Source organism: Camelus bactrianus, chromosome 11 (assembly GCF_048773025.1).
Source record: "Camelus bactrianus isolate YW-2024 breed Bactrian camel chromosome 11, ASM4877302v1, whole genome shotgun sequence".
NCBI classification, from domain to species: Eukaryota; Metazoa; Chordata; class Mammalia; order Artiodactyla; family Camelidae; genus Camelus; species Camelus bactrianus.
Window position 1 is genome coordinate 68,200,698 of NC_133549.1, and position 888,062 is coordinate 69,088,759.

At 38.2% G+C, this 888,062-nt stretch overlaps 22 protein-coding genes, 3 long non-coding RNA genes and 4 pseudogenes across 129 annotated transcripts; 14 read left to right on the forward strand and 15 right to left on the reverse strand.

The window, feature by feature from the left end:
- The first annotated feature begins 3,617 nt into the window (after positions 1-3,617).
- On the forward strand, positions 3,618-202,766 carry MCU (mitochondrial calcium uniporter). Of its 5 annotated transcripts, none has more exons than XM_045522785.2 (10): positions 3,618-3,683; positions 35,012-35,098; positions 38,450-38,542; positions 168,675-168,744; positions 185,109-185,279; positions 186,433-186,537; positions 194,339-194,499; positions 195,962-196,165; positions 199,320-199,436; positions 200,790-202,766. In XM_045522785.2, the coding sequence occupies exons 3-10, from the start codon at positions 38,453-38,455 to the stop codon at positions 200,865-200,867; spliced, it is 996 nt and encodes a 331-aa protein (XP_045378741.1). In that variant the 5' UTR covers positions 3,618-3,683; positions 35,012-35,098; positions 38,450-38,452; the 3' UTR covers positions 200,868-202,766. The 5 variants fall into 5 exon arrangements, with proteins under 5 accessions (XP_045378741.1, XP_074230278.1, XP_074230277.1 ...); XM_074374178.1 differs by lacking the exons at positions 3,618-3,683; positions 35,012-35,098; positions 38,450-38,542 and adding exons at positions 49,611-49,749; positions 63,269-63,384; positions 64,033-64,081; XM_074374177.1 differs by lacking the exons at positions 3,618-3,683; positions 35,012-35,098; positions 38,450-38,542 and adding an exon at positions 49,585-49,749 and having other exon boundaries at positions 200,794-202,766.
- LOC123619197 (U6 spliceosomal RNA) lies at positions 13,350-13,443 on the forward strand (annotated as a pseudogene).
- A 136-nt stretch (positions 202,767-202,902) lies between the features above and the next one.
- On the forward strand, positions 202,903-231,898 carry OIT3 (oncoprotein induced transcript 3). The gene is made up of 9 exons (XM_074374173.1): positions 202,903-206,968; positions 210,836-211,210; positions 212,013-212,120; positions 215,947-216,069; positions 219,533-219,655; positions 221,273-221,433; positions 223,012-223,427; positions 229,662-229,761; positions 231,154-231,898. The coding sequence occupies exons 1-9, from the start codon at positions 206,908-206,910 to the stop codon at positions 231,322-231,324; spliced, it is 1,638 nt and encodes a 545-aa protein (XP_074230274.1). The 5' UTR covers positions 202,903-206,907; the 3' UTR covers positions 231,325-231,898.
- Positions 231,899-233,133: 1,235 nt separating this feature from the next.
- On the reverse strand, positions 233,134-253,998 carry PLA2G12B (phospholipase A2 group XIIB). 4 transcript variants are annotated; one of them, XM_045522787.2, is made up of 4 exons: positions 253,157-253,998; positions 243,487-243,563; positions 240,694-240,859; positions 233,134-233,555 (listed from the first exon to the last, which is right to left on the reverse strand). In XM_045522787.2, exons 1-4 carry the CDS (start codon positions 253,365-253,367, stop codon positions 233,434-233,436), a joined length of 576 nt encoding a protein of 191 aa, XP_045378743.1. In that variant the 5' UTR covers positions 253,368-253,998; the 3' UTR covers positions 233,134-233,433. The 4 variants fall into 4 exon arrangements, with proteins under 4 accessions (XP_045378743.1, XP_010961491.1, XP_010961490.1 ...); XM_010963189.3 differs by having other exon boundaries at positions 233,134-233,552; positions 243,475-243,563; positions 253,157-253,843; XM_010963188.3 differs by having other exon boundaries at positions 243,475-243,563; positions 253,157-253,838.
- LOC141579156 (uncharacterized) lies at positions 233,449-251,899 on the forward strand. The gene is made up of 3 exons (XR_012510298.1): positions 233,449-233,583; positions 233,909-234,074; positions 250,668-251,899. It is a non-coding gene; the product is annotated as an uncharacterized LOC141579156 (long non-coding RNA).
- Positions 234,068-236,599, reverse strand: LOC141579226 (vesicle transport protein SFT2A pseudogene; annotated as a pseudogene).
- Positions 253,999-268,227: 14,229 nt separating the features above from the next.
- Positions 268,228-268,338, forward strand: LOC123619200 (small nucleolar RNA SNORA18; annotated as a pseudogene).
- Positions 268,339-285,685: 17,347 nt separating this feature from the next.
- On the reverse strand, positions 285,686-353,758 carry P4HA1 (prolyl 4-hydroxylase subunit alpha 1). 3 transcript variants are annotated; one of them, XM_010963183.3, is made up of 15 exons: positions 353,609-353,758; positions 339,407-339,514; positions 338,388-338,484; positions 337,196-337,347; positions 334,201-334,338; positions 319,553-319,792; positions 316,677-316,873; positions 314,228-314,404; positions 311,024-311,094; positions 298,453-298,552; positions 294,510-294,563; positions 291,682-291,747; positions 288,818-288,886; positions 288,231-288,327; positions 285,686-286,764 (listed from the first exon to the last, which is right to left on the reverse strand). In XM_010963183.3, exons 2-15 carry the CDS (start codon positions 339,480-339,482, stop codon positions 286,694-286,696), a joined length of 1,605 nt encoding a protein of 534 aa, XP_010961485.1. In that variant the 5' UTR covers positions 339,483-339,514; positions 353,609-353,758; the 3' UTR covers positions 285,686-286,693. The 3 variants fall into 3 exon arrangements, with proteins under 3 accessions (XP_010961485.1, XP_074230276.1, XP_074230275.1); XM_074374175.1 differs by having other exon boundaries at positions 294,510-294,559; positions 298,449-298,552; positions 353,609-353,757; XM_074374174.1 differs by lacking the exon at positions 311,024-311,094 and adding an exon at positions 312,114-312,184 and having other exon boundaries at positions 294,510-294,559; positions 298,449-298,552; positions 353,609-353,757.
- On the forward strand, positions 352,960-355,191 carry LOC141579155 (uncharacterized). Its single transcript, XR_012510297.1, has 2 exons — positions 352,960-353,363; positions 353,750-355,191. It is a non-coding gene; the product is annotated as an uncharacterized LOC141579155 (long non-coding RNA).
- A 14,044-nt stretch (positions 355,192-369,235) lies between these two features.
- Positions 369,236-386,543, forward strand: NUDT13 (nudix hydrolase 13). Of its 6 annotated transcripts, XM_010963186.3 has the most exons (9): positions 369,236-369,372; positions 374,506-374,597; positions 377,384-377,523; positions 379,297-379,431; positions 380,268-380,374; positions 381,145-381,270; positions 381,435-381,546; positions 382,279-382,433; positions 385,416-386,543. In XM_010963186.3, exons 2-9 carry the CDS (start codon positions 374,515-374,517, stop codon positions 385,614-385,616), a joined length of 1,059 nt encoding a protein of 352 aa, XP_010961488.1. In that variant the 5' UTR covers positions 369,236-369,372; positions 374,506-374,514; the 3' UTR covers positions 385,617-386,543. The 6 variants fall into 6 exon arrangements, with proteins under 6 accessions (XP_010961488.1, XP_045378680.1, XP_010961489.1 ...); XM_045522724.2 differs by lacking the exon at positions 377,384-377,523; XM_010963187.3 differs by lacking the exon at positions 385,416-386,543 and having other exon boundaries at positions 382,248-382,396.
- Positions 386,544-388,054: 1,511 nt separating this feature from the next.
- ECD (ecdysoneless cell cycle regulator) lies at positions 388,055-408,176 on the reverse strand. 2 transcript variants are annotated; one of them, XM_074374189.1, is made up of 14 exons: positions 407,973-408,176; positions 406,408-406,625; positions 403,472-403,589; positions 401,238-401,325; positions 400,943-401,121; positions 399,770-399,962; positions 399,079-399,207; positions 397,286-397,414; positions 395,257-395,342; positions 392,631-392,737; positions 392,318-392,501; positions 391,282-391,349; positions 389,799-390,013; positions 388,055-388,344 (listed from the first exon to the last, which is right to left on the reverse strand). In XM_074374189.1, exons 1-14 carry the CDS (start codon positions 408,131-408,133, stop codon positions 388,114-388,116), a joined length of 2,106 nt encoding a protein of 701 aa, XP_074230290.1. In that variant the 5' UTR covers positions 408,134-408,176; the 3' UTR covers positions 388,055-388,113. The 2 variants fall into 2 exon arrangements, with proteins under 2 accessions (XP_074230290.1, XP_074230291.1); XM_074374190.1 differs by having other exon boundaries at positions 407,839-408,112.
- Positions 408,177-408,280: 104 nt separating this feature from the next.
- Positions 408,281-460,961, forward strand: FAM149B1 (family with sequence similarity 149 member B1). Of its 7 annotated transcripts, XM_045522718.2 has the most exons (15): positions 408,281-408,412; positions 412,328-412,432; positions 413,385-413,514; positions 429,851-429,993; positions 430,784-430,900; positions 438,729-438,896; positions 442,487-442,674; positions 450,675-450,796; positions 452,401-452,507; positions 454,902-455,126; positions 456,459-456,582; positions 456,821-456,946; positions 457,804-457,865; positions 459,410-459,488; positions 460,603-460,961. In XM_045522718.2, exons 1-15 carry the CDS (start codon positions 408,366-408,368, stop codon positions 460,942-460,944), a joined length of 2,085 nt encoding a protein of 694 aa, XP_045378674.1. In that variant the 5' UTR covers positions 408,281-408,365; the 3' UTR covers positions 460,945-460,961. The 7 variants fall into 7 exon arrangements, with proteins under 7 accessions (XP_045378674.1, XP_074230293.1, XP_010961478.1 ...); XM_074374192.1 differs by lacking the exon at positions 454,902-455,126; XM_010963176.3 differs by lacking the exon at positions 457,804-457,865 and having other exon boundaries at positions 460,603-460,738.
- On the reverse strand, positions 427,981-468,860 carry DNAJC9 (DnaJ heat shock protein family (Hsp40) member C9). Of its 3 annotated transcripts, XR_012510299.1 has the most exons (6): positions 466,529-468,860; positions 466,226-466,366; positions 465,400-465,654; positions 463,516-463,602; positions 437,610-437,696; positions 427,981-428,377 (listed from the first exon to the last, which is right to left on the reverse strand). XR_012510299.1 is itself a non-coding variant. In XM_010963179.3 (5 exons), the coding sequence occupies exons 1-5, from the start codon at positions 466,706-466,708 to the stop codon at positions 443,818-443,820; spliced, it is 681 nt and encodes a 226-aa protein (XP_010961481.1). In that variant the 5' UTR covers positions 466,709-468,860; the 3' UTR covers positions 442,930-443,817. The 3 variants fall into 3 exon arrangements, 2 of the variants coding, with proteins under 2 accessions (XP_010961481.1, XP_010961480.1); XM_010963179.3 differs by lacking the exons at positions 427,981-428,377; positions 437,610-437,696 and adding an exon at positions 442,930-443,835; XM_010963178.3 differs by lacking the exons at positions 427,981-428,377; positions 437,610-437,696 and adding an exon at positions 457,772-463,154.
- Positions 468,861-469,006: 146 nt separating this feature from the next.
- MRPS16 (mitochondrial ribosomal protein S16) lies at positions 469,007-470,615 on the reverse strand. Of its 2 annotated transcripts, XM_045522728.2 has the most exons (4): positions 470,422-470,615; positions 470,061-470,254; positions 469,719-469,979; positions 469,007-469,250 (listed from the first exon to the last, which is right to left on the reverse strand). In XM_045522728.2, exons 2-4 carry the CDS (start codon positions 470,140-470,142, stop codon positions 469,117-469,119), a joined length of 477 nt encoding a protein of 158 aa, XP_045378684.1. In that variant the 5' UTR covers positions 470,143-470,254; positions 470,422-470,615; the 3' UTR covers positions 469,007-469,116. The 2 variants fall into 2 exon arrangements, with proteins under 2 accessions (XP_045378684.1, XP_010961476.1); XM_010963174.3 differs by lacking the exon at positions 470,061-470,254 and having other exon boundaries at positions 470,422-470,610.
- Positions 470,616-470,664: 49 nt separating this feature from the next.
- Positions 470,665-472,309, forward strand: LOC123619181 (uncharacterized). The gene is made up of 2 exons (XR_006727720.2): positions 470,665-470,952; positions 471,864-472,309. It is a non-coding gene; the product is annotated as an uncharacterized LOC123619181 (long non-coding RNA).
- On the reverse strand, positions 471,690-543,478 carry CFAP70 (cilia and flagella associated protein 70). 8 transcript variants are annotated; one of them, XM_074374182.1, is made up of 29 exons: positions 543,421-543,466; positions 543,185-543,321; positions 541,823-541,923; positions 540,673-540,859; positions 534,051-534,149; positions 533,812-533,891; positions 531,383-531,562; positions 528,905-529,087; positions 527,751-527,845; positions 524,276-524,375; positions 519,233-519,367; positions 512,957-513,127; positions 512,691-512,771; positions 511,041-511,132; positions 506,780-506,844; positions 506,274-506,464; positions 503,812-503,943; positions 501,179-501,304; positions 498,677-498,810; positions 498,440-498,555; positions 498,018-498,242; positions 493,337-493,495; positions 492,659-492,780; positions 491,018-491,170; positions 490,353-490,514; positions 486,666-486,755; positions 478,832-478,933; positions 473,323-473,370; positions 471,690-472,035 (listed from the first exon to the last, which is right to left on the reverse strand). In XM_074374182.1, the coding sequence occupies exons 3-29, from the start codon at positions 541,883-541,885 to the stop codon at positions 471,955-471,957; spliced, it is 3,372 nt and encodes a 1,123-aa protein (XP_074230283.1). In that variant the 5' UTR covers positions 541,886-541,923; positions 543,185-543,321; positions 543,421-543,466; the 3' UTR covers positions 471,690-471,954. The 8 variants fall into 8 exon arrangements, with proteins under 8 accessions (XP_074230283.1, XP_074230285.1, XP_074230282.1 ...); XM_074374184.1 differs by lacking the exon at positions 543,185-543,321 and having other exon boundaries at positions 531,383-531,559; positions 543,421-543,478; XM_074374181.1 differs by lacking the exon at positions 543,185-543,321 and having other exon boundaries at positions 543,421-543,478.
- Positions 543,479-543,959: 481 nt separating this feature from the next.
- Positions 543,960-569,230, reverse strand: ANXA7 (annexin A7). 3 transcript variants are annotated; one of them, XM_010963170.3, is made up of 14 exons: positions 568,781-568,883; positions 565,800-565,854; positions 563,899-564,103; positions 563,238-563,339; positions 562,563-562,627; positions 561,780-561,845; positions 558,146-558,230; positions 557,833-557,927; positions 555,204-555,317; positions 554,796-554,966; positions 552,620-552,790; positions 552,465-552,540; positions 551,266-551,378; positions 543,960-548,314 (listed from the first exon to the last, which is right to left on the reverse strand). In XM_010963170.3, the coding sequence occupies exons 2-14, from the start codon at positions 565,851-565,853 to the stop codon at positions 548,192-548,194; spliced, it is 1,440 nt and encodes a 479-aa protein (XP_010961472.1). In that variant the 5' UTR covers position 565,854; positions 568,781-568,883; the 3' UTR covers positions 543,960-548,191. The 3 variants fall into 3 exon arrangements, with proteins under 3 accessions (XP_010961472.1, XP_045378734.2, XP_074230360.1); XM_045522778.2 differs by lacking the exon at positions 563,899-564,103 and having other exon boundaries at positions 568,781-569,230; XM_074374259.1 differs by lacking the exons at positions 561,780-561,845; positions 563,899-564,103 and having other exon boundaries at positions 568,781-569,230.
- Positions 569,231-572,853: 3,623 nt separating this feature from the next.
- Positions 572,854-584,742, reverse strand: MSS51 (MSS51 mitochondrial translational activator). The gene is made up of 7 exons (XM_010963169.3): positions 582,195-584,742; positions 577,095-577,339; positions 576,673-576,828; positions 575,985-576,109; positions 575,208-575,774; positions 574,804-574,897; positions 572,854-574,471 (listed from the first exon to the last, which is right to left on the reverse strand). Exons 2-7 carry the CDS (start codon positions 577,313-577,315, stop codon positions 574,252-574,254), a joined length of 1,383 nt encoding a protein of 460 aa, XP_010961471.2. The 5' UTR covers positions 577,316-577,339; positions 582,195-584,742; the 3' UTR covers positions 572,854-574,251.
- Positions 584,743-584,886: 144 nt separating this feature from the next.
- On the reverse strand, positions 584,887-628,128 carry PPP3CB (protein phosphatase 3 catalytic subunit beta). Of its 7 annotated transcripts, none has more exons than XM_074374261.1 (15): positions 627,974-628,128; positions 616,641-616,841; positions 615,814-615,938; positions 613,192-613,303; positions 611,296-611,441; positions 610,892-611,031; positions 610,710-610,787; positions 610,511-610,605; positions 607,655-607,780; positions 600,379-600,456; positions 595,826-595,852; positions 593,660-593,741; positions 592,815-592,912; positions 587,997-588,026; positions 584,887-586,506 (listed from the first exon to the last, which is right to left on the reverse strand). In XM_074374261.1, exons 1-15 carry the CDS (start codon positions 628,056-628,058, stop codon positions 586,328-586,330), a joined length of 1,602 nt encoding a protein of 533 aa, XP_074230362.1. In that variant the 5' UTR covers positions 628,059-628,128; the 3' UTR covers positions 584,887-586,327. The 7 variants fall into 7 exon arrangements, with proteins under 7 accessions (XP_074230362.1, XP_074230361.1, XP_074230364.1 ...); XM_074374260.1 differs by having other exon boundaries at positions 593,660-593,744; XM_074374263.1 differs by lacking the exon at positions 595,826-595,852.
- A 1,760-nt stretch (positions 628,129-629,888) lies between these two features.
- Positions 629,889-749,976, reverse strand: USP54 (ubiquitin specific peptidase 54). 21 transcript variants are annotated; one of them, XM_074374203.1, is made up of 24 exons: positions 749,843-749,954; positions 705,564-705,660; positions 683,255-683,828; positions 679,814-679,906; positions 664,716-664,850; positions 663,028-663,141; positions 662,809-662,891; positions 662,262-662,367; positions 662,003-662,149; positions 660,166-660,315; positions 658,432-658,600; positions 656,925-657,092; positions 654,235-654,366; positions 653,677-654,060; positions 653,194-653,425; positions 652,134-652,267; positions 649,471-649,638; positions 647,014-647,133; positions 645,889-646,084; positions 642,696-644,080; positions 637,028-637,146; positions 636,568-636,708; positions 633,152-633,338; positions 629,889-631,204 (listed from the first exon to the last, which is right to left on the reverse strand). In XM_074374203.1, the coding sequence occupies exons 3-24, from the start codon at positions 683,399-683,401 to the stop codon at positions 630,645-630,647; spliced, it is 5,070 nt and encodes a 1,689-aa protein (XP_074230304.1). In that variant the 5' UTR covers positions 683,402-683,828; positions 705,564-705,660; positions 749,843-749,954; the 3' UTR covers positions 629,889-630,644. The 21 variants fall into 21 exon arrangements, 16 of the variants coding, with proteins under 16 accessions (XP_074230304.1, XP_074230301.1, XP_074230306.1 ...); XM_074374200.1 differs by having other exon boundaries at positions 683,255-684,109; XR_012510300.1 differs by lacking the exon at positions 629,889-631,204 and adding an exon at positions 634,459-634,590 and having other exon boundaries at positions 633,201-633,338; positions 683,255-684,109; positions 749,843-749,951.
- On the forward strand, positions 705,358-706,088 carry LOC105075413 (small ribosomal subunit protein eS4-like; annotated as a pseudogene).
- SEC24C (SEC24 homolog C, COPII coat complex component) lies at positions 749,933-801,369 on the forward strand. 5 transcript variants are annotated; one of them, XM_074374218.1, is made up of 27 exons: positions 749,933-750,068; positions 752,775-752,932; positions 754,901-755,101; positions 777,845-777,976; positions 779,759-779,958; positions 781,903-782,038; positions 789,629-789,804; positions 790,013-790,366; positions 790,670-790,806; positions 792,042-792,110; positions 793,398-793,509; positions 793,929-794,056; positions 795,220-795,358; positions 795,566-795,681; positions 795,855-795,979; positions 796,139-796,330; positions 796,540-796,633; positions 796,849-796,965; positions 797,305-797,475; positions 797,960-798,056; positions 798,164-798,309; positions 798,536-798,674; positions 798,826-798,944; positions 799,042-799,221; positions 799,466-799,657; positions 799,894-799,983; positions 800,129-801,369. In XM_074374218.1, exons 5-27 carry the CDS (start codon positions 779,787-779,789, stop codon positions 800,267-800,269), a joined length of 3,342 nt encoding a protein of 1,113 aa, XP_074230319.1. In that variant the 5' UTR covers positions 749,933-750,068; positions 752,775-752,932; positions 754,901-755,101; positions 777,845-777,976; positions 779,759-779,786; the 3' UTR covers positions 800,270-801,369. The 5 variants fall into 5 exon arrangements, with proteins under 5 accessions (XP_074230319.1, XP_074230320.1, XP_074230318.1 ...); XM_074374219.1 differs by adding an exon at positions 778,167-778,420 and having other exon boundaries at positions 750,022-752,932; XM_074374217.1 differs by having other exon boundaries at positions 750,022-752,932.
- On the reverse strand, positions 756,368-763,051 carry MYOZ1 (myozenin 1). Its single transcript, XM_074374267.1, has 6 exons — positions 762,900-763,051; positions 761,639-761,729; positions 760,578-760,756; positions 758,482-758,734; positions 757,951-758,116; positions 756,368-756,884 (listed from the first exon to the last, which is right to left on the reverse strand). Exons 2-6 carry the CDS (start codon positions 761,709-761,711, stop codon positions 756,653-756,655), a joined length of 903 nt encoding a protein of 300 aa, XP_074230368.1. The 5' UTR covers positions 761,712-761,729; positions 762,900-763,051; the 3' UTR covers positions 756,368-756,652.
- SYNPO2L (synaptopodin 2 like) lies at positions 764,867-774,446 on the reverse strand. 2 transcript variants are annotated; one of them, XM_010963161.3, is made up of 4 exons: positions 774,196-774,446; positions 772,780-772,931; positions 771,815-772,329; positions 764,867-768,575 (listed from the first exon to the last, which is right to left on the reverse strand). In XM_010963161.3, exons 1-4 carry the CDS (start codon positions 774,298-774,300, stop codon positions 766,402-766,404), a joined length of 2,946 nt encoding a protein of 981 aa, XP_010961463.3. In that variant the 5' UTR covers positions 774,301-774,446; the 3' UTR covers positions 764,867-766,401. The 2 variants fall into 2 exon arrangements, with proteins under 2 accessions (XP_010961463.3, XP_074230323.1); XM_074374222.1 differs by lacking the exons at positions 771,815-772,329; positions 772,780-772,931; positions 774,196-774,446 and adding an exon at positions 770,541-770,742.
- A 71-nt stretch (positions 801,370-801,440) lies between the features above and the next one.
- POFUT4 (protein O-fucosyltransferase 4) lies at positions 801,441-807,305 on the forward strand. Its single transcript, XM_010963230.3, has 3 exons — positions 801,441-802,264; positions 802,392-803,017; positions 804,381-807,305. Exons 1-3 carry the CDS (start codon positions 801,557-801,559, stop codon positions 804,526-804,528), a joined length of 1,482 nt encoding a protein of 493 aa, XP_010961532.3. The 5' UTR covers positions 801,441-801,556; the 3' UTR covers positions 804,529-807,305.
- Positions 807,306-808,410: 1,105 nt separating this feature from the next.
- CHCHD1 (coiled-coil-helix-coiled-coil-helix domain containing 1) lies at positions 808,411-810,785 on the forward strand. Of its 2 annotated transcripts, none has more exons than XM_010963158.3 (3): positions 808,411-808,580; positions 808,706-808,843; positions 810,515-810,785. In XM_010963158.3, exons 1-3 carry the CDS (start codon positions 808,457-808,459, stop codon positions 810,589-810,591), a joined length of 339 nt encoding a protein of 112 aa, XP_010961460.1. In that variant the 5' UTR covers positions 808,411-808,456; the 3' UTR covers positions 810,592-810,785. The 2 variants fall into 2 exon arrangements, with proteins under 2 accessions (XP_010961460.1, XP_010961459.1); XM_010963157.3 differs by lacking the exon at positions 810,515-810,785 and adding an exon at positions 809,406-809,697 and having other exon boundaries at positions 808,416-808,580; positions 808,706-808,824.
- A 748-nt stretch (positions 810,786-811,533) lies between these two features.
- ZSWIM8 (zinc finger SWIM-type containing 8) lies at positions 811,534-825,775 on the forward strand. 5 transcript variants are annotated; one of them, XM_074374197.1, is made up of 26 exons: positions 811,534-812,030; positions 814,206-814,359; positions 814,612-814,706; positions 814,883-815,055; positions 815,229-815,336; positions 815,451-815,532; positions 815,648-815,768; positions 816,174-816,375; positions 816,532-816,707; positions 817,047-818,040; positions 818,813-818,944; positions 819,080-819,259; positions 819,362-819,545; positions 819,769-819,867; positions 820,442-820,566; positions 821,025-821,265; positions 821,364-821,522; positions 821,628-821,856; positions 822,051-822,340; positions 822,497-822,720; positions 823,261-823,746; positions 823,990-824,173; positions 824,277-824,453; positions 824,617-824,736; positions 825,060-825,170; positions 825,296-825,775. In XM_074374197.1, the coding sequence occupies exons 1-26, from the start codon at positions 811,823-811,825 to the stop codon at positions 825,754-825,756; spliced, it is 5,715 nt and encodes a 1,904-aa protein (XP_074230298.1). In that variant the 5' UTR covers positions 811,534-811,822; the 3' UTR covers positions 825,757-825,775. The 5 variants fall into 5 exon arrangements, with proteins under 5 accessions (XP_074230298.1, XP_074230300.1, XP_010961458.2 ...); XM_074374199.1 differs by having other exon boundaries at positions 823,990-824,149; positions 824,992-825,170; positions 825,296-825,631; XM_010963156.2 differs by having other exon boundaries at positions 811,687-812,030; positions 823,990-824,149.
- A 122-nt stretch (positions 825,776-825,897) lies between these two features.
- Positions 825,898-834,059, reverse strand: NDST2 (N-deacetylase and N-sulfotransferase 2). Of its 3 annotated transcripts, none has more exons than XM_074374224.1 (16): positions 833,921-834,059; positions 833,145-833,244; positions 831,737-831,776; positions 830,313-831,657; positions 830,023-830,110; positions 829,550-829,704; positions 829,185-829,370; positions 828,799-828,927; positions 828,485-828,667; positions 828,296-828,392; positions 827,806-827,929; positions 827,496-827,670; positions 827,130-827,300; positions 826,952-827,024; positions 826,614-826,716; positions 825,898-826,518 (listed from the first exon to the last, which is right to left on the reverse strand). In XM_074374224.1, the coding sequence occupies exons 4-16, from the start codon at positions 831,315-831,317 to the stop codon at positions 826,458-826,460; spliced, it is 2,550 nt and encodes an 849-aa protein (XP_074230325.1). In that variant the 5' UTR covers positions 831,318-831,657; positions 831,737-831,776; positions 833,145-833,244; positions 833,921-834,059; the 3' UTR covers positions 825,898-826,457. The 3 variants fall into 3 exon arrangements, with proteins under 3 accessions (XP_074230325.1, XP_010961455.1, XP_074230324.1); XM_010963153.3 differs by having other exon boundaries at positions 826,915-827,024; XM_074374223.1 differs by having other exon boundaries at positions 826,915-827,024; positions 831,737-833,244.
- A 599-nt stretch (positions 834,060-834,658) lies between these two features.
- Positions 834,659-887,619, reverse strand: CAMK2G (calcium/calmodulin dependent protein kinase II gamma). 34 transcript variants are annotated; one of them, XM_074374258.1, is made up of 23 exons: positions 887,415-887,616; positions 885,964-886,058; positions 874,931-874,990; positions 867,462-867,516; positions 866,635-866,700; positions 864,351-864,423; positions 864,102-864,204; positions 863,590-863,673; positions 863,057-863,151; positions 862,306-862,428; positions 859,035-859,118; positions 858,776-858,818; positions 856,215-856,277; positions 854,429-854,472; positions 847,555-847,587; positions 845,402-845,470; positions 844,157-844,201; positions 842,707-842,755; positions 841,371-841,484; positions 839,266-839,341; positions 838,851-838,945; positions 837,157-837,401; positions 834,659-836,685 (listed from the first exon to the last, which is right to left on the reverse strand). In XM_074374258.1, the coding sequence occupies exons 1-22, from the start codon at positions 887,477-887,479 to the stop codon at positions 837,169-837,171; spliced, it is 1,767 nt and encodes a 588-aa protein (XP_074230359.1). In that variant the 5' UTR covers positions 887,480-887,616; the 3' UTR covers positions 834,659-836,685; positions 837,157-837,168. The 34 variants fall into 34 exon arrangements, with proteins under 34 accessions (XP_074230359.1, XP_074230330.1, XP_074230328.1 ...); XM_074374229.1 differs by lacking the exon at positions 847,555-847,587 and having other exon boundaries at positions 837,228-837,401; positions 845,444-845,470; positions 887,415-887,618; XM_074374227.1 differs by lacking the exon at positions 845,402-845,470 and having other exon boundaries at positions 837,228-837,401; positions 887,415-887,618.
- Positions 887,620-888,062: the final 443 nt, after the last annotated feature.

An 888,062-nucleotide genomic window follows, 5' to 3' on the forward strand; every position in this document is an offset into this window, starting at 1 on the left:
AAATTCATCAAATTGTACATCTGAAATACGTGTAGTTTACTGTACAGGAATCATACCACAATAAAGGTGTTAAAAAAAAAATCTCCCTTCCACCTCTGTCCCTGAGGCACCCAAATCTACTCTGAGTAACAAATGACATTAGTTTTTATACATCCTTCATGCATATACAAACACACACACACTTTGTTTTTTTTTTTTTTCCACACACACTTTGAATACCTTTTCTAACATTATATAAAGGTCTTCCTCAGTTTTATATGTAGCTATGTGGTATTCCATTGTATAAACATGCCTTTATTGAATCACTTGGTTTATTTAGTCAGACGTTTAGAATGTTTCTAATTTTTGCCCTTACAAATAATATGCTATGATAACCTTGAATATACATCATTTTGCCTATGTGTAGGTAATCTACAGAATAAATTCCTAGAAGTGGAGTTGTGGGTCAAAATTTTCACAGGTTAGGTTTTCCAGGAAGCAGATTCTATGATAGAAATTTAGAGTTCATTATGTTTATTAAGGAGCGCCCTTGGGTTCAACAACTGCGGAAGGGAAAAGGAGGAAGTGGGATTGAGCAGGAGAAGCTGAGCTTTCAAGGTGACCAGCAGCCTCAGCCAACCCCACAGGGAAGGCATGGAGCTGAATGACCTATCAAAATTGGGCCACCTGGGGTGGAAATGGCCTTTGTACACTCTCCTACATCAGCCACTGGATGTGGGGTGCCCCAGGAAGGCACTGACCTTTGATGAGGCAACTCTTTGCAGCTGAGGCAAAATATGCAGGGCCTGACAGTTGAAGATGATCTGCTGACAGATCTTCCAGCAGCTGGGACAACAAGACCTTCCTTTAAGGGAGAATATCTGGGTGGCCCATCTCCATGTCCAACTTAGAAGGGTTGACTTTGATAGATTTTGCCAAATGGCTGTACCAATTTTTATTCCCACCAGGAATGTATGAAAATGCCTGTTTAGTCATATCCTCCCCAACATAGAGTGTTATCATACTTCTGGATCTTTGCCAATCTGATTAGGTGAAAAGTGACATCTCGATGTAGTTTTAACTTTCCTTTCTTTTATTTTGAGGGAAGTTAAACTTCTTTTTATAAGTTTAAGACCCATTTGTCCGTTTTCTTTTTTCTTTAAACTGTTTGTTCGTATCTTTTGCATGTTTTCCTACTCATTTTTTTTAAAGTAATGTATAGGAATTCTGAATGTTAAAGAAATTAGCCATACTCTCACCACATACTCTCCCAATATAACCATACAATAATATTTGGTTAAATTAACGTTTTGTGTTTCCATGGTTATGAGTGTAGAAATGTTATTCACAACTGAGTCATGTAAACTACTACAATTACCTTTACTTTCTTATATCATTTCTGTTTTTCCTATAGTTAGTACTTGACGCATTTCTTAACTTTGCTTAGTTTTCTATGTGTCCATCACTAATCATTCTTTCAGCCCTTCAACAGATACACCACTGTCGTCTATGCTACCAACGTCTCTTGCTTGAATTACTAGGATAATTGCTTCTTTATAAGGCAATCCAGTTGCCTCCTTATTATCTCCCTATTTCCACCCTTATCTGCCGATAGTCTGTTCTCACATAGCAGAATAGTGATCCTTCTAAAGTATGAGCCAGTCCTTTCACCCCTACAATGGATCTCCATTTCCCTCAGAGAAAAGCCAGTTATTACTGTGATCTACAGAGCCATGCATGACACATCCCCCACCACGAACCTCTCTGACCTCATGTCCTACTGCTGCTCTGGCATCTTTCCTTCTCACATCTCTCCACCCCTACTGGCAGTTCTCTCTGCCTAGAAAGTTCTTCTGCCAGGTAGCCACATGACTAACTCCTTAATTCCAGTTCTTTCCAGCCCAATTCTCAGGTTTTAGCTGAAGTGTCAATAAGGTCTCTCCTCACCATCCTATTTTAAATTGTAATACACACTCTACCCCCTCTCCACATAGAGCAATTTTAATCCTCCTTACTTTGCTTTGTTTTTTTCATAACTTTTATTACCTTCTAATATAGAATTTACTGATTATGTTTATCATCTTATTCCTTCTGCTAGAATTAAAGCTCTATGAGAGTAATATTTGTGGCTCAAGGTAGTCACTCAATAAATATTGTTGTGAATGAATATTTTTATTAATATGTTCAAACTCATTAGAAAGGCTGTCATTTCCAATTTTTGTGCCTCTTGGAACCCCCATCTCTGTCTTTTGTTTTGTTGGTCTCCTGTACAGCTGTTATCCATGAACTTGCCTTCATTATCAATTTGAGAATTCCCTCCATCTCTCTCCTAAGATGGATTGCCTAGTACCTGGATCCTTTGTCTTCTTTCTTGCTTTTCTCCCTCTTTTTCAATGAGCATTTCCTTTTTTTTTTTTTAAGTTTATTCTTTGTGGTGGTAACAAAGTTTTTGAGATTTTATATGTCTGAAATTGTCTTTAGTCTGGCTGTATGCTTGCTTAACTGATAGCATGACTAGGTGTAGAACTCTAGATTAGAAATAATTTTCCTTGAAGATTTTTGAGACATTATACCACTGTCTCCTAGCTTCCAGTATTGGTCTCAAGAAGTAAGATAAAATTTTAATTCTTGATCTGTTATGTTTTTCTCTGAAAGTTCTTAGCATCTTCACTTTTTTCCCCAGAGCATATGTGCCATTCTGTGGGCTTTTTTCTTATTTAATCTGCTGGCCACTCAGTAAGTTTTTTATCAGAGTACTGTGTGCTTTAGCTCTGTTAAATCTTCTTGATTTATTTCTTTGATAATTTCTTCCTCGTTGTTTTCTCTGTTCTCCCTAGAATTTCTTCAGATGTGGCATCTCTTCAAAAAACAGCAGATTGGTATCTAGATTGCTATTTATCAGACATAAATTGCACAATACTACAGAAAGAGAACTGAAAGAAACTACATAATCCAGGATTTAATAATACATAAAATCCCCATCAAGAGACAAACTTAGTAGGCCATCACTAAGAATAGCTGAGCTAAGTGTGTCTCTAGGGCCAAATAGGGAGTCATCTTCCCTTTTAAGGATCTCCAGATATCCTAAAACCTAGAACAATACCTAGCCCATTGTGGTAAATTGGTAAATATTAATTGAAGGAACAAATGTCCTTTGCAAGTATTTGCACTTAAATACATTCACTAGATAATAGAAAATAAAACACTGCATGTACACCCCAAGCAGCATTATCTGGAGAGTCCCTAATTTTTATCCCTTAAAACATTTAAAATAACAAACTCTAATATTTACATTTTTTGTCACGTTTATTTCTTTATCAACCTGGAGTCACAATTCACAGTCACTCCAGAGAAAAGGGAGCAGTTCTGTGATGATACAAAAGTATCATTTTTGATATTTCAACATTTCAATACCATTTTGATGTTTGATATTGATTGTCAACAATGTAGTATAGATAAAGTTTTTTTTTGTTAAGGGCTGGATATTTTCTGAGGTCAGGGGTTAAAAGTAAGTCAAGAAAGTATGATACTGCTCCTTCTTTCCCCAAATCAAACTTCCTTTCATTGTTCTTGATGGGTATCATATGATTTTATCCAAAGCCACGTAACTTTGACTTTATTTTTTCTGGTAGGAAATCGAAAGAAAACATTCAAGGGATCCACAGCTTTCCCAGCATGGTGCAGAACAGTATTCAAGATGCAAGGTAGGTAAATTAGGCCCAGTATCAGTTGGCTTTGAGGATGCCTAGGGTTTCTTATTTCCATTTATGTCTGCTTTGCACTATAAAAAAAAAAGCAAACTAAAGCTATAGTATTACTGCTGGTAGGAGAAAAAATATTAATAAACCATGAACTATGATTGACCTCTTCCTCCTTTTACTTCCTGATTCTACTTCTGCTGATATGATTTACTTAATATCTCACAGCCACTCTTAAAAGCTAAGAACAAGTGAAAAAGTAGAATTTGAATTCTGAATTGCTTTTACTATAACATTTATGAAGAGTTTTGGAAGGAAATTTCTGTTATACATAATCACACCTTCTCAAAACTAGAGAATAGTACTTACATAGTGGATAGGTGCACCTTCTAAGACCAAAAACCCAAGAGATGTTCTGATCACTAATTAAGAGCTTAGAACCATTCAACTATTTACATGAAAATTTTCATTACTATTATTTTAAAGTTAAAGTAATTCTAATCTTAAGCCATCTATTGATCTATATACTTTTCCAAGAAATTGTTTGTGCTTGCTATAAACAGTTGTGTGTAAACCCAGAGGGCTAAACTCTTACGTAAAGTATGTCAATTTGAATCCATGGAGAAGCAGACACCAAGATGAAATTTGATGAAAGACAAAGGGGAAAGGGGAAGGAGTATATAGGGAGACTGATGCAGGTCTAACACTTGTGACAGGAGAGAGGGAAGGAAGGATTGTGTGGATTGTGTGGGAAGAGCCTCAGACCCAGAACAGTTCTGAGAAAATCTCACCCAGGCCAGTGGGAAATCCCTGAGCTGAAGTTGCCAGTTAAAGGAATCCTGCTCTGTATAGGAATGGACTGGTTCTTACACCTGCTGTGCTCAGTCATTGACTGTGAATAGCCTAGGGGAAGCATGGCCTGACCCAAAAGCTTTAGACCCAAAAGTGTGTTAGCTGTCAATCAGCTATGCTCCCTGCAGCAGAATCTCTTAAAGGGAAATCTGAGTTGGGCACCTCCATGACTACCACAGTCCACCTCTTGTTCTGCACAAATCCATTTCTTCATGTATGTTCGGGAAGTAGATTTGCTATGGTTCCTGTGGGCTTCTTTTCTTAAGAGGAAACTTAGAAGAGGAAGATTAGTGAGACAAGCAATGGTCTCCCATAACTGCAGTTAGTCTCAGACCACAACTAGGATACATCATTTCACTCTTTCAGTATCCATTCTAAGTTTCTCTGATCCTCAGCTATTACCTCCACAGTTCATCAGCACAAATTAGCTAAGCCTAGCATATTCAGTTGAGTATATATCCCAGTTTTAGAAACATACTTTCTGGTAATACGTTCATAAGGTGGACAAATGTGAAAAGTTCTTTCAAGAACTAATCAAGGAACCCATCTTACATGGGATCTGTTTAAAAATTTGGATCACGCCACCTTAATTTGTAGATAATTGTGGTATTGATGTTTGTGAGCAAAATAAAGTAAATAGTGAATATGGGGACTATTTTGTTAATTAGATCCCAAGAGGCAACTGTATTTTATTAGAAACACTTATTGACTGATTACTATGTACTTACTCTTTTTCTACTGTTCTAATATTATGTAATATATTTTACTATTAGAAAGTTAAATTTGCTCTACACAAGTAGATTGTATTGGGTAGAAGGGAAACAAATGACATGTCATACCTTTGTAGACGGGTTATACCCTTTTATATTTTTATTATTAATTCTCTTTATTATTCTGTGTATTTAAATTAGTGAATTCCCTCAGACCACTTTCTTTAATTCTCTAGGTCTCAGTTCCTTCAGCTATAAACTATTATGGTATTTGTCACTACGTCATGCAAATTAATTAGGAATAGTATTTATTATAACTAAATTTAAAAAAAAAATCTTTGAGGACTAATTATTAATACCAGTTAAGTGCCTGGAAATTTTTGGCTCAAACAAATACACTATAATTGTTTCTTTTAAAGCAACTTAATGATTAGCCTTTCAACATGTTTTAGAGCAGTCTGCATAAGTGGCAGAAATTATTTAGAGGAAGATAAAAGCCACAGCTTTTGACTAGCAGTATAAAATATTTTCTTTGTACTTTTGTGCAAATAATTTAAAAGTTAAAAGTAACTGGAATTTCTCACACATATCACATAGGTATATTAGAATCATTAACATTTATAACCATTAAAATCTATGCAAGGTAAATTGTACAGTAACCAAATAGCTGAAAAGGGAAGTTCTTTATAGGAGAATTCTAGCTAACAATTACAGATGAAATCACAGAATTTTAAAAACCCACAATTTTGCAACTCCTAATGAAATAATGGACCTAGGCAATGATTACCAACAGATACTAAAACCATTAAGAGGAAGATTGAATGGAGAACTTTACTGTGGATCCATCTACCTGAAAATACTTGAACCTACTGGTCAAAATTAACATGATTAAAAGTGAGACAGCCTTGCTATCCTGGTTGGGATCCCGGAATAGAAAAAAGACAATTACTAAAACCTAAGGAAATCTGAATGTTACCAAAACTTGAATGTACTTGCCCACCGCACAGCAAGGCCAATCTGTTGACACTAGGCTGTGGTGAAAGAAAGTATAACTTTCTTTATATGCAGGGTGTAAAGCAAGGAAGACAGGCAGCTAATGCTCAAAAGACCCAAACTCCCTGATGGCTTTCAGGGAAGAGTTTTTAAAGGCAGCATTTGAGGTGAGGGTTGCTGCTTATGGACTTTCTTCTGATTGGTTGGTGGTGAGGTAACAGGGTGAAGTTTTGGGAATCTTAATCATCAAATTTCTGGTACCAACCAGTCTGGGGTCTACTTATTTGTGGTCAGCATGTAGTCACCATCTTCCACTTGGGCCAGGGTCATAGTTTCTGCAGAACAATTCAAAGATATGAGTTAGATTGTTATGTATATCCCATGAAGAGGAACTAGGACTTTGTTTTATCACTGAACTACTGTTCAAGCTATGTTGCTTAACTGCTCTTCCTTTGTTTCTGCATTCCATAACTCCTCTAATTAGTAACTACTTGAGTCTACTCTTTGGAACTCAGGGAAAGTTTAAGAAAGTAAAACCTTTTTCTATAAACAAGAAATGGGGACACAGAAGGGCTTTTGTACCTGGGAGGGCCCCACAGGGTCCCGCTCAGTTACATGAATAAACGATGAACTTTAGTTTATAATAAGGTATCAATATTAGTTCATTAATTGCAGCAATATATCATATTAATGCAAGATGTAAGTAATGGGGAAACTGCAGGAGTGAAGGTAGGGTAAATCCAGAAACTCTACTATATGCTCAGTTTTTCTGTAAATCTAAAACTGTTCTAAAAAATTAAAGCATATTGATTCAAAAAATTGGACAATCAGATATTATGTTTCTCCTGCTGTAATGAAATAGGAAGTACATAGAACCACCTACGAAGTGTCCTTGCCAAAAGGACTGAACTGGAATCTAGTCAGGCATTTAGGTCAAATTACTAGCTTACAGGAAATGTGTTGGATAGATTGTGGGGCCAACTGGCATCCTTCGAAGTTCAGCAACCCCCATTCCTGGGCTCTCAGATGTCTGCCTGCGATCCTTCAAAAGATAAAGTACATTCTTTACTAGGCATGTTTGCCCTAACAGATTAATAGCCCTAGGTGATGCCTAATTTCACAACAGCTCTGGTTGGTTTGTTTCAGCCCACATCTCTACCTTATCAGAGTCATAAGTCCCACTGCCCCTTCACAGACCCTAAACTTCTTACCTCACCTACAACCAATCAGAGACTTGTGCATAAGCCGATTAGGTGCCTTGTGACCCCTTGGGACCTTATGTAACCCTCCCTAATAAAAGACCTCAGTAACAGACCCTCGGTGCTCACACAGGCATCTCTCATCTGTGTGGCCTGCTGTTGTCTATGGCAGAGCACCTGATAAACTCCTTTTCTATTTTCATCCTTTGTCTTTGGTAAATTCTTTTACCACCAGTGCAACAGCCCACTTAACCCCACAACATAGATGACTATGTTAAACAATACCACAAGAATGCAATCAATCTAGAATGTGGAATTTTTACAAAAGACCCTGTTTCTTAAATAAATAAATGGCAAAAAAATTGGGAGAGGAGGAGGTGTAATAGACTAAAGACTTAAGAGATGTGTCAACCAAATACAATGTGTTGCCTTTATTTGAATTCTGATTCAAAGAAATCAACTGTGAAAAGGTACCTGGGGAAATTTCAAAATGGATGAGAGATTAAATAATGTTAGGGAATTATTGTTAATTTTTTAGGTGTGATAATAACATTGTGATTGTTTTCTTAAGTTTTTATCTGAGAGATACATATCTGAAATATTTCAGTTTAATGTGAAAAGAGGAAAAATTTTAATATTTTTTCCATATGGAAAAGGATAAAGTTAGGTCCCTACCTCACAGTATACACAAAAATAAATCCCAATTAAGACCTAAAAGTAAAAACTTGTACCTTGCAAAAGTTCTTATAAACCACCTGAAGAGAGAAGCAATTTCTATGCAGATATCCTATAAAAACTGAGCACATGTGTATTGCAGCATTTTTTATAATAGCAAAAATTGGAAAAAACTGATATCCACTAGAAGAATGCAATCAAAGTGATTTATGTATATAATAGCAATCTATACAGTGTAAATATAACAACAAAGATAAATCTCTAAAATATGATGTGTCAAAAAAAGTAAATTTCAAAAGGTAATATAAAATATTATGCCAGTTATTTAAAGTTTTAAACACACAAAAAGTACTGTGTTGTTCATGGATACACATAAGGCAGAAATATAAAAACAAACATGGAAAGAATACATACCACCTTGAAGATAGTCATTATCATGAGAAAAAAGAGGAAGAGAAAGAGATGAAATGGCAGGGCTTTAACTTATCTAGTGCTTTTTGCTTATTTTTTTAAATGAAGCAAATAAAGTAAAATTTGCATGTGAATACTATTTTTGTATGTTTGATATATTTCACAACGTAACAAAATAATGAGATGCTTGAAGTAAAAAAATGAAATAATACATAGTCAAATATTTTGCTATAAATCTGATTGACATACTTATCCAGATGACCCTGAAATGTGATCCAAAATTACAAATTATCTAGAATAATTCTCCTGGAATGGGGTCCGCTGCCCCAATTTTTTTTTCCAGGTTGGCTTCTCAATTCAAATGACTTTGTATTAATGGGGATGGGCCCAGTATTAGTATCTATCATTATATATCATTATGCATTCCTCTCTCAATTCAACAGAAAATACTAAATGCTCACTGGGTGCAAAATACTGAGCTAGTAGGGTTCCAGCCTTTCAAAACCTAATTTCTTTCTAAGCTAAATAATAGTAATCAGTAAATCAGTATCAACTACAGATGGTGAGCTAAACGGGTGTGAATCTCACTCAGCAAGCTTGGATGCACAAGATAGAATACATTAGTTTTTAAAAATAAAGTCAGAGCTCCATTTGAAATCTGACAGGAAATTTAGTCTTATTTTCTGGTGCCCCTTTCATATTTCCTCAGTAGCTGCCTAGATAATAATTTACCCTTTATTGACTGCCCTCATTTGATTTACTTCCCCATTCCCCCAACCTGATTTACTTCCTCATTCCCCTACCCTCCAAAATAAACTACTTGTATTTGAATCTTCTTGTTGGGTGTGCTTATAGGGGAACCCAGACAAAAGCAGTTAAGCAACAGGGCATCCTCACCTCAACTGAATCTCTTAGTTCATAAATATAAGAGTTGTGTAATCATGATGGACTCAACTACCGTATTTTTTAGCATAGTAAGCATCTTAAATTCCTTCCATACAGCTGTTTACTCTAAAATAAGAATGCTTTAACCTCCTTTACAAGTAATTAATTGTACTGAAATTTTAATGACATGTTTTCAAGAGTGCACATAGTATAAATACATAACAGAACACACACCAACAAGATGTTACAGTAATGATTCATGGGTCATAGATAGTCATGGAGTGCTTTATGGGTGTGTCATACTTCACTAGGTTTAAGCTTCCGTTTAGACCCTTGAGACATATATTTACTGGGCAGCCACAGTGCTAGTCAGAATATATCAGAAGGAATTTTCATAAAAATAAGAGAAATAATAAACATTAGACGCTCCAGGCACCTTACATGTTAAAGGGTTCTCCTCCCAATCCAACAAGTGGTGTGGCTCCCTGCACCATCCTTTTTTTTTCCAGGATGGCTTCTCAGTTCAAATGACTTTGGATTCATAGGGATGGGCCCAGTATTAGTATTGTTATAGTTCATTATACATTCCTCTCTTAATTCAATAGAAAATTACTAAATGCAAACTACTGTGCCAAGGTTCCAGCCTCTTCAAAATTTAATTTCTTTCTAAGCTAAAGCATTTAGTCAGAAATACTAACTATATTCAGATTGTGACTCCAATTATTGTTTGTCCTATTTCTCCATGAGCACATTCAATATTTCTATTCTAAGGGACTATTAATTCTTGACCAGGGGCTAGCAAATCATCTTTTTCTTTACCTCTGCTTACCATCATTATGCCCTAGGTAGGAACAGCCCACTTACTTTAGTTTCTCAATGAGGAGTAATGAACACAAGTCCACAACCTAGATAAGGCTTTATTCTGAGTAGCAATTAAAGTACAGCCATCCCTTGGGAAACTGCTTCCTGTCTCCTGAATTAGTTTAGGGCTGGGAAATTGAAGCTCAAAATACTTACTGTAGCTAAGTCACATTAAAAAAAAAAACAGTACTTTGCTGTGTTTTAATTTTTTAATTATGAAAGTGATATATGCACATGACCATAAAAAGTTAAGCCATGTTGTAAGGTATAAAATAAAAATAAAGACATTTCCATTTCTTGATTTATCAACTTTCAGCAATATCTACTGATTGCTAATTAGGAAAGATACAAAATTTACCACTCTTAAATTACTTCTCACTTTTCCTTATCTTCTCTCCTTTCAGTTTTTTTTCCCTAGTAGTTGCCTTTATAACTTTAAATTGTATACTTGGGTCTTTCTTTCTTAATCTTTCAATTTTAGTTTGATAAATTTTAAATTTCATCAGGCTAAAGTATTGTAGGATTGCTATCAATTTCTAGAACAAGACAGGTGCATTATCTGTGCATTTAAAATATAGCCAATAATTCTGTGGAGTTGAAAACTATTAGCATTCTTCAGTTATTGAAGCATTTAGTATCAAACTAATAAAAAATTAGCAATAGGTTTATAGAATTTCTAGATTTTGAGAAAACTTAATATTTTACAAGCCTTATTATAAATTCAGACTATAAAATATGAAATTTCATTTATATGAAAATGAATTTAAAAATATTTACCTAAGTCTTTATGACTTTTTAAAATATGTCTTTAACAATTCACTTTTATTAGAGAAGGATCTAGAATTATTGTAATCCAGCCTAGGTTAAATTCTTCTTTATAAATAAATAGTTCTAATTATATTTTTCAAAACAAGGACTTACAGTAATAATATCAACAACTTTAATTATGAATAGTACATAGTACAGCTTATCCCATATCAGGGTGCATTTGCAAGCTCTTTGTCATGTGATAACCATAAAAAGCACCAATTTAGATCCTATGAGATAACATCTAATTTAAGAAGGAGCAATAGAAATAGAAGTGATTATCTAAGAAGAATCCCCAACCACTTCTTGTTCTTTTATCTACAGGAAAAAAAAATGCTCTTGCAGGAGAGTTAGGGGAAGATTAACCCAAAAGAAAATGAAAACCCTGAACTTTTTTACACAGATAAAAATGCAAAGTAGATGTATATGTGCTATCAATTATTATACCTTTGCAATAGGTCAAAAAACTGTTTTAAGTAAGATTAGATAAAAAGAGAAAAGACAAAGTGGGAAATGATCCTGTGGCAATGTTTATATACTGTTTAAATCAGAAACAATATTCTAGAAAAAAAAATACTTTTAACTGGCATGGAGTACTTTATAGAACAAATTCTTACTTTGCTCAGAATTGTATTTAGGATGAAGGAGAATAATAATTATATCCACCTCAAATTTTGCAAAATGTTTACAGTCCTAATACTATATCCTGAACATTTCAGATCTCCTTTGTTTCCCTGTAAAAGCAGTGAAAACATCAAAATGCCACCAACTGTCAGTTTTCTAAAAATAAAGTTTGGTTTTTTTCTCTTGCAAAGATTTTACGTATTGGTTTTAAGTAGAGGCTAAAGTACCCACCTGAATCCTGTCAAGAATATTGGTAGGCAGTGTGCCAAGGGGAAAGGCACTCTAAACTGGCATTTGAAGCAGAGCTAGGTTATTCTCTCAGCAAGTTTTTTAACCTCTCCAAGCCTTAGTTTCCTCATCAGATGGTGAGGATGATATTATCTACCATCTAACTTCCCAGAGGAGTCTTGAGAATCAGAATGAAATCATGTATCTGAAAATACATTGTCATCTATAAGACACTATAGAAGTACTTATTATTACTTCAGTAAATATTCATGGGTAACTTAATATAAGAATAACATATTGAGTAATATGAAACCAGAGGAAAAGAAATCGATCTTGACCTCAAGAAGAGTCACCCAGCAACAATAACAAACAGAAGGAGGGAGAAGGGAAGAGCAGGAGAAAGGAAGAGGGAAGAGGAGGTAGAGGATGAAGGAGTCATTAACCAATATATTTTATCATTTTGCTCAGAGCCATATTTGATAGCATCTTTTGGTTTGCAATACAGGGGTCCTCAAAGAGGCCTAGAAAAATAAAATGGGTTGTTCCCTAACTTCTCAATGTTCTTTCCCTACTTTTATAGGGATCAAAGTTAATATTTTAAAGAAAGATTAAATGTATTAATTATTTTATTTAATCCTCACAAAACCCCTCAAGGCAGGTATTATTGATCTTCTTTTACAAATGAAGGAATCAAAGCTCAGCAAGTTTAAATTTGTTGGTCCCAAGACCCACAGCCAATAAATAACTGACCAAGATCTTCTGACTCCCGATCTAGTACTTTGAATTTCCATTTACTGAAACACTTGCTTCTAACATCTCTGGGTCTTCCAGAAAAATATTATTCCTATTCCTGCCTTTAAATTGACAGTTGTGTAATATCCAATGGAAACAACACAAATATTCATCACTGCTTGAATGGACAATCACAAAAGACCCTGAATAACCAAAGCAATCTTGAGAAAGAAGAACAAATCTGGAGGCATCACGCTCCCTGATTTTAAACTGTATTACAAAGATATACTAGTCAAAACAGATGATACTGGCATAAAGCAGACACAAAGATCAATGGAACAGAATAGAGAGCCCAGAAATAAACCCAAACATATATGGCCAATTAATTTATGACAAAGGAGCCAAGAATATACAATGGAGAAAGACTATCTCTTCAATAAATAATGTTGGGAAAACTCATTGGCTATAACACAAAAGAATAAAATTGGACCACTAGCTTACTTCATAAAAACTAATTCAAAATGGATCAGAGACTTAAATGTTAAGACCTAAAACCATAAAAATCCTAGAAGAAAACAGGTGAAAAGGCCCTTGACATCAGTTTTGGTAATGATTTTAATGGACTTGACACCAAAAGCAAATGTAGCAAAAGTAAAAATAAACAAGAGACTACCTCAAACTAAAAAGCTTCTACAGTGCTCACTTTGGCAGTACATACACTAAAATTGAAACAATACAGAGAAGATTAGTAATGCCCTTGTGCATATTCGTGAAGGTCCTACTGTATAGCACAGGGAACTATATTCAATATCTTATAGTAACCTATAATGAAAAAGAATATGAAAAAATATATGTGTATGTAAAACAATCATTATGCTGTACACCAGAGACTAACAACATTGTAAATTGTCTATACTTCAATTAAAAAAAAAGTCTTTTGTTTAACAAAGAAAATCATCAACAAAATGAAAAGGCAACCTACTGAATGGGAGAAGATATTTGAAAATTGTTTATCTGACAAGGGGTTAATATTCAAAATATATAAAGAACTCATACAACTCAAAAGCAAAAAAAAAAAAATCCAATTAATAAATGGGTAGAAGATCTGAATAGATAGTTTTCCAAAGAAGGTCAGATAAATGGCCAAAAGGCACATGAAAAGATGTTCAATATCGCTGATCATTAGAGAAATGCAAACAAAATCACAATAAGATATCACCTCATACTTGTTAGAATGGTTGTTTTCAAAAGGACAAATAACAAGTGCTGATGGTCATATGGAGAAAAGGGAAGCCTTGGGCACTGTTGGTGGTAATGTAAATTGGTGAAGCTACTATGGAAAACAGTATGGAGTTTCCTCAGAAGATTAAAAATAGAACTACCATTCGATCCAGCAATTCCACTTCTGGGTATTTATCCAAAGAAAGCAAAAACACTAATTTGAAAAGATAAATGCACCCCCATGTTCATTGCAGCATTATTTACAATAGCCAAGATATGGAAGCAACCTAAGTGTCCATTGATGGATGAATGGATAAAAAAAATGTGAGATGGATATATACATATACGTACACACACACACACACAGAGGAGTATTTTTCAGCCATAAAAAAGTGAAATCATGCCATTTGCAACAACATGGATGGACCTTGAGAGCATTATACTAAGTGAAATAAGTCAGGCAGAGAAAGACAAATACCATATGATCTTGGTTATATGTGGACTCTTAAAAATAAAAACCAAGCTCACAGATACAGAGAACAATTGGAGATTGCCAGAGGCAGGGAGTGAGGGCACAAAATGGGTGAAGGGAGTCAAAAGGTACAATCTTCCACTTATAAAATAAGTAAGTCATGGGGCTGTAATATACAGCATGGCAACTATAGTTAATAATACTATATTGTATATTTGAAAGTTGCTAACAGTAAATCTTGAAAGTCCTCATCACCAGAAAAAAAATCTGTAACCATGTATAGTGGTGTTAAACTTTTTGTGGTGATAATTTCACAATATGTACAAATATCAAATTATTATGTTGTACACCTGAAACTAATATAATGTATGTCAATTATACCTCAATAAAAAAAATACATGAATGGACAAATTGAGGCATAGCCATACAAGGAAAACTATTCAGCAATAAAAAGAAAGAACTATTGATATGCACAACAACATAGTTGAATCTCAGAATGATTATGCAGAGCAAAAAAAAGCAGGCAAAAAAGAATATATACAGTTTGATCCATTTATATAAAATTTTAGAAACTGCAAACTAATCTGTAGTGACAAAGTAGATTTGTGGTTGCTTAGGGATGTGCGTAGAGGGAGGCTGGGATTACAAAGAGGACAAAGATGATTTTGTAGTGGATGGAAATGTTTGAACTGTGGTGATGAATACATGTATCAAAACTGATCAAGTTGTACACTTTAAATATGAGCAGTTTAATATATCAATAAATCAGTAAAGCTGGGGGGAGGCAATTAAAGAAAAATGTATTGTTTTAATTTCCTGCAGAATCATCTGTGATTCTTCCAAAGAGCAGCCTATGTTTTCCATAATTCGAGAGTTCATTTAATTAGGTCAGTTTAATAATTTCTTAATTTTGATGGTAAGTGGTTTTCACAACACTGACACCTTTATGTTTAAATCTGGGCACTTTACAAAAAGCTGAGGAGGGTGTTATGATTCTTTCTCAGTAAGTGGCCTACGTTTCTCCAATGTCTGCAAAATTTTTAAGAGGAATAAACTTTTCCCTTACCCATTATTTTATTAGGCTTTGGAATTACAAGAAATGGAGAATTAACCATAGACTATTTTAATGGAAGAGAGCCTATTGTAAAGCTACACTTAGACTAAAATTGGAACTGGATTTCAAACTGAGAAGTCATCAGGGTCTGAGGCAACTCTAGGAATTAGCTGTCCTTTCAGAGCATGCTCTGTCTTTTATAGCACCTTTTCTCTCTACTTCTCTACTCTATTCTCCTCCCTCTACTCATTGCTTTATTCTCTCCTTTTATCTTGCTGTGCCTAAAATATCTTTAGTTTGCCCCTCCAGATCCACCCTTCACCCTTCTCCACAGTGCTGTCTTTCCTGGAAGCCTGGCCTATATAGATTATAGCAACAGAGTAAGGTCAGTGTAGTTATTCTCTTGGCTCCCTCCCTGCAAGGTCATGTTAGGCAGACTGTATCCCTCATCCACAGATCACTGCTCCTCTCAGGATGACTCACTCTTCACAACTCTTCCCTTGCAATCTCTTCTTTCCCTCATTCCTTCAGGTCTGTGAGTGCTAATAGCTCCCTCGATACCTAGATTGGGTACTTCCACTATCACTGTGGTTCTCCTGCCCACACATTTGTAATTAGTTTCTTTGGAGATAAACTCTCCTCAACTTATCGTCACTTGCACATGCCATCTGTTTCTTGTTAGGACCCTGAGTTACATACTTGTTTATCTGGTTGTTTTTTGTTTTTTGTTTTTTTGGTTTTTTTCCTGTCTTTTATCTCACAGCTTCTGCTTCAGTTTGCCATAATCCACCACAGCTCCAATTCTACCCTTACCGGCCATTCTCTGTATTTTCCAACTCTAGTATTTGAATGAGAAAATTTGAGCCAATTGACTCATTTTGATTTTTCATGCCAGGCTCTATAGGAAGACACAGGCTAGCCTAAGGACTGGCAGCTCTTAGGACAGGTGTTTGTCGCCAGGCCACATTACCTGGGGAGGGAAAGTATGAAACAGAAAAGTAGCATCAGGGACCATGGGTGAGATGATTTCTCTTAGAAAGTAATTTGAGTATGTTAAGTATAATAATCAACATGAAAAGTATTAAGGATGGATAAAATATTCTGGTTACTCTTAACTGTGCCAATATTTGGTAATGTACTAATATCCATTCTCCTATGGCCTCATCACATTAAACTTCCTTGTTCTCATCATTTGTGATGACCCTGAGGAATCCAAGACTTGAAGTTGATTGAAGTCATGGTCTCAACAAGATTGCATAGGCAGCTGAAGTACCAGAAATAATACAGGCTTTAAAGCCAAAGAAACTTGGATCAGAACCCTAAAGCTGCTACTTATTTGCTTTATTACTGCTTTAAACTTCCATTTCCTCATCTGTAAAATAAATATACTTATATCTACCTTATAGAGTTGTTATGCAGATTAATGAAGGCATATGTAAAGCATAAAACATAGTACTAGATACTAAGTAAATGGTAATTATTATAATCTCATATACTTGTTTTAATTAAGCATTCACAGCAAAAGCTTTTGGCTTAATTTAGGAAAAAAACTAAAGGGATGGGAAAGGAGAAAAGAAAGCCATTTATTACTCCTTTCCCTATCTTGCCCCACTTAGCTGCAGGTACCTAAGATCTTCTAACTTTGTGAGCTCAGTTGCACCAAATTTGAGTCAATCCACATCAAGCCTAATAGTATATTAGAAATATAACTTCCACCAGCAAATGAGTCTGAAATCAATCTTGCTTTGACAAACATATCCTATATACCTACCATATGCCTTTAGCTCAACTCTCATTGTTTTGACTGATCTGTAGCATATTCACTTTGATTGTTGACTTGCATTATTTCTTCCCTTAGGACCAGTATCCTAACATGAACCCTAGCCTGGCTCTCTGGGGCTCATGAAAAAGAGATGCTTATTCTAGCACTTGGCAGTCCCTTCTCTCTGGAGCTGACCCAACCTCTGTGTCCCCAGCTGATGGCTAAGAACCTCCTTCAAACTGAAAAGACCCTACTAATCCTACTTATATCCTTATTTGTCCAAAGCCAGTTTGGCAAATAGGTTTTATACCAGGTAACAGCAATTTACTGGTAGTTGCTTCCTGGAGCACTGTGTTGAGAAGTAGTAGAGGCCTTTTCTGGCTGAGTAGGCAATAGAACCATAACTGACAGAGAAAGTGGTCGACATGAAATCAATTCCCCAACCTGGAAGGGAAGGGTGGTGGTGCCACACATTGACGTTGGCTCAGAGATTCCTGCTGCAGGCAGGAATCTGTGCTAGATTTAGACTCCTTATGTATTAATTCCAGCCGTTGAGCCTGAGTTTTTCCACATGCATTTGTGCTATGATTTGGACTGAGGTTACCTTCATAGTGGTGACCATTCCAGGCAGCAGGGGGCCGTGGCTGACAGTCATTGTTCTTCTCAAGGCAGGGTAGCCCACTCTACCCTTTAGGCTTAGGGTGGTGGTAACAGCTTCTCACTGTTAGAAACTCTGTGTTACTTCACTGTCATCTGTGGTTCCCCTATACTCCACCTATACTTTTATAAATGATCTCTCCTCAAATTATCCCATTTTGAGCTTGCCTGCCACCTGTTTCCTGTAGGTACCCTAACTAACTATGCACCGGGCACTGAAGATATAACAATAAACAAAGATTAAAATTCCTACTTTCTGGTAGTTACATTCTAGCCAGTTTTAAAATGGCTTATGGTCAGGCCTGCATTAGCTATAGTCTTGCCTGTCCAAAATTTATGTGCCTGTCTTGTCATTAGTCACAATTAAGGAAGTCCACACATGTGCCTACAAGTATATTTTTTGTGTAAACATGTATAATTAGGACCTAAGGAAATCCTCAGGGTAGGAACTCTCAGACTCCCTCAAATCTCTCATGTGTTGCCTTCATTTAGTCAACAAATATTTATTAAGAGCCCTGGGCTCAATACACGTAAGTTGCTTGTTACCATGTTGTAGGTGTGCTACAGGCCAAGGGGTGAAGGGTGGGTAGGGAAAAGGAGGGTACACAGATGAGTAGGAAAGGTTGTGTGAGAAATAGACCCATAAACAATCACTGCACAATGTAAAAAGACCATAATAGAGGTTTGTGAGAAGTGCTATGAGAGTATAGAGGAGATAATGACTTAATTCATTTTGGGGATTGGGAAAGTCTTCTTGGAGGTGTTGTTTAAGCTGAGCTTGGATGGGTGAGTATTACTCTGCCAGAAAGAGGAAAAGGGAAGGGTGTTTAGGGAGAGGAAAGGAGTTTTGGAAAGTCTTAAAGGTGTGTCAGAAAATGACAAATAGTTTGCTTTGCAATGTGGAGTACCACATTGGGGATAGTGGCAAGGAAGGAGACTGGAAAAGGAATGCAGGGTCCAGATGTTGAAGGGGAGTTGTGTGTGAAGTGTTTGGAATTATTCTAGTAAGTAACAAGAAACTCTTAAAATAACTTTAAATAGAGAAGTAAAATAATCAGATTTATGTTTTAGAAAGAAAATTTGGGGAGTAGTGGATATGGAAAAAGATTAAAAACACATAGGATATGTAGATTTTTATTGCAACAGTGTAGGAGAAAAGTGATGAGGGCCTGAACTAAAACAATGACAATGGAAATGGAGACATAAGGGGTGGTGAATTTCACTGATGTTTAGAAGGTAGAATCAAAAGGTTCTGACTTATTGGATATGGATAGAGATGGAAAGGGAGGAAATCGAGATGGTGCAAAACAGATGGACAACTAGTCACTAATTTGGTTAAACAGAGAAAGAGAAACTGAAATCTATTTTGCCAAAGGAGAAGCCAACAAGCAAGCTGATTATGTTGCAACAGCTGAAAAAGTTCAGTAATAGGAGGTATCAGGTTTATCAGAGGCTGAGGAGTGAGTGAACACAGGTGAGTAGGCTGACAGTCTGATGTACAAAGAGTGTCAGACTCACAGATTCTCTGTTCCCCTGGCAAGTATCCCTTCACTCTAGCAATATCTTTTTTCTTTTTTTGAATTTTGAAGGATTTAGAAACATCATAGTAACTTGACATATTGTATAGCTTTACATTACTGTGTTTCACTAGGTATTTAGAGGACATTTTAACATATTCAGACTAGCAATATCTTCTTGAACTCAACTAGAAAGGCCTTGAGACAGAGATATTAGGCAAAGTAGAGGGCCTGAATGAGACATAAAACTTAAAAAGAGGATTAAGTGAGTCTCCCAAATCCTGAGACTACACCCTCCCCGCTTAATTCCTAGAATGTTAGTACCCAGTCAGTGCTCCCAAGCAGCAGCCTCTGACCAGCCTCTCCCCCTACAGGAATGCCCACTAGGCAATAAGCCTCACTCATACACAATAAACTTGCAATCAGGTCTTTCAGTCCCTGACTCTTAAATATGAATGGACACTCAAGAATCACTAGAAAGTGAAGAGACTCTGTTAACAAGTGAGCCAGAGATAGATGCAGAGAAAAGGGCCTTGGAGTAAACAGAGTGAGTACAGGGAGCTGAAGAAAAAATATTTCTAAAAATTAGTTTCCTCAGATAAAAGAAGAGATTTCATTCATGAAATAGGAACAGTTTGCTTTTAAAAAAACATTTAGAGAACAATAAATAACTCTGGTAAATTAGACACATGATATAATTAAAGATATACAGGAACTTCCTAGAAGTTAACACAAGAAGTCAGAGATGAAGAATAGGAGAGAAGAGATAAGAAAATGAAAAAATCAATCCAGGAGGTCCCACATACAACTGTGAAAGAACAGAGAAAATGGAGTGGAAGAAATGATCAAATAAACAACACAACAAAATCATCAAAACTATCCATCAAGTGTAACAGTAATGACATTTCAGACTGCAAGGACTAAAAAAAAAATATCTCCTATATACTCTTTCTCAGGAGGCTACTGGAGGATACCCAAATGCAAAACTAAACCAAAAAAAGAAGAAAAGAGATTCAGGAAACACATTTAATACAGCAGGAAGGTGAAGAGAATCCCAAGGAAAACCGTGAAGGTGCATCTCAGGATGACAGCAGCCATAGAGACAACACCAAATCCAAACTGGAACAGGGCACAGGGTTCTAGAAGAAATTACTCCAGGAGGGAAAAACAACAACAACCAGATACAGTGAGCACACTGAAAAGATAAAAATGGCACTTTACCATTTTGGTTTTTCTCCCAAAAACATATAACCTCGATCTAACCACGAGAAGAGTATCAGACAAATCCCAATTCAGCGACATTCTACAAAATACTTGAGCAGTGCTCAAAACTGTCAAGGTCATCAGAAACGAGGAAGCCTGAAAAACTGTCAGATGTAGGTCCAAGAGGAACCTGAGGAAGCATGACTGCAAAGCATAATGTGGTACCCTGGAACAGAAAAGGGAGAGTAGGTAAAAACTAAGAAAATCTGAATAAGTTATGAAGTATAGTTAATAATGTATCAATAGTGGTTCATAAATTATAACAATTAGCTAATTGTAACAATAATGTACCATACTAATGTAAGATGTTAATAATAAGAGAAACTGATTATAGTTTAGGAGACACCTCTGTACTTTACAATTTTTCTGTAAATCTAAAACCATTCTAAGTTTGTTTTTTAAAGAGCTAACTGGGGAAAGTGGGAGACAATCATAAAGTTCAGAAAAGCTAAGAAATTATATAAAAATGCTTTCATAGTATATCTCATGGCTCAGCACTGCATAGTATTTATGTAATCCTAATAATGTAAACACTAATTATCAACTTCATGAAACATCATGATATAATTGAATTTAGAAAGAGAAGTAAATATGTAGGTGTAGGTGTAAGATTTTCAAACCCTCATCTTCTTTAGAAGGAAGTCAGTAAATAATGTCTAAAATAGAAAACTCAAGAAATAACAGCATACATATATTATTTAGAAACATGGATGAAGGCAAGTGCCAGTAGAAATTGTTTTTAAAGTTGAAAGTGGCCACCTCTGGGTAGCTAGTTGCTGGGAAAGTTTTGGAGAGGAGGGGCAGTGTTTCACCATTTTTGTTATAATCATTTTAGCATTATTAACCTTTAAATCTATGTTATATATTACCTTAATTTGATAAAAAAATAAAATTTTAAAAAGAATGGAAGATATTTAGATTGAAATGGGGAGAGAACGATATTTCTTTGATGGTAATGGTCTAACAGTTAAACCTATGGTAGTTAATAAAAGGGAGCAAATGAGATGTCCCATTTGTTTTGAACTACTTTGAACTTCCTTACCTAGGTATGAAGGGATATTTTAATACTGTGACACAAGACAGAAATCATTGTTCTAGAACTAAATGATCTTAGTCTTTTATTTTTCCAATCCTGGCATTAAGTCAGGTAGATGATAAAAGACAACAACCTCCTGCTGGGTTGTCATGAATGCACTAGTCTACATATCTTTTGAGAATCAGTGCCTACACACATCCACGTAGGTTGACAGTTTGAACCCCATAGCTACTGGCAATGATATTAAGGACAACTCACTGTCCACTACATCTGGGCAGGATAATACCACTAGTCTAGTTGCAGTTTCTTCTAAAGTTCACTATCGTAAAGAGGGGTAGATTCACGACAGGGAGAGGCACCAAGTTCGCTGTTACCTTCTTGCCCTTGTTATGGCTTAGGGCTTGCCATTAGAAGGGTAATACATGAATTAGCAGCATTAGAAACACTTGGAAGCTTGTTAGAAATGCAGAATTTCAAGCCCCATCCCAGTCTAACTGGTTTAGAATTTGTGTTATAACAAGATCTCTAGGTGATTCAGACGTACTGTAAAGTTTGAAAACCACTGATCCAGGGCATGTTTTTCCAGCCGCAGTTGCAGCCCATTAGTGGGTCATGAAATCAATTTAGTGGTTCTGCCACAAGCATTTTTTAAATAAATAAAACAGAAAGTATCAGAGTGCATTGCAATTATAAGAGTATTATTTTGTGAAACTCTTGCTTTAGTTAATAAACATGTTTATATTTACTGAATCCTGATGTAATATGTGGGTCCTGGTCAAAAAAGTTTAAAAGCCTCTGTTCAGGGCACTGTTTCTTCAAATGTTGTCTGTGTGGGAATTCCCAAAATTTAAATTTAAATTAAACTAAAATTAAATTAAAATAAAAAATTTAAGCTCACAGTGAGGAAGGAACAAGAACTTGTATTTTAAACAAGTACTCCAGGTAATTCTGGTTCTGATGCACACGAAATTTGAGAACCACTAGTCTGGCAGTGATTCTCAGACTTTAGTACACATTAGAATCACCTGGAGGGCTTGTTACACCACAGGCTTCCAGACTTTCTAATTGAGTAAATTTGGGGTGTGGCCCAAGGATTTCAGTTCTAATAACTTCCCAGGTGATGCTGATGCTGCGAATCTAGCCACCACAGGTCCAGAAACATCAAAATACAGCCCTGAAGGGCTTGATGTCAGGATATTTGCTTCAAGCTGAATTATTTCTCTAATTTATGGCTAAACTCATCAACTCAACAAATACTCCCATTAATTTTATACATCATCCCAGTATCATCATATAGCAAAAGGCCCTTTCTTAATTGTTTCAAGGAGGATCTCAAATGAATATGTACAGCTTTTTACTATTCTAAGAATCATGTTTCTATCCAGGCAAGAAATATACACCTTTTGCCAGTTTCTCTGTTCTCCTAGTGCACCTTCTACAGTCATCAGATTTGCACTCAAACAGGAATGTGATTAAAATTCAGAATTTGTGGACTTTTTTATTCACAGATTCTTTTAGATGAGTACTACTCAGTGCATGGTCCTGGGATAGGCAGCTTCCCTCTCACCTAAGTGTGCATCAGAAATGCAAAATTTCTCACAACACCCAGACCTACTGAATCAGAATCTCTGGGGTGGGGACTAGTCATCTGCTTTGACAAGCTCTCCAGGCTGTTCTTATGCACCGTAAAGTGCAAGAAGCACTGCACTAGGTCACTTATAGTTGCTAGAGGCCCCTGTTAAACTGAGATATCTCTGTATCACCACACTTAGATTCATCTACGCTACTGGGGAGCCCAGAAGCAATATTTACTTTGAGGGTGTGACCCTGGATTTTCTGATGCAATGGCCAACACAGTGTACACAGCCTGTAACTATTAGTCAAACGTTGCCTATATTTATTGGAAATGTTCATGTATATACATGTCAAGAGTTTACCAAAGCAAGTTACACATCTGCATATTTTTATCTCCTGAAGCTTATTATCAGAAATTGTTTTCCTCCTTTGGCTGATACAGTGATTTGTTTTTTAACCTTCCAATATATACATGGAGGTTAAGTATGATGGAAATGTGTTAAGCTGAAGGTTATGGTGGTGGGTTTTAAAATAGAAGAATAATTTTTAAATCAGAGATTGAATAGAAACCTACATTGGATGTGTGTAGGCTGTTCAAGCATATGGACATTTATATCGTGGGCCAAAACCTGTCCTTAGCAACTCATGATCAACTCCTAATGAAGTCAGCTCATTACATTTGGTGCAATATAAAAGAGTTGGTGTTGCCAAAGAAACTTCATTTTTAAAAAAATTCCCTGAAAATCAATCACTTTCCTATCACATTGCTAGTGTAATTTCCCCCAATAAAGGCTGAAGCTGCTACTTTATATTTTTTTAATTGAAGTGTAGTTGGTTTACAATGTTGTGTTAATTTATGGTGTACAGCATAGTGATTCAATTATAGGTATATATATATTCCTTTTCATATTCTTTTTCATTATAAGCTATTACAAGATATTGAATATAGTTCCCTGTTCTAAACAGTAGGAGGTTGTTGTTTATCTGTGTTTTGTATAGTAGTGTGTATCTGCAAATCCTGAACTCCCGATTTATCCCTATCCTCTCTTTCCCTGTTGATAACCATACGTTTGTTTTCTATGTCTGTGAGTCTGTCTCTGTTTTGTAAATAAGTTCGTTTGTACCATTTTTAAAAAGATTCCACATATAAGTGATATCATAAGGTATTTTTCTTTCTCTTTCTGGCTTACTTCACTTAGTGTGACAATCTCCAGGTCCATCCATGTTGCTGCAAATGGCATTATTTCTTTTTATGGCTGAGTAGTATTCCATTGTATGTATATGCCACAACTTCCTTATCCAATCATCTGTCAGTGGACATTTAGGTTGCTTCCATGTGTTGGCTATTGTAAATAGTGCTGTTATGAACATTGGGATGCATGCAACATTTCAAATTAGAGTTTTCTCCAGATATATGCCCTGGAGTGGGATTGCTGGATCATATGGTAAGTCTATTTTGTTTTTTAAGTAATCTCCATACTGTTTTCCATCACGGCTACACCAGACTACACACCCACCAACAGTGTAGGAGGGTTCCCTTTTCTCCACACCATCTTCAGCGTTTATCATTTGTGAACTTTTTAATGATAGCTATTCTGACTGGTGTGAAGTGATACCTCATTGTAGTTTTGATTTGCATTTCTCTGATAATTAGTGACATTGAGCATTTTTTTATGTGCCTATTGGCCATTTGTATGTCTTCATTGGAGGAATGTTTGTTTAAGTCTTCTGCCCGTTTTTGGATTGGATTTTTTTTTGTTATTAATTTGTATGAGCTGTGTATATATTCTGGAAACTAAGCCCTTGTCAGTTGTGAAGCTGCTACTTTAGCACAACACACCGAATATCCCCATTAAGCTAACAACGTCCAAGACAATCTGGAGATTGTGTAGTGTGTGTGTGTGTGTGTGTGTGTGTGTGTGTGTGTGTATTTACTACATTTCAATGCAAAGTGAGAACAAATAGTTTTTTTAAACCTATAACTTTTAGCTCCTTTTTTTACTTCAAAGAGTAGCAATTAGTCTTAGCAATATTCTTTCTAGTAATTGGTTACCACAATATATAGATGGGTTTTGCTTTCTGCTTCACATTGGTACCCAATTTGTTGCAACCTCTAACTTTGTGCAATGTACACTAAGCAGCTTGCTTCCTATTTCCAACTACCTGCCAGAGCACTGTATCACCATTAGATATTTGTCTATTACTGGTGACAGATACATTGCAAAAGGCCCAGAGTAGCTGCAAAAAGTGCAGAAGTCTTAAAAGTACTGTAAGCCCCTGTGAGCCAGATGGCTTAGCTATACAGTCTCTAGTTGTAAATTAGGACAGTGAGTTGTGTAATGGTTAAGAGCATGGGTTTTGGAATCAGATAGGTCTAGATTTCAAATCAAAGCTTGCATATTTACAAGCTGTGTTACCTTAAGCAAGTTACATAAATTCTCAGAGCTTCATTGTTCTCATCTGGAAAATGGGAATAATCATAAATAAGGTTTTCATGAGGATTAAATGATATAATACATCTAAAACACTAGCAATGCCTGGCATGAAGTAAGTGCTCAGTAATTGTTAGTTATTATTACCATTGTTAGTAACTATGTTATAATTTCTTAGGTCACAATGATTTATTAATGGAGAATCCTGGATGGTTATGTACCTCAAAATGTAAACCTGTCTGCCCCGAGATATAGAATTAGTTTATTGTCTTCATGTTGATTCACCTTTTTCTGCTTTGATTGTATTTTTCCTCTTGTGAGCAAAGTCATGCTTTATAATAATTATATAATTGTATGGTAGCATCTATATCAAATATCTGGTTACAGGGAACCTCATGCCATGGATGAGGCTTGCTCTCTTGGAGCACATTAGCTTTGAATCTGTTCTTGGCAGGAAGATTGTTCTCTCTTCATACCCTGCACTATTTTCCTACTGATGTTGATTTTGATTCAAAATATTTCTCTTTCGTCTTTTGGTGTTAAGTGGGTGCACTACTGCATCAGAAATGATTGTGGTCTTCTATGGGTCAGTGAGCCTGAATGTGTTCTTAGCTTTAAATATGTGTCAGCAACTACTTCAATTGTATAATGTCCAACTTCCCAGGAGGGATCTGGCAGTCCTAGTCTTGGAGTTGGCTATGGTAGTGGGTTTTTGACCAGCTTCTCTGCTGCAGTGTACAACTTAAAAATGGGGGGAATGGCATGAACAATCCAGAAGAAAGTGTGTGCTTACCTTTACGTATTCAGGAATCCACCTTCATCTACAAAGTAATTTGATTTTGGAATTGGCTGTGAACCAAAGAGCAGGCTACATTGCTGGCCTCTGGGTGGGATTTGGTATATCAGCAGTAACAAAACCTCACAAAGTATTTCAAAAACATCTGAAGAGTCTTAAATTAGAATAATTCCTAATTAAAGTTGATAGTATCTCTAAATCTTGTCTTATGTAGAACCTAATGAATTATAGGCATTTGTATCCTTTCATTCAATATATGAAAGATTTAAAATTACACTGTGGCAGATGGATAGCTTATTATATGACTCATTGGAAGCACAATAGGTCAGGAATGTTTATATTTGCCTAATACAACTCAAGCTTCAATATGAGCTTCTGCAAAGTAAAGCAAGCAGGGGATAGATTGGTGTATATTTTTTACAACTGCTTTTTTAAAAATTGAACTTTACTTGAGAATCTTAAGATGACTAATTTATATGTGCTACCTTATTAATGAAACTACTACTTGAATATAAGTGTGAATTCAGTATCTGTATCCTTAGTACATAGCACAGTACTTACCCTATTAAATGCTGGTTTCATGAATCACTGACTGAATGAATACACGAATGAGAAGGAGAAAAGGAGAAAAAGAAAGAAAAAGAATAAAAGGAAGGAAGATGCTTGGATGAATGGATGTGGGGTCATTTATCCCTGTTTTGAAGGTAGATAAATGATGAGTTAAAGTGACCCACTGATCAAAGTCAGAGTGACAATAAAATGAACATACTTAAGTGTTCTAGACTAAACATACTCACCCTTCCCCCCTTCTAGTGGGTATGTCTTATTCTTCAGGTAGTCCTCAATCTTAGCTGCATATTAAAATCACTGACAGTACTTTTTAAAAGATTTCAGTGCCCAATCCCCACCCTCCACCCCCATCCCAGTATTTTTTAAAGGGTGATTCCAATGTGTAGCCAAACTTGAGACTCAATGTGTTAGGGAATTATAATTGCTGTATTTTTCAAGGTTTAAAAAAAAAGAGAGAGGAAAAAAGATACATTTGCCATACTTGCTTTTGTTTTTAATTCCAACAATTAATTTTGTTTTAAAATTCAGTGTTAGGTATTTGCTATTCCAAAAATAATGTCTTAGTTTGTTTGGTCTGCTATAGTGGAATATCATAGACAGGGTGGCTTAAACAACAAAACCTTATTTCTCACAGTTTTGGTGGCTAGGAAGTCCAAGATCAAGGCACCAGCAGAATAGGCGTCTGGTGAGGGCCACTCCGTGGTTCATCAATGGCCATCTTTCTTGCTGTGTCCTCACATGGCAGAAGGGACAAGGGAGCTCTCTGCAGTTTCTTTTATAAAGACACTAATCCACTCTCATGACCTAATCACCTCCCAAAGTCCTCACCTCCAAATACCGTCACATTGGAGATCAGGTTTCAGCATATAAATTTGGTAAGGAGGGGTTGCAGAAACATTCAGTCTGTAACAGATGAACACTAACAAGACACACAATAGAACAAGACATTCTTGTTCTGGTCTACATAACAACCTGTTGACCAGCAAAAGGGAGTTTGCTCATTGCTACAGGAGTCAACAGTAAAAAGATTTTTTTACCTGAAATTAAATATGCACCACAAGATTGGTTTGCCCAGTGTCACTGTAAGGGCAGGTTAGGTAACACGAAAGTTAAATCTTAAGGATGTTATAGAACATATTGGGAGGTGTCTAGATAATACAATATTCTGTTAGAACAGATGCATATAAGCCAGTACTGTTCTCTCTTGCTTATAAATATCATGACTCATCTCAGCTTGGTTTCTTTTAAGAATAGGATCTTACTATGGTGTTCACAGACAAGTGAAAAAAAATTATTACATGAAAGTCAACTTACATTTTCTTTTATCTCAACTACTGCAATAAAATTTCCAGCCAGAGGCCAATTTCAGATTCCATTTTTTAGAGTTGTTAATGATGTCTGCAAGTGTAAGATCCATGAGGGCAGGGACATTTTGTTTGTTTTTTTGTTTACTGCTCATCCCAGTAAGATATAGACTACTATGCACATAGTAGATACTTGTTGAGGATTTATTGAATGAATAAGTATTGTATTTAAGGTGTTAAATGGTGATTTCCATTTCCCAAGTAGTGAATAACTCTGTGGGAACTCCTTTAAGAACTTCATTATTGTTATTATTATTATGAGAGTCTAGAATGAATGTTGTAATGGATATCTATCATTTTAGTCCCTCCCACATCACTTCCTTCTCCTTCCTTCAGATGGTAAAACCCCTTTTTCCCGATGGGAACCAACTCATTGTAGACTCCTTCTCTTCACTGGCCATAGTGGGTGTGCAGTGACCGAGACCTGTCCCATCAGAAAATGATTACATCCCTTATTCGCTCCCACTCACTACCGTCCACATTTTGGTTCCTATTCCAAGACAAGTCACTCAGTCTGTCCTATGATTTTCTGCTGGAGCTAATAAGGAAGATCTGCTGGAATTAATTGTGGATACATTTTTGGAGTCTGGAGCCAATGACAGTCATCTTTCCCACTTTGGGACTAGAACCACCTTTCCCACTTTGGGACTAGAATCTAGAACAGTAGTGAACCTGTATGTAGTAATAAGCCAATTAGAGGCAAGCAGAATTGAAAGATGGAGAGAGTGAGAGAACTTGTTTTCTCATCACCAAAAACTCACACTATTTTTTAAACAGAAATATTCTTCTTGTTTTTTCTGATTATGAAAGTAATAAATGCTCATTGTAAAAAAATTCAGAAAATGCAAAAAATATGAAGAGAAGTAAAGTTATATTGAGATCAACATCTGCAAACTATCTTTTTTATATTATTTGCAAACATATTTAAAATTACATTTTAAAAATTTTAAACAAAAGTATGATCTTGTTTTTTAAAAGTTCCTTTCATCAATTTATGTATCTTAAATATCTCTCCATGTCAGTAAATACAAATTTACATCTTTATTTTTAAAGACTATATAATATTCCATTGTGCAAACTAATTGTAATTTAGTTATCCACCTCTGTTGTTGCAGATAACTCTTAAAAGCTTTTGGTTGTTTTCTGAAAAAGTACTAAATCTTACATTGACTGATTCCTCATCACTTCCCCTTATTCTAAAAATTTCCCAGCATAATTCAAATAGTTGCAGGTTATTGGTTGGGGTGGGTGAGGTGGAAGCAGGCTATTTGAGCTGTAAAAACATAAAAAGTAGTGCTTTTGTAACCATGGGATCTTTCTTACCAAATTTTAAGCTTACCAATTTCATAGAAATGAAGAATAGGCATCATGTCCCTAGTGTTCAGTGCATCTCTTGGCTAGTTTCCAGATTCATTCAAAAACAGTGTTTACATAATGCCTGTGGCATAATATTTTGGTGCTGACTGTACCACTCTCTGATGACTACCAAATCTCTAATTATAAGGGTGTGGTTATTCAACAGCATGAGTAAACCCAATTCCACAGCATTTATGCTTTATTAAGATAACAAAGTAAGGCTTAGGAACTGGAAATCAAGTAATTACAGAGATCTAGAAAATGTATAAATATTCAGTGTAGAGAAACTTGACAAATCAAAAGCAGAAGATAACATGTTTCATAAGTAAGAGCTTATGAAAGCAAGGTGAGAAAATGAAATCATATCTCAAAGACTTTTAAAGTGACAAAAGGAAACATATAAATTAATAACTCTTGGACACGCTTGACATTCTTTTCCAATGTGGCTGGCTCCTTTTGAAATGGGAGCCAATTATGACAGAAACCAATATTATAATGAAATACCTTTGATAGAATCATTTTGAAAAAGAAACGTAGGGCACACAAAGCTGCTCTTTGCGAGTTCCCACTCACGCCTTATGCTTTCCTTTTACAAAGAGTGGCCTTGTTACTGTTGGGCAAGTCCAGTTTCCTGGTTATTTTTGGAGAACTAATGCCTTTGTCACTTAAAGAAACTTAGACACTGTTAGGAAAAACTGTGGGTAAGATTCTAAAGCATTACCATAGACTCCTAGGAAAATACTTCAAATTGAATATTTCTATTACCTTTTATCTGAGTTATACTTATCTATAGATAAGTTATACTTATCTATACTTATGACATAGTGGAGCCCTGTGGAGACTCATCTAAAAGCATGAAAGCTGACTAAGTCGTTCGTGTTAGGACAATGGAATTTAATTTTCACTTTTCCTCCCAGCTTTATGGACATATAATTGACAATGTAAAAATTATATATATTTAAAGTATACAACTTGATGTTTTGATATACATATACATTATGAAATAATTACTACAATCAAGATAATTAACATTTCCATCACCTCAATTAATTACCTTTGTGTGTGTGTTTGTGGTGACAATAAAGACCTACACTCAGTAAATTTCAAATATACAATATAATATTGTTAACTATAGTTACATTCTCATACATTAAATCTTGCATAACTAGAACTTTGTATCCCTTGACCAACATCTCTCCATTTCCTCCCCTCCCCCAATCCCTAGCAACCACCACCCTACTTTCTGTTTCTATGAGTCTATTTTAAATTTCACATATGAGACTCATGGTACATGGGAGTACAATTTTCACTTTTTTAAGTACCAAGAAATGTGTATCATAATTAGAGTCTTACAGAGTCTCTCAACTTTTCTCAATTTCTATATGGTATCTAAGAATTTTATTATTTTCAAGAAAGAAATAAAATTGAGAGAGAAAATCTTTCTTTTGTTAACTTCTAGGAGGCTCAAATGATACTTAGGCAAATTAATGTATGTTGAAAATAACTTGAATTAGGACAATGAGTACACGTAGCTCTACTGTTAAATTGTTCACAATGCTTAGGCTTAAGTTTCGGGAGTATTGTGAAAGGTTTATTGCAAGATACGTAATGTACTCAAAAGCATGTAAATTTATATTTTCAATCACTTTGAGTTTCATGTTCTTTGTATTTATTTGCTTCAAAGAGAAATATTTCCTCCAAATCATAAAATAGCTTCCCAGGGAAAACTTTGCGTAGACATTTTTGTCCCTTTTAAGTCTTAAAAAATCTTTTTCTGTCATACTTCTGAGACATTGAAGTGTGTCAGACAATACTGTACAATTCAGTAGCATGAGTTAACTTTATATATATATCTTTCCTTGTGGTTAATCTAATTAATAATTGTTAATATAATTAGTAATATTGCAGAAATAACTACTGTTCTATTAAAAAAAAAAGGACTATTATTTCTATCCAAGTCTTTGTAATAGGTACAATGATTCTAAAACTCGATCTGGGAGAATAATAATGCAAATAATAGAATGGAAAAACATTTTTTAATTATGAAAAAGGACTAAATCAATTGAATAGAATAATATACCCAAACTAATATATTAAGACAGGGAAGTACAAGTTAAAAAAAAAAGCCTACTACAGAAATAGTCCCATTACATATTGGAACTTACTGTGTGATACAGGGGATTTCATAAATCAATCCAGAAAGGAAGGACCATTTTGGAATGATGATCAATTTAGAAAAAAATTATTTAGATCATTCTCTTATACTATATATCAAAATAAATTACAGATGAATTAAAGAGTAGGTATAAAATATTAAACAATGGAATAACCAGGAGAAAATGGAATGGAATGTATAATAAGCCTCTGGAAGGTAATTATTTTTATAGTTAGCAATTTTTTAAAAAATCAAACGAAAATATAAACTGATTTGTTTTAAGTAACTGAAATGCATAGGCAACAACAGAATGGAAAAACCTGTAAAAACTATTAAATGTAAAGGCTATTAACTTTTTATGTAAAGAGCTCATATAAATTGATAAAAGTACACTAGACCTCAAAGAAATGGATAACAAATGACAATATTAGTGAACAAACATGTAGAAAAAAATACTCAACTTCACTAGTAATCAAAGAAATGTGAAGTAAAACAATAACAAAGTATCCGTTTTCACTTAGGAACTTAGTAAATATTGAAGCAATCATATCAAATAAACAAAGGTAAGATGAACAGGTACTTTCATACATCACTGAAGTGTTGATAAACCCTTAAACCATTAAAATGTTCCTGTCCTTTGACCCAGTAATTCCACGTCCTCATATCCATAAATATGTCTGGGGAAATAAGACTAATGCTCAAACCAAGTGATTCTGCTAAATTTGAAGTTTCTCTGAGCTATGGAAAACAATTTATAAAGACGTTTTAAATAAATAAGATTAAAGCTTTGAATAAAGAGCCAGTAGGGGAGAATGGGAAATGGAGAATTAATATATTTAAGGAAGGGGGGGGGACCAGTTTTGTAAACATTTAGAATCAGTGAAGTGGAAAGATTTGGGGAAACTGGGGATCAAACATGTATTTTTTAATAGTTCCCCTTGTCTTTTTAAAGTTTTTGTTGTTTTAACTGCCACATTTATAGTTAATATACATATTTTTATTCCTGCTTTTAAAAAATGAATCACTAAATTCTGTGCTTTTTCATTGTTGTCCATATGTATACTATATGTATGTATACAGTAAAATTAAACTGTATTATTTTTCTAGCTGTCTCACAGGAATAGTGTCTTTAATACCTTCGATGTTTCTTTTTTATAAGGCCTAACAATATAATATAAGATCCTAGATACAGGAAGTTCTCACAAATATGTAGTCACTGCTTATGGCATTGACTAGTCCCCATTTTCTCCTTATCCCTTACAATATCAGATATACAAATAGGCAATCCAAAGCTGTTAATCTTCCCTGTTAACAGTTTCTAATTTGTCCCAGGTTTAATTCTGTTGAGGCTGTGATTGAATATAGATGCTAATCTCTTTTAGCTATTCTGAGTTTGGTCAGTAATTAAGGCCTTTTTCTTCCCCTATGTGGAATTCACTTATAAGCGAAATCTTGAAAAAATGACACAAATGAACTTATTTACACAACAGAAACAGAATCACGGACATAGAAAACAAACTTATGTTACCAAAGAGGAAAGTAGGGGTGAGGGATAAATTAGAAGTTTGGGATTAGCAAATGCACACTACTATATATAAAACAGATAAACAACAAGTTCCTACTATATAGCACAGGGAACTATATTCAATATCTTGTAATAAACTATAATGGAAAAGAATATATCTATGTATCTATCTATATCTATATATCTCTATATATAGATTATATATATCTGTATATGTATAACTGAAGCACTTTGCTGTACACCAGGAACTAACACAATATTATAAATCAACTATAAGTCAATAATTTAAAAAATATATAGCTGTGTTTAACACCTGGCTTGCAATATTATCCCGAAAATTTAGCAGTTGGCTCTTGCTAGCTAGTACAACTTAGCTGTAGCATACCAGTGGTTTTAACTTTGCTCCAGACTCTAGACCGAGCCCTCGTGTAGTAACTCAAATGAGTCTGTCTTTTATTTAGACCAACTCTGATCTCAAATACATGGAAACTAGATTCAAATTAGATTATTGGTATACACTGAACATTCCCATGTAGTTGCCATTGTGTTAGACTATGAGGATGCAAAGGTTAAAAGACTCCTCCCACAATCTTTCCTGTGTCAATAAACAGCAACTCTATTTTCAAGTTTTTCAGACCAAAAATCTTGATGTCATCTTTGACTCCTCTTTCTCTTCTGATCTTATTTCAAGTCCTTTAGCAAATTCTGATCCCTATACATTCAGAATATAACCAGAATAATATAACGTCTCACTCCTCTATCACACAAGCCTCTCTGATCTACTATCCTTTCTTACCTGGGTTACTGAAATAGTATCCTAAATGGTCTTGCTTCCATCTTGCCCCTTTGTGAACAATAGTCAGACTGATACTTTTAGACTGTTAAGTCACGTTGTGTTTTTGCTCTGCTCAGTACTCCCCTCTAACTTCTCATCCTACTCAGAGTAAAAGCCAGAGTCTTCATGATGATCTTTGGGGCTCAACTTAATTGGTGTCTCTCTCCTTATATCTCTGACATCATTTACTATTCTTCCCCTTTGTCGCTCTGCTCCAACTATGATTGCCTCCTTACTTTTCCTCAAATGTGCTGGGCAGGATCCTGCCTCAAGATGCGTGCATTTGCTGTGTTCTCTGCTTAGAACACTCTTCCTTAGACAGCTGCATGACTTTTCTTCCCTCTTGTCTTCTGCAAGTCTTTGCTTATAAGCCGTCTTCTCAGTGAGGACTTCTCTACCACCCTGTTTAAAACTGCAACGCCACTTCCCACCCCCAGCATTCCCCACTTAAATTTTCTCCATAGACTTATTTCTATTGACATACCATCTGTTTCACTTATTTATTTGTTTATTGTCTGCTCCCCCCTTAACTAAAATATAAGCTGCACAAGATCAGTGAACTTTGTTCTGCTCACTGCTGAGCTCCCAGTGTCTAGAGTAGTGTCTGGCATATACAGGTGCTTAATACAAATTTATTGATTGACTGAGTGAAGATCTATGCTCAAGGAGTTTAATAGATTTCCTATGTGTATTTTTTGTAATGAAAGTAACTAGATCTCCTACCTTTGGTTTCCAGTTTCCTAATGATTAATCCCCCTTGTTACCAGGCATCTACAGTTCTGACCTGCCTGCAAGGATCTCTGTCAGTTTTAAGCCAACCGTACATCTTGGGTTTTCCTTGGCTGGGATTTGTGGTACGTATGTTTCTCTCTTTCTTTTATAAAGGAAGAGAGAGATTTATCTTCTGGTTTCAGACCTGTCTTTGAATTAATATGATTTCATGTCTCAGTCTGAGAATTTTTTTCTTTGTCTGAGTTTTGGATCTGATAGCACTCTTAGGTGACAAAGAGATTATATAACAAAATACATTATCATCACAATCTTTAAAAATTAAAATGTGCTTTGTAAGAATAATACTTCTTTTAGTAATTAGATAGGATATTACTTGTTATCTATCAACCCTCCTATTATTTACATGAGATAGGTGAATATCCCTATAAAATTCTTAGGTTTGACACACACAAAACTAAATAGATTAGAAGCTATCTGTCAACTATTCTTAGATTTTAAGATCCCTCACTACCTACACACTTTTCTCAGGCATTTTACAAAAATCCTAGAATAACCAGGATCAACTGAATAGTATCCTCATTTGTTAGCTGGTATTTGCTAGTGAGATAAGATGGCTATAGACAACTCTGAATTAACAAGCAGTCTCTCATAAGTTAAGATGGTTGGGGGTGATAATGTGAATCAGAATTGTTAACTGCCAATAATAAAAAATTTTGTGAAGTAATTTTGGGTTTTTTGGGGGTAAACATTCTCCATAGCCTATTTTATTTCTGCAAACATTCTGCAAGAATGGCAGTATAAGTAGTAATCTTTCCCAGGTATAATTGATATGGCTGAAACTCAGGAAGCACCAAGTACCTAAAAATACCAGTAGAAATAATAAAAAGGACACTTGTCTTCATGTAGCAACAGCCTAGAAAGGTCAAAAATCTTTTGTATAATTGATACTGTTTCCATCACTGTATTTCTATGAAGAAACTGGAGGGAAAGAGGAGCAAATAATTTATTATGTTTTTATAGGTAAAGAAACTGAGGCACCAAGACAGACTATTTCTTGCCTGAGACCACAATGGTACATCATTTGCAGAAATGGGACTGCTGCATCCTCTTAGTTGTTAGCTTACAGAGTAGTTTTTCCATATTGCTCTGCACTGCTAATATAATTGAGGTTCCAAGTAATAATAGAAGATGGTCAGGGCAAAGTAATGGTAATGAGCCAGAGCTAGAAATGAAAATAGAGTCCAAGTCCTCTTAACTCCCTGCCCATTGATCCTGCCGTTAAACTGCAGGACTAAATTACTGGACTTCATCAAAAAGTGACAGCCTAATGCTATTAGAGACTAGCCAGTGTCAGTTCAGCTAACTTTTCATTATAGACGGACAGAATAATTCATATTTTGACTTACCTAAGGGAAAACCATCTCAAATTGGAATTCCTTTTGGACATTGTCATTTCTTCTGCTATTTAAGTGTTTACTTGTGTGGTGTAAAAAGGATCTTGGTTAACTGAATCTCATTAGGAGTCAGAAAAAAACACATTACAAGTTAAAAATAATTACCTCTTTGCTTAAAAAAAGATGTGAATCAGCAAGCTAGAGAGCTCAAGTTTTCAATGGGTTGGCTCGTCCATTGTGTCAGTGTGAGGGGTAATGTGGTCCATTCCAACTTCTGAGAACAGGCCGGGTAGGAGAGTTTAAAAATAGAAAAGAAGGAGGAAAGTCATCTTTTGTCCTATGTTTAAGATATCTGTTGCTTAGCTTGGTAGGTTCAGATGACTGAGACCAGTCATAAATCAGAAATCAAGAAACTTTTCACCAGACCCTGAATAACCAAAGCAATCTCGAGAAAGAAGAACAGAGCTTGAGGTATCATGCTTCCTAATTTCAGACTATACTACAAACCTACATTAATCAACCCAGTATGGTACTGGCACAGAAACTGACACATAGATGAAAGGAACAGAATAGATAGCCCAGAAATAAACTCATGCACTTGTGGTCAAATAATCAATGACAAAGCAGCCAAGAATATACAATGGGGAGAAAACAGTCTCTTCAATAAGTGGTGCTGGGAAAACTGGACAGCTACATGTAAAAGAATGAAATTGGAACATTTTCTCACACGATATGCAAAAATAAACTCAAAATCAATTAAAGACCGAAATATGAAACAGGAAACCGTGAAACTCCTAGAAGAAAACATAGGCAGAACACTCTCTGACATAAATCATAGCAACATTTTTTTGGACCTGTCTCCTAAGGCAAAACAAACAAATGGGACCTAGTTAAACTTAAAAGCTTTCCACAGAGAATGAAAGCGTCAACAAAATGAAAAGACAACGTATATATAATGGGGTAAAATATTTGTAAATGATATGGCCAATAAGGGGTTAATATCCTAAAAATATAAACAGCTCATACAACTCAATATCAAAAAAACCAACAACCCGATTAAAAAATGGGCAGAAGACTTAAACAGACATTTTTTGAAAGAAGACAGACAGCTGGCCAATAGACACATGAAAAGGTGCTCAGCATTGCTAATCATCAGAGAAATGCAGATCAAACTATAAGTGAGTTATCACCTTACATGTGTCAAATTGGCTATCATCAAAAATACCACAAATAACAAATGTTGGCGAGGATGTGGAGAAAAGGGAATTCTTGTTCACTGTTGGTGGCAACCAATGTGGAAAACAGTATGGAGATTCCTCCAAAAACTAAAAATAGAACTACAGTGATCCAGAAGTTCCACTCTTGGGTATATCTGCAGAAAATGAAAACACTAATTCCAAAAGATACATGCACCCCAATGTTCATAGCAGAATTACTTACAATGGCCAAGATGTGACAGCAATCTAAGTGTCCATCAACAGATGAATGGATAAAGAAAATGTGGTATATGTATAATATATATGTAATATATATAATGTAATATTAGTCATAAAAAAGAATGAAATTTTGTCATTTACAACATGGAGGGACCTAGAGGGTATTATGTTTAGTGAAATGTCAGAGAAAGATAAATACTGTATGTTATCTTTATATCTACAATCTAAAAAATAAAACAAATGAATGACTATAACAAAACAGAAACAGACTCACAGAAATAGAGAACAAATGAGTGGTTACCAGTGGGGAGAAAGAGGGGTAAGCGGTAGGGGAAGAGGGGGAGGGGAGGTAAGGGACTAAAAGGTACAAACTACTTTGGATAAAATAAATAAGCTACAAGGATATATTGTACAGCATAGAGAATATAGCCAGTATTTTATAATAACTTTAAATGGAATATCATTTATAAAATTTTTGAATCACTTTGTTGTATATCTGAAACTAATATTGTAAATCAACTATATCTCAATTTTTAAAAAAGAAACTTTTCACCAATAAAAAAGTTTCTAAGAAATACAATACAGTGAGGTGAGTTTTCATTGTGTAAGCTGACACATGGTACTCTTCTCTTGTGTTTTCAAGGGCATGGGCACTTTGACCTGCTGGAAAGAATATAAAGCTCATGTAGACATCCTCAGTGGTGAAACTCTTCATATGAATCAGAACTCCAGAAAGGTAGGGGCCAATGAACAAAGGTTTTATTATCTTCATAATTCTTTTCCTAGTTTTTTACAACAAATTAGCATACGAAGAAACATCTTTGGGGTTACTTAGTTTCCCTGGGTATCTCCCAGGTATATAGGCCATCTACATCTATTAAACTTCTGTTTTGTTTTTTTCCTGTTGAAAAAAAGAAGAAAAAAGAAACATCTTTAACGTAATACTTCTGGTTTTAATTAAACTGACTATTTTAGGGTTCCATGTAGCTTTATGTACATCATTATTTTTAACCTTTGCAACAACCCAGAGAGAATATTGTTCTACAGATGAGGAAGCAGATGTTGTTTCGCCCCTGGTCATACGGATTGCATAGTAGTTAGATCTGGATTTAGAATGTAGGTCTCCAATATCACTTCTAATATTCTTTCCACCATGTTATAGAAGGGCTACGGCAATGTTTAAATTTTTACCTTTAAGTCAATTTCTAGCTAAATTTTTGGCTACTTGATGGCTTTTTGAGAAATAGAGGCAAGAATATTTGTTTTGCCTCCCTATTTTTCTTGCTGTGTAGACATTAGACATCAGATTGTGGGGTTTTTTTGTTGCAATAAGGTAGAAATGCATTTCCTCAAAAGTGTCTGGGCACCAGATGCCTATTTGTTTTGAGTTCACCAAGGGTACCATAAGTCAAACTTGATGGTTGCAGGCAGAGTCCTGAAGTGAGAACTGTGAGTTGACATGCTATAAATAAAGGATTTCCTATAGTTTCTAAAACAAGATAGAAGACACTGGTGGATAAACTGAGCTACAAACTTTTGATATTACTGCAGCCTATATGAGATATTAGAGAGCCTTTAAATTTTTAGAGAAAAAGCAAGCAAGTATTATTTTCATTGAGCATCTGCTACTACCAGTTCACAAGTTGTAACACCAAAAACAGATTCCAACTCAGCCTCCACCCAGTGAAATATTGTTTTAGTGATTTGGTCATGAAATTATCAAAACCAATAATGATTTTTTTAACATTTTTTATTGATTTATAATCATTTTACAATGTTGTGTCAAATTCCAGTGTAGAGCACAATTTTTCAGTTATACATGAACATGTATATATTCATTGTCACATTTTTTTCTCTGTGAGCTACCATAAGATCTTGTATATATTTCCCTGTGCTATACAGTATAATCTTGTTTATCTATTCTACAATTTTGAAATCCCAGTCTATCTCTACCCACCCCCCCCACCCCCTTGGCAACCACAAGTTTATTTATTTATTTATTATTTATTATTTATTTATTCTATGTCTGTGAGTCTATTTCTGTTTTGTATTTATGCTTTAAAACCAATAATGATTAATTTCTATGGGACTGCATCTAGAGGACTTCAAGCAAAGCCTCTGTCTTCTGTAACCAATCATTCAACCAAATAAATATGTGAATATTCTCCTTCATGCACCTAGTTCTATGTTAGGTACTGTGGTGCCTCCTCCATAGTAAAAGCTTAATGTCATTCAATAATGATTGAGTCAGTGAAGGAAACAGAAAAAGTCAAAGACATGCATTTGCCCAAAAGGTGCTGACTTCCTAGTAAAACTGAAACATACCAAAGAAATTAGTGTAGCAAAGAAATTATTTTAAAAACACCAAATCTCATTTTTATTTGTATTTTTTTAATCATGATGCTACTCCCTATGGGCTCAGAGTGATTACTTTTGAGGAAATAATCTAAGTTTCTATAGGATCTACTCTGAGATCATGTCCTGAACTATTCCATACCAGGGGAGGTAGTAGAGAGGAAAAAGCTAAGTGTGTGGACTCTGGTGTCAGATAGCCTAGATTCATACTTGGCCTCACTACTTACCAGGCAAGAGATCTTTTAGCAAGTTACTTTTCAATATCACATTTTTCTCATTTGAAAAATGGGGGCCAGTATAGCATTTTCCTCATAGAGATATTGTGAGGATTAAACAAGATATTATTGTGTAATATGTTGGGGTTTTTTGTCTGAAAACAACGTAAATTAATTTTTTCATAATTCCAGAGGTTAGAAGTCTGAAATGGTGTTGGCAAGGCCATACCCCCTCTGAAGTTTCTGGGGAAGAATTCCATTTTGCCTCTTCCTAATTTCTGTTAGCTTCCAGCAATTCTTGGTGTTCCTTGGTTTGTAAAGCATCACTCCAATCTCTGCACTTGGCCTTCCTCCCTGAATGTGTATCTCTGTGTGTCCTTCCCTCCTTCTCATAAAGACAGCAGTCATTAGATTTAGGGCCAACACTTACCCCATATGACCTCATCTTTTTTTTTTTAAATTAAGTATAGTTGATTTACAATGTAGTGTTAGTTTCAGGTGTACAGTGAAGTGATTCAGTTTTATATATATATATTCTTCTTCAGATTCTTTTTCATTATAGGTTTCATTATAAGATATTGTATCATGTGATGTTTATATAGAATATAGCCCAACACCTTGCTAATAGCTATTACTCAGTATTATCACTAACAATATTTCTTTCAGATTAGAAAAAAGACTTTAAAATCTAGACTTAATTAACCTTCTTATGACCTTGCCAAATTGTCTGCTTCCATATGCTGCCTGCCAGATTGCTCACTTACAGATGAGGAACCTATGTGCTTACCTGTGATAAATAAGACCACTGAAGCTCAATACTATGTAGTAAAGAACAGGGTGGGTGTAACTGAAAATGTACAACTACACAAACCCTAGGAAAGCAGTTTTCTGTGCAGGGGCATGTTATAGTGAGACAAAGATAACCATGAGTCAGCCAGACCTCACTTTGATTCGGCTCAATACTAAGCCTCTTTGAATGATTCCTTAGTTATGTGCCTTTGAGGAGTTACTTAAATTCTTTGGGCTATTATTTTTCTTATCTGTAAAGTTGGGAAAATAATATCTAAATCACTGAGGTTTTTGTGAAGACAGTGACTACAGAGAGTAGGGGCTCAGTAAATTTGTTGAGGGCTGCGACCAGCCCTGTGAATGTTCTCTTTTTCCTGCAGCTATCTTGGGAAAAGAGTAGCAACAGGAGGGGTGGCGGGCAGGGCAGCCCCTCAGCAACATTTTGATGGATGTGATTTACACGTCTGTCACAAATGGTTGGCCAGTGTACAAGAGGGCCAGTGAAGGTAGAAATCTAGTCTGGGCTCCATTCTCCAAAATGTGCAAGGGGACTCTTACTAATTTGTACAAAGTGCTCTATTCTCCACCCTGTTTCTGTACCACTTCCTGGCTTTCAGTTCCTTCCCACCTTCTGAAGGTTCTCAGTAACTTCATGGGGCCATGACCGGTCACTGCTGTTCCCACTATAACCTACCTCACACTTCTCAGGTCATCCTCTACCATTTGATCCTGCTATGAAAATCCTAATTTTCCAGAGTCCCACTCCACCAGTGCTCTTCTAAGAGTCAAGTGCTAGTTGCATAAATGAATTCCAGCTAAGGAAGACCTTCCTTTAGTTATACTGTCTCTTGGCATTTTAACAAAGGTTTCCAGTGTTTCAACCCAAAGGAGCAAACAATGTGAGGGTTTGAAATATCAAGGTGAAGCTAATGTAGACAAGCAGTTTGAAAACAGAGGGGACTTTTCAGCACAGCACATAGCAGCTGTCCACTCTGGCCATGTATAAAACTGGAGATGGCATTGAGCATGGACCAGGAAGTAGAAGCTGTGTACACTTAATGAACAACCCTGCCTGTCGCACATTGGCCAGTCCATTTAAAGAGTCAGAAAGAACTTTGGACCCTACACCAATACCAACCTCTGAAAGACAAGAATGTGGGAGGGGAAGATTTTGTGGTATAGTAAAAAGAGAACTGCCTTGAGAATTAGGAAACTTGGATTATAGCTCTGCCTTCACCACTAAGTAGCTTTGGCCTTAGGAAAGTCAACTGCATGCTTACACTTCAATGACTTCACTGTGGACTGAGAGACTGAATTAGAGAAACTTTTTTCAGGTCTAACCTTCTGTGTTGCTTTTTTTTTTTTTTTTTCCATTGCAAACTGATTAGCCTGAGGCTGGGGAGAAGAGGGAAACAATGCTGAATTGTAGCTTAAAAGGTATTATACTGAACTTCAAATCAAGAGTGCTGGCTTCCAGAGAGGCAGAATACATTAATGGTTAAGAATATAGTCCTTTATTCCTGGGCCTGGGGACTGAATTTGGACAAATCACTTAACCTCAGTTTCCTCATCTGTAAAAGAGGAATACTAATACCTATGTCATAATGTTAATGAGAAGATTAAATCAGCTAATACTAACAAAAGGACCCAGCGCAGTTCCTGATACCTAGTAAGTTCCCAGTACTTGGTGATGATATGTTGCATCCTATCTCTGCTACTAAATTAATTCTTGATTGGCCAGTCATTCACCTCTCTGGGTCTCCTTAAAAAAAATTTTTTTGGTCCATTCAGAGAATAGGTTATTTTTAAGGTGCTTTCTATTTCCATATTTCAGTGTCTATCTTTTTGTTTGTAATAGAAAATTTTGTTTTAGGAATTTGGCCAGTTTTGAAATTTGAATTTTGAAATCCTCCCATGTACACAAAATAGTTTCCCCAAAAGATCTCCAAGTCTGAACTACTCCCATTGTATGCAGGAGGATCATTGCTAGCTACCAGGATATGAGCATTGTACAATTTTAATCCTAAAACTCTTGCTTCTGTACCTCCAATCCCAGTAATGTAAGGACGTACATCTTCACATGTCTCGGTCTCCTCTTTTGTGAATTATCTGTTCAAGTCTTTTGCCCATTTTTCTATTGAGTTGCTGCCTTTTTATTATTGATTTGTGAGAGTTCTTTATATATTTTGGACATAAGTTCTTTGTTGGATGCTCTCTGTCAATATGCCCAGGCATCCTCACTAGTTCAGATGTGCTTCCTTTGATTAAATCGCCCTAGAGACTGAATTACTATGTTGTCCTTATAGTAGTACCTCAGCAAATGTGGAAGTAGTGGAGTGGAGATACTATATTTTGAGAAGATAGGAATACATATTTTATTCATTTGTTTATTCATTCCACAAATCTTTGAGCACATGTTTATTGAGCATTAATTATGTGCAAGGAACTGTGCCAAAAATGTAGGTTTGCTTCCTTCTGAAGTATTAGAACTCAGTTTGGGAATTTTACTTACACATTGTCATTGGTATAAAATAAGAATCTTACAGTAAATTTAAACATTTTTTAGGAACCCAGAACATTCCTGAAAACTGAACAACTGATAGCCACTACCTAAATGAATATCAATTACCTGTAAAAGTCCTGTGCAAATGTTAAAAATGCCTTCTAGATTAAGACACATATTTTCATTCATTCATTCATTTATTTACCCAAATCAAATATTTGTTAAGCACATATTATGGAAGCATGTTAAATGGAAAACTAATTTCCTATATCATTCATTTCTCAGCATCATTTCTGGGAGAAGGACCCATGTTGGCAAACAGGCAGTTATTTGTCTACATTTATATTTTTCCCCCTTCCAAAATACAAAATTGATAAGAAAGCAGCAAAGGCCATTTTAAAAGAACCATCAAATCTTTACCATCTTCTCCAAATTCTCTTAAGTGATTTCTACATCATGGGAATTAATGAAAATGGCATTTCCCAATTAACTTGGGATTCTGAGTTAGGGTCCTATCACATGTTATCCTGGGTTTATAATCTTGTGGTATTTGTGAAATTTGCCTCTTCTTGATAATAATCATGTTTTTGATTGAATAGATAATAGGTCTAATTGCTTCAGGGCCTTAAAGTAGCAGCATATATAGATGCTATAAGCTTTGCTTAAATTTTAACAAGTCTATTACATGAGTTACTCCCTCTGATGCTGGATAAGCCAAAGGGCCCTGTTTCAACCTAATATATACATCTTAGCAAAGCAAGACATGAAGAAAGGAATGCAATGCTTTCTTATAATACTGAGACTTAATTTTGTTTATACTCTAGGCAATGAAACAGTTAGAAACTAAGTAGAATTGAACCCTACTACACATAGACAGCAAAAAACTACAATTTCTCCATATGTCTTCTTAGGGACATAAGACATAATGTTGCTGGGTGGGGTTAGTTATTACATTAGTAGTATGTTTTAAATTTGTGTTATATTGATGCTCTGAGATAACTCAAGGGACCTTTCAGTAATTCTGTGTGATATATAAATGTTATGGGAAGAACTGATCTCATTTCAAGATTAGGGTGAATAAAAGAGCATTATAGAAAAAGAAAAACATGATGCAGAAAATGTAAGTTTTGTAAAATTTCTCCTAGCATATATTGCTTGGCATATAATAGTAATTCAGTATATTTTTCTTGATTGACTGATTGAATGAATGAATACATATATTTTACTCGTTCAGGTCTTGTCCCTTACTCTTATCCAATTCTCAATTAATAGTAATTACTTCCTGAGCCTCTAGACAAATTTTAGATAATTTGGCTCCCAAGTCTTGGGAGATAGAATGGCTTTTAAAGTGCCTAATTAAGAACAATTTGTTAATAATTATATCTCTTAGAATAATATCCTTCCTCTTTTCACTCTTTTAAGCTGTCTTTACACTTTCCAAGTCTCATGCTGCTTCTTATTCCTTAGGCTAGTTTTTATTAAATAAAACAACAAAACTCTGTTTCTCCCTGCTTTTTAATAAATGTGACCCTTTCTGTCATCCTTTCCTTGACCCTTCCAAGTCAGTAGTGGTTGCCGCAACTGACTGCTGACAGACAAGATGCCAAGTGCAATGGCTAAATTTAAAGAGCAGCATTCACACCTGTTGTTAACTGGCAGTGACCAGTCTCACGCCCACAGTTTCCTCCACCCTCTGCCCTCTAACCAAGTGCAACCCATAGCCCATCCTCTATGTGTTCACATAAAATAAGTACGGATGAAGATTATATACATTACATCAAAATGGAGAATGAATATAGCATTTGACACTAAATCAGTCCAGTTTCAGAGAAGCTGAAATTTGGGCAACACCCAGCATAATATAAAGATGTATCTGACCTTGAAATAGGCAGTCGGAAGCGGCTAGGTATTTGTTGAATCTCTGAAGACTACTGATGGACTTATCTCTATATTTTTAGACCTGCCATGCTTTGTGAAATTAGTTTGGCTATCAGCATTAGAGGGCCCTGTAAATGTAAATGTGTGTAAAAGAGGCAACCCAAGAAGTACATTATCATCTAAGGAGTCAGTTTAAATTAATTTACCAGATTGGCAACTCTAACAAGGAAGAGCTGTGTAGGAAAAAGATAGTAATGTAAATAATTCTGATAGAAAATACACATAGAAGGTGAGAGAAGGGGGCTGTGGCCCAGCCAGGCAGATTACGCTAATCAAATAGGCCTGATAATCAAGGGTGTGGCAGACCTCATTGTCAGACCAGCTCACATCAGGTATCAAAGTACTATGATAGAAAGTCCAACAACAAATTCTGAGAGTTTAATTTCACCTGGGCATTTCCTCTCAGAGGAAGCCAAGCTGGTCTTCCAAAGGGCAGAACAGGTGCCTTGTAGGTATAGTAGGAGCAAAGAATTGGAGGTTAGAAGGTCAGAGCATGCTCAGGGTATGGGTAGTAAATACCTGGACAGTAGAGAGAGAGAACGGAGCCTTTTATTGATTTGGAATTTTGTTATAATTCAGCCTTATTAGAGAATGATCTTAGGATTTGCAGTGGGCCCTTTTGAATACTCTGGAGTGGATGATGTTGGGTTCCATAAAAATGTGTGCTGAATTCCTATGCACTTAGGAGGTGTGGTTTATTTGAGTGTAGAATTAGTGTCTTGCCCCTTTGAACCATTTCAGATAGAGACAAAAGACTTCCTGACTCCAAAGTTCTAGTAAATAGCAACGGTTATAGGCCACAAACCAATTCACACAAAAAGGGCAGTGTTAAAGTTAGCCGCCAACCTCTCAGATCCTGAGAAACATGAACAAAGGCAGTCCTATTTGAACAAGTCCTGCCCTTCTCAACTCAGTGTTTCCCTGGTGTTATTATGCTCTTGACAGACAGGGAAAACAAAAAACAAAAAACAAAAAAACTTGAAGATTGGATATTTCTGAACTAAAAGAATGTTAGATTAGGGTCACTGAGTTATAAAATGAATATGGAGTCAGCCATACTTTGGAGGCCGGGCCATGAAACCTTGCTACACAAAACTGTTAAGAGGAAGCATGTAAATAAAATCTGTGTAAATTATGTACGTAAGGTATGTCAATGATCCAGTGTGAGGCTGCAGTCTCTACTAGAGTAATGGAGTGGGAGTATTGGGGGATGAAAAGAAGAGAAACAAAAATAAGGGAGGAAAGAAAAAGCGTGTGTGTGTGTATGTGTGTGTGTGTGTTTGATGAAGTCAGACTAGAGACAGATATTGACAGGAAAAGATATGTGGTGGGGTTTAAGAGTCGTTGAGCCCTTCTGCAGATGGGTTGGGGTAGAAAAATAGGAATAACAACAACTGAAAAAATAGTGAATCCCAATAGTCAGAAAACAGATCTAGGCTGTGATTCATGATACATATTTGAAGGCTAAAAAACCCTTTTCTCTCACTCTCCTTCATATACTTTTACCTGATCTTTAAATATTGCAGATCTCACTTGAATAATTATTCACATTATCAGTAAACCATGAAACATAGACCCCAGATCTCTAAGCAGATCCCTTTCATATTTTCTTGCTCATGTCAGTATACTGTGTGCATTACCTACCCTAGCTATTCTGGAATGCTTAGACAAATACTCTATTGAGTTGAGTCATACTTTGGAGCTGACTTTAGTGTACATTTTTGTAGGAAACCTAGTTAGGGTTTCATGCTCCAGGAAATCTGTTCTGATTAGTTTCAGCTAAAAAAAAGATCAACCTGTTTTAAGGATTGGCACAGAAAACAATTCTGCAGCCATGTAGGTTTCAGTGACCATATTTTTGTAATTATAAAAATAACATGCAGCTGGGAAAAAGTTAACCATTTAAAAGAATAGCTACCCCTTAAAGCTTCCCAGCGGTAACATGTTTTCTTGTTTATTCTTCCAGAAATCACTGTCAATCTAGAGGATGACTTTCTCGTGAGCTATCTACACTTTCTCCTTAATCGGCCTAGCCAACTAGTTAATGTGAGATATGGCCTTTGCAGTTAGGGACAGGTTTTCCCTGTGAAGAGATAATTGACATTTGTTTAATTTCTAGCCCTGGATTATTAGAACTCAGTTTAGTCAGTGGATCCTCAAAATACACAGCCTACCTGTGGTTCATCAATGATATCATCTTGATAGATAAAAGATGGTAAAGAGATAAAAAGAAAGCTTTTTGAAACCTCCAGTTTCAGGTTTGTGTACTTAAAAAACCCTCTTTATTATGCTTCTTTTGCAAATCCACAGAACTAAATCTCAGTACTGCAGGATGCATGTCTAATTTTCATACTTAGAAAAATAGGGGAGGGCAATTCCAGTAGAACTTTTCAAAGTGTAAGATGTATGGAGGACACAATACCGATTCATAGCCAGATTTGCAAAGACACAGAAAATAAAAACAAAACTAAAATCTGTGGTAATCCTAGTAAAAAGTTGTGAAGAGGCAAGAGAGATAAGGGGAAATCACACTGTATGAGTAGATACATAAAATGCAAAAGGGATAAATATAGATGGGTGGAAAATGATTGTAAGTGAAGTTGCTCCAGGAATGTCATAGATTTCCAACTAGAGGGATTAGTGTGTGCAGCTGTTGAATGGGGGGCTTATCTCATTCCTGAGCTCTCATGTTCCACAGTTGAGCAACAAATGCCTTTTGGGTGAATGGTATGAGTGTCTCACCTGGAAAAGCCAATCATCTTACTGTCCTGGGGCAGGGTGGAAGGATGAAACAAACCAAAAGTGCCACTTCATTATTTAGCTATTCTTGGCCCAAAAAAGTACCATTTCAATAACTTTAAAGAATACTATTAGAAAAAGTGTTACAATAAAATTGTGTGCGTGTTGTGTTGTTTTGTTTTAAATTTATCACCTTAGGCTACACTACAAAAATGTTTCCCAAAATTTAGGATAATACTTTTTTTTTGCTTACCAAATTTTTCCTGCTCCAGATTTTAAAAGGAGGTGGGAGAATTAACTAGCTCATAATAATAAACAGCAAGGAAATCCTCTTCTGAGGAAATTCAGGAAACTCAAATCTCCCTTCTTTCAGTCCTAAATGAGCTATCATTATAAGCCTGTTTCTGTGGAAAGAAGTATTTTTCAAGACAGAGTTATTCCAAAGTGTATTCTAATGGCTAGTTTAGCTAAATTATGAAAATTCATTGAAATAACCTTTACATGAGTTTTATAATCTACCAGCGTGTTCTGTTTCTATAGTTTAGTAAGTTCACGTAAAGTCAAAGAGATAAGAAAATAGAGTGTTGTTTATGGAGAGTGTAAGAATATCAGTATAAAGGTGCTATAAAAATGAATTGAGTATTTTAAATGCGTACAGGTCTGTTAATTCATTCTGATAACGTGTACTCATACGGGGACTGGTATACTCATTCCACCCCTCACATACTATGCTACATATCACGGTCATTAAATCGGCCCATCATGTGCGTTTAATTTCAGCATATCCAAATACCATCAGTTATGAATGATAATTCTGGGTGTGTTGTTGAGAGTTCCAGCATACCTAGCTAATGATTACTAATTGGTGCCAATTTTGCCAACTTAAACACTCAACGAAGTACACATCTTTGCACGAATAGCCATTTCCCCAGTTACCCTTGTCATAGCTGTATCCTTGGTGAAGATTAGCCGAATCAAACGTGCCATCTCTCTTGCTGATATTCTGAGGGGTTCGGTGCCAATTACCGGTTCCCTAGAATTTGCCCGTAATTGACTATGTCCCACAATAGGTAACTCTGGAAGTGACAGGCAGTCTCTAGTGTGGTTCTCCCGCCTGTCGATTGGGTCTTGCAAGAAGCCCCGCCTCATCAACTCAGTCAAGGGCAGCAGTTGGTCCGGCGCCAGTGAGTGGCGGGTGTTAGCTCCGCCTCGGCCGTCCGCTGCGCTGCCTGGGTCGGCGCCGTTTCCAGTTGAGAGATGGCGGCCGCCGCAGGTAGATCGCTACTGCTGCTTCTCTTCTCCCGGGGCGGCGGCGGGCGCGCCGGCGGCTGCGGAGCGCTGACTGCCGGCTGCTTCCCGGCTCTGGGCGTCAGCCGCCACCGGCAGCAGCAGCACCACCGGACGGTGAGCGAGCGCGCCCGGCGGCTCCGGGGAGGGCGGGGCGGCGCTGGCGTGTGGGAGCCGCCGGCAGGCAGGCCGCCGGGGCAGCGGGCGAGTTGCCTCAACTCGCGGCCGCTCCCGAGGTTGCCGGGCACCGAGGAGCCGCGGTGCCCTTCAGGCGCCTGCGGCGGCAACCAGGAAAAGAGGGAGGGCGGAGGAAGCCGACGGGAGGAGGAGGGGCGGCGGCGGGGATGTTCCCGCAGGACCGGGGACACCAGGGCGGGGAAGGGACGGGACTTGAACCTCTCCCTGACCCACCCCCGATCTCGGTCCCTCCCTCCTTTTTCCTTAACAGCTCTGCCCGGTTGCTCCCGAACTGAGCCTCGTGCAAGTTGTTCTTTTTCCTCCTCCTCCGGGCGGGTTGGAGTGCCCGAGTTGCCGCGGCTGCCTTGTGTATGTGTCAGGAGAGTGGCAGTGCCATGCTGCTGGGAACTGTTCCCGGAGGGCGACCCAGGACCCCAGTGGGGCCGCTCCCTCGTGCTCTCTCGGCCCTCTGGGAACGGGCTAGACGGAAAATCAAACTTTATCACCCTCTGTGACTTACTGCGTGTGGGCATGGGGAACAGCACCCTTGCGATGGATGCTGCATTGCTTCAGGAGGCAAGCTCCATACTCTCAGGTCCTTAAAGGTCCTCGGTGGTCCTTTTAGAGGGCCGCTTTATTAGCTTGTTCACGCGTGCCTGAAGAAGGAGGGGTGGACAGCAGGCAGAAGGGAAGTGAATATGACAAGTTGTTAACAGAGGCAGGGATTTGGTGGCTATATTAACTAGTTACTGCTGGATTTCATTGGTTGGCAACAAGCAGGAGTTTCTACTTGAACAGCCTTGGAGTGAGTGTGTGTGTGTCTGTGTGTATATATTTCTTTTTCACTTGCAAGAGATCAACTTGGCATGGAGTTCTTGACCTAACAAATTCTTTTGGTTCTCTCCCCTTGGACATTCTAGACCCATAGTGTTGGTCTCAGGCCAACTCCAAGAGAAAGTGTGTAGGTTTTACTTCCTAGGGCTAAGTTGTATAGTGGGGTAATAAAATCACTGCAGACAGCGTGAAAGGAGAAACTGGTACTTTCAGTCCTCAACAAATACATCCACCTGTCTTGTACTGATCACATAGCTCTTGAACTGGAGCTTATCAGAGGATACCCCAAGATTGATGACAGCATAAAATTGTGCCTGAAAGAGCTATGAAAAGAACTAATGCTCTATGAATGCAAGATGGTATTGTTATTATTAGTCGTATGTATGGGCCCTATCCTCATTCTTGTGAGAAAATTGTACTTCTTCATTTTGGCATACTGACATATTGCTTTGCTGAAGCTTTTGGGTGAGAGCCGAGCTTTCCACAGTTCAATTTAGATTTGCATGTTTCATAGCCTCCAGTTACGTGTTTTGTTCTCTTAAAAACATAAGGCCATCCGAAAATCTGATTGTGTTCCCTTCCCCCTCAAACTATTTAAAGACTTTCCAAGTTGTCTTTATCTCTATATTTTGATAGTACATCTTCTGACTTTGCAGTTTGTTTTTAAGACTATTTGGGTGTGGTATTCACTTAGCATTTTAAAATTTGTGCCTTGTACATTTTCTACCATGTGAATCTGTCAGGCTATGAGTGCCTTCCTTGTGTGAGTACTTGATGAAAGTGTTTTTATGTGCTATTCTAGGATGGGTAAAAGTGATGTGCTGAATTTGTAGCTGAAAGCACAACTAAAATGAAGTGTTATTTCCGAAGGGCAGAAGTGTTATGAGAATGGTGACTTATAAATAAACTTAGAATTGTAAGATTTTGAAAAAAGTTTACCTGATTATTTAAAAATATGTAAACAGTTTTTTTTCTTATTCTACGATTGCTCTGAAGCCATCATGTATACAGATGTCTCCATCTGAGTATTCTGTGATTCCTCACTAGACTCAATTTGAAAGGTATCTCTTAGAGATTTTATGCTTGAAATTGAGACAAGAAAGGGGAGAATTTTGGCCAAGATTACACAGCTAGTATGCAACAGTTTTAGAACTCCCACCCACCCCAGATATTCTGACCCCCTTATCGTGTTCTTTTTATTATAAATTGCAGTTGCTCCTTCGCATCTTTCTCCTCCTTCATAAACCTATTGTTTGTTAGGAAAGTATTGATATTTCGAAACCCTGTGAATGAGAATTCTCCTGTGTTGGTTTAAAGCACATGTATTAGGCAACATGAGAGCTAACAACTTGCTCTTATAAAGGTCCCTGAGAGACAGTAAGGTTGAATCTTGCATAGGTGACATCCTGTGTATGTGCAGCAGATGGCACTCTGCGTTGGACTAGATCACAAGTCCTGCTTGTGCCACTTTTGTTCTGCTGTGGTAGGTGTGGTAAATTAGAGCTGGGGGACATAACCAATTAAAGTACTGGTTAATTTTTTACTCTAGAGGCATGTTTTTTGAAATCCATCTTTTCCAGGTGTGATGATCTAGTCCAAACCAATACAGTTTGGCTAATAGGTAATTGTGGTTGTGAAGTCATAAAAACATAACTTGTGCAACCCACTTCCCTCCCATTAAAATAACGTTCAGCTGAGTAATAGGAGAAAAGGTGCAGGGGCTTATTCACTATTTGTAGCACCATCTCATGTAATTTTTCCTTTCCCAACTTGTGACTGTAACTAAGACTGATGTAAAATATTTGTTGCATGCCTTTCTATGTGGTTAATGAAGGTGGCTGCCATTTTCAAGGATGATTCTCTGAAGGGAACTGCCTTTCACTGTGAGCCGTGTAGTTCCTTTGCTAAATCAAACTGTTTCATCTCTGATTATGACAGCCTGACTGCTGGTATCAGTGGTTTCCTAGTGGTTAGCAGCTCTGCTGAATTACTAAATCTCTTGCTTAAGTTTGTCATTATACTGTTAATAGTTTTTGGCTGTCTTTTACACATTGTAGTTCTTTAGCTGTGATATCATTTTGGTTTAACCTGGACGTTTTAACAGGTTACATTGCCTGACACGGAGGTGAGTCCCAGTTGTTTATTTGGGTTCCTCCTGATCTGGCCCTATCTTACTTTGCCACATCCACCCCAGATAAATACTCCACTGTACTTAAGCACATGTCTCATATATCCATACTAAATGTTTGTGCAGTTTTTGTAGCTGAATTTCAGTCTTAAACATTCCTCTAACTTCCAAACGTCCATTTTAGGTGAGAAATGTGACCTATGACTCCTCTATGAATCTAATATCCTCACTTTACAGATGAGGAAGGAGATCTAATGGGAACTGAAGGAACTAATTTGTTCTGTTCTGTTTGTGGTTAATGACTTCTAGGTTAAAAAGTCTCTTAAATGGTGGTGGATTCAAGGAGAAATCCTAGTCTGAATCTTAACTTGTGTGATGCCTCGCTCTTATTCCCTTTTCATTGTTCTATTCTGTCCTCTCTGAATTCTAATAGGATTTATTATTTTCAGGACACAGATTGACACTGGCTTGTTCTCTAAATGTTTCATTTGTGGGTGCCTTATTACTGGGCAAAAATAGTGTATCCCTTGATACCTTTTTGTCTCATAGAGGTGCATAGATGACACTCAAGACAAGCATTAGTTGTATATACACCCTTTTGTCTGTTTGCCAGTGAAAAAGAGTGCTCCGCACCCCCCCCCCCCCGACTTGTTTAATGACCTATTGCTTAGGGAGCCACATTTGGGTGATTGCTTTAAGTTTTGTATTGCCAGTGATGTCTTTGGTTGTATATTACACTTCTTTATGGTAGACCAATGCAGAGTTGGTACCATTGGATCAGTGGTACAGACTTTCTGTCTAAAGCAGCAAAAGTATGATAAATAGCCAGATTATTAGGAATCTGTTTGAATTAGAATCTAGATTTATTTGTTGTTTTAGTTGATTATAATATTAAGATTTTGAGGGTTCTGGATAAGTATGTTTAGAACAGCCTTATTTTTAAGGAAATTATATTTATCTTAAAATCTTGTTTATTTTGAACCCCATAAAATATTCGAATGAGTAAATGTGGATTTAGTCAACAAATTCTGAATATTTGAACTTTTCTAAGTCCCAGGAAGCTCTATTTTATGCTTTATCAGACCACTCCCAGAGGAAATCTGAGTAGAAAACGTGGTATTAAGAATGGTATATGTCAAAGACAGCAAATTGAATGTGAGTCTTTTTTGGTTTGGGGGTTGCCTAATGTTTGAAGGTGAAATCAAGCAGCGGTCATGGTCTTCTGCAATAACACTTTATTGATAACATTGTCTGATTAACTACTGAAATGTTGCCTTTATTTCTTTTTATATTCTAGCTCTGTGCCCCTGTGGGTTTTCTTAAAAATTACCGTTTGTTTTCCTCTGATTAAGGACAAGATTACCTTTTAAAGATCTCAAGATAGCCACTCAATATAGAGAAGTCCTCTATTCTTTATTTGACTGATTAATACCATACTGGAACAACATGTTGCTAGGAAAATTAAGATGTTACCATGGAAGACATGTACTTAAGAGTCCTGGAATTTGGAGCTTGAAAATACTCTAGGTTAAGGAAATAAGAGTTCAAGAACAGTAAAATGGGTTTTTCCTTCGTAGTCCAGCAAGTTACTACAGAGTTGAGAATGGCTCACACATCTGCTGGTTTTCCCATTCAGTTCTTTTCCTACAAAATTACATAATTCTTTGTTTCATTCTAAAAAGGTTTAAACTGAGACTGGTTTTTTAAAGTGATTTGCGGTCAAATTCCTCCAGTAAGTGAGTACCTAGCCTGAAACTCAGTCTTGACTGGTTACTCCCTGATTTGGATCAAACTTGATGACATCTGATAAAAAAAAACCTGTCCTCTGCAGGTTGAGCACAAAAGGGATCCATTTATTTATTTCACTGCACTTTGTTAAATGCTTGTAGTGAGACAGCCTGTATGAAAATGAAAGTTGACTTCAAGCAAAGTAATCTTAATAAGTTTGGTAAATTCTTGACGCATAAGCTGTTTACAGGCTTCAATCTTTTATATTAGTAAAAGCATAACTTGGTAAATTACATCACCAACTGGGTCTAATAGCATGCTAAAACTCAGCTTTTTCTCATACAGTTCTGAAATAATTGGATAATATGACATTGCATTTTGATATCTCTCTTTCCCAAAGGTTCTGAAATGACATTAGTAATATTTATTAATCCAGAAGAGTTAGATGTTTACTTTTTATGCTTCATTTCTAAAGTTTTCAGTTTTTACATATTTTTTCTTACTATTTGTTGTTCACTTTACTGTTAGGGGAGCACTTGCAATAATCACCAGAAAGTTGTGAGGTGCCCCTTAGATATATGACACTATCTAGAGGACAGTCTTAAATGTACAGTCCTGAGCTTTACTGCTTTATAGGCAAGATCCTTTAAACTCCTATTTCACATTCTGAGGCAGGTCCTCTTTGTACTTTTTACTATTTATAGTAAATGGTGTTACAAGATGTTTGAGTATTAATGTCTGCTTAAAACTTACAAGAAACTTAATGCAACTGATAGTTTATAAAATAACAGGAGAGCAAATAGGGTAGCTGAACTACCTGACCTCTAAAGACAAAGGAGTGGATATAGAAGAAAGCATCTAAGAGCTGAGGGCATTGTGTCACCATGTTTAATTCTCACCATAACCCTGTGAGAGGTATTATTGTCCTGGTTTTATAGATGAGGAAATTGAGGATGAGATACGTTCACTTCTTCTTATGTGTCATAAATTGTTTTAATGGTGGGGTGCAAAGATGGACAACGTTTTCAGAGCTGGGATTTTAAGCCTAGGTCTGGCTAGAAATTAGAGCTGTACACACATGCAATTGTCAGGGTGGGCCTTCCTTCCTTTTCAGCTTTTGCTCCTTCAGCTTTGTTCCTTTCTCAGGTGTCTACTGCAGTTTCTTCCAAGAGATCTCACTATCCCTCCCACTGACTACATTTCTTAAATCTCTTTCTCCACCCTCCCCTCCGGGTATTATCTGATAAGGGTCTAATGTATTGCCCCCTAGAGATCTTTGAAATTTTAAGATTCTAGAAAGTCCCACCCAGTAAATTTGGTAATTACTGAGTATTGCTTCTATATCAAACACTTTTATAACATTGTATAGTGTACTTCATAACAACCCTTTAGGCAAAATACTCTCCCCATTGTACAAATGAGAAAATAAGGGCCTAGAAAGGTTAAATAACATGAAGTCATTCAGAAAATATCTGTGGAACTGCTATTCTGTGTGAGACTATGCTGGGAAACAGAGATGTTTCTGTTCCGGTCCTGAGAGTTCACAGTCTGGCCAGGAGACATTCATAAACAAGACCGTAACTGGCTATGTGTGTGTGTGTGTTTTTTTTCCCCTTCCCCCCATATGGAGGTTCAGTAGGAGCACTTAGACCTACCTGAGAATGGTGGTGAATGCTTCACTGGGGAGGCCTTGCTTGAGCTGCAGTATGAGGAACTGTAATGTACGGGGACTAGAAAGTTTGGTTCACATTCCAGGCAGCACCATGATCTGAAATGACGATATGAGGGAGTAAGATGTTTTTGAGAAACAGCCTATAATTTGTTACAACTGGAGTATGGACAGGAATAGCCAGAGATTAGGCTGGGCAGTAGTAGTGATAACCAATAATAATTAAATTTATCAAGTGTACCATGTGCCAGGCACTGTATATAGTCTCATTTAATTCTTGTGACACCCTGTGAATAGTACTGTTATTATCCTCATTTTACAGGTAGTGAAACTGACTTACCTCAGATTGGGTTAAGTGATTTACACACAGGATCACAGCTGGTTAGTGACATACAGCTAGTAAATTGACTTGCCCAGGTTAGCGAGTGGCATTCCTGGCATGTAAACCCAAGTAGTCTGGCTCCAGAGCCTGTCTCTTAACTGCTTGCTGTGGTGAGGGATCAGATTGTGAAAGGACTTGTGAAGGACTTGAAATTTTATTATGTAAGTCAGTGGGGTTTTTTTGGTTTTGGGGTTTTTTTTAACTGAACCCATAGTAGAAATACATTTTAAGATAAACAAGAAGGACCTACTGTATAGCACAGGGAACTATAATCAGTATCTTGTAGTGACCTATAATAAAAATGAATATGAAAAAGAATATATATGTATGTATATAACTGAATCATTTTGCTCTACAGTAGAGACTAACACAGCATTGTAAATTGACTATACTTCAATCAAAAAAAAAGAAATACATTTTATATTACAATCCAGCACATGCATGTGTGCGTAAAACTACGAAAAGTCTCATGAAAGAGTATTTTTACTATGTATGAGGCATGCCTAGTTTCTATTCTCTTTTCTTAAGGAAGTACTGGTTGAGATCCATTCTACAATTTAAGCCAGTTTGGAAAAATACTACTTGTCAATAAGTGATCGTCAGAAGAATGTCAAATAGGGGAACCACATGATTAGGTTTGTGGTTTTAGGTAGTAGGTCACGCAGGCTGCAGTGTGAAGGCTTCACTAGAGAGGATGGCACTGGGAAGACAGACAGCAGTAAGGAGCATCTTAATGGACTGGGCAAAAGTTGCCTGAACTAGGACAGTAGCATTGAGGATAGAGAGAAGGGAGATTTAGGAAGTAGAGTTGATAGAACTTGGATGCTGGCTGTGGACTACTGCTCAGCTAGTACCAGGTAGAAAGACAGTTCAATTCAAGGCCTGTCTGACCGTTACTCAGGCACTGAAACTTTATTTCTTGACCTTTTTTGTGTTTCTTTTTATAATCATGTTAAATATGCTTCTTTGTTGTTTTTTCTACACTTCTACTCTTGTACTTTAAAAAAATTGGTTTAATTATTTTAAAATGATTTCAATGTATATATCAAATCAGATACCTAACTTAATCCCTTATTTCTGCCTCCCCAGCCCTACCCCATACTATCAGAATCTGGAAGATTTGTGTAGCAGTATAAAAAAGTTTACATAGCATGATGAGCACTCAGCAAATCTTTGCTGAAAGAGTGTGTTCTGTGCATTATACTCTCCCAAAGCAGAAACTCTTAACATTATGTTCATTAATTAGAGGAATACTTCTGAGTAATTTTCTTCAACTTTGTTCTCTTTACCTTTCCATTTTTGTAATATCCGATTCCCTTTAGGGAGTATTAAGCATTATGTGTGCGATGGTCTTGTCTTTGAACAAACAAAAAAAACTTGGAAATCTTTTCTTAGTAAAATTTTAGCAGTCTGCCTTTCCTCGTTATAAATGTAGATAAACACGATTCCTACTGCTTCTGTCACCCCAGTTTCTCAAGGGAGGTTAAAAAATATATGTGTGTGTGTGTGTGTATGTATTAATATATATATATACACATATGTATATATGTATATATACATACACATAATTGAGAAAAAGTTATTTGTAGTGATTCTCTAGCATTTTAATTGACTAGGACCTTACTGGATTGCTTTATTTGCCCATATTCTTTGGTCTTCTAGGTAAGTATTTATTTGATAAATATGACAGTTTTTTAGAGACAGTACAGTATCTGCTCTACCAGAAGATATTGTATTTGCAATGTAGTTGATGAACCTTTTGAAATCTTATGAGGCAAAGAATAGCTGTAACATCACAGAATTTTTTTTAAGTTTTCTGAGATAAATAAATGAAAAGATGGAAATGGTAAGAGTTGTGCGTGTATGTGTATGTGTGTTTTCAAGTCACCAAAATAAAAAGTAAGTGAAGAGAATTAGGTGCCAAGTGGTATAATAGAGTTAAAGTCTGGGTTCTGCTCCTTTCTCTTGCATTAACTTACTATTTGACCTTGGGCAAGTGATACAACCTCTTTGATCCTAGTATTTTTGTCAGTTAACTGAGGATGCTTGATTAGGTGAGCCTAAAGGGCTTCTTTAAGATATGTATCATTTTTATATAACAGTTGACAAGTAATTTTTATGTTATTTCATTGGGTAGCTTGTATAAAATTGTAAACCGGCGTATATTTGATTATTCTCAAAAGGATCAAGGGCTTGAAGTGAAGAAAATTAGCCTTCTAATTCCCTTTCAGGGCAGTCTGCATGATTATTTCTGACATCCGGATGAACAATTTACCCTGCATTCCTCTTAAATAGTTGATTATGCCTTTAGTCCCATCTTTCTCCTTTTTCTTCTTTACCAATCCAAACTGCTGAGGGAGTTGGGGAAGAGGTGAAGATGTGGTGGGAAATTCAGAGAGTTGGAGCGGGGAGAAGGAAAAACGCAGTTAATGCTGGAATGTCGAGGTAAGATGGGACTGTTCTAATAATTTGTTCATTCTGAGTTGTGACCTGCCAGCCTGAAACAGAAAATGTTTCTTTGTATTTACACTGTAGGAATCCCCAGAGTGAAAACCTTAACAAGTGATTAGTTGCCTGTAGTAGTCTGTTCTTTCAGACTCTGTAAACTAAGTCTGATACAGTGTTAGGAACGTACATAGTCAGTCAGTGTTGGGCAAATGAGAGTCAGTGAGTTAGAAAGTCCTAGGGACCCTTGTCTAAATCCTCCAACTCTTTGACTAATGCAGCTGTATATCATTTTGTTCTTTGTGCCTAGATACTACAGTGGTGGGCATCATAGAACTATCAAGAAGGATTTTTTTTTTAAATTCAGGCAGCAGTAATGGCCAAAGATTGTAGTGCTGTTATGCTATAAGTAATTTAAGAAATTGACACAGTGATACCTACCTGGCAGGTATATGGAGCAAGTGGGGGAGAAGGAGGATGAGTGAAAGGACTGGGTACTGCAGAAGAGAGAAAGGAACTATTTGAAAGAGGTGCTGCCAACTCTATATTTCCTACAGATACACATTTCCAAAGATGACAGATTTTTGGAGGTGTTTATTTTGGAATTAATCTTCTGTATTTCCATCCTACCCCACTGTATCCTGTATCTTGCTCTGCCAGAATTCTGCTAGCTGCTGTGAAGCAAGGCAATGGCAAGTGGCCAAGTGTGATAAAAACCTATTTTTCATTTTAAAACTGAGTATAGATGTCAGAATACTTTAAAGAAGTATTTGAAGATAGATTGAATGGAGTGAAGGAAGTAGTAAACACCTAATGAGAAGATTGAAAGTTTTTGATTTGGTCTTGATGGAATTACATTTCTTTTGTAAACAGAAGAATACCAGCTTATGTCTGTCTCTGTGGGTTTCTTTTTCTTGCCTCTCTTTCCCTGATCTTTGAGTGCTGGTTCTGGAAGCTGCTGAATGGACAGGAAAAATGAGTTTTCTGATCTCAAAGAGGTGGTAGTGATCTTTTTATTTTTATTTTTGAGGGGACCCCAGGGGTATACTCTGCGTGAATGTCTCATTATCTATACGATGTTAATAATTGGTTTTGTTTCCTTATTTTATTCTTGTTTTAACCTCAAGGAAAATGAAATATTTTTTTCCCATTTCTAGCCCTGACTTAAGCTTTAAAACAAAATGTTGACTAAGCACAGTTGAGATGGTAGAACAGAATTGTAGTATACTATATTACAGAATTTTGGAATATTCATTTATTAAATGGAGAATTTAACTCCAGTCAGTATTTTAATTTTAATATCTCATCCTGCAGTTGTGTTTGATTCAGAATGAAATCAAGTTCATAGCTTGGCCAAGTGCCACAAAGTCTGGTGGTATTTAAATATATAATGGCTTTCTTTTTTAATGGTTGCTGGAACTTTTAGCAGTAAAAGGGGGAAAATGAAAGGAAACTATATGTAATAGATTTTGTGCCTAAAACAAGTATTCTTGGTAAGATTAAAAGTAGGGAGACAAGCTTAGGCTCTGAGTTAGGGGTCTGAAGGGCACATCACAGCCAGCATCAGAAAGTAGCAACACTAGTGGAAGAAACACAAGATAACTGATGAGGAGCAGGCTCTCAAAGCAGCTTATTTGGAAAGGCCATTCGAACCAGAGAGGGTTGTATTTTGCGTATGTGTGTTGTGGGGTTGGATGTCCTTCATCAGGAGAATACCTTCAGTCAAACGTGCAAGGGGAAGTCTTTTCTTTTAAAATTATGAAGTATGTCATGTCTACAGAAACAAGTAGAATAATGTATTTCCTTTAGCTTGAGAAATTAAACAGCACAACTATAATTGCTACCCCAGTTTCCTTCCTCAATCCTGTTTCCTGTCCTCTCTCCCAAAAGTAGCATTCTCTCCAGTTTGGTGTTTATCATTCCCATGCATATGTTTATGCCATATTTTTTATATATACACATATATATATACACATATATACACACCTCATACAATATTGTAAACATGTTTTAAACATTACTTAGAAGATATTACACTGTATATATCCTTATGCAACTTGTTCTTTTTTGCTTAATACTTTAAAAAATATTTATATAGTTGATACATGTGGTTCTGCTTCATTCATTTTTAGCTATGTGGTGTTTCATTCTCTATTTCACATATTTATTCTCCTGTTGACTGAAAGCCTTGTTAGCTGAATATTTTGGGGGGACAAGGAAGAGAAATATGTCATTTAAAAAGTTAAATTAGAAATGTTGTTTTGACTTTCTGTAAAGCCAGTTTCCTTTTTTGGTGTGGAATGTCCTCGTTTATCATTTTCCTGGGAAAACCCATTATACTTCTCGAGAGAAGAGTAATGTTTCATCACACAGATGAACATATCTTGTACAAAATGCAGAGCAGCATCTGCTATAATAGAGCAAGCTCATGAGGGACTGAGCTGCAGCAATAGCTTGGTTTACTCTATTAAAATTCTCAGATTTCTCAAGTGCAGACAAGCTGTGGATGGAAACTTGTTGGCATTTAGTCATTATTTCTTTTCTGTATATTTGTAATAATTTGCAATTTGGAGCAGTCTGCTTTATTTTGTAAAAGGATATGTGCCTTATATGGTTAAAAAAAACTTTTTGAATTGTGTCATGGTTTTGATGAAGTAAAGGAAAAACAAGGTGAGGGACTGAGTGGGGAGGTACTTCTTTTTGAGGCAGGTAGTTGGTGTGAAATAAGCATTTGTTAATAATAAATCTTATATGTATATGTCACTGTATATTGTTTCTTTGTAGTTATTGATTAAAAAGCTAATCTCTGATAAATGTTTTTTCTTCCTAGTTTCACGCTGTCTTTCATTTAAAATATCTTTGATAATGCTTTGAACAATTTTGCAGAATACACAATATAGAACTTCATTCATCTTGTCCTTCCAAACGATTTGCTATAATACATTAACCAGAAATGCTGATGCAGCGAGGGAAACACTAACAAGTGGGATGCTTTCCAGGGACTGTAGCTAAGGCAAAGCAAACACAAGCCAAAATTAAGAAGAAAACAGTTACGCACCCAAGATGTAGTCTGGCCAGATATGCTATTAACAGTGAATATCCCATTCTAATTAAAGTAATTGAGGCCTGGGCAGTTTGAATCACCAGACTATCTATTTAAAAAGTGACCCAACTTTAAGCATATTAGAATTAGGGGATGGTGCAAGAATAGTCTTTTGGCTAAAATTTATTTAGAATTAAATTTATTTAGAAAACTTAAATTATTTGCTTTTTCTTACTGGCTAGATTCTGGTGCATCAAGAATGATTGAACTCAACTGCCTGTTTGTTTCTTCTATTGTGGTTCTGAGGGAAAGGGTGCTGAATGGACCTGCAAGTAAAAGAAGAGTGTTTTTTGTTTGTTTTGTTTTGGTAGGAATGATTAGATGGAAGGAAGAAAGAGGGTATTGCTAATTAGGAATGATTTTTATGTTTTTCACTTTTGTTATTTTTCTTGCAAATCGTACTTTTTTTTTTCCCACAAATTATTTCACCCATGAGTAGTGTAGGTATGGAGAGAGGAGGTAGTTATGTAAACAGGCTTTTAAAAATTGCTGTTCTTGCTTTTGAATAATCTCTGATTCAACTGGCCAAGTCAAACATTTTAAATCAGAATTCCTAAAGCAAAGAGTTGTGTGGTGAGGCAAATGAATCAAAATTTTTTTTTTTTAGTGTGCCAATATTTCTAAGTTTTGTAAACTTGGTTCTGAAACTTATGAAAGTTCCTGAATGAACCTGGGTAGCCTAAAACTTCTATTGCCAAGGTCTCCTTAAGTTTAAAAAAAAATTCTTATTTCTTTTTAGTTTATTAGGGTTCTGTTTCTTTAAATGCTAGAAGAGCAGAGATGGGGTGAAAAAAATTTCCCTTTAATACTGTTTCTAAAAGTATTAATTTATGAGTTGTTGCTTCAGAGTCTCTGTTTTTATATCTCTATGAGTTTACCATGCAGTTATCTAAGATTTGGTACTTCCTTTCTCTGGAAGAAAATGTATATTCCAGAGCTTCTCATGACCAGTTTGGATTTTTTTCTAGGTTATAACTCATATTCTTTTAAGAGCGCCCTCTTGTTCTAAGAGTCACTTGTAATAATCAGCTGCCAAGAATGACCTAAGTGAGATCTTTCCAGATTTTCTTTTCTTTTCTTTTCTGGCATTGTAGGCTGAGGTATCCATGGCAGCAGGCTCAGGAGGGCCTTTACCTTTGACATTGACTTTACTTTTTTCTATTCTTTTAGGTCTTTCGCTACCATTCCTACAGTGGTTTGCAAGATATCGTTTCCACCTCACTCTCCATGTACCATGCCAGTGACATCTTAGCTGCTAGAGTGTGGAGCTGGCCTGTGGGAGTCAAGTAAGTGCCTTTTTTACTATTTGGCATGGTTTTTGCTTACTTTGCAAAGCCATGGAGAGGAACTCCTTAAGATTAGTTTTTAAAAAGGCACTTGCTTGACCCTTGTGGGCCGGCTCTTTGCTCCAGCCTATTGTTGAACACTCGGTAGCTAACACAGGACTGCATTTAGCAAGATGACTATCACAGAATGGACCATCTTTACTAAGATAGACCCTAAGGGACAATAGATCTGATCTTGGCTTGATAAGACCATTTACATTGATTAACAACCCCTGTGCCATCCCAGAATGAATCAGAGCTTCTGTGTTAGCTCAAACAGTTAGTTACTCTGGCCTCCTGGAAATTTAACAGGTTATGGATGACCAAGGGTCTGTTGGTCTAAATCAGCTGGGTTACACAGAAACAGAACAGCTCTCCCAGGAAAGATAATGACTTTGGCATTTTTCTGAATTAATCGAGCTTATTATAAGGAAGAAGTGATTGTTGCTGTTAATGAGGTTTGGGTTTCTGTATTAATTACTAAAGTTGCTAAAACCTGGTATTTTACTTTTGCAGGTCACCTTGTAAATTTTACCTATATAAATTAACACATCCCCTGTTATGTCATAACAACCATGTAAGGGAGAGTGTTTTCCTGCTCTCTCTTAGGTATTGGTGATATGACCTGTTCATGCAGGGGAAACTTGAACATTCTCAGGTATGTGAAGATCCTGATTCATAAGTATTTTCTCCCTGCAAACAAAACAGTTTATTTCAGTGTGAACACATGATGTGGTTTTACAGAAACAACTTGCCAGTTGTTTTCTTGCCCCTGATATTATAGAACAGGGATTGGCAAACTACAGCCGAGAGCACTGCTTATTTTTGTAAATAAAGTTTTATTGGAACACAGATACATTTGTCACTCACATTTTGTCTATGACTGCTTTTGTACTGCAACAGAGTTGAGTTATGACAGAGACCATATGGCCTGCAAAGCCTAAAATATCTGTCTCTTTAAGAAAAAGTTTGCTGACTTCTGCTATAGTAGAACCAAACTTCAGGTTGTGTTTAGATATAAACTTGCTAGAATCTCAGTTGAATTCATGAGGTTAGCAGTTTAGCAACAGAATTGAAGTTAGAAGCTAGGTCTCCTGCCTCCTTGCCCAGGGTTCCTTCTCCTAGGCCTCTTACTATATTAGGGCCACTTGTTTTCCCTACTAGCTGCAAGGCACAATCTTTTTACTTTATTTTTCCCTGAAATAAAAGCAGACTCAATGATTTAAACCACAGAGATATGACTTATTAGAGAATTGACCCTTTTTGGAGTTTGGATGCCTTTATTGTTTGAAGATAACTGGGGAATTGTTTCTTAATGAATCATTAAGTGCTTATAGCGTATACTCAAAAAATGTTAAGTTAGTTGGAATAGAAAGAAGTCTGAGCCTTGTTTAATTTTTTATCTAGGAGCAAAACCAAAATTGGCACAGAGAGATGTTTACCTCATAGATGGCAAGATTGTATGTGTATGTGTGTGTGCATGTTTAGGTGTCTAACAGTTCTCAAAGTGCATTTGGACTGCATTCTGAGAAGAGTTCAGCAGGTGTATTACAATCTGCAGATTATGTTGCAGAGTTTTAAATGGATTTTTAAAAATAAATTTTATTTTAAAACAGTTTTGGGTTTACAGGATAATGGCTATCATAGTACACAGAATTCCCATATATACCCCTCATTCCCTCTATTATTAACGTCTTACATTAGTATGGTATATTTGTTACAATTAGTGAACCAGTATTGATACATTATTATTAACTGAAGTCCATGCTTTATTCAGATTCCCTTAGTTTTTGTGTAATATTCCTTTTCTGTTCCAGGATTAAGTGAATTTTTATTACCATGCTCACTGATGTAGAAGGCATTTATGTGACCACCTGAGAGTTAAACTAGTTTTGAAGTTCCTTTCAATTTCCTGGAGTGTGATTAAATGCTTACAGGCTTAACTGCTGCAGAGTTCCGACTTGTGAGGTTTATATTCTATAACCTGTCAAGAAAGTGGTTACTTTACCTTATTGATAGTAATGGCTCTTCAGCTGTTCCTAAATTTTTAGCATCCTCAGTTCCAGAAAGGACAAGACAAACTTGATCACTTCTGCTATTGTCATATGTGAAATTGCTGGTAAAAATATTTTAAAGTAAATTGCTTTCTTTGGAAGTGATGTGGATCAATCAGCTGTCATACTTCGATATGTTTACCCTCCTGAAAGTAGTTTTTGAAGTTGGCACTTTCTGATGAATCATTAATCATTCAAATTTTCCTGTAAAGACCTTAAAACTGTTTCTTCCTTAAAAGTTCTTAGTTATTTACCAAAACTAAACACATGCATGCTCTATGACTCAGCAGTTCCACTCCTAGAATTATATACACCAGAATTGTGTGTGGACAATAATGTTCATAGCAGGACTAATTATAATAGTCCAAACTGGAATTTTCCAAGTCCCTGTCAATAGCAGAATGGGTAGATACATTTCTGGCATAATCACACAATGAATGTTAAACACTGATGATGGCGAGCAAACTGCCGCTGTGTATAATAACGTGTAACTCACAAATAGAATGTTGAGCAAAAGAAGCTGGACACTAAAGAGTGAATACTATGTGATTCCAATTACATAAATTTCAGAACAGGTAAAACTATCTGTGGTGTCAGAAGACTGATTACCCTTGTTGGGTTTTGGGGGAAGTGTTTGGATTGGGGTATGAAGGGGCTTCTTGGGGTGCTAGCAATGTTCTGTTTCTTGTTTTGAGTACTGGTTACATGGGTGTATTCACTTTGTGAAAATTCACCAAGCTTACATATTTTTCTGTATTCATGTTATTCTTCAAAGAAATAAGTATATAAAAAAGTATTAGCAATTCTGGAAAATACACGCAGAATTCACTGTTAACATTTGAGGGTTATATGGAGAACAAACTGAACAAATTAACCTTATATCTTAGAATATGTAGTATCTGAATTACAGGATTATCAAGGTGCCATTCTGACTGGAGCTATTACAGTCCTATTTGTATAATGGGATGAAATAAAGTAGGTGGTGTTAATGGCTGCTCTTTATTGTAACCAGGTTTGGGGGATGCCTCAGAAAAGACATCTTTTCTTTTTAGTCTATATTAGATAGAGAAACCAAGTTACAATGTCCATCCATTTTTATATTTCAGTAAAGACTTATAAACCAAGTAGCTGTGACTTGAGTATTTTGGTGTGTTTATACATGCTGGAATTTCTCCTTCCCTCTGATTGTTGTTAGATCAGTGAGTGAGCTTTTAAACGTAACCAGAATGTAGAGTCCTTTTCCCAATGGAGCTTCCTGTCCTGACTTTTTTTTTTCTTATCGGTACCTTTGGTTCTTCCAGTTACTTAAATTAGAATTACTTTGTAGCTCTTTCTGTTTCCTTTGCAGTCTTTTCCTACTCTTAAAAAAAATTAAATTTACCATCTTAACCATTTCTTAAGTGTGCAGTTTAGTACGTGCATACCTTGTTTCATTGTTCGTTGCTGTATGTTGTACAACAAAGCACGATAAAGCTTCAGATACTGCATTTTTTACAAATAGGAGGTTTGTGGCAACCCTGCATTGAGCAAGTCTGCCAGCACCAGTTTCCTGACGTTTTGCTCACTGTGTGTCTCTGTGTCACGTTTTGGTAATTCTTACAATACTTCAAACTTTCATTATATTTGTTACGGTGGTCAGTAATCTTGGATGTTACTGCTGTGACTGACTGAAGGCTCGGATGATGGTTAGCATTTTTCAGCAATAAAGCAGTTCTAAATTAAGGTATGTACATTGCTTTTTTAGACATAATGCTATTGCGCACTTAACAATCTACAGTATAGTGTAAGGAGAACGTTTAGATGCACTGGGAAACCAGAAAATTCATGAGTATTTTCATTTTATTGCAATATTTGCTATGTTGTGATCTGGAACCAAACCTGTCATATCTACGAAGTGTACCTGTATCCCAAGCTTTTATTTAATAACTAAATCCTAGTTGGAGTCTACCTTTCTCATCTAATTTGTCTTGTACTTTGTGTTCCTATTATCACCATCCTTACTTGTGTTTAAATTCTTACTGTGTGTCTGGACTTCTGTCTTAAGCATCTCAATTTTCAGTGTTCCCTCTGTAATCAGTCCATTCTGTATCTTCCTGTCAGATTTATCTTTCTAAAATCTCGTTTACCTAAGCATTTCCTCCCACAAAACTGCTTGCCACCACCTACAGAATTTAATACAAATTCCTTAGTCTGATATTCAAGACCTTCTAAAATTGAGTCCCAGTCTTTCTTTCCACATTCAACGATAATATTGTTTGACAACCAGTGATTGCTTGTCTGCTTTCAGGTTGTGTGACACACCACACATACACGGTTTTATTTAATTTATTCCTATAAAGTAGGTACTGTAAATACCACTGCTGAGGAAATAGAGGCTGGTGGGTTCTAAATAATATGCTAAGTTGGTAAGTGATTGAACTGGGAGTTCAAATATATGTCTCCATCCTCCACAGTTGTAACTTCTGTCTCCCAGTGCTCCTGAATGCCTTGAGTAGGCCAGTCCCTAACCATCAAGTACATTCCCACCTTTATCCCAGCTCTTTCACTTCGCAGATCCACTGCCTAGAAGGCCCTTGCTTGTTCCTTTCTTCCTTTTGTCACAGTCTCATTCTGCCCATCCTCCAAGGCCTAGCTGAAGATCCATCTGTTCAGTGATTTTTTTTCCCTCCCTCCCTCCTTCCCAGCAGTTTATAGAATACTCATTAGCCTGACCACACGTTTTGTCCTTTCATTGCCTTGAATCCGTATTTTTAAATATATGTATGATTTAGCTTTGTCTGTAGATTATAACCTCCTTGAGGTTGAGCGCTTGGATTGTAGGTTTTTTAATATCCCTTGCAGTGCTTTATATATAACAGATGCTCAGTAAGTGTGTGTGTTGATCATTTGAAATGATAACGGAACTGTTAATAGCTGAAGATAAATAGTGTGCATCTAAGACTGTTTCTTGGCTCTGTGTGCTTCTTGAATCTCTTTATAAATCCCACTAGTAGTCTTAATCAGAACCAGGAATGATGTAGATAGCATTGACTTGTAAGCAGGAAGCTTAGTAACTATTGCCACATACTGATTCAAATCAGAACAGTTCTTCATATCAAGTGTGTGACTTTTTTTTAATTGAAGTATAGTTGACTTTCAATATTATATAAGTCTCAGGTGTACAACACAGTGATATTCAGTATTGTTAAAGATTATACTTCATGTGAAGTTATTATAAAATATGGGCTGTATTTCCTGTCCTGTACATTATAGCCTTATGACTACTTATTTTATAGCTAGTAATTTGTACCTGTTAACCCCCTACTGCACCTTACTCCTTACCCTCCCCTGTCCCCACAGGTTTGTTCTCTGTGATGTTTGTCTATTTCTATTTTGTTATATTTGTTCATTTGTTTTATTTTTAAAATTCCACATGTAAGTGATAACACACAGTGTTTGTCTTTCTCTGTCTGACTTATTTCACTAAGCATAATAGCCTCCAGATCTATCTATGTTGTTGCAAATGGCAAAGTTTCATTCTTTTTTATGCCTGAGTAATGTTCCATTGTGTATATATGTATGTATGTATGTATGTGGTATATGTGTGTGTATATATATATATATACACACACATATACACACCACATCATCTTTATCCGTTCATTTGTTGATGGACACTTTGGTTGGCTTCTTCTCACTTTCTCACCAGTGGCACTTTGTTTGAGGCCACCAACATATCTCACCTAGATTATAACAACAGCTCCAAATTGGTCTACCTGCTTTTGCTTTTTGTTTTCTATGGTTAGAACTCAAGCGGTGGGAGTGATGATGTCAGGCAGAAGATGACTATTTCAGAAGTTTCACATCTCACTCAGAGTAAAAGACAAAGTATGTAAAGTGGCCTACAGAGAGCAATATGTTGATAAACTGAATCTCTGGAGGAGGAAAAGCTGATTTGTAGCGTTTGCCTATTTCTGACATAATTATTTCCACTATGGAATTCAAAGTTCTAGAAAGTATAACAGTCCGCTCTTCAGCTGGTACCAGCCAGCTCCCACTTACCATTGCTGAACATTTGGCTCCCTTTCTCACCCCCAACTATGGCTACTTTCCCCCTTGCCCATTTCATTCTTGTGATACTGCCCTCTTTGCTATTCCTCCAACATGTCAGACATGCACCCAACTCACACGATCTTTGCATTTACAGTTTTCTATAATTAGAATAGTCTTCTCCTGAATATATGCAAGTTTGCTTATTTCTTTTTTCTCACAAGTATGCTCAAATACCTTCCAAGACTCCCTGTATAAATTGCAGTCTTTCCTCTACGTTTACTCAATATTCTCTTTCTCCATTACTCTGCTTTATATTTTCCCTAGCTCTTCCAACATGTTATATGTTTATGTATTACTTGCTTTCCTTTCCTGTACCCTTCACTAGAGCAGGCACATTTTCTTCACTACAGAATCCTCAGCAAAAGGATGCCTAACACATGGATACTCAAAAAGTTATTGAATGAATTAATACGTAATTATTTTAAAGATGTAAATTTAAGTGTATTTCCCCAGCTGGGAACATCCTTTGTATGAAAGGAATTTTTAATTTTTATTTTATTGGTTGTCCTGAGATAATTTCTAAAAAAACACCACAGTGATTTTTTCACCTGATGCCTTATGTAGTGATGCATTATTGCTGTTTGTAGGCAGTGTTTTCTGTTGGTGGGATAATGGTTATATTTGCTGTTGAGACTGAAAAAGAAGCATTTCATTTTTGGTTGAAGTGAAAATATCTGCAATATATGTAAACAAATCAGTTTGGGCCTGTCACTGATGATTGCACCTTGAAATTACTATTCACTTAAACTCCTTATGAGGAACTCAACAATATTTATGGTAAAGTGTATATTTGATAATGTGTTAATCTCACAATAACATCATTGTGAGTTTGAAGACCTGTGATAAATAATAAGAAAATGTAATTTGTACATTTTATTTGAAGATTAAAATGGATTTATGGGGACATTTTTCTGTATAAATATTAAAATTTATAGACCAGTTTAGCATGCTGGTTTATTATAATTAAAAAGGTATATGACTTCTCAAGAACTGGATGCTGTCTTTTCCCCTTGATCTCAGTTGCTGCCTTTTTTTTTTTCCTGAAGCAGAATTCAGCCTTCCACATGACTTAGTCTAGGCACAGACAAATATTATAATGAGATAACAAGATTGAGCTGTAGTTACTAACCAGAGTTTTCTTTTCTCTTTCTCTCTTTGTTTTCCTTAAATATTTTTACAAGTAAAATTTCAGTACAGTAAGAGTTGAAAACATGACAGCCAGAGTTACTTTTTCCAAATTAATCTTTTGGGGGTAGCTGTAACAACCCATTTTTATTTCAGGGTTTGATTCAGGTCAAACCTTCTCTGAGGTCAGAGAAGAGAGTAGCTTGTACTGAAAGCTGTTGCTTCTTTTTGGCAGACAGTTAAGAAATGGAGAAAAAGTCTCTCTTTTTTTATGAATGTGTGTTACTTTCTTAAGTGAGATTTTAACTAAAATTTGCTGTATTTCTTTCCTACAGACTTTTGAACATTGGAGGAAAAGCCCATTTTCTCTTATGAAAGCTTAATTTACTTTGTTCTGTCACCTTTTGGTTTTTAGAAAGTGTTTATCTTCTAGATTTTTTTTAAAAATTAAGACTTATGTTTCTAAAGCAGTTTAAGATTCATAGCAAAATTTAGAGGAAGGTACAGAGATATATATATATTTTGACAACATTCTTAATGATTACCAAATTTGTCAGGAAGAATAGAGATAAAGTTAGTTTTCTGTTCATGTGTATGATGCTGTGATTCTTATTAATTCTAACATTTAGAGTTATTACCCATTTTAAAAGCTTTTAGCTATGGTAAAAGTACTTAATCTTTATCATAGAAAAATTGAGATATACAGAAAAATGGAAGGAAGAAGAAAATGCTAAGAGACAACTGTTGCTAACATTTTTATATATTTCTTAATAGACGTTTTTTATGGCGTTCATCTTGCCTCTGATAAAAGAATCGTTGATCTTTGTATATAACATAAAACTATATAACTACATTTTGCTTCCTTTACTTAGCATTTTATCAAATATTTAACAAACTTGTCATGAACATTTAATGACAGCATAATATTCCAAACAGTGGTTGTATCATTGTTTATGTTTATAATACAATTTTCAAAGTAGATTTTGTTGGTGGCACATTTGAGAATTTTAAAGAATAAACATTCTTTTCCCTTGAAACAAGTTTCAGGAAAATTGACAACAAAAACAAAAACAACAAAACCCCTGTGATGATCCTTCTGTAGCCTGTTACTTTGAGAGTTGGTTACTGCCCTGACCATGTTCTTGTACACTCACAAGTAACAGGCACAAATTACAATAAAGTTATTTAAAGCATGTTTAAAAGTCCATCTGTTTTAGATGTGGTCTTCTAAAAACCTTTTGCCATTTTAGTGAAGACTGTCAGATTCTTCTAAGGGTTTTGGAAGGCCCATCCTTCCGTCTGTAGATTTGGTAATCAAGAGTACTTAGAAATAAATTCTCATCAAAGTGGGCATAGAGGGAACATATCTCAACATAAAGGCCACTATGACAGACCCACAGTCAATATAATACTCAATGGTGAAAAGCTGAAAACCTTCCCACTAAATTCAGGAACAAAACAAGGATGCCCACTCTCATTGCTTCTGTTTAACATAGTTTTAGTCTTTGCCACACTGGTCAGACAAGAAAAAGAAATCAGAGGTATCCAAATTGGAAGGAAGACGTAAAACTGTCACTATTTGCAGATGACCTGATACTCTATCTAGAGAACCCTGAATTCTCCACACAAAAATTATTAGAACTAATAAATGATTTCAGCAAGGTAGCAGCATATGAAATTAATATATGGAACTCTGTTTTGTTCCTATACTTCTAATAATGAAATATCAGAAAGAAAATGTAAAAAAAAAGTCCCCTTTAAAATCTCATTAAAAATACCTAGGAATAAACTTAACTAAGGAGGTGAAAGACATATATATGAAAACTAGAAAACATTGTTAAGTGAAATTGAAGATGATTCAAAGAAATGGAAATCCTGTTTTCCTGGATTGGAAGAAAAAATATTGTTAAAATAGCCATACTACCCAAAATAACCTACATATTTAACGCAACTCCTGTGAAAATTCCCGTGATACTTTTCACAGAACTAGAACAAATAATCCTAAAACGTGGAACCACAAAAGACCCAGAATTGCCAAAGCAATCCTGAGAAAAAAGAACACAGCGGGAGATATAACTTTCAGACTTCAGACTTCAAAGCTGCAGTAATCAAAGCAGTGTGGTACTGGCACAAAAGCAAATAGATCAATGGTACAGAATAGAGAGCCCAGAAATAAACCTCCACAGTTACTGTCAATTCATCCATGACAAAGGAGGCAGATATATACAATGGGGAAGAGACAGTCTCTTTAGCGAGTGGCACTGGAAACACTGGAGAGCTACATGTGAAACAATGAGATAACATTCCCTCACACCATATACAAGGCAGCCACGTGTATTTATCCTTCCTTATTTTTCTCCATACTTGACTCATCCTGTCTCTTTGTTGTCTGCCTGTCAGTACACATACACTCTTGTAAACACATACGTGTACTTTTTTGTTTTATAAAATTGGATGATATTATGCCTTCTTTTCTGCATCTTGTTTTTCTCAGTAATAATTAGTAGAACTTCCTCTAAGTCAACTAGTATAGCTCATTTATAATGGTTGTATAAAAATATAGTATTATATATGAGATTATTCACTGATACAGCTGGTACCATTGTTTAGTTAGTTAGTTCCTTGTCAGTGGACATTTACTTTGTTTCCCATTTTTTGTCTCTGTGAACATTATAGTAAACATCTTGTGCTGGCACATTTATTCTGTGAGAGAATCAGGAGTGGGATTGCTAGTTCAAAGGATGTGTACATGTGATATATGTATATTTAGTAATTAATGATTACTGTCAGATTGTTTTCCAAAACCAACAACATAAGCAAATCTTCCTAAGATCTTGTCTGATTCAAGGAAGACCATAGAATATTATTATGTAGCTTTTCTACAGTTGTTAGTTACAGGATTTGCTGGATTCCTAAAGGAGTTTATCTGAAGAGTTATCTTTATAAAATTGTTTGTCGTTCTGTGTTCTGGGTGGCTGTGTTACTTTAATACAAAATGAAACGAGATTCTTTCCTCAAAGCCCTAGTTCATGCCTAGTGTCAATGTGATACTCTGATACACTAGATAGTAAACAGAAATGAGACAAATTCTGAAATCTGACTTTGGAGATGAGACTGGAAAGTAAAGGCCATTTTGGTAATAGATTTTTATCTTTAAATTGGGTATTTGCTTGGTTACAAGAGAATTAATTAAAGAATCTCTCTAGTAGTCTCTCAGCATGAACAGATAAATATAGAGCACCAATGTTCAGGGAGGGAATGCTGTAGAAAATGTGTGGGTAGCTGTTCTAGTTTTACACAGTGGGTAACATCTAGAATAAAGAATAGATAAAAATGCTCATTAAGGATTAGTGTTCTTGAAACGTCATCAAATACAATATTCCCCCAGCCTACCATTCATAATCTTGCCCATTTTACATATCTAAGATATGTTTTCCACCAGTTCAACACACTTTTCCTTAATCCCTTATTTCTGTGTTTGCCACACTCATTCCCAGTGCTATTCATTTGCTCTCCTCCTTTAGATGTCATGTATCTCTCCTTCTGCACTTCTATAGAAAGACGAATTACAGTCCCTCTTTTCAATACTCAAGTGCCTTCTTCATAAAGCCTCTGACCTCTTCGGTCCACAGTAATTCTTTTTAGCTCTGAGCTCCAATAGCACTTCTTGGTTCCCAAGTACTATACATTTATGTAGCAGTAAAAAGGTTTTTGTTTTGTTTTGGTTTTACTTTTTATTGAGTGCCTCTTGTATGTGCAGCACTATTCTAAATACTAGATATACAGGGGTGAACAAGACAGACAATGGAGTTTATATTCTTGTCCTCATGGAGTTTTATATTCTTGTAGGGAGAGACAGCCAATAAATAAAATAGTTAAGAATATATCAGACAGTAAGAATCTGATGAAAACATTTATGAAGAATGTATCAGATATCTTAGTTGCAAATGGCAGAATCCACTCTTGTTAAATTAGAAAAAAAAATTTTTTTAAAGGACATCACGTAGCTCACAGAATCTTTGGAGGAAGCCAGAGAATCAGTCTTGGAGTCTACTTAGCTAGGAACAGTGCCCAAATTGTATCACTGGGCTACATAATTGGAGACTCTACTGCTTTTACCACTGGAAACAGGTATTTGAATTTGCACTGTCGATGCTGAGTAGGAGCTGCAACTGCTAGGACCTTTGCCATTTCTGCGTCTGAAAGAGAGCTGATGTTTCACTGAAATGTTCTTCAGAATGGATTCCAAAACATGGTGTCTCTGTTATATCACGTGCTTCCAAATTGAAAATGTCATGTAGATATTTGATTGGCAGAACCTAGGTCACATACCTGCTTCCTGTTTGCAAGAGAGGCTGCAGAGTGAATTTCTGACTTCTGTTTTGGGGAGGAAGGATTTATGAGATGAGAAATTCTCCAAACGAGGAAGGCTGTTTGATTTCCCATGAACCATGGGAAATCTGGTATGATAGAGTGGTCGCAAAGTTAATTTAGATTTGAGTAGTCAGAGAATGCCCCTCTGGGATCAAAGTACTTAAACTGAGACCTAAATGACAAGAAGAAATCCATGAAATGACAAGGGTGAAGAGTATTTTGGTAGAGGGAACTGTGAAAAGGCCCTGGTTTGGGATCAAGGTGAGGGTTTGGGGCACAAGATGGTGAATGAGTTTGGCCTGTTGGAGGAACAGAGGCATGGCCAATATTGCTTCAGTGTGGTGAGTGAGATTACAAAGGAGAGTAGGTTTTTGTTTTGTTTTGTTTTGTCTTAATGGAAGTTTGAAGACTCTTATTTCCTTTTTCTTCCCCTGAGATATCCTGTTGAGAGTAGGGCTGTAATTATAGGTGTGGAGAAAAGAAAGATATTTCTGTGTTATTAAACCCCATGAGCTGTTGGATATCATGGAGTGACTAAAATTATTTTTACACTGTTGAGGGGGAGAACAGCATGAGGCTTCTAGCAAAGATAAGAAATACTAGAAAGACTACGTGTCCAGTGAGTAGTGGGATGAAGCCTTCTGTTTTCATTCCAGTACCCCAACCTGGTGGGCCTTGAAAGAAATTGCTTCTTTATTCCTTTTACAGAAATTCCTATACAGAAATAGTGTTTTACGGTTACAGTTAACTTATAATGCACTAGGTCTGGTGACTGCCTCAAAGTAGCAAGTCCCTAACCCCAGATAGCACTGATCTTTCCTGTTAAAGAATCACGTTATGTAATGAAATGATAGAAACCTGCTTTTTAGACTCCTTTTTAAAAAGAAATCAACCCCACAAACAAGTGAGATAAATTTGCCTTTGGCGTGCAGAACAGTTACCACTTGGAATAAAGTGGACTGAGCTTTTTGCTCACTCTCTTTTCCACTTTCCACTTGGAATTCAGCCTGGGACAGGTAGTCTATATGTATCTAATATTCTCATACTGCAGAGTGGTTTTTAGACTTTAGATGAACTAAAAGGGGTGGTGATATTCTAACTCAGAGTTTCTCAACCTTGGCACTGTTGGTATTTTGCACCAGATAGTTCTTTGCGATTAGGGGACTGTCCTGTGCATTGTAAGATGTTTAGCAGCATTCCTGGCTTCTAACCACTAGGTACCAGTATCCATCCCCTCCCCAATTCTGATAACCAAAAAAATGTCTTTACACATTACCAAATATCAACCCTGGCTGAGAACCACTGCTCTAACAGTATCTTTTCTGCCTTCTTTTAAAACTTACCATTCTAATTGTCCTTTCTAATATGTGATGGCCATACCCTGTAGATATGCATCGTTCCAGAGAATGCATCCTTGTGAACAGTTTCTGACTATGACCTCCTTATCCTAAGTATGCAGAAAGTTTTAACATAGTTTCAAAATGAAAAGATAAAACCTCTTTTCCTTGTGTGCATATCCTTTGGATTTTTCTAGTACTACTTTTGTAAGATCATACAAGATAAATGCATGTGAAAGTACACTGTGGGCAATGTTAATTGATGTAATGGCTGATGCCACAATAATTATTTCACCTTTTCCCCATTGTGCAGTAGCAGATGGTTTTTCAATTTGACCATAGTTTCACATGTGAGCTCTGATTAGCCCAAGCCAGTGGTTTTTGAAACTATTAGACATGACCTATTAAAGGGTCATAAAATCAATTTAGTAGAGGAACAACTAACTTAAAAAAAAATAAGTGTAATACGAAAAAATAAATCAAAGTGCATTGTACGTAGTAATGATAAGTATTATTTCACAGAATGATTGTTAACTTGCTGTGTATGTGTGTATGTATATATATATGTGTGTATACTGAACTTTGATATAAAATATATTTCTTATTGTGGCTTGCAGTTGAAAAAGTTAAAAAACCCACTGGTCTCAGCCAGTCATAAAAGTTCCATCCCCCTGGCCAGTGATTGATTTGGGAGCCCAGATCTATACCGGTCTGTACATGGAGATCCTCTGGTGACAGTAATTGATTCTGGTATGGGCACATGATCTGACTTGTCCCAGTCAGCCTGAAGGAAATGACTTTGGATAAGGGAAGCTTTTTTCTTTTATTTCATGAGCATAGAAAGCCTGCAAATTCAGTTGTGACTGTCTGCCATCTTAAAACCACAGAACCAGCCAATGAGGTTGAAGATGGACACAGCCTAGGTTCTTGAAGACATTTTGGAACTGCCGTATTAATTGGCCTTAGAGCCCCCTTCCACTTTGGTCCTTCATGTATGGATAATACATTTCCATAATGTATAAGCCACTTTAAGTTTGTTTTGCTCTGTAACTGAAAGAGTGCCTACTGATGGGTGTAGATGATCTTAGTGGTGTTTTGGAATAATTGCTGGGAATTTATATTATTTTTCTATTTTTAGAATCTAGATGGAAATTTGGGGTGGGGGATATAGCTCAGTTGGTAGAGCACATGCTAAACATGCACCAGGTCCAATCCCTAGTACCTCCATTAACAAAAAAAAATGAATAAATAAATAAATAAAAATTCAAAAAAGAATCATACTGAACCCCTTTTCTCATCCAGGAAATGGAATTGAGTCTAAATTACTTCAGGTCTCATATAGACAGATTGTTTTATTTAAATACAGTATTTAATATTTTAGTATGTTACTTTATGAATATGTAAATATTAAACATACTAAAAGATATCATTTTAAGAGTTCTAGTAACCATCCAGTTTTAGGTTTTTATTTTCATTTATTGAGTTTGAAGCTTATTTTATTTCAAAAACTTTCTTTTTGTCTATTCTCAGAGATCTTTTGTTCTCTGAGCTCAAAAAACAGCTATGATTTTTTTCTTTTACCAGTGTGTTGGGTTGTATTTATTTCTCTCAGAGTATTTAAAAGCAAAAAAAAAAAAAATCATTTGTCTCATCTTTTTTAAATGGCCAAAAATGTTAATGATCAACGGTGTGCAGAGAATAATCCTGTGTGAAAATAAAGATTAGTATCTCGTTCAGACTTAGAGCCTTTTATTTTAGGTATTCTTGCCAATGAGCACCCGTGGAATGAATGTTGGAAGGCTATAACTGTCCTTAACTTCAGCATTAAAGGATGAGAATCTCTGTCTCTTTTTTCTCTTTTTTAAATAACAGCTTTTTTGAGATATAATTTACATATTATAGCATTCACCCTTTTAAAGTATACAATTCAGTGGTTTTAAGTATATTTACAGAGTTCTGCACTATCTAATTCCAGAACATTTTCATCATCACAGAAAGAAATCTTGTATGCATTAACCATCATTCACCATTCCCTCCTATATCCATCCTCTGGCAATCACTAATTTACTTTCTTATTTCTATGAATTTTCCTAATATGAAGATTTAACTTAAATGAAATCATTTAATGCATGGCCTTTTGTGACTGGTTTCTTTCACTTAGCATAATGTTTTTAAAGTTCATTCATGTTATAAGTTGATTCGATATTTCATCCTTTTTATTGCATAAAATAATCCATAATATTTCATTATATGGATAAACATATTTATCCATTTATCAGTTGAATGATGTTTGGGTTGTTTCTGTTTTTGACTAGCATGAATGATGCTGCTATGAACCTTCTTATACAGGTTTTTTGTGGACATACATTTTCATTTCTCTTGGGTATATACCTAGGAGTAGAATTGCAGAATCATAAGATAATTTTATGTTTAACTTTTTGAGGAACTGCCAGACTATTTTCTAAAGAGGCTGCACCATTTTACAATCCTATTAGCAATTTATGAAGGTTCCAATTTCCCTGCATCCTCAACAACACTCATTATTGTCTTTTATATTTCAGTCATTGTAGTGGGTGTGAAGTGATATTTCTTTGTGGTTTTGATCTACATTTCCCTAATAACTAATGATGTTGAACATACTTTCAAGTGCTTATTAGCCATTTGTATATCTTCTTTGGAGAAATGTCTATCCAATCCTTAGCCCATTTTTAAATTAGGTTGTCTGTCTTTCTATTATTGAGTTGTAAGAGTAGGGATGCCTTTTTTAAGCTTTTCTTTATGTCATTATGAATCTATCATCCATTCATTTTTCAAACTGATAACTCAGAATCTTTTTCTATAGAAGGCATTTAATGTGTCATTTTCAGTGTCTTTCAGTTTTTTAAAGTGTTGGTCATAAAGAGAGTAAGTCATGTTTTTAAAAAATTGAAATGGAGATTGTTGATGTACTGACAGATAAATAGAAGAAATTATAAGGCACTGTTTTGATCAAATGTGATAGGATCTGGTGAACTGAATTAAATCCCTTTCATTGCTATGGAAATCTGACTGAGCAGGGAAGCCATGACTGCTAAATGTGTCAAACAAATGCCGTCAGTTTCTGGCACACTCCTTCAGCACATTCCCTCACCAGGAATATAAGAAACATTTGTACCTAGTATTGCAAGGTTTTGTATGTAACATTTAGATTATATGTTTGCTTTACCCTCCCTCAAAAGGAATTTAGGTATTCAAAGAATTCATAACTGGTTTAACTGAACCATGAGAATAATTTACATTGCTATCATATGTACCCTCTTTTCTAATAGCAAATGGAAGCTATTGAGTATATTCTTTTTTTAAATTCAGTATATTCTTAGCTTGATTAAATTACAAGAGAAAGCATCCATGAGACCAGAAATGCCCTTTTGATTTTTTTTCCTACATTTAGTGGGTTTTATGAGTATAATCTTTTAGTGAGAGCACTTATGCCTGATTAGTATTAAGTGAAAAAAATAAACAGAATATATGTAAGCAATGCTTAAAGAAAGGTAGGGAGGGTCGGAAAGAGCACTAGGTTTCAGAATCCACCGGCTTTTCCTTGGGAGACCTTGCACAAGCACCCTTATCTCTCTAAACATTGGTCTTCTCATCTATAAAATGGGATGGATAAAAATCTACCTTGTAAGGTTGTTGTAAAGATAAAATGAGGCAATGAGGGGGAATGGTATAGCTCAAGTGGTAGAGTGCATGCTTAGCACTCACAAGGTCTGAGTTTAATCCCCAGTGCCTCCTCTAAAAATAAATAAACCTAATTACTGCCCCCCGCCAAAATAAAATAATTAAATACTACAATAATAGATAAAATATTTTTTAAAATGGGGCAGTATATGAAATGCATATAAGCTAGTACTCAATTGATGGTACCCACTATGTATTGTTTCTTTTTTAATTGAAGTATAGTCAGTTTACAGTGTTGTGCCAATTTGTTACGTTTCAATTTAGTCTTATTTAGCTTAAATTGGAGTATCTACTCAGTCTTGACAAGACTTTCTGATAATTTAATTTCACAGAGGGTAGACAAAGCAAATCTGGGTTTTTTTTTTTTTTAAAGAATTAACTTCTTATAATGGTAAAATATGCTTGTTGAAGCAATCTTTGAAAATTATTTTGAAAGTTATATTTTAAAAACTCAAAAACAGGAATCTGTGAACAGAAGCTTAAAATGAGAATGTGGCCCAAGAAGGAGAGAAAAATCCCTCAAAAGTAAATAATAGCAATGTCAGTTGGAAATTATGAGTAAGAACTGGAGGAGGAGTCTTTAAAGACTGGTGTATACTACAAAAGAAATTCCTTGCTTTATTCATATCTGAAATATGCATTTGTAAAAGACCAGTAGAGAGGGTATATAATCAGGAGTGATTTTAGAGTATTTACCAGAATGAGCTCAAATGAGATGACTCTTCTAAAGAAACAAAAACAACAAAAAAATTAAAAAACTGTGGAAATACAGGAATAAGTAAGGATAGGATTGCTATTTATATTTAAGGATGTTAAAACAGATGACAGTGAAGGCATAATTCCTTGCCTTTTATTCACATTTCAGATACAGAACCTCTTGATTGGAAGGATGAAAATGACACTGATAAAAGAAGGTCTAGGAATAGTTAAGAGCCTGTAAGAGAGCATAGAGTTCCCCTGAGGGCAGGAGGCATGGGGGTTGGGGAAACTACATAGTACTCTGAGCTTACATATGAAATTATCTGTGGTTTTTTGAAATATCTTAAAACTGAGAGAAATACTGGAAAGCTGAAGATGGGTCTTCTGAAAAAGAGAGGAAAGTAGATTTGCAGGCCAAAGAGAGACTAGTGACAAAGGTAGGACTCTAGAGTAGATGATTTAAAGTGGATTTTAAATATTGTAATTATTTTAAACAAGGAAGCGATAGTTGCAGAGTACCCTAATTTTATTTCCAAATAAGATTTTGAAATTAGTAGTTGAGTGAAGTGCTATATGCATGCTGTCCAATATGGTAGTAACTAGCCACAGGTTACTTGAAATGTGCATAGACCACATTGAGATGTACTGTCAGTATAAAATACACATCAGATTATTTATAGGTTGAAATAATATTTGGACATACTGTGTTAAATCAAATGTTTTGTTAAAATTAATTAATGTAACTACTAGACTATCTAAAATTATATATGTGACTCACATATTTCTGTTGGAAATAGATTAGATAACACTGTGCCTTAGCTATCATAATGGTTACTAACTTATTTTTGAAAAATGTAAAGTTAAGATATTGGATATTGGACCAAGGTTATAATAATTTCCTTATAAACAAGATGGGAAAAAATGAGGACTTTACATTCTTATAATTAAGTGGACTTATAACTAGTTAAACCCGAAGAATTCTAATAAAAAGAGTGCATGTGTCTAATGGTGGGATAGTTGTACTGACTGTGATAAAAGCAGACAGTGGGAACATGGTAGCATTAGGCAGACACTATGCTTTGTCACCATTTGTTCAGCATTTAAAATTTTACTTTTGTTAAGTTAAACTTTTAATTTTGAAATAATTATAGATTCACATGCAATTGTAAGAAATACTGCAGAGATATCCAGTGTGCCTTTTACCCAGTTCCCCACAGTGGTAACATTTTGCAAAACTGTAGTACTGTATTCCAAGCAGGATATTAACATACATATAATCCAGAGATCTTATTAGATTTTCTGTTTTGCTACTACTCATTTGTGTGTGTGGGCTTTAGTTCTACAGTATTTTATAACCTGTGTAGGCTTCTGTATTCACCACCACAGTCAAGATAAGAAAAGTTCCATCACCACAGGGATTCTTCCTCTTTTACTTTTAAAATCATACCTTTCTTTTTCCTCGCTGCTCCCTCACCCTTGGCAATGACCAGTCTGTTTTCCATTTCTATAGGGTTGTCATTTCAGGAATATTATATAAATGGACTCATGCAGTTTGTATCCTTTGAGATGGGCTTTTTTTCACTCAGCATGTATCAGTAATTCATTCCTTTTTTTCTTTATTGTGGTAAAATATGCATAATATAGTATTTATTTTAACCATTTGTAAGTGTACAATTCAGAAACATTAAACATGTCATCACTATACCTAAAACTTTTTCACCATCCCTCCAAATACTCTGTACCAATTAAACTAACTTTCCCTTCCCCTAGTGCCTAGTAATCTCTGCTTTCTGTCTCTATGAATTTGCCTATTCTAGGTACCTCATATAAGTGTAATCATACAATATTTGTCCTTCTATGGCTTACTTCACTAAGCATAACCTTCTCATTGTCCATCCATATTGTAGTATATATCAAGATTTCAGTCCTTTTTAATAGCTGAATAGTATTTTAGCATTTAACATTTTTATTAATAACATGGATGAACTACTGATGACTTGCTTTTTTGCAGATCCATATAGCTAGCAATGATAAGTTGTATAGTTAATGTGCTGAGTTTTTTTTTCTTTCAAAATAGAGATTGAAAATAGTTATTAGACTGAAAGAATGGACTAAACAGATCAAGATGTATTAAATGTTGGTAAGTATAAAATTCCACATATAATTCAAAAAATTAGTGTTACTATAGCTAGATGTGATGTGGTTTAACAGCAGATAACATGAAAAATACCCCAGGGGGTTTCATTTGACAGAATGTTCAATGTGAATCCACAGTGTGATCTGGGCTCTGTTAATAGAAGCAAGATGTCCAGAATAAGGATTGTTTCAGAGTATTGTGTTTGTTTCTGGGTACCCTATTTTATGGGTGCACATTTAACAACGGGGACCTATTCAAGAGAGAAACCAGAATGGTCTGACAGGAAGGTAACAGCCATTCAGTATTGGAATAAAAACTGTTGTGAATGGAGCGAACTGCCTTGGGAGGTAGTCAAGTCCAACTAAAACAATTTATTGAAGCAGAGGCAAGCTGCACATTTGGCTGGGACATTGTAAAGAATATTTTAGTATCTCTAGTTGGAGGTAGAAAAGGTGCTCCATTATACATACTACCTTTGTGGATCCTCAACCTTGAGATTTGTAATTATGGAACACTATAGGGTCCTGGGGTTTAAACTGTTAATAGTGGTTGTCTATGGGGGTGAGTTGCAGGGGACTGTCACTTCCAATGTTATGTATTTCTGTATTTAATTTTCATTTTTACAATTTGAACGTGTTACTCTATTTTAGATAAAGCAAGGAAGCTCATAAATATTCTTGTTTTGCAGATAAACACGATTTAATCCTTTAATTTTTAAAATTAAAAAAATAAACCCAGTAAATTAATAAAGCAGTTTTAGTGTTTAAAACCCTTTGCATGTATTGAGAGCCTTTGAATACACAGAGTTTGGGTATATGGTTTTTTTTTTTAACACCTTTAGAAGAGTGCTTTGCTAAATGTTTGCTGTTGTTCCTTTCAGTAGTTCTCTGGATGGTGACAGTAAAGTTGGTTGGGCTTTGGCAGATCATTCTGCATGTTCAGATTTACCTCCAGCCTTAGGTTTGGATTATTAGATAACTAAATAGTAAAATTCTGACTAATTTCTGTGATTCATTTTCTCCCCTATTGACTGTCTAGTAGCGCTGTACTTGTAAAGGCTGTTAGTTCTAAAAAGGAGTGAGAGAGAAAAAAACTGTTGCATTCTCTTAGGAAAATATCTCCTTCTAACCCAGCCATCTTTTGTTTTCCCTCACATGGTTCTATTTTATCCCCTAGAGACCAAGGTTTAGCCCTTATGCTTATTGGGAGAGGATTATGACCAACATTTGCTTCCTGGAGGTGTTAGGAGAAATGTTGCTAAGCTGCCTTAGTAAATAGGTTGTAAACAAAAACTCTGAGTCACACTTCCTCTGTCTATTATTATCTTAGTAAATTTTAACTTTAGATTCTAATAATTTTCATGCTGCAGTTCTCTCATGTACTTTTAAAATCTGTAACATTTGAGAATAGACTTATTACTACACTTCCTTTGCCTTAGCTTAGCAGTACCCTTTTGATGGTTTTAGGCCAAGCATTTAGCAATCTTAAGTGGACAATTTTGGACGTTGTTGCTTGATGTCATCATGAAGTTGTTTGATGTTAGAAACGGTAGTACAAGAAGAAATGGTTCTGTTAGCATTTGCTCAAAGTGCTCTCACAGATGGGCTACCTTCAGTGTTTATAAAAAGTTTCTATAAAAACTTGTTTATAATTCACCACAGTGTTACCTAAAGCTTCTTGATCTTGTCAGTGAAGCATACAGGGCATGTGACTTGTGGCTTAAACTCTAAATGACCACAGACATTTTTCTTGCAAATAACTTGCTTTCTCCAAACTTCAGGAATTCTTCAGTTGGTACCATAGTAGTGAAAAGTCCAAAGGAAAAGTCCAACTTTCCAGTCATGATTTGCATTCTTGGAGATGTTAAGGAGTAACTGTTTTGCAAGTAAGAAAATAAATAAAGAAGGGTGATCACTAATGTCATACTAGAAACTTTCTGTTAGAGCAGGATAGGAACCAAAGTGGTAAAACAGATGAGCGGAAACCTCAATTCAATTGGAGATTCTTATTTTCTAAAAAACAACTGACTCTGTATCTTCCATGTAAAAGGTCCACATTGCTAGGCATTGGCCCCAGACCTTAAACAGTACATAACCTAATTGTAAGAGGTTTACAATTTAACACTTAAAGGGAGTGGATAAAAGAAGCATCGCTTTATGAATTCCTTAAGAGAAAGCCGGCAGTGTTTCCCTCTTTTCTGCTTCTTAACTTTTGACCTGAATTTCAAAAGTGGCTGGAGCAAGTAATTGATTACATCCCTAACAACTCCTTATCGTTCTCCTACTTTTTAGCTGGCGTGGGAGTGTGGATAAGCTGTGGTAGAGATGGGGCCTATCTTTAGGTACAGTTGTTGCTATAGAAGTCATTAGGACTTGCAGGCTGCTGGGTGTCAGTACAGCTGGAGAAATCCTGTAATAATTTAAAAGTGTGAGAAAGCTTAGACTAGAACTGGGGACAGAGTTACAGTGTATTATAAATAAAACCAGTGGAAAGCTTTCTAGCTGTGTTAGTGGAATAAAGCCTTTGATTATAGTAATCAAAAAGAATATTTTTAAGGAAGAAAGAGAGGGGGAAAGGAGTAAATATGAATAAGTACCCTGAGGTTCTGGGCTCTGAGAAATTCCTCCCACTCATCCCTCCCTTAGTTATATGTTCAGCAAATCAAAAATAGCCTCATGGAGTGAGGAATAGAGCCAGTCATATATAATAATAAAGTAGTGTGTACCCTGTGTACCAGGTTTAGCTTTCAAATTGAGCAAACATTAGAAAAGACTCCAGTGTCACAAGTATAACTCAGTGTTAGAGCACATGCCTAGTACCTACAAAGTTCTGGGTTTGATCCCCAGTACCCCCATAAAAAATAGAAAAGACTCTACTTTTTCCTCTTGTTTGTGCTGTTTGTTCCAGATAAAATGGGTCAAAAAGACAAAGCCTTTCTAGAAAGTTTATGCTAAGCAAGGAAATGTGGATTCTTAATTGACTTGCAGAAGGAAATGTTGAATACTGATAGCTAGAGTGTTGACATTCTTGCCTCATATTTCAGTAGTTAACGTTTCTAAATAACAGAACATAAGGAAATGTTATGTGAAACTTGTAATTTCTTATCTGTGGCAATTCTGTATTGGCACACAATTTTTAATGGTTACCGTTCTGCTCAAACTCCTTTGCTGCCTGTTGCCTGGAGGGTAAAGCTTAACATTTTTGAGCTTTGGTATTGAAAGTCCTTCGGAGTTTGAACCCAGTCTAACTTTCCAGGCTCTTCTTTTTTCTTCTCTCCTTTTTGCAACCTAGGCTTTTGCTGTGCTAGATTCCTGGGACATGCCTCATGGTTCTTCCTTTGTTCGTGGCCTCTTTGGATGTCCTCCTGACCCTTTCTGCTGGTCAAAATGCTGTTCATTCTTCAAGGCCTCAGCTCTTTTATTTATACTATTATTAGAACACCCCCTCATTATTATATTTAGTTAGAGCCAAAAGTATATTTGGATGTGTATTAGAAGGCAAGTAATGTGCACGTAGTATAAATACATAGGCTTAAATGTCATGCCACAGTGATATGCTGCATAGTAGATGCACAGGAAATTGTTTAAATTACTGAAATCGTAACTATAAATTGGAGTGTCTGGGAGTAGTTTACCTTTTTTTTTTTTTTTTTTTTTTTTGACTACTAGTGACTGGTTGCCAAAAAAGAAATGGCTGAAACAACTGGTATACATTGTGAAGTTCACATTCAGATCTGAGATAAACCATTCCTTTTTATACACGTTAAAAATAACATTTCAGATTATGCTTAGCATAATTTGAATCTTGTTAAATTATATTGTGTCAAATAGGGTTTTTAAAAATCTGAAGTGTTGGGAATTGGAAAGGTGATAAAGTCAGACTATATATATTCCTGTTTTCTTTAAATTCTAGGTAAAAAGTGTTAATTTCAGTTCTAGCCAAATTTAGCATTTTAATAGCTTTCCTGTCAGCAGCAGTCCTTCAGACAGCTCTGTTTATGAAATAGAGGAAACTTTTCCATTTTAAAGAAAGCCAACTTTCTATGCTCCTGTAGTCTGACTTTTTTGTGGAAGCAGGGTTTGGGGGTGTATGGTTATTCAGCCTCTTTCCTCTTAAAGTAGGCTTAGTATATGAAGTTAACCAGTGAAGAAAATTAAGATTTTTATTGTTACTGTACTTTAAACCTGTAAGTCAGCGGTTTTCCACCTTGCTCTGTTTGATTAATAACAGCTCTCTTGCTTACTGTTCCATAGCCGGCTGGAGAAGAGTGCTTTCTGTCCTCATGATTTTTTCCCTTCTAATATGACGCTCCATAGTTCATGGCTATGACATGACAAAAATATCCTATTAGGAATGGTTTTCCCAAAACAAAACTTATTTACCAGTCTTCTTGGAATTTCTTAAACAATCAAGCTTCAGAATTGTGATTTTTTTAGTTCAGCATTTCTTTCTGACTTCCAGCTCCTTTCTGTATGTGTATCTTACATGTTGTTTGTTTTCTTCATTCCTAACTTTGATTCCAGTGAGGCCATAAAAGTGAGGTCATGAAAGCTAGTGTAGTACAGGGGTGAGTTCAAACCAACAGGTACTGTGAGTCATTTGCTTCTTTCCTTGGCATCCAGTGTGCTGCTCTTAGGTGTGTTTGTATCTCTTAATGAATCTGTCAGGACAGATCCTTTAATCTGGTTGTGGCAGTAGGGAGATGAGAGCATGTTCTGAGAGAGATGTTTTCTGTGTCTGATAGGCAAAGACTTACTGGGTATGTAAAAAGTTTCTAGCTGTATTTGTCATAATGTGGGCTGTTGCAGCATATTTCAATAGTTGTTAATAAAATATTAATGCATTATTTATATATTTAATTGTAAACACAATTAACCATCTTTTTTCCCCTCAGATACAGCAGTTAATGAGTTTAATAATTGAGCTCTTGAGAGAGCAGCATTTAATTGAGTATGATTAAACTTAAGTTTCAATAGGCATAAGCACATTATGTCAAAAATATGCTCCTATAATTTATAGACAGTCACTGAAAAGGATAAACATATAGAAACAGTCTTCTTTTCAAAGTGGAAGATATTTTCATACCAAGTGGAATGAAAGGCATCTTTACTGTGAGAAGAGTGTCCATGTTCCCTGTGGTCAGTGGTCACCGCTGTTGACATTTCCTGTTCCATGCTTCCCAGTTGACTGTGGCTTGTGGATTATTTGAATCTACTTCTGTTTGATTAGTCTTCTTGTTTCCAGTTGTTTCTATTTTTTCTGTGTACTCTGTCCATCTTTGTCATCATAGGGGTTTCTGCAGACTTGGAATTCTATTTAACTTAATAGAATTCAGTTAATTTTAATTTTAATTATAATTTACTCTATTGCATTACCATTTTCCCTAAAGGTCTTTGGCATTTTTACATACATTTCAGCCATTTTTTAGACTTCTAGGACTTTGAAGGAAATAGTGCTCAGAAATTAATACAGTGCTTACAGTCACAACTTACGAGTCACCACTGGTCAGGGTTTTTATTTATAAATTAATGGCCATCGTTTTCATGTGTACATTGAGTGCTTGCCTCTTCATTGACTAAAGTCACTGTGTGAAAACTGTACCTAGTAGGGTTCATATAGGACACAGTGGAAGATAAGGCAGACATGTGTCTTGCCCAGCAACTCCCACGTATATGGCTATGCCTAATAACGGAGAGCCATTAATTATAAAAGAATTGATTGCCCATGTCAGGACTATGGATAATTTGCAGGGAATGATTTTACCCACTGGAGGAGTTAGAAAGCAGCAGAGAAGCCAAGTTAGGAAAGGTCTTTCTCTAGAAAATGTAGCTAGAATGGCCACTTGCTCTTTGGGCAACTCCTGAGCTGATTTTTAGGGGGTGCAAAGCTGTAAATACTACTAAGGATTTTATTCAAGACAGGAAGTCAGGGAAAGGGAGGAAACAAGCACTCTGTATATTTGGCTTTGGTATCCAATGTGTGTGTAGGAGTGGCAGGGCAGTGTAGGGGAGAGGGAGAGTGTGAGTGTGAGTGTGAGAGTCTGCCACTTAATCACCACATTGTGTTTTATGGCCTTGCCTGGAGATTAGCTGTCTGAAGAAAGGTTTCTAGAGCCTCTTTAATATAGGCATCTTTATGAGGGGAAATGGTAAACTTACCTATAATTTATTCCTTTATTCATTCAGCAAATATTTATACTTAGTACCTTCTGTGTATCAGGCATTTCTTCTATCATTGGCAGCTTTTCTCTTTTTTTTGTACTTGTTCATTTAAAATGCTACATAACTCATGTTTCTACTTGTAGAAGCTTGCAGTATAAACCTTATGATCTAAATTAGTTTATTATGAACTGAAACGGAAATGAAAGAAACTTTAACAACAACAAAAAGATTCATTTTGCATTATCACCTAGAAGGATAGATGTTCTTGTTAGAAAGTAGCTATGAAGAAACCATGAAAGATTTAATATATGCACGATAGAATTTGAGACCAACTAGTTAGACTTGACAATAACCTTTGTTCTATACACTAGCTTTACTTCTACTTGAAGTTCTCATGGTGCCTGATGGCAGCTGATTCTGAGAAGCTGAGTAAGATACTGTTTTTCAATGTAATTAAACTCTGTGACTCTTGAAAATAATCCAGCCATTTGATTTTTGTAAGTTATGCTGTAACTCATTTCTTGCACTTCTTCCCTCTGACAGTTTTATGTATATTATTTTAAAATTTTGTTATATGAAAATTATTTTACCCAGTTCCTTTTTAATCTACTCTTCATATAGGAAGTATTTCCTGTATATTTTATAAATTTCTTCTATGTATTATATAATAACTGTATCTTTTGGCTTCATCTTTCCTATCATAGATCTAAAGCAGGTTTTTTTTTGGATGGTTAATATTAGCAGTAATATGATGTTCCTACTTAGTAGGAGACCAAGTGCAGACTTGATCAATTTACTGACTTCATTTTGCCTACTAGCTCCATAAATCCAGAAGAGTTTGGTGAGGAGGAGAAAATGCTAGAATTTTTGGCTGAGTGGTCAAAAGCTTTGAGACAACATAAAACTGCAAGTCTGGTGGTTGTTCAAAGCCACAGGCCCCCTCTCCTTTCTTAAAAACATCTGGTTCATGCTAGATTTCTTTGAGCTGCAGGGCAGGCTTCTTTCTCCCAGACCTGCTCCTGAGTTTTGTTGGAAAATATTGCAGAAATGTTCAGATAGACTCTGGGTCAGCAGATAGTCCCCATATCACCAGTTGAGATTTCATATTTTCTTTTAGCCTTTGGGTATTTAGTGTAAGAGTTTTTTCTCCTTAAAGTGATCTGCCCCTCTTCTTTTAGATTTGTGTAATAGGATCTGCAAATAAGTATTCATATTAATATTATAAAGTTGTTTATGTAGTCTACCTGAGTTAAAAAAAACTGTATAAAATTGAAAGGCTTATGAACAACTTAAAGTTTAATTCAGTTTTTTTAAGCAAGCAGGTTTATTTCTAAAGGCTCAAATTCTATTTGCCTAAAGTTATTCTTAGCTTTTCTTCCAATGGAGCAAATACTATTTAGTGTTTTATATGTAAACAGCTACCATAGTATGTTACTTTTGTCATAAGGACTTGGCAGACAGATATTTTATAAAATAGAGTATCCTCACAGTACTTCTTTCTCACAGTACAATGAGAGCCTTTTGCTTGCTTTAAAGTTTCTTACTGTACCATGTACCATAATACTTTACATGGCCAGAAATTCTCACCGTGGTCTCAGTATCTTCCTGGGAAAGTTTGTAGTCACACTTGGCTGAGTAGCTACTGATTTTTTTATTATTGTGGCACAATATACATAATATAAAATTTACCATTTTAACCATTTTTGATTGTATAGTTCAGTGACATTAAGTACATTTACATTGTTGTGAACCATCACCACTAACCATCTACAGAACTTTTTCATCAATCCATACTGAGTAGCTATTTTTAAATGTTTCTAGTGAAAGAGCATCCTACTTGGTTCTGCCTATAATTAGTTTCCTTGCATCAGGTTTTTCTTTGCAGTCTGACACTATGGATATATCCTCTCTTCTTGTTTATTCACCCAACAAATATTTGTTGAGCACCTTCTGTGTACTGAGTAGGGCATGGAACCTAGTGGTGTAACTGTTAGCTATAATTCTCAAATGCCAGGACTGATACCAGCCACACTAGTGTTGCTGTAGTTTTTCAACAATCAAAAAGAAGCCTCCCTAGAATATTTGAATTATGACCAGAGTTAAAAGAAAAAAATACTTAAAAGGAAAAAACACTTGAGCAGAAGCTCCAAGTCATATCACATACCTGGAGAATCCAAAAGATTTTTTGTGATTGTAAAAAAAACTTTTGCACAGTGCATTTTTAGTTAACTTTAAGTATCCAAATATCACCTATTATCTATATAAATATTATGTCTGTTTTAAATTGGATAAATCTGGCTCTAGAGAGAGATCTCATTTGAATCATATTTATTGAAGCAGTGTCTGTCCTAAGCAGTAAGTCTAAAGTCATTATTTTTAGGTCTCCTACTCATTCTAGGATATGTAATATTTTAGTGTTTGAAATATCTGTAATTGCCTCCAAACAGAACTTATATTAGCTGCTATGTGTTTGGAGATTTTATGCTATTTCTGCTTGGCTACATGTACAAGGCTTTCTCTGTGGTTTGCCTCTATTAGGATTGCAAGGATATAGGGTTTGCATATTTTTCTTGAGAGATGCTGCCCAAAGTGGTCATACCAATGTACCTTTCCACCACCAGTGTGTAAGACTTTATGTTGTTCCATGTCCTTTTCAACACTTGTTGTCAGGCATTTATTTTTCACCTGTGTGATGGATATGAAATGGAATCTTACAGTCTTTTCCTGATTTAAGCTGAGTGTTTTAAAAAATATTTATCAAATAATAAGTGCACATTACCAATAGCCTTTCAGTATTACACTTGATGTTTGGCAGCCATGTTCATCTGCCTGTTCATGATGCAGGGAGATCTGTCCTCTGACAGATTATTTTGCCAGATGTCCTGTGTTTCCTTCCCAAATGGAGCAGCCTGAATCACATCAGTCTGGCCTTGATCTTAATGGAAGTCAGTTTATATACAGTTTGTAGAGCTGCCAAGTAGAAACCAAAGATTTCATGAAGTGAATCCCTTGTAGTGCCTTATGGGACAAACTTTTTTTGCTTCTTGTGCTCTGTTGTGCAAGTTTCTCAGACAGGTAGTCAAAAAGCCTGGGAGAAAGAACAGGGAGGTTTTTATTGTTGTTGTTTCCAGTTTGGAGGTTTGTCCTGCCCCAAGGAAGGCAGTGTATTCTAGGAAAAACAACGGTGAACTTAACCTATTTATTGCCCCAGTTCTGGTTTCATTTTTTATTTCGTATGTTTAGGTGATTGCCCAGACTTTCCTCATTTATTACATGGAGGTAATATCACTTGCCCTGAGTAACCCTGAGGATAGGCAGACTTGAGGCTTTCCTTTTCCTGCCCTTGTAGGAATAGCACATGCTGCATAAAATGCTACTAAACAAACCAAAAGAATGCAAGTATTGCTAAACAGATAATAGTGCTGATGAAGCTGATTATCCCAACTGTCAATACTTATGCTTCCAGAATTTTCCAAATTATGGTTACCTTTTGAATCAGTCATTTCTGTGTCGTACCTCTAGCAGGTGCTATAAGATTCCAAAGAGTTAAAAGGTGATGTAATTCAGACTGCATTAGTGAAATGTTCTACTCTTGAAAAACACTTTCACAACTTTCCTTTACAGTGCATTGAAATAACTAAAACAAGGGTTTTTATATCTATTTGTATGACATAGTTTGGCAGAAATAATTATTTCCATACGTATATCACTTTATGATTAAAAAAATCTATATCATACATTATCTCAGGAGACCTACAGAGGTTAAATGATTTATTGAAGACATAACACTATTTAGTGAGAGATTTGGGTTTGAATACAGAGCTTCTTGGTGTCCATCCCATGAAAAGTATCTTGGTGGAGGGAATAATCCACAGGAAATATGTAAGGCGCTTTATGTTCGAGTGCCAAAAAGATACAGGCATAAAGTGGAGAAAACATTCTTTTCTTCCTTTAGTACTATATCAGTAAATGTGTAGCTAGCATTCTGGTGGTGGTAATAACCGTGAATAGCCACAAAATAGCTCACAAAACTTGTGAGCCCAGTTGGAAGATAGAGAAACAGGAAGGTAGTGTAAGATCTGGTAGCAAACATAGGTCTTGGTTTTATTTCAAGTTTTGCTTGCTGTGTGGGTCACAGTAATCATTCAGATGCATCATTGGGGTCCTGTTAAATCCTCTAGTTTGCAGGCCTGTGGTTTGTGTTCCTTGTAACTGAATTAAGGCCGCTGTCAGACTATAAGCTTGGAATTTATGGTAATAGAAGCTTTAAATGTACCAAACATTGCAGTAGGGGTGGAAGGAGTTCTTTTCTTAAGGGAGTAGGATCAAATATCTAATTTGAGGTTGAAATGAATCAACAGATACTTTCTGCGGAACACTATTTCCAAGTTCAGAGAAACTGCAGTTATGCCCCTCTGTGTAAATCTGGTGATTTATGGGTGTCACGTGGCTATAAAACAGACTTTCCTATTGAGAGGCTCTAAAGCAAGAAAGTTTAGTGTTCTCTGAGGTGATTTTTCCTTTTTTTTTTTTTTAAAGTTAGCTCAAACTTGATAGCTTATAAAATTTTTTTTTTCCATCTGGATACCACTTAGTCTCAGACCCCTTATATTTGTATTGTTTTCAGAGCTCTCTAATGAGGTAATTTTCCTCTCACAATTTAAAATGAACTATGAGTATGATTATTCTCCCTAAAATAAGTAATACCCAAAACATGAATGTATGGTGTAAAAAATGTTAAATAAATCATTAACACTGACAGCAACAATACTTTTAACATCTATCATACATTTACTAAGAACTAGGTACCAAGAACTTTTTGTATTTGCTAATTCTTTATATAAAAATTATAAATGAACAAGCAATAGTTTATGAAATGCTGTCTCATGATCACAGTTCAACATTCATAGAAATGTCTTATGAAGTAGATGGTGTTCATTTTAACAGATGAGAGATCTGAGGCTCAGAGAAGTTGTGATACTATACATGGTTGTTACAAATTTTTGGTTACGATTTCTTGAGCAGTTATTCAGTGCCTGTCACTGTGTTAAGCACTTGCATCATTTTCTGTAATCCTCAAATCTGCACCATGAGGCAAGTACTATTTTCAAACTCTTTTTCCAAACAAGTTGACTGAGGTTTAGAGATTAAGTAACTTGCACAAGATTACATAACTAGTAGTAAGTTCTAGAGTAGGCCGTCACCACTCACTTATGAGACACCTTTGTTTGAAATAGAAAAGAGGCACCCCCTGTGGTGAACCTGTTAAACAACAGAAACTTCTGGATTGCCACACCACTTTAGGCAGTAGCTGGGGGTCTGTGTTAGGTGCCTCTTCTTCCAGAAAATGTAGCCCCTGTTCCAGGGTGGATGGCTTGGTGAGCTGAACATGGGCAGAATTTCATCCCCATTTGCTTCCTTGGCCAGGTACCTTTGTTCTGTGCCTGAACTTTGTCACCCTACACTGTGGTCTCAAAGTCGGCATTTCTGTCTACATCTATTTGACTCCAGAGCCTGTAGTTTATTTAGTAGTATATTGCCAATTAATTGCAAAGTTACCTTCAACCCAATTTTTCTGACTATAAACACTTTACTCTTTTTGTCGTGCACCATGCAGGTTTGTTGACTTATAAATGACACTCAAGTTTCCATACTGTGCAATGCCCATCGCCCAACTCCATAGGCACTGTTTGTTGGTCATGGTAAAGACTTCTGAGGCTTTAGAAAGGAAGGACTGAAGAGTTATAACCCACATGTCTCATAACTGAATGTGTTTTTGGTTCAATGTAGCTCAAGACTTGCACTGAATTCCTGGCTTCATCACCTAGTATGACTTTGACCGAGTTAGGGAGAGAATATAGTATAATGTTGAAGAACATGGACTCTGCTACCTGGAATCAGATTCTAGCAGTTACTTAATATGTGAAATTGGGAAATTTACTTTATGTCTTTAAGCCTTGTCTATAATTTTAGAGGTGGAGTCGGGGACAATAGTTCCCACCCCAGTGAGTTGTGAAAATTACTGTATGAGTTAAATATATAAAGTACTTAGAACAGTGTCTGGCATGTAAATGTAGTAAATACTATTTAATTGCTAGCTGAGAGTTTTCTTGTTGTCATTGTTGTTAGTATTACATCATTATTGAGTTTGTGCCTATAAGTCAAAACAGTTTGATTTGATGAAATATAAATGATCATCTAAATACGATCTCTTGGGACTTTTTCCTGCCAGTTTTTGAAGATTGTGTCAAAGTATTTGCTTTAGGGACACTAGGCCATTTAAAACCAATTCCTAAAAGAGGTTTGCACAGCCATGTAGTATTCTCCATTCATTTTTCCTGAAAAAATGCTTCTACTGTGTTGTGATATCAATCTATGTTTGGATTGTTAGCATTTAAGAATTGCCTTTCTAATAGATTGTACTAGATTATAGCTACCAACAATTATTCATACATAAAAAATTTCTTTTGGATCATTAGACAATTTGGGGAGCCTCTCTGAAGAAACAGTAAGTCAGTGGAGGTTCTTGGAGGTACCATTATTATTGCTTGCTATATTCATTGTCAGTATACTTACTGACCTGTTTTTAATTGTACTTTTGCTGTATTCAAAGAGTAGCTCAATCAGAGACCCCCTGGTGGACATTACTTTGTACACCCAGTGTATTACCTGAATAACTTTTGCCGTCCATTTTGTTCACTGACCTTCCCTGTCTACTTTTTCTCCCCTCCCCACTTGCCATCCTTATTTCAGCATGTGCCCTGAGACATTTTTATCTTAGAATCCATGAATTCAAGCTTAAGATTTTTTACTTGAGGAACCTTATTAAAGCACACAGTATATGGAAAAAGCTAATTAACATTTCAAAAAGCAATAAATAAATGATAAAAATTGCCAATAGGTGATTTTAGCAGGCAAATGTCTCACTAGCAGAACAGAAACCATCTCAGGTATTTACAACAGAAGGAATTTTATGCAGAAAAATGGTAACACATGTAATGAAGGAGCTGAGAACCAAATAAGAGATGGTGAAATAATCTAGAGATTAGCAGCAGGAAGTCACCACCACCCCTTCCAGCTGAAGAAACGGGGAGGTGCAACAACGGCATGAGAGTACAAACATTATTGTTTCTGAAGAAAAAAATAGAATATTTAATTTGGCTAAGTAAAGACAAGTACAATGTGATTCAACTCTTTCTCCACCACCACCCCTCTCCACCAAAAGAAAGCACAGAAAGCCCCGTAAAAATTGCTATTTTTGAGTAAGAAACTTCTCACGTTTTCTAGGAGGTGCCAGCCTGCATGTCAATCCTAAAGGATAAAAGTATTTTTTAAAATCCATAAAAATTGGAATAACATCACCTAGTTTTGTGTTTTTTAATCTATAAAAGGAGGAAAAGAATTTAACGTTTAGCCAGAGTGGTCTGAGGAGTAATACCTACCAAACATAAGCCAGTGTTTTTCCCCAGTAAGGAATTCTGTCCCACCATCCCCTGAGAATGTTCTTTGAAGTAACCCTTCATGCTATATCATGCCCACAGTATAGTTACATACTAGTATTTGGTACCCAAAGAGATGGTATATAAAATCTGCCACTTGGAGAAAGTGAAATATAGTTAGTAAAGCAGTATGTTCCTCTTTTCTGCAAGCATGAATAGGCAACTTTCAGTTTCTGGAAATAATTATCTAACTCCAACTTGCCCGTGGGTGGATTAGCCTCATTGATGAATGTTGGTCAAGAAAGAAGCCAATGACTTTGCTGACTGTGCCAGTTTCTTGGCTTTCTCTAAAAGCAGAAATCACAAAACCAGAAGGCTAATTAAACTCTGGTTTTCATGGCTCTGTTTAACCTATTTCCTTGGCTTTGAGAACTTCATTCATTTTTTTAAACTCTTCCTTTCTATAATATTATTTAAATTTTATATTGAAAGACTTTAAAGGCAGATTTGAGAAGTAACATAAGAGAGGATAACGATAATACATTTAGAAATAGAAGTTTGAAAAATGCAATATTATTTAATGGGATGAGCTTCCAAGTTAAAAGGCTCAAATTCTGTTTGTAAGTCTGCCTGTGTTCAGTTTTTATCATTAAGGTTATGTTCCTTAACCTTTCCATGTCTGTTCCTCAAGTCTCCATATAGGATAATAGTACTTTTATTCATCTTAGAAACTTGGCATGAGGTTTGAATGAGGTCTATAAAATTTACTTTAAAATAAAAAACTCTAAGTACAAAAATAAAGTAATTCTCTTTGTTATGGACTGAATGTTTGTGTACTCCCAAAATTCATATGTTGGGGCTCTAACCTCCAATATGACTGTATTTGGAGACAGGGCCTCTAGGGAGATGATAAAGGTTAAATGAAGTCATAAGCGTCGGGCCCCCATCCAGCAGAGCTGGTGCCGTTGTAAGAAGTGGAAGAGGAATAGTCCTCAAAAAGTTAAAAGCACAACCAAATCATTAATAAGAATACTACTCAGCAACTGTGAACTCTTATCCTTTGAATTATATTTATTATTTTAATAATATTAAATTTTAAATTATCTTTCCGCAGTACATCAGGAGTAGTCATGTAATTCAAGGAAGAGGTCGAACAACTAATAGAACAAACAAAACTTATCTGCAGGGGATAGTCACTGTATAAATCAATGTCTATTGTAAGATTTAAAACACACACAAAATTCAAGAATAGTTGAAGTGGGGGTGGTGTAAAAAGAGGCATCCTAATATTAGCAGTTGTGTTTGGTTTTAATCATGTGGTTAACTCCTTAACATAATATAAGAAATTTATAATGGTATTTACCATCCTAATAAACTCAACAACTGATGGAGAAAATTCAAAGAAAAAGTTTATCACCATGTTATTTAAGAGAAAACACCTGGAAAGAATTGAAGTGTACAGCAATATGGGAGACAAAATAGTAATAAAAGTATATGTATTCAATCATGCAGCAAATAAAAATTATAGGCTCAAATTTCTACCAATAAAATTAGTATATGTAAAAATGTTAAAAGTGAAAAAAAAAAAAAAAAGAAGTGGAAGAAACACTAGATCTCACAGCACAAAGACAGCTGTCTACAGACCAACGCTCCCACCAGAAAACAACCCTGTCAGACCTTCATCTAGGACTTGTAGCCCCCAGAACTGTGAAAAAATAAATAAATGTCTTTTGTTTAAGCCACCCAGTCTATAGTATTTTGTTACGGCAGTGCAAGTAGATTAAGACACCCATGACACTACTGTCTCTTTAAATCCTGCAAAACTTTCAAATCTTGATTCAAAAAATGGCTCCCTGGAAAAACCTGGTTTTAATACTTAAAAGTCACACTTTAAGAGAAAGGAATATTTAGTGAGTACTTACCTAGCATCAGGCATTGCTTTGGTGCATTTTAAAAATGTATTTAATAATTTAATTCTCAAAAGAACTGTAGGTGGTAGATATTTTTGTTCTTATTTTATAAATAAGGCAACTAAGACTTACCCAAGGTTGTATAGTTAGTAAGTGATAGGAATGAGGTTCAAACATAGTCCCTCTGAAGCTTTTAAATTACACTCTAATTCCTTCTGTGTTTCTAGTACCTCTGCTGAGCTCAGTAGAATGCCAGGCAGCGTGTAAAGGTTAATGCTATTCTAGGATGTTAAAATTGGGAAAAGATTTTAGACTATCTAATCCAACTTTCTTGTTTTATAGATGAGAGAACGAAGGACCACAGAGTTAGAGAAGTGATTTAAGATTGCAGAGCTAGTTAGAGAAGTGAAGATCAATACTGCTAATGTTTTGCAGTCCATTTTTAAGCCTGTGTAAATGCTAACCATTAGTAATGAGAAGCATTAGAAAATGTTGAACAAAGTGAGTTGCATATAGAACCAATATTAAACCACAAAATGAGCCTGAAATTTTAAATCTTGCTACTTTTCATCTCCTGAAGAATGAAAGTAGCAGTTGATAAAAAAGATGCACAGGACTGATATATAATTTACTGATCAATCTTCATCTTAGAAAATGGATTCTAAGGTACAAAGAATGAATTTATCTTATGGACAGATACCATTTCTCACTTTCACATGATGGTACTTTTGGTATTTTATGACAGCCACTGCCATACCTTTGTGGGTGCCAGTCATGCTGAAAACTCTTTGTCAAGTGTGAAGGTTGACTTTTCCCAAATTCCATCTTTGATTAGTAGAATAGGCTATCTAAGTGTTGATCTAAGAAGTTTACTTCTTTTTACTCTTTAATTGACTTTGGATTTGAATTCCCAACTCCATTACTTTTGAGTAGTATAATTAATCTTGGCAAGGTACTTAACCTCTCTGAGTTCCCCATCCCCACCCCACTGGGGTAATAGAATCACACCATCTAGGGTCATTGTAAAGATTAAGAACGCTTGTGAAACACTTAATTACCACAGAGATGAGCACATATTATGGCCTCAAAAGTGATAGCTGATATCACTGTGAACTATAGCATTGACCATGCCTCTGAAGAGGGGAAAGTAATGTCAGTTTTAGAGCATTATGAAATGGCACTTTGTACCTTCTGAATGTTTCTAAAACCTTGATTCATGAGAGAACTTCCAGTTTGAACTGACTAATTAATTTTGTCAGTTACTCAGGAGACCTAAATTTAAAAAAACTATGGATAAATAAAATACAGTTGACCCTTGAACAAGCAGGGGTTAGGAGTGCCGATCCTACGTGCAGCCAAAATTCCCGTATGACCTGTAGTCAGCCTTCCATATACGCAATTCTATATCTGCAGTTCTGCACCCTCAGATTCAAATAACTGTGGATAATGTAGTACTATAGTATTTATTATTGAAAAAAGTCCGTATATATGTGGACCTGTGCAGTTCAGTCCTATGTTGTCTTAAAGGTCAGCTGTGGTTCTTAATGGGTCTTGGGATTGGTAGAACTAAAAATATGTTCCTAATGTCAATATATATGATTAAATACATATATCTGATATGTCAAAGAAACAGGATAAAAAAAGCTACATATGTGCATGGGAAGACTGCATCATACTAAGTGAGTACTTATCCTGTCAGTAGGAGACAAGTCAGAAGAAGTAAACAAGTATTAATAAACCTCTGTGCCTGGAATGACTGATGAGGAATGAAAGCAATTCATATTGCCAATCAAGATTCTGAATTGAAGACAAATGTTTTAATTATAATAATAGGCTCTTTGGAATTAAATTATGAATATGTATCAGTTCTAAAATACTATTGAGCATCTCTATAGACAGGAGCTGTGCTAGGTACTGAGATTACAATTTTGAGTAAGATAGAGTTCCCACCCTTAAGCAGATACAGACAGTAATAGAAGAAGTCTTCAAGTGTATTAATTTTTTATTGCTGTGGTAACAAATTACCATAAACTTAGTGGCTTAAAAGAATAAAAATAAATTTATTAGCTTGCAGTGCTGTAGGTCAGAAATCTGATATGGATCTCACTGTGCTGAAATCAGGATGTCAGTAGAGCTATGTTCCTTTCTGGACACTTTACGGGAGAATTCATTTCCTTGCCTTTTCTAGTTTTTAGAATCCACCCATATTCTTTGCACATAATCTCTTGCTCCATCTTCAAAGCCAGCAGCAACGGGAACCTGGTTCTTCTTATACTGCCATCTCTGAGTCTCTGGAGCTGGATTTTAAGGACTCGTAATTAGATTGAGCCCACCTGGATAATTCTGGATGATGATTTTAAATCCTTATCTCAAAAGTCCTTAACCACATCTATAAGGTCCTTTTTGCCACATATTCATGGATTTATCAGGATTAAAGTGTGAACATATATGGGGGACATTATTTTGCCTACTACACCAAGGAACTATGAAAGAATAGAAGTTGAGCACCTAACACTCAGTTTAGGGGTCCAGGGAAAACTTCCAGGAGGCAAGCAGCTGAGTCTTGAATTGGGTGAAGGAGACATGGAGAGGTGACTGCTTGATAGGGCTCAGTGGGGCATAAGCATTTGAGTTAAGGGGAGCTTTATGAGTATACTGTATATGGAAGTGTGAAATAGCATGGGTAATTTGTTTATTATTTATTTTTAAGGAACCAGAAGTTCACGATACAGTATGTGGTGGTGGAATGGGGGGGGGACAGAAATGAGGAGAGACTTCACATACTATGCTTCAGAGCTTGGGTTTATCCTATAGGCAGTTGCATGACATTGAAGAATTTGAAACTGAGTCAGGGTGGGGGTGGTGACATGATCAGATTTCACTTTAGATAGACCATTCTTAGCTATCTTGAGGGAGAATAAGACTGGAGGTAGAGACAGTGAAAAGGCTGTTACTTTTGTTTAGGTATCTTTATATATAATTCAGGTGATAAAGTTTTTGGTTTAGATAACTGGGTCATAACATTCTGAGATAGAAGAATACAGAAAGTCTTGAGAGAGGTAAGGTAATACTAATAATACTTTCTGCCTCATACATACACAAAATAAAAGAACCTTGTAGACAGTTAACCTAAAATCTTAATTTCCTTCCCTGAAAGTAACCATTTACCATCAGTATGATGAGGTTAAACTGTTGTATTTTTCTGTTTTTAAGAGCAATCTTGTTTCCCTTTGGCATCCATTCCACATATACATAATGTTGACTGGCCATGTATTTTTGCCTTTCCCTGCCTTGTGGCTTTCACTTCCACTAAATGATTTAAGGAATCAGGGAATTGTAGAAGTCTATTGAAGTTTACTTTCTCTTCCTTTGTTACGTTGTAGTGACTGAGCCAGTTTTTGGCTTGCCAAATAGTCCATTATTCATTTTAATGGACAGTATAAGTGTGGCCACGGAAGGAACTTGTTACTGCAGCATATTAAAACAATCCAAGGGAGAAGGTTGCTGATTAAGAGTGGAATTTACATGTAGACATGGTTTTTTTTCCTTGTGGTAATACAGCAATTTAATGTATTACGTAGCTAGGAATTCTAGTTATTTTGAAAGATGAGTCTGCTTGGTCTGGTAGCTGAAAGGTAGCATAACATGCTATAGCGCATATGTCCAAATATTTTCTGTTCACCAGCTGGACTAAGAGTTCTTACATACACTGCTTAAACTATAAAATGTTTAAGCAGGAAATTATACTTTTTCATGAGGAAGAGTATGCAGTAGGTAGGGAATGATTGTAAGTTGAATTTAAGTGGTTTGCATTCCCCTAAGTAGATTTGGGGTTAGATTTTTAATATTTCTAATTGAAAAATGGAGCACAGTCTACTCAGAGTAACTAAGAAATATAATTGCCATGAAGTTCAAAGTTGATTTATGTTACTTTTTGGCTATCTGAAGAGAAAGGGGTTTATCTGGGTTGTCTGAATTTCTGTATAGCACAAGTTCACTAGAAATACTTTGACTAGTAACCACAATATAGATTAGTTAATGACCACAAAGCTGTAGAATGGGATAAACGTGAGACTTATATTGATGTGATTTTTGCCTTTAGGAACAATTAGCTATTAGGGCATAGAGGACAAAGGTCTTAATGAAAATATTGTGCTTTGCCCAAGTAAAATCAGTCTATAAAATTTCAGTTGTTGATAATATAGTATAGTTGGCTATCTGATAGTTTATAAATGTATTAACTAAAACAATTTATCTATAAAATGTTGCAAGAGACTGCAAATGGTTTCATTAGAGGTACGGTAAAAGATGAGAGATGATTGGAGAGGGTATTGAGTAGGAGGGAGGGAAAAGTTTATTACCCTGTGGTTTGTTTTATGCCAGCTCCTCCTGGAAAGTTATTTTTCCCTGGGACATGTCTTATGTTTCAAGGATTTTTTTTTTAAACTTTTTTTTTTATTGAGTTACAGTCATTTCACAATGTTGTGTCAAATTCCAGTGTAGAGCACAATTTTTCAGTTATACATGAACATACATATATCCATTGTCACATTTTTTTTTGCTGTGAGCTACCACAAGATCTTGTATATATTTCCCTGTGCTATACAGTATAATCTTGTTTATCTATTCTACATATGACTGTCAGTATCTACAAATTTTGAACTCCCAGTCTATCCCTTCCAACCCCAAAGATTATTTTAATAACCTAGTGTAGGGCTTTCTATTGCAGATATCAGAGGCAAATATCTCCAAGAATAAGTAATCTTTTTTTCTCATTAGTGAGTTATAGAAGCTCTAAAACTTCCCAGCATAAAAGCAATCTAATATATTATTTTTCATTTCTTGGAATAAAATTAAGAGAAGGTACTTTTGAAATTAAAAGTACCTTTTGTGTGGTTCTTTTCCCTTTAAAAAATTTTTATATTTAATAGGAAAAGTACAATAAGACTATATTTTCTTGGATGTCAGATAGATTAAACCCAGTCTCAGCCATTAATTAGCATTACTAATTTATGGTACAGTCAAAGCTTACCACAGCCTCTGAAGTTCAAATATGAGTTGTTTTTTTTAAAATAATCTTTCTGTTTTGCTAGGTACAAAATATGCAAGAAGCAGAAGACTTGCATTAATCATGACTTTTAGATAACTGAAGTCATAAACTAGAAATCTGTAGCATAGGGCTGCTTGGACTCCTAAAACTCTTGAGTACTTTTCAATCTTAAATAATTTAAAAAATAATTATCTTTTTGCAAATGTACTTTTAGAAGATTTCAGAATTTTGTGCCTAGGGCATTAAAAACGGAAATTCAGAATTATAATCCATTTCCCAGTACTTTTGATTCTCTCTCTGTAAAATTGGTAGGACACTTCTTCATGGCCTTCTCATATATTTATGACACTTGTTTATCAATTATGATTGAAAATCAAGTTGTTTAACATTCTGTGGTTCTTCAAAATGAACTTCTATGATTAATAATTCTTTAGTCATTTTTATTTAATATGCTCCTCAAGCATTTTTGCGAAGACCAGTAGATGTGAAAGTGATACTCAAGAGATTGTTCTTGTGGGAGGAACTGTTGTAAAAGGCCTGGCCTTGATTCGATGTCTTCTATTCCTTTTTAAATCAGTTTTATTGAGGTATAATTTACCACGCAATGAACTAAGTTTACAATTACTGAGTCTTGACAAGAATATACATCCATGTAACCATTCCCACAATCACATAGAATATTTTCATCATTCCAAAAGTTCCCTTGTGCCTCTTTGCAGTTAATTTCTTTCCTTCAACTTCTGACCTTAGGCTACCATTAACCTGCTTCTGTCATTACAGATTAGTTTTAGATTTTGTATTAAAAAGTATTTATTTGAAATTCAGATTATTTTATATTTTTTAAAACTATTTTAATGGCTTACTTTGGTTTAGACCTTCAGGGGTTTCCAAATTAAACAATTTTCCTTCTGTATTCTATATCTATATATGTTAAAAACCTAATGGTGTTATAATAATTACTTTATATAAATTTGTGCCTTTTAAAGAAACAGAAGAATGGAGAGCAAGTATATTTTTATAAAGTTTCTTATATTAAACTTAAAAAAAAGTTTATTTTAGCATTTAGGGGGTTAATTTAGGTTTATTTACTTATTTATTTTAATGGAGCTACGGGGGATTGAACCCAGGACCTTATGTATGGTAAGCATGTACTCTACCACAGAGTTATACCTTCCCCCAAACCTTCCTATTTACTATTGTTGTCTTCGTTTGTTTCTGTGAATCCAGGTAACTTTTTGGTGCCATTTTCTTACTCCAGTACAAGTTTGCTCCTATTTACTTATTTTATGCTGTAATTGTCACATATATTACATTCCTAAATGTTACAGGTTCAACAATACAATTATATACATTTTGGGTTTTTTGGTGTGTGTTCCAATAAAACTAAATTTATGGACACTGAAATTTGAATTTCATATATTTTTCATGAGTCACAAAATGTTATCCTTGTTTTGATTTTTCTCCAGCCATTTAAAAATATAAAAACGATTCTTTGCTCTCAAGGACTGCAAAAACAAGAGGTAGGCTGTATTTGACCTGTGAGCTGTAGACCTTTGGAAGAGGCCGGTGGCGAAAGAGATGAGAAATGCATGAAACCACAGAATTTTGCAGGATTGTACTATGACTGTTGACTCAGGTCTTTATCTGGTCATTAGTACTGACACAGATTTTTGTTTTATGCCTTTTCCTTGAGCCTCTAACTGCAAATTAGCTTCATTGCAAACATATTTCTTCGCACGATGGTTCTTTTGGAATTGGGGAGTCTCTTCAGGCATAACTTGATCAGCCCTATTTTCTCACTTCACTCAGCCTATTTTTCTCTCCTTTTTGTAATTCTGTAGTGAAGCCTGAACCTTCACTTCAAGCCATTTCTCTAGGCACCTGAGCACCATTTTAATTCTGGTTCTTGTATCAGAAGCAATCTGTTTGTTAAGGATGATACAATCTCACTTCTTCCAGAGTCATGAGATACCAACAGGAGAAGCCAAAGTTCCTCATCCTCTTCTCATTCTTCATTCAAAATCACTATTTTTGGTTTTGTTCTTCTTGGTTTCCAACCAAGTGTGAGAATTTTTGTACATTCTGCCTTTCACCTCCTATTCATTTCTTTGTGTAATTACATCTTATTTGTTTGAATGCCAATTCTTAATATAACTTGAGTGCCTCTCTTCCTCTTTTTAAAAAATTTTTATTGACGTGTAGTTGATTTACAATGTTAGTTTCAGGTTATATACATTTTGTTTTATACAGTTGCTTTTTAAATAGTTAAGAGAGGTGAAGAAATACACACACTATATTTTATAACTACAAAATTATGTTTACTGAAGCTCTTTGATTTTTTTTTTTAATGTGGATTTGAATTATTTCGGGGATCATGTGCTTTCAGCCTGAATAATTTCCTTTACTATTTCTTGTAAGGCAGATCTGCTAGCAGTGAATTTTTTCAGTTTTTGTTTATCTGGGAATATCTTTATCTTTCTTATTTTGGAAGATGGATTTACTGAATATAAGATTCTTGGTTGACAGGTTTTTTTGGGTTTCAGCACTTTGCAAATGTCCTCCTACTGCCTTCTAACCTTCTTTATTTCTGATGAGAATTCTATTGTTAATCTTTTGGGGATTTCTTTGTGAGTGAGAAGTTGTTTTTCTCTTTTTGCTTTGAACATTTTTACTATGCTATGTCTCGTATATGTATGATACCTCTTTGTGTTTTCCTGCATGGAGTTTGTTGAGCTTCTTGGAAATGTAGATTGTTTTAATCAAATTTGGGAAGTTTCTAACCATTATTTATTTGAATATCTTTTCTCTTCCTTTCTCTACTTCTATGAATAAGGTTTTCTTCCCTACTCTCATTATACACGTTGCTGTGCTTTATGGCTTTCCACTTTTCTCTGAGACTCTTCATATGTGTTCAATCTTTTTTCTCACTGTTTCTCAAATTGCATACTGTTTATCCATCTTTAAGTTTCCTGATTCTTCTGCTAATTCATATTTACTGTACAGTCCCTGTAATGAATTTTTCTTCTCAGTTATTGTACTTCTCAACTCCTGAATTTCCACTCTTTAAAATAATTTCTATATCTTACATCTCTATTTGATGAGAAATTATCATAACTTCCTTTACTTTCTAAAGCGTTGTTTTCTTTCTTTGAACATATTTGCAGTGGTTGTTTTGAAGTCTTTGCCTGCTAAGTCCAACAATTGAACTCTTTCAAAGGCAATTTCTGTTGCTTGCTCTTTTTCCTGTGTAAGGATCATGCTTTTATGTTTCTTTGAGTGTCTCATAATTTTTTTTTTGTCAAAAACTGAACGTTTTAGATAACATTGTAATAACTGAGGATGTTGATTCCACCCCCACTTCCCACACACTCATCGACTTGGATGTTATTTGCTTGTTTAGTGACTTGGCTGGACCATTTTAGTGAAGTGTATTTTCCCTGTAGTGAGTAGCTTCTGATATTGTTCCTCAGAAGTCAGAGTCTTTGGCGTGCACAGAATCATCCTAGGAAGACGGTGGTTTTAGCAGGGCTCTGTGGCTGTCTCTTTTCTCTGTTAAGCTGTCTGCCTCTGTAGCTTTGGGCCTCATTGCAGGGGTAGTTTTGCAGCCAGCCTTTGTTTTGAACCCAGGAGGACTCTTCCTAGCTATCTCTTTCTTTGGTTCTCCCTGGTAAAATTCTAGCTATTCTATGGCTGTCTTGTTACTCTCAGAGAGCTACCAATTTCTTAATTGCTTACTACCACATCTCTCTTATCTTCTATAGTGCCCTCAGGCTTGAACTTTCCCACACTGTGTTTCAAATAAAATCATTTCCCTTGGGGATCACTTTAGCACTTTCTCTCCTATGTCCTCTGCCTGGACTAAGCCTCTGCCACTGCCCTGGAGCTGGGAGTGAGAGTAGTGGCCCTTTCTCTTGGAATGACACTACTGCTTAGTTTTCTGGGCTTCTTCTGTTGTGGAAACTTCACCTTATGAGCAAGCTGGGGCAAGGGCATTTAGGATCTCAGTGTTCTTAGCTTGTCTGCTGTGGGAGAATTTCTGTCCTATGAGAAGAGGGCAGTGGGGGGTGGGGAGCGGCCGGGGTGGAAGCAGGGAAACCCGGACCTCTGAGCTGTTCTTGTCTGTTACAGAGCTTCTGCAACACAGATGTGGAAGTATAAGAAATGCAGGTGGACTCCCTATCCTAGGCAGATATCATGGCCCTTAACTGGGAGTTGGGAGTAGAGGAAGCCCTGCATTCTTGGTTGCTCTCACATGGAGTAGAACTTCATCATGCTGAACTTAGGGAGGGGTGGGAGGTTGTGGCTCAAATGCCAGACTTCTGCTATTCTTACAGACATCTAGTAGGTTTTCTTGAATAAATGTCTCTTCATTTGCTAAGTATCTTTAAGATACTTAGGATATCTTTCTCATTTCCAGAGATTTTAAATGGTGGTGGTGGTGGTTTTAATTTTCACCAGTTATAGTCGTTTTGCTGGGAAGATGGTCCATAGAACTCTACTTGGCATTCTAGAAGTTGTCTCCATTTGTATTTATTTTGTGCTTTCTAATTACCCTACTTTTTCTATGATTTTTTCTTCTTTCTTGCTTTTTCTTCTGAAAATGCCTTCTTTATGTTTGTTTTCCCCTCCATGGGCTTAGAAGGTGTACATTATTTACATATTCTGTTAACATTTACCCTTACAATTTTAACATGCATTCCTGACTTAAAGTCTAAAGCTAATCAATATCTCTACCTTTCGTTCATATAGTCCAGAAACCTTAGTATACTTTTACTCCCACAATTCCCTATTATACAAAATGTTCTTTTTATCTAGTTTTAATCCCACTTTTTATTCTTACATATTAATTGTTATTATTACTAGTTTTTAATGTAATCCTGTTTTAGATTTACCCTGATCTTTGCCAGTATCTTTGTTCACCATTCCCTTCCTTTTGGTTCAATCTTCTTTTTTTTTTTTTTTTTTAAGGTGGGGGCAAGTAATTAAGTTTATTCATTTATTTCAAATGCAGGTACTGAGGATTGAACCCTGGACCTTGTGCATGCTAGGCATGCCCTCTACCACTGAGATGTACCCACCCCCTTCAATCTTCTTTTTTTTAAGTGCATCCTTTAGTAGTTTTTTCTCTTAGGGTATGTTTATAGTAAGCTCTCTTATTCTTTGTTTTTGTGAAAATGTTTTCGTTGTCCTTTATCCTTTAATGATCAGTTGCATAGAGAATTTTAGATTGATTACTAGATTACTTCAGCTCAGCCTTTTGATGATATTCCATTTTGTTAAGACATGTAGTGTTAGTCACATTAGTCTTACATATTTTCCCCCAGGGTTTCTTTTTATTGTGGTAAAATACACATAGCAAAATGTACCATTTTTAAGTAGTTCAGTGGCATTAAACACTTTCACATAGTTATGCAGCCATCACCACTATCTCCAGAACTTTTTCATTACCCCAAACGGGAACTCGGTAACCATCTGATAGTAACTTCCCATTGCTCTTACCCCAGCCCCTGGTAACTACCATTCTGCTTGCTTTCTGCTGCATCACGGATGATTTTTCTATACTTGACTTCTGATTTACTGATTTTTTTTCCATCTTTATGGCTTGCGGGCTATTTGAAACTTGAATTTTAAATTTTAGTTACTACTTTTCATTTCTAGAGATTGTATTAAGTACTTGTTCCAATATGCCTATAATTTTTACAGACTTCAAGTTTTTCAAATTCTTTTTTTGGTCTTTATCTTAAACAACTATGCTTTATAGATCTTAGTTGTAACCGTATCTTTTAATAGCTCAAATTTGTATCTCCAGCCCCCTGGTGGGTGGTTTTTTTTTTTTTTTTTTTTTTTTGGTCATTATTGTGATATACACATAAAAGAAAATTTATCATCTTTATATTTTTACATGTACAACTCACTAGTGTTAAGTATATTTACATCATTGTGCAACCAATATCCAAAATTCTTTAAATTTTTCGTCTTGCAAAACTGAAACTTTATACCTATTAAACAAATTCGTATTCCTCCCTCCTGCTGGCCCCCACCAACCATCATTCTACTTTCTATACATATGAATTTGACTTCTTTACATACTGCATTTAAGTGGAATAATACAGTATTTGTCTTTTGTTGACTGGCTTATTTTACTCAGATTCATGTCCTCCAGATTCATCCATGTTGTAGCATATGTTAGAATTTCTTTCCTTTTTAAGACTGAACAATATTCCATTGTACGTATGTACTACTTTCTTTGTTTATCCATTTATCTGTGACAGAAACTTAGGTTGTTTCCATCTTTTGACTGTTGCGATTAATTCTACTATGAAAATGGGTGTACAAATATCTCTTTGAGTTTTTATTTCTTTTGGATATATACCCAGAAGTGGGATTGCTGGATCACATGGTAGTTCTGTTTTTTGAGGAACCATATGATGTTTGCCATAGCAACTGCACCATTTTACAGTCCCATCAACAATACACAAGGGTTCTAATTTCTTCCCATCCTTGCCAATGTTTATTATTTCTGTTTTGTTAATAGAAGCCATCCTAATGGGTGTGAGGTGATATTGTGGCTTTGATTTGCGTTTCCCTAACGATTAGTGAAATTCAGCATCTTTTCATCTGCTTTTTGGGCATTTGTATATCTTCTTCAGCAAAATGTTCAAGTCCTTTGCCTGTTTTTTAATTGACTTGTTTGTTTTGTTGTTGCTGTGGTTGTTATTGAGTGTAGGAGTTCTGGATATTAACCCCTTATCAGATATATGATTTGCAAATATTTTCTTCAACTCCATAGGCTGCCTTTTTACTTTGTTGATTTTGTCCTTTGATGCAGTTTTTAATTTGATGTAGTCCAGCCTGGTACATGTCACAACTCAAGCTTGTAGATTACTCAGACCAGGGAACTTCCCCCAGGTTTCCTGTTTTCATTTCTCAATTCATTTTTAGACCCATGGGGATGATTCTTATTTTCTTGTGTGCTCAACTATGCATTTTAAAGGACATTTGTTATATTCTTATCCAGCATTTCTCCATGTTTTGTGGTAAGAATTTTTTGGTGTACCTGGTGTAAGTTATCAGTTAAGAACAGAAGTAAATTCTCCCTAATTTAATTTAGGAAAGTTTGCATATTGCTGAGAGCCTTTTAAAATCCTAGGATTAAAGAAGTCTTATTCAATTCATAGTATCCCCTTCTCTGGATAGCAGGTAGTTGCCACAGGGGTGCCACAGAGGATTCACGTTCAGTTTAAGCCATGTCTTAGCACTAATTCAACTGTAGCTAGCTTAAGGGAAGATGGATTGAAAGTAAAGTTTCTTATAACATATTTACAAATTTAGATAATAAAACCTATATGTAAGGTGTATAATAATGCTCTATTAATTTCTTTATCTAACACTCATACAAAAGTGTAGTAATATTGGGATAGTTTAAAATAGGAAAAGTTGCAATAATTTTTTTAAAATAGGGTTTTTATGCTATATATGTTACAAGCTAGTGAAGAACATGCAGCAAACACAGAGGGTGTATTGTTCACTGTTTCCCATTATGCCTATTCAGCTGAAAATATATCACTGTTTGTGCTTGGGCCTTATTGGATGTGGAATGCAATGCAGTATTTTTGGGATCCAGGGTATGTGTGATTAGCTCATAACATTAGCCCATGAGGTTGCATTTTATTGCTGTTTCTTTTTATCAAATAGGAAAAGACTTTAGGCCATGATCTAGAAGAAAGTGAAGTACTTAGTTTCATTAGTTCCGGAGACTTGATAGTGATGTAGTTAACATACCTCACTGCTGAGTCACACATCTTTGCTACTCTTGAACTCTTTGGGGAGATTATTTTTTATATATAGTTGGATCTGATATAATCTCCAGGGTCCTTCTAATAGGGAAAGAGGAGATGGAAGTTAATATTAGGAGATGTGATGACGGAAGCAAGAGCTTGGAGTGATGTGAGGAAGGGGTCATGAGCCAAGGAAGGCAGGAGGCCTCCAGAAGCAAAAAAGGTAAGGATGCATTCTTATCTCAACGCCTCTAGAGGGAACTACCTCTGCTGAAGCCTTGACTTTGTTTAGCCCAGCAAGACTTGTTCTCAGTTACATCCAGAACTGTGAGAGAATAAATATGTGTTGTTTTAAATCACTAAATGTGTAGATTTGTTACAGAGACAATAGGAAACTAGTAAAGCAAGGAAGACCTGATTTATTGTAACTGTGTGGTGAAGGCACTCTAGTGCTAATATTTGTATTTTCTGAGTAACTTTGATTTTTGTTTCAGGGAAAACTTGGCTGACTTTTAAGTTTTAGGCATCTGCGTAGTTTTATATCCTAGCAGTTAGACAGTGCTAACATTGTCTAATAGCAGCTTTTTTCTGTTTCTAAAAGTGAAATGAAAAGTAGATCAGAGCAGAAAGGTTTAATTAAATTCACACAATAATCCTGTAGCTATTTTACATGACCTAATCATTGCCTATCTTTTTGTCCTCTGTTATCAGTATGATTGCTTACCTAGCTGCCTCAAAACCAAGACTTAAAATTAACTATTGAAGGGTAATTATTTCTATCATCACAGGTTTATCTAAGACTCTTCTGTTTTGAAGAAACATAGGCTTCTTTTGGAAGTAAACAGATTTTAAAAGCACAGTGAAAGGAATATTCCCTTTACATGATTAGCTAATAAGTTTTACAAATACAGTATTTTTTGGAAACTGATTACTGTTTAATGTGGTTGTTAAATTTCCTGCTAATTCTCGAATTATGTCATTGGAAAGCTTGATGAAAACTACCATGTATTCAAAAACTATCACATGAAATATGTTCAACATTGATATGAGAAAAAGTTTATAAAATGACTTACACTTTTCTTCTTTTTGCTTACTTATAAGTAAATCCTTGCTGAGACTACCCAATGTAAGAAACAGGGAGAAGAACATTTTTTATTTTTAAGCTCTTTGGAGCCTAAGTGCTTATAACTACAGCATGGGGGACTTGTTGCTAAGACTGCCCTGAATGACTAGATTGCCCAGCCTGTCTGTAGCTTGTTTGATTTTTATCATTAAGAATTCTGTTTGTTGTTTAGCAAATGATGTTTATTCACTGCAGATAAATTAGAAAATAGAAATATGTGAAAATAAGATCTAGTAATATATTCACCTTTAACAGTTTGGTATAGACCTTCCCGACTTTTCCTGTATATGTTACTTCTAAACTGTTTTATCACATAGCATTACATTATCTTTTCATGTGACACACCAGAATCTTAATACATAGCAGTTTTTCATGAAGCTTAAGTTCAGAATTTGGAATCACACTTTTTTGTTTGTTTTTTGGGCTTTTTAAAAATTTCAGTTATTTAGTTAGTTGAAGTACAGTCAGTTTACAGTGTTGTGTCAATTTCTGGCAGACTTTTGATTTGGAACTTTTTGGCTTAACATTTACATGACTTGGCAGATAAACCTTTTTTGTAAAATGGAGAAAGATTATAGGATTGTTGTGAAGATGCAATTAGGTCATATAAAACATTTAACACAAAGTTTGACATATGTATCGCTGAATAAATATATCAAACTTTGTGTTAAATGCTTTATATGACCTAATTTACTCAAGTATTCTCTTATATGAACATACTATTGGTAATGTAACGAATTCCTTACTGCTAGAAAACTTGTTTTAAATGTTTCACAGTCATACCAAAAAATGCAACATTTAAGCAACTTCTTAAGTGTCACGAAGACTTAGGAGGTGTGGGATTGGAGAGTTGAATCTTGGGGCCTCTCATGATCAAGAGCAACTATTTTCTATGTTTTAATAGAATGATTAGCCCAGTCTTATTTTGTGGGCAGACACATGTAAAACAATGTACTGCTCCGCTGTTACACTGTATCTCTAATACTGAGTTATTTCACTGTTTATAAGTTCAATTTAGAATATGGTATGTGAAAAGAAAAAACTTCCAATTGTATTTACTTAAGTATGGTGTTTATACGAGATGCAAGAAATAAACAATAACAGCTGGTACATGAGATGGCCTGAAGTTGTAATGCTTTCTTTGCCATTGATTAAGTGTGTGATTTTGGACAAGTTACTCATACCACTGGACTATAGTTTCTTCTGAGTAATGAAGGCATTGGACTAGATTAGTTTCAAATTTGAGTACTGTGCAGATCCTTTAAAAGGAACAAATATTCCAGCTGTTGATTTAAACTATATTGTGGTTTTTAATTATATACTCAACTTTACTGCGGGCAGACATAAAGCTAAATAGAAGTTCCCTCTGCTACATTCATGTAGAGCTACAAAACCAAAACAAGTGAAGTGCAAACAAGACCAAAACCAACATATTAACAACATCAACATAATGAATGACAGTTGGTTTGCTGAAACTGAAATACTGCTTCCAATGTGAATATGTTATTCCTTGCTACCCTGCATGTTCTTTTGCATTAAGCTAACTAGACTACAGTGTATAAGATGATAATTTAATTCTCCTAACATGTTGTTTTTATTAAAACTGTTATAAATCTTTGATTTAGTGCATCATGGTATCATTTTTCCTTCACTGGCTCAACTGTATTGCCTGCCTCTCTGCTTTTCCCATTAGCCTAGGATAGTGATGGATGACTTCCTGTGTTGATAAACACAAATGTGGGCTCACAAATATCCTGACAATGCTTAATGACAAAGTGTTCATTCAGATGATCCACATTTTCAAAGATTATCAGTGGTAAGGGCAGAAAATTTAAAACTTCTTATAGAGAATTCCTCAACTCTTGAATATACAGCCACAGATCTGGGCTGTGGTCCATGTTGAGAACGTCAAACTAGATCATTAAGATGCTTCTATGATTCTGCGACTAGGAAGCCGTTCCTGTAAGTAATGATAGCAATATATACACACATTCCAGGGTATCTCATTGTCTTAGATTAGGAAAGTACATTTATGAAGCCAAGGTATTTTTAAAATAAGCAACTAAAAAAATCATACTAATTGCTGTAGGGCAGTGGTTCTCAGTAAGAGGTGATTTTGCCTCCCCCACACCAAGAGATACTTGACAATGTTTGGAGACATTATTTTTGGTTATCAAAAACTGGTTGGGGGTGGCAGAGCTACTGGCATCAGTGGCTAGAGGCCAGAGATGCTTTTGAACATACAGCACAGGATAGCCCCCGACAACAAAGAATTATCTGGCCCAAAATGTCAGTAGTGCCAAAGTTAAGAAACCTTGATCTGGGGCATTATAACCAATGCCAAGGGTAGTTTTAGAGATAAAAAGAACAGCATGATCCCATTATAAAAACGTCATTATTGTAAGTACAAAATGCCCTACAGTCTATCCTATAATATTGACTAGGACTATTTCAGTTCAAGTATTTGTGAAATAGGTACTAACTTTAAGAAATTTTTTCTATTTTATATTATTATATTAAAGGAATGGAAGTATGGTGCTACTCAAGTTCTCTTAAAGCAAGTATGGTTTCTATATCTCAGTTGCAAAATCTCTTATCTAAGAAAATAAACTTTATTTGATACTTGTCTTATACTTTCTCTGATTTTTGGTATAAGTCTTTACACAATTGAATTTGAAAAAATAACTTTTCCAGTTGTGGTTCAAAATCATATCAGAGCGATGCCTGAAATATGGAAGTCTACCTACCTATCCTGTATGAAACATTTCAAATAAAAAAAAAGCATGTTTCAGCAGTAGGGTCACTCTTGCTTATTATTTTTCTTTTTTGGTTTGTTTTACTCCTTATTATAGAAAATTTTCACAATTACACAGAGTAAGGAGAGTAGTATAATTAACCAATGAATCCCAGTGTACCTATTAGTCAGCTTCAGCCTATGAGTATTTTGCCAGTCTTGTTACAACTTTCCCTTCCCTCGCTAGCTCCCTTCTCATAATTATTTTGAATTCATCTCAGACATCATATTATTCCATCCATAAATACTTTGTAACTATTTTTAAATGAAGTCAGAAAAGATACCGTCTTGTGGGTGGGCTCTGGGGGAATTGTAACAAGTCTTTGGAATGGAGGCTTATTGGAAATAAGTGGATAATCCAGTCTTCCGTTTAGTAGTAACTCTGTTAAATATTTATTGAATTGAAAAATCTAGTATAAGTTATTGTGTGAAGTAATATTTTAAATTTAATGTGCCACAGTGAAGTTTACTCATTTTTTTGAAGTTTTTAATGCCATCTTTAGTTTTTTCTTACATAAGTTAAAAAAAATTTTTTTTGTTACAATTTTGATTTACAATGTTGTGTTAGTTTCAGATGTACAGCAAAGTAATTCAGAGATATATACATATATTTTTTCTTTTTCAAACTCTTTTTCATTATAGGTTATTACAAGGTATTGAATATAGATTCCCATGCTATATAGTAGGTCGTTGTTGTTTATCTGTTTTATACATAGTAGTGTGTTTCTGTTAATCCCGAACTCCTACTTTATCCCTCCCTACCACACTTTCCCCTTTGGTAAACATAAGTTTGTTTTCTATGTTTGTGAGTCTATAAGTTCATTTGTATCATTTTTTAGATTCCGCATACAAGTGATATCATATAATATTTGTCTTCCTTTGTCTGACTTACTTCACTTAGTATAATAATCTCTGGGCCCATCCATGTTGCTGCAAATGGCATTACTTCATTCTTTTTTATGGGTGAATAATATTCCACTGTGTGTACAGGTGTGTGTGTGTGTGTATACCACACATATATATACCACATGTGTTTTATCCATTCATCTGTCAGTGGGCATTTAGGTTGCTTCCATGTCTTGGATATTGTAAATAGTGCTGCTATGAACATTGTGGTGCATATACACATATCTTTTTGAATTAGACTTTTTGTCTTTTCCAAATATATGCCCAAGAGTGGGATTGCTGGATGATATGGTAATTCTATTGTCAGTTTTTTAAGGAACTTTCATACTGTTCTCCATAGTGGCTACACCAATTTATATCCCAGCAGTGTAGGAAGGTTCCCTTTCTCCACACCCTCTCCAGCATTTATTATTTGTAGACTTTTTGATGATGGCCATTCTGACTGGTGTGAGGTGATATCTCATTGTAGTTTTGATTTGCATTTCTCTAATAATTAGTGATGTTGAGCATTTTTTTATGTGCCTGTTGGCCATCTTTATGTCTTTTGAGAAAGGTCTGTTTAGGTCTTCTACCCATTTTTCATTGGGTTGTTTATTTTTTGATATTGAGCTATATAAGCTGTTTTGTATTTTTTGACAATTAATCCCTTGTCTATGCCACTTTTAATTTTATAATTGGTTTTAATCACAGCCTGGCTCCACTGCTGTTCAATCTATATGTTTTCTTTTGGCCTTTTCCCAAGTATATACTCATGACACCTGACTCTTGGAAATTTGTTATTGCTTTTGTTTCTATCCTTAAGTATTTACATTTTTAAAAATTCTTAAAGCTAATGTAACGGGTTTTAAGCAAGAGAGTGACATGAAAAGATTAGCATTTTAGGAAGACAATTTTGGTTATATTGTGGAGGATAGAAAGGAGAACAAGGAGAACTGGATTGGTGCAGTCCAGACTTGGAGATATAGGAACAGATGGGTTTAACAGCTATTTAAGAGCTAGAACCCACAGATTTTGGTGGCTGAAGGAAGGAAGGTGGGAGGAAAGAGTTAAGAATGATGGCCAAGTTTGTAGTGCCTGATAGTACCATTTTCTGAGAGAAGGAATACAAGAGAGAGAGAGCAGGTTTGTGGGGAAAATATTCTTCTCTATGAATTCCTAATTTGGTGAGTGGCGCAGGGGAAGAATTTTCTCTTGCCTCTCAGTATGGTGTTCTAGTGAAACAAGAATTGTTTTACTTGAGCAATACTGTGATTTTATTCATGCTTTCAAACTTGTTTATGAGAAGAAAATCTGTTGGGCTGCTTGTACTCCCAGTTCTTCATGGCATGCAAGTTTTGTGTAGTCAGTATGTAGACCAGCATGTGTTACCTGACAGTCACATGCCAGATGTGGTAGACAAGGTGCTTTGAGAGAAGTAACAGTCAAAGTTGGGCACATGTTATAAGGGAGTCCTGTAATCCTCCCTCCATTCTTTACTCATTTGTCTTTTATAACTTTGAGGCTAGATGTTTGATTTATGTTAGAGATAGAAGCCCAAGTCCTGAGGGAAAATGACCCCAGATTTTCCTTGTTCCATGCACTCCTAGGTTTACTTTCTTAGAAATAATACTGTTCCAGCATGGAATTGTCCATGCGTGGTGAAGAGTCACTGTAGTATAGGTATTAAGAAATTTTCAAAAGTGATATATTATGGTTTTACTTATTCACTAGTTAAAATAGATTCCTTCCTTCTGTCCTTCCTCCCTTTCTTTCTTCCTGAGGAGCAGTTTATTTTTTTAACTACTTATAGATACTTAAATTCACATGGTTATTTAACAGCACTTTGACACGTAAGAAATTTAGTGTGTAAGTCTTCACTACCTTGTGTATTATCTTCACAAAAGAACATTTCATTCCTTTCTTTTCTGCTTCAGATTATATTTATGAGCTTTATCCAAAATAGTTGGTACTAAATCATCAGTAGGTTCATCATTAACATTATTTGAATCAGGTAGGTACCAAGATAGGCTAGTACTAGTACACTAATTGAAGCTAAGTGCATTTATTTCATGTGAATTTCTATGACAGAAGGACCCTGAGAGCCTTTTTAGAGTAAAAGATGAAGCTAGTCTCATCTGGGGGACTGGGTCTCCTGGCTATTCTAGGGTCCCAAAGCTCCAAGACTAGATGGTTCCATCAAATTGTGGACTTCTGTACCAACTGTAATAAAATACATATAACTAATTCAGAGGTGGCAGTTCTTCCAGGTAAGGTTCAGAGGCTTTAGATGGTTTCATATCGATCTCAACGCTTTTAAAATTCTTGGTATTTGTTTCACTGTTGATTTTGTCATTCTTTTGAGAGTCAAAATTTTCTCCCAAATGAATAATTCATCAGCAGAGTTCTAGAAGAAGATCAAGTCCGTAAGGACCTCCAAAAGTAGAAAATACTTATTTTTTTTTTAATATTTCATATATCTTTATATATTTACTTGGTATTCACATTTTAAAACCTATCATCAGAGAGAAAATAAATAGAATAGACAGTGACAAAATGATGCAAGTCTATTTTTGAAACGTCAGTGATGACATACTTTAAACTCCAAAATAATAAATGTTTATTTAGCTGCTTATTTCTGGGAAGGACCAACTCATACAGTCCTTCAAGCTCTGAGCTGCACAGCTCCAGGGAGTAAAATTCCTATATATGGAATGTAGCAGTCCAGGGTCTGGGAATCTGGCCACCAGCAAGGACTCTGCCAGCAGAGTCATTGAGACCAGGAATAAAGCAAAAGCCAGCAGCCTCAGCACAATGGAGAACCAACAAGCCCTGCCTCCAAAAAGCACCTGAGGGGTGGGACAAAATAGATTTTCTTGATGGAAGTTAAAGGACAGTAAAGAAATGGTACCCAGTGGGAAACATTTAGAAAAATAATTTTTGAATAGAAATGATTTGCTTCTCCTCAAGTCCATCCCTATGGCTCCGCACCTCCATTACTCTTAGCATTCTTTAAAACAACAACAAAAGTACAAACATCAGAAAATCTTGAAGTTCACCTTCCAGCTGCCATTGGCCATCAACACCTGATGGTTTTTAGAATATTGTACTTTTTCCTTTTGGCCTTGTGAAAAATTTTAAAGGCTACGGGAAAGTATAGTAGATAGTGTAACTTAACTTTGTTTCTTTTATCACTGAGACAGCTTTTTGGAATTCTGGAGCTTGATCTGCCTCTTGATCTTAGTACTGTATTTCGAATATGGTTTAAATAAATGTGAGTGCTTTCAGTTAACAATGGTAGATTTTTTTTCTAGTTTTATTGAGAAATAATTGACATGCATCACTGTGTAAATCTGAGGTGTACAGTATGATGTACAGTTTGATTTACATTTATTGTGAAGTGATTACCAAAATAGGTTCAGTTAACATCCATCATTTCATTTAGATACAATAAAAAGAAAAGGAGAAAAAAATTTCTCTTTGTGATGAGAACTCTTAGAATCTACTTTCTTAACTTTCTTTTACAGCAGCCTCCCTTATCTGCAGTTTTGCTTTCTGAAATTTCAGTTACCCTGGTCAACTGTCGTTGGAATAAATTAAAGGGAGATTCCAGAAATAAACAATTCATAAGTTTTAAACTGCAGCTGTTCTGAGTAGTGTGCTTGCCATCATGCTCTGTCCCACCCCAAACGTAAATCATCCCTTTGTCCAGTATATCTCACCTATTAGTCGTTTAGTAGCCATATAGGTTATCAGATGGACTGTCTCAGTACCACAGAGCTTGTGTTCAAGTAACCATTATTTTACTTAATAATGGCCCTAAAACACAAGAGTAGTGATGCTGGCAATTCAGATATTCTCTTACTGTGCCTAACTTATAAATTAAACTTTATCATAGGTATGTATGTATAGGAAAAACTGTAGTATAATTGGATTTAGTCCTGTCCCCAGTTTTAGGCATCCACTGGACATCTTGGAACACATACTCTGCAGATAAGGGAGGACTACTGTGTTAAGTATAGTCAGATGGTACATTGAATATGGATTTACCTTCCCTCTTTCTCAAAACTCCACTAAAATGACAAAAGGTTTTGGTTTTTTAGGCATGAATCCACAAGGGGAGCAAAGGACAAAGGAAAGGGGAGGGAAATGGAAGAGACTGAAAATTTTAGATTTAGGAATCTGAAGAGAAGATGAATGAGTACTTCTTTAAAAAAGCTGAATCCTAAATTAGTAGTGGTATAAATTGAGAACATGGCTTACCCTAAAACATCCTCCAAAACTTTTGTGAAATGAGAATGAGCAGGAGAAATTAGTTGAACGGTTCATTGAAAATCCCTTTACGTGATACTTAGTCTCCCAGATTCCCTTCCCCTACCTTGGAAGAAAATTGAAAAATAGTCCCTAAAAAGAATGAAACAGGTTTTTCTGGAATGAGGGACCCTAAATACCGAGGGCAGGGATACTGTACTGAAAGAGGAGGATTAAGTGGAAATTGACATATTGACTATTGATATTTCTAACCTTCTTCCCTCATTTGTCTCTGAGAACATTGGCAGACAATCTTTTACCGTCAAAGTACGAGATTGGTATTATTCTCTGGAGAACCTGGCATAATCTGAAAGAAAAGATTTAAAGATACTGATCATTTGGGTTTCCCCAGGAAAATAACACAACCAGATCACTTTTGCAGTGAAGACCACTATTTGCATAAAGCTTCCAATCAGCTTTTTGGCCACCACTCCCCACTCCTAAATATGAGTAATCAGTTAGAGATCACTAGACATTTGAGGAACAGTTTTAATATGAACAGAACTGAAGCATATAGGAAACAGTGACTTCAAGGGAACAGAGTTTATGTAGGGAGAAAGAAAAATTTTTAAATGTATCAGTAATAATCCTCAGAGAGAAAAGAGTAATGAATCTAATATATGGTGCTCCAAAAAAGGAACTTTCAGAAAATCAAAACGATTTTAGAAATTAAAACCATGATAACAGAGTATTCCATAAAAGGTTTGAAGTGACCAAGAACTTGGGAGACAAGAATAAGAAAATTGGAGGACCAGTCCAAGAGATTCAATGGTCAAGATGTTCAAGTAATAGGAGTTCCAGAAAGAGAACTGAAAAAATAGAGGAAATATCATTAAAGAAAGAAATTCAAGAAAACTTCCCATATGAAAAAGAATATGTATATATAATATATATGACTGAATCACTTTGCTGTACACTGAAAACTAACACAACATTGTAAATCAACTATACTTCAATTTAAAAAAAGAGATAACTCCCCATAACTGAAATACAAGTTTCTATATTGAAGTAATCCATCAGTTGCCAAGCATAGTGACATCCATATCAAGGGACTTCTTTTTGAAATTTCATAATAATGATTAAAAAAAGAAAATAATACAGAATCAAGGGAAAAACAGGTTTCATACAAAGGATCAGAAATCAAAGCTCAAGCTTCTCAACAGTGAAGTCTACTAAAAAATGGAGAAATGACCTCTAAATTTTGAAGGAAAACAATTTTTAATCTAGGATTCTGTGCTTAGCCAAACTTTGAAATAAGGGTAAGGGAAACTAAAGACATTTTCAGGCATGTTAAGGTCTCCCATTTTTCCTTCCAAGCACAATTTCTCAGGAAGCTACTGGGACTGTGCTGTACCAAAATAAGGGAGTATCCCTAAAAGCAGGTGATGTGCAGGAAGTGTGATCTTAAGAGATGAAAGAAATCTTCAGGATGGTGATAGATGTACATCTTGAGATGACAGCTATTCAGCAGGCCTAGAGAGCAACCAATTCAGAGTACAGTGGTTCAGAAAGGTCCAGGAGAGATTTCTTCAAGAAACAGAAGAAATAGAGTACCTAATATATTTTAATGTATCTAGAAGCGATTTGTGTAATGGTAGAAAATTTAGGATAGAATTAATAATTTAAATACATAGAAAACTAAGCCAAAAAAAGTTATAAACTTGGGAAGCTGAAGTTGTGCAGGAAAGAAAAAGTAATCATAGTATGTACATGACTGAGCTGTAACTGCATTTACACAGTCAACATAATGAAAACAAAATCCTGACATAACTATCCGGAGAGGACAAGTTGAGTGGGGGCAATGGGATGTGTGTATGTGAAAGAAAGCTAAACTTTATTTTCCTTAGTAGGAAGTCAGTAGATGATGCATGAAGCTGAAAATTCAAGAAGTTAAGAATAAGTGTTATTTAGGGATATGATAGAAAATGCCAAAAACATCAGTTCAAAGTGATTACTTAAAGGGATTGGGAAGAGGTGAGGTATGAGAGTGTTGGGGTGAAGGAGTGGAGGTTAGAGGTCATGGATTGCTGTTTATTTACAAGAAAAGCCTCCAATTATATGGATGTATAATGGAGAAAAAATAAAAATTAAAGAGAAGAAAATTGTATGTGAGCACCCATAGCAAATAGAGTGAGGGCCATTAAATAAACATCAGTTCAACTGTATCTCTGCAATCAAAATAACTATGGAATTAATGAAGGAAGTGCAAGATTTATATACTGAAAACTTAATGAAAGTAAAGAAAACCTAAACAAATGGGAAAATATCCCATGTTCATGGATCAGAAGATAATATTAAGATGGCAATACTCTCAAATTGATCTACAGTTTCATCACAGTCTTTATCAAAATTTCTGCTGCTTTTTTCCCCTGCATAAATTGACAAACTAACCCTAAAATTCATATGGGAATTCAAGTAAGCCAGGTTAGCTGAAAGAATCCTGAAAGAGAAAACAGAGTTGAAAGACTCACTTCTTGATTTCAAAACTTACTGCAAAGCAGCAGTAATGGAAACAGTGTGGAACTGGCATAAGAATAGCCAATGTGATAGAATTGAGAATCCAGAAATAAATCCTTACCTTTGTGGTTAACTGGTTTTTTTTTTATAAGGATGCCAAGACAATTCAGTGGGGCAAATAATAGTCTGTTCAACAAATGGTACTAGGGTAACTGGATATATAATGGAAAAGAATGAAGTTGGACCCTCACATCACAGAGAAAAATTAACTCAAAGTGGATCATAGCCCTAAATTTATGAGTTAAAACAGTAAAGTTTAGAAGCATAGATCTAAATCTTCATGATCTTGAATTAAACTATCTTAGATATGACAGCAAAAGCACAAATGACAAAAGAAAAAATAGATAATTGGACTTAAAATGTAAAACTTCTGTGCTGCAAAATTATATCATCAAGAAAGTGAAAAAACAGCCCATAGAATGGAAGAAAATATTTGCAAATCATATTTTGATAAAGGATTTGCATCTAGAATATATTAAAGATAAACTCTTATAATTTAATAATTTAAAAAAAAACCTTATTAAAAAATGGGCAAAGGACTTGAGTAGACGTTTCTGCAAAGGAGATGTATGGAGGCCAATAAACTCATGAAAAGATGCTCAACTTCATTAGTTTATTAGAGAAATACAAATTAAAACCATAATGAGATGCCATCTCACACCCACTACTTTGGCTATAATAATAATAATAAAAGAAAATATCAAATGTTAGGATATGGAGAAATTGGAACCTTCATATATTGCTGGTGGGGATGTAAAATGTTGCAGCTACTATGGAAAATAGCTTGGCAGTTCTTAAAAATGTTTTAAGGTATATTGATGATAGTTCAATTAACAAACAACTTAAGAAGAAAAAAGAAATTTTATTGAAGCCAAACTGAGGATTATAACCTGGGAGATGGACTTTCAAAAGCTCTGAGAATTTTTCTGCCTGTTAGAAGTCAAAGGCACAGTCATACACATTTTCGAGACAAAGAATTGTACATCAAAATGACATACTGACATTTTATATAAAGTTCACCAAAGATTCATAGTCCAGGTAAGCACTTACAAAGTAATCAGCGAGTCTCCATGACTGCCCTACAGAGTTGGGAAAGAATGCTAATATTTTAAGAAGTTACATTGCTAGCACCAGAAGAAAGGGGAAAATTTTTATCTTAACAGTTGAGCAGGCATTCCCATCTTTGAGGTGGTCTGATTAATGTGTAATGCAGATGCACACTGCACACTAAAGGGGGAGGGAGGAGACCGAACAGAAAAATTTATGCTTAAATTTTCTTGTCTTGCCTTAAAAATATAAATTTTATTTCATCACATATATTTCCCATATGACCCAGCAATTCCACTTCGAGGTATATACCCAAGAGGAATGAAAGCATATGTCCACACAAAAACTTGTACAAAAGCTTGTACAATATTCGTAGCAGCATTATTCATAATAGCAAAAAATTGATGAATGGATTAAACAGAATGTGGTATATCTGTACAATGGAATATTATTTGGTGACAGAAAGGAATGAAGTACCGATACATGCTGTAATATGGATGAACCTTGCAAATACGCTAAATGAAAGAAGCCAGTCACAAAAGACCTCATGTTGCCTTGACACCATTTGTATGAAATGTCCAGAATAGGCAGTCCATAGAGATAGAAGGGAGATTAGTTGTTGCCAGGGGTTGGGTGAAGGGCAGTGCAGAGAGACTACTAATGGGCATGAGGTTTCTTTTTGGAGACAAATGTTTGAGAATTAGATAGTGATGATGGTTGTATAACTTTGCGAGTATATTGAAGACCACTGAATTGTACACTTTAAAAGCATGAATTTTTATGGTATGTAAATTGTATCTCAAAAGTATTTTAAAAATTAACTGTGGGAGAAGGAAATGGAAAATAAAGGCTGCCAATTCTTTTAAATTAAGAAATTGCTTGGCTAATAGTGTGTGTGTGCATGTTTGGAATGACTTGGGAAGGAGGAGGAAAGAAACTTTTGTCATCACTTGTTAAAACAAATTTATCATAATCTCTTTTGATAGCAGGAGCATGATACCTACTTGATTTAGATGGAAAGCCACGAAGAGCTTTATTCCCACTCCTTCCAATCTTCCCATCATCTGGAAAGGATTACCCAAAAAAAAAAAAAAAAAGAAAGGATCTGTAATAGTGATACCTGAGTTTCACCATGTCAGCTGCACCTTTGATTTTTTTTCTTGTTAGTACCTTCTTCACACTCAGCTTACTGTGAGAATCAAATGAGGTTTTAGACAAGAAAGAGGTCTTTTTTTTTTTAACATTTTTTATTGATTTATAATAATTTTACAATGTTGTGTCAAATTCCAGTGTACAGCACAATTTTTAAGTTATACATGAACATATATATATTCATTGTCAACATTTTTTTCTCTGTGAGGTACCACAAGATCCTGTATATATTTCCCTATGCTATACAGTATAATCCTGTTTATCTATTCTACATTTTGAAATCCCAGTCTATCCCTTCCCACCCCCCACCCCCTTGGCAACCACAAGTTTGTATTCTATGTCTATGAGTCTGTTTCTGTTTTGTATTTATGTGGTTGTTTTTTGTTGTTTGTTTGTCTTTTTAGATTCCACATATAAGCGATCTCATATGGTATTTTTCTTTCTCTTTCTGGCTTACTTCACTTAGAATGACATTCTCCAGGAGCATCCATGTTGCTACTAATGACATTATGTTGTTGGTTTTTATGGCTGAATAGTATTCCATTGTATAAATATACCACATCTTTATCCAGTCATCTGTTGATGGACATTTAGGCTGTCTCCATGTCTTGGCTATTGTAAATAGTGCTGCTGTGAATACTGGGGTGCAGGTGTCATTTTGGAGTAGGGTTCCTTCTGGATATATGCCCAGGAGCAGGATTCCTGGGTCATATGGTAGGTCTATTCCTAGTCTTTTGAGAAATCTCCATTCTGTTTTCCACAGTGATTGCACCAAACTGCATTCCCACCAGCAGTGTAGGAGGGTTCCCTTTTCTCCACAGCCTCTCCAGCATTTGTCATTTGTGGATTTTTGAATGGTGGCCATTCTGACTGGTGTGAGGTAATACCTCATTGTAGTTTTGATTTGCATTTCTCTGATAATTAGTGATATTGAGCATTTTTTCATGTGCCTGTTGATCATTTGTATGTCTTCCCTGGAGAATTGCTTGTTTAGGTCTTCTGCCCATTTTTGGATTGGGTGGTTTGTTTTTTTCTTATTAAGTCGTATGAGCTGCTTATATATTCTGGAGATCGAGCCTTTGTCGGTTTCATTTGCAAAAATTTTCTCCCATTCCATAGGTTGTCTTTTTGTAGAAAGAGCTCTTAAAGAATTAAGAACATTCTACAAATGTAATGCAACACAAACATAATGAAACAATTTTTTTTAAATTTTGGTATTGCCCATTTAATTGGTCTGACTGACATGTAGAGACAGTAATTCAATGAATAGTGTATTCATTTATTTCTGGGTATTTTTGTCATCTTAATTTAAGAATTGGAATGCTGGAGTGGAATGAAAGGAAATGGTACTATGGAGGGAATGTTAGGAAGCTTTTTGATGTAGAGTTTGGTATCTTGTTACTGGTTATCAGGAAAGATTTGATGATTTGAATTTGTCAGGCAAGGAATTTGGGGATAAGAATTTGTTGAGGCTGAGGCTGTTTGGAGCCAGTAAGGCCCTCTTTGTTTACATGTATAAACTGATCACATCCTTAGTCTGGGCTGCAAGCTTTTAGAATTTTCCCCCATGGATTACTTTGCTGCTGACAATTTGCTTTCTGATACAGTCTCTTCAGCTTCTTAGATTTGATAATTTTAGATGAATCGTGGAGTTAAATTCAATTTAAGGCTTAGACAGGTTTTAGGTTGTGAGAATTCCCAAAGACAAAATAAGCACAAAGTATACTGTGTGAAGCATCATCCATTCATTCCATTTTTGATTAAACCAAGGCTTTGGGAATTTGGGTGTTTGTCTCTTTTCAGAAACAGATAGTTGTGTGGTTGTACACGGGCAGATGTTTTATTTTTCTAGGAATTGGTTGAGACTTATGTGTGAGAGCTTAACCTGAGCTAATTCCTAGGGACGAATGAGAAAGACAAGTTGCTTAGTTCCCAGACATACTTCAGAAGAATAGATACCTGCTTTCATGTCACTTACTTTCATTTTTTCCCCTTCCCTTGGTTGCTGTGATATAGTTAATGTCTTTGTGGCTTGGCCAAAGGGATAATGATCCTGGAACTCATTCTAGTGCCAGGATCTGTAGATGATCCACATGGTCAATTCTAACAGAATGAGGATACTGATTTGTGGTCATGTGTAGGCCACAAAAAGGGGAAACTCATTTTTACTCTCATCAGGTTTGGGGGGATCACTTCCATGTGGGAAACCAGTGGGTATTGCCAGGACTGCAGACTCCTCTCTGTAGGCCTTGGATCACCATTCTCCCTACTCCATCCTGGAACCTCTCTTCAAAATTGCTGATTCCATAAAATATACCCTAATCACACATTCAGTGGAGGAATTCAATAATTGGCAATATAAAAGAATGACATATATCCCTTTTCAGTCCACCCCAAAATCTCCTTTGTGAAGTGTTGTAAAAGTGTGGCAGTACTTGAACTGGTCCATTTCCATCTGAAATGTGCCTGGTACATTCTTACCTTCAAACCATGTGTATTCCTTCACTCATGCACTCCCAAATGTTCTTTTATTCTTTATCTAAAGCCTGCCTATTTGAAGTCTAATGGAATTTCTACCTCTTCTGAGAAACCCAATTTTAACTTTTGTTTTCTTATTTAACTTTATAAGGATGTGTGTCTAGTTTCTCTTACTGGTTTGTAAATTCCTTGTATATATGGCTTATATGTTATTAGAGTCTTGGCTGGTAGTGAGCAAGGCCAGAAACAACAGAGGTATTGTGACTCTAGTGTCGCTGTCTAACCATGAGCTAGCATCCTACTGTAGCATGGAAGGGACTATCCCTCGAACTTTTAAAGGAAATAAGATAAATAAGCAAGAATTTGGGGCATTTAGAAATAGTTGTGACTGGTGGTGTCTCTCACTGGACCCTCCTTCCACTAAGGCAAACCTGAGCAATTTGTAGCCCACAATTCTACAGCAAAGTGTGAAGGGAATTCCCAGCCATAAAAAAAGAAACAGTAACTCAGTTGGTTTGAATTTTCTACTGAAAGCACTTTAAGCATAATCAATATCCACCCTAAGTACTTCATTGAATAGTTTAAATGAAACCACTACATCGCACATGCTCCACTTTGGCTAGGGAATGTCAATGTGTAGATTGTTTTCAAGCTGGGTTTTATTACCTGACATAGGTACACCATCTGGTTGCATGCTATTTTAGACTTACAGATATTGCGAAGGATTAGATTATGTTTTTAATTTCCTCTTATTCCTTCATCCCTGTCTATGTCCAAAACAGTGTGATGCTATTCATTTTAGAATATTATTTAGGACAAAAGATACGATAAATTCAAACTAGTGGCTCCTTGGAGGGTTGTTTTGGAGTCAGATTTGGAATTGCCACATGCCACTCATTTGGGTCTGTCTTTGGCATCGGAGAGGCTTTTGCATGTACCATGAGAATGCTCTCTTCCTAGGAGAGCTTGCTTAGTGGGACGGTGTTGGGATATCTAGCCCATTTCCTTCTGAGGGAAAAATATGTCAAGTTAAACATTGCAGGATGAAGAGAGGCTTTTGGGGGGAGGGGAGCTGTTGTATCCAAAGTGTTACTGTAGAGCAAATACTTTATTTTCTCAAAGGAAGGGAGAGGGCAGAGATCATGCCAAGAAAAACAGAGTGGAGTGAGATGGAGGAGAAAATGTAAGTCTCTAAAATCAGATGTATGTGGGAAGGATCTTCGTGTTTAACTACAAGTGTGTGTGTGTGTGTATGTGTGTGTGTTTTAAATAGTATTGCTTCTTTCTTTCTTCTTTTCTTTTTTGAAAAGTTCTTTTACTTGATCCTTGACTTTTTAGTTTCAAAAGTAGGTTAAAGAGAAACTTATTATAAAGTGTAGAGCCATAAGCATTATTGAAATTTACCAGCCCCCAAAAGTCAATGTCTAATCACTGTACCTTTTTTACTGTTCCACATAATTAACCTTGCTGCTTGATCCTAGGGAAGCCAGGGAAAGACCAGGCAACTGTTGGATGCTTTAGCTCCTTGCTTACCCCTGTGTATTGTGCTGCATGTTTGAAAAGCCCATTTACTTGAATCTGTGAGGGGTTTGCATTTTCTAAGATTTCTTTCCACTCCCTCTTGAGAACCAATGAAAAGAGTATGCTTAATTCAGAGAGAGGAGAGAAAGAGATTGCTTGCTCTAAATTTGACTAAAAGGAAAGTACATAGGCTTTTGTTTATTTATTTCTTTTTCAGATCTTATCAAATTAATACTGTCACGTTTGGGGAAATGTGGCTCTGTTTTCTTAATAGATCTCTTAGAAGCTAATGTGTGTAATTTATTTACTTAAAATCGAGCCATCTTGGAGCCATGCATAATTTTCCTGAGCATTTTGTTGAAGCTAAGTGCACTTTTTAACTGGCTGCATATGGTTGTAGGAGAGGTTAAAGAATAGATTTAAGTAAAGCTGGCTGCCTGCTGGCAAATCTAAGAAGGGCTGAAAGTCCTGCAAAGCAATTGTCCTCAGGGATTAGATCTCTGGATGTCCTTGTCTGTCCGGAAAAAACCCTCTGTGCACCCAGCAGCTCCCATAAATGTTAATGTGGCACTGTGTAGGGAGATGGTGCTGGGGAAAGCCTGTCCCTGGGTGAGCGTGGGTGTTGTGAGAGGGCTGCTGGACGATCTGTTTCTCTGGCTGAAGTAGTTTGCAGAGCAGTTTGCCTTTCATGGCACCAGTGTGGGGAATTCCTGCTACCCAGCCAATTTGGGGGAATTCCTAAATGTGGATATATTTTCAACTCCAAAATGATAATGCCCTTGTTGGAGTGACGAGCAAAAAGCGCATGGAGAATGATTTTAAAACATGAATCAACCAATTGCTAGTGTATGTCTTTTATTTGCTTGATACAGCTGTTCAAGCAGAATCTTGTTGTCAAGGGAGTTGGGATTCCACATAGTTGGGGGATTGCTCTTCTTTTCCTTTCCCCGGGGCTCCTCCTGCCTTTAGATATTTAGCATGCAGATGCAGTTTTCTGATCTAGCAAGAGAATCCCCACAATTTCCACATATATCACACAGTCAGCGGAGCAAATGGTAGTGGTGGCTGCTCCACACAAACCTGGCAGTGCTGCTGCCAGCAGTTTTCCAATAACCTTGGTGTCTCTGCAGCAAGGTTAGTGGTTGGGTGTTTACTGAAGCTATAACTTTCTTTTTCTCTTCTCTCTCTGCCTCCACCCATCTCCCCACCTCCCCTCCTGCCGCCCCCACCACTTAGGTTTATAAACTTGCGAATGGTATGCAGGGACTAGATGTGCATTTCAAAAACACATTTTAGAGTTTTTAAAGAAGTGCATTATAGAAATATATCCCAGTGTCCAAAACATTCTCTGTCCCAGTTAGTGGCAGATTAAGGAAACAATATGAAATAGCCAAATTATATTCTAGGAAGTCATGCTTGTTAAGAAGGCATTTATCTGACAAATTGAAATGAGCTTCTTTTTGTGTGTTGGCATATATTCCAGAATTGCAATTGTATTCACGTTTTAGTGTTTATGTAATGTTGGCTTATTTCATGGAAATGAGGGCTTACTATATCTCTGAGCCTTGTCTTACTACAAGTCTTACTACAAGGGCAGCAATTTTCACCTTAGTCTAATTTGTAAAAAATATATGTGTGTGTGTGTGTGTGTGTGTGTGTGTGTAGCCACTTATTTTATTTAGTATTAGTTATCTAATAGCAAAGTGGTTGAAGGAATCCTTTTGGAAAGGAGTTTTTTTCCCCTAGAAATCAAAGGAGTGTTGCTCAGCAACTCTTAATTAATATGTGTTTACTGAATATATACTATGAGAATAAATCAGACACTTATAGATTCTAATGGAGAATAATATACCCTTGTCTGCAAGGTGTTTCTTACCAATTTCAGGAGATGAAAGTTGCCCGTGCAACGTAAGTGAACAAGACTGTATTAAATAAGGTATTAAGTTATGCAGTAGAAGTTCAAGAATAGAATGATACATAGTGGACTGATTTGCCATAAAAATATTTTCATTAGACATGAGATTAGTGTTCAGAGATGTCATCCAGTTTAGTTATTGTAGTTCAGGATAGCTGTTTGTGGAATTCTTGCTAGTTTTATATACATACATATATTTACACATACATACATGCAGCTGTCTTATGTTGCATTTGAACATATCAGCACTGAGTGAGCAGTTGCTGTTTTTGCTACCTAAAAACAAGTTACATGTAGTAGAAAGAGATGAGTTTATAGAATCAGATACATCTGATTTCGAATCCTAGCTGTTCTGATTCTTAGCTGTATAATCTCCCTCCGCCTCAGTTTTCTCATTGGAAGGATTAGGATAAGAGTTACTAATTCACAGCTTCGTTGGGATTAAATTATTTTGAAACACATAAACATTGTTTCTCTAGTTTTCTCACTAAATTCAATCCTGGAAACATGCCAACAGTGGAAGAAAATGTGAGTTTGAAGTTTTAGATATTTCCTATAGCACTTGTTCTTAGGTGAACCACCAAATTAGTGCTCTCCTGCCCTCTCTTATAAATCTATACATCCTGAACTTCAGATAGCAAAATAACCAAGAAAATGTATATATGGAAAGGGAAAGATTTTTCAAGGACCATATTTTAATCTCAAGCTTAAAAAAATAAACTTTCCATCAGCTTAATGATGTAATATAAAGTGATTTTTTAATATTAAGCCAAACAAAACAACTTGAAAGACAACCTGCTGCCCTTGCACTTTATAAAATAACATATCTTGCTGGACCTGGCTGAGGGCCCACTTCCAAGAAGCCACCTCTGGCCACTCCTGCTCACTATAATCTTGACTCACTGAAAATTCATTTTCTCCTGGTTATTTAAATTTCATAGAATTTCCTCTTAGTTGGCACTTAAGCATTGTTGTAAACCCGTCTATGTCCAATTTTATGATTATATCAAGACCTGCTAATTAGATTGTAACCTCTTAGCAATAACAGACCTTGTCTTATTTTTGTTTTCTTCACAGCACCTCAGTGTTGCTCTGTACATAATAGGTACTGAATTGATACCTTTTACTTGAGGAAAGTGATAATTGTTGTCAGGAAACAAGGACAGATTCTATTCTGTATTCCAGTCTGTGGAGGGAATTCTGGCCTATTCACTCAATAAGTATCCAGGCCATAACCTAAACCAATAGTTGTTGACTTTGTGTTTGTGACTCCAGCTGGTTAAACAACTCAGTGACTGCCTTCCACTGTAGCACTGAAATAATGGGATTGTAGTGAAAACACAGAGATCGTAGGCTGTATAAATGGTTGCATATATAAACTAGTGATGAGTAAAGTTTATCCAGTACATTGTATTTGGAAACTTCACACCACACCATTGCTAAGGGATGGGTAAAGAAGATGTGTTTAAAAAATAATTTTATATTTTGCATTGTCATCTAGTAGCACATCATGGGTAGTTGACCCCACAAGAGTGCTCTCTTGCCAGTCTATAACATCCCGATTTTAAAAGCTACTGCAGCAGGTAGTTTATTGGAATAAACCTCACATTTGCTAAGGAAGGATTCAAGAGAGTAAGGGTTAGGTGTGTCTGAATTCCTTCTTCTGACAGTAGTCTGCAATGGGGTGTGATGTTTTGGAGCCAGTTTGCTGTTTTCCTGAATTTTTTTTGTGTCTTGTTATCTCCTTCCCTGAGTGGAAAAATAAAGACCATACTTAGAGCCCTTGAGTCCTGTAACTGGTTAATTTATCTACAGTGATTACTTACTCTGTCTACTTACTCCTTGAGGCTTGTAAGGGATGAGTTGGGGTTATTAGATGAGTGAAAATGAAAGGGCAGGCTTAACGTCTCACTTCTTTTCTTTGGATCCTCCCATTGACTGTCTCTGAGCTCACATATGTTCACATACACTCTAGGGACCTTACTAGGGACCTACTACCATCAAGTGAGCAGAATTGACACATTGGGTAACTCGACCAGTTTCGAAAATGTAATTGAATGGCTAGAAATTCTGTCAATAGTTAGGGTACTTAGGAATGTAATCTTAGCTCAATAAGTAGTAAGATGTTTTAGGTTTAAATAGTACTTTGTAATTCAAGTTCTGTCATTGGTAGTTAATATCTAACAGTCACATGGCTGAAATTTGAGTGATTGCTGGTGCATATTAGCTATAATACAGCATTTCTCAAATGTCTATAGCTTCTGTGATGTATTTAGAACTACATTAGCTTTAGCTTGATGTCAAGTAAGTATAGAAACTTTCAGAATTTATAATGTTAGCTTTATATCATTTTATAGTCTAATCATCTTGTTTTGCATTCTCTCGATTTTATTTCAAGGAGGAATTGCTCCATTTTCATACTACATCCAGATAAAGTGAGGTTAAACCATATTTGACACATAGGATTACCTCTTCCTCTTATACCCCTCTTTCAAACACAAGATTGGTGAAGTCCATCTTCAGGATTTCAAGCTTTCCCTTTCTGTTCCCATTAAGTCCTATTGAGTCCTGTTCCCTCATAATTCTCCATCAGATTTCCATCCAAGAGAAAGATGGAGTATCAATACATTAATCTTTGTAACCCTCCTGGGCTCCTGAAATTAGATTCATATTTCCAATCATGGCATTAAAGCAGTTATCCCCTTTTAGAGGCATTTCAGACTTCATCGAGCTACCAGAATCACACAAAAAGTATGTAGCACTAGAAAAGAAAATTGAAAACCAGCGAGCACGATCAGAAATTCTCAGAAGGATGTCAGTTCCCCTTCTCACTACATGGCCTACGAGCTATTTCTGATTACACACTTCTGATATATTTTTGGCTTTTGCTCTGGTTTGAGCAGTGACTCAGTGTAGGAGACTTTGTGGGAACCTGTTCTGTGCCATGCATTGCCATAGACCACTTATACATCAGAATTCTGTGGGTCTTTCTTACCCCTACAGCACTGCAGTCCTGATACCAGCATTTTGATCTTGTTCCAGTGTGTTTCTTTAATGTTGCAAAATTCAGCAAAGGAAGGGGGTTGAAAAACATTCTCTGAATCTGTTTCAGGTGAATGTTGGCTTTTTCAATAGAATGAGAAGGGTAATAACTTCTAGGCTAATTCTAGAATTTTCTGTTTTCACTACTTTCTGTCCTTCCATCCCCATTTGGGTGTTAGGGGAGGGTTAAGATACACGGGATGTTGTACGTGTTATATACGTCCTTAGCAGCCTAAACAAACATATGAAGATTGGTAACTGAATGAGATTTAAAGTGAATCATTTGTACTCTTCTTAGAAATTGTGGTATTAAAAAGAAAACTCTGCAGGATAATTCTGATGTGTTTTGTTTTTGAATTCTAATATTTTGTAAGATGAATGGAGATGAAGTATAATAAGTGTAGAGTTGAAGTATATACATGTATTAAATGGAATCTCTTTTTGCTTGATGAAATAACTCTAGTTATTCCTGGGATTCCCTGGTAATTATTTATTTATAAGTTTCTATCTAAGGAAGGCTATGGCTACACAACAAAAGCTACTAGGCATGCTGTATGCCACTATGCTCAGAAAGCTTTGATTGCAGAAGTACTTTTGTAAACAATAGCACTTCAGTTGAAATGTAATCTCTTAGGATCTCAACTCCAGTATATAATTTAAATCATAATAGTGCTTTTCATTTTGATTATAGAGAAGTAGGAATCAAAGAAATATATTGTGGCCTGACAAAGATAGGCAGATCAGATATTTTGGAGGCATTTCAAAATCTTGAAAGCCTTGCTTCATTTGTATATACCTAGTGGATATTCTTCGGAGTGATTGTCCCCGAAAGGAATATGTTCTGTGATATACTCTCGATAGTCTTTGTAGATGGGAGGAGAGGTTGAAAGAGTATTTTAAGAGTTTAAGTGAAATTGTTGAGGGGTAAGAAGTGGTGGGTGGCACATTTTGTCTTTGTTACCCTACCTTGTTCCCAACAATTTAAAACTGGTGTTTGTTCTTATGTCTTGAGTTCCTTTATGTTATGAAATGACTTTAATGTTTTAAAATCAAATTTAAGTCTGTAAAGCTCAGCTGCTTGCCGGCTATCTCTTAAAGTTATACAGAATGGACAAAAGAGAATTTTAATGTCATGTATGGACTGCAAACTGTAATCATCAGTACTTATTATTTTCACTCCTTTCCTGTTTTGTTACTCTCTTCACCATCCCCTCTATACACCTGGTCCAGGAGAAAGGGGTGTCAAAGTTTTTTATAGTAGTTCTTGAATGGATCCTCTTTCGATAATGTTTTTCTTTTTAAAAACAATACTGGGAAAGCTTTCTTTTTTCTTTCTCTTTCTTTGAAGTTTCTGCTTAACTGTATTGCCTATTTAGATACAAGAGAAATTACTTTTGTTTTTATCAGGAAGCCTCTCAGCCAACTTGCTTTCTCATAGTTATTAAAATGCCGTGAATCACCAAGTACAGCTAATCTAAATTATTACTATTTAAGTGCGGGTATATCAGTTGTAAGATGATCTCTGTACATTTATGTGAGAATGTGGAATTATATTAATTTATTTTTAGTTTTTCCCCCTCTGAACATGTTTTGTTTTGTGTGGGAAATTCTTTCTAAATGCCAAAAAGCAATAAACATTTTTAAATGACTCTATCCAGAAGAGATTGCTACCTCAGTTCCTTTTATCAGAAGTAACCATATGTAAAGAGGGAGCCTTTGAAGTCAGGTTTGAATCCTGGCTCTGCCACTTCCTAGCTGTGTGACCTTGGATAAAATCACTTAGTATCTCCATGTGAATACAGTAATAATGATAATACCACCTCAGGAGTTTCTTTTGAAAATTAAATGACATCAGTGCATGTGAGGTATGGTGTGTTATACCAGTAGTGCCCAATTGATGCTGGTGGCAGTGATTTTCACGGCTTACTGCAGTAATATAGCTAGGAACCTAAAAAAAAAGCATTGTCACAAAGGTGAGGCAGAGCCTGCCTGAGAACCTCACTTGGTCAAAATAAAGCATCAGATAGGAAGACAGATGTTGAAACCACCCAAAAAGAGAGCAACCAGCAAAAGGAACAACTATCAGAAAATTTTTGTAGAAGCTCAGTAGTCTTGAACCAATTGATACATAGGCAGACAATCCTGTATCCCTATTTGGCCATGAGAATTTAATTTATTAAACAGGGATATACTGGGTTGATGTTGTCTGTTACTTTGCAAATCACCTTAAAATTTAGTAACCTAAAACAACAACAGTTTCTGTATTATTATCTCTCATGGTTTTGTGGGTTGACTGAGCTCAGTGAGATAGTTCTTGCTTGGGGTATCTCATGTGGTTACAATCAGATGATGATGTCCCCATCATCTTCTCACACTTGCCTGGCTGAGTCTGGCTGTTAGCTTATACCTCAACTGGGGCTGTAGTGTAGAATATCTTTATGTGGCCTCTCTGTGTGACCTAGATTCCCTAAGCACTTGGTGGCTGGGTTCCAAGAGTGAATATGTCAAAAGAACCAGGTGGATGCTGTGTTGCTTTTTATGATTTAGTTTCAGAAATCATCTGTTGAGGGGAGGGTCTCAGTGGTAGAGTACATGCCTAGCATGCACAAGGTCCTGGGTTCAATCCCCAGTACCTCCATTTAAAAAAAAATTTAAATAAATAAATAAATACAATAAAAATCTAGTTACCCCTCCCCCCCCAAAAAAGAAAAGAAAGTAATCATCTGTCATTACTTCTTCCGTATTCACTGGCCTACCCAGATGCAAAGAATCATAAACCCACCTCTTAATGGGAAGAATTATTGGCTTCATTGTGCTGTGAGAAGAACATGTGGGATAAAATGTATTGTGGTAGCCATCTTTAGTACACAATTTTCCAGTCTGCTCTCTGGCTATAAGAATTCATATCCCACATGCAAAATGCATGCAGCTCCTCTACCAAGATCCCCAATTAACATGCCATAACAGCATCAACTCTAAATCCAGGATCTTACCTATATCAAGTCCTGGGGTAAATGAGGCTCTTCAGGTACAATTCCCTGTATACAGCTCCTTGAGAACCATTCCTGTTGATTCCTGTGACTGAAGAGAGAAGTTATCTGCCCCACTTACATGCAACGTACAATGGTAGGACAGGTATAGAATAACCACAACAGACTCTCCCATTCTATAGACTCTCCCATTGAAAACGGGTTTAAAAAGAGATACATGGCAGTTATTAATTTATAGCAGTTCTGGAATCCAGCCGAACACATATTGCCAGTTCCTTGATTAGGTTCAGTCTTTCTGTCTGTGGGATTGTTTGCTAAAATTCTTGGCCTTGCCCTCTGGGCTGTTGATTCTGCTGAGTCATCCTGGCTTTTGCATAAGAATTAGCCTTTTATTTTTATTCTGCTGAGTAGCCTATAGAAATTTGGGAGGTCCGAAGCCTCCCTTCATTTTGTTTTATTTCTGACCTTTTTTGTCCAAGTTGATACAGTTTCTCTTAAGTCTTTGTGGGCTTCTTATTAAATCAGTTTATAAATTCATTCCATTAGACAAACCCACACCAAAAATCTCTTCAAGATGATCCCTTCTCAACCTCGAGTTCCCTGTGAGACTATAGTGGACCAAGACCCTTAAGATTCTTAGAAACTCTGTTGTTTAATGGAGAGTGTCTGTGAGACATGCCATTATTGATAGCACTTTTGTTTCTGCTTGAAAGGGTCTGTAAGGCATCACCTTTAATATCGTCAAGGTCTTAGTGAAGGGTCTTAAATGTTCATTCTCAATTTGATGTTTGCCCAGACCTATTTCTTAATTTGAGAATAGTTTGCCTTCTTCAGAGATAAGGAAATGAGAAGAGATTTTATTTTCAAATCCAGCAAATTGTAGGTTATTTATAGTTCCTCTGAATTTTCCTTGAAAAAATTATAGGCTTCTTTTAAATAGCTTATCTCTTTCAGCTACAAGAAGATAGCTAGCACCTTTAAAACTGCTTAGAAATCTCCTTAGCTAGAACATTGAGTCCATTAAGTACATTTCCTATTTTCCAGATTACTTTAGGTGACACACAGTATTGCCAAAATTTCTATCACTACTTATATTTCCTCTAGCTTCCAATAAAATTTACCTCATTTTCCTCTAAGCTCCATCAGCAGCCTCCTTGAGACCCATCGGTAGGCTCCTGGAGGCCCATTCTGCCTCCACCTGCCACCCCATTTCAGAGTCAGCACCACATGTTTTAGGTTTTTGATATGGCAGCACCCCACTTCCAGGAATATTGACTCTGGATTGTCAAATAAAAATTGTTCCACAACCCATATTTTTTAAGGAAAATTAGTACATTTTGGAAATATTTACATTAAAACTGCTTAAAAATTGAAAGTATATGTATGATACTTATGATTATATTCTAAAATAATGATATTTTTTAGAGATATTGAAATATTAGTGTGTAGCATGATATAGTTTCTGAGAATTGCTTCAAAATAATATGTAAGTGGGGAAAATGGGGTGTGGGGCAGACAAAATAAGATCAGACAGAAGTTAGCAATTGTTGAATCTGGGTGATAGGTACATGGGGATTCATTGTACAATATATTTGCATATATTTACATTTTTCCACAATAAATCAAGTGAAAAATACTTTGAGAGTTCTTCAGAGGAAAGTTAAAACTTAAAAACTTAAAGGGTAGGCTTTAATTTCATGGAAAACTCACTTACATGGAATACTCAATTTTCTGATAGTGCCAAGCAAATAAGGCATTATGTGGTCCTTTTGGTCACTTACAGTTGCGTACTGAAACTTGTTTTCAATTTTTTCCTTTCTTTTTTTTTTTTTAACTTTATGATGATTTTGTCTATCCACAAAGGCACCTCATGGCCTATTTTACTGGATCTCACCTGGCATCATAACAAAAAAAGTCACTATGCCAGGTGATTTTCAAGCTATTCTCCTAAAATATTCCCAATGACAGAGAGTGAGAGGTATACGCCCTCAGAACCCTAGGGCGAAGTTTCTATGAAATCTCATGTTTTACATGTGAAACTTGCATACTTTTTTTTATTCTACTGTGTACTAAGTGTGTATATATTTTTACATTTTAAGGTTTCCCCAGTATCCAAAAGTAGAGCATTCCTATGAAACTCTGTAAGCCCAAATGGCATAAAACAAAGAAGCAATTATCTTAGGACACCTCTTATTAATGGATGCACAAAATAAATCAAGATAAAGCACAGATGCTCACAGACACAGTTCAAAATTCTTGATACTGAGTGTAGTTCCCAGGATAGGGGCTTGGCAGCACCACTCACTGCTCAGAGTGTGTGTTGTCTCTATTATGGATCACTGAAAAACAAACACTGAACACTATTTTCACTTTTTGTCTTTTTTCATGAAAGTGAAAATCCTCTTTGGCTTTCTTTCAGTTAGTGAAAACACTACTAATGTAGGTCTTTCGTAAAAGTTAAGTGGGTAAAGTGAGCTTTCAGAAAGTGGGAGAATATTCTTTAGTATCAAAATGCTTTTTACCATAACTTAAAGAAAAATGCACTCTAGGGACTTGTGCCAAATTTCCCTCTAACACCAAATAACACCTGGGCACACTGTTACTTATTCATCCCTCAGTTTGATCACAGATCCTGATGACTGGAAATGCTAGCTTCTGATAAGTCACCTATGATGTGGTCTCTGTTACTTGGCACAAATGAACAGTTTGATTTAAAATAATGCCTCTTTGTAATTGTTAGTGCTCATTGACCCACCACAGAGTTTCTCACAAAATGCCAGGAAACCCAGGTCCATGCTCTGAGAATCTTTGCTTTAACTACATGCAATACTTTCACATTTCTTAAACAGGAGCATTTAAAATAATTATAGAGATATCGCATCTCATACAAGGCAAGGCCAAAGCCTTAAGAGAAATTTAAACAATCCTTATTTTCTCTTTGACCAAGAATTATTTAACAAAGAGTTTTAAAACTTCCAGTAGAAGGACTTTTTAGAATTTCTGATTTTCTTACAAATTTCTAGTTTTATTACACTATGATTACAGAATGTTTTCGTTATTTTTGCTACTCTTTGGAATTTATTGAGATTTTCATTGGGACTTAATGTGGTCAGTTTTCATAAATGTTCCATGGGTATTTGATAGGTACAGAATATGCCCATATCCTATATAGATATATATTTTAGCTTATTAACTAGTAGCCTTTTCCCTATTTTTGTCTACCTGATCTGTGATAGACTAAGTGAAAGTCCCCTGTTACCAGTATGTTCCCTGTGTGTTTCACATTGTATCTCCTGCTGTTTCTACTTTATGCTAGATAGCAGTTGTGCTATTTGATTCATAGATGTTCATAATTGTTATATCTTTCTTGTGAATTATAACTCTTAAGGAACTGCCTTAGATATCTCTTTCTTACTGTTGACTTTGTACATGTTATCTAACCTCAATGAGCGTCAGTTTGATGGCAAAATAGTATTAACATAATTAAATACATTGAAGGTTTGAGTTTTTTGTTGTTATTTTCCCCTAACTACAAAAATAATCTGTATTTGTTGATGTATACAATTTGATTAATACAGAAATGCATAAAGGGGAAAGAAAACTACTGAGGGTGGTGTTATTTTTTACTCAACTAAATACATAAAGGGGAAAAATATCCATTATCCCAGCATCCAAAGAAAACCACTGTGTTTTTATTGTGCCCTTCCAAAGCTTTTTTCTACATACATTTAAATTTTTTTAATTTTTAGTTATCTTTTCTTATTAGAGCAATGTGTGATATGTGTAAGTTGAACAGTACAGAAGGGTTATAGAGTAAAAAGTAAAAGTCATCTTTCTTTAGAGGTAAAACCGTTAACAGTTTGATGTAGACTTTCCAGACTTTTCTCTATGTATATACAAATGTGTGGATATATTTTAAGTGCAAATACTGAGTTGTACTACATAGTTTAGCACAAATATAAAATCATACTGTTCTTAATTTTATAACTTAATTTTTGTACATAAATCTCCATTATAGATTCTTTTCAGATGTGTATGTGGGCCAACCTCATTCTTTTGAACAGTTATGTAGTATTTCGTTGTATTGATATATTGTAATTTATTTAGAGTATTTCCAAATATTCACTATAACAAACTGTGCTACAGTGAACATTCATTCATTCAGTAAATATTTAATGAGCACCCTCTATGTGTAAAGCACTATTTTAGGTTTTGAAATCATGATGGTAAACAAAACTAAGTTTGGAGCCTTCATGAAACTATTCTCCAGGAAATACTCATATCAGCACTATTTTTGGTTTTGAAAACATGATGGTAAACAAAAGTAAGTTTGAAGCCTTCATGAAGCTATTCTCAGTGAACAGTCATATCTTTGTGTACTTGTGACAAGTTAAGTACAAAAAATTTGTGAAAGCAGAGCTATTGAGGCAAGGAACACATGTTAGATACTACTCAATCTAAATCTATTCTAAAGAAAAGCCAAACTCATTGCATTGTTTTTAATAACTGTCATTGTTAAGACTGAACATTTTTTCTGGTTATTTGCCATTTGTATTTCTTATTTTAGGAACTGTCTATTCATTTCTTTTTTTTTTTTTAAGGTGCCTGTTCATTTCTTAAGAATTGTAAATAACGTATGATAAGTATATAACAAATTACTTTTGAAATATACTGGACATCTAACGTTTGGTTGGATCATTAGAGTTTCTATTATTATTATAATCAATCTGACAAATAATGCAAAAAAATGGAAAATCCTCTTGCTCATGTGTCAGCAAGTCAAGATTTATTTACTGAATGACTTAATGAATCCATATATCTATCCTGTCTAAAAATTATATTCTCTGAGTTATTCTCTTCATTTGAAAGCCTGAAAAATCACTGGTGATAAAAGCAAACATTCTCTAACAGAATAAAAGGGAAGTTGCACTTTCTTAAAGAAATATTTGAATTGAATTGTTTGGATGGTTTTTTTAACCTTGCCAGCATGGATTAAAAAATTTTTTTAATTGAAATATAATTTGCATCTAATTAAGTACACAAATTTTACATGTTGGATTACTTTTAAAACTGTTTCAGAGAAAGTAGAAATCAAAAAGTTAGGATATTATCATTCACTTGGGGAGTGGAATGCGTAGAGACCATATCCATAGTGCTTTGAAGACGATCCTCTAGAAAATTTATAGTACCTTTAGTGCTATAGTACAATATTGTCTGTTAAACTAGGTAACTATTAATGTGGGATAGAAATTTAAAACGCTTTAGAAATAGAGGTGATGAAGGGCCCAAACTGATTAAATAATTTCTACATAATTAGTATTAACTTTTAACAATTTTTCTACTTTTTGCTGAAAGTATTTTCTGTTCTATTGATTTTATAGATATAGTGTGTTAATATGACTCTTTTAAAAATTAAAAAATATAAAAATAATTTTTAAAGGTTACACTCCATTTACAGTTATTACAAAATACTGGCTGTATTCCCCATGTTGTACAGTATATCCCCATAGCCTGTCTTACACCCAGTGGTTTGTAGCTCCCACTCCCCCACCCCTATCTTGCCCCTTCCTCTGCTCTCCCACTGGTAACCACGAGTTTGTTCTCTATATCTGTGAGAATATGACTTTTTGAATGATTATAATGCCACATAACTTCAGGGACCTTATTTTGAATGTAAACTGATTTTCTGTCTTCTAGGATTATAGTATAGAAGCTGTAGGATCAAAATGATTTGATAAATTTTTTTTAGTCAGGACTTAAAGATCATCTAATCATGTAATCAAAAATCCATCATGTCACAGATGGAGAAACCAAAGTTCAGAGAGAGGTGAGTGACTTGAGAGAGGTCATAGCCTCAGCCAGTACTGGAGCTAACATGAGAACTCCGACCTCCTAACTGTAGTCACTTGTTCTTCCCTTATGCCCTACTTCCTTTGGAGAGGCTTGGACTGACTGTGGTCCACAGACTTCTTAGAAGATTATCTTTGATAATTTTTTGCCAGTTTGTTTTCTTGAAAACTTCCAATTTATTTTAAAAGAAAATAGGAAACATCTTGTTTCGTGAGGGTTCTAGGTAATTAATTCAAGGTAACTCTTAATTAAGCATGTTTTCCTCATTTATGTAAGATTTCCTTTAAGAATACGTATGTGGCCTTTGAGGAATGGTGATAGCAACTGGTCAACTAAAAGATGGACACTCCCATAATTGAGAGGTCTGTTCATTCTATCCTGAAAGCCATAAGGCATTTCTGGAAGCAAATGATTCTAAGGCAGGCTCTTAGTATATTACTGAGTATTTTCCTTGGCTCCTTTGGGACAGTCATCTATCCTTGCTTCATTAACTTCAGCATCTTTAATGAGTCTAGCAGGCATAAAAGATAAACAAGACAAAGAAATTTTGTTAGCCCCATTTCCATTTTAAATAATTTTGTATTTAATTGAAATACAAATTAAGCCGGTTTGAATTTTCTTTAAAAAGAAAAATAAAAGTTTGAGTGACTCAAGCTAATAACTCTGATCAGGGCTTCCGAATGATGTCTTAAAAGTCCTTTAGTGAAACTGGCAGGGACCTATAAATGAGGCCTACAAATTTATAATTTCATCAGAAACTGAGTGAAAAGGAAAAATTATGATAAAGATAAATAACTGTGCTAGGCTGTTAGCCACTGGTCTCAGAGTCTGCCTTGCTCAACTATATTCAGTGTGTATGTATCTTCAGAATATTCAGCCTTTGTTTCTAAAAGCAAACAAAACATTGATTTCTTTGCATAATCCTTAAAGCTTCAATTTCTGTTTTGTGTTTTATACCTTACTTGAATATTAGAATATTTATTTGTGTATTTATTATTCTGTATATGCCTATAAAAAGTGAGCTGGTAAATCTGTCCAATCCTTTACAAAAACATCACCACTCAAACTTATTTTAAAATATTTGTAACTCTCAACTAATTGCATTGAATAGCTTTTCACTACAGCTTAATCAACTTGGTTTCATTCCCTGTACATTCTTCAGGTCGTGTACCAAAAGAATTGTATTTTATGTCATTTGTGTTATTCATGACTCATTGTTTCTGTATTTCTCTTAGAATAATATTCCACCCCCATTTTTCTTTGTGAGTTTTATTGTCAGAGAAGATAGATTTAAAATAATAGTTTTTAGGAGCAAAATTAGTGGGTTTTTCCATCTGGGTAATCTATTTTGTCTTATGTCATTGTGAAGGAGAATATAGCTCACAGAGGAGATGGTTTGTTGTTTTTTCCCCCGCTCGTGTATTTGTTTTAGAAACCATTTCTTCACAAAATCAGCAGCAGTTCTAAGTTTTCCTGTATTTTTTCATCCAGTTGGCTCTCATTTTCCCCTACCTTCTGCTTGCCTGTTGTAATAAAGACTCAGTGAGCCTAAGAAAGCTGCAAAACTTTCATTTAATAATGCAGTAGTGGAAAGAATGAACATACTTGCCATAAACAACACTCCAAACATATAAATCTGGATTGTTAACTTTCTTCCTAAATAGCATCTCTGCTATTAGTTTATCTGTGCACACTGAAAACTGTGGAAAAGGGGCTTGCGTTTGAAGTCCTTTCTTAGAGAATCCCCCAAATCTAGTCAATGCCTATCCTCCTACTTTTTCCTTTGTGATAAATAACCTGAAGCTTCTGTTTTATATTCTTAGTATTTTATTGTGAAAATTTTAAACTTTTATGATAGTTGGAAGAATAGCTTAATGAATCCCATGTATCCATTACCTAATGTCATCAGTTTTCAACCACATGGCCAATATTTCATCTTTACCCTCACCTATTTCCTTACACACGCACACGCACACACACACATACACAAATACTGGATTTTTCAAATTTTCCTAATTATCCCGTACATGATTTCTTATACTTGATTCATTTGAAGCAGAATCCAGACAAGGACCATACATTATATTCTCTTTTAATCTATAGATTCCTATTCCCTTAGTTTTTTTTTTTTAAGCAATGTTAAGTGACTAACAATTTACATGTTAAGCGGTCTAACAATTTACATGTTTCAAAAGCCAACAAATACATATTCCAGAATAATAACCAAACATTTTTACTTATTACCTGAAACACTTCTGTGGTACTTTTTATGCCTACTTTTTTGTCTTTCTGCTCTTTGATTACTTCTTCACATGACAACAGTTTTTTAAGGTAATTTTCTATAGAGAGCAAAAAACTAATTCAGCCTTTTCTCTAGCATGGTTGATTGAAATTTGTTTTTTATTGTTGATAGTCTGGATGTTAAAAAAAAGAGCAAATTGACACACAGATGCACTTATTGTTTGTAGTATTACTATAAACAGGAGTATTGATTAATTCTATTTTGTATTATTTCCAACAAAACTGAAAAAAGGTATGGTGCATTAAAATTGTACGCATGTGTTATCAACTATATTGCTGAGAAAGAAAACTTCATTTTGGCTAGGTGTGAATGAGGACTGAATCTTTCACTTAAATTTTTTTTCCCCTGCTGTTTATTTGTTGAGACAAACCAGATCATTTGTGCTGTAGAAATTCTCTATAAAATTTGCTAATCCTTGTGACATCTTTTAACATATTTTGCTGTCTCCTGTATTCCTGCACATTGTTAATTAAATCTAGAGGTATAATCTGATTCTATTACAGTTTTTTGACAAAACTACATCACAGGTGATTCTGTGTGCTTCCTGTTGCATCACATTACAGGGGTCAATGTTTGTATGTCTCTCCTTTTGTTAAGATATATTAGCACTACCCCCAATTTTCAGTTTAATTTTTTTAAGAGCCTAAAAACCTGATGTTGAAACTTTGCTTTAAATGTATCAATTTGGAACTTTTAACATCCCAAAACAAATTTGTTTTTCTTTTATAATGTTAGACATGTAATGCTTTCTTTAAAAAAAAAGACTCAAAGAACAATTCTAATTCTCAGAATAGACCTTAAATGAGAACTGTATAGTGAAAAAATCTACTTAGTTAAATTAAGGTAGATTCTCTTAAGCTTTGTTTTCTTTTTTCATTTCACAGATATTTAAACATATAATAAACACTTATTGAGAGGCCATTATGTGCTAGGCACTGTAAAGGTAACATAGTTCCTGCTTTCATGGAGCTGTTGTCTAGTAAAGGAAAAGATATTAAACAAATAATCTCACAATTAAATATAAAAATTATAATGTTTAAATGCTTACAAGAGAGATATGAAGAACTCTTAAGAGCATTTATTAAGGGGATTTGACCCTGGTTTTATTATTCATAAAATAACATATTCTGTTAATGTATTATTAGCAAGATAAACTAATGGAATGGAAAAAAACTTGAGAAAGAGAATCATTGATTTCTGTCTAGATTCTGTTTACTTACTTAAACATCTAATTAATTAATTAATTAATTTTCCAAATAGAAACAGTCACTTAGTCAATCTAGTCAATAAGCAACATGAAATAGGAAACTTTGTAATAATCTTTAGACATACTTATTTTGTTTTACTTGATGATAAAAGATTTCTGTGAGAAATACTTAGGAAAAGAATAATACGAATTTAAAGAATAGTTATATTTTACAATGACATACTATCATCACTAATGAATATTAGGTTTCTTTTGTCCTTATATTTAGCAGTTGGCTTACATTTTCTTCCACCTGCTATCTCTGAAACTCAGCCAGATTCTCTTGTTTTGGCTGTGATGCAGATCTCATTACCACCCAAATGAGAAAGAATTCAAGTAAATGTTTGCCCTGAAATTAGATGAGTCTACTATAGAAAATTTTTGTGATATAGGAACAGTCATGGGCATTTGAAATACTAACTTTAAAAAACATATAGAATCCCTAGCAAATATTTTACAATTTCACTCAAGAACAAAGTTCCCTTCAAAATTTGTTAAATTTTCAGATGAATACCCTATATTCATGGGATAGACAACTGTTAGATAAAGGGAATGATAAGACTCTAATAACACACATTTTTTAAGGTCATGTTTTAGAAGAAAAGTATCCTTCTAGTACCTTGAGGAAGAGTTGGGATTGGTTTATTTTGTGGAACACATTGAAAATTATAAATTTTAGCTTTATCCTTTCAGCAAAGAGAAACCAAAGAAAATGTTTTGAACAGGGGATGGTATCATCCAGTCTTTATTTGGGGGGTGGTTCGTGTGCACTGTGCACTCTGATGAATATTCAGAGCCTGTTGCAGGAGTAGTTAACAATAGTATTTTTTTTTAGTGTTTCTGAGTGTAACTACTTTTATATATTAGCCCTTTGATACCTCACATCTGGATTTATATACACAAAAACTAAGGCTCAAGGTAGTTTAAAAAAAAAACTTGCTTAAAAATCACAAAGCTGGTAAATGGGGGAGCTGAGATTCAAATCCATTTCTTACTTCATTTCTACTTGTGCTCTTAACCTCTGAATTATGCCAATGTTAGTAAAAACAAATAAATAAATAAATGGGAGTGAAAAGGAGCAAAAAGGGTGGTGGTGGACTTGCTAAGATATGGATTTGGCTGGGAGTAGGAAGTGAAGGCTCTAAGATGGCTATGAGGCTTAAAGCCTGAGAGACTGACCAGAAGATTGGAATTAGAATTAATCAAAATAGGAAACACAAGAGTAGAACAGGTTTGGAAACATATTCGTTCAAGAAACTGTAGATATATTTGATAGAGGTATCTAGCAGTTGAAAATTTGGATCTGAAAGTCAATACAGAAAGGACTCAAATTATTATTTTTATTGTGATAATTATTTGAAGTTCTAAGAAAGGTTGAGCTCTCCAGACATAATGAAGTGTGATAAGACAAAGGCAAAGAACAAGCCTTAGTAAGGGATATTTTGGAGACAGCTGAAAGAGCAGTAGTCAATGAAGAAGACAGAAATAGTCAAAGACACAGTAGGGCAAGAAGTAAATTCAGAAATTCTTACAGCATCATAAAATTCATAGAAGAGAATTTCAACAGGGAGGAGGTAGTCAGCAGTGTCAGATGTTTCCAAAAGGTATTAATACATGAAAAAAGAGAAAAGGGCAATGGAAAATTTGATAGTGAAACTAGTTTGGGTAGAAAGTAGAATCATTGAAGGTAGAGTTTGTAAAGTGGCTAAATAGATGTAGTATACAAATAGACGTGTTTAAGATTGGGGAAAAGAGCCATTGAAGTTGAAGACATTAAAGATGTAAGAGAGAACTAACTGAAGTAATAAAGGGATTAATTAACTTTGCAAGGGAATACAAATGCCTCCTCCCCTGATATAGAAAAAAAGAAGAGAGATACTAACATTGTAATTCAACTATACAATAGTTGTATAGTATAGGAAGGAAGGGAGGGAGGGTGGGAGAAAGGGAGGAAGGAAGGAAGGAAAAGAAAATTGGAAACTTTTCAATGGAAAAGAGAGAAGTTATGGGAGTGAATTTCAGAAGATCTTGACCTCTAATGTAGGAGGTAAAGTCATTTACTGTAGGGAAAAAGTTGATTGACTACTAGAAATATATGAAGGCATTTAGTGAGCAAACCTCATCATCTAGCTAAAGTTGGATAATGTGAATTTGTAGCAACATCAGTTAAGACAATTTTTGAAGGTTTATTTTAATAGTCCTTGCCTCATCCTATGACAGGAATTGATAAAGTGGATTTATTAGAAGTAAGGGTTGGCGGTGTGGGTCTAGGATGTCAAGGAAGGTGAGACGCTAGATGACGTAATTAAAATAAGGCAATACTAAGGGAAAAATAAGGACGATAGGCCTGGATATGCTGAGGGAGAATATTGAAAAAGGCTTGGTAACTTCTTTTGGTTACAATCAGTAAGAGATCAAAGCTGTTCAGCACTTGCTTTTAGCAACAGCATTTCAGTTTTCACTATTTGTTTACTTCATGAGGTCACACTTTGAACCAAGATACTTTAAACTCAGATCTTTCACTGCCAGTTTCTTTAAGTGAAAATGCATAATTTATAATGTAGGAAAGATAGGCTATAAAATAGTAGATGATCAGTTTTAAGTACACACTTTTCAATTTTTTTTGTGGTGGTGGTGGGTTTGAGAAAAAGGTTACTGATGTTAAAGGGAACTTGCATTGCAACGTTGATGAGCCAAAATAACATTTGTTGAGATCTTGTTGATGTGTTCATGTATGTTTTTTGTTGAACTGAATTGGCGTTTTTATGAGATAAGCATTTTCTTGTGCCTGTTGAAGTTATTTGGATAGTAGAGATCCAATGTAACCAATAGACTTGGTCTTCTATAAATCTGTGTAATAAGATTTATGCTATAGGATCAGTGGGGCTCATTTGGATTATTCTTACGGTTGGATTTTCTTTTCCTGATTAGGCAGCCACCAGTCCTTGTTTGTTTTTCTCTCAACCAATCCCTTCGAATTTCAAGGAGGAGAGGAATCTTTCAAATTTTTAGTTTGATCGAAAGACACACTGTTAATAAAAATGCATAAATTGTCTTTGAGTTTATCGTTTAATGATTTCCTCTTATCTCTGTATTCAGAGACTGAGTAATGAGACTATCTAAATATTTGAAAAATAAATTTCATATTAACCAACTTATCTTTGAAGACGAGTCATAGTTTCTCAAGATAGCATAAATGTTTTTTGAAAATAATTTTACCAAAAGACCCTACTGACTTTTTCAGTCTAATTTTGGTACCTGTGAAATTCTAAATGATGTCTTTTCCTTCAATACCAGTACAGCCTAAAACATTCTTCTGTGTCTAACTTTTCAGGAGAAAAATAAATTTCATTCAGCCACATCTGTGTTCTTATCATTTATGTGCTAGATATGCTATATAGAACATATTTCAGGAAATGATATTATCTCTATTCATTTTGGATATGTATAGTGCTTTTTTAAATATGGAAAGTGTAATACTTTTAATGTGTGTTTTCAAGGTTTCTTATACTTGATTATTGATGTGAGGTGGAGACAGTGGGCAGAACAAGAGTCAGAACAAAAGGAAGAAAAGGGACCTGTGATCCAGTGACCAGAGAGACTAGAATTCTGTAAAGAGATTTAGAGGTTGAATACAGGATGTGAAGGGGTAAGGGAACTTGGGATGGTCTCTAAGTGAGTAATCTTAAGTGTTCATTATTGAAGATACACTCTAAAATAGCATTTGAAGTGAAGGACTGTTTTCTGACAATAGCTAATATAAACGTATCATTATTGCAATATGAAGCAAATTTTTGCAAAGCAACATAAAGAGGAAGTAAGCTTTCTTCTCATTACTGCTTTAAATAATGTTTTATCAAATACTTAGATTTTCTGTTGTCTGTTTGTTAGTGTCCTGCAGGAGATTGGTGGAGCGGGACATCTAGTCCTTGAGGAAACATAAGACCTACAGGTTGACAATTTAGTCATCTCTGTGGCTTGGAGATTGAAATGTGCTTCAACTGTCACATCTTATTCCTGGATCACTTTCATCAATGTCCTTTCTAAGCTGTACTAAACATTAAATAGCATGAGGACACACTGCTGCCAGCACTTGGAACACAGTCTAGTTTTTAGTTCAGTAGCCAGCCCAGTTCTGGAATTTTATATACTGAGGATGACTCATGTCATCCAAACAGATTCCCAAAAGGAAGCTGAAATGAGACAGCATTTAGTAAGATGAATAGAACCTACTGGAACACAAATTCAAATGATATAGCCAGCCATAGACTGCTAGTGAGAGTCACTAACCAGCCAACTTGGAAATTAACACTTAGAGACAGAGGATCTTTTTATGAGCAAAGGCATCAACTAGCAATGTGATGTAAGATCCAAAGCTGTAAACAACTCTGAAGACTGTAGAAACCCAAACCTTTAATTATAGAAGGTGATTTTTAAAAAATCAGGCAAAATTGGGGAAAGAATGTAAGAGGGTTTGTTAATTTGAATACCATATCTTTTGATATTTGCACTAAGGATAGCATATTATTGTGATTTTTTTTTCTGATTGTGAAATAATACATGATTACTCTAAATATTTTGGAAACTATACAGACATAATCACCTAAAATCTGTTTGGTACATGTCCTCCTAATCTAAACATAGATTTTTAAAAACATAATTCAGCTTCATATGGCACAATGTGTATTAAAACTAACAGCAAGATGTTTTAATACCTAGACCCAAAGAGTTTTAAGCGTTAAGAATCACCTAATCTAATCTCCTAAAATTGGAGATTTTTGAACCAGACTGGCACATGATGGAAAAAGGCAGTTATACACATAGATATTAACAAATGAGGGCCAAATCTAATAGAAGAGTTTAGTGATGGTCAGGTGAAACTGCTAATTCTAATCCTAAACCTAATTGTAAGCATGCTATGGAAGTCTTTTATAGTACAGCACTCTGCAGCTACTTTTAATCCAAGTGATACAACTGATTTGGCACGGCTGCTCGAACAGATCTCCAAACAAATGTTGTTCCTGGCACAGGCGTCTTCTAAGCAGTTCTTTCACACTGCTGATGTTGGATTTTTATCTTTCACTCCCCTATGCATTAAAACCTATCAAGCCTATAATTTATTGCTTTTAAAGATTAGCTCATCTTAAAGTATAATGTGTGAGGAGGAGACTAAAGATAAAGGTAGCAGAGTGAAGAAAGTTTTACTCTTCCCTTTCTCCTTAGAAACTCACTAAAAATAAGAAGACAGGCAACTAGAAAAGTCTATCATTAGTGAAACGAGGCACAAGGTTAAACCCAAAAATACAAACGATGAAGCATAATTTGCTAAATACTGCAAAATCTAGACCACGTGCAGAAGGATGCTGAACCCCTCCTGAGAATCCAAAGCAATATACTGATTTCTCTAAAAGTAAGTGTTATATTACTTTAAAGGTCTAACCAGTGAGCCTTTATTGGAACTGTGATGTGCATTGTTCATAGACTCAAAAAATTATAGACATGATTTGTTACAGAAAATAACAGTAACAGTTTTTTAAAACCTCACCAGCACAAGTATTAAGAAGAGGTAACAAGGCAATAGGAGGAGGTGAAATGTCAGTGGGCAAACCTGAGGAAAGAAGTGTAAGAGAAAAGGGAAAAGCATTAGAATAATGAAAACCACATTAGAAATTTTTTAAAGAGAGAGTAAACCAGAGACATGGCTGAGAGTCTTGAAGAAATTGCATAACATTAAATAAGAAAATATAAGATATAATATGGAGAAGATGGTAAGAGAAACAAAGGAGATCTAACATATATACCGGGGCAGCAAACTTCTTCTGTAAAGGGCCAGATAGTAAATATTTTAGGCCTTGTAGTCAGTACAGTTTGTAGTGCAGTCATTCAGCTCTGCCTCTTACAGTGCAGAAGCAGCCATAGATGCTGTGTGTGGCTGTATTCCAGTAAACGTGTATACAAAAACAGGTCTGTCCAATAATGCAGAAGATCCCTGCTTTGCCCTTATTTCCCACTAAGCAGTCTGGGTTTTTCCTGCCCTATTTGCTGAACTCTGTTCTTAATGAAAACAACAAATGGAACTGAAAATATATTTGGAGCTATAACAAGAAAAAAATTTTTCCTGAAACAATTACAAATTAAAATCAAAATGACTACCCTGTGACCTGGGAATAACTAATATAGATAAATTAATATTAAGGTATGTCTTGGCCAAATTACTGAACTTGAAGAATAAAGAAAGAATTATGTGGACATCTAGGTAGTGGGGTATGGGACAGAACTCGGACTTACTTTAGCTTTTTCCTCAACTTTAGCTTTTTCCTCAATGAGAAACAATGGAGGAATGTCTACCATGCCCTGAGGTTTACCTAGGATTTTTTAACCAGCCAAGTACTTTAAGCGTGAATACAACACATAAATGTACTCTAGCATGGAAAAGCTCAACAAACATAAGACTCATAAAACCTTCTAAAAACAAATTACATCATGATAAAATATACCTAATCTGAAGATAAATCAAAATAAAGAATTCAGAAATAAATTGATTAAAATGGTGTAATAATGAGAAATTAAATTCATTTCATTACAGAACCTACATACCTCAGTGGAAATTATACTTTTAGAATAGATTGTAAATTTGTAAACCATGATATTATAAAAATAACATAACTAACAAATCAGGTGGAGAAGAGGGATAGAAGGAAGTTATAAATGTATTCCTTTCTTCATCTTTCATAGCAAGGAATCAATAATTACTCCTTAAAGTTGAACATAGCAAAATTTTTTTTTCATAGTTTTTTTCTTAACTCTAGAGGGGTCTTTTAGGAAGCAGTATGTTGTACGATGTAGCACTCACTAGCAGTTCTTCCATTTTACATCAGCTTCTCTTCAGATCATTCATGAAAACTTTTAAATACTCTAAGAATAACATGTAAGAATGTGCTGGAAGGGGTAAAAAAATAAGAATTTATTTGGTTGTACAGAAGAATTTTTAGTAGTCGTTTAAGTACAAGGAAATTTCCTCTGGCCTCCTACACTTTAGTAACTGAAAAGTATTTTCTTCCAGTCAGTTGACGTGTGCTTTTTAAGTAGCTAATACAATATGTAATCATCTTAAACTAAGGCATAACCTGGTTATTGAGTTATTGAGCTTCATTATAAAAAATCTTCTGGGAAACTAGGCAAACAAGCAAGCCCATTTAAACAGGATGAGTTGGTAGCATAATGTCGTAATTTTAATAGTTACATTTATCAGTTTAATTAATGAAAAGTGTTATGCAGCAAACTTATTGCCAGTTTTTTTTTAAATTTCTTTTCATTGATGAGAATTTATAATTACCTATTGGAGTTGGTTTCCTTCCTATTCCTGCCGTGGCATACACTCTAAAATCAGTTTAACCCAGGATCCAGAGAATGGTCTTTGGTTGATTGTCTCCCTACAACCTCTTTTACCTCCAGGCAAAGCAAACACCTTGTATATATACATCCCAAATAAAGTCATACAGTAACTAAGCTTGTTCTTGGGAGTAGACTCTCCTCAGGTACGTTTGTTTCTTACCCTTCTACCCGGCACCTTTTACACAATACAGTAATAGGGCACTTTAGGTCCCACCAGGTTCCATCTCATCACATATCCTGCAGAGTGCCAATATTACTTGGTTTTATTGACCTAACCACCTTCTTAATAGCAGCCTGAGGTGTGCTGGCTTGCTAATACTTTATAAGGAAACCCAATATTATTTTGGGTAAGTATATTAATCTGTTTGTTAGGTGTTGCTTGCAGTGGCCACTGGCCTTGGGTATTAGAATTATTGTCTTTAACATGACAGTTATTAAGTGGTTATTATAAATGAGCAGTAAAAGAAATACGTGACACTGTTTCTGTTTTCAAAGGGTTTGCAGTCTATTTGGGAAAAGTATTATAAATGTCAGTAAAAGCTGTAAGTATCTTATTTTGTATTAGTAAAGTGATAGAGGGAGAGTAATAGAGACTTTAATGGACTTGAGTGACCCAGAGGGCTCTGAAATTTTATCCCAAAGACAATTAACGTTTGAGTGCCTTGCATGTACTAAGTACTTTAAAAATTCAATCAAGTACTAACTCTAACCTCTAAAGGTGGGTAATATTTTGACTTGCTTAATTCTTTTAGAATTTTATAAAATGGAAAATAACTGTTTGAAAATAGGCAAAATCAGCAGTGTTCAACTTCCCTCTTGGAAAGGAATTAAATGATACGGCAATAATAGAGTAGAAAATTTAAAAGACTTAAACAGCTTATAATTGATCAACCATTCTGGCTATATTATAGGATTGAAAAAAATGTGATTTTGGATGTAAAGCTCCACTTGGTAATCTAGGTCATTGTCTTCTTTTGTGACTTTCAGTTTTTCATGTGCTCCAAATATAGAATGATTATGGGGAGGAGATAGACTAAGTGTGAGCAAACCATGATTGTTCTGTTGTGGTAATAATGATATTCACAATGTTTTGCTAACTTACTCAATAAAAATAAGAAAGAAAGTACTGTTCTGAGAAGCCACTTAAGTTCTCCTTTGGCCTTACTTCTATGAGTATTTCTATTTTAGAACCTTGAAATCCTTTAACACACTCTGATTGTAGAATTGACCAGCTTCTATTTATTGCACTTGTTAGTGAAGATCAATTATTGAATTATTTAGTAGTGTTTAATCAAAAGAGGGAAAGTGTGATATTTTGGCCATCCTCAAAGAGCTTCTGTTGTCAAGGCATGTAAGACAGCATTGACTCGGAGCATTGTTTTAATGAGGCTATTCAATGACATTAAACATATTGGCACTGAGTGTTCTTACACACTGGAAATAAAAGTAACTTTTAACTCTTAATGCTCTTACTCCTCCTTTTATAAGAACATTAATTCAATATTTAAACAGATGCCAGTTTTGACTCTGTCGTATCTCGAAAATACTTTTTTCCTGCTGGGCAGGATAGGAAAAGATTTGAAATGTTTTACTGAGTGCCATTTGAAAATTTGATGAAAGAACCTCATGAAGAATGTTATCTGGATCCTAAGAAAATAAATAATAAATATACAATATTGTATACAATACAATAAATTTAATGCTACCTTTGCTCCCATCCCCAGTTGCAAAGCTCTTTCTCCCCAGAGAATACTACTGTAAAAATGATATCTTTCTCATACATTTTAATTATTATTGTATATACTATACATAAATACATGTGAAAAGGAAAACAATAACGTGTGTATATATTTGTTTCTTTTATACTTACATATGGAGTACTACAGTTTACTTATCCTTCTATAATTTACTTTTTAAATCTTGAGATTTATCAACTTATAGACCTATTAATAGCTTTTAATTCTAAATTAACTTTGTTAGAATTATTATACTTAATTGACAAAAATATTTATTCTGTTCTAAGTTATAATCTTTTGAAATCAAGCTGACTCTGCCCCCCCAAAAAAGAACTTGGTTTGTATTATTTTGCCCTCTCAAAGATTGAGTTTACTCAGTTGTATTTTAAGACGATAAAGATACTGTCTTTTGTCAAATAATGATGTAAGAAACAATTTTGTGAAATTTCTTATTTAATCTAATATCCAGAATGTTGAGGGAACCCTGTATTCACTTTTATTTAGAGCCTCCTGTATAAAGCACTGCATCAGAAATTTCTTTTAGAACTTTGTGCTAAAAAAATATTTTGCCTTTCTTGATAAATTGTTATGCTTCCTCCCTTCAGTTAATGGGAATTATTGCTGATCGTGTTGTCGTTTTGTCTTGGGGGCTGGGAGACCATAATAGTTCCTCTATTGTTCCTCTAACAAATTACAACAAACTTTGTGGCTTAAAACAACATAAATTTATTGTCTTCTAGTTAAGTAGGTTAGAAGACCAATACAAGTCTCACTGGTGTTCGCAAGTCTGTGTTCCTTTCTGGAGGCTCTAGGGAGAATCTGTTTCCTTGCCTTTTCCATATTCCAGAGGCTACCCCGTTGCCTTCACCCCTTCCTCAAATGACAATGGGGAGAGTCTTTCTTGGTCTTTGTCACACTGGCATCTCTCTGGTTCTCTATAGCCATGTCTTCCTCTAACTGTTTGAAGTCCCCGTGGTAACATTGGTCCTATCCAGATAATCCAGGATAACCTCCCTATTTTAAACTTAGTTTATTGGCAACCTTAATTCCACCTGCAACCTTAATTTCCTTTGCCAAGCAACATGCCTACAAATTCTGAGACTGAGAGATGGACATCTTGGGGAGAGACATTTTTCTGGCTACCACAGAGGTTTAGAGCTAAATATGGAACTTAATTTAACCACTTTAATGGCCCACATCAAAACTTCTTTTTATCCCCATCTTTATTTGCTAATATTTCTATTTTTCTTGGTCCTGGTTTTTTAAATTTCAGTTTCAGAATTAAAAAAATTACCACCATTTTTATGGTGTGTTTGTGGTGGTGTTGCCTCGAATTCTTTGTAGAAAAAACCAAGGATAAATAAAATAATTTGAAAATTTAGACCTTGTGCATGCTTAGAAAATGAAGAGGATGGTAGTGATAGTGGTAATGGAGAGATATATGTGTACACACACACACACAAAAGGATCAGCCAGCTTTGAATTATATATAAAAATCAGCTTAACTATTAGATTTGGTCTTGCCCTTTGTACTGCACTAAGACCTTTATTTACTGTTATTCTTTTGTATTAATTTTAAGTAATGTGTTTATTATCCAAAGTTAAACTCTGAGACAGCTTTATTAAGAATATTTTTAAAAATCAAGCAAATTAAAATAAATCCCCATCACCAAAGACATTTAAAGGAGGAAAGTTTACCTAAATCTGTGTATCTATATGAGGCCAGAGCATTAAAGACACATAATACTTATGAAGGTTTTTAAACTCCAGTTAACTGATGGTGGATTTGTTATTCTTCTGATATTCCTGTTGGGTGAAATCTTGAAGGACTGTGAAGGAACATTGTCAGCTAGTACATGGTTCTATTATGTTCGTATTCCAGATTGAGATTTACAATTACACAGGACAGTTATGTTAGAAATGCAGGCAGCATGTTTATTTTGTTTTTAACTAGGTACAATAACAGCTAATAAAGGAAAAAGGAATTAAAAAACAAAATCAACTACTTCGCTATTACTTTCTCGTTTTATATATCAGTTCTCGTGGTATATCTATTACACTTACACAACACGTGGGAGGGTGGAGAGTAATTTTTATAGCAGCTGTTGTGTCCCTCTCATCAACAGAGGAATAAAAAGGGCCTCTGGTTATTTATATTTGTGAGTGGTGGCTACATTCTTTTTTATTATTAGCTGAAGCTGGAGTGAAAATGAACATCACAGAAGGCTTGCTTTTGATTGGAAATCATTTACTTCATTAATATAAGGAAGATGTGACAAGACTTCGCAGTACCACTTCTTTCCTTACCCCTTTATATTTTATCCTTAGCTAAGAAAAAATTAAAGCAAGTCTGTAACCAACGGATGAAATATAGAAACAAATGGGAGTATAAGTAACTGAAATCTTACATATAATGATTTTTCCTTTTCTGTCCTAGCTTTTCTCTTGCATTTTAAAGGTTTCAGAAAAATAAATAAATTCACTATATTTTACTTTAAAAAGGAGAGAAGACTATAACAGGATATTTAGAGGTCAGTAGATATACTTATGTTAATTCTTTTTCTTTCTCAACTTTTATTTGGAAAAAAATTCAAACCTACAGGAAAATTGCAGAAAGATTATGATATACAATCTTACACCCTTTACCTAGAGTCATCAGTTTATTAATATTTTGCCACATTTGTTTTATTTCTGTCTATATCACACACATACATGAACACATGCATACTATTATTTATTATTTTCTGATTTATTTGACATTGTCAGACATAATCCTTCACCTCTAAATGCTTCAGCCATGTTTTTCTGAGAATAATAACATTCTCCTACTCTTGTTCAAAATACAGAATCTGATTTTACTTTTTCCCAATTCTTGTCTATTACCTGAGTTTTATCAGCATTCAAGAACAAAGGAAGCAGTAAGGGGGATTATTAATAGCAGCCACCCACTTTCTACGTTATTCACCACTACGCATCTTTCAGAAACCAAGCGTGAAAAGGAAAAACGGAGGTTGATTTTCAAATCTAAATAAAATTGATGGACGAGACCCCTATAGCATTAAAAGTAAGTGCAGTTTCTTGAGCTATCACATACAGTTGAATCATTCCCCAAATACCTGTTGGTATTTATTTTTATAAATTTATTGACTTTCAGAGTTGGAAGGACCTTACAATGTATGTTGTATAACTCTTTCATTTTACAGATGAAAAGAACTAAAGTTCAAGGTCACACAACTAGAGATGAGACTGGAATTTAGCTTTTCAGAGTCTTAATGCAGTATTCTTTCGGTTATGTCATAATTGCCTCCCCACAAGCCCTTGTTGCTTATGCCGGGGTCTTGATAAATGAGAAAAGTAAAATGTCTGAGACTACTCCATCTAACTAATGTAACCCCCTTGAATCTCATCTGAACGAACTACAGCAGTGCGTCTCAAGTTCTAATGTGCCTGTGAATTTCCTAGTCATATTGTTAAAATGCAAATTGTGATTCAGTAAGTCTGAGGCGGGGCCTGAGAATCTGCATTTCTAACACGTTCACCAATGCTGCTGCTGCAGATCCGTGGACTACATTTTGAGTAGCAGTTATCTAGACCCAGCACAGAAATCTCATAGTCCCTGGGCACCAGCAAAGTAGAAAAAAACTACAAAATATTTCAGTTATATAAAGTATAGAGAATAATATAACACCTGTTTACTCATCATCAAGCCAAAATGAAATACTTTTAAAAGTTGTTATTTTCCTAACTTTTATGCCACTTCAGAACAGGGATTTTTATCCCAATACATTAATTTATAGATGGAACTATATATTTACCCAATATTGTTATAGCAGCAAATACTGAGATTCCACAGAATTTAATGGTAATATGGAAGGAAATATTAATTCAGGTGATGAAAATAACTGTAGCCAAATTGAACTGTCAGTCAAAAAGGGCAACCAATGAAGTTCCACTGTTACTCTCAATAAAAAACATCTTTCAAACCAGTTACATTTATTCATTTAGCAAATACTTTTTTTTAACATTTTTTATTGATTTATAATCATTTTACAATGTTGTGTCAAATTCCAGTGTTCAGCACAATTTTTCAGTTATACATGAACATATATATATTCATTGTCACATTTTTTTCTCTGTGAACTACCATAAGATCTTGTGTAGATTTCCCTGTGCTATACAGTATAATCTTGTTTATCTATTCTACAATTCTGAAATCCCGTCTATCCCTTCCCACCCTCTGCCCCCTTGGCAACCACAAGTTTGTATTCAATGTCTGAGTCTATTTCTGTTTTGTATTTATGCTTTGTTTTTTTGTTTGTTTGTTTTTGTTTTTTAGATTCCACATATGAGCGATCTCATATAGTATTTTTCTTTCTCTTTCTGGCTTACTTCACTTAGAATGACATTCTCCAGGAGCATCCATGTTGCTGCAAATGGCATTATGTTATCGGTTTTTATGGCTGAGTAGTATTCCATTGTATAAATATACCACATCTTCTTTATCCAGTCACCTGTTGATGGACATTTAGGCTGTTTCCATGTTTTGGCTATTGTAAATAGTGCTGCTATGAACATTGGGGTGCAGGTGTCATCCTGAAGTAGGATTCCTTCTGGATATATGCCCAGGAGCAGGATTCCTGGGTCATATGGTAAGTCTATTCCTAGCCTTTTGAGGAATCTCCACAGTTTTCCATAGTGGCTGCACCAAACTGCATTCCCACCAGCAGTGTAGGAGGGTTCCCTTTTCTCCACAGCCTCTCCAGCATTTGTCATTTGTGGACTTTTGAATGATGGCCATTCTGACTGGTGTGAGGTGATACCTCATTGTAGTTTTGATTTGCATTTCTCTGATAATTAGTGATATTGAGCATTTTTTCATGTACCTTTTGATCATTTGTATGTCTTCCTTGGAGAATTGCTTGTTTAGGTCTTCTGCCCATTTTTGGATTGGGTTGTTTGGTTGTTTCTTATTAAGTTGTATGAGCTGCTTATATATTCTGGAGATCGAGCCTTTGTCGGTTTCATTTGCAAAAATTTTCTCCCATTCCATAGGTTGTCTTTTTGTTTTACTTCTGGTTTCCTTTGCTGTGCAGAAGCTTGTACGTTTCATTAGGTCCCATTTGTTTATTCTTGCTTTTATTTCTTCTAGGAGAAAATTTTTGAGATGTATGTCAGGTAATGTTTTGCCTATATTAGCAAATACTTATTGAGTACTCTCCCATGTAGTTTACATTCTGATTTCTTTCCCTTATTCTAAATTTATATGCTTCTTTGAACTGTCTAAATGATTATTTAAAGGTACAAACGCTAGATTTTATGGGACAGTGAGTTCTTTAAGTATTTCGCGTTTTGTTTCTTTGTTGTTTAAAAGTAGTAACTAGCAGTATACTTAATGGCCATTTTAATACAACATGGAATACATTTGAACCTACAGCAGCTAAAAATAAAATAGAGATATAATATATATGAAGAAATTTGCGCTCTGAATATCTCCCAAAATGCTTATAGAAATAATAGTCACTTCCTTATTACTCAGGGTAGTTTAGCAGTAAAATAGCAAAGCAAAGTTATAAGACTTGTCAAAGATATTGAGGTATAAGGAAGAAGACAACTCAATTAGATATTTATTAAGCTTCTACTTTCTCCTAGTGTAGGGGTTAGGGTACCAATATATGAGGAAATGAAGGCAGTCTTCAGAGTGATCATTACTCTGAAGTGGAAACAGGCATCTAAACAGATAATTAGAATACAGTGTGACAAATGAAAACAGGTATGGCCAAAATCTAGGAGCAGTGCAGGAAAGTTGTAAAGGAAATGGAGTTAGAGAATTTAATACATTTAAAAATGATTCTCATAGCAAGAGACTATGAGAATTAAGAATTTCTGTAAAATAGAGAGATGGATAGATAACATGATAATGTACAATTTAGGCAAAGAATATAAAAAGGTGTTCATTGTATAATTCAACTTTGCTGTATATTTGAAAAGTTTTATACTAAAATAAAGTAATAGTTGTAAAAAAAAAAAGCAGGTAGGATAATAGAGGGGCCACAACTTTCACTTTACTTATAAATGTAGGTTCTTAATAAACAGCAAGGAAAGAACAAAATAGAAAAGGACTTTGCAGTTTACTGTGAGAAAGGCAGTCTGTCACTTTAAAAAAGCAGAAATGCCTTACACTGATATCATTAACATATCTGTTATGAGAATCAAGAGAGTAAAAATGCATCCTTTAAGGAAAATGTCGCAACTATCAGGGTATAAACACATTCCAAATGTATGTGTAGAATTGCCTCAGATACTAGGGACCCAGACTGTCTACACAATGAAAATTTAGTAGATATTGGACTCTGGTTCTTATCCAGTATAAACCATAGGTTGTAATTTGGGGATGATGCCAAAATCTAAAATAGAATCCTTTTTTATTGATGAAGTTAATATATACTAACAAAAAGTTCTTCATATTGCTTTGTTTTATAGATGTGAAATTCTCTTGGAAATCAAAGATATATAAATTGAATTATGACTTCCATTATGAAATAACAATGTATTACAATGGGAGAAATGTTGCTGATGTTATAATAAAATGTAGGAACTGTTTTAAATAACATATTCAAGGAGAAAATAATTTTCTGATATTAAACTGTAATGTATAATTTAACTCACGAAATAGAAATACCAGTTTCACTTAACCTGTATCAGTAATTTTGTTTCCTTGGTGAGTTATTGAAAGGAGAATGAAATATGCCCTGTAGTTAGTCTAACTCTTTAAATGTTTTTATGGTACTATTTGAAGATATTCTCCTTTAAACCTTCAGGTTTCTACCTGTAACATCATCAGGTGTTTATATTGTATAAGCTCTTTATTTAGAGATAGTTGTGGCTTTTGAAATGCATTAAATTTATTAAACTCTTTTCAATAAGAATTTGATTAAAGAGATTGATTTGTTCTGAGTTTATATTTCTGAGTATCTTAAATTTTGGTAGAATGTTAGTCATTCAAATGTTGTCACATTTATATTGTCACTTATCCTTAAGTGAAATCAGCCTTATGAAGTAGTCAGTTTTGTTGTCATTGCAGTTTTTAATTTAAAAGATGGGGAAACAGACTTCAGGGTTGAAATTCAAGATAGTCAAGTTGGAACTAGCCCCAACTCTTCTAACTACAGTGTTTTCTCCTATATCAGATCATGAGGGTTTGAAGCCATGGTGCTTATTTTAGTATATTGGTAGAATTGAAGTAGTGCAGAATTATTGTTGATGTAATGCTTCAATAGGTTTATTATATCGATAAATATGTGGACAAAACTGATGCGAAATTGTAGAAGCTATTATAGGTACGTTTTGCTTTAGAACAAGTGAAATAGTTTTACACTGTAAGTCCTAGTTTGCTCATAAGCACTGGATTCTAGAGATAGGTTTGGCAAAATTGTTGACACGTGGGTACTCTGGTCTTAAAGAAATGAAACTTTTGGAACATGAATTGAGAGGATCCATTCTCATAACCATTCCTTGTTATACTAGGGGAAATTAACAATGGAATATCATTTGACATCTAAACTCGTGGTATAGTGAGGCTATTTATAACAAGGTTTTAGCCATGGACAAATATATTTATAAATATATATGGTTATTCCATCTGAAGCTGTTTGACATAATTAAATAGTATTTATATATAGCTTGACATAAGTAATAGTTACTTGTTTCCTAATGAAATTAGGTTTCGGATTTTTGTAAAATAAAGGAAACTGGGTCAATAAGGAACTACCCTTTTCCTCTTTCTTTCTTTCTTTTCTCTCTTTCTCTTTTCTGTTTCCCCTCTCTGGTCTAATGTCTAACTGGCTGTGAGTATTTGGGAGTATTGACAGCTTATTTAGATTTGACAGTCTTCCCAAGTTACTTGCAGGAATATATTGCTGAGTTTGCTCTTCTGAACAATGAAAGGTGAGTGTAGGGGAAATTGCATAATTTATGATAGAATTTTAAAGTAAGTTTTGACTTGAATTTAATAATTCACTCTAGGGACATGGAATGTCTTTTTATAATACTAAAGCTTGATTTTTTAATTATCTTGGATCTTATGACTTGGGAAAATAAAGTTATAGTGTTTTATAGTCAGATTCTGACCTGATAATTTTTCTTTTTTCTTCTCCTGAGGTTAAGATTTAAAGGAAATGGTTGTAATACCAGGGCAGATGTTATATTTTACTTTCACTAGAAGCACCCCCCCCCATTTTTCCTAGAAGTTCTCAAGTTACTTACCAAGGATGTGGACTATCTCAAACTAAAAATATAAACTTACATTTTCTTTTCAAGGGACCGTGTCGACACCCATTCACCTTGTTCATTTGGCATTGATTGCCCAGAGATTTACTCTTTCTCTGATGATTTCTGCACATTCTGAATATTTACTTTCTTAACTCTAATCTTGTTCTCTACCTATAAAATATAAATATATGGATAATACATGCCATTTGCCTGAATGCTTTTCTTTTTTTAACTTCTTGACATATTTTTTAAATGTTCAACATCAGTTAAGTATTTATTAAAATCTCTTTTCTTGTGATTTATTAAGAATATACAATTTAAAAAATATATTAAATCTAAGGGAGTCATGGAGTACAGTTTATAGAATACCCGTGTGTCTTTGGTCTCAAGCACTTATGTTCTTTTCCTCTTTTTTTCTTTTGTCTTTGTTTTGCTTTTGTTTGTTGTTATTATTGTTGCCATATTTCAAAGAAAAAAAGCAAAAACAAAATCATTTTTGTTTCTTTTGGCCTTATTATATTATAGGCTATTAGAAGGTTTAAAGAAAGCAAAGGACTTATGTGTGTGTTTGTGAACACTTAAGTAATATTTTGTCATTGCCAGTGTCATTATAGAAGTGACTGGGAAGGACTTTGGGAAAGTGAAATATCTCAAAACTACAGAGGTGGGGTTCTACAGCAAAGCTCAACAAACATTTTCTTAAAGGGCCATATGGTAAATATTTCAGGTTTTGTGGGCCACATGGTCTCTGTTGCAACTACTCACCTCTCCTGCAACTACACAACTACTCAATTCTGTTGTTGTAATATGAAAGTGGATAAATGAGCTGTAGATAATAAATAAATAAATGAGCTTGGTTGTGTTCTAGTAAAACTTCATTTACAAAAACAGGTACCTGCCCTGCCAACTGTGTTCTATAACATTCTAACAAATAATATTCATAAGCAGCCATGTATTTATGCATTTCTCTGCCCCACAAGACATCTTTTATTATTGTTGAGGATAATGTGTAAAAATCATAGAGGATAGAGGATTTCCTGTTTGAAAATGGCTTAGTAGATGTATACCAAAATATTCTCAGGTAAAGCAATATGATGATTGGAATTTCCTTTAAGATACTCTGGAAAAAACCTGGGTGGATATAGATGAACCATGTTAGACAAAATGTTGGTAAATACAGAAGCAGGTGATGGGTACGTGGAAGAAATTCATCACACTGTGCTCTCCCCTTCTGTCTATATTTTTAAAGTCCATATGAAAAAGCTGCTACTTAAATAAATAATGGCCCAGTAAAGGCAACACTTCCTCCCTTCTCTTGGAATCACTTTAAAATAGGTAAGAGAAGAAGAAACAGAAGTACAGGCTCCATTTTCAGCACAACCAGAGATCTCTGCAGTCCCAAAGCACAATATATGAGGAATGGCTGCCAGATCTCAGGAAGGTCAGATGAGGGTGTGAGATGACCCTGAGAGAGGACGCCTGTGATACGCTTGTCAATCTCCAACAAAGCTGAGAGAACTCAGTTCTCCAAAATAAGTAGCTGGCCTCACTTCTCCAAAGCAGCATTCTACCCTAACACTACGTACAAAGTCCTCAAGGAAAGATTAACTTAGGAATCTTGTGCCAATCTGAATAATCGTTCAATACGAAGGCAAAGAAGATTTTTTAACATGCCAAGCTTCAGGGAATTTAGCTCTCATGAGCCCTACCTCTGTAGGATGAAGTTAAGCCACCAAGAAATGAAAAGAAAAATGATAGTTAAAGTATTGGTAGTAAGCATGGAGTCCATTGATCTAGAAAATTAAGACTAAAACAAATGTGAAAATTAGGCTTTGCAGAGCAGAGTATGAATGTTTAAAACCTTGACAATGTAGTAATGATATAACTAACAAAAGTTGGAAGAGTGTGGGACAAAAATGATGTAAAGTGGTAGAAACCTCATGTTTTATAACAAGCTGTCAAAATATGTCATTTAAAACCAATGAATTCAGATAAAGAAGTATGTGGGGTTGAGGGGAGATATATAAATAGGTAGATGATAGATAGACAGACACTAAGAAAAATTATATAGTAAATAAATAAATACAGTAAATGAAAATGGATAGTAGAAGGGAGGGGAAATGACATAAATTCATCATTGCCCATAATAGAGATAGAAAATATATACAAATATATGTAAAAAAAATATATATATACACATATAAATACATATAGAGAGAGAACACCAGTTGACAGAATTGCCACTTTAAATTGGGTTGGCCAGAGCAGGCCTCATTCTGAAATGTGAGCAAAGATGTGAAGAAAGTGAGGGAGCCTGGTAGTTATCTGGAGAAACAGTATTCAAAGCAGAGGTGATAGCTGTCGCAAAGGTCCTGGAACAAGAGTATAGATCGTGCATACAAGAAGCAGCAAAGAGACTAGGGGCTAAAGCAGAATGACTGAGAAGCAGAGTGGTAGGAGGTGAAGTCAGAGAGGTAATAGGGTATCAGATAATATTGGGCCTTAAAGGCAGTTAAAAGAGCTTAGACTTTTTCTGAAATAACTACTAAAACAAAAAAATAAACTTCTGTATTATTATTAGAAGTACATGCATAACTAAAACAAAGCAAGCACAAGCCACTTAGTAAGCTATTTTTTAAGAAGAAAGAGCAGCGATAAAAGCAAAAAGCATAAAAATTTTGTAACAAAATTTGATAAATGAAAGGAGATCAAATATATGTTATATTAATAAGTATAAATAGCCTAAACTTTCCTATTAAAAGAATCCCAGATTAAATCCCAGAGAAAACTAGAGTCATTCCTTAAACAAAAAAACCAGGAAGAATAACAAAGTAAAGGATGGTCAAAAACAAAACAGGCACTTGCAAACTAAAAGAAAAAAATTGCAGGGGTCATGATCTTAATATTGGACAAAACTTAGTACAAAAAGCATTACATTAGGGAAGAGGACATAGAAGATCTGAATAAAGAAGACCTTAAAATGCTTCTCAGGAACACAGACTTAAATGGAAAGGCATAAAAGATTCTTTGGTAAAAAGATTAAAAAATCACATAGATATGATTTTCCTTATATTAATCCATGGAGTTGATAAGACACCAACTTCAAACAAAGCAAACAAAAAACTAGCTAACATTCATTGAGCACTTACTATATGCCAGGCACTGTTATAAATGCTTTATATGTATTAATCATTTAGACCTCACAGCAACTTTATGTGGTAGGTGCTACTATTATGCTTTGTCCATTCTTTGGTGAAGAAACTGAGACCCAAAGAGACTAATGAACTTGAAAAAGTTGCAGTTAGAGTAAAGTACTGAATCAGAATCTGAACTCAGGGGTGATTATATATTCTTGCTTTTAATCACTGTGTTATGTTGCTTTTAAAAGTAATGGGAGTGTGTGTGGGGGAGGGTATGTGTGTGTGTGTGTGTGTAACTAGATACACTGATTCTAAAGTTCACACTGAGAAACAAATAAGCAAGAATAGCCGGGAAATTCTTAAAGGACAGTAATAAGGGGGTAATAGCCCACCTTGCCAGATATAAAAATATAAAGCTAGAATGTTAAAACAATGTAATTACTAGGTCATGAGCAGATAGATCATTGGACAGAATAGAAATTCAGAAAAAGATCCAAATTCATAGAGGTATTTGGAAAATTATAAAGGAAGCATTTCAAATAAGAAGGAAATGAATTATTCAGTGTATGGGATAGCTGTGTTATAGGTAGAGGTAAGTTGGATTTCTACTTCTTAACTTTGACTAAAATTACTCCTAAATCTCATGTTCTGCATGCTCTCTCAAGTTTGTAGGAGGTGGAAATTAACAATACTCACAGGAATGATGTAAAAATCTGTTACACACCTTAGTCGTGTTAAGGTATGCATTGTCATAGAGTCCTAAATGATTTTTCTTTGGGCTGATGGAGTACCTGGCTCTGAGGCTAATTTTTCCTTCCTCCCCTCCCTCCCTCCCTCCCTCCCTCTCTTCCTTCCTCCCTTCCTTCCTTCGTCCCCTCCCTCCCCTCCCTTCCTTCCTTTCTTCCTTCCTTCCTTCCTTATTCTCTTTCCTTCTTGTCAGTTAATACCTTCTTTTCTTCCTCCTTTAACACTCTTTGTGGCTAGGAAAGTAAAATGTACAAAGGGATAATAAATTAAACATTTGGCAAGTCAGAAAATATCCAGCATTCTTTCTGAAACGTAGTTTAATTGTGAGAACCTAAATTCCAAACCTAAATCCACAATGACACTACTCTTTGAGGAGGTAGTAAAGGCAGAGGTTAGTGTGAGTTCCTTCTAACATGCAGAAAATAGTAGTGATTGATTACTTAAGGAGTGAAGTTGCCTGACCAAGTTTAAAAAAAAAAGACTAGATGTCTACCCAGTAACAGTAAACTTGTGATATAACTACTTAATAACTGTGTCATACCTAGTAAAGGACATGAAGGAAGTGCAGGTCTAAAAGCTAGCAAGAGGACCAAGAAGCAAGAAAGCTTAGTTTAGACTTGATAGCACTTAAACCCAGTATTTTGTACATAAAGAACTAGATGAAACAGCAGTTCGTGTGATATGTGTGTATGTAAATGTATTTGTATGAAATTTTGAAAACAAACCAAAATGTTCATCACTGTCATCTTAGGATGATAGGAGTTTGAGAGACTTCTTTTATCTGTATTTTTAAACTCTTCTCCAAAAATAAATATTATTTAAATAATTACAAAGCTGTTATTTGTTATATACATGCACATATGCATATAACATTTGTTGTTGTGTCCTGACAATGGATGTGTCTTTTTGTATTTTCTAGGTGCACCAGAGACTCTCTTCTTGGCAGAATTTGGGAGTTGTTTATTGCAGTACTGTTGTGCCCTCTGATGGTGAGTTTTGGCAAATCCATTTTTTATGTCTAATGCTTTTCTTTTCTTCTTTAACTCTTTGTAAGGTGGGCTTGGAGTCAGAAAGAGAACGGCAAGGAGGGGTATTAAAGAAGAAAGTTTGAATGAGGATCTAGTGAATTCAGAGGACAAATCAGGGAATAAAAGTTATAGACCCAACAGGTTTTCAGAGGTCACAGAATAATATTATCTACTCTTTTCATTTATGTTCTAAAATTGGCGAACCTGTTAATGCAAAGAGCACAGAAGCACCATCTTTGGCAGTTCCAGCCATTGAATTGTCATATTATGGATAATGATCAAACACTCCATCTCCTTCATGGCATCAGAGCCTAGAGAAGAAGCAATTCAAAGTCTGAAACCTGCTTCCTTTTCTTTTTCTGCTGCCTTTTTTCTTCCCTTAGACTCAGGGCTGTAATACTCTTCTTTGATGTGGGACAAAATGAACAGATGCTTAGGGACCATATACAGTTCTATGTAAAATTCTATGATGCTGCAAATTGGCAACAGGATCTAAGCTTTAGTTTTGTTTACAGTAGTGGAGGAGATATGTTTACAACTCTTCTTGTCAGTTCTTTTACCCAGCATTGTACATTTACAGTTTAGATTGTTTGCTTAGGGTTGACTGTTAAACATATTTTCTCTGTGTAAAGTTTAGTTTGATAGAGCTCTAACTTCAACCTTATAAACATTAATTCATAGGCATAGCAACCATTGAAAGAGCATCCTGAAAATTCACAGACACCTGAAATTGAAGAAGCTTCAGATGAGCCATTTGAAAGTCATAGGATCCCCTATTTTTAATCAGTATATGTATTTGCAGCATTATCAGAACCTCTCCCAAAGCTATTTAGTTATCTGAATATGCAGACAATATGTTCATATTTGCTAAATCCTCTAAACTTGGAGGAAATATCCATTTGTGATTACTCATTTGCCGTATGGTAAGGTTGAAAGGAAAAATAGTCCAGAATCAAAACAGTGAAAATAGCACCTGGCTTTCTTTTTCCTCTCTTAGAGACATAAAGAATTGATAAAGTGAAATCAGTATATAAATTTAAAAAAGCATTCCGCACTTGATTGTAGCTGAGGATAGTAGGTATGTCGTCTGCAGTCAGAATTCAGTATGTATACAGATGCCGGTACTTCCCATGTGACTGAGAGCCAGAGGACCATACCACCTTCCCATGGCACCTACTCTGCCTCCATAGGCCCCTCCAAAGCAGTAGGTGGGTATCACTCTTGCTCATAGCGCTGTCTTGGCCCATTAAACATCCAAAAGGGGCTGTTCACTTCTGTGCTAGCACCACTCCCAGGTCCAATTACCATCCTCCATTACCACTGCAGGGTGACATCATTGGATAGTTTCAATAAAGAGAGAATTTCTCTCAATATAAAAAATATTGCTCATAGTGCTGAATCCTCTCAGCTTTTGCTGAACTAGCAGCATTTCATTTAAAAAATTACTGCTTTTCTAATATTGTCTGAAATTTTCATATATTCAGTGTCAGTATGTATGTATTAAAATATTCAGTGGCAACTAAATCACACTGCAGCAGCACACTGGTGCCCTCAGTGGTTGTTATGATATTCAGTGGCATCTAATTTGAACTAATAAATTCATATTGAAATCTATATAATTAATTTTACCACATAATACAGTTACTATTATCTTACATACTAATCTGTATGGAAGTATTTCAGTAATGTAACGGGGGTACAGTTGTCCTGAGGTATCTGGCTGAATGATCATAAATGCTAGCATTTAGCCCCTATGTTGCAAGAGGGGTTGAAGGCAATATTTTTACAAAGGTAAAAGGATACACACTTAAAAAAAAAGTGGCTCCCAAAATTCCTACCATTACTGTTGCCTTTCTTAAGTAAACTAACTCATATTAGCTATCAAGAAATAGAAGCAGAAATCTGTTTCATTTGATGCAACTCAGTGTCCTTATTACCTGCAAAATATATACCTTTCTTATTTTGTACTTCTAAATTAATTTTACCTTAGGCTGGTATAGCATGTAAGAAAATTCTGCTTAATACACAGCCACTTAAGTAGAGTTTAGCCACCAGTAGTAAACATCTCTATCATCATTCATTGTTCCTTGTCATGACTGCTGGATCATATTCTACATCAAATGAGGACTTGACCCTCTTTTTTCTTAAGTGCAAAATCTAAAATACCACATTATGTAATTGTGATATTTATATCCCTAGTATATAATAGATATACCTAATACATACTGCCTCCAGTAATTGCTTGTTAATTGTATTATTTGACAAATCTTCTAGTTATGACTATGATAGCTGATATAAAATATACAGATTATCTGAAATGTTTAACATCCCTACCAAAGCAAACTAAAAGGTTCTTAATTTTTCTTGTGTTGTAAATAATTTTAAGGATCTGGTGAAAGCTCTAGATTCATTCTCTAGAAGAAAATTTATATATACATATAGGAAATTTTACCTATACTTTCTTAGTGATGTAGACTCTCAAACCAACTCATGGAATCCCTAGTCTCATGGACCTTAATCAAGAACTGCTTTGGCTACACTGTACACAGGTGCACTTGAACATCCCCGTACTCATGCCTATGTTCCCTTTCATGAGAGGCATTGTACTTAGAGGTTAAGGGACAAGCTTTGAAGTCAAGATTTGCATCCCAGTTCCACCACTTAACCACCTTTTAGCCTTAGGCAAAGTAATCAACTTCTTAAAACCTCCTTCCTTATCTGTAAAATGAAGATAGTAATAATTATCACCTCCAAGAGAAAAAAATTGTACTTATCCAACAGAAATAGTACTTATTCCTCAGAAACTTATTTTATAAAGAGTGTTTGTGGTAGTGTTAATGGCCCCTAATCTAAAATAATGTGGTTTGGGGCTTCTCATTTTAATTTCTCTGTGCTCCAGATCTTCAACTGTAAAGTGACTAATGAAATTTTTATAATTGTATGTTTTATACCTGTTTAAAGGCCTTCAAAGCCTTCGGGGGTTCCCCTTCATATTAATAAAGTTAAGGATGAGAATAATTCTTCTATAGACAGGGTGACTGTATACTTTATCATCCAACCCATGAAACTTTGCAGAATGAGAAGGGGATGGCCAGAGTTGTCCTGGCAACTTTAAATAGCATAAGGATACATGTCCACTATAGGTGAGCTACAGTAAGAGCAAGGAAGATAGTCTCTTTTGACTGCTTTCATTTCTCTATCCAGAAATGTAATGCTACTCAGATTAGCCCTGTATTAAGAATTGTAGAAAGTTGTGTTTATTTTGTAGTTAACAAAAGATGTAAGATTCCCCTTCAAAAATTGTTTGAGTTCAGATAATTTTAGTAAGGAACAGTTATTGAAAATTCTTGTTTAATAATAAATAATCATATGTTTAACTAACCCAAATATAGATACTATATATAAATTCTTAACCTAAGTAAGGTCTATGGATGGTTTGGGGAACTGGATATATGCCCCAATTTTTTCCTTTGGTTTTTGTCCTGTTACTTTTTTAAAAACTTTATTGATATATATTTTTTATATACCATAAAATTCATTTATCATCGTGCAAGCATCATAACAATCCAGCTTATCCAGCTTTTGACAACTTCCTTCACCCTAAAAATTCTCTTGTTCCTGTTTTGCAGTCAATTGCTGCTACCACCCTAAGCCCCAGGCAAACACTGATCTACTTTCTGTCTCTATAGTTAAACCTTTTCTAAAAATGTCATATAAATGGATTCATACACTATGTAGTCTTTTGCATCTAGCTTCTTTTACATATCCTGATGCCTTGAGGTTTATACATATTGTAGTATATATTGTAGTTTTTCATTTTTATTGCTGAGTGGTATTCTAGTATGTGGAAATAAACAAAATACACGTTTTGTTTATTCATTCCCCAAACGAAAGACATTTGGATTGTTTTCCATCTTGGACTATTAAGAGTAATGCCACTGTCAACATTTGCTTGTAAGTCTTTGTATGGACATATGTTTTCATTTCTCTTGGGAAGATACTTAGGAGTGAAATGACTGGGTCATATGTTAAATGTGTGCATAACTTTTTAAGCAACTGCAGAACTATTTTCCAAAGTGATTGTACCACTTTGCATTCCTACCATAAATTTGTAAGTGTTCCAGTTTCCCCACATCCTCCCCAATACTTGGTGTGGTCCAATCTTCTTGATTATAAACATTCTCGTGGATTTGTAGTATTATTTCATTGAGGTTTTAATTTGCATTTCACTGATGACTGAGATGTTGAGCATCTTTTAATGTGCTTGTTAACCATTCAGATATTTTCTTTAATGAAGTACCCAAACTTTTCGCCCATTTAAAAAAAGTGATTGTCTTCTTAATATTGACATGTAAAGGTTCTTTTATGTAGAGTTTTTCCTATTACTTTTAAAATAGTTTTGGGGAAAGGGAAGATTTTTTTTTTAAATCATGTTTTGTTATTAATGGCCATTCTTACACACAGTTGAAAATTCTGTAATTATTGTCATCATCATATTGAGGGCACAAACATCCCACCACTATGTTTAATTCCAACTTTTCAAAACTTGACAGCAAAAAAAAAAAAAAAAAAAAAAAAGAACGTAATGAAACTACTTAATCACCAAAAATGATAGAACAAAAAGCCTGTATTTTAATGTGGGCAGAGTTCTCACCAACCTAAATGTGAAGTTAGGGAAAACAGAAACACTCTTTTATTTTCCCATTTTAAAAATATGTCCTACAGTTTGAATTATTTTTGGAAGTAGAAGTTTCAGTTTGAAAATACGAAAATATGGTTGAACTTGTTTCACCACAAAAGCCTTTTTTTGAAAGAGTCTGTATGCTTGACTTTCACATTGCCAAGAAAAGCAGCCATGTGAACTTGGAAAGACGTTTAAGCTTGGTGTACTAACAGTATTTAAACTGTCTTAGCGTGGTGCAGAAGTAAATTTATGTCAAATCTCAGATGATGTCATCCATTTTAGGTTTGCTATCATTCATTTCAATATTTTGAAGTAGGTTTTGAGGGAATGGAAACTCTCCCATTTCCCTCCAGAACACAACTTGCTAAAGCTACTGATACTGCTCTAAAGAATTAGTTTCTAGTTTTTATCTCTTAATATGCATATTAACACAAAGAAAAATCCTGAATATGTGATCTCCTGTGGAAATTATAAAAACTGTTAACATGAGTGGCTATCACCATCTTTGAAAGAGTGTTAAATATCTTTTCCAAAATAACTATCAGAAGAAATTTTTTTTTACTCTAAAGAAGATTTTGGTACTCTGTGAACAGATGGCATATCTTCCAAACTTAGCAACATGCATGCTTGTACTGCCTCAGAGAAGAAAGGAGCTCTACCCATTGCAATTATGCATTGGTTTTTTTTCATCAGCACGTAATGGCATTGAAGACTTCCAAAAGCCCTAAAAGAAGCCTTGGCTGCTACCACAGAAATAGTCACTATTCTGAGAACAAGATTTTATGAGAAAAAGAATCACAATAGAAATTTTTCCTTTGCTAGGTTAAACTCTGGACAGGAGTTTTGCTTTTTAAGAGAAGAGAGTTTATTACAAGGAAGAGTTTAGTTATGACTTGATTTACTTGGGGATATTTGGGCCTTTATGAGTGAACATAACTATTCCAATTCAAGACTGAACAGTCATTATTATGGATTTGGTAGAAAAATCATGAGCCCTTTTTAACCAAGCTGTAGCTCTGAAGTAGGCAAAAGTAGACAACCTTGTGAATTTTCTAGCTGCTGGAGGAAGTTGTTCTGTAGGCTAGTCATGAATGGAAAGCCTTGTCAGTTCCTCTGGAGTTTTCTCTTTAGAAAAACCTTAGAGCTCTTGCAGATTATCTCCACCCAGAAACCTTAAAATTGTAATTTGGATTTGTAATCCTTTTACTTGTGATATTGTATCAAAACAGTGAGTGATAAGAATTCAATTTTAAGAGTCTTAGAGAAATCTTAGGTTCCTTGCACACACCTAGCATCGTCTGGCAAAGTAAGCTATGGGAGCTGTGATTATATTTGTTACCACATACCTTTCCCGAGTCTCAGAGTTTTCACAACTTCTTTTCATTAAAACAGAAAGGCATAACCTTCTTAGATACTAAAGATGATATTCAAGTCACCATATCCAAAAACCAGGCCATCATGTGACTTCTTTATTCAAGCCAAACAGTAGCAGCCTTGTAATTGAAATGTTCTTTTGTATAGAATTAAATTTTAGTTTCTGTTTTAGTTTGTAAAATTTTAAAATTTATTTTAAACAACAGAAAATGGCCATTGATTTTGGTTTAAAATGAGGGAAAATGCTTCGGTTTTTATAAATACTGATTTTTTTTTTAAATATGGCAATGTAGTAGTCTGCTCAGGCTGCCATAACAAGAAACTATAGACTAGGTGGCTTAAACAAAAAATATACATACATTTTCTCATAGTTTTGGAGGCTAGAAATCCAAGATCAGAGTGCTAGCATGGTTAAGTTCTGGCAAGACCTCTATTTCTAGCTGGCAGATGGCTACCTTCTCATTGTTCTCACATGATGGGGAGATCACTTACTCTTCTTATAAAGCCACAGCCCAATCAGATTAGGGCCCAACCCTTATCTTCTCCTTTAACCTTAATTAGCTCCTAAAGACCCTATCTCCATATAGTCACATTGGGAATTAGAGCTTCAACATACAAATTTTGAGAGATTGCAGTTCAGTCCGTAGCAGGTAATATGAAAGAAATCATTTTCCAATGCAATAAAATTAATTGTATCTAAAATTTTTTGTATATAAATTATTTGAATTTTTACAAGAAATAGTCTAAGGGGGAAATCCATACCTTCTTCAGATTCTCAAAGAGGTCAATTATCCAAAAATACCAAGGAACATGGAATTGATTTGTATAACTTATACTCTTTTTCCCCTTGTTGTTCTCAGTGGAACAAGTCATTTTTGTTCTCTTGAGGTTTAAAGACATGATTGGAAATTTTCTGATGGGAATTTATATGATTTTAGACTTTGGGTTTTAAGACTTTAAATTTTAGAAAGCAAAAGAAATTATTGAAGCAGGCATTTTCATATACTCTCATTGAATCTTCTCAGCAGCCTTGTGAAATACTAGAATTGCTACATTATAGGGGAGGAAACTGAGACACAGGCATATTCAGTAACTTACACTTGCATTCAAGGTGTCTTCTGTGGTAGAACTTGAGTTTTGAAATCTGTCCATCATTTTTCTGCTACACTTTGCTGTCTGTACTTTAGAATTGTAGTCTGCTTTTCACCACTCAGAAATTAACGTAGGCCAAGGATCAAGGTTTAATGAAGTTATCTTTATAGCAGTACCATCAAAATCATTATTCTTAAAAAGAAAAAATGTAGAACACTATATTAGGACAGAATCTCATTTTTACAAAAACAAAGTAAAATAGCTACTTCTTAGTGGGATAAGTAGATGTATGAAAGGAAGCAGATGACCTTTTACTTAGCACAAATGCTTTTGGTATTTATGAGAAATTATTTTTTTGAAAGTCAGATAAGCTTTTTGTTATTCCAAATATACAAAGATATATACCTCACAGACCTGATGAGGAGGAAGTCACGATTAGTTTTGGTGTCGAAAAGTGAGGAGTCGGCAGATCCACAAGAAAGATGATAACTGAGACAGTTGGGGAGGTTGGACAGGAGTGAACAGGTGGATATAGGTAAAATCATCCCAAGCAGAGAGAAGAACACATGTAAAAGTCCTGAAATGTGACATGAGCTACAAGTAGTTCAGATATTTCTTGAGCATCAAATGCAGGAAAGTGGAGAGTTTAACCTGAAGAGTTAGACAGGGGTCACATGATGCAAAGCCTTACTGTGTTGTGCCAGAGAGTTTGAACATTATTCTCTAGGCAATGGGGAAGCTCTGGAGGATTTACATTAGATCTAGTGACAATGTAGAGAGTATAATGGTTGGAGGAGAGCTGGAGAAGCTGTTCAGAGGGTGTGGCTTCTAAGGTGTCCAAGAAAGATGATAGACTTGTATCAAGTGTTGGTAACAGGGCTGAAGAGTCAAAAGAGATCTAAGAGGTAGAATCAAAAGGATTTGGAGAGGGAGGGAAAAGGAGTAGTTAAGATGATTTCCCAGGTTTCTGGTTGAAGCACCTGGTTAAAGAATGGTGAAAGAGTAAAAGATTTGCAGGGAAATAACAAATTCAATGGGGACTATTTAGGTTTGAGGTTTCTATCGAACATCCAAGTAGAGATATTGAGTAGACTCCTAGGCATACAAGTCAGGAAATCATAAAAGAGGTCCAAGCTGGAGATGGAAGGGTAGGAGTCTTCATCCTATAACTGAAGCCCTGACAGTGGAAGAGAAGGAAGCTGAGAGTGAGAGGTAGGAGGATGAAAAGCAGGCCTGAGGCCTTGACATTTACTAATTAGGAGAAGGAAGAGGACAAGCTGATGAAAGAGGCCAAAAAGAAATGGCCAGAAAGGGGACTGTCTGATCTAGAAAACTGAGTAATAATTGATAGTGAAAGTGAGAGAAAATCACTTAGAAGTTAAATTGATGAAGTTTCCTAACTGGATTCTTGAAAGGGAAGAGAGAGGATGGAGTCAATAATTACTTCAGAGTTTCTGGTTTGAGTACTGTCATCAACTGATGTGAGGAATACTGGATGCAAAGCAGGTATGAGGGTGAGAAATTAATTATTTTCATAAACAGATTTTAAAGAACCAGAATTAATGAAAGGTACGTAGGTTGTACTGCTATTTAACATAAGACTAATCATACCATATGTTAAAATATTTATAACTTTAAGGATTTTCACAACTTTTATCATTTAAGCCTTGTAATAACTTCACAAAAATGTGTTTACATAGTTCCACAGAGAGAGATTCAGTTGTACAAATGCTAATTCACCTTAGGTTCACAATGAAATATATAGTTAATTTCATTAAATTAATTTACACTACAGGTTAGAAAGACGCAAACACAAACTACTAAAGTTATGATTCTCTAATTGGGCTTTCTTATATTGAAATGAAAAGGTATTATCTACATAAATATTTATGTGTTTTTCAAAAGGAGTATTCTTCAAATGATAATACATGAGAGATTTAACATTTTTAATATATCATGAATAATTTAAAGAAATTTTAAATTGTCTATTTTACATATTTAAGTAAACTCCCAGGATATTTTTGCCATAATGTATAAGCAAGGGCCTTACTATCACCAAAATAATATTTAATTTATTCTATTAAAATGATAATCTTATATTTTATCTAATACATCATAATTTAATGAAAAAGGATATGGACTTTTGGAATTAAATGAATACAGAAGTGAGTATCAAAAATAGATTTTTTGAAGGTATCTATGAATGAAACTAATAAAATCTGTAAGGCATCTATTGAGAGGAATAAACTTTATTGAAGGACATGAAAAAAGATAGGGATAAATGCAGAATTATAATATGTTAATGAACATGAAGACAACATTATAACAATTTTCAGTTTCCTCCACGTGAATTTGTAAACTCAGTGCAATGCTAATGTAAACCTCAACAGGAACTAATAAACTTATTCAAAAATTTATATGAAAGAATAAAACTATACAGGTACCTAAGATAAATTTGGAGTAGAAGGGGAAAAGAGATTTATCTAAACTACATATTAAGATGCATTTTTAAAACCGTAATAATCAAAACAGTGAAGTATTGGTACAGGGAAGATTGTAGGATCAGACTAGAGAAACCTTGCATATATGGAAATTTGACATATGATAGGATTAGCATTGTAAATCAGGAGAAAGGGCAGAGTATTCAATCCATCGTGCTGTTATGATTGATTTCTTTCCTCGCAAAAGTAAGCTCCAGGTGGCATAAGGAGTAAAGTGTGAAACAACTCTAAAAGGAAAAAAAAAGTTTGGCCAAATTTACATCAGAAACTAAAATGTGCCTCAAAAAAAAAAACTGTTAGAAATAATAAATGAGTTCAGTAAAGTTGCAGGATACAAAATTAATATATAGAAATCTGTATCTGTTGAATTTCTGTACACTAACAATGAACTATCAGAAAAAGAAATTAAGAAAATGATCTCATTTACAGTTGCATCAAAAAGAATAAAATACCTAGGAATAAATCTAACCAAGGAGATAAATACTTGTACTCAGAAAATTATAAGACATTAATGAAAGGAATTCAAGATGACATGAACAAATGGAAAGATATACCATGCTCATGGATTAGAAGAATAAATCTTGTTAAAATTATCATACTCCCCAAGGTAATCTACAAATTCAAGGCAATCCCTATCAAAATACCAATGGCATTTTTCATAGAACTAGAACAAATAATTCTAAACTTTGTATGGAAACACAAAAGGCCCTAAATAGCCAAACAATCTTGAGAAAGAAGAACAAAGCTGGAGGTATCACAGTTCCTGATTTCAGATGATACTACAAAGCTACAGTAATCAAGACAGTGTAGTCCTGGCACAAAAACAGACACATAGATCAGTGGAACAGAATAGCAGAAATAAGCCCATACTTACATGGTCAATTCATCTATAACACAGGAGGCAAAAAAATATAGTGGGGAAAAGACAGCCTCTTCTATAAATGATGTTGGGGAAACTGCAAAGCTATGTGTCAGAGAATCAAAATGGACTACTTTCTCACAATATATGTATAAAATAAACTCAAAATGGGTTAAAGACATAAATGTAAGACCCAAAACCACAAAACTCGTAAAAGAAAACATAGGCAGTATACTCTTTGACATCAGTCTTAGGAATAATTTTTTTTTGGATGTCTCCTCAGGCAAGGGAAACAAAAGCAAAAATAAACAAATAGGACCAAATCAAACTCAAAAGTTTTTGCACAGCAAAGGAAAACTATCAACAAACTGAAAAGACACCCTTCTGAATAGAAGATACCTGCATATCTTGATATATCTGATAAGAGATTTGTATCCAAATTTGTCTTATACAACTCAACATAAAAAAAAAAAAGAAGAAAACCTGATTTTAAAAATGAGCAAAGGACCTGAACAGACATTTTTTCCAAAGAAGACATACAGATGGCCAACAGACACATGAAAAGATGCTCAATATCACTCATCATCAGGGGAATGCAAATCAAAACTACCGTGAGATATCACTCACACTTGTCAGAATGGCTATTATCAAAAAGACAAGAAATAACAAGTATCGGTGAGGATGTTGAGGAGAGGGAGCCCTCGTGCACTATTGGTGGGAATATAAATTGATATGGCCCCTGTGGAAATCAGTATGGAGGTTCCTCAAAAAATTAAAAACACAATCACCATATGATTAAGCAATTCTACTTTCAGGTATTTTTCCAAAGAAAACAAAAACACTAATTTGAGAAGATATATGCATCCCTATGTTCATTTTAGCAGTATTTATAATAGCCAAGAAAATGGCAACCTAAGTGTCCATCCATAGGTGAATGAATAAAGAAGAGGTGATGTATATACAATAGCATATTACACAGCCATACAAAAGAATGCCATTTTGCCATTTGGGACAACATGGATGGAGCTTAGGAACATCATCTAACTTTGCTGGACTTCGTTGCTCTGACTGTAGAAGATGGGCATTAGTCTGTATGATTTCTCTGGCCCTTCCACCACTAAAATTCTGTTATTATATTTTACATTCTTGATGCAGAATATTACAGAGAAAGGGAAGAAGAGAAATATATGATGGCCAGATCATAAGCCACTGGGATCATCTATCATGTAATGTAAAATTCAGCAATAAGTATCTCTGCAGAAAATACCCTAAAAATGCTTCTTTATTGTACCAGTTCTCTTTCATAAGTTCTTAAGATATATACAGTCATGTTCATTAAATGATATATTTTGGAAGTGATTTTGCTTATTATTTTGAACACCAACTAAATTTCCTACTATGCATTTTATAAGCTTCTTTTTAAATAATTAGCTAAATAACAAGCATTTGTATTATATGACTTTTTCTGTACCTGATGCTTCAAAGGCAGAGTCTTTTTTAAATTTATTACATCTTCAACCCCAAATGTCTGTTGTCCTTGCACTTCTCTTCTTACTCTGGAAAATTCCTTGCCTTTTTATTTTTATGCCTAAGTCAATTGTTATGTTCTGTCTCTCACTATTTATATCGGATGCCCCATAATCTCTAGGTTTCTTTAAAGCACACTGCTGTGGAACATACTTAGATTGTTTCTTATTTATTGAAATAGAAATCAAAGCAAAAGATTTTTTTAAACCAACCAAAAAAATCACTTGATGCAATTTACACTTTAAAAGAATATGTGTCTTTAGAGAATAGTAGCTGACAGCTGTCATTAGTTTGTAAATCCCATTGTGACTTCACTACCACCAGAAGCTATTTTGTATACTGTTAAACTTGAGGAACTTTGATAAATTGTTATTCTTTGGTTGCAAACAAGAAGTCTGACATTTACATTACAATCTAGTATGTGGGAAAGAAGGAGACCTGGGAATTTATTTCAAAAGCAGTATTATAATAAAAGTTTGTCAGTTCTGAAATGTTCTATCCATGCAGAATTTCTCAAAGCTTTCATATTTAATTCCTTTTAAAGGCTTCATGATCTCTAAAGGAAAAGGTTAAACTGGGTGATAAAGCCCTTAATTTGCTCTCTTGACTTTGTCTCAGTTATTTCAAAACAGTAACTCCTAAGCACTTACCTGTGAAACTGATCTATTAGTGCAGTCTTCCATATTTGGTGTGTTTAAGATTAACAGATTTCTGTCTTTTACTTAAATTCAACTCTGCCTACTTCTTGAAATCTGTGGTTGAATCTTTTTTTTTTTTTTCACATATAGAAAGAGGACTGGATTGGGAAAACAACAAGTAGACAAGTTTTGTTTTGTTTTTGTTTTCTGGGGGTTTGGGGGTGGGGGGGTTAATATTTATTTATTTATTTATTTTTAGTGGAGGTACCAGGGATTGAACCCAGGACCTCATGCATGCTAAGCATGTGCTTCACAACTTGAGCTATACCCTCCCCGCAGTTAGACAACTTAATCACCTCATTTTATGACCCCATTATCATTACTGCCTTTAGAAAAGGTAGGAATGTTTATGTCACTGTCTCTGACTTTAAGGAAACACTGGATTACCAAGGATTCTTTTAAAAATGAAAAAAGAAAATGACAAAAAATTTCAAGTATATTTAGATATTGATAACTTTAGAAAGTACATGCTTTGTATTAAGTTCATAATACTATTTTTGGCCTTTTATTCCTTAGGAAACTCAAACTACTCTTTTAGAAGAAATAAATAAGTAGAGATTCCTGACTTTGCTTCTTTTTAGTTTTTATATAACAATTCAAATCATGTATCCACAAAGGATTAGCTGCTATGGGAATTGCTGCCCTGATGACAACAACTAGAACACCAGACAAAAATATGTGAAAATACTGTTTTTAGACATTGGACATTAGGCAAGATGGGACTGTGATCTCTGAGAGAAGAGAAGTAAATGAGACTGATTAACCTTACATTGCCTCAGCTTGCAGCCTGAGGCTTTGGCTAAATTCTAAACTGTAAGACCAGGCTATAACAACTTCCAAGGAATAGGAATTACCAGAAGCTATAAAATGATTAACTTGTAGAAATCATTTGACTCCCTCCAGCTAAAGGGAGAGACATCACTGAATACATGAACATTCAGTAGAGACTCCCAGAAGAATCGTAACTTGGAAATGGGGCCAAATTGGCCCTAGAATAAAGCATTCTCTAGCTCTGTCCTAAAAGACTTGAAAGAATCAAGCTAATATGCAAGTAATTTAACTATACAACAAGATCCAGCATTTAACAATGTAAAAGTCACAATGTCTAACCTCCCATCAAAAATTACTAGACATATGAAGAAGCTAGAGAAAAGGGGGGAAGAAAAATCAGCCAATAGAACCAGACCTAGAAATGAAAGAGATGATGGGATTAACAGGGAAGGATTTTAAGTTAAAGATGTATATTGTAAACCCTTGAGTATAGTTCAGCAAACCCAATAGTCTAAATCCAGCATATTCCTTATATTTGTAAATAAAGTTTGTTGGAAAACAACCATGCTCATTTGTTTACATATTGCCTATAGCTGCTTTTGCACCACAGTGCAGAGTCTGAAGTTGCAACAGAGATCCTATGACCCACAAAGCCTAAAGTATTTAATATCTACCCCTTTACAGAAAAAGTTTGCCAATACTTGCTGTAGAGTAACCCCTAAAAACATGAAAAGGTATAGTTAATAAGCCAATAGTAGAGATTAAATGTAATCATAAAATACTCAATTAATCTAAAAGAGGGTAAGAATAGAAGAAAAGTAAAAGAAAAAAAAGAGTTGGGTCAAGAAAAGTAGCAAGATTGCAGACTTATACACAACAATATTTATAAGTTATTAAATGTAAGTTATATACACACTTTAAAAGGTAGAGATTGTCAGATTGGATAGAATAGCAAGACTCAGCTATATGTTGTCTATAGGAAACCCACTTGAAAGACATGGATAGGTTAAAATTAAAAGGATGAGGAAAAGTATACCACAAAAACAAATGTCCATACAAAAAATTGTATGTAAATAATCATAAAAAGTTTATTCATAGTAGTCCAGAACTGGAAAGAATCAACATGTCAATCAGCATGTGAATGGATGGACATATTGTGGTATATCCATATGCTGTGAAATACTACTCAGCAATAAAAACAAATTAATAAAAACAAAGCATGCAACAGCATGGATGAATCTCAAAATCATGATGCTGAGAGAAAGAAGCCAGATACAAAAGAGTACATGCTATATGAATAATTCCAGTAATATAAACTCTAGAAAAACTAAATGTAACCTGTGGTGACAAAAATCCAGTCAGTGGTTTTCCAGAGATTAACTGCAGTGGAGATCAAGAGAATTGTAGGGTGGGGGGTGGGGTGGTAAATGTTCTTTGTCTTGATAATTATGTCAAAATTCATCAAATGTTTTATTTACAATAAGAGTGTATTTTGTTATTTATAAACGGTGCCTCAGTAAGGGTTACTTTTAAGTTTTAAATCATGAAAGAATGTAGTGTGAAGCTTTTGTATTCATTGTAGTCCCCTTTAATTAGACAAGGAAATAAGATGTGTATTACTACAACCATGGAAAGTTTGATGCATTTGGAATCTTGAGAACCTTCATCTAAGTATATTTCCTCTCAACTCTTCAATTTTGAGGGGTATGAATCCTTAGAAACATTATAGAATGTATCTTTTGACTCTTAAAAAATAAAAAAGCAGTGTGCTAAGTGTTTCAAATGGTTTATTTTATTTATTCCTTACAACAACTCTATAGTTAGGGATTAAATCTATTTTATAAATGAAAAAAGGGAGGCTCAGAGAAATTATATAATATGCCCAAAGTTATAGAGTCAGGATTTCATCCTAGATTTAACTCCAGAGCCTGTTTTCCTTTCACAGGCTAGTGCTAACTTACCATCTTTAAATGCTTGGTTGCTTATGTAAAAAATTCTGGTTCAAAATTAAATAAAAAATTCTTTGAAAGTGATTTTGAAAGAGTTGTTCTGACATTTGTTTTAGTGACTAAGGCTCTGTAAATCAAGACTGTTGAGGAGCAAAATAAGGTAATAAGGATTCTGTGCTGAAATGTTGCAGAAAATCCTTTCAGTTGTGTAGCTTATGGTAATAACCTTCTGTTAGAAAATCCCGAAAGTTGAGCTTTGGCTTCTAGCTAACCTCAGGAAAGTGTTTAAAAGAACTTAAAAGGTATTGATTTTGATTATTTCCTAATATGTCTATATGTCCATATAAAAGCATGCTTACTTATTAAGCACCTTAGATGTAATAGTTTACTACAAATATGAGTTGACTGTCCCTGAGTAAGAGCCTCACTTATTAGTGTACTTTCAGATGTCATTCCCCAAGGATTCTTGAAAGCTCTGGCTCCCAAGAGCCACCTCCTACAGGGTATGGAATCTGGCCCAGCAATCTCTGGCTACTTAATAAAATCTTACTAAATGGACCAGGATTTATATTCACCAATACCGAGAACTTTACCTCAGATTCCTGGGAAAGCCGCTCCTTGACCCACTTAGAAAATAACCTTTTGCATCTTTTCTTTTTTCTGAAAAGTGAATTGTATGAGCAATATTATCTTTCATAAGCCAGTTCCCAGAATAGCTTTCAGCTAAAGCTAAAGGGCATGTTCTTGAACCTTTGAAAACATTTTAAATCACACTAATGATAACAGACCCCCATTTAAGAAGAGTAATAATATAGCTTTAACTTGGAGTGAAATCTAATTATCATATGATTATGGGTCTTTTTCATTCAGATGTGACAGTGGTGTATCAAAATGGGTTACCTGTGATATCCGTGAGGCTACCGTCCCGGCGGGAACGCTGCCAGTTCACTCTCAAACCTATCTCAGACTCCGTTGGTGTGTTTTTACGACAACTGCAAGAAGAGGATCGGGGAATTGATAGAGTTGCAATCTATTCACCAGGTATAGTCACCTTCGTTGTTAATTCCCACTCACTCCTCCCACCCACTCCCCTCAAACTGCTTCTATACACACACAAAAACACACACACCCCTGCAAATCCCATGCTCTTCACTTTGGACACTTTTTTTCTTTTTAGCAAATGTCAGGGGAGAGTGATTTCTCTCCCAGTTTTCAGAATGATTGTTCGGGTTTAGCAAATGTATAGAATACAAGGAGTCTCATTCAAAAGCACCTCACATATAATGCCGTGGGCAAAGATGAACAATAAATCACATTTTATATTTTTGAGACCTTTTGTCATTACCTTAGGCATAGAATAAACTTTTCTAGTAGTTGAGCTATCACTCTGAAAATAAGAAACATTTGGACTTCTTTTTAGATTTTAGATCTTTTTATGTCTTTCACATAACCATTTATGAAATAAAGACATATATGATTTGAAAATAAAATAAGGCACTAAGAATTCCCATTTGACGTGACATCTATTTCATTTATTTATTTTTTAAGCACCTTACGTTTTTCCCACTTTCACTTTGAAAAATTTTAAACCTACAGAAAACATAAAAGTCTAGTACAGTAAGTACGTATTTACTCTTGGATTTATCAGTTGTTACTAATCTGCCACATTTCTGTAGTTTAACTGTTAAATATGCTTACTTCTCAACTCATCTTGTAATATAAGTGGGAGACCAGCTTGGCGTACTTTGCCAACCCTAGCATCTGCCCCTACTGAATTATGGACAACTAAATAGGAACTATACTGCAAAGTACCATATATTAGAAAACGTTTTTTTTTTTTTAACTCAACCAACTTCCATCATAGACAAATAGACATCCATGCACCTCTCCCAGTGACCCTAGATTTCCAACTGACACCCATACATCTGTATAATTATTTCACTTGTTCATAAAGTTCTGCCAGAAAAGCATGTTGTTAAATCTTCACAGATTGAGGCCATTAAAACAAAAAGCTTCAGATAATATGAGCTTTGTTTAGCATAGAACTTGGGGATAAAGCAAAAAATTAACTGAAATTTAAAAGAGAAGATGTAATTTTAAAATCTATTTTGAGGATTGCTTTTCTTCCTGACCATTCTTGAATAATTATGGACATATGACAGATTAAAAATTTTCACATTTAAATTTTTCACAGATGGTGTTCGAGTTGCTGCTTCAACAGGAATAGACCTCCTCCTCCTTGACGACTTTAAGCTGGTCATTAATGACTTAACATATCATGTACGCCCACCAAAGAGAGGTAAAAAAATAACCTTCATAAGGCCAGAAGTGTGGGAAGGGCTTTTGGAAAGAACTTTGTTTTTCCCTGGATAAACTTGAGAAACAGATAATATTCAAAGAACACTCCAAGTTTTACATACAGGTAGCACTTGGCTAGTACATTGACTGAAACTTAAGACACCAGAATGCTTTATAATTGGCTATTGTCACTCTGATTCACATAAATGAATGTGCTACATAATTCAAGCTCCTTCTCTCCATGTAAACTAAAAATCATACTATTTTAATAACATTATTGGGGGGAATCTTTTTAAAACAAATTATGGACTTTTCTGTCCTCTTAAACATTTATAATAGGAATTTTAAAAGGAATTAATTCTTTCTTTTTTTTAGATGGTTCAAAGTCAGCAGTCTGAAAGCCAATTATTGTACAATAATAGTCCTTGGGAACTCTATATGAAGACATGTATATGCTTTTGTGTGAAAAAATGAGGTGTTTGCCTGAGGTGCAAATTCTAAGAGGATGCCAAAAACTTAGTAATCAAGATAAATAATATTTTTAATGAACTATTTTTAAAAATCAAAGCTAATTTTAAAAATCCATGATGAACAAAATATCAAAAATTTAAATAAAGACAGAATCTGTACTACAGATTTTTTTTTTCACCCCAGGCTCCAATATGGCTTTGCACAGTACTGATGCTATTAAATAACCTTCTAAAATAGCATTTTGAACTATGTCTTTTTTTGGTCATTTTTCTCTCTTTGCTCTTGATCTTCATTATCACTTGCTGCTGTTGTTAATTCTCCTACAACCACCACTTCCTCCGTCAGCCTCCTAGGACATTCGTTCTTTTCCATTCTGTTTTTGAGAATTGTGTCTATCTAATGTAGATAAAGTTCTAAGTAAAAGCCTAAGTATTGAATGCCTCCAAAATCTGGTCCACATCTACCTTTAAAATGTTTCTCTTTCCTTATGAAACGATGCTTACTTTTCCTCCATCCTGTATTCTTTTCTCTTTCAAGAGCTATGCCCCATTCTTTGCCATCTCAGTGTTTGCTCACCTTTCCTCTGACTAAGATGCCTTTTTCCTTTCTTCCTAATGTCCTGTTTCCTCCTGTCAAAATCATCAGTGTCATCTCTTCCATGAAGCCTTTCATGATCCTCTTCTTTCTTTCTCTGATTCCCAGCCAACCAGACATGACTACTCTCTTCTCTGAATTCTTGTTTCTTTTCAAAGGCTCAGAGGAAGGCACTGTGACTTTGTATACCCCATTGTCTTAGGTAGTCATTCTACACTGAGTGAATTAAATGAGTTAAAGTATCTTTTAAATAATAAGACATTGCTTACTCAGATTTTATTAAGTTAGAATAATTGATCTTGTAGACCAGTGATTGTTAACTATACATTAGCTATGGTAATATGCTTTTCTCCTGTTCTGTGATTCTTGGACCAGAAGTTCTCTTTAAAGTTACCGATGTACAGGCCTTATTTTACTCAATTTTTTGTTGTTCTTTAAATTTGCTCTTTAGTTTTTTCCAGGTTTATTGACATATAATTGACATGTAACATTGTGTAAGTTTAAGCTGTACAGTGTGATGTTTTGATGCATTAATATGTTGAGAAGTGACTACCACAACAGAATTTAAGGTTAACACCTCCATCACTTTGCACAAGTGCCATTTCTTTTTGATAACTACTGTCTTAGCCACTTTAAAGTATATATTAGTTTTGTTAACTGTAGTCACCATGCTGTACCTTAGATTACCAGGACTTACTCATCTTTTAATTGGAAAATTGGTACTCACTCTTCTACCAACATAGAACTACCACATGATCCAGTAATCCTACTTCAGAGTATATATCCACAGAAAATGAAATTAGGATCTCAAAGAGATATCTACACTCCCATGTTCTTGGCAGCTTTACTCACAGTAGCCAAGACTGGAAACAACCTAGGTGTTTATCTACAGATGAATGGATAAAGAAGATGTAGTATACAATGGAATATTATTCACTCATGAGAAAGAAGAAAATCCAGCCACCTGCAACAACATGGATAAACCTTGAGAGGATTATACTCAGGGTTTTTTTGTGTGTGTGAATTACCAACAGAGTTCATTCTATTTAGATTTTCTGTTGTTTTAATAAAATAATAAAAGTGGACTAATACATTTTTATATAAAGTACAACAATCAGGAAAGTAAAGATTGGAGCTTTCATCTATTATGTTGTCAAAAACTACAGATATTTTAACCAATGAGTAATTCCAGCCATCTTGTCTAATACTATGTTTTTAAAACAAATGAATGTTTAAGTTTTTTAAATAGGATTATTCTCAAGTTGAATAAAGAAAGCAAAGATAGAAACTGGAAAGGGGAGAAATTATATTTGATTCTCTAGTAGTCAGTTCGGCAGCCTAACAGCTCTTTGCTTTATCTGTATCTCAGAACTGTAAAACACCTATCTACTTTCCCTATAGGTCAATTAGAATGTGACGTTTTCAAGGGTCAAAAGCCTAATTCAAGGAATAATTGTAAATTGAAGTGTGAAATTTGGTAACTTCAATAACAGCATTAGTTTAGAATTTTAAAAGACTATTTTAATATTTAAATTCACACATCAAAACTCTCTCAGCTCTGTTATTATTAGCCAATGAAAGATTGTGTCATATACCATTTTTCACAGAAGCTCAAATAATGTTTTAAACTTCTTCCTCAACTTTTAAAACATAGTAAAGAAAACCTTCTTCTTTTGATAAAATGTAAAATAGGTTTTAATTTTGTTTCCATCATATTATCCTCCTCTCCCTGTCTGAGGAAGATACTGCTGGCATGCAAGTCACCACTCCTTTTCAGCTGCACTGAGTAAGAGAGCAGTTTGAATTTCTGTGTTTGAAAGGCATGCCGATCATGAGATGAGTAAGCATATTCCTCTTCCCCACACTGGAACTGTTTTTAGTGAAAAAGCTAAATGGAGAAAAGAAATTGAAGGCACTAGGTTTGTGTGTTAGATAATGAGAAGAACACTAGGATTTTATATATACATGGAGCAGATGAAACAAGTCTGTTTTATCTAATAAAAGTTAAAATTGTTAATGAAGGGAAACTTTTCCAGAATAGTTTAAGTTTTGACACAATTTTTTCTACTCATCCCTTACCCACCCCCCTTTAATTTTCACTTCTCCCCCCTATTTTTCTCTTCCCTGTTTATGGATAGCACTTTAGAACTAAAAATGCCCTATGAATATTGTGCACCAGAAAACCGTAACTTCACACCCTTCTCCCAGGCACTGAGGATAGAAGGCTTATTCATATAGGGTCTAATTTAGCCACATTTGATGTTTATGTGAGATTGGCAGTCACAGGTATTATGGATCCCTAAGTGCTGGCAACCCTTTTACCTAACCCCAAAATTGGAGGGAAGAGGCAGGAAAAAAACTGAAATGGAACAGATGAGCAGGTCATGGCAGTAAGGCTAGTTGTAAGTTCCCTTGCATTCTTGTGGCCACCACAGCAATGTTGTAGTCCATGTTGAAGCTGTAATTAACTGACTTCCTCTTAGTCTTGGGAAAAGAATATATGGTGTATCACTGGTTGTTGAAAGTTTTGGAGAATCATTTTGATTGGCACCACTAATCTCCTTTCCCTGTTTATCCATCCAGAGGATATTAGAGACCTTGCATCTCTCTTAATGTTGTAAATAATTGAGAGAAAAGGTTGACTGGGCAAACCAAATACCAACAATAATGAATATCTTACCAGAGACTCAAATAGCCAAAGTCCTTCCCGAACCATTGTAGTAGCTGAAAAGACTTTTAAATCTCCATTATTTTGCACATCTCCCTGTCTTTGTGTACGTTAATTATCCTGACACTGATGACATGTGCAGAAATGTTAATAAACATCTTAATTGCATTTCTAGTGAAGTATACACAAATCATCCAGAAGTGTTTTTGTTGAGGCGTTAGCAGATTTATCTTCTCTCTGTAATTTAATCTCCAAAGATGTAGGCAGATTTTTCAGGGTCAAGGGTTTGAGGTGGTTGTTTTCCTCCACCATGACAATACCTTGTAACCGTATTCTTACTATCAAGAAAATCTAACAAAATAAAGCTGACTCCCTTGAGTTTGCTAGGGCTTTACTGAAGCCTGATCAGAAAGGTAACAACTCTGTGTTCAACCAGATCTAGAATTGAACATCTGTGAGAATAATCTCCTGGGAATTATCATTTTACAGTCTTTTCATTGCTTTTTGAAGGTATGCTGTTGCACATTAAATTTTATTTGTTTTGAATAGATAATACATTCAAAAGTTTCAACTCCCGATGTTAAAGAAGGTATGTGAAAAAGTTTTTTCATCCCTATTCCACAGCCACCCTTTCTCCTCTTACCAAGTTCTCAGTTTTTTATGTTTCTTACCAGAGATCGTCAGTGCATTCATAAGCAGATATGAATACATAATCTTTTTTCCTTGTTTATGCAAATAATAGCATATCATACATATTGTTTATATCATTCAGGATTCAACTGGGGATGCAGAACCACATGAATAATGCAGAGGAAGAGATTTATTATAGGAATGCAATTTTGTACAGTTGTATATGAAGCTGAAGAAGTGAGAGTCTGAAAGGGGAAGCTTGGACGATCAGAGAACAGTTAAGAGTTTTGAAGTGGACAAATCAAAGCTTGCGGGGAACCTGGAAATTAAGGGGTGTTCAACTATTAGGATAAGGAGAATTAGCAAAAGCGGGCTGGTAGAGAAATCTCTAGGACAGTGTTATCAAATAGAACTTTCTGTGATAATGAAAATGTTCCATTTATGCACTGTCCAGTATGGTAGCCATCAGTCACATGTGCCTGTTGAGTTCTTGAAATATAGCTAGTGTGACTGAGAAACTGAATTTTAAATTTTATTTCACTTTATTTCATTTAAATTTAAATAGTCATGCACGGCAAGCTGTTACTGGTTTGGATAGCACCACTCTAAAAGGCTGTATCTGGCTGTGGGCGTGGATTTGCTGTTTGCTGTTAATCATCAGAGGTGGCAGTTAGAGAAAAGAGCTGGGTGCAGAGCAGAGGAGAGCAGGCACATGCCGGCCTCTGCAGGCACGTCTGCATCTGGCTCTCACTGCTCACAACAGTCTTCAGAGCGTAATGGCTTCTGCTTCACTTCTTCTACCTGCCAAAATCTCACTTGATTTTCACTTTTGGTCAACTATAATTCAGAACCATTCTCTAATTCAGAACCATCCAGGGAATTTGGGTATTTTGGGAAACATAATTCCAATGTAGCTAGATGACAAGATGTAAAACCACCAAACTCCTTTTCTTACCTAACATTGTATTCTGAGAATCTTAACATAACCAGTACATCAAGAATTCCTCATTCCTAACTCAGTAAAAAAAAAAAAGTTAAAAAAATAAAAAAGAATTCCTTTCTTTTTCACAGCTTCTATGTATTACATTGTATGACTGTGCATCATCATTCAACTGCATATTTTATAATTTATCATGGATTTTTATGTTTTAATTTTGGGTTATATATTGCAGCATTGAATCATATTGAATGTGTATCACTTAGGAAGTATATGAGTGTATATGTGGGAAAAAAAAATACCTAGAAGTGGAAATGCTGTGTGTCACAGGGTGTGTGGATCAAAAACTTAAATTTTAAAGAAGAAAAAGAAATACTTAAAGCAATAAAAAAAAAAAAGTAAAAGAAGTATTTTTACAACCTTGGAGTGACAAATAGCTTTATAACTATAACATAAAAAAGAAGCCATAAAAGAAAAGATTGATATAAAACATAAATTTCCTTCACAGCAGAATCCATAATATGAATATTAATTTTTAAACTAACAAGTCTTCAGTGATTGCTGTTCTAATAGAAACTTACTTTTTTGTAAAACAAATGCCAAGCCTGATTTCAGATTTTATAGATTTTCAGGTTACGATTGTCCATACATTGTTTTGGTTTTTTTTTTTTTGTCCATACATATTTGATCATTAACATGGGCATGCTTCATTAGGAAAAGGAAGAGGAGAGAGTCTATTTAGTTTGCTTGCTTGCTAGCTTGTTTCCTTCCTTCTTTCCTCCTTCCCTTTCTCCCTCCTTGGACGTCTAAGCAAAACAGTATAACTACGGTATTGAAAGTGAAATTGGAAAAAGAAAGAGCATAAAATGGGAAAGTCGTTGGGCTACCAGTCGGAGATCTTTTCCCACTTTCTCCTAGCACTGCAACTTTGTGAATATCATTATTAGCCCTTATTAAAGAGAGGAACCATCTCATATTTGATATATTTTCCCCTCTGTGGTGACTAGATCAGTACCTAGTACAAAAATGTTTGTTAATCTTCTCTCTCTAGGACTCAAATTCCTCATTTCTAAATTGTGAGCACCAAGCTTACTCATGATGTCATGGAATAATATATGTGAGAGGATTTTCTTAACCATAAATGATTTATACCTACCTTAAAAAAATGTCTTTTTGAAAGGGGATTGAGCTTATAGGAGAAATATTAATTTTGGTATGATAGAAGAATCATAACTCAGTTGTAGGCCTGGGGGTCAGGAGGCATGGACTCAACCACTTCCCTGTGACATTCTAGAGCACAGTTTTCTCTTTTTGTAACCTCAGAAAGTGTAGAACTGCAGGTGAGTGTAAGCTGCAACTTCAGGTCAAAGCAGACCCTGTTGACATAGGTGGCTTCTAGAACCCAAAGCATTCTTGCTTTTATCTGTTCCCATTAATGCAGCACACGTTCACTGAAGCGTACCAGACACTACGCCAGGTGTTATAGCCCATTTTACTATATCAGCTCTTCTCTAATCCAATTTGCTACCCTCATTTGAATTTTTTTATTGATTGAATTTCCGTGATAGTTGTGCTAAAGGACATCCTTGAAGAATATTTGAAATACATGCATGACTAATTCTGACTGGCTTATTTCAGTTTAGACAAAGGCTGACCTTCTGCTATAACTAACAAAATGTCACATTTAAGGCTAATAAGATTCTGAAACAAAAGCTTTCCTTCTGGTTCGTTTTTTTTTTTTTAATTCTTTGACAGCTGAGATCAGCTGACTTTTTATTAAATTCTTGAAATATAATTTTAAGATTTCTGGAAACACGTGCTACTCACAGAAGAAGATATTGAATCAAAGAATTATTTAATCTTTTACGTTTTCATTATCATAACTTCATGCCCTTTAGAGCTTGAGATTGAGACCCATACATTATTTCATGTCTTTCCCCAACAATAATAAAAGTTGTTTGCTAGGGGGAAGGTGTATGGGGGCTAAGATTATTAGGATAGTGATATTTTTATTTATACCTTTGTATTTACAAATTTGAAACACTGTATTTTTCCCCTCAGGTGTTAGTTACTGAAGGGAAAATAACAACCAATTAAAATGATAAGACCATAGGTAAAGTATAGATCAGCATTTTAATAAGCATCGTAATCAGATTGATTCTGAACCTCTCTACTGGTTTTTAACCTACCACCTTAAAATTTTTTGTCTCTATCTAATGAAGATTATTATTTGTAGCCTCGTTTGTAACATTTAGACTTCCAAGAATATAATGGTGGATGTTGGCTTCAAATTTTTCAAGTTGTCCAAATATGAATTTACTGTCTAGGATTTATAGACTCCTTTTTAAAAAAGAACTATCCCTTTCCTTCATTTTAACACTGAAAGTGAAATCCCTTTAGTGGATGAACCTGCCTTGTTCTTATCACTGTATAATAGCCCTAGGAATAACAACTCTTCATTTAAGCATGCATTTTTTTAAAAAAATAACCCCTTTCTTTCAGACCTCTTAAGCCATGAAAATGCAGCAACTCTGAATGATGTAAAAACACTGGTCCAGCAGCTATACACCACCTTGTGCATTGAGCAGCACCAGTTAAACAAGGAAAGGGAGCTTATCGAAAGATTAGAAGATCTCAAAGGACAACTGGCGCCCCTGGAAAAGGTGCAGATTCAGATTTCATGCTTTTCTATTCACTGGTATTTTTTTCCAGAGCATATATGTTAGCTTTTTTTCCCCTCCAAGTTTTATGTGATTGAGTTGTTATCAATCAAGCTAGTCCACTAGTTTTGGGAACGGAATCATAAAAAAGTCCCGATTAAAGCTAAGAAAGGACTTAAAAAAGAATTGTCTGAAGCCTTGAGATCTACATGTACTGCCCTTAACCAGACTTACCACCTTTACAACAAAATTGGAATTGCTGATCAAGAATGGTTTTGAGTGTAGTGGATAATGATTTTAGCCAAGTTAAGAATTGATATTATATGTAATATTATGCACCTGTTAAAAACAATCATGTAGATCTAGTATGCTGTAGAAAGCTCTTCATGATATTTTATGAAAAATAACTTATAAAACTGCATATTAGTGCGTCCTGTGATCCAGTTTTTAAATGTATTATGCATATGGCCATACACACACACACACATACATATATATATATTCAAAGAAAAAAAATCTTAAGGAACATATTCCAAAATGCTAGTAGAGTGGTAGGAGTATGATTGATTTTTTTCATCACACTTTTCTGAATGTTTTACAGTGAACATGTGTCATCCTTATTTTTTAATGATAATACAAGTATTTCCATTTTAGGAAACTAGATTGTATTAAAGATCAAAGAGGGAAACAAATACTCTTACTATTGTGCTTTTTCTGATTTCTTTAAAAGTAATGAACATGTATCTCACAGTTGTTCTCATTAAATTTAAAACCATTAGAAATGTGATAAATTTGAGGAGCTGTTGTGAAGGTGGATGAGATTTAAATATGGTGTTTTCAAAAGGTGAAGCCTCTCTTAATGTACCAGCTATAGCAAAATAATTACCATCCTTTATTGAATATTTACTGTGGGCCAGGAATTGTCCTAAGTATTTTACCTGTATTCTCTTATCTAATCCTCAGAACAACTCACTAATGATGTTACGGTGATGTGGGTCAGGGCCTGAACTGAGCAGTTCTTAACCCAGATTCCGTGTTCTGATTCACTGTGCTGTTTTGCCTCCAGTAGACCCTTTAAGTAAAAACTGATAATAGATTAAATCTTGTATGCTACACCGAGAGAACGTTGGCATGTTTTCATTTCCCTCTTTCAAAGAAAATAATCTTGTACTTGGACAGAGAAGTGTTGAAACTAATGTATTCACTCCCATAATTTCACCATATTTTTAGCCACTTAGAGGGTGAAACAAAAAACATACAAAAAGTGTTATTCCTATAAAATATTATTCAGTGAAAACTACAGATACTATTTAGGAAGACAACTATATTTACCAGAATTGAGACTAACTTGCATCTTGATTATGAGCCCTGCTCCTTTAGTGAACATAGAACAGTTCAGATCAGAGTTTAAAATTGGCTCTGTGTCAAAATGCCTTACCATTGACCAATCATATGTGCCCTATAGGTACGAATTGAGATTAGCAGGAAAGCTGAGAAGAGGACCACTTTGGTGCTATGGGGTGGACTTGCCTACATGGCCACACAGTTTGGCATTTTGGCCCGGCTTACCTGGTGGGAATATTCTTGGGACATCATGGAGCCAGTCACCTACTTCATCACATATGGAAGTGCCATGGCAATGTATGCATATTTTGTAATGACACGCCAGGTAAGAGTTCCTCTTCAAGTAACTTTTCATGAGGTGGAAGTGAAATGTTGGTTATCAAAGTAGTTCTCTTTTCTCTCGTATTCTTTCGACGGCCAGTCCCCTTTAAGTTATTCATTTGTCCTTTATACACACACACATATACACGTGTGTGTGTGCACATGGATGTGAATGCCGATTATGTATCAGGCATTATTCTAGGTGTTAGAGACAGAGAAATAAGATATAAGACATGACTTTGGCCCCCATGGAGCAAACAGACTGTTAGGAAATCCATATAAACCATTAAATTCATAAAAATATTACCATAAGATGTTAAGGATAAGAAGGCAAAGGAGAAGAGTGGTCAGCTGTGGGATAACTTGTTCAGCTCAGTTGGCTTGGCTTGTTATGTGCTGTGTAATTAATTGAGCAGTCAGATGGGGTAGTCCCAACCTTTTTATTTTTATTGAATATTTGGAATGGAGAATTGGTGATAACTAATCAAATAGTTAAACTAAACTCTGGGCTACTTCTAAATACGTTAAGAGTATAGGTGTTTGTTGTTGCTGTTTTTACTTTGTGAAAGAGAGGTAAAAATTAGATACCTAGTCACTGTTCTGTTCTTTATCAACCAAGGCTCAGATATTAAGTATCAGCACCTAGACCTAACCTTTATTGCTAGTGCTTTTTTTTTTCAGTATCTTGGAAATCTATAGTGTCACTTTCGAAAGTATGAGGGATTTATTATCTCTTATTTATTATCGTGATAACAGCCACAGATCGAGGCTCCCTTGAATAAAAAACATTTGAAATAGCTGAGACATATGAGAAGGCTTTCCTATTTTCTTAGGTTATCAGAAGAAAGCTGGGAGTTGCTTCTCTTATATTTTCATATAGCTGCTGTTGAATAGGCATTTTGTTTCTGTTGTTAGACCAGTGGTCATAGGCCTATTTTTGTGTGGGAAAATGAAAGCCCAAGGATATTATTGAACCTTTCTGGGCCCCCCAAATACGTCTGGTGGAGAAGAGACAGTAAACTGTCCGTGTCCAGCTATTGTTTGCCCAGAGTCTCCAGCACCTAATCCCGTGTCTGCCTCATATTCGTCACTCCTTGTAAACAGAGCTGAGAGCCAGATCAATCTTATCTAATCACAGCTGTGGACATGGCTTGCATATGTCTGTCTGTCTGTGTTTCTTTCTCTCTTCCTCTACCCTCTCCTTCATATACCCCTTTAATAGGTTCTTTTTATCTATTAATTGAAGTCCAGACTCCTTGGCCTGACACTCATTACTGGTTGCCGTCTTTTCCAAATGTCTCTCAGCTCCCCTGTGTTTTAAACACATCAAATTGCAACTGACCCTTGAACAGTAGGGATTAGGGGAGTCAACCCTCTTCAAAGTCAAAAATCCACATGTGATTTATAGTCGGCCCTCTGTATCTGTGATTCCTCTGTATCTGGGGTTTGTCTATATCCTCAGTTCGGCATCCGGAGATTCATCCAGTTGTGGATCACGTAGTGCTGTAGTGTCTGCTGTTGGAAAAAACCTGCATATAAATGGACTTGTTCAGTTCAAAACTGTATCGTTCAAGGGTCGACTGTATACTCTTTACTTCCCCAAAATATCCTGAGTTTTCCACTACTTTGTTCCTTACTTTACATCACCCTATTAACTGGGGAGGTTTTTCCCTGTTGACCTCTACCTATCATATTTCAAGGTTTACTTAAATGCTTATTTTTTATGAACCTTTGATCAGTTCCCTACAGCCAACTTTGATCTCTCCCTCTTCTGAATTCCTATAGCACATTGTGCCTCTCATTTTCGCTCATCCTATGTTATCTTGTATTATAATTGTTCATGTTCAGTGTTTTTTTTTTCCCACTCTACTAGATTATGGTATCTTTTGAGACAAGGCATTGAGGATTTTTTTCAATTTTTATTCTCATGTATAACTGAAAAATTGTACTCTGCACTGGAATTTGACACAACATTGTAAAATGACTATAACTCAATAAAAAATGTTTTAGAAAAAAAGCTTTTGAATTAAAAAGAAAAAAGAAAGAAGCAAAATGGATGATATACCTGATACAATTTGATTTTGAGCAGCTGCTTTTTTAAAAGAGGTGATTATTAATGTTGCCATGAGATTAAACATTCCTCTTGAAATAATTTGAATCTAAAAAAAATATTTTCTTACCATTCTTAATACAGTACCTTATATCTTTAATAACCTATCTGTCCCACTATTTAAATATTGTACTTCTATGATTCCAAAACATTTTTGCTGCCCCCAAGCGACAGGTTGGAAAATAGCAGTAGTAAACAGTTTAGTCATTTATGAATAGGAAAAAATGGACCAAATAAAATGTAAATAGCAAGTTTCTCATGTTAAATATTCTTTCCCATAGCAGTATCCATAATTAACACCCATGAAGCAAAATGCCTGTTCAACAGCATTTAAAATCTTCTAAACTGTTGTTACAATGAGATGCTGCGTTTGTTAGCAGCCTAAATATATTCTAATAGTATATTAAGTTCCAAAGAATTTTTATGACAAATTCCTTAACATCATAAAATCAAGTGGAATATTGAATTTTACTGACTAGTAATTCAGTAAGACCTGAATACCAGTTTCTATCATATGAAAAAAGAGCCTGACAATAAGAATTGCCATTCAGAATTCCTTCAGCAGGCATGGAAACCACCACTCAACACCCTAGCCCAGGCATTTTCAACGAAGAGGATGTCACCCCCAAGAGGGCGAAAATTGGTTCTTGGGGAGTAAAACATCTTAGATATTACAGGAGATAAACAGATATACAGTCTATCTGTGGTATTAAACCTTCTTTTGGGAGGAGGGGCAATTAGGGTAAAGTATCTAAAAAGGCAACTTAGGGGGACAGTAATGAAAAAAGGTTAAGAAACACTGATCTGGCCTTTAATACCCTTTGTATCTCAATTCCAGTGTTCATCATTTATATTCTGCTCCAGCAAGCTACTTCAATGGCCATTCAGTGCCTACTTATAATAAAAGTTAATATACTAATTTAGTATGCCTAAACCTTTAGGCTCCTGACAGCTCTTTTAACTTTTTACTATCACCTTCCGTAAATGCTTATTTGGGGAAGTTAATGTGCTAAGGACTAATCATTTAATTTCTCCTTTATTTTTGTAGGAATACGTTTATCCAGAAGCCAGAGACAGACAATACTTATTATTTTTCCATAAAGGAGCCAAAAAGTCACGTTTTGACCTAGAGAAATACAATCAACTCAAAGATGCAATTGCTCAGGTAGGTTTTCCAAAACTGAAAATAAATTCCAGCCCCATCTTCTGTGGCATTATTATCATTGTCATCATCATCATTTATAATCAACTTACTTAAATGGGTAAACTCTGAAAGAATGATCCAACCCTCTTCTTCCTACGTAAATTATTCCTCAGTTGATAAAAATGACTATTTTAGCATGGACAACTCTCTAGAGAGTTTTATAACACAAGCAGGTGAAAAGATGATGGGTCCTATCTATCCCGTTAACACTATCATGTTGAAATTTTTAGACCTATTTTTATTTTTTTCATTTTGTTTCTTTAGAGTGGTCTATTTTTACTTTTCTCTCTTTTTTAAATCTTTCTACAATAGCTGACCCAAAGATCTCTCACCTAAAATGTCACCTAAAATGTGTGGTAGCAATGGCAAAAATAAAATCCAGGTAAGAGAGAGACTACTAGAAATCTTTGCCAGGTGCAGTTCAGAGATTATTGAACTAGAAGATGCTTTTTTAAAGGATTGATATTTGATTTTTTGTAATAGTAAACTCTTTCAGATTCCTGAGTGTGCCTCTCCTCTTGCTCTGATATCTTTGATTTGGGTGAAGAAATCCTCATTCCTCTTCTCTGCAGTCTTTTATGACTTCAGAGATTTTTTTTTAATCTCTGGAAGCCCTTCCATCATGTTTAGTCGCTGTTCTCTGCCCCTTATTAGTGATGAGGTTGTGCTTTAAATAGGCTTAATCCATCTTCCTGCCTCAGCCTAAGTGAATTCTTGTCTTCTGTTGCTCTGTGGTGGTTCTCAACTGGAGGGTAAGCATCAGAATCATCTCTGGAGCTATTAAAAATACCGATGCTTCCACCTAAGCCAATAGATCCAGCTTCTCAGGGGTGAGGCCCAAGCATGTATGAGTTTTGAAAATATTGACTGCACATTTTCTTTCATGTTAAAAATTACTGATTATTGAAAACTTTAAGCAACTACTAGGTAAATAATTAAAGTCTTGAACCACATAAATTAGAGTTCTGGCCCCAGGCAAAAGTTGGTGAGTGCTTCTCCCTGGAGAAATGCCATCAAAGTACATCGGATGCTCCCCACATTGTTGAGCCCCTGAGTCCTGCCCTGTTGACCGCACAGCCTTTTCTGGAGGCCCTGTTGACAGCTGAAACTGCCAGGACACACTTCTGTTTCCCTCTTTGTAGTCCTCTGCCCTTAAAGCCCTTTGCCTCTGAGGCACTCTTATTTTGAGAGTGATGGAGATGATTTCTCTGACTCATAGTGATGGGGGAAAGACAATTTCCTTTTTTTCAGGAGACAGTAATATCATTGAAAGCTTGAATAGCCAGTTTTTCTTAACTTTTGTTTCTATTTTAGGCAGAAATGGACCTTAAGAGACTGAGAGACCCATTACAAGTACATCTGCCCCTCCGACAAATTGGTGAAAAAGATTGATCTGCAGAGAGCCTCTGAACCCCGGCAGAAAGAACACCTGTTTATAACTATTGCCTTTTTAATTAAAGCATTGCAGGTGGAAGCTGGGAGCCATGTCGGGGTAGAGGGTTTTTACCTTTAATTAAAAAACAAAAGCAAAAAGGATCTTAGGGAAGAAAGGGATGTTAAAATCTGAGGATCAGGCTTTGTGGAACATAATCTGAAAGGGCTTCGTGAATATTGTCTTAATCAAGCATCTCAGTTTCTGGATGAAAATGATGCATTATATAGTTGAGAGATTCACAAAGAGAAAATGACGCTGGGCGTGTTTGTTTCTTGCATCTACTTTGCAGGGTCAGCAAAACAGTAACACACCAGCACCCTACTCAGCTCTAATTTTTTTTTAATTTAACTTTTCTTATTTTTGACATAGGAGTAAATAAATAGTCCAGAAAAGCAAATCCTCAAGATAATGTGGGTGGCAAACAGAGTCTGAGCCCACGTCATTAGCATTTATTTTAGATTGGGCCCGGTCTCTGCAAAAAGTTATCGGGCATCTCTCCCATTTGTGCCTGTTTTTTTGACCACACACACCTTTCATTACACTAATTTTATCTATATGATAATTGGAACCACCTTATGACTCTTTGATATTTGACACTTTGGATTATCCCTTAATGCCTTCTTCAATGTCTATTTATTCTAGTGCTCTGGATCAATATCTAGAAATCACTGGCAACACTGCATGAGGTTTTTTTGTTTTGTTTTTTTACTAATTAGTCTTTAAGAGGAGGACAAACTTCCCTCCTTTATTTAACTATCCTGTTGATATTCCCCTCTCCCTCCACAGTTCAAGTCAGAGGGAGAGTGTTCAGCTGTATTAGCAAATCAGGAAGATGTAAGGTTTACAAATTGGCTAAAAATCATGGCTCTGTAGCCATTTCAGAACCAGAATAATGTCACTGCTGTTAATCTGCTTGTGTGACAGCATTCCAGGCCCCCCAGATGGTACTGCCTGGTCTGGAGGCTTTGTTAATCTCGAAGGACACACACTTCCCACACTGTTTGTGAGCCCTCCCACCTCCACCACTTCAGTCATTGTAAATCAAGTGTGTGGATCTCAAAGGGTGCAATTTATCTTTATACAGGAATACATTTCTATGGCTTCTTTCAACCTACTTTCTTCACCCTATTTTTTTCTTAAATTGAGAGAAAGAGGAATTAATCTTATACTCTATCAAAATATTTTCTACCATATTTCCAGATGACATCTGCACTTGAAGAGTCAAAGGAATCTGTGTTTAATATCCTGTTTTTAACAACTGTGGGGCAGGATGAAAAGGATGATGGGGCTTGCCATGCAGCTGATTGATTGGCTTTTTTTCTTTGACATGATTCATCCCTCCTCATTGTGGCAAGGGGTTTCTTTTTTTTTTTTCCTCCTTTGGGATCATTGTGTACTAAGAGAATACGTTAAATGACAAACCCAGATTCCAGGTGCCTTTCAGAGGTTGAAGGCCAGCCAGGATTGCTGCTGCTGCTGCTGCTCCTGCCACCACCCCTTCCACTGGCATGACGGAATGAAAGGATGCATGTCTCCACTTCCCATCCCTCCTCCCACTTCCTTCCCCTCCCACCCCCTCCCCAGGTCATTCAACCCCCTTCCCTCATTTTTTTCTGTTAAGTTGTGTGAATTATTTTTAAACCATTTATCCTGTTTGTATGCAGGGTTTTTAAGAAGAAACAGCACAGTGCAATGAGCAAATCCTTTCAGGGAGGTAAGGGAGGGGAGGACGTGGAGAAAAGTCCTTTAAACAAATAGCAAAATACTGAACATGTGTAAAATCCTGTATCATTTATGAAATATGTATAAAAAGCAATGTACCTTCTGGAACAATAAATACCTATTCAATTTTTGAACTATAGCAGCTCATTCTTTAAGGCAAAACAAAAAGCAGAAACAAAAACAAGGTTATTTTCCTGATTCAAGGTAGGAAGGTTTTGACATCTAAAATTATTTTTATAAAAAATACCTTTTTGAAATTAAGTTTTGTACCTAGAGCATATATAATTAGGGAAGGTGGAATTAGTTTATTTATTTATTTTAACAGAGGTACTGGGAATTGAACCCAGGACCTTGTGCGTGCTAAGCAAGTACTCTACTGCTGAGCTGTACCCTCCCCCTCAAATTTTTTAAACAGCCATTTCATTAATTATTCCTCAACTTAATATAGTCAATATTTCCGAGTCTTCCAGAGCTACCAGAGGTTAAGTGACCTCTACAACCATAATAGAGCTAAGGACAGCACTAAGACTAATATCCTTATCTCCTGATTAACAGGAAATATCTCCATTCTATCAGACCACCAGATTGGCCAGTGTGGTCTCCCTGGACTCCAGAAAGTTGTTCAAGAATGAACCAAGATCAGATATTCATTATTTTAAGACTTTGTATCAAATTTATAATGATCACCAAATAGGAAGCTATCACATGCTGCCTAGTCCATCAAAGGTGTATCGAAAAGCATGTGTTAAATGTCTGCATTAAGTGTGTTGTGTGATGTACTAAGAGCCTCCACAGCTGCGGTCTTGCCTCCTGGTAGCTCACAGCAGCCTAATACAGACATCCCAGGAACTTAAGGTTTAAGAAGGTAAGATTGAAAATGGTAAGCCATTGTTTGCATTCAACAAATAATAACTATGTATTCTACAACATTCTGTTAGGCTTTGGTTAGTAATGGAGGGTGTTAAATCCATTAGTGAAGTGTTGGTAATGCAGTTTTGCTAAGGGATCATAGACTTCTAGAGCTGGAAAGAGTGAAGGGCTCTCAGAGGATGGTTTCTGGAGCAGCACCTTGCATCTCCAGAGATGCATGTTCTCTGGTTCCTACTGAATCAGAAACTATGAGTGGGGCCAGCAATCCATTTAACAAGCCCTCCTGATGATTCTGATGTGAACCACTGATCCGGTGAAACCATGGCTTTAAAGGGAGGGAAACTGAGGCACAGGGAGGACATCTGTGTCACAACTCATCAGTGAATCCTATAATCAACCGGATGGAGTAAGGATCGGTGAGTGTGGTGACTATGGTAAATGGAAAGGTAGAGATCATGTCCAATGTATGTACTGTTGTATCTTGCTTGTCAGGGTGTAGTGGTAATAAGCAAGTGGATACTTATAAAAATAAATACAATAGTTTGAATTTTTTAAATCTATCTGAAAAGATTTCACAGAAAAGTGGAACTTCTTAGATTTTGGAACTCAGTTTCACCAAAACTGTTAAGGGTTGTAATTCATATTTATCACTGCCAACAACCTTTAATTCATTGCTCTCCCAAACAAGTCCAAACTTTTTGTCGTCCAAAATGTAGTATGTGGTTGTCCTTAGGATAAATATATAGGTTAATTTGAACAAATCCTACTGAATATAAAGTGATCCACTGTATAAATTTTCATTTATGATGTTTTATAAATGCATCACCCACTGGACAATCCCTGCACCCTGAAACTGACCTCAGCTCCTGTGACGACTATTCTGTAAATCTCTGACTGCTGTTTTGCAGCATCCTTTCCTCTGCCCACATCTTTGATATTAGGCTTCTCCAAAGTTCCATCTTGGACCCCATTTTCCATGAATGATCTCATCTACTCCTCTCCCCCAATTTCAGTTACCATTTATATGCTGGTTGCTCTCAAAATGTTATTCTAGCTCAGATCTCTCCTGAACAGCAGACTGGTTTATCCACCTCCTCACATCTATTTCCAGCACTCCCGCCTATGCATTAAATTTGTTCAATGTCACCAAAGTATTTTTGTTTTTAATTTATAATAGCACATCCTTTAGAAAAATAAGAAAATATGAACAAGAGTTAACATTAAATATGGGAGAAGGGACATTCTATAGGACAAAGAAATGGATTTCTTCAACAAATAGCATGGCAGGTGGGGATAGAGGGAACATTATAGATTAGAAGAATTTATGAGACCCAACCACAAGCAATGTATGGGTCTTTCTTTGAATCCTGACTCAAACTAGCAATACAAAGAAATTTTTGAAACAACTGGAGAAATGTAAATGTGGAATGAGAATTAGATGACATTAAAGAATTACTACTAGTTTCTATAATTGTAATAATGACATTACAATTATGTAGAAAAGAAAGGCCATTTGTTAGACATGCATATTGCTGTGTAAATGAAATAAGATCGACAAAATGCTAGTAATAATTGCAGCTAGGTGCTCATTTTTGCTTTTTCTACTTTATATATATTTGAAATTTTTAACCACAGAAAGTATACATGGAAGGGCAGGTCAACTGAAAAAGGAAAAAATAGGAATAAGAAAAAAAAATCCTACCATCCTGAGAATGCTTGTTTACAGAACCAAAGGGCTATCTGGTAAAAGTCCTTGACTCTGGCAATCAGTCCTGGCAGCAAATCTGGGTTTATCTCATGCACACGTCCCCTATTTCCCTGCAACACACATGAAGCATTCAGATGGCTTCTCAGGGACAGGAAATTGCGAGCTTTTGTTTTTTCTGTTAAGAGCACTGCCACTTAGCAGCGCTAACCCTGCATTGAGCAAGTTCCTCAGGCCCAGAGTCATCCGTTGCTGCCATCAGATTGCAGCTTAATAAACTAATGGTCAAATCGCCTGTGTTCTAGCATCAGTGATAACATAACTACCTGCAAATTTAGATCAGTGGAAACGTCTTGCTAGACTGTAAAGTCTGCTTGTGGGAACCACTTCTACCTTAATCACTGTCAAATACTAGTGACCAGCATGTTACCTGGCCTCTAGTAAGTACTAATGTTTAATTGAACTGAAACTCTAGGGGAAAGGGGCCACACTAATTTGAATGCTACTTAGTATAATAAGAAAATGTGCTAAGAGATTATGAAGACAAGTTTAGGGAGTACTTCCTGAAGATAATATTTCTTTCCGAGTCACTAGAAAGTCAGTTATTGGGCAAGAAAACAAAGATGAGGTAAGTTTAGGAATAGTAGAAGCCCAAAGCATCAGGTCAAAATAAGAGTAGGAGAGAAAAAATTTAACAACAACCAAAAACCTTCTCTCTATCATTCTTTTTATCCTTCTCTTCACATTATCTTCTGTAATAGTTCTTGCCAGTCCTCATTCTACACACTAGAATGTCAGGAAGCTGGCAAACTCCAAACCTGTAATTACTAAGGTTATGTCTGGTGACATGTAATATACAGAACCTTACAATTTCCCTCTTTTGTCTAAAAATGAAACCTTTTCAGTGTTTAATGAGTAGTTCCTAATTTGAAGCCCCTACACCTATCTTAGTGTGAGAATTAGTAAAATAAATAATACTAAACCATTTTCAACTTGGGGAAGAAAGGCACTATGAAAACATGAGATACTGCTGCTCAAATTGGTAGAAACACAACTTAAGCCTTGTTTCTTTAGGAAGTTTTGATACCAAAGACCATTATAAAATAGACTTAGAAGCTTGCTTCAAGAGAATATTGTCCTCATTCCACACCTGTCCTTACTACTCTTTTGTGTGCTATTGTGAACTCCTTGACCACCTAACCTAGGTATTTCTTAATGACCAGTTCCAAAAATTAGGCTTTATCCCAGCCTCATTTAGTATGCAATGCTATGGCTGCAACATCATGAAATCAATTGCTAGAAGTCACAGAACAAGATTCTGACGTGAGTGGATGTCCCTCTTTTAGAGTTCCCTTCTGGATAAGATACTGGAGGCCTCATTGCAGGGAAGTCTTGAGAAAAAAACAATAGGAGGATGAGGGATTGTGAAATGTTTTTTTTTTTTTTTCCTAAAGAAAACTATCAATAAAATAACTTTGTTGACAGTGTAAAGCCATGCTTCTATCTGGGGTCAAGGCCAGAGCAATGGACACCTTATCCCCCTCATCCTCTTCCTCTGATAAAGTCCCAGCCCGTACTGAAAAGTCTTTCTTCGTAAGAGCTTAAAGGCCTTTTTAGAAAGTGCTTGAAAAAGAAGGAAGCAAAGGGAAACTGAAATTAAGAGGATTTTCCAGTCTGTCTCTGGTGGCCGATCCAGAAGGATGTCTCAGTTCCTGCTTCTCACCTGCTTCTTCATCACAATAACACCTGCATCACCAATGGGTGAGTCTTGTGTCAAGTACTTGGCACAATGCACTTTTTGTTGTGGGGATTTGCTGTTATGAACAGGTTATTAAGGGCAAGATTCCAGTGTCTTAAATACTAGTTCTACAATAATATGAGAAAAGTCATTGATAACCTATGAAGATACATTTTCATAAAATTTCTATTTCATGTTTCCTTTAGCCTCTTGCCTGAGCATCCAAAATTTTCGTGGATTTGCCATATCCAACAACTTTCCACTAGCTAAATATTTCTTGGACTATGTGTCAAAGGAATTCTAACCTCTTTATATACTAGACACTTTTCTAGTTCCAACTTTAAAGGAAAAAAAGATTTTTAGAGTAGAGGATAGAATTTTTTCTTTAATGAATACAAGGGACTGACTGTGCCCATGAAAGCCACAGACCTGGATAAATTAGACCTCTTAGTGTTGATGTCTGGAAATATGACTTTTTGCAGAGACTCAGTGAATCTTAAACTGTCTCCCCCCTAAGGCTTGGCACAAAACTGGCCAGCACGGCAAAGAAAAGTTTCAATTTCAGTTACTAACAAATTGCTCTCTCCTTTTCCTAGTAGAATTTAAGTTCTAACTAGAAGAGAGAGTGAGAGGAGGTCGAGAGAGAAGGCTGAGGAAACCATCCTTCTCAGCACTTTTGAGAAGCTCAGTGCTTAATTGCCCCTGATTTATTTCTTCGGGGTAACTCAGGCCTTGCTCTAGCACCTTTAAGAATACACATTTAAAAAAAGACTTGAGACCCTAAGGAGTCAGGGAAAACTAAATGTGGCAACTTGGATGGGATCCTGGAACAGAGAAGACATAGGCAAAAACTGAAGAAATCTAAATAGACTAAGAATTAAGTTAATAATAATGTATTGACACTGGTTCATTAATTGTGGCAAAGGTACCATACTAACCTACGATTTTTCCCTAATAGGGGAAACTGGGTTCCAGTAGATGGGAACTCTTTGTACTATCTTCTCAATGATTCTCTAAATCTACAATTGGTTTTAAAAAAATAGTCTTTTTTTTTTCTTCTTTCTTTTTTATTGAGTTATAGTCAGTTTACAATGTTATGTCAATTTCCAGTGTAGAGCACAATTTTTCAGTTATACTAAAAAAATAGTCTTAAAGATAGGCTTGAGCCAAGTTTAACCACCATCTACTACCAGGAACTAACCAAGAATTGCTTAAGCCAAAGTCATCCTCCGTCAGCTTCCTCTCCCCTTTCTCCCCACACTCTCTCCAGGCTTACTCTCCCTCCAGTACCTCCTGTACCCTCACATCACACACCTTCTCCTGTCCCAGATCTTTTTTATTTTATTGATTTATTTTCTTGCAGCCCTTCTACGATGTTTGACTCAATGCCATAAGCAAGATGAAGGGGGAACTCAGAGGCTGGGGATTAGAGTCGGGGTGAGGGTTGCCCAGGGTGTAGAGAGGAAGTGAGAGAAAAGGATGAGAGGAGAGGGAGAGGAGAAGAGGACGGAGAGGAGAGAAGGTGGGAGAGCGGGAAGAGAAGATGAGGAGGGGGGCTTCAGTCTGAGCTCATAATCACAACTACTGGAGGGGCTGGATCCAGGGTTCCGAACCTGGGTTCCTGGTCTGCTGGATGAAGGGGCGGGGACGATGACATTTGTTCTCTGGGCTCAGCAGCCACGAGATGCCCAGACCTGGGGGGACCTGGGAGGGGCAGCCAGCAGGGCAGCTGACCCGTGGGCATTGTAGAAAAGGCCAACCAGCTCCCATATATAGATATATAGAGAAATATAGGTATCTATTTATACAGATATCTCTCTATATATCAGCAATTCAGGATGCAACAATGCAACATACATAATACCAAATTCTGGGCTTCACGCTGAAAGACTGAAAACAGGAATTAATACCAGCAGCCAGATTATTAAAGGATTGAATTACTGCCTTAAAAGGGGGTGGAGTGGAATGGGTATATTTAACGTTAGAAATTGCATGGGTAACTTTAAAAATATATGTTTATTTTACAAAAGATAGTAAATTTCTCCTATTTGTGTCACCTACTCTCTAGAGCAAGAAAGGAAGTGAACTTTTTAACAAATAGCACAAGAAAAGTTAGTTAAATTCAAGGAAAAACTTTATAAATCATGAAATAGTTATTGAGGGAGGTTTACGCATTTCTGTAAAAGCTATTAAAAGTTGAGTACCTAACCATTTCCTATAAAATTAGAGCCAAGGAGATGAACCAAATATTTCTATGAATTTATAATCACCTGTGAAATTGCCCTGGAAACCTTTCTTCATAAGAAAACCACAGCCAGGAGTGCAGATGAGGGAATTTTTTCCTTTTGAGAGGGTAGAGAGTCCCAAGGGACATGGTCTGGGGCACAGCTGGGATACCTCAGGGACATTTTAAAGAGACGGTTGCTCCTGCCACGTGTAACTTCGCCAATGTGTTATTTCCAGAATAGGTGAAATCCTAGTTATTTCTCGTCCCAAACTGTTACATTCTCAGTGGGGTCGTTAGCACTAGGCAACACCGTTCTCTACATGTGACTGAAGCTTTGACAGTAAACTTGAGTTTGAATGCAGACTGGGGAAATCCAAAATATTTTGTAGACAAGTTAGATTGTATGATCATGGCCCATCCATATTTAATTACTGCACAGTGTATGCTAAGGCTGAATTTCCTGCCCACAAAGAGTATCGTCCTTGATACGAATTCTCTGCCTACAGTGTCAGTTAAGTCATCTTCGATGCGTTAAGAAGTATAATACTCTCTAGCTAGTGGTCCTTTCTAGAATTTCTTGGTTTTATAGATTCTTTGTAAGGATAATTTGCCTATGTTAATTCAGTGTTTTCCTGAAATTGAGAGACGCAGTGAAAATGCTGGGGTCTTCAGTCATTCAAATGTTTTTGACGAAATATTTGTCCATGTTATTCATGCACTGAGAAAAAGCATGCTTGAAATTTTGCTGAAGTCTGGACAGTGATGCCATGGCTAATTGTGAAGACACAAAGTTCATGATATTTTCAATAAGCTGATGGAACATATACCAACACTCATGTGGAGAATATCTTTGGTAGTTACTTGCCAGTAAACTGTGTATTTCAAAGCAGCTGACATGTGCCAGAAGCCTTTTCCTTCTCAGTGGAATGAGCTTTACACATTCATTATCAAGCCGAACTTCCCACTAGTGCAAAATTCCATCCATAATCTTGCTTACAAATGACCATCCAACTACTTTTTGAAAGTTGCCAAAGATGAAGGGCTTTGATACAGCCTCTCCATTACTGGATAGCTGAACCGAAATGCACTTCCCTGTAACAGTTTGTTCTTGTCCTTGTAACAGAATATCTAATTCTTCTTTCACAAACCTGTTCCAGATTTTTGAAAGCTGATGCATATTCAGTTTTTTTTTTTTTCCCTCTAAACTGTAGTTCTCAGCTTCTTCCCCAGTAAATAACTGTTAGGCTCCCTTCTAAATCTGGTCACCTTCCTCTGGACACCAGGTTTGTCCTTTACTTTCATAAAATATAGCCTCCAGGTGTGAACACAGTACTCAAAATATAGTCTGACCAGTGCAGCGTTCAATAACCTCCCTTGATCTGAACAGCTAGCTTTTTATCAGATAATTACTCTGGATAAAAGGTTTAGTCCAGTGCGAACACAGAATCTTACATAGATTTGAAATAACTTTGTAAAACGCATTTATGAAATATATTTATGTCAACTTGAGAAATCTTGAACAGCTGCTGTTGGGGACTTTAGATAATTTCTTTCTTGAACCCCCAAAAAGTGGAAATGTAAGAACAAAGAAGGTGGACTCAAGCTATGACACCGTGATCTGAAACATCACAAGGTTCCTCTGAGGTGCCCTTTTCATCCCCAGCCCTAGATCCTTGCTCTGCTTACATCAGTCTGAATGAGCCGTGGAGGAACACGGACCACGAATTTGATGAGTCTCAGGGTTCCCCTCTGTGTGACAACAATGTGGATGGGGAGTGGTACCGCTTCACAGGCATGGCAGGGGATGCCATGCCAACCTTCTGCATCCCGGAAAATCACTGTGGAACCCATGCACCTGTCTGGCTCAACGGCAGCCACCCTCTGGAAGGTGACGGCATTGTGCAACGCCAGGCCTGTGCGAGCTTCAGTGGGAACTGCTGCCTCTGGAACACCACAGTAGAGGTCAAGGCTTGCCCTGGAGGCTACTACGTGTATCGTCTGACCAAGCCCAGCGTCTGCTTTCATGTCTACTGTGGTCGTGAGTACCATCCCTGGGCTCCTTTTCCTCCCCAACGAGGCTACAGATGGCGTCAAAGAGAAAAGTGCCATCTGAAATTCAGTTATGGTAGAATCTCACAGGCTGAAGAACATTGATTTAGGGCCACAGACACCTCCAAATGGAGATTTCTGAGGTCTGTTCTTAGATTTCTGAAAAATTCCTGAAGAATAGGAAGGGAAGGGAGCTATGACTTTGATTACTTTTATTTTGTCGTCATTTCATTCAAACAAAACATTAGAAAGTGAAATGATGATTTACGTTATCTAAATAATAGATTTCTAACTTTTTTGAGGATGGAGGACCCATTCTTAAGATTTATTTCAGACATCTACATGGTAGCATTGTGCTTAGTGTCCATTGTTTTTTTAAAATGATACATAGTGGGAAGAAGCTACTTGAGATCAGTAATACTTCTAAATGAATTTTTGTGCTATTAATCCCATCAAAGTCCATATACATTTTTAAAGTAAACTGCAGAGAAGTGTAGGACATAATGCTTATTTATTCTACAGCTCATGGCTGGTGAGGTTTTAGATTTGAAGAATCTCCGTGGTCACCAAGGGCCTGTGGATCTGAAGTTGAGAATCACTGATCTCAATGACAGAACAAGTCCCTGGGCGGTATCTCTTGCCTTTGGGTTGTGTAAACCCTGAACAATGAGAATGCTCTCGCTGTTGGCTAGGAACTCATACCCCATGATTGAACCCACGAGGCTTTCTCAGGGATGAGAGCATCTCCTGGTCCTCGCCCCTCAGGAAAGGTCATCTTTATCCTTCCACAGACTTTTATGACATCTGTGATGAGGACTGCCACGGCAGCTGCCTGGACACCAGTGAGTGCACGTGCTCTCCAGGAACCGTGTTAGGCCCTGACAGACAGACGTGCTTTGGTAAGAAACTGATCTTGCAGTAGAAACAGGGTATTAGGAGCAAAAGGACAAATCAAAAACTCTTTCTGACTCAGAGCTCCATCATTTTTCCAGTGTGTGTCTCTGAACATTTAGAATGTTGTTTGCCTTTTTAACTAAAGCCTCAAGCCAAATTTATATCATATGTTGGGACAGTCTAAGATTACACTGTCCAGTACAGTAGCCACTAGCCATGTGTGGCTATGAAGCTCTGTAAATATGGCTTGTGTGACTGAAAAACTGAATTGTAATATGATTAATTTTAATTTAAAAGTTGAAATTTGATTCAGTCATTCGAAGACTGAAAATGAGTGGGTCAACTTGAGTAAACTGCACATTTTATGATTCCAAAATATAGATCAGGTATTTCTGATGAAAATTTAGCATCCAAATTGAGACATGCTCTAAAGTATAAAATGCATACCACGTTTTGAAGACCAGTTCAAAGAAGAATTTAAAAACTCAGTAATTTTAATATGGATTATATATTGAAATGAAATATTTTGAATATCCTGTATTAAATGATATATATTGTTAAAAGTAATTTTACCAATGTATTTTAACAGATTTTTTATGTGACCCCTGGGAAGTTTTAAATTACTTATGTGGCTTTCTTTGTATATCTGTGGGCTAGCTTTGGTCTAGAATTATCTAAGGACATACTCCTATAGCTTCACTGATGTAACTTTGGTTTCTCTGAGTAGCAAGAAAGGGGAGTCAGCTCATCTGTAGGAAATTCAGTGTTGTCCAGTTATATATGCTCTGTTGTCTACAACTGGAAGAAAATAGAGATTTAAAAAAAAAAGAAAGAAAATAGAGGTGAGAAACCCAAGACTGAAGACCATCTATTTTCCCTTTAATGTTATAAAGCTTTTTGTATTTAGACTCAAATAGATTTAAAACAAGTCTAGGGAGAAAGGGGAGGACTGACCCACACCCACCTCCTCAAGAAGAGCTGTAAAAAAGTCCACATGGGATGAGGATTCAGGGTGACAGGGACATAAAAGGATTCTTATTTTAGAGGAGCTTTTGTTCCTCAGTCTCCTTAATGAGCCCCACTGGCCATCCTGTGGAGCATGGCGAGGCCCTCCCATAACAGCTGTTAGGGCTCTTGAATGGTTGATTTTGACTGTGATTTCAAGCAAAAAGTTTTGCATTACAGGAGACAATGGTTCCTGTAACCCACCCCACCACCCACCCCAAAGCCTCAGACTGCACAACACGTACACAGCAGGAGATTTTCATTCACTTCACTGCTTTCATTTTAGTATAACTTTTGAATAGGTAATATACTTAAATGGTTCCCAAATGAAACAGCATGAAAGGTATACAGTGAAATGTTGAACTGTCTGCCCCCCATATGTTCCATTTCCCCCTCCTCCAACTCGGTCCCAAGTAACCTCTTACATTATTTATATATGTATCCTTCCAGGGCTCCTTCAGGCAAATGTAAAAATACAAATATATATATTGCCCTTTTTTAAACCAAAAGTCACATATCATACACACCATACACATCACTCTTAACAGTTTATCTTGGGTCTCCCTGCCTATTGGGACATAGGGAAAAGCCCCCAGTTTCTACCTGGGGTCTGTCTATTGGTTTCAGGGAGATCATGAATTCCCAAAAATTAGCGCCAAAGTTTTGTGTTTATGTGCATGTGTCAATGTTACTTTAGGGTTTTTTTTAAGGTAACAATTTCAATTATTCATTTTAAATTATGTATTTTTTTTCAGGCAGAGAGAAAAGTATAGGAAAATAATATAACAGGCACTCATGTACCCAGATTTATAGCTAAAATTTTCTTCCTTTTTTTTAAAAATAAAAGTTTACAGATAAGAGTAAAGCCATCTCACTCCATCTCATTTACCTCTCTCACCCTCTAGTGTTAATACTGTTTTGAAGTTAGTATGTGTCCTGGTCCCTGTTTTCATGCTTCCGTTATTTATTTATGTATGCAACCATAACAATATGTAGCATTGTTTCATGTGTTCTTAAAATTAACATATAAATGACACCTTACCCCATGTGTAAGATTTCCTCTAGAGCATACCTATAAAAGTGGAATTGCTGGAGCACAGGGTATCTAAGTTAGGCTGTAAACGACAATAAACTCCCAATAACGATGGCTTAAATGAGTAAAAGTGTACTTCTCCCTCATGTAAAAAAAAAAAAATCAGTCACAAGGTAAGCAGTCCAGGCCTTGGACAGAAGCTGGACCCAAGCACCAGTGTGGCCATGCCCAGGAAGGCTGCTCAGGCCTCTGACCATCCACTGTCCAGGCAGTAGGGGCCCTGGATGAAGATGAAGATTCTAATCTCACCCACTGTACTTTCCATTTCTACAAGTTCTGTATGTTTGGTTTCGATTCTGCCTTATCTTTTTACACACTTCTTATATTTTGGTTACCATCCTTTGTTCTATCTGTTTGGTTATTTTTTAAATCCTTGTATTATGGATTTTTCTGGATTATTCTGTTCTCTCCAGTTCCAAGCCTCCCACGCACTATCTTGTCAGCTCCTTCTCACAGTGGACCGTCTTCTCATGTGTAGTGTTGATGGCAAACCATCTTCTGTTATCACTGTTTTTCTGTGGAACTCCATTCATTACCAGGTTTCAGAAACAATTTACAGAACTGTTTTTCAAATGTTTTTGTCACAGAAGCTTCCCCAGTCCAGGCCAAATCTTACATCACTTTCTCAGCTTCAAGATTCCCATACCACGTGGAAATTATGAGTTCATACTACAGTCATGGCAGGGCCTATCCGACTTGAGGTTTCTGTTGTTTATGAAGGCTTTTGTCTCTCCTGGAGCCCCTGGAAGAGAGCTCCTTACTGCTTCCCTGGCCTTAGAGCAGGGTCCTTCTACTCCCCCTCATGTGGGGATTCCTTTTCTGGGGTCCTGAAATCAAGCAGGGTTTCAATTCCAGCTCATCTCCTCTCCTGCACCCAAGGCCATGCCTTCTGTCACCTTGTGGATATTTAAACCCCAGTCACTGGTTGATGTCCTAGATCCAAACCAGGACAAGTGTAGCTCCTCAAACTCCCCTTTCTTTGTAGAAGGAAGGGGATCGACATTTGTTGCCAATTGTGCATTTTTTTATAGCAAGAGTCCATAGTTTTTAATCAGATTTTTTAAAAGGTTAACAATCGCTGCTTAAGTACAATATTCCAATATTTAAAATAGATTTTGAGGACTGTCATTCATTTAAAACAGAAGACAGGCTCACAAAAAAAACTTTATCAGACATTTCCTTCTGTAATGTAAATTCTTTTAATGCATTTAAAACACAGTTTGATTTATTTTTTTATTTTAAAGTTAAAAAAAAATTTATTGGGGGAGGTAGTTATGTTTGTTTGTTTTGATGGAATTACTGAGGATTGAACCCAGAACCTCGTACCTCCTAAACACACACCTTACCACTGAGCTATATCCTCCCCTCAACACTTTGATTTATAAGTTTTATTTATTTAACAAATCTTCAGGAACTGGAGAAAATGAGACTCACCACCACAAACAAATAGGTGACCCCTGGTAACACAGGGAACTTCATTTCCCCAACAGTTTTGCCCTTACGAGGGAACTGGCCAGTAACCAGTGGCCTGCTGCTCCAAGAGGGCAGATGGACAAATAACTCAGTTGAGGAGACCTGGTCGATAGAAGTGATTACACTGGATCCCAGCAAGGGAGTTGGGTTGTAGAAAGTCTACGGACAGGATCTCAAAAGATGCAGAGATCCTGCTAAGGGGCTTGGGGAAAGACCGAGTTGTTCAGCAGTATGTAAATGGTGTGGTTTCTCTTCTACAGATGAAAATGAATGTGAGCAAAACAATGGTGGCTGCAGTGAGATCTGTGTAAACCTCAAAAATTCATATCGATGTGAGTGTGGGGTTGGCCGTGTGCTAAGAAGTGATGGCAAGACTTGTGAAGGTGAGATGGGTAAGAGGGCTTCACATCAATAGCCCCATCTAAGCCACTGGTTTATTCTTTGATGTTCATGAAACTGCCCAACGTTAGAAGAGAGAGCAGTTTGGCTGTGTAGAGGATCAACACAGGGGTTCATCGCTACTGAGGATGCTCCTGTTGCAGACAGAGTGCAGTGTAGATTTTGTCTGCAAGCTTTAGCAGGAGGGAGTTGTTGCATTTTGCAAGAGGCAGAGAGCCACACTGGGAAATAAAAATAGGGTATTCTGTGTTTCTCAAACTTTAGTGTGACCGTGAATCATCTGGGATCTTGTTAAAATGCAGATTCTTATTCAGTAAGTCTGGGGTCAGGTGAAGAGACTGCATTTCTAAAAATCTTCTAGGTAAAGCCTATGCTGTGGATCCAAGGAGCACACTTGTACTAGCAAGGCAGTAGTAGAGGCAGGTGGAAGAACAAATTATTTACAGCAGTGTTTCTCCAACTTCCCTGCTGAGGAGAATCACCCGGGTGCTTTTAAAGCTGGCCCTTCCCAGGCCTGTCTCCTGGTGCCTCCGGTCAGTGGGGTGGGAGAAGCCTTACAGTTTGTGTTTTTACCAAGTTCCACAGGTGAGTCTTACCATCTTGGAAGTTTGGGAAACTGGTTTACATGAAGCCATTTTTTTTAACTTGTATGCTTTGGATTTATTGGGAGTAATCCATTTTTGGAGATAAGTAAACTTATCTATTTTTGATACTAGAAATGCTGTATACAATTTATATAATTAAGTAATAAAAAGTAATTTGTAATGTATGTCAAATAATTGAAGCAGAAATTATCTATTATTATGATATAAAACTTAGATAATATCCTTCTCTAAGGCACATTTGCCCTTGCATATTATCCCAAAACTTCATCACTTCCACTTTAGTGAGTCTGAATCTGATGACATTGGGAGTTGAGGGATCCTCCCAAAATATCCTCCACTCTTTGCAGATTATATGATAAGATAAATGTACTTGAAATTTTATTGAATAAGGGTAATGTCCTGGATCCTCCTTAAATTTTATTTTATGCAATAATCTTCCCATATTTGCATATTAATGAAATGTTCCATGAGGAACATTTGTAATTATCCATGAGTATTTTATTGGAAATATTGTAGTTAATCCTCATATAATTTTAAAACCTAATAATCATAACTGAAAAGTATTTTAGCAGACGATTACATTCAAATATTAATTATACTTTAAGATTAAGATTTGTATTTGAAACCCTTAAATTTTATGTATAGTCCAAACATATTTGTTTCTTTAGCTAGTCGTTGGATGAGCATATCTTTTTTAAAACAAAAAGCTCTTTTTAATTTTTAAGTAGTTTTTATTGTTTTGTTTTATTATGAAAGAGTTATGTTCATAGAAGAAAATACAGAGGAGTAAAAGAAAGATAAATAAATGACCCACAATCCCACATGCCAGATATATCCATTCTAAACATTTTGGTATATTCTCGTAAGAGACTTAAAATCCTTCAGGCCAACTAAGAATTTCAGTTTATTTTGTGCTTTGCAGTTTTAGACCTGGAAATATCCTCAGTGAACATTTGGTCCAACCCCTTCCTTTTACATATATTGAAATTGAGACCCAGAGAAATTAAATGACTTAAAGAAGATCATTTTTAAGGAAAAAAATCCTATTAATGTTGATTTTAACATCCTATAGCATATTTTTATGCTTTCTTCTACACCATCATATATCATTTTCAGCTATTTCAAAAACCTATAGGTTAATGAAAAAGAATGAAAATGAACATATGTATGTATATGCATGATTGTGACATTGTGCTGTACACCAGAAACTGACACATTGTAACTGACTGTACTTCATTTTTTTAAATTTTTAATTAAAAAATAAAGTTTATCCAATATATTATCCAAAATAAATAAATAAATAGCACACCAAAAAAACCCTATAGGAATCCTTTTATCCATTTTAACTATACAGACTTATTAACAAGTGATAGCCTAATCTCTTAAATTTTGCAAAGATTAATTCATTGCAAATTTAACCTCTCTCTGTGCTTCACAAAAATTGATTCATCCCCAGTTAACTTACTAATGTTCCAAAAAAAAATATTTTTTACTATTATTGAACTGAGAGTTATAGCTATAACTGGAAATTGGCTCACATCTTTCCATGAGCATCTTAAATGACTTGAAACCATTCCCTTTTATTATCTTACCCCTACTGCAGGGACCAGTAAACTTTTTCTGCATAGATCAAACAGTAGATATTTTAGGCTTTGTGGACCATATAGAATCTGTTGAAACTGCTCAACTCTGCCTTTGTAGTGAGAAAGCAACCATAGATAATAGGTAAATAAATGGGTGTGACTATGTGCCAATAAAACTTTGTTTACAACATGTAGCAGGCCACCATTTGATGACCCATGATCGAGAAGATAATATCCAGAGTCCACAAAGGTCATTATTTTTCCTCTGTTCACTATGATATTATGTGGTAGTTTCTTCATTTTTCAATGGAATATTTTTTTCTTTTTGTCCATTTGATTGAGTATGCTTTTTGAAAATGCAAAACTTTAAAAAAGAAAGCTTAAAAAAAAAACTACCTCATAAAAGGATTGTCACAAAGAGATCAGTAGAATGAAATCTCTTAGTGTTTTGTCCAGGTCTCATTTTTACAGTGATCTGTCAGCCCAAGAAATGTATTTCCAGTGCTGTTAGTCCTAGAGATTTGAGGAGAGGGGCTGGTGATCCAAACAGTTGGCAATAACTCTGATTAACTCTGATCCATTTAGGTGCTCCGGTTGAATTTATGTTCTGTCAGTCCCTTTTACATCAGTAATACTCTATAAAATTTCATACTGGGTGGATTAAATGTTACATCAATTAAGAAATGACTTTCAAAATTTGTAGATACTGACAGGCATATGCAGAATAGATAAACAAGATTACACTGTATAGCACAGGGAAATACATACAAGATCTTGTGGTAGCTCACAGCAAAAAAAAAAATGTGACAATGAATATATGTATGTTCATGTATAACTGAAAAATTGTGCTCTACACTGGAATTTGACACAACATTGTAAAATGACTCTAACTCAATAAAAAAAAATGAAAAAAAAAGAAAGAAAGAAAGAAAGAAAGAAAAAGAAATGACTTTCAGGTCTTCCTTCCCACAATTGTGGTCTAACCATGAGAAAAACAGACCAGTCCAGAGGGAAGGGCATTCTGCAAAATGACCAGCTTCAGTGGTTATAGCTGTGCCTGTTGGAAGATTGCTCTTTGTAGCTATAACATTTAATAAGCTTTGGTCTGGCCTTACCCACCTGTCTCAGTGACGGAGTGGGGCTCCAGTGATACTGTGATGAGTCAAGTATAATGGCTGATGCACAGGACCATCCAAGAAACAGAATTCTTGGGGAAGAGGGCTGCCAGTTCATCCCTTCTCTTCTGTTTTTTATTGCAGACATTGAAGGATGCCACAACAACAACGGCGGCTGCAGCCATTCTTGTCTGATGTCTGAGACGGGCTATCAGTGTGAATGTCCCCGGGGCCTGGTGCTGTCTGAAGATAACCACACTTGCCAAGGTAGTACATGGACTGGCTCAACTTCAGCTCTGACCCCCCGAATCTCCCTGCCTTCCTCACCCAAGTGTGTCAGGATTCTCATCTTTTAGAAAACCAGCTCTTTCAGCAGTGTGTATTCACCCTGAAATCATTTAAAAATTGTGGTTAAAAATATATGTATATAAAATGTATCATCTAAACCAATTTTAAGTGTGTATTTCAGCAGTGTTAAGTATATTCACATTGTTGTGCAACAGATCTCTGGAACTTTTTCATCTTGTAAGACTGAAACTCTATACCCATCAAAACAGCTACTCCTCGTTCCCCCTTCCCCGCCCAGCCCCTGGCAACCACCATTCTACTTTCTGATTCTATGACGTCAACTGCTTTAGATACTTCATATCAGTGGACTCCTACAGCATTTGTCTTTTTGTGACTTAACATATTTTACCTAACAGATTATCTACGGGGTTCATCCACTTGATAGTACATGACAGGATTTCCCTTTCTAAAGCTATTCCACTGTGCGTATTTACCCCATTTTGTTTATCCATTCATCCATTGATGGCCAGGGTTGCTTCCACCTCTTGGCTATTGTCAGCAATGCTCCTATGAACATAGGTGTGCAAATATCTCTTTGAGATCCTGCTTTCAATTCTTTTGAATCTATACCCAGAAACAGGATTGCTGAATCATATGTCTTCCTTAGCTTTTTATCTTTTTTTCCCCCTCTAATTTCTAGTATTAGTTGTATAACAAATACTTCATTTAGATGCAATTCTTCTCTTTTCTAACAGATAATTGGGTTATGAAAAGTTGAAAGCCCTAAGGACTTCCCCTTACATTTACAATGTGATCATCAACAATCCTCTGAGAACTAATTTCTGGAAAACTAGTTATCTATGTCCAGAAAATTCATTCTTTCATCCAGCAAATATTTAATGAGCGCCTGTCTCTGATTTCTTTATACTATGCCATACTAATGATATGCCCTCACATGTTGATATTGTCCTCACAGATGGTCTGACAGTACCCAGAAGTACTCCTTTTAGGGTACTGGTAGAGTCTGGAGAAGTGAACGCTAGAAAAGCAATCTTTTTATATTAAATTAAAGTAAAATTTATAGTCAGAGTTTATGGTTTACTGAGCAATGCAAGGACAATTTGGAACTCTTCGCCAAGTGCACTAACACTGTTTTTATTACCTCTGTTTTATGAGGCAGTAATTAATGGTAAAGTCAAAGCAGTAGCATTCTGTAATTTAAGCCTATATCAAAGCAATCCTTTTTATGTATTGCCAATAAATTGTGTTTGTGCTAAAAGTGCATCCTTTAGGTGTTTCAGTGCATGGAGTTTTGCCAGCCATGCTTTGAAGTAAATGTTTGTTGAATTGAAACCTGAACACAATATTTTTTCACTCGGGAAACAGTATAGTATTTGAGGAGCATTATTTGACCCCAGCCTTGGGAGTTAGGAGTCCAGGTTTTATTCACCAATTTGTTTTGAGTCTCAGAGATTCCCTTGAGGTTAGAGCAAAAAGCTCAAGTTGCGAGAGGATGAAGTTTTTTCTCCTAGAAGCCTCCTTCCCGTTCTCCCAATTTTGCTCTCCTGGCTCTAACAGCAGCCCCTCTTCCCACAGTCCCTGTGATGTGCAAGTCGAACACCATAGAAGTGAGCATCCCCAGGGACCTGGTCGGCGGCCTGGAGCTCTTCCTGACCAACACCTCCTGCAGGGGAGTGTCCAATGGCACCCATGTCAACATCCTCTTCTCCCTCAAGACGTGTGGCACAGTGGTTGATGTAGGTTCTTCCTGGAGGACCCTTCGGGAATGACTGAATCCAGTTATTTGGGAGGTTGTTGACAGAGGTGTGCAGTGTGGCTTGTGTCATCGGTGAAATATTTCCACGTGAAAGAACAGAGCTCAAAAAATCCCATACTGTACATTTAATAAATGTATTATTGAGTATCTGTTGTGGTCCCGGCACTGTGAGGACACCAAGTTAAGAAAAATTCTGCTATTTCCGCTCTCAAATAGTACCATCTCTCCATACATGTAGACATTTTCCTGAGTGCAGCAGCACTGGTACCAGGGGGCTGGCTGTGTCTCTGACCAAGTATTTTACTCAGAGAAAGCGACTGATGTAGATGATGGTTCATTTATGAGGTAGCAAAGAAGTTCAAGGAGTTTCTGAGTTCAGGGGGTAGTAAAAGGTTTGTACCTTCATCCAAGAATCTGTGTACAGCCCTGTGTTAGGGAGTCTGCAGGATATGTGAAATAGGATTCCTGACTTTAAAAAGGAACGTACACAGTAGTATTGAGATGACAACATACGCAAAATATAAATGAGAGTGATACAGTTGACAGGTGGTACAGGAGTTCAGAAAGGGGCAAACACTGGAGCAGTCAAGATGACTGGGACCTGAACTGGGGCAGAGTGTGGTTATACAGGCAGAGAGGAAAAGAAAGGGCATTTCACATGGAAAACAAGTGAGCAAGTCTCAGAGATGGGAATTTTTGAGGCTTATGCTGAGTGAATGGGCAATGCAGCCTGACTGGGAAAGGATTCACAGTGGGAAAGGAAACTGGAAAAGTAGATGGAGGGAGATCATGTTTCCAAAGATCTGCCTTATGTGCTCGGATGAGACATTTGGGCTTTATCCCATAGTAATGGGATTCAGCAGGCACTGTCAGAATGAAATCAGAATAGGCAAGTTGGATAGAGAAAAAGAGGACTTGGACCCAGGAGATCAGTGCAGAGGCCCTTGCAACCAAATAAATGTTTATTTATTGAATCCAACTTAGAGAAAATCAGAGAGCTAAGTAGACTTGGGGTGAGACATGCAGAAGATAGTCAAGGACAAGGCATCACTTTAGGCATATTGTTTATCCTATCTGTGGATAATCAAATGGAAACGCCCAATGAGTTTCCAGTACACAGGAGGCGTACATGCGATAGCTGAAGTCTGTGTGTGGATGAGTTCAGCACAAGGTCATGCTGCAGCACGATCACCAGGTCTAGGATTCCAGAAAAAAAATGATCTACAGGAGCTGTTCTTTTGTAAAATATCAGAGCTTTGAATGTGCTGATTCTGCATAGCTCCGGTTTTATGACTAATCCTCCAAAGGAATGTGTGGGTTGACCATGAAGTGGTATGTAAAACTCTTAACAGTCAAAACATCTTACTGAAAAGAGGAGAAGCAATTTAAAAAAAAAAAAAAAAAGAGCCTCCAGATTCAGCAACCCAATCTCTAATGTATTTTAATATAAAGAGAAATTTAGAGAATGTTTCTATCAAAAAAAGGGGCGGGGGGGGGCGGCAATTCTGCAGAAATAAACTGGGACTCTTTTTCCTCTCCTGGCCCTGGCCTTGATCAGGTAGTGAATGACAAGATCGTGGCTAGCAACCTCGTGACAGGTCTACCCAAGCCGACCCCAGGGAGCAGCGGCGACATCATCATCCGAACCAGCAAACTGCTGATCCCAGTGACCTGCGAGTTCCCGCGCCTCTACACGATTTCCGAGGGCTATGTGCCTAATCTTCGCAACACCCCGCTGGAAATCATGAGCCGCAATCACGGCATCTTTCCGTTCACTCTGGAGATCTTCAAGGACAATGAGTTCGAAGAGCCTTACCGGGAAGCTCTGCCCACCCTCAAGCTTCGTGACTCGCTCTACTTCGGCATTGAGCCTCTGGTGCACGTGAATGGCTTGGAAAGCCTAGTGGAGAGCTGCTTTGCCACCCCCACGTCCAAGATCGACGAGATCCTGAAGTACTACCTCATCCGGGATGGGTAAGTAGGCTGCTTGACCCATCGTCCCTAGTTCACAGCCAACGTCTAGGCGCGCATGCGTCCTCAGTCCTTTCCTGAACCCACATCGCACTCACTCTTAAGCGCTCTTGATTGGTTCCGAAACCCTTTATTGACTTTTGGTGGTAAAAACTGGTGAGGGAAAGGGGAGTCGAAAATGACTCCAAGGGGTCTATCTCGTATGAATGACTAGATGCCCTTAGCTAAGACAAAAGGACATAGAGAAGCAGATTCGTTATGAAAATATTGAATATTATCATTCCCAATAGTAATGTATTGTAAATGCCCGCAGGAGACATAGGAAGAGAAGTTCAGTGGGCGGTTGGAAATGCATATCAGACCCAGGAACGAGATCGACTGGAGACAAAAGGCGAAGAATCACCCCGTTTATAGTAGAAACTATAGACTTGATTAACCTGCCCAGAGAGAGGGTGAGAAATGGGTGCCGAGTAGGGGCTGAGAAATGCAAGAGGATGAGGAAGTGGAAGCAGCAAATGTAGACCCATCTTGGAAGAAGTTTGGTGGTGAAGGAAAGTACAAATACTTTAGTAGTTTTAGGAGAGGAAAGACCTAGTGAAGTTTGTTTTTGCTGGCTTGTTTTATCCAGAGGAGGTTTCCTGATTTCCTGAGGATGCTTTGCGTGTCTCTGTGTATCATTGGACGCCTAGCAGTTACCACACCCACTGCTTACATTCCCAGGAAAATTATACTCACACCCCAAACTCATAGCAGTATCTCATCAGCTTCTTCCTCACTCTCAGCATCACATGGGACATATCTCAGGCAGGGTCAGGACCTGCGGCTTAAGGGAAATGGTCTACTAAGAGTGCCCCAGCTGTGCCCCAGTTTCATGCCCTTTGCTGATTGGCCCAATAGACTCTGCTTTGCTTTTAGCACCCGGGATCTCTCACCACAGGCAGCCTTCACCTGCTGCTATCAAACCTCCTGCACAATGATCTTCAACCCTTGATGCCACAGTAGGATGAACTGAGAAGCTTTTTGAAAAGTAGCAATATCCCAGCCTCATTCTCTCTAGTCCACTCTTACTGTCGTAATTCATTATCTTTCACCTGGACAGATAAAATGCTTCTTAACACAGCCCCCTAAATCCCAGCTTTCAAGTCTCAGCTCCACAGAGCCCTGGGTACCTGGTCAAAAGGGGGCGGGGAGGAAAGATATATATAGTCAGATCCCTGCTGAAAGTCTTTTGATGGCTCTTGATTTCCTTTGGTTAGTAAATTTAACTGTTTACCAGCAGGAATACTTCTAGCCTCAGATTCCTGTAGCCTCCTTAGCTTGTTTTCAGGGTCTGGAAAGTGCATCATTCTCAACTGCTTTGGGTGGCCAAGAGTAGGTCTCATGGGGGCTGTAGCCTTTCGGATTTCTTGCCGTCTTAAAGTGATCCCCACAAAGATTTAAGATTAAAAGTAGAAACATCAGTTTTGGTTTGTTTTGTTTTTAGTCACATAATTAGTGCTAAGAAGATTAGGGAATGGATTTTTTTTTTTGGTGGGGGAATGGATTTTGTTTTCTTCCTTTTTTTTTTTTTACAGCTTGATTGGAGTCCTATTTGCATACAGTAAGTATACATATTTAAAGTGTACAGTTTGGTAAGTTCTGACGTATACACTTGTGAAGCCATCACTACAATCAAGATAGTGAATATTTCTCTTACCCCGAGAGTTTTCTCTTGCCCCTCGTATTTACTTTTTTTTTAAACATTTTTTTTGAGTTATAGTCATTTTACAATGTTGTATCAAATTCCAGTGTAGAGCACAATTTTTCAGTTATACATGAACATACATATATTCATTATCACATTTTTTTTCACTGTGAGCTACCACAAGATCTTGTATATATTTCCCTATGCTATACAGTATAATCTTGTTTATCTATTCTACATTTTGAAATCCCAGTCTGTCCCTTCCCACTCCCCACCCTCCTGGCAACCACAAGTTTGTATTCTATGTCTATGAGTCTGTTTCTGTTTTGTATTTATGGTTTTTTTTGTTTTTTTTTTTTTTTGTTTTTAGATTCCACATGTGAGTGATCTCATATGGTATTTTTCTTTCTCTTTCTGGCTTACTTCAGTTAGAATGACATTCTCCAGGAACATCCATGTTGCTGTAAATGGAGTTATGTTGTCAGTTTTTATGGCTGAATAGTATTCCATTGTATAAATATACCACATCTTCTTTATCCAGTCATCTGTTGATGGACACATATTTACTTTTTGCAAAAGTAAATGTATAGTCTCAACTTTAACTGGGAAAACATGTAACCTGCAATCTGAGTAAAACTTGTGAAGCTTATTTATATATTCATTATTCAGATCCTCAGGACTATATATACTTTTATTTTAAGCAGTTCTAAGAAGCTGTGCCATTTAATTTTCTAGCCCTTATCCATACAAAACAGAAAAGAAAGATTCTATGGAAGATATTAAAATGGTTGAAAAGCATAGGCAGAACTCAAAAACACAGCTGTGTAGACCTGTGTACACTACTCAAGGCAAATACTCCCATCTCTCATGCAATATTGGCTAGTACAGTATTGGCTAGTACAATAATAGTGCATTTAAGATAATCCCTCAAGATAGAATCTAACTCTCAGCTTGGCTCACTGTACCTCACCCTCTGACCTCTACCTTCTCCAGTTGCTGCTCCTGCCAGAGGGAACTATGGGCAATCCCCAAATCCTATAGTTCCCTACCCCCTCCTGACTCTGCACCTACTGTTTCTTCCACTGCCTGAAATCTTCTCCTTTTCCTCCTGTCTGATTCTTACTGGTCCTTCAAGATTCAGTGGGGTTTATTTCCTCCACAAACCCTTCCCTGATTCCTTCTGACCTGAACTAGAAACCTTCCTTCCTTCTTCCTCATCAATGCCTAGCCTACAGTAAAGGTCATTAAATAGTTGTCAAATGAATAGTTACCATAATACTAATTTGGAGCTAGCTCAGAGCCCTAAAATAGTATAACTAGTAAAATACTATATACTAATATTTTACTATTGTAATACTAGTATACTTATACTAGTAAAGTACTAGTCTAAATAGTAAAGCAGTTTACTTATATTTATAAATTGTTTGATTATTCATTGTCCTCAACTTAAACTTAAATCAGATTGGCTTCCCCTGACATTTAACATATCTGATTCACCTCCCTCTAGTTTTAGTCAGCATATGCTCTGAGAATTAAAATAATTTAATGAAAACCTAATAAGCAAAATAGAGTTAGAAAGTTTATATCTACAAAAAGAAGCATATTACATTCCAAAATCCAACAGTGGATGACTTTGGGTAATCAGTTATTTTGAATTATCCTGTACCATTGTTACTTTAATTTTTTTAATTAATTTTTTTCTTTCCCCATTTTTTAAATTGAAATATAGTTGATTTACAATGTTGTATTAGTTTCTGATGTACAGCATAGTGATTCAGTTATACATATATATACACATATTCTTTTTCATATTCTTTTTTATTGCAGATTACTACAAGCCATTGAATATAGTTCCCTGTACTATACAGTAGGACCTTGTTGTTTATCTATTCTGTACATAGTAGCTTGTATCTGCTAATCCCAAACTCCCAATTTATCCCTCCTTCCCCCTTTCCTGCCCCACATCCCCCTGCACCATAACCATAAGTTTGTTTTCTATGCCTGTGTGAGTCTCCTTGAATTTTGTAAATAAGTTGGTTTGTGTCGGGTTTTCTTTTTTTTTTTAGATTTCACATATAAGTGATATCATACGCTATTTGTCTTTCTCTGATTGATTTACTTCACTTAGTATGATAATCTCTAGGTCCATCCATGTTGCTGCTACTGACATTATTTTATTCTTTTTCATGACTGAGTAGTATTCCTTTGTGTGTGTGTATGTGTGAATGTGTGTGTGTATATATATATATCTCTCACAACTTCTTTATCCAGTCGTCTGTTGATGGACATTTAGGTTGCTTCCATGTCTTGGCTATTATAAAAAGTGCTGCTATGAACATTGGGGTGCATGTATCTTTTCGAATTAGGATTTTCTCTAGATAAATGCCCAAGAGTGGGATTACTGGATCATATGGTATCTCTATTTTTAGTTTTTTAAGGAACCTCCGTACTGTTCTCCATGGTAGCCGCACCAAACTACATTCCTATTAATAATGCAAGAGGGTTCCTTTTTTTCCACACCCTCTCCAGCATTTGTTATCTGTAGACTTTTTGAGGATGGCCATTCTGACCAGTGTGAGGTGATACCTTATTCTCTAACACCGTATACAAAAATAAACTCAAAATGGATTAAAGACCTAAATGTAAGACCGGATACTATAAAACTCCTAGAGGAAAACATAGTCAGAACACTCTTTGACATAAATCACAGCAATATTTTTTTGGATCCATCTCCTAGAGTAATGGAAATAAAAACAAAAAATAAACAAATGAGATCTAATTAAACCTAAAAGCTTTTACACAACAAAGAAAACCATAAACAAAACAAAAAGACAACCTATAGAATGGGAAAATATATCTGCAAACAATGCAACTGACAAGGGATTAATTTAGAAAATATACAAGCAGCTCACATAGCTCAATATCAAAAACACAAACAACCCAATCAAAAAATGAGCGGAAGATCAAAATAGACATTTCTCCAAAGAAGACATACAGATGGCCAACAGATACATGAAAAGTGCTCAACATCGGTAAATATTTGAGAAATGCATTGTTACTTTCTTTTAGCGCATGAATGTGGAGTTGACAAACTAGCATTGTCTACTTGCAGCAAACACCAAATCAAGAGCCAGAATTTGTCTTGGATTCTACTCTGTAATGTGTTACCCTGCAACAACTCTTTCTGCCACATTTTCTCTTGAAAAAAGAAAATTGTATTTTTAGAGGAATTGAAAATGCTGAGGCACTTAGATGAAAAGGGTTAATTTAATATCGTGTTACAATCGTTATCGTAGGTACTGGACTGTAAACTTGACGTCACAGAGTGTTCACCTCTATCATCTCTGCTGCACCCAACAGAGTGTGTCACCCAGATTAGATGTGCAGTGGGTATTTATCAGAGAACATACACAGAAGATGGTATACACTCATTTAACCTCAGGAAAATGAAAATGTGTACATAAATACAAGACATAACAGAAGCAGTGCTACATGTTGATATCCTCTTCAGTTCAGGGAAAAATGTACCAGTGGCAATACAAGCCAAGATGGCTTATTTTGAAACAATATTATTTGCTTTTTCAACTGCACTGCAACAGCAATTAGCAATGAACCAGAAAGTGGTCTGTAAGCATGTGGAGCAAGTATCCAGTTTTATAGGCTTTTATATCTGATCCCCACTTTTTTACTGGCCTGGTAGATGGAAACTGTTAGGTTATCCATAATAAAGAAATACAGTCAGGGAAAAAAGTTCCTTTAGAACTCAAAATGGAAACGATAATACATGGGTGAGCCCTGACCTTTAGCAGAAATGGTTCATCAATACTAAACCGTGGCCTCAGAATGGAGAATCCGTAACAGTTCTTTCCCCCAGCTAACCCTGAGGTGAACCTAGGAAGTTCACTTTAAGCAATAGACCTGAGATTAAAACCCCAAAGCCCTATCAAACTACAATGTAGCATTAAATTTGAGGAAAGAGGAATTAAAATATTCTCGAAGGACATGACTTTTTCCCAGTAGATCCAGTTATTCTCTAAGAAACAGATCTTTGATGTACAAACTGGGACCTGCTCACCTTTGGAGCTTCTTCAGGGCTGAATGCCTATTAGGTGTCTGATAAATACTATGAAATCTATTTAAAGGAAAGCCTTCTCAAATCAATAATAAGGTATAGGAATGTAGAATTCCTGTAATATTATTACAAGTGAAAATACAGCCTTACAAAGATACCTTTATTTCAAAAGATATCTTTGAAACAAATGTTTTCACTGTTGCTAACACTTCAATACATTGCCTTAACAGGAGGTCCTTGAGCCCAGTTTGTGGGTACAGCCAATGAGAGACGGGACAGACAGCGTTAATGAGCAGGGCTATGTCTGAGGATGCCTTCACAGAGAGGGAATTTCATTTTTCCTTCATTCTCAAAAATCTTGAGTGCAACTCAGTCTCCTCCACCCAGATTGCCTCTCCTTGGACTGACATGTTGGACTGGATTGTTTTTCCACCTCTGTTTAAACAATCAAGTCTTACGTACTATCCTGTCCCACTTCCAGCTGTGTTTCAGATGACTCAGTAAAGCAGTACACATCACGAGATCACCTAGCAAAGCACTTCCAGGTCCCCGTCTTCAAGTTTGTGGGCAAAGACCACAAGGTGAGCTGAACACCTTTACCTTGGAATCCCTCCCCTCCCCAGCCCCCCATCAACCTGAGCCTTCCTTCTTGGTGTCGCAATTTGTTGACATTCTACGAGCCCACAGTTAAGATCTGCATCACCTCTATGAGAAATACTATAAAACTGGCCATCTGGAAGCTTAACACCTTCATGAATGTCGCAGTTATCTGCCCCCCTGCCAAAAAAAAAAAACTATATTTGTTCAAAGAAAGTGATTATATGTAAAATATATGATTTTATTTATTATAATGTAAAATCCTTGTGAGCAGATGAGGTTGAAAAAACCTTTGTAGTGGTCATGTGGCAAAGGATATGGAAAGAGAATTCACAGAAAAGACAAACAGTGAAATGTTCAGTGAAAATAGTCTAAGATGCCAATTAAAACAATTATAAGACTATTTTATATGTATCAGATGTGCAAAACTATGAATCCCAACACTTGCAAGGCTCTAAAGAGAAGTAGATAGTGGCAGATAAATTGGTACACTTTCTGGAATGTTGTCTAACAATACGTAACAACCATAAAATCATTATAGTCTTTTATCTAAAAATTCCAATTCTGACAGCTTCTCAAAAACAAACAAAAGAAAAACAAGCTTTGTTGACCGTGTTTATGGAGCACTGTTATGAGAGAGGTGCAAACAGTATAGCAATTAATGCAGTATTAAGGAGTTCATATAGAATGAAATATAGAAAAAGGAGAGATGAAAAAACTATTGTCATGAAAGTTGAATATGATACATTTTTAATAGATATACATGGATAGAGGCTATAAGAGGCTACATGTAGTATGTTACAGTGGAAGTTTTTTTGCCTTAGTAGCCTTGTTGAACCACTTAACAAAAGGAAGCATAAGAAACCAACAATCTTTTCCACACTTTCATGTCCTGTCCAGCTACATCACTGTTCCAGAACAGCTGCTAACCATGATGGCTAACTGTGAGCTCCATCCTCAACTAGGCAAAAGAACTTGTTATTTTCCACAGAAGTGCATGGGAGCCCACATCATGCCCAAACCTTGCTGTGCAGAACAAAGATATTAACATTACTAGATGTTGTCTTCACAAAGGTCTCTCCTGCCCCCATGCAAAGGCAGTGCTTATGGATGAAGGGTTTTAAATCACCCCTGTGATTCAGTGTGTTTGCCACATTACTAAATGCGTGAATTGGGGCAAGTTCCTTAACCTCCCTAAGTCTCACTTTTCTCATCTGTGGAATGAAGATGGTAACATCTACCTCAAAGGATGGTTGTCTAGATGAAATGAGATAATGCTTGTGAAGTGTTGGGTACAATGTCTGGCTTCTCGGAAACGCCCCACATGTGGCAGCTGTTAGCACCGTTTTTGCCCGTTATCATTATGCTCTTTCCAGGAAGTGTTCCTGCACTGCCGGGTCCTTGTCTGCGGGATGCTGGACGAGCGTTCCCGCTGTGCCCAGGGATGCCACCGGCGAGTGCGTCGTGAGGCAGTAGGAGAGGATGCCGCAGGTTCACAGAGCCAAATACTGACAGGTGGCCCCATCAGCATCGACTGGGAGGACTAGGACCACCCAACACCGGAGTCCTGCTTCAGGCTGCCCACCTCTTTGGATTTCTCTCCACGCCCTCTGAGAACATTGGTTGACACCCTAAAACATTGTGCTGCTTTAAACCTCATACTGTGGGTTTAGACAAACTCCCAGAACCAACTCTGACTCCGGCCCACTGGGATGGGAAAGGTCACTGCTGACTGACCTGTCCTGGGTGGGGCTTTCATCCTCAAAAGCTGTGCTGTGTACCCAGAAAGCAGCTCGCCCATATCCCCCCGATTTCTTCCGTGCAATAAAACACCTAGTATAGGATGCACTAAAATCAGAACTTGGGTATAATATTTCAAATTAGGAACTTAAAAAAATTAAACAGTTGCTTGAAATTATGACTTAAATACCCTCCAACTCCTTAAATATGTAAACAATCGTTATACCCTGAAATTTCCATTCAAATACAGAATAGTCATAGGGGATTTGGAAGTTTATCAATATAAGTGTGTACTATTTGGTTTTTCTCTTGCACAGTATTTTCTTCTGGTGTTTTTATATTAAGTGAACTATTTTCAATTAATAAATGTTATTAAATTTATTAACATGCATTTAAGTGCTTCAATGGCTGAACTGTAGACAAAATGAAAATGTGGTACTACATGCCCTGCTGTTTGGCATTCTGTGCCCTCAGATTGATAAGACAATAGAAAAGGGTATAAAATTATACCATCCTCTATTTTGTAGGTGCTTAATAAATTTTATTGAAATAAATATCCTAAACCACAGAGATAAACATTATCCGCCGTTAACTCCAATTTCTTAATATGCCAATTTATTTTATGGCTTTACATAAGATCAGAAAACAGTTTCTCTTCTTTTTCTTTCTAGAAAGGGTGACAATGAACAATTCGTAATGGAACCAGTGAAATTAACAAAAGGAAGGTAAAGGAGAAAATAAATGATCTAAATCAGAGGTTGGCAGACTTTTTCTGTCAAGGGCCAAATGGTAAATAGCTTAGTCTTCCTGGGCTTAAACTATTTACCAGTCTCTGTCACAGCTGCGCAGCACTGGAGCCACAATAAACAAATGTGAGCCTGGCTGCATTCCAGTAAAACTTAAAAACAGGTGCTAGGCCTGATTTGGCCCACAGGCCTTCGTTTGTCAGTCCCTGACCTTAGTGGCCCACAAGGCCTCACAGTGCATCAGAATCATTGGGGGGTGTTTTAAAAAATACCCATACGTATGTATCACCCCCCAAGATTCTTTGGGGTTTTTTAATGCTCCACAGGTGATTCTTATCCACAATCAGGGCTGAGAACCACCACGCAGGGAATGGCTATCTGTCTCTCACGCTCTGCAGATTTCAGGGACTTTTCCTCGCTGTTCTCAGTGGCAGTTTTTACCAAGCTCTTCTCAGGTCTTTACCTGACCCTGACACCACTTAGTAATCAGGAATGTCAACAGGACAAGTTCAATGAAGGGAAAAATGGAACTGCAGAGACCTAACTCCATCTGGCCTTCACCTCCGTTGGCTCTAGTCAGGTAAGCCTCTGACTTTGCCCACCGGGTCTTATCTCTTCAGGACCAGAAGAAATAATTGTTATCATTGGTGGAACTTACCAGGCTGGGTTCTGTCCTCTTCTAAGTGAAATGTTAGCATATTGGTGATAATGGAATTCATTCATCTCTTTTCAAATTTTCTAAAAAGTACACTTTATTAAATGTGAGGTGCTTACTGGCAACTGAAACATGGATCAGAGGAAAGTCACTGCCTCCCAAATGGTTGGATTCTCCAAAATTTCACTTATGAATATAATTATCATTTCCAGGAATACCAGTATTTTAGTCTTTATTTTAGTCTTTAAACTAAGAATTGAATTTCCAGGCAAATATGTCTTGGTTGGGGTCACCAGTGTTAAAGCAAAGAGTAGCCTTCAAATCATTCCATGTCTTTTTTTCCAGTTCTCCTCAAAGGACGAGGCTTACTTTTCAGCTGTAGAATAATGTTTCCTTTCTCCTGCTTTGTGGTATCCAAAACTTTTGGAAGAAAGGATGAGCTACATCTTCCATCCTACCACCTCTGAGATGGCAGCTGTGGTGTCACTAGAAACCAGAAAGGCATCACCTCCTCCTCATAACTCTTCTTTCTCCTCCTCCACACAGATGCAGGCTGCCCGTTGGCTGTTCATAAACGGTCGGCACCCCAAGGTCCATACAGTGTTGAACACAGTATCAGCCAGAGAATCACAGGCTACTTGAAAAAAATGAGGAGAAATAGCAAGGTTAGTATACAGGACTACCCCCAAGTAGTGTGAGTAATGTTGAAGAGGCCACATATTTCCCAGGGTGACATGCTATCCAGAGAAAAGTAAAGGCAGTGATCCAAATACAGAATTATAAGGAAAAAAATCGATTTAAGAGAAGCTTTTTTCAGAGAAGCTTCCATCCAACCTTATAAAGCAGAACACACTTTGGGATGCCCTCTTCTTATGGGCAAAGCCATGATTAGCAAGTGACGTCTCCCATGTCACTATGCTTAGTCCATGGAAAATTGACCTTTTTTTTTCCAGAATACTCCCTCAGATAACACTGCTTTATTTCCTCTAGCTTTCCCTGGTCGAGTGAGATGAATAACCATTTATTCTTTGAAAAAGCATGTGTGCCTCTTGGATATGTTGGTCAGCCACTCTCTGAGGCATCAGGGATGCAGAGACCAAAGAGAGCCCAACTCAAGGACTCGCAGTTTGGATAAAGAGATGAACAGGATGGACAGGTAAACAGAGTTATACTACACCATAATGGAATAACCCCAAAGTCGTACAGGAGCCACAGAAAAGGTTTCTATCCCTTTGTGCTAAGGTTTATTATGGAAGACATTTCAGAATGCCTTCCACTGTAATTCCGATAGGGATTGTGTTGAATCTGTAGAATGCTTTGAATAATATGGACATTTAACAACATGAATTCTTCCAATCACGAGCACAGAATATCTTCCCACTTATTTATCATCTTCAGTTTCTTCCACCAACGTCTTTTTTTTTTTCTTAAATTGAAGTACAGTCAGTTACAATGTGTCAATTTCTGGTGTAGAGCACAATGTCCCAGTCATGTATATACATACATATATTCGTTTTCATATTTTTTCATTAAAGGTTATTTAAGATATTGAACATAGTTCCCTGTGCTATACAGAAGAAACTTGTTTTTTTTAATCTATTTTTATATATAGTAGCTAACATTTGCAAATCTCAAACTCTCAAATTTATGCCTTCTCACCCCCTTTCCCTGGCAGTAACCAAAAGATTGTTTACTATGTCTGCAAATCTGCTTCTGTTTTATGGATGAGTTCATTGGTGTTCTTTTTTTTAGAGTCCACATGTGAGTGATATCATATGGTATTGTTCTCTCTCTTTCTGGCTTACTTCACTTAGAATGACAATCTCTTGGTCCATCCATGTTGCTGCAAATGGCATTATTTTATTCTTTTTTATGGTGTAGTAGTATTCCATTGTATAAATATATCACAACTTCTTTATCCGGTCTTCTGCTGATGGGCATTTAGATTGCTTCCATGTATTGGCTATTGTAAACAGTGCTGCTATGAACATTTGGGTGCATGTATCTTTTCAAATTAGAGTTCCCTCCAGATATACGATGCCCAGGAGTGGTATTGCTGGATTATATGTTAAGTCTATTTTCAGTTTTTTGAAGAATCCCCATGCTGTTTTCCATAATGACTGCACCAAACTACATTCCCACCAGCAGTGTAGGAGGGTTCCCTTTTCTCCACATCCTCTCCAGCATTTATCATTCGTGGACTTTTGAAAGATGGCCATTCTGACCGGTGTGAGGTGACACCTCAATGTCTTTTAGGTTTCAGTGTGTAGGTCTTTCACTGCCTTAGTTAAATTATTCCTAGGTATTTTATTCTTTTTGATGCAGTTGCAAATGAGATTGTTTTCTTAATTTTTCTTTCTGATAGTATATAGAAATGTAACAGATTTCTGTATATTGATTTTGTATTTTGTAAATTTACTGAATTTGTTTTTTGTTTTAACAGTTTTTTTTGGTGGCGTCTTCAGGGTTTTCCATATATGATACCATGTCATCTGCAAATAGTGTACATTTTCCATTCTGATTTGGGTGCCCTTTTTTTTTTATAATGTCACAAGCATTTAAGAGTTTAATCAGCATGTAGTTTTTATCAGTATACAAAATGGTCTTAAATGGTCAGTGAGGTTGTTTCTGGAGTGACTATTATATCAGGAAAAGTATACTTCACCAAAAATAGAATCTCAACTTTCAAATGGTCTTTTCAGAGTTTCTGATTTTCAACTCAGTAGAGAAGAACAGCATTTAATTACTGCATCCCTTGCATATGGGATGTATGATAGACTATACCAGGTCATCGACTAGAACTTCAATATACAAAATAACAAGGCCAGTCCCTTCTTATACCACCAAAGAGCAGCATACAGGGTAAGTACAAAACACAAAAGCATAATGATAGTTGCAAGCAATCGTGTTGTTTCAAACATTTTCTTCAGCTGCTTCATGGGTCCCATTACAAAGCATGTACTGGCTAAGGCAGCAATATTTCCAAGGGTATAAAACACTACAAAAAGCTTTATGCCACCAGGAAGCCACAGCAATCCAGTTTCAAGGATGGAGAAGAAGATGCCACTTACGAATTATATGGCAAACCACTTCAGCCCAGTGTTGAAGCTGAGGGACGAGGCAGCCAGGACCTGCACAGTCAGGCCCTGCTCCTCTTCACCCTGGCCATGCCGCAGCTTCTCCTTGGCCGTACTCCTGGGCTGCAGGGATGGCCACTCACTTGCCTGCCCCGCCTGCCTGGATGCTTTTTATTTCCTTTTATTAGTGAATTGCTCTGACTAGGACTTCTAATACTATGTTAAATAAAAGTGACAATATTGGGCATCCTTGTCTTGTTCCTGATCTTTTCACTGTACAGTATGATGTTAGCTGTGGGCTTGTCATATATGGCCTTTTTTATGTTGAAGTATGTTCCCTTTATACCCACTTTGTTGAGAGTTTTTATCATAAGTAGGTGTTGAATTTTGTCAAATGCTTTTTCTGTATCTATTGAAATGATGTGATTTTTATCCTTCATTTTGTTAATGTGGATCACATTAACACACTGAGTGATTTGTGGATGTTGAAGCATCCTTGCATTCCTGGAATAAATGCTGCTTGATCATGATGTATGATCTTTTTAATGAATTGTTGGATTCAGGCTGCTAATATTTTATGGAGGATTTTTGCACCTATGTTCATCGGGGATTTTGGTCTGTAATTTTCTTTTCTTGTGGTGTCCTTGTCTGGTTTTGGTATCAGGGTAATGCTGGCTTCATAAAATGTGTTTGGAAGTATTCCTTCCTCTCCTACTTTTTGAAAGGTTTTTAGAAGGGTTAGTATTAATTCTTCTTTAATGTTGAAGCCATTTAAGTGGCTGATAAATTCTCCTTTGAATGTTGAAGCCACTTTAAAAATAAAGCCATCTAATCCTGAATTTTTGTTTGAGAGGTTTTTGATTACTGATTCAATCTCCTTACTAGTAATAGTTTTGTTTAGATTTTCTATTTCCTCATGATTCATTCTTGGTAGATTGTATGTTTCTAGGCATTTATCCATTTCTTCTAGGTTGTCTAATTTGTTGATGTATAATTGTTCATAGCAGTCTCTTATGGTTCTTTGTATTTCTGTGGTATCAGTTCTGTTTCCTCTTTCCTTTCTGATTTCATTTATTTGCATCCTCTCTTTTTTTTCTTGGGAAGTCTAGCTAAAGCTTGTCTATTTTGTTTATCTTTTTTAAAAAACAGATCTTAGTTTCATTAATCTTTTGTATTGCCCTCTTAGTCTCTGTTTCATTCATTTCTGCTCTGATCTTTGTTATTTCCTTCCTTCTACTAACTTTGGGCTTCATTTGCTTTTCTTTTTCTAGTTCCTTGAGGTGTAAAGTTAGGTTGTTTATTTGAGGTCTTTCTTGTTTTTTGATGCTGACATTTATTGCTGTGAACTTCCTTCTTACAACTGCTTTTCCTGCATCTCATAAGTTTTGGTATGTTATATTTCCATTTTCACTTGTCTCGAGGTATTTTTTATTTCTCTTTTGATTTCTTCTTTGACACATTGGTTGTTCAGTAGCATATTATGTAATCGCCACATTGTTCTTACTACTTCTATTCAATATTGTACTGAAAGTTCTAGTCAGGGCAATTAGCAGGAAAAGAAATAAAAGGCATCCAAAGTGAAAAGGAAGATAATATTCTGATGACTATCTTGTGTACAGAAAAGCCTAAGGAATCTACTAAAATTTTGTTAGAACTAATAAATGAGTTCAGCAAATTTGCAGGATAAAAGATCAATATAAAAAATCAATTGTATTTATATACATTATCAATGAATAATCTGAAAATAAAATTAAGAAAAAATTCCATTTACAGTAGCATCAAAAAGAATAAAATACTTAGGAATAAATTAAACAAAAGACTTGGCTCCGAAAACTATGAAACATTGTTGAAAGAAAGAAGACCCAAATAAGTGGAATAAGTGGAAAGACATTCATGCTCATTGATCAGAAAATTTTAAACTTAATTTTGTTGAGATGGCAATACTCCTAAAATTAATTCACAGAGTCAACAAAAGTCTTAGCAAAATTCCACATACCATTTCTTGAAGAAATTGACAAAATGAACCTAAAATTCATATGGAAATACAAGAGATCCAGAATATTTGAAAAGATCTTGAAAAAGAACAAAGTTGAAGGATATTCAAAATTTACCATAAAACTATAGTAATAAAAACAGTGTGTTACTAGCATAGTTCAATGGAATAGAATTGATAGTCTAGAAATAAACACTGCAATTATGGCCAACCGATTTTTGACAAGGGTGCAAAGATGATTTAATGTAGGAAAGAATAGTCTTTTTCAACAAATGGTGTATATCCACGTACCAAATGGACCCCTTTCTTATACCATACACAAAAATTAACTAAAAATGGATCATAGATCTAAACATATGAGCTAAGACAAAACTCTTAGAAGAATATATAGGAGTAAATTTTTGTGACCTTGGGTTAAGCAAAGCCTTTTTACATATAATTTCAAAAGTACAAGCAATAAAAGGAAAAAGTAGATAAAATGGACTTAGTCAAAATGTAGAACTTCTGGGCTACAAATTGTATCATCAAGAAAGTAAAAAATCAACCCACAAAATGAGAGAAAATGTTTACAAATCATATGTCTGATAAAGGATTTGCATCCAGAATACACAAAGACATCTTATGACTGAATAATAAAAAGACAAATACCCAATTTAAAAGGGGACAAAGGATTTGAATAAACATTTCTCCAGAGCAATTATTTAATGGCCAATAAGCACATAAAAGATGCTCAACATCATTAGCCATCAGGGAAATGCAAATCGAAACCACAATGAGATACCACTTCACACCCACTAGAGTCAATAATCAAACAGATAATGACAAGTCTCGACAAGGACGTGGAGAAATTGAAACCTTAATACACTGCTGGTGGGAATGTGAAATAGTGTAGCTGTTTTGGAAATCAGTTTGCCATAAAATTGCTATGTAACCTAGGAATTCCTCTTCTAGATTTATATTCAAGAGAAATGAAAACATATTGCCACAAAAACTTGTACATAAGTGTTCATACCAGAATTATTCATAATAGCCAAAAAGTGTAAACAACCCAAATGGTCATCAGTTAACAACTGGATAAAGAAAATATATGATATCCACACAATGGAATATTATTCAGCAATAAAAAGGAATGAAATACATATGCATGCTACAAATGGATAAACATTAATAAGTGCAATCCAGTCATAGAAGAACTCATGTCATATGATTCCATTTATATGAATTGTCCAGAATAGGCAAATCTATAGAAATAGAAAGCAGACTGATGGTTGCCTAGAGCTGCAGGGGAAGGATGTGGGATTGCTAGTGGCTATGGGGTTTCTTTTTGGAGTGATGAAAATGTTCTAAAATTGATTTTGGGGCTGACTGCAGAACTCTGAACGTATTTTTAAGTGTTTAAATGGTTGAATTGTATACTATGTGAATTATATCTCGATAAAACTGTTTCAACAAGAACAACAGAATGAATGATCAGAGTATTTCAAGCAGAGGGATCTGAAGAGGCAGAAAGATACGGGCCATCAACCCACGTAGTTTGGAATGGCAGAAGTCACGAAAGAAATCAGAAATAAACAAGATGATGCTGGAGAGATGGGCTAGGGCTAAGTCCGAAAGGGCTATGAATGTCACCCTCAGGTTTTGGATTTAATCCTAAGGAAGAGGAACCTGTTGAAGGACTTACACGGAGAACAGAGATAACCAGATTTGTCTGGTATAAAAATATATCTGGTCTCTCTGGAGAGAATAGGTTGGATGGGGCCCGGAGACTGGGTTATTTTGGAGTAACCAGGCAAGTGTATATCAGAGAGACATTTAGGAGAAAGAATCAATAGGACATTTCTTAGAAGTAACTTGACCTGACCCCAGATTAGCAGCAGGCACTTTTTCACATTCTGTAGTACAGATAGAGTGACACTACTTTTATAGGGCCTAATTAATTATTCACATTTTCATGCCCTCACACATTCACTTTAGAATGACACTCTAGACATTGATCTGTGAACAAGATCCAAGGTTCTTTCTACTGCTGACTTTCTTGGTGGCATGAGGCCAGCTCTTAATATGCCTGAATTTCAAACTTCACCATCTAGAAATATATAATGCTAATACCTGGATGTAATGTCCGGGCTTCTGAAACTAAAAGATTACAATTTTTCCTAAGGTGAATTAGGAAAAAGAAATGACAGAATCAGTGCTAGAAATTAGGTAGCTAAGCAGTCATTTAAAAATAATTATCCTCAAGTATATAGAGACCTTTACACAAAAAAAGATGGGCTTTTCAAAATTCTTACCCTGAGAACAAAATAAGAAGAAGAAGAAAAAAAGGCTTAAACCCAACCACGTAGTCCTATATAGAATAACTCCTGTTATGGAAGATTATTTAACAGTGGAATGGATAACCAAAGCCAGTTGGGCAACTCTTGCTCTGGTCTTTGAGGATAGTTTTTTATGTCTCTGGGAAGGCTTTGCTAAGGCCCTGTCCATCAGGAGTGGCGCCAGCAGCTCCTGGCAAGGACAGGAGAGAACTTTAGTGAAGGAATGCCCAGAATCTTCCTTTCCCCTTGCTTTCATTGGTCACAGTGTTCTCTAAAGAAAGTTCAGTGAGTTCTGACGGTCCCTTTAAGTAAAGAGGCTCTGGCTACATTTCTGTGTGTAAACAGGCACCAAACTCTGTGCTCACAAGTAGATGCCCTTAAGATACCTACCTTCCACGTTGGAGACAAAGCCCAGACTCCTCTTAAGATCAGAGCAGATTGAGTGGAGACACCATCGGAATTTTGCATCACAGCGATACTTGTTGGCACCACAAGTGTCATAACAGACATCCAGCTGGTTGCAGCACTTGGTCATTGCTGGAATGCCCAAGTCCATCTGGGGAAAAGAGAAGGAAGAAAATGCCACGTTTAGACCAAGGGCCTTAGGCAACCTTGCCCACCTTGTTCTCAAATTCCTGTTAACAGATTCAGATCAATTCAGTAGCACAAAAGTGACTGGAAAGAATATATCAGGTTGACAGTGACAGGACACTAAGTTTCAGTCATGATCTAGTTACTAGATTAATAACCTTGCATAGCCTTTTTTTTCTTTCAGATTTTAGTGATTTTCACATTCACAGGCCACTACGGTGCTAAAAATAGAAATCAGAAAGTTAGTCAAGAGGGCAGAGCTTCAAGACTTCCAAATTCAATTCAAACCTATGCTATGTGAGATTTTGTTTGAGCAAAGGATTCCAAGGCTCAGAAGTATGAAAAATTAAGCCCTAGTTCACAAAGAGGTCACCAGCAATTATCAGGGAACCATCCCGTGCAGCACCTTTTTAAGGAGCAGAGAAGGGTACAGAATGTAGTTCCTGACCACAAGTGACAGTATCTAACACACACACGCGCGCACACACACATTTATTAAGTGTCCTATAAACAATTATGTATGTGTCACAAACTAAGTTCATAGAATGCCACACATAGAGTTATCAAACAGGACTTTTTTGAGAGGATTATTAAAGATGATGGTAGACTTAGGATACAGCAAGTAAAGAAAGAAAATAATGAGCAAATCATATGTGAGCAAGTCAATTGGTTTAGTCTTCCAAGAGTCTTAGCAGGGTAATATATTGTATATGTATTTTATTATGTAAGTATTTACATATGTATATATATATTTTTAAGTTAGAAAGGCAAGTTGATAGATGACCTTGACTTCCAAAATAACAAGTTAATTTGACAAACTCTTCAGCAAGAAAGGAAAAAGATACAGCCAGTGATTAAAGAAGAGAAATCAATCTATGGTTTGTAAATAGATGTCAACAGGGTGAGTCTAGATGTGAATCTCTTGCAAGTTCTTCTGATAACATAGACTTGGACTTAGATGGAAGCTGGTGTCAGGGTATGGGTGGGGATTGATTACTGAGCTATCTAGACCCTTTCCTCTTGGGTCTCCTTAAGTGTTCTCTTATTTGAACTTTTACTCCAAGGCCACCTAAAGCAGAATGTGGACTTTTGCAGTTTAAAATGCCCTTTTAAGCAAAACCCCAAACAAAACATTATTATATTAAGAGATAATCTAACTCATTAGACCAGGCAAAGGCCTAGACTCAGTAGTTCTGGGTAAATTTTCATCATCTGATGCCAGAAGCAAGCCACTTTGCTTGTACTTCAGCCTGAAAACTAAAACTATATCACAATAGAGGCAACGGAATGAGATGAGTATAGTGGCTATCATTCAACTAAATTGGAAATTCTTGAAGTAGTTCTAAATACTATTTGTACCAGTAAACAAAATGGCATGACTCTCAAAATAAGAGTGCAGACCTATTCCATAGCTACTGAATTGATAACAAGTAAACAATTTTAGCCAAAAATACGTAGTTTCTCTAATATAAATACATATTTGAAAGTACTGTCTTCTGTGTCCATACACATCCTGATGATTGTGGACAAGGCTGGATGTTCAGCTGTGCAGGTTGTCCAGTAAACAAGAGCGTCCCATCTATGGGGGCACCTTCCCACAAGACATCATAGATTTACACATTTATTAAGAAAAATGTCTAGCCAATGGCAGTCAAGTTTCCTTTTCTTGCAAAATCAGGATACTAAGCTTAGTTTCTGACAGATGGAAGAAAACTGTCTTGCAGAAAGGGAACTTTTTTCCAATTTGCACAAGCACGCCACATGGGTGAGCAGCATTTTATTGAGAAGAATAAATTAAACATGATGCTGCTTGGGAAATTATTACAAAAATCTTTTGAATCAGCAGAAAGGTGAAGTTTAGCCTGATTAAGACACAAGCTAAAAGACAGATCTAAACTACAGTTCTCATTTAGATATGAAATCCTTCTACCTACATTTTATATGAAACCTCTTTTCTAAAGTGAAAAAGGTAAAAGGGCTTCCAAGGGGTCTTAAAAGAAAGTAATTATTATTCCTTGTTTTTAGAGGAGGCCAACAGTTTGAGACATGGTCAGTGACATATGATAAATGTCTAGCCAGCAGCTAGTTGTCTATGGTGGGGGTGTGAGCTGGCGGGTGGGTTTTTGCAGATTTCTATGCTGTTAACACTGCTGACATAGTCGATTTGACGGTTCCGACATGAAGTCTGCCTCTTGCAAAAGTCCTGACTATAGAATAACCGGCTCTCACTGGTCAGTTCCAGCTTTGCTCCAGCACATCACTGAACAGTCTCAGCAATTTAAATGTCACACTTGTCAGAACTACTTCAAATCAAGTTAGGTCTGACCCCCTCAGGCTCAGCTGATATTGGCAGTGGTGACTTCAAAGTTGACTATGCATTGGCTTATCTGAGGGAGAGCTGCCTCTGAGAAAGGGAAATCAGAGACTTTGAAAATTACCTCCCTTTCTCTGTAGCCAATTAAAAATACTAGTTGTATTGCTCAAATATTCCATAAGTGATGACTTCCACCATCAGTGATAACTCTTGGGTTAGTCTTTGTTAACACCAATCAAGTAAGAAAATAATGGCAGTGTACATACACTTCCTGGTACCTTGAGACCCAGGAAATAGGAGCTGCAGCCGTTGGGTTCCTGAGGCTTGTAGCCAGGTCTGGGCATTGGTGCCTTTCCTAGCAGGAGACAGAGAGGAAAGAAGCAGGAAGAAATGTTTAGAAATTAAGCATTTGGAAACATTAATCAAATAAAAATGATCTAAAAGCATCTTCAATTTTTCCTTTAAAAGTCGTTGTTCCTTGCGGGGAGGGAATAGCCCAGTGGTAGAACACATGCTTAGCATGTATGAGGTCCTGGGTTCAATCCCCAGTACCTCCATTTAAAAAAATAATAATAAAATAAATAAATAAGCCTAATTACCTCCCCCCAAGTCATTGTTCCTTGCTAGCTATTCACATCCAAATTAGATGGTGGTGGTGATGATGATGTCATCAAAGAGTAATAACCTTCAGACCAGGTTGGTGTTTTTCTCCTCATCTTGAAGAATTTTATGGGCATTTATTTACTGACAGTTCTAACATTTCTTAAGTGCATGACCTTGAAGATCCATGGCAAAACCAGACGAAACCCAAGGTTTCTTCCTCCTCCATCCACTGTAAGACCACATACTGTGCACAGGAAAATAACACCAGCTGATCATATACTTAAGGAGTCAGAATTTAAATGGCACCACAAGCTTTTTCCAGAATAACTGGAAGGAAATTTTGCAAGATTCCACAAATGTAGACAAAGCATTATTTACCAAAGGGCAAAGAAAACACCCCTCTGCAATATTTTAAGCATTTGTGTTATAGAACTAAGCCAAAACTATCTGAAAAGCTTTGGATTTCTTGGTTTCTCCTACATGGCTTTGAGTTATTTTATAATCTTACCACTAAGTACAGAGAAGCTTTGTCAGTGTATCAAGGGTAGTCGTTGTACGTAAAGATAACCTTGACCTGAGATGATCTCAGGACAGCCTTCCTTAGTGAGGATTTTTTATCCCATTATCCAGATAAGGAAAACGGGGCTCAAAGGTTTCATGACGTGCCTGACTCATATAGAAAGGAGGGGAATTCAGATATAAATCCAGATTTCTTCGTCTCCGATGCCTGTGTTCTTTCCCCATGTTCCTCTGCCTCTTGTAAGAGATGCAAGACATAGAAAAAGACTGACGAGATAAGCTAAGAATGAATCCTCTGAGTGAAACACATGGCATTTCTTCTTTCTTTTCTTTAATCTCCTCCTGCCAAGTATGTTATTTTTAATTATTTTATATTATGAAATATTTCAAAACTGATGTCAGAAAAACACCCATGTGCCCACTACACAAACATAATAACGTTGCCAAACTTGCTGTCAATATTTTTTCTGTTTAATTAAATGTTACAAGTACAGTTGAAGCCCCTTTGCATCCCATCTTTCTCTTTTAATTTTTAGATACTAAGTCTATGCTTTAAAGCCCCCGCTCCTTGTTATTCCTAAACTTGTCTTGATTATTCTTATGTCTGTTACTCTTGCATGTGTATTTTAGAATCAATTTAGTACATTCTACAAGGGATATCACTAGGATTTTTATTGAAAATACGTTGAATTTATAGATTCATTTGGAGACAACTGAATTTCTTAGACTGAATTCCCAAACATGAGCATAGTATAGCTTTCCATTTATTTAGGTCTTCCTTTATGTCCTTCAATAGAGTGTTATAATTTTCTCTGTATATAATATCTCATACATACTGTATTATTCACATGCTTAAACAAGATAGGATATCTCATCAAGATCCAGAATTAAGGCTCGTAAGGTTAGAATGATAAATTTGCCCTTTTCTAGAACCCAGGCTGCTTCTGGCTTTCTGCTCTACCAGTGCTAGAATAGTAGCCCTGGCTCTCATGGTCTAAGATGGAGTTTCAGCCAATACATCCATATTACAAGCAGCAGGATGGAAGAAGGAGGTAGCACGATCAGAGCTCCTCTCTTTAATAAATACACTTCAGAATGTTACAGACATCACTCCCTCTCACTTCCCTTGGCCAGACCTTAATAAACAACACCACCAATGGCAAAGATGGGCTTGGGAATGAAGCTTTTCTTCAATGGAGGCAGCCATGAGCCCAGCTTGAAGTTGGGAGGAGGGTTTATTAATGTAGAAAGTGGAAGGATACTAGGAGACAATACGCAGTCTCCACCATAGTCTGTTTGGGCTGTGATACAACATGTGTATAAGATGGTAGTTCAAGATGGCCCCCAGGGTTGCCCATCTCCGGGTTTTAATACCCAAGTGTATTGTCCCAGGGTTGGTCTATGTGGCCAACAGAATAAGGCAGAATTGGAGGTATGCTGCTTCCAAGATTGTTATAAAAGACTAGAACTTGTGTCATGGAAAAGCCCATGTCGTAAGGAGCTAAAGACTCCTGCTAACAGCCACATGAGTTTGGAAGGAGATCTCCAGCTTCAGACAAATCTTCAGAGACTGTGGTATCAACAGGCAGCATAACTACAACCTTATGAGAAACTTAGAGCTGGAAGTCCCCAGCAGAGCTGCTCAAGGGTTCCTGCCCCTCAGACACTGTGTGATACAATACATGTTTGTTATTGTCAGCTGATAAGTGTGAGGGGTCACTTGTTACTCAACAATACATAATAATTGCAGTTGCCGTGATGATTTGGATCTCTTTTTCATACATTTTTTTTTCTATGACAGCTTCATTGAGATATTCACATATTATACAGTAACTTATTTAATGTGTGTTATTCAGTGTGCTATATAGCATATTCATAGAGTTGTGAGACCACCACACAATCTAATCATAGAACAATTTTATCATCCCAAAAAGAAACCCCAGACCCATTAGCAGTCACTCTCCATTTTTCAGGGTTCATCTACGTTGTAGCAGGTATCAGTACTTCATTCCTTTTTATGGCTGAATAACATTCCATTCTCTGGATTCACCACAGTTTGTTTATTCATCCACGGTAGTTGGACATTGTAGTTGTTTCCATCTTTTGGCTATTGTGAAGAGTGCTTCTATGAACAACTGTGTACAAGTATTTGAATATTTTCAGTTCTTTGGAGCGTATATACATAAGGAGTGGAATTACTGGGTCATATAGTAATTCTGTTTAACTTTTGGAGGAACTATCAGCCTGCTTTCTTGAGCAGCTGAATTATTTTGCATTACCACCAGCAATGCACAGGATTCCAATTTCTTCAATGCTCACAGTTTCACCACAATGTATCTAGATGTGGTCTGTATATTCATATCCCACCTGGAACAATCTGAAGACTTGGGTGTCTTTTACCTCTGGAGAATTCACAGCCCTTGCCTAATTTTTTAATATTCCTCATTCTCTGTAATTTCTCCTTCTGGGACTCTTGTTACTGAATGTTGAATCTTTTAAATCCTGTCCTTCATAGATCTTAATCTCTTTTATATTTTCTCTTTTTCTCTCTTTGTACTGAATTTTTACTAGCTTCATCAAAGCTGTTTTTCAATTTACTAGCTATCTCTAGGTTGACTGACTGCTAGGTTATCTGCTATGTAACTCGTCCATTGAGTTTTTTCTTTTGATGACTATAATTTTCATTTCTTGGATTTCTATTTAAATCGTGTTTTTAATCTGTGTATTCATTTTCATTGAGTTCTGGGTTTGTTTGTTTGTTTTTAATGTTTTCTATTCCTTCCTTTCTTTAATACCTTCAAATGCTGTTGTTGTATTATTTTATTATCTCTAGTCCTTGGGATGCCCTTTCATTTTTTTAACGTCTACTGGCTCTCCCTCAGGGTGGATTATTTTCCACATGATATGTAATTGTTTGTAGAAGGGCTTGTTTATTTCCTGTGCCCTGGGTCACATACTATAGAATAGTCCCTAACTGCTTTTGCTGAGGCTCTAGGAGTCCCAAGATAACTGAGACACGGGTATTTCTGTTAATTTCTGAGCTTGGGTTCCTCACACCAAGCTGGCTGTATAGATTCAGATTCTTCATCTGTGCATAGAATATGCTTCAGGTAGTGATATTTTTAGTGGGTGTTCTTTATTCTTCCCCCAAGCTCCAGCTCTAGCCCTAGCGGGAGAGAAAGCATCCTTGCTACGTCTTGAAATACTGGATTTTCTATTCCCGTTTAGATGGCTCCTCAGGCTCTAAGCTTCATGCAGACTGTTCTGTTCCAACTTCCCAATTTTTACAGGTAAAAGTTAAGTCTCCTCTCTGTGTGTGAGCATTAAAACCCATTCTTCAGCCCCTGAAGTCTATATATGTTCTAGACCAAGGCCCCCAACTTCTGCTACCACTTTGGCTCTGTGCTTCCTCTTCACTTCTGGAACTTGAAGGTTTCCCTTTACTTCATTCTGGCTTGAGTGTGTGGTTTTTGTTTTACATTTTACTTCCACTCAACCTTTCCTTTCTTTTCTCTTTTAAAATATTTTAATCTCTTATGTGTGTGGGGGGGTGTAATTAGGTTCATTAATTTAATTATTTATATAATAATGTAGGTACTGGGGATTGAACCCAGGACCTCAGGCATGCCAAGCACGCGCTTTACCACTTGAGCTATACCCGCCCTCCCACTCAGCCTTTCTTGTTATTTGTAATGGAGAAGTACTGTACTTGACAGAGTCTGCCAGCCCACCAGTAATCCCTGCATTACTTTTCAAGAGTCTTGGAAATATAACTTAGCATTGCTACTCTACCAACCTGTTGTGTGTGTGTAGACCTGGGAGTAGGGGAATAAGTAAAGTGTGTTATGTAATATTAGTAATCAAATTGCACATACGAAAATAATCACACTTTGCCATACAATTAAATGTGTATGGTCTCTTGGAGGTGAGATTATGGTGATTTTATTTACTTTTTTTTTTTGGATTTTTCTTTTACAAGTGTTCTATCTATATTAGCTTTATAGAAATCAGGGGGAAATTTTTCAATGAAGAAACGAATGTCTAAATTTGATGGTGAAGCTTAACTCTTTAAGAACTCTCCTGATAAAGCACTTTTGCTGCAGACTGACTGCAGTTTCCTGAGTCAGCCTCTGCCTTTCTTGTACTTGATAACTCACAGAAGATAAAACTGATATCCCAGCTTGAAAAATAACGGAACACCAGCTACAGACACATTCTACCTGGCCAGCTATAGATACGGGCTATTTTAATAGTATTTAATATTTTAGGATAGCTGCGGAAATTCTTTTTAGCAATGAAGCTCGAAGTAAAAGTTCTAAGGAAAAAAGTGATGGTTTGAGTCTAGGCAGAAATCATGTGTTATATCCTCACATTACAGTTTGAGTCGTTTTGAGTTATGTTGAGTCTTTTCAGTCTGATGTTTCGAGTCTCGGCATCAATAATGTCCGATGTCCACAAATTAATTTTATTTTTTGGTTTTGGCTGTCTATACGAGCTGGTTCAGGGCTTGGCAAACACTGGCCCAAGTCCAGCCCATCTGTCTGTTCTTGGATAACCTGCTGGAGAAAAATGTTTTTTATGCTTTTAAATGGTTGGGGAGTGGGGGGAAGTCAAGGCAAGAATAATATTTTGTACATGTGAAAATTATATGAAATTAAAATTTTAGTGCTCATAAGAAATAAGAAAGGCTTTTATTTTTAGCACAGCAATGCTCATTCATTATGTATTAGCTGTGATTGCTTTCACGGAAAAAAAGAGCTAAAGAATGTTGTTACCATCTTGATGTGAGGATGGTTTTTCAAGCAGGACCAAAAAATTCAGAAGCCATAGAATAGGTTTCTATGAATAGCAATAGAGTGGAATAGCCTTCATAGAAAAGAACTGACAGATTTGCTCTTATGAAAATTTAAACCTTCTGAATAAAGTGAAACATCATAAAACACTTAAAGGCAAATAAGGGAGATTTAGGAGGAAAGTTAGACGTGAAACCCGAGTTCTACCTGCAGGCATGTCCACTGCCCCCGAGCCCAGCCTTTTTTCTTTCTGTTTTGTCACCAGAAAAGAACAGTAAAAATCATCTGAGACTTCATTACTGAGGCCAAGGGTGAAGTCTTCGGGAGGGTGTGTCCCTTCTCCCCTCCCACCGACGCCCGCAGAGGACACTGTGCTCCTCGAGAGGTTGACCCAGGGGTCAGAGTGCTGTATTTGAGGTGTATATCCTGCTTACTGGCAGAAACACTCAAATACAGCCTGAGGGACACACCAAGGGAAAAAAACAGAACTGTGACAATTTAACTGACGCAATAAACTCTATTTCAGTTGCTAAAACAGATTAAATTACTGCATGAGGTTAAGGTGACTGAATTGTCCTGGTTTGCCTGGGACTGTCCCTCTTACAGTATTAAAAGTCCCCCCGTCCCAGGAACCTCCTCCCCTTCCCTCCGTCCCAGGCAAACCCAGACATCTCATCACCCTTCTCGAGAACAATCTTTGGCTCTAAGCCAGCAGCTGTTTTCTTTTTGGGGCTATGGATCTCCTAGGACTCTGGTGAAGGCTGTAAATTCTTTCCCTGGAAAAATACGCAAACTCACAGGTTCATAAAATTTTGCTCTAAGATTTCAGAAGATAAAAAGTTCTCTTGAAAATAAGAAGACTTATATTTTAGGATACCTTTTTTCCTAGAACTAAACCCAAGAAGAAATTTGTCATGAGGTCTTTTTATCAAAGTGTGACAGTGTGGCTGGTATCTTAAATCATGATTTACAAGACAGAAACTCTGCTCCGGAGACCTTCATGAAGGCACAGAACACCTAAATCGTCATTTGATGACTTCTTCCAGAAGCTGAGAGGGTGTTGTCCAGCCACTGGGATTTCTGTGTTTGTAAATTTTATATTGAAAGAGAATCTGAAGAATCTGAATGCATATTAACCTGTTTACCAGACTGTCTTTCTCATAACATTTATAAAATCTGTTTGGTATCTGCCATGCTCCATAATTCTTTATATATATTATCTTTAATTCTTACAACAACCTTGCTAGGTCGGTGTTATTAACATTAGTTATAAACATGAGGAAACAAAGATTGAGAGACTTAGGTAACTGGCCCAAGGTCATCGGCAATGGGACTCCCCAGCAAACCCTAGTTCAAACCCCTGATTTTTCCATTACTAGTATTTCTCAAAGTCTGGTTCAAGGACCACATATGCAGTTCCTACTGAAGACCTACTGCATCAGAATCCCTGAGCTGGGAGAGGAAATCTTGTTTACATTAGTACAGACCCCTTATACCTGTTGTACCACGTATGCTATTAACCCAGCATCTTGTTATATTTACAGCTGGATCCTTTGGCAAGTCCAGATTTATGTGTGTTGACATGAAAATGAATTGTCGATACAAGAAGTGTGGGAAGCAATGCTGACAGTATTGTAGACTACCAGGACACAAACACATCTTTGTCTCCAAGAATGAGCCCTTAAATCGTGCTCCACACCTTGGCTGCACTTTGCAATCACCTGGGAAATGCTAACATTCCTGGCGCCTGAATTCAACCCACGGAGATTCTCATTTAATTGATTTGGGCGTCAGGAGTTTTTGAAGACCCCTAGGTGATTCTAAGTGCAGGGCGAGGTAGGAACCACTGTTTGGAGTAGAGGTAAGTACCTACCAAATGGAAATTTTTTTTCTTGTACACTAATGTTGCTAAATTGTTCCTTCTGGCAAAAAAAAAAGAAATGCAGTTTTTAAAGCAGTTTTCTCCTTCAAGTATGGTCCTAGGACCAGCAGAATCAGGATCACCTGGGAACCCTTAGAAATGCAAATTTTCTGGCCCCACCCAAGACCTGCCAGGGCGAGGGGGCGGGGCCCAGCGGTCTTTAAATAAGCCCTTCAGGGCCCTCGCAGCACCCAGCCCCAGCGAGTTGGAGAGCTACTGCCTTAGAGAGAGAAGAGGAGCACTGTGTCCAAGGAGTGTTATCGCAAAGTAAACTGAAAGAGAACCGAGACCCAGTTACTTATTAGGTGTTCTCTCTTCAAAACCCCGCTTGATTCACAGTCAACTTGAGAAGACACCCTGTGCAAACAGCCTCCAGGTTCTCAGCTCCGCTCAGTTCCAAAGGTAACAAGGCCTAACCCCCTGTTTCCTACGTGTTTTTCAGGCCCCTCCTTGGACTGGTTCTGTTTTGCAGAGTGTGTGGAGCTATTTGCATCCCTGCAGTCTCTCTGTTGACTATTCCCGTCCCCCACCCGTGGCTGTTGCATCGACCCGCCCAGGTGGAGGCTTGCAACCAAAATTTGATGAAATCGTTCAGTGCTCTGGCTAGAGAAGGAGGTTTGATTCTTGTTCCCCTTAAGAAAAAAAGTCTTGCTGTTATCTGTTTGCTAAACCATAGACCCAAGTCTTGTGTTGCCTCTAGGGAGGAAAACAGCACCTGTGTTGATCAAAGAGCTGAAGTGAGTTAACTCTTTACTGCCCCATCCATGCAAACTAGGTGAGCACAGTCCCCGAGACTAGGCATCTCTGCATCTGTCCAACACACTTTGCACAAAGACATGGCTAGCAATCCGGGTGGGTCCTAGCACAGATTGACCCTATAATCTTCAGCTTTTTTCGCCATATCCCTCTGTGGTTAAAATTTCGATGCTGCAAAACTTTTGGTTCTGAAGCAATGGTTAACCATTGTCTCCTCACTGTCTTTTATAAAGGGGCTGACTTCCCCTGCTCAAAGGTAAAAAGGGAGTGAGAGACTGGCTGAATCTAGCAAGTATGTAGCTCTTTTGAGTCTCTCTCCAAGCTGAGTTTTATCTGTTGAGTGTCTGGAGGAAATATTTCTCAAGTGTTTTTCTGCTAGGCTAAACTGACTCACCATTTTCATCTCTAATCCTCTTATGAAACATTTGATAAACTAAATAATGATACTAATGCTATAGGAGACTGTGTTTGCTTTGGAAAACATTTCCAACTGTGTTTGAAGTCACTGCCCCTTGCCTCCCAGCTGCAAGGTCCAGGGCTCGGCTTCTGCTCCCACTACTCTGACGTCCTGCGCAGAGTGAAGGAAGAGTGGGCCCCAGGGTCCGTTCTTTTGCAGCCAGGCGGGCACCCTGGCTCCCAGGTACCCTCTTACAGCTCAGGCACCGAGGTGCTCCTGCCCACCAACGGTGCTACATCCAACTCCAACACCCTCCGACACCACGCAGAGGCGGCTGCAGACGCCCAGCCTACCCCTCAAGGCCAGCTGTTGCTGATTGAGGCCCCGCAGGCACTCTCTGGGAAGTCAGGCAAATTGATCAGAGCTGGAAGGAAGGTGTGAACAGCATTAGGGAAAAAGGAGAATCCACTCTGAGCTAGGCACTGAGGGACGGAGGAAGCTCAGAATTTCCACTGAACGTTCAGCTTCAGTGTTCAGCCCTGGGATCACCTCACAAAGACATCTCAAATTCTTTCTCCCCACCCTGGCCACCTGTATCCTCAGTACCTGTCTCACAGCAAACCCATTAAAATGGCCCCAGGGGACAAGTCCTCCAAAGCTCTTTGGAGGAGCTTTGCCAGGTAAAATACAGGAAGTTCAGTGACATTTACATTTCAGATAAGCAACCAGTAATTTATCACCATAAGTGTGTCCCGAATATCTCAAATATTTTTAACATAGGGTTGGTCGTTGATTTGAAATTCAGATTTCACTGGGCATCCTATATTTTTATTTGGTGAATCTGGCACCCCTCTCTGTGGCAGATAACAAGAAAAAGTACGTGACCGATTGTGGCCCTGCTCCAGCTGATCACAGGTCCACCAGTGATAGTTTTACAGGCAGAGAAACCATGTACTCACCATATCGGCATCTGTACTGACAGACTCCATTTTTCCCTCCCAGCAGTTCCAGAAAGGAATCGAAGTAGCTGTTGACAGATTCAAAGCTGCCCCGGATGTGCCGAAGGCCCCAGTCTGAATAGGACTCCTCTGCGTCAGGGCTGCTGTCACTCTGCGCCAGGCCACCCCCCAGGCTGAGCCACAAAATCAAGAAGCTGATGGCCCGCGTCATCCTGGAACCAGGTAGGCACCGAGGTCTCTCCTCAAACGCCAGCCAGTGTCCCGGGAAGTCTGGGTACACAGCCCACTGGGCCAGATGCCAAGCAGGACTGGGGAAGGGATATCTGGAACATTCAATCTGTGTGCTCCCCAGAGGTGGACTTTAAACATAGCTCTGGAGGTTGGGATGAGATCAGGGCAATTAGAAAGGGCAAAGGTTAGGCAATAGGAGGGCCTGTCGTCGGATGGCCAGTGAGAGAGAAGACTGCAGAGTGGATTCCACAGCCTTGGAGGAAGAAGATGTTAGCCAGCTTCTAGGAGGCTTGGGCTGTGGAACAATTAGAATTCCACCCCCAACCAGCGGGTTAACCTATGGATTAGTTACAAGTTTGTTCCTCCAGGACCAGCCTCGACACAAAGGACCTAGCCTCACTCCTAAACCAGTCCTACACCTGGTCTCTGGAAGATTCAGGCAGATACATAAAGGGCTCAGGAAAACCCCAGTGATGGAGGGTCAGCAGTGATACCTGTACCAATGGTCTGGGTATTACTGAGTGTGCTCAGTGTATTCCAAGTGTGTGTGAAGGTGGTGTTCAGATTTGGGACCCCAGCTTCTGCCTTGGGTCCCTACTTGGCTCTCAGACTCAGTTCTAATCTGGCAGAGCTCCTAATTGTAGCCATCCTAGTGCTGGGGGATTTTTGCCTCTGTATTTACAGCAGTATTTTTATTTCCTCTCAGCAGCATCTGTTATCTACAGATTGCCCTGGAATAGTCCTGGGGGAGCTCAGCTCTCCTAGTGTTTTTCTTGCATTGATTTGCTTAAAAGTCAGAGAGTTTATCAGAAACACTATTTGAAACTTTAGGTTTTAAGACTGTTGCCTGAAGTCTAGCGTTTTGGCATCACCTTCAGTTTATACTTTGTTTTTAGTCATATAAAGAAATAAATTCCATCCATGAAATCACTAGTCCACAAAATTGATACTTTTATGAACCAAATGAGTCCTTTAGCTTCTGTCTCAAAAGTCTGGAAAGCCCGTAGAAAAGAATGAATTAAATGTCTTCATATTAGATAAGAAATGCATTTGTCTAAAGATTCAGACTCCAGGAAGGGGAGTGGTTAACAATATTTCATATGAACAGCAACACTGCCACCAATATTTAAAAGTACATATAATTATTCAAACCACTGTTGTGTGTGTGTGTGTAGTTTTAATTTCACATCAATTTTACGAAGGAGGATAATTGTCATTCCCATTTGAGAGGTGAGAAAACCAAGATACAAAGGTTAAATTACTCGGTCCAACAAACTATTCAGTGGTAAAAGCTGGGGCTCAGGACCAGCTACATAACTGGGGGGGGGGGGGGGGGCGGCAATTAAAATGAAAATGCAGAGGTCCTTTGCAAAAAAGCAGGGAAAAACATGTTATTAAAGGACCTAAAATATAAAGCTTTTCCTTTAAAAATGTTTTAGTGTGTTATAAATGTCATAAAATATAGTTGGGTACTAGTTACAACCGAGTAACAATATACACTTAAAAATTACAAAAATATTTTTGGTGTCATACTTGTATATAATATATAATACTTTCATTTTCACTTCATACAGTTGAAAGTGATGTGAATGGCTCTTGGCAAATGCTAAGTGGGCAGTGCAGTGTCTTTAAGTACATTAGGTACAATCATAATGTTGTTCAGCTGTCATCACTGTCCATCTTCCAAACCGTTTCATCATCCCAAGTTGAAACGCTGCACATTAAACAATACCCTAGTCCCCTCTTCCTTCAACCTCTGGCAACCACTATTCTCTCTGTCCTTATGAGTTTGTCTGTACTGGGTACCTCCTAGAAGTGAACTCATACAATATTTGTCCTTTTGTGTCTGGTTTGTTTCACTGAGCGGAATGTTTTCAAGATTCATCCATGTGTCAGTGATCACTATTGTGACTAATGCTGCTGTGAATATTGGTACACAAATACCTGCTCAAGTCCCTGATTTCAGTTTTTGGGGGTTCGTACCTAGAATTGGATTTGCTAGATCATATGATAATTCTATGTTGAACTTTTTGAGGGGTCATACTGTTTTCCACAGGGGCTGCACCAGTTATATTGTCCCCAGTAATGAACAAGGGTTCCAGTTTCTTCACAACCGGACCAATGCTTGTTATTTTCCATTTGTTGACAAAAACCATCCTAATGAGTGTGAGGCTGTATCTCATTGCAGTTTTGATTTGCATTCTCTACTGATTAGTGATAGTTGAGCACTTTTTCGTGAGCTTATTGGTCATTTGTATATCATATTTGGAGAAGTGTCTATGCAAGTCCACCTTTGCCTGTTTTTTCCCCCCCAGCTTTATTGAGATATAATTGGAATATAAAAGTATGTAAATTTAAAGTGTACATCATGATTTGCTACTTAAATATACTGTGTAAGGATTACCACAGTAGGGTTAGTTAACAGCTCTACCACCTCATGTAATTACCATTCCTTTTTTTTGTGGTGAGAACATTTAAGATTAATTTTCTTAGCAATTAAAAAATGTATAATAAAATATTGTTAACTATAATGGGTGTGCTGTAGATAACATCCCCAGAACTTACTCATCTTATAACTGAAAGTTTGTACCCTTTGATTAACATCTCCCCAACTTCTGCAGCCCCCAAACCCTGGCAACCACTTTTCTATTCTTTTTCTATGCGTTCAGTTTTTTTAGATTCCATATGTAAGTGATATCATAAAGTATCTCTTTCTCTGTTTGACTTATTTCACTTAACAAAATGCCCTCAAGGTCCATCCATATTGTTGCAAATGGCAGGATTTTCCTTCTCTCTCATGGCTGCATAATATTCATTTATGGAGATAGATAGATATCCATATAAACACTGTCTGTTCATCTATAGATGAACACTTAGGATGTTTCCATATACTGGCTATTGTGAATAATGCTGCAGTGAACATGGGAATGCAGACAGCTCTTTGATCATGAGTATATTTCCTTCGGATATATGCCCAGAAGCAGGATTGCTGGATCATATATAGTTCTGCTTTTAATTTTTTGAGGAATGTCTATACTGTTTTCCATAGCAGCCACACCAATTTACATTCCCACCAACAGTATATAAGGGTTTCCTTTTATCTACATCCTTGACCACGTTTACCTCTTGTCTTTTTGATGATAGCCATTCTGGCAGGTGTGAGGTGATATCTCATTGTAGTTTTGATTTGCATTTCCCTGGTGATTAGTTATGTTGAGAATCTTTTCATATACCTATTGACCATCTGTAGGTTGCCTTTAGGAAAATGTCTATTCAAGTTGTCTGTCAATCTTTTAATCTGATTGTTTAGGTATTTTTGTTATTTTGAGTTATGAGTTCTTTATTTTGAATACTAACCCCTTATCATATAACATGATTTGCAAATATTTTCTCTGTATGTTGCCTTTTCATTTGATGATTTTCTTTGCTGTACAGGAGCTTTTTACTGTGATATTTGCATTTGTTGCCTTTGCTTTAGGTGTTAAATCCAAAAAAATTATCACCGAGACCAATGTCAAGGAGCTTACTGCCTGTGTTTTCTTCTAGGAGCTTTATGGTTTGCAGTCTTATGTTTAAGTCTTTAATCCATTTTGAGTTGATTTTTGTGTAAGGTGTGAGATAGATAGTGGTCCAGTTTCATTCTTTTGCATGTGGCTGTACAGTTTTCCTAGCACCATTTATTGAAGAGACTGCCTTTTCCCTATCCTTTATTGTAGATTAATTGATAATACATACATGGGTTCATGTCTAGTCTCTCTATTTTGTTCCATTGATCTATGTGTCTCATTTTATGACAACACTACACTGTTTTGATTAGTATAGCATTGTAATATAGTGTGAAATCAAGAAATGTGATGCCTCCAACTTTGGTCTTCTTTCTCAGGATTGCTTAGGCTTTTCATGTCCATTGTGGTTCTATACAAATTTTAGGATTGTTTTTACTATTTCTGTGTAAAATGCCATTAGAATTTTGATAGGGATTGCATTGCGTAGCATGGACATTTCAACAATATTTATTCCTCTAATCCATGACCATGGAATGTCTTTACATTTATATCATCGTAAATTTCTTTCATCAGTGTCTTACAGGTTTCAGAGTATAGGTCTTTCACTACCTTGGTTAAATTTATTCCTGGACATTTTATTCTTTTTGATACAATTGTAAATGAGTTTGTTTTCTTTTTTTTTTAATTAATTTATTTATTTATTTATTTTAACTGAAGTACCATCTGTTACAATGTGTCAGTTTCTGGTGTACAGCACAATGTCCCAGTCATGCATATACATACATATATTCATTTTCATATTTTTCATTAAAGGTTATTACAAGACATTGGACATAGTTCCCTGTGCTATACAGCAGAAACTTCTTAAAATCTTTTTTTTTATATTTAGTGGCTAACATCTGTAAATTTCAAACTCCCGAATTTATCCCTTCCCACCCGCTTTCCCTGGTAACCATTAGATTGTTTACTATGTCTGCGAGTCTGTTTCTGTTTTGTAGATGAGTTCATAGTGTCCTTTTTTCCCTTTTTTTAAAAAATATATTTTTATTGAAGTATAGACAGTTTACAATGTGTCAATTTCTGGTGTACAGCGTAATGCTTCAGTCATATAGGAACAAACATATATTTGTTTTCATTTTCTTTGTAACCATAAGTTGCTATAAGATATTGAGTATAGTTCCCTGTGCTATACAGTATAAACTTCTTGTTTATCTATTTAATATATAGTAGTTAGTATCTGCAAATATCAAACTCCCAGTTTATGCCTTCCCATGCCCTTCTCCCTCTGGTAACTGTAAGTTTGTTTTCTATGTCTGTGAGTCTGTTTATGTTTTGTAAATAAACTTGTCTTTTTTTTTTTTTTTTTTTTTAAGATTCCACCTATAAGTGATATCATACAGTATTTTTCTTTCTCTTTCTGGCTTCATTCAGAATGACATTCTCCAGCTCCATCCATGGTGCTGCAAATGGCATTATTTTATTTTTTATGGCTGAGTAGTATTCCATTGTATGAATACACCACAGCTTCTTTATCCAGCCATCTGTCAATAGAATTTAGGTTGTTTCCATGTCTTGGCTATTGTAAATAGTGCTGCTGTGAACACTGAGGTGTATGTATCTTTTTGAAGTAAGTTTTCCTCTGGATATATGCCCATGAGTGGGATTGCTGGATCATATGTTAAGTCTATTTTTAGTCTTTTGAGGAAATCTCCATACTGTTTTCCATAATGGCTGCACCAAACTACATTCCCACCAACAGTGTAGGAGGGTTCCCTTTTCTCCACAGCCTCTCCAGCACTTACCATTTGTGGACTTTTTTTTTTTTTTTTGCATTGTTTCCCACTGGGATCCTTATATGTTCTTTTTTTTTTTTTTAACATTTGTTTATTGATTTATAATCCTTTTACAATGTTGTGTCAAATTCCAGTGTAGAGCACAATTTTTCAGTCATACATGGACATATACACACTCATTGTCACATTTTTTTCTCTGTGAGCTACCATAACATTTTGTGTATATCTCCCTGTGCTATACAGTGTAATCTTGTTTATCTATTCTACAATTTTGAAATCCCAGGCTATCCCTTCCCACCCTTCCCCACCCGGCAACCACAAGTCTGTATTCTCTGTCTATGAGTCTATTTCTGTCCTGTATTTACGCTTTGTTTTTGTTTGTTTGTTTGTTTGTTTTTGTTTTTTAGATTCCACATATGAGCGATCTCATATAGTATTTTTCTTTCTCTTTCTGGCTTACTTCACTTAGAATGACATTCTCCAGGAGCATCCATGTTGCTGCAAATGGCATTATGTTGTCAGTTTTTATGGCTGAGTAGTATTCCATTGTATAAATATACCACATCTTCTTTATCTAGTCACCTGTTGGTGGACATTTAGGCTGTTTCCATGTTTTGGCTATTGTAAATAGTGCTGATATGAACACTGGGGTGCAGGTGTCATCCTGAAGTAGGGTTCCTTCTGGATATATGCCCAGGAGTGGGATTCCTAGGTTATACAGTAAGTCTATTCCTAGTCTTTTGAGGAATCTCCACACTGTTTTCCATAGTGGCTGCACCAAACTGCATTCCCACCAGCAGTGTAGGAGGGTTCCCCTTTATCCACAGCCTCTCCAGCATTTGTCATTTGTGGATTTTTGAATTATGGCCATTCTGACTGGTGTGAGGTGATACCTCATTGTAGTTTTGATTTGCATTTCTCTGATAATTAGTGATATTGAGCATTTTTTCATGTACCTTTTGATCATTTTTATGTCTTCCTTGGAGAATTGCTTGTTTAGGTCTTCTGCCCATTTTTGGATTGGGTTGTTTATTTTTTTCTTATTGAGTCATATGAGCTGCTTATATGTTCTGGAGATCAAGCCTTTGTCGGTTTCATTTGCAAAAATTTTCTCCCATTCCGTAGGTTGTCTTCTTGTTTTACTTCTGGTTTCCTTTGCTGTGCAGAAGCTTGTAAGTTTCATTAGGTCCCATTTGTTTATTCTTGCTTTTATTTCTTCTAGGAGAAAATTTTTGAAATGTATGTCAGATAATGTTTTGCCTATGTTTTCCTCTAAGAGGTTTATTGTATCTTGCCTTACCATTTGTGGACTTCTGAATGATGGCCATTCTGACTGGTGTGAGGTGATATCTCATTGTAGTTTTGATTTGCATTTCTCTGATAATGAGCGATATTGAGCATTTTTTCATGTGCCTATTGGCCATTTGTATGTCTTCATTGAAGAATTGCTTGTTTAGATCTTCTGCCCATTTTTGGATTGGGTTGTTTGTTTTTTATTAAGTTGTATGAGCTGTTTATATATTCTGGAAATCAAGCCCTTGTCAGTCTCATCTTTTGCAAAATTTTTCTCCCATTCTGTAGGTTGTCATTTTGTTTTGCTTATGGTTTCCTTTGCTGTGCAAAAGCTTCTAAGTTTAATTAGGCCCTATTTATTTATTTTTGCTTTTATTTCTATTGCCTGGATAGACTGCCCTAGGAAAACATTGCTAAGATTTATGTCAGAGAATGTTTTGCCTATGTTTTCTTCTAGGAGATTTATCATGTATTGTCTTATATTTAAGTCTTTAAACCATTTTGAGTTTATTTTTGTGTATGGGGTGAGGGAGTGTTCTAACTTTACTGATTTACATGCAGCTGTCCAGTTTTCCCAACACCACTTGCTGAAGAGACTGTTTTTTCTCCATTGTACATTCTTGCCTCCTTTTGAGTTTTTCTTAATTTCTCTGATAGTTTGTTCTTAGTGTATAGTAAGGTAATATTTATGTATCCTACAACTTTACTGGATTTATCTCTAGTTCTATCATTTTTTGTTGGCATATGACATTGAGTATGATGTTAGCTGTGAGTTTGTCATATGCAGCCTTTATCATGTTGAGGTACGTTCTCTCTATATCCACTTCATTGAGAGTTTTTAATCATAAACTAATGTTGAATTTTGTCTAATGCTTTTGTGTATCTATTGAGATGATTATATAATCTTTTATTTTGTTAATTTGGTGTATCACATTGCTTGATTTGCATATATTGAACTATCTTTGCATCTCTAGAATAAATCTCATTTGATTATGGTGTATGACCTGCCCCCCCTCCCCCGCTGCCCTTCTCTTTTCCTGAGGTTTAGAAGGAAGCTAGCTTCCGCATTTATTTCTGCTGGTGATCCTAATGAAGGCAACTCCCTCTGGGTTACTGAAAGAGATTACAAATCAGTGTATGTCACCAAAAGATTAAGGACCCATGTCTCTATTTAATCAAAATTCATTTTTTGCAAGCAAAACCCAAGCAAATTCAAAGCAAACACTTTTTCTTCTACAATTCTTCACTTATACCTGATTAGCCACCCATTTCTCCTTACGAATAAAAATTTTAAAATAACATGATTAATGTAGTCTTTAAATGGTATCAGAATCAGTTTTTGTCAACAGATTAAACATTTGATTACAACTTTCAGGTAATTCCTTTTTTTCATTTTTTTTTAATTGAAGTATAATTGACTTACAATGTTACTAGTTTCAGGTGTACAACAGAGTGATGCAGTATTTTTATACATTACAAAATGATCACTATGATAACTCTAGTTACCATCTGTCACCATACAAAGTTATTACAATATTACTATATTTCTCTGTGATTCATTCATTTTGTAACTGGAAGTTTGTATCTCTTAATATCCTTCATCTTTTTTCACTCCTCTCCCTGCGCCCTCTACTCTGGCAACCACTTGTTTATTTTCTGTATCCATGGCTCTGTTTCTGTGTTGTGATTTTGTTCATTTGTTTTGTTTTTTAAATTCTACATGTAAGTGAAATCATATGGTATATGTCTTTTCCTATTTGATTTCAATTTCACTTAGCATAAATATCCTCTAGGTCCATGTGTCTTGTCCCAACTGGCAAGATTTCACTCTTTTTAATGGCTGAATAATATTCCATTTTGTGTGTGTATGATACACACACACACAAATTACTTTTCTTTATCCATTCATCTATTGTAAGTTGCTTCCACATCTTGGCTATTGTAAATAATGCTGCAGTGAACATAGGAGTACATGTATCTTTTCAAATCAGTGTTTTTGTTTTCTTCAGAAAAATGCCCAAAAGTAGAATTATTAGATTGAATGGTAGTTATATTTTTAATTTTTTGAGGAACCTCTGTACTATTTTCCATAGTGGCTGTACTAACTTATAGTCCCACCAAAAGCACATAGATCTACTCTAAATAGAAAAGAAGCAGAATGCTACAAAAATGAGAAACTCATAACTGGAAAGGTGATAACTACCATGAATTCCAAATAGAATAAACACAAAATTGTAAAAGAAGACATCTAAATCATTAAGAGTGGGAGAGGGAAGCAAGGAAAGCCACTGTGGAAAACAGTATGGAGATTCCTCAAAAGACTAGGAACAGACTTACCATATGACCCAGGAATCCCACTCCTGGGCATATATCCAGAAGGAACCCTACTTCAGGATGACACCTTCACCCCAATGTTCATAGCAGCACTATTTACAATAGCCAAGACATGGAAACAGCCTAAATGTCCATCAACAGATGACCGGACAAAGAAGCTGTGGTATATTCATACAATGGAATACTATTCAGCCACAAAAACCAACAACATAATGCCTTTTGCAGCAACATGGATGTTCCTGAAGAATGTCATTCTAAGTAAAGTAAGCCAGAAAGAGAAAGAAAAATACCATATGAGATCACTCATATGTGGAATCTGAAAAAAAAAAAACATAAATACAAAACAGAAACAGACTCATAGACATAGAATACAAACTTTTGGTTGCCAAGGGGGTGGGGAGGTGGGAAGGGACAGACTGGAATTTTAAAATGTAGAATAGGTAAACAAGATTATACTGTATAGCACAGGGAAATATATACAAGATCTTGTGGTAGCTCACAGCGAAAAAAAAATGTGACAATGAATATATGTATGTTCATGTATAATTGAAAAATTGTGCTCTACACTGGAATTTGACACAACATTGTAAAATGACTAATACTCAATAAAAAAGTTAAAAAAAAAAAAAAAGGGCACATAGAGTTACCTTTAATCCACATACTTGCCAACAGTTGTTATTTATTGTCTTTTTGATAATAGTCATTGTGACAGATGTGAGATATCTCGTTATGTTTGTGATTTGCATTTCTCTGATGAGCAGCTTTCCATGTGTCTGTTGGCCATCTGTATGTCTTCTTTGGAAAAATGTCTGTTCAACTCCTCTGCTCATTTTGTTTTTCTCTGCCCATTTTTTAATCAGCTTTTTTTATGTTGAGTTTTATGACTCTGCATTTTGGATATGAACTTAACTAGATAAACCATTTGCACATGTCTTCAGTCATTCAGAGGGTGTCTTCTTGATAGTTTCCTTTGCTGTGAAAAAGCTTTTTTTTTTTTTTTAATTTTAATTGAAGTACAGTCAATTACAATGTGTCAGTTTCTGGTGTAGAGCACAATGTCCTAGTCATGCATATACATACATATATTTGTTTTCATATTCTTTTTCACTAAAAGTTATTATAAGATATTGAATATAGTTCCCTGTGCTATACAGAAGAAACTTGTTTTTTAATCTATTTTTATATATAGTGACTATAGTGAATAACATTTGCAAATCTCAAACCCCCAAATTTATCCCTTCCCATATCCTTTCACCCAGTAACCACAAGATTATTTACTATGTCTGTGAGTCTGTTTCTGTTTTGTAGATAAGTTCATTAGTGAAAAAGCTTTTTAGGTTGATATAGTCCCATTTATTTTGCTTTTGTTTCTCTTGCCTCAGGGAGACATATCCAAAAAATATTGCCAAGACTGATGTCAAGAGTGTACTGCCTATGTTTTATTCAAGGAATTCTGTGGTTTCAGGTCTTACATTTAACCCTTTAATTCATTTTGAGTTTATTTTTGTATGTAGTGTGAGAAAGTAGTCCAGTTAAATTCTTTGGCACATAGCTGTCCAGTGTTCCCAGCACCATTTATTGAAGAAGCTGTCTTTTCCCCTTTGTAGGTTAATTGACCATATAATATGGGTTTATTTCTGGGCTCTCTATTCTGTTCCACTGATCTATGTGTCTGTTTTTGTGCAGTATCATACTGTTTTGGTTACTGTAGTTATGTAGCATTGTTTGAAATCAGGGACCGTGGTGTTTCCAGCCTTGTCTTTCTCAAGTTTATTTTGCCTGTTTGTGGTCTTTTCTGTTTCTGTGCAACTTTTAGAATTACTTGGTCTAGTTTCATGAAAAATGCCATTGATATTTTGATAGGAATTGCATAGAATCTGTAGATTGCCTTGGGGAGTATAGTCATTTGAACATTTTCCATTTGTGTCATTTTTAACTTCTTTCATCACTGTATGACAGTTTTCCAAGCACAAGCCTTACACCTCCTTGGTTAGGTTTATTGCTAGGTATTCTATCCTTTGTAATGTAGTTATTAATGGGATTGTTTTCTTAACTTCTCTTTCTGATAGTTTGCTGTTAGTATATAGAAATGCAACAGATTTCTGTATATTAATTTTATATCCTGCAACATTACTGAATTCATTTATTAGTTCTAATTTTTTTATTGTGTCTTTGGATTTTCTATATATATAGTATTGTGTTATACCTGCAAACAGTGAAGTTTTACTTTTTCCTTTCCAATCTGGATTCCTTTTATTTATCTTGTCTGATTATTGTGGCTAAAATTTCCAATGCTTTGTTGAATAAAAGTGGTGAGAGTGGGCACCCTTTTCCTGATCTTAGAGGAAGTGCTTTCAGCTTTTCATCATTTAGAATGATGTTGAATGTAGGTTTGTCATACATAGCCTTCATTATATGAGGTATATTCCCTCTACACTCACTTTGAGAGTTTTTCCATCATAAATGGATGCTGAATTTTGTCAGAAGCTCTTTTTTGCATCTATTGAAATGGTCATATGATTTCTATTTTATAATTTGTTAATGTGTATGTATCAAATTGATTGATTTTTGTGGATATTGAATCATCCTTGCATTCTTGGAATGAATGCTACTTGGTCATGGTGTATAATCTTTTAGTGTATTGTTGAATTTGGTTTGCTAATATTTTGAGGATTTATGTTCATCAGTGATATCCACCTGTAATTTTCTTTTTTGGGGGGTCTTCATCTGGTTTTGTTATCAGGTGACGCTGGCCTCATAGGATGAGTTTGGAAGTGTTCCTTCCTCTTCATTTTTGGGGGGAGTAGTTTAAGAAGGATAGGTGTTAACTCTTGTTTGGTAGAATTTACCTTTCAAGCTGGTCCTGGGCTTTTATTAGAAGTTTTTTTTTTTTTAATTACTGGTTCAATTTCTTTATTAGCAATTGGTCTCTTCATATTTTGTTTCTTTCTGATTCAGTCTTGGGAGACTGTGTTGCTAGGAATTTATACATTTCTTCTAGGTTGTCCATTTTATTGGCACATAGTTGTTTGCGGTAGTCTCTTAACGATCCTCTGTACTTCTGTGGTTTGGATATAACTTTCTTATTTTCGGTTTTATTTACTTGGTCCCCTTTTTTTCTTGATGAGTTTGTCTAAAAGTTTATCAGTTCTGTTTATCTTTTCAAATAACTAGTCACATGCTTGTTTTTTGCAGTTTTATTCTTGTAGCTAACTTCCAGTCACATAATATTGTCAGAAAGGATGCTTGATATGATTTCAGTTTCCTTAAATTTACTGTAACTTGTTTTGTGGCCTAGTATGTAACCTGTCCTGGAGAATGTTTTGTGCCCATTTGAAAAGAATGTGTATTGTGATGCTTTTTAAAAAAAAAAAATCTTTTTATTGAAGTGTAGTGAGTTTACAATGTTGTACCAATTTCTGGTGTACAGCACAATCCTTTAGTCATATAGGAACATACATATATTCATTTTCATTTTCTTTTTAACCATAAGTTACTACAAGATATTGAATATAGTTCCTTGTGCTATACAGTATTAACTTGTTTATCTATTTTATATATAGTAGTTTGTATCTGCAAATATCGAACTCCCAGTTTATCCCTTCCCACCCCCTTCCCCCTGGTAACCATTAAGTTTGTTTTCTATGTCTGTGAGTCTCTTTCTATTTTGTAAATAAGTTTGTCTTTTTTTTTCTTTTAGATTCCACATATACATGACATCATATGATATTTCTCTTTCTGGCTTACTTCACTTAGAATGACATTTTCCAGATCCATCCATGTTGTTGCAAATGGCATTATTTTATTATTTTTTACGGCTGAGTAGTGTTCCATTGAATAAATATACCACAACTTCTTTATCCAGTCATCTGTCGATGGACATTTAGATTGTTTCCATGTTGTATTCTGCTGCTTTTTGAAGGAATGTTACATATATAGTCCCTCTGATCTAATGTGTCATTTAAGGCCAGTGTTTTCTTATTTTCTGTCTGAATGATCTGTCCATTGAAATAAGTGGGACATTAAAGTCCCCTATTGTGTTACTATCAATTGCTCTCTTTGTTAGTATTTGCTTAATGTATTTAAGTGCTCCTATGTTGGGTGCATATGTATTTACAATTGTTATGTTTTCCTGTCAGGTTCATCCCTTTATCATTTTGTGATGTCCTTTGTCCCCTATTACATTCTTTGTTTTAGAGTCTATTTTGTCTCATATAAGTATTGATATCCCAGATTTCTTTTCATTTCCATTTACGTGGAATACCTTTTTCCATTCCCCTCACTTTCAGTCTGTGTATATTTAGATCTGAAGTGAGTCTCTAGGCAGCATATATATGGGTCTTGTTTTTGTATCCATTCACCTACTTTTTTGGATTGGAGCATTTTGTCCATGTGTATTTAAAATAACAATTGCTAGCTATGTACTTATTCCCATTTTGTTAGTTGTTTTCTGGTTGTTTTTGTAGTTCTTTTGTTCCTTTTTCTTCTGTTACTCTTTCCTTGTGATTTGACTATCTTTAGTGTTGTTTGGATTCCTCCCTTTTTTGTGTGTGTATATCTATTACAGGCTTTTGGTTTGTGGTTACCATGAGGCTCCAGTATAACAATATATTATGTATGTGTGTGTGTGTGTCACACACACACATAATGGTTGTATGTCATATATACATACGAATCTATATATAACTATATATGTGATTATTTTAAGTTGATGATCTCTTAAGTTCAAACACATTCCAACAACCTTGCATTTTTACTTCCCCCCATCACACACACATTTAAAGTTTTTGGCATAATATTTAACATCTCACTTTTTGGTGTATCCCTTAACTACTTATTGTGGATATGGATGATTTTACTACTTTTGTCTTTTAACCATCCTACTAGCTTTGCAAGTGGTTGATCTCTTCCTTTCATCTAATCTCTTGTTGATGCCTTCTGGTGTATTTTTTATGTCAGTTACTGTATCCTTCACCTCTTTTTGTTTCTTCCTTATATTTTCTAACTCTTTGTTAAACTTCTCACTGTGCTATTCTGTTTTTTTCCTTTTTTTTTTTTTTTAACAGAGGTACTGTGGATTGAACCCAGGACCTTTGTTCATGCTAAGCATGCACTCTACCACTGAGCTATATCCACCTCCCCACACCTCCCTGTCCATCCATTCTTGATCCAAGTTCATTGAGCATCTTTAAGATCATTACCTTGAACCTTGAACTCTTTATTGGGTAGATTCCTTATTTCTTCTTCACTTAGTTCTTCTTTTGGGGTTTTGTCTTATTCCTTCATTTGGAACATATTTCTCTGTCTACTCATTTTGCCTAATTCTCTGTTTATTTGTATGTATTAGGTAGGTTGGTTACTTTTCTTGATCTTGGATAAGTGGCCTTAAGAGGTGTCCTATGGGGCCCAGCAACACACTCCCCTCTAGTTACCAGAGCTATACCCTCTAAGTGCCACCATATGGGCTGCATGGGCCCTTTTGTTGTGGTGGGACCAACTAACGTGGGCATGCTGGTAGGCATGACTAGCCCCAGGCCTAGTTGGCCACCAGGCCTTGCCTCATGCAGTGGCTGCCAGCTCACTGATGGATGGGGTCAGGTCCTGGCTTTGTTGCCCGTTTGGCCCAGGGGGTCCTGGGGCTGGTTCTAGCCTGCTGATGGATGGGTAAGCCCCCAGCACTAATAAGCTAGAGGGAAGACTCCAAAATGGTGCTTGCCAACACAAGCATCCTCACAGTAGAATGAGCTCCCCTCATAATGGTGCCATCAGCATCTTTGTCGCTAGAGGGAGTCCCAATTGCCTCCCGCCTCTCAAGGGCACTTTCCAAGATCAGTAAGTGGGTCTGACCCAGGCTCCTTTCAAATTACCACCTGTGCATTGGGATTTGAGTGTGTAAGTATTTGTGCATGCCCTTTATGAGTGTGTCTCTGCTACATCATTGGAAACGCCTCATAGCATAACTATGTAGCTTCCTTTACTCACAGAGCTACATGTTAGATCTGTGGGAAAGAACTACAAGACAGAGCTGCTAAATAAACTAGGAAAAACCTAGCAAACTTTATCTTAGGTACTGGTATATCCCAACGATCAGTACTGTTTAGGGCATGATAAGCTTAGGATTAAATATGATTTGAACTTAATGCATGTTTAGAGGGTGTCTAAAATTCAGAACCAGGTAGATCCATCTTCCCTGACCCCAACTATGGAATAGTCCCGAAGTAAATTGCAGGAAGAAATTGGATCCCATAGATTACAGGAGTTTTGGAAGTATGTCCATGTTCCACTGGAGATCATAGAAGCCCAAATAAAAGAATTAGGGACTGACTGACATGACGAGTGTTGACTGAGCAAAAATTTTTTGAAAGGGCTGTCTTGCAGATTATTGACTCAAACACTGAAGGAACTAAGGTGATGGGCAGTGGAAAGAACCAGAACATGTGAAATTCTTAAAAAAAAAAAAAAATTATCGGCTTAATAATTTTACCTGTTACACAATTTAAAAAACCCCTTTACACTTAAAAAAAAAAAAAAAAAGAAAAGAAAGGTGATGTCTCTGCTTTCTATAGCCCTCCGGCTCTCCCATACACAAGCCCTCCTGGCCTTCACAGCCAGGTGTTCTCAGGGCTTGTCTTCTTGGTCCAAGACCCTCAGGCTAGGGAGACTGACGGGGGGCTCAGACTCCTTGGTCTTTGGGGAGAATTTCTGCAACTGTGATTATCCTCCCATTTGTGGTTGCTCACCTTGGGGATGTGGGTCTGGACTATACTGCGTCGTGCTGTAGTTCCTTCTTCATATCTTTAGCCATGGAAAATCTTTTCTGTTAGGCCTCAGGTTGTCCTCATAGAGAGTTGCCCGTAGGTGGTTGTAATTTTCCTGTGCCTGCTGGAGGCGTGCCCAGGACCCCCCTACTCAGACATCTCGGCCACAGCTTCCTGGTGTATGATCCTTTTAACATATTGTTGAATTCTGCCTCCTGATACATTGTTGAGGATTTTTGTGTGTATATATCTCAGGGATATTGGCCACTACTGCTCTTTTCTAGTAGTGTCCTTGTCTGTTTTTGGTATTACAGTAATGCTGGCCTTGTAAAGTGAGTTTGGAAGTATTCTCTCCTCTATTTTTTGGAAGAGTTTGAGAAGGATTGATGTTAATTCTTCATTAAATGTTTGGTAAAATTCACCAATGAAGTTTTCTGGTCCTGCACTTCTGTTGTTGGGAGGATTCTGATTAATTATTCAATTTTCAATTATTAACTTTTGTTTTTATATATTTTCTGTTTCTTCCTGATTCAATTTTGGTAGATTGTATATTTTAAGAATTTATCCTTTTCTTTTAGGTTGTCCAATTTGTTGGTAAATAATTGTTCATTGTAGTCTCATATGATCCTTTGTGTCTCTACGTTATCAATAGTAACATCTCTTTCATTTCCAATTTTGAATCTTCTTTTTTTTCCTAGGTGAGTCTAGCTGAAGGTTTGCCGATTTTGCTCTTTTCAAAAAACCAGCTCTTAATTTTAGTGATCTCTTTAGGCTTTTTAGTATCTATTTCATTCCTTTCCATTCTGATCTTTATTTCCTTCTTTCTATAACTTTGGGCTTCACTTTTCTTCTTTTTCTAGTTTTTTGAAGTGTGAAGTTAGGTTTTTTATTTGAGATCTTTCTTGTTTCTTAATGTACATATTTATCAGTATGAACTTCTCTCTTAGAACTGTTTTTGCTGCATTCCATAAGTTTTGATATGTTGTATTTCCATTTTTATTTGTCTCAAAGTATTTTTTAATTTTTTTTTTTTTTAAATAGACTTTATTCTTTTAGAGAAACTTCAGGTTCACAACAGAATTAAGCAGAGAATACAGAGTTCACACATAGCCCTTCCCACCCACACATATATGCTCCCCAACCCTCAACATCCCTCACCAGTGTGGCGTATTTGGTACAATTGCTGAACCACATGGGCACATTATCAGCCAAAGTCCATAGTTCACATTAGGGTTCACTCTTGATGTTGTACATTGTATGGGCTTTGACAAATGCATAATGGCATGTAGCCACCACTATAGTATCATACAGAATAATTTCATTGCCCTAAAAATCCCCTGTGCTCCATCTACTCATCCCTCCCTCCCTCCCTCCCCCCAAACCCCTGGAAACCACGATCTTTTTATTGTTTCTGTAGCTGTGCCTTTTCCAGAATGTCACCTGGTTGGAATTGTACAGTTTGTAACCTTTTCAGACTGGCTTCTTTCATTTAGTAATATGTCTTTTAAGTTTCTTCTAATGTCTTTTGTGGCTTGATAGATCTTTTTTTCTTTTTTTTACTGCACATATATTTTAAAATTTACATATATGTACTGTTCATTGTTTCTAAGAACGTATAGCGCTTTTGCTTTTTAAACTTACATGTTATCAAAGGGATAAAGCCAAACACAAAATAATAATTAACTCAAAAAGATACATACACCCTGCTATTAACAGCAACTTTATAACTGCCAAGATGTGGAAGCATCCTAAGTGCACATCAATAGTTGACTAGATAATGGAGATGCAGCACGTATGTATGTGTATTTGTGTGTGTATATATATATATATATATATATATATATATATATATATATATATATATATATACATGTATATATATGTACACACACACACACAAATGGAATACAACTCACCCATAAAAAAGGATATTTTGCCATTTGTGGCCCTTCATTCGCTTTTTTTTTTTTTTCACTTCAAAAACCAGAATTTTATAACTGGCAGAGACATTTCCATTACATCAAAAACAACAAAGTACCTAGAAATAAACTTAGCCAAGGAGGTTACCTCTACTCTGAAAACCGAAATGACACAAAGAAATGGAAAGATTTCTTGTGCTCTTGGATTGGAGAATCAACACTGTCAAAATGGCCACACTACCCAAATTAATCCACAGACCTCACTGGAATTTGACACAACATTGTAAAATGATTATAAATCAATAAAAAATGTTAAAAAAAAATCCACAGACCTGTCAAAATACTCATGACATTCCTCACAGAACTAGAACAGACAATTCCAAAATTTGTAAGGAACCACAAAAGGACCTAAACAGCCAAAGCAATGTTTTGTAGGTCTTTCTTTTTTTTTTTATTTTTCTTCTTTTTCTCTTTTCTTTAGTCATCAAACCATAAGAAGGTTCTTTAACATTTGCTGTAAAGCTGGTTTGGTGGTGCTGAAACCTCTTAGCTTTTGTTTATCTGTGACGCTTTTGATTTCTCTGTCGAGTCTGAATGATAGCCTTGATGGATAGAGTATTCTTGGTGTGAGTTTCCCCCTTGCATCACTTTAAGTATATCATGCCACTCCCTTCTGGCCTGTAGAGTTTCTGCTGAAAAATCAGCTGATAACCTTATGGGAGTTCCCTTGTATGTTATTCGTTGCTTTTCTCTTGCTAATTTTAATATTTTCTCCTTTTCCTTAATTGTTGTCAACTTGATGACTATGTGCCTTGGTGTGTCCCTCTTTGGGTTGATTCTGTGTGGTATTCTGCACTTCCAGGACTTGGGTGGCTGTTTGCTTTCCTAAGTTTGGGAAGCTTTCTATTATTATCTCTTCGAAATTTTTCTCAGGTCCTTTCTCTCTTTCTTCTCTTTCTGGGCCCCTATAATGTGAATATTAGAGCACTTCATGTTGTCCCAGAGTTCTCTTAAACTATCCTCATTCCTTTTTATTTTTTTTTTCTTCTGTTCTGAAGTAGTGATTTCCACTAATCTGTCTTCTAGCTCACTGATCCGTTCTTCTGCCTCATTTAATCTATTCTTGGTTCCTTCTATTGTATTGTTCATTTCAGTGATTTTATTCTTCAACTCTGTTTGGGTATTCTTTATATTTTCCAACTCTTCGCTAAAGACTTCACTCTGTGCATCTGTACTCCTCTTGAGTTCTCTGAACATCTTGGCCATCATTACTTTAAACTCTTTCTCAGATAAATTACCTATCTCCTCATCACTTATTTCTTCTGGGATTTTATCTTATGCCTTGGCCTGGGAGATATTCCTTTGCTACCTCATATCGTCTATCTTTCTATGTGTTTGTGGATTCCTTCCACAGGCTTTGAGATTATTGTTTTCTTGTTTCTAGTATCTGCCCCTGGTAGATGAGGCTGCACTAGAGGCTTATGCAGGTTTCCCGGCAGAAGCAGCCAGTGCCTGCCCACTGCTGGGTGAAGCTTGGTCCTGGACCTCTGGTGGGTAGGGCTGTGTCTAGAGGCCTTTGTGGCTCAGGAAGTCTGCTGATGGGTAGGGCTGTGTTCCCACCCTGTATGTTGTTTGGCCTGAGGCTTCCCTACAGGCTGTTGGGTGGGGCTAGGACTTGGTGCTAATGATCCAATCAAGATGTCAGCCTCCAGGAAAGCTCAAGTAGATTAACAGTCCCAGATTGTCCCCCACCAGCTTTTAAGCCCCTTGAGTGAGCTTCAGCCATCCCCCACATCCCCAGGAGACCCTCCAAATCCAGCAGGCAGGTCTGGCGCAGGTCCATGTGAAATCACTGCCTCTGCCCTTGGACCTGGTGCACGTGAGTTTCTGTGTAGGCTTCTAGAGTAAATGGAGTCTCCATTTTCCCCAGTCCTGTGAGGCTCCCGGAGCCAAGCCCCCCTGGCCTTCAAAACCAGATGTCCTGGGGTCTCCTTCTCATCCCAATGCCAGGACCCGAGCTGGGGAGCCTACATGGGGTTTAGGAGCTCTCACTCCTGTGGGAGGGCCTCTGTGACTTAACTATTCTTCAGCTTGTGGGTTGCCTACCCGGGGGTTATGGGGCCCAGTTATGTCATGAGCACGCCCCTCCTACTGTCCTGCTGTGGTTCCCTCTTTGTTTCCAGTGCAGATCTTTTTTGCTAGGTTCCAGTCTTTTTTCGATGGTTATTTAGCATTCAGTTGTGGTTTTGATATAGTTGCGAGGAGAGGCAAGCTTGTGGTCCTACCACTCTGCAATCTTGACCAGTTAATTTCTCTTTTAACTTACTCTTTGACCTGTTAATTGTTCAGTAACATCTTTCATCTCCATATATATGAATTTTTCAGTTTTTGTTTTTATAATTGATTTCTAGCCATACCACTGATGTCAGGAAAGAAGTTTGATCTGATTTCAACACTCTTGAAATTAGTAAGATTGATTTTTGGTCATAATACACAGTATATCCTGGATATTTGCACTTGAGGAAAATATGCATTGTTATTTTTGGATGGAATGTTCCATATATATTAAGTTCATCAGGTTTAATGTGTCATGTAAGGGTGAAGATCTACTCACATTAAATAGTTTGGTGACCTGTAAGCTTCATGAACTTGGATATCCAAATCTCTCCTCTTATTTGGGAAGTTCTCAGCCATTATTTCTTTAAATAAGTGTCTTTCTCCTCTCATCTTTTCTGGGGCTCCAATAACTCACAAAATTTATTTTGATGTTTCCCAGACATCAAGTTAGCTTTCTCTACTCTTTTTCATTCTTTTTTCTTCTCCTCTTACTGGATAATTTCAAGGATCCTATCTTCTAATTCACACATAATTTTCTTCTGCTTGATCAAGCCTGCTGGTGATGCTTTCTGTTCCATTTTTCATTTTACTTATTGTATTCTTCAGCTCTAGATTTAAAAAAAAATTTTTGTGGGGGCGTAATTGGGTTTATCCATTTATTTATTTAGATGTTTATTCTTTAAAAGAGGTACTGTGGATTGAACCCACAATCTTATGCATGCTTAGCAGGCACTGTACCACTGAGCTATGTCCTCCCCACTAGATTTTGTTTGTTTCTTTTTAGTTATTTCTCTTTGTTAAGCTTCTCATTTTGTTCATGTATTGTTTCCTGACTTCATTGAGTTGTTTTTCTGTGTTTTCCTGTAAATCATTGGGCTTCCTTAAAACAAATTTTTAATTCTTCAGTTGGTAAGCTGCAGATCTGCATGTTTTGCGGGTCAGTTACTAGAAGATTATTATGATCCTTTAGTGTTGTCATGTTTCCTTGATTTTTATGTTCCTTAAAGTTCTGCATTGTTTTCTTTACATTTGAAGTAGCAGTTGTCTCCTCCTATCTTTAATAACTGGCTTCAGGAGAGAAATACCTTCCATCAGCTTTGCTTAGGAATTCTCAGGCTTTCTCAGATCTTTGAATACATCTGCGTCTTGCCCCCTCTTTTGGCTGTTAAGTTCATATACCTTCTCTCAATCCTGCAATATATCAGGCCAGGTGCTGACAGCCTCCCTTTTGCTTTTCCAAGGGTAGACTGAAAACTTAAGACCCCATTGGGAGCTGAGCCCAGGTGCTTCATAAATGAAATCAGAAGAGTAGGAGGTGGTCAGAGCCAATGAGAAGGAAACCTTATCTTTGCATAGCCATGTCTTATGGAGGAGTGACGTTATACATTCACATGCTTTTCACCTAAGCCCCTAAGATCCAAGGGAGAAGCCCCAGACCCCCTTCTCTTGCAGTGTGGAGGTAGTAGTGCTGCAGGGGGCAGAGCTGGCTGGGGGTTCCTTAGGGCAGTATAGCTGGCATTTGTTTTATAGACTCTTGTCTTTAGAATTGGAGGCTGGGGGTAGTATTTCAATCTGTTACATGTTTTGTATTTAAGGAAGAAAACCTATTTATTAATGAAAAATAATAACATACACAAGAGTCTGTCTCTGGCCTGCAGAGTCAGGCTGGATTTCTGTGAGTGCCTACTGACCATCTGCCAAAGCTCACTATGGTCACCATGAGGAGCATGCACCAGGAGCCAGCCACAGAGTGTGGGTGTGTATGGGTGAGGCATGCAGAGTGCTGGGGGTGCCATGGGCCAGGTGGGGGGAATCAGTAAGTAAGGCAGTGTGGTTAGGATTTGTGTCCCTTTAATGTTATCTAAGAGTCCTCCCTGTCACTCTCCTAGCTTCTTCCTGCCCCCCACCCACCATGATTCCGCTTACGATTCAGTTCTCTGGATGAGGTAAGAGGGAAATGGGCCTCATTGGCAGCAAACTGTACACCTGGGGAAGGTATTTTGCCCAGTTTTTAATTGCAGTTGTTGAGTTTTAGGAGTTCTTTATATATTCTGGATATTAATCTCTTATATATATATATGATTTACAAATATTTTATCCCATTCTATGGATTGCCTTTTCACACTCTTGATAGTTTTAAATTTTGCAGAAAAGTTTAAATTTTGGTAATGTCCAATTGATCTACTTTTTTCTTTTGTTGCCTGTGCTTTCGGTGTCATATCCAGGAAAGCACTGCCAAATCCAATGTCATGAAGATACTCCTCTATATTTTCCTCAAGAGTTTTATGTTTTTAGCTATTATGTTTAGGTCTGTAATCCATTCTGCATTACTCTCTTTACATGTGGTATAAGATAAAAGAACAAATTCATTCTTTTGCATATAGATACCCAGTTTTTCCAGGACCATCTGTTGAAGTGTCCTTTCTACCATTCAATGGTTTTAGCACCTTTGTCAAAATCATTTCACTATATATGAGGGGATTTATTGTGTGTGATTATCAAGTGTGATGTTTACTAGAAGTTTATAGTACAGACCCCTAATCAGATTTAGGAGGTTCCCTTCTACTTCTAGTTTTCAGTGTTGTTGTTTTTAATTATGAATGGATGTCAATCTCCTTCCCAACAATTAATATTATACATGTTAAGGCTGTGGATTCCGCTAGCAGGTTTTTTTTTTTTAACATTTTTTATTGATTTATAATCATTTTACAATGTGTCAAATGTTAGCAGATTTTTAAAATATTGAACCATCTTTACATTCTTGGGATAATGTGATGTTTTTAATTATTAATATAACTTCTTTTGTTAATATGGGTCAATCCAGACTATTTCTTCTTGGGTAAATTTTGTGATTTTCTCTTTGAAGAAAATTGTTGATTTCATGTAAATTGTCTAATTTAGTGATATTAAGATGTTCATAATAGTCCATGATTACCCTTTTAATGCTTGTAAAAGCTATAGTTATGTCCCTTTTTCAGTGCCTGATATTGGTAATTTATTTCCTTTCTCTTTGCTCTGTATCAGTATAGCTAAAGGTTTATCAATTTATATTTATTCAAGAAAACAGCTTTTGGTTTCATGGACTTTCTCTATAGTCTGTCCATTTTCATTTCATTTATTTTTGCTCTTTAAGTTTCTTTCTGCTTACTTTTGGTTTAATTTGTTCTTCCTTTCTAGACTTAAAAAAAAAAAACCTTTATTGAAATAGAACTTACACACCATACAACTCAACAATTTAAAATGTACAACTTGATGACTTTTAGTACATTTAAAAAATTGTGTATGCATCATCCCAATCAACTTGAACACTTTCATTAACCCAAAAAGAACCTTAATGCCCCTTAACCATCACTCCCTAATTCCCCCATCCCCAAGACAACCATTAATCTTTCTTTTTCAGATTTGTCTATTCTGAACATTTCATGTACATGTGGGATCATACAATATGCAGTCTTTGGTGATTCATTTCTTTCACTTAGTATGTTTTTAGGGTTCATCCATCTTGTAGTACGTGTGAGTACTTCATTTCTTCTTATTACTGAGTAATATTCCATTATATAGCTTTTCCAGCTTCTTTTTTCCCCCCAGCTTCTTAAGGTAGAAACTTAATTAATTTTGAACCTTTCTTCTTTATAATAGACACTTAGTGCTGTAAACTTGCATCTAAGCACTAATCATTTCCATCATACTTAATAAGGATTTTCTCTATTTTCCTAAATGAATATATTTATTTTATTACATTTTTAGGTTTTTATAATGCCCCTTATGTTCCAAGAAAAGGGACTAGGATGAGGAATATGATATCTGATTAATATATCTATCCTGCTCAATTGTTAAACATTCTGAAGATTTTAAAGGCAGTTTCTTCAAGCATCACTTCACCACAATGAGTACATTTCTGTCAGCTGTTCTTGATGGAATGACTAAGGATTAGGGTTTCTCAGTCTTGGTGCTACTGACATGTGGGCCTGATCTTTTTTTTTTTTTTTTTTTTTGAGATATAATTCATATAACATTAGTTTCAGGTGTACAACTTAATGATGAAATATTTATCTGCATTGCTAAATGATTACCACAGTAAATCATTATCACCAGTTACACTTTTTTATGATAAAAACTTTTAAGATTTACTCTCAACTTTTAAATATACAGTACAGTATTAACTGTCGTCACTGTACTGTATATTACATCCCATGACTTACTTATTTTATAACTGAAAGTTTGTACTTTTTGACCACTCTCACCCATTTTGCTTAACCCCTAGCTCTTGCCTTTGGAAACCACTCTTTTCTCTGTATTTGTGAGTTTAGGGATTTTTTTGTTTTGTCTTTTTAGATTCCACATGTAAGCAAGACCATACAGTATGTGTCTTCTTCTGACTTATTTCAGTTGGCCTAATATCCTCAGGGTCCATCTATGGTATCACAAATGGCAAGATTTACTTTTTTTTTATGGTTAATATTCCATTGTGTGTATATATCACATTTTCTTTATCCATTCATCCACTGAAGAACACTTATGTTGCTTCCAAGTTTGATGCAAAGAACATGTGGGTGCATACATCTTTTCAAGTTAGTGCTTTCATTTCCTGCAGACAAATACCCAGAGGTGGAACTGCGGGACTTTGTGGTAGTTATGTTTTTATTCTGAAGAATTTCCATACTGCTTTCCGTAGTGGCTGCACTATAAATACATTAATTTAAAATCTTTTTTGGCTTTATACTATAATCGTTAAATGTTAAATTTTTTCTATAACCGCTGTTATATTCTACAGGTTTGATAATTAGGATTTTCATTATCTTTCATGTCTACTTCATAATTTCCATTCTTGTGTCTGAAGTTCATTTCCTAGATTCTTTGGGAAGAGATCATAGGAACAATATTTTGAGTTCCTGCATGTTGATAGATTTGTCTGTGCCCTTTATACTTAAAGGTTATGCTGGATATAAAAATCTTTAGTTCACATTTTTTTTCCCTTGACTATCTTAAATGTATTTTATATCCATTTTCTTCTGGGATGAAGTGTTGCTGTCAACATCTGATGATCTAGTTCTCTCTCCCTTGTAAGTAATGTGGTCTTTTTGCTAGAATGCTCAAAGGAATTTTTCCTTCTTTAAAATCTGGTAATTTTACAAGTATGTATTGGTGTTGGTCATTCTGAGTTGTTATTCCCTGGTACACGATGTGGTCTTTCAATATGTAGTTTTAAACATTTTTATTTTAAGAAAGTGCTGGGTCAGTCTCAGCCTGATAGTGATGCTGTTGTGTAGGAATGCCTGAGACGCTCGCCGGGGTCCCTGTTGCTTGTGGAGAGTCCCCACAGACATTCCATGGACTGGAGCCAGTGTTGTGGCTGGACCAGCCCCTGTGGTTCTTACTATGACTGCAGGGTGCACCTCAGCAAAAACCATTAGGGAACTTCGAGGAATAAGATTACTCATATCCTGGAGGGTACCAGCACTGCCCAGGGCCGCGAGGTAGAGTGGAAGAGGGGAACTGGATGTGAGGGTCTCCCTTTATTAGGGTCCAAGGGTGAGGTACTTGGGGTTTTGTGGGTTCACTCTTTATTGGCAAATTTCAAGCATAAAAGTGGGAACAGGGCCTGGGAAGGGAAAAGCATGGACACCCAGTCAGTCAGTTATCCAGGACACAGGACTTTCTAAAGGGAAAACCTCATGGATGGGGGCAGCCTGGCTCTCACCTACTTGTTTTGCTTGTAGCTGTGTCATATAGCTGGTAGTAAGCTTATTCTAGATCGATGTCTTTGATGTGGAGGTCTCAGCAATCAAAAGCTTAACGTCAGGCACTTAAACTACAGAAAGTATTCTTGAAATACAGTTTTTAAGCATGATTCTCTTTACTTGGTTCTGTTTGTTTAGGGATTCCCATTCTGTCAGATCTTTCAGTGTTTCTCAATTTCTTTTGAGTTATTTTATTAACTTTTTATTTTAAAAACTGTCCTCTTTTTTATCTTTCCTTATCCATTTATCTGCTGATGGACACTTGGGTTACCTCCACCTTTTGGCTACTGTGAATACTGCTGCTCTTACAATGAGTATATAAAAAGTATCTCTTTGAGTCCTTGCTTTCATTACTTTCAGATATAATACCCAGAAAAGGAGTTGCTGGATCATACGGTAACTGTTTATTATTTTGAGGAATCACCATACCACTTGCTACAGGGGCTGAACTATTTTCATTCCCACTAGCAATGTGCGAGAATTCCAGTTACCCTATAGCCTCACCAGCACTTAATTCCTATTTTTTTGTGGTAAGTCATCTTAAAGGGTGTAAGATGGTATCTCATTGTGGCTGTGCGTTGCACTTCCCTAGTAATTACTGACGTTGAGCATCTTTTCATGTGTTTATGGAATATTTGTGTATCCTCTTTGGAGAAATGTCTATTCAAGTCCTTTATCCCTTTTAAAAATTGGGCTATATTTTGTTGAGTTACAAGGATTTATTTCTGAGCTCTCTTCTATTCCAGTTGTCTGTTTTTACGTCAGCATCACACTATTTTGATTACTGTAGCTTTGTAGTAAGTTTTGAAATCTAGAAGTCTGAGACCTCTATTTTTCAAGATTGTTTTTGTTATTTAGGGTCCCTTTTGACTCCATACTAACTTTAGAGAAATCCATCATATTTCTGTTTAAAAAAAATCATTGGGATTCTGATAGGGAATATATTTTCCCACCCTTTCACTTTCAACTTATGTACATCTTAGATAAAATTAGTCTTTTTTAAACAACATATTCTTGGGTCTTGTTTTTTATCCATTATGTCAGTTTATACCTTTTGATCGGGGAGTTTAATCCACTTACATTAATTACTGATAGGGATGGACTTTTGCCATTTTGTTTTATGTCCTACAGCTTTTTTGTCCCTCATTTTCTCTATTACTGCTTTTTTTTCTGTTTAATTTCTTTGTAATGACATCTTTTGATTCCTTTTCATTTCCTTTTGTGTATATTCTATAGCTATTCTGTGATTGCCATGTGGGTGAAACATAACATCCTAAAGTTGTAACAATCTAATCTGAATCAATACCAATCTTTTTTTTAAAATTTTTTCAGTTTTATTAGGTAGAATTGTTAGAATTTGACTGCACATATACAATATATTTCTGCAACCTCACATAAAAACTGTACCCCTTTACAGATCCATTCCCCTTTATGTTAAAGTCACAAAGTACAACTTTATTTGTACTTATGAAGAGTGGAGTTGCAAACCAAAATCACAATGTTGATTTTCCTGTTGTCCATACCTTACTTACCTTTACTACAGATTTTTTTATTGTCTTATGGCTTAAAGTCAGTGTCCTTTCAACTCGAAGCATTTGTTACAGAGTAGGTCTAGTGGTAATGAACTCCCTTAGTTTTTGTTTATTTGGGAATGTTTTAATTTCTCTCTCACTTTTGTAGAACAGATTTACTATGTACATAATCCTTGCTTTATTTTTTTTTTCCTTTTGGCATTTTAAACATATCCCACTGCCTTCTGGCCTCCCAGGTTTCTTTGGAGAAATCCACTGATAATCTTATTTAGAGTTCTTTGCAGTCTTACTCAGAATTCCTTGTACATGACAAGCCAATACTCTTTTGCTCCTTTCAAGATCCTTTGTCTTTCAAGAATTTGATTATGTGTCTCAGGGTCATTCTCTAAGTATATCCTACTTGGAATTCTTCAAGCTTCTGGGATTTGTTGATCCATGACTACAAATTTGGGAAATGATTATTTTTTCAAATGATCTCTCAGCAATTTGCTTTCTTCCTCAGGGATTCACAGTGTGTATACTGAGCTGTTTGATGGTGTCCTGTAAGTCCCTTTGGCTCTGTTTTTAATTCGTACTTTTTGCTCCTCAGACTTGACACTTTGAAATGACCTATCAAGTTTGTTGATTTATTCTTCTTGCCTATTTGAGCCTGCTGTTGAACCCTTCTAGTGAATTTTTCAATTCGGTTATTGTATTTTTCAGCTCCGATTTTTTAGTTTTTTAAATTATTTTCATAATTTTTATCTTTTTGGCAATATTCTCATTTTGTTTGTATATCAGTTTCTGAATTCTTTTAGTTCTTTGTCCATGTTTTCCTTCAGCTCTTGGAGCACATTTGAAACCAGTGTCTTAAACTCTTAAGATTTAGTACATCCAGTGTATGTTTCTTCAGGGCTGATTTCTTCCACTTAATTTCCTCCCTCTTAATGGGAGAAATGTTTCCCTATTTCTATGTATGCTTTGTGATTTTAGGGGAGGGAGGGTGAAAATTAGGTATATGAAAAAAACAACCTCTCGCAGTGTTTGCAAACTGGCTCCCTGCTGAGGAAGAACTTCAGTAATTAGTAGGGCATGTTCTAACCCTTGGGATTAGCATGGGTGGCAGCTTAAGGTCTTTTTTGGGCATGCATCTTGGCTGGACCTGCGCTTATGATTTTTTTCACTCTCCCCATATACATGGCTGCTTTTTGAAGTCTTATTTTCCTAAAGTCTCAGCCACTTTTCAGGGCCTTCTATCATATTCCACTACCTGTAATCTCTTACATCAGGCATTTGCAGGTCTGTAGTCCCCCTGAGGCTTTTATAAGCAGAGTCTGATTTGGATTCCCCAGGCTTTTCCCAGCTATTCCCTTTTCCCTGTCTGAGCACTGTGTTAGGTGAAACAGACCAGTCCTTTAACGCAGCTTCCAAACAGATGAAACAGTTGCAAACAAGATCTGGTCTGTTCCTTCTCCTTCAAGAGAGGCAACTGGGCAGCTACTTCCTCCCAACTGTGCTGAACCAGGTTTGGGGTCGGGCAAGGGAAGTAAAAGCACCATGAAATTTCCTATCATTTTGAACATGGCTTTTTCTTGACTGGACACTCGCTTGGTTACCGTGAACATCTGGCTGTTTTCCAGACCTCTGAACGTTACTTTACCCAGGTTCTAGTTGTTTGCTTCATGTTTCCCTGGAGAAACAAGGGCCAGAGCTTCCTAGTCCACTAGTTTCCTCTGGAGCTGATGTTCTTAAACCAACAAGAACTAGTCACATTAACTTTAAGTGGTCTTGGAACTAGAGGAAATGTTGATCCAAATCTATCAATCACCCTAAGGACAGAATGGTAAAATGTGAATATGTTGATTCCTTGATACATTATTTGCTAGACTAATTAAGGACTCTGAATCGTTTCTCCCATTATGCTTAGACATAAAGTCTGTTCCTCCTACCCCACAGATATAAAATTCTTAGTGCTCTTAAAAATGTAGAAGAAAATAAAATTTGTACTGTTGTAGAGCAATGCTGAAGCTGGTTCTCACTGAGATGTGAGGAGCTTATACCACAATGTAAGTAACACAGTGCTTTCTTCATCTTGAAAAATCTTGCTATGAGAAAAGTCACCTGAACAAAACCATATAGTTATCAATGTAGTTATTTACAGTTTGATGTAATCTCCTTATCTCATTGTGGAACAGGGACAAACCCCATGGAACGCTTCTGCAAGCCGTACTCTAAGTAGCAGTGTTAATTACTGCCTTACTTGAACTTTCCATAGACTATTTTTTCCCATAGTTGCAGAAGTAAAATGGGAAAGTGCGAAAGATAATACTGATTATTTTTAATAAGAACTACTTTGTTCCATCTCATGATAAAAATCTGAAAGTTGTTTCATGTTACAGAGCCTTAAAATTTTGCCTTTTAAATGTAAAGTAAAAATAGAACATAACTAAAATTCACCTATAAAGTTATTTCACCTTCTATGAGTTAACCTTGTAGTTTTTATTATACATAACAAAATTCTATTTTTGCAGACTGGCTCCTTGCTCAGGAATATTACTCATCATTAGGAATAATAATATTATTAGACATAATAAAATAATATGATTTAACCCCTGAAATAGCCATATAAAACCTACATTGCAATGGAGCTTAATTAAATTTATGGCTTTAAGATAGATATTCAGATAATTCTGGCTCTTTGCAGACTTAAATGAATACCTTTATCTAGAAGAGGTTGACTAAGTTTACAATTCATCTTCCCAAAAAGCCCTGAAATGTAAAAGTACACATTACTCTACATGTTCTGAATTTTTTTAAGTGCCTAGCCTAAAACATTTGTATTATAAACAGCCTGTTAAGAAATTGGAACAATCAAACAACAAAATCTAAAAATTCTTTTTTTCAGATTTTAGAGCTCATTTTATCTGATTATCTTGTTTTGTACAACTAATTTCAACAGAATAGTGCTCCACTGGGAACTCAACAAGGCCTCAAAAAGCAGGATGTGGGGAATTTCCACTCCTTTTTGGTGGTTCCTTTTAATTAAACTTTTATATTTGATAAGATTAGCCTATTAATTTTTTAAATAACTTACCAGCCTTTTTGAATCAAAATGTATATTTAATTAAAGGCTATATTCGCACATAAAGTAAACTTCAAAGTCCTCAAAAGTTAATAAAGCAAGCAGTCAAGAACTTTACTGTTCTACTAGTTAATTTGGCAAACCTCAGTGTGATGGGTAATATCCAAGAACATTAGGAGGCTGGATTATGAAGTCTATTTTATTCTGATGACTCTGGTAACTTAACCAACGGTACTCTGTAGTGTTGGGATCACTCAGCCTTTCTCTCTAAGCTACCCAAACTTTTACCGCAGTGAAGTGCTGCCAAGAGAAGGGACTGGTTCTTGTGTCGCTGGCCATCCAGACTAAGATGTCATTTTTCTTTCTGCTTTCTCCTAGCACCCTCTACCTCACACTTCTGTTTATTCCTTCTCGAATGATTTAGTTATTCAATCATAACTGGGTATTTGTTGTGGCTATCATTTTGGTATTACACTGTAAGTTTCTTAATGGCAGGGGTCTAGTCATTCAGTTGTGTAGCCCGTGGGGCCCTACACAGGAGTGGTTCATTTTTCAGCTAGAGGGACTTGCGTGTGTACCCGGTATGGAATTTACATATAACCAGTCTACACACAGCTATGTAAGGATATTCAGATTCTGCTCTGCAGCAGTAAGATATATATATGCACACACAAACACACATATACACATCTGTATATGGTATTCTTTGTGTGTGCGTGTCTGTGTTTACCCCTTACAACAACTCTTCTCAGTCCTCTTATACTGTAGTAACCACTTCATTGTATCTTTACCGAAGTACTTGGTTGCTTCTTTGATGCCTGCATTCACTCTCTAGCTTTCTGAAGAATCCTAAAGTCACTGCATTATTTTTTTAAATAATCCTACTAGGTTATTACATAGTTATCACATTAACTTACCCTGCTGATTGAGTGTTCTGGTGGATTCTTCAGTTGACTCCAGTTAATTTGGTGACAGTGGTGATAACTACATGCTTAAAGCTGATGAATGATGAAAGTTCGATCTTAAAGGATAGATACTTAGGGTTGATGAGGGAACCAGTTTCCACATTTTCCATGGTAGTTCTAGCCCTCATTTACTTTAAATTTCACCATTAAAAAGGGAATGCAATGTTCACTGGACCCAAAGTTCTACAATAGAATTTTTTCCTCCTTTTCATTTAGAAAGGAAACTAGCTGGTAGTTATGAAACTTGGGAGGGTTCTGTAAGATCTAACACTGAAAAGACTTCACCAATCCCTATGAGGGGTTTGGGGTTAAATATAAATTTGTAAGATTGTGGAACATGTAATTTCCTTCTGAAACAGATTTTTTAAAAATTCTATTTGCTAAAACACATATGGCAATAAAGGTTAGTATCCATTCTTTGAAACCCCCCCACATTTTATTTCTACAATTTTGAATTTACACTGCTTCCATCTAAAAGATTTTTTAAAAAAATCATCTGTGGTCACAAAATCTGAGTAGATTAATGAACTTAATTCTCACTTGTGGTGGAACAAAGGGTAGTTGGGAGAAAGAAACTTCACAATTTTTTTAAAACTTGGTGAAGTAATACCCTCTTTCCAGAGAATTAATCAAATTCTTCCCTTTATATATTTAAATACTGCATAAGGGATAAAGAGCCCTCGTATGAACCAGGATTCATCATACGAAATGTAAAATTGAGTCTGTGGGGTCAATTACCATACTTCATTCGGTTCAGAGCTTTCTACTATCACACCATACATCTGAATAAGAAAAAGTCTTAACATTACTGTAAAAATTCCACAACTGTAGTAATAACGCTGTAGAACTCCTTCTAGAGGAAACATATTTTGATACTTAAATATCTGAAAGTTCAGAAGGCTAAAATTTTCTACCTCAACAATGTGACATTAGAGTGAATGAAAATCAAGAGATGAATCTGTCTTAATTCTAAAGAAATAACGTAAATAGAAATAACCTGTTATTGCTATAGCATGCACTCACATTCAAGTATGAAAAATACCACACAGAAAACAGAAACATTTTTAAAAAAAGATTTAAGATCATAAATAGGTCATTATTGTCACAACACATTTCAGAATTGAAAAAACAAACATTTTGGCTTTTTAGGGAAAAGATTCCTCTTGTTTTCTTAATCAATTCCCTCATCACTGAAAGTACATTTAAAAGTTTCCAGTCTCCTAAGGCACGATATTTAGTCAGAATGCCAATATCACCACCCCTGCTCATGCAGCAGGAGTAAGAGGCAAGGTATTAGCACTAAAAAAAAAAAAAGCAAATTTTTTTGGACAAAATCATCAGTCGTTTAAGAAAAAGGTGGAACAGATTAAGTGATGATCATTTAAGAAGGCCCACAGGCCCAGCATTTTAATATAGGACCTTCTGTTTAAAAACATTTTTTTAATCAAAGTACTTTAACTGATTTAATTCCCCGAGGAGCTATGAAAGAAGGGGACTGGTAAAATACAGCATACTTTAAAAAGGACTTGAGAGGATCAAATCCAATTAGAATAGTATATGGAGGGAAAACACTGTATGGAACCCAGTCTAGACGGCTAGTTTCCTCCTAGTCCTCAGGCCGATCCAGAAAAGTTAAGACTAGGTAATACCTGGGAACATACTCTAAGGCATCTGTCCCTTAATCACGTGGCCCATTCTCGCCTGTCACCCACGGAGATGTACTCAAATACTATATAATTAGATGCATAAATTGTATTTTGTTATCCAATCAAAAGAAGTTCTTTAAAGTAACAAATGTAAAAATTCCTCATTTTTAATACTGCCTTGCTTTGTCCTCTGTGATACCAACTGAATTTTAAGGTTTTATATGTACAACGTGGTGATTTAGTGTTACTTCTAAAAGAAAACCCACAAAGTTAGTGATTCTCCACAGATGAAACATGGGATGAGGTTCATGACTGGATCAACCATGGAGTGTTAGTCATTTGTAAACTCTTGAAGGTTAAGACTAGGAAGTGTGTGTATCAGACACATGAGGGTACAATAGGACAGAGAGAGGTCTGTTTGTCATTCCAATTCTGACAAGGTGCATGGTCTTCGAAATTCCTGTCCACGTTCATGGAGCCATTTATTGGATACTATGAAAGAAAAAATATATATTATTTGCTCCTACTATCTAATGAGTATTTAATTAACTTTTAAGAGCTAGGTCCATTACAAAATTTCTACAAGGGCTAAAGAAAGTTCAAGACCAAATCAGACAAAGACAGACGCTACTTAGGCTGTCTTTTAAGAACTTTACTAAATGTTGGAAACACAGAAGATTTTACATGTGTGTGTGTACATTTGAAAGTCTGTATATGTGCATTTCCTAACGTTTCTAATATTCATTGTAAGGACTAAAGTGAAACACAAATGGAATTAAAATGTAAGTACAGAGTAGGTATAGACAGAACAAAACACTGTTTTACCTGTTTGCAAAATACAACCTCTAATACAAAGACATTTTTAAAATGAACATAAAGTCTCCACTCAACAGTATGATAAATCACTACTAGTATATGCTCATTAAGTTTCCTGGGTTCCAAGGTACTGTTTCTTGATACACCCCAAAAGGGATTAACTTTCTACTCCCCCTGTATCATGGAACCCAGTCAATAGTATCAACATGTACAAAAGATCAAAACTAGGACCATATTAATGCTTAATTACTCTTTTACCTTTCTTAAACTCCTGTATCCAATCTTTAATTCATCAAACCCCATCAATTGTACTTTATCTCTTGAATGCATTCTTTGCTCTCCAAACCTTTTGCTGCTGCTTTAGTCTCTAGGCTTATATCATCACCTGTTTAGACAATGGGGAACAGCCACCTAAACTCATCTCTCCTCCTCCACCAGCCTGTCTTCACTCTAGTCCAGTGGGTCTCAAACATAATCATCAGGGGAGAGCTTCTAAGTCCTGAGGATGAGGGATCACGCCTTACTCTTGCTGTGTAGCCTCTAGACACATGTAGCTACTGAACACTTGAAATGTGGCCCAAGTGACACCCACTGAAATAGATTATATGGGTTTAAATAATTTATATTAAAACAACTTCACCTTTCTTTTTTTAATGTGGTCAATTCTATACTTGGATGACCCTGAGAGTGAATCCCTCTCTAGCCTCACACTAGTCCTGGCCCTGGTCCCTAACGTGCCTGGGAAACTATTGCTCTATTTTCAAGATCAAATTAGAAGATGGTAACTTTCTACATTTGGGGAGACTTCTTCAGTTTACATCTTTGTATTAAGCATGTACTATACTCAAATTTATCCATTATTGTCTCAGAGACAACTGTAAACCTCATGAGAGGAAGAGAGTCTAATTCAACTTCAAGTCAATGCAAGTGGAAATAGTGTTAAAAATGTCACCAAAAATCTGATCTGTTAAAAAACAAATTTATATTAAGATCAGAAACTTCTCTGGTTGAATCTCTTTCAGTGTAAAAGCCATATTAGGCAAATCTGTCAGGAGGTTTTCATTCTTTTAAGATGTGATTGTAATTTCAAAATAAGAGACAAAAATCACAAACTCAATTCAGAGAATACAGGCAATATTTACCCCATTTGTTTCCAACCAGCACTGGACAGGCTGCGTGTCGTGTACTATAATCTCCTTCTCCACTAGCAAACAGATTATACCAGAAAACAGCAGTTCCCTGTGGAGAATACCAAATTACCCCTCAGTAAAGTATCAGGTTATCACATTTAACAGTAAATTTTCCTCTGTTCCTGTGGAAATAACTCTCTATGGCATATATCTTTCCCTAATATATTTCTGAAAGTATAATTTACAAAATTTTGGTGATGACATGAAAATATTAAATACCACAAATTTGCTTAACAAAAAAAGGACATGTGCCCTCCATTTTGCTAGTGTCAGATCTGTTTGCTTCAGCAAACAGCACACAGAGCCCACTGTGGAAATGAAGACTTGTCACTACAAATCCCTGGTGGTTCATTGTTTCTAGGTTCTCAAGGTAAACTGTGCCATAAAATTATCCTAAGTTTTACCTAGAGATAATGTAGCCCTTAAGTATACTACTTTTAACAATGTAACTTATCACTTAAACCATGAAATATAGTTGCATCTCTTACACAGGAAAAAATATAGCAACCTCAAAAACTAAAACAATGAACCAAGTTTACCTTTTTGGGCCAAACACTAGCTCCTACTTCAGGAAAAACAGTGGCTCCTCCTGCTAACACATCGCTCATCTAATAAGAGACAAAAGAGTATGATAAAAAAAATGCTGGTAGAATAAAGTTAAATATGCCATTGTGAGGTAGATGTGACATTAACTACTAGAGTGAGAACACCTGGACGTGTGCTTACACAGATGGGTATGTGCATACTAGTCAGTTATTAAAAGCAAGATGCTGTTTAGGTTTACATACATAGATAACAGCAAAGGAATGATAGTCAGGAAGGGAGACTGGGATATAATTTGGGGTAGGTTATTTCTTTATAGCCAGAGGTTAAAAGAGGGATGTAAGTATGTGTTCTATAGCACCAGAGTATCTCCTCTATGGGGGCAGGAATTTTCATTTGTTATAGTAGCTCAAAGTAGGTGTTCAATAAATACCCGAATAAGTGAATTTTAAAAATATAAATAAACACCAAGAAAAATAACAAGCTAAAACCACTTTTGCCATTTCTCATGGTAGGGTATCAACACATTAAGTTAGTCTTAAAGATAATGTAGAATAAAAACACACAACCTTTCAAATTAACTGAAAAGCACATGCACAAATTGAGGCAAAGGAAACACAGATCCTATAGTGAAGAGGTTTTCGAAAACAACATAAGTAGAATGTAGAAACAATGACTATCACAAAGCAAAATCCAACTCTATGCTGTATCCGAGAGTCACGTCTGAAACAAGCAACAGGGAAATGCTACAGCAAAGAGAACAGAGTTTGATCTTAATATCAAAGTTTAAATCAAAGTAAAAGGTATTAGGTGACATAAAGAAGTGTATTTTACCATGAGAAATACAGGATCAATAACAAAGAGCTAATAGCTCTTAAGCAATGAAAATAACTTGGTAGAAATTAAGAAGTTGTGCTCTATGGCCCACCAGCAAATAGCATGTAAATGATGGAAAAAAATAAATGCCAGTCTAATCAAAATGCTATATGTAACTAAAAGGAGACATAATAATCTAACATACAATCTAGTAGTCAAATAATCTAACACTTATAGATTAATAGACCAAATATTGTATCAACTTTCATAAAAGCAAAGAATAAGAAGAAACAACTATAGTCAAGCATTTAATGATTCTTAAATGTCTCAACCTTACTAATAAGAGAAATGCAAATTAAAACCACAATAACTGCCAATCTGGTAAGTAAAAGATGGACAGACCAAAAGTTTGACAAACATCACACTTAAAGGTGGGATATAAATTAGTACAACCTCTACAGATCTCACCCCTAGAAAGTATACAATGTAGCAACTTCTCTCCTGGTTTTCATTTAATAATTCTCATTTTTAATTTACCTTATGCATCTGCAATCCTCTTGTAATCTTAGATCCTTTTTTTTTTAACAGTACCTTAAATCCTTTTCTAATGGTACCTTAGATCCTTTTGGAAACAAGATGGAGTTGGGGGAGAGAGGAGAGAAATCAGAAGGTGAGAAGGTAGGATGGATATAGGGAGAGAGGGATATAAGAAAAAACGGAAAGAGGAATGGAAGAATTAGGGCAAAAGATTAAACAGGGAAGGTAGCAGGGAGCAAGACAAAAGAACAGACCGAGTAGAGAGAGACAGGTTTCGATAGGGAGTGAGATACATCAGATAGCAAAAGCGATGCCATTTCATACAAATCAAATGGGGTAGGAGATAGAAATGGCAAGGAAGTGACCAAATTAAGTCCAGACATAAAATCTATCTTTTTAAGTTAACAAAGTTTACAACATGGTAGATCACACTTCCCACATACAACACATCCCAGTATGTCCTAACCCAAATGTTTTTTTTTCCATGATGCTGACATTCTTCTTGAGTGGTAGGGTCTGCGTCCCTTCCCCTTGAACCTTGACAGACCTTTATAAGTGCCTCAGTTAATAAAATACAGCAGCAGTGACAGCACTTGGCTTCTGAGGACAGCTAATAAAAATGCCACTTATGGCCTTGCTTTGGGAGGGATACTTGCTCTTGGCATCAAGCCACCATGCTGTGAGGAAGCCCAGGCCACGCGCAGTTATTTTGGCCAACAGCTAGCTAGCCTCAACCTCAGCCTTCAAGGCGACCCCAGTGCCAGCCATCACCTGACTGCGAATGCATGAGAGAGCCAGAGCAAGAACCATGAATAAAGCCCAGTCGACCTCATAACCATGAGAAAAAGTTATTTTAAACCAGTCAGTTTTGGGGTGATTTCTTATGCAGCAGTATATAACTGGGACAGATACTATGATCAAAGCTTAATTTTTTCTATCATGTGAATATATAAACAGTTTAAAAAATAAAAGATCATACTATTTTGAAACTACTGAATAATTTGTGAATGGTTACCCTTGATGAAACAGCTTCTAGGGTGCTGTAATGTGCTATTTCTCTATCTGGGTGCTGATACACCAAATGTGTTCACTTTGTGAAAATTCAGCAAGTTATATCCTTTGATCTGTACACTTCTCTGATATGATATATATCAATTAAAAATTCAAAAGAAATTTATTAAAATGTGTATATATACATAAGTTCATATAAATGCATAGAGATGTTTATATACACATTACAGATGACATAAACAGACAGTCCCACTACCTGGAGAAATTGTTATTTTGGGGTATGGACTACCAGTGATTTTAATTTTCTTCTTCAGGTTGTAGTCATTACAATCTGAAAAAGTTAAAAATGAAAGTTTTTACAACTGAGTAAAGGGAGTTTAGAATTTTTTTTTCAAGTAGGGTGCTAGATAAGAGTTAAACAGAACCAACATCTGAACACATCAAAATAAATGAGTCATGTGATCAAATCCCAACTTAAATTTTAGCTGTAACTTACATAGAACAGCCATGTAGCAATTCTGTTTCCTGTTCCCAGCTCTTTGAAAGCATCTGGCTCATCTTTCTGTGAATAAAACACAATTCAGTGGTGTAAAAATTCAGTAATGCAAATTCTCCAGGGGCAGCTAACATTAGTAACATGCCGTATGGTAAGCTAATAACAGGACAAGGAGGTTCATTTACAACGTCCAGTGCACTATGTACGACAGGCACTCAATACTTGTGGGTTGTTATTTAGCCTGTACGTTCAATACTTTTGATATGCCCATTCAGGGGAAAACCCAGATTTGTTAGCTTAAATAATGAGAGCCCATTTCCACTATGCATAGATTATTTTAAAAATTAACACCTATAGTTTTACTTTCTTAAAAAGCAAGAGCTTAGGGCCTCTTAAATTCATGAAGTCTATTCTCTGGGTAAAAAAAATTACCTTGAGATTTACTTTGAACTCATGATGCATTCAAATGTTCACTGCTACTATTCTTGTCTGTCTTTGGGGCCATCAACACTTTAGTCTGGCTGGAGAATTCACATCTGGCTATTTAAATGTAAATTAAAATACAGTATAGCCTCTTGGCATTTTCCCAGAAAAATGAATGTATCTTTCACACAGAAATTTATACACATTTATAATATCCCCAAAATGGAAACTACCTTAATGTCCTTCAAAGGGTGAAGGACTAAACTGGTGTATCCATACCATCGAATACTACTCAGCACTAAAAAAGAACACCCTATTGGTATGTTCTGCAAAAACATGGATGAATCTCAAGGGAGTTCGGCTGAATGAAAAGAGACAACTTCAAAAGGATACCTGATGTATATAAGATTTGTGACATAATTATGGTGAAGAACAGATTAGTGGCTACTGGCAGTTAGGGACGGGAGGCAGAAGGCTCTGTGCAGCTACAGAGCGGTACTGCAAGGGAGTCTTGCAGTGATGGTGCGGTTATGTATCTTGATTGTAGGGGTAGTTACACAAAGCTACACGTTAAAAGAAAAAACTACAGACAGATGCGCGCACACACACACACACACACACACACACACACAAATGCAAATATAATGGGTGAAATATGAGTGAGCTCTGTGGCTGTGCCAGTGCTGGTACTACAGTTAGGCGGAGCGTTAACACTGAAGAAGGCTGAGTGACGGGGGCATGGGATCTCCCTGTACATTTTTTGAAACTTCCTAGGAATCTACAATTATTTCAAAAAGAAAAAGAAAAAAAATTTAGTTACATTAATGTCAGGACTTAAACAGTAGTCTTTCACATTATCCAAGATACTCAGATATTTTTCAATAATTGAAAAGAGAAAGAAAAGAGACTGAAAATATATTCTTTGCTAGCCTATACGGAAAGAGTCTAGGATTCTGGGATTAAGTCAGTCAAGGGCTATAACACAATACAGACTGTTTTTTCTTTCCAAAGAATATACCCTTATTTAAAAATAGTAATAGATCAAGAAGTTTATTAGAATACCTGGCACATTCCTTAGAGTTCATGTAATTATTATAAAGCATAAATTAGTTAAGATAAATGTCATAATTTATAGCTCAATATGTTATTCTCCAGTCTCTACAGCTATTTTCTATTTTTTATCCTCTTGTCTCTCAAAATGTATTCCTGTAATTTCTTCAGATTTATTGGTTAATTCACTAATTTATTTCAGCCCTCTAATCTGTTTAATTTATCCATTAAATTTAAAATTTCAACAACTTTTCTACCTAAAGCTTCTATTTATTTTTCAAATATATTAAATCATTTTGAGAATTAATTTTTATTCTTTTATTTTTTAATATATAATTATTATATAGTTATTAAATATTTAATATAATTATTAGTTACTTTATATTCTGTATCTGTAACTGATAACATCCTGGGGGTATCTTAACTGTTCATTGTTTTAGTCTCACCAATGGTGTCTTACTACCAATTAGTAATTTTTTTTTAATGAATTCATATTTGGCTGAACTTAATTTTTAAAATTCTAGAGGTACTGGAACAAGGATGCTTCTTTTCAGGGAGGATACAGGTTTGTTTCTGCCAGGTACCAAGGAGCACTACTAACTGAACAACTTTAATCTCTCCTCTTCCAGGGTAGTAAATATTCAAATCTGAGATTCACGTGAAGGTAGGCCTATGCTTTCAAACTGCCAGGAGAACCTCCCCGTAACACATCATACCCCAGCCAGGATGCAAGAAGAAACTCTCCTCAAGGCGCCTGACTCAAAGCAGATTACTTTCAAGGCCATTCTTTACCTGAAGGTGTAATCCTTTTGGAGGCTTAGGTTTTTTGCAGGAGTCTCAGGTTAGCAGCCTACACTGTGGCAGGTCCTTCCACAGGGCTGTTAATCGCCAAAGCTCTAGGTTCCTGGAGGTACGTGTCTCCAGCCTCAGCTTTTTTGCTCCCCTTTAACTTTCTAATTTTAATGTCCAGGGTTTCTTTCAGTTTGCCTTTGAGAATTCCCTTTACTTTCTTCAAGGTTCAGCAATGCATTGAAAAGCATCTTAAGGTCTTTTGCTGTGTCTCTAGGCATTCTTTACTGCTAAAAAAGCTTAACAGAGTATCTATTCTACCACATGCCCACAAATTCCAAATAGGCTATGAATTAATACTAAAAGAACAGAATTAACATATCATGCCTGTAATCTATAATGAAGAAAGAATATGAAAACGAATATACGCATGTATATGTATGACTGAAACATTACACTGTACACCAGAAATAGACACATTGTATACTGACTGTGAAAAAAAATAGATGTATCATATCTAAGCTTCAGTAGAACTCCTATATTTTCCTTTTTTTTTTTTAACTTACCCGTGCAAAATCAAAATGGGGTTCGTACTGTCCTCCAACTCCATAATTTGCTACCTGAAGGAGAGAAATAAAGCATGAATAAAAGAAGTATCAAGATTACTACTCAAAACAACCTGAGTCCCATTTTAGCTCCTTATATACCATGGTTATTAGGTACTTCTAAATAAATGAGAAGCAAAACATTATTTAAATCAATGAGAGTTCCTAAGAAACCAAGGATGAAAAACTAAGGATAGCTACTGTATACAATTTTAGAACCTTGTTTTTTTAATTGAAATATATTTGACTTATATTATTAGTTTCTGGTGTATAACATAGTAATTAGATATTTTTATAGAATACTATCCACACAAAGTTGTTACAGAATACTGGTTGTACTTCCTGTCTTGTACATTACATTCTTGTAACTTCCTTTATGCCTCTTAATCCCCTTCACCTATTTTCCATCCCCCTCACAAGGTATTTTAGGACTTTAGTTAATATGCTTTTCTTTAGCAAATATTTGGGGGACACGGTTTTCCCTAATACATAACAAACAAAATTTGAATTAGAATTTTAGAATTAAAATTTTCAGATTTCCACTATTAATTTTCACTAAACACTTTCCTTTAAAATTTAAATCAAGATTCATATTTTCCAAAGCCCAAAATGCTGGCAAACTCCCAATGTACTATAATGGGAGTCTCTTTTCTATATTTTTTTTTCCCCTACTTAGGTAAAAGAGGGGAAAAGTTAACATCAATTTAATTATTCCTGATGGAGGGCCCTAACAACTTCATTTGGATATGACAATGTCCCAGTGTGAAGCAGCAAAAGGAAGTAAGAAAAATATTTGGTCTAAGTTCAAGTTCTAGATTTCTAAGTTACAATACAGCATATGTAACTTTGGATACAATCTCAGCCTTCTTATTTGTAAAATAAGCAGAATGATACTTTCCTTCACTCCCCCCTTCCAACCCAATGACAAAAAGCTGACAAAATGAAAGGAGAATGTAGTTTAAAGAGCGTTGCTTATGCAATGAAATGAGAACATAACTAAAAGAGTGTTGCCCACAGCAAAGTCGAAGTCCTATGTAAATTATTATTACCATGGATCTTTTACTTCTTATGTTGTAGATGCCTTGGGTTGGATCAGCCTATTAAGTTAGAAATATATCAAGCAGCCTTAAAGAGCCTGTGAAGGTTAGGCAGGTGAGAATAAATATAAATTAGGAAAGAAAGACACAAAGAGTTTTTAATTGTCAAATGAGTACCAAGGAAGTTGTAGATGACTATGGAGTAAATAACTCAAACAAATTGAAATACAGGCAGTCTTGTTTTGCACAAATGCACAAATGTCAGAAACTATAGTTTAGCTAACTGTTAACACCAGCCCCCCAACACCTCTGTGGATATCTAAGTTACCACGGTATATTAACTGTGAGTAATTGCATAAAGTGCAAATATTGCTGCTAGCTCTTCATTCCACAAATTACTATATAAATAACAGCGATTGGTCATTGCACATCTGTTAGTTCATGCACAGACAGCAAAGCACGTAGTTGTGCTACCTCCTTATCTCCCAGTAAAAACCTATGTGATATTTTATAAAAATAGATAATTGGAAGAGGGAATTGGCCAACAAAGATAAAGTAAGGCAGAGAAATGGAAAGCAAACTGCTGTAAGTGAAATTCAAATCAAACTTAAATGAAGATACAGAAGAAAAGGCTGACAAAAGAGAAGGCTTCCAAATTGTTTCAGAAATTCTAGATACACAGCCAGAGGACCTTGGTAAAGGCAAAGTTATTAACATAAGGAGAGTAACTGATGAAAAGGATGAAGATATCTTGGAGGAAGTGACTCTGGAAAAAATCTTCACCAATAAAAGATCCCTCAGAGATATTTAACATTGAAAGCACAAAGGATAAACTGTCAAAAGCTGATCCAAACTTAGAAGTGTGACAATCTGCAAAGGCAGAGACGGACAAGATGCTCAATCTGTATCCTAAGTTTCACAATGAGAAGAAGGAAAATAAACTATTGGTAACTATTTACAAGAAAATAAAATAATGTTTTAAATTACTGAGATAATTCAACAGGGAAGACTAGTCTTCAGCGAATGATGCTGGGACAACTGACTATCCATGTGAAAAGAATGAAGTTGGACCTCTACCTCATACCACTTACAAAAATTGACATTAAGTGGATCAAGAACCTGAATGTAAGAAATAAAACTTGTATAAACACAGGTGTAAATCTTCTGACCTTGGATCAGGCAGTGGTTTCTTAGACATCGTAAGCATAAGCAACCAATAAAAAGACATACTATATACTATAACATGGATGGAACCGTGAAGATGTTATGATAAGTGAAATAAATCAGACCCGAAAGGACAATTATGTATGATTCCACTTATAGGAAATAACTAGACTAGTCAAATTCCTAGGTACAAAGTGGAATGACTGGTGCCAGAATTTGAGGTGAGGGAGAGGGGGAGTTTTTGTTTAGTGGGTACAGAGCTTTAGTATGGGAAGATGAAAAAGTTCTGGATGGACAGTGTTAATGACTGCAGAGCAATATGAATATACTTAATGCTACTGAGCTGTACTCTTAAGTTAAAACGGTATATCTTATGTATATTTTACCACATTAAAAAAAAGGAACAGAAAAAAAAAAGACATATCAGACTTCCTCAAAATTAAAAATTTTGTGCCAAAGGACATGAGGAAAGTGAGACACCCCACAGAATGGGAGAAAATATCTGCAAACCATACACCTGATATAGGTCTAGTAGCTGTAACACATGAACAACACACAACTGAACAATAAAAAAAAAAAAACTCAGTTAAAAAATGGGAAAAGGATTTGAATAGACAGTTTTTCAAAGATATATAAATGGCCAATGAGGTCATGAAAAGATACTCAACATCATTAGCCATCAGGAAAATGCAAATAAAAACCATAACAAGATAGCACCTCAAATCCATTAGAATGACCTCAATTAAAAACTGGACAAGAACAAGTATTGGCAAGGAATGTGAAGAAACTGGGACCCTCATACACTGACAACAGGATTGTAAAATCATGCAGCCATTCTGGAAAACAGTCTAGCAGTTCCTCAAATATTAAACTAAAGTTAACACATGACCCAGCAACTGCATTTGTAGGTAATACCCAAGGGAAATTTAAATATTTGATTGTACAAAAACTTGTACACAAGTGTTCACAGCTTTAGTCATAATAGCCAAAGAGTGGAAACAATCCAAATGTCCTTCAACTGATTAATAAATAAAATGTGTTATATCCAAACAATAGAATATTATTCAGCCATGAAAAAGATCCATACTACAACATAAATATACTTTAAAAACATTGTTAAGTGAAATAAGCCAGATATATTAGGCCACAAATTATATTACTCAACTTATATAAAATATCTATAACAGGCAAATTTATACAAAGAAAGTAGAGTAGTGGTTGCCAGGGGAATGGAGAGTGATTATTTAAATGGGGTTTCTTTTGGGGTGATAAAAATAGTGGTGATGGTTGCACAACCATATGAATACAACAAAACCAGGGTAAATTTTATGGTATGTGAACTATGTCTCAGTAGAAAAGAGAAAAAAATAAACTATTTAAAAAAAAAAACTGTCCTGGCTACGTGATAGGCCTAGAAATGGGGAGAAAAAAAAATCACAATGCAGTTAATAAATATTAGTATTATATAGGAAAAGGAATAATATGTATTTATACTCAACAAGTAAAAATTTTTAATGTTTTGATTAAAAAATTTTACAGGTCAAGGAACAATCATAATTTTCCCCACTAATTATTAAGATCACTTTACATAGTCACTTTTAGAGTCCCAAACCATCCTGCAAACTGAGTACTGCCTGTACAGTGTCAGAAAAATCTCATCTGATGCATATTTTGAAGAAGTATAAGATAATGTGATTACCTACCTGTAGTTCCTCTGCTGTGGAAACATCTAGTCCTGTTAGATCTTGTATTCGCATATTAATTCGAGACACTACAGGGTTTTCATAGCCGGACAGCCAGGCACTAAAAACAAGAAAATATTAGCTTTACTGATAAAGTTTCAATCCATGAAGACCAATAGCTGTCATTTAAAAAGCTGTAATACAGGACAATAAGCCTTTATCTATAGACATTTAATTGATTTGCTTGCTTGATGTGATTCTTACTGATACAATTTTTAAAAGATGTTATCTTCTACAGTTAGAGATTGGAAAGGGAAAATCTAGTATTACTTATTAGTTTCTATGAAAACAGCTTAAATTAATGTAAGAAGGCGATATAGGACTATATACATTGAGAATTTTTTTAAATTCTGGAAAAATACATACACCAAATTGTAAACAACTGTTCCTTCTAGGTAAGGTATAGGAACAAGTGTTGGTGATGATGTGAAGAAATTGGAACTCTCATACATTGCTGGAATATAAAATGGGGCAGCCACTTTGGAAAACATTGTGGCAGTTCCTCAAATTATTAAACAGTTTCCACATGACCCAGCAATTCCACTCCTAGGCATACACTCATGAAAATTAAAACGTATGTTCATACAAAAGCTTGTATAGATATGTTCACAGCAGCATTATTAATAATGGCCAAAAAATGGAAATAATCCAAATGTCCATCAAATAATAAAGAGATACATAAAATGTGATATATCCATACGATGGATATATTGTGCCATGAAAGGAAGGAGTGAAGTACTGCCACAACATGGATGAACCTTAAAACCATTATGTAGAAAGGTAAGTCTGACACAAAAGGCCACACACTAAGATTCCATTTATATGAAATGCCCAGAACAGGCAAAGCAACAGATACAGAAAGTAGATTAGTGGTTGCCCAGGAAAGAGGGAAATGGGGAATGACCCCTAATGGGTACAGGATTGCCTTCTGTGGTGATGAAAATGTTTTGGAATTAGATAATGGTAATGGTTGCACAGCTAAAAAGATTTAAAACCACTGAACTGTACACTTCAGAGGGTGAATTTTATGGTAAGGGAACCAGAGCTCAATAAAAAGGCACCCCAAAATTCAACTCTCTCCTTTATATACGCTTTTCCCCAGTCTATCAGACTTTTTCTTTCTGCACTTCTTTCATTGAGCTTTGAATCCATGATCCACTATTTCAACAGCATTTCTGCTAAAAGTGTAACTTAGACTGTCTGGCAAAAACAAAATCCTGAATGAATTTCTTTCCTCCAAGCTTATACCTGTGTCACCAAATCCTACTGGACAAAGTCATGAAATAGGACAGCTGTGTTCCACTAAAAATTCATGAACACTAACTCCAAACGAGCCCTTACTCTTACTCTCTCCTCCACTCTGAACCCCAGCCCACCTCAGACTCCCCCTACACTCAGTGGATAACCTACCTCCTACTTCATAGCGAAAACAGAAACCATACAATCTATTCCTTATATGTACTTCACTCCAGTTCAAAGCGATTTCTCTCCATTATTTAAGGCCAACCCTCTGCCTTAGAATCTATTGTCTTCTGCCATTTTAGGAACCATAATCAGTGATCAGCCCTCCTCTCTCTTACATAATCAACATCCCTTCTCAGTACCTCCTCCCATAGCTTTCAGCTGGGCTTAAGTCTCTCCCATTAAATAAATAAGAATTTTAAATTCTTTCTCTCAAACTCTTTCTCTCTCTCCAGTTACCAACTTCTTTCTCAAGTCAGCCTTTTCAGACTCCTCATGGCTCAATCCATTCCAACCTAGTTTTAGTCCCTGTAATTCCATCAAAACTGTTCTTGCTAACATCACCGATAACCCTACTGTGCTACTAAATCTAATGAGATTTTCCTTTTCTCACGGTAGCTGCTCTTGCAGTAACATTTCACAGTGTTCTCCCTCCTCACTCACGCACCCTCCAGGTATTCCCTTGGTCTCTCTGGTTGTTCCATCGTTGTCTCCCTTGTAGCCTCTTATCACCCTATTCTGCCTTCTCCCAGCACCCCAGCAACACTTCACGAGCATGTTTCCTCTAGCCCTAACACTAGTGTGCATGCTCCTCTCTGCCCAGAATGTTCTTTTTCACTCTGCAGACCTAAGCTTTTGAATTATCACTTTAGCCATCTCTTCTTCAGAGAAGCCTTCCTTGACTCCTCCCTGTGCCAGACCAGGTCAAAGCTTTTTTTCAAACAGTACGAGGAAGAAGGAGGAGGAAGTTTTTAACTAAGCACAACATGAAATTGACATGACATGCTATGAGAACTGAACCAGGATAAATACTGTTATAAAATTTACATTTCTCAAAACCATTTCAGAGGAAGCCATATTAGGATTATTCTTAATCTGATGAACTGATTTCAGTAAACTCATTTTTAATAGTATAAAACAATATATTTTCTCAGACTGTACTAAGAAATTGTCAGAAAGCAACTATCTAATCTATAATGATAATGATCGACAGGATTAGGACTGTTTCATGAAACATTAAGAACTTCATCTTGGCTGTTACATCAATGTACCTTTTTCACTGGTAAAGCAAATGTTTGCTGTGAGTACCACAACAATTAGTGAGTTTCTTCTTAAGTAACATACATTCTATTGTTCAAGACTGAAATGAGTTTTTGGGTTTTTTTTCTATTTTGTCCTATTTTGGAGCACAAGCAAAAATCTGTCTTTTCTATGTAGTTAGGCAAATGCAGCTGTTGTGGTCTAAATTTTATTCCCTCACAATTAAATAGGGTCAATTAATTATTATTAGGAGTAAGCCTTTAAGACATTTCCAGTTTTTAGAACAGCAAGGCTTCTGAGTAACTTCTCAAAACTTGATTTCCATTTTGGTATATGACCTGATACATAACACATTTGCTCTAACAACTATACTTTGTCCTCAATAATGTGTTGTGGTTTCACACAATTTTTACATATAATAGATTTATAAATGAGTTTCCATTTCACTGAGCTGAGATTTTTTTCACTCATGTACCTCTGGAAGGTAATCTGAACACACACATATTTGCATACATATGTGTGTGTGTATTACTTTCACCATAAAATAAAGTTAGACTACAAAGACAACTATGAAGAACATTGTCTTAGAAATCCTTTTCGGGGAGGAGGGCAAGTACAATTTGCTTAAGAATGTGATGAAGCTATATCTTTTCATCATCTATTAATCCTACATCATCATGACTTACCACCATAGCTACATGCATATCCACTTCCTCAGCAGCACTAGCCTGGAGAGTAGTTTGTCAGGAACAGGATGTTGCCAACTAGCACTCAGTGCTGTTTACAGTCATTCAGTAACTCATTCTTTACTTTGGACCCAATCTTGCTATCAAAGTAACATCAACAAGCTCAAGAATATCTTCCTCACTACAGAGCTACAGTAATCAAAACAGTATGGTATTCATACAAAAACAGACGTATGGATCAATGGAACAGAATAGAGCCCAGAAATGAACCCACAAACTTTTGGTCAATTAATCTTTGACAAAGGAGGCAAGAGCATACAATGGAATAAAGACAGTATCTTCAGCAAATGGTACTGGGAAAACTGACAGCAGCATATGAATCAGTGAAGTTAGAATACTCCCTCACACCATACACAAAAATAAACTCAAAATGGATCAAAGACTTAAACGTAAGACAAAACATAATAAAACTCCTAGAAGGAAACATAGGCAAAACATTATCTCACATACATCTCAGCAATGTTCTCCTAGGACAGTCTACCCAAGCAATAGAAATAAAAGCAAAAATAAACAAACAGGACCTAATTAAACTTAGAAGCTTTTGCACAGCAAAGGAAACCACAAGCAAAACAAAACAACCTACAGAATGAGAGAAAATATCTGCAAAAGATGAAACTGGCAAGGGCTCAACTTCCAGACTATAGAAACAGCTCATACAATTTAATAAGAAAATAACAACAACCCAATCCAAAAATGGGCAGAAGACCTAAACAAGCAATTCTCCAATGAACACATACAAATGACCAATGGGCCCATGAAAAAATGCTCAATATCACTAATTATCAGAGAAATGCAAATCAAAACTACAATGAGGTATCACCTCACACCAGTCAGAATGGCCATCATTCAAAAATCCAGAAATGATAAATGCTGGAGAGGGTGTGGAGAAAAGGGAACCCTCCTACACTGTTGGTGGGAATGCAGTTTCGTGCAGCCATTGTGGAAGACAGTATGGAGAATCCTCAAAAGACTAAAAATAGACTTACCATATGACCCAGCAATTCCACTCCTGGACATATATCCAGAGGGAATCCTAATTCAAAAAGACACCTGCATCCCAATGTTCATAGCAGCACTGTTTACAATAGCCAAGACATGGAAACAACCTCAATGTCCATCAACAGATGTCTGGATAAAGAAGAAGTGGTATATTTATACAATGGAATACTACTCAGCCATAAAAATGATAAAATAATGCCATTTGCAGCAACATGGATGGCCCTGGAGAATGTCATTCTAAGTGAAGTAAGCCAGTAAGAGAAAGAAAAATACCACATGAGATCACTCATATGTGGAATCTTAAAACAAACAAACAAACAAACAAATGAACTTACATATAAAACAGAAACAGACTCACAGGCATAGAATACAGTCTTGTGGTTGCCAGGGGGGAGGGAGGTGGGAAGGGATAAACTAGGAGTTAGAGATTTGCAGATAGATTGGTATATATATCAAATAGATAAACAAGTTTATACTGTATAGCACAGGGAAATATATTCAATATCTTGTAGTAGCTCATGGTGAAAAAGAATATGAAAATGAATATATATATATACACATATATGACTGAAGAATTGCGCTGTACACCAGAAATTGACAGAACACTATAAACTGACTATACCTCAAAAAAATAAATAAAGCAAATAATTGAAAGTTAAAAAAAAAATCTTCCTCTGTACACTATCCAAGTAACAGTTTCTGTGCCTCCACAATCCCTGAAGAATATACACCTTGACTGCAGCTTCTCCATTACCTAATGCTGGAACCACGGCTTCAAAGAATGGTGCCCTCTCTTTAGCCCTGAAGCTGCTTCAGTACCGTGGTCTTTCAGTCTGGAGGCACCTGCCAGCACACACTACCTACCACAGCATGGGTCATCTAGTATGGGCTATCCACCCCATTTCCCAGATGCTGCAGGGATCAGAACACCCCATCCCCACAGGAATCCTCTTGGGCTTGTTTCCTCAAAAGATAGAAGTCCTGCTGGAATTCCCCTTCCTTCCAAGAGGGAAGAATTATCTTTAAGATACTCTTAACGTTTTCTTTGATGTAAAAAACACAGAATGTTCTTCACAAAAGTAATCAAGCTTCTGGTACCTTTAATATCTAACAGGATCACAGTGACTTTGGTGGGCACCTGCTGGATGTTACAATGAGAAGCCCCCTGGTTGGGAGGGTGGTGGCAGCTGTGCCCTCAGAATCATGCTGAAATTCTCATAGTCCTCCATTAATCTCAGAGTTGCCTGCAACTTGAAGCACGTCATGGAGAGGCTACCTCCATGCACATGAAAGTGGAGAAGGCAACTGCCCCCAGTACATTTTTATAGTTCTATATTCCCTTTCTTTATAGCATTTATCATAGTAATTGTACATTAACTTGTTATTTGATTAAGGTAAGACATCTTCACTCAACTACTAGTTCTTAATACATATAAATTCTACCTGGTTTTGCTCACCACTATATCTGTGGAACATATTACAGTCCCCTGGCACAGAGTAGATGCTCAATAGATACTTGCTGAATGAATGAACCCTAAAGATGTCTTAGAACTAATCCAGGATTTATACTATTTTACCATAAGTATTTGTCAGATGATCTCATGCAAATTTATAGACTGGATGAGTAGAATTCACCAATGTAGCAGAAATAGGAAGGATCCATGAATTTTACTGTTATAAAGGATGTAGTAGATAAATATACTAAGAACTTATTTCTCCCAATTCTGACCAAGTTCCTGGTAGAGCTAATCTAGTCTGCCAATGAACCTATCTTTGACAATTTGATAGATTTTTGACCTTTATAAGCAACCAATTAATGACTTGATTTTTATAGATAATTATAACACAAGATTGACAACTGTTCTAATAAAATTTCAAACTAAATACATCTTGATAAAACAACTATTCCTATTTCATCCTGGAACCTATCAGAGAGAACCTGTCTTCTGGTGTCTTCAACTTCCTTCCCTGCTACCACCAATTTTTAAGCATCTATTCCTATCCTTTCCTCTTATACTTTGGTAGAAGCATTGTCCTTCAGTCTTACAGAGGCTGCAGCTTCAATCTATGCTTTTGAATATAGCCTTTCCATAGGCCTTATTCCAACAGTTACTGGCTCCCTTTTTATCTTTACTCTTTTCCTTGCTTACTTACTCTTCAGCCTGAAGTCTCCTGTTATCGAGAACACCTTTACTTCTGCCACCCTAGCAAATTATCATTCCAATCTTTCATTTTATACTTTTAAAATTATAAAACCAAGAAATGCTTGTTATATTCAACAAATGATTCTGGGTTACCATATGCAAAAGAAAGAAGATAGGCCCCTACGTCACACCATATTAAAAAAAATAACTCAAAAGGGATTAAAGACCTAATATAAGAGCTAGAATTACAAATCTCTTAGAAAAAACCACAGGAGTGTATCTTTGTGACCTTAGATTAGAGAGTGGTTTAGCTATGACCTCAAAAGCACAGGCAACAACAACAAAAGTAAACTGGACATCATCAAGATAAACTTTTTGACATGAATTTTAAAGACATGAATTTTAAAGCAGTGTGATTCATAACAGCCACAAAGTAAAAACAACCCACATATCTATCAACAGATAAGACAGATAACATGTGGAATATCCATACAAAAGAATATTTTTCAGCCATACCTTGAAAACATGCTAAGTGAAAGAAGCCAGATACTAAAGGTCACATATTATATGATTTCATTCAAACAAAATATCCAGAATAGGCAAATCCATAAAGACAGAAAGTAGATAAACCAGCATTTAGGGCTGCTGTGGCAGGGAGGGGATTAAGGATTGGGAGGTTATGGCTAAGGAGTGTAGACTTTCTCTTTGGGGTAATGAAAACATTCTAAAATTAATTGTGGTAATGGATACACAACTCTCTGAAATCCTGAAAGCTACTGAATTGTACATTTTAAATGGGCGAATTGTGTGGTATATCTCAATAAAGCTGTTTTAAAAAGAAATACTTATAAAAACAAACAGTACAAAAGTATATGAAGTCCTTTTCCTAGCCACGCTCCTCACAGATAAACACTATTTAACAAATAGTATATATCCTCTCAACATTTCCCCCTGTGTATAAACATACAGAGACAATTAAATAAAACAAAAAGGAATCCACCCACCCTTCAATCTTCTACCTCAATATACACGTACACTTTTTATCCCTTGAAAGTACTTCTGACATCTTCCAAAATCAAAACACATAGCACTACCTCATTAAAAAAAAAATTACTGTGGTAAAAGATACACAATGTGAAATTATCCATTTTATCCATTTTTTTAAAAAACATGGTAAAATATACATAACAATTTATCATTTTAGCCACTTTTAAGTGTACAATTCACTGGTGTTAAGTACCTTCACAAAGTTGCACAACCATCACCACTATCCGTTTCCAAAACTTTTTCATCATTTCAGACTGAAGTTCTGTACCCATTAAACAATAATTTGCCATTTCCCTCTCCTCCTAGCTCCTGGTAACCTCTAATCCACTTCTTGTCTGAATGATTTGCCTATTCTAGGTACCTATAAGCAGAATCATACAATATTTATCCTTCTGTGCCTGGCTTATTTCACTTAGTATAATGTCATCAAGGTTAATCCATGTTATAGCATGTATTAGAATTTCATTCCTTTTTAAAGTTGAATGATAGTCCTCTCCAAAACACAGGAAGATTCTCCTAAGCTGGAGAACTCCATATGTTTGAAACATTTTATTCATCTAGATCCCATTCTTAAAGCATTACTGCTAATCTCTCTTCAGCAACATTTTTGTAGGCCTATCAGGTAGTCTAAGAAATCAGCTCTGAATTGTTTTAACATTGCTAAAAATTCAGTAGAGACAATGATACTGCAATATATGTTAATTATTTTTTGGGATCTGGATGTCTTATTCCTGAATTAAATTAAATCATCAGAAATCAAGGTTCTTTCTTCTAGTACTCAGTGCTTTAACTGAGTTAGAATGTAAAGTTATACAGCATTTACTGTAATAGTAAAAACAATTTTGAAGAACATTCTTTATCTTTTGTACAATTAAAATTGAAAATGTCAACTAAGTTATACAGGTTTCCACAAAACACAATTAGTACCAGGAGAAAAAAAATTCTTTCTCCAGATAATTTTATGTGTCCCTTTTATCCATTTATCCATTAATAACTAAATACCCAAAATATCTTCCTTTTGATCTTAATGACAGGAACCTGAGATCTAAGTTGTATGTGTAGAATAACACTTCAATATTTTTTTCCTTTCTATTGAGTTTCTGCTATTAAAAAAAAATTCACTATTCTTTTACTGTATGATTTTAAAAATATTACTGAAATGCTTTATTTGTGTAAGGAGCAACATTCTCACCCTGCATGACTATTTCTAATACTAAGGCAGGCATACGCAAGTAACAGACAATACCATTTTGGAGGTTTTGGAGACTGTTGCAAACCTCCAAAGGAAAATCTAAGTGACATAATTTGAATACTACCACTACCTTCTTCTAATCCAACATATGTGAAGATAAACAATTTACAATTAGTTAACATAAAACCACCATGTGATTTTTTTCAAAAGGTAAAAGATAATTCAGGGCCCCAAAAGCATTATAGAAGGCAAAACTTTCAATAATTCTCTAAGTGCTTGATAGTTAACAAAGAAAGGCTAATCATCTAGACGGGGAATTTAACCAGTCCCTTGGTTCTTAGTGGGACAATTATACAATAACACTATAGATCTATCCAGTTTGTTACCTCATATATATATGTATAACTGCGTCCCTTTGCTGTACACCTGAAACTAACACAACATTGTAAATCAACTATACTTCAATTAAAAAAAACATAAAAAGTTATGCCAAATATAAAAAATACCTGAAATCATTCAAAGCTATCTGTACTGGCCTTTATATTGTAAAAATATTAATATGCTTTTTAGACTGTATTTGCTCCTTTAACATGGGGTAAATTAAATCTTCAGCATAAAAAATATATATATGTAGAAGTCTGTACTTCAAAGTAAAAAAATGAAAACTACTTCCAAGACTAGCCCACCAGAAGCAAAGCAGCTTTTCCTACCACACTAAATAGACTGTTTATATCTCATTATTTGTATTACTTTAAATGGACTTATGAGCTCACATAACTAAACTGTTTCAGAGTTCATAACCAAATGTTTAGCTTTCAAAAACTAAAATTCCACTTCTCTGATCTAGCCAAAATTATTGGCTTCTCCATTAACAATCCAGAGTAAATTTTTAGTTTCTCTTTTTTTTTTAAATATTGGAAAAGACAAAGATGATCTGCTAGAAGTTCACAGATAGTCAATAAAGTAAATAAAAACTTCATTTTTTTAAACAGTGATGGATTTCAACACATACTTGCTAAAAGAAAATTCTATTTGCTAAAATACTGGAACATATTTTTACTTCCACAGATGATGATGCAATCACTTAGAAATTTCTCGAAATACAGACATTTGAAATTCCCTTCTGACCCTTTCAAAATACAGATATTCCCAGAGTAGAAGGGATCACATTAGCTGATATCATTACACATAAATTCTTTCTACTATTTTACATTTGAGATGCCTTTTCTAGAGGTATCATATGAAAGGAAACATAAAACTTATTTCACTTGTAGAAATCTTAAAGCTTCAGATTTACACTGATGGGCAGAAAATGTCTTGACAAAGCTATTAAATTTCCAAAATAGTAAAAACTACTTTGCTAAAATATGAAATGTATTGTATATTTTTATGGAACAAATTCCTTCTTTAAAAAACCTCTCAACATATACATTTTATTTTTAAAAGAGTTGCTGAACAACTTTCCTTAAGAGTAAAGATGAAAATCACTGTGCTATGAAATTCCTTTTTTACTAGGTTGTTTTGAAAACACACACACACACTACATACTTTGCCAAGACTGAGTGAATTTATTCTGGTGTTAGTCTTCTAATGTTCTATGTATGGTTGTGCCTTTCTCAAAAATCCAATAAAATTGCTTCTCGGAGCTATAAAATTACAATACTTAAAAAATAAGTTCAAAATATTTAGAAATACTGAGTCCTTACGGAAAAAAATGTTTGTATGTCACCTTTCCAAGAGTAATTTATTTTGTTGGTAAGAGCCCACTGATTCTGTGGGCTGAATATTTTGTCAAAAGGTCCACTGTATATATAGAAAACTTCCAAAAATGACTTCCAAAATACTAAGTTCATGAAATTTTATTTTATATGCTTCCTAAAAGCATCCAAATCTGGAGAATTTAGATACTTACAAGCTTTATGACAGTAAAAATGCCTAAAACCATGAAATAATCACATATATATAATGGATCAAGTTATTTTTAAAAAATAGGTAAGGGGTTCATTTTTAAGACACAAAGTTCTGTAATAAAATGGAAAATGAGCTTACTTAACTTAAAATGAGGGTTAATTGTAATGCACAAAAGCATTGTACACCATAGCTCAACATGTCTACATGTCTATCCCAATTAGTTACTGCAAATCCTTGCCATCTATTAGTGTTGCTGAAATCAAAATCTTATTTTGGGAATAAAAAAATTGTTTTTTAATCTTATTTTGGGAAATTTAATTTTTATCATGTTTTCTAACTGGGGCAAGGGGTCAGGTAGTGGTATAAGGCAGACAGTTAGGAAACCAGGATATGTGTGTGGAGGATATAGACAGTTAATACATCAAGGACATAAAGCTTTGCCCCAAAAGAGTAATTAAGGAAACGAGCCAATGCATTCCATCTAGGCTTTACAGTACTTTTGCTATGACTTGCAGGAGTAATATTTTTTGAGTGCCTCCTAGAATAGTTGTTAAAACCTATTTACTCCTTCGCAATATTTTTAGTTGACAATTGAAATTTTTCATCCTAAGAATTTCAAAGGATTTAATTCTGACATACAGAAAATAGTGGTAATTTCTGAAAAATGATTATTTGTTTTATGTATCCAGTGGAATCTAAATACCATAATGATTTGATGCTCACCATCCTCCACTTTAAAAAATACATGAGTAAAGCATTTTTTAAATACTTGGAAATTTTATGTCATTCTTTTCTTTTTTTTCTTGAACTTGCCTTTTCATTCCATTCTTAACTTAGAACAGTGGTTCTCAACAGGGGTGGAGGGTTTGAGTCCCCAGGGATGGGAATTTTGCCTACCAGGGAAAGCTGGCAATGGCTAAGGACATTTTTGAACGTCACAACTAGGATGAAGGGTGCTACTGGCATCCAGTGGGCACTAGCAATGTTCCTAAACATACAACAAGACTCAAGTCAGCCAGCCAACAACAATCTGATCCAAAATGTCAATAGTGTTGAGGATAAAAGCCCTGCCCTAGAGTGATATATTTCCATGCCTAGAAGTCTTTTATTAGTCACATTATACTTCTCTACAACAAAATGTTTATGTAAACTGATAAAAATATAAAGTCCCTATGACATAAAGGCCTAAGTGTTAAAAATAATGTCTCCTAGAATGATTTACTACAATTATTAGTACATGTTAATCTAAATAACACAATTAAACAATCACTATCAAAAATAAAAAGTAAAACTATGTTAAAATGTTCCTAATGAGATGGATGAAGCTTATTTTGTTAATTTCAATCAGGTATTGTATCTGTTAATATTACTTAGTGCTACAATGAGACCAAATTTGGCTCAAGGTTGTTTTTTCCTCAATGATATTTCTGTATTCATTTTTATGAGAGCTGACAAAGGAGTTCTGTTGGAATAATGTCACTCTGTGAGCTCCTCTAAGCTATATACATAAGTTATACAGTGGCTTTTTATTAAAAATTATTTCAGCAATCTATCACACAATAATTTAAGTAGATTCCCTTAAATATTGTTAAAAGTGAAGAATCTGAAACCAACTGACTTGCAAAGATCTGTTAGATAATCCTTCAAGGCATTCATTTTCTCACCACCTATAGATGAGTGATCCAGAGATTCTTACTAAACCCCAGCTTTACTACACAGGCCAAATTAGGTCTTGTTCTATGAAGGGTCTTAGGGAACTTCCCTTATTTTTAGTATGAGAACTAGTAAGTTACTCTGGAAAATCTCTATTAACTGCCCCATAACCATGTCTGTTTATTAGTCCATCATACAAAGTTAGGCATGGTTGTCATCAAATACCTATGCCTAACAGCCTAGGTCTTAGAAACCATATGATGGGTTTTATGAAAATCAGATTCTCAAGAAAGAAAATGGTCCAAATATGGCTAAAAATTCTTCCCATACTCCCTTACCTCTTAGATACTCTGTACTGTGCTGTGGTCAATTTTCCAGTCTCAGGGTCATGTACTGTAGCTCGGCTCAGCTACAAAAAAAGAGAAAGGACAAGGACTTACTCACGTAGCAGGCAATTTTGAGCTTTTGTTTTGTTTTGCCAAGCCACAGGTGATTGGAAGGGTTCAGATTGGATGGTAGGTAATGGTTTCAAATCAGCAAAAACATTTAGAAAGGTGGCAAATAAGAAAAGCCACTTCCAAATCAAGAGAAAATAGGTTGACAGATTTTTGTTGTAGGTTTATTGTCCTTTCACTTTTTTTAAAAAAATCATTTGAAGCTGTATGTAAATGATTTATAGCACTGGGTTTCACAGGTGCTTTCTCAGAAGTAGAAGTTTAATGTTCTTTAAGTTATTTGACAAAAGAATAATGAGTAGACTCTTTAAATTCATTTTTTTTAAACTCTCACCAAGCTAAAACTGTTGTTAAGTCTCTCTGGTGAAGTAAAAGGCAACTAAGATTGTAAGTAATAGCATTTGGAAGACTGAGATCAGAAGTCTAACTCTGTTCTTTCCCTTGCCAACTTTTAAGTCAGCAAGCTTTTAAAAATAAAAACTCCAACAGGAGGAATACAGATTACTCCAAAATGACAATGTTATTTTACAAGATGCATGAACAAATGCCAATACAATCACCATGAAGAATGATGTGAATTCACTACAGCATTTATGAATGTCAGAGAATTACATAAACAAAGACTATTCCCAGATGAATCCAGGCTGCTGCTTTTTCTTTTTTTCGCTCTTTGGCAAGAAAAAGGAAAAAGAAAACAAGTATAAAGCCATTTCCTGGATATTTGATTTATGACTTGAAGGGAGATGCAAAGCATATTAATTCCCTAAAAATAACAGGCCAATTAAATATTAAAAACAGAACTTCTAGTTAAAGGGAAAGACCTGTGAAACACAAAGCAGTTTATCCATGCGTAAAAATAGGTGGTGACTTGACTGGAGACTGAAAATGACCTACTTCCCTTAAGTGAATAATTCCTGTAGGATGTACAAAACACTCATTAGAAGGCAAAATATGCAGCATACACATCTCTTACCTTTTGCTAATTCTGTAATGTACCGTCTCCAAGTCTCCTGTTATTGGATTTGAAATGGTGGCTCGCCTCAGCTGTGAAGCCAACCATCAAAATAGTTGCATTACAAAACAAAAAAAAAATGAACCACATTTATCCAACCAGTCAGAACTGTGGGATTTTTACAAAGGAGGCTGAAAAGAGAAAATAACTCCACAGACTTCCAGTCACCTGGGTTAAGCCTTGAAAGCCAGCTGTTGTTTTTTTTTTTTAATTTTTATATTTTTTTAAAATTTTGTTTTTGTTTTGCATGAATGGAGGATACAAAACAAAAAAGACTGGAAATTAAATTTCTTTCAAAAGTTACAGGATGAGAAGTGAGGGAAAGAAATTTCTAAAATTTGAAGTCTTATTCATAAGTTATGAAAATGGCTATCTGCAGTTAATGCAGTTGATTTTATTTTTTTTCACTGATGGCAATGTTTGCAAAGATAATGTTGTCCAAAATTTGTTTCAAGGTCAATCTCTTCTTCCTTCAAGATATTTGCTCATATATTTCACATAAATAGTGAAATAATCGGACTGAGCACAAAGGCAGATGAAACAAACTCATAAATGTTAAAAAAAAAAACAAAACAGAGATGACAGCCAAGATAATGATTTTAAACTTTCTTCCACAAATGGAAGATGATTTGAAGATTAACAAAAGAGTATGGAATTTTTATTGCCATTGAATTTCTTGATCCAAAACATCCAACTGAGGCATCCCCTCTGAAGACTGGGGCCTCTGAACCTAGAAATGAATTCTTTCTTTCTTTTTAAAGAACAAAATGAATTCTTCATAAATATTCTCCCAAGGTATTTTGGTTTACTGATTTACTGACCACAAATAATGGACTAAAATAGGAAACCAAAAGAGAACGGCAGAATATGATGTGATTATAAGTAGCATTCTGGTTGGGAGATTTGTAAGAACTCCTTTGGACAACACCCAAACATATTAGACCAGTCTTTTCCATTCAAAATGTAATCTTTAGTAAAAACAACAACAACAACAACAACAACAACAACAACAACAACAACAACAACAACAGAAAGTACCCATTTTGAAAAATAGTAAAACTTAACAACAACAACAAAAATTCTGACTTCAAGTTCATTTTGCAGTACAGATATCCAGGTAACTCAACTTTTATAATATAAGGATCAGCAAACTTGATTCATGGACCAAATTCAGCCAGCTATCTGCTTTTAGACAAAGTTTTACTGGAATATAGTCACACATTTATCTATTTTCTGTGGCTGCCTTTTGTACTACAACAGCAGAGGTGAGTGGTTATGACAGACTGTACGGCCTGCAAAGCCTGAAAAATATTTACTGTCTGGGTCTTTACAGTAAAATCTGCTAACTCCCATGTAATAAGACAGCAAAAATATTACTAGGGTTTACTTAATCTCTTTATGAAAATGATGACAGTGTGTATTTTACTATCAATAAGACCAGACAGATTTTAAGAACAAGCCGATGGGAAAAAAGGCAAGAACATAAAGGGCAGTCTTTCACACATTCTCACAAAAGAATTTCTATGTTAAACACTAAGTTTATGGGGTTGTGTTCACAATAAACTGTTTTTCTTATTAAGATAAATGATGTGGGTTAAAGTCAGAAACCCGAGATGTCATTATTTCAAATTAGCATGATTTTGTGCCCAATTATATCTTTCTAGTAATAATGTGTCTAAACAGTAATAAAAATACTTCAAGAATTCCTTCAGATAAAACTACAGAAGATATGAAAAAGCTGGTTTCTGAGATTAAAGGGCTCCAAAGTACACAGAAAAGTTATTCAGGAAGTAGCTGAAACACAAATTTGTTAAGTGTGAATAAAAATCTCATCTATGATTTTCACAATTAAGTGCTTATAAAGCCCAGTTGCAAGGTATGTTGTTTGTGCTGATAACAGAGAACAACTGGTATAAATAGAGCTTAGTTAATAATTCCATTAGCTCGCGACAACATCTAAAACTATCTGTGGGGTTATTGCCGTATCGATTATCATTTTTATAATCTTGCAAAGGAAAAACTGAAACACTGGTTAAGTAAACTGAGGAGAGAAAAGACGATAAAAAATTACTTACCCTCGGTTTTGCTAGATCTTTAACAATTTCAATTTCTGCATCAGAAATAATATCATGGAAGCGGATAATACGAGGCTTGTCCCACTCGTCCTCCTGTTTGGCTGGAGCCAGAATAAATTTAGGATTCCTGTTTCCATCGTGGTAGCGGCAGAAGAGTTTCTTCTGTCTCCGAGGAGTCTAAACATAAAGTTAAAGAATGATAAATATATTAGAATAATAATATTTTTTATTATTTATTATCTGCTTGTTCCTATGCAGATAAGAAACAATAATTATGCTGGTGTACAAAGTATCTGAGGAAGAATACGCAGAAGAAAGAATACTCTACAAATACTCTGCATCAAACAGGACCTTCAGGATTTAAAAAGTTTTATTAATGATTATTTTCTAGAAGCAATGGTAGGCCTTAATTTTTTTTTTTAAAAAGATGAAGAGTTTCTCTTTCCCTTTTCTCACCAAAATAAGGTTCAAACATAATATGAGAGAAATAATAAAACATTTATGGAAACACGAAATGAATGACCAGCACTGCTTCAAACTTCACAAAGTACCTGGGAAATATCCAGAAAGATGAAGTTTCTAAAAGGAAAAACAAAATCCTAACATGTTTTCCCTAATACCTCCCAATTCAAAAAAAAAAAATTAAAGGATTTTTCTTTAAAGTAAAGATGAAAATGGGTGGCTCTGAAAAAGAGAAAATAAGTTATTAAAGAAAACAGGTGCTTTTATTAGCAGGTATTAAAGAGTGGTCAACAAAACAAATACATATTCCTTTCAATTATCTATGTATTATATCAACTAAGTAAGTTATTCCATTGCTGATTCTTCTCTTGATTAAATAAGCATGTCATATATGAAGTAGGAATAATATTAGTTTTGGTTTTAATTATTAATTATACAAAAACAAATAATGATTGATGTTTACTCTTATATTTTCTTTACCTAGAATCAAATCCAAGGTGTTATATCACATAAATCTTTTATATGATGATGAGATGAATTTAACTATTCTGAGAAAAAGGATGTCCTTTGATCTTAGGCAGGGTTGACATGTGTATGTCACATCAACAAACTGGCAAATTAACAGACTTCTGTTTTATACCAATAGTTCTATTTTGCTCTCTTTAAGAGTTTTTAAGGGCAATAAAAAAAAAGTGCTTACTGTTGGAAATCTGACCACTGACTAGCTATTTGATAGTATTATAGAACTACTGTGAATACTGTGATACTGGAGATACTGTGATAATGGTACTGTGCTTATTTTTGAAGAGTCCTTATCTTTAAAAGATACACAGTAAAATATTTAGATGTGAAATTTTTTAAAAAAATATTTAATTGAGTCAAATTTATATTTACTCATTAGCTCCCAAAGCAAAAGTAACCAGTTTTGGGAATCCATGAACTTATCAAAAGAGTCAACATAGATATGATCTACTTATTCACTGTTAGAGGTTAGGTTTTCAACATAAGTCATCAAATATCGAGCAGTCATCAATATCAAAACATACTACCCAGCTTGAGTTTATCAGCAGTAGAGAAAAAGTTAAGCGCTATTCAAATGTTTTCAATTCTAAGTACCTACTTCAAAAATTCACTAACCCCTTCTACGTATGCCTGCATTCAGCTGAATACTAGTACCACATGATATTCCTTTAAAAAGGGTTCCATGATCAATTAATGTTAGAAAATAAATTATATCATATCCATAATGCACAGAATCATAAAAAGGCTCTGAAAAGTCCTGAGGCTGAACAAAAAACCTATGTTCCCCAGACTTGAACTTGTTTATTTTTGGCCAGTACTCTATTAGAATCCTGAAGCACTGGTACTCTGAGTATAAATACATAAATACAGATATATAATAAACAAAGGGATATTTATAGACACAGTTTAGTATTTTAAAGACTGTTAAAGCCAAAAATCTGTTGAAAGTAGTTTGGCATTTTTAACATTTCTTAAACGGACAAACACCTCCCTCAGCAAAGTTGACTGGGAGCAAAACCACAAGAGATTATTGTGTAGATAAATTCATGGCTTCATGGGATGGGTTAGAATGGTGTATTATTTCTATTTAAAACTGCTGAAATCTCTTTTGCATTAAGATGTAAGAAAAAATTTTATCACTTCCCTTAAATTACCTGATCCTTTACCTTAAAAAAAAAAACCCAAACCCTTTTTTAATCTATGAAAAGGGTACTAATTACCAAAAATGCCTATAATGCCTGTATATGATTCACAAGGTCTATTTTAAAGCTATTTTACTAAGCACTGGAGCATGTTAAGTGTGATACCCACAATACAGTGCTGTGGCATACTATAATACTTTTTGAATAATTCTGATTTTTATCACATAAGCTTAAATATAAAAGAACTCTGATTCTCTCTAGAACTATGTACAAACACACATACATGCACATTCACACACACACAATTGGCTTTTCCACTTTACCATTTTGATACCCTCCCCACGGCACAGCATTTCGTACTTCTGTCTCTCTGGCAGGTAATCCACAGCAACCCCTTTTTTCTTCGGTGTGGTTTTCTGATCAGATTGGCCATCTGAAGCAGACTTATTGTCATCTTTTTCTTTAGCCATTATATACTCAAAATATTTTAAGTTACCATTAGCTCTTTGATGTTCAGGATCTATTAAAAAGAAAGCAAGCATGTCCATGAGTAAGTTTACAGTTGCTCAAGCATCCAAATCCAATAATATAAAAGTGGAGGAACATATAATTTACCTTCCAAACCAGGACGCTTTTGAGAGTGAAAGGTGGCACTAATAAAAATTATTATACCAAAACAATAGGTGTAAACCCCAAGCTCAGGACATACAGTAATCCTACATAAAAAGAGTTCTGAAAATGGAATCAGATATTTATTTCAAAGTAGCAATAATTGCTTCTACTTTGAGAAGTTACTGATCAGCCAAAGGAAATATGATCAATTTGATGTCAAATGAATTTTAAAATATTACTCTTTATACTTTAAGCAATGGAAAATATTTTTCTGGGAATTAAATGTAATCACCATGGGGAAGACAGGGTATACAGTTCAAAAGCTACCTTTACCACAGATACATTATAAATGCAGAACACAGCCTACTTCTGAGAGCTGAATGGATTTCAGTTCCAAAATTCTAAGTGAGATAGAAAAGAGAAACTAAAGATACAATTTTCAAGTAAGCCAGAATCCACTAACTTCTCCTGAATTGCCAGTCATAATTTTTAGCTATCTTTTAGTAGGGGAAAAAGGACTACTCTGTCCACCCAGGAGGAAAAAAATCCAAACCACCACACACACACAAATAAAAAAGGAAGAACAGTACACAGAAACTTCATTGTGACATTAACTGAAGTGTTTAGGAAATCTAGCCTTAGATTTGTAAAATATTTCTTGTCCTTGAGAAACTGCTCATAATATATGTTGTAATACACACAATATAAGCCTAACTTTGTAAAAGAAAAGGGAAAAGTGTGTGTGGCAGGGGGAAGGGTGGTCTACTGCAAGGAAACAAAAAACTGGTGGATATCTCTGGATGATTGGCTTATGGATGACTCTTCTATAATTTCTTCTATTTTCAAAAATTTCCTATAGTGAATAAAGTATTTTTAGGTCAGGAAGAAAAAAAAAATCACTAAAAAATACTGAAAAAAAAAAGGGTACTTGAACTAATATCTCAATTTATTAATTCACTCAAATAAGAAATAAGCTAATTATTAAAAGTTCATTTTCAGATGACCAATCCTTTTGATGACTCTTCTAATATACTCATAGTTACCTATTCATAACAAGAATTTTTTTTTAAGTTTTAAAGCTTCATTATATACCAAAGGCCACATGAATATATCAGCATACAACTCCACATCCAGAGATTCTGATTTAGTAGGTCTGGGGTGGAGACTAAGGAATTTTCATTCCTAATACGTATCCCAGTAATTTTGATGCACATAGCCCCTGGATCATACTTAAAGAAACACGTATCTCTGTTCAAAGTATCAGTGGTAAAATCTTCATAAGATATATTTTCCTTACATTTGAATATGACAATCAAATATATTTTCAGTCTCTCTGTGAAAGAATTTCAATCTAAGATGGAACCAGAGGTTATAAAATGGAAAATCTTGAATAGATAAACAAGATTATACTGTATAGCACAGGGAAATTTACACAAAATGTTATGGTAACTAACAGAGAAAAAAAATGTGACAATGAGTGTGTATATGTCCATGTATGACTGAAAAATTGTGCTGAACACTGGAATTTGACACAACATTGTAAAATGATTATAAATCAATAAAAAATGTTAAAAAAAATGGAAAATCTCACACTTGGACACTCAGGAACACAAAACTTAAGGACTGAGACCACAACACTGTAAACTGACTATAACTCAATTTTAAAAATTAAATTAAAAAAAAAAGGACTGAGAGACTGATTTCTCATAAATGCCTAATTTTCAGAAAACTGATGATACTGGAATTTTCTTAAATTAGAGGGAGTTGGTCAGGGGTTGCCCCATACCAATCTTGGTAAATTTTGCTTATGGTTTCCAGGAGCATGACCCAGGTTGGGTTGGTCTCACAAAATAAGCTAAATTGAGCTTCGCTTATATGACTGGACTGGTTCCACCTGCTCATGGAATTTTCAAAGTTGGTCTCCATTTATTTTTTATTTTAATAGATTCTAACTGAACTCTCCCCTTTTGTCATTCTCTGCCCATAAATACAGCCTACCCCAAACCCTCAATGGACTCACCTATAGCTTCCTATAGTTTGCATGTCCTGAACTGAAATTCCTCTGCTATTCCTGAATAAACGCACCCTTTTGACAATTTTGAGCTTCCCTCATTTTACCTTTTTATTTAGGTCAACATTTGAAATCACTATTTCCAAGTATGAAATATAATACACCAAAAATGTCCTTCAAAGGATACTGGTTAATATTTAACATGGCAATATAGTAAATAAGTATTTTTGACTGAGTTAGCTAGGTTAGATCCAATTTTGAATTCCCTGAGGACTAAAGAGCAGAGAAACACAGCTACTGTTGTAGGTGCTATTAGGAGAGAAAAATCAGTTGCCATTTATTTCGAGGATAAACAGAGAAAGGATAAAGTATGTCTGACAGATGGGACTCTTGACTTATAACAAATAAAGAGTACAAAGCTATATGATAAGATATAAAGTCACATATATATAGTCATGTAACTTTGGAACTTTTTCTACATATATATCATAATTATTATATACAAGTATACAAAATTAGTATATCTATATATCCCCCAATATATCTATAACCTTGAATTAAGCTAAATTAACATACCTAGTTCAAGAAGCTTCTTTGTGAGCAAAAGTGCCTTATCCAGGTCTCCCTGCTGGTAGACCGCATAGCTCAAATAATCTAGAACAGAGACTTTATCGATGGTAGAAACCTCGCCTTCATCCAGCTGCCTTAGTGCTTGTTCCATCCACAGTTCTGTATGGTAATAATCTGCTTCTGTGTAGGCTACTTTGCCCAACTCAAAACAGTCCTCAACTGTTAGAAAAGACTTGTGTTTTACTCCTATGGAAAGAAAATACAAAGAACTTTAGTAATCTTAATACTATTATATATTTACTAGAACTATTCAGCTTTCAAAGTACTATCTCATTTTCAGTTAAACTTCACAACAACCTTCTGAGATAAGAAAAGCAGGAATTATCCTCAGTTAATAAATAAAGGAACAATCTTCAAGGTAATGAAATATGGCAAGAATCACACAGCTAATAGGGGATGTGGGACCTAAAGACCTCAAGACTTCAATTACCAGCCATAATACCAAAATGAAGCATCGATTAAGCTGAAGCATGCAATTTTCTAACACAGCAGGAATCACCATATGACATATATCTATCTTACTCTTAATCAACAATCTGGGCCAGAGATAGACAGGAAAAGAGACAAATCTGTCAGCTGGTTCCTTCCCCTCTTCCCTTCCCTTACGGTTCCCCTTTTCAAAAGCATTAATATGTAATTTATATACCATAAAGTTCACCCTTTTAAAGAATCCAGCAGTTTTTAGTATATTCACAGAGTTTCACAACCATCACCATAATCTAATTTTAGAACATTTTCATCACTCCAAAAAGAAACTCTAACCATAAGCAGTCACTACCAATTATCTCCCCTTTTCCTGCCCCATCCCTAGACACCACTAATCTACTTTCTATATCTACAGATTTACCTATTCTGGTTATTTCACACAAATGGAATCATACAACATATGGTCTTTTGTGACTGGCCTTCTCCGCACACGTTTTCAACGTTCAAAGGAAATTATAGCACTCCTTATATTGCCAAATACTAGTTCATTGTATGGATAGATGACATTTTACTTATCAATTGATGGATATTTGAGTTGTTTCCACTTTTTTGGTTTTTGTGAATAACGTACCGTGAACATTCATGTACAAGTTTTTTTGTGGACATATGTTTTCATTACTCTTGAGTATATATGTAGCAGTGGAATTGTTGGTTCTCATGGCAACACTATGCTTAACATTTCGGGAACTACCAAATTGATTTCCAAAGTGGCTGCACCATTTTACAATCACATCAGCAATGTATGACGGTTCCAATTTCTCCACATCCTCACCAACACTTGTTATTGTCCATCTTTTTTATTATAGCCATTATGGGTATGAAGTAGTATTTCACTGTGGTTTTGAATTGTATTTCCCTAACAATAATCTTGAACATCTTTTTACACACTTAGTGTCCATTTGTATATCATCTTTGGAAAAATGTCTATTCAAATCTTTTTCCCAGTTAAAAATTTGGTTATTTGTCTTTTTATTATTGACTAATCGTTAAGAGTTCTTTATATATTCCAGATACAAGTCCCTTATGTGATTTTTCAAATATTCTTTCCATTCTGTGGGCAGTCTTTTTACTTTCCTGGTGGTATACTTTGAAGCACAGAAGTTTTAATTTTGATGAAGTCTAACTTATTCATCTTTTATAGTTTGTGCTTTTGGTGTTGGCAGGTCAACCAGTTTCTGAAGTGAAACTTCTATCTTAAAGGGAGATATCTGACAGTTCACATGAGATTTTATATCTATCTATCTATATACATACATACATACACACACATAGATAGATAGATAGACATATAAAACCAAAACGCTTAGGAAAATATTTAGCCTCACTAATCATTAAAGAAATACGAAACTTAATTAAACAATAGCCTATATTTATTGTGGTCTTACTATGTGCTGGGCATTTATTACTCATTTACTATTCAAAGCAATTCAGATGAAGAAGTAGAGAGAGGTTAACTATTTGCTCAAGGTCACACAGCTAAGAGCCAGAACTGGAATCTGCACAATATAACTCTAGAAGTTTGTGCTCCTAATATTATACCTTAAAATGGCAAAACTTACAGGGGAAGTAGTAGTAAACTGGTAACTTTATTTTTAAAACGTTCAGCAACATGAAACAAGAATAATAATTTCAGACCCTATGAATTGATATTTACTACTATTTTTCAATTGTTTTCATGAGCTTAGACTAGAGGTTGGGGAAGAAACACCTTGTATAAATGATATTATAGCAAAAAATTATAATAAGCTAAAAGCAAGGAAATGTATAGGCAGGTAAGTCAACATAATGGAATAGTATTTTTCATTAAGAAAGATAATTTCAAGTGTCATATAGAAAAGCCAGAAAATTCTAGACAGAAATATGTCAAAATGTTAAATTGTTACCCTGGGAGATGGATTACAAGTAAGCTGTTTCCTAAACAACTTTCTACTTTTTAAAATATTGTATAATTACCACTACTTTCATAATAATTAAGAAAAAAACAGGGAAAGAACTATAGAAAAAATAAATGTACAAAGTATACTCCGAATGATATGTACAGAACAATAGCAAACATAACATTCCATTTTTATAAACAGTAGATCAGATGAGTTAACTGGAGATTTTAAGGGCCTGACTAGTTCATGTTGTTTTGGGTTTACTTCATGTTAAGTAAGCAACACAGAATTACATCTGGACCACATATTCCAGGGGGGTGGGGGAGGCGGGGGGATAGCCTCTGATATAAAGCACAGTTGACACTTGAAGAACAAAGGTTTGAACTGCATCTTTGTTCCAAGGGTTCCATTCTATGTGGATTTTTTTCAATAAATACATGTTTGTACTGTATATGTTTTTTCTCTTCCTTTTGATTTTCTTAACATTTTTCTCTAGCTTATGTTATTGTAAGAATACTATACATATATATAATACATATAATATAAAAAATGTGTGTTAATCAACTGTTTAAGTTATCAGTAAGACTTCTCGTCAACAGTAGGCTGTTAGTAGTTAAGTTTGGGAGGTGTAAAAAGTTACGTGCAGATTTTCAACTGCTCAGGCAGTCAGCACCCCTAACTGTAGCATTGTTGAAGGGTCGACTGTACCTAGGAATGCTGGATAGAATGTAACAATTATCCACTTATACTATGGCCAACTTCACAGGACTTAAGCGAATTTGGGGGGCCAAAACCAAAAAGGAACTGGAAACTCAGAGAGGTAAGCAGAGGATGAAACTGCATCTACCCTAGAGGCAGTCACCAGATCAGAAACCTGGAAGCTTCATTTTTAACCACTAGGAAAGGAGATAAAGAGTCAGGCCCGTACAAAGTGGCAAAGCAGACCCTTGAAGAATTACATCTCGAGAAAGAATAGGCTAGAAAAAACTGTCAGCTGGCAAAAAGGAACAACAAAAGAACTTATTTTCTCAGTCTGCACTATAGGCAGGGGGAAAAAAAGTCCCTTAGAATTCCACAGACATGCCCTCAGGGAGGTTTTGATTTCGAATATATGCTATCTCCGTGGTCTGGGAAACTAAAGCCAAGAATTTAACCTAAAGTGGTCATAGTTGGTAATGTCATAGGACATTGGGCAGAAGCAACATTTTTACTTTGCAAAATGCACCCTCACCTCAGGTTTTGCAACATTATCACACACAATGTGAAAAAGTACACATAATTCAAAATTATAAAGCATGTGATAAAACAAGCCACTATAAGGAAAATCAGCAGAAACTATTCAAAAATACTGCTGGACTTCCCCCAAGGTCTTCAGATGTGGGTGTTTTCTTATTACATATACAAAACAACCATGACTAAAATGTGTAAAGAATTTTTAAAAAATAGAAAAAATGAACATGTAAGATACCCTAAAAAAGACCAGGCAGATTCGAGTGGGGGGAAAAATAGAACTTCCATTCATTATAAATATTATCAATGAAATGAAAATGTATTGGCCAGGTTAAACAGCAAGTCAGACACAACAAAAAAGAGAATAAAACTAAATGAGAGAACTGAGTAAATTACCATGGGATAAACTACCCAGGAAGCAGCAGAGAAGAGGGATACATATGAAGTGTTAGTTAAAAGACAAGGAAGAAAAAATAAGGTCTAATTATGTCTACTTGCAGTGCCACAAGACAACAGAATGTGGCAGAGGCACTATTTAAAGAAATAATGATGGACAATTTTCCAGAATTAGAACACATGAAACTTCAGATTCAGGAAGCACAAAAAAGTCTTAAGCCAAACAAAGTTCATGCAAGGGCTTCTAAAGGATGTGTTTCAAAGAGGAGGAAAATAATTCCAAATGTAAAGTCTGAGGCACAAAAAAATTATAAACAAAGAAAGTAATATACATTTAAAGAAAAGTGAGGTATCAGATTGGCAAAAATCTCAGTCTGACCTTTTTTTCATGATGCTGTGGGAAATAGGCACTCTCCTACATTGCTGGTGGGAATACAAAATAACACAACCACTACAGAGGGAAATTGGGACAATATTAGCAAAAATTTCCTATGCATTTACTTTTTGATTCACTGGCATCACTTCTGGAAAAAAAATCCCAAAGATCACTTAGCAAAAATACAAAATAATATATAAACAACACTATTGGCAGTATTATTTTTATAATAGCAAAAGACTGCAAACAAACCAGATGTCCATCAATAGGGGCCTGGTTAAATAAACTATGGTAAACCCACAAAGTAGAGTAACATGCAGCTGTAAAAAGAAATGAAGAGGATTTCTAAAGATATGAAGTAATATCTAAAACAAAGCAATAAAATTAAAATACCAAACTACAGAAAATACTTACACCATGCTGCCTTCTGTGTTGATGTTGAGAGGAAACAGAAATATATATATATACACACACACACACACACACACACACATATATATATATATATATATATATATATATATATATATATATATATATATATACACACACACACATTTGCTTATATTTTCAAAAAAATGGTAGAAATGAAAAAAAAAACTAATAAAGTGGTAGCTCATATAGGAAGAAGAAAGGGGCGGGGTGAGGAGTACAGAAATGAAAGTGAGACTTCTATGAGGGAACCTTAGTATAGGTTGGACTTTGAAAGGATACAACAAGTTTTATGTAACTAAAAATAATATGAGAGAAATGAATGAAAGTGGTCAAGAGGTACAAAATTCCAGCTATAAGATAAATAAGTTCTGGGGATGTAATGTACAGCGTGGTGACTATAGTTAACAATACTGTACTGTATATTTGAAAGTTGCTGAAAGGTTAGATATTAAAAGTCATCACAAGAAAAAAGATTTTGCAACTGTGTGATGATGGATGCTAACTAAACATGCCATGGTGACCACTTCCCAATACGTACATATCCAAGCCATCGTGTTATAAACCCAAAACGAATACAATGTTACAATGTTATATGTCAATTATATCTCAATATTAAAAAAGGTTATTTGGGTACCTCTTAAATAAAAACATTAATAACAGCATCTTGCAACTTTAGTTCTCACATGCTGATAGCTCATTTGATTCTCATGGCAATCCAGTGAAAAAGGTATTATGTCAGATCCCAAAATGGATACCGTCCACTAAGCCAGTTACAGTTTCATGTTCCTATCTTGGACAATGTGTTATCACACTTCATTTGTCAATATACTTCTAAATATTATAGATATTTAGAAACCAAAACAATATAAACATTTTTGAACAGAAGAGGACAAAGACAGGATATGAATTAAAAACTGAGCTTGTGATAAATTCACTTTCAGTGAAAGTCACAGGGGAAAAAGGAGGAGGAGGAGGGGAGAAGGGAAAGGAGAATGTTTTTCCAACTTGTTTCACCAACAGTCAAACAGTAACTGAGGCTCACAGTGGTTTAAGGCTAATGTCAAAGTATCTTATCTCCTACACTAACTTTTCTGACCTAAATAAATGGAGAGATACAGCATGTTTATGAACTAGAAAATTGTATCTTGTTAAAATGACAGTGCCGCCCAAATTCTCCCCAAGATTCAAAACAACTCCAATGAAAATTGCTACAGGCATTTTTATAAACTGACAAGCTGATCTTAAGATTTATACAGAAATTCAAAGAATCTAGAATAGCGAAAGCAATTTTAACACAGAACATAACTGGAGGACTTATTTGCAAGTGTTTGCAAGTATGTGGAGGAACTGAAACTCATATGCTGATGACAGGGATATAAAATGGGACAATTTGTCGGTTTCTTAAAAGTTAAATATAAAGCTACCGTGCAACCCAGTCAATTCACTCCTAGGTATTTAAGCAGAAGAAACATATGTCTGATATATCTGATAACATCACAAAGGAAACTGCTAGAAAAAAGAACACAATGATGCTTTCCTTAATAAATTTTGATTGTATTATACTTCAATGAGTCAGCAAATTGGCCAGAACCAGACTTAGCTATAACTTATCCAATGGTGTCAACGTATGTTTTTAAAAACATGCTAGCAGAAAAGGAGTTCATGAGAAACAAATTAAGAGGAAATAAAGCCATGGGCCCATTTTGCTAGTGATTAGACATTTATTGTCTAATCTAGTCTGAGGATATGACCTGTTAGATTCCAGCACCAAGCAGAGTCCTAGCATGGAGGTGTATGCACTAGAGGATCACATGGACCAATATAATCAAATATCCAAATCATATAACTACCTCCATTCACTATTTTTTTCCCTATCTCCTGATAATCACTTACTATCCATAAGTGACTATCAGTGCTCTCCTAAAATGAAGATGAAGATTCTATTTAGACAGTTACTCTCTACTCCACACTCTAACCTAGGAAAGGATACCAAAAACTAACTTACTAATAGTTTAACACAATGCAATTCCAAAAACAAAAGAAACATACTGAATTTTGACTCTCCTATTATTTTTCAGCTATGAGAACTGGTATACAGTTCTAAGAAGAATTTATAAGGCAGCAATTAAGAATGTGTTTTTTAGGGCCATGCAAAAGACATAAGAGGACAGTATGTGATTAATTCATGGAGGTAGCACCAGAAATACCTTTTAGATGACCTGATATCCTGGCAACATTATCTGAAAGCATGATAGAGACGGTAGAAGATCTTTAGCAATTCTGCTTTGGTAGCTGAAGTACCTCTGCTTATCTAACTATTGACCTACTCACAATTACCAAAGGCAAAATGCCTGGGAATTATATTCTTAAAAGAAAATGGAAAAGAAGTGATGCAGCATTTGAATGGGAAGGCTGCTCCCAAAATAAATAACATGAGAAGAAAAAGTAAATGGGCAAGAAGATGAAGAAAATGAGATGAGGAAAGTGATGTTGGTGAAGAGACTATAAAAAGCTTTCATACAAAGGGCCAATAGTTAGAATTTGATGAGAAAAAAGAGTAAGTTGCAAATTCCTTTGGTTTAAAGGAAGTGGCACGGATGATTGACATGAGCATATCAAACTGAATGTAGTAACCCAAATTTAAAGTCACAACTAACACCAAAAAGAGTCCTTTTGATTTATTATCATAATATAAACTAAACTATTATGACAGTATAGGAAAATTTTACTTAGAAATACATTTCTTGTGGCTCATCAATAAACTAGGCCATTTAATTTAAAAATTCTTACACTTTACAGGAACACTTAGTAGATAAAAACTTGATTTGTAAAGGACAAATATATTTAAAATGCATACACTTGCGAAGCTGATGTCTTGCAGCTGAGGTAGTATGGTACACTCAAAGCTGAGTGAGCTCCAGAGAAGTGTGGAGAATCTACTGCTTGGCATAGTAACGTTATAAGCCCATGAAAATAGTGATGCAAGTGACCAACGAGACCATTCAACTTCCACCTGAAGTACACTGAATTTTACACATAAGATTTTCTATACGAGAGAAAAAAAAATAGTATAGTATTTTTGGAAAATATGAATCTATTCAACAAATCAGGATTAGGAACAACCTGAAACTAAAGAAACAGTCTCTATGATCTGTAAAGACATCATTAATGCCAAAATGCATATAACTTATTAGATTCTATATTAAAATATCAAGAAAGTATTTCAAAAGGTAGGCCCAAAAAGGATTAAGAAACAGACAAAATTAATCAAGGAGTAACATGGCATCAATATAAATCCACTAAAATAAGCATTTTTTTGATTTTGGGGGGGAGGGCAATTTTTAAAAAATCATCCTTCTCCCCTACCATTTCACATCTAAACTATCACAATTTTAAATCTGACAAAAACCAAGTGTTGGCAAGGATATGAAGAAATGGGAACTCTCCTACAGTGCTGGTGAGAGGATTAATTGGTCCTCTGCTCTGGAGAATGATCTGGTCATATCTAGCAAAGTTTGAGAAGTATATACCTGACTCATACACACCCTAAAGAACCTCTTGTGTGTGTATAATGGGCACAAGAAGACAAGTGAAAATTCTGGTGAAATCTTGTTTAACATAGCAAAAAATTGGAAGTCACCTAAATGCCCCTCTATCCACAGAAGAATGAATAAATCAACTGGGGCATAAAACACTGTTCAGCAATTATTTGATCAACATGGATGAATTTACTTAAAAATATTGACTGAAAAAGGTTGCAGAAAGATACACAGAGTATGATATATTGTTTAAAATTTAAATATATGTGCTGAAGTATTAAAAGATGGAAGAATACACACTGAGTTCAGAATAGTCATTACCTCTACAAAGGAAGGCAAAGAGCACAAGGGGTCTTCAAACATATTTGTGACCTTTTACTGTTAACAACAGAGAGGTCTGGAGAAGAAAAAAAGCCTAAAAACTATTTATTAGCTCACTTTAGTGTCATTCTTACCGCTTACAGAATGAAATATGCCTAGGAAATTTTAGTCACTCTACTTATAAGGAATTTGCATGAAAGGAAAAATAAGTAATAACTAGCCCAAAATAGTGACTTGAAGAGAAGTCAATAAGGAAATAAAAAGTACATGAGAAAGAATGAATATTGTCCTCAATGAAAAATAATTATACATATTCTTAGGTTTTTATTTTTAGGTTTTTTTGGGGGGGAGGGGGAGTAATTAGGTTTGTTTGTTTGTTTATTAATGGAGGCACTGGGGATTGAACCCAGGACTCATGCCTGCTAACCATGTGCTCTTCCACTGAGCTAGACCCTCCCTCCTCAGAATATTTTATTTTCAGCCATTCTCTATGGAAATCTTATCCATAAATGCCAGATTAAAGGGTAGTTACTCAGAGGACCCAATGAACTTCCTATGACTAAACACAGCAAAACTAGGGTTAAAAAACATTCAATGCCATTTTGATGAGAAAATAATAAAGTTTTAAACAAAAAACAATATAGTAAACTAAATGAGATTTATTATCTCCACATACACCAAACCTGCTTCTTTTGTGTTCTCCATTTTGCTGAATAGAACTCATCTAAGTTGTTTAAGCCAGAAACCCATATCAAGTCCACCATCAAATTCTGCCATTCCACTTCCCTAGTAGCTTGATAGCCTATCCACCTCTCTCCATACCCACTAGCTATTATCAGCTCTTACTTAAATTTTTACAACAGCCTTTCCCCTGACTTTTTTGTCCCTACCTCCAGGTTTTTATCCATTCTGCAGCCAGAATGATGTTTCTAAAATGAAAATCATACAATCACATAAACACCCCTATTTAAAGCTTTTCAACAGCTTCTCACTGCATGCAGAACAATTCAGACTCTTCCATAAGGCTTACATAGTCCCTCAGGAGATGGTTTCTACCTACCCATCTCACCTCATCTCTCACCACTCTCACAAAACGCATCCCCCACCCCTAGTTCATGTGCTAACCTCTTGAACAAACTATTTGTTAGGTATCTGACATAAAATGTTCTCTTCTCTTTGGCCTTCATACATATTCTCTCTGTTTGGAATACCTTTCTCATGCCCACTATTTTTCCCCTCTCCCCAATTTTCCTGGCTAATCCTTGTCCATTATATCTCAATTTTTTAAATGATGCAAGTGACTAATGAGAACATTCAACTTCTACCCTTATCAAGTCCAGAATTAGGTTTCTTTCTATATGCTCCCACAGTACCCTAAATTATCCCCATCCAGGCATTCATCATACCATATCATAAGCATACAAGTACCCTAAGGGCAAGAGCAGTGTTATTTATTACTGCATCCTTAGTACCTAACTAATGGTTGGCACATATTAAATAGTTAATGTCTATTTAATGAATTGATGTTTTAAATCAGAACCAATTAAAAAAATAAGGTGAGATATGGCAAAAGCAGACTATCACATGAAATTAGGTATCAATAATATAAGTAAAACTGGAAAATTTCAAATTTTGCAGAAATTAAACAACAGTCTTTACCAACCAATGGATCAAAAAAGAAATCACAGGGAAAATTAGAAAATATTTAAAGACAAATGAAAACAAAAACACAAAACTTATGGGACACAGTGAAAGCAGTGCTAACAGAGAAATGTATAGTTATAATGCTTACATTAAAAAACAAGATCTCAAATCAACAACCTAACTTTACAACTTAAGAAACTAGAAAAATAAGAACAAACTTAACCCAAAGCTAGCAGAAGAAAGGAAGTATTAAAGCAGAGGTAAATTTGAGAATAGAAAAACAGTAAGAGAAAATTAATAAAACCAAAAGTTATTTATTTGTAAAGAATTTTTGTCAACAAAATTGTCAATCCTTTAGCTAGATGGACTTAGGAAAAAAAAGAAGATTCAAATTACTAAAATCAGAAATGAAAGTGGGGACACCACTACCAATTCTACAGAAATACAAAGCATTGTAAGAGAGTTCTATGAAAAATTGTACACTGATAAACTGAATAATCTAGATGAAATGGGCAAATTCCTAAAAACACAAAACCTACCAAGACTAAGAAAAAAACCAGAAAATCTGAATAGACCTATAACTACTAAGAACACTGAATCAGTAGTCAAAAGTTTCCCGACAAAAGAAAAGCCCTGGGCCTAATGGCTTTACTGGAGAATTCTATCAAATGCTTAAAGAACTAATACAAATTCCTCTCAAACTTCAAGAAAACTGAAGAGAAAATAACACTTCCTATCTCATTCTATGAGTCCAGCATTGTCCTTTTACCAAAACCAGAAAACAGACACTACAAAAAAAGAAAACTACAGACTAATATCACTTATGAACACTGATGCAAAAATCCTCAACAAAATACTAGCAAACGGAATTCAGCAGCATACTAAAATGATTACACACCATGACTAAGCAGGATTTATTCCTGGAATGCAAGGATGTTCCAACATAAGAAAATCGACAAATGTAATATACCACACGTTAAACCAAATAAAGGAAAAAAAATATGATCATCTCAATTGATGCAGAAAAAACATGACAAAATTTAGTATTTTTCCCAAAAAGAAAACACTCAATAAACCACGAATAGAAGGAAACTACCTTAACATAATAAAAGACACATTTGAAAAACCCACAGCAAACATACTCAATGGTGAAAGACTGCAAGCTTTTCCTTTATCAAAAAGGAGAACAAGGATGCCTACTTTCACCACTTCTATTCAACTTAGGGGTACTTAAAGTTCTAGCTAGGGCTATTAGGCAAGAATAAGCAATGAAAGGAAGGTACACAAACTGGAAAGGAAGAAGTAAAATGAGAAAATTATCTTATATGAAAAACTGTACACCAACAAAATGAATAACCTAGATAAAACGGACATATTTCTAAAAAACACAAAACCCACCTACATTATCTTCTATTAGAAAATGCTAAAGATTCCACAAAAAAACTTGTTAGAGCTAATGAGTAAACTCAGCAAAGTAGCACGATGCAAAGCTAACACACAACTATCAGTTGCATTTCTATATACTAATAATGAACAATTTGAAAAGAAAATTACTAAAACAAGTCTAAGCATAAAATACTTAGGAGATGAAAGACTTATACAATGAAAACTGCAAAAAAATACTGAAAGAAATCAAAGACAACATAAATAAATGAGAACACAACCCATGTTCATGGATTGGAAGACAATATTGTTAAAATGTCAATATTACCCAAAGTGATCTACAAATTCAATCCAATCTCTATCAAAGTACCAAAGACAGAAATAGAAAAATCCATGCTAAAATTCATATGGAATCTCAAGGGACCCAAAATTGCCAAAACATCTTAAAAAGAAGAACAAAACTGGAAGACTCACACCTCCTGATATCAAAACTTACTTCAAAGCTACAATAATCAAATAGTGTGTACTAGCATAAAGACGACATATATGTCAATGGAATAGAACAGAAAGCCCAGAAATAAACTTTTGTATATATGGTCAAATGATTTTTGACAAGCGTGGCAAGACCATTCAATGGGGAATGGACAGTCTTTTCGACAAATGGTGCTAGGAATCTACATGCAGAAGAATGAAGTTGGACCCTTACCTAATACCATATGTAAAAATTAACTCAAAATAAATCAAGTACCTAAATGTAAGACCTAAAACAATAAAACTCTTAGAAGAAAGCAGGACAAAAGCTTCATAACATTGGATTGGGCAATGATTTCTTGTATATGACCCTAAAGGTATAGGCAACAAAAGAAAAAATAAATAAACTGGACTTCACAAAAATTTTTAAATTTTATATACAGGAGACAACATAAGCAGAGTAAAAAGGCAACCCACAGAATAGAAGAAAATATTTGTAAATCATATATCACATATGGGATTAACACCTATCATATATAGAGAACTTCTAAAACTCAACAATAACAAAAAAGAATAACCCAATTAAAAAATAGACAAAGATAGGTGGAAATCTAAAAAAAAAAAAAAAAAAAAAAGCATAAATACAAAACAGAAATAGACTCACAGACATAGAATACAAACTTGTGGTTGTCAAGGGGGTTGGGGGTGGGAAGAGAGAGACTGGGATTTCAAAATTGTATAATAGATAAACAAGATTTTACTGTATAGCACAGGGAAATGTATACAAGATCTTACGGTAGCTCACAGAGAAAAAAATGTGACAATGAATATATATATGTTCATGTATAACTGAAAAATTGTGCTCTACACTGGAATTTGACACAACATTGTAAAATGATTATAAATCAATAAAAAATGTTAAAAAAAAATAGGCAAAGAACTTGAATAGACATTTATCCAAAGATATACAAGATGCCTGCTAAGTACATGAAAAGATGCTCAACATCACTGATTATTAGGGAAATGCAAAACTGCAATGAGATACCACCTCATACCCACTAGGGTGGCTACTATCAAAAAAAAAAAAAAAAAAGAGAGAAAATAAAAGTGTTGGCAAGGACGTGGGGAAACTGGAACCCTTGCACACTGTTGGTGGGAATGTAAAATGGTTTATCTACTATGGAAAATAATATGGTGGTTCCTCAAAAATTAAAAATAGGATTACCAGGCAGGAGGGTATAGCTCAATTAATAGAGTGCCTGCTTAGCACGCATGAGGTCCTGGGTTCAATCCCCAGTACCTCCATTAAAAAAAAAAGTAAATAAACCTAATTACCTCCCCCCAACAACAACAACAATAAATAAACAACAAAAAATTTTTTAAAAAATAGGATTACCATATAATCCAGCAATTCCACTTCTAGGTATATACCCAAAGAATGAAAGGCAATGTCTTAAAGAACAATTTGCACACTCATGTTCATAGCAGCATTAACCACAACAGCTAAAACATGGAAGCAACCCAACTGTCCACTGACAGATGAATGGATAAGGAAAAATGGTATATACTTACCATGGATTATTATTCAGACTTACAAAGGAAGGAAATTCTGAAATAAACTACATCATGGATGACCCTTGGGGACATTATACTAAGTGAAATAAGCCAGTCATAAAAAGACAAACACTGTATGATTCTACTTATATGAGGTACTTAGAGTAGTCAAAATCATAGAGACAGAAAGTAGAATAATGATTGCCAGGAGCTGGGAAAGGAGGGACTGGGAACTTATTGTTTCATAGGTATAGAGTTTCAGTTTCACAAGATGAAAAGAGCTATAGATGGACTGTAGTGATGGCTGTACAATAATGTAAATATACTTAATGCCATAAACTACACATTTAAAATTGGGTAAGATGGTAAATTTTGTTTTATATTTTTTCACAATAAAAATCTTTTAAGCAAATTATCATGAAATCATCTGTAACTTTAATAAAAGGGTTTTGCCAAAAATAGATCAGAAAGCAGGATGCTCCACACTGTAGAACACTTTAAAAATCTGTGCATACTCAACATGTCTTGGTTTTAAATTACTGAACATACATAAACTTCGATTATCAGTTCCCTTATAACTCTACATACAAACATTGGGTATTCTAAAGAAAGACATTTGGAAAAGAGTTGTTTCTTTTTCTTACATGTTAAAATTGCCTACTTAAGTTAGTCTCTATAATTGTAAGCTTTCACAGTAACAAGCTAGCAGCTTATCCCCAACTATTAAGTCCCAGAGAAAGGGTCATTTTCTCCTCAAAGGTTGTGAGACAAACTAAAGTTAAAAATCTTAAAATACGGAAGACTTTTTATATTAACGTTGTTCTAATGGACTGAACAGAGATGCCAGGTAATAGGTTTCTTACAGACTAGAAGAATTCTTACCTGGAAGATCACCCTTTGAGATGGTATCCGTATCCAAATTGTAGGTGTCCTGGAGACGCAACAGAGCTTTGGCTGCCCCAACCTGATCTTCATCATTAGGGAAGTATTGTCTCTGAATAGTTAGGTTAGAGATAAAGCCTTAAAATAGGGAAAGAAAAAAAAGATTCTAGACACGGGTATGAAATGTAGTGTGAGGAATATAGTCAATAACTATGTAGTTATCTTTTTATGGTGGTGACGTATCATAACTAGACTTATCATGGTGATCATTTTGAAACATATAGAAATATAGGATCAGTATGTTGTATAACAGGAACTAATACAGTGTTGTAGGTCAATTATATTGCAAAAACAAACAAACTCACACAAAAAGAGATCAGTTTATGGTTACCAGAGGCACGGGGTTGGAATGGGGTGGAATTGGAGGAAGGCAGTCATGAAGTACAAACTTCCAGTTAATAAGTACTAGTAGGAATGTAATGTACAACATGATAAATGTAATTAATACTGCTGTATGTTATACACAAAAGTCATTAAGGGAGAACTCTTAGAATTTACTCATCACAAGGGAAAACTTTTTTTTTCTATTTCTTTAATTTTGAATGTTAACTAAATTTATTGTGATAATCATTCCATGATGTGTGTTAAGTAAAATCTTTGTGCTGTGTACTTTAAACTTATACAGTGCTGTATATCAATAAATAAAACTCAAAACTAGAAGAAAAAAAGGAAAAAAGATTCTAGAACTTCACAGACTTCCAATTTTTAATATAGTTATAAGGATTTATCAAAATTCATTTGATTATAATTTTCCACCATACCATGCATAACAAGAAAAAATTAAATACACTGAATGATACTTGACATACCTCTAATGTTGTTCAGTGTTCCCAAACCATTTTTAATGTTGCTTAAGTAATCTGGGGTCATTGCATAAGTCATATCTGTATTAGTAGGTAAAGATCAACTAACATAATAATTGAGTTTTCGGTTACACAAGATACCTTAGCTCCACTAAGCCTGAAAAGTGAATGTATTTAAAGATTTGAAAATGACATTAATTGGCAACCAATTATACTTTCAGATAACAATAAGTAAAATGTATGTTCTTAAATAAAGTTCTAATAAGAAAAATTAAGTAAAGTTCTGTTTTCTTCTTCCATGGGCCACATATTACATAAATAAATGCGTAAATATATAAAGTTTGGTGGAATTCTTTGAGGAGAAAGAAGAGACATTAATTATATATTTAAGAGTATCAGGTAAGCTAGTTTATTAAAATATATTTAGATCTGTTGAATTATTGAATATAATGTTCACCAATCAAGATTTGCTCTATATAGGGTATAACTCAGTGGTAGAGTGCATGCTTAGCATGCACAAGATTCTGGGTTCAAACCCCAGTACCTCTAATAAAGTAAGTAAGTAAGTAAGTAAATAAATAAATAAATAAATAAATAAATTTTTTAAAAGATTTGCTCTATATAAATTCTCGTATTAATTTTAAAAGATTTTACATAAAATATTACAAAAATCAAACTAACAAACTAATTACTGTTAACTATATTACTCCTAAGGAGAATGGATGCTAAATACTCCTTAAGGAATACAATGAAAACAAAAAGTGATTTAAAATTTTAATAATATATGTATCATCATTTGCAAATCAAAGTTAGATACCAGATTTCCCTCCCTCCTCATTTACTTATAATCAACTATGCATATTTTGATCATCAAAAGGCCAGGCATTTTTATGTTAATTGAAATGTACAAATGAACAACTAGCTGCAAGAGGACAAAGTTCATAGCAAGCATATTTTTTAGTTTTAAGACCAACTCTTAGTCACAATATGCACATGGAATTTTACAAGGAAGTTTTACAAAAGACTGTAATGTTTTTTATGCCCCCAAACAAAATCCAGGAAGTTGCTTAAATCCTCTCTAATAAAAAGAGAAAATGTGTATCTATTAAAGCATTATGGGATGATTACCACCAATTAAAATGCCAAACTCCCAAGGTTTATCTTATAAAATATAGGTCATACAGGTCATCACTGGAGAACTTTTTAAAATAATAATCAAATGTGTGTGTAGATGTATAATGTATATGAACACATACATATATGACCTTTAAAATGTTCTCATGGTGTTATATAAGCAAGCAAATAATCCTTCCCATCGCAAAGAAGTATTCACGAGTTCTTTATTTTTTTAATTCACAAGTTCTTGACTTAATTTTTCTTTTCATATGTTTTCTTTTCAAGGTTTCCTGTCCTATGTATAATAGTTTAGTTTACTGCTCAAAAATACTTGTAAGCACCCTTGGAGTGTTTCATCTACATAGCTGGCTCAGTTCCCTCTTTTTTTTTTTTTAACCACCTTCTACTATTTAACAAATAAATACTATGTACTAAGCATAATACTTTTATTTCCTTAAACTCCAGGCTTAGTTTTCTGTGTCTGTTACTAAAATATCTAAAACATCTCAATACTCCAACTACAATTTTACTGTTTCAATTACAAAGACATTTATTATTACTGTTTGTTGCCTCAGTTTTTAAATTTATTGTCTACGTTAAGCAAAACAATCCTAAGCTTCAAAGTACTATATAAAACAGAGCTAACATTTTTAAAATCTGAAGATAATCCTAAAATGAAAATGATTACCCTCAGAAATGAAGCTATATGCCAAATAATTGATTCACTTTTGTAGATTTCAAAGTAAAAAGGACCAGTGTTAATAGCAGAAATTACTTTTTTAATAAATTTTCTTTTTCTTTGCTTCCAGTTTTTATTCTTTTTTTTAAATCAAGAATTCAGGATCTAGACGAAATTAATTCTAGTCAAACCAAATACATCCCAGCAATAATTCAGTTTCAAGACTGAACACATGATGTTCTGAGAACTGACTTTATCACTACTTCTGGCATTTCCACAGGTGGTAGCAAAAATGTCATACTTTTTTTTGGCCTGTTAATCTTACCATCTGACTTACCATCTGACATATCCTTAAGGACCAGATTCTCCAACTCACTCCACTCAGTGTTCAGACGTTTCACTAACTTGAATGCATTTACAGGGTGTCCAACAAATCCTTCTGGATCTTTTGTCGCTGTGCTGGTTAACCGGTCTAACTTCTCTGCCCATCTAAAAATGTAAGACACAAATGGAAGATAAATACACTTCACAAGGAAGAACAATTTAGCAAAGCACTCAAAATAAAAAAGACTAGATCTAGAGATTTTTACATTAAAACTATATCTAAAAATTCTTTTACAAGTAAAATTATAAAGGTTTCTTAAAAAGCAAGATTCTCTTACGGATAAATCTAGCTTGGCAGAATCAAAATATGACTACAAGACTTTTTGTTTTAGTTTTGTTCTCTCAAATGGTTACAGTAAACATTAACTTAGTAAAAGTTGTGATTGGATCCCTCTAGTAAGAGCCTGAAAATTCGTTTCCCCACAGGTCCTTAAAGCAAAATAACTGATTATTACAAAGTACAAATCAGCCCAAACCAAATTCAGTTATGTGCTCATTTAAATCAAACTTTTATATTCAATATAAAACCTAATATGCACCAAATTAAAAAATAAAATATCCCAGCCTCTTTTAAGTTTTAAAAAAGTAAATAAATAAAATCAGAATAAAACCAAAATTTTATATTCAATGCCTAAAACAAAAAAAAACCTGAATACTTAACTACTCATTAAACAAAGGATAAGAATTCTCAGGTCAGGATTAACTATTATTTTAATTGACCTGAGCCAATTAAAAATAAATTAGCATTTAAGGAAGAGATATATTAATTAAATAATACTAACTAAACTTATCATTGTAATCTCCAGAATGGAACCAAAGGAGTGAAGGATAAATAGAACTGAAAAACTTCTCCAGAAGGTGGCTTGATTAGGGAGGCTGGAGGACAGAAGACATTAGCAACCATTAAAAAAAAAAAAACTGTCAGTCTACGACCCCGACCCATTTATATTATCTCAATCCATATTCTTCCACATGAGGTCTTAGTTCAGGCCTAACTTTTACTTTCTGTTTTTCTATTTCAGTCTTTTCAAATGGCCTTTTAAGACTGGCAGAGGGCTTTCATTTCCACACAAAGAATGTTTCAGCTCTAGAAAGAAAACATCCAGGTGGAGTCGGAGTCATAATGAGTAAAACACTTTCCTTACTTTTTTATTTGTTCTAATTTGTCCTCTTCTGCCTTAATATAGTCTTTTAGGGAAGTCACCAGATCTTTTTCCGTGTGGATTAAATCAGTCATTTGACCTAGAAGGAAGAAAAGGAAGAAAGTTATTAAATACTCATATTGGTCAGTACACCCATCTTAGATAATTTCAGAATGATCGAAAAACGCTTCATTCTATGAGGACTTAACTGGCATGAATCAGCTATGTTGGAGAGAGTATCCTTTTTCTTTTTTTTTTTTTAAACTAGATAAATAACAACGAAGCCAAAAACTTTTCTAATCATGTGTTCCAATTCTAATTTTCAAGCTACTTAATTGTGTAAGCTTGGGCCATATCAACAAATTGCCTTTTATCTAAAATTTTATTAATTTTTTTATTTTTTAATTTCAAAACATTACTTCCCAAGGATCAATGTTTCTTCTTCCCTTCCTCCCCCCTTCAACCTTCTTTTTTTTTGAGACCAATTAGAATTACATTTTTATTTAATAAAGACCACACTAACAAAAAGTTTACTTCACAGCTTAAATTCAAATATCCATATTTAGTTATTCATAATGGGATGAGAAGAGTCATCATTTTACATCCCAAAATTAATACCTGTGTTTTAGTTAGCTCTACAATCACATAAGGTTAAAACTGGTCAAGAGGATGAAGGAAAATAATTCTTTTAAGACAGATGAAATATGCATATAGGAAAATATAAAAGACTAAGTATATGCATTAAATGATTTGCTGGGTGGACTCATTAGCAGAGAATTTTTTTGGTATACTTTCCTAAATTTTCCTAGGTTTCTAACCTGAAAATGTATTGTTCTTATAATCAGAAAAAATTAATTTAAAGAAAAAGACTGATTCTAAAAAAGAGAGATTTTTAGAAGGGCAGAGACTGAAGCAATGTTTCAGTCTCTGGGAATACAACGTTACTTGTTTTTATTGATTGAAAAACACAAAAAAGTGGAAAATTTTAAATAGAAAAACAAACAAAAAAAATTACAACTTACCAATTGAAGTAAAAAACCCTGGATGGGCCAAAGAATGAGGAACTAGAATCCCTACAACTAAAACGCACCAGATCATCTTCAAAGGCTTAATTTTACAGGCTCACACACCTAGAAGAGAAATATGGCTGTTACAAAAAAAAGGAACGGTAGGAAAAGTTCCTATTTTTCTATGAACAAAATGTAAATTAGACCCCAAGATCGCCCATGGAACTGTTACTAATTCTCTTAAATTGATTTGCTAATTTAATAAGAGCTACTATCTTATTTTTCACATAGACTAATAACTTTGCATTTCATGTTAAAGAAAAATGTACATGTTTGTTATCACCATAATATATGCTTAAAAATGCTGAGTTTGTTTCCTCCTTAGTTACTACTACAATTAGAGTGATTAAATAGTAATACTTTTTCCATATAGCCTGAAAAATAAATTTTTTCTGTGATCTACAACTAAGCCATGAATTTCTCATTAAAATATACCACTATTAAAGTAACTTAATTCAAATATTACCAAAATATATTCTAAAATGTTAGAATATGTTTAAAGGGAAAAAAAGGTTTCAGAGCTTTCTGATTAATCCTCTGAATTCCTAACTTGTTCCAGCTTTACCCTATATGGCTTTAAATATTAAAATAAGTTCACTTAAAAATTATAGATTTTGGGGTGATGAATAATGTTCTAAAATTGATTGTGGTGATTGGTGGCTGAAGAACACCATGAAAGTACTAAAAACCATTCAATCATGAACATTAAATGGGTGAATCATGTGGTTCATAATTACATCTCAATAAAGCTGTTTTTTTCTTTTTAAGTTGTACAGAATCCAAAAAGAATGAACAGCCCTATCGATTTAAGCTAGCAATTTCTCTCAAAGGACCCAATGTTAGATTTTTTTCTCTTATCTACAGTGCTGTGTAAAAAATCCAGCCCAGTACATAGCTGTGGCATTTTTTAAAAATCTGGCAGCAAAGCCCTTCTATCTTTTTATTTTATCCTCCATCGCACTGCCTTTTCTGGAATGGATTCTTCATGGCAGTTGCAGATTATCAACTAACCAGCAGAGATTTTACCCTGTGCTCCCAAATGCCCTGTCCACACTATTCTCTTGCTGCTTCTCCACCACATACATGGACTTTAAGTCCTTCTCCTTTATTACATTACAGGAGAATAAGTTAACCCTGCAGTACCATTTGCCCCAATAACAGGCACCCACTGGTTACTCTGACTTGTGCAGGCACCTCTCACTCTTCCCAAGTGGCTTCACTTAAAGCAACTGGTTCAAGTCCAAATTGGAAAACTATTACATACATACACACACACACACACACACACACACACACACACACACACACACACACAAAACACCTTCCCCTAACTTGAATCAATAAAGACAGATCACCACAGAACTGACAATTATTCCTAAGTCTCCTCCCTCCACCTCCTCCTTTCTGCAAACTTCCAGATAGTTCCAGAACCACACAGTAGTGAAATACACTGTTCTCTTGGCTGCTTTACAGTAACTCTTTGGGAAGGCTTCTAGAATGTAGCAGATGCAGACACTTCCTCTCCTGGGCTCCTGCCAAAGCACAAGTCTTTTTCAAAATCCTGGGCTATCTGAACAGTCTAGAATTTTCTGTTTAAACAGATTTCTGCTGTAATTTTCTTCATAAACAAATGTTATTTCCAGCAAATACAAATGCTTTTGCTGTACTAACAGAAGGCTAATCAGAAATGTGTCTAAATGTTTAACTCTGATGGGAAAGTTTAGATTTGTTAGATAAGAGGTGCTCATTTTTTCATTGCTAAAATATATTTTGTCACTATAGTTTCATCATCTTTCAAATTGCCCTTAAACCTCACAACCAATCAAGAACCACTAGCCTACAGAAATTACAAAAAAGAAGCATAAAAATTGCTTTATTCTAGATGGAATATAGAGTTACAATCAACAAAAAATAAAACAACAAAAGAAAAGTTATTGGATCTCTGAAAGGAGAGAATTTTTTAACTTAAAAATGGTAAGACAAATAACCTATCAAAAACTAGATGGAATTAAATACACAAAATAATTTAGGTTTATATGTTTTTAAAAACCTATAAACTACAGACTAGGAAGCTAAAGAAAGCAGAGCTCATTTAAGGAACTCATACAAATCAATAAGAAAACCACTAAGACATTACATGATAAGTAGATTAACAATGCAGAAACCCACAAAAGAGGAATTATAATTAATCAAACCAAAAAAACAAAAAACAAAAACTTACTCAGTAATCAAGGACACAAAATTGAAATAAGATAGCCAGTTTTTCACCTATTAAATGAACAACCGAACAAATTTAACATATTAACAATAAAAATATCTAGATGGTGCTATATGTCAAGAAACTTAAAATGAACATATTTTTTACTTGTGAATTTAAATGAAAAACAAGATTTACAAATTAACATCAACTCTCATTCACTGCTGGTGGAAATGCAAAATGGTACAGACACTTCAGAAGACAGTTGGCAGTCTTTCTAATCTTAAAACATTAAACATACTCTTACCATATGATCCAGCAATCATGTGCCTCATGTGCCTTAGTCTTTACCCAAAGGAGCTGAAAATTTATGTCCACACAAAAACCTGCACATGGCTATTTACAGCAGTTTTATTTATAATGGCCAAAACTTGGAAGCAACCAAGATGCCCTTTAGTAGGTGAGTATATAAACTGATACATCCAGCCAATAGAATATTTTTCAATGCTAGAAAAAAAATGAGCTATCAAGCCATGAAAACACATGGAGGGACCTTAAATGCATATTACTAAGTGAAAGAAGTCAATCTGAAAAGGCCATATGCTGTATGATTCCAACTATATGACATTCTGGAAGAGGAAAATCTATGAAGACAGTAAAAAGATCAGTGATTACAGGGGAGGAGGGAGGAGTGACTAGACAGAGCACAGAGAATTTTTAGAACAGTGAAAATACTCTATGACATTATAAAGATGAATACATGTCATTATCCCTTTGTCCAAACTCACAGAATGAACACCACCAAGACTGAATGGGTAATGTTAAACTATGAACTTCGGGCCATTTAGTGTCAATGTAGATTCATCAATTCTAACAAATATGCATGTGTGGGGGCAGGGAGTATATGGAAAATCTCTGTATATCCTCTCAATTTTGCTATGAAGCTAAAACTGCTCTAAAAAAATTAAGTCTTTAAAAAAAAATAAATTAACATCATACAACCCTGGTAGAATTTGTATTGAATGAGATTAAGTTTCTACTATACTCTGACAGAAAGTTATAAATAAATGCTAATCAAAACAAAGAAAAAAATTAACATCATAAGATAACTATGTAAGAAAATATGCAAAGGAAATTCACCAAGATGTAGTTGTCTCTAGAGAGCAGAACATTAGGTGATTTTTTTCCTATTTCTCTGTATTTTCCAGATGTCATAGGATATATTTACTTTTACAGTGACAAAAAACTAATTCCATACAAAATAATAAACCTAAAACATCAACTTCCACGTTATTGCACCATAAGCCTTTAATGAAGTGGTTAACCACTCTCTTAACACAATACAGTAGTTAACAAATACTATACATGTTTGAGCATGTTCATTTTCGAATTCTGTAAACCTCTAGATCTCCCTTTCTGCTTCAAATATTGTTAAGCTTATTTGAAAGCAACCCCAATGTCTAGGAGTGAACTACCCTGTCAGAGTAGCACACTTCTCTATATAGGAATAGAGAAGTGGGAATAGACATGCAACCCAGGCTAAGCCAGTCATTGACTCTCATTCCCATGAACGGAACACCTGAGGACTGGGCTTGTAAAATGGTAAAAAGCAGCTCTTTCTGGAATTGCTAAGCTCAGAAGATGTGAATTTGGAGCTGCCTGTGACCATCTTCTCCACTTGTCAAGGACTCATAGGAACCCAATCTATTAACAGGACGGTCATGCAGAAACAAGCAGTTTTACAAGCTCCATGGCCCTGATTCTTCCAACTACTACTTTGAATCTGTGAGGTACCCCAATAATCTTCCAGCTCAGCTAAGGCAACCTGGTAAATTCCCTTTTTCTTAAACTAATTCAAGTTGGATTTCTGTCATTTGCGATAGAAAGTTCAGACCCACACAGCATTACTTCATATTACCATGCCAACTTAAGCTAGCTAATACAAATGAAGATATCCCTGTATAGCTGTGGTTCTAAACTTTAGCTATATTAGAATCACCTAGATAATTTATGCAAGTTCCCAGATGCTGCTGCTGCTGCCGCTCTGGGGAATCACACTTTGAGAACCACTGGATACAAACAAACTTTGACATCACACAGAAGGTGCTCTTTGCCTTTAAAACAGATTTTACTTCAAAAAAAAATCACTGAATTTCTAATTACTCTAGGGAATGGTTCCTCTAATCTGTTTTAATACTATGTCTCACCCACATTCTTTCAGAAACTGTAAGTGACACGTTAATAGTCAACCGTATCTTTACCAATCACAGATTTTCAAAACATAATGGTGTCTTTCCTTATGTCTCACTTCCATTTTTTTTTTACCACCCTCAACATGCAAGCAAGTTAGCACCTTGCAAAGCAAATCATAAGCAACTAAGAGTCAAGCATCCCAAAAGACATTAGTTTAATCAAAAATAGTCAGATATAAATAAATGTCTTCTGTTCTAAATTCTGAAGCAAGCTTGAAACAGAATTTAAGTGGGTAAAGAGGATGCAATCTCTTTTAAAACAAGGATAAACCTCAGCTCCCTGAGACAACTTGACTCAAAAAAATAAATTAATTAAAAAGAGAAAGGAAGGAGGAAAGAAAAGAATGCCAAAGAAGAGTCAAAGACACAAACATAAATATATAGTGGAATAAAATTTAGTCCTGAAATAGTATGGATAAATTATCCATTATGCATAGATTATGATAATATTTTGGTTCTTGGCTGGATGGTAGGCTCATGAGTGTTTATTATTTAATTTTTATAACATACATGTTACATATAATGTTTGATATGCATGAATATTATATTTTTAAACTATAAGGAAAAAACAACATGGAAGACATCTTCCTGAGAAACACATTCTCAGGTAGACCTGGATAAAAATAAACTGCAAAGTATACTATTTATCCACACTTTCCTACAATCCCTCTTCCAGGAAAGTCTAGTCCTAGGCACTCACAGATCAATCAAATCTGGGAACAGATTTTAAAACAGTCCTTCTACATTGCAGATATTTACAATTTTGAGTTACCACGATTCACTGAATTGTATGTTCAAGTTATTCAATGAATTACTAGAACAGGGCATTTGGCAAATAATCCTATTAGCCTTTTGGTCTAACATTTTTCTTCCCAATTGCAACATTTTAACAAGTTTGTCTCTCCCAGACAAATCATTCAAAAGTTAATAAGGCAGACTGAAGAATGCTTGATATTCTAATCTAAACTTTCTTTGACACTAAAAATTTTCCACAGAGCTTCTTCTAACAGTCTCCACACCTTCCACAAATGTTCCAAACCTTCTTTTAGAGGGCTCCAGCTTTAAGTTTATTTTCCCTCATACAAATTCCATATTCAGCTGTTAGTTTTCCTGACATCTGTGTTAGACTTTAATCTTTCTGCCAGTTTTTACGGTCAATGCAAAAAAACAAACACAAATTCAGACTTCTGATTCAGGCCATTGCAATGTGGTATACAAATCAAGACAGCCCATCTCTTCCATATAAGCAGGATGGATTTTCCAAGACAAGTGTGGTTACTAGTAGAACTAGTTATATTTCTGTTCTCCCCTATAATCCTTCTGCAAGTTGCCATTTGTTTTAACTTAACTCTATGAATTCCAGTCATACTTCTGCTCCCAAAGAGAGTGAGCTACATTGCTAGTACACACAACCTGACGGAAAGTGCCTTAATGCTATGACCAACATTTCTATCAGAAACTCAGAAATTATGCTAGCCTCTTTCCCACAACTTTCTGTACTTGATCAGTGAACCCAGTCTTTGGCATCATTCCAATGGAACAGCGGTTCAGGATTTGGTTGGTAAGAAGCTCTAAATCAAGATATTGCCCTTAACTGAAAATGCTACCTCAGGCTGTCTTTCGGAGGTTCTTCCAAAGTTCAGTCTTCCCTGCCAGGAAGAATCTGAAGATAAGATCATTTCAAACATACACACACCTGTTTTTCCCTATATAGCACCTCAACCAACCCTATTCTTTCTTCCGGAAACTGCCCCACTCTACCTTTAATTCATCTCCGTAATTTTAACAGCCATGTTATATAACAAGGCTCTTCTCCCTAATCAAGTAGCTACTCAAAATTCTTTGCTGGAAAATTTGAAAATGAAAACTGAGAAAGAAGTGGCAGACACTCTTTGAATGCTTGAACTATATTATAAATAAAGTGCAGAAGTTAGGGACCAAGTTTTGACACCATATCTCAAACAGCAGAATTTCTTAATTTTGATGAAGTTGCATCTATCATTTTGGATCACACTTTTGGGGTCATATCTAAGAAATCTTTGTCAGACCCAAGGTCAAAAAGATTTTATCTTATATTTTCTTCAAGTTATTTTCTAGCTTTATGCCTTACCTCAAAGTCTAGAGCTGTTCTGAACTAGTTTTTGCAGTGTGCGGTATTTTTACACTGAGGCTATAATGAAGAAAAAGATTCTATTTTAATGTTTGAGTGCTGATTGCCTTGATGCCCCACTTCCATCTCCCTTTTGCCTCACATCTGGGTAAGTCAGTAGAAAGGCCATTCCCTCCGTTGGTGTCTGGGAAGTTGAAACCATGGAAATCCCACAAGTGGGAACTATTACATGGGTCCCTCCTTCTAGCCACAGTAACAATTAAACCCAATCATCCTGCTTCACTTTTGCTTTATTCTGGACTAATCCTAAACCCTGTCCTTGAGGAATCCTTTTGCAGTTGTCTGTGTGAATAAACTTTATTTCCTATTTCATATTCATTGGTGCCTTTTTGTCAGTTGTCCCAACATTTATATAAACTCCTAGGCAGAGTCCAATAGAGGATATTAGGTACACAAATAAAACAGTTTTTTTGCATATGAACATCCAACTATTCCAGATTATCCGTACTCTACTGAATTGCCTTAGTACCTTTGTCCAAAATGAACTGACCATTTTGTGTGTGTGGATTCTCTACTTTGTTCCATTGACCTGTATGTCTATCTTTTCTCCAATACCACAGTTTTAAGTATTGTAACTACATAGGAAGTTGAAATCAGGTAGTGGGTTTTCCAATTTTGTTCTTTTTTCAAAATTGTTTTGCCTTTTCTAGTTCTTTTGTTTTTCCATATCAGTTTTAGAATCAGCTTGTCAGTTCATGTAAGAAATCTTGCTGGGATCTGGACCACAATTGCACTGGATCTATAGATCAGTCTGGGACAAACAGATATCTTAATAATATTGAGTATTCCAATCCATAAATATGGTATAGCTTTTCATTTATTTAGGTCTTCTTTGGGTTCTTTCATTAGTGTTTTATAATTTTCATTATACAAATCTTGCACATATTTTGTGAAGTTAATATTAAATAATTCATGGTTAGTGGTGCTATTGAGATGGTACTTTTAAACTTTAATTTCCAATTGTTCACTGTTATTATAAGGAAATACAACTGATTATTGTATATTGATCTTCTGTCCTTCAACCCTGCTGAATTCACTTATTAGACCTAGAGCTTTTTTTCAGTAACATTTCAGATTTTCCACAGACATTCTGTCCATGATTAGCAACAGTTCCTATTCTCTGAAACACACTGTTGTAAGCATGAAGACAAGTCACAGATTGGGGAAAAACATTTCCCTACCACGTATGTAGCTATTTCACTCCTAAGTATTTATGTAAGAGGAAAAAAAGGATATATTCCTCCAAAAATTTATATGTGAATGTTCCTAGCAGCTTTATGAATGATAGTTAAAAGCTGGAAACAACTCAAATGTCCATCAATTAGTAAATGAACAAAAAAATTTTTCTAGTATACCCATACAAATAATACTACTTGACAATAAAAAGGAATGACATATAACAACATAAATGAATTTCAAAACAATTATGCTGACTGCAAGAAGACAGCCTCCCCCCTAAAGTACACACTATATAATTCCATTTACAGAAAACTCTACAAAATACAAACAAATCTTAAGTGTTAGAAAAAGATCAGTGGTTACCTAGGGATGAGGAAAGGGCAGGAAGGAGCAGGAGGGAGGGTATAGAGAGAGTTATGAAGAAACTCTTGAACGTGTTAGGTATGTTCCTTATCTTGATTGTGTTGACAATCTCGTGGATATATACTTCTGTCAAAACTTACCTATGGTACAGTTTATTGTACGCAATTACACCTCAATAATAAAGTTGTTAAAATATACCAATTACTTAATTTATGAGTAATCACCGTCATATGTCATCACTGGTGTTTTCTTTATTTATAAAACACTATCACTTGGTAGCTATGATTACTGTTCACAAATAATATTATTTAAGATATTTTTTATTCAGACAGAAAACTGAGATCAAAATATCTTTCAGGTTAAAAGATTAGTAAATTTGAGACCATGTAAATTTGAGAATTTATATGAGATATCTTCATATAACTTCTGAATATGAATAAAATCTTGCCAGGGTTTTAAAAAAAGTGGGGGGGAGTTGTTAGAACAAGGGGGCAAGAACAAAGCCAATATGAACAGCAAATAAAGCTTTGAGGTCCTAAATTAAACAACTAGGTTTAATAAACACTAAAATAAGCATTGATTGACCACAATGATTTTTTGAAAGAATTAGATCTGCAAATCCAGTTAAGATTGGAGTGTAAGAGAAGTCTTCAGCCTACTTAAAATCAGTTAAGCAATGTTTACTAAACACTCAAATAAAATAATTAGACATATAAATTTATATAACTGTCCTCCATTCTGAACACTATTTCAAATACGAAGTTATCATGATTCTTTCTCAGCACAATGTTCAGAACATAATAATTGACTAAACTTCACTTAAAAAATAAGAACATAACAACAGATGCTAATACTTAATGATCACAATATAGAATCAAGGAAAACACCTCCAGGATAATTTCTCTCATTCTCTCAAACTAAACAGACTTTGTATACAAGTGTCCCTTCTTAACGGAATTCTTAGAATTTTTCAGAAAACAATCCATGGTTGAAAATCATGAGAAATTACTAGGGAAACAGAGCTAGGTACTGAGGTTAAAAATCTTACAAATACATATTCAGCAAAACAGAAAATAGGCCTCTGAAAATTAGTGATTAATACTTTACAAGCTTCCATTTCTATTATTTATTCCTTGGAAACTTTACAAAAGCTTCTTGTTAAAATTTTGGGAGGAGATGCTAATAGAGTCCGTTTCTTTCACTGCTTGGACATGCATAACAAGATATATTATTCTTCTATTTGGTGCTTCGTATCAATGTTCAATGCCTTTTTATTTTATAGTTGCTGACTACTAATTCTCGGGTCTTACTGTAGTTCCAAAATCAAAGTAACTCTGATGCCTGAATGGAAAACATCTAGAGAGGTTAACTTCTGTTTAACTCACTCTGCATAGATGAGTGACAAATGCCTGAATGCACCTACAGTATACCTTAAGTCCTATTCCTAACACAAAAGAAGTTACACATACTTTTAACTCTGACCACAATCTACTCCGGCCAGGGCCAGTTAGTCCATAGCAGAACACCCAAAACCAGCTTTAGCAGCCCCTCCCCTGCTACTTTATAGCTCTGAGGCCCAGCTATACTTCACCTCCACTTCTTCCCTCCCACAGCTCTTCTACAAAAGAGGTTCCATTTTCCTTTACCCTAGTCTCCCTCTTTTTTTTCTAGTCTTCAATTCTCTTTTTCTAATGCCAGATCCAAGGTTGTCTAGATGAGGAAAAGGTATGCAAAATAAAACCACAAATACTAGAATAGGGGAAAATGAATTCATGGTTGCAGAGGATGTGAATGTAGATACAGGTTTCCACTCAGCACTTATTCAGATTTAACATCAAGTCAGATATTAGTAATATGTTTGTATATTGTAGTTTTTCATGTCCTATTTTTCCTGTGAAACATTTATCACACTTTTGATTTTCCCATAGTCCACTGGGCATGTTACAAATGCTTTTAAAATTAAATTGAATGGAATAACTAAGGGAATTACTACCAACCAGAAACTATTTTATTTCAACTCTAGATGTTGAAAATATTTCTAATATATCGGTAATATGCAATTCAACTGATTTGTTTCCTTCCATTACCTCAAAGTCAGATTGACCAATTATCATAGATGAAGGAATATATCAGTCAGAAAACAATCTGGGTCCAAATCCTACTTTTGCCACATACTGTATTCTTGGGCAAAATACTTGACTTCTTGAAGCCTCAATTTATTTGTAAAATGGGAATGATATAAAACAACTTCACAGAATTACTTTAAAGATCAAATTATACCATATATTAAACAACACTTTATAAACTGCAAAGTGCTTTAGTTGTTAGCATGTTGTTTAAAAATCTTTTTAGAGCCCAATTCAATCCCCTAGAAAATTCTCTTAGGGGGAAGGAAAAGTTACTGATGTAAGGTTTTATTGTCACCTGTTTCTTTTCCTTCAACAAAACAAAATACTCAGAAAGAAACCTGGTTAAAGTTTTACTGTACAGGTGGATAAAATAAGCCACTAAATTACAGCCTTCTCTTCACACTACTTATATTGGAGAAACAGCTCAAATGACCAACAAGAAAGGCTGAGTATATCAACTTGATATAATATCACTGTTTAAATGAAAAATATGTACACCACCAAAATATGGACACATTAATATAAAACATTAAGCAAGAAGGGGAAGAAGTCCAAGATAGCACTCATTCACTGATGACAGCTATGTAAGAAGCATGAATCTCCATACTGTATTTTTTGCCAAAGAGCAGCCAAATATACTAATAGTCAAATGGATCATCCAAAGCAACAACAAGAAAAGGAATGTTTTTCATTATAGCAAGTTCAAAAACTGCTGGAGTAACCTTAATGAATTCTTTTGAATTTCATTAGTTTTTACTGAGATACAATATTTGGCTAGAAGAAACCTAATGAGAGGATAGCTTTAATTTATACAAATAAATTTCACTGAATAGAAACATGAATGAAGCTTTAACTAGTTTAAGAAGTATACATACACACTTTATTTGGCTTGTCTCTTAATATATATATTATACAGATATACCATTATGATATAATTATAAAATTCAAGATCTCACTATAAGAAGAGCAATAAAGTTTAATGCCAAAGGCTTGTGCAATTTATTTTTCTTTATCTTCAAGTATTATCTACTTTCAGAGTAGAACCAAAAATACATTACAATATATGGGAGGTGGGGTACGGGCAGAGGCCAATGTGACGTATGATTGCCTAGGCAATTTAGCAATTCAACAATTCTCCAACCAACTTATTAACTTTTGTTAAAACTCTTTTAGCAAAAGTTTATTAGGGTCATCTTTATAGTCAAGTCCAGTCAGACTTACAGGCCCAGTTCAATTTTCAGAAATATTCAAGAGTTCCTGCCCCAAGATAACTGAATGCTTTTAAGGATTTACTTCATACCTCTTACTTTTTAGGTATTATAGGGTTAAGGTTTTAGAGTTTATAGATGCATCTGTGATGGAGGGAGAGAGTATCTGTAAATGGTAACTAAAATTCTATGCAGATGTGTGTACTTGCATTTTCAGACCCAGGGTCCACATCTTCCATCAGATCCTCAATGGATTTCAGTACCTTAAATAGGTTGAGAACTGCTACCATGTATCTCACACAGTACACTTTTCAAATCTAAGAGATGTAATTATATTCCAGTTAATAACTGCTAAGTAAAATAAGGCATTCCTTCCACAGAAGTGAAGGCTCACAAGATTTATGGCTGCATCCCTGGAATAAAGGCAGGAGTCTGAACACACATGCCCTATGAAAGACACTGCTTGTCAGCATGCAACCCACTCTGCAGTATTAGAAAAGGTGAACATCTCTTCACGAAAAAGTCAAGATTCACCTGCAACAACCTGGGCTTCCCTGGTAATAAAAACTTTTTTTCGTGAGTCTTTTACACTCTATAAATTTTTCTGCAATAATTCAAAGTTGTGTGGGGGGAGGGTACAGCACAGTGGCAGAGTGCATGCTTAGCACACATGTGGTCCCAGTTTAATCCCCAGTACCTTCATTAATAAATAAATAAATAAACCCAATCACCCCCCCCCAAAAAAAGCTGTATATATTTTTCATGGTTTTTTTTATTACTTTAGTTACCAGGATATAAAATGGCCAATACAATTATCCACTTACCAAAGTTCTTGGCTTTCAGTACTTCAAAATAAAACTTATATTAAAGATGCCAAAGGAATAGTATTATTCACCTAAACACACCAAGTAGTCCTTTTCCTAGTAATTACGTTAAATCTATAAGAAGCATTTGCCATTAGCTATCTAAAATACGGGCAGGACTTAAAGCATAATATTCCAAAACCAAAACCGACATGGCTTTTAAAGGTAAGTGATAGAACCTGTGCTTCCCACACAAAGAAAAAGGTAAAATTTGAAGCTCACAGTTCACTCAGAAATTACATTCACAGGCTAAAAGTCAAAGTTAAAGAAAAATCACTGAATATCTATTTAAAATTTAAATCAAGGCAAAAATATATTCAAGGTTGTTCACTTTGAGCTTCTTGAATATTTCCTGTTTAAGATACTCATTTTTTCCATACATAACTGACCAGAAAAATACCTTTAAAATGTTTTCTAAATTAAATCCCAATGCTCCTGCTATGTGGACTGAATATTTCATCTGATTATTTTAGGAAAAGACTAGCCTCATTCATAAGCTGCATCTAAATCTAAAAGGGGAAATACGTTTCTTCCCAGAACCTATAAAAAAAAAAGAGCCAAAAGTTGATGAAAGAACACTGCTGCCACGTCCTTTTCCCTTCCCCCACTCAGTAGTGGCTACTTCATTCCTTTAGAGTGCATTCCAAGGGAAAGTCCGAGAGCCACGGCTCTTGAAGAAACCAGAAACAGTTAAGTTGAAACTGGCAAGCCTCTTCGGCCTTTCCAATCAATTCCTAAAAGGAGATCTAGCTGCTGCTTCATCTCTTTCTTAAAGCAAACAGTGCAAAATTCCATGAGTCTTCTCCAGTCTACCTACTCCAGTCTATCTGCAGTGCCTAAGATGTTAGTGTGTAAAAACTTAATTTATTTAATACATTCGGTTATTTAGAAGCAGTCCATCACTCATGGTACCATCCTTCCTCCCCCTTAAAACACACATCTGGGGGCCATCCATGTAACTCAACTCAAAGTTCCCACACAACCATAGAATTCGATTTACTGATGTGGACTTTTAAAAGTAGCAAACTCTGCTGAGAGAAAGAGAGGGGGAGGGGGAGAAGCTCATGTGCCTTTAAAAAATTTATGTGGCATCAGAAGGAAGGAAGAAGCCTAGCTTCCCCGTTGACTAGTGGAGCTGACAGCCGACTTCCTCTATCCAGCCGCCCGAAACTCGCCGCCCGGGGCTACGTCTAGCTGCTCGGGCAGCACCACTGCGCGCAACAGATGAGTTTAACCTGAACTTCCCGGGGCAGGTCCGCTTCCCAGACTTGACGACTCTTCGCCAGGGTAAAAACGCCCTAGTGCCTCAGCGTCAGCTCTTAGCTTTAAAGTCCGCTCTCCACTGCCACATGCTCACCATCTGCCGCTGTGGAGGCCGAAAACCCTAGCGTACCCCTCAGCTTTGTAGGGAGGACCAGGTAGCAGAGGCGCTCGGAAAAATCAACAGGGTGATCCCACCCCGGGAAGGAATATTCAGGAAAGTCCTGGTCCTCAGGGCGGAGACAGAGGCTGCCGCAGCCCCAACAGTCGGGAACGCCAACCAGGGAGGAGGTGGGAAGGGGAGCACGGCGGAGGGCAGAAGGGGGTCTCGGGCAGCGAAGGGGAGCGAGGCGGAGGGCGAGGGGCCGCGTCTCCAGAGGAGAACGTACTGAGGTTGAGCAGTAAACTGGGGAACCCCCCGCCCCCGAGCCGTCCCACCAGAGGGGACAGGGACCAGACCACCAGGACCATCGGAGAAAGGCCACGGCTGCCCAAGGATTTTAGCCTCAGTCCCCAAGGTCGAGGAAGCGTCTCACCTGGGAAGTGGGACGGGAGGGCGGCGCGTTCTGCAGTCTCGGGTCGGTAGCCTTCACTCGAGCCGGCTACCTACTCCCCTAAGCCCGCTGGCGGCGCGACTGGGCAGCAGAGGGAGCCAGTTAGCCCTTTTATATCCTTAGGCCGCGACGGCAGTGCCGAGGAGGAGGCGACTGCAGCCCTCGCTACGTGAGCTCGATCACACCAGCGCCCCAGGGACTGCGCAGGCGCCCAGCCCTCTCCGCCCCAACCCGCGGCCCACGCCCGGCCTCCACACCAGCCCGTGGAGCCCGAGGCCGAGAGGAGGGGCCGGCGTGCGGGCCTGTGATGGAACGCGCCTGCGCAGGGTTCTCACCACGCCGCTGTTACCGTGGTTACCTCGGGTTTGCCACGCTCCTTTCGACAGGTTGTTTAGCGAGCGCCTGAATTTCAGGATCAGCCTCAGTCAGGGCTGAGCGAAGAAACCACCAGCGAGGAAATATCTTAATATGAGAGAGGGAACATACGAACGTAGAAAATAAAGCAGAAAAGAAGCATCGGGTGGAAAAAACACAGTACATACTGTCTTGATTATCTCAGCTGTGTTGGCCCTGAGGCTTTTTGTTCTGAGAACCTTCCTCTGTTACCTACACTCATTTTACATGAATCTCCGTCTCCCATCTTTATACTTTATCAGTAGGTAATGGACTCCGCGCTCCGGAGATTTTCTGAGTTCAATTCCCGGCTCAGTCCCTTAAAACTTTGGACATTAACATCTCTGCATATCAGTTTCCCCAACTGCAAAATGAGAACGATGATACATACCTCGTAGGATTATCGTGCGAATTAAATGAGATAATGTATGTAAAGCACTTAACATATGCCTAGCACACAGAAAGGGCTTGGTTAAGTATTAGACTGTGTTGAAGCATATAAGGCAGCCAGTGCTGTATTTGGTCTTAATCTAACATTTGCCTTAAGTCATTATAATCCTGAAAGAAGAAAGCGTTACTATCAGGGAGCAGACAATGAAGGAGATATTTGTCCCTTGTGACTGAAAGGGAAGAAAGATTCCTCTAAGATCTGTTAGTCATTAAAAATTGCTGTTTCTAAAATTTACAATGAATGCCAAAAAGCATAGCAATAATTAACATTTCACTCTTATCTAGGAAGTGGGGTTGATTACACAAACACAGAAATAGAGGGGATACTTTGGGAAACTTAGGCAACCAGAATATCACTATATAGTGATTAAATATAATACTGCTAATCAGCACTTCTCAGAGTGTTTTCAGGGGGTTCAGAGGGCAAAATTATTTCACACTAAAACTTTATTTGCCCTGTTCACTCTAACGAAAGTACAGTGGGGTTTTCCAGAAACATGTCCTGCACTATTGCAAGAGATTGCATACAGAGGCAGATATGAGAATCTTCTATTAGACCAGCTACTAAAGAGATTTGCAGAAATGTAAAATAATGCCACTCTTCTCACTAATTATTTTTTTTTTTGCTCTGGAAAAGTTACTTTTCATTTAAAAATATGTTATTTATGATAACATGTAACAGATTTATTGTTGTTTTAAAATGAATAAACAAATATTTTACATGCCTGTTTTAACTTTTTAATTTTATTTTTTGAAGTGTAGTTAATTTACAATGTTAGTTTCAGGTGTACAGCAAAGCAATTCAGTTATACATATATTTTAACTCTCGATACAGTAAATCTTGATAGATATGATTCACATAAAAGCTTTTTGGAGTCCTCAGCGCTTTTTTTAGGAGTGTGAAATAGTTATGAGACCAAAGAATTTGAGAACCAGTAGTCTAAACATAGCAGGGAGCCCTTTGACACAACAGGCAAGGAACTCTTCCTCAAATCTTCATCTCAGGTGGAGCTATAATCGATGCATCTGCTGGCCCTATATAGAGCTGACTCTGAAAACTGCAATTACCCTGTGAATAAAATGGCTCCAGACCTTGAGGCAGGGGGCTTCATTTGCACTAGCCTATTCCAAGACCCTGGCGGGGCCCTAGCAATATGCTCCCATGGTCATATGCTTTTGTGAAATATGTAAAAGTTAACATCTTAACTGCAATCTTTAGGCTGCTAATTCTTTCCTCACTGATTTTCCCTCCATCATATTTCTCCTTGTCTAGTGGTTCTGGAGTGGCTAGCAGGCATTTTTAAAATTTAACTGAAGGGAAGTTGAGTTAGAATACATTTGGTTTGAGTTTAGTGGGATATATTTTTGTAATTCACAGTCACTCCCATGTTATATCCCATAGTTAAGATATTTTCAGCTGTCCCAGTGTAGGAGTGGCGTCCAAGAATGTTCCCACTACCATTGTGCTGCCCCACCCAGCACTGTAAAACAAAGGTGCAGGGCCAGACAGCATATAGCTTTTGAATGTGTCCTATGTTCTAGCATCAAAAATAAATGGATAGTGGAGAAGCAAAGTTGAAACTTAAGGAGCCTAAAACTAATCTGTGAGAAACTCTTCCAATTATTGTATGTATAAATTTTTAATTAAAAATTTAGTGCTTATCAATGCTTAGCCAATAAAGGGAAGTTCTTTTTTTATCAGAATGTAATGAAGATATCCACAACAAACTAGAGTGCCATCAGTTTAAAGAAAACTGATGTGTCCTAAACTTGTTGTACATAAATAACCTTATTTGAGATTTTCCAAATGTGACAATAGTCCTAAAGGTTTACATAACATTATCAATAATGAGTTGTGAAACAAAGAAACTTCTAACCTATCCCCCATCATCAACATCATTTGGTTGCCCAAAAAGGACACTGCATATCAAATCTACATGTGACTACTCAGCCGTCATCCCTGCTTGCTTAGAATGAAGAAGAGAGATACCTTGGGGAGTAGAAAGAGAATATGACTCCCCTCTGAATGGTTAAACATTAGAATCGAGTTAAACCTCCATTCAATCTCTTCTTTTGCATCTAAAAAAAAATTGTCAGTCAATAAGTATTTCTTTAAAAAATATTAAGTCCTATATTCTCTTATATTCTTAGGAAAAGACTATTATGTAGCTATGGTAACAACTATGAGCAGAAGTGATTTTAAGCTCAATTAATAGATAAGAGGCCACTCAGTTTTGTGAACAAGTCTCTATAAAGCCAGCCAGTCAGTGGCAGCCTCCCACTTTTTAAAGTTAGCCAAACAGCAACAGCTCTACTCTAGTGAACACAGCTGTGAAATTCAGCCAATTGTCAACAGTCTCTCCGCCAGGGTAATCATGCTTCCACAGCTGACGTCAGTCCACTTTCACCTTTGAAGGTCAGCCAATCCCTGAACTCCATCTTTCACAAAAAAACTTGATTAAGATCAGCAGAGAGACTGTGTCTAATAAGCGGAGTGCTTCTACACACAGAAAGTAATGTCAACTTTTTTTTTCGCCTTTTGAATGATGGTTTCTTCCCTCGACATTGAGCATTTTTTGCTGTTATGCCCCACAAAAAAGGACACCAAAACAGAAGGCGTAGGCCCTATATTTGAAGGCATTCACACATATGAAACAATTAGAAGTCATCTGAAAGAGTGAATAAGTATTGAATGTGTTGTAAGGATTATAAAATACTGCATACTTTACCTGAGAGTTGGGGTTAAGAACAAAGCTGAATGTGATGAAATAGGTAATAGTGGTAAGATTAGCAGAGGATTAAGATGCTGGAAGCAGTAGTTTAGAATATTATGCTGTGTGAATTAGAAGAAAGTGGAATCTAGATTAATAATCCAAAATTCATTGGATAAATATTTAAGGAAGGTCTACCACTGTGTCCAAGACACTGCCTACTGGGCTGTGGAAAATCAAACTTGAATTAGATAGCCTCTGCTTTTAAACAATGTGTAACCTTTTTGGATTGACTTAAAACCTGCACTTGCGGCAATGGGAATTCATTCATCCAATAAATATTTCCCTGTATGGGCCAAACAATGCTAAGGGCTGGAGTGGGAGGAAAGAGGGCAGCGCACGACCACTGAAGGAATGACACAGCAAGTGCTATGGAAAAGAATAATAGGAAGGACATGATTTACATTCATAACACAGGGAAAGTGTCTCTGAAGAAGTGACATGAACGGAGACCAGAGTTGGCCAGCTGAAGTGTGTGAATAAGAGCATTCTAAAGAGAGAGAACAGCCTGTGTGAGGATCTTCTGGCAGGAAAAAGCTTGTTGCATTTGAGAAGCTAAAAGAAATTCGGTGTGATTGTAGTGCAGTAAGCCAGGGAGAAACTGGTATGAGGGGAATGCAGAGGCTAGATCATGCTGGGCCTGCTTAGCACTGTGACAAGTACAGTGGGAAGGCACTGAAGTATTTTAAACAGTGAAGTAACATTATGTTATTTACCTTCAGTAAAGTAAAATATACGCGTTTTCCATGTCATTGGACATGGGATGGGTCTTACAACTAGGAGTGATAGGGACTTCCTCCTTAATCACATGTAGGGACATGAAAGTCAAGAGGTGAGATATTCTAGAATGTAGCTGAAACTAAAAACCACACCAGCCACTAACATCCTGTCACTGTGGCATTGAGGAAAGTGGCTGCAAACCACTTCCACCGTGTGGCCTCCAAAGGGACACTCACTGTGGCAGGCAGAACAATGGCCCCGCAAAGATGTCCACATCCCAATTCCTAGAACCTATAAATATGTTACTTTCCTTGTGAATAGAATTTTGCAGATGTAATTAAAATTAAGGATCTTCTATGAGGAGAGTAGCCTGGATTATCCAGGTGGGGCCAAATCTGTTAAAATGGATTCTTTAAAGCTGAGAACCTTTCCAGGTTGTGATTAGAGGAGATACGAGGAAGGAAGAAAAGTCAAATATTTGATACATTGTTGATTTGAAGATGGAGAGAAGGGGGCCATGAGCCAAGGAATGTGGGAAGCCTCTAGAAAACGGAAAAGGCAAAGAACTAGATTCTCCTCTAGAGCCTCCAGAAAGGAACGTAGCCTTGACAATGCTTTTGATTTTAGTCCAGTGAGACCACTGTCAGAGTTCTGACCTACAGAACTGTAAGATAATTTATTTGTATTGTTTAAGCCACCAAATTTGTCATAATATGTCATAGCGGCAATAAGAAACTAATCCACTTACTTATACAATCATGACTGAAACAATGGCTGAAAACAATGACATTTTTCAAGGGTCTGAGTAAATTTCCAAACGTTCTTTCCTAGAGGTGAATGCAGTGATTAGGGCTGACCCTTTACACCGGATAAGTATTCTTGAAATCATTGGAATTAACTGAGGAAGAGGACTCCAGAGAAGGAGAAAGATCTTCCCTCAGCAAGCAGGACAGGAGAATTAAGACCTTTATTTTAATATTAAAAGGCCTATGACCTCATATTGTACTCTCATAAAGCAGGATATGAGCTACCAAAAAAAAACAAAAAACAAAAAAACAACCTGTGCCATAATCTTTAGTCTGGGAAACTGGCCAAACAGTGGTATCAACAACCAAAATCAGGACGTTGGAAAAGGGAGCCAAATTTGTAGAGAAACTTAAGCATTTGATTCTGAATCTTAATGGATTTGAAATGACAGGGACCATCAGAGGCTTCAAACTTACTCTGCCAGTTAATAACCAGTTTGTCAATATTAAGCAGATTTCCATATCACAACAGGAACTGAATAAAGACTAAAATTCTGACTTTCTATCTACTTGCAGTTCTAATTGAAAATTAATCTGTGATTTCCTTTGATTTAATTCTGCTCAACTTGCGTCAACCACACATTAACTGCACATATCTTTCTGCTGCTGGTTGGCAAGGCGAGGTTACCTCTCCCTGGTATACGTTAGTGTTGTTCACCAAACAGTTCTGGGGCTTTTCTCTTCCCAGACAGAAAGGTCTGCTATTCATTTTCTCTGAAGTTAGTTATGGCTAACTAAATTGCTTTGGCCCATGAAAGTGACATGTTTGAAAGTCAAACTGAAAGTCAGACAGAAAGTCACCATGTTCCCTTCCCACTGTTGCAGTTACCATGGAAGCCCCTATCAAGATGAAATCTGCATCAGTCCAGGTCTCTGCGTTCCTACAATGAAGAGAGTCCCAAACTCTCCACCGCCTTGACAGTCTCCACTGGATACATAGCTTGTGTGAAAAATATCCTACTAAAAGTTAAAGTTGTTTACAACTGGAGCATTACCTAGCCTCTCTCAACCCATAAACTGCTTAAACAAAGAAAGCCAAACTTTTCCTTTACAAAACCTATTGCTAGAATTGTATTCATTAATTGTATTTGTACTTGGATTGGATGCTGTGGGTTGCCTACCTAGTACTCATTCCCCTCTTCACCAACTTTATTAAAAGACTTTCCAAATTGCCCAGCCTCTCAGTTTAGGTGTGACCTGCATTTCTGCTTAGGATGTAGAAAACTGCAAGGAATTTTCTTTCCACCCTTACAACGAGAAAAAAGCCAGGTAATCTACAAAATCATAAATGTTTTTGAGCATATCAGGCAGTTGAGAGGTTGCATGGCAACCAAGTAACCTGAGTTCCAAGAAGAAATGGGACACAAAGTTCAGACCTTTGCAGAGTAAGAAAAAATTCAGCAAAAATTTTAACAAATTGTGAAAGGCCAAGTGTATCAGTTGGGAGGCTCAGGCATAAAGGAAGAGCGTATTCTCTAATTCTTCCCACAAGCTTACTGGTGCTCAGATGAAAGACTGGGAGCAAGGCAGGAGACCACAGAGCTCCACTGAATGGTGCAGGCATAAAGGAGGTAATTGGCAGCTGCTAGGAGTTGGACATAAAGCCTCCTCCAACCCTTTTGCCTCAGACTCTTCTATCCTATGAAGCAAAAGCTGGAAGCCACTGGATAAGTGGCAGCAAACCCTTCGGCCCCCAGGGCACAGGTGAAGATTTCTTCTGGATAGAGAAACTATAGAACAGCCCTCTATCCTTAGGGCAGAGGCAGGAAACCCTCTGGGACCCTGGATCCTACACTGATAACAAGCTGAAGTCTACAACTGCTGACAGAGAAGAAGGAAATGCTTGCCCAGGACCAACCATAGATAAATGTTTGAGTTGGCTACCTTTCTGGAGAGACTGAAAAAGTCCCACCTCCGTAAGGCCTATGCACACAGGGCCTGCATAAGACTGAGTCTGGACCAGGACAAGGGAGAATCTCCATACAATCCCAATCTAATGCAGAATGTGGAGAAAGAGACCCCTTCATGGCATAAGAATGCAAGGGACATTTTAACATAGAAGAGTGTCCCTGAGTGAATTGCTTTAACTTTTATGCTGAAATTTCTTCATCTGCCAAATGGCCATAACAATATGTGTGTGTCCTACCAACCACACAAAGACATTATGAGAATCAACTGAAATGACCTTATTTACAAAACAGAAACAGACTCACAGACATAGACAACAAACTTAATGGTTACGGGGGGGGGGGGGGGGCGATAAATTGAGAGTTTGAGACTTGCAGATACTAACTACTATATATAAAATAGATAAACAACAAGTTTATATTGTATAGCACAGGGAACTGTATTCAATATCTTGTAGTAACTTATAATAATAATAATAAAAAGAAAACAAATATATGTATAGTATGACTGAAACTTTATGCTGTATACCAGAAATTGACACAACATTGTAAACTGACTATACTTCCACTTAAAAAATTTTTTAAAGCTATGAATAGTTCTTTCTATAAAGGGTAACCATCTATATTCCTTCCCATTAATTCTGGTCATTAAAATGCCTTAAAAAGTGAAAATTTTTTTTTACATTGCCCAAAATGAGGTCTGGCTTTTGCCCTCAGTTTCTAGGAGGTAACCTCAGGCCTGATAGGACTGTCTGCCTAAGGGCCTTAGGTCACAGTGGGTAGTCTAACAATGATTTAGGGTGGGGGTTGGCCACACCCAGTCGTCTTAGAGTAGGAAAGACCAACAATGTGATTTAGAGCAGGGCTTTGGGTTATGATAAAACTCTGGACACTAATGATCAGGTGAGTCTCCCTGGTTGGCAGCATCCTATACGTATTGTCACACACTGATGCTGGGGAAATACTGCATCCTGACTCCAGGAGGAGAGAACAATGGATGCTCAACATTTAGTAACTCCCCAGACTCCACATTATGTGCTTCTCCCCTTGGCTGATTTTAACCTGTATTTTTACCCTGTAATAAGCCATAACCAGGAGTATAATAGCTTTCAGTGAGTTTTGCGGGTCCTTCCATCAAAACTGAGAATGACTTTGAGAACCCCTTGAACTTGCAGTTGGTATTGCAAGTGAGAGTGATCTCCTGGGCACTGTTGCCTGCAACTCTGTAGTTGATCTAAACCCCTCAAAACACCCTTTGCCTTTAAACCTTGTAATATCTTCTTATTGTAACACTGGGCCTAACCATATAATATACTTTGACATGCAGGCAGAGACTTGCATATTTTCACTTGTGACTTTGCCCACTGCCATCATCCTCAAAAGAATGTGCCCATTCTAGTTTGCTAGAAAATGACAGACATATGGAACAGAGCCAACTCACCCCCGTTGTCCCAGCCAAGAACATCTTACATTATCCAGCAGTGCACCACCCCTAGACACACAAATGAGATTGACCAGGATCAGCAGAAGCACCTAGCCAATCACTCCAGGTATGTGAGTAATAAACATTGGCTGTATGCTCCTGTAATTGCATGGTTGTTTTCAATGAAGCATTATTGTGACGAGATACTGATAAAACTACCTCCTAAGCTTTCATTGTGATATAGGAATACAGAGTTTATAGATAAGGTACATTGGGGGAAATCTCTAAATTCATCTCACCCAACATTGAAAACTTTTAATGATCATGTGTCTGAATAATCCTTACCTTATAAAATATTAGAGATTTTAAAATATCTTTAACTGAGATAGTAAAATAATCAGATTAGGTAACAGAAAAAATTACATTTACTTTGGGAATATAACCACACACAGTGTATACTTTGTCGCATACTCAGAATCCCTCTGGACATTGGGGTAAAGATGGAACTATGCAAGACACTAGAAAAGTGACAGTTACCTATAGTTATAACCCATTATAACCCAATGAAAGCATTTTGCCAGACTTTTTAACTGATAATGAAGCTGACAATTTTATTATTTCCTTTTTCTTTTTTTTTTTTATTCTGTTCTGTATCTTGGTTTTTGCTGTTGTTTTTTTTTAAATTTTTTTTCTCTTCTTTTATTTATTTTTTTTTAACATTTTTTTATTGATTTATAATCATTTTAAAATGTGTCAAATTCCAGTGTTCAGCACAATTTTTCAGTCATTCATGGACATATACACACTCATTGTCACATTTTTTTCTGTGAGTTATCATAACATTTTGTGTATATTTCCCTGTGCTATACAGTGTAATCTTGTTTATCTATTCCACAATTTTGAAATCCCAGGCTATCCCTTCCCACCCTCCACCCCCCGGTAACCACAAGTCTGTATTCTCTGTCTGTGAGTCTATTTCTGTCCTGTATTTACGCTTTGTTTTTGTTTGTTTGTTTTTGTTTTTGTTTTTTAGATTCCACATATGAGCGATCTCATATGGTATTTTTCTTTCTCTTTCTGGCTTACTTCACTTAGAATGACATTCTCCAGGAGCATCCATGTTGCTGCAAATGGCATTATGTTGTCAGTTTTTATGGCTGAGTAGTATTCCATTGTATAAATATACCACATCTTCTTTATCCAGTCACCTGTTGATGGACATTTAGGCTGTTTCCATGTTTTGGCTATTGTAAATAGTGCTGCTATGAACATTGGGGTGCAGGTGTCATCCTGAAGTAGATTTCCTTCTGGATACAAGCCCAGGAGTGGGATTCCTGGGTCATAAGGTAAGTCTATTCCTAGTCTTTTGAGGAATCTCCACACTGTTTTCCATAGTGGCTGCACCAAACTGCATTCCCTTCTTTTTTTTTTAATTGAAGTACAATCAGTTGCAACATGTCAGTTTCTGGTGTACAGCACAATGTCTCAGTCATGCATATACATACATATATTCATTTTCATTAAAGGTTGAAACAGACAATTTTATATCTTTTTCTTTTTTAACTTTGCCAACTTTCTGATGGAACTGCTAGTGACTACAATGAAATGGCTCACAGGTGGTCATAAAATTTTTTTTAAAAAATTTAAAAGAGAAGAGCAAAAGCAAAGTGAGTAAGAATCAATTAACAGGAAATAGAAACCCATACTCAGTCTAGTGACTGCATTATACTAACAAAATCACATATTCAAATTAATTTTTACCTTGGTATACCCTAATTGTTCTGCTTCATCTTGTCTTCCAGCTGAGTCTGGCCTTCTGTCTTGGTTCCATTCACTGCTCTGTGTTAAACATTACCCCATATTTGGGCAGGTGAAAGAGAAGGAAACTTATTGCACTTTGCTCTAGAAGAGAAGCATAAGGACCTCCCAGTATTTATGGCACCACTGGCTGTGCAGACACACAGGGCTCTGTGCCAATGGCGTATTATTTAAGAGACCTTCCTGTAAACCACTTCCCACTCTGTTTGTTAAGCTCTATTTCTTGCCCCACGTGAAGTGAGACAATACCCAACTGTAAGCCCACTTACAGACTGAATTTGCAATTTCTCCTCAAGTTTGCTCAGGTATCCCTATATCCTAATGTCCACTCCCGTAGTTGAGTAATGGGCTGTTCTCTCTCATGCTTGTGCACACACACACACCATACACATATGTACATGCACAGTTAATTTTTGCTGGCAGAGACAATATGTTATATATTCACCACTGTATCCCCGATTCTAGCATGATGTTTGGCACATGCTAGGTTTTCAGTAAGTATATGTTCAATAAATTAATAAACACGTATCTTTAAAATACATTGTTACTTTCACCACTAAAAGTTAGACTGGGATCCAATGACTTGAGGCTCAATTTGTGCCCTTAAAAGACTATGCAGTATTAATTTATCACATGATTAAACAAATGCCATTGCTTTGAACTTAAGCATGTCTGAGGAGAGATAATTTTATCTTATGACCTAAAAAACTATGAGGATTATAGTTATTTACACCATATTTGTTGTATTTACTAACCACGTACTATGATTGTTTAACATAACTAATGATTTGGTTGACTATTTTTAACAGCTTTATTGAGCTGTAATTCAAATAACACATAACTTACCCATTTAAAGTGTGCAATTCAATGATCTTTAATACATTCACAGAATTGTGTACCCATTACGACAATCAATTTTGCAACATTTCATCACTCCAAAAAAAAACCAAAATACAAAAAACAAAACAACACAACAAGCCTCTGTTCTCACAAGCAGTTACTCCCCATTCTCCTCCAACACTTCCTCCATCCCCACCTCAAGGCAACATCTAATCTACTTTCTACCTCTACAGATTTGCCTATTCTAAACATTTTATAAATGCAATATGTGATCTTTTGTGAATGGATGCTTTCACTTAGCATAATGTTTCATGTTTCATCCATGTTGTAGCATGTTATTAGTAATTCATTCCTCTATATTGCAGAATAAAACACTGTTTATGGATGTACTACATTTTGTTTATCCCTTCATCAGTTGATGGACATTTGGTTTGTTTTTACTTTGGGGCTATTTTGAATGATACTGCTATGAAAACTTGTGTACAAGTTTTGTGTGGACATATGTTTTCAATTCTCTTGAATATATACCCAGGAGTGGAATGGGTCATTTGGTAACTCTATATTTAACTTTTTGAGGAACTGCCACCCTGTTTTCCAAAGCAGCTACACATCCTACAAGCAGTATATGAGGATTCCATTTTCTCCACATCCTCACTACTCCTTGTCATTATCTGCCTTTTTGATGTGGCCATCCTAGCGAGTACGAAATGGTATCTCATGTGATTTTGGTATGCGTTTCCCTGAGGGCTGATGATGTTGAGCATCTTTTCCTGCACTTATCAGTCATTTTTGTATCTTCTGTGGAGAAATGTCTATTTATATTCTTTGCTCATCTTAAAATTGTTATTTATCTTTTTATTACTGAGCTGTAAGTATTCTTTACATATTCTGGATACAAATCCCTTATCAAATATATGACTGGCAATGTATTTCTTCCCCATATTGTGGGTTATCTTTTCAAGTTCTTGGTGATATTGTTTGCAGCACAAACTTTTTTCTTAATATTGATTAAGTTCTATTTTTTCCTTTGTTGCTTGTGCAAACAAGCTAGCTGTGATTTTGATAGGGATGCACTGAATCTGTAGATCAATTAGGGGAATATTGCCATCTTAACAAAATTAAATCTTCCAATCTATGAACGAGATTATTTCCATCATTCCTGTTATTTTCCAATGTTTATGTGCAGCTTCCCTGCCCCACACCCAGTTAGAGGTACAACCCAGGTCTATTGTACTTTATGGTAGTGAAAGGCACAGGGTCTGTCTGGAGTCAGACAGTCCTTCAACTGACTAGCTGTGTAAATATGGACAAGTTATTTAACTTTTCTGAGCCGCTGTTTTCTCATCAGTAAAGTGCAAATAATAATACATATCTCATAGGATGTTTGGACTAATGATAAACACGTGAAACACTCTGCATAGTGCCTTGAATGCAGTAAATGCTCAATTAATCTTAGCTGTTTGTCCTTGTCTGTTTGAGCTGCTATAACAGAATACCACAGACTGGGTAGCTTATGAAACACAGAAACTTATTTTTCACAGTTCTGGAGGCTGGAAGTCAAGGCCCTCTTCCAAGCTGCAGATTTCTCACTGTATCCTCACATGGTGAGAGGGGCAAGGGAGCTCTCTCAGGCCTCTATTATATGAGGGCATTCATCTCATTCATAACAGCTTCATCCACATGACCTAATCACCCAAAGGCTTCACTTCCTAATAGTAGCACAATGAGCATTAGGATTTCAACATATGAATTTCAGGGGGAATGCAGACATTCAAACCTTAGCACTATTATTTTTATTATTATAGCATTTGATACTTAATTGCTCAAAAATACAGTAATTTTGATTTTAAAAAATTATTAGAGTCCTAACTTTCTCTAAGCATGCTTCCCCATCTCTTTGGAAGTCACTGACTTTATATCTTGTTTCCCTAAAATTTTCTGTTCCTTCCTTAAATAGATCTACCAATCTGATAAAAAGTTTAGGTTCAATAAACAAAGGACAACCTAGAGAATGGGAGAAAATATTTACAGAAGATGAGACTGACAAGGGCCTAATTTCCAGAATATATAAACAGCTCATACAACTTAATAAGAAAAAAACAAACAACCCAATCCAAAAATGGGCAGAAGACCTAAACAAACAATTCTTCTGTGAAGACATACAAATGGCCAACAGGCACATGAAAAAATGCTCAATATCACTAATTATCAGAGAAATGTGAATCAAAACTACAATGAGGTTATTACCTCACACCAGTCAGAATGGCCATCATTAAAAAGTCTACAATGAATGCTAGAGAGGGTGTGGAGAAAAGAGAACCCTCTTACACTGTTGGTGGGAATGCAGTTTGGTGCAGCCGTTATGAAAAACAGTATGGAGATTCCTCAAAAGACTGAAAATAGACTTACCATATGATCCAGCAATCCCACTCCTGGGTATATACCCAGAGGGAACTTGAACTTGAAAAGATACATGCACCCCAATGTTCATAACAGGACTTTACAATAGCCAAGACATGGAAACAACCTCAATGTCCATCAACAGATGACTGGATAAAGAAGTTGTGGTATATTTATACAATGGAATACTACTCAGCCATGAAAAAGAATAAAACAATGCCATTTGCAACAACATGGATAGACATGGTGATTGTCATTCTAAGTGAAGTAAGCCAGAAAGAGAAAGAAAAATGCCATATGATATTATGTATATATGGGATCTAAAAAAAAGACAAATGAACTTATTTATAAAACAGAAACAGACTCACAGACAAGAAAACAAACTTACGGTTACTGGTGGGGAAGAGGGTGGGAAGGGATAAATTGGGAGTCTGAGATTTGCAGATACTAAGTACTATATATAAAATAGATAAACAAGTTTATACTGTATAGCAGAGGAAACTATGTTTAATATTATATAGTAACCTATAATGAAAAAGCATATATGTATGTATATGTATGGCTTAACTATTATGTTATACACCAGAAATTGACACAACATTGTAAATGGACTATATGTCAATTAAAAACAATTTGAAAAAAAAGTTTGGGTTCATATGCTAAAAGAAAGGTCCAAAAGAAGTAACTGGTCAACTAAGCAGCACTACTACTACTACTACTACTATTACTCCTCCTCCTCCTCCTCCTCCTCCTCCTCCTCCTCCTCCTCCTCCTCTTCCTAGGTACATATTAACATGTAACAATGTACATGTAACCTAGGTACATATTAACACTGACATTCAGGATTTAATAACTCTTATCCCCTACAGTCTACTCTCCACACACAGAGTGATTCTTTTAAAATTTAAGACAAATCATCTCATCTACTTGCTTGGACTCTTCTGTAGCATCCCATCTTCTCAGAGTAAAAGCCAAAAGCATTACAATGGCTCTATAAGAACTCTAAAACTTATAAGGCCCCATGTGATCTGGTGCTTGGCTACTCTTTAACTTCATCTCTCACCACCATGCTTTGTCCTAGCCTTTCCTCAAATCTGCCAGGCACGCTTCCACGCCACATCTTTTGCATTTGCTGATTTTTTTTTTTTCTGTCTACAAATGTCTTCCCATAGGTATCCACTTGGCTTCCTTCCTCAGCTCCTTTAGTGTCATTACTCAAATATCACCTTAACAATGAGGCTGACCACCCTATATAAAATATGAAATTCCTCCCTCCTCTTATCATATTTTATTTTTCTCACTGGCACTTATGAACCATGTGGTACATTTCATATTTACTTCTTTGTTTCTTCCTCTAGGATATAAGTTACATGGGGACAGAAATTTTCACACGTTTTGTTCCTTGCTGTATCTTGTACCTGTAACAGTCCCAGGCACATTTGGTACTCATTAAATATGTGTTGAAAGAATGGCCTTCAAAACTGTCTTCCGTGTTAACAAGTAATTTTAGTAGTAATAAGAAAAAGGAACAGCATCAAAGTAGTTTCGTTGGGAGACTGCTTTCAGCCAAACAATCCTCTTGCCCTGGGTAGTCAAGGGATGACTATAAACTCAAACACACCTAGAAACACTCCTGTCCTTTGAAATTGGTAGAATTTCATGAAATGTTAGAGTGAGCTGTGAACTGGGCAGACAGAGATAGAATTAGAGATACAGAAAGGTTGAAAGGTCTCTGAATTCCCATCCCAACACTTCTCTTCCCCCCCCAACTCCCACCCCAAAAAAATGCCTTCTGTATAGGAAGATGGGTTTAAAGACTATTGTTCATTATTTAAAAATGAATCTAATGCTAGAACTACTGCAGAAATTCTGGTAATGGGTTTAGATCTTAGAAGATCATGCTTTTGACAACAACCATGGTTAATTTGTAGTTGAGGGCACAGCAGCGTGCCTGGGGATTGAACTACAATTCCCAGAATGCATCTCTAGGAGGATTCTGGGAAGTGTGGCAGAAGCATGCTTTTGACAATCGTGGTTAACTTTGGTGAGCTCAGCAGCAGGCATGAGGATTGAACTACATTTCCCAGATTGCATCCCTAGTAGGGAAGTGTGTCAGAGGCAGCAATTATGCAGGAAGGGGAGTCCAACATCCTAAGAACATTTGGAACATTTCTGCTGATTCTCAAGGGCTAGGAAGGCACCCACAACAGATTTCAGAGTAAGTAAAGAGGAAGAGAAACCTACCCAGGTTCTACGTGCAAGGATTTTATGGGGAAACCTAATCAGAACTTGAAAAAATCCCTCTGTCAGACTCTCTTCCTTATTGCAGGGACAATGATCACCTTTGCATCATAACTTGTGTAGCTGTCGTTATTTTCTGATACATTTTTCGAGAGTTATTTAAAAACAGAATTTGTTAACTTCTCTGCATTGTACCTGAATCAGTTTGAATTAGGGGAGAAAAATTATTTTTTAGAAAGCAAACCATAAAGCTGGTTAGTGAGACTTTGAAATCTGTTTCCCAGTGGCTCCTGAGTTTCGCATATTTCGCATTCCACTGAGGTCCACAGTCATGAAAAGTCAGACCCGCTGAAAAGGACTCTCTCAGATACTGCCAAACCTGGCCTCCTCTTGGGAGAAGTAACCACAGAGATTCGAGATGGATTTTTTTTTTTTTGTCATGCTATAGTGCTTTTTATAAATTAATCTTTCTTGTTTTAAGATGAACAGGATGAGAAACATGTCTGAATCATTTATTACAGGGGGTTTAGAAACATTGTTAATCTTAAGGGCCTTGCCTTATCATTTAATAGTTTTTGGTCAAAATAATATTACCTTTCATCTCTATCAGTCTTTGTACTTTTTAAAAACTTAAATAGTACATGAATGTTGGAAGATGCTTTCCCATGTATTTCTCATCAAAACATGAGCTTTGGAGCCAGACAGCCATGAGTTTGAATCTGTTGCTCTGTTTAGTTAACCTCTCAAAGCTTTATCTTCCTGTCTTGTACTACGGGATAAATTCATTCATTCATTTATATACGTTGTGTTTTACAAGGTGATGGGGACTGTGCTAGATGCTGTAGACAGGGAAGATGCAACCCCAACCCTTAAGAATTTTACAGTCTAGCAGAGCTTAGAATTACGTGTTTCAAAACCTGACAGGGTTGTAACATACGTTAGGTCTCTTTTCTCTCCTTCCTTCCCCTGTGAGAAGTGACAGAAACCAAACTCCCTGACAAGTTAGGTGACAGCCCCAGGTCACAAATTCAGTCAGTGGGAGATCCAGGAATCTCTCCAGTTCGAGTCTCTCCAGTGCTTATTTCCCTGTCCCTTTCTTGCTTTGGAGGAGACATGTATTTGCACTGTAAACAAAACAGAAGGCAGACCTGAGCTTGTCATCTAAAGTAAAATAATGGTGCTAATATTTTCTTCCAAAACTAATTTTGTGAATAGTGCATTTTTATCCCCAGTGTGCCACTGGGCATAAAATACAGTAATGGTTGCCAGTTCAAACAAAAACAACCATTCTGTTCCTAATGAGGAATTTGGGCAGCTGGATATGAGTTTCCTATGTAGTATCTTTACCAAATCTGAGCCCTTGGGTCAATAAATTTTGAATAATACCTCACACTGAACACCCCTAAAGGTGAAAATCACAAACCATCTCAGAAAAACAGTAATGAATTTTCCCTGCATTAGACTTCTAAATAATATAGGGCCATAAGAAATTATATTTTCATCCTTAAAGTATCTCATATATCCTCTTGACTGTTAAAAGAGCCTCTTTTTTTGTGTGCTGAGGTTCAGTCTGAATGACAGCTTCGCAGAGAAAAGCAATACATATAACAATGGTTCCTACAGTGGGTTTCGGTGATCACATTATGGACTATGCTGTAAATGTACTACAGTATTTTTAAAAGTAGAATGGTCAAAAGTAGAGTAAAACCACAATAAGTAAAGGAGCACAGGACATCATACAGACAATTTACAAAAGGGGAGCTAGAACTAGTAAATCTGAAAACACTTCGAGTCTTAACAGTGATAAAAAAATATGAAAATTCCATTTTTTAATTAAATGCCATCAACCTTTATAAATGTAGCAATGTATAGAAAGCCATACGATTATAAAACAAATTTTGTCCCAATAATTCTATGTCGGGGAACTTACAGAGGTAACCTGAAAACAGCAGCACAGAGGTATGCAGTTGTATTTATTTCTGGTGATTTAAAATCAGAGCCATCTAAATGTCTAAAATTAGAGGAATACTTAGCAAAATAAGGAAGGGAGTCACTTGAGGTAATATTATGCAGCCATAAAAATAAATAAAGTTTATACAAAAACATGGGAAACTGCCTATGACATGTTTCCTGAAAGCAAGTTGAAAAAAATGTTCACTGATTATAAATATGTAAAGTGCGTGTGTGCAAAGGACCAATATGTAAATTATATTAATGTGGTAATATTATGGGTGCTCTCACAGTTCCGTTTTCTAGATGTCCTGTAATATTGTTATAGTTTTGATAATTTAAACAATCTATTTGAAAGAGGAAAATACAGTTAAAGCTGAATTTTAAGGAAATCATTTTCTCTTCTTTAACTTTTAAGTAGTCTATACTGCTTTTATGTACGATGTGCATAAAAAATATACAAGGGACCATTTAGAAAAGGTTTTAGACTTAATCTTTACTAGGTTTATGACTGCACCAATAATATATGTCTGGTTTTCCTTTTGATTATCAATTTTTTTAAAGCTTCATTAGTAACTTTGTCTTCTACAAGCTTTGTGACCACCAGCCTATGAGTCAGCCAACCATGATAATCCACATTGGCTATGGTTAACTTAGTAGGCATTACATTTAGGCAAAGCATCAGGCAGAGAAGCACAGTGGGCCACACAGATTAGTCGGTAGTCATAACTACAAACAGCTCTTACAGACTCACCAAAGGAATTCAAGGAACTCACAAAAGAAATTCCCTAAGGCTCTCAGAGAATGTGATGAAATGCTACTTGGAACAATGGCCTGGAAAACGCCTCTTAGTGCAGTTAGTCCTGGGAACTACTGTTTTATTACTCGCTATCTTATTTACAAGAAATATGAACACATGGCTAAAAAAATGTTTTAAAGTTCAAAAACGTAAAAAGTAAAAATTACAAGTACCCTTTTCAATCCCTATCTCCATCTTACTTTTTAAAATTAGTCACTTGTCAACAGTTTGGACAGATTCACAGACATAGAAAACAAACTTGCGGTTACCAAAGGGGAAAGAGGGTGGAGGTGGGGATAAATTAGAAGCTTGGGATTAGCAGATACAAACTACTATAAACAAAATAGATAAACAACAAGGTCCTACTGTGCATCACAGGGAACTGTATTTGATATCCTATAATAAACCATAATGGAAAAGAATATGAATATATATGTATAAGTGGATCACTAGAAATTAACACAACACCAGAAATTAACACATTATAAATCAACTATACTTCAATTAAAAAAAAAAGTTTGGTATGTGTACTTCTAGTCATTTAAAATATATAAATAAATACATATGTAGTTACATTGGTGTATATATGTATATTTCCTTTTCTTTATAAGTTAATTAGATCATGCTAAACCAACTAAACACTACTTGCTTTTCTTACTTAATAATCTGAATATCTTTCTCTGTTACTGCGTATATATTTTTCTACTGTTATCTGTATTTTTAATAGCTGTGTATTATTCCATTTTATTATAATTTTCAGTTAACATTCCTGTACATGTCCTTTCCTTCCTAGGATAAATTCATAGAAGTGTAATTGGTAGGGGAAAGGGATATTTATTTACATTTTGATAGATATTCCCAAATTGCCCTCCAAAGATATTGTACCAATTTACATTCTCAGAATTGTATAGGAGACAAATATTGACCTTTAAATTCATTTCTTCCAGTAAATAGGGATTATACCTTTAATACTCTCCTAGAGTGCTGTGTAACCTACATATCACATACTGCCTTCTGTGAAAGATGTATATTTGTTTTCTCTCTCCTGTTAGAGTCTCTTAAGGGCAAGATTTCCATCCTGTACATTTTTGTGTCCCTTAAGAGAGCTTGCATAAAGCTCAATAAATACTTCGCTGAATGTTGCTTACTAAATATATTTTGCCCTTGACTAGGACATAGACTGTAGCCAAAGCTGTCCAAGGATTAGTCATCAGTGATTCATAATTATGCAACCCAGAAGTAAGCCTAAACTTTAGATGTTTCTCAGTGGTTCAGTGTTAAGCTTGCTTCTTTTGGGCACAGTTAAAAGGGTGGTTGGTTATTTAACTGCACTGATTTTCTCATTTCAGTGGACTTCTTTGACTTCTTTATTGCTAATGTGAACTTTACTTTTCATGGGGAATAAAATGCTAACTGATATACAATTTAAAAGGAATCACCTTCGGCAGAATGGATTCTTAAGATACAGAAATTTTTCCCTCTCACAATGATATAAAAAAATAGAAAATAGCTTAGATCCATGTAGATTTGCATTGCTGCCTTTTGAAATATTTTCCTAATGCCTGCGATTTTATATTTTCCTTATCTACAGGGTTCTTACTTCATTTTCAAAGGGACTTTGCTTTTCATGTATTCTGAGAAACTTGGCTCCATGACTCTGGAGACCTGGTCTGCTAGGGTAATGCTAGCTGCTGTAACAAACTTCAAAATGCCAGTGGCTTACTACGGTGGAAGCTTATTTCTAACTCACAAATAGTCCAAGGTGGGGAGTCCCTGGTTGGTGGGTGGCTTTTCTCCATGTAGGAATTCAAGGATCCAGGCTCCTCCATCTAATGGCTCTCCCATTCCAGAGTCTTCCAAGCAGATGGGGAAAGAGGATGGAGAAGGCATACCCACTTCTTAACTGCTTCAGCCTAGAAGAGACACCTATCACTTACACTTACATTCTATTGTTAAGATCTAGTTTTGGTCCTACCAAAGGACCAAAGGAGGAGAGAAATGTAGGCTTAGCTTGGCACCTACCTCTCAGCAAGAATTCCACAATATGAAAGGAGGAGCACATCTTTTTTGTGGATAGTTAGCTGACTCTCACAACAACTTATTAGGTAGGCAGAACAGGGTTCAATTCTGTAGATTAGGAAAGGTACTGAATTAGGTACTGAAAAGTTGAAATCTCACAGTTAGTTAGCAGTAGAAATGCAATTTAGAAGCCAGATCATCTGACTTCTACTCTGTTTATCTTTCCTTAATATTAAATAGTGATCCTATTTAATTGGCTTGAAGTATAACCCTCTTGGTGATTCATTACTTTAAATTGAATGCCATAATCTTTTTTTTTTTTTAACTCCTCATTCTCCTAAGGACTTGACAATGTCCCTGTATTGTGGAATTGCTTGCAGAAGAAAATCTTTTTGGTGCTATAGACAACTGTCAACCTATGTCACTAAGACACGGTGAGTTTTGACCAAACTGAGCTCTGATTATTCTGTCTTTGGCCCATTAAATTATAAAATATAATTATGTCACAATCCTGTACTGGGGATTAAGGATGTATGACTAAGATTTACATATAAATATGTTCTTTGCAAATTATTTATAATTAGAAAAATTCTAAAACAAACTAAATTTCCAATATTATCTAAAATACCTAAAATGTCTGACATACTGAAATAAACATTCTATAAAATAAGAACTTTATCTTTTTCACTACATTTCCCCTAGTGCATAAAACCCTAGTATCTGGCACATAGTAGGCACTGAAATATTGTTGAATGGATGAGTGAAAGCAAGGGAGAAATTAAATTATGGTACACCCATATGATGGAATTAAAAACTATACTGAATAATAGTTAAGTTTTCTGAAAATAAGGTAGATAACTCCAATCTCTGCACACCCCCCATTTCTACCCCCAAGAACTAAACTTCAGTGAAAGGTAGACTAGAAAAAAAAATCTACACCAGTATAGGAAGGTGATAAAGGACTTTTTTGTCCTCAGCCTGGGTAAATTTGAAATCTGGGAATTTGAAATCACTAGCCTGCTCACATACAGTTTTGTGGTCTAAATTTGCACCATGTACGTGGTGTGGTCCCAAAACCCTGACCCTAAGAAAAGAATTCATGTAGTATTCATAGATTTATTAATACCTCTGCACCTTGCAGAAGCAAATGTAAAACCCCTCTGGAGGGATACACTCACAGCCAGGGCTTCCCACATTGAAAGCTCTGCCAAACACAAGTGCCCAGTCTAAAATGTAAAGGCACATAAACATATACAATCCTACATGAGCAAGAGTGAGAACTGCAATACTTGTTTTATATATTGTTGGACACAGGTTATTACAGTGCTTAAGTCAAGACTCTGAAAATAGTAACAGAATTACTGAATAGTCTAAAAAAATGAGTGTTAAAGGGGTTAAATATATTGAAAATGAATTTAAAAAATCACACAAACAAAAATTCTATTAATAAAGAATATGGTGTGAAAAAATGTTAATGTTGAAGAAAAAGGCTACAAATTAGATCAGTTCTAAATATACTTATTATAATATGATAGATGCATAATATTAATAAATAGTTTGGAGAATTCCAAGGTCTAAATAGTGATCAGATCTCAGTGGTGGGACTCTTGATAATTTCTCTTTTTTAAAGAAAATTGATAAGTGTATTTTCTGATTTCTATAGGATGACTATTTTTTTTTACTTTGATAATAAGGGAAAAACAGTTTAAGTTTGATAATCTTAGCATTTTGGTTTCCATACTATTATAACTAAAGGGGTAAAATGCATTTCAAAATATAGTGTTTTGATCAAGAAGAATGTCAAGAACTTTTTGGATCTCAGTCCCAGTTCCAGTGAGGCCCTGGGTTTAAGACCTTAACCTGGATGTTTTTGAAGTGTTTTGCTTTCTAGGGTCATTAGGGCAAAGCACAAGTTGTACCACTCTTACTGTTCTTTTACAAAGGCAGCAGTGTTTGCTCTATTGTTTATATTTGGTAACTTCTGAGTGGCACATGTCTTCCTTTGACATACATTGAGTCTTTGTCCCAGGAGGTTGCAGTCACTCATTATAAGTTTAAAAATATCATGAGTATTAAAATCTCAGGTTTCTTTTGTCTTCTGTTTATAAAGTACTCATTGTAATCTCTTTTATCATAGTCAAAAATAGGTTCCTAAAGATGCCACTGGGGCACATTTATCCTTTTGCTTTGTAGTTTTAAGTGGAGCCAGCTCTACTGGTGTTACAAAAGCTCCCAGATTCTACAGAAAATATCTGTAAACTGTGTTTCCCCCTTAAGTGACAAAATATGCCATATACCTGAGAATCTGTTTCAGGGCTTTCAACAGTCAAAAACTGTTATCCCTAAGGCCCCAGAAGGAGACTCCACTTTCAGTCCTCCCTGAATCGTGCAGACCCTGCCCTGATTCCCAAGCTCTTGAAAGGAGCCATCCTTAACGAAGTTACTGGAAAAGCCCAGAACTTGCTCCATTACTTTTTTATATATATTTTTAGAGAAACTAATTATAGGATGTTCTCTTTTTCCACATTTTAATTTTGGCTAGTGACATTATTACACTTATTAAGTGAGTGTAGGTCAAGTATGGCTTCCCTCTCATCAGTGGTCCCTTCAGTAGACTTAAGGAGCTAATGTCATCCACTTGGAGGACTAGATGGTTGAAACAAGAGTGCATTAAAGATAAAGTTTGCTCTTTATCATCCCTAGACTGAATGAGAGTTCCTGAAGGTATACTGCTTGCTCTGTCTGCAGTAATAAGGTCGGCTCCCATCTGCTAGGTACTCTGTGGTTGATGCTTTATCAATGTACAGGTTTTCCTTTCACTCGCATGTAAATTCTTGCCTCATAACAATAATATTGGCAAAGTAACTTGAGGTTCAATTCAGTAAATATTTATTGAATTGAGCCATTCCATATGCTAATTACTGGCAATATAGAACTAAGGAATACTCTGCCCTTACAGAGATCATAGTCTTTCAGACTATGAGACAGACAGATTAACAAATAATACCAGGTAAGTGCAACCACAGAAGTTTATATGGGCAAAGGATGGAATGACTCCCTGTAGCTACCCCAAATCCTTTTTTAAAGCAATTTAGGATGTAAATAAATAAAAGGGAATAACTGTGGTGGAGAGAATTGCAGGAACAGAATTCTCAAAGACGAATGCTTCACAAGTAACTAGGTGTGGTTTTGTAATGCTCTGATTACTTCCACAATATAGGTATTTATTTGAGCTGAAGGAAGATGATGATGCATGTAAAAAAGCCCAGCAGACAGGAGCATTTTATCTCTTCCATAACCTGGCTCCTTTGCTTCAGAAATCAGGACATCAATACCTGGCCCCCCAGCACAGCCTATTAGGTAAGCCTAAACTGGACCAGTAGAGTAGACCAGCCTGTGGCCACTAAGCAGAACTCGTCCATATTGAATCCCTGAGAAGAATCCTCTGACTTCAGAGTCCAGATTTTTCAAACTGCTTCTGCCAATTAATTATTTAGTGTATAAACCTGAATCACCCAGTTATATTCTATTATTTGGTACGGGTATGAACCACTACTGCCTTAAACCAAGGGTCAGCAAAACTGCTGTCCAAATTGGAACCTGTGCCTGTTTTGTAAATAAATTTTTGTTGCAACACAGACATACTCATTCATTTACATGTTGTCTCTGACTGCTTTTGCACTAAAATGGCAGAAGAGAGAGTTGGGAGTTGTGACACAGACCATATGGCTCACAAAACTTAAAATGTTTTGCTAACCCCTGTCATGGACCAGTGATTTCCAGCCTCCATGGCGTTGCTCACTGTTACACTGTTTAAGCTTTGCCTCATGACTTGATTTCTCCTAGAAGGGTCAAAACTAAATGTGAGCTAAAATTAATTGGTTTTGAGAACTCTCTTAGGGTATATAACTAGAGATATCTAAGCCACTGGGATTTGGCTTTCAAGATGCTAGTGGTTACCAGTGGGGAGAGGGAAGGGGGAGGGGCAAGATGGAGGTGGAGGATTAAGAGGTACAAACCATTAGGTATAACATAAGCGACAGGGATGTATTGTACAACATGGGGAATACAGCAAATATTTTATAATAACTATAAATGGAGTATAACCTTTAAAAATTTGTGAAACACTATATTGTATACCTGTAACATATAATATTGTACATCAACTATACTTCAATTTTAAAAATATGATATTGTAAAATAAATACATAACTAAGTTAAAAAATGGTGAAAAAAATGCTAACTTTCAGTTTTATGTGATGTCACTATACACTGACTTCTAAATACAGTGCTAGGGAAATTCCTCTGTGGGTCAGATGAATACTTAGGTAGTTTCTAGCAGGGCAGAAGTATATGGGGATGCTTATCAGAAGGTACTAAACATTATTTACAGATTAGCAATGTAATGTTGTATTATGGACAAATAAATACGAGTCCTTCATGCATGGGAGGACAGGTTTTCTCCCTATACAGCACTTGTCTTATACAGACCGGGATCTCAGATGAATAGTCTACCTTGGCCCACAGAAGCAGCATAATCTAGAGACTAAAGTACAGAGCTGATCTGGTCTCTCTACCATTTTAAGCATGACACATTTTTTTTTTTCAGTGCCATAATAAGTTAACTATCATGGATCTTTTTTTCTTGGCACTTGGTATGATCCCCCCACCTTTTTTAAATTGAAGTGCAGTCAATTACAATGTGTCAATTTCTGGTGTACAGCACAATATCCCAGTTGTGCATACACATACATAATTTGTTTTTATATTTTTTATTAAAGTTTATTACAAGATATAGAACATAATTTTCCATGCTATACAGAAGAAATTTTTAAAAAATCTACTTTCCTGTATCTTTAAAACTAAGGGACATGCTCCTTTTATGATACAATCGTAGAGTAATACAGTGTTATACAGAAAGAATTTTGTAGTCTAAACTTCAGATTGCTGATGAGAAAACAGAGGCCTGGGGAGGTTAAGTGATTAGACCAAGATTACATAGCTAATTAGCTGCAGGGCAGTGACTGGCATCCAGGTGTACCTACTTCAAGTTGAAGTAGATGGTTTCCTGTAAGTCTATGGCTCTAGTGGTTTAATTAAAACCCTTGTTTTCTTCCCTTTTGTGTTTCTTAGAGTTGGAAAGGCTTCTGGGTAAGTTTGGACAGGATAGTCAAAGAATAGAAGATTCCGTGCTGATTGGATGCTCCGAACAGCAAGAAGCATGGTTTGCTCTGGATCTAGGTCTAAATAGCTCCTCTTCCATAAATGGTACATAACTTTTTCCCTAATGGGTACTTCCCGGTGTTCTTAGACTTTGGGATGCCACATAAGAGTAAAATTTCAAAGAACATTTTAAGCATACGAAAACAATTTCAATTTTTTAAAAAGTTATGACATAGCAAAATACTATCATCTACTATCATCATCACTCACAAAAAAATAAAGATATTTTCATGCTTTCTTTCCCAGCTGTGTGGTGGGTACAGAGATGTTTATTGTATTATTCTCTGTACCTTGATACATTTTCTATGTCTTAAATATTTTATAAGAAATGTTTTAAAATTCATGACATTATTCTTATTTCTCTTATCAATGCAGGTGAATAAACACGTTACCTTGCAGTAGCTCTGGGTCTTCAGACCTGCATTTGGGAACCGGTTTGCTATAGGCTCATGACTTCTCTCAGGCTTTCCTTCTCTCTTTCAGGGTCTAGGTGTAAATGTAATGATGCTGGAATGAGGTTCAGATGGGAGCTTTGAGGTCCCATTTCATCTTTTTTCCAGGGATAGTGTGTGGCTAGTGCAAATGTTCTTACTGCCCTGAAGAGGATCTTGAGAAACACTGTGCACTAATGTTTCCCAAATTTGCCTGAATATAAGAATCTCCTGGTGCTTGTTTAAAAAAAATAAAGATTTCTGGGCCTCACTCATCTCCTACTCAGAATTTCCAGGTAGGGGCTTGAGAACCTGTAAATTTTTTATTCTCCCTAGTTGAGTCTTATTAGGTGAGCTTGGGAAACACTGTTCTAACAGGATATACTTGAGAGGGTCCCCGAGGCAAAGTCTGACATTTGTTTCATTTCGTTCTCTTCTCCAATTTTTCAGCTTCCTTGCAGAAACCTGAAGTGGAGAAAGAGCTCACAGGGTCTTTCACTGAGCTGAGGAAGGCTCTCTATCAGCTGAATGTGAAGGATGCCTCCTTGTTATCCACGGTACCTTTTGATTTCTCCATTCGGTAGGAAATTTAGTAAAGTAGTGTATATGGGCAACATTTGATTTCTCCTTTGGCAGATCATAGTCCTTCCTACAAACGCTGGCAGAAAGACAATGTGCAGTAGGGAGAGATTACGGCTTCTTCCTTCTTTTATCCTGTTTTTGGCAGGACCATTGTTCTCCTAAGGTCCTCAGTATCATTTTCTCCTAAGGGCATGAAGATCCACAGCAATATGATCTATCAGCCTCATAAACATTTTGAATGACCACAGCGTGACATATGTATCATGAGAAATTATTTTATGTAGTTTTAATGACTTGTCCTCCAGCTTTAGATTTCACTTGCTAAAGTGCTTTTGATTGTCCATTTAAAGAGGTAGCTCTAAACATTTTTTTATTTGCCAAAAAATTCCAACTTTATTGGGGAGGAGTACATGTTGGGGTGTTTAATTACATTGGAAATGTTTTCTTTTTAAACTGGGTCATAAGTACACGGATGATTATAATACTTGATATATTATGTATTTTTAAAATGATTCATAATACATTTAAAATATGCTTTTTAAAAATTTATTCTTCAAATACTAGACGACTATGTTCAGATAGTTTCCTTATTTTAAAGCTTAAATAGTTAATAATCATTTAAAGTAGGTGAGCTGGAAAGAAATTGGCATATCCCTTTGAGTTGCTTAAATAGGAGGCCCAGCACTGTTATTGGTGAGCCCCACATCCTCTCCAAATGAAATCAAGTCCATTGTCGTATTCCCAGGCTCAAGCTCTTCTCCGCTGGCATGACACTCATCAGTTCTGCAGCAGAAGTGGGCAGCCCACCAAGAAGAACATGGCTGGCAGCAAGCGTGTGTGCTCTTCCAATCAGATCATCTATTATCCACAGGTAAGTGCTTCTTTAAAAGGACAGTAATCCAAGAAGGTTGTGCACTACTCTGCCCTGGGGATGGAAGCCTGTACAACTAAAAGGCTTTCCTTAGTTATTTATTCCTTTATCTCATTAACAGGTCCCAAAGCCTTAGTGTCTAAGTTTCCATCCCCTTTTCCCAGATGGCTCCTGTGGTGATCACTCTGGTGTCAGATGGAACTCGATGCCTGCTTGCCCGCCAAAGTTTCTTTCCCAAGGGAATGTATTCTGCCTTGGCAGGTTTTTGTGATATAGGTAAGGAATTTAGGGTATGTACAGATGACATTTAAGGACACAAAAGCTTACCAACAGTATGTATTTGTCTTTTTGCAATAGTGCTTGGAGTCTCAAGCATATTCTTCCTTATTATAGAGAAAATGTCTGGCATTACAATTTTCCAGTATTTTATAGGCAAATTTTCAAACATAAGCATAATTGGAAGACTTAAATAGTAAACACTCATACTCACCACCTAAATTCCATAATTACTGTACTTTATCACATATCTGTCTACCCATTCCTCTATCCACCCATCAATCCATCTTATTTTTTGATGCATAGATTGCAGACATTAGTACACTTACTCCTCAATATTTCAGCATGCATATTAATAACATTAATGTTATCAATATATAATATGCATATTAGTATTATATTAATGTTAACTAGAATTTAATATTTATTTTTAGGGTTTTTTCCCCTCAGTCTATTGGGGTAAAATTTGCAAATGGTGAAATGTGGCATTCAAATTTAATTAAAAAGCTGAGGGCAGCAGCAGCCTCTCCCACTCTTATTTTGCATAACTAACCTAGTAGGTTCAAGTATTCCAGACTTGATTCCTAGTGTTGTAGAAACTCAGAGATTTAGGGCTCTCCCAAGAGTATTTCACTGAAACTTTGGAGGCAGCTTTGCGCTCCTTTCACAAATGGGCATCTGTATCACCCTTCCTGCTACAGGGCTGTCCTGAATTAATCTGAGTGCTTGTAGGTGAAAGTCTGGAAGAGACTGTCCGGCGAGAAGTTGCAGAAGAGGTGGGATTGGAGGTGGAAAGGCTGCACTACTCTGCATCCCAGCACTGGCCCTTTCCTAATAGCTCACTCATGATTGCTTGTCATGCAACGGTGAAACCAGGGCAGACAGAGGTAAGTTCTGATGCTTCCCTTACGATATACCCTTTGCCTCATCCATCCTTTGCTGGTCTGTAGGTACTTACTAAGCACCAGTCTAGTCCAGCATTGTCTAGATTATACAAAGATGTGTAAGATATGATGTACACTCTTAAGGAATTTGCAATCTTGTAAAGAAAACAAATAATCACCATGAAAATTGGGAGTGCCAACATGGTCACCATTCTTTCTTGTATATCTATCTCCATCATAAAAAAAAAAATCTTTCATCATTAGGAAATTAACAGAGCATCTTAGTAGGGAGGGTATAGCTCAGCGGTAAAGTGAGTGCTCAGCATGCACAAGGTCCTGGGTTCAATCCCCAGTACCTCCAATAAATAAATAAACAAATGAACAAACCTAATTGCCTCCCCCTCCACCCCCCAAAAAACCAAAACCAAAACAAAACAGAAAAACAGAGCATCTTACATAGAATACACAATAAACATATAAAATTTAATGATTGATCATATTGCTCAAGTCAGTCAAGATGTTGGGAACTAATAATATAAAATTATAGGAACTTCTGGTTGAAAGGGACTTAAATGTTGTCTTATCCAACCTCACCTTGCTTTTCTGTAGCATCCCTGACAGATGGCCTTTGGTCCCTATCTGCCGAAGTCTGTCTATTGTGTGCTTTGGTTTCTTTACAATGACTAATATCTAATCTGTCTCAACTTTCTGTGGATGCAGTTTGCATTACTTTGCTTCTTGCAAGGAAGATACTATGCTTTCAATGATCATTAATTAACCCTTGTCCTTTAAAGAAGAGAAATATTCGTGTTTTTTTAATGGAAAGTTATATAATCAATATAGGTGCAAAGAGAAATAAGCATTATTCACAACTTACCCTTCAATGTTAATCAATCTTAATATTTTAGTATTTGAGCTTCCAGGATTTTTTAAATATATTTTTTTAATATTAAAAAAGTACCACTTACAACCAAGAATACTCTATCCAGCAAGGCTCTTGTTCAGATTTGATGGGGAAATCAAAAGCTTTACAGATAAACAAAAGCCAAAAGAATTCAGCACTACCAAACCAGCTTTACAACAAATGTTAAAGGAACTTCTCTAGGTAAAAAAAAAAAAAAAAAAAAAAAAAAGCCACAACTAGAATAAGAAAAGTAACAGGGAAAAAAAAAGAGAGAGAAAAGAAAAGTAAGGGGGAGGAGGGTACAAATGCAGGGTATCTAAAATGCATTTGAAAATAAGAAACCAGCAACTTAAAACAATCATGTATACATATAGACTTCTATACCAAAACTTCATGGTAACCACAAACCAATGTAACTCTACAATCATCAAACCACAAGAGAAGAGAACAAAACGAAGAAAGAGAATAAAAGACCTACAAAAACAAACCCCAAAACAATTAACAAAATGGCAATAAAAACATACATACCAATAATTACTTGAAATGTAAATGGATTAAATGCTCCAACCAAAAGACACAGACTAGCTGAATGGATACAAAAACAAGATCCATATATATGCTGTCTATAAGAGACACACTTCAGAGCTAGAGACACATGCAGGCTGAAAGCAAGGGATGGAAAAAGGTATTTCATGCAAATGGAAACCAAAAGAAAGCTGGAGTAGCAAACTTCTATCAGACAAAATCTTTATTTAGATTTTAAAATAAAGACTGTTAAAAGAGACAAAGAAGAATACTACATAATGCTCAAGGGATCAATCCAAGAAGATATAACAACTGTAAATATATATGAACCCAACATAGGAGCACCTCAGTATATAAGGCAACTGTTAACAAACATAAAAGGAGAAATTGACAATAACACAATAATAGTGGGGACCTTAACACCCCATTTACATCAATGGACAGATCATCCAGACAGAAAACCAATTAGGAAATATAGGCCCTAAATGACACTTTGGACTAGATGGACTTAATTGAGATTTATACAGCATTATGTCTGAAAGCAGCAGAATACATATTCTTCTCAAGTGCACATGGAACATTCTCCAGAATCGATCACATGCTGGCTCATAAAGCAAGCCTCAGTAAATGAAATGCTAATCAAACAAACCTAATTGCTGCAGAGGAGAAAAAGAAACCCTCCTACACTATTGGTGGAATGTAAATTGGTGCAGCTGCTATGGAGGACGGTATGGAGGTTCCTTAAAAAAACTAAAAATAGACTTACCATATGATCCAGCAATCCCACTCCTGGGCATATTTCTGGAGAAAAATATAATCTGAAAGGACACATGCACCCCAATGTTCACAGCAGCACTATTTACAATAGCCAAGACATGGAAACAACCTATATCCATCAGCAGATGACTGGACAAAGAAATTGTGGTATATATACACAATGGAATACTACTCAGCCATAGAAAAGAATAAAACAATACCATTTGCAGCAACATGGATGGACCTGGAGATTGTCATTCTAAGTGAAGTAAGCCAAGAAAGAGAAAGAAAAAAACCATATTATATCACTCATATATGGAATCTAAAAAAAAAAGACACAAATGAACTTATTTACAAAACAGAAATAGACTCACAGACATAGAGAAGAAACTTACAGTTACCAGGGTGTAAAAGGGGTGGGAAGGGTAAGTTGAGAGTTCAAAATTTGTACCTCTTGGGAAGTGATGGAAATGTTAGTTATCTTGATTGTGGTGGTGGTTTCATTGGTGTATATACATCTATCAAAATTCATCAAATTGTATATCTGAAATATGTATAGTTTACTGTACAGAAATTATACCACAATAAAGTTGTTTTTTTTAAAAAATACACCTAACTCTCTTAATTATGGCTCCTTTGCTTCTGGACAATATCTAGAACTGATTATCTCCCAGACTATAGATCCCAGATATTACCTTCTAAGACTGCTCAGTTCTAGAACCATTTTCTCATCTTTGGCCATAGTATTCTAAGTTTTGTAGCTCCTAACCTTATATCCTGTTTTTCCTTATGTCTTTCAGATCCGGTTGAACTTGAGAGAACTAGAAGCAGCTGCCTGGTTCAGGCACGATGAGGTGGCCATAGCCCTGAGGAGAAACAACCCATACACTCAGCAACAGAATGGGGCTTTCCCATTCTGTTTGCCCCCAAAGTTCGCTATTGCCCACCAACTGATTAAGGAGTGGGTGGAAAAACCAATCCGTTTTACCCTGCCTGTTTAGCTCAGATTGGGTCACCTGATCAGGTAAACACCTCCTCACTGTCTCAGGGGAACATCAAATATCAGCTGATAAAGAGGAGGTGACAAAAGGCCATATCCAGGACAATCTCATAAGGCAGAGCAGGTGAAGAGCTTACAGCGAGACATCACTACCAGCAGTGTTCATGAAGAAGTCCCTACTCACAGGCAATCAAAAATGCCAAAACTGACAAGATGACAGTTGTCAAAATCAAAGGGAAGGCTAAAGCATTAGTTTGGATATAGGCTCTTGTTCACTCATTTTCTCCTGTGCTTTGGAAGCAAACATCTTTTGGCATGTGACTTATTGATGCCGGGTTTATACTAACTGCCAAAATGTGCCTGGTATAATTTTAGTTAAAACTTTTATGTTGGTATCAAAAAATATATAGCAAATCTCAACAGACTGAGTTACTTTTTAATCCTCATAGAATTTTTTAAAATAGCACAACATAACACTTTTGAATTCATGTAACTATTTTGTAGACGGTAGTTAAATAAAGGTCATATTTCTTTAAGTCATCCTAATGGTTGAGGAAAGTGGGAGTTAAGGTCTTCCTCAAGGTATTCTGTAATAAATCAGATGCAGTGATGTTCTGTTGAGGTAACTGCATCCTAGTGGGGCTCAAAACAGTTAAGTCTTTTTTGCTGTTATTTGCTCAGTTTGTGAACCAAGGAAGAGATTACCCCTTGCCATGTCTGTTTTCCTAAATGTAAAATGGTTGATGCCATTTGCACACCCAGTAAGTGCTGTAACTTCAAAGAAGGGATCAGTGAAGATGAACCATTTCTTGAGTTTTATGGGATAAACTAAATTTAGGATTTCTCATCAGTTATACATGCCATTCTATACCTTGTCATAAGGGACAAGTACTTACCTGGAGAGAATGAAATAAATGTCTGTACCTTTGTTCAGGTGTATTTTTGCGTCTTATCATAGTTAGAAAATTGTAGAAAGTGAGAATTGGGGGTGGGAGGAAGTAATCTCTATTTATGTGACAAACATTTAAGTCCAGTTTCCAAGTCTGTATAATGACTAAAGCAACGACCAGAAGAAATACCATTAGAAGTCTGTTTGAAAAGAGGAATGGCTGGGGAAGAGAGTCATATCCCAGGTGCTTTTAGGCACTAATTCATGATTAAAGACACAAGTGCCAGAGACCCCGGGATTATTTAAATATCCAAGTCCCACAGGACTAAGTAAAAGAGATTTCTAAAACTGGAAAGGTTAAAGCACTGAATTTCCTTTTGATCCCAAAAGGTCATTGCTCTCACCATTGCCAGGAAACCATCATTGCTTTAGGGAAATCAAATTGCCTTCATCAGGAAATGCTGAGGGATATGTGATGAAATTTGATTATCCTGTTGGATTGGCAGCTTGCCTTTACCTGGGCTGAACCCAGCATGTAGAAGGGAAACGCACTCTTGAAAGAGAGGTCCTGATATTTCTTCATATTTTGTAGTCAGAAGAAAACAGTTCAGGGTCCATGTGTATTACCGTCTCCCAGTGTTTTCTGTCTCTATGTGGGTGTGTTTGTGAGCACATGTGTACACATCCCCGGTCTGAAAATACTGATAGAAAGGGGAGTGTGCAGGATTCCTGGTTATGAGTTTCTCAAACTTACCATGGAGTAACTGTTTGCTTTTGGATTAATGTGTTGTTTTGGAAAAGAAAAAATGAGAGTGGCTAATAGGAGGAGCTGCAACATTGACCTTTGTTTCCCAGCAGTGAGAGCAAAGAGGGCTTTGCTTCTTAGAACTCCAAAGATTACTGAAAGCAGAGGCAAAGGAGGGCGGGGTTGGGATACTGAAAAATAGCAGAGAAATAAAAGAAACTTTGGTACAGAAGTCTGGCTGGAGAATAGTTATGTGGCAATGATTTATGAAAATGATAAGGATAAAAAGAACCCACTAGGTCCCATGAAGAAGAACAGAAACAGGTAAAACGTTAACTTGTCACCAGAGGAAGGCTGGCTCAAGGTCATTCCTGGTAACTGGAATAAGAAAGCAACTCATTCATTCCTATGTTTCACTATCTACCTTCCTTTCTCTTCCCAACATTTAATCCTCAGTAAAGATAAAAAATGTTCCAAACATGGAGTGTGTAAATCTCAGGGGCTGTCCAGGGGCTTAATTCGCTCTCTCTGCTGACTTCATAACCTTGAGTGCACCTCTGAGTTGAGATCACAGAGACCTGTGCAGAGGCAACGTTTGGGGCTCAGGGAGGAGAAATCAATCTGCGAAACTTAAAACGAAGAGAACTTCTTTTGGGGGAGGGGTGGAATTAGGTTGTTATTTATTTTAATGGAAGAACTTAGGATTGAACCCAGGACTTTGTGCATGCTAAGCACGCACTTCACCACTGAGCTATACCCTCCCCACAGAAAACATTTTTACTAAATGAGTAATCAAAACTATAAATCAGCACAGTCAGACTCAATATTTATTTAAGAAAAAAAAAGAGAGGCTAGGTTTGCTGGCTAATCTTTCGTTGGCTTACTTGTGGGTCTGTGATCAGTGTTGTCAGGCAGCTGCACTCCCATGCTTTGTAAAAGGTTAGAAGCAGGTCCTGCCAGTCCAGCTTGGGAACTATAGGATTCCAATATATTTGAAACCAGGTTCAGGTCTACATCCAGTGGCGTCATAACAGATCCTCCTGCACCAGAATCTTCCTCATCTGAATTGTTATTGGTAGTCTGGGATAGAGGTTCCTTATTCGTGGAGGGAAAAGAAAATCATGGGATAATATGCTATTAGGTTGGATGGTAGTTACAATAAAAAGATAACTAAGCAACAATGTAAAATGGAATTCCACATTAGAAAGGAAATTTGCTTCTTGGTAGAAAGTAAAAATGAAGTCTAATAATAAACAATGTAATTTAACACACATATTAAAATTTGGTCCCAAAGATTGTAACACATTTCTTCCTAAGAAAAGTTTCTACATATTAAATGGATTTCTTCCCTGTTTTGAAATAGCCCAAGGGAAATAACCAGGGTTAAGGACGTTCATTTATAGCTTGCCTTAGAGTTTTAAGAGAAATAAACAGAAAAATGAACATTTAAAAAAAAGACTCTAAAATTTTCTCTAAATGAAAAAAGCTAGATTTCCCTTTCCCCCCTGCAATGAAAAAACAAAATAAAAATCTGAGGCTTTGCAGAGTCCAACCACAAAGACTCTGAATTGGTACCTGAGTCCCTGATTTCACAGGCTAGGGAAAGGATTTGAAAGATTGCAGCTTAATCTATCTTTTGTATCTCTACTTAAAGTGTGGTCCCTGGACCAGCAGCATGTCTGTCACCTGGGAACTTGTTAGAAATGTAAAATCTCAGCCTTCACCTTAGATATACTTAACAAGAATCCATATTTTAACAAGATCTTTAGGTGATTCACATCCACATTAAAATTTAAGAAACATTGCTTTAGATAAATCTAATGCATGGTTTCTACGAGGTTTTGGCAATACTGAAAGTGATTTACAGTTTTAAATGAAGTTAAGATGATCAAAGCAAGGGGAATAACATTAATTAAGGGCCCATTATGAGTTTAACTGTCGTCTCATTTGGATTCTCGTGTTCATTCTATGACATGAGGATTATTGGTTAATGGATACATCCACAGTGGATGGCTAAGCTGGATTTCAAACCCTGACCCATGAGACTCCAGGATCCATTCTCTTTCTATGTCTCTGTCTGTAGTTAGACAGTACTGGTATAAAAACTAGGGTAAAAACATGATGGAAGATGAATTCTAAATTTGGCTCTAAATAAGAGAAACATATAAAACAAATACTATTAAGACTTGAAAGTTACTTGGATATTTAATATCCTTTCTCTCTTTTTTAAAATCCATTTAAGTCATTAGCAGAAGTATGCAACTGCATACTAATCTGAACACAGCCATGACTTTTTATTTTAACTCCTGATAGATAACACAGAATAAATAATATAGTTAAGCCTATCTATGTTTAGGAAAATTAATAATCCTTCATCCTACCAGAGTTTGGAGAAAATTAGCATTCTTATTTATTTCAAATCAAAAAATCAAATTCATCATAAAAAATTATCACAGATCAAAAAGAAAAAAGAAAAACTAAGAGAAAATATGGTTTTAGCTATCCTTTGTAACAGACTCAAAAGGGAAAGAGGTTAAACACACATATACCATTTGCTTCTGGGTGGTGAAACTTTTGCCAATGCTGGTATGTGCCAGTTCCTGGTCCATCTGGGCCATGTATGACTTGAGATCATCAAGAGTTCCTTTTATAGACGCTTCTTCCCCAGGCTCCTGTGTTTCGAGATCCAAGTCATCATCACTATCTAAACATTCAGAGTCTTCCTCATCCACATCGTCGGAGTCTGACTCATGAAGCCTGGACCCTACACAGACCCCAACATAGAAAGCCATTTGGTAAATTTTTTTGGAGTGATTACACCTCTCAAAAGAATCAGAACATTATCTGCAGAAAAGGACTAACATAGATAGACAAACCACTTCAGAAAAATCCCCTCCAGAAAATGGTACTGACATACATTTGCAGAAAAGTACACTGGCTGAGCTGAAAGATTCAGCTTTTTAAAAAAAAAATGTGAATTCAATTAAAATATTTTACTTAAAAAAATTTAAAAACTACATAATACATGAATACATTTTTATGTAAACATGCAAGTTATACAGAATTATTGTCTCACATTTCACTCTCTTCCCACAGTTAAGCATCTTTTAACAGTTTGGTAGGTACCCAGACGTTTATCTATGCAATTCTCTGTATGTATATAATATGTATTTTTTTTACACAGATATACATATTGAACTATGGTTTTCTTTTCTCATTATTTATTTATCTTCGCGGTTCTTCGCTGTCAAAACATATAGATGGGCCTCATCCTTCACTAAGGCTGCGGAGTATAATATGGATGTACTATGATTTTTTTTTTGGTAAAATTATACTATAACCCAATTTTTTAATACTACAGTGTTGCAATCACCATCTTAGCATATGTATCTTTTTCATAAAGTAAATTCCTGGAAGTGAAATTGCTAAGTCAAAGGTTTTTAACATTCTAGAGTACCAAACTGCCTTGAGAAAAGACAACTTAACACTTCTATTCTACTCCCACAGTTAGACAATGCTCATTTCTCCAACCCTTGAGAAAACTGGCTTTTATCAACCTTTTAAATTTTTGCCAATATGATGGGCAAAAAAAAAAAAAAAGTTCTTATTTTTATTTGCTTAGTAGAAACTGTTACTATTTTCAAATATTTATTGACTATATTTCTTCTTCAAGGCACTGCCTGTTTATATCCTTTGTTGATTTTTTTAAATTGGGCTGTTTGTCTTTTTATTATGAGTGTGCAAGTGCAATATGCCTAAAGGAGAAAAAGCAATATAGTGTGGGAGCCCAGGTAAAACCCATCTAAACACACAGCATTCATTCACTCAACAAATATTTAATGAGCAGCTACCATGTCAGGCACTAAGCAAGGCATCCTCCACAACAGGACAATAATTAATGGCTGAAAGCAACTCGAAATCAAGAAGAAAAAGCAAATGTTTTGACTTCCAGGAGATCCAATGCTCTAATGCTCTAGTAATCTCTACACAACTTCGTTTCAAAATGAAAATGAACATCACACTGCAACTCACCTAAAACTTTATCAAAATAATTAAAAAAGGAATCTGCATCAAAAGTGATTGGAGCCTCAGAAGGTTCTCTGTAAGATTAAAGGAAAAAGACAATTTATCCCAAACATAACTTTGAAATTTTTTTCTACCAACTGGTGCCATTCTTAGGAACACTACTAGAGACAGACTCTCAAAAGGGACAGCAAGGAAAACTATAGTTTAAATTTTAAAAATCATTATTCTTACTCACCTTGTAGGGCAACAGAAATGGGAAAGATCAATGAAATAAAAGTAAAAATTGCACTTTGATTATACACATTTAACTTACGCTGATTTAGGGATCTGCCCACCCTCCACTTCCCACAAGATAGATCTAGCATTAGCTAAAGAAGTTATTTATCCAAGGTAATTTACATAAAGTCTATCTTTTAAAAATAAATAAGAACAAACCTTTCATTATTCCTGCTTTCTTAAAGAGAATGCTGAATGTAAATTTTAATCTTCTCATGAGGCGAAAGGGCATCAACACTACAGAAGATACATTCGTTGTACAAGTAACAATTCTATCTACCTTTTTTCCCTATTACTTGCCAAATGTCACATCTTCTTTCTTTTGTTATTATTTCTTCCTCTGATAAACCCTTTTATCCTTCTCTTTTCAGTTTGAAGCTTCCAATCTGCTTGGGGGTAGGAGATCAGAAACCTGAGCCTGGTGAGAGCTAGATGGTAAGAGTCCATCAGGTTCTGAGTAAAAATTTCCAGAGTAAAGTACATGGTTGCCCTGAACAGCTCTAGGAAAGTGGCCTTTAGATCTTTTGAGTGGTCTCTCTGGCTTACTTCAAAGGATCATATGGATCAGGTTACTAGCAATCTGACTCTAGATAAGTTATCATAGTATCAGGCACCAAAAGAGGAAAACAAAGCAGTAAAAATCACTTACTACAAAAAAATGAATAAATAATTAAAAAGAAAACAGAAAGAGAGAACTGGCAGTGACTGGACAACTTCAACATATGGGCTGTAACTATGTAGATGTTTATACTTTAACACAAATTACCGAGGCAGCTCTGCTCCTTTGTGTGTTGAGACTTTGGATATGAAAGCTTTCATGCTCTCTGAGACTTGAGTTAAGTCATAGTTTTCCTTCTGCCCCTTGGAAATGGGCTCTGGTTCTTTTTTGCCAGCAGCTTCCTGCAGCAGCTGGTCCAGCTGATCTGGTGAGAGCTCTAACCACTGGTCATCTGAAAAAGAAGCACAATACTGCCATACTATACTCACATGATGACTACTCTCAGGAGAGGGCCCTCTGAGACTTAGTGGAACGTTTCAGTTCTTTCAAACCTTCTGCTCTATCCTGGTCCATCACTTACCATCTTCTGGGGGAAGATTAGCTTCTTCTTTCTTAAGCTCTTCTATATCAAATGGTATTGTCTGTAATAACGTTAAGATTTCTTCACCTGGGCTCATAGCAAGAGAGCTACAAAAAAATAAAGGACATGGGCATTTAATAAGAGAGCTTAGAATAATAACTACAAAAACATAGTATTTTAAAGTTGGAAGGGATTATCCAGCCTAATTTGTTTTTAAACATTGGTTTTAGGATACAGAACTCTTTTTCTCAAAATTTCACCAGGAACTCCAAAATATAAAAGAGCTCCAAGAAAAACTGCTTTGTACAGGAAAGGAAACCATCAAAATGAAAATGCTACCTATAGAATGGAAGAAAATATTCGTTAACCATATATATGACACAGGGTTAATATCCAAAACATATAAAGAACTCATATAACTAAACAGCGAAAACAAACAAACAAACAAACAAACTCTAAGCACTCTGATTCAAAAATGGGCAGAGGAACTGAAAAGACATTTTTCCAAAGAAGACATACAAATGACTATAAAATGTGCTCAGTATCAACTAATCATCATGGATGCAAATAAAAACCACAATGAGTTATCACCTCACACCTGTCAAAATGGCTATCATCAAAAAGACAAGAGAGAACAAGTGTTGGCAAGGATGTGGACCAGTCCACCTTGTGCACTGTTGGTGAGAATGCAAATTGGTGCAGCCACTGTGGAAAACGTTATAGAGGTTCTTCGAAAAATTAAAAATAGGACTACCATATGATCTAGCAATTGCACTTCCGGGTATCTATCCAAAGAAAATGAAAACAGGATCTCAAAGAGCGATCTGTACTCTCATTTCACTGCAACATTATTCACAATAGCCAAGATATGGAAACAACCTAAGTATCCATCAATATAAATGGATAAGGATACACACACACCCACACACACACACACACACACACACACAATGAAGTATTATTCAGCCATGAGAAAGAAATCCTACCATTTGTAGCAACATGGACCTTGAGGACATTATGCTAAATGGAATAAGCTAGACAGAGAAAGTTAAATAGTGCAAGGTATCACTTATATGTGGAATCTAAAAAACAAAACAAAACAAAACAGAACAGTCAAACTCATAGAAACAGAGAATAGAAAAGTGGCTGCCGGGACTAGAGGGAAGGAAATAGGGAGAGGTTGGTAAGAGGGTATAAATTTTCAGCTAGCAGATAAATATGGTCAGAGGATCCAATGTAAAACATGGTTACTAGAGTTGATAACATTGTATTACATAATTAAAATCTGCTAAGGGAGTGAAAATTAAATGTTCACATACACACACACACACATATACACACACACACACGATACATATGTGAGGTGATGAGCCTGCTAATTAACTAGGTGGTGGGAATCTTTTCATAACATACAGGTATATTCGATGACTATGATGACACTGTAAATACCTTAGAACTTTGTCAATGATATCTCAATAAAGCTAAAAACAAACTGAAAGACTGCTTCACTTGAAATGGAGGCTAGAGATTAGAGTTCTCTCAGTTAACTTTGCTTCATGCAGTCTTCAAAGAACACTTTATTAGACAAATGCGTGGCATTTGAGATGCTGGCAAAATGGCTGGGGTTCAAAACCAGATCAGTCTGACAAAAGAAAAAAAAGAAACAAAAAGCCTAACGACAAACAAAAACCACACTCACATACAACCTGGGACCTTTTGAATCTTAGCATATACAAAGCTACTTCTTTCATGTTATTTAATAGCTTTACATATCTCAAATTCAATTTTGCAAACATAAATTGAGTTTCTTCTAACACTCAAATTCTGACTCTTGATTCTTCAGCCCAGTAAGACATGCTGCTTGAGCTCCACTCCCCTTGTGCCATAGTGACTAAAAGTGCTCTCAGGGGACAAGTCAGACAAATGTACCTTACCCACTGTGATCTTCTTTCAAGGGTCCTGTTCCCTCTAATTTTTGCCTTCTTTTGTTGTTCTCCAGTGTCTTCAAATAATTTTTTTTTAATATTCTGTTCAGTTTATCTTTGTAATTAGCAGGGGGTTAGTCTGATATGTTACTCCATCATTCCCAGAAAAGAAACTCAATTTAATCAGATTTTAAAGCGGTGCTATTTCCTTCCAAACCTGTGTTCATTTCTTTCTCCCCACAGAAAATGTATGGCAGGCTAGAATGAGACTTGATTTGGAGGCTGAATGCCTGCTTCATCCTGTGTTTCAGATTCACCTATAATAGCTAAACACAGCCCAGAACTCCCATAGGAATTTAAGCACATGGCTCAAAACCAGACTGCCTGAGTTCAAATCCTAGGTCTGTCACTTATTAGCTGTGTAACCTTTGGCAAATTACTTATCTCTCTTGGTCTCAGCCTCTCACTTGTAAATATGGGTGTTGGTGGTGGTGGTGGTGGTGGTGGTGGCTACCAGTGCCAGCAATCTTCTGTATCAACACTTCCTCTCTCTCAACCCCAGCTCCTTCAGGAGTCATGATCCTTTCCATTAACTGTTTAAATTTGGAAACTCCAACTTCTGCCACTCTCAAGAGCAAGTAACCCCTTAACTTCTGGCAAGTCATCACTCTGCTGCCATGTTCGGGTAGTGATAAACTCACCTTTCTGGCCTGTTTACGCAGAGTTGGAAGTAGTTCTTCGCCATTTCTAACCTTTCCTGGTACTGAGCTGAACCTCCTATCAGTCCCTAAAAAAGTAATAATGCCTATCAGAACATTATATACACGGTGTCTTTAACATAACCTGCTCACCGGCAACTCTAAGGGAGGCAGCGTATGATATAAGATATTGTTCAGGAATCATGAGGCCTGAGTCCGAGTTCCTGCTCTCTCATTGATGTCTCTGGGCTCCAGTTTCTTCAAATAAGGGGATGAGGTTAGATGTAGTGGTCCCTAATCCTCTTCACCATTAAGATCCTTTTTCCAATTTGGAAAGTTTTCAACCATTTTCTACTATTTAACTAGTTATTAAGAAGTAACTGACTAACTAGTAATTAACTTATAAAACAAAGTACAAATAGAGCCAAAAAATAGCATAACCCACCTTAACTATCATTTCTGTCTTTCATATACATGTTTATAGTGGCATTCACACTTAATATTTTACATTCTTTTAAAAATATACTATAATATAAGCACTTTTCCATACTGCTACACAGTCTTTAAAATCATCATATTCTTTTTTTAACATTTTTTATTGATTTACAATCATTTTACAATGTTGTATCAAATTTCAGTGTAGAGCACAATTTTTCAGTTATACATGAACATATATAAAATTGTCACATTGTTTTCTCTATGAGCTACCATAAGATCTTGTATATATTTCCCTGTGCTATACAGTATAATCTTGTTTATCTATTCTACATTTTGAAATCCCAGTCTGTCCCTTCCCACTCCCCACCCCCTTGGCAACCACAAGTTTGTCTTCTATGTCTATCAGTCTGTTTCTGAAAATCATCATATTCTTAACGATTTTTCTACTTCTTGGATGTTTCCTTAAAATTGATTATTCAAAGTGAGGGTTCCAAGTTTGAACCCTTCTACAGCTCTTGGAACTGGACTATCCAATTACTTCCCAGTTAAGGTTCTACCTATTGCAATGTTATCAGCAATGTATAGGTGTATTATTTTCACTATATTCTCAACAGCACTGAATATCATTAATACCCGTTTTACGTAAGTGAAAAACAGTCTTTATTATTGTGTTCATGTGCATATCTTTACTACTTGTGAGAGTGAATATTTTAAATTTAGAAATTTACAATTGTCTTTTTGTAATTTTTTTTAATATCTTAAACTGCAAATTTTTTTTTTAATTGAAGTATAGTCAGTTTAAAATGTGTTAATTTCTGGTGTACAGCATAGTGTTTCAGTTATACATATATATATATTCCTTTTCAGATTCTTTTTCATTATAGTTTATTAGAAGATATTGAGTATCGTCCCCTGTGCTATGCAGTAGGACACTGTTGTTTATTTATTTTATATATAGTATTTAGTATCTGCAAATCTCAAACTCCCAATTTATCCCTCCACATTTCCTTTTTCCCCTGGTAACCATAAGTTTGTTTTCTATGTCTGTGAGTCTGTTAAACCACAAATTTTACATTCCAGTGAAGCAACAAGTAATAACAAATCAATGAACAAAAGTGCATACCTGAAAATCAGTTCCTTAATAGAAAATTAGAACTGTTTATGATCAGTTAATATTAAAAGAATGTTCAGTTCAGTGATGGTTTTTTTTTTCTTCTTGTAATTTTTTAAATTCATGCGTTTGCTAATTTTTCTATTTGGTGTCTTCATATTTGCTTTATAGATTTTTGCAAGTTGTTCATCTGATACAAATAATAACTTCTGTCACTTTATACAGATGTTACTAATTTCTCTAAAATACTGGAAACAGTTCATAGACATTCCCTCATTACCATCGAACTAGGATGGCCCCTTTTAACTTTAGTTCCTACAATTATATTACACATTAAATATGGACCATAGAACTTTATTTTTTTTTTTAATTGAAGTATAGTTGATTTACAATGTTATGTTAATTTCTAGACCACAGAACTTTAAATCACTGGCCTGATTTTCCCTGGATTGTACAATTTTAAAAATGCATTGTAAGTCCTACCTTAAAGTAATCATTCTTTTTCAGACTTTCAAGGAAGCCAGCCCAGAGTGGGGAGGTAATCACATGGGATTTCTTGGAGTCAGAAAAATGTGGACTACATTTGGAGCATAAGATCTCAAATCCATGAGCCTATGTGGAAAAGACAAAATATTTATTATTAGGTTACCTTCTTTCCATTTAACCACACTAAACTAAAAACTAGGTGACCAGACACATGGGCATGTGAACGTTTATAGCACTATTCTAATTTTATGAAAAAAAATGTGACTTTATTTCCAAGTTTCTTAATCTCTGTAGAATACCAAACAATTATACAGGGGAAGCAAATAATACAAAACAAAGATTCTTATTCTCTACAGAGAGATTTCTTCCCTCACTGATTTAAAAAACTAGAAATTTAAACTTATTTCTTATTTGCTTAAAAAAGCTTTGCAAAGGGTTTCTTGCTTAACAGAAATTATAAATGAATTAAGCGTAGTCTCAGGCATAGTAAAGGGAGGGAATCACTTCATTTTGAGAGTCCTTTGGTTAAAAAATATAATGCACGTGGAAAATACTTCCAACAGGGGGCTTCCCTAATCACTCTAGAGAAAACTACTGTTATAATTTCTTGCATATCCTTTCAGAAGTAATCTATGCACTCAAGCAGATGTGTGTGTTTGCATTTGTGTATCCTCCTCCTCCATCCCTCTGTCACTAAATGGCAATATACACACTGCTCCAAACTTTGCATTTTCATTTAGTGATGCCCTGGAAATCATTTCATATGGACATATATAAATTTCTCCATTTCACTTCATGGACAGACCATAATTTATCAAACTAGTCCCCTACTAATAGACATTAGGTAGTTTCCAATCTTTTGCTACTATAAACAATGCTGCCATGAGTATCCTCGAATGCCTTTGTGGACAAGTAAAATATATGGAGGATAAATTCCTAGAAGTGAAAATGCTGAGCAAAGGATTTGTGCATTTTAAATGTTGATGCACGGTGACAAACTGTTCTAAGAGATTGAATCAACTTATACTCCTGTCAAAAATGTTTGAGGGCATTTCTTTATGTATTTTTATTAACCCAGTATATATATAAAACTTCTGGATACTTGCCAATCAAAAGGTGAAAAATACTATTTTGTAACTTTAAATTGCATTTCTTTTATTATGAGCAAGGGCCAATGTTTTTCATACATTTAAATTAAAATCAGTTGTATCTCCTTTTCTGTGGACTATCTGTTCATGGTTTCTGATCATTTTTTGATTGACTAGTACTATTTTTTTTTCATATTGAGTTGTAGGATTGCTGTATGTTAGAGAAATCAACTTTGTACCATTTAAATTGCAAATATAGTATTTTCTCCAGGTTTACTGTCTTTTGACTATACTTACGGGGTTTTTTTCCCCACAGAAATGCTTAATTTTTATATAATCAAATTCATCAATCTTTTCTTTTATAGTTTCTAGGCTCAAGTTTTGCTTAGAAAGGACTTTCCTACTCAGATTTCCAAAAGTTTCCTATGTTTCCTTTCAAATTTCATGGTTTCAAGTTTTTCAGTTCATTAGTTGGTCCAAGTGGAATTTATTTTGGTATTGGTGTGAGGAAACCAATTTTAATTTTTCAGATGGCTTCACAGTCCTATCATCATTTACTGAATAGTCCACTTTTCCTTCTTAATTGAAATGCCATGTTTCACATTAATACAGCATATTTCTAGATTTCTGTGCTGTGTCATTATTCTGCTAAGAGCCCTTTAACATACAGGAAGAAAATAAAATTTTCTGGTTCAACATTACCAGCTTCATGCCCAGTTCATGCGCTCGGTACTGGGGATGAGATGGAGGAGGCAGCCTGTAACAACTCCGCCGGTCTGGCACAAACCTTTGTTGCACCAACTGTGCATACAGACATTTAGTGAAAGTGACCTGGACATGGGGACACAAACTATGTGAGTCTTTTCCCAAAATAAAAAATTTGACTGTCATTTCATAGCTAATAACAATAACTTCATTTATGAGCTTCATATTCATATAAATGGAAAAAGGACCCACCTACTCACTGCCTACATTTTCTAGTAACAATCTTATCAAGATGTAATGCATATGCCATAAAATTAACCTTCATTGTCCATTTTTTAGTTATCACCAGGATGATTCCTATCATTAGTTACATTACATGGCAATGATGATAAAGAATAATTCTTAATTCTCTGGGAGAAATGAAATATTTTACTATTAAGAAGGATGTAATTACTCAAATAGGGAAAATATGGATAGAAATAGCTAGGAAACATTGAGATACAAAATAGGGAGTCAGGTCTCTTACAACCTTCCTCCCCTGGATAAGAGAAAAGAAAAAAAGAAAAAAAGTACATTAACTTGCTATGAGGAAACAGAATATTTCCAATATTTTCCCAGTGAACAATTAAAATAATGTTCAATTCTCTTTCTAGTGAGGGAAACTAGATGACCAAGAGACATATCTTACCGATGTCATTATTCGTGTTTCAGGCAAGAATGTCTTGAAAACACGACAGGCTCGCAGGTCAGTAGGGTCCCGGAGGTAAAATGCCTGGACTCCTGCAGCCACCAACCTGGGGCGCTGCTTCAGCACTGCAGCAATGCCGGCTGGAAGGAAGCAGTGCGCCTGATGGAGGGAGGCTTTAATTTTTTCTGGGTATCTGTGGCAGGTAACAGAATTATTTTTATTTTATGATATGCAAATATCTAGGATTCCTATACCATTTACTTCCATCTTAACATTTTACCTTGTCTTGGCTCATTAAAAGTAAGACAGAAAGAGTGACAAGAGAGGTGAAGATAGAGATGCTGTTTACACTAAAGACTACAAGAAGGAAGAGAAAGAGAAAAAGTGGGAAGAAATGGAAAATAAAAAACAGGGATTAAGGTGGTCCCATAAAAACAAAATGAAAACACTACTATACTTTGGAAATAAAATCAGAATTTATTCTCCTAAAAAAATGGTACACATTATACTGAGGCAAAGCTGAAAGAGATTTTTAATACTGTTAAGATACTGTTAATGGTGCTAAACATTTACTAGGTACCCAAATTTGAATGGCTGGCCAAGGAGGGTATGGCTCAAGGGGTAGAGTACATGATTAGCATGCACAAGGTCCTAGGTTCAATCCCTAGGAGCTCCTCTAAAAGTAAATAAATAAATAAACCTAATTACCACCCCCAAAATTTTTTTAAAAAAATTTGCCAATAGCTGAACAAATATGTTATTAGACTAAGACATTCTCTTCTGAATAGAGCCTAAAGAGTTCCATGTAGGTCAAATAATCCCACATATAGGCGCAGACCCACAGATAAAGCCTGAAAACATTGTGCCCACTTAGATTTTCTATCTAAAGGTCTGAAAATTCTTATCTATGGATATACATAATACTTAGCCACAATGTCTATGGTAAATAAATGCAAAAATGTTGAGAGGATAATATTTTTAAATGGGAATTAAAAAGGTACCCGTTTCTTGGTTTTAAAACGTTAAGTTTAATTTGTTGGTCAATTTCATGAAGGATGAAGACAGAATGAAAATTACCACTAATCTAGGTGAAAGAAATTCTAGACCCACCCAAAGACTTGCTATACTAAATCAAAAGGCTCTTTAGTTAGCAATGAGTGTTTATTTTCATACCCTCTGATGCGTCTATTCACAGCAGCTCGTATGGATTCTGAAGCCAAAATTTTTTCTGGGTGTGTTGAGATTATATTCAATGCTTGAGATATTGTTGGGGGTGTGGTGGGTAACCAGGGTACTGCTCCAGGTTTCTTTGGTGCAGGGATAATGCACAACTCCCCATGGTGAAAAAATACCTGCAAAATGGTATGTTTTAGTTTTCATACTAGGCACTAACAAAGTCTAGGTACATACGAAAAATGCTGCAACATGATTTTACCTCTGTAAATTTTCCAAACTTGGATATACTTACCCTATTGGCGCTATTATCAGGATCCAACCATTTAGGGAGAAAGTCAGCAGCTTCTATTAACAAGAATTCACCATCATTGTCTTCAATCCTAATGAAAAAAAGTTCCAGCTTTGTATTCAAAAAAGCACATATTTGCTAATAATCAAAACAGATTTGTTCTAATAGATTTTCTGCTTCATCTTAGTAAATAATACGAGTATGTATTATTGTAGATTTCTATAATAAAACAAAATATTTAAGATACCATTAAGCACTGAAGGAGACTGTAAGATTGTAAGGAGGGGTTGGAGGGCAATAAGGTGAGAAAAATAAGAATATAAATAAGTAACAGTGGACAAAAATGAGAAAAATATACAAAGTACTATATGGTTTCAGAAGGAGAAAAAAATTACACATAGCCAAGATTAGAAAAGCCTTATGGAGGAATTATTATTTGGGCCTTGAAAGATAATTTTGTTTTGCCTCATTTGCATCACTTTTTAAAAATTTAACTTTCTGAGGGTACAGTCACATGGTTAAAATGTCTAAAAAAATACATAAAAAGTTACACAATGAAAAAGTCTCCTTCCTACTTTTCTATCTAAACGCCCAGCTCCTCCACCATTGTTATTTCTTGTTGATCCTTCTAGAGTTTCCCTCTGTATAATGTAGCAAATAGGAACATAAATTATTTTTTTCCTCTTGTCACACCAAATGCAGCATATTATATATACTGTTCTATAGTTTTTCACTTTTAATGGATGGAGATACAACATGTGGAGAAAAGGAGAGATGTTCTCGGGAGAGGGAACAGCATAAGCAAAACCATGGAGGTGGCACTTTAAGGCAGATATCTGAAGAATGATAACTAGTAAAGAACAAGACTAGAAAAGCACAGTTATATCATTTTGAGAAGAGCTTTCAATGTTGGCAGAATCAAAGAGAATGAGTTTAGTTTTGTAGACAAAAAGAATGAAAGGTTTTAGAGCAGGGTAGTAAAATGGTTAGGGCTCTACTTAAGGAATACTAATCTGGCAGAGACATAGAGGAAAAGCTTTTTTCTTTTTCTAAATTTGTTTTAAACAAGTTGATGCCTATTAAAGAGCTTTAGAGGCCTAATATGTAGATAGGAACCATTATTTTATATATATATAATACCAGAATCAGCACATGAAAGGTATTGCCTTCTCCTTATTTTTCTTGTAAAGACAGAAACTAATATTTCTGTGTATCCTCATTTGAAATTCTATCATTTATTAAGAAATTACTGCTACCTATTTTTAGGTGTGGTAACAGTAGAAGCAGTTCTTATCTCAGATTTACATCCTGAAGTATTTGAAGATCAAATGGTATAGTACTGGAGATTTTCTTTAAAATAATCTTGCTATGTGATGGGGGAGTAGGGGAAGGAAGTAAATGGAATAATCACTATGAGTTGATAATTACTGAACCAGGGTGATTAGTACATGAGGGTTTATTCTCTTTACTTTTATTTATTCTCTCTACTTTTGAAATTTTGATATAATAATAAGTTTCCAAAGTTGCTGTTGTTTTTTTTCTTTTTGTTCTGCTGGGGAAAAGATTGAGTGGGTAGAAGACCAGAATTTGGGGCCTGAAGAGGACAACTAGGACATGCATTAAGTGGGTAAATTGCCCTCTGCTGGCAAAACTTGGGAATTTTAGAGAATTATCAGTTCCTATTTTAAAATTTGAAAGAGAATACACTATTGCCTACTTTGCTTCTTATCTATACAGCTGTTCACTGATTTCTCTTTAAATTTCTTCTGTATGTGGTTTCGTGAAAAATTTATCTATGGTATAATAAGGTAAGACACAATAAAGAAATCTGTGAAATGTGTATATGTATATATGAATGAATTTTTTTTAAAGATTCGTAAGAAATTTGATGGTGATTACTTTTGAGAAGTCAGAGCAGTACAACCTTTTGTATTGTTTGAATTTTATTTACCATGTGTATTTGTTCTCTCATAACAGGCATAAAAAAAGAGAAAACCTAAAATAAGCAAGTTTATTCAAATTTTTTTGGAAGTTGAATGCCCAAGTGCTATTTTAATCCCTCCTCAAAAAAAGGAAGTCACAAGAGAAAAGGAAGAAAATACAGAAATCACTTTTGAAATCTATGTCCCAAATTTGTACAGTTTCCACCAGACTACAGAAAAAAATATTACTAAGTGGGAAAAAATGTCAGTTTTAATAACAGAATTCCTTCAAAACTATTAAAATAACTATAATACCTTGCTACTAACTCTGGAAATTCCTTGGTAATTCGTTTTACTATATAAACAATAAACCATTCATCCTCAATGTTATCCCCAAACTTTGTCATGCCAAACATATGAGCAGGAACATCTCCTAAAAACAAGAGAAAAGCAATCATATAACCAAATAAACTTATCAGAGCAAATAAAAATACAAGCAATTATTCAATTAAACAAACATTCATTGACTGCCTATACTCTAGGTACTATACTGGAAGTTGGGGATGCAATCCAAAACAAGATACAAGAAGCCTACTCTTGAGCAGCTTAGGGATTAGATGACAGGAAACAGACAACCAAGCATCTCAAAACAAGATGATCAACAGAGGTATGCACTGAGGACAATGTGAATATCAAGTATGTGCTATCTGAGCTATGCTTATCTGGAGGAATGACCAGAAGTAGGCTTTCCAGAAAGAGAGAACAGCATGTGCAAAGGCACAGAGGCATGACAGACAATGGAGTATTTTGGGGATATCAGCATAAATTTTCAAACAAGTGCATTGTCCAAAAATATGTAGAACTCAAACAATACACTCTGAAATAGCCAATGGTTCAAAGGAGAAATCACAAGGGAAATTAGAAAACATCCTGAGACAAATGAAAACAGAAACACAACATACCAAATGTGTGAGATACAGTGAAAGCAGTGCTAAGAGGAGGTTCATAGTTATAAAAAAATCTCTAATCAAAAACCTAACTTTATTCCTTAAAAAACAAGAAAAAGAACAAACTAAACCCAAAGTTAGAGGAAGGAAATAATGAAGATTGGAGCAGAGATAAATGAAATAAAGAACAGCAAAATAGAAACAAATTAACAAAACTGAGTTGGTTTATTGAAAAGATCAACAAGATTGACAAAATATTAGAGTAACTAAAAAAGGAGAGAAGACCCAAATAACTAAAATCAGAAATGAAAGAAGGGATATTATACCTATGCCACAGAAATAAAATGGACTATCAGCGAACACTATGAACAATTGTATACCAACACACTGGATAACCTATAAGAAATGTATAAATTCCTCAAAACACACAACCTATCAAGACTGGATCATGCAGAAATAGGAAATCTGAACAGATCTATAACAAGTAAGGACACTGAATTAATAGTCAGGAACTTCCCAACAACAAAAAAGCCCAGGACCAGATGAGTTCACTAGAGAATGCTACCAAACATTTAAAGAAGAATTAACATCAGTTCTCCTTAAACTCATACAAAGAAAAAGTAAACATTCCAAGCTCATTTTATGAGGCCAGCATTACCCTAATACTAAAGCCAGAAAAAGACACAAGAAAACTACAGACCAATACCCGTGGTGAATGATGATGCAGAAATCCTCAACAAAACACTAGCAAACTGAACTCAGCAACACATTAAAAGGACTGTACATCATGACCAAGTGGGATTTATCCTTAAAATGCAAGGATGATTTGACATATGAAAACCAACCAATGTAATAAATCAGATTAACAGAATGGAGGTCAACCAGGTGTAATGTGGAGTGTCTCAAGAGCTGCCATGGCAAAACAAACAAAACAAAACAAACAAAAAAACCAGGTGGGAAGAACAGCCCAGCTAACTCTTCTTCCTACTCTAAATCTCCCAAGTTTCTTCAACCAGCGAACCTCCAATTAGAACCTCCAATACTTTATATATTAAACTTCAATTCAAATTTCATCCAGAAGCAATGTGGAACTGTTGAAGGATGTTAGGCAGGAGAGTGACCTGATCAAATTTGTATTTTACAAAAGTAACTGGAAACAGTGTGAGGAACTGGAGACACTGGAACCAGACAGGTTGGCTAGGTGGCTACTGTAGTCTTCTAGATGAAGAGATCAAGAGAGCCTAGACTGCAGCCAAACAGATGTAGAGAAGGGGTCATATTTTAGGAGTAGTCACACTAGGATTTAGTACCTGACTGATCATGGTGAAGTGAGGAGTTGAATATGATTCTGAAACACTAGCAAGCTTGATAACTAGGTGGATAGCAATGCCATTGAGCAAGACAAGAAAACACCGTGTAAAAATGACTTAACAGAAGAAAGATAAGGAATTGGTTTTAGATGTGCTGTGCTAACATGACAGTGTTCTTGCCAATAAATATCACGTGTTTCAGTGATTAGGAGTTCAATAAAATTAACAGTAAGGAAGACATCTGGCAACTGCTAGCCAAAAGATAACAGATAAGTCCTAAATCGAGAGCTAGAACAATGGTATCTCAAGATGCCAGGCTCCTGATCTGAAACAAGCCCCCACATAAGTCACTGCATGAATAGAGCCTTGGTCACCTATAGATGATTCATTTTAGTACACTTATAAGATAGGACAAAGTGGCATTTTTGGCCAGAAGTCAGATTTCAAGCACCGACAACACAGGGAAGTAGTGAAAGAATCTTAAAATGCTTCTGAGGGGAGAATTATGGTCGGTTAGCCCAATTATTTCTCTTTATAAGCCAGGCAGAGCCACTCTTAGATCCTTCTCAAAACAACTATGCAAAACAAGGCAGCCTAACAAACACATTGTCAAGACTGAGGAATACAGAGTAACAGCTAAAGGAACTCTGGTTAAGGAAACCAGACGTCTGAACCTGTTTAGTATCGGTACCTAGATACATCATGGTATAGTAAATTAATTAAAGTTCAAAAGATAAAGCCATGGTTTAATAATGTTGAGTATATATTAGTTCCTAAGGTAATGACTATTAGAAAGTTTTTTATCAATATGAATTTTAAAAAAATTTTAAGCTTAAGGGCTTAACTGAGTATAGACAAACATCACTAATCTAAGAAGTTCAGGATGTAAGTCTCCTGACAACACTGAATGAACTATAGACTATTACACACCTCTGTTGTCAGAATGACATTACCAGTCACACATATCAAATGAAAATAAGCAAAAGAGCCTTACCTTTCCCCGGTTTATATTTAAGATTGAAAGGCTGATTCTGCCAGATATAGGGGACCAGCATAGGTGCAAACTGGGTCATTATCTTCTCAATATACTTTTGAAGAATCTCTTTGTGTTCCTCTGGGTCCCTTGGTTCATCTGGTATCAGGAACAGGCGGTACTCTACAGTGTCTTCCACTGTAGCAAGCTTCATATTTTCCTCCATTCTTCCTTGATAACTACATTGAAAGTGTCAATAATATAAATGATATAGAATAACGTAGAAGTAATATCCTATTCCCTGAACTATCCTAGGCAATTTAATTAACGTTGTTTTTCAAAATTCAGTTATCCACATATGATCATCATGATTTTTGCCTTGACCACATATCAACTATGGTAATATTTCTTTAACATTGTTTTAATGACATTTTTATACTTACAATTATATTAAAGGAACTTTTGATATAATACAGTAAATGGAAATCCAGTACATTCCCAAATTAACTAATAGGTATTTAAGAATAAAATTAAAAATGTTTGCCCTTGCACTGGTGTGCCACACTTTAAGAAACACTGCAGTAACATCTTCTGTTGAGATACTATCAAAAGTCCCAGTTCTGCAATTAGTCCGAGTTGCCTCAATTTGGGCATTTCACTTTCTCTTTCTGAGCTTTTTTTCCTTAACTGTAGAAAAAGAGTTAATCTCTCATCTCTAAAATCCTTCTCTAATTTAAATTTTTTTAATGGAGGTACTGGGGATTAAACCCAGGACCTCAGGCGTGCTAAGCACACACTCTACCACTGAGCTATACCCACCCTCCTTGAGTCTTTATTATTTAAACACTCTTTAAGAAAGATTGCCCTTACTCTGCAGAATTTAAATCTTTCCCATTGCATGGCATAGGGGACTTCAAAACTACAAAACATTCATGTCCTACCATTTCACCCCAAAATAACCTGCCCATGGTTCTTGACCCTACAACTATCTGTCCTAAATTCTTCCCCTTTTCCGATGTCAGGGGGTATAGCTCTGGTACCATAGGAGGTGGAAAATATCTATTCACCAGGGGTTCCCCCTACAAACAAAAGTGCTAGCTTACTACTGCTGCCAGATGAAGCTTGGTAAAGGAAGACACTACATTGGAGGGTCCCCTCTAAGGCTACGATTGCCTTACTTGGTTTTCGATGGGATTAATAAAACGAGGTCGAAAGGAATTTATATCTTCCATCCAGACCCTCACTCACTACAATCTGTCCAAACCATCATTTGGCCTACCAACACAGATAGACATAATAACGCTACCCACCCACCCCATAATGCCAAGCACACATTGTTAAGAATTAGTGCCAGAACTGGAAAGGACTTTGAGATCACCCCGTCTAATTCCTCACTGTACACTTGAGAAAACTGGGGGCACAAGAGAAGCGAAAAAGCAGCAGAGGCCCCACCTGGAGTCTAGCGCTTTTTACTCAGACTAGGCTCTCTCCATGCAACAAAATGAGCCAATTCCGCTCACGGCTCTGGGGCCTGGGCCTCTCCGGCGCGTTTCTGTTGCGGTACTTTCCTCAGCTGCCTTTCCTACCTCGTGAGCAGGTCGGGAGCTGCCAGCAGCAGCCAAAGCGTGCCTCGGGCTGGGTCCACACGCTTGTCTGGGACCCGAGGCCGACGGAAACTCTGAAAGTCAGAAACCGGCTCAGCCCCGGAACCGCAGGCGTCGTCACTGCTGCGCGTCGGCGGGAGCATTAGGCGGGTGCCCCTGTGCCTTCGTCACTTCCGCCCCGGGGGAAGCAGGGAGGGCGGAGGACTAGAGAGGTGAGGGACCCTAGGGAAGTGGCACTCCGGCGCCTAGGCGACGGGGCGTGACGGGGCTGGAAGGTGGCGGGAGGGGGCCCAGCCGGAGCCGGCGGGAGGGCCAGGCCCGGAGGCCCCCACCCTGGCGTGTCCGCTCCGGCCGCGGCTGAGGAGGAAGAGGAGGATGATCTCCAGATACACTCGGAAGGCGGTGCCACAGAAGTTGGAGCTGTGAGTGGACGGCTCACCCATCCCAGCCGGGACCGGGGGAGGCCGAGGCGGGCTGCAGGCGCTTTGGGGACCCTTCCTGATCAGTCCCTTGCTCCTTTCTCCTTTCCCAGGGCTGGGGAAAGAAAATTTTCCTCGGAATTCTCTCCTCCCAGCCTTGCCGGATGTTGCCCTTTCTATCTCCATCTCCAGCTAAGGGCATGTTCTCTGTGCTGTCCCAGGACTTGGCTCTCTTGGGCTGCACTTCTTGAACTCAGGGACTGCGTTTCCTAAGGCATTTGCAATTTGGGCGGAGGTTTCACGTCCCACTACCAATGGCCATTCACGACTCGTGAAGCTATTAATAGCTGAGTGCTACAATAAAGTTGAATATGTCTTGTGCCAAGGAACTTTCAAAGCTGCTTACACGCATTAGCTCACTTAGACCTATCAATAAAGATACAGATAGGAACTATTATTTTGCACCTTCTACTGATAAAGATCCCAGGTTTAAAGAATGTAGCATGATGGAGATCACATAGCCAGAAACTGGTGGAACTTAAGTACAAACCTGTTGTCAACCTGATTCTGAAGCTTGTGATCATAACCATTACACATACTGCCTCCCCTGCAGTTAAGCGTCGGAATCCTTAAGGATCAGTTTGCTTTTAAGACTTAGAAAGCAAATATTTCCGGTTTAAAGACCCACCTCCCACCCCTAGTGAAGCGTTGTAATTTCGCAAATAATGATAATGTCATACACTTATTAATGCTTTACACTTTCAAAAAGACTTTCACATCTTGATCCTTGTAACCACTCTGTAAGATGGGTATGGTTATCTTCAGTTTTTCAGCTGATCAGAAAAGGTACACACCTTAAGATTATATAACCAGTAGGTTTTGAGCTTGGGCTTTTGAACCCCAAATCCCAATTTTTTTTTCCTCCACATAGTTACATAATTTTAGCAACCATATATTTATTAATTAAATATTAATTATATGTGGTAATAACAGGAATGGTATTTCCAGTCACATCTGGATTTCTGGCTAGACTCTTTTCAAGCCTTGTGAATTTTAGGCAAATAGCTAAACCTTTGAGCCTTCATTTCTGTAATATAGGAATAAGACCTTATCTAAAAAAGCATATCTAAAGTGATGGCACAGGGCTTGAGGCATGGTTACTCCCCGGGAAATGGTAATTTCCTTGTCCTTTCCCACCTTTACTTGGTACAACAGTCATACAAAGAAAATCAGTCTATGATTTTTCCTTGCCTTTCAGAAGCTTATTATCTACCGAGTATAGGATAGGACACAGAAGCAATTTAGATAATAAGCTTTTTAGGAACTAGGAAGAAGACAGTCATTTCCCAATAAAGCAAACAAGGCTTAGCTAAAAATCTGCTTTTATAATTAATTCTGACCATTCTGAGAATTTAAAAAATATCTTTTATGGAAAAAACTGTTGATCGGCACTAACTGGGCCAAAATTATGGACCAAGTATAGTTAGGTTACTTGTTCTCTATTGTTGATTGTAAAGATAACTCTGCCAAAGGATGATTCTCTAGAAGCATCAGAATAATGTGAATAATGAAGATAATGAAAATTATATGCATCTGAATAACTATATTAAAAGCAATTTTTACTTTAGGTGTTACAATGATAATTTGCTCTGTTGAAGTAACTTTAGTTTTCTCTCTAGTAGTTCCAAATTATAGATACTGAGAAGAGTTTGAAAAAAAGTGATTTTTCACAATACAGCTTAACATTTTGAAAATGATGAATCTCAAGCATAAATGTATAGTGAATAATATAATGACCTATTTGTCACCTACATTCAACAGTTATCAAGATTTTAATATATTTGCTTCATCTTTCTTCTGTATTTTTTCAGCCTCTCTGTCATATGTGAAATAAGGAAGGAAAACCCCAGACACTATTTCCCCCCATATCCTTCTTTACATATTTCTAAAAATTATAGACATTTTCTTATGTAACCATAAGGGTATGATCAAATTTAATACTTCTTTGGTTATCTAACTGTCACTTCATAACCAGATGTCTTTGACAGACTAAAATTGTCTTAAGTTTCTATTTCTTAGCTGGAATTCACATTTCTGATACCCAACACTGTCTCAAAGACAAGCTTTTGGTGTAGGATCATTGAATGAGAGAAGTACAAATAGCTCTGCACAATTCCATCCTCACCATTTAAGAAGTAATTTAAAGTACAAGCTCTGCTGACTAGGTCTTTAGATTTATCTTTTATATATAAAAATGATACAATTCACTGAAATCTCAAACTACTCATTTGCTCTAAGAAGCCTCAGACTACGTGGATTTGAATCCTGGCTCCATCACTTTCTAGCCATATGACCTTAAGCAGATTACTTAATCCTTCTGTGCCTCACTTTCCTTTCCTGTGAAATAAGAGTATTAGATTTCTCATGTACATTTGCATATTAAAGGCCCTGGGAGGACCTCTTGTTAAGATATCTGTGTAACTTTCTTTAATGTATTATGTTATTTGAATGTAGAATTTTGTGCGGAAGGAAAGTCTACTATAGATGATTAGAACTGGAACATATAATAATTGACCCCATAGTTTATTGTAATGCACATGTTGAACTCTGTAGAATAGCACTGTCCAATAGAAATATAATAGAAGCCACAAATATAATTTAAAAATTTCAGGTAGTCACATTAAAAAATAGTAAAAATGGGTGAAATTAACTTTTTTACCTATTTATTTTGAAATAATTATGGACTCACAGGAAGTTACAAAAATAGTACATAGAGTCCCATGAACCCTTCCCCCAGCTTCTCCCAGTGATGACAACTTATGTAACTTATTTCAAAGCCAGGAAACTGACACTGATACAGTACTGTTAAATAGAGTATAAACCTTACTCAGTTTTCATCAATTTTTATATCTATTTCTTTGTGTGTGTATATGTGTACATAGTTCTATGCAATTTGGTCTCATTTATAGATCTATGTAACAACAAGTACAAACAAGACAGAGAGCTGTTCCATCCATGCCTTTCTCCATACCTTGGTAATCACTAATCTTTTCTCCACTTCTATAGTTTTATCATTTGTGAATGTTTTATAAATGGAATCATATAGTATGTAACCTTTTGAGCTTGGCTTTTTTCACTAAGTATGATGCCCTTGAAATCCATCCAAGTTGTTACACGTATCAGTCCACTCCTTTTTATTGCTGAATCATGTTCCATTGTGTGAATATACCACAGTTTAACCTTAGTTCACCTGTCAAAGGACATTCCAGTTGTTCCAGTTTTTTTTTTTCAGTTATAAATAAAGCTGCTGTGAACATTCGTGTACAAATTTCTGTGGGAACAGAAATTTTCATTTCTCTGGGATCAATGCCCAAGAGTGCAAATGGCTAGGTTAGGTCTAGAATAAATGCATGTGTTTAGTTTTCTAACAAATTGTGAAACTATTCCAGAGTGGCTGTACAACTTTAATATTCCTACTGGTAATGTATGAGACATCCAGTTTCTCCACATCCTTGCCTGAATTTAGTGTTATCACCATATTTTATCTTAGCTGTTCTAATAGGTGTGTGTTTATATCTTATTATATTTTCAGTTTGCAGTGAAATTAATTTTAAGAATATATTTGATTCACCCAAATATATCCAAACTATTATCATTTAAACATGTAATCAAGATAAAATAATTAATGATATATTGTACATTCTTGTTGTACTAGAACTTAGAAATTCTATGTGTTTTACACTTAAAGTGCATCTCATTTTCAGCTGAACACATTTTAACTGCTAGGCTAATGGCTACTGTATTGGACAGTGCAGTTCCAGGACAGCAAGAAGGAGGTGACTAACTTGTAGATCAAGTTACTGAAAAGTTTATATTTTATCTTTACAGGAAATATAACTTTGATTTTCTCTTTCACAGGAAAGGAATAACAAAACATGCTCTTAATCATCATCCCCTTCCAGAGCAGCTGGATGAAATTTCCTCTACCAATGACAGCCATGAAAAAGACATAAGTTCCCAAAGGTAATAAAACAAAGTGTACTTGTTTGCGTATTGCACTTGATAATAGCAGGTTTTCTTTTTTCAATCTTAGGATTGGTATCAAGCCTTGTACTAATGAAACAAAACAAGAATTTTTTTTTATCACATTTTCAGTACCCCTCAACTTTCATTTTGGAACAGCTAATGGAAACATCATACTTATTTTATAACCTTTGAAAAATGGTATTATGAAGTAGTTAAAAGCACAGACTCAGGAGGAATCCAATAGATCTGATTTTTAATCCTGATTTTGCTACCTATTAGCTGAATAACACTGAGCAAACCACTTACCTGATAATAGTATATCTTAAAGCGTATTGTGAATATAAATGAAATAAAGTATAGTAAATGCTGAGTAAACATTAACGGCAGTTATTATTTTAAAAATAGAACAGAGGAGACTAACTTCTCAGAGGGTTCTGAGAAACAAAGTATGGTATCATAGAAAAATTATACTCTTAAGACCCAGTTTCAAAACCTAGAACTAAATTTCAGATTCTTTGTCTTAAAAAAGGAGTTGAGTTCTACATCACCAGGTTGTTGTGAGGATAAAATGGGGTTACTATCTGTAAAAGTGGTTGGTAAACTGTAAAAGTGCCATATAAGTTTAGACACTATTAATACTTCTGAAATGTCTGTAGTTTGCAAGGGTAGAGGTTGTAAGTGGAATGTTAAAGTATTCATTGTAGACTAGAATCCATAAAGTATTATTAAACTAGAATTATTTAGAATGGCTGCCATCAGTTCTCTAGGAATTAGGTTGGCCTTTTCCATGATGCTTACATTTCAAGTTCTTTACTTATTTTTGCCTCTGTGGATATATTTGTATACATGCTTATCACCTAATAAAATGCTAAGTAATTAATGCTGCAGAAACTTGAGGAAATATAAGAATTTTTCTGTTTTCTCTTCTCCTTCCAAATTGTGCATTTAGTGAGTCTGACATCACACAAGAATCACCTTTTACATCAGCTGACACTGGAAATTCAAGGTCTGCTTTTCCAAGTTATACAGGCACAGGGATCTCTACTGAAGGCAGCTCGGACTTCTCCTGGGGATATGGTGTGAGTTTTATGTTATTGGTCTGATGGAGTGCTTGGGAGACTGTTCTGGGAGTTAGGATTTGTCAATTTTGTCAGTATATTTCATTCCTTCCTTCTCCTACATTGTTTCTTTACCCTTTAAAATGGCCGTAAAGAAGTATTAGTCTTCACCCTCTTTCAGTATTTGCTGTTTTATGGATGTAGTAGTTGATCCTTAGAGATGCTTAGTGTTTGGCTTAAACAATTGCAGGTTATTGTGGATCTGGGTCCTGGATCTGCTCCTTTTGCTGTGTCAGTCCACTAATGCAGACTCCACTACTAATATTACCTTGTTATTTAAAGTGTTTTTGAAACTTTATTACTAAGCCATATAGACTTGGAAAATGTTTATGATATATTGTTAAGTGAAAAAAGGCACCTTAAAAATAGTATATACGATATGGCTCTAATTTTATTTTACATATATGTACACACATATATATACATATATATACATACACACACAAACCCTTGAAACCTGAAATGACTATTTGCCAATTAAATAGCAGATATCAGTTTAAATGGCAAAAACCACTAAAGCTATTTCAATTAAAAAATAAGGAACCAGACAGGAATTCTTTTTTACAAATTTGGTTCCTTTGCTAACTTTGTACATTTTAATTATTTTTATTTTTACCTAACATTTGTCATTATACACTATCCAGGGCCATTTGTTTTTCCAGTTAACGATAGTTCTTTAATAGTTGCATAGCCATTGTTATTACAAAAAATTTGCATTTATAACTCTGTATATATATTTTACATAAATATAACTATATCTGAGAATAAATTTGTAGAGGTGGAATGCTGCTCAAAAGATACATGCTTTTGTAATTTTGAAAGTTGTTAACCAAATTTACCTCTGTAGAGGTTATTCAAACGTACATTCTCACCAGGAACATATGAAAGGGCCTATTTTCCTGTACTTTTGACCAAAACAGTGAATTATCAAACTTTTTCATGTTTGACAGACTTTTAAGTTTTTTTAAAAAGGTATCTGATGCAGTGGGGTTGGTTAGAAAAAAATGTTGCACAGCTTACAGAAAATTGCATAACTTACATTTTGTGTGTGCATACATGCATGTGTGTGTGTATGTGTATGAAAACAGTACACAGATGAATATATAGACAGTCAGGACCCCCACAAAGCTCCTAGATGCCTTCTCCCAACCCCAAAGATAATCACTATTCTGACCTCTGTCACTAGTTTTACTTGTTCTTGCCCTTCATATAAATGGGATCCTACAATATGAATTCTTTATATCTGGCTTCTTTTGATCAGCGTTGTTTGGAGAGTTCAGACACGATATTGCACATATTTGTAGTCTGTAAATTGCCTATTTATATTTCATACTCATTTATGTATTTGCTTATTATTTTCAAAGTAATTGGTAGCAGTTCTTTATCTTTCAGATTAGGGGTGGTAGGTGTACTTTATCTGTAAAAGACTAAATAGTAAATATTTCAGGCTTTGAAGACTGGCAGGACCCTCAGCTCTCAGTGAGAATGCAGCCACAGGCACTACGTAAATAAATGGGCATGATGGTGTTCCAGTAAAATTTTATTTACAAAACAGGCTGTGGGCTGGATTTGTCCCACTAGCCATAGTTTGCTGATCCCTGTTCCAGATACGTAGAGACTCTAAGGAAGCTGTGTTATATCCATTCTCCCTATAGAATGACAGAACTTTTGGTATTGTACCCAGTTGAAAATTTATTTACTAACCTCTGTTACAGGTAAAGGTAGCTAATGAATTGTACAATAAGTCAGGAGATGGGGCTTTCTGGAATGCCATTTTTTCCATTTACCTCCTTACTCCTAATTACTGCCTGGAACATGGAACTATAACTAAAGGTAAAATAGCCGTCTTAGATCATAAAGCATCATTGAGGATGGAAGTGATAGAAGAAACAGAGTCCTTGATATCCATGGAGCCACCACATCAGCTTTTTAATGCCTACCCCTAGATTAATTTTTTATGAGAGAAAAATAAACTTTTATCTTCTTGAAGCCACTGTTACTGTTTTTGTTAGTAGTAACTAAATGCAATTAATCACTGATATACTCATCCTTTATTTTTTATAGAGGTTTAATTTTTTAGGTGTTTTTTTGGGGGGGGATTAGATTTATTTATTTTTAGAAGAGGCACTGGGGATTGAACCCAGGACCTCGTGCATGCTAAGCATGCACTCTACCACTGAGCTATACCCTCCTCCTCTTTATTAAATGTATTGCAAATATATTTTCCTGGTATGTGGCTTCTGTAACTTTCACAATTTCCACACTTGTGTCTTTAATCCCCCTGGAATTGTTTTTTGTATGTGGTATATGGATCATAATTTTAATTTTCCATACAGACAATGAATTGTTTCAGCACCATGTACTGACTAGTTCAGGATTTCTAAGCAAGTGCATTTTTGGCATTTTGGGTATGGCTGTTGTACAGAAACGTAGCAGGATGTTTAGTATTCATGTTCCCTGCCTATTAAATACCTGTAGCACCCCCTGGCCGTTATGATCACTGAAAATGCACACACGTTTCCAACTTCTTCCATAGAAGGCAGTATCATTTCCAGTAGTATTGTTGCATCCTTTCCCCACTGATTTTGCTATCTTACCTCTGTTATAGATTAAGTTTTAAAATATGAAAGGGTCTTTTCCTGGGCTCTCTAAACTGATCTAAACTCAGGCTAATACAGCTGGTTTTAATTAAACTATAGCTTTATAATAATCCATAAAATCTGATAGTGAACTCTAACTGCATTGTTCAGTAACTGCCTTGGCCAATCCTTTTCATGTATGTTAGAATCAGACTTAAATTGCATAGGTCAACTTGGGGAGGATTGCTAGCTTTATGATACTGAGTTCTCCTGATTTGGAATCTGTTATATAAAACTTCCCATTTAATATCCATTTCTTTAAGGCCTTTTAATAATTTTTATAATTTTATCCATAATGGTAATGTACATTTGTTGAAGATTTATTCCTAGGTACATTGCATGGTATAATATTAAAATTTATATTTTTAATCTATTTGTTGCTAGTATATAGGTGTAGAATTCCTATTTTTTTAAGGGAACAGCGTTCTAGGTAATGTTGGCTTCTGGGAGAAATTTATAGTCTTTGCCATATTTTTAAAACTTTTGATATTTAATTTAAATGTTTTTCTTATCTTGTAGAATACTAGATTAAACTTTCATTGGATTTATTTTTATTATTTACTACAATATTCACACAAAGTTCACTCTTTTAAAGTGGTTTATATTCACAGAGTTGTATATTCACAGAGTTGCACAACTGTCATCACTATCTAATTCCAGAACATTTTCATCACCCCAAAAAGAAACCCTGTCTCCATTAGCTATCACTCTCCATTCCTCTCTCCACTCAGCCCCTGGCCACCACTAATGTTGTTTGTCTATATGGATTTGCCTATTCTAACATTTCACATAAGTGAATCATGCATTATGTTACCTTTTGTGTCTGGCTTATCTCACCTAGCATATAAGGTTTCCATGTTATAGCATGTGTTGGTAGTTCTTTTTTATTAATGAATATAATTCCATTGCATGGATATACCAAACTTTGTTTATCCATTCATCTGATGATGGACATTTGGGATGTTTCAGTTTTGGGCTGTTATGAATAATGCCACTATGAACATTTGTATACAAATTTTTCTGTGGACACATGTTTTGAATATTCTTGGGTATATACCTAGGAGTGGAACTGCTGGGTCACATAAAAACTCTATGTTTAATTTTTTGAAGAATACGTTTCTCTTTGATATTTATACCTATAATTATATGATTTTTTCAAGGTTTCCGGTTAGTATATAAATAATGTTGATATTTTCTTTGTATTACAGAAACATTTAATTGCAGATTTCACATGTATGTCAGAGTAGGTAATTCCTTTGAAATCTATTATTTTGTTAGTAAGGCGTGTCTTAATGAAAATCAGATTTTGTGATCAAAGTTGCAATTACTACATATTGTGTTTCCTTAAAAACCTGAAACAACCTCAAACTTACAGAAAAGTTTGTAAGTATAGTAAAAAGAACAGTCATTCCTCCATATATGTGGGGGATTGGTTTCAGGACCCCCCATGGATACCAAACTCCACGGATGCTCAAGTCTCTTATATAAAAGGGTGCAGTATTTGCATATAACCTACACATATCCTCCCACACACTTTAAATCATCTCTAGATTATTTGTAATACCTAATACAATGTAAACATATTTTACATTTACAAACACACGGGTATGAAGGGCCAAATGTTTTTCTCCTGAACAAATGGATAGTAAGTCACTGACATGATGCTCCCTCACACCAAATATTTTAGTGTGTATTTCCTTCAAACAAGGGCACTGTATAACTGGAGTACAGTCATCAAATTTGGGAAATTAACACTGATATATTGCTACCGTCTAATCCATAGATTGCATTAGTTTCACTAGTTGTCCCAATAATATCCTTTATAGCAAAAGTCGTATCACATTGTCATGTCTCTCTAGTTTCCCTCAATCTGGAACAGTTCTTCAATCTGTGGTATCACACAAATGAGCCTGTTTTTCTCATCGCATTGTTGTGTGGCACATGATTCCATTTGTCCCATTACTGATGATGTTCACTTTGATCACGTAATTAAACTGGTGTCTTCTACCTTATTATTTTTTTCTATTTGTATTTAGAAGTATTTTGTGGAGAGGTACTTTGAAATTATGTGGCTACTATCCTATTCCTCATCAAACTTTAAGTTTATGAATTTACTTATATCAATGTAGACTCAAGGATTCCTATTTTGTTCAGTGAGTTATAATACATCACTATCATTATTTATCTTAAGTTAAGTTCTTATTGTCCTAGAGTTGGCCAGTAGAATTCCCTCAGGCTGGCTTCTGTGCCATTTTGACATGCCCCCATCCTTCTTTGAGTACTATTTTATCTCTGCTCAGCCCTGGAATCAGTCACTTCTCCAAGGAGCCCTGGTTCCTTTTAGTGCCACATTTAGGAACAAATATTTGGGTGCTAAGTGTGCTCACTGCTTTTCAGGTGTCACTCATTCCCAAACCCTCCCAGTGGACAGAAATAGGGAGTAAAAAGTATTCCTCCTACTCCACTCTGAAATGACAAGGTTCATTCTAGTTTTTCCCTTTTCCAAATCTGTAATTTCTTTATCTGACAGTGAGCAACCTGGCTCCCATTATTTTTAATATATTTACTTATTTGATTAATCTCCCTGAACATAACCAGTTTCACACTACTGCCTCCTAACCTCTCCAAATGCCCTTCTCACTCCACAGATGTCTCAGCACCCTATGCTGGGTCACTGCCCCCTCTACTCTCCCACCCACTGAATGATCTCATCCTGCTCAGAGTCAGACACCTAATGTTGTCCTGGCCTCCACATAGACACCTTCCTCACACTGCTTGGGCTGTCACCCAGGGTGGGGCTGCCTATTCCAGCCGCACAGGGTAACTTTCCTCCCTCCATTCTGGTTCCAACATTATAAGCTGGCTGGCCTCCCACATGGACATTCTTCTAATCTCACTTGTGCTCCATCACTTTGCAACAACCTGCTCCCCCATGAGCAGGGCACCCACTGTGGCAGATTATATTTTCAAAAGTCATGCCAATATATCTCCTATCTGACATGCCTTTCTTACAAGATACTGGTACTCCTCCACTGAGGAGTTCTTTCCCTTTGAACCTGAATGGACCATTTAACTGCCTCAATCAGTAGAATGCAGTAAAAGTGATGCTACATGATTTTCTAGGTTAGAAAGCAACACAGCTTCTGCCTGGCTATTTCTGTTTCTCTCTCTCTGGATGCTTGACCTTGGAATCTAGCCACCATGGTGTGAGGAAGTTTAAATCACATGGAAAAGCCCATGTAGAGAACTACTGAAGCCCCCCAGCTGAAAGCCAGCATCAATTGCCAGACATTTGAGAGAATGAGCATTCAAATGCTTTCAGCTCCAACCTTAAGAGCCTTTCAACTGATATCCCAGATGTTGTGGAGAAGAGACAAACCATTCCTGTCATGATCTTTGCAAATTCCAGACACATAGAAACCTGGAGGGATGATACATGATTATCGCTATTTTGAGCCATTCAGTTTTGGAGTAATTTGGTACACTGCCAAAGTAACGAGAACACCCCTCTCACACTGCTCAGGGTCAGAAAAAATGCTTAGATGTTCTCATCACCCCTCTCGGGCTCCCACCATACAACGGGCCATCTTCCCACACACATGCCCTCTTTATCGTGCTTGCGTTCCAATTTCTTACCAGGATGCCCTCCCAGGTAGATGCCTTCCTTATTCTCTTCTGGCTTTGAAACCCCATGCTGAGTGTCTGTTAAGGCGTTGGTTAACAGGCAGCACACAGCTACAATCCATGAGAGAAAAAAACTCATAAAGTGAGCCCGTTTATCCTGGCTCCCTGCCTGGGGATAATATTCTAACTATGGAATTGTGAGCTAGAATCCGAAGCATGGTGGCCCCATTTTGCTGAGTAACGGAGATCAGAGTTCAGGGTAGATGAATCTGCAGGACATAGGGAGATAAAGAACACCAGAAACTAACTAAGTGGGTAAATATAAAAGTCTGTATTTTTTGGTGATTTCTCTAAGGGATAAGTGACTGATTAAAGCAAAAAATATGCAAGATGGAGATTATATTTGTAGAAGTAAAAGCTGAGATAAATACACCTCAAAGGATGAGTGAATATAAATGGAATTATTGTTATATGGTTATTACATTTGTGAAGTGTCAGGTATCAAGAGAGGAATGGGAAGTAATAAGAGGGAGGTATGAAGTGGTAAAATATTGACTCTTAACTAGACTTTGATAGGTTAAGAATGCCTATTATTAGCCATAGAGCAAGCATTTAAAGAATTATAAGAAGAATAAGCTAAGAAGCCACTAGGGGCAATAAAATGGAATACTAAGAAATATTTGATTAACCCAAAATAAGGCAGGAAAGGAAAAGAAAAAAAAAAAAAAAAAGAACAGAACAAGGACAAGAAAGGACCAAAAAAAGGGTGAGGGGGCAAATGGAAAAGAAATAGCAAGATGGTAGATTTCAACCTAACCATGTAAATAATTAAATGCAAATGGAATGGATAACATGCAGAATGGATAAAAAAGCAAGAATCAACTGTGTACTATATAGAAGAAATGCACTCTAAATATAAAGACCAATAGGTTGAAATTAAAAGGATAAAGTTATACCATGCACACCGTAGGCTGACATGGTTATATTAATATGAAACAAGATAAACTTCAAGACACAGAGTTGGTCACTGGGAAAGAGGAATATTTTTTAGTGATAAAAAGGCAGCCTATCTTCGCTGAGGCTGCTGGAACAGAATACCACAGACTGTGTGGCTTAAACAACAGACATTTACTTTCTCACAGTTCTGGAGGCTACAAGTCCAAGGTTAAGATGCCATCAGGGCTGGTTTCTAGTGAGGCTCCTCTTCCTGGCTTACTGCATCCTCACATAGCCTTTTTCCTGGACACATGCACAGGCAGAGAGATTTCTGGTGTCTCTTCCTTTCCTTGTAAGAACACCAGTCCTATCAGATTAGGGCTTTACCCTTATGACCTCATTTTACCTTAATTTCCAACTTAAAGGCTCTATCTCCTAATAAAATCATGTTGCAGATTAGGGCTTCAACATATGAGTCTGAAGAGGACATAACTCAGTCCATAACACAGCATACCAGGAAGATATAATAATTCTGAATAAATAAATATCTACTAGTGTTTCAAAATGTATGAAGAAAAACTAATAAAACCAAAAAAAGGACTAGGTGAATTCACAACTGTTGTTAGAGATTTTAGTTATTAATAAAACAATTAGAAAATCAGTAAAAAACATAGAAGATCTGAGGGTAGACCCAACAAATGCAGAGTACACAATATTCCCAAGTGCATATGGGATGTTTACAAGGACAGACTGTATGGTAAGCCATAAAATGTCTCAATATTGTTCAAAAGATTAAATCTTACAGAGTATGTTCTCTGACTACAACAGAATTAAATTGGAAATCAGTAACAATAAGATACCTGGAAAAAGCCCAAAATATTTGGAAATTAAACAAAACTATTCTAAATATTAAATTACAAGAAAAATTAGGGGGTATTTTGAACCACATGGTAACAAAAACATAAAATATCCACATTTGTGGCTGCAGCTGAAGTAGTTCTTATAAATAAGTTTGTAGCTTTCAATACCTATTTTAGAAAAGAAGAAAGTTTTTAAATAAATAAGCTAATTTCCTAGGTTAAGATGCTAGAAAAGGAGAGTAAATTAAACCCAAAGTAGAATGAAAGAAATAATTAAAAGCAAAATCAGTTAAACACAAAATAGATAAATAAAAGAGAAAATGAACAATCCAAGAGTTGATTCTTTGAAAAGATTACTAATTAATAAGCACTCTAGTGATAACAGTCAAGATAAAGCAAGAAAATACAAATTACAAATATCAGGAATGAAAGAAAATTTATCACTACAAATCCTAGAGACATTAAAATAATATTAACAGAATATAAAAAATTTTATGCCAATAAATTCTGTAACTTAGATGAAATGGACAAATTCCTCAAAATATGAACAGTTGTAAAACCCCTAAAGAAACTGAATCAAGCAACTCTTACAGAGAAAGCTGTAGGCCCAAGTGGTTTCACCTATATGAATTCTATCATACATTTGTGGAAGAAATAACAGTTGCACAAACTTTTTCCAAAATACAGGAACATTTTCAATTCACTTTATAGGCCAGCATAATATTGATGCCAAAACCTGACAAAGACAATATAATAAAAGAAAATTATGAGGTGGGACTTCTAGTATGGCAGATTGAGTAGCTTGACAAATCTTCCCCCAAACCAACAATAAAATGACCGAAGGTAACACAACAAATAGAGTAGCAGTTATTCATGAAAATCGATAGGACTCTGAATTAGGAACAGTAAGAGTCTGTTCAACTTTAAAATGGCAAGCTGTGTAAACCAGCAGCTTTACCACCAGAAAGTGCTCAGTAGATTTGGATGAACCTTATATCCAATAGCATTGTCAATAATCGTAGCAAACTCGGTGGCATATGAACAAGGAAAAACAGTGACTCAGATAGTCTGAGGTTTCAGTACTAAGTAGGGCAAAAAATGGATTGGCAGACTATTCAGAAGTTTATCAAGGAAATCTGAGATATAAGTCATAGAAGGCCCTAATAAACTGCACATATCCATGCAGGAGAGGCCAGAGAGGGCCCAAACTATGCACACATCCCTGGCTGCCTCAGTCAGCACGAAAATGCAGAGGAGATACGTGAGAGCACAGAAATTAGAGCCAAGGCAGCCATAAAAACTGCTTCAATTTGAACTCAGACAAAGTAAACTATAAGGCAGAAAATACTACTAGAAACAAAAAGACATTTCATAATGAGGAAAAGGCCAATTCATTAGGAAAATAAAGCAATCATAAACTTATATATATCTAACAACCCAGCCTTAAAGTACATGGTGCAAAATTTGGCAGAATTGAAAGGAGAAAGAGAACACAACAATTGTGGCTGGAGTCTCCAAAACCCTACCCTCAATACTTGGTAGAACAACAGAAAATCAACAAGGATACCGAAAACTTGAACAATGCTATCCACCAACTTGACCTAATTGATTTCCCCCAATGACAGCAGAATATGTACTCTTCAAGCATACATAAAACAAGTCTCATAAATCTGAAAGAATTGAAATTATACTATGTATATTCTCCAACCATTTGGAACTAAGTAAGAAGGGAGCAACAGATACAAATTTGGGATATACCCAAGTATTTGGAAATTAAATAGTGCTCTTCTAAATAACCAATGAGTCAAAGAAGAAACTCAAAAAGGAATAAAAAAATCCTTACAGATATATAATAATTAAATAAATTAAATATCTTCCTACAAAGAAAAGCCCCGGGCACAGATGGCTCTACTGGTAAATTGTACCAAATAGTCAAAAAATAAATAATAAACACCTTTCATAAACCCTTTGAGAAAATAGAAGAAGGAACACTCCTCAACTCATTCAGTGAGGCTACTATTACCCTAATACCAAAGCCAGACAAAGACATCCCAAGAAAAGAATTCTGTATGTAAAAAATTCTAAGGAATTCACAAAACAAACAAAACTGATTAGAACTATTACATGAGTTTAATAAGGCCACAAGATACAAGGTCAATTAAAAATCAATTGTATTTCTATATACACTTAAATATTTAAAGAAAGAAATAATTCCAATCTTTCAGAAAAGAGGGAATGGTTCTTAACTCATTCTGTGAGGCCAGTATTACTTTGATACCAAAGTCAGACAGACATCACATGAAGAGAAAACTACAAAGTAATATTCTCCTGAAATTAGACATAAGAACTTTAAATTATTAGCAAACCAAGACTAACAACATAAAAGGATTATTTACCCTGACTGAGTGAAATTCATCCAAGGAATGTACAGCTATTCAACGTTAGAAAATTAATACATCATAGTAATGGGGGGAAACGACATGATTATCTCAATTGACACAGAAAAATATGACAAAATCCAATACCCACTCATGTTAAAAACTCTCAAAAAACTAGAAAGTAAAAGGGAATTCATCAGCCTGACATAAGGCATCTAAGAAAAACTCAACAGCTAACAGTATATGTAATGGGAAAAGACTGAATATTTCCCTCTTAAGATCAGGAGCAAGGTAAAGATTTCTACTCTTGCCACTTCTATTCAGCACTGTATTGAGGTTCTAGTCAGTGCAAAAGGACAAAATAAGGACATGAAAGGCATCCACATTGGAAAGGAATAAATAAAACTATCTTCACAGGTGACATGATGTAGAAAATTCTAAAAAACTTACACTCCCTCCACCTCATTCCCCAAATTCTTAGTTCTTAGTTCTAGTAGAGTTCAGGAAGGTCACAGTATATGAAATCAGTTATAGAAATCAATTGTAAATACATTTTATTTATGTAATGCAATACTATTCAGCCATAAAAAAGAAGAACTAATAGGTGCTACACTATGAATGAACCTTGAAAACATGCTAAGTGAAAGAAGCCAGACACAAAAGGCCACACATTATATGATTCTTTTTATCTGAAATGTCCAAAAGAGCAAATCTATAGAGACAGAAAGCAGATTAGTAGTGGCCAGGGGCCAGGCAGAGAGAGCAATGGAGAGTGATTGCTAATGCAAGACAGGGTTTCTTTTGGGGATAATGAAAATGTTCTGGAGTTAGATAGTGGTGATGGTTGCACAATTGTGCATATACTACAAACCACTGGGAATCACACTAAAACCACTACATTGCACACTTGAAAAGGATAAATTTCATGGTATTGGAATTGTATCTAAATTTTAAAATCCACAGTATTTCTACACATTAGTAATGAGCAATCTGAAAATGAAAATTAAAAATTCACAAAGAACAAAAACATTGTTAGAGATAAATTTAACAAAAGAAGAACAAGACTTTTACATTGAAAATTTTAAAACATTGCTGAGAAAAATGAAATATACCTGAGACATTCCATGTTCATGGACTGGAAGGCTATATATTAAGATGGCATTTCTCCCCAAATTGATCTATATATTTAATGCATTCCCTATCAAAATCCCAGCAGGCTTTTTGTAGAAATTGATAAGCTCATCTAAGATTCATATGGAATTGCAAAAGACCCATATTAGTCAAAATAATTTTGAAACAGAAGAAAGTTAGAGGACTTATACTATCACATTCCAAACTTAATATAATGGTACAGTAATCAAAACAGTATGGTATTGACATAAGGATAGGCCTATAGATCAATGGAACAGAACAGAGAATCTTGAAATAAACCCTTATATTTAGGGTCAACTTATTTTTGATGAAGAATTACCAAAGCAATTCAATAGGGAAAGGATATTTTTTCCAATAAATGTTGCTGGGACAACTGGGTATCCATATGCAAAAAGGTGAACTTAGACCCTTACCTTACATCATACAAAAAATTTACTCAAATAAACTATAAACTTAAATGTAAGCAAAAATTGTCAATCTTTTAGAAGAAAACGAGAAACCTGCCTGCAAGACCCTGGGTTAGGCAACTAATTCATAGATATGACATACCAAAAGCACAAGCTTAAAAAAAATGATAAATTTGACTACATCAAAATTAAAATCTTTTGTGCTTCCAAATGCACTATCAAGAAAATGAAAGGACAAGCCACAGATGGGGAAAAAATATTCTCAGTAAATATATCTGACAAAGGATGTATCCAAAACTTAAAACTCCACATTAAGGAGATAAACCAGTTGAAAAAAATAGGCAAAAGGCTTGGGCAGTCTGTAAAAAGAGGACATATGAATGGCCAAGTAGCATACAGAAAGATGCTCAATATCATTATCATCAGAGAAATGCAAATTTAAAACTGTCATGATACACCACTTCACACCAAAATTCTAAAACTAAAAAGACTGACAATACCTATTATTAGTCAGGATGTGGAGCAGATTTAATGCTCAAACATTCCTCGTGGGAGTGCTAAATTATATAGTTATTCTGCAGTATAGTTTAGTAGTTTATTTTAACACTAAACATCCACTCATAAGACCCAATAATTCTACTGCTAGGTATTTATCTGAGAGAAATAAAAATATATGTCCAGAAAAAGATCTGTGCATGAATATTCATATCAGACTTATTCATAAAAACAAATATTGTAAATAATGCAAATGTCCCTCAATAGGAGAATGGATAAAAACAAATTGTGTCATGTTCTTAAAATGCAGTACTTCTCAGCAATAGAATGTAATGAATACCAACAGATGCAACAACATGGATGAACCTCAGAAACATTCTGCTGAGTGAAGGAAGCTACTAAACACATAAAAGTACATCCTGCATGAGCCTACTGATATGAAGTTCTAGAACAGACCTGCTAATTTATAGTGACAGAAATCAGATCAATGGTTTCTTGATATGGGGAATGGGAAAATTCAACTACATAGGATATAAGGGAACATTCTGGAATGACAGAAATGTTCTAAACTGGAAGGAAATGGTGGTTAGTTGGGTGAATACATTGGTCAAATCTCATTGTGCTGCATGTATATACTTGAAATGTTACTGTATATAAATTATTCTCCAAAAGTTTATTAAACTTTTTTTAAGTACTCAGAGTTAAGGGATAAGATAGCATCTATTAAAATTACTGGGGACTCTTAAAACAAAGCAGGTAGAGATTTTAATTTAAGAAAAGACAGATATGAAGATCCAGTTTAAAATCTTGGACATGAATAGCATTTGAAATATCTCAACAGATAACTGGACATGATTACTCTATGTAAATGGAACCCAGTAAAACAGAATAGTAGTGAACTGAATGACAGAACTAAGAAAATCACCTGGAACTAGAAAGCTAAAGACATTGAGAATCTGAAGAGTAGTTAGGAGACATGGAAAATGGATCAAGATGCTGCAATATATGTCTAACAGAAATTTGGAAAGAGAGAATGGAAGAGAGGCAATATTAAAAGAAATCATCACTGATTTTTTTTTTAAAGAATTGAAGAAAGACAACAGTCTTCATGTTGAAAAGGCACTGTAAGTGAAGGACAAATTAAAAAACAAAAAACTTCCAGATATATTCCAGAGAAACTGCTGAAAATCAAGAAAAAAAAAACTATTAAAAGCTATTAGAAAATATAGATCACATATAATGGAGTAAAAATCAGACTTACAACAGGTTGCTCACAATGAACAATAAATGCCAGATGACAATGATATTATATCTTCAAACTAAGGAAAAAATGATATACCTCTATTTATGATATATATAATAAGTAATAAAATTATGTATATATGATATACTACCATGCAGTAGTGAAGGCAAAATACAGACATTTTAAACATCTATAGAACAAAAGTTTCCCATTCATTTATACTCACTGAAAGAACTATTAAAGGACAGATTGTAGCAAGAAGGAAAATAAAGCCAGAAGAAAGGAATGGGATATAAGAAGCAACAGAGAACAAAGTAATTGGCAAAGCATACTAGTAAACCTAAGTAGTTACTAAAACAAATAACAATAATATTTTATGTGTTAAAACCAATACTAATATTAAAATTCAAAATAAAAATCACATGGAAGATGCTTAGAGGGAAGTTAAAGCATATCAAAGTCCTTTTTAAAAATTTGTTTTACATAAGTAGATTGTCATTGATTGTCAAAGTGGTGAAAGATGTCTTAAGCCCCTAAATCCCTTTTCATTTTTGTCAATAGTCCTGTAAACTGAAGGAAGGAAGGTTTAGACTAGAAAGTGCCTTTGAAACTTTAAACTGCAACTCACACTAACACATGTAGTTGACATTGTAACCCAGTGTGTGTACATAAAACACATGACGAAACTACACAAAGTAAGAACCATTATATGAGTGATCACTATCATATTTTACTTTCCATTCTGCTTTATTATATTTTACTTTTTTGGTATTACTTAATAATGTCTTAAAATTGATTTCACTGTCCACATGGTCCTAAAGCTTGAAAAACACTAGTAAGAGTTTTTCCTGAAAAGTCCTAAGTGTCTACCTCTCCTGCTTTAAAAATATATGCTATTAAGTCAGAAATAAGGTAAAGATAAAAAGTTAAATGAAAAAAATACGATAGAGATTTCTAGCAGCATCCTACCACCCAGAATGGAAGGCTTGGATTCATCTTCACAACCACCTCTCTCAATGAATCAGTCATCAATTTCTGTGTCTTCTGTCCTCACAATGTATCTCACATCTTTGTTCTCCTTTTCTTTTTCCTTTAAAAAAATTGAGATATAATTGACATATAATATTGAATTACTTTTAGGTGTACAACATAATTTGATATATGTATATATTACAAAAAGATCAAAGTTCTTTCTTTGTTTCAGTGGGGGACAGAAATTCTGAAAAACTTTAAACTTTGTTAGTGAAATAAGGGAGTATGGATAATAAAATTTTAAGTATAACAGTATAAAAATAATGAATATTTTCTAAATTGATAGGGGGAATATGGAAAACTCACTGTAACAGAGGGAAAGAGAATTAAAAACACAAGAAAAAGAAGGTAAATAGAAAACACAAAATAAATTGTAGAAATAAGTCCAAATATTGCACATTACAATAATTATAAGTGAACAAAATTGACCCATAAATAAGACAAAAACTCTGAAACTGGATTTTAAAAATCCAGCTACATGCTACTTAAAGAAATATATCAAAAACAGAATGATTCCTGAATGTTGAAAATGAAGGGATGAAAGAGTTCTAAGAGGCAAATACCAGCAAAAAAAAAAAGCTGACATGAACAGAATTTAAGAAGATAAGTATTTAATAGGAAAAGTAATAGATTTCACTGAGACTAGGAAAGTTTGAGCTTACTCCATCCAGGAACTTGAAAATAATAAATAAGAAAAATTTAAAAATATATTTGTATTGAGTCTTTAAAGTTAAACTCTACATCTACCTAGCAAGCCCTGTTTTATTGTATAGAAGCTGACTTTTATTGTTAGAATGAAAATATATATTTCTCATCTTGTGCTTTTAAAAGAAGGTGTAACTTTTCTTCCACAAGAATGCAAAAGGATGCATAAATACAGATAAAGTAGAGAGTAAGCAGATAATCAGATAACATGATCAAATTCACAGTTTATAGCCATAGATTTATAGGGAAAAGATTTAACCTAAATTGTCAAGTAAAAAATACACACTACAAAGTATTATACATGTAGGATTGACTGTCTACTTTAAGCTCTAAAAAAATACTGGAACCAAGCAACTATACTAAAATTAACAATCATTATTTTACAGTGGTAGAATTATTGGTAATTTTTATTTTTCTTTATACTTTTCTGGGTTTTCATGATGAAGAAAATGTTACTTTTAAAATTAGATATTTCTACAAATTTCCTTTAAACAGGAATAGGAAGGCTATTTGAATACTTAAAGAGCCAAAACTCATTAACTTAACTTTTCTTTAACAAAAATTCAACAGTATTTCAAATGGACTAAATATCAAAAACAAAACAAAAATCTGAATGCTTTTTACCTTTTATGATTTTTTAATGAGGGAGGTAACTGGGTTTATTTATTAATTCATATTTGGAGGAGGTACTGGGATTGAACCCACGACTTCGTGCATGCTAAGCATGTGCTCTACAACTTGAGCTATACCCTCCCCCACTAACCTTTACGATTTTTAACAGAGATTAAAGTTCACCTAAATATTATGGAGTAATAATTTCTTCTAGGAACTTGATCAAAATGCAACTGAAAAAGTCCAGGCAATGTTCACAGCCATTGATGAGCTCTTATATGAGCAGAAGTTGAGTGTACATACTAAGAGTCTACAAGAAGAGTGCCAACAGTGGACATGTAGCTTTCCTCACCTCAGGTATTGGAATCCTTGTATATTCATAGCTAATACTAGAATTTGAAAAGCAGACTTCAAAAAAACCTATTTATTTATTCTGAAATCTTTATGGGCATGGTTTTGTGTAAATAAGGCCATGTGCTGAAAAGCCTCAGTTGATAGAAAACTCACGTCGATGGCAGTTTCTCTGAGTTTCATAACTACCAATATGTTGTCCTAATTGAGTAAAACAATTTCTATACCAGTAGCTAAGATCTGTGTATTGTCGCTGTCCAAAGAGCTCTTCTTTAGAGCAAGAAGTTCAGAAAATGTACTTGGTTACACTGTTGTCTACAGTTAAATTCTTACGCACATATACTTGAAAGCAGATAAAGGCTATTAGGAAGTGTCCTTAGAAACTGCATTAGTGCACTTATTACACATACTTAAAATTTATAGATTCATGTTCTTAAAAATATAATTCAATTTTCACTAATTTGGCCTGTCTTTCACCCATTTTGGAAGATTTAATGAAGATTGTTATAGAGGATGGAGGGCAAATTACAAATGTTTGCCTAGTTTCCTTGGAGATTTGGGGGGAGTAGAGGGAGTGACTATAGCTTTATGTTTTCCATCTCCATTCTGGGGAAGAGAGATATACCTTTAATAAGGCTCTGGATTCACATTTCTCTCAAGAATCTTTCTTAATCAGTAACAGACTAAGTATGTACTGGACTTCTATGTAAAGCCATCAAATTTGTTCCAAAAATATCTACATTATATATGCCCGGTGAAGGTGCTTAACTGTCTCTTTATGTTCTTCGCTTTGAAGGATTCTGGGTAGGCAGATAATCACTCCAAGTGAAGGTTATGGACTGTACCCTAGATCCCCTTCTGCTGTTTCAGCTTCATATGAGGCAACACTGTCTCAAGAAAGAGATTCTACTATGTAAGTATTTATGTATTGTAATGTACAAGTATTATATTCTACCAGTTATACTTAGGGATTAAAATACTTCTTACTATTGGTATTTAGTGAAGCAAGCAAATTCTGTAAGATTGACCATAGTCTTCATGCATATTAGAAATTTGTTATTTAATTTTTTGTTCAAAAAGTAAGACATTCTCTAGGGCTTAAGGGTTATTCAGATCAATATATATCTATATCTACATCTGTCTATAAATACAGGCACTTCCCTCTTGGAACAGATGTGTAGATACACTGGTTTAAAGAAATTCAGGGATCTAAGAAACATTTAAAAGTTTTTTGAAAAAAATCTTGAAAAAGTGATTTTTCTTAAACATGTAATGCTAATTACAACTTAATCTACAGAAGTTAAACTGCTGTTAGTATATTAGCTTAAACTGAGTAATTAGTACATTAATTTAAATGGCTAATTCTTTGAACACCTCCAACTATTTAAACAGCAGCAAAATAAACTCAAATAGGACTATTTCAAAAATCTATGCTTACCCTTAATTCTATGCTAACATTTCATAGTTTTAATTCATTTTAAAATTATTCCTTTACTTTTTCCTAAGACTGTAGCTTTACTTACTTGATACCTTCTAAGAGTTGGAGTTTTACTTACTTTTGATGCCTTTTTGGGCTTGTAGTAATTTCATTAGACCACAAAGTAAAGTATTATTGTCGTAGGTCAGTTAGGGTTATGGAATCTGGGTTATCAACTAACTGATTTTTGCTCAGAGAATGGGATTTGTTTGCTTCTCCCAAAGTTATTTAAACTTAAGCTTTTGGTCACTAGACTGAGCTTTCTTTTAACATTTAAACCTCATGTGTTACATCAATAAGCCTTTTTAAGTTTACTCCTTTTATATACATTTCAGATTTTTAAAAACTAATGTCTCCCACAGAAATAATATATTCTATAATTCTCACTGACCACAATTACAAAACCCATGCCCTGCTATTAAGATATATTTACCTGATCTGTTAGTATAAACTTTATATATCCCTTATTATTTTATAACTATAAATACTAGTTCCATTTAGAGAACTTATTTCTAAAGAAATAAGAAACAAGTCTGAGCAGTTAGCGCCTCCTTTTTAAGGACATCTGGCTAAATCATCTACAACATACTGCAGACTTCCTTTCTTTCTCCCTTCCTCCCTTCGTAAAAGTAGATTTAGTCAGAGAGATGCACACTCCATAGACTGAGTGTAAGCCATCTCAGAAGGCCATAGAGGACATGAGGCGTGGGGGTGGGTAAAGCAGAAGTAGACAGACACTCCATATACAGTGTGCCAGCCATCTCAGAAAGCAAAAGAGCGACCACAAGGTGCGGAGTTGTTAGTTTTTATGGGCTTGGTAATTTCATATGCTAACAGGTGGGAGGATTATTCCAACTACTTTGGAGACAGGCTGGGATCCCCAGGAACTGGGCCATCACTCACTATTTGACCTTTTATGGTTAGCCCTGGACATGGCACCTGCGGGAGTGCCAATGTACTATGCTAACTTAGTACAGTGAGTGTATAATGAAGCTCAAGGTCTACTGGGAGTTGAATCTTCTGCCATCTTGGTGCTAACTTCTGTGTCATTCTTTTAATGATTGTGCCCTTTCCTTCTCCCTCCTGTCTCATTGCCCCCTCAGAGATTTATTTTTTCTTTTACTGAAGTATAGTCAGTTTACAATGTTGCATCAGTTCTGGTGTACAGCATATTTCAGTCATCCATATACATACATACACCCATTTTCATATTCTTTTTCATTATAGGTTACTGTAAGATATTGAATATAGTTCCCTGTTTTATTTCTTAAAATAGTATGTAGCTGGATTTTTAAAATCCAGTTTTAAGAGTTTCTGTCTTATTTATGGGTAAATTTTGTCTACTGTAATGTGCAGTATTTGGAATCATTTCTACCATTTAGTGTTTTCTATTTATCTTCTTTTTCTTGTGTTTTTCCCCCTTGTGTTTTAATTCTCTTTCCCTCTGTTACAGTGAGTTTTCCATATTTCCCCTATCAATTTGGAAGTTATTCATTACTTTTATACTGTTATACTTAAAATTTTAGCATCCATACTCCCTTATTTCGCTAACAAAGTTAAGTTTTTCAGGATTTCTGTCCTCTACCGAAACAAAGAAAGAACTTTGATCATTTTGCAATATATATGTATTTATACATTTTAATTAACCATAATTATTATTGATGCTCAGACTGTTACAATTTGCCCATGTCAAGCTAACTCCCTTGTTTTTGTCTTGACTATAACCTTACTTTCTGGTTACAGTAGGATGTTCTAGGCCCTACTTAATTTTTCCTTCCTTTAGACACGGATTCATCTGAAATTCAAGGAGGCCTAATTCCTTTGAGAGGCTACTAGTATTTGAGAACAAAATTAGGGTAGTGAGGGTATATAAATTGGTGGTGTTGCTACAGTTTTGCCCCCTTTTTAAATAAGAAGTGTGGAAAATGTGTCAAGAATTCATTTCAATATTTTTTTCAGTTTAACAAATAAGTTTTCCATAAAATATGAGGCTTATCAACTGCTGAGACTTTCTGTAAAAATAACATTTCAAGTTATATCCATTCTTGCCCCTCCACATTACATCAGATTTTCCTTTTAAAGCTCAGAGTTAATCCTTTCTGTCCCCTACTTAAAAATCTTCAATACCTGCCCACTGAATTTAAGATACAAATATAAAATTATGTCAAGGGCTGGCCTCAGTCTACATCTCTGTCTTTATCTTCTGTCACTCTCTATCTCATTCATTAATCCTCCCACACTGGCTTTCTTTCAAATCTCAAATGTACCAAACAGGATATCTGGTCCAGTTTCCATTCTTGAGTTCTTGGGCCAGAGTAAAGTGGTACAATAAACAATACAAAAAATGCAATCTCTTCCTCTTTATATCTCTAATACTTAGCACAACACCTAGAGCATGGTTAGCATTCAGTTTTGTTTTATTTTTTTACTAAATCAAAATATCATATTTATATGATAACAAATCCATGAAAATTAATTAATTGATATTATGGTTGCAAAACAGTGTTACCAATCAAAACAAATATTAATGTCTAGGTCAAAATGGAATTCTAGGAACTTACAACGATAGAAGATGATGGCAGCAGAAGGAGAAAGAAAGCAAAGGCCAGAAAAGGTCCCTGAAATGATGATTTCTAAGACATTTCTATTTGAAAAAACTATGCATTCTGCTGCTTCAAGTTAGCATAAGGGGCTGAGCTACCCTTAATTTAAATGCATATCTCAACAAAAATTAACTGTAATAACTAATAAGTTGCTAAAATATATGACTATATGCAAAACTATAACTCTTAAGAAATCATTAAAAGAACAGAGGGCCCAGAAATAAACCTTTGTGTATATGACTAAATGATTTTCAACAAGGGTGCCAAGAATACACAATGGAGAAAGGACAATCTCTTCAACAAGTAGTATTGGAAAAACTGGATATCCACATGCAGAATGAAGTGGGACCCTTACCTTACACCATATACAGAAATAAACTAAAAATGGACTATAAAGACCTAAATGTAAGACCTAAAACTATAAATAAAACATTGGGGAAAAGCCTCATTGCCTCATTTAGAAGTGATTTACCGGATAGAACACCAAAAGTACAGGCAGCAAAAGCAAAAACAGGCAAATGGGACTACATCAAACTTAAAATTTTCTGTGCATCAAAAGAAAGTCATCAGAGTGAAAAGGAAACCTGTGGAATGGGGGAGAATATTTGCAAACTGCATGTCTGATAAGGGGCATATATCTAGAATATATAAGGAACTTACACAACTAAACAACAAATAACCCAATTTTAAAATGGACAAAAGACTAGAATAAACAATTCTCAGAGAAGATATACAGATGGCAAACAAGCATATGAAAAAACGCTCAACATCATTAATCAAAAGAGGAATGCAAATTAAAACCACAATAAAATATCACTTCATACCCATCAGGATGGCCACTAACAAAAGAACAGAAAATAACAAGTGTTGGCAAAGATGTAGAGAAACTGGAACCTTTATGTACTGTTGGTGGGGATGTAAAATGATGCAGCCATTATGGAAAACAATATGGAAGTTCCTTAAGAAATTAAAAATAGAATTACCATATGATCCAGCAGTCTCACTCCTGGGTATATATCCAATATCCAAAAAATTCAAAGCAGGATCTCAAAGAGATATTTACACACCCATGTTCACTGCAGCATTATCCACAGCAGCCAACAGTTCGAAACAACCCAAATATCCATCAGCAGATGAATGGGTAAAGAAAATGTGGTATATACATACAATGGAATATTATAGAAGGAAATCCTGTCACATCTGCAATATGGATGAACCTCACTGATATTATACTAAGTGAAATAAGCCACTTACAAAAGGACAAATACAACACTATTCCACCCATATTAAGTATCTAAAGTCGTCAAATCATAGACATAGAAAGTAGAAGGGGGGATGTCAAGGGAGGGGAGGAAGAAGGGACATTAGTGTTTAATGGGTATCAGAGTTTCAGTTTGCAAAATGAAAAAGTTCAACAGATCTGTTGTACAATGATGTGAATATACTTAACACTACTGAACCATATAGTTTAAAACGGTTATGATGGTGTATTTGATGCTTTATTGTTTACCACAATTTAAAAAAAATCATTAAAGTGATATAGTGGTGTTTGTCCTAAGCCCACCTCCCTTGTGTCACTCATTACAAATTATAGCTTTTGCTTTCATTTTCTTTGATTTTTTTTATAACTGTCCTAAATGCAAGAGCCCAGTCAAGCTAATTACAAATCAGATTTTTTTTTTTAAGACATAAAGAGCTTTCTGAACCTCTCTAAAACCATGGAAATATTCTCTTTCAGTTCTTCTACTGGTAGGGCCATCCACAATCATATTTCCTTTACAGTATACTAAGTTATAATGTTTTTCCTTTTGGCATCATGAGCTCACACCTTCATGTAAATTTCTTCTATTTTGGTCATTTCTAGAGGTCTACTGAGAGATAAATTTGGTCTGAAGTGGAGTTGAGAGTAGTTAATTGTGCTTTTCAGATCCTAGTCAGGAAGGAGAGCTCTTTGCCACTTGTTCCTCCCATCCGCCCTGGAGGGCTGCAGTCATCACCTCCATGAAGGCTGCAGAATTCCACCTCCTAAGGCCTACAGCTTCGTGGGCTGGCTCCAAATTAGACCGTCTAAATAATAAACCTTGCAAAGTCATTTTATCCTCCATACAAGTGAAGAAGAATAAAGTGGCAGTGATTTTTTTTTTCCTCTCACAAGAAAACAGATCTGAACTTAAATATTACTTTAATATAAATATTACTTTCAGGTCAATACATTATTAGGTAAGACTACTGTTATTCTTTTAGTAAGTAAAAGAACTACAAACATTTTAGAAGTTAAAGGTTATTTTCTAGACATGGTAATCTCTGAAGTCTGATGATTTAAAAGACTCTTTTGTTAGAAATAACATTTGCAAAGACAGTTTACTACCATCTGTTTTTTGCTACCGCTTTATCTAACTGAAAAATTTTTTTAACAAATGAAAAGGCCTATACTTTGTTAGAAAAGCCTATTTTTTTTTAAAGGAGGTAATTCCACTAGTTACCACTGACTAAAAAATGATTGGTTAATAATACAAATGGAATGATACAATAGCAGAGTAACATGGAATGTTGCGAATGCAACGCTTGACATGGGTTTGACAGCTTTTAATTTTGTCATGTGGTAGAAAAAAAGTACTAACACCACTATTTTATAAAGGAAAAGACATTTTAACACAAAAAAAGCATGAAGTGCATAATACATAATAAGGACAGTCCTTTTCAAGAAAGGGTATTTTATAGTCTTACTGAGCATTGTTCTTATTTTGCTCATTTTGGTGTGGATCAGTAAACAAATCTGTCATGATTGCCATAAATCTGTTGACCAGAATTTGGGTATCACTATTTTAGAATTTCATAACAAAGACTTTAAAAACTCTTAAGTCTCAAGTTTAGAGATTTTATAAACAGTAATAGAGATTTCATAAACAGTAATACCAGTTGGTTTAGAAGTGCTGGTTCTTCAGACTTTTTCTCATCTCTTACTGTCTCTTCATCCCTATGGCTCCTGCCATGGTCCAGGCTCTCATCAGTTTACCAGCTCTTGCTTTATCTTTTGCACTAACCTCCTAACCACATTATCATCTTCATCACCACCATAGTGATCTTTTAAAGCAAGGATGCTGTCATTCCCCTTCTTAAAAACTTTAATTCATTTCCATTGCTATCAGTTAGACAAAATTAAAAATGTACTTCACAGTCTGGCGTCATACCTTTCCAACCACTTCCTCTGAACCATATACTTTATTTAGTGGCTTACAAAACAGAGGTTTTTCTTTTAAAAGAAGTCTGGAGGAAGGGTATCTAAAGACATCATGGTGATGGCATGGTGTTTTCAGGGTCCTAGACTCCATTTATCTTTCTGCTACACCATGCTAGCCCAGGATGTTTTTTCCTGGGTTTTTTTCATGGTCCAAGATAGCTGATAGAGTTCCAAATATGACATTCACTTTCCAGGCAGCAGGAAGGAGGAAAGGCAGAAGGGCAAAAGGGCACCTCATATAGCTAGGCCAGTTCTCTTTAAACAGCCTCCCCAGAGTCCCACACAACAATTCTGCTCTTACCTCACTGGTTACATCTGGCCGCAAAGTAGTGGGAAATGTCTTTAAGGTTGGGTGTATTGCTCTCCAGAACTAAATTGGCATCGTTTACTAGGAAAAAAGGGAAGAATGGATATTGGACACTCTAAGCATTTTCTGCCACATATATATATAGTTTTGTGAAATTACTGTACCTATTTTGTAATCTTTAATACTTACCATTTTATTGTGAGCATCTTCCATTTTCCCCCCAACATTAATTTAATAACATCATAGACTTCCAATACTATTATTTAAACAACCAATTCCCAATCCTACATTTTGAAACAGTTGGGCTAGTATTGACTTTTGTCAATTATAAATAATTCTGTGATGATAATTTTTATAGCTAAATCTTGTAGGTCATATCCTTGAAGGAAATCCCTACAAATGAAACCACTGAATCAATAGGTATGTTTATTTTAAGGCTTTTAATAAATATTTCCAAAATGTCTTCCAATAAGATTTTCCGACTAGCCTTGATGAAAAGTGACATAGGTTTATTCTTTTTTCACTGTTTAAAAAAAATACTTAAGGTACAAAAAAGTATAAAGAACAGCACAAAGCATACATTGGCTATATTTAATATTTGGTTAAACTGAGAGCCATTTAAAAAATTGTATTGCTCAGATTTGACTTTCTCCAAAGTAAATCTGCTGAAGTGAATGAGTTATTACATATTCACTGAATACTTGGGTAGGAAGAGGAATTTAAATATAAATGAGAGAAGATCCTTGCCCTTTAGGAGCATGCGTTTTGAAAAATGATTGAGTTATTGAAACAAACTCATAATTTCCTGAGGTATCTTAAAGAAGTAATTATGACTGTGAATCTTACTAAATTAAAAAAAAAACATTTTATAGCCATAGCTATTGCATCTGAGAAGATAGCACAGAGTATTCAAAAGTGCATAATACACCTAAGCAGAGTAGGTCTATGGCTAGTATTTACTCCTATTCTGAGAAATTATAGATTTAAGGTTCAGAGTAGTCCAGGAAGGGGTCACTAGAGCAAGGGACTTTGAGCTGAAACTTGTGCAACTGAGTTGCTGTGAGAACTGTTTATGCTGTACGTAATTACTATTTGCTTTTTTTCCTCCCCCAGATTTGGTATTAGGGGAAAGAAGTTACATTTTTCATCTTCTTATGCTCCTAAAGCATCTTCCATTGCCAAATCCCCTAGCTTGTGTTCTATGGAAAGAGAAGAGGAAGACTGTGTCATCTTCTCTGAAGGAATAATAGAGGAATACCTAGCATTCGACCACACAGATATGTGAGTATTATGTCTTTTAAACTTTTTACTCCCCTCCTATTTTATGTATTAATATCTACTTTTTCTAAAGTATACCACAAATATTACCTATAATTAGATTTATGTCCATTTCTGTTATTTATTTTTCTAATATTTCTCAGTGACCAGTGTTCATGTACTTAGTTGATATAAATTCTTATTGCTTCCACATACCAGACTTCCTTGTATATTTTCTTCCTGCACATGTAATTTGCCTCTTCCTGAGAGTAAACATTTTAAAATGCATCAATTTTTTTTTCCACATAATTTTACTCTTTGTAAATTATCATCAGTAACTCGTGGAAACTCTGAAACTTTTTAAAAGAGTTAAAAAGATGTGAGCCTTGTTTACATAAATCCTGTTTGAAAACGGTATATACAGTTTATACAAAACCTTTTACTTGGCAGACTTTATAATTAATAATGTTAATTTACATCTTCTTATTGTATTATGACGATAGTTCTGTGACACAGATATTATTTACCCTCTTTGCAGGATAGGTGAGAATCATAGTGGTTAAATAATGTCTGAGGTAAAGCTAAAATAAAAATTTTACTCATCTGATTGTAAATCCAGTGCTCTCTTCACGATTCCATGTTATTTTTCTGAAATATTAGCCTCTTAAATAATTCCTCTAAGCTTTTAAAAATTCAGAATTAATAGTCACCACAGCACATCTAGAAGTGAGAATTTCATTTTAGGCTGTGAGGCTGTGGTTAGGTCTAGTTAGTATTGGGTCACATGATTCTGGACTTCTCTTCCTCCCATCATGTTTCCTCCTGAGACACATTTACTCCCGTGCTTAATGTACACAGTACTTGGATCAGGTAAGCATAACCCAGATTTCTATACATAACACCACTGAGCTAGCTCACTGTTCCAAGAGTATGTTGTTTTGGCTTTCCAGAGACTGCCCCCTTCCCCTTGACTTCATCTGGCCGGGGTCAAATTAGCCCTGTTTTCTCTTCCATGTTTTCTCTTCCTTTTTTTCTCAAAGGTCTTTTCCCTTCATATTAGCTTATTAAAAAATAAAGCTGATTTAACTAATCTGACATATGATATTCATGGCTTATCCCTTCCCCTTTTCCTGATAGTAAACCTAATGAATTTTAGGGAATACAGGGAAGATTTTTTAGAAAGGCAGTCTTCCTTTCCAACATCTTGAGATACTGAGATGTGACAAATGAAATCATGTAAGTTTGACAGAAAATAAGATATGAAAGATTGTTTTTAAAAAAATAATTTGAGAATAGGGAAGGCCTTTCTAACCATAGCATAAAATCGACAAGTGATTTAAGAAATTCTTAACAATAACTACATAAAATGAAATTTCTGCACAGAAAAAACTCCTGAAGTCAAAAGACAAACTGGCAGAAATATTCGCAGTTCATACATACTCAAAGGCTTAACTTCCTTAATATGTACATCAATAAGGGAAAGAATGAGGATAAAACAGTCAACGAACAAGAGTAGTTCACATTATAATGGATTTTAAATATATGAAATGAAATTCAATCTCATTCACAATTAGAAATGCAGATTAAAACTATAATGAGATACTATTTTATCTGTTGGGCTACAAAGAACAAAAGATAAAGAAGTCTGATAATTCCGTGAATGAGAAAACAGGCACGTTCTTTCACTACTGGACAATTATACTACCTCTTTAGAGGAAAGTAGGCAATATCTTTCAGATTGAAATGCATATACCCTTTGACTCAATAATTCTATTTATAGGAACTTACCCTACAGATATAACACCCATGTAGCCAAAGAACTACATACACACAGTCCCCCGACTTAAGATGGTTTGACTTACAATTTTTCGATGTTATGATGGTACAAAAAAAGTACATATTCAGTAGCAACTGTACATTGAATTGTGAATTTTGATCTTTTCCTGGGCTAGCTATATGTAGTATATTCTCTTGTGATGCTGTGCAGCAGCAGCCGCAGCTCCCAGTCAGCCACGAGATCACGAGGGTAAACAACCAATACACATACAGCCATTCTATACCCATACAACCAGTTTTCCACTTTCAGAAGAGTATGCAATAAATTACATATTCAACACTTTATTACAAAGTAGTCTTTCTGTAAGATAATTTTGCCCAACTGTAGGCTGTAAGGTAAGTGTTCTGTGTATGTTTAAGGTAGGTGAGGCTAAGCTATAATGTTCAGTAGGTTAAATGCATTTTTGATTTATGATATTTTCAATTTACGAAGAGTTTATTGAGCTGTAACCCAATACATAAGTCAAGAAAGATCTGTACACAGATATTAATTGCAGTATTGATTATAAGAGCAAAAGGTTGGTTGATTAATAACTAATTAGAAATATTATGCTATATCCAATGGAATACTCCGCAGTTATTTTTTAAAAGAGGCAGATTTTACATGTATTGTTAGGGATCCTGTGCCAAGATACACTGATAATTCAAAGAGCAAGGTGCAGTACAGTGTGTGATGTAACTATTTCTCTGGACCTATGTATGCTTCCTTCTGGGAATGGGGACTGGGGAACAGAGACGTAGGAGACTTATTTTTCACTATGTACTTATGTTTCCTTCTGTACAATTTGAATTTTCACATGAATGTCTTTTTCTCTTCTAAAAAGCAATATAAATTAATACAACTAATACTAATTGGCCTCCTTCCCCACTTAGCACCAGGCTAGCTCTTCCTTGGGAAAGGAGAAGCAGAGAGTCCCGCTGCCCTGCATAAACCTCTTAGCATCCTTCTATCCTGCCTAGTTTCCTATTAATTTATGAGACCTCTGCTGCCCTAGGAGTAACTTTTACTGTAGAGGCTGGGAGGTATTTCTCCCCACCCCAAGCCAGTTCCAGAATTTGCTCTTAGTTTATAATACGTCTGTCATAGGTAAGTATATCTGTCAGCTAGATTTTCTCCCCCCAGAATTCTGGGGCTATTAGCACTCATTGTCAGAAGAAACAGGCTTAGCTAACTGGGAGTTCCTGGGTTATAGATACACAGTCTCCAGAAGAGCCTCAGAGTAGCTTCCTGTGCTGTTCGGCTAGCCTCTTTTTCCTTTATAGCCAATTACCAAATGTTTATTTGGATTAGTAAAAATATACTAATTTTAATAATCTATGTGGATTATTTCCCTAATGAATCACTGCCTCAAATAATTATGCCATAATCACAGTTACATGTCATTAAATGTGTCACGTTAATATTAATCTAAATGTTATCCAATTACAACAAAAAGATTATTTATGTGTGCTTAATTGTCATAGCTGGTTGCTCAGTTGGCAGTGCTCATTTATTTACAGCTAAAAAAAGTAGTGATTCTCAGTCTTCTTTATCTTGTCCTATTTTTTTGGCAGAGTTGGGGGGTGGGGTGGGAGTGAAAAGGGAAATGCAGAATCTCCCCTGTTGAGAACTCCCTTAGTTCACAAGGCAGCTTAATATCTGTGCTACTTATGCCTGGCTGGGGAGAGGGGTAGGGTTGGCAGCACAGGGTGGGCACAAATCACACTGCTAAGCAGCACAAAAGATAGTGGTGAACATTCAGTAAAGAGTAACTGTGAAGTCTTTCTTACTGTTACAGGGAAGAGGGGTTTCACGGAAAGAAATCAGAAGCAGCTACAGAGAAACAGAAATTAGGGTACCCACCGATTGCTCCATTTTACTGCATGAAAGAGGACGTCCTTGCTTACGTGTTTGATGACGTGTGGAGCAAGGTACTAAGCTGTATGGAGCAGTTGACACGTAGTCACTGGGAGGGATTTGCTTCTGGTAAGGCTCTTTGTGAAAACAATATAAAAAAATAATTGTTTTTTGATTTCCAAGCCCTAACCAGTCTATTAGATTATGTGCTTAATTAGTACCAAAGAATCGTATTTGTATTTCTCATAGAAACTAAAAGATATTTAGAAAATACCTGACAATGAGTGGATGAGTAACAAAGCCTAATATATGATGACTAGATACTGTGCTTTCTCTTTGAATATAATTATTTGTGAGAAAAAAAAAACTCGTGCAAGTGACAAACACATTTTTAAAACTTCTTTATTGAAGAATAACTGATATACAACAAACCATGCATATTTCAAGTGTATAACTTGGTGAGCTTATGTATGCAGCCATGGAACCATGAGACAGTCAATATGGTGAACAAATCCATTACCCCTAAAGGTTCATGATTTTGTAATCCCTCTCTCCTGCCGCAGCCCAACCCACTATCCCCAAGTGACAGTTTATCTGCTTAAATGGAATCATGTAGTCAGCTTCTTTCACTCAGTGTGATCATTCCGAGATTCATCCATATCACTGTGTGTCAATAATTTATTCTTTTTACTGCCGAGTAGTATTCCATTGTTCTACAATTTGTTTATCCATTTATCTGCTAATGGACATTTGGATTGTTTTCATTTTTGGACTATTAAAGCTGTTATGAACACTAGTGTACAAGAATTTTTTGGACACATATTTCCTAGTCTCTTGAGTAAATTTCTAGGAGTGGAATGGTTGGATTATATGGTCAAATGTGTATTAACTTATTAAGAATTGTTTGTATTGGTTTTCTGTGTTGCACAAAAAAATGTCACACACATTGATTATCTCATAGGTCTGTGAGCCAGAAATCCAGGAACAGCTAGCTAGTCCTTTACTTAGGTTCTCACGGGGCTGCAATCAAGGTTTGTGTAGGGCTGGGTCCTCACATAGATGCTCAGCTAGAAAAGGATCCACATCCCCTTCGGTGTGCTCTTGGAAGCATCCAGTTTCTTGTAGCTATAGTATTCATGGCAGATTTCTTCTTCAAAGCCAGCAAGAAAGACTTGAGAGCCAATCTGCTAGCAAGACAGAAGCTATATAACATAACATAGTCGTGGCGTGACATCCCATCACTTTTACCATCTTCTGTTTGTCTGAAACAAGTCACAGGTCCTGCCCACACTGAAAGGGAGGGAATTAAACAAAGGTGTGATCACCAAGAGGTGAGAATCATAGGAGGGCCACCTTAGAATTTGTCCACTACAGTATTCCCACTGTCCCCCAATGATTCATGTGCTCCCACATGTAAAATACATTCAACTCCCCTCCAGGGTTTCCAAGAGATTCATCCTAATATAGCATCAGCTCTGAAGATTTTGAATCAGGTCCCAGTATGAATGTAGTTCCTGGATATAAGTGAAGTCACTGGGGTACAATTTCTTTCCACCTATAGACTTGTGAAAGTAAAGGTTATATACACAGATATATGAACATCTGACTATATAATCCACCCATTCCACTCCCAGAGATGAATTATTTGACCCTAACATACCCAACATACAATAGTGGGCCAGGGCAAGGATAACCACTGTAGACACTCCAGTTAAAAGGCCAAGGGAGTAGGTGTAAAAAAAAAAGGTCCATAGCAAATAGCAATTCTGAAATCCAGCTGCAAAAATATTGGGAGTTCCTTCATTAAGTTTCAAAGCCTGGAAATAATCCTCTCAGTTCTCTGCTCTACCCTCTGAGCTCTTGGTTCCACCCTGAGTCATCCCTCCTTTTTCATGAAAGGCAGCATATGTTTGCAACTGAGTAACTTCATTAGGCTGCTTCCTGCTAGTACAAATTTTAGAGTCTGATAGCTTCCCCTTATTTGGAACCTTTTGCTATCCAAAGAGATTGAGAATTTTAAAAATCATCAAATCTTGGGGGTTTTTTTGTTTAATAGTTTTTCCTTCATTTTATCTCTCATCTTGTGTTTTATTATAAGCAGTAAGAAAAAAAAAAAAAAAAAACCAAACAGGCCTCACCTTCAGCACTTTGATTGGAAATCTCCTTAGCTATATAACCAAGATCATTACTTAAAAGTTCTGCTTTCCATATGAACACAGGAGACCATTTCACTAAGCTTTTTGTCACTAAATAACAAGCATCTCCCTTTGTCCAGTTACTAGTAACATGTTCCTCATTTCCTCCTGAGCCTTCCCCTACAGTTACCTCCAAATCCAGATTCCTACTAAGTATGTTCACAGTAATTTGTGTCTTTTTCTGTCATGCTTCTCAGAATTCTTCCTACTTCTATCAATGAACAATCAAAAATAAAATTAAGAAAACAATTCATTTGTAATAGCATCAAAAAGAATAAAATATGTGGGAATAAACTGAACCAAGGAAATGCAAGACTTGTACACTGAACACTGTAAAACACTTGAAAGAAAATAGAGGAAATCTAAGAAGTGGAAAGACATTCTGTTTATGGATTTGAAGGCTTAATACTGTTAAGATGGCAATATTCTCCAAATACATCTACAGGTTGAATGTGACTTTATCAAAATTCCAACTGCCTTTTTTGCCGAAATGGAGAAGCTGACCCTGAAATTCATACAGAAATGCAAGTATCCTGAATACCCAAAACAATATTGAAAAAGAACAAAGTTGGAGGATTCACACTTCCTGATTTTAAAACTTAATACAATGCTACAGTAATCAAAATAATGTGGTACCAGCATAAAAACACACATAGATCAATGGAGCAGAATCAAAAGTCCAGAAATAAACCCATACATCGATGGGCAATTGATTTGCAACAAAGATGCCAAGATCATTCAGTGGTGGGGGGCAGAAGGCTCTCTTTAAGAAATGGTGCTGGCAGGGAATGTAGCCAATATTTTATAATAACTGTAAATGGAGTATGATCTTTTAAAACTGAGTCACTATGTATACACCTGAAATTGTTAATCAACTATACATCAATTTTTGAAAAAGAAAATACAGATGGAAAAAAAAATGATGCTGAGACACCTAGATAACCATATGGAAAAGAATGAAATTGGACACTTACTTCACACCATATACAAAATATCAACTCAAAATGGATCAAAGGTACACATTTAAGAGCTAAGGTTATAAAACTTTTAGAAGTAAATCTTCATGACCTTGGATTGGGCAGTGGGTTCTTAGATATGACACCAGGAACACAAACAACAATAACAAAAAACTAGACAAACTTGACTTAATCAAAATAAAAAACTTTAGGGTATATCAAAGAACATTATCAAGAAAGTAAAAAGAGAACCTACAGAATGGGAGGAAATATATGTAAATTATACACCTGATATGAATCTAGTATCTACAATATATGAAGAATTACAACTCAAAAACAAAAGGAAAAACAATCCAATTTTAAAAACGGGCAAACAGCTTGAAGAAACAATCTCCAAAGAAGATATATAAATAGCCAATAAGCACATGCTAAGATGTTCAACATCATTCATTAGGGAAATCAAATCAAAGCCCAAACCACAATGAGATATCACTTCATACTAGGGTGGCTGTATTTTTTAGGACAATAACAAGTGTTGATGAGGATGTGAAATTAGAACCCTCATACATTGTTAGTGGGATGTAAAATGATGCAGCCACTGTGGGAACAGTTTGGCACTTCCTCGGAAAGTTAAACATAAAATTACCCTATAACCAAGCAATTCCACTCAAAGGTTTATATACGAAGAGAACTGAAGATATATCTACACAAAAGCCTTGCACAAATGTTCACAGCAGCATTATTTATAACAGTCAAAAAGTGGAACCAACCCAAACATCCATCAACTGATGAATGGATAAACAAAACTTGGTATATCCATGTGTTATGGGCTGAACTGCGTCTCCCTCAAAATTCACACGTTGAAGCCCTAACCCTCAATGTGACTATGTTTGGAGATAGGGCCTTCAAGGAAGTAATTAAGGTTAAATGAGGTCAGAAGGGTGGGACCCAAATCCTATAGGATTGGTATCCTTATAAGAAAAGGAAGAGACATCAGACCTCTCCCTTTCTGTGCATGCACAGAGAAGAGGTCATGCAAGGACAGAGCAAAAAGGCAGCTGCCTAGGAGCCAGGAACAGAGGTCTCACTATAAACTAATCCTGACAGCACTTGATCATGGACCTCTAGCCTCCAGAACTGTGAGAAGATAAATTTCTGTTCTTTAAGCCATCCAGTCAGTGGTATTTTGTCATGGCAGCCTGAGTAACTAATACACCATGCAATGGAGTATCATTCATACATAAAAAGGAATTAAGTAATGATGCATCTTAAAACATGGATGAACCTTGAAAATATGTTATGTGAAAGAAACCAGACACAAAGGGTCATATGTTGTATGACCATATGATTCCACTGAATTGAGATGAAATGTCTAGAACAGGCAGGTCCATAGAGACAGCAAGTAGTTTAGTGGTTGCCAGGGGATGGAGGAAGCAGTGCATTGGGAGGTATGGGGTTTCTTTTTGGAGTGAAGGAAAATTTCTGAAATTAGAAGTGGTGGTGGTTGCACAACACTGTGAATATACTAACAGCCACTCAACTGTATACTGTAAAATGCTTAATTTAAAAACAGCAAATTTTATCTCACTAAAAATTTTAAAAATGCTGCCAACCTGAAGGATGTCCTCTAAAATTTCTTGTATGTGGGTCTGTTGATAAGTTCTTTCTTTTGAGATATGAAAATTATTTTGCTTTCATTCTTGCAAGATAGTTGTGCAGTGTATTGAAATTTAGGTGGACATTCTCTGTACTTTAAAGATGTTCACTGTCTTCTCACTTGCACTGTTTCTGACAAAAAAAAAATCTGATGTCATCTTTTATCGTTGTTGTTCCTGTGTTCATGTCTTTTTTTTTTTCCTTTGGCTGCTTTGAAGATTGTTCTCTTTATCACTGGTTTTGAGCATTTGATTATGAGGTGCCTTGATGTAATTTTCTTCATGATACTCCTGCTTGGAGTTTGTTGAGCTTCTTGGATCTGTTACTGTTTTCATTGTTTGGCAAGTTTTCAGCTGCTATTTCTTCAGATTTTTCTTCTGTCCTCCACAATCCTTCAGAACTCCGGTTGCTCATATATTCGTTCACTTGCTCACTGACCCCTCAAATAAGTGATGCTTTAAGCAATTTTTTTCTCTATGTGTTTCATTTTGGATAGTTTCTATTGTGCCTTCCAGTTCCTTAATCTTTTTCTTTTACAATGTTGAATCCACTGTTAAGCTCATTCAGTGTATTTTTCCACTTGTTTTCTATGAAGTATTAGGGTGACTTCTATATCTTCCATGTCTCTAACTTTTTGAAAAAGTGGGATAACTCAAACACGTGCGTGAATTCTGGGTTGGTTTCAATGATTGATATTCTCCTCATTATGAGTTGTGTTATGCTGCATAATATTCTTTGGGTGTCAGACATTGTGAATTTTATCTAATTGGGAGGTGAATTTTTTTTTAATTTGTATGAATTTTTTTAGTCTTTTCCTGGGATGCAATTAAGTTACTTGGGAAAAAAATTAATCCTTTCTGGTCTTGCTTTTACAATTTGTTAGGCAGATCTGGAGCAATGCTCAGTCTAGAGCTAATTATTCCCTAGATACTGAGACAAGATCGTCCTGAGTACTCTGTCCAATGCCCCATTAATTATGAGTGTTTCCAGTATGGCTAGTAGGAGCAGGCACTATTCTTGGTCCTGAGTGAGCAGCAGGCATTGTTCCCTCTAATTGTTTTAGTTGGTTCTCTTCCCTAGCCTCAGATAGTTTTTGTTCATACATGCATTGATGAATACTCTTTTGAGTAATCAGAGGACACCCCATATTCTGAAGATATCCTGGGTTCTCTTTCTGTGCATTTTTCTCCTCTGTGGCCCTGTCCTATGAACCCTAGCTGTCTTGATCTCTCTGCACTCTCAAATCGGGGAGTCCACTCGGCCCAGCCTTTGTTCTCCCTCTTTGTGTCTGTCTTGGAAACTCTTTCAAGGCAGTTGCAGAGCTAGCTTCATTTACTATCTCATGATCACTATCTCTCATTACCTGATGTCCAAGGTCTTAAAAGCCATTGTTTCATGGGCTTATTTGTTGTTTTAAGCAGGATGGTAAAGCCAGTCCCTGTTACTCCATCTTAGCAGGAAGCAGAAGTCCAGACAACATATTTTAAACTTATAATTAAAGTATATCTATATAGAGAATTGCAAAATGTTTATATCAGGTAAGCTTGATTAATTTTTAAAAACTGAATCCACTTGTATGACCAGTGCTCAGATCAAGAACAGAACATTACCAACACTTCAGAAGCCCCTCTCATGGTTTCTCTCAGTAAGTTACTAAACTCGTTCCCCTCTAAGGGCAACCCTATCTTGACTTACATAGCACCACAGGTTAGTTCTACCTGTTTTAAAAAGGATTCATATAATATGTGCCCTTCTGCACTTGGCTTTTTTGTAACTCAATTTTATGTTTATTAGATTTGACTGTTTTGTATGTAATAGCTCATCTTCACTGTTATATTGTATTTTATTGTATGAATATATCCCATTCCTCTGTTGATGAATATTTAGGTAGTTTCCAGGTTACATTTGCCAGCATACAGTGCTGTTTTGATCATTCTTGTATGTGTCTTTTGGTGAAGATATGTACTGGGTACATCCCTAAGAGTGGCATTGCTGGGTCATTGGACATGCTATTCCAAATTCAGTGGACACTGCTACATTTTTTTCCAAAGTGGATGCACCTATTTGTACTCTCTCCAGTGTTGTATGAGAGTTCTAGCTGCTCCACATGTTGGCCACACCTGATACTATGTGACTTTTTTTTAAAGCCACTGTGTTACATGCATGTTAAGTTCCCTTTTAAACCTGGCATTTGAGAATAATAGGTCTTAACATCCTTCTTAAAACTACCTGCTTTGTATTATGTGAAGTTAAGTTTTTGGAGATACAGGACAATACCCAAACTCCAAAAATAATAAACCCTGGTAATAAAGGAATTCATCAGTTTTCGTTATCAAACACTGAGATATCAGAGAAAACTTTCACTTCAGCTTTCACAGATTACTACTGTTGGGCTGTGAATTAATATCCTTTTTTCTGTGCATCCATAAATTTAGGTTATTTTATTGTATTATAGTTGCAATTTTGAGACAAAGTCTGCAAAGAAGATACTGATCTTAAAATGTATCTGGAGGATCTCTGGTTTAGTGGGCTGATGGAAATGTCCTAAAATAGGGGTCAGCAAACTTCTGAGTACAAAGATAGTAAATATTTTAGTCTTTGCCCGCCATCCAGTCTCTATTGCAACTACTCAATTCTGCCATTAAAAGCAGCCATAAACAATGTGCATATAAGTGGGTGTGGCTGTGTACACTCCTAAATACTCAGTATATGTTCCCCAAAGACATGTATAACAGCACTGTATGCTGGAAAACATAAGCAGGAAACTACCCAAACATCCCTCAACAGTATAATGTGATACAGTCATACAAGGAATATACAGTAATGAGAATAAACAAACTACTGTTGCAGTTTTACTTACAAAACCAGCAGCGATAATGGGCACCAGGTTTCCCTAGTCACAAGTGGCTATTTAAATTTTAATTAATTAAAGTTAAGTAAAATTTAAAATTCTGTTCTCAATCACATTAGCCAAATTTTAAATGCTCTATAGCCACGTGACCAGAGCCGCTATATTGGACAGTGCACATGTAGAATATTTCCTTCAACTCCAAGTGTTCTTTTGGACAACTTTGCTCTAAAAATCTTTGCTTCTCCTCTGCCAGGTATCAACAGGCATCACCAGCATAGGAAACCACTTTAAAAAAAATTCATGGTTTGGAGGATTTTTTTTTTGAAACATGCAGGTGGTATGAAATTGGACTGCAAAGATGAGTGAATCTGAGCTTGACAGCATGAATTCTCAAGGGAGATTTTTCTTCACAGTACTGTTGCTGTGGGTCTGAAGATATCTATGGATAATAGATTCTATTCCTTTGCTCAGATGAGAGTAATGTTGCAATCACCAGACCAGCTTCAGAAAGCCCCTGTGTGCTGAGTGAACCACAGCCTTTGGTCCTACCTCGAGTGCCACAGTCTAAGGTGCTGTCTGTCACCTCAAATCCGGTAAGCCCCACGGGGGAACATACTGGAGAATCTAGGCCTGCTCCTCCCAGAGGAAGTTTGCTAAGTTATTTGTCTTAATTATGTCATTATTACTTTTTTTCCAGTAAAGTTATATATTTATCACAATAATCCAGTGACTCTTTGCAGAGAGAAGTTTAATTTCAGTTTAAAAAATTAATAGCAAATTAGAGTTGAGAATTCTCAGGTAGCTCTTTGGAAAAGATATCTACAAGCTGTGCAATCTAGATTCAATTGTATGGTCAGGTTCAGTCTGTTTGGGGAAGAAAGGATATGACGAAAAGAGGGACCAATCTCAGATTTTCTGTGGCCTTAACATTCTGTCCTTTGGTCTTCTTTTTTGACTTCTTCCCTCTTTTTTCTTTTATCTCAGCCTACCTGAGTTTTATTTTTAATATTTGAATCTGTTGACTTTTTTGTCTTTTAGATGTTTAGAAATCACAACTCAGCTGTAAAAGGCAAATCAAAGAGAGGAGAAAATGGTCTCAAATAAATCTGCAGATAAGCATAAAGCAAAGGCAGCCATTTCTTGCAGAAGGTTGATGAGCCTGTCTCATCCCTGTGTAATGATTTATGTAGTCCCAGTTCCTACATGATAGCTTCCCAATGTTACTTGTGGGAGCAGGGGAGGGATAAAAAGAAAGAGAAAAGGATTCTAATCCTTGGGCCATGCTCATCGATGCACATCTAGTATCTGCTTTGTTGGTATGCCAGCCAGATACTGTACAGCTGGATTTACAAAAGGACCATTTAAAGATAAACTCAGCGAGGCCCACACCTTACCACACTGGGGGGTGAACCAGGTAAACTAATACTCCTTTGATGGTAATAAAATACTTCTGCATGTTGAGCTTGCCTGGTTATGGTTTAGGTAGCCTAAATCTGAAATAGTTAACTTACATGGTTCTGGCTGTCAGTGACCAAAGGAAGGAGAAGCATTAATAGAAACACTAGAGAGAAAGTAGGAGGAAGGTGCAGGCTTTCGCAGAGTAGGAGCTGGCCAAAAAGGGCACTGAAATGACTATCTGAGAGGGAAAATAAACAGGACACTAAGGTGGCAATATAAGTCCAAGTAAGATTACATCCTGCTAACATGAGAAAAAATAAGATTAACACTTTCTAATAAAGTCTTCGGAATTTAGATTATCACTGAGAGCTGAGTGCTCCAGGGGTAGTTTAGTAGGAGAAAGGATTAGCTTGTGCAGAATATAGGACTGTGTGATGGTGAAAGCGATTGTATTAGTTTACTCTTATTTCTTCTACCTTTGTACCATATTTTATGTTTTCTAATGTAATGTAAATAATGATAACAAAGGTCCTCTCTCCCCTGTGAGAGTGGTTGTTAATTGCTTTCATCTGGATTGATCAGGGTTCTCCAACCTGCTGTCATTTAGAAATGGAGAGGAAAGTACTCTGATCCTGTCATCTTGACAGTAGAGTTGGGGCCTCAGCTGGGCTATTGGCCAAGATGTTAAGACATAGGAGAAAAATGTATAAATGACCTAATTTGGAAATACCAGTTTTTGGCAAAGTTGGGAAACTAAGTATCTTCACCAACCAATAATAACATCTTCTTTTACATGTAGATGAGTCTCTGTCAAGCAGCAAGTGTTCATCAGCCAAATGTGAACGGTCTCTTGGTTCATGGGATGCCTCTACAGGCAAGAAATCTCTCCCTAATGGACAAGCTCCTGTAAGAAGTATAAAATTTTAATAGACTATAGAGTTTAAGTAGATCACTGAGAAATAGAAGGAAAGCAAAGTCAGTCAGTCAATGTGCATGTACTGAGTACCTACCAAGCAACCAGAAACACATGGGGAGTAAAAATATCTAAGGAAAATGGTCTCCACCTTCAAGCAGCTGATAAAATAACTGGAAAGAGAAGACACACATGGGTAAAGAGACCTAATCCTACAGGGCATTCCTGTGACTGAGTGCCAAGTATGTGTACTCAGTGTGAGCACTATGGCAGACCACAAAAAGGGAGGCATTTTGGTGGATAAGTGTAGATTTTGAACTTGTCCTTGCAAGATGGAAGTCTGGATAAGCAGAGAAGAGCAGCAATGCTATTCTAGATAGAAATGTGTGGGGAAAGGATTGGAGATAGGAAAATACAAATATTTAGAAGAGAAAGCAGACCATTTTTGCTATAATAGGATAGGACGAAACAGATCAGAACTTAAATGTTCTGACCAAAGACCACTGACAATCTTCCAGAATTAAAATGGATGCTAGTGTTTGTGATTAGTGGGAAAGAAAAGACTGAAATTAATGAATGTTGGGACCAGACTGTGGAGGGTTCTGAATGTCATGTTTTTGAGATCCATCCATGTTGTTGCATGTGACCTTCTCTTTTACTGCCAAGTGGTATTCTATGGTAAGAATACACCACAATCTGTTTATCCTTTCTTCTGTTAATGAACACTTGGGCTGTTTCCAGGTTGGGGCTGTTCTGTATAAAAGCACTATAACTACCTTACACAGGTCTTTCTTGTGGACCTACGGTCTCATTTTTCTTTGGTGAATACCTAGAAGTCAAAGTGCTATAGGATAGGTTAACTGTGTGCTTAATTTTATAATAAACTGGCATACAGTTTTCCAAACTGTACCATTTTACACTCCCACCAGCAAGGTATGAGTTCAGTTGGGGAGCACATATATTTAAATCAGGAATTTGAAAGATACGTTTCACAGGAGTAGAACATAGACTGCCGCAGGGGGAACTTTTGAAAGGTAAGGAGTCTAATGTAGGAGTTCAGGCTGCTCAGGGTCAATACTCAAGTTGTAGCAAAGAATAAAAAAGGAATAAAATATTTTAGGAGATACTGTAAAAGAAATCAAATTCTGTAAAAATAGAGGAATCAAAGTCAACTCTGAGATTTCAAGCTCAAGGGAAGCTTGTTTTGCAGACAGAGATGATTCTGGGGTGTGGGATGACGGGCCATCTCACGGGAAATATGGAAGAAGTCAGATCTAGCAGTTGACCTAGTAGTCTGGACATGACAAATCCAGAGTTATGAATGAGTAGTCCCAAGGAAAAATAAAGATGAACAAAGAGCAGCTAAGGCCTAAACCTCTAATTAGAGAGCAGTTAGGGTGTGTAAAGAAAAGGCCCAGGTGAATGGTTAGGGAGTCAGGAAGACTAGAAAGATCCCTTGAGAGTAACACTCAAGGTTTAGCCCTATTCCACGACAGGCATTTTCCCTTCAAAGTTCTCCAAACACTGAGGCATATTTTGCACTAGAGGACACCGAAGTGGCCTGAAAGATTGAGGAACTCGCTGAAAGCCAAGAGCACGTGGCAGAGCTTTCTTCTTTCACTTTCCCTCCAATTCATGGTGTAAATACTATCTCTTAGGCGCCTTACAATAGAATCAAATGTTTTCTCATCTGCTTAAAAAACAAAAAGAAAATCCCTGAACCTACAGGGCAGAGTTAAAGCTACCAAACTGTTGGGCATGGTATTTTATTCATCAGAGTACTGAGAGAAGTGTTGTATTTCACAGTTGTTTATGCAAATAAGGACCTACTGCCCTGAGCTGCACAAGGTTCTGGACCCTTTGCCTGCTCCCAGCTTTCCAAGGAACCCAAACCCTTACCCCTGTAGGCTCCAACTAGCTCAGCATTATAATCTCTGCAGTGGGAGCCACACTGGTGTCACACCACTTCTAAGCAGCAATATTTGCCTTTCAACTAAGTCTTTCTGGTGATGTTCCTTCAGCACAAAAGAATCTCACTCCCTGAGGTAAACTTTTGGGAAGCACTTTGGAGTAGATACCCTATAGGTTACACTTTACCAGTAACTGAAGAAGCGACTGTGATGGCAGGTGAATAATGGACTTGCTTTCCCAAATCTCCATTCTAGTAAATTATGTGTATGACTGAACTGATGTCCTTCTTTTAAGAACACATTCTCATGCCTGAGCTATATCATGGAGCTTCTAGAAACTTGGTTATTTACTGAATGGTTTCTCTTTTTGCTCTCCTGAATGAATGAATTTCAGTCTAGGGCTTTTTACCATTTGAGACCTGTCTCCCTGTACAGAGCAATCTTGATTTCATTGTGGGTTTCTGATTTGGCCACTAGAGATCTTGATGACAAGCTACTTGTGAGGCCTGGGTCCAGTACCATCCTTTCAACTCGAAATTGGCCAAATCGAGCCCTGGAGCTTAGTACATCATTTCTGTCATATACAGTGCAGTCCGCCAGGAGACGCAATCCCCCACCACGTACCCTTCATCCCATCAGCACAAGCCATTCACGCGCTGGAACACCAAGACCTGTGGAAGAAATCCTCAGAGGATCCCGAGTGTAGGTTTCAAAAGCAGAATTTCTGGAAACTATGGTAAAACTAATGAAGAAAAACTTTACATAGAGAATGAATTTAAATGTAAGATTGAAATATACGCCTAGAAGTTAACCATTACATATTCTTATGATGGACTGCACTCTGGTTCAAATCTAATACAGAAAAAAAGGGGTTAAATTTGAATGAAATAAAGATACTGGATCTTCCTATTGATTTAGCTAAAGATTTATATTTCTACAAATAAAATGTTGGCTAGATTACTCTAGCAGTACTCACCAAAGGAATAAAAATATATATATATTATTAAAATATTTTCCTTAGTGGGAATATGCTCAGTGAAATTCTTTCCAAAATAATAGCTAATTTGCCTTTAATATTTTTCTACACCATGGGGATCCTTTTATTCCACTGACAATAAAAAGCTTCATAAACCTCAGACAAGTAGTTGCTTATATACTAGGAAAAATGTCCTTTGGCCCATCTTAGGAATAACACTGAACATATTCACTTCCCTTTTCCCACCTCATTCACTAGACACTCTGAGTTTCATGATGCAAAAAATACCTAAAGCCCAGTTTTTAAAATAAAATTCTTTCATTAGTTGCTGATTTACAAAACATCTTAGAATGGTTGATTACTAAGACTATGATCAAGGGTATGAAATAGGAAGTCCACAACTGTTTTGAATTCAGCTTCCAAATTTAGCACATCACTGTACTTCTCTCCCAACGTGTTACTTCTTGATTTTGCCTTTTAAATTTCTTGTTATAATTTAACCCAAAAGACTCACTAAAAGAGACGTCCAAAACCACCGTAAGTCTTTGTTAGGACACAAGGGTTCTCCTCAGCTGCTCACTACTTTATGTGGCTGTAGCTTTTATCTATTCCAGTATGGCTATATAGTCACTTGGGTATGAATGGCCTTGATGTATAATTAGTCTCTCACCCCCTCTGACAGTGCTTTCTTCAAAGTGGAAAGATAAGTTGCTTTGCTTTTTCTGGGATGTGAAAGTATCATTCAGTTTCAGTTACTGTCTTGGGTATGAGTAACACTGCAAACTGTTTCAAATCCCATTTAAGGAAATAAAAGTTTAGGAACTTTACCTGGGAATTATAGTTATTATAAGGCCCAGAACTGTGGAGAATTCCATCAGATGAGAAATTACAAATCTGTATTTGTATCACTAAGATCTCTTTACTTAAAAATATATAGGCAGCCTAAAGCTTTCTGTGCAGACATTAAACTCACCGGCTCGATTTGATTCTAATCAGTTTGCTTGTATTGTTGTAACTTTACGCTTTCGTTTCTTCATGTTTGCTGGTGGGATTCGCAGCCCAGCGGCGGCTGACTCGCTCTCCTCTCCCTCACCAATGCCCCTGAGTCGAAATAATCTGCTGCCACCTATTGGCACAGCTGAAGCGGAACACCTGAGCACTGTGGGGCCACAAAGGCAAGCGGTATGTCTTTCCTATTGCCTTTCCATGTGCTTATAAAACCTCAGGGCCAGTAATTCTGCAGGATCCGTGCTCTGGTCTTGACTTGTACTATATTTTGTCAGAAGTACAAACTGAATTCTGATTTATGACAATGAAACTGGAACTGCTTGGCCTGCAGTTACCATACCTACTAAAGGTGATGTAAGACATGCACAGCTCCCACTACAAATTAACTTTCTGATTTTTGTCTCGTCTGCAGAAAACCCATGGCGATTCCAGTCGAGCTCGAAGTGCAGTGGTGGATGAGCCTAATTATCAGCAGCCCCAGGAGAGGCTCCTTTTACCTGACTTTTTCTCCAGACCCAACACAACTCAATCATTTTTGGTAGAGTGACGTACTTCCTCTATGGTCTTGATAGTTGGGGAAAGAGAAATGAAAGGAAAAAAAATGTAGGTTGGCCGACTTAAGGCTTTACATACTGGCTTAATCAACTCTAAGGATAAAAGCTGAGGTTCTAACAATAAAAATAGTATTTTAAGTACATTTTGTTGAAATTATAACTGGTATCTGCCACTCATTCTTTTAATTTGTAAAAATAATAAGGTAAAATGCCTTATACATAAATTGCAAATTCTAAACAATTTAAAGTTTAGATATTTCTGAGAATAAGCAAAAAATGTTAAACCCCAGTGCTTATCAGATTACCATTAACTTCATTCTCTAACACTACTCTTAGGGAATTACACCCAAAGTGGTTATCAGATTACGATGTGGACTGGTGAATGGGCAAGTTAAGACTTTCTTTTTTCAAACTGATACTTGAAATGCTGATATTGCCTTACCATTTAATGTGTATTTACTAGCCCTTTTACTTTTAAACAATAGAAAAAAACCTGACTGGGAGATTGGAGGTCATGCTCTGACTTTGCCCAATTGTAGGCCAAGAGCTCAGCCCCACCTCATTTGCTTTGTGCAAGAGGGCTCGGTTACTTGGGCCATGCTTAGGGCCCAGGAATCAGGCACCAAGAACCCACATCCTACACTGTTTTCAAGATGGTAGTGTTTGCAGCCTATTCTCAAATCATAACCCTTAAACTGTATCAACCTAAACACTGTAATCTTCCCTCCACTAGAAGAGTGGTGAGAATGAATGAATGGGACATTGTATTAGTTTCCTAGGGCTGCTATAACAAATAACCACAAACTGGGTGGCTTAAAACAACAGAAATTTATTCTTTCAGCTAGAGCTTAGAAGTCCAAAATCAAGGTGCAGCAGAGCCATTGTTTCCTCTGTAGGCTTTAGGTAAGACTCTTTTCTTGCCTCTTCCTAGTTTCTGGTGGTTGCCAGCAACCCTTGGTATTCCTTGGCTTGTAGCTGCACGATTCATTTTTCCTTCTGTCTTCACATGGCCTTCTTCCTTGTGCCTCTGTGTCCAAATTTCCCTCTTATAAAGATGCCAGTCATTGAATTTGAGATCTACCCTAATCCAGTACGACCTTATCTTACTTGATTATATCTGCAAATATCCCATATCCAAATAATCACATTGAGGAGTTCCAAGTGGACATAAATTTTCAGGGGACACCATTCAAACCAACAGACCTCAGGAGGCTTGATTTAGGGGGATATCCCCCCAAAAAAACACAGGCAAAAGGAAAATGTAAGCATTTCTGATTCTGATTCTTCTTAGAAAGTATGAGAACCTCTATTAAATATGTCTTCTCATAATCTGATCCAGGACATTTGTTGAGCAGTGTTTCCCAATTTTGCATAGCTTGATCCTCTACTATCTAACAATTTTTGGCTGCCTTAGGATTAAAACGAAACACATGAAAACATTTCAGTTTCTCTTTTTTTCCCAGATAGTTGTAACAATAACAAAAGTAAAAACTTCTTAGCTATTACTCTCCAGTTTGTTGTCATGAAAAGATGAACTAGTAGCTCAGTGTAACTAAGGGCACTAGATCTGAGTCCTTAGCTGGCACTGCCAGACTCACTCTATTCCTTCATGTTCACATCTAGAACAGGAGTCAGCAAACTAAATAAGGTTCATGGGCTGTTGGACTTACTGCCTGTTTTCATTGTTTTCTTAGAGCAGAGCCACTATGCTCATTCAATTTTGTACTGTCTATGGCTGCTTTCCTAGTACAATAGCTGAACTTAAATAGCTGCAATGATGGTTGTACCACAATACCTAAAATGTTTACTGACTGGCCTTCTACAAAAGTTTACCTATCCCTGATAGAAAACATAGGGCATCACCAGGAGAAAAATGCTCAAATCTCTTAATACCAATGCTCTGACAGGATATTGAGAGGGATTTTTATTCCAGAAGTACCAGTGGGATGACAATGATAGCTTTTTTTTTTAATATCTGCATTTAAATATTTTAGTCACATCTTAAAGAATTTTAAATGCCTTGAGGTAATTTTGAAATGTTTGAGTTCCACATTGAGAGTCACATTTCAAGCATGGAGGTAAAGTATGAGTGTTTCAATGTTGCTAAAAAGACTCTGTTCTGTTGTTTTAAGCAGTCAGCAGGCAGTTTTTAGAAACATTAGACATCTGGATTATTTAGAAATACTAAGATTTTCTCAAAGGCTTATCAATAAAGTTCTAGAACTTTCATCAATTTTTACAAGTTAACAATGTCTCTGTGGGTTTCTGGCTTGGGATTTTTCACTTGGAATGCAAGAATGCACTCAGCCAACCTGTCCCTTAGGTTGGCAGACGATGCCAATTACATTGTTGTCCAATATCAAGGTTTTCCCTTGTAAACCACATAACACATTATCCTTTAGGAGAAGTTGTATTGTAAGACATGTCCCATCTTTTCTCTTTTTCAGCCGGATACACAGTATCATCGTTCGTGTGCTGTTGAGTATCCTCATCAGGCCCGACCTGGCAGGGGATCTGCAGGGACAGGTGGAGCCATGGCTTTCATTTTATATCATGTGGTTAAGACCCTGCTCTTTTCTATGTTTATTTTTCCTTCCTCCTGTTTTTTCTACATCTTTGTAAATCACCTCAAGTTTACTTTGGAATATGGGATACAATTTTTTTTTTTAAATAGAGGACAACTCTATTGCACGAAGCCAAAAAGTTCCAGATTTCTGTCTTCTCATATATAAATTAACCTCTTGCCACTGTGGCAAAGTAAACAGTACTCTGTTGGGTTTTTTAATCTAAAAAGTTTAGGCCAAATAAGTTATTTTCATAACATTCAAACACTGTATAGATTTTATTATGTAGGCAAAACACATATTGCTCTGGATTAAGCTGCTTTGGTCAGTTAACCTAGTAGGCCAAGGTAAGAAAAGAAATTCAAAATGTCAAGTCATGCAAAGTCTGATTCTATCCCATCAACTTTTTTTTAATTCTACGTTATATTCTATAGTTTCTGTTTTCATAGCAGTGATGGGAGAAAATTTAAGGATGTCTTAATTCTTCCTATAATCTTCTCACCACCATCAGGGTCATTTTGTCATGTTGTAGATGAAATTTAGAACTACCAGGCAGTTGAAATGTTTCCTGTTGATAATCAGATTAATCAACAAGTACATTAAAAAGTAATCTGCCTCAAACCATCTCTCCAGTCCAAATGAATTCTCTTAATTCAGCTCCTAGTAGCACTGTTTGGTAGTCTGAATGTTTTCTATGGATTCTGTTCTTGGATCAGTCCTCAGAGAAGCATTGCTGCCTCTGAGCTACAGTTATTACATGTGACCATGTCTGATAGTCAGGTATAACTAGTGTGATATTTAGGTAAGTGAAACAGACATTTTATTTTAGTCTTTTTTAAATTAGTCATTATTCTCTAAAATTAGGTTACTGCTTTCATATCCTAATATAGATTTTGCTTTTACATAAATTATGTAAACGTGACTTTTATTGCCTTACTAAATATATACTTTACTTATTCAGTCTCCAAATTTAAAGTCTGATAATTGGAGCAAAAAAGTCTTTACGTATGAACTTGAGATTATCAAATCCAGAATGTCTACTAATGTTACTCTATGATGTCATCTTTCTCTGACAGGTCCTCAGTCACATGGGTATACAAAATCACAAAACAGAGGTGGACCAATCTCTCGAAACAGGCAGGGACCATAGGGCAAATAAGAACCCGCTTCAGGCTGCAGGGAAAGACGTGGAAAGATTTCACGAATCAGCGTTCAGTCATCTCACGATGCAGAGCTTGTACACAAGAGACAACCTGAAACCATCCTCACAAAGAGTTATTTTGGTACAACTGAGAAAAAAACAGCATGAGCCAAAGATTACATGTGTACTGTTTCTACCTCCAGTTACTGTCTTCTTTCAGCATAAGTTAACCATTCCACTGGACAGTAAAGATTGTACCCAAAGATCTGACAAATAATTACCCCCAAATCACTACTCATGTTGTCTGTTAACAATTATCAGTTCAATTTTTATAAGATTCTATCAGACCATACATATACAAAAACTAGCAAGTGATTGATAACATTAAGTTATCACTGGCTTTGGAATACTTATGCTTGTGTTAATTTCTGGAAAGGTGTATTACTTCTAAGTCATTTTTAGGGGACAGCACTGTCAAAAATCTGAGCTACTCATCAAGCAGATGTCATTCATTCCTCAAGCTTTCTCTTTAGATGTCCAATCCCATAGGCAGATAGATATGGCAAGGGTGAGTAAAGACATAAATGCTGAGTACTGGTGTAAAGTAACTCATGTAATAAGTCATAGTGCATTTTTTTTCAGATAGAACAGCTCAGCCTCATAACAGCTGCTTGATACCAGGTTATGTATGCTTCTTTACTTCTTAAAGTACATCAGTGGTATAGTTTTTCCAAATATTGAACTCACCTTGCCAGACTTTCTCCTGCAGGTCTAAGAAAGGCAATTAAAAAATTTACAGCATCTTTCTACTAGTGAGCCAACAAGACACAATTCCTTAAAATTTCAGAAACTCTGGCAATAAGTCCAGTATAAACACATCTTAAGAGCAGAGGAAGAGAACTTTGACATTCTTCTGATTTTAACATGAACCTTTCCTGAGTGCACTCATGAACGCAGCAATGGTTTTAACTATGGCTTAAATTTATATTTCATTGAATTTTAATTTTGATGATCATATCAGCTTAAGAGCTTATTGTTAATCTTCAGAGTTGATAAATTCAAATGATCATAAATTGGGGTAATTTTTTTATTATATCAAAGTGTTCTAATGCTATCTTATAAAGACAGATGCTTCAAACAATCTACATTAAATTATATTTTTAATACAATTAAAAAGACTATTTAACTTGTTTGTAATCAAAAGCTGAAAACGTGTCATGTGCTTACCTCAGATAAACTGAATCTCAGCAACAGAAGGCTTGTTTTATGCATATGGTATTAAATATATTGGCCAACAAATTAGGAGTCTCTAAAAACTTCTATATTCTAATGAATTTATACCAATTCAACTAAATATAAGTGAAAATCTCTGTACTATTCTCACAAATCAATACCATGAGTACATACCAAACCACTGGATCAAGATGGCTTGCCTTTCAAGGTAAGCATTAACAGAAGGAGCCTCTAACAAGTCATTTAACCCACCTCCCTTACCCTTTTACAGATAAGGAAACAAGTTCAGACAAACTCAGTGACCTGACAAAGGATATTCAGCAGTTACAGGCAGGATTACAACATCTCTTTATGCTACTTAAACCAGGGCATCTACTACAATGCTCACTAGGACTACTTTTCTTCTCTTTTCTCTATCCTAAGCACCATTCATATTTTCTCTAGATCATCTAAAATGAACACACTGGAATCATTTAAAAAGCCCCCAGAACTTAACAGTCATATTTTACTTATTTAATCACGTATAAGTCTTATAAAGATGCGTGCAAGTAATCTGAACCCGTTTGTCCGATATACATCAAGCAAAGAGTACAAAACCGGTTGAGTAAAACAAAAAGGAGAGAGTCTACGCAAGAATATTAAGACTGAAGGCAAACTGGCAAGTATTTGGAAGACAGATGTCCAGCCACTGTGCTGAAGGCCTTCTAGCTAGGTAGAGTACCTGTTTTAATAAATACACACATCACTGGATACTCTGCAACTCACTCCTGCATGGCAAAATGACAACTGCTAAAGGAGGTGTGGACAGACCTGCACTCTAGATAGAGCTCCTTGTACAGAAGACCCACAGAAGCAATTCTGTCAAGAAGTATACCACCCTCCCCTGTTCCCTCAGTGATCACCACCAAATTCCATCATAAGAGGAGGAATGTCAGGATACTTCTAGAATATTTCTAAGATATATTAAGATTAGGTTGAGAGATTCTGCTTGGTTTACTTAGTTCATCTGAATAATTTAGGCTTGAAAGATGACTTTTCTCAAGGGCTGGGTTGACTTTTGTCTTCAAATCTTGACTATACCTTGCCTACGATGGTACCAGTTAACACCTGAGGACATTTGAAGAGAAAATTCCATTATTTCTTCTCTTTCTTGAGAGTTGTTTTTTTCCCTCCTCGTTTGGAAGGTTTGCAGTACTTTGCTTCCATCTGAGCCAGAAAACTGTCCATTTCCTTTTGCCGATCCTTTTGTCTGCTCTGTTTGAGAGTTAAAACACAAGCTTTCAAAATAAGACTGTCCATTGAGATAAAGTACTTAGTGGCTGCCAAGGGCTGGTGGGAAAGCAGAATGGGGAGTGCCTGCTAATGGATAAGGGGTTTCTGTTTAGAGTGATGAAGATGTTCTGGAATTAGCTAGTGCTAATGGTTGTAAAATGATAAATATACTAAACACCATTGGCCTGTACACTTTAAAAGGATGAATACATGGTACATAACTTATATCTGAAAAGAAAATAAAGTGCCCACAACACCATACATACTCTCCAAAGAAAATACTAGCAGTAGGAATCAGAACATGAAAGAAGTAGCAGCTACTTTCACAACTTGCCAAATTTACCTGAATGACTGCTTTCAAGTCATCTACTCCTCCATCAAGTCCCAACTCCTTCCTGCTCATTTCTGCTTCTTTAGCCTCCTCCTGAGCCTAAAACAGAAATTCACGTGAGACTCCATAGCAACCCAGCAAATACTAAAAATACACACTCTTTCCCAAAAGCAAATCTATGTTAAGATTTTCAGTTTGAGGACTACATAGATAAAAAAGATAAAATTACATAAGTGTGTCATTCATTGAAAGACAACAGTGCTGAGAGCAAGCAGTAGATTCTCTGATTCCAATAAGCATTTCTGAGTTTTCCCTATTTTTACTTGCTAAGAGTAAGCAGGTAGTTTGGTTTCATAAATCACATGGTGACAGGAAGGAAAACAAAATGCAAGGAGAGTAAGGAAAGGTCACTTAACCAAGGATGCCCTCAAAATGTTGCTCTAATAAACAGGCACCTCAGACTCCTCTGAAAACCCAATTTTACTAAGGTGACTGGTGGCAGCTTTGAGAGCAACCCTGGTTCAAAATTTCCCAAAGGTAGTTAGGATAAATGCTAAGAAATTCAGTTTTAACCTTTCTTTGCCTGATTTCAAAGCCAGCTCTTCTTGCCAAAGTTCACTAACGCACTGATTCCAAAATACCACAAGAATACTTTGGGAAAGGTTAGTAAGTTCATTCTTTCCTTCAGGACAACTAAGACTATAAGAGACCCCAACCCCCCAGTGAATTATAAAGAGACAGTTTCCATTGTCTACTTTCAGTCCTTGGATTCAATTTATCTCTTTTAATACTGTATTCCCCGCTCCAAGTTTGTAAGAGTCTCAAAATTATGCCACCTACCTCCCTTCCCCAAAACTCGGGAAGTTTCTCCAGCTAATAGCCTATTACTGAGCACAGCTGTGTTCAGTTTCACCTAAAAAAATGATTACCAACTTAAACTGTCAGCCTGAATCTAGACAGATGTAGCCTATGAGCCAAAATGATGATCCTGACAAACTTGCCACTTCTCTCAACTCAGCACACATGTCAGCCTTCTCCTGTATCTCATATCTAAAAGCTGCAGCCCTACCTCCACCCCCAATTCAGCCATACAAAGTAAGGTACCCAACAAAGAACTAAAATCTTACACTGTCTGCTCTCCATGGAGTTCCCATTATGAAAGCCAGGTTGAGGCGATGGTGACTTCTATACCAGTATGGTCTTTGCCAAAGGACCAGAGGCACAGATGTCTGCTACCTTGAATACACTCTCCCTCTTGTCGCAGATGTCCTTAAGCTCCTTTCTCCTGCCATCACCCTTACCCTCACCATCTCCACAGTTTAATATGGGTGTAAAGCACACACAAACCACTATCTTTGATACTGCACAAAAGTGTACCTTGAAGTGTGTTTGGAAAGACACCTTCATCAAAGTAAACTAAATTGTTTTAAAAAGTATATTCTGGGCCCAGCTCAATAATCAATCTGAGCAAGAACAAAGGAATCTGAATTAATAAGACACAGTCTTAAAAAAAGACAGTGTCTGTCACCTTCTCCCCATCCCTTAACCAAATGAGAATCACTGTCTAGCCTATGTCTCTGGACTCTATTACTTGATCTCCTGAGTAATACTTAACCAAAGCTACAAAAATTGGCCCATATGAAGACTATTTCAGTACTAATTTAAAATGACATTATTTAAATAATCCATGCAGTGTAATTCTCATGAGTACAATATAGTAGGGGAAGAAAAAGGTTCTCTTAATGAGCTAAAATACTCATTTTATTAGATGCAAACTATAAAACACGTTAACCCTTATTTCAGCAGTCATATATATATTTTCGTTGTTGTAAATATCCTCAAAAATTTTTTGGTAACAGTCAAGATATAAATAATAAATAACATTCAAAATCTTACCCTTCTTTTCCTTGCACTCATCTTTTGCTTCGATTCTTTGACAAAGGCATTATAGGATGGGACTTCTCTGGCATCAATGGCTTGTTGAATAATATTCCTTATCCTGGGTTCCTCTGCGTACTGCACACACAGCACAGACTCCATGATCTGATCCATGTCACCCTTGAAGTCCAAATAGGCCTGTTTAATATCAGCCAGCTCTTCTTCAGAACCTTTGTATGTCTTTTCAAAAGCTTGAATGTCTTCTAGAGATATCTGAACAAAAAGATATATGCTTTAACTTTGAAAATTTTAAATAAAAAGAATACTAGTGCACATTAAATTCAGATGTTGAAATGTTTCTCCCCCAAATAAAACAATTGCTTGAGTTGAAACCATTGTATGGAATCAAATTTTCTATGCTAAAGACTTTTCAAAATCCTCCCTAGTCCAACCTTTACAACTGCTAAGCTACAGACCACGAAAATTTAAGTGAAGTTTCCAAAGGTGGGGAAAGACCCCAAAAAACACTCAGGACATACATTTGAAAACGTAAAATAAAGCATATCTGTAAAAAAATCAAATGCTCTCTATTCACTACAATCACTCTATATCAACAGAAAATTAGAGACCCATTTCAGTGTGTGTTATATGCGCTTGAGTACGAATATACACATGTAATAATTTGTCTTCAGATAGGTAGATGTCTCCTCAGTGATGATTCTGTGTATTTATTAATATTTTGAGGCCAAATAAAAATTCCTCATTCTTACACAACACAAAATGCAAGGCCTTCAATAAACGTTTCCTTGGGACTAGTCAAAAGCAAATCTCCAGAATCCTCTACCTTTTTAAAGAGTAATCTCCAATAGGTCTCCCAGTCCCGGTCTTGGCTGAGCACAACAGAATCCTCGTCCACCGTTCCCTGCTCATCGTACATTGCTCTCTGCTCTTTGTCACTCAGAACGGAATAGACCTTCCCGAGGATCTGCAGGAAGAAGCACCCAAAAGTCACCGCCGCACCTCTCCCTGAAACCGCGCCGCGAGATTAGAACGCCAGGCCCAGCTGGGCTCACTCCACCCGGGCGGGGCCAGGCGGCCAGAAGACTGAGAGAAGCCTGGGCGGCCGGGGAAGCGGGGCCTTGAGTACCTGGAAGCGGCGGGTGGCGTCCTCCTTGTCGCCCTCGCCCACTCGGTCCGGGTGCACCTGCAGGGACACTTTGTGGTAGCCGCGCCGGACTTCGCCGTCTGAGGCCTCGCGCCGCACGCCCAACACTCGGTAAAGGTCGGCGGTGCCGAACACTTCCTCGCACAGCTCCAGAAGCCCCATGGCCCGCAGCGGCGCCGAGCGGGCGGCTGCCTCAGCGAAAACGGCAAACCCCAAAGACGCTGAGGAGAACTCCGGACAGCTTCCTTTTCCCGCGCAAAAAGCCCAGGGCGCCTGCGTCACAAGAGGCGCAGGAAGAGGCGGGGCCACGAGGCCGCACTTTACGGCGGCTGCAAATTGGGGCGTGACCAAGCCGGCGGCAGCCTGGATTGAAGCGGAGAGTGAAGCCGGCGTCCCGGTGTCTTAGCGCAGGAACCTCTTTTCACGCCCTCTGCTCCGCCGCCCTCCTCCCCTTACTGTGGAAACCTCGCATCTGTTTTCTCCCCAGTGTCCCAGCTCAGAAGCGTATGCAATATAAGGAGCGTTTATATCAAGTTGAACCTATGCACTGCTGTTTTGTTCTTGCTTTTTTCCATTAAAAACAGCAAATCATCTGCATCTGGCCATTTCACATGTTTTAACATAGAATAAATGGATTTGTTCTTTTCCAAAGATGATCTGACAAGAGTACATAGAGCTCAGGGCCCAAATAATTTTGCAGCCTACAAGATGGAACTGCTGGGTAGGAACTTTTCCCTTGAGCCCTGCAAGAAAAAAGCCTACGTTAAACAAAAGGCACAATATATTGGTCTTCTAAAAACTTTACCTGATAGACCTTCTAGATTATTACACAATCATTCCTTCACCTTCCAGCTTCTAAATCAGTTTCCACTTTGGAGATAACATGATCCAAACCTTCTTAATAAAAATACAAGCTGTGGAAGCAAAAGCTTTTTTCTTCTTTTTTTAATGCTTTCTAAAGTGCAGACCTGGGTTTGACCATGTTGGATTTGAGATGATACAAAGACAGGCTGATGCAATCATTCAAGACAGTGCAGAATCTGGGCCTGGAAATCCAAAGCAAGGCTAGGGCTAGAGAAAACTTGAAATCAGGGAGAGGATGAGCTCACACAGGAAGATTCTGTATACAGATCTTAGACAAAGGATAGAACAGGGCACAAAATGAATACTTGAGTTGGCAGAAATTTAGTCACTCAAAATTATTCCCATTTCACATCAGTTCCCCTCACTGATCAACATTCTCTTCTGCTGTACCTATTAAAGCTTTTCCAAAGAACTCAAACTCTCTAGGGTATATTAATATCTTTTAAGCTTCCAGAGTTCCTATAGTTTTCAAAGCATTTCTCTTTCCTAGATCCAAGATCAATGCCAGGTAAAGTCAGTTCTTTTCTTCTGCCTGTCCTGCCTTCAAAGTCACTTTAAAGTAAGTGGAGGCCAACCAGTGACAACTGTAGGAGAGCTTTGATGACCTCAGATTTTGAGGTAGCTGGTAACTATTCTCAGAATATAAAACCCAGAGAGTAAAATAGGTTGGTACATTGATAGGGCTTTAGAATCTCCTCTATGTTAGTCTTACACCAGAATATAAAATATGTATTATCCAGGGTGCACTTAAACCATCTAATCCTTGCTTGTGGGTGTAAAATCCTGCAGTTCTGATGAAATAGACAATGTGTTATTTCAGGGGTTTTGGGAGGCACAAGTCATTTATATTATCAAATCATGATACCTAAACCTGATTCGATCACTGACTTTTTAGGTGGACTTTTGTAAAGCCTCTCATCTTTTGCTCACTCCCCCACCTACAGACAATATAACATGTTGGGAAGGGCTCTCCAGGCATGCACATTGGGTCTGACTCTTAGCGCTGCTCAAAACTGAAACTATGTAGCCTTGGGCAAGTTTCTATTTCTGAACTTCAGCTTCCCCACCTATAAATTAGAGATAATCCTGTCTAATTTCATGATACTTTCTAATTGTCACATATAACCTTGCATGTAAAAGACCTACAATGTATGTAAGTACTTTACAGTATTATCTTTTTTTCCAGCTATTCATTCTTAAAAAGGAGGCTACTACAGCCTAAAGGCTCCTAACAAAACTACCTTTGTAATTTTGAGATAATACGTTGAACAAGAAAATGTAAATCTTCAATTACAAAAACATTAAATAATTGTATCATTGAGCTGGTAGGATGACCATAAATGATTAAGGAAGGAATTACTTGGACAGGCCATGGACATGCTGACTGTGGCTTTGAAACAGGGAAGTCTTGGAAGGCAGCAGGCTGTAAAGTTGTGCAAGAGACCCAGGGCCCAACTCAAAAGTACAACCCACCTCACAGCTACAACCCTTTCCCCAGATGAAGGCTGAAAAGCCTAATTAGTACCTAGGCCTAGCTTTATGTCAGTCAAGAACAAACCTCTCCCTGGGCCCTGTTCAGGCCAGGGCAGAAGAGCATGACAGAAAATTCCATTTATTGACCTCCAAATATAATAAAACTAAGAGCTCTGCACCACGTGTTTTAAGGGGACTTTTTAACCTTGTTCCCACTGCTATGCTCATTGAAGTCAGCTTGCATCTGTTTCTGTAGCCTCTGAATCTGTTTTCTGGGCGGCTAAAAGGACTTCGTGTGCACGTTTCCGTCGCAGCCTCTCAGCATTTGTGATCACCATGGGATGCAGAGGGAAAAAGCCAGAAAGACCTAAAAGTAACAGGATTTTCATTATAACAATGGAAGTTAATGGTTCCCTGGGAACTCAGCCTCACTGAAATGAGATCTAAAAGAGACCCGATCTAGTGCACGGATTCAAAACAAGTTCCTCACTTGCCAAAATGTTTTACCTCTTCCCCCCAACTCCCTTTCCTCCACTTACTGCAAGGATGTCGTCTACTTCTTAACACTAGTCTCCTTACTTGAAAAAAAGATAAACTGACAGCCATTCAAGACACAGCATTCCCATTCCTCAGCATAAAATTTCAGTCACCCAAAAAGTCTCACAAAGGAGTCCACAAAAGAGATATCCAGATTCAAAATGGCAATTAGATCAAATTCAGTTCTCAATCCAGCCCTGATTACTCTGGAAATAATGTAAATCGTTATTAATTCCCATCATCTTGGAACTGACTTCAATTTAAAATCCCCTCAATGATCTAAGGCTAAAGCTGTTACCTAGAAGCTTTTCCACAGGCTTAGAGAGGTGAGCCCCACAGCCAATCCAATGCCGGATCCGATCCAGGTTGAGAGCAACGAGTTTCTCTCCATGACTGTTGGGCATTGGATCATAGGAGCCCAGCTGCTCCACGAAACGGCCATCCCTGGGACATTTGTTGTGAGCAGCCACGATGCGGAAGAAAGGCCGGTTGGTACAGCCACCCAGGGAAAGGCGGATGGTTAAGTGACCTCCACGGTAGGCCTTGCAGAGGAGAGTAGCTGTAGAAAAGTAAGGGGTTAGGACACAAAAACCGAGGAACAAAATGGACAAAAAGAGGTAATAAACTGAAATGTCCTTACTTCCAATCAATTCTGGCTTAGATCCCATTTTCTCTGTGAAATTTCTCTTACGCACTCCAGCCAGAAATGACTTCTTCCTCATCCCCCAATCCACTCAGCACAGGCCTGTCATTTACTGGCTCTGTACCATGTCCCAACTCTGCTGCCTCATCTATAAACTTAGTGTCATTTACCTCACAGGGTTTCCGCAAAAACTTAAAAAAAAAAAAAAAAAGACACGAGGGGAGGGTCAAAAGTGTGGCAGTTTGTTTCAGGTTCGGGTAGCCTCTAGCTCGCTTAGGAGAGCGCAGTTCCACCCGGTCCCGCACGCCCCCTACCCCCGCGACCGCCCAGAAGGTCTCCCGGGGCCTCAATCACTCACTGAGCTGGACCATGGCGCAGCCGGCGGGCGCCGGGGCCTGTGCGCCAGTTGCCACGCGTCGGAGCTTCCCGCCGCCCGCGCGGATCTCCTCGACCACCTGGGACTGGGCCAACAAACCACGGGAAAGTCTACGTAGCGTAGCCGCTGGGATCGCCGCTCTACGACCCCGACCCAGGATCCTCGGTGCCGGAAGCGAATGGTCCACTCGCCCCACCTCTTCCGCTCTCCGCCCGTCACTTCCCAGAACCCCAAACGTGAATTCCAACTGCTGCAGTAAGGGGCACTGCTAGCTCGGGTGGCGGTGCGAGCCGAACCCTGTGGGTTCTCCTGGCCCTCACTGGCCTGAGAGTCCCTGCCGCAGGGAGGAGTATTGGGAGACTCCCGGGAGCGGCTGAGAAGTGCTACACTGCTCCATGAATCCATCTTTGCAGCCAACGTTTTTTGAGCACATTAGGGCACAGTGCGGAGAACGCAAAGACGGAAGGGCGCTGTCCCTGTCCCCAGGAAGCTGACAGTCTTGTCTGGGAGACGGTGAGGTTATACTAGAGTAATTAGGGGTGGTCAATACACAGTTCTGAGGTGAGCAGGAGAGAAAGTGAACCTGATAATTCCTTGGTGCCTCAGGAAGATTTCATAAAGGAAGTAGCGTTATGGCTGAGACTAGAGAAGGACTACTAATATGCCTCTCACCTTCCCTCCTATTCTCCCACCTCCCTATTCTCTCAGCTTTCTCCTGTGAAAAATAAAGGGGTGGAGGGCTTTAATTCTGGTTTTGCTGTGCACTGATCAAGGAGGACAGGCAGGAGATACGGTTCCTTTGTCGTAGCTAGCCCTAGAATAATAGCTTCTCAGTTATGAGGAGTTTTGCATCTATTACAGGGTAATGGACTCTTCATGGAGCCTTTGTGGTTTAGATTCATAAAGATACCTTCAGCAAAGACCACTCTATTCAGCTATTCCCCGTTGGATCCAAAGGATCTGGCCATAACTAATACACTCTTTGCCCTAACGCAGTGACCCAGCATAGCTTGCTTCCTGTAGGCTCACCTTAGAAAATGCCTTAATTCCAAGTTACAGTAAGTGAACCTGGCCAGGGATTTCCTTCAAGAGTGATCCTGATAAGCTTTTACGAGAAACCCTAATAACAAGCCCACCATACCTTAATTTTATATATATGTATATGTGTGTGTGTGTGTATAATATATATAAATTACATAATTATATTCTTATATATACCTCAGTATACTTTAGCTCCAGAGCCACACTGATGAATTCTGAACCTCTTATTTACACTTTATTACCATCCAGTTTACTATTAACCAGTAAAACATCCAATAGCACAGACATTCAGTAAGATAGCCAATAGAAATAAATAAGTGGGTTTCAATTTATGTTGAAGATCCTCTTTTTCTTTTTGAAGATTCTTTTTTCTTTCTCCCCAGTCCTCATAAGGTGAGACATCCAGGATTTAATTTCTCTGGGAAGGAAAGGAGCTCAGAGCCCCATACAGAAAAGTCTTCAGGTGGACGGATATTAGAAAGATGGATTTCCAAAGCCAACTGCTTCTTGTACCATGTGGATCTCTGCAAGCAGATTCTCATCTTTCAATTTTAGCTGCATCGAGAGGAGGAAGGGAAGGACACATTCATACCCAATGTACCTACATGGAGACCCTTCACTTACGGGCCGCAACTGAAAAACATAGTTCCTTGGGGTGGGAATGGCTCTTCCTTTATTCTCTATTTCACAGTAACTCTATTAAAAAGGCCTCAGAACATTGTGCTGGTTACATGGATGTATTCACTTTATGAAAATTCATCATGTGGTATGAATACACAATGGGGGGGTTGTATAATAACTTTAATAAAGTTTATTTTAAAAGAGTTTACCATATTACCCAATATATCTTGACTAATGTATAATATTCCCATTTGTCAAGTGAAAGAAAGAAATCAAAGACAGATCTGAATTTAATATTAATATCTAGATGTACAGTAGACACATCTAGTTGCCTACTGAAAACCCACTCTCTCTTCTTTTACTAACAAAATCTTCATTTCTTTTCAGGGCAGCAATGTAGCCAAAAAAAAGCCACATTTCCTGCTTCCCATGCAGCTAGGGGTTATTTCAATTGTGGCCAATGAAATGTAAGGTAGTCATATCTCTAAAGGGAGGTGAAATAGGTAGTATGGCCCCTTTGACCTTTCCCCGCTTTGTTCTTTATTGTGCCTGAAACATGGATATGATGGCTGAAGCTACAATGGCTGTCTTGCAACTATGAGGGATGGAAACTGCATGCTATGGTTGGTGGAGCAGAAAGATAGAAAGAGGTCAGGTCTCTGATGACACTGTGCAGCTGTGGTACCAGTTCTGGACTTTTCATTAGATGAGAAACATTAAACTAATTTGTTTAAGCAACTGTCTTCCAAGTCAAATTACTTGCAATCATAACTGATAGACTAGACCAGGGGTTGGCAAACGATTGCTCATGAGCCAAATCCAGCCTCTACAGCCTTGTTTTTGTAAGCAAGTTTGAAACACAGCCACGCTCATTTGTTTGTGTATTGTCTATGGCTGCTTTTGTACTACAAGGGTAGAGTGTAGAAGTTACAATAGAGACCACTTGGTCTACGGAGCCTAAAATATTTTCTGTTTTGCCCTTTACAGAAAAAGTTTGCTGACCTCTGGACTAGACCAACACCGTTATTTTACATATGAGGAAAATGAGACCCAGGGAGGTTAACAAAAGATCTCCCATGGTAATATGTGGGTGATTATTCCAAACCCAGCAGCCCCATGATAATGAAATGCTGGAAAGTCAAGTCCTGAATTAATCCAGCATCTTCCTCCCAGGTTCTCAAACTCAGTTCAGTACAAACAGCAGAGGTGTCTGCATCATACCTTCATTGTGTACTTGTAGGCCTGCTCAGCTTCTAGTTGCCGTCCAGCCTGAAAAAAAGAGCACCACCTGGTGACAATGGCACATCATACACATTATGATGGGAAAATACACTGCCGCTATTTCTACCTAAAGCAGAGAATTCCATGTCTTCTTAGTTAAGAACCTCTGAATTCAAAAAGGAAGCAGGAAAATGAAACGTGGTAGGGAAAAGCAGATATTCTTAAATACATATATATGTATGTGTCTGTACGTGTGTGTGTGTGTGTATGTGTGTGTGTGTGTGTATGTATGTGTGTGTGTATATATATATATCTCCATTTCAAAAAGCTTAAAGACAACTTGGCCTCTTTTTTTATTTTTCCTGAAAGCACCATAAGTCATTTGTTTCTCTTAGGATTGAAGCTTTGTTAATAATAGCTAACAATTGCATAGTGCTTGCTTTGTGGTTTACATTTTTTAAATTGTGTACATTTTTAAGTGCTTTACTTTCATACACACTATTATTTATATTTATATTATATATTATTTATGTGCCAATATTATTTATTATTCCCAGTTTACAGATACAGAAACCTGAGCACAGAGAGGATAAATAACTTGCCAGGGTTATAAAGCTAGTAAGTGGGAGAGCCAAGGTTTTGAAACAATGCAGTCTGGCTCCAGAGTCCAAGTTTTTAACTACCAAATATACCCTGTTTCTATGCATTAGAGAAAGCAGATACTGGAATTACTTCCATGCAGATCTGGATATGAGACAAGAATACTACTTCTCCTACTTGTTTCTTGCATGAAGTACTCATGTAGCACTTAAGTAAGAATAATATGAATTCACTATGACACTTCACAAGTTTGAGCATAACAAATTAGCCACAGTATGCAAAGTCACTTGGGAAAGCTTAAATACATAAATTTGAAAACCACAAACTGTTCAGGTTAGAAGGGAACTTAGAAAATATCAAAGTCCAATTCCCTTATCATTGCTAGTCTGATGCATTTTTCACTAGTTCACAAAAGACGTCATTACCCAAAAGACTTTCCTACAATGTCTACACTTTGAAGTTTTCCCACCTGAAGTTCACTGAATTCCGGGGGCATTTTCCAGCCCATCTTCCTTTCCTAACATTATTACTTTGGTTTCACTTCTGTCATAGGGAGGCAGAGGCCCAAAGGATGGAAGGATCCAGAACAGCCAAAACAATTTTGAAAAAGAATTTTTTTTTTGCTATTATGGAAAATGCTGCAGTAAACATCCTTGTACATGTCTTCTGGTATTTTCCTTAGGAATGTATCTAGATATAAAATTGCTAAGTTGTAGATATGAATGTGACTAAATAATGCCATGTTGCACGTCAAAATAGTTGTACCACTTTACATACACTAGCAATCAGGAGAATTCTTATCATTGTGGGTGATATCAAACTAATTTTTGCCAATCTTATGGGTGTGAATTGCTGTCACATAATAATTTTAAATTGCATTTTCATGATTACTAGTGAAGCAGAACTTCTTTTCATATATTTATTGACTTTTACAATTTTTACTTCAGCCAATTATATATTTCTACCCTGTGACCATTTTTCAATCAGATTGTAGGGGTTTTTTTTCTTACTGTATAAACTATTTCTATATTCTGAATATTAATCCTTTATTAGTTATAAATGCTGCAAATATTTATAATAAAGAAAGTCCCTAAGCTTTATTCTAGTGCCCTTTGTTGTACATGAATTTCCAATTTAAAAGTTGTTAATTTATTGATATTCTTATTTTTGCCTTGTGCTTTTACAGCCATAAGAAACCTGGCACACCTCAAGGGCAAAGAGGTATTCTCTATATTTTCTTCTAAACAGCCTAAAGTTTTAAGATTTAGGCCTTTAAACCAGCTGGAATTGTGTGGTGTGTGGGGTGTGTGTGTGTGGCTGTGTGTGTGTCTGTGTGTCTGGTGTGAGGTAAGGAACTGCTTTTTTTTTTCATATGGATAGCCAATTACTCCACCACTATTTATTGAATAGTCAGTTCATTTATTTCTCATTGGGGGGGGGGAGCTGTATAATCTTTTAAAAATAGATTTATTGAGGTATAATTTACATACCATAAAATTCACTAATTTTAAGGTTCAACTGTGCAACCATCACCACAATACAGTTTTAAAAGGTTTCTATTACTCCCTAAAAGTTCCTTTGTGCCTGTTTGCAGTCAATTTCCATTCCTACCCTTGGCCCTAGAATCACTGATATATGTTCGTCTCTATAGTTTTCCTAATATCATATTTATAAATGGTACATATAGTATATACTCTTTTGTGGTTTGCTTCTTTCAATTAGCATAATGTTTCTGAGGTTCATCCATATTGTTGCATGAATCAGAATTTCATTTTTATTGCTGAGTTGTAGTCCATTACATAAATATACCACACTTTGTTTATCCATTCACTGATGGACATTTCGAGTATTTCCAGTCTTTGGCTACTATTAAATGCTGAAATGAAAGAGAGAAATTTTTGTGTGGACATATGTTTTCACTTTCCTTGACTAAGATACCAAGAAGTGGAATTTGCTGGGATATATGGTAAGTATATGTTTAACTTTTTAAGAATCTGCCAAACTGTTTTCCAGAGTGGTTATACTAATTTGCAACCCTGCCAATTTCTCCACATCCTTGTCAACACTTGGTATTGTCAGTCTTTTTGATTTAAGCTATTCTAATAGGTGTGTAGTGTGTATCAATTTGCATTATCTTAATGAATTATATTTTAAATTGTTGACATAATTTCCAATTAAAGTTATAAGAATAGTCCTCTCCTCTCTGTATACACATGCACACATCCACAAACATATACATTTACACATATGTAAGTATATATTTTAACTTTTCCTGAAGCATTTGAGAGTAAATTGCAGACATGGTGCAGTTTTAGACTTCAGTAAGTTTCCTAAAATCAAGACGTTCTCTTCTATAACCACAGTACAATGATCAAAATCAGGAGATTAGTATAAATATAATACTATTATCTAATCTATAGACCTCATTCAGATTTTTCCAAATGCCCCAATAATATCTTATATAGCAAAAGAAAATCCAGGGTCTTGTATTCAATATTCATGTCTTATGTTTCTTTTAACTGGGAGTTCTTGATTCTTTGTGTTTCATGATATTGGAATTTCTCAACAGTACAGGGCAGTTACTTTGTAAAATATTCTTCAATCTATATTTGTCTGATATTTCTCCATGATTATATCAAGTTATGAACTTTTGGCAGGAACACCACAAAAACAATGTTGTGTTCTCAGTGCATCCTATTAGGAGGCATATGCTGTTTATCCCAATGATGGTGATGGTAACTTTGACCATTTGTTTCGACTATTATCTGCCAGGTTTTTCTGCTACAACATTACTGTGTTCTCCCTTGTAATTAATAAATATCTTGTTGGGAAATATCTTGAGACTATGTAAATATCTTTTTTTTTAACAAACAAGTTCACTCCTTTTAATTAACTCGTTCTCACCACAGCACTGTTAAAGTTGGCATCTATTCTATAGATGAGAAATCCCCGTTGCATACATTAATAGGTGGTCCAAGGTAAGAGGTAGGGCAGTGCATTGACTCCATGCTTCCGGCTCTACGCTCCGTGGCCTTCGGGACTGTAGCTGCCTGCGGAGTATACACTTCAGTAATATTCATTCCAGTGATTTGTGAGAGGCTCTCTTGGACTCCAGTCCCTCCTGCTTAGCCCATGGTGTTTGCTTCAGAACCTGCCACCAGTGCTTTCACAGCCATCCTGATATTTCAACTGGTAAACCACAGGGATGGGCTTGTATTCACCATGCTTTAACTTGTACTTATTTCTGGTGGGCCAGACAATAAGTTGGGGAGGGACTGAGCTCTCAGGTGGCATCCTGATTATCCTTCTAGCCTCCTGATTAAACCTTCCTTTGGAAGGTATCAGGGGCCTAGGGACTCACTTCTTGCAAGGAGGCATTCTACTTCCTCCATTTCATCTTCAACTTCCTCTTCCAACTCAGGGTCTTCTGAATCCTCAGGAAGCACAGTGTTCAAGGCAGCACTTTTCAACAAACAGACTGTCTTAATATTTGAGAAGCTGCTCAGGTCTTTCAGCTTCCTGTCTCTCATATGCTTTTAATCTTTGCACACCTTTCGAAGTTCTCATTATACACCTCTTCAGTCTCATAATTCATGATCATTTCTTCTTTATCTACACTTAATTTCCTATTTGTGACTGGTTTTTTTTCCCCAACATCCCTTGGTTTTGCAGTCTGGTGATGCCTCCTCACCTCTGGAGGGAATTTGCTGGGGGGATTTCTTATCCTTCAAACCAACTCATACCGCACTGTATGTCCTCAACTACTTTGTTGAACTGGGCCAACCAGGCAGGGGAGGGACCATGCCCCTCATAGCTGTTGTTTTCTACCTCATCATCTTCAACTTCATCCTGGTTCCTATTCTCCATCAGCTCAGCTCCCTTTCTCAAATCGCACTGTATGCCCTCACCTACTTTGTTCAGCAGCGGGCTAAGTGGGGCATTATAGGGGAATAATCATACCCTAATAGCTATCAGAATCTTAATAATCATCATCAGATTCAAAGAGGTCACTATACTTCCACCATGGGCACACTGGTCCTTTACTGCTTTCTGATGAACGTTCAGGGAATTTCCCAGTCATCATAGCGCTGACTCATGTCACCTGGGAGGGGGAGGGGGCAGGTCCATTTTTAAACTGATAAAATCTTTTGGGAAAACTATCAGAGATTTCTATTCGTCCTTTTGTTAGTAATTCATTTATGCCTGCAACCTTATAGTCTACTTAGCCTTGATTTTTATCATTGGACTTTTAATAGCTTTTCGAGGCCATATATGACATTTTTGGTAGCTCGACAGCATAAGTGGAATGACTATACAGTTCCCAGGCTTGAGCTCCTGAATGTGAGAGCACGGGGAGGCAGAGAGGTGCTGAGGAGGGCAGAGGTGAACATCTCGCCTCCTCCAAGTCTAATCCACCATCCCACTGCGCTGCCCTTACACAGCTCCCCATGCAGTGTTCACAACCCCAGACCAAGACCTCATCCCCATGTGCTCCTTCATCGTGGGGCAGGGCACATAGGCTGGGCTTGGTTTGTGTGGCCTGGGCTGGGGTCTACTGAGCAGCTCAAAAAGTGTCACAGGGAGCCCACCCCACTTGGAACCTCCCCTGGCAGTCAACCCTAGTCCACCCCAATCCCACTTGCCTGAGACCACAAAACCAAACTGCCTCACTCCCATTTTTAGAATCTCCTTTCCAGACAAATGTACCTAAGCATATGATTTACAAGCACATGCTAAGTAGACGCTTCCCAGTCATGGCCTCTCCTTTGTATCAGTATAATGACCAAATCTGAAGCTCATCAAACTATCATGCATTAGTGATTGGTGGCCTTCCTCCTACTTCTTCTTCTACTTGGTCCCTCACCTCTTTGCCCTACAAAGACATTGTGTAAGGATAACAAACACTCACTTTCAGGCAGACCAGAGCCAGATATGCCCATACTTCAGCATTGTAGTTGTTTAGCGCGTTGGCTTCAGAGAGAGCATCCTCAGCCTCTGTGAGCTCCTCCAGCTTGACAGAAAAAGAAGATGCATGAGTTGTTAAGTAAGAGTACTTTTCACATAAGCCAGCTGGAGTTTATTTAGCTGAAAATACTGTCTTTTATTTTTAGCAAAAGAACTCTTTCTTCAAACAAAATCTTATGTGGTGGTGTTCCAATATATGAACCAGTTTAAAGTAGAACTACACTAATTAAAAAGTCAGGTAGGAGAATCCGGAGGCCTGCCAGCTGGGCTCTCAGCTTACATGCCTCTCTTCTTCCTTCCCTCCATAGCAGGCCCATCAGGGCATCCTTGAATCATGGAGCTTCAGGTGCCAGGTTGGAAAACCAGAAGGATTCACTATCATGAGTGCAGTGATCAGTGATTTCTCTGGACACAGTGGGCTGTCAGACACATCTGTAGTTCTTCATTTACATTGTGCATCCCTTTCTTGAGGTTAAAATCCTATTAGCCTGTCAAAGCACTATTGTTCAGAAAGTTTCCCTTTCCCCTAATGTTAGTTATTAAGAGCACAGTCCTGAGCAAAAAATACAATATTCAGAGATTCTAGGGTGCTCCCTGAGTTATGGGCACATGGTTACCATTGCTGCTCCCTAAAACTAGGAGTTAGCTTTGTAAAAATCTTCCAAAAGGCCACCTAAGGAAAGGATAAAGTACTTCTCTCTCCCCCGTAAAATAGCTCTTCCCTTTTTCTGTTTTAGAAAAGAAAAGAATGCGTTTCTAGGCCCAAGACAATATGATGTACAGCCTTTCAGCAATGCCTATACCTTGGTCCATACTTTAACTATCTCAGAGATATTAATTCATTATTCAATCAACCTATATTTGCTAAGAATTTACTCTGTCAGACAGTATGCTAGATACTGAGAATAAAGAGATAAAACAGAGCCCTTGCCCTCAAAGAGTTCAGTGACAGATATGCAAAGAAAAAAAAAAGAAAACTCAAACACATGAACAGTTCTGATACAAAACAAACATGTCTATAATAAAAACATATATATAATCTAGTGGAGAGACAATGGAAAGTAGGAGTAATTCTAACCTAGATTAAAGGATGGCTTCAGAGAAGAAACTGCTACAGTGAATATTGAAAGATAAATAGGAGTTTACATTAAGTAACTACTAAGAGAGATAAAGGGGGAAATTGATGGGAATATAATCATTGTCAAAGACTTTAACTGCATTAACATCACTGGACAGCTCTTTCAGACAGAAAATAAATAAGGCAACAGGGAAATTAAATGATACAATAGAAAAATTAGATTTGGTGGATATTTTCAGAACATTACACCCTCCCCCCAAAATAGAATATACATTGTTTTCAAGAGCACATAAAACATTTTCTAGGACTGATCATGTACTTGGGCACAAAAGAAGCCTCAACAATTTTAAGAAGATATAAGTTATCTCAAGCATCTTTTCTGATCACAAGGCCATGAAACTAGAAATCAACTATAGAAAAACAAAGGAGAAAAAAATGACAGCATGGAGATTAACAACACGCTACTAAAAAAAACCCAGTGGGTCAATGATGAAATCAAAGTTGAAATTAAAAAATACCTTGAGACAAATGATAATGAAAACACAACCACACAAAATTTATGGGACACAGCAAAGGCAGTGCTAAGAGGGAAGTTTACAGTGATACAGGCCTTCCTCAAAAAAAAAAAAAGAACAATCTCAAATAAACAATCTAACCCACCAGCTAAAAGAATTAGAAAAAGAAGAGCAAAAAAACCAAAAGTCAGCAGAAGGAAGGACATAATAAAGATCAGAGAGGAAATAAATAAAATAGAGATTAAAAAAATAGAAAAAAATCAATCAAATCAAGAGCTGGTTTTTTGAAAGAGTAAATAAAATCAACAAATCTCTGGCCAAGCTCACAAAGAAGAGAAAAGAGAGAGCACAAATAAGCAAAATAAGAAAGGAAAATGGAGAAATTACAACCAATAACATAGAAATACACAATATTATACAAGACTATTATGAACAACTATATGGAAATAAAATGGATAACCTAGAGGAGATGGACAAGTTTCTGGAAATATACAGTCCACCAAGACTGAGTCAAGAAGAAACTGACCACTTGAACAAACCGATCACTAGAAATGAAATCAAATTAGCAATAAAAAATACCTCCCTACAAATGAAAGTCCAGAAGCGGACGGCTTCACTGGCAATTCTACCAAACAACAAAGAAGAATTCATACCAGTCCTTCTCAAACTCTTCCAAAAGATTGAAAAGGAGGGAATACTCCCAAACTCATTCTATGAAGCCACCATCACCCTGATACCAAAACCAGGCAAAGACACTACCAAAAAAGAGAATTACAGACCAATATCACTGATGATCACAGATGCAAAAATCCTTACCAAAATATTAGCAAATAGAATCCAAAAGCACATAAAAAAGATTATACACCACAATCAAGTGGGGTTCATCCCAGGGACATAAGGATGGTTCAACATACACAAATCAATCAATGTAATACATCACCTCAACAAAAGAAAGGACAAAAACCACATGATCATCTCAACAGATGTAGAAAAAGCATTTGATAAAATCCAACACCCATTTATGATAAAAATTCTCACCAAAGTGGGTATAGAGGGAACATATCTCAACATAATAAAAGCTATATATGACAAACCTACAGCCAGCATAGTATTCAATGGTGAAAAGCTCAAAAGCTTCCCACTAAACTCTGGGACAAGACAAGGCTGTCCACTATCACTACTCCTATTCAACATGGTCTTGGAAGACCTAGCCACAGCAATCAGGCAAGAGAGAGAAATAAAAGGGGTCCAAATTGGAAAAGAAGAAGTAAAATTGTCACTATATGCAGATGACATGATACTATACATAGAAAACCCTAAAAAGTCCACACAAAAACTACTAGAACTAATCGAAGAATTCAGCAAGGTAGCAGGTTACAAGATTAATGTACAAAAATCAGTTGCATTTCTTTACACTAATGATGAATCAACAGAAGAAGAAAGTAAAGAAACAATCCCCTTTAAAATAGCACCCAAAGTAATAAAATACCTAGGAATAAATCTAACCAAGGAGGTGAAAGACTTATACATGGAAAACTATAAAACACTGATTAAGGAAACTAAAAAAGACTTAAAAAAATGGAAAGATATCCCACGCTCCTGGATTGGAAGAATCAATGTTGTTAAAATGGTCATACTGCCCAAGGCAATCCACAGATTTAATGCAATCCCTATCAAATTACCCAGGACATATTTCACTGAACTAGAACAAATCATAATAAAATTTATATGGAATCACAAAAGACCTAGAACTGCCAAAGCATTGCTGAAGAAAAAGAAAGAGAATGGAGGAATAATCCTCCCGGACTTCAGTCAATACTACCGAGCTACAGTAATCAAAAAAGCATGGTATTGGTACAAAACAGACATATGGACCAATGGAACAGAATAGAGAGCCCAGAAATGAACCCACAAACTTTTGGTCAACTAATCTTCGACAAAGGAGGCAAGAACATACAATGGAATGAAGACAGTCTCTTCAGCAAATGGTGTTGGGAAAACTGGACAGCAGCATGTAAATCAATGAAGCCAGAACACTCCCTTACACCATACACAAAAATAAACTCAAAATGGATCAAGGACTTATACATAAGACAAGATACAATAAACCTCCTAGGAGAAAATATAGGCAAAACATTATCTGACATACATCTCAAAAATGTTCTCCTAGGGCAGTCTACCCAAGCAATAGAAATGAAAGCAAGAATAAACAAATGGGACCTAATGAAACTTACAAGCTTCTGCACAGCAAAGGAAACCCGTAAGTAAAACAAAGCAACAACCTACGGAATGGGAGAAGATTTTTGCCAAAGATGAAACTGACAAAGACTTGATTTCCAGAATATATAAGCAGCTCATATGACTTAATAAGAAAAAAAAACAAACAACCCAATCCAATAATGGGCAGAAGACCTAAACAAGCAATTCTCCAAGGAAGCCATATGAATGATCAATAGGCACATGAAAAAATGCTCAGTATCACTAATTATCAGAGAAATGCAAATCAAAACTACAATGAGGTATCACCTCACACCAGTCAGAATGGCCATCATTCAAAAGTCCAAAATGACAAATGCTGGAGAGGCTGTGGAGAAAAGGGAACCCTCTGACACTGCTGGTGGGAATTCAGTTTGGTGCAGCCACTGTGGAAAACAGTATGGAGATTCCTCAAAAGACTAGGAATAGACTTACCATATGACCCAGGAATCCCACTCCTGGGCATATATCCAGAAGGAACCCTACTTAAAATGACACCTGCACCCCAATGTTCATAGCAGCACTATTTACAATAGCCAAGACATGGAAACAGCCTAAATGTCCATCAATAGATGACTGGATAAAGATGTGGTGTATTTATACAATGGAATACTATTCAGCCATAAACATGACAACATAATGCCATTTGCAGCAACATGGATATCCCTGAAGAATGTCATTCTAAGTGAAGTAAGCCAGAAAAAGAAAGAAAAATACCATATGAGATCACTCATATGTGGAATCTTAAAAAAAAAAAAAGAGTAACAAATACAAAACAGAAATAGACTCATAGATATAGAATACAAACTTGTGGTTGCCGAGGGGGAGGGGGTGGGAAGGGACAGACTAGGAGTTCGAAATTTGTAGATACTGACAGGTATATATAGAATAGATAAACAAGATTATACTGTGAAGCAAGGGAAATATATACAAGATCTTGTGGTAGCTCATGGTGAAAAAGTATGCGACAATGAATATATGTATGTTCATGTATAAGTGAAAAAGTGTGTTCTACACTGGAAAGTGACACAGCATTGTAAACTGACTATAACTCAATAAAAAATTAAAAAAAAAAGATAAATAGGAGTTTTCTAGCTGTACAAGGTGAAGAAAAGCATTCCAGGTAAAAAGAATTTCATATACAGAGAAATGGAGGCTTCAGAGAGCATGGCATGCTCAGGAAACTCTTGATGTACCTGTGTGGCTGGAGGAGGAAGAGAGAGAGAAAATAAAGGAAGGGATAAGACTAAAGAGTTAGAAAGAGACCAGGTCATTAAAAAAAATCTGAATATTATTCTGAAACAAGCGGTAGTCACTAAAGGATTTAAATCGGGTAGTAACCTGGTATTCACATATTTTAAAGACCATTTTTATAACAATGTGGAAGATAAATTGAGGAAGGACAGGAGACCACCCTAGTGGATAAAGAGGAGATGAGGCTTGAATTCGAGCAGTAAAAATAGGGATGGAGAGGAGACAGTAGACTCAACAGACATTTAGGAGACAAAATCAATATGATATTTGATGCCTAATTAAAAGTAACAGAAGTAGCTTGGTTGATTGGATTTATTATAGCTCAATTCACCAAGACAGGGAATACCAGAGAAGATACAGGCTTAAGGAATGTGAGAACGCTTCAGAGATAAATTAGGTTATATGTTGGATATGTACATTTTGAGGTGTCTAGGGGACCATCAAATGTAGCTGTCCATTACATTGTTTGATGTAAGAGTCAGAACTTGAAAAGTCTTATGAACTGAAGCTTTAGGATTCATTAGGACACAAGAGGTAGTAAAAACCACTGGGGTAGATGATATTTCTTAGGGAGAATAAATCAGATACAGAAGAGCTGGCTATAGAATTCAGGAGAACCCAACAATCATGGTGGGTAAAAAACTAGGAGCCAGCGAAAAAGGTTGAGAAGGATCCCAGAGAGGAAGGCATGGAACTGGATGTGAATGCAGACTGTGGAAATCACGGGAAGATGGGGCTTCAAGAAGGAAGCAGTCAACAGGCTTAGGTGCCACAGAGACTTCATCTAAATGTATTGCATTTGGCAATTAGGGTGTTATGGGGGCCCTTGTCAGAGAAGTTTCAGCAAAGTGTTAAGAGGTATATACCTAACTGCAATGAAGTGAAGGGTAAATGGTACCTGGGAAATAAACAGATAATTCACAAGTAAAGAAATACATCTATCACGTGATTTCCACTTCATTAGTGATGAAAATGCAAATTAAGATTCCTATCAAATTGGGAAATGATAATGCCCATTGTTGATCAGGTAACAGTAAAATGGACTCTCATATCTCTGGCAGAGCATAAATCAGCATACAGCCTCTCTAGAAGGTGAACTGACACTATAAAGACTTTAAAAATTTTCTAGTCTTTAAGAATAAGGAAATAACAGAATTAATCACAGATATTTATGTTCAAGAATATTTATTCCAGCTTTATTTATAACAGTATAGCTGTAGAAACTAATGACACATCCAATAATAAGTGGTTGGTCAAATTAATTATGGTATATCCACACATAGGTAGAATGTGACCAAAACACTGATGTGGGCAGATTACTCAGACACCTTAGCTATAGGGCTTAACCCTAGTCTTATTGAATTTCTATCTCAATGAAAATATATTTTACACTACTTAAAGCAAATAGAAGCATGACTTATACTGACTAGTTTGTATACTTGGTTTCTTGTATTTTCGACAGTGCTGATAGATTTCTAATAGCTAAAAATATTTTACTTCCTTTCTGGGAAGGTGGCACAGGGGGCATATGGCTTATATATAAGTAATCACATGTCCTGGTTGCTCTGTGACACCCCTTGTGTCCCAGTGTAATTATTAATATCCTCCTTTTCACTCTCAGAAGTGTCCTGGCTTAGACGATAAATTATATGGTAATCTTACTTATGTATCCAAACTAGGGAATACCATGCAGTTATCAAAACTCTCGTTTTAAAGAAAAAAAATTCATGTTTTAGACTATTTGATGATGTGAGAAGGTACCTATGCTATATTATTAAGTAGAAAAAAGATTACAAAGCAGTAAATGTATTATTTATAATTTTATACATTAGAATTGCTTTCATGTATGTATGAAAAAAGGCTGGAGGAAAATGCATTCAAATGTTAATGGTAATTTTCATTGAGGGGTAGGATTATCTATATTTTTATGTTTTCTTTATATTTTGTATCATCTAAATTTTCTATAAAGAACAAATATTTTCTTTACAGTAAACAAAATAGCAATGAGGAACAGGAGACAAAGAACGCAGACAACTCTTTCGGTTAAAGGTCGCAACCAGGAAGGTGGTGGTTGTTGTAGAGCTGAATGAGAAGGAAAGCTTAAAAGTGTAAATCAAAGAGAAAGAAAATATTGAGAGTAAGGTATTGGGAGAAAAGGAGAGGGATAGAATCAAGAAGTACACACAAAGGAATTAGACAAGAACAGCAGAATGCATGCCTCTTTCAAAGACTAGAGGAAAGGAGGGAAGAGTGACTAAAGAGTTTTTAGAGATAGTGGGGAAAAGGGTCTATCAGAAGCTGTAGCAGCTCCTCCCAAATACAGAAGGGCCACAGAGCTTAGTAAGTACCAAGTAAATTCTTTAATTGAATTGAGTAGAGTTTTCATATCCCGTATCTTTTTAATTACAGGTAACATCATACAATTACGAGCTTCTATACTAAATAACATGAACATTTTTATTCCATAGCTTCATGCTTCAGTTTTTGTGGGAGTTTTTTTTGTAGTTCAGATTGATCGTCAGTTTAAGAACAACTTTGAAGAGCAACTTTTTATTAGAGAAGACTGCCTTGATTGCCTGCTCACTGTCATCACAGACTCCCCAGGGTGCCTGGAAGACCAAGGAGTCAAGGTTAGCTGTATGAACAGGCCTAGTTTCAAGCCTTGATCCTCTTACCCGATAACAGGCAATTCCTAGTCCGAGCCACGTAAGGCATGAAGGCGATCTCTTACAGGCTTGCATATAGGTTTTCTTTGCCTTTTCGTACTGTAGAAAGAAAGCGTCACTAAGCTATTGTTCTTCTGGAAGCTTCAAACACTCCATTTCTAAGATAATCATGGGGCTTCTGTAATTATACTCCAAATCAAAGTTAAATGAGTTCTTGGATTGTATATATACATATTTTTAAGACAACTTTTTTAGAGAAGTCTCATGTTCACCTCAAAATTGAGAGGAAAGTACAGAGATTTCCCATTTACCTCCTGTCCCTACACATGCATAGCCTCTCCCATTATCAACATCCCCCACCAGAGTGGTACCTTTGTTACAACTGATGAATCTACGTGGACGTATCGTCATCACCTAAAGTCCGCAGTTTACCTTAGGGTTCACTCTTGGTGGTGTACATTCTCTGGGTTTGGATAATTGTATGACATGTTTCCATTATTAGAATATTTCCACTGCCTTAAAAATTCTCTGTGATTCATCTATTCATCACTCTCCTTCCTCCAACCCATGGAAACCACTGATTTCTTTACTGATTTCATGGTTTTGCTTTTTCCAGAATGTCATATAGTTGGAGTCATGCAGTAATGTATATTTCTCAAATTTGTTTCTTTCACTTAATGGTATGAATTTAAGGTTCCCCTATGTCTTTTCATAGCTTGATAGCTTATCTCTTTTTAGCACTGAGTAATACCCTATTATCTGGATGTACCACAGGCTATTTATCCATTCACCTGCTGAAGGACATCTTGGTTGCTTCTAAGTTTTGGCCATTATGAATAAAGCTACTAAAAACATCCACGCATAGGTTTTTGTATGGGCATAAGTTTTCAACTCCATTAGGTAAACACAAAGAGCACAACTGCTGTGTCATATGGTAAGAATATTTTTGGTTTTGTAAAGAGTTGCCAAACTGTCTTCTAAAGTGGCTGTATCATTTTGCACTCCCACCAGCAATGAATGAGAGTTCCTGTTGCTCCACATCCTTACCAGTATCTGGTGTTGTCAGTGTTTCAGATTTTGGTCAGATTTTAGTGTGTAGTGATATCTCATTATGTTACTGACCAGGGTTCTTGAACTCCTTAATCAATAAAAATTAAGAGGCCAGATGAGAAATTCAGATAAGGCTTTATTGGGACTCATGATGCAGAAGGAGGGAGTGAAAACAAGTAACAGGTTCCCTTGCTCATTCCCTGAATGGGGGCGAGCTGGTCCCTTAAATGGGGTAAGGGTAGGGATGGACTCATGGATCAGGCCAGGGGGGTGACTTAGCTACTCAGCCCACCCCCCTGGTGGTGCTGTGTGCAGAGATTATGTGCAGGGATCTACTTTTGCTCTAACACCTCAGAAGTGGCCAATGAGTTTTTGGTTTTTTTGTGTCTTGTTGTTCATATTTTGCCCCAACTGCACATGTACAGTTATTTTTAGTCTCTTACAGTTTCTTTATATTCTGTTGTTTGAGGAGACATTTGTCCAGGTGCAAGCATTGCAGCAAAGGGCTCTAGGTCCCAGCCTGTCTCAATCATTGTTTTAATCTGCATTTCCCTAATGACATATGACGTGGAGCATCTTTTCATGTGCTTATTTGACATCTGTATTTCTTCTTTGGTAAGCTGTCTGTTAAGGTTTTTGGCCCATTTCTTAACTGAGTTGTTTGTTTTCTTATTGTTCAGCTTTAAGTGTTCTTTGTATATTTTGGATAGCAGTCCTTTATCAGATGTATCTTTTGTAAATATTTTTTCCCAGTCCATAGCTTATCTTCTCATTCTTTTGACATTGTCTTTTGCAGAGCATAAGTTTTTAATTTCAGTCAAGTCCAATTTATTAAGTCTGTCTTTCATGGATCATACCTTTGCGGTTGAACCTAAAAAGTCATCACCATACCCAATGTCATACAGATTTTCTTCTATGTTATCTTCTAGGAGTTTTATAGTTTTTGCATTTTACATTTAGGACTATGATCCATTTGGAGTTAATTTTTGTGAAGGGTATAAGGTCTGTGTCTAGATACCTATTTTTTGCATGTGAATGTCCAATGTTCCACCACCATTTGTTGAAGATTATCTTCTTTGTTCCACTGTGTTGCCTTTGCTCCTTTGTCAAAGATTAGTTAACTATATTTATGTGGTCTACTTCTGGATTGTCTATTCTGTTCTACTGAACAATTTGTCTATTATTTCACCAATACCACACTGTCTTGCTTACTGTAGCTTTATAGTAAGTCTTGAAGTCAGGTAGGGTCAATTCTCTACTTTTATTCTTCTCTTTCAATGTTATGTTGGCTATTCTGGACTTGGATTATATTTTTATGTCTACTTTAAGGAAGCTATCACAAGAAAACTAGTGAGAAGATAGGGATAAACCAAATTAAAGGGCAGACTGATGTAGAAGTCCCACAGACATTTACAGCCTCTGCATAAGTTGAAGCAAGGTGTTACACTGGAAGTTCTAGGTAACCACGATGATTATCTGAATTCCACCTTGACTTTATGGATTATCCCCTTTCACTTAAAAGCAACACCATGTAGTGGGATGACAGATACATAGTCTGTGAACTTTGGGGTATACTCGATAAAGGCCTCATACTGAGAGTTTGTTACCTTGTTGTAAAAGGTCTAAAGCTCTCTACAGTAGTACAGGAGGCATTTAGAAAAACAAAAACCAAACTTCCCAAGGAAACTGCCCACAAAAGACTCCCTGTCTTGTAACTCAAGTGTGAGAGATTGAGCAATAGCTGAGCCTCAGCTAACAGCTTAAGAATTGCCTGCCTAGAACTGAGTAAGTCAGTAGCTCTGAGAAGATGCAGCTGGCAACAACTTCAGAAAGAAAACTTTTTCTTATTTATTTCACCACAATGGGACAGTGGTTTTTCTCTCTCAAGCCTATGTGAGCTTTCCTCCTTAAACTATAAGGCATTGTAACTTCTCATTGCTGTTGTTGTTTTATTTTAAATAAAATAAATTGTGTGTTCTAGAAAGAGAAATGAAGTCAAAACAAAAGCATCGAGTCAAAAAGCCTTTGGCAGAATGTTGATAATGTTGAAGTGGGATGATGGGTCCAAGTTGGTTCATTCTCTGATTCTGTCTACTAGGTATGCATTTGAAATTTTCCATAAGAGAAAGTTTCTTTTAGAAGGCCTTGTGGGTATTTCCTAAAATATAGACAGGACTTGTGGAGAGGAAGTGCTAAAAGGTCATGTCACAGTGCCCAGTGGAATGGAGTTAGCCTCAGGTGAATTACATATAAAGCTTTGTGTTGAACAGGAAGTTTGGAGAAGTTCTTTTGAAGCCCATGACACTTTCTGTTACTTAACTCAAGCTATGAATGTTTCTACTACTGCTAATAAAAGAAAGTTAGCTAAAATAATATCTAAAATAATACTTACTGAGTTCTTAACTTTTTTAGTATCATAATGGTTAAAATTACAGACTCTAATTCTAGACTGCCTGGGTTTGAATCCTGCTTCTATTAATTACTGGTTATCTGATGTTGGGCAAGTCACTTTATCTTTGGATGTAAAAATGTCATTATCATATTGCTATTTTTAGTCCATAAAGATGGATGTCAATGCTTGAACTCTAATCAGGTCCCAGACCACGACCTGATTTACACAGTTACTCCCCACCATCTATCCCTCACCTCTTTCTCTTCCAGGTATATGTGCCCCAGTCGCAGGAAGATGAAGTGCATCTCAGAAGCATCCGCGACAAAACTAATGGTTCGCTCATAGCATGCCTTGGCTTCAGCATGATTTCCACTCAGAAAATAGAGATGACCCTTCAAGCCCCAGACGTTGGGGTTCTGAGAAAGTGAAGAACAAGTAATACATGGGATGAAGTGGTATTTAAAAGTACATTAATGATCTTTGTTTAACATTTAAACTTAGATTAAGTCCATGTTCTTTTGCAAATTACAATGAGGGCCATCAGTTGCACTGGGAGGTGTTGTTCTAGGACTGCCCTCTCATTTCTTTCTTACATTCTTCAAAGCAATTTTGTCTTTAGGGTAAATATTAAGAAAACCATTCAAGCATAACCATGATAGTATTCACAATAAGAAAGTAGAAGTTCAGGAAACTTGAAATAGATAACGGTTTGCTAAAGAGCTGTCCTTATCCTTTCTCTGCCCTTTGTAAAACTCATGATTGATTAAGAAAACCAAATGGAAGAAAACAGATAATTGAGTTTACTGACAGCTCATGGCCCCCGCCTCTGGGAACCAGAAATCTACATGTGATATGGCATCACCACTGTTAAGAAAGCCTGCTTGCCCTTTCCTTAAGAGGCTCTAGCAAAAGTTATTACCAGGTAGTCCACCTGGGCTGCTTGTTGAAGGCATTCCTCTGCTTTAGCAAAGTCCTTCTTGAGAAGGTGTATCTGGGCCAGCACCAAGTAATACTCACAGCTTGGGCCTCCTTGAGGGCATAATAGCTCATGTGCAAGTACTCTGTGTACATACTGCAAGAAAAAAATCAGTTTATAAAAAACATGTAAACGACTGCATTGTATCAGTTTCATAGCTCTCATGGTTGAAGATTCTCTTATGTCTCTGATATAAATAATAAGGAACATATTATAGAATGAAATACTTGTCATTTTCAAAATGATACGGGTGAATTATAAACATTCACCACATCATGATTCCATTACCAGCTATTTACTTAGTCACATTTCCAAGTGAATTATCTGCAGTATTGTATCTTCCTGATCATACTGGATGAATTTTAGCCTATTTTTTTTTTAAATTTTAGCCTATTGTGTAGCAGACAGAAGCATTTCATCAACCACTCCGTGTACATATGAAGTAGTATTTTGAGGCAGCTGTCACTGTAAGGAAACTTAAAGTGAGGCAAAACCTCCCTTTCTAAAATTCCAGACTCGGGATCCTAGCAATATAAATGCCTATTTCCGACACACTCTCAAATATTTGTTATGTTCACTAGTTTTATACTTTTGGCTGTTCTTTGTTTTTAATACTATATAAGGCCTGCAAATTTCACGAAGTCCTATGTACTTGCTAAGTAGAGGGGGAAGCCCTTCTTTTCTTCTCCCTCTGTTCTCATCTCAGCCTATAATATAGAAATTTCCACTAACATTTATACCTGCTTAGGAAAATACCAGGGGATGGGGGACTTTGCAGCTGTTCCCTCTACCAGCATTCTGGCTCCTGGACATGGGGAAACGTGATTTATTTAATCAGGGAGACAGAGAACCTATTTCTCTATTGTGAAAGGTTAGTATGTTAAAGGCTCTTGTTTAATGTGGTCCACCCCACCTAGTTCATAATTCTTGCTCTTTCTTGAGCTTGTCCACCCTCAAGTGGAGCATCATTCTACAGGTTGAAAGTCAATTCTCTTGGCTCCTGGATTTTGCTCTCTCTCCCACTGCTTACTTCATGGGTATGTTTCTTATTTCCTATGTGGTAAGTAGACCTTGCAGGAAGCTCTTTTTCTCTGGAAGGGGACTGCAGTTCTCTAGCTGTTCCACCTGTGACTGCATGGATAAGTCAAATCTGGGACCAGTCACATCTCCAGCCCAGCTTTACCAATAAAAAATTAATATTTTTATCCCCCATATAGCACTGTGTATCTATTTCCAATTGGTTCAGAAACTGGAATGGAAGAAGGGTATGATTAGGCTCCTGTGAACCCCCAACACTCACATAATATGAGTTCCCATAATAAGGTGGCATTAGGCTACATGTGAGTCTGATTTTGCTCTGCTGGTATTCTACAGGGAGCAGACTTGCAGTGAGGTCTCCTGATGCTCTCTGCAGAGAGCGGTTCATATTTTTGGATGTTTATCCCACTGGGCCTATAGTGTGATGTCAAAAGCATATTTGATTTCTGTATCATATACATTTAAGTTTGCAAAGACACTGCTAAGACATTATAAGTAGTTCATTAAAATTTTTCCATCTACTTGACCTTTTCTAAATATTCTGACCTGCACAGCATTGACCTTCATCAAGAAGTGTATGGTCTCCATGAAGATGGTGGTAGGAGTCTGGGAAACACTATAAGGAGTGGGATGCAGACAAGTCAATGACTCTTGACATTTTGATGCTTCTGAAAATACATTAAAATAATAGGCAATTAGATGTAGAGGAAAAATGTCAGAAGCTCAGACACATAGCAGGGAGAGTATTCTACTCTAACATATGAGAAAAATTATAATCTTGAAATCAGTAGATTACTCTATAGCAATGGCCCCTAAAGAGGAGATCTCAAGGTTCTCAAGGTTAGTCTACTGGTGGTCCCAAATGCAAGCGGAATGAAATGAAAGCTTTTTTTTTTTTTAAGTATTCATGTCTTCCTGAATGTGAAACAGATCTGTAAATACTCTAAATCTGTGGATATTTTAAAAATGAAAATTCTTTCTTAGGAAATCACAGGTCTTTAGTTGGCTACTTCTCTGAGCTAAATATAAATCCTTACTATTTAAAGAGTTACATTATTAAGATTGGATTTCAGAGCCTAGCCTCATATGAAGGAACTTAAACAATATTATAAACGAATCAACTTCAAGCAAGTTAAGATTGCCATTTTGCTTATCATAAGAGTTTTCATCACTGTCTAGTTAGTTTATACCCTTCTTTCAAGTGGAAATCTTTATTCTAATTACCTTTTTTTGTTGGTATCCCCTTGAAAAATGTGTTGGATGGTTTTTGGCTGGTATTTGGATCCTGAGATTGTACAGACAAAATGGGTTCATGTGAATCAGACTGCAGGTTAGAGGATTCATCAAGAAATTCATCCAGAATGGATAATGGAGCTCCCAGCCCTAAAAAGATTAAATTTTAATGAAAAAAAAAACCCCTTCTTACATTGTATATTAAAAGGTTATTACAGGAGATAAAATACAATTGATTTCCATAGCACAGGAAACACATTCCCTAAATATTGCATGGAAACACTTGTTTTTCAGACTTCTAATATTTCTGAATAATTTAAAGAGTGTAAGCTAAACTGACAGCACAGCTTCTGTCACTATGACTCCCAGTCCAACCCTGCTGCTAGCTCAAGTCATGATAATGTCAAACAAATACCTATTACAAAAGCTATTTGTAAACCCACAAAGAATCCAGAGGAGAAGATTAACATATTTTTAGATAATATTAAAACCCCTGAATGACAGGAATTCTATTTTATCTTATTGTTCAAAATCATTATCATCATCATCATCATCATCATCATCATCACTATCATCATATAAGTAGCTATATTTGAACATGACTATATGCCAGGTATTACACTAAGGATTGTAATGTATAATCTTATTTATTTTCACAATATTATGAGATTTATTTATTATGCTCCATTAAACAAAGTGAATCACAGAAAAGTTAAATAATTTGTGGAAGCTCTTAAACATGCCAATCTGTCTCTCAAATAACAAATGTTTTAGGAATAAAAATAAAAAGCAATGCCAATTAGGAAATGATCAGTACTAGCTGGCTGTTAATCAGAAGAGGTCATTCTCTGCTACAGAAAAAGATACCATTTTGAAAACACCAGAAATTGACACAACATTGTAAACTGACTATACTTCAATAAAAATATATTTTAGAAAACACAAAAACAAAGACAGTGTGGTACTGCCAAAAGAACAGACAAATAGATCAGTATAACAGAACAGAGAACACAGAAACAGACCCACATGAATGTAAACTGATCTTTGACAAAAAACAAAGGTAATAAAATGGAGCAAAGATAGACTTTTCAACAAATAGCAGTGGAACAATTGGACAGCTACATGAAAAAAATAAAAATAATCTAAACACAGACCTCATAACTTCACAAACACTAACTCAAAATGGATCACAGAACTAAGTGTAAACTGCAAAAACTATAAAACTCCTAGAAGATAACATAGGAGAAAACCTAGATGACATTGAGTATGGCTTTTTAGATAGAACACCAAAGGCACGATCCTTGAAAGAAAAAATTGACACACTGGACTTCATTGGGATTAAAAATTTATACTCTGCAAGCAAAGGACAATGTGAAGAGAAGGAGAAGACAAGCCACAGAACTGGGAGAAAATATTTGCAAGAGACTTAATAAAAATATAGGCAATTTTATTAAAAAGTGGCCAAAGACCTTAATAAACATTTCACCAAAGAAGATATACAGATAGTATAAGCATATAAGATACAGCACCTCATATGTCACCAGGAATGTTGATAATGGGAAAGAAAGACTGCATGTGTGGAGACAAGGAGTATATATGAAACCTCTACACCTTTTTAATTTTGCTGTGAACCTAAAATTGCTCTAAAAAATTAAAGTCTGTTTTAAAATAACAGACTAATATGAAAAACATATTCTAATAAAATTTTTAAACCTAAATGAAATTGGTGAACTCCTAAAATGCATAAAATGCCATGAATAACACAATAAGAAATATAGAACACAAATATATTAAAGATTAATCAAATGAAATGATAGTCAAACACTTTCCCTGCCAAAAACCCCAAGGTCCTGGTTTTTTTATGGTTGAGTTCTGCCAAACGTTTAAGTCAAACTCAATTGCTATCATATGTAAGTTGATACAGAAGAGCAAAGGAACAAAAGGTGCTTAATAAATCTTGATTATAAAACTAAATGACAAAAGAAAAGTATAGTCTATTTCATTTATGAACAAAGATGCAATGATCCAAAATACAGCATTAGCTATTGAAATCCAAAGGTATATTAAAAATTAATACATTGTGATCAAGTAAGATTTATCCCATTATTGCAAGGATTAATCAATATAAAAGAAATCAACAATGTTCACTATATTAATAGGTAAAAGGAGAAAATTTTTTAAACTGATGCAGAAAAATAATTTGATGAAGTTCAACACCTATTAATGAAAAAAATTCTTTGCAAATTAGGAATAGAGGAGATCCTCCTTGATTCTGTAAAGGTTTTTTTAGAAAAAGCTTACAGCATATTTTATACTTAATAGACATTAAACTCACTTCCCTTAAGCTAAGAAAGAAGACAAGGTTGAACACCACAACTGATACATATCATATTATTGTAGATAATAAAAAGACATGAGTAGTATGAGGATTGGGAGGAAAAGTTAACACTTCATATTGGCAGATATGATAACCATATTCTGAAAAACATATATAATTAATAATCTACTTGAATTAACAAGAGGCAAATAAGATTGTTATATACAGTTCAATCTAAAAAATAATAGTATATACTTAAATCTAAAATGTAGAAAATCAAAATCATTCATTAAAAAATACCAATAATAAGCACCTAGAAAACATAATTAAAATAAGATACTATTATGATAGCAATGGAACCTATAAAATATCTATGAATTACTTAAACAGAGCCTCACTGGAAAAAAAGTTAAAACTCTAATAAAGAACCCAGAAGATGACCTGAGTAAATGGAGAGATCCTCCACATACTTGGATGGAACGGTTTAATAATAGGTAGACATTAATTATCCCTATATTAATCTATAAGTTCAATACAGTCTGAATAAAATCTCCAACTGGACTTTTAATGTACTTGATAAACTCACTACAAACTCCAGATAGGTGAATAAAGGTTCATGAATAGGTAAGTAAGGTATACAAAAGGCAAGTAAATGAGAGAACCTCATATTCCAGATATTAAAGTATACTACAACATCATAGCAATAGAGTGTGATATTATTTAAAGATAAGACAAGTAAGACAGAATAGAGTTCAGAGAATATATATTTTAAATCAAAGGAGAAAAATGATGGTTTAATATATAGTTTTGAGAAAACTAGATCTTTATATGGAGAAAAATAAAACTGGAAGCCTACCTACAATCACATGCAAAGATGGAATCCTAATAGATTAAAGATCTAAATGTAAAACTAATACTATAAAGTTAATTGAAGAAAACGTGACTTGAGGTAGGAAGAGCTATTTAAACAAAACTTTAAGGGCACAGAACTACAAAGGATGTGGAGAGTTCAATAACACAATCAACTAACTAAACCTAATTGATATTATAGGACACTCCACTCAACAACAGAATATACATTTTTTTCAAGTGTATTTAGAACATTTATCAAAATAGATCAAATCCTACACCATAAAAGAAGTTCAAGGATTAAAATCATGCAAAAAGGATTCAATCACGCAAATTACATTTTATAACCACAATGAAATCAAATTAGAAATAAAAAACAAGAATATCTGGCAAATTCCCAGATATTTAAAAAATAAAAACATTGTGCAAGATAACTCAGGGTCCCAGCCATTCAACTCCTAAGTATTTGCCTAAGAAAATGAAAGTATATGTCTATACAAAGACTTGCAGACAAATATCAATAGCAGTTTTATTTTAATAGTCCCAAACTAGAAACAACCCAAATATATACCAACAGGTGATCAGACAAACATAGTGTGGTATCTCCATACATCAGGATACTATTTAGCAATGAAAAGGATGAACTACTGATATGGGCAACAACATGTTTGAATCTCAAAATAATTACGCTTAGTGAAAAAGTCAAATAAAAAAGCAGAGTATATACTGTGCGATTCTACTTAATTCTAAAATTCTGGAATATGCAAACTCATCTATAGTGATAGAAACTTAATTGGTGGCTATCTGGAAATGGGGGCACGAGAAAGATTAGAAATGTATGTAAGGAAAGTTTTGGAGATTTTGCATAAGTTCATTATCTTGATTGTGGTGATGTTTCCATGGGTGTGTTCATATGTCAAAACTTACCAAACTGTGCATGTTAAATATGTGTAGTTTATGAAATGTCAGTTATATCTCAAACTGTTGAAAATACATGTACATAAAATAACAATGTGCAGTAACTTATAAGTAAAGTAACATATGCAAGAAACACATAAACAAAAACACACATATTAAACACATTAGAAAGACTGATTTCCTAAAGTGGAGGAAAGGAGAAAGGCAGTGAAGAACAGGGTAAAAAGAGAATGCATGAATAAATAAATAAGTTTAACCATTACAAGAGTGGGACCTTATATGGTGGGGAAAGGGGAGTGGGAAAAAGAAAGAAATTTACTCGGCTACAATACTATTCCTTTTAGGGATACAAAGAGATAATAAATTCTCTAAGACTCCAAATACAGAATAGCAACAATAGAATCTTTGGACTTTAAGTCATATGAACGAGGAAATATTTCAGAAGACCCTTTTCAGGTATCCCTGGAACAACTCAGAACCCCACCTACTCATTCACTTAAGTATTTACTGAGTACCTACTACGTGCCAGGTCCTATTCATAAGATCAGTAATTTTTCCAATAGACACTCATCATCTCCCTAGTCCTACCTGCTGGGGCTTCCACCTTGGTTGCTGCTGTAGAAGAACCACTAGTAATTCCCCAAGGGCCTAAACTGGATTCTGCTTTCCCTCCTTCTTCAACATACTCCACAGTCCCAGTGCTCCTCTGCGTTGTTACTTGTGCCTGAAATACTCGTGCCTGAAGCTGTTTGAAGGCTTCATGAAATGCCATTTCCATTCGAATATCATTGTTTTGAATTTCATAGTACAAGCCTGAAGGGAAAAAAGATGTTGAAGCAAAATGGGACTATTTCCCACCTTAAATACTGAAGAATTGCAAAATTTCACTTAAATTCCCCACATTTTTACCAAAGCTTAAAACTACATAATGAGTCATTAAAGAGTGGAAAGAAATAGGGAAAATCTTCTAATGAAAGAAAACACATTCATATCACAGGAAAATATCAAACCAAGTAAAGTCCAGGCTACAACATTAGTTGGTTCCAAGCAAGTAGCATCCTCGAAGAAAATTTCTGCCTGCTCATAGTTCTCCATCAGGACAGCCAGGACACCGCACAGCAACAAGCTGAGAAGAATCCACCAACATTATTAACAACGTGGTCTCATGTCACAGCCATGCAACCATGACAATTTCATATAGAAGCTTATTTGCTCCTTCTCATTCCTTATCTCCCTTTCAACCATACCTGTGGATATGATTCTGGTTGAGGGAAAGAGCTTTCCGAAAACACTCCTGTGCTTTGATATTGTCTTCAGTTAGGAGGCAGAAGGCACCATAGTCCAGCCAGTGCTCCAGGTTCTGGGGTTCACGGACCAACCTCTAACACATGAAACATCAAGAGGAACAAGGTTATTGTGACACTACGCCATGTTCTTTATGCACATAACATCACATAGTAAGCACTCCATAAAACTTTTAAATCTCTGAAACTAGAAACTATAATTTCTTTTTTTACCTACCACTGAATTCTAAATGCCTAGCACCGTCACTTCTCTAGCTTATAGTATGTGGTCATTAAATACTTGCTGAAATAATGTAAAAATGAATCTTCGACTCATTGCTTCCTCCTGTCAGTGTTCTGGTCATCATATGCTCATCCAATTACTTGGGAACCTAAAGATTCATTTCATGTTTCATTTTAGAGATTCACATATAATAATTTCTGTCATAGTCTTGAGAAGGCAAGTATAAGATTAGCCACAAATATGTAATAATAAAAGCAGCTCATAATAAGTGAAAACTATAAAACATTGCTGAAAAAAATTTTAAAAGACATAAACAAATGGAAATACATTCCATGTTCACAGATGGGAAGACCTAAATTGTTAAGATATCAATACTGCTCAAAGCAATTTACAGATTCAATGCAATCTCTATCAAACTCCCAACGATGTTTTTTTGCAGAAATATGAAAACTCACTCTAAAATTCATATGGAATCTCAAGGGGCCCTGAATATCCAAAACAGTCTTTAAAAAGAAGGATAAAACTGGAAGACTCATACTTCCTGATTTCAAAACATATAAAGCTACAGTAATCAGTCTGATCCCAGGATAAAGACAGACATGTAGACCAAGGAAACAGAAGAGAGCCCAGAAATAAATCCTAGCATATATGGTCAAATGACTTTTGACAAAGGTGCTAAGACCATTCAATAGGGAAAGGACAGTCTTTTAAACAAAAAGTGCTAAGAAAACTGAACATTCACATGCAAAAGAATGAAGTTGGACCTTTACCTAACATCATATACAAAAAATAACTCAAATGGATCAAAGACCTAAATATAAGGCCTAAAATTACAAAACTCTGAGAAGAAAACATAGAGCAATAGCTTCACAGCATTGGATTTGACAATGATTTCTTGGTTATGATACCAAAGGCACGGCCAATAAAATAAAAATAGACAAATTGGACTTTATCAAGATTAAAACCTTTTGTACATCAGAAGAAACTATCAACAGAATTAAAAGGTAATTCACAGAATGGGAAAACTAGATTTGATGTGGATGTCAGTCAAGTCTTTTCTGAGGGTATGCTGGCATCTATCACCTTGGTAGGAGGTGGGGTTGGAGATGCAGAGGATAGAGCCGGCAACAGATGTAAGGCAGGACTTCCTCTCTGATCATTGGCCATCACTGCTCTGTCAGGGACGGCAGGGATTAGGGGGTGTCTAATTACAAGTCATTGGAGCATAAGCCTTGAGTGTTGGCCTTGGACTGGCTATGTTCCCATTCACCATGTGTTTTTCTCCTTCCTTGCACCAGGACCTTTGTACCACAGGAGCAGAGTGCTGAAGCAAGTAGAGCCCGTGTGCATACTGAGGTCCAACATACTAAATGTGTAGGTGTCAGCAGCTCTTCCCAGATGCAGCCTGTAGTTGAGTCATGGCCACCCCAGATCCAATGCTGCACTGTGGCACAGTCAGAGTGGGGCTGGAGCATTCAGTTGCCCTGGACTGGGGTGCATGGTGAAGCAGTCATGGAAAACCCTGCCACTAGGGCAGACCTCTCTCAGTCCTGCCTTGGGGCAAACCAGCATGCTTGCACTCCTCACAAGAGGGGTCCAGGCTTCCCCACCCTTCCTATCTGCCCAGTGATCCTCCAACCAGCCAAGGCGCTGGCCTCCTCCGCATAGAGACTGCGCTGCCCAGTCTGTGGTTCAACCCAGTTCCCAGGGTATAGGCGAGTGCAGTTTCCCTTTTCCCCTGGGTCTCCTCCCAGGGGTACAGGTCCCAACCTGATCACTTCCCCTCCCCTTCTACTTGATTATGTGTGTATCTTTCTTTCAGCCTATGTTGTACAGGAGTCCTTCTGCCAGTTTTCAGTTATAGTTTTCAGTGAGAATTGTTCCACATTTAAATGTATTTTTATTGTGTTCATGGGGGGGAGGTGAACTCCATGTCCTCTTACTCTTCCGTCTCATTGGTTCATTTTTTGCATATGGATGACCAAAAGTTCTAATACAATTTTTTGAAAAGGCTATTCTTCCTGCATTGAATTTATTTTACAATTTTTGTCAAAAATATAATGGCCTTATTTGTGTGAACCTATTTTTGGACTGTTTTATTGATCTATGTGTCTATCCTTTCATTAATAAGGTTGGATTTTAAACAATCAAAAACTACTATTTATTATACCCATATTGTACAAATAGCTGTAACAACAACTACTGGGAAGGTGTTTAATTACCTCTTCATAGTACACTGTTGCCATTTCAAAGTTCTCATTGACTTCTGCTTCAAATGCAAAGAGTCGAAGCTGTTCACTGCTGATGTAAATGGTTGAAGTAGTGCCTTGAACATCATCTGGCATGGTCTGGTCAGTATCAAGATGTTAGGCAGACAAAATGAATCAATTGGAAGTAGAGAAGTTTTATAAGAACAAATCAGATGCGAGACTCTAGTCATGATATCTAAAATGATAGTGAGGTTTCTTATGGTCTTGCCAATACAGTAAGAGAGTGAGAGTGAACCAAGAGATAAATATCAAGGTTGAAAAAGAAGCTCAGGTATCTGAATACCAACAGTCTGAGCTCATGGAAGTGAATAAAAATTATTTAGGGCAGAACTGCTCCCCTCAAACCTCAAGACAGTCAGAATCCCTAAAATATTTCTAACCTCAAATAGCTTCTTTCATTTTCTCTAGTGTACAGACAAATATTATCATTTTTAGGTGCCATGACTTGGAAAAGTTTGGCAATAACTAGCTAGAGTCTTCAAATATCAAGAGAACATGAGACTAGGGTAAATCTTTGGAAGCTACATCTATTCTTTCAAGAAAAGAAAAGAAAAAAAAAATGTGTCCTTGTAGTGAGAACTCAGGATTTACTCTCTTAACAGCTTTCGTATATATCAAACAGCAGTGTTAACTTAAGTCTTCACACTGTACTTTACATCCCTAGCACTTATTATCTTGTAAATGGAAATTTGCATGTTTTGACCATTTTCTCCAATCTCGCCTTCCTCAACCCCAGGTTTTGTTTTTCTTGAACTCCTTGGAGTATTTGACAATGTTGACCACTTTTTCTTCTTAAAATTTTCTTCTCTTAGATTCTGAGATACCACTGACTTCTGGGTTTTTGCCTTTTCACAACTCACTTATCTCCTTAATTCTTCTCCTCATCCATTCCTTAATGTTGGTGTTTCCTAGGGTTTCTCCGCCAGCTTGTTTCTTTCTCTACTCATATTTTTCTTGGCAGCTTCATCTATGGCCACAGTTTGACTAGCATCTATATACTCATGGTTCCCCAAATCTCATCTCTCTAGCTTGGATCTCACTTGAGCAAAACCCCACTAAGAGCCAATGTTCAACACGGAATTCAACATCACCTGCCTTCCACCAGATTTCTTCATGTTGTATTTCTTGTCCTAGTCAATGGTATTACCAGCTACCCAGTGGGGCATTAAAGTTAAGCATCTGTTCCTCTTTTGTATGTAATAACCAGTTAAAATAATCAGCTTCACCACCTCTAACCCATCCTATATAATGCTATCCAAGGGTTTTTGGTTTTTTTTTTTTTTTTTTTTTGGTAAAATGTAAATCTAACAATACTATTTCCTAGCACATAATTCAACTTAATTGCATCCAACTTCTAAGAATGGACAAGGTCAAAACTTCTTGGTGTTACATACAAGGCCTCCCTGCCTACTCCCCACTCCCCCACTAAGAACTGATTCCTGGCTTCATCATCTATTTCTCTGTCCCTCAACCACTTCAACCTGTGCTATATGCCATATTCTTCCAAGTTCCAAGACTTTGTGATGTTCTCTATGATTCAAATGCTCTGAAACATTTACCTGGAGAACTTCCTTTTAGCCTTCAAGGCCCAGCTCAAGTCACAGGTTCTCTGTGAATCCTTTCCTAAAAGATCTCAGGGTGAATTTGCTCACTTTTTCTTTAGGCATTCCCTAATGTGCTCTACCATGGACACATTTCTGTCACAGCACTTACCTCACTCTACTTTAGTTACCTGTATTTTGTGCCTGTCTCCTCTACTAGACAGGGGATCCTTGGGGACTTAGGCAACATTACCTTATGCTCATGCTCAATTCTCAATTCCTTTCCAAATCAAATCATTCAAATCATCTCTGCCAGATTGTTCTCTTAACCCTAGGACACTGGACACTCCTCTCCTCCCTCTTTCAGGAAGGCTAAACAGGTGAAAGAAAAAGTGATGGTGGCAAAGAAGAAAAAAGCAGTGAAGGAAAGAACAGATAGAATAGAGGCTATAAGGAGGCAGAGCTGGTTAGAGACTACTAAGGAGGCAAAAAAGATTTTGATTTTGTCATTGTTTTCAAACAAATCACAATGGCATACATTAAAAAATGAACAAATGAAGGCAAGATAAAAGTTGTGCAAATATAAACAGACAAGTGGGAAGAGAGCAGATTATCAGTCAATTAGAGAAGGAATGTTTGAAGTGTCATTGTCATTCAGGCATAATATCTGAAAACTCATAGTTTTTCTTTATCAATCTTGAAGAAAAAGTTGAGAATTGCAGACATTCACAGAATAAATTGAACGATAATTTTTGTTTCACAATTTACATAGCTGATTTTATTTTTATCCCTCAACTTTATGTCAGTTATAAATTTTTCTAGGAAGTTGAAAGAAGATACTCCTTTTTTTTCCCAAAAAATAGCCTTATAGTTTAGGCAGTTTCTTATTCATCTTGGTGTTTCCAGTGCCTAGCATGGAGCAGACACCTCAATAAATGTTTGTGGAATTAAAGAAGAAAAGAAGAAAGAAAGGAAGGAATCATTCAGAGGAGACCCTGAGGACCTACCGAGAAAAAGAAGGGTTCTTAGTTCTTGAGCACCTACCTGATTTAAGGCCACATGCATCTGATCTACCAAGAACACATAGAGCTCACTAATAAATGTTTGCAGTTCTTCCTGGCTTTCAAATGATGTTGTCTTCAAGTACTTCTCTCTCACAATCTTTACCACAGCATGCTGCAAGAGACACAGACCACCATCCGATAACACAGTCCAGCACGATGTTAATAGCACAGACCTCCCCTGAGCTTCTGATCTAAGGCTCATCAGAACTCCAGAAGGTAATTAGTTTCCCTTGGTGACTGCTAGACTGTTGGCTCTCTGATTTTCCCCTGGTCAGCATACTCCACATAGCTTCCTTTCTTGACATCACCATCATCACTAATATGGTCAATACAGTACTCAGACTGTGTGAAGAGTCATAAAGCTAAAGAAAATCCTAGCATTATGTTTATGCACTACGTTTCTCATGGTGGCCACTGATTCAACAGAGAAAAGGAGAAAAGCATGATTTTAGAATCTGGAGAATGGAATCCTGTTCAAATCCTGCCACTGTCCAACCTCACAAATTATTTTACATTTGGTACTTCAATTTTCTCATTTGTTAAACAGATATGTACTTCTGGTAATACTATCCTATTTCAGAAGATGATTGAGAAGCCAGAGAAATAATAGGTGGTGAATCTTACAATGCAGTACAAATAACATTTTGCTATAGCCAGAAAAGCTTCTTTTTTTCTCCCTAAGTAAACATTATTGCCAGGTTTTGTACTTAAATACTTTCCATGCATTATCTTATTTAATTCTCATAATGACCCCATGTAATAATATCAATATCATTTCTCATTATTAGGCAAAGAAATTGAGGCTCAGAGAGATAAATTCACTTGACCAAGGTTATCCAGTTAGTAATGGTGAAACCAGGAATCAAACTGAGGTGTGACTTTGCCACGTGAGAAAAGCCTCTTGCCTCCGTGAGCATCAGTTATTTTTCACTTTATTACTTCCATGTGCTTTCTTTGTATCTGTTTAGTACAGTACAGGGCACATAGTAAATGTGCATAGAGAGGAAGTGCATTGTAGCAGATAAGAACATGAGTCTGGAGCCAGACCACCCGAATTTGCATCCTGTCTTTGACCTTTACTAACTCTATGATCTTGAGCAAATTATTTAACCAACTAATGTTGCATTTCTCCATCTGTAAAATGGGAGTACCTACCTCATAGGGTTGTTGTGACGATTAAATTAGTAAAATGTGTAACATTTACAAGTTTGGTATACAGCAAACACTCAGTAAATGTTACTATTAATATTCAAGATATTATTATTAAGTAAATATTTCCCAAATCTCAGTGATTCTATGGACTAAGAAAAGGTTTGTAATAGAAGACAGAGATAATTAGTCATGGAATCAGTGTCAGGTTCAGAGTTTCTGCCTGCTAGTGCAACATGAAATCTGGACCAGAATCTGGCCCAGCTTCAAGTGAAGAATAAGTTTCTTAAAAGCTCACACTCAGTATAAATACTGAACAATTCCATTATATATACTCATGTATGACTGAAGCATTGTGCTGTACACCAGAAGTTGACACAACATTGTAAACTGACCATACTTAATAAAATAATTATTTATTCATTTAATTAAAATGCAAAAAAAAAAAAGTACTGAACAATTCCAAGGCTCTGCAGGAGTGGAGCTTCTCCAGACACTCTGTCATAGAGAAAGTAGCCCTTTGAATCAACAGCAAGAATGGTGGAGCATAGCTGAACACAACCAAAGAAAAAATGATAACTAGATATGTAGAGAAGATGTTTCATAAAAACTCATGTGTTAGAGCAGGCAGATAGCTAGATATGAGCAGAGAAAGGGAAATGCAGGCCAAATGGCAGGAATTGGACAGAAAGGAGAGACAGGCCCAACGCAGGAAACCATACATCATGTAAGCAACAGGGATCCCTGGGCAGAGAAAGAAAAGCAGGAACTTCTGGGCTGATAAGTGGTCACAACTTTGGGGGTGATAAGTGGCCTGGAGGCCAACAAAGAAAGGTTGGGAAAGGCAGGAATCTCCAGTGTCCGAATGTAACCTTTTACTCATTATGCCCTCATCTCAATAAAATTAGCCTTGCAGATTAGAAGTACCCATCATGCACCAACGTCATGACACTTCTGGTCCAGACTAAATAAGGATAAGAATCCCTCTTCCCTTTGGGAAGGTGGAGTTGGGATGAAAGTCAGGGAATATGACCCCAGACCCTTCCCTCCCTAGTGAATATTCTGCCCATTTTTACACCCAATGTAACCAACCTGCCAAGAAAACTCAGGCAGCCACTCACCTGAGCCTGCCAGCTCTCCCCTTGAGAGGGTAGTATCCATCCTTTAATAAATTCTCACTTTACTTTCTTACTACGTCTTGTCTCTGAATTCTTTCTGGGATGGGACAAGAACCTGGAACACCGGTTATATCCACCGGCAATACATGGACTAATTAAATAAATTAGTATTTACCTTGAGTTGTTCTTTGAAAGCAAAATATTTCCCAGAGCAATTAAGTTCATAGTTGAGCTGGCACTTCTGCTCCTCCAGGGTTTCACTATCCATATCACTCCCCAGTTTGGCTACCTGTTTTCCAAACATCCTGTGATACTCATCCAGAATGGCTCTAGAAATGTTCTTGATCTGCATGTGGTAGTCACTCACTGCCTAGGAAAATACAAAATGGCTGGTAAAGAGACTTCAAAGAGGTCAAGATCTGGATGGAAGTCTGAAACTGGTTTGGGTTTTACATTCAATAATACTTTAGGTATAAATTGCCCTTTTCTTCCCAGCTCAAAGACTATCAGCCAAAGATTAAACACTGTATGCCGTTGGTCACAAATAGAAGCAGGAAGGAAAACCTGTGAAGCTGTAATTTCTCACCTCTTCTGGAAAACATACTGAAAAGACCATGCCTTATTTGCAAATGGGTGCACTCAACATCTTATTATTTAAGAGTTTCACCTTGGCTTTGGCACTTGCCTTCTGAGCTCCTCCTGTCCGACGGGTAAGAGGTGGCCTTGGAGGAATCATTTCCTTGACCCTGTATCAAAAAAGAAAAACAAAAAACCCCACAAAAAATTTTATTATATGGAGATTTATGCAAAAAAAAAGATAAGTGGTTGCTGAGGGCTGGGGTGCAGGGTGTTGGTTGGGGACTGGCCTGAGGGTTGGGAGGAAATGTAAAGTGACTGCTAATGCCTATGGTTTTCTTTTAGAGATAATAAAAATGTTATAAAGTTGACTACGGTGATGGCTGTTTAACCCTGTGAGTACACTAAAAGCCATTGAATTGTATTATTTAAATGGGTGAAGGTAAATTTGGTTATGTAAATTATACCTCAATAAAGCTGTAATTTTTTCAAATTAAAAATTAACTGAAGGATGGAGTGGTAGATGCAGGGATGCCAGGTGAGAGACTGCTATGGTTCTGACCAGAATTGTGAGAATTAGATAATACATATCTGGAGTTCAGGAGAGAGGTTCAGTCTTGATATATAAATTTGGGAGCCATCAGCATATAGTTGATATTTAGAGACATGAAACTGGAAAGAAACCAAGGGAGTGAGTGTAGAATGAAAAGAAATCCAAGATCTGAGCTCTGAGGGACTCCAACATTTAGAGGCCAGAGAGATAAAGAAGGCCAGTGAGGAAGAAATAAAATCAGGAGAGTATTGTGTCCTGAAGTCAGGTAAATAACGTGTTTCAAGGAAGATTGAATAGTTAAACACTAATCACTGGTCACAATGACCCTGAGAACAAACCATTGGATTTAATAATGTGGTGGTCACTAATGGTCTTGCTAAGAATATTTATCCAAAGAGAAGTTACTGGAAGTGAATTACTAGGTTAAAAAATGCATGCATTTGTATTTTAATAGCTTTTACCAAATTGTCCTCTGCAGGAGTTCTATCAATTTATACTCTGAATAGTTTGTATCAGAGGACCTGTTTCCAAATATTCTCATCAACAACATGAGTTATCAAGCCTTTTTAATCGTCCACAATTTTAAAAAAAATCAAGGCATTTCAGGGTAGTTTTAATTTGCAGTACTTTTATTATGAAATTAGTTGAACTTCTTCTCATGTTTAAGAATATTATTACACATTGACATAGATTCAGCAGTCTGGTACACACATGCCTCAGCCAGGAACCAAAGGCAAATAATCTTTATGAATATTGTGTCCAACTTTCTCTCACTGACATTCTAATTAGCCTTTGCTCTATAATACTGTCACATGAGCTAGCTTAGAGGAGAAATCTGCTTTCCACCTCCCTACAGCCAAAGAAAAAACTTATAGCTAATAACCTTTCTCATATAAAGAGTTCAATAATATTCTAAAGTTGATACACAGCATAATTTGAGAAGTACTATATATAGTTAAGTCAAATTGATTTTCAAAAAGTCAGAGGAGATGTTAAAACATAAATTTTAAGAAAAACTCATTGATATAGATAATAGATTGATAGTTGTTAGAGGCAGGGTTGGGGAGCAGGAGAAATGGGTGAAGGGGGTCAAATGGTACAAACTTCCAGTTATAAAATAAATAAATGGGGATGTAATATAAAACATGGTGACTATAGCTAGAACACTCTATTTTATGTCTGAAAATTAAGAGAGCAGATCTTAAAAGCTCACATTATTAGGAAAAAATGTATCACTATGTATGACCACAGATGTTAACTAGACTTATTGTGGTGATCATTTCAAAACATACACAAATATTGAACCATTATGTTGTACACCTGAAACTAATATAACAGTATATGTCAAATATAATTCAATTTTTAAAAATCATAAGAATTTGCTTCTGTATTTAGTGTAAAAGTTTCATTAACAATGCTGTTATTCTGTCACTCAGAATTCCCTATGTAGAAGCTTGAATGAGAAATTTGTTCTAGAATTTAATGCAAGGAAAAAAATATGGTCTCTTCTGGGACTAGTGTGCATCTACCTTTATGATTAGAATTGCATAACTTAAAGGGCTTCCCTTTTTGTTAGATAGCTCAGACTTGATGTCTATTCATGAAAGCCCTATTTAATACTTTCTTCCTTTTTGTTTCCATGACTTGTGTTTTTAACTTTCTATTTCTAGATTATCAACCTTATTTTACATATATAATTTATGGTAAATATTTTCAATTTATTTTTGAAGGGGCTAAATGTAAAATGTAAAGAAGTTTAAGGACTATCTGGTATAAAAGATGAATGCACCATTGACAGCAGGTAATTTTCAAAAGGAGATTTCCAAATGACTAACAAATATGTGAAAAAATGTTTAAGCTCACAAAAACATGTATAATGTGAATTAAGATAAGATAATTTCTTTCCCTGTAAAAATAAAAATTATTGTGTTAGTGAATGTATGAGGAAACAGCAGTCTCATACATCACTGGTGGAACTGCAAACTTTTGGGAAGGCAATTGGATGATACTTGCCAAAAGCCTTAAAATTATCTGTAGTAAATAGTTTCCAAGATGGAAGTTATCATTTGCTTTCATCCTTCACTGAGTGTGGTGCTCCTCATGAGGTCTAGATGTCAGCAAAATGGCAGATTAGATAACTCCAAACTCCCATCCCTCCACAAGAGCTTTGAAAAAATAACCAGAAACTGTCAGAACCAACTTTGTCAGAAGTCTGGAAGGCAGTCAAAGGTTTACAACAACCAAGCAAATACTGAATCAAGAAAAAGGCAAACAAAAAATAGTAGGAAAGCCTTGTGGCATTTTCAATTGACCCTGCCTCACCTCAGTGGCAGTCTTACAGATGGCTACCTGTATTTCAAGTGTGGCACACTGGCCCCTGATTCTGGAGGAGCAGAACAGACCTTATTCTCAAGTTACTGGGTTTGTTCTAACCTGTCTGGGGCTACCCAAAGGAATGAATAGAACAACCAGACATGAGATCAACAAGGTGATAAGGGAGTTTAACAACGGTATAAATCAATTAGGCCTAACAAACATATACAGAACACTACCCAACATTCTTCTCACAGAGTACACATTCTTCTCTAGTACACATGGCACATTCTGAAGGATAGGCAATATATTAGGCAACAAAACAAATCTCAGTAAATTGGAAAAAACTGAAATCATACAAAGTATATTTTCTAATCACAATAGAATGAAACGAGAAACCAATAACTGGAAGGAAATCAGAAAATACACAAATATGTGTAAATTAAGCAACTCACTTTTAAATATGTCAAAGAATATGTCAAAGAAGAAACCCAAGAGAATGAGAAAATACCTTGAGATTAATAAAAACAAAATACAACATATCAAAACTTATGGGATGCAGTGAAAAAAGGGCTAAAGGAAAATTTATAGATCTAAATGCATACAATAAAAAGATGAAAATAATCAGTAATCTAACTGTATACCTTAAAGAACTAGAAAAGAAGAGCATACGAAACCAATAATGATTAGAGTGGTGATAAATAAAACAGAGAAAAAAAATAAAGTTAACAAAACCCAAAAGCTAGTCCCTTGAAAAGATCAGTAAAACTGGTATATTTTTAGGTAGATGAACTAAGAAAAAAGAACAAAGAATCAAATTACTAAAATCAGAAATGAAAATGGAGACATTACTCCCCACTTTACATAGACAAAAAGGATAATAAGAATATGAAAACGGATATATGTATGTATATTTATGACTGGGACATAATGCTGTATACCAGAAATTGACACATCATAATTGACTATATTTCAATTTAAAAGAAAAGGATAATATGAGAATACTATGAATAATTATACATCAACAAATTGGATAACCTAGATGAAATGGACAACTTCCTAGAGACACAATCAAAGCACTGTGATACAATATAAAAAGTTTTTTAAATTATATACATTTATATGTGACAAGGGTGTGTGTGTGTGTGTGTGTGTGTGTGTAATACAGAGACTATCATAGCTCCAGAAGGATAAATACTAAGATGTCAAAAGTGGTTATTCCTGGGTGAGTAATAACCCAGTAAAAACCCAGAAATAAATAAAGCTGGGTGTTTTTAGATACTTTCTTGCTGATTTTGAATTTCTCAAATGTTTTTTAATTGGCATATACTGTTTTATAACAAGAAAACAAATAAAAGAAACCTCATCTAAAAAAAAAAAAACCAGAAAACTGTCTGTTGCTTAGCCCAGGAAAAATTACATTTATGTGGACAAAACAACTTCCTTTTATTTATACCAAAATTGTTTTGCAAAACAAGTATGAGAACCATTGCTACATACCTTCTGGCTAGCTCCTCTGGCATGCGCTTCGGAACCAAGGCTTTGTCCAGCTGAATCTCCAACACAATGTATGTCCCTGCTTCTACATATTGCTGTAAACACATTTTTCTGTAATGTATTATTTCCAGAAAGACAGATACTTATGCAAATTTTTAGTAACATAAGATAATGCTCACAATGTAAGTGAGAAAATTGCATATACAACTACATATATAGTGTGACTGTGACAAACTATTTTTTACATAGAAAAATAACTGGAAAGAAAAATAGCAACAGTGATTATTTCTTGCAGAAAAAAAGGTTTTCAATTTTATTCTTAGGAACTTCTACCCCAGATGAAGCCTTGTTTAATTTATCTGATACTGTTCTTGGAACTGTTTCAAATGAATGACATTCTTTCTTCCACCAAATCTGTTTCGTGAGTCTTGAAGAAACAGTTTTCTCATAACCTTCTGACATTCCCACCCACACCCTCATAAGCACCATCTATCAACTTCAAACTGATGGATATTTCTACCTAGATTTTTGCAAACAGCATCCTAAATACATGTCCAAAACTGAACTTATCATTTCTCCTGTATAAACTTCTATTTTGACTTTTCTCTTAATGATTTTATCATCCTTCCAGAAAGCGAGGCTTGAAACCTGAGTTATGTTTAACTTTTCTTCCTCAACACTCCAAAGCTTTCCAATTCTACATTTTGCCTCTGCAGGTTTCTGACTTTCTTGACTACAACCTCTTCCCTAAATTAAACTGTCATCAACACTTATCTGTACTGTAAGAAAAACCTATAAACTGATGTCTGAAGCCCCTACCACAACTTCAATCTCTCTTTTCCACATCCTAGCAAGAGAACTGCCCTGAAACACTCATGAAATCTTATTCCTATGTGACAAAAACCTTTAATGTGAGTCTCCAAGATAAGGCTTAAGAGTCCCTCATCACCTATAGAATGAAGCCCAAACTTTGTAGCAAGCCTTTCAAAGTCTACAACCCAACTCAGCCTCTCTCTTCTTCTCATCTCCTTCTAGAACCATTCTTTTCATTTCTATACCACACACTGAATTAACTGATGTACCTTGAATTTATTACCTTCTTTGTGCTTTGACTCAAGCTATTCTCTGGCCCTGAAATTCCTCTCCTCCCATCTTCATCTGACAAAAGAGTTCTCTTTCACACCTTAGCTCTTCCTGAAGCCTTCTGAGACTGCCGCATCTGACTGCTCTGAGCCCACACAGCACTTTCATTTGTACTTCCATTACAGCATTCATCAAGATTCTGTATTACAGTTAGTTATGTACCAGTCTGCTTTGCCCACCAGAGTGCTGAGTGTCCTGAGAACAAATGAATAAATGCTGCAGATGATACATCTTTGGATCCCTCATAATGCTTAATATACTACAAACAATAAAAGATACACATTTTTAAAGCTAGAAAGGACCTTAAAGTTAACCCGGTACCCACTCCTTTTAGAGAGTCTCAACAAGACAATGAAATTTACCAAAAGTTATAAACTATCATGGCAAATATGGAATGGTTATTCAGATAATGAGCATTTTCCTGAGCATTTTCCACTATTCCATACTGTATTGCTCAGTAAAGGACTGATGAATTTAAACTTAATTTTAAAACTCTTTATGCATACTTACCTGTCCTTCTGGATTGTTGCATAGAGAAGGTTCAATTTCCAAAGGAGTATCTGAGCTCTGAGATTTTATGCTAGATGCTTGCTGAAAGAAAATGAACACACTTCAAACAGTGAATTCTTACATAGTCTTCACAATTGCAGGAGCAAGGATCATTCTGTTGCATCAAAATGCAAACTAAGTTGAGGAAATTCACCAGATTGAGAAATCAGTGCAAGCCCCTGGAATGGAACAAAACCTACAAAATCATCACTTTCCAAAAAACCTACCACATCTCCAGGCCTAGACTTTCCTTCCATATCCTTTTCTTTGACTGCTTTATCTTCTTTCAGGTTCTTAGAAGCAACTTGTTTGGGCAGTGGAGAATTAATTCCTCCTATTTTATTATTCTGAATCAAATGATGGCCAGCATCTCGGAACAAGCTAAGTAAACACTTGGTCTGAAAAGAGAGAAACAAACAAAAAATGCAATGCATCACAGGCAAATGAGACAAACTCAAAAGAAACTCATATTATTCTTTAACATCATTTAGTTTTCTGGATAACTTCAATATCGTAGAAGTAGAAATAGACAGAAGAAGTAAAAAGCTTCATTGCTTTACCATACTTGCTGAACAGGTGAAACTATCACAGAAAATTAGCTACCTACTCTTATTTTTTAAATTAGCAAGAGAACTTTCAACCTGACTTGATTTGGTGTCTCATAAATTTTACCAGAAAGCTTTTAAACTTTAACACATAATTTCAAATTAACTTTAAGTGGTAGAATTTATTTCTGTACAAGAAATATTATCTGCTTAATTACTACTAGTCTATCAATTATAATTGGAAGAACAGTGCAAGTTTAAATTTCGAAGGAACCTTGTATGGGGGAAAATTCAAACTACAGATAAATGACTGGAAAATAAGCTTAAAATAATTTTTAAATTTTACAGCATGCATGAATCTAAATATGACTTATGCTGAGTGAAAGAACAAGACCCCCCCCAAAAAAAAACAGAGAGAGAGAAGGAATGGACAGAAGTGGGAGAGAAGAAAAACAGATGATGATAATGGATATTTTCACTATCTTGATTGTGGTGATAGTTTCACAGATATAAACCTACATCAAAAGTTTAAATTTGTACATTTTAAATATATGCAGTTATTATATGTTAGTTATATCTCAGTAAACCTTCTAAAAGATAGTCCAACTCTATTAAAAAATTGTAAATACTAAATATCACTCACAATGCTACTACTTCTACCAAAATTCCTGTACTTCATATATTCTAAGATGCAACATTTTTCAAATATTAACATCTCTGGAAATGAGAACATTTCATATAAGTGGTATTGTACAATACGCTGTCACTGTGTCTGCCTTCTTCCACTTAGCATAATGTTTTTGAGGTTTATCCACATTGTAGCATGTATCAGTCATTCTTTTTTTAAACAGTTTTATTGAGATATAATTAATATTCCTTATAATTCACCCATTTAAAATGTAGTCAAAATTTAGTAACTTTGATATATTACATTAATTTCTTTTTATTGACTATTTAGCATATCTTCCCTAGTATAGACATGCCACAATTTGTTCACTGATTCACTGGTTGTGGGCATCTGGACTGTTATGAGTCTTTAGCAATGAGGAGTAATGCTGCTATCCATTCACATACACATCTTTATGTAAGTACAGATTTTCATTTCTCTTGGGTAGGTTCCTAGGAATGATTTGCTCAGTTGTATGGTAAGCTTATGTTTAACATGGATTTTCTACATGGTTGTTCTGTAAGTATTGACAGTAGAATACTGAAATTTCTTAAAGTTACTATCAAATTGTCTATTATGCCTTTCACCTTTCTTGGGATTGGCTTCATGTATCATGAGGTTCTGTTGTTAAGTGTATATACATTTATAGTTTATACATAATAATTTATAATTTATAAATCTTATCTTCCTGGTTAATTGACCTTTTAATCATTACGACATGCCACTCTACGTCTTTAGTAATATTTCTCATCTTGAACTCTATTTTGTCTGATATAAATATACCCATTCTGCTCTGTTATGTTTTCCACTTGCATAGTATATCTTTTCCATTCTTTTACTTCACCTTATGTGTGTCTGAATCAAAATGTATCTGTTACGGACAGCATATCATGAATCTTGAATTTTTTTTACTGTAGTATAATTGATTTACAATACTGTCAGTTTCAGGTGTACAGAAAAGTGATTCAGATATATATATATTTTCAGATTATTTACCATTATAGGTTATTCTAAGATACTGAATATAATTCCTTGTGTTCTATAGTCTATCCTTGCTGCTTATCTATTTTACATACAGTAGTTTGTATCTGTTAATCCCATACTTCTAATTTATCCCTCCTCCCACTTTCTTTCCCCTTTCATAATCATAAGTTTGTTTTCTATGTCAGAGTCTGTTTCTGTTTTGTATATAGATTCATTTGTATTATTTTTTAGATTCCACATATAAGTGGTATCATATAACATTTGTCTTTTTCGAATCGATTTTTCTGAATCCAGTCTCATAATCTCTGTCCCTTCATTGGGGTGTTTAGACTACTCACATATAACGTTATTGTTGAAATATTTACATTTATATTTGCCTTTTTGGTATTTGTTTTCTATATATCTTCTGTCTTTTTTGTTCCTCTGTTACTCCTTTAAACGCCTTCTTTTAATGTTAAATAAATATATGTACTTGTGAGTATGTGTATGGCATATGTACACATACACTTTTCTTAGTGGTTGCTTTAGGGATTACAATATGCATCCAAACTAACCGTAATCTATTTTACATTGATCCTAACTTAATTCTGGTAAAATGCGGAAACTATACTGCACTATAGCTCCATTCTATCCTCCCTCCTACGGTACTATTATCATATAAATTAGATCTGTGTATGTTACAAACCAAATAATATAATTAATGCTTTATACAATCAAGTCTTTCAAAGAAGTTAAGAACAAAAATAAGAAAAAATATATTTCTAAAATCTTTTATACTAACTTACATTTAAACATTTCTAGTGCAGTTCATTTCTTCTTGTAGATTTAATATACAATTTGGTTTATATCCTTTCAAGCTGAAGGACATCCTTTAGTAATTCTGGCAAGATAGGTTTGTTAACAACAGATTCTTTCAATACTTATTTATCTACAGATGTCTTTATCTCGCCTTCATTTTTGGTTGACAGCTTTTTCCTTCAGCACTTTGAATCTGTTATTCCACTGCCTTCTGGATTCCACTGTTTCAGATGAAAAATCAGTTGTTAACCATGTTGGTACTCCTCTGTAAGTGATGAGTTGTTTTTCTCCTGTTGAATTCATGATTTTCTCTTTTTCTTTCAATAGGTCACTGTAATGTATATTGTAGATCTCCACAGGCTTATCCTACCTGGAATTCTATGAACTTCTTGGATATGTAGATTAACATTTTCATCAAACAGGGGATTTTTTAGACATTATTTTTTCATATATCATTCCTGCCTCTTTCTCTTTTCTCCTAGGACTTGCCTTACAATATGCTGGTTGCTCTCCACTGAGATCTCCATTTCAACCAACAACATTGTTGGGCATGGGTCCTTCACCCACTGCTTTAAATTATGTGAGCCTTCTCTGTGGCAGCAAAGTTGCTGGTCCTCTCAACCCATCCTGCCCTAGAAGAATTATTGCACTGATTAAGCTAAAATAGAGCAGGGGGAGAAGGGAGGTAGTTTGAGAACAGACCTAGGCAACAATGCCTCAAATTCCACAGTTTTTCGTGCATTACTGCTTCTCAGTTTTTTGATGCCTTTGGTCAATTTCCAGTGCACTGAAATGGCATTTTGTCAATTTGTCTAGCTTTACAGTTGCTTTCACGGGGAGAAAATTTGATAACCTCCTCACTCAGACGTAGCCAGAAATATTTTTTCCTCAATATTTTTCATATATTTTAAAAATTACGATTATATTTTTTAAAAAGTTATGATCATAGTGACTATACTTTTATATCCTGATTTTTCATTTAACAGTCTATCACATGCATCCTCTCATATTTTTTTAATTTTCATAAGGATAATTTTTAATGTATGTACAACAGTCTCCTATTATGTGGGTATAATAAAATAGGTAAAAATGTCTGTGTGCCAACTACATCCCTAGTACATTTACATGTTTTATCTCATTTAATATGTAAAACAATTCTAGGAGACAAGCATTGTCTCCATTTAATGAAGAATAAAGTTGAGAGAAATTTAGTCACTTGCCCAAAGTCAGTAAATGGCAGCTCCAAAATTCAATGCAGAAGCCCTTGGATGTCAAAACCCATAATCTTTTGATTATGAATATACTGTTTCCTGGAGGGGAGACTATAGCTCAGTGGTAGAGTACATGTACAGTGCATGTTTAGCACACATGAGGTCCTGGGTTCGATCCCTAGTACCTCCACTGAAAAAATAAATAAACCTAATTACTTCTTGCCCTGACCTAAAAAATTTTTTTTAATTAAAAATAAATAAATAAAGTGAACAAGTCTGAGCATCTAGTTCAAAAACATTTTTTTTTAAATGATATACTGTTTCATTCAGATTCACCAAAAATATCTTGATATGATTGATATGATGAAGGGCTTTATGTTTTAGGAATAGTAACATTTTTCTGATATGTATTCATTTTCCCCAATTTTTTAGTTACATTTTAATTTTGTTTATGATGGTTTCTTCTATATATAGAAGATTTTCATTTTTTGTAATCAAAATCTTTCACATCTTTCATTGCTTTCAAGTACAGGAAGTCTTCCTTTAATTCTTATCTTTAATTAATAGCCACTTCTATTTTTATAGCCTTCACATTTAACTTATTTTAATAAACTCACTTGGAATTTATTATGATCTATGCTATACATAAAATTTTTGCATTCTTTTTTCTATTTAACTATCTACAAAACATTATTGTTTATCTTTTTTATTGGGTGCATATTCCATCATTTTTATTTACAAAAACTTACTAAGCATTACTCTATTATTAGACATTTAATCTTTATTTTAGTTTTGCTATTATTGATCCCTCAAAGTTTTCATGAATATGAGGGGTTTGATCTTATTAAATTATTCCCTTCAGATAAATCCCTATAAGTGTGATTTCTGATTCAAAGGATACTTATATAGAGTTTATTACTCAGCTGGTTTCCACAAAGATGACGGGTCTTTCTTGACTCTACTATTGAGAAATAGGTGTCCAAACAATGATGAAATAATAATATGTTATTGTTATTATTGTTATTTTACAAAGCCTCACTTTCTCCTAAAAGCAACAGGATAAAATTGATTTTTTTGCTTAAACATAAAAATAAATAAATAATATATATATGTTCTCTCAATAGATGGGTGATTTTAAGATTTTAACATCTGAAAACTTAAAGACTCATATCATGGATTTAAGTTTTTGCATACTTAACACAATAGACTTCTTTCATTATTCTAAAGATTTTGTATCCAACTTTATTGAAGTAAAATTGAAATACAGGCTTACCTCAGAGATATTGCGAGTTCAGTTCCAGACCACCTTAATAAATCTTAATAAATAAAATATTGTAACATATTCCCCATTGCATATAAAAGTTATGTTTACACTATATACTGTAATCTGTTAAGTGTGCAATAACATTATGTCTTAAAAAATGTACAGACCTTAATTTTAAAATATTTTATTGCTAAAGAATGCCAAAACATTTATACTAGTAACAACACAGATCACAGATCACTATAACAAATATAATAATAATGAAACCATTTAAAATACTGTGAGAATTACCAAAATGTGACACAGAAGCACAAAGTGAGCACATGCTGTTAGAAAAATAGCATCCACAGACTTGCTCATCACAGGGTTGCCACAAACCTTCACTTTGTAAAAAAGTGCAATATCTATAAAGAGTTGATAAAGTTAAGCACAATAAAATGAGGTATGCCTGTAAAATAAACTACATATTTAAAGTAGACAATCTGATCAATTTTGACATATGTACACACATGTGAAACCATCATCACCATTAAAATAACCAATATGTTCATCATCCCTAGAACTTTCCTCACATTTTTTTTGCAGTCCAGTCTTCCTTCTATCCCTGTTCCCAAGTAACCAATGATCTGCTTTTTGTCATCATAGGTTACTTTCCTATAACTGTATTTCATTGGAATCATAGAGTATACACTCTCTTTTGTCTGGTTTCTTTTATTTATCATAATGTATTCGAGATTCATCCACACTGCATGGATTTTATTGCTAAGCAGTATTCCATTGTATGGATAGACCACAGAATTTGTTTTTCTGTTCACCTGTTGATGGAGATTTGGGTTGTTTTCAGTTTTTGGCTTTTCATTATCCTAAAGTTTCTAAGGTTCAAGGGCAGAATGACTTTAAGGCTCTATATTGAACATCCCAGTATACCAATTGGTTCCAAAAATCAATTGCTAAGATGTATGTGCTATAGATGTAAGTAAACACATATATAAAGGATAAATTAGAATGATACCTTCTATACAATTTTTTCTTACCTTTTCATACACTGTACTATTAAGGTAAGGGTAAACATGAAAAGCTCCCCGAATTCTCTTCACACCTGGATACAGCAATGGCACCATATTAACATAAGCCACACCATGAAATGAAAGCTGACCTTCATCATCAGTCTAAAGAAACAGAAACAGAGAGCTGTTAATGCTACAGAGTAATGCAGCATAAGGTATGGTGTTGACTCAGCAATTCAACCTCAGTTTAGGAACTAGCTATGCTCCTTAACTAGTTGATTTGGGCCAATTATATAGACATTTTGGGTCTCCACTTACTTAACTTCAAAGCGGATTTAATAATAACATGATCACTGAGATAATACATATTAATAGAGTTAATAAATAGTAAAGATAGTAGTTGGGTCAACATACTCAAATTATTTGATAATACATATATTCAACCAAAAAATCAATTTCACCATGTTGCTTCTTAGGAAAAGTGAAGCTTTGCAAAAAACAATAATAATAACAAGAAAAGCTTAAAAGAAATAAGAAGCTGTGGCCTTTAGCTTTAGTTCACAGATTCATATGAATGGAAGTGGCCTGTGATGACAAATAGGATCTAACTTATGCTTAAATTCTACTCAATTGCTGGAGGTGTTTTAGAATACTGTGTTAAGAAAGATTCTGTGTCCTTATCTGGGTTCAAAAGGAAAGAATGCTTTGATTGATCGGTACCATCTGCCATGGATGAAGGAGGAAAAATGACAGTCTGCTATCATGTATTTGCCATCCCTAATCTCATCTAAATTCTCATTACAAACATGAAGGACATGTCCGTAGATATATTTTAATATAATTTTTAGTGGTTGTATGGTTTGCCACAGAAAACTCTTATAAGGAAAAATCAACTTAGTGAAATAAAACACATTTAATTTCCATAAATTAAAAGTAATCTCTTTGATTCTGCTGATTTAACAATAATTAGAAATGATTAAAACTCCTGTCTTCATGTGATAATATTCTGTTGTTTTAGAAACCTAAGGAATGTTAGCCAATGCATACTATATACTACAAAGAGAAGTGTTCACATGGTAGTAATATTTTTATTATGTAAAAAAGCCTATTTTAAAAATCTGCAAAATAATTTAAGTACTTACTAAGTCTCTACTATATGCCATGAATCATGCTAGGTACTGTGGATGATACACAGCAGTCTATGACAGGATCACTACCCTTAGAGAGTTTATAAACAAGCAGCAAGGACCAGACATGTATAAGTAAAACTATAGCAAGGATAACTTGAAAAAGTATACACTAATAAAATGGACAACCTAGAAGAAATTGATAAGTACCTAAAAATGTACAAACTCACAAGACTGACAGGACAAAATAGAAAATAAGAATAGACCGATAACCAGTAAAGAAATTAAATCAGTAATTTAAAAAACTCCCAACCAATAAAAGTCCAGGATCAGATGGCTTCATATGTAAATTCCACAATACAGCTAAAGAAGAGTTAATGCCTAACATTCTTAAACTATTCCAAAAAACTGAAGCTAAATGAAAGCTTCCAAACTCATTCTACAAGGCCAGCATCACCCTGAAACCAAAACCAGACAAAGATATCAAAAGAAAAGAAAATTACAGGCCAATATCCTTGATGAACATAGATGCAAAACTCCTCAACAAAATATTATCAAACCTAATTCAACAATACACTGAAAGAATCATACCATAATCAAGTGGGATTGATCCCAGGGATGCAAAGATGGGTTAATATCTGCAAATCAATCAATATGATAAACCACATTAACAAACTGAAGAATAAAAATCATATGATCATCTCAACAGATGTAGAAAAAGCATCTGACAAAATTCAACGTTCATGATAAAAACTCTCAACAAAGTGGATAGAGAATGTACCTCAACACAATATAGGCCATAAATGACAAATCTAAAGCCAACATCATACTCGACAGTAAAAAGCTAAGATCAGGAACAAGACAAGGATACCCACTCTTACCACTTTTACTGAACACAAGATTAGAAGTCGTAGCCACAGCAATCAGACAACCAGACATCAAAAAGAAACAAAAAGAATCCAAATTGGAAAAAAGAAGTAAAACTGTCACCGTTTGCAAGTGATGTGATATTATATGTGGAAAATCCTAAAGACACCTCCCAAAACTACTAGAACTAATAAATGAATTCAGTAAACCTGCAGGATACAAAATTAATATACAGAAATCTGTTGCACTAACAATGAATTATCAGAAAGAGAAATTAAGAAAACAATCCCATTTACAAATGCATCCAAAACAATAAAATACCTAGGAATAAATGTAACCAATGTGGTTAAAAAAAAAAATGTACTCTGAAAACTATAAGACACTGAGGAAAAGAAACTGGAGATGACAGAAACAAATGGAAAGATACATCATGCTCATGGATTGAAAGAAAAATGTTTTTAAAATAACTATACTATGCAAGGCAATGTAAAGAGTCAGTGCAATCCCTATCAAAATACCAATGGTATTTTTTCACAAAACTAAAAGAAATAATTCTAAAATTTATATGGAACTACAAAAGACCCCAAATAGCCAAAACAACCTTGAGAAAGAAGAATAAAACTGGAGATATCATGCCCTCTGATTTCAACTATACTACAAAGCTAGAGTAATTAAAAAGTATGGTATTGGCACAAAAACAGATACATAGATCAATGGAACAGAATAGATAGCAAAGAAATAAGCCCATATTTACATGGTCAATTAATCTATGATGAAAGAGGCAAGAACAATGTAGTGTATCACACTGATTGATTTGCAGATATTAACCCAATAGGAAAATACATCCTCTTCAATAAATGGTGTTGGGAAAACTGGACAATTACATGCAAAAGAATCAAACTGGACTACTTTCTCCTACCATATATAAAAAGAAACGGAAAATGGATTAAAGACTTAAATGCAAGACCTGAAACCATAAAACTCCTAGAAGAAAACATAAGTGGTACACTCTTTGACATCAGCCTTAGCAGTATTTTTTGGATGTCTCCTCAGGCAAGGGAAACAAAAGCAAAAACAAACAAATGGGACTACATCAATCTAAAAAGTTTTTGCACAATGAAAGAAACAATCAATAAAAGGAAAAGGCCACTTACTGAATGGAAGAAGATTTTTGCAAACAACATACCCAGTAAAGGGTTAACATTCAAAATATACAAAGAACCCATACAACACAACATAAAAAAAAAAGTCTGATTTAAAAATGGGCAAAAGACCTGAAGAGACACTTTTCTAAAGAAGACAAACAGATGGCCAACAGACACAGGAAAAGATGCTCAACATCACTAATCATCAGGGAAATGCAAGTCAAAACCACAATGAAGTATCACCTCACACCTGTAAGAATGGCTATCATCAAAAAGACAATAGATAACAAGCATTGGTCAGGATGTGGAGAAAAGAGAACCTTCAGGTACTGTTGGTGGGATTATAAATTGGTGAGTCATTATAGAAAACACTATGAAAGGTCCACAAAAAATTAAAAACAGAACTGCTATATGATCTAGCAATTTCACTTTAGGGCATTTACCCAAAGAAAACAAAAACATGAATTCGAAAGGATATATGAACTCCAATGTTCGATGTAGCACTATTTAAAATAGATATGGAAGCAAACGTAAGTGTCCATCTAAAGATGAACAGATAAAGAAGATGTGAGATACATATACATATGTATACACACACACACATACGTACAATGGAATATTGCTCAGCTACTAAAAAAACGAAATTTTGCCATTTGTGACAACATGGATAGATCTAGGGGGTATTATGCTAAGTGAAATAAGTCAGACAGAAAGAAAAATACCACATTATCCCACTTATATGTGGAACTGAAAAAACAAAACAAAGCAAATAAAATAGAACAAAAACAGATTCATAAATACAAAGAACAAACGAGTGGTTGCCAGAAGGGAGTGGGGATTGAAGGGGTGAGAGGAATAGGTGAAGGGGATTAAGAGGTGCAAATCACTAGTTATATAATTAATAAGTCACAGAGATACAATATATAGCACAAAAAATGTGGTCAATAATATTATAATAACTTTGTATGGGGACAGATGATTACTAGACTTATCATGGTGAACACCATAATGTATGCAAGTATCAAACCATTATGTAGTACACCTGAAACTAATAATATTGTGCATCAACTATATTTCAATAAAAAAGACCTCTTGCAGTGGACATTTCTTGGCCTATTTCCTGTGGTTTTCTTCTTCAGCATGACAGGACGCAACTGTCACAGTCAGTGGGATGAATTGGAAACAGAGTAATTTGGACAAATACATTTATTTTTATGATAAATGAACAAAAAACAATGGAGAGCTTATTCTAGGGTCACCAAAGTTATATTTTTTCAGACTAGTAGTATATGTATGAATCCTTACTCTAATTAACAGGCCAAAACATTTTAAGTAGGTAAATCTAAAATAAGTTCAGAAAATAAACAAGCTTATACTATATAGCACAGGGAACTATATTCAATATCTTGTAGTAACTTATAGTGAAAAAGAATAGAAAATGAATATATGTATGTTCATATATGACTGAAGCATTATGCTGTACACCAGAAATTGACATAACATTGTAAACTGACTATACTTCAATAAAACAATTAATTAATTAATTAATTAATTAAGATGTATTATGTGGAAACATACTGCCAATATTTAACTACTTTTGACCTATTAAAAGGCTATTTTGTATGCAAAACTGTAATAAAGGGCTAAAGGGAAATAGGATATCTGGGAATAAAGCCTAAATAATTTTTAGTGGACAACAGGGAACTAGGGTGAGTAGTCATCTCAATTTGCCAGGGAGAAGGGAATTTCCCGGGACATGAGTCTTTCAGCATTAAAACCAGGAAACTTGAGCAAATCAGGACAAGTTGGTCACCCTAGGAAGCAGCCACATCAGTTTACATTTTCCTTTGGTATCAGAATTAGAAGCAGAATAATAGGTTGGATCTCACCCAGCATTTCTTATAAAAATATTTTTAAGTAAACAAATTTACCTTTTCAAATTTAGCAGCTTTCCCTTTGGGTACACTAACCAGAGGAATTCTTGTGATCTCTACAGGCCAAAACCGGCAATCAGCAATTCGCTTCTGAAAACTGCAAATCAAGAAACAAACAGCCCACTAGTATTATATGCAAAAATGAGGTTAGTATAATTTAGGTTAAAGAGAACTAGTTCTCTCTTAAAAAGTAATGGAATACACATATATAAAAATTCTTATTAGGTATGTGGGTTTTAAAAAATCTTCTCATATCTAGTAAGATTCCAGGAGGAATTATAAAAATAATTATACAACGCTGCTATCAGAAGCAAACTGTACATTTTTAGAGCAACCTGACAATATGAATCCAAAGTCTTAAAATGTTCAGTCTTTGACCCAGAAATTTCACTTCTAGTGATTTACTCTAAAGAAACAATCAGACAAGTATGCAAATGGTATTAAATAAGTTTATTTCTACTGTGAAAATAATCATAGTAGGACTTCCAGGGTCAGTTCTGATACATAAAGAGCATGGAAGTTGTCACTTCTGTCCTCACAACAAGAAAAAAGGTGGTCAAATTGAAAATCAATGATCTTTCTTAGATCCATCCAAGAAGTAAGTTCAGTGGCAAATGCCACCTGGCAATTTGGAGAAACAGGCAAGTACAGCGAATTGCAGCTGAGGTCAGCTTACAGGCATCAGAAGCCACTAGAGCCAGTAACTGGTAGAAACACTTTGATAATTTTGACAAGTTGCTGGAGGCTAAGCGTGAACTAGCCAGAGAGTTAAAAAACTCTAGGGTGCTCAGTCATAGGGGAGTCCCCACACTGTGCTGGGTTTTAAATCAAGGAGCCCCATCAGATTCTCACAGTGTAAACAGGAGAAAAATACCCTAAGGCAGGGAGAAGGGAAAGATAACCATTTTAAAGTATATCCAGAGTGTTCTTAACAAAGGCCTGCTCTTTAAGGGAAACTAGTTCACCAGAGTTTTCTCTGACCAAGGTGGAGGGCAATTAGACAACTCCAACCCTGTGTAACCTTCCTGTCTCACATGAGGAGAGGAAGAAAAAAAGACTTATACACTCAAGAAGTCAAAACCTGGGGACTCAAACCTATTAAAATACTGAGATTAATTCACAGGATTATAGAACATTTCCCTTTCCAACACATTCCATAACATCAACAGAATTCCAGTATAATGACAGTGGATTGTAAGTAAGAGACTGGAATACACAAACCCTATTTAGGAAAGAGTTCTTAGCAAACCCAAAGACAACAGGGGAGGAGCAAAAGAAGGACATTGAAGGTGCTCCAGCACCTGCAGCTACAGCAAGTATTAAACATAGCCTATCCCCTAGCCAGATTAACATAAAATCTCACCTAAAAAACTTAATTATCAAATTCCTTATTACCCAAAATATAATGTCCAGCTTTCAATAAAAAACTACAAGAAAAAAAAATACAAGGAATGCTAAAAGGCAAGAAAAAATACAGTCTGAAGAGACAAAGCTAGCATATGAACTAGACTCAGATATGACACAGATTTTGAAACTATCAGATAGTAAATTTAAAATAACTGTGATTAATATGTTAAGGACTCTCATGAAAAAGCAGAACATGCAAGAACAGATGGGTAATGTAAGCAAAGAGATGGAAATTCTAAGAAAGAATCAAAAAGAAATGTTACAAATCAAAAACACTGTAACAAAAATATACAGTTCATCTGATAGGCTTATCAATAGACTGGACATAGCTGAGGAAAGAAACAGTGAGCTTGAAGATACACCAATAAAAACTTCCTAAACTGAAATGGAAAGGAGAAAAATGAAAAAATTGCAAGAGAATATCCAATTGTGGGACAATTACAAAAGGTATAACAGGAATATCAGAAGGAAAAGAAAGAGAGAAAAGAGCAAAAGAAATATTTGAAGTCATAATGGCTGCACATTTTACTAAATTAATGACAGACACCAGAGATCCAGGAAGCTCAGAGAACAGCAAGCATAAGAAATACAAAAAAAAAAAAAATTTTTACACATAAGTATATCATATTCAAACTGCAGAAAACCAAATAGAAAGAGAAAATCAGAGGGAAAAAATAACACCTTACCTATAGACGAACAAGAATGAGAATACACCGGACTTCCCTTCAGAAACCATGCAAGCAAGAAGAGAGTGGTATGAAATAATCAAAGTTTTGAAAGAAAACAAACCACCAACCTAGAATTCTGTATCCAGTAAAATTATCCTTCAAAAATTAAGGAAAAGTAAAGACTCTCTTAGTCAAACAAAAATAGAAGGACTTTGTGGCTAGTAGACCTGCCATGCAAAAAATGCTAAAATTCTTCAGAGAAAAGGAAATGCTATAGGTCAGAAACTCGGATCTACATAAAGAAAGGAAGTCAATTAGAGAATGAAATAGATTAAGGTAAAACAAATTTAAATTTTTTTCTTATTTTTAATTAGTCAAATAGATAATTGTTCAAAGTAATAATAGCAACAATGTATCCTTAACAAGATATCAGCAAATCAAATCCAACAATGTACCTTTATATTATACACCACTAACAAGTTGGGAACTAGAAGTATATAGGACTTCTGAAATATCTGATCAGTTTTTCTGTAATTTTAAAACTGTTCTAAAAAATAGTCTATTAGTTGAGAAAAACAAAACAAAACAGAGTTTTTCATTCAGATTACACATACACTGATAATCCTCTATTTCTTACCTGTCCCTAATCACCAGGTCACTGTGACACAGGATGATAGTTACCCACACAAAATTAAATATCTTAATCTTATTTAGCATCTAAATCCTGATTTAATCTTGGTAACAACAAAAACACTATTTTCTAGCCCCTTCTACATCAACAGAAAGACCAATAAGATGTAAACAGAGGTTGTCAGGTTCCAGGAAGGTTCTATAAGAGGGGCTAACACAGCTAGCATATGACCTTCCTTATTCATAAACATAAAAAGTCCCCTCTTCCAACTTTCTCCCAGGAATATGAATGTGCAGGCTCAGCTCCAATAGCCATCTTGAAACATGAGACAACTTTGTGGACGGAAGGCACATGTTAAAGAAGGTAGAGCAAAAGGAAAGATTGAGCCTGGATACCTGATAACACTGTAGGGCCACCATACATACTAGCTCTGGAGTTCTTTTATACGAAAGAGAAATAAGAATCCACCATGGTTAAGCCACCATCACTAGAAGCCTCTGTTATCAGCAGATGTGGAGGAAGACAATCTCAGATCACCTTAATTCAAATGTAGATAAATAATTCAGGGGGAGGGTATAGCTCAAGTGGTAGAGCACATGCTTGGCATGTTCAATCCCCAGTAACTCCATTAAAAAAAAAACTAATAATAAACAGACCTAATGACCTCCCCTCCAAAAAATAAAATAAATAATTTTTTTAAAAAAATAGTAACTTTCTTCCCACCTACAGTCTTTGTGGGTTAGACATATTCCCTCCCTATTCCTACCTGACCACTGTAGGAGGATCAAGGTAGCAGCGACTTTCCAAGTCCCAAGTAATCCTTTTCTTCATGCACTCTGCTTGGTTCCTAAATTCCCTGTCCTGTAAAATAATAAGCCAGAGACTTTTATTCTTTCAGTATGCCATGGCTGCATCCTGCTTAATCTGTGGACATTCTTTTAATAGATTTGATCACAACATTTTTATGACTACTACTATTAGTACTATAAGTATGATTACTACTGAAAATACTATCACCATCTTAAATTTTAGGGTACTTTTCTTTCTTTTTTTTAACATTTTTTATTGATTTATAATGATTTTATAATTTACATTGTTGTGTCAAATTCCAGTGTAGAGCACAATTTTTCAGTTTTACATGAACATATATATATTCATTGTCACATTTTTTTCTCTGTGAGCTACCATAAGATCTTGTATATATTTCCCTATGCTATACAGTATAATCTTGTTTATCTATTCTACAATTTTGAAATTAGGGTACTTTTCTATTAAATAAAGTACCTAGAATAAATTACTTATATTATCCTTACATCAATCCAGTACTAAATGCCAAATATTCACTCACATAACCTCAATCAGTGATTCTCAACCTTGAATGCATATTAGAATTATCTGAGAGCATCTTAAAAAAAATCAACACCTGGGCATTGTAATTATTTTAAAAGTAAATTCTTAGGTAACTGACCTGGGTTAAAGCTTCACCACTGTTATTGTTTTAAGAGCTCCCTAGGTAATTCTAATGAACAACCAGGGTTAAGAACTAGTTATCTAAAGTAAAACAGAACAGGGTGACGATCTGGGAAGGAATCAGGAGGAAGAGACATGGAGTAGGAGGGATATTTTAACTGCATATCCCTTATTTTTTTATTTTGACTTGTGATTGTATTACTGCCTACTCATAAATAAATAAATTTAAAATAAAATAAAGGGTAAATATGAATTAAATCAATTGTTTTGTTTGCTGGACTTAAAAAGTCAGGAAACATTTTAATCACAATTTTATAGATTAGTGTTTTATTCTGACATATAATTGTTTTACTTTAAGAGGTGACAAATGTATATTAACTATTGTGATTTACAAGCTGTTTATATCCCAGTGCACTGAGATTATCACAAAAAACTACACAGTTCTCTCACCTCAGGGTGGTTGAGTTCTCCTTCTTCTTCATCATATGGCCCGCCAATGATGAACGCATCAGGAATGTTATTAGCTCCTGGAGCCAGAATGTTGGCAATAGGCCATTTTTTGGGCCGAGGAACAGGTTCTCGTTCTCCTCCAAGCTTCAGAGTTCCATTCTTGAAGAAAATGGGATAGTCTTTCTATAAAGATAAACACCATATATCAGGAAATTTTGTGAAAGAATTTGAAATGGACAAAAAATGATTACAGAAGTGACTCTTCAATGAAATATGGGATGTTGTCTAACAGACACTTCTGTGATTATCTGATTCTATAGAAAGGCCTGTCCCCTTAATTGTCTTTGTGCTATTTTATAATTTTGTAATTTCTAGAAAACTGATAATGCAAATTATTCTTGTCCATGATATGCATATATATTTTGTCCAGTGGAGATGTAACTGATTATTGCCCTGTGGCTGATGACAAGTTTTGAATTACTAGCAAATTTATTCCAACATTCCTAGTTGCTTATATATGGCTCCATTGTTCGGATTCTCCTTGGAATTGGTTTAAATCCTTTTTGTCATTTTGTATTTATATGAGAGTCATGATGTGCCTTTTTAATAATTACCTTTTAAAAAACAAACAAATCTGACAAAGGGCTAAATTATAGGCATTTTCATATCTATAATTTATCTAAAATATACTTGCAATAGAAAATTGGTAAAGTTATAAACAGGCAATATATAGAAAGGGAAATTAGAAAATCCAACATTTAAATAAAAACATGCTATATATCATTAAGAGAAATGCACATTAAAACAATGAGATGCAATTTTAAACGTAGATTGGCAAAGTCTGAAAATATCAAATGTTGGCAATATTGTGAGAGAATAGTATTTTTATACATAGTTGATGAAACTGTAAATTGGCACAACTATGGAAAGCAATTTCGCAGTTTCTAGTAAAAGTTAAAATTGGCATACCCTATAACTCAACTATCCTAGTTCTTTGTGTTAAGCTTAAAAATTTCTGTGAAGGAGGGGCATTTCTGGAATGGCAGAGTAAGAACCTTTAGAAATCTGCTCCTCCCCCCAAAAAGAATAAGCTAGCAAAAACTGTCAAAGTTAAGGGTGCCAAGACTATTCAATAGGGACAAGACAGTCTTTCCAAATAATGGTGCTGAGAAAACTAGTTATTCACATGCAGAGGAATGAAGTTGGATCTCTTATCTAATACCATATACAAAAATTAACTCAAATTGGACCAAAGGCCTAAACATAAGAGGTAAAATATAAAACTCTAAGTGGGTAGGGTATAGCTCTAGTGGTAGAGCACATGCTTAGCATGCATAAGGTTCTGGGTTCAAGTCCCAGTATCTCCATTAAAAAAATTTAAATAAATAAATGTAATTACCTCCTCCCCCCAAAACAAACAAACAAAAACTCTTAGAAGAAAACACAGGGGGAAAGCCTCATGACATAGGATTTAGCAATGATTTCTTGGTTGTGACACCACAGGCACAGACAACAAAAGAAAAAAAAAAAAAAGACAAACTGAACTTCATCAAAATTAAAAACTTTTGGCATCAAAAGACACTAACACCAGAGTAAAAAAGGCAACCCATAGAATGGTAGAAAATACTTGCAAATCACATATCTGATAAGGGGTAATAGCTATAATATATAGAGACCTCCTAAAACTCAACAACAAGAAAACAAACCACCCAATTCAGAAATGGGCAAAGGACCTGAATAGACATTTCCCTAAAGAAGATAAACAAATGGCCAATAAGCACATGAAAAGATGCTCAACATCAGTAGTCACCAGGGAAATGCAAATCAAGAACACAGGAGATGCTACTTCATATATATTAGGATGGCTATTATCAAAAAACAGAAAATAACAGGTATGGTGAATATGTGGAGAAACTGGAACCCTTGTGCACTGGTGATAGAAATGTTAAATGGTGAAGAGGAATTGGAGACTTCTATACTAAACATGTAAAATGGCAATAAAGCAGGTGGGAGTATTAACTAATTACATTCTTTTAGCAAGCAATTTGAAAATCTCTCTCAAGAGCCTCAAAAGACCCATATACAATCATTCTACAGAAACTTGGACTAAGAAAAATAACCTAGAATTAAAAGAAAGTTTTGTATAATAAAGTGCATTATACAATATTCACAAAATAAACACATAAAAGTAACCTGGGTAGAAATACTACATACAAAAATTGTCATTTTTAAAGTGTTTTACATATTTTCTACCATAAATATGTATTTATTGATATAAATGATATTAGTCTTATATATAATATATAAACTATAAATATAGACATCAATGTATAAAACAGAAGTAAACTTTATTTTTGCGAGCCTAAAATAAATCTCAGCCATTATCAGAGCTTGCTTTGAATGAAATTTTAGAAGGTGAGGGATAGATGGCCACATAAGGGTTTAAATCTATATAAATATCTGGCTGTAAGTCTTTACCTCTCCAGCTGATGGAACTTGCAGACCAACCATGTAGTTCTGCAGTGGCCCTGTTGGAATGAAAGATTCAGGCACAGAGTAGGCAGCCTCCAATGTGACCTTCAGAAGATTGCCTCCTGAGATCTGGGCTGGGGTCAATAAGGGCTCCGCAACAAATACTTTAACTTCGAGACTGCACTGCTGTAAAAGAATAAAATTATACAGCAATTTGAAAATGCCAGAGGCCTCCCTTTTTTTGCATTATCTCATTTGAATCTCATCACTGTTCAAGGTAAGAAGTTCAAGTTTAATGATTTCCATAGAGAGGATTCAAATAACTTTTTCTAGGTCATAAGTTAGAGACAGAGCCAAGAATAGAACTTTATCCCTAAGCAAGAGCCCTTCCCTTCTACTATACTGAGGTCAAGTATGTATACAAATACATACAGAAGAGGAATTGCAAAGTTCTATTCTGAAATGTTAATAGTAGTTGCACATGAGTGACTGAAATTGGGTGCTTTTTTTGCTAGTCTATATTTTGTGACTATTTTTGTGAAATTTAAATGCAGTGCTTAAAAGCTTTTAGGTTTTTATTAAATATTTGAAAATCATATTCTTTAATATATTTCTACTTTTCAAAGATGAGAAAGTATTTTGGGACAGCATGAGTAAGCTCAGGAATGAATTTTTAGAAGAGCTGCCAGGTATTTGAGTTTAGTGATGTATCCAAGATAGCTAGTGTTTCATTAGAGAGGAGAAAAGAATTTGTTCATTTTCATTTTATTTTTCAGGAATCAACATTAATTGGAATAATTAATATTATTGTTAAAGAATTAAGTATCCTACTAATGGGAAATTCCCAAGTTAAGTCTCCAATAGAAATTCTGGATTGGCAGATGTAATGCTTTTTAATAAAAAATATTTTTTGAAATATGTATGTATACAGTTATACAGAGTGAGAGACATGTATGTCTATATCTCTGACATTTTCACATAGAATACAATAAAAAGTAGGTTTAAAATATGCATTGATTGCTAATTATATGCCAAGCACTTCACTATATCACTGTGAATACAAAGATGAATTTCATCACGGAATTCATGTTAAAATTTCAGAATTTATGATAAATGCTATAATAAGAACTGATACAAAGTACCCTAGTCAAGGAACATCAAGAAAGGAAGTGTGTAATTAATTATTCGAGTGGGGAAGAGTAAAATATGGTGACATTTGAACTGAGTTTTACAAGATGAATAGGAGTGTGCAATCTGGACAAGCAGAGGAAAAAAAGAGAAAACAAATCTGGACAAAAAGTAGAGCTCATGTAGAGGGGGACTGAAAACAGCATGGTACATTCGGTTTAAGTGTAAATAAGGAGTTCAGGATTTTAGAACATAGCACAAGGAAGGAAGTACTAAGAGATGAGACAATATGTGGCAGGCATCTATAATAAACGCTGTTGTATGTTTGTTAAGGAAATTGTACCTTAACATGCAAATCACTATGCAAAAACTTGGACAAATCCATGAACTACACAATGCTAAGGAAGGGAAGAGATGAGATCACATTTACTTTTAAGTCACTCTGCAAGCAGTGGAAGGCTGAACAGGAGGGAGGAAAGGGCAGTTACAAGGCTACTTGTAATGTTCTAGATGAGAGATTATAAGGCAATAAAGTGTAGGAATAAAGGTAAGAAGAGAGAGTCCGAAGTCACTTAGGAGACAGAAAAGGCTAGATTTGGTGAAAGGCTGATTTGGGGATTGGTTGTAAATAGGGTCCAAGGGAGCAGTCATGGATGTAATGTAGATTGTACGTATGTCTTATGATTTTACAGATGAATGATGCCACTAATCAAAATAACTAAAATAAAAAGAAGATGCTAAGTTCAATTTTAAAATGTTGGGTTTTAGTGCCTATAAGGTATCATTACAGAGAAATAAGTGGTATCTACTGAGAATGGCAAAAGCAGGGCCCCAGGAAGCCACTGATTCCAAGAGGAACTGGGAAACAGCCCAGAACACAAACAGTAGCACAGCCTACCAGTTCATGCCTTCCCACCTCCAATAACCAGAAGCAGGTTACCATTCCAGAAAGTGTGTTAGGTGCATTCATGTACTGTTTAATTTAATCAATCAGGACATAGTTCAAGAGGCATTTCCACGGTAAAGCCTTCCCTACATCTACCCCTGGGCGAAGTAACAGGTATCTACTCTGTGCCCGTATGCCTCATCCACCATTTAATCACACTGGTTATAACATATGATGTGTAGATTATGGACTCCTAAGGTAGGGCCCTGCCTTATTTATCTTTGTTTCCCAGAAGCTAGCACTATGTGTGCCTGTGAAAAGAAGATGCCTAATGAACTGGACTCAACTGAATTGAACCTTAGTAGCAGACAGATTTGACTGAGTATCAGGGTGAAATGCTGAAATTTAAAACTCTGATTACCTTAACACCTGATCGAAGAGATTCTAAGGGGGAGCCCGGCACAGGGTGCAATGGGACCATCATTTCAAATGAACTCTCTCCTGCAGAAAGAAAGCCAAAGAAAGAGGGTTAGGCAGAGATAAATGTGCTCATCTTTTCATTGAATTCCTCAAATTAATTGAGGCTGATTTTTGCACTTCTCTAGAACTAAATATTATGAGCTCTGTTATTTCTACTTTAAAGCAAATCATCCATCTGACCTTCCAGTAAAGGAAGAAGGTCCACCACTGCTTGACCAAGAATTAAGGTTTTCTCCTCTTTCTGTTTCTTTTCCTTTGGTAAAACTTCAGTCATAGTTACTACAAAAATCAAAACAAAGAACATGAGAATGTGTCTATCACACACCAGATAACCAAGATGCAACAAACAAAGCATTGTCAAAGAAATTTAAGTTAAAAGAAGCAAACTTGAAACCCGAGAAGGCACCATTATTAGTAACTTCCAGTGGAAATACTGGACCACCTTAGCGACTTATTAAATTTTTGCTTTTAAAAAGAAAACTTTTTGCTTTAAATTTTAAGAGTAAAATTACTTTTTAAAAGGGTTTTATAACATAATAATGTACACACATGTGTAAACTTACTGATACATATGATTATAACAAAGTTTCATGTAATATTCATCTGTACTAACTCAAAATCCTTCAGTAGTTCCTCTTCTATTTCATGTATAAGAAATTACTGGTCATGACTCCCTTAATTGATTTTAGTAATGACTAAAAATCACCATCTGCAGTTTGAAAAACACTGTTCTAGATCTTTCCATACTGCCTAGCATAGAGCTTAGCAGACCTTGGAATGACTTACAGAGCATGTAAGGTATGCACCAGGTTTTTCACTGTAGAATTGCTTCTTGTATGTACTTAACATTTATTATGAAAAATTCCAAATACATAAAAAAGTAGAAAGATTAGTATAATGAATATCCATATGACCAACTAGATTTAACAAGTTAGCATGTCATATTTGCTTCATGTTTGCAGAAATACTCCCAAGTAAATTACAGACATCATGACATTTTACCCCAAACACTAATCTATGTAAGTCCAAAATATGGCACTTTCCTAGTAAGTATGTGAAAACAGCATTATATAAAATTATTTAATACATCTAATACCCAGTCTACATTTAACATTTCAATGATCCCAAAATTTATTTTGTAGCTGGTTTGTTCAAAAGACCACAAGATGTAGTTGGTTGTCACGCTTCTTACGTTCTTTTCATTTAGAACAGTCCCTCCTCCCATATACTTTTTTTTAATGACACTGATTTGTTGAAGACATCAGACCAGTTATTATAGAGAATGTCTCATCCTCCGATTTGTCTTTTTTCTTACGATGTTTAATTTGTTTTTCAGTCCTTGTTTCCCATAAACATAGCTTCATCTTCAGTATTTTTGGCAAAGGTAATACAATTTGATAACATACTTACATTGTCAAACTCTGTGATCTTTGTAACCATGAAAATGGAATCTCAGCATAATTATATTTCTCTTAGTAAAGTGAGGTTGAACATCTTTCCATACATTTAATAATAAGTTATATTTCCTGTTCTGAGAAATTTTCATCTCTTTCATGCATTTTGCACATTTGTCCATTAGTTTCTTGTTTTTCTTATTGATATGTAGGAACTCTTTAAAGGGAAATTTGCCTTTTGTATAGAAAAAAAATTGCAAACTGTATTCCAGTTCGTGACTTTTTTTTTTTACAGTTACTTATGTAAAAAATATTTTTTTTCCTTCTGTAGCTTCTGCATTTGTGAAATAGAAAAACTTCACCACTCTATGTTTTACTTGTTTTACTTCCATGACTTCTTATTGTACATACTTACATGGTTTAATTTTGTACATATATTTTATCCACCTAGAATTTATCTGGGTGTGATTTTGGATATCAGTTATATTTTTTCCAGATAGCTACCTACACCCTACATGTTTCACCTACTGATGTGAAATGTCATCTTAGTCAGATGCTAACTTACTAGAAGTATTGATGACTGTATCTGGACCTGCTAATCTGTCCTAATAAACTGTTTAAGTCTGTGCATGCACAAGCACCACATTGTTTTACTGTGATATTTTACTATTATCTATCGTCATATAGGACAAATGGTCCCTTGTTAACTTTCTTTTCAGAAATTCCTGATTATTCTTACTTTAAAAACCTTTTTTCTGTAAAAGCTCTATAATTTTAAAAAATAATGTTGGCAGATTTATAGAAATCACATTAAACTTACAAACTTAGGGGAAATGATATCTTTGTAATGTTGAGTATTCCTGACTAAGAACATGGTATGCCTTTCCTTTTGTTCGACCTCATGTCTCTCAACAGCATTTTCTTTGAATGCTTGAATCAGGATGCAAATAAGGTCCACACATGTTGTGATTAGTTGGTGTTTCTTAAGTTTCTTTTAATGGGCTCCCTCCCATTTCTTTAGATTTTTCCTATTTTAATTTCTCGATACTGTCCATTTTATCAAAATTTTCAAAAGCAATGGCAGAATATTTTTTATGTCTTTTTTATTGTGTTAAACAGAAATTATACGAAGTTTATCATCCTATCCATTTTTAAGTATCAGTCCAGTGGTATTAAGTACATTCATTTTTTTGTGCAACCATCACAACTATCTCCATAACTCTTTTTACTTTCTAAAACTGAAACTTTATACCCATTAAGCAGTAACTCCCCAGTCTCTCCTCACCCTGAAAATCACCGGGATACTTTCTATCCCTATGCATTTGACTACTCTGGGTACTTCATATAAGTGGAATTATATAATATTTGCCTTTTTGTGTTTGGCTTACTTTTCACTTAGCATAATGTCCTCAAAGTTCATCCTCCCCTTACATAGCTGAATAATATCCTATTGGATATGTGTATACCACATTTTGCTTATCTGTTCATTTGTCAATGGACATGTGTCTACATTTGACCTTTTGTGAATAACATTGTTATGAATATGAGTGTAAAAATATCTCTTTGAAACCCTGATTTCAATTCTTTTGTATATATTCCCAGAAGTAGAATTGCTGGATCATATCATAATTCTATTCTTAAATTTTTGAAAAACCACCAGTTCTCACAGCAACTAGACCATTTCACATTCTCAACAAAAGTACACAAGTGTTCCAATGGGTCTATATATTTGACAACATGTTGTTTTCTGTTTTTTGATAGAAGCCATCCTAATGGGTATGAGATTGTATCTCATTGTAGTTTTGGTTTGTATTTCCCTAATGGTTAGTCATGTTGAGCATTTTTACATGTGTTTATTGACCATTTGTAGATCTTCTTCAGAGAAATGTCTTTTCAAATGTCTTTACCCATTTTTGAATCAGATAGGTTTTTTCTTCTTTTTTGGTTTTGAGTTTAAGGAGCTCTCTATACATTCTGGATATTAATCCCTCATCAGATATATGATTTGTAAATATTTTTCCCATTCTGCGGGTTGCCCTTTTACTCTGTGGATATTGTCTTTTTTCTAACTGAAGTATAGCTGTTTACACTGTTGTGTTAATTTCTGGTGTATAGCATAGTGATTCAGATATATATATAGATATATATAGATACATATCTATATATATCTATATATGCCTTTTCATATTCTTTTTCATTATAAGCTATTACAAGATATTGAATCTAGTTCCCTGTGCTCTATAGTAAGACCTTGTTGTTCATCTATTTTATATATAGTAATTAGTATCTGCAAATCCCAAACCCCCAATTTATCCCCCCACCCGCCCCTTTCCTCCTTGGTAACCCATAAGTTTGTTTTCTATGTTGGTGACTCTGTCTCTGTTTTGTAAATAAGTTCATTTGTGTCCCTTTTTTAGATTTCATATGTATGTAATATCATGATATTTTTTTTTCTCTTTCTGGCTTACTTCACTTAGTATGACAATCGCCAGTTCCATCTATGTTGCTGTAAATGGCATTATTTTATTCTTTTTTATGGTTGAGTAGTATTCCATTGTATGCATCTATACATAACTTAAGAAACCAGAAAACTGGAAAAAGGAGAACAAACTAAACCCAAAGCTCACAGAAGGAAGGAAATAATAAAGGTTACAGCAGAAATAAAAACAATACAGAATAGAAAGATAACAGAGAAAATCAATGAAACCAAAAGTCAGTTATTTGAAAAGGTCATCAATATTGACAAATGCTTAGCTAAGAGGACTAAGAAAAAAAAGAGCTGACTCAAATTGCTAAAATTAGAAATTAAAGTGGGGATCTCACTACCAATTCTACAAAAATTAAAAGCATTATAATAGAGTACTATGAATAATTGTCCACTAATGGATTAGATAACTTAGTTAAAAAGGACAAATTCCTAGAAACACAAAAACTACAAGACTAAATCACAAAGAAAGAAAATATCAATAGTCTTATAACTAATAAGGAGATTGAGTCAGTAATAAAAAATCTCCCAACAAAGAAAAATCTTGGACCTGATGGCTTCACTGGTGAATTATACCAAACACATAAAGAAGAATTAATACCAATCAAAATTTTCCCAAAAATTGGAGAGGAGGGAATATGTCCTAACACATTCTATGAGTTTAGCATTATCCTGACACCAAGCCAGACAAGAACACTACAGGAAAAGAGAACTACAAACCAATATCTCTTTATGAACATTGAAACACAAGTCCTCAACAAAATACTAGCAAACCATATTGAGCAGCAGGTATTATACCATGACCAAATGGGATTTATTCTTGGAATCCATGGATGATTCAACATACGACTCTGTTGATATAAAGCGCCGATTCAACAGAATGAAAAAAATCCACACGATTGTCTCACTTGATGCAAAAAGTGAGATGATCCCTTTCATTAAAAAAAAAAACCCTCAACAAACTAAGAATAGAAGAAAACTAACTCAACATGGTAAAAGCCATAAATGAAAACCCCACAGTGATCATTATACTCAGTGGTGAAAGACTGAAAGCATTTCAAGGCAAGGATTCCCACTTTCACCACTTCTTTTCAATATAATATTAAAAGTTCTGGCCAGAAAATTAGGCAACAAAAATAAATTAGCCTTTTTCATTCAGCATAGTTCCTGGAGATCATCGAGGCCATTGTGTGCACCAGTAGTGTGCTCATTTGTATTGCTGAGTAGCATTTTGTGGTATGGATGTACCACAGTTTATTGAATCCACAGAAGGACATCTGGGTTGTTTCCAGTTTTTTGACTATAAAACTCCTATAAGCAAACATGTACTGTTTGAAGAAAATATACATTATTTAATGATTGGCATAAATCTATGATTACTAATTCTTAGGGGAGATTTTTTCCTTAGCCTAGACAATGCCTAGATAGATATGATGGTGAGTGGATTTTGTTCTAGTCCAGTCTTTTTGAGAGTCTTGGCTTATGATGAGGTGGGCAGTCTCAGTCTCAACTCTGCATCTACAGCAGCCCAAGGTCTCTGTCCCTGTAAGAGCATTAAAACCCAACCCTCTAGGTTTTAGAGTACTGCCCTCTCCCCCAACACCAGCACACATCAATGGCAGCTGTCCAAGAGTTCCAGGTTTCAGTTCCTGCTTTGTTTCTGGAACAAAGGAACTGCCTTTTCTTTCTCATGAGTTCAGTGACACACTTAAAATAATGGTCCAGTTTTGCCTTTCCCATCCAACATGCTAGGGAAGGAGGCAATTGGGACACTCCTCTTATTTGGGGTGACACAGAATCATAGAGCAAAGAAGAAAGAAGTAGTAGGGAGTGGTCAAAGAATGCAAAGATGGTGCCTCTGTGGCTGACTGATTCCCAGCGAGGCCAGAGCTAAAAATCAATTTCTTGAGCAGTATTTCCCAGGAAATCACTTGAGACTTTTGTTCAAAGGTACAGATTCCTAAGCTCCTCCTCTGGCAATTTTGGACTTGGTAGTCTGAGGTGAGATCACCAAGATTGAAGACTATTTTCTCCCAGAGCCTCAGGTGACTCTTACGGAAAAAGTTTCAGAAAGCACTGCTCTAGAATCCTGTATAGATTGCCAGGTCCACCTCTCTGGGTGTGGGATCTTGCAATCTGTGGTTTTTGGCAGATACTCCAGGAGATGTGCCACTAAAAAAATAACAACAACAAAAAAAATAGAGTATAGTTTACAACAACAACAACAAAAAAAGGTTTAGACCAGCATACAGATATAGGAATAAAATATTTCAGAGATAATATTGTGTAGTTAGAAACTGTGAAAGTGTGGATACTGAAACCATCCATCTATTTATCCATTCATTCATTCAATGACCACTTTTGAGCCTTTTTATGTCGCAGATATTTCCAGGTGCTAGAAATTCTGAAATAAATAAGATACAACCCTGATTTCAAAAACTGCCTCTTCTAGCAAGGAAGGCAAATTAATAATACCTATACAGTCTGGTGAATATGTAGAAGTACAGATAGGGTTGCCAGGTAAAATATAAGATGCCCAATTAAACTTCAATTTCAGATAACAAATAATAATTTTTAGTATAAATATGTCCCAAATTTCACTTTTTGGGGGTTCTTGTTTGTTTGTTTCTTAATCTGGCAACTCTAAATACATAGGAATAGAAAGGAAAAGCATCCCAATCAGCTTAGGAGACAAAGGCTGCAAAGTTCAGGCATATGTCAAAAGGTCTTTGATACAAACGGATTAAAATTAGTAGGGCACGGGGACAGCTGCCAGAAGCCGGTAGGACTCCAAGTATACTGCATTATTCCTAGATTAAAAAGGTAAAGTGTGTTCATCTGTCCCAACAACAGCTACTGCATACCTCAGAATATCCTATAACATATTCATATAATTAACATTTTTAGAATCACAAAGACTTACAGAACACAGGTTTATGGGCGAGGTCTTCTAAAGTGATTCCTCCTTCAGGATTGAACTCAAAACTGCTAGTGAAGTTGTATTTTGCAGTTCCTTCTGGAGAAATAGTAATTTTTGCAGAGTCTCCCAGAACCACCTGATTGAATTCTGCACGAATAAAGGTAACTGGAGTATCTCCTTTAAAACCCTTCTGTTGACAGAAACATACTTTACAATTATGCATGTTATATAATTATACATAATTTACAGTTCAAATACAGAATTTTCCTATATATCTGGCAATCCATTTTGACTTGAACTAAAAAACATTTTCCATGTTGTCCTAACAAGCTATATCACAAATGTAGTAGAAGTAGAAGTCATTATACAAATCTAGTTGTAGCTAAATGCAATATTCTATTTAAATGCTATCAAGTTGGAAGTTTTGAAAAATAACATTTATTGTATTTATATAATTATAAAAGCATGCTGTGGAACATTTGAAAAAGTGAGGAAAGCACATAGGAAAATAAATTACTTGCAATCTCACTTTAATATGGAAGCACTATTAACATTTTAGAATATATTTTCTAGCGTTTTACTGTAAATGCACACACATTTATATATATATTTTTATATACAGCCTTTAAAACAAAGTAGAAATTAGTTATTACATCCTGTTTTGGAATAAGCTTTTGATTTCATAGCATTGAATGAATATTTTACTATTTCATTTTTCTTGTAAATTTTCAGTTATATTATATTGTAGCTTTATTATTTAAATTCAGCAAGTGAAATTAATCACAAGAGAAACTCTGGAGGAATTCAGATCCTCTTCTGGAGAAAGGAACTGCTGCTAGGAAAATGAAAACCAGTTGTTTCACCCCTGTTAAATTTAGTATTCAAATTGCCAGGTATTTTACACACACAGTAAGAGGATTTGCTGATTATAGACTATTAATAAGGAATACTGAGAAGGAAGTGCCATTGCTATAAAACCAGCAGGTTTGGTGGTAGAGAATGATGCTAAACTCCATTCCTCCTGCTAATGTTCCTTATACATCCTCACCAAGCCACACTTAGATGACTGACAGGGAGACTTGAGCCCAAAGGCAAAAGTATTTTCAAAAAATGAATAACTAAGGACTTCCTAGATTCTCAAAAATAACTTTACCAAGTCATATCCATCTGTCACAGTGATCTGCACGGGTCTGCCTGTTGATGACACTTGTTCCATACCGACTCTCAGGCAGTCTCTCTGGTCTTCTTTGATCTCTGTGAACATAATGAGTGAACCTGTCCTCTCATATAACATAGCTGCACAAGTACTCACATTACATCATAACCAATACCAGGGGAGAAATGTTCTAGTCCAGTATTGTTTTGTGCCCTTTCCAACCTTTGTTGCCAGGTAGGCAGAGCTAGTTACAAGGGTGATTTCACTGGTTAGTGCTAATAAGATCCTTATATATGTAACTAAACCATTAAGCACAAATTATAGCAAGACAGAGGATAGGAATGCCATACCCCCAACTCACATCCCCCACATTCTTCACAATGTTTTTTGGTAGCTACTTTTTTTTTTTTTTTGATGTGCAAATCTCCCCTCAAGTGTTACTTATCTCTCGGTTTTAGAAAAATATATTTTAAAAACAGGAAAGCAGCAGCCACACAGAATAGTTAGTCCACTGGAAAAATTCCTAACATATGTCTTATTTAGTCAAAGATATTTTCAAATTATTTTACAACACTAAGGATACAATTTCAAAAATAAACTGTATAGCTGTTAAGGGGGGAAAAAAAGTCATGTTTTCTAACAATTCAAAGTGGAACTTAATGCTTCAAACATTTACTCAGGATTTACCCCGCTAAGTGCATCTGACTGATGGAACAAAAAAGGAGGTATCTTGCCGTTCCCAGGGTTTATAAGTATTCTGCCTCTCCCCAGCGACTCCCTCACTTTCCGTTACCTAAAGTCTCAGATCACTTGTTCAACACTACGTCTCCAGGTTCATTTAGGGCCTAAGTGACCCTAACAACTTTCTTATCAATTTTACATTTGAAATGACCTTCTGCATCACTCTACTTCTTTCCTTTTCAGTAGTAGTACATGAATTAGGTCTTCACTAGGCTGATAAATGCCTAACATCTCTGAGCCTTAGTTTCACTTTCTATAAAATGGATAATATAACTTACGCCTATTTCACATTTGTTGAAAATATTCACTAAAACAGTAAAACTGCTTAACCTATGAAGCACCGCACAAATGGTGTTATTAATATGCACTACTTTTCCTGAATGCTGAACTATTCCCTTAAAAACAAGTAATCTGTCACATTTTTGCAGCCCCTGAGTGCCTAGCACCATGCCTTGTCCCTAAGTGGCGTTAGAGGCGTATTTGTTGAACAATTGGTGCAAGGAATCTGGCTAGTTACAAGTGATGGTTAGGGCAGTCAGTCACAAGAAACTGCAGGTTAGATGAAGGAGACAACGTGACTGGGGGTGGTCTGGGGACAGGTGCGCAGTCTGCGCTTACTTCGGGGGATGTCGGCGCAAAGTGGGAGGCCTGGGCTTGGCGGGGTCGTCCCAGCCTAGGGGGGTCGGGGCCGTGGAGGTCTGTACCGGAGTACGGCGGTGGAGGGATGAGGTCCGTGCGTTTCAGTCTGGCCGAAGCTGAGGGAGAAGAGACTGAGGTAACGGGGTGTGGGCGCCGAGGGCGGGAGTGGTGAGACGTGGAAGGGACTGTTTTCTAAGGAGTGATAGCTGTCTTACCTGAGACAGCCGCAGACGCGTCTCCTGCAACTATAGGAACCGATTCCCTCTCGCGAGAACTTCGTTTTCGGAATTACCGCAAGTTTATCCCAAGACTCGCGATAACATTGCCCGCGAGGGAACCAAGAAAGGGGCGCGAGGTGAGCTTCTGCGCGTGCGCTCTGGAAACTGTGAGCCTCATCCCGTGCGTACTTGGGATCTCTGGTGTTTCTGCAGATGTCCCTTTACCTTGGCGAAAGTTTTGACTAAGTACGTTTTCTACTTTTTGATTTTGCTTTCTCGACCCCTTTCTTTCAGTATCCCTCCATAAACAGGAGGAGAGAAACCAAAAGGAAACGTATTTAAAGATAAAATAAAGGCCTATATTAAACGGTTTTGAAAACGGGCATTTAAATCTTTATCCGTAAAAAATGCAGATAAGACAGTATTTTTAAAGGGAGACTGGCTCTCTCATATTGTTGATGAAAATGCAAAACCGTACTGCTACTAGTGCTAATAATGCTAAAACCGTAGCGCTAATATTTATACAATAAACAGACTTGAAGTGATGCAAAAATTTAATACATTTGAAATTCTACATTAGAGTTGGAATGGCAAAATACAGTAGCAAAAACCTGGATACAACTCAACCGAAGAGTGTATGAATATGCTGATATATATTCACAAAATAGCGTATTACAAAGCAGTCAAAATGAATGAACTATGGAGGCAAAAAAAGGTATAAAATCTCTAAAAAATTCAAACTCCTTAGTCTGGGTTTCAGAGACCTCCACTAAATGGCGCACTATTTCAACAACTCCTTTCTCATTACTCTGAAAGACTTGTTCCTAATTAGCCAATCTGTTTCTATTCCCCATTTATTTCTCACAATATCCAATAATATAATCAAATGTATTGCTTATACTCAAATTGATCTACAGAGTCAAAGCAATCACTATCAACATGGCTTTTTTTTTTTTTTTTGCATTCATGTAGAAATGCATGGGACCCAAAATAGCCAACACATTCTTGAGAAAGACTATAGTTGAAGGATTCAAATTTCCCAATTTCTAACTTATTATAAAGCTATAGTTACCAAGTAATCAAAGCATAAGGATAGACATACAGATTAATAGAATAGAGAATTCAGATATAGAATTTGTTTCACTGTTAGCATAACTAACGCCATTTTGGGCCTGTTCAGTTTCTCCTGTCCTTCCACTGACCCTACCTAGGACTGTACTGTGTGGTAAATCTCTTCTCTATTGTCAAGAGCTTTGTAGCTAATAGATACTGTTTAATGTTCATTAGTTCCAGGTGGCCTATATGCTGTGTAAATCTTCAAACTATGGTAAGACCTTCACTGATGTATTCCTGGTGCCCACAAGACTAGTTACTCATAAATTAGATGCAGTCTTGACTTAGGAATGCACGCCCTGTCTCTGAATACGTACCCTCATGCCCTAGTTTGACGTAAAGTTGTCTCAGTGGCCCCTTGACAGCGTGGAGAATTGCTGTACTGCAGAGGGGCTGCTGTCCACCCTATATGTAAGTTACCCAATAATAAACTGCTCCATGGATTGTATGGAACTACCTGCCTTATTTTTTGGTTTTAAGATAGCTCCTCAGTTCGGTGTGCACTTTTCATTCCCTCTGTCCTTGGACCAAACTTTATATTCATGGTCAGGTGATTTTTGACAAGAGTGTCAAGACAATTCAATGGCAAGAGAATAGTCTTTTCAACAAATGATGCTGGGTCAACTGGATATCCAAATGCAAAAGAAAGAAGCTGGACACCTATCTCACACCATATAAGAGTATTAACTAAAAATGTTGGAGACCAAAATGTAAGAACTAAAACTCTAAAAATCTTAGAAGAAAATATAGAGGTAAATTGTCATGAGCTTGCATTAGACAGTGGTTTCTTAGACATGATACCAAAAGCACAAGCAACCAAAGAAAAAAGAGAATTGGACTTCATCAGAATTTAAATTTTGTGCATCAAAAGACACCATCAAGAAAGTAAAAAGAACCCACAGAATGGGAGAAAATATTTCTAAATCTGTATTGTGTGTGTGTATATATAATTTTCTGCACATTGTGTTGTTTTTACATCTTAAAAAACCCTTCTGGCTAGGGAGAGACTGCCCTTCCCCAGGTAGCCGGTTCTTAGAGATAGCAAAGGACCAAGCTAAGAGCATGTTTTGATAAGCCAGCTAACCAATCCAGAGCCATACCTCCTGTATCTGGCCCTGAACCCCAGGAGGAAAATATTCTTCTGCCTTAGTAATCCCAGGGCTAGGAACCAGGCAACTGGAGACCACCCATATAGTCCAAAGCCCACCAAAATTACTCCAACTAGCCAATCCTAAACTGTTTACCCTGACCCACACTGCCTTTCCCTCAGAAACACCAATATAGGTATGGCCCCCAGCCTCCTGTCTTCTGCCTCCTGACCACCCTGGTGCCTTTCCCATTTGGCCCTATGTGTGCAGTGCCTTCTGTCTCTAAGATGTTTGAGCATAATTACTTTCCTGAGCCTCTCCTGTGTCTTCTCTTGTGGCCAAACCTGACTGACCATTCCGTAAAAGAATACAAAACAAAATCATATCCGATAAGGATCTTCTAACCAGAATATATAAATAACCCTTACAACTCAACAATAAAAAGATGAATAGCTCATTTAAAAATGGGTATTTGAATAGACATTTTTCCAAAGAAGATACCCAACTGGCCAATGAGCTCAAGATATGCTCATTAGTCATTAGGCAAATGCAAATCAAAACCACAATGAGATACCACTTCACACTCAGTAGGATAGAAGACTCATTCATTGCTGGTAGGGTTGTAAAATGGTACATCTGCTTTGGAAGATAGTTTGGCACATCCTCAAAAAGGTAAACATAAAGATACTGTATGTACCAGCAATTCCACTCCTAGTACTATAGCCGAGAGAACTGAAAACATGTCTACACAAAAACTTGTACATGAATGTTCGTAGCAGCATTATTCATAAATAAAAAGGGGGAAACAATCCACATGTCCATCCAAACAATGAATGCTAATTGATAGAAGCCAGACAAAAGGGCCACACATTGTATGACTCCATTCATATGAAAAGCCCCAAGTAGGCAAATCCATTTGGACAGAAAGTGGATTAGTGATTGCCAGGGGCTGGGAAGGAGGGAAAAGAAGTTACTGATAATGTGTGTAAGTTTTCTTTTGGGGTGATGAAAATGTTCAAAAATTGATTTTGGTGATTGTTGCACAAATATATGAATATTCTAAAAACCACTGAATTTTATGATATATGAATTATATCTCAGTTTTTAAAAAGCTTAAAAATACATTGCTCCTATCTTTTCTTTCCTTAATAACTTAAACCTCTCTCAGCTTTACATTTAGTACCTCCCAATCACTAGTTTTTTTTCTTTACTTTACATCCCTTCATTGTTACTTATTCAAAACCTTTATCAAAACTGAACTTTTTCAATGAAACTTTTTAAAATTACATCTACCTTAGCCCATCATCCTTCTACCTATGTATCTTGCTTTTGCCTCACTATTGTACGTAGGTCTGCCTCTGTAAGAGTAAGGCTGTATTTTATACCACCTTGTATGTATATACCTTGGTACTTAAACAAATGTTCATCATATTATAATTGATACTTATAATTCTTCTCAATTTTTATTTAGTACAGTCATTCACCACATCTATATTAAATACCTGCTTTGTGCCAGAGAGCTCAACACTAAGAACAGATAGGGTTATTATCCTCAGCAGAATTTATAACCCAACATTTACAACTTCCTTATATCCTAAGTTTTGTTTAGAACCCTCACTAGATTACAAACCTTCTTCCTTTTTATTTTCCCTGACTACCTATTGTAATGCTCAACATACTTAAGTAATTCCTCAGTACTAGGAATAAAACCAGGTTTGAAATCACTCTGCTGTACCACTAACTGAGCTCCCAAAATACTTCTCCAAAGAGCTAGTGTTCAATCTCCCAGGGAAATACTTTAAGCCTCATTCATTCATTAATTGAGCACATTTTATGTGTCAAGCTTCACTTTCTTCAATCATGATTAAATTGCAACTGAAATTAAAGTCTTTTATAAATTTTTTTTTAAATCAAGGGTCAATAAAAATCTGTAGTGAGCTTTAGGAGACATAAAAGTAGGCTATGTATTTTATGCATATAAACATATAATTCTTTTTTTGAAAAGTTGCTCCAGGCAATACTAATCTATTTTCTATGTGGGAAATTTAGTATTTATGAAATAGAATACAAATTTATGTAAAATAAGATGCAAATTACTCTCCTAGGTCAAAAGAGCTGAATTTTTTAAAAGAGTAATACAGTCTTGACATACAACCAACTATAACTGTCCAGTGGAAGGCAGAGTTTTTCTTTTTAACTCAGTATTATCTATTCAAATTTATTCAATATTGAACTTTTTTATTCAATATGATTGCACAGAATTAGAGACTGTTGTGATTTTATTCAATTTGGTATCCTATTTAGAATAAGAGCAGTGAGAATTATGCTTTACAAACAGTGCATTATTACGGTATCATTGTGATATGGCTTTACTTGATTGTATATAAAGAGAAAAAGAAAACACTGGAATTAAGGCAATAACCCCATGTGCAAACCAAGCACAATACCCTGACACAGTCCTTAGGAAAAGCTCTTTTGTTTAGGTGGCTGGTGTTGCTGCATGCAGGTCAGTCATTGCTTTGAAGGATAAGCTTTGAATAGCTTCATTTGTTTAAAAAAAATTTCTCCTACTGGCCCACGATGGCCAGAAGAAGCTTTCGGTAATCTCCACTTGTGTCACTTGCAATCATCATGCCCAGGGTCTTCTGATACATCTGACTGAATATCTGTTTTATCTGTACGAGATCAATCTGCATGCAAGAGATGATATTTTTGACATTAGAAAAAAAAAGCTGTCAAAAGAAAACTTATTTATTAATTTATTAGAATTATGTTTTAACAGTGAAGAGATCCTAATTATAATCAAAGCAGAGGGGAAAAACACCAAATGACTGGCATTTTATAGCTAGCATTAAATTACCAGTACTAGTGTCACCTAATGAATGATTCACTGCTGTGTAAAGATATTGGCTAAGGGTGAACTAGTTTCATCTATTATTCCAAATATATTAGTCATTTAAAAACCAATTTCAGGGGCAGGTATAGCTCAAGTGGTAGAGCGCATGCTTAGCATGCATGAGGTCCTGGGTTCAATCCCCAATACCTCCTCTAAGAATAAATAAATAAACCTAGTTACGTCCCTCCACCAGAAAAAAACAAACAAAAACACCAATTTCATAGGATGACAAATATCAAAAACACAGAAATTAACAAGTGCTGTGCCTTGCTGGTAAGAATGTAAAATGGTGCAGCTGCTGGAAAGTAGTATGGTGATTCCTCAAAAGAATAAAATAAAATAGAATTGCCATATGATACAGCAAATTCCACTTCTGGATATATACACAAAAGTGAAAGCAGGGACTCAAATATTTGTACACCCATGTTCGTAGCAGCATTATTCACAACAGTCAAAAGGTAGAAGCAACCCAAGTGTCCACTGACAGATAAATCAATAAACAAAAGGTAGTGTAGATATACAATGGAATATTACTCAACCTGAGAAAGGGAGGAAATTCTGATGCATGTTACCACGTGTATGAACTCTCAAGACATTAAAAGGACAAATACTGTATGATTCCACTTATATCAGGTAGCTGGAGTAGTCAAACACATAGGACAGAAAGTAAAATAGTGATTGCTGGGGATTGGGGAGCAAGTAGAATAGTGAATTATTGTTTAACGAGTGTGGATTTTCAATTTTACAAGGTGAAAAAGTTTCAGTGGTGATGGTTGCACAAAAATGTGAATATACTTAATGTCACTGAACTGCACCCTTAAAAATGATTGAAAAGGTAATTTTGTGTTATGTATATTTTACTATAATTTTAAAAAAAGAGAGTGAGAGTGGTTAGAAAATGTAGATCTAAAAACAAATACACAAGAATTTTTTCCCATACATTGTATTATGGTTGTCTTTTAAAAAATGATTTACCTTCATTAGTATAATTTAGTAGCATATGTTTTCTTTCAATTTAAAAAAAAAAAAAAAGGTCCACTGGTAAATACTAGGGTGTAGTTGTGGGGCTACGGGGCCACCAGGAAGCAGGCTAGTGAGGCTGGGGAAGGGGTGATGCCCTGCAGCCCAAGGCATTTTGATTTATCTTTTTACATCATGGACATCATATCGCTAAAAGTACTTTTAAAACATCCACAAAAAAATATACAAAGTCTAAGAAAGGAATACATTTGAGGCTACATTTAGAGAAAAAGATAAAGATAAAATTTTTTAAATTATTTTATAATTAACAGTGTATGCTAATTTCAAGAGTTTTTAAGTCCAATAGGATTAATTTGCGTAAGTCTTTCACATAGTTTTTTACATAAGCAAAATGAAAACCAAAAGATAAACATCTTACAACTTGTCATAAACCAGTGTTCTCTGAAGACCTTCTCAAGTAGGAAAATCTCTTGGCATTGGGATCATTAAAGAACAGTGGTCTGTTTAACTAAAGCAAGCCTCTCTCACAGCATGAGGAAAGTGAACACTGCGCTTTATACAACCTCTACCAGCAGTGAGAAAGAGAGCTTTTTCTTAACGTCAGTCTGACAACCAACTGAGGAATGTTTAAGAAATCAACATTCTAAGTTAGATAGAGAAAGACAAATACTGTATGGTTTCACTTATACATGGAATCTAAACAAAACAAAACAAATTAACAAACATAACAAAACAGAAACAGAGTTACAGACAGAGAACAAACAGCTAATTGCCAGAGGGGAGGGAGGAGGTGCGGGAGGAAATAGGTCAGGGAGATGAAGAGGTACAAACTTCCAGTTGCAAAATCAGTGAGTCATGGGTATGAAATGTACAGTGTAGGGAAGAGTCAGTAACTCCGTAGTATCTTTGCATGATGACCTCATAACTAGACTTACCATGGGGATCGTTTTGAAATGTATAGAAATATTGAATCACTATGTGTGTGACAGAAACTAACATAGTGTTGTAGGTCAATTATACTTCAAAAACAAATAAACTCATACAAAAAAAAGATCAGATTTGTGGTTACCAGAGGTAGTGGGTGGGGGAGGGAATATTAGAGAAAAGTAATCAAAAGGTATAAACTTCCAACTGTAAGATAAATAAGTACCAGGGATGTCATGTACATACAACATGATAAATAAAACACTGCTGTATGTTATATATAAAAGTTGTTAAAGAGTAAATCCTAAGAGTTCTCATCACAAGGAAAACAATTTTTTTCCTATTTCTTTAATTTTGTACCTATAAGAGATGATGGATGTTCACTAAAATTATTATAATAACCTCATGAGGTATTTAAGTCAAATCATGATGCTGTATACCTTAAACTTATACAGCGCTGTATGTCAATTATATCTCAATAAAGCTGGAGGAAAAAAATTTTTTTAATATTTCTAAGAAAAAAAATCAGGGGAGGGTAATAGCTCAGTGGTAGAGTGCCTGCTTAGCATGCACAAGGTCCTGGGTTCAATCCCCAGTACCTCCATCAAAATGAATAAATGAACCTAATTACCAGCCCCACACCAAAAAAAAAAATGGAGGGGATAGCTCCAGTGGTAGGGCTCATGCTTAGCATACACGAGGCCCTGGCACCTCCTCTAAAAATAAATAAATAAATAGACCTAATTACCTCTCCCACCAAAAAAATAAAATAAAAAAGAGCTAAGGAAAAAACCCTACATTCAAAATCAAGTAGTATCAGGCAAAGAGAAAAAGCCTCACCTCACTTCGAGTGACCACAATTCTGACCAGGGTGGAGTCATCTGTGCCGGCACCTTTCATTGAATAGTAGAGCCTCTCAGCAAAGAAGGCAGGGCGGTTCAGGGCACACTGCACTGCAAGGGAGACACGCTTCAGACACAGGGCCGGAACGGGACAAAGGGGTCCACCTACCAGCTTCACCCGTCACTTCCAGCTGCCTCCGATCGGGTTCTATGTAATCATCCCCAAAATCTGACGTGAGGTGCGGATGTTCTCCTCTTGATTTTTCTCAGCATCCATCTGTCTTTCTAGCTGCATCAGACAGGCTACCTTCAATACTAGAAGATTCCCTCTGGCTAATAAACCCCATTTTCTCTCCATAGATCAGTCACACAGAGTCTTAACATTTTCCTCTGTAAAGTGAGAAAATCCTGTGGCAACTGTGCCCTGATAATCTCTTACTGAAAGGAATAATGGCTGAAATCTGAATTCTAAGAGTTAAATACATCATTTGGCTGAGAGATGGATGTGAGACAGACTCCAAAATAAAAAAGAAAACACAGATCCAAGCAAAGACTTGAGAATGATAAAAAGAAATCTGACATGTTTTCTCTTAGGAAAACTGATTTACTAAAGTCTCCTCCTGCAGGTGGTAAAGATGTACCAGGTGTTCATTATTATGTTAGCTACAATTACTATGGTAGTATTTCTCAGACATTTAACTGCTATTACCAATATGTTACTAATACTCTCTTTAGTCTTATATTCTCCTTGAGAATGAAATTTTCACTTCATTAAGCATCTGAATGTTAAGACACCAAAAATTGGATTTTTAGTTTCAAAAGGGAAAAGGGTCTCACTGGGCTGAGTACTTGAAAGGTGTCTGGGGAGCTCAAAATGACCCTTTGTGTGGTGGTGCTCCAGAGTCTCCTGGGGCATTCCCAGTCACCTTACTGGAAATGCTTCAATCTATTGTCTATTTTTGCACAGTCCTCAAGAAAGGAGACAGAGAATAAAGACTAAATAATCCCAAAACAACCCTATTTGATCACACCACCAACCACTCATAGGGAATCACATATAAAAACACAGGATTAGCTCAGCCTCTGCCTAAGCAGATTTCAGGGAGTCTATATTAATAATCACCACTTCATGGGAACAAATATTCAAAGCCTCGCTCATTTACAAACCAAACAAAGCAAAACACAAAAGTATCTTACAGATGGTCTTCAAACCACTTTCAACGTTTCCAGAAAACTCACGGCCAACACTGCTTAACAAATCTCGATTAGCCATCTGCAAACAAAGAATATAGGGGTTAAAATATTCTCACACTTTAAAACAAAACCCGAATCTTCAAAAGAAAAGCTCATACCCTGGAATAAGCCTCCATGGTAGCTTTCAGCTGAGGAAAGCTTCTTGTGGCAAGAATCATGTTAAAGCAAGACTCATCTGTCCCTAATCTCCCCTCACCGGCTTGATACAGACGCTGAGCATCTTCCTGAGCCAGTTGGTGGTTAACATTTTGGTTCTCGTCACGATTTCCCTGCAAAAGAGGAAGCAGGAATTAGAAGAAAGTGATGCAAGTTTTATTTAAAAAACTTTTTCCAATATAGTCACTTTTAGATTTAAAGGGACAACTTACTAAAGATTAATGCATAACGTTTCTCATGCATATCTTTCATTCCCCAAGAAACTATACTAGTGTAACAAGTACTTTATCACTCTGCCAATTTTGGATTTTATAATATATATTCATGGTTTAATGAGGTTAAACTAAAATGAGAGGTTTTCAGGGCTTTGAGAGCTAAATTAAACCACAAAAGGTTTCCATAAAAAATTACACATACACACACACAAAAATCTCTCTTCTAGAGATATAAACTACCACTTGAATGAAGAAAGTATGGCTCTCCTTAGTTGGGATTTAAGACCAATATGCACTACACTGAGTTCCACTCTGTTTTCATTCATGCAATTGAAAGGTATGGAGCACATGCTCTGCACCAGGCTCTATTAGTCAGGGTTCTCCAGAGGAGCAGAACCAACAGGCTGTACTAAATGATAGAGACACAAGAAAGACAAGGCTCCCGCCCTCAGGGAACTGAAGTCCAGGGAGGGAGCATATAATACGGAGGCTTCAGGAACTTCCTTGCTTTCATCCAAGAGTAATCTTACTATGTAAGTATTATGAATGTGTACATAAAAATGACATGTGGGGCTTTTAGAAGAAGTGATAAATAACTCAGGTTCTGCTAGACTGTGTTGATTTATAGACCAAACTCTTCCCTGGGATGGGAGGGAGGGAAGAAGAGAGGGAGACAAGCAGCTCTGGGCCTGAACAAGAGGAAAGCTTAGATGGGTAGCTGGTTTCTCTCAAAAACAGAAACACAAACCCCAACACAGGAAAGGCTGCGCTCTAGAGTCATAGTGTCTGTCTGAACTAAAAAACCGAGAGGTGTTCCTTGAACATCAGAAACTGTCTTCCGAAGAGCACTGGGCACAAGGAATACGTAAAAGCATATTCTAAATAGGCTACTGAATACAGCACAGGAAAAGGTGCTCAGAAAAACCTCCCCAGATTATTGCCTTTGGATTCAAACACACAATACAATCCCACTTTCCTAGGAAGCCACTCCCTGGAAGAGGCTCCTTTACTTTTACTTTGTAAAAGAGCTGGGCCTTGACTCCTGCGTAAAGAGACATTCAGCACCTCGTTAAAGTCTTAATAATCATTTTTAGCATTAAATCTCTGTTCCTGACTTTTTTTCATGCTAACCTACTCTTCTGCTGTTACTGTTGTAGGTAAACTCAATGGCCTCCCACCCTTTTGCTTTCTTTTCTCATTTCCATACCCACTCACTTTGGCACACTGTCTTTTCTGCAACCGCCTTCTTTGCTCTGGAGAGCCTCTCCTCTACATCTGGAACCCTCAAGACTGTCCAACCTTGTGCACTAGCAGGGTAGCCAATAACTCCTGATACTGAAACAGTGTGCTAGTCTTTTGTATCATCTCTCAAATATACTCTCATCATCTCATTCTAAGTGTGTTTATAGTATCATTCCAAATACCCTATTTGGAGAATTTTCTGTCATTTTTCCAGCACATCTTGGGAATCTGAATAAGGAAGGTGCTAATCACAGCATTACTGTGAGCCCTACAACACTGTTTGCATTTCTGGCTCTCCTCACACAGCTCCTCTGATAGGTCTTCCACGGCCGACCTGCAGTGCCAGTCCAACTTAACTGGCAGTACAATGCCAAGCTTAAAAGTACAGATTCATCTCCAATCTATGACACAGAGCCTCAAATTGATTTCTGATTTTGTACAACCTTAAAGAGGTTAATTTCTGATTCCTTTCAAAAGTCAGATCTGCAGAAATAAATTTCAATAGTGACTACAAAGAAATCTGTAGAGTGGATTCTGTGCCGCTTCAAGATGGCAAGATCCCAAGGGGGCTAAATATTAAAAAGAATAAAAAGAGCCCACTGGCAAAAGGCAGCAAAGAATGTTCCCTCCACCAACACACAAACATTTATGCTATACTCACCTGGCACATGGATACAAGTAAACGTTCAAAATGCCCTGAAGTATCTGATCTAATGTCCTTTTCAAGGTCTCGTCCAAATTCTGACTGATAACATCTGACAATTTCTTGGATTTCTTGATTTGTTCTTGTACACAAAATTTCAATCAATACACGTTCCTGAGTTCCTGCTCCCTATGTGAAATGAAGAAACAGAGAATTATACAAAGAAAAATAAAATTTCTGAAAGTAATTAAATCTTACTGTTACATCAAATATTTCTTTGGCTTCCAGATCTGAAAAACTCTGTATTTTCAGATAATATAAAATGATGTATTGATTTAGCTGTCACTGTAAATTCAGAACTACCATAATTTATAGGGTTTTACACTTGAATAGGATAAACTACTCACAGTAAATGTCATACAGTACCTTCATTGCATTCCGTAAACTCCAGGCATCATAATATGTAGGTGGCATGAACAGGGCAAGGATCAGTTCTTCCATATTTCCACTTAACTCTGATTTAAGATCTTTGATTAAATCCTGTTAAGTTACAAATACAAACTTAAGTACTTGTGCTCTCCAAATTTTGTTTCTTAAATTTTTTAAGGAAAATACGAAAAAAATGGAATTGACTTGCTTTATGAAAACCTCAATTTCAATTCTCAATATTACACAGTAAGAAACAGGTAAATATATACACCTTAAGTTTATCACACTCAAGCAGATATGTTTTATTCATTCTATCAATAAACATCTAGCAATAAATTTACTGTAGTTCCTCCACTATACCAGGTACAAAATAGGAGGTACATGAAACAGAATAATTCAAATTAACAAAATGATAAACAAATTTACTTAGTATTTACTTAGTATATACTTCCTCATCTTGTTCTGTGAGGAAGTAGAAATCATTATCATATTCTTATTTGGAAAGATAAGATAAACATCTAAAAAAAAAAGATAATAAAAGGCAGCTTGAACTCCAGCACCAGATGAGTAAGTAGCACATAAACAAGTTGAAACAGGAAAAGCTGAAGTAGGCTAGAGAGCTCAGAGATAGCTTTTAGTCCAGATCTTGAAGAGTACGTAAAAATGAGCAGGCAAAGAGAAAGGAGAAAGGTATTGTAGGCAAGGAGGAAGAACACAAACAAGAAAAGAGGTTCCCAACCTTGACTATATGCATTAAAATCATCTGTGGAATTTTTCTTAAAAAAAAAAAAACAAACCTCTGATGTCAAGGATGAATATTCAGAGATTCTACATGTGTTTTTAAGTTCAAAAGGAGATTATGATTCTTAAGGTTAAGAATCACTAGCATAGAGGCAAGATTGAGGAAAGCCTGTTCAATGGAACAGTAAGATGACCAATTTTGTTAGAGGGTAATGTCTCCATAGATTAGTGAAACAGAGTTGTAGCCATATGCTTGGATTACTACCTGAATACCAAGCTAAAGAATGTGGATTTGACTCTGCATCCTGGGAGAAGCCACTGGAAACTTTTATGCAAGAAAACAGCATTGAAACAGCAACAACAGGCAGTATGAATTATGATGACAAGGAGGCTATAAATTAAATTTAGGCTACTGGAATATTTAGGCAAGAAGTAATAAAGGCTTGGACTTGAGTGATGACAATGGAAGTGGAAAGAAAAAAGGAGACACAAGGCACATTTTTTAAAGAGCCCTTTTACAGGTTAGATCAAGAAGATGTGGTCAATAACCAGTTGCTACGATAAAGCAGTGCAGGGCATACAGTAGGCACTGAAACAATAATAACTGACTGACTGACAAAGGAGAATGTGGAATCAAAGAAGATTCCATGGCAGGCTAGGGGAATGGTATTTTTAATAATAAGTCAAGAGACAAGGTGACTGTGGGTAAGGAAAATTGACTGTGAATTAGTTTTAATTCAAAAGCAATATATGAGAAAATTCAGGACAGCAGAGCACAGACTATATATGAATTAAAGAAATTCATAATAATAGAAAATACTTTTGTGAGAGAAGCGAGTCTGCTGTTGAACCCTAAGAGAATCTAGTTTGTGTCGCTTAATCAGCCTTAAGACTGAGGAAGTGGATTGGGTTGGGCAGAGAGGGAAAGGCACAGTAGAAAGATGAGGTGGGACGAGCCAATGGACCTCTACTTGCATTCTGAGAAAAGTAAACTGGACCCAGAGGATGTCAGGAAATGTTTAGAATTCCTATCTAAATGGCAAACCAATGCTCCCAGTTTTCCCTTTTATATTTAAGAAGCAGTGGAACTGTTCAGCCACTGAATCTCAATGGGTTTAGTCACTGATCATCCATTCAAGAAATATTTATTTAGTGGCCATCTGCTATTGTTACTGTACTTAGTGCTATAAATACAAAGTGATGAATATGACATGGTTTGCCTGAGGGAAGCTCACAGTTTTACGGGGTGGGCAGTGAGATTAGTTATAGCAGAGGTTTTACAAAGTACTGTGGGACTTTAGTGAAAGAAGCAGCTACATTCTGCCTGGAGCAGAGAGAGAAACTTCACAAAGTAGCTTAATTAAGCCAAATCCTGGAGAATTAGTTTGCCATGCAGAAAAAGAGGAAAAGGTATTCTAGGACAAGAAAGCAACATATACAAACCATGGAATGTGTGTGGGGAATGGTAAGAAGTTCCATACAAGCATAATACAGAATATGTTTAGAGGGAGAGAGAGAGGACTGGAGATGATGCCAAGGACCAAGAACAAGCAAGGGCTTAAAAGAAATCCTTAAATCCCACTGCAGGGAGAAGAGTGAGAATCAAGCTACTGATCATGACTCTGGTCATAATCCACTTTCTTCTGAACATCTATCACCTACCAGACATAGTAGATGGGTATGACTATGAGATCCAAAACTGGAAAGGTTTTCAAGAGAAATAAATATTGACTACACCTCTCCTGGGGTTTCTGAAGTTTAGCTGTCTCTTCTCTATACTCAACAGTACTAATAAAAATATAGCATCCATCCTGACATAAATGGGGGAGGTCTACAGACCATTATTCCTGCTCATGCCAAAATAGAAAAAAAACCAAAAACATACCTTGCCATACATGGTCTTAAAAGCTGCTTTAATTTTCTGCCTTTGATCATTGGAACGGTTGGCTACAACGTCTATAATTGCCTGCTCGTCTGTCCCTGGAAGAACCATACATGTTTAAGTAAGGATGAAGTCCATGTGGGGTGTTCCTTGAGGACATCTCTTAGATGCTTATAAGGTGCCTGGTGCCAGATTAAATTGAGGTATGTGCACACAGGCTGAAATATAAACTTGGTTTATGACATAAAGCATATTTTTACTTTATATTCAATCACTTGAACTTATTATAAATAAGATCAAAATATATTTTCCTTACCAAAACCCTTCATTGCTTTACGAAGAACTTCTGCATCTCTCATGGCATCAAAGCTGGCAGCTGGTTGAATTGTTCCTTGATTTCCCTGAGTCAAAGCAGCAGGTAAAGAACAAAGAACATAAAATCCAAGTCAGTTATTGTGGTAGTCATTTCACAATACATACATATACCAAATCAACATGGTGTACACCTAAAACTAATACAATATGTCAGTTATATCTCAATAAAACTGGAAAAAAATATTAAAAAAAATGTTCAACTTCTTTAATAAAACAAACACAAATTTAAAAAATTAAAAAATCCAAGTCAGGATTCTCTGCTGACAAGAAGACAACTTAAGACTTCTCCAATCATCACTCTTAGGCAAGGAAGCTAGTGCTTGGGTTTGAGGACAAGGATACTTACTTTCAGGGCTCATTCAGGAACAGGCAGGAAAGACCTTTCCCCCTCCTGCCAATAGCTAGCTAGACACCAAACTTTCAGAAGACAAAATAGTCAAGCTTAAGAAATTAGTCACAATCTTTCTATGCTTTGGTTTCCTTCTTGATAGAATAGGAGGGGAAAAAAGAGATGGATCCCTGGATAGTGTGAGATGAGTAGCAGTGTTTGATTTAAAGAGTACAATAATGGATTTAGTGAAGTAGAGCATAAGCTACCAAGTGAGGTTTCAAACAAGCAGTATAATTTTGGTAATATCTCTTCATTTTCTCTATGGGTCTGGATTATTATACATTTTAAAAATCATAAAAATGAAACTGATGACTGTAAATTCTGAGAGTTACAATATTCTTCACTGATTTTATAAGAAAATAAACCAGAAAGCAAAACAAGGATTATATTTTAAAAATACAAATCTATAAATTTATAATTGCCATATGACAAACACCACAGTAATAATTGTTTCAGACAAGAATCATCAATTGATGCGAAAATTAGCAGGTAAAAGTAAGATGAGAACCAAGATATTTGCATAGTTTGGAACATTACAGGGGAAAACCTGGCAGAGGTCATCTTAAACATGTGATCAAACCCAACTGCCACCAGTAATGGAACAAGTCAACAATAAGTGCCTCCTGACAGGATGCACTGGGGACTCAACATCATTTCTGTGGTGTTCCTGCCAAAATGGCATAACATAAATTTAATCAGGAGGACATATGAGACAAACCCAAGGAATAATAAGGAATATTCTACAAAATAACTGGTAAGTACCCTTCAAAAGTGTCAAGGTTATGAACAACAAAGACTAAAGAATTACTTCATTACTTCATATTAAAGGAAAGACATGAGACATGAGGATGAAATACAATGTTTCATCCTGGATTTGATCCTGAACCAGAAGGACATTACTGGGACAACTAATGAAATCTGAATAAGGTCTACAGGTTGGGTAATAGTATTATAACAATGTTATTTCCTGCTTTTGATCCCTGTTTTGTGTTTATGTAAGAAGTTAACATTTGGAGAATCGGTAAAATGTATGTACACAGGAAATCTACATACAATTTTTGCAACTTTTTTATAAGTCTGAAATTATTTCAAAATTTAGTTTAAAAAATTGAAGATAACAAAGCTATGAAACGATTTATTAGTTTTCTTAAAATATTCAAATCAGGGCTTAAGAGAGATGGGATGAAGCAAGATGATACCCTACCACATTTTTAAAAATTCTTAATATATTTTATTTTACACAGTATCTCTAAAATATCATTTAAAGATGCAATCAAATATAAAATGATTCAATTGCTTTTTAGGCAACTGAAACTGCATTTACACTTACACCAATTGACTACAGCAATATGCCAGCACCTGTTGGAGCAAAGTAACTGGGGAGAAGGGGACCAGACCACCTTTCAGCAAACATTTTTATGGTCAATGGTTCCTCCCACTCATCTATACTCTTACACCAACATTTTCTTTTACCAGTAAGCCCTAACAAACATTCTTTACTAGTTTCTAAGCCAGGAATGGGAATGGAAGCAAAGAACTGGCAATAAATATTTTTATAGTTGTTTTAAAGGAAAAACTAAAATTATTCTCTTGTAGCAAATATTCAAGTAGAAATTTTTTTCAGCACGTTGCCTTTATATCAGCCTTAATGTATCAAAAAACTATAAAAGTTTCCTTTGACGTAACCACTGTCACTAAATCCTAGGCAGGGTAGAAGCCTTTGTTTATAATACACTGAAGTAGACAATAAAACAAACTAACCCTCACCATGTACTGTTTGTTGACTCTCATTTTCTGAAATTGTCTTCCTTCTAAAAACAAATAACAAACAAAAAACCTATTCCATTTTTGAACTGGAGGGGGAAATGGTTCTGTTTCATTCTTTGTTCAAAGTCTAAGTTTGATGTGAATCTTCATCAAGAATATTATGATTTTCCAGGCATTACAAAGAATTCAAAGAAATCAGGGTCCATGTTCTTAAGGTCAAAACTCCCTAACTAGGGAGATTTCTCAGCATAGCAAAGTCCATACTATCTGCCATCAAAAGTCCAACCATTTGACACTCATTTGAGTCCAATCTTCCTGCTGGAACACTGCCATAGACATACAATTGGGTTAATCAGGAGAGGTCACTCCGCCCAATAGCCCAACCAAGACAAAAATTTTCTTTACATCTTCCTACACATACACATCATCAACCTTTACCAGGGGATTTTCAGTGACAGGGTGCTCACCCCTCACAAGGTAGTCTATTCCACACCCATCTAAAAGCTCTTTCAAAATCTACTGCTGTTAACTTGCTGGTTTTAGTTCTCTCTTCAGGTGGTAACTGTTACACAAGACAAGTTGCATATGTATGTGTGTTTTATATTTTTATGTTTAAAAATCTTTTATATTCAGTCATAAAATCATGTCTCCAGAATTATATGCATGCTTAAACTAAAATAAAATCAAAATTCTTATAACAAATTATTAAAATAATCTAACAATAATATGACTAACAATCTACTTCAACAATAAAAAAAAAGGACTAAAAGCAATTTACTATGTGCTTTGGAGGAATATCATTTACTGTATCAGCAAAGTAACACTGTATAACAGAGACACCGCTGGCCCAGGAGGCAGAAGAGTGAGGATCTAGTCTCAGCTTTATCTTTTACTAGCTGTGTAGCCCTGGACAAGTTTCTTAATCTCTCTGGGGCTCAAATTCCTCAAATCAGGAAAGGAAGTCAGAAAATGGCTAAAGTGTTTCTTTTCCAATACTGTAATCCCTTTCCCAACCCAGCCTAAAAAAAATTTCCATATGCTAGATCTTAATGAATAGACAGTACGGAAATGAGAAAATCAAGATAAGGTAAACAGAAAACTGCTTATGTTCCTAGTAACTTGCATAGAATATAAAAGAATTAACAAGTCAATTAAATAAAACTTACTATTAAAATGAGCTATACTGAGATGGGGCAAAGATCTGACATATGGGAGGCCTTCTGAAACTACTGAAAAATCAACTTAACAGACATTAATTGGCTGCTATGTTTAAAGCCCTGTCAAGTGCTATAGGGACATAAAGATAAAGCAGATACAGTTGAGCCCTCAAGGAAGTGATCAGAGACAAATACACCAGAAATTAGAAACAAATGAAGGCACATTTGTGATTAGTGAACATTAGAAGAATCTTACTCACTTCACTGCTATAATCCAAAGAAACAGGAGAGAAAACAGGATAGGAAGGAAAGGATTCTGTACTGATCTGAAAGAAGAGTGGAAAGTTATAAAGGTCAAAATGGAAAACAAACCACACCAGAAATATCAATCACCCAGTCACCTGAGTTTATAATTATAACTGCCAACGAGGGAGGGGGAAAAAGGACTAAAACCAGTGTCAGAGCCCAAGGGAATCTCTATGAAGAAGAGTCTGAGTACTGGCACCTGCGAGAAGGGACCCATACTTGTCATAGCAAAGTCATGAAGACATTACTTACAGCAGCTGGACCAAAGAGAGCAAAGAGTCTACGAGAAGCAACAATTAAAGTCTTAAGTGGGGAGGGTACAGCTCAGCATGCACAAGGTCCTGGGTTCAATCCCCAGCACCTCTGTCTAAAAGGAAACAAGAAACATGAAGTGCCCTAAAATGAAAGATAATTAAAAAAAAAAAAGTCTCTTTAAAAGAAAATCAATAAATAAAGTCTTAAGTGACTGTATAGACCATCTCCCCTGCTTCATGGAAACCTCTAATGTCAGCGAAGGAGTGGTGGCCTTCTTTGGCATTATCCAGTTACTCAGACTAAGTTTAATTTGGTTTTGGGTTTTTTTTGGTGGGGGAGATATTAGGTTTATTTACTTAATTATTTTTTTAATGGAGGTACTGGGGATTGAACCCAGAACCTTGTGCATGCTAAGCCCACACTACCACTGAGCTATACGCTCCTGCTTCAGACTAAGTTTAAAAGGTAAGAGCAAAAAATACCTGACTAAAATAAGGAGTTTGTCCTCCAGGATACTGGGAAGGTATTGGTCCTCCAGGAAAACCACCTACACATCAAAAAAACAAAAACAAAAAAACAAAAAAAAACAAAAACAGCAAATGACTAAATGATTTCATGTTTCAAAACAGTGCTGATTTATTATGAATATGGAAACATGAGAACATTCACACTACAGTATTCACTAGGATAATTTTTAAATATTGTAATTTACTAAATCAAAAACCAACTTTGGTCATGAGAATCTTTTAAAATATTCCATGTCCTACATAATTTCTTAAAAAACAGTATTTTAAAAATAGAACAAACACTTTAACCAGATTAAATTCTGATTCCATCTGGAAAGGATGACAAGACATAGTTCTGGGAGCTGTTTCACTTGTGTTATAGGAGTGAGTAGAGAAGGTCCTGAAGGTTTTGTTTTTTTGGTTTTGGGACAGATAATTTTTCTTTAAATGAAAAAGTGGGTCCATCTTTCCATCTTACTGACTAAACTTTTCCATCAAATGAATACATTTCGTGAAAACATATAGTAATTAAAATTATTTATAAAAGCATTTAGTATAAGACAATCTCAAACATAAACTAAGTTCTCTCAATGGCAACTGAAAAATTCAAAATATCATGCTATTGTTTTTCTCCAGACAGCTGGTACCTACCAGGTAGTGGGACCTGTGCTGGGCCACCACCATAAGACTGTGAGGGTGGCTGCGGATAGCCAGAAAAGCCTGCTCCACCTGGTGGGGCTCCAAACCCTTGGCCTGGAGAAACCAGAGAAAAAAATAAAACATAATGACATTTCTCATGATTGAAGAGAAAACTTTAGAAAAATATCTCCTATTAACAATGGGGAAAAAAAAAACCACTGGAAAAAAATACATACTATTAATGCTATAACAGCAGTCCCTTTTGGTCTAAATTCAACTTCTTACCAACTCCTTCCCCATTAAAAAATAAATATAAAAATGTTTACTTCATTTGTCTGCCTAAATAACTTACAGTACAAAAGTGCTAAGCTTTGCTGTTTTTTTAACCTGTGTCCTAAAGGTCACAATCATGCTAATTGAAATGTCTTAATCAGTTCTTAAGATTACAAATAATCAAGCAAACTGTTATATATTGGTCTTTTATTACCATTTATTCCAATTCCCTACACAACAGAATTTTGGAGACTGCTCCCAGCTTTCATGTCCTCAGAGAATCTTTATCCCTCAATCTTGCCAGCAAGGTCTTTACTGTCTAAGGTAGAAAGTAGGCTAAGGGAAACTGACCTCATACAAAACAAGCAGGAATACACTAATCCCATGACCCATGACTCACCTCCAGGGTAGGATGGAGCTCCCCCTGGCTGTGGTGCACCAGGATAGACTCCAGGCACTGGATAACCTCCAGGGGCAGGGTAGCCTCCTGCTCCTGGGTAGCCACTACTTGGTGCTGGGGGGTAGGCCCCTCCTCCCATTGGAGGATAGCCACTAGGGTAAGGATACTGACCAGGAGGGGGAAAAGACGACTCCTGACCTGCAGGCTGAAAAATCAGAAAAACTTTCAAATGAATGTGATTAAGAAACACAATCCATATAAAAAAAGGAACAAATCAATAACTGTTAAGGTCTAGCTTGTTCTTTCATGTATTAAAAAGTCCATCAGAAATCCTGGTATCTCATACTAGTTTATCAGTATACTAGTTTGTCAGGACACTTGTTTGTCAGAATTTGGTTAAATGTAATTCTACCTGTGTCAGGCAAGAGGGGTCTGTTTCTCCATTTGGGAGTAAATAGAGAACCAGGCTTTTTCCAAACCCCAAAGTTTCAGGAACAACTAATAAAGCTCATTAGTTCCTTTATTTTCCTAGCACCTAGAAATATGAGAAAGATCCACCTCTCTACCCTAAGGAGAGGAATTCTTGCAACATACCTGGACTTGGGCATAACAGAAAAAAAAAAAGTGACCTGAGTCACACATTGGGTGTGACATTTTGGATCTCAGTTCCAATCATACGATGTCTAAGTATGGCAGAGATTGTTACATGTTCACTACACTTTTTCCTGGCCCACAAAACTAGACTACATTCCCCAGGACCTCCTTACAGGTAAGTAGGACCGTATGAATGTGGTAAATGAATGCGGACAGAAGTAATGTACACCACTTCCAGCCTGGCCCCTAATAACTTCCTATCTAATCCTCTACATTCTCTCTTTCTCTCTCTTTTCCTTCATCTGCCAGCTGGAAGCAGAGGATCCACTGGAGGATTATAAGGCATTAGAGAATGGTACAGCCTCCAAGATCACACAGAATAAAGCCTCTGAGCTCCTCACAACACCACCCCACCAACACACACACAACCGCTGAATTCCAGGAGGCTGAAGTAAGCAAGAAATGAGTTTTTAAATTGTTAAGTCATTGGGATGTTAGGGTTGTCAGTTTCAGCAATTAGCCTAAATTGACTGAAATGGTTGCCAGAGTTCAGATTAGTACATAGGACCCAGGAACATATTCATAATTCTCATCTCTCCTGTGATAAACACAGGAGAGCTATATATTCACTTTAAATAAGGATTCACACATTATCATTAATCTGTATAGGCCCCTTTTTCTAGTCTCAAAGAGTTAGACAGAAGCCTTATATACATATGAGCATAAAATTGAAATTCACAATTCTCACTGTGGCCTCAGTAATGAGGTTAGTCCTCAGAATAGCATAGACATCAACAAGGCAGAACACGGTAGCACATGTATAAAACATACTCCAAACACTGAAAGTCTCAGAACTACAAATCCAGGGCCCTGTAATCCACTGCAATTTGTTATCTCTGAGCCAAGCCCTTCTTATTTATTTTAAACCTTCCAGCACAAAGGTTAAAAACCAGTGACTCATAGGATACATTTAGCTTACATACATGTTTTACTGGCTCATACAGCATTTAACATTAAAAAAAATTTTTTTAAGCAGGCAATTTCACATAAAATCCAGATTTTTGGGTTTACTTGAAGAAATGGAGTATCTAGCAACACTGGGTGGGCCTCCCTCCATGGCCACATCAGGCTGAAGCCGAGCAACTGCTGGCCTTCCCCACAATGCTTTACTTCACTCACATATTCTACTCTAGCCATTTGAGTTTGACCCTTGCTCTAGCATACTATAAAATCTGTCATGGGCTAGTCCTATACAACACTGCTCCAAGGACATGAGCTATTTTAGTATCATAAATGGCAATACTTACAGGATATCCAGGGAAAGGTGGGTAGCCTGTGGGCGGATAGCTTGGGTATGACATTCTGTAACAACAATAAAAAATATCCTCTTTAATTTCTTAAAGATATGCATATAGATATAAATAGATAAATAGATCATATGGTTTTACATAAAATACACCTTCTTTCAAAAGAGTTTAGCAGACAGACTCTGATTCAGTAATTCTGAGATGGGGTCTGAGATTCTGCACTTCTAACAAAGCTTCCAGGTGATACTGTTGCTGCTGGTCTGTAAATATTTTGGTACCAGAGTATTTTGGCATTTCTGGACCTACCATCTAATTTGTTAAGTTTTTCATTATGTGTTTTGGCTCTTCTCTCTAACTGGCTGTAAATTATTTGTATCTCTTTTATATCAAGACTTCAATCTAATCCAATTCAACATTATGAAAGCCCATTATATAATAAGCACTGTCCTAGGTGCTGGTAAAAAGATAGGGGGAGAAAAAAGGACCCTTCCTTTTGAATACATAGTGTAGGAAAATGAGATAACAAACTGAAGTTACTACAGTGTCCCTTATGACATTAAGCACAGTACAGAAGCTAAAAACTTGCTAAGTTGAGAATGAATGGCCATATGTTTAGTCAAAGTTTTAAGTTAATAAGAAAGATAATAAGAAGGTTGATAAAATAAGTTCTAAAACAGTCATTTGGGATCCAAAGACCTTCATGCAAAGAAATAGGCAAAATTGTTTCTTGCTTTCTTCTTCTCTAAGCCCCATTGATAAAAGGAGTAAAGGAGAAACAACAGCATCTAAGAACAGTTAGGCAAAAGAGGTCAGCGTCCAAAGAAAGGGGGAAAAGTCTGAAAATAACTTATGAGAGAAATTAATAATTTTAAAGGCAACAAGTAGTTACAGTACTAAAGACTACATAAGCAATTCAAATTTCTAAATCTCTGGAATTGTTCCAATGACAATGTCCTATTTCTACATCCTTGAGCTGCTATATTAAATATTATCTTTAACGGCCCTAGAGAAATTATTGTCAACAAGAGTTTCAGAACAGAACGAAAATGAAAACTATCTGTATCTCATATGCAGTTTCTCATAAACTTAAAGCAATTTTAAGAAAGTAAATTTGGATATATTTTGAAGAATAATTATATAAAGGACTAGAATGCAATTCCATTTCCAGGATGTACTTACAGAAATACTTGCACAAATGCAAAGCTGTATATGTAAAAGGCTATTCGTTACAGCACTATTTGTAACAGAAAAAGGTTAAAAACAATCAAAGTCCATTAATAAGGGACACGTGAGAAAGATTATGGGCAGCCATACAATGAAGTGTTATTTATGCAAGTATTAGAAATGAGCAGCTCTCTTTTTACTCATATGTGAAACCGTCTTTTGGTAAAGTGGGGGGGGAAAGCAAGGTAAAAAATTGCATAGATAATGTGCAATCAAATGTGTAAAAATATACATTTATTTGCTTGTATATAGAGAGAATATCCCTGAAAGTATACTAAAGAAAAGAAAGAGTGGCTGCCTGCAGGAAGGAGAGCTGGGGCATAAACAGGAGACTTACTTGTCAAAGTATCTTTAGCCTTTTTGGAATTGTGCATATATCATCTATTCAAAAGGTAGATTTTAAAAGCTTTTGTAAAAAGCTTACACAGACCTGAGGGTGACTCCACAAATTACTCAACTTTGCCCAAGGAATAATTAGATTATACCAGTGAACCAGAGCTTTTAATAGTCTCTGTCAGCAACTACTTTTAAAAAAGACTGGAAAAATCATTCCTGGTTCTCCGAATCATCTCCACCCAGTGAGTCAACTACTAAAAGGGGTGGGTCTCACTAGGCAAGTCTCAGAGATGGCATGAAGCCCAGAAACACAGGCGGCATCTGGTGCAAATTTATGAAAAGAAACAAATAAGGAAACAGGAAGAGTGAATGAAGATGGCCAACAGCAGATACTACAATTTTCCAAAACCTGCCTCCTGACTGGGAAGGACCATTTAAATCCATCAGCAAGGGCCCTTTGATAAAGAACTGGAAGCGTGACTAGCTTCTGCATGGAAAGAGTCGGCAGCCACCACCAGGGAAAACTCAAAGGCGGCTTCATTTTGCATTGGTCAAAATTCTAACCTGCCTATCTAGTACCTGAAACTCCTTCCCTGCTTGAGAGGTAACTCATTACACTTATTATCTAATTAGGACAGATTACTTTAACAGATCAGCTCCCCATCAGTTGGCAGAAATTAGGAGTTTAAAGGCAGTTGGATGACTTCTTTTCATTGTCACTTTATGGTGAACATAAGCTATCTTCTGTAGAATTGTTCACACAGGTTGGCCTCATATCAACACACGTTTGCTGGTGTTCGGGAAAAAGGACCAAATCTGTAATGTTATTTCCTAGAACAGCTGCCAAGAATTATAAATCTGAGCCAGTGTACAATTTTAGGTTTATGCATTCTGTCCATAGGATTCACTATAAGCAAAGTACAAATTTCCCGTTTCCCTAAATTTGCTGTGTCACCAGGAGGTCTAGTCACCAGCTGGACTTAGCTTTCGGTGCTGCTCGCTGGTTTTCCTACTCAGCCCTCCTTGAGGTTGCTCCAGGAAGACCATCCTCTGGCCTACTCCCTCCACCTGTGGTCCACCTGCGGTCCACCTGCCTGCGCGGGAGGGGTCACTGCTCCCTCTTACCTCCCGACAGCCGAGGGGCACGGAGGATCGGGGAGCAGGACTTCCCGTTGCCCGACGCCTCGGTGATCCCGCCCCAATGTACCCCAAACCGAACGTCCCCACCAGGGAGCCGGGGTCCCAGGACGCGCACACCGAGTTGCCCACCACCGGGAGGCCCACAGGCCCTTCCACTGCCCCTGGCTTGGGTACACACGCTGGCCACTGCCCTCTCCCGGATGGCCGGCCTCAGAGCGAGCCAGGGGGAGATGTTCAAGGGGGAGGAGTGGCGGCAAGGGCCGGGGGGCGCCGTTCCTCACCTGACCCCAAGGAGCAGCGTCACAGCCCAACCTGGTCGCCGGCAAGATGGAGCCGGGGGCGGGCCCGGCGGGGCGGGGCGCCAGGGGCCGCCGCCCAAGCCCGTTAGGACCGCCGCCGCGGCCGGGAACGCCCCTGGGGCAGGAGGGGGCGGTACCGGCAGGGCCAGCCCGGGAGGCCAGCAGGGCCCCGGATAGGGTTTTCCCTTCCTTCCCAGCTGGCAGCTCCACCTGCGACAAGGCTCTCCCTTCGGGGGCCTTGGCCGGTGTTACCGCAGTTCTCGGTACCAAGGATGACGCGCCAATCCCGTCAGCTCTCTCAAGCCTCTTGGGAAGTTGAAGCGGTTCTGAGGAATCCTGGAGCCCTTTCAGTGGTGGGCGGCAGAGATGGGCTGGGGACTGGGAGGCCAGGTGCAGCCTCTCCGCCTGATATGCCATCATCCCTGGAATCTTCTCAGGTCAAGGACGGTGTCTTTAATCAGTCCTTTGTGAAGTGGATTGGTATTTACGGGGATCCTAGATAGTCGGAACGCGAGAGACACTAATCAAAACCACTCCAGAAAGGAGTTGCTAGGTGGTTCTAGGCTCCCCTCACACTAGAGCCCTACTTAGGACATACAAACTAGCATTAAACATTTGAGGCAATTTCAAGGGCCCAGACCATTATCTTAAACTCATTAAGAAAGTTTGTATTCCAGAGCAAAAACCAGTCGGCAACCTTTTACAGTAGTTCTCAAACTGTGGTCCCCAGATGGGCAGCCACAACATTCCCAGCAAACTTGTCAGAAATGCAAATTACTGGGCTCCACCTTAGACCTACTGAGTTAAGCTCTAGAGGTGAAGCTCAGCAATCTGTTTTAACAAGCCCCCAGGTGGCTCTGATGCATATTGAAGTCTAAGAACCATTAACCTATTACTCTTCGTGCTTTTCTATGCAAAAGCTTTCTCATCAGGGTAGGACAGGGTGGATTAAATTTTTAAGTGAGAAGAGCAAGATATACATGGTCCCAAAACAGGGGTGAAGTGGAAGGTACTGGAGGAAGTCACCACCCAATTTAAACAAAACTGCACAACACTTTGGGTACCCAGCATTTATTCCCTGTTCATCAGTCTGTCGGGCAAATACTGGTCCTTTCTGTCCAATCTGCTCAGAGATCTCTGGAATTAAAGCATTTCCTAAGAAGCCTGTCATTACTCCTCTTTGTTCTACATTACTTCCTTGGTGATCTCGTCCCCACCCTCCCCTCTCCTTTAACTATCAATTTGAGAGGTTATTTTCCAAACCTCTTATTTCCTGCCCAGTTTCCTGAGCTATAGGCCCAAATATCCAATAGCCTATTCAGACAGTACCACTAGATTTTCCGCTTCACCACTTCCATTCGTGATTTCCTGACATACAAGGCCCTCCAAGATCAGAGGTCCTTTCCTCAGGCTTTCTCTGCCTAGAAAGTACTGCCTGCCTTTTAACAACTGTGCATTATTAAGACTCAACTCACAGATCAACCATCTCCTTCCTACTTTAAGAAACTTTTCTTTACCTTTTCCTCCTTTTCTTTACCTTCCCTTGGGTAGACTCCCTTTTCACACCCAGCTAAACCTTTTATAGATATCTGCCATGGCGCATTTAACAGCAGTCATAGCACATGAGCATTTAATCTACCTGTATTCAACCACATAAACTTAGCGAAAAAAAAAAAAAAAAACCTCTGAAAAGCCATTATATGCTTCAGAGTTCATGTGAAATAGGAGCCATTATGCTTCTCCTAATGTGAATATTCCTTTGTGTTTAACACAAAACTTTTGTACAGATAGAGCAATAATTTTTTTCCCCAAGGGGACATTTGGCAATGTCTGGAGTCGGTTTTGGCTGTCACAGCTAGGGAGGAGGGGATTACCAGTATCAATGGGAAGAGCCCAAGGATGTTACTAAACATTCTGTGACACACTGGGCATCCCCCTTCAACAAAGAATTATTCAGACTAAAATGTCAATAGTGCTGAGGTTAGGAAACTCTTAGACTGCTCTTTCTAAATAGATTTGGTCATACAATTCCCTTGATTAAATTCCTCCAATAGCTTCCCACTGGAACCAGAATAAAATCCAAACTCCTGGCCCTGGTCTATTAAGCCCTATATAGTTCGGCCCCTGACTACCTCTCTGATCTCATCCCTCTACACCTTCCTTCTCAAGCACTAAACTCTAGTCACAATGGCCCTCTGTCCAAACATATTGAGCTTGAGTTTAAACACACCAGAGATTCTTAGGATCTTTGCACTTGCTATTGCTTCTACTTGGAATGTTCTCCACTGCATGTTGCATCTCAAATGTCATCCATCTCCTTAGAGAGGTAGGTATTCCCTGAACATTGTAACATTAGTAGCCACCACTGCCACCAACACCATTACCAGTTATACACACTTATTATCCTATTTAATTTTCTTTGTAACATTTAAAAGCATCTGAAGTTCTGTGTTTACTTTTGGTGATCTCCCTCCACTGCCCCGGAATATAGGCTCCTTGAGAATAGGGATTATCTGCAGAGTCTACTAATAAATGTTCAATGAATACTTGACGACTACAACAGGGCCCACAAAACTCAAGCCAACTATTTCATCTGGTGATCAACTTAATAAATAAATTTTGTTTCCAATACTAGAGGAAAAACTGGCTCTGATACACTTGTTGAGAGATGATATGTTGGAATCCACAATGTAGTGTTATCCTAAGGGAATTTCAATGTACTTTTGAAAATACAGCCTTTTCAGATTTTTAGGGCAATGAAATTATTCTGTATGATACTATAGTGGTGGCTACATGTCATTATGCATTTGTGAAAACCCAGAGAATGTACACCATCAAGAGTGAACCCTAATGTAAACTATGGGCTTTGGTTGATAATAATGTGTCCATGTTGGTTCATTGATTGTACCAAATATGTCACACTGATGAGGGATGTTGAGGGTAGGGGAGTATATATGTGTGGGTGGGGAGGACTTTCTGAGAACTCTCTGCATTTTCTACTCTGCTGTGAACCTGAAACTGCTCTAAAAAAATAAAATCTATTTCAAAAAAAAGAAGAAAATACAGCCTTTTCACTTCATATGCTGACTTTAGAAAATATAACTTTTATTATATTGCCTCTGCCTGTGTTAGTCTTCTGTTAAACTGTAAACACTTAAAGAGCAAAAGCCATCTTAGAATTCTCAGCATTTAGCATGAAGCTAGGCACTTTTATGTCCTATCACCACCATTCTAAGTTGGAAATTTCTGTGTCCCCTATTACTGTGTTAGACTCTGATATATCACACTTCACCCAACACAATCAGTAATCAGACCCTATGGATTTTACTTTCATGTTCTAGATATAAAATGTCATTATCTACTTATTTGCTTCTCTTGTTACAGCTTTTCCTTTCCATACCTACTACTATCACCTGAGCTGACATGTGCAATATCTCATCTGGACCATAAAAATGGCTTCCCACCTGGTTTTTCCATTGTCAAACCATCTTGCACAGGAAGTTCAATCTATGTTACTGAGTAAAATTCCAAGTGGTATGTATTCAATAAAAGCTACCATTTATTAAATACATACTATGTGCTAAGCACTGTTAACCACTTAAGAAATATTCTCATTTTTTTACATTATGATTTAAATTTTTTGGTAACAGCTTTATTGAGATATAATTTACTATGTAAAGTGTATAGTTCAATGGTTGTTTAATATATTCACAGAGTTGTACCAGCACCACAATCAATTTTAGAACATTTATATAACCCCCAAGATAAACCCCACACCATTCAGCCATCACCCCCAATATACTCATCCTCCTCATCTCTATGCTGCCACTGCAATCTGCTTTCTGTCTCCATAGATTTGCCTCTTCTGGACATTTCATACAAATGCATCCAGTCAATACGTGGCCTTTTGTGACTGGTTTCTTTCCCTGAACATGAACATGGATGAACGTGTTTTCAGTTTATCCATGCTGTAGCGTGAATCAGTACTTCATTCCTTTTTATGGCCAAATATTTCATTCTGTGTATATACCACATGTGGTTTATCTATTCATAAGTTGATGGACATTTGGTTTATTTTTTACCTTTTGGCTATTATGAATAATGCTGCTATGAACAATTATGTACATATTTTCATTTCTCATGGGTACATACCTAGAAGCAGAATAGCTGGATGAAATGGTAACTCAACGCTTAACTTCTTCAGAAAATGCCATTGTTTTCCAAAATAGCTGCAAGATTTTACATCCCCACCAGCAATTTGTATGAAGGTTGCAATTTCTCTACACCCTCATTAACCCTTGTTATCTGATTTGATTTTTGATGTTTTGATTACTGACATCTGAGTGAAGGAAGTGCTATTTCATTATAGTTTTGATTTGTATTTTCAGATGACTAATGATGTTGAACATCTTTTTATGTGCTTATTGACTACTTGTGTATCTTCTTTGAAGAAACATCTACTCAGATCATTTGTCCATTTTTAATTGAGTTATTTGCCTTTTTATTATTGAGGTGTAAGAATTCTTTACATATATTCTGGATATAAGTAGCGGGGTTGAGGTCACAGAAGGTTGTAGGAATGAATACCTGGGACTCTCCTAGTCCTGGGAGTGTGATAAGAGGATGACAAGAGACAGGGTGTGGTAGAGAGGCAGGCCCAAACAGAGAGCTGATGTTAATCACAACTTTGGCCAGAGAGAAACCTCCAATCCTGATGTGTTCTGTGTAGACAGGTAATACTTGCCAGTGAATAGGAGATAAGATAAAGCAAATGACTTACTAAGCCCCAAACTGAGTTTATTGTGGTATAGACCAGGTGATAACAAGTTCCTATATATTCAAGTAAAGTCTGATACACCCTGGGATATCTAAAATACAACACAAGAGCAAAAAGCTTCCCTAGGGCTAGAAGTCCTGAAGAGAAAACAAAAATGGGACACGTATCTCGAAAAAGCCAGGAAAGAGAAGACTGTGCCAATCTTCACAACCTCCCCCATGTCCTAACCACTTCTCTGACTTGCCCATCCTATTTGTCCACCACTTGGAGTAATTAGTATCTCCACTTTTTAGCCCAAATTACTGGATGAGAAGAAAGTCTTTTTCAGAAGAATAAGGTTCCATTCCTCTCCTTGGTGCCATCTGGTTCAAGTCAAAAGGTACAACTTTCTCATAAAGCAAAACTGTTAGGAACTCTAGGTTCTGTAAAGATTTATGTGAGGGCTTTTTGCCACATGCTAAATCTAGAATCCTGTCTCTAGAAGCTACATTTAGCTAACCTCTTGGAAATGAGTCACATCACATAGGATTTCCCATTTAGCTTAGTTTCTACCCAGATGAGAGAATTAGGTTTAGGATATAGTGGGTTTCAAAGTTAGCAATAACCTGGCATTAGCAGGTAATTTCATCACAACTTGTCATTTTCTAGACATCCAGCCAGGATTGAGGTCAGCTATTTATACCTCACCATCTACTTTTTCTTCCAATTGCCTCTTATCCAGCTGGCAGGAGCTTCCAAGAAACATGATATAGTAGGCACTGCAGTATACTGGCTGCTTGTTGGGGTTGGAATAGACCTGTTCAGGTTTGAGGGACGCAAAAGGGTTGGCTCCATAGGCTGTGATGTGCATATCCAGGTCCACCAGAATCTGCAAAGATGCTGTCAACTCCTGATTGCTATGGAGACAGGTAAGAAAATTTGCTCTGCTGATTATGAAAGACATAAGAGAGAAATTGCTTAGAACTTGACATTTCTGAACTAAACAATCCCCAAAATTACCTAAGGCTGGACTAGGCAACAGCAATCCCTCCCTCCCAAATGTCTATAGTAACTACTCAATTAACTAGCGTAGCACTTTGTTTCAGGAGATGAGAAAGCCAAATGCGGGAAGGAAGAAAATCCTTACCAAAAGGCAGAAGATGAGCAAGGGGGAAAGAAATGAGCTCATTTACATAAAGAGAGGTGTGAGTGAGTCAGGGAGGTATCACAAATAGGAAGAGGGCAAAACCTGTAAACAGTAATCATTGTAGGGATCTCATAATCACGAAGTAGCAGGAGGGTGGGTAGCCAAGACTCCATCAAGTCCGAAGAAGCATGGAAACCTACGGAACAAAGACAGAGATGGGAATAGGAAGGATAAAGGCTGAGGCAGACCCTAATTAAGATACTTCTTTGACTGTGCCCACCCTTCACCTTGCTCCCCTCCAACATTCATTTACCACCATCACCCACCCTATGTTCTTCAAAGGGAAAATTATGAACCCAAGTGTAGCACATATGGCTAATGATCAACCCAGGTCATCATTATATTACATTTAACCTGACCAAATGAATGGGGTTCCAAAGGTACAAGAGTCAGGATGGGAAATTCCCAGGACTGACCCAGTATTCCCCCGAGCCAAAGACTCTTACCAGGATGGAATGCCACCACCAAATCTGGATGGGCTATCTGTCCAGTCTCCACCTGCTCCTCCCAGAAGTCATGATAGAGGCCCCTATGGCCACTAAGCTGAACTGTGCCAGGTTCCAGAAGTGAAGCCGAGGTGCTCTGCGAAAAGCCAGCAGCTACGTCTATACCTACCAAGATTACACGGAGGCCAAGGTGCCCAGGAAACATGTAGCCAAGCTCATCATAGTCCCCGGGGCGAGTGAGGAATGTCTCTGCATGGGAAGCACCAACCACATGCACTGTGCTTCCCCCGACCTTCCCAACGTTTATCCCCAAGGCCCGAAGCCCAAAGCCCAGCGTCAAGGGCCGTGACAGGGCATCTGTCAGCAGCCGCTTCAAAGAGCCCTGCAGGACATGTGGGTCTGGCCTTGGCCGTCCTGCACTGGCCCAAAGGGTGGTCATGGCCTGACTATTAAGCACAGCATCCAGTGTAGAATCTAGCTGTAAACGTTGCATAGAAAACCAGGTGTCCCAGCCCTGTACAACTTCAGTCAGCCATGACCAAGGTCCTGAGGGTAGGACAAAATCACCTGCAGGAAAGAAGGAACAAGAAATGACTTGATCCTTCCCTGGCTTCAATATTTCCTCTGTGTTCATTCTCCCAACCTCTGACCTGTAGGGCCCCACTCCCCATCCCACTCAGTTCCTCATTTTTTCCTCATAACATGCTTTCATATGTTTGTCCCGAGTATGACCAACTATGACTGTTATGGCAGAGTTCCCCAATACCACCACTCCACCTGTGACCAGAAGCCATTCCATGAGACGGTCCACAGCGACAAGACGCAGCTCTTGACAAACCCTCCTGTGTGCTGGCCAGTCTGACCTCTGGCACTCTGGACCACAGTAATAGACATTTCTGCACCTGAGAGAATGAGCCCCAGAAATAGATGCTCCTATACCTCAAAGGTGACTGAGGGGTATCTGGGGAGGGGAATTGATATTCCTGCACCTAGGAAGAAAGATCACTGCGTAAGGAAGGTAGGGAGAGGACTGACAGCTGCTACACCAAATTTGGGGACTATATTTGGCAGAGAAGGCAGGAGAGAGTGGGAATGTAATTTTTCTCTTGGGTCAGAGGGACATCTCAGCCTCATCTGGAACTCATTTTTGACATCCCTTACAGAAGAAACCAGGAGTTTGTGGCTACCCTCTTGTCACAGATGGCTTGACCCCAGCCTCCCCAGAATAGATATGGTCTTACCACTTAAGTACTCAAGAGAAGGGAGGTAGAGGGGATTACACGGTGATCTCTAACCTCCCCATAATACCAAAATAAGCAGGAGCCCAAACCTTTTCTAATTTCTCTGTGGCCTGGATCATACAGAATAAGGAGAGGGCCTTAAGTTATTCTGAAAATTCTCAGACCTTTCCTCCTGCAATAGGATCGTTTTTGGATGTCTTCCCTATTAGCCCCCAGCTCGCCACCTCTTGCAGTGCCGGAGGACCTTGGAGTCTGAAAGGCCACTAGGGAGTGCTCTACAGTAAGCACAGAATCGGAATGTGTCCTCCATCTTCTGGAACATTTCTTGAGGGCATCGAAATCCAAAGCCTGATACAGGAGTACCCCCATCTAGCACCAACCTGCAGAGACAGCATGGAGAAGCAGTGACAACAGGAAAAATATCTCCAAAATTTCTCATGACCCATACCTTGCCCCCTATGTATTTCCCACTCTCCTACTCCCATTATTTCTTATTTAAGCAAATTACATTTCTTCTACAGTAATAAAACTGGCAAAAATAAGGATGAGAAAATCCCTCATTTTGCAGATACAACATATTCCTCAAGTTGTACTCCCTCTCCACCTTCTGAAATCATTTCTACAAGGGATAAGGCTAGTCACTCACTTGTATTCTTCATAGCTTTTCATGTTCAGCTTTTGAAGGATCAGCTGGGATAGGCCAGGAACATTATTCTCCAAGGAGAAGAAGCCAAGTGTATCAATGCTAGGGCCAGGTTTTGAGAGGGTCAGAGGCACAGGGGTTACAACTGTGGGTGGGGTCACAACCACAGGAGCCACTGAGGAGAGGGGTTTCTTGTGCCTTCGTCGCCGGGACCGTGGAGCCATGGCCTGTCCACTAATACCTGGAGACTATATGCAGAACAGATATGCAATAGAAGTTTGCAAACTGAACATAAATGTGTTTGCATATGTTTGACCTTTCACTTGTCATTCCAGCCCCTCAGGCCCAGGTATCAGTAAGATTTATTTCATATCTACTGATTATTGATCACCACAGGCAGTTGTGAAAAAGAAATAATTAGATGTGAATACAATTATACATATATGTGTTACATATGAAGTTCTATATATAATGTAAGCATATATGTAAGTAAATGCTTTAAAACAGGTCTGGCAGAGCGCATATAAAACTGGTAACAGATTAAGTCTGAGGAGGGGAAAAGGCACTGGGATGGGAACTGGGTTGATCAAAGGGGACTTTAGACTTACCTGTAATGTTTGACTTTTTAGACAAGGAATATATACATATGTTACTAGTGTATTTTAAAAATAAACTTAGAAGAGGAAAAAGCAAAAAGTTTTGGTTGTCTAAAGCTACCACCTAATTGGAGAATCACTCAACCTAATCTAGTTGGGGAAGGAAAACATACATTTTAAAAGATTATAATTACATTTATAAAGAGTACAACAAGAAGTAGAAATCAAATGCAATATGAAATGAACACTACAATGCTAATAGTTATGCAGTCAAAGCACATTATGCAAATTATTAGAAAAACTTCCCAAAGAGGTGAATTTTGAAGTAGAACTAAGCCCACATCCACCCACTACATAGCAAGAACAATGTGAAATCCTCCTTCCCTGGCTTGTCTTCTCCCATTCCTTTCACAAGGGCTCAGTAAACAAAATGGATTATACTGGGAAAAAATTAAAACATCCATCCATTCAATAAATATTTATTGATAAAGAGAGAAAATCACATGCAGAATACTACAACAAATATGAAAAATATACTTAACATCTAATTGTCTTGAAGTGGGATTAGATGCAAACCCTAAGGCAGTATATAAATCCTATCAGAAAGGTGAAACTAAAGCAGTAATGGGAGATCAGGAGAGTCTCTTCAGAAGGTGAGCTATAGGAAGACTTTATGAAGCAGGTAGCAGTTGGAATAGACCATGAAATATGGTAATACTTTGAATACACAAAGACAGAGAACAAGGAATTCTAAGCACAAAGAAGGGTATGAGCATACTAATGTAGATGGGAACATTCTGGGAATTAATGAAATAAAATGGTCTGAGTTTGACGGTAAAGTCTAAAGACCTAAGTGTAAGAGATAAAACTATGAAGTCCTAGAAGAACACGGGAAAATCTTCATGATACTGGATTTGGCAATTTCTTGCATATAACACCAAAAGCATAGGCAACAGAAGAAAAAGTAAACTGGACTACATCGAAGTTAAAAACTTCTCTGCATCAAAGGACAAAGTGAAATGGCAACCCATAGAATGAGAGAAAATACTTGTAAATCACATACCTGATTAAAGACTAATACCCTGAATATATGAAGAACCCCTAAAACTCAACAACAACAAACAGCCCAATTTAAAAATGGGCAAAAGACTTGAATTGACATGGAATCATGACCTGTGATCATTGGTTGGGGAAGCTGAGGAGAGAATCATTGAGAAATGTGATAGGAAATCTGAAGTATTTGACAGTTCATCACAGAGTTTAAAAAAAAAAAGTTTTCCTCAGAAGAGATTCAAAGGGTAGAACTTTAACCACAGGGTGAGATTTAAATAAAGGCACATTTTGGCAAATAAATAAATAAACAAACAAACAAACAAACTGACTGACTGACTTGAATAGACATTTCTCCAAAGAAATTATACAAAATGCCCATAAGCCCATGAAATGATGCTCAACTTCACTAATCAAACCCAAATCAAAAACATGAGACACCATTTGACTCCCATTAAGATGGCTATTATCAAAAAGCTAGAAAATAACAAGTGTTGGTGAGGATGTGGAAAACTGGAATTCATACACTGATGACAGGATTGTAAAATTGTGCAGCTGCTATTGAAAACAATATGGCAGCTCTGCAAAAAGTTAAATATAGAATTACCATATGACCCAGCAATTTCACTCTTAGGTATATACACAAAATAACTGAAAACAGGTACTCAAAAAAATGCTTACCCACAAATGTTCATAGCAGCACTATTAATAATAGCCAAAAGGTAGAAACAAACCAAAGGTCACCAACAGATGAATGAAAAAACAAACTGGGATATATGTATATATATATAAAACATATGTGTGTGTTTATCAGAGTAATAGAGATTGAGAGAGAGAATGAAAATTCAGCCATAAAAAGAAATGAAGTACTGATATATGCTATAATGTAGATTAACCTCAAAGACATGCTAAGTGAAAGAAGCCAGATATAAAAGGTCACATTAGTTAAATGATTCCATTTATATGAAATATCAAGAATAGGTAAATCCAGAGATAGAAAGCAGATCTTTGGTTGCCAAGGGCTGAGTGGAAGGGGGAATAAGGAGTAACTGCTTAATGGTTATGGGTTTTTTGGGGGGGTGATGAAAATGTTTTGGAAGTAGATAGAGGTGGCAGTTGCACAACAATGTGAATGTACTAAATGTCATTTAATTACTCGCTTTAAAAGGATCAACTGTATGTTATGTGAATTTCACTTCAATTATTAAAAAAAAAGGTATCTAGAGATTCAGAAGCTAAAAAATTATTATTCCCTCTAAAAAAATGACACAAATGAACTTATTTACAAAACAGAAACAGACTCACAGACAGGAAATCAAATTTATGGTTACCAGTACAAAAAGGGGGCATGAGTAGAGGGATAAATTGGGAGTTGAAGATTTGCAGATACTAACTACTATATATAAAATAGAGGAACAACAAGGTTCTACTGTATAGCACAGGGAACTATATTTAATACCTTGTAATAGCCTATAATGAAAAACAATATGAAAAGGAATATATATATGTATAACTGAATCACTATGCTGTACACCAGAAACTAACACATTGTAAACAGAATACACTTCAATAAATAAATATTATTCCCCAGGTAAACTGCCTTCAGGGACAGGGAAATGACAGGATAAAAATGCTGACAGTGGTTGGTTTTATTGTGAATGAGGTAACTATTAAAGTTCAAATCACGAGTCATGTTTTGTTACAAAAATGGCCTGACATTTAATCCTTCTGGACCAGATCTGTCAGGAAAAACACTCCAGAATCATCACTCAGCTGAGATGTAGGTGGCAGAACAATCAAACAAAAGTCCTCCCCAAATCATACAGCTAATATCCATTATCTTTTGACATGGCTTTTGCAAACCACTGTCCTGAGGTTAATGGAGGAACTATTTTGTATTTTCTTTCTCCTTGTCCTTTCATTCTACCCCTGTACTCTCCCTCCTCATCCCACAGATGAACAGATGGCTTCAGAGTCCACAGAACAGAGACAATTAGGCTCATCTGTATATCATATCTTCTACAATCCCACCAACAGAGAAGAAATTAGACCTAAAGATGATACATTATTTTAGGATTTAAGGTTCCTGTCTCTTTACTCAAGGTGGATGGAACTGCCTTTACACCTTAGAACCCCATTTCCAACAACTGACCTGATCCTTCCCTCCACTTTTAATCATCATTCTCATCACATTTCCAGCATAACTGCAATTCTAGAAGAAGCATTTATCAGCTCTATCTATCCAGCTCCCTCAGGCAAGACAACACCATCTTAAACCTCAAAAGAATGGATTCATCTTTTCTTTCTACGTATGGAGGAAAAGGATCTTTGAGATAATTCAAGAGTCTTAAATTCCAGGAGTAATAATAAATATCTTTCATATTCAACCAAAGGCCTTTATACTGCAATGGAAGCCAATTAAGACCTGAAAGGTACTGCCTCACTTATCTGCCTTTCCAAAGAGAAGTCTTCCTCCAATGGAAGATTAACTCTAATGGAATACTCGTTGAACAGACTGGAAGTCAAGGGATCACATGGCTTGGGGAGGCATGGTGTGGGTGAAATCCCTGATGTCATAGTTTTCCTCTGTGTCTAGAGTGGGTTCCTGATACAAATGAACTAATTTTACGGCAGGAAGGTAAGAAGGTTGGGAATGAGGAGCCAGGTCTTCACATTTACATCTATATGTATCATCAGGCTCATGTCTGAGTTTGCGTACCCCAGTCACAGACCCAGTTTCCCTGGTTATAAGTTTCCAACAATGAACCCCAAGATCCTCCGAGTTCAAGGTGAATGGTTCGGGGAGGAGGGATAGTGAACTGAGAAAAACAAAGGCAAAAAAGACAGGACAAGGGAGAAGTTGCTAAGAATTATAGGAAGCTTTCAGAATTTTCCAGAATTCAGAGTCTACCCCACATAAAAAGGAAATCACTAACTATTTTTCTATTTATCCCCAGTGACTTGGGCTCTAATTTAATCCCAGTATAGAAGAAAGAGAACACCAACACTAAGGACTGGCAAGGAGAGAAGATATGAACTGGATGGCCTACAAAAACCCATTCTTCATCTCCAAATTCCCTAAAATATTAGTCTATTCCCACATTTAAGTCCTCTATCCTCCTCCCTCCTTGCCACCAAAAGCCTCAAGTTTCACCTAAATCACAGTCATCTTCTCACCATCTCTAAACCAGGAAGGCCCATCTAATTTTCTCTAATTCACCAGCAAACAAAAAAATGTCTTTAGGGAGGTAAGGAAGAGAAGGGGGAGTGAAGCTAGTCATTGGAGATCATCAAAAGGGGTTGGGAAAGAGAAAGAGAAAATGAGAAAAACATCAGGAACATTGCTATTATGACAATATTTAGCTGCCTAATCAGTGATTAACACTCCCTGGGGTGCTAAATGCTTTACTCAACTATAAACTAAGCAAGCAGAGGAGTTGATGGAAAAGTAACTTACCCTGCTAAGCCCTCAGCTTCCTTCCTTCTCTCTTTCTTCCAAGTGAAATAAATGCTTGATCTCCTCAGATCTACGTTGTGGCTGTCTTGCAGCTGTCCCTTCATATCACTTACTTTTGCAAACTGCTGAAATGCTGGGTCTCTGTAATTAGATGTGTCCTGCCAACCAGACAGACAACACTGAATTCTCCCTAACGAGGCAAGTAGGGACCTGGCCCCCTGCCCATGGACTTCTCTCTTTCTGACCTTCCTTCTCTGCCAAGAAGGCTCAGAACTCTTGTCAACACCCCAAACTCACCAAAGGCCAGGCAGGCTGAGGAAAGATGAAGTCTACTGCTTCCTGGACCCCTCTCGCCAAGGCAGCATTTCTGCTCTTAGTCAGCATTAGGAAAAAACCCTTGGGATTAGTTCAGAAGTCAATATTTGATTGGAAAGGATAAGCACTAGCCCACAGGAACAGGAATGCCTGGAGTTCTTTCGGGGGGTGTCAATCTAGACCCAAGATCAGTTCTCCCAAGCTGAAAGTTCTTTTTCAGCATATTGAACACTCCTCAAACACAACTCAACAATCACCAATGTAAGCTTAAGTACAAATATAATACCCAGAAAAGGAGAATAGAAATGGTCATTAACGGTACAGAAGAAAATCAACTGTGGGGGAGACATCCAGAATTAATCTGTAAAATTCAACTTCCCTGAAAGGAGAGCAAGGCATTTTCTGAGTGAATGTCATCAGGGGCATTCCATCTGCTTATTTTATAAGAGGAATAAAAATTTCTGGAATATTAAAGTAATCAAGACCAAAATATTAATGACTAAAAATGCATACTATTTCTAGGAACAGAAAATAGAAAAGAATCAACTCAAACATCTTCTCATTCCTTCCTGTAATGGATGCTAATCCAGGGAATTTAACTCCACATTTCTAGCTCCTTTTCACCTAGAGGTATCAAACTCTAGAACCTATCAGAAGTTGTTAGTGCAGTGGTCCTATATATGACTATAAGAACTGACTTTCTGCTCACATCTGGCCTCAGCTATGCCACTTACCTGCCTCTGGGAACATCATCAAACCAGGGGACAGACCCACTTGCAACGAGGTCCTGGAACGTGGCAAATAAATCTACATATGAACAGATGCAGAGAATGGATTCCAAAGGAACCCCAAACTGTAGAAAGCACAGACTACAAGTAGGGAAGGTGGAAGAAAAGTGTTAAGGATGCAACAAAACATTACATAACATTATACAGAATAGCTAAGGACAAAGGAAAATCACTTGCAACAGGCAAAAATCCTGAATAAAGGAGGGGTGATTCATTTTAAGCAAAGATTTCAGGGCAATTTCAAATTTAACTGGCAGAACATTTGAAGGTTATGAAGTCTGTTAATAATGGCGGAACTGCAAAATATAAAAGGAATCTGAGATTGTCTTTTCTAACTCAAAAGCGTCATCTTTAAATACAAAGGGAGATATGTAGAAAAAATTTGATATTGAATAGTAATTTACATTTCACCATCATTACCACTTGCTCTGGTACATATTTAAATGCACAATTTAGAAAGATCTGTAATTTCTCACAATTTGCATTCATCCTGAGTTACATTTAACAAAGAAAAAAAAAAACAACCCTTAAAAACACTTCTATAGTTACTTGTGAAACTATTTAGAAGACAGACTAGAATGAGGTTCCTATTCAACAAGTAGGAAGTGACTTGAGGCACTGGATGATATTCTACCACTCTTCATGTATACCACTTTTTCTGAGTTCCATTTCTTCCTCCTATTTTCTTCTTTTAAATTTTTACCATCAACCCATAATTCTTCTAGTTTGCTAATGATGCTTTATGTTTACCCAAGTTCCAATAAACACTATATAACCCTAGTGACAGATCTAAGGGCTAAAGAAGTTCCAGGTACCTGATATACTAGTTAAGCTCTTAACTTAGAGATGTGTAGTTTTCATAAAACAGTAACATCAAGAAGAATCTTTAAGGTATGCAGTACATAATAACTTTAAAGGCAGCTCAGGGACTGGGATGCAAATTAACATTACAGCAAGTAAAAGCTGTAATGATCAAAAATTTGAGTTACATTTGCTACCTAGAATTAGGCAAGTATATATATATTTTTCAACTTAAACTAATGCTTTTTATGTGTATCATAATCTTGTTGAAAATCATAATTAAAGTTGCTATATGATTATATTATTATAAAATGTTGAGCAGTATCCTAATTTCCGTCAATTTGCAAAATTCTAAACCTACTTTGATTATAACAAAGAAGAAAGGAATATAATGGCAGGATAACGCAGCATCATTTTTTTTTCTTATTGTTAAAACACCTAATAAATTCCCAATACTACTATAACAAAATTCTAGACAATAATATTTTCTTTTAATTAAAAGTTAAGTGAAACAGTAATTTTAAATAATAGATTTAGGCCTATAGTAGGCACCCAGAGTCCTTTAGTGCTCAGTTACTAATATTCATGTAAAACAAGTGTAACCAAAGTTAAAAAAAAAAAAAAGCATTATTTATGAAGACAAGAATTTAATTCATCAAATTACCAAGAACTATCCAATAAGATAATTTTCTCTGAAGGATATATCACAGTTCTATTAATAGGATTTTCTGATTTGCATGAGAAGGTCAAATCAGACTATATCTTCCAAATAAAACCCAACACAGAGATAGGAGCAGCGGCCCATGCATGGAATTTATTGTGTGCTATTGTTTATAAAATAATCGAATAGTCCTGCACATGCATAATATTTCCAACTCAGACAGGAGACCATACAGGGTGCACTTTCTGGCAAACAAACAATAGATGGTTCCGCTGCCTGGAGCTCTGAGTTGTATTCCAGGGCATGAGGGAAGCAGGCCACCAAAGTAAAGGGAAATACCAAACTACAGTGGCAATCAATACAGGTCAATAACTGTGAAAAATTAGCACATGGTTCCATTTAATTTAACCAAGCAGTTCTGTAACTATCAAAAGAAAATGTTCAACATGCAGTCTTGACTTTTATGCTTCCACTAACATCTGAATGATTTGAAACAGAACCATTGCTTCTATGCTGCACTGCTTAATCAAAAACACTTCCAGAACATTTTAAAATTTCCTTTGCATTAAAACATAAAAATGATAGGAAGCCAGCAGTAAATCACCCTGTGGCTATTTAAGCAACTTGAGTACTCACAATAAACTAAAATTTCTCATAACATCTAGGTAACCTATACATGTCGTACCTGTACATCATAGGTCTATATATTAAATATTTGCAAAATGAAAACATGCATACACAAAATACGTCAAGTTTTACAGACATGATTTGAATTAAAATTTACTTTGACAATGTACAAACTTCTTTTAAAGTACCTTAAATGAGTAATTCTGTAATTCTTCATCATTTTGAAATTTAGAGGTTTTCTTCTTAAATCTCTGGGTGTAAATCTTAAAAGATCTGGGCAAAAAAGTTTCTAAGTTAGTTTTCGGATTTGTGTTCAAGTAAGAGAGTCTGCCTAGAAATAGGTTATGCGTTCAGAATTGAAAAATACCAAGACTATATTACAGAATTAGCCACATTTAAGAACTATAGCCCTGAAGTCAGCATTCTGTATAAATGCCAACTGGGTTTCTCAGCATTTTGCCCACAATTCAAAATACAGCTTAGTAACCTCAGAAATGTATTTTAAGACCATGCTAATTCATCCTTTAAAGACATTTCATGGAAAAAAAAAAAAGTCCACATTAGCTCTTAGGATTGTATTTGAAGTTATGGTTGGAAAACAAAATCTAATTCTACTGAGGGGAAAAAGAAATTTCATTTGTAAACTTAAATGTGTGAATCACAAGCATAAATGGAGGTGTAGTAGCCCTCCACTGGAAATTGCCCCAAGCCCCTTGCTCACTGCTCTCCACCTTGGCAGCGATGACCCAATCTTATCATATAGCACAACATGTCCCAGGGCCCTCAAGCCTCCATTCAGGAAGGGGGCTGGGGTCTCAAAAGCACAATGGTTTCTCCAGAGGGACTGTGACATCTACAGTCAGCTTGGCCGACCCCTCCAGCTCCTCGGGTGATCTGTCCATTTGGGGCCCGAGTTGTGAGAGTCCCTGGGAAGCCGTGGGTCACTGGGCACCATGGTTGCCAGTCCCGTGGTTCTCAGTGGCATGTGCGGTGTTCAGAGAATTGAAACCATCTTGCTGTACAGCATCTTTCCGGGGTGGCATTCTCTCATTGATCCTATCCAAACCCTTTGCCTCTTCAAAACTGCAGATTCTATGTGGTGGAGAGAATCCTCGTATTGCTTAACAAAATGCAAATTTGATAAGTCAGTAATTGAAAAACATTTCTGAGATTTTAAAAACATAATTAACGATTTTTAAGAAGAAAGAAATTAGCTGTATGTAGCAACATTTAAATATTACTTTAACTGAATTCTATCCTAATTCCAGATTTCCCCTTAAAACATGAAATATTTAAACCTAAACACAATAGCTTCATAGATGACGTGTTAGCATAGCCTTAAAAAAATGCCACAAAAATACCCTCCCCTGCCCTTAAAATCAACCTGCAGGCAATGGTCTCAGGGTCTCAGTCTGACTTCTACTATACCAATTATCTCCTACCTCAGGCCCTAAGATCACCAGTAACTATCACAGTAAGGTAGCAACAAGAGTAGGAGCAAATGAGGAGGCTAAACAAGGTTAATTCTCAACATACAAATCTGTACCAAGAGCTTGGGAGGAGAAAAGAAATAAAGCTAAAATTTAGCAGATCAGAACTATCATGGAGGTCAAAGTATCATCACCACATCACCACCAATGAAATGAAAACGGTGGGAAATGCCTCCCAGGAGTTAGATCGATGTATTTGGCTGACAGCAAAAAGTATTTAGAGTTCCATATTTTAGGAGATATCTTTCTTAGTTCACTAGCCATTCACTGCCTGTTCTTTGGAAACCCAAATCAAAACAAATGACAATCCTCCTCCAAGTGTTAATGGCTTCGCATTCACTTCATTTGGAATGCTGCATGCTCTATTATTAAAATGTGCACAGAAAAAATTTCCATACTACTGGTTATAATCTGGTTGTTTTAATATGTGCAATCCTGGGACTCAGAGTCTGTACATGTGAACCAAGTAAGTGGCTAGGGCAGCAAAGCTTTCAGTAATGTGTAATATCAAGCCAATAATACATGATATACATGGATATAATATTATCAGCAAACATTAGCCCAAACCACAGCAAAAAAAAAAAAAAAAAAATCATAGTGACAGCTCCTACACTCTCAGGTGCATTACTGAAAATGAGTACATCATTTTTATACCATGAGCATACCAAACCTGTATGTATAGAAGGTTTCACTTAGGAAAAAAATAATCTGAGCAGCATAGAATCATGCAAAATATTGAACAGATCTTTATTTGCAACTGTAAACGCGATAGCATTGTATGCTACATAAATATCATAGCATAACATGCTGTTCTCTAAAGAATTCTGGAACATTAAATGCTGGTTGCAAACTATGCTAGAAAAGGGAAAAAAACAAATTTCACTGCAGAAATTAGTCCTTGTGATTAAAAAAGAAGAAGAAGAAGAAGAAGAGGAAGAAGAAGAAGAAGAAGAAGAAGAAGAAAAAGAAGAAAAAGAATACGACTGTTAAATTTGATGAGTCAGTGAGTCTGATTCATCTTGGGCTGTGCAAGCTAGGAGTAAAACACACCCAAAGGACATTCTCTGATGCCCACCCACACACCACAGATCTCTGCCCAGCGCAAGGACTCTGATCGTACCTTTTTCAGCCTCAATAGCCTCAACTGTGGCTGTACAGAAGTGAGCAGAGGCATGCAAAATGAATGAGAGAGATGAGAAGGGTCATATTGTACAGCAGAAAAGGCAATGATCACTTAAAATATCACAGTACCCCGTACTACATCATCATTTGCAATTTAACATATATAGTACCCATATTAGAGAGCCCCATCCAATCCCCCAATTCCTGACACAGCACAGTTTACACACAGCACTAAGACACCATCGCTCAGAGCACAGAACACGTAGACCTACTATACACACAGACACCTCAGCATCCATGCAAGTGTACACTAGTATTAATTACCCATCTTGAATTCAGTATTTTGATGGCCTTAGAATTTTCCAACATGTTTATTATATCACATCCATCACAATCACAAGGAAATTCTCTAGGGTGAAATTATGATGGTAGAATTGTAGCAAAAGAGTACACAGGAGGAGATTCTTTTTCTTTTACATCTAACTGGAATAATATTTATCACCAGCTGGTTCCCTAAGATATAAACTAGAAGGGGTCAGCAATGCTTTTCCTGTCACTTCTAATTCATAGGGCAAAGCATAAGCTGCAAAAGTTGGTATGACCTACAATGAAATTTATGGGCAGTAAACTTGGAAAGTTATTCTAAACAGAACAGTTCAGTTCCATAGCCCTGTCCTTCACGTGTAATCTAAAAGGACTCCTCTGGTCTATTAGAAACTTCCTTTCTATTCTAATATCGGTGTTCAACTATCTAAAAATATTAACATATATAACCTTAAAAATCCATTTATGTTCAGTGTATCATGAACTCAAATCTACTTCAGGTACTAATAGGCTGCATTCTCAAGTGAAGATAAAAAGGCTACTTTTCAAGCCCATTGAACAATTAGAGAGGAATCAAGAGATAGAACTGAGGTCTTACAGGCAATAAATCCTAATCACTTCATGATATAGACATACAAATAGGTCATGTAAATGAGAAATGCATTCTTGGTATAGCTTGTTTCTGGCCCATTAAGAGAATTTCAACATATTTAGTCATACATTTTGTAGTCAAAGAATCTTCCAGCTCATTTCTGGGTTCAAACTGTATAAAGCACTCACATTGAGGACCAGGGCCAAAGACTGCAGAGGACAATATTGTCAATTCTCAATTCTTCACCTTACCCAAAGTGCACACACTCAGAATATTTATAACAACGCCCCATCCCTTCTATTTTGCTTCTTCTACAGTAAGGTCAGCTAGGACAATTATTCCTAAACTGACCTTTTAGCAGTACACATGATTTAGAAATGACAAATTTTATCCAAAGCAGTTATTAATGTGAAAGGACACTGATGAACATATGGAATTAAAGTAGACTAAATTAGATAAGTTTGTTGATCTCAGCCAGATAATAAAGTGAATTGGGGACCCCAAACAAGGAGGATGAACACTGAATAAAGGGAGAATTAATTTTTCTTAATTTTCAAATTACATTACAAATTAAAGCAGACATACTTATTGTATATTCACTGTACAAATTACCATTTAAAAAATTTAGCCCTGTACACTTGGAAAATACTCTTGGAATGTGCCCAGACAGAAAACTGAGACAAATGATCCATCTCTATTGAATCAGCCTTGGGACTCCTACTCTTCAAAATGTGGACTATTTTCTTTTATAATTTAGAAATTAAATGAGGAAAAAATAAAACACCTATCCAAACCTATGTTTTAAAGAGCTTGTGGTAACAGAAGTGATTTACATGAAATATTTCATACTTTGTATTATATTTAGTAATAAATTAAAAATAAAAACTGTTATCACTGTAAGAATTAGTATCTATTTGAGTGTAACAATAATTTAAGTCTATTAATAAATTTGTTCAAATTATGAAATGCGACAATATACTTTTGAAATCATTCTATGGGCTTTTAATTTTATACATAAAACCATTTTCTAGGTCAATTTATATTCTCTGCTCTTTCCTGACGTCTCTAAATGCTCCTAAATTCTTTTCAGAATACAAAATAAGTATCACACTCAAAACTGCATACCAGGTCAAGCTTAGAATTCAAAGATGATCATTTGAAGCTTAAACATTAAGCTAAAAACCACTATTTTTCTTCAATTTTTTTTTCAGTTGTATTGGGCATCTTGATATGGCCTTAAATAAGTTTGAATATACTGCTTTCTCAAACTATGTTCCTCAATACTACACAGGATAAATGATCAAGAGGAATTGACATTACTATAACAGAGATGGCCACATATTTCCCATATAGGTCTGCATGAAGGTAGCATTATAGGGCTAGCTCCCAGCTAAATTTCCATGAAGAAACTGTGCATAAAATATGAGTATCAAATCCCACTCCAATAGAGTTGTGCAGTTTATAAAAACACTTGAGAAATATCATAAATTAACTGTAAAGTTATTGAGAAGATGATTCCTATTTTCCAATAATAGGATGGAGGTCTTAGAATTTAAAACCTTTCTTTTTTGCAATACTTAACTCTCAGTTTAAGGAGTCATGTCTACTAAAATTTAAAATGTTACATAAATTTTTAAAAATCACACAGGTGCAGCTTTTGTATGAGGTTTGTTATTTGTTTCGAAATGGGTTTATTTTATGCTAGAGAAATCACTTCAACCAAATGCTCAAACCACACCATCAAGATCACGGCTGGCAGAGCTAGGGAGCTATCTAGTTTCCCAAATTGGACCTCTTAAGCTCAGCACCATCCAGTAACACACTCTAATCCAGGAATAGACACTCCCTTAGGTAAAGCTGTCTTTCAAACTTTCCCTGCAGTTAGGGGTGATTTCAAAGTTGGAAGACTGAACTTCAGGCTGCATGCAAATTAAGAATAAATAGAAGTGCTGAGCTATCAACAAAGCATGTAATTAGCAGGTGCTAATTGTGAAATCTGAAAGAAAAGGTTTGCTGTGGATACAACATAAAACTAATAATATATCCAAGGATAATCGAGAGATGACTGTAGTGTAGATTTATTTCAGTATGAGACTCTTTTGGTTCTCTTTTCCTTTTCTAAACTAAGAGGAGGAAGGGTATAACAGTTTTCAAGCTATTAAAATTCATCCTTTTTTATTAACATTTTTGCTAGTTTTATTAAATATTTAAGATCTTCTTGTTTTAATGAAATCCTTTTTTAAAAAATCCCCTCATTTTTCTTATGTTTACAATATAATAAAAATGGAGGGCAAGAAATTTAAAGAGAATCAAAGTAGGTTTTTTTAATCAAAAAAAGAAACCTTATTCTAAGTGAAAATTTGAAACTATAACTTTAAAACATAGCTGTATATCTCACATATACCAGTGATGGTAGCAGACAACACAATAACATATAAATAGAACATGTATAGGCTACAAGTAGAAATTATTTGTCTACAGGAAAAATTCTATTTATTTATATAAGCATTTATTACAAAACTGAGTGAAATGAAATTGTGAAAAGTTAATCTAATTTAAATTTATTCAAAATTAAAAATTAAAATTTCCTATTTTTTTGCTTTTAAAAAATTCACTAATTATAACACCAAAAACGACACTGCTAATCATGACTAAGGAAAATACCAGATCTGTTGCTGCTTGTTTTAATACAGCAATGACCCTTGGAGGGCTATAAAAAGTGGCTACAATAAAACATAAATTAAGGCTTTTCATATCACATTTTCTGGTTTCCAACCACAAGGGAAAGTTGTGGGTTACTGTGTATAGTCTACAACATCCACATCACTACATCACTCTCTTTTATTTAATCTGTAACGGGCTTTCAAAAAGTTAACCCAGTATTTACACAGATATTTACGCCAAAAAAACTTATTTTTTTTTAATATAAGATATTCAATGAGCCAGATTACAGGAATTCTTTATGTATAATTCTTTTTATTTTCATGCAAAATAAAGGCACACTTAATAACACCCTTTCAATTTTGACTTACAGGATTTAAATTCAACCCCTTATAACAATGACTTAATATCTAATATTACATTCATGTTCAGAATGCACAAAGTACAGCAACAAATGCAGCAAACCTCAAAACAAGGTGCTACAACGTTGCTTCTACATCAAAAGACAGACAAGTGTCTGATAAAGTAATTTAATTTAACATACTTTTACAGACATACAGCTAACCTAAAGAAAGACAGACAGATTTAGGAAAGCAGCTACATCTGCAGAGGAAGGAAACAGCATGTTACAGACAGTCAATTATACATAGAACATTTGACAAACACCACAGAAAACAAACTTTGGCATCATTTCCCAGGGTACAAAACCTTGCACAAATCTTTTGGCAAGTGAAGTGCATAAGTAATGTTCTGGGGCCCAAGCAGATTGTTAATTCTAAAATTAAGTATCTGAAAATATAAGCATAGTCTAATACAATTACATAAATTAAAAAAACTAAAAATAAGAAACGTGGAATTACATTTCCATTTTAGTAATGTGGATATCCTTGATTCACATTCTGAAATTGAGGCTTTAAAAAGAAAAGGGTGCATTAGACAAACGAATAAATAAATATTTCAGACATTATGATATGAGTTACTCCCAGATCATTTCATGAAAATCTGAGAGACTGATCATTATTTTCAATTGAAAGGAACACCCATTCTATCAATTTTCTGCTCCGGTCAGGTTATTAATCAGAGACTACCTATCATATATAGTATTCTGCCTGTGTCAGCTGCCAAGACAGGAACTAAAAAGCAGAAAGAATTCCCTGCATGCATTATGTGTATTGTTAGCAAAAGAGTGAGGTGTGCCCCAGTCCATCTGAGGCACAGCAAGTTGCATAACATCATTACCACTTTGTAGGGTCTGCCGTCCTCCAGCCAACACTCCACTAGGCAACATCCCTGTGGGAGTCAGGCCCTTGAGTGTCAGCACACTTTCACTCTCCTCCCTGTAGCAGAGAGAAGATAATAAACATCAGAGACTTCCAACAAGTTCCTAGTGTAAAAGAAGAGATGTGGCCCAGGTGTAGGCCATATATATAACTTAGGACATTCATTGCTATTATCCTATTTTCTTCAATTCCAAGATATACATTTTTCTACATTCTAAATGTGTCATATAAGAGGGTATGCCTTACAACTGAAATGTATATTGTTTCTCTTGAAAGTCTTTATTAAATACAGGGTGAGAGTCATCAGCAATGGGTATCATAAAATTGTGAAAATATGGTATTTCATGTGCTTTAAAGTTCAAATATCTAATATAATCAGTTTTGCAAACAAATTATTGCAAACAAATTTTTGCAAAACACCCATTCCTGTGCCCCCATAAACCTGGTCTTCCTGAATTAACCCCAAGAAGACAAAAGGGACTTCCCATATGGATGAGCAAGTTCATCAGGAACACTCTAAAAAGTGCCCCCTCCCTCTTATCCTGCTCTAATTTTCAAGGTGTAGATCTAACACTTTCATCACAGAAGGACAAGAGATACCAAAGGTGAGTAAATAATCACAAGGGTCAAAAACACTAGTTTCAAAGGGACTTGTGTTCCCTTCCTAAACATGTAAATATGCAACTAACTTCATAGGAAGAATGCTACTGTATTGCTTTCAGATATTAAACAGGACATTGCTTGTAAAAGAGCACAATAAAACTAATTTCTGTAAAACAAATAATTGGGAAAATATATAATTACCTGAGAACAGAGAAGACTCTTGCCATCTTGCCAATTGCTCGAATTTTGTTTCTTATGATTTCTTTCCGGGCTGCAGCTGAACCTACTTTCAATGGAATAAATAGAAAGAAAGACTCAAGTTTAGGGCATCCACATCTGTACCATTCTATTAGCCTGTTTCACACTCATGTGAACCAACACCAAGCCCCCTGCCACCAGCTAGATGAACTCATGCCAAAAAGCTTCTTACTCCTTCAATGTTTAGCTCAGCACTGGTCTAGTACTGGGATCTGAATCAGATACAAATGAAAAGTAATCCACAAACTTGTATGACTCTCAGACTACTGACTAATCAGTAAAGCAGCAATGGGAAAGAAACTAGAGCCCAACCTGTATCACAAACCAGAGGACAAGAAAAAATGGTAATAATTCTATAGTCTGTTTAATTCTCATGAGAGCCTATGGCATGCAGACTAACAGACAAGAACTGGTAATAGCCTACAGCCTTCTGTTTGATTATCATAAAAGCCTTTGACATGCAGGCTGGAAATATCCCATCAGACTACAACAAAGTAAGTTTCCTTGCTCTAAGTTGGTCTGAAAACAATGATATGAAGCAATTACTGGACAGGTGACTCAGAACTAAGGACCATATCAGCATTTTAACAATGCACATCTCAACCTCATGGACTAGGTGTCCTCTACGGTCATGCAAATATATACAAGTTCTTACATTCCTAGGTGAGTATGACACAAGGAGAGTGAGCAATGGGAAAAACTCTCCTAAAAACTAAAGGATCACTAATGCTTCATCTCCAAAGGGTTAGCTGTGCTGCTTATCACTGATACAAAAGAGAATGTACCAAAATAACAGAATCTTTGGCTGAAGAAAGACTCATAGGTTGTATCTTCCTTCCCTTGGCCTCCAGAAAGAACAACAACCTCTGTCCTGTTATCTCATATATAGCAACTAGAATCATTCTGGACCCAAGAGTGAGGTTCTTTAGAACTGTGCTTCAACATGATGAAAAACACACATATAGAAGCACTGCGGTTGAGGAGAAGGTTAAGGAGAGGCTAAAGACACTACACCAAAAAGGGCCTGAGGTATACAGAGGTCTGAACAACCAAAAGTCTTCTCGGCTAGAGCATCTCATTTAAAATTCAAGCAGCCCACAAATACATATAATTAAAACCTAAGATGATGACTGGATCTTACTGCAAGGAAAAAGAAATCCAATTTCTAAGACGAAACAAAAGACATACTTTAAAGAAAACAGGCTCCACAACCATGTTTATGATACACCTTTAAGGGTAATATTAAGGGTTATCCCTCTAAGGGTAATATGATGAGCACTGAAGCTACAGCTTTTATAAGTCCAGAACTGTGTAGGCACCATGGCACTACACAGGTATTTTCAAGATGCCAAAAACATTACTTAAGAGTCTCAGAATCATTGAACATTAGAATTTGAAGAGACAGTAGAGATATTGCAAAGTTCAACTGCCTCATTTTATAGACAAACAAACTAAGTTTATTAAGTGTCTTGTTCAAGGACATAAGGTAAGTCCGATTCTCTTCAAATAAATTAATATAGATATTTTGTTTTAAAATTGACAGAGTTTTAAAAATAGCAAAGCTGGGGAAGAGGAGTATGGGGATGGGGAGGAGGGCTGTAATGAGATACATTCATATTTTCAGCCTTAATTTATATGTATCTATAAAACCGAATGATATGTAAACAATACTGATTTCAAATTAAAAATTCACTGGAATATAAAAACACTTTATAAATCAGGATTTTTAAATCAGTTTACAAACACATCATGCATAATATTAAAGTAAATGTCCACAGTAAAATTACTTTGGGGAATAAGACAGACAATCAAACACCCCTAGTCATGCAGGGAAAAGTACAAAACATTACAAATAAGCAAAAGAATGAAATTTTAAAACAAGAGGAATGAAAAAGAGGGAAAAATATTTCCATGCACAGAAAGACAGATATCTTGGAATATGACTTCTAAAAACATCAAATTCTAACTTAGATAAAACTTAAACTAAATTTGCATAAGGCCCAAGAGGACTCTGCATAAATATACTCAATGAATATGCTAACTTACATGGACATGAGGACAACTTATGAAGTCATATTTCAAAACAATGTTACTCTGTCTGGTCTGTACCTTTTTTATTGCCATATATGAGCCGTTCTTCAGATGGAGAGTCCAGAAAAAAGGAAGTGAATGATGGAGAAAAGGTGGTTGAGACAAATAAAAAGATAGAGATTTAACTTGGCAGTGGTACTGAAGAATGAATGTAGAAAGAAAGGGAGAAAAATGAAGGCCCTCATATTTGAAATTTGAAAAATGTAGTACTGTAGGATCTGGGAAATAAAAGAGGGATGCCACTGGGTAGAGCTCTAAAGGAAAGATTTCTTAAAAGATATGTGTTCAGAAGAAATTATGGATAGAATGACTATAATATTTGATGAAAGTAGACAAATTAGGGACAGAAAAAAACACGTGAAAACACATAAGACTGATAAAAGACTGTGCTAACAACAATCGCACATTTATATTAATACCCCTAAGGAAATGTGTCACTCATGGAAGTATGTTAAGTGAAAGGTAATGACACAAATGAGATACAAACTCATGTGGTTCTTCAAGGACACCAACATCTGCAAAATCTGTAGTATACACAGAGAAATGTAGGTAACTTTATAAACTACCTCAGTGGAAAACCTTACCCACTCCCAATTAAGGAAAGGCTAAGTCTCCCACACTCCATAATAATAACACACAATTTCTTGAATCTGAATTGCAGAACTTTTGCACATACTCAGGATCATCAGTATGTGCTGTCTGTTCCCAATCCAATCTGGGAATTTGAGGAACATCTTTTTGCAGAAATAGCAACAGATTGTTTTAAAGCAAGTAATAGTTCTAAGAGTAGGCAGCAGAGATGTTTCATTTGAGCTTTCCATTCTAATGCTGAGATACATGATTCCACTATAGGAAACGGCAAAGTTTTAGTTTAGTAAAACTATAACAATATGGATTATGTATTTCCTTTACCCAACTCAACACAAAAGATAAATAACTGAAAGAAATAGTATGCATTCTAAATATCACAGAAATTAGTGTTCAAAAACTTTCTTTAATGATTACATAATACCTCTAAAAGGAAGGCTATGTGCATTTATACATGCAATATGTTTATGTAAATTTTTGCCTTTAAAAATAAACCCACATGTACATTACACAATACAGAATACCAAACTCCATCACTTAAAAAAAAAGTTATTTCTTTAACCAATTTCTGCCTTGAATACGCAAAAACTACTCTTTCCTTCCCGCCACTGGGAAATCTCCAATCCTACTCTCTCCCTTCCCCATTGAAAAGCTAAACCCTTATTCTTCCTCCACAGCAATGCCCACCCCAACAAGTTTTCCATCTAAGCCAGATTTCTCCCCAGGCCCAGTCCATAGGATGGTTCTACTGCTGAGCAGGAAAAGGGGAAGGAGAAGACAGAAGGCATGTTATTGTGGTGAAAGGAAAAGGAGAAAAGACAGAGTTAAGGGGAAGAAATAAGGGAATATGAGTAAGAAAGGGAAACAAACCTAGTTCCAGTAGCTCTTTTCTCTATCTCATCCTAGTATCTCTCCTAAACTCCTCCCCTTTCCACCATTCCTCAATTTTCTTTCTCCCCAAAACCACTCTCATTCCTCGATGCAAACTCCCAGACCCATATTCTTAAAATTTTCTTGGAGTACCTACTGTTAATACTTGATAGTGGAAGGGTGAAGAAATAAGGAGTAACTGCACCTGCCATGTTGGCAGTGAAGGGAGATCTATTTCTAGTATTCAAAGCTGGAACTCAGTGTATTTTCCCAAAGAAACGCTGTCATAATGATACTTACCAATTTTTTTAATTACTTAAGAGTGGGGAAGAATTTTCATTCTCTCTATTCCCTCAATCTATAGATGAGAAGATTCTGAGAAGTTAGGTGACTTCCTCAAGATTACACAGCTAGATATAATGGTAGCACCAAGACACCTGAACCATTGATCTTTTTCACTAAACTACACTTCCTCTTTAATGATCAAATTTGACTCATCCCTGGAGTGTAAAAATGATAAAACAAGTGGATAAACAGCATTATCTATCATTGATAGGGAAAATGTTGATAAAATACATGAAAGCTAATTAGAATGAATATAATAAAACTTTATATTTATTCCTGGTTGAGTCCCCAGAAATATTTAGTGTCTATCTTCAAATAAATCATCAGTATCTAAACCAAGTACTGTATTAGACTTAAAAAGGAAACTTTTTTCCTTTTCACTATAGAGAAAGGACTAAAGCATCACCTACCACTACTCCTATTTAACACACTATTAGCAATATTGACACAAATTTTTAAAGAAAAAGAAATAAAAATGTAGAAGTAACTAACAATATCAGCCTCATGCAAATGGAATATTTTTTAAAGTTAAGGAAAACAAAATAAAATTACCATTGGAAATAATTCTGCTGACCCAAGTTGCTGAATAAGATAAATACACAAATATATAATTCCTTTATACAGTTAGAAAATACGTTTAGAGAGCTACCAGTTGCAATACCAATAAGAATTTGAAACACTGAAGTACTAATTAAACTTGGTAATAATTTTTTTCAAAAAAAACTATGTAATTTTAAATGGAATAATTTTATATTAAATATACTAAAGGGAATATTTACAGTAAATGAATGAATTATATAGAGCAAGAGATTTTGACTTTAGAAACTTAAATTTTTTTTTACACTTCCTAGATTCAGATATAGATTTAATATCATATCAATTAAAACTCCAACTAGATAAATTAATAGAAAACTCAAAAAAATTGGTGGGATATGTACAAAAATTATTTCAATCATTATATCAATATCTGTAACATTATGATGTAGGTACTGTTACCTTTATTTTGAAGATAAGAAAACTGAGGCTCAGAAAGGTTAAGTAACTTGCCTGAGATCACATAGCCACTATGAGGAACTAGAATCTGAACCTAGACCTAGTCTTACAACAGTAGTAGCAGAATAGGTAAAAGAAATATTTAATTATAATACTTAAAAGTTTTTATGGAAAAGACAGATATGATAAAATATGTTACAACTAAAAACTTCTACACAAACATCAAAAGGAGAATTAAAATAAGGAAAAATAAATATTACTCATTAAAGCTTATTATCCAAATCAAAAAAGAACTGATATATATAATTTATTTCAGTTAACAAAACTATAAGCCAGAATAAAAGCACATCTCTGCCTGCCACCAACAGATGGCAATAGCAGACACTAATATACAGTCACTTTGTACTTTCAACAAATGGACTTACAAATGATTAAGAATCAAATCTATTTGTAAGTAGAGAAATTTCTAAATAGTTTTTACTCAGATTTTACTTGGTAAATGGTCACTTGAGAGGGGCAGTTTACAAAGTTGCGAAAGCAGTTATTTTCTTCCTTAACATCATTAAAATTCAAAGAAATGTAAATTAAACCAACTGTAATTTACTACTATATAGCCATCAAGCAAAGTAAGTCAAAATGACCAAAATCCAATTAGGTGGGCCTGTGGAGAAATAGGTCTATGGAATCACTACTGGAAACACTTCATATTGGTCCAGTTCTTCTCAAAGTTGTCTGGCAGTTCTGAGCTAAAATAATGAAACTAAAACTCTTCATATTCTTTAACTCTGTAACTCTCTTCAAGAAATTTATTCCAGGAAGGAAAAAAAAAAAAAACTGTTGTACAAATATATTTATTGTATACTATTCATAATAAGAATAATTTAAAGCAACCCAAATGCTACACAATATAAGATTAACTACAAAGATTTTGGTGTATTAATATACTTAGAAATATGTAGCTATCAAATTTCAGCACTATTAGACCATGTTTAATACATGGAAACATTTATATACTGGTTACAACTATGAAAAGTATGCTGCAACAAAGATGTGACGGGAATATGGAAGGAAACAGTTTTTAGCTTACAAATTGTCTACGTTTTTATTTATTCAATTAATTAAATATAAATAAATATTTAAATTTAAAAGTTTTAAATAAAAACTTCAAAACATAAAAATAAAAGGAATTTTGTTCCTATGGTATTAATTTATACTATAAATGCACATTAGGTACATAGGCTGGTTGGCTTACATTAGAACTAACAACCATGTATAACTCTTTCTGTGAAAAAAATGCTTTCTGAATCTCAAACTAAACTAACAAGTGGTCTCTTAGTACACAACCACTCATAAGTTGGGAACAGCCTACTTTAGTTTTTGGAAGGAAGAAGTGACCACAATACTGGATGCAGGTATGTTTCTAATGCACTAATACTGTACCTATGAAATAAAAAGCATTTTTATCCTCTCTTCTCTAAATAGTGTCCATACTCATGAAGAACCACATTCTTTTAGTACTTCAATTTCCTTTCCTTCTGTTCTTTCTTCCAAATTTCCCCTTTCCCAAAATTTATTTTCTTCCCCATACCAACAGAAAAAAAAAATCACTAAAATTATTTTAAAATCTTAAAATAAAACCTGAAAAAGTGACTTGTCACTTATCAAATAGCATAGCCATTTGAGAGGAATGACTGTATTTTACAAGAGTATATTGAAGCTGGACAGTTAAAAGATATCATTTCACAACAAAAAAACAGTAAAATGAATAATCATACCATCAAACTGGTCTTCACCTTCAGTCATCAGTTCATCATCAGAGCAAATACTCAGAACATTTACCAACATCTCTGTCACTATTAAAAAAGAAACACAGTTACACATTAGCTGACCATAGTCAACTGTCTATATGTATACAGGGCAACTATTCGTATAATGGCCAAATGATTTTCACCCAAGAACACTAACATATTCTGATAGCAAAAATGATGAAATTAAAACTTATAAAGGTTTTCAAAATGAAAGAAATTCAATGGCTAAGAAGTCTGCGACAGATTCTTTATGGAGTAAGTTTCCAGGCCTCTCAGAAAAAAAATGCTCCATAGGGATAAGAACAGAGATAGATCACACCTAGATAAACACATTTAAATTCTTCACTTATGGATATAGGAAAAGGAGTAAGGAAAAACCATGGCACAGTTCTACTGTTTCAAGAAGTCCTAGGATTCAGTCTTTTAAAAACTAGCTCCAGTAACTCCCCTGGCACTTAATTCTTAAGATTACTAATGACTATCTAACAATTGGAGCCCATGGTTCTTTCTTAGGCTTAATCCTCCTTCACCATTCTACATATTTTTGTCTTCTCTTTTCCCCTGGATTCTGGGATTCTACCCGTCTGGGTTTTCTACCTTGTAGACTATTTCACCTCAAAATCTGGATATTCTCTAGGTTCTATCTGCAGTCTTGTTCTTTTCATATGTTCAACCTCTTGGTAATTCCATCCATTACTGCCAGTCTTGACCTCTCCTTCAAACTCTGGACTTCCTGGTTGGTTTTATTGTCAACTGTCTTAGACTGGCTTTGTTGTTGTTGTTGCTTTACTTTTTTGGAGGTGAGGGGGTAATCAGGTTTGTTTGTTTGTTCATTTTAGAGAAAGTCCTGGGGATTGAACCTTGGACCTCATGTGTGCTGAGTGCTCACTCTACCACTTGAGCTATACCCTCCCCTAGACTATCTGTATACTGTCTGTTTCCTCTACTCGAATGAAAGCTTCATAAGGACAGAGTGTTGTTGTGTTTACCATTGTATCACCAGAGCCTACAGTACGATGTCAAGCACAGGACAGGTATTCAATAAGCATCAGACAAATGAGTAAATAACAAAAGGAAGATATAAACAAACTTCAATTAATAAAAATGCCTGTTGAATATTAGCCCCCAGATGCCTGATGGCATCTAAAAATAAACTCATCCAAAACAAAATTCAATACTTCCCCTATTATTTCTCCTATAAATATATTAATAGCACACCACATCAGGCACTGTGCTAAAGCTCTAGGATTCGGGTATAAAAGGTCCAATTTCTACCCTCCAAAAGCTTACTAACTACTGAAGGAGATATATATATATAGATATATATATATATATCACAAAAAAGTGATGAGCACTATGCTCTAAGTATGCAGAGATATGCAAAAGACCTGCTGAAGAAAGGAAGGCTTTTGGTAGAAGAATCATAAAGTAGAAGTTTGCCAGGTGGAGAGGGCAGATAGAAGTTAGAATAAGTAGTCATACAGATCAGTGGAATAGAATTGAGAGTCCAAAAACAAAACCTCACATTTAATGTCAACTGATTTCGATAAGGGTGTCAAAACAACTCAGTGAGGAAAGAATAGTCTTTTTAACAAATGGTGCTGGGACAACTAGGTAGCCACAAACAAAAGAATGAAGTCGGACCCATCATTTCACACCATGGACTCACCATTTCACACCATACATACACACAAAAATTAAGTCAAAAAGGATCAAAGATCTAAATGTAAGAACTAAAGCTATAAAATTTTTAGGAAAAAAAGGGTAAATCTTCATGAGCTTGGCAATGGTTTCTTAAACATGACACAAAAGCATAAGCAACAAAAGAAAAAATAAATAAGACTTCACCAAAATGAAAAACTCTCATGCTTCAAAGAACACCACCAAGAAAGTGAAAAGAATCCTTAGAACAGGAGAAAATACTTGCAAATCATATATCTGATATGGGTCTTACACCTACACTATATAAAGAGCTAAGAGCTATATAATAGCTAAGAGCTATTACTTACAACTAAGTAATAAAAAGACAACTCATTCAAAAATGAATAAAGGATTTAAATAAACATTTCTTCAAAGAAGATATGCCAATGGCCCACAAGCACATGAAAATATACTCAATAGCATTATTCATTAGGGAAATGATTTACAATATGACAGCTACAATAAAAAATGATATATAATTTAAAAGATACATAATAACAAGTGTTGGCAAGGATATGGAAAAACTGGAAACATTATACACTTCTGGTGGGACTATAAAATGATATAGCTGCTTTGGAAAACAGTTTGGCAGGTCCTCAAAAGGTTAAACATAAAATTATCAGTATGACCCAGCAATTCTACTCCCAGTTATATACCTAAGAAAAATGAAAATATATTGTACAGGAATGTTCATTGCAGCGTTAGTTACAGTAGTCAAAAAGTAGAAAAAACCAAATGTCCATCAGCTGATGAATGAATAAACAAAACATGGTATATCCATACAATAGAATATTATTTAGTCATAAAAAAGAATGAAGTACTGATTCATGTTACAACATGAATAAACCTTGAAAACATGGAAAGAACCCAGTCGCAAAAGACTACATATCGCATGATTCCATTTATATGAAATATCCAGAACAGGTAAATCTGTGGAAACAGTAAGTAGATTGGTGGTTGTGAAAGATTGGAAAGAATATGTGAAGGGATCTAGGGAGTGACTACTAATGAAGACAAGGTTTCTTCGGGAGGATGATAAAAATGTTTCAAAACTGATTGCAGTGACCGATGCACAACCTTGAATATACTAAACACCACTGAATCATACAATCTAATTGTATGGTATTTGAATTGTATCTCAATAAAGCTGTTATGAAAAAATAGAGAAAAAGTATGAAACTTAAAGAGCAGTAGTACATTCAGGAAATTGGCTGTGCTGTTTCATAGCTGAAACATAGAGAATGTGAAACAGAAAGACAAGAAATGAGGCTGAAGAAAGTAGGGAGGCTCCAAAGACCTATGTGGCAGGTTAAGGTTTATCCAAGCCATTTATGGATACTAAACAGTAGCTTTAAAGTATATAGTACTTTTCATCTAGAAGCTTAGCTGTGAAGGAAGTCAAGAGAGTCACGGTATAGAAGTAGCCAGTGAAAAGGTATCAGACAGGGGAAATGTTATTTATTTTTTATTTAAAGATCAGATAGTTTTGAACAATTTATAAAAGAGCTTAGTAGAGACAGTTTGAAGATACCAAGGACTTAACAAATGAAATAAGTTTCCTGAAAAAGCAGAAGAATGTAATCTAAGGACAAGTTAGAAAGGCTAGCCTGGATGGAAGGGTCACTTCTTCAATAGGATAAAAATTCAAGATGAGTGCAGTTTATAAAGCAGGGAGGGGAATAGTAAGTAGAGAAAGCTCCCATTGGTGGAATGCGCTTTCTCTGAGAGTAAGGGAAGTGGCTGAAAAAAGAAAATGTTTAAGAAAAAAAGATGAAATTTCAGAACGTATCTTAAGGGAAATAGTGAAGAAGCAGACTAATGACATAAAGGATGTTTGGGTACTATTGAGAGCCAATGCTAGAAGTCAAAGGTGGTACCAAATCATAAGGCTGTATAAATATCTATAGCAGTGATCTACATCTTGACAGTAAAAATGGAGAAAATGAATGGTTAGACTTTACTGGGGCTAAGATTTATAGGACAAAGAAAAACAGAGTTTGGGGTGTGTTAAGAAGAGATGCAAGGAGAAATCTAACTAATAAGAAAATGACATGGTCAAAGGCCTACCAATCCCAATGAAGATAAAGAGCAGCTATAACTGGAGTGAGGGGCTGCTAGAACAACAGGGGTTTTCATCAGAGTGTTAATGACAATCATTACCAGACTCAAAATCTCCACATTATATTTAACCATTCCCTCCTCTTAAGCAATGCAATCTTGTTAAGTCTCATCGATTCTACTTTTACAGTTCTTGTGGTTCTCTCCTGCTCTCCATTTCTAATGCTACTAGGACTTCATTACCTTTCCACTAGATTTGTTTTTTAAAATTATTTATTTATTCATTTATTCATTTATTTATGGGAGGAGAGATCATTGGGTCTACTTATTAATTTATTATTAGTTTGTTTTTTTTAATTGAGGTACTGGGGATTGAACCCAGGATCTCATGCATGCTAAACACGTGCTCTACCACTTGAGCTGTATCTTCCCCTCCTCCACTAGATTCTTGATATAGCTTTATAACAGGTCTCCTAACCTCTAGTCTTCCTTTTAGTTCATTTCACCAGAGTAATTTTTCTAAATGACTATTGTGGTCATATTCTGTTGCAGTTGTTTCCCACTATTTATCATAGTTCCAGATTATCTCTGTATGTCATCAAGAACCTCGTGATCTAACCCTGACTTAACTTTTCATTCTTTTTTTACTACTGTCCTTCAAACTGAACCCCTCAACATTTGTCAGTTTCTTGCTTTCCGACTCTGGCTTGGGAAGCTTTATCATCTAGAATTCTCTTGCCCGTAACAACTCTACCATTACTTATATCCCTCTGACAGATAAATTCCCTCTCTTCTATTAATTTCTATAAAACTATGCTTGTCTTGGCATACTTACCACATAACATTTTATCATTATTTATGTATGTTAAGTCCCCACTAATCTGCAGAGACCCATATCTTACTTATATTTTTCTATCCTTAACCTTGAATAAAACAGACTTTCAAAACAATCTGTATGACTTTCTATGGAAGGTCACACCATTTTGGACTGCCTGGAACAGAGGTTCTTAAATTGGGGCCAATAAACCTGACGTGGGTTACCAATCCACTTCAGATCTCTGAGCATCCTCAAAATGTTATGTGTATGTACAGACTTTACATATATCTCACACATGAAATTTTCTGGGGCAAAAGTCCATAACTTTTATCTAATTCTCAAAAGGGTTTTGTTTAAGAAATTAATAAATGTTTTTGTGTACTTTAGTTTTTTTTTTAAAAAGAGTCAATCTTTGAGATTGATCCTAAAATATTTATAGATACAAAAAAAAAAAAAAAGCTGAGATTTGATTCAAAATAATTTAGATGTAGGGCAGGGAACAGTGTCTAGGGATATAAATGACACAGTATTGGCCATGATTTGATAACTATCAAAGCTGAGTAACTGATACATAAGAATTCATTGTATTATTCATTCTACTTTTGTATATGCTGCAAATTCTACGAGTTTTTTTTTATGAAATAAAAAGCCCCCAAAAGGCTAAAAAACACTACTTTCATCTAACTTTAGGGTTAAACCAACCTGTAAGGAAGCTTTTGGCTTAGGTTAGTTTCTTCCCAGGGACTAAATCAGAGTCAAACTAACTTTTTTGATATGGAATCAAATGAAGTATCATTTGCTGCTTTTCACACCAAAAGAAAATTTTCATTAACATGAAGAAGTAATTAGGCTATCTAAAAAGCTAGCCTGTATTAAAATGGAAAAATATGCAAAGAGTTTGAGAAAATTTTCTTACTGTGCTCAACATTGGTTAGGATTCTACTTGTGTATACTGTAGATTGTGTATACTGTATACTGTTAGGATTCTACTTATGTCTAGTTGTGTATACTGTTAAATCTGAGCTTATTTTTAGAAAGATGTGAATAATTTACAGAAGATCCACAGAAAAACAACAAAAATGGTCAAAAGGTTTAAATACTTCCTCACAATAGCTAAGATGACTTACAGTGGCAAAAAAGAACAAAAGCTTAACTTAGTAGCAGACTTCAAATGTAAGATCCGTGATAGAAACCCACAGTTCTTCACTTATGAGAGATCCACAGAAACTAGATTACATTTTCTCATCTCTCAAAAGGAATTAGACTACACAATTTTAAGTTCACTATGAGATCTAAAATTCTATGATGTGCTGGTTTCTGACAGGTGCATTAGTTGCATTAGTTGAGAAAACTTATTATCTTGTACGTATTTCCTTGTTTAAATACTCATAGCATAAACAATTACATTAGATATAATGAAATACTTCCTTTTGGTTGAGGCATCAGAAAATCAAATTAGAAATGTCCATTTTCCTCCTATTTTATTTTCCTTCCTCTGCCCTCCCCCTGCCCCGCCCCTCATATTATATTAAAATAGTGAGTTGTAGTTCAGCCTGGAGGCAGGAGAATGAGCAAGACGAATTCTTAAATTCCCTTTAGCCTGATGATGCTATGATTGAACTATTTCTCATATACCAAAGATAGAAGGTTATAAGCGTAATATATCCCTTGCACCTAAGCCCTTTACTGGCCCCCTTCTCAAATGCTAAAGTGGGTAATTCTATCTCCATACTAACTTAATGCTGACCTAATGAAGACCAAAGGCAATACACAGTTTTAGTATTAACTCTGAATTTTAGGAACAAAAATTGCCTTGGCAGAAGTAACATATCTCAAACAGAAAGGAACATTTTGTAACATATAAGGGGTGAAAAAAAATAGAGAGGGATACAGAACAAAATGTTTTACAATCATGTCTGTACTTTCATACTCTTGTATTCCACATATGGAAACTGAGGCATTGCCTCGTGGGAAAATTAACACTAAAATGGAAAACGAAGAATGTGATAAAGTAAGGAAATCTTAAGTGCTCTATAAAACTAGAATAAAATACAGAAACAAAATTTCTTAAATGGCATTTATGTTTTCTTAAAAAGCCTATTAAGTATATACTAATAGAAATCTCTCTAAATTATCAGAAAAGCATTACCACTAAAGTTGTATACATATTTTTCATGTAGGAGAAGTATTAGGCCAGAACCTGAATTTCTCTTTATCATTTTTCAGAGAGTACAGAACTGTTACAAAATGACTAACAATGCCCAAAATGAGGATTATTAAATTCTCCTATGAATTGCCATGACATCCCCAAAACTGATGTTAGAATATGGAAAAGTGTCCATTCCAAAGCAAAGCTATCCATCCACTCCTTCATAAATGATTTAAGCTAAAGAAAAAAAGAAAGAAAACCCAACAGCTGAAGACAACATTAGGCTATTTATAGGTCTTCTCCCAGTACCCCAGACACCCTCACATGGGGGCTGTAAACAGCTAACTAAAATATCTTTGAGGCTCCCATACACACACCCACTGACACAAGTAAAGCTGTACCCATGGTGAAAGTAGACTTCAGCTTCCTTTAGCAAGTTGTACGTGCCTGAAGTAGTAAACTGGAGTAAATGTAACAGCAATAAAACAATTATTTATTTTTCTTAATAAAAATTATACCTTTTTCTCCAACAAATGGTAAAGACCATGTGAAGACATCCATAAAATTGGGCAACCAGTAAGGATGTGGAGAACAGTTAAACTGTCGAATATTCATCACATTATTTTCATACTTTAATACAGCAGCTGCAAGATAAGTTTGAATGTCAGTGTAACAATTTGTCTTTAGCTCCAAAAGTCTATAAAACACATAAAAGCAGAGAAATATCTTTTTAAAGGGGTGGGGAATCAAGGAGTGACTGGAATAAGGGCTAGTAAAGGGAAGTAGGAACTAATTTTTAGCAGTAATTCTTTTTAAAACATACTTCTATATAGAGCATTGTCAGATCTTCACTTGTTATTACTAATGAAACTTCCAGATTCTTTCCAGAATACTTGTTTTACTTTATAATCCAATGACAAACGTGCAATTTTACTAAATCCAAAATTGTGAAAACTCAATTTTTAGAGGAAACACAGAATGGTAATGAGCAATTTTCTAGGTTTAAAAGTTCATACAAGTTGGAGGAATTTAAGAGGGTCTTTTTAGTTGCAGGCAACCTAAAAAGGACAGCTAAATGGAAATAAAGAGAAAAAAAGGCAAGAAAAAAATCAATTTGGAATATTTTACTTATGAATGTATGAATGTATGAATGTATTTATTTCAGGTATTATGAGAAATCAAGTGAAACTACTAAAAAGAAACATTTTACTTCATTTAGAGAAAAATTCCATTAAAATACCAAAAGAGAAAATATTATAACCAAATGACCCAAAGGTAACGTACTCATCTCAATTTCAGGTATCTTTCCACTGTTTCGTAAGTTGATATAAATAACATCGTAAATAAACCTGACACAGATTTCAGTAACTGGTTATATTATTTTATAGAACACTGGGTTAGATGGACTAGATTCTAATCTAAGCTACAGCATATGCTAGCTGTGTAACAGTAAATTATTTAATTAATTTGTTTCTCATTTATAAAATAGAACTTCTATGTCCACCTTGCCTACCTCAGAAGTTTAAGGTCAGAGAATGTATTTCACATGAAAGTACATAAAAGTATAAAATGCTTTGTAAATATTATAATAATTATGTGGTTACTTTTTTTTTCCATTTTAATGAAAAGCACTGAAATGCAGATGTTACATTCCAAGATTTGGGATTCACCAGTAATGTTTGCTTCCCTTATAAAATTCCCATGAAATAGAAGTATTAGCCTCAGAAATTAAGGACTGATATTAAGCTTTCAGCTTTAAAAAAAAGAGACAGAAAGAGAATCTAGAAAATTGCCTTCTGGATGGAATGAAACATTACAAATATACCCCATATCACGTAAGCACTCAAATCACTAACACTATGTACAAACTCAGAACTACCAAGAGACATTTGATTCTGACAAAACAGATTCAACGGTTTGAGTTTCTTTTCTGAGTACTAAGAAAAGTGATCCCTTAACCTACTGAGTCAAACTGACAAAGGACAACCAGTAAGGCAGTAATAAACTGAGCAAGGAACACCAGCTCCTTTAACACTGACAAGGAGAGGTTACAGTAAGAAAGTTAAATGAAGCAAGTCAATTCTGAGAATGGAGTCCAAACTTGGATATGTTTCTCTTCAAAAATGAAGCACACTTCATTAGGTATCTTTACAGAAGTTTCAAAATTTATAAATCAAAATATAATTTAAAGGAATATTTCAGCACTGGCATAATCCTTGGAGGCTGCACTGATACTAGCTTCTAAAGATTAGCAAGTTGGTTAATGTCAATGGTATGGTTGTTTTGGTAATTTACATAGTATTGAGTTCTTAGTACATTCTGTATCAAAGTTATTATACAGCTTGCTCCTGTTTGATCTCAGACAAATGCTTTAATCTTCTATCACCTCCAATCTTCCAAAAACTCATATTCTGCTCCTCTTTTGAACTCACACTATGACCCATATTTAGCAATGACCTCATTATCTCCCTAAATGTTCTTAGAAAAATCTTTAACTTTCTGTTCTTCCCTCCTGGCACAACCACTCTAGTCTGACCCTGGAAACTATGGCATAGTCAACTGAATTCCAGACATGTCAAGATAGAATAGGAGCTGGCTTCTTAATTTCCTCCTGTGAACATGTGAACTGCATAAACATACCCAAGCTCATCTTCAATGTCCTTGGCAAGATCCTTTGGTATTACCTCTAAATAAACTATGTTCAAAGTTAAAGGAAACCCAGTTACTACAGACCAAATATGGACAGAAGGAGGGAGAATGGAAACCACCAGAACAGAAAGTAAATTAAAAAGACATACGAGAAAAACAGTAAAAAGAAAGGAAAGGGAAAAATGAATTCCTGAATGGAGGTCAGATTGATTAATCAAAGGCTCAACTACACATCTTCATGGGGCAATGATAAGACTTTGGAGATAAAAGTAGGGAATAAGAAAAGGAAAGAACCTAGATCAGTGAACTTAAAACAAAAAACATAATAAACTAAACAGCTAGACAGTGCAAATACACAAAATGGTCAAAGCAGTAGCAGTAGCCTTATGCAAACAAGAAAACATTCCTTTGATTATAAGGGGAAAGATTTAAGAAAGGGGAGTTTGAGAAAATCATGTTTATTTTTTGACATACTTAACTCAGAGCATTCTTTTACAAGGCAGTTTTTGTGAATGACAAGTTGTGGAATGGTTACATATGACTTAAGTTTCACATTTTGGATTTTTATTTCTTTTTCTCTCCCCTCCCTTATATCTTATATTTTTTTATAATGAGATTTGGATAGTTACAGTTTTAAACAATACCCCTTTTCTATTATATTTTTTTAAAAATGAGTCATTTAAGATACTAAGTTGCTTAACAATTTTTTATCAACAACATCTTACCTTTATTATTGTAGACATCTAAGTAATTAGGTGCCGAAAAAATTGTTATTAATGAAGGGAACCCTGTAGTTTGACTTTTTCTGTACATTCTATAGCTGCAAAACAAATAGCTTAATATGCATCGTAAAGCATCAATCATGGTTACTAAGTTTGATTTGTACATAGGTGTTAATTTGGGTCAGGGAAACAGAATTCTTACCCTGCATCTTGAGCTTCATGAGCTCTAATAATCGATAACAAATTATTGTTTTGCAAAAATTCACACACTGCTGGATAGCTGTGGGGGGAAAAGAGTAAATTAAATAAAATAATGGTTTTCTATATGAAGCATATGCTATTTTAACAACTAAAATGTTATTAAACTGTGATATTTTTCCTTACTTATAAAAATAAGAACATCCTCGAACTGTATTATGACTAAAATGTTCCTGTGATTTTTCATTTCCAAAATCTTCAGAAGGATCGGACCATAACAAGTCACACATTGGTCCAAATGCAGGTGGCTCTTTGAATCTATCTAACTGTGAAAGAAAGAAAAGAAACAAAAAACAGAAATAACTTGTCAAAAAGTGAGAATAGAATGGACATAGGAAAGTGGTACCAACTTTGAATACTGTCCACACTACATTATTATGAATGGTTAGAAGATATTTCCTTAAAATATCAGCATATTAATTTTTACCATTACCTAATCTTGGCAGTGAAGAGAAGTTTGAAGCTTCTACTCTCTATCCAACAAAGTACTATAAATAGGAATCACCCTTGGAACTAAAATACACACTTACTCTCCTAATATCATCCAGTGTGTGTATTTCTGGCGAAAGTCCACCATGAACACAAAGAAATTGTTGATTTAAAAGTGCAGCAAGAGGCAGGCTATCAAAAGCTTCCATACAAGCTTCATAGACTCTTTCTGAATATTTAATTTTACCTAGAAAAATAAAAAAATTAAATAAGTAAAAATTATATAACTTGTTGATTATTTTAAAAATATAAATATATAATTGACTAATAAAAACCAAGGTAAGAAAACTATAGGCATGGGAAACAGTCAAGTGGTGGCCAGGGCTTGAGAGTGGGTAAATGGCTGAGTATAAAAAGCAGCACAAAAGAATTTATGGAATGATAAAAGTTTTCTGTATCATGACTGTGGTGCATTTGTCAAAACTCAGAACTAAACACCACAAAGAGTAAATTTTAGTGCATATAAATTTTTTTTTAAAGGCAAGCATCTTGCCCCATAAGAATCAATAAAGATAACCAATTATTATTGGTCTCATGAAGACAAAATATTTGCTCTAAATTTGTTTTGGGTATGCAGCAGATAGTCATAAAATATTACTAAAAATAAATAAGTCAAATCTCTAAAATTAGCTCTTATAGGCCAAGTAAGGCAAAATTAGACCCATACTTAAAGGTATAATGGTGTTAATACTTTATTCTAAGAGTCAGTGACTACTTTGTTGTTACACGCAAGATCACTACATCATCACAACAAAACTCAAGGTCCATCCAATTGAAAAAAAGAAAAGAAAATATTTTATTCATATGTTGGAGGAACAGAGTGTTTCCTCTAGTCTACAATGAATGTCTAATAAGGGCAGTGAAGCAAGAAGCCAATATGACACAAGACAGACTCTACCAAACCAAACTGTCATCTATTTTTAAGTAGATATCATATACATTCTTTTGCTCCTTTATACCTTTAAATTCCTGTATATTTTGATTTTGGTGGGATTTTGGTGGATGGTTTGTTACTTACCTAAGGGGAAAAAAGAATTTAGTTCTTATTTCCCTTTTTAATATTGTAACATTCAAATATGATGAAGTCTATATCCAGCAACTAAAGGTTATAAACTGGTAGTCTGCTGACAGACCTGTTTTCCAACACTGTGGTTTAATAAAAATTTTAATATGACTGCTTTTAGGTCAAGTATGCACTTTCCAGGTTTCATCTTCTATTCATTTAGGATACCTACCTGATCCTTGAAGTTATATGAGTTTGCCACCTCTGCCAGTACCCATCACTAAACTTTCCTTCTGTTTTTGGAAGTCTCTGATCTTTACTGGATCATATTTTGAGTCTCGATAATTCTGAAATTATTTCTAATTTTAAATCTTAATTCGAAGACATGAATATTAACAAGTACACAGCTATGAGGTGTGAAAAAAGGCCAAACACTGCTCTATACCATATGGTTGCTTATAGGTTATCACTGCTGTAATAACTTAAGAGAGAAATGAGGTAAACATTGTTGGTTAAGACCTTCAATTCATTAATAGTGTGTTTATAACAACCTATAACAATGACAGGGTAAATAATTCATTAAGAATTTTCATGGGAATGTCTCAATATTGGGGGACAGAAATCTCCAGTGCAACATTTTTTCTTTTGGTTTTTATTTTACCTATTAAAAAAATAATTCTAACACAAAAACTATATTCAAAACTGTTCCTAAGTACATCTGTGAAAATCAAACCTAGCAGGAAATTATTTAAATAAAAACATCTGAATAAAATTAAACACTAGAAAACTCTAGACAATCTTCCTCAAAGCTTTACATGTTTGGACACAAAATCTGTTCCGAAATGTTGCACTGTAAAGTCTTCAAACTCCTACTACTCACATCACTCCAAAAGAATACAGAGGAAGTGAAAATATTTCTCATGGTAGTACTCACATTCCTGCTTAAAGGTAAAATATTCAGTAAGGTGTCTGCATTCATGGTTGCCTCTCAGAAGAAATAATGTGCTTGGGTATAGAATCTTCAGGACCCATAAATATAAGACACACTACAAAAGAAAATGTCACCAGTGAATTAATCTTATATTTTTGTTTACCTAAGTTGTTTGATCCTTGCTTCTTTTTCTCTAACCCTATTACTCTTACAATCTCTATTACTCTTTATCTTTTTCTCTTTGTCCCTTACTAAAATATAAGCTCCATGAAATTAGGAACTTTGTCATCTTATTCAACTTTTGATTCTCCACTCCTAGAAATTACCTAGTAAATAGTAGAAGAGCAATAAATATTTGTTGAATAAATAATCTATTTAATTACTTTAGATTTACAGACTTTTTGCTGTAAAAAACACTAGCAGATTTGTCTCCTCCTGAGGTATACCAATAAATAAAACAACAATGTCAAAAATAATAGCAGCTAACATTTATTGAGTGCTTACAATGTGCCAAGCACTATATACTTAATGCCCCTCATTTATTCCTCAAACAACCCTAAGAAGTACGTAATATTATCTCTATTTTACAAATGAGGAAACTGAAGCAAAGAGCTTAAGTAACTTGTCTGAAATCACAAAACCTATGAGTAATGGAGATAGGATTCTGATCCTCTCATCTTAAGCATTATGACATGCTGTCTAATGAAGGGAATAGCCATGTTTTATGTTTATTTGGTTGATTATGAATGTTGACTTACATAATGTAGGTGCTTATTATCTAAACTGATTCAAAAAAAGTATAATTTTTTAAATAAAAAAGAATATTAAAACAGTACAGCAGCTATTTTTCTCTAAATAGACAACATAAGACAGATGCACATTTTACTTATTTGGTTAAAAGCTTATTTCACATAGAAATAAGCTTGGTTTACATAATTATATACAAAAAGAAAAAACAAACTTTATTTTTAACAAGTTAAGGTATATTGAAATGTGTAACAATTCACATTTTCATTTTATTCACAAGAAAAAAAATTAAAGGGAAATACTTATTAAACACTTTGCTTACTTTCTTTGTTATTTTCCTTATATAACAATAAAATATATTTTAAAAATCAGCTACAAAACCTCTAAAACAAAAACATACTCAGTTACCAACTAAGCTTCCTAAAATTGTTTATTTTATTGTTTCTGTCAAGGCCCCTGATCTTTTTGTTTAAGAAGGGCCATTTTCTGGTTTTCTTGAAGCCTGGAGGGAAGATTGAGGGGCTGACGATGAAACTATGAAAGAAAGGAAGAACTGAGATAATAAAATTCCCAAGGGAATTCAGGTGGACAGAGCCCTAGTCTTCCTTCCCCACTAAGGATCCTAGCATACCTCAAAAAGGAGGCTGAAAACACTGGAGAAGGAGATTCACCAGGTAAGGATTCAATATCTAGTGAGGGAGGTGGTTAATAGCCTAGGATTAGAGTCAGACTGCTTAGCTCAACCACTTACTAACAGCGTAACCTTGAGCAAATTAACCTCTCCAAGCTCAGCACCTTCATAAGGCGAATAAAATAACAATACTTACCTCATAATATTGTTGTGAAGATTAACTAGTGTGGGTTAAGTGCTTTAAACATGCTTGAAACAAGTTAAATGCTAACACATATCTGTAAAGCTTTTACCCAGCAATTTTACTTCTAAGAATTTGTCCTACAGAAATAACTGGGCAAGTAGACAAAGCTGTATAAATAACATGGCTCACTAAAAGCATCATTTGTAATGGCAAAAAACTGAGAACACCTTAAATGTCTAACTATAAGGACCTGACTAAATAAATTAACTGATTTGTTTAGCTGATGGCTATAATGCAGCTATTAAAAATGATGCTAGAAATTTATAACTATTGACCTGGAATGACATCACAGCACAGGGATTTATGAAAAAAGTAAGTCACAGAACATTATAGTATGATCCCATTTCCATTTTTAAAAAAGAGAGAAAGATACACATATATTAGAAAATACAAATTGTTCTCTATTTAGCTTATTTTAATTTATATAATGAGAAAAGCAAAAGGAGCAAAAAGAACCATCTACTGTTAAGTGATAATAAACAGGTCATTTTAACGCCTCTTAAGTTTTTATAAAACAAATGAATACTTTCAGAATACATAAAGATTCTATATGATATACTTGGTCTTAATAGTTATAGGAGGGACAGAAGCTCTAGGATTTAAGCAATAAAAGCTTTATAATCTATTTCATTTAATCAGAAAAAATCCAATTAATCTTTTTTTCACATGGGTGAATGCCTTTAGGGGCAAGAGAGATAAACAGCACTAGCTCCTTAGGGCCACTAGATAACAGGGCAGTAAAGACCCCTCAGTTTGCTTATAATTTCCACTGGGAAAAATGGCAATTATAATTACATAAAGAGTAATACAAAGAAAATTAAGATAATAATTTGCAAGAAAGAAGAGGAATAAATAGGAGTTTTACCTAAAAACTTCAGAATACGCAGAGGTATTAAAAAGAACCCAATACAGGTAATTTAAGGAACTTATTTTATTAGAAGTTAATGGAAATCATCTATGATAACACTTAAAAGCAAATCAAATGACAGTGTATGATTATTACCTCTATACTAAAATAACCTCTGTCCACATAATCACCAAGAAAAAGGTATCGTGTATTAGCAGGTGATCCTCCTACTTCAAAAAGTTTCATCAGATCAAAAAACTGGCCATGGATGTCACCACACACTGAAACAAGAAGATTATTAGATATGAAAAAAAAGCTCTGAAATAACAAGTTTTACTTAAATTCTAATTTATTTTACATAAGAGATAGTGTAAAATTCTATCAAGAAATGTCAGAGAAGGAAGTAATTAAAGAAGAGTCATGATAGGTATAATGTGTACTCAAGTGTTCATGTGCTCAAGATCTAGAACAAGATACAACAATAATGAAATCTGTAGCCAGTGACAAAATTTTCACCTAAGTTTATAAAGCTTCTCTTTAGGAAGCCACGCATGTGTACCATAGGATGACAAAATTATAATGGTGGCAGTAAAATCTCTATTCTAACTCAGTACTTTCTGTTGAATTCTAAATGACCATTTTTGATATCTGATATGGCACTGAGGTATTTGCCCCTAATGACTGGGAGCAAAGTAAGTAAGTATTTGTTGAATCAAATTCAATTATGGCCAACACAACTGATGGAACCTTCACAAAAACATATTAGACTAACTTCTACACTCAGGATTATTTAGGATCATGTTTATTCATTGAAAACAGGCAAAAACTTTAAAAGTTACAGAAAATAATCTGGAAATTCAAGATAATGCCCATGTAATCTTAATTTAGTATACAATATGAATGAAGAGGAAACAGCTTTATATTTAGGCAACTAAATAATGGGGTAGTAAAAAAAATAATATCCAAAACATAAATAAGTGTACCTGTAATTGGAGCCTCTACTTCTATCATGGTTTTCTCTCTCCGAAGAATGGCAGCACCCTCATTGATAATTCTAAGTGCAATTTCTTCATCTACCCGACCTTCTTTTACTAAGTGGTTCTTCAGAACATCAACCCTGGGTATCCCATCCATATCAAATACTTCTTCAGATGTCAAGCGATGTGTTGGGGGGAAAGGGACAGCTGCAATTTTTTTTAATTAATAAAAAATAAATCACTATTAATATATTAACATACAAACTAATCAATGGATCTAGGTAAATTAGAGTATAAACTGAAAAGCTGTTTCTTCTTCATTTACTTGATACAGATGTTAATTTTTAAAAAGCTTTTAAAAAGAGTAGTCAAATTATACTTTGTAATAATCTATATATAACATGAGAATTATTAGGAAAATGAATTGTCTCACAAAATTAAAAGTTCTTTCAGGATAACTAAAGCTTTTTTTCTTTATACCAAAACACTTTTTGGCAGAACTCTCAAAGGATATTATACACTTTTCATCTTAAATGAAATACAATAAATATAACTTAATACCACATAAGTTTGAATAGAAAGAAATCCCAAATATAATAATCCACCATGTTCCTAATAAGAATATATAAAACAGTGCCTTTTGGCAAACTTGAATAGAAACTTCTAGGGAGGTAGATAAATAGCCAAATGCTTACTTACAAAATTTAATTTAGATGCACATATAGATTTAAAATAACACTGATATTGACACAACATTGTAAACTGACTATAACTCAATAAAAAATGTTTTAAAAAATACAAAATAAATAACACTGATAAATAATAATTTTGAAATACTGTTTTTTCTCCTACCTTCACGTTTCACTTTCATTCAAAATCTTTACAAACATTTTCGACATCAGTATATTCCTTACCTTTGGATTCACTTTTTGAGTCATCTAACACAATTTTCAAAAGCAAATAATCCTCATCTCCACTTTAGTTGAGATACAGCAATTTTTGAACACATGTACAATGAATGCTATCATGGCAAATTTTTCCTAAACCACAGTTTTCATTTGTCTAACTACTGAAATAGTTGGCCTTTTTACTCCTGTAGTATATATTTACAATTTCCACAAGTAATCACCAACTATACTGTTTTAAACTGTTACTTGTAAAATGGAATGGAAAACATGAAGGTCTATATTCAATGGCATCTACCACAGTTTAGAGGTCATGTATCTAGGAAAAATATATTTCTTAAAACTTTTTATTTCTTTTTTACTGAATCCAACAAACACCCTCTTTATACATTCAAAATCTGCTTAGACTGAAGTAGTTTTAGGCTCTTTACCAAATAGTACTTCATTTTTCAAAATAAAGAAAGCAAGAGAGAAATTTATAATAAGAATCTAGTCTACATACAGACTCAAATGTAAGGCAGCTCCCTCTTTTCTGAAATAAAAACTATTTTTAGAAAAAACTCACTTTATACTCAGGCATATAGTATATAGTATTTTCTTAATGTTTCAGGGTTATCACTGTGATTATCAATTATTATATAGATGACCAGAAAAGCACAGGACGAACTGCTTATTCATAGTTCAATTTAAAGTAACTAAAAACAGGGGGCTGGGTTAGAATTATATCAATTACCTAAGAAATAATAATAAATAACCACATTCTCACAGGAGGAAAAAAAATTTAGGAAGAACTCAATCCTTCAGAAGTGAGACAAGAACTAAGGCAGAGGGATATCAACCATTTCTAAAAGACTTTGAAATCATCAATCCCTCTTGCTTTTTTTTTTTTTTTTTGACACTTAGTACAACGAAACTTGAATATGCTTTTCTCTCCCCTTTGTTAGAACACACTTACTACAATAACTTTTTACTGCACTTAGAACAAGGGATTAAAATACATTTTGTTCCCCCAAATATAGTATGTCTAGATTCTAATAAACTAAAAACTTGTGTTAATGTATGTTTTTCTCCAACTAAAGATTAAACAAACCATTATACTATATGCTATAACCAAATTTGCCCCTATCAGTAAACCAATTGTTTAAAAATTACCAAAATTAATAACTGATTACTAAATAAATCAAAAATTACTTTTGAGACATTATAAAAGTGAGTTTAAATATCTCTTAAATACAAATTTCTGAGATCAAGACGGGATCATATTTTTCTCATCAGGCCAAGAGAATTTTTTTATCACTCTATTCAGGAAAAGAAATACTGTTTAAGATGCTGCATTCTAGATTATGTATACTTCCTAATAACCAACAACCTAATTCCACCAATGGCTGAATTTTGTTCAAAATATAGAACTTCCTAAAAATCCATCTAGGAGACCATCCCCCTCCTCCTGACTCAGCCAGTCACCCAAGGTACTGCACATTTTCATGCACGTTGTCAAAGCCCCACTGAAGGTCACACTGAAGTATTGCCCCTCTTTAACCAAGAGCCAGAATGTCTTTATTCATCTGGAGAAAAAAAAAGTATCAACTGCCTCCAGACCTATGCTTTTTCACTTCTTTTTCAACTCAAGGCATACTTTTACATTTCAAGACCCGCTGGGGTCTCTTTAAAGGAATGGACACAGGTTGAGGGGTGAAGAAATGCCACCATAGATAAAAATAGAAGGAAAGTAACGATCACTCTTGTTCTAACCACACAACACTAAAAGTGGAGAAGAGTGAGTTTCAAAAGAATATGATTTAATGTATCAGTAAATAAGAAAGTAAGATGCAAAAGGCATGTACTCTTCGGAAGCTAAAGAAAGGAGACACAGAATGTGATCTGACTAAGCAAAAGAAAACTGACCAAACAGCATTTGTTGCCTAACAGGCAGTTAATTACTGACTTTGTTGGTCAATAGAGGGCTACATTTTTTTCATCAAAAATTAATATTCTCAACTACTACTGTTTTGCAACTCCTAAGGTACTTTAAAAGCATTTCCATCTATTCTCAGGTTATAAAGTTTTCTCTCCTAATCAATCCCCTTCTGGATACCTCTGCTTCCTACAGTTTTGAAGTTATTCCACCACCTACCAACTTTTTAAACAACATCCTGAATTGTTTTGTCCTTTTGTCCTACTCGCAAAACTCCAATTCTTGGATGAGTTACCTTCTAACTTGGATGCTAAGTATAAAATCATCAAAATAGCTCAGTACTACTACAAATTCATGGTCTCAAACTTAGTTGGTCATTGGCACTTGCCAGCAATCCTATTAAACATTCTAGTCTGTGTCTTCTCCCACTCTCCTCAGTGGAGATTTTAAATGGTCACATCTTCCCTGAACCCTTCACTTACTTTATCTCTTACTCAGTAATCAACTTTGCATCCAATTTCAGAGAAGATGGAGGCCCCCAAACCAAATTTCACATTTTTACCCCTTTCTAACCACATCCACGGCAGTATTCATTTTTACATTTTTTCCTATCACAAGAAAGAGGCATTCCTCTCATGCAGTATAAAACATTCTACTGTGCTCTGAATCCCACTCCTCCAACCTTTTATCTTCAATCACCCTCTCACCCCATCCATGCCCCTATTCTGTTTCTCTTGCCTCTGACTCACTATTGGATCCTTCCTTAGAGCAGACAAATAGTCAACCCTCCATAACCACAGGTTCTCATGTATGGATTCAATTAACTACAGATAGAAAATATTTAAAAAATAAAATTCCAGAAAGTCCTAAGAAGCAAAATTTGAATTTGCCTCTCTAGCAACTATTTACATAGCATTTGCACTGTATTAGGTATTATAAGTAATTTAGAGATGATTTAAAGTATATGTTTAAAGGATGTGGGCAGGTTATATGCCAATACTAAACCCTTACATAAGGGACTTCAGCATCCACGATTTTGGAATGGGGAGGGGTGTTCTGGAACTAATCCCCCAAGGATACAGAGAGGCAACTATACTTAAGTCTCTATGATCTTAAAAACAACTCAAATAAGCAACTCTCCCTCACTCCTCATCTCTGTTTCTGCTGTATATATATATATCCCTTATTTTACAAATAAGCTTCTTGAAATAGTAATCTACAGTGGATATCTTCATTTTATCACCCTTTTGTCAGTTTTCCTCAATCTACATTTATCTGACTTCTGCACTATTTCTCTATCTTGTAACTCTCTCCTCTTTTGGGTTCTTCAAATCACTCCCCTGGCTTTTCTCTTAATTCTCTGGTCATACCTAATCAGCTTACTTCATGAACTTCTAGTCCTTTTCATGATCTTATGACAGTGTGTGTCCTCGGATTCCGTCCTTGGCCCTCATATCACACTCATTTATAACCACAGCTTCAACTAAAATCTATATTTTGTGGACTCCCAAATATATTATTCAGTACAGACCCTGCCACTAAACTCCAGATCCTTATTAAACTGTCAAATATCTCCACTTGGATGTTAGATAGATACCTTAACATGTCCAAAACTTAATGTATGGTCTTTCCCTCTATCACTAACATAGTTACACATCCGGAAATTATCCTAGAAGTCTCTTTCTTCCTCACCCTAAACATGGCCAACAGGTCCTAAATAATTCTCTGATCTATTTTTGTTCCTTTGGTCCAAAGACACTGAATAAGGACCTTTTTTCCCCCTAAAATTACTAAAATTTTTTCAATTTTGCCCATGCTCCACAGTAACTCAGAATATTCTCTTTAAAATTCAAATCTCAACGTTCTCCTGTTTTAAGATTGAATTCATCACATAAAACTCAAATTCTGTATCTTAACATGTCATATGAGATCCCTTGTGATCTGACCCTTGCCTACATTTCCAACCTTCACCTTCTGCCACTCATATTCCAGACACATTCTATACTCCATTTTATTTTCATTTTTGAAATTACATCACTTTAAAAAAATCTCTGTATTGTGCACACTGTATTGTTTGGGGGTACACTATTCCCACCTTTTGTCTAACTTCTCCTTGTCCTTAAACCTCATTTCATTTCAGCATTCCAATTCTTGAAAACTTCTCCCATTTCCAGGCTAAGTTAATGGTGCCTCCTCTTTGTGGTCCCATAGCAAAGCATATGATGCATACCCACATCATGTCACTTACAAACTGTATTGTAAGCATCTGTCTCCCCCACAAGCTTATGAGCTCCTGAAGGGAAAGCTATTTTTTATCTCTACATAGCTAATGATTAGAACATAGAACATCAAACTAATGAATGTTTACTGAATTAATGATATATCAGTTATTATTTCTAAAATACTGCTTATCTTTACACTAATTTATGTAGCCATAACAATATTTTATAGTGCTTCATTTACACTTTACAAAGTGCTTTCACATACATAATCCTATATGATTTTCAGAGACATCCTGTGAGTTTGGTATGGCAAGTTTTATCTCAATTTCACAAATGGGATAACAGGTTTAGATAAGTTAAATGGCTCTCATAAGGAGTAGAGCTGTGATTGAAATTGATGTCTTCAGAATGCTACTCCAATACCATTTGTCTTATACCAATATAATGATAATGCTCTTCTGACTAAAAGAGTCAACAAAAGTCTTCTCATCATGAAAAATAGTATAATCCATTAGTTGCCAGGGTAGAAGCAGGCACTGGCCACATGCTCTAAGGAAAGATTCAATAAATTCTACAGCACTGTCTTCAAATGTTCCAGGTATCCCTTGGGTTCCTTTTAATTTGTGGTGGTCTTTTGAATGTAGTATCTTTCCCTCAGAATTGGTTCCCCTTCCTGGCTTATTTTTGTTACGGTATCATCATTCTCTGTCTCTCAAACTTAAAATTTTGGTTATCATTCTCTTTCTGGACTCCAAGTCCTAATGATTCTTCAAATTCTCTGTCTCTTTTTTTTTTTTTTTTTTTACATCTCCATTGCTGCAATGCTAGTTCAAGTTCTTATCATTTGTGTACTAGAAAAATCTAACCACGTCCTATTTTTCCACTCCCTTGATTGTACAAAGCACAGCTAGATTAACCTACTCAAAAATTTGGAGTAGTTTAAGGACTAAAGAAAAAACGAGAAAAAAAGCCTGAATTTATTTTCAAAGTCCTTCTTACCCTAACCATTCCCAGCCTCTTAAGTATCACTCCAATCTTTGACTCCAACTACATTTGCTCAATTTAAACAATCACGAAAGCAAGAAAAACTGTTTTCTTAAAAAGGCTTGCTCTTTCACCTGTTTCATTCTCATACCCAGTCACTGATCCAATATATCTACTTTCTAATATCACTCAGAATTTGTGTCACATCTGGTTTCTGTCTTTCTCTTAATTCATGCCATGGTCATTCTGCACCTGCACTACCTCATTAATATTCTGACACTTTGATTTAAGCCTCTCCCATTCTAGTATTTTGTTCTACACAATGTTACGTTAGCTTTCAAAAACCAAGATCTACTTTAAAACCTTCAATAATAATTATGGTGATGGCTATCATTGATTATTATGTGCCAAGCACTGTGGTACAAATTTTATATGAACTGTCTCTATTAATTCTTCAAAAATCCCATAATAATATTTTATTAACTCTATTTTGCAGATGAGAAAATTGAGGGTTGGTGATATTAAGTATCTTGTCTTCAGAGAAAAGGTTATTAAGGTAGAACTAGGATTCAAATCCAAGCAGTCTGACTCCAGAGCCTTAACCATCTAAAGGCTATACTGCTTATTAGTTTAAGTTTCAGATCCTCAACTTGGTGTACAAAATATCCTTTCCAACTTCATCTCCTGCTACTCCTTGCCAGAACTTTACACAACACTACCACACATTTCATGCTTTTTTCAACCTCTGTGTCTTGCTGCTGCTGTCTTCTCTACCAGAAAATATTTTCTCTGCTGCAGCCCTACCTTCTATCTGGAGAAATTCTACTTATCCTTCAAGGCTTATCTCAAAACATAATCCTTTAAGTGAAGCTTAGAGTCTCTCCAAGTAAGACGGTCAATTCCTTCTTTACAGCTCCAGGAGCACTTTGTACCTAATTCATTATATCAATTTATTTGCAATAATGTCTCCCCCACTAGATTGCTTCCAAGAGAATCTATCATAATATATCAAATTTAATTCTGTCTCCTTAATGCCTAATATAAGGTCTGGTACTAAGCAGGAACTCCGTAAATGTTGTACAAATAAATGGTCCCAATCTCCTGCCTATTTGAATCCTACCCATCATTCAAGGCCTCTTTTCTCCTAGACCACTCCAGTCCAGAGACATCACTCCCTCTTTTGAACTCAACTCCCCAGATCTGCCATTTATCTGGCAATTATTAATCACACCCAGCCTTATGACATAAATAATTAACCCTTCATGACTACTTATTTCCCCAAGGACCAAGATTGTATTTTAGCTTTTATACTTCTGTTTCCTTACCTTTTAGCTATACAGCAAGCATTAAATATTTGCTATTTGATAACTCTGAACTTCCAAAGTAAATTCTACCTACAAGTATGCCAATGAGCTTTAGCTTATTTAATCTCTGTATATAAACAAACATTTTATGATGAAATCAAGTCATATGATTGGCACTAAAACACACTTCATCTAATAAACCAAGAATCTTTCACCAAACTTTTCCTTACACCAATTCATTCAATAACTCCGGAACCTGAAGCTTTTGCCTCACTACTGAGCAGCTGTATTTCTTCCCTGGCATTTTCGTTCTAAGATGACTTGTTACCACAGTGTTCTCTTTCCCTCTCACGCTCTTTTTCACACACACACACACACACACACACACAATATTCTCTGTTCCTCTGCTTTCTCTAGGACACATGGTACTGAAGATTTATTTTAGTAAGCATACTAAACAGCTTAATGAGGGTGGAAAGAAAAAGAAATATCATTTTCAGAGTCATCTTTTTTAGATAGGTAAGTCTACAAAATAGATTTTGTAAGCAAAAATTAAAATTCAAGTTGCTTTAAAACATCATGAAAAAGAACTAGTAAAAAACACTTAAGTAGCTATGTGACCCCAAGACCAATGCGAGTCATCTACAAATCTGTAATGAAAATAAGCAATCCTAATAAAGCTAAGGTACTGGAAAACACTTTAGCCAAATGACCTCAGAGAGATAAGCAGGGCAGCTGGCAACAGAACCTAAATGAATCATAAGGCTGCCCATCATATATATAACAGCTTAAAAAACTTAACAACACACACACTTCAGCATTTTGGTTCAATCCTGAGAGTCCAGTAACTGAAACGATAAGGTTAATATAACCTGGGAAATAAAGAAAACATGTTGAATGCAAAAGAAAGTGAGTCACACTGTGGGTGCTAAAAAGAACATAAATATTACATAGACAATGCACTGCAAGTTATAAAGGTCAATTTGTGTATCAAGACTAATACATTTAATAATCTCAAGGGATAATCTAGTTTTACAAATCTGGGAGTTTGTCTATAGAGCAAAAAGTACATTTTTAAAGGAGGGTGGGGAATATGTCAGTGGTAAGAGTACATGCTTAGCATGCATGAGGTTCTGGGTTCAACCCCCAGTATCTTTATTTTAAAAAAAAAAAAGTTTTTTATTTTTTTATTTTTTAAGTATCTAGAAAGAAAAGGAAGTAGCTGGACAATTCAGGTCAAGTAAATTTCCGGGGATGCAATATATGTAAGTTTAAGGTTTCAGGTTTTATTAGCCACACCAATTTTGCTGATGTGGCAGTAAAGCACTCAAGCAGATATAATTAGCTGTTTTTCCTCGTTTGTTTCTGTTTTCTTATTTCCAATTTCTTATCTGAGCTAACGATAGAAAAATGCTTGACAGAAAATAGTTAAGAGGGCATGTTATCTCACCTAAACCACGTGGGCTACATCAACTTTCAAACAGAAGAATCTGACCAGAGCCAGCAGCTGGAGTAGGCTCAGAACTGAACTGCTTTAACTAACCAGGAAAACTAATCAACCATAATCTGTGATATGGAATTACCACCGATGATTTTAGTGAATAGATAATTTATACATGAATCACGTGCAGTATTCCAAGATCTCAAACTTCACATGAAGTGAATTTCATCTGTTACTAAACACAAAAAGATACATTTTCCCTTGAAAACCTGTATGACCATAAAATATAGGCCTCCCTACTAAAAGTGTAAAAGCATAAAATTTAGAGACAAGAAAGAAAACTTTCAGGTAGTAAAAGACTTTTTATATTCAATGCCAATGATGGTCTCCGTAACATTACTACTATGAAATGGTACAGAAGCCAAACTAGCACATACTGGACTTAAAAGAAATCTGGATTTTAACATGTTAAACTTAAGCTGAAATAGCACTGTGGTCATATATCTTCAGGAAACTGGTGTTCTTTGTCATCAAGTGCAACACTATAGCACAATTATTGAATGAGGAAGGCAAGAAAAGAAGCTTGAAGGTGAAATCTAAAAGCATGTTTCTGTGTGAAAGGTTGTTTCCCAGTAACTTCCAAGGCAGCCAGAGATGAGAATCCATGAGCCACGCAAACTAGTCTGTTAAACACCATCTCTAAGCATGTGGTCCATATCAGTCATTTCATTGCCTAACACATTATATAAAGAAATGAAAGCTGTCTTTAAGAATGTACTACTAAGCACATGAGATCTTATATCCATGAGCTCTACTTAACTATAATTTTTCTATACCAACAAACTCCTGTTTACCTAAATCGAACAACTTTTATTCCATATCAATAAACTGCAAACATGACTGTGTCTTGCATTCACAACTCACCCTTAAGGAATATGCCTTATGTTTAGAATCGTATTCTTACTGTATTAAGCAGTACAGGACGAATATTACCACATATGTGACAAAAAACAAGTAGATTCACAAGCATAAGGATACCATTAAATCACTGTTCAAGGATGTGACTGGTTGTCCCATCTAATTGTAGGGTGGAAAGTGCCCAGGGAAATTAACATATAGCACAGGTATACAGTCAAAAAATGAAGAGGCAGCCTATGTCTCCTACTCCCAACCCCTACAAAACTTCAGGATTTCATGATAGGATGAATACCTGAACTACCAATCTTTTTTCTTTCTCTTTTTAAAAAGATTTCTCAGGACAAGGATTCCATGAACTCTTTATGCAGCTCATTCCAATGCCTGGCCCAAATAGATAACTACTAAGTTTTAAAAATTATCTACATAAGCCTAGATGCAAATCAGTGTTGTTATTAAAGGAGGCTCAAATTGAAAAATTTAAATTAAAAAACCACAAAGGAAGTTTTTCTTGTTTATAAATATTTTAATGGAAACAGGTCTAGTCAGATTTCCAAAACTGGGCTAACAGTTACTTAAACATTGTGCCAGTATATTTGAGAAGCTGAATGAAAAATAAATAAAACAAATAAAGTATCCATCTTTCAAAAATAAACGTGATACAATAAAGAAAACTTTATTCTAAAGTGATTTCAATTTATTGACCAAGCTAAATGGTAAAGAAAAATCCTTTCAAATTATGTTTTTCACCTCCACAGCAGTGTTTGAAGTTGATGGGCTCTCCGAGAGAGCAAGGAAATCTTAAGTAACTCTCAATTAGCCTTCATTTCTCTAATTTAATCTGTTGACCTGTTGTCGTTCAACATCCATAAATTCTGCGCCAGCTGAGAAATATTAACTTTTTCTTCTAGGAGGAGTGTGTAGGTGTCTGCCTGCAGGGGAGGGGTAACCCCTTTTGGCCTCTGACCAGTGTTTTCTAAGTAAATGCTTCTTCCCATCCAGGAGGCTTTTTTCTTTTCTGCTGCCTTTTCTCTATCTGTTCTGCACGTAAAGCCGGGGCCCCCAAATTCCGGCTCGTCCTTTCACCCTTGTCCAATCCCATACGGTCCCCCCCGATTTCCGCGCGAGGTGACACCGCTCGGCCGAGCGCGAACCCCTGCGGCTGGCGCTAACTAGGCGCGAATGGGCCGTACGGCTGTCACTGGGGAGCACGCGTGGGCCAAAGCCGAGGTGATTTCTGACTGCTCATCGCCTGGCCCCGCGTGGCTGAAGGTCTCCGAGCCCCTCGGTCCGCGCCGGCAAGCCAGGCGTGCAGCTGTCGCGGTGCAGGAAGCTAATCGCGGCCTCTGGGCCGCTTTGACAGGCCGAGTAGGAAAAGAAAGGGGCTCACTGCGGCTAGCAGCCTCACCCCTTCGGCTAGGAGACCTCGAGAGCGAAACCCCCGCCCTGGTCTGAAGGCAAGCGAGAGACCCGGAGCCGCCGCCACCGACTCAGCCCAGCCCAGCTCAGCAGGGGCCCGCCCAGGGGCCACTCCCCAAGGGAGACAGCCAGTCACTCGCCCGCCCTTCCGGGCCCGCTCCGGAGGGGACGGTCTCCCGCCCGCCCTCACACAGCTCCTCAGGCCAGGCCCCCAGGGCTTCGTCCACCTCTCACCTTTGACGACGCGGTCAGCCCCGGGAGGGGGCGGCGGGGGCGGGGGTGGGGGCGGTGCAGCCCGGGCCGGCTCCGGGGCGGCCATGCTGGGCCCGGGGCTCGGCTAGGCGCTGGACCGGGCGGGGTTGGGGGCGGGGGCGGCGGCTACCAGAGCCAAGCGGCGGCGCCGCCGGGGAACATGGCGGATCCTCTTTTCCCTACAGAGAGGCTAAGACCGGCATGCACCGCGCGTGCGGGGGCGGGGGCGGAGCAGGCTCTAGGGACTTGGGCAAAATTACTGAAGCTAGGAGGGAAACAGGACGAGGCCAAGGGATCAGGTTAAAATTCTGGGCAGGCAGAAACTGTGAGGAGAGGTGGCTGGCTGTAGCTAGTTGCTACGGTGAAAGTGCTAGGGAACACGACACCGGCTTTCATGGAGCTCCCAGGAAGCTGGGAAGACTTGATCAAACCTAAGAATCTCCTGCTAATAGAGAAATAAATGTATAACAAATTGGCTACCAGATCGGGGTACTTTAGTTGGTAAGTGGCAGGAGAAATAGAGGTATTCTAGGTTCTAGAGAGAAGCAGCGGTTCAAAATAGAGTTTGAGAGAGAATCTGGAATTGTCAAGAGGCTGAAGGCACAAAGCAAGAATTCAGGTAGAGCGGACTAAACTCCAAGGGTTAAGAATCAAAACAGGTAAGAGGAAAGGAAGGGATGACACCAAGAGATGTTCAGAGTCTACAGAATTTACCTGAAAAAGACACAGCCTCCCTCTTGATTCATTCAGAGAATAGATTTCGAAGGCCGAGGAGTAAATAGGGAATTGGAAATTAGTTCCTCATAAGAAATACCTCATAGTGTATTTCTGTGCCCATACACAATGTGGGCCCAGGAGACTTACAGAAGAGAGATGGGCATTCATATGGAAGGGGTAGTGGGACTAGAACTGACTGTTCAATTAATAATTATTGGAAGAGTGTGTGTGACACCAGGAGATGTACTGAATCATGAACAGAGATCAGCATATAACCTAAGATCTATATATATCTTGATGGCATGGGATCCAAGTGGGATAGGGTGAGAAATTCCTGCCTATCCTTCTGCTCAATACTACATGTGCTTAGAATCTGTTCATAATGGACGGTGATAATTAGGTAAGCAGTGGTCCAAAGGTCTCAAAGAGCTCCTTTCTACCTCTTCATTTTGTCAATCTCAATGATCCTGAAACCTGAGGTAAAAGAGGAGAAAAGTGCCCAATAAATGTTCTTTGCAAAGGGAGCCCACAAAATATCTTTCAGAGGGAGATGAATTTGGGAGTGAGGCAGGGGTGAAAATGGATCTTTCCGGCATGGAAGTGCAGTAATTCCACAGGGGAAGGGGAGGGGCAGCCATGGGAAGAGAGCAAGGAAGGGATTAGAGGCATATCACAAACTTGTAGAGGGAGGGCACCAAGAGTAAATAAAGCACAAGTGAGTTTGTAAGAGGAGTTTGAATCCTCAGAAAATTTCCCTAAGGAGGGAAGGAGAAAGTGTGTAATGTGTTGAGTGCTTCTTGGCAGGAAAGGGATAGAAAGTATACCAGCAGCAATAATAAGGAAAGTCACTCCATACTAGGACCCATTGATTCACACCTTGAATATATACCCTTCAACTATCCTTCAAAGTCCTCTTTAGCTCCTCACTTTCACTCAGTCAAAAGCCACATATATATATATATATACATACATATACATATATACACATACATATACATATATATACACATAAATACATATGTGTGTGTATGTATGGATATATAATTTTTTATGCCATGGCTCTCTCTTTGAGAGCCCCAAGCCACTGAGAATTGGTATTTCTTGCTTCTCCAAGCCTCCCCACCCCAATACAAAAAAGCAAGAGCATACAAAAGGAATTAGACAACTGAATGACCAGGAATTAAATAGAACTATCTTATAGATTTATTAATGAAAAATACTTTACAAAAACAGTATGTTTGGCCCTAAAATAGTTTAGCTGACTCTGAGGGTTTACAACGGCGACTGAGCAAGTGGCAGTAATGGCTCTGCTGCTGAGGACAGGAGGGTATGTTAGTGTGCCTGACTCCATCTGTTCAAACGACCAAATGTTATGTTAGCAGCTCTGCATTCTAGGCCTAAGCTTTGGGGCAGAGGGAAGGCTTACCATCTGGGCAGGTGGGCTAGCCTGAATGATGTAGTCAGAACCAACCACAGGGCTACATGTCTCTCCCAGGAAGGGGGATGGGGAAGACAGAAGGTCAGATAATAGGCACAGGGGATAAAACAAAGAACAGAAGCTGGTAATGTAGTAGGGAACAAAGGATAAGGGCTTAGGTGCAGGTAGGGGCATAGAGTATCCAGGAATAAAGTGTTGACCCTAAAATCCTAAGGAATGGCTAGTGTCCAGAGTAATATGGATTTATCTTTAAAGTGGGTCAAATAAAGCCCTACACAGCAGCTGCTTCCTTTTGCTAGGTGAATGGAAATTGGAATTTGAAATATTCTCTCTCAAAGAGCCAGGTCTCTTTAGGGGTTCCTGGCATCACTGGAAGAAACTGCCAGCTCTATGTTGAGATGAGACAAGAACAACCCCACAGGTACGCAGGGTACCAACTCTGCCACAGTACAGTTTAATGGAGAAAACTGTGGCTTCAGGAGAGGAAAGGGGTGACTCTTACCACATGCTGTGCTGCAGGGCTCTAGCTCTGATCTGTTCTCTTCCTGGGGCATCTGCTAGGACAAACAGAAACTCCTCTCTCCCTGTCCTCCTGTGCCTAGAAGGCAGGGCATAACTGCTTTGCCTCCAGTCATCATCTGGGGGCATGTCTACTCTTCGAGGACCAGGGGTGCGAAACCCTGGAACAGGACTGGAATTCCAAGCTGACCTCAGGGGTACAGGAAGACTGCTTGATGGTGGACACACAAGGTGAACAATGGTAGGGTGGGAGGGTGAATGGGAAAGATCCCCCCAGGACTGAGCATGAGGAACCTGAAGGCCCTGGTGTCTTTCTGGTGGTGTGGCAGTGTGGGTTAGCTGAGGCTTGCATCCTGGAGTAGTCAGGAGTCTGGCCCCAATATGCTGGTTGGTCTCTGACCACGGTGCCCATGAAGCATCTGTTCTGGAATGATGGGGGAGACTCCAGTAATTCAAAGTCCTTCCTGTGCACTTGGCCCCTTCGGAAGTTTCACCCCTGTCACACATAGCCAGAAACTGCTGGACACTCCTCGAAGTTCCTGGGAAGAGAAAAGAAACCCAAAGATTGAGCATCTTCAACAAACCATTCTCCTTCCCAGAGGACCATTCCTGGCTGTGTCTCCCAACTCCCCACCTCTCCAAGAACATTCACACAAAGGAAAGAAAAACGTAGCTTTGCTTTTAATTTCATTTTTTAAAACTCTTAACATATACCAAAATCACACACACACACACACGCACACACACACACACACACACACGAATGGCTCCCTAATATTACAAATTTCTATTCTCATTGTGACAACTCTATTCCTAAAGCCACCACTCAGCTTTTCTTAACATGGTACCTTCACACCAGATAAGCTGTCTCTGCTTACATTCTTGCTCCTTCTCTGGGATCTCTGCTTTTTTTTAATCCTGTATTTTTTTGTTTTGGTTTGGTTTTTTGGGAGGAGGTAATTAGGTTCATTTATTTGTTTGTTTAGAGGAGGTACTGGGGATTGAACCCAGGACCTTGTGCATGCTAAGCATAAGTTTTGTTTCTTCCTCATTTACTGGATAGAGGTGTTAATTTTTTTAAAAGCTTAAAAAAAAAGAGTAATCAAATTATACCTTTTAATAATCTATATATAACAACATGAGAATTATACTAAAATGAATTGGCTCACAAAATAAAAATTTCTTTCAGGATAACTAAAGCTTTTTTCTTTATACCAAAACATTTTTGGCAGAACTGTCAAAGGATATACCCTCTCCCAAGATCTCTGCTTTTGTTCAGTCTACTCCCACACACATAATGTGGAATGCCTTTTCTATACATTGATTCCCCTTTACTTAAAAGAATCAAAATAATTAATTTTTCAAAAATCATTCTTAAAAATGCTTCTCATTCTTTATCTTAAAAGTTCCATCAACATCTATACTATACTTCTATATGTATGTATAGTCTAATTATTGAAACTTGGAGCTCTTTGAGAGCAGAAAGCTGCCTTCTTTCTCCCCTGTATTCACTGTAGCATTTGGTGCAGAGTGGGTTACAATAAATGCTGCCTGACTGATCAGATGCCCCAAACAACTGTCAAAGGAGGCTGGCTACCTGGATGCTCCACTGAGAAAGAGGAAGTCCATTTATCCAGAAGGATTGCTTATCCTAAAATTTGAACACAAATATCAATAATACTATTCTATCTTCTGTTCCTAGAACAACCATCCCTTGCTCCAGGAATTTATATTCGTAGCCAAGGTTTCTCAACCTCGGCACTACTGATATCTTGGGCTAATAATTCTTTGTTGCAGGGGGTGATGGGGTGGGGAGTATGCAGGGAAACTGCTTTGTGCATTGCAGGATGTTTAGCAGCACCCCTGGCCACTCTACCAACGAGATGCCATAGCACCTTCCCTTTCCCATTGAGAATCACTGCCTTAAACTGTAGATTCATCCCATGAGGAGGAAAAGGAACAAATCCTGCTGTGGAAGGTCAAGGAAAGCCAGATGATGTTGCCTACCTGCCCTAGGATTGTCCGGGTCTATATACATGGTATGGGTATACTGTGTACAGGGTCTCTCCAAGTCTCTCATTCAGTCCTTGTCTTCCTAAACTATACCTTAACTGAGACTCAGGGGACAGAAGGAAAGAAAACCAGCTGATAGAGATGACACTTTCTGTTTGAGGGGATCCTAAAGACTCTGTATTAACTCCCTTTGGTCATTTAAAAGCATATCCTATCATGACTGAAGCAGTTCGTTTTCATGGGTAGTTAGATTCTGGGATCTCTGGTCTATATCATGTTGCCCAAGAAATAATTCAATCACAATTCATCTAGGTCAATACTTGAACTTCAAAGCAGTATAATTCATATCCCTTTATAATCCCACCTTGGGACCCCTCTCCCCCAACCCTCAAAAGATGTACTGATTTGATCCTTCAAGATCCCTGGACGTGTACCACATTCTGGCCCATAATATCAGATTTGGGGAGAGTTACCTGGGGGTCTATGGGGCTCCCCTGCTACGCTGGGCATCAAGACATCTGGGGACAGGAACTGTGGTTGGGGTGGGTAGAGTTGGGAACCAAGGAGAAACACAGGAGGGTCATGGATGACAGGGAGGGAAGAGGAGCTGGAACAACGGTGCCCGGTTTCCAAAGGCTTTTTCCTCGCGTTTGATGAATCCTTATAATGAGACAAGACAAAAAAACATAGAGATGAGGATTAACACACAGCAGGATATGGTAGGGTAAACACAGTGAGGCAAGCAGGGGCAGATGGAGGAAACTAGAGCACAAACATGCCTTAATCTAGAGAGAGACCCAATTTACTCATCACTCTCCCCATCAGCCCCTCTAGGAAACATCCTGACCACTATGAACTGGAGACACCAAACTGCAGATGCTTTCCCCCTAACCCATCTTCCTCATAACCCTCATAACCTTCCCAATCCTACCAACAAGGTCTTTAGCAAACTCCTTAATGCTAACAGGAGAGTTAGAGAGATTGAGATAGAAATTTGAAATGAGAGAAATTCAGAAAGCCTGAGAGGTTGAAAAAGAAAATTCTATACTCTCTCTTAATATTGGAAACTGAAATATATTTCCCAAAATAAAAAATCAAAAACTCTACTACTCCATCTCCTATCACTGCTACAGTCCACAGCTTCCTCTTTTGCCTGTCAAGTTTGTACCCATTGATGCTTATGACCTGCTCTGTACTCCATTAGTCATTCACTTTTATGCAAAGTCTCAGAAATATCCCCTTTAACATCTAAAATAATATGTCCAAAATCGAATCAACATTCTTCCAAACTCCTCCTCCTGGTACCATATTTTCTTAAGTCGCCTAGACTCAAATGTTGACATTGCCCTTGATTTTGCACTTTTCACCCACAATTCCATTAGTTGCCTTTGCCGAGTATTGTCATTTCTAACTATAGGTCTTATATTGAAACTCAGCTGGACCACTTCAGCAGCCTCCAGTCTAATCTTCCTATCTCCAGCCCACTACCTCATTACTGTGGCCTGCAAGTTTGTTCCTGTGCGATATGGCAGTGCTCATCTTTCTCATTTTATCTCCTACCACTCCTGCGCCCTCTTTACAATCTAACCTTCTTAGTGTTCCTCAGACACACCAAGCTCGTTTAGGGAGGGCCTTTACATTTTGTGTTTCTTTTACTGGGAATGTTCTTCCCACGGCTTACACCTTCACATCACAGAGGTCTCTGATCATACGTTACTTTCTTAAAGCTGATTTCCCTCACTACTCTAACAAAAATAGCCCTGAGAATAACCACTATTACCTCTTCTTATCCTTTTGCTTTGTTTAATTCTTCTTTATCACACATTATCTGGGGTTTCCTTGTTTATTGTCTTTCTCTCCTAGTAGGATACATTTCTTTTCACTCCAGTATCCCCAGCACCTTGAACAGCACCTGGAATATTACAGGCACTTAATAAATGATATGTTAAATAAAATAATATTTACGCCAGTGTATCTTATTTCCTTTACGAGACTGTAAGATACTCAAAGGCAGAATTTGTGTTCTTTCATCCGTGTGTGCTCATAGCACCCACACCACGTGGCACATGGCATGCATTTACCGTACAGCCTAAGGACCAGGTGGCAGTCCTCTCAGCATGTGACAGAGCCACAGAAGAAAGAGACACTTCTATCTCTCTGGTCTCTTTTACCAAGTCTCTTTTTGAGGTTCTTCAGAAAAACCACCTTAAATCTGATACTTTCAGGGATATGTCCTGTTTCCTCTCCTCTTTTTGCCAATACTCTTTTCTTCTTTCCATTGGCTGTGATTCTCAAATCTCACTTTCAAATTTATATGTCTTACCACCAAAGGCCTATCAGATATCTCCACTCAAGCTTAATATATCCAAAATTACACATATCTCTCCCCTCAAATACATTCCTGCTTTTCTACTCTCAAATATGTCATTTTCAACCCATAATTCCTGGATAGCATCCTTGATTCTCCACTCCCCATATCCAGGCAAGCAGGCACCAAATACATTAACTTTTACTTCCTAATTGGCTCTCTAATATGTCCACTTCTCTCTATCCTCCCAAACTCCTTACTATGGTTCATAACATGACATGTTTATATTCTTTCCTGTCTCACTTGTCAACACTCTCCATCCTTCCCTCGCCAGACTCTAATCCTGCCATACCACTGAGTTTCCTTTAACTCAGTTAATATCTGCTTCAGGTCCCTTTATTTGCTATATTCTTCTTAACTTCCTCCCGGAAGCCTTCCCTGATGCCTCAAGCCTGGTTTAGATGTCCCTTCTATTATGCTTCCATAGCATTAAATCCTATCATATTATAATTGTTTATTTATCTGTCTCCCTCAGTAGACTGTAAAGTCATGAGAGCAGGGGCTGTAGCTCACTCACCACTGTATCCCCAGCACCTGGCACAATTATCTAGCACATAAGCTCAAAATGCATTTGCTTAAAAAAATGTATCAGTGAATAAATGAATGATACAGAAGTCAGGACAAAGGAAACCAGCTCTCCTAAGAAAATAACAATTTGCCATTAAAGGTTTATGAGAACAAATGCTGGGCAGAAAAGACCACATTTTCCAAAAAGAATAGCCTACTGTTCAGAGTTGTTTAGGAACTCATGAACAATAAATTGGAAAAACTGACTACCTCTTGGGAAGGAAACTGGATCTGAAGGACTGGTGGAACAGACTTAGTTTTCCTTTTGTATCTTTTTATTTTTTTACCACATATTTAAAGCCTGCTTTAAATTTTTATCACACTGACCTGGTGAACAAGCCTCAATGCACTGGTGCTTTGCATCCTGACCTCTCAAAAGGCATGATTTAGAAACCCAACTACTGAAACTATTTGAGTTTGCTGATCTCTGCTGACTTGGGTGTCCCTGTCCCTTTCACCTACAGATTACTGCATTAATTCTACATGAAAAGCCCCCAGGATGAGGATTTTAACTCATTTTCATTTTTTTTTTCTTTTGCTAATGCATATGCTTCATTTCAGCTTGAAAGCACACTGGACCTCACTCAGTTATGTACTAGGGTGGGGATGAAAAGATAAAACAATACTCCATCCCATGTCTTCTCTTCTTCCTTTGATTAGTGCAATGGGCTTTGACCCAGTCAGCAGCCATGGCTTCTCAGACTCCTCTCAAGGCCACTAGGATTCTTACCCTGGGGAACTCTCTATACACCTTCCAGACTGCTACAGGGAAGGGACATTCCTCCAGGCTCCAAGTAAATGTATGTCAATAAAATAATGACTATGTCCTCATTTTTGCTGAGTGCACATGGCTTTCCCCCAAATTACAACCTTCAGTTTCTCCTGCCCCTTCACCTGCACTATATTTTTAGAGAAAGAGGATACTCTGAATAGGCAGACCCTGATTCTACTTACAAAACTGTGGGAAGAGACTGGGACCTCTTCCCTCTCTGAGACAACGGTGCCACTGAGACTGCGTGAGATGCGGCGAAAGTTCTCTGCACTGTACTGATCATCCTCCCCACACTGCCTGCTGGGGCCTCGGCAAGGTGCAGCCTTCAAACACACAGACACACACAGGCAGACACATAACACCAGACCTGTGAGTTTCCCACAGTGTACCCAGGGATATCGGAGAGAACTGGGTAAGAGACCCAGCAAATCACTAGTAGAGATCTAAATTAGATGTATTTGGAAGGTAGTGGCCATGTGGCAATCTCCTCTCATTCAAAATAAGCCCAATCATTGACCTTTTTAATAGCCCCACATTACCATGCCCCTGCCCTACCACCAACCCTACTATTCATCTCTCTCTCCACAATTCTTTCCCAACACACCACCCCATGCCCAGCGCTTTAGCACCTGAGGCTGCTACCTGAGAAGCAGACACTGTGCTGGCTTCATGGAGACTGTGCTCCATTTCTGCTGTTGGGGTCTTTGAGAGACCAAGCCCAGGGGCTGAGTGCAACCTCCTCCCCACACCATCTGTAGAGCCTGAGGAGGAAAACACATAAACACAAATTGAAGTCATCTCTTCTCCTGGAGCCTAAACTCAGCCTGGCAGCACAAAACTCAGAAGTTCTTGTTTCATTAAATAACAAATATGCATCCCTGAACCTAGTGGAGGATGGGCTCCTGATAGCTCCCTGTAGGTCACAAGGATCTCAGACCACAGGCCTTGAAGAAGCTTGTAGAGAAGAAGGGGCTCTGTGGACAGACAGCTGAATTGTAAGTACCATCAGCTTTGCTTGTGGCAGACTTGGGCCCAAGACACATAAAATATACAGAGAAAGTTATCTGACATAGTGATGCTCCAAGAGCATCTGCAATGACAAAGGAACTATTACCTCCAGTCTAGTTAGGAACTGAAAATTATCATAGCAATCATCTATGAAACCCCCTCATTTTACACAATAGGAAAATGAGTTCCAGAGTCTGACAGGTAGTAAGTAGCTTAAGCAGGATTAAAACTCAAGTCTCTCAATATTCACTTCCAATTAAGTACTATGGGCAGGAGCTCTTCAGCAGCATTTTCTATGTGTAATACTCTTTTATTTCCCCCATTGGCTTCTCTCAATCACTTAAATTCTAAACAGTCACTGAATGTTTATTTCTTCCTCAAAATCTCGCTAGACTGTTAAGAGATGACCTGCTCCAAACTGGATATGTGACTCCCAAGGGACTCGCCCCAATACAACTAATTAAGCCTTCCATTCTGAAAGTGCACACACCCTTGACCTACATTTGATATATGTCTATCGCCAATTCATGTCTTGATTTGATATTTTGATTTTAATATGTTTATCTGGCTAAAGCATAATATTTTTGATACTGAGCTAGAAGATCAGTTATTTTTAATATTTTCCTGAGCTTGAAAGCAGTGCTTCTACTTCAGATTCATCTAGAACCTTTTAAAAATATAGCTTTATGTACCTCTCCACAGACCTACTGAATCAGAACCTTTGGGGTTGGAGCCTGGAAATGTTTGTTTTTAAAAAGTTTCCACAAAAAGTATGAAAGAATATCCTGAAACATTATTGAGGAAATGAGAAATGTTCTAGTCTTCCTAAAAAGCAATCTAGAGATAATCATTAAGATTGAAAATACATTTACTCTCTTACCCAATAATTCCATTCCTGGGAATAAGAAGCAAAAATATCAGTTTATCGTGGAATTGTTTATAATGACCAAGAATTAGAAATAAAGTATAGTACTCATCTATAGCAGAATGGCTAAATACATTACAACATCCTCAATATCAAATATTGTCCAGCCACTAAAAAGAATGAACTGAAAAGAAAAAAAAGAACAAATTGAGTTAAACTAGATGACTTGGAGGAATTTTCATCAAGTATGGTTGAGTCAAAAGAAAAAAATCTGTAATATTATCCCCAAACAAACAAACAAAAAAACCCACACCATATATGTAGGTCTACATAGTATTATATGAACAGAAAAATATAGAAATATTTATATTAGGTTATTGCCTGGGAAGGTAGGGAGATAAAAGGTAGGGACTGACATGAGGGGAGGAGAGCAAAACAAAAATTGTGTATAACAAAGATATCATGTGTCCTATGATCCCATTTTTGAAAATTATTTCTCTCTCTCTCTCTCTCTTTTTTTAAGCCATTCCTCAGGTGACTATGATGGGTAGCCAGATTTAAGAATTATAGCTGTGATGGTTAGAACCTGGGGCTCCTCTTAGCAAGTCAAGTATGATTCTCACTTAGACAAGGAGGTGGCCATTGGAACCTCCTAAAGACAGGAGACTCTAATTCCTTTAAAGATATTTAAGCAGAAGTGGAGGTGGCCATCTGTAAGGAGTACTGTTGAGGGAACTTCTCAATTTGATAGAAAATTGAATTAGGTGACATCTATTCACTGATCAATGGTTAACAAGGACTACCAGACATTATGTATTTCTTGATATGATATAAGAAGTCAAAGTACTGCCTCTGAAATATTATCTTTTAAAAATTAGACCTGATTTTAATCAAGCCTTCTAGCCCTAAGTACCAAGTTATAAGAAAAAAGAGGGTCTAAAAGAACATGTTAAAAAAAAAAAACAACAAAACTCTACTAAATATAATCAGCAAAATCTAGAATGTGGAAGATAAATAACCAAATTTCTTCAACAAATAAATGGCAAGGGGTAAAAAGAGACAGGAATCTTACAGGCTAAAAAGAGAGTATTGAGATATTATGAACAAAATGCAATGTATAGATCTTGTTTTGATCCTGATTTGAAATAAACCAACTGTGAAAAGACATCTGTGGGACAACTGAGAAAAGTTGAATACTAGGTAGTCACTGTATTAAGAAATTATTGTTAATTTTTTAGATATAATAATCTCATAGTTCTGCCTTTTAAGAAAGAGTCTATTTCTAGAGATACATTACAAACTATTTATGGAGGAAATGATATAATGCCTGGGATTTGCTTTAAAATAATCCAGTGGGGAAGGGGAGTGGGTGGGTTGCTAATTCAAAATTGGCCATATGTTGATAACTGGCCAAGATAAATAACCACCGTGGAAGTCAATGATAAGTACACGGGGTGGGGGTAGGGCATGGCTATATAACATTTACTCTTTACTTTTGAATATATTTGAAACTTTCTATAAAAAAAATTACTTTTTATTTTTAAGATGATGTCTGACCAGCTTCAAAATACTATGAAATAGTATTTAGAATATAGGTCATGGGCAGTGTTCATATAAATCTTCAGGAACTGTAATCATGTCAAAACTAATCCGATCACAAAATACCATACATCATAGATTTTATTTATATGAAATGTCCAAAATAAGCACTCTATAGACAGAAAATAGATTAGAGGTTGACTGGAGGAGTGGTTACTACTGGGTACAGGGTTTCTTTTGGGGGTGATGAAAAAACACTTTAAAACTGATTGTGGTAATGGATGGACAACTCTGTGAATATACTAATAAAAAACATTGACTTGTACACTTTAAATAGGTGACTTGTACACTATGTAAGTTATATATCAATAATGCTTTTTTTAAGTAATAAGACAGAGAAAGACAAAAAACTATATGATTACACTCATATGTGGAATCTAAAAACAGCCAAACTCATATCAACAGAATAGAATGGTAGTTGCCAGGGACTGGGAGCGGAGGAAATGGAGAGATGCCGGTCAAGGGGTACAAATTTCCAGTTATAAGATGGGTAAGTTCTGAGTATCTAATGTACAGTATCATGACTATTGTTAAAAGTATTGTATTACGATATACCTGAAAGTTGCTAAGGTAGTAGATGTTAAATGTTTTTACCACAAAAATAATTGTAAGGAAGTGTGGTGATGGTTGTGTTAACTAACTGTATTGTGGTAATCATTTTGCAATGTATACCTGTATCAAACCATCATATTGTACACCTTTAACTTATACAATGCTGTTTGTCAACTATATCAGTAAAGTTGGGAGAAAAATTTACTTGGTGCTTAATAAATGCTTCATAATAAGATAAAGAAAGACTCCCCTAAAGATATCTTCTGACAGATATGGTATTTTCCTTCATCATCCACTTCTTGATTTATTACACCTGATTTCTTCTTTATCCTGTGTCTTGACAGTTCTTAAAGACAATTTAAAAAAGACTCAAAACAAAATAAAGCCTTGTTTGGTTTGACAAGTTACCTTGAGAACTGATTAATTAAATGGATTTTAAAAATTAGTTTTTGCTCACTATTAAGTTAAAAACTAACAGTTGATAGGTAGTCTTTTATATTGCTTTAAGAAGTATAATCTTCCTGAATTTGCTAGTATGTATCAAGAGATTTTTAAAAGTTTATAACCTTCAACTAGTTATTGCCCTTCTAAGAGTTTATTTTAAGGAGTTTATCAGAAATGTGGCCAAACACTTAGGTATAAAGATATTCATCACAGTGCTATCCTAACAAAAAATTGGAGTTAACTTAAATATTCAAAGACAGTAGAATGGCTGAATATATTTGGTACATTCATATGCAACATATCATAGTTATTAAAAGTAGTGTTTTTTTCCAAAAGGAAAATGCTCATGGATATAAAAAAGTTATGTGACTAAACTGTATATATATACATATTATAATGATCCTGCTTTTTATAAAAATAAAACAAATAATATGTAATACATACACATAAGAAACCAAGCTAGAAGTAAATCCATGAATTACTGAAGGGTTATCAATGATTTCTGTTACTTTATGTATTTTCTAATGAAATGAAACTGTTACTATTTAGGGTAGTACAGGGTGTTTTTGTTTTGCTTTGTTTGTAACATAATGTTTTACATTCAATTGGTTAGTTCAATTTTAATTGCAATGTATTCTTTTATATGTGTTTATTATTCTTAGAAAACTTGACATTTGTATATTCCTTCTCCCTTAGATTAAACAGGAAGCTAACTGAGGCAAACTCCAATTTTTCCTCATTCTTTAGAATCTTCAAATACTGCCCTATCCTGTTTAACTAAGGAGCATTTAATAAATGTTACAGCAGAGTCTACTCTAGGTTGCAGATCCTAAAAAACATATGTTAATATCAAATCTTATATTTATGTGATAATCCCCCCTGCCCTCAACTGCTCCTGGGAACACAGTAGACACTCATAAACACTTGTCTGACTGTAATTAAACACTGGTTGGCAGCATGCAAAGAACCTGTAACGCTGGAGCTGAAGATAAAGTTCTCTGAGTTCAATTTCACAGAATCACACATATCATTTTAAGAGTTGGAAGATATCTTTAAAAAATCATGGAATCAATTTTCTCATCTTACAGGTAAAAACTTGGCCGTTGGATGTTAAATGACTTGTCCAAATTAACTGACAGTTAATGATGGAGCCAGGATAATAGCTCAGGCTTTGGAGTTCTTAAGTACAACAATCTAAGTTATAAATACCCTTCACGTCTTCAGTTTACAGAACTAAGCCTATAATATGCATTTAAGGCATAGACTTCACTATTCACACAATATAATCTCACAAAGACTCAGTGAACAGGTACCCTACCAGCATACCACCTTAAAAATTCTAAAACTGGTAGTTCCTGAACAGATCAGGGAAGGTCTTGATATTCCTGGCTCAGTATATGGATTGGAAGCTTGGCTCAGTGTGGATATCCTCGTGGCAAGTTGGATCTGGAAGCTGGATCTTTTGATCAGTTTAACCTCTAAGCCACAGAAGGATGACTTTTCCTCTCAGCCTCTCCTACCTCATGTTAAATCCCTCTCAAAGGCCTATGCACCACCCTTCAGCATGCATAATGCAGAGACACTGGGCATATACTCACTGGTCTCTTGCTTTAGAAGGAGGGAACTAGCCTGTGAGTGATCGTTCTGCCCTCATTCCCCATTCTAGCCAGAAAAATGTCTAGCCCTTGTACTGAAGTCTTTATGAATAAATCAGAAGCTCTACTGCTACCTCCTAAGCTAAGGATATTATTTAGACAAAACACCACCCCATTTCTGATCTTATCTTTCTGCTTTCAGCTTTTCTATGTCCCCCACTCCCCCTGCCCCTGTTTGCATTCTTACCTGTTTGACTCAGTGGGTGCCAGGCCACATCCTGCTGCCCCCATTCAGAACAGCCAGAATGAGAAACCTGAAGACTGGCCTGGTAGAGAGACTTTAATTCTGAGGTCTCCTGCTCTGTGTCTTGATTCCAATGTGGATGCAAAAGGATGTGGTCTCTTTCTGGATAGGTTACACAGGTATAGGAACCATGAGGGGAAGATTTCATTCCTGGCCCAGGGACCCCATGTGTAAGTTGAGAATCACAGAGCCTTGTGACATTCACCCAGGAATCCAAAGGCAAGGAAGTCCCCAAGTTGACTTTGCTGCCCAGCTCCTTAGGCCTAGCATCTCTCACTTGAGATGGTTTCCCATGGTAAATAGCTGGCTCTGCCAACCTGGGCTGTCCTCCTCTAGAAGTGTCACCATTAGGCAGCCCAGAGTTCATGGCAAGAGAAGAATGATCAGCAGGCTTTTCCCAGGAAAGCAGTCTACTCCTACTATCCACAGAGGGCTGCTGTTTTGCCCACACCCAGTGGCCTTTCCCTTGACCCTGTGGGAAAGAAAGCTTAGAGTCAGATGGGGAAGAGTCCTTCCTTAGGCTATCTGGCAAACTTCTATCCTGGGAACCTGTACCATCACTTGTGGAGGCACCTTGCATCCTCTGGAACTGCTCTGCCAGAGAGCGGACAAGCCCCTTTGTGGTGGGAAACTCTGGCCTATAGGGCTCCTCACTGCCTCCGTCCACTTTTGAAGTCAATGAAGTTTTGAGGTTTTGGGTTTGGAGGCATTGCTTAGTTTTCTGTATAGTATTAGGAGAGTGAAGCACAGATGAGGAAGCAGCAGGCATTATGGGGTGGCAGGCCCTGTACGGAGGAAGGCTGGGCTGAGCTGATGAACTTGAAGGACTATAGCCTAGGCTGTGTGCATCTCCTCTCTCAGAGGCGGTTGTTCCAGTTGGGTGTGACCGAGGCACCACCTGGGAGGAGTCAGCAGGATCCCTCTTTTTTTGGAATAGTTGTTCTTGATCAATGCCTTTTCCTTCTTGTTGGTGGAACCTGGTACAGGGGTTATTGTCACCCCCGTAGCTTTGCAGCTCACCCTCTGGTTCCCAGCCATGATGAGAATCCTTCTCAGTTCTCCCTGCTGTTGTAGGTAAGCCTTGCCTGTGGAACACAGAGGGGTCAATGCTGTCCACCTCAACTGAAGTAAGAAGGCTTGAGGCTGACCCACTAGGGGAATTGTGCTGTGGAGCACACAGGGCAGATGACTCTGGGAACAGTGATGAGAGTGACTCATGGCAGGAAGCAGGTGAGTAGACAAAAGAACTGGCCCCAAACTCTGTATTCGTGTAGGGTTCCAGTTGGGCCTCCTGGCTTAACAATACTTGGAGCGGGATAGGCTGTTCACTGAAAGAAATGGAGAAAGCCAGTCATAAGCTGTCTTAATTGACAAGATCACTTACAAAAAGAATTGTTCATGTGGTTCCTATTTCTAGATATTCACAGAGGGAATGGTGAGACTACATGGAAAGACAAGCACAAGTAGAGTCAAAAGAGGTTCACAAGAGAAGGCGTGTGGTCAGCTCACACCCAAGTAATATTATCTCTCTCTATTAAATGACCTCACCAAAGTTACACACAGTAATTTAGTAAGTAAAGCCTTTGCCAGTATTCTTTACTACCCATAACGTCCCATTCCGATTATATTCTACTTACAAATTAAAAGACAAAAATCACTAGTCCCACATGCAGATGACAATGGAAGGTAAGTAAAGCCTAGAAATCACTCATACCTGGGGTCCTGAGAGGCAGACATGCCAAAAGAACCAAAAGGCCATATTTACATAGCACAGGGTGATTTGGGCTCCTGGGATTAATACAGAAATCAACCATTTCAAGTGCATATTTATAGTCTGGATTTGACTGTATTATTCAGAGAGTTGTTTTCCCAAAGTAATGCACTATGACTCTCTTGAGATTTGGGAGTAGGGGTAAGGATTAACTGTATTTAGTTGGTTTCTCACGAATTGTTTCATATTTCTGACCTAACAAAACTCAATGATAGAAGCACTTAGATATAATCTTGGTCACTCACATACATCAAGTGGCTTAAGTTTTCTGGAGGTTTAGCTGCCTAAATTAATCGCTTATATTCAAAACATATCTCTGATCAGATTCTCAAATCAGCACTCAACTGGTGGAGTGAACAACAGGAGAAAAGAAGGAAAAGGAAGATCCTAGCAATGAGCATTACATTCAATTTGAATGATAATATACTACAAACTTTTGTGGGTATAGTCATTCAATCACCCTTACAACATTGTGAAGAATATGATATTATACTTATATGGGAAAACTAATGGAGTGAAACAGAGCTGGATTTGAATTTCATGCTTCTACCACTTACTAGCTGAGTAATCCTGGGTACCTTACTTATTTTTATCCTCTCTGAGTCTGAGTTTCCTTATTTATAAAACATGGCTAAATAGTAGTCCCCATCTCCTAAAGTTATTGTGAGAATTTAATAAAATAAAACATAAAAGTGTTTAGCTTAGTGCCTGGGCAAATGTTCAAAAAATGTTAGCTGCTTTTATAATATTTATATTCTGAAAACTACTCAAGGTTATTAACAGCCAAAATGAATTCTTACTTAAGTCTCTCCATTCGAAATAACAGCCAAATTCAAGGGATAAAATGTGGGAACTACATCAATGGCCACGGGGATTTGTTTCCTAGTTTCCACCATAAGGAAGTAAAACAAAGGGAATCTTTTGTGTCACTTCTCAGTGGTTCAATCAGAGCAAGGAAGGCTGCTTTTTCTGCTTCCATGAGGGACAGGAAGCACTGAAATCCCAAAATAAATCAGACAGTTTCTACTGCAAAGTGAAATGTAACTCAGATTGCCATGTCTAAGAACACAATATGTACAAATTTAATAATCATGTTATTACACAAGTCCAGGGACAAACTTACCCACAGGAAATGTGGTCAAGTGGTCTATTTATTATGCAATACTTTCTGCATCTTTCTAGGAACTATTAAGAAAAGGACCAGCAGTGGGATGAGCTTCATTGTATGTCTGACCTGGGAGAAGAAATCTTTTCAGGGGACTCTTCTGTCTCCCCTGTAGTCGCCAAGACAATGAGAGCTGGCTACGGCGCACCCATGGCTTCCTCCCCTGGCGTCCATAAACTACAGTGGTTCCCAGGCACTACCTTGTTGGCTGAGGGAGGGCCCCGCCCTGTGAGGGGAGGCAGGCTGAGGGCTGCGACGGCGGCTGCGATGATTGCTGCTGCTGCATGCGATCCTGCAGACTCCGTGCTTTTCGAATACTGATTTGCAACTTCTTATCGACTAGGGCTCTGCTGTGCGTGCTAGAGCTGGCACCATGCAGGGCAAGTCTTAGTTTAGCTAAAATGCAAAAGAAAATATAGCAGAAACAGAACACAAAATACAAACAAAAATAAAAGGAATAAAATTGAACCAAAAATGAGCAAAGATATGCAGTAAAACTCAAAATATGCAGCAGGAATGCAAGGCGTGGACCATGCATATGCTGTCCAGGGCACAGAGCTGCCTCTGGCTCTGAGGAACATTCATGGAAGCCATGGAGGCCAAACAGGTTAATTCAAATTTAAAAAACAAACAAAAAGCTAAACTAAAATGAGTCAGGAAGATAAACTGGTGCTTCCATCTTAGAGGTTGCCACTCTCATTGTCCTTTGCAACTGACCTGTCCAACTCTGGTCTCCACACTCTGGCCCCAACTCCCCCTTCCCAACGGCCAACAGCAGAAATAAGATCCGAACTGCATCTGTGTGTTTATAGAACACAGCTTCTCGTGGGTCACATTAAGAACCAGACAGGAATTCTAAGCCTTAGTCTCTTGCTGTAACCTTATGCTGAAGCATACCAGGAAGGCAGGGGGGCCATAAAGAATCCCATATGCAATGCAAAGTCACAGGCCTGGAAAGTCACAGCCAATTTATTCATTTCTTTCTGCCCTAAGCTCCACCTCACTAGTTAATGAGAACTAGAGAAAGAGCAGACTAGCCTCACATCTGAGGTCTAACTTTATCATGGGTTAGAGGGTAGGCACTGCGGGATAGTTCACCTGTGGACTCCTGTTGAGGTTGTTCCAGTAAATATCCATAGGCCACAGTGACAGCGCCTCACACGCTTAGAAATCTGAAGGGCAGAAGATAACTAAAGGGCCTCAGTCTAGGGAAGTGACAGTGAGAAGACTTAAAAGCTGTTTTTATCCTATCTGAGTGAAGAGACTAATAATACCTACTGTGAAGTTAGTCAAAAATGCCACAGCCATAGCGGTTAGTTACTTACAGATAGCTTCGTTACAGAGAGCCAAAGCTGCAGCACAGTCTCCCTTCTGTTCCAGACGCAGCGACTCTTCAAACACTGAATCTGCCTCTTGCAAGGACCTCTCAAAGCCGTCACTCCTCCCTGAAAGGGCCAGCACTTTTCATTTGCATTACAATCCATTCCAACTTTTCCTAGTGCCACTGTTTTCCCATCACGTCATAGATCCTTGCTGCCGAACTTCGAGTCTACCCTTATTCCCACTGCTCGTTACTATCAAGAATTTCCTGAAACAGGTAGGACATCCATTTTTGCCTTAACTGAGACCTTACCAAAGCCATGAAAGAGGGGCATGTCATTGCCTACCACATATTCCAACTCCAAGACCTCTTAGGGTGTCTCTCAAGGAAAGAACAAAGTACTGTCAATGGCAGAAGGGTGGGTTTTTATGCCTGAAACTGAGCTTTTCCATAGTGCAACAAGATACATCTTGGCAACCAGTGTCAATCACCCCAGACCTTCACCCGGACCTCCACTGCTGTGTTAAGTGGTGTCGCTACTCTGTGGAAAGCCATCTATAACACTTCTTGTGTTAATTCATAATCCTCTCTGCACCACCTTTACCTGGAAAACCAGCACCCTTCCTGGGCACAGCTGTTCTACAGTTCCCAACTTCCACCTTTGTTCTTGGCCCGCACACATATACCTTTCATCAGCACTGCTAAGTATTTACTTTTATCGTGCTCTTGCTCACCAAACCTATTATGAAAAAAAGTCACCTTCCCATACAGTAAGCATGAGATGTTGCTTCCTCCCCTGAAAGTGAATGCCAAAGCCAGGTGCAGGAGAGTCTAAGTACAGTGCCAGATGAAAAAGCGGGGAAGTACAGTAAAGGCAACTTCTGTAAGAGAATCCTCAAGTTTATGTACCCTCTTTCCTTTTACTCACTCATAACCATAAATTGATAGTAAGCTGTAATGTAAGTTCAGCTACACTGGGATTAATGGTGAGTTTTCACAAGCTCACAGAAAAAAAAAAGATCACATCACTTCTTCCATAATGTCACCAACCTCCATTAACCTCCATACCCCAACATCCACTCTCTAATTCATCACAGCTGCTGGACAGCAAAGGCAAGGCAGCGGAAGTAGCAGGTTGGTTCTGAAGCACTTGACATTCAGGTTCTACGCCACCGCCAGAGGTATGGGCCCCCTGACCTCCAAGCCTGAAGATTTCCCATTATAACTGAACTCAACTAAATCTATTCAGCCTTTATAATCAGTGACGGTGGTGGCTAGAGCACTTAAAACAAGAAAGTTCTCTACAGAGATACAGGCAAATTATAGTTAACCAATCACTGTACTAGATTTTAATTCTTATTCTCCAGAATCTGAGCACTCCATTCCTTGCTCTTCCAGGAGATGCTAAACCAAAGTGTATGGAGAATTGACAATGAAATATAGCCAGAGGGATCCCCTCTCAACTCTAATATACTACTCAACTGACAGAATCGGGGTGAAGATGCCTCTTTCAGAAGCAATATAAACTTGAGTCACCAATGTGATATAGCTTATGGACAAAAAAGAAGGGAAAACTATCCAAATGCAGGGACAGCTAAGAAATTAGGAACTGTAAACTAATCTGGAAAAAAATATACTGCCTTGGGGAGTATAAAATAACAACTGCCTTGACTCAAAAGACTAGGATTAGAGGAGAAAGGCAGCCTCCAAGTAAGTCCAGGAAGCGTCTCTAAGTGTTGATAAGAAGAGAGAAGTGATCAACAGACAGGGGCCGCCCAAAACAGCATCGGCTCCTATTCTTTATCCTGCTTTAGCACACACACAAAAAAAGAAAAACAAAGATACAGGTTTCAGGGCCTATTTAAAATAGATACCTCAGCCTTTCTGAACTCCTATTTTGAAGGCTAGTCTCTACTGGTACATAGTGACATCCTAGAGCAATGGAAGAAAAAAAAGTAACTCATGTGGAACAGCTGGGGAAGCTTAAATAAAGTCCATGAAAATCATGTGAGATTGGGAAATGAATCATGAGAGGATCAAAAGGCGATCAGGCGGTGCGTCCTTAGAACCTGCAGGGTAGATCCACTTTCCTGAAGCTCCTGGTGGGGAATCTCAAGGGCATGTTTCTGCTGAGCAAGAATTCCTCACTCACTGCCTTCTTCTGCACTGTGAGTTTCTGAATTGTGAGTAGTTTAAGTTACACCTCTTACAGGTGTTTATCGGAAATATTTTTCATGAACAATATACTATCTCCAATCTATAAGCTTTTCATAGACGGGCCCCAAATCAGTGCCTGTCTCTAATCAATAGGCTCGTCACCTCCTCCTTTAACTAGCTCTCTACTGAATTAAGACAAATATAACTTTGCTAAAGAGAAGACAGAACTTATGAGCTTGAATATTCTTATTCTTCTCGATCTCTCTGTCTCCATCACCCACAACCTAATGCTCACAACAATTACCCTGATTCTGCAGTTCATCTAAGTCCATGAAGCGGCTGGGATGAGGGTTAAATCCTTTAGCTGCCTCTAATTCCTTCTCCCGTTTCCTTCGAAGTTCCTGTTCCTGGGCCCTCCTGGCCACTTCTTCCTGCAATTCATCCAGTTCACTTTTGGAAGATGTTTCCCCACCTGGAATACAAGCAAAGGAGAAGAGAAATTGCCACATTTCCAAACCAAGACTAAGCACCTGCTGTATTTATGGCCACTGGACTGCTTTTCCTCTGGAACTCTCGGCTTCAATTTGGAGTTCATGTTTGGACAGTGTTTTCTACATCAGATTCAGGATGAGTCTTGAGCCATGAATAATAATAAAAATATTTATTGAGTGCTTTATAACAACTGAAAACTAACATTTGTTAAGTATTGGCAGGCATAGTTGTAAGCACCTGTACATATATTATTTCATTTAATTCTCACAACAATATATAAGGTAGACAATATTATTGCCCACGTTTTAGGGATGAAGAAACTGAATCACAAAGAGGATAAATAACTTGCCCAAGGTAACAAAGATGGTAAATGGTAGAGAAGAATTAAAGTCAAATAGGTTAAATTTAGAATCCACACTCTTAACCATGAGGGAGCATTCTCTACCATGTGCTACCAAATGACTCACCAGGAAGCTTCAAGTAATTTCCACTACCTCTTTAATGAGTTAGTAAAGTATCCATAGTAGTAAAAATTTAATTTTTACTGGTGTTCACAGATGAAATCAAAAAGATGTAAAAGGATGCCCATGATACATTAAGTGAAAAATCAACTGACAGAATAGTATGTACAGAGTGAATTCATTTTACTTTTTTTTAATGGTAGTAATAAATTTATCTATATACTTGTATAAGCACAGAAAGAGATGTAGAAAGACATATACCATAATGGTAAAATTAGTTCCTTCAGTTTGAAGAGGCAAAGGGCAAGTAACTGAATTGTTGGACTTATTTTTACTTCTGTAACTTCTTAAAAGGGTTATCAAAGTCACCAGATTAAACATAGGGCTTACTATACAGAGAGGATGGTGGGGTGGTATGGTGTGTGAGGAATTCATTGTAACTCCTTGCCAAATATCTTTTACCAGTGGAGGAATCCTGTAGGTGAATTCTATCTAGCTAGTCCAGAATTAGGGCTATGAGAGAAGTCATGAGCCTGTCTTCAGTGTGCTGATAAGGTACTGGCTATCCAAGAAAAGGGAATTGGGAATAGGCTCATACAAGATCACAGGTTTTTTCAAACAAATATTAATCAATATGAGACAAGTTAAAATGTAGGAAATAAACCAAACTTACAAATTTCATTAGGAAGTATGACTCTCTTCCATGGGTTTCTAACTATTACCTACTCCAGCCCATCATCTCAGAGATACCTGCCTCTCAAGGCATTGTTCTGCTCTGCCAGATGTCAGGAACCTATGGCACCCATACCTAAAACAGTTCCTGCGTTTTTTATTACTGCTGCATACCTCCCCTCCAGTCACCACCAAGAACTTTCAGTGGCTGTCAAGAGAATTTGTGGTCAGACCAATAATGTTCCTGGTCTCATCTCTACAGGCTGGCATGTGGTACTCTGTCCTCCTCACCTTAGTGAGCCGGCCACAGATCTATATTCAGAAGTTCATTAAATCAGACCATAGTTACCCTACTCCCAGTTGATCTAACAGACTGGAAAAAAGGGTGATGAAACATATCTTTCAGAGAAGGTGAATCTCTGAGATAGACAAGTAGATCCCAGCACTCCTCAACCAATGAAACAATACTGAATACTCACTCCCTTACCTCAGGCATCACAAAAACTCTCCATGTTGGGAAGACTACATAGTTAACACCTCAATTTTCAGCTCTGAGTAAATAAAGGATTTACTTATTTTATTTATTTGAATATGCACTATAAGTATATATATGTGTTGTGAGAAGAATGTAAAAATGATATAAAACCTATGATTACCTCAAATCTCTATATTTGGTGTGTCATACCTGAAATTCCAATATTCCTTTATCTTCAGGCTTTCATTTGTTAAAATGCTGGTTTCTCTTAGAGGAAGCATACTTTAAACTATTTTCAGTCACTTACATCTAGTGTGAAACAGTAAGATCATTGCTTGAGAGCTTGTTTTGAGGAGGGACACACATACATTCAAGAAAGAAAAACAAAACAGCAATACTGGACAGGACATAGAGGCAGGGTAAGGGTAGCTTTGACCTGCTTATTTCCCAGTTTTGCCCATAGCCTACATGTCCTCCTTGTAATCTCAATCCAGAATATTAAACAATAAAAATTCCATTGCCAAGAGGATGCCTCTATACCAAGGAAAGCCCTAGACTTATTCTTTTCAGGAAAGCAGGTGCTACTAATACTGTTCACCATATTTCTGTTCCTTCTTGCTCCCACCAGGCTCTCTCCAAGATAGAAAGGAAAAACTAGGCAAGCCATGATAGAGAACAAAAACAAACAAACAAACAAACAAACAAAACAGATAAATCTGGAGATAGAGCAGATCAAATGCCTTCACATTTACATTCTGATGGAACACTCAAAGTGTAACTGTCCTGTAATTTCAAATGTGCTCAGGTTAGGCTATTCCTCAAAGGAAACTGGCAGTCCTCCTCCAAATCCAGCATCCTTTTGCTTACCTGAGAGGGGATGATTCTTTGTCCAGCCACTCCTGCATGCTGTGGAGTCTGCCTCCAGGATGCTACTACTGTGAGACTTTGGGATGTGACGCCAGGAAGGTGCCAACCCAGCTGATCTCTTAGCACTTGGATCCCTTCAAAAGAGAAATCAGAGTCTAGTGAAAGAATTAGAAGGCTAATAATTAGCACATTCCTAGGACTAAATTCCCTCCAAAAAACAAACAAACAAAGAACATCAAATTAATACAATTAAAATATCTGCTAAACTACTGCTGAAAAATTAAAATACCCACTCATTCCACCATTTTGTCTCCCCTTATTCACATTTTGTGCATCTACCACAGTGTCTGGTACAAAACTTACTTAATAAATTAATAAACAAATGCTCTCATATGGATCGCCTTCCTTTCTTACACTTCAGTAGCATCCTCTTATGTGTAAAATTGAACAGGGTCCTGCAGCCAGGGAAGAGCAGTGGGAAAGTATGGGATCTGGTTATCACTCCTGTAGATGACATCACTCCTTTCAAAAGTAGCTATGATGTTAGGAAACCTGTCTCTGTGGCAACTCAGTAAAACCAATGTATGGAGATTTTAAATTTATCAAGCAAATGGGCCCTATGGACAGGGTGCAGTGACCACTATTAAACTGTCATCATTATCTTACAGAATTATGAATATCATTAGCTTCATAAGGCACAGGATCCCTGGTGACCTCAAAAAAAAATCCTAAGATAAAAAGCAAGAATAAAAAACTGGGCTTTCTCTCTGATCATAGGGCTATAAGTTTTGATTCGCTAACTCAGTGTTTCATTAAAAGTTATTTACTAGATAATTATTTTATAAATAATACTTTAAAAGTTGTCTCTTCTTTCTCAAATGCCTTTGTTCATTCTCCCAGCAGAGGGTGCTGTTGCCATAAAAAGTTGATAGAGCACAACACTTTGCTTGCCCACAAGATGGTAATAAAGTCCATCTCTCTTCTTGTCTTAGTTGAAAAGCCTCTTAGTAGCTGACATTTCTGCAAGGGACAATGCAGCCACTTAAAGGCAAAACAATACCTGCAGACGCTCGAGCTCTCAGGCAGGGCTGCATCCAGGCTGACGGGACTGCTACTGTTCCTCTCGCTGCTCTCATAGCCAGATTCCATTCGCTGGATTAGGCGAGGGTGCTGCTCTAAAAGGTGACAGCTTGGCCGTGCTGGGCCCCAAACCTTGTACTGGGGGCTTGGTCCGCCAGTTTTAATGTCGTAAGCAGGCGGCTTGCTTAGTTCATCTGGTGTAAATTCTTTAGCTATGTCGATCAAAGGACAAGTATGGAAAAGGAGGTAGATTTAGCATCTACCTCAAATCAAGACATAACTAACCCCTCCTTCTAGCTACTCATTCACTGAAATCATATCCCCAAAAGGCTACCCATCAGGGAAAATTTTTCCCTTTCAGGGTAAAAATGCACCTTGCCAAGTCTACCAGAAAATCCAGGTTTTAAAAAAAAGTATATCAATCTTAGTTAAAAACTCAATTCTTCCCTAATTATCTCCTTACCTGAATCTTCAGAAAAGGGACTAAGCTGGGTATAGCCACAGTGCTTCCTTTTGTCCTTACTAAAGATGCTGTCAATATTGAGAGACTCCCGTTTGGGTCTCCATGTGGGACGATACTTGCTAGAAGAACTGGATTTGGACTCACTGCTGGTACTCTCTACTTCCCAGTCACGAGAGTGTAAAGGCAGGTTCCGAGGAGGAAGTTTTTTGTCGGTCTGGTCTCCTCCCCTCACCCCACAGGGAGATCCCAGGTTGGTCTGAGAAGCCAGGGATGGTCTGCTATGGATCATATTGCTGACTGTCTCTTTAAAATCCCTTAGCCTGTTGGTGCTGCTGGATGATTTAGAGGCATTCCTAGGAGCCTGCTTCTCTTTCAGTGTTTCTCCTAAAAACACAAAGAATGAAACAAATATAAATGCTTAAAGTGATCACGAATACCCAGACCCCAAAATCAAAAGACAAAGAAAGCCCTCTGAGCAGACAGTAGCAGCCACAGTCTGGATATGACCAAAGTGTGACAGAGTGAATGAAGAAAGAGAAGCAGTATGGGCTGGCTTGCCTTCACTGTGGTATCCCGAGGCCTGTGGCTCATCGCCTTTCCTCCTGGCCCGGCCAGAGCTCCGCTTGCGCTCTATCAGTGACCCTTTCTTGGATGGGAGTTTCTGATTACACTCACTATCAGTCAGGTGCCCTGAAAAAACAAGGAAATGGGGGTAAGCTGGTATCTGACACTGACTTCCATCCTCCTGAGAACCTACTCTCCCCTTTGGGGTTCATGTCAGTGCCACAAATTTAGTGGGCTAGAAGCTGTAGGGGCCAAGACTATCCGATTTAAGTGTAGCAGAAATCTCTCAACATATAAATGCAGAGAAACTCAAATATTCAATGGGAACTTCCAAATTTACAATGTCTCCTGAGCAATTACTAGTCTCAATCCCACTCATAATCCTTCCCAGTGACCCAGGACGCATTACTTGCTAGTTTTTAAAAGGCCAAAGTTTTAAAGATTGTATAATAATATCATGTACCAATATATTTTCACTCTCATAAACAGAAGACAGAGCTTTCCTTCTATTTATTTAGCAACACATACCAAGTAAAGTCTAATTTTTATTACCTCTGGTATTATCCCAAGTGGTCCAGACTTTGCCTAAGAGATTGTGTATACTTTAAGACCCAGCTCTAAACATTCCTTAAATGTGAATCATTTCAAATTTGAACTCTGAATAATTCTCATTCCCAGCCCCAAACCATGCTTTACCAAACCCGACTTCACCCAGAGATCACCCTTCATAGTTCCTCAATACGAATCACTGGGAAATCCAGGCAGGAGATTTGGGCTCCTTTATTGTAACGTGCCATACTTCATGTGCACAGTTTGTGAATGTATGAGTCTGATTTGACAACAGCAAAGGTCAGATTCTAAAGGATATAACGATCTAAGCCACTAGAAGCCAGAGGTGAACTAAGCAAATGAATTGTTAGAATACAGGCTTAGAGAAAATCCCCTAGGATTCTCAAATGCAGTAAAAGCTAACAGAAATGCGTTTTCACATGTTAGTTATGAAAACCCCTGTACATATTCAGGTATCAGCAGTGTAATGAGATGGCAACATATTTTCAATCAATTACCAGTGTAATCTTTTATTGCTTTTATCTGATCATGTGCTATCTCTGGGCCCATAAGAAAGATTTAAGAAAGGAGGAAATTAGTTGGAACAACTAAATCTACAAATGTTAAATTAATGGGGGTATGCTTCCCTGACCCCAGCCATTCACAAACCCTTAACATAAACCTGACTCTCTTGGAAAATATGCCTTAGTTATCCTGTGACTTGGTTTCTTATTGTTTCACAGTTTCAGAAACAAAATCTAAAAAAAAAAAAACCACACACACACACTTTGCAGTAGTCATCTATGTAATAATCATCAAAACAAACATAAATCTGAGCAGACCTCTAGATCCCACTACCAATTTATAAGAAATAGAGGACAGAGAAATATGCTAAAGTTTATCATAGGGACGCAATAAGCAAAATTTAGAATGTGGAGAAACTACGGGACAAAATACCTAGTTCTTCAACAGTAAGTTGAAAAAACAGAGGAGAAACTAGCAAGTTAAAAGAAATGTAGAAGACTTATTAACCCATTGCAATGTGTAGACCTCATTTTTATTCTGAGTCAAACAAACCAACCATTAAATAATTACAACATTTATAACAGAATTGGATATTTGAACACTCATTGGTTATTTAATAGTCTTAAGGAATTATTAATATTCTTAAATGTGGTAATGGTATGCTTAAAAATGATTCTTTTAGAGGTATGTACTAAAATATTTATGGAAAAGGTGATGTAATGTCTGGGATTTGCTTCAGAATAATGCAGGAATAGGGAAAGTGGAAAAAGGTACAGAAAAAACCAGATTAGCCATGAGTTATAATTATTAAAACTAGGTGATGGGTACATGAAGGGGCAGTATACTATTCTGTATTTCTGTATCTTTCTCTATTTAAAATAAAAAAAAAGGGGAGGGGGGCCATGCCCAGGATGTAAACTCCCAATCTGAAGCCATGAGCTCACTAATTCCCAAGTCTCCAAGAGTGTGGGCACCGTGCTGTTCCTTAGGTGACGAACTCTTCATCTCAGCAGTCAGTCACTGTTCTTCCTTTGATGCCCTGTATTGATTTCCGCCACTGACACAGGCACACTCTTCCACAGGTTAATAGAACAATTCAAGAATGTTCTCTGCATGGAACTCCCAATAACAAAAGGCTGGCTTTTCATTCTTCTGTTTCTCTGCCCTTTAGGAACCCTACCAAGGTGATGAGCAGATTTTCTGGCCCATAAATATGCCCCTTCTCTCAAAGCCCTACACTTGAAACAAAGCCTGGCATGTGAACATGACAAGGTGCAAGACCACAAGGGCACTTTAATGGGGCACTGTGAGAATGACCAGGATCAAGAGCATAGCAGGAGAAAAGCAGATTTCAGAATAAATAATCACATCAATAATCATATTACAGTGGTTCTTACTGATATGCTGCTATGGACAGGAACATGTCCCCTGGAACATCATCGTTCATTCAGAATTGCATTGCTTCTTTTCATCCCACTCAATTATCCAAGTTCTGTGCATTTCCCCCTTTGCATGACAAACATTTCTGACTTGCCCTAGTTTCTTTTTCTTGGGAGACCCTCTATGCAGAACTGAATCAGGCCAGCAGGGTCTACTGTATAAGTCCCTACCTGTGTCCCGACTGCTCTGAGACGTGGAATCATTCTCCACATTATAGATGACTGTCCCCTGAGAATCAGAAGAGAAGTGACTGACCACGGACTCATGGTGGGAGTGTTTGGGATAGCTCTCCGTTGAGGAATCTGTTCGAGTATCACTTGAGATGGAGGGCTCCCTCCCTGAGGGAAGGAGGAGACACACGCAAAGGTGAGGAAAGACAGGAGAGTAACAGAGAGGGAGCAAAGAGCTGCTTGGCAACAAAGGTCCATATGGTTAAGAACTTCCTAGATGGAAGGGTGAGGAGAATATACCAGAGCCACTCTTCCCAACACCCAACTTCAGATAAACCAGACACACAAACAATTCCTCCCACTCCTGCCCCTACCTTGCTGAAGCCCTCACTTTGCCTGCCACTGTGAAAAACTGTGGGGTTTTTAGAAAACCTACGAGGGGAAAGTAGAAGAAAGGAAAAAGTTGTGAAAAGCAAGATGTACTTAGATGAAGAGTCCCAGGCCCGACTTGGCACAATAACCAATTGTTTCCCTGTCCCATGATTTTTTTCCTATCCTGCCAGAAAAGTCACTTTAAAAAATTTAATGATATTATAAGCATCTTTAATATCTCTGAGACATTCTGGGACAGTTATTGATACTTAAGTGTGAATTAGTTCAGTAAGACTAGTTTCCTCTGAACACCTAGCCAAGATAAACACAGCAGTGGAATGGGTGTCGAGCACAGGGAGAAGCAGCAGAGCCGGTCTGGGTGGGGTACAGGGGCGGGAAGAACATACCAAGCAGGAGGGAAGCACAAAAGGGAGGGAAAAGGATTCCAAAGACAGCATCTTCTCTTTCAAAATCATACTCAGGGCCAGCCCTAGATCCAGAAGAGGAAAAGAACATTTCCTTTTCCTGCTTTTAGGAATCAAGCCAAAACCATTAGGGTTCTATTTCTATTACAGGATGAGCTTCCAAGGGATAGCCTGAGATTTTAGCAATCAAGCTGCAAGCTGTTTCTACAGGAAAACATGATTTAAGTTCCAAACAATTGAATTAGAAGTGAACAACTGATTCATAAGCTGAGGAATATTGCTTCTGTACTTGGCATTTTACAACAAAAATCTCTCATCCCAAACAAAATGACTAGCTTTGTAGTAACTCATACCATTTTCTTGGTCTTAACAACTCACTAGAGTCAGTTAAATTGCTAGTAAGTATCTGTCATCTTTACTCATGTTAGAAGGTTAAATAGTGAGGTTTCCCTCACAAACAATATTTCAGTCTAAATCAACATAATTTGCTTCTCACTTTTGAATCGGGGCCAGGTGATCTGGGCAACACATTCTAAAAAGGAAGGAAACAAAGCCTGGCACAAGTTGGGCTTCAGTACGACTCGGCACTTCTTTCTCATCTCTGGTGGATCCTCCTTCTCCAAGCTAGGTTATGTGCTAGGCTCACCACCGTGAGACCCAGTTGTCCAGTAATCACAGGTGGGGGAGAAGTAAAGAGCCAGGCTGCTCACCTGAATCTTCACTATCATAGCACGTCCTGCTGTATGACTGGAAGTCAACTTGCGGGGGCAGGTCCTGGGTAGAAACTGGGGTACCCTGGGGGTCTGCATAGAGCAGCAGCAAAGGCTGATAATGCCCCTTGATGCATTTGGTCACCACATCCTTCCATTTAGGCCCAATCTAAATCAGAAAAACATGACAATTATACTTCATATCTACATTTCAACACATATCTTTCTGTTCTATTTTTCCAAGGAAAATAAGAGAGATGAAAAGATAAGAACTGGGTAAAGAAACAACAAAAGAGACCTCAAACCTAAACTTAATACAGTTTTTGTTAAGTCTTTTCTGTTAAATACTTCTAGAAAGCATTAAAACCCTGTAAGAGGTAGGAATGATGAGTAAAATTACTTTGACTCCTGTGATACATTCAGCTCAGTTATGAAATGTGAATAAATATTCTCAAAAGTGAATATGCTGTGTAAGGGGACTTCACTTGCCTTGGTGATCAATATCTTTTCACAGCCATCAAATTATAGCCCTTGCTTGAAATCTGCGTTTCTATAATTTTCTCCTAAATATTAAAATCACTTTTATGAAGTTAAAGGACAGAAATTCTCTCACAGACTGCCTTAGGATAAATGACATTCCATTTCAGAGTTCACATGTGGCAGGACATACAATGTCAAAGTGCTGAGAATAGACAGCTGAACCTAGACAGTCTGAGCTTTGTGCTAGATTCAGCGCTGCCATTCGGTGGAAAAGAGTGACAGAATAGCCACGGACATAACAAGCCAATCAAATCCCCAAACTAACCCTCTCTTGAGACTGAACCAGTCATATTCTTAGATGGTGTGCTCTTGGAGTCAGACAACTGGCACAATGCTTGTATCATAATAAATGTTCAGAAATTTATAACTGAGTTGTCATTTTAACTGAAACACATTTATGTGCTTTTTACATATAAATCTTATTTAATATTTTATAAGACAGGTATTACTTTTTGAATTAAAAAATCTAGAGCTTGAAGGATTTATATAAATTGCCCAAAATTACAACAGTAAAAAAAGAGATGAAGAAGACAATCAGGGAATTTGACAAAGATTTTACTATTTGTGGAAGACACTACGTAAGGTCCATGGATTTGTGCAGATTATAGTAAGCAGTCTCCTAGCTGCTAGCCTTATCACAAGAGGCTTCCTAACTCATGCAGGTCATCTAAGTGCATTTGGCCACAGACTCTGTGGTTTAGCTAGTACCAAGTTTCCAACTTTAAATATCATAGCCCTAACTTTCTCTACACCATCCCCAAACATGTTAATCCGTGACAGAATACTTCAGGGAGATAACAATCAGAAAATAATTTATAGCAGCCCTGAGACAAAGTACTACCCACTGATAATGCCAAGATTTGGAATTCTGAACTAACCTTATAGCCTAATTTGAGGCATTAGATTGTTCTCACTCAAATCAACCAATTAACACATTTTTTTTAAAAAGCCTTTTCAACTATAAATACAGAACTGTGCTGAATGCTTGGTAAGAGGATTCAGAGAAAATAATAGATATGTTGATCCTATCCTCAAGGAGCTTGCCAGCTGTTGGGGAAGACAAGACTGATACTTTCATAAATTCAATAGATAGACAGACATCAAAATTATGAAAATGAAACACTGAAGACAAATAACTGTCTGCAGTTTCTTGTCAGTCACCAAGCACGTCAGGAAGGACTTGAATATTCCTACCTCCTTGACATGAGCATCATCAAAATACATCCATTTACGGATCTTTGTTTGGAAAAAGAATGTAGAATAATGTTTGCCGTAATAACAGATCATTCCTACTAAGTACAGTTCAGACTGCTTGGCCCGGTCATCTGTCACTCTGAAGAACAGCTGTGGGGACAGAAGGGAAAGGCAAGAACAGTCACATACTCAACACTCTCACATCATCACTCAGCAGACTCCATCGTTTCTTAATTAAGGTACTGACTCGCTTCTCTACCCTTCAGTCAAAGATTTTTTTTGGCTAGTCCTTATTGATCATCAGAAATGAACTGAAAAAGGCAAAATTTAGGGAAAAGTAAGACAGATAATGGCCAAACAGGTAAGGTGGTGATGTTTCTTCATACCTTTTAATAATATTTTCTTGTAGGGCCTATTATAAGAGGAGCCAGGAAAGTTGAAAAAAACAAAACAAAACAAGGGGTGGACAGTGTAGCTCAGTGGCCGAGCACATGCCTAGTGTGTACAAGGTCCTTGGTTCAATCTCCAGTACCTCCATTAAAATAAACAGTAAATTAAAATCTAACTACCTCCCCACTACAAAAAAAAGAAAAGAAAAAAAACTTCCCCTCTAAAAAAATAAAATAATATTCAATATCTTGTAATAACCTTTAATGAAAAAGAATATGAAAACAAATATATGTATATATGTGCAAGACAGGGATATTATACTGTACACCAGAAATTGATACACTATAACTGATTATACTTCAATAAAAATAAATAAAAACTCAAAACACTCTCAAGTTTCAAAAGTTATTAATCAGCTGGTGCCACAAACATAAATTTCCTGCTGGGACCCTAAGTAGAGGCTAAGAAAGCCCTTAGGAGGAGCAATAACACTATGCCGGTTATCAGCATTTCAATTCCTAGATGTCCAGCACTGTCCTAAGCTAAGACACATACAGAAAATTTGAAGAAAAGGACTTGTGCCTTGAGGAACTTATTTGGTTGAGAAAATGATCATAAAAATAAAACAAAACTAGAACAGAACAGAATGTGTGGGCTACAGAAATTTAGAAAAATGAGATTTTATTGTGCAGAGCCTATTCATGTCAGCCATTCCTGGCAAGGAGACCTAAAATAAGATCCCAGATAGTTCACTTATTGTCAATCACAGCTTAACGACATTAAAAAACAACAACAAGGGATCTTCGTAGTCACAGGACCATCCCAGAGAGAAACCAGTAGAAAGGAAACCATCGTCTCTTAACTACGGTACTGGTTCTTCTCTTGAACAGAGGGAAAACCCTGGCTATACCTACACCAGGGTATGTAGCTGACAAGGTAAAGACCCTGGTCTGAAGTCTGTTTCCCTGTCTACTTCCCTGAACAAATGCACGGAAAACCACTAAAATTCTCTTCTAAGCCCCCTATTACCTTCTCAGCAGACTCTGGTTCCCCTCTGTGAATTTAATATTCTAGGACTTAAGGCAGCAACTTCCACCCCCTTCAACTCCCACAGCAGCTCCAGGCAGGACTGCTCACTTCTTTGACCTTACTACCTCCCATGGCTGAATACACTTCCCTCCTCCTCACTGGTGTAAACTAACAATGAGGAGAACACATAATAACTCTATTAATTACTTGATTTTTATCAGTTGCTAAGGTCTGCCCTTTCTGTTTTTCAAGGCCAGCACCATCCCATTTCCTCTAAAAAGCCTTGCACATACACGTGCACATATATACATAGTATATTTGTTCAATATACTATGTTTAATAGTTCACCTAGGATATACCTTGAGCAACACTAAGATATAGGAACTCCAAGTGAGACATAAAGGTAACTAACACTCACATCACCCAGCTTAAGGCAGGTGCCCAGGCTGTGAATGACATCTTCAGCCAAATCTGAATGGTCCGAGTCCCATACAAGCCCAATTGTGATAATTTGTGGAGCGTTCATCAACACACGGCGAATACGAATCCTCTCTCCACAGTTGCTCTGAAATACATATACAACGCTAGCTTAACATGTTTCCCACGGGCTCTGCCTCAATTCCCACTAACCCCAGGTTCCCCTGCCCACTTTGAACCCCACCCCTGACTTAACTCACCGGACAGTTCCGCAGATCCCCCATGGTGCTGGCATTCTGCAGCAGCTCACCAAACATGCTTGGTGAGGGTTTTTCTCGTCTTTCCAACATACAAATAGCCTGATTGCTTCAAGATGGGGAATTGAAGGGTGATGATGTTGGGAGTTGTACAGTTATAGCTAAATCAGATAAATCATTCATGCAAATTTCTAACTCACACGTTTGACTTTCTTCCTCTGCCCACTATGCCAAAGCCCCTCGTCCTGATCAGTCTAGTGTCCCATAAACATAGTGAGTGAGTGCCTCTGCCAGTCCCCAAATCCAAAGCTCATAGAATCCCCACCCCTCCTCCCACTTTGCTGGCCAGAAATGAGGCAAAGAAAAGGGCAGGGATGAGAGAGGAAAGAAGGATAAAAAAAGGTTATTTTTAAATTATTGTTCTCAGTTCCTACAATACAGCAGCAAAGACAGAGCAATAAAGATAAAAGCTATTTGGGTGCCTTGGGCTAAAACCCAGTCAATTGAAGGAGTGTCCAAGGTTGCAAACAGAGAACCCTGTAAGACTCACCAAAGGGAAGTGGTGGAGATATAATGCACCATCTGGATGAAAGGCAGCGGATCAGAAGTGGCGCCACAGCTAGTACATACACACTGGGCCCAGGGAGAAAAAAGCAAAACCAAGCAGCCACAGTCATTAACTGTCACAGTCATTGACGCCCTACATCCCAGGATAAAGTGTTCTTGAAGAAGAGATCTAAGAAGTGATAAGGACAGAGAGAAGTTTTACCTGCTCAAACAGTGTCATTGCAAATTTCTGATGCGAGATGCAGTGTTGGGCAGTACAGATATCCTCTTTGGTTTCATCAGCAATGTGGAAGTGAATTCTCATCAGGAGGTTTTCCTAATAGGGAAAGAACAAAAGCAGTATATCAACAATACTTAACAGACAAAAGTACAAATTAGCTGGCAGTTTACTCAGAGAAACTGCAATCCTCCTGGAATGTAGGACTATCTTTTTTTTTTAACTTTTTAATTCAAAATAATTATAAATTCACAGGAAGTTTCCAAAAAATTGCATAGGAGGTCCAGGTATCTTTCACTCAGTCTCCTCTACAGGTGACATCTTACATAACTATAGTACAATATCCAAACCAGGAAATGGACATCAATACAATCCACAGAGTTTACACAACTTTCACCAGTTTTACATACATTCGTGTGTCTGTGTAGTTCTGTGCAATTTTATCACATGTATAGTCATGTAACCACCCCCACAATCAAGATATAAAACTGTTCCATCACCCCAAGGTTCCTTCATGATATCCCTTTATAACTTTACCCACTCAATTCTTACCCTAACCCCTAGCAACCACTAATGTGTTCTCCCATCTCTATAATTTTATTATTTCAAAAATGTTATATAAATGGGATCATATAGACATATCTTTTGATATTGTGTTTTTCACTCAGCATAACTCCGTTTAGATCATTCAAGTTGCTGCATAAATCAATAGTTCATTCCTGGAATGAACTGCGTGGTATTCCATGGTACTGAAGCACCACAGTCTGTTCCATCATCTATGCATTACAAGCACCTGGGGCTTTTTAGTTTGGGGCTATTACAAATAAAGCTTCTATGAACATTTATGTACAGGTTTTTGTATGAACATAAGTTTTCATCTCTCTGGGATACATGTCCAGGAACGCAACTGCTGGCTCATATGGTAGTTTGCAAGTTTAGTTTCTTAAGAAACTGCCCAAGTGTTTTCCAGAGTGGCTATACCATTGTACATTCCCACCAGCGATATATCAGTGATCCAGTTTTTCGGGAGTACCTCTGATTCTGGCCTACATTTTACCCTGTGTAACGGGTGTATATCACTCTTAGATTGTTTAATGATTGCAGAGAGAGAGTCTTTGGAAGGTTGATGGATAGGACACAGATTTCAGAAGAGTTAGGGCCTTCTACTGAAAGTCACTGGCAGCAAAGGAGCTATCTAAATAGTACATCACACTTGTGCTGGGGACTCAGTTATTCTGCTGAATTATCTTCAGTAATGCAGAAGTTTTCAAAGTGTGGTCCCAAGACCAGCAGCATCAGTATTAGCATCACCTAGGAACTTGTCAGAGCTATTCTTGGGCCCCACTCCAGACCTACTGAATCAGAAACTCAAAAGAGTGGGGCTCAGAAGTTTGTATTTTAATGAACGTTGTCTCCTCTGAAGGTGAGAACTACTGTTTTGTGCAACGGCAAGCACAAAACTACCCTAAGTCTGAAGAAAAAAGAAAAAACCCACTAGGTAATCCACACTGCATTAACAGAGACAACTTAGAGCTCTGAGAAACGAGGGGAACTCCTAGTTCTAACTGCAGAGACCAGGGGCACAATAAATACCGCAGTAAAGTAGCCAGTTCCTGATGGAGACCATCAACAGTCTCACCCCATATCAGAGAGAGCCAGAGGCCAGCACTTACAAAGCACTCTGCAGCATCATCCATAATTCCCAGCTGGAAACGCTGTTCATCCTGAAAAGTCTTTGCCAGAGCACTGCGCAGAGTGTCAGATGGAAGCACTTTTTCACTACTACATTGAAACTGGTTGAAGATTCCCTGTAGGGAAGAGATTAGACAAGGGGAAAAGCACAATGCTGTTATTAACCTGCTACACAACCCAGTCTGTCAGGCTAGCATCTTCATGCTTAAAACTATGGAGCCAAATGTACTTCCCACAAGTTGATATGATTGTAGTTAGTTATAAAAAAAGTAAAAACTCAAGAGTCAGAATAAAGGGCATGATATATGCTAACAAGGATCTCTGCTCTTCCATCTGAGTGTTCTGAGATACCAACAAGGACACATCAGAAAAGATCACTGTCGTTAGTTAATGTAATTTAGTTACCCCATTTCCTCTGATACAGATAGAGGCAGATGGTCTACAGTAAATAAGGATAAATTAATGTAAATGGATTGGTAAATTATTCTCTAGGGACACATCCTATGAAACTTGGCCCCCTTATTTTAAATTGTTTAGCTACTAAAAAATTACTCGAAAGCATAAAGAATAATATACCAAACATCTACATATTTAACCCCATAGAAATAAACATTCCATCATGCTTACTTTCAATCTACCAATAAAGCTAAAGTCCCATTTAAGACCAGTCACTCTCCACCAACCATTCACTATTATGAGTTTGTTGCACAATCTTCTGTTTTTAGTACTTTTATATATATGTGTATGTATATGTATAGACCCCTCAATAATATATAGTATACTTGTTGTGTGTATTCTTTGTTTACAGAAAAAGTACCACATTGAATTTTACTTTTAAAAAAACATTCAGCATTATTTTTGAGATTACCCATGTATTTCATCCCTTTCCCTGCTGCATAGTATTATATCAGGTTACTATGTAACATCTATTTATCCATTTCTTTATTGACAGACATTTTGGTAGTCGCCAATTTTTTGCAATATAAAGAGGTTATGCCCACTTAAGCTTTCACCAGCACATGAATATAAATAAATTTCCCAATATCCTTGTCAGCAATTAATACAGTCAGATTGGTTCATTTTAGTCTTTCTAACTACATTTAGTTTTTCCGAGTCTTCTGTGAGTACCACTAGCAGCAAATTCTGTCTTCTAGTTTTCTGGTGTCTTTAAAGTGCAACAGCTTTTATTTTGGTGTAATTAAATGTATCCATCTTCTCCATCTTTACCTACATCTGAAACAATGATGAATGTGTATCCAGAGAATGGAAACAAAGAGTGGCAACAAGTGGCACCTGGCTTGATGAGTCCTTCTCAAGTGGTACTGGACCTTCCCCACAGAGATTAGAATAAGCTCCCAGATCCTCACTAAACCACCCAGATAAACAACTCACTCAACAATGAGTTATGTATCAATATGCCAAAGAATGTCACTCACTTGAAATCCTCGTTAGTAATTTCTTCATTAAAAAAAAAAAAATTCCAGGGTTATTTTTCAGACTTACTAATGAACCAGAAATAAGACCACTTTATAAAACCTACCTATGTGAACTAAGAATAGGAGGTCCCATCAGCCTAGAATGGGTAATTCTTCATCCTCATTTGACTTGACTATTCACTCATTTCCTTCAGGTTTTTATCCAAATATTCCCTTCTCGATATAGTATTTCTTGATAACCCTAATTAAAATTCAAGCTCCACCCACTCTTTCCCAAACCTACCACCCTTACTTCTTCTATCTTTCCCTGTGGCACTTGTTACCAGCAGTCATACCATGCATTTTACTTATTTATTGTTTGACTACACTGTCTGGAATATGAAAACAGAAATTTTTGTCCTTTAATGTTCTGCTATACTCCCAGTACCTAAAATGGTACCAGCATATTAATGGCAATCAATAAAATGAATGAATGATGTTATATGGGTTGATCTTATTAAGGGAAAATGTTAAGTCCCTTGTCTCTCTTTTTTGGGGGGAGGGCAGGTAACTATGTTTGTTTGTTTGTTTATTTTACAAAAGTACTAGAAATTGAACCCAGGACCTCGTGCATGCTAAACACACACTTTTTACCACTGAGCTATCCTCTCCTCACCCCTCTCTTTTTAAGTAGATAAAGAATCACCTAGAAAAGGTACAATTTTTCTTAAGGTAATATAACTGGTTTGAGCAAAATGGAACTAAACCTCGTTCTGCTAATTTCAAGTCAGAACTGTTTTCTTCACTCCATTCTCTTACTAGCATCATTCTTCCTCAATCACATTGAACATCTATCCCTACAGAAGCCTGAGAACAATTTATTGTGCAAACTATTATTTCCCTACAAATGATTCCCTATGATGTGAAGGAGGCATTACCAGCAAAACATATTTAGTATTATTTAATAAGTTAGGAGCTGGCAGTGGAGGGGAGAGGAATCTATTATAATTACTTGGATTGATCTAGAAAGTTTTTACAAGTCAACTATAAGTTTGGGTAAAGGCAGGGCAGGATCTTCAAAAATTTGTTGCTGGAAGTGGAAGAATGCCTATCAGTGACCCTTTAAACTAGACCAAAAGAAAACATCTAGGTCCACAGTTAAATACTCCCAGAGGGCAAGTGGATATCTGCCAAGTGATCTATGGGATTGTGAAACTTCAGGAAACGGGAAGAAACAAAGGGAAAAGAAGGTGGAAAAAGAAGCAGTGACAGCTTCCACATATGGTGGTCTGACTACTTGAGGATATGCTGAAAGTCACCTCAGCTCAGCAGAACTTGGTAACCACCATCACATCCCAATCTGCTGCTCCTCTCAATTGTTAGTGGTATGACATTACTGCTAACAAAGGCTCTATCTCTAGAGCTAGGGATGGATGAGGTCCAGTCCTTTGTTCAGAGTCCAAAACAAACCAATTGAAAATGAGTTCCAGGGCAGTTCTGTACAAATAGAATACAAGCAAAGTACATCCCCTTTAGTCTTTCTCAACTCGGTTTCCTCAAGAACTAAGCTCTGATATTCTAAGGCATCAACAGTTCCTAAGGAATTAACTTCTCTCCTATGCACAGCACTAGTTCTGTTACCATCCTAGAGAGAATTAAGAAAATAGTCCCTCAAAATACTTTCTGTGTTCTGTGGTTCAGAGGACCCTATCTAAGAAAAGGCAGAGCTCCACTGAGAAATGGCACAGAGTAACAGCTAATCTAGAATCATCCTATCTGGATTCAAAATCCCAGCCCTGTTACTTACCGTCTATATGACCTTGGACAAGTTCCTTAACTTCTTGGGGCTTCGGTTTCCTCTTATCAAAGAGAATTAATAATAGTATTTACCTCCTAGTGTTATTTAAGGATTAAATAAGTTATCTATATCTTTATCTATCTGTCTATTTATATTTTAGACTAATGTTTGCAATATAAATGCTTGCTAAGTGTTAACAACCATTATTATTCTATTTGGGAGTCGTTTTCGGTTACTGTCTGCCACTGTCCTAGGAAGAAAGGCTTTGAGTCAGAAATGCTTCTACCTTGAGCTACCTCCCCAGTCTCTGAGATCTGGATACAAAGGACCAAACTCTTCTCTATTCTGCTGCTTGTATTCAAGAGAGGCAGATTTCCCCTGACCTAGATAACAAGGGTTTCTGCACAGAAAAGGAGAGACTGAAAGTCAGAGCTCTGCCTGCACCCATATGCACTGAGTTCTGAATGTATTCAGAATAGCCTCTGCCTGCATCTTCTTTACTTTCTTATTTTGATCATTATCTGCAGTCTTGCTCTGCTATTGTGAGGGAGAAGCAAGGGTATCAGGGATGAAGCAGCCTGAGCCTGCCCAGCATGCATCTGCGGAGCCGCAGCTCTGGAAGAAGCTGTAGCACAAAGCCCCTCTGTTAGGGCAGCACACTAACCCCTGTGTGTCCCTCTCACATGAGCTCAAGGCTGGGACGGGCCTCCTCCTGTTCCCCTTTTCACCCTCCTCCCACCTTTCCCAGAGGGAGATCCTGTTCACACCAAAGAAAGCCAAGAACATTTAGTTCAGCAATAAGAACAGGTGGTAGCACCAATAAGGAACAAAAACTGGTATTCTTCCAACTGCTGAGTTCTGTGGCAGAGAAGGAGAAAGGACGGGAAGAACCAAAACCCAGGAATCATCTTCCCCTCTGGGGTCCCTGGTGGTTTCATTTCAGTAAACAGAGAAAACCCACCTTTGAGGCTTCTCTCGGCTCTTCTTCACAGAGTGAAACCAAAGAGGTCTTCCTTTTCATTCTCAGGAAAAGGCAAATTACTCTTTGTTTGTTAACTATTTTCTTGGATGCAGTGCAAAAGCAACAAGACTTTAATGACTAAAAGCAGGTGCTTCCCCACCCATCCCTCTTGGATCAAGTGGCAAACAATTCTACCCACATGAGCGTATAATTATCTGGATTAGTAAAAACCATGTAAATAAGATAAAAGTGCCATAAAGACAGAAAATCTTTGTGCTTTGGCACCTACAAATGCAGCTGTTGTTTAAGTTTTTTTCCGCCTAAAACACAGAATTTGTCTTTAAGCAGGGAACAGCTGTTTATTTCTCTCAAGATTTCCTAGCCTTGCATCTAATAGAAATCATGAGTAGAGAAGATACAGGTCAAGGAAAAGGGCTGTCACTAAATTTGATGCTTTATGGGCCCAAGGTCTTTGGAAAATGCCCTTGTCAGCCGTCCAACTCATCCCTGAGGTATCCAGCAATATCTTCTGCAAAGGCGTGATGCACGTTATACACTGCTACTAACTAAATTCTTATATCTCTTCTTCATCTGAGCTTCTCAAATCTCTCATCATTTTAGCTATCATAATTATTCCTTTTTTCTACACCTCCTGGAAATCACAGACCCAAATAAATCACACACCTAAATGTGGCTAATCAAGCCTGTTTATGAATATAACGCTTTGAAAGGAAGATAAAGGAGCTATTCCTATGGGTCACTGACTACTGGAAAAGAGAACTTCCACACTAGCTTTGTGTGTTCAGAAGAATGCTGAATGTTCTCTTTCAAGAGGGGAAAGAATATTTAAATGTTTACCATTTTGGCACCCAAAACAGTGATACTAGATTTTTAACATTTTCTTATAAAAATTTTCAAACATACAAAAGTAAACAAACTAACACAATAAACTCCCCTGTACCTATCATCTGTCCTCAACAGTTATCAGCCTGCAGCCAATCTCATTTCATATATACCACATCCATCCACTTACCCCAACCCCAAATCATTTTAAAGCATGCTAGACATTATTCATCTGTAAATATTTCAAGATATGCCCCGAAAAAATAAGAACGCTTTTTGTTTAAAATGTACCCATAATATCATTACCAGATTCAGAAAAAAGTAATAGTAACTCCTCAGTATCATCAAATATCCAGTCAATTTAATAGAAACTCTTGCTCCAACTTTGGGGAAGGCAGAGAACAGCTGGCCAGCTTCTCTCTTGGGATTCTTTAACCTTATGTCTTAAAATAGCTACATTTTGGACTTCCTAATTAGGAAATTACCCACATATCCTGTATCAGTCCCTTTAAATTAAGGTTAGCTATCAAAGCCATACCTCCCCCCATGAGTTTAGGGCTTTATTCACAGTCAATTCATAACTCAATACCTTGGACTTGCAGTGGTAAAGTTAAAGACCTTCATAAACCTATCACACTCATTCCTGCTACCTATGCAAAACAGACACCCACATACACAAACAGACAGAAACAAAGAAACACCAAGACCTCAAGACACTGGACAGATAGACACAGAGGCAGAGACAGGCCAAATTCACCAGAGAATGGTGCTGCTTTTAGTGGGAAATCATAAACTAATGTTAAGATTTATAAACTATAACAGTCAATTTGCTAATTCTTACCAAGATCAGAAATGTAGGACCTTATAGATTACTAACGGTATTTAAATCAGATTTTGAGAATTGATACCATAACCACTTACCCCACAGAGAAAATGAAAAGGGGGACCCTTCTGGACATGTACAAAGATTTTTGAGATTGTGTAAGTTTCAGGTTCTGTCATAAACTCTGGAAAGGAAAGAATTATGATGATCTACTATGATCTATTATACTTTTTCTTATAGTCATACCCCTCTATTTGAATATCATGTAAAATTCTCAACTCCAGAATTTTAAAAGTATAAAAGCTTGCATTTTATACTATCCAAGTTACATCAGTGGTTAAATTAGTTGAGAATATTTAGGTACAGCCTAATAGGACTTCAAGACTAAGAAAGGTTAACCAAAAACCAGACAAATATGCTCATATCCCACAGACAAGCAAAACAAGGAAGTTCAGCTCAAGCAGATGATATGTGCGTTAGACCTAAGGACATAGCTTCCTTATTTGAGAGCTGTTTATTACTGGCTAACATTTCTAGGGAACATACCAGAAATCTAATTTCCTGGTTTAAATAGTCAGTGGAGGATAATGGGCCTACACCTCTCTGATAGTGGCCATGAATACAAGACAATGAGGAACACTCCATTCCTATAATCTACAAAAAAAAAAAAAAAAAGAAGAAGAAGAACCAGACTGTAATTCCTTAAACCACTTTACTCCCTATGTTTATGCTTCAGTCCCCACTAGGGAAACAGCTACATGGTACACAATAAAAAAATATTGAGAGATTTATTCCCTGAAGTGTCAAACTTCCCCCCAATAAACAAACGAGCTATCAGCAGAACACAGACTTCCCTGCCCCTTCAGAACAGTCTTACAGCTCTATACATACAGATTTACATTCCAGGACACCATATATATAGAAACCTATTTCCTCCCTACCTATCTCCATCACCACCACCATTCCCTCGCTTTTATGCCTTATACTAACAGTCTTAAAAGAAAAAACACTAATTGAGATTTGTTGGATTTAATCAATCAATGCAGCATTCTTTTTTGCCTATAACAAAAAACACTCTGTCCTACATCCTGGCACTGCAAAGCCTCTAGTACAATCCCTGGAAGGAGAACAAAATCTTTGTGGCATACTAAGTACAGAGGACGGATTTCCTCTCCTGGACAGAGATAAATAAATAAACCAACACTAAAGTAAAGTCATACCCTGGGGATTGGGGTGTAAGAGCAGATTCAATATGAATAATAAATAAGAGCTCTGGGCTATAGCATGACAAGAGTTAAGGTCAGGAAAAATCTTTTAGCAATACTAGAAGGGAATAAATTTGGGGCTTTAGAAGGGACAAGGTAATTAGCACACAAATCCCTTCTATTTGCCAAGTCACAGTGAGAGGCGTTGTCGTTCAAAGTAAGCAGAAAGACAACTTGACACAATTCTTCTTAATGAAAGCCATCATTAATAATTCGAATGCAATACTTTGAAACTGAAATTACTTTAGGGACTTGGTGTCAAGTAACACATACACACACACACACACAAAAACAGCACATTTTGCAGGACCAAAAGAAATGGATTATCATAAATACTGTATACAAACCACCAAAAAGTACTGGATGTAACATACACTGTGGTACCTGGTGAAGATCACAAGGCACAGGAATACTGACAGACATTCATAAGCAGAAGAAAAAAACAAAAATATGCAACAAAGACATTATCCAAAAGGTGTTAATATAAGGCCAATAGTAAGAGCATTTTAAGGTGCAAGGTAAAGTAAACAAATGGAGAAAGAGCAGGGATAAATATCTTTCACCCAGACTTGGAAGAGCAAATCCATCATCCAAACATCAGATTAAGGGAAAGCTGGCTAGCTTCTGATTCATCTAGGAACATGTTTGTGTTTTTGTTCTTAATAGTGGATTCTAGAAACAAGCAATTATGCTCTAACATAAAGAATTGACTTTACAGAATTGGCAAGTTTTATAGAGTACTTCTAATTCAGGAATTTTGGAGTCTCCTGTTTAAAAAAAAAATCTAAGAAATAAGAATTTTACATATCAAACTTAGCATTAAAGAATGCAAACAAGGTCCTGAAGTACCAGCAAAAAGGAATTCTTATTAGCCTCACCAAATGGTCCTCTAATTTTTAAACAGGAGGCAGAGAAAAAAAAAAAAGAGAGAGAGAAATATATAGAATTATACACACAGAGAAAAGTATACACAGAATTAAACCCACACTGAGACAGCACAAAGTTAACACGTAACTTAACCACAAGATACTAGATAACTGCTCTGTGGCCAGAACTCCAGGCTTTCACTCTTCCTCCAGAAGATCAACTCACCTCTGTGTCCCCACAACCCCTGGCCACATCTTACTCTTTCCCTAAGAAATGAGGACTGAAGGTCAAAATTAGTAGACCTACTAAAAAAAGTATGAGACCAAAAGTCACAATATGAAAATCCCTTACATAGGACAAGAGTGAGAGAGAACATGAAAGACAAAAAGAAAAAGAGAAGAAAAAAGCAATACCCTAAACTCCGTAACTAAAATCCAAGAATTACTTATAGACTGTATGAACCCTGAAGAGTTGTGTTTATATTACAGTCCAGGCACTGCGACAAGCACCAAGAGAGAAGAAAAGCTGAGCCACCTTCCCCAAAACCCATTCAGCCACGCTAAAAAACACTGTTAAGTCAGTCGTGATCTGGATAGAGTATTTTTAAAACTTCATGAAGAAGATAAATTTTTGAAATGGAGTTCTGAAATGTGGTTTCTTTAAAAGGGATGTGTTTGCTATTGTTTTCTTTATTGTTCGTTATTATTCTGGGTGCCAAAGGATCCAGGCAAAGTGAATGGCACACGCAGGGCAATGTCTAAGAGGCGTAGTAAGTGTACCATCTGCTGTCACAGCTGAAATGGAGAGTGCTGGGGGAAAGAAAGGAAGGGAAAAGAAAGTGTGAAATTAGTTTTTAGAATGTCCATAGTCATGCATTTTTAAGTGATTTAAGAAATAATTGGGAGCCACTTTAAGGTTATAAGAAGGGAGTAACTTGAAAATAGTACTCCAGGGTAGTCTTAGGTTAGAACAAATGAAACAGAAAGATACTAGAGATAGAAAAGCAATTTAGGGGTCTGAAAAAGTACTCTTTTTACTAAAACAGTGGGCAAAAAGATCTATTATTAGAAATATCATAGACCAGAGAGGAGGCATAAAGAGAAATGATAGTCTCTGTGGTGAAATTCAGGCTATTTTCAATTTTCCTCTTTATACTTTAGTGTGCTTTCCAGAATGATTACAGTATTTTTTATGTTTATAATAAAAATCATCATTCAAATAAAGAACAAATGTGATGTGTATACACAGCTAAAGAATAATAAATAAATGCCCATGTGCCTACCACACCATTTAAGAAATGGAAAAATTGAGTTTGAGACTCCCCAATTGATTACATCCTTCCCATTCCACCTTCCAGAGGTAATAATCACTACCCTGAATTTCGTGAAAATCATTCCTTTTTTCTCTACAGTTTTATCACATGTATGTATCCCTGAACAATATGTTTAGTTTTGCCCATTCTTGATTTGTATATAAGTGGAATCATAGTTTAGTAGTCTTCTGTGACTTGCTTTTTTCACTCACTGTACAGATCTTCCTTGATTTACAAAGGAGTTACATCCTGATAAACCCATCATAATATACCTAACTTGAATATACCTGTAACTTACCTAACAAACATCATAGACTAGCCAGGCCTACCTTAAACAAGTTCAAAACATTTACATTAGCCTACAGTTGGGCAAAACCATCTAATACAAAGCCTACTTCCTTACAAATTGTTGAATATCTGGTGTAATTTATTTAATGCTATACTGAAAGTGAAAAACAGAATGACCGTATGGATACTGAATGGTTATAAGTGTACCTATCGGTTGTTTAATTTCTGACTGTGTGGCTGACTGGGAGCTGAGGCTCCCTACAGCTGCCCCACATCACAAGAAAGTATCACACCAAGCATTGCTGGCCAGAGAAAAGATCAAAATTCAAAATTCAGAGTAAGGTATCAACTGAACGCATATTGCTTTTGCACCATCACAAAGTCAAGAAATCATAAGTCAAATCATCATAAGTCAAGGACTGTCTGTAATGTTTTATAATTAATTCAAGTTGATATACGTAGCTGCAGGCTATTCATTTTCATTTCTATACAGAAGCTTACTCTGGGAATAAATCATAAGTGTTTAATCCATTCTCCTATAGCTGGAATGGGTTGTTTCCATTTTTCTGTAATTACAAAAACTACTACCTTAAACATTCTCTACTATATCATCTCATACGTATGTACAAGGAAGTTTTCTACGGTAAATATTCAGGAGTAGAATTACTGAGTGGTAAGGTATCTTCTACTTCCATTTTACTTGACAAATGGCGTAACAAACTGGTTTCCTCCACAGCAGTATCAGTTTATATTCTGACCAGCAATGTATGTAAATTCTTATTACTACGTCTTTCAGGTAAAAATTTTATCCAATTTTTAAATTTCTACTAATTTGAAGGGCATGGTTTAACTTACATTTCTAAGATTGCTGAAGGTCTTTCATATGCTTACAGGTCAATTGGGTTTCCTGTTCTGAGAAATGCCTGTTTATGTCTTTTGTTCATTTTCCTGTTGACTCATTTTATCTTTTACTTATTCTTTATGAGAGTTCTTCTCTGGAATTCTATACTGGACACCAATACTTCGTTGGTTACATATATATACTGCAGATATTTTCTCCCAGCTTGTAGCCTGTGTCTTTACTGTCTTTACTGTCTTTACGGAATCTTCTGATGAACAGGGGTTCTTGAATTTTCTATACTAAAATGTATCAGGTTTTTAACTTAGTCTTTTTCATGATTTATTAAATAATAATAAATCCCCTCTATCACTTAGGTCATGATATTCGCTCATATTTTCTTTTAAGACTCAAAAACCTTTGTCTTTCACAAAAATTTCAGTCCTTAATTTCAGTCCTTAATTCATCTGTAATTCTTTTGGTTTAATATGAGGTAGGGAATCTAATTTCTTTTTTTTTTTTTCCTATATGGGTAACCAATTATCAAAGTATATTTACTGGAAAGTCTACTTTCTTTTTTGATTCACAGGGCAAGTAGCAAGTTCCCATAGGTCTGTTTCTGAACTCCTGATCGTGTTTCGTTTATTTATTATAGTGTTGATACCACATTGTCTTAATTACTACAGTTTATAATAAGTCTCAATATCTGATAAAGTATGGTAGCCATCAGTACTGTTAGCCAAATATTTCTGGCAAGAAATATTTCCTCTCCCAAGGATTATGATAGGATCATGCTTCCTGGCCCCACTGTCATTCACTAGCGCTGTATGATCAGTTCTTGTCTATAAGCTATAAGCAAAAGTGACCTGCTGAGCTTTTAACTACCTGTGCAAAATCCTCCAGAATTTTTTCCCCTCTGGCTTAGCAACAAGCAATATTCAAGTTGGTTGTAGCTTTGGCACCTGAGTTCCTAAAGGACTATAATCGGTGGGTGGAGGGTATAGCTCAAGTGGACCTTAGCATGCACAAGGTCCTGGGTTCAATTCCCAGTACCTCCACTGGAAAAAAAATTAAATAAATAACCTAAGTGACTATAATCAGTAGTTTTCCAACTAACCTGAAGTGGACAAATAATGTGATCACTATATAGATCTTTTGTATATTTATCATTGAGATTTTAGTTTGTCATCACATAACTTAGCTTACTCGGATATACAAGGCAAGTAGCTCACTTTGTTATTCTTCAAGAGTGTCCTGTCTATTCTTCACTGTTTGTTATATGAATTTCAGAACTGAATTTTCTCAACTTCCAGGAAAAACCTACTAGTCAGAGTATACATTAGTACCATGAAATTGGAAAACACATAGACATACCGGAAAAGAGTTGGCATTATCTAAAAAAGTTGAAGATATACATATCCTGTTGATCCAGATAATCCCATTCCTGGGCAGGTACACAAAAGAAATATGTACACATATGTAGATACATACAAATATGTAGATATGTACAAGAATGTTCCTGGTAATATTGTTCATAAAAAATCAAAAACTGAGAAATAATCCAAATGACTACCAGCAGTAGAATGGATAAACACTGGTTTATTTATACATTATATTACTATAAAATAATGAAAACAAACAAACTCAACCTGCACACAACATGATGATCTTATAAACATTGCTGAGCTAAAGAAGACACACACACACACACACACACACACACACACACACACACACACACACAGAATGGATACATAGGCAGTGAAACTGTCAGATAAAACAAGAAAGTGATTACTACAAACATTATGAAAATGGCTACCCCTGAGAGAAAGGAGATGTGACTGAGAAAGAAGGGAAGGCACATGTCTACAAAACTGGCAGTATTCTATTTTGACCTAAAGAGTTGTGACAAACATTTTTCACTTTATGGTTATTGTTATACTGGATCCCTGTGGGGATTTTACATAAATGTCTTACATCTTTTTTGTTAGATTTATTCATGTCTACTTTATATACGTTGTTGCTATTATAAAAGCCCTTCGAGGGGAGAGGGTAATAGCTCAGTGGTAGAGTGCATGCTTAGCATGCATGAGGTCCTGGGTTCAATCCCCAGTACTTCTATTAAATAAATAATTAATTAAATAAAAATTTTAAAGCCCTTTGAATTTTCTGTTAGTTAGAAATTTCTAGTATATAGAAATGCAATTGAATGTACAGGTAACAATCTGATAAATTCTCTTACTGATTCTACCGACTTTATTAGATTCTTTGGGGTTTTTTTTTAAATAGCCAATCACATCATTTGCAAATGATATCAACTTTGTTTCTTTCTTTCTAATCTCTATTTTTCCTTTGTTTTTCTTATCTTATTATACTGACTAGAACCTAGTTCAATGATGAATTATATTATTGTCATACTCTATAAAACTATTTTTAAAGTAGGGAACAAAAGAGACATTCTAAAGGAGAGCCCAGATGCTGACGGTCCAGCCCAGGTTTACTCCTCCCTTCTCTTCTCTCAGAAAACGAAGTCCTCCAGTATGGTGGAAGGAATGTCTCTTAGAAACTATGGCTACTCTAACAATTTACATTTCTCAACTATTAGAACCAAGTTCAGCTCATCCTTTCTGTCAAATTAGTCCATTCACACTGTAAGACTATAATTTTCAAACTAAGTGCACAATTAAAATAACGCAAACAATGCCACCTAAAACAAAGTATGTGTAAACTAGAGCCTAGTTATTTAACATTTATTTAGCACTGAGGGACTTAAAAGCACTTCAGAGGGGAAAGAAAGCAAAATTTTAATATATTTCCAATATAGCAAAAGTGACAGTGAAGGAAAAGAAATCTAATGGATAGATCAGGCAGTGGTGTGGTGTGGAAAGTACCAGAAATCCAACACATTCTCAGAGTTATGAAGACCCAGAATACAGCCATTAATCCCCGAAGCCCATTGACTTATCTATCATAAGCCACTGCTTCTCTGAAAGAGTCCCAAGGTACATTCTCAGCCCCTTTAGCTTGAAAAACAACTTCCTTTCTGTACTTGGGTATTTCAGAAGGTGTCCCATAAAGTCTGGTGGTTGGTTTTCTTTCTCTCTCTGGCTTATATAATGATATTGATTTACTTTTATATTAAAGTAACAATTTATCCCTCTGGAAAATGAAATATAACAATCCTGTGACAGCCAACTCTCCAGAGTCCCATTTTGGCCAGTGAAGAATATAGCACAGTCCTGACTAATCGCACGCATGTCAGGGGGTCATGTAAGTTCTGTCATCCCTTCGTGGTACACATAGGAGTTTCCAGTTTCAGGAGATTGTTCTTCCAGGGGTTTCTCCAGGATTCAAATCTTCCTTGCCTTCCTTTTTTTGGTTTTAATGCCATAAACCAGACTTTCTTTGGACTTAACAACCACAGGACCACTATGTTTCCTATTTATCTAAAATTAGCTACTTAATGTCAATGTACCTTTCAGAAAATCAAGTCAAATGCTCTTGGATGGACTTCTGCCCAAATGAGCATAGTCGGAAATATTACAACTTGTAAAAAGTCTAGTCTTATTAAAATTTCATATTCAAACTCCCCAATTAGTCAATAATTTATATTCTATAATTTGCTAAAAGTTACAATGGTTCTAAAGAAAGGGTGAAAAAAAAGATGTTTGCTACCCCAGTGGCAAGAAGTTCAGAAGACTCAGTTAACTCTTTCCAAAGATATCTGCCTACCATGGACTAAAACTTCAAAGTAATGTTTGTCAAAAAATTGTTTTGAGTCAGTTGTTGCAGATTTAACTGGGAAATGCTCCCAGGTTTTCTGGTCACAATTCTTACTCTCAGATGTAAAAGCAACTAAATTAATAATGATCACATCCAAGCACCCCTGTGACAAATCAAGAATTCAGATTTCATGAGACTGAAAGATGACCCTGAAAGCTTACTCGGAGCTCAAGCATACTCATCCAACCACAAACAATCCGTTGTACATCTGGACCAAGAAAACAGAGAGAAGCTACATGTTGGAAAAACAGGTAAAATAATGGAGAATGGGCTCTTTATACATCCTAGGTCTTTCTCTTTAGCAGTTTACCTAAAATCTCTTGAGTCAGAACTCTCTCACATTAGGCCATTTTATTTATCTCTAAATGAATTCTCAGTTTCATTTTATTCAGAAATGAAAAACTTGGAGTCAGATGATGGGACAGAAAACTAACATAAAGAATCTGTCAAATGTGATAATGGGAAACATTAGGGAATGGGAAAATGGGGAAATTTTAGTATTGGCTTTTCTTAATAGAAAGAGTTTGTTGCTAAATTTAGCTTTAACAGACAATAGTTAATTCCATGAAAAACAATTGGTTTATTCTTTCAAAATGAATTTTAGTACTAGCTTTTCAGATACTCAGAGTCTAAGCACATTTGGTTAGTATCCTATCATAATAAATAGAGTTGTACAGACAAAAAAGTTAAGAAAAATAGACTATCCAAACCAAGTAGCAATTCTTTGAAGCAAGCAAAACTAATCATATCCATCCTTTGCACTAAACCACAGGAAGATAATTCAGTAACAAATTCTTTAGCATCACCCCAAATAACCAAACCACTTCAATATTGACCATTTGGCAACTTAACGGTAGTGAGAAAAAAAAAATTTGAAGTACTTAACCTTGAGAGCACAAAAGATGCAGGAATCTCCCATGCATTTGTGAGTTGTAAGCTGTCTAAAGCTACGTCGGAAGATGTCCAAGTGCCATAAAACCTGATGAAAAAGGGAAGATACTTCATTACTCTATAAAAGCCCCCATTTAATTTTAAATTCAAGAGGTCAAGTAAACACAGGTAATGACTGCAGAAGATATTGTTATTCCCAAGAGAAAATCTCATTCTAGTATATTAAAACAAGTATCAAAAAAGATACCTGACAAGAGGGCTAGATGATCATATTCTGGAAAAGATACTAATTTGAATGTGAAGTAGGTCACACAGGAAAAAAAAATGGTATGACATACGACAAATGTGATCCTAAAGAGAAAATTTATGGGTTAAAAACTGCAGAATAAGGGTTTATATTAATGATCCACACAAGAAAAGCAAGAGTATTTTAAAACTTATTTAGAAGCTTGAATTTTAGTGTAGAATTTTGTCTCTGTTAGATATCTGAATTTTTGGACCTTTCTGAGAAAGGTGTGACCTCCTTAAGTTAACAGAATAAAAAAATAATGGTGATATCAACAATGATAAATCTGCTCATAGTATGTAACCTTGACATGAGGTGATAAGAATGTCACTTCACTTTTATGGTCTTCCTGTCAGAAACCCTTAACCCCAGTCCAATCATGAGAAGAACATCAGACAAATTCTAACAGTGGGACATCCTACAAAATACTCAACTAGGGCTCTTCAGAATTGTCAAGATCATCAAAAACAAAGAAATCTTGAGAAACCATTACGGCTAAGAGGAGCCTAAGGAGACATGACAAGTAAATGTAAATGTGGTATCCTGGATGGGATCCTAGAATACAAAAAGATACTAGGTAAAAAGCTCAGGAAATCTGAATAAACTACAGACTTTAGTTAAAAAAGAAATGCTATAAGAAACAGCACAAATGATTTAGGAAGCTCCTCTTAATTGGAAAACATTTAAATGGCATCATATATGAAAAGGAACTACATTTCTGGAGCCCCAGATCATAGCAACCTTTGGAACTTCTTACTTAGGTTTCTATAGGTATATACATGCCAAGCTCCCAAATAAGTAACAAATGTAATGGATTCAACATATCTGTGGTGAACACACCTTTCATATCAAAAGTTAGAATATTAGCTCATAGAAACAATTATTTTCAACTTGTAACATGATTACAACAGGCAGTCCAAAACTGTCAATGACTCAGTCTTCAAGTATAGATAAAAAATCTGTGTGTGTGTGTGTGTGTGTGTGTGTGTGTGTGTGTGTGTGTGTATGTGGGTGGGTGTATATTATATATTCTATATGGCACTGGAAATTAGAACAGAAAGTCGTAAATACTATTGCTTCGATTGACAATAAAGATAGAAAATATAGAAAGAAACAGAATTATAAAACCAGGACTATGACTAAGAAGGAGGTAAACACATATACATCTATATCAACACCCTTTTTTTGCCTGCTTCTAAATTACTAAAGTATTTTTAGTTTATTCAAAGTTAACTCAAAAAGCTAACAGGCATCATCCAGGGAAAAATTTGTGGTAGTAACTAACGAAGGTACTTACACTCTTTCTATAGACTTGACAGAACAGATTTATTTTAATGTTTTCAAATAAAACATAAAAGCTTATTACATAAATAAGCTTGACAATGAAATTTTGCCATTTGAAACAACATGGATGGACTTGGAGGGTATTATATTAAGTGAAATAGAGACAGAGAAAGACAAATACTGTATGGTATCACTTATATGTGGAATCTAAAAAATAAAATAAACTAGTGAATATAACAAAAAAGAAACAGACTCACAGATATAGAGAACAAACTAGTGGTTACCAGTGGAGAGAAGGAAAGTAGGTGGCAAGATATGGGTAGGGGATTAAGAGTTACAGAATAAATATATACATGTATACATATGTGTAAAATATATATATATAATAAATAAGCTACAAGGATATATTGTACAATGTAGGGAATATAGCTAATATTTGATAGTAACTATAAATGAAGTATAAACTTTAAAAATTGTGAATCATTATATTATACACTTGTAGCCTATATAATATTGTACACCAACTATAACTCAATTTTCAAAAAAAGACATTTTTACACTGCTGAGAAAACTGAACGTGGACTGCATATTATTAGATAACACTTATAGTTTTAGTTAAATTTTTTAGGTGTGATAAAGTTACTGAGATTATGTTTTTTTAAATGTCCTTATGTACTAGAGATATACACTGAAGTACTTTAAGATCATATGATGCTTGGGAGTGGCTTCAAATAATTCAGCAAAAAAAGAGGGGAGATGAATGAAATACAAATGGTAAATGTTAATCATTGTTCAGCCTGGTTGATGTCTGCAGCAGATTCATAATACAAAATAAATAAATAAGCTTGACAAGATTGTTGTATGACAAATGAGAAAACTAAAATACTATTACCTGTACAAGGTCACAAGGGTAGCATATAAAAAGGCTAAAACTAGTACTCCAATCTCCTCATCCCTAAGCCCAGTGCTTTTTATACCTAATACACTGTCTTTATTTCTCTCATAAAAGCTTATTTTCTCATACATATGAGGTGTAAAGCTATTATTTTTCCCAAGCATAATTATCTTGAGTGGTGAATTTCATTTACTTTTACTCCGAAAAAGCAGAAAAAAGGGGAAAGTAATTACTTGAAAGTTAGGCCAAGGGGGATGAACCTAACACACTATGGCCCCGAATAGGCAGGGCAGGCAGGCAGACAGGAAGCTTCGGGGTTCTGAGACCACTAAGGTGACAGGCAAGGCCAAATGGGTAAATCTAGAGTAGATAATCACCTTAGGGGAATTTACTTTCTTCCAGCTCTGTTCAAGCGCATCTGACCAGACACCAATCAGGAGCCACTACAGGAGAGCTCAGAGGAAGGAGATGAAGAAGTGGACAAAGACTGGACTCCATTCAGTGTGTAGACTAAGAGCCTGGGTATCATGAGACAAGAATAACATACCTGAAAAATCTTTGACTTGTGGAAAGAATTTTGCTTTCTATACTAGAGGAAAGCAACTAGGGGATAAGACACCTTGGTCTCAAATGGGAAAAAAAGGAAGCAGTGGAGACTGTTGAGGAAAAAAGTCATTAACAAGTAGTAAAATCATCTAGTCCATGTACCTTCCTTCAGGCAAGTAAGTAGTAGTAGTTACAGCTATTATTTCTATTATTATTATTAACCTCTTTTACAAATGAGGTAATTGGGAGTCAAAGAGATAAAGTGACTTGCCTATTATGATCACACAAATAAACTTAAAAAAATGATCTTAGGCTGCTGACCGAAAAACAGAGACTATCAAGGTATTATATTTAAAAGAGTAATCAGAAAAACAGCACCAGTAACTGAAAGTCAAAGTTCACCAAATAGAAAGAAATCCCCTTACCTGCAAAGCACTGTTGAGGAAGCAGCTATTTTGTCCTGGCTCATTGCTGAGGCCTTTGCTGGCAGCTATGGAGGTTGAGCTTCGAGGAGCAAACATCCCTTGGACACTGCCACGGCTCCCTGAAAAATAATTTCTCTTCCAAGACATTATTGTTCACATTTAGCCTGGAAACACAGAGAAGGTTTTGTATCTTTTGGAGAGGGAGGCTCTGTCTGATGAAATCCTCAATGTAAAGAGAATCCAGGATGTAATGAATTTACGTTGAAAGATTTTTTGAGTTTACAACCTTTCAAACATCATATATGTAAGTTCAAGGAACTCAGGTATCCTTCAATCCATGTGACGGAACTGTCCTCTACTTGCTCCAAACAGTGCTCCAAATTTAACATGGCACAGGGCTAATGCAAACAGAGAAATCCTTAAGTATTTCTTCCTTCTATTTTTCTTGAACTGCCTCCATAAAATCCTGGTGAAGTGGCTGTAAATCCTCAACTCCAACAGAAGCCAGGATCAGAGTAGGATGTGTTCTTTAGGCTTGTTTATAATGCTTCTTGGGGCTTGAAGATTTTTCCAACTGGAAGGAGAGGCAGACAGATAAGCAAGAATCCAGCACAACCCTCCTTGCCTTTTATTGTCTCGTCCCATCATCCTCTGAAGTAAAAACTCAAGTTCTGAGAAATTGACATAAATTCCACAAAGCTAAGAAGCTTGTTTGAAATATATGGGATTTCTGTTGTTGTTGCTGCTGCTGCTGTTCTTTAACATGCCCCAAACATCTTCTATTATTCCATCCAGAACTTCAGAAAGTCTCTTCTCTTTTCCTCTCTGACTAGACTAGCCAGCTGTGCCAGAGAGCTTTAACAGAAAGGAAAAAAAAAAAAAAAAATCAAAAGCTTGCGTCACTTAATGACTCTACTAGCTTTGTGCTGTTCTGCCAAGATCAACGTTGCCTCACCTCTCTCTATAAACTTGAAACCTTGGCAAACAATGCCAAAAAACAAAACAAAACAAAAAAAAAACCTCTAACAAAAAGGAGAAACACTTAAAAGATACAGGGGGAAAAAGGTGTGCGCAGCTTTACTTTCACAGGAGACATCTATGAAATTTTCTAAGAGGAGAAGAAATTGATCTGGACAAAAATAAAAATCAAATGCAAACCTTCCAAAATCTGGTTAATTAAAAAAAAGAAAAGAAAAGAAAAGAAAAAAAAAAAAAAAAAACAACCAAGTAAACACATACCAAACTAGGAACTGAAACTGTTTCTTTTGGATGTTGTAAATGAAGACATTTTTTAAGGTGTTTTAAATGTTCATGTCTATGAAAGCCCATTTAAAGGTGGGAGAACCAAGTTATCAGTCTGGACTCTGTTCTGAGTAAAAAGCTGTCCCATCCCAGAGAAACACTCACGGTGAGTAAACCATATGTCCTTAACATCCAGTCCAAAAGAACTAAATCTTCTGCCCTGTTTGTTTGTTTGTATGTTCCTTTTTTTTCGCCAAAGGGTCAGAGAGATAATTTGGGTTACAAATCACTTAATCCTCAGATTATATCCAAGGCACTCACAATCAGAGGCCACCCATGGACCAACATTAGTTTTCAACTAATTAAAATGCCAGTGAGTCAACAGGGAAAAATACAAAAGCAAACTCCTTCCTTGGAAGGAAATGATTCTAATATTCAACTTTAAGTTCTCCCATAAGGCTGCCATAAGGTTCACATAAGGAAAAAATTAAGAATGTTAAATATTACATTTGGTTTCTAACAGTTTCCCAAGCTTCCCCCTTCCTTCCCACCATCATATGGACAACATGAAAAAGCAAAAATGCTGTAACATCTTAATCATCCTCTGGCAGATCACCCAGCATTATCCATAGTGTGTTCAGTGGAAAAATTGAGGCACAGGAACATGAAATGGTTGCACAAGACTGTTCTTTCCCTTCTTTAAATTCCTAGACTATTTATAATCTACAGGTCACAATTAAAGTATTTGATTATACATTATAGTGTCATATTATTCTCTATTTGTTTTTATTACTCTCTATTTGTTTTATATGGTATCAGTCATAATATCCTAACTATGACTCTATGAAATGACATACTACTAGGATCAGACATGTGCTAAACACAATACTTCCATTCTTTATTTAATCTTCACAACAACCCTGTCATGTGGGTATTAATAGTTCCATTTTACAGAAGAGTAAAGGAAGGCTTAGGGATACTAACTTGCCCAAAATCAAAGTGGCAGAGCTAGAATTGTTTGACTGTTTACTTGGACTTAATCAAGTATTTTATCATACTATTCCAAAAGCTATTACAGTGCTTGTCTATTCATAAGGAGGCACTCAATAAATACTGCCTGATAATTAGCATAGCACCACGAAGGATCCCATGTCTCCCACGCAGACTACAAGACCCTCAACTCTCTACACACCCTCATACACACCCTACTCTAGCCCACTAAGCAACTTCCAACAAGCCATGCAGCATTCTTTCAGCTCAGCTGCTGCAAAGGAATGACAAGTACCAACCCTCCACTTTGCTAAAAACCAAAAGGACTTGGCAGGCAGGTGGGGTTTCCAGTACCCACATTAGGAACTCACTGAAACTCGGCCTGCCCTATGATAAAAATGCCTGAGTTCAGGGAGCAAAGGCAAAAAATACAGTGGCAGAAAAAAAGGTTCTCAGGCTCTGAATGGCAGCATTATGTAGCGTAAGGCAAAAGCTCTCACACTTGCACTAGGTGTGTCAGAAACCAGAGGCAAGAGCCAAAATGAAGAAAACCAAAAGTGGCAGTAATAAATGGCCCAAAGAAATACTGATGACAAAATATTTCACTTAAATTGCAAGTCTAGCACCAAACAATATAATCCTTCTCCAATGCCATCTACTAAAGATACGTGAGAGTGTAAATTAAGAGTTCTACCCACTACCTGGCTCTAACAATCTATTTTAAAAAAGGAAAAGAACTTACAAGGAAATACTGAAGTAGTTTAGGGGTAAAAGACCATAATGTCTGCAACTTACTCTGAAATAGTTCAGGAAAAAAAAATGTGTGTGCGTGCGTGTATACATAATATGGAGAGAGAAGGAGAAAGAAAACAGTAAAGCAAATATAGCAAAATGTTAACAATAAATAAATCTAGCTGAAGGGTATGTTCAAATACTTTGTTTCATTTCTTGCAGCTTGTTTGTAAGTTTTGAATCATTTTTTATCTTGAACAGAAATTGATATCTGCAAATAATTAAAAAAATTTAAAATTGCATAAGATTTACCTTGTACTGTATGCAGTATTAATGATTCAAAGCAAAGCCATGACTAAAATCATTAAGCTGGTAGATAATAACATTACCAGATGATATTGGCAATCCCAAACTAAAAAAATGTAAAAGAAAAATACAAAAATGCATAGATATGAGGACAAACTAAAAGGAAATAAAGTTTGAATACTATTTCTATGAAAAGGGAAGCCTGAAATAGTGTATAGTGTCAAGCTGTTGTAAGGAGCAAGTGATAGAGAATAACTGTGATATTATATAAGAGGATTGAGACTAGACTTGGAAGACATGAATTCAATTTCCATGTTTTTACTACTTTGTGTAATCCCACCTGAACTTTGTTTTCTGTATCTATAAAATAGTGACACGAGATACCTATTTCACACAGTGACTGAGATTTAATGCAATAGGTGTATGAAAATATCAGCAAGTTTCCAAAACAAAGAATGAATAATGAGTTCACTGAATGAATGAATTGCTGTGCCTACAAACAACAAAATAAATTTTCATTGGGGATCTCAAGATACCAGAAAGTTGGAAGTCACCCAGAATACGTCTTCTGATTGTATAAAGAGAACAATAGGCTTCACAGAGGACAAGGCACATGTCGGCATAATTTAGCTATGTGTTTAGAGAAACATTTGAATTTTACAATTATTTTAAAAATACAAAGATTTAACTTAAAAAGCAAACAACTGAGTCTATTACAAGGAATAGGGAACATTTTAGAAGGTCTACAAAGAATGACCACGTTCAACTGATCAATGATTCAAATGGAAAACCATGAAGAGTATCTCAGTTTCTAATGAAGAAACAGTAGCCTGTTACTAGTGATTAAAGCCAGAATTAACCCAAACATTAGGAAGTCAAACTGCACTCCACTGAGATATTCAAACAGTTTAACCAGGAAATTTGCTCAAATTTTTGGTTTCTGTTATTCTGTACAGCAGTTTACTTATAATTTACTTAAGGATCTATATTTGCACTGATAAATCAACAGGCAATGACCTCAATTCCTTGGCATGCCCCACATGTCGATAATTTCAATCCATAAATCGTATATTGTTGCTTATTATGAGGATTTCAATGTCTGGCATATAGTAATTGCTATATAAATTACTGTTATTGCTATTATTGTTGTTCAAATATTCCCTTCTCATGAACTCTTTTCCCTTTAAAGATAATTACATACAGATAGCCCATATTCTTTAAAAAAAAAAAAAAAAACAGTAACAAAAAGACCACCTTGAACTTACTCACTCCTATGACTACTGCCCTAAATTTTTTTCAGCCTTTCACTATTAAATGTCTCTATAATTTACAGCTACTGCTTCTCCTTGTTCACCATCAGTCTTTTGAGCACATGGTACTGCTCCTTCACTCCACCACCACAATTTCACTTCATGGAACATTCACTTTCTAAGGAAATCTCCTAATTTCAAAACCTACTGGCTTTTTCCAAAGGCCTCATTCTTCCTAATTTTTCTGTAGCACCTAACACTGGCTGCCTTGGCGCTACACGATCCTATATTCATAGGATGAATTAATAAGACAATGAGAGAATGAATAAAATGAAAGAATGACAAATGAACACTGGTTCTCTTGCTCTGACAGTTCATTTTCCCTCTCCTTTGCTGCTTTCTTAAAAGTGATCATTCCTTTATGTTAAATCAAACGTTCTTGCTCTTCTCTAGAGTACCTCCCGTGGTGTTCTCATTTCCTATCCATCAGAACTTCAACCATCACTTCTAGTTTGATAAATCACAAATCTCATGAACTCTAAAACCAAATTACCAACTACTTGCACACTGTCCCACTTTCATAACAGTTTAACATGTTCAAATTTGAAGTCACCTCTTTCCCCCCCAAAATAGTCCCTCCTCTTATTCCTGTATCTTTTTTTAACTAATGGCATCTCCAATTACCCAGGTTCAAAATCTCAGTAGTCTTTGACCTTCTCCTATCCCTCTGCCCATTCTCTAACCACATCATAAAGGCCTGTCAGTTCTCCCTTCAAAATCTCTTACATCGATCCTTCTTTTTCACTTCCACTGTCATCACCTAGTTTATACCACAATTATCTCCCATTTAGACTATTACATTACATAAGTCTTTCTGGCCTCCTATGTCTTGCTAATCCAATTAATTTATATAATTAGTTTTTTAACCAGTATTTCTCTTTAACATACTTCATTACTTATTTGTGTACATGTCAAACAAAAAGGCTGAAAGCTTGAATTACTCCTTAACAGTAGAACAATGTCTGTTGCTCAGCAGAAAAAAGTTTTTGATAGGACCACTCTCACCTTTTCAGGTCCCAAGAAAGACAAAGATGTCTACTCTTACTACCCCTATTGAATATCATACTGGAGGTTCTAATCTGTGCAATAAGGCAAGAAAAAGAAATTTTAAAAACATATAGATTGGAATGGAAGAAATAAAACTGTCTTTATTCATAGACAACATAGTATGCTACATTTTAAAATCCCAAGAAATCTATCCCTAAAAACCTCTAAGAACCAATAAGTAAAGCCACTAAGGCCACAGAATACAAAGTCAATATTTTTTAAAAAACCATTTGTGTTTCCATATACTAGCAATGGACACTGGAAATTGAAATTCTTTTAAAGTATTACTTACAATAATACTACAAAATATAAAATACTTAGATATAAATGTAACAAAATATATATAGGACCTGTATCCTGAAAACTACAAAACAGTGGTGAAAAAAAAAATCAAAGATCACCTAAGTAAGTCAATAGGCATGCCAGGTTGTAAATTGGAAGTCTCAGTTTTAAGATATTAATCCACTCCAAACTAGTCCACAGATTCAATGCAATTTCAAATCAAAATCCCAACAGGATTTCTTTTTGCAGAAATTGATTCCAAATTTTAGCTGATTCTAAAAGTTATATGGAAAGACAAAGGAATTATAACAGCCAAAATAATTTGAAACAGAAGAAAAATATTAGAAGACTCAGTAGCCAACACCATATGGTATTGGTAAAAAGACAGATTAATGGAACAAAACAGAGAGCCCAGAAACAGGCCTACACATATACTGTCAACTGACTTTTAATAAAAGTGCAAAGGCAACTCAATGGAGAAAGGACAGTCTTTTCAACAAATGACGTTCGATCAACTGGATACACATATTCAAAAAAAACTGAACATTGACCCATACCTTACATCTTACACACACACACAAAAACACCTCAAAACGGATCATATTTCTAAGTGGAAAATCTAAAACTATAATAACTCTAGAAGACAGAAGAAAATTTCGTGACTTTTGGTTAAGCAGAAATTCCTTAGATACAACAACAAAATACAATCCATAAAAAAGAATTATAGAATTGGACTTCATCATAATTAAGAACTTCTATGCTTCAAAAGACATTGTTAAGAGAATGAAAAGACAATCCAAAGATTGAAGAAAATATTTTCAAATCACATAATGGATAAATGACTTGTATCTAAAATATATATATAGAATCTTCTAAACTTAAGAAAAATTATCCAATTTTCTTAAATGGGCAAAAAATTTGAACAGACACTTCATTAAAGAAGATACACAGATGACAAATAACTATATAAAAAAGTATTCAATATTATTAGTCTTTAGGGAAATGGAATTAAAACCATACTACACATCTATTAAAATAGCTACAAACAAAAACAAAAATTATTTAAAACCTGACAATAACAAATGCTAATGAGGAAGAATCAGAGCCACTGGAACTCTCCTAAATTGCTGACAGAAATGCAAAATGACACAATTGGCAATTTCATATAATTGTAAATATACTTTAACCACATGACCTAGCAATCCCATTCCTAGGTATTTTACCCAAAAGAAATGAAAGTTTATGCCATATAAAAATTGGTACACAAGTGTTTACAGCAGCTTTACACCTAATCACCAAAAACTGGAAATAACCCAGATATTCTTCAACTAGTAAATGGTATATCCATACAATAAACTCAACAATAAAAAGGAATGAACGTTGATAAATACAAAAATATGGATGAATCTCAAATGTATTATGCAAAATTGAAGAAGTCAGATCCAAAAGGGTATATACTATATGATTTCACTTTCATGACATTTTGGAAAAGTCAAAATAGACCAGTGGTTGCCAGGAATTGTGGGTGAGGGTACAGATTGATTACAAAGGGGCAGTAGCAGGGTGATGAAACTGTTACATATCTTGATTATGGTGGTAGTTACACTAGTTCTATGCATTTAGCAAAACTCAGAACTCTATACCACAAAGATTTCAGTATTTTAATGTAAATCTTGATAATTTTATGTAGATTACCAAAGATTCCAAAAACTGTTTTTAAAAGCATATTCTAAACTGATTAATTAAAAAAACAAAAAAAACTTTCCCAGGTTCCTCCTGCAGAATATGTTCAAACTTCTTGCCTGATTCTTAATAATACAATCTGACCTTAATTTATATTTTACATTTATCTTTTTATTTTACTACATAAAACTTCTTCCCAAACAAAAAGTTTTCCCATTAATGTGATCTTACTAACTCTGTTTTAACTACTTAGGATACTCAATATTCTTCTTTCCCTCTTATTAAACTAGCCTCTTTGTAAAAAACTTTGTAAAACGTTCTTTGACCACCCCAAGCCTAAAGGGATTTCCCCTATTTCTGAATTCCTATATAAATTTTCTATAATTTTAAGGGAAATTAACGTTTCTATCAGACCAGTGTTTCTAGGGTCCTTTCCCCTTCCATGTTCCCCTCCCTCCCTAGAAGATAAGGGTTTTATCCTACCCCATTTGAGAATGGAGAATGGATGGAGGTCAGAAGCCAGTTGTGTTATATCCAACCATCTGTCATTGCAGGAAACATTATCATAGGATTTTACTATATTTTATTTTATTTGTCAAATAATATACCTTTCTATGTACAGCAAATTTCATGACATTTATGCAAATGATATAGTATCAAAGTATCTCCACCAAGATATTTATCAAGCACATAGGGAAAGACAATAACTTTACTGTAGAGAAACTGGGCAGAAAGCACCTTAACCAAGTGATCAGGTCAAAAACATCACTAGCAATAATACATACACATATTCACAACATCATGAATCCCATGGTAATAATGCACTGAGAAGGATACTGCATTATTTCTGTGATATTCTTGCCTAAATCACATAATCACAGTCCAATCATGAGAAAAAAAAATCAGACAAATCCAAATTGAGAGACATTTGACAAAATAACTAACGTCCTCTGAAAACATCAAAGTTACAAAAGACAAAGACTGAGGAACTTTTACAGAATGCAGGAGACTAAGGAAGAAAAAAAACCTAAAATGCAATGTGAGATCCTAGATAGGATCTTCAGTAAGGAACAATGGTTCATAGACATAGAGAACAAACTATGGCTACCAGTGGGTAAAAGGTGGTGGGAAGGCATAAACTGGGAATTCGAAAATTGCACCTCTTGGGGAGCAATGGAAATGTTAGCTATCTTGATTGTGGCAATGGTTTCATTGATGTATACATCTATCAAAATTCATCAAGTTGTACATTTGAAATATGTGTAGTTTACTGTATAAGAATCATACCACAATAAAGGTGTTTTTTTAAAAAAAAGTATTCCCTTTAGGAATCAGAGTCTGGTGACAGACAGCAGACATCTGTAACTTTGATTAAATTATGATATTGGCTTTTCCTTAAAAAAAAAAAAAGGTGAACAAACTGGTGAAGTCAGAACTTAAAGCATTGAACCAAAGTTAGTTTCCTGGTTCTGATCACTGTACTATGGTTATATAAGGTGATAATGTTAGAGGAAGCTGAATGAGGGATATACAAAAACTCTACTATTTTTGCAACTTTTCTGTAAGTCCAAAATTTGTTCAAAATAAAAAAAAAACTTTTTAATTTTACAAATAATTCATTGAAGGAGATGGAAGCTTGGGCCCAATAAGGAATAGAGACATTTGTAGGAGTAACATCTATCCTTATAAAAGGTAGGTGAACTAATAGTTTGTGATCCTGGGAACCTTCGAGTTCAATGAAGGTTTCATGTGAAATCTGAGTTTACCATGTTGAACGTTTCACAGTTAATGGGTTAAGTCTTATTAGTTCAGAAGGCTGTTTCTCAGAGCTTCATTTATCTAGAATTAACTACTAGAAAAGTTTTAAATCTATAAGGTTAAGGATAAGTAAATGTAAAAGAACAGGGGTTTTGTTAGGGTAATGAATTGTTTTTTTCCTCCTTTCCCTATTTTCTAAATTATCTATAATTTATAGATAAATTATAATTTATAATTCCCTTAAAGTAAAACTAAAATTGGGATTTAAACTCATTTTCCCTAAAAATAAAATGAAAAGACTCTGGACCAGAAGTAACCCACAATATCCTAACAATATAAAAGCCGTTTAATAATTGGTAATTATTTCCTATTTAGAAACAAGGGACTAGATGTGGATTTCTCTTTCCTTTCATTCTATTCTCATTGTTGCTGCTGCTAAGGTTTAGATCCTCCCATTCTGGACTATTACACCACATTATTGACTCACCACCAGGCCTCCATTCCCATATATATGACTACCTGAGGACTCCTGAAATACCATGCCACTGCCTTTTTTCAAAAATCTTCAAAGGCTTCCAGAAAAGGGTATTCTTCGGGCTAGAGAAAAATGGTATTTTTCTAATTCACAAAAGGGAAACTAATGGATGGATTTTTCACAAGTTTTTCTCCCGTAATTTTTTCTTGTCCACTTATTCTAGTGCTAACAAGGCAAAAACATGAACAAAGAGTAAACCTAAAAAAAGCCAAAGCAGTCAATAGGACCTATTTTGACAGGTTTTTTTCTATTACTGACTCACATTCATGATTGTCATTTTTATATTTCCATATTCTGCTACTGAAATTAATTACTAATTTATAAGATTGAATTAAATATGTTCTGGCTCCCATACAAAGTCTGAGAATCATTAGACCTTACCACCATTTTCCAACTACATCTTCTGCTCACTCAATCATTAAACAGACATTTCACTGAGCACCTATTAAGTGCCCCTCACTTATCCTCCACTCCAAGTAAACTGGACTCTTTTCTGTATAATGAATACTCTCTGTACTCTCCTTCCTCAGTGCCTTGGCTTTAACATTGCCTCCACTTGGAATGTCTTTCCTCTCCACACTTATTAAAAATCATAACTACTCTCCGAGGAACGGCTGCATCAAAAGCCTTCTCAGATCCTCTCCCTCTTATGTTTCCATTCTCTTCATTTCCTTCATCTTCCTCTGTGACATCAGTGCACATGGGACTTTAATTGCAGCATTCCCATCCTCTCCCATATTAAGGTTATTTGTATACATGGACTACATTATCTGTTTCTTAAGGGTATCTTTTTATTCCACACGAAGGTTGAGTATAATAGACATTGAATTGTTGAAACTTAATTTAAAGAGAAAACTTTACGTTCGAAGGAATAAGTACCTAGAACAACTAATTCCAACATTGTAATAAACTTCTCCTTAAATAAGAGTCCCCAAAATCTCCATATCTAGCTTGAGACATTACAGACAGCTTTTTCGAATGAACACTGTATCTATTGAATCAATATTTGCTTCTGATTCAAGCTTAAAAACAGGGAGATAAGCATCCACAACCATAAAAAATGCTAAGTTATTTGTTGCTTTATGGGCTGATTATCTCAGACTCCCTGGTGAATACAGTTACTCAACTCAAACATTTCCTGAGAACTGGACTTTAGCAGCTTCAAATTATTATGTCATGTACAAGAAAAACTATATGCTGACAAAGTAAGAAAGCTGTATTTTTCTCTTTTGTAAGAACTTAAAATTGTCATTTACAACAAATTTGTCTAAAATCAGTAGGAAAAAATAATTTAAACAAGAAGACATGTTTCACTTTGTTATAACTGACAAACGTTAAGAACTAAGAAATGACAGTTGCAAGCTACTTAGCCAATTCTTATAAAGATGCAGAGCTATACAGATAATTACTGACTTCTAGGGGAGGCAGCATCATAGTAGAAAGAACATAGTGGTTGTAAGTGCAGCCTCTACAGGGCCCACCACATTACATAACCTCAGGAAACATCAAGCTCATAGTCGAGATCCAGGAGGTACCACTCCCAGAGAACACAATGTGAACTATATAACATAGGGACCTAGAGTTCCCATGGTAGAACAGGTCTGGACTCCACCACCTAGCAACTCTGTCATCTCCACCAACTTAATCAGTTATTTAAGTCTCAGGTAAAATGGGATCAGTCATCAGTAAAATGGGATTAATAAATAACATCTCCCTCACAGGATTGTTATGAGGATTAAATGAAATAACGTATATATGTATCATTAACCCAGTATCTGGTATTTAGTGAGGCATAAATGTTTTGATGATGATTATGATGAATAAAAATAAGATGAATCTGCATTCCAATCCTGCCCTATCACTTTCAGGTTATTTACTGTCTGTAATAAATGTGATTTATTGAGAGTATTCCAACAAAATTACAATACTTAGCGCCAGGTACAAAATAGGAGCTCCATAAATAGTAGGTACGATTATGATGACTGCATCCTCTCTCCTTCTCCCTTTCTCTCCTATACACAGAAACACATACACTTACCATAAAAATCCTATGAGATTAAATTATAACTGACAGCACAAACCAAAAGCTTATCAAAATGAGGGAAAATGTATTCTAAAAATAATGCTTTCTTGATTATTATAGACTATACACTAGACTATTATAATAACTTCCAAACTATTCTTCCTCTTCTAATACGATCTATAAAATACTGCCAAAAGCAATCTCTGATCAATCTCTACCTTAGGAAACTTCGGTGACAAAACACTTATAGTCAACACTCTTTGGCCTTAAAAGGCTTTCCACAATCTTAACACACGCACATTTTCAACTTCATCTATCATTGCTCCCCTTAAAACACAAAAAGATTTGTTCTGTGTTTATGCCCAGAATTTTACTCAATAAGGAGTATGTATATTTTTTGAAGAAACTCTGCATGTATGTGGACCCACGCAGTTCAAACCCATGTTGCTCAAGGGTCTGTATCACCCATCCCCCCGCATCCCGATCTTCCCAGTCCTACCTAATACTAGGAATCCACTCCACTCAGCAAACCTGCTTTTAGAAACCATTCTGCTGGGAACTTACAGTAATAAAGATATATATATAGATAGATATAGTCACAGCCTATTAGGAAGGAGTAGTCATTTATATTTAATTCATTTCCCAAAAGATTTTCTAAATACTGCTTCCCACCAATTGGGACTTAATCTCTTCCTCCCAGGAATTTAGTTAATCAGTAGTTAACCAATACATGAGTACTTTATTAGAATACAATGTAGAAAGTTACATTGCCTGACACACAGCAGATGCTCAATACTTGTTAAATGAAAGAGTAAATGAAGAAATAAGTTTTGTGAAGCATGTTCTTCAACTTACAGATAACTCAGTTATAAGCATGAACGTTCATCTCCTTATTTCTTCCCTAAACCTACAGCCTAAATCATATCATACCTAAATCATACCTTCTGTTTCCCAGAGGTCTACAGAAGAAAGACACTCTACTTTATGGCCAGCACCAAACAGCAGGAGTTAAAGGAAAGAGAATCAATAGCAATTACAGTGGGCCCCAGGAAAGCAAAATGATAACTAGGAGTTCCATGAAGTTGCCTTTCAATTATCTAGAATCGGAGAATTTTTTTCCTGATTTTTTAAAACACTAAGGCTTTTTACATTTAAATGCTTGATTGCAACGATGCACTATTTATGAATCATTATAAACATACCACTACCCAAATTATTTCAGCACAAACAATAATGAAAGCATGATAGCTCTATCAACAAGAGGAAAATAGGAAGGGAAGCCACTGACTGCACTGGCTTGACTCATTTCTGCTGGAAGAACACTGGCACTGAATGGCACAAGCAACTCCACTGTGAGAAACCAAGCACATGACTGGGAAGGTGGCAGCAGATACCAAGAAAGAAGGGCATCTATAAAGAACCCCTCCCCCATAGGGGCAGGAGTGGAGGGATGGGCAGGGATCCACTGAAATCTACTCTAAAAGCCTTCGCAATACTCAGACAAAAACATGCTACCAGACTATGAGTTTTGAGCCAGTTCAAACTCTAGCTCTCCCACTGACAACTGAGAGACCTTCAGCAACTTACTTAGCCCTCCAGCTCTTTCACAGCTGTGAAATTATATTATAATAATAGTAGCCACCACTTAGTGAACACCACCTCTGCCCTAGGCACCAGAAACATGGTATGCCCTTTAATTCTTACAACAAATCTACCAAGTAGAGATTATTTTCCTCATTTTGCAGAAAAGAAAACCCCATGTTCTTTCTACATGTGCATGACTTTTTCCCAGAGGGATAATACTACCTACCTGACAAGGTTGCACTGGGAATCAGAAGTAAATGCAAAGCACTTACCGTAGGAACTAACACTTGCCAGATAGTATGAGCTCAGGAATTCATTATTAGACAAGTACACCTATCACTTGAATAAGTGATTCAATTGAGAAATGAAATCCCATGGACAAGTCTTCCCTCACATCATCTACCATAAAAATGATTTTTAATTTGCAGTACTTCTAGAGAACCCAAGGCTCGCAACTTTATAACTGCTTGAAATACCAGAGTATTATCCACTCAGTGTCAACACACACATACAGTCACGTACTGATTCTTGGTTAAGAATCAAAATGTATAATCCAAGGAAATAGAAAGGCCATAATTAAAATGATATTTGACTTAATCTGAACACCAAATATTAAATATTTTACTTTGAAAAAGATAAATCTCACACCTCAAGGGAGAAGGTAATGATGAACAAATCTATCTAATTTACCAAAAATAATTCCCAGAAGCATCTGTTATCCTCAAGTACTCAGCAAACCATTTCCCAGAATTGACAATACATTGCCAAAATCTTACTAAATTTTGCCAACATTCTGTTGAGAGGAAAAAAGAATCATTCTGACTCTGAAAGTAAATGCTATTTTCCAGCTTAGCCACAAAACAAGAGTTTGTTTTCATTATTACTTTTGTCAGTATGTTAATACTGAAAATAAGTATAAAGAAATTACAAATAACCATCTATTTGAAGAAAACTTAAAATACTAAGCCTACAACTCTTGCCTTTAATTCTATGAACTCAAGAAAATTTATGAGAATTTTTTTAAACCAATAATAAAAATTACATTCCCAAAGCCTTAATAATTAAATCAGAGGGGAAGAACAGAAACAACAGTCAGCATTAAAGAAGTCTCCTGAAAGTTAAGAGAGTCCTATAACTTAAATTTCGAACTTTAAACTTTCGCTGTTAAAAATAACACTTCACAAAGACTGACCAGTTCCCAATATCCCTGCATCCACCCAGTTTTGCCATAAGCACGGTACTTACCAGACAGCACACTCAACTGCCAGCAAAAGGCCTCCAGCAGTCACAAGGGCATTTGTGGGACAAATGATACAGGAATGGGGAGGGGCAAGGGAAGAGCTAGAGTTCTGGGGAGGGAAGGGTACGGAGGGAGGAGACGACTGCAGCTAGCAACAATGGGAAACTGTGAATCTAAACCACAAAGGCTTCCCGCAGAACAGGCTAACAGGGAAAGGGCAATTCTTTTTACCACCTACCAGGAACTCAGCACTGACGAAGATTTATGATAAAACTAAAAAGATGGAGCCTCCAAGTAAATACAAACAAAGTAAACTTAAGGCACTAACCAAAAGTATCTTGAAAGGATATGTCACAAGCTTCACAGAGGCTTAAGAAAAACATTCAGGAGTCTGTTTCCTCCAGGGGCATTCCTGATGACAAAGGTCAGCAGGACAACAATAAGGCTTACAGGGTGGCAGCTGCTTCCAATGGAGGGCCAGCACTAAAAAGCAGTCCTTTGCACTACAGTCAAAAGGAGCACTAGAAGAAGACACTTTAGAGAATAACCAAAACAACGTCATTGTCTGAATCCTTAATTCACAATTCCAAGACTGTCTAGACTTAAATTAAACTAAATCATTTTAATAGGCAAAACTTCAAACTGTCCTAAACAAGATAAACTTTTAAAGAAAATTACTGTATAAACTGAGCTGTTGAATTCAAAAATCAATTTTTAAAAGCTTGGGATCTCAAAGGTTCCCAGCCTGAAAGGCGAGGACAGTGAAAGATCTCCACCCCTCTCTTAGGGAAGAGGCCAAGTTATGTCAGTAAGAACAAACAGCAGGCAGATCCTGCCCCCAAACATGTGATCAGTCCACCCAGAACCTACATTTGCAGGCAGGGCACAAAGGCCTCAGAGGACCAACACACACCCTTCTATGTATTACTTCCAGTTATAAAACAGATTTATTGAAAGGAGTTGTTTTCTAAGCATCCTAGTGAAAAAATTCATCAGTAGAATCCCTGCCAAATAGGAAGATCTGTTGTATTTCTATAGGTTGAGAGAAAATACGTTGATTTTTTAAAAAGATTTAATTAAGATTTATTGGTAAAATTAAAGAAATGCAGACACTGCCCAAAACTAATTAAGCTCTTAAATTTTAACAATGTACTAGTCTAAATTAGTCCTTTTGCAACAAGGGAAGTGCCCAAATTGAAAAAAAAAAAAAAAGATACTATTGCTTTTCTTTTGTTAACGATTAGCATTCTAACTGCGGTCTCCTAGTGCTTGATGGGGGATCGAGGTGTTAGTGCCATTTCAAAATGTGAAATATAGGATTTCTACAATTAGTGCTAAATACAAAAAAAGAATGTACAAAAATTAAGGTCAAGCTCTCCAACCAGTTCCTCAGGAGATGGTTATATAGTCATTGTGGAACTAATCAAATAAAACTAGAGTAATGGGGCAGAGTTACAGAGCTTCAACCCTGGTTACAATGCAACTACATAACTTGACTTTTCATACTTGCCATACCTATTCTCTGGCGACACGTGTATATCACTCCCCCTCTTGACCTAGCAATCATGCCTGTGAAAACACTCCTACAAGGAATTTTGGCACTCATGTAGCACACACCTGTAGGTACTCAATTTATTTTTAGTTGAGAAGCCCAGTGGTTGAACACAGGGTTCTCTCTTTATATGAGACAGAATCTTCCATGCAGTCTTGAAAAGGAAATAAGAAATGTCCAAAAATAACTTAAACAAGGTAGAATGTGAATATGTAGGAGAGTTTTGCATGAAGTGTTTTCTGAGGGGCTTCAAAAGAGATTATAGTCCATGAAGGTGAGTTTTCCCCATAGATCACCTCCCACTTGAACTATTTCCTGAGCAAAGCCAAGGACCTACACTTGGCGGGGCACATCCCAGGGGCTCAACCAAGACCTGAGACTCGGCCTTCCTCATGTCCCACATCTGTTTTCCTGCATCATGAGGACAGTTAGTTTATATGGGGCAAGGTAATTTTACATGCTAACAAGTGGGAGGATTATTCAACCTATTTTGGGGAAGCGGTGGGGATTTCCAGAAATTGGTCCCCCCAGCCACTTTTTGGCCTTTTATGGTCAGTCTGTCATGGTGCCTGAGGGTTTGTCACTTAACGATGCTAACATATTACAATAAGCCTGTAACGAGGCTCAAGGTCTCCTGGAAGTCAAATTTTCAGCCATCTTGGTCTGAGATGGTTCTAATCAGTTTATGTCCCATCCTCAATTGCTGTGTCATTCTTTTAATGGTTGTGCCCTGCCCTCTTCCCTCCTGTCTTACATGGTTTTGATTCTGAGTAGGATCCTGCATGCCCCCACCCCCAAGTCCCTGCCTCTTGCTCAGAGAAAAGCTGAAGTCTCCCAGGCCTTCCTGAGTCATAAAAGAGTACGCTTAAGCATTTGATGATTAGGACAAGCTTGTATAATAGGTCTGCATGCAATGAGGGATGGTGGCAACTCTGATCATCTATCTCAATCATTAACTGAGATTACTTTCCCATTTCCCTTTAAAATTTTCATGGTTGAGCAGAACCTTTGGAGATGGTTTTTGGGGGACACATTCCAGCAGATTGCCACCATTCTGATTAAAAGCAACTTTCCTTCTTGTTACCAAGTGTCACCCCCAGAATCATACCGCTGCCCCTCCCTTGAACAGAAACAAGTTACTCTTACCTAAGTCTCAGGAGGAGGCCACAAAGAGAAGAAACAGGAATAGGCTAGAACCAATTAGGCCCAAGACAGCAGAGGATTTGACTTCCAGTGGACCTTGAGCCTCATTATACCTTCATTGTAATGTATTTGCCCATTAAATGAAACACCCATCAGCATCATGAGATGAAAATTGCCATGACAACAACCAGAAAAGCCCATACAGGGACAATAAAAAGATGATTGGCTCCAGCACACCCGGAAGGAGGACATGATGGCAGAAGCTTCCAATAAAAAAGTCCACATGGCCCAACCCAGAGCTGGAGCTGTCTGTACATGCCATCTTGGCTGACGGCTCCCCACTCAAGCACTTTCTTTCCTTCTTCCTCTTTGAGCAATAAAGCAGCTTTTCACTGTGTCCCTCTGCCTCTGCTTTGAATTCTTTCACAGCCGGTGGCAAGAACCCACACCTCTGGTGGGCTTGCCAATTTGGGATCTCTCAATCTGCTAACAGTTTTAAATGTCATTTTTAAATGTCCAGGAATCCTAAAGTTGGATGACACTGGTTACAACAGTGAAACTGAGCAGGACACTACAGGCCCTTCCTTGGTCTAAAATTCCCTCTGTGTCCTCTGTCAAAAAAAAAAAAAAAAAAAAAAGAAAAGAAAAAAAGGCTTTAGTCTCCTAGGCCTTCTCAAGCGTTCCAAAGAGCAGACTCAAGCACTTAATAATTAGGACAGTCACAGGACTCCTGGTTCCTCTTAAAGGGATTCAGATAACAATCTGATACATATCTTTGAGCTGTTCTGCAGAAACTGACTCCCCACAACCCAGGTAGAGGATAGTGACTACATTCTGATCACAAGCACTAGACCCCAGGCTGGCTGGAACAAGGTTGATGACTGACATTCCCAAAACATCACTCTGTTACCTCAGCATCAACCAATCAGAATAATGTCCACAAACTGATCAGGCACCCTGAACGCTCATTCATAATGTTGCCTTTAAAAACTCCTTCCCTGAAAGCTATTGGGGAGTTCAGGTCTTTTGAGCATGAGCTGTCTGTTCTCCTTATTTACCACCCTGAAATAACCACTGTACTTTCCTTCAACACAGCCCACTGTCAGTAGGTAGGCTTTGCTGTGCTTCAGGCAAGAGGACCCAAGTTCAGTTCAATAACAACAGTACTTTGTAAAATTGTGTTTCAACAAAACCTGTCACATTTTTTCAAGTACTTTGCAAGGACTATTACACCATAGTAGCTCACCTTTGACAATAATAGACAAAGACCTCTGAAAAAACATAAAAATTATTAGCAAGGAGAAATTACTTCTAAGACTTAAATAAACAAAAGAAATCCTTGTGGGGTTGGGAGGTGAGAGTAGAGAGTGATATGGAAGAACACTGGCTTAAAAGTTACACTGGGTCAGATTCCACAACCTTTCATTATTGGTCTCTACCAGCAAGAGGGGTAGGATACAGCAGAATGTTCAATTTAATTTAAAAAAAAATTGCTCCTCTTAAAGCCGTAAAAGAGAAACAGAATTTCTGTAAGAAAAGCCAAGCTGACTTCTTCCTGGAGTAACCCCAAAGCAAAATCATTGTTTGGTTTTAATTTCTGAGATGCTAATGATAACACTGATGTTGGTGATAAAGGCAGTATTTGAGAGGCTCCAAAGTAGAAGCCAAATTAGAAAATAAAAGCCTCTTGATTTTAGCAGTCTAGAGGATAGTGAGGAAATGTGAGATCTTTTAAATAAACTATGGACGACTGAGGTGGGGAGGTGCAGGGTAGAGACTGCTTTATATCAAGTGGAAGCCCATAGAACAGCAGCATTTGATCTCTGGGCTATATGCCCACATAGGGGGAAAACAAAAATACTTAATTCAGAGCTGTTAACCTGGAATTTTGGAAAATGAAACTAGAATATGGTCTTGATCTTAGTTAACAAGGAACCTGAGAGAAAATATTCTAGCCTTTGACCCTAGATTATAAAGAATATACTGGAAAGTCTATGGAAAACAATAAAAACTATATAGCTAATTTGCACCTACTTTTTATTCTGAGATTTATTCATTGTTGGTTAACAGTGTATGTACCTTAAATAGCTGATTATTTTACTCAGGTACACATTACTGAGAAGAAATATATTGCAGAAAAGGAAGAGAGAAGGAAAAAACAAAAATAAAAAAACTGTAATCCTAAGGACATACTTTGGAGAAACTCTGGCTGTTAACCGCAAAGCTAAGCAACAAAACCATCCAAAAACACTTCTGTGTATTTCTCACACAAATGGACTCTGAAGAAAGGAGAAAGGCAATCAGGGGCTACTTATTTAGGTTTCTAATGTTATAATTATCATTTAAAGTCATATATTCAAATATATCTTGAATCATCCTAAAAATTATTTTAAATAGCACTATGTCATTATGAACATAGCCAACATATCTCTAGAACAAAGGTCTAAAATTTCTTCTAATAGACTGAAAGCTCCTAAACAGGAGAAAGGATATGAAATACCTCTCAAGTGTACCAGAGAACCCCCTAAATGCTAGTCTCACAGAAAGTGGTTAAAAATTAATCTCTCCACATCTCATGGCCACCTCTCTCTCTCCCTCATCTTTGGAGATGGCCTGTACTCTGTCTATGGAATGTGTACCTACCTTTACTTTAACCTGAGCACCCAACCACCACACCTCATGGCCTTTCTCTTGTCTTTTGAAACAGCCTACACTCTATACAGTATTTATCTCTCTAAACAAATCTACCTTTACTCAAAAAAAAAAAACAAACTCTCATTCTCTCTTACACCTTAAACCTACAATTTTAAGGCACAATCAAGGAAGAAGAGAAATATGCCTAAGAGGGGAAAAAAAAGAAGAAAATGATGAAGGGGAAAATCTGACCAAACAGAGTGCCAGTAAAAATTATATTGCTAGCCTATTCCTAGCCTATAGACTTCAGAACACATTAAGTTCAGACAGAGCCTGTCCAAGAGATTTCATCAGACTTCTCAGAGTTTAAACAGCGAAAAGGAGCAAGTTTTAAGCTAAGAGTACATGCATATTCATGAAAGGGCTTAGGCCATCTACAGAGTCTAAGTTTTAATTGATTAAAGTCATGAGGATCAGGAAAGGTCAACATCATCATCATCCCTTGGGTTCCAATTGATCTGGTCGTTGAGTGCTTCAGGCTAATCTTTGAAACAGAATTGGGAGCTTCATAACTGATACATTATCTTTGCTCTTGTTACTTCTCCTGTCTGATAACAGACATTTACTTCTGCATTATTCTGTCCTCTTAAGATCATGAATTACTAAGACCTGTTCAAGGACAAGCATCATGGCCAGGCTTAGATCACAAAATGATTTAGCCATGCCTGGTTCTCTTTCTCTGGGTAGGGGATCCCTATCCTATCTGCTTATAAGGCAACTAGATACCCATGTGCAAGAGAAATGAAGGTGGACTCTTATCTCACACCATGTGCAAAATTTCACTCACAATGGATCAAATATCTAAATAAATAAGCTAAAACTATAAAACTTTTAGAAGAATGTATAAGCATACAACTTCATGACCTTGACCTAGGAAAAATCCTCTTAGACATGACACAAGCAGCAAAAGCAAAAACAGATAAATTTGAATCTATAAAAATTAAAACTTTTATGCTTCAGTGGACACCATCAAGAAAGTAATAAGATAACCCAAAGAATGGGAGAAAATATTTGCAAATTACATTATCTGATGAGACTTGGATCTAGAATATATAAAGAACACTTATAACTGCATAATAAAAACAATACAATTTAAAATGGGTATTTTTTTGTTAAACCCCAATTAAAAAAGGATCTAGATATTTCTCCAAAGAAGATACACAAATGGATAATATGCACATGAAAAGCTGCTAAACAATGTATAGTAGGGAAAGAGGCAGGAGGAGTGACTTTACAATGAAGAAACCTGACAACCAGGGCCTCAGGCAGGTGATCAAGGTCAATATCAACAATGATAAGTCATGTTGATAACATTTACCTTTAATAAGATGTGATGAGAATGACACTGTATATCTGGATCTTCCACCCAAAAAATCCATAACGCCAGCCTAATCATGAGAAAATATCAGACAAATCCCAATAGAGGGGCATCCTACAAAACACTCCTCCAGACTGTCAAAGTCATCAAAAATAAACTTGTTACAACCAAGGGAAGCCTAAGGTGATGTGACAAGGAATTAAGTGGAATTTTAGATAAGAATTTGGAATAGAAAAAAGACATTAGGTAAAAACTTAAGAAATCTGAATAAACTATGGACCTTAGTTTATAATAATGTTTCAATATTGGTCCATTAATTGCAACAAATATACCATACTACTGCAAGATGTTAATAATAGGGGAAACTGTGGGGGGGAAGGGAGACACCATATAAGAACTCTACTATCGGCTCAATTTTTCTATAAACCTGAAACTATTCTAAAAAATAAAGTTTGTCAATAATAATAATAGTAATTTAAAAAACAAACACAGGTTAAACAATGAAAAGAAAATCAAAACCACAAGGAGATACCTCTTGACACCCATTGAGACGGGTATAATAAAAAATAGATAATTATAAGTGTTGACAAGAATGTAAAGAGTCTCTTTTTGTACCTAGTGCAACAATAGGTTGAGGTCCTAAGGAGCACCTGAAGCATGTAGCAGCTCCAAAGCACCGATGCTGGATAAACTGACCAGTGTGTTTGCTCCTCATCCATCTACTGGTCCCAAAAAGCTGTGGGAATGTCTCCCCTTCATCGTTTCTTCATCAAGGAACAGACTGTATGCCCTAACAGGTGATGAAGTAAAAAAGATCCGCATACAGGGTATCATTAAGATTGATGGCAAGGTCCACATTTATAAACCTACCTTGGTTTAATGGATGTCATCAGCATTCACAAGAATAGAGAGAATTTCCATCTGATCTGTGATACCAAGGGTCACTTAGCTGTACATCATATTACACCTGAGGAGGCCAAGCACAAGTGAGAAAGATATTTGTGAACACAAAAGGAATCGCTCATCTGGTGAGCCATGATGCTCGCACCATCCACTACCCTCATCAAGGTTAATAACACCATTCAGATTGATCTGGAGACTAGCAAGATTACTGCTTTCATCCAGTTTGATACTGGTAACCTGCACATGGTGACTGGAGGTGCTAAACTGGGGAGGATTGATGGGATCCCCAATAGAGAGGGACGTCTCAGTTCTTTTGATGTAGTTCATGTGAAAGATGACAATGGCAAAAGCTTTGCCACCCAGCTCTCCAACATTTTCCTTACTAGCAAAGGCAACAAACCATGGATCTCTCCTCCCTGTGGAAAGGATATCCAACTTACCATTGCTGAGGAGAGAGACAAGAGACTGGCAGCCAAACATAGCTGTAGATAAAATGACCCCTAGGTGACATGATTGGAAAAGTCTTTGTACTTAAAGATCATATTGAATTTAAAAAAAAAAAAAGAATGTAGAGAAATCTGAATCTTCCTACACTGCTGGGTAGAAATGTAAAATGGTGCAGCACTTTAGAAAACAGTCTGGCAGATACTCAAAAGATTAAACATAGAGTTACCATAAGATGCAGCAATTCTATTCCTAGAGATAGATAGATCTCCAAGAGAAGTTAAAATATATATATACACTCAAAAACCTGTAAATGAATGTTCATAGCAGCATTGTTCATAAAAGCCAAAAAGCAGAAACAACCCAAATATACATCAACTGATGAATGTATAAATAAAATGTGATATATTCATACTATAGAATAGTATTCAGCCATCATAAGAACGAAGTACTAATACATGCTACATGTATAAACCTTGAAAACATTATGGTAAGTGAAAAGGCCAGTCACACAGACCAACTATTGTAGGATTCCAATTACATGAAATATCCAGAATAGGTATATTACAGAGATAAGAAAGCAGATTAGGGCAGAGAGGAGGTGTGAAGGAAATGGAAAGTGACTACTAACAGGTATGCCATTTCTTTTGGAGGTGATAGAATGTTCTAAAATTAATTGTGGTGGTTGTTTAATTTTGTAAAGATATTAAAAATCACCAAATTGTATACTTTAAACAGGTCAGTTGTGTGGTATGTGAATTATATCTCAATAAAGCTGTTATTTTAAAAAAAACAGTTTTCCTCTTTGCAAAACAAGGACATTCTTTGTTTCATGTCTGTGATTTAAATTAGGTCCCCATAAAAACAGCAGCTTATACATAAGTGTATATGTATACATGCATATATTTATTTGCCCCTCTATCAGCTGAAAATGCCTAGAATCAATGACACCCCAGTTACGATAAGCACACCTAGACCTGATATTTTAGTTTTGAATACCTTTCTCCATAAAAGAATTCAAGGTTCCCTGGAGAAATGGCTGATTCTAGGTCTGGAATAGGAAATATATGAGATGATCCTGGAGCATATTATAATGTCATAAAGTAAAGAAATGCTAAAAACAAAACAAAACAAAAGTCCTAAATTGATAGAGGTATATCAAAGGGACACAGGAGACAACCAAAGGAGTTCCCAATGGCCAAGTCTGAAATAATTCGGAAAAAAAAAAAGTAACATTGGGTTATAACCTAAGTATAAAATAAATATCTATGAGTCCATACTGATATAAAGAAATGTACTCCAAGGAGTACAATATGGAGGTGTGACCAAGATTTTGAAGCAGGAAGACCCTGAGCTCACCTCCTCCCATGGGCACATCAAAATTACAACTATTCAGAGCAACTTTCTATGAGAATGACTTGAAGACTAGCAGAAAAGATTTTCCACAACCAAAAGTATAAATGAGGAATAACAACAGATGGGTAGAAGGGGCAGAGGACAGCAGAGTGAAGACCCACACCCCCCAGGTGGGTGACACACAAACGGGAGGATGCTCACAATTGCAGAGGTTCTCCCCAAGGAGTGAGGGGTCTGAGCCCCGTATTGGGCTCCTCAGTCTGGGAGTCCTGCGCTAGGAAGATGAGTCCCCAGAACATCTGGCTTTGAAGGCTAGAGGAGTTTGCAAAGGAAAAAGCCAGAGGGCTGTAGAAAACAAAGTCTCTGCTCTTAAAGAGCATGGGAAAAATCTCAGCTAAGCAATGATGGCTCAATAACTGCAAATCAATCAGTGTGATAAAACATTAGCAACTTACAGAATAAAAATCATATGATCACCTCAATAGATATAGAAAGAGCTTCTGACAAAATTCAGCATCACTTAGTGGGGGAGGGTATAGCTCCGTGGTAGATGTGCATGCACAAGGCCCTGGGTTAAATTCCCAGTGCCTCAATTAAAAATAAATAAATAAACCTAATTACCTCCTCCATTAAAAAAAACAGCAAAAAAAAAAAAAAAAAGCAAAATTCAACAACAATTAATGATTAAAAACTCTTTAAAAAATGGGTACAGAGACAACACAGCTCGACACAAGAAAGGCCATATATGACAAACATACAGTCAACAACATACTCAAAGATGAAAAGCTGAAAACATTTCCTCTAAGATCAGGAACAAGACAAGTATGCCCATTCTCACCACTTTTATTCAATACATATTAGAAGTCATAACCACAGCAATAGACAAGAAAAAGAAATAAAAAGGCATTCAAATTAGAAAGAAGTAAAAATGTCATTGTTTGCAGATGATATGATACTATATATAGAAAATCCTAAAGACTCTGCCAAAAAAAAAATTAGAATAAATCAGTAAAGTTGAAGGATACAAAATTAATATACAGAAATCTGTTGCATTTCTATATATTAACAATGAACTATCAGAAAGAAATAAGAAAACAATCCCATTTACAAGTGCATCAAAAAGAATAAAAAACCTAGGAATAAATTTAACAAAGGAGGTAAAAGATTTGTAGTCTGAAAACTATAAGACATTGATGAAAGAAATTAAAGATGACACAAAAAAATGGAAAGGTATACTTTGCTCAGAGATTAGAAGAATTAACATTGTTAAAATGACCATACTACCCAAGACCATCTATAGAGTCAATGCAATCTCTATCAAAGTACCAATGGAATTTTTCACAGAACTAGAACAAATAATTTTAAAATTTATATGGAAACATAAAAGGCCACAAATAAGGCAATAAATTAACTGCAAAAAATGTACTCTAACTTAAGATGTTAATAATAAGGAAAACTGGGTGAGAAAGTATATGGGCTCTTCCTGTACTATCATCTTAACTTTGCTGTAAATCTAAAACTGTTCTAAAAAATAAAGTATGTTTTAAAGTTTATGAAAAAGATGAAAACAACAAAAATCAGTAGTTCATTTAAAAAATCACACACAAATGTAAAAATTATACATAAGAAAGGGAAACTAAAACATATGCAAATAACTTCTAGTGTATTCACAACTCCAAAAAGGATATATCCCAGTGAAATACTGTTTCATGGGAACTAGCCCAGATCATGGCAAAGATATTCAGAATCTTTTTTTAATCTTAACAGAAAGAGAATGGTTACATTTTTATTAAGCACTCATTATTTTTGTATGCATGGCATGAAAAACAAGAGGGCATTAGAAACTTATTCACCTTTAAAATCAGAGGAAACCATAGAGATCCTCTGAGGTGAAGTATGATAATGCTAATGTGATTATGTGAGAATATAGTCCCTATAAACTTTGTGTAAGTGGAAACCTGGTATCTTTCAAACGCGTTAGAAAAAGTTGCTATCTAAAGAACTGTTGATGAATTTGTTTTTAAAAGCCAAATCACCTTCTTTCTTTTGCAAATTTGACACCCACATAAAAGTATAAAAATATTTAAATAAGAGAAAAGAATGATGGATGAAGCAAGAAATGAAATGAGACTATCAATTCTATTTGATCTCCAGGTAACTTTAATAAGGGAATTCTGAACTTCCCATCTACTCATGAGTTATTAAGTATTTTAATTCACTAAATACTTATTGAGAATCTATTACAAGTCAGATATAGTGCTAAGATTACAGATGCAAAGACAACTAAAATTAGGGGACCTTCACAGTGTTCACTGTCTAATGAGGGAAAAAGAAAAACTATAACAAAATCCCTTGGAAAGTAATAACTGAACTGGGTTTTAATATTATCATGTAACAAAGAATTTGACTGGACTTTGTCCCTGGTTCTTGAGAGGGAAGCCTCTAAACCTTTGGAATTTCTCAAATGATATGAGTGTCTCTATTACTCTTACTGGGCTCTTCTAACCACAATGAGTTTATACTAACCAGGTGACTCACAGTGGACCGCTAGATAGTTTCAGGATGGGGACTGGCCATACTAGAAAGTCCAACCATGTGATTAGAGGGTTGGGGCTTTGAGTCACATGATCTCAGACTGACCTCTGGGGAGTAGAGGTAGGCTGGAGACTGAATTCAATCACACAGGCCAATGATTCAAACAACCATATCTACATAATGAATCCCCAATAAAAACTCTGAATACTGAGAGCTGGTGAACTTCTCTGGTTGGTAAAACACATGGAAGTGCTAGAAGGGTGACACATCCTGAGGACACCAAAGCTTTGCTTTGGGGAAACTCCTGGACCTTACCTTATGTATCTCTCCCTTTTGCTGGTTCAGATTTGTACCCTTTTATTACTATAAAAACTAATCATAAATATAGGACTTTCCTGAGTTCTGTGAGTTGTTCTAGCAAATTATCAAACCTGAGAGGGTCAAGGAACTCCTGAATTTGTAGCTGACTGATCAGAAATGCAAGTGTACTGGAGAGTCCCAAACTTACAGTTGGAGTATGAACTACAGAGTCTTGTGTACTTAACTTGAGAAAATTGAGCTAATTCTGTAGTTAATGTGACAACTACATTGCAAATACCCTAGAGGAATTCATTTAAAATAAGAATTTACAAAGTTATTCATCACAAAGTACAGCACATATCAATACAATGGAATATGAATCAACCATGAAAAAATTATAGGTTAATATTTATTGAAATGGAGATATAATCATCACACTGTTTAATCTCCAGCTCCAATCTCTTCCCCTGAGATTCAGACTTGTATGTTCAAATTCCTACTGAACATTACCACTTGGACGTCTACTAGGTATCTCAAACCCAACAGGCCCAAAAGAAAAAATCTTGATTCTCACCATATACACCCCAATCAGCTCCTCCACACTCTTCCTTATCATAGTAAAAAGCACTACTCACTTGTTCAGGCCAAAACTGGAGTCATTCTTGACTCCTTTCTTTCCCTAACACCTCACCAATCCACCAGCAAATCTTATTGGTGCTACTCTCAAAACATATCCCTTCTCACCACCTACACTGCTACCATCCTAGACAAAGTCGCTTATATCTATTGCACAGAATACTGCAATAGCCTTCTATTTGCTTTCTTGCTTCCATTACAAACACTTCTTCACACGACAACCAGAATAATCTTTAAAATAATAAATCAGTGTCATTACTCCACATAAAACACTCCAATGTTTTCCCACTACATTCTGAATGAAATCTAGACTCCTAGTCTTAAATCCTTCATGATCTAGCCCCTACAATCTCAACAATTTCATCTTTACTGCACTCTGCCCATCATTTTTCAAACATGACAAGCTAGTTCCCATCTCCAGGCTTTTTAATTGCAAACCTCTCTCTACTGAATGCCCATTCCCTAGCTCTTTGCATAGCCTGCTCCTTTACTTCATTCAAGTCTCTACTTAAATGGTAACTTTCTCAAAGGGACTTCCCTGAACATCTCATCTAAAATTACCAACTACCAATAAAATCAATATTTGTTTACTTCAAAAACCTTATATTAAATTAAAATAATAAAATAAAATAGAATTACCAATTGCCACCCTATCTCCTTCCCCTGCTTTTTTTCTTAATTGTACTTAACACTACCAGACATTACTTACCTGTCTTCCCCATTAGAAAGTACGTTCACTAAGGCAGAGACTTTTTTATCTTGCCTGCTACTGTATCTCCAGAGTCTAGTACACTATGTGGACATATAGCAGGCATGCCATAAATAACTTAATGAATGAATGATGATTAGGATGCTAGGTGAAAAGAGCTGATTAGAACAGTATTTTCAAAATTATTTCATTTGTATAAAATTAAGCAAGATGGAAAACAAAGGCTACTACTACTACACATACATAGTAAATCATTACGTGGATTACATACACACAAATTTTCCTACTCGCTAAAATTCATTTAGAACCTCAAAAATCAGTACTTACAGCAGTTTTGTGCTCTTTCATGGACATGCACAGAATGGTGAAAAATTCGAGTTGCCTGATGTGCACATTCCCAACTGAGGTCAAAGTAGGCAATGCTCAGTCTTTTTGTTTCAGCTCTCATACTATAAACAAGTGTCTTTTTTGTGGTTTATTTACTGCAACATTTTTCATACTTTTGTGCTTTTGGTTGATGATTTCACTGTTTAAAATGACAGTGTAGTGCTGAAGTGCTGGCTAGTGTTTCTAAGGGCAAGAAGGCTGTGATATGCCTTCTGGAGAAAATACACGTGTTAGCTAAGGTTCACTCAGGTATACGTTACAGTGCTACTTGCCATGAGTTCAGTGTTAAAGAATCAATAATATATATTAAATAATGTGCCTTTAAACAAAACCACACATAAAATAAGGTTACATGTTGATTAGTTAATAAAAATGTGACCAGAGGCTCATAGGAACCTTATCCTATACTTCCCCTAGGAGCAATGATTCAGTATACGTTAATTCAGTGTTTGCAGTGATGCTATATAACATATTACCACAAATAAAGAATCTGTGTGTGTATGTCTGTATCAAATTAAAAGGTCAGAGAGATTATATGTCATTATACCACAGTGTTGATATTTCTAATGCTAATATAATCTTTGGGGGTAGGATTATAAGATATTTACTCCTCATTTCCTTATTTGCATTTCTATTTTACAATGAAAATATTTTTTGTTAGAAGAAAAAACTGAAAGACAAACGAACTTACTTACAAAACAGAAACAGAATCACAGACATTAGAGAACAAACTTATGGTTACAGGTGAGGGGGGTGGGAAGGGATAAATTGGAAGTTCGAGATTTGCAGATACTAACTAATATATATATAATAGATAAACAACAAGTTTATACTGTATAGCACAGTGAACCATATTCAATATCTTATAGTAACCTATGGTGAAGAAGAATATGAGAATAAATGTGTGTATGTTCCTGTGTGACTGAAGTATTGTGTTGCACACCAGAAATTGACACAACATTGTAAACGGACTATATTTCAATAAAAATGAAAAAAATAAATAAATAGAAAAGAAAAAATTGAGTTGCTGCTAATATTTTAAAATAAGAATTATATTAGTAAGCATTCTATGGTAGCCAAAGGAATATAAAAACAGGATATGAACAGTGATTTTCGATAATTAAAAGTATAAATTTATAGCTCTGTTCTGAACTTCTTAACCTGGATCTTTTAAATGAAACCTTATACGTACAAATATAAATGTATGCCTATACACCTCTCCCCAGATAGTGGTTAACAGGCTTTTCAAATACTAACAGTTTGAAACTCACTCATTTATAATTATAGAATCTTAGAGTAGAAATAATCTTTAAAGAGCTTATAGTTAAGTTTCTAACTTAATGCAAGAAACTTTTTTACAAGTAGTCAACCAGCATCTGCTAGAATATGTTCAGGAATAGAAAGCACATTATTCTATAAGGCAGTACATTTTAACTTCCACCCACTGTTCTCAGTTCAATCTCTGATCCAAAACAGAGCAGACCTACTGTTTCCTCTTTATGTAAGCCTTTCAAATATGTCAGACAAAACTCATGTGTTCTTTTAATCACCTCTTTTTTGGCTAAATACTCTAGTACAGCTATGACTGAGTGCAGTACACAACTTTATTAATTCCTCACACAACCCCTACTCTTTGAGGACGGGCTGGACTGGATGCCTTGCTCCTAATGAAGAGAATACAGCAGAGGTGATAGGATATAATTTCTAAGATTAGGTTACAGACTCTGGCTTCCATCTTCTTCACTGTCATGGAAGCCAGTTGCCATGTTGTACAAAGTCCTACAAGGCAAGGAACTGAAGGATGCCTGAGTCAACAAGCTAGCAAGGAACTAAGGTCCTCAGTCAATCAACCCATGAGGAACTGAATTACATCACAAGAGAGGCAGAACTTGGAAGCTGATCCTCTGCCCAGTGAGTCTTCAGATGAAACCAAAGCTCCAGTCAACAAGTAGATTACAGGCTGTGAAATACATACCATGATTCCTGATTCACAGAAACTGTGAGATAACAAATATTCATTGCTTTAAGTTGCAAAATTGAGAGATGAGTTGTTATGCAGCAATAGATAACTAGTACACTAGCAATTTCACTTTCTCATCATAGCCTAGAAAAGTTTTGAAACATATATCTTCACTAGAGAAAAAGTGAAAATAACTTAAATGTCATCAAAGGGAATGGATAAACACAATGTGATATAGTCTTAAGATTTAATGTTATATATCATTTAAAAATGAACTAGATCTATTTCAACATTAGATTTCAACATAATACTGAGAAAAAAGTTGTAGAATTACAACTACAATATTCCATTTATGTAAATATTTTAAAACACATAAAGCACTACTATATATCAATTGTGGATACATTTCATATACACATAAAATTTTAAGAAATGAATTGCATTTCTGTTTAAATATGCAGATTAAGCACACACATTTATCTCTACTCTCTCCTAAATTAAATCTTCATTAAAAATAAGACTAATGAAATACGAAAGGTAAAAATCCACAAGAACAAAGAAACTGGGAAGGTAAATGACTGCAGAGGTAGAATTTACATAAAAATTTGGAAGCCAGAAAACAGATAAATGTGTGGTAATTGATCAACATACCAGAGAAAGGACTGGAGGGTAAATGTTGGCAACCAGAAGTGTAAGTACTGCTGCAGAACCCAGGAAAAGCTCAGGAATTAGAACTTTTTGCAGATGAGAATATGGGAGGGCCTTAAAAATGGAAGAGCAATTGAAAAATGTGTTTAAGAAGCAGTTAGATGCTTCAGATTCTCTCTTTGAACCCAATACAGCCAGGCAAACCCCCTCCTCTACAGCTGAAGACAATAGGCTTATTTTCTGAAGAGTATGAACCAGAGAGGGTGTGATTCTGGGGCAGCAGGCACAGCTAAAATGGGTGAAATGCCTTATTGAAATAAGAAACTTTTACTTTAACAAAAAGTTAAAACTTAAAAAAAAGTATAGGGAATAATAGCCAAGACATGGAAGCAACCTAAATGTCCATCAACAGATGACTAGATAAAGAAGATGTGGTATATATATATATATATATATATATATATATATATATATATACACACACACACACACATATATATACACATATATATACACACATACACACACATGTATATATGGTATGTATGTATGTGTATATATATATATACACACATACATACATACAATAAAATATCACTCAGACATAAAAAAAGAATGAAATAATGTCATTTGCAGCAACATGGAGGGATCTAGAAAAGTGAAGTAACTCAGAAAAAGACAAATATCGTATCACTCATGTGTGGAATCTAAAAAAATGATACAAATGAACTTATTTACAAAACAGAAACAGACTCACAGACATAAAAAAATAAACTTATGGTTACCAAAGGGGAAATGAGGGGGGAGGATAAATTAAGAGTTTGGGGTTAGTATATACACACTACTGTATATAAAACAGATAAACAACAAGGATCTACTATACAGCACAGGGAACTATATTCAATATCTGGTAATAATCTATAATGGAAAAGAATCTGAAACATATATATATACTGAATCACTTTGCTATATACCCGAAACTAACACATTGTAAATCAACTAAACGTCAATAAAAACTAAAAAAATAAAATAAAGCACAGGGAGATTAAGTGAAAGTCTACATACTAAATGGGAAGATCCCAGTCCCCTTTCTCCCTCTCAGCACAAAACCACTGGTACTCGACTCTATTCCACAGGCAGGAAACTGGAGCATTTCCATCTAAGGAAACTAACCAGCCTGAAAGAATACCTATAGATACAGACGACTGATGGTCCTGCAAACAGGAGGGGAAAAAAGCTTGAAGGAAACAGACATTGTAGAGAATACAAGAAAACTTAAAAATCTAAAACATATTTTTTACGATTTTACACCTATAAAACAAGAAATACAAATTTCATCAAAAGGTTTGAAAGACATATTTAAGGAAACCCCAAAAACTAAAATAAAAAGACAGAGAAATAGTAAAGATAATAGATTTAAAAATCAGAGAATCAATCCAGGCTTTCTAGAAAAAGAGAAGAGAAAAGTGTCTAAGAAAAAATACAGAAACCAGCCCAGATTTTAAGATTATAAGTTTTCAGTTTTAAAGGAACCACAAAGCCCCCAGCATAATATGAATTAAAAAATCCACACCGAGGCATAAATAATACTAAACTGCATAACACTATACATAAAGAGAAAATTCTGTAAGTTTCTAGAGAGAGGGTGAAAAAAAATAGGAAGAAATAACACACAAAGAAATAGATATCAGAATGGCATCTGGCTGTACAACAATGTAAATGTACTTAAGGCTATAGAACTTTGCACTTAAAAATGGTTAAAACAGTAAATTTTATGTTATGCATATTTAACAACAACAACAAAAAAGAATGATAGAACACTTCAGTGGTCAGAGTCCAACTCCTTTTTTTTCTTTTTTAGATTCCAACTCCTTAATTAGAGTCAGTCCATAGAAAAACAATCTACATTTTATGTAGAATGCTGAAGTAAATGCATACACTGTAAATGCCACTCAATCTTTGTCTTACTAGAAATTACATATTTTTGTCTATTTGTTAATAAAGTACCATTTGTTCTTATAAAAATAAAATAAAACAAAAAGAATTACATCAGACTATTCATCGGCAACACAGGAAGCAAGAGAAATATCTTCAAAATTATATGAGAAAATGATTTCCAACATAAAATTCTAGTTCCAAATACAGTATTATTTAATTTTGAAGGTAGAATAAAAATGTTCTCATATACTGAAGATTTCAAAAATTTTAACTTCTATAAATGTCAATTCTCAGAAAGCTCCTAGAGGATATGTTTCATCAAAATGAGGGAGGAAATCAAGAAAGAAGATGACTTTGGCGGGGGAGGGTATAGCTCAGTGGTAGAGTGCATGTCTAGCATGCATGAGATCCTGAGTTCAATCCGCAGTACCTCCATTAAATAAACAAACAAACAAATAAACAAACCTGATTACCTGTCCTTCCCCCCAAAAATAAATAATAAATAATTTTTTTTAAAGAGAAGAAAGAAGATGACTTCCTGATCCAAGTAATTCAGGAAACAGAATTCCAAGGATGACAGTAAAAGGAATAGCATGGTGACAGCTGTACAGCGGGCCTAGATAACAACCAATCCATATTAAAGCATAATGTAGAATAGTACTGTATATAGAAATAGAAATATAATGTTGTACACATGAAACTGATATAAACCAGTGTTACCTCAATAAACCAACCAACCAACAAACAAGTAAATAAATAAAAGAATGTAGAAGAATATACAAGGTAGGTCCCTAAGGGGGAAAATAAAAAGATTGATAACTTATCTACTGGATTTGAATGAATGGAGCAGAGTTTTATGGTTCTGGCTAAGAGTCTGGGAGTGATTTAATAGTGATGAGAACTTTAAAAACTGAGCAAATGTAAAAAGTAAGGCAATTATTATGCTTAAGGAAAATAAAAAGTTGCATAAGAATTATAATAATTGTACATCATGAAGCTCAGGTTCAATACATAATATAAATAATAAGTAATGATTCAACTTCCAAAATTAGATAATTATGGTAAGAATATAAGGGAGAAGACATACATACATGCATTTAATTGATATAATTATACCATTAGAAATATTTAAGACAATTGATTATGGTTGCCTCTGGGGGTGGGATATCAGCTATTTTTCCTTCAAGCATAAACTATTCAAATCTTTAAAACTATGCACATGTATTACTTTGATAAAAATAAGGTGGAGTTCCTTGTAGGAAGAGACCTGCATCCTTTTATTTCTAAGAGAAAAAGGAAGAAAAATAGATATAAACAGTAGTTAATTCTGGGTGGTGGGAATATGGGTATTTGTTATACAATTTTTCCATTTTAAATTGCATACAATTTAAATAAATTATTTTAAATTATTTTAAAATTTCTCAATACTCCCCTCCCCAAATCTCAATGGTTTCCTTCATAAATGGTTTTCAGACCATATATGGTCTGGTCTGCCTTCCTTAGAACACTCTCCACTTTGTCAGTATCCATTTAAACCAATAGACAAGATGTATTTCCAACCTAGTACAAAAATATATTGGAAAAAAAAATATTGGAACCAATACTTTAGTGACCTGGATAAACTGGTAATAAAGCTGAAGGTGTTTTCAGCAGGAACATTGCATAGGCAGTTGCTGCAACTTTTATGATTAACCAAAATTCCCAGATATTTTTCACATGAACTGCTACTCAACCATTTCTTCCTCATCCTGTTCCTGTACATTTGAGGTTTTGAAGTTAAACCTAAGGCTTATTTCTGTTAAATTTAATTTCAGTTTGAGCACATGATTTCACCCTATGACATAATTTTTAAGGCTTTATTCATCATCAGTCAAATTAACTACTCCTGAAGCTTTGCAATACTTACATATCTGATAATCATATATATATTTTAAATTTTTACTCTATCCAAGGTCCAAAGAAAATCCACCAGAGACTTTTCTGGTGAAATCAAGAATCTAAGTAGGTACAGTGTTCTACACAATCACTTAATCAATCAACCAAACCATATTTTACTATATAACAGCTATAAATGTATCATGAAAGACTGGGAAACTGCGGGATTATGATTATAACCAGAACAAACCTTGATCTACTAACCTCGTAAGTCTGAATAGAAATAGAAGTAATAAAATTTAAGAATAGAAGTAGAAGTAATTTGTTATGATAAATCAACCACATTTATGGTTAAAAGTCCACATCATCTGTTTGATCACTTACAATTGAATTTTTCCAGGATTTAACATCAATTTTACATGTCTGTAGTTTTCTGACTACTTTCCTCTTTTTAGATATTGGGACATTTGTCTCTCTCTGGTTTTTATGATTTCTCAAAGATTAACAACACTGACTCTGAAATTATCAGCCTCTTAATTCAGGACACTGAAACTCAGTTGAGTCTTAAAACTTAAATTCACTTTAAAATGTTCATTCTTACCGTCCTGAGCTAGTTTCTAGTTTATAATTTTGCTATTCACTATATTCTTTCTAGTTGAAAAACTATTGTCCTTGCTGTTAATAATAATCTATGCAGTACTTATTTCTAAAGAACTTTATAATTTCTCAAAAATCCTATAAATAGGTTAGATAGAAATTAATATAACACTATCCTACTTTATACACAGGGGAACTGAAGCACAAAGAAATTTAAATTATTAACCCAAGGTCAAAGAGCTTATAATGATAATGAACCCAAATCTACTGCAGTCTAGAGCTCTTTTCATAAGGCCATGTAGATCTCTGATACAAAACTACGCAAGGTGGCACAAAAAACTTCCTGCTTAAAAATTGATTTTTTCAATTAGTTGGTCAACAGGGGTTAAGGAGTGGGTGAGGTGTAAAGGAAGTGGGTATAGCTGTAAAAAGGCAATATGATGGATCCTGTGTTGATGAAAATATTCTGTACCTTCACTGCATCACTGTCAATATCCTGGTGGTAGTATTACACTACAGCTTTGCAAGATGTTACCATTGGGGGAAACTGGGTAGCAAGTATATCAGATGTCTCCAGCTCTGTGTCAGTTGTGAGAAGTATCTCAGAATAAAAAAGATTAATAAAAAAAAATTGAGAAGATGACGGAGTAGTAGGACCACGAGCTCACCTCTCCTCATGCTACAATAAAACCACAACTGAATGCTAAACAACCATTGAAAAAAGACTGGCACCTAGTAAAAAAGATCTTCTGCAACTGGAAACATAAAGAGGGAACCACAGCAGGACAGTAGGAGGGGCATGCTCACAATATAATTGGGCCCTATAGCCCTCAAGATGCGTGACCCACAAGCTGAAGAACAGTGAAGTGGCAGAGGCCCTCCCACAGAACTGAGAGCTCTAAGCCCCACATCAGGCTCCCTAGCTCGGGTTCCAGCATTGGGAAGAGGAGACCCCAGGACATCTGGTTTTGAAGGCCAGCAGGGCTTGGTGCCAGGAGCCCCACGGGACTGGGGGAAACGGAGACTCCAATTGCTTGTGAAGCATACAAGGAAACTGGTGTGCACTAGGTCCAAGGGCAGAGGCAGTGATTTCATAGAAACCTGGGACAGGCCTGCCTGCTGGATTTGGAGGGTCTTCTGGGGACATGGGGGTTGTGGGTGATGGCTGCAGTTCACCCAGGGGACATAAAAGCCATTGGCAAACATCCTCAGAGTGTTCATCACATGAGCTTTCATCTTGATTGGCTCATTAGCACCAAGACAAGCCCCACCCAACAGCCTGTAGGGAAGCCTCAGGCCAAATAACATACAGGGTAGGAACACAGCCCCACCCATTAGTAGACTTCCTAAGCCACAAAGACCTCTAGACACGGCCCTATCCACACCAGAGGTCCAGGAACAAGCTTCACCCAGCAGTGGGCAGGCACCGGCTCCTCTTGCCAGGAGCCCTGCATAAGCCTCTAGTCCAGCCTCATCCACCAGGGGCCGATACTAGAAATAAGAAAACAACAATCCCAAAGCCTGGGGAAGGAATCCACAAACACATAGAAATATAGATGATACGAGGTGGCAAAGGAATAATTCCCGGGCCAAGGCACAAGATAAAATCCTAGAAGAAGAAATAAGTGATGAGGAGATAAGCAATTTATCTGAGAAAGAGTTTAAAGTAATAATGGCCAAGATGTTCAGAGAACTCAAGAGGAGTATAGATGCACAGAGTGAAGTCTTTAGCAAAGAGTTGGAAAATATAAATAATACCCAAACAGAGTTGAAGAATAAAATCACTGAAATGAATAACACACTAGAAGGAACCAAGGATAGACTAAAGAAGGCAGAAGAACGGATGAGTGAGCTAAAAGACATATTAGTGGAAATCACTGAGTCAGAATAGAAAACAGAAAAAAGAACAGTAAGAAATGAGGATAGTTTAAGAGAACTCTAGGACAACATGAAGCGCTCCAATATTCGCATTATAGGGGTCCCAGAAAGAGAAGAGAGGGAGAAAGGACCTGAGAAAATTTTTGGAGAGATAACCATTGAAAACTTCCCCAGCTTGGGAAAAGAAACAGTCACCAAGTCCAGGAAGCGCAGAGTACCACACAGGATCAACCCAAAGAGGAACACACCAAGGCACATAGTCATCAAATTGTCAAAATGAAGGATAAGGAGAAAATATTAAAATTAGCAAAAGAAAAGCAACAAATAATATACAAGGGAACTCACATAAGGTTATTAGCTGATTTTTCAGCAGAAACTTTATAGGCCAGAAAAGAGTGGCACAACATATTTAAAGTGATGAAAAGGGAAAACTTACAACCAAGAATACTGTATCCAGCAAGGCTCTCTTTCAGACTTGATGGAGAAATCAAAAGCTTCACAGATAAACAAAAGCTGAAAGCTTTCAGCACCACCAAACCAGCTTTACAACAAATGTTAAAGGACCTTCTCTAGTCATCAAACCATAAGAAAAGAGAACAAAAAGAAGAAAGAGAAAAAAAAAAGACCTACAAAAGATTGCTTTGGCTGTTTGGGGTCTTTTGTGGTTCCTTATACATTTTGGAATTGTTTGTTCTAGTTCTGTGAGGAATGTCATGAGTATTTTGACAGGTCTGTGGATTGCTTTGGGTAGTGTGGCCATTTTGATAGTGTTGATTCTTCCAATCCAAGAACACAAGAAATCTTTCCATTTCTTTGTGTCATTTTGGTTTTCGGAGTATAGGTAATCTCCTTGGTTAAGTTTATTTCTAGGTCTTTTGTCATGTTTGATGTAATGGAAATGTCTCTGCCAGTTGTAAAATTCTGATTTTTGAAGTGAAAAAAAAGAAGTGAATGAAGGGCTGCAAATGGCAAAGTATCCTTCTTTCTTATGGGTGAGTTGTATTCCATTACATATATGTATGCTGCTTCTTCATTACCTGCTTAACTGTTGATGTGCACTTAGGATGCTTCCATATCTTGGCAATTATAAATAATGTTGCTATTAATAGCAAGGTGTATGTATATTTTTGAATTAATTTTTATTTTGTGGTTGGATTCATTCCTTTGATAACTATGTAAGTTTAAAAAGCTAAAGCTCTAAACGTTCTTAGAAACAATGAACAGTACATATATGTAAATTTAAAAATATGTATGCAGTAAGAAAATTAAAAAATGAGCTATCAAGCCATGAAATACACGGAAGAAACTTAAAAGACATATTACTAAATGAAAGAAGCTAGTCTGAAAAGGTTGTAAACTGTACAATTCCAACCAAATGACATTTTGGAAAACGCACAGCTACAGAAACAATAAAAAGATCATGGTTTCCAGGGGTTTGGGGAGAGGGAGGGAGGGAGGGATGAGTAGATGGAGCACAAGGGATTTTTAGGGCAATGAAATTATTCTGTATGATACTATAGTGGTGGCTACATGTCATTATGCATTTGTCAAAGCCCATAGAATGTACATCAAGGGTGAACCCTAATGTAAACTATGGACTTTGGTTAATAATAATGTGTCCATGTTGGTTCACTGATTGTATCAAATATGCCACAATGATGAGGGATGTTGAGGGTAGGGGAGTATATATGTGTGGGTGGGGAGGGCTATGTAAGAACCCTGTATTTTCCGCTCAATTCTGCTGTAAACCTGAAACTGCACTAAAAAAATAAAGTCTATTATTTAAAAAAAATTGGTATTTCTTTTTTTTAAACCAACTTAATTTTAAAGATAAAGTTTACATAAAGGGAATAGTTCAGGTAAATTAAAACAAAAAACAAAATAGAATCATGCATATGGCTCTGAAAGTCAGCACAGTGGACTTCACAAGTGGGGAAAGTCCCATTAACTAAAGCTCAAAAAAAAACAAAACAAAACAAAACCATAGAGATCCTCAGAAATTAAAGAGAGGCCCTCAGGATTCTTATTTCCCAAAGCAGCAAAATTAAACACAGTATAGGAAACAAATTATTAAGTCACCTCAAAAAGGATCACTAGAATAAAGTTAGATATACCAAAGCTTTCCTCAACCCACCATACACTTTACCACAATCCTCAACTTTGAGAAAAACTGAGTATGCGTGTGTGTCACCTTCAACTTGATATTCACAGCCACATGTTTCAAAAGAGTTCCCAAATTGCTTCTTTTTGTTGTAGTTGTTGTTACTCACAAAGTGCCTGAAGCTTCACCCATTTCCTGCTTCTCCCAGCTGCACGACTTGCAGTTAGGAAAACATTTACTCAGCATCTAGAGCAAGTCTGGTTAGAAGGATGAGCTCATCCTTTCAGATGTGCACCTGATCCTCAGGAAGCTGCTCCTCCTCCAGCCAGCAGGTCTTTGTGTGTTTAAAGTGACACCCACAACCTCTGTAAGCACTTGGCCAGAACCAGAACAAATCCTTCCCTACACACGCCTAGTGCCACAGAATCATTTCCTGCTCTGGCCACCTCATACAGCCACCAAGTTCAGGCGGCAGTGTCAGTAGCAGCACCTGCTGCTGCTCCCATTATGGCCTCACTAGAGGAGGATTTCATTTTCAGCTTATAATGAAGGTCAGGTCCTTCACCACTACCTATTAATTTCAACAGGTCCTTGCCCACAGTCACACCCAACCAAAAGCACCCCTCTTTTCAGAATTTACAAGTCATCTTCCTAAACCAGGAATGGTATGCTCCTACACCTCTCCTACTCTGTTTGTCCTGTCTACAAGTCTCAATTAACCAAGGCAGCTAAATGCACTATAAGCAGTTAGAGCTAAATGCTCCAAACTCAAGTCTGCCCCTTAGTTTCACTACTTCTAAGAGAACAATTAGTCTGCTGTAGCTGTCTACTTATTGGTAAAGTACATAATAATCTTAACTCAAAAGATATGTAGACTTCATTTCAAAATGATGTGACTGATTCTGGTACTAATTATCTTCAATCAGAAGTACCTGGGCACCAAATAGTCATTCAACACATATTTCTGTGCATCTATTATATAAAACTATCAGACAGAGTGGTGAACTGGGTTTTGAGCTTAAATATCTATCTATCTATCTATCTATCTATCTATCTATCTATCTATCTATCTAAGAAATAACCCTTCCCACCTTAGCTTTCCATAGGACCTCTGCAGTATTTTTACTTTTGTCATGATAAGCTTTTAATATACTAACAGGCTGACTTAGGAATATAAACTAGTCAGAGAAACATCAAATTCATTAGTGGTTACATTTGAGAGATGGTAAGGGACTTGTGATCAAGAAGGGCAAACCCAGGGGCCTTCAACTTATTTAGTAATGTTTAATTTGTTGAATGGTAGACACAAGGTTGCTTATTATATTATTATTTTAAAATGTCTTAAATAATAAATAACAAAAATTTTTAAACAGAGAACTTCTGAGAATCAAAAGATACAATCAACAGTAAAAAGGCACCCCACAGAATGCGAGAAAATTTTTGTAAATCACTTATCTGATAAGGAGTTAATAATCCAAAATATATAAAGAATTCCTACAACTTAAAAACAAGCAATTTGAAAGTGCACAAAGGACCTGAACAGACATTTCTTCAAAGAAGATATACAAATGGCCAATAAACACATGGAAAGATGTTCAACATCACAAGTCATTAGGGAATTTACAATAGCCAAGACATGGAAAAAACCTATATGTCCATTGACAGATGACTGGATAAAAAAGTTGTGGTATATTTATACAATGGAATACTATTCAGCCATAAAAATGACAACATAATGCCATTTGCAGCAACATGGATGTCTCTGGAGAATGTCATTCTAAGTGAAGTAAGCCAGAAAGAGAAAGAAAAATACCATACAATATTGCTCACATGTAGAATCTAAAAAAAAAGAAGAAGAAAGAATAAGAAGGAGAAGGAGGAGGAGGAGGAGGAGGAGGAGGAGGAGGAGGAGGAGGAGGAGGAGGAGGAGGAGAAGAAGAAGAAGAAGAAGAAGAAGAAGAAGAAGAAGAAGAAGAAGAAGAAGAAGAAGAAGAAGAAGAAGAAGAGGAAGAAGAGGAAGAGGAAGAAGAAGAAGAAGAAGGCAAATGAACTTAAATATAAAACAGAAACAGACTCATAGACAAAGAATACAAACTCGTTGTTGCCAGCGGGTAGGGAGGTGGGAAGGGACAGACTGGGAGTTCGAAATTTGTAGATACTGACAGGTATATATAGAATAGATAAACAAGTTTATACTGTATACAACAGGGAAATATATACAAGATCTTGTGGTAGCTCACGGTGAAAAAGAACGTGACAATGAATATATGTATGTTCATGCATGACTGAAAAATTGTGCTCTACACTGGAAATTGACACAACATTGTAAACTGACCATAACTCAATAAAATAAAATTAAATTAAAATAAACAATTAGTACACCTAAAAAAAAAGTTGTGGAATATTTACACAATGGAATACTACTCAGCCATAAAAGAAGAATAAAATAATGCCATTTGCAGCAACATGGATGGTTCTGGAGATCATCATTCTAAGTGAAGTAAGCCAGAAAGAGAAAGGAAAATACCGTATGATATCACTTACATGTGGAATCTTGAAGAAAAAAAAAAAAGAACTTATTTATAAAATAGAGACTCACAGACAAAAAACAAACTTACGGTTACCAAGGCGAAAGGGGATGGGAAGGGATAAATTGCGAGTTAGAGATTTGCAGATACTAACTAATATATAAAAAATAGATAAACAGCAAGTTTATACTGTATAGCATATGGAACTATATTCAATATCTTGTAGTAACTTATGGTGAAAGAGAATATGAAAACAAATATCTGTATGTTCCTATATGACTGAAATATTATGCTGTACACCAGAAATTGACACATTGTAAAATAACTATATTTCAATAAAAATATATTTTAAAAATTAAAGAAGCAAGTCATTGGGGAAATGCAAATCAAAAGCATAATAAGATACTATCTCATACTGTTTAGAATGGCTACTAGCAAAAACACATTTGTTGATGATGATTGGAACCACTGGTGGGAATATAAAATAGTGAAGCCACTACAGAAAATGGTATGGCAATGCCTCAAAAAATTAAATATGGAATTATCATATGATCCAGTAATTCCACTTTTGGGTATACATCCAAAAGAACTGAGAGGAGTGGCCAAGATGGTGGAGCAGGAAGACTCTGAATGCACCTCCCACGGGCACATCAAAATTCCAACTACTTACAGAGGAACTACTGATGAGAAAAACCAGAAGACCAGCAGAAAAGATCTCCTACAACTAACGATATTAAGAAGAAACCACAAGATAGGTGGGAGGGGTGGTGAAGCAATATAGTCAAGAATCATACCCCCAGGTGGGCAACCCACAAATGGGAGGATAATTACAATTGCAGAGGCTCTCCCCAAGGAGCTAGGAGTCTGAGTCCCATATGGGCTCCCCAGGCCAGGGTCCTGCACCAGGAAGATAAGCCCCACAATGTTTGGCTTTGAAGGCCAGTGGGGCTTACTTTCGTGAGAGGCAGAAGGCTGTGAGAAATAGACACTCCACTCTTAAAGGGCACACACAAAATCTCACACACTATGGGACCCAGGGCAGAAGCAGTAATTTGAGAAGAGCCTGGGTCAGAAACACCTGTTGTTCTTGGAGAGCCTCCTTAGAGGCAGGGGGCAAATGGAGCTGATTCTAGGGACACAGACACTGGCAGCAGCCATTTGGAGGAGCTCATTCTACCACATGGACACTAGTGCTGGTAAATGCCAATTTGGAATCCTCCCTTTAGTTTATTAATGCTGACACCCAGCCCCGCCTACCAGCCTATCAGCACCAGAATTGGATGTCACAGGCCAAGCAGCTAGCCAAGAGCCCCACCCACCAGCAGGCTGACGGCCTTAAGACTCCTTGAGCCCATTAGCCGCACAGGGACTCAGTCCTGCCCACCAGAGGGCCTAGAACCTGGCCCCACCAACCAGTGCACCTGAACTAGCCCAGGACCCCGGGGTTCCCATAGCCAGAGACCCTAGGACACAGCATTGCCCACCAGTGGGCCAGCACTAGCCTGAGGACCAGCCTTACCCACCAGTGGGTAGGCACCAGCCCCAGGATCCACTAGGTCCCTACCGTGCCCACCAGCAGGCCAATACCAGCTCTAGGACACCTTGAGCACCTCAGCCAGCCAACTCCACCAACCACCAGTAGACTAAAGTCAGCTTTAAGACACCCCAGAACCCATAGCAGCCATATCAGGAAACTGCCTCACCCACCAGTGAGCCGGCACTAGCCCCAGGACCCCCTGAGCCCTGGCCCCACTTACCAGAAGTCCAACACCAGCTCTGAGGCACCTTAGACCCTTCAACTGGCTGCCCCAGGATACAGCCTCACTCACCGGCGGCCCAACACCAGCTTTGGGATACCCCAGCCCCCACAGCCAGCCTTGGCAGGAACCAACTCTACCCACAAGCAGGCCAACACTAGATCCAGGACTCTCAGCCCTGCAACCACCCACCCCAGAACATGGCTCCACCTACCAGTGTGCCAACACTAGCTCCATGATCCCACAGTCAGTCACCTCGTGACCCAGTCTCACCCACCAGCAGCCAAGTAGCCTCTGCACAAATCAGAGCCTGGCAAACAACCAGCAACAGGGTCAGTCATACCTACCAGACTGCCCACAGTAGTCAGCCTGCCTAGAGGGGCAACCCTAGAGCACAAGTTTTACAGGCCAGCAGAAGCTAAAAGTGTTCAGCAACCCCAAACCAGCTTTACAGAAATGTTAAGCAGACTTCTCTAAGTGAAAAAAGTCCACAACTAGAAATATGAAAACTACAAAAAAAAAAATCTCATTGGTAAAGGTAGTAAATCAACCACGTGTAAAGCTAGTAGGAAGGTTAAAAGACAAAAGTAGTAAAACCATCTATAAGCACAAAAAGTAGTTAAGGGATACGCACAACAAAAACATGTAAAATATGTTAAAAACAGTAAACATGGGTGAGGGGTATTAAAATGCAGGATTGTTAAAATGCATTTGAACTTAAGAGATCAGTAACTTTAAATAATCATTCATATATATATATATAGAGAGAGAGAGAGCTATAAATAAACCTCATGGTAACCACAGCCAAAAATCTATAATAGATACACAAAAAAGAGAAAGGAATCCAAACAGAACACTAAAGATAATCATCAAATTACCAGAGAAGAGATCAAAAGATGAATGATTTCACTTATATGTGGAATCTGAAAAAACAAAACTAACAAACATAACAAAACAGAAACAGAATTATAGATACAGAGAACAATTAAGTGGTTTCCAGAGGGAAGGCGGCTGGGAAGAGAAAATAAATAGATAAGGGATATTAAGACGTACAAACTTCCAGTTGCAAAATAAATGAGTTGCGGGTATGAAATGTACAATGTGGAGAATATAGTCAACTGTGTAATATCTTCCTATGATGACACATCATAACTAGACTTAAGTGTGGTGATCATTTTGAAATACATAGAAGTATTGAATCACTATGTTGTGCAACAGAAACTAACAGTGTTATAGATCAATTATACTTCAAACAAACTTACAGAAAAAGAGATGAGATTTGCAGTTACTAGAGGTGGGGGTGGGGAGGAGAGAGAATTGAATGAAGGCAGTCAAAAGGTAAAAACTTCTAGTCATAAGATAAATAAGCACTAGGGAATGTAATATACAACATGATAAATATAATTAACTGTTGTACTGTTGTATGTTATATACGAAATTTGTTAAGGAAGTAAATCCTAAGCATTCTTATCACAATGAAAATTCTTTTTGTCTATTTATTTTGTATCTACATGAGATGATAGATGTTTACTAAACTTATTGTGATAATCATTTCATGATATATGTGAATCAGATCATTATGCTGTACAACTTGTAGAAGTTTAGAAATGTAGAGTGTTGTATGTCAATTATATCTCAGTAAAATTGGAGGAAAAAAAGAAAAAAAAGAATTGAAAGCAGGTTCACAAAGAGATCATTGCACACCATTGTTCATAGCAGATTATTTACAGTAGCCAAAATATGGAAGCAATCCAAGTCAATGGATAAGCAAAACGTGATATACACACACTGGAATATTATTCAGCCTTAAAAAGGAAGGAAATTCTGACACATGCTACAAACATAGATGAACCTTGAAAACATTGTGCTAAGCGAAATAAGGAATGCACAAAGGACAAATACTCTGATTCTATTTATATTATGTACCTCGATGTATCAGATTCAGAAACAGAAAGTAGAATGGTGGTTACTAAGCACTGTTGGGAGGGAGGAATGGGGAGTTGTTAAATGGGTACTGAATTTCAGTTTTATAAAATGAGAAGAGTTCAGGAGACTGGTTGCACAACAATGTGAATATGTTTAACACTACTGAAATGTATACTTATAAAAGGTTAGGTGGCAATTTCCATGTTGTGTTTTACCACAATTTTCTAAAAAAAAAAAATTTTGTTTGTTTTAAATAGAGAACTAATCAAAATAGATCTTAACCTGATCATCAAGTATTGGGTGAGAAACATTTAAATCCTAATTCAAACGGTCTGTTGCTTTTCTCCTCTTTCAAAAATCAATTCAAACTTTATAGGTGATAATTGTTGAAAAAAACTGATCAGTTTCTCTGATCAGTTTCATACACCTGAAGATCCTAATATATTATGGGTAGCTAGTGTACTCCTAGAGAAGGAAGTAGAAAGTACAGAACCACTTCATTTTATTGTGTTTTGCTTTAATGCACTTTTGCAGACACTGAGTTTTTTACAATTGAAGCTTTGTGGCAGGCTACCTGGTATTAAGCACATCTACTGGCACTATTTTTCCAACAGCATTTGCTCACTTCATGTCTCTGTGTCACATTTTGGTAACTCTCACAATATTTCAAACTTTTTCATTATTATAATATTTGTTATGGTGATCTGTGATCAGTGACCTTTGATGTCACTATTGTTTTTATTTGGGGACGCCACAAACTATGCCCACATAACGCAGCAAATTTGATAAATGTTGCTTTGCTCTGACTGTTCCACCGACCAGCCATTCTCTCATCTGTCTCCCTCTCCTCAAGATTCTCTATGCCATGAGAGACAACAATATTGAAATCAGGCCGATTAATAACCCCATACTGGCCTTTAAGCGTTCAAGTAAAAGACAGAGTCACACGTCTCTGACTTTAAATCAAAAGGTAGAAATGATTTAGCTTAGTGAGGAAGGCATGTCACGAGTCGAGATAACCTGAAAGCCACTCCTTTTGTACCAGTTAGCCAAATTATGAGTGCAAAGGAAAAGTTCTTAAAAGAAACTAAAAGTGCTACTCCAATGAACACATGAATGATAAGAAAGTGAAACAGCCTTATTGCTGATATGGAGAAAAATGTATTGGTCTGGATACAAGATCAAACCAGCCACAACATTCCCTTAATCCAAAGCCTAATCCAGAGCCAGGCCCAACCTCTCTTCAATTCTATGAAGGCTGAGAGAGGTAAGGAAGCTGCAGAAGAAACGTCTGAAGCTAAGCAGAGGTTGGTTCATGATGTTTAAGGGAAGAAGTCACCCCCACAACACAAAAATTCAAGATGAAGTAGGAGTAGAAGCAGCAGCAAGTTACCCAGGAGGTGTAGCTACCACAATGAATGCAGCTACACTAAACAACAGATTATCAAGGTAGACAAAACAACTTTCTATTAGAAGAAAATTCCATCCACAGCTTTCATAGCTATAGAGAAGTTACTTCTAACTTCTAACAGCCAAAGCTTCAAAGGATAGGCTGATTCTCTTGTTGTGGGCTAATGCTGTTACCAAACCAAACTCGGGTCCACTTGCCCAACACACAGCAAAGCCAATCTACTGACACCAAGTTGTGGTAAAGAAAAATACAGCATTTATTGCAAGGTGCTAAGAAAGAAGATCAGACAGCTTCTGATCAAAAGACACGAACTCCCCAATGGCTTTCATGCAAGGGTTTTTAAAAGAAACATTAGAGGTAAAGGTTGCAATGTGCACAATCAGCCAGTGGACCTTCTTCTGATTGGTTGGTGGTGAGGTAACAAGCTGATGTTTCAGGAATTTAACCATCAGCCTTCTGGTTCCAACCAGTCTAAGGTCTAGTGCTTGTGGTTAGAATGTAGTCATCATCCACCACCTGGCTGGGGGTGGTCTTAGTTTCTGGAGAATAACTCAAAGATATGCATCAGACTATTATCTATATCCCTTGAAGAGGAACCAGGAATCCAGTGATTCTGTTTTATTGCTGAACTATTATTTAAATTATCATTACTTTTCTTGCTTGACTGCTTTTCCTTTGTTTCTGCATTCCCTCACTTCTCTAATTAGTAACTGCTTGAGTCCAGGGAGGCCTAGGAGACTAAAGCCTTTTTCTACAAACAAGAAACAGGAGGTGGAGGGGCTTTTGTACCCAGGAAGGCCCCACAGGGTCCTGCTTGGTTTCAATACAGCTAGTAACTTTAAGTTGAAGCCAGTACTCATTTACCATTCCAAAAATCCTTAAGACTTATGGTCCTTAAGAATTACATCCTTAAGAATTATTCTAAGTCTACTCTGCCCATGCTCTTTAAGGAAAAACAAAGCCTGGGTGACAGCACATCTGTTTACAGCATGGTTTACTGAATATTTTAAGTCCACTATTGAGATCTACGGCTCAGAAAAAAAGATCCTTTTCAAAATACTGCTCACTGACAACGCACCTGGTCACCAAAGAGCTCTGAGATGTACAAAGAGATTAATGTTGTTCTCCTGCTTGCTAACACAACATCCATTCTGCAGCTCATGGATCAAGGAGTAAATTTGACTTTCAAGTCTTATTATTTAATAAATACATTTTGAGGGTGGGAGTGGGAGGTATAAACTACTGGGTATAAGACAGGCTCAAGGATGTATTGTACAATATGCAGAACATAGCCAATATTTTATAATAACTGTAAATGGAAAGTAACCTTTAAAGATTATATAAAAATAAAATAAAATTAATATTTTTTAAAAAGAAAAAGAAATATATTTTGTAAGCCTATTGCTGCCATAGATAGTGATTCCTCTAATGGATCTGGGCAAAATCAATTGAAAACCTTCTGGAAAGGATTCATCATTCTAGATGCCATAAAGAATAGTCTAGACTCATGGGAAGAGGTCAAATATCAACATTAACAGGAGTTTGGAAGAGACTGATTCCAACCCTCATGGATGACTTTAAGGTGTTCACGATAAAACTTGAAGTAGAATAAGGAGTTACTTCTCATGGATGAGCAAAGAAAGTGGTTTCTTGAGATGGAATCTACTCCCGGTGAAGATGCTGTGAAGACTTTTGGAATAACAACCAAGGATTTAGAAGACTGCATAAACTTAGTTGATAAAGCAGCAGCAGGGCTTAAGAAGATTGATTCCATTCTGAAAGAAGTTCTACTGTGAGTAAAATGCAATCACAGGGTATTGCACACCACAGAGAAGTTGTCTGTAGAAGGTAGAGTCAAGCAATGTGGTAAACTTCCTTGTTGTCTTAAGAAATCGTCACCACCACTCTAACCTTCAGCAATCATCACCCTAATCAGGCAGCAGCTGTCAACATCAATGCAAGACCTTCCACCAGCAAAAGGATTACAATTCGCTGAAGTCTCAGATCATGGTTAGCATTTTTTAGCAATTAAGTATTTTTTAATTAAGGTATGTACATTTTTTAAACATAACGCTATAGCACACTCGATAGACTGCAATATATTGCAAATATAACTTTAATATGCGAACCAAAAAAATTCACATAACTCACTTTATTGCAGTATTCACTTTATTGTGGTGGTCTGGAACTGAACCTCCAATATCTCCAATGTATGCTATAAATATCATCACTAAGGTTTGCTGAAAAAAAGAACGTAGTCCCCAAATACTAACATGATTTCTTAGAAATAAAATAATTATTATTTGTCATATTCTATACAAAGTTTAAAATCTGCATTAAATTGCATTAGCCCCAATCCTGAGGTTTATTCAAAAAGGATGGAAATAAGAAAACTATAAGTTAAAAACTCAGAAATAATCCTTCAGAGGAAATATATGCTTTATTGGGTTATTATAAAGATTAAATGGGTTACTGCTTATAAAGTGTTGAGCATAGTGTTTGGCACATGGTATTGCTCAACAAAAGTTATTCAAACTTTCTCCATTTTCTCATGTGTCTATTTTTCCCCTTAAACCAACATAACCAAAATTAGTTTGACTGTTTTTAACACAAACATGAACATTTGAAATAACTTTATACAGTTCACACTGACTTTAATATCACTATCATTTAATACGTAAAACAGTTCAGCGAAGAAAAAAAAGAAAGAAACTAAAATTCAAGTACCTACTACAAGATAGCTACTGTGCTAGGAATTAACATGTATTATTTCACTTAATTTGTTCAGGTAAGTTATTATTTTCTTAATTTCACAGATAAGAGAACTAACGTTCAGAAATATTTAGTAATTTGACCAGCTACGCACAATAGTATTAAATTGAAGGGCTGGGATTTGAATTCTGTCTGGCTCCAAAGTTCATGCTCTTTTTTTTTTTTATATTTGAGATTTGCAGATACTAACTACTATACATAAAATAGATAAACAACCAAGTTCATGCTCTTATCACTAAAACTATCTTAGGCCTTGTGACAGAGAGTTTCTCATTCTCTTGCTCAATTATTCATTCATTCACTTCTTCATTCAATCAAACAATTCAGTGGTGCCAGGCACACTGTTCTAAGCTAGTGATATAAATAAAACAGACTCTAGCGGGGAGGGTATAGCTCAAGCGGTAGAGTGCATGCACGAGGTCCTGGGTTCAATCCCCAGTACCTCCTCCAAATATAAATAAATAAACCTAATTACCTCCCCCTCATTAAAAAAAAAAAGAGGGAAAAAGAAAAAAACAGACTCTGTCTTCATAGCCTAGAGGCTATATGTGTCTGAGAAGGATAGGGACGGGTGGATAAACACAAATCAACCACAATACAATTAAGTAAGAATTCAGTAATGGTAATTTATGCAGAATGCTATTGAAACATGGAGAGTAAATACTACCTTGGGGGAATCTGGAAAAGTATTGCAGAAGAAATACGATTTCAGCTGAAATGTGTTAAATATGTGGTTACAACTTGATTAAAAAAAAGCATCTACCCAAAAACCTACAGCTAACATGACACTTAATGATGAAATGTTAAATACTTTCCCCCTAAGGCTGGGAACAAAGTAAGGATGTCTGCTCTCACTATTCTTATTCAACACAATATTAGAAGGTCTAAGCACTGTAATAGGCAAGAAGGAGAACTAAAAGGCATACAGATTGCAAAGGAAGAAATAAAACTATTTGCAAATGACATGACTGTCTAAATAATAAATCCCAAGGAATCTATAAAAACACTCCTAGAAGTAATAACAAGATTGCAGGATATAAGATCAACACACAAAAATCAATCACATTTCTATATACAGGAGACCTTTGAAGAACGCAGGGGTTAGGGATTTGGACCCCCACCTCCCACTCCCCATCCGCCTCCCTGAGCAGTGAAAAATCCATATGTAGCTCTATTTTTATATAACTTTCCAGTTGCCCTCCGGTAGTTGCGGTTCCATATCCTCGGATTCAACCAACGGAGGACTGTATAATATTGTAGTATATATTATTGAAAAACATCTATGTATAAGTGAAACTGCATAGCTTCAAACCTCTGTTGTTCAAGGGTCAACTAACTAACAATAGATGTGTAGAAACCAAAATTAAAAACACATTACCATTTACAATCACTCTAAAGAAAAGTAAATACTTAAGTATGCATTTATCAAAAACATGTGCAGGGTCTGTAAGCTGAAAATTATAAAAAGCCAAGGAAAGAAATCAAAGAAGACATAAACAGGCTTGTTCAGTGACTGAAAGACTCAACATGATAAAAATGTTAATTCTCCTTAAATTAATCTATAAGTTTAATGTGATTCTTATCAAAATCCCAGCAAGACTTTTTTAGACATAAACAAGCTTATTCTAAAATTTATATGAAAAGGTGCAGACTCCAGAACTGTTAAATCAAATTTTTTTCACATTATATAGCTTTATTTTCCTTAATGATTGATGCCAACAAATAGAATACGGAGTCAAGGGGTATGAACTTTTAATATTTTGATAAAAATTAAAAATTTGTTAGAACTGGTAAGACAATTTTAAAGAAGAATAAGTGGAAGGAATGACTCTACCCAATATTAAGCTTACAACATAGATACAGTAATCAAAACAGTGTGATACTGGCACATAGAATAATGAAACAGAATAGAGAACCCAAAATTAGCTCCACATAAATATTCTTAACTGATTTTTTCCAAAAGTGCAAGAACAATTTAATGGAGAAAGGAAAACCCTTTCAACAAATAGTGCTGGAGCAACTGACTATTCATAGGGAAAGAAATGAATTCAACTTGAGCTTAACACCTTATATAAAAATTAAATTCAAATGATCATGGCCTTAAATATAAAATATAAAACTATAAAACTTTTAGGAAAAAATAAATAAAAGAAAATCTTTGTGATCTAGAGTTAGGCAAAGAGTTCTTAGACTTGACACCAAAAGCTTGATTTATGAAAGAAAAACTGATAAATTGGACTTTATCAAAATTTAAAACTTTGGATCTATAAAAGCCCAGAGGAAGAATGAAAGACGAGCTACTGACTGGGAGAAAATATCTGCAAAACACAGATTCAGCAAAGGACTAGTACTTAGAATATACAAAGATCTCTCAAAATTTAATAGTAAAAAAATCAAACTATCTAATTAGAAAATGGGCACAAGACATGAAAAGGCCTTCACCAAAAAGGACGTACAATTGGCAAATAAGCACATGAAAAGATGTCTAACATTATTAGCCACCAGGGAAATGCAAATCAAAACCATAATACAATATCACTACCCATCTATCAGAATGGCTAAAACAGAAAGTAGTAACAATACCAAATGTCCATGAGGGTGCAAAGAAACTGGATCACTGATGCACTGCTGATGGGAATGTAAAATTTATTTTACTGACATTTTAGGAAATAGTTTTCAACAGTTTCTTTAAAAAAACCTAACATGCAACTACCATACAATGAAGCAATTACACTCCTAAACATGTATTCCAAAGAAATGAAAACTTATATTCATATAAAACTTGTACACAAATGTTCATAGCAGCTTTCTTTGTACCAGCCAAAAACTGGAATCAGCCCAGATGTCCTTCAACAGGTGAATGTTTAAACAAATGATTGCATATCCATATCATAGAATAGTACTCAGCAATAAAAAGGGACAAAAGTATTGATTCTGGCAACAATCTAAGCAAATCTCCAGGAAATAATGTTGAATGGGAAAAAAGGCAACACCAAAATATTACATATTGTATGATTCCATTTACATAACACTTTTGAAATGATAAAATTTTAGAGAGGGAGGACAGATTGGTAGTTGCCAGGGATGGGTACGGGGTGCCTATGGAACAATACTAGGGAGACTTGTAGTTTTACAGCTGTTTAGTATCTCGGCTGTGGTGGTGGATATATTAATCTATACATGTAAAAAAAATTATACAGAAAGCACACAAACACCCAGCCCACTATAAGTAAAACTGGGGAAATCTGAGTTAGACCAGTAGTATGTATCAATGTCAATAACCTGGTTGTAATATTATACTGTAGTTATGTAAAAAGGTACCATTTTGGGAAACTGGACAAAGCATACATGGGATCTCTCTGTATTATTTCTTACAGCTGCATGTGAATCTACAATTATCTCAATAAAAATTTCCCCTAAAATGTACATTTAAAATATGTGTAGCTTACTGTACAGAAACCATACCACAATAAAGGTGCTAAAAATAAAGAAAGAAAAGAAAATTCCAAAAAAGATGTGGGCATAAATAACTTGCCTAAGATCACACAAAGACTGAGCTGACATTCAAACCTAGTCTTGACACTTAGCTCTGTGCTTTCACCCAGAAAAACAGTAATAAATAACTTTAAGAATTATTTCCAAAAAATGAAACAAAACAAAACAAAACAAAAAGAAGTTACACTAGGAAAAATAAACTTTGTGTAATAAAAGAAATGTATTACTACATGGCTTAACTGTGAACATATTTACAAAATTATAATAATGTAAACAATGAGATACTGACGTAGTACTGTGGTAACAAACTACCACAAATTCAGTGGCTTAAAACAACAGAAATTCGTTATCTTACACTTAAGTCCAACACATTCTCACTGGGCTAAAATCATGGTGGTGGCAAGCAAGGCTACTGTTCCCTTCTGGTTCTGGGGCAGAATGTTTCCTTTCCTCTTCCAAATTATAAAGGACACCTGCATGCCTCTGCTTATGGTATTCTTTCCTCCACATTCAAAACCAGCAACAGAGATTGAGTCCTACTCACATAACATCTCTTCTGCCTCCCTCTGCCAATTTTAACAATCCCTTTAATTACATGGAACCCATCTGGATAATCTCCCTATTTAAAAATCAGCTGATTAGCAACCTTAATTCCTTTTTGCCACATAAGGGAACACACAGGTCCAGAAGATTAGGCCACGGATATATTTGAGAGGGCCATTATTCTGCTTACCATAACTGATTTAACCAAAAATTATATTATACTTACATTGGGAGAGAAAGTGTGTGTATGTGTACTGGGGGAGGGAAGGTAGGAAATAGCAGTTGAAGCATATAATTTAGAAATAAATACGAAGGTAAAATAGAAAAAAAAGTCAACATTTAAAAATTCTCTGAAGAACAGAATCACAAGTAGGTAAGGAAGGGTAGGGCAAAAGAATGATGTTTTTCCTTCTAAGCCTTAAAGTATTATTTCACTTTTAAACAATGTTCATGCATTACTATGACATGATTTTATTTATTTTTTAATGGCTTCAAATTTGCATGGCTTTATCTCTGAGGTTGGCACAAACAAATCAGTTGCATAATGTTAGTAATCCCCTTGGGCACTCAGTGAGAGGAGCAAAGCACTTTGAGGAAGTTGTAGGAAATGCAGGAAAAAGAACAATTTGAACCAATAGCTATGGAATTTGTCCTGACTAGGGACACGTATCTTCCTACATTCTGAGTAAGAAACCTAACTAGAAAGTTTCTAACTGGTTTCCTGAAAAATATCTGTGCTCCAGAGAGGAAGGAGACTACTTCTAATACTTGGGAACTGGAATCTGAACAAGATTAGTGCCATAGGCTCAAACAGTTGGTTCATCCTCATCAATGCCACCACAAATAGTTTTTGTTCAGTGTATCAGTTCTAGGTGAAAAATGGCATGGGCAAATTCAGGATAACAGAAAAGCTTTTGACTTGTTAGGGAATACAAAGTAGCTTAGGCTGAAATGATAAAACAGTGGGGATCTAACGAGAAATAAAACTAGAATCACAAATCACAAGTCAGTCTTTGATAGTCAAAGGAAGATCACTGAACACTGTTGAAGAGGAAAGTGCCAAGAGCAAAGTACCTTTTACTCAGTTTTTTAAAGTGGCTAGTATTCAGTGAAGCTCCAGGAGAACCAATCCACTGCCAAGACTATGGTGGGACACTTGAAGCTCCGAGTGCAAAATTTAAGAAAGCACTTACTCTCAGAGTCAATCAAGTGATCCTGCACTTGCACAACCCTGAGAGTGAGTGAGTGCCTCCTTAAATTTTGCACTTGCATAACCCTTAGTATCCTTATTTTGTAGGCCAAGCAGCTCATCTGTCTCATTCGTAAGAGCCAAAAGGTAGAAACAAGCCAATGTCTATCAACTGATGAATGGATAAATAGAATGTGCTATATTCATACAATGGAATATGGACTATTTTCCAGCCATAAAAAGGAATGAAATACTGATACATGCCACAACAAGAGTCAACCTTGATAATATTATGCTGAATGAAAGAAGCCAGTCACAAAAGATCACATACTGATATTTTATGATTCCATTTATATGGCATGTCCAGAATAGGTAAATCTATAGAGACAGAAATAAATTAGTTGTTGCTAAGGAACAGAGGGGAGGGATGAAGAGTGACTGCTTATGGATATACAGTTTCTTTTGGGGGTGATAAAATGTAATAAAATTAATTGAAGTGTCAGTTGTACAACTCTGAACATTTAGTAAAAAACTTTTGAATTATGTACATTAAATAGGTGAATTGTATGGTATATGAATTATACCTTAATAAAACTGTTATTTTAAAAGCAGATGCTTAGATCTACTGGTAGAAGACATAAAAAGGATGAAAGTCATGGTGAAGTAAGAACTCCAAATTGAATTTAAAAAGGGAGTTATTGTTTCTTTTCATGAGTTTTTAGAGGAGGTATAGGAAAGACAATTCTAAATCAGACTTCTATACTTTGCCTAATTAAAATCACTACCAGAGTTTAGTTCAAACAGATTTCCTACAAAAAATAACTTCCTATGTGGCAATCTGTAAATTAAACACTGGTCTTGATAGATAAAGCATAAATAATTTAAACGTGTATTCTCAAGATCAATAAATACCCTGAAACTGTGAAGTGTCTAAAACTTACCTTTGTAATTACAAAATTTTTTATTTCAATTCTATGAAATAACTAGAAGCTTCCTTAGACCTGGTGGGTCCCACGAAGGGAAAATATTTAAGATTAAAATGATATTGCTTCTCTCTAGTGTTCCCCAACACTGAAGGAACACCATGATAAAATTCTCAACTGTTCACAAATACCTTCTGGTCTTCAGTGACCGTGAGTAAAGATAAATAAGAGGCTGAAAGAAACAACAAAAAAGGATCAAGGAATTTGTTTCCTTTTGGCACCAGACAGCTTTGACTGGTGTCAATATCCAGGGCAGGATACACCACCAAAGGAAATAGGTCTGTACAGGAAAACAAGCTGAGCCCAGGTCAGACACACCAATAGAGAAAGTTTTCTTTCTATAGGGAATGAATATTTCTACAAATCTACTATGAAACTACTGTATTATCTAAAAGATATTTACTCAAAATTTTCTTCTCAGGGGAAAATGAACAATTTTTCTTCTGGGAATTACAAATAAGCCATTGACTTCCTTCCAGCTTTATATTTAAAAACTTACTTTTTATATCTTAGAAAAAAATGAACTTATGCACAGGTCAAAATAAGACTGACAAAAATATATTTTCTGCTCATACAACTCAATAACAAAACAACAAACAACCCAATCAAAAAAATGGGCAGAAGACCTAAATAGACATTTCTTCATACAGATGGCCAATGGGCACATGAAAAGATGCTCAATATCACTAATTATGAAAGGAATGCAAATCAAAACTACAATGAGATATCACCTCACACTGGTCAGAATGGCCATCATTAAAAAGTCCACAAATGATAAATGCTGGAGAGGGTGTGGAGAAAAGGGAACCCTCCTACACTGTAATTTGGTACAGCCATTATGGAAAACAGTATGGAGATTCCTTTAAAAACTAAAGATTAAGTTACCATATAATCTAGCAATCCTACTCCTGAGCATATATCCAGAGAAAACTCTAATTCTAAAAGATACACGCACCCCAATGTTCACAGCAGCACTATTTACAATAGCCAAGACATGAAAGCAACCTAAATGTCCATCAACAGATGATTGGATAAAGATGTGGGGGGTATACACACACACACACATACATATACATACACACACACACACAAACTAGAATACTACTCAGCCATAAAAAAAGAATGAAATAATGCCACTTGCAGCAACATGGATGGACCCAGAGATTATCATACTGAGTGAACTAAGTCAGACAGAGAAAGACAAATATCATATGATATCACTTATACGTGGAATCTAAAAAAAATAGAAGTGAACTTATTTACAAAATAGAAACAGACGCACAGACATAGAAAACAAATTTATGGTTACCAAAGGGGAAGGAAGGGGAGGGATAAATTTGAAGTTTGGGATTAGCAGATACACACTACTATATATAAAACAGATACACAGGTCTTACTGTACAGCACAGGGAAATATACTCAACAGCTTATAACTTACAATAAAAAATAAATATACATATATGTATAACTGAATCAATGCTTTACACTAGAAACTAACATAACATTGTAAATAAATTATACTTCAATTTTAAAATATATGTAATTTTTTTTTTCAGAGAGTCCAGTATAGGCTTATCCTCAGCTTCTGTTTTCATCTAAAACTCAAATGCTATTTGGAAAACATTCTTTTTGGAATATGTTTCTTGCTTTCAACATGGTACAAGAAGGTATTGTTAACAGAAAGTGCTAAAACACTGAAACATGAATTTCAGAAAAGTTCATTACTTCCACACCAACAATGACAGGGCTATATTTTCTCTATGTAAAAATCTAAGTAACAAATGTAATGGCTTTTTCTTAAATGCTACTTGTCTATAGAGAACATTTACACAGCCAAACTGAAGAAATAAGGAAAACTCTGAAAGAGTAACAGAAGATTAAAAACATTTTTGTCCATACTACAATCATATAAATATTCATATGTGCCTGATATAAACCATCAATAAAAAAGAGAAAAATAATCTACAAATTTATTAGACGTCACTGTCCCCGAAACAAAAATAAATAGAATTTGGGTAATTCTTTCTATATATATTCTCTGGGGAGGAAAGACTAAAAAGTGAAACTCAAAGTGAATTCTACTTTCCCACTAATTCTCATTCAACATAAAAAAGTGTCCATATTTTTAATATTGATAGAACAATTTAAAAAGTTTAGTGAAGATGTGATTAAGTTGCTGACTGGCTTAGCATTAACATGGACATAGAATTTATTTTCTGGATTATTTCTTCTAAGAGCAATATTGTTTTTCTAGCAGCTAAATATTCCTTTTAGTACTTCATATGATTTCCCCAACTCCATACCCAACCATTCCTACTCTTCCCCATGCTCAGCAATTTCTTTTATATCTGGAAAATCCCTTTACTTAACACTCACAGCTCCCAGAACATTTTCCTTGTCAGCCCCTGCCCTCTTACTTCACTTGCAGGCACACTCAAACCTAAACAGCTGATGCCTTCACTTGCAGGCACACTCAAACCTAAACAGAATATGGAATTTATCAGCAGCTATCAGGAACACAAACGATCTGGAATGGGATGCGGAGTTCCGTGTGTGACCAGCAATCCATCAATTTTCTCTACCCACTATACTTGGACATTTTGAGAAAACTTTAAGGCTGACATCCTATCTTGGTATCTCTGCTATTCCTCTCAAGTGATGTCCAACAGAAATTCTGCACTGATGGAAATGTTCTATATTTGCATTGTCCAATAGAGTAAAACACATGTGACTACTGTGCACTTGAAATGTGGCTAGCATGACTTAGGAATCGAATTTTTACCTTTATTTAATTTTAATAGCTACATGTGGCCTCCATAATGAACAGCCCAGCTAGCCTAGATTCCTGGAGAGGCTAAAGCTATTGCTCTAATGCCAAACCCCTTGGCTGAGTGACCAGATACCCAACCAGGATCGTACTAGCCCTTTCTCCTGAAAGATGCTCCTTGTATTCCCCAGCTTTTTGAGAGGGTCCTACAGGGAATACATGAATCATCTGGAAACACAATGCGACCACCTGCCTAATTTTCTATAGCTCCTCTCATCTCAACTCCTGCTGCTTTGAGCTTGAAGTTACCACATTCCTTTAGATACTGCATACTAGATCACCGCTTCTCAGACTTTCAGATGCATATGAATCACCTGGGAATCTAGTTAAAATGCAGACTCTAACTCTGCATATCTAACATGCTTCTAGGTACTTCTAGGTGGTCCTAACCCTAGGTTCTTGGTTCTCCTAACCCCTGATCTGACTGGTGTTACTGATGGTTCAGCAGCAAACATATGAATTCAGACCCCCTAAGTTATAGCACGCTTTCTCATTCATCAAATGTTTGTACCATATAATGGAGCTGTACAGCAATAGCAATTCTGAGCAGTAGATGATGTTATTTAATGGGATATATCACTTTTGAGCACGCTATTTTACAAAGGAGGATATAACAGTGAGCTAAAGATCACCATTCTAATAACTGGACAACTGAAATGGGAACCAGCATTTGTTTGATTCCAGTGCCCATGCTATGCCAGCCTCCTCAGTGGTAAACTCAGGAATGTCCACATGTCAGGATTTCCCTTCAGAAGAGAGCTGTGAGGGGACATTGTTTCTAAAGACTTATTTTCTCCCCTTAGGTATAACAATAACCAGAAAAACCAGGTTCTTCCATATGTATGATTAAATATCAGACATCATGATTATTTATACACTCTATTGTGGATTTTCAACCTGATCAACTTTATTCATCTATCATCTCCTCAACTTTAAATTCAACTCCTTTAACTCAGATGGCATATCATTATAAATAAGACTGAAAGAGTTTCTGAATTTTCTAATCAAATCGCATTTGAACTTAGATGTGGGCTTATTTCCTCTCATTTTAATTCATAGTTTTATCCACCAGACTTGGTCTAAAGCTTTCTAATCCTCTTAGAATTTTCCTAGTGTCAAGATAACTTCAAAACATTGCAATAGTCCATTCTAGTGTTTTACCCATTGATTGTCAAGAGGTTTCCCATAAAAACAAACAGCAAACTAAAAAAAATTGCTACCTGTATGATAAAGGGGTAATAGTTTTACTATAAAGAGCTGTAAGACGTGTCAAAATAAGAAAAAATTGCATTCACCAAGATGAAATTTGGCAAAGACGTGAACAGCTGGAAAATATGACTATTTTTAACATCTAAAAGAATTAACTGAAAAATCATTTAGATCATTTTTAAAAAAGATTTAGTAGGATAATCCAACTCAAGACCAACACAGAACAATCAATAGCTTTCCATATGCCAGCAATAACCAATTTTTAAAGTGTCTTAAGGTAAAAGATCCCAATTGCCATAACAACTTCAAATAGCCATAAAACACCTAGAAACTGGACATGTACAAGACCAATATGAAGAGAACTACAAACTTTTTTTTGAAAGGGGTTTTTTGAAGACTAAATAAAGAGAATATCCTATTTCTAAATGGCAAGTCTCAACATTGTAAAGATACAAATTCACCTATAAAGTAATTAATTTGTTGCAATTGATCCTAATTACAATCTCAACAGATCTTTTTTGTTTGTAATGAAATCTGAAAGGCTGTTTCTGAAAGAACAAAAAAATCTATTATTATATATATTCTAAGACTGAGAGGGGACTTGACCTTCAAACATACTGTAAGTCAGCAATAATTAAAACTGGGTGGTACTGGCCCAGAAATAAACAGACAGATCAACTGAAAAGAATACAGAAAGTCAGGAACAAACACACATACCTACGTATATATGGTAGGTTAGAGCTTGATGGAGATAAGATTTCACATCAGTGAAGAAAGGACAGGAAATATCAATGAATTACATATTTCTGGATTTTAAAAGTACGTCATAAAACACACAAAAATAAATTCCAGATTGATTAAGGAGCTAAATATTTTTAGCTAATAAAGTATTACAATAAAATACAGTAGGATATTTTTATAATTTGGGGATGGAGAGAGCATCCTTAACCAAGCCCCAAAGTCCAGAAACCATTATGAAAAAGATATACCTATAAGAAATAGATACATTTTAGTATATCAACAGACACTACAGTTAATGTAACATACTGGAAAAAATATGTGCAATATATATTAAAAATACAGATTTGTATCTACATACACATAAAGAGTTCTTGTTTATCAATAGGCTAAAAAAAAAGTAGGGAATGAACAGAATAAGCAATTTCACAGAAAGTAACATGAACAGCCAATAAAGAAATTAAAAGACACTCAAATTCACAAGTCATCTGGAAACTGCAAATTAAAACAAAAAATTTTGCCTATTATATTAGCAAACATGTACAGGATTAATAATATCAAGTCTTGGAGGCACTTTCATAAACTGCTGATGGAATGGAGAATGGTACACAGACTATTGATGGGCAGACTGGCAGTATATTTCAAAACTACAAACATGTATGCCTTTTAAACAGGAAGTCTAAGCATCACTCTAGAGATATTCTAGAACATTTGCAAAAGAGACAAGAATGAGGAATGTCCATTTCAGCATTGTTGATAATTGCAAAAATCTGGCACAATTTAAATGTCCATAGATAAAGAAACAGTTAAATAAATTACAGAAATTCAAACTGAAATACAATCAGCGGTTAAAAAGTGTGTACTGACAGGATGAGATCACAAAAGCATATCGCTAAGTTAAAAAAAACTGCAGGAAAATTATATTATCACCCCAGTGATTTTTAAAAGCTAAAAATAGACATATAAATTATAAATAGAAATTGCATATATTGCATAGAAAAAGAACTGGAAGAAAATCCACCAAACAGAATAGTTCTGGAAGGAGAAGCTTTGCTTTTTAGCCTCTATCTGAAATATTTTTTTAAAGACTGTATTCTTTTTTCTCTTTCTTTAAATTAAATATACAATTTAAACATCTGTAAATTTTGTTTAATGTTTTTAAAAAGACATAAACAGGGAAGCCAACAAAAAATTTTGTTTCAATTTGCTGTTTCCAGATTACTTGTGAGTTTAAGTATCTTTTTATTTTTTTTATGGGCTGTTCATATTTCTGTGAAATTTCTTATTCTATTATATGCCTCATAAAAATAATAAATATGGGAAAATGTTCAATTTCACAAGTAATCAAAGAAATGGAAATTTAAATTTAAAATTCTACCTATCATGTAGAATAAACTGTTTTTGGTTTGTTCAATGTCTATTTACATAGCTAAAATAAAATACTTTTATTTTACAAAAAGTAATACTTTTTCCCAGTGGATAGATAGAAACTTTCCAGAGGCCATGTGTATCAAAGTAGAAGAAAAGATCTCCAGGCTCTCCTATGGAGGGTGAGAGTTAAATGCTTTTATACTATTATCTTACACCATCAACTGCTTTCAGTTTTCAACCCTTCTGGAGAAGTTCCCTTTCTCACCCCTCAAGGCTCTTCCTCTCAATTCATTCTCTTGCTCTAAACCTTTCTTGGAAAAATGTCTCAATGCCTCAAAAATAACTCACATAAAAAACATGAGCACCCAGCCCACTTAGTTAAAAGGTGTTAGAAAACAGGAGAATCTCATTCACACCAACATGCTATTCTAGCTAAAATCTATGCAGATGAGGCAGTGATGCAGAAAGTCAACTCAATGGAAAAATTCACTGACTAACCTTCTAATTTGCATGTATTTAAGAATATTATGTATTACAACACAGCTGTACCCCTCTACTTTTTTCTAAAGCATATAAACATTTATTAAAATGGGCCAGCAATGCAGCTGGACACAGAAAAATAAAACAGTAATACAACAAACCAAATGTAGGAAGTATTTGAATAGATCATCTGAATGCATTCATCCAAAGTATAAGTAGGAAGTATAAGTAAAGTATAAGGGAAACAAGTAATCAGTTTGTACTGTCATCTATTGCAGCCTCCTGACAACATCAGTTTCCTAAAAGCAGCTAAGAGCATCTATAACTCTCTATACAGCAATTATTAAATATAATTTGGCAATGTGGTACAGTAAAAGGAACACTTAACTGGAAATTAGGACACCTGGGACACTGCAGCTGGATGACTTTGGGTAAGTCATTTAAAGTTCTCTAGGCTTTAGTTTCCTCAATATAAAAGGAATGGATTGAACCGGTTGATCTCTAAGCATTCAGCTAAGTCCAGAATCAAGTATCAACACTTCATTCATGATATTTCCTATTCTCACCTAGATATTTAAAGAAACCATGTACTAAGATATAAAATTTGAATTTCAGCCAGAAAATCAGATTTTGGACTTTGGAATATAGAGTTTTAAAAGTGTGAAAGCAGGGGGAAAGGTATAGCTCAAGTGATAAAATGCATGCTTAGCATGCCTGAGGTCCTGGGTTCAATCCTCTAAAAAAAATAAATAAGTAAACCTAATTACCTCCCCCTCCCCCAAATAAACAGATAAATAAAATTTTTTTAAAAAGTGGGAAAGCAAATATATAAATGCATGTGATATGTATACACATTTTTCTCAATACAAAAGAAAAAAAAACCAAAAAACAAAAAACAAACTGCAGTATACAAAAATGTTTGATTAAATCCCTTAGTCTGTTGTAATAACATTTGTCCCATATATGAATATAGATAACCACTTCCACTGTTATGATCACTTTCTGGAAGCTTACACATATTAACAATTGCTTGTTACAACTATTTTCCCAAGCATAGCTCCCTCTATAATTATATACAACATGAATAGGGTAATTTACTCAATTCTCTGTCCAACAATACAAACCTCATATTTACCATAATGCTAATATTCAAATTAGTTTCCTGTATGTACTGTAAATATTTGAGGGAGAAAAGTCTATGAATAAAGACACAGAGATTGAATTCTGGTCTTTTGACCAATTATACTTTTACTATCTGGCCCTCTACCGGTTCCAAGGCTCCCTTCCTGTAAAAGAAAGGAATCTTGCCTAGGTTTCTAATCACATATATTTTCAACTCCAGTCCCTAATATGCCACTTACTAGCTCTGTGATCTTTGGCAACTTCTTTAATTTTTTAAGTTTCAGTCTTCTTATCTTTAAAATTGAAGTATTAGCACCAGCTGATGAGTATTAAGTGCTGTGAAGATAAAATGAGATAATGCGCCTAGCACATTAATACTCACTCAATGAATGTTAGCTATTATGCTTATTATTAATACTGGCTTAAGAATGTTCAGTGATATTTTAAAACAGTACTTTAAAAAGACTATTTAATTATGAACTGACCCATGAATTTTCTCTTCAAGCTTCCATTTTATCTCTTCTGAGAAGCATAAAATGTGTTTTATTGATGCAGAATAGTTTAGAATTTGTCCAATAATTTGTAATTTTTAAAAAAATTTCTTCCTTTTTAACTACTTTCTTGTCAACTACTGTGTAAATTCCTCAGGGCCAGAACCTGGTTTCATAAGCCTGTGTTCATATATGTATTATGTTTACTACATTGTAATGATTTGTTACTCTTATTACTCTCCCTTTCCTAGACTCTAATTCCAAGGCAGAGAGCAAGGCTTACTTGTATTTGTATCCTGAAGACTTAGTAATCAGACACAAAATAGGTCTCAATAAATGTTTGTTGAATAGATAAATGAATGAATTCATCTCCCCCCTCTCCCTTACAATGCCTTACACAGTACCCTATACAGAATAAGAATTCAGTAAAGCTCCTTAATGGATTCATGGAGAAATCTTTTGGACCCAACCATATAAAGCTTTATCTTGCCTCAAAAAAGCACTTCTACTTTAAAGTTTAGCTACCAACATTACAAATTAAAAGTTTCAATCTAACACGTATCAAATAAATAGGTTCAATGATAACCACATCAAGACTAGCTCTAGAAGGATTAAAATCCATTATTCTAATAAATTTGTGAACCTCAACATGGAAAAAATCCAGTTACATAATCAAGAGAAGTTTATCCATTGCAAATTTATACCTACAAAAGCTAGTGAGAAAAAATTATCAGAAAGTCTGTATCTGTAGACTGAAATGGACAAATATTTTTATGCCTGAATCGAAGCCACTATTATCACTAGAAATGAATTAACAGCAAAGTGATCCAAACCTGTCTCTAGAAAACAGATCTTGAGACTCAAAGAGTAAATGTTTTGTCCTCTCAGTGATTTTCAGTCCTGAAAGACTTCTTTTATTTCCAGATTGACCGATATTAAAAACTTATTCTGTCTCCTAAAATAAAACCTCATCCATTTCTTAAAAGCCAAACAACCTGAATAGGCACTTTTCAGAATACTAGGTTTTACAGTCAAGTATCTAAAACTATCCCTAGCGTTCAGCCTGCCGCTGCTGCAACAAACACTTTTCCTAGTTTTTAAATTACATTCGTGAAAGGTTTAAGTGTCGTACTGCACATTCTTTCACTGCATCATCTAAACTGATTTTACACTGCATATATAATTTCATAAGTACACCGTAAAGGAATCCTACACTTGAATGAATCTGGTAAGAAACGTGAGCATAGCACACACCCCCTTCTTCCAACTCAATACGCTCCAGAGGAAGCGCGTCTTAGTCTTTTTTTTTTCCAAGAATTTCTCTTTCCCGCCCCCACCCCACACTTTATTTCAGAGCAGCAATCATTCACTATCCCACTCACAGTCTCTCCAGCGAAAGAACCTTTCCAACTAATACTATTTAACCAGGACCCTCCTTTCAGGCTCAGAGTCCGTGGGGAATTTCTTTGCAGGGAGCAAAGGGGAGGAGGGTGCGGTGAAGGTCCCGGACGCCACCATTCCCGCCATGCCATTTAGGACCTAGGTCCTAGCGCGCAGTCCCTGACCAGCCTCAGCCGGACCTCAGGAAGCTGCGAAGGTCTGACACCGCACCCTGATCTCCGCCAGGGCAAAGCAAACCGGGCCCAACCTCTGGGCTCCCATTCAATATACCCTCCTTCTCGCTGTACCCCATTTCTTCCCACTTATTCTTTGGTGTAGCCCTGTCTCTTTATCCAATTCTGAGTCCCCATAAACCTCTTGCTCCCAACACACACACCCTTCCACACTCCCGCCCTTGCCCCTTGAACCCTACTACACCCCGGTCCCTCCCCCTGGACCTCCCGGCAGCTCCAGCCCTCCCCGCGTGCCCTAGTGCAGACTGGCGCCCTGTGCCTATACCCACTGGACCCGGGTCCTACCCCACACGTCACACTCAGGCCCATTCCCCCCGCGACCCGGCCCTCCCCACCCCCTCCCTGGGCGCTACCCCCCAGCACCCCTTTACCTCCGGCCCCGCCCCCCTGAGGGTGTCGCACTCACCGCTTCTGCCGCCGCATCCTTAACCGCCGCGGCTGCTATAGCTACAGGGAGCCAAGGCAACCAGCTCTCGCGACACTTTCCTCAGCTACGGCGAGAACAGCCAGGAAGAGCCTCTTGCAAGAAAGTAAAATGAGTCAGACTCGAGAAGGCTAAGTATATCTCGCGATAGTATTGTGTAAAATGGCGGCTGCAAGGCGCTTCTTCGGTTGCCCGGGAAGGTCTGAAGGTGGGCGAGGGCGATGAAGGAGCTTGAGCTGACGGGAGAGTCGGAAAACTATTGCAGGCAGGAAGCAGAATGGTTTGGGCTCAGGAAGTTAGTATGGCGAACTCTACACTGGAATAGCTTTAGGAATGTGGCCTTCATTTCCCAGTGCCTCAAACTTAGAGCAGTGTAGCTTTTAGCTGAAGTTCCGTCTTCCTAGCATTTTCCTTCTGCGTGTGTAGTAGAGATGGAGCGAACATACCAGAAACTGACATTTCCATCTCCTCATTAACCTTCCTTCAGGAAATTTTCATCCGTTCTTACCCAACCCTGGTTTGTAACTGCTATTTGACTTAACAGAAATGTTTATGTTCATCCATGAGTTTGACGGCTCCCACCCACCAATAATTCGCCCGACCAAAATGGGTGTGTGTGTGTGTGTGTGTGGAAGTTTTGTTTTGTTTTGTTTTTTAAATCGAATGTAAGCCAGATGTTTGGCCTTAGATGTGGAAGGGGGCTGCATTGATGTGTTATGTGAAGTTTGCACTTGTTGCTTGCAGCTCTGTGGACACATCCTCACTTGGTGACTCAACACTTAGTTGTAGGGCTTTCTCTCTGCTCTCAGAAAGCTGTAAATGCAGACTGATTGAGTAGGAACTGGAACAGAGGTAAATGTAAAGAAAGTTGTTATAAGAGAGTAAAACAGGGAAGAACAAATAGAGAATAAAAATAGTAAATGGAGAATTCATTTTCTTCTCTCCAAGCCCCTGAATAGTTCTCATAGTCTAGACAAGTGCTATCCAATAGAAATACATTGTGAGCTGCATTGTGCAACTTAAAATTTGTAGTAACCAGTTTTTTAAAGTATGACAAATTTAGTAATTTCCTTAACTCACCATGTTCAAAATATTCCAACATGTAATCAATACTTTGAAATTATTAATGAGATATTTTACTTTTTTTTTTTCTTTCTTTTTCATACTGAGTCTTCAAAATCCAGTGTTTATGGAGAATCTCAATTCAGGTTGGAATGGAGCAGAACCTTGCGATGGAGCTCCCCCAAGTATAAAGACCCTCTATGTCCCTGCCTCTTGTTTGTAGAAAAACTGAAATCTCCCAGGCCTGCCTGAGTCACAAAAGAGCAGTTTCAAGCAGTTAATGATTAGGACAAGAGAGTCACAGACTCAGTGTCTGATGCACACTCCTGAGTTGTTTTACAGATACTGTAACTGCCACCAGAGGGGAAAAGCTAACTGCATTATGACCAGACTAGCCCTAACACAAGCTGCTCCTTCTTGAGCTGTAATGAATCTATGGCTAGCAGAATTCCAAGAACTGGACTTAAGAGAATGGGATTAATGCTGTTGCTCAAAATAATCTATATCTTTGTGGACATCAAAATAATTACAGCTTGTAGCTTGTTCTGCCCATATATGTAAGCAGGCAACTAAAACTGTCAGCAAAGAGATGCTTCAAACCCGTGTAGATATCTTTTCACCGTAAGACCGCAATGCCCTTTCTTAGCATGAAGCAGTTACAGAAGATGGACTATTGCCATAATCCCATAGAAATGGAATGATATCTGACAGGGTGATTTGTAAGCAGCTCTTTGCAAGAAACTTCTCTTGTCACTTTAGCAAAGCTATATTGTAATGACTTTTAAACCAGGCACCATCATGCTCTACTCATCTCTGGGCCAAGCACACCTTTTGAAGCTTTTGATCACATGATACCTTGCCAGACCAGTTGGTTCTTTCCTTAGATCAAAGAAGTAAAAATGAAGAATGAGTAATTCACAGGGATCTCTTCCCTAGCTTCCCCTTCAGTAATCTCAAGAAAAAACTGTAAACAAACTGTGTGAACAAGTTAGCATCTAAAGAAAGATCACAAGAGGTCCACAAATCTGCATGAAGTAGGGGATGGCAACAATGACTCTGACCCCCATCTCAATGATTAGCTGAGATTATATCTCTTTTTCTTTTTAAAAACTTTCATGGCTGAGCAGAACCTTCAGAGTTCGTTTTGGGGGGACATGAGTCTACCTTTTCCCTAGACTGTCAGCATTCTGATTGAAAGCAGCTTTCCTTTCCACCAACAATTGCCTCTCAGTATTGATTTTCAAGTGGTGAGCAGCCAGACCTGAGGTCGGTAACAAGGCTAGGCATATTTTAAGAGCTCAGGAGCCACATGTGGCTGGTGACTACAGTATTGAACACGGAAGCTCTAGGCCCTATACTAGGGAATGCCTTATCTAGTGACTTTAGGGGAATAGTATTATGGGCTTGTGGTTTATGTAAAAGAAACCTTTGAAGTTGCTAACTCAAATGGCTACAGAGTCTAGGTGAGTAACAAGAGATGACCTGGTGTAAAACAATAGATGATAGTAGGGACTAGGACCCACTGGAGGGTGCAAGCTTCTATCTAAAAGGGAGCTTTACTGCAACCACTATGGAAAACAGTATGGAAATTCCTCAAAAATTTAAAAATAGATGGGGGGAGGGTATAGCTCAAGTGGCAGAGTGCATGCTTAGCATGCGTGAGGTCCTGGGTTCAATCCTCAGTACTTCCTCTAATAAATAAGCCTAATTACCTCCCCAACCAAAAAAATTAAAAATAGAACTACCATATGGTCCAGCAATTCTATTCCTGAGTATTTATCTGAAGAAAACAAAACACTGGTTAGAAAAGATGTATGCACCCCTGTGTTCATTGCAGCATTATTTACAATAGGCAAGACATGGAAGCAACCTAATTGTCTATCAACTGATGAATGGAAAAAGAAGATGTGGTATATACATACAATGGAATACTACCCAGCCATAAAAAAGAATTAAATATTGCCATTTGCAGCAACATGGATGGACCTAGAGATTATCATACTAAGTGAGGTAAGTCAGAGAAAAACGAATGTTATATGATATCACTTACATGTGTAATCTAAAAAAAATACAAATGAACTTATTTACAAAACAGAAACAAACACACAGACGTAGAAAACAAACTTATGGTTATCAAAGGGGAAAGGGTGGACTAAATTAGAAGTATGGGATTAACGATACACACCACTATATAAAGTAAATAAACAAGGATTTATTGTATAGCACAGGGAATGATATTCAATATCTTATAATAAGCTATAATGGAAAAGAATCTGAAAAAGAATATATAACTGAATCACTTTGCTGTATACTTGAAATTAACACAATATTGTAAATCAACCATAGTTCAATAAAAAAAGAATATGTGGTATATAAATACAATGGAATATTACTCAGCCATAGAAAAGAATGAAATCTGGCCATTTATCACAACATGGATAGGCCTAGAGGGCTTCACACTAAGTGAAATAAGTCAGACAGAGAAAGACAAATATTGTATAATTTCAGTTACATGTGAAATCTAAAAAACAAATATGAACAAACATAAAGTAGAAATAGTTATGGATAACAGAGAACAAACAGGTGGTTGCCAGAGGGGAGGCTATTAGGGAGAGAAAAATGGGTGAGGTACAAACTTCCAGCTGCAAAATAAGTAAGTCACTGATATGAAATGTAAAGTATAGGGAATATAATCAATAACTATGTAATATCTTTTTATGGTGACATCATAACTAAACTCATTATGGTGATAATATTGAAATGTATAGAAATATGAAATCACTGTTTTGTGTAATAAGAACAACATTGCAGATTAATTACACTTCAAAAACAAACAAATAAGCTCATAGGAAAATAGATCAGATCTGTGGTTACCAGAGGTGGTGGGGGAGTGAGGGGAGGGTGAATTTGATAATGGCAGTCAAAAGATAACAAACTCCCAGTTATAAAATAAATACGTGCAATCTGATAAATATGATTAACACTGCTGTATATTACATATGAAAGTTGTTAAGAGCAAATCTTTTGAGTTCTCATCACAAGGAAAAAAATTTTTAATAAAAATAAAAGGGAGCTTTCCTGAGCTCTTAGTTCAAAACTCTCCTGAATTTTAAAACACAATGATGGCAAACAGAAGATGTTTGTAAGCAATATAGACAGCTAGTTCTTCTGCCAATATGTGGCTTCTGTAAACTGTGCTATTCAAATATCTGAAACATTTTTGAAGAAAAGATGTTTTAACAGAAGAATAGTGTCCAGCCAAAGGGATAGCAAAGCTTGAGGATTTGATTGGATTTCTGGCTAGATCATACACAAGTGTGCACTCTAATACATTAAACCATCATTGCAACTTCTGATAATAATTTGACTTCTAAGTTATTTAGAAGGAGATAATTTTGCAACTGCCCTGGCTCCCTGTAAATTAATAAGCTTATATCATGATTTTTTTGTTATTATACTTAAGATTTCAGGAGGTAGGGTGTAGCTTAGTGGTAGAATGCATGTTTAGCATGCAAGAGGTCCTGGGTTCGATCCCCAGTACCTCCATTAAAAATAAATAAACAAACAAACAAGTACCCCATCCCCCCAAAAAATAAACAAAAAAATTTCAGACATCCTGAGCTTGGAAAAATTAAGTTTCTAGGTTTTCAGAGCTATTTACTAACAGATCCTGGCTTCTTTTTTTTTTAATCCCAACTTTAAAGGTCGGCATTTAATAATTATTTTATAGTTAATAGGAAAATCTTTGTCACATGAAAGTTATTTGCCTTTGTACCTCTCATGCCTGATTTAGTACCTGGTATACAGTAGGCACTCAGTAAATATTTGTTAAAAGAATATAGTCCTTGGGGTGGGGACAGAAAAAAAAAAGAATATAGTCCTTAACTTTGGGGGAGGGCTCAGACTTTTAAACTTGAGTGATAAAAATCTATGGACCCTTATCCAGATCCTGTCTGTGCCCTACCCATATTCCCTCAGCCCACTCTAGAGTTTGCTACAGCTTTCGTGGACAGATCCTGTACAAGCCCACAGCTTCCTACATCAAACACCTGAGTGTATCTCCTTGCCTGAAAGTGACAGCAGAGTTAACATTTCCAGTAGCAATCTGCAACCAGTGACAGATGGGATCTGGTGGCTAAATACTCCAGTTTCTACCCTGCTCAGTGAAGCAATTCTGAGGTATGTTTTACTATGGTGTTTCTTAAAATTTAATAATACATAAGAATCACGTGGAGAGGTTAATAAGACACAGATTCTTGAGTTTACACTTTTAACTAAGCTCCCAGGAGAAAAGGATGCTGCTAGTCCAGGGACCACATTTTGAATAGCATTTTTCTCAGAGTGTCTGAGTAAGATTCAGCCCCAAAGGCCCATTTGGCCTTCTTCTCACTCCCTTACACTGCTTGGATTCTGGGATCACCTCCCAAATTTTCTCCTTGCATCCAAATCTTTATTTCAGGGTCTATCGGGGGGTGGGGGGGAATCCAAACTATGACAACACTCTCCTTAGAAAAATGCACATAGATTAGAACTTTGTGTACAAGTTTAGAGGAAGTATGAATCCCCTGAAATTTATTGTAAAGGAAAGTGACCAAGGGAAATGCCATGTGACCCAAGGTCCATGAAAATTGCATCAGTTTATGCAGATGTAATCATTAACAGCTCATGGAGCTGGCTGAAGTTATTTTCTCAGATCCTATTAAGGTCATCTCTTAACTCTTCCTGGTCTGTATGAAATTCCTACTTTGTGGAAGACAGAATTAAGTCAGAGACTCTAAAGAAACCGTATGCTTGAAATCAATAAAAAGAGTATTGTTACTCATTCCTTTTGGGCTCTCAAGATTTCTTCCCAATCAAAATGCTTTCTGGACTCAACGGCAGGGCCCCCGTGACCCTTAGATCTTTTCTTGCTGTGTTCACAGAGCCAAGCATACTATAACTCAACTGGTTTCTCCCACTTCTTTCTGGATTCCGCATGGCTTCCTATTCTATTTCATCTTTTGGGGAATCTGTAACCTTTGACACATGTATTCCTAAGCCCACTCAGTGTAATCTGGCAAATTTATGGTTTCTAGTTCTGTGATAATTGGGTAATCCTGATTATCCCAATTTCTAATCAGCTACATAAAGAGAGTTAATGCCAGGGTCACCAACACTTATTTCCTAACATAGCACACAGTAGCACCTGAGCTTCGCCCACATATGGGCCCGCACATGTGTTTGTGCATGGTTATTCGTCTTATGTACTATTGAATAAGTATGTCTTTGTATGCACCTATGAATGTGGTTTGGTGGGCGTGGACGTGGTGTGGGTGTGTAAGTAATCAGAGCTCACGTCTAGTCTTGACGTCTGAATAATGGATGTATGGTTTTTGACTTTAATTAGTCTCTGTGTATTGTTAGCCTCAGTTTGCGCCTGCCCTCAAATATCAGAGGAAGAATGAGTTCATTTCCTTGAAGTTTATTAACTGTTACCGGTGGCAGAGCAAATTCCATAAAAGAGCAGGTTCCATACAGAGCAAGTGGAAAGGGAGCTCTGAGTTGGTGAGAAAGGACGCTTGAAGTGGGAACTTGGAGTGAAGGATGGAAAGGTAGATCTCTCCCTCCTTTTCCTCTCCATTCCCACAAAGATACTGGATTTTCACTGGGGGCATCCTGCTCAGCATTCATTCCCTCTCCAAATTGGAACCAGAGAGGGGAAACTTGATGCAAAGTAGAGGAGGAAACACCTCACAACTCCTCTGTTTCTCCATCCAAGGGGATGCCAATATCCACGTTGTAGTCTACAGGCTCCCCAGAGCTCAGCCAGGGAATAGGGGTTCGATTGAAAGAAGGCCTGTTGGAGAGATTCTGGTTGTAGAGGACCAGGGGTTCACTCAGCAGGGGCCCCAGGTCAAACTTGGGCATCTGGAAGGTCATGCGTTTGGAGGCCTTCTCATATCCACCATAAGGCATTGCCGTCCTGAAAAGGGGACACATTATTTAATTGAAAACCAAAACAAAAGGCATAGAGCTTTATCAGTGAGATGTTACCCTGTCCTGAGGATGGGGAAGTCTATGAATTCTAGTTTAAGATTTGCACTCCTTATCCTTCTTCTCCCTTAGCACTCCATGCCCCCTTCTGGTTTGCTCATTTCCCCAACATTAATAATGAGAAAAGTAATCTACTACTAGAGTACTAGATAGAGAGTCTCATGGATAGTTGTGACCCCAACCAGTCACATTTCAGAGAAAGTGACCTCAAACACTATTGACCCAAGGGTCTGAAGCCACCTTAAATTATAGTTTAGAGATCCCCTCAAAACCCCTACTCCACCTCCAGTGGCTAGTGCATGCCCTGGATGAAAGGAATTAACATTTCCTGGAAAGTCCAGGCTCCTTAAGACCTAATGCAAAAGCAATTCTCTAGCTCTTCCCTGTCTTGCTTTCACACAGATCTGCTATCTGTGGTCTAGAGAAGCCAGGGTTCCAAAAGGATAGATACTTAAGCCTTATTAAAGTAGGATATAAAGAAACAGAATCTTCAATAATATTATAATAACTTTGTGTGGAACGTAATTGTAAAAATATTGGATCATTATATTGTACACCTCCAACTAACATAATGTAAGGTAACTGTACTTCAATTAAAAAAAAAAAAGAAAAATAGAATTATACTATGAGGGCAGTAATGGAATTGTAACCCTGAATGAAAGGAGCCCCAGGAGGCCTTAAATGTGTAATATATTATTCCCATTTTACAGTCAAGGCAACCAAGGCTCAGAAGCAGGGTGACTTTCTCATGCCCACACAGTTAATAACTATGCATTTAAATTCAAATCCTGTCTCCTAGGAAGTTATTCCTTCATCGTAACTGTGCTGTTTCTCTGGACAGAGTGAAAAGAGCAAAAGCCTTCAGTTAGGGCCCCCATATTCCTCTCATGCTTCCTCAGCCTCCTTCTGAAACATTTGAACCAAAGTCTCCATCCCAACTAAGGACATGTTGCAGTATACCAGAATGCATCTGGTTCCTTCCCCATCCCCCTTACCTGTTGAAGGACTTATACTGAGGGAGTTCAGCTTTGGCCCCAAAGGCCAGAAGGTCAATTCCAAGTTCCACTTTTTGCTGTGGGTCAACCCCCATGGCTCTCTCCCATGGGGAAATATAGGTCTTGAACACAGTGATATGTTTTCCTTCTCCACCTGCCTGGTCTCCTGGCAGCCATGGAAGAGAAATAATACTAAGTCAAATAACAGCAGTTAGTAGCCAATGGAAGTTAGTCTCATAGCACTGCACTAGGGAAGTTGCTGGGGCCAGAGACCAAAGGTAAAATATCCTGGTAATTGTATAACATTTGTGAAATAATGACAGCCTGGGGTCAAATCTGTGACTAAAACCGAAAAGCCAGAAAGGTGACTGAGAGACAGGCTTCTAGGTGGAATAGACACGTCTCTGTATCTTCCTGGACCCAGAGAGTCCATTGAGATACCTTATCTGGCCTCCCCTGCTCCTACCCCCGGTCAAGGCCTCATTCCTGCTATCAGGACCAGACACATTACTCTTGAGTGAAGATACTTGCCTGTTCCTGTCTCACCAACCCCTGCTGTGCCAGCAGCTCCTCCTCTGCCAGTCTGGCCCCCAGGACCACCTGTCCCCCCAGATCCAGATCCAGATCCAGGGCCCTGATGATGGTGCTGCTGGTCAGAGCCATACTGTCCGGCAGAGCCACTTGCCCCTGCCTGGCCTCTGCTGCTGGCCTTGCTGTAGGAGTAACCCTGACCAGCCGAACCTAGCTGTCCCCCCACTGTGGGAAGGAACTTCTGGAAGTGATCCTGAAAGGAAAGGACAAAGTGAGGGGAAGGTTAGCAAATATATGGAAAATATACAAAGACATAGGTGTGTGTAGCAGGTGATCAGAGACAATGGCCAACCTGAAGACACTGAATCTTCTGAGACTTTCCCCCTCTAACAGATGGTTAGTGGATAGCCTGACTCAGAGAAATTAATCTCTCCTTAAGGGGTACAACCCCTTTGGCTCAGTTCCTCCAATTATATCTAGGATGGGGCCAACTCAGGCTCTATACTCCCCTTTCCCCTCCTTACCAAGACAAAGAGGACCAAGACTTCTGCTCAACTAAAATTTGAGAGATTGGACTTGGCATGGAGAACACATGCTTAATTTGAGGAATGAGACAGATCTCTGGCCCTAGTCATCCTCCTCTTGTCTAACAGATAAAATTCTCTTCTCTTCCTCTTCCTCTCCCTTTCTCCTCTTGGTGCCTGTTAGACCAGGACTTCCTGACAGTGAAACTGTAGTGGGTAGGGGGAAGGGTGGCCCAAAGGGCAACACTGGATCCATCTCCAAAGCCTAAAAATAACCCTGCCAACTCCTTCAGGAGGCTCTTCTAGCCACCCCACCATGCACACCCCTATGCTCCACCCAGCGTAACCAGACACAGGCAGGGAGGAGGGCTTTTGGCCTCCTAAAGTTAGATATGACCGGCTCAGCATTTTTATTCTGCTCCTATATACTGGCCAATGACAGATACTCCTGTCCCTGGCCCCATGTAGGCATCTATTTCCACTCTCCCCTGGCTGCCCAGGGAAGGTGGAGGGGGGAAGAAAGGAAATGGAGAAGATCCCCTCCTTCTCAGCTATAACATCTTGTGCCTGGCCCCTTTCCACTCTACTTCTCTTTGGAGAATAATCCTGACTAGGGAACGTAGGACCTTAAAGGATGATTTCAGTCCCACATCTATGGTCCTTAGGCGGATCCTTTAAATAAAAGAATGGCTCAAGAAGAGATGGCCATAAAAGTTCAATCACCTCTTTCTAGCGTTGCCAGATTTTACAAATAAAATCACAGAATACCAGTTAAATTTGATTCTCAGATACACAACAATACTTTTTTTAGTGTAAATATGGAACTATTGCAGGGACATATTTATGTATAAGAGAGTATTCATCATGTATCTGAAATTCAAATTTAACTGGGTGTCCTGTATTTCTTAATTTAATTTTTTGTTCTAGATATTTCATGGGACACACATATACTAAAAAATTATCGTGTATCTGAAATCCAAATTTAATTTAGTGTCTTTAATTTAAAAAAATTTTTACATCCCAAATATTCCATGGGACATAATTTACTAAAAAATTGTGTGTATCTCAACTTTATTTTAAATTGAAATATAGCTGATTTACAGTATTTTATTAGTTTCAGATGTATACCATAGTGATTCAATATTTTTATAGATTATACTCCATTTACAGTTATTATAAAATATTGGCTATATTTCCTGTGCTGTACAGTATATCCTTGCAGCTTATTTATTTTGTGTGTATCTCAATTTTAAAATACAGGACTGGGCATCCTGTGTTTTATCTGTCAATCCTATCTTTAACACTTAACCATACTAGGAAGGAATTTTTCTCCCTGAAGGTGTGGTACTCTCCACCCAGCTTCACTAGCCCTAGGATACAGACTTAGTTTCAGAGGTGGGCTATAATTCACCCTGGAGTTATTGGGAGCTCGATATATCAAGGGAGGGGGCAAGTTAATGAGCTTATAAATTTGCAGAGAGGGGTGTTGATAATATTTTGGAGATTTGGGGCCTACCAAGAAGCTGTCAGAAGAGGCACTAGGCTTTGAGAGTAGCCAAGTTTTGAACTCACCATTGAGCTGTCAGAGAAGACATCAGGATGGTTTTCATAAATAAATTTCTCCACTCGCAACTGCCGCAGTTTGAACATCTTGGAGCCCCGGTTAGTGAGCAGGGACAGCTCCTCCAACATCACATCCCTTGGGACACTGATCTTCTTGCCCAGGTTCAAGCCTGAGCTCTCCTGTCCACCTTTCAGGGAGGTGGGGAGGCAGAGGCAAGGGAAAGAGGAAAGTAGGGTTTTCTAGGCTCAAAATGCAAACTCCATCCACAACTAAGTATGCGGCCCAGCAGAGATCACTAGGGAAGCAGATGCTATAATATCCGATTAATCCAGTTTATGAGGGATTTTGATTTCCTGGGTTTGAAATTGGAGAGAATGCATTGGAACTGGGGTGCAGAGTGGAGACAGTGGGCATACTAGAGAGGAGCAGAGAGAGTGAATGAGGTAAAAGGGGTGTGGGGTACAGGGCAAAAGTGTAAAGAAACATCATAGAAGGAGGTCATTGGGGAACTATAGCATAGGGGAAAGCCCAAAGGTCACCTCTAAATATAGACTCCTGTCTTAACTCCTCTCCCTTCTCTTCCCCTCAGTGAACCCTGGCTGCAAACCTCTAGGTATTGGGAGAGCTCTTCACAGCCCAGTACTCCTACCACCCTCAGGAAAAATGCCTGAGCAATTTTCCACTTTAAGGGCTTATACAAGTCTCCTTAGCTCTGGGGAAAGAAGGAAATTAACCACTTATTGAGACCTTTCTCTGTGCCAGTCTCTATCATATATATTTTCTTCTCAAACATACCTCACTGACCTGTGGGTCCTGTTGTCCTGGACCTGTGTTGGGTAACATGGCATGGCTATTGTCTCAGATTACAAGGTGAAAAGGGTGGAAGGGTGAGTAGTCAGTGTTGAATTTTTTCTCCCTCCCCCCACATCCCCTCCCCCTTTCCTCTTGTCTCTTCATATCTCTTCACCCCAAGACATATATAACCTTATAATATTTCTGGGACTCTTGGGCCAGAGACACTTTTAATTAATAAGAAGTCCCACACTAGGTAGGTGCAAACACGCCATACCTCTGGTGAGTTCCACGATCAGCTTGCTGGATTTTCTCTTCTTGTTGGGGGCTGGGGTTCCTGAGAGTGGCATTGTGGAGGTGGATGGAGCCTGGATAGAGTGGGAAGGGGGAGTTGGAGGATGGACAGGGACTGGGAAGTGTTGAGTGTCTATAGTAAGGCAGTGCTTAAGACTTCAGGAAGCAAAATTTCATTAGATTTTCAAAGAAAAATGTATTCCCCTAAAATAAGAAGCTTTAGGGCTTCTCTCCTTGGGAAACAGGGCAAAGTATAGATGTAACCCCTGCCCCTACCTTCTATTAACCTCTTTTTAGCTGTTTTACATAGAGCTGGTACGGGGCTTAGGAACACAAGTATGTTTTGGGGGCTAGGGGTAAAACAAATTACATACAGGCAGGGCAATGCAACCGGGTTTCATTGGTTTGGCAGGATTTGAAGTTTTTATTTACATAGAGATCTCAGATTGGAGGTGTCATTCCAAGCTCTGGTCTCTCAGTCTTCCCCAATCCCCAGGGCGGGGGTGGGGGTGGAGCAGAAAAAATGTTCTGCCAGGGTTGAGGAGATCCAGCCAAAAACCTTCTTAGGAAGGAGAGGTTATTGCCCCTCCATTGGGCCAGCTGGATCATGGCCTGGGATTTCACAGCAGTGCTCCCCGCTCCCTTTTAGTCACTTCCCCACCCCAGACCCCAGAACTGAAGTGGAGAGGGAGGTTAGGGGACATTTGAACCTTGATGCATGTCAATTCAGCAATATCATAGCAGTGGGGAACTGAGGGAGGACACGAACATAATAATAAGATCTGGCAGTGGAGGGGGACATGCTGGGAAAACATACAGACTTCAGTCCGTCCTTAACAGAAGCTGGCACCCAGCAAAACGCTGTCTTCTGCTTAGTCCTGTCTCACAATGCATCTGCAGTACTACCAGCTTAGTGGGGTCTGCTGGGGCCAGAGTCCAGGAATTGCTACATGGACTCTCCCTGTACCTCGCTCAGCCCCAACCAGGTTCTTTTTTTCCATCCAGCCTCTCAGATCCCCTTCTCATTCCTCCAGTACCTCCCCCAACATCTCCATTCCCCTCATCCTCTTGGACCCTTCTCCTTCCAATACTCTGTGGCTCCCCTGAACTGGACAACTGGGAGCTGAGCATAGATGGGGAGGGGGAGACAACTCCTCCAGGATCAAGGGTCACTACTCCAGACACAGACACGGCAGTCAACAGAGTGGGCTCCAGCCCCTCTGGCCATAAAGCTGAAGACTTACCAGCTGCTCAGGTAGTTGTCAGCTCTCCCTGGGGTCCAGCAGCTTTGGAGGACTGAGCTGCTGTGACCAGAGAACCTGAGCTGGGCAGGCGTGGGGGCAGCACTGGCAGTGGGGGAGGGAGGGTAGTTATTAATAGAGATGATGAACGCAAGCAGCTCAAATGGCACAGGGGGTACTGAGACCCTGGAACCAAGATCCCGCCCTCCTTGTCTAGAGGCTCAGGATGGGGAGGAAAGACCTTTGGGATTCTCTCACTAAGCTGTCTGAGCCAGGGTTCAGTCTGCCCAGGGACTCCCCCTCCTTGGCACCTATAGGCTGAGATCCAAAGAAGCATTTAGGGAGAAACTGAAAGCTGAGAGGGAGGGAGGAAGCAGGCAGCAAGTGGTAGATAGGAATTTGCAGTAGGAGACTGAGAACCTAGAGAACGTGTCCCCAGAGTCGTTCAGAGACAATCCTGGCCGGAGCTGGAAGGACATGTGGATGCATTTTGGGGGTGGGAGGGCTTAAGGTGCTATGTTTGGGTAAGGCAAGTCTGTTCACAGTGGAACTGCCCTTTGAAAGTTCCTGGATGGGTTGGTCTTTCCTCTGGGAGGGCCAAATCTTGGCAGGCTAAGAGACCAAATTAACCAAATCCAGTTCTTTTTAGGTGGCTGGGGATGATGTGGGGGAAGAGAATTGACCAATTTCTGCTTTTCACCCCCATTGTCAGTTGGGGTGCTTAGTTCTGCCTGCTCTCCTGGGTAGATGTCCATGTCTCCTTGAGAAGTAAATGCAGGCTTCTGACCTTACTCTCTGAGCTTCCTACTTGGGATTTTCTTCAAAGGGAGCATGCACCCCACCCCATAGGATCTGGACTGGTCCCATTCACTCTGGTCCAGAGAAGTCTCTGGGCAGGGGCCCAAGCTTGAGAGCCCCCAGGAGGGAAGCCTGACATCTGCTCAACCCCTTCCTTAGTAGCTGCATGAACATCCTGGATCCTCTTCCATCTTCTGCTCAGGTTCTAGAACTAGCTGTTGCACCTCTGCTGTAAAGAAAGTGGCTTTTGTAGCTCCCAGAATACCTTTCTGTCCCACTGTAAGCTCTCTACTCTTCTCCACTCCACCCCTTTCCCTTCCTGAACTTTACAAGTTCAGGTTAGGGGCTGAAAAGTCACCCTGCTCCCCTCTGCCCAGACCAGTTTAGCCTCCAGATCCCTCATCTTTTGTCCTCTTTCTCCACTCCCCCTAACTCAGAAAAACAATTCAATGAAAAACCATAAGTAGCAAAGGTGATTTCATCATTACTACCATCTTTCCCTCAAAAACAACAAAAACAAACAAAAATTTTGGTCTCCTATGATTGAGTACCGGGTAGATAAGAGACAGAATATTTAGCCTAGGCTGTCTGACCCTTTCTTTGGAGCTCTGAGAGGCTGTGTATTTGGGAGAATCAGGGACATGGGCCTGGTTATTGGCACAAATATGCCCCCTGCTGGTAAAATTGGAGCAATGGCACTTTCCTTCACTGAAGTCTAATTCTAGCCTGTCTTCCCAGTGCTTTCTCTTTTTTATTAGTCTCAGTTCACACTGATCCACCCTCTCTCTCCTTCTCTCTCTCACACAACCTTCACCTTCAGTCATTGCTTTCCCTTCATCTTCTCCAGGGACTTGGGGAAGTGTTGATGGCAAAAGGCTCAGAGGGCCTTTCTGACTTCTCTTGGTTTGGTAAGCTGAAGCCTTGTCTGAGAAGTATGGCACAGAAGATGGAGAAGGGGAGAATCCAAATTGAGAATGTGGAGAGAGGAAACCAGGGGAGGGGCTGCACTGCAGCAGGAGAAGAGCAAAATATCAGGGGGTGAAGGGCAAAAGGGTGAAACGTAAAAGGCAGGAATGGAGAGAGATCAGGAATCAGGATATCAGGGGAGTGAAGGAGAGATGAAGGGGAGACCAGGATTTAGGTATAAAGCTTGAAGAGATGACAACAGAAGGTAGGGAGCATAAGTTTATTCTTGTGCACAAACCAAAGTACTATGACTCACACCCGGTATGCAAAGGAAATGATCAATTTCCAGATCAAGCAACAAACGTGACTGGTGGTGGCCATGGTGAGAGGGGAGTCCGGATCCCTCTAGGGGAGTCCGGACCCCTCTAGGGTCAGTGATCAGGACCTGAAGCTGGAAAGGAACACGAGCTAGGGTTTGAGGGATGGGGTAGAACTTAAAAAGAGGTTTTTGGCTCTGGCTGCTTCCTTGCCCTTTCCCAGGTAGTTATGACAAGCTGCAGAAGACAGAGGGACAGACTCAAGGGAGGCAGCACAGATACCACCCGTTCTCTCAACACTCGGCACACACACATCCCTCCACCATCATCCCCCTTCACTCTAACAAATACATTCTTCTCCCTCAAAATTTCCCCCAACTCTCCTTGTGTACACAGTTGGTTTCTTATTCCCCAATTTTACTCTGCCAACACTGCACTCTCCCTCACCATGTTCCTCTCTGTGGCCCAATCAATGTCATTCACTTCTGGTCTGCTCCTGGTTTCTACCTCACTTTCCACATCATGGCTCTAGTCACCTTCCTTTCTAGCTTAGAGTCATGGGACAATAAAGCCAATGATTTGTTTATTCTCAGAGGAAAATTTTTTTTTCACTTCCTGGATGCTTTGTTGCTCAGCATGGGCCTCTTGAGTTGCTAACTTTCTGAAATCCTGAGGAACAGCATTCTTAGTTCTGTTCCTGGTCTAGCTGGTGTAACTCAACCCATACAAACTGCCCTGGCCCTTCAAGTCTCCTCATCCTCCATGAGTTTCACAAAATGCTCTACATCTGCTACAGATGATGGTCTTTAACTCTAGTGAATCTTTCTCCCCACCAGGCAATCCATGTGGGGACAGCTGACCCTTCTTCCATCAGTACAAGGGCAAAACCCAGATTGGGTCTCTACCTCTCCTCTTGTTCTTGCCCAGAAGAGCACATCTGTGCACATGCACACACTTGTACACACACACACACACACGTACACACACGCACCTAGGTATAGCCAACCAAGCTTGGGAAAAAGAGCGAGGAGCAGCGAGCAACTTAATGCAAACAGGGGTCAGTTCAGTCCCTTTGCTGCCTGTCTGATGGTGAGCTTCTTGTCTGAGGTCTCAGTGATAACATCTGTGTGTTTCTCACTGAATGTTAAAATGAGACCCACAGAGAAAAAAACACAAATATAGAGAAATAAAGACCAGTGGAGGAGTGTAGGTGGAGAGACCTAGAGATAAAGACAGAGATCCAGGCAAGGAACTATAGAGAAAAAGAGAAGCACAGACACCAAAGCAGAGATCATAGGTTGGAAAACAGCAGGGAGACTGGGAGCCAGGAGGAAGCTGGGGGATGGGACACCAACTCCAAAACTATCTCTGGCAGGAGGCAATTTAGCCTCCAGATGCCTGAGAGTGGGGGTGGGATAGGTAGGAGAAGCAACATTAGGAACTGGATGTTCCACCACCCCTTGGTCCTGGGAGCTGTGTCCTGCTCAGTGGTGACCTGCCCCAGGCCTCCATACATGAGCCTGCAATCCTGTTCTGGTAGCTGAGAACCGGGGCCTGGCTACCTGGAAGCCACAGGAGCTGGGAGAGGTACCAAGACCCCTGGGAGACTCCAGAGGAGGGGCTGGGCTAAGGACAGGGGCTGATGCCAGCTCTGCCCTCCAGATAGGCTCATCCAATGTAGTGGCTGCTCGGGGGGCAAGCACAGTGGGGGCCAGGGGTTCTGCAGTGGGCTGGGGTGCTGGAGTGGAAAATCGGCGGATCTCCTGGACTCGGGCAGTTTTGGGAGGCCCTGAGGAGGTGGGTCCAGGAGTCTGGGGAACCTCATCAAAACAGAACATGGCAGTTTTAAGTTGGTAGGGCTGGTGCCGCATGAAATCCAGAGCCTTGATGCCCTGCTTGGGGGTTGCCCTAGGCCCTTGGGATTGGGCTTTATTAGGGAGAGTTCGGGCAGCTTGGGGGAAAAAGGGTGAGAGCAGTGGGTTGTAAGCAATAGGAGGTGGGGCACGGATGTTGGGTGAATATTTCCAGGAAGAGGGCAATGAGGGGGTAGGAGAAGGGCTTCTGGGCCCAAGGCCAAGGCCAGGACCAGGTGTAGCTTCCACCACATACCTGTCTGCTCGGCTCTGCCGCTTGGCAAACAGCTCCCCACCCCTGCCCTGAAGCCTTGGTGGTTCAGGGATTCCAGCTGAAGGGGCAGCCCCATTCACTAGCCCATCGAGGAACCCTCGAGATGGGGGCTTAGGAGCCACTGGGGGTGGAGTCTTAGGAGTCATAGGGGGTGGGGTCTTGGGTGCAATTGGAGGCGGGGTTTTAGGTGTCACGTGAGGCAACGTCTTGTAACTCCTGCCCCCTGGTGGCTGCATGAAGTTGCAGGCTTCAGCCCCGAGGCTCAGAGCATCCTCCTCTGGACCAGATTCAGCGCCCGCAGCCCGGGGTTTTTCATCCAGGTTCTGCACCAACGATAGCAGCTCTGGGTTGGGCGAGTTCTTCGTCTCCTCATTTCCAGGCCGAAACATCTGCTTCCGGGTCCCCCGACGCCGGGCCTCCTGGAGGATGCCGGTGCGAGCAGCTGGCACAGAGATGCGCTGCTCCCGAGCGCTGGGGGGCTCAGGGGCCGCGGGGCCAGGGGCGGGCGCCTCAGGGCGCGCAGCGGGTCGCAGAGGCGCGGACAGGAAGATAGAAGCGGTGGAGGTCTTGGCAGCTCCGCTAGAGAGGGCGGGGGGCTCTGGGGCTCCGCCTGGCGTCACGGGACGATTGGGGGCTGGGATGTATAGGGAGCTGGTGGCCGTCACGGAGCCCGAGGAGCGTGAAGTGCTGCGGGAACCCGAGGCTGGCACGTGGCTGGGAACCCCTGACGTGAAGCTGGGCAGAGGAGTGGTCCCCTGCTGAGAGAACTGGAAAGGCGGTGGGGCGGGGCTCAGGCCTCCCAGGCTTTCATTTGCCCTCTTGGGAGCTAGGGGTCGGAAAATAACCGAGGTGGTACCTGGCCGCTGCTGGCCTTGTAAGCCCGGGGTAAAGGGCCTGGCTGACCGGTTAAAGATGCTTGGGGCTGGGGTAGAGGCTCCACCGCCAGGAAGGAAAGGTCTGGGGCTGGCTACAGGGGCCGGCGAAGGGCTGGGGGGGAGCATAGCCGCCTCCGGGGGAGCACTTTGTGCCCGAGGTGGTGACTGCAGGCCCTGCCCGTTGAGCATGGCTGCTGGACCATCCCGGGACAGCTCCAGGGTGCTGGAGGCTGCGCGCTGGCGCTGCTGTTCAAAGAGTTGGGCCCCTCGCCCAGAGGCCTCAGTCAGCTGCCCTCCCAGCCCCGGGCCCTGGCCCTCTGCCGCTTTTGAGCCTGGCCTTGCCAGCTCCATGTCCAGGTAGGGGCTGTCCCAGTCGGGCTGGTTGGTGAGGCTGCGAGCGTCTGAGAAGGCCTCCTCGTCCAGCTCAGACTCACTAGTCGGAGGGACACCGTCCTCTTCCTCTTCAGCGCCTGTCCCAGCCGCAGCCCCAAAGCTCACTAGGGTGTACTTCTTGGCTCTCTGCCGACGTTTCTTAAACATCAGCACCCCCTTGGAGTGGGGGTTGGGGGCTGCGGTTAGCAGGGATGCAATTGTCCGACATTTCGTCTTGGCCTCCTTCACGCTCCTCTCTTGGAGGCTCTCTGCCCGTTGCAGTTCTGCAGAGAGGAGGGAGAATGGTTAGGGAGCATCTTCCAGCCCTATTCCCCAAGGCTTTTACCCACCCCCTCCCCCAGACAGCTCCCTCAGGCCTCCCACCTCTGATTTTTTTCACTGGCCTGACCCACAAGGTCCCCTGCCTGTGGCAAAGTCCTCTAACTTGGGGGCAGAGTGGACGTGAAAGGTGAAACCAAGGACAGTTGAAGGGAAGGCAGAGTCTATTAGCTGCCCTGACACGACTCTGACCACAGCTTTCCTCCTGTCCTCTCTTCCCTCCACTCGACTCCTTTCCTTCTGGAGATGTGCTCTAACCCACACCACACACATGCCTCCCCTGCTTCCCTCCATTCCTGGCTGGCAATGTGGTGGTGTGGTGGAGGGGGGTTCACTTCCCATGGCAGGCACGGACATGAAGCAGGTCCCCAGGTAAGAAGGGACTCCTTTCTCCCACCACAGAGACTATGGGTGCTTCTCAGAAAGTTTGGGACTTATCTTGTCTTCCAACCCCTTACCCTATGATAAGGACACAAAGGATCCTTAGCAATGAGCATCTTCATTCATAATTCTGCCACCATCATGTAATATATACATCATATACATTCATAGACACAACTCCCACTACACATCATTTCAACAAGAATATGGTTCTAGTGAAAGCCAACTGTGGACATATTTTCTCATATGTATTTTTCTCTCATTCCCATATACTTTATATATACCTCAGTTCACATACATGTGTGTAAATACTCATAAGCCCACACAAAAACACACATGCACACTCTAGGAGACTTTCCTTCCCAGAATTACCCTAGCAGAGTCCTCATTACTAACAGTTTGGACAAAATTTTAGAGGTGATATTGGCTTTCTAAATTCCAAGGCACTCCTATGTGCCTCACACCCCTGCTACTCACAGCCAGGGACAGCCTCAGATCCGAGATGCAGGAAAAGCCAGAGTGTCTCCAAGGTAACCTTCCAGATCTTTAGGATATCCCAAGGTCACCAGCTAGATGTAGTCTCCTTTCCCACAAGCTGGGAGTGGGAGTTGAGTGGGCTGCTTTGACAATAAGAGCTGCCCCCTATTTTCCAAGCCTTCCAGGTGGAAAGCTCAGGCAGTCACTACCAGGCTGGCATGCAAGAACTGTGTGCTCAGGGGAGCCAGGACAGGGCTTCCTATGCCATGTGGGGCCAGGGAGGTGGGGCCAGGAAATGGGAGAGGCTGCCCTGCTGCTAGGACCCTGACTTGGACACACATACTCTCTGATCCATGATCCCCAGTTCCTCCTGAAAAATTCTTGAAATTCCATCTACTTTCCACTCGAGATACCAAGCTCCTTTCTAATTAGGGCTCTCATTCCACCCATTCCAGTATTGATACCACACAGTAGTGCTGTGGATGAGAGACACTGGAGTCATAGTTCAGTTCAGATTTTTGGTTCTTGGGAGAGTTACTTCATCTCACTGAAGTTCAGTTTCCTCATCTGTAAAGGAGGATGATAATGGCTACCTCATAGGGTTGCTATGAGGATTGAGTGAGATAATGTAGGTAATTTTAGCATTTAACGGCAGCCCTAAGGCCCACTGTGAGTAATCGTTACTATCAAAGCTTTCTTGACACTAGCTGCATGTGTATACACTTTGCTGTTCACATCTCCCACAGACTCCCACATACTTTCATGTATTCATAGATTACTGACACTTCCCTCTCTCTCACACACACACACTCTCTCTCTCCATGAATTTTCCACAGCTCATGTGGTTACAGACCCCTCTGACATGTGGCCATGGCATCAGCCCATTCTGAGAAAAGGGCAGTGAAACTCCTGAGAAAAGAAGGAAGAGAAAGGCAAAAAGGAGGAGAGGATGATGGAGTAAGACTTTTCCCAAAGACCTCCCTTCCTACACTGTTGATGTATTGCCCTCCATTCGAGATCCCAGAACCCTCTTGGCCATGGGAGGGTAGTACCTGCATAGAAGGGGTCCTGGAGCTCAGGAACTGGGCTTGGGGCTTTGTCGCAGCTGGCTTGGCTGAGGGGCTCTTGGCTGATGGGCTCAAAAGTCTCCATGCCGAGAAAGGCAGTGTTAGCTGGAGCAGGACCAGCTTGAGCCACCCTCATGCCTTTTAAAGCCCCTTTGTCTTGTCCCCAGAGCTGGCAGCTGAATGAGCTCACTGTGCTATTTTTGGAGTCTGGCCCCCTCCCATCTCTCAGCTGCCCCACAAGCCCCGGTGTGATGGACATGGGCACCTGCCTCCCCTCCCCCTAACCACCACCCCACTGGACAATGATGTCTGCTTGGCTAAAAATATCCCTGAGCCACTAACTACAGTCTCAATTATTATGATGGGGAAGGGAGAGGGTGCTAAAATGAGAATTGGGATTAAGCGTGGGATCCTGGGCATGCATCTGGAATTTCTTTGTGGGACATTGGACACTCTCAGGGATATCAGACTGTAAACTGTCATGTCCTTAGCCCCTATTCTAGGCTTAGAGACACAAAATTCTATGGATTAGGAATCAGAATGGTGGTGAGGAGGAATGAGACATGAGAACTAGAGGGGTAATCTTGAGATTTCCAAGGTGACAAGACAGGTTTCTAGGGGAGGGACATGGGAGGCCTAGGACAGGGAGAAAGTTCGCTCTTAGACCTTGTCCTGTAGTTCACATCAAAAATAGAAAAGTGCCTGAGATAAGTGGAACTGCCCAGGCCTACATTCTCGCCCAAGATAAGGAGTCCAGGTTCCCTCCCTCTACCACTTCCTAGGGCTCTCGTGACTATCCCATAGCCTCCCAGTACCCAGCAATTCTAATGGAACTTACAATGCCAAAGGCACCTCTGATGCTATGCCTACAATTGACACTGAAGGGTGTCCCTGTATCCCTGTCCTGCCCCATGTCTGCACTCTGCCCTCACCCCATCTGACAGCTAGCAAAATAGTAACAACAACAAACAAGCCCTTCATCGGTTCATGTGCCTTTCTGTTTTCCCTACTTATCCTGCTCCTGGGTTGGGTTGAACCACCTGTACCTTTTTGCCATGCAAGTTCAAACAGCAAAAATAATGGGGACCCGGAAAATTATTATTTTCCCCACCTATTCATTACTCTTCTCCACCTGTCCCCAAGACTACAATCTAAGGGAAGCAACAGGTAGGCAGAATGTATGGTTATGGAGGCTCAGATCAGGTTATAAGGCTCAGATTGAATGATCCTGACTAAGGAAAAGGAGTTCAGGAACTCACTGGCTTGTTTGGCCTTCTGGGCATAAGTGGTAGTAAGATCTTCTGCCACCGGGTGGGGAACAGGCCCCACCATAGGGATGAGATTGGGGCCAGGCCGGAGGGGACCACGTGGCAACAGCAGGGCCTCAGCTGGGGATGGCTGAATAGTCGTCCCGTCCTCCCAAGATGGGGAGCTCACGCGGCTGTCACCCTGGCTGGGAGGGCCAAGGACAGCAGGTGCTGGCTCCGCAGGGCTGTCAGACAGGTAGACCTCATCAGGTGGGGCTCCTGGAGGGGTGGGCCTTGTGGGGCCTCGGCGACGGGGTCGGCGAGGCTTTTCCTGGGTGGCTGGGCCATCAGCATCACTGTCTGTCTCTCCATAGTAAGCCTCACTGTCAGGGGGTGAGAGCAGGCTTCCGGGCTGAAGAGGCTGGGGAACTGGAGCACCAGGGGGCTCAGGACTCAGAGGAGATAAGGGTGACAGTGCCTGACGCTCACCAGGGGATGGAGATCTCACAGGCCCCTCGTCCTCTACCCTGGATGGGAAAGATGACAGAACTTGAGAAACGAGCTGGATGACAGACAGCTACAGAGATCTGGAGGGGATGGGAGAGGGATGTAAGGAGAAAGGGGAGACTAGCATATGGGTGGAATGGATGGGCTGGGAAGAATGGAGATCTGAAGACAGACTGGGAGGCAAATATGCTTAGCAGGCTTTGAGTGGAAATGGGCTTAGAGAGAGAGATATGATGATAAAGAAACAGGCAAGGGGTCAAAGTAGGCCCCCACACCCAAATACCCACGTGACACATCCATCCCTTAACTGCAGATACATTCAAGGAGGCATGCCCAAACATCTGTACTCCAAGCAGCAATGGGTACTTGTTAGTAGCTGAAATCAGGCCAGTGAGGCATAGAGCTGAGGCAGGCGATGGAATCCCTGGACTAGGGGTAGGCAGGTAGGCTAGGGTGGGAGAGGTCTATACCGGTGCACGGTGAGGACAAGCTGATTCCCTGAGGCATCGATGAGGCTCATGGCACTGGCATGAGAGAGGCTGGTACAGGAGACCCCATTGATGGCCAAAAGCTGGTCCTTCTCTCGGAGTCCTGCTCTGCCAGCCTGGCTCCGTCTTCGGATCTGAGAAGGTGTTGGAGGAGAGACCATAGGTGAGGGAGGACTCCAAGGGGGAACAGAATGAAAGGGGTTAGGACAGGAAGGACCCATGTATGGAAGGGATTTTTATTTTACAGGCTAAGAAAGGGTGGAGAGAGGGCAAGGGGCTGCAGTTAAGGGAACCAATCTAGAGGGAAGAAGGTGTAGATGGGAGGGAATAATACATCACATGAAGGGAGGTAGGGTAAGCACTGAATGAAAGAGGCTTGAGGAAAACAGCAGGGGGTACATACTAGAAACGGTGGTCTTATCCCCTCAAGATTTTCCTCCAAGGGCATTAGCATTATCTATACTAGCCAATAGTTCTCTGCTAGGCCTTGGAATCCTAGGCACCATTATCTACAGCGTCAAGATTTAGAACAGTATTCCAGATTGGAGGAGTCCAGCAGATTCTGGGAGATTGGGACTGTGTGTGTATATGTGTGACATGTGTGTACACACATGTACATAAGTTAAAGTACTAGTAGTAGTAGTGGCTATCATTTATTGAGTACTTACTAAATGTTAGTCACAGTGCTAAGCACTCTACATGTATTATTGAATTTAATCCTTAGAACTTAGTTTATCTATGAAGTAGGTACTATTTTTTACCTACATTTTACAGTTGGGAAAACTACGCCTGTGCTGTGAAACCAAAAGGGTAACAACTTCATCTGACAGGTCAGATCTTGCCATAACCCTCTTAGCACCTAAAAATGTCTTGTCTAGTGAGAAAAGGGATCTGGCACCGGGAAAGAGGAGGACTGAAAGCATGGGCAGGGCAGGGCAGGGCAGGGCTGGGCTGGGCTGGGCTGGGCTGGGCAGGGCAAGACAGCCTCAGCTCATCACATAGCAGTTTAGTTAGAGAGAAATTAGAACCTTCCCTACATTCCTGGAGTTTGGAGCAGAGGCACAGACAGACCCAAGAGAGCAAAGACTCTGTGGCCAGCCATGGGACTGCTCCAGTGGTGCCACAGGGAACTGAGGCAGTCTTACTTTTTATCTGCTCACAGAAACCAGGAATTCCCTTTTCTAATAGCTCCCCCACCCCCTGCCTTCCCACACCAAGAAGCCTGTGCTTAGACTCTATTCCCCCCATCAGACTTGAGCATGCTTCCCTGACCACCTGCCACCCAACTCCACTTCATCACAGCCTCCCGCTTCTCCCCCAGAAGCCACCATGTAACACTTCCCGAGTTCCCTTGGGTTACCCTTTCCCTGAAACCTCAATACAGGGTCTCTCCCTTACCTTGGACACCTGTAAGGGCTTCCTCTGCTCGGCCCCCCCCTGAAGTCGAAAGCCCCAGGGGGCTCCCCCTGACAGTGTGACCAGCACCTCCTCCTCAGCACCCATCACTCAGCTTGGCCTATGGCCCTCGGAGTTTGGATAGTGTCCCAGGGAGAGAAGTCGAGGCGCTGGTACCCCGTCCGGCCTGTCTGGCTGTCCTGCTTCTGCTGCCCCAGACCTTCCCCCCCACACCACACACCACAGGCAGGCAGTTTGGCCCTGGGATCAGTACAGTCCAGCACACGTGTCCTGTCAATCGGAGCTGTGCTCAAAATAGTTACCGGCTGTACTCCCTTCCCTCCCCCAGCTGTATTACTCCCAGAGCTAATTATAGTGAAAACTGCCCTCGCCTGTCCCGCATTCTCCCGCATGGGCCTTTTACTCAGGACTCAAGAGTGTTAGCTCTGTGGGCTCTATAACTGATGTACATCCTCTCAGGGACTGTGCCTTCCCTGACAGGATCATGGACTAATCCCAATTGCTTTTCTCCAAAGCTCATTTCAAAGTGACAGCATCAGGGGCTTCAATTCCAGACTAAGGAGGGGCTGTGTTTGTCCCAGGAGTTTGCAACCTTCCCAGAAAAGACTGCCCCCTTGCTGTATTAACCTGTTAATCAAAATGGTGATCTCTACCCACTGCAGTGCTGGGTGCAAAGTAAAGGAATTCTGATCAGCCCCACTCCAGTGGAACTGTTGCCTGTTTCATAGAGACTTTCCTGCCCATCTCCTGACTCCCTACCTATAGAATTAATCCTTCCTTCCTCTGGGCAAAATTTGTATCTTGTTCATATTTCTGTTGTGGTATTTTTCAGCCAATATTGCAGTTTGTTTATAGGCCTGTCTCCCTCCTAGATTGTGAGAAACTTGAAGGCAAGGACTGTGTGCAACAGCCAATCAACAGCCCACAGAGCAATGACTGATTTAACAGATGCTCAATAAATGTTTTCTGAAATAAAGTACCTCTTCCAATACATAGTTGGTTGTGGAAAAGGGGGTACAGATAGGTGTGCATAAACATGCTAACCCATGTTAATAATAGAATAGTCTTCATTTTTAGGTTTCCAGTACATGAATATGCCCTATGTTAAGAGATCTCTTTCTTTTATAAAACATAATGTTATGGTGCTGTAATTATTAAAGGCTTCAGACTCTCTAGGAATAGCTGTTCTGCTAGCATGCTAAATGCTGTTTGCCTTGATGTATGATGTAGTCATAGAAAGCACTTGGAATTTAAAATCAGAACTGTTTTTTTCCCATAGGGGGAAGTAATCAGGTTTGTTTATTTATTCATTCATTTATTATTTTAAATGGAGGTACTGGGGATTGAACCCAGGGCCTCATGCATGCTAGGCACACAGTCTACCACTGAGCTATATGCTCCACCTTGGACTTGTATTCTTACTCTGTCATTTATTAGCTGTGTCACCATGGGCAGTTACTTGACCTCATCAGTACACACAGTATCTAAATGTCCATTCCTTTCCTATTCAAACATCTACCGAGTGCTAGCTACAGGTAAGCCATTGTGTTTTATCAGTGGCTTTCAATTAACTCTGAGTCCACATTGGAATTACCTGGAAAACTTTTGCAGCTACCGGTTCCCTAAAATAAAACTGTGTATAGGATTAGAAGATGTGTAATGAAATTATATATATATATATATATATATATACACACACACACATTCTCAGGCCCCTCAGCCTTAGGGATTCTGATTTTACTGGCCTAGTAGCTGATATTGCCATTTTAAAAAGCACTGCAAAAAATTCTAATGTGCAGCCCAGATTGAGAATCAGAGTAGGGATATAGAAACCAATAAAATGCAACATATCAGTCTCTAAAGGAACTGTGAATCGGAACTCTACCACTTACTAGGAGTGCAACCTTAAGGAAGACAGAGGATACCCAGTTTCCTGTGCTGATATGAGTTAAATGGGATAAATTATGTGAAAGTGCTTAGCAGAGGGCCTAGCCTAAGGCAGCTGCTCAACAAATATTAGCTGAATTTGGCAAATTACTAATCTAGAGTAATGAGTCTCAGTCTTCAGCATGCAATGGAATTATCTGGAGGGCCTATTAAACCATAGCTTGCTGGGTCCCACCTCCAGAACTTCTGACTTTGTATGTCTAAGGTGGGTCTGAAATTTGTAGTTCTAACAGGTTCTCAGGTGATCATAATACTGCTGATCCCAGGATCACAGTTTGAGAAACATTGACCTCCACTACAAACACCTGAGGACAAGGACAATTTGTCTATTTACTAAAACATGCTCAATGCCTAATATAGTTTTTAGCACAGACTAGAAGTGCATTTTTTTCAATGAATGAACCACTTGTGCCTCAGAATAACTAATATTGACTGTGAACAATATGAGAGTAAGAACTCCCCCCCCGTGAGTCATAAAATTCTCCATTTAATAATTTTTTTCCTTTGAAATGAAGGATTAACCAATCTGATGCTTCCTATCCACCAGTGCTTTTTGCCCATTTCTCTAAAAAAAATTTCATTTTGAAGCAACTTGTACATAATACATATGAACTACTTGAAAATAACAGTGAATATCCATGCAAATCCATGTGAATAGTGTGAATATTAAAAAATAGAAGTTAATATTGAAGCTCGAGTACATTCCTCCCAATTATACTCCCGACCCTGCCCTGTAACCAACAGCCTGAATTTTGTTACTTTGTTTTTCTTTATAGCTTTACCATTTGTGTAAATAATTGCAAAACAATCGGTTATTTAAATTGGCCAAAAACTTTTCTTTTGTTCACTACTGTATTCCCAGAACCAGGAATATGGCTTGCTACACAGTAGTGCTTAAAAAATAATTATTAAATTAAAAAAATATTGAAAAGATTAAGTGGGGCTTATGCATATTTTTAAAAATTCTACAAATAGTCTCTACAATTATTGTTATTCATTAAATGGGGTAATAATTACTCCAGGGACTGTGGCTTTTCCAACAGACTGGGGACATTCAGAGAGCAGAGATCATCAGGCTCTGGCAGAGCTCTGCATCTAAACAAAGGCTTTGTATAAAAATGGTTAACTAATAACAGCTGACCTTTACTGAGCAGTTACTATGGTGCCAGGCAATCTGTGTGACCTAATTCCATCTTCTCAACAAGCCACTAGAAAGGCATTCGTATTCCCTTCATTTTACAGATGACAGAAACCGAGGTATAGATTAAGTTGCCCAAGCTAGGGAGCTGCAGAGCCAGAACTTGAACACACGAAGCGCGAAAACAGAATTAGTCCCCTTTAACATCATGCGTTCCGCCAATCTCATGACCAGTAAAGGTCACGGGTGAGAACCACCTCGAAGACGGAAATCAATGGGTCCAAGGGTCAGCAGGAAGTCGCTAAAAGACTCCATATCAGATCTCTAATATGTCATAGGCGGAGTGAAGGGGCGTTATCAAAGATAGTGTGACCTAGGCGTCTCAGTCGCATCTCAGCTGATGGGACCACAACGTTACTGGGACATCTGGGGGAAAAAAAAGCGGAAATGCATAAGAACCTACGGAGCCTCCCGTGGGCGGCCATAATGGGTGAGAAAAATAGCGCATGCGCGGCACCCAGTTTCCTCAGCGTGTCCCTACTGCAGACGTGGCAGAAGGAGTGGATCTGGAGCGTGGGGGAGGAACTTCCGGGGGCGACGCGCCGGCCCCCTCGGAACCGGAAGTGGAGCCTGGATCGTTGACGCTAGGAACGAAGTCGAACCTGGATCTGGAGCCGGGTGAGGAGTGACATCGGGAGGTTTGTGGGTAGGAAAGCAGAGGAGAAGTCGGGGTATCACTGGCCCGATTGGGGTCCAGTCTGAGTAGGAAGGGAGGACCCCGGGGGCGGGTCGCAGGGAGAGACCCTTACCTCATGCATCCACAATCCAGGTTCAGTCCTAGACCCTCCCTTCTTTCCTCCCGGCCCAGATTCCGGCTCCTGCTTCCTGCCTCGAGCCAGCTGAAGGGCGCAAGATGCTCGATATTCTGCGTAGTGGATCAGCTCTCTCTCATCGTGGCCCGAGGAGCTAGCTTGGCTTCTCGGTCTTGATCCCGGGCGCTCCCAGCCTCCACAGCTCGACTACTTTCAGAGTTCTAGGACGCTTGCCCCGCCCCCTGGGTTGTCACCCTTGACTGTCCACCCAGAATGGAGTCGAGACTTGAGCCTGATTCCAAACTCTTGGGTGTGTTTGAGGAGATTATTTACCTCAAGAAGAAGCTCCTTCCCTCCCCCACCCCACCCCCACACTGACTTTAGGAAAATAAAGGGGAAAAGGACATCTCTCAAGCATAGTGTAAGATTGTGTAAGTAGTGTAAGTGACCTGTGTAAGATTTAGGATTTGAAAGAACAGCTCCTGAGATGGTTTTGAATTTAAAGAGTACTTGTCCAGGAGAAGCTCAGCTTTTCTGTAGTCAGGATAGACCTTCCTAGCAAAAGGGAGAGGCCCATTGTTCCACTGCAGCAGCTGTGACCACTTCTGCTTCCTGGGCCCCTTTTGTCTATAGTATAATTGGAATGATCAGGCTGTGTAGAGCAGATGTGCTCAGATAGTCCTGTTCTTGGAAGGACCCTGGAAAGGCCCTCCAGTTCATTCCTCTGTGGCTGAGCAAGATTGTAATAATTTTGGTGGTGGCCTAGATTCATGACAAGCATATAAGGAAAGCAAAAACAGGAGAGTTGGAGATGTGCACTGGGATTTGGAATACTCATAGTCCCTCTGCTTGAAGGATGAGGTGAATGACCTTTTTCCATTAGCTCTAACTTTGCAGCTGATCCTTGAACTGTTTCCCTAGGTTATTGTGAGAAGTTTTTATGCCAGGCCTCCACTCAGTTTTAATCTGGTACCTTGCTAGAGTTTTCAGCTGTCCTTTACATTTAGTGATTTTAATGCTTCAATTCTAATGTCCATACACCCTTTTGGTGGGAAGACTGGGGATGCAGTAGTGTTTAAATTACTGCAGTTGAGCCAAAGAGTGTAATTTCTCTACCTGCTTAGTCTAAAATTTGTCTTTTGAGGGGGAGGGAATTTAGCTGATTTGTTTTGAATATGTAGTCTGTGTGATTAAAAATGACTAGCACACTAGAGAGTATTCACTTTTGTGGAATGAATGGATGCTAGAGTGAATGAATAGAAACTGGGAACATTGTTTCATTTACCTGTAATATCACAGTAGTTCATCAGTGGCAGAACTCCTTGTATGACTAGACACTAGAAATCATACCGCTGGGGAATGGAGGCTGCTGCTCCATTCCACTGTGCCTGTCTGAAGTTGAAATTTATACCCTCTTGGCAGTGACAAAGCGTGAGGTTCAGAGTAACAAAACCCTTACTTTGAGGAGGCAATTTGTCTACTGTCTGGGGCAGAAAATCACAAAGATCCTGTGGTAGTGTGGGAATTATTAGGCTGATCACTGCCTGATAAGGTCAGTCTTTTTCTATCTCTACTTCCTACTGTGAATAATGTTTTCTCTTTAGTAAGTTGATTTTGACTAACTTCTCTTTTCTCTCTCATCTAATAGGTGAGACCAAGTCGGGGATGCTCTCATAATGAACGTTAACCAGTCAGCTCCACCTGTGCCGCCATTTGGGCAGCCCCAGCCTGTCTACCCAGGGTATCATCAATCCAGTTATGGTGGGCAACCAGGATCCACAGCCGCCCCCACTCCTTATGGAGCCTACAATGGCCCAGTACCAGGCTATCAGCAAACCCCTCCCCCGGGTATGTTTCCAAGCTTCCTTTGAGCTAAGGAGGGGACTTAGTAGTCTTCAGGTTGGGTTGTATTGCCCCATCTAAGCTGCCTAGAGAGTTGTGGTAATTGGAATTTTCCTCAATCCCAGTTGAATCTGGTTTTCGGTCACTGAGTGCCCTGTGGGCGGTCTCCCCTTCCCTGTTTTTATATAAGGTGACTGTATTTCTGCCTTAAGAATCTAGTGAGAGCACATCTTCCAGGTTCAATGGCAGTTCACCTTCCATGGGTGTCACCCTGTGCCGCCTCCCTAGCTGCATTGTTCACAGCTGGTTGTAAGGGTTGTGGTCACAGCTCCTCCAGAGCCAGTGACCAAGATTCACTATTTCTTTACCTAAAGTTTGTCTGGAATCACTTGTTCCTCATGTATACTGATAATGCCTCTCATTGGACTCATGGGTCTATCTGTAATTGACTCTAGGACATGGGGAACTAGTTCATTGATGAAAAATGTGATTTTGTGTGTCTGATTTTTGGTGCCTCTCATATCTTTTTGTTGATACCATTCCTTTTCCTTTGAGTTTCCTCTGCTTCTTAGATGTTCTCTAATATCAAGGAAATAAGAGGAGACTGATCTGGTGCTGCCTTAGGATTAGTGTTTGGCTTTTATGTTACTTTTTCAAGAACAGCAGCTAGTAATCTGCAGATTGACTCATAGGGGTTTTGTAAAAAATGATTGACAGTAGATCTTTGATTAGGCTATCTGAAGACAGGGTATGCCAAACGTATTAAAAGAGTAAATTCCATAAAGGGATATGGGGGAAAAAAGGCCCCAAGGAGGTATAGGTAAGATTTGAGAAATGAATGAAGTTACTACTGTTTTAATTATGACTTTGAAGGAAAAATTATGAAGTGATGAGATTAGGTCTCAGGGCTTTGGAAGAGCCTTACTCTGGGTTGGGACTTTGACTGGACAGAGTCCACCTCTGATCTGTCAAGTCCTGGCTTATCAAAATGGAGTTTGGCATTGCCTCAGAGGAAGCTTTGTTACTGACAGGAAAACGTATTTGGTTTTCTGATGGCTAGTGAGCAGGTTCAGATTAATCATATTCCTGCAGGCAGGTTCTATAGTGTTGTAATGCCAATTGAGGACAGAGCAAAAGAAAAACAATTGTTTGAACAGGGGTCAGCAGCGTTTCCAAAGTGATGTGCCCAGAAACTGATTTCTGTCTTCCTGCATTTCATGTTGGAAGGATGGTTGGGGGTAGTAGAAGTAGTTTTGTTGGCAGCTCTGATGAGTGGGAAGGATGCAGTACAGCTTTTTTGAAGACATAGGCGGCAGCAGTGGTTGGAGGGCAGGTGAACTGTCCTGACTGAACTATTGGGCAGAAACAAAGTCTCCAGCCCATGGGAACACTTTCCTGAGCCATGTGCTACTGGGAGTGTCAGCACTTAGAAGTGGATGAAAAGAAGATGGTTAGGATAAGTAGAATATATGAAGATGAGGTTAGCAGAATTGCCTCCCCAAGAGGTGCCTTTCTTTGCAGCCTAGTTTAGTGTGCTATCTTCTGTGCCATCTTTCTCACTTCTGCCCAAAGCTTCTGACTCCTGGAGTGGGATTTTTTTCTCAAAAGAGTTGACTTTTTGTCTACGGTAAGAACATTAGACTGTCCTGGAAGGAGTGAGAGTGTATGGTGATCACAGGAATGCCTTACATTTTTGTGGCTCTGGCTACAGCTTCACCTGTAATACACCTGTCTGGGAGAGTGGAGGCTCTCTGGCTGGACATTCATGTTCAGAATTGGCTGGAGCTGGAGCTGCATGTTGATAGTGTTCTTTTCATTACCAAACTGTGATAATGTGCCTGTGATACTGCAGTGAAGGTCTGAACTTATTGATCCTTGCTTTGCATTCCCTGCTCAGGGTGGAGGAGACAGTTACTGTCCAATCGCTTAGTTTCTGTCCTTTACCCTCAGGTATGTCAAGAGCCCCACCTTCTTCAGGGGCACCTCCAGCCTCGACAGCACAAGCCCCTGGTGGCCAGGCTGCATATGGCCAGTTTGGCCAAGGAGATGTACAGAATGGGCCAAGCTCCACTGTTCAGATGCAGAGGTATGTACTTGGGTCAATCTAAAATTGGTCTGATGAAACTGGAAGGATTAGGAATGTATGAGGTCTATTTCCCTCCCTCCCTCCCTTCCTTCCTTCTATTCGTTTGTTGTTTTCTTTGCTTTTCTCTTAGATACCTTTTCCTCTTCCCCTCACCTTTTTGTATTTTGTTTTCATTTTTCCAGGTTACAATTGCTGCTGGTGTCCACTCTGTGGATTATTGACCCATCTAAGTACCTGGGTTCTTTTGCATATTCTTTCTATTTCTGTGAACTTGAGTTTTTTCCTTGATTAGACATATATCCTTAATAATTGCTGTGGTCCTAATGAGCATATCCTAAGGGGGAAACAGGAAGAAGGGACTTCAGGATTATTTTGTGTCTCTCCTGACTTCCCCTTTTCCTCTAGATCAGGCACTTAGTAGGACTTATTAGTTAAGTTTGGATGTGACCAGTTATGAAAGGAAAGATACTCAAAGGAAAACTACATAATAGATGAAAACTGTGGTGGTGCATGACCTGATAAACCTGTCTTTGCGTGGAAGTCCATTAAAGGAGGGCTGTCATCTCTGTTGGAGTGCTGTTCGTTTTTTGGTAAACAAAGAATAAAGTATAACTATGGGTAGGGTGTGAAAAGTCACTTTCTGACATTCTTATTGGCTGTCCAGAATGTACATTTTTGGCACTGAATGTAAGTGTGGAGAAAGCCTCGGAATCTCTCCTTAACCCTATGTGTTGGAAAACTCTGAGAAGCAGTACAGGGAATTCATTAATCCACTTAAAAATATTTATTTTGTACTATTAATGTATTGGATGTTGTTATGGAGGTTGGAGATAAAGCAGTATCAAACAGACCATGTCTCTGCCCTCAAGTAGTGTATAGTCTAGTGGAGAACCCAGAAGATAACAAGTAGACAAATATAAGTAAGAAAGGAGAACAGAGTAAGGATATAGAGAATGACTGGTGAGGAAGTAGGGAGCTGTTTTAAATACATTGATCAAGGAAACCTTCTCTGAAGTGATACTTGAAACCTCAGTGAAATGGTGAAGGGAGCTATCCAAAGATCTGGGAGATGAGTGTCTTAGATAGAACGATGGTGTAAAGGCCCCGGGGGAGACATTAGTCTGGTGGATGTGAAGAAGAGCAAGTGTGGCTTAAAGCAGAGTGGAGAGTGGGGGAGATAAGGTAGGAACATAGACAGGAGCCATATGTAGTGTTTTCTAAGCCATAGTTAGAAGTTTAAATTTGATTTTACTTACAGTGAGAAGCCATTGGAGAGTTTTAAGCTAGAGATAATATGTTCCCCGTTTGTTCATTTATATGATGGATTTTTTTCACTGTAATATAAAACAAATACCAAAAACCCATACAAAACAAAGGTATGGCTTAGTACATTATTATAAAATCAATCCCCTTGTTACTGCAACCCAGATCAGGAAATAGAACTCTGCCAAACACTCCAAAAGCCCCTTTCGCATCTTCCAGTTCAGTCGTCACTCTCTCCCTCCCCCCATAAGTAACCGTTATCCTAACTTTTATAGGCCACTTTCTTTTTTTTTTTAAATAGTTTACATCCAAAGGTACATCCCTAGACACCACAGTTTAGTTTTGCCAATTAAAAAAACCCCAAAAACTCAATGTGTACTTAAGTCTACAGATTTCCTTTTTATCTGTTTCTTTTTCTCACTGTTTATCTGTTGAGGAGCCCAAGCTAATTGACCAGAAGAGTTTCCCACAGCCTGGATTATCTGGTTGCATATTCATGTTCAGTTCAATATTTTCCTTTTTCTCTGTATTTCCTGCAAATTGGCAGCTAGACCCAGCGACTGGGGCAAGACTTTGAAGGCACATAATATCATGATTTCTCTCTCTTTGTGATGTTAGTTGTTGATGTTTAATGTGTACATATATTAATTTGTTGGGTTACAAAATGGTGATACTCTAATTCTTTTTTTTCCCCATTCGTTTGAATACCATCTTAGACAGTTCTTGTCATCTTTTATTTGGTTAACAGTTGTGCAATTCATGGAGAGTAAATGCTTGATTCTTTACCTGTATTTACTAGTTTACAGGGGAATGAATTGGTCCTCTGCTATCTACAAGGTGACCAACTCTTATTTTTAATATTATTGCAAATTCATAGATTTAAACATATTTGCTGGGTTTTGATCCACTGCAGTTATCATCATTACTGAAGTCTAAAGTGTCCTGTCTTTGACCCATGGGAGCCTCTTCAAGTTGACTCCTGAATACTTTTGACATGACCCTAGTAATCTTTAGGTGTGATGAGATGTTCCAGGGTTATCTTACACGTTTTATGTTCCAGAACAGGAATTAGCCATTTTTCCAAGAAATTATTTATTTTGTTGGTGAGAAGTGACATTTTGTAACTATAATTGGGCACTAGGAATGTTCATTGCTACCTGATTGGTGACTTCCTAGGCCTCTTCAGTGGACATAACTAAGAAATACATATCTGCATATATTAAAGATAAAATACCTCATTAGTTTAAATATGTACTTCCAATTCAAAATCAGGACTACAGAGCCCTTACTTAACCTCTTCATTGTAACTGCATCTCTTTTCTTCTACACCAAGTGTCTTGGTTCTCAAGGCTATGGGGATGATGGAATTAGAATATTAGGATATGCCACAATTTCTCATTTATTTTATCCCTCACTATACACACTGGTCTCAGTATAACAATACTAATACTATCATAAATGTGATTACTAGAAACATTACTTTTAAAAAATTTTTCATGTGTTCTTTCCATTCTCTAAAAATTAAAACAAATATATTTATTTTAAAAAGAGGTCACTTTGCTGGATGCAAGAGTAGAAGTAGGGAATCCTGTGAGGAGGACATTGCAGTAGTTCAGGTAAGAGAAGGTCTTGACTTGGTTTAGGATGGTAGTGGTAGAGGTGGTAAGAAAGTCAGATCTGGGGTATATTTTGAAGGTAGAGTCAGTAGGATTGGATGTGAGTTAAGAGAGAAAGAGGAATTCTTGATGTCGCTTAACGTGTTGACCAAGCAACTAGGTAAATAGTAGTGCTATTCACTCAAGTGAGGAATATTTGAGAAGATTTTGGGGGTGAAATGAAGGGTTTTATTTTGTATGTTATAGGTTTAAGAAAGCTACTAGGTAACAAACAGAGATGTTGAGTAGGCCGTTGTAGATACAGAGCTGTAGCTAAGGAATGATATCAGGACTGGAGATGTAAATTCGAGAGTCTTTGATATACAGACATTATTTAAAGCTATGGAATTAGATTAAATCACTTAGAAAGTGTGCATTGAGAGTAAACAGTAGAATTAAGGACTAACCCTTGGAGAACTTACCAACATTTAAAAGGAGGTCAGAGGAGGAGCCATCAAAAGACAATAAGAAAGAACAGGTAGGAGATTAGCCAGGGGAGAGTAGCATCAGGAAACTAGGTGAAGAAAGTATTTTAGGAAGTCAGGAGAGTAATCAGTTGTGTCATTTGCTGCTGCAAGGTGAGATGTGGACTGAGAATTGGCCGTTGGGTTTGGTGAGGTTCAGCATTATTGACATATGTAGTTTCAGTGGAAATAGGAAGGCAGCTGTCTAGCTGGAGTAGGTCAAAGAGTTTCCGCTGGGAGGTAAGTTAATATAACCTAAAAACGCTTCTGCCACAAACATCTAGAACAGACAGAGGAAATAGAAACTTTTTTTTTCTCAAATGCATCATCAAGCTTTAAAAACTAAAAAGAAAGTGAAATCCTCAAGTGTCAGAGACCAAGTGGGAACTTAAAATCAAGAGTGGTAAATTGACACTAGGGCTGCCTGTGGAGAAGGTGGAAATTACCATCCTGAAAACCTGGGAACTTAAGTTTAAGCAGGTACCTTGGGCTTTTCTGAGTCGAGGTTTGGAACTGAGACCTTGTTTATGAAGTCTGGACCTGGGCTACATCTTCACTGAACAGGTAGACTAGAAAAAAAAAATTTATACACTGGCAGAGGGAGATAATAAGTAGTCCTTTTTCTCCCAGGCTGGCTGTGAATTAAGTGAGGAAAAAAGGTCTTGGGACTGCACATGGACACCAGGGGTCTTTTGGGGGAAGTGAAAGTGTTCTAAAATTGGATTCTGGTGATGGTTGCACAACTCTATAAATTTACCAAAAATTGTTGAATTGTACACTTAAAGGAGTGAATTTAATGATATAGAAATTATATCTTAAAGCTTTTTAAAAGAAATTTGATCTTGGGTGGCAATATCATTAGAGTACCTTCCAGATCAAATGCGAAACAACCACCCTCTCTCAACACAGGTGACAAGAGTTTCTCAGTGGAAAAAAAATACTGATTAGAGTAAATAGTGGCTGTTAGAGGAGAGCAGATAGTAGACTAGTACTTGAAAGCATTAAGGGCATGTAATTGTCAGCATAGAATTATGTACATAGCTAAGAGAGAGGGTAAATAGAGACATTTTCAGACAAAGACTGAGAATTTACCATGAGTAGACCCTGGTTGAGAACACTACTAAGGGATAGACTAAGGAAAAAAAGGAAAATGAACTTAGAATGAAAGATCTTTAAAAAGAGGAGAATAGTAACTAAAGAAGTAGAGTGGTAGAGACAGAGTATGGACCAATTCTTTTGTAGTGTTTGGCTGAAAGAGGACCAAAAGCTTGAGGAGGATGTGAGGTTTGGGGGAATTTTATTTGATTGTATTTTTTAAATGATTTCACTTAGATATATTTCACATACCATGCAATTCTCCCCTTTAAAGTGTACAATGTAATGGTTTTTAGTATATTCACAGGTATGTGCAACTATCACTGCAGTCAGTTTTAGAACATTTTCATCACCTCAGAAAGAAACATCCTATCCTTTATCTGAGTTGCTATCCCTATTTAGCTTTTCCTTTAATCCCTCACTACCCAAATCCTAAGCAACCACTAATCTACTTTCTGTCTCTATAGATTTCCCTATCCTAGATTTTCATATGAATGGAATCGTATACTATATGATATTTTGTAACTGAGTTCTTTGACTTAGCATAATGTTTTCACTGTTCATCTATGTTGTAGCATGTATCAGTATTTCATTCTTTTTATCACAGTATTTCACTGTATGCATATAATACCACATTTTGTTTATTCATTTATCTGTTGATGGACATTTGGGTTGTTTCCACTAATAGTTGTTATTTTTTAGATGTTTGTATGTTTTTGTACTGATGGGAATGATCAAAGAGACAATGAATGGAAAGTACATTGAAAAGATAAGTTCCAGAATGGAAAAAAGATATTTACACATAAAGTAGATATAAACACATAAAATAATATCTAGAATACATAAAGAACTCCTACTAATCAGTAAGAAAAAGTCAATTCAGTTGAAAAAATAATGGATAAAAACTAGAATAGGCATTTTATAAAAGAAGAGATATTAATGGCCAAAGAACATATTAAAAAGCTGTTCAACCTCATAAGTAAAGAAAATAGTAAAATCTAAAAACCGCAAGTTTCTCCTATGTATCCATAAGATTGGCAAAACTCAAAAGTCTAGCAGTACTAAATATTGCTAAGCATGTGGAGTATCAGGAACTCTTATCCACTGGTGGTGCGATGCAAATTAGTACAACTACTATGGGATAATAACTTGAAATTATCTATTAAAATTAAAGATATGCATATCATATAATTCAGTAATTTCACTCATAGTTGTATGCCTTAGAAAAACTCATGTATGTGTAAACAAGTTAAGTATATGAGTGAACATAGCAACATTATGTATAATATCAAAAAATCAGAAAACCCCAAACTCTATCCATAGTAAAATGCCTAGGTAAATCATGTTGTATTTGTTTAGTGGAATAACATTTAGTGATGAAAGGGAATGATAAATGCAACAGTACAGATGAATTTCTTAGACATACAGTTGAACAAAAGAAGCAAAACTCAAAGTATGTACGATGTGATTCTGTTTACAAAAGTTTAAAAAATGACACAATTGAATTATATTGTTTTAAAGACAAGGGAGCAATTATTAGGAAGTTAGGAAAGTAGGTATCTTTGGGAGAAGGGAGAGGGCTATGATGGAGGAGAGGCATACAGGGCCTTTGGGTTCCAAAGTATTCTATTTCTTGACTTGCTTTTTGGTTACATGGGTGTTTGTATTATAATTATTCAGCAGTATATATATGTCTTACGTATTTTTTTTCTATTTATGTTGTATTTCACAATTAAAAAGTAAAGTACATTGGACTATGAATCAGATCTGGGTTCCAGGTCTAGGTTCATCTGCCACTTACACCCTTAGTGTCTTAGTTTTCTATCTGTTCTGTCTCCCTAATTAATTTTCTGTGAGAATTAAATAAAGTACTTAGAGATACTTTATAAATTATAAAGCTCTGTATGGATAAGGTGTTGATTTATTGTTATTTGGCATGTGGCAGAATAACATTGGGTAGTTGAGAGGATTACCCACATTAATGGAGTAGTACCCTGGAATATAATTATTCTGACAGGGATTTATGAGCATCTGCCATGAGGCTAACAGTATGTTTGGTGCTATGGAAGACAAAAAAATGCAAAGCCCAACAAAGAGCTTAGGGCAGTAAGTTTCACCAGCATAATACCTAGAAAATACCTAGTAGAATGATTGAATGAAAAGTGTACAACTGCAGGACTAATAGAAGCTAGCCAAATATAATCAAGTTCCAATTATTTAGTAGAGACAAAATAAACAGGAAGGATAAATCAGAATGTCAATGTAACAGACTACTGTTGTGAAGAAATTGATTCATTCTTGAAATCTCGGAAGGAGCTTGTTATGTATAATAATCTGTGTTGTAGCTTTTTGCAGTAACATTACTGTAAAACACCAGTGCAGTTGCTAGTTCATATTCAATGATATTGGAATGATTTTGTATCTATATTTTAATGTGCCATCTGATACCATGAGAGTGTCCAATGCAGCTATCCAAGTCACGAGGCTTTTGCTAGACAGACCCAGCTTAGAAGGCTACCTGATTTATGTTCTGTTTGTCTGGTCCTTAACTCTGGTAGAGTTGGCATCGTCTTTCTGATTAGTACAGAATGCCGGACTTAGCTGGCCTGCTTTTCTGATCTTACAGATCTTTCCAGGATAAAGTAATACTTTGGTTTCCCAAGATAAAGTAATACTTCGGTTTAAAAGTTAAACAATGAAACTGCATTTGTTTGATCCCACATTTATTAGGCTCCTATTGTGTTAGTGCTTCTGTGCACCTTCCCTTTTGACTCCTTCAGGGCTTCTGATTACAAAACTGAGGTGGTTTGTCAACAAAAGTTTGAGGCAGAGGAGGTGATAGTCTAACTAGCAGAGTAAATAAATAATACTTGATCTGAGAGTGCTTGGCATATGGTTTTGGAGTGAATATAATGGACAACAAGATTTTCCATGAATAATCACAGGAATGTAATTTATTCACAAATACATAGAAGCATGAAGCTATAGAAGAGAAAGTAAGATGAGAGTAAGATGCTGTAAAAGAATATAGCTTCCTTTATGATGTGGTGCTCTTGCCAACTTGGAAGGGTGTCCCAGCCCACTGGAGGCCTCTGCCTTCCTTCTCTTCACAGGCTCCCTGGGTCTCAGCCATTTGGGTCAGCCCCATTGGTCCCTGTGGTCAGCCAGCCAGCTGTGCTTCAGCCCTATGGCCCTCCCCCGACAAGTGCACAGGTGACTGCTCAGCTGGCTGGAATGCACATCAGTGGTGCTGTGGCCCCAGTCCCTCCCACTTCGGGGCTGGGCTATGGTGAGTAGCTGTGATCACAGAAATGTTACTGTTCCCTTCTTTTTAGAAGCAATGGGCTCTAGGGGTATTCCTGAATCCCTTTTATTTCTTGTTCTGAGCCCCAGCAGATGGGACAGTCATTCCTGCCCCTCATGTGGAAAGGGAAGTGATTTACTGAACAAGGAGGCAGGATGACTGGGGTTCTGACTCTACTTCTTCTGCTTCTCAGGCCCACCAACATCGCTGGCCTCAGCCTCAGGAAGTTTCCCCAACTCTGGTCTGTATGGCTCCTATCCTCAGGGCCAGGCCCAGGGTCATCCTGGGGCCCAGCCTCCCCAGCGATCTGTCCTACCACAGGCCTCCAGCTTCACACCCTCAGCTTCCGGGGGTCCTCGGATGCCTTCCATGACTGGTCCACTCCTGCCTGGACAGAGTTTTGGGGGGCCCCCAGTGAGCCAGCCCAACCATATTTCCTCACCTCCTCCTCAAGCTCTGACCCCTGGCACCCAGATGTCTGGGCCGCCAGGACCACCACCACCTATGCACTCCTCCCAGCAGCCAGGCTATCAGCTGCAGCAAAATGGTAAGTTTTTCCCAAGGTCTATCTCGGAGTCAAAGGTAGTTTTTGGTTGGTTTGTTTTTATATGCTTTTAGTGTTGCTTGCTAAGTGGTGACCTAGATAGACAGCTTCAGGGTATTAGTACTAGGATGTGGGGATATAAGATTTTTTTTTTCCTTGCAGTTCAGAGAATGTGGTCATTCCCTGAATGGTTATTACTGTACCTCACAACTCTACATTTATAGGAATCTAGTCATTTCCCTGAAGCCTTAAGAAGAGATAAGGAGGGAATTTTTGGTCCATCAACCTTGTGCCCTTGTCTCTCAGGTTCCTTTGGACCAGCCCGGGGCCCTCAGCCCAATTATGGAAGTCCCTACCCAGGAACAGCCACTTTTGGCAGTCAGCCCGGGCCTCCTCAACCTCTGCCTCCTAAGCGCCTGGACCCTGATGCCATCCCGAGCCCTGTAAGTACTTATGTGGTCCTGGGGAAGGAGCTTGTGGCTGCCAGATAAGTGAGTCAACCTCGATGAGATGTTTGCTGAGCATTTCCTGACTATTTTCCCTTTTTCATTCATCGTCTTGTGGATGAATGTGTAGAACCTCAATGTAATTTTTGACTCTTTGAAATGGAAATTGAAGTCCCAGAAGTCTTTTGGGGGCACTTTTACTTCATAGCTGGGCAAAAAGGGAAGGGAAGCCAAGCATGGTCAGCAGTGTCCACAGAGCTCTGGGTTGAGTGCTGCGTTCTGTCACTGTTGGACATAGCATGGTAACCTCTGCTCTTCCGTGGAGGAGTGGCTGGGTCCGAGTCTTGTCCTCTTAGGTCTAGTAGGATAGCACTCTTGTTAATGGGTAGAGCTGGTGGGAATTCTCTGGTGTTAGGTGTTAAGGAAAGGTTTCTCTGGTTTCTCTCTGCTCCTACTTGGACAGTAGTTTAGGAGGAAGCCTTGAGTACTTTTGTTTGCTAGGCTTCTGCTGTGTGGTTAGGGAAAAGTGAGCTACAGTTTACAAGGGCAACGTGGGGAAACTGTTTCTTCCGGAAGGATGGTGAATTTCACCCTTGGAGCCATCAGAATCCTCAGGCCTTCCTCATCATACTCAGAATAGAGGCTTGGACTGTACTCTCGAATGGAGGCCACTTTATAGTTCTGTCTGCAACATTTGCTATGTCGGTTACCTCACCATGCTTAGCCATTGTCATATTCCATCTGTTCTCTTCCCTTTTCCTTTGGGGAACTATCATGGTGAGGGACCCAGCTGGCTAAGTGGGACCCGAGAGGATTATATGGCCCCTCCTTCCTTTTCCCTCCTTCAGTGAGTAGAGTCCGGTTGGATGTGAGGAGAGTCTTCTTTCAGCATAAGAATAGTCCTTAGATGGGAGGATTGGCCTTTTAGAGGGAACAGCCCTCTTCTTCCTTAAGGTTTCTCCCATTCAGTGCCTCCCTGTATAACCCCTCTTGCCTTCTGTTTGTCCCCTTCTTTATCTTTCTGCATCATAATCTGAGCCATTAAAGGCTCTTTTTTGGGCCAGAAAAACTTGGAATTTCTGATCTAGAGGGGGCCCGATTTCAGCAGTCTGAGCTGGGCTCCAGCTGTTCATGTCTAACTCATCAGGGTTGAGAGAAGTAACATCTGCTTCTTGTTCTTTTGTCTCCCTCCCTGTATTCCCCTGCTGCCTTTATTATTAAAACACTAAAAGCAACTCAATGAGCTGCCTCCTCAGCAGAAAACCAGGCACAGAATAGACCCTGATGCCATTCCTAGTCCAGTAAGTGCAGGGGGAGGGGGTGCGTGTGTGTCATCCCTGTGTTAATGTCACCCATGCATGCCTGTGACCTCATCTTCACCTCATCCACCATGTCCATCCCTCTCCATCCTCTTCCCTTAGTCCTTCTAGATCCTCGCTTCTACATGCTAGAAGGATGTGCATGCCTCAAGTCACCATATAATGAAGTAGCAAGGTGTTAGCAGTGCCTTTAAGTATGGGATGGTAGAAGGTCAGGCTCTAAGGGTGGGCTCAGGTGGCATGTTAAGCTTTGGTTTTAGTCCTGCTGGCTTCTCCAGGAGCCTGCGTGTGACATACGATGGAACAGGACAAAGTCAAACAGTAGATCCTTCCCCTTTGGGTTTGATTTGTCTACAGCTTGTTGTGGAGAAACATGTGGGTAGGTGGCTACTAATGTACAAGTTTGGAAAACTGGCATTTCTTACAGGGGAAGGGATGGCCGGTTTGGGAAAGTGTGGACCACTGTCTCAGCTGGACAGTGACTCTGATGTATTTCTAAGCTTCAACTCTTTCTGCTATGGGATACAGAGTCTTAGTCTCCCTTTTTCTGGTTTTACCAAACCCATCTTGAAGTAACTGACCAAAGGTTCTCGGCCTGCTGAAAGATCTGATCACCAGCTTTGCAAAACCTTTTTTTCTCCCTTCGCTGGGTCTGTCAAAATGTGGGGGACTGAGGATCAGGCTGTAAAATCCTCTTCTCCCATATTTACACACTGATGCTTACCTGAAAATAAGGCAGCATCTGCTTCCTCACCTTACCTGATCATTTCTGTCTGTGTAATCCTCTCCTCACCCTGTCCCTTCTTTCATTGAGTGTAGAGTCATTCCAGGTAGATTCATTTTTACATGGTTACTGTTGTCTGTTTTCCTGCTCTTTCTCAGAAAGTGTCTTGGGGAGAAAAGGGGAGGGGAAGGCTTGATGGGGGAGGCAAGTAGAATCTGATCAGGTTTGAAGGTTTGTGATTAGAGCTGGAGTTTCCCTGCAGTGGGGGTTATAACAGGGTTATATTGGGGTTCAGGGCAATTCGTGAAGAAGCCTGTTCTCAGTGTTGCCTGTCCAGCATTTTGCTGCTGACTGTACACTAGAAGGTTGGCGTTACAGCATTTTATATGATCTCCAGAAGGAGAGCAGGCCTGGTGCATGAGGTGTGTTCCTTGGCAAATTATTAGTTTCTGTGCTGCAGCTCCAGCCTTTCTTTCTCCTAGCTCTCTGGGACCTGGTTCTCCCTTTTTGTCTGTCACCTCATTCATTTCACTTCTCCCCTACAGATTCAGGTTATCGAGGATGACAGGAACAACCGGGGTTCAGAGCCATTTATTACTGGAGTACGGGGCCAGGTGCCACCCTTAGTCACCACCAACTTCCTGGTGAAAGACCAAGGTGAGAGGGGCGTTAGCCCCTCCCTGCAGAGCTTTTTCTCCAACACTATCAGACTATGGATGGGGCTTTTGTCAGTCTTTTTTTTTTTCTTCTTTTTTTGGTTTGTTGGGTTTTTGTTGTTGTTGGAGAGGGGAGGTAATTAGGTTTATGTATGTATGTATGTTTTTTTTTTTTTTAATGGAGGTGCTGGGAATTGAACCCATGTCCTTGTGCATGCTAAGCATGCACTCTACCACCGAGCTATACCCTCCCACCTTTTGTCAGTCATTAATTGAAAACCAGTCCCTCACTGCTTTTGAGGGGGGAAAAACCACCATCAGCTCTAGCATTTGTTGGGGTGATGGGCTGGATCAGCAGTGGAGAGCTGGTGTCTGGAGGGATTCTGTGATCTGACTCAGTCTTTCTACCTCCTCCTTCAGGGAATGCGAGTCCCCGCTACATCCGATGCACATCCTATAATATCCCTTGCACATCTGACATGGCTAAACAGGCTCAGGTGCCTCTGGCAGCTGTCATCAAACCGTTGGCAAGGCTGCCCCCAGAGGAGGTGAGTCAGAGAAGGGACTAGAGGAAATGAAAGGGAGGAAGGGAGGGGGAGTGGGGAGTAAGACTTCTTCCTAGGTGTGATTCTGTCAGTCACAATGGAAGAACTTTTGGCTGGGCAGAAGCGGAGAGTATCTTCAGCAACTTTGTATCCCAGGGACCATATCTGAAGGAGGTTGTAGGGATGAAAGCAAAAGTCCAAGAAATTGCTGGATGGGAGCAGGATCCACAGGGGAAACACAAGGCCAGCTTGCAGGGAAGAAGACAGCTGGATGCAGGAGCCTCTCATAGCATGGTCATCTCCAGATGATTAGAAGCACATCATTATACTTTTTCTTATACGCTGTCCTGTCATGCCATGTTAGAGATGTTAGGGCAGCATGTAAGGAAAAAGGTGGATTAGGATCCAGCAGTCTGTCTCTTACCTGGCTTGGGCCATGATCTGCAACCCCAAAACCTGAAATCAGCATAAAAAGAGAGAGAGCTTGGCAGCTGCTCTATCCTACCAGGCCTTGGTAGGATACCCTTGTGCTCATGCTTAACTTATCAAACTTAGGATGGATTTCTCTATAACTGGACACTCAGGGCTCACTTTACATCCTGCTTCTCTGTCTTATTCTGTGTGCTTCTCATTCTCTTTTCCTGGGTCTCAGTGGGGATGGTTGGACACTTGGCTGCTGGTCTTTAACCTGTAGGGTGACATCTGCCTGGGGCATCAGTAGATATCACAGAAATCCAGGGATCATGGAGGACAAATGTCACAGATACTTGTTTGGGAAAGGAAGCAGGAGTCAGGATCCCTAGGGCAGGAGTGAAGGGGATTGAAGATAGGGCCAGAAATGTGAATCCTGGATACTCTTTGGCTTTCTTCTCAAAAGCCCATATCAGCCCCTGAGTTGTTAGGGCTGGGTTCACAGTCACTCTTCCCTTTCAAGAAGAAGTGAAATTCTGGAGATGAGGAATAAGGAGAAAGAACTATACAATTTAGACTCTTCGGGATACTCCTTAGGGAAATTTGTCCTCATTCCCCTTCACTCTACTCCCTCCCCAGGCAAAATATCTGAGCCATGCTCTTGCCCCCCAGGTTGTTCCTCCTTATCTACTGCTACATGTAGCTACCCACTGTAGCTTCCCTCTGTGTTTCAGACCTTCCCCTTTGGTCCTTAGGCTTCACCATATGTCGTCGACCACGGGGAATCTGGCCCTTTGCGCTGCAATCGCTGCAAAGCATATATGTGCCCCTTCATGCAGTTCATTGAGGGCGGGAGGCGCTTCCAGTGCTGCTTTTGCAGCTGTATCAACGATGGTACGTTCACCGAGGCTGGGATTGGGGGCATCTGGATTGCATCTATGTTGTACTCTTTCTAGTTAGGTAGATGAGGGTCCGTTGTTTAGGAGCTGGGGAAGTAGGACACATATGGGGATGTGGGACAGTAGACTGAGCTCAGCCAGGGCCAGACTAACTAAGATTGAGAGTGGACTCTTGAGTAACACTCTGCCCTACTCCCCACAGTTCCCCCCCAGTATTTTCAACATCTGGATCATACCGGCAAACGTGTGGATGCTTATGACCGTCCTGAGCTATCCTTGGGCTCTTATGAATTCTTGGCCACTGTAGATTACTGCAAGGTGAGGGAAGGTAGCACGGGGAGGAGCAGTGGGTGGAGGACAATGAGACAGCGAAGACTTGCTGTGATCATTTCCATCATCCCTTCGTTGTCCCATTTTATGTTGACTTCTCTCTGGTCAGTTGGCCTGCTTACCAATACGCCTCTCCCCGACTACATTTCCTTCCTTTGCAGAACAATAAGTTCCCCAGCCCTCCTGCCTTCATCTTCATGATCGACGTCTCCTACAATGCCATCAGGAGTGGTCTTGTTAGGCTCCTCTGTGAGGAGCTCAAGTCACTGTTAGACTTTCTGCCTAGGTGAGAGTTATGGAGCCGAGGTGCTTTCTTTGGATGATGATGATGGCTGGGGAGGGTGGGTGGGGGGGTGCTGGCTTGATTCAGCAGTTGGAGCCAGATATCATGAAGTTGGGTGGTGGAAAAGATGGCAAATCTGAGTAACAATGTCGCCTTCTACAGGGAGGGCGGGGCCGAAGAGTCAGCAGTCCGAGTTGGCTTTGTCACCTATAATAAGGTGCTGCACTTCTACAATGTGAAGAGCTCATTGGCCCAGCCACAGATGATGGTTGTATCTGATGTGGGCGACATGTTTGTGCCACTGCTGGATGGCTTCCTGGTCAATGTCAATGAGTCTCGGACAGTCATCACCAGGTAAAGAGATTGTGGGGGTAAAGCTGGGGTGGGGTGGGTACAGTCACAGAAAGCCAGAGAGTTGAGCAGAGAGGTCAGCAGATGGACAGGGGCTATGCCTCAAGAGTTTTCAGAATCTGGGGACCAGATGACTCTTCAGGGGATTGAGGATTGAGGAATCTGGAATTTGGATAGCAATTTTGATTGCCTCTTATCACCTGTCTCTTCAGCTTATTGGATCAGATTCCAGAAATGTTTGCAGACACAAGGGAGACGGAGACAGTATTTGCCCCAGTTATCCAGGCTGGGATGGAGGCTCTGAAGGTAAGGCTAGAGTCCCTGGGAACCTCCTCTGTGACACTTTCTTCTGACCATCTTACCCCCTGGGATATAACCCTTGTTTCTTCAGTGATTGACGCCTGTCCAGTGAGTCAGCCAGTCTGACACAGTTGGCACTGAATAAATGACGAGGGAAGGGGTGAATGAATAATGGATGAATAAAGGAAAGAATGGACCAGTAGATCTCTCTTCTTTCCTAGGCTGCTGAGTGTGCAGGGAAGCTCTTTCTGTTCCACACCTCCCTGCCCATTGCAGAGGCCCCAGGGAAGCTGAAGAACAGAGACGACAGGAAGTTGATCAACACAGACAAGGAGAAGGTGTGGGATCGGGTGCCACGGGGAGGACTTTCCGTTGCGGAGGAATGTGGTGTCTCTTCACAGCACAATACTGTTACTTTTTTGAGGGGAACTGTGACTAGATCTTCTGCCCTTTCACGTGTCACCTTTGTGATTGCCAACCTTCTCCACTGCTCCCACACCTCTCTACCCTTCTCATCCCAAGCCCTTGGTAGGCTTTTCTTTGGGAATGTTTTACTACTATTGCAGACTGTGAAGTAGATCTGAAGTTTACATGTCCTTGCATAGCCCATATGCAGGTACGGTTCTCAAATAGTGTGGAACTTTGACATTTGAGCATTTTCATCTGTTCTTCCCCAGACTCTGTTCCAGCCTCAGACAGGTGCCTATCAGACTCTGGCCAAAGAGTGTGTGGCCCAAGGCTGCTGCGCAGACCTCTTCCTCTTCCCTAACCAGTATGTGGATGTGGCCACACTGTCTGTTGTACCCCAGCTGACTGGTGGCTCTGTCTACAAATACGCTTGCTTTCAGGTACGGCATGGGACTCTGGGTGGCAAGTGGAAGCAGGACTGGGGATGTCTGCCTACATGTGGAGTGGCTCTTTACCTGCTGACTTGTTAATAGGAATAGTGTTGGAGGTGAAGACCACGTAGTGTAAAGAGAGCTATGAGTGGAGCAGTCAGGAGCAGGGGGCTTGGAGTCAGTCCTGGCCCTCCTGCTTACAAGCTGTATGACCTAGGATAAATTACTTAATTTTTCTCTCCTTTGTTTCTTCATTTGTAAAATGAGATTTTAATACTTATTAGGATCTGTCATCAGGATTAATGTAAAGCACTTAATATGGTACCTGGCATGTAGTAAATGCTTAAAGCTATCATTATCATCAACATCATTATTATCTTCACTGTTACTGTCATTATGATTCAGCAGACTTGTAGAGTGGAGGGGGTGCAGCGGGACTGATTGTATGATGTTAGGTAATCAGTGATGTGACTGTGGGCCTGGGGGAATGCAGGTGGAGAATGACCAGGAACGGTTCCTCAGTGACCTGCGTCGGGATGTCCAGAAGGTTGTTGGCTTTGATGCTGTGATGCGAGTCCGGACAAGCACTGGTCAGTCCTGGCTGGAGAAGAGCAGGTTGGGGGCCTAAATCTGGGAGGGAGGCAAGTGGCACCTGTCATACCATTCATTAGCCCTGTCCCTGTCCATGTGGCCTCAGGTATACGTGCTGTAGATTTCTTTGGGGCTTTCTACATGAGCAACACAACAGATGTGGAGCTGGCTGGGCTGGATGGGGACAAAACGGTGACTGTGGAGTTCAAGCATGACGACCGGCTCAATGAAGAGAGTGGAGCCCTCCTGCAGGTGGCGGGCAGGCGGCAGGGACTGGGGAAGAAGCGTTAGGGGTCATTTCACTGGCGATAAAGAGGCCGCAGGGAAGAGCGTGAGGGGTGCGTAGAGAGGACTAGAAGAGGCTGGGGGAGGGGTGGTTCGTGTCTTTCTTTTAATTCAATAATATAGCAAAGAGGCAGTTTTTCAGAGGGCTTTGTTGAAGGAGGGGTGTGAACTCCCCCTTTCTCCCTCCCCGTAGTGTGCCCTGCTCTACACCAGTTGTGCGGGGCAGCGACGGCTCCGCATCCACAACCTGGCCCTCAACTGCTGCACTCAGCTAGCTGATCTGTATCGAAACTGTGAGACTGACACGCTCATCAACTACATGGCCAAGTTTGGTGAGGGCAGGGGCAGGGCTGGGTGGGACTAGGGCAAAGAGAGAGGTCTAGAATGTTCAGCAGTTCCACGTTCCTGAGTAGGTGTGCTGGTGGGAAGGCACATGTGATGGAATGGCAGACCAGTGACTGTGCTAGCTCCTTTCCCTTCCAGCGTACCGGGGGGTCCTGAACAGCCCAGTGAAGACTGTTCGTGACACTCTCATCACCCAGTGTGCCCAGATCTTGGCCTGTTACAGAAAGAACTGTGCCAGCCCCTCCTCCGCAGGACAGGTAGGGCAAACATGTTGGTGAAGGAGTTGCTAGGATACATTTTTGCATTGGGAGGGATCTCTCATGATTATTGACTATGTTTTGATAACCCCCTTAGTTGATCCTTCCTGAGTGCATGAAGCTACTCCCAGTTTACCTGAACTGTGTGTTGAAGAGTGACGTCCTGCAGCCTGGAGCTGAAGTCACCACTGATGACCGCGCTTATGTCCGACTGCTGGTTACCTCCATGGATGTGGCTGAGACCAATGTCTTCTTTTATCCTCGGCTCCTACCATTGGTGCGCCTGAGGGCTGGAGTGTGAGACATCATACTGAGAAAGGGGCATCATAGGAGGAGGAAGGGAAGGATTAATATTATCTGGGTCTGACACTAATGAATTTTTTACCTGCATTATCTGATGTCATATTTTCACACTGAGTTGCTAAGGGGCTTAGCTTTCTGAAATTTTGTATGTGTGTTGGGGGTTGGGCAAATATGTCTTATGGTCCTTGGTAACCTTTTGCCCCCTTCCTTTTGTCCAGACAAAGTCTCCCATTGAGAATACCACTGAACCATCAGCAGTTCGAGCATCTGAAGAGCGTCTAAGCAATGGAGATATATATTTGCTGGAGAATGGGCTCAACCTCTTCCTCTGGGTGGGAGCAAGTGTCCAGCAGGGTGTTGTCCAGAGCCTCTTCGGCGTCTCCTCCTTCAGTCAGATCACCAGTGGCCTGGTGAGGGCAGGGAGTCAAGGAGACTATGGGTGTGGAAATATACTTTGTGAAATGAGTAGGAGCCAATAAAATTAGTGTGTGAGTCCGCTTAAGTAGCAAGGAACGCTGAGGAGGGAGGGTGCTGTCATTCTTCAGAGGCTTCCTTGTTTCAGATAATGCATAAATCTGTGCTCTCTCACCTTGACCACTGGATTCAGCATACTTTACCATAAGGATAAATGAATTTTGTGTTCCAGAGTGTTCTGCCAGTTCTGGATAATCTGCTGTCCAAGAAAGTGCGAGGCCTCATTGATGGTTTGAGGGCACAGAGATCACGGTACATGAAGGTAACACTGATCCAAACCCTGGATTTCTTATTTTGTCAAGTCCTCCCCTGGAAGGCGGGTAGGGGGTGAGTGGCTGGATAATGGGATTTCAGGGCATGTTTAATTCCCTTTAGCCCTGCTTCATGACCGTGTGTTCTGGCCCTAGCTTATCGTGGTGAAACAGGAGGACAAGCTGGAGATGCTGTTCAAACACTTTCTGGTGGAAGACAAGAGCCTGAGTGGGGGAGCATCCTATGTGGACTTTCTCTGTCATATGCACAAGGAGATTCGGCAGCTACTGAGTTAGAGCAAGTGGGTAAACAGCATAGGGTCCAGGCCAGCTTCCAGAAAGTACCCCAGGACAGCAGAGAAATAGGGCAGTTGCATATCTTGTAAGTCATGTAAGCTGACCTCAGTCTCTTGGGGGGGGGAGGGGGAGGTATAAGGAGACACCTTCTTTCTGGGCTCAAGTATCCTACCACTCTGTCATGTCCTGCTGTTGGAAGGTGCCCCTATCCCCTCACTTTATCCTCCTTTTCCTGCTAATCCTGTCGTAATGAATGTAGTTTCTCAGTTCACTGTATATGATTTGGTGTTGGGAGATTTGGAGGCACCCAGACTCTGGCAATATTATGTGTCCCTTTGGACCAGCCTCCAAGGGCAGGCAGGAAGGAGGGGGGATCCCAGGGTTACCACAGGGGGAGGGGCTGCTAATTCAGCTCAGTGTCATCAACAACTTCCTATATTAGGGATAAACATACATATAGGTGCACAAGAGCTGGAATGTAGACCATAGGTAGTAGAGAGAAAAGTGGTCAGTCTTCTTGGGCCTGGAAGTCAACAGTCAAGCCAGAATTACTGAGGGTGGTTGATTAGATCTCTCTCTCTGCTTCCACTGCTCTTTCTCTCTCCTTCAATGATTGATCACTTGGTGGATTATCACAGGCACATTAAGAGATGAATGAGCCTGGGAACTGAGTTGCAAAGTATTCTAAGACCTGGAAGAGGTACCAGCCTCCTTTGCAGCCGGAGAGGCCCCAACACTGGATGGTTCTGTAGGGAGCCTGGTCATCAACTTGCAATACCTCACAGAGCCAGCCCACATCCCACTCTGGGCTCCTGCTGGAAACACTGCTCTCCAAACTGGGGGTTGTTGGGGAGAGAGGCAAAGGTGCCTGGTCTCTTCTGCCAGGACATCACTCAGGCTTTGGTTTTGACAGAGTGGCTGACAGTTATCTTCCAACACGACCTGGCTGGGGCAGGACAAGGGCTAGGCTTGGACGCCATGCTTGCCTGCTCCCAGCCTGGGATGCCCCTGCTCTGGACCTCTCATTTCTCTTCATTGGTTTATTTTTCAATGCATCTTTAATTTGTAAAGAAATAAAATAAATTAAGATGTAACCAGTAGCCTCAGTTTTACCCGCGTCGTTATCATCATCACTTTCCCTGCAGTCCTTCCTGCCCAGACTAGCAGCTCCCGGGAAGTGGCCGGCTGCGCATGCGCCACTTGCCCCTGTGGCGTAGGACTTCTTACCGTCGCTACTCAACGCCAGGCGGGGACTGGTGCTGAGGGGCGTCGGCCGCCGGAGTGGACATGGGGGCCGGCCGCACGGGGGCTGTGCTTGCCGCCTTGCAAGTGCTTAGTGTCTGTGCGGCCAGCAGCTCAGGGCCAGTGGCAGAGGGGGAGACCGGCGGGGAGACGGCGTGGGCAGAGCCGTGGGATGGCGCGGTTTTCCGGCCTCCCTCGCCGCTGGGCGCAGTGGGGGTGGCGCGCAGTCCGGGGACCCCGCGGCCAGGGAGGGAGGAGTCGGTGGACTTGCCGGTGCTGCTGTGGTGGAGCCCAGGACTGTTTCCTCACTTCCCGGGCGACTCGGAGCGCATTGAGTGCGCGCCCGGCGCGTGCCTAGCGTCCCGGGACCGACGGATGCGGGGAGACTCACGAACGCGAGCTCTGCTCTTCTACGGCACCGACTTCCGCGCGTCCGAGGCGCCACTGCCGCGCCTGGCGCACCAGAGCTGGGCGCTCCTGCACGAGGAGTCGCCCCTCAACAACTTCTTGCTGAGCCACGGTCCGGGCATCCGCCTCTTCAATCTCACGGCCACCTTCAGCCGTCACTCTGACTACCCGCTGCCGCTGCAGTGGCTGCCCGGGACCGCTTATCTGCGCCGCGCGGCGCCTCCGCTCCAGGAGCGCGCAGAGTGGCGCCGCCGCGGCTACGCGCCCCTGCTGTATCTGCAGTCCCATTGCGACGTGCCTGCGGACCGGGACCGCTACGTGCGCGAGCTCATGCGCTACATCCCGGTGGGTGAGGGCGGGACCTGGTGGGGAGGGGTGGGTGGCGCACCGGGCTGAAGCCGGGAAGCCGGGACCGCTGGTGTCCAGGCCAACGTGCCGTACCCTCTTGACTGCCGTACTCTACCCCACGCAGGTGGACTCATATGGGAAATGCCTGCAAAATCGGGAGCTGCCCACTCCGCGGTTACAGGACACAGCCACAGCCACCACCGAGGATCCAGAGCTCTTGGTCTTCTTGTCCCGCTATAAGTTCCATTTGGCCCTCGAAAATGCCATCTGTGACGACTACATGACGGAAAAACTGTGGCGCCCCATGCATCTCGGTGCTGTGCCCGTGTACCGCGGCTCTCCCTCTGTGAGGGACTGGATTCCCAACAATCACTCCATCATCCTCATTGATGACTTTGAGTCGCCGCAGAAGCTGGCAGAGTTTATTGACTTTCTGGACAAAAATGATGAGGAATATATGAAATACCTGGCATACAAGCAGCCTGGGGGCATCACCAACCAGTTCCTTCTGGATAGTCTCAAAAAGCGGGAGTGGGGAGTGAATGATCCTTTACTGCCTAACTACCTTAATGGATTCGAGTGTTTCGTCTGTGACCACGAGCTGGCTCGGCTGGCTGCAGAGAAGGCCCACGCAGCCTCTCCTGGGGACATCCCTATCCCCGAGCCTCATATTGCCAAGCCCTCACACATGGACTGCCCAATGCCCACACCTGGCTTTGGCAGTGTGGAAGAGATTCCTGAGAATGACAGGTAAGGGTGCCTGCGGCTGGCAAATCAAATGATTTACTTACATGCTTCCTGTGGACAATAAACTAGCACTGAGAGGATGTACAACATGTACAAGGAAATTGTGACACGGGATCACTTCACTCTTAAGGTGTCAAGAGTCTAGTTGAGGAGATAAGACAAACTGAAAAAGCTCAGTAGAAGATGTGAGAGATAATTCAGGGCAACACCATATAAAATGAGCTCTTGTGGACAATGTTTGCAATAGTGATTCAACCAGAACAGAGGGTCTGTTCAGGGAAGCAATGAGGGAGAGACAAAGTTGTGCCAGGCTGTCCGTAGCCTGAATATCGGGCTCAGGAACTGGACTGGCCTGAAAATCAACTCAGCTATTTATTGAGTACCTTCAAGATTGTGGGGATGGGAATGAGAAACAGAGGTGAGTATTTTGAGGGAGGTTTGTCTGCATTAGTCAGGGTTTATATCTGTTAACCTGGCATAATTATTAACACCACCAATCACTCTTGAAAGTACCCAGATTTGGATGACAAATTATATGTTCGTCCCAGAATAGAGGGAATACTTTCAAAAGATGATTAACAATGGTGGGCAGTGTGGATTGGAAAGGAAGTGAGAAGGCTACTGCAGTAGGTAGTGGCTTTGGGAAACAAGGAAGCATGGGAGGTGGGGTGGGAAAATGTTGAAGTCACTTGCAGTAAACCACACTTGCTAGTGCAGAGGTGAAAGGTTATTAGCCTGGAGAAGAGAGGCTGCTAGAATGACCTGCAGAGATCACTGCGGACTGTGGATGGCAGCAGAGGGCTGGCACAGTTTGGCCCTGGGACTGGAGGTAAATTGTATCTAGTGATTTGCATCAGGTAATTGTATCTAGTTTGTGCTGAATATAATATTATGATTTATCAGAGGAAAAATGCAATACACTAAAAAACTAAGAAACATTCAAGTTATGTATTATCTAGACACTGGATACTACTGCACCTTCATTTTGATTATTGAAATAGTTGGTAACATAAATGGTAACCATCTAAATCTGCTCCCTTGCCTGCCTTAGGGAGATTACTGTATCCATAGCTTGGCTCCTGACCTCCCTGCCTCTGAATTCCCTCCACATCTGGGGACCAGGAGCAGGCAAGTGAGGAACTGTAACTCGCTGGGGTGGGTTTGTGTGATAAATTTGTGTTTGTGGCTCACTGCCTGTCACTTGGGCTAGTACTGGATTTACTTCACATTTCCTTCCTTTCAAAGCAGATCCCTGCCCTAACCAGAGACCACTGTATCTGCTTAAGATTTCTTTGGCTATTCAGAGAAAGGCAGGACTCATAGCTGTGCTCACATTCAATAATCCATCCCCTATTTGATGTTTCAGCTGGAAGGAGATGTGGCTGCAAGATTATTGGCAAGGTCTGGACCAGGGGGAAGCTCTTACTGCCATGATCCACAACAATGAGACACTGCAGGGGAAATTTTGGGATTACCTAACCGAGATCTTCATGAAAAGGAACCAGAATCTCTAATTACTCTTGCAAGAACTTGATAGAACTAAGGAGATGGAAGTCCTTATCTTACCATGGGACATGAAGGGTATCTGCTGCACAAACCCGTGAGGAACACTGTCTTACCATGAATTCAAGAAATAGCAGTTACATCCACTGACATGTTATTGTAATGATGTGTAGCCAAGATCTGAGCCTATGGTAATAGGGCCTCTCCTGAAGGAGTGATGGAGGCATCTCAGTTCTTGGTTTAGTGGGAACCAGAAGCCTGAAACACCCATCTGATTCAAGGTGCTGATCAGCAGAATTTTTAAAGAACTGTTTATTTTTCTAACTATTTCATCCTCAGTCATGATTGGGACAACACCTTAGCATTTGGCTGTGAGTGAGGTAAGATGGGCCAGGTTTAGGGTCTTAAAACTTCTATGCTATTCTTTAAACCACTCATCATTCAGTACCTTTCCTATCTCTTTTCCTCATCTCTTGCTTTATAAACTATTATGTTGGTGGTGAAGCAAAACTGGTGGGTTATATTCTGGTTCTCTGGAGTTGTGTTTTTTTTTTTTTATATATATATCCTTTACTTTGCCTTTCATGTCAACCTTTTTATTTTAAAATGGCTTTTTCTTTCCTGGTTTTTCACAATTCCTGATGGAGATGGAGCAGCCTTGCCACCATTCCCACATTCACTCTCCACTGTATTAAAGTGGCTATAAATTTGACAACTTTTCTTACTGCTGGTATGTTTCTTATCTAGGGCATATTGGGAATTCCTTCTCACCTCATGAATAGAAAGATTAAGTGGCTAATGAAAGTCACGTCAGTTTAATGAATTGTCCTGCTCCATTTTCGGCTAGGGTGAAGACAAAGCTATAAAGATTTTGAAATGTTAAAATAGTCCAATGTGAATCAAAATGCAGATTGTTAGAGGTCTCTGTTCTCTTCTGTCTACCCAATGAACTCTTGTATTTTATTATTTTTATATGCTACACAAGTCCCATTTCCTCCCAGAAATCATGAAAATTATAGTGGGAAAAAAGCCCAGCAGTATAGCTCTAGTAATTATCTCATAATATTCTGTGGCACTTTCCACTTTAAGTGGGATAAATATTCCAACTTCATTCATTCTATTACTGATGTCCTTCTGCACAACTTTATAGTACTGACATTGCATTTTGATGGAGTCCACCCAACGCCCTAAGCTCAAGGGGAATGAGAGGCGAGGCAAGAGAAGTTAAGCCACCCCAAGTGGCTTAGCTAAGTACAAGCTGTTAGATCTGGGGATGTAGCCAATCCCTTCTATTGCTGTGGTTTAAACATACAGCTTAATGGGCAGGGGAACCATTTGCTTTTTCTGGGACAGTGGAGCAAGAAAGAATACCTTGGCTCTTAGAACTACCCTGGTTGTAATGTATTAATAAATTATCACTAGAGAAGTTCCATAGCTTATCAATGTCTGGTTTAAATTAGTGTGTGTGTATTTACGTATATATATATACACACACACATTAATTGATAACCATACAGTTGTAAAGACTGAAGAGGAAGATGAATATTATGACCTTATTGCAGATTATGTACAGTTGAGCCTTATCCTTCTGTAAGGTTTTGTTTTTAATATTTTGAGCAGACTGCTAAGCTGTTCTGTGTGTGATGTACCAGTTTGTTTTTAACTTTAAGAAATCTAACTCTTTATTTAACATCAAAGCCAACATCAAGTGTTTATTTTAAAAAATAATCATACCTGCTTTGAATTGGGTGAAGATCTATGGAGAATTTACAATTTTAGGCTAACATGAAACTATATAATATCCTCCAAAATGGAAATTCTGCAACAGACTTCACAATAAATATTTTATTTTATATATGGGGTGCTTCATATATATATTTATAGATACTTCAACAACTAGGGTCCCACACTTATTGTGACATCTAAAGATATGGCCAGGGAAAGCTATAATTTAGGCTGGGTTTCACTGCCAGGGTGGTTCTTTTTTCATTTTAATAAAAAATGCCCTCATAACAACATGGAAAGTTTGCTTAACCAGTTTGGACTTTTGCAGAAAAGAACAAGAGGGAAAGACAGACCTTCAAAAATATTTATGTTAAAATTTGATATAGCAGTGACTCTTAGAAAAAAAGCCCAATCCAGGACTCAGATTTCAAGCTTGCAATCTGTTTAAATGCAGATACTGATATACATATAGTGCAAAATACATATTACCCAAGTGCAAACTAAAGTTAGGAGTCAAATTTCATTATGTGCAATAAAAAGGGTAAGTGATAGTTATGCAAGGTGTAGAATCATCCTTACATTTCCTGTCTAATTATACTAGTTCACACTGGCATTACTTGAACGCTTTTATGTACAAAGTGGGCCAGTTGTTCATGAATGACTGTGGTTGGGAGACTCATGCCTGCTTTGTGGTCAGTGCTTCCCAGACTTTCTCCTTTATTCCTATTACCATAAAAGTATTTACAAAAAAAAACAGGACAAACTGGGCACCACAAGGGAAAGGAGAACCAGGAATAGACATATGGTTATCCAACTAAAGGCTTCACTCTCTCTATGGAGAAAGCAAGCAGTGTGAATTTTCTCTGGTTTGGGGCCCAGCCTGCTCTGTTTACAGCAGCGGGCTTGGGGTTATTGGTGGTAGAAGTGTCTGATAGCAATCAGCTTTATTTGTGGTGTTGGAGTAGGGGATGGAGCATGGGGCTGATGCCTTTATTATTCCCAAGTGTTGCTATTTTCTATTATCTCAGGTTTCATTTTGTGTAATAAATGGCTTCTTCTTAAACCACGTCTTCTGCTTGGTTTTATTTCCACGGTGAATGTAGTAAAGTTAGAGACTTGCAAAAATATTTCAAACATTGTTCATTTAACATGTATTTATTGGCACTACTCTAGGCACTGGGGATTCAGCACTGAACAAGACAAAGCCCCTTCTTTCATGGTGCTTACATTTTAAATGGGTGTTGGGTATAAGGCCATAAACAAACAATAAGTGAACAAGATAATCCAGACTGTGATAGGTGCTATGAAGAAAATAACAGGTTGATGGTGGTTTGGATGTAAGTCAGGGAAGTCCTGTCTGACATGAAATGAGACTCAACAAGAAAAGGAACTAGTCATGCAGAGATCCATGGGAAGATCCCGAACATTTGTGATAAATGATTTTAGCACACCAAATTTACACAACCAAATAAATATTGCTCCTCCGAAGCAGTCATCTTAGGAACTACAAGCTTGTCCAAGTTGTCCTTACATTACCCCAAACATTTCTTGGAGCTTGTGTGTAAATGCCTTTAGAATCAGTGGTACATCTTTGGTGTGGGTTTTGTCAACAACTAAAAGTCACTTAGAACAGAGTTTGGATTAAAGCTAGGCATCACAACTGAAGGGCCGAGTCTATAAATTGGAATAATACTAAGTACCTTCAGAGGATTGGGGAGGGAATTAAGTAAAACGATGATGAATTCAGAAGTGCTTAAACAGCTCTTGAAGGTTTACTAAAATCATTCCCAACTTAGCATCTTAAAGTCTCATATTTTGATTAGCTCCCATCCCCTGCCCGTGACTATGTCAATCACTATCTAATCCAACCAGCTCACCCGAAACCAGTGTCCATCTATCGTGGCTCTTTCCTGGGTGTCCCCGGCCAGTAACTGCCCCAAGACTTCAAGGCCCGGAGCTCCCAAAAGAGTTACCCATGTCAGCGTATGACTCCCAACAATCCTCCTAACTTGCACAGGTGTCTGCACCCGCCGACGTCCGAACACGGTATGAGGGCAACGATGCCGGGGAAAAAAAAAAAAAAAAAGAGGTGCATGCTGGGGCGGGAGGGGCCGCCGAGATTTCTCGGAGTAGCGCGCTGAGCCTCATCGAGCTCGTAGGGGTCACGCAGCGTCACGCACGGCGCCGCAGAGCCTGCCGGGAGCTCGGTGAGCAATGGCGACGCCCAGCTTGCGGGGTCGTCTAGCACGGTTTGGAAACCCACGGAAGCCTATACTGAAGCCCAAGAAGCCCCTCATCCTAGCTAACCATGTCGGGGAACGGCGCCGGGAGAAAGGCGGTGAGCAGTCGGAGCCGTGGAGGCCCCAGAGAGGAAGCCGGAGGAGTGCAGGGGACTGCTGGGTGGGAGGATTAGAAGGTTAAGGATCTCCTTGTGACTGAGGGCCTCCCGTTCTGCCCCTCCAGAGGCTACCTGTATCACGGAGATGTCGGTAATGATGGCTTGCTGGAAGCAGAATGAATTCCGCGACGAAGCATGCAGAAAAGAGATCCAGGACTTCTTCGATTGTGCTTCGAGGGCTGAGGTGATAGAAAGTTCTTGGGGTATCCTCTTGGGAGGAGAATGGGGTCATACAGTAATGATTCTTTTTGCCTCTTGCTAGGTAATAAGAAAGTCCTCATTCTGAAAGGGGGAGGAAAGTTTTAGAAGCTACTTGACCCACGCCATAGTGGGAAAGGTTACGGTTTTGATGGCATTGTGATCTTGAGCGATTTGTTTCACTGCTTTTAGCTTTACCAGATGCAAAACGAGGTTAATGTTAATATCCACCTTACAGAATTTTTAGTATGAAATGAAGAAATGGGTGGGAAAATCACTTTGTAAGTTTTAAATAGATACTATTGTCTGAAGTAGGATTAAAGATAGTGAAGGATAGGCAGGTTGTATGGTTTCCAGCCTAGACTTAATTGCCAGCTGGCATGGTAGTTTCAGATCATACAGTCATTCGTAGGTCTCAAACCTTTTTGTTGAAAGGGGACTGGGAAGATAACACAGATCTCCAGGCTGGTTAATAACTTACTGTGATTTGGGGTGTTGTGAGAACTGTTAGCTTCGGTCAGAGCCAATTTTAGAGCTGTCATTTTAATTTTTGTTCTGTGTTTTCAGGCAGCCCGAAAGATGAGATCAATCCAGGAGAGCCTGGGAGAGTTGAGGAGTTTACCTCCCAAGAAATTGAATAAGTTGTTACATAGGTTTCCTAACATATCTCATGTCAGCTGAAAAATGAAGAAGGATTTTCAATGACTGGACTGTAGCTTCTGAGAACTATGCATAGGCGTTTTAGAGATATTTGCACTGTTGTGCTCTCTTTGAAGAGTAGAAGGAGGCAAACTTTCCCCCCCCCCGTTGGAATCATTATTCGATATCTTTATATCGAAATAAAATCCTCTGACGAGAACTTGGCCTTTTGTTGTGGATTAGGTGCTCTCCATAGTTCAACCCTGTATCCACCCTACACTCTGAAAGGTCTTTGCTCCCTGGTTTGCACCAGGAGCTGGATAGAAACTTTTGTTCTGCATTTGAAGTCCTTTATACCGTTTAGTGCTCTTGCTTTTGAATGCACTAAAGGATGTTAAAAACAAAAAACAAAAAACTCTATATAGTTTCTTGCCATCATCTGTATTTAGTGACTATGTGTTTTGTCCATAGCCAGTACAAGGAGCTGCCAGAATAATTGGAAGTTCACAAACTGGTGACTTGAAGGTGATGCAGATGTATTTTATTTGGCCTACACAGTTAAATAGTTTTTAAAATAGCTGCCCACATTTAAAAATAGGAAAAATGTCATAAAAATCCACTTTTTAGTTTTTCTTAAAAAAAAATCAAAAGATCTGGCAACCCTAGTTTCTTAATCCCACATGGAAATAAACTCTTCTCAAATAGAGCTGCTTATCATTTGTCTCCACTCCCCAGGGACCTGGCCACAGGACTCTTCCAAATAGTGAGACTAAGATGTAATTGGCAGTTATCTTTCTGTATCACCTATTTACCTTTCTCATCAAGTTACCTACCTATTTGCTGAAGGTATTTACTTTTGTGACCCCCTTATATTAGAAACAGTTGTTTAGCATTTTATGTGTGCCCTTTCAGGCATAACTCAACCTTTTCTACGTACTTTAGAGCATTAAATGGACAAAGGGATATGTGGGCATTTTAAAGCTCCAGGGGGATAATTATTGAGATAAAGAAGTCTTGCCTCCTTGACCACCCCACAGCTACCTCTCCCTCATACCCCACTGGTGGAACACCGGGCACTTGCCTGGTTCTGCAGGCTGAGGCTGTTCACTGTTAAGAAGAAGCTCAGTGCTTAGATGCTTTGGACTAGCCTACTTTCTGTCAATGGAAACTCCCAGTAAGAGGTCTGTGAACATGTATGGGAAAAAAATTTAAACTACAACTGTAATCGAACATTTCAGTTAGGACTGTGGAAACAAACCCCAGTATTATTAGCAACACCTATATGAAATCACAATTTTTTATATATAATGGTTCATTACAGATGTCTCGTCACTTATACTCATCACTATCTTCAAAGTTTGGTAGTTATTACACTTGCTACTGGGATCTTATTTCATTTGAAAATAAAGAAGTACTACTTTGTTGCAAATTTGTTTTATTAGTATTTTATCATTGTATTTCAACATAATCGGTTTCCTTTGTAATTATTTTGTTTATTTATAAACAATCTGAGAAAGGGGTCCAGGGGTTTCATCAGGCTGCTAAACGGCCCATGGCACAAAAAAAGGCCAAGAAATCCTAGACTAAAAGGCCCCACTGACAAACAGTACAACCATCTCCTGAAATTAAATGCCTCCTTTAACCGATGTTTTGCCAATTAGACCCTATAAAAAGTCTCCTGGAATGCAGGCTTCTGGACTACAGTTCCCAGGAGGTAACGCGGCCCCGGGGCCTATCCGGAGTTAGGACAGTAACTCCACCCAATGGTTCCTACGTTTGTCTCTTGACAGCCTACGATTCCCGGCATGCGTAGCGGCTGTTTATCCCTTGAGGACATTATGGACGCCGAGTTATGTTGGGATCTGTAGTCATTTCGTCTACTTGTGTTGGTTGCATTCCTCTTATGGTATCTAGGGCTAGGCTCGAGAAAAAAGCAGGAAATATAGCAGTTAAACAAGCCGGCCCCTTATATCCGCGCCTACCGGGACCGGTTCCCCAGCGCGCGAGGGCGGAAGTGGTGGTGGCCGGCGCGGCCGGAAGTTCAGATCAGCTGATGGGGGAGGCGGCGCCGCAGCCGCCGAGAGGCCCCGGTTGCCGAGCGCTTCGTCCGGGCCCGGAGTCTCGGAGACTGGCCACGATTCCCGTTCACACTTCGTACTTGGGCGAGGTCCCGTCCCGTATCTCTTTCAGACCTGAGCTCCTCGCCCGGCACGGCAGCCCTGAGCGCCCCGGCCACCCCCAGCCCCGGCTCGCCTCTCAGGCCCCGGGCCTCCCCTCAGCCCCCGGCCGGCGGCCCGGGCCGCGGATCCGCGAGGGGGGACCCGGCCCCGGGAGGTGCGGGCCCCATGGAGCTGATGTTCGCGGAGTGGGAGGACGGAGAGCGCTTCTCTTTCGAGGATTCGGACCGCTTTGAGGAGGATTCGCTCTGTTCCTTCATCTCCGAGGCCGAGAGCCTCTGCCAGAACTGGCGGGGATGGCGCAAACAGTCAGCGGGGCCCAATTCCCCCACTGGCGGCGGTGGCGGAGGTGGCAGTGGCGGTACCAGAATGCGAGGTGAGGGTGAGCTGGGGGGAGGGGAGCAGGCAGGCCGTGCTTCGGCCTTGCTCGAGAGCTGTCCCTGCTCCGGGGCTGCCCCGGACCAGGAGCTGTCCCAAGCTTAGAACAGACTTCAAGACTCGCTTTTCCGGTCTTCTTGGGGCTGGTTTCTCCGCACTGGTGTGTATGTGTGTGTGTTGGTGTGATGGCTGGGAAATCCTGGGTTGGATAGGATTAGCGACAGAATACTGATCTCTTGTCGTTCATTTGCCTTAGAGTTGGGATAGAGGAGAAAAATTCCCACTCTGACTTGGGGAATACTTACCGAGTTCAGCCTGAGGCAGGCCAGAAAATGGAAGAGAATGTGGGTAGGGGTCGGATTGTGAAGACGTGAACACTTGAGGTGTGTCACCCCGTTGCAAGCATTGGGAGCTTCTTGATTCAAGGTGATAATCTCTGATGCCAGTTGCACCAAAAAGGGATTCTAGCCAGAGGAAAGTGGAGGTGAAGTGGCCCTATGAGAGGAGATGTCACATAGATTTAGATTTAGATCAGAAGCTTGGTTCCTGGCCATATTGAACATCTGTGAGAAGCCAAGGCTGGGGCTACTGTATTAGAGCCTTAGATTTCTATCATCTGGAGCCTGGGGAAGAGTATGGGTACTTGTCCCTGGAGTCTCATGAAACACTCATCCAGCTTCTCACTTGAGTTTCTTTCATCCTCGGGTCTTTCAGTGGATTAGCTGATTAGTGCTGTGAAGAATTTTGCTTTTATTAAAGAGGAGGGAGAGGAGAGTGATAATAAAGAGAAGCCCCATAGGCTCAGGACTCACCGTGTTATTTCCCTGCCTTCCTCAGGGCAGTTTTTGTCCTGGGCTTTATGGGAAGTTGAGGGGTTTAATTTGTGATTCTACTCTGGCCATTTTTTAAGGGTCCTGTTTTCCAGATTGCCCTGCAGAGAGAAACTGATTTATGTCATCATTTAAGAGTGATAGTATTCAACTTTGGAGAGAGAGCATATGCCCTGTGTACGTGTGTACGTACATACGTACGTGTACACACACACACGTAGTATTCAACTTTGGAGAGAGAGCATATGCCCTGTGTACGTGTGTACGTACGTATGTACGTGTACACACACACACACACACACACATACACCCTTAGGCGGTTTCCCTGTGAGTTTTCTATGGCCTTTTTACTTCTTTCTATGGCCTTTTTACTTCTTTCATATTTGCATGTGTAGATAATCTTGGAGTTTAGAGCTCCCTCAGTTTAAGGGAAGTAACTGAAGATTTTGGTGACTTTTAACATACGGGTATCTTCCTGAACAGGTTGAAATCTGGAAACCATGTCATTTCCCCACAATGCCTACCCCCTACCCCCACAGTTTCTCACTTGTAAAATAAAGAGATTAACTTTTTGGGGGGCAGGGGGAAGGTCCCTTTCAGCTCCATAATTTTCTAATCTGTCTTTTAATCTGACTCGCAATTTGGTGAAATATGCAGTCTGTTTCATGGCTTTTTGATTAAAACAGTGTGGGAAACTTTGAGTGGTAACTCCATTCTACTCCAGGTGATCCCAGGAGCAGCAGCTAGGTTTCCTTGGGATAACCTATCCTCTCCCCTGACCCCAAGGCTTCTGTTGTGGGAAGCCATGGTTCAGGTGTGCCAATGTAAGGTGCTTCTGGAGATACTTCTTTTAACTCTTCAGGGCTCTGGCTTATCTTCCCTCCTTAGATAGAGGCATGGAGTCATCTGGAGAAAAAGGGATGGTAAACAAACAAAAAAAGCAATTAGAGAAGAGAATGCTAGGGGAGAGAGATTAACAACATAATACAAATCTGAAGTGCCAAGTATATGGGAAATTAATTGCCAAGCCAGGTGAGACTTGTTACTTGCTAGGATCTTGGGATATACCTGTTTGACCTGGAGTTTCTGTGATATCCCTGGTATCTTCTATTCTAGACCTTAGGTAACAGTGTGGCCTGGGGATTGTTTAGCTACCCTTCCCCAGACGGAATCTTAAGGGTGAGTGTACCCCGACAGGAGAGTCCTTGGTTTTTCACCCAGATCTCCCCTTTCTTTCTTGGTGAAGGTGGGACTCAAGAATGGCACTGGCATTGATGCCAAGTAATCATGGCCCTTTTCATTTCCCCTTATCTTTCTGCTCACCTCAACCTTTGTTTCCAAAGATGGACTGGTGATCCCATTGGTGGAGTTGTCAGCAAAGCAGGTGGCATTTCACATCCCATTTGAAGTGGTGGAGAAAGTTTACCCGCCAGTACCCGAGCAGCTACAGCTCCGAATTGCTTTTTGGAGCTTCCCTGAGAATGAAGAGGATATTCGGTGAGGCTCCAGGACTGACGGTGGGGAGTAGGGTCCTGATATTCCACACTGTGTGCTGGGATTCCCACAGAACAAAGGAGATACTGTATTTGGGGCTGTGGTAAGAGATGACAGGGGGAGGAGGAAGTGTCTGGGATTGTCCCCAAGAGGGAGTGACACTGGGGAGAGTGTGCCCAGAGCATTGTGGTCTCTGACAGGCTCTATAGAAGGTTATTTGCTGCATTGTGGCTGCGTCCTCTTCTTCCCTCCCAGACTATATTCCTGCCTGGCCAACGGCAGTGCAGATGAGTTCCAGCGAGGGGATCAGCTGTTCCGCATGAGAGCTGTGAAGGATCCCCTACAGATAGGTAAGGGTCTCATCACACCCTGTGGTGCTTCCTGCTCCTCCCGTCCCCTGTGTTAGGAATTAAGGAACTACTGTAAGAAGATGGAGCAGGTTGTCTGAATAACTCCAGGGCCAAAGTCAAAGGCAGAGACCTTTGTCTTGGCAGCTCTCCCTGGCCATACCCATGTTTCTCCCCAGGGTTCCACCTGAGTGCTACAGTGGTGCCACCTCAGATGGTCCCCCCCAAAGGGGCCTACAACGTGGCTGTGATGTTTGACCGCTGCCGGGTCACTTCCTGCAGCTGCACCTGTGGGGCTGGGGCCAAATGGTGCACCCACGTCGTGGCACTCTGTCTCTTCCGCATCCACAACGTGAGGCCCTCCCAATTTATCCTGGCCCTATCCTCCGCTCCACCCCCCTCCTCTGCTGCATGCCTGGCTGCATTGTGAGCCCCCTCGCCTCCCCTACCTGCCTCCCTATCCCTGGCTCCAGTGTCAGCAGGCCTTTTCTCAGATCGTTGCATTTCTCTTGCTGTTCCCTTCAGGCTTCTGCAGTCTGCCTCCGGGCCCCAGTGTCAGAGTCCTTGTCGCGGCTACAGAGGGACCAGCTGCAGAAGTTTGCTCAGTACCTCATCAGTGAGCTGCCTCAACAGGTGAGTGAAGTTGGCACGCCCTCCTCCAGCTAGCTCCAGGGCAGCGAATCAGCCTTCCTGTTAGGCCTAGGCCTCCTTGGGTGACTTACACCTTTGTGTCCCTTTCCCCCTCAGATCCTCCCCACAGCCCAGCGTCTCCTGGATGAACTCCTCTCCTCCCAGTCAACAGCCATCAATACAGTGTGTGGAGCCCCAGGTGAGTGTGGTGAGAAGGAAGGGCAGCAGGAGAGCAAGCTGGGAGTTCAGGGTGCCGCTTACTGAAGGTGGACCTGAGCCCCATCTCTAGGTGACTGACTGCCTGTCACCCCCAGACCCCACAGCAGGGCCCTCGGCCTCCGACCAGAGTACTTGGTATTTGGATGAGTCAACACTCACTGACAACATCAAGAAGACGCTACACAAGTTCTGCGGCCCCTCTCCTGTGGTCTTCAGGTAAACGAGGCCTCCACGTACGGTGTCTGTGGTGGAGGGGGGAGTGTGCCTCAGGTTGTTGACAGATCCTTGGTTCTGTTAATGCCTGCATCTTCCACTTTGTAGTCCCTGCACTGTTCCAGGGCCTGGCACACAGGAGATGTCACTAGTGAAACCAGTGGATGATGATATTTTATAGTCACAGAGGGGTTTGTCCTTAGGTAGAGCAGGAGTTAGTTTTCTTCCTTTGAGTGATCAGCAGACTGAGGCAGAGAGAGATGAAGAATTTTTGTCCGGACACACTATTTCCCCTGTACTCTGTATTTTGGGTCAGGACCCCTTTTGTGTCAAAGTCCTGTTGCTCTTTCACCTGCTTTATTCAGCCCCATCTTAGGGTCGTCATTTTCCGCTCTGTGACTTTCCCAGTGACGTGAACTCCATGTATCTGTCTTCCACGGAGCCTCCGGCTGCTGCAGAATGGGCATGTCTGCTGCGCCCTCTGAGGGGCCGAGAGCCAGAGGGTGTCTGGAACTTGCTCAGCATCGTGCGGGAGATGTTCAAGCGGAGGGACAGCAACGCTGCCCCCTTGTTGGAGATCCTCACTGACCAGTGCCTCTCTTACGAACAGGTAATCGCCCAGATTTGGTTGGGTAGCCCCGTGGTGGTTGATTCTCTCCCTTCCTTACTTAGCCTTTTTCCCCTCTTGCTGACAGGGACACTGAGGAGGGCTGCTCTGTCTTTCTTGAAGCTGTTAGGCGTATCTCAGAGCCCTCTTTGTTTCCAGATAACAGGTTGGTGGTACAGCGTGCGCACCTCAGCCTCACACAGCAGCGCCAGTGGGCACACGGGCCGTAGCAACGGGCAGTCAGAGGTGGCGGCCCACGCGTGTGCCAGCATGTGTGACGAGATGGTCACTCTGTGGAGGCTGGCTGTGCTGGACCCTGCACTCAGCCCCCAGCGGTGAGTCTCCCTCTAGTCTCACCACAGCACGAGCCCCCATCTCCATGTGCACATAGAGACGTACCCTTTTTCTTTTCCTAGGGAAATGGGAGGTGCTGAGTGGTAGGGTTACTGGTGATTTATGTGTCTTTTTCCTGGGAGGGTTTCTCCTTCCCTCCCCTGAATAGCACCTACTTTCCAAGATCCCTGAGTATTAGGGTGATGTCTGTGAGGCCAACTCAAGGTGTGCTTCCCTGTTTCCTTCCCTGTGCCCCTCTTTGGGGCATGCCTTGCCCTCCCCTCCCTCCTTGGTGTAGAGCAGAGCCCCCCAGCGACCTGCCCCCTGCTTTGTTCCCACAGCCGCCGGGAGCTGTGTGTGCAGCTGCGCCAGTGGCAGCTGAAGGTGATTGAGAACGTGAAGTGGGGACAGCACAAGAAGATTCTGGAGCGCCTCTTCCCTGGCTTCCGGCCAGCAGTGGAAGCCTGCTACTTCAACTGGGAAGAGGCCTACCCACTTCCCGGTGTTACCTACAGTGCCACTGACCGGAAGCTGGCCCTGTGCTGGGCCCGAGCCCTGCCCCCTCGGCCAGGTGCCTCCCGATCTGGGGGCCTGGAGGAATCCCGGGAGCGGCCCCGCCCTCTCCCCGCCGAGCCAGCTGTGCGGCCCAAGGAGCCTGGGGCCAAGCGCAAGGGATTGGGTGAGGGGGTCCCCTCATCACAGAGGGGTCCCCGCCGCCTCTCGGCTGAGGGGGGAGAAAAAGCTCTGCATAAGATGGGTCCAGGTGGGGGCAAAGCCAAAGTATTGGGTGGGGCTGGCAATGGGGGCAAGGGCTCAGCAGGCAGTGGGAACAAGCGACGGCTGAGCAGTGAGGACAGCTCCTTGGAGCCAGATCTGGCTGAGATGAGCCTGGATGACAGCAGCCTTGCCCTGGGCGCAGAGGCCAGCACCTTCGGTGGATTCCCTGAGAGTCCACCACCCTGCCCTCACCCTGGTGGCTCCCGAGGCCCTTCTACCTTCCTTCCTGAACCTCCAGATACTTTTGAAGAAGATGGTGGCGTGTACTTCTCAGAAGGGCCTGAGCCTCCCACAGCCTCTGTGGGCCCCCCTGGCCTACTGCCCAGGGAGATCTGTACCCAGGATGACCTCCCTTCCACAGATGAGAGTGGCAATGGGCTCCCTAAAACCAAAGAGGCAGCCCCTGCAGTTGGAGAGGAGGATGATGACTACCAGGCATATTATCTGAATGCCCAGGACGGGGCTGGGGGCGAGGAAGAGAAGGCTGAGGGCGGGGCTGGGGAGGAGCATGACCTGTTTGCCGGGCTGAAGCCACTGGAACAGGAGAGCCGCATGGAGGTGAGGGGACTTGGGGGAGACTCTGAGGGTGCTCCATAGCCATAGCTGGGAGAGGGGCCATCTGCCTTGAGTTAGGAGTGACAGGACCATTGCGTGACTGTTAGAATCCTGTAGCAGACTCCTAACGGGCCTCACTGCCTGCAGTCTGTTCCCTTCACTGCCTCCAAATTGATTTCCCTGGAAGGTGTGATGGTGCCATTCCGCTGCTGAAACTCTTTAGTGGTTTTCATTGCCCTTAGGATAAAAGTGAAGGTCCTTGGCCTCACCTATGAGGCTTCACTTGTTCTGATCTTTGCCTGCTTCTCCAGCCTTGTCTAGCCACCGTGCCCCTTACACTACTCTCTGCTGAGCATTTCCCGTAGCGTGTCGTGCTCTCTCTTACTTTTGCATGGATTGTTGGGAATGTTCTTCCCTCATCTTACCTGGTTAGCTCCTGTTCCTCCTTCAGATCTCAGAGATCTTAGAGATCACTGTCTGTAGAAAGTCTTCCTGAGACTGCCTCGTTGCCCCAAGTTCCAGCGAGGTGTCCTACCCATCTACTCCATTCTGGACCTTTCCCAGTAGTAGCCAGCTTCACACTGGTCTGTGTGTTTGTGTGTCTATTTCTATTTCTCTAACCAGACTGTGAGTCCCTATGATGTACCCAGGACTAGAATAGGGCCCACCATATAGCACGTGCTCATGGGATGTTTGCTGCATGAGTGAGTATGGTGTTCTGCTTCTTGGAAGCATTGGGGCCTCAACATGTCTGGTGCCTGTGTCCTCTTTTCAGGTATTATTTGCCTGTGCTGAGGCCTTGCATGCTCATGGCTACAGCAATGAGGCCTCTCGCCTCACTGTAGAGCTTGCCCAAGACCTGCTAGCCAACCCACCTGACCTCAAGGTAGAGCCGCCCCCTGCCAAGGTGAGAGAGACCCCTTCCCCCTTCCTCTTCACTTACCCCTCTTCCTCTCCCATGCCCCACCCCAGGTGAGAGTCTCCTCCCCCTGCCAAGGTGAGTCAGACTCATCTGCCTGCCTCCTTGTGTTTCCCTCTTTAGGGCAAGAAGAACAAGGTGTCTACAAGCCGTCAGACGTGGGTGGCTACCAACACCCTGACAAAGGCGGCCTTCCTGTTAACAGTGCTAAGTGAGCGCCCAGAGCACCATAACTTGGCCTTCCGAGTGGGCATGTTTGCCTTGGAGCTACAGCGGCCCCCAGCTTCTACCAAGGCCTTGGAGGTCAGAGGTGCTATCTAGACCTCGTACTGCAGTTTCCTCAGAGCCTCTCACCTTAATCTCTGTCGATGTATTAGAGGTCTGAGCCCCTCCCTGTGCCCTCAGGTGAAACTGGCATACCAGGAGTCTGAGGTGGCCACCCTGCTCAAGAAGATTCCTCTGGGTCCAAGTGAGATGAGTACCATGCGGTGCCGGGCAGAGGAGCTTCGGGAGGGGACACTCTGTGACTATCGGCCTGTTTTGCCTCTCATGTTGGCCAGTTTCATCTTTGATGTTCTCTGTACTCCAGGTAGGATGCCTGACTCTACAGCAGGTGGGGATCTGGGGCAGGGGTAGCTTTCTCAAAGGAGAAACCAAGAGCCTCAAGGCTTAGAACTGCCTTTAAGGGGAACTGCCTTTCCCATCAGGCAGTTTCATGGAAAGATCTGGAATGATGAGCATCTTGGGTTCCTTCCCTTTCATTCTTTTCCATGCTGCTTCTCTCTGCCTAACTTACCTCAACTTTTATCCAGTGGTTTCTCCCACGGGTTCCCGACCTCCAAGTCGTAACTGGAACAACGAGATGCCTGGGGATGAAGAGCTGGGATTTGAAGCAGCAGTTGCTGCCTTGGGTGAGTCTGTCAGTGTCTTGAGCACATCTGTGAGCTAAGCCTGGCCCAGGCCTTGAAGGGCATGAGACATGGTGCCTGTTCTGAAGAGGCTCTATAGTAAGGGGAAGGCCAGGATGACATGTTAGTGCCAAGTCATGCCTCCAGGACAGTTAAGAATTCAGGGCAAAAACGTGTGCTGTGGGTGCTGGGTGCTATAAGGACAGCAAAACAGAACTCTCAGGGGGCCTTAGGAAAGGGATACAGTTGGGAATGTGGGTTAAAAGATCAGTTAAGGTCTAGGTAGGGGGACAGAACACAGGGGCAGTCAAATCTTCATGAAAGTGAGGAGCCCAACCTCTCTGAAGTGATGGATATGCTGGGACAGTAGAGTGAGCCAAATTATGAAGGTCTTAAAAAGCAGACCAGAGCGTAGGCTGGATGTGCTGGGCAATGAGGCCCTTCCGTAGGGAATGTGGGTTGGACCCGGAGAACTCCTTACCTCACATTCTAGTGGCTGGGGAGCCCTGGCCTGTTTACCTTTGCTGTCTTGGGAGTTATGGCCATTCTCAACCCGCTGAACCCCTCTTTCTCACAGGCATGAAGACAACAGTTAGTGAGGCGGAGCATCCCCTGCTGTGTGAAGGCACACGTCGGGAGAAGGGTGACCTGGCATTGGCACTGATGATCACTTACAAGGATGACCAGGCCAAACTCAAAAAGGTAAGGGATTGAGGTACTGGGATTTTGACAGGCAAAGAGAGCAAATTTCACCACCTTTCTCAGGGTTTCCAGTATGATGAGAAGAGGGCTCTTCTACCTGTAGGAGTAGGAGATAACTAGGGAATCTTGGGAACAGCTCATAAAGAGCACCAGAGACCAATGGTTCTTTACAGGAGTGCTTGGGCAGGGGGTGGAAGAAGAGAAGCAGAGGGCATAAAGTCACTCACTCATTCATTCATTTCAATATTTATTGAATATCAATGTACTCAAGTCCTGTGGTAAGTGTTACAGAGGATACCAAGATATGTAAGCCAGCCCCTATCTTCCAGGAGGTTCTCCTGTGGTTAGAACTGGGGAAGCCTTCCTGAGGAGGAAGTATTAAGCTGCTTGAAGGAGAAAGGAAAGTAACAGAAGTCAGGAGACTAAGGGCATCCTGTCACTGCCTCTCTGTCTTCCAGATCTTAGACAAACTCTTGGACCGAGAGAGCCAGACACATAAACCACAGACACTGAGTTCGTTCTACTCATCTAGCCGCCCAGCCACAGCCAGCCAGAGGTCTCCTTCAAAACATGGGGGCCCATCTGCCCCAGGGGCCCTGCAGCCGCTGACCTCAGGCTCTGCAGGGCCTGCTCAGCCAGGGAGTGTGGCAGGGGCTGGGCCAGGTCCCACTGAGGGCTTCACAGAGAAGAATGTGCCTGGTGAGGTGGGGGCACTGGGCAGGGGGGATGAATGGTATGGAGCCATGTTGGGGTCCCCTTTCCCGGGCTCATCCCAGTGTCCTATTTTCCCTAAATAGAGAGTTCCCCACATTCCCCCTGTGAGGGTCTCCCATCTGAGGCAGCTTTGACCCCAAGGCCAGAGGGGAAGGTTCCCAGCCGCCTGGCACTTGGCAGTCGTGGAGGCTACAATGGACGGGGCTGGGGCTCACCAGGGCGGCCTAAGAAGAAGCACACAGGTATGACAACCCATGGGATGACATGGAGGGAAGGAGATCTCTGTAGGTTGGAGTCTGACTTCTGGAACTTCTGACTTCTGAGACTGACTTGTCTTGTGGGGTTAGGCATGGCCAGCATTGACAGCAGTGCCCCTGAAACAACATCGGATAGCTCCCCAACCTTAAGCAGGAGGCCACTTCGAGGGGGCTGGGCCCCTACCTCCTGGGGTCGAGGACAGGACAGTGACAGCATCAGCAGCTCTTCCTCGGACTCCCTTGGCTCCTCGTCATCCAGTGGAAGTCGCCGGGCCAGTGCCAGTGGAGGGGCCCGGGCGAAGACAGTTGAGGTTGGCAGGTCAGTGGGAAGAAATACCCCTCTCTTTTGATCTGGCCCACCCTCAGAGCCACATCCCCACATCCCTAGTGTAATCCAACTTTTGCTCCCCCCATGCCGCCCCCACATCCTCACTTACCCGGTCTCTTCCAACCTACCTGGACACCCATTTCAGAGAAACCCCAATCCCCGTCCCTACCGCATTGCCCCTTCAGGTACAAGGGCCGCCGTCCTGAGAGTCATGCCCCCCATGTACCCAATCAGCCGTCAGAGGCAGCTGCACACTTCTACTTCGAGCTGGCGAAGACGGTGCTGATCAAGGCAGGGGGCAACAGCAGCACTTCCATTTTCACACATCCATCTTCCTCAGGGGGCCACCAGGGTCCTCACCGAAACCTGCACCTTTGCGCCTTCGAGATTGGGCTCTATGCCCTTGGCCTGCACAACTTTGTTTCTCCCAACTGGCTCTCACGTACCTATTCTTCCCACGTTTCCTGGATTACAGGTAAATCCAATATCTTGATTTGGGTATGGGAAGATTAATTGATGGAGATAGAGCCTCATCCTGATGGGGTTACTGATCTGATAGGAAAGACACCATTCCCGTTCCCCAGTGGTGCCTGTGCTAACCCCATTCTGCTTTTCTCTCCTTCCCCTGAAGGCCAGGCAATGGAGATTGGCAGTGCAGCCCTAACTATACTGGTAGAATGCTGGGATGGGCACCTGACGCCCCCTGAGGTTGCATCCCTGGCTGACAGGGCATCACGGGCACGAGACTCCAATATGGTGAGGGCAGCAGCGGAGCTAGCCCTAAGCTGTCTGCCTCATGCCCATGCGTTGAACCCCAATGAGATCCAGCGGGCCCTGGTGCAGTGCAAGGAGCAGGTATTTCTACAGGCCATTTGGGGACATCTGGGCAGGGAGGTTGGGCATGGGGAAAGCTGCTGGCCCAGCTCTTGACTCCCACATCCTGGAGTTCACCAGCTATCCAGTTAGTCCTCTCATGGTGACACTGGACATAACAACGTGCTTTCACAGCCATTACTTCCTGCACCTTACAACTCTGAAGATAGGATTATTCCTATTTTACAGTTAAAGAATGTGGCTTGTAGTTAAGGAACCAAGATCACCAGGATGGAGTACTTAGGGAAGGTCTCAGGGAGATGATGGGACCTAGTGGGGAGGGAGTAGCTAAATTAATTTGGAACTGGGACTATAGCCGAGTCTTGACTATTACTGGTCAGCAAGTATTTGCTCAGTGCCTGTGTGGAGCATTCACTGCTCTGACACTGACTCTAAGCATTGGCCCTAACCTCGGATGCCTCCCTGGGAACCAGCCAACCCAGGGAGACTTTGGAACGTCATCTAAAACTGTCCCTAAGTAAAGCTCTTCCCCCTTATAACCTCTTTGCTCCTCCCTTCCAGGATAACCTGATGTTGGAGAAGGCCTGCATGGCAGTGGAAGAGGCGGCTAAGGGTGGGGGCGTATACCCCGAAGTGTTGTTTGAGGTTGCTCACCAGTGGTTCTGGCTATATGAGCAAACAGCAGGTGGCTCATCCACAGCCCGTGAAGGGGCTACAAGCTGTAATGCCAGTGGGATCAAGGCAGCTGGGGAGGCTGGGCGGGGGCTGCCTGAGGGCAGGGGGGGCCCAGGGACTGAGCCGGTTACTGTGGCAGCAGCAGCAGTGACAGCAGCCACAGTGGTGCCAGTCATCTCGGTGGGGTCCAGTTTATATCCGGGTCCAGGACTGGGGCATGGTCATTCCCCTGGCCTGCACCCCTACACTGCTCTACAGCCCCACCTGCCCTGCAGCCCTCAATACCTCACCCACCCAGCTCACCCCGCCCACCCCATGCCTCACATGCCCCGGCCTGCCGTCTTCCCTGTGCCCAGCTCTGCGTACCCACAGGTGAGACCAATGTTCTGCTGGGGGGATGGGCATGTGGGAGAACATGGGGAGTTCATGGAGGGTTGGAGTGGGGTGCTCTGGGAGAATATTAGGGCTGTCGAGGAGTCCTGGTGGGGTGGCAGGAGTCAGGGAGGACCCAGCCCGACTAAGAAATGCAGGCATACCCAGTTGTGGGACGAAGGGGAAAAAACTACATCCTAATGTACTTTGGTATCTTCCTTTTCTTCCTCTCCCTCCCTGTAGGGTGTGCATCCTGCATTCCTAGGGGCTCAGTACCCTTACTCGGTGACTCCCCCCTCACTTGCTGCCACTGCTGTGTCTTTCCCCGTCCCTTCCATGGCACCCATCACAGTACATCCCTACCACACAGAGCCAGGGCTCCCACTGCCCACCAGTGTGGCCTGTGAGTTGTGGGGACAGGGAACAGGTGAATGGAGGGGAGGTACACTCGGCAGGGGAGGTGTGGAGGGGTTCCTCTTTGTCCCTCTTCGGGCTCTGAGTTCCTCACATGGCTTTCATCCCACCCTCAGTGAGCAGTGTCCATCCAGCTTCCACGTTTCCAGCCATCCAGGGTGCCTCGCTGCCTGCCCTGACCACACAGCCCAGCCCTCTGGTGAGCGGGGGTTTTCCACCACCTGAGGAGGAGGCGCACAGTCAGCCTGTCAACCCGCACAGCCTCCACCACCTGCATGCGGCCTACCGTGTTGGTGAGAAGAGGTCCCTTTCTGTGCCCCACACTTGCAGACCAGAGGCTCTTCAGTGACCCCTCCTCCCCGGAGCTCTCAGCTTGTTTACTGTGGGAGCATTCCCAGGTGGAGGTAGAGGGTGACAAGGATACACCCTCATCATGTGCCCACCCCTTTCTCCCAGGAATGCTGGCACTGGAGATGCTGGGTCGCCGGGCACACAACGATCACCCCAACAACTTCTCCCGCTCCCCCCCCTACACTGATGATGTCAAATGGTTGCTGGGGCTGGCAGCAAAGCTGGGTAACACCTCCCCTCCCCAGGACCATTGTCCGCCCCCACCTGCTTCCCCAACCTTCCTATCCCAGACCTCCTTCCTAGCTCTTGCTCAGAGTTGAGGCCTTGGTCGGGTATGTGTGCGTGCGCGGGGGGCGGGGGGTTACCTCAGCTCCTGGGGCGGAGGGAGGCTCTCTCCCAGACCAGAGCTGAGAGATCAAAGTTGGGTCCCTAGGGCAGAGGTGGCCACCCCCGTCTCATGCCCCTCCCCCTGCCCCCCAGGAGTGAACTACGTGCACCAGTTCTGTGTGGGGGCAGCCAAGGGGGTGCTGAGCCCGTTTGTGCTGCAGGAGATCGTCATGGAGACGCTGCAGCGGCTGAGCCCCGCTCATGCCCACAACCACCTGCGGGCCCCGGCCTTCCACCAACTGGTGCAGCGCTGCCAGCAGGCATACATGCAGGTGACAACCCAGAAGGATGGTGCAGGGTGGAACCCCTCCTGGGCAGGCATGGAAGAGATCACTCAGTCTGCAAGGGCGGAGAGGTCTGGCTCTGCTCAGTGGCTTATCCTCCACACATCTTCCAGTACATCCACCACCGCTTGATTCACCTGACCCCCGCCGACTACGACGACTTTGTGAATGCGATCCGGAGTGCTCGCAGCGCCTTCTGCCTGACCCCCATGGGCATGATGCAGTTCAACGACATCCTGCAGAACCTCAAGCGCAGCAAACAGACCAAGGAGCTGTGGCAGCGGGTCTCACTCGAGATGACCACCTTCTCCCCCTGAGTCTGGCCCCCCTAGGGCCCTATATAGGGACACAGGCCTGTGGCTATGGGGGCCCCTCACAAAGGGGGAATGAATCTTGGCTGGACGGATCATCCCCACTCAGTTCCCTGGTAGCCCAGACTGGCAGCTGCTCTTGGGCTGTAGCTTGGGGCCAAGATGTCTCAGACCCTAGAAGCCTAGGGTTGGGGGAGACAGCCCTGTCTGGGAGGGGGCGTTGGGTGGCCTCTGGTATTTATTTGGCATTTATAAATATATAAACTCCTTTTTTACTCTACAGTCTGCCTGGGCCTTTTCCCTTCTTTCGCTCCATGTGTGGATGAACCTTGAACTGGGGCAGGGAAAAGTCTGATACTTGCTCTGTTCTAGGTTTCTCCCACTCCAGTGAGGCAGACAAAACAGAAAAATAAGGATGTTTATTAAGGTAATTTCTAGCCCATGGCTAGGGCTCGTACTCAGCTCTATGAGCCACTGTCCGGCCTCGTCCCCATTCAATGTGAATGACATTAGGGAGGCCGGGCCACAGGTAGATCCCACTGCTCCCACAGTAAGGGGTCCCTCCCATAGCCAGTATAGATATACTGCTGGGGACCAAGAGGGACATCACTGGATTAATACATTCCCCTACACCCTGCCTGGGCCCTCTCATTCCCCCAACCTTCCCAGACCATGGGCTAATGGTGCCTTGTACCATGTTGTGGGGTATCTAGAGAAGCCCCTTTATTAGACCCCAGAGCCATGGGACAGGGATGCCCTTTCCTTCTCAGCCATCCCAGGCCTGGAGGCCACTGAGGTAGAAGGAGGAGGGGCCAGGCCACTCTAGTCCCCCTTGTGGGCCCTACTCTGGGCTACCCCTTAGGGAAACGGGGCTTTTGCTGGTACGTGAGGCTGGTACATCAGCCCAGACTGGAATGCTGCAGTTCTTCCCGAAGCCATGAGGGCACTGGCTGGCCAAGCCGGCTCAGCAGCTTCGACAGCTCCAAATTGTGGTTCCGGAAAATATCCGTAAGGAAAAGGCGGGACTAACAGGAGAAAAATTAAGTCGGAAGTGGTAAGGAGTGGAACACAATCAGATCTTAGAGGTGGCGAGGGATACCCTGCCCCTGGCTTTACCAACCTCAGTGTCCATATCTGGGTACCTCCGGCCTTTGCTCTTGCCCAAACAGCGAGTCTTGCCACCTTCAAGTCCCTGGCACCAGAATCCCTTATCTTCATCAAACCTGCTCAACAAGAAGAGGCCATTAGGTGGCAGAGAAAAGAAATCTAAGCCGCATAAATGTACACTACCTCTCCCAGCCCACAGGGACATATGTCTCTCCTTGCGAGACTGGGTAAATCCATGTCTCTTCCAAACAGGCATGGTCAACCTGCTTCCCCACTTCCCCCAGAGTCATCCTCCCTGGGTCATGCTCTCCCACCTGAGGGTCCGTGTGTAGTTCAGAAAGGGTGTGATACCCAGGAACTTCTGGATGTTCTCCATTGAGGCAGCTGGGTTGGTACGCAGCTCTTGCCCATCCACAATCAGCAACTAAAGGGACAGGGACGTGGTTCCCTCTATATTCTTTAGAAGCCTCTGGGCTGAAGTGAAGAGGAGGGGAAGGGGACCCCAATGAAGGCTACTGGGGAACTGTACCTGTCCAGAGGGGTAGTAAGTCAGCCAGCGTTGTAGATGGGTGGAATAGTAGCCAGGGACAAGACAACGGTTCTGCAAGGAGCGAAGGGCCAGAGGGGCCTGGGAAGAGGCTGAAATCACCTGGTAGAAGGTATAGTTCAGAGCAATTGGATCTCCATGAGCTCGCTGGTGCTGAAGGACAAGGAACAGGAAGGGAAGGGATTGGTGACTTGACAGAATTATTCTGCCCTTACTCTTGATCCAGTTAACAGACAGCATAGGCACCTCTCCCCAAGGCACTAGTTTAGTTTCCGCATTCTTATTCCTTTCTGTCTCTAACGGTCACACCTCCCTCAAGTTCCAATGTGTCCCTAGCTTCAGGCTCACCTGGTACCAGGAGTAGGCCCTGTCAGCAGGGTTGGTGAGCACAGTGATGATCTTGGCTCGTGGCAGGAGGGCAGCCCCCCGCCGTGGTACAACCTCTGAGTCAAAGTAGGTGGCACTTTTTTCAAATAGGAAGTCAGTGCTGGCATTAGAAGGGACAGGGAAGAAATCCATGTACCTAGGAAGTAGTACAGAGAAGAGGCAGGGCATGTACAGAGCGAAGGGGCCAGATATCTATGCTGGTGGACTCTGGAATGGGGGATTTTAGGGGAGGGAAAGGGAGTGTTGAGCTGAGAAGCATTCCTGATCTCACCAGTCAATTCCCTTGTTGTAATTAGGGCCATTGAAGAACTGAATCTCCTCAAAGGTGCTGGGGCTCGGGAAGCTGCTAGTCACAGCTGGGTGTAGGCTCAGGAAGAAGTGAATAGCTGTGGTCCCTAAACGGAAGACAATGTCCAGGCCATTGTGGGAGAGAATTCAGTTCAACAACATGAACTTTAAAGAGCTGAGAAAATAATCACTCTGTGGAGTAAAATACCCTTTGGCCAAACTAGAATGAGAAAACGTCTGACAGAGGCCCAGGGAAGGGTTAAAATGGTGGATCTCAGCCTTGATTATACATCAGAATCACTTGTGGGTCTTTAAAAATAAAATACCTCCACAGATGACTCTGATACACAGCTTGGTTAAGAATCACTCAAGGAATTGGATTAATGAGGGGTCGGTGTGAGAAGCAAGTTCCTTGGCCAAAGAATCCTTTGGGTTTAAGGCAAGGCAACAGAAGTTGGCTAAGGATGATTCACCTGTCTTCTGGGGTCCCACAATGAGGAACTTGGGGAGCCGATCACAGGTTTTCTCCTTGGACCAGATATCTTTGTGCCTCTTGTCGTCACAGGGATTCTGAAGGTGAGGCCAAGAATCAGATGAGGCCTAATCTCTTCTTCAACACCCACCCCATCACGTCTCTGGGTCAGCCTCAGTCCCACCTATACCTGCCAAAGGGGGCTTCGCTCTTGAGGGAAGAGGTCAAAGTACTTTTGTGCAAGAGAGACAGGAGGAAGGGTCTGTAGGCGCAGCCGTGTCCAGCACTGGAGAAAGCGCACCAGGCTCTCAAAGGTGTACAGGCCCAGCCGGTCATTTCCATAATTGGACAGATGGGTCATAAAGATGCTGATCTGAAAGGGGGTGCCTGCATGTCAGATTGGGAGAGTCTACCCCACTTCAGAGTTGGGCTTGGTGAGCTAAAGTCGCAGCCTGCAAACACTCTGGCTCTCCAATCTTCTAGCCCTTCCTCTCGGCACCTTACCGGATTAAGCAGCACCGTTAGAAAAAGTTCTCCTCCTCGGATGCTCCGGTCTAGTTCACGAGAGCCTCCAGGATACTCATTATAGAAGATTGTGTGAGTGAAGAGGCCACATGTCTGCCGCGGCAGCACCTGAAGGGAAAAGAAACAGGGACAGATGAGATCTGAAAGACAGAATGCGAAGTAGATGAAGGACAGGAGTCCTGAGGCATTAGGGTTCCCTGGGTTTGTAGAGGACTCACTCTGAAGTTATAGCAATAAAGCTCTTGCTATGTGTGTTTTGACTTTTCACCCCTCTATCCCCATTACATGGATGAGCTTGGAAAATGCAGGCTGCAGGCTGTCCAAAAGTGGGAGTTGGATTCAAGTTTGTATTGGGAGTCCCTCACCATAATGCCATTGTGAATGAAGCCACGGCGGTAGCGGGCAGGGCGGAGATGGGGATACTCCTCGGTGCTGGTCACCTGGATGCCCCACACAGATTTCCAGGCCTCATAGAGCTGTGTGTGGATGGGGTACACGCCGGAGTGGTGGGGGGCCACAGCATACCCCAGATCCGTGGGAATCCCATGCTCCTAGGAATGGCATAGACTCTCACTAGAACCTGGTGAGGTTTGGGGAGTAGAGGGTAAAGAAGATGGGGATGCCTCCACAGAAAGAAAAATGGAGAGGGTGGGAAAGGGTACCCCATTAGGGGCAGGTTGGAAGCATTACCTCTGGGGAAAAGTATGGGGAAGAAATCCAAGTGTCTCACCAGAGCAAACTGTTTGTTGAGCCTCATCTGGTCAGCTAGCACGGAGCGATTGTGGAACAGGTGTGGCTGCATGTGGCTCCACATGTGGGGGAACCACCAGAACTCTTGGCGGTGCTTCAGCAGCATGTCGTCCCCTGCATCCTCCTCCTCTGTCCCTGTGACCACACACTGACCACTGACCACAGCCAGTCAACTCCTGTGCCCTCCTTTGCTCTGCAACAACACTAGCCACCTTCCATCCTTGGGACAACCTTGCTGACCTCTGCCCACCCAAGACTGTCCATCTTCCCCATTGCCAACCTGCCCTCCAGCCAGCCATGCTAACCTAAATTCATACCCACTGCTACTGCCTCACTGCATTCTGACCCCAAACCTTGCCCCTTTTCTCCAACTTGTCAGCCCAGGAGAATGGACAGTGAAGGGACAGATCAAACTAAGACTGACATGCTGAAGGAGCAGGGGAATAAGCTCACCAGTATGATAGAACTTGCCCGAGAAGCCCAAGTTGAAGGTGAAGTTGGGGACTAAGGTCCTGAGTTTGTTCTGGGTGGTCAACAGAGCCTGGGAAGAGTAGCAGGGACATGAGAAATCAGGAGAGAGCAAACCAAGCAGAAGAAAAATGAAAAGTAGCATTCTTCTTGCCAGGAAAGGGCAGGGACTGTACCTAAGACAAGCTCAGAATCAACGAGGAGAGTCTGATAGGACAGAGCTTGAAACAGCTTCTAAGGAAAAGAAACTTAAGACAGGAAAAAGAAAGACTGACCTCAACATCAGCCACCTTCATGCGGGTACCTTCCTTGCCCACAAAGATGTCATCGATGTCTACCAAGATGTAGCGGTCAAGGTCCAGGCAGAGGCGCTTGCCGGTGAGGTACGCAACAGCATCAACGAAAACAAGTTTGTGGAGCCAGAAGGAGAGGCCGTGGCCAAAGAGGACCCGCTGGATGCCATCATGAAGCCCCAGGTCCTGTACCACAGTGGGGAGCCGGGCCCGGCGAGGCACTGGTCCCGGCACAGGGGGCTCAGCTGGCCGAAGGCTGGCAAGAAGCACTGGTTCATATGTGCTATGATTGGACTGGAAGATGGTCCAGTCATCACCAGGCAGTGGCCCAGGCTCCAGGCGGCTGGGGCGTGTCAGATGCAGTAGCGGGGCAGAAGGATTCACTTGGTAGTCTCGGAGCCCCACATTTGAGTGTAGAAAAAGGGGAAAGCCCTTGAGCTGGGCACTCAGTAGGCTATGCTCATGGGCTCGGAAAAAGCCAATGATGCCTACACCATACTCCACACAGTACCGGTCTAGCAGTTCCCGACTCCAAGCATCCAGGTTGACATACTTGAGCAGGTTCTCATAAATGACCAAGACATAGCGGCCACGGGTATGATCAGTCAGTGTGGGCATGTCCCCTCGGCCAGGTGCCAGCTCAGTGCTGTAACGAAAACGACTAGACTCCAAGATGGCCACAATCTCCTGTCCCAACTGTGAGTATGCACTCTCCACAAACACAAGGACCACGGGTTCAGTTCGTGCTGTCTCTGGAGGCCTGGGGGGCCGGGGTGGAACTGGAGGCCGTGCAGGGCCAGGACCAGCTGCCCCACCACTGCTGCAGTCTCCCAAGGGCAGGGGCAATGGTTCCTTGGCCTTAGGGCTGGTGGATACATAGTAAGCCAAGAAGCCCATGGAGCCCAGACTGAAAGCAATCAGCAGCAGTATGAGGCGGTGCAGTTCCAGCTGCCGAGCTGGGCGCACCACCTTCCACAGCTTGAGCATGGCGGGGGAGGTAAGGCAGGGATGGGGACCACCTCAGGGGATGGGAGGTAGGAGTTCTATAGGCTGGGACTCTCTGGGAGGGTGGAAGGATACAAAAAGAGGGGAAAGGGATTCTCACAGGGTCAGCTCCCTGGAAGGGTGGAAACAAGTCCCCTTAGTATAGGGTAGGGGAGGTAGAAGGGGCAACAGGGAGCAACTGGACAGAGTCCATTGGTCTCAGGTCACCATGGCCCACTGGCCCATGGCTTCAGAATGCAAATCTAGCCAGGATCCACCTTTGGTCCTGGACGAACTCCTCACATCAGAGGTCAGCAAAGTTCACAGTCTCTCTGCTCACTATCTGTAAGAGAGATCAGTGGGTTACTTCCCTCCTTGAAACTGTCAGTAATCCATTCCCCTCTTCACCCCATCTCTCTTACCTCCTGCTCACAAGATGATTTGTTCTCCAAAAAAAAGCTCCTGTAGAAGAACAACACAATCTGAGTCTCATACCTTAGCTTCACAGCTTGTGCCCTCTCTTAGAATACTGGCTAAATTCTCCTCCCTGAGTTAAGTTCAGAACTGAAGCAGTATATTCGAGGTCTGGAAGGGAACAAACCTCCCAGCAACAAGGGGCCAAACGGCCCAGGAGGCTGAAAATGAACCTGCTCTAAAAGGAGTTCCCAGCCCGTGACTGAGTAGTTGGCCAGCCAGCAGATCTGGCCTTCCTGTGAAGAAGGGACGGAAAGCCCTAGAAGTCCCGTGCTCCAACGAAATTATCAGTTAAGAGGAAACTCGTGTTTGCTAATCTTCCTCATCAAGTAAACCCAACATCACAAACGAACAGCACTAACGAACTTGCAGTCAGGTGGACACTATGGTGGGGGAAGAGGAAAGAGAAATGGTGCTAGCTAATCATTCTATTACCTTCCAAGCCCAGAACTTGGGGATTCTCTTTTCCATTGCTTGTGAAAAATTACCCATCCCTGCCCTTTACCTCACCTGTGCCAGTGTCAGGAGGGATGGTAAAAATGTAGCCCCAGAGCGGGCCACATCACTGGGACCTAAGAAAAGCTAGAGAGCTGAGTCCAGAGTCTCTCTCCTTATCCACTCCAGTTCTTCCTAACTTAGCCTAGGTGGTACTATAGCCTCATCCCTGAACAACTAAGACAGGTCTTGAGCTAGCCTAGAGAGACATGAGGGATTGAGCCGTTACAAACCAGAGCAAACTGAGTGGGGCTGGGTGACAGAGAGCAACAGGAGTATCCAAGCAAAAACAGAAAAGCAGTAGGGACAGTATGACCAGAAAATAGTTTTAAGGAGATCTAATTCTGGAAACTTTTTTCCTTAAGTAGGTAATTGCTTCTAGCTTTACTGTCACTCTCCCCACCTGAGCCACTCCTAGTAAGGCCAGTGGCTGGCAGTCTCTACCATCCACCCACAGACACACACATCTCAGGGTGATTAAGTGGAGATAGGGTCCTTCAGAACTGACAGACAAAATGGCTCAGCTTAGGCCTGGGTAAAACAAATCAGTATGAAAAGGGAACTGAGAGAGGACCAAAATAGTGATGGGAAGGGATGAATCCTAAGAATTAGAGTAAATTCTTTGTGGAAAACAGCAGTGAGAAGACATCACTGTGGGGCAGTAGATATTGGGAGTATACCATCCATAATGTTAAAAATAATTCACATTTACTCAGGGTTTACTCTTTGTCAGCCATTCTTCTAAGAGCTTTTCATATATTTAATGCTCACACCAGCCCTAACAAGTAAGTAAGTAGATACTATTACTATCCCCACTTCACATGTGTGTCATTCGAGGTCCAGAGAAGCTTAATAACTTGCCCAGGATCACACAGCACAGTCAGTGAAGGAACTGGGATTCAAAGTCAGGTCTGTCAAGCTCCACAGCTCTGCTCTTAACCACTGCATTTTAGCTTCGGACCTAGAAGAAGCAGCAATATTAAGCGAAGGGGTGCTGAGGGAGGACTGGGGGAGGGTGTGGGCGGAATGATAAATACTGAAGTGAGATCCAAGGTGGAAGCCGATGGTGGGCGCGAGGGGATGCTGAATGGATGTGCAGCAGAGGAAGGTTTCTGCGGAGAAACCAAAGGGGTCACCCAGGCCCGGATGGCAGAGAGCAATGGTGGTGGGACCGGGGAGGCGGGGCTGTGGGCCCCGCGCTGGGAGACCAGCAGTGCAGATGCCGTGGGAGGGGGACCGAGTGGTCATACGGACGAGGCGGGCTGGCACACGGGATAAAGGATAGAGGGGCCTGCCGGGGGAATGTGGGGTCACAGGTGGGAAAGGAGGGAGCGGGTCGCGGAGCACTGGAGGGGCAAGGCAAGGGGCGCGCTCAGGAGGGTCGGCGGTGACATCTGGGCGGGCGTCTGACTGGGAGAGCCCCGAGGGGAGGAGGAGGCCCAAGCTGAGGAGACTGAGGCCACCAGCAAGGCTGCTAGTGGAAGGGACGGCGCGGGGGGCGCGGGGAGCGCGGGACACCACTGCGGGCGGTTTCGGCGGCCACACGGAGGGAAGTCTGTGAGAGGAGAACTGCGGGGACAGTGGGTGGGGGCCACACTCTGAGCTGAGGGGGTGGGGTCTCCCCAAGGGCGGCTCACCCGGCGGACTGGGCGGCGTCCCCGCGGTCCCCGGGCTCCGCCACGTCCCGGGGCTGCCCGGCTTCCCAGCTCTCGGGGCCTCGGGCCGCGTCGCGGCGGCTCCGCCATCTCCGAGCGAACGCTCTGCCGCAGCCGGACCCAACCACCGCTCCCACCGGGGGGAGGCGGCGCGCGGCTGCTCGCGACACTCCCTCGGGTCCCGCCGTCTCCGGGCCCAGCAGCCGCACGGCCCAGGTGCCGGGCCGCCGAACGGTCTCCTGCCGCGGTCGGCGGAGCCACGGCCTTCGAGACGGCGGGCTCCACGTCCCCGCGGCAGAGGTGCCCCCTCCTCCCCGCCCGGTGGCACAGTCTAGCGAGCGTCGGACGCCGCGGCTCCGGGAACAGGGGCGGTCCAAAGGTGCGGGATCTCCCACTCGGCACGACGGAGGGGGAGCCGGGCCGGCCCACTGAGGGGCGGGGGAGGAGTGAAGCGGCCCTGGACGCGGGCGGGGCCCGGGGGCGGGGCCAGATCTCCAGCTCACCTCCTGCGGGGCCCAAGTTCCTCCTCCCCAACCCAAACTCGCCTCAACAGCCCCGTGGCCAGATTGGAGGCTGATGAATTTATGAGGAAGTTTTATTCTAAAATGGGCCCAAAAGGAGTGGGAGGAGGTACATCTCTCCACCTGAATGAAGCCTTGTAACCGAGGCAGCTAAAATCTAAGCCTTTGGCCATAAGCCTCCAACAGCAGTAACGCAATGGACTCTTTAAAGGTTATTTTATTAAATATCTTCAGTTCAAGGTTTCATTGTAACAAAGCTATGAAGGTCTACCAACATTCAGAACAAACACTAACTATTTTTAAATTATTTCTATGTCATCATGCAAAAATTCTGCATCAAATGCCTTCCATCTCCTGTTTAAAAGGTGATTTTTTTTAATAGTCTATTGTCTATAGATGCTGACATTAGCCCCAGAAGAGGAGTAAGAATGCTAAGAAGTGGGGCTGGAGCAGCCATATGAAGCTATGGGTCTTAATGAACTCTAAGACCATTTGTCTTCAAGCCAGCAAAACCAAACCCTGTGGTGAAGGTGTCTGCGTGCTGGTACTGCAGGCTGCAGGGCAGGAAAGGGCAAGGTCCCAGGGGCTGGGGCATGCATGAGGTGCTCGGAGGAGCCTGGCTAAATCCAAGCACCAGCACCTGTGAGTCTCCTCTCTTCTCAGTTGGTTCCAAGGCAAACCTCTAGCTTTGCTCTTTTCCCAGCTCCTGTGCCTCCTCTTAAGGCACCATCCAGGGAGCTGGGGTCTCCCCACCTTTCCCCCAATAGTGCAGACGCTTGTGCAGGTAAGTCTACACAGTTGTTTTTGGGGAAGCCAAGGCCATGACCAACTGCTCCTCCATTATCTTCTCTGCTATCTGCTTAGAGTATAGATCTTTCCCCTCCTGGAATGAACTCCTTGAGCACAGAGAGGGACAATGCATGTAGGAGCCGTGGCTCTGGACATCTCTTTTGAGTACATGCAAGTGAGAGGGAGGGTGACGCCCATGCAGATTGTCCAGCAGTAAGTCTATGCTTCAGTTGGTCAGTAAAGAGGCCTGTTTAAAGAGGACACCTCTTCTTCTTGCCAAAGTAGTCAGGTCAATTTCTCAAAGACAGGAAAAGAGATGGACGTGCAGCAAGGGAAGAGTAAGAAGGGAGGCAGCCCTGCGGGCAGCCTGAATGCATAGAAACAACCATCAACTCAGTCCTGCTTCCTCACTCCTCCCGTCCCACAGGAGCACTTGGCAGAGGGCCCAGGCCCAGATGAGGGTCAGCACAGGGACCACCAGCATGAAAAGGCAAGACAAAGATGGTCCAAATCAGCACGGAAACAGAACTGCCAAAGGCAGTAGGGGGAGCCCAGACCAAGGCCTGGCTCTCTTCTTGCTAGGTTATAAGAAAACAAACACGAAGCAAAGCGGCAACCCCTCCCACTTCCCAGCTGCAAGGATAGGGCCTCAATATCAGGGCCCGCGTGCATTGTGCATCCTATAGAAATGGATGAGTAAGTGAGTGCATGTCAGACTAACACGAGGTTTCTCATCAGCTTCTTAGCGGACACACTTCTGCAGCACCAATTCTCTTCCCTTCTACACTAAATGGTACAGTACAGCAACATCCGGGCCACTGCTTCTCAGTCCTGAGGCCACTGCTTCCCAGCTGCCTCCACAGCAAGCTGGGAGCTCCGCGCGTTCTCTCCCAAGTAGGTCCGATGGCCACGATGTTCTCGTCAGCCTCACTCTAGGCGCATCACAAATTCTGAAGAAGTCCATTCCTAGATCTGGGGCAGGCAGGCCACCTGCAATCACATCACGGCCCCCAAAGCTCCGTCAGAGTTCTCGTCTGGTCCCCCGAGTCCACGGAGGCCAGAGGCTGAGCTCACCTATTCAGAGCCCGTTGGTGAGCCCACTGTTCGCACCAGGATGGGTGTCACACAAACTCCTGCAGTCTTCCTAGCCCAAGGGCCATCGGTGATTTTAAAACGCATCATGGTATGGATCCTGTTTTTTTTAAAACAATCTTTTTTTCTTTTTTTTTTTCCTTAAATGTAAAAAACACCTCGGTACAGCAGAGACAGACATGAAGGGCGGGCGGGAGGGCTGCATGCAGGGGCGTGCATTGGCTGCTGCCGCTTTGTAATTTAATTGTTTTAAACCTCAAACGAACAGGACTGCCGCTGTCACTCAGGCCCTCCAGAGCCACTGGCTGCGAAGGTTCGACCTCCAGCTGGGATCTCCTAATGCCCCTGTCAAACAGGACAGACGTGGTAACAGAACAGAGGACAATACACATACAGATGAGTTCCAGAGGCTTAAACACGCTACACACACAGCCCAGGTCTGCCTGGGAAGGTGGAGGATAGGGAGAAGCTAGTGTTTACATGTTAACATTGCCTCACGTTTGCTGAGCACTTACTAGATGCTTTACTTACAAGTATCTTACCTAATCCTCACAACAACAAAGGAGGTAGGCACCACTCCTTCCCTCTTTTTGACAGCTGAGGAAGATGAGGCTTAGGGCGGGGAAGTAACCTGTCCAAGGTCACCCAATTGGGAGTCATGGAGCCAGACCCAAGTCTGTCTGACAACCACCACACTGTGCAGCATTTGCTACTCTTCTGAGATGGCCCATATATCCTCCCCCAGTGCCACCTCTTAACCTCTCTTCCTCCTCTGACCCGACCTGTCCCAGCCCCCCCCAGCCCCCCCAGGTGCACCTGTGGCTGAGTTCACTGCAGCGGTGCGGCAGGGGCCCCTGAGCAGTGATAGTGGACATTGAGCCACTTGCCATCCCGGCGGTGCCAGACCCGGGTCTCCTCCGACTGGCTGGTGCGAGGCCGACCCTGCCCATCGATGTACTGGGTGAGGCGGATGTAGGCGATGCAAGCTGCGTCCTCTCCGATCACATGGACATGCGGGTTCAGGATGGTGGTGTGGATAGGCTTGCTGTTCTTGGATAGGACTGCAGGGGGAAGGGCAGGGTGGGGTAGGTAGGAGGGCATCAGGCCTGGGAACCAGCATCTTCCTCCCAGCCTGCACTTCCTGTCTCATCCTATCTCCAGCAACCACTCTGGAAGTCTCCAAGGCCCCCATATACCTTCCAGGGGCCAGGAAATCCCATCAGATTGGCCTCAGTTATTCAGAAGGAGAAGAAAGGTGGGAAGCAGTGATAACATCAGCTAGGGTTTTAATCAGACATTGTACTGGGGGTTTTACATGTGAGCTATGTTCCTTGGTTGATACTGATTTTCTTCGTTATAAGATAAGGAAATAGGCTCAAGGAGGTTACGTAATTTGCCCAAATCACACAACGTTTGAACTCAGGGCCATCTTAACAAAAGCTCATGATCTTTCTACTCTGCCAGGTGGGTGTAGATTTCATAAGGGCTTGCTGTTCCTAATAAGGGCTGTAGTGCAAAATCAAGAACTTAAAATATTCAGAATTGATTTATGATTTTTAAAAGGGCCAAAGTTAAAAAAGAAATCATCAAGGCACCAAGCCTGGGATATTCCCAAAGTTCCCAGGATCTGGGGTAAAGCCGAAAGAAGAGGGACGGACTGCCATTATCAGCAAACACTGTGAATTGTGTTGTTTTTACTGAGATGTGCATTTTAGTTCAAGTGTTAGGGGCTACATGAGACCTTCCAGAGAGCTTCTGTAAATTCTGGAATTGCTGCTGGCTGATAGAATTACTTAAGATAACCTAGGGTTTACAACTGCAGCTGAGACATGGAGAAAACAGTGGAAAAATAAAACTCAAGGCAGGATGGGGAAGGCCCAGGATAAAATGGGAAAGATGAGAAAAAAATAAGGAGGGGGACAGTCTTAGAAAGATGGGAGGGGGTCATGAATCAGCTTCTTATACCCTAAGAAATTCCACAAACTGTCCAGAGCACATATTCCCGCCCCCACCTCCAGCAGGGACGCCCATCTCCCTCGGACGGACGGAGGGAGGACCCTAGCCACAACTTCCAATCTCACAATCAACAACAGTGCCCTGTTACTTGCTTGCAAATTCTTATCGTGGTTTTAATTTTCCTCTGTTGTGAAACCTGCAGACCCAGCCTTCCATTATTGCCTGTTGAGATCATTTCCACCTAATCTCAAATGGTTTCCAATCATCTTGGAAAGAGGTAAGGCTTAAAGAACTACAGTGACCCCGACTGGGGCAACTGGCACCGCCATGAGGCAGCTGCAGAATGGAGGGGCACATGGGCCCTGGAGGAGGCCCTCAAAGGTGCCAGTTTAAGACCGTCCTCAGGGCACAAGGAGGCAAGCACACAGACCAGGGTGCAGCAGGTGGGTCCAGGAAGGGAAGAGAGAGCAACTGGGAAGGGGAGAAGGCAAGTGGGGACAGAGGCAAGGGGTGAGGGGCAGGCAGGAGTATCTCAGCAGCACGAACCCACTCACGATTCTCAAAGTAAAACTTATGGAAATCCATCCCTTCCACGAGGTTACCGAGGGCCTCAGGCTCAAAGGAAGTGAGGCCTGGATCGCAAATCTTCCTGCAGAAACAAAACAAAACAAAAAACAGCTTGTCAATCTTCTATGGGAATCACCTCTCTCTCCTGATCAGCGGCGCCTGTCCTGCAGCAGCTTAGTTGTGGGCTAGGACCGACAAGATGGCTGAGATCTTAGGGCCCTGCCTGCTGAGCAGCTTAGCGCTGCCCTTTCCACCCTCGGCCAGAACACCACGGCAGGCTCCATCACTGGTGTCTACCTGGAAGGGCTCCTGGGCGAGGGGCCTGGAGTTTAACTCAGACACTGTGCCCAAGGCACTTTGGGAGAGGTGACTTGGGTCTCAAGGGAATGAGCCTCTACTCACGTGTAGGCCTCAAAGTCCCCATTGTTGATGGCCTCAATCAGTTGTTCTGTGATCTTAACGATCTCCTGTTTTCGCACTGTGGGGGAAAAATCCAGCAATTTACTCGCGTGAGACTGGGGCCCTCCCAAGGGACCGAAAGCCCTCCCCAATCTTTCAGAGAATCCCCTGTGATCACTTTGACAAAGACATCCCTCTCCTCTGTTTGTAAGGCCCTCTGTGGGAAGAGTGAGCCCACGTTTCTCTCCACGGCCCCTCTGTTGTCTTAGTTATGGTTCTCTGGCCTTTGCCTCCCTCTCCATCAACAACCAGCATGCAGAAAACACTCTTGAATTTATAACAGCCGAGGAGCCTGACACACTGTGATATTCTGCCCTCAGTCTGTTTCCCACCCCTAGCAGGTGCAGCCTCTCAAAAAAGCATCTCCCAATATGGCTGTTTCCACCACCCACTTCTCTCACCTGAAGGAGCTCAGTCAGGTCTCAACTGCCCCCCACCCCACCCCCAGTGCTTACTCAGTGGCTCAGAACTTAGCCCTGGGCGACAGCCAGCCAGCCTGAGAGCAGAATCTAGCCAGGGATGAGGGCTTGAAAGGGTGAACAGAGCCCTAGGAGGAGGCTTGATTCTCTTCACCTTGCTCCTCTCCTCCACAGGGCTTTTCTGGGATAAAGGATCTTGAAACTATAAACACTTTTTAAATGGAGGCTCTCACCAGAGAGATGGCTCCAGTTACCCTGGACAAGCCTTGGAAAAGCTCTAAATCTCACACCAGCTCTCATGCCAGGATGTGTCCCTCAGGAAAACCAAGAAAAGGCTCAGACTGACAGGCAGGCAGAGCTGGTGCCCTCAGAGCCTCCCCCTTCTCCGCCCCATCCCCAGCCAGGGGACTGCTGGTGACACCCTGCTCTCAAGGGCAGCTCACTTATAGGGAGCACCACTATTAGCAGAGGCTACTGCCAGGGTAAACGGGGATGGGCCTCAGACTGAGCTGAGGCAAACACTGCCTGGAGCCCCAGGCTGGCCCAGGCCACAAACCTTTCCTCATAGGAGCAAGACCAATGCAAGCATAAAAACAACAGCCAAGGGGCACTGCTGGGAGAGGGCAGTGCAGCCAAAGGTACAGGCAAGAGGGGGCTCCATAGCCATCAGCACCATTGGGGGCCGGGGGTGGGGTGGGGTGGGGTGGTGGGCAGCTCTAGGTAAGCAGCAGGTTAGGGGAACCAATGAGCTCTACCCCTTTCTAGGGGCGAGCAGGTATGTACACACACACACACACGCACACACACAAACACACACACTCACTCTCTCACTCTCTCTCTCTCTCTCTCTCTCTCTCTCTCCCCCCAACCCACCAAACCCCTCTGAGGACCTGACTGGGGCCCTATGGGTGAAGAGGATCATGTTTAGGAACTCTAAAAAGGATAGATGGTAGGAGGGAAAGAAGCAGACAAAGGCATCCTCTACAAAGACACAACGAGAATATAAATACAAGCTACCGTTAACCCAGCAAAGCATCACATCAAGACATTCTACCATCCCATTTATTTTTCGTAACAATGCTATGAGGTAGGTGCCATTTTATGCCCACTTTGCAGATAAGGAAACTGAAGCTCTGGATGGTTAAACTACTTTGCACGTTTTTGAAGGCAGTGTAGCTGGATTTACACTCAGGCCTGTCTCACCCCCCAGCTCTTAATATGATACTATGCTGAACCTCTAGAAGCACCACATCCCAAGATGGTTTCTTGAATAAGGCAGTTTCACCCTCCCACCCAACTCCCACCACCTTGGACCTGACTTCTGACTCTGGCTTTCTTCCCAGCTCAGTGCTGAGGCAAGGCCCACTCCACGTCCCACTGACCTTCTACTCCGTCCCTTCATGCCACGTTCTTACACCCACTCTTCCCCATGTCTGTGGGCCCCAGTGTCAAGGGCCCCTGCCTGGTCTTAACAGCACCTCCAGTCAGCTCCCCCACCCAGCAGAGGCCGAGCTGAAGCTAACTAAGATGGACTGCCGGGTGGGGCTGACAGCTGGGGGTGTGGATCCCTGAGGGGCTTCAGGATGAGCCAGGGAGACGGAAGCCAGAATGTGCCTCCCTCACACTTACTGGCTGAGGAGCAGAGAGAAGGCTGGGGCTGCATGCCTGCAGAGGGGGCTGTTCTGTCCCGGGAGCTCCGTCCTTCAGGCACCGAGCTGCCATTCCCAGTGCGGAGCGGGGCAGCTAGCCAGCCAGGGCAGGGCAGGGCAAGGCAGAGCAGCCAAAACAAACAGAACAAGGCAGGTGAGCGAGCAAGCCAGACAGGACCCGAGCCCGTGGCACTGAAGAGCTGGGGCAAGGCGGCGCCTCGGGCTGCTGTGGACACTGGACCATGTCCTACGCCACTGCCTCTAACAGAGGCCTCCCAGCTGAGAGCCCCAGGACAGGGCACAGACCTGGGACTGTGGCTTCCAGAGGAGCCTTCGAACAGCCTGTATGAGGACCCCTGCTCCCAGGGAAGACGTCCTAGGGGGCGAGGCTACAAGGTCAAGAGCCCAGCAGTGAAGGAGCCGCTTACTCTACCAGCATCACCAGAACTGAATCGATCTGATCTTAATCCCAGCAGCACCGGAGGCACTGTTCTTTACTGCCTTACATACTTTTATATGCCTTATGCTTTCTATGTTCCTGATCACCAAAGGTTTGTTCTTCCCTTCTTGCCCCTGGGCATGCTCTCTCAGCTCTGTCCTGCAACATTCCTCCAGCTTTTCTGAGAACCTGGCCTAAGGTCACTTACTGAAGGCAAAGGGAGCAATTCTGGGAGGCCGAACCACAGAGCAGGACAGAGATTCCCCATGGTCTGGCCTGCCATGCCTCCCCACACCCCCTGGCATTCTGGCCAGGCCCGAGCTTAAGCTGGTGGTCTTCACAGGACCACTGGGACATGGTCAGATGTGTTTCTGACTCTGTCATTTACACCAAGGCTTTGTGATGAGAGTGACCGACCCATCCCAACGTGCCCAGGACTGTCCTGGTGTTAAAACCCAAAGTTCTACATCCTGGGAATCACGTCAGTCCTGGGAAAACTGGGACCCTACTAGTGGCTCATGGTATCTGTAGGCTACTTCTGCAGGGACTCAAGATGTCCCTGTTCTGGGATGTCACTTCATTATTAGCAACAGGAACAGTTCTCTGAGCCCTGGGCCTAGAAGGGATCGAGAAAAGCCCTAACTTAGCTATCTTAGACTTGGGGTCAAAGAAGAGAAGTCTCTTGCCCTGCCCAGCAATATCAGACTGGGGCCTCATATCTTACCCCGTGAAAAGCAGCTTTTATGTCAAACCTTCTCCTGGGATATTAAGGAGCCACTAATCTCAGTTCTGGGGGCGGACAAGCCAGGTGCCCCACTGGAACCCAGGTGCCTGAGACGCTGCTGGGGCCCCTTCCCCACCAAGGGCCAGCACCTACCTTTGAGGTCCTCATCTTCTGTGGTGGTATTGCAGCTCTCTGTAGAGCCCTGTAGGCCAAAAAGAACGTGTTTCTATACATTCAGGCCCTTGGAAATCAGAGGAGCCAAGCAGAACAAAAGCATAGTATGTGCTCCTACAGGAGTTTCACCCTTGCCATCTAGACTCTTACGAAACTCTGGATTCCCAAACACGTTCGCGAGTCTTCCCAACTCAGCACATGTACCATTTATCCAGGCATTTGGGCTAAAACCTAGAGTCATTTTCTAGGTTTGATTTTATGTTGACTTTCCTTTTTTTCTCTAATGTCACAATTATCCAATCTAAAAATTAAATCTGTCAGTTCTACCCCCAAAATAAATCCTGTGTCTTACTTCTTCTCTTCAAAGGCTACAACCTGAGTCCAAGATACCAACATCTGGCATCTGAACTATGACAATAGCTTCCTGGCCTCCCTGCTTTCACATGTGCCTCCTCCCTAAAGTTCTTGCCTGTAACATGGCCAGAGTTTTTCAAAGTGTAAATCAGACTCTATTACTCCCCTACTAAGAACCTCCAACAGCTTCACATTGCTGCTGGAATAAAATCCTATCCAGTTCTACAGAGCAGGTCCTGCCTGCTTCTCCAACTGTACCAGCCTCGTGCCATTGTCCCCCTGGCCCCTACACTCTTAGCTCTGATTTCCTCTGTCCCACAGAGGTGCCATGCCCCTGTCCCTGCCATTCCCTCTGTCCAGGGCACTCTGCCCCACAGTCTGCCTGGCTGTCTCATTTTAGCTCAAGTATCACCTCCTGAGGGAGGCCCTTCCCTGACCACTTAACTAAAGACCCTATTCACTCTCCATTTACTTTGCACTATTTTCTTAATAGCACTTATCACTCCTGGATTTTATTCTATTTATTTGGTTTTTGGTTTATCACCTGCCTCTCCTATACCTGTGGAGAGGGATTTTGTCTTGTCACCTCTTGTAAACCAGAGCTATGGATGGCCTTGGGCTCAATAAATATTTACTGATGGCAGTGAAAATAAGGAGACAAGATCATTGAGGGCATAAAGGAGTGTGGCAACGGAGAATGGAAGCTTGAGGGTCTGATTATACTCTGGCCTCTGTTCTTCAGGCCAATGTTTACTCTCATTTAAACTTCAAAGGTCATGGAGGAAGGTTCTCTTATTATTATCCCCAGTTTGCAGATAAGGAAACTGAGGTGTAGACTGGCAGTGACTTGTCCAGCAGCCCAGGGCCTGTCTGACTCTAGAGGCTCAGAATCACTAAGGTGTAACACCCTTCCTGACAACAGAGCAGGTAACAGGCACACACTGCCCCCGCCCAGGCTCTGCAAACACCTTGGCCTCGAAGTGCTGCCATTTGCAAGGGCCTTAGACACCGTGACCCAGCCCACCTGTTTCCTGCTGGCCTTGAAGAGCAGGAGACTGGCTCAGGAGCCACTCACCTTGATCCCATCTGTAGCGTTGTGCACCACGGTGGTTTGTGGTTCCTGTGAGAGAAGGTGAAAATTATCCCCCTGACCTGGGGATAGACCTAACGCTCTTCCTGAGGGACCCCACCCCTAGCCCAGTACCCTCATACACTGACCCTATGATGACCACTGAGGCCTGCTCACCAGCCATTCCCACAACAAATCCTGGCTCAGCTGGGTCCCAGACAGCTGGAAGCCCCAGACAGCCGGAAGCCCCAGATTTAGGGGACAGCCCTGGCTGGTAAGGAGGAGAGGCCTGGTACTTAATGGAAGCAGGAACTGGGGAAGCTTAGAGGACATGGGCCTCTGTTCCCGACTTCTGCTGGATCTGGTATTCTTTCCTCCATGGGACAAGTATATGAGAGAAGCTGGGGGGCTACGGGCACAGATCGGGCCCTGCCAACAGTGTTCATCAAGAGGTGTGTGAGAGGCAGGGACACAAGGAGAGTGGACTGAGGTCTCCCAGAAAGACCAAGGATGGCCCTCAGCAAGATGAGCCCAGAGAGCTGCCTGCTTCACCCGCCCTCTGCCTTTCCCGGAGTTCCTGTCCCTAAGGCACCAGAGCAGGCAGCACGAGGGTCCACAGGAGGGAGGAGGGAAAGGCATGATGAGCCCTCCCTCTCTCCCAGTCACCCCCCCTTCCCTCCCGGCTCAGTCTAGTCAGCCACCGCAGACGGAGCTCCAAGAGCACCCAGGGCCCCTCGGGGAGCCCAGACAGAACTCGGACAGCATGGGCAGCCCCGGGCTCTCCAAGAACCCAGAGACATCAGCACCATCCAGAGGTGGGGGACCCCAGCCCCTCTTCTGGTTCATGGCTTTGCAGAGGAGAGGCAGAGGCCTATTTTACAAGGAGGCCTCCAAGAACTGACGTACAGGTCCCAGAAAGCTCCTGCCCTCTCCTTATATAAGCCACTCACCTTCCCGGCCCCACAGCAGACCCCCTGGGGCCCGGCCTGGGGCGGGGAGGTTTAGCTGAGAGCCCTGATCACTCTTCCCCCAACAGCAAAAGGAGCAGCAGCAGCAGTTCTGCCATGCAGGACGGAGCGGGCCAAGCGGGCAATGAGGGGGGAGGGCCTCTGGGCAGGACACAAAGCAGCCTGCGCTATGGGGACGAGAAAGGAGCAGGGCCAAGGAGGCCTGGGAGGGAGGGCAAGAGAGGAAGGGGATGAGCGGGAGGCAGCCAGGGGCGGGGGCGGAGAAGCCGTAGTCAGGAGGTACCATGGCCGTCTGCAAGGGCGCGGGCTCTTGGGCTGGGCTTACGAGACTGTTTTTGTTGTTGCTCTGTGGCTGAGACAAGAAAACAGATGGTTTAGTTCCTCTAGAGTCACCAAAGCTGCTCAGGTTCGACTCCCAGACCTCCCTTGACCCCCGGCCTGGCCCGGAGGAGCGAGGCCTGAGATGGCCTCGATAACACTTTGGGATGGGAGCAATGGCTGGAGAGATGACCAGAGGAGCCTGGAAACCTAGTCCTAGAGGCATCCTTGAGGTGGGACGAGCCCAAAGAGTTGTTTTAAAGCCTCTCTCCAGAAATCTCTGCTTATGCCAGATGCCATGTCACTGCACAATCATACTTGACCCAAAGAAATTCAGGATCTTCTCACTTTACAGGGAGAAAGGAATGTGGTTTATAAGAAAGCATAACAAATTCAGAACTCTGGGTCCCCTAATGATGGGCAATCTCCTGCTGCCCTTTCAACCTGCCACCTGTATTTCCTTCCCCTTAAAACACCAAACTGAAGCCTGATCTGAAATGAAGAGGAACAAGAGGAGAAAGAAAACCTAGCCCAGGAGATGGTGTCCAGAGAGGAAAGGGGTGGAATTCGGGTACAAAATGCATCCACTGACCCCAGGGGGCAGAAACAGGGCTGTGCTTGTTGGCCTTTCTGCCTGATCAATCTTAGACTTGGTCAGCCAGGAATGAGGACAGAGCTCCAAAGAGAATCCAGATAGGGGCTGTGGCAGCAGTCCCAGAACCCAGCCCCCAGGAAGGAGCAGGCTGCCCAGCAGGCCGACATTCTTAACAGCAGCAGACCACTGGGGTTATCTCCTTGACTTTCAAAGCACTACATGGACTGGCACAGCAAGGGAGGGTGGGGAGAGGATGGCGAGGAAGGAGGCCGATCTCCAGGGCAGGGAGTCATACCGATATTCTCTGCCTCTTACAATCCCCTAACTGTCTCTCTGGGAGACCCAGGGGAGCTGGTGGCCACGGAGAAGCAGCCTGATGCCTATGAATTCTTCAACAGGCAGAGACAAATGCATAGCTACCATCTCTGTGCAGGGCGCAAATGAGGACACACTGGCAGATAGGACGTGCTTCTTCTCTCCTAGGACACATGGAAAGCCACCCAGACTGCCCCACTTCTTGCCTGGAGTTCTCTTTTATCACCCCTTGGACCAGACCTGAAGCCATCTACCACTAGCTTGCTGTCAATGGTTGAGATGTCCCCAAACCCAGGGCTAGGCATGGAACCTCAAGCAAGCACCAAGTGCTATAAGACTCCACTGAACTCTGCAGGCTGAACAGGGGTCCCAGGAGTAGCCAGGATGTGGATCGAAATTCACGTGAGCTCTGCTCTCTTCCATTCTCCCCAGGAAAGAGCTGAGCCCTCCTAGCTCTGCGGATACAGACTTGTTTGGGGCTGACTGGAGAAGGCTATCCTGTTTGGAAAGCCCAGCTGAGACAGAGACCTTGGCAAGGGAAAAGGTCTGCAGGGTGCCTGTAAAACCTGCTATATCTGCAAAGGGCTGGGATGTCACCCAGGTGGCCCCACCTCTGGCTTTAATAGATGGTTTCACAAGGATTCAGGCTGCTGTGTTCCCCTGGGTGCCCTGTGTCCCATGAGAAAGAAGATGCGCTCTCAGCAGGCTTTCAGCTGTTCCCCTGCGGGCTGGGAAGGAAGGATGAAATATTGGGCACAGCCTGCTAATGGGCACTAAAGGCCAGGAGAGTAAGGCTCAGAGCTGTGAGCCTACAACCAGCTCCTCTGCACATTACACAGAGGCCCACGGCTGCTCATGCCCGGTGAGCAGGGCCTCTCCTCCCGAGACACAGTGAGTGAGGGTCTCCCCCTGTGCAGGCCACTGACCCCGTGTCCCTGCCAGCTTCACATCCTGCTCTGGGCTGCTGGGGCAGTCCAAGCTCTGCAGCAGGGGGTGCCAAAGCACACATTCCAATGCCTGTTTTTAAGGCCTCCAGGCGACTTTGGGCAATGGCCCCGGCCTGGCAGGTCAGGCCACACCTGCCCACACGGCACAGACATGCAGTGAGGATGAGTGAAGCACACGCACATGGCAGAATGGGTTTGCGTGGCTGGCAGGCGGGCGCAGGCAGCATGGAGCGGGCGGATGGGTGGGCAGGCAAGGCTCACCATCAGGTGCACGCTGGAACTCGACTTCCTTTTCTGGACACACCACAGCAAAAGGGAAAGAGAAGGGGAAAGAGGAGGTAAGAAGAGAAGCACAGAGACGCTGCAGGTTAGTGCACCAGCGTGGGCTCTGCCTCAGGAGACAAGAGCAGAAGGAGGAGACCTGGAGTCCAGCACCGGCAGGGTTAAAACAGCACCTAGACCAACAGGCACACACCCTCTCCAGACCCTGGGGGAGGAAGAACTCCTTTACTGTCAGGTTCACAAATAGAGATTTAGCATATTCTGAGGTGTCTCAACCTTGCTCAGAGAAAACCTCTTAAAAGGAGATTAAGTCAAGTCTATGAGAATAAGTAACATTTTCCTACAAATATATAGGTTTGGGCTTATAAGCCTAGCTCAACTGTAGGATTGTTTATTTTCTCTTATTACTAGGTCTGCCTGAAATTCGAGTGAGCAGCTCTCAGATAAATACTGAAAGCTACTCTAGGTCATCGTCAGCTTTAACAACATTTGACTTCTGAGCCTAGACTTTTTCACTGCACCCCTGAACTGCTTTTCAGATAAAGATGCTGAGCTTTTGTAAATCATCTGACACACATTAAATTTTGGCATCCCTTTCTTCATTGGTATGGCCATGCTCGTTTATAAGATGTCAATGTTTTATTGCATTTTGCAATTAGTGGGAAATGGAAAAATAAGAGTGCTGGTGATTAAAAGTACAGTGATCATATGGACACAAAGATGTAAACTAGCGGGAATGCTGTGAAAGCACTGATCCCTTAGCCTCGACTAGATGTTCAGGGACTTTACGTTCAAATGTGAAACAAGAGCATAAAAATAAAGGCCACATGGAACACTGAAAATGTATCTCGGAAGACTGTGTTTAAAAGGTGAGAGGTGGGGGAGGGTAGAGCTCAAAGTGGAAAAGCGCATGCTTAGCATGCATGAGGTCCTGGGTTCAATCCCCAGTACATCCTCCAAAAAGTAAACAAACAAACAAACAAACAAACAAACCTAATTACCTCCCCCCACCCCGAAACAAACACATAAAAGATGAGAGGTAACTAGGAATTTTATGAAGAGCTCTCTGGGAGACAGAACTCCCCTTGGAACATGTCTGTCACTTGACAACTGCATATTCATCTGATATCCAACAAATGCTCATTGAGGGCTATTCTAGGCACTGTGAACACAGGTAAAATTTTTCTGCCCTCAAGAGGCTGACATTCTACTTTAGGAAACATTTTTGAGAATGTATTCTATTCAAAACAAGGGGACTACAGGTATTGGAAAGAATGGTCAACAATTTGGAATCAGCTCTAAAGAAAAAGAAAGGCTGAACATCATCAGGTGGCTTTTATTTCACCTTTCCATGTACACCCAAACATGAGATTTCACTTCCAAATTATCCAAAAAAGAGGAACTTGCTTCACATTCATATGTACCCTTAACCCTTTGTCCAAGTAGAGTGTTGACACTTTGAAGGAAGGTCCATATGTTATTTGTCTTGGTAATCTCCACGGTGCCTGGCAAAATGCCTTAAAGGCGGGATATGTTTGCTAAAGTAAACCAGGTTGTGGGCCCTGGCTTTTCACCAGGCAAAAGCAGAACCCCGGTTCCTAACTTGTCCAGAACTTGCAGGGGCACAGACCGGGCCTTGCAGCTCGCTTTCACCCGGACCTTGCCTTAGGCGGACTCTTCCTGCTGCCCACTTCTACAATGGGGAGAAAGTTCCCAACTTGCTCCCGGCTGGCTCTCTTTCTCCTAAACTGTTCTGCATGAAAACCTGAGATAATCCTTTCTATACAAGAGCTGTGGGGTGAGGGGTGGACAGACCTCTTTCAATTTCTCTCTCCATCCCTTTAGGGTTTCGCCCTGAGCCAGGCATAGCTGGGCTCCTTCTCCACCAGCATCCTGCAGCGCTGTTTAAGCACCAGATCACTTTTTAAGAACTGTATTTCACTTATATTTAGAAATTAAGTAAAATCTTAAACCAGAAAAAGGTTCAAGCCTTCTTTCCTCACTTAAACAAATTTTCAAACAGTACTTAAGAAAAATAACAATTATTTTTATTTCTTTGTTTCTTGCTTGCTTGCTTTTTTTTCTTTCTTCCTTCCTTTCTTTCCTTTCTTTTCTTTCTCATTCTTTCCTTCCTTCCTCTCTCCCTCCCTTCTTTATCTTTCCTTTTCTCTGTTTATCTTTTCTTTTCTCTCTCTCTCTCTCTAAGACTGGATGGCCATTCTGGCCTGGGACTAGCAGAATGCACAAGTTGTCCTCAACTAGGGGCCCCTCAAGTCTTGTCCCCACAAGTGGCTCTCACTCCCCAATAGACCCTGGGTCACTAGCACCTAACTTCAACAAAACCTAACCAGAACCTGAAGTTCCCAAATTCAAACGCACAAGGTAGACTCACTGCTCAAACCAATGCTAATACTGAGCATCCTGTGAAAGCTCCTGGACAGCTGCAAAGAAGCCTCCCTGTGGACTTTAAGCAGCAGGAATTGGGGAACAAGTGGGGGTGGGGGGCTAGGAAAGGAGGATGAGGTCTAAAAGAAAGAACCAGGATGCTCACAGCTCAGGATCTTCTGAGCAGCCTCACAGGCCTCCCTGATAACACAGGTTATCAACTTGACTTCCAAGAGGGCCCAGAAAGGCAAACCCCACACATTTTGCCTCATCTTCCCCTTCCTCTTTCGCAGGACTTCCATCCAACCATGCTGTCCATTGTTACATACCTGCTCCTGATTATAAAAGGAATGGAGCCACACATTACAAGCAACTTGGGAACAGAAAAGAGGGGGAAAACACCCCTAATCCTATCACTCTTGCCAGTCCTTTCTCATATCTCATATTTAAACATACCATTGTAAGCTATACACAAGTTTATGCCTTTTTTTATGCCTTACTTTTGAAAATAAATAGTATTTTGATTTTTACTGTGATTATCAAAGTAATGCACAGTCTAAATGAAAAATGTAGAAAATACAGAAAAATGTTTAAAATAAGTTTCCCAAATTCCCCTCACCTAGTGAAGTTACTATTAAAACTTCAGTGAATTTTCTCCCAGTTCTTTTTCTATATACGTACTATCCACTAAATATAATCCACAAGTACTTTATTTTAAACAAAATTTAGACAACAGTGTATGCACTGCTTTATATGCCACTTCTCCCACTTAATGCATTTCTGTCATTATATAGTCATAAAAATTAATAACTTTGTAATGGTCCATTAGATTTCCCATAATTATTTAGTCATTATCTTGTTGGCATCTGAAATTGTTTCCCATCTTTTCAGTTATAAATAATGTCATGTTGAACATCTTTCTGCTTTCAGTTTTTTCATATTTTGAATGATTCCTCTAGGACAAATTCCCAGAAGTTCAAACTAAAGGGTTAAAAAAAAAAAGGGGGAACATTTTGACAGTTTTTGACACACAGCCTGCTTAGGAGGGGTCACTCCAATTTACACCACTGTCATGAACTGAAGAGTCAACAAATGGCACCTCATTTCAACCTGCATTTCTGATACCAATGGGGCTAAACATCCACACTAGTTAACCTGTCCTACTTCCTCTTTTCAGACTGTCACTGCATCTTCTCTGACCATTTATCTGCTGAGTTTTAGGGGATATTATTAGATAAAGTTCTTTTGTATAAAAATAATATGAACTCCTCCCATCACACCTGCTATGAATACCTTCCCCAACCTGTCTACTGTTGGCCTTTTAATTTTGGTTGGTCATTCCCCCTTACATACTTGCATCTTAGCCTCTGGTCTCACCACTATCTTTCAAGTCTTTTCTCAAGCATGAAACTCATTTACAAAGCACATATCAGAGTCAGACACTGGGCTAGGTTCCCCACCTATGTTCTCATTTAAAGTGATTTATTTATTGATTCTGTGTGCCTACATGACATGGTTGCACACCTCTGTTCTTCCTCCATTTCCCTTGCTGATTCCTGGGTCAGGAATTCCCTTAATATCATAACCCCGAAACTGTGCCTTTCCTGGACTTTTAAATTTTCCTGTGCTTTGGATTCACATGGAGGAAGAGGAGAATTATTAAAATTCAGGTTCTGCCTCCCACCCAAGGCTTCCTGAATCTGAATTCCAGGTTGGACCCCGGAATCTGTGTATTTTAACTAGCTCCTTAGGCTAGTCTTACATGGCTGTGCCTGACTCATCCTCAAGGCCAGTACCTAGAAAGTTCAGCTAGAATCCTATTCCTTAATGACACCTTTATCCATCTTCTCACCACCATCTTAGTTGTCACTGCTTTACGTCAGGTCCTGTTTTGTGCAGTCACTCTTTGCTTCCACGATACAGAAGCTACTCGAGTTCCCAGAAACATTATGCTGCTTCAAACGTGTGTTACCTTCACATGGGCTACAGCCTGGAGTATCCTTCCCCCTCCTCTCCCCTCCTTAACCCGCAAAATCCAACTAGTACTTCAAACTCAGATCAGAAGTCATCTCCTTGAGGAAAACTTCCTGTTCTGGCTCAGATGCTGGTCTCTCTGCTCCCCCAGCGCCTGCCCTGCATCATCTCCTTCACAGACCTTCCCAGAACTGGTGGTCTCCTTGTCCCCCACTGTGAACACTTTAAAGAGTGGGTTACGTTGTTGCCTTCCCAGCTCCTGACACGCAGACTGGCTGAGTGAGTGGACTCATGAAATTCACTCACTGAGAGTCCCCAATCCCACATCCAGCACTGACCTCCCGAGGCTACACTAGGTATCTCCCAGCACCTTTAAAGACCTCTCCACCCAGACCCCCACCTCTCAGTCTCAGTGTGGTCAAAACAAAACTTCTTTTCCCACCAAAACGGGTATTTCTTCACAATTACTCCCATTTCTAGCAAAGATACCACCATTTCTTTTAATAGTCAAGGAACTTTGACATTATCTTTAATGGATCCTTTTTTAATCCCCCATATCCAGTGTGAACTTCCTTTGACACACCTCTAACCAGAGCTAATGTCTAATCAGAGCCCAGCACTCACAGGTACAGCAGGACCAGTGACCCACAGGCAGTCCCTGTTCTGACTGATCTAAGCTCCTCTGGGTTATTTTGAATATTAATCCTTTCTATTTCTAATCACATTTTCTTCACCCTACACCCAGATTATAATAAATCCTAGTTGATACTCCATACCTATTTCCTATCCTCTTCTATTTGTCCTAACACGCTTAGCTAAGTCTTTCAAAAACATTGCTCTTCCCCACTCAGTAGCCTATGGTGTTTCCCGTGATCTGATCCACAAGCCTCCAATTCCTCTGCCCAACCAGACCAATGCAGCTGTATTTTTTTTATAACCCTCTATCACACACCCCATGGTCCACTTGGGCAGAGAACATCGATATGTATGATAGAAACTATGAAAATATTTTTTGTTGTTTTTAAATTACAGAAGTAATACATTCTCATTTTAAAGAAAACACATGTGTACAAAATAAAAAACAAAAGCGTGTCTCCCTACCCCGTCCTCGCCTCCGATCCCGTTGGGTCCTACAGGGTCCAGTCTTCCTACACCCTTTAAACTTTCTCCAGTACGTTTTTCCCCAGAAGCTTCTTGGACTGAACCAACCCACGTAGGGTCCAGCACCAGTGCTTAGCTGACTCCAGGTGTGTCCGTTTTCCTCTTCAATTAACCCTGCGACTACCTGAGGCTGGGTGGAACCTGCATCTCCTCTTACACCTCTTGTGTGCCCCCAGCACTGGGCCTCTCAGAGGCACTTAATACTTTGTCAAGATTGAGTCTAGTTTCTTCCCCAGCTAGAAATAGGCAAAATCTCTAACTAAATCTGCCACTTCTTCCTAGCTTGGCTCCACCAGCTTAGCTCACACCCTGTAACTGGGGGGCTGCCATTCAATTCCAGCTCCATGTCAGCAAGTGTGTGCAGAGCCCAAGCTCCCCTCCTTAGGGCAGCAGTACACAGAAGCAGGCATGCAGAGAATGAGAGAAAGAGGAAGGACGTGGGGAATGGGGCACACAGGTATATTTCAGCTGGGGACATAAGATGTGATCCTGGGGAAAAGCATAATTTAAACTTCTTTTGGAATTTAAAGGTTTGCATAATTCTGCCTTTGAAATTCTCTATGGTATAAATTGATAGGCTTCCCTAGATAGAATGAACTCCTATTCAATGCCCCAGCCCCAGGGCTCCTTTCTGCCCCCACAAAGCCGCTCCCACTAGGGCTTCCTGCTGGTGGCTATGGGCCCCTATTTCCTCCTCTTGCCCTGATTCCCCAAGAAAAGTTCTCTCACCAGACAGACACGCACTGTGATATGCCATGTCCCTCACCTGTTTCTGAGGCAGCTATACCTCGAGAAAGCCTAAGATGTTTTCCCTGAGTGGCATCTAAGCTGGGTTCTGGCAGTGCTTTGGAGACAGGGAAAAGAACAAAAGGATAGTGGCTTCAGGTTCCAAGCCCTGTACCCTGAGTCAACCAGGCAAACTTTGCTTTTATTTGACTAAAAGGGTTTGTGCTTTAACAAAAAAAAAAAAAAAAAAAAAAAAAAAAGAGAAAGAGAAAGATTAAGCAAATGACCTAAAAAACCCAGAGAGTCAAGTCCTGGAGATGAGGCCTGAGTCTGGAAGTCAAGTTCAGGATTCAGCTCTAGTAAACTATAATTTGGGTCACTTCCCCTGAATCTTTCCAATCAAGCTAGGGTCAAGAGAAACAAGTATCTCTCTGCCCTCTGAGGCCAGTGGAACCTGCTGTTCTGAGCACAGAGGTTTCTGGTTTAAAGCAGAAAAGCAAGGACAGGAAGGTTCCTGGGGAAAGGGGGAACAAGGGGCCAAGAATTCCCAAAAGTGGCTGTTGGAAGAGAGAGGCCAGTCTCGGGCTGAGGGAGTGGAGACACCTACCTTGACACCACCGTCTGACTTCTTGTTCAACAGGCTTTTGGCAGCTGTGAAAACAAAGAGGAAAATCAAGTCTCCTGCATTGGACCCTCCCCATCATGAAGTCTGGCAGCTGGATCCGCAAAGACTGATGTGTCTGACAAGGGGGCCAAGAGTCTCCTGAAACTCCTAGAAGCAGCTCTTCCTGGTGCCCCAAAGCAAGAAGGGCATCTCAGGCAGCTTCAGACCCTCAGGGTGGCACCCCAGGATCTCCTCTGCCATGGAAGAGGGCTCAGCAGAAACAGGGACACTCTGCACTTAGGAGGAGAAACCACATTCAATACTGGAGCTGCCTGGGCCACTTGGAACTCTGCCTTCAAGAGCTTCCACCAAGGCCTGGAAGCAGAGTGCCAGGTGAAAGATGAAGGCTCCGCCCTAGAGGCCATGGAGATTCTCAGGATGGCCAAGCTGCAAGGATGCAAGACATCTCCTGAGTGTTCTCAAGAAACAAGAGTGTCACAGTTCACGGAGGAGACCAGACGTGAGGACAGACAGACACAGACACAGGGACCAGGACCACCTACAGGAGGGTTTTGCCAGGGGGTTGAAGCCTTGACTGGGCAGGTCTTCACTGCCACGCTCTCCTCAGTGTTTACTCTCTGGACCCACTGAGCAGAAAGGACTGGGCAGAACAACAAGGCCAGACTCTAGCCAGGCATAAAGTGATGCTCAAGGCTGATGAGCCCCCCCTAGGAAGGCTGGTGATGCCTACTGGACACAAAGGCCACAGGAAGGTAGCAGATGGTAGATGGGAGATTCCAGGGAGATGTAATCCCAATTGTCTGATCCACCTAGACTTTGCTCTTTGCATCTTGGTTCAACTGTGAAAATAAGGGTCCTTCCATCACAAGAATTCTGTGCTCCAAAAATGGCCTTTGGTCCTATCTCCAGTTTATGCTGGGGTGATGTGAAACTTGTTTTGTTTACATGTTTACTACTATGTCTGACCACCTACTATATTAAGTGCTCTACATACATCCAAGTTCTCAACTCTGACTGCCCACTAGAATCACTAGAGGAGTTGAAAAAAAAATGCTTAAGCCTATCCCATGCCCTAGGGAATCTGATTTTATTTGTCTGGGGTGGGGGCGGGGGGGTCCCGGCATCAGGATTTTTTTTTTAAAAACAAGTTTTCTGGTACAGGCAGGGTTGACAGCCTTTGACATATATGATGTTAATTGTCACCATGTTATTAGCACCACTGGAGAGAGGAGGAATCCAAGGCTGGGAGAGCTAATGTGACTTCCTCAGGGTGTGGCAGGGCTAGGATCCAAGCCCAGGGACGGCTGTCTGCACAACTTCTGCACCCTATATAGCCTTTCAGAGGCCTACAAATGCCAGACTTCACACTCTTGAGGGGCGTGGCTTCCTGGCTTGGGGGGTGGGGTCCTCACTAGCGCTGAAGCCTAGTGCTGGATGGGGCAGCTCCCGGCCACGCCCAGGCTGTCTCTAGGGCCTGCCTCACCGGCCAGCGGCAGTGTCTGGAGGGAAAGCCTCCTGCTGCCCAGCTCCACGCCCCTAGGCTATTGCCTCCTGAGAGTTGGCAAGCGCCCAGCATGCATGGCTGGTTAGGGGGCTCCGTAACACCAATGCGCTCGCAGATGCCAAGTTAGGTGGTCCGTCCGGCATGCCCATCTCAGCCCGCAAGCATGGGACTCGCCTCCCTGGTGAGCGGGCCCGGCATGCTGGCCCTCCTGGTGGGGTGGCAGGGAGCCGAGGCAGGCGGTCGGGGAGGACTCATGCCACGTACCTTGCCCGGCCAGGCCGGCGGCGCTCGCGGCAGGCGAGGCGGGGGCGGAGCTCTGCCTGCCAACTGAGGGGATACAGTCTCTCAGTGCACAGAGCTGCCGCAAAGCCACGGGGGCCCGTCAGCAGCGAGCATGCCCCAGCGCGAGGCGCGGGAACCCGCTGGCCGCCACGCACAGCGGGGTCCGGGCGGCGTGGCCAAGCCAGCCGAGCTGGGGGAGCGGAGGCGCCGGGGGCAGGCTGATGAGCAGGTGCGGCCAGCCCTGCAGCAGTCTGGGGACCTGAGAGGACCGCGAATCCCGCGGCTCCACCTGTCCCGCGACCACCTCACGTGAGGGTCTGCAGGTCAAAGCCTGACGTGGTGAGAGGCGGTGTCCTTCCTGAGATAGCCCGGCCCTAGCTTAAGGCTGCGAGGAAACAGTCTCACTTGCAGCCCTTCCTCCCGAGGGGACCTAAAGGAGGACGTTTTCAGAGAGCCAGGAGCAGAGAGCAGCCCTTTCCTCCGGCCACATTCCAAACAGTAGAGACTGGCACTGCGGGCCCTGGGCGGGTCCATGGACGTGTGCAGCTAGCTCACTGATGCTCCACAGCCCCGGCTCCCCAGAGACGCAGGGCACTTTCCCTCTTCAAGGTAGGCAGCCAGGAAAGGCTGTATTTCACAGTGTCCGAGGGTGAAGATGTCGAAGAAACAAGCCCCCGGGAAGAAAACAAAGGCTGCTAAAGCAATATATTCTAGAAGCCTTGATTTTACTGTCAGCCAATCTGCTAGAGTCCAGGGATAAGCTGAACCCTCTACTTGGGACCACTCAGAAAATAGCCTAGCTCATCCCTAAAGAAGCACCCAAGTGCCCTTCCTTCTTGATTATACTTGTAGACACCTCTGTCTGCAGAAGCTCCTGGAGACACGCTCTGTCCTCACCTGTCCGAGAACCAGGGCAGAAGAGGTCACCCTAAAATGCTTGAAGCATTTTTTTTTTTTAATCTCCTGAGCCTGGGCAAAGTGAGAGCAAAGGCCAGACAAAGTCTGGGCAGCAAGGACAGGAGGCTCTTTAGGGATCAGTGCTTTGTCCTAAGAGAGACTGAGTTCTTGAAACCAGGACACCTTGAGAGGCTGATGCGCAGGCCCAAAGCCACAAGACAGGGCACATGCTATTGATTTCCTAGCAGCCTGTTTTCACATCTCTTCCACCTGGAGACAGAACAGGTCACCAGTCTAGGGTCAGCACAGAACTGCCCTTGGCCATCCTCTAGAAAGGTTTCTTAAACCCAGAAACTAGAAGCTGCAAGTAATGAGAGGACCAGAAGCATGATGTGGGACTACAGCTCCATCTCTGCTGGAGGCGGCCAGCTGTGCCCTCCTGTTCCCATTTCTAAGGTGGATCCAGAACCCACAGCCTTCCCCTCGTGGGTACCCACGACACAAGATCGAGCCCCAGCAAGGGTCACAGGGGATAGGCCTGGGGGGGACACTCTCCCAGCACACTCTCCAGTCCTGACCCTCCAGGGCCCAGTGGCTCTCACTCCGGCTAGAGCTCATGAAGCCCCAGGTTTTCCTGCCCATCAGCATCCCCAGAGCCAGGGCTGTAGGTTACCGGGAACCAGCACAGCCGAGCCTGGGAACTCAACTCAAGGGAGCAACCTCTGCCCAGGTTGCTGAGCCCCTACACCTGAGCCCCTACACAACCCCCGCTCCATGGCAATGCAGAAGGAAAGCAAGGGAGGGGGTCTGGTTATGGGAATAAGAGAGGGGGTCTTCAAAACAGTAGCGCTGGGGGTTAGGGGGAGGGAAGACCACAGGAAAAGGCAAGCCAGCAAGAGACCTTTCTGTTTTCAGTTAAGTCCTGTCATTAGTCTTTTCACCACAGAAAAGCCACTGTGCTTCCCAGTTGAGGGCAAACAATGACGAGGGTGGGGGTTGGGGGGACGTGGAGTGTCTTGCATCTTAAAAAGAAATGTCAAGTGTGATTTACATATTATTGGGTCCGAACTCTCCCAATTCCTCACACAAATTTAAGCAAGTTCCTTTCCTCCATCCTCCTGGTCTCTATTTCTTCACTGTTACAGCTGGTATCACAGAGAATATTTTAAGCACAGTTGCTGTAAGGGTTTAAATATCTGGAATAATTTCTATTAGTCATCTCTACTTGGACACAACAAAGTAGAGACCGTCCCAGGCAGCAAATTAATGGTGATGACTTGGAAGACTCACTACATCTCTTTCTCTTCCCCAGCACATCCTCCCGTGCCCTAGAGACTGGCTAAAATCTTAAGTGCTGAGAGTCTTCAGAGAACTAAATAAGAATCCCGTGGACAAGGTAAATGGGAGGCGGGGCAGGCTACTCCTTGGGAGGGTCTAAGGAACAGAGTTCACAAACACAAGCCCAAGTAAAGCCCCCCAGAATTTCAGGTTATAAGACTCAGCTGCAGCAGCCTCTCCAAACAGGATCCTTATCATCTTGGTCAAGGTGTTGCCCGAGACACCCGGGACCAGGATGGCGTGGTATGGCAACAGCTTGTTCTGACCCACTCACCTCGCAGAATTAAAGTGCACAGCTGAAAACATACCTGAAAAGTTCCTGGAGACAAGCATGGTCGTGAGGATGGCACCCTGGGGAAAGAAGAGAGTCCCATGAATCCCACCAGGCTCCAGAAAAGCAGTGTTCTCACACAGAAGGCAGCTGCTGGCTACAGCCCGAAGACACCAGGGCTCTGGGGCCCCCAACCTCAGTGTCCAGAGGAGGCTTCCTTCTGTGATGGGGCAGAGGCCACACTGTCAAACAGTATTTCAGGACCCTGGCAGCCAAGATGGGAAGGCCAGACTCACCTTCAGTTTCCTCCGGGCATTGAACTTGCGCAAGCACTCCACAGTCTCTTGACGATGCATCATAGACGCCACCGTGGATCGTTGCTGGAAGTCAAAGAGACAGGACTGTGAGCCCCCCGCCGGACCCTCTGCCCCTCACTATCACCCCAGCACAGTGGCCACATGCTCAGCCAAGCCACAGCTGCTCCAAGATAAAATGAAGTCATAGATGTGAAAACGCTTTTACAATATAAGCACTACCCCAAACTCCAAGTTATGTAATGACAATAATCTGAACATGAAAAGACCACTGGTAATTGATACTGGATGAGGGTGCCTGAGAGAGCATGCTAATCTTCCTGGGGAGACAGAGGCTATGGGAAGGGAGAGCATCCTGTGCGCTGTGATCCTCACGCAGTTACCCCTCCAGCAACTGTTTAGTGAGCACCAACTGCGTTCCAGATTCTGAGCAGTGAGAGAACAGGCAGGGTTCCTGCTCTACCTACAGCGAACCTTCATTCCTTCTAAGAGCTCCTCTCACCAACCCCCTACAACAAGGTCCTACATGAAGCTGTGATCTGAGAAGCTAAGGATCCTTGCCTTGAAGCATCAATTCCTTTCATCACTTTGGATGGGAATTTTCTTCAGTGCATTACTGCTAACTTCCCTCCTCCTTAAACAGAGTCCACCGGACATGATACACATTTCCCTAATGACTCAGGGTCAGCAATTCAAGCATCAGTTACGACATAATATCATAATACAGAGATTTCCTCAGGGGCTGCTGAGATATACAGGACACTGGAGGGTGGGGCCCACAAAAATGACCCCCAGAACATCAAATGTCCCCAATTCTTGAGACCCCATTTTAAGCTGTTCACCCCCTCACTCTAGCCGCCAGCCAGACTGCTAGAAAAAGAAATCCTACCACATGCAGCCTGGTGCCCACACCCCACAGGGCCACCCTGCAACCCTGGCCATCTTTCCTAGCCATTTCCTTTCTTCGTTTTCAAAGCAACTCTCCCAATCTTGTCTGCCTTTCCCAACTCTTGTATTTCACCTCCTCCTCCAAAGTATAAACTTCTCCACAAAGAGAAGTAACAGATTCTCAAGCAAGATTCCTTCAACTGCAGCCCCACAAGCTGATTTTCACCCCCACCCCTACCGCAACCTAACGGTCTCAGAAGCAGCATCTCTCATGTGCTGACCTCCTGACCTGGGCTCGGAAGCCCCTCTCTCTTTTTGCTACTCAAACACTGGCTCCTCAATTAGCCAATATTTTTAACTCCTGGACTATATTCTTCTCTGTTGTCTATACATTACAGTCAAGCCTCTCTGTAAACAAAATCTTCAACAAAATTTACTCATCTGTCTCATGCATTTTTTCTAAGGAGTGCCATGTCTTTCTCCCTTCACCTCCATTCATTCCTCACCTCAGTGAAACCAGGCTTTGGTCTCTCTCCTTCCACTCCCTCTATCAGTGAAATAAGAAAACAATGGTTTCTAACTGGTCAGAGCCAATGGGCTCTTATCCATCGTTATCACGGACTCTCTGAAGCATCTGATTACAGGTTCTCCCTTACTGAGACCTCCTGTTTCTTAGGTCCTGATCCTGCTTCTACCATGGAAGTTCTGAATCTCAGTCCCCTCTGCTGCTCCTCTGACTCTTCCTGCTACTAAGTGCTGGTGGCCACCTCTTCTCTCACAGCAGCCCCCAGTAAGAACTCGATCAGCACAGAAACAACCTCATTTCTACAGCCGCAACACCACCTACACAGAAATGACTACAACCTATTTCCAGTTCTAAACCTCTTTTCCATATTTCTAACTACCCACTGGCTGTCTCCAGCAGGAGGTCCTCAGATATCACACTTAACGTGTCTGAAACTAAAATCTTTTCTCACCATCTGGCTCCCCCTCTGGGTCAGTGAATGGTACAACCCTCCACCCAGCTACCAACTCAAAACTCTGCAGATCCTTCCCTCTCCTTCACTCCCCAAGTCCAGCAGGCCACTAAATCCTTTTTAATCTATCTCCTAAATCTCTCTCAAATTTACCCACTCCCTGCCACACCGCCCACTCTCCTATCAGTACCCTTACTGAGACCTCACCTGGAATTACTCAATCATGACCCTTCCTGAGCTTTCTGCCCCTGCCTCTTTCCTCTTCAATTTCATTCTCTACACAGCTTTCAAAGTGATTTTTCTTAATTGCATATTTCATTCTCTCTTTAAAATTCTTAAATGGTTCCCTATGCTTTCAGAATAAAATCCAAACTCCTTACACAGAAACTTGCATATAATGGAATCATTTGAGCTTCATTCTCTTGTATTCTTGTAGTCCTATCTTCATCTACAACCAAACTACTTAACGCTGGCCCATGCTAGCCTCTGCAGGCTATCACCCTGGGGAACTCCCTCCCAGTCATCTGCCAAGAACCAGGGCAGAGCTCACCTCCTCCATGCAGCCTTCTGTAATCCCACTGCCCACAAGAGACAGCAAGAGCTCCTACACACTCATTAGGTCCTTTTACGTACTTGTCACATTGCAGAATGGCTGCCTGTTTCAGTGCCTGTCTCCCCAGATACTCTGAGATCTCTGAGGGAAGGGCCTGTGCCTCATTCACCTTTGTATCTCCTGCGCCCACACAGGGACTGGCACCAAAGAGGCAATCAGTAAACATGAGAAAGAACAAATAAACAAATGCATCATGGTTGTCAGGAGGCCTAACTGTAACAGACCATCTTATCTGAAAAAAGGTATTTCAGCTGTTAGAACTGCACATGAAAACAGAGTCTGTCGACCCCTATTGGCAGCCCAAGGGGCTCTCCTAGGGGGAGCTTTATGGCTGAACTTCAGGGGGCTCTTTTCCCCTGCTCAGAGGCCCCTTTAGTTTATTTGTTGGGTGTTGGTCACATTCCCAGTAGAGCTGAAATCTGAATATGCCCTAAGCCTGACAATTCACTGTGGGTTCTGCCAGCTGCTTTCTATCATCAGCTTGAGTCTGCAAGGGTCAACCCAAGCCCTCATTCAAGATCCAAACTACGTCACACCTGACAAGCGAGGGAGGGAGCAATAGGGAGAGGTCTGTTAGCTCCATTTGCCTCCCCAACTCCTTCCTGGTGAAGTTTGCTGCCCCTGGGCCCCATCCAGACCCCTTCCCTCTCTGCTAGGTCCTGGCTCAGGGCCCAAAATGATTATTCTCCACCCATAAGAAGAGGGTAAGGAGGGTGCTATGGGTATATCGAGAGCTGACATCCCTGATCTCCTTGATTGCGGGCAAGACACTTACGCAGACCCACGGGTGCTTCAGAGCCTGGTCAGCTGTGATACGCTTTGCGGGGTTTATGGTCAGCATCTGGTTGATCAAGTTCTTGGCTTCAGGCGTCACTGTGTCCCACTCTGGTGATGGGAACTAAGGAGTGGGAACAGGGGAAGAAAGGATGTGAAATTTGTGAAACTCATATCCTGAAAGGTAGGCTGTCTTCATCCCATCTCCTATAATTGGGATACTCTGTGCTACCTAAAGCTGTCCAGCAGGGAGTGAGGGAAGCCCCTGGATATCCTGTGTCAACTTAAAGACTGGGAAAGAAAAACAGAACAATCACGGTTAAAATGCCAGAGCATCAGATCAGGGGACTCCTACTAGGAGGGGACTCTGACTGGGAGGGGACTCCGACATCTTCTGGTTCAACTCCATCTCTCTCCTGGGGTGAAACAGTGGCTCAACGCTGTGCCCAAGGCCCCACTGCAGTGGAGGGAGCTGCGGGACTTCTCGTCCCCATGCTATGCAGCACGCCACATGGCCATGCCATTCTTTGCAAATAACAGACCAAAAGGCTTCACTGGACTCTGTGATTTTACAGCTCCAAATATGGCTGTGCAAAAAAGCTGCTTCTTGGGACAGGTGGTGGCATGAATTGAGACCTATATGCCCATCCCTGGGTCCCCAGAGTCCCCTGACATTCCGCATACTTGTAACACACTAAACATGTCCCTTCCCTTGGACAGAGCCTGAGGGGCAGAAGCAAACCAGTCCTTACATCATAGGCTCCAGCCTTGATCTGCTGATACAGCTTGTGCTGATCCTCATCCCAGAAGGGAGGGTAGCCAACCAGGAGGATATACAGGATGACCCCTACAAGACAGGACACAGGTCACTGTAATCAGTCACCTGCTTTGCTGTGGAACCAAGAAAGGCCACACAGGGCTCAGAGCCACTCAGAAAGCCAAGGGCCACACCAGGGGTAAAAGTGGGTGCCAGCCAATAATGCAGTGCTACCAGCCCCTCCTGCTCTGCTTCACTCCCCGTGTCACTAAGCCACGTCAGGGATTTCTTTATGCACAACCCACCCTCCGAGGCATGGGCAAATCCTTCTTCAAGAAGGATGCAACGTCACCTAGGAAGTATGTGGTTGGGGGAGGAGAGTGTGATGGGAACAGCCATCCCAGAGGCCCTAGAGCAAACACCGTGATTTCACATACACCAGACACCTGTGGGACCCACAAGGACTAGCAATGCCTCTTTCTTGCCATCGCTGGAAGTCAAAGAGCTGAGCGTGTGGAATGGGCTTACCGCAGGCCCAGATATCCACAGGTTTTCCATAGGGATCTTTCCTCAAGACCTCAGGGGACAAGTAACCTGGGGTGCCAGCAAAACCTGTAGCGGAAGAGAGAGCGGAGGCACACTGAACCCACTTTCTCTCTCTTTAAATCCACAGCAGCAACTTCCCCCAAGTCCCTCCTCACTCCTGTCACTTTTGCAACATAAGCTCTCAGCACACGGGCAGCAAGAGATGACAGGCTGGGCTTCTTGGAGTGCCTGGAATCTAAATCAGAGGGCAAGTCCGTGTGTCTACCAGGAACTCCTCCTCCCCAGAGGCAGCAAGAACGCAGTGCTGACAGCAGCGAGACTCACTGTACTGAGTCACGGAGGGCCAGTGTGGGGGCTCTGCACCCTCCCCTCCGCCAGTCTCGGAGGAGGCCAGGACCATTAAGGGTCTGGCTTGTAGTTCTGAAAGAGGAAGGCAGATCAGGAAGAGGAGGAAGGGCGGGGGCCGCATTCCAGGAAGAGAGGGTCACTCTTACCAAACCAAGCCTGCTGCTCTCCCTGTACTTCGATGGCTAGGCCAAAGTCAGCCAGCTTGACGGCGGCACCCTTGCATTTACTCGCCAGCAGCAGGTTCTCAGGCTGTATAAGGAAAAGAGAGAATCTTGTGAGGCACCCACCCCGCCGCCCAGAGGGAGCCTCGTTTGGGCCCTCGCAGTACTATCACCTGGCACCAGGTGGCGCCAATGCTTCACAAGCGAGAGGCAAAGGGGGCATCTGGGTAGTACCTTCAGGTCCCGGTGGACGATGTCATGCTGGTGGATGTGGTTAACACTCTCCAGAATCTGATGTATACAGTGGCTGCAAAAGCAGAAGGAGAAGAAAGATCACTGCAGGGTTAAATCATCTATGACCACATGCCGTGGACTAAAGCACTTAACTCTGGGTCACAGATTCACAGAGAATCACTGAATGTCCAAGCTAGAACCCTGGACTTTGGACATCATCTGTTCAACTTATTTTACAGAAGAGGAAACTGAGGCCCAAGCAGACTGAGTGGTTTGTCCAGGGTCTCCCACTAGATAATAGCAAAGGACAAACTAGAAGAGGGTCCACTATGCCTCTTTGGACTGTGAAGGCCCAACATAACCAGTTTGTTTCCAAGAAACTGCGGGATACCCCAGACTCCTCAGAAAGAGAGGCATCCAACCCCTTCCTTCTTTCTCTTTCCCCCACAGTAAGTCTGTTCTTGGAGAAGATGCTTGTGGTGGCAACTTAGGAAGGACAGTTCAACTAAGCCTAAGTTATTTTGGGGGTGTTTACACATGTATAGAGCACCTATAGGTACTGTGCTTGGCACCACAAGCTGTAAAGACGACCCTGCCTGCCCTGTTTATCACTGAGTACACAGGTACCATCAGGAAACAGTGTATTTAAGAGGGTTCCAAACAGGCACCTGAGGAGCATTTCTGACAATGATTCTGCAAAGAAGACAAACTAACCTAGAGTCACATTCAGCTGCTGATTCTTGAATCAGGCTGTCCACCTTCCAAACCATCCTGCCACACCTGCAGTCAAGACTCCTGGCGGGGTGTGCTGGTAGTCTAGAGCACTGGTGAAAACTGAGGGACGATTTTGGCCCCCAGGGGACATCTGGCAGTGCCTGGAGACATCGCTGGTTGTCACAACTGAGGGGGAAGGTGCCTCTGGCATCTCACAGGTAGAGGCCAAGGATGCTTCTAAACCTACAATGCACAGGAGGGTCCCTCACAACAAAAGTTATCTGGCCACACATGCAAGCAATGCTGAGGCTGAGGAAGCCGGGCCTAGAGAACGGAGCAGGTACTGTCAAGTGTGTGGAGTGGGTACTAAGCTGGTGACCTGGACTTATTATTCCTTCCTCTAAAATCTGCTGCTGGGGCTTCCATCAGAGCCAAGGGGTCTTGCTGGGCTCCTGGAGACTGAGGCTCAGGCCTCCCTAAAGGACACAGTCCAAGAGTAGGCTAAAGAGACTTTAAGACTGAGCTGAAGAGGCGAGTCTCCACAGAAATGTATAATTAGAACAGAGCCAAGCTAGCAGGGAGAGCCTTCTGGCCAAAAATGGCAAAAGTGCGAACTGTCCCAGCAGAGCCAGGCCAAGCCCACTGGTACAGTCACCCGCCCCAGCTCTCCCTCCTCCCTGCTAGGCTCCCTGAGCTATCACCGCCTCCTCCCGCCCCAGAGCCTGGTCCTCCCCTGCTGGCGCTGGAATTCATCTCCCACTTGAGAATTTATCCTGAGGCTGAAGCATCTGAAGTTGATCAGCAAACACTGGCCTCTCAAGGTTGAGAAATCTGTGAGGAAGCAGTGCTCCCCCCGCCCAGAGGAGAGGCAGCCAGTGCTGCCACATATGCCTGAGAATCTGTAGGCAGGACAATCAAAATCAGGGTGTAAGGACATTACCCTCAGAGAAAACCCGGGGCCGGGGGAGGAGCCAAGGCAGGAAAGGCAGGCCAAACTAGCGCCCAAGAGCTGTGGTGCGGGAGGAATTCTGCTGTGTCACACGGAGGAGCTGCCAGGGCTTCCTGGAGGGCTGGGGGCTGAGGGGTGTGGCCAGGGAATGGTTCTCCAGCCTGAGAGGCGCCCCATGGGGGCTGGTCATGATGGTCAAGAGACAAGGTGACACTGGCTGAAATCTCCCAAGAAGGTTCCTGGTTGGATCATGACGGTTACACTCGCTGGGCACACAAACCATGTTTTCTCCATCTCTGGATCACGCCTTATATGCAGTAGGATTTGTCAAAGAAAAGCTGGGATAGGGCGAGACCCTGGGTATGCCTGTGAGTACACAGTGGTGCAAGGAAAAGGTATTTCTGGTGTGACAGGGTAAAGGAGATCTGTAAGAGCTTTGCAGAAAAACTGATCTGGGAGTGTTGAATTTTTAACTCCTGATATCGCCCACAGAATGTAGCTCTAGAGAATTCTGTCTAGACGAGAGCTCTTCTGATCTTCCCCAAAAACTATTCAACTAGGCAGAATTCCTGGCCCCATGAAGTAGTCAAGATGCACACATACACAGGGCCCTCATCTCACCTGGCATCAGCTTCACTGTAGTACTCTCTGGCCACAATGTCTTCGAACAGCTCCCCACCGGTAACCCTGCAACCAACAGACAGAGGGGGTCAGAGGAGGCAGGTCAGTTGGCCAACCCCAGCATCTAACAGGTAACAGGTCACACACTGTAGGACAACTTTTACAGAAGAGTCAACTCTACGTGCATTTCATCTGAGAGCCCAGAGCACACGCAATCCTTCAATGACGCGGGGCTTCTCCCTGGGATAGCGCGGGCCCTCCCTCCCTCCTGCACATTTGTTTCTATAACCTATAGATTAGCTAATACTCTGGTAAAGATGATTATACAGGCATCTAAGAGAAAATAATGGATCCACTCAAACAGTCCATAGCTTTACTTGAGACCAATATAAATATTAAGATACAGCTGCCCAAGGACAGATTTTCTACTGAGGTTGAAGGATCATGAGACCAAAGACACAGAGATCCAACCCTGAAAATACCAGAGAGCCATTTCCAGGAGGTAAAGAGCCACTTTTAAGATATTAAACCACAACCAATGGGAGCCCTACTTATGACTAATAAAAGGTACCTACAATTTCCCAGCATTTTTAAGGTCATGCACTAAGGACAACACACCAAGAAACAAGAGAGGAGCATCCGCACAAGGTGTGCTGCTGAACAGAAATGCACGATTAGCACCACCCCCGGGGGTCAGAGCCCTGGGGAGATACTGAGGGAGCCATGGGACACTCGGCCACCTGCCCGAGACCAGAGGAAGTTCAAAATCAAGCCCCTTGGGCCAGCTGGAGGGAAAGAACCCCCCACCCTCAGAGAGTGGCACTTACAGGTCAAACACGAGGTAGTGAAACCCTTCTTCAGAAATACTGTCATGGAGGCGTACTGCAAGAGAGGGGATGGGGACAGAGATTAACAGAGAGAAAACCCGGAAATCCTCCTCCTCTCCTCCTCGGCCACCCCAGCCCTGCCCCATCCTGTCAGCCCCACAGGCTCTCCCCTGAAGGCGCAGCACGCCCAGCACCCCCAGTCCAAGGTGATGCAGCCATGGAGCGGGGGCGACCAGAGCCCAGGTCCAGTGCTCTGGTCACCACCTCAGACCACCACAGATGTGGGCAAAAGACAGAAGCTTGCGACTAAGAAGTAAGACAAGACGGAGAAAAACAGGAACCTTTTTCCCAGAGGGGCTGATCCTAAAAAAAAAGGTGGTCCTGGGATATGATGCATGAGGGTGCAACACAGAGCGAGAAGCACCTGGGGACGCGGGCCACAGGGAGACAGAGAATGACAAGATGGGAGAGCCCGGGACCCTGGAGTAAACGGGAACAGAAGAATTAGTGGAAAAGGCAGAGTCCAGCAGGAAGGCACGGGGAGCGAGGGTGATGGATGTTGAGCACAGGAGGCAACACAGGTTCTGACAACAACAACAATAACCATTCATTAAGCGCTTACAATGTGCCAGGCCTCGTGTCAGGCTCTTTCTGTACGTTACTTATGTGACAAGCATTTATTGGGTGCCTACCGTGTGCCGGACCCTGTGGTAGACAGTGGGATTTAGGAAGGACACAGCGCCTACCTTCAAGGAGTTCATTATCCCTCATGACCTTCCTGCGGGCAGTATTGCTGCCATCCTACAGAGGGGGAGGCTGGAGGCTCAGGGACATTCAGCATCTTGCCCAAGGCCAAAGATGTGGTGGGCCCAGATGTGAACCCAGCTCTTTCTGACTCCAAAGACTGGTCTATACCACTGTTTCCTATGAGAAATACGGAGGAGCCAATATACCCAGGCAACAAAGCAATGGAGCCGGGAGAGAAACTGCTCATGAATGTGCCTACAACAGTGTCAAAGACAGGTCCAGAAGGCCACTGCATGGAGCAGACTAAGGTAACTTACCAACTACAAGGAAAGGCTGGTGGGCAAAAATCCCTTCCCACTCCCTGTCTGCAGAGCTTTTAGGCAAAAAACCAACCTGGTGTTTTCTGAGGCTCCTCTTCAAGCTCCTGCCCACAAAGCCACCTCTGGGTTCAATGCCAACCTCTGAGCATCATTCTAATGTATACTGTCTGACTCGGTGCTTTGGCCGACTGTCCAGCTGTTCCTGTCCCTTCCTTCACCTGTGCTCTCTTGATGAGGAATCCCTGTTCCCAAGGGCTCCCTCGGTTTGACCATCACTCCAACCCTCAGCAGCTCCAGAAGTACCAAGCCAACCAGGGAAGTTCTTGGATACAAAGAAATCACCATTTCTCTTCAGTGGTGGCCCCAACCAGCTCAGAAACGACAGCTTCCATCTCCAGTGTCAAAGCGTTTCATCAGGGCTGAGGCACGTCCCTACACTCCCTCCCAACCAAAGCAAGATCAGCAGAACATGAAACACAGGCACTCAGACATCACTAGAGCCCCGTGGTTTTCCTCACTTGACAAATGAGGACTCGGGCCTGCCAGGGCTAGAACCAGGGCCTGACAATTGTTTACGCTTCATATTGCCGACCTTATTGGATCTGATCTGGTTATTCAACCCCAAATTCCACCCGAACTCAGTATTTCTGAGATTTACCAATGGGATCAAAGGCAGGTGGTACTTCTAAAATCCCTCCTCCTCCAAAGGTTCTCTCCTGTACTTGGGCAAACAAGCTCACACTTCTCTAGGCCTGTAGGTGACAGAAGGAAGGAGGTACAGCCAGACCCCTGCCTCCTTCCCACCCTAACTAACCCAGACACGCTCAAGTCAGCTCCCCCAGAGCCCTGCCACCCTCCCTCCTCACTTGTGCTTTTCTGGCTGGAGTCAGTGCCCCACGCTGAGTCCTGCTGCAGCTGCTGCTCCCTCGCTTCCAAAAGGTCTTTCCATTTAATTAAAAATTTGCTATTAAAAAGCATTAAAGTGTGTAACACAAATAATCCCCTGGAAATCAGCTGTCTCAGAAGCTAAAGACCAGCTTCATTAGGAAGGTGACTAACAGCAGCAAGATGGTGAGTTAACAGGACAGCAGGTAGACGCTAACTGCCACTCCCAGGGGAGTCCTGCTGCCTAGCCCTGCCACAACCCCCAGCCCTGCTCCCCGGCCTGCCCCCGCCAGCCCAGCACAGCAAAAAGGGCAAGCACCCACGCCTCTGCCCAGACAGGGAGTCACTGGCACTTGCTCTTCTCCAGGAAGGCCACACACAGAGCCCAGGTGGGAGGAAGCTGGGAGGGCAATCAGGAGAGAGGAGCAGCAGAGGAAAATGAATCCTCCCAGGCCACCCAGCCCAGAGATGGGCTTTGATCTGTGCCGCAGGGCAAGGCACCGCCAAGACAAGGAGGGACAGGTGTGGAAGGCTCTGTCTCTGAGCAAGACTGCTATCCACCCCTTGTAAAGAAAATTAACAGGGAATTGAGAACAAGCAGAGAAACCTGACTGCACCACTCTAAGTGCCAACCGAGCAGATTCTTGATAATAATGATCCAAATCATAATCACTAACACCTAGTTGAGCTGCTTTCAGTGTGCTAGGCATTGTGCCAAGCGCTTTACGCATGCTATTTTATTGAACCCTCGCGTTAACTCTGCAAGGTAGGTACTTCTATTACCTCCATCTAACAGGAGAGGAAACTGAGGCTTCAAGAGAAACTCACCCAAGGCTACACTGAGTGGCAGAACCGAGACTTGAAGCCAAAGCAAAGTGGCATCAAGATCCCTGATATCATAGAACTACCTGCTAAGGAGTCACTTTCTCCATCCTCTTAGGCACAGGAGCTCCGACTTGTCCCCACTATCCCTGGCCACTATGATTCGCTCTACAGTGTCCACTGGGTATCTTCCCCAAAGTGGGCGTGGCCGCACATGCCCCAGGTCTGGCTGTGAAGGGAAACCCAGCCCTGTCACTGCGTGGCTTCCAGGGGAATAGGGGAGACGGGCTTTAAAACAGCACTCACACAAATATGTAACCAAGCACTACTGCACTGAGGGCTGTCAGGGAGAAGCAAAGAATGCTGCGGATGCCTGCGATAAAACAGTCCAGCACCCAGCCCATTTCACAGCCACGAGAGGGTACGAAGGCCAAGGGGGGCCAGACCAAGTCTACAGACAGGAAGATCTGGGACAAGGAGTACAAAGCACTTACCAAAATGTGATAAACCTGATAATTGATTATTGTTTTTTACAAACTGTGGAAGGAAGGATAGGCAAAAAAAAAATGACCTAAATACTTTTACTTGATGTTTCATACCTTCAAGGACTGACAAGCCACAACCCAAATTTAGATGTGGCCAGCTCTCTGGTTATGAAAGGCCTGCCATTGTTTTTTTGTTTTTTGTCTCTAAAGTCTACAGCACCCAGTTCCCACGCAATCTCCCACCCAAGTACCAACCAGGTCTGACTCTGCTTAGCTTCCGAAATCAGACGTGTTCAGGATGGATGGCCAAAGGCAATCACAACCTAAATTTTGTGGCTATTTTCAATTCTTTAAAAACCACCCAATAATATGCCACATTTTAACTAACAAACTTTGGTCAAAAAAAGCACTGAAAAAGTGTCACTGTTCTTGTCCACAAGAAGGACACAGTGGGATGAGGTCCTGTCATCCCAGGGGCTGGTGAGGGATGAAGGCTGCCCCTCAGGAGCAGGTGGGCAGGGATTTGGAAGCTGTTCAGTCATGATCCAATGTTTTCTTCTCTTTCTTTGCAACTGTTTTTGCTACACTTACTGTTAGCTAAATGGGTCCTGGGCCCAAGGGAAAGGGCAGTCTGGCTTGAATAACTTATGAACAGAGTTGGGGCTGGGAGTTGAGGAGAGATCATTTCTGGGAGCTGGCATCTCCATTTCCATCATTTTCATTTATTTCCTAGGCCTCCTTTGCTCACTGGATCCTCTCACAACAACTCCACAGAGAGGCAAAGATGACAAAACAGAAGCACAGGTCGGCAAAATCCTGTGTCTTAAGTCACAGCTACCAACCAGCAAATCCCAGATTCGAGCCTGGAGGACTTGACACCAAAGCCACAGACCTTTGCTTCTCCACGTATGGTTCACAGATCAGCAGGGTAAGCATCACTAGGAGACGTAAGGAAGCTCAGGTCCATCCCAGACCTACTGAACCAGAATCTGAATTTCAACACGATCCCTAGGTGATTCATGAGCACATGAAAGTTTGAGAAGTGCTGCTCTAAACCACAATGCTAGACTGTGATCGAAACTGCTGGGGCAGCTCAGCACGAAGGAAGACAGAGTCTATTCATTAGAAGAACTGAGAGCAGGGAGCAAGCAGATCACAGGCAGAAGACACTTCATTCAGACTTTAGATGATTAGCACTACTGCCGTTTCCTCCTCTCAACTCCACACCTCTGGCCACTCTCCCAGGGCTGTTCTAGGTTCTGCAGTATGCCTCATAACCATCAGGCTTTTAAAAAAAAAAAAACAGACTTTATTTTTTAGAGCAATTTTGGGTTCATAGCAAAACTAAGAGGAAAGTACAGAGAGCTCTCACCTCCCCCGTCCCCCCGCCACAGCCTCCACCATGATCAGCATTCCCCACCAGAGCAGCACATTTGTTACAGCTGATGAACCTACAATAACACATCATTATCACCCAGAGTCCACGGTTCACATTAGGGTTCACTCTCCCAACAGGCTTTCAACTCCTGGGGCAGAGTATCTATTAGGGAAGAAACTGGGATACCTGGATCCTTGTACCAAATACCATTCTGAATTCAAGTGCCTCTGAGTCTGACAGTAACCAGAGGCTGACCATGTGCTCTCTGCTCTCAGCTTCCTCAACTCCGTACCACCCCTGGGCTGGTCCACTTACATCTCTGTGGGATGGAGTCAGAGGCTCGAGCCTAAAGGGCCACAGTTCCAAAGGACAGAGCAGTGGAGAGACGAGAAGAATAGCGAATTAGGAGGACAAAACTGCCTCTTCTCCTGCCACAAGCCAGGTCAGGATCCATGGCAACCCTTGCCTCCTGGGCCCACAGCTCCCCCACACCTCAAGGAGGAGTCCTGGTTCCCACTGGAAGCCACAGCCTGGCCAGCCTCCTCTCTCAGGACCCTGTTGACTCACCCTTCCCTCTCCCTGCCCTTGACTCCAGAATAGGGACTCAGACCAACACCACTCAGGACCTGGGAACAATCATGAAATGGAAGCACAGTTCTAGGCAATCAAATGCCAACAAAGTGAGTGCGCCTTGCGTAGCCTCCCCTGGGTGGTGCTGCCTCCCTATCAGAGCAGATGGCTGGGGTAGATGGTCCCTCCATCTGCCTTAGTTCTGAGCTAGGGGCAGGTGATTAAAAAAAAAAAGAGGGCTACCAAACTAAGTAAAGTCTAAAAGGTCAGAATTTAAAAAAAAATTATATATATATAGCTAGGACATTTTTCAGCTAGAATCCCATTCGTATCCTTTCTGGTTGATTCTCAACTGTCTTCATCCTACACTGACCCTTCCATGGTCAGTCACACCCAGGTTGCAGGTAATGCAGATGTGGTTCCGCCTCCTGCATCATCTACCCCACCCCTTGTTCTCCTCCCTCTATGGGGACCATTCATCACTGCACTAGAGTTGGTCACAAGGTGCATAAGGAAAGGAAGTTGCTGTCCTTGGACCCTCAGACCCAGGACTGAACATCAACATGCTTCTGTGCTTGTGGATGGCTTGAGTCACCCATATGCTTCTCCCTCCTGTTCTGGAACTTCTAGGTCAGAGGTCACAAGTTCACAAAGCGGACGGGGACCAGGTAGGCAGTACAAACGTGAGATAACAGGGAGTGGCCAGCAGGCTAACGGGGCAGCCACTGCCCAGCCCCAGCTGATTCCAGCCACGCACAGATGTGGGATCAGCAGAGCCAAGCCTCCTGATTCGAAAGATCGGGAAACAGAATTTGTTTCAAAATGTGAAAGCACGTTTTTAAATACCGGCAAATAATAAAAATATTTTTAAACCACTTAGCTAGCCAAACAAAACAGGCCTGAATTTGTGACTGCTGTTCTAGCTGCTCCGCTCTGTTGTCTCTCTCCTATTCAAGGTACCACTTTGGTCCCCACCGTGCTGTTTCTGGGTGAGGGTCTAACTTCAGAGACCACTCAGGAGCTCCGGCAGTTCCAAGCCCAGCACCCGTGGGCTGAGAGGGGTTGGCTCCGTGGAACAGGCCCGGCAGCAGGCACAGCAGAGCACCAGCTGTACCAATCTGCTGCGGCTGTAATCCAAGCTGCTGACTGCCATCTATAAAGCCCTGCACGGCTGCAGTTCTGGTTACCTCAGGGCTCCTCTCCCCTCGGGCTGCAGTGCGACCTCGGCTCTCCCACATAAGAGCTCGCAGTGAGCACTCCAGCTCGAGATCTGGGAAGCCAGAGGCCGACGAGCCTTGGAGAAAGCATCGAGCTTCGGCAAGTCGTCCCACAGCCCTGACCACCAACTGAGCAGAGTGGGCGGCCTCCTGGGCACCGTGGAAGCCCCAATATTAAGGCCATGACTGAGGAGCACAGAAAATGTGCTGTCCTCGATGATGATCGGGGCTCTCGGAAAAACCCAAGAGATGCTCTCTGCTCTGCCTCAAGTCCAGACCAGGGTTTCTGCTCAGACACCACAGCCAGCCCAGTTTCTGTCTCCTCTGCAAGAAGAACCGAATCAGGGCCAAGGCTTTTGGCAAAGACGATTTCAGCTGAACAATGTAAAACTGAGCCGGAGTGGGTTGTGGCAGGCAAACCTCCTCAGGCTTTAGAACAACCAACAATGTGCTCTTGTCTCCCAAGTCAGGGTGGGAGCAGGGAGAAATCCTCTTAATGTTTTCTCCTCCTCCGTCCCAGTGGCTCCTGCCATCCCTTCTCCAGAGAAGCCAGGCGGGTGGGCAGCTTGCTTTTCTGGCTCCAGGAACACAAACGGGAGTGCCATGGAAACCCCCAGAGCGTGCACGACACCGCAACAGGAACAAAACTCTTTCAAGTCCAGAAACAAAATCTGGACCCTTTCATGATGACCGCGGAAGGCCCCTGGTGAGGGACGCTGGCAGGCTACTAGCCCTGAGCCTCACATGCCGAGGACCTGGACCGCAGCCCAAAGACGGAAGGAGAGAAGAAAAGGGAGTCTGAAACACATTCTGATATCTCCCACCCCAGCCCTGAGATGGCACCACAGGGATGGAGACGGTCAGGTGTCTAAACTAGAACACCTCAGAATTCTGAGCAAGACATGGCTGCTATCCCGCTCAGGCAAAGAAAGACACCAGGCAAAGGCCCAGGGACAGAAGCGGTTCCCAACACAAAAACAGTGGATCTCTGCTCTCTCCACCTTCTACAAAATGCCCAAGAAATACTCTGCACAACGGCACTTACCAATGTTTGGATGTTTCAAAAGTCGGCATATCCGGGCCTCACGTTCCAGTTTCTGGTGATCTAAAAGCAGAAGAGAGCAAACAAAAGCCATCAAACACCCATTCTGTTTGTGGCCACCTGGCTACTCATACGTCTTCAATTCTTAGGCACCAACTATGCCCTTTTTACAATTGCTAAATTAGTGCAGCAAATCATGGCAATCCTGGAGACAAGTACCACAACCTTTCCCTGATAAAGAAGTAAGTGCCCCGGGAAAGCTCCCCAAGCTAGTGTGTGGCCGAGCCAGGATCTGAATCCAAGTCTTACACTAAAATCTGGTGCTCCTTCCATGACAGCAGGGATTTCCCTGGGCCAGGGTGTCCAGAATCTCTTCCTTGTTGGAAATACTAATAATGACCAAGTTTTACTGAACACCTACTACATGACCAGATACTGTGCTAGGAGTTTTGCATATATTTTCTAATTTAGCCTTCATGGCAACCTTGAAACATAATGATGCTGACAATGAAGATGATGATGATGATATTGATGATTTGAAAAAATAATAGCCAGCATTTATCGAGCACATACTTCTACATCAAGCAGACACATCTTTTAATTTAGTCCCATAACAACTCTGTGAGGTTGGTACTATTATGATGCCCATTTTGCAGAAATTCTGCTTCTCCTCAGGAGCCTCGTGGCCACCCACTGCTAGGAGCTCTGACCTCTGGGCACTCAGGCTCTGGGGTTACTCGGCTTTGGTGAAATGACCAGAACGCAAGAGCCCCCAGATCTAAGCAAGCAGCACTGGTCGGTTCCCTCCACAGGAAGGCAGAGCTCCAGAAACAGAAGGACAGGCTATTATTACTCAAAGCAAGGTGGCCTAGAAGCCCTCCCCACGCTGCCTCCCTCTCTCTCCTTGCTGGAATCCCACCAGTCACCTCCTTCACAAAGTCTTCCCTGTTCCTCCAGGTGGACTGTGACTTCTCTCCCCCATGACCCACCCCCCCATCTCCCATGGTATCACTTATCACCTTCACATCATACATTATATCAATTATCTCCAAAGGGTGGGACCTCTCCTTGGTGCTCCCTAGAGTTCCTTCCATATCAGAGGCTTAATAACAGTTTATGAATAACAGTAGTAGTAAAACTACTATTTACTAAGCATTTACTATACGCCAGCCAGAGGCATGAATTATCTTATCACATCCTTGTGGAAACCCTGTGAAGGGGGAAGTCTGATTAGCTGCATTACATTACAAAGGAGGAAACTGAGGCTTAAAACGTTAAAGTAACCTGCCCAAGGTCACAGAGATAGGCAGCAGACGCAAGTGGTCCAAGCCTAGAGCCATCTTTCTTCATCGCTAGGCTACGATGACGGGATAGAGAAAAGTGAGAGCATCAGGTAAAGACTCCAGGCTGTGAGGGGCACAGTCCAGTTCACCCCAACTTCTCCAGATCCAGGCAGGCTTCACACCCATACCTGCCAAGCAATTCCGGCCTCACCTGGTAGGGGCTTCTGCCCATCCCACCTCTACCTAAATAGCAAAGAGCCTCTGTAAAGCCTCCCATAACGTTCATAACCCTCACAACCATCCTATCAGAGAGGTGATTTGATTGTCCCCATTTCACAGATGATGAAACAGGCCCAGAGAAGTTAAATAACTTGCCAAGGTCCTACAGCAGGAAAGAGATAGAACTAGGATTTCAAGCCCAGGCTGGTCTGAGCTAACACAGGGATTACAGACTAGAAGGAATTCATATTTATTGTTTCACCAACCACCTTCAGCTTTGTCCTAAACTTTTCCTCCAGGGACAGCTCTGCTCTGTGGAAGAAGGAGGTGGGGACAGGCAGAGATTAGTTCCTGCTGCCCAGCTAATCCATCCCAGCTGCCCAAAGATCTGGGTCAGGCCTTTCTTCCCACCCTCAAGTTCGGTATGACCACTGACCAGGTGCAGCCAGGAGAACCCTAGGTAATCCCACACTGCCTGGGATCCCTTAGTCCCAGGACCTTCAGAAGGTCGGGTTGTTGAGGAAGCAGCACCAGCCCTGCCTGGCAGCAAGAGAGCTTGCTTCTTCTAGATCTGGCGGGAGGATGTCAGGGCGACCCCACCTTCCTCCCCGCCCCTGGATGTGGGATGGAGGTACCAAGCTAGCCATCCCAAAGCAGCAGACCCACAGGCCCTCTCTCTGACCATTCACCTCACACTCTCCAACCCACAACTCTCAGGCTTGGCTGCCCGGGCAGGTGCAGGAGAAGAGCATCTTGCGATGCAGAGGTGGCAGCTAGGGGTAAGGCCCAGAAGATTAATGTTTATCTCCTCCCTTAAGTCTCTTACTGGCTAATGGTTACAGTTCCACAACAGCAACAGCACTAAAAATAAGGGTCCTCCGGCTTTACCAGTGACTCAGAGTGGGAAGAGAAGAGACACAGATTCACACTCCCAGCTCCTCGAAGGAGCTGCCCAGGGTCCAGAGGGTCCTTGACAGGATCGCTTAGTTCGACCCTATCTCCAAGGAGTTGAGCCCCACATTCCATGTGAGGCCCATGTCTTCGCTGAAGCCAGGGCTGCACCTCGGTCCTTGCTCTGAGCCTTAGTCATGGAGTCTGGTCACTGACACAACAGTTTTGGAGTCAGATGGAGTCCCAGAGCTACCACATTGGGTGAGTTATTAAACTCATCTGAGCCTCATCCATTCATTCAAAAAATATTTATTGAAGCCTACTATGTGACAGGTGCTGTTCTAGATGCTGGGGATATGGCAGGGAACAAAACAGATAGAAATCCCCACCCTCACTGACCCGATATTCTGGTGGGCCGAGTCAGGGGAGGGACAGACAGTAACAACTGGACAGCACGTCAGATGTCGTGGCAAGTGCAACACAGGGGGAAAAAAAACCAGGGAAAGCAGAGACTGCACACTTGCACACTTAAACAGGTAGTCAGGGAAGGCCTCAGCAAGGGGGTGACATTTGATTAGAACCCAAAGGAGGAGAAAGAGTGAGCCAGGCACACATCGTGGGAAAGGGTTTCCTCATTTCTAACATGGAGGCAGTGGTATCTGTGGGTTAAACGATGTGTTTGGGTGAATGCTCAGCACAGTGCCTGGTACACAGGGAGAGCCTCCTCTCCAAGGGCCAGTGGTAAGACAGATGAGGCTTCCCAGGCTGGACTCGTGGCCATAGCCAACTCCAGAGACACTGAGAGAGTCGGACCCACTCCCCCCAGCCTGGGCCATCACAGGGTCCATGGCAGGCCAACTGAACCCTCTCCAATGTGGCATTCCTAGGGGTGGGGGTGTTCCTCCCTTTGGGGTGGGGCCCACCTGTGTCTACAGCCTGCAGGTAAAGGTTACCAACAGGGCTCCGCAGAGAGAACAGTCCAGGGATCCCTCGCCTTCCTTGGCCTTGCTGGCTATGGCGCCCCGCCATCCCGAGGTTCTGCTCAATGAGCCGTGTGGTTTCTGCCTACCACGCTCTCCCTACCTCCCTACTCTGCGCACAGCCGGCCAGCACCCTGGCCTCTCCAGCTGTTATCTCTTGTCCCTTTCCCCCTCCCTTCCTGTCCTGTTGTCCCCTCCAGGGCTGCTCCAGGTCTGGGAAAAAGCAGAGGCCTCCCCATCAGCAGCAGCGGTGTTTCAGGAACAAGTATGGTTCGGAGAGCATCTTTCCGCTGCAACGCCTGTCCTGTAAACTCAGCATCCTCAACCCCAAAACGGGTGGGGCCACCGCACTGGCTTGGTCCACAGTGGTAGGTCCAGGCCCCTGCTTGGCATCCCAAGGTGGTAACACACCAGCCAGTGCTCCTGCCACAAAGGTGGCCTTCTCCTTTGAGACACCCCTCCTTCCAGTGACAGCTGAGCTTGTCATTCTAAGGGAACAGCCCAGGCCTTCCAAGGCTGACCCTCTTCCCATCCACCTTTCGACTGGGCTCGTCCCCCGCCCCCTCACACAGCCCAGCCCCCCCCTTCCTGTTTGACAACAGCCACTTCCCGCTTTTGCACAGGGCCACTTCCTGCCTGCCTGTGAGCTACTGCCATGGAGAGACCCACCCCTGCCGGCCTTCAGCCCAGCTCCAACCACAGCCCTCTGCAAGGCTTGCCCCCTCAAGAGCTGAGGCAGCAACAGGAGCAGAAAGCAGAAGAAGCCTTTATCAAGGTCCCCTTCAGGCCTTCCTAATGGCCCCACCCAGGGCAGGGCCAGGCCCCGGGACTCAAGCATCCCTGGAGGCCTCGCCTCTCCCGCCTTCTGCCCAAGCACTTCGAGACTTGGTCCAGGTCATCACCAAGGCCAGACCCCCTGGACAAGAAGGGCAGCAATGAGTGACCAGAGGTGCCAAGGGAGGCAGAAAAGAGGACACAGACGGTGAGGAGGCTGGGCGGCACAGGAGAGGCGGAGCTAGAAACACCTCTCCCCTAGGACCCCAGGAGAGATGCCCACTCCAAATTCACTTTCCTCCCCCAACAGGATGGGGGGCACAGGGAGAGCTGGCCAGATTCTCCACGGCCCTGCAGAGACACGCCGGCTGATTTAGTGCCACTTCTCTAAAACCATGAATGCCAGCACTAGCTTCAAATAAGCTCCTGCCGCCATCTAAACACACGACCCACTGTGAGTGGGAAAGCACACAGAGTCCTCCTCTGGCTATGGGGACCCTCCCCAAGTTCCAATCTCAATGACACCCTTGACTTTTCAAAGAGTATTTCAAAGGTCTGTGCCTGTGGCCCCAACACAGATCGGGACAAGCTTCCCACAGCCCCATTGATTTCAGATGCTCAGTATGGGCATCTCCTCTTGCTGCCTTTCCAAGCGCCCCCCTCCTGGCCCCCTGAGGCATCACTCTGAGGAACAGAAATGAGGGCAGCCTAGGGATTTGGTGTCATAATCCACACTCCCCAGCTGCTTATAAACAGCCCCTGGCCTTGGGCACTGACCAGTGGGAATCCCAAGCCACAATCCCATTGACCGACCTCACCCTGACACTGCAAGGCCACATCCCTTCCTCTCTGAATCTCACTCTAAAGGTGCAAAGTCCTCAATTAAGAGCAAAGTCTGGGCATCATGTAAGAGCAGGGCCATGGCTTCTAATTCCTTCACACCCGTACACCCGAGGACTAGCTGAGGGCGGTAAATCCAGTGGGACAGGGCCTGACATGTGCCCACATGAACCCCCAAGGCTCTGTCCTTTAACTTGGTGTCCTCCCCTTCTCTTTAGTCCTAACTCGAGCCGTTTTAACTGGACGACACAAAGACCTGAGCCCCACTATGACCTTTGGATCTTAAGATGAGAGGCTTTAACTGAGGAGGAAAAGGAGGGAGGCATCAAGAAGAGCCCCACAGTGAAAGTCTTCCAACCCAGCCTGGATAGAGAAAATCCCCACGGGGTCACCAGCAAGCCCCAAGAAGGCAAGGCTCTGCCTCTGGACGCTCTCAAGGGCCAGAACAGGGTCAGCCGCTGAGTTCTCCATGCCCCCAGCAGGGCCCTGGGTGCCTGCAGCCTTTGCCCACTGTTTTGGTGACATTTCCTTCATGGTAACCAGCCCCAAGTAAAACATCCCAGGAAGCAGCCCCTAAAAATAGCTCCTCCCAGGGCAGCAGCAAGCGGGGGGAGGGGAAAGAGAGGGAGGAGAAAAGAGGGGAGCAGATGGGAAGCTGCTGCTGCCGATGATAGGGCCCAGGAAGTAGAGATGGTGTTGGGGAGAAATGGCTGGAAATATCCCCACCGTAGAGCGGTCTCTACCCAGACAGGTGGATACCGACAAGAATGAGACCTAGTTGGCAGAAAGGAAGGATTTGCTCCACTGGGCTTAGAGCTTTGGACCTAGATGGAGAGATATGGGGGTGTTATATCAGGATTTATCACAGGAACAAAATATCCAGAATCTGTATTTTAAGGGAAGAGTCAAGGAGTAAGTGAAGAGTCCACTGCTCAAGGGTGCTGGGATCCGAGCACTGGCATGAATCACTGGCATGTCTACAGCTCAAAACAAACCAATCTTTTGTGTCTTGGTTTCCCCACTGGCCCTGGGGCAGAACTGTCTGGCCATGGGCAGAGGACAAAGGGCCTCTGCCGAGATGCATTCAAGAGGTGCGAAGTGCCCATCGCTTCCTGGCACCAACCTTCTGGTACCCATGGGACCAGGCCCTTGTCAGCCTGCCAAGGCCGTCCCGAGAGCAGCAAGCACAGGGATGGGGGCAGGAGCCCATCACACCCACTCCCCCCATTCCTGGTCTCCAGCCTCAGCAGAGAATGGGGTCAGTCACGCACCTCTAGGGTTTCAGCACAGCCTCAAAGCCTGGAGCACAGCTCCTGACAAGGGACCAGAGGATGCAGCATGAAGAAGGCAGGGGCTTCTCCTACAGGATGGGGCCACCTTCCAACCTCCATCCCCACCCTATGATGCCAGCATCCAAAGTCACTCTGGGAAGGGGTAGGAGGGCAGGGTGTCAGGCCAGTGTTGTACGAACTACGTCACACAGCTCCCAGCATGACTGTAGGATGAAACCAGCCCTTGGCATGAAGAAGGGGCCTCCAGGCTGCTTCCTCATCCACTCAGGGGGACGAGTCAGAGCAGCTCAGTCACTTATACACAGGATGCCCATCTCTCTGTCAACAGAAATTGGTCTGTTTTATCCTCAGGAGAAAAGCACAGTTTTGTACGTAACCTCCTTAAACACTTCCTCAGATCCCAGAGTCCCAGGGTTCCAGTGCTGCACAGATTTCTCCTCCTCCCCTCCCTCCTTCATTGCTGCATCACCCTCCCCTCTCTTCACCTAGATCCTTAACAGGGAAGTCTCACTTGGAGATACCACAAGGAACACAAGTGTCATGGGGGCTACTCAGGCCAATGCTAAGGGGGCAGGAACTTTCAGCTGGCACCACCCAGAGGGATCCTATTTCAGTCCCCAGGGCCAGCTGGACCCCAGAAAGGGACAGCCTTTACCCTTCTGGTGGCCAACATGCCACAACCTCAGCCAGTTTGCCACAGCCGTGGACATGAACTGACACCCCAATCTGGGGCCTCAGAAGGAGGCCCCTAATCACAGAACAGATGGCCACATACCGGCAGAGACATCTCCTGGAGGAGGCTGGGCCAAGGTGTGTCTGGTACATCTCAGCGAGCATGGCAAGAGCAGCTGTCACTGCTGTCGCTGATTTTAGATGGCATTTCTTACGGCGTGGCTCAGGGACCACCTGCATGAAACTCACTAAGGCACTTGTTTTTAAAAGTGTACATTCTGGGGCTTCACCTCAGATCTCCTAAAGCTGAATCTCTGTGGAGAGAGCCCGGGAGTCTGCATCTTTAACCAGTCTTCAAGGTGATCCTCTTGCACACTAAAATTGAAAATTGCTTCTTAGAGGAAGTCCCGGTATTGCCCTATAATGCCAGTGATGTTAGGGAAAGAACCTTAAGCTACACGGTCTTCCTACTTCTCCCACCTGCCTTATTCCTCAAGCACAGGTCTTTAACCTCATCTGTCCTCTCCAACAGCTGTGGCAGGCCTACAGCCTGGCTCCATGGATCAGAAAGGGGGAACTCAAGCCAGCACCAGGTTACAAGGGTTCCAACAACTCAGTTATGCGTTTCCCGAGAGCCAAAGCCAAAAGGCAACTATGCTGGTAACACAGTCTTCTTAATCCATTCATTCAACACCTATACGAGGCTCAGTATGTATCAGGCACTTTGCTGTATCGGTATGTTTCAGGCCCTGCTTACACAGAAGCAAAACAAATAGATATGGTTCCTACCCTTACCTCCCAGGTCCTCAGGAAGAGGAAAGCATTTGCTTACATTTAGCTTCAACAGCAATTTCCTCATGTAGGGGACACAGATCAAATAAATGAACAAACAAAGCAAGTGCTGTTAACAGATTCATAATATTGTTTCTGGTAGCACCTCTTAGTAAGGCTAAGGATCCCATCACAGTGAAAGCAATTGGAATTCAGAATGGTCCCAATAAAGAAGTTTCTTGTGATGTGAATTGTTCCAAGGATAAATCCTAAACTATGTAGAAGAAAGGAAGGACCATTTGCCCTTCAACTGTATCAACAGAGAAAATGCTTTGGATATAAGCAAGAGAGTGGGATATAAAATGTTATGCTCCACGAGGTGACAATCTATATGCATATGAATAAAGATAAGAAAGGAATATGAAGATTTAAAAATAAAGAAAGACATAAGGGCTCAGGCTCCTGGGGGAGGGGGTGCTCTTAAATCTTAAAATAACGACTTATCATTGCCATCACCTGGCCCACTAGCTCCTGCATCCAAGCCTATTTTAAATGCCTCCTTCAGTCTAGCTGAGAGCTAAGCTTGGAACCATGGGCTCCCTTAAGGGCCCCAACTCCACACCTATTGCTGTTCCAAAGCAAATGGAGTGACGTTATGTGACTTTCAGTGACTCTACATAGACAGGCCTGCAGACAAAGATAGTGCTCAATGCAGGGCCCCATGAACTCCCTACCTCGGAGCACAGCCACTACCACCGTGGGCCCCTGAGGCCACAGTGACAAGAGACAACAGAGGAAAAGATGGATTCCCATCCAGAGATGACCCCCCAGAAGACCAGGTGATTTCTCTCCAAGCTTCCTGGGCCCCCTCGCCATGGATGCCACGGAGAAGCTGCCCGATACACTCTTTCGTTTTGCAGCAAGAGAATCACAAACAAGAAAGATAACAGTCAGGGAGACAGCAAATGCAGCAAGCTCCTTCAGACCCTCATCGATGACCCTGGTGGGCCCACAACATTCCCAGACACAGAAATCCAACACCTGTGGAGCCCTAGACAGACAGACAGTGAAGAGTGAAACCCAGCCCCAGCTGCCGCACCTTTATAAAATATACAGTGTAAACTGAGAGGCTACAGGGAAGCCACGGCCTTCACTCCCTAACCCCACGGGCACCAGCCTAGTGGGCACCCTGGCCCAACCCTCCCCAGGAATTCACATCCCCCATGCCCACATCTACAGCACAGCCTCTGGACTGCTCCCTCCATCTCCAAGACAACACCCTCCCACTCTCCCAACCTCCAAACAGTACTGGCACCTACGTATTTCTGACCTCTCTTGTTGGTATCTGTGCCTGTCAGCCAGGACCAGGCCTCTGTCCCAAAGTTAACCTGGCACACCAGCCACATAACAGAGCCCCAGTTGTGGCATAACCATCTCGAGAGAGGGGGAGTTGCTGCCCGAAGCATATGATCTAACACAAGAATCTTCTTCTGGAGGAAAAAAACCAAAGAGAAATAAAACCTCGTCCAGTTTGGGCAGGGAGAGAAAGGTATGAGCTGGGAAAGGTGGCACAAGGTTGAAAGAAGGTGAGACTGGAAAGGGACATGATCACACAGGTTACAGAAGTTCAGGTGGGTAGGGAAGGAGCAGAAAATGACAGCCCAAGGCAGGCAGCTCCACAAAGTCAGCACACCAGCTAACCTCATCCCAGAGTTCGGCTCCCAGCTGTCTCTCCCTCCCTCACCCCGAGGTCAGAGGACACTGGTGAGATGAGGAAAGCAAAGCATTGCATCATTAACTGGAGACACCAGACACCAACCCCATTTCTGACGCATCCAGGCTATGCTGTGTGGGCACGGGGAGGTATCTATTCTCAAACTGTCGTCCCTGCCTGCACCCTGCACCCTTGGCAGAGGATGTCTGCCAGAGCCCAGCCCACCACGTTGTCCCACCATCCCATAGGAGAAGGGCATCTGACTGCCCACATATCTCTATGGCAACCATCGCCTCCAACTCAAGGTACCCAGAGAGAAAGAAAACAAACAAATAAGTCAACTTTATAGCCAATGTAGACGAACGGCAAGCGATGGGCTGGGAGGGAGACAGTAAGACAACCCCTGCTTGTGGGGATGGAAAGACGCATTTCCAGCCAGGAGGCAGACACAGCCCTGTTAAACAGGTCCCAGAACAACTGGCAATATGACAGAAGCCCACTGTCATTTTATAGCTTCTCCAATGCTTGGGGACATCTCTTACCTCAGAGACGCCCAAGTCATCACTAGCTATGGCCCACGTCTCCCCTAGGGCACCTGTCCTGGCTCCTGATATATTTATGGCATCCTATTGCCAAGTCTTAATTCCTTTCTCTGAGTCTCATAACCTTTGTCCCCATGCTGCACCCTGCAGCCCTCAATGACCTGACCCGTCCACATACCTCCATACTCGCCACACCTGTTCACAGAGCACTTCTCACACTGCTAGGTCTATACCTATCAGATGAGGTGAGTTTGGCAAACACCCAATACAAAGTGCAGGGAGTGTAGGTTCAAGGTGTGAAAGACAGGGCCTGACCCTCCCAGCCTCAGGTACTTGGGAGGATCTCACTAGACAGGCTCTCAGGCCTGGGCCTTCACAATCCTCAGACCCCAGGCCATGCTGCTCCCACCCAGACCAGGCCGCTGAGATTTCCAGACCATGAGGCATCACCCTCCACCCAGGACAGACTGCATCTGCTGCTGCAACACCAACTTTGTAATTTGATCAAAAAAGCAATCAAGTTCATCTGGCAGGATTTGTTCCCGAGAAGCCCTCGCCAGTAGCAACCTCCCCTGATGTTTACAGATTCCCTTCCCTTGGGAGTCTGTTCTGCCGCCTGGTGGGCAGGGGGAGGCTGGATTTGTCAGAGCTGTTCACTTACTGCATTTCCATCTTAAGTCACCACTGGGGCACAGGGACTAGGATAGGCCAGGAGCGGCTATCACTGCCCCAAACACAGAGACTCCAAATGCCCCCAGTGAAAAGCTCTCCATTCCAAGCCACCCACCACTCCCCAGATCCTCCCCCTCCATAAAAACCAAATTCCCTTGAGCCTTCAGGGACCACTCCTTCCTGTAGCAACCTACATATCTTACATCTTCATTCTTTTCTACCATTCCCCATACAATTCCTTGCCTGGCTACAAAGTCCACCCACCCTAAAACTCCAACTCTTCTCCAAGAGCTAAAACACACCATCTCCAACTGCTGGAGCATCTTCAGAAGAATTCATAGCTCTTGGAGGCACCCCAGGGAGAGGCCAAGATGGTGAATACTCACCCCGGGCAGATAACTTCTTGGTATTGATGATTTTTGCTGCATACTCCTGCGTGGAGGTTTTCTTCACACACCTGCGGACCACAGAGAAAGCACCCCTGGAGGGAGAAGGGGGAAAGAACTGGGACACGGAGCAGAGCAGAGCAACACAAACACACTTCAGGTCTGAGGATAGCAATGCCTCCATCACCAGACCTTTCTTTAGTCAAAATCCCATACACATCAGCATAGTGATTATCACCACCCAACATAGGGCAGAAGGATGTGGCCTCTGCAGGACATTCAACAGATGTGGGTGGAGGACCACCCTACTCCCACCCCCATATCTAGTCGCTGAGCACAGCAACAGCCCTAACCTCAGGCTGTTCGTCAAGAACTGGTGGGAGACGCTTAAAACACACACCTGCTGCATCTCACCGACAGCCCTCCAGTCCCAGTCAGGAGAGCCGGGAGGAGGGAAGAGACCCTGCCCTTTTCTCAGCAGGAATAGTTGAGGGTAGGGGAAAGAGACATTAGAAAGAGGGTCTAATCTCCTGAGAGAGAAATCTCCTCAGCCATGGGGAGAGTGAGGAAAGTGAGGCTCAAATACCCCACAGCTGGCTTCATCCCACTGCATCCCGGCTCAACTGACAGCAGGGAAAGAGAGGATCTAGTTGTGGGTCTCAGACATCAACAGTTCCCCTTCCCCATGGTATTTCCCTCTACGTCCGCCCCGAATGGGAGCTCGTACTCTCCAGCTCTGGAAACGTCTAGGGGGGCGGGCAGGGCGGGGGCTGCAATGGCCAGCCTCGGCGCCGCGGGTGGGGGTGGGGGGGCCGGGGCTGCTGCAGCGGCCAGCTCAGTGCGGAGGGGAGGGGGATGCTGCGGCTGCGGCGCGCGGCTCCCAGGACCACTGCAGGCATAGGGGGAGGGGACGGGGGTGCTGCAGCACTGCCCAGCAGCCCGGCTGGGATCCTGGAAGCGACACTAGCCGGGGACGGGGCCGGGCACCAAACATCCCCCCACACCCGGGCACCGCAGCGGGGTTAGAGCTGCAGGGCCGGGGAGGGTCCTGAGTGCCAGGCGCGTGGGACGTGGGACAGGGTGCTGAGTGAGCTCCTGGACAGGGTGGGGAGAGGGCTGAGGGTAGGCGGGATCGGGATGGGGGGCGCCTGAAGGGTGCGGGAGGGGCGGGGCTGGAGGGCGCCCAGGAGCGGTCCAGGGGCTGCAGTCCCCGCGGCAGCACGGGGTGCAGCGGCCCGGGCAGCTGCTGCAGGGAGCGCAGGGGGCTGCGGGGCAGGGAGCTGGGGGCGAGGGGGCCCCGGAGGCGGCAGGCGGGAAAAGCTGGGGGTGGGGCGGGCGGAGGGGGCGCTGCAGCGGCCGGTGCAGGGCCGGGGGGCGGGGCGAGGAACCGCATAGCGCCCTGGCGGGGCGGGCAGGGTCGGGGGCAGCGGCGGGCGGCGGGCGGGCCATACTTGCCGAGCTCCTCGAAGAGCTGGTAGTCGTCGGTGAAACGAGTGCAGGTGGCGGTGGTGGCCATGCTGGCGGGCGGGCGGGCGGACGCGGCGGTGCAGCCCCCGCCGACGTCGGTGCACAGTCACCGCCGCCCGGCCGAGGGAGCAAGAGGAGGAGACGGGGCTGAGCCCGGCAGCACCGCGAGACTTTACCGGGGAGAGCGAGGGAGGGAGGGACACCCCCGCGCCGCCCGCCAGCCCCGCCCCCAGCCCCGCCGGCCCCCCGCCCGGCCCCCGGACCTCCCCCGGGGAGGGGCCTCCCGCCGCCGGCCCCGCCCAGCCCCGGGAGCCGCCCGGGCTGGGCAGCGCGCGCAAGGGAGCGGAGGGGACGGGGTTCCAGCCGGGGGCCACCCGGAGGGGGCTGAAAGGCTCGCGACCTGTGGGCTCGTCCCAGGGCGGACCCTACCAGGGCTCGGAACGTGCATGCGAGTGTGTGTGTGTTGGGAGTGTGTAGAGGTCTGGACCACCAAGTTCTCTGGCGAGGCTCCGCAAACGGGTCTTATGCCACAGCCTGGCTCACATGATGTGGCGAGAGGACCAAGGTCAAAAAGCCCGTGTCAGACTGCACACTCGGGATGCGCCCCCAGTCTGTGCAGAGCCAGCTCTCAG

What these genes read in the sequence shown, in the direction of transcription:
- PLA2G12B (XM_010963188.3), bottom strand. Translation starts at nt 253,367, where the DNA reads ATGACGCGGGCCATCAGCTTCTTGATTTTGTGGCTCAGCCTGGGGGGT. An exon ending in GTCTCAAGGTACCAGGAAGT is followed by an intron (nt 240,860 to 243,474) that starts GTATGTACACTG and finishes TCTTTTCCCCAG; the next exon opens with ATGGACTTGGGCATTCCAGC. An exon ending in CTTTGTCTCCAACGTGGAAG is followed by an intron (nt 233,556 to 240,693) that starts GTAGGTATCTTA and finishes ATTTTTTTCAAG; the next exon opens with TAGCCTGTGATTCTCTGGCT.
- USP54 (XM_074374205.1), bottom strand. Translation starts at nt 683,401, where the DNA reads ATGTCTTGGAAGAGAAATTATTTTTCAGGGAGCCGTGGCAGTGTCCAA. An exon ending in GCACCCACTGAGTCAAACAG is followed by an intron (nt 637,147 to 642,695) that starts GTAAGAATGCAA and finishes TTTCCTCCTCAG; the next exon opens with GCTCTACAGATGGTGTGGGG. An exon ending in GCACAGTGTCTGCTTCTCAG is followed by an intron (nt 636,709 to 637,027) that starts GTAGCAGCCTCA and finishes GTGTGTTTGAAG; the next exon opens with GCTGCACCTTGCCGAGGCCC.
- MCU (XM_074374176.1), top strand. Translation starts at nt 49,603, where the DNA reads ATGGCGGCCGCCGCAGGTAGATCGCTACTGCTGCTTCTCTTCTCCCGG. An exon ending in AGTTGCAATCTATTCACCAG is followed by an intron (nt 185,280 to 186,432) that starts GTATAGTCACCT and finishes AATTTTTCACAG; the next exon opens with ATGGTGTTCGAGTTGCTGCT. An exon ending in TGTACGCCCACCAAAGAGAG is followed by an intron (nt 186,538 to 194,338) that starts GTAAAAAAATAA and finishes CCTTTCTTTCAG; the next exon opens with ACCTCTTAAGCCATGAAAAT.
- ZSWIM8 (XM_074374197.1), top strand. Translation starts at nt 811,823, where the DNA reads ATGGAGCTGATGTTCGCGGAGTGGGAGGACGGAGAGCGCTTCTCTTTC. An exon ending in TAGAGCCGCCCCCTGCCAAG is followed by an intron (nt 818,945 to 819,079) that starts GTGAGAGAGACC and finishes TTCCCTCTTTAG; the next exon opens with GGCAAGAAGAACAAGGTGTC. An exon ending in TGGTGCAGTGCAAGGAGCAG is followed by an intron (nt 822,721 to 823,260) that starts GTATTTCTACAG and finishes CCTCCCTTCCAG; the next exon opens with GATAACCTGATGTTGGAGAA.
- CHCHD1 (XM_010963157.3), top strand. Translation starts at nt 808,457, where the DNA reads ATGGCGACGCCCAGCTTGCGGGGTCGTCTAGCACGGTTTGGAAACCCA. An exon ending in ACGGCGCCGGGAGAAAGGCG is followed by an intron (nt 808,581 to 808,705) that starts GTGAGCAGTCGG and finishes CTGCCCCTCCAG; the next exon opens with AGGCTACCTGTATCACGGAG. An exon ending in ATTGTGCTTCGAGGGCTGAG is followed by an intron (nt 808,825 to 809,405) that starts GTGATAGAAAGT and finishes CTGTGTTTTCAG; the next exon opens with GCAGCCCGAAAGATGAGATC.
- SYNPO2L (XM_010963161.3), bottom strand. Translation starts at nt 774,300, where the DNA reads ATGGGTGCTGAGGAGGAGGTGCTGGTCACACTGTCAGGGGGAGCCCCC. An exon ending in AGCCCTTACAGGTGTCCAAG is followed by an intron (nt 772,932 to 774,195) that starts GTAAGGGAGAGA and finishes ACACCTTCTCAG; the next exon opens with ATCCGAAGACGGAGCCAGGC. An exon ending in CTTGTCCTCACCGTGCACCG is followed by an intron (nt 772,330 to 772,779) that starts GTATAGACCTCT and finishes TTTCCCATCCAG; the next exon opens with GGTAGAGGACGAGGGGCCTG.
- MYOZ1 (XM_074374267.1), bottom strand. Translation starts at nt 761,711, where the DNA reads ATGCCACTCTCAGGAACCCCAGCCCCCAACAAGAAGAGAAAATCCAGC. An exon ending in TCTTCTCTGACAGCTCAATG is followed by an intron (nt 758,735 to 760,577) that starts GTGAGTTCAAAA and finishes CTTTCCTTTCAG; the next exon opens with GATCACTTCCAGAAGTTCCT. An exon ending in GGTTGGTGAGACAGGAACAG is followed by an intron (nt 758,117 to 758,481) that starts GCAAGTATCTTC and finishes CATGGCTGCCAG; the next exon opens with GAGACCAGGCAGGTGGAGAA.
- PPP3CB (XM_074374260.1), bottom strand. Translation starts at nt 628,058, where the DNA reads ATGGCCGCCCCGGAGCCGGCCCGGGCTGCACCGCCCCCACCCCCGCCC. An exon ending in ACCATTTGTTGGAGAAAAAG is followed by an intron (nt 600,457 to 607,654) that starts GTATAATTTTTA and finishes CTTTTTTAATAG; the next exon opens with TGACAGAGATGTTGGTAAAT. An exon ending in ACGGCAGACCCTACAAAGTG is followed by an intron (nt 588,027 to 592,814) that starts GTAATGATGTTA and finishes ACTTCTGTACAG; the next exon opens with CCACAGTTGAGGCTATTGAG.
- ECD (XM_074374189.1), bottom strand. Translation starts at nt 408,133, where the DNA reads ATGCTCCCGCCGACGCGCAGCAGTGACGACGCCTGCGGTTCCGGGGCT. An exon ending in GCTCCCGACCTGCTCACGAG is followed by an intron (nt 406,626 to 407,972) that starts GTAGGAAAGGCA and finishes CTTTCAATGTAG; the next exon opens with TTATCAAGGAAGAATGGAGG. An exon ending in GTGAATAGACGCATCAGAGG is followed by an intron (nt 399,963 to 400,942) that starts GTATGAAAATAA and finishes TACCTGCCACAG; the next exon opens with ATACCCAGAAAAAATTAAAG.
- FAM149B1 (XM_045522718.2), top strand. Translation starts at nt 408,366, where the DNA reads ATGATCTCCAGATACACTCGGAAGGCGGTGCCACAGAAGTTGGAGCT. An exon ending in GCATTCGACCACACAGATAT is followed by an intron (nt 438,897 to 442,486) that starts GTGAGTATTATG and finishes TTACTGTTACAG; the next exon opens with GGAAGAGGGGTTTCACGGAA. An exon ending in TCCCTAATGGACAAGCTCCT is followed by an intron (nt 452,508 to 454,901) that starts GTAAGAAGTATA and finishes TTTGGCCACTAG; the next exon opens with AGATCTTGATGACAAGCTAC.
- NDST2 (XM_010963153.3), bottom strand. Translation starts at nt 831,317, where the DNA reads ATGCTCAAGCTGTGGAAGGTGGTGCGCCCAGCTCGGCAGCTGGAACTG. An exon ending in AGCGAAGCCCCCTTTGGCAG is followed by an intron (nt 828,393 to 828,484) that starts GTATAGGTGGGA and finishes CCTCACCTTCAG; the next exon opens with AATCCCTGTGACGACAAGAG. An exon ending in AACTACACACGGACCCTCAG is followed by an intron (nt 826,717 to 826,914) that starts GTGGGAGAGCAT and finishes CTTGTTGAGCAG; the next exon opens with GTTTGATGAAGATAAGGGAT.
- OIT3 (XM_074374173.1), top strand. Translation starts at nt 206,908, where the DNA reads ATGTCTCAGTTCCTGCTTCTCACCTGCTTCTTCATCACAATAACACCT. An exon ending in AACACCTGCATCACCAATGG is followed by an intron (nt 206,969 to 210,835) that starts GTGAGTCTTGTG and finishes TTTCATCCCCAG; the next exon opens with CCCTAGATCCTTGCTCTGCT. An exon ending in TTGTGGGCAAAGACCACAAG is followed by an intron (nt 229,762 to 231,153) that starts GTGAGCTGAACA and finishes TGCTCTTTCCAG; the next exon opens with GAAGTGTTCCTGCACTGCCG.
- DNAJC9 (XM_010963178.3), bottom strand. Translation starts at nt 466,708, where the DNA reads ATGGGGCTTCTGGAGCTGTGCGAGGAAGTGTTCGGCACCGCCGACCTT. An exon ending in ACGCCACCCGCCGCTTCCAG is followed by an intron (nt 466,367 to 466,528) that starts GTACTCAAGGCC and finishes TTCTTCCTGCAG; the next exon opens with ATCCTCGGGAAGGTCTATTC. An exon ending in TGAGTGCAAGGAAAAGAAGG is followed by an intron (nt 463,603 to 465,399) that starts GTAAGATTTTGA and finishes TTTCTGTTTTAG; the next exon opens with GCTCAGGAGGAGGCTAAAGA.
- CAMK2G (XM_074374258.1), bottom strand. Translation starts at nt 887,479, where the DNA reads ATGGCCACCACCGCCACCTGCACTCGTTTCACCGACGACTACCAGCTC. An exon ending in CACTACCTCGTGTTTGACCT is followed by an intron (nt 866,701 to 867,461) that starts GTAAGTGCCACT and finishes TGTTGGTTGCAG; the next exon opens with GGTTACCGGTGGGGAGCTGT. An exon ending in ACGCTACAGATGGGATCAAG is followed by an intron (nt 842,756 to 844,156) that starts GTGAGTGGCTCC and finishes TTTGGCCTACAG; the next exon opens with GGCTCTACAGAGAGCTGCAA.
- NUDT13 (XM_010963186.3), top strand. Translation starts at nt 374,515, where the DNA reads ATGTCCCTGTATTGTGGAATTGCTTGCAGAAGAAAATCTTTTTGGTGC. An exon ending in ACCTATGTCACTAAGACACG is followed by an intron (nt 374,598 to 377,383) that starts GTGAGTTTTGAC and finishes TCCACAATATAG; the next exon opens with GTATTTATTTGAGCTGAAGG. An exon ending in CCCCCAGCACAGCCTATTAG is followed by an intron (nt 377,524 to 379,296) that starts GTAAGCCTAAAC and finishes TGTGTTTCTTAG; the next exon opens with AGTTGGAAAGGCTTCTGGGT.
- POFUT4 (XM_010963230.3), top strand. Translation starts at nt 801,557, where the DNA reads ATGGGGGCCGGCCGCACGGGGGCTGTGCTTGCCGCCTTGCAAGTGCTT. An exon ending in AGCTCATGCGCTACATCCCG is followed by an intron (nt 802,265 to 802,391) that starts GTGGGTGAGGGC and finishes TACCCCACGCAG; the next exon opens with GTGGACTCATATGGGAAATG. An exon ending in GAGATTCCTGAGAATGACAG is followed by an intron (nt 803,018 to 804,380) that starts GTAAGGGTGCCT and finishes TTGATGTTTCAG; the next exon opens with CTGGAAGGAGATGTGGCTGC.
- SEC24C (XM_074374218.1), top strand. Translation starts at nt 779,787, where the DNA reads ATGAACGTTAACCAGTCAGCTCCACCTGTGCCGCCATTTGGGCAGCCC. An exon ending in CTTCCTGGTGAAAGACCAAG is followed by an intron (nt 793,510 to 793,928) that starts GTGAGAGGGGCG and finishes CTCCTCCTTCAG; the next exon opens with GGAATGCGAGTCCCCGCTAC. An exon ending in TTGCAGCTGTATCAACGATG is followed by an intron (nt 795,359 to 795,565) that starts GTACGTTCACCG and finishes TACTCCCCACAG; the next exon opens with TTCCCCCCCAGTATTTTCAA.
- CFAP70 (XM_074374181.1), bottom strand. Translation starts at nt 541,885, where the DNA reads ATGGAACAAGTGTCATCAACAGGCAGACCCGTGCAGATCACTGTGACA. An exon ending in GATCCTCCTACAGTGGTCAG is followed by an intron (nt 524,376 to 527,750) that starts GTAGGAATAGGG and finishes CTTGATTTGCAG; the next exon opens with TTTTCAGAAGCGAATTGCTG. An exon ending in AGTCTAGGCCTGGAGATGTG is followed by an intron (nt 512,772 to 512,956) that starts GTAGGTTTTTTG and finishes ATTTTCTTTCAG; the next exon opens with CAAGCATCTAGCATAAAATC.
- ANXA7 (XM_045522778.2), bottom strand. Translation starts at nt 569,218, where the DNA reads ATGATGGCATATCAGGCGGAGAGGCTGCACCTGGCCTCCCAGTCCCCA. An exon ending in ACGCTGCTCCTTGGGGTCAG is followed by an intron (nt 565,855 to 568,780) that starts GTGAGGAACGGC and finishes TTGTTGTTACAG; the next exon opens with AATGTCATACCCAAGCTATC. An exon ending in AAACTCCTTATTTTAGTCAG is followed by an intron (nt 561,846 to 562,562) that starts GTATTTTTTGCT and finishes CTCTTCTTTCAG; the next exon opens with ATCAGTACAGAATCCTTTCC.
- MSS51 (XM_010963169.3), bottom strand. Translation starts at nt 577,315, where the DNA reads ATGGCTCCACGGTCCCGGCGACGAAGGCACAAGAAACCCCTCTCCTCA. An exon ending in AAAAGCTATGAAGAATACAA is followed by an intron (nt 576,829 to 577,094) that starts GTGAGTGACTAG and finishes CTGTCTCTGCAG; the next exon opens with GTTGGTGCTAGATGGGGGTA. An exon ending in GGTGGTGGCATTCCATCCTG is followed by an intron (nt 574,898 to 575,207) that starts GTAAGAGTCTTT and finishes TTTGTTCCGTAG; the next exon opens with GTTTCCATGCTTCTTCGGAC.
- P4HA1 (XM_010963183.3), bottom strand. Translation starts at nt 339,482, where the DNA reads ATGATCTGGTGCGTTTTAGTTGTAGGGATTCTAGTTCCTCATTCTTTG. An exon ending in AAGATCTAGCAAAACCGAGG is followed by an intron (nt 311,095 to 314,227) that starts GTAAGTAATTTT and finishes CTTTTTTTGTAG; the next exon opens with CTGAGCCGAGCTACAGTACA. An exon ending in CTAGTGTTTGGCCCAAAAAG is followed by an intron (nt 288,328 to 288,817) that starts GTAAACTTGGTT and finishes TATTCTCCACAG; the next exon opens with GGAACTGCTGTTTTCTGGTA.
- MRPS16 (XM_045522728.2), bottom strand. Translation starts at nt 470,142, where the DNA reads ATGAGGAAGAAGTCATTTCTGGCTGGAGTGCGTAAGAGAAATTTCACA. An exon ending in TAAGCCAGAATTGATTGGAA is followed by an intron (nt 469,980 to 470,060) that starts GTAAGGACATTT and finishes ACTTTTCTACAG; the next exon opens with CTACTCTCCTCTGCAAGGCC. An exon ending in GCCTGTGGAAAAGCTTCTAG is followed by an intron (nt 469,251 to 469,718) that starts GTAACAGCTTTA and finishes TGTTACTTTTAG; the next exon opens with GTCTTTCTGGCTTTTTCCCT.